Below are 1,153,433 nucleotides of genomic sequence, written 5' to 3'. Positions count from 1 at the left end.
TCATCGTCTACTTCTGAAGCATTGAATTCCATGTTTCTGTTGAGTTGTCAAAGGGATGTGAGGCCTCCAGTCGAGATGAGGCGGGGATCTAGGGCTTACTCTAGGGTCTCCACAGGGGATTCAGACTTCCCTACATCTTGTGAGATGAAAGACAAGCCCGCATTCATGTCACTGCAGGGAAATCTGGGCTTATTTCGAGTGACGGCATCTCGGTGACCATTCCACTTGACAGCAAACTCAGGGTCCCTCTCACATACATATCACTGAGAGAAGCCTTCTCTTCTGGGGCTTGTTGAAAGTTCGCATTGCTCTTGAGTCAAAGCCAGGGAATCAGCTCTCATCTCGAGATGATTTGGGGCACACCGAGCTTTTCTCGAGTTGCTGTGTTGAACTTGGTGTTCCTTTAGACTTGAGACGGTATTCTCGGTGAAACTCTCTAGTTGCCTAAATGAAGTAAGCCCCTTTTCGTGTATGATGGGTTATGCAGAATGGCTCTGGAGACAATGCAGGGGAATCAGGCCTCATCTCGAGTTCATTTGGAGTACACGGAGCCCTTTCATTTTGCTGCGGGGACATCAGCATCCTTCTAGACTTGTGACAGTGTTCTTGGGGTCTCTCTGGAGTTCCATCAATGAAGTCAAGGCTCCTTTCATGTTTGATGGGGAACACAGAATTACTCTGCATGCATTGCAGGGGAATCTGACCTCATCTCGTGGCAAGGGGAAAGTCTCAATATTTTTCTAGAGTTGCGGCGGGAACCTGGGTTATGTTCTCGAGTTACAGCGGGTATGGACCTTCAAGACTCATGTTTGTTCACCAATGTCAGGACTCCTGTCTAGTTGCGAGGGACACATGGGGATTATCCTCGAGGCTTGGCAGGACAATAGGGATGCCTCTCGAGGTGAGGTGAGAGACCCAGTGTCCTTTCCAGTTGCCATAGGAATTTTGGGATTCCTATCAATTTTCAAAAGGAGGCAGCCATCCTCTCCTTTTGAAGCATTTAACTCCGCATGCCACTCGAGGTTTCAAAAGGATGTGAGGCCTCCAGTCGAGATAAGCCGGGGAACTAGGGCTTTCTCTAGGGTCTCCACAGGGGATTCAGACATCCCTTTATCTTGTGAGATGAAAGACGAGCCTGCATTCAAGTCACTGCAGGGAAATCCAGCCTTATTTCGAGTCACAGCATCGCGGTGACCGTTCCACTTGACGCAGCAAACTCAGGGTCCCACTCACATACCTATAGCTGAGAGAAGCCACCTCTTGAGGGGCTTGTGGAAAGTTGGCATTCCTCTTGAGTCAAAGTAGGGAATCAGCTCTCATCTCCAGATGATTTGGGGTACACGGAGCTTTTCTCCAGTTGCTGTGCTGAACTTGGTGTTCCTCTAGACTTGTGACGGTATTCTTGTGGAATCTCTGGAGTTGCCTAAAGGAAGTCAAGCCACATGTCGTGTTTGATGTGGAGTGCAGGATGGCTCTGAGACAATGCAGGGTAATTGGGCCTCATGTCGAGATGATTTGAAGTAAACTGTGCGCTTTCAAGTTGCTTTGGTGACCTCAGGGTCCCTCTAGACTCCTGAGAGTGTTCCTGGGGCCTCTCTGGAGTTCCATCAAGGAAGTCAAGGCTCCTTTCATGTTTGATGGGGAATACGGGCTTGCTCTGCATGCAGTGAAGGGGAATCGGGCCTCATCTCGAGTTGATTTGGAGTACACGGAGGCCTTTCATGTTGCTGCTGGGACCTCAGGGTCCCTCTAGACTTGTGACAGTGTTCTTCTGGTCTCTCTAGTGTTCCATCAAGGAAGTCAAGGCTCCTTTCTTGTTTGATGGGGAACACGGACTTGTTCTGCACTCAATGCAGGGGAATCAGGTCTCATCTCTCATCGAGCGGCAAGTCTCATGGTTTTTCTCAAATTGCGGAGGGAACTTGGGGTATATTCTCGAGTTACGACGGGGATGGCCCTTCAAAACTCCTGTTTGTTCAGCAACGTCAGGACGCATTTCTAGTTGTGAGGGTCACCTAGGGATTCTCCTTGAGGCTTGGCTGGGCTATAGGGATGACACTCGAGGTGAGTAGGGAGACCAACTCTCACTTTCAGGTTGCTACAGGGATATTGGGATTCCTGTCAATTTTCAAGAGTAGTCAGTCATCTTCTACTTTTGAAGCTTTGAACTCCGTTTTCCTCTCGAGTTGTCAAAGGGATGTGAGGCCTCCTGTCAAGATAAGGCGGGGAACTAGGGCTTTCTCTAGGTTCTCCACAGGGGATTCAGACATCCGTTCATCTTGTGAGATGAAAGACAAGCCTGCATTCAAGTCACTGCAGGGAAATCTAGGCTTATTTCGAGTCACGGCATCTCTGTGACCATTCCACTTGACGCAGCAAACTCAGGGTCCCTCTCACATACATATAGCTGAGAGAAGCCTTCTCTTCCGGGGCTTGTTGAAAGTTCACATTCCTCTTGAGTCAAAGCCAGGGAATCAGCTCTCATCAAGATGATTTGGGGCACACGGAGCTTTTCTCGAGTTGCTGTGTTGAACTTGGTGTTCCTTTAGACTTGAGACGGTATTCTCGGGGAAACTCTGGATTTGCCTAAAGGAAGTTAGCCCCTTGTTTTTAATGACGGGTAACGCATGATGTCTCTGGAAACAATGCAGGGGAATCGGGCCTCATCTCGAGTTGATTTTCAGACCACGGAGCCCTTTTATGTTGCTGCAGGGACCTCAGGTTCCCTCGAGACTTGTGACAGTGTTCTTGGGGTCTCTCTGGAGTTCCATCAAGGAAGTCAAGGCTCCTTTCATGTTTGATGGGGAACACGGACTTACTCTGCATGCATTGCAGGGGAATCGGGCCTCATTTCGTGGCGAGGGGAAAGTCTCATTGTTTTTCTGGAGTTGCGTTGGGAACCTGGGTTATGTTCTCAAGTTACGGCAGGGATGGCCCTTCAAAACTCGTGTTGGCGCAGCGACGTCAGCACTCCTGTCCAGTTGCAAGGGACACCTTGGGATTCTCCTTGAGGCTTGGCAGGACAATAGGGATGCCTCTCGAGGTGAGGAGAGACCCAAGGTCCTTTCTAGTTGCCACAGGAATTTTGGGATTCCTATCAATTTTCAGGAGGAGGCAGCCATCCTCTCCTTTTGAAGAATTTAACTATGCGAGCCTCTCGTGGTTTCAAAAGGATGTGAGGCCTCCTGTTGAGATGAGCTGGGGACCTAGGGCTTTCGCTAGGTTCTCCACAGGGGATTCGACATCCCTTCATCTTGTGTGATGAAAGACGAGCCTGCATTCAAGTCACTGCAGGGAAATCTGGTCTTATGTCGAGTCATGGCATCTCAGTGACCATTCCACATGAAGCAGGAAACTCAGGGTCCCTCTCACATACCTATAGCTGAGAGAAGCCTCCTCTTGAGGGGCTTGTGGAAAGTTGGCATTCCTCTTCATTCAAAGCCAGGGAATCACCTCTCATCTTGAGATGATTTGGTGTACATGGAGCTTTTCTCGTGTTGAAGTGCTGAAAGTGGTGTTCCTCTAGGCTTGACATGGTAATCTCGAGTAATCCCTGGAGTTGCCTAAAGGAAATCAAGCCACTTGTCGTGTTTGAGGGGGAACACTTGATGGCTCTGGAGACAATACAGGGGTATCAGGCCTCATCTCGAGTTGATTTCAAGTACACGGTACAGTTTCAAGTTGTTTCAGGAACCTCAAGGTCCCTCTAGACAAGTGACAGTGTTCCTGGGGACTCTCTGGAGTTCCATCAAGGAAGTCAAGGCTCCTTTCCTGTTTGATGGGGAACACGGACTTGCTCTGCACTCAATGCAGGGGAATTGGGCCTCATCTCGAATTGATTTGGAGTACACAGAACCCGTTCATGTTGCCTCGGGGACCTCAAGGTCCCTATAGGCATGTGACAGTGTTCCTGGGGATTCTCTGGAGTTCCATCAAGAAAGTCAAGGCTCCTTTCGTGTTTGATGTGGAACACGGACTTACTCTGCATGCATTGCTGTGAAATCCGGCCTCATCCCGTGGCGAGGGGAAAGTCTCAATGTTTTTCTGGAGTTGTGGCGGGAACGGGAGTTATGTTCTCGAGTTACGGCGGGGATGGCCCTTCAAAACTCGTGTTCGTTCTGCGACGTCAGGACTCCTGTCTAGTTGCGAGGGACACCTTGGGATTCTCCTCGAGGCTTGGCAGGCCAATAGGGACGCCTCTCGAGGTGAGGCGGGAGACCAAGTTTCCCTTTGCAGTTGCCAGAGCGATACTGTGACTCCAGTCAGTTTTCAAGAGGAGTCAGGTTTCGTTACCTTTTGAAGCATTGAACTCTGCGTGCCTCTTGAGTTTTCAAAGGCATGTGAGGCCTCATGTTGAAATGAGACTGGGAACTATACTTCTCTCAGTCCTAGGTATGTGATAGGGACCTTGAGTTTGCTGCCTCAAGTTGAATGGACACCGAGATACCCTGAATGGAAATCAGGCCGGAATTCCCTGCAGTGACTTGAATGCAGGCTCGTCTTTCATTTCACAAGATGAAGCGATGTCTGAATCCCATGTGAAGACCCTAGAGAAAGCCCTAGTTCCCCGCCTCATTTCGACAGGAGGCCTCACATTCCTTTGACAAAACGAGTGGAACGCAGATTTCAGTGCTTCAAAAGTAGATGATGACTGACTTCTCTTAAAAATTGATAGGAATCCCAGTATCCCTGTGGCAAATGAACAGACACTGGGTCTCCAGCCTCATCTTGAGAGGCGCCCCTATTGCCCTGCCAAGCCTCCAAGAGAATCCCAAGTTGTCCCTCCCAGCTAGACAGGAGTTGTGACGTTGCTGAACAAACATGAGTTTTGAGTGGCCATCCCCGTCATCACTTGAGAATATAACCCAGGTTCCCTCCGCAACTCGAAAAAAGTCATGAGACTTCCCGCTCATGAGAGATGAGATCAGATTCCCCTGCATTGCGTGCAGAGCAATTCCGTGTTCCCCATCAAAAATGAAAGAAGCCTTGACTTCCTTGATGGAACCCAGAGAGTCCCCAAGCACACTGATACATGTCTAGAGGGACCCTGAGGTCACCACTGCAACAGGAACGAGCTCGGTGTACCCCAAATCAACTCGAGATGAGGCCAGATTCCCCTACATTGGCTCCAGAGACCGTGGGCGTTCCCCATCAAACACAAGTGGCTTGACTTCCTTTAGGCAACTCCAGACATTCCCCGAGAACACCCTACTAAGTATAGAAGAACACCACGTTCAGCACAGCAACTAGAAAACAGCTCCGTGTACGTCAAATCATCTCGAGATGAGAGCTGATTCACTGGCTTTGACTCAAGAGGAATGTCAGCTTTAAACAACACATAAAGAAGAGACTTCTTTCAGCTATCAGTAGGTGAGAGGGACCATGAGTTTGCTGCCTCACGTGGAATGGACGCCGAGATGCCCTGACTCGAAATAAGGCCGGGTTTCCCTGCAGTGACTTGAATGCAGGCTTGTCTTTCATCTCACAAGATGAAGGGATGTCTGAATCCCCTGTGGAGACACTAGATAAAGCCCTAGTTCCCCGGCTCATCTCGACAGGAGGCCTCACATCCCTTTGACAATACGAGAGGCACGCAGAGTTCAATGCTTCAAAAGGAGACGAAGCCTGACTCCTCTTCAAAACTGACAAGAGTCACAGTATCGCTCTGGCAACTGCAAAGGGAAACTTGGTCTCCTGCCACACCTCGAGAGGCGTCCCTATTGTCTTGCCAAGCCTTGAGGAGAATCCCAAGGATCCCTCTCAACTAGACAGGAGTCCTGACGTCGCTGAACAAACACGACTTTTGAAGAGCCATCCCCGTCGTAACTCAAGAACATAACCCAGGTTCCCGCCGCAACTCCAGAAAAACAATGAGACTTTTCCCTCGCCGCGAGATGAGGCCCGATTCCCCTGCAATGCATGCAGAGTAAGTCCTTGTTCCCCAACAAACAAGAAAGGAACCTTGACTTCCTTGATGGAACTGCAGAGAGACGCAAAGAACACTGTCAAAAGTCTAGAGGGACCCTGAGGTCCCCGCAGCATCATGAAAGGGCTCCGTGTACTCCATTTCAACTCTAGATGAGGCCCGATTCCCCTGCACTGCGTGCAGAGTAAGTCCGTGTTCCCCATCAAACAAGAAAGGAGCCTTGACTTCTTTGATGGAACTCCAGAGTGTCCCCAGGAACACTGTCAAAAGTGTAGAGCGACCCTGAGGTCCCCGCAGCAACATGAAAGCGCACCGTGTACTTGAAATCAACTCGAGATGAGGCGCGATTCCCCTGCATTGTCTCCAGAGCCATCACTCGTTCCCCATCAAACACGGCAAGTGGGTTGACTTCTTTAGGCAACTCCAGAGATTCCCCGAGAACACTGTCCTAAGTATAGAGGAACAATACGTTCAGCACAGCAACTAGAAAACAGCTCTGTGTAACTCAAATCATCTCAAGATGAGAGCTGATTCCCTGGCTTTGACTCAAGAGGAATGCCAGCTTTAAACAACCCTAAAGAGGAGGCTTCTCACAGCTATAGGTACGTGAGAGGGACCCTGAGTTTGCTGCATCAAGTGGAATGTTCACCGAGATGCCGTGACTCAAAATCAAGCCGGATTTCCCTGAAGTGACTTGAATGCAGGCTCGTCTTTCATCACTCAAGATGAAGGGATGTCTGAATACCCTGTGGAGACCCTAGATAAAGCCCTAGTTCCCCGGCTCATCTCAACAGGAGGAGTCACATCATTTTGAAACCTCGAGAGGCACACAGAGTTAAATGCTTCAAAAGGAGAGGATGGCTGCCTCCTCCTGAAAATTGACAGGAATCCCAAAATTCCTGTGGCAACTGGAAAAGACACTGGGTCTCCCCCCTCACCTCGAGAGGCATCCCTAATTCCCTGCCAAGCCTCGAGGATAATCCCCATGTGTCCCTCGCAACAAGAAAGGAGTCCTGATGTCGCTGAACCAACACGAGTTTTGAAGGGCCATACCCACCGTAACTCGAGAATAGACCCCAGCTTCCCGGCACCACTGGAGAAAACCATGAGAAATCCCCCTCGCCGCGAGATGAGGCCCAATTCCCCTGCATGCCATGCAGAGCAAGTCCGTGTTCCCCATCAAACACTAAAGCAGCCTTGACTTCCTAGATGAAACTCCACATAGTCCGCAAGAACTCTGTCACAAGTCTAGCGGGACCCTGAGGTCAACGCAGCAACACGAAAGTGCCCCGTGTAATGCAAATCAACTCAAGATGAGGCCCGATTCCCCTGCATTAGCTCCAGAGCAATCCTGCATTCCTCATCAAACAGGACAAGTGGCTTGACTTCTTTTAGGCAACTCCAGAGATTCCCTGAGAACAAGGTCCGAAGTCTAGAGGAACATCAAGATCAGCACAGCAACTCGAGAAAAGCTCTGTGTACCCCAAATCATTTCAAGATGAGAGCTGATTCCCTGGCTTCAACTTAAGAGGAATGCCCACTTTCCACAAGCCCCTCATGAGAAGGCTTCTCTTAGCTATACATATGTGAGAGGGACACTGAGTTTGCTGCATCAAGTGGAATGGGCACAGAGATGCCATGACTAGAAATAAGGCCGGAATTCCCTGCAGTGATTTGTATGCAAGCTAGTCTTTCATCACACAAGCTGAAGGGATATCTGAATCCCCTGTGGAGACCCTAGAGAAAGCCCTAGTTCCCCGGCTGATCTTGAAAGGAGGCCTCACATCCCTTTGACATCTCGAGAGAAACACGGAATTCAATTCTTCAAAGTAGAGGATGACTGACTATTCTTTAAAATTGACAGGAAACCCAGTATCCCTGTAGCAACTTGAAAGTGACAGTGGGTCTCCCTACTCACCTCGAGAGGCGTCCCGGTTGCCCAGCCAAGCCTCGAGGAGAATCCCAAGGTGACCCTCGCAGCTAGACTGGCGTCCTGACATCATTGAACAAACAGGAGTTTTGAGGGACCATCCCAGTTGCACCTCGAGAATATACCACAAGTTCTGTCCGAAATTAGAGAAAAACCATGAGACTTCTGGCTCGATGACAGATGAGACCAGATTCCCCTGAATTGAATGCAGAGCAAGTCCGTGTTCCCCACCAAACATGAAAGGAGCCTTGACTTCCTTGATGGAACTACAGAGGATCCCCTAGAACACTACCACAAGTATAGAGGAACCCTGAGGTCCCCACAGCAACACAAAAGCACTCCGTGTACTCCAAATCATCTCAAGATGAGGCCCAATTTGCTACATTGTCTCCAGAGCCATCCAGCGTCTCACATGAAACACGACAAGTGGCTTGACTTTCTTTAGGCAACTCCAGAGATTCCACGAGAATAAGGTCACAAGTCTAGAGGACCACCAAGTTCAGCACAGCAACTCAAGAAATGCTCCGTGTACCCCAAATCATCTCGAGATGAGAGCTGATTCCCTGTCTTCGAATCAAGAGGAATGCCAACTTCCCACAAGCCCCTCAAGAGGAGGCTTCTCTCAGCCATAGGTTGTGAGAGGGACCCTGAGTTTGCTGCGTTTAGTGGAACGGTCACCGAGATGCCATGACTCGAAATAAGGCCGGATTTCCCTGCAGTGTCATGAATTCAGGCTTGTCTTTCATCTCAAAAGAAGAAGGGATGTCTGAATCCCCTGTGGAGACCCTAGAGAAAGCCCTAGTTCCCCGGCTCATCTCGACAGGAGGCCTCACATCCCTTTGACAACTCGAGAGGAACACGGACTTCAATGCTTCAAAAGTAGACGATGACTGACTCTTCTTGAAACCAGACAGGAATACCAGTATCCCTGTAGCAACTTGAAAGTGACAGTGGATCTCCCTAATCACCTCGAGATGCGTTCCTATTGCCCAGCCAAGCCTCGAGGAGAATCCCGAGGTGACCCTCACAACTAGACAGGAGTCCTGACGTCGCTGAACCAAAAGGAGTTCTGAGGGGCCATCCCCGTCGTCACTCGAGAATATACAGCATGTTCCCTCCGCAATTCGAGAAAAACCATGAGACTTCCTGCTCGATGAGAGATGAGACCAGATTTTCCTGCATTGCGTGCAGAGCAGGTCCGTGTTCCCCATCAAACACGAAAGGAGCGTTGACTTCCTTGATAGAACTCCAGAGAGTCCCCAAGAACACTCTCACAAATATAGAGGGACGCTGAGGTCCTAGAAGCAACACAAAAGAGCTCCGTGTACTGCAAATCAACTCGAGATGATGCCCGATTCCCCTGCATTTTCTCCAGAGCCATCCCCCGTTCGCCATCTAACACAACAAGTGGCTTGACTTCCTTTAGGCAACACCAGAGATTCCACGAGAATACCGTCACAAGTCTACAGGAACACCAAGATCAGCACAGCAACTCGAGAAAAGCTCCATGTACCCCAAATCATCTCAGGATGAGAGTGAATTCCCTGGATTTGACTCAAGAGGAATGCCAACTTTCCACAAGCACCTCACGAGGAGGCTTCTCTCTGCTATATGTATGTGAGAGGGACCCTGATTTTGCTGCCTCAAATGGAATGGACACCGAGATGCCCTGACTCGAAATAAGGCCGGATTTCCCTGCAGTGACTTGAATGCAGGGTCATCTTTCATCTCACAAGATGAAGGAATGTCTGAACCCCTGCTAAGACCCTAGAGAAAGTCCTAGTTCCCCGCCTCATCTCGACAGGAGGCCTCACATCCCTTTGACAACATGAGTGGAACGAGGAGTTCAATGCTTCAAAATTAGATGAAGACTGACTCCACTTGAAAATTGACAGGAATCCCAGTATCCCAGTGGCAACTTGAAAGGACACTTGGTCTCCCACTTCACCTCGAGAGGCGTCCCTATTGCCCTGCCAAGCCTCGAAGAGAATCCCGAGCTGTCCCTCGCAATTAGACAGGAGTCCTGACATCGCTAAACAAACACGAGTTTTGATGGGCCATTCCCGTCGTCACTTGAGAATATAACCCAGGTTCCCTCCGCAACTCGAGAAAAACCATGAGACTTCCCGCGCAATGAGAGATGAGATCAGATTCCCCTGCATTGCATGGAGAGCAATTCCGTGTTCCCCATCAAACATAAAAGGAGACTTGACTTCCTTGATGGAACTCCAGAGAGTACCCAAGAACACTGATACAAGTCTAGAAGGACCCTGAGGTCACCACAGCAACACGAAAGAGCTCGGTGTACCCAAATGAACTCGAAATGAGGCCAGATTCCCCTACACTGGCTCCAGAGACATCGCGCTTTTCCCGTCAAACACGACAAGTGGCTTGACTTCCTTTAGGCAACTCCAGAGATTCCCCGAGAACACCGTCCCAAGTATAGAGGACCACCATGTCCAGCACAGGAACTCGAAAACAGCTCCGTGTACCCCAAATCATCTCAAGATGAGAGCTGATTCCCTGGCTTTGACTCAAGAGGAATGCCAGCTTTAAACAACATTTAAAGAGGAGGCTTCTCTCAGTTACAGGTACCTGAGAGGTACCTTGAGTTTGCTGAGTCAAGTGGAATGGACTCCCTGTTGCAATGACTCGAAATAAGGCCAGATTTCCCTGCAGTGACTTGAATGCAAGCTCGTTGTTCATCTCACAAGATGAAGGGATATCTGAATCCCCTGTGGAGATCCTAGAGAAATTCCTAGTTTCCCGCCTCATCTTGACATGATTCCTCAAATCCCTTTGAAAATTCGAGAGGCACGCAGAGTTCAATGCTTCAAAATGAGACGAGGCCTGACTCCCCTTGAAAATTGATAGGAATCCAAATATCCCTGTGGCAACGTCAAAGGGAAACTGGGTCTCCCGCCTCACCTTGAGAGGCATCCCTATTTTCTAGGCAAGTCTCGAGGAAGACCCGAAGGTGTCCCTCACAACTAGACAGGAGTCCTGACATCGCTGAACCAACACGAGTTTTGAAGGGCCATCCCTGCCGTAACTCGGGAACATAACCCAGGTTCCAGCCGCAACTCCAGAAAAATCATGAGACTTTCCCCTCGCCGCGAGATGATGCCCGAAACCCCTGCACTGCATGCAAAGCAAGTCCGTGTTCCCCATCAAACACGAAAGGAGCCATGACTTCCTTGATGGAACTCCAGAGAGTCCCCAGGAACACTGTCACAAGTCTAGAGGGACCCTGAGGTCCCCACAACAGCATGAAAGTGCACCGTGTCCATAAAATCAATTCGAGATGAGGCCCGATTCCCCTGCATTGTCTCCAGAGACATCCCGCTTTCCCCATCAAATACGACAAGTGGCTTGACTTCCTTTAGGCAACTCCAGAGATTCCCTGAGAATAACGTCTCAAGTCTAGGGGAACACCAAGTTCAGCACAGCAACTCGAGAAAAGTTCTGTGTATCCCAAATCATCTCGAGATGTGAGCTGATTCCCTGGCTTCGATGCAAGAGGAATGCCAACTTTCCACAAGCCCCTCAGGAGGAGGATTCTCTCAGCTATAGGTATGTGAGAGGGACCCTGAGTTTGCTGTGTCAAGTGGAATGGTCACGGAGATGCCGTGACTCGAAATAAGGCCAGATTTCCCTGCAGTTAATTCAATGCTGGCTTGTCTTTCATCTGACAAGATGAAGGGATGTCTGAATCCCCTGTGGAGACCCTAGAGAAAGCCCTAGTTTCCCGGCTCATCTCGACAGGAGGCCTTACATGCCTTTGACAACTCGAGAGGCACATGGAGTTCAATGCTTCAAAAGGAGACGATGCCTGACACCTCTTGAATATTGGTAGGAATAACAATATCCCTGTAGCAACTTGAAAGTGACAGTGGGTCTCCCTACTCACCTCAAGAGCGTCCCTATTGCCCAGTCAAGCCTCGTGGTGAATCCCGAGGTGACCTTCCCAACTAGACATGTGTCCTGATGTCACTGAACAAACAGGAGTTTTGAGGGGCCATCCCCGTGGTAACTCGAGAATATACCCCAGGTTCCCACTGCTATTCGAGAAAAACCATGAGACTTCCCACTCGATGACAGATGAGACCAGATTCCCCTGCACTGAAAGCAGAGCAAGTCCGTGTTCCCCATCAAACACGAAAGGAGCATTGACTTCCTTGATGGAATTCCAGAGAATCCCCAAAAACACTGTCACAAGTCTAGAGGGACCCTGAGGTCCCAGCAGCAACACAAACGCGCTCCGTGTACTCAAATCAACTCGAGATCAGGCCCGATTTCCCTGCATTGTCTCCTGAGCCATCCCGTGTTCCCCATCAAACACGACAAGTGGCTTGGCTTCCTTTAGGCAACACCAGAGATTGCACGAGAATACCGTCACAAGTCTAGAGTAACACCAAGTTCAGCAAAGCAACTCGAGTAAAGCTGCATGTACCCCAAATCACCTCGAGATGAGAGCTAATTCCCTGGCTTTGACTCAAGAAGAATGCCCTCTTTGCACAAGCACCTCACGAGGAGGCCTGTCTCAGCTATATGTATGTGAGAGGGACCCTGAGTTTGCTGCCTCAAGTGGAATGGATGGGTCTTCAGGCTGGGGTCAAGGTGAGGCCTGGACTTGGGCCTTTGCTGGGTCTTCTGGCTCCCTTGCTCTGTCCCTTCCTGGGCTCTTCACTGCACACACTGCTTCCTGTGGGACTAGGGGACTTGGGCTTCCCTGGCTCACTTTCTTTTGGAAGCTGAAGGGGAGAAGGGCTGTATGGTTGGAGAAGTCCTGAGACTACAGGAAGAATAAAACTGAAATCCAGAGGCAGGAGACTTAAGCCCAAAACCTGAGAACACCAGAAAACTCCTGACTACATGGAACTTTAAGTAATAAGAGACTGTCCAAAAGCCTTCATACCTACACTGAAACCAACCACCACCCAAGAGCCAATAAGTTTTAGAGCAAGACATACCATGCAAATTCTCGAGCAACGCAGGAACATAGCCCTGAACATCAACATACAGGCTGCCCAAGGTCACACCTAACACATAGACCCATCTCAAAACTCATTACTGGGCACTCCATTGCTCTCCAAAGAGAAGAAATCAAGTTCCACGCACCAGAACACTGACGCAAGCTTCCCTAACCAGGAAACCTTGACAAGCCAATCGTCTAACCCCACCCACTGGGTTAATCCTCCACAATAAAAAGGAACCACAGACCTCCAGAATACAGAAAGCCCACTCCAGACACAGCAATCTAAACAAGATGAAAAGGCAAAGAAATACCCAACAGGTAAAGGAACATGAAAAATGCCCACCAAGTCAAACAAAAGAGGAGGAGATAGGGAATCTACCTGAAAAAGAATTTAGAATAATGATAATAAAAATGATCCAAAATCTTGAAAACAAAATGGAGTTACAGATAAATAGCCTGGAAACAAAGATTGAAAAGATACAAGAAATGTTTAATAAAGACCTAGAAGAAATAAAAAAGAGTCAATTAAAAATGAATAATGCAATGAATGAGATCAAAAACACTTTGGAGGGAACCAAGAGTAGAATAACGGAGGCAGAAGATAGGATAAGTGAGGTAGAAGATAAAATGGTGGAAATAAATGAAGCAGACAGGAAAAAAGAAAAAAGGATCAAAAGAAATGAGGACAACCTCAGGGACCTCTGGGACACTGTGAAACGCCCCAACATTCGAATCATAGGAGTTCCAGAAGAAGAAGAGAAAAAGAAAGGCCATGAGAAAATACTCGAGGAGATAATAGCTGAAAACTTCCCTAAAATGGGGAAGGAAATAGCCACCCAAGTCCAAGAAACCCAGAGAGTCCCAAACAGGATAAACCCAAGGCGAAACACCCCAAGACACATATTAATCAAATTAACAAAGATCAAACACAAAGAACAAATATTAAAAGCAGCAAGGGAGAAACAACAAATAACACACAAAGGGATTCCCATAAGGATAACAGCTGATCTATCAATAGAAACCCTCCAGGCCAGAAGGGAATGGCAGGACGTACTGAAAGTAATGAAAGAGAATAACCTACAACCTAGATTACTGTATCCAGCAAGGATCTCATTCAGATATGAAGGAGAATTCAAAAGCTTTACAGATAAGCAAAAGCTGAGAGAATTCAGCACCACCAAACCAGCTCTTCAACAAATGCTAAAGGATCTTCTCTAGACAGGAAATGCAGAAAGGTTGTATAAATGTGAACCCAAAACAACAAAGTAAATGGCAACAGGACCACACCTATCAATAATTACCCTAAATGTAAATGGGTTGAATGCCCCAACCAAAAGACAAAGATTGGCTGAATGGATACAAAAACAAGACCCCTATATATGCTGTCTACAAGAGACCCACCTCAAAACAAGAGACACATACAGACTAAAAGTGAAGGGCTGGAAAAAAATATTTCATGCAAACGGAGACCAAAAGAAAGCAGGAGTCACAATACTCGTATCAGATAAAATAGACTTTCAAATAAAGGATGTGAAAAGAGACAAAGTCAAGGACACTACATAATGATCAAAGGATCAATCAAAGAAGAAGATATAACAATTATAAATATATATGCACCCAACATAGGAGCACCGCAATATGTACGGCAAACACTAACGAGTATGAAAGAGGAAATTAATAGTAACACAATAATAGTGGGAGACTTTAATACCCCACTCACAACTATGGATAGATCAACTAAACAGAAAATTAACAAGGAAACACAAACCTTAAATGACACAATGGACCAGCTAGACCTAATTGATATCTATAGGACATTTCACCCCAAAACAATCAACTTCACCTTTTTCTCAAGTGCACACGGAACCTTCTCCAGAATAGATCACATCCTGGGCCATAAATCTGGTCTTGGAAAATTCAAAAAAATTGAAATCATTCCAATCATCTTTTCTGACCACAGTGCAGTAAGATTAGATCTCAATTACAGGAAAAAAATTGTTAAAACTTCAAACATATGGAGGCTAAATAACACGCTTCTGAATAACCAACAAATCATAGAAGAAATCAAAAAAGAAATCAAAATATGTATAGAAATGAATGAAAATGAAAACACAACAACCCAAAACCTATGGGACACTGTAAAAGCAGTGCTAAGGGGAAGGTTCATAGCATTACAGGCTTACATCAAGAAACAAGAAAAAAAAACAAATAAATAACCTAACTCTACACCTAAAGCAATTAGAGAAGGAAGAAATGAAGAACCCCAGGGTTAGCAGAAGGAAAGAAATCTTAAAAATCAGGGCAGAAATAAATGCAAAAGAAACTAAAGAGACCATAGCAAAAATCAACAAAGCTAAAAGCTGGTTTTTTGAAAAAATAAACAAAATTGACAAACCATTAGCAAGACTCATTAAGAAACAAAGAGAGAAGAACCAAATTAACAAAATTAGAAATGAAAATGGAGAGATCACAACAGACAACACTGAAATACAAAGGATCATAAGAGACTACTACCAGCAGCTCTATGCCAATAAAATGGACAACTTGGATGAAATGGACAAATTTTTAGAAAAGTATAACTTTCCAAAACTGAACCAGGAAGAAATAGAAGATCTTAACAGACCCATCACAAGCAAGGAAATCGAAACTGTAATCAAAAATCTTCCAGCAAACAAAAGCCCAGGACCAGATGGCTTCACAGCTGAATTCTACCAAAAATTTAGAGAAGAGCTAACACCTATCTTACTCAAACTCTTCCAGAAAATTGCAGATGAAGGTAAGCTTCCAAACTCATTCTATGAGGCCACCATCACCCTAATTCCAAAACCAGACAAAGATGCCACAAAAAAAGAAAACTACAGGCCAATATCACTGATGAACATAGATGCAAAAATCCTTAACAAAATTCTAGCAAACAGAATCCAACAACATATTAAAAAAATCATACACCATGACCAAGTGGGCTTGATCCCAGGAATGCAAGGATTCTTCAATATCTGCAAATCAATCAATGTAATACACCACATTAACAAATTGAAAGATAAAAACCATATGATTATCTCAATAGATGCAGAGAAAGCCTTTGACAAAATTCAACACTCATTTATGATTAAAACTCTCCAAAAAGCAGGAATAGAAGGAACATACCTCAACATAATAAAAGCTATATATGACAAACCCACAGCAAGCATCACCCTCAATGGTGAAAAATTGAAAGCATTTCCCCTGAAATCAGGAACAAGACAAGGGTGCCCACTCTCACCACTACTATTCAACATAGTGTTGGAAGTTTTGGCCACAGCAATCAGAGCAGAAAAAGAAGTAAAAGGAATCCAGATAGGAAAAGAAGAAGTGAAACTCTCACTGTTTGCAGATGACATGATCCTCTACATAGAAAACCCTAAAGACTCTACCAGAAAATTACTAGAGCTAATCAATGAATATAGTAAAGTTGCAGGATATAAAATTAACACACAGAAATCCCTTGCATTCCTATATACTAACAATGAAAAAACAGAAAGAGAAATTAAGGAAACAATACCATTCACCATTGCAACAAAAAGAATAAGATACTTAGGAGTATATCTACCTAAAGAAACAAAAGACCTATACATAGAAAACTATAAAACACTGATGAAAGAAAGCAAAGAGGACACAAACAGATGGAGAAACATACCGTGTTCATGGATTGGAAGAATCAATATTGTCAAAATGGCTATTCTACCCAAAGCAGTCTATAGATTCAATGCAATCCCTATCAAGCTACCAACGGGATTTTTCACAGAACTAGAACAAATAATTTCACAATTTGTATGGAAATACAAAAAACCTCGAATAGCCAAAGTAATCTTGAGAAAGAAGAATGGAACTGGAAGAATCAATCTGCCTGACTTCAGACTCTACTACAAAGCCACAGTCATCAAGACAGTATGGTACTGGCACAAAGACAGAAATATAGACCAATGGAACAGAATAGAAAGCCCAGAGATAAATCCACGAACCTATGGACACTTTATCTTTGACAAAGGAGGCAAGGATATACAATGGAAAAAAGACAACCTCTTTAACAAGTGGTGCTGGAAAAACTGGTCAACCACTTGTAAAAGAATGAAACTAGAACACTTTCTAACACCATACACAAAAATAAACTCAAAATGGATTAAAGATCTAAATGTAAGACCAAAAACTATAAAACTCCTAGAGGAGAACATAGGCAAAACACTCTCCGACATAAATCACAGCAAGATCGTCTATGACACACCTCCCAGAATATTGGAAATAAAAGCAAAACTAAACAAATGGGACCTAATGAAACTTAAAAGCTTTTGCACTACAAAGGAAACTATAAGTAAGGTGAAAAGACAGCCCTCAGATTGGGAGAAAATAATAGCAAATGAAGAAACAGACAAAGGATTAATCTCAAAAATATACAAGAAACTCCTGCAGCTCAATTCCAGAAAAATAAATGACCCAATCAAAAAATGGGCCAAAGAACTAAACAGACATTTCTCCAAAGAAGACATACAGACGGCTAACAAACACATGAAAAGATGCTCAACATCACTCATTATTAGAGAAATGCAAATCAAAACCGCAATGAGGTACCATTACACGCCAGTCAGGATGGCTGCTATCCAAAAGTCTACAAGCAATAAATGCTGGAGAGGGTGTGGAGAAAAGGGAACCCTCTTACACTGTTGGTGGGAATGCAAACTAGTACAGCTGCTATGGAAAACAGTGTGGAGATTTCTTAAAAACCTGGAAATAGAACTGCCATATGACCCAGCAATCCCACTTCTGGGCATACACACTGAGGAAACCAGATCTGAAAGAGACACGTGCACCCCAATGTTCATCACAGCACTGTTTATAATAGCCAGGACATGGAAGCAACCTAGATGCCCATCAGCAGATGAATGGATAAGGAAGCTGTGGTACATATACACCATGGAATATTACTCAGCCATTAAAAAGAATTCATTTGAACCAGTCCTAATGAGATGGATGAAGCCCCTTATACAGAGTGAAGTAAGACAGAAAGATAAAGAACATTACAGCATACTAACACATATATATGGAATTGAGAAAGATGGTAACGATAACCCTATGTGCAAAACAGAAAAAGAGACACAGAAATACAGAACAGACTTTTGAACTCTGTGGGAGAATGTGAGGGTGGGATATTTCAAAAGAACAGCATGTATACTATCTATGGTGAAACAGATCACCATCCCAGGTGGGATGCATGAGACAAGTGCTCCGGCCTGGTGCACTGGGAAGACCCAGAGGAATCGGGTGGAGAGGGAGGTGGGAGCGGGGATCGGGATGGGGAATACGTGTAAATCAGTGGCTGATTCATATCAATGTATGACAAAACCCACTGAAATGTTGTGAAGTGATTGGCCTCCAACTAATAAAAAAATAAAATTAAAAAAAAAAAAAGATGAGACCCGATTCCCTTGCACTGGCTCCTGAGCAATCCCGTGTTCCCCATCAAGCACAACAAGTGGCTTCACTTCCTGTAGGCAAATCCAGAGATTCCCCGAGAACACCGTCCCAAGTCTAGAGGAACACCAAGTTCAGCACAGCAACTCAAGAAAAGCTCCGTGTAGCCGAAATCATCTCGAGATCAGAGTGGATTCCCTGGCATCGACTCAAGGGGAATGCCAACGTTCCACAAGCATCTCAAGAGGAGTCTTCTCTCAGCTATAGGTATGTGAGAGGGACCCTGAGTTTGCTGTCTCAAATGGAATGGACACCGAGATGCCCTGACTCGAAATAAGGCCAGATTTCCCTGCAGTGACTTGAATGCAGGCTCGTCTTTCATCTCCCAAGATGAAGGGATGCCTGAATCCCCTGTGGAGACCCTAGAGAAAGCCCTAGTTCCCTGCCTCATCTCGCCAGGAGGCCTCACATCCCTTTGACAACTCGAGAGGAGCGCAGTGTTCAAGGCGTCAAAAGGAGACGATGCCTGACTCAACTTGAAAATTGATAGGAATCCCAATATCCCTGTGGCAACTGGGAAGGGAGCCTGGGTCTCCCGTCTCACCTCGAGAGCCGTCCCTATTGCCCTGCCAAGCCTCGAGGAGAATCCCGAGGTATCACTGGCAACTAGACAGGAGTCCTGAAGTCGCTGAACCAACACAAGTTTTGAGGGCCATCCCCACTGTAACATGAGAACATACCCCAGATTCCCGCTGCAACTCAAGAAAAACCTTGAGACTTCCCCATCGCCGCGAGATGAAGCCCGATTGCAATGCTGCATGCAGAGCAAGTCCGTGTTCCTCATCAAACATGAAAGGAGCCTTGACTTCCTTGATAGACCTCCAGAAAGTTCCCAAGAACACTGTCACAAGTCTAGCGGGACCCTGAGGTCCCCACAGCAACACGAAAGAGCTCCATGTACCCTAAATCAACTCAAGATGAGGCCCGATTCCACTGCATTGCATGCAGACCACATCCATGTTCCCCATCAAACACGAAAGGAGCCTTGACTTCCTAGATGAAATTCCACATAGTCCTCAAGAAGACTGTCACAAGTCTAGAGATGCAACATGAGATGCAACACGAAAACGCTCAAATCAACTCGAGATGAGGCCCGATTCCCCTGCAATGTCTCCAGAGCCATCCCGCATTACCCATAATACACAACAAGGGGCTTACTTCCTTTAGGCAACTCCAGAGTTTCCCTGAGAACACCGTCTCAAGTCTAAAGGAACACCAAGTTCAACATGCCGTGTTTTTTCATGGTAGATATTTTGCTTTTCTTGGCTAAGATGTTGCCAAGTGAAAGGCATTTTTATAGAAATAACAGCAAGCCACAAAGAGAAAATCTTGAACATAGAAATAAAGACAGAAAGTAAACTTCTAGGAGAGAGTAGACCAGGCAGTAGCTTCAATAGCGGTTCTCTTCTCCCTGACAGCCTTTTATCTCTTCCCTCTTAGGAAAAGGGCTGTATTCACCAGGGATTTGGTCACATTCTCCTTTCCACATGAGGAGTACGAAGGAGGTCTGGCACTCTATTCTTATCATGACTCATTTTTTTTGCAGGAAGAAGATTCCTCACACCCAGTGGAACCACCCTTCTGTCAGATAGAGAGGCTCTCTGCCTCCAGGGTTCTGCCAAACCGTTCACAAGAGCAGTCAGTCGGTCATTTCCTCCCAAGCATGGCTTTCAATAAACTAACAAAACAAAACAAAAACAGAAAAACACAAAAAGCAACAAACTGATGCTGTTGTCTCCTAGATTATATCAGTATTACCATGGGAGTGCTGCAGGTATGGAAGTCAGAAGCTGGAAGAAATTATTTGAGGAGCTTTAATATCTATGGTTTTTCCAGTGGTCATGTATGGATGTGAGAGTTGGACTGTGAAAAAAGCTGAGTGCCAAAAAATTGATGCTTTTGAACTGTGGTGCTGGAGAAGACTCTTGAGAGTCCCTTGGACTGCAAGGAGATCCAACCAGTCCATCATAAAGGAGATCAGGGCTGGGTGTTCATTGGAAGGACTGATGCTGAAGCTGAAACTCCAATACTTTGGCCACCTCATGCGAAGAGTTGACTCATTGGAAAGGACCCTGATGCTGGGAGGGATTGGGGGCAGGAGGAGAAGGGGACAACAGAGGATGAGATGGATGGATGGCATCACCAACTCAATGGACATGAGTTTGAGTAAACTCTGGGAATTGGTGATGGACAGGGAGGCCTGGCATGCTGTGATTCATGGGGTTGCAAAGAGTTGGACACGACTGAGTGACTGAACTGAACTGAACTGAACATCTAGGACACACTTGTTCTGTGCTCTGGTCTCCACCCAGTGAACCTTGGATATTGGGGTTGGTTGATTGTAGTAATGTCTGAATTTTTTCCCACCACCTGTATCCAGGCCTTTCATATTGCCCCCCTGCACTGACTTTTGGCACAGCCACGTGTCCTGATTTGGCCAAGGGAGCAGCCTGAAAAGTGCCTGTATATTGGGGCTGGTCCTCTTGCTGGTCTTGCAACCACTGCTGCTGCCACCAAATGATCAAGCACAAGCTTGCTTCCTGGAGGAGATACCACATGATCAGAGATAAGCCATCCCACTCGAGCCATCACAGACTAGCCAGTTGCCAGTCAACTCTACAGCTGATCACAGATGTATGAGTGCCCAGCTGATATTAGCAGAGTGTGCTCCCAAGCTGCAAGAACCACTCAGGCACAAGAGGCCTACACTGCAACTTCTCAAATTGTAAGCCAAAGTAATGTCTTTTTTTTCCTTTTTTCTTTTTGTTGTTGTTGTAGGCCACCTGGTTTTGAACTGTTTTGTTATGTAGCAAAAGTTAACTGACACAGATATTTCCCTAAGTGTTCTCCTAGAGCCCAGTGCCACTGGTGGGATCACATGGCTGGGATTTTAGGGACATTTTCTACTGTGCCAAGTGTAATGTGGGTGAACTGAGCTAGCAGGTGGGCTGTTAACAGTCATGCTCTGTGCTGTTCGGGAGCACAGGCTTTGGAGTCAAATTGGCATTGATTCAAATCATGGCATTATGTCAGTGTGGAAGTAACAGCTATAAAATCTCAATGGTATAAAAACATCAAAATCTCAGTGGCTTGACACCAGAAAGGTGTATTTCTCTCCTATGTCACTGCTTATCTATATATTTATATATTTGGTGCCCTATACATATGTGATGGTATTTCCCTGGTGGCTCAGATGGCAAGGAATCTGCCTGCAATGCAGGAGATCAGGTTTGATCCCTGGGTCAGGAAGATCCCCTGGAGAAGGAAGTGGCAACCCACTCCAGTATTCATGCCTAGAGAACTCCATGGACAGAGGAGCCTGGTGGGCTACAGCCCATGGGATTGCAAAGAGTTGGACATGGTTGAACAACTAATACTCTTCACTCACATCTGTGATGATATGCAGAGCTGGCTGACTGCCAGGTGTAAGAGGGCTCAGTTGGGATGGTATCTTGTCCTCCAGCTGGCTAACTTGTGCATGATCACACTCATGTATATTCATGTAGAGATTCAGGGACCAAGGCTCCTTCCACCTAGTGTGTTCTCTGGGTCCTCCACTGGATCTTCTGCAACCAGCCAGGAAACGAGAAAAGAAAAAGAACATGGAGAATCTGGTGGGTTTAAGGACCAGGGCTGTAAATGCCAGAAGTTAACTCATTCCATTGCTAGAACTAGTCACATGGTTCCACCTAGATGTAAAGGGACTGGGAACATGATCCAGTAGAGTGCCAAGGAAAGAGAGAAGGTACATATTGGTGAGATACAGAAATCTGTCTCATTTAGCAATTCATTAACTAGGTGATTAGGCAAGTTACTTGATTTCTTTGATAGTTAAATAGTCCTGTGTGGATTGTACAATCATGTAGAAGTGACCTCATGCCAATCTGTCTTTTCATTCTGGTCTGTGTCCATTCATACTAGGAATTGAGGCTGTTTAATGCCATATTGTTATGCTGTTTTTGAGAATCAGGCCCTATCTGGCATACCAAGGAAGAAGGATATGAATGGTTTTCCCTGGGTGCAGGAAATGAGTGGGTACATTTTTTGCAAGGAAATTTTTTAAATTATGAAACCATCTGTGAGTTGGTCTTTTTTTATTATTGTCATATGCCAGTAAATAATAATAAAATATTCCTTCCTAAAAGAAAAACTGTTATCTAACTGTGGAAAATTCTGAAAGAGATGGGAATACCAGACCACCTGAACTGCCTCTTGAGAAATCTGTATGCAGATCAGGAAGCAACAGTTAGAACTGGACATGGAACAACAGACTGGTTCCAAATAGGAAAAGGAGTACATCAAGGCTGTATATTGTCACCCTGCTTATTTAACTTATATACAGTGTACATCATGAGAAACGCTGGGCTGGAGGAAGCACAAGCTGGAATCAAGATTGCCGGGAGAAATATCAATAACCTCAGATATGCAGATGACACCACCCTTATGGCAGAAAGTGAAGAGGAACTAAAGAGCCTCTTGATGAAAGTGAAAGAGGAGAGTGAAAAAGTTGGCTTAAAGCTCAACATTCAGAAAGCTAAGATGATGGCATCTGGTCCCATTACTTCATGGCAAATAGATGGGGAAATAGTGGAAACAGTGGCAGACTTAATTTTTTTCGGTTCCAAAATCACTGCAGATGTTTACTGTAGCCATGAAATTAAAAGACGCTTACTCCTTGGGAGGAAAGTTATGACCGACCAAGACAGCATATTAAAAAATAGAGACGACACTTTGCCAACAAAGGTCCGTCTAGTCAAAGCTATGGTTTTCCCAGTAGTCATGAATGGATGTGAGAGTTGGACTATAAAGAAAGCTGAGCACGGAAGAATTGATGCTTTTGAACTGTGGTGTTGGAGAAGACTCTTGAGAGTCCCTTGGACTGCAAGGAGATCCAACCAGTCCATCCTAAAGGAGATCAGTCCTGAATATTCATTGGAAGGACTGATGCTGAAGCTGGAACTCCAATACTTTGGCCACCTAATGTGAAGAACTGATTCATTTGAAAAGACCTTGATGCTGGGAAAGATGGAAGGCAGGAGGAGAGGGGGATGACAGAGGATAAACTGGTTGGATGGCATCACCAACTCAATGGAGATGAGTTTGAGGAAACTCTGGGAGTTGGTGATGGACAGCCTGGTGTGCTGCAGTCCATGGAGTTGCAAAGAGTTGGACACGACTGAGCGACTGAACTGAACTGAAGACCTAAACAGTTACTGCAATACTATTGAGATTTAATTGGATTATGTAGCTAGAATGGGCCCTTAACACACAAGGGCCCAACTGCACACTTGAGGAGTACATTACAGAGGTATTTGGATTTCAGTTTCATTTGAGCATGTTTTCAAATAATCACCCTGGTCACTCTGTTTCAGTGTTTTATTTATTTATTTATTTAAATTGAGTAACTCACTTTAATTGGGGAATAACTACTTTACAATATTGTGATAGTTTTTGCCATGCATCAACATGAATCAGCCACAGGTATTCATGTTTCCCCCTCCCCCATTCTGAACGCCCTTCCCACCTTCCTCCCCACCCTCTCTCTCTGGTTGTCCCAGAGCAGGCTTTGGATTCCCTGCTTCATGCATTGAATTTGCGCTGGTCATCTATTTTACATATGGTAATGTACATGTTTTACTGCTATTCTTTCAAATCATCAGTGGGAGAAGGCAGGGTTGGATGTTTCATGTTCTAAACTTTTGAACACAAATAGGAAGCATGTGGTCACATAGAATGTTAGAACTAAAGGAACTCAGCTTCTGTTCCATCATCTTCACAAGCATTGTTTATTTTTGCTTTACAGCTTAAATGCAAGAATATCTAGTGCCACAGGTGTTGGAGACACAAAGTGATCCCAAAGGGAGCTGTTGTTGTTTTTCAGTTGCCAAGTCATGTCCAACTCTTTGTGGCCCCATGGACAGCAGCATGTCAGGCTTCCTGTCTTTCACTATCTCCAGGAGTTTGCTCAAACTCATGCCCATTGAGTCGATGATGCCATCCAACCATCTCATCCTCCGTCACCCTCTTCTCCTCCTGCCCTCAGTCTTTCCCAGCATCAGGGTCTTTTCCAGTGAGTTGGCTCTGCACATCAGGTGCCTGAAGTTTTGGAGCTTCAGCTTCAACATCAGTCCTTCCAATGAGTATTCAGGGTTGATTTATTTTCGGATTGACTGGGTTGGTCTCCTAGCAGTTCAAGGGACTGTGAATTCTTTTCCATTTATGCTAAACCATTATGAACTTATTGGAAGTTCACCAAATTCACTTCCATATAGAATATAGTATCTTCTCAAAGGATAAAGTGTTTTAGTCAGCATGGGCTGCTATAAAACATACCACATGCTGGCTGGCTTAAACAACAGACATTTGTTTCTCACAGTTCTGGAGGCTGGTAAGTCCAGGGTGAAGATGCTGGCCAGTTTGGTTCTTGGTAAAGGCTCTCTTCTTGGATTGCAAATGGCTGTCTTGTTGCTGTATCCTCACATGGTAGAGAAAGGAAACTCTGATGTCTACTCCTCTTCTTATAAGGGCACTAGTCCCACCATGGGGGCTCCACCTTTATGAAATCATCTAAATTTAATCACATCCCCAAAGCCCTACCTCCTGATGCTATACCTTAGGGTTAGGGCTTCAAGAAATAAATTTGAGGTGGGACACAAACATTCAGTCCAAGACAATCGGTAATGAAATTGTACCATTTTGAAGATAATTTGAGGGAGAAGTCAGAAAATGATATGCTCTGTGTTCAAATTTTGCTAGCTTAGCCACTGGCTGCTCCACAGAGATTTGGTCTTTGATATCTGCTCCTTGCTAGCACTCAGCCCTCCACTGTTTCCTGGATCCTCCCACATGCATTAGGATCTTCATTAGAAGCAGGATGACTGGATAGGTCTGCAGAATTCCAGGTCTCAGATCTAGACATTGTGGCCTAGACCACACGGTTCAGGGCTGGTGTGGCAAAGCCATGTTGAATCCAAGGGTGTAAGCATAGAAGCAGATCATCATCTCCTGAATCCTTATCCTTTCTCTCACTGTAGTTTGCTGCCCTAGTCTTTTTGCTTGTTTGTTTTGTTTTTAAGTTAACGAAATACCAGCTGCCTATCAGATAGCTCTGTTCAATTTTCCTCTTATCCAAATGATTAAATCCAAATCTGTATGGATCTGTTCTTCCCATTGAAGACTCTTTTTCCAAGTGTCCCACATTCTTCCTTTAGTTGTTGTTGTCACCATTATTCTCCCAGCTTCTGTAATCTTGGACATGTTCTCTTTTACTCTTTCAACAAAATTTCAAGATCTGTAATCAAGTTCTTTCCTCTTCCATTTACCCTGGTTTCAATCCAGATCAACTTGCATCTAAGATTTAGATGCAAAAAGCAAAACTGCCTCACTAACCTCACTAACCCTGCCACTAACCCTGTTTTCTACTGCCAAATGAACCTTTCCAAATACCATTTCCATCATGTCACTGTTCCCCCAAGAGTTTGCAATAGTTTCCTGTTGCTAATGTATCGAAATTATCTCCCCTGAGGCCTGAGGATGCTGGAGCAAATGATAGATGAAAGTTTTTTTCAACTAAACATTCCAGTTTTCAATTAAAGATGTTTTTCCATAAGCCTAAATCTTTCTTTTATACATAAGAAGGATGTGTTAACTGATGTAGGGGCTTAGTAAATATTTCTTGAATAGAGAAAAGAACTTTATGGTTAGTATGTGAAACTGTAACTCCCCTAAATAGGGTACTTTGTCCATATTCATTTATGGATACTGTTTTATTTATCTATAGCTGCATTAATAAGCTATTGAAAACCTTGGTGGCTTAAAACAATGATTTTATTACCTTTCATATTTCTGTGGGATGCCTAGGGTCATCGGGGCAGTTCTTCTGCTGATCACTCTTGAGTTCTGTCACGCAGTTGTAGTTAGATGGAGGCTTGGCTGAGATGCCAGGATAGCTGCTCCTCTTTCCCACTTTAAGTGGCCTCCTCTGTCTCTCCGTGTGGCCTCTCTACGTTTTCTGTCAATGTGATCTTTCCAGAAGGAAAGCCAGACTTCTTATGTGAAGACTCAAGGTTTTCAAAACTAAAAAGTGGAAGCTGCCAGGTCTATAAAGCTTAGGCTCTAGCTGGTATAGTGTCAGTTCTGCCATATTCTGTTATTTAAATCAAGTCCCAGGAAAGCCCAGCTTCAATGACGGAGGGGTCTACACATGATGTAAATTCAAAGAGATGTGGTTCATTGGGAGCCATCTTTGGAGACCGGGGTGCCATCCTCTGGCTCTTACTGATTCATGGACTTTCTACATGAAAAATGTGCTTACCTCTGCAAATCTCATCCTAAATATGGTATCAGTTTAAATTCCAGGATATTGTCAACAAAATCAAGTGCTGGTATGGATGTGACTGCTCGAAGGCATCTTCTCATATGCACTTTCTCAGGTGCAGAGACCAGTGAAGAAGAGCAGACTATCCACCCACCCCCAACCCATCTCTTTCATGTAATAGTGAAAGAGACAGAAAAACTTCAGCAGACTCCCATGTTCAAAAAGAGGAGAAAAGGGAGACATGAGCATTTCCTGATTTATAGCAATTCTAAAATCCAACCTGGTGCATATCCCAATTTCTCTAACTCAAGGCAGAGGATAGTCCTTGATTAAGGTACAGTTTTGCTTTTTAGGAATGGTTTCCCTCTGCTCTTGGTTTTATCCTCTGGGTTCTGGCTCTGAGTCATTCTTCCATTTTCATTAAAATGGCCTATGTTTGTAGCTGTATAACTCTAAACCTGTTTCCTATCTCTTTGGAAGTTAAGGGCCCAAAGTGAAGGCAAACTGGGGTGGCTAGTCTATGAACATGCCCCAATGAATCACACCTCCTGTTCATATTCTTCTGTGGTTCCCCTACTCGTTGAATCTGGGCTGGCCCAGTGATCTGTTTTAACCAATGGACAATGGCAGTTTTCTGATTTTGTACTTTGGGGATGCCTGAGCCACCACCATGTAAGAAGTCTGGTTTCCCTGCTGCAAAGACCACATGTAGAGTCTACATAGAGAGGAAGAAACTTGAGACTATGGAGAGGGAGGGAGACCATGTCAACCCAGTATCCTGGTTGAGCCTCCAGATGAACCCATGCTAAGCTGTTACCTGACTACAAGCACACGAGAGAATCCAGGTGAAACCACCAGAAGAACTTCCCATTGAGCCTAGTCAACCTTTGGAACTGTAAAAGGTAAAGTCATTTTAAGCCATTAAATTAGGGTGGTTTGTTATGCAGCAGTAGAAAACCACACATAATCCATTCACTGAAAGTTACTGAACTGTCCATCTGTGCCTGACGCTGCATTAGGTGACATGAATGTAAGACTAAATAAAGCATTGATTCTGAGCTCTACCTCATTTTTGTTAATGAAAGATTTTTGTAAAAGGAAATGTTTTACTCAACATTCTGCTAATGAGTTCACATTCCACTCTTGTCCCTCCATGGATTGTTGCCCATGTGTTTGGAGACTTCCTTGCCTTAATTATTGGGGGGAAAAAATCTCTTCTTGGTCTTTCCTTGCTAGACATTGCTGGCTCTGAGTTTCTAGCTCTTACCTCTGATGTGTCTTTGTTTTTCACATAAAGAGAGATCATAAAGCAAAGAGAAGCCCTGAAGACCATATAATTTTATGGATGATCAAACTTTGGCCAGAGAGCCAAGTGACTTATTCAAAGAACTACAGTTAGTGGCAGAATCAGGGCCAGAATCCATATCTCCAAACCAAGAAGTTCTGGTTTCACTATAGTAATGAATTCACTCTCAGACCACATCAAACTAATGCAGGTAGGCTAACTGATGCTTGATCAACCCGTTCTATTTACAATTAATTAATAAATTTTCATTATATCTCAATTAGATTCTCAGTCTTGGACTACAACTGGGGGAAAATAAGAGAAAAAAGAGAAGTAGAGTGAGTTCATAAGCTGTGAGGTGTACAGCAGCAGTTCATAATATTTATTATTGCTTAGGGTTTTGATGAATGCTCTTGAGCCTCTCATTACTTTATTCAAGAAATATTTACTGAGTATCTACTCTGTGCATATCTGTGTGTATGTGTGAACACATACACACATAAACACAATTTCCTTAGATCTTCTTTTAGGGAGCCACTGTGTGAATGGTGTCAATATCCTCATAAGTATCTTATAATACATACAAGTTTCATACCCATAGCAATATACCAAAAATTAGTTGCTTTTTTGGGGAAATGCACACTGTGATTCCTTATAGATAGTTTACCTTCATAATTATTCCCATGTCTCCAATTCTTAGAATCATCTAATTCTTGTATTTCATAGTGGAGGACCTCAGACTCAAACACCTTCAAAGGCCATGTAGTTATGGTAAATGAGTGAAGTAGGTGGAGACCTGCAGACAGAGGCGGTGTTGAGACTACAAGTCCTGTTTGAAGGGGCAGCTGCCACTCCATGTCAGGTGATTTTTGTCATGTGGGAAATCAAGGGCTAGTACTTCTAGAACTTCTGTATTTCTAAAAGAGGCTGGAAATCTTTCTTTATATGAAATCTCCTGATTTTTATAATGTTGGTGACTAATCAAAAACATTTAAAACCTCTGCATTGGTCAAATGAAACATGTGTACCTAATTAAAATCCTGGACATATAGTTTGCCCTAGCACCCTTTGTGTGCCTTCTCCATTTGCAGAGACAAATTGCAAGATCCAAGCTTCCAAGCCACAGGACTCTCTCATTTCTAAGAATTCTGGAAGTGAGGGCTCAAGGGAAATAGTCCTAACTCACTGACCTCTGGAGTGGTCAAGCAACCCACCCACTGATTTGCTTGGTCAGTTCCCACTTAATGCCACTGAGAGAATAAAAATCCCTTTCTAGAGAAAATGCAGGGAAAAGTGTTGTTCCTTTTGCAGAGATCAAAATAAGGGCTATCTTGCTTTTATTCAAACTATAGTAATTATTCTAGAAATTAAAATGTAGTATTGGTATGCATGCTACCCAATGGGTGTGTTTGATGTTTGGCCCTACATGAGTCATGCGAACACAAATCTATACATGGCATCTTGAATCCTATTTCTCCAAACTCAATAATTAGTGTCTGATATTAGCTCCAACTTCTCAGTTCAAGGTCCTCACTAGTCTCCTAAACTTCAAATCTAATTGCCTGTCTTATTTCATTTTCTCATTTGTCAAATATTTATAGACTGCCTCCCAGGTGTCAGATATGTTTTAAACACTAAAGATATATGACAGTTAATCACATAGACATGGTCTATTCACCCACAAAGCTTACTCTCTGTGAAGCCTAGGGAGACAATAGTCATATAAACAGATGAATAAATAACACAGTTTCAAACAGTGATAATTGTTATGAAGAAAGTAAAATGGGGAAATGGGATAGGAGTGATTGAGGAAAAGCTGTACTGCACAGTCATTTGGATTGAGACCTGAATGGTGAGAAGGTGACAGCAATGCAAAGATATGGGAGAAGAGGGTTGCAATCAAGGGAAACATCTGGTGCAAAAGCCTGTCACAGGACTGGGCTTGAAGCATTTATGGATCAGAAAGTCAACCTGTGGCTGGAAAATCAGAAAGTCTAAGCTGACTTCTTTCCAGTATTTGCCCATTTATAATCCTGGTTTTGACAGAACTTGCCTAGTTCTATTTATCAGCTACCTTTGCTGGTTCTCTGCAAGGTCCTGATGAAAGATTGTGTCCTTCTTTGGAGAGTTTATCCACTACTGAAACCTTATTTATTACCTCAGTGTTGTCTTCACCTGAGTATATGTACTTATGTACTTATGAATTCAGGTAAATTTTCTCTGCATGGAAATGGCAAGAAGACTTGCCATATTTACAGATTTCTTCTCTCTGGAACCCAGAAACCATATGAAGTAGTCGAGAAAGATAATGTCCTGAACTAAAGCAGTGGCTGGGACAGAATCATCAGTACCTGGTAGCCCACTAGACATGTCTGTGTGGATGTGGATCTATGTAATGCGAGTGAGGGGGCACACTAAGGGAGAATGACTCCAAAGTGTCAGACTTTAGTCAATGGTAGACGACAAGTGCTACTCACTGAGATTCAGAAAACAGGAGGAGAAGTAGGCTTTATTTGGATGAAGGTGGGTAGGTGAATACAGGTAATGGAAGGTAAGAAAGAGTGGAGAGTTAAGAAGGAATTCCCGAATCTGAACAGCAGGTTGTCTCTTTCTGCCATCTTAGACTGGAACTTCAAATAAATATTGCCAAGTAAGAATGATTACAATGGGAAAACAGGTCTGTAATATAATTGAATGCCATTAGTTTTCTATATTCTGATAAAATAATTTTACAAGGAGTACATCAAAGCTGTATATTGTCACCTGCTTATTTAGCTTATATGCAGAGTACATCATGCGAAATGCTGGGCTGGATGAAGCACAAGCTGGAATCAGGATTGCTGGAAGAAATATCAATAACCTCAGATATGCAGATGGCACCACCCTTATGGCAGAAAGTGAAGAGAAACTAAAGAGCCTCCTGATGAAAGTGAAAGAGAAGAGTAAAAAAGCAGGCTTAAAACTCAACATGAAAAAAACTAAGATCATGGCATCCAGTCCCATTACTTCATAGTAAGTAGATGGGGAAACAATGGAAACAGTGAGAGACTTAATTTTGGGGGGCTCCAAAATCACTGCAGATGGTGACTGCAGCCATGAAATTAAAAGACGTTTACTCCATGGGAGGGAAGTTATGACCGACCTAGACAGTATATTAAAAAGCAGAGACTTACTTTGCCAACAAAGGTCCATTTAGTCAAAGCTATGGTTTTTCCAGTAGTCATGAATGGATGTGAGAGTTGGATCATAATGAAAGCTGAGTGCCAAAGAATTGATGCTTTTGAACTGTGGTGTTGGAGAAGACCCTTGAGAGTTCCTTGGACTGCAAGGAGATCCAACCAGTCCATCCTGAAGGAAATCAGTCCTGAATATTCATTGGAAGGAGTGAGTTGAAGCTGAAACTCCAATTCTTTGGTCACCTGATGCAAAGAACTGACTTATTTGAAAAGACCCTGCTGCTGGGAAAAATTGAAGGCAAGAGGAGAAGGGGATGACAGAGAATGAGATGGTTGGATGGCATCACCGACTCTATGGGCATGAGTTTGAGCAAGCTCTGGGAGTTGGTGATGGACTGGGAGGCCTGGCGTGCTGCAGTCCATGGTGCTGCAAAGAGCTGGACATGACTGAATGACTGAACTAACTTACTGAATTTTACAAGCTGATCTAGAAACTCACCCATTAATAATGGAATTGCTTCCATTAAATCAGAATGCTACAAACCATGTAAGTTAAAAGTTGAGGCAATTCCCTAGGAAATTCAGGCTAGAGCTGTTTGATGTCAATCCAGTGTTACCTTCATCCAACTAAGTATATTTGATTAACATAATCCTAAATATATTCCTTGGTTTTAGAGAACTGGAGCAAAGTGGCAGACATGGCATCATTATATCCTGGCTAATATTCACTAATCACTAAACAAAACTTATTGGGTACTAACAATGTGCCAGACATTATGCTGGGTGCTGGGGATGCAACGATGAGTAAGACATAGCACTTGCACAAAAATTACAAACAAACCATACCTAGGCTGACCTTCACACAGAGACTCTTTTTTGTAACTGATGGATACTGTCTTTTAAGTAGTATGTTATGAATCAAGGCTATATGGGGCCAATTTGTACTTACTCTTTTATTCTTAAAGCTAATTGCAAATTCTCATCTCAGCACAGAGCCCTGTGATGCCAAGAGACTCATTGTAGTTCACTGGGGAGAGGAAAGAATTCTGGTAGTGGTCAAGATCTGCTGCATTTATTATTTTAAGAGTTTGTTCCACTTGGAAATAGTTTTCCTAGTTATTATTTATGAGTCCTCTCACCTGGTCTTTCGATAAACCTGCTTGCGGGCATACATTCTGGCATTTTGATGGAATGGGTTTATTTCCTTTACCCTGGACACCAGGTGCTGCTGGCTAAAAACAGCAGAGGACTGAATCTCTTCTCTTAAGGGTCCTGGCAGCTCTGTGGCAAATTCGGCCACTGAGCTATCTAGGCTCTATTATTTCCATTCTAATGGGCTTTCCTCCCTAATGGTGTGTGTATGTGTGTGTATGAGAGAGAAGTGGGAGCAGGGGAGAGAGAGAGACAGAATATGTTTCATTGTCCCTATTCTCAAATGGAGTTGACGTTCTCAGTTGTCTCACAGCATTTTCTGGAAATAAAACAGGACAAAAATGTGACTGTACCTAGAAAAAATGAATTGTGATATTTAAAAATATCACTAATAGTGCAGTAGTTTGAGCATTCTTTGGCATTGCCTTTCTTTGGGATTGGAATGAAAATTGACCTTTTCCAGTCCTGTGGCCACTGTTGAATTTTCCAAATTTGCTGGCATATTGAGTGCAGCACTTTCACAGCATCATCTTTCAGGATTTGAAATAGCATATGAGAGATGGGATAATCTACTGGTTAAAACCCCCACTTTTTTTATTTGGCTTTTGCTGGTGTTATTTCAGGTGAATTACTAAATCTCTTCGAGCCACAATTTCTTTGTCTGTGAAAAGATAATAACTTAATCTGCTTCATATGTTGCTGTGAGGGTTGAATAACTTATTTAGGTAAAGCACTTAGCCTGGTGTCTGGCAAATGGAAAATGTTAACTTAATCAAGTATTTATTCTCCTTATCCCTTCCCTGCCCAAGAGGACCATATAGCTCTTTACAAATGCAGTTGTACAGAAATGACCACCTTCATCCTCCCATGACCCACTGAAATCAAAAACAGTTGCAAAATGGAGAGACCTCATGTGCCCAAGAAAACAAACTGTTGAAGGACCAGGATGTTAATTCTGATGCTTGGACAGACTCTTTGTTTACAGCTATATTAACATTTCTGCAATATTTGGATGGAGAAGCTAAGGACCTGACTCCCCCCACCCCACCCCCCACCCCAGGTAATAGAAATGCTCATGTCTCCCCTATGCCCTTTAAAATCAACCAATCAATCAATATCCATCCAAACATTTCAATAAAAGACTTTCTCTTTTTGGTCCTAGTCAACCTCCTTAAAAGGTTATCTGCATTAATTTTTCTCCACCTTTCCACCTGCATTTGTTTCTTAGCAAGGCATGGCAATCTGCCCTTGGCCTCCTAACCATCATTACACCAGCTCTGGTTAAAACTACCTCTTCACTAACAAAAGCAAATGGTTATCTTTCGATCCTCATCTTGCTTAACTTTTGACCACAAAAAGAAGAAGGCAAATGACCTTAAGGTGTGGGAAATACATTTTGAAGTTTGAGTCCAGACAAACTGAGTCTCAATACTGAAATCGCAATTGCCATTTAAAGGGCCTTTGTTCTGCTGAAAACATCCCATATTCAGAATCAAAATGTGAATTATTCAAGTAATCAAGGAAACTGGGTCTACTAAAGTACCTTACCGTGACATCAGACACCAAAAGTGAAATCTGATGACAGGGAAATGATTAGAGCACAAAGCAATCTGTTGCTTTGTTCTGATGTGAAATGATGATGGTAAAGTAGGCACCTGCTGCTATGTGTACCTGATGGATCCTAATACATTTCAGACCACTGTCTAATCATTCTGCCATGTTCAATCACAATGTATTTGTCTGGTGTCATATACCATTAAGACCTTCTTCTTTGTTAAGGAGCCTCTCCAAAGATCCAAGCAAAATGTTAAAGATGATAATTTGCCTTACAGCAGACATTTTCAGTGGCACACAGGTATGTGGGTGCGGGCAATATTTTTGGTTAGGAAAAACTTTTCCAAGCCCTCTGGACCACCTCCCTCTTCCTTTTTTTTCACCTCCCCTTGGAGTTGACTGCATTTTAATGGGGCATTTGGTGAAGCTGCTACCCTGAGCTGAGTCAGATTGTTGCAGAGAAAGTTTATCATTCTCAGGATTGCTGTCAGGATGATTAAATAGGGCTGTTGTGCAATAGGTCCGAACCCACAGCAGCAATGAAGGGGAGTAAACACTGGACTGGGAATCGGGAACTGGTCTAGTCTGGTTCGGTGACTCTGGGCAAGTCTCTTCCACTCTGTTAGCCTGGGTAGTGTCACCTATAAAAGGTGGGCTGACCTAGATAACTGACTCTAAAGTCAGTTTTAAAAATTTATCTCTCAACTCTATAGTTCTCCGAATTTCTTTAAACCAGTTTTACCTTGGTTGATTTTACCACTACTTTGCAAAGTGATTACTTCTTGTCTCTCACCTCTTCACTTACTTTTTGGCTAGTTCACTCAGAGATAACCACAGGAAATATGCATCTCACAAGCAAATAATTTTCTCCTTTGGAGACATCTATGCTGTGCTCACTGTGGAGCAATTATATGGTAAATTTGGGATGTGTCCAGAATATTCACTCTTATTAAACGAGGCTCTTCAGCCTAAATGTTGGTTGCTCACTGATACTTGTATGAAATGCCAGTTGGGTGGCAAGGTTTGAAACCAGACAACTCTACTAGATAACCAGGCTCTGTATGAAATAGGTTAAGTCATCTCATGCTTCCACTCTGATAATTACTCTAAAGATTTTCAAATCCTAAGACTGATGAAACTTTTTACATTTTTTTTCATGTTCCTGTTCCCCAGACTCAAGCTGATAGACAGCCAGAGCCTGGAAGCAATAATGACTCATTATTTAAACATTATTATGTCAATAATAATCATACCCTCTTTCTTGGGGCTCAAGCACTAATATAAAGACTTTTTTTCTTTTAAAGACTCACAACCAGAAATACTGTGAAATTTCAGAATGTTAAGGATAAAAAAAAAATCCCTAAAAATGTCCCAATAGTGTTAACATAAAATACAGGACAGCTAGTTAACGTTGAAGTTCAAATAGACAATAAGTAATTTTTTAGAATAAGTATGTTTCTAGAATTTCCTTGTTTATCTGAAATGCAAACTTAGTTGTATATCCTATATTTTTACTTGCTAGATGTGGCAATGCTGTTTTTCAGAGTAAAACCAGATCACCCAAACATCCCATCAATTAGCAGTGGATGGTAATAGGCAATTTGACTGATGTTTTCAAAATTCGGAGACATTAAAATTTTCAACCTATAGTCCCAACCTACCAAGATATCAATGAAGGGATAAATGAAAACTTTCTAAGACATTCAAGGGCCTAGAAAAAATGACCTCTCAGAAAGTTATCCAGTATGAATCCCAATAAAGCTGGAAAGTAAAGCAAAGAAGTCAGGGTAAATAAAATAGGAAAACGTATCAAATATATGAAAATATAAGAAATATATGAAGAATATGAAAATATATGAAAAATATGAAATATATGAAAATATACAAAGAATATGAAAATAAATGAAAAATATGAAATGTAGGAAAACTATGAAAAATATGAAAATATGTTAAAAATATTAGGAAATGAAAATAGGTGAAAAATATGAAATTTATGAAAAATATGAGGTATATGAAAATATCTGAAAAATATGAAGAATATAAAAATATGACGAATAGGAAAATATGTGAAAAATATGAACAATACAAAAATATGTGTAAAATAGGAAGAATACGAAAATGTATGAAAAATATGAAGAATACGAAAATATGTAAAAAATACGAAGAATATGAAAAACAGTGAAAAATATGAAAAATATGAAAATGTATGAAAAATATGAGGATTATTAAAAAGTGAGAAATATAAAGAATATGAAAATATGTGAAAAATATGAAGAATATGGAAATATTATGAAAATATGAAGAATATGGAAATATTCTGAAAATATGAAGAATATGGAAATATGTGCAAAATATGAAGAATATGGAAATATTCTAAAAATATGAAAATATGAAAATATTCTGAAAATATGAAGAATATGAAAATATTTGCAAAACATGAAGAATATGAAAATATCCTGAAAATATGAAGAATATGGAAAAATGAACAAAATATGAGGAATATGGAAATATGTGCAAAATATGATGAATATAGAAATATTCTGAAAATATGAAGAATATGAAAATATTCTGAAAATATGAAGAATATGAAAATATTCTGAAAATATGAAGAATATGGAAATATTCTGAAAATATGAAGAATATGAAAATATGTGAAAAACATGAAGAATATGGAAATATTCTGAAAATACGAAGAATATGAAAATATGTGCAAAATATGAAGAATATTAAAATATTCTGAAAATATGAAGAATATAGAACTATGTACAAAATATGAGGAATAAGAAAATATTCTGAAAATATGAAGAATATGGAACTATGTGCAATATATGATGAATATGGAAATATTCTGAAAATATGAAGAATATGGAACTATGTGCAAAATATGATGAATATGGAAATATTCTGAAAACATGAAGAATATGAAAATAAGTGCAAAACATGAAGAATATGAAAATATCCTGAAAATATGAAGAATATGGAAATATGTGCAAAACATGAAGAATATGGAAATATTCTGAAAATATGAAGAATATGGAACTATGTGCAAAATATGATGAATATGGAACTATTCTGAAAATGTGAAAAATGTGAAAATATGTGCAAAACATGAAGACTATGAAAATATTCTGAAAATATGAAGAATATGAAAATATTCTGAAAATATGAAGAATATGGAAATATGTGCAAAATATGAAGAATATGAAAATATTCTGAAAATATGAAGAATATGGAAATATGTGCAAAATATGAAGAATATGGAAATATTCTCAAAATATGAAGAATATAGAAATATTCTGAAAATATGAAGAATATTGAAATATGTGCCAAATATGAAGAATATGGAAATATTCTGAAAATATGAATATGAAAATATTCTGAAAATATGAAGAATATGAAAATATTCTGAAAATATGAAGAATATGGAAATATTCTGAAAATATGAAGAATATGAAAATATTCTGAAAATATGAAGAATATGGAAATATGTGCAAAACATGAAGAATATGAAAATATTCTGAAAATGTGAAGAATATGAAAATATTCTGGAAATGTGAAGAATATGAAAATATTCTGGAAATATGAAGAATATGAAAATATTCTGAAAATATGAAGAATATGAAAATATTCTGGAAATATGAAGAATATGGAAATATGTGCAACATATGAAGAATTTGGAAATATGTGCAAAATATGAAGAATATGAAAATATTCTAAAAATATGAAGAATATGGAAATATGTGCAAAATATGAAGAATATGGAAATATGTGCAAAACATGAAGAATATGAAAATATTCTGAAAATGTGAAGAATATGAAAATATTCTGGAAATGTGAAGAATATGAAAATATTCTGAAAATATGAGGAATATGGAAATATTCTGAAAATATGAAGAATATGGAAATATTCTGAAAATATGAAGAATATGGAAATATGTGCAAAATATGAAGAATATGGAAATATGTGCAACATATGAAGAATATGAAAATATTCTAAAAATATGAGGAATATGAAAATATTCTGAAAATATGAAGAATATCGAAATATGTGCAACATATGAAGAATAAGAAAATATGTGCAAAATATGATGAATATGGAAATATTCTGAAAATATGAAGAATATGGAAATATGTGCAACATATGAAGAATAAGAAAATATGTGCAAAATATGATGAATATTGAAATATTCTGAAAATATGAAGAATATGAAAATATTCTCAAAATTTTAAGAATATGAAAATATTCTGAAAATATGAAGAATATGGAAATATGTGCAAAATATGAAGAATATGAAAATATTCTGAAAATATGAAGAATATGGAAATATTCTCAAAATTTTAAGAATATGAAAATATTCTGAAAATATGAAGAATATGGAAATATGTGCAAAATATGAAGAATATGAAAATATTCTGAAAATATGAAGAATATGGAAATATTCTGAAAATATGAAGAATATGGAAATATGTGCAAAATATGAAGAATATGAAAATATCCTGAAAATATGAAGAATATGGAAATATGTACAAAATATGAGGAATATGGAAATATGTGCAAAATATGATGAATATGGAAATATTCTGAAAATAATAAGAATATGGAAATATTCTGAAAATATGAAGAATATGGAAATATGTGCAAAATATGAAGAATATGGAAATATGTGCAAAATATGAAGAATATGAAAATATATGAAATTATGAAAATATATGAAATATATGAAATATATGGTAATATATGAAATATATGATGAATATCAATATATATGAAAAGATGAAATTATGAATATATATGAAAATGTATGAAATATATGAAGAATATGAAAATATATGAAAAATATGTAAATATATGAAATATATGAAGAATATGAAAATATATGAAAAATAAGAAAAATATGAAATATATGAAAGTATATGAAAATATATGAAATATATGCAATGTATGACATATATGAAAATATATGAAATATATGAAAATATATGAAATTATGAAAATATATGAAATATATGAAATATATGGTAATAAATGAAATATATGATGAATATGAATATATATGAAAAGATGAAATTATGAATATATATGAAAATGTATGAAATATATGAAGAATATGAAAATATATGAAGAATATGAAAATGTATGAAATATATGAAGAATATGAAAATATATGAAAAATATGAAAATGTATGAAATATATGAAGAATATGAAAATATATGGAAAATAAGAAAAATATGAAATATATGAAAGTATATGAAAATATATGAAATATATGAAATGTATGACATATATGAAAATATATGAAATATATGAAAATATGAAAATGTGAAAATGTGAAATATATAAAAATATATGAAATATATGGAAATATATGAAAAATATGAATTTATATGAAATATATGGGAAAAGAAACAGAAAATAAAGACAAACTTTCCTGCCTTCATGGAGCTTACATTCAGGTGAAGCAATGAAAACAACTATCCTATAAAATGATATGTGTTGGTGTAATAAATAAAGTAGAGGAGGAAATAGGAAGTGTTGTAGACTGCTGGAACTTTAGGAATGGTGTTTGGAACATCCTCACTGAGGATATCTCCTCAGTCTAATGAGGGGACATGACTGTCTCCTCAGTCATTGTCTGCGATGGAATGGATTTGGGGAATCAGTCAAACTGTCCACTGTACCTGCAGAACGTACAGTCCAGGTAAAACAGGAGGACAGGTGGCTCTGGGGGAGAGGTCTCCTGGGACAAAAGGAGATGTTGTAGAATATCTGTTGTCATGGAAAATTTAAAAATACTGTGAGAATTAGAAGAAACAAAAACAAGTATAAGGAGAAAGTTAACTTCACAGAATACCACTTGACTCCTCCGTGAATAATGCTTACAAAGTCACAATGATGTAAAACGTTGTTATTAGTTTACAAATTTTAAAATATACTGATAGAGAAAGCATGGAAGATGTAATTTTAATTATAGAACCAAATGTAAATGTTATCACCTGGAATGCTCTACGATTGGAATGCCAGAAAAGGAAGACAGCAGAGCTAAAGATAAGTCTAAGAGCACCAGTGTTCTCTTTAAACCCAAGGGGATGTTAAGAGACCGACTATATTTGGTGTATGTTTACTGCCTAAAATTTCAAAGATAGCCAAACAATAGAGAAACAAATATGTGTTATAATTACACAGGGAAATTGGGGAAGATAGATGTGAGGTGATATAAGTGAGCTGAATCTTATAGCAGCAACTTGAATATCTAAAATGGACAAATTCAGACATTGTATATAAACTCACATTTACTGTAGAATCATAGAAGAAATACAGAATTTTGATGTAGCTACAGAATAAACAAGTTGTAGAGTTAGTGGGCTGATTTTGGGGAGTTAAGACAGGGTGAGAGTGAAGAACAGAATATTATTTTCATTATTAGTCCTTTCAGACAAATTTGACTTTTGAACTATGTATGTGCATTACACTGAATTTTAAAATATCTGGTTTCCACTCTACAAAAATTTCTTTCTGTACTCCTGAAAGTGATGTGCTTTCACTATGGAAAATTTAGAAACTATATAAAACTTCTCCAGGATTTAGAGGTAACTATTAAAATATTGGCCCATTTTCTTCTAGTCTTTTGAGATCAATTACATTTACACACATTTGTGATTATGTGGAGTTAGGATACAACTTGATGTATTCAAATTTGTGAATCTAAACTTATTAACTTAGATTCCATAGATAATTTGTAACATTTAAAATCTCCCTTATGATTTCAAATGAAACCAAAATAAACATGATATTAAAATCTTTCTGCAAAGAGACCTTTGGCATTAAACAATAGCAGTAAAATTAGCCTATTTACCAATGTGACTAGACCCCAACAATCTAAGGGTAAGTTCATTCTGATGTTAATCAGGCAGTGAGAGCTATGACTTGCCAGACAAAATTAAATGACAGATTTGTTTCATAATTGGACAGTTACATCAGTTCAGTTCAGTTCACTCAGTCGTGTCCGACTCTTTGCGACCCCATGGACCACAGCATGCCAGGCCTCCCTGTCCATCACCAACTCTTGGAGTCTACCCAAACCCATGTCCATTGAGTCGGTGATGCTATCCAACCATCTCATCCTCTGTCATCCCCCTCACCTCCTGCCCTCAATCTTTCCCAGCATCAGGGTCTTTTCAAATGAGTCAGCTCTTCACATCAGATGGCCAAAGTATTGGAGTTTCAGCTTCAGCATCAGTCCTTCCAATGAATACTCAATGAACACTTCAATGAACACTTCAAATGATCTCCTTTAGGATGGACTGGTTAGATCTCCTTGCAGTCCAAGGGACTCCCAAGAGTCTTCTCCAACACCACAGTTCAAAAGCATCAATTCTTTGGCATTCAACTTTCTTTATAGTCCAACTCTGACATCCATACATGACTACTGGAAAAACAATAGCCTTGACTAGATGGACCTTTGTTGGCAAAGTGTTGTCTCTGCTTTTTAATATGCTCTCTAGGTTGGTCATAACTTTGCTTCCAAGAAGTAAGCATCTTTTAACTTCATGGCTGCAATCACCATCTGCAATGATTTTGGTGCCCCCACCAAAAAAGTCAGCCACTGTTTCCACTGTTTCCCCATCTATTTCCCATGAAGTGATGGGACCAGATGCCGTGATCTTAGTTTTCTGAATGTTGAATTTTAAGCCAAATTTTTCACTCTCCTCTTTCACTTTCATCAGGAGGCTCTTTAGTTTCTCTTTGCTTTCTACCATAAGGGTGGTGTCTCATCTGTGTATCTGAGGTTATTGATATTTCTCCCCAGCAGTCTTGATTCCAGCTTGTGCTTCTTCTAGCCCAGCGTTTCTCATGATGTACTCTGCATATAAGTTAAATAAGCAGGGTGACAATATACAGCCTTGATGTACTCCTTTTCCTATTTGGAACCAGTCTGTTGTTCCATGTCCAGTTAGAACTGTTGCTTCCTGACCTGCCTACAGATTTCTCAAGAGGCAGTTCAGGTGGTCTAGTATTCTCATCTCTTTCAGAATTTCCCACAGTTTATTGCGATCCACACAATCAAAGGCTTTGGCATAGTCAATAAAGCAGAAATAGATGTTTTTCTGGAACTCTCTTGCTTTTTCAATGATCCAGCAGATGTTGGCAATTTGATCTTTGATTCCTCTGCCTTTTCTAAAACCAGCTTGAACATCTGGAAGTTCACGGTTCACATATTGCTGTAGCCTGGCTTGGAGAATTTTGAGCATTATGTTATTAGCGTGTGAGATGAGTGCAATTGTGCAGTAGTTTGAGCATTCTTTGGCATTGCCTTTCTTTGGAATTAGAATGAAATTTGACCTTTTCCAGTCCTGTGGCCACTGCTGAGTTTTCCAAATTTGCTAGCATATTCAGTGCAGCACTTTCACAGCATCATCTTTTAGGATTTGAAATAGCTCAACTGGAATTCCATCACCTCTGCTAGCTTTGTTTGTAGTGATGCTTCCTAAGGCCCACTTGACTTCACATTCCAGGATGTCTGGCTCTAGGTGAATGATCACACCATTGTGGTTATTTGGGCCATGAAGATCTTTTTTGTACAGTTCTTCTGTGTATTCCTGCCACCTCTTCTTAATGTCTTCTGCTTCTGTTATATCCATACCATTTCTGTCCTTTATTGAGCTCATCTATGCATGAAATGTTCCCTTTGTATGTCTAATTTTCTTGAGGAGATCTCTAGTCTTTCCCATTCTATTGTTTTCCTCTATTTCTTTGCACTGATTACTGAGGAAGGCTTTCTTTTTTTTTTTTTCCATTTATTTTTATTAGTTGGAGGCTAATTACTTTACAATATTGTAGTGGATTTTGCCATACATTGATGTGAATCAGCCATGGATTTACATGTATTCCCCATCCCAATCCCCCCTCCCACCTCCCTCCCCACCCCATCGCTCTGGGTCTTCCCAGTGCACCAGGCCCGAGCACTTGTCTCATGCATCCAACCTGGGTTGGTGATCTGTTTCACCCTTGATAATATACAAGTTTCAATGCTGTTCTCTCAAAACATCCCACCCTTGCCTTCTCCCACAGAGTCCAAAAGTCTGTTCTGTACATCTGTGTCTCTTTTTCTGTTTTGCATATAGGGTTATCATTACCATCTTTCTAAATTTCATATATATGTGTTAGTATGCTGTATTGGTCTTTATCTTTCTGGCTTACTTCACTCTGTATAATGGGCTCCAGTTTCATCCATCTCATTAGAACTGATTCAAATGAATTCTTTTTAATGGCTGAGTAATATTCCATGGTGTATATGTACCACAGCTTCCTTATCCATTCATCTGCTGATGGGCATCTAGGTTGCTTCCATGTCCTGGCTATTATAAACATTGCTGAGATGAACATTGGGGTACACGTGTCTCTTTCAGATCTGGTTTTGAGGAAGGCTTTCTTATCTGTCCTTGCTATTCTTTGGAACTCTGCATTCAAATGGGTATATCTTTCCTTTTCTCCTTTGCTTTTCACTTCCCTTCTTTTCACAGCTATTTGTAAGGCCTCCTCAGACAGCCATTTTGCCTTTTTGCATTTCTTTTTCTGGGGGATGATCTTAATCCCTGTCTCCTGTATAATGTCATGAACCTCCTTCCATAGTTCATCAGGCACTCTGTCTATCAGATCTAGTCCCTTAAATCTATTTCTCACTTCCACTGTATAGTCATAAGGGATTTGATTTAGGTCATACCGGAATGGTCTAGTGGTTTTCCCCACTCTCTTCAATTTATGTCTGAATTTGGCAATAAGGAGTTCATGATCTGAGCCACAGTCAGCTCCCAATCTTGTTTTTGCTGACTGTATAAAACTTCTCCATCTTTGGCTGCAAAGAATATAATCAATCTGATTTCAGTGTTGGTCATCTGGTGATGTACATGTGTAGAGTCTTCTCTTGTGTTCTTGGAAGAGGGTGTTTGCTATGACCAGTGCGTTCTCTTGGCAGAACTCTATTAGCCTTTGCCCTGCTTCATTATGTACTCCAAGGCCTAATTTGCCTGTTACTCTGGGTGTTTTATTTTCTTCCTACTTTTGCATTCAAGTCCCCTATGATGAAAAGGACATCTTTTTTGGGTGTTAGTTCTAAACGATCTTGTAGGTCTTCATAGAACCATTCACCTTCAGCTTCTTCAGCATTACTAGTCAGGACGTAGACTTGGATTACCGTGATATTGAATGGTTTGCCTTGGAAACGAACAGAGATCATTCTGTCTTTTTTGAGATTGCATCCAAGTACTGCATTTCAGACTCTTTTGCTGACTATGATGGCTACTCCATTTCTTCTAAGGGATTGCCCACAGTAGTAGATATAATGGTCATTTGATTTAAATTCACCCATTCCAGTCCATTTTAGTTCACTGATTCCTAACTGTCAATGTTCACTCTTGCCATCTCCTGTTTGACCACTTCCAATTCATGGACCTAACATCCCAGGTTCCTATGCAATACTGCTCTTTACAGCATTGGACCTTGCTTCTATCACCAGTCACATCCACAACTGGGTGTTATTTTTGCTTTGGCTCCATCCCTTCATTCTTTCTGGAGTTATTTCTCCACTGATCTGCAGTAGCATACTGGACACCTACCAACCTGGGCAGCTCATCTTTCAGTGTCCTATCTTTTTGCCTTTTCATACTGTTCATGGGATTCTCAAGGCAAGAATACTGAAGTGGTTTGTCATTCCCTTCTCCAGTGAACCACATTTTGTCAAAACTCTCCACCATGACCCCGCCTGTCTTGGGTGGCCCAACACAGCATGGCTTAGTTTCATTGAGTTAGACAAGGCTGTGGTCCATGTGATTAGATTGGTTAGTTTTCTGTGATTGTGGTTTCAGTCTGTCTGCCCTCTGATCCCCTCTCTTAGCGCCTACCATCTTCCTGGGTTTTCTCTTACCTTGGACATGGGGTGTCTCCTCTCGGCCGCTCGCCGCTCCAGCACCATCGCCACTTGCTGCTCATAGATACCTTATATAATAAGGCATGGTATTCAGATCCTGCCTTCCTCACTGGCCTTGCCTTCCATTCTCCCCAGTCTTTGCTCAGTGCCCAAGCTCCTGGGATCTAGCTCTCCATCATAGAATGTACCAGGCTTCTCTCCCTGCTTTGTGCTTGCTGCATGCATTCCCTGATGCATGCACTTGGGATGCTCTTTGCAAGCTATTTAGCCTGAACAAGTATTACACGTCCATTAGGTCTCAGCCTAGATCCTCTCTCCCCTGTGATGCTTACCTAGTTCCTTCATGGATATCGTACAGCCTCTTCCCTTGGGCAACCACCAAACTTTCTCCATATGCTATGACTAGTGCATATGAAGTATGAGTTACCAAGCTAAAAGAATGTGTTATGGGGTCAGACTGCCTGAGCTTGGCTCTCAGCTCCATATCTAACTGGAAAAGTCACTAAAATAATGGGAGCCTCAGTTTGTTGTTGTTGTTAAGTTGCTAAGTCATATCTGACTCTTTGTGACCCTATGGACTGGAGCATGTGAGGCTCTTCTGTCCTACACTATGTACTGGAGTTTGCTCAAAGTCATATCGTGATACCTTACCATCTCATCCTCTGCTGCCTCCTTCTCCTTTTGCCTTCAATTTTCCCCAGCATTGGAGTCTTTCCCAGTGAGGTGGCTCTTTGCAAAAGGTGACCAAAGAATTGGAGCTATATCTTTAGCATCAGTCCTTCCAATGAATATTCAGGGTTGATTTCCTTTAGGATTGATTGGTTGGATCTCCTTGCAGTCCAAGGGACTCTCAAGAGTCTTCTCCAACACCAGAGTTCAAAAGCATCAGTTCTTTGATGCTTAGTGTTTTTAATGGACCAACTCTCACATCCATACCTGACTACTGGAAAAACTATAACTTTGACTAGATGGACCTTTGCCAGCAAAGTGATGTCTCTTTTTAATACCTGTCTAGGTTTGTCATAGCTTTTCTTCCAAGTGGAAAGAATCTTTTAATTTCATGGCTGCAGTCACCATCCACAGTGATTTTGGAGCCCAAGAAAATAAAGTCTGTCACTGCTTCTACTTTTTCCCTTCTCAGGGCTCAGTTTACTCATCTGTAAAATGGTATTATTAATAATATCTACCTCATTGGCTGTGGGAAAGATTACAAACTACAGAGAAGGCACTTGGCACAGTGCCTGGACTATGGTAAGTGCTCAGAAACATCTGGCATTATTTGTTGCTACTGTTGTAATGATTGACTTGCATGGCTAGCCACTGAATTAAGGGACTATAACTTTTCATCTTTACATACTCTGCACCACTGTAGAACTTGGCATCATGTCCTTGAAAGTTTATTGACTAAATGAATGGATAAATGAATGCTTTAGAGAGTAAATTCAGTTACCTTTTTATAATTATCATTTTTCAGGATAGTAGTTCCAAGAATGGACCTCAAAGTCATGCAAAAAGCCAGTAAGTATTATTAATTCAAGGAGCCAATATTTTTCTTATTAAAATAAAGAGTCACTTCCTGAATACATTAATTGTATTATCAGCCCTGAGAAAGATTAATCTAAAAGCTATGAGGTCTCTCAGCAATGCAGGACCTTGTCTGTTTCCTATAAGATTTCTCACCATCATAGAGATGGCAGTACTTCTGATCTACAGAGATTGAGGACTAATGGGATAATGCATTTCATGAAGGATTCCTAACCACAATATGAGTGGGAGCAACATTAAAGCACATTTTTATTATCTTGTGAAATATTATCTTGTGAATTCATGTTTTCTGTTTGATTGCTTTTCTCCCCCTCGAGAGAATTGTGGTTCCTCTCAAGCCCAGGCACATGCAATGCCTTTGGAGTTGTGTGGTGCTGACTCGTGTCCTCGGGGACTGTAAGTACTAAGGGTGATTCTGTTCTGTGCATCACCCCAGGACCAAGAGTCCGCCATCAGAATGAGACGATGCCCTACTCCACCTGCAAGAGAATGGGATTCTATTGGCATTTTGCAAGTCTGAGTCCAAGCCAGACACTCTGCAGTTATTTGGGAGAATAATATTTGTCCTGCTTATCTGCAAAGGCTGCTGGAAGACTCTAGTGAGCGATTTTATAGAGTACAAATTGACCTACAAATACAAGCATTTTTATTATGATTAAAAACACATCTCATCTTCTACTGGAACCTCTAGATAAAGGAATGTTGGTATGATAAAGAGCTAGAGCTAAAGGGGGAAAAGTGCTAAAAACCTAATTACCAAATATGGCATTAAGAGAGTAATTACTTGATTAATTAATGATAGGGGCCCTATGTTTAAAGTCTTTCAGTTATACTGACATCAACCATCTTTGCCTATCAGGATTGGCTTATTTCTGCCGACGAAAAACTACCAAACCACTGAGGCCTAACTGACTTGTGATTAATATGGACTCTGTTAATTGAATGGTTGAGTTTTATGCATGAAGCTGTATCCCTGATTTTTCTCCCTTAATTTCCTTCTGTTTAACTGTTGGTTGTAAAACAGTTTTAAATATATCTGCTGAGCATGAGTGCAAGTTTTGCAACTTGAAAAGTGCCTGAGTCAGTTTGGGCATTTCATGTAGTAAAACAGACTTGGGGGAACACATAGGCTGTGAGATGGATTGCCGCTTGGCTTCCGCTCCCAACCCTGCTGGCTCTTTCCTGCAGCTGCTCACTGGCACTGAATCTCATCTGTTATCATTAAGCACATGCATAGCATCAATAGTGGCAAAAGGCTTAATCACTTTCTTTTTGCCAGCCCATCTGATGGCCCTCTTCAACCTCTTTCTGGACAGATGAAGATGATGACAGCTGCCAGTCTGGTCTTCTCAGCAATCATTTACCCTTTCTGTTAGTGGCACCTGATTTCCTTTTGGGACCCTACCCTTCCTCCTACACTTTGCCTGCTCATATTCTCTGTGGTTCAAGTAGAGCTGATCTCATTTCCCTTGCTCCAGGGCAGGTCTTACACAAATAGAATCTCAATGATTGGTTTAAGGATGGGCATGTGACCCAAGCTGAGCCAGTGAGAGGCACCCCTGGGACCCAGGTGGCACTAGTGGTGAAGAACCCCCCTGCCAAAGCAGGAGATGTGAGACACAGGCCACAGGGTCTGTCCGTGGGTTGGACAGATCCCCTGGAGGAAGGAATGGCAGCCCACTCCAGTATTCTTGCTGGAAGATCCCACAGACAGAGGAGCCTGGCTGGCCATAGTCCATTGGGTCACAAAAAGTCGGGCACGACTGAGGCGGCTTAACACACACACACGTGGGGAAAGAACAGCTCTCTCTTTCCATTAAGCCTAGAGTTTCTGGTCTCTTTGTCACAAACAAAGGAGAGTTCAGCCAAGAATGCAGACGGAGGAAAGGAGAGTCAAGAGATGGAGAGAGAGAAACTCTGCGGGCCTTGTTTGAATATGTGGGTTTGGTCATACCTGAAGGCAAACCTGATCCTGTGCTTTGCCATTATATGAGCCAGTTTGAATAGATTTTTGTCACTTGTAACATAGAGTCTTGACTCAAATGATGCTGCTGATCACCATACCTTCTGCCTCAGCATTTATGTTCAGATCCTTAAGAAAAATAAGAACAAGACAGAAAGAAGTCAGTCTGCAGGAAATAAGATTCAGTGTTTTAGAAATACTTATACTTTTTTTTTTTTTTGTCAAGCTGCGAGGCATGTGAGATGTTAGTTCTCCATCCAGAGATTGAAACTGTGCCCCCCTACAGTGGAGTGCAGAGTCCTGACCACTGCACCACCACAACAGTCCCAGAGATATATATACATTAAAAAATATATATTTCCTCCCCTAGAAAAAGTGCTTGGGTCCATCAGACACTTTCCCTTATTTTATTGGAGTGGTCTGATTAAAGTGATTCTGTGACATCTTGCTGGTTGGAGAATGGCTTCATTCACTGGAGGAGACCCTGCAGTTCATTCATTCATTCAATGATGGGTGTCTACTTGTGTGAGGCGATAAAGATGTGTCAGGTAAACAAGATCTCTGTTTACCTAGCAGAGATTACAATCTAATAGATTTTAGTGAATCAAGAATCCAGGATACATAGATATAGAGAAAAATTAACAGATTTTCATAATACCCTTTATTGATGGGTAGGACCACCTGAGGATAGATCCTATGACTTTGAAGGTATGTTCATAATATTATTACAGACATATTCATGCTTTGATATTTGTTTTACTCTATAATGACCCTCAGGTCTTTTAGTTTTTATTCTTAAAAAGGAAAAATTTTATTAAAAAGGAAATTGAGGCAGCTCAACAATAAGAAGATTGGAAGGACTGAAAAATACGCCCCCCCACCCCCCAAGCCCCATTAATCCTATTACTATAAAGCAACTGACTTTCTTTGGGGCTACTAAGATTTTTGCAGATTTTCGGCACCTTTACTCCAGTGAGCTACAAACACTTTATATGGTTGAGTGCATTTTATTTTCCCCAGCTCTGCTGATTGTATCAGAGGCCAGAGTTATATTTCCCAATTCACAGAGGGGATAACCAATGGAGAGAAGGCTAGAGTTGTCTGAGGTATCACAGTTGGAGGTTGAGACAGATACTGATCCACTCTGGTCCTTATGAGGTCTTTCAATGACCCTCTCTCCACTCTCAACCTTGATTCACCATTCCCCTATCACCACTGTTCTTTATCCTGGACTGTTTGTACCTCTGTGTCCCTTCCTCTCCTGAATTTTCACCTCTAGTTGTCCTTCCAGACCTCAAGAAAAAGCCTTCTCTTTTCATAAAGCTCTCTGAGATCTTTCCTAGATAGAAGCAATTTCCTTATATTATCTTCTCATTATATTTGATTTATTCCTGCAGCTTTTTTTCAAACTTAGTCTAATATTTATTTACATACCTCTCTCTCCTGATGGCATGTAAACTCATTTAGACAAGGAAAGCTGCCTGGCTCCTCCTTGTGACTCTGATTGGATGTGCTGCTTTGAAAGAGAATTAAATAAGTATTTGCTGAATGAATGATGTGTGGGTTCTTTCACAGATTAAAAATGAGGCTAAATACCTCCTGCTTTCCCTCAGCTGAGTCTTGCAGAGGCTGTTCCCTCTCTAGGATGTGTGCTTCCATTCCCCTTACTTCTGCTACTGGCTAGTTTACAGCCCACACTAAGAAATACATTTTATAGTTAACTCATTATAAACATATCATGAAATATTAACCTTTGCTACCTGAAATATGTTCTGATCTATACTCTATTACTCTATTCTGTTTCCTTCTATCCTTTTCTCTTCTACTGTGCTATTGTCCAGTCTATTATTTCATTTCAAAAGACATTGGTTGTGGCACACTATTTAATTTCCTTAACCTAATTAGAGTTTACAAGAAGCATTGGCCTAGTTGATTCCTACTTATCTTTCAGATCTCTGTTCACAAGTTGCTTCTTCAGGAAAGTCTCCTGACCTCCCAGGCTAGATTGAGCCTCTGCTAGAGCCCCCTCTTCTTCAGAGAATTTAACCATGTCTTCTTGTGTAATTGTTTGGCTGTATTTTTTCCCCATTAAACTCCAAGCTTCATGAGGGTGGGGCTTCTTTATTTTTTAATCATCATATTCTCAGTGCCTAGTACAGTGCCTGGGACCCACCTGTGCACATTAAAACTTTGTTGAATAAATTACCTGGGTATTTTTAAATTGATGGATGAGAGGCTGTCATAGTCACATTTGTGCTTTAAGTAGATCTCCTAGGCTACATGCATTTCATTGTTCAAAGGACAGATGAAGTTGGGGCGGTGCTGAAGGGTGGAAGGCCTCAATGCCAAGAGGCAGAGAGATCAGTTTGGGAGCCAATATAGAGGGGATCTGAATTAAGGGACCATCAGTGGTGTTGAAGAACTAAGGACAGGTCCCTGAGATTGTTTGAAGGGAAAACTGAGGGAACATAATGATCTGTTTTGGGGGTGAATCCAGTTCTTGCGAATTCTTTTCCATCATGGTCAGATAGCAGGAAGTCACCCTTCTGGCTCTGGATGCCTCCCAGGCTGAAGGTCTTCCTCGTCCTGGGGTTTTGCCCCTGGAGGGATGCAATAAAGGTATCACAGCCTCTGTTGGGTCTACTGCCTCACAGCACCATTCCAGGGGCTAATTATACCCTGGCTCTCTTTGTTTTCTCCATTGATGTTAGTTTTAAACCAATTAAGATGGGGAGGGATTTCAAGTAAGATTGTGTCTTTATTGATCAGTTTTACACTAACGTCTTAGTTCTTAATTAAGGGAGTCCAATGCTCTTGTCTACAGACACAAAGCCTCCTGAGCTGACCTAACCCACAGCAGAGGAAAGGCAGGCTCCCATGGCACTCAGTTTAGAGATGCAATGGCAGCACGATCCCTCAGCTCCCAGCACCAGCTCTGGACTGGACTGTGTTTTCTGGCAATAGCTCTGGAACCCAGGGCTGTGTCTATGCAGTGTGACTGAGACTTCTCTCGGTACTAGATTTGGTATCTGTGCTCGTCATGAGGGCACATTGCCCAGCTATGGTTCAGACTGTCTGTGATTGTTCTAATTTGGTTATTCAAACAGCCAAAATAATGACTAATGCAACTGACAAAAATATTTTTGGTGCACAGTGACATCAACCACTTGACCACTGACCTCTGTTAGAGTTGGAAATCTTAAATCAAGCACAAAAGGAGCAGTCCATAAGATGAGGAGATATTTATCAGAGGCCATCCCATCTCCTTTTCCTAGGGTCATGCTATATAGAACAGGCGCCCTCTGGCTGTATTTCTGCCAGTACCCTTTCCTCTGTTCATTATCTCTACCTCTCTGAGATACACCCTTTCCCCCTTCTGGGTTGACTATGCATTGAACTGTTTCTTCTTAGATAAACTATTTTTCTCCCAAGATAAATCTCATTTTATTATGTGCTGTCCATATTTCTAATCCACTAAGTCCATTTATATTATCACTTGGCCTTGCCCGATGCTTGGCCTACTTCTCATTTCAGTGTTGCCATGACTCCAGAGTTGCCACAGAACAAGCAAGGAGCACACTTCCTTCCACTACAGGAAAAGGAGGGGAGAAGAGGAAGAAAAACCAATGAGGAGAAAAATGATCCTCTGTTTACTTTCTGTACAGGACCAGCTGTGGTTTCATACAAAATGTGCGGAAAGAACCAGCCATATAGACAGTAATGATAACAAGTACCATTTGACTGTTTTATATATATTAACTTTCTCAGTTCTTACAGCCACTCTCTGGAGAATGTGCTGTGATCATCTCCTTTCAGCTGGGGAAACTGAGGCACAGAGAGTTTACACATAATATGCCCCAAATAAGTGTGCTAATGTAACTACTAAGTGATTGAGTGAAGCTAACATATAAATAATACAGATTCTAAATTTTAGTAGCTTTCAAATTTTCCCTTTTTAAAAAATATTTATTATTTATTTATTTGGGTTTCCCAGGTGGCTCACTTATAAAAAATCTGCCTGCCAAAGCAGGACAGATCCCATGGACAGAGAAGCGTGGCAGGCTACAGCCCCGTGGAGTCACAAAGAGCCGGACGTGACTGAGCATGCGCTCACACTCACGCTGTATTTTGTTTATTTGGCTGTGCCGGCTGTTAGTGGCAACATGCAAACTCTTAGTTGCAGCATGTGGGATCTAGTTCCCTGACCAGGTATCAAACCTGCCCCCATGCCGCACCCCCACCCCCTGCAATGGGGGCACAGTCTTAATTCCTGGACCATGAGAAAAGTCCCTAAAATTCTCAGTTTTTAAGCTCAGGTGTCAGACATAAGTGATCTCAACTGTTACACAGTCATTATTTAAAAATGGGCGAGAGAGTGTGACCACACCATCTTGGCTCATTTGCTCTCTCCCCACAAATAGACTCACAGATATAGAGAACAAACTTGTGGTTACCAATAGGGAGGGAGGTGGGATGGATTGGAAGTTTGGATGCAAGCTATTATATATGGAATGGGTAAGCAACAAGATCCTACTATGTAGCACAGGGAACTATATTCAATATCCTATGATAAACCATAATGGAAAAGAAATTTTAAAAGAATATATATATACATATATATGTATAACTGAATCATTTTTCTGTAAAGCAGAAATTCACACAACATGGTAAATCAATTATCCTTCAATAAAATAAATCTTTTAAAAGCAAAATAATTATGATGCACATGAATTTGAGTCCCTGTTTTCAATTCTGCTTCTCTAGAGAAAAACCTGACTAATATATATCATATATATATATACTATATTAATCAAGAAGGTATTTCTAATTTCTAAAAGTTAAGATTTTCTTTTGATTACTTTTAAATTATTCATTTCTTTTTCATTGGCTGAAAAACTTTCTTTTTTTAATTGACTATTAATTTAACCCTTAATTTTTTCCAAATAATATATTCTTTGTGGACAAATGCATAGCTGGTTTTCATAAATATTCCAGGGACATAAGAAAAAAACAAGTAGTTCTTGTTTGGTGGATTTAGGATTGAAATATACCTATAATTTTATTATTCACTTCCTCAATCTCCAATGAGACAGTTAATTTAGGTAGGTTGATAAGGAGTCCAGAGTCCTCAAGGAGGAAGTAGTCCAGGCCCTCGAGAAGGAGAAAAGTGTCCTGGGCTCTCAAGGAGGAGAAAGGGACAAACATTTTTTTCCTACATTTTTTTCCTACATTCCTTGTCTTAGTCACATAAAACGCTTTTTCTTTAAGACCAGAACTAATGTCTCAAGGCTATGTTTTCCCTTAAACTCTGTACCAATGATAATATAAGAACAATGTATCCTGCTTGAGGACTTGTTTCTCCTTCTTAAGAACCTTCTGACTAATCCTGTCATCTTAAAATGTATGATGTGGGAGTGGGTCTGGTAAGACCTTTCTATTGTCAGTTCTCAGTTCAGTCTCTCAGTCGTGTCCAACTCTTTGTGACCCCAGGGACTGCAGCACACCAGGCTTGCCTGTCCTTCACCAACTCCCGGAGTTTGCTCAAACTCATGTCCATCGAGTCAGTGATGCCATCTAACCATCCAATCCTTTGTGGTCCCCTTCTCCTGCCTTCAATCTTTCCCAGTATCAGGGTCTTTTCAAATGAGTCACTTCTTCGCATCAGGTGGCCAACGTTTTGGAGTTTCAGCTTCAACATCAGTCCTTCCAATGAATATGCAGGACTGATTCCTTTAGGATGGACTGGTTGGATCTGCTTGCAGTCCAAGGGACTCTCAAGAGTCTCCTCCAACACCACAGTTCAAAAACATCAGTTCTTTGGTGCTCAGCTTTCTTTATGGTCCAACTCTCACATCCATACCTCATTACTGGAAAAACCATAGCTTTGACTAGATGGAATTTTGTTGGCAAAGTAATGTCTCTGCTTTTTAATATGCTGTCTAGGTTGGTCATAGCTTTTCTTCCAAGGAGCAAGTGTCTTTTAATTTCGTGGCTGCAGTCACCATCTGCAGTGATTTTGGAGCTCCCCAAAATAAAATCTACCTTTAAAATAATGAATTGAAAAGTGTTCTTTTTGTATTCTGGATACATGTCATTTATCATGAATTGTGGATACTTTCTTTCTTTTTATGGGTTGTCTTTTTATTTTCTTGATGGTGTCATTTTAACCACAAACATTTTAAATTTCAAAGAGTCCAATATTTCTAATATTTTTATCTGTTGCTTGTGATTTCAGTGACATTGCTTAGAAATCATTGCTTTACCCAAAGTCATGAAGATCTACTCCTATGTTTTCTTCTAGGAGTTTTAGGTATTATATTTATGTCTATGTTCCACTTTTCTTAAGTAGGAATCCCACTTTGTTGTTTTGCATATGGATATCCTCCCTAGATTCTTTTCCTAAGGTGTTGATACACTCTCCGACTTCCAGCATGTTCCTATGCATTTTCCACTGATTCTAATAAGGGAATAATCTTGGCTGGGAGTAGAATCTTGGTTGCAATCTCACATTGTCTGTGGCTGCTATTTTACTGTTTTTCAGCTTCTATGGTGGCAGTAAAGAAATCTGATGCCATTCTGATTATTTTTCCCTTACAGAGCTTGTGTTCTTTTATTTTAGTTTTTTAAATTTATTTTTAATTGAAGGATAATTGCTTTACAATATTGTGTTAGTTCCTGCCATATAGCAGCGTGGATCAGCCATAGGTATAAGCGTGTCCCCTTCCTCTTTGAACCTCTCTCCCACCTCACACCCCACCCCTCTATGTTGTCAGAGCACATGATTTGAGTCCCCTGCACCATACAGGAAACTCCCACTGGCTATTTAATTCTACATATGGTAATGTTTCAATGCTATTCTCTCAATTTGTCCCACCCTCTCCTTCCCGCATTGTCTCTGCAAGTCTGAGCTTACATTCTTTTTATTTGAATGCTTTTCTTTTCACCCAAAGTTTGGAATATTACCAAGATGTTTCTTCATGTGTCTCTTTACTCTATAGTCCTGACAAAACTCAAAGAGTCTTATGTGTTACAACTCTTCTTTGCTTCTCCTGGAGCACCCATGTTTCACATACTGGGCCTTCCGGATATATTCTCCATGGCTCTTAAGTTTTCCTTCATGATTTCCATCTCTTCACATTTTTCCTTTGTGTTTTGAAATATTTCTTATAATTTGATCTTCCAGGCCATTAATTTGGATCTCAACAATGACCACGCTCTATTTTGATTTCTTTCCTGAATCTCTTAGTTGAGATTTTTTGACTCCAGTAAGGCTATCTTGCTGTTGTGTGTTTTGTACGTGAGTCTCCATAAGTACTTGTTATTTTTTATTTTATTTTAGTTTTAATTTATCTTTTCAGATCATGCTTTGCAGCATGTGGGATCTTATTTCCCCAACCAGGGATCAAGCACATGTCCCCTGCATTGGGAGAATGGAGTGTTAACCAGTGGACCACCAGGGAAGTCCCCAAGTACTCATTATTTTTATTTTAAAAAAATTATTAATTTAATTTAATAAATTAAATTAGAAATTTATTTTAAAAGTGTTGACATTCTTCTTCAGCAGCTCTATTTCACTGTACATGCATTCTGTGTCTTCTTATGGATATTTCCATGTCAGCAGAAACTCACATTACCCACATCTTCACTAGAGCCTGCTGTCCAAAGACCCCAGAAGCCCTTAGAAGTGGGAGAGGTAGAGAGATTGAATGCATGCCTGAGAGAGTGAGGGAGTTTGGATCATTATCTTCCAAGGATGTTTGCAACAGGTTACACCACTTCAGTTTCAGTTTTTGATCTAATTCTCTGCCTCTTCAAGCAGAATGTGTTCTCTTAGGCCTGGGCCTGAATCCTATTTGTTTTTGCACACTTAACACTTGGTCCAGGGCGTGGGGCATAAAGGACTTTCACCAGCTATACTTGGAACGCATGAATGCAAATGTGAAACTCCAATGAATAATTTGATCAGGACTCAGGAAATTCATCTAGAATCTTGCATTGCCCACAGAGTCATTGACTCTGGTAATTTAAACAAAGGAGATTTTATTGGAATGATTTTGAGATAGTCCAAGGATTGAGAAAGTAGAGAACTAGGCCTGGAAATGGGCAGGAGGCAAGGCAGCCCTTGAGGGCCAGGAAACTAGAAGTCAGGACTAACCAAGCAATAGAAACACTATGATCAGTGTTACATTACTGAGGGAATGTCCTCCAGTCTTTTTAAAAAAATTGCTCACTCAATATTTAAAGCCCTGGAGAGACTCTATCAGCTATATAACAACCATGGCAGGAAGGATTTGATCTATTGGCTTCTGGAGTGGGAGTCAGGCATCTGGATTTCCCACCTCAAAAAGGCAAACCCACAAAAGAAAGGTAACTCCTCCTAAGGGCAGGGTGTGTTAGGGAGGGGGGCATGGTGCCAGGCAACCACAAAACAGCATGTTTCCAACAAAGGAGGCTTTTAGAAAAGAGGTGTCTGATTTCCAAAGTAGTGCAAATGTTCCCTCTCTGAAGCCTACCTTTTCTCCCTGCTGTTGGAGCCCCTAAGAGTATTTCCAATGCTGGAGTGAGGGAGGGGAGAGGAAAGGGTAAATGAAATGCTATCAGACTCATACCGGCCCCCTCCATCTTCCAAGCCCTGCTCTTCTGAAGTGGGACCTGTTCTCTTGGGAGCCAGGAGAATTCTCAAAACTGGTTTTATGGAGAGGCAGGTGGGCTCCTGGGGTCCTACAATCAACCCATCTCTCATAAAAGCAGTGTAGGTATGACATTTAGGTTCTTAGATTAAACAGACTTTTGTGGGTTGGATTGAGATGTTAGTCACTGAACAGTGTTACTAATTTCCAAACAACCTTCCTTTCCCCCTCTCTTCTTTTCTCTACAAATGTTTATTGAATGTCAGTCGTTGGAAATCAAAACAGCCCCTTTTTCAGCTCCAGTACTTTGACCACCTGATGCGAAGAATCATTGGAAAAGACCTTAATGCTGGGAAAGATTGAAGGCAAAAGGAGAAGGTGGTGGCAGAGGATGAGATGGTTAGATAGCATCTCTGATTCAATAGACATGAATTTGAGCAAATCCTGGGAGATAGTGGAGGACAGGGGAGCCTGGCATGCTGCAGTACATGGGGTCAAAAAGAGTCAGACGTGACTTAACTACTGAACAGCAACAACATGGAACTTCCAGTCTAGTGGGAGAAAACAGATATGAAACAAAAAAATCACACAACTGAGCACGTATTTGTAAACTGGTTCTGTACTATATGCAATAAGTAGTGTCATGACAGAGACCTACTTCAGATGGGGGAGATATGAGAAGGTCTCTGAGGAAATGACACATTGACTGAAGACTTGAATGCCTTAGGCAAGTTGCTTCATTCCTTGATTTCCATCTCGTCACAAATGTTCTGTCTTGCAGTTCTCAACCCTGGGTAGTGTTCAGGTGTATCATTTTGTTGCTGTTGTTGTCATCACAATGATTCAGGCAGTATAACTGAAAGTCTGTGTACAGAAGCGTGAACACTAAAGGCTAACAAGGGTTCTGCATAATAAAGAAGAATCCTGCTTGAAATGCTAACAACATCTTCATCTGAGAAGCCCTATAGGCAGCCAGCCTCATCAGGAGAGCTGCTCCTCAGCATTTGTTGCTCTGGAAGTGATGGGATGGAATCAGATTGGCACAGCTTGAGTCCCCCTGTCCACTCCTGAACCAAGCACAGTGATTCAGAGTGGGAAGGGGTGAAACTGCCAAGGCAGATAGTGGTGCTGAATTTCTGCTGGGCTGGTGGAGAAGCTGATGGCCATTACGTGGGTGAGAAGGGCAGTTGTGCAAGATGAGGCTGGATAGGGAGGCAGGGCTGATCACTCGGGGCCTTGTCAAAGATTCTGGATTCCTCCTGAGTGCCCTGGGAGACCACAGACAGGTTTTAAGCAGGGGAAGAGGATGGCATAATTTGTGCCAAGCTTCAGAGAGTGTACACTAAATTTTAGTGGGGACATGACTGAGTGACTGAGCACATATGGGCTTCTTGCCTAGACCTTCCTCCGTGGAAGAAAGACTGTATCTCCTCTGCTTCTTTTACCTTCTCCTTTCTTCTATCTTTTTAATGAATAGATTCCATTGTCTTCTACCTAGAGATAAAGGACAAAGGCAGAATTGTGCTCTGGGAAAGCACTATTCTTTCATAGGCCTTTATCAAGTGTGGTTTTCTGATCTACATCACATGACAAAATCTGCTTTCTGCTCTGGAGATGAGAGTTGGAAATGAGCAAGTGTTCTTATCCCAGGAAGTCATTCTTTTAATCCAATTAATTACCTAGTGGAAAATCTCTCCATCCCAGCAATGCTTATGCTGTGATGGCCAAGTCCAGGGCATCACCAACATATCTTTGCAAATTTCATTAGCAGTGGCTATTTCCGTTTTCTTCTAGGTCATTAATGAGTTTGTTAAATGAGGTCAGTTCCAGCACCAGCCTCTGACATGCCCTAGTGGACCTTTTGCTTCCAACCAGATGTACTTCCCATTTATCCCTGATTACGTAGTATTTTCACCCTGCCAGCAATCCATTTAGATGAGAGCATTCAAAAACAGGCCAATTTAATTTGAAGCACAACTTCTATGGAAGTAGTTGTCAAATGCATTTCTGATGCCCACATAATGTTACTGTACTCTTGTCACCTGCTCACTCTTCTGTTCTCTTTTATACTTCTTCCTATTGCTTTTTGCCAAACAAGTTTTTTTCAATTGTAATAAAATGCACATAACATAAAATTTACTACCTTAGCCATTTTAAGTGTACAGTTCAGTAATGTTAAGTATATTCATACTGTTGTGCAAGTAATCCCCAGGACAATTTTATCTTGCAAAATTAAACTCTATACCCATTGAACAACCATTCTCATTTTCTCTCCCTCTAAGCCCCTGGAACCTACCACTCTACTTTCTGCTTTTACAAATTTGGTTACTCTAGATACCCTGTGTGAGTAGAATCATAGAGTATTTATCTTTTTGTGACTTACTTATTTCACTTAGCATAATGCCCTCAAGGTTCATTCACATCGAAGCATGTGCCAGAATTTCTTTCCCTTTAAGACTAAATGATATTCCATTATATATATATATATTCCATTATATACATATATCCCATTATATGTATCTACATATGTCTACACTAAATTTTGATTGTCCATACATCTGTTAATGGACACTTGGGTTGCTTCTCCCTTTCAGTTAATGTGGATATTGCTGCTATGAACATGGGTGTACATTTCTTTCAATTCTTTTATTTATATACCCAGAAGTGAAATTGCAGAATCATATGGAAATTCTATTTATAATAGAATTTTTTAGAGACTGTTATACTACTTTCCACAGGGGGTCACCATTTAACATTCCTACTAACAGTGCGCCAAATTTTCAGTTTCTCTATACCTTTCCCAGCATTTGTTATTCCTGTCTTTTTGACTGTACCCAACCTAATGGGTATAAAGTGACATTTCATGGTGGTTTTGGTCTTCCCAGTGGCTCAGATGGTGAAGAATCTGCTGCAGTGCAGGAGACCTGGGCTCGATGCTGGGTTGGGCAGGTCTTCTGCAGGACGGCGTGGCAGCCCACCCCAGTATTCTTGCCTGGAGAGTCCCCATGGACAGGGGAGCCTGGTGGGATGCAGTCCTTGGGGTCGCAGTCAGACGCGACTGAGTGACTAAGCACACAGCATGGTCCCTGGTGGTTCTGGTTTGCATCTCTACAATGACTAGTGATGCTGAGCACCTCTTCATAGCTTGTTAACCACTTGAATATCTTGTTTGGGGAAATATCTATCTAAGTTCTTTGCTCATTTTTTAGTTAAGTTTTTTGTGTTGTCATAGGAGTCCTTTATATATTCTAGATATTAATCTTTTTATCAGATATATGACTTGCATTTCCCTTATTCCATAAGCCACTTTTTCATTCTGTTGATTGTGTTTTTTGATGTATAGAAGTTTTAAATTCTGGCTTAATCTCCTAATGAGTTTTATGATTTTAGAAATTATCATTTTTCTTGTAGAAATTACCATTCTGTGTATTTGCCGCACTTTTTTTCTCTATTATCCAATTTTGATACTTCACCTTCTTTAGGGTTAGCATTTCTGAATCATAACTGTTGGCATCAATTTCCACGATATGAAAGAAATCTTAGTAATGGCTTGAAATAAGAAAAATAAGAAGGTGGGATAGGTAGTTTGTTGCTTCATTTGGAAAAATTAAGAAGTGACTGGGGTGAGTGAACATTAACTCTAATAATGATCTTTAACACTGCATAACATTCTATGGCCTTTTTTCCAGTCATCCTGCATGAAAGAATTTGTAATTCTCACTTTACAGGTGAGAAAACTGAGATTAAAGAGAGGTCTCTTGTTCAGTTTCACAAACCTTACAAACATTCTTCTGTTCTGTGCAACACCTCCAAGGGGATGTTTGGAAACCCTTCTGAAAATAAGTGAACAACCTCTTACCTCATTCCTCTCGTTTGAGCCTGTCCTGTGCTACAAAATTGAGACTTGCTTACCCATCAGATGCAGGCATTGCGCTGTGAACTTCACATGCCTTAGTTCATTGATCCACCTCACTGTGCAAGGCAGTCTGAGGCTCAGAGAAGTTAAAGAATTTTGCCCAAGATCACACTTACAAAAAGTGGTAGAGCAAGAACTTGTACCCAAGCCAGCCTGATTCCAAAGCTGCTTCATCCCAAGTTTAGATCAGAAAAGAGACCTTGAGTCAGAACATACTCTGCTTGCTGCTGCTGCTGCTGCTAAGTCACTTCAGTCATGTCCGACTCTGTGCAACCCCATAGACAGAAGCCCACCAGGCTCCCCAGTCCCTGGGATTCTCTAGGCAAGAACAGTGGAGTGGGTTGCCATTTCCTTCTCCAATGCATGAAAGTGAAAATGAGAGGGAAGTCGCTCAGTCGTGTCCGACTCTTAGCGACCCTATGGACTACAGCCTACCAGGCTCCTCCTTCCATGGGATTTTCCAGGCAAGAGTACTGGAGTGGGGTGCCATTGCCTCCTCCGATACTCTGCTTAAACTATCCTTATTATAAAGTACCTCAAAAGACCCTTTGTTGATCAAATTATTTTGCTTAGACTTTCAGTCCCCTTTCATTTGCTGTTTGTTTTAGAAAGGAGTTATAGTCTCAGATCTCTGCTCTGCAGTGAACTAGCTGTGAAACTGTAGATAAGTAGCAAACTCCTCTTGGCCTTGATTTTTTCATCTGAAAACTATCCATTATATCACGTACTTCATGTGGTTGACTTGAGTAGTAAATGAAATAATATATGCACAAATGCTTAGCAGATAGCCTAGCCCACAGTAAGCACTCAGTAAATTTTAGCCATTTTATTAATTTATAAAATTTAAAATACATTTTATAAACAAATATGACCCATATAGTATATAGCATATACTATATGTCCCTCTTTTAGTCCTTCATGATTTTTCCTTGTTAAACAGAGTACATAAAAGGAGACTCACAGTGAAATCTTTTGCTGGAAAAGTTAACTACAGGTAGGTTCTGCATCAGGACTTGATATTGCTGTAAATTATTAAAAAGCCTAAGCAATGTTATAGACACACAGTACTTATTCTCTCACATAAAAGAAATCCAGAGATAGGAAATTCAGAGCTGGTATGGCAACACCATGAAGTCTTTCAGACACAGGTTCAATCTCTTTGGTTTCACTAGCGCTAGAGCATAGTCTTTAACTTCAAAGTGACCTAACGGTTCAGCGTGGTTGCAGAAGCTCAGCCATCATGCCCATATTTGAGAAAGCAGAAAGGAGGAAAAACAGAAGAACAGACAAGGCACAGCTTTCAGTTCTAAGGAGTCTTTTGGGAATCTCATATAGCACTCTCATTTGTATATCATTGGCCAGTCTTTAATCAGTACTGGCTTACTGGCTTTATGTAGCAGCAAGACAGGCTTGGAAATGTCATCTTTTAATTAGTTTCATTTCCACCCTTATTAGAATCTGGTTACTAAGAAAGAAGGGGAAAGGGATCCTGGGATGGTAATTTGCAGTCTCTGCCTCAGAGGCAAAAATTGGTGTGCATTGAGGTTTTAGAGCAACTGTATCTAGAGATGCTCCTGAGGCTGGAGAGAGTCTGAGGAAAGGACAGACTCAGGGATCTCTGTCTATGTGTATTAGATATTGAAGTTGCATAGGAAGTTTATTTTGCTAAAACTGTTCTACTGCCTACAGTAATTCTACAAACTACTATTAGAAAGCAAGGGGCTATTACCATTCATTCTAGTCCACCAGTCCAGTCCACCCGTCATACCACCAGTCCATTCAGAATAAGACTGAAGGCAGGAATATTACATAAAGGAATAGAGAGAGGTTATACCAGGATATTTGAGGTAATAAAAACTTACCTATGTGCACATCCCTATAGCAAATTAGAGGAGCAATCACCTTCAGTTGTTGTGTTGTGCTGTGGAAGCTGTGTGAAGAAAGGTGAGGTCTCTTTCCCTCAAAATGGCTGTACCCATTTTGATGTTGGATCTGAACTCATGTTATGATTACATTTGATTTAACCTCATGTGTGCAGAACCAATTAAATGTTTTAATCAATGATTCCACTGGCCTTTCAAGTCTTATTTTGGGTAAGCAAATGTTTTGGTTTTTTAGAGGTAGATCTGCATTCAAATTTCCTGTTCCAGCAGACTCACGGGGATCGTTCTGCTGTCAGATCATGTGTTCTGATTTCTGGAACTCTGTGCTCTGCCAAAGGATTGATTCACTCTTGCCCACATGTTCCTCGGGCCTAGTGCATCAGTAGATATTTGATAAATGTTTGTTGACAGTAATTGCTACTAATTATGCAATGCAATCGAGTTTTAAAAATGCACAGGCCCTCACTTTAAAACTGTCTTCAGAATCTGTTTGGTAAGATCATGTAATAATGAGGTCAGGGTTTTTTTCCTTCAGTGGCTAAAGTTTTTTTGAAGGATGTAATATTGAGCCTTCAGATGTTGAAGTCAATTCCAAAGAAAACAGGACTTGGAGGAGGACCCAGGAGAGGGAAGCCCGCAGTGAGCACTTGCTTAACAAAATACTCGTCCTCATACTGGGACTGGCCTTCCCACCCTCTTGATGGGTTGCTCCTCATGAGGGCCCAGGTGCTGCTGCCAGAATGATCTGAGGTCGGGACCTTCCTCCTCTCCATCAAGGTGCCTCTCTCTTAAGCCCAGTGAACACATTTGCCCTGTCTCAGTTCAGAGTTCTGACACTGCAAAAGAAACCACTGCCTGGGCCCTCTGCATGAAGATACTGCTTTTTGCATCCCTACCTCATTGGTGGCCTACTCCTTGTTTCTTTGGAGGGTCCCCTTTCTGACATCTTTCTCAGTAGCTACCAGACCTCTGGGCTTCCTTTGTCACCATATAAGACTTCCTTTGTCTTCCCCTCCTGCCACCAGACCCCCAGAAAGGAGGCTAGGTTCTTATTGCCTGACCTCAGGGAGAAACTGGAAGCCCCAATTTCTAGTGGGCTTCCTCCCACTGGAAGCCCCAGTGGGAACTGTTGTATATACTTTCTAACAAAATCACCTTGCAAAGACCTACAGGTCTTTGGAGCACTCTGAGCCCACATGGATCTCTAGTGCCTATTCTTTGGGGAAAGCTGCACCCTGCCTCTGACTAACGTATTTTTGAAACCCACAGGGTTCAGAAGTTGAGGATTGCTTGTGTTTCTGGGACACCGTGTTATCAGGAAGGCAAGACAGTAGAAAGGGGATTAGGAAAATGGTCCTGACCATGGGCACGACTCTGTAGCTTAATTCTAAAGCCTTTGTGGTGTAAAGCAGTGCTTTGAAACCTGACTACAGGTTAGAATCTCCTGGGAGACTTCTTAAAAATGTGGCCTCTTGGTTCTCACCCTAGGATACTCTGATTCAAAGAAACTGACATGCAGACCAGACATCTGTGCTTTTGACGAGCTCCTTAGGTGGTCCTGGGGCAGTCACTGGTTAGAGGATGTACACACAGAGAGCAGCCTTGTGTGAAGAGTGGTGTGCATCCATCGCAGTGTAGTGGGGGGCGTGCACTCTGGGCTGGAGGGGGCACCGAGGGCCATTGTCGTCTGCACTTGCAGAGTGTGCCTGGCTCGTCAAGGGGAAAACTGGAGGCCCCAGGGGCCGAACTTCCAAGCTAACTTAGCTTATGCAGGGAATGAGACCATCCCCAAAGGACAGAGTAGATCTGAAAGGGGTAAGCTAGAATGGACAGGAGGAAGGAGTTTTGCTAGAGCACTTGGGACGATGGAGCTGGGGATCTTTGTGGGGCTATTGGAGGATTTTAGGACGAAAAATGGGTAAAAGGAGTTTCTGCTGTATGTTTTTCCATGTGACTGTCCAAAGGGACATATCTTCCAGGACTTCATGAAAGACCTACTTAAGTTTTCAGGTTGTTTGGTTTGGGTTTATTTTGGATGTGACACCATGCTGGCATGTAGGCAGCCTTGTTTTTTATTCAGGTTATAGACATAAAAATACTGCCCTTGAAGGATTATGATGAGGAGTTGAGATACCCTATTTAATATCTCAGTCAAATAGTAGATGCTAAAACAAACAAACAAAAAACACAGCACAATTATTGAATTACCAGCAGTTACTGAGAGCATACATATGCCACATGGTGTGCTGGGCACCATGGAAAAGCAGAGAAATGAGGAGCCTACAGTCTGAATCAATTAACTTTTATCATAAATTTGTGCTCCAGAAAGATCTCTGACTCAGACATCATCAGACCTGACTGCATAAGCTTTGCAGAAAGTCTGTGAGAATTAGAACCACATATTTAAGAATCTGGCCAGATTCAAGAGTGTCTGAGCTGGAAAGGGCCATAGAGCATCCATTTCATTTTCCACATTTTCCTGATGAGGACCTCAGGCCTGCAGAGAGAGAGAACTTATAACTGATATAAACTGTTATAACTTTTATTAAGTATTTAAAGATGTGGTTATTATTTACAGAGCAACTCCAAAAGTTATGCCAATATAACCTTCTTAATAGACAGAGCATGAAGTATAAAATGTCAGTGCTAAAATTTTCCTAAGGGTCCCCTGGTTCAGATTGCTTATTTTACTAATGAGGAAACTAGGGATATACTTTACTGTGTCTACTGCTGAGTCACAGCCTGTGGGTGAGTGTATCTCAGCAAGGTTTGAGGTAGGAGACCGGCAAATGATAGCTCAGCAGTCTTCAGTATGTTTTTCCAGAACGGTGTTGATAAACTGCTGCTCAAATACATTTCCTTTCCTTCCTTGACTGCCTGGTTTTATTTGACCACATAGCTACAAGTCAAGTGAAATAAAGAAAGACAAAAAATGTATAGACATAACATATGTCTGTACATGGACAAAGAATATGTGTATAAGTTAGGATGCATTTAAGGGCAAAGTGACATAATGCTTTACAATGGCTTAAGCAATAAAGATGTATAACTATCCTTGCAGCAAGAAATCTAGAGATAGAGGAGTCCAGATTTGATGCATAGGCTCCATTTGTCATTAGAAACTCAGGTGTGTTTTTTTTTTTTTTAATTTTCTATCCTGCCAACCTCAGTACATTGGTTTTTCTGTCCAAAGGCTGATGAGCCTAAAATAATTGTCTCAACCTTCAGCACTAGGTTTTGTGTGCTTGGTCACTCAGTTGTGTTTGACTCTGCAACCCCATGGACTGGCCCGCCAAAGTCTTCTGTCCATGGGGATTCTTCCAGTAAGAAGTGCTAGAAATTGATGGTCTGAAGGTAGACACTTCCTGTGCTGTGGGCTTTAGACTATAATGAGCAAATATTTGGCTTCCCACTGGTGGGAAAAGGAAGACTTGCCTCTCCTCACATACATATTCCAACATGCACTCTGCTGTGTCTTATATATAGGTGTTTTTACTGACCTTGAGAAAGGTCAGAAAACTGGCAAACTTGGGTATTGGGTGATCATTTTAGAAAATGGGAAAACCCAGGAAATACCTTTAAAATTTTTTCCTGTATATTCTTCCTTGATTTCTCCTCTTTTTAGTTTAATTTTTCTACTATTTATCTTTTTCCTTTCTGTTCAGATCAGTTCAGTTGCATAGTTGTGTTCAACTCTTTGTGATCCCGTGAACTGCAGCACATCAGGTTTTCCTGTCCATCACCAACTCCTGAAGCTTGCTCAAACTCATGTCCATTGAGTCAGTGATGCCATCCAACCATCTCATCCTCTGTTGTCCCCTTCTCCTTCCACCTTCAATCTTTCCCAGCATCAGGGTCTTTTCAAATGAATCAGTTCTTCGCATAAGGTGGCCAAAGTATTGGAGTTTCAGCTTCAACATCAGTCCTTCCAATGAATATTCAGGAATGATTTCCTTTAGGATGGACTGGTTGGATCTGCTTGCAGTCCAAGGGACTCTCAAGAATCTTCTCCAACACCACAGTTCAAAAGCATCAATTCTTCAGCACTCAGCTTTCTTTATAGTCCATATCTCACATCCATTCATGACTACTGGGAAACCCATAGCTAAACAGACCTTTGTTGGCAAAGTAATGTCTCTGCTTTTTATATGCTTTCTAGGTTGGTCATAACTTTTCTTCCAAGAGCAAGTGTCTTTTAATTTCATGGCTGCAGTCACTATCTGCAGTGATTTTGGAGCCCAGAAAAATAAAGTCTCTGACTGTTTCCACTGTTTCCCCATCTATTTGTTTTGAAGTGATGGGACCATGACCTTAGTTTTCTGAATGTTGAGTTTTAAGCCAACTTTTTCACTCTCCTCTTTCACTTTCATCAAGAGGCTCTTTAATTCTTTGCTTTCTGCCATAAAGGTGGTATCATCTGCATACCTGAAGTTATTGATATTTCTCCTGGCAATCTTGATTCCAGCTTGTGCTTCATCCAGCTCAGTATTTCTCATGATGTACTCTGAATATAAGTTAAATAAGCAGGGTGGCAATATACAGCCTTGACATACTCCTTTTCCTGTTTGGAAATAGTCTGTTGTTCCATGTCCGGTTCTAACTGTTGCTTCTTGACCTGCATACAGATATCTCAAGAGGCAGGTCAGGTGGTCTGGTAGTCCTATCTCTTGATGAATTTTCCACTGTTTGTTGTGATCCACACAGTCAAAGGCTTTGGAGTAGCCGATAAATCAGAAGTAAATGTTTTTCTGCTAGTTAGGAAAATAGAAATTATATTTGTGCCCTTTTGGTGGTTATTCATGAAAGATGGCTGTGGCCTTGTCTTGCTATGCTACTGTTTCATTTATGGCCTCTGATCACAGAACCTTGCATATGCCGTAACCCCCAGAAACAATTTGTGGTAGTTTTTCTCAGTTTTCTTTCAAGGGTAGTTAAACCTGGGTTCAAGAAGTGACCTCGGTTCTGGTTGCTCTGCTTCACATGAGGAACTTTAGCTTTTAGGAGCTGACACTCGGTCACCTCTGCCTCCTTCTGGCCCTGCCCCAGTAGGCATGCTTTAAGTTTCCTTCATCACCTTGAATTTATTTTCTATATCTGGCACAAATAAATGTTCTTCTTCTCCACCCTCCCCTTTCCCTTTTCTACCTCTCTTTCTTTTTCTCTCTCAGTCTGTTCTTGCTACATGTTGATGACTAAAAATATGGTCTTCCAGTGTCATCCTTACTGAAAGTCCTTGACTTGTAATAGAAGATATAAGTCACAGCCCATCACTCACATCAATAAACAAGACTGCCACCCTGCTAGGGAAGATGTCAGGGCAAGCCATCAGATACTGGTTCACTTTATCAGATGCAGTGGTCTCAAACTAGAATTCCCTCACAATCCAGATGTGCAGAGTGGGGGGCTGATTGAAAAGCACTCACCCCACCTAAAATTGCTACTCAGCATCAGCTGATTATTGCAACGAAGGAAAACACAAACAAACAAACACTGTATGGTGGAAATATCCAATTTTCATATTTTTAACATTTAGAGAAACTATGTGGACTCTGAATTGAAATCCCCTGAATTCTGAATGCCGCCCACTGATTCTCTGTAAACAGATGAGAACAACGTGGCGGTCGGTGGGGCCCATGTGCCGCTGATGTGCCCCACCAGCTGCTGCGCTGTTGTGCCTTCCTCTACTGCGGTCGCATCTGGACTCCCAAGCTGTGTGGTGCTTGCCTTATACAACTAACTGACATTTTCCATCCTGTATGGTCTTTTTGAAAGAAGGACAGTATAACTTGTGAACCACAAATAAAAAATCATGTGCTCTTCTGTTTGCATTGTTGGCAAGCATTTATGTGTTCTGTCTAGCCTATGGAGCACAGTCAAGGGGGAGGAAGCATACTCGGTATGGACCTGGCCACTGAGCATCACACTTACGGCCAGACAGCCTTGGGTTTAAATGCTGGCTCCTCTATTTGCTAGACATTTGACCTTAGGCAAATTACTCAACCTCTCTGAATCTCATCTATCATATGTGGAAAACAGTGTCTCCTTCCCATGGCCCCGCTGTGGGTACCTGAGATGATCTGCACAGGCAGAGGGCCCGGCACAGAGGAGGTTTCAGTAGTGGCAGCTGTCATTAGTCGTTCACTTCCATGCTTCTAAAATACTGAACTCATTTGTGGCAAAGTAAACCTGAGCTAATAAAGAGATGATTATAATCTGTATGTATCCCACTTGGTGTGAATTTTCACAAGTTTCACTGAAAAATGTGTTTGATTATAGGTGCTACCCCAGAACCTCTATTATTTTTCTACAATTTGAAAAGTTTTGAATTCTACAATGCATTTGATTTTACAGGGTTTGGATAAAAGTCAAAGACTCTGTAGTTGCAGTAACATAGCAACAAGTGGAGAATGACACAATGAAAACCAAACACATAAACCACAATATTGCTAGAAGGTGAGAGAGTAATATAAATGATTAGAGCTAAGAGAGTGGGGAGGTAAGTTTGGGAGAGCTTCCTGAAGGCAGTGGTCTTTTGAGCCTGATCCCAGGAGAAATGAAGGAATTGCATTTGGTGATGAGGCGGCAAGTTCCAGGGAGAATGCATAAGATTCTTGGCTGTCTTTCAAACGTCCCCAGCAATCCAAACTGCTTTCAGGTCTGTGCATTGTCATGGAGAGTACATAATCACCTTTAGAAAGATGCAGCTGGGGAACTGACAGGGAAAAATGTTGCTGGTAGGGAGGAGTGTAAAGAATGGGATGAGAAGACCCACTTTATGGTGAAGCGCTGTTGGAGAGAAAGAGTGTTTTGAATGACCCCTGAGGAGCCCTTTGCCTTTCTAGGCTGAGGACCTGGTTTTGCACACTGGCAGCTCTCTTTGTATGACTTCTGCATATGGCAGCAAGCTATTGCTGCATTCAGGGAAACTCTCCTGGAGCTGGGACCATGGCAAGCCAACATTTCTAAATTGCACACCCCAAATCATTCCCCACTTGGCTTGTCTTTTTTTAATGACCCAAAGATGATGCTGAGGAGATGATCTGGCTGAGCAGGGGAGTGATGAAACTTGGTTATGTTTCAGGAAATGCACTCTTCCACTATGTGGGTTAGAGATGGGCAATACAAGACAGAGAAAAAAATACATAAGTCTTGTTCATCACTCTCTTCCCAGCACTTAGGACAGGGCCTGACACAGACTTGTTCAACTAAGTTAGTAACAAACATAATGCCCATCTTGGCACAGTCTCCTCCTCGGTCTGGAAACCAGAACATGTGATGACCCCCTGAAAGGTGGCCCTGGACCAACATTTCGTTTGTTCTGTGTGAACAGCAATGGTTGGAAGACAAGGAGTCTCTTCAATAATGTTTTGTAACAGGAACAACTGACCTACTCACATGCTACTTCTATTGTCTACAACTGTAAGAAGAGGACTAAGAGGAACCTCGGGGAACAGAAAAACACTCAGCACCTCCTGGAACACACAGTGTGAGGGGTCAGCTTCTACTACTGGTAGCAGCTCTGGCCTCTGAGTCTGTACAGAATCCCTAGGTCTCTCTAGTGAGATGGTGCTTTTGCTTTTCCCAAAGTCTTCTCCTTCCTGATGGGTACTGTGATGCCAAGCATATGTAGTGATGACATGAGTTGTATATGGATTGAGAGGCTGAATCTGTGGGTTGGACAGGATGCAGTAAAGGCACATTGTGAAGGAGCCCCGGGAGAATTCTGTAGACTTTGGAGAGGGAGGGGCAGAGTCACTTGCCTACTTAGAAGTTGTGATTTGCTGACTGGAAATCACTGATTTGGAAAACATATTAAATTATTCTGGTTTATCTATTATGTATCTGAACTTCACATCTGCAGGACTAGGGATCACAATTCTTCCCAAATACATGTGTGTTAGAGAGGGCTGCCTTCCTGCCAAGTGAGGCATATGACTGCCCAGCTGCTCTACATTTCCCAGTCTCCTTGTCTTGATCTTGCACTTCTAGCCTCCAAAACCATGAGAAATAAATGTTTATTTATTTTACAGGCCCTCAGTCTGTGAAATTCTGTTATAGCAGCCCAAATTGACTAAGACACTCTGACTCCTAATTCTTGGCCTCTTGGATCTATGCATGTTCCTACTTCACAGCCTTTGTCTGAAGAGCCCTCTAGAATCACTGTCTGAGGCTTTTCTGATAGACTGAAGGTCACAGGAATCCTGGCCTGGGGGCCAAGAGTTAGTGAATAACTGTCCTGGCTTTCCCAGGACCGAGGGGTTTCCTGAGGCTTTGGATCCTCGTGCTAATCCTGGGAGTGTCCTAGATAATTAGGACAGTCAGTCATGCTACTGACAGGACATGTGCAGAACCATAATGTTCCTGCTCCAAGAAATGGCCCAGGGTAGTTGAAGAAATTATTCTGGGGAATTATAATCACAGGAGCAAAGGGAGATTACCAGGCTAAATTGAGTTTTCCCTGGATCTCATGTTTTCGTTTCTTGAATATAGAGCGGAAGGTAAGAAAGCTGAAATGATTATTGACACAGCTGTGAGCCTCACAATTGCCCTCTCTATTCATTCCTCTACACAAATTCCTAAAGTCTAATCTCTTAAATGAACGCATATAATCCAGAGATATCCAAGTGTAGGCTATCAACTCATTTATTTCCAGCAGTAGTTGAGACAATGAAATTCTAACATAATCAGCAAATCTGGGCTGTCCCTTAGGAGGAAATGGCCTAAGACTTGACCTGTTTCACCAAGTTCAGCCAAGATCAATTTATTTCCTTCTTGGGAATGATTCCGTGCTTTGCCTGGGGGAGAAATCCGCTGTAATTGCTGGAGAAGCTTTTATGCCATTCTTTCTTTCTTTGGGACCAGGAAAGAGTACCTAATAGTGGAAGGAAGAATTACAGGTATATAGGCCTGATATGTACTGGAGTTAGCTTGTACTGGCTCAAAAGAGCAAATTTGTAAATTTCCAGGAGACTTGAGAGCCTATTGTTGAAAATTAAATCCAGCAATTAGTAAAACTACATTATGCATATTTATAATTATGTTACCTTAAAACGAAGGTATCTTCAACTTAGGCTTCAGCAAATACTTAAAACTCATCACTTCCTAATTATTTTCCTATTACCTATATTCTCAAGATTATATGTATTTATCATATCTGCATGGCAGCCTATGCCCGTATTCAGACAAAGCCTTCTAATTCTCTTTACTAGAATGTTCCTGGGTACCTCTTCCCAAATCTGTCTTCACTGGTGTCAGGTTGGTGGCTGAAATCAGCCACGATGGAGATACCACAACACATGACACATCCATCTCCTGCCTTCTGAGAATCAGTCATTAAATGTATACCAGTGTGCCTCTCAGTAAAGTTCATTGAAGGCTTGCTATGTGCTAGGCATAATTCCAAGAATTTTGTAAATATTTATTATTTATTCAGCCAATACTGAGTCATTGCCTGCAGTATACCAGGCTCCATTATTAGTAGTAGTAGTTTTTATTGAACACCTACTGTGTGCCTTGCATTCTTCTAAGTGTAATAATTCAAGGAGGGAGGTTCTATTATTTTTTTCTCAATATATATATTTTATTGAAGTATAGTTAACTTACAATGCTTCAAGTGCACAGCAGTGTGATTCAGTTATACATATACACACATATTATTTTTGAAATTATTTTCTATTATGGCCTTGGAGTACAGAATGAAGCAGGACAAAGGCTAATAGAATTTTGCCAAGAGAACGCACTGGTCATAGCAAACACCCTATTCCAACAACACAAGAGAAGACTCTACACATGGACATCACCAGATGGTCAACACTGAAATCAGATTGATTATATTCTTTGCAGCCAAAGATGGAGAAGCTCTATACAGTCAGCAAAAACAAGACTGGGAGCTGACTGTGGCTCAGATCATGAACTCTTTATTGCCAAATTCAGACTGAAATTGAAGAAAGTGGAGAAAACCACTAGACCATTCAGGTATGACCTAAATCAAATCCCTTATGACTAAACAGTGGAAGTGAGAAATAGATTTAAGGGACTAGTCCTGATAGACAGAGTGCCTGATGAACTATGGACGGAGGTTCATGACATTGTACAGGAGACAGGGATCAAGACCACGCCCAAGAAAAAGAAATGAGAAAAAGCAAAATGGTTGTCTGAGGAGGCCTTACAAACAGCTGTGCAAAGAAGGGAAGCGAAAAGCAAAGGAGAAAAGGAAAGATATACCCATCTAAATGCAGAGTTCCAAAGAAAAGCCAGGAGAGATAAGGAAGCCTTCCTCAGCGATAAATGCAAAGAAATAAAGGAAAACAATAGAATGGGAAAGACTAGAGATCTCTTCAAGAAAATTAGAGATATCAAGGGAATATTTCATGCAAAGATGGGCACAATAAAGGACAGAAATGGAATGGATATAACAGAAGCAGAAGATATTAAGAAGAGGTGGCAAGAATACACGGAAGAACTATACAAAAAAAGATCTTCATGGCCCAGATAATAACAATGGTGTGATCACTCACCTAGAGCCAGACATCCTGGAATGTGAAGCCAAGTGGGCCTCAGGAAGCATCACTATGAACAAAGCTAGTGGAGGTGATGGAATTCCAGCTGAGCTTATTTCAAAACCTGAAAGATGATGCTGTGAAAGTGCTGCACTTAATATGCCAGCAAATTTGGAAAACTCAGCAGTGGCCACAGGACTGGAAAAGATCAGTTTTCATTCCAATCCCAAAGAAAGTCAATGCCAAAGAATGTTTGAACTCCCACACAATTGCACTCATCTCACACACTAGTAAATTAATGCTCAAAATTCTCCACGCCAGGCTTCAGCAATACATGAACCATGAACTTCCAGATGTTCAAGCTGGTTTTAGAAAAGGCAAAGAAACCAGAGATCAAATTGCCAACATCAGCTGGATCATCAACATCTATTTCTGCTTTATTGACTAGGCCAAAGCCTTTGACTGTGCGGATCACAATAAACTGTGGGAAATTCTGAAAGAGATGGGAATACCAGACCACCTGACCTGCCTCTTGAGAAACCTGTATGTAGGTCGGGAAGCAACAGTTAGAACTGGACATGGAACAACAGACTGGTTCCAAATAGGAAAAGGAGTACATCAAGGCTGTATATTGTCACCCTGCTTATTTAACTTATATGCAGAGTACATCACGAGAAACGCTGGGCTAGAAGAAGCACAAGCTGGAATCAAGATTGCAGGGAGAAATATCAATAGCCTCAGATATGCAGATGACACCACCCTCTTGGCAGAAAGTGAAGAGGAACTAAAGAGCCTCTTGATGAAAGTGGAAGAGGAGAGTGAAAAAGTTGGCTTAAAGTTCAACATTCAGAAAACTAAGATCATGGCATCTGGTCCCATCACTTCATGGAAAATAGATGGGGAAACAGTGGAAACTGTGACTGACTTTATTTTTCTGGGCTCCAAAATCACTGCAGATGGTGATTGCAGCCATGAAATTAAAAGATGCTTACTTCTTGGAAGAAAAGCTATTACCAACCTAGACAGCATATGAAACAGCAGAGACATTACTTTGCCAACAAAGGTCTGTCTAGTCAAGGCTATGGTTTTTCCAGTGGTCATGTATGGATGTGAGAGTTGGACTATAAAGAAAACTGAGGGCCAAAGAATTGATGCTTTTGAACTGTGGTGTTGGAGAAGACTCTTGAGAGTCCCTTGGACTGCAAGGAGATCCAACCAGTCCATCCTAAAGGAGATCAGTCCGGTGTGTTCATTGGAAGGACTGATGTTGAAGCTGAAATTCCAAAACTTTGGCCACCTGATACGAAGAGTTGACTCACTGGGAAAGACCCTGATGCTGGGAAAGATTGAGGGCAGGAGGAGAAGGGGTCAACAGAGGATGAAATGGTTGGATGGCATCACCGACTCAATGGACATGGGTTTGGGTGGACTTCAGGAGTTGGCGATGGACAGGGAGGCCTGGCGTGCTGCGGTTCATGGGATCACAAGGATTTGGACATGACTGAGCAACTGAACCGAACTGAACTGAAAGGTTGTTACAAGATATTGACTGTAGTTCCCTGGCTATACCATAAACCTTTGCTGCTTGTTGCATATTTATTTTTTTAAAATAGAAATCTAAGTCAAACAAGTGGAATCAAAATAAATTTCATAAATTTTTTAGTTTGTCAAAGATTCATAAGTTTTCTAAAATACACACATTATGCATATTATTTATACATATGTATACAAAAGCTTTTCTACTATACTTGAGAAAGGCTTGAGAAATAACATCAAAAAAAAAGATGGAGAAATTGGAAAACATAAAATAAATGTAATGGGAGCACTGAATATGAAATAAAAAAAGTGAAACAAACTAGTTAAAAGTAAAGGATCATCATATAGTTCACTTGTTTTTAAACAGTACTGCTCATTAGAAATTTATCTGGAGCTCTGGAGAAAAAGAAAGCAGTACCTGGGCATTTACATTTTTCAAAATATTTCAATATAGTTCTGATGTACATCTGGATTTTAAAAAGTGATTGTAGCCTTTTCTATTAAATCATAGTTTTGGTGATATAGAGTTCTATTATTCTTCTGTTGACCAATTGTGATACAATGGTATTAAGGGAATAATAGTTACATAATCACAATAGTAAAAGATGTTTATTGATTTTTACAGAAAATAGCCAGACAAAAAAACAAAAGATAATTACAATTGCAAGCCATAATTGGAACATTATTAATGTAACAATATAAAATAGTTACATACAGTTTGAGGGGTCAAGCAGTGTTAAGTGGCAGAGCATACCTGCACATGTTTTCATCCACCCAGCCAGTCTGTGTCTTTCCTTTGGTGAATTTAATCCATTTACATTTAAGGTAATTATTGGTATGTGTGCTTCTATTACCATTTTCTTAATTGTTTTTGGTTTATTTTCTGTATGTCTTTCCATTCTCTTGTGTTTCCTGCTTAGAGAAGTTGCTTTAGCATTTGTTGTAAAGCTGGTTTGGTGGTGCTGAATTCTCTTAACTTTTCCTTGTCTAGAGAGCTTTTGATTTCTCCATCAAATCTGAATGAGAGTCTTGCTGGGCAGAGTATTCTTGGTTGTATGTTCTTCCCTTTCATCACTTTAAATACATGGTGCCATTCCCTTCTGGCTGGTAGAGTTTCTGTTGAGAAATAATTCTGATAGCCTGATGGGAGTTTCCTGGTAAGTTATTTATTTTTCTCTTGTTGTTTTTAATATTTTATCTTTGTCTTTAATTTTTGTCAGTTTGATTACTATGTGTCTTGGTGTGTTCCTCCTTGAATTTATCCTGCTGGGACTTTCTGTGCTTCCTGGACTTGGTTGGCTATTTCCTTTCCCATGTTAGGGAAGTTTTCAGTTATCTCTTGAAATATTTTCTAAGGTCCTTTTTCCTCTCTCTTTTCCTTCTGGGACCCCTATAATGCAAATGTTAGTGCTTTTAATACTGTCCCAGAGATCTCTCAGGGTGACTTCATTTCTTTTCATTCTTTTTTCTATATCCTGTTCTGTGGCAGTGATTTCCACCATTCTGTTCTCTAGGTCATTTATCTGTTCTTCTGCCTCAATTATTCTGCTATTGATTCCTTCTAGTGTATTGTTCACCTCTGTTTGTTTGTTCCTTAGTTCTTCTAGGTCGTTGCTAAACATTTCTTGCATTTTCTTCATTGTTTTTCCAAGATCCTGGATTATTTTCACTATCATTATTCTGAATTCTTTTTCTGGAAGTTTGCCTGTCTCCACTTCATTTCATTGTTTTTCTCGGGTTTTATCTTGTCTCTTCATCTGGGACACAACTTTCTGCTTTTTCAACCTGATTAACTTTCAGTAATACGGTTTTTGTTTTAGCACTTTGCCATTGTGCTTCTTCTTGCTTTCTCTGTCTGCCCTCTGATGGAGAAGGCTAAGAGGCTTGTGTAAGTTTCCTGGTGGGCGGGACTGGTGGGCAGGACCTTGCTCAGTAAAACTTTAACCCAATTTTCTGCTGGTGTGTGGGGTTGAATTTCCTCCTGGTTTGGGTTCATTGTATGGTATGAGGAGACCCATCCCTGGGGTTTACTGGCTCTCTGGTAGGGTTAATGGTGAACCCCAAGAGGATTTATGCCAAGGGGGACCTTCCTGGCCTGCTGTTGCCAGTGCCCTGTCCCTGTGGTGAGCCCCTGCTAACCAACGCCTCCACAGGGGGCCCCCCAACACCAGCAGGTGGTAATGTTCAGTATCCTGTGAGGTCACTGCTCCTTCCTCTGGGTCTTGGTGCACAAAGGTTTAGTTTATGCCTCCAAGACCGGAGTCTCTGTTTCCCCTGGTCCTGTGGAAATCCTATAATCAGATCCAGCCGGCTTTCAAGGTCAGATTCCCTGGGGATTCCCACCCTTTGTTGGATCCCCAGGCTGGGGAGCCTGATGTGGGTTCAGAACCTTCACAACAGTATGAGAATTTCTTTGGTATTATTGTTGTCAAGTTTGTGGGTCACCCACCCAGCAGGTATGGGATTTGATTTTACCGTGGTTACGCCCCTCTTACTGTTTCACTGCAGTTTCTTTGTTTTTGGACGTGGGGCCTTTTTTTTTTTTTTTTGGTTGGTGCCAGCATCCTCCTGTTAATGGTTGTTCAATAGTTGCAATTTTGGTGTTCTCACAGGAGGAGATGAGCATATGTCCTTCTACTCTGCCATCTTGAACTGGAAGTCCTCTCTATTATTTTTTTTTTTAATTGGAGGAAAATTTCTCTACGATGCTGTGTTGATTTCTGCTTCACAACAACATGAATCAGTCATGTATATATATGTATATATATATATACACACACACACATCCCTTTCCTCTTGAGTCTCCCTCCCCTCTCCCGTCCCACCCCTTTAGGTTGTCACAGAGCACCAAGCTGGGTTCCCTGTGTTACACAGCAGCTTCCTACTAGTTTTCTATTATACACATGACTGTGTATATCAGTTAATGCTGCTTTATCAGTTCGTCCTACCCTCTCCTTCCCCCACTGTGTGCACAAGTTCATTCTTTATATTTGCATCTCCATACCTTCCATGTAAATAGGGTCATCAGTATATTTTTCTAGATTCCATATACATGAGTTAATATATGATATTTATTTTTCTCTTTTCTCATCAGTCAGAAAAATAAGTGAAGTTATACTTCACTCTGTATAACAGGTTCTAGGTTCACCCATCTCACTACAACTGACTCAAATTCATTCCTTTTTATGGCTGAGTAATATTCTATTGTATAAATGTGCTATATATTCTTTATCCATTCATTTGTCAATGAATATCTAGCTTGCTTCCACATCCTTGCTATTGTAAATAGTGCTGCAATGGACATTAGTGTATATATGTCTTTTAGATTTGTGGTTTTCTCAGAGTATGCCCAGTAGTGGGATTGCTGGGTCATATGGTAGTTTTAGGGGCTTCCCAGCTGGCACTAGTGGTAAAGAACCTGCCTGCCAATGCAGGAGACATAAGAGACATAGGTCCAATCCCTGGGTCAGGGAGATCCCCTGGAGGAGGGCACGGCAACCTACTCCAGTATTCTTGCCTGGAGAATCCCATGGACAGAGGAACCTGGTGGGATGCAGTCCATAGGATCACAAAGAGTGGGACATGACTGAAGCAACTTGGCATACATGCAAGCAAGGTAGTTTATTCCTAGTTTTTTAAGGAATCTCCACACTGTTATCCATAGTAGCTGTATCAGTTTACATTCCCACAAACAAGGCAGTAGAATTCCCTTGGAAAGTTTTATTACTGTCATTTTAAATATAGGAAAACTGAGGAATTGAGAAGTTGCATAATTGTCCCAGGTTCACACAGCAGTCCATATTGAAACCTCAGAAACCTGGTTCTGGAGCCGTTGCTCTTAACCACTAAGCTCTCCTGCCTCTTGTTGCCTCTAAGTTAGTCACTTAGCCATGTCCGACACTTTGTGACCCAGTGGACTGTAGCCCACCAGGCCCACCCATGGAATTCTCCAGGCGAGAATATGGGAGTGGGTTGCCATTTCCTTCTCCACCGGATCTTCCTGACCCAGGGATCGAACCCAGGTCTCCCACATTCTGGGCGAACACTTTATCGACTGAGTCACCAGGGAAGATTATTGCCTTGTTGCCTCTAGGCCAACCAAAGTAAACAAGCAAAGTTCCTGACATCATAGAACTTACATTCTGGTTGATAGGGAGATAGATACTAAATAATAAACAAGAACATTGAAACATGTATATTATCAAGGGTGAAACAGATCACCAGCCCAGGGTGGATGCATGAGACAAGTGCTCGGGGCTAGTGCACTGGGAAGACCCAGAGGGAGCGGGTGGAGAGGGAGGTGGGAGGGGGGATCGGGATGGGGAATACATGTAAATCCATGGCTGATTCATGTCAATGTATGGCAAAAACCACTACAATATTGTAAAGTAATTAGCCTCCAACTAATAAAAATAAATGGGGGAAGAAAAGAGTAACAAGTAAAATGTACAAATAAAAAGTAAGAATAATAGAAAACAATGAAGTAGGGGAGTGTTCATTTCTTCAATTATCTTACTTTTAATCTAATACTATCTCATTTTCAGTTCAGTTCAGTTCAGTCACTCAGTCGTGTTAGACTCTTTGTGACCCCATGTATTGCAGCAGGCCAGGCTTCCCTGTCCATTACCAACTCCCGGAGTTTACTCAAACTCTTGTCCATTGAGTTGGTGATGCCATCCAACCATCTCATCAGCTGTTGTCCCCTTCTCCTCCTGCCTTCAATCTTTCCCAGTCTTTTCAAATGAATCAGTTCTTCACATCAGATGGCCAAAGTATTGGACTTTCAGCTTCATCATCAGTCCTTCCAATGAATATTCAGGACTGATTTCCTTTAAGATGGACTGGCTGGATCTTCTTGCAGTCCAACGAACTCTCAAGAGTCTTCTCCAACACCGCAGTTCAAAAGCATCAATTCTTCGGTGTTCAGCTTTCTTTATAGTCCACTTTCACATCCAAACATGACTACTGGAAAAACCATAGCTTTGACTAGATGGACCTTTGTTTGCAAAGTAATGTCTCTGCTTTTTAATATGTTGTCTAGGTTGGTCACAGCTTTTCTTTCAAGGAGTAAGCATCTTTTAATTTCATGGCTTCAGTCACCATCTGCAGTGATTTTTGAGCCCCTGAAAATAAAGTCTCTGACTGTTTCCCCATCTATTTGCCATGAAGTGATGGGACCAGATGCCATGATCTTAGTTTTCTAAATGTTGAGTTTTAAGCCAACTTTTTCCACTCTCCTTTTTCACTTTCATCAAGAGGCTCTTTAGTTCTTTTGCTTTCTGCCATAAGGTTGGAGTCATCTGCATATCTGAAGTTATTGATATTTCTCCCAGCAATCTTGATTCCAGCTTGTGCTTCATCCAGTCCAGCATTTCTCATGATGGACTCTACAGATAAGTTAAATAAGCAGGGTGACAATATACAGCCTTGACGTACTCCTTTACCAATTTGGAACCAGTCAGTTGTTCCATGTTCGGTTCTAACTGTTGCTTCTTGACCTGCATACAGATATCTCAGGAGGCAGGTCAGGTGGTCTGGTATTCCCATCTCTTTAAGAATTTTCCACAGTTTGCTGTGATCCACACAGTCAAAGTCAAAGTAGTCAATGAAAGAGAAGTAGATGTTTTTCTGGAACTGTCTCGCTTTTTTGATGATCCAATGGATGTTGGCAATTTGATCTCTGCGTCCTCGGCCTTTTCTAAAACCAGCTTGAACATCTGGAAGTTCATGGTTCACGTACTGTTGAAGCCTGATGTGAAAAATTTTGGGCATTACTTTGCTAGCATCTGAGATGAGTGCAATTGTGTGGTAGTTTGAGCATTCTTTGGCACTGCCTTTTTTTGGGATTGGAATGAAAACTGATCTTTTCCAGTCCTGTGGCCATTGCTGAGTTTTCCAGATTTGCTGGCATATTGAGTGCAGCACTCTTCACAGCATCATCTTTGAGGACTTGAAATAGCTCAGCTGGAATTCCATCACCTCCACCAGCTTCTTTCATAGTGATGCTTCCTAAGGCCCACTTGACTTCACATTCCAGGATGTCTGGCTCTAGGTGAGTGATCACATCATTGTGATTTTCTGGGTCGTGAAGATCTTTTTGGTATAGTTCTTCCATGTATTCTTGCCACCTCTTCTTACTATCTTCTGCTTCTGTTCAGTTCAGTTCAGTTCAGTCGCTCAGTCATGTCTGACTCTTTGCAACCCCATGAATCACAGCACGCCAGGCCTCCCTGTCCATCACCAACTCCCAGAGTTTACTCAAACTCATGTCCATTGAGTCAGTGATGCCATCCAACCATCTCATCCTCTGTCGTCCCCTTCTCCTCCTGCCCCCAATCCCTCCCAGCATCAGGGTCTTTTCCAAAGAGTCAACTCTTCGAATCAGGTGGCCAAAGTATTGGAGTTTCAGCTTCAGCATCAGTCCTTCCAATGAACACCCAGGACTGATCTCCTTCACGATGGACTGGTTGGGTCTCCTTGCAGTCCAAGGGACTCTCAAGAGTCTTCTCCAACCCCACAGTTCAAAAGCATCAATTTTTCGGCACTCAGCTTTCTTTATAGTCCAACTCTCACATCCATACATGACCACTGGAAAAACCATAGCTTTGACCAGATGGACCTTTGTTGGCAAAGTAATGTCTCTGCTTTTTAATACCTATCTAAGTTGATCATAGCTTTCCTTCCAAGGAGTAAGCGTCTTTTAATTTCATGGCTCCAATCACCATCTGCAGTGATTTTTGAGCTCCCAAAAATAAAGTCTGACACTGTTTCCACTGTCTCCCCATCTATTTCCCATGAAGTGATGGGACCAGATGCCATGATCTTAGTTTTCTGAATGTTGAGCTTTAGGCCAACTTTTTCACTCTCCCCTTTCACTTTCATCAAGAGGCTTTTTAGTTCCTCTTCACTTTCTGCCATAAGGGTGGTGTCATCTGCATATCTGTTTCTGTTAGGTCCACACCATTTCTGTCCTTTATTGTGCCCATCTTTGCATGAAATATTCCCTTGATATCTCTAATTTTCTTGAAGAGATCTCTAGTCTTTCCCCTTCTATTATTTTCCTCTATTTCTTCACATTTATCACTGAGGAAGGCTGTCTTATGTCTCCTTGCTATTCTCTGGAACTCTGCATTCAGATGGCTGTATCTTTCCTTTTCTCCTTTGCCTTTCACTTCTCTTCTTTTCAAGGCAAGTATATTGAAGTGGTTTGCTATTCCCTTCTCCAGTGGACCACATTTTGTCAGAACTCTCCACCGTGACCCATCCATCTTGGGTGGCCCTACACAGCATGGCTCATAGTTTCATTGAGTTAGACAAGGCTGTGGTCCATGTGATCAGATAGGTTAGTTTTCTGTGATTGTGATTTTCAGTCTGTCTGGCCTCTGATGGAGAAGGATAAGAGACTTATGGAAGCTTCCTGATGGGAGAGACTGACTGAGGGGGAAACTGGGTCTTATTCTGATGGGCAGGGCCATGCTCAATAAATTTTTAATCCAATTTTTGTTGATGGGTGGAGCTGTGTTCCTTCCATGTTATTTGACCTGGGGCCAAACTATGGTGGAGCTAATGAAGATAATGGCGACCTCCTTCAAAAGGTCCTATGCATGCACTGCTACACTCAGTGTCCCCAACCCTGCAGCAGGCCACACTGATGCATGCCTCTGCCAAAGACTCCTGGACCCTCATGGACAAGTCTGGGTCAGTCTCTTGTGGGGTCACTGCTCCTTTCTCCTGGGTCCTGGTGCATACAAGATTCTGCTTGTGCCCTCCCAGAGTCTGTTTTCCCAGTCCTGTATAAGTTCTGGCAGTTCTGTGGTGGGGCTAATGGCGATCTCCTCCAAGAGAATTTATGCCATACCCAGGTCTACTGCATCCAGAGCCCCTGCCCCTGCAGCTGTCCACTGCTGACCTGTACCTCCTCAGGAGGTACTGAAACACAGTTCTGTCTCAGTCTCTGTAGGGTCTCTGGGCCCTTGAGCCCTCTGAGCATCTCTGGTGGGTATGGGGTTTGATTCTAAATGCAATTTCACCCTTCCTACCACCTTGCTGGGGCTTCACCTTTGCCCTTTGGTGTGGGGTATCTCCTCATTATTTTACAGATGAGGAAATTGAGGATCAAAGTGGTTAAAACCATATCTAAGGGTGAATTCGTGCCAAGTCACTTCAGTTGTGTCCTACTCTTTGCGGCATTATAGACCGGAGCCTCCCAGGCTTCTCTGTCCGAGGGATTCTCCAGGCAATAATGTCAGAGTAGGTTGCCATGTCCTCCTCCAGAGGATCTTCCCAACCCAGTGATCGAACCTGTGTCTTTTGGGTCTCCTCCATTGGCAGGCGGGTTCTTTACCACTAGTGCCACCTGGGAAGCCCACATCTAAGGATGTTAGTCATTCGTTCATGTCAAACTCTTTGCAATCCCATGGACTGTGGCCCACCAGGCTCCTCTCTCCATGGGATTCTCCAGGCAAGAATACTGGGATGAGTTGCCATTCCCTCCTTCAGGGGATATTCCCAACCCAGGGACTGAACTCGAGTCTTCTACATTGCAGGCAGATTCTTTATCGTCTGAGACACCAGGCTAAGGATACACAGCTATTAAGTGGTGGATCTGGGATTCATACCTATAGCAGTCTGGTTCCCAAGTCTGTGTGTATTTTCTATATAAGCTTTCCTCCCTCTGCTTCTTGAAGCTCCCAGGATACCAGGCCCTTAATTCAAGCTTGAATTTCCTGTGCAAACTCAACTCAGCTGTAATCTGCCCTGTGTCCTTGCTCCTTTATTTATTTCTCTGTCCTCCAAAGCCACATGAGGGGATAAATCAGTGTTGAGTTCACAGTGATCCTGAAAGCTGGCAGTGCCAGGGGCCCTGAGAAGCCTGCATGGATGAATGCAACATCTGCAATGTGGAATCAGCCACACGGTTCTTCTCCACGTTGGTCGCCAAGGGCGCTTTGTCTGTGAAAACAGACTTGTGGCTAATATATGTCACAAGTGGAAAGGCCGGGGATGGACAGAGTTTTACTGGATTCCATTAGCACTCATAACAAGCTCAGAGAATAGGCATTGTAGGGACTTGTTGGAACTGTTCTTTCAAGCATCCCACACTGCCCCACTGGAAATACTGTATTTAATGTCAACTTAGTTTGACCTTTAGTTTTGGTGGCATTTACTAATTCTATGAAAACCACCATTTCTCACTTCCCCTGAAGCTTAATAGAAAATCGAACTATTAGTTAGACATAGCCCAGCTTATGCAAAGGGGACAATCTCTCTCAAATGTTTCCCCCACAACCTGAAAAAAGATATAGAACAACCTCTATTATTTTGGTTAATTTAAATTTCTAACACCAGGGGAATTGAAAATGGTATTCTAACCGTAGTTGAAAGCATCAGTTTGTTGTCTTTGGGAAGTCAAGAGAAGCCAGATCTCTCAAAGTGGGCCTGATTCTTGGGTTGGAGAAAAGCATACTTGTTCCAAAGATTTCAGGGTCCCTGATCATTCAGTGATAGATAACTACTGCGTGTATTAGTTTTTCATTGCTGTCATAACAAATTACCACAAACTTAGCAGCTTAAAATAACACCCATTTATTATCTCACAGCTCAAGGAAGCTCAGCTGGGTTCTCTACTCAAGGGCTCACAGTGCCAAAATCCAGGTGGCATTGGCTGGGCTCGTGTGGGACACTCTGAGGGGGAATCTGCTTCCAGGCCTACTCAGATCATTGGCAGAATTTAGTTTCTCAGTGTTCTTCCTGACTCGTAGACGGAAGTTACTCTCACTTCTAGAGACCACCTGTGTGCCCTGACTCATGGGTGTCTGTCCCCACATGCTCATCACAGCATCGCTCACAGTGGCCAACGTACAGAAAGAGCCTGGGTGTCTGTCAGCAGACAAGTGGATAAACAGGTAGGGGATATATATACACACACACATATGTATATACACACACGTATATACACACACGTATATATACACATAGACATACACTATGGAATATTACTCAGCCATGTAAAAAAATCTTGCCATTTGCAACAATATGGATGGATCTAGAGGGTGTTATACTCAGTGAAACAAGTCACACAATAAAGAAATATGGGGTGATCTCATTTACATGTTGTTGTTGTTTAGTTACTAAGTCATGTCCAATTCTTTGCAACCCTTTACCAGGCTCCTCTGTCCATGGGATTTCCCAGGAAAGAATATTGAAGTGGGTTGCCATTCCCTTCTCCAGGGGATCTTCCCCACCCAGGGGTCAAACCCATATCTCCTGCATTACAGGCAGATTCTTTACTGCTGAGCCACCAAGGAAGCCCCACTTACATGCAGCTTTTTAAAAAGTTGAATACATAGTGACAGAGAGTAGAAGAATGGCTACCAGGGCCCAGGGGGAGGATGGGAGAAATGGGGAGGTGTTGGTCAAAGAATACGAACTTCAAGGTATAAGATGAATAAGTTCTGGGCATCTAATGCATAGCATGGTGATTATAGTTAACAGCACTGAATTAAATACTTGAAGTAGTTAAGAGAGTATATCTTCAATGTTCCTATCACATAATGCAGTAGTAAGTATATGACATGATGGAGGTGTTAGCTACTGCTAAGGTGGTGATTATTTTCAAGGTATAACAAATCAACACGTTGTGCACCTTAAACTTACACAAATTTTTGTGTCAGTCATATCAGTAAAACTTGGGTGAAAGCCAACAAAGGCAGGTTGAGAGTCTTTCTCACATTTCAAATCTTGTGATCCTTCTGCCAAATCTCTTCTGCTTCTAGCTGGAGGAAGTCCTCTGTTTTTAAGTGCTCCTGTGATTAGATTGGGTCTAGTTGAATAATTAGGCTAACCTCCCTTAATTACACCTGCAAAGTCCCTTTTGCTGAACATTGTAACATATTCACAGGTTTGGGGGATTAGGATGTGGACTTCTTCAGTGGTACATTTTATTTGTCATACAAGGTATCCCCTTGACTTCTGTGGGACTCAAATACCTGGCTTAGAAGATCCTGGAGGCAACACAGTGAAGGTGTTTTGGGAGCTGACTGTACCATACAGCTTTGAGGCTTGAGGCCTCAGGGGTGCAAATAAACAGATGTGCAACTAAAAATCAAGTTCACCTATTTGTGTGAAAATAGGTATTTCCAATTATGATTTTCTGCCCCTTAATTTTATGGTAGCTCCTGTGAGGACATTCATGCATTCATTTTCACGAGTCTTCCTTGAGCACTTACTATGTGCTTGGTTCAATTCCAAGTTTGGAGAATCCAGCTGTACAGACTGATAAAAACCCCTGCACTCAGGAATCCTATGTTCCAGTATTGAAGAGCACAAAATAAACCCAGTAAATAAAGTGTATGAGGTACTAGAAGGTAAAAAAATTATAAAGAAAAAGGAAAGTAAGGGAGAGGAATGGGGAGCAGTCTCGTGAGATGAGGGTAGGTTCCAGATTTAAATAAAGGTGGTTGGGTGAGGCCTCACTGGGAAGGTGACATTTGAGCAGATACTTGCAGGAGCATGTAGAAGAAGTGCAGAAGAAAACGCCAAGGGAGTTTAGAAATGTGGGAATTGTGTGTGTGTTCTTACACAGCTTGTGGGTTTTTTGTGGTTTTTTTTGTTTTTTTTTGTTTTTTGAGTCATGAAGCTAAATGAGTTCTCTGTAGGAGTAAATGTAGACAGAGGACAGAAGAGAGCTGAGGAATGCATCCTGGAGCACTCCACTGTTACAGGTCAAGAAGATGAGGAGGAACAAGCAATGGATGTGAGAGTGAGCAGCTGGTGAGGCACGGGGGTGATCAGATGAGGATAATGTTCTAAGAAAGAGTTTTGAGGTGAAGGGCTTGTTTATCTCTGTCAAATTTATGGATGGGTCATGTAAGATGAGAATGAACAATTGACAGAGTTAACAATTTGGAGGTCCCTGGTTTCTGTGTCTTGGGAACAACATCCTGATTGAAGAATCTCAGTAGAAAATGAGAGGAGAGGACTCAGAGAAAGCAATAAGTAGCGCAGACCACTTGGGAGTTCTGAAGAGGGGCAAGAAAGTGGGCAAATATCAGACACGGCATGTGGGATCAAGAGATTAAAAAACAAAACAGATTGCATGTTTGTATGCTGGTGAGGATGAGGAAGTAGAGAGGGAAAAAATTGATGACATAGGAGAGAGAAGGGTCATTTCCTTGAGTGTGAGGGTGTAGAGTCTTGAGAAGGGTTTGGCCTTGAATACAGGAAAGACAACATGTTCTTGGTAACAGAAGGCAAGGCAGAACATACTGGCAAAGATACAGGTAGGTGGAAGGTATAGATGTGTTCTTCTGGTGGCTTCTGTTTTCTCTAGGAAATAGGAAGATCAGTGGGGTGGGTGAGGGAAGGGAAAGAGATGAAAGGAATGACCCTCTCTTGGTGTAGCCATTGGTGAATAGGAGGGATTGGCCTTGAATATAGGACAGACTCACTTCTCTGATAAATCTAAGGACTTCCAGGTTCTGCTCCTGTTTCTGGTCAGCAAATATATGTTAAAATATATACATATATATTTATATATATATATATATATATTTGCATGCTAGACCAGAAAATATCTATCTATCTATCTATCTATCTATAGATAGATATAGATATATCTTTGGGGCTTCCCTCGTGGCTCAGCTGGTAAAGAATCCACTTGCAATGTGGGAGACCTGGGTTCGATCCCTGGGTTGGGAAGATCCCCTAGATAAGGGCATGGCAATCCACTGCAGTATTCTTGCCTGGAGGATCCCCATGGACAGAGGAGGTCCATGGGGTCGCAAAGAGTTGGACATGACTGAGCAACTCAGCACAGCATATAGCATGTATATATATATATATATATATATATATATATATATATATATATATATTTGTTTGTTTGTTATTAGGAAACTTCTTAAGTGACAACTTCCAAGCTCTTTACTTGCTGCACCAGAAACTGGAAGTCCCTATGACTTTTTCATGTAATCCTCACCACAATGCTACAATATAGACATGACTACCTCAGTTTCAAAGATAAAGGAAAACATGAGAAAAGTTAAGGGACCTGTGTAAGCCACACCGCTTGAAGTGGCAGAACCGGAATCAAACTCAGATCTCCCTGCTCTAGGGTGACCATTATCCTTCCACAGTGCCTATTGTCTCTGCTCATACAAAGCATCACAGGTTTATACTTCATTTGGCCAGATTTGTTCTGGTGCTTACCTTGAAGCTCTTTAAATTAGAACTTGAGTATTTTGACCTGGTTTTGCAAATGTGTGGGTCTTCTAGGGAAATCCAGCTTTTCATCATACAGTGGTTTATTACCTAATTCCTTTTTAACCTATGATTTTGCTTCTACTTGGGGAGAGAAAAAGAGTGAAAAGTGAAATATGCTCATTTTATAACTTGATATTAGCTCAAGTAAAATGATTTAGGATGGCATAATTTGAAAGGAAGAGCCAAAATGTAGCTGTAGGAATACATGTGATCACTGTTAATTTGTGCAGAAATGAAAAATGGACTTATAATCATCAGGCCAGAGTTTCAGTTGAGTCCTGGCTCTGCCCTCAATCTGCAAAGGAATCTGAGTCTCAGTTTCCTCATCTATAAATAACTACTTTCTTATATTTGCATCATGATTGATTTAAAAAATACCTATCAACATTTATGGACTATCTCTGTGCCAAGCAGTATGCAAATAGACAGGAGTAATATAAAAGATATATAATGATGCTTGTCTTGATGGGGGTGTTTGTGGAGAGTGGAGAGCTGTGTGCTTCAGGAGACAGGTTGCAAACTATCAGACCTTGTACTGGAATCATTTCTGTCCTGCAAAATCAGTTGAGACATTTCATACCTTCTGCTTTGGCTCCTAAATTCCGAGTTTTTTGTTTAATTTCCTCATGTCCTTGCCTACTGCTCAGCTGACTGCATCTTTCTGTTGGTCCAGTAGTCTATCTAATCTATTTAGTTACAAAACAACTCTAGTTTCATTTAGTACAGCATCCTTCAGCAGACTTTGCCACTTTCCACCTATAGACCAGTTCTGACTCAAATGCTCAGGGATCCTTTTCCCCATTAATTCCGTGATTCACCTCATTTGTACTTCCTTTACCTTTAAAGAAAGCCAACACCAAAAGAGTGTCTTCCCAACATCTCAGTGGTAACCAGTATAAAATAAGTAATGCTTATAATTGAAGTAAAAGGCAAAGGAGAAAAGGAAAGATATACCCATCTGAATCCAGAGTTCCAAAGAATAGCAAGGAGTGATAAGAAAGCCTTCCTAAATGAATAATGCAAAAAAAAAATAGAAGAAAACAATAGAATGGGGAAGATTAGAGACCTCTTCAAGAAAATTAGAGATACCAAGGGAAAATTTCATGCACAGATGAGCACAAAAAAGGACAGAAATGGTATGGACCTAACAGAAGCAGAAGATATTTAGAAGAGGTGGCAAGAATACACAGAAGAGTTATGCAGAAAATACCTCAATGACCCAGATAACCATGATGGTGTGATCACTCACCTAGAGCCAGATATCTTGGAGTGTGAAGTCAAGTGGGCCTTAGGAAGCATCACTATGAACAAAGTAGTGGAGGTGAAGGAATTCCAGCTGAGCTATTTAAAATCTTCAAAGATGATGCTGTGAAAGTGCTACATTTAATATGCCAGCAAATCTGGAAAACTCAGCAGTGGCCACAGGACTGGAAAAGGTCAGTTTTCATTGCAGTCCCAAAGAAGGGCCATGCCAAAGAATTTTCAAACTACCACACAACTGCACTCATTTCACAAGCTAACAAAGTAATGGTCAAAATTCTCCAAGCCAGGCTTCAACAGTATGTGAACCAAAAACTTCCAGATGTTCAAGCTGGATTTAGAAAAGGTAGAGGAACCAGAGATCAAATTGCCAACTTCTACTGGATCATAGAAAAAGCAAGAGAATCCCAGAAAAGCATCTGCTTCTCCTTCATTGACTACACTAAAGACTTTGACTGTGTGGGTCACAACAAACTGTGCAAAATTCTTAAAGAGATGGGAATATCAGACCACCTTACCTACCTCCTGAGAAACCTCCATGTATGTCAAGAAGCAACAGTTAGAACCAGACATGAAACAATGGATTGGTCCAAAATTGGGAAAGGAGTATGTCAAAGCTGTATATTGTCACCCTGCTGTTTAACTTATATGCAGAATACATCATGTGAAATGCCAGACTGAATGAAGCACAAGCTAGAATCAAGATTGCCAGGAGAAATATCAATAACTTCAGATATCAGATGACACCACCCTTAAGCAAGACAGCAAAGAGGAACTAAAGAGCCTCTTGATGAAAGTGAAAGAGGAGAGTGAAAAAGTTCTCTTAAAACTCAACACTCAAAAAACTAAGATCATGGTATACAATCCCATCACTTCATGGCAAATAGATGGGGAAACCATGGACACAGTGACAGACTATTTTCTTGGGCTCCAAAATCACTGTAGCCATGAAGTTAGAAGACACTTGCTTCTTGGAAGAAAAGCTATGACAAACCTAGACAGCATATTAAAAAGCAGAGACATTACTTTGACAGCAAATGTCCACCTAGTCAAATCTATGGTTTTTCCAATAGTCAGGTATGGATGTGACAGTTGGACCATAAAGGAGGCTGAATGCTGAAGATTGATGCTTTTGAGCTGTGGTGTTGGAAAAGCATCTTGGGAGTCTCTTGGCCTGCAAGATCAAACCAGTCAATGCTAAAGGAAATCAATCCTGAATATTCATTGGAAGAACTGATGCTGCAGCTGAATCTCTAATACTTTGGCCACCTGATGTGAAGAGCTGACTCATTAGAAAAGACCCTGATGCTGGGAAAGATTGAGGACAGCAGAAGAAGGGAATGACAGAGGACAAGATGGTTGTATGGCATCACTGACTCAATGGACAACAGTTTGAGTAAGCTCCAGGGGTTGGTGAAGGACAGGGAAGCCTGGCATGCTTCAGTCCATGAGGTTGCAAAGAGCTGGACATGACTGAGTGACTGAATGACAACAACAATAATTGAGCACATTTAATGTAAGACCTCCCACCCCCACATCCAAAAGTGGACACAAGACAGTCTGCATAAATTGTGCCTGGCAGAGTTGAGTGCATTTGTCATTCTGAATCCTGCTCTGTTCAGGTTCAGCTCAGGAATAGAAAGTTGGAGTATGCAATGAGTTGCTTCAAGAATGTGGCAGATGAGGTCATCATCCAAGAGACAAACCAGGAAGACTCAGCAAACAGTGGATACACTTGGCCATGTCAGGCGGAGTCTACCCTGAGAAGAGCTTTGTAAACATGCTGCTGATGGAAACTTAGGAAATATTCACGTGCAGCTGAGGATATGACCTCAGGCTTGGATTTCACTGCAGGAAATATTTGTTGAATAATCCTTTGGAACAGTGGTTTGGCAAAATGACCAGGCTGCATCGGATCTGGGAAGAAGGAATTGGGCTGTCCAATCTCACCAAAACCAACCTTATAGCCATGAGAATGTGGGTCCTCAGAAAGGTTTTACTTTGATATGGATTCCTCATAACCCAACAAGAGCATTCCCTCACTTGAGAATCTTGAATGGTTCTCATGTGGGGGTGATTTTTCCCCAGGAAATACTTTTCAATCTTCTCTAGTATCCAGTCAGTGTATACTATCCAGTATAGTGATAGCAGCAAAATTGGGGGATCTACGAGGCTTTCATAATAGTCCAAGTGAGAGATAGCAGGGCTAAACCAGAACATAGTACTGGGGACAGAAGTTAAGGACTTCAAACTCCTTTCCACTCTTCTCATACACTTTGCCTGGTCACTGTTTCCAAGTAAATCCCAGTGCAGCCTCGGCTAATTACTGGGCCAAAAACAGCTCTCCCAGGAGCCTTTAAACCTTCATGTCACCGTTCCCAACCTCTTCTTCTTGTGGGAGTGCTTTTGAGTCCCTAGGCATCCTTGCTTGTCAGTTTGACCTTGATCAGAATCACTATACAGTTTCCAGTCCAGTGTTCTGGAAGAGTGCATTTTGACCTGAGAAAGAGTAGAACATATTCTTGGCACATTTCCTCTTCAACTTCCTAAGTTCCTGACCCCTCCATTTGTGTTGTTGGAGTGCCATGGTCAGAAAGAAACAACAAAACCTTTAGCAAGGAATGAATAAAGGGTGATGGGGGTGGGTACAAAAGTGATACAAAGAATGCAGCCAAAGATAAATAAATCTTTTTTAAAAATGGTACACATTTCCCTGCTCTAGTTTTGGAGACAAGAAGTCTGAAACCAGTTTCACTGGGTCAACGTCAAGGTGCCAAGAGGGTGGTTTATTCTGGAGACTCTAGAATAGGATCCATTTCTTTGCCTTTCCTAGCCTCTGGAGGCCACTTGCACTTCTTGATTCATGACCTCTTCCTTGCATCACTCTTACCTCTGGCTTTTGTTGCACATCTCCTCACTCTTCTTTTGTAGTCAAATTGTCTCTGCCTTTCTTTATAAGAAGTCTTGTGATGACATTTAAGGTTCACCTCATCTAGAATAGTCTCCCCATTTCAAGATCCTTAACTCAGTCATATCCACAAAGTCCCCTTTTTCGCCATATAAAGTGAAAGTGAAGTGAAGTCACTCAGTTGTGTCCAGCTCTTTGCAATCCCATGGACTGTAGCCTACCAGGCTCCTCCATCTATGGGATTCTCCAGGCAAGAATACTGGAGTGGGTTGCCATTTCCTTCTCCAGGGGATCTTCCTGAACCAGGGATAGAACCCGAGTCTCCTGCATTGCAGGCAGATTCTTTACCCTCTGAGCCACCAGGGAAGCCAGAGGTTTTTAAGGTAACATGGTAAAAGATTCCAGGAATTATAACTTGGATATCATTGGGAGTCATTATAAAGTCTACTACAATTATAGAATGAAGAAAAGGGCATTGGGACTGGACCTTGAGGAATGAATGAGTTCTGGCATTGTTCTAACTGAAGGGATATAATATGGAAAGCCTCACCTGCTTAGGAAATACAAAAATCTTTCAAGTAACTAGAATATAAGCTGTATGATGAAGGAAGATAGAAGTTGAAGATGGTGAGGAGAACAAGGCCAACTCACAAAGAGCCTTGAATACTAAACCAAGAAGTTTGGATCTGGCCTTCCTAAAAACAGAGCTGTTAAACAACAGATGGAATGGGCTGTTGACACAATCAAGTGCAAAGATGATGAGTTCTGAATGAAGGCAGACACTGCGTTCATCAACTACTAAATAGCAAAGCTGTTCCTGCTGGAGGTGGGTAGGAATGCTGACTATTCTTAACTTCTGTCCCCAGTACTATGTTCTGGTTTAGCCCTGCCATCTCTCACTTGAACTATTATGAAAGCCTCCTAGATCCCCCAATTTTGCTGCTATCACTATCTAATCAATTTGTCAGTCTGTAGTCAGAGTGAGGAGAAGGCAATGGCACCCCACTTCAGTACTCTTGCCTGGAAAATCCCATGGACAGAGAAGCCTGGTAGGCTGCAGTCCATGGGGTCGCTAGGAGTCGGACACGACTGAGCGAGTTCACTTTCACTTTTTACTTTCATGCATTGGAGAAGGAAATGGCAACCCACTCCAGTGTTCTTGCCTGAAGAATCCCAAGGATGGGGTAGCCTGGTGGGCTGCCATCTATGGGGTCGCACAGAGTCAGACACGACTGAAGCGACTTAGCAGCAGCAGCAACAGTCAGAGTGATCTTCTAGAACATAAGGCTGACCACACCACTGTTCTCCTAGTTAAAATGGCATCCAGTTGCCTTTAGGGCACACAATCCTTCAGCATCTGGGTTCTTCTCACCTTTCCACTCTTCTCATACACTTTGCTTGGTTACTGTTCCCAAGTAAATCCCAGTGCAGCCTCAGCTAATTACTGGGCCAAAAACAGCTCTCCCAGGAGACTTTAAACCTTCATGTCACCGTTCCCAACCTCTTCTTCTTGTGGGAGTGCTTTTGAGTCCCTAGGCATCCTTGCTTGTCAGTTTGACCTTGATCAGAATCACTTGAATCCTCTTCAATATGATTTAATAAATTTGCATCTCAGGGTGGAGATTCTAGGAAGGATGGAGTTCTAGGAAGAATCCCAAGGTGTCTCTCAAGCTTCACCTTTCTGAGTCTCAACCACCTCATGCCCAACCCTGGGTAGATGCCTTGAATAATCCTCTCTCCTTTGTGGGGGGGAGGAGAATCTGTGGATGTGATAGGGTATCACTTTCATGACTAGCGATCAAAAGTTCAACAAAAGACAGATTTCCCTGAGTGGGTCTGACCTCATCAGAAGAGCCTTTAAAAGAAGTTAGAAACCTGTGGTCCTGCTGACCTTAGGGAAGAGGAAGATGTACTAAATGTGAGAGGGTCAGTGGAGCTGAGTGCAGGTGGGGGTGATATGGCAAGGACTGCAGTAAAATTCTGGAAGCTGAGAGCAGCCCAAGTCACAAACCAGCAAGAGGAGAGGGGCCTCAGTCCTAGAATCTCAACAAATTGAATTCTTCCTACAACTGCCTGTGTTTGGAAGAGGACTCGGAGCTCTAAGAAGGAACACAGCCTGGTGAACTCCTTGACTTCAGCCCCTCAGGCAGAAAATCTTGCTCAGCAGAGCACAGATTTCTCTGCAGAAACCAGATAATCAGTGGATGTTATTTGTCACTAAATTTGAGTTCCTTCCCACCCAGCAGACCCCCCGGACTCCTTACACAAAAGCATTCATTCCCTTCCCAGGGCTCTGCACAGCAAGAGGACCCAGGAAGACATCGGCTACAAAGTCCTTTCCCATCTTTCTCTCCTGGATGCCTTCTGGTTTTAGAGTTACATAGCCGAGAGTGTTATCACAAAGATTCTTCTCTAATAAAGTTCTGTGTTCAAAGGACTTGCTGGCTCTACCTACACAGAGAAGCAATGCTGAGCTGTCTGCTTGGGACTGTATCATGCATGGCTAAGAGTGAGGAAAGGAGTAGAAGGAGGCGTTCTAAGGAGATGGTGTAAGTGGTTTGCCCAGCGTGGCCCTTAAAGCAGCACCAGAAGCAGCGTCTGGGAACTTGCTAGAAATGTGAATTCTCAGGCCTCATCTGGATCTTCTGAATCAGAAACTATTTTATCAAGCCCTCCAGGTGATTCTGACGCACAGTAAACTGAATCACTGGCTTAGATAAGTCATTCTTGATTGCATTAATGACATATAGCAGCATTTCCTTTTTTTAAGTCAATTTTTATCAGAGTACAGTTGATTTACAATGTTGTATTAGTTTCTGTTGTACAACAAAATGATTCAGTCATGTATATAAATATATTCACTCCTTTTCTTAGATTCTTTTCCTATATAGGCCATTCAGAGTACTGAGTAGAGTTCCCTGTGCTGTATAGTAGGTTATCAGCTATTTATTTTATACGTTAGTAATGTGTGTATGTCATTTCAATTTCCCATGATATCCCTCCCCATCTTTATCCTCTGGTAACCATAAGTTTGCCTTCTACATCTGTGCCTCTATTTCTGTTTTGTAAATAGGTTTATTTCTAGCATTTTTTAAGATTCCACATGTAAGCGATATCATATGATATTTGTCTATAGCAGCATTTTTTAAGAAACCCCCTCTAAAGACTACCAGAGTAACAAAAGATGTAGAGGGTGGCCAAGGCTCAAACATGCCCACACTGGCCACAAAGTGACCAGCCAGTCTCAGTTTCTCATAGACTCTGATAACAGGACAGAGAGAGAATCTGTGATGTTAGGTGTCAGGGTCAGCTTAGTATTTAACCCCTGTCTGCAATTTAATCTTTGTCCTCATGAAGCCTGCCACATAGTTGATGTTCAATAAACAGATGTAAGATGCATAAATAAAACAATCCTTTCTGGTGGGAACAGAGAGACCAAATCCCTTACTCAGGCCCTGGGGTTGGAGTCCTCCTCCCAGTTAACTCAGGGATAAATTCACCCTCATTAAGAGAGAAGACAGTCCCCTAACCTGGCCTCCTTTTAGAATCTTTCTGGAAAACCAGGAGTGTGGTACATGGTGAATAGTGCCTTGGCATTCAGAAAGAAGCCAAAGAGCAGAAGGAAGTACCATTCAAGAGCCTGCAGAGCCCACCTCTGCCCCGTTTGACCTCCAGTTCAGGTTATTGGAGTGGGTCCAGCAACTGTGTTCACAGTCAAAGCCCTTGACTGCTGTTCCTTCACAGGGTGCCTTAGACAGAAAATCCTGCACCTCTTCTTGTCATATTGAAATGAAGAAGAAACCAATTTGCATTAATGTAGACAACTAATAGATGGGAAATTGAATGACTCTCTCTGGGTAGCAACGGTGTTCCCAGGACATTCAAGAGCAGAAGGTACTTTTTTAGTTTGGTCAGTTCAGTTCAGTCACTCAGTCGTGTCTGACTCTTTGTGACCCCATGGACCATAGCACGCCAGGCCTCCCTGTCCATCACCAACTCCCAGAGTTTACCCAAGCTTGTTTTGAGTTTGTTTTTATATTGAGTTTGTGATGCCATCTAACCATCTCACCCTCTGTCGTCCCCTTCTCCTCCTGCTCTCAATCTTTCCCAGCATCAGGGTCTTGTCAAATGAGTCAGCTCTTTGCATTAGGTGGCCAAAGTATTGGAGTTTCAATTTCAACATCAATGAACACTTGGGACTGATCTGTTTTAGGATGGACTGGTTGGACCTCCTTGCAGTCAATTCTTCGGCACTCAGTTTTCTTTATAGTCCAACTCTCACATCCATACATGACCACTGGAAAAACCATAGCCTTGACTAGATAGACCTTTGTTGGCAAAGTAATGTCTCTGCTTTTTAATATCTGTCTAGGTTGCTCATAACTTTCCTTCCAAGGAGTGAGCGTCTTTTAATTTCATGGCTCCAATCACCATCTGCAGTGATTTTGGAGCCCCCAAAAATAAAGTCTTACACTGTTTCCACTGTTTCCTCATCTCCTTGCCATGAAGTGATGGGACTAGATGCCATGATATTAGTTTTCTGAATGTTGAACTTTAAGCCAACTTTTTCACTCTCCTCTTTCACTTTCATCAAGAGGCTCTTTAGTTCTTCACTTTCTGCCATAAGGGTGGTGTCATCTGCATATCTGAGGCTATTGATATTTCTCCCGGCAATCTTGATCCCAGCTTGTGCTTCATCCAGCCCATCATTTCTCATGATGTACTCTGCATACAAGTTAAATAAGCAGGGTGACAATATACAGCCTTGACATACTCCTTACCAGACTTTAATTCCTTCTGGACCATGTATTATTATGTGATTCCTGTTGCCTTGGAAAGCTCAGATGATTAAAAGAGTTTATATTTGCCACTTCCAAGAACTCCTCTTGCAATTTAAATGATTCGTGCATCTAAGTTTTACAAAGAGGAAAATAATCTCATTGTTATTTGCTCTATTAAAGCCCTCAAGGGTTCATCTTATTATTTTGTTATCTGGTAAAAAGGGGGAGTTTAATTCTCTAATCTTTTCCATGGGAAATTCTTAACAGCATAATAAAAATCCCTTACTTAACTAGCAGAGAAATAGCTACTGCTCTCATCTTTTCTCCTTTTTTGGGGAGGGTGGAAGAGAGATACTGTTGGTTACATGCTAATATTCTCATGCCATGTGGCAAATTTCAGAAGAAGAGATGGGCAGAAGCGAGGTCAGAGTGATAGGAGTATCCCTCTGTCTCTGGTCTTTGCACCAGAGCACTAACAGTTATGGAGACTGCTTACCGTCCCCTGGCAATCGCCTCCTTCTTCCTTTGCACAGATGGAGTTTCACTTGTCCTCGCTGGTGGGCTTGTTATTTTATCACCCGTGTAGGTCTTTGTGGCCATCATCACAGTCAAGGTGGAGAGTGATTCTGTTATCACAGTGGTCCCTAGTGTTGCCTTTTTATAAACACATCTATCTTCCTTCTGTTTCTCCCCTCCTCACCTGCCCAACCCCTGGCCCTCCACTTGTGTCTTTATCCCTGGAAACCATGATCTATTCCATTTCTATAATTTTGGCACTTCAAAGATGTGTAATGGAATCCTACAGTATACACCATGTTGGGATCGACTTTTTTTTCCCAGCATAATTCCCTTGAGATTCATACAAGTTGTTTCATGTTATCAGTAATTGGTTTTTAAAAGACATAGAGACACAGCTGTAGAGAATAAATGTATGAACACCAAGGGGAAAAGGAGAAAGTGGGATAAATTGGGCAAGCCACCTGATGCAAAGAGCTGACTCATTTGAAAAGACCCTGATGCTGGGAAAGATTGAAGGCAGGAGGAGAAGGGGACGACAGAGGATGAGATGGTTGGATGGCATCACCAACTCGATGGACATGGGTTTGGGCAAACTCCGGGAGTTGGTGATGGACAGGGAGGCCTGGTGTGCTACAGTCCACGGGGTCGCAAAGAGTCAGACACAACTGAGCAACTGAACTGAACTGAACTGGACCTGAGCTATACAGTAGGCTCTCATTATTATCTATTTTTTACATAATATCAATAATGATACATAGACAGGGAACTCTCCTCAGTGCTCTGTAGTGACCTAAATGGGACAGGGAAGCCTGGCGTGCTGCAGTCCGTGGAGTCGCAAAGAGCTGGACACGACTGAGTGACTGAACAACAAATGGGAAGGGAATGCAAAAAAGAAAGGGGAGCTGATTCACTTTGCTATACAGTAGAGACTAACACAACATCGTAAAACAACTATACATAAATGAAAATTAGTTAAAAATTATTTTTCTATTGTCGAGTAATATTCAAGGTGTGGGTGCATCAGTTTTCTAACCATTCAGCCATTTAGGAATATGTAATTGTTTTCAGTTTTTGGCTATGAACATCTGATAACAGTTTTTTAATCAACAGTGTCACTCCTCTGGGATAAATGTCCAAGAGTGCAATTGTTAGGATGTATGGTAGTGGCATGTTTAGTTTTATAAGAAACTCCCAAGTGCCTTGTACCATTTTTACATTCCTACCAACTGTGTATGAATGATCCAATTTCTCCACATCCTCACCAGCATTTGGTATCACTATTTTTGTTTTAGTCATTTTGATAGATATGTAGTATCTCCTTGAGGTTTTAATTTGCATTTTTCTAACGGTTAATGATGTGGAATATTTTTGTGGGCTTGTTTGCCATCTGTATATCTTCTTCACTGAAATGTCTGTTCATATCTTTTGCTCATTTTCTAATTAGATTGCTCATTTGAGAATAATTAAACATTATTTAAGTTTTGAGAGTCTTTTGTATGTTCCAGATACTGATCCCCTATTAGATATGTGGTTTGCAGTCCTTTCTCTTAGTACTAAACTTCTGGGGTTTAAGCTGGGCATCTGGCTACTTTTCCCAACCTCTCTTGCAGCTAGGTGTGGCCATCTGGCAAAGTTCACAGCAATGAGATAAAAGCAGAAATCCTACATGCTATGCCTGAATCATCTCCAAGGAAAACAAAAACTGTGTGTTCTGAATTTCCATCTTCTCCCTTTTCACGCAACACGCTCTTGCAACTACCCAGCTTCAGCCATGTATATGAAAACTGTGCCTTAGGGCAAGATGGGCAGACTTTTTGTTGAGGGACAGATAGTTTGGGCTTGTGGGCCTTACGGTCTCCACACATGCTCTTCATCTCTGCTGTTGTAAGAAAAGCAGCTGTTGTCACGGAAGCAGCTGTGACAGTATGCAGTCAAGTAGGCATGGCTGTGTTTACATAAAATTCATTTTGAAAAACAGGTGGTCTGCTCATGAACTTCAGTTTGCTGACTCTCCTTTAGGAGTCTATATTAACACAAAACCACACACAGCAGGAATGGGATGTCTGAAGTCACATGGAACCATTCCATCAGCCTGGATTGCTACCCTTTAGATTAATTCCTGACAAAGAAATAAGCTTGTCTTATTTAAGTCACTTTCTTTTACAGGCTCTTTGGTAGCATCTCAGCCTATGCCTATCTAAGAGCAATAAACATGGCTTTCACAAGGCACTTGCTCTGCTTGATGTACAAAGATGATTCAAAGGTGTATACCTATATTCATTGCCTAGAGAGAGTTTGCAGTGTGGTGTGAGAAAGTATCCCAGTACTGTAGATTGAGCTATAACCTAATTATAAAAAAAAAAAAAAATGTGCTCTGTAAACAGCATGGGGATGACTGGGGAGAAGGGAAGAAACACTGAGTGCCTAACATATGGCAGGCATTTTAGTGTTATTATGTGGTTGAAGTTTCAGAGACATCTATGAAATATGTTGCATTTCCATTTTAGGGAGAAAAAAATGAGTCTCCAAAAAATTGTTGAACTTTCCCTGTAGCAGAGATGAACCTTTGAAAAGTGTCCACATCCATCATGGATTTACTCCTTGCTGACATTCACAGACTGACCTGAGTCCCCTCCTTGGGCAGCACAGCACCTTTCTCTCCAAGTCCTCTCTGGCAGGCAGAGCCCTCATCATCATATTCTGTTAAAGTTAGCTCAGCAAGCATTTACTATGCACCTTCTATCTGCCTGCAACCAAAACCAGGAAATATAAAGGAATGTAGTAAAAGGCCTGAAAACTGTTTCATTTTTTTTTCTTCACTTTTTGGCTATGGGGTCTTTGTTGCTACTCACGGGCTTTCTCTAGCTGTAGCGAGTTGGGGCTACCCTCTGGTTGTGGCGAGAGTGTTTCTCACTGCAGTGGCTTCTCTAGCCGTCCAGCACAGGCTCTGCAGCAGTTGTGACTTGCGGGCTCTAGAATGTGGATTGAGTAGTTGTGGTGCAGGGGCTTTGTTGCCCCGCAGCATGTGGAATCTTCTCTGACCAGGAATGGCATCTGTGTCCCCTGCATTGACAAGTGGATTCTCAACCACTGGACCACCAGGGAAGTCCAGGAGTTCATCTTTGAAAGAACAAATCTTTGGACAGTGTTGCATTTTATATGAGCCCTGCACTCCTGGAAGCTTTTGTGTTCCTGGACTTGCTAACAACAAAGGAGGTCCTTGTATATTCTGAGATAAGATCTGTCTCCATCCTTATCCAGGACTCCCATGAGACTCCTAATAAGTTGTTTGCTTACCTGCCTCTATAAATCCCAGGTCCCCTTATTTTTCTGTGAGACATTCCTCATTAATTACCATTTTCCTTATTGCAATAGTATAAGTAAAATCATATCCTTAATTGTCCAATGCATTTTGTCTTTCACAGTTTCGGTGCTGTGACTTAAATAAGATTGGACCTCATCTTTGAATCCACATTTACTCTATCTACATACTGAAGCTTCTCAGAGTCAGCTGTGCTCCCTCCTTGACTTCTAACTTGGGACCCCCATGGTGCCCCTGACTCCTGGCTGGTATTCTGGGCTCTTGTCTGTTAGTAGCTGAGTAAGGATTTGGTGCTGATTCTGCGTACTCACTTGACTTCCAGTCCTGGCTTTTCTTGGTTTTATTGTCTGACAAATTGGTGTTCTCTGTAAATAGACTAATGTAAATGTAACAGATGTTACATCATGAAAAAGTTCTTTTCTCAATTGGATGGAAGATAGCACAGAATCAGAATTGTTAGTCTTTCCTGTTTGTCTTTTGTTTGTTTTGAATTTGAGTTAACTAAGAATTTGTAACCATGAGGAAGGGAAAAATTCCTTGATACAGACCAGCGAGTCTTGTATTTCTGTTTTTATGCTTGACCCATAGCTGAAATTTTAAACTTAAAGCTATTTCTCTCTGTGTGTGTTTGTGTGTTTATATATATATGATTCAGAAAGACCTTCACCTTTCCTTTGTGTGACTGTGTAATGTTTTCCTGTTTCTGAATTGTATTACTAAATTAGATTATAAATCTCTTTATAGGAGCTCTATTCTGATTATCTTAGAGGTAAATAAGTGCTTATGTAAATGGAATATTCCTAAAATTCCAAGAAATTAAGGAAATTAAACCCCAAATATTTTCAATGTGAAAAAGAGATATTCCTATGTAAATGAACTCAGAAATTATTTAAGAATTCAAGTTAACATAATTTAGGTAAATCTTTCACAAAGAAGACTTGTATAATTTTGGTTTAATAAAAACAGCTGTTTTTCTGAGTTATTGACAGTAAGTATAAAAATAGCATATATTTTGTTGTACTTTATGGGTTTTCTAAACATACATATGTTCACTTATTAGATAATTAACATTACTTTTACTTAATGCTTAAGGTTATGAAAGACATACATTTATATTTTCCCAAATTGAATCACTATTCTGAAAACTTTATTTCAACAGTAATTATCTTTTGTAATATGTAAGCTTGAAGGTGATTTCCCAGAATATTAGGTGATTTAAAACTTTAGACTTCTACTAAATTGAGTTTACATACATCACCTCCAAGTAAGATAGAGTACTAAAACATTAATTACTAATCATAATTTAAAGTTTGAATACACTTGCCTCTTATTTTTATACGCTGCCGAGAGGTTTTCTACTTTGGGTTGTTAATGAGCATGTTTAATTTTTGCCACTTTGAGACACTGTATTGTAAGGGACATGTACGATTACAGGAAGTTGTGAGCTCTGCTAATCTGCTGCAAAATGCTGGTGTGTGGCAGATTGTTCAGTTATCAGCCTCTTAATTTTCCCTGTGGAATAGAAGTTGCTGTGGTTAAAAGTTATAATCAATATATGTGAAGGAGATGCCAGAGAGGACTAACTCCATATGCAAGGTAGGTAGGATGTGCTTTTGTTAATGAAGCAAGAGAGTGGTTTGGTTCTAAGCTATCACTGGTTGCTGCAGAATGAGAAAGAGAAAAGAGGAAGGCCGAACCTAAATGGATGTAAAACCTAATAGAAAATTTGTGAAAAGGAAATTTTATTTGTTGTGGTCAGTGCTATCTCAAGTTTGATAGGTTTCTTATAAGATTTCAGAAAGGGCTTTTAGTGTCAAATATTGGTGGTAGTGGTTTAGTTACTAAGTCATGTTTGACTCTTGCAACCCCAAGGACTGTAAACTGCCAGGCTCCTCTGTCCCTGGGATTTCCAGAATACTGGAGGCGGTTGCCATTTTCTTCTCCAGGATCAGGAGAAGGGATCCTGATCTTCCTGGATCAGGGATCAAACCTCAGTATCCTGCATTGAAGGCAGATTCTATACCATCAAAGCCACCAGAGAGGCCCTAGTGTCAAATATTATGCTGATGCAAAATTGAGATTGTTTTTATCTCTGTTAAAATGGCAAAATTTTCTGTCCATTTAGCATGAAGTTTTAAAATATTATTCTTTGCCTTCTGCATAATGTTTTAGTTCACAAAGATTTTGTGTCTTAACAGAGTAACCCTCTATGGTTTAATGTTGGTTTTAATGTATCTTTGAAGATTTAAGAAAATAAAAGCTTATCACTTAGGAAAAAGCACATTACCTTCAGTGTTTATATTTGGATGTTTCATTGTCACTTTGAAACAAGAAGCAAAATGTCTCAGGCACTCATGATGCAATTCTATCTTAGATGTTCAAATTTCCTAACAACTTTTGAGTTTCGTATTTCCAAAATACAGTTATAAATGATATCTTTACACCTAAAACTGCCTTTGAGATTTCCCAGAGGGCCCCTAGAAACTCACAGAGAATTTGTTCTTTCACCTTGTAAAAAGAGAGGTGCTAGAAATAATAAAATTTATTTCCTATGTTACTATTGATGAAAAGCAAAGAGTTGTCAAATCAGAAGAGATGCTTAGCCTTCCCTAGGTAAATTTGTATGGGTGATATTATTAATACAAATATTTTAAATTGTATGTCATAGAGGAAGTTCCTAGAGATCTGTCGGTGCCCTTGCTTTCTACAGTATGTTTCTATTTATCAGATTCCTGGTTCTTCATTGCCTTATATTAGATAACATCAGTATAGTATTAGTCATATTTTCAGTATTTAAAAAAAATTTAACTTTGTTGCAACTTTATTTCTTTACTTTAAATCTGGTAACTTCTAGAACTGAAACCTGACTGCCTAGATCCCTATTAGGATACTAGATTGCCTTGTAGCTGGTCCTATTTCCCAAGATCTGAACAGGCCCTGCAAGCTGAAGCCCAAGAACTTGCCATAAACTTCCAAGGGCTCACCACTGCAGCAGAATTCTCCCTGTACAAGCTGTGTTTGGATCACTAAGTGAGTGCAGTGAAAAGTTCAGGTCATACATGCTCTTTTACAAGATGTAACCAAGACAGTGGACAACATCACCAAGAACAACAACGTCCCAACTGGAGAACTTTAAGAAATAGAGTACTGCCGAACAACCTTCTCCAACCTCTTGGAGTCCATTGGACTAGCTGCCCTTAGAATTCAGCTTCTGGCTCTTTACCTTAATATAACATTCAGTGCTAATATTTACCTTTCTAACTTTAGGTATCCCTCTTTCAAGACACCTGATCTCCAGAACCCTAAAACGACTGATCTTCGCTACCACTTCTCAACAGATGGTTCACCTGGTTTTACAGGAAGAGCATTAACAAGAATCCTTGCATTGCAGGAAGAGGGACCCTGCGAGTGGATTCTTGTCTAACACTTGGAAATGAATTGGTACCTCCTTTTGACTTTCCCAAGTTCTTCTATTAATCATTGTTGGTGGCTTGTTAGTTTCATGTTCCTTACCAGGATCACTTGTCATCAAATAACTCACACAAATTGTTACTGTGGTGGCTGGCCAGGATAGGCAGTTTCAGTCAGTGTTTTCTCTAACAACTACCTTCCTGCAACACCTGGGAGACTATTTCTTAGATTCTACTTTGCCCTCTCAAGAGGCTTATAATTACCTCTGAGTTGTTCAGCAATGAATGATGCTTGTCTGGGAAAAAGGGGTTCTGACAATGTTGAATTATTTTCTGAAACTTGTGCTCTCAGAAAGTTGCAACAGTTAAGAAATCCCTACACTACTGTATATAAAATAAACAAGGTCCTACTGTGTAGCATAGGGAACTATATTCAACACCTTGTGATAGCCTATAATGGAAAAGAATTTGAAAAGAAAATTAGTTGTGCATATGTGTGTGTGTGTATAACTTTGCTGTACACCAGAAAATAACACAGCACTGTAAACCAACTATACTTCAAAAAGTAAAGTAAAAATGAATGCCAAAAGTCAAAAATCCAAAACCAACCAACCAAACAAAAAAGAAACCTTCCCCCAATCCTTTCTTTGTATACTCCAAGATCCATTCCCATCCTTTCTCCTGACTTCCATAAGACTTGTAGATTACTTCCTTATTTATCTGCTCTACAAAACCCAGGTTGTCTTCCTTTTTATGAGATGCTCTTCATTAATGAATGTTGTCCTTGTTGCAATAGCCTGAACAAAATCATATCCTTAATTATCTGATACAATCTGTCACACTCTCATTTCTACGGTTGAGTTCTCTCAATTTCTTCATTTCTCTGAGCCTCAATTTCCCCATCTATAAAGGACCATTATGTCCACCTCCAAAAGATGTGAAGGTTGAGGCAATACACAAGATAGAACAAGCTAGTCTAATAGCAAGTGGTCAATAAGTAATAGTCCTTCTCCCTAGAGGAAAACAATCTCAATGCAATTGGTAGCCAGAGTGGGAACTGTGGTGACTCAAGATTGAAATAGCAGATGAAACCAAGGAGGGGCTTGGAATGCAGGAACAGAAAAGCCAGACCCTTATTGTCCTTCCCTCCCCCATGTCGTAACTATTAATGGATTTCAGGTCCTCCTGGGCAGTGTAACCTGTCTCCCCTCCTACCCCACAGGGAGAAGGTATTTGCCTTACTCTTCCCCCCACCCACTATATGTGCCTTATCCAATCAGCAAATGACCCGCAAGACCCCTATCCCACTCCTTGTACCCTGGGTATAAAAGTGGACTAAGGACCCCTGTTCAACATCCCTTCTCTCTTGAGCTGGCCAGCTGTTCTAACAGCACCTCCCACTCTAATAAACTGTATTTCCCTCTCATTCTGTCTCATGTCTGGAAATTCTTTTCCTACTCGTGCCCAGACCACGACCTTTTTAGGGGCCTGTATGGGGACTTGGGGTCTCTTCCCCACTGCCTCAATTCTCCTTTCTCAAAGGGACCCTCTGTGAACACACAAGTGCTGTGGAGCAACTGAGGCACTCTGGCCAGGGTTATCCTCTGGTGTGTTCCAAAGGGCCCACTGCCCGCTGCGCCCCAGTAGCTGCCACCAGAACGGGTGAGGGTCTTTCCTTTGTCTTCTTTCCAATTGAGGACTAGGCCAACCAATATCGTGTGAGCACAGGTTAGGCACTTAAAAGCCACATGAAGACTCCCATGTGAGGATAAGGGGGACACGGAACAGATCAGGCCACAAGGGCCTGCACCCACAACTTCCGTGCACCGTGTCAGGCTCACGGTGGCTAAAGCAAAGCAGAGCCCACTGTCCCCTGGCCACCACCTCCCCAGGAGGCTCGGAAGGCAGATTCCTCAGCCTTCTTCCCTGTCGCTCTCCCTTCTTTCCCTTTCAGTCCGGATTCGGTTACAGGAGCCTCGGTGTTGGCTCTGGGCCATGCCAAGAGTGCCCTCTGCACTTCAGGGAATCTCCCAACCATGCGTCACCCTGTTGCTCCCAGGAAGCTGTCTTTCTCTGCCCGGGTCACACGGTGCCCTAGCTGCACGGCTCTCGGGGGTCGCCTCTCACTGTCGGACACGGCTGTGGGGAAGGGCAGCCATTTTTATGCCGTTAGTGGCATGGAGAGATCCGTGGGACAAAGGGACGCCTTTCTGTCAGCCGGTGACTCTCAGGACCCACGTTCTATGGCAGGTAGGCTAAGAGTGGGTTCTGGGTGTCCTGGGAGCCCTCTCAGACTCACCCCCTGGCTACATTCTCAGAGACGGGAAAGTTCTGACCTTGTGAAAGGTCTGGCCTCAATACAAACTGGGGGACGCCCCCAAAATGGCCTCTGAATGGCACACTAGCTCTTGCCAAGAGCAGGGAAACGACCCAGAATCTCCTCACATTCAGTCCTTCATGGCCCTCAGTCAGAATTCGGATTTCAGGACTCATGCCTCACGTGTCTGTCTGTTGCCTCCTTATCTCCCGTCCCCCTCTGACTCTCTCCACCAGATTTCCTAGGCGACCCCTACTCGACCTTTCATATCCGCATGATTTCTAGGAAAGGATTCTGAGGTTCCCTTTGGTCCAAGTCTTTCTCCTATATTCAAAAGCCTGAAGGATTAAAACCTCTCCTAACATTCTAAAGAATGTTCTAACTACACTCATCTCACGGGTGTGGAGGGAACCAAGCTTTCCCCACTCCTGAACATCCTAAAGAATTCCCTTCTAACTACTCCTGTTTCTCAGGGTAGAGAAAGACCAAGCTTCCCCCACTCCTGCAAACTCCCTTAACCCTTCAGATTCTTCTGATGTGACAAAGACCTCCCTTCCCACCAGAGATTTTTATCAGCTGATATCGCCTGATATCAGAGTCAGTTTGAGCACTATTTGGTCTATATTTTAGCTATAGAACTATGACTACAGAAAGGAAAGATGACTTTTTGACACAGGATGGCCATGATATTCTTTAGACTCTGGAGAAATCTGGTTAAAATGAAATTTTTTTTTTTCTTGGAAATTGCAAGACCAATTCTTTTTGCATATGCAATTTAAAAAAAACTAGCTTGTCAAAAGGCCTGCCTAGGGAAAAGCTTGAAGTTAACCCCTTCCATGTCCTTGAAACACACAACCAACTTTGAGACCTCAACCTTGGCCAAATTAGAACTGCAAGCCAAAAAAGAGGGTGGGGGCCGGGGAGGTGGTGTCAAAGTGATATTTTAAAGCTCAAGCAGAAAATTATGAGATCTCGCAGAAAACTGAGATCTCTGTCTGTCTGTCTGGATTTATGCATGTCTCAGTGTGTGTCTTTTGTGTTTTGTTTTTTTGATAATATTGCTGAAGTTGTAAATGAGTTCTAAATTGGCCTAAAGAAAAGTAAGCACTTACAAATGAGATAATTCTAAATACAAGATAAATTAACCTAAATGAATTTAAGATTCACATGAACTGGGAAATATTCAGTATTAGATATCTAGTATTAATGTTTGCTTGTTAATCTAATATAGGCATGTCCAAGAGTTATTAACATTAAGCATACTATTTTCACTGTCCCTAGGTTTATTATAAGTTATGTGTTATTATATTGTTATTATCTATTACAAGTTTATCCACAAGGAAAGAACCTCAAGAGAAGAAACTTCCAAAAAATATGTAAATGAGATATGAGCTTTTAGATAAACTCTGTTAAGAATAACCATACTTTAGAAATGTCTGTCTAAAACAGTCTCTCTAGATTTTGGTAACCTGAATTTCTAGGGTTGTGCTAAACTAAGTAACAGAAGTTTATTGAATAGATAGGTCATTTCCAAATAAAATAAGATTCTGAAACATTCATTACTGAATACTAACTTCCTCTTACAGAGAAACTAGAGATTTTGGACTATTAATGAATAATGTTTGATGGCATCCTGAGATGTCCTATAGAATTTTTTTTTTAGAAATTGTCTATGTTCACCAATCTATAGAATGCTAATATAAAAGTCACTTCTTGGTTGCTTGAGGAAGGTAGGATGTGTGTTTTCAGTAAAGAAGGTATGAGGAATGAAATTACATTTTATAAATGGAAACATAAGTAGGTCTGACTTATAGGTGGCTGTTTCAGGATGGGTGAGGAAAGTAATGGGTACAGATAGTGATAAGAAGCTTTTATGGAAAGTGGACCCCAAGGGAAGAGTTTTTTGCATAAATACAAGTTTTCTTGAGATGTTGAACTGCCTTTGATAATAGATTTTAAGTTTCTTTACCTCTGAAGTGATATGTTCTATGTTTACCTTTGAAATCTTCCTTAATACTTTGGTTAAATGAATATATTGTTTCACAGTGATCTATATGATTCTATCTGACTGTTATAAGCCCTTTCGATATTTATCGACAAAACTTCTTAAATAACTTAACTTCTAGCTAACTTTGGGATGCTTCAGAGGGCCCCTGAGACATCCCAAGGAGCTATTAAACTACCTGGGTTCATTGGACATGTTAAAGTACATGGGAAGTACTATTGAAGGGGTGATAAATCTTCTCAGGTTATACTGAATGGTTGATGTTATTAATATAGATATCCTAAAGTTATGTGGAATTCATATAGATCTGATATACCCTGAGAAAATGTGGTTAACTATAATGCTAGTTATCATATTGAAGTGTTACATCTCACAGCAATGACCAGGCTATTTTGTTAATTGCAATTTAATCAGATTTTAAACATGCCTTCTATGGTTTCACTCTGATGACTGCAAGAATACTGCTACTTCAAGATTTATGGAAAAGACTTATCTAAGATTAACCAATAAACAAATTTTGTTTGTTTCTTTTCTGGTAAACTGGTAACAGACTGGAATTTATTCTACTCTCTTTGTTAAGAGAACAAAGTTTTCTTAGAATGCAACTTTTGTTAATGGATTATGAATTTCTTTGCCTTTAAGTGATTTATATTTGTTTTTAAAATCTTTTGTTACTTTGATAAAGTAAATAAGTATTATTTAAGATTATGGTACATATAGGCAAAGCTCATTCTGCTTCTACAAAAAATAAGTCCTCACTGTTAGACCTTTGCTATCCTGATGTCCTTAAAACATGGCAACAGTCTACTCCTAAATCGGGGAATTAAAAATAGGTGAACAATAGCTGTAAATCAAAGAGTCAGGGCTGTGGGAAATCCAAGGTGGCCGCTTGGCTTTCCTTGCTCCCTGACAAACCTCATTTTCATTTGATGAGTTAAAGCCTTCCCTGGCTACAGGGTTAATGTCCTCACAATGACAAAAAATTATATTTCACTTAATATTAAGTTCTAGTTTTGCTAATTAAGGCCTGGTTTAGTACGATTCATTTCTGAGATAGTTCCTTGTTGTTATGTTATATTGCTAAAAGGTTTAATTAATTAAGTTATTAGAAAGGACATTCTAAGTTTGTTTCTAAAGCTTATCTCAACGACTAATCTTTGGATACAGGTCAGAGGCTCCATGATGTACACCAGGAGATTAACACATGGCTATAGTCATTTAACTAAGTCAGATGACCTGGGGTATACTGGGCTATACCTAATGAAAGTTCTTGACTTAAATTCTTGCTTAAAGTGAAGTCGCTCAGTCGTGTCCGACTCTATGACCCCATGGACTGTAGCCTACCAGGCTTCTCCGTCCATGGGATTTTCCAGGCAAGAATACTGGAGTGGGTTGCCATTTCCTTCTCCAAAATTCTTGCTTATGACCTTACTAATACCTGCTAGCTATATTATTTTCTGTGTCACTTGTTTCAGAACTGTTTCTTATGTTACTAAATGTGTGTCTGAGCCTGTGATAAAATGCTGATATGCAGTTTCATATGAGATCAATGATTGTAATAATGTAACTCTAGAATTGGGAAGAAGCAACAAGAGGGAATACTCTCCTGGACCAAGAGGCTAGTAAGACAGGTATGGTCCAGAGACTTTTGTTACTCTCAAGGTCTGGTCCAATAACAGCACACCAAGTGGCCTCTCAATGGGATCTTCCCAAGACCTGGGAATGAGCCTTCCCAGCACCGTGGGACACAATGGCCATGAAATGCCCCCCAAACATGGTCAAATATGTGACTATGAAGGGATCCTGCTGACTGGAAATTGGTGCTTGCCAGCTATCTCTACAAAGATTACATCATGACCATTGCAAGCTGTTGACCTTCAACACCCCTTGAAAGAAATTCAGGGTGGAGATCAGAAATAAGGCACTCTGTGCTCTGGGAAAAACCCAAAAGAACTGGCCTTCAGAGGGTCAGATGCTTTCAGGTAAAGATTTTTATGAGCCCAAATTCTTGCATCTTCTCTTACCTGGAAAAACACTAATGTCACAAACCTAAGTCTAGTCCTGGTTCTCCTGGCTAGCTCCTCAGAATCTTTTCTACTTCTATTAGTCTTTAGGCCATATATCTTTAAATTTCTCATTAAGCTGATTTCTTCTAGAAAACAAAAAATCTCCGAGTGATAGTTTGACAAGAATATTCCCGACCAACACCTAGACAATGCTGAAACAAGCCACTTTATTATTCCATGGACTCTCATCTCCCTCCATAAATGCACCCTGACAGAGAGCAGGCAAAGGGAACTGAAACCCAGAGCCCCAGTATGCCCCTACAGCCTGAAGAAACCAGAGTGGTCATCGCCCCTTTTCCTTTGAGACTGGGTTCCCAAATGCTTGAAAAGGAAAATAGGTAGATAGTTAGACGTGAGCAGAGTATCAACAGGGGCCAAAACTTTGGTCCTAAAAGTAAAGAGAGGGAGGAATGTGGTGACCCAAGGACGAATGAGCAGATGAAACCAAGGAGGGTCCTGGAATTCAGGAACAGAAAACCAGACCCTTATTGTCCTTCCTTCCCCCACATTGTAACTATTAATGGATTTCAGGTTCTCCTGAGAAGTATAACCTGTCTCCCTCCTACCCAATAGTGAGAAGGTATTTGCCTTACTCTTCCTCCCACACCATATATGTGCCTAGTCCAATCAGCAAGTGACCCGCAAGTCCCCTATCACACTCATTGTACCCTGGGTATAAAAGTGAGCTAAGGACCCCTTTTCAACATCCCTTCTCTCTTGGGCTGGCCAGCTGTTCTAACAGCCTCTTCCACTCTAATAAACTTTATTTCCCTCTCATTCTGTCTCATGTCTGGAAATCCTTTTCCAACCCGCACACAGACCATGACATAGATGATATAGATGTAGAATAGACTTATTAATAGATGGTATAGATATAGTGCAACTGAGTAGGATTCTAGGGGGCTTTTTCAGACAAGCCTTCCTCGATGCCGTATGCTTCTCTCTAAAGTACCTAGATTTGATGCACATTTCCCGAGTTGTTTTGCAGATGTGAAAATCCCTCCACAGATTCAGTGCAGTTCAGTTCAGTCGCTCAGCCGTGTCTGACTCTTTGTGACTCCATGAATCGCAGCACGCCAGGCCTCCCTGTCTATCATCGACTCCTGGAGTTTATTCAAACTCATGCCTGTTGAGTCGGTGATGCCATCCAGCCATCTCATCTTCTGTCGTCCCCTTCTCTTCCTGCCCCCAATCCCTCCCAGGATCAGGGTCTTTTCCAATGAGTCAACTCTTCGCATGAGGTGGCCAAAGTATTGGAGTTTCAGCTTCAGCATCAGTCCTTCCAATGAACACCCAGGACTGATTTCCTTTAGGATGGACTGGTTCAATCTCCTTACAGTCCAAGGGACTCTCAAGAGTCTTCTCCAGCACCACAGTTCAAAAGCAATTTTTCAGCCCTCAGCTTTCTTCACAGTCCAATTCTCACATCCATACATGACCACTGGTAAAATCATAGCCTTGACTAGACAGACCTTTGTTGGCAAAGTAATGTCTCTGCTTTTTAATATGCTATCTAGGTGGGTCATAACTTTCCTTCTAAGGAGTAAACATCTTTTAATTTCATGGCTCCACAGAATAGAAGACACTAATTACTTGACAACTAAAAGCACACAGCCTCAGGCCTCCTGGAGCCTAAGAACTGATAATGTGACACCACCCTGTTCCCTCCCCAAATCAGAGAATTGTATACCAGCTCACCCCTCCCCCCTCACCTGGCTTTTAAAAGTGCTTTGCTAAACTCTTAAGGGAGTTTGGGCTTTTAGGGTGTGAGCCACCTGTCTCCTTGCATAGCCCTGCAATAAACCTTTCTCTGCTTCAAACTCTGATGCTTCAGTTTGTTTGACCCCAGTGTGCATGCACAGGAATGTGTGCTAACAGTAGAATAAGTGTAGTTGATATAGATATAGAATAGATGGAAATAATAGAGACATAGAATAGATGTAGTTCATATAGATGTAGATGTAGAATAGATGGAGATGATACAGATATAGAATCTGTGAAGAGCACCCTGGGGTGACAGTGGGGATGATGCTGGGCTGGTGGAGGGGCCAGATCCAGGGCTGGCTTACTAGCAGTGGCAGTGACACCAAGGAACCCAAGGTGGGGGCCCGCACCATCATTGTGAGGCCGGCCGTTTCCTCCGACCTCAGCAGCCAAGAACACATGCCCCCCGCAGCCCTGAAGTGTCCATGCTTATTCCCGACTGGCTTTGGGAGACCATTCAGCAGCAGGAGAACCAGGAGTCAAGGAAAAGACCAGAGAGCCTGCCACTCCCTCACCCTGCCCGGAGGCGAGGACCGTCACCCCCAGCTCAGCCCCCTCCACTCACGACACCCATGATGACAGCAGCGCCCGAGCCACCGATCACGCCGGTGACCGCCACGACACGTGCGGCGCCACGGCCACGGGGGACCACGCCGAGGCAAGCGCTGCGCTCACGGGCAGGACCGGGCCCCCGGCCCAGCCGCCGCCGCCGCCGCCTACCACAAGCAGGTGTCCCTGTCGCACGTGTAGGAGGAGGTGGACAAGGGACCAGGAGCCGGGCGGGAGTTGAGGGAGCTAGGTTGTTTTCCGTTGGTAGCTTTGCCAAGGTCACTTCCGTTTTACCTTAATGGTACTGACGCCCGCTCCTGGGGCAACTTGGAGAGGAGGGGAAGGGGCTGTTTCCAGGGGGGCACCTGTCCCAGGACTTCTCAGAGGGGCTCAGCTGACGTCTGCTCTATCTTCCTGCCTTTTTGAGGGGAACCATGTTTTTAATTTATATGTCGTTTTCTTAATTTTTAACTTTGTTGCATTTTGGCAACAAAATTTACCTTTGCTTTGGGGGGGGGCGGTTTACAATCCTGAGGTTGGCATTATAATGAAGGTCCACTTGGTTCAGGGTTCTGTGAACTGTGTGGTCTCAATTGGGAAAATGTATTTCCTATACTTGTGTCTTTAAAAATAATGTGAACAGTGAAAGTTTAGGTTGCTGTGAGCGGGAAGTTTCCCGTGGGCTTCTCCAGCTTACTTCTCCTTCCACTGCTTAAAGTGTCCCAGATGCTTTAAGATGAGCTGCTTGGCCCATTCCCTAACTTTGGGGACACCCTAAGTCATACTGAGGAGGGGGAGCATAATGGGTTTACACCTCCGGAAAGTGACAAGGTTAGGAAATGTTGAGAGTTTCTGTGTGCGTCCTAGCTTTGTTTAGCAAGCTTGAGTTTCTTTTCTGTAGTCCTTGTAATCATTCTCATTCTTAACAGTGCCAGCTTTGCTTGAATGACTTAGAGGTAGCATTGTAAGTGTCCAGAATAAATGTTTGGAATAGTGCTAACCTAAGGGATGGCGATTGGTTGAACTTCAATTCCAGACTGTTAAGATGGCAGCTTTGTGCTGGAGGAGTGGGTGGTTCTTAATAGACTCTAGTGATCTTACTTAAAAAAAAAACAAACAAAAAACTTGTGTTATATTTTGGTAAAAATGAGCCCACTTCCTTCTTCTGAAAGTACTTAGTGATAGAGCTGAAGGGGTCTCCTTTTTACATTTAAGGACTAAACTGGATATACCTCCTGTAATTAAGTAAATTTCCAACACTTCTCTTATCTGCTCCTCCCCCATCCCACCTCCTTTATCATGTTAAACAGTCCTTTTGCTTTTCTTATTCCTCCTCTCCTGGAGAGCTGTGATTAGAAACCACACCCATCCTTGAATGAGGTGCTTGAAAGGGAGGCTGGCTACCTGTGAACAAACATTGGCAGCAATGAGGGAAAATGACTGTCCCTGGACATTGGACTAGATTACAGCCAGATATTTCAAAAGCAGCGAGACACTGCTCTCTGCAGCCTCTGACAACAAATGAGACCCATAACACACTTGCTTAAGCTTTTGAAACGTGAATCAGTGTAGCAAAAGGAAAGCCGTTTTCCCCACCCCACCTCAATATATTTTTCTTTTCCTCCTCTTCTGAGAAAGCTTGTATATTGGTGAGCACACCCTCACACACTTTACTGTTAGAGAATTCTGTTTGCTTTTCTAATCTGTTGAACCATTCCCTCATTCTTATATGAAAGCCTGCGTATTGTTGAATACACACGTACACACACTACACACATACACTTTACTATTAAAAATGCTGTTTGCTTTTCTAATCTGTTTAACCATTCATTCAAGAAGAGTGTGAGGCTATAGTTGGGGAAGGGAGTGACAGTGCATTTTCCGGTAAAATACTGGGGACTAGATTTAAGAAGCTAAAATGGCAAATGCAATTAAAATTTGGGAAGGCCTCTCTAGAAAAATGACAAGTATAATGATTTGCACTTCATTTATACCAAAGTTGGAAAAGTAAGATTTAAGCCCAGGGCAGCTTTTACTTTATGGATATTAAGTAAACAAGTGTGTATTTTCCACAATGGATTTAAGCACTATGCTGATGGAAAGAAGCGTGATGTTAATAGTTTTCATGAACTTTCAAAGGCTGTTCATGTTTATAAAAATGCACTGCTCTTAAACACTCATCTAAATCAAAATTAAATTTCAGTATATTTGACAAAACCTGGTACACCGAGCTACAGAACTTTCTGCACATCTAATTCGTCTGCTTTTTCTGCAGCTGCTTAGAACCTTGAAATAGATCCCCTGCCTGAGGGCCAGTTCCTCTCCTGTTTTTCAAATGAGGACCTTTTCTGATCACCTTGACCTCTTCCCAGAAAGTACATAGATTATTCTGCTGCCTTCAGTCATTGTGTCTAATTTGGGTTGTTCCTTTTCCTTGTTTTTGTTTTTTTTTTTTTTGTGGAAGAGTGTAAAGATGATGCAGAATTTATCTAAAAGTTGTGAGAGGATGTGGTTGAAGTGATTTAATTCTTACTTTTAAAACAATTATTTTTTTATTTCGGCAACATACCAAACCTAAAAAGAACAACCAATTTACTTTAGAAACAATTTAAGACAGTTAAGAGAAAGGATACTAAGGCAAAGAGCAGTAATAGAGGTAATGCACTGGAGGTTTTTTGGTTCATCCCAGTTGTTAGCGTTGCCTGTTTTCAGTCTCTCTCTCTCTCACCCCTGCTCTCCCTTCCCTCAGAGATTAAGCCCACTGCTTCCTGAAGTCTTGCATCAGCCACCCCTCCCCCTACCCAGGCAGAGAAACCCATCTATTTATGCTCACCCCCTGTTTCCATCTCATACTCAATTCTCTCCTGATTTTTATTTTCATTAGGCAGACCATCCATACTCATGAAAGCAATTATAAAATGAAAGGTTGGGAGGTAGTTTAGCAACTTCTTTACAGCTAGCTCTGATTTTAGTGAGGATTTAAGGCCCAGTTTAGTCTCATACACAGCTTTTGGGCTGTCCCTCTCGTGGTTCAATTTTAAGCAATGTCTCTCAGCATAGATAGGAGGGTGAAGATTTAGAAGGAACTAATATGCGACCTATCAGTGAATCAGCTGACAAGAGCCTTAGGAAGTCTTTTTACTATGTATTATTAACCTCACATTCTGAAGCTGTCTAAATTGACTGGAAGAAAGTTCTCTTGGTGCCTTATTGGTTTATCCTTGCAAACCTTTGTCATACTTTCTTGCCGTCGCTTCCAACGACGGGCCCATGTGTGTGTTGTGTGTCACTGTGCGCATGTACAGGCTTAAATAATGTGCCAGCAGCCCTGTTTCCAAGTTGGTTTTCATTAGGCCCTTTCCTCCTGGGCTAGGGCTGCACTAATCCTGACACCGGCTGCCAGGAGAAAACCTCACGGATCCCACACTGAACCTTAGTAACGGCATCCGTGACCTGCAGTCTCAACTACAGAATGGGAACCCCAGAGCTAGGAGACGTAGTTGTATATTTTAATGAACTGCCACCCCTGCTAAAGAGGCTTCTTTCACTTTTGTGCTCTACAGAAAGACCAAGGCAGGTAGGAGGGACAAAGCTTTGAATCACTGCTTTCTAACACTGAATGGGGCCAACAGGACAGAGAACATCACAAATCTAGGCAGGTGTGAGGTACAGTGGCTGAGAATTGCCTGCTCCCTCAGCGTGCCCTTTCTTGCCTCCAAAGTCCAATCAAGTGATCCTGGGAAAGAAATCTGCCTGGGTTGAGGAGGCTGGTTCTGAAAGAAAAAGCTACCAGGACATGAAAGCAGGGTGAAGGGTAGGCAGGATGAAAGTAACTAAGTAACCCGACTCAGAACTCTCAAAAGCTTCTAGCAGCTTGATGACAATTACAGGATTTATTTCAGCCAGGATAATGTCTGTGGTACATCATTTGAAGACAATATTACTTCATGTTGTTAAAAACTGTATGCATAGTATGTATGTGTTGTGGGTGTATATAAATAATTTTTATATATGGGAGATTTAGTGACTTTTGATACGGGTTTGGTGCAGGTGAATTTATTACTGAGCCAAATGAGGCACATACCGAGTCAGTAGTTTGAGCCCAGGGCATTCACTACTTTTTCTGATTTCCACATATGTGTATTGCCTGTCCCATGAGGTATTGTCGATGTCATGTCAAATCCAGAACTCATAAAGCAATGCCAGTGGTATTTTATTTGTAGACAATCAACTCAAATCTATAAATTATTACTGGCAGATGATTATAATATTGAATCTCTTAACACTAACAAAAGGAAATCCAGAGCATCTTGATAAAAAGTTTTTTGTTTTGTTCCTGGAAGTCAGTAGAACAGCAGTTGCATGTGGTTATGTTAGTTTCAAGGTACTTAATTTGCTGACACTATTTCAGATAAAAAATCTGTATGTATTATATTTGTGGGAAGCTAAAATAATGGTTTGAGATTTTTATCAAATATGGAGAGTAGCTATTTATGAAAAACAAAGAAATGTCTGTTTTTGTTTCTTTGTTCCCAATATAGATAAATTTTAAAGTGCATTAAAGCAATGGTAAAGTAAGTAAAAAGATGCTACACAAGTATTTTTCTCCTCATGCTTTTTACAAAGAGACACACTGCTTTCTAAGTGATTCCCTGGAGTAGGAAATGGCAAACCACTCCAGTATTCTTGCCTGAATACTGGAAAATTCCAAGGACAGAGGAGCCTGGTGGGCTACAGTTCACAGCATCTCACAGAGTTGGACATGAATGAGCATGCGCTGGCTGAAGGCGCTATGTGGATTCTAACTTAATTATCAGATTTTTCAGATATGAGTGGCAACCTTTTTATTGATAATGAAATTAAGCAAACTCCAATCACAGAAGCAGAACTAATGAAAACATGTTTTACTTGAATATACTTCTTAGGTTTCTCCTGCCAATCCTGTGATTGTTTTATGATTCACTGGAAGAAGGGAAATACACAAGAGCAGAGGCACTGCCTGACATTGTGTTGTTTCATCAGCTCTGTCTAGACTGCTGAAGCAATTTGGATGGAAGCGGTGCTGTTCTGTGTGTCTGCTTGGCAGTCATGAACTCCCCAAACTTGATCATTCAATTTACAACTTGGTATGAAGGCCTCCCAGGTGGCTGAGACGGTAAATTATGTGCCTGCAATGCTGGAGACCTGGGTTCAATCCCTGGGTCTGGAAGATCCCCTGGAGAAGGAAATGGCAACCTACTCCAGTATTCTTGCCTGGAGAATTCCATGGACAGAGGAGCCTGGCGGGCTATAGTCCATGGGGTCACAAAGAGTTGGACATGACTGAGCAACTAACACCTTCACTTTCATTAAGGTCTAAACACCAGTCAAGGAGCCCAGATAAGGAGATATATATTCTCCCTCTATATTTGTGGAGAACTGGTTCCAGGAACTTTCCCTCCTGCAAATACCAAAATCCACAGATGCTCAAGTCCTTTATGTAAAATGGTGCAATATTTCCATATAACCTACACACAGTCCTTCCGTCTTCCCCCTGCATCCTCCCATATACTTTAAATCATGTCTAGATTACTTCTAATGTCTAATACAAATCCTCAGTAAGGAGTTGTTTTAAGTATAATGCAAATGGTTGGTGGTATGCAGCAAATTAAAGTTTTGTTTTTTGGAACTTTCTTAAATTTTTTCCCCAAGTATTTCCAACCGATGGTGATTGAATCCACTGATCAGAACCTGTGGGTACAGAGGACCTATTGTAAGTTGATTTAAAGTTGCCACTTCCCTGACAATATGGACAGATGCTTAGCAAACCTGAGAGAATGTAGTGTCAAAGTAAGATGAGCATTGTTAGATTGGTACACATTAGGGCATTTGAGAGAATAGAAAATACAGCAGTTGAGCTGGATCCTGGTAGAAGAGCCACTGTGCCTTCCCCATACAGGTCTCCATAGTTGACACATCTTCCTGATGCTTTCTAAGACATTGCTTATTCCCCACCAGTAGAAAAGGGGCCTGTTAGACTTGGGTGGCTAGAGAAATAGGTCATAATGCATTTTTAGTGGTTTAGTTGCACAGCCTTTAATTGGTCACATCCAACAGAAGGAGAGGCAGTCTAATTGTTCTATGCATAGATCTGGGAGCTAGACTGACGAGGGACTCAAATTCCAGCTCCGTCAATCATGGGCTGCTTGATCCTAGACAGATTGTTTAACCTTTTAGTACTCTCATCTTAGTACTTTCTCATCTGTGAAAGGGCGATAATGATAGTATTTATATTTTAGTTGAGAGGATCTGAAGGATTAAACCAGGTTAAGGTAAGTATCAATAAAATGAGGAGGAAGCAGCCATTCAGGCATGGGATGGGAGAGAATTGAAAGACTAGTTTTCAAGTTTGTGTCTGTGTAAGAATCATTGGGGGTTCCTATTAGAAATGTAGATTTCCTGGCTTCGCTCCAGGAACTAAGATTCCTCTGGTCTAGGGTCCAGGAAGTTGTTCTTTTTGTTTTGTTTGCTTGTTTAAACTTTTAGAATTATTTTAGGTTTACACAGAAGTTGCAAAAATATATACATCTTGCCCTAATATTAACATATTATCATAGCACTTTTGTTAAACTGAAGTCAAGATTATCATATTACTATTAACTCCAGACTTCATTTGGATCTCACCAGATTTACTACTACTGTTTCTTTATCTGTTCCAGGATTCCACTCATTTCTTACAGGTTTTCAGCCCATGAGAGGCAAGATGGTCTAGGGATCACATCTTGTGAAATACTGGGACACGTAAAGGACCAAGCAAGGTCAAACTGCCCTATCCTCATGTTGGGAAGATGAATGCAATTTTGAAGCAGAAGGGAATAAACTGGTGAGGCTCTGGAGGGGATGGGGGTGGATATAGCAGTTTGATTTTAAGCCTTGGGATGGAATTGCCTCCGTTGGATGAGAGGGGTTACCTTAAGAGTGAGGCATCTGTTCCTAACGCCAGGTGAAACAAGTTGTGGAGTCTGGAACGTGGGGTTGCTGCTTAGCCTGAGGTGATACGTCTAGAATTGTGGGCAGGTCAGGGGACTGAGTGCAGCAGATGGGGAACAAGCGCCTTGAGGAGGGACCAAGTAGTTGATTAAAGGGGATCACAGGGACCAGTTAGCCTGTGAGCCATATAAATCCTGTACTTCCTGGAACCTGCTAAGGCTTTGGAAGTGGATCACAGTAGTAACCAGCATCAAGCACTGCCACATTTGGCACTAGCAGAAAGTCAGAGGGTGAAGCTGAGACGATCCTCTTGAGAGAGGCCAGTGGGAGGTGACCAAACACTGAACCTTTGCCCTTGGAAGGGTCAGTTCCCACAGGGAGGAAATACAGGGCCAATGTCTGGGGAGCCAGAAGTAAAGGCTGGAAATGAGAATGCCAGGATGAAGGAATAGATGTTTTAAGAAAAAGTTAGGAGAACAATCTGAGTAGATATGGACACATTCTTGAGTACCTTAGGTTCTGAGGCTGTCGCTGAATTTTTCTAATATTCAAATTACTAGCTCCCTTCACATTTACCTGGGCCTTTTTTAAAGAATGTTAACCACTTTTCATTTGACTCTGGATTCCTCTTAATTTCTATTTCACTTTCCTAGTTCTTTCTGCATCCTAGAGTTCCCTAAACCACAAACTGGTATTCTCAAAATTTGTTTCACATTAAGTAAATTGTTCTCTCATCTGCCAAACCCATTTAAAATAGACTAAATTGCCTCTGAAACCAGACTGCACCTGTGTACAACGGACCAGACTTTGCTGAAGGGCTCCTGGATTTTATTTTTGCTGGCAGTGTCAGGCCAGCCAGGGTGGTAAGTGGCCAACAGTTGAGATCTTAGGTGATCTAATCCTTGGTAGATGCTAGGGATAATCGACAGATTCTGCACAGAAACTAGTGCTTGCCTGAGAGAGGCTCTGCCAGCCATCAGGTGCTTTACCTAGTAGCTCTGAACTCACAGACCACAGCTTCTGGGCGAGGAACAGTCCTAGTCACTCTACACATGGTTAGAAGGCTTGTGTGATCAAAGACTTCAGGTAACCTACATGCTGTATGGAAACACTTCCCAAAACATTGCATAACCTGAAATATAGTGAATGATTTTCCAGTAAATACTGACTTCATCAGCACTTTTAAAAAATCAAGTAATGGTATATCTTATAAAATGGGAAAACTAACAAATGAAACTTGAGTTGTTATAAAACCAGGATTTAGTAATGTTGAATTTCAATAATGGGCATACAGGGTACTTCAGATGTGATAGAATAGGGTCATGATAGAATCTGATACAGAATGGAAAAAACTTCTCAGAAACACTGGGCCCTAAGTTGTCTTAGGGTGAACCACGTGAATTTAATGTAGAAAAATGACAATTTCATTTGGTTCAAACATAGATTTGAAACCTTTGTCTTGTCCTTATAAAGTTCAGTTCACAGCATTCCAGTTAAAATTGCACCGTCAGTATATTCCAAAAACTAAAAATGAAAATAAATTTGAGTTGAGGTATTCTTTTATAGTCTTAGTACTTTAGGGAATAAACTCTTCCTAGGTATAAAATCTCAACACTACCCTATTGCCCCTACTAGGAACTAGTTTTCATGCCCTATAGTACTTATGAGAACCTTTAAGTTTTCCATTTATCAAAATGGCTGTAATTGTCTCTAGAATTAACACTGAAAGAGCAATTTTTAGTGATTCTAACTTGTCTTCAAACTACAGCCTTGTCCAAGCAGTGTTCCTACCCCCACTTTTTTTTAACCTTTGACCACTCAAGATGTGACAGCATTTCTGCTTAGTAACTGGCATATTATTACATGGTACAAACTATCTTAGTGATTTGTCATAGTTTTTCTCTCCTTCTGCACTAATTCAGATTATTTCTCCTAATCAACAACTTACCAAGAACAAAGTTAAAAGATCTGACCTTAGGTAGTGAATGAAGGTGGATGAAGACACAACAGTACTATCAGGAGTGATGGAATACTGCGTGAGTGCAGTGACCAGGGTCCTAGAGAAACCTGATGGTGGTCTGGTTCATCACATGGCTTGTTTAACATCATCCTCTTTACAACAACCACAGTTCTACTTCCTCTTATTCCATTTTCTTTCCTGTTCAGTGGCTTGAAATCCTCAAGTAACTCATGTTCTGATTCAACAGTATTTCTGGAACTCCTTTCTGTGTTTTACCTTTTATCTTCCAATGTGCTTTTTTCCCCTGTTGGTACAATAACACACAATTCCAAAGTGCCATCTAATGCACTATGCCACTGAGCACCACAGCCAGTGATTTTAAGTGTACTAAATTATCTTCTGGTTGAAAAGAACATAAGCCGAAGAAATAAATGCCTCTTAACTAAAGGCAACGGTCAAAGAAACTTTTGAATGGGTAGTCGGAAAATGCTTTCAGGCCTGCCTATCAGAGCGGACTGAGAACATGTGCGCTAAGCAGAGCCGTGATGTTACGTGAGCAGTGAGAAGATGCACAACAGCCACGTATTTTAATTAAAATAGAGTTTATTAGCTTTTCTTTTAATATAAACATGAGGAAGAAAAACCACACAAGTTGTAGCATTCTTTTCAAAATAAAACTGCAATCGATACTTGAATCTCCAAGCTCCATAAACAATATTTTTTGAGGTGGTAGACTGTCATATTTTATATCCATTATTTATCATTTATGTCTCTGTCCTTTAAAAATGATGGAACCTGTGGCACTCAATATAATGTGAAGCCTTGCAATAAAGAGAGAAAGTATTTCTAGCCCAGAAATGCTTTGTTTACAGGCAAAATTCCTAGGATTATATTTGAGAAGGTAGGAGAAAGATTTTACATAGTTGAGAACACTTTTTTTTTTTTAATGTTTCAAGTTTAGGTGACATCATTACCAATTTCCTAAAAGACTGATTACTGGACCTCCCTGTCTTTTAATGGGCTTCCTGGTGGCTAAGTGGTACCCTGTGTTTTAAAAAGCCTGAGGTAAGGGTTCCTAAGATTTATCTTTCCTCAAGTAACAACTTGAACTGACACACCTACAGCCAGGTTAACACGCAGAACAGAAAAGCTGTTTCATGTCGCTTACTTTCCTGTCACTACTACTAGGGTCCAGTTCCTTTCAGTTTATTACCGAGAACTAATGCTATTGTTCATTATTCCTTTACCAAACCTAGAAAAAAGAAACTTCCATGTTCAAGCAGATCAACAGCCCAGCCAGGCAAAGGACTATTTTAAAAAGAGGAGGCCAGGTCTATAAAGATACAAGATATCCTCCTGAAGTCTTTGTGCAATTTGAAGCTTTGATACTTGTAGAAATATAAATGCTACAAACTTACAAAACATCACCTGAGAGTTTACTTGAATTTCTTCTAAATTCATTTAGTTTTGTAAATTTTAAACATTAAGCTCTTAATTTTAATCTTTTGTTTCAGCCTATTGTTTGCCATCTTCAAGAGGGACTGAAACAAAAAATTCAAATTAAAAGCTTAACATCTAAGATTTACAAAACTAAATGAGTTTAGAAGAAATTCAAGTAAACTTTTAAGTGACATTTTGCGTCTGTAGCATTTATACTTCTGCGGCAGTATCCTGGAGTGTCCAAGCACACTGTATTAAAGCTTAAAATTGCACCAAGACTTTTGGGACACCTTCTATTTCACTATCTGCTTATTCCTGGACTAACAGGTTGGCTAGAATTATGAAAATATCCTTTAATACAAGTATTTAACAAAGAGGAAAATCATCAGAAAATGAGAAGCACCATTAGAGTTAACAAGAAACGCAGCACGGACCCAATAGAAGCAGGTAACAACATACTTTCTCTGCTTATGATCCCAAACATGCTAATATGCTAATAAGTAGTGCTTGCAAAAAAACTGAATGACAAGTGTTATTCAGCAGCTTTTTGGTTTAAACTGATTGCCAAAAATGACTAGCAGCTTCAATGAAATAGGGAGGAAGAATCCTTCAAAACCTAACAGTGCTACAACAGTCTGTTCCTAAGTGGCTTTATGAGTCGTCAGGAGTCCCGTGTTTGAACGGCAATACTGCATTGATTCTAAAGGAATATGCAGCAATATGGGCGAGAAAAATAGGAAAAAGTAAAAGTTATATAGTTAGTGTCTTTAAAGTCTAAAAATTTAAACTATTAAAAAAACCTCACATAGTTCACAGTTATCGGTCTACACAGTAAGCAAATATCTGTGGGTGGGTTGGGAGCTTTTAGCTTTGGAGTGGTTTTTGTAACTCTGTTTCCATTAAAAAGGACAGAAGAGTGTGTTGCCTTGACAAGGTCCAGTTTTTTCCTATGACCATAACCTTTGCTGTCTGCAAGTCTCTTGAATTCAGTGTCTTTCTTCTAGGTGAAAATACTAACTTTGCTGGTTTCTGAGCAGGAGAGGTGGTATTTCTCCAGTCCTTGTTACGAGGGGTTCATGATGTTACAACCCCTCACCTCTCTCTGTTCATGACAGGATGGCATTGGAGCGCTGAATACCAATGAAATTATCAGCGCTGAAAGACCTTCTCACAGCAACTCTGCCCAAGTCTTTGTATTTGTCTTCACACAGTCTGGAGATGGCCTAAGAAAGTCAATCAGATAGAACATAAGTATAATTGGGGGAAAAAAGTTCCAACCTTAAAGAAAGCAGCATTGATAAGCCACACATCTGCATTCATTTAGGTTGACAGTTGCTGCTACTTTGGATAGCTCATATCTACACTGCTGATTCCCTAAGATAATATTCTTCAAGGGCTATGATGAGATTGCTGGGGCAGGGAGGAACATATTTAAAAACTGGGTTCCCAAAATAGGCCCCATCTAACAGCAATATGATGTTACCTACATACTAGGTCCTTAAGCATAATGAACACACCTGAGCAAAATCAGTGTTTACCCAGCTATTCAACTTCTATTCAGTCTTCATTATTTACTACACACTAAGAACATTTTAATGAGGTAGGTGTGTGTTGAAGGCAAGAAAGGTCTAGTGATGAAGCACTACAAGGTGCTATTTCACATGCATGTAAATTATTGTAGAAAAATGTCTTATTTCTAAAGTACCAAGGTACCAGAAAAAGTGTCAACTTTATATGTATTCATTTCAGTTGTAAATTTTGCTGTATACCCACCAGAAATCACAAACTACTTCAAATTACTCTTCAAATCACTACTACAAATTACTTCATCCCATGTTTGTTACCACTTCCATTAAAAACCCACCTACTTTCTACATCCAGTTTCTGAACCCACATTATAATTTCCAAGTATAGGTCTCACAGCTTAGCCCCTGATGCTTCTGGTCTAATAAACTCATGGGGCTGAACTGTGATACACAAACACACACTACAAGCTCAGGCAGTTAAGAGTGGTAAGTAATTATCAATGTACATATGATTAGGGATACAATTATAAGAATTATTCCTGTATGGTTATATGTAAGTGTGGAGGTTCAAATGGAAAACCATTAAGAACAATTAAATCTGATTTAAAATATTCTGAATTATGGTTACATAAGAGATATCTGTAATTTTTTTAAAAAAAATAATGTGATATCTCTGTCTAACCCATAAAAGACACAGGGAATAAGATGCCAGTGGGTTAATAAGCTCTTCAAACTGTCAGTCACTGCGGAGTGTAAGTCAGCCACAGACGCTGGCTTTGGTGGCTGACAGAAAACCCAGTTAGTGAATCCCCAGTCTTACCTCTAGGCTCTGTGCTCTTTCTTTGCTAAGAGGAGCAATTGGAAAACTCAGGTTGTCGTCATCTGCTAAGGAGCAAAGGTCAAAGTAGTATTTGGCATAAACACTGGCGGGAACATGAGTATTGAACTGAAGGAGCTCCAGAAAGTGCCTTTCCATCTCATTCCTGGGGGAGGAGAAGACAAAACCAACATAGGACAATTTTAGTCAACTGGGCTATCTTCAGAAACCCCATTCTGTGCCACAACAGCTCTAAATACAGTTTGGAAACAAATAACAGCTCCCCAGCTGGATTAATACACTCATGTTCAAACAAGATACAGCTCTTTGTGGTTCTTCCTGCGTCCTGGCACTTGGAGTTTGGGACAAGGGGGGGAGGTCACGGCCCTCTTATGCACCCATGCTGCTGACTCGGGGGCTCATTCTTCAGAGTTCCATCAGTGCAGCTGTGCATTCATGCTCCACGCTCACTCACAAGGCCCCGCTATAGTCATCAGATGAAAGGAATGATGTATGCTGTTTATTTGCTCTGGCAAACTTGCAGACATTTTCACAGATAACAGGAAGGGGCTTACTGAAGTAGAGACACGCCAACAAAAGGAGTAGGCACATCACCACGGCAACAAATGGGGCCATGGAGAGCCACTGCTATTATCTCTGAGGGGAGAAGACTCTTGAGGCAACAAGGATTCATCTCAGATAAATAAATAAATAAGCTACACTCGATGCGAAAGGGAATCCCCTCCCCCCGCTTCAGTGCAGGGGACTGTGGCAAAGGGCAGAATGCAAGTTTCTGTTCCTCTTAATCCCAGTAGGACCAGAAGGTGTTCCTGAGACAGGATGGGATACACTTTTCAAGCTATGGGAGGCAATAGGATTAAGGGGAGACGTCTTGGCTAGACTAAATGCACCTGAGCAATGACCCCGATGGAGCAGTTCCCCCTGTGCTCCGTCCGCCGGCCCTGACTAGGACAGAAGGTGCATAGGCACGCAGGGGGCGAATTCAATGAAGTGGGAAAGTAGGGTCCTGGGAGCAGGTCTTTCCTGTGGGACCATACACAGTCATTAGCTTGTCTAATGTTTAAGTAAATAAAATCAGAGTAAGTCTTACCACTTTCACAGCAATCACTTTAAAGAGTTAATTATATAAAAATGATAAATACCCAGACAAATGAAAGTGACTTATTTTTCAAAATATTTGTTTCCTCGTTTTAAAGTGTTAATATTTTATCCATTGGTAAGTCATCAAATGTTTGATGTTCTCCTGCATGGAGAGCAGAGTGTGAGCAGAAATGAGGTTTCTCATTTGCTGAACTTTAAACCTAACTGAACCTACCTCCAAAATTAATTTCCTGTTCATATGGCCATAAGTCTATAGAAATGTAAAACAGATAATGTTTTGATAATCAGCTAATGAGGACTTAATTTACTACAGGAATAAATGCACTTCACTATCCCTTTTATATTCTCTTCCACTAATACATTTTAATTGTGTGGAAATACAGTACTTCATAGGATTAACATGTCTATTAACAGAGCTTTACTTACTGAAGAAAAAGGCATTAGGACTACAGAATACGCTTCTGCATTTTTTTTTTTAAATGACTAGATGACTGAAGAGCATGCCATTTATAGGCGCAGCAAATTTTCTGAACAGCAGCTGCTCAATATATTCAAACAAGATACATGGATGTTAGAAAACTTTTAAGGAAAAGCTGATAGATGCCAATTTTTCAATTTAGACTCAAAATGAGACCATTACAAATAGCAGCCAACAGCAGGGGGATGAGACAAATGTGACTTGAACACTTGGCTGTAATGCTTTCCAGTTTCCAAAGATCATAAACAAAAGCAACCTATTACGAACATAGCTCCTGGTGATTCTGTTGTACACAGAAAAGGGCTGTTTAGAATTAGCTTCTTCCTGTAGCTAGACACTGCCATCAGTGCTATTGGGCTCACATCTATGAACATCCACACACTTCCCTGCATGTTCTCTGATGCTGTAACTGGACCCAGAGCCCCCGTCAGCTTAGCTGCAGGTTCTGAGAAAATTTCAGCTGCCATCATGGCAGACCTGGTGTTTATGATTACACATTTTCCTTCCTTCAAGGAACCAGTTTAAAGATGGATGATAGTGGTGCTCAATGTCACCTTAGTTTCTACAAATTCCAAAAGTACTTCTACTTATCTCGAATTATCTGCCGTAACACTGAGGTGGCTACCAGCAATATCACCATGACACTTTCTATCATCAAAGTGGACATTTTCACCAAAAGCCACTTTGACAGCTACCAACAATCACTGGTCCTTTCTCTTAGTCACAAGCTTCTTTGCTTCAGTTGTAAATATGCACTTTGGTAAATCTGAATTAAGAGTCAGGGGCAAAGGGAACAAAAACAAACTCTTGCCACTGCCTGCCATGACCTTGATCGTCCTCTGCTGTTCACTGTAATAAAGAGGTGCCCCTTTACGTTTTCCTAAATGCCACCCACAAGGACATTTTTCCTGTCAAGTGAGCACTTCTAGAGTCTGCTGCAAATACCTCTCTGGTTCCTGCTGCCTCCCACCCTCGAGGCCCTTCCCTGCAGCCAGACAGCAAGCCTGATGTTTCACGCCCATGGGAGCATGCCATCTGTGAGGAACCCCCCAAGTTAACTCGAGGCCCCACCAAGTACCACTGTGGTTGCTGAGTGCCCCAGGTGAGGCCCCACTGACACTTCCTGGGCTACCTGAGACAAAGGAGTTTCCTAACTCAGCAGACCTACTTCTAAACATGGGGAACACTCCTGACAGTGGAGGAGACAGAACACAGAGATCTGAAACCTTTCTATTTGGTCATCTGTACATCATGGTTTCCGTAACAACAGAACCTTAGAGACAACCTCAGATTACAAAAGAAAAGACCTGCAAAAACAAACATACAATGTGTGACTCAAGTTGAAGTTATAACCTCAGTAGTCTGGAGGTGCTAAGACCTCAGCAGTGACCACTTAACTTCCAAGGCCAGACATGTGTCTCTTAAAAACAGACTGGACCTGGTAGACAGCTTTAAGAAAGACGTGAAGTTATTTACTGCATCATGTTGTTCTGGTAGTGAGCTTGTAAAATGGCAAAAACCACCAGAAAAGTAATTTCAATTTATCAAGCAGAATATTACAACAGTAACACACCAAGATTTAACTAATTAATGATGGGAAATACAAATGGTTATACTACAGCTAGACAGAAAGAAGTCTAATTTTATATTTATACCTAATTCAGCTCTCTGCGCAATGTAACCTTTCTTAAAATGTAACATTTCTTAAGCTGTAAACTTTATGGGAGCAAATAAGGTATTGGAAAATGGTTAGACAGTTCACCGTAACCTTACAAACTCACATGTCCTCAACTGTAATGTCCTTGAGGATCTGGCAGTAGTCCACATTCCAAACAGTCTGATCGTCCCAAACCTTGGAGGCAAGAAGAATGGCTCCCAAAACAATTCTTTTCCAGTCAGTGGGGCAAATGTCGATCTCAGCATAAATTAAAAGCCTTTCTAAGTAAACCTGCAAAAGTAGAGGACTGACCTTTGATTTTAGTTCAGTTTAAGAGCTGTGATAGAATTGTTAGGAATGATAGGTTTCATCTGTTTTTAACATGTCTTTTATTCTTTGGTTCTACAGAGACTTTTGCTCGGCCAGCCAAGGCCAAAGGCCAGGTCACAGTTGTAAGGCAAATATTTCTGTCAGTCTGGTATTTCTACTCTGCCCATGTGAATTTCCAACCCAATTTTGGTCACAGGAATGAAAGGACATCTCAGCATTCTAAAGACAGGCATTGTGTTATTACCTTCCCACTTGTAAAAGGCAGCACATATAGCCCAGCATCGATTCAACCGTTCAGTAAATGCTTGAGTGCCTACCGTGTGCAATGTACCTACCATGCTGGTGGTGGGTACGTGGCAATTTTACAAAAAGCTTGAGTATGTAAAACTCTGGTAAGACTGAGCATTTCTTTATCTTCTCTTCAGAGGGTGAACTTGAAGATAATAACTGGTGGTCAAGGAGCCTCCCAGGTCAAGGAGCCTCCTTGCTGCGCCCCGCAGGGCAGGCAGCACGGAGCAGCTGTGCTTTACACTCAGGGCCTCTTCAGGGAAGATTCACGCACAAAGAGCTCTTTGTTCACACCCCGATTTTTCACATCTCCATTATTTCATAACTCATTGGTCTTACATATTCTGCAACTTAGTCAATTTGTTTGGTTCTAAGGTGGTTAAGAGCTACCGATGTCTGAATCCCTGGGGCTCCTCTAAATCTGCCAGGTAGTTTGTGGGATGACTTCATGGCTTCTTTTATATGTGTCAAACGGCTATTCTATAAAGAACCAGACCAAGTTAACAGCTGAGTAAAGACTAAAGACATAAGTTGTGATGGTGTTACCTCTGCAGAAGAAAATATATGCCATTTGACAAAAAGAAAAATGTCCCGTTATCAGACTGACAGCTCCGATCTGCCAAAGCTCTCCAAACTCAATTGTGTTTCAAACACGGTTACTGAGATTATATACCCTTAGTGAACTTCTGCCCCCCACTCCCCAGAGAACTCCGCACGCGCCAGTACTCTCCAAGAACGAGTCTCCCGCAGGGTCCGCCCCTCTGCTGTATTATGGCACTGACAGAGGCAGTTCAGCCTCAGGGGCAGTCCCTCAGCTTCCTCTCAGCTTCACTAAAGGCAAACCTGGTCTCCTTTACACCACTTGCCCTCCTGTCTCAGTGGAAGTGACATCTCTTTCTCTTCCCGGAAGCTAACTCCTCTATGAATGAAGTCAGTCCCACCTCTCATTTCTGCAGAACACTGTTCCCACAATTCATCTCTTCTTGAACAACCCCCCTTCTCTGTCAGAGATTTTCTCCAATGTTCTCTTACATGTTCTCAGCCCATCCGTCACCACCCCTTAGAACACTTCCTTCAGGAAATGTTCTGACACTGGCTCCTCATGACCCATCCTCTCCTTAGCCCATTTAGTCTGTCCCTGGCCGCCACTGCCCCGCTGAAACTACTGAGGCATGGTCACTGCTGCCTTCATGACAAACAGCCAGCACTCTTCATCACAGCGCCCCACTCCCCAGGCCTGCCCTCAGAGCTGAGAGACACTGCCACATGCCTGGCTGCCGGGACCAAAGACCTCCACTTGAGTTATCTCACTACCATCTGTTGGGAATTCTTATCTCCACTTTCACTGGTCACCCGCCGGCTCTGCTCTTCTGTCCGTCACTTCTGGCTTCTATCACTGCCATTGCCTCCTAACTTCTCTGCTTCCACTGACCGCCAACCACAGTCTGTTCTCCCCAGAGCAGCCAGGAGAGCCTCTCAGATTCAGTGCACTTCACGGGCCTGCTCAACATCTGCCAGGGCTCTCCCATCAAACAGGTCACTTCTGTGGCCTGCTAGTCACGAGGCCCTGTGTGAGATGCCATCGTCCTTCTGTGCCCTCATCCCCTGTGCCTTCCCTCATTCCCTCTCTGATCACAGGGGCGCCCTGCTGACCCCTCAGCACAGAACCCGCTCCTGTCTGCGCCTCGTGCTCTGCCCCCTGCCTGTGCTATCAGGCCCCTCATCTTCCTCAGTCCAGCCAGGTCCTGGTTCAGATCTCACCTCTGTAAAGAGGCTCTTCCTGGTCTTTCTAGCGCGCATGCGTTAAGTCGCTCAGTCGTGTCTGACTCTGTGACCCCATGGACCCGTCTGGCTCCTCTGTCCATGGGGAATTCTCCAGGCAAGAATACTGCAGTGGGTTGCCACTCCCTTCTCCAGGGGATCTTCCCAAACCAGAGATGGAACCCAGGTCTCCTGCCCTGCAGGCAGACTGCTTCCTGTCTGAGCCACCAGGGAAGCCCCTCGAATCTCTCCATCCCTTTACCTTGCTTTCTCTTTCTAGCTTTCACTACTACTTCAAACAGTCATCTTTTTAAAAATACTCATTTTTAAAAGTCTTACACTCTGTGGTACACCCGATACTTACACACACTGTAAATGAACCATACTCCATAAAAACTAGAGAAAAACAAAACCCTTATGTCTGCTATACTTACCTCAGAAAGGCAAGAACTCTCCTCTATGCCCAGCACTTAGAACCGTGACACGGGCAGGCATTTGGTGCCCATGTATGCCCTAAGGAGCTCCTTGGCAGCACTCAGCACGTGCACCATGCTCTCCTTCTTCAAGCTCCCCTGGCAGCTCTTCTGATTCTCTCCTGGGTTTCCTACCACTCCGGCCACTCCTCTGGGGATGTGTCCTGTGAGTGCTGACAGTCCCCACAGATCTATCTTCTTCTCAACTTTTATTTAACGTACTTTCTCTGCATTTGAACAGCTACACGTAATTCCCTGCCTCTCTCTCAGCTTCAGGCTCCAATCCCATACAGTCAAATGACTGCTAGACACTGTCACTCTGCTGTCTCACAGGTCCATCGGGCTTAACTTGTCTACAAAGAAATGCCCCTCTTCCAACCCACATACTCTCTCCTGCCTGCATTTCCCAGCTCTCCACGTGCCAGCGCCACTCCCGCCTCTCTCAAGCACATGCTAACTGAGCCCTGTAACTGGCTCGCAGCTCCAAGAAAAGGCCTGCGTCTGACCCGGGCCCACTGGGGGGAAGCCGCCTCTCCTACACTCTGCCTGCAGGGGCGCGGGCAGCGGTGACGCAGGCCCTCCCTTCAGACCATGCAGCTGACCTTCCCCTATGGGTTTGCTATAGGGAGGAGTTAGGCAATCCCAACTACCTCTCAGCTGAATATGATGTATTAGTCAAATGATAAAATCTTACCATAGGAATTCAGTATGGATGACAGAAAGGTCCTCACATAGCTGGAGCTCGGCAGGCTAACTTGAGTAAAGCCTTTCCAAGCACTGCTGACACCCCAGTCCTGGGTACCTTCACATGCAGGCACCAGGGGACAGTAGAGACGGTTAACACTGTCGTCCAAGGTCAGGGAGGTGAAGGCAGTCGGTCTCAATCAAGACACACATCACAACTGCCTAGGCAACACAGCCTGAGACTCAGAAACACACTGAATCTACACCCGCCGTGGGCCAGGAAGTTCAGTGATCGCCTCCATCCTACCACCCAGCACACTTTGCCGGTGTGCACCTGTGTGCCCTGTGTGTGCATGCATCCTGAGGTGTGGAAGGAGAAACCAGAAGTCTCTCCTGCTGCCTTTAACATCAACTGTTTTGTGATGAGAAAAGCAATGGCAACATTTTAAATCATGATGATTACTAAAGCTCAAATCTGTATGTTTTAATTCTTTTTGATACATTTCTCTTTAATAAAGTTCTGATGATCATTTCAGGAACCTACTTTCATTTGAAAAACAGGCCCATACCTTCTGTACAAGAAAAAAATTTCTAGAGATGCTTCTATTAAGAGAAAAATATATTACCCAAGTCACTATTGCACATTCAGCAGTCAGCTGGGCGGCACTGAAAAGAGTATGAACAAATCTGTAAATGAATTTGTGTTCAGGATCATGCTGAAAGTACTCCTCCGGAACCCCTTCTCGCTGAAAGAAGAAAAAACACAATGTTAAGTATCCACTGAAGAAAGATAGCAATCTTCACACGTGGGCCCACATGCTACTTAAAATAATTTTGACTAGGTGACATATCTTGTAGTCTTTTAAATATAAACAATTGGATCCTAAAGTACCATAGTGATTCAATACTCACTACCATTCATTAAAGAAAAATGCAAGCACAACCTCAGAAAATGTATTTTCACCTTCTTCCCCAAAGAATTCTAACCAAATGCAAACTATTTTTAGGCTCAAAGTCTTGCTGATCACTGTACGTCATCATACTTTTCTGCAGTCAACTATGAAAACACCTTTCCAGAGTCCTGTAACCAGAGGCTCTAAGAGTGTGCTCTCTTACACAGCGGTCACCAGTCACATGTGTCTACTGAGCACCTGAAGAAGTGAGTTTTTAAACCCTGTCATTTTAATTAGTTTAAAATTTAAACAGTTTTTAAATTTTCTCCTTAGAGGTCTTACATATGTGTTAGGAAATGTTTATATTGTGTGATGCTATGGAAAATCATCCTTTAAAAACCTACATTTTCTGTTACTTGGGTATGTTTACTTACCTGCTCATTCGTCATACAAAGCGTAACTTGGTTCTTATCAGTCACACCCCTGACACAACATGCTTTTGGTAAAATTGACATAATATGGGGTGGGGGAACAAGACTTAAAGGAAGACAATCTTGGCTTTGAGCTGGAGGCAGTAATTTTCTTCTAGTAATTAATTTCAAAGCAAATCAGCATGAAATAAACACAACTGTAATAAGAGAAAAATACACCTTCAATAAAAGTGACACTTACTGTGAGTGGATGTGATCTCTCATCAAAAATGTCCAAGGACCTATTGGCATCTCTATAAAATAAGAATGTGTATTTTAAAAATTAATTCAGGAGTTACTAGCTTAGTAAAATATCTGCTAAAAGTAGAGAGAGGAGTAGAGGAAGCCTAACCTTAATAAAGCAAACAGTTTTACATATTCTCCTGGATTCTGCCCTTAGAAAGGTTTTCTGACCTATTTTATAGTCAGCACACCAAGTTGCATGAAATCTCTTCTACAACCAGCCAGAGCTGCCTTTACCCACACAGACCCCTTCTAACAGGCAATGTTCGTAGACCAATACATTTCCACTTCACTAACCTCACAATGGAATATACAAGAACATTTTATAAAGTGGTAGTAGCAGGCAATAAAGTCTTCTAACTTCAATGAATGTAAATATGAGATTCATGATTTTTTCTTGTCTCCACCCCCTTTTGTTCTTCATATTATATTCTTATTGTTTATTTCTTCTTGTCTCTTTTAAACAGTTTGAGTTAAAAATTTTAATTGTCTTTTAAGAGAGACCAGGCTTTTTCTTTTAAATTCCACCACACTACTACACTGTGCCCATTTAAACAGTAGTTCTGCAAATGTGGCCTATAGGCCTCTATAGGAATCTCCCCTGGCCCCTCTTCAGAAATCCTGTAAGTCCAAGAGGTCAAAACGTTTTTTATAAGAATACCAAGACATCACCTGCCTTTACCCTGTTTGACACTTAACTATGATTGTATTAAAGCAGAAGTGGGTAAAATTGCTCATTTCTGAGTGTGAATCAAGGCAGTGGTATGAAACTAAATTAGAAGTCATTCACTTACTCCTGGCCAAATGAATGTAAAAAATCTGCTTCACTTAAGAACATCCATGATGAAAGAGTAAAAATTAAGTGTTCTTAAACCTTTACTCTTCTTCATATTCTGAGTAAGCGGACAGTATGCATTAAGCACTTGTATGTACTGAAATATGGCTGTGCTAAGGAAGAGCACTTGTAACTTACTGGTAACCAAGTCACTTTTTTCCCCCTAGAACATCATATTTAAACCACTTTTTTCATGAAACACCAATTGACAGTCATTTCTTCAAAAATGAACAAAGTGAGCCTGTCACTTCAAAGAAAACTCTAAACTATTTGTTGCCAATGATAAAATTCAAACCATCAAGCTAAAAATATTAGGATTTTTGGAAAATTTGTACCTTCCAGTGTGTTATTTATGGTGAGCTTGATTTATCAATACTTAAAGACTTTCCCGATAAGACTGGTAGTGATACTAACAAGAGTGAGTTTTTGACACTGTCTGAAGACATGTGAACCAATACTTTGCAAATGACAATGTATAATATTATAAAATCATGTACAGACAAAAAGATCCACTCAGTATGCATGACAGATCAATGGGCATTAATTTAACATAGTATCTACCTCAAGTTCACTGATAATGACTTGGAACTCCATCTTAACTAATTTAATAAACTGGCACATGTGGATTTTGCGGACAGTATCAAAGAATATGTCCAATTATCTCAAGGCTTTAAAAATTCACCTTTTCCCAACTATATGTCTGCATGTAGCTGGATCTTCATATTGCTTCTTCAAAGCAAATGACTGAAGACAATGTTGACATGAGAATCAACTGTCTCCTATTAATGAGATACTATCCTCTCCACTATTTTGTTGTGGAAAATGGTTATTTTTCATTAAAAAAATGACTTATGTTCAACACTGGGGTCCCCAGTCAGATGGTGATCTCATCCCTCAGGAGACAGTTTTCCTGTCCTAATGTGGAGAGAAGCAGAACACCTTACTTGCACCTACAGAGCAGAGGCCGGGGTGCTGCTAAATACTCTGCGGCACACAGGGTGGCACCCCACACCAAAGCCTCATCCAGCTCAAAACTTCAGCAGTGCTAAGGAAAGCCTGTTTTAACATACAGTGGATTTAATTTTTTGAATTTTAAATTTCAATTTCTAATACAGTAAATATCCATGTAAACCACATAAAACTTAAAGAATTAAGAGTCCCAAAATAAAAATAAATGATTCACTACAATACTGTAATGAAAGCACTCTAACAGTAAAAGCTTACTCTAATACTGTCTATTGTTATTAACACTAAACTTGATACTGCGTAAATTAATTAGCTGGAATAACAAGACAGGTTTTAAAAGAGCTCACCTGTTCTTTATGTGGTAATATGTTGCTAAGATCACACTGTGGAGGAAAAAAAAATATTGTAATAATTGGTTTTTATCACATTAGGCCTGAAGACATTTTAAAGGGTTGGCAGAGAGGTAAGACCATCCAGATGCCCGGTGGCCCCCACACCCCCTAATTCAGAGCAGTACCCATAGGTGGTACCCCCCATGTTTTAGGTTCTTTGGCTTTTAGCAAAATTAGGAGACCCAAAATATAGATGTGCTCTTAGAAGACATGTTTAGGTTGATTATTATAATATATAAATTCTTATATATTTCCCCGGTCATTTGTCCTTCTATGCACAGAATCTTTCATCCCATACAAGTTACATCATCTATCCACATGGTTAAATTTAAGCCATACAGATTTTGTGTGTGTGGCTTTTTGTTAGGCACTGCATTTCAGTTGATTCCGTTCGGTATTCCCCCTAACACATCTATTTTCCATTATTTCTCTAAAAGTAAGTAATACAAGTGCTCCATATCAAGTAAAATGGATTTAAAATCACTTTCACACATAATTATTAGAAAATTTAATAGCAAAATTTTATAGTCACAAAATTGATGATAGGCCTAGTTATCCTGAAATAAGCACTGCTAATAAGGCAGCACCATACAGCACAGTACACTATTAATGACAGGTATTTCCACATTATTTTAAATAAAGTATTAACTAACCAACAGGTACAAGTCCTCAGATAGTTTTTACATTACTATAGCCCTAAGTTATTCACAGATGCTGTGTATTAGGCAATTAAGGGGTTCTCTGGTTAAGTTATTTGCTTCCCTTTGTTCTCAGTATCTAAAATGAAACTCAAAATAACAGAGAGAAGGCAAATCTGAATTTTGTAACTCCTCTATAGAATCTTAGCATTTGCAGAAAGGCCTGTAACACTGTTAGCATCAAAGATGGATACTTCTATAGTGCTTCAAAGTTCCTTCAAATTGATTTTAAAGTCACAGAATTAAAAGTTACATGATAAAAAGGGCAACTGAACCTAATATGATACTTAACCCATTTTACAAATAAGAGAATCAAGGCTTAAAATTGACTTACTCAAGGTCCCACCAATTATCAGAAGTAGTTCTCTTTCTCCTACCCTCAAAGCAGAGAGTGGTTCCCAAGGTCAGCTGCACACTGGATTACCCGGGACGCTTTAAACACTGCCTGGCTTCTGCTTCAAAATGTTCTGATTTAACTGCATTAGGTACGACCTGGGCAACAGGATTGTATTTAAAGCTCCCCAGGTGACTGCAACGTGCAGCCAAGTCTAGGAATGAATGAGTCAGGGTTAAGATCAGAATCTCTCAGGATGGTTTTTTCTATGAAATCATGCCTCACACATCATTCCTCAGCTTGTCAAAAGGGGAGTGTGTGTGAGAGAAAGAGACACAGGGACAGAGAGGCAGATAGACTCACAGACTGTGTCTTGAGGGCAGCGAGGAAAGGTGGAATTCATGTATGTGTCCAGAGACATACATCTTGAAAAAGTTGCATAAGTGATTCTAATAAGGCTCACCTACCCCAAATGAAAACTAATCCCATCGTATTTTTCAAAATCATTCCTAAAAGCCAATTTGCCCTATTAATTTTCTCAGTAAACCTTTATTTCATCAATAATGAATGTGAATGGTCATTTTTAAAACTTAATGAGAAAAAAAGTTACTGTATTTCCAAACACTAAGACTAGGTTGAGAATAAAAAGCATGAAACCTACTTGTCTGAGCAAGGTTAATCTTTAAAACTACTTCTGAATTATATACTGGAACATCAGGCTCTTTAGAATTCAAAAGAAGCTTGAGTCTAGCCACAGTGAGAGTAGTTTTTAACCCACAGATTTAGAGTCTTGGCTGAATAAAAACATTCAGTGATTACGAGAGAAGTGCCAAAGCTCAGGACTTTAAAGAGCAATGGGGCTCAGTTTTTGTTGAAATACAATTTGACCGAAACTAATATTATAAGAAAGTTACATTATTATGATTGTGAACTGGTTGTTTTTAATTAAAGTTAGAAGTTACTGATCATTTAAATAGCTAAAAAATAAAAAGCCTTGCACATTAAAAATTAAATTTATAAGCTAATTATATTTTTAAGACAGGAAAGTAAAATTAATGATAAGGATACTAATATTTTCAAGTAGCATTTCCCAAACTGTCCTGGAAAGTCAACACTCATATGCTAAGAAGACATTAGTTAATGTTCCATGGACAACCCCAAGGGAGGTAGGAAGGTCTGCATCCTGTTTGGTTTTTAATTCTCTCTCTTAAATAAACTTGAACACTCCCATGATTAGGGCGTTTTGAACTGTGCATCTCCAATTGTGGACTAGGGGCGTCCAGAAGTTGAGGAATAGTTTTCGTCATCGTAACACTGTTCGTGTCTTCTTAAGTATAAGCCTGGCCACAGCCTTGTTTCTGAAACTTCATCTCTTTTTTTGTTCTCTGCTTTGATTGATACAGTGTGTTAGAGATACACATATATAAACAAAAATTTAAAAAAAACAAAAACAAAAATTAAATGTGTCTATTAAGTTAAAATCTCAGTTGAACAAATTTCATCTATGGAGAAATTAAGCTTGAGAGTATGCCCCTTAAAACGGTTTTGATATATTTTCCCCCTCTTTGGGGGAGAGGAAGGAGAAGTAAAATTTCCTACAGAAATATTGCAGGAAAAAAATGCACGGTGGGATAAATCTGACCAAGTCCAGTTAAATTTAACTGCAGATTCACTTCAGTGCCAGTAGGGGACAAGCTGCTCCTTCTTCTAATGGTAGCTTCCAAACTAGTATACATAGTTGTAGGACTCTCCCAACTCATAAAGAAATAATTTTTTTCTAGAAACATACAATAAACAGGTACCTCTGTTTCTCATTATGTTCAACATTGTCTTAACAATAGAAATGAATCAAATGAGGTTTACATTTTTCCTGGGATTTCTCACTTGCTAACTGACTTTCCCTTCTATCATGTACTCTATGATTAACATGGAAACTGAAGACTCATATTGAGGTCCTTGAAACCAACATAGAGTTGACACCAGTTTCTTAACCTGATCACTGAAAAGGACAAACCAAACGAATGAAATTATGTATGGCGAGGATGCTTTCAGCATGAAGGCGGTCTGCCACTCAGCCTTGGCAACCTAGTTGTACTCACCATTTTATTATGGTTCTAAGATTAGGCTGGCTGACTGTGCTGTCATCTAGAAATATGGCTGGGCATGAGCTATACTCTTTAGTAAGCTGCCCTGGAGATACCTGAAGGGGAAGGGAGATAGAAGAAAATGTCACAGTAAGTTAAACCTATAAAAGTGCATTTTTTCGTTGGTTAAAATGTCAAATGATGAAGCATTAAGATTTTCCTTATACTCCATGAACTGCTGAGTGTTGCATCACGTGCAGCTCCATGGGAAACCTCTGTACTCTAACTTCCACAGGCAAGACCTGAGAAATGTGGTATAAACTGCTGCTCTTGAAAAAGGACCCACAAGTGAACCTGGAAAGCACCTATTATAAACTGCCTTTATAGTAATGAGAAAGCTTTAAGTAAGACTTCAGTGTTTCTTCCCTAAGCAATGAAATGCAGCGGAGATTTCTATTTCTATTCATTTACTACAATAAAATGCAATGCTTTATATAATATCGATGTGAGAGCATTTCATTGCAGTAAATGAACGCCCATCATAAATGTATTCGTTTGGGAGACGGTGTGAGGAAACAAGCGTTTTTGAATCAGAGGCTGGGCATGCCAGGGCTGCTCTATCACTAGTGACCTGAAGGCCATAGATCTCTTTGAGCCTCAGTTTCCTTATCTGGAGGATGAAAGGGTATAGCTTTAAGATTCTCTCACAGCCAAGAAACAGACAAAGCAGCTCTGAGAATTTCACGGTTAAGTAAGACTGCCATTATATTACACAAGGGAGAGCCTCAGAGAATACTTTCCACTCATCTCACAGTTTTATTAATTCTACTCTACATGTTATCTGCCACTCATCATGGCACTCTGCTGCCTTGCGCATGCTGCTCTCTGCCTGCAGTGGCTTCTTCCTCCTCCTTGTCCCAGCAAGCTTGACCCCATCGACCTCCAGCAAACCTCAGCCAGCAGCCACACCACCAAACTTCTACCTTTCTGCACACTTACACCTCTATTTCACCACCTGTTACATGGTCTCAACTGCTTGCCTGGTGTCCCCCTCCTAAGTAAGCAAACAAGCTCCTCCAGGTGACAGATTCTTACTGCTCCTCCTCCAGCTGCTGAGAACAGAATCTGGGACAAATTAGGAATCAAGAAGCATTTGACCAATTATTTAAGATCGATTACAACTGGAAGGTAAATCATGCTAATGATACACAGTCAGACTATCTGCAGTGGTGCTGGGTAGGTGACAAAGAGCTTTGTCAGACCCTCTAGAGAACAAGCTATCTTTAAAACACTTTAGAAGTATCCATTTATTTGTGAAGAGCCCAAAACACAGCCATAGTCAAATACTAAAACAGCCTGAACTATGTGAGGACAATTCTCTTCCTTTAAGTAAAGGCCAATAATCAAATCCCAGTCACTGTCAGTAGCTCTGAGTAATAGCATTCTTTAATACCACAGAACACAAACAGTTTTAACACTTGGTTTTCTTGGGTTTTGTTTACTAATTCCGATGAGCCTTCCTTCCTTCTATTAAAATAGTTTTCACCACGCTGTCACACTCTATCCGTGTCCTCCACAAACGCATCAAAGGTGAAACAAGGAGAAAGTCTAGTCAATGTTTTTTTAAAATACAGAGCATTTAAATAAACATTGCCAGTAGCCAATAATAAGAACTATCCAAATGGGTGTATAAGCCACCGTTTTGCTTGTTTCAGGTGTTTTATGGCAAGGCCACTTACTCCTTATTAACAAAAAGTTCTACACATAACATACCTGAAATGCACCACTATTTGGAAGAATTTCTCCTTCAAGCTAGAAATGATTTCAACTGAAACTCATATATTCCTTAAGCCATCTGGTTAATGTGTAATTTTAGAATCTCAAAAGAGACACAGCATGAAAACTGTTCATTCAAATAGTTATATTCTAAATGAAGTTATCTTTTAAAAGGTCACCACTATTAAGAGTATGACACATTACACACAGTAAAAGTCAGTTCTGACTATAAAATCTACCTATGAGGGGAATAAAAATAGTGAGAAAATGCACCAAAATATAGACTAGTTTGTAGAGCTTTGGCTTTGGCTAACATTTATCCCGTTTTTCTCTATTAAAACTTTTTCTTTATTATGAATTATATCTGTTTATCTTTGGAAATATTAGTGCTGAAACGTTTAAGAAGTTTAATCAGACGTAGCCCTACAGACTATGGGTGCTCATTTAGTCTATCAGTAACCTACAGACTACTGGCTAGATCCTACCAAAGAAATAGTGAACACTTCTCCAGGCCTACTCCTGAAGCGATTCAAACTTTTGGCATCTACTATTCACTAAAGGATGGCAGAATTAAAGCCTCTGAGCAAAGCCTGGATGTATTAGCTGTCAACAGGTTACTTTCCCCTCATCTCACTTTAAAATTTAAGGTAACTGTCCTTTATGATTAAAGCCTTATCATCACTGGCTCAAAACCTCAATAAACTACACTGACAAAGATTAATGATATAAAATGCAAATACAAAAATCAAACAGCAGAACCCACTCACTGATAGTTTAATGTTCAATGAAGAAGAGTATTTACCTTCATTCAGAGCTAAGGACAGAACAGATGGACTTCTACAATCTTTACAAGAAGGGAAAAGGCTTACTTAGTAGACTTCAGGTTTAATGGCAAAGACTAGAAAATCACCATACTGGAAGACTAATAAGTAACAATCCCCCCCCAAAAACTTATCATTAAAAGTCAAGCACCTGTTGAAATTCTGCCTCCACCCAAGTGAATCTTCCCATCCTGCCTACTGCCTCTGAGTTTAACCCATCAAAAAAATTAAGCTGAAATTCACTTTTTTCTTCCCCTTTCCACAAGCTTTAGATGTGTTTATTAATAATTATTAAGACTTTAACTTAAAATTTTGTAATATGCTATGCATTAGCATGGGGCTTCCCTGGTGGCTCAATGGGTGAAGAATCCACCTGTCGACGCAGGTTTGATCCCTCAATCAGGAAGATCCCCTGAAGAAGGAAATAGCAACCCACTCCAGTATTCTTGCCTGGAAAAGTCCATGAACAGGGGAGCCTGGTGGGATACAGTCCCTGGGGTTGCAGAAGAGTCATGTCTGACTTAGCAACAAAACAACAAGAAGTGCATTAGTGTAAACCACTCCATCCACATTACTGCACATTAATGGACAACGTGGCAGGATGAGTAGTCTGAACAGGATTCTTATCAAGGCCTTAGTAGAAATGTACAGTGTTTTAATTGTAGGTGTAATAGAAAGTTTTGTCTGAATCAGTATCATTAACTACACTGAATTAAAACTTTTAAACTTAGAATTTACATTCAAAGTATAAATCCAACTTTGAGTGGACAAACCACCAATCTACTTCTTTTCCCACCTTCTTTCAGAGATATCATCTCATTAGAATTAAAAGTATTTTTTTAAAAAAGCTGTACCCAAGACAGGATAAACTGCAGATGATGTTTGATGTTTGAAAGATGAAAAAATGAGATAAAGGAGTAGTAACTGACATGGCATAACAGAGGAAGCACAACCTTGGAACTACAGAGTGACTGGGCCAGGAACAACAAAACCAAGGCAGGTTCAAAATTCAGAGACGTGGTCGCCAAATCCGTGCAGTGAGGTCTATCAGTTAGCAAAGTGATGCTTCCAATTAGATCTTAACAGACAGCGAGGGGCCATCACATGTTTGAGGGAAACCTCCAAGAAGTCACAGATCAAAGCAGGGAGAAGGAACTGATGGGAATGATAAAAATCCAGGAGCAAATAAAAACTTAAAAAAAAATCTTCAACATCTACAGAAAGATGAGAAATTGCATCAGTGAAAAAAAGAATGAAAGGATGGAAGAGAACTCTAAAAAATAAGGTAGACAAAACAATATATTCAATAGAAGGATTAGAGCAGAGTCAAGGAAACCTCCATGAAGTAGGACAAGAAGACAAAATGGAAAACAGAAGGGGAAAAAAATTTGTGCAGAAATATTGCTCTAAAATTTTCAACATCTAACAGGAATCCAAAAGAAAAAAATAGAAAATACCAAAGCAGCACACAAAAAAATTCACTAGAAGAAAAGATGTTCTGCATGTTTAAATGCCCCAATAGCGTGACAAGGTCTATACCAAACCATGTTATGAAATTTCAAAACCCCACAAAGACAGAGGGTACTACGAGGTTCCACAGGAGGAAGGAATGGAGCAAAGACTAACTTGGTAATATACAATGCATCAAATTCAATAGATTTAAGAGCAACACTGTAAATGAGAAGACAAGAGGGAAATGTCTCTAAAACTGCAAAAATTAGTTTCCACCTAGAATTCTACACTGTATCAAATAGAAGGAGTTTCACAGAGGCTAGGTCTTTATAAAATTTTTGCTCATGTGCCTTTTTCCAGGAAAATGTGCTCCAGTAAAACAGGACAGAGGGAAACAGAATCTAGGACATAGGGGATCCAACACGAGAGAGCAGTGATGTGAGATCCCAGGTGACTTCACACAGATATCCCAGGAAAACAGGCACAGAGCCAGTCCAGGAATCATTAGTATGTAGGGGGTAGGAAGACAAAAGGTTGGCGAAGAGTGTCTCCAAGAAGAAATGGAACAGATGTGGTTTTGTGGATGGTAAATATTTTTGATAGGCATGTGACAAATGTTACAACATTTGGGGGAAAAAACAGCTGTTAGAAAACAGGCAAGTGAATATAGTCAGGAAATTAATTCCACAGAACAAAAATGAAGAATGTGAAAACAGGGAGACTGGCCAGGGAGCTAATCAACTATGTTGGGCTGTGTGAGATCATGTTTGCTAGAGAAAGCAGAACTGGATTATCCTGAGAAGTGTAGAAGTGCTCAGATTTCATTAATATTGAAGAAAAAGAATGAAAGGTGTATAAGGAGGTGGCACAGAGAACTATATGGCTCAGCAATGAACAATACTTGCTTAGTCATAATAATGTAAACAGTGATTCCGATTTAATAAAAACTGATGCACGCAAAGGGACCAGAAGGAGGGAAATAAAATCACGGTGGACGAGGAAGTTACGCTCTCACCTGTTGTGCCAAGAAGTCAATGGGCGGTGCTAAAGATTAAATTACCTATTACACTTTTATTACTTTGGTTAAAAACTAAGATAAAAAATTTAAGGCAAAAGAATTTAAGGTAGATCTTTATGCTATAACCATATTATTGAAATTTAACTTAAATGTCAGGACCCTTAAAAAAAAAAGGGTACTACTAAGTCAAAAACCTTTCTGAATATACTTGATAATTAGGAACTAGAGATTCAGAAATTTTATAAATAAGAGGTTAATGCTAACAGTATTGGATCCATCATACTTTTTAGGAATCATGGCAGACATGCTTTTAATTAATCAAACTATTGATTTCTTAACTTTTCAACTATTTACTTACATGGATGGTTGCTCTTCCTCTTTTCTCGCACTAAGAATAAAAAAAAACTAACTGATGAATTCTGATAAAACTACCATAGAAAAATAAGTCACTAATTATCTGATGGATTACCAATATACACAATGAGTTAAAATTTCATTCTGTTTTTTAAAATAATTTCCAACAAAATATATAATTTAAACCACCCAGCAAAATGAATCCTATAAATAATATCTAAAAACTTAGTTTTACTATTTGACTAATACTAACAGATACTCTGTATTAGGTACAAATCAAAGACTCTCCATTTACAAAAGAAAAGGACAAAGCAAATTAGGCCAGGTGAGATATTTAGCTGATAAAAAAATTTACCAGCTGCACAGTATGTAGTATTTTCTAGTTCTACATGTACTTTAGTCACCAGGATTAACAGATGACAACTCCAAGTTCCAGTTTCTGGTCAAGCACCCGTGTCTCTGGAAGCATCCTGAACCACTTACTGGTCACCTACTCAAACACCCAACTTAAAAAATACAGGTTCTTTACACACTGGAAAGTAATCTATAAATTTTAACATACGTGCTGACCTCACTGAACATACATCGACAGCACACAGAACTGTTTTGCTCCAACAAAGGCCAGAAGAATATAAGCTCAAAGAGGGTCTTAGGCCACACACTTTCCCATGGCATTACAAGCACGAATTCCTTCAGACTGAGGAGAGACAGGGGCATGGGAGAGTGTTTCTTTTCCTCTCTCCACCGTCTCTCTACAGTGTGAGCAGCTCAGGAGTCTGGAAAAGACTGAGAAATACAGTAATCCTAACTAAAAATAATTGCCTCAAGGCAAAGTACACACACTTTAAGAAAATGCAAACTAGAAACCCCAGGAGCTCCCAGGTTGGAGAACATGTGGTACACTCTGGGCCCTGCCCCCATGCCTGGCCCTCTTCCGTCTGGCTGTTCCTGAGACAGACCCTTTGATAAAAACCAGTAATCTAATGAAAATAAAAGAGGAAAAGAACCCTCTATTTTTTACTGTGCTGCATTACTTCAAATATTATAGAATGTTCACTTCTGGTATTCCTGCTCTCATAAACAACCGAAAAACCTGATCATATATGGCCTTTTAGCAAATAAACTAGGATTTAACATATATTAAGGAAGACAAGCAGGCAAGACAAGCAGGAGTGCAAAAACTTCTGATTCTCATCTTAAAACAAGCAGGACACTGGAAATTCACACAAGGTTTCCCACACTGAGGATAACCTTCTGGAAAATCCCATATGGCAGGCACATTGGTCTGATTACCCTGACCCAGCACTACATCAGGATGAAAGAACTTTGAAGAGCTAAAAGTTCTTATAAGAACTTTTAAAAGAACTTAAAAATTCACATGAATCTGGATGTGAGAGAGGTTCACCCGGTTGAGCACTGTGCAAAATGGTGCCGAAATCCCAAGCCTCGACTCCCGTACATAACAACTGATTATGCAAACCTAACTGTGACCTAAACCGTGTCATTCATCTTTAACTCACGTGCTCTTGGAGCGAAAGGAAAAGGACAAAGTAGCATGGAAAAACAGACCACAACTAAATCATGTGGCAAGCTGACTGCTGATAAAGAAATAGCAAAGTGTATAAACAGATGGTCTGGGTGTTTTCCCTCATTAAAACAGTGACACCTAAATGAAAAATGTATCATCACATATTAAAATAAAACATCTCATATTAAAATATTATCACATATGAAAAAAAATATTTAAACCATTCTAAGTGCTTTTCTGTATCTTCCTATAATACACAAAACAAAAACAGTTTTCAATCTTTTTCTCAGGGGGGGAAAACACTGTCTTACCGTCCGTTTGAGATTTGCTCAGGAAAATTGTGCTTGCCCTTAGGTGGTCAGAAGGGTTTGATTCCAAAGCTAAGTCTGCACAGGAAAAAGAAAAAGGTGTGACAATTTAGTTGAGTAGAAAAAGACATGACTTTTAAAACAGCTACACGCTGATTTTAATCAAGTTTAATAGTCTTAAGAAGAGCGTTTAGTAATGACAAGAAGGAAACTGTAGTAAAGGCAACAATACAAAAATTCCATTGGGAAACAGAAAAATTGTAGAAATTCTCCATATATGTGGAATAAAAACAGGGCTACGTCTTAGGCCTTTTTTTTTTTTAACTTGCACCTAATCTATGCCACTTTTAGGCAAATCATGTATGTGATTCCCCTCCTACGTATTGATTAAAAATTCAGTCACCTCTCTTTAAGCTGATATTACTAGCACATTTCAGGAAGTCTCAAGAAGCAAGTTATGCTGTAGCCAATTACTATCAGATACCAGATCAATCAAATATGCTATAACCAAATGAGCTGCTTTTGGCAAACGTTCTTCAGACAATCTAATGGCTAATTCCAACTACACTCAACAAACCAACTCATTTAGTTGGCTGCCGTTTATCTAGGGGCTATTCATCATGGCAGATTTAAGAGGATTACATAAGAGTTCAATGTTCTGATCCATAGGAACACTTCCAGGATAGTGAGTTTTAACTTTGCCCTCTATTTCCAAAGCTAAACTCTCACTTCTTCCTTTCATGCTGCATGATTAATAGAGGGCTTCAGTAACAGTACTTCCTGGAGCACATCAAAGGGCTGCTTGAAAAAAATTTTGCCCATACCTACATAAGAAAGGTGGGTCTGCTGGCAGTTCACCTTGCACCAAGGTAGGACAGTCTTTTATTTAGGCAGAAATATCAAGCAAGCACAAGCTGCCATGCTGGACAGTAAGGTTGTTGTTTAAAACAAACATAAAAGCCCTATGGGCAGTTACTTAGTGAAGTCCACCTCAAACCAATTAAACAATCTTTTAAGAAACTGGACCAAGATTTTTAAAGAGCAACAGTTAAGGCAGCATTTCCCAAATCACATAATAATTGGCCTATTTTTAAAGGGGACTTTGGTGGTCAACGTGATTTACACATTATCGCTGAGAATCAAAAGAATATATACATTGATATATTAAAAACTAACCATGTGTTCCCCATCCCGTATGGCAAAAACTACTACAATATTGTAAAGTAATTAGCCTCCAACTAATAAAAATAAATGAAAAAAATAAAAAAATAAAAACTAACCAGTCCCATAGTGAATTCTGTCTGACCCAGCATTTCACAAATGTTATCTACCTAGAATCCTTTTCTTCCCCAAAGAAAGAATTTTGCATGAACAGTAATTTGGGACTTCCTGGTTTAATGGGAATTTAATTGTTACTGCCAGCACTAGAAATTTACATAGCTAAACCGACTGCTTTGTTCTTCGTGAAAATTCCTTCACTGCATTTGGAGTTTATTAAGCTGTTTTTGGAGAAAATATTCTACTCAACAGTTTTATGTAAAAGACCCATAAAATTATTTTAAAGTTTTTCCCCCCCTACATATTTGAAAAGTGGGACACTGGGAAAATAAATTATTTCAGCTATACACAAAGTTGACAGGCACAGACTTTCGACCTAAGGCTTCTGAAAGGATTCATGACTACTTACCTATACCAGAAAGTAAACAGACTACACTGGAATCTAAAAAATAAGCAGAAATGCTTGCAAAGTAGCCATATGGAATGGTAAAATTTAACAAGAGTCAATGGAAGTCCAGGAAAAATAAGTGTCGGGATCAAAGAGAAGCAAGCTTTAACACACACACACACACACACACACACACACACACCCCACCCCCACCCCCCCAACAAACCAGGGTGTGTTACAGGTATGCTATGATGTGCTACTACGGATCTATATACAGAAAGCAAGAAGGCTGGGATAAAAGAAATGACAACATGCAGGAAAAAAGTAAACTTGCCCAAGTGATCAGAAAAGAGCTGGCACTCCCCCTACCCTACCCTAGAGGTTTCAAGGGTGGGCACATGACCCAGAACTGACTGATAGATCACAGCTTTCCTGGAACTTCCCAAGAAGCAGAAGAAGGCAGAGCGGTGCCCTAGGACCCTTAGCTAGTCTGGGGCTGCTGGACACTCCTCTTGCCATCATGAGGGGAAAGGCTTTTCAGGAGAGATCAATAGAGGACAGCAGAACTGAGATAGGCTGTGAGGTCATTGAACTCCTGGGTCAAGTACTGCTTCATTTACTCATTCAACTCCAGTTATATAAAAGTCAATATATATATTTTTTAATTTAAGCTATTCTGAGACATTTTCTCAAACTTGCAACTGAAAGAGACCTGGTTAACCAGCAGTACTGATGATCACAATGAAGGTGGGGAAAGGTAAAAGTCACTTGCTCATTCCTTTAACAAATGTCATGAACAAAAATTTGCATGAGCCAAAATGACCCTATTTAAAAATTAACCCACAGACTTACAACCCTTACTTTTGTTTTCCTTATACATTAGAAAAAGCTCTAATTAGTGTATAATTTATGTCTTCTTGTTACTAACAACCCTTCTACATCTGACTGTTGCATATTTACTGTTTAATGAATACACAACAGCCCATCAAGCGTTATTCCTGTGCTGGACTTAGCCAATCCCCTATTGCTGGGGTTTAGGTACTTACAACGTTCTATTCTTTGATGAGGAAACTTTTCATCTATTGTTATACAGCTTTTTAAATAAATAATGGATTTATCTCCTTAGCAAAGATCTTCAAAAGTGTGATGTCTAAGCCAAAAGGTGAGATCATTTTCATGGCTCAAGGTACAGTGCTAAACTGCTTCCTGAAGAAGGTGGGGCCACATTAATGTATAATATTACCAATCATGACAGTTTTAGTTCCGACCCCTGCTCTGTACAGTTGACAGGCGGGGGGCAAGTCGTACTAATATAAATAAAGAACAGCACTGTAGATCTAATCTGTATTTCTTTCGATTACACAGACTTTACTACTCCCATAATTATCAGCATCATTTCCACTTTGGTGAGCTGCCTATCATTCATACATACTAAACATACCAGGGCCTTACTGCTGTCAATTTGCATGAGGTTTTCAGAAAATATTAATCTTCTGTTTACAGCCTATATAACAATTTTCTATACAACTTGCACTTTTTGCCAGTGAAAACTACATCACTATTTTATAATAGACTTGACAGGTACGCCATTAGACAGTAAACTCATACATACACACAATATTTCTGCACACTCCATTAACTGTTTCGCCAAGAGTCTAAGGAGACGATGAAAAAAATCTACCGTACTCTTCACTGTCACAAAGGTAAGACTGTCAACTCTGAAGCAAAGCATTACCACCCACACTTCCCCTCATCCCCTCTCCCACAAGCACACACAGTAATGTTAGAGGTATTTTGAGTAATTACTGTGCATTTTATATGTGAATTCTTCCTAAAATTACTTCTCTAGCAATCTTTAAGAATGTTTTAACCTAGGAGAAATATTCTTGAGCTTATGATTAGGGGTTATCATTAAAGTTATATTTTAAGACCCATCACTTTTATATTACCAATTTAAATTGCAACTTATTTGACAGCATGATAGACTTATGTGGAAAAAGGATGACTAAAAAAATTTAAGTTCGGGTCTTAATATAAACACTCCCAGGAGGAAACCTGTAAAATACCAGGTCACTGAACATTACTTTTCCTCCAACCTAACATTCTATCAATCATGAGATCCATCTCAATTGCAGATGTTAAAAATATGAAAATAAAGGCAACTTAGGACAAACAAGATGCATTACTGAAGCCTAAAAGTGTTAAAATTATGCTGTCAAACTGTCAATAAATGATTTTTCCCTGTCAAAATATCAGAGAGAGGGTAGTGACCAAGAATCATCTGACAGGAGGAGACTAATGCCAACATACTGACTTCAGTTCAGTTCAGTTCAGTCGAGTCCGACTCTTTGCGACCCCATGAATCGCAGCATGCCAGGCCTCCCTGTCCATCACCAACTCCCGGAGTCCACCCAAACCCATGTCCATTGTGCCGGTGATTCCATCCAACCATCTCATCCTCTGTCGTCCCCTTCTCTGCCTGCCCTCAATCTTTCCCAGCATCAGGGTCTTTTCAAATGAGTCAGCTCTCTGTATCAGGTGGCCAGAGTATTGGAGTTTCACCTTCAACATCAGTCCTTCCAATGAACACCCAGGACTCATCTCCTTTAGGAAGGACTGGCTGGATCTCCTTGCAGTTCAAGGGACTCTCAGGAGGCTTCTCCAACACCACAGTTCAAAAGCATCAATTCTTTGGCGCTCAGCTTTCTGTATAGTCCAACTCTCACATCCATACATGACCACTGAAAAATCATGGCCTTGACTAGATGGACCTTTGTTGGCAAAGTAATGTCTCTGCTTTTTAGTATGCTGTCTAGGTTGGTCATAACTTTTCTTCTAAGGAGCAAGCATCTTTTAATTTCATGGCTGCAATCACCATCCGCAGTGATTTTGGAGCCCAGAAAAATAAAGTCAGCCACAGTTTCCACATCTATTTGCCATGAAGTGATGGGACTGTATGCAATGATCTTAGTTTTCTGAATGTTGAGCTTTAAGCCAACTTTTTCACTCTCCTCTTTCACTTTCACCTTCATCAAGAGGCTCTTTAGTTCTTCTTCACTTCATATATTGCAATTAAACAGGACTGTCAGCACTTTCTGGGCCAACTTCTGGGCTCCAGTTTACTTAAAGGTTTACTCCATTTACTGAACTGCCCTATCACCCCTAGTAGTACAGTATATTAGTTTTAAGGCTAATAACACATTTCATGTCTTACAGTCATCCGGTGATTTCATCTGAGTCCACACTTTACACCCTAGCCAAGCGGTTCTTGCCAGCAGATGCTGACCTGGGCTGTCTCACCAGAGGGCACACAGCATGCTCCTGCAACCCCCTCAACTGACCTGCTTCCCCAGTTTCTGACCAACCTGGCTTCCAAACTGCTTCTCAACTTGCCTCTAACTTGGTTCTCAGTCCTGCCTTACCTTAATCCTCAATCAAATGCTGTAATGATGATGACCAAGAGATGATATACAGGTAAGTATACCTGGCTTTATGTATTTCTAAAGAGTTCTTAGCTCGGGCTTCTTGGACTTTTAAGAACCTTTCTGGGTTGCAAGATACGGTGATTTCATTTCACATCATACAATGTTACTGTTTTAACTCTTCAAGTTTTATTACTTTAATACCCTAAAAATAAACAATTTTTCTAAAAGGGGCGAGAAAAAAGGTAGTATTTCAAAGCAGAGCACAAAATGACATCAATAAATTTTATCCCTATATGTCATGTATATGGAATTTACAGTCCTGATCTATCAAGGTTTTAAAAATGAGTAAAACCTTGGACAATTCTATACCTCAGAGAAGAATCCCTACACTGCCTAACTCAGAACATGATAAGAATCAAATGAAATTCAAGAGCAATCCATACACTATAGCTTCACTGAGTTACACAAGCCCCTTCACCATGACAAGGCTGCAATCCATGAGGGGATATACTATATAAAGCATAATAAATGACACATCACAGCTTTCACAAATTAACTCAAAAGCCAAAAGTGAACATTTAGCATTTCATAGGAAAATTGATGTCCACTTATCACCCTCAGCCAAATAACATCTTAAATAAATAGTGCTTTGTTGTTGTTCAGTCACTAAGTTGTGTCTGACTTTGCAACTCCATGGACTGCAGCACGCCAGGCTTCCCAGTCCTACACGATTCTGTTTGTGCAAACTCATGTCATTGAGTCAGGCCACCCACTAAAGGAAAGAGGATAAGAGTACCCAAGGGCAAGCATTTCTCCTAGTGTTCTTCCTTTTTCTTCTTTAATAAGCAAATACGTATCATTTCTCCTGCTTCTGTCATGGAGATTAGTGTATATTTTCTCCCCATTTTTTTTCAGGTTAACATCCCCTGGAGATGAAGTCATTAACAGTGGAGAGAGCTCCTTCACAGCTCCCTAATTCTTCAGTGTCTGGATGTGCTAGTTTACCAGTCCCTTACTGGACATCTGAATTATTTCCAGTATTTTGCTACTGAAGATAATGCAACATATGCAGCCTATACCTTCAGAATAAATTCCTTTAGTAGGATCTCTGGATTAAGTGAGACTGTGCAAACTTCCCCTTCAAGGGTTGACCAATTTCCCATTTTTACCAGCAATATATGAATGTAACTTTCCTCAGTATCACCAAAGAATGCAGCGCCAAGTTTCTGAATTTTCTCCCAACACAAGCTACAGTAGCTGTATTTTCATTTCTCTTATGTGTGAGGATACGCTTAAAAGCCATCTGCATTTCTTTTTCTGTGACTTATCCCATTCATATTGTTGTTAGCCTACTTTTAGATTCGCTCAGTTTCTTCAAGTCAGCCTATTTTAGGCCGTTATTAATGTTGCTTTTTTGTTCAAACCACTGCTGGCTCTCAGCTGAGTGACTACACCAGCCTCCTAGCTTGTCTCCCTGCTTCATTCTGCCCCTGCCCACGTGAGAGTAGCTCGTCTGATCTCCCTCCCCTCTCCCCACGTCTCCTTCCCCTTCTTTAAGAATTATCACCATTCCCTTGCATATAACCTTTCAATGGTTTCCCATTACAATTAGACTAAAATCCGTATTTTTTCTTGTCAAGGTCTACTAGACACAAGGCCTTAACCCCCTGATATTCCCCCGGGCATTCTTTCACTCAGCTGCAGCCACCCTCTTTCTGTCCTCATCCTACACCGAGCATATTTCCTTCTGAGGACCTCACACGGCTCCCCCTCACTCCTAGGATGCTCACTGTCACTTAAGGAGACCACCCCCAGTAACACTGCCCCCTCCCCAGTCCATGACCATCATTTTCTTTCTTCTCAGTGTCTCGCTACTTGACATTATTCCTGTGTCAACAGGCCCCAGGTACCTCTAGGAAGTAAAGACCAGAGTTAGGGTTTGGGTTTTGTCAGTATAACCTCTGTTTGTCCTGCCCCTAAATGGTGCCCAATAATCATCCATGTCAGTGTACCCCAAATCATTTATGCTTCTCCCAATTTTCCTTCATCATCTAAGATTTCTTCTAATGCTGTCCTTTGATGTGTCTGTCACCCAAGACCAGCATTAATTTCAGATCTCTTCGAGTGGTAGTTTAGTTACTCAGACTCAAAGACACCGACAGGTTACCAAGACCCACAAAAACCTAAGAGAGGAAATCTACTGTTCAGTGAAAAATCAATGGTAACTTTAATTTGGGGAAAGAACATTTAATGTTAAAATACCTTAACTACAAAATGACTCACCCTATGAATTTAATTAAGTCGTAAGACAAAGCCATAAGACCAGAATTCTACAGGGAAGTACGATACATCACTTTTTATGTCTGTGCCCAGATTAAAGCAATATGATGAGATTATAAAAGACAACCATAAAGGGTGGGTAAATGAATGATGCTCCAACCATTAAACAGGTGGTAAAAAGCAGACTGCACAGCTACATGCAGCTGCGTGGAAATACATCCTGGAGCACGCTTCAGGTGTCAGCATGGTTCCAGGAGCTTCCCGTCTTCACTTTACAAGAGAATGTTACAACGTGGCACACAAACAACAATCTCATACAATAAACACAACATTCTGTTTATTCGTATACAAAAGGTTCAGGAAGAACCAACACCAAAATATTAATGAAAATTCTGGATATTCTGAGTATGAGTGAATGACTTTTTAGTATTTTGCAAATCTTTTACCTCAAATGTTTACTGTTATCAAAAAAGTAAAAAAAAAAAAAAAAGTGTTTATAATAGCTACTGAAAGGAAGAAAAACCTGTTGCTCAGAGGTTTTCCCCCATTACATTGTCAATTCCTTCCCTACCCACTCCTTGGAGGATGGAAGGAAGGAATCACTTGAGAGAGCAGCTTGCACCAGAGAAGAAGCAAAGTTCCTAAGAGGAGAACATAAAGGCTGTTTGAAAAGCTGATGCATAATAATAAAATCAGATAATAGGACCTTAGAATCTTATTTTCTATTATTGACACTAACATCAGTTACGTTAGATACACTGTTAAAGGCAAGATAGCGACAAAATTCTTTTGAGTCTATCTGATATTTATACTAGGTTCTTAGGAGTTAACGGAAACAGCTTGAAGAAATCATGTCCTTCTCAAAGGTTTCTGAAGAAAAAAACACAGCATCATTTATGTTTGGTTTTGTCTAAGTAACCAAATAATTCTTCATTGCAGAAAAGCCAAAATGTTTTATATCAATGCAGGTATTTCTCAGTTTCCAGGGAAACTGATATAAAATTGTCTGAAATAAAAACATTAAGAGCAAACTTCCAATGTGCTTGCACTTTACATTCGTGTTCTGACCTCGTATCTATGGAAACTTAATAATAGGCAAATGCTGAAATTGAGGTTTCTCTCATCACTTTATCGAATGCCAAAAAAGAGAGACAAATTTAAGTAAAATTTTAACAATCATGTCAAACATAAAAAGGTAAATTCTGTGCTCATGAACTCTCTTTTTCTAGTTCCCGACTCAGCACTCCCCCTCACTAAATGCTTCGTACCTTACCTGCCCGCTTACCGGTTTCTCCTAACGTCCCTCTGTCCAGGGCATTCTTGGCTTCAGTTCAAGTCAGCAGAACAAACTCTTTAAAATATACCAACATGTTTACCTGACTGGTAAATTGAGGCTATTTCACGATTTCTTTTATTCCTATCCATTGTAATAAATGTACAGACACAGACTGGAGAGATATGTGTTGCTTCTGAGTTGTGAACAATAAACTCAAATGGAAATAACCAAACTGAAGTTGAGTTAGGCCTATCTTATGGATAAATTATAAAATAAAAAGTGCATTCCAAACTTTTTTTAAGCACCCAACAACTGAATTTGGTGTATCTACCATTCTCAAGTCTGTCTGTTCTGTTCATTCAGTAGCTATGTTACACAGTTATTTCAGAGCTCTAAGTCTTGGCTTCTTCATTGGCATCACAGGGAGAATATTCACAGGCCTTATTTATAGATGGAAGGGTCAGGTGAAATACACCCGAAAATACGTTGTAAATCGTAAAAGAATCATACAAAAGTCCAACTTTGGTCTCCCTACACTAGCCTACTACTGTTTTTTAAAATCACTTAGAGGCTTACCTTATAGCAACAAGCTGAGCAGTTTTCACAGGTATGCACAAGCTTTGTTGTTAAAGCTACAATTAATTTACATAATTTGTTCTTTCACAGTATCTGACTATTCTGAAAAGGGAGTACTTTCCACTTACAAAGCCATGTCCATCATATGGGTGAGTTCACAGGCTTACCTATTCTAACTTTGAAAGCAATTAAGTAAACCCAAATAAAATTTAAATAGAAGGGCTATAAGACATTTCCTCTACGAAATAAAGAAATACTCTCTGGCATTTAAATGAAACAAGTGGGCCAGTGGGGCTTTAACATCTTCACGGCACAATGTTTTCTACTTTAAAGAACACAGTCTTTATTAATGAGCCACAGTGTCATCCAGAATCTTTTTTTTTAAAACCTAGAGCCGTCCAGTTTCAAAATTCTAGAGGAAAAAAAAAAATCAAACATTTCCTCTCCTCTCTCTCCTCTTCTCCATGACAACCCACCCCCACCCCCAGCCACTTCGTCTTCAGAATTTTACCCGAACATTCTAAAAGTTGAACAGGATTCCACGGGCAGGAGGGGGTTGGAAGGAGAGGTAGCCATGGAGACAACTTTCCTGCAGGATCTGCCATCTTAACTGCCACATCTTTGTATTACAAATTAAAGTCTGAATTTCTTTTTTCTCCTTTGAAACTTTTGACCAACAGTCTCAGGAACCACCCCCAATCCTCCCTTAGAAGAGGCAACACGCAAGTGAAGTTGGTTAAAGCTGGGGAGCTGAAGACATTTTTGTGTCAAAGTGGGAATCTTAATCAGAGCTCCGTGGGATCGTCTTTGGGTAAAAACAACAACAACAACAACAAAACTATTCCCTGCAGCCGTTGCAGTAACGTTTCACACCGTTCAGTTATTTTAAGACCCCCTCTAACCTTTTTCTTTCTTATCGTTTTCAAATTATAGTTAGAATAAGGTCGCTTCAATCAGGACAACTCTAGACAGAATATTACTTAACGCCACACTAACTCTGTCGATATCAGTTTTGATTTTAAATAACAAACCCTAAAATCTGTCTTAATTGTCCAGAGTATCAACTATCCTAACGAGTGGAAGTGTATCTAGATCCTTACCTCGTTCCTTCTCTTAGGTACCATCTGAATAGGTAAGGATAGGAAGATGGGATGGATATCGCCGAAGTTGGGAGTATTTAAGTTTTCATTGAGAAAAGAGAGAATACATCAGAAAGTCTTTACAAAGTCCCACAAGATGTTAAATAGAATCACGAACAGGAGCCACAGACTTGAGGGTCTTGGGTCGGGTTGCGAAAAGGGAATGGGGAAGAATTGGGCGTTCGGGTAGAGAAGAGGGAGAAAGACTGGCCGGACGCGACGGAGAAAGAATAAGGGGTGGGGACGCCAGGCAGGGCCAGCCTCCGTCCTTGGTGCCCAGCCCCGAGAGAGCCAACTCCAGGCAGGAAGGAGCCCTAGGCGGCGGCTTCCTCCCGGGGGACCTGGGGGTCGGCGGAGGCCAGAGGTAAGCCCGAGAGCAGACGGGGCCGGCCCCGCGAGGGGCGAGGCGCGCCGGCCGCTTCCTTACCTTCGGGCATCTCCCGGTCGTGATGTGCTGCAGGTGGTGGCCTTCACCCGCTCGGAAATCCAACTCGGTGGGTTCCACGGTGGCCGGCGCCGGTGCTACGGCCACCGGGTCTCCGGCCGCCGCCTCGTAGACCTCAAACTCGTAGTCTGGCTCTGCAGGCCCCGCGCGCCGGCCCAACTTGGGGCTGGCATTGGGGGACACGCAACAGGTCAGCGTGTTCCCCATGGGGCGCCTCCGCTCCTCGCCGCCGTCGCCTCCGCTCGGCCCCGGACTCCGCCAAGCTCAGAGACCGCCCCCTCCCCCAACAATGGCGCGGCGGGCACCGGCAGACCCGGGCTATGCCGGGGCTGCGCCGCACATGTAGACGCGGCCTCGCCTGCCTCTCTCCTGTCCGCCCCGCCGCCGGGCCCGGGGCAGGGCTCCGGGCCCGGCCGCACCCCCGCTGTCTCGCCGCCGCCGCCTCCCCGGAGTCAACTAGTCAGTGAAGGCGGCGACCAGCCCGGCTTTTTTAAAAGGGGTGGGGACCCGACAAGCGCTGAGACGCACAGCCACTGCCGGGAGAGAGAGCGGTCGGAGCTCCTCCTCCTTCCGCCGCCGCCTCCCGACTGAAAGCCGCTAGCCAGGCTTGCCCTTGCCAACCAGAACGCGTCCTTCAGTCACCTAGTTACGACGGACCAATCACACACAGAGTTTCCTCCCAGCGCCCGCCTCACACACCAGGCACGTGACTCACAATGCCCCGCCCCCACCCCGCGACTGCTCCGCCCCTCGAGTGGCGCGCCCCGGACTCCTGTTTCCATTCCTCGTGCGGCACTCGGAGCTTTCCATGTCCTTCGGGAAGCATTGCGGGAGTTTGTGAATCGAAGCTAGAGAGTCAGTGGACTCTATAGAAGGCTTGTTAGTAAAGAGTCAATTCCGTTAAGCAACTGGGTTTCACCGGGTCTAACAGCTGACTCATTTGATGCATTCCTCAACGAACTTAGTTACACCCGAATTGTTGACAGTTTTTTGTAACTAAATGCTCCTCTCAAATTGACTTCGAAGGAGTGTTAGTTTCTGCCTTCAGTTTAACCATAGCAACCCCCCGGGTCCTCAATAAAGAGCTGTGTCCGTGTCTTGAATGAAACTCGAGGACACGTCACCCCTCCGCTTCCTCATCGGTAAATTAGGGACCGAACGCCTCCCTCCCAACTCGGAAACGCTGGGATTCAGCAACTCGATTTTCTCGCTGTTTCTCTCTTCCACGGCACGAGTCTCCAGGTTTCCCTACTTTCACCGGTCACATAAAGCATAAAGCACGATTTTCTCATACAAAACTGAAGAGTCGCAAAGTGAAGTACCGCGGTTTTGATTTAATAAAGGTGATGGTAAAGATATGTTCCCAAGGTCACATGATTGCTCAGGGGTATGGCCAGGATTTGGTCTCCGATTGTTTGGATCCGCAAAGGCACCTTATTGTGATTATAAGAAAATAAAGGTAGAAGTCAAATTTGACTGGAAGTGGCATAGGATTTTCTCTAAGGGAGAACAACTTTTTTGAAGTGGATTTTAAAATTCTTTCCCTCCGTTCAACATTGGTTAGTCCCTCCTACTTTCTAGGCACTGTGTTCCTGCAATAGCCCTGCCCTCGATGAGCTCCGTCAGGCACAGGAGAAAACAAAGGCTTAGAAAGTCCAGTTGTCTGAGGTCACTCACACTGCTGCCAAGTACTTGAACCTGAAATTCAAACCTAGATCTGTCTAACCCCAAAGTAGGTTCTGGGGTAAAGAGCTTGATTTTTTTCCCCCCAGAAACATGAAAGCCTTTGAATGTTGTGACGTTAAGGAGTCACAATCAGGTGGTTTCTAGTGAGGTCACTCTGGACAATAAGGAGGATTGATGGAAGAAACAAGAGCAATGAAGAGACTTTATATTCATCTAAGAGCGGAGTGAGAGTTTAAACTGAAGGCAGTGGCAGAGACTGGTGTGGTGGGAAAGGATTTGAGGTCATTTGGTGACTAGATACGGAGCAAGAGGGGGAAAAGAGAGGCAAAAATAGCTGCTAGGGTTCTGACTGAGGGAACTAGGGAGAGCACAGTGGCTTTTTCCTAGACAGTGCAGAAAGAGGAAGAGGTTTGAGGAGGAAGATCATTTGGGGCTCTGTTAATGACAGCATGGAATTAGAGCTCTCCAGTTGAAAGTTAGATGTAAACTTCTGTAGGCCAAGTCCATTTTGTGATATCACATCTTATGTTTTTGAAAATAACACATACTAAATCAATTTTAAAATGTAGTTGGGGAAATCCCCTAACGCTGTGCTGACAATTAAGACTATAATATTTTTCATGGAGCAAATTGGAATCTATGGTTTTAGTAAATGACATGTCCTATGTAAACTAAAACTGTTAAATGAGAACAATATTAAAATTGTCATTGGAGTACGTACAAAGTAGTTGAAGCCATGGGTGTAGAAGTAATTGCCTCGAGAAGACATGTATAATAAGGAAAGGGATGAAGGAGGGAGAGACGGAACTTCACAAATAGGGAAATTTAAATGGCGTTTAAGTAAACCTGCCAAAGGGAGAAGTGGAAATCAAGGGACCTGTGTATTAATCAGAAATGGCTGATCAGCTGAGTTCCATGAGGGTAGAAATCACATCTGCTCTTTTCTGGAACAGAGCACCTAGCACAGTACCTGGCCAGTAGAAGCTCTAATTTGTAATTCCCTAAACAGAGTCCAGTGTTGTCCAGAGGGCAGGAAAGTTACAAATACCACTGACCGTGGTACATGGGTAACTGAGGATGGGTTCTGGGTCTGTCAGAATAGAGACATTTCTGATAGAGAAGATGTTTAAGAAGAGCTCATCTGATGACCTCTATTTTTCTCTGTTATAATAGGCTTCTGTTTGGAAAGCTACTCCAGGAAAGTGAGGATAATGTGTAAAGAAGTTTAAACATTAGAAAAGCTTGATATGCCTAATAAAAAGAAAATGATAGCTTCCCTCAAAATCAGAAAAGTTGAAAATAAATTTGAGCAGAAAACCAAGGAGCTAGGGTATAAAACAGGTATGTCACAAAAGTGAATGATGGGAACATTTGTTCCGCCAAATAGTAAAAAGAAATAGCAACAACTTTCAAGGGGGAAGAGCTTTTAAAAAATTAAGGAATTACATGTAATTGCCAAAAATGTGAACTTTTACAAACCCTTTCATCACACATAAGACCAAAAGGAAAGGAAAAAAACCCAGAAGGAGTATTCTCCTTTGTTAAAAGGATACCAGGATGGAAAGGTCACCTCAAAAATCAAGGAAGCAAAGATGATTAATATTTAATTGTTTAAAAGATATAAGTAAGGTTTGGATACAAAAACAGGCAATATATTGAAATGTGGGAAACCATGGTAGAATGGGAAAGGATTCAAGGAAGTTCAGTTTCAGTGAACAACTTCTCGTTAAATCCTTAGGACCTAGTGACTACATTCCATGACAATAATAATACTGTCTGAAGTCCTAGGAATGTCATTAGCTACCATTTTGGATGATTCTTATAGACTTGGGACAAAGCCTAAGATTAAGTTTCCAAACACTACCTGCATTTAACATCAGGCACATACAAAAATAGATAGGCATGACCTTGAAAATTAAAGAATTTTAAACTTGCTAAGCAGAAAAAATATTCAGAAGCACCAATATGAAAGTATTAATAGATTTGAAAATATTTTGTTTTAGAAGAACATTGGAGGGCAGTGAGAAAAAACCTTATCCTGTTACGACTGTGGCAAATCTGGGAGAGAAAAGGGAAGCAGAGCAGTAATGACGTTTGAATTAAGCTAGAGTCTGATTCTGTGATAGAACCTGATATTTGCATATGCCAACTGATGTATGAACATTCCATTTTACATGGATCTGGAGTAAACACATTCATTAATTCAACTTATTCATGTAATGGCTGTTCAATACCCTGATGACTCAGAAGGTAAAGAATCTGCCTGCAATGTGGGAGACCTAGGCTTGATCCCTGGGGTGGGGCAAAGAACCCATTCCAGTATTCTTGCCTGGAGAATCCTCATGGACAGAAGAGCCTGGCAAGCTATAGTCCATGGAGTGGCAGAGTCAGGCATGACTGAGCAATTAAGCACAGCATCTGAACTCTTGGGCTTCCCAGGTGGCGCTAGAGGTGAAAACCTGCCTGCCAATGCAGGAGATGCAGGTTCAATCCCTGGGTCAGGAAGATCCCGTGGAGGAGGGCATGACAACCCGCTCCAGTATTCTTGCCTGGAGAATCCCATGGACAGAGGAGCCTGGCAGGCTACAGTCCATATGGTCCCACAGAGTGGGATACAACTGAAGAGACAGCATGCACGCTCCCGAGCTCTTACTATAAGCCACACTTTTTAGGTTCAGGTTTAGGTTGCTTTGACCAAGAAAAACAAGGTCCCTGTTCTCATGAAATTTATCTTCTGATAAGGGAGTCCACAAACCAGTCTTATCCATCACCCCTCAAGCTCATGGCCCAGGATGTCTATTTATCTCCAGCTATTGTGTCTTCATTCTAGATGGTAGGGTGGAGGAGTAGAAGGGAGATTTTTTCAGAAATCCACATAGCACAGTGCTTACATATCATTGGCTTAAAGCTTAGTCCCATGGGCATACATAGCTGCAAGGGAGGCTCAGAAAATGTAATTATATAGCTGAGTAACTAATGCAGAAGGGAGAACTAGACCTTGAAACTAGATATTGAAAGCATGCTTTGTAAGGAACAATCTGTAAGGAAAGACTAGAGAAATTTCAACTTAAAGCAAGAATGATCATGATAAAATTTCATAGCCTTTTGCAAGCATATTTGAAAAAGTTATACAAGGAGTTCTATAATGATCTTTTCTTAAGTTAAAAGGACAAAAAAATGGAGAAAGACAAACTGTAGAATGAAACTAGGTCAGATGCAAGAAAGAGTCCACAATGGTCAAGTAAACAGGATTATATATTATATGTGTGTGTTGTGAGTAATTGGATTCTATCCTGAGTATTACAACTTGTTGGTCTTATAAAAGAGGATTTTGTGTGTAATAGGTACATTTTTTTCTGGATGTAGAGTCTACCCTTATCATCATATTCTCAGTGGCATGTGTGAACAAAAAAGTTGAGAATTACTATTATACCTGATTTCATGTGGAACAACTTGACTTCTCTCATTCCCGACTTCAGAACATTATAATCCAGATTTTGGAGTAAGTGGGGGCATTAGACAATACTGGGAGTCATATTGTAATAAACTACCCCATGTCTGTTCCAGCTTTCTTCCTTCCCTACTCCTTCTGAACCGTTCTCCCACCTTCTTTCTCTTCTCACACCATCTAGGTTTCCTTCTGCCAAGTGAGTCTGTTGAGATGAGAATGCAAATTTAGCTGAAATGATGCTCTAAAAAAATGAAAAAGTCGTTAGTTTACCATACCATCAGGGCAATGAATGCTCACTGGACAAGTCACTGTCCCAAATATTGAAGCATTTTCTCAGACAAGTTCTAGGAAAAGTCTGCAGTTCTAGAAGAGTCAAGGGGTTTCCTTTTGCCTTCTTGGGGCCATTACTTTCCTCTGCCATTTAATGGTTTATTTACTTATAGTTCCATTTGTCTAAGTATGATAGGAAATCTCAAATCTTCCTCAGCCCACCAGTGCTTCCTCTGATCACCTCCAAGCGAAGGTAGAGGAGCCGTTCTCTTCTGGAAGTGCCTTGTTCAGGCTGCTGGTTTCCTAAAGCAGATGCCAGCTGCTCCTAGCTCCAAAGACTGTAACAGTATGTGGTCTATACTGAACTGGTCTCATAAGAGAGCTCCTCCCCTCTATACTTACCCAGGAAATAATTCACTGCCAAATCCACTAGAACAAGGCAGAGAGATTTTTAAAAACACTCACAGTAGATGCTTTCAGTTGTTTGTTCTTAATCATGCCAACGCTCTTTTCCCCCAGCATTTCCAAATTTCACTATTTCCACTTGTTTCCCTTGTGTGTTATCTTGGGATGTTTAAGACGTTTATTCTCTGCACTTCCATTTAATTTTATACACTTAAAACGGAATCCTTGGCCAAGTTGCCTTATTGAAGTTAGAACCATTTTCTTGCAGTGGTTCACCATGTCCCCCTCAGTTTCTCCTAGCCTTTTTGACAACGGCCTCCTGAAACAAAGTTGATGTTAGAAACACTGCAGAAAAAGGAGTTTCATTAAACTTGGCAGTAGGGAAAAGTCTGAAGATGTCTTTTTCACCAAGTTTGTCTCCTAGAAACAAAGCTCATGGATTTTTAGGACATGAAATGTTTCTCATATGAATCTATTGCCCTTTTCTGGAGACAAATCAATTTTTATCCTCATAGCAGGGCATTCACCCTGAAATACTTCTAGAACTTTTCTATCAAAAGGGATTAAGACAGCAAACTGGAAGGAGGTAGGGGCCAGGGAACTTGTCTGAAGAGTCAGATTTGAATAGACAGCACACTTGGAAAAAAAACAAACAAACCACTAACACAGGTTACATTGGGGGTGGGGGTGTAGGGGGTATGGAGGGCTAAGGCCTTGTCCCCTGTGTTGAGTAAGTTTAGCTCATGTAGGGCACTTGTTTGACAAGCCTAGGTTGAGTAAGGCCATACACCCCATGACCTGTGTTTTTCCAGTCATACTTTTCATGCAGATAAAACCAAATACTCATCTGAAAGTAATACTCTGGTTATGCAATCAATGCTTTGCCCAGGAGACACAAGGAAAAATCGAGACCACAGGAGCAGCTGAAGCTACTGTCCCAAAAATGAATTCACTGTTCTTTGTAGTGATAGAATTTGCCCTGTCCCACCTTGGCCATCTGGTAAACCTCTACTCATTCTTTTGAGGCTTATCTCAAGCAGAACCTTCTCTGCAGTGCTCTCTAACTATGAAAGCTAGGAAACCTCTGCATCTTCAGGGCAATCAGTTCCTTCTCTAAAGCAGCCTTGTATCCCATTGTATGGTAATAGCTTGACATCCTCATTAAACTAGCCATTCCCCCTGAGGACAGAGCTATTTTATTCAGCTTTTTGGTATCCCCAGCACAAAGTATAATGCCTGGCTTGCAGCAGGCTCAATATGTTTTTTCTTGAATGACTAAATGAATGATAAAAGTTGGAAAAATGAAAAAGTTGGACTAAGTGTACCAGCAATCACAGTTTGAGAACTGATACAATTATTCTTTACTTTTCAGGCTTCTCTATTTTGTGTGTGTGTGTGTGTGTGTGTGTGTGTGTGTGTGTGTGCCTCTCCTTCTAGTTTCTGTTCCTCTAGAGCATTTTTTAAAAACAATCATCATTTTCTAATGGTATAGATGACTATATTTACAAGGCAAAAATAGAGACACAGACATAGAGAACAGATATGGGGATGCCAAGGGGGAAGGGGAGGTGGTGGGATGGGTTGGGAGATTGGGGTTGATGTATATACACTACTGTGTATAAAATAGATAGCTAATGAGAACCGACTGTGTAGCACAGGGAAACCCACTCCGTGCTCTGTGTAGACCTCAATGGGACAGCAGTCCAAAGGTGAGGGGACATATGTGTGCATATAACTGATTCACTTTGCTGTACAATAGAAACTAACATGAGATTGTAAAGCAACTGTACACCAGTGAAAATCTATGTAAACAACAGTCATTTTCTAATGCTCACAATTTTGTGGGTCCTCACGGGCAGGGCACGGTGGGGACCACTCCTCTCTGACCCAGAAGAGTTCGGGCCTCATTTGGAATGGATCTAGCTGCTGGACCCGGTTCATGCAGGGCCACGCAGCTGGAGGGTCTGTTCTGGCTGTCAGCTGGGTTCCTCACTCTCCCGTCAGATGCCTAGTCTCTGAAGGCTGGGACATCTGGGACTAGCCAGACAGCCATCACCACGTGGTGGTCTCAGGAGAGTCAGACTCCTTACTGGATGCAGGTATGTAATCCCGCTGTATTTTGCTTCCCTAGTAAGTGTATTAATCTAAAAATACAGAGGAGGAAGGGAGAGGTATGGTGAGCAACATTCCTTAAATCAGAAAAAAAAAAAAACCTCAAAGTTGACTTATTCACCGAAGTTCATCAACCTCTGAAGATCATCCAGGCCATCACCTTATAATGTATTATGCTAAACTTATACTGTAACCAAATCTAAGTCTTATGCACTATCTGCCATTCAAACAATTCCTTTCTCCGCTTGGTCTCTGAGTTTTTTGGTAGCTAGAAAAAAAACACAGATTTGTGCAGAAACAAATTTGCCATAGGTTATGTTCGTTTTGTGATGTCTCCACTTATGTGTTTGAAAACAACATGATGATAGTTGTTAGTTGCTCAGTCGTGTCCAACTCTTGCAACCCCCATGGACTGTAGCCCCCCAGGCTCCTCTGTCCATGGGATTCTTCAGGCAAGAATACTGGAGTGGGTACCCATTTCCTTCTCCAGGGGATCTTTCCCTCCCAGGAATTGAATCTGGATCTCCTGCACTGCAGGCAGACTGTTTCTTGAAAACAACATATAATACATTAAATGGAGAAGAGTAGTAGGAGAAATTTCCTAAAGTTTATATGCTAAGAATAGCTTATTTTTCTAGCGATTACCTTGACAGAGCAACTTAGAATCTATGGTTTCAGCAAAAAAAAAAAAAGTGTCCTGTAAAATGAAACCACTGATGAAAACAAAACTCCAAATATTATTATTGCTGCTACTTTTTTCCCCTTTATTTACTTCTGACTGTGCTGGATCTTTATTGCTGCACACGCCATTCTATAATTGTGGCTAAGAGGGCTACTCTTCATTGTGGTGCATGGGCTTCTCCTTGTGGTGGCTTCTCTTGTCATGGAGCACAGCCTCCAGGCACACGGGCTTCAGTAGTTGCGGCTCCCCTGCTGTAGGGTACAGGCTCAATAGCTGGGGCACGCCGGCCTAGTTGCCCCATGGCATGTGATATCCTCTGGGGCCAGGGATCAAACTCCTGTCTCTTGCTTTGGCAGGTGGATTCTTTACCACTGAGCCACCGGGGAAGCTCTACAGCTGCTACATTTAACTAGCGATTTCCATGTGAATGTATACTGTGAAGTGTTTGATGTGCAGAAGAAATATCCACAAACCACCCCCATAATACAGTAATATGAAAGCCCTTCAGGGAAACTCTCCACTTGGGACCAATGGCCCATCTGATCCCATCTCACGAGGATCTTCCCTTCTCCAGGGAAGTAGGTAGAATGAACACGCTGTTTGCTATTGCCTGTTTCTGAAACAAGGTATATGCCAAGGTCTGTGTGCCCTTCCCCAGAAGCATCAGGGTTTACTTGACACTAAGCAACGCCCCACGCAGGCCCTGGGTGCCAACTCGCAAGGTCACACCCACCCCCAGCATCCCTGTGCCAGGCCAGCATGTCCCGAGGGGCGACAGGGAGGCTACACCCTGTCCTACACCCTGGCTCCTCAGAGTGGGGCCCAGGGCTCAAGCAGGTTTGTGAAAGTTTGGCTTAATTGTTAAACAAGCAATGGGATGCCACATGACATCCTTTAGGATGGCCAGAATCAAACAACAGATGCTAAGGGCTGGGCAGGGGGTGAAAGTGGACCCTCACACACAGCTGGTGGGGGCGGAAAATGATGCAGCCGCTTTGGGAAAGCCTGGTGAGTCCTCCAAAAGGTAAAGTGGGGTCACCATGTGACCAGCAGTGCCGCTCCGAGGTGTGTACCCAAGAGAAACGAACGCACACATCCACACAAACACGTGTACACAGATGTCCACGGCAGCCGCACCCGCAGCAGACAAAGGTGCAAACTGCCCAAAGGCCCGTCACCTGGCGCTGGTGAAGACGGGTCCATCCACACGGCAGGATGTGATTTGGCCTCAAAAAAAGGATGAAGCCCTGACCCAGGCTCTCACGTGGATGGGCCTTGACAACAAGAGGTTCAGTAAGAGGAGCATCCACAGGAGACCACATGTGTGTGATTCCATTTGTAGGAAACGCCCAGAACAGGAAATGCTCAGAGCCGAGGACAGACTCGTGGCTGCGAAGGGAATGGGGTGCGGGCTGAGGGGTGGCGGTGTTGAGGTTTCTTTGTGAAGTGATGAAAATGTTCTAAAAATGACAGCACACCTGTGAATATACTTAAAACCATGAATTGTACATTGCAAGTGGACAGATTGTATCGTATGTGAATTATGAAAGTGAAAGTCGCTCAGTCGTGTCCAACTCTTTGCAATCCCATGGACTATACAGTCCATGGAATTCTCCAGGCCAGAATACTGGAGTGGGTAGCTTTTCCCTTCTCCAGGGGATCTTCCCAACCCAGGAATCGAACCAGGGTCTCCCACATTGCAGATGGATTCTTTACCAGCTCAGCCACCAGGGAAGCCCATAAACTATATATCATTGTGAACTATATCTCCATAAATTATTTTGGGGCTAAAAGTCTTCTTCAGAGTTAACTGGTTTTCCTCACGGGGATCCCTCTGGCGGTCTACGTGACCCACTGTGACTCTGAAGTGGCGACCCAGTGGGCCCCTCACATTTGACCTTCCCCTTCCACACCCAGGCATATATAGAACCACTTCCCGAAGCTCAGAAATGGGCTCTAGGCTCCTCAAACAACTCAGTGGGTCTGCCCCTGAGAACGGCCCCCTCAGGGAGGTACCAAGGCCCTCATGGGGTATGGGGTCAGCGTGCAAACAGCCACATCCCTGCCACAGCTTCCACCAAAAAGAAGAGAATTTCCAGATGCCCCGCGTGTCGACAAGGTCTTCTTGGAGACAGTGATGGGTGAGCTGCATTTGCTTTCACTTGCTCACAGGTGTCATTCAGTCTTTCCTGGTTGAATTAGTCCAAAAAATAAAATAGTATAATTTTAAAAGAGGAAAGAAAAAGAACGCTATGGCTCTGCCCCTTTAAGATATGTTTACCATTTTATGATGCTAGTGCTAAGCATGCTAAGTCGCTTCAGTTGTGTCCAACACTTTGTGACCCCATGGACTGTAGCTCACCAGGCTCCTCTGTCCATGGGATCCTCTAGCAAGAATACTGGAGTGAGTTGCCATGCCCTCCTTCTGGGGATCTTCCCCACCCAGGGATCAAGCCCATGTCTCTGAGGTCTCCTGCTTTGGCAGTCGAGTTCTTCACCATTAGGGACACCTGGGAAACCCTTGTGAGGCTAGGAGGCAAAATTTGTAGAATTTTGTTTTTTGGCAGACCCTAGGTGGGGGATGAGAACCCCTGGGGCCCTCACTGGGGGCAGGGAGGGGCCAGGCCATCAGAGCCAGAACCACTTTGATGACAGCATCCCGGGGCCCGACCCGGAGGAGAAGGCAGAGCGGTGGTTGGGGGTAGGGGCACTTCCTAGCTGATCTCCTTTCCTCCCCCTTTCACGACTAATTTCCACCTCAATTTGGGTAATTAGTCTCCACTCAGCATCATTTCTTTCCTTCATTCAAGGAGGGAAAAAAAACACACCCAAATCTCTCTGGGGGCAGGACGCTGTTTCAGACTCTGGCAGCTGCTCTCCACACCGGTGGGGGTGGTGGGGAGGGGGTTTCTTCAAAGTTAGGCTGATTTTCATGTCCCCTGAAAGAAGCCCTGTCCCTTCTCACCTGTCTGGAGCTCTTCAGAAGCCCCAGCCTCAGATCAGAGTGACGTCTGATCCCAGATGCAGGCTGGCTGGTGGGAGGGGATGGTCACGGTCAGGCCTCCCCCCGCCAGGCAGTAGATGATGGACAGGGAGGCCTGGCGTGCTGCAGTCCAGGGGGTCGCAGTCAGACACGACTGAGCAACTGAACTGAACTGACCTGGGATAGGGGACAGGCGCATGGCCCAGGCCCCACAGCTGCTCAGCACTGCCCAAGGCCTCCCCACGGCCACATCAGCCCTGAGGCACGTGAGGCCCTGGAGGGGAGGCAGATTCCACAAAGCCCAGGGCTCAGACTTGGGGAGAGCCAGGCTGGCACCCAAGGGTTCCCTGGGCTCCCGCACCCCCCAGGCAGAGGGGCCCCGTCGGAGAGTCTCCAACCTTTGCCAGGCACTTGTGGGAGGGGGACAGGCAGGGGACAGGCAGGGGACACGGTGTGGAGTGAGGCCCTGAGGAGCTTCAGGTCTGGTGGGGGAAGGAAGCAGGAGCACCAGCCCCGTGGCTGGAGTGGGAGGCCGCTGAAGGGTGGAGTAGAGGGCTGGGTGCCCAGAGGGCCTCCCAGGACCATGGCCAGGGCCACAGGCAGGGCCACAGGCGGGGTCCCCAGGTGGACTCGGACGTCCAAGGGGGGAATCGGTGGAAGTGCAGCCAGGTCACAGGGTGGCAGAGGCAGAGGTGTGGGGCTGGGGCACTGTGCAGAGACAGCCAGCCTGAGCCCCCAGCTGACTGCCAGCACCCAGCCTCAGCCCAGCCTCCCCTCCTCCAGGAAGCCCTCCTTGACCCCCAGGCTGGAGCAGGCAGCCTGCACTCCTCCGCCCACCCCAGGAGACTCCTGATGCTTCCCGGAGTATTGACGATCTGTCTGTCTGTCTCCCACTCCAGACAGGGAACTCTGCAGAGCTGTGTTGCTTTCCTAGGACAGTCTGGGTGAGTTCATGTAACAGAAACTCATCCCCACCTGGGCTGGAGACACAAATCTGGAAACTTGGTGTTAGAAGGTGGACCTCTGAAGCCCTGGGGTAGGGAGGGCCCGTTCCTTCTTCCAGCCTCCTTGGCATGAGGTCCTGGCTTGAGTCTCCACCTCTTCCCGCAGACTCTGTGTCTCCACGGGGCGCCGACCCTCCTCGGTGTCTGTCTCCAGCCCTCCCTCTTCTGAGAGGACGCAGTCCATCAATCGGTGGTCACCCCACTCCGCTATGACCTCGTCTTGATTCCATCTGCCGAGACTAAAAAGTTCACACCCACAGGTCATATGGAGCAGGGGTCCCCAAACCCCGGGGCCGCAGACCGATCCATCAGTGGCCTGTTCGGAACCGGGCCACACGGCAGGAAGTGAGCTGCAGGCAAGCAAAGCTTCACCAGCCGCTCCCCATCGCTCCGCACCCTCACATTACCACCTTAACCATACCCCGCCCCCCACCCCAGCCGTGAAAAGGTTGTCCTCCACGAAGCCAGTCCCTGGGGCCAAAAAGGCCGGGACCACTGATCCAGAGCACAGTTCTCCAAGTGTCTGATGACTGACTGTCACACCAACTTCACGGCTCCCGCCTAGGACAACGCATAATATTTTATGCCAGTCTCCAGTGAACAGGCAGCCTGTTTGACCACCTGAGTCTCCGTTTCCTCAGGGTAAAGGGACAGTTGAGCGGGGTCCTCGACACAGCCCTGGAGGGACGAAAGCTCCAGCCCAGGGGCCGGGACGTCCTGTCCCATGCCTCTTGGCTGCTCCTCCCCTCGGGGGACCCCCAGACGTGGATCCTGCAGGGAGGCAACTGAAGGTGCAGTCACCAAACAGACTCAAACTTCCCCCCAAACCATGCCAAACGCCGAGCAGTTGCTGTGATTTATTAATCTGCCAGGATCTTTGCAAGATTTTAATGTGGTATTTGGAGTCTATTTAACTGGGTAACAAAAATACCCAACACCAGAACCCATAAATAATTATCACATCCATCGGGCCTTTCGTATGAAGACTGGTACTGGCTTCCCCTCCAAGCTGCTCAATTTTCAACTTTTTCCTCTCTTTGTTTGGAACAAGCTCCCACTCATCAAAGAAGGCGCCAACCCGGGGGTTTCGGGGAGCACCAAAGAGGAACCCTGCAAGTCTGTGATTAGAATGCAAGAGGTAGGATCAAGGTAATTAATTTTTTTAACTTAAAAAAAATTTTTTAAGTTTCTCCATCAGCTTCTGCAAAGCCATGTGAATTATATCTGCTTATGTAAATAAAGCTAACGGGTGATAACATTAATTAGCAGAATAAAACTTTTGCTCATCCGGCTGGAGATAGCAGGTAGTTGGGGGAGAGGATTAATTTCTGTTTTAATTGGAAATTTACATGTGCGGCAGCTTGGCCTCCATCGGCGAACAATCAGATTCCAAGTCCCTTCAAACGTGTTGGCTTCCAAAAGGGCAAGGGACCCATTCGCCTTTCAAGGGGGCTTCGCTTCAGTTCCCCAGCCAGCATGGAGTCGGCTGATCAAAGCGTGAGAAGCGTCCTGGGTGGGGCTGGCTCCTTCGGGGGTCAGCACCCTGGCCTCCCACCTCCAGCAGACGGGTCCCCGGGTCCAGGCCTGAGCTGCCACTGGGTGGGACGGTGAAGCGATTAGGCAAGACCCCGCCATGGGGAGGGTCACGTGGAGAGGACCCCACCCAGGTGCCCTGCCCCTCCAGGAAGGCGTCTGTAGGTGATGAACAAGGCGAGGAAGAAGGTATGCGGGGGGTGTTGGCCTGACGGCACCTGCATGGGGCGGGGGGCCCCCTCAGGCTCTGCTCACAAAGACGGCACCGCTCCGGGCCCACCTGGAGTCAGCCGGTGGGGCCCGGGGACCCTCCCATTCTCCACAGTTGAGAGCACAGAGGGTGAGACCTAGGCATCAGGGCTTGATCCCAGTGGCTCCGAGACCCCTTCCACCCTGACACGCTGCTCCTGACCTCCCAGGGGAAATGCTGTTTTCAGGTCACTTGGAAGCCCTAGGAGGGCAGTCTCGGGATGTTTGAGTGAGGGAGACTTTCTGGGGCTCCCGAAGGCACCTCACCCCACAAATGGGGATGGCCCATCTCACCCGGTGGGGCAGGGGGTCCCCAGGGAGAGCGGCGGTTCGGGTGGTCCTCTCTGAGCTCCCCGTCCAACCACAAGCCTCCTGTAACGGAGAGTCAAGAGAGTCGTCCTGCCCCCGTCCCTCCTCATCCTGCTCTGGGGAGACGGGGGCAGAGGCATCCGCAGTCCTCCCGTAACGGCTCCTTCCTCTCTTCCAAGGGGCGCCTCTCCACTCCCTGCCAGGCTGCTTCCAGCTTCTCCATCAGCAGTTCAGCTGCCCGAAACAACTGGAGGAAGCTTTGTAGGAACGCGTGCAGCCCCCTCAGCTGGGCCAGGAGCCCTTCCCTGCGCTCCCCTGACCCTCCTGACTGCCGCCCTGAGGCTCCAAAGAGGAAGCTGACCGGAGCTGCAGCAGGTGGAAGCCGGGACACACACGAGGAAGGACTCCGGAACCCCAGGGTGACGATTCCAGGAGCGCCCCCAGCCCGGTGCGGTGTCCAGCCCTGTTCGGACCTCAGAGATATAGTCACATCCCTGACCACGGAGCCCTGTGGCCTCGGCCTCACATGGCATTCCATCCGATCAGGGCCCACATCACACAGGAGGGGGCTGGGAGCACCAAGGAGGAGCCCGAATGGGGAGTGATGGAGGCAGACTCGGGAGGACCGGAGGAGGGGACGAGCAGGCTGCTGGGACTGAGAGTCTGCATGCACACTAGGGAGCTGAGTGGCCCTGGCAGCAGGCAGAGCTGGGGAGGTGACTTTCACTCTCAGCCTGAGAGTTGGGGGCCTCAAGTGGGCCCCCTCTGTACCATAGGGGGAACTGAGGCCCAGAGGGCTCCCTGCTACGGCCTAGGGTACAAGTGAGTGAGGACATTTTGAGGCTTCCCTGATGACTCAGTTGGTAAAGAATATGCCTGCAATGGGGGAGACCTGGGTTTGATCCCTGGGTCGGGAAGATTCCCTGGAGAAGGGACAGGCTACCCACTCCAGGATTCTTGGTCTTCCCTTGTGGCTCAGCTGGTAAAGAATCTGCCTGCAATGCGGGAGACCTGGGTTTCATCCCTGGGTTGGGAAGATCCCCTGGAGAAGGGAAAGGCTACCCACTCCAATATTCAAACCTAGAGAATTCCATGAACTATGTAGTCCATGGGGTTGCAAAGAGTCAGATACAACTGAGCGACTTTCACTTTCACTTCAGTCTAGTGACTGATGGATGGGAAGATGGATGGATGGACAGAGGAGTGGATAAAGAAGACGTGGTACATATAGGCAATGAAATACTACTCAGCCATTAGAAAAGAATAAAATGATGCCATATGCAACAATATGGATGCACCTAGAGATTATCATACTAAATGAAGTAAGTCAGAAAGAGAGATATCATATGATATCGCATACATGTGGAATCTAAAATATGACACAATGAACTTGTTTACAAAACAGACTCACAGACACAGGAAACAATGATTACCCAAGAGAAAAGGGAGTGGGGGAGGGATAAATTAGGGATTGGGGATTGGCAGGTACAAATTACTATATATAAAATAGATAAACAACAATGTCCTACCGTATAGTACAGTGAACTATATTTAACATCCTGTACTAAACCATAATGGAAAAGAATATGAAAAAGAATATGTGTGTGTGTATATATATATGTACCTGAACCACTTTTCTGTACACCAGAAACTAACACAACACTGTAAATCAACAAGACTTGAAAAAAAAGAAAGAGAAAGGAAGAGAGAAGGATGGACGGGTGAATGGATGGATGGGTTAAGTGGGTGGCTGGGTGGGTGGGTGGGAGGATGTGTGGATGAGTGAGGAAGTGGGTGGGTGGGCAGTTGGGTGGGTGGATGTGTGGATGAATGAGGAAGTGGGTGGGTGGCTGGCTGGGTGGGGAGTCTGTCCCACCCGCACCAACAGCAGCGCCCCCTCCCTCGAGGTCAGGCCGACGCCTCGGCTCTGCCCTTCCCCTGTGTGACCTCGCCGTCACTCGGCCGCTCTCCCTTCGGTCTCCTCACCTGGAAGAAGGACAGCAGCACCACCTGCCCGCAGGCCCTCGGGAAGCCGCAGACCACAGACAGCAGTAACTGGCACACAGTAGGTGCCTCATAAGCCCGTCTGCCATCCCCAGTCGGTGCTGGCGACGCGGACGCCCTCCTGGGGAGTGGCGAAACCTCCAGCCTGAGCCTGTCAGGGGCCCTCGCCCCTCCCTGCCACCCCCCGGGAAGCAGCATATGTTCGTCGGCACCAGGCTGCTATTTCTGTGCAGCGTGTTCTTTCCAAGAGTGAATGTTCCAGCAGCTCTGACGCCCGGGGACAAGCCAGCCCTGCCCATCACTGCCAGCGGGGAGGGTCTTGGAATCCCAGGAGACAGAGGCTGGAGGGGCTGAGGGAATCCTCTGGCCCTTCACTAGCAAGTGGCCGCTCAGAGAAGGCAGTGAGGGTTCAAGGTCCCTCAAAAGTCAAGGACAAGGCCAGTCTGGGAACCCAGTGAATTCATGCCATGCAGTCTGCCCTCGAGCCCATGTCCCGGCCAGGCGGCCTCACTCCACAGCCACGCAGAACCTGGGCGTGCTGGGCCTGGGGCGGCGAGGAGGAGGACCCCCACCCTCCAACGAGTCTGGGGTCAGGTGGGCTCACCAAGCTCTGAGAGCGGCCCAGACCCCTGATGACGGCAAAGGTGCCTGGGGCTCACAGGTTCCCCAGGGGTTAGGAGTGGGAGAGAGGGACCTCTCACGGGACAGCATGTGAGGAACCTGGGATCCAGGGCTCCCCTAGGACTGTGGGTGCGTTTCCACCCTGCTGCCCCCCGAGCCCCCTGCAGTGCCCCCCCCCTCCCAAGGCCTGCCCTAGCCTCCCAGTGAGCCCCCTCTCAACCGTCTGCCTGTCCACGGATCCTGACGCATCCGTCTGTCCATCCCAGTGGGTCCCACCGGGGCCAAGTCACCAGCAGGGCTGCTGGGAGAGGGCTGCAGCCTCCATGAAAAAAGCACCTGGCGGGCCCCCAGCTCGAGGCTGGGACTCTGTCCGACACCTGTGCCGCACCTGCCCTGAGGGACCCTGGCTAGGGCATCTGCCTCCCCCACGCCCTCCAGGGGCCCGGTCATTCCCTCTCAGGAGCATCCTGTCGCAGGCCTGGGCCTCTTTGCCTCCACGCCTCCCTTTGCCCTGCTCTGTGGCCCACGAGAAGCCAGAAAATCCTCTAAGAATATCCACCCAAAGTTACTGGGGCCCCCATCCTGCTCATGGGAAAACCTAGGTCCCCAGCATGGCCAAGACCTCCCTTGATCTTCCCCCAAACCCCCACTCCTCAGTCCGGCCCTAAGACGCCTCCTCTCCCAGAACACACCAGATCGTTCCCACCCCAGGACCTTTGCACAGGCCGCTCCCTGACGGAAGGCTACTCCTGCACCTTCCCGAGACCGCCTCTGACACACAGCTTCCACCCCAGCACTCCCAGGCTTCCCGGCCATGCAGGGAAGGGCACTCTCTGTGCCCCCTGGGCTAATGTCCAAGCCTCCAGCCCCCACTCGGCCTTAACTGAAACCCTGCCTGGGCCCAGGCCACTTGGGCAGCTGCCGGCAGGCGGCCCCTTGGTCGTCACCCTGCTCTCATGTTTGCGTCCAGCTTGCCTGGTGCTGCGCGGCGTGCAGAGAGCAGGGGTGAGGAACTGCCAGGAGCACTGGCACGCCTGGCTCCCCGGCCGAAATCAAACAGCAGCACAAGAGCCCCTAAGCCCCACTGTGATCCCCAGGGGCCTGCCGGTTCCCCAGTTTCCCTGCAGCCCCTCTGGCCCCCTACTCTGCCTGGCACAGAGAAGACACACACCCATCCATGGGACAGAGGTTCTCAGCCACCCGGAAGCCGTCTCTCCTCGCCCCTGCCGCCCCTCACCCCCGCTCATTCAGCGCCCCTTTCCCTCCGTGCATCCAACCTGGCCCCCCGCCAGCAGGACGTGGGGATGAGAGGGCAGTGCCCAGCACAGAGCCCAGGAAGCCAGCTCCGGACGGGAAGCCGCTCTGAGAAGTGGGCCCTGCAGGGCCTGAGCTACAAACCAGGGTTGGGTGCAGGCCTGGGAGGGCCCTGGGGGTCTGAGAGAGCAGGCAGGGAAGAGGCCCTTGTGGCCCCAAGGAGTGGGGTGGCCAGCCTGGGCACCCCTGGATAGGTCAGCTCCTGCTCTGAGCCTCAGATTCCTCCTCTTGAAAATAGACTACTGGGACCCATCTCCTAACGTTTGCTGGAAGATTCTTCTTCCCAGTGATGACTGGGCCATTTTTAGAACTTCTACCTATGCCTGCACTTTACAAACACTTGGACTTGGGAGAAGACCTCGCGGAGGATGTAACTACCCCATGCTCCCAATGAGAGGGCACATCCCGGGAGGTCACGACCCTCAGGGCCACTGGGCTTCGTGGGTGGAGTAGGGTCTGTGTCCGCAGCCCCTGATGCCACAGCCTTGCCCCGGGCTGTTCCTATTCCCGGCGGGTCTGTCCTCTGCGGTCACCAGGACCCAGGCCCGGGAGGGCCCTCGGAGAGTCACAGAGCTGGGGCTGACACCGGGATGCTGAGGCCACACTTGGGGACGGCCATCAGGGCTGAGTTCTCCTGGGGAAAGGCAGCTGGCCGAGCTTGTAACTCAAAACAGAGGCCCAGGGCTCTTCCCGAGACCACCACGGTGGTGCCTCCCGCCACTCACAGAGCGCTTGCACAGCTGGGTGCTTGCGCTGGAAGGAGAGCCCCGAGCCTCAGGGAAGCCGGCTTTGGCTGCCCGTGGCGGGGCGGGGCGGGGCTCAGGTGCGCGGCCCCGGAGACGCCCGTCACGGTGGCAGGAGGTGGCGCTGCCGCTCCGATCCGTGCCCGAGCATCAGCCACTTTGCCTGTCACTGCTTTTGCACCATCCGTGCAAACACCAACACAGAAGAGGCAAACAACAGCATCTGAGTGCTACCGTGAACGCGGCTTTGACCTGTGGCTCCCCTGACAGCATCTTGGGGACCCCTCTCAGGGTTCCACCGACCCCCACTTTCAGAACTGGGGCGCTAAGGTGGAAGCTCCCCAAAAGGGCAGGCAGACTGTCTGTTTGTCCTCCTGGAACAGCGCCCAGCTCACAGGCTGGGCTCGCGGAGTGAATTATCAGCCCACCGCACACTTGAAGCCCGGAGATGGTGGCACAGGGCCCCGCTGCTCACCAGCCTGGGCCGGGTCTCCGGGCTCCCTCAGGCACTCGCCCCGTGAGGCCCTATGCCCAAGGGCCGATTCCCCAGTGCCTCTCCTGCCCTCAGGCTCGGCGGCAACGTGGCATCACTGTGTCTTCAAAGAGTCGGAGCTGCCCCCTCACCCTGGCAGCCCCCATCACCACCCAGGAGCATCTGCCTGCGTGTCCCCCAGGGACCTGGGCTACTGGAAGGCGGGTCAGCCTCTCGTCCACGGTGTGTCGCCAGGACCCAGAACCCATCGGCTCACAGCAGGTCTCAGTGAACGCCCACGGAAGGCCCAAGCCCACCACCCTGCACCAGATTAGACTCTGGCCTGCCTGGACAGGACCCTCAGTATGACCCCTGGCTGGCCTCCCCAGTGCTGCTGGGTTTAGTTCTTCATGGGCCTGGCTGACCTGAGCAGGGACCCAGCCTTGAGACTCTGGACCAGCTTGCTCATACATTCAGAAAACTTGTGATAAAAGTCTCCTGCCTTCCAGACTCAGAGCCTGGAGCCAGAACTACAAATGGACAACAGGCACTGTCCCTTCTTCAGGGGTTCAGGGACCAATGAGGACAGATTGAAGCAAGCAGTGCGCCCTGGATTCCCATCCCGTTAACCAGCAGGGCCGGTAGGAGAGCAGGCTTGGAGAAGGCAGAGGTGAGCAGGTGACGAGCTCAGTGTGGGATTCACGGACCCAAGAGGAGGAGGTCTTTGAGGTGGGAACAAGGCCCCCTGCCTGGCAGCGCTTAGGACATATTGAGGGAGGGAGAAAGAGAAGGAGGGGACTTCCTGAAGCCTTAAACCTTCCATTGGAGACACCAGCAAAGGGAGTGAGGTCGTTGGTGTCTAAGGGCTCAGTCTGTGAACACGCTCTGCGTTCCACTCATGTCTGGGATCAGGGCTCAGATCACGATCAAGGTCAAAGCTCAGTTAGTGCCCAGGATGTGGACTCAGCCTGAGATCACAGTGGGTGTTCAATGTGTGGCTAGGATCAGGGCTAAGCCTGTGGTCGGGGAGCAGGGTTCAGTGTGTGGCCAGGATTCAGCTCAGTGTTCAGCCAGGGATCAGCACACATTCTCTGCCCAGGTCAGGGCTTGGAAATGAAGGTCAGCGAGGGCGGCCCAGTACCAAATCCCTGCCAAGCTCTGGCATCTGTCAGCCGTCACAGCCGTGTCTGCAAAGGGGGGATCCACAGAGTCTGGCTGTCGCTTCTCACAGCAAACCACGCTTGTTTTGCCTGATTTTTTTTTCTCCCTTCCCTTACCCTCAGCCCAGCCAGGCAGCAGAGAAGGTGTAATTAAAAATCAGGTTTGTTAACACTAACACAATGTACATAGTATTTAAAACATCCAAGAGCCTTTAACTCGCTACCGACATGCATTTGCTCATTTAGCAGGAATTTTTTTTTATGGCGACAACACTGCAAATAGCTCTTATTAAAATGCTCAAAACACCATCTGGTCCTTCACTGAGACTCCAAAGCATTGAGGAGGTGGCCCCACACGCCTGGAGACCTGGAGATTCCCAGCAGGGATGGAGGCAGGACCGGTTCTGCCACCCAGCTCCAGGGAACTCATCCCTGGGGTCCCAGTCAGCAATCTCAGACGCCCCGCCTCTCTTGGTGCTGCACCACCCTCGTCTCACAGAGGCTCGGCGGCCAGGAGACCCTCGTCCAGACAGCGCAGCTAGTAAGGGGCATGGCTGGGTGTGAGCCTGAGTCTCTCTGAGGCCGGGGCTCCGTGCGGGAGGCAGGAGGTGAGGAAGGAGTTGGCTGCCCCAGCAGCACCTGGACCCGGCGGGGGGGAGGCGAGCGGAGGGAGGATGGAGGCGGAGAAGCTGGGCCGTCATCGTCAGGCTGCGTGGCATTTAAGAAGGGACACGACCGCCTGGGGCCCGAGGCCACTTGCTCCTGAGCTGACTGTCCACACTGGGTACCCCAAGACTGAGAGGGCTGTCGGGCCTCCTGAGTGGCCCTCGGGGTCTGGGAGCTGCGCCATGCCTGGCAGGCTCTGCTGGGCACCCAGGCAGGAGGTTTTGCACTCTCATCCTACCTGCTGGCTCTCTGGCTCCAGAATGGCTGGGCCGGGGCACCGTTGCCAGGAGAGCCGAGCGTTGCAGGGCCCACTCGGGGCCGCCCACATCCCAGCACGTCGGCTGGAGGAGGAGTGGGGAGCCAGGTAAAACCAGCGCGGGCAGGAGCAGGGCCAGCTGCCCGCCCTCCTCACCCTTGGGGCCAGCCCCTGCGGCCCCTCCTCGGCCGGCTCCCTCCTCCCTCTGCCCTGCCCGGCCTGCCCCTCCAGCCTCCGTCAGCCACCAGGCGAGCTCCCGGCTCCAGGCCCCGTGCCACACTTACAGACGTGAGAGCCCCTCCCGACCTTGCCCCCAGGACTTAGCCTTCATGTGTCCGGGGGGGTTCACCCACAGCAGACATCGCCAAGCCACCAGGGAGCACGTCTGGCTGCGCTGAGCACTTGCTTCAGGATCTCGACACATCAGCAGAGCAGGCCTGGACCCATGGGCAGCATCAGCCGCAGTGAGGAACCTGCCTGCAATCCCCCCAGGGACGGGGCAGGGGTCAGCGTTGAGGGCAGAGCCGACCTGGGCCTGAGGTTCCAGTGCAACGCGGGAGACCTCAGAGCATTTGCCTTGGCCCCACGCACGCGGACACACAGCACTCAGCCTTGCCAGGAGCAGACTGCACATGGCGGAGCAGATCGCTCAGAGTGACAACAGTCCCGGGGATCCCAACCCAGACTTCAGGAGGATCCGTGGAGGCTTCCTGGAGGAGGTGTGCAAAGTGAGCGAGTGTGACGGGGAGACCGCCTGTGCCAGAGAGGTGGACAGGACAGAGGTGCCGGGTGCCCAGTGGGGGGCGTGGGGGTGAGAGACGAGTCACTGACCCCCCAGGGCCATCGGCAGACGGGGCCCAGGAGGACAGCAGCTGCCCTTCGCCTTTGAGCCTCGGTGGGCTCTGACTTGCTCACCCAGGGGCACAGGCTCAGAGCGGGAAAGACAGACAAGGCGGGGCTGGTGAGAGGGCCCGGGACCAGCCAGGAGGGAAGGGGGAGACGGGGGAGGGGAGGACGCAGGAAGGGCTGCAGAGCCTGTGTCCTGGCCCCAGCCCCCAGCCCCTCCAAGCAGCAACTTCCGTACCTTCAAGGGGGCCTTGTGGACACAGTCCCAGCTGGGCTGGTTCTCCGCTCGGGAGCCTCAGGAGAGCCCTTTAAGCCCTCACAGCCTCAGTGTCCTCATCAATAAAATGGGCCTAAAATCACAGAGCTCAGAGAGTTGGGGGGAGAGGGAGGAGGGGGGCTTCAGGAACTTTGAAGACCTTTGTGTTGTTTGTGTACAGTGACCACAGACACACTCAGACAAAAGCATACGCACGGATGCATGTGCACACACGCATACACGAGCACGCACGCGGGCCCACATCTGCACACCCACACACGGGCACACGCGTGTTCGGCCTGTGCCCACCTGTTCTCGTGCCCCGGTATTCGCAGGTGTGGCCTCGGGCCCACATCTGCACACCCACACACGGGCACACGCGTGTTCGGCCTGTGCCCACCTGTTCTCGTGCCCCGGTATTCGCAGGAGTGGTCTCGGGCAGGATTAACAGACATCAGACGCCGCACTCTGGTTATAAGAAAATACCGATCAAATATTCCAGTTAATAAGCTGAATTCAGACCCAATAAAAATGAAAACACAGAAGCAACGTTCAGCACGTGAGACGTGCAGAAAGCCCTCAGGGCCTCCTCTGGGTCCCAGGAGGTGGGCCCCTGGAGCCCACAGCTGTGGCCCGCCCCTCACCTCGCAGGTACACCGCCCAGCCTGACCTCCCAGTAGCGAACCCGGAACAGACCGGTCCTGGCGGGCAAGCTCTGGGCTGGGCCTGGGTGTCGGCGAGCAGGGGTCTCTCTCCTCTGCTCCCTCCCCAAGCAAGAAGTGGCAGTTTTTAGAAAGTGTCAACTTATTCCCAGCTGTTGTTGCCAAAAAGGGAAAAAAAAAAAAAACTCTCCTTGGTTTCAAGGAAACTCACAACAACTTTAGAAGACTGCGTGAACATGATGGATGCGTTCATTCCCCTGAATATGCATCAAGGCCAGAGGCCCACGTTTGTCACACGCGGTTTGGAACCGCTGGAAGTGGGCCGGGCGGGCTGGGGCCCTCATCCGGGCCTGGCATTGTTCCCCCGGAGCCAATGCCAGGGTTCCTGAAAGGCAGCATCTTTTCTTCCTCTTTATTCCCAGGAATAATGGCTCTTGACATAAACGACTCCCGCTAGCAATTAGCAATGATTAATGTAGAACTCGATGCAAAAGTGGAGGAAGTTCACTGGAGGGGTTGGGCAAAGATGGCATATTCATGGATTTGTGACAAACGCGTGTGGAACGGAAGGAGGGTGTTCCTGGGGGCTTTCTCCAGCGCTCTCGGGCCTGGGAACCAGAGGAGACCAGTGTGGCCAGGGACTGATGACCGGGCTGGGGTCAGAGGACACAGGCCCCTTCCAGGGAAGCTGGCCCATCACAGACCCAGGTGCCTCGGGCTCCAGGCGGGAGGCCTCAATGGCCAGGGGAGACCAGCCGTCCTGCAGCCGGAGCCCGGCTAAGCTCAGACGCACGTCCACCCTTTCCTACAGTTACAAGCTGACCCCACAAGGTGCACCTGTCCCTCTGTCCCACAGAAGAGGAGACCAGGGACCAGAGAGGCCAGCGAGCTTGGCCTCGGCTCAGGGCCATCAGCGGAAGCACGGACACTGAACCAGGAACCTGCTGGTCGCTCTGCCCGCCATGGTGGCAGACCTGAGTCTCTCCAGCTGGGAGAGTGGGGGACGATGAGACTGCCTGGTCTGGGGCTGGGACGCTCTGGGGCGGGCCCTGCCCTCTCTCCTTGGGCCACAGGAGCCAGCAGAATGACATGAGCCTGAATATCAGAACACCCTGCAAACTTCCAGCCCCCCTGCCCTCATTAACACCCCCCCCCCGCCCCAGCCTGTCCCCAGGATCCCCATTAACTCTGTCACGGTGGGGGAGAAGGGACGCTGGCGGTCAGCTCCTCTTCTTAATTTAATTTCAGGGCTCGTTAGCATTCAGTAATTAAAGGCCATGAGAACACTCAACACCCCGGCAACAGCCCAGCACTGGGGCCTCAAACGGCCCTCAGCAGCTCCTGCTGGAGACAGTCCCTGCCCCACGGAGAAAAACCAGGCTCAGGCCAAGTGACAGAGTGCCAATTTCACAGATGAGAAGCCTGAGGGCCTACCAAGCCAAGGGACTCCAAGTGCACCCTTCCTCGGCCATTCAAACATCTCAGCCAGCACCAGGCAGGTCCTCCTTCAGCACTGAGCCTGGGTCCCCAACACACCCATCTGTCCAAGGCCTCCACTGAGCTGAGCCTGCCGCCGCCACTGGGGTCCGCCAGTCTCTTCAGGTGGCCTCTTCTCCAGCCTCCCCACCCCGGGGGATAAAAGTCCAGCTTTCCCACTGCCCCTGCCCAAACCTCGGGCCTCCCTGACATCCCTCCTTCTCTAACCAGGAAGTTGCACTGGAGCCGCACCCCCTCCCAGGTTCCTCTTGCATTTCCAGCATGGCTCATCTGGATTATTGCAACTGCCTCTAGCTCTCCTGGGCTTCCCTGGTGCCTCAGATGATAAAGAATCCACCTGCAATGCTGGAGACCTGGGTTCAGTCCCTGAGTCAGGAAGATCCCCTGGAGGAGGGCATGGCAACCCACTCCAGTATTCTTGTCTGGAGAATCTCATGGACAGAGGAGCCTGGCGGGCTCCAATCCATGGGATTGCAAAGAGTCAGACACGACTGGGCAACTGACACTTTCAATTTTTAGTGCCTCTGTGGAACCCACGCCCAAATCTATTTTCAACCCATAACAGCAAACTGATCCTTCTAGACCAGTGCTTCTCAACCTTTCTTTCATTTTCTGCCCCTCAGCACCTAAGGAGTCTTTTTAGACATGTCTTCCTAGTTTGCCCCCCTCAAAATTTTAAGACCACAGATGAACTGTGCATCTCTGTGTGTGTACTTTATGTGTAGCTGTGCTTCAAACATAACAAGTAAGATTTCTTCACTGAAATCTTAAGAACCAGACTTAAGAACCCCCCAAGAACCAGATTTTCCCCTTGGGGGTGAAATCAGCACCACCCCTATGAATGCAGGCTTTAAAGAATTATGAGACGCTGCCATTGCTCTGCTCCAAGCCCACCAAGGAACAAGCCAAAGTTCTGTTAGCTCGGTCCTACACAAGAAACGGGCGTCCTTCACCTCCTGGGCTCCCCTCTTCAGAGTCTGCCCCTCGCCCCTTCCCTGGGGGCTCTGTTTAAACCCCTCTCTGGTGGCCTCCCTCCCCTACCTGCCTGACACCCCTCGAGCCTCTCTGCAGCCCTGGATGGGAGCACTCCCGGGGGCCTGCGACCCCCACGCCCAGGGCACATCGCAGAGCAGAGAGCCCGTCTGAAAAGGAGCAACAACAGCTCAGTGACTCCATGGAAAGCAGCAGAAGGCGCCTGGGGCCGGGACGGGAGGGCGGCGGGCCCTGCAGGACAGAGGACGGGGAGGGCGGCCCACACCCTTCTCCTGCCACGGGTCCCACAAAACCTGCCTCCATGAGGCCTGCTCACAGCTCCCTCCTCTCGTTCTACAGGGTCTGGGGCCGGGGACCTGGGCAGTCACACTCCAGGGCCGGTTTAATGCTCTGCTGTTGTCATCCTGCTATTTTCCTGATTTTGAACAAGGGCCCCTGGTCTCATCTGGCTCTGGGCCTGCACAGTCTCGCCTGCAGAGGCTGTATCAACCGGGAGGCGCTAGACCGAGCCACGGGAGGAAACAGCCTCCGAATCTTAGGAGCTGGGGCAACGATGGGCGATTCTCACTCTCGCTGCAGGTGCCTCCAGGATGCAGGACGGTGGAGGAGGCACTGTCTCCGGGGCCACAGGTCACGGGGCAGAGGAAGGAAGGAAAGACTCCTGAGGGTCTTGTCCCAGCAGGAAGGCCTCTGGCCCCAAAGAGACGCATGTCACGGTGACCAGGACTTGCTGGCCAGCACTAGTCGCAGGCCCCACCTAAACACAGGGGGCCTAGAGAGCAGGCCCCACGCAGGGAAATTCCAGAAGCAGGAGCAGGAGACACTGGGTGAAGTGCACGCACCAGGGACTGCAGGGAGCCGCTCGGCCAGCCCACAGGCTGAGGCTGCGGCCCTGCCCTGGGCTGGGAGCTCTTCATCAGGCTGGCTCCCGCCAGCCTCCACCGGCCCCCTCATCGTCATTCCAGGCTGAGGACAGGCCGCATCTAAGGGGGAGGGACGCAAAGTGGTCCTCGCAGCAACTCAATTAATCCTCCATCGGAAATTCTAACATGATCAATTTGGGGAGCCGGCCGACATCGCAACACAGTAATTAGGAACAAGTTTCAACTCCCGGCTTCCTTTGAAGATTGTAATTGCAATTAATTAAACAATCTCACTGTTCCTCAGAGTCTGTTCCCGAGGAAACTGGAGCAGAGGCAGGGGGTGGAGGGGCCCTGACCCCTGTTCCTAGCAGTGCAGGGATCAAACGGGAGCCGTCTCCTTGGAATATGGAAGGACACGGAGTCTCCAGTCTCCCTGGGAATGCTGTGCTGGCTGGAAGGCAGAGGGAATCTGCCTCGGGTTCCGAGCTGACACCCCGACTCCTGTTCTCCCCCGGGGACCCCCAGGATGCCCAGCTTCCCTGCTCAGCAAGCTGACAGCGCCCGGTCACATTCATAACATTCAGAGCAGCCCCCACAAGCAGGTTCTAGGGGCAGAGGTCCCGCGTGACCTCTGACGGGTCACACCCTGCCCCACATGCTGCTGTACCAGCGGTGGTGTGGGTGTGAGTGACCTGGCGAGGCTGCTGGTGCCCCGAGTGAGGGATGTGGAGAGGAGGCGTGTGCTGGGCTCCAGGGTAGAGAAGGACAGAGGAGGAGATCCTCCCTGGGTTAAGACAATGGGAGAAAACTAGCTGCCAGAGAGTGGACAGTCCCAGTAGCAACAGCTGGCCCTCTGCAGGCTCTCACTGCATGCCAGGCCGACCCAGGGGCCTGAACAATGAGCTCTCCCCCCCCCCCCCCCCCCCCCAGTGTCCCACCCAGAGGCACCGTGACCGTGCTCCCACCTACCACTGAGGACCTGAGGCCCTAGATATGTGCTGACCGAGGGCTACAGGGCTGGTGCATAGAGGACCCAGCTTTCTGGCAGAGAGGTATGTTGTCTCCCGGAGCCTGGGAGGCAGCCACTGCCCACCCCAGCGAGTACCAGGGCCCAATATCACAGCAGTCAGCCCCGACACAACACCCACAATATTCAGTGCAGACCACCAGGCTTGCCTCTGAGAATACAGCGGAATCTTCTGGCAAGTCAGAGGGGGTGAAACAGTCTGCAGCATTCAAAAAAAGGTGTTTCTCTCCAATTTCCAAAAATAATTGGAAGCATCATTTTTAAGATTTTATCCCCTTAGCCTAAGACTCGAAAGCCAGTCCAGGATAAAACAGTGAGGCCAGAAGTTAGAGGCGCCCTACCTGGGAGATCACGCCCGAGGAAAGCTAGGGCAGAGAGGCACAGGTGGGCTTTGAGCTCCCTAGCAGCCAGAGCAAAAAGGCCAGGCCAGGGCTTCATGGCTCTGTCTGTGAGGAGGGCAGCAGGAGACCCTGCATCCCAGGAGGGGCTGCCCAGACACTCATCCAAGGGGCAATGAGCAGAGGTCCTGAGGTCTCCCAACACTCCCCGCCCCCACAGGTTACTTGATGCAGGAAGTCTTCCACCCCTGAATGCCCCGCCCCCGCACTGAGTGGGTGGTCAGGAGACAACTTAGATGATCAACCTTGCTTCACATGAAAGAGTAGAGGTCCCGCTGTGGCCATTTCTGACCCAAGCTTCTCTCCAGGAACAGCGTACTTAATTGGAAGAGAAAATGCATGATTTAGCAAAAAAAAGTCAACCCAGGGGCCACACCCCAGGGCTCACACCTCCTGGCTGTGACGGACATGGGAGTCACCTCCCCAACATCCCTTCCAGTCCCCTCAAGCTGATCCAGGATACTGTTCCTGGCCTTATTCTTAGAATCCAGTCAGGGTAACCCCACCCACTGGTCATAGGGATTGGTTCAGGAAATACATGCCTAGGTCAGTGAGTACAGGATACTGTCTGATTTAGGACTAGACATGTGACCCTACTGGACCAATGGGCCATTCAGGGAGGCTTCTTGGGGCTTGAGATGGATCCATTCTTCCATGAGAGCTCTGGGAAGTCAGTGGCCAGGGAGAATGAAAAGTCAGGAGGCGCATCAGGCATGCTGTCATTAAGGAAGCTAGTCGGAGGGATAGACCCAATCTTGAGCTCCTGGATCAAACCTTACCTGAAGCTCAGCTTATTTCTGTATCTTCCAGTTACATGAACCATTCTTTTTAACTTTCTCCCATTTAAGCCTGTTGTAGCCAGGACTTTCGTGGCTATAATGTGGAGTTCTAATAACATGCTGGCTTATGCTCTTGGGCACGTCCCTTCCCCTCTCTAGGCCCCAGGGCCCTCTTCCACCAACTGACCTCATGGAACTACAGGGCGGATGAAAAGATGCAGTAAGCATGAAAGGGCTTTGGGATCCTAGAGTCTTGTGGGGAAAGAGTCTTCCCCATAAATGGAAGGCTATTTATCAGACAAAGAGAGTCTCTTCTTGCTCATTGTGCTCTGGCCTTGCACCCGCTGCTTCCAGTCCTGTGACCTTTGAAGCTTTATTTTTAATTGCTCAGCCTTTGCACAGTCTGTCCCCTCTGCCTGGAGCCCCCTCCCCAAAAGTTCAAGTGACGGGTCCTCCTCACTCTTCCAACCTCAGATGTCACCTCCTCCAAGAGGCCCTCATGACCACTTTGTTTGAAATAGGACCTGTCTTTACTCATTTTCTTCATAGTACTTACTGCTGTTTTTATTTTTTTAGTCATGTTTGTTTCTTTAGTAGGTTACTTATTTGGTTACTTATCTTTCTCCCTTTGGTCAGTACTTCTCAGACTAGAGGTGGTAAAGGGCCACGTTTTTATTTCCAACATGTCATAGACAGATACTTCCATGTGTGCATGCTAAGTCGCTCAGTGGTGTCTGACTCTTTGCGACCCCATGGACTGTAGCCCACCATGCTCCTCTGTCGATGGGATTCTCCAGGCAAGAATACTAGAGTGGGTTGCCATGTTCTCCTCCAGGGGATCTTCTGGACCCAGGAATCAAACCCGCATCTCTTATGTCTCCTGCATTGGCAGGCAGGTTCTTTACCACTAGCGCCACCTGGGAAGCCCCAATACCTCCATGCTGCTGCTGCTAAGTCACTTCAGTCATGTCCGACCCTGTGCGACCCCATAGATGGCAGCCTACCAGGCTCCTCCATCCCTGGAATTCTCCAGGCAAGAACACTGAAGTGGGTTGCCATTTCCTTCACCAATGCATGAAAGTGAAAAGTGAAAGGGAAGTTGCTCAGTCATGTCCAACTCTTTGTGACCCCATGAACTGCAGCCCACCAGGCTCCTCCGCCCATGGGATTTTCCAGGCAACAGTACTGGAGTAGGTTGCCATTGCCATAAACTACATTAAAAATACATTTCTAGACAAATTTCTATTTAAGGAATATGCTAAATATAAACTCCAAATTCTTATCACACTTTACAGTTATAAAGCTACTCTGGCACCTTATAAAAGTTTCTAAACAGTTCCTCCCCATGTATGCTGTTTTTGGGTGAATTGCAGGCTCGGTCCCCACAGCACAAGGGAGGCAGAGTTTAAACACTGGCTTCCCTGTCCTGGAGGCGGGCTGGCGTTGCGGCAGTCCCCATGCGGTCTCCCAGGGTTCCCAGAGGGGCTTCCATACACCTGCAGGCCTACCTAGCTGCATGGCCGCCCCCCACTGGCTTCCTTCCCTTCTCTCTCTCACCTCCTCACTCCCCTACCTATGTTTCCAAGGGTCACCTCCCGCATCAGTCACCTGCACTCAAATCCACGTTTAGGGCCTGCTTCTGGGGAAACCCGAACAATTAGTATTCAACACAGGGATATTGATAGAATCCTTTAACAGAATCATTTCTGTTACCCTGTCAGGATTCACACGCATGAGGATTGTGGTGTAACCACCGCACATGTCTATAAAATTGGAGAGATGGGACCACAAGTGGAAAGGAATCTGGAGCAGGGTCAGGGGTCTTGTGGGGTCCCCACCAGAGAAGGGGGAAGCTAAGGACCCCTCTTGCAGAGGCTGAGCCCCTGTCCTCCAGAGCTGAGCATTTCTTGTCACTGGTTCTCCTGCACACCAAGCAAGACTTTGGAAAAACCATCTCTGCCCACCACCAGGAAGCTATAAATAACTCCCGGATTAGAAGAAAGGGATAAAAAAAAAAGCTCCGATTCCATCTGTACTTGAGTAAGAATGCGCCCTCCAGCCCCCTGCCTCCTGCACGCCTCGGATCCAAGCCCCCAACAAGAGGAAAGCTGAGCCTTGGCCGACAGGTGGGAGAAGAAGTTTACCCGGGCCCCGCGTCCAGCGGCTCTGCCGGCACCAGGAGTCCACGATAGACTGGCCTCTGCCAGGGCTTCTCACCTACAGAGGGAGACACCAGGATGGAGGCCAGGTCACCAACGGCCTCAGCCGATCTCTCAGCCCCATAAGAGGGGTGGGGGTGGGAGTTGGGGGCAGGAGGACCCTCTTCTCTGCAGAGCCAGCACAGAGGGCTGGCAGGAAAGCAGCTGCCTGGGGACTGGGCTCCCCGTGTGATGCTTGTGTCCTGGCTCCTGTTTCCCCATCACATCCTCCCCGCCCCCTCCTGCCCTGTGCTCCTTCCCTCCCATCTCTCCATCCGCGCCCCTCACCCGACCCTGATGCCCCTCTGTCCTGGAAGACAGGACCCCTGCTGAACTTGCAGTCACAAGGGAACCAAATCGCAGGTGATCCCGGGAGCGCTGGGACCCAGGGTCCTCACCTGCAGCATGGGGGCGCTAATGCCCACCAAGAGGCTGTGACCAGGGTCCCAGAGGGCCACCCCCCGCCCCACTATCCCAGGTCCTCTCCCCGCCGCGAGGGCCACCCACCTCCCCACTATCCCAGGTCCTCTCCCCCTCACAGCTGCTCCCGGCCTAGCCAGCCCATCAAGGCTGCCACTCTGACTTCCCGCCTTGATTCATTAGCCACTTGGGACAAAGTGGACATCCCACAACACCGCGGACCTGGCCCCCGGGGCTCTGCTGGCACCAGACGCCCGCCCAGGTGTGTCTGGCAAAGAGCCTCGGGGCGGGAGAAGCAGAGGTACTGCACGCTTTATTGACAATCTCAGGACTGCGCTAGCCCAGCCAGGGGGCGCCCCCACTGGGGGAAGCAGCCTCGGGCCCAGGGAAGCCGCTGCCCGCTGCGGCGGGCGCGGGCGCCAGCAGCACCAGGCCGGGCTGGGGGCCGGCGCCCGCGTGCGCGTAGCTCAGCGCCAGCTGCTCCAGGCGCCGCTTGCGCAGCGCCGCCTGCGCCGTGCTGTGCAGGGGCCGCAGCAGCTCGGGGGGCGGCGCGCCCGGGCCCCGCAGCAGGAAGTCGAAGCCCGTGCGGTCATGCGGGTCGTAGAAGAGCGGCCCGCGAGCCGGTTCGGGCCCCGGCGGCCAGTCGAACGGGAAGGGCAGCGTGAAGTCCTCCGTGAGCACGCGGATGGCGAAGTCGTTCTCCTTGCCCAGCGCGCGGTAGGCGCGCCCAATGCCGCGGAAGTGAGCCTCCCACAGCTGCGCGTCCCCGCCGTAGATGTCCGGGAACGGGGGCTCCTGGGGCGCGGCGGGTCCTGCGGGCAGGGATCGGAGCGGCCAGAGATAAGCGACTCCCGCAGCCACCCCCGCCGAGCCAGAGGGGCCAAGGGGGGCGACGTGGAGACAGAGAGGGGGAGGGGTACCGGAGAGGGAGACTAATTTCCAGGGACAGCGCTAAGGAGCTGTGAGCGGCAGAAAGGCCCGGAGGGGTGTGTTAGAATATAGCCACTACATACTATTTGGGCAGAAAGTTTCAGAAGGGGAGGAGTCTGGATAGCTTTGCGGGGAGCTCGCAGAGCCTGCTGTGGACCTGGGGTCATCCCCAGAGAGCAGGGGTGACCTGATGACTCTCAGTGGAAAGTTGATCCTGGGCCTGGGCAGAGGATGGACTGCGGGGGAGGGGGACAGAGCCAGGTGAGGGTGAATTCGAAGGAGGACTCAGCAGGGCCAGCATGGAGGGGCCAGAGCCGGCCTTGTGTCAACAGATGGGGGGAGGGGGGAGCCCTGCCTGGGCATGGGGATCTGGGACCCAGGGGGCTGACCAGCTTGACCAGCTTCACCAGGGAGAAGGATCCGGTTGGAAGCTGGGCTGGTGCTGTGTCCGTGGGACACCCCCTTCCCCCTCACTCCAGGAGCACATTCCAGGAGAAATGGGGACATGGCTGATCGCTGACTCACACATGGATTCCCAGGAGGTGGGGGTCTGGTGAAATCCAGGGGTCCGCTCTCAGATATCACGTGTGTATGGACGCAGCACTGTACCTCTGGGTGGGGGCCTCTGCACCCGTGAGGCCCATCCATCCATGGTCCCAGGCAGCAGCCCAAGCCACCACTCCAAGCCCACACCTTCTATGAGCTGCTAGGAGAGACCCTTCCCCCTTGCCCCCTTCCTTCCTTCAGCAAAGTGCTTAGCTCTGGGGATACTGAACTCAACGATGCAACCATGGGTCCTCCCTGGGTATAGATAAGCCTCTGGGGACACAGGACCAACTGGGCAGCTCCTTGGAGACAAGGCAGGACTCAGGGGGAGAGCCTGGGAGGAGGTGATGGATGAACCCATACAACGCTCTGAGCGTGAGTTCTTAGGTCCTCCCCCCACACCCCTGTGAGCGGCAACACCACTCAGCCTGTTTTCCTGGTAAGAATGCAGACCCAGAGAGGCCCGCCCTGAACTGATGGCCGCAGGAGCGCCCCCGTGCCCACCCTCCTGCTAGGGGCCCCTGGACAATGACTAGTACCCTGGGGCATCTGCTGTGCGCCAGGCTCCGCCACAGCTGTGTACCGCACACACTCGGCTTCTCCCAGGCCAGGGACAGGAGCCAGCAGACCTGGGTCAGAGGTGCTTCCTTCACCTGGGAGAGCGTGGTCTGGGTTCTGGATTCCCTGAGCCTCAGTTTCCCCATCTGAAAAATGGAAACAGTTGAGCCTGTTCTGCCATCCTTGTGGATAAAGAGGTCATGAACCTTTGTGACCCTCTTTGTCACGTCCTCCTGTGAACCGCTTTGTCAGTGGGAAGTGCCTTCCTAGCTCAGCACCAAAGCGGTTGCTTCCAGAATCACAGACCCAGGTGGACTGGCTCTGAGCAGGGTGTGAGGCCAGAGGGGCTGGCTCGGGGCCCACTGCACTCAGCACCTTGGACAGGTCCGAGGCAGCCTTGCAGGAGCCTCAGATTTGGATGGCAGAATGGCTGTGCCCCCACCCCGGGCAGCCTGTCCTGTCCACCGGGACACCTCCCTGAAGGCCTCCAGGGTGAGTGGCCGGAGGCACAGCACTGCACTGGTGTCCACAGCACTGGCCCGGCCTCACACTTAGTACCAGCAGGCGGTGGGCTGTGCAGAGGCGCTTTGGGGTGTTGCAGGCCAGGGGTGAGAGTTGTGGAGAAGAGGGGAGGGCCCCCGGGGGTCAGGAGAGGACTGACCACCCCTGACTGGCAGTTAGCCAGGTGGGTCTGGTGGTTGCAGAGCAGACAGGTGAGGGGTAGGGGCCGCCACTCAGACCACAAGGCGGCCAGGGCAGCAATCCAGGGCAGAGGAGCTGGGGGCTCAGCGGAGATAAGTGCTGCTTCTACATGTGTCTTGAAGATGGAGCCCACAGGCTCTGCCGATGGAGGGGCTGGTGGGGGAAGGGGAGGGGAGCAACGGGAAGACTCGCAGTTTCTGGCCTGAGCCACTGGAGGAAAGGAAGCCCCATATACTGATAGGAGCAACTTGGGGCTAGGGGCTCAAGAGTCTAATTCTGGACCGGTGATGCCTTCAGATAGGCCGGGGAAGAGGTGCAGAGGAGAGTTAGCTAGAGTCTTGGCTTGAGGTGGGGGGCTCCAGGCTGAAGACAGACAGACTCCTGGGAGATGGTGGCATTTAAAGCCACAGGGGATCCCCCGGTGGTCCAGTAGTTAGGACCCATGCTCTCACTGCCTCAGAACTGGACGTGATCATGAGACAGAGCGGGAAGAAGCCTGAGCAGCCGGCCCGGGCCCCCAGCTTCCCCAGGTCAGGGAGAGAAGGTGGAGCAGCAGTGATGCGAGAGGAGAAGGGCAGGCTAGGGCTCTGGGAGTCAGCGGGGAGGGGGCCCTGGGCCCTGAGCTGCCCCTTCAAATACACTGCGTGTGTCACTCAGTCGTGTCCGGCTCTGTGCCACCCCATGGACCGTAGCCCGCCAGGTTCCTCCGTCCATGGGATTCTTCAGGCAAGAATACTGGAGTGGGTTGCCATGCCCTCCTCCAGGGACTCCTGTTTCTCCCGCCATCTAGTGCCCAGCCCGTCCTGTAGGCTGTGAGTACAGGCGTCCCCTCCTGCCTCCATCCTTACCCCGACAGCATCTGGTAGGCTCCAACACACCTACAGTAACCCCAAAGCAGCATCCTAAATATTCCAGCATTGGTGCTTACTGTTTGCCAGAGCTGGGGACTTGGAGGAGCAAGGTAGGGTGGATGAGGCTGGACCACGCTCTTTCCTAGATTCAGCCTCCTGGACTAACCCTTTCAACCACTTTTGAGAGACCTGAGAGGCAAGGAAGAGGCCCTGGGGAGACCATGGTGACAGAGGTGCGGCCTCTAGGAAGGCATCCCCCTTCTGGACTCCAGGCCACGGGGACCGTCCACGGCATAGCTGGCCCCTTCCCTCCAGGAGGCGGGAGGGGTGGACAGGGGCCAGGCGGGTGTGGATGACGAGGAGCCCAGTTCCAGAGGCTGCAGGGCTGGGATCTGACCCCCGAGGGCCAGGCCAAGTCTCCTTTCTCCTGCGACCACCTCCTGTTCAAGCCCGCCAGGTCCCCAGGAGAGCCTCTGAGCTCCGCACCTGTGCATTCCACAGTGCAGAACCAAACAGCAACATTCACGAAACCAGGAATGACAGCATCTCCTCTGTTGGTTTAGGGCATTGAGTTAAATTTCGGCTTCCATCATCACCTCTGATGTGGAGAGGCCTCCTCAGCAGGGGCTTGTGGGGAGGGGAGGATTGATGAGGGAGGGCTGCCCAGGGCCAGGCTGTGATGGGTGTCCACAACCACAAAGCTATTAGCTCACCCAATCCTCCCATTCTTTACCTGGTAGCTGTCATATACCTATACCCATTTCACTGCCAAGGAAGCTGAGGCAGGGATGGGTGAGGGGCCTCCAGGAAGGTCTCCCAGTGGATGCAGAGCTGGTCCTCAGGGTTCTATCTGACATCAGAGTCTGCACTCTACTGCTTCCTTGGACCCTGACGATGATGGGGACCTCACTACCTCTCCAGCCTGTTCCTGTCTGATGCTGCCATCTGGGGCATTGCAGATCCAGAGTGTTTCTTCTCTGAGTGATGAGGGTCAGATCTCCCCTCTCGGGTTTCCTGCCTGGTTCCCAGGGGTCCAGGCTGCCATCTAGGCGTCAACCTTACAAAGGAGGCTCGGAGGTGGCTGGGGAGCAGAAGGGCAGGGCTTGAGTCGCTGGTGTGACTGGCCCTGACACTCAGGATGTGACCTTGGGGAGGCCTCATCTGCCCCTGGAGCCTCAGCTATTTGTCTATAAAATAGAGTGCAGGCGGGGTGGGTCTCAGACAAGATGCTGTCTGGGAAAGCAGTGGCTAACACAGGGCTTCTCTGACATCCCAGAGCCCGGGTGTCGAGGGGCAGAGGGGCAGGCTGCAGCCTCTGGCCTGGAGGTCAGCTCTGGACGGGGAGTCCCGTGGACGCGGGCCCAGGCCGCCTCTCCCCTTCCACTCCCCCCTGAAGTGCCCGCGGCATCGGTGAGCTTCTCTCTCTTTGTTAATTCCTTGAGGAGCGGCTTATTATGAGTCTGAGCACCCGGTGATAGCAGAGCTTTGGCTTGTTTTATGCCGGCCCGCATAATGCATAAACATTTTAAATCTTCTCGGCTATGCATAAGTGTGTCCTAGAGAAGCAAAGAATAAACCCGATCGGGGGCTGAGCTGCCTGTTTCACGCTGCAGCAGAGAATTTAAAATCCCCTTCCCGGCTGCAGCTGGCCCCCTCCTGAGTATGCCCTGGCTGGGGGCGGGCAGGCCGGGCCTGGGCGTGCAGGTGAGCCGCAGGGGCCCTGGGGCCCTTGACGCCCTGAGCCAGGCCCCTGACTCGGCCTCTCCACATGCTCGCGTTTGTGTTCTCTCTCCATGTTCCGTTCTCCAGTGTGAGGGACAGAAATAGCCAGAGTTCCTAGCAGGACGCTTCGTAAACACTTTGCGGGTGTGATGGGCACGCAGATTGGCCAGGTGGCTACTTGCCTGCTTTGCTTCTGGGGTGAGCCACACACACCTGTGGGCACTGGCCCGCCTGCCTCCCTGTGGGCAGGGCACACACCCACCCAGGTTGGCTCACAGTTTAGATCCGCAGCTCAGGCCTGGGGAACCTTACACCCTCACCCCAGGCTCTACCCAGACGAGTTGAATCAGACTCCAGGGCAGCCCCGTGTCTGTGCTGTTAAGAAGTGCCCGGAGATCAAAGCTTCAAAAGAAGACGATGCCTGACTGCTCTTGAAAATTGATAGGAATCCCAGGATCCCTGTGGCATGTGGAAAGGGACCCTGGGTCTCCCGCCTCACCTGGAGAGGCGTCCCAATTGCCCTGCCAAGCCTCGAGGAGAATCCCGAGGTGTCCCTCGAAACTAGACAGGAGTCCTGACGTCGCTGAACAAACAACTGTTTTGCAGGGTCATCCCCTTCGTAACTCGAGAATATACGCCAGGTTCCTGTGGCAACGCGAGAAAAACCATGAGACTTCCCCCTCGCCGTGAGATGAGGCCCGATTCCCCTGCACTGCGTGCAGAGCAACTCCGTGTTCCACATCAAGCACGAAGGAGCCTTGATTTCCTTGATGGCACTCCAGAGAAACCCCAAGAACACTGTCTCAGGTCTAGAGGGATCCTGAGGTCACTGCAGCCACACGAAAGAGCTCCATGTAACCCAAATCATCTCGAGATGAGAGCTTTCCTGGCTTCAAATCAAGAGGAATGCCATCTTTCCACAAGAACCACAAGAGGAGGCTTCTCTCAGCTATATGTATGTGAGAGGGACCCGGAACTTGCGGACGCAAATGGAATCGACACCGAGATGCCCTGACTCGAAACAAGGCTGGAATTCACTGCAGTGACTTGAATGCAAGCTGGTTTTCTTCTCACAAGATGAAGGGATGTCTGAATCCCCTGGAGAGACACGAGAGAAAGCCCTAGCTCCCTACCCCATCTCGACAGGAGGACTCACATCCCTTTGACAACTCGAGAGGAAAGTGGAGTTGAATGACTCAAAGGGGACGATGCCTGACTCCTCTTGAAAATTGACAGGAATTCCAGTATCCCAGTGGCAACAGGAAAGAGACCCTGGGTCTGCCGCCTCAACTTGAGAGCTGTTCCTATTGACCTTTCAAGCCTCGAGGAGAATCCCGAGGTATCCCTCGCAACTAGGCAGGAGTTCTGACGTCGCTGAGCAAACACGTGTTTTGAAGGGCCATCCCCGTCGTAACTCGAAAATATACCCCAGGTTCCCGCCGCAACTCGAGAAAAACCATGAGACTTCCCCCTAGCCGCGAGATGAGGCCCGATTCTGCGGCATTGCGTGCAGAGCAATACTTTGTTCCACGTCAAACACGAAAGGAGCCTTGATTTCCTTCATGGCAATCCAGAGAAACCCCAGGAAAACTGTCTCAAGTCTAGAGGGATCCTGAGGTCACTGCAGCCACACAAAAGAGCTCCGTGTACCCGAAATCAACTCGAGATGAGAGCTTAGTCCCAGGCTTCGACTCAAGGGGAATACCAACTTTCCACAAGCACCTCAAGAGGAGGCTTCTCTCAGGTATTGGTATGCGAATGGGACCCTGAGTGTGCGGCCTCATTTGGAATGGACACCGAGATGCCCTGACTCAAAATAAGGCCAGATATCCCTGCAGTGACTTGAATGAAGGCTCATCTTGCATCTCCCAAGACGAAGGGATGTCTGAATTCCCAGTGGAGACCATAGAGAAAGACCTAGTTCCCCGCCTAATGGCGACCGGAGGTCTCACATCCTTTGAAAACTCGAGAGGTACACGGAGATCAATGCTTCAAAAGGAGACGATGCCTGACTGCTCTAGAAAATTGATAGGAATTCCAGTATCCTTGTGGCACGTGGAAAGGGACACTAGGTCTCCCGCCTCACCTGGAGAGGCGTCCCCATTGCCCTTTCAAGCCTTGAGGAGAATCCCGAGGTGTCCCTCGCAACCAGGCAGGAGTCCTGACGTCGCTGAACAAACATGTGTTTTAAAGGTCCTTCCCGTCGTAACTCGAGAATATACCCCTGGTTCCCGCCGCAACTCGAGAAAAAACATGAGACTTCCCCCTCGCTGCGAGATGAGGCCCGATTCCGCTGCATTGTGTGCAGAGCAATTCCGTGTTCCACATCAAACACAAAAGGAGCCTTGATTTCCTTGATGGCACTCCAGAGAAACCCCAAGAACACTGTTTCAAGGCTAGAGGGATCCTGAGGTCACTGTAGCAACACAAAAGAGCTCCGTGGACCAAAAATCAACTCGAGATGAGAGCTTAGTCCCTGGCTTCGACTCAAGAGGAATACCAACTTTCCACAAGCACCTCAAGAGGAGGCTTCTCTCAGCTATAGATATGTGAGAGGGACCCTGAGTTTGCGGCCTCAAGTGGAATGGACACCGAGATGCCCTGACTCGAAATAAGGCCAGATATCCCTGCACTGCCTTGAATGCATGCTCGTCTTGCATCTCCCAAGACGAAGGGATGTCTGAATCCCCTGTGGAGACCATAGAGAAAGACCTAGTTCCCCACCTAATGGCGACCGGAGGCCTCACATCCTTTGAAAACTCGAGAGGTACGCAGAGATCAATGCTTCAAAAGGAGATGATGCCTGACTCCTCTTGAAAACTGATAGGAATTCCAGTATCCCTGTGGCACGTGGAAAGGGACCCTGGGTCTCCCGCACTCCATAGAAACCCCAGGAACACTGACGTCGCTGAACAAACGTGTTTTGAAGGGCCATCCCCATCGTAACACGAAAGAGCTCTGTGTACCCCAATTAACTCGAGCAATACCAACTTTCCACAAGCACCTCAAGAGGAGGCTAGTCCTGACGTCACTGAATAAAAACGTGTTTTGAAGGGCCATCTCTTCAAAGGAAATCAAGGCTCCTCTCGTGTTTGATGTGGAACACGGAATTGCTCTGCAGGCTCGTCTTGCATCTCCCAAGACGAAGGGATGTTTGAATCCCCTGTGGAGACCACAGAGAAAGACCTAATTCCCCGCCTAATGGCGACAGGAGGCCTCATATCCTTTGAAAACTCGAGAGGTACATGGAGATCAATGCTTCAAAAGGAGACGATGCCTGACTCCTCTTGAAAACTGATAGGTATTCCAGTATCCCTGTGGCATGTAGAAAGGGACCCTGGGTCTCCCGCCGCTCCTGGAGAGGCGTCTCAATTGCCCTGCCAAGCCTCGAGGAGAATCCCGCGGTGTCCCTCGCAACTAGACAGGAGTCCTGACCTCTCTGAACAAACACGTGTTTTGAAGGGCCATCCCCGTCGTAACTCGAGAATATACCCCAGGTTCCCGCCGCAACTCAAGAAAAACCATGAGACTTCCCCCTCGCCGGGACTTGAGGCCCGATTCCCCTGCATTGCGTGCAGAGAAATTCCGTGTTGCACATCAAACATGAAAGGAGCCTTGATTTCCTTGATATCACTCCAGAGAAACCCCAAGAACACTGTCTCAAGTCTAGAGGGATCCTGAGGTCACTGCAGCAACACCAAAGAGCCTCATGTACCCTAAATCATTTCGAGATGAGAGTTGATTCCCTGGCTTCAAGTCAAGAGGAATGCCAACTTTCCACAAGCACCATAAGAGGAGACTTCTCTCAGCTATACGTATGTGAGAGGGACGCTGATTTGCGGTCTCAAATGGAATTGACACCGAAATGCCCTGACTCGAAATAAGGCCGGAATTCCCTGCATTGACTTGAATGTAAGCTGGTTTTCATCTCACAAGATGAAGTGATGTCTGAATCCACTGCAGAGACATTACAGATAGCTCTAGCTCCCCGCCCCCATCTTGAGAGCAGGCCTCACATCCCGTTGACAACTCGAGAGGAACGTGGAGTTCAATGATTCAAAAGGAGACGATGCCTGACTCCTCTTGAAAATTGATAGGAATCCCAGTATTCCTGTGGCACACAGAAAGGGACCCTGGGTATGCCGCCTCACCTCGAGAGGTGTTCCTATTGCCCTTTCAAGCCTCGAGGAGAATCCCGAGATGTCCCTCACAACTAGGCAGGAGTCCTGACGTCACTGAACAAACACGTGTTTTGAAGGGGCATCCCCGTCGTAAATCGAGAATATACACCAGGTTCCCGCCGCAACTCGAGAAAAACTATGAGACTTCCTGCTCGCCGCGAGATGAGGCCCGATTCTGCCGCATTGCGGGCAGAGCAAATCCATGTTCCACATCAAACACGAAAGGAGCCTTGATTTACTTGATGGCACTTCAGAGAAACCCCAAGAACACTGTCTCAAGTCTAGAGGAAACCTGAGGTCACTGTAGCAACACAAAAGAGCTCCATGTACCCCAAATGATCTCGAGATGAGAGCTGATTTCCTGGCTTCAAATCAAGAGGAATGCCAACTTTCCAAAAGCACCACAAGACGAGGCTTCTCCCCGCTATTCGTATGTGAGAGGGACCCAGATTTTGCGGCCTAAAATGGAATGGACACCGAGATGCCCTGACTCAAAATAAGGCCAGATATCCCTGCAGTGACTTGAATGCAAGCTGGTTTTCATCTCACAAGATGAAGGGATGTCTGAATCCCCTGGGGAGACACTAGAGAAAGCCCTATTCCCCCTCCCCCGCCCCCATATTGACAGGAGGCCTCACATCCCTTTGACAACTCGAGAGGTACGCGGAGATCAATGATTCAAAACAAGATGATGCCTGACTCCTCTTGAAAATTGACAGGAATCCCAGGATCCCAGTGGCAACAGGGAAGTTACCCTGGGTCTGCCGCCTCACCTCGAGAGGTGTTCCTATTGCCCTTTCAAGCGTTAAGGAAAATCCCAAGGTTTCCCTCGCAACTAGGCAGGAGTCCTGACATCGCTAAACAAACACGTGTTTTGAAGGGCCATCCCCGTCGTAACTCGAGAATATACCCCAGGTTCCCGCCGCAACTCGAGAAAAACCATGAGACTTCCCCCTCGCCGCGAGATGAGGCCCAATTCCATTGCATTGCGTGCTGAGCAATTCCGTGTTCCAAATCAAACACAAAAGGAGCCTTGATTTCCTTGATGGCACTCCAGAGAAACCACAAGAACACTGTCTGAAGTCTAGAGCGATCCTGAGGTCACTGTAGCAACACGAAAGAGCTCCGTGTACCACATATCAACTCGAGATGAGAGCTTAGTCCCTGGCTTCGACACAAGAGGAATACCAACTTTCCACAAGCACCTCAAGAGGAGGCTTCTCTCAGCTATAGATATGTGAGAGGGACCCTGAGTTTGCGGCCTCAAGTGGAATGGACACCGAGATGCCCTGACTCGAAATAAGGCCAGATATCCCTGCACTGCCTTGAATGCATGCTCGTCTTGCATCTCCCAAGACGAAGGGATGTCTGAATCCCCTGTGGAGACCATAGAGAAAGACCTAGTTCCCCACCTAATGGCGACCGGAGGCCTCACATCCTTTGAAAACTCGAGAGGTACGCAGAGATCAATGCTTCAAAAGGAGATGATGCCTGACTCCTCTTGAAAACTGATAGGAATTCCAGTATCCCTGTGGCACGTGGAAAGGGACCCTGGGTCTCCCGCACTCCATAGAAACCCCAGGAACACTGACGTCGCTGAACAAACGTGTTTTGAAGGGCCATCCCCATCGTAACACGAAAGAGCTCTGTGTACCCCAATTAACTCGAGCAATACCAACTTTCCACAAGCACCTCAAGAGGAGGCTAGTCCTGACGTCACTGAATAAAAACGTGTTTTGAAGGGCCATCTCTTCAAAGGAAATCAAGGCTCCTCTCGTGTTTGATGTGGAACACGGAATTGCTCTGCAGGCTCGTCTTGCATCTCCCAAGACGAAGGGATGTTTGAATCCCCTGTGGAGACCACAGAGAAAGACCTAATTCCCCGCCTAATGGCGACAGGAGGCCTCATATCCTTTGAAAACTCGAGAGGTACATGGAGATCAATGCTTCAAAAGGAGACGATGCCTGACTCCTCTTGAAAACTGATAGGTATTCCAGTATCCCTGTGGCATGTAGAAAGGGACCCTGGGTCTCCCGCCGCTCCTGGAGAGGCGTCTCAATTGCCCTGCCAAGCCTCGAGGAGAATCCCGCGGTGTCCCTCGCAACTAGACAGGAGTCCTGACCTCTCTGAACAAACACGTGTTTTGAAGGGCCATCCCCGTCGTAACTCGAGAATATACCCCAGGTTCCCGCCGCAACTCAAGAAAAACCATGAGACTTCCCCCTCGCCGGGACTTGAGGCCCGATTCCCCTGCATTGCGTGCAGAGAAATTCCGTGTTGCACATCAAACATGAAAGGAGCCTTGATTTCCTTGATATCACTCCAGAGAAACCCCAAGAACACTGTCTCAAGTCTAGAGGGATCCTGAGGTCACTGCAGCAACACCAAAGAGCCTCATGTACCCTAAATCATTTCGAGATGAGAGTTGATTCCCTGGCTTCAAGTCAAGAGGAATGCCAACTTTCCACAAGCACCATAAGAGGAGACTTCTCTCAGCTATACGTATGTGAGAGGGACGCTGATTTGCGGTCTCAAATGGAATTGACACCGAAATGCCCTGACTCGAAATAAGGCCGGAATTCCCTGCATTGACTTGAATGTAAGCTGGTTTTCATCTCACAAGATGAAGTGATGTCTGAATCCACTGCAGAGACATTACAGATAGCTCTAGCTCCCCGCCCCATCTTGAGAGCAGGCCTCACATCCCGTTGACAACTCGAGAGGAACGTGGAGTTCAATGATTCAAAAGGAGACGATGCCTGACTCCTCTTGAAAATTGATAGGAATCCCAGTATTCCTGTGGCACACAGAAAGGGACCCTGGGTATGCCGCCTCACCTCGAGAGGTGTTCCTATTGCCCTTTCAAGCCTCGAGGAGAATCCCGAGATGTCCCTCACAACTAGGCAGGAGTCCTGACGTCACTGAACAAACACGTGTTTTGAAGGGGCATCCCCGTCGTAAATCGAGAATATACACCAGGTTCCCGCCGCAACTCGAGAAAAACTATGAGACTTCCTGCTCGCCGCGAGATGAGGCCCGATTCTGCCGCATTGCGGGCAGAGCAAATCCATGTTCCACATCAAACACGAAAGGAGCCTTGATTTACTTGATGGCACTTCAGAGAAACCCCAAGAACACTGTCTCAAGTCTAGAGGAAACCTGAGGTCACTGTAGCAACACAAAAGAGCTCCATGTACCCCAAATGATCTCGAGATGAGAGCTGATTTCCTGGCTTCAAATCAAGAGGAATGCCAACTTTCCAAAAGCACCACAAGACGAGGCTTCTCCCCGCTATTCGTATGTGAGAGGGACCCAGATTTTGCGGCCTAAAATGGAATGGACACCGAGATGCCCTGACTCAAAATAAGGCCAGATATCCCTGCAGTGACTTGAATGCAAGCTGGTTTTCATCTCACAAGATGAAGGGATGTCTGAATCCCCTGGGGAGACACTAGAGAAAGCCCTATTCCCCCCCCCCCCCCCCCATATTGACAGGAGGCCTCACATCCCTTTGACAACTCGAGAGGTACGCGGAGATCAATGATTCAAAACAAGATGATGCCTGACTCCTCTTGAAAATTGACAGGAATCCCAGGATCCCAGTGGCAACAGGGAAGTTACCCTGGGTCTGCCGCCTCACCTCGAGAGGTGTTCCTATTGCCCTTTCAAGCGTTAAGGAAAATCCCAAGGTTTCCCTCGCAACTAGGCAGGAGTCCTGACATCGCTAAACAAACACGTGTTTTGAAGGGCCATCCCCGTCGTAACTCGAGAATATACCCCAGGTTCCCGCCGCAACTCGAGAAAAACCATGAGACTTCCCCCTCGCCGCGAGATGAGGCCCAATTCCATTGCATTGCGTGCTGAGCAATTCCGTGTTCCAAATCAAACACAAAAGGAGCCTTGATTTCCTTGATGGCACTCCAGAGAAACCACAAGAACACTGTCTGAAGTCTAGAGCGATCCTGAGGTCACTGTAGCAACACGAAAGAGCTCCGTGTACCACATATCAACTCGAGATGAGAGCTTAGTCCCTGGCTTCGACACAAGAGGAATACCAACTTTCCACAAGCACCTCAAGAGGAGGCTTCTCTCAGCTCTAGGTATGTGAGAGGGACCCTGAATTTGCGGACTCAAGTGGAATGGACACCGAGATGCCCTGACTCGAAATAAGGCCAGATATCCCTGCAGTGACTTATATGCAGGCTAGTCTTGAATCTCCCAAGACGAAGGAATGTTTGAATCCCCTGTGGAGACCACAGAGAAAGACCTAGTTCCCCGCCTAATGGCGACCGGAGGCCTCACATCCTTTGAAAACTCGAGAGGTACGCAGAGATCAATGCTTCAAAAGAAGACGATGCCGTACTCCTCTTCAAAATTGATAGGAATCCCAGTATCCCTGTGGCATGTGGCAAGGGACCCTGGGTCTCCCGCATCACCTGTAGAGGCGTCCCAATTGCCATACCAAACCTCGAGGAGAATCCTGAGGTGTCCTTCGCAACTAGACAGGAGTCCTGACGTCGCTGAAAAAAACACGTGTTTTGAAGGGCCATCCCTGATGTAACTCGAGAATACACCCCAGGTTCCCGCCGCAACTCGAGGAAAACCATGAGACTTCCCCCTCGCCACGAGATGAAGCCCAATTCCCCTGCATTGCATGCAGAGCAATTCCGTGCTCCACATCAAACACGAAAGGAGCCTTGATTGCCTTGATGGCACTCCAGAGAAACCACAAGAACACTGTCTGAAGTCTAGAGCGATCCTGAGGTCACTGTAGCAACACGAAAGAGCTCCGTGTACCACATATCAACTCGAGATGAGAGCTTAGTCTCTGGCTTCGACACAAGAGGAATACCAACTTTCCACAAGCACCTCAAGAGGAGGCTTCTCTCAGCTCTAGGTATGTGAGAGGGACCCTGAATTTGCGGACTCAAGTGGAATGGACACCGAGATGCCCTGACTCGAAATAAGGCCAGATATCCCTGCAGTGACTTATATGCAGGCTAGTCTTGAATCTCCCAAGACGAAGGAATGTTTGAATCCCCTGTGGAGACCACAGAGAAAGACCTAGTTCCCCGCCTAATGGCGACCGGAGGCCTCACATCCTTTGAAAACTCGAGAGGTACGCAGAGATCAATGCTTCAAAAGAAGACGATGCCGTACTCCTCTTCAAAATTGATAGGAATCCCAGTATCCCTGTGGCATGTGGCAAGGGACCCTGGGTCTCCCGCATCACCTGTAGAGGCGTCCCAATTGCCATACCAAACCTCGAGGAGAATCCTGAGGTGTCCTTCGCAACTAGACAGGAGTCCTGACGTCGCTGAAAAAAACACGTGTTTTGAAGGGCCATCCCTGATGTAACTCGAGAATACACCCCAGGTTCCCGCCGCAACTCGAGGAAAACCATGAGACTTCCCCCTCGCCACGAGATGAAGCCCAATTCCCCTGCATTGCATGCAGAGCAATTCCGTGCTCCACATCAAACACGAAAGGAGCCTTGATTGCCTTGATGGAACTCCAGAGAAACCACAAGAACACTGTTTCAAATCTAGAGGGATCCTGAGGTCACTGTAGCAACACGAAAGAGCTCCGTGTACCCCAAATCAATTGGAGATGAGAGCTTAGTCCCTGGCTTCGACTCAAGAGGAATACCAACTTTCCACAAGCACCTCAAGAGGAGGCTTCTCTCAGCTATAGGTATGTGAGAGGGACCCTGACTTTGCGGACTCAAGTGGAATGGACACCGAGATGCCCTGACTTGAAATAAGGCCAGATATCCCTGCAGTGACTTATATGCAGGCTAGTCTTGAATCTCCCAAGACGAAGGAATGTTTGAATCCCCTGTGGAGACCATAGAGAAAGACCTAGTTCCCCGCCTAATGGCGACCGGAGGCCTCACATCCTTTTGAAACCTCGAGAGGCACGCGGAGTTCAGTTCTTCAAAAGGAGACAATGCCTGACTCCTCTTGAAAATTGATATTAATCCCAATATCCCTGTGGCACCAGGAAAGGGACCCTGGGTCTCCCGCCTCTCTTTGAGAGGGGTCCCTATTGCCCTGCCAAGCCTCGAGGAGAATCCCGAGGTGTCCCTCGCAACTAGACAGGAGTCCTGACGTCGCTGAAGAAACACGAGTTTTGAAGGGTCATTCCTGTCATAACTCGAGAATATACCCCAGGTTTCTGCCGCAACTCGAGAAAAGCCATGAGACATCCCCCTCGCTGCCAGATGAGCCCAGATTCCCCTGCATTGCGTGAAAAGCAATTACGTGTTCCCCAGCAAATGCGATAGGAGACTGGACTTCCTTGATGGAACTCTATAGAGTCCCCAAGAACACTATCAAAAGCCTAGAGGGACCCTGAGGTCACCCCAGCAACACGAAAGAGCTTCAAGTACCCCCAAATCAACACGAAAAATGAGGCCCAATTCCCCTGCATTAGCTCCAGAGCCATCCCGCGTTCCTCAAACACAAGTGGCTTGACTTCCTTTAGGCAACTTCAGAGATTCCCGGGAACACCGTCCCAAGTATAGAGGAACACCAAGTTCAGCACAGCAACTCGAGAAAAGCTCCATGTACCTCAAATCATCTCGAGATGGGAGCTGATTCCCTGGCTTCTATTCAAAAGGAATGCCAACTTTCCACAAGCACCTCAAGAGGAGGCTTCTCTCAGCTATAGGTATGTGAGAGGGACCCTGAGTGTGCTGCCTCAAATGGAATTGAAACCGAGATGCCCTGACTCAAAATAAGGCCGGACTTCCCAGCAGTGACTTGAATGCAGGCTCTTCTTTCATCTCACAAAATGAAGGGATGTCTGAATCCCCTGTGGAGACCCTAAAGAAAGCCCTTGTTCCCCGACTCATCTCGACAGGAGGCCGCACATCCCTTTGACAACTCAAGAGGAGCGCGGAGTTCACGGTGTCAAAAGGAGACGATGCCTGACTCACCTTGAAAATTGATAGGAATCCCAATATCCCTGTGGCAACTGGGAAGGGAGGCTGGGTCTCCCGTCTCATCTTGAGAGCCGTCCCTATTGCCCTGCCAAGCCTCGAGGAGAATCCCGAGATATCACTGGCAACTAGACAGGAGTCCTGAAGTCGCTGAACCAACACGAGTTTTGAAGGGCCATCCCCACTGTAACATGAGAACATACCCCAGATTTCTGCTGCAACTCAAGAAAAACCATGAGACTTCCCCATCGCCGCGAGATGAAGCCCGATTGCAATGCTGCGTGCAGAGCAAGTCCGTGTTCCTCATCAAACACAAAAGGAGCCGTGACTTCCTTGATGGACCTCCAGAAAGGTCCCAAGAACACTAGCACCAGTCTAGCGGGACCCTGAGGTCCCCGCAGCAACACCAAAGAGCACCGTGTACCCTAAGACAACTCGACATGAGGCCCGATTCCACTGCATTGCATGCAGACCACATCTGAGTTCCCCATCAACATGAAAGGAGCCTGGACTTCCTAGATGAAATTCCACATAGTCCTCAAAAAGACTGTCGCAAGTCCAGAGGGACCCTGAGGCCACCGCAGAAACACATAAGAGCTCCGTGTACTACAAATCAACTCGACATGAGGCCCGATTCCCCTGCTTTGGCTCCAGAGCCATCCCACATTCCCCATCAAACAGGACAAGTGGCTCGACTTCCTTTAGCCAACTCCAGAGATTCCCCGAGAACACCGTCCCAAGTCTAGAGGAACACCAAGTTCAGCACAGGAACTCCAGAAAAGCTCCGTGTACCCCAAATCATCTCGAGATGAGAGCTGATTCCCTGGCTTCGATTCAAGAGGAATACCAACTTTCCACAAGCACCTCAAAAGGAGGCTTCTCTCAGCTATAGGTATGTGAGAGGGACCCTGAATTTGCTGCCTCAAGTGGAATGGACACTGAGATGCCCTGACTCAAAATAAGGCCGGACTTCCCTGCAGTGACTTGAAGGCAGTCTCGTCTTTCAGCTCACAAGATGAAGGGATGTCTGAATCCCCTGTGGAGACCCTAGAGAAAGCCCTAGTTCCCCCCCTCATCTCTACAGGAGGCCTCACATTCCTTTGACAACTCAAGAGGCATGTGGAGTTCAATGCTTCAAAAGGAGACGATGCCTGACTCCTCTTGAAAATTCACAGGAATCTTAATATCCCTGTGTAAACTGGGAAGGGAGACTGGGTCTCCCGGCTCACCTCCAGAGACGTCCCTATTTCCCGGCCAAGCCTCAAGGAGAATACCCAGGTGTCCCTCGCTATTAGACAGGAGTCCAGACGTCGCTGAACCAACATGAGTTTTGAAGGTCCAACCCGCCATAACTTGAAAACATAACACAGGTTCCCGCCGCAACTCGAGAAAAACAATGAGTCTGGCCCGTCGCTGCGAGATGAGGACCTATTCAATGGCATTGCTTGCAGAGCAAGTCCGTGGGCCCTTAAAACACGAAAGGAGCCTTGACTTACTTGATGGAACTCCAGATAGTCCCCATGAACACTGTCACAAGTCTAGAGGATCCCTGAAGTCACTGCAGCAACAAAAAAGAGCTTGGTGTACTCCAAATCAACTCGAGATGAGGCCCAATTCCCGTGCATTGTCTCCAGAGCCATCCCGCTTTCCCCATCAAACACGACAAGTGGCTTGACTTCCTTTAGGCAACTCCGGAGATACCCGGAGAATACCGTCACAAGTCTAGAGGAACACCAACTTCAGCACAGCAACTCGAGAAAAGCTCCGTGCACCCCAAATCATTTCGAGATGAGAGCTGATTCCCTGGCTTCGACTCAAGAGGAATGCCAACTTTCCCCAAGCATCTCAAGCAGACGCTTTTCTCAGCTCTAGGTATGTGAGAGGGACCCTGAGTTTGCTGCCTCAAGCGGATTCGACACCGAGATGCCCTGACTCGAAATAAGGCCGGATTTCCATGCAGTGACTTGAATGCAGGCTCGTCCTTCATCTCACAAGATGAAGAGATGTCTGAATCCCCTGTGGAGACCATAAAGAAAGCCGTAGTTCCCCGCATCATCTCGACAGGAGTCCTTACATCCCTTTGACAATTGAGAGGAACGCAGAGTTCCATGCTTCAAAAGGAGACGATGCCTGACACCTCTTGAAAATTGAAAGGAATAACAATATCCCTGTGGCAACTGCAAAGGGAAACTGGGTCACCCTCCTCACCTCGACAGGCATCCCTATAACCCTGCCAAGCCTCGAGGAGAATCCCGAGGTATCCCTCGCAACTAGACAGGAGTCCTGTCGCCGCTCAACCAACAAGGGTTTTGAAGGGCCATCCTCGACGTAACTCGAGAATATATCCTAGGTTCCCGCAGCAACTTGACAAAAGCCATGAGACTTCCCCCTGGCAGCGAGGTGAGGCCCGATTCCCATGCACTGAGTGCAGAGCAAGTTCGTGTTCCCCATTAAACATGAAAGGAGCCTTGACTTCCTAGATGAAACTCCACATAGTCCCCAGGAACAATGTCACAGGACTAGAGGGACCCTGAGATTACTGCAGCAACACAAAAGAGCTAGTGTAACTCAAATCATTTCGAGAAGAGGCCCAATTCCCCTGCATGTCCTCCAGAGCCATCCCGCATTCCCCATCAAACACGACAAGTGGCTTGACTTCCTTTAGGCAACTCCAGAGATTCCCTGAGAATACCGTCTCAAGTCTAGAGGAACACCAATTTCAGCACAGCAACTCGAGAAAAGCTCCCTGTAACCCAAATCATCGCGAGATGAGAGCTGATTCGCTGGATTCGACTCAAGAGGAATGCCAACTTTCCACAAGCACCTCAAGGGGAGGCTTCTCTCAGCTATAGTATGTGAGAGGGAACCTGAGTTTGATGCCTCAAGTGGAATGGACACCGAGATGCCCTGACTCGAAATAAGGCAGGATTTCCCTGCAGTGACTTGAATGCTGGCTTATCTTTTATCTCACAAGAAGAAGGGATGTCTGAATCCCCTGTGGAGACTCTAGTGAAAGACTTAGTTCCCCGCCTCATCTCGAAAAGGGGCCTCACATCCCTTTGACAACACGAGAGGCACGTGGAGTTCAATGCTTACAATGGAGTCAGGTTTCTGACTCCTCTTGAAAACTGACAGGAGTCACGGTATCACTCTGGCAACTGCAAAGGGAAACTTGGTCTCCCGCCTCACCTCGAGAGGCGACCCTATTGTCCTGCCAAGCCTCAAGGAGAATCCCAAGGTGTCCCTCGCGACTAGACAGGAGTCCTGACGTCGCTGAACCAACAGGAGTTTTGAAGGGCCATCACCGCCATATCTCGAGAACATACACCAGGTGCCTGCCACAACTCGAGAAAACCATGAGAATTCCCTTTCGCCACGAGATGAGGCCCGATTCCCCTGCATTGCATGCAGATCAAGGCCGTGTTCCCCATCAAACCCGAAAGGAGACTTGACTTCCTGGATGAAACTCCACATAGTCCCCAAGAACTCTGTCACAAGTCTAGAGGGACCCTGAGGTCAATGCAGCAACACGAAAGAGTCCCGTGTACCACAAATCAACTCGAGATGAGGCCCGATTCCCCCACATTGGCTCCAGAGCAATCCTGCATTCCTCATCAAACTTGACAAGTGGCTTGACTTCTTTTAGGCAACACCAGAGATTCCCCGAGAACACTGTCCCATGTCTAGAGGAACACCAAGTTCAGCACAGCAACTCGAGAAAAGCTTCATGTACCCCAAAACATTTTGAGATGAGAGCTGATTCCCTGGCTTTGAATCAAAAGGAATGCTAGCTTTCCACAAGCAGCTCAATCGGAGGCTTTTCTCAGCTCTAGGTATGTGAGAGGGACCCTGAGATTTCTTCCTCAAGTGGAATGGACACCGAGATGCCCTGACTCGAAATAAGGCCGGATTTCCGTGCAGTGACTTGAATGCAGGCTCGTCTTGCATCTCACAAGATGAAGGGATGTCTGAATCCCCCGTGAAGACCCTAGAGAAAGCCCTAGTTCCCCGCCTCATCTCAACAGGTGGCCTCACATCCCTTTGACAACACGAGTGGAAGGCAGAGTTCAATGCTTCAAAAGTAGACGATCAATGACTCCTCTTGAAAATTGACAGGAATCCCAGTATCCCTGTGGCAACTTGAAAGGACACTGGGTCTCCCTCCTCACCTCGAGCAGCGTCCCTATTGACCTGCCAAGCCTCGGAGAGAATCTCAAGTTGTCCCTCGCAACTAGACAGGAGTCCTGATGTCGCTGAACAAACAGGAGTTTTGAGTGGCCATCCCCGTCGTCACTCGAGAATATAACCCAGGTTCCCTCCGCAACTCGAGAAAAACCATGAGCCTTCCCGCTGGATGAGAGATGAGATCCGATTCCCCTGCATTCTGTGCAGAGCAATTCTGTGTTCCCCATCAAACAAGAAAGGAGCATTGACTTCCTTGATGGAACTCCAGAGAGTCACCAAGAACACTGATATAAGTCTAGAGGGTCCCTGAGGTAACCACATCAACACGAAAGAGATCGGCGTACCCCAAATCAACTCAAGATGAGTCCAGATTCCACTACATTGGCTCCAGAGCCATCCAGTGTTCCCCATCGAACACGGCAAGTGGCTTGACTTCCTTTAGGGAACTCCAGAGATTCCCTGAGAACACCGTCCTAAGTATAGAGGAACACCACCTTCAGCACAGCAACTAGAAAACAGCTCTGTGTACCTCACATTATCTCGAGATGAGAGCTGATTCCCTGGCTTCAACACAAGAGGAATGCCACCTTTAAACAACACCTAAAGAGGAGGCTTCTCTCAGCTATAGGTACGTGAGAGGGACCCTGAGTTTGCTGCCTCAAGTGGAATGGACACCGAGATGCCCTGACTCGAAATAAGGCCGGATTTCCCTGCAGTGACTTGAATGCAGGCTCATCTTTCATCTCATAAGATGAAGGGATGTCTGAATCCCCTGTGGAGACCCTAGAGAATACCCTAGTTCCCCGGCTCATTTCGACAGGAGGCCTCACATCCCTTTGACAATACCAGAGGCTCGCGCAGTTCAATGCTTCAAAAGGAGACAAAGCCTGACTCCTCTTGAAAACTGACCGGAATCACAGTGTCACTCTGGCAACTGCAAAGGGAAACTTGGTGTCCCGCCTCACCTCGAGAGGCGTCCCTATTGTCCTGCCAAGCCTGGAGGAGTATCCCAAGGTGTCCCTCGCAACTAGACAGGAGTCCTGACGGCGCTGAACAAACATGAGTTTTGAAGGGCCATCCCCGCCGTAACTTGAGAACATAACCCAGGTTCCCGCCGCAACTCCAGAAAAAAAATGAGACTTTCCCCTTGCCGCAAGATGATGCCCGATTCCCCTGCATTGGGTGCAGAGCACATCCGTGTTCCCCATCAAACAGGAAAGGAGCCTTGACTTCCTTGATGAAACTCCAGAGAGACCCCAAGAACACTGTCACAAGTGTAGAGGGACCCTGAGGTCCCTGCAGCAACATGAAAGGGCTCCGTGTACTCCAAATCAACTCAAGATGAGGCCTGATTCTCCTGCACTGCATGCAGAGCAAGTCCGTATTCCCCATCAAACATGACAGGAGCCTTGACTTCCTTGATGGAACTGCAGAGAGTCCCCAAGAACACTGATACAAGTCTAGAGGGACCCTGATGTCCCCGCAGCAACATGAAAGCGCACTGTGTACTTGAAATCAACTCGAGATGAGGCCCGATTCCCCTGCCTTGTCTTCAGAGCCATCAAGCACTCCACATCAAACCCGACAAGTGGCTTGACTTCCTTTAGGCAACTTCAGCGATTACCCGACAATACCTTCTCAAGTCTAGAGGAACACCAAGTTCAGCACAGCAACTCAAGAAAAGCTCCGTGTACACCAAATCATCTCGAGATGAGAGCCGATTCCCTGCCTTCAACTCAAGAGGATTGCCAACTTTCCACAAGCCCCTCAAGAGGAGGCTTCTCTCAGCTATAATTATGTGAGAGGGACCCTGAGTTTGCTGCGTCAAGTAGAATGGTCACCGAGATGCCGTGACTCGAAACAAGGCCGGATTTCCCTGCACTGACTTGAATGCAGGCTCGTCTTTCATCTCACAAGATGAAGGGATTTCTGAATCCCTGGTGGAGACCCTAGAGAAAGCCCTAGTTCCCCGCCTCATCTCGCCAGGAGGCCTCACATCCCTTTGAAACCTTGAGAGGCACGTGTAGTTAAATGCTTCAAAAGGAGAGGATGGCTGCCTCCTCTTGAAAATTGAAGGGAATCCCAAAATTCCTGTGGCAACTGGATAGGACCCTGGGTCTCCCTCCTCACCTTGAGAGGCGTCCCTATCGCCCTGCCAAGCCTCAAAGAGAATCCCGAGTTTTCCATCACAACTAGACAGGAGTCCTGACGTCACTGAACAAACACGAGTTTTGAGGGGCAATCCCCTCATCACTCGAGAATATAACCCATGTTCCCTCCGCAACTCAAGAAAAACCATGAGACTTCCCGCTGGATAAGTGATGAGATCAGATTCCCCTTCATAGAGTGCAGAGCAATTCCGTGTTCCCCATCAAACATGAAAGGAGCCTTGACTTCCCTGATGGAACTCCAGAGAGTCCCCAAGAACACTGATAAAAGTCTAGAGGGACCCTGAGGTAACCGCAGCAACACGAAAGAGCTTGGTGTACCCCAAATCAACTCGAGATGAGGCCAGATTCCACTACATTGGCTCTAGAGCCATCTGGCGTTCCCCATGAAACACGACCAGTGGCTTGACTTCCTTTAGGCAACTCCAGAGGTTCCCCGAGAACACCGTCCTAAGTATAGAGGAACACCACCTTCAGCACAGCAACTACAGAACAGCTCTGTGTACCTCAAATCATCTCGAGATGAGAGCGGATTCCCTGGCTTTGACTCAAGAGGAATGCCAGCTTTAAACAACACCTAAAGAGGAGGCTTCTCTCAGCTATAGGTACGTGAGAGGGACCCTGAGTTTGCTGCCTCAAGTGGAATAGACACCGAGATGCCCTGACTCGAAATAAGGCTGGATTTCCCTGCACTGACTTGAATGCAGGCTCATCTTTCATCTCACAAGATGAAGGGATGTCTGAATCCCCTATGGAGACCCTAGAAGAATACCCTAGTTCCCCGCCTCATCTCGACAGGAGGCCTCATATCCCTTTGACAACACGAGAGGCACGCAGAGTTCAATGCTTCAAAGGGAGACGAAGCCTGACTCCTCTTGAAAACTGACAGGAGTCACAGTGTCGCTCTGGCAACTGCAAAGGGAAACTTGGTCTCCCGCCCCACTTAGAGGGGCGTCCGTATTGCGCTGCAACGTCTCGAGGAGAATCCCAATGTGTCCCCCCCAACAAGACAGGATCCCTGTCGTCACTGAACCTCACCGCAGACACTGCACCTGGGGTCACTCGTCCAGTTTCCAAGGTAACTCCACCTGAAATATCCTGTGTCTGGAATCACATGTGCACCTCTCCAGGATGACCCCACTTCCCAGACCCAGTACCTGTGGTCACGGTTCCACAATCTCCAGGGTGACCACAACACACTGGAACATGCACCTGGGGTCACATATCCACAGTCTGCAGGGTGACCCTCTCCCAAACCCTATATCTAGGATCACATATCTACAATCCCCTGGGTGATCTCTCCCAGAAACTGTACCTGGAGTCACACATCCACAGTCTCCACGGTGACCCCTTCCCTAGCCTTGCAACTGGGCTCACAATTCCACAGTCTCCAGGGTGACTTCCTTCTGACCATTCCCCTGGGGTCACATATCCACATTCTCCAGGGTGACCAACCCAGTCCCTGTCCATGGGGTCACATATCAACAGTCTCCAGGGTGACACTCCTCCCCTGAATGCACATTTCAAGGGGGGCACAAAACAGCACACCCAAAATATGCCCATTTGACAAAAGGGTTATTTTGGACTGATTAATTTAAAAAAAAAAAAAAAAAGACAGCCGCCCCAGGAGGATCTTTGAAAATGAAGTTGAAATGCCATTTTATGAAGTAGATTTACATTTATTAAGGATATCTCCATCTTTAAGGATGTGTCCCTGTCTGGACCAGGAAATAAAGGATGACTAAATATCAAGAATGGACTAAGTATCAAGACTGACTTGATTTCACTAAATGACTTGACTAAATATCAAGGTCTATGGAATGGACCTGGAAGTTAATCTGCATACCACCATGCCTTTGTTTACTGTGCTTCAACTAATAATCTCCCTTAAATAGTTTCTTCCATTCCTTAACCTCCTTCTTTCATTCTTAGCTGATGATAGCATTTAAGGTAAAGTATTGGACCATTTCAGAAAGTGACTGTTTTCCCAGGTATCTTTCAACTATATAGGAGGTATGCATGGCATATATTAAACTTCTGATTGTTTTTCTCCAATCCATCTCCCTTTCATTATGAACATCTCAGTGAAGAACATTGAGGCTAGGGGGAAAATTATCTTTCCTCTCATCTAATGCAACAAAATAGCATTCAGAGATATAGAGGAATGAAACACAGACCAATTTAGAAAAAGAAAGAAAAGAAAAGCATGAATCTAACACTTATATTACTAAGTGAAGGAATCCAGGCTCAAGTGCTACACACTGTATGATCTTATAAGACATTCTAGCAAAGGTAAAACAGACATGATAAACAGTTTATGGAATATACGGCTGAAATATTTCACATGGTACTTTAGTGAGGAATACCTGCCACTATGCATTTGTCTAAGTACATAGATTTTTGTTTTCAGAACACAAGTAATTTATTACCTATTCACATTTATTTATTTATGGTATGGAGTGCCAAAGACTGGAATGCAGAATTTAACAAAGAATCTAACAGATTGAGAAATACATGAAAAGCTTCAGACTTCCCTAGGGGCCCAGTGGTTAAGACTCCACGTTGTCAGTGCAGGAAAGGTGGGTTCAATTCCTGGTCAGGGACCTAAAACCCCACATGCCGCGGCACAGCCAAAAGATTTAAAAGGAAGAAGAAAATTTTTAAAAAGCCACTCTCACTGTTAGGACAAAATTATCTGACCTAAGTTCACTGTGTAATTGAATGGAATCTGCAGGCCAAAGGCAAAATGTACCATACATAAACAATGGGCTCTGTAAGTTCTTTCCACGGGGGTTTGTAGCTAACAGGACTGAAACTACCATATCAGTCATTGAAGGAGCAAGCCCTGAATTTGATAAGTGATGAGTAGTGGAAGCCAGGTTTCTTACCATTGGAGTGGGAAGTTACAGGCAGACAAAAGGAGAAGGTTATAATACCTGTGTCATAAGAGATCAGGTTGGAGACATCATTATAAACTATCTTTAGCCTAATACAGAAACATATAACTCCATGTGAAAATCTTCATAACCATGTGTATGCATAGTCTGGATACATGCATGTGTATTTCCATGCATTGTCTGCTGAGATTATTAAGTTCCCACATACAAGTTTTTATTAATATGCTCTAATAAAAAGGGACAAGGACTCTTTAAATATGTGTCTGATACCAGGACTGAGACAGTAAATATGTAAAGCAGCATAATCTTAAAATGTGAGAAAGAAGGACCAAAAAGCCCCATTAAAGCTGAATTATGTAAAATAAAAGCAGGAGAGTATGGAAAAAGCTCTCAATAGCCAAAGCTAGAATGAACTAAGCAGTCTAATTGGCTGGATTATAGCCAAAAGAAAGTGAAAGTGAAGTTGCTCAGTCGTGTTGCAGACTCAGAAGTTGCTCAGAAGTTGCAACCCCATGGACTGTAAGCTACGAGGCGCCTCCATTGATGAAATTTTCCAGGCAAGAGAACTGGAGTGGGTTGCCATTTCCTTCTCCAGGGGATCTTCCCCAGCCAGGGACTGAACCCAGGTCTCCTGCATTGCAAGCATATGCTTTTACAGGCTGAGCCACCAGGGAACCTCCCAAAAGTTTAAAATAATTTTCAGGTGTCCAAACTGGGAAAAAGTAAAAATTAGGTTTTATGAGTAATGTTGAATAAAAATCTCACACAGAAAGATTCTAAATAATTGATACAGACTCAGCTGTCCATCAAGTATATGAAGCTAACTCCCCTCTCCTCAAATGTGGGTCCTGCATTATGACTTCCTCCTTAATAAGGCACTCAGGATGGACGTGAGGAAAATCAACAATAAAGACAAATGACAAATGTTGGCGAAAATGTACAAAATTGAAACTCAAAACTTTACTTGTGGAGAGGTAAAATGGTGCAATCAATGTGTGCAAAACAAGCATTTTCTCGAAAACATAAAAATGTCATTATATCACTCAGCAGTGGCCACAGGACTGGAAAAGGTCAGTTATCATTCCAATCCCAAAGAAAGGCAAAGCCAAAGAATGTTCCAACTACCACACAGTTGCACTCATCTCACACGTTAACAAAGCAATGATCAAATTTCTCCAAGCCAGGCTTCAACAGTAAGTGAACCATGAATTTCTAGATGTTCAAGCTGGATTTAGAAAAGACAGAGGGACCAGAGATCAAATTGCCAACACCCGTTGGATCATTGAAAGAGCAAGAGAGAAAAACATCCAGAAAAATATTTACTTCTGCTTTGTTAACAATGCCAAAGCCTTTGACTGTGCAGATCACCACAAACTGTGGAAAATTCTGAAAGGTATGGGAATACCAGACCACCTTACCTGCCTCCTGAGAAATCTGTATGCAGGTGAAGAAGCAACAATTAGAACTAGACATGGAACAAAGAACTGGTTCCAAATCAGGAAAGGAGTACAGCACCCTGCTTATTTAACTTATATGCAGAGTATATCATGTGAAATCCCGGGGCTGGATGAGGCACAAGCTGGAATCAAAATTGCCAGGAGAAATATCAATAATTTCAGATACACAGATGACACCACTCTTATGGCAGAAAGCAAAGAAGAACTAAAGAGTCTCTTGATGAAAGTGAAAGAGGAGAGTGAAGAAGTTGGCTTAAAACTCAGTATTCAGAAAACTAAGATCATGGCATCCGGCCCCATCACTTCATGGCAAATAGATGGGAAAACAATGGAAATGGAAATGGTGACAGACTTTATTGTGTGGGGGGGGTCTCCAAAATCACTGAAGATGGTGACTGCAGCCATGAAATTAAAAGACACCTGCTCCTTGGAATAAAAGTTATGACCAACCTAGATAGCATATTAAAAAGCAGAGACATTACCAACAAAGGTCCATGTACTCAAAGCTATGGTTGTTCCAATAGTCATATATAGATGTTACAGCTGGACTACAAAGAAAACTGAGCACCGAAGAAGTGATGCTTTGGAACTGTGGTGTTGGAGAAGACTCTTGAGCATCACTTGGACTGCAAGGAGATCCAACAGGTCAATCCTAAGGGAAATCAGCCCTGAATATTCATTGGAAGGACTGATGCTGAAGCTGAAACTGCAATACTTGGCCACTTCATATGAAGAACTGACTCATTGGAAAAGACCCTGATGCTGGGAAAGATTGAAGGCAGGAGCAGAAGGGGATAACAGAGGATGAGATGGTTGATGGCATCACCAGCTCGATGGACATGAGTTTGAGCAAGCTTTGGGAGTTGGTGATGGATAGGGAAGCCTGGTGTGCTGCAGTCCATGGGGTCACAAAGAGTCGGACATGACTGAGTGACTGAACTGAAATATCATATGTTTTGGTAACTCCACTCCTAGATATACATCCAAAGAATTTAAAAGAGGTGTTCAAATATATACTTGTACACCAATCTTTACAGCAGCAGTGTTCTTGATAGCCCAAGTTAAAAACAATGAAAATGTCCACCAACAAGTGAATGGAAGAGCAAATAGGGCAGTTCCATCCATGAGATGCATTACTCTGCCATATAAAGGAATATAGTAAAATAATGCCACAGCTTCAGAAAATAGTAGGGGGCTTTTCAAAAACTTAAACACAGAGTTAACATAGAATCCATCAATTCCGGTCCAGGTTATACACTCAAAACATTTAAAACCAAATACTGGAACAGATATTCAAACCCCATATTCATAGCAGCATTATTCATAGGAACAAAAAGGTGGAAGCAGCACACGTGTTCAACAGATGACTGGATGAGCCCGATGTAGTATATACACAATGGGATATGATCCAACCTCTAAAAACAAAATAACTCTCATACATGCTGTAATGTAGATGAGACTTCAAGCCATTAGGTGAAGTGAAACAAGCCTGACACAAAAGGAAAAATGTTCTATGATTCCACTAGTAAGAGATATCCACATAAGACAAATTCCAAGTAGAATAAGATGGCCAGGGATTGGGGGTTATGAGTATTTAATGGTTACAGTGTCACTTCAGGAAAAGGAAAAGATTCTGGAGATGAACGGTGGGGAAATTTTTACAATGTGAGTGCAGTTAATGCTATAGAAGTTCATACTTAAAATGACTCAAATAATAAATGTTGTTATATGTTTGTAAGCACAATGAAAAAAATGACACATGGCACAACATGGAAGAGCACTAAAAACATTCTCAGTGAAAGAAACCACACTGAAAAGCCACCCAGATCACAGTCATCTTGTCACTGTAAATCCATGAAGGTTTTTAACATGAGGGAAAGCCCCAGTGATGGCTCCAGAAAAAGAAAACTGCATTAGAATGAAGAAAGACAGTTGCACAAAGCTTGGGCAGCTGATGAAAGTTGAACTGGTCCTATGGATGGGATTGTAATGTGGAAACCATAATTATCCCCCATTTTGGGGCTGTGGGCTGGTTCCCCGGGAAAGTGACCATGTTTTGGGTAAAACACATTGCGGTATTTGGTGTGAATGTAGAAAATTTTGTACCACTATTTAAAGTAGACACATTTGAAATTTTACTAGAAAGTAAGTTACTTTTCAATACAGCCATGTAAGTCACATGCCAGAAAATCAGAGATGACATCGAACATTGCAATAGAGGCCAAGACTTAACCTAACCAAATTCAGCTAAAGTAGTTTGCTGCTAATTGCCTTGTACTAGTCCACATGGTATTAAAATGCACCATAGGAAGAGTACATTAGTAGACACCATGCCCTGGGTGCTGTGGATGACCAGATGGAACTGAAACTATGAGATGTCTTAATTCTAGTTTTCCGCATAACACTACACCAAAGCAACTGTCAGAACTAAAAAGTGAATTCACGGACTTGCCTGGCAGTTCAGTGGTTAAGACTGCACTTCCACTGCAGGGGGTACAGGTTTGATCCTTGGTCAGGGAACTAAGATCCAACATGTCGAGCTGCGGGGCCAAAAAAAAAAAAAAGAAAGTCAGCAGAACTGCAAGATTATTTGTGATTCTCTACACTAATAATGACCTATCAGAAAGAGAAATTAAGAAAATAATTCCTTTTACAATTGCATCCCCTCCCCCACATAACTAGAAATCTAACCAAGGACTTGAAAGACCTGCAAGCTAAAAACTACAAGACAATGATCAAAGAAACTGAATGGACACAAGTAAAAAGATATCCCATGCTTATGGGTGAAAATACCATTAAAATATCCATTCTAAACAAAGCAATGTACACATTCATGCAATCACTGCCAACATTTCAATGACATTTTTCACAGAAACAAAAGCAATCTTCACATCTGTGTGGAGCCACAAAGGAACCAGAAGAGCCAAACGGATCCTGAGAAAGCGGAACAGGCTGGTGGCCTGTCTATCCCTGACTTCAATCTAGAGTATGGACCTAAAGTCACCAGAAAACATGTGGAATTGGCACAGAAATAGTCAAGAGAGCTCAGAAGCAAGCCTACAGGTGCATGGTAATTAATTTACAAGAAAGGAACTAAGAACAAACACGTGGGAAAGGACAGTCCCCCGCCCCCCCAATAAACCATGCTGGGAAAAATGGAAACCACACACCAAGGAACAATATAGGACACCATCTTATACTACAGACAAAAACTGACTAAAATCCCGCAACTTTCCACATCAAGCCCTAACAGTCTTGGGTCCTCTTAAGACAGATTTTCAGCAACAGCCACACACAGAAGCTTCTTCCCAATTTTCCTCACTTTTTCTTTCAGCAGCACATCGTTGCAGGAATCTTGAGGAAATCAGACTCCCGTCAGACTCAACTGAACCCCACAATGTCCCAAAGCTGAAGCACCAATGGGTTCTGAGGAGATCAGAGTCCTGTCAGCCTCAACTGAACCCCACAATGCCCCAAAATTGAAGTCCTAGTGGATCCTGAGGAGACTAGATTCCATCAGCCAAAACTAAACCCCATAATGCCCCAAAGCCAAAATACAATGGATCCTGTGGTGACCCATCTCCTGTCAGCCTGAACTGAACCCCACAATGTCACAAAGCTGAACCCCCATAAGGTCCTGAGGAGATCAAATTCTATCAGCCTGAACTGAACCCCACAATGCCCCCAAACTGAAGCCCCAGTGGGTTCTGAGGAGACCAGATTCCGTCTGCCTGAACTGAACCTCACAGTATCCCGAAGCTGAAGCCCTAGTGGGTCCTGAGGAGAGCAGAGTGCTGTCAGTGGCCACCAACAGCCAGGTGCTCCAGCAGAGTGGGGAGCTCCCCCTGGGGTGAGGGGAGTGTCAGGGACGTGGGCTCTTCATTATCACGAACAGGCATGATCAAGAAGGTTGGCAGGGGCCAGGGCAAAGGCAAGGGAGCCGAGCTCCAGCTCCAAATATTCTAAGTCCCCACTTTCTGAGATTGCATGACCTACATGATCCAGACTTTGCAAGGAGCAAGCTGAGTTACAGAGGCAGAGGGAGCAGGAGGTGATGTAAAATTTTAACGTTTCCTCTTCAGGTTCAGAAAGACGAAGACCTCCCAGGTTCCCAGGTCCTTGTGCCCCAGTGACTGTGAGCTCTTCCTCCTGGGTGTATGACCAACCCCCACACTAAGTCCCCTCTACACCCATGGCCCTGGCCCAAGCCTAACCTCCCCCTCAGGCCCTGATCAAGCTCCCCGCTCCCACTGTGCATCTCACATCCCACCCCAACGTGGTCGTTTTGAAGCCTAAACAAGACCATACTCCTCTCCTCCCTGTGATTCCCCTCACCTGATGAAGCCAGGCCTTCATCCGTTCCAGGTGACTCCAAGGGCCTCATTCTCTCCATGTGTGTGGCCGCTCTCTGTGCCGTCTTTATGGGCCTGTGGTGATCTCCTAAAATGAGGGTTATTTGATACAGAGAGAATGGGGTAAATGGTGGCCACCAAAGATGTGTCCCCCCAGAACAGGGCCGTATCTGGGAAAAGAGTCTTTGTAGATGTAGTTAAGGATAGCAAGGTAAGGTCATCTAGGGTTAGGGTGACCTTTAATCCAACTGACAGACTCCTTCAAAGAGATGAAAGAGGACACAAAGGGGAAGCCTCTTAAAGGCAGAGGCAGAGATGAGAGGGAGGGTGCCACAAGCCCAGGGACCCCTGGAGCCCCTGAAGTTGGAAAAGGCAGGAATGATCCTATCCTGGAGCCTCTGGAGGGTCCTCAGCCCTGTGCCACCTTGATTGCCGATGTCTGGTCTCCAGGACTGGGGGAGGATGAACTCCTGTTGTTTTAAACCACCCAGCTTGTGATCATGTTAGAGAAGCCACAGAGCAGCCACACAGACCCTGCTCTGTAGGATCCTAGAAATGTGGGTCTCATTAAAGCAGATGAAGGGTGGATTACAGAACCCTTCAAATCAGCACTGGGCCCTCAGAAATGAGAAAGCAGTGGCTGGGCTCCAGAATGTTGAGGGGTCAAGTCTGGAGCCTGTGCCTAGGGGTACTGGATGCACACGCCTCCCCAGGTTCTTACACCAGTACATGTGGTGTAACATCTCAGTCCTGATGAAGGACATTTAATATCAATGGCCACATTGCTAATTAAGAAGCCACCAGTTGCACAGGTGAAAGCCCAATTAGGGCACTTGCTTCAGGGATGAGCAATTCTGAAGATGGTCAGGGATGGGGACCTACTCATGTGTAGCCAGCAGCCCTTGCACATACTCCACCCCCTCCCCTCCCAAGGAGGGTCCTCAGTGGGATGCTGGGAGACTCCACGGAGTCATCTCTAAGTAAATGCTGGCTGACCCCCAGGCTAGCCATTCCTGAAACTCATCCACCCTTCACAGATAAAACACTTGAATATGTGCAAAGACCTCACAGGCTGGAGAAAAGTGGAGCCACTCCAGCGACAGCATGCTTACTGACGTGGCTGCTGTAGGTCAGGCAGGATGGTCCTGGCCTGGGTGACCTGGAAGCTTTGCACTTTCCTACCTGAGTTACTCCTCCTGTCCTGCTCCCATTGCCTGTTTTCTCGCTTCCTCATCTCTGCCTGAGAAGATTTCCAACAGCAGGAACAGGCGACACAGCCCATCCTTAGCAAGTGACAGCCTAGCACCTCCTGCAGAAGGTCCAGCAGAGCCCAACACAGACCCAATCCCCCGAAACACCATGGGCCCTCACTATCTCTTACCAAGCCAGCCCTGCAAGATCTAAGCAGAAAGACAGCATCAGGTACAGCTGCAGGCACTTGAGGGGATTTATATAGACCTCAACCCAGGCACATATCCAAAGGCAGGCCAGTCAGTTCAGCCAGTCTGCCCACCTGGGCTTGTGGTTTCAGAAAATGGGCCTCGTTGTCCTGGCCAGGGTTCCAGGAACAGGTGTGGGTCCTTTGGATCAGGATGGATATGGGGCTGCTGCTCTGACTTGTTTTCTAATCTTTTTATCTGACCTATAAGTGGGAGAGGATTTCAGGAAGGCCTTCTTCTAATGAGAGGGACCCAGGGGTCAGGGAGAGGATGGGTGGTGGGTGGAGACAGACTCAGTGCCCAGGTGCTATGGGACCCTCTGGAAAACCTGCTGGAAGGAGGCTGCAACCAGTGAAGCCCAAGGTCACAAAGCTATCCTGAAGCTGCTGTATGTTACCTCAGGTCCTCCTCTGAGGGTATCAAGGTCAGATCTGTCCAACAGAGGAGCTGGGGGCTCTTTGCAATGAGGGCTCTGTGCACAGTTCCTGGGTGCTGAGCCCTGCAGGGTACCTGCCCAGGTGAGCCCCATATCCTGGGAGGCACCTGCCCATAAGAACCATGTATCCTGGGAGGGGCGAGTGAACAAGTATTCTCTCTGTGCAGTCATCACAGAGTAGCTTAGTGACTCTCACGTGGGCAGTGCTGGAATTAGATGAGAACAAGGACATGTTGGGGGACGTTCCCTGAAACGCCCCCAGGCCCGTCCAGAGTGAAGAGCTCAGTAGGTGGGTACTGGTTGCTGTGCTGGACTGGGAGGCTTCATGGGTGCCTCTTGTTTCTTCACCTGACACCACAGAGGCCTCTGCAGGACACAGAAGACAGCCTGCCCAGGGACGGTGGGAGCTCCTGGTGACCAGGCACTGGACGTGAGAGGGAAGGACCAGGCTGAGGGGGCCTTTCTGCTCTGAGCTGGGAGTGGACAAGCAAGTGGTGAGTGTGATCCAGGAAAGTGGCCCTGGTGATGGGAGGCTTGTTGAGGCCGTCTGAGCACGAGTTGGAAAAGAATGTCCAGACATAGAGCATTTCAGAAGGGAGTGAGTTTGTATTAAGAACAAGGAGCAGAGATAGTGTGGACACTGTGAGCTCAGGGGGCCAACCACCTGACAGACTAGGGAAAGTTGACTGATTTCCTGGGTTAAGAGCCAATTTTTACAGTTTCAAGACAAAGAAAATTCCTGCTGGAAGGTTGATATTAGGTGATTGGGTGGGGTACCATAGGGTGTTTACTGGAGTGGGCATCTTTGCCTGGTAGGGAGTCAGGAAGCTCATTAGCGATGATCAGGTGCTTTTGGTAACAGTTGCAAAGGGGGCCCAGTCAGATTCACAGGTGACCTTGGTTCTGGGCCCCACTTCTATGGCCTTGGTGTGAGGCCTCCCAGCTGTGGCCTTGGGGAAGGAGTCACCTCAACAAGACTGACCCTGCTTCAGAGTAAAAGTTCCATCAAGTTTTCTCTGCAGGAGAGATCTAGTGATCCTAGATCTGTTCGGAAAAGTCTTGGACACTGCAGGGACACATACTGAGTGTGAACCTGGATATTGAACCTTGTTGGCAAAACTCACCTTTTCTCTCTGTTGGCATTAAAAGGGTGTGGGCTGACAGCTGCCTGAGAATCCATCCAATGGACAATTTCCTACTTATGACATAAATGGGTTTGGTCAAATTATTTCTATTTCTATGCAAACAGGCAGCTTGCAACTCCTTGTGGCAGGATCATTTCCAATAGATTGTCAACTAATCAAGGTAACAACATTATGGCACTCAGCATTTTAGATAATTTCCTAAGCCTTTTTCCTGAGGGACAGACCCAATATGAGCTAGGAATATGTTCAAAAGGCTCGGAAAGTGCAGGAAAATACACTGGCTGACTGGAAATTAGGGTCTCTGTGCAAACCTGGAGTTCTGACATCTTACAATCTAGACAGTTCCTGATAGACAGATGCATGAAAAACACTCTACTTTTATGTTTTTCTTTCATCAAAGAAACATAGATTTCCTAGCATTCTGTGTGCTGAGAGTAACTCACTGCTCTAAAACGCTTGCTTGGATTTCATTTTTCAGTAAGAACTTCCCCTGACTGAGTTACAGTCAGGACGGTCGCACACTCACAGGGAAAAAGCAAACTAACATCCAAACGTTTGTTCCATCAGGTTTTCTCTGTAGGAGAGATCCAGTGATCCTAGGTCTGTCTGGAAAATGCTTGGATACTGCATGGACACATACTGAGTGTGAAGCTGGATCCTGGACCTTGTTGGCTAAATCAGCATTTTCTTTCAGGTGGTCCTAAAATGGTGCAGAGTAGCAACTGCCTGAAGATCCATCCAGTTGCTGTTTTCTTACTTGTAACAGCAATATCTTTGGTCAGACCTCTTGGATTTCTGCAGCAAACATGGGACTTTCAATTCCTTGCCACTGAATCATTTCCAATGGCAGGTAAACTCATTAGGTAACCAGACTAGATGGCACTCAGCACTCTCAGACACACTCTTACAGCCTGTTTCTTCATAGGCAGTCCCAGGAGGACCTAGGAATGGGTTTGCTAGTATCAGAAATGCGAGGAAACATACTGGCTGTGACTCTGAAAATTAGGCAGTCTGTGCAAATCTGGAGTTTTAACATTTTAGAATCTAGACAGTTTCTGATAGATGTCTGAAATACACTCTTTTTTATTTTTTGCCTTTCATTCATCAAAGAAACATAGATTTCACAGCATATGTTTGCTGAGAGTGACAGACTGCTTGGAAATTCTTGCCTGGAGGTCATTTTGAAGTAACAATTTCCCCTCCCCTGTGTTACCATGGGAAATGCCCCCACACTGACAGAGAAAAGTAAACAAATGTCAAAACATCTGTTCCATGAAGTCCCCTGTAGGAGGGATCCAGTGATCCTAAGTCTGTCTGGAAAATTCTTGGATAGTGCTTGGACACATGCTCAGTGTGAACCTGGATTCTGGACCTTGTTGGCAAATTAGAATTTTCTCTGTGTTGGCCACAGTAGGCTGGGGTTTAGCAACGCCTTGAAAATCAGTACAATTGTTTTTTTCCCACTAACGACAGCAATAGCTTTGGTCAAAACACTGGAATTTCTGAAGCAAGCAGGCAGCGTGCAACTCCTTGTGGCAAGATCATTTCCATTGGAATGCCAATTAAACTACTTAAAAACAGTATGGCACTCAGCTGTGTCAGACACACTCCTCCAGACTCTTTCCTCATGGGGAGTCCCAGTAAGATAGAGTACTGTGCTCATGAACCATGGAAAGTTCAGGGAAACTTACTGGCTGTGTCTCAGGAATTTAGGGCATCTGTGGAAGCGTGGTCTTCTCACATCTTAGAATCCAGACAGCAGTCATGGAAAGAGAGATGCCTGAAGAGCACCCTATTCATTGCCGCTCATTCCACAAGTGAACACAGGTGTCCCAGCATTCTGTTTGCTGAGAGTAACCCGCTAAGTGAAACCCTTGCCTGGAAGTCATTTTTAGGTAAAAATTTCCCCTCACGTGTGTTACAGTAGGGAAGGCTTCCACACTCATAAGGAAAAGCAAGCAAACATCAAAATGTCTCTTCCATCAATTTTTCTCTGTCCGAAGGATCCAATGGTCCCAGGTCTCTCTGGAAATTTCTTGGATACTGCAAGGGAAACATACTGACTGTGAACCTGAATATTTGACCTTCTTGGCAAAATTAGCATTGTCTCTCTTTTGGCACTAACAGGATGTGCGCTGGCAGCTGCCTGATAATCCATCCAATTGATATTTTCCTACTTCTGACATCAATAGGTTTGGTCAAATCTTTCAGATTTCTGACACAAGCAGGTGGCTTGCAACCCCATTGGGCTGGATCATTTCCATTAAAATGTCAAATAATCTAGGTAACAACAGTATGACTCTCAGCACTCTTAGACAATTTCACAGCCTGTTTCCTCTGAATCAGACCCAATAGGAGCCAGGAATGTGTTCATAAGGCTCTGAAAGTGCAATGAAACATACTGGCTATGACTTTGGAAATTAGGGCCTGTGTGCAAACCTGGAGTTCTCACATCTTAAACTTTAGATAGTTCCTGATAGATAGATGCCTGAAAAACACCCTCTTTTATGTCTTTCGTGCATTGAAGTAACATAGTTATTCCAGATTTCTGTGTGATGAGAGTAACACACTGGTTGAAAATCCTTGCTTGAAGGTGATTTTTCAGTAACAATTTCCCATGACTGTGTTACTGTAGGGAAGACCCCCAAACTCACAGGAAAAAGAAAACAAACAACCAAATGTCTGTTCTATCAAGTTTTCTCTTTAGGAGAGATCCAATGATCCTCTGTCTGTCTGGAAAATTCTTGGATACTACAGGGACACATACTGAGTGTGAATCTGCATCCTTGAATTTGTTGGCAAAATTAGCAAATTTTGTCGGTTGGATCTAAAAGAGTGTGGCCTTAGCAACTGCCTGAAAATCCATCCAATTGCTCTCTTCTTAATAATGACAGTGATAACATTGGTCAAACCTTTGAGATTTCTAAAGCAAGCAGCCGGCTCGCTACTCCTATCTGCTGGCCAACTTCCAGTGGAATGTCACCTCATCTAGTTAAGCACTGTATGGCACCCAGCCCTCTCAGACATACTCCTGCATCCTGTTTCCTCATGGGCAGTCCCAGTTTGAATAAGGAATGTGTTTAAAGCCTTGGAAGGTGCAGGGAAACACAGTGCCCTAACTCTGGAAGTTAGGACCCTGGGAAAGCCTTGAAGTCTCATGCCTTGGGTTCTAGACAGTTCCTGATAGATAGAGGCCTAAAAATACACTCCGTATGGATGCCTTTCCTTCCTCGAAGGAACATAGCTTTCCCAACATTCTGTGTGCTGAGAGTCACACGGTGCTTGAAAACACTTGCTTGTAGGTCATTGGTCAGTAGAAAATTCCCCTGAAGGTGCAATGGTAGGGAAGGCTCCCACACTCACGGGGAAAGGCAAACCAACATCCAAACATGTACTCCATCACATTTTGTCTTTAGGTGCGATCAAGTGAGCCTAGGTCTGTCTGGAAAATTCGTGGGTATTGTGGGGACACATCATGAGTGTGAACTTGTATATATGAACTTGGTGGCAAAATTCTCATTTTTATCTCCCACACTCATTTTGGGACCACATTGGTTCTAAAATGGTGCAGTATAGCAAATGCTTGAAAATCCATCCAATTACTGTTTTCTTACTTTTGACAGGGATAGATTTGTCCACCCTTCGGAATTTCTGAAGCAAGCAGGTTGCTCACCACTCCAGCCACTAGCCGGTTTCCATTGTATTGGCACCTCATGCAGGTAAGCACAGTATGCTGCCCAACACACTCGGATACACTCCTGCAGCCTGTTTCTTCAGGAGCAGTCCCAGCATATACTTGGAAAGTGTTTACAAGGCTTGAAAAGTTCATGGAAACACATTGTCCTGACTCTGGGTGTTAGGATCCTTAGGAAAGACTGAAGGTCTCACGACTTAGAATGTAGACAGTTCCTGATAGATAGAGGGCTGAAAGCACTCTCTGTTGATGCATTTCTTTTCTAGAAGGAACATAACTTTCCAAACATTTTGTGTGCAGAGAGACACACACGGCTTGAATATGCTGGCATGGAGGTCATTTTTCAGTAGCACTTTCCCCTGATGGTGTGACCATGGGTATGCTGCACTCCCCATTCATAGAGAAAGACAAATTAGCATCCAAACGTCTGTTCCATCACATTTTCTCAGTAGGATCGATCCACTGAGACTAGTTCTGTCTGGAAACTTTGTGGATACTGCATGGAGACACCCTGAGTCTGGACATGGATACCGGATTTTGGGGGCAAAAATAACATTTTTTCTCTTGATTTGGGAAAATGCTACGGCCTTGCAACTGCTTGGAAATCCATCCAATTGCTGTTTTCTTCCTTCTGACAATGATAGCTTTGGTCCATCCTTTGGGATTTCTGAATCAAGCAGGCGACTCACCACTCCTAGCCTCTGGCCCATTCCCAGGGGAATGTCATCTCATCTAGGTAAGCACAGTATGGTAGCATACACTCTCAGACACTCTCCTACAGTCTGTTTCCTCACGGGCAGTCCCTATATGAGCTAGGATGTCTTTGGGAGGCTTGGAAAGTGCAGGAAAATCAGTGCCTTGACTCTGGTAGTTAGGTCCCCTGGACAAGCCTGGAGGTCAATGTTAGATTCTAGACAGTTCCTAATAGATATAGGCCTAATAACACACTCTCTGTTGATGCCTTTTCTTCCTTGAAGAAACATACTTTCCCCTGCATTCTCTGTGCTGAGAGTCACACACTGCTTGAAAACGCTCTTTGGAGGTCATTTTTCAGTAGAAACTTCCCCTGACAGTGTAACCTTAGGGAAGGCCCCCACACTCACTGGAAAAGGCAAACCAACATCCGAACTTCTGTTGCATCACATTTTGTCTCTAGGAGTGATCCAGAGAACCTAGGTCTGTCTGGAAAATCGTGTATACTGCAGGACCACATCCTAAGTGTGAACCTGGATACCGGAACTGGTGACACAATTCACATTTTTCTTTTCGTTTGTCCTAAAACTGTGTGGCCTGGCACCTGCTTGAAAATCCATCTGATTGCTGTTTTCTTACTTTGAAGAGCAATAACTTTGGTTCACCCTTTGGGATTTCTGAAGCAAGCAAGCAGATCACCACTCCTAGTCACGGGCCTATTTCCAGTGGAATGTCACCTTATCTAAGTAAGCACATAATGGCCCCTCTGTATACTCAGACACACTCCCACAGTTTGTGTCCTCATGGACAGTCCCAGTGTGACCTAGGAATATGTTTACAAAGCATTTAAAGGGCAGGGAAGACACTGCCCTGACTCTGGAAGTTCAGTTCTCTGGGAAGGCTGGAGGGCTCTCTTGTTAGAATCAAGACAGTTCTTCATAGATAGAGGCCTGAAAACACACTCTCTGTTGATACCCTTCCTTCCTCGAAGAAACAGTACTTTCCCAGTATTCTGTGAACTGAGAGTCACACATTGCTTGAAACCGTTTGCTTGCAGGTCATTTTTCAGTAGCAATTTCTTGTGATGTTGTGACAGTAAGGATGTCCCCCACACTCACAGGGTAAGGCAATCCAAGATCCAAACATCTGTTCCATCACATTTTCTCTATAGGAGCAGCCAGTGAGCCTAGGTCTTTGTGAAATATGGGTAGATACAGCAGAGACACCTCCTGAGTCTGACAGTGGATGCCGGACCTTGATGGCCAAATTTGCAACTCCTAGAAAATCCATACAATTTTCAATGGAATGTCACCTCACCTGGGTAACAACAGTATGGCACCCAGCAGTCGGAACACATTCCTGCAGCCTGTTTCCTCATGGGCAGTTCTGGGATGATGTAGGAAGGTGGCTAAAAGCCTGGGCTAGTGCAGGGATACACACTGCCCTGACTCTGCAAGTTAGGTCCTCAGGGTAAGACTAGAGGTCTCACATCTTAGAATCTAGACAATTCTTGATAGATAAAGGACTGAAAATTCATTCTCTGCTGATGCCTTTCTTTCCTTGAAGGAACATTGTTTTCCCAACATTCTGCTTCCTGAGTGTCACACACTTGCTTGGAGGTCATTTATCACTAAGAATTTCCCCTGAAGATGTGACTGGAGGGAAAGCCCCACAAACACAGTAAAAGGGAACCACATTCAAATGTCTGTTCCATCACGTTTGCTCTGTAGGTGAGATAGTGAGCCTAGTCCTATCTGGAAAATTCTTGGATACTGCAGGGACACATCCTGAATGTGAATCTTGATAGCGGATCTTGGTGGCAAAATTAGCATTATTCTCTCCATTGGGCTTAAAACGTTGTGGCCTAACAACTGCTTGAAACTTCATTTAATACCTGTTTTCTTACTTCTGACAATGATAGCTTTGTTCCACCTCTCTGGATTTCTGAAGCAACAGGCGGTTCATAACTCCTAGTCCCTGACCCATTTCCAGTGGAATGTCAGTTCATTTGGTAAGGACAGAATGACACACAGCACACACGGACACTCTTCCATAGCCTGTTTCATCATGGGCATTCCTGAGTGATCTTGGAATGTGCTTACAAGGCTCAGAATTTGCAGGGAAACACTGCCCAGACTCTGGAAGATGGGTCCTCTGGACAAGCCTGGAGATCTCACATCTTAGAATATAGACAGATCCTGATAGATAGAGGCCTGAAAACACACTCTCTACTGATGCCTTTCCTTCCTCGAATGAACACAGCTTTCCCAGCATTCTGTGTGCTGAGAGTCACATACTGCTTGAAAATGCTTGCCTGAAAGTCATTTTTCAGCAGCAATTTCCCTTGATGGTTTGACCATAGGGAAGTCCACCACACTCACAGGAAAAGGCAAAACATCATCTAAACGTCTGTTCCATCATGTTTCTCTGTAGGAGAGATCCTAGGGTTAGGGTAAGGATTAGGGTTAGGGTTAGCCTAGGTCTGTCTTGAAAATTCTTCAGTGCTGTGGGGACACATCCTACGTGTGAACCTGGGTAACGGACCTTGGTGGGAAAATTCACATTTTCCTCTAGGTTGGCCCTAAAATGTTGGGAAAGCAATGGCCCTTTGAGTAAGGAAAGGAATCAACAGAGAGTGTGTTTCCAGGCCTCTATTAGGAACTGTCTAGATTGTAAGACGTGAGACCTCCAGTCTTGCCCAGATGACCTAACATCCCGAGTCAGGGCATATGTTTCCATACAATCTCTGAGCCTTGTAAATACATTCCTAGGTCATACCAGGACTGCCAATGAGGAAACAGGCTGTCAGAGTGTGTCTGAGAGAGCTGGGTGCCATGTGGTGCTACCTACATTATGTGACATTTCACAGGAAAGGGACCACCAGATAGAAGTGGCAAGCGGACTGCTTGCTTGAGAAATTACATGGGTGGGCCAAATCTGTCACTGTCAGAAATAAGAAAACAAGTACTGGATGGATATTCAAGCAGTTGCTATGCCAAACCGTTTTAGTGCCAACTGAGAGAAAAAGGTGAATTTTGTCCTGTATTCAGGTTCACACTCAGGATGTGACCCCACAAGATCCAAACTTTTCCAGATAGACCTGGGTTCACTGGACCTCTCTAACAGAGAAAACATGATGGAAAAGGCATTTGGATGCTTGCTTGCTTGTCTTGTGATTGTGGGCGCTTCCCTTCTGTCACAGTCTCGGGGGAAATTGTGACTGAAAAATGAACTCCAACCAAACTTTTTCAAGCAGTGTGTGACTCTCAGCACACAGTACATTGGGAAAGTTATGTTCCTTCAGTGAAGGAAAGGCATCAACAGAGAGTGTGTTTTTTATAGCAGGAACTGTTCATCTTCTAAGATATGAGAACTCAGGCCTGCTTAAAGGACCTAAGTTCCAGACTCAGGACAGTGTGTCTTGCTGCACTTTCTGAGACTTCTAAATGCATTCCTAGGTCATACCAGGTCTGCTCCTAAGGAAGGATGCTGAGGGAGTGTATCAGAGTGTGCTGGGTGAAATACTGTGGTCACATAGATGAGGTGTCATTCCACTGGAAATGGGCCTGCAGCTAGGAGTTGCAAACCATTCACGTGCTTCAGAAATCCCAAAGGGTGAACCAAAGCTAGCATTGTCAGAAGTAAGAAAACAGCATTCAGATGGAATTTCAAGCAGTTGCTTGGCTGCACTGTTTTAGGGCCAAGTGAGAGAAAAATGCATATTTTAACACCAAAGTCTGGTATCCAGATTCAAACATAGGTGTTTCCCCGCAGTGTCCATGAATTTTCTAGATAGACTTATGTTGAATGGATGGCCCCTACCAAGAAAACGTGATTGAACAGATGTTTGGAAGTGCTTTTGAATTTACCTGTGAGTGTGGCGCCTTCCCTACAGTCACACCTCCAGGGGAAATTGCTAATGAAAAATGACCTCCAACAAGCGTTTTCAAGCAGTGTGTGACAGTCAGCACACAGAATGCTGAGAAAGCTATATTCCTTTGAGGAAGGAAAGGCATCTCGAGAGAATATGTTATCAGGCCTCTACCTGTCATGAACTGTCTAGATTCAAACATGTGAGTCCTCCAAGTTTCCCAGAGGACCTAAATACCAGAGTCAGGGCAGTGTGTTTCCCACCACTTTCTGAGATTTGTAAACACATTCCTAGGTCATACCAGATCTGACCATGAAAAGTCAGGCTGCAAGAGTATGTCTCAGAGTGCTGGGTGACATACTGTGCTTCCCTAGATGAGATGACATCCCCCTGGAAAGGGGCCAGTGGCTTGGAGTGGAGAGCCTCCTGCCTGATTCATAAATCCCAAAGGGTGCACCAACACTATCACTGTCAGAAGTAAGAAAACAGCGATTAGATGCATTTTCAGGCAGTAACTAGGTCTAACCGTTTTAGGACCAACTGAGAAAAAAATGCAAATTTTGCTGCCAAGATCTGGTATCCAGGTTCAAACGTACGATGTGTAGGAACAGTATCCATGAGTATTCTAGACAGTTAGGTTGAATGGATCGCTCCTATCAAGAAAACGTGATTGAGCAGACGTCTGGATGATCCTTTGCCTTGTCCTGTGAGTGTGGCGGTCTTCCCTAAGGTCACAACATCAGGGGAAGTTGTTACTGAAAAATTACTTCCAACAAGCATTCTCAAGCAGTGTGTGACTCTGAGCACACAAAAAGCTGGGAAAATTATGTTCCATCCAGGAAGGTAAGGAATGAACAGAGAGTGTTTTATCAGGCCTCTGTGTATCACAAACTGTATAGACTCAAAGATGTGAGACTTCCAGGTTTGCCCTGAGGACCCAAATCCCAGAGTCAGAGCATTGTATTTCCCTACACTTTCTGAGATTGCATCCAAGTACCATATTTTGGACTCTCTTGTTGACCATGATGGCTACTCCATTTCTTTTAGGGGGTTCCTGCCCACAGTAGTAGATATAATGGTCATCTGAGTTAAATTCACCCATTCCTGTCCATTGTAATTTGCTGATTCCTAGAATGTCGACATTCACTCTTGCCATATCCTGTTTGACCACTTCCAATTTGCCTTGATTCATGGGCCTAACATTCCAGGTTCCTATGCGATATTGCTCTATACAGCATCGGACCTTGCTTCTATCACTAGTCCCATCCACAACTGGGTATTGATTTTGCTTTGGCTCCATCCCTTCATTCTTTCTGGAGTTCTTTCTCCACTGAGCTCCAGTAGCATATTGGGCACCTACTGACCTGGGGAGTTCCTCTTTCAGTATCCTATCATTTTGCCTTTTCATACTGTTCATGGGGTCCTCAAGGCAAGAATACTGAAGTGGTTTGCCATTCCCTTCTCCAGTGGACCACATTCTGTCAGACCTGTCTACTATGACCCGTCTGTCTTGGGTGCTCCACACGGCATGGCTTAGTTTCATTGAGTTAGACAAGACTGTGGTCCATGTGATCAGATTGGCTAGTTTTCTGTGATTATGATTTCAGTGTCTGCCCTTTGATGCCCTCTCGCAACACCTACCATCTTACTTGAGTTTCTCTTACCTTGGACGTGGGGTATCTCTTACAGCTGCTCCAGCAAAGTGCAGCCCCTCCTCCTTACCTTGGACAATGGGTATCTCCTCAGGCCGCCCCTCCTGACCTTGAATGTGGAGTAGCTCCTCTCGGTCCTCCTGCACCCGTGCAGCTGCTGCTCTTTGGACATGGGATTGCTCCTCTTGGCCACAGCCCCTGACCGTGGGCATGGGGTAGCTCATCTCAGCCACCTCCCCTGACCTCAGGCGTGAGGTAGCCCCTCTCGGCCGCTGTCCCTGGCCTCGGACATGGGGTGGCTCCCCTCAGCCACTGCCTCTGACCTTGGGCGAGAGGTAGCTCCTCATGGCCATGCTTCTGCATGGTCCGTCACAGCCTGCACCATTTGAATGCAGAGTTCCAAAGAATAGCAAGGACAGATAAGAAAGCCTTACTCTGATCAATGCAAAGAAATAGAGAAAAACAACAGAATGGGAAAGACTAGAGATGAAAATTAGAGATACCAAGGGAACATTCCATGCGAAGATTGGGTTCAATAAAGGACAGAAATGCTATGGATCTAACAGAAGCAGAAGCTATTAAGAAGGGGTGGCAAGAATACACAGAAGAACTGTACAAAAAAGATCTTCATGGCCCAGATAATTACGATGGTGTGATCAGTCACCTAGAGCCAGACATCCTGGAATGTGAGGTCAAGTGAGCCTTAGAAAGTATCACTACGAACAAAGCTAGTGGAGGTGATGGAATTCCAGTTAAGCTATTTCAAATCCTAAAAGATGATGCTGAGAAAGTGCTGTACTCAATAGGTCAGCAAATTTGGAAAACTCAGCAGTGGCCACAGGACTGGAAAAGGTCAGTTTTCATTCCAATTCCAAAGAAAGACAATGGCAAAGAATGCTCAAACTACTGCACAATTGCACTCATCTCACACACTAGTAAAGTAATGCTCAAAATTCTCCAAGCCAGGCTTCAGCAATACATGAACCGTGAACTTCCAGATGTTCAAGCTGGTTTTAGAAATGGCAGAGGAACCAGAGATCAAACTGCCAACATCTGCTGGATCATTGAAAAAGCAAGAGAGTCCCAGAAAAACATCTATTTCTGCTTTATTGACTATGCCAAAGCCTTCGACTGTGTGTATCTCAATAAACTGTGGAAAATTCTGAAAGAGATGGGACTACCAGACCACCTGACCTGCCTCTTGAGAAACCTATGTGCAGGTCAGGAAGCAACAGTTAGAACTGGACATGGAAAAACAGACTGGTTCCAAATAGGAAAAGGAGTACGTCAAGGCTGTATATTGTCACCCTGCTTCTTTAACTTATATGCCGAGTACATCATGAGAAACACTGGGTTGGAAGAAGCACAAGCTGGAATCAAGACTGCCAGGAGAAACAGCAATAACCTGAATATGCAAATGACACCACCCTTATGGAAGAAAGTGAAGAGGAACTAAAAAGCCTCTTGATGAAAGTGAAAGAGGAGAGTGAAAAAGTTGGCTTAAAGCTCAACATTCAGAAAACTAAGATCATGGCATCTGGTCCCATCACTTCATGAAAAATAGATGGGGAAACAGTACAAACAGTGTCATACTTTATTTTTGGGGGCTCCAAAATCACTGCAGATGGTAATTGCAGCCATGAAATTAGAAGACGCTTACTTCTTGGAAGGAAACTTATGACCAACCTAGATAGCATATTAAAAAGCAGAGACATTACTTTGCCACCAAAGGTCCATCTGGTCAAGGCTACGGTTTTTCCAGTGGTCATGTATGGATGTAAGAGTTGGACTGTGAAGAAAGCTGAGCACTGAAGAATTGATGCTTTTGAACTGTGGTGTTGGAAAAGACTCTTGATAGTCCCTTGGACTGCAAGGACATCCAACCAGTCCATCCTAAAGGAGATCAGTCCTGGGTGTTCATTGGAAAGACTGATGCTGAAACTGAAACTCCAGTACTTTGGCCACCTGATGTGAAGAGTTGACTCATTGGAAAAGACCCTGATGCTGGGAGGGCTTGGGGGCAGGAGGAGAAGGGGATGACAGAGGATGAGATGGCTGGATGGCATCACCAACTCGATGGTCATGAGTTTGAGTAAACTCTGGGAGCTGGTGATGGACAGGGAGGCCTGGTGTGCTTCGATTCATGGGGTCCCAAAGAGTCAGATACAACTGAGCATCTGAACGGAACTGAACACTTTCTGAGCATTGTAAACACATTCCTAAGTCATACCAGAAGTGCCCTTAAGAAAAACAGGCTGCAGGAGGGTTTCTGAGATTGCTGGGTGCCATGCTGCACTTACCAAGATGATGTAGCACTCCACTGTAAATGGGCCAGCGGCTACGAGTTGCTAGCTGCTTACTTGCTTCAGAAATCCCAAAGGGTGTACCAAGCAATCACTGCCAGAAGTAAGAAACCAGCAGCTAAATGCATTTCCAGGTAGTTGTTATGCTGTACTGTTTTCGGCCAACTGAGAGAGAAAGGTGAATTTTGCCACCAAGGTCCACTGTCCATGTTCACACCCAGGATGTGTCCACTCAGGATCCAAGAATTTTCCAGACAGACCTAGGCACACTGAATCTCCACTACAGAGAAAACATGATGGAACTGACCTTTGGATGTTGCTTTTCCTTTTCCTGTGAGTTTGGTGGCCTTCCCTATGGTCACACTATCAGGAGCAATTGCTAATGAAAAATGACTTCCAACAAGTGTTTTCAAGCAGTATGTGACTCTATGGACATGGAATGCTGGACACCTATGTTCCATTGAGGAAGGAAATGTATTTATAGACAGTGTGTTTTCAAGACTCTATCTATTAGGAACTGTCTAGCTTCAAAGATGTGAATTCTCCATATTTGCCCAGAGGACCTCACTTCCAGAGTCAGGGCAATGTGTTTTCCTGCACTTTTTGAGCTTTGTAAACACATTTCTTGGTCATACCAGGACTGCCCATGAGGAAACAGGCTCTCTATATCAGGAACTGTCTAGATACTAAGATGTGAGACCTCTAGGTTGGTACAGAGGACCTAAATTTCACAGCAAGGGCAGTGTGTTTTTGAGCATTTTCTGAGCTTTATAAACACATTTCTGAGTAATGCCAGGACTGCTCATGAGAAAACAGGCTTCAGGTGTGTGTCTGAGAGTGCTGAGTACCATACTGTGCTTACCTAGATGAGGTAACTTTCCATGGCAAATCGGCACGTGGCTAGGAGTTGTGAGCCACCAGCTTGCTTCAGAAATCCTGAATGGTGGACCAAAGGTTGCACTGTCAGAAGTAAGAAAAAAGTAATTGGATGGATTTTCAAGCAATTGCTAGCCACACCTCTTTATGGCACCCAGAGAGAAAAATACAAATTGTGCACCCTAGGTCCGGTATTCAGGTTCACACACGGGATGTGTCCCCTCGTGATTCAAGAAATTTCCAGACAGACCTTTGTTCCCTAGAGTTCTTCTACAGAGAAAACTGGTTGGAACAGCCATTTGGAGGTTGCTTTGCCTTTCCCTGTGAGTGTGGGGCCCCTACTTATGGTCACAGCCTCAAGGAGATATTGCCACTGAAAATAGACTTCCAAGCAAGCACTTTTGAAGCAGAGTGTGACTCTCAGGTCGCAGAATGTGAAGAAAGCTATCTTCCTTTGAGGAAGGAAAGACATCCACAGAGAGTGTGTTTTCAAACCTCTATCTTGCAGGAAATTTTGAGCTTCTAAAACATGAGACCAGCAGGTCTGCTGAGAGGATCTAAATTCCTGAGTCAGGGCCGTGTGTCTCCGTGTAATTTCCGAGTCTGGCAAACACATTCCTAGGTCATAACGGTAATGCCCATGAGAAAGCTGGCAGCAGGAGTGTGTCTGAAAGGGCTGAGTGCCTTACTGTGGTCAACTGTGTGAGGTGACTTTCCAGTGACAGGCTCAAAGCTACAAGGTGTGAGCCAGCCGCTTGCTTCAGAAACCCCAAAAGGTAGAGCAAAGCTAGCTCTGTCAGAGGTAAGAAAATATCAATTGGACGGATTTTCAAGCTGTTGCTAGGCTGAACCACTTTAGGGCCCCCTGAGAGAAAAATGCGAATTGTGCCCTGTAGGTCAGGTATCCAGGTTCAAACACAGGGTGTGTCCCAGCAGGATCCAAGAATTTTCCACAGAACTAGGCTCACTAGACCTCTCCTGCTGGGAAAATGGGATGGAACAGACATTGGAAGTTGGTTTGCCCCTCCCTATTGTCACAGACTCAAGGAGAAAGTGCCCCTGAAAGATGACCTCCAAGCAAGCACTTTTCGAGCAGTGTGTGACTCTCAGTTCACAGAATGCAGGGAAAGATATCTTCCTTCAAGGAAAGAAAGGCATCAAAAGAGAGTGTATTCTCAACCCTCTATCTTGCAGGAACTGTTTAACTTCCCAGATGGGAGGCCTCCAGTACTGCTCAGAGGAACTAAATTCCAGAGTCAAGGCCATGTGTCTCCCTGCACTTTCCAAGCCTTGCAAAGCCATTCCTAGGTTATACCGGTACTGCACATGAGGAAGCAGGCTGCAAGAGTGTGTCCAAGAGGGCTAGGTCCCTCACTATACTCACTTCTGCGAGGTGGCATTTCACTGTAAAAATGCCCACAGCTGGGAGTTGCAATTCACCCACTTGCTTCAGAAATCAAAAAGGATGGAGCAAATCTAGCTCTCTCAGAATCAAGAAAAGAGCAATTGGATGGATTTTCAAGCTGTTGCTAGGCCACACTGCTTTAAGGCCCACAGAGAGAAACACGAATTGTGCCCCCTCATTCTGGTATCCTGGTTCACAAACAGGGTGTGTCCCCAAAGGATCCAAGAATTTTCCAGACAGACTTACGCTCATTAGAGCTCTCCTACAGAGAAAACGGGATGGAACAGACATTTAGATATTGCTTTGCCTTTCCCAGTGAGTGTGGGACCCTCTGTTTGGCTACAGCCCCAAGTGGAAATTACCATTGAAAACTCATGTCTAAGCGAGCACTTTTCAAGCACTGTGTGACTCTCAGTTCGCAGGATACTGGGAAACCTATATTTCTTCAAGGAAGGAAAGGCATCCACAGAGAGTGTGTTTTCAAACCTCTCTTTTGCAGGAACTCTTTAGCTCCTAAGACATGAACCCTCCAGTTCTGCTCAGAGGACCTAAATTTGAGAGTCTGTGCCGTGTGTCTCAGTGCATTTTCCCACCTTTCAAACACATATCTAGGTGATACTGGTACTGCCCATGAGGAAGCAGACAGCAGAAATATGTCTCAGAGTGCTGGGTCCCTTACTGTGGTCACCTCTGTGAGGTGACATTCCACTGTAAATAGGCCCAAGGATAGGAGTTGCAAGCCTCCCATGTGCTTCAGAAACCCCAGGGGTGGAACAAAGTTAGCTCTGTCAAAAGTAAGAAAATGGCAATTGGACGGATTTTTAAGATGTGGAAAGGTCACACCGCTTTAGGCCCACCCGAGAAAAATATGCAAATTTGAACCTGGGTGTCCAGATTAACACACAGAGTGTTTCCCCACATGATCCAAGAATTTTTCAGACAGACCTAGGTTCACTGGAGCTCTCCTGCAGAGGAAACATACATCCAGAGTCTCCAGTGTGAACCCTCCAAAATCTATACCTGGTGTCACAAATCCACAAATCCTCCAGGATGACCCTACCCTCAAGATCCTGTACCTGGGGTCACAAGGCCACTATTTCCATGTCGAGTCCACCTCCAAGAACTTGAACTTGTGGTCACATGTCCAGAGTCTTCAGGGTGACCCCACCTCCCAGAAGCTACCGGTGTGAAGCATCCACAGTTTTAAGGATGGACCCAATTCCCAGAACCTGTACCTGGGGTCACACTTCCATAGTCTAAGGGTTACCCAACCTCCCACACATTGAACCCAGTTTCCCATGTCCCTGTTAGCCAGGGTTACCCTCTCCATGACCCTGTAATGGGGATCACATGTCCACAGTCTGCTGTGTGTCGTCACTTCCCAGACCCTTCACCTGGAGTCACAATCACAGTTTCCAGGTTACTCCCTTGCAGACCCTGCACCTGGAGTCACTTATCCACAGTCTCCAGGGTGACTCATCCAAAACCCCACACTGGGGCTCACATGACCACAGTCTCCAGGGTGACCCAAGCACCCAGATCCTGCACCCAGGGTCACATATCCACAGGCTCCAGGGTGTACCTCTTGCAGACCCTGCACCTGGGGTCACATATCTACAGCTTCCAGTGTGATCCCCATCCCCAGACCTGGCTTGGGTGAGAAATATCCATAGTCTCCAGAGTCACACCTTGGCTCACATACCCATAGTCTCCAGAGTCACACCTTGGGTCACATAGCCATAGTCAACAGGGTGAACTCACCTCCCAGAGCCTGTACATGGTGTCAAATGTGAACATTCTCCAGGGTTACCACCCTTCCAACATGCTGTACCTGGGTCAAAAGCCCACAATCTCAAGGGTGACCCCCTCTCAGACCCTGTTCCTGGGGTCACATGTCCAGAATCTCCAGAATGATCTACCTCCAAGATGAAGCACCTGATGTCACATGTCAACAGTCTCCAAGGTGACCCCGTCCTCAGAATCTGCACCTGTGATTACATTTCTCCAGTCTCCAGGATGACCCCCAATCTCAGTATTTGTATTATGTGTCACATGTACATAGTCACCAGGGTAACCACTGCAGGCCCTTTTTCTGACATAACATTTCCACAGACTCCTGAAGAACTCCCTTCCCAGACTCTGAATCTGGGATCCTACCTCCAGGGTCTCGAGGGTGATGCCCTTCCCTGTCCCTTCACCTGGTGTCAAACATCCACAGTTCTCCATGGTAACATCCACACCAAAGTCTGATATTGGGGACACAGATCCATAGTCTTCTGGGTCGCAACCCCTCCCAGATCATGCACCTGGTCTCACACGTCCTCAGTCTCCAGGTTGACACCCCTCCCAGACACTGCAGCTGGGGTTACACGTCCACAGTCTCCAGGGTGAACCCACCTCACTGACTATTGTACCTTCGGTCACATGGCCTCAGTCTCCAGGGTGACCCCATATCTCAGATACTGTACTTGGGGTTACATATCAACGGTGGCCAGGATGACACCTCTCCCCAGACCCTGTACCTGGGGTCGCATTGGCACAGTCTCCAGGGTGACACTAAATTCCCAACCCTGTACCTGGGGTCACAGGTCACAGTGACCAGGCTTTCCCCACCCTCAAGAGCCTTTACCTGGGGTCACACGTCCACAGTCTCCAGGGTGACTCCCTCCCAGACCCTTCACCTGGCATCCTATGTCCACAGTCTCCTGTGTGATATCACTTCCCAGACTCTATACCTGTGGTCACAGATCCACAGTCTCCATGGTGATCTCCTTCCCAGACCCTGTAATTTGGATCCCATGTCCTCAGTCTCCAGTGTGACACCACCTCTCATACCCTGTACTTTGGTGACTTGTCCACAGTTTCCAGGATGACCCAAACGGTGCATGTGGAGTCACATGTCCACATTCTGCAAAGTGACCCCATTCCCTAACCCTGCACCTTAGTCACACAGCCACAGTCTCCAGAATGACCTCACTCCAGACCCTGCACATAGGGTCACACCTCCACCTTCTCCATATTGACCCCCTCCTTGAACTTCTATCAGGTTTCACACATGCACCATCTCCACAGTGACCACCACCAGATCCTGTACCTGTGGTCAGGGTCCACAGTCTGCAGGGTGAGACCATTTCGTACCCTAAACCTTAGTTCACCTAGCCAGTCTCCAGGGTCATCCCTGCCAAACCTGCACCTGGGGTCACATGTCCATACTCTCCATGGTGACATCCCCCAGGCCCTGTGCTGCTGCTGCTGCTGCTAAGTCATGCCAGTCGTGTCCAACTCTGCGACCCCATAGATGGCAGCCCACCAGGCTCCCCCATCCCTGGGATTCTCCAGGCAAGAACACTGGAGTGGGTTGCCATTTCCTTCTCCAAAGCATGAGAGTGAAAAGTGAAAGTGAAGTCACTCAGTCGTGTCTGACTCTTAGCGACCCCATAGACTGCAGCCTACCAGGCTCCTCCATCCATGGGATTTTCCAGGCAAGAGTACTGGAGTGGGTTGCCCACTCCAGTACCTAGTGTCATATATCCACCCAGACCCTGTACGTAGTGTCATATATCCACAGTTTCCCGGGTTTCCCCACTTCCCATATCATGCACCTGGGATCACACGCTCATGGTCTGCAAGGTGACCCTGATCCCATTCCTGTATCTTGTGTCACAAGTCCACAGTCACCAGGATGGCCCTACCCTCAAGATCCCATACCTGGGGTCACATTCCTGTCTCCAGTGTGATCCCACCTCCCAGAAACTTTACCTGGGGATAAACATCCACAGTTTTCAGGATGGTCCCAACTCCCTGAAACTGTACCTGGAGTCACTCTTCCATAGACATTGAGCCTGTTCCGTGCCCCTGGTCCACAGGGTTACACCCTCCAAGACCCTGTAATGTGGTTTGCATGTCCACAGTCTCCTGTGTGTCATCACTTCCCAGAACCTTCACCTGCAGGCACACAAACAGAGGTTCCAGGTTGACTCCCTCATAGACCCTGCACTTGGAGCCACATATCCACAGTCTCACAGGTGACTCATCCAAATCACTGTACCAGGGCTCACATAACCACAGTCTTCCAGATGCTGGACTATTGACCCCAGCACCCAGCGTCACATGTCCACAGATTCTAGCATGACCCCACATTCCAGACACTGTACCTTGGGACACATACCCACAGTCTCTAGGGTGAACACCCTCCTAGACACTGTACATGGTGTCACATGGGCACATTCACCAACTCCCAAACCCTGTACCTAGGGTCACACGTAGATAGTCTCAGGGTTACCCCACTCGCCAGAACTTGCACCTGGGTTCATATGTCCACAGCGCCCAGGGTAACACCACCTGTCAAACAATTGTACTGGGTTCCAACACCCACTGGTTCTAGAGTGACACCAATTCCAAGCCCGTGAACCTAGGGTCACACATCCATGGTCTCCTGGGTAGCAACGCCTCCCAGATCATGCACCAGGTCTCACACCTCCGCAGTCTCCAGGGTGACTACACCTCACAGAATATTGTAATTCTGGTCACATTGCCCCAGTCTCCAGGGTGACCCCGTATCTCTAACCCTGTACCTGGGGTTACATGTACATGGTGGCCAGGAAGACACGCCTCCCCAGACTCTGTACACGGGATCACATTGGCACAGTCACCAGGGTGACCCCAGCTTCCCCACCCTGTACCTGGGGTCACATGTCCAGAGTCTCCTGGATTTACCCACATTCAAGGGCTAGTAACTGGGATCACATGTCCACAGTCTCGAGGCTTTCCCCACCCACAAGTGCCTGTACCCGGGGTCACATGTCAACTGACTCCAGGGTGACTCCCTCCCAGACCGTTCACCTGGTATCCCATGTCCCCAGACTTTTGTGTGATGTCATTTCCCAGACTCTGCACATTTGCTAACAGATTCACAGGCTCCGTGGTGACCCCCTTCCTGGTCTCTGTAACTTGGGTCACAAGTTCTCAGTAGCTGGTGTGACCCCACCTCTCATACCCTATACCTTTGGTGACTTGGCCACAGATTCCAAGGTAACCCTCCCCTGCCAGACCCTGTGCTTATTTACACACATCCACAATCTCCAGGATGTTCGCCCTCCCATACCCTGCACCTGGAGTCACATGTCAACAGTTTCCAGCGTGAACCCCACTTCACCCACTGCACCTGGGCTCACATATCCACATTCTGCAGGGGGACACCATTTCCAGACCATTTCCCTGCCATTAAATGCCTGCAGTCCCCAGGGTGACCCCGTACCTCCCAGACACTGTACCTGAGGTCACATATACAGAGTTTCCTGGGTCACCCCCATCCCAGACCCTGTACCTGGGTTCAGATATCCTAGTGTCTTGGGGGACCTAGTTCAGACCTTGCATCTAGGGTCAAATGTCCAGTATCCAGGATGACTTGCCTCCCCAATCAGTGCATCTGGGGTCATATGTCCACAGTTTTCAAAGTGACCCCATCCCCTAACCCTGCACCTTACTCACACATCCACAGTCTCCAGAGTGACCACATACCAGTACCTACACCTAAGGTCACATGTCCACTGTCTCACGGGTGACCTCTTCCCTGAACTTGTTCCAGATTTCACACAATCACCATTGCCACAGTGACCACCAACAGATCCTGGACCTGTAGTCACAGTTCAACAGTCTGACTGATGAGACCCATTTTGTACCCTGAACCTTGTGAACCTGCACCTGGGATCACAAGTCCATATTCTCCATGGTGTCATCCCCCAGACCCTGTACCTAGTGTCATATATACAGTCTCCTGGGCTTCCCCACTTCCCATACCATGCACCTGGGATCACACATCCACAGTATCCAGGGTGACCCCCTCCTAAACATGTACCTGCTATCACAAGTCGACAGACTCCAGGATAACCCCACCGTTAAGATCCTGTACCTAGGGTCACAAGTCCACTGTTTCCAGGGTGAGCCCCCCTCCCAGACTCTGCACTTGGGGTCACTTGTCGAGAGTCTCCAGGGTGACCCCACCTCCTAGAAACTGTACCTAGGGTGAAACATCCACAGTCACTCAAGTTGGCCCCAACTCCCAGAACCTGTACCTGGGGTCCCACTTCCTTAGTCTCAGGGTTACCACACGCCCAGACATTTAACATGGTGTCCCATGATCTTGGATGCCAGGGTTACCCGCTCAAGACCCTGTAATGGGGTCACATGTTCACAGTCTCCAGAGTGTCGTCACTTCCCAGACCCTCCACCTGGAGTCACACAAACACAGGTTCCAAGGTGACGACCTCGCAGGCCCTGCACCTGGAGTCACATATTCACAATCTCACCTTGGGGGATCCCATTCAGACCCTGGATCTAGGGTCACGTATCCAGTCTCCAAGATGATTTGCCTCCCAAATGGTGCATCTGGGTCACATGACCACAATCTCCAAAGTGAACACATCCCCTAACCTTGCATCTAAGTCACATGGCAAGTAGTTTCCAGAGTGACCTCAACCCAGACCCTGAAACGTGGGTCACATGTCCACAGTCTTGGAGGGTGACCCCCTCTGTGAACTTGTACTAGGTTTCATACGTCCACCATCTCCACAGTGACTACCACCAGATCCTGTACCTGTGGTCATAGATCCAGAGTCTGCAGGGTGAAACCCTTTTCCTACCCTGAACTTTGGGTCACACGACCAGTCTCCAGGGTGACCCCACCCAAACCTGCACCTGGGGTCACATGTCCACACATTCCATGGTGACATATCTGAGACCCTGTACCTACTGTCATATATCCACAATCTCCTGGGCTACCGCACTTCCCATACCATACACATGTGATCACATGTCCAAAGTCTCATCCAGGCTCGAGGAGAATCCCGAAGTGTCCCTCGCAACTAGACAGGAGTCCTGGCGTCGCTGAACAAACACAAGTTTTGAAGTGCCATCCCCATTTTAACTAAAGAATATACCGCAGGTTTCCGCTGCAACTCAAGAAAAATCATGAGACTTCCCCTCGCCGCGAGATGAGGCCCGATTCCCCTGCAATGCATGCATAGTAAGTCCGTGTTCCACATCAAACACGAAAGGAGACTTGACTTCCTTGATGGCACTCCAGAGAGTCCCAAAAAAAACTGTCACAAGTCTAGAGAGACCCTGAGGTCACCGCAGCAACAAAAAAGAGCTCTGTGTACCCCAAATCAATTCGAGATGAGGCCTGATTCCACTGCATTGGCTCCAGAGCCATCCCACATTCCCCATCAAACACGACAAGTGGCTTGACTTCCTTTAGGCAACTCCAGAGATTCCCCGAGAACACCGTCCGAAGTCTAGAGGAACACCAAGTTCAGCACAGCAACTCGAGAAAGCTCCGTTTACCCCAAACCATCGCGAGATGAGAGCTGATTCCCTGGCTTCGACTCAAGAGGAATGCCAACTTTCCACAAGCACCTCAAAAGGAGGCTTCTCTCAGCTATAGGTATACGAGAGGGACCCTGAGTTTGCTGCCTCAAGTGGAATCGACACCGAGATGCCCTGACTCGAAATAAGGCCGGATTCCCTGCAGTGACTTGAATGCAGGATCGTCTTTCATCTCACAAGATGAAGGGATGTCTGAATCCCCTGTGGAGACCCTAGAGAAAGCCCTAGTTCCACGCCTCATCTTGACAGGAGGCCTCACATCCCTTTGACAACTCGAGAGGAACGCGGAGTTCAATGCTTCACATGGAGATGATGCCTGACTCCTCTTGAAAATTGATAGGAATCCCAATATCCATGTGGCAACTGGAAAGGGACCCTGGGTCTCCCGCCTCACCTCAAGAGGCATCCCTATTGCCCTGCCAAGCCTCAAGGAGAATCCTGAGGTGTCCCTCAACACTAGACAGGAGTCCTCACTTCGCTGAACAAACACGAGTTTTGAAGGGCCATCCCCGCCCTAACTCAAGAACATACCCCAGGTTCCCGCGGCAACTCAAGAAATACCATGAGACTTACCCCTCGCCGCGAGATGAGGCCCCATTCCCCTGCATTGCGTGCAGACCAAGTCCATGTTCCCCATCAAACATGAAAGGAGCCTTGACTTCCTTGATGGAACTCCAGAGAGTCCGCAAGAACACTGTCAAAATTCTAGAGGGACCCTGAGGTCACTGCAGCAACACGAAAGAGCTCCGTGTATCCCAAATCAACTCGAGATGAGGCCCGATTCCCCTGCATTGGCTCCAGAGCGATCCTGCGTTCCCCATCAAACATGACAAGTGGCTTGACTTCCTTTTGGCAACTCCAGAGCTTCCCCGAGCACATCACCCAAGTCTAGAGGAACACCAAGATCAGCCCAGCAACTCGAGAAAAGCTCCATGCACCACAAATCATCTCGAGATGAGATCTTAGTCCCTGGCTTCAAATCTAGAGGAATACCAACTTTCCACAAGCACCTCAAGAGGAGGCTTCTCTCAGCTGTAGGTATGTGAGAGGGACCCTGAGTTTGCGGCCTCAAGTGGAATGGACACCGAGATGCCCTGACTCGAAATAAGGCCGGGTTTCCCTGCAGTGACTTGAATGCAGGCTCGTCTTTCGTCTCACAAGATGAAGGGATCTCTGAATTCCCTCTGGGGACCCTAGAGAAAGCCCTAGTTCCACGCCTCATCTCGACAGGAGGCCTCACATCCCTTTGACAACTCGAGAGGAACGCGGCGTTCAATGCTTCAAAAGGAGACGATGACTGACTCCTCTTGAAAATTGATAGGAATCCCAATATCCCTGTGGCAACTGGAAGGGGACCCTGGGTCTCACTCCTCAACTCAAGAGGCGTCCCTACTGTCCTGCCATGACTCTAGGAGAATCCCGAGGTGTCCCTGGAAGCTAGACGAGTTTCCTGACATCGCTGAGAAAACACGAGTGTTTAAAGACCATCCCCGTCTTAACTCAAGAGGAAGCCCCAGGTTCCCACTGCAACTTGAGAAAAACAATGAGATTTCCCCCCTCACCGCAAGATGAGGCCCAGTTGCCCTGCATTGCCTCCAGAGCAATTCCGTGTTCCACATCAAACACGACAAGTGGCTTGACTTCCTTTAGGCAACTCCAGAGGTTCCCTGAGAACACTCTCCCAAGTCTAGAGGAACACCAATTTCAGCACAGCAACTCCAGAAAAGCTCCATGTACCCCAAATCATCTCGAGATGAGAGCTGATTCCCTGGCTTCGACTCAAGAGGAATGCCAACTTTCCACAAGCACCTCAAGAGGAGGCTTCTCTCAGCCTCCTCTAGGTCGCTCTAGGTATGTGAGAGGGACCCTGAGTTTGCTGCCTCAAGTGGAAGGGACACCAAGTTCCCCTCACTCGAGGTAAGGCCTGATTTCCCTGCAGTGACTCAAATGCAAGCTCGTGTTTCCTCTCCCAACATGAAGGGATGTCTGAATGCCCGGTTGAGACCCTAGAAAGAGCCCTAGTTCCCCGCCTCATCTCGACAGGAGGCCTCACATCTCTTTGACAACTGGAGAGGAACTCGGAGTTCACAGAGAAACAGACACGACTGAGCAGCTTAACTGAACTGAACTGAGCTGACAATAGCTTCTCCAGATTTTGGTCTCCTGAGTTTCTATCCTTGTGCTAAACTGAGTGACGACAGTGTATTGAATAGCTAGGTCATCTCCAAATAAATTAAGCTTAGTGTTTAACAGGACACCAGGACATGAATGGGGAGACCAGCACGGATGCATGGACAACAACCTTGGTAACTAGACAACCAGTGGGAAATTACTCTCTGACTCAGGGAACTCAAACTGGGGCTCTCTGATAGCCTAGAGAGGTGGGAATGGGAGTGACTTGGGAGGGAGATTCAAGAGCGAGGGGCCACATATGACCAATCAAACCAATATTGTAGAGCAAGAATCATTCCACTGAAAATAAATAACTGCTCGAAAGAAAGAAGAAAGAAAACCAAACAGATGGAATGAAATGAACAGAGATACAAACTTTGCAACTCGTACCCCTATGGTACATTCAGGTTGATATATGACCAATAAAACCAATATTTTAGAGCAAGAATCATTCCACTGAAAATAAATAACTGTTAGAAAGAAAGAAAGGAAACCAAACAGATGGAATGAAATGAACAGAAACACAAACTTTGAAACTCACACCATAATTCAATTACAAAAAAAAAAAAAAAAAGACTATAAACATTTAAGAAAAACAACAGACGTCTCCATGACCTTTGGTCTGGTGATGAGTTCTAACACACAACAAAAAAAGCCAACTTTTCCAATTTGTGAATGTAAGTTATTTCACACATTGTCTTCTACAGTTTTGGGTATTTACTCTGTGAAGGCCCTTATTCGAGAGAAGCAAAAGACAAACTGGTAAATGAACCACTGACCACCCACCCGGGCCAGGCGGCAGAGAAGGGAAAACACTTCCAGGAGTCATCTTCCAACAGGAGGTCCTGGTCAGGACCAAGACACTCACAAGCTACCAGCAACCAGGATTCTAGAGTGGTCAAAAAGAGATGGGAGGAGACACCAATCCAGAGGACCTACCAGTTTCCCAGGATCCTCTTCGCTGGAATTCATCTTGGCTGAGTGGTGCGTGTGCCCCCAGGAAGGATGTCAATTCAGAATGACTGGCAAGAGACAAGCCAGAAAGGAACCCAATAACCATAAACCCTGAGACTGTGAGCTTTCGTCCCTTTCCCTCTGGCAAGAGCTGTTTCTCTCCCATTTCCCTCACCCCGGGAAGGATGCGCTCTGACTTCCGGCTTCTGACTTCCGGCTTCTGACTTCCAGTTTCTGACTTCCGGCTGCGCCCTTCCTTGGCCGAGCTCACACACAGGTATGCCGGCGGGGAGCGACCAGCCCCCCAGGCGCTGTCCGTGCGCCCCGCCCGCCCACACACTTCCAGCACTGGCCCGCGGGCCTGGCTCCTGCCGCCAGGTCAGACACCTGAAACACCAGCAGATCCACCCCACAGAGACAATCCAAGCTTTTCATCCACTGATCTGTCTATAATTTGGCGATCAAACTACGTCTACAGAAAAGAAAGATGACCTGACCTAGGACGGCCGGGATATTCTATAGAACCAGAGACAGCTGGTTACAGTGAAAACTGTTTTCCTCCTGGAAACAGTAAAGCTGGTTCCTTTGGATATGCAATTATTCAAAACAATTGCTTCTTACAAAGGCCTGCCTAGGGCCACGCATGAAGGGAACCCTTTCCAGGGTCTTGGGAGACTTCCCTAGTAGCTCAGGCTGTATGTATGTAAAAGCTTGGCACAGACAGTGCCGGAGGTCTCGGTTCGACCCCTGCCTCAGGAAGATCTCCTGGAGAAAGGAATGGTAGCTTGCCCAACCCCATCCCCCTCCCCCACCCCAGGCCACCACCGGCCCCAGCGCCCCAAAAAAGAGGCTCAAGGGGACATTTTAAATCTTAGGCGGAAAACTAGAAGATCTCTGTCTGTCTGTCTGCATTTACGTATGTCTCCATGTGACTCTTCTGTTTTTTCCTAATATTGCTGAAGTTGTGAGGTCTTATCAAAATGGTCAGAAGAAAAGGAAGCCCTTACAAATCAAACAGCTCTAACTACAAGAAAAAAATTGACCTAAATGAATTTCAGATTCACATGAACTGGCAAATAGTCAATATTAAATATCTAGTGTGTGTGTATGTATATACACACACACATTTATATATATATGTGTGTGTGTGTGTGTGTGTGTGTATATATATATATGTATATATATATACACATATATTTTTAAATCCCCCGCAACTCTACTATAGACATGTCTAAGAGTCATTAACATGAAGCCCAAAATTGTCATTGTGCCTAGGTTTATTATAAGTTAAAGATCACCATATTGTCATCTGTCACAAGCTTGTCAACAAAGAAAGTACCTCTAAAAACAATAATAAGGAATACTCCTCAAAAATTTAAATATGATATGAGCTTTTAGATAAACTCTTAACAATAATTATACTCTAAGATACCTGTCAATAATAGACTCGACTGAAGGCAGAGGGGAAGGGGACGACAGAGGATAAGATGGCTGGATGGCAACGCTGACCAGATGGACATGAGTTTGAGCAAGCCCCTGGAGGGGGTGATGGAGAGAGAAGTCCGGCGTCCTGCAGTCCACGGGGTCACAGACAGCCACACACGACTGAGCAGCTAAACTGAACTGAACTGAGCTGACAATAGCTTCTCCAGATTTTGGTCTCCTGAGTTTCTATCCTTGTGCTAAACTGAGTGACGACAGTGTATTGAATAGCTAGGTCATTTCCAAATAAATTAAGCTTAGTGTTTAACAGGACACCAGGACATGAATGGGGAGACCAGCACAGATGCATGGACACCAACCTTGGTAACTTGACAACCAGTGGGAAATTGCTTTCTGACTCAGGGAACTCAAACTGGGGCTCTCTGATAGCCTAGAGAGGTGGGAATGGGAGGGATGTGGGAGGGAGATTCAAGAGCGAGGGGCCACACATACCCCCAGGGTACATTCAGGTTGATATATGACCAATCAGACCAATATTGTAGAGCAAGAATCATTCCACTGAAAATGAATAACTGTTAGAAAGAAAGAAAACCAAACAGATGGAATGAAATGAACAGAAACACAAACTTTGCAACTCACACTGTAATTCAATTACAAAAAAAAAAAAAAAAGACTATAAACATTTTAGAAAAACAACAGACCTCTCCATGACCTTTTGTTGTAGGAAAGCGGACCCCTTCCAGGGCCCGTAGTTGGGCTCTTGTCTAACACTTGGAAAAGAATTTTCCAAGGAGACATGTGCTGACAAAGCAAGAGATTTTATTGGGAAGGGCACCCAGGTGGAGAGCAGGAGGGTAAGGGAACCCAGGAGAATGACTGTGCCGCGTGACTCGAAGTCTTGGGTTTTATGGTGATGGGATTAGTTTCTGGGTGTTCTTTGGCCGATCATTCTAATCAAACTAATTTTCTCATGATGGGTACAGCTGTGTTCCTTCCCTGTAGTTGGCTTGAGACCAAGCTATGGTAGGGGTAATGGCAACCTCCTTCCAAATGGTTTATGGCAGGACTGTTGTATTCAGTGAGACCGAGCTATGGTGGTGGTAATTGCAACCTCCTTCCAAAAGGTTTATGGCAGGACTGTTGTATTCAGTGTCCCTGACCCCACAATGGCCATGTTGACCCATGCCGCCCCTGGGGACTCTTGGACACTCACAGGCAATCTGCCTCAGTCTCCTGTGAGGGTCACTGCTCTGTTCTCCTGGTCCCTAGTGTGCACAAGGTTTTGTTTGTGCCCTCTAAGAGTCTCTTTCACCAGTCCCATGGAAGTTCTGTAATCAAGTCCCACTGGCCTTCAAGGGCAAATTCCCTGAGGGTTCTCAGTCCCTTTGCTGGATCCCCATGTTGGGAGATCTGTTGTGGGCCTTAGAACTTTCATAACAGTGTGAGAACTTCTTTGGTATAATTGATCTTCAGTTTTTGGGTTGTCTACTCGGTGGCTCTATGATGGGGCTCACACATTGTGCTTCCACAGTCTGCTGAAGCCACAGCCCCTGTCCCCACAGCAGGCCACTTGCATCTGCAGGAGACAGTCAAACACTCAAAGGCAGGTCTGGCCCAGACCTATATCCATGTTTTAAAAATGTGACCAACGTGCTGTTTGCACTAACTTAAATGCAAGAATCTCATTTTGAGGTGTTATCTTCCTCTGTCCCACTCTTTCTTAAGGACTGTTAAGGGTTAATGTTATCTCCAAGGTGAAAACAGCCTTGGGAGGAGCAGCCTACACCTGGTGTATAAAGGCAAAGTCTGCAGGAAGAAGAGTTTCAGGGTGAAGAGTGTCAAGAGAGGTTTGTAGTTTGAGTTATCAGTCTCAAGGAGAGAAAAAGAAAAGTGAATCCTCATCATTTGATCCTGGTATTCAGAGCCAGAGGCAGGGACCTTGGGAAACTGAAGAAGAGAAAAAGAAAGAAAAATGTCCAAATAAAATAGGTATGTATGGGAGCAAGAGGAGGGAGAAACTCTGAGAAAATGGGGTTGGGTGTATGATCATATTGATTTGCTATTGTTGTTTAGTCTCTAAGTCGTGTCCAACTCTTTTGCAACCCCATGGACTCTAGCCCACCAGGCTCCTCTGTTCATGTGATTTCCCAGGTGAGAATACCGGAGTGGGTTGCATTTCCTTCTCCAGGGAAATCTTTCTGACCCAAGGATCAAATCTACCTCTACTTCATTACCAGGTGGGCTCTTTATTACTGAGCCACCAGGGAAGCCCAATCACATGGATACTGGCCTCAAACACAAAAATTTGCTATTCCTAGTGAAAAATGGAATCAGCTCAGTTCAGTCACTCAGTCGTGCCTGACTCTTTGCGACCCCATAGACTGCAGCACGCCAGGCCTCCCTGTCCATCACCAACTCCTGGAGTTTATTCAAACTCATGCCCATTGAATGGGTTATGCCATCCAACCATCTCATCCTCTGTCATTCCCTTCTCCTCCTGCCTTCAATCTTTTCCAGCATCAAGGTCTTTTTCCCATGAGTCAGTTCTTTGCATCAGGTGGCCAAAGTATTGGAGTTTCAGTTTCAGCATCAGTCCTTCCAATGAATAATCAGGACTGATTTCCTTTAGGATGGATTGGTTTGATTGTGCTGTCCAAGGGACTCTCAAGAGTCTTCTCCAACACCACAGTTCAGAAGCATAAATTCTTTGGCTCTCAACTTTTTTCATAGTCTAATTCTCACATCCATACCTGACTACTAGAAAAACCATAGCTTTGACTAGATGGACCTTCATTGGTAAAGTAATGTTTCTGCTCTTTAATATGCTGTCTTAGTTGGTCATGACTTTTCTTCCAAGGAGCAAGTGTCTTTTAATTTCATGGCTGCAATCACCATATGTAGTGATTTTGGAGCCCCCCAAAATAAAGTCTGCCACTGTTTCCATTGCTTCCCCATCTATTTGCCATGAAGTCATGGGACCAGATGCCATGATGTTAGTTTTCTGATTGTTGAGATTTAAGCCAAGTTTTTCACTCTCCTCTTTCACTTTCATCAATAGGCTCTTTAATTCTTCACTTTCTGCCATAAGGGTGGTGTCATCTGCATATCTGAGGTTATTGATATTTCTCCCAGCAATCTTGATTTCAGCTTGTGCTTCTTCTAGCCTAGCATTTCTCATGATGTACTCTGAATATTAGTTAAATAAGCTGGGTGACAATATACAGCTTTGACATACTCCTTTGCTGATTTGGAACCAGTCTGTTGTTCCATACACAGTTCGAACTGTTGCTTCCTGACCTGCATACAGGTTTCTCAAGAGGCAGGTCAGGTGGTCTGGTATTTCCATCTCTTTCAAAATTTTCCACAGTTTATTTTGATCCACACAGTCAAAGGCTTTGGAATAGTCAGTATGCAGAAATAGATGTTTTTCTGGAACTCTCTTGCTTTTTTCTATGATCCAGAGGATGTTGGCAATTTGATCTCTGGTTCCTCTGCCGTTTCTAACACCAACTTGAACATCTGGAAGTTCACGGTTCATGTATTGCTGAAGCCTGACTTGGAGAATTTTGAGCATTACTTTACTAGCATGTGAGATGAGTGCAATTGTGCAGTAGTTTGAGCATTCTTTGCCATTGCCTTTCTTAGGGATGGAATGAAAACTGACCTTTTCCAGTCCTGTGGCCACTGCTGAGTTTTCCTAATCTGCTGGCATATTGAGTGCAGCACTTTCACAGCATCATCTTTCAGGATTTGAAATAGCTCAACTGGAATTCCATCACCTCCACTAGCTTTGTTTGTAGTGATGCTTCCTAAGGTCCACTTGACTTTGCATTCCAGGATGTCTGGCTCTAGGGGAGTGATCACACCATCGTGATTATCTGGGTAGTGAAGATCTTTTTTGTATAGTTTTGTGTATTCTTGCCATCTCTTCTTAATATCTTCTGCATCTGTTAGGTCCATACTACATCTGTCCTTTGTTGTGCCCATCGTTGCATGAAATGTTCCCTTGGTATCTCTAATTTTCTTGAAGAGATCTCTAGTCTTTCCCATTGTATTGTTTTCCTCTATTTCTTTGCATTGATCACTAAGGAAGGCTTTCTTTTCTTTGAACTGATCACTGAGGAAGGAGATATGGAATAGTTTCTGCCATATCAATAAACAAAGGATATCACAGTTTTCAGCAATTGCAGCCACCATGGAAGGTGAGCTAGTGAGCCCTGAGGGTATTCAGGATGGAAATAGTGCCTGTCATCTAGTAGCCATCAAACTGCAGCCATTCCCTATGATGAGTCCTGAGGAAGCTTAGGATGTGAAAACAGACTACTAGCCCCAGATAGTTGAGGGGCATATCAAAGGAATAATTTCAGTAAGCCTAGTCTCTCGCATCTTTCTTTACATAGAAAAGCACTAAATTTCTCAACTTGGGATATCTGATTTTCTTTCAGTTACAAAACATTTTTGACATTCAGACTACCTACACTTTGTTGCAAAACTTCTATATAATCTGTCCCCCAACTCCCTGCCTCCTCTGAGCAGTTCTCTCAGGGTCACTTGAGCTGCTGTCTCCCCGACTTGAAGTTCTAAAAATTCTCACCAAATAAAGCATAACTCTCAACTTCTAGGTTGTGAATGGTTTCTAAGGAGATTACAGATAAATATGTATGCACATGTATTTGTGTGCTATGTTCTGACTAGCTAGCTGATGAGGTGCTCTTTAAGAAGAGCGAAGACCAGAGTTACTCAAAGGTGCTCCCTTAAGAAGAGTGAAGACCCAAGGTTATTCCGACCTCCCACCTGGATCTGAGCCAGACCCTGGAGCAAGATCAGGGAGGAGATCCTGGAAGAATGCTGCAGGTAGATTTTTCCCAGTGGAAACGGTGGCTGGAGAGGAAGCCCCAGACTCCTCCAGCCAGTGCTCTTCATTCTCAGACCTACCTCACTGGGAGCCAGACTGCTCAACCCAGCTTGCCTGAGCTGCAGTGCCGCCCTCCGCCGCACGGAGGCAGCATGACCTACAGCGCTCTGGCCTCGGCGATCGCCACGCCCCTCTTGGCGGCGGCGGGCGGAGGCCGTGCGGCAAAGGCCGGCCCGCGGAGCCCTCGCTGATTGGCCGCGGTGCGGCTGCTGCCATGTTGGCCGAAGTGGCGCTCTGCCGGGGCAACTGGCTCTGGCTGCGGCTGCCAGGTTGGTACGCACAGGGTCTTCCTTCTTCTCCTCGCCCGCGGTTGGCGCTGAGAGGCGGCGTCCAGCGGGATGGAGAAAAGTAGGATGAACCTGCCCAAGCGGCCGGACACGCTGTGCTTTGACAAGGACGAGTTCATGAAGGTGCGCCCGGGGGGCTGCGCTCCCCGAGCCGAGGCGGGTGGCCTGTCTTCCTTTCCCTCCGGGGCCTCCTCCAGGTGCTGGCCGCGCACGCCCCGGATCAGCCCCCGGCGGGACCTCGCTGCCTTCGCAGTGAGTCTTTTGGCCTCAGGTGGGGCTGGGGAAGCCTGCTGTGAGAAGGCGCTTCTGTGAAATGGTGCACAGTGAGGAAAAGGCCTGAAGTTGTGGGCAAGTGGTTTTGAGCTAGGTGTAAAAGCTCCGGTTATTACCCGAGCCCGTTCCCATGCAGTGCAGTCGGAATTGCCAGATCCTGGGCAGACAGAAGTTTGTCGATCGCCGCCTTAAACCTAGAAGCTCAGTATGAATGTATTGACCAAATCTCTGGACCCACGTTTCTACCTAGGGATTAGGTGGGTGGAAAAGGCACTCAATCGAAAGTTTTTCTTTAACGTTCGCCTAAAGTTTCTGAATGGGATATTTAAAAGATTAGAATCTTATTACTGATTTTGTTGCAGTACAACAAAGCAAACCATTTTGCTTCTTTAAAGTTAGTCTACTTTTTATAAGATGAACTTGAGGTTGGTCTGAAGGTAAATGTAGGCCGTCACTTTACATGAAGAGTTGAAATATGATGGATATTAAAGGTTTATCCGGCACAGCCTTGAAAGTGTCCAAGATTTGAATCAGAGCTGGGAGGAACTTTGCATATTCTTTTGAGGGTGAAACTGGAACTGTATTCTTTTGGGTCTCTGGAACTGTACATACACCATCAAGAAATACAGTTATGCTTTATTTATAAGGTTTGGGGTTTTTGATACCACTTAGTGGCTGCTTTCAGTGTTAAAAAGTTAAATGTTTTGGCTCAGTAGACACTTAAATTTTTGAGCAACTGAATTTAAGTCTTACTTTTTTTGTTTTTTTGGCTTTTTTTTATGACTTCAAGTCTTAGTATGTTTTTTGCTTTTTAGCTTCATTAGTTTATCCTTTTGATGCTTGGATTCAGTTCAGTCTCCAGTTTTAAACAGTATTTACATCTGTTCTTTTTTATAGCTGAGTAGTGTGTACCACATGGACTTGAGCTTGGGCAAACTTGGGGAGATGGTGAGGGCCGGGGAAGCCGGGTGTGCTGCAGTCCACGGGGTCGCAAAGAGTCAGACGTGACTTGGGGACTGAACAACACCACATCTTCTTTATCCATTCCTGTGAACTTTTAGATTGTTTCCATGTCTTGGCCATTGCAAATAGTGCTGCAGTGAATACTAGGGTGCGTGTATCTTTTCAAATGATAATTTTCTTCAGATACATTCCCAGAAGTGGGGTTGCTCAATGATATGGTAGTTCTATATTTAGTTTTTTGTTGTTGTTTTCCATTTATTTTTATTAGTTGGAGGCTAATTATTTTACAATATTGTAGTGGTTTTTGCCATACATTGACATGAATCAGCCATGGATTTACATGTATTCCCCATCCTGATCCCCCCTCCTACATCTCTCCTTATATTTAGTTTTTAAAGGAACTTCCATATTGTTCATCAAAAAGAGCAAAATGATGCCATTTGCAGCTACATGAATGGACCTGGAGATTATCGTACTAAGTGAAGTAAGTCAGACAGAGAAAGACAAATATATCATTTACATGTGGACTCTAATAAAAATGATACATGCATGTGTGTATGCTCAGTCTTAAGCAACTCTTTGAAACCTCATGGACTGTAGCCTGCCGGGCTCCTCTGACCATGGGCTTCTCCAGGAAGGAATCCTGGAGTAGTTTGCCGTTTCCTTATCCAGGGGATATTCTTAAGCCAGGGGTGAAACTCACATCTCCCATGTTTCTTTGCATTGGCGGGTAGGTTTTTTACCACAGAGCCTCCTAGGAAGCCTGAAAAGTCATAACAGATGAACTTATTTACAAAACAGACTCACAGATCTCAAAATTAAACATATGGTTCAGTTGCTTAGCCATGTCTGACTCTTTGCAACCCCATGGACTGCAGCACGCCAGGCCTCCCTGTCCCATTGCCAACTCCCAGAATTTACTCAAACTCATCTCCATTGAGTTCGTGATGCCATCCAACCATCTCATCCTTTGTCGTCCCCTTCTCCTCCCGCCTCCAATCTTTCCCAGCATCAGGGCGTTTTCCAATGAGTTAGTTCTTTGCATCAGGTGGTCAAAGTATTAGAGTTTCAGATTCAGCATCAGTCCTTCCAGTGAATATTCAGGACCAGTCTCCTTTAGAATGGACTGGTTGGATCTCCTTGCAGTCCAAGGGACTCTCTAGAGTCTTCTCCAACACCACAGTTCAAAGGCATCAATTCTTCGGTGCTCAGCTTTACTTATGGTCCAGCTCTCACGTCCGTACATGACTACTGGAGAAACTATAGCCTTGACTAGCCGGACCTGTATGGTTACCGAAGGGAGGCATGGGGAGAGGTGATAAGTTAGGAGACTGGGATTAGTGTATACACACTACCATATGTAAAGCAGATCAGCAGAGGTTCACTGTGCAGCACAGGGAGCTCTGCTAGCACTTCAGTGACCCACGTGGGAGAGGAGCCCAGGGCAGAGTGGGTCCACGCGTGCACACAGACGAGCTGCTCTGCAGCACGCCCGGGACTGGCACAGCAGTGCATGCCAGCTGTGGTAAAAAAGTTAAGTGATGCAGTTTAAGAAAAAAGCAGTTACATCTGGATCTTCTCCAGTGTGGCCGTGTCATTTTTATCATGCAGGCCATCTAGACCCAGGAATAATGTACTCTTGTCCTTGTACAGTGATGTTTCTGCTAAACCTCTGTGATGAAGGGCGTCATTTGACAGGGAGTACCACGTGAGCTTGCCGATCCAGAAACGCTTTGTTCCATCCGCTGGCTGAGAACTGTCCTGGAGCAAGGGTAGGAAGAAAGAGCGTGATGAGGCGAGGTGTGCTGAAAGAAGCCAAGGCACAAGCAGAGATGAGGGGCTTTGTTCTGTTCGGGAATCTCAGAATACAGAGAGCTTAGCCTGACCAACTTTGCCTTCTTCAAGGCTTCCTTCAGGCTCAGCACCAGCATTCTTTCTGACTTGCTAGCCCCACCATGTTTCTTGCCCTGAACTGATAGAAAGCCTTTGGGAAGAGAGGCTTCAGAAAGTAGAAACCTCAAAATAAGTTCTAAAGTAGAACTTGATGAAGGGGAGAGCAAACTGGGGAGGTGGCTGAAATGGCAGCAGTTTCATATTCTTTCATGCCTCCTAAGCCTCTGAATGTGCTCTGTAATTTGTAGTGCTAATAAATGTGACCACTTCACATGTAAAAGCAAAATACATAGGACAGCCACCCTGTGTTAAATGTTGCTTTTCTAAGTGAGACTTGGAGATTAAGGTTACTTGCAATTTATGTTTCCTTCAGAGAGACATTTTAAAAGTTTTGGTCACATGGCAGAAATGATAGGTAGAGAGTTTGCCTTTGGGGTTATATTTCTTAAGTCTGTCTGATTTGATGCATATTGTAATTTGTGCCTGTGAGAAAGTTAGAGAATGTCTGATTTGCATTAGGAGAGTGAAGGTTACTCAAAAAATCCAGTCATTGGGAAATTTGTTTCCAGTCAAAGGAAACTGTGTCACACACATGATGAGACCCTATTAGGACAATGGTGGCAGTCATTCATTTAATAAACAGGCACTCATTGATCACCTTGGAGGAGGAAATGGCAACCCACTCTAGTATTCTTGCTTGCTGAATCCCATGTACTGAGAAGCCTGGTGGGCTACAGTCCATGGGGTTGCAGAGAGTTGGACATGACTTGAGTGTCTATCACTTCACTTCACTGATCACCTGCTTTGTGTCCACCAGCAGTCTAGACTGGATAGTACAAGGTAGATAAGATTTGGCTTTTGAGTATGGTCACAGAAAGACCACAGTGTGTGCTGAGAAACTGGACTTAGTCCAGAGAGGCTGGGAGGATGACCAGAATTGAGACTAGAAAAGTAGAAAGACAGCTGGGTGCGACTGCAAGTTGTTCTCGTGTACTGCACTGAGGGGTTTGCGCTTGATGAGTTACAGTCAGGTGGAAAGCAGGAAACGATGTAGTCATGTCTGTTGCATTGGACCCGTGTTAGAGGATGCTGGGCCACTGGTTACTTCAGGTTAATATAGGGTTCTGTTTCAAGGGGAAATTATGTTGCATTTGAACTGATGAGCTAATATTTTGATTTGGGCCATTCTTGCACATGTATTTCAGTCCTAACTCAATGTCATAGTGGTATCTCAGACTTTTAGGAAGTTATTTAATAAATGCTTAAGAAACAACCAACTACCTTTCTGAACATAGAGAAAAAATGCTTCAGTGGTCCTTGTAAGATCTAATGAGAAATACAGAGCAGAGGACAGATTTGTGGAGGATGTAGATGATCAGAAGACAAGAGTGGCAGATGGTAGTAGAGGTACCATCACTTGGGGACCTCTGTCACTTGGTAGTAGAGGTGGTGATGACATCATATCATTAGTTTTGTCAGCTTAAAAAATATAAAAGTCCTTAGCGAGGGTTGATGGCCAACTAATACATGAAATAGGACATGAGATACTAGTAGTATGGGAGAGAAGAGGCTGCTAACAAAGATAACTTAGACCAATTCACCTAGGTGTGCTGTTGAAATCTGTCCTTCTATCTCAGCATATGACTTCTATTTTATAGAAAAAATAGTGCCATCAGATGGGAACTTCTCCATCTTGACTGATGACAACTCCATTCTTGTATATGTACCCATCCCCTTTCTCCACTTCGCCTGTTTGGAAAAGGGGTTTTCCTTCCTGAGGTTGGTCCTTCCTACCCCACTCCCCCCCGTGCTTGCAGCCCAGACCCCCTCGTACTCTCCCCACCCTCTGATTCCCCTCTCCTCTGACCTCATCCCCAGTGGCTTTCAAACACGCTCCTGCTTTGGTCTCTTCCTCTTGACCCTCCTGCCTCTAGTCATTTTCATATCATTCTCTTCCACATTCCAGCCAAACTCTTGAGTTGTTTTTACTTTCTTATATGCTGATTGGCTATTTGTATATCTTCTTTGGAGAAATGTCTATTCAGATCCTGTGCCAATTTTTTACTTGGTTTATTTGTCTTTTAACTGTTGAGTTGTAAGAGTTTTTATACTCTTGATGTTAGACCCTTGTCAGATACATGATTTGCAAATATTTTCTCCCACTCACTGGGTTGTCTTCTCACTTTGTAAATAATGTGTTTTAACACACAAGTTTTAATTTTGATTGAGTTCAGTTTATCTGTTATCTTGATGTTTTTTGTGTCAATGACTGCCTAATTCAAGGGCACACAGATTTTCACCTGTTTTCTTCTTAGAGTTTGATTGTTTTAGCTCTTCTATTTGTCTTTTAATCTATCTTGAGTTAAATTTCTGTGTATAGTGTGAGGTTGGTATCTAAATTCATTCTCTTCCATGTGGATATTTTCTAGATAATAATATCAATTGCTGGATGTTTAGTAAATCTACAGTGTAAAGTGAAACCCTCTGGGAAGTGAAATATGGCAGTTATTACATGCCACTGTGAGTCTGAAGTTGTTTGCTGTCAGAGCAAAAGCTGCCTGATCCGATATTCACAGGTGTTCTCAGTCATCTTCTCTTGTGTGGGGCAACATTTGTTTATCCATATAAATGGCAAACTGAGCACTAATATTGCCTGATAGCATTTGTTAGAGCTCAAGTTATATGATTTAGAATGCCATCATGAAGTGCAGCTCTGAACTTCATCCGCTTGAAGTTCATACTTTCAAAGTAACAAGCCGAGTGCTCTGCATAGTCATACGGCTGGTCAGTACCAAGGCCAAGCTGCCAGGCTGAGTCCTGCCCCCACATTCTTTCGGTGATTGTTGTGTAACTGTGAGTCTAAGGTGTTATCTTAGGTAGTCTCAAGAAGTAAAAGAAACAGATGGTTTTTCCCTAGGTGGCTGTGAAATTATAGTTTGGTAAGAAATCTCTTATCTGACACTATTGTAGCAGGTGTTTGGATGATTAATTAAGAAAGTCAGTTTTTATAATACTCTTATGGAATGGTGCATGTTGTCCTTAACATATGTGTACATTTGTTCTACATTGATGTGGCTTGAAACTCTTTTCTCTGAAAATCTGTCTGTGAATTCGATTTTTTTTGTTGTTGTTGTACTTTAAGTTGAATGAGAACCCCAAGGCATTTGCAGAGAATCTGGTATAGAATCCTTCAAGATTTGTATGATCCACCTTCCCACAGTACTACCTGGTTCATGGTCATCTCATACATTTAATATAATTCAGCAAAAATTGTCTTACCAGTTTCTCAGTATCAGGTCTTTGCCAAGCATCTGCTGTAGTTTTCATGAAAACAGTTATCACTGTGTACTTATATTTTGTTGGTTTATACAATGTTTCATAAAATTATGTAGTTTTGGTGATAAGTATAAGTGGCCTTAACAAGTTTGGGAATCATCATACCTGATACTTGATAACTAAACAGCTCAGTTAGTACCGAAGTCATAAGTAGACAGTAATTTGCTGTCTGTATGCCTGTGTGCCTACCAGGGGCATCAGAATGTTATAAAGGGAAACAGGGCATAATGATTCTGTGAACAATGCTTGGAAGTTGGTTTTGAAAGATTTTGAACATCTGTTCAGTTGAATACTCAACATCCATGTAAAATGTCAATACCAATTAATATGTATTATGAAAAGACATTGAAGCTATATGTAAAAGGAGAAAAATAACTTAGAAAAGGTCTATTAAGGTTCTGTGTATGTGTATGTGTTTGTGCATGTGTGTGTGGACATAGAAAAAGGTCAAGGGTTTCATTCAAGGAGGATCCTACAACACTTACCTCCTCGCGTGGACACATGAAATCAGTAGCTACTCATGAAATAGTTTCCTCCTCTGAGCAACTCCTGCACATCTGGCCAACAACCCACATCAAGGTGGATAGGAGAGGCTGAGACATGGTCTCACCATCCAGCCCCCTCCCAGCATGGTGACCCACAATTGGAAGGAAGCTACCATCCCCAGCTGCTCCCTGAGAAGTGAAGGGTCTGAACCCTAAACTTGGCACCCCTCCTTTAAAGACTTGCACCTGGGAGATGAGCCCCCAAATATCTACCTTTGAAAGTCAGTGGAACTGGAATCTGCAAGACCCACCAGGCCATGATGTGAGAAACAGCTTTTGAAGGGCAGCATGAACTTGGTCACCCTCCTGGGGCCTGGCACAGGGACAGAGGCTGAAAAGGGCCCAGACTTTCTGTGAAAGAGGCTTGTTTATCATCAGCCTGAGGGGCCGGCCTCTCATTTAACATTCTCTGGGGGCTTGGAGGCTGGCAGGAGCCGTCTTTGCCCTCTCTGCCTTCATTCCAGCTGGACGGTATCTCCTAGAAAGGAACTTGGGTACTTGTCTGGTGCCCTGATGTTTGCAGTTGCTGCCCAGAGACAACTCTAGGTCACCTGGCTTTGGTGGCCGGTGAGGCTTGCACCTGTAGATCTCCAGTGTTCACTGCAGTATTATTTGCAATAGTCAAGACATGGAAGCAGGCTTAGTATCCATCGATAGATGAATAGATAAAGAAACCATGATATACACACACCACACACACACAGAGGAATATTATTCAGCCATGAAAAGGAACTAAATCTGGACTCCCCTGGTGGTACTGAAAAGGAAAAGTTAAAATTTGACATAACCTCCTGCTCGTTCTGCCTGTGTAACTCAGCTTGCTCCTTGCAAAGTCTGGATCGGGTAGGTCACACAGTCTCAGAAAGTGGGGATTTAAGATATGAGGAACTGGAGCTTATCTCACCATCCTTGTCCTGCTCTTTGCAATTCCCCAGCCCCTGTAAACCTGCTTAATCATGCCTTTCCATATAAAGGTCAGGCATTCCCCTCCCCATCTTGACTGCTGTTCCCGTGCACACGAAACTGCTTCATTTAAACCAGCCTATTAGCAGCTAGTGTTGCCCACTATCGTCTGTCTGTGAAAACTCTGTAACCCCTCTGTTTGGGGCTCAGAGCTTAGAGTGTTAACTGCTCTGGGCCCGCTGGCATAGTAAACGTGAGTTCTCCAACTCTCCTGGTGTGGTGCTTGGTTTCTCGAGTACTGGTTTCTACAACAGTACTAAGTGTACTTACACTATACTACAACAGTGGCTAAGAATCTGCTTGCCAATTCAGAGGACACAGATTTGATCCCTGGTCCAGGCAGATTCAACATGCCACAGAGCAGCTAAGCCTCTGGGCCACAGCTGCTGTGCCTGTGCTCTAGAGTCCGTTGCCCACAACAAGAGAAACCAGCACAATGAGAAGTCTGCAAACCGCGACACAGAGGAGCCCCTGCTCGCCACAACTAGAGAAAGCCCACATGCAGCACTGAAGATGCAGCACAACCAAGAATAGTAAATAAAAATATTTTCAAAAAAGAAAGAAATCTTGCCATTTGTGGCAACGTGGATGGACCTTGAGGGCATTAATGCTACATGACATCAGTTAGAGAAAGATGATCACGATCTCACTTTCATGTGAAATCTATAAAACAAAACAAAAATTAACTCAGAGGTACTGAGAACAGATTGGTGGTTGCCAGAGCAGGGGGTGGGGAATGGACGAAATGGGCGAAGGGGTCAACTGGTACAGACTTCTAGTTAATCAGTTAAATAAGTCATGGGGATGTGATGTATAGCTTGGTGACTATAGTTAATAATACTGTACTGTATATTTGAAAGTTTTGGAGAGTAAATCTTAAAATTTATCATAGCAAGAAAAGGAAATTTGTAACTATGTGATGGATGTTACCTCATCCATCCTCACAGTGAAAATATTTGGGAAAAAAATTCCAGAAAGTTTCAAAAAAAAAATTTGAATTTGCTGCGACAAATAGTTGGCAACTCTTTACATAGTATTTTCAGTGATCTATATAACATTTACATTTTATTAGGTATTATGTAATCTAGAGATGATTTAAAGTGTATGTAAATACTGTGCCATTTTATTTTAGAGACTAGGACATACCTAGATTTTGATGTCTTTGGGGGTCCTGAAAACAGGCCCCCATGGATGCTGAGGGATGGCTTTATTTATAGGTTGAAATTGTCACAGTGAATATTTGTTACTTTTAAAACTTAAGGGAAAAGGAACTACTTCTGTTCTGAGACGAGCCTATTGAATGTGTGTAGTTAAAAACAAATGAAATCCCTTTTGGGACTTAGGCAGCAGGAGAGAAAGCTCTTGGTCAGGGGCCTCCCTCTTGGTACCTTGACAGTGTGCAAGCGCCTTGCTGTCCTGTGTGTTTTAAAGTGCTTTATCCTGACAGCAGTTAACCTTTCAAATGAATAGAATGGCGTTTCTCTGTTGTTCTCTCTCCTTTTATTTGTATGTGTAAAATATGATATTGTTGCAATAATTCTTTTTTTCTGGTTTTATTTTCAGGAAGACTTTGATGTGGATCACTTTATGTCTGACTGTCGGAAGCGAGTGCAGCTGGAAGCACTTAGAGATGACCTGGAGCTCTACTATAAGCTGCTTAAAACAGCCATGGTTGAGCTCATCAACAAGGACTACGCAGACTTTGTCAACCTGTCAACAAACCTGGTAAACTTGAAATCCACAGTTCCTACCTGTCAGTGTATTTACACGTGTACTGCACACTTTTTTTCTCACTCATGTTTCTTCTTAACAACTCTGCGTCTTTTTAGAAACCTTTTAGTTATTTTTTTCCCCAGAAACTTGAAGGGATTGCTAATCTTGATTAATAAAAGGAACTAAACTTTCTTGATACACATGTTTTGTGTTTAGTTTGATTATGTTTTGAATGACTTATTAAGAAGTGGTGAAAAGTAAAGGATAGCAATGCCAAGAGTGTTTGTTTTTGTTAGTTGCTAATTGATTCCCATGAAACCCCACCAGTTTAGACTAATTTCCGAGAGCAGATATTAACTCTTCTTAAGGAAATGTTTCATTTACTTTCAGGAACATGTGCTAGCCAGAGATAGGTTGAGAAAACATTGGCCAATGTTGATCATTAAGAAGCCTCTTTTTATACATTTTATAAAAATTTAGGAATTGTTTATAAGAAGCATATCAATCACTTGGGAAAGTTGTTTAGAAACACTTGAGTTTTCATACTTGTGAAAGTCTTGTTCATATTTTGTTTTTAAGTCTGTTTGTCAAAAGAGGTATGGAAAATAGCCATCTCTATGGGAATTTCTTTTTTTTTTTTTTTTTTTTAGATAGTGAAGTGCAGTTTATTACACCAGTGGGCCCAAGGCAGAGTCTCCTCTTAGCCAAGGACCCCGACCAGCATTTGTGAAAATCTTTTATACCCCATGTGTATGTGTCCAAACCCATTATCCCAATTCCCTTGAGACTTACATAAACAAAGGAGGGGTAAATACAACCACAATAACCCCATCATTCACATGTTATGTGTTCAAACAGTCAATAATCAATAAGCCCGCAGTCACATTCCAAATAGTTAATAACCGATAAGCCTGTGCTTACATTCTGATAGATAGTGTCCGGAGGCAGGGGTGATTAGTGTCTGTTTTCTCTTCTTTAAGATTCCCCTGCCCAGAGGGGGCTCTTATCCTTCCATTGTCATTCCCACAGGCGCTAAGCACAGAGTTCAGAGTCCACTGGAGAGGTGGCCGCGCACGATCCGCACAGACAGGCCTGAGATGGAGTCCAGGCCCTATGAATTCCTTCTTCATTCCCCCCTCCTGATGCTCTTAGTTTCCATAACGAGCATCATTTATTGAGATATATTGTACCTTAGCCCTCCTGTCACCCACATGAGAGAATGCTATCAACCTCTGGGTTACAAAATTCACAAGACATTGTAGGAAGCAGGGCCCACAGAGCAGTATGATTAAGATTACTATAACAACAGTTACAATGGTTTTCCACCAGTCTCTCTTTACCCAGGAGAGAACTGAAGTCCAAAAGGGAATATTTTCATTAGACATGGCTTTCACTTGATTTTGCATATCCTTCAAGGCAGTAGATACATTTCCAGACAGGTCAGGGATGTACACACAACATTCGACTTTAATTACGGCGCAAGTCCCTCCTTGGGCTGCTGTGAGTATGTCTAATGCCATCCTATTTTTTTTTTTTTTTTTTCCTCTTTTTTTTTTTTTATTTCAACTACAGAGGGCAGGTCTTTATTCCCAATCCCGATCCCCCCTCCCACCTCCCTCTCCACCCGATTCCTCTGGGTGCCATCCTATTTTGAATTACTGCCTTCCTCATCTGAATTTGTTCTTCATTCAAAGCTTGAATGGCTTTTGTACTGTCTAAGAGGGCCTGTGTAGTGAAATTAGTTAAGGGAGAATAATGAGCCATATTTGCTTTTGGGAAATACACCACTAAGATAAATGTTCCAGTAGGATTAGAGACCCCGAAAATTTTATTTCCATCCTGTTTAATTTGGATTTTTCTGAAGGGTTATAATAGTGCTTAGGAGAGATGTAGTCCATCAGACTTTCATATCAGCTGGTTGAATATCATAAACAACAGAGATAGCTATTTTTCCTGTTAGTTTTTTAAGTCATTTAAAATTTCATCCCAAAGGCAAATTGTGCATAGGAATTTTTTATTTATTATGACTTTCCTTATTTTTATAGTGCTTATGTATCAACAGGTTTTTCACATTCAAGGAGCAATGTTTATGGCCAAATAACATTTTTGTTATGTAGTTACTAGCAGCATATAATTGTACAGAAAGAATAACCTAAGCCTAATACTGCTTTGATGATTAAGCATAGGCTTCACTGTTAATCCTGGCCCTGATGTGTCTGTGCCAACATGCTTTTGCCTTTACGTTGGTATGGACAAGGCCCTCAGTCAGCTTTCTGTGCCTTTGGGACAGTTACGAGAAGAGGCTCTGGTATGTCCCCAAATAACAGTCAACAATCTACCATAAAACATATTACACTTGTTTGCCTTCTCCATGAATTCTTTTTTATTAATCTGTTAGATTGTTGTGATTGTTGTGGTTGGTGTTTTTTAATGTTCCATGATTATAGTATAATACTTTCAAAATGTAAATGATTTGCATGTGATATTACAACCTAAGAAACATATTTGGTTTGAAGACGGCAAATTCTCAAGAGTAGAGTAGACACTTTTAAATGTCGGGGAGGAGGAGAAGGGTATTTCAAAAATTAAATTTGTTAATACCACCTCACCCATGTATAAGTGGTCTCCAGCTTAGAACTGGCTTACTTACATTTTAAAATTTGTCATTTTACAAGTATTTTCCCAGACAATATTTTATATGTAGTTAGATTTGTGGACCAGTTTATACCAGCCATTTAACCCCTGATGTAACTGAAGGGTAATATAAATGTCGTGTAATACGTAGTTTCTCTGAGAAAATCTCTCCCTTGGGAATGGAACTGTCTGCCCCTAAGCCATGAGAACAGGGACTTCATCCGGGTGAACAGTGGAGAGGGAGTTTTGGTATCACCTACAACAGAAAACTGCCGCCCTGTCCTCCCCTCACCCTCTGGGCTGTGCTAGGCGCCTCGATCTCCATCCTCCCTTTCGTTGTGAAGCACTGCTTCTGCGTGTGTCAGCAGTGGACCATGCCAGACCACGTGGCCTTATGCTCCTTGCCTCGAGACAGTACCTGGCACATGCAGGGTTCTCAGTAGATAATGTAGTAAAGAGGTTCTGCTTGGATAAAACTGTAGGAAATGCAGGACAATGGGAATGTCAGGGCTGAGAAGTCCCGAGGAGGGTAGGCAAGAAAAAATTCATAAAAGAGGTTTAGTTGTGGGCTGTGCCTTGAACTAGCAGATTGTTTGAAAGTCCGTGTCTTACTTGAATTTCACAAAGCTTATTAAAGTGCCTTTTGTTGGAATAGAAGAGAAAGAAGTTTTTGGTCTGCTGCTGGATTCCACACCAGCCTCTGCATGGCCTTCCTGACTCCTTTTCAGGACTCCTCTTCCTTCTCCCAACCTATAGCCATGACATTTCCCGAACCCCGTCCTTTTTTAACCTTCCACTCTTCTCTCTGAACTCTCTCCACTCTGCCCACCTGTGCTTGAACTTCCTCGACTGCCTTCATGCCTTCAGGCTCTTGTCCTACACTGCCAGCGGCCAGCACCACCTACCGTCCCTTACTCTGCAGCTGTCTTTATCACCACCCTTCTCCCCATCAACCAAGACCTCACCTGCCTTTTTAATCTCAACTCAAGAAGCTTCTCTGAGATTCTAAGATCTTTGAGGGAAAAGACTGTTTCTATCTAATTCGTCATTGTATCCTCATTGGCTGACTGTTAGTAGACATTTCATGTTTATTGAATGAATTAATTCACTTTTCTATAAAATTTTTGTGATTTGTCTGGTGGTGGTGCTTTAGTCGCTAAGTCATGTCTGACTCTTGGGACCCCACGGACTGTAGCCCGCCAGGCTCCTCTGTCCATGGGATTCTCCAGGCAAGAGTACTGGAGTGGGTTGCCAGGTCTAGTTTATTCTCATCGTTTCTTTTACCTTTGCTTTGGCCTGACTCTTCATATTTTGTTTAATTTATTAGCTTCTGGACATGTTTCTCCACCTATGAGCTGCCTTTTCCTGGCCATTCTTTTCCTTACTCCTTGATTCGTAATATCCTTAGAACAACATGGCATCATGAAGTACCAGTGCTTAAGGATTGTTTAGTTCCTGATAGAATCTAGTCTAAAATTCTCCTAAATCTCCCCCACCCCCCGTTTATTTCTACTTCTCTCCAAAATGAAGGCTGCCGGGCACCCGGGTGCACCCTCCAACCCTGAGTGCACCCTGTCAGTTGCACCTTTCCACCCTCTGTCCTCTAGTGACTGCTCTCCTCCGCCGTCGGCCTCCACAGGCTCTCCAAGTCAGACTCGAGTTCCATCCCCTACGCCAGATTTTCCTAGTGTTTGATTCAGATGGTTCTTTCTGTACTCTGACCACGTATGGCGGTGATTGTATATGTATCGGGTTGGCCAGCAAGTTCCACTGGTTTTTAAGTAAAAATAAAAGACACAGTTTCCATTTTCACCAAGAACTTTATTGAACAGTGTATTCACAGTTTTGTTCCACTACCTTCTGCCGTTTTTTTCAGGCAGCTTCATAATTCCATCTTCCCAAAACTTTTTATATTTTTGAGCAAAGAACTGTTGCAGGTGTCTTTTATGGTCTTGCAGGGAATTGAAATTTTTCCATTAAGAGAATTTTGTAAAGACCAAAATAAGTGAAAATCTGAAGGTGCAATGTCTGGTGACTGTGGTGGATGAATCAGAACTTCCCAGCCAAGCTGTAACAGTTTTTGCCTGGTCATCAAAGAAACGTGGTCTTGAGTTATTCTGATGCAAGATTATGCATTTTCTCTTGACTAATTCCAGATGCTTTTCGTGTAGTGCTGCCTTCAGTTTGTCTAATTAGGAGCAAGTACTTGTTAGAATTAGTCATTTGGTTTTCCAGAAGGAGCTTATTATAGAGAATCCCCTTCCAATCCCACCGTATACACAGCATCACTTGTGGGTGAAGAGCAGCCTTAGGTGTGATTGTGGTGCTTCATTTTGCTTGCCCCATGAGCTCTTCCATTCCACATAATTGTACAGTATCCACAGAGGATGAGATGGTTGGATGACATCATTGACTCAATGGACATGAGTCTGAGCAAACTCTGGGATGTAGTGAAGGCCAGGGAAGCCTGGTGTGCTGCAGTCCATGGGGTTGCAAAGACGGGCACAACTGAGCAACTGAACAACAACAGCAATCCACTTTTCTCTCTCCTGTCACAATTTGTTTTAAAAAGTAAACATTTTTGTTACTTTTAAGTAGAGAATTCCCTGTGGAAATATGGTCAAGAAGGTTGTTTTTTCCCTTCACTTATGTGGAACCCAAACATCAAAACGATTCACATAACCAAGCTGGTGCAAATGGTGTTCAACAATTGATTTGAATATTTTGAGTATGTTGGCCATCTCCTGCATGGTATAACATTGATTGTTCTCAGTTAAGGTCTCAATTTGATTGCTGTCAACCTCAACTGCTCTTTTCAACCGTGGCAAAATCTATCCAGTCAGAAGGCTGCAGCACAGAACTTTGCAAGCCATTTGACACTTCAATCAGCCACAGCACCTTCTCTATACACTGCACAAACCTTACTTTGCATTTCAGTTGTATTCTTACCTTTCTTGAAATAATAAAGCATAATACACAGAAAATGTTGCTTTTTTTCTCCTTTAATATTAAAATGACTACACAAAAATTCAGTAGTCTTGATTTTTTTTTTAATGTACACTGATATGACAGCTGTCACAATACAGTCTTACAAAATTATTTCTAATGAAATTAAAGACAGCTAAGCACTACTAGAGCCATCTTATGGTAAAAAAGTAAACTAACTTCTTTGCCAACCCAATATTATTATTCTTTTGGCCGTTAATCCTCTGTGATCTTGGCTTTATGTGTCATTTTGCCTTCGAATCATGGGTACCCTCAACAGCAGGTGTATTTGATATTATGTATTTTTGTCAATATCTATATAATACTGGCCCAAAGATAATTAAGTTACATGGAATTTAATGTGTTAAGTTTTGTAATGCTACAAAACAATTTCTGCAATACGTTTTCTTTATTCTTTTAAAGAGTCTTCGGTCATCTGTCAGTGAAGGAATTCGGGCAGTAGATGAATGAATGTCTAAACAAGAGGACATTATGGGAAAAAAGGTATCCTTGAGTGTCATACTGTTAAACAGGGGCTTATGGTAGCACCTTGGAGCTAACGACACTTTCATGGATGCAGTGTGATACACTCCTCTTGGTACCTCTGCAGAGAGGAGTGCGGAATCTTCTTTCCTCTTTAGGCATTAGCATTCAGCCAGGTTCCTGAGGGGTTCAGCCAGAGCTGGAGCCCAGGTCTTCTCACTCCCTGGCTGATTAAAGTCCTGTTGATAAGAAGGGTGTGGTAAAGTAACTCATTGAAGAAAAAGACAAAGAATATTGCATAATCTTCTTGTGCTTTATTAATGATAGCATTAAAAATTTTAAATGTAGATTTCTTCTGCTACATGCCAGCTCAAAGCCTCATGTCTTCTCAACTTCTCACCATATGAAACTTTTTTTTCTCCCAAAACTGTTTCTGTGCTTATAATGTCATGTTAACTATTTGAAATAAAGCTGAATTTTAGAGGTACCCAAATGGACACAAAATTAACATTCCTCAATTTTTTCCAGAACAAAACACAGGAATAACTGGTATCAGTGAAGCATTTTACAGTTTAACAGGCATAAAACTAATTTCTCAGCACCCTTGTAAAGAAGATATTCAAATTTTAGTGATTCGGGAGCAAGTAGGCCTTCTAAGGCCAGCTCTTCCAGTGTTCTGCTGCAGGTGGAAAAACTAGTGTGTTGCTTTCTCATTCTGCCACATTTACTTCTTTTGTTTCCACTTCTTACTGTACCTCTGCATGCACTACTTTTAATTTTTAGCAGTCTCATGTTTTGATTTTATTTTCTGACTTTAATGGATATAATATTACATTATCATATAATATTTCATATCCATTATTGTATATATTGTAGGAATGTAATATATAACATATGTTATATATATATCCATTATTATTGGATGTAATGGGATTAGAATGTGAGACAGTTATCAGCTTCTGTCCAGAGATTTCAAGAATGCAGTGCCTTTCTGGGAAGGCTGTCGGCCTGTGAGAGCAGGGACTCTGCCGGTCCTGTTCACTCGTGTGCTCCCTGCCTGGGTCAGTGTCTGGTGCACAGTGGGTGCTCAGTAACGACTCACATGTTTTATTTTGTCTTTTTTACAGTGATTTTTACTGGAGTCCAGTGCTTTACAGCACTTTAGTCTCTGCTGCACAGCAGAGTGGATCCGTCACACACACACACGTCCCCTCGTGTTTAGGTTTCCTTCCCATTCAGGTCACCACAGAGCACTGGATAGAATTCCCAGTGCTATACTACGGTGTAGTTCTGGGAACTGTTTGTTTAATGAGTGCTTTATATCTTTCTGTGCTTTTAAGGATGGGTTTTTTAATAATGGTCAACTTCTTTGATAAGGTTGTATAATAATGGCTTTAATGAACTGATGCTTAAGCATATAATTGTGTCATATACATGTCAATAGGATAAAGATGATCAGAAGCTACAGTTATAACATGAAAAAGGGTCATAAGAAAATAAATGTAATACCTATAGAGAGGTTCATTTAAGATAGGAAAAGAAAGGAATAATAGTGTGGGAAATGAGGAAACAAAAAGTCTAGTTTTCTCTTTTTTTAACTATAAACTTGCAGTAGAGTATTGAAAATGGGCTTCTTCTTGACACCTAAAATTAAGATTTGCATTCTTGGGAATTCAGTTTTATGTAGAAGTGTTCAAAATATAGAATGCCCTACATACCCTACATACTTTTTGCTTTATGTGTCCCTGAATTTAGAATGGGGAAATAAGAGGATTAAGATGAAATATCATGATAACTTTGTGTTTTGCTTAATTATTATTTTATAGATATGTGTGTTGTGGCTTATACAGTTTATTCCATCAGTTGAGAAAATTGAAAAAATCTTAAATTCTCAACATTCTAAAGAAACATCTGCACTAGAAGCAAGCAGGTAAGTAAGTATTTTCTTCACTAAATATTACATAAATTAATACTTTGCATCTAGCCTAATTTTTTTATTTTTATTTTTTAGTTAAAATTCATTTCTGAAAAAGAAGAAAAGCCAAGTCTATGGTTCAGTGTTTTTGAGTGTAGCTTGTGGAAAGTGGAGGGTGTGAGATGGTAAAGTTTATAATACATCCTTATAAAGGCTTTATGGTTGTCGGCCACAGTTCCAATACATCACTTCACAGGGAATCAGAGGAGTGTACTTTTATTGGAAGAATTTTAGTCTTTGGAATTGCCTTAGAGAAGCACTGGCAAAATTCTGTTGCTCTTCAAGATATGAAATGGCTTTCATCTTTCCTAAATTCATTTAGACCAGAGTAATGCCCAGAGTATTGCCACTTATGTATCTTACCCTAGCATTACATCATTAAGAAACAGGATAGGCACATTTAGTTAACATTTGTCAACAAGAAAAAAAAAAAAAAACTTGTGAAATTAGAAAAAGATGACCATTTTCTTTGTTACATACTGCAACTGTCTTCTTATCTTTCTAGTCTGAATTTTAAATCAGCCAGGTAGGTGAGTGACTCAGAAAATGAGTAGCTCATACCAGCACCACGGGAAGCACCGTGGTGCCCTGGACAGATTTGTGCTGTATATTCCACTGTGCAGCCAGAGCCGTGGAACTCAACTCCTGGCGTCATTGACAGTGGAAGGCTAACGGGAACTCCTCCGGCAGGGTTGTCTGACACTGAGGTGCCGTCAGCCCATACCTGGCGTGTAGTAGGCCCTCAGTTCAGTTGAGTTGCTCAGTCACGTTCGACTGTTTGTGACCCCATTTGATGGGTCATCCCTTCTGACCCATCCAGGGGGGCTGTTTGTCTCAAACTGTTCCAAGTCTCTTGCCCTCAGCTGCCTTGGCAGTTCTTGCCAGCTTATCCTCACTCAACATCCACCATACCTGCCTTCCTGTTTTCTTTCCGTTTTTGTCCATCCCTACTCTTCCTTTGATAGAGATGCATCACAATGTCTTTTTCTATAATACTGTTCCTTTGTGGTATTGCATCTTTAATGTAATAGACATGCTGTTTCTTGCTCAGAATCACCTTCGAGGACTTCTTAAAAAATTCAGATCAGCAACTTTGAGTTGTAGAGGAGGGAAAACCAGGGCAATGTAAATAACCGGGTAGAGCTAGAGAGAGGGAAGGGAAGTTAACAATGAAGAAGGCCCTGAATGAGAGCGGCTGGGGAAGGAGATGTAAACACCCACACTGGCCTGGGCCAGCTCTTGCTTCTTGGCTGGACCCTGTGGTCGGGGCCTGGCAGTGTCAGGGGCTTATACTTAACTATTCTAGTTTTCCACTGTCCTAGAACATGCTGTAAAAGCTCATGGCACAAAGGATGCTATAGCTTCTACCTTATAACAAGGGGGCTATGGAAAAGCACAATGAAAGCATCAGGATTGCTGATCATGTGATATTTTCCTGAAAATTAAAAACCTTTAGGAATTAACTCTTTTTAATTGTCTCCACTAGCCTGCTTTTGACTGGACAAATGTTGGAGAGAATTGCCACATAATTTAATCAGTTACAGTTTCATGCTGTTCAAAGCAAAGGCTTGCCTCTTTTGGACAAAATAAGACCAGTAACTGTTGTTTTAGATTTTTCACACTTTAGTGTTTAGGAATTTGCTAAATAATTCTGATTTTACCTGGTACAGGCAGACCTTGTTTTATTGCCCTTAGATTTATTGTGTTTCACAGATACTGCGCTTTTTTTTTTAATTGGTTTATTGCAGCTCTGCGCCAAGCAGGTCTGTCACCGTGCTAGTACCCTTTAAGAGCACTTGCTCACTTCAAGTGCTGTCATCTCTGTATCTCATTCTGGTAGTTTTCACAGTATTTCAAACCTCCACCAACAAAACGATGATAGCTTACTGAAGGTTCACATGATGGTTGCATTTTTTAGCAATAAAGCATGTTTTAATTAAAGTAATTAAGGTCTGTATCTTGTTTTTTTTACACATAATGCTTTTGCCAACTCAATATACTGTATATAGTACAGTATAAACATACGCTTTATATCTGCTGAGAATCCAAGAAACCCCCATAACTGGCTTTATTGTGCTAGTAGTCAATTTATTGTGGTGGCCTAGAACCACACCTGCAGTATCGCCAGGGTATGCCTGTATTGTTCAGATAGTTGTTGATCTGCAGGATTTTGAAGCTAGCTTTGAATTTTCTCTTTCAGTTTTTGTTTTTTAGGCCCCTGCCTCCTAAGTGTCGCACATGATAGATCCTGTTTGGATCTTTAGAAATGATTACAACTGGAGCTTTTTAACCTGTCTTTCTTGCAGCATATAGCTGGTATTACAGCCATGTTACAACAGTCATTGGAAGGCCTCCTATTAGAAGGTCTTCAGACTTCCTGTGTCAATATTATTCGGCACTGCTTACGGACTTAGGCCACAATTGACAAGACACGGGATGCAGAGGCGTCAGTTGGTCAGGTCCTCGTGAAACTGTACATAGATGAGGTTTGTGTACTGTTGAATAAGGCCTTCATTCAGCAGATGTTCATAGAGCATTTGCTCTGTCTTGGATGCTTTACTGGGTGTAAGGGGTAGTTTAGAGGCCTTTCTGTAAAGATTCTCAGTTACTGTAGTACCATCAGTTGCAAGAAAAGGTTGGTCCCTGGTGGTTACAACCAGCATGCGGGAGTCAGGCACCTTCTCAGTGTTTTTTAGTGATGCTGTAGCCCAGGGATCATGTTAATTTAGTGGGAGGAGGGTCTTGCCTAGGGAGAAGGAATGTATCAGAACATTTTTAGGTCAGTTTTATGGTATGTAAATTATTTGCCACTAAATTCTTAAAATGAATTTTTAACTATTGGTCTAGTGGGTAAAATGGAACAAGTAAGCAGATACCAAAGCCACAGTGTAAGTTCCTGGTGAGGGAGCCTGCTGAAACCCTGACCATGGAAAGTCTGTGCTGAAGGTTGTCTTCACAGAGATGTGGCCTAAGTCTTGAATACTGAGGAGTCTCTTAGCCAGGAAGGTGGGAGGGAGGAAATAGTCACTGATGCAGGACTTTCGTAGGCAAATTAGCAGCGTAATACCCTAAGTCCAAAACCTCACTATCCAGTGTCCTTCATCTCCAGGGATGCAGTTACACTTTGGAAAGTAAGCATATTCTGCCTTTGAGCAGCCAGGATGTAGACTGTACCATATGAAGTTGCCAATACTCAATGTCTTCTGACGCACAAAAGCGGCAGCTTCATCTGGTTCAAACTGATAAAAGTCACAAGCCCATCCTCAGTGTTTGCAGACTCTCTTCAGTCCTCTGTCCGTGTGGGTGCTCTTTCTGTCCAGTAAGCACAAAGCCCTGTTCACCATGACTTTGGGATGAAAGCCTCCCATTTATAAATGGGGGAAATGGAATCCCATTGATAACAATGAAATGTAAGGATTAACTTCAGTAATCCTTTCAGCTTTTATTAGCGTTACTAAAAGTAAGTGATCTGTCAGTTTCCTCTCTTCCTGTTATATTTCTTACCTAACTTGATAAGAATGAAAAAGACAAATTACCTACATTATTTCTGTCCCAGTAAGTGAAAATCATTACTAACTTATGCCTTTGTTTTTCATTGAACTGAACCTAATGTGCTAAATGAGAGAAACATTTGATGTTTCAGTGGCATATTAAATAAACCAAGGCCACATTTTAATTTTTTTTAATTTGTATGCTTATCTTGTCATTAGCCTCTTGACTCTCAACCTTAACACAAAAGATAAAATAATAAAGTAAAATAAAATATATATTTCCATCTTCCTCTGTCTCACGCCTTCCCCTCATCTGAATTATGGTAGAAGAAAAGGCCGAGGTCAGTACAGGGAGGGGCTGTTGTTACGGGAAAGTGTCATTTTATTTTGTTTTCTGTCTCGGGAGGGGAGGAGGCAAATGTGCTTGGCTTTCCAGCTTCAGGCCAGTCTCTGTCACCCAGCCTGTGTCTCCCCTGGGTCAGAGCTGTGCTTCCAAATCCTGAAACTAGTTCTGAGTATAGCTGTTACTGTTAGAAAACATGTTAGCTGGGGAGGAGGGGGCATGAGGAAGCATACTTTTGAGGTTTTCTCTATTTTTCCTGTAGTGTGTAATTCATACCTCTCTTTGAGATGCTTTTTTTAAATGCTATTCATTTAATAGGTGATTCTAGAGCAGATTGTTGATAGTCGTCTGAGTGATCTCCAGCTCATGTATGATAAACTCCTGGAGTTCGTTCCCCATCACTGCCGCCTTCTTCGAGAGGTCACAGGAGGAGCCATCTCAAGGTAGTTTAAGCAGCTGTACTCAGAACTTGCGCCTGCTGATTATTGCTGCCTCCTTTGGGTCGGGTTCATATGCGCTCCCCCAGTGAATTGTTAGCATGGCACTATGAGGTGGGTGTGGGTCATCGCCTCAGAAGGAAACTGTAATGAGTAGGGCAGAGGTAAAGGGTACATCTTTGTGAATTCACAACCCATATTTCCCTTTTCTGTGTACTTTTTCCTCAATTACATGTGAAATAAAAGTTGGTTTCCTTCCATTACTTTAACGTCGTAATCTGTTTATAAATATGAATTCAGTGTAACTCAACAAGTTTTATATTAATTATGGTTAAAGTCATCTCCAGTTTTCCCTCCTCTTGCCTGATTTCCATACTTTTAGCTTTGTTTCATAAATACCTGGCTGCCTTTCACCATCACCACTGGCCTGATCCGGGCCTTTGTCATAGTTTTATCCAGAATAACAGGATCTGCCCACCTCCTCTCCCTGCCTCTACCCTCTCCCTTCCCCCCTGCCCTTCGGCTGTCACATTGACCCACAATTCTGATACGTAGGCACTGCCTTCTTCCTAAGTCTTTAGTGGCTTCTTGTTGCGTGTGGAGGAAAGTCTAGGCGTCTTGATGCGGCGTACGAGGCCCTGCACACTCTGGCCTCAGTGGGCCTTGTGTGTGGCACTCTGTGGGCTTCCCTTGCTCCGCTGGTCCCCGGCACACATTTGGTGGGTCTGTGTTTTTCCTCAGAGTCCTCTGCCTTTCCCTTTCTTTTTGTTGATCTGTCATCCCATGTGAAGCCCCAATGCAGATGCCACTTCCTTCAAGAGACCTCTCACCTTCATCCTGAAGTCTGGCTTTCATCCTGTTCTCTGCAGGAGATTGCGTGTTGCTCTCACTTCTGTTGAGGACTAGTTTCCATCTTAACAGCTTGCTCCCATCCCGCACAACCCATACTCCCCACCCCTGGCACAGTGTCCTAAGACAGCAACTATCCAGTGTTTGCGAAATGGAAGACTCAGTCAATTTGCAGCACTAGAAAGGCAAATCAAGTCCCTTTCTTCATGGAGTTAAAATTATTTTTAGCCTTGAAATTTTTTTTTTTTTGAAAAGAGAAACCTGGGGAATAAATGTGCTGATTGACTGGGAAGTACCCTCTCTGTTTCCACTAGATGATTTCAGATGAAGATTTGTTTTGCCACTTTTGTGTAATAATAGTCAAGATTTAGTTGGATTTGGATTTGGGGTAAGAATTTATAGAAGTCATCATGTGAAATTAAAGGGGCCACAGTAACGAAACAACTGATCCTTAGATTTGACAAGCCTAGTCTTGGTCCTGAAATGTCAAGTTCCATGCCTCACATGTTTGTTCTTTTCCACAGTTTTCAGGGTGGCAGAACTCATGTAGAAAGCTCAGAAATTTGAGTATCTAGACTGTACCTTGGTAGGTCATCTGCCTTTGCTTCCCGCCGCATCGTCTTGTTGCCCTGGACCCTCCCTGGCTCAGCATCTGCCTTTGGGTGCTCTGTATACCCAGCAATAGCAGTGATGTTCAGGAGTTATTTTCCAGAGGATGTAAATTAGCTTTTCTAACTGTTGATCTTGCAGAGTTAAATTTTCCTTTTGAGGTTTTAATTGTATATTTAGTTTGGAAATGAGGTGATCTTGTCATTCATTGTTGCTCACAATATGTGCATTTGTATTCTAAAATCTTCAATTTTGTTCTGTCTTCCTATACCTTATTAGAGCTGGTTCTTATTGGGATTAAAAGTATATGATATGATACGTGGAACTGGGTATGTGGGACATAGGCATCTCCTTTTCCTCATCAAATATAAAGAAAATTACCTTAATATAAGAGCATGTTAACAATGCAGCAAAGTGGGTAGGTCAGTGAGATGGTGTTGCCTAAAGATATTTACAGATTTTTAAGTAGAGAAAATCTTAAGGAACCCGCCTTTTTTATTTATGTACTGTGTATTTAACACTATTAACATAGCAGTTACTATATGCCAGTAAGTGCTAAATGCTCTACAAACCGTACACCATCCTAAATGCTTTACAAGCCTTATTCCATATAATGACCCTATGATTTTAAAGATGAGGAAACCAAAACACGGTTAAATGACCCGAGATTTGAACTCAGGTGCTGTGGCTCCTGAGAGCATGATTTTCTCTCAGTGTTCTCTCTCACCTAAGTGAGTGAATTAGAAACTCAGAATTTGGCCTTTTTGCTGACAATGCAAAATAGAGCATGTGCATATGGAAACCATGAATGTTATCAGTTTTTTTTTGTATTAAGAGTTGTAATCCAGATTTTACATGAAATAGTCATAGAACATTAGACCTGAAAGTAATCAGAGATAGCTGAGTCACAAAGCTGTTAGTAATTGGTAAATTAGTGTGATTAACAGTGTTTTAGAGCTGAGTGGTTTTAGAGCTTAGTGGTTTTAGAGCTGAGTTAAGGTTGAATACAAAGATTGCTTTTCTTGTGGTATTAGATTGCTGGTTTTTCAAGATAGTGTATAAACATGGTAGCCCATTTAAGGGGAGAAAACTGTGCCATGGCAAGTCAGCCTAGTTTTCCATTATCCTTGACCCCAGCTGTCTGCTATGTTTGCTATAATTGTAGGAGTCAGGACACAGGATGTGTCAGGTTCTAGGTGAGAATGAGATCAAGGAGTGAAATAGAAGTTTGGGTCTAAAAACAAAATAATTGACAAATACAGTTGTTTTTAAAATGTCGAAGTAAATTTTAGGTCGAGCAACTTTTATTTTACTAAAACACCGCGGTGGAATTTTGCTTTTTGTAAGTAGATGTATCTGGTGTATTTGACTGAAATTTTTCTCTTATCTTACAGTGAAAAGGGCAATACTGTTCCCGGCTATGATTTTTTGGTGAATTCTGTCTGGCCAGAAATAGTACGAGGATTAGAAGAAAAGTTAACCCTCACTTTTTAATCCTGGGGATCCTGATGCATTTCACCAGGTACGTTTCCCTCTGTTGTCTTGATTCTTGAAGGTGTTAACCTGAGATAATCATGTCTTTTTTGCACAGTCTTTTGCACAGTTCTGTGGTTTATTGAAAATCACAGTCTGAGTTGTGGAGCCAGCATTTACCTTAAAAATACATGCATTATTTTATTCAGGTCATAGTCTCTGATACTTTGGGGACTAAGAATATTTTTTAGAATGTAAGGTAGAATTCAGTCGAGAAGCAGTTATGACTAGATATGGATGTTTTTTATGTAAATTTTAAAAAAGTTCTTAAGGACCATTGAAAGCAAATCTCTTTATAGTTGTTTTCAATGAAAAATTAAGTTTGTAGAACTCTGCTGTATCACTTTGAAGGAAAACAAGTAGTAGTAATTGGATTGTAGTATATATTATATAACTAATATTGTAATTATTAATGTAGTATAAAAATGTCCTAAATAATTTGAAAGATTAGGAGGCCTTGATATTCCTTTTTTTAAAAAAAAAATTATGTATTTTATTTAAAGGACTTCGTGGTTGATGTATCAGAAGTAAACCCATATGTTAATTTTCCATTTTTTAAAGATGTTATGTAGTGTCCTGGGGAAGAATGAAGACTCTAGGCCAAATGGCCTGAGTCTGCACCCCGCTCTCCTGCTCAGTTCCCTGCTGCTCAGCCTCTTGGTGCCTCTCCTCCTCTTCCTGCTCTGGATTTTGAGTTTTGTTTTTTTATTTTTTTATTCAATATGACAATCTTTATCTTATAATTAGGTAATTTATTAAATTGACAGTGATCGTAGTGATTGATATATTTGCGGTTTTTTTAGTTCTTCCTATTTGTCCCATTTTTCTTCCTTCTTTTCCTTTCTCTTGTCTTTTTTTTTTTTTCTTTCCCACCTCTTTATTTTGCACTTTTGGGAATTTGTTTTTCTCATTTATTCTCTTTTACCCCTCTACTAATTTGGAAGTTCTGCCCTCTATTTATTTGTGTATTAAGTAACCTTAGTGTTTACTTAAGAGAATTTAAAGTTACTGGTATTCTTCAGCCTCCCATGCAGCACAAAGATCTTAGATGCCAATCATGCCATTCCATAGTATATATTAGTTACCAGGGTCTTATTTCTATTTTTATTTTTTTGTGCCCCCCAATTGGGCATTACTTTTATTGCTTTAACATGGCCATCATCCTCCTCTCAAAATTATTCCACGTTTATCATTTCCTTTGCTTATTGTTCCTTCTTGGATGTTATACCTTTTCTCTTGGATCATTTTCCTTCCTCCTGAAATTCGTCTCTTATGAATTTCTGTTGATAATAAATTTCACTTTTTTATGATAAACCCTTGGTTAATATTTGTTTGAAAATAACTTTATACCTTTTATGTTTGAAAGGTAGTTTTGCTGGAAGTATTATTCTCTGCACTGTGAACTTTGTCACTTAAAGTAGTTTTTCCTGTTGTTGCTTGGTAGTTATAATGGCTTTTTCCCCTGGCTCCTTTTAAAATTTTCCCGGTGACTTTGGTGTGCTGTTTCATTATGATCTATCTAGTGTGGACTTCTTTTTATTTGCTGAATTTAAGATTTGTTGGGTTTTCTGAATCTGAGGATTGGTGGTTTTTTAAATCATTTCTGTATCATTTTTACTCATTGACTCAGTTGTGCTTCTGTCTCATTCCTTTATTATTTGCTTTTAGAACTCTTAATTAATTATCCTCACTTTATCTTTCATGTTTCCTGAATTTACTTTCTTTTTTTTTTTTTTTCATCTCTTTGTGCTACATTCTGGGTAATTTCTTGGGATTTTTCTTCTACTTCAAGAATTCCTTTTTCAGTTGTGTCTAAATTCCTTTTCACGTGTTTCAAATTTATCATTGTTTTCATTTCTAACAGCTTTATTTGCCTCTTTTTCTAATTGTGCTTGGTCGCTTTGCTTACTGATTTTTAAAGTGTAGAGAGGCACAAGTTGAGTGTGGTGAGTCGGGGCCTAATAACTTCACAACAGGTGAAGTTCACAAATTTAGAACTTTACTATCAGAAATACCACTTATCTGTTCTCTTGACCCTTGTTACAGTATGTTGAACCATATAATTAAGTAATATGATTTTCAGCCAGTTGTGTGTCACTGAGTTTTGTGACTTTATAAAATAGATCTTTGTAAATAAATAAAGTAGGGCTTTTAAAAATAGATACCATAAGCAGAATGAGGTAATGGTCTTAAGCATTAGCAATGCTAATGCTAGACCCTTTACATCCCTCTTTAGAGAATCATATTGATCATGTTAGGCTCAGGAGATTTTTCAGTTCAGGAATGAAGCTTTCTGATGAAATCATTGACTTTAGAATTCTAAACCAATACTTAATGTTCGTGGTTACATTTCTTGCAAGAAATGCTTTCAGTTTTCAATGTTAATGAGACATGCTTTTGAGAAGAGAGAAGTATTTTTGCATTCTTTTAATATCCATTATATGCAGGGGTGTGGTTTTACCCCAAAAGGGATGAGTAATACTTTTTTTGTCTCAGCCCCTCACATCTAGACCACACTTAGGGAATTCAGTAAGTGTAGCTAAGAGTCAGACACAACTGTGCGACTTCACCTTCACTTTTCACTTTCATGCACTGGGAAAGGAAATGGCAATCCACTCCAGTGTTCTTGCCTGGAGAATCCCAGGGACGGAGGAGCCTGTTGGGCTGCCGTCTGTGGGGTTACACAGAGTCGGACAGGACTGAGGCGACTTAGCAGCAGCTCCAAACCAGCTGAAAGGAATTTAACACTATATGGTGTTTACTGTACTACAATTCCCATGTAATCACAGGCATCGATCGTATTTAGGCGATTGGTTTGGTGACCCAGAATGGAGCTTCTCTTCAGTGAGAAGTACGTGGGAAGTCCTGCAGTGTCCTCCCCAGAGCCTGGGGACTGAGAGCCCTTGCCAAAGGACGTGCAGCTGCAGTTTTCACTGCTGACTGTCTGGGCTTCTGGTTCCTCTCTTTCCTTGCCTTGTTTCTGAGTCAGTTCTCTCTGAGCCTGAGCAGAAGAGGAAGTGTCATCTCTATGGGAGATGACAATAAAAACAGTTAACCTAGTAGTGTAGTTTTCTGGGTTAATTAAATAATAGAATTGTAAGCACTGTGTCCAGATGATATATGTTCAGTAAGTGTTACCTGCTGCTCTTAGTGGTGTTGCTAGATTCCCCTTGTCAGTTTTCATGCTGTCCCATCTATAAAAATGATGTAATTACTCACATGGTTTGAGTAATTGCTTTCCTTTTCTTCCCTCCTTTCTTCCCTTTCTTTAAATTTTCTACTTCTTCTCGAAAGGCAGTGAAAATTATACCACTTAATCTGTGATCTCTCGTGGTTCCAGTGGACAGTTAGGGGTGCCCTAGAAGATGAGTGAGAGCTGTCACTTAAAGAACGCTGGACTTAGAATACCTGGGTCTCTTGATGGGCTTGCCACCTAAGACATTGAGCAAGTCATAGAACCACTTTGGGCATTACTCAGTGTGGGGATCTTCAGAGGAAGATCCTGTAAGGGCCTAATGAGATCTTAAAGCTATGATTCTGTGTGTTGATCTTTATCTTGATTTCCATTTTTCAGTATATGATCCCGATTCTGGTTAGTTTCCTTAAAATGAAAATTCCACCTGTTTGTTCTTATTTTAGAAATATACCGTAAGTATGGATTTTGTAAGAACATTTGAACGGCAGTGTGGATCACAGGCCAGTGTAAAAAGATTAAGAGCACATCCTGCCTATCACAGCTTCAATAATAAGTGGAACTTGCCTGTTTATTTTCAAATAAGGTCAGTAATTTATTCCCATCACCTCCACCCTTCTGAAATAGAATTTGAACACCAGTTCAGATGGACTGAACTCCCATCTCACAGCCCCTTCTTGGAGATCATCATATTATTCCTTGGGAAACAATTTAGAGCAGAAACGCACAAGAAGTATCATGATTGTCAAAGTTCTGGCCTGTATGACGAAAGGATTAAGTTTTACTCTCTTGTCATTAGCAAGCTGAGAACGCTAGACTCCAGGGAGCTAGACCAGGCCCAGCTTCATTCCCAGGTGCTATGTCTTCATTCAGCGTGAAGAGACAGAGAGAGCTGCTCACCTAGCAGCCCTTCCTCTCCATTTTCCTCTTCCATCACTTGCTTCAAATAGCAGGCCTATCCTGCATCTGTAGTTTTGCTCATCTGTAACATTTTTATCCTCAGAGGGGATCAGGAAAAGTGTTCTTTCTTGAAATAGTCTTTGTAGCTGATTCCATCCGTCAATGTATAAGAACTGTAGTTATTATTTTGGCTTCCTTTATAATCTTGGTGAGTATTCTGGAAAATGGTGACACTTTCCTTCCAGATAGCATAATGATATCACCAGTATCAATAAGTGGTCCTGTAGACAATTTGGGAGCAATTTAGGATAACTTCTTAACAATGTATGTTCCCCTAGAAAAAGATTCTCTTGAATGAGATCACAGTGAGTTCCTCCATAGAATGGTGTTAACTAGAGCATTTTATTAGTTAGAATGGTTTTTAAAGACTTGCAAGCTTTTTGCTTAAATTGCTGGATGCTTTCATTAATTATGATGCAGTCCTTCTCTGGAGTTCTGAGGAATAATTACAGAGAAGGAAATATATTAAATCGCTTGACTTGCCATGATTGAGAATGTATATAATCCTCTTTTAATGATGAAATCAAAGCTGTCAAACCGTTAGTATGGTGCTCTTTTACATATAATACTGAGCTTTATACTTAATTTTTCAAGGTTATGTTATCATGTAGGTAAGAAATTAAGGATTTGTTTGTCTGAGATACTCATGGACTGCATGGGATGTAATCGTTACATGATGATCAAGATGTAGCCAGGGCAAGAAGCCCTTTTGGTTTGTGAGAAAAATTTAAAATGGTGAAGCATCATTTTATAGTGTTAAGAGTGCAGTAGAGAAATAATATTTAAACTTTCCATGTCTCCTGTAGTCTACGTTTTGGCTTAGATTGCTTTAGACATCTAATAACCATCACAGCCCATACTCCTGTTTACTGCCTCCAAACACCTCTTAGCTAGTCATTTCCCCAGACCCCAGACCCCCACACTTGGTAATCTTGCACTGTCATGTCATTCTGCCTTCTGGAGCTCTGGGCCCTGCAGGGTAGCACAGCCTGGCCTCAGCCCGTCCTCCTCTCATCATAGGTTCTCTCAAAGCTGGTAATTGAGTCTTAAACTATGCCGAAACTCAGCCAGTCCCATGAAAGACTTTTTTTTTTTTTTTTAACTATTTTATTTATTTGTTTTTATTTTTTTACAGTTACTATTTTAACGGTTGAACAGTGCACCTCAAAAGTTCTGTCATCAATACACAGTGAATGGACTCCAGTGATGAAGGCTCCAGAGAGATGGCACACTATTTTTGAGTGAAAGTTTGTGATGGAGTGTCTCCAAATTGGAGGAGACGAGGATACGGGCTAGGGGATATAGGCAGGGTAAAGGAATTTCAACGTACTACTGCTTAGGAGTATATATATTTCAAGGCAGCTACTATACCTTGTCTATGCTTTATCCTAATCTGGAATAACTGCATGTTCATGCCAAATAAAGTTTCTACTTTCTAGGAAGAGGAGCAGTCTATTAGGAAAAGTATGTTCTTAGTCAGGGGAAGATGTGAAGACATTTCTCTCATAAGTCCTCTTTTATTTGGTAATGTCTTTTGATGTCTTTTGGCAACATCACTGTATGCTATTTCAACCTCCTTATCACTGGGGCAGGTGTTGGTGAACTCACCCCTACTGTAGGCATTAGTTAGGTATCTCCAGGTGCCAGTCATTCCTTTTGGAATATCAAAGTTGGGGTATTTTTTCGCCACCACCTTGACAATGTGCAGCTTGGGCAGCAGGTTGCAGTCAGCTAGTGTCATTTCATTGCCATCCAGAAATTTACGTGTGGAAAACTTAATGTCCTCCATACTAGTCTCATCAGTTTCATTAGGGAGGGGAGAATTCAGATATTCATCTACTTTCTGCAGTGTTTTCAAGAGACCCGGCTCCAAAGTTTCATTAGCCTCTGGCCTTGAATTCTTGATATATGCAGAGAATTTGGCAAAGATGTCCATTCCAGCAGTATTTGATTCTGGGTGTTTTGGTGAAAGCTTTAAGTACTTGGGTGGGGAGGGGAGCATAAGACTTCTTCAAGAAATTCTTCACTCTTATTTACGTCCGTTTTGACCTCATTGTTGAAAGTTATAAATGGTGGGCGTGTCCCCGGAGCCAAGTTCTGCAGGTCTGCAGGCTTCCTTTTCAGGTCAATGGTTGTGACACAACTCCTTTGAGCCAAAGAATCATGAAGAGCCTCTGGGAAAAGGGGCAGTTTCCTGTGCTTTCACCGTCACTGCCAGCCTTGACAAGAGCTCGATGATGGGCTCTCTGTCCTCCTCCTTCAACCCGTTCAGCGGCATCGACAACGCCATGGCCAGTTCGGCTGGGCTTCGTGGACAGCGGCGGCAGCGGCCGTTTCTGCTCCGGGACTGCTCTGGCTACGGGGTCCCGCCACGCTGCAGCTCCCTGGACTGTTCTGGCATCTAGCTCGCCTCAGCTTCCGTGCCTCAGGCTCGTCTCCTCAGCACTGCCCCTCGCCCCTGAGGCTCTGAGGCGGCCGCAGCCCGGCCCTTTCAAGTCGTGGGGGCAGGGCGCCGGGGCATGAAAGACATTTTCGATCTTCACCAGAGTTTAGCCATAATCATTCAAAGGAATTGCTTAACTTTTCTTTGTGAATAGTTTTATTTAAAATTGATGAAATTAAAAAAGTTATGTTTGAGTTATGAAGTGTGGAACCTGTTTTCAGTTCATTTGCTCTTCCACTTAAAAAGAAATTCAAGTAATACTTTATAGAACACCATTCGGTTGATTTTTGTCAGTGGTTGGGTTATTTATTCTCTGGGATAACAGAATGTTTTGCGAACATGGCTAGTGTCAAAGCTGTATTGCTCTCTGATTCACTTCAGGGTCATTTAAAGTAAGCCTAAACGCCAGTAGGGTGATGTTTCAGCAAATTTCTAGGAAGGAATATCAGTACTAATATTGCACTCTCAGTAGCAATCAGATAGTCCCGGGTCTGACTCTGTGCCGACATCCCCATCATCTTCAGGAAAAAAGGCACCCCTCCCACCACCTCCATTCTGTGAGCACACGGGCACCCCTTCTGTCTCTGATCCCCTATTGTGTCAACACCTCATTTGTTCTTCCAAGAGTTTTGGAAAGTAGGGTTAGGCATTAGTTTTCATAGAAAGAGATTAAATGCACATGGGCCCCCAGCAGTCTCAAATGGAGGTAAATCAGTGGCTGCCTGGAAGCTGGGTGTTAGCGCCTTAAATGCTACAGGCTGTGGTATGTCTTTTTTAATTGAACTCTTGCTAGAATGGTGTATGGTCCCAGGATGGTCACATGTGTGCTCTCTGTTCCATTCAGCACATGCTTAGCATGGTGTAGCTCCTCTACAGCATGAAGTCTGTGTGGTACTGATGCGCCTTCCTTCCCCTCCACCCTCCTCAGGTTGTGTCCATGCGTCAGGATAGCCATGCGTGGGGGACGGGGTGTGTGTCTCCAGATCATCCCCATACCCAAATGGAAGAGTTTAGGAGTGTTTGTATTTGGGGTTGCCTGTCTTACAAATCCTCTATCAAGAGTAGAATGGCATCCCATATACATGTGAAAACTATAGCATAACTTTTCAAATTTCACCAAAGTAACATCTCACTTTGTTTATTTTCTAAGAAGTACAATCTAACACCTCAATCCTGGAAGTTACTGGCCAGCAAAGCTACTTGAGGGGCTGGTGCTGGACTCCTGCAGGGGAGGGAGGGGACAACTGGGTCACACGACATAGACAGTTTTAGTCTTAGGGATCTCACACCTGGTCACACGTCATCTGCACGTCTGTTTAAAAGGCATTAATGTTAAGGGTCTGCTGCATTTGTGTCTTGCACTTTCTCATTTGTGTGGTTCTCAGATTGTTGTGGCATACATACAGTTTTATCCTGTGTCCTTCCTTACACTGAGTTATACCTGTTCCTCTGATGGCCGCAGAACTTCCAGCTGACCTCTCTTCACGCTGCATTCAGTAGGAACTGTGCCGCATGTTACGGAAACCTTCCCTTCCTTGGGGCTGTGAAGGTGGCTTCTGGTTCTCCGCGTTCTGAACAATGCTGTGTTGGTGCCAGGCCTTTTCTGTGCTGAAGCTTCCTTCCTGTGTTTCGTGTGTTAACATGTGGGCAAACGGTGGGATTTGGGGTCTGTGGGGAATGCAGGAGCTGGTCTGCTCTCGTCACTGCAGGGCAGCCCCTGCCCTCTCCTCCCCAGTGTGCTCAGGAGCACCGCCTTCTTTGCGGTTCTCCAGTGCTCCCTTCTCTTCCTCCACTGCTCTTCTGCCTCCTTCTGGGCCTCTCCCTGCTGCTTGGAGAGACTTGCCTTTCGCAGGCTTCACGGGGCAGTCACTGAGTTCTTTCCTGCATGTGGCACAGGGAAGCTGTGGGGAGCGGCCAGCTCCAGCAGGCAGGGTGGGCCAGGGTCCTCTGCTCTCGGCCACTCGGGCCTTTGAGGGCAGGGCTGCTGCTCTTTCTATGAAGTGCTGCTGCGTTTACTCTCCAGTTTCCTGAAGATCAGTCTCTGAACTGCTATTAAAAAGCATATAAGTACTGTCCAAAAAACCAAGATTGTGGATTAGGTAAATTGATGTTAAGTATGTGTCAGAATTTATTGGTAGCAAGGGAACTAGTGTGTGACAGAAGAATGTATGGTAAAGAAAGTATGAACATGGAAGGGTTATATAGGTGGGAAGCAGGATGCTACATAGGCAGCTAATTAAGGAAATGAATACACACACGGTTTCATTTCACAGCCATAAAAATGTGTCCACATCAGGTATTAAAACAGAAGGCTGTTTGAAGACGACATGAAATGACAAATGGCCCAGCAGAGAGAACAGAAAACCCATCCAGAAAGCAGATCCTGAGCCTCAGGCTGGACATGCAGTTACCGATAGCAGCACGAGAGACAGGCAGCAGACATCTGATGAGCGCCAGGCAGAAACTTGTTCTAGCTTAACTGCCTACTTTCAGTGGTATGTCTCAAGCTGCAAACAAAGATACAGAATATAGCTTCTCCATTTCTTAGTTTGAGGGACATTTGCTTTCTTCTGATAGAGTGTAGGTAAGAGGACTGGAAAAACCAGTCTTATGGCCTGAAGTGACTACCAGATTATAGGTGGTGGGACTTGCCAGAAATGGCTCCTGGTCAAGTAATTCAGATAAGTTTATTTCCTGCTCAGTAAGAAAAAAAAGTCCGGAGGCCAGGCATCAGGGCTGCTGAGGCATCTCTGAGGCACTGGCCCTACAAGCAAGCAGGAGAGTGGTCCTATTGCCTGGGGAGGGGGAGGTTGGGGGGAGAGGCACCTGAAGCAGAGAAAACAGCCATTTACACTCTTGTTTTTTCTCTCAGATTTAGAGAAATAGCAGGATCCTTAGAGGCAGCCCTTACAGATGTCCTGGAAGATGCACCAGGTAACATCCTCAAAGTGACAGAGGCTATCTTTAAGCGGGCTAATTCCTTTCACCAAGTCTTCTTGGTGGCCTTAGCGCCCTGGGAGCACTTGGACCTTTTGCTCTCTTCCAGTAGTGTTACTTGCTCAGTTGTGTCCAACTCTTTGCAACCCCATGGATTGTAGCCTACCAGGCTCCTCTGTCCATGAAATTCTCCAAGCAAGATTACTGGAGTGGGTAGCCATTCCTGACCCAGGGATCAAACCCAGGTCTCCTGTACTGCATGCAGATGATTTACCATCAGGGCCACCAGGGAAGTAAGTTAGACCCTGAAGATAACAGTTTAAGTTCTTTTTTTAAAAATGGTTTCTAGAGCTTCTGGCTGTATAGAGACGATGTAAAGGATGCTTTAAGAACACGGGAAGGAGACCACATTTTCACTTCTGAATATAATGTGTCAAGGGGATATAACCCCTGCTGTGCTTAAGTGACAGCCTTTTTTTGTAGCCTTGTGGCTACCCTCCACTTCCCTCTCAAGCTGAGGGAAAGGATCAGAATGTCCCTTCCCTCCAGAGGATGACTCTCAGCTCGGACTGCTGCCTCAGGCCTCCAGAGCCCTTGGCTCAGTCCTGGGACAGTGGGCGGGTGGCTGGGGTCAGCCTACGCTTTCCAGACATGTTTGCATCTAGTCACACTTTAGGCGTCCCTGGTGCCTGCTCACCTAGGTGGCTGTTCCTGTAGCCACAAAGCCCCACTCCACTGTGCTCCCTTTTGTGCGGCCAAGTTCCATCTAAACTGCACTCTTCTAGCCTCAGAAGTTTATTTTCAGCTGTCTTTGCAAAAGTAGCCATGTGTAATTGACTTCCTATATTTAAATAGCATATTCAGGAGTGGAAGAGAAGACAGGACAAATTCAAAACCAAAGATTAAACCCTTGCAAGTGACTGCTACTCCAATTCACATTTGTTGCTTTATTATAAAGTACCTGTTAACTGATTACTTCTGATTGTTATATATGTTTAATATGTATCAAATACCTGGGAGAAGGAGTCATGTAAAATTAGAAAACAGCGTTTAAAGGCCTCTTGGCTGTCCACTCCACCTCCCTAAATCTCTGCTGACCTCATAGGATTCTTCAGAATGTCATTGGCTTCACTCTTGGCTTGTCTGTTGAAGATTTTAGCTGTTAGCCCTTCCGCTGTGACTCCTTGACTGCATTTTTACCTCTAGCTGGGAGCTCATATCGCCTTTTGGCTTCTCATAGGACGTGGAGCAGCCTTCAGAGGTGCTGGCCTGACAAGATGTTCTTGCCGCTGCTGGCGCATCATCTGTGGAGACTGACGCTGCAGATTCTGGCGCGGTACTCCATGTTTGTCAAGGAAGTGAGGGCTGGCTGGTGCTCATCCCTAATCAAGACTGAAATGAATTAAAGATAGGTTAAGCTAAACGTGCCAAGATTTTTAAAGCTCATGTGGTCATGAGAGGTTGATGCAAGGGCTATAGTCCAACTTCCCAAGTTTCTATCGGTTTCACTGGATTTCCTTTTCACTCTTGTTTATGTGACCTTTAGGGGCATCAGTTGTCACATATTCATTGCTTTGTCCTTTTGAAAAGCACCACATTGACCTCATTTTCCCTTAGGAAAACCAGAATCTTTGTATGGTGCCTCCAATACAGAGGCACCATAAAACAGAGATGATCATTTTAATGAAGATGATAAAAATATGCATATTTTTTCCTTAATATTTGAAAATTGAAAAACACCAAATGGCTGAGATTAGAAGGTCGTAAAGTTGATTAACCTTCCGTTTGTTTCAGAAACCCTTTTCAGCTTGGCTGTATTAGGTATTCACATGCCTATGATGACTGATTAGTTTTTGTGCATAAAGCCACAGGAGCATTCATGTGGTCCAGTGCTGAGCACCCGGCCCCACCAGGCCCGCTCCAGGTCTCAGAGATGCCTGCTGCACAGACAGCTCAGTGATAGACACACACCCCGGCCAGTGCAAGGTGATGAGTATAAGAGAGCGTAAGCGGAAGTGTAGGAAAGACAACATGGAGAAGCCATCATCCATGGACACAGAAGCACTCTGTCAACTGGAGGAGAGTGTTTCAGCACAGGCTTCAAGTCAAAGTCAGACCTTGGCCCTGCTGCTCTTTAATTTTGTGGTCTTAGGGAAATTGGCTGAATCTCAGATTCTTCGTCTGTAACATAGGAACACAGCTTCTACATGTGCTTGTTGTGAGGTGAGGAGTAAAGAGATTTCTTGCCCAGCAAACTGATAACGAAGGTGCCCAGCAGATAATGGTGCTCCATCCAAGTTCCTCTCCTCTTCCTCCTTTGCCTCCCTCTACTCAGAGGAGTCTCAGTAGAGCACCCTGCCCTATGAACCTGTTCATGAAGATCCTGCAGTTCCTGGGACACCATGGACTTGATATGACTCTCTGCGGCCTGGGCTTGCTTCATCATCCCCAGCAAGATGCCAGCCAGTGATTATTCTTACACCTAGTATATTCCATTCTTTTCTCGATGCAAGTGCTCTTCTCTTAGGTTTTTTTTCCCTTGTAGCAGTCCATTATGCAGAGAACACTTATGTCGTTTGTATTATTTGAAGCATAATTGAGGTTGAGACTTTTTTTTATCCTTATGATGATAATTTATTAAGTAAATACAGTAAATTGTTTACCTTAAGCAGTTAATTAGCTTTTTAAAACCTATGATGTTCTGGATCTTAATTTTCCTTTAGTTTCAGGACCTCTTGCTTTCTTTCTGTTACTTAAGTCAAGGAGGGGAAATGCACATAGGGTGAAAGCTTGTCCTGTTTGTGTTTTTCACACCTACCTGGAGAGACAGGATGTGGTCTTCTTTCTTGAGTTAACTTTCACTTAATACTTTGTAGACAGCTGGCATTTTGTGTTGAGTTACATGCTCATGTATCTTGCAGGTGGAAACATCTTATGGCTGAAATCCTTTTTCAGCTTTTACTCGGGCCCATCTCTAATGAAAGTGCTAAGGATATTAAAAAGCCTTTGGTAACTGGCAGAAAAGATCTTTCTATCACCCAAGGCCATCGCAAAGACCAAGCAAGTGGCCCTTCTGAAACAAAGCCCATCGTCTCCATTTCCAGCACTCCACTTGTCTATGTGGTCACAGACCTGGACAGGCTTCAGGAGCAGGTGAGCCTGTGTCACAGAGGATTCTAAGTGTGGGGTTCAGTGTTCTCACTGTCTAGCCTCATGGGGTTTTAGACTTGTGGGCCCAGGGCCCCTGAGAAAGAGCATCCTCTTCCCTCCCTCTGGTGTTGCCTCCACCCCCGACTGGCATGCTGTCCTCCTTGGGGAGCAGCCTGTCTACCGCATGCCTGCCTGGAGCCCCGGCTTCCCCTGAGCAGTGACGCCGCAGGCCAGGGCAAGCCAGGCCCTCACTAGCTCAGCTCACTCTGTGGAGCCATGGTCTTTAATGGGTTGGATTCTAATTGTTTCTAGTCTACTTACCCAGTACTTATACTTTAAAAGTGCTGAACTATTAAAACGTCTTCCTATTTCCTCCACATAGGTTTCATGTTCTTGCTTTTACCATTAACAGAACTTTGTTTAAGAACAGAATGTGTTTAAGTGTTCTGATACTTAATTCTGCTTTTTTCAGGTTTAAGTGTTTTGTGGTGCTTGGACAAATACTGTATGTGTTGAGCAAAAACATGGTCTTCATCATAAGGTTCTCTTGGTATTGAGGGGAGCTACAGAATAGTGTTAATAGCTGTGAAAATACGGTTTTCCGTGTTGCTGAATTATTTTCTACTGAAAGCATCAATTAAGAATTTTGTTTTCTTCTGATGCAAGTTACTGAAAGTTTCAAGTTTAGCTTTATCATTAATAACATTCTAGAGCTGTAGGTGCATATAGAATTGTCTCTTCCTTTGATTAATAAAAAGTAACTGAATATATAAAGTGCATACTTATTTCACCTTAGAAAGCATGCGAGGGCTTATGAGAGCATGGGAGGACGTGCAAGAATTTGCGATGCCATTTGAGGGTGTGCAAGGATGTGCGAGGCTGTGTGAGACTGGGCGAGCAAGTGCAACGGTGTGCAACACTTTGCAAAGCTGTGCAAAAGTGTGCAAGGGCGTGTGAGAGTGTGAGATGGCTTTTCATGGTGTGCGAGGGTGTAAAAGGATGTGCATCTGTGTGTGAGTCTGTGCAAGTGTGTGAGGGTATGTGAGGATTCACGAGTGTGCAAGGGCATGTGAGGAGTGTGCAAGAGCATCCCATGATGTGCAAGAGCATATGAGGATGTGTGAGGGTGTGCATGGCTGTGTGAATGCGTGCAAGGCCATGCAAGGACGTGTGATGGTGTGCAGGACTTACCAGGCCATGCAGGGACATTCAAGGGCTGAGCAGGCACGGCCATGTGAAGGCATGCAAGTGCATGTGAGGACATGAGAGAGCTTGTGAAGACATGCAAGAATAAGCGCGCATGGGCAAGGGCATTCTAGGGCATGCATGGGCATGTAGGGTGTGTGAGAGCATGCGAGGATGTGCAAGAGCATGTGAGGATGTGCGAGTGTGGGCGATGGTGTACTAGGGCATGCACGGGCATGTGAGGTCATGTGAGAGTGTGAGAGGGCATGCAAGTGCATGTGGGGATGTGTGAGAGCATGCAAGGGTGTGCAAGAGCGTGTGAGTCCATGCAAGAACGTGTGAGGGCATGCGAGAGCGTGGGAGGTTGTGAGAGGGCATGCTAGAGCATGCAAGTCTGTGTGAGAGCGGGCAAGTCTGTGCAAGGGTGTGAGAGAGCAACTTGAGATGAGCCCCAAGCCCCCTGATGCAATTCCAGAGGATTCCCAAGAGGAGCCACCCCAACCACAATGCAAGAGGAGCACTCTACCACAACGAGAAAGGAAGCCCCATACTAAAACTAAAGAGGAGACCCACCCCTGCCACAACTATAGAGGAGTCTGCAAACCAGAACAAGAGAGGAGCAGAAACCAAAAGGTCAGTTGACCCCACAGCAACTAGAGTGGAGCCCCATGTAATAAAAATACAGTAGCCTACCACACATCACAACTAGACAGGAGCCAGCCTGTTAATTGCTACTAGAGAGGAACTGCCCCGCTCAGTTCGAGAGGAGGCCCCACAAAACTCTAAAGGAACCCCAAGTCACCTGTCCCAACTCGAGAGAAACCCCAAGTCCCTGACCACAACACGACAGGTGCTCTGTGCTGTCGCAAGGAGGGAGCCCCTGGTAACAAACAGAGGAGCCCGCTGCCATAACTGGAGAGGATTCCCCTGCCAAAACTAGAGAGGAGCCCTCCCACACATTGTACCAAGAGAGGAGCCACTCGGCTGCAAATAGAGATGAGGCCCCTGAAGTAACTCGAAACAAGCATCTCACAACCAGAGTGGAGCAACCCCATGGAAACTAGTGAGGAGCCCCCAATGCTCAATGTAGAGAGAACAGCCTCCCCACAGAGAGCTCCCAGAGGAGGAAATACCACAACTAGAGAGGTGCCCCAAGGCCCCTCCTGATCATTAGAAGAGGCCTATACCAAAACTCAAGAGAAACCAATGGCCACAATGAGAGAGGAGCCCACTGGTCAGAATTGGAGAGTGTCCCACCACTCCAAATGGAGTGGAGACCCTGGACATTGCACCTACAGAGGTCCCCTCCAACACAAATAGAGATGAGTGCCATGCTGCAACTCGAGTAGATCCCCCTACCACCATCAGAGAGGAGTAATCTTGCCACAACTAGAGAGCAGACCCCACACCACAACTAGAGAGCAGCCCCTTGAACATCGCTACTTGAGAAGGGAATTCCCATACATCGCAATTAAACAGAAGTCTCCTTACACAACTAGAGAGGAGGTGAGGAGGCTCCCATGCCGCAACTAAAGAGGAGGGTCCACGACATAATTTGAGAGCAGGCTCGCGCATATCACACCTGGAAAGAGTGCCTGTGCACATCGCTACCAGGGAGGAAACTTCCTCAACAATTCAAGAGGAACACTCCACCGCAACGTTAGAGGTGCCCCCCCAACACAAGGTAACGAGAGAAAAGCTCCCCCCAACACAATTTGAGAGGAGACTCCACAACACAGAGAGGAGCCCACCTGACACAACTAAGAGTTGAACCCAACACCAACTAGAGACTACCGCATGCCGCAGGTAGTTTAGCCACCCACACATCACAACTAAACAGAAGCCACCCTGCACATTGCTATGAGAGAGGAGCCATCCCACCATAAGTCGAGTGGAGGCGCCACCTCAACTCAAGAGGGACACCGAGTCCCCCGACACAACTCGAGAGGAGTCCCCCACCACAACTAGAGAGGAGCCCACACAGACACCACATGAAGAAGAGAGGCCCACACTGTGCCCCTAGAGTGGAGCAATCTCGTAAACCACATCTAGAGAGGAGGCTCCACACCACTCCTAGAGAGTAGCCCCTCAAGCCGCAAATAGAGATGAGCCAGCAAACTACACCTAGAGAAGAGCTGCACACCATGATGCAACAAGACAGGCGTTCCCACTCCACAACCAGAGAGGACTTCCCCAGCCACAGCACAACTAGACAGGAGAACCCCGCCACATCACAACTACAGAGAAGCCTGACTGCCAAAACCAGAGAATTAAATGCATGCCACAAGTAGATTGTTGATCCTCAGACACAACTAGTGAGGAGCACAAGGCCACAACTAGACAGGTGCCCACCACATACCTCGCATCTAGAGTGGAGAACCATTGCCACAACTAGAGTGGACACCCCTGCTACAGGTCGATAGGAGGTCGCCCCACACATCACAATTAGAGAAAACTGCCCATGCAAATAAAAACTAGAGTGGAACTCCCGCACGGATCATAACACAAAAAGAAGAGGCCAACACTGCAACTAGAGAGGAGACCCCTACCTCGATTAGAGCTAAGCTCCCCTGACATCGCCATTAGAGAGGAGCATACCCTCATATCACAATCAGACAGAAGCCACCTGCCACGAAGAGAGAAGGGCTGTTCAGTACAGTTCAGTCACTCAGTCGTGTCCAACTCTTTGCGACCCCATGAACTGCAGCATGCCAGGCCTCCCTGTCCATCACCAACTCCCAGAGTCCACCCAAACCCGTGCCTATCGAGTTGATGATGCCATCCAACCATTTCATCCTCTGTCATCCTCTTCTCCTCCTGCCCTCAATCTTTCCAAAAATCGAGGTCTTTTCCAATGAGTCAACTCTTCGCATAAGGTGGCCAAAGTATTGGAGTTTCAGCTTCAACATCAGTGCTTCAAATGAACACCCAGGACTGATCTTCTTTAGGATGGACTGGTTGGATCTCCTTGCAGTCCAAGGGACTCTCAAGAGTCTTCTCCAACACCACAGTTCAAAAGCATCAATTCTTTGGCACTCAGCTTTTTTATAGTCCAACTCTCACATCCATACATGACCACTGGAAAAACCATAGCCTTGACTAGACAGACCTTTGTTGGAAAAGTAATGTCTCTGCTTTTTAATATGCTGTCTAGGTTGGTCATAACTTTCCTTCCAAGGGTAAGAGTCTTTTAATTTAATGGCTGCAATCACCATCTGCAGTGACTTTGGAGCCCAAGAAAATAAAGTCAGCCACTGTTTCCACTGTTTCCCCATCTATCTGCCATAAAGTGATGGGACCGGATGCCATGATCTTAGTTTTCTGAATGTTGAGCTTTAAGCCAACATTTTCACTCTCCTCTTTCACTTTCATCAAGAGGCTCTTTAGTTCTTCTTCACTTTCTGCCATAAGGGTGATGTCATCTGCATATCTGAGGTTATTGATATTTCTCCTGGAAATCTTAATTCCAGCTTGTGCTTCCTCCAGCCCAGCGTTTCTCATGAGGTACTCTACATATAAGTTAAATAAGCAGGGTGACAATATAAAGCCTTGGCGTACTCCTTTTCCTATTTAGAACCAGTCTGTTGTTCCATGTCCAGTTCTAACTGTTGCTTCCTGACCTACATACAGGTTTTTCAAGAGGCAGGTCAGAGATGGTATGCCCATCTCTTTCAGAATTTTCCACAGTTTATTGTGATCCACACAGTCAAAGGCTTTGGCATAGTCAATAAAGCAGAAGTAGATGTTTTTCTGGAACTCTCTTGCTTTTTCAGTGATCCATAAGATGTTGGCAATTTGACCTCTGGTTCCTCTGCCTTTTCTAAAACCAGCTTGAACATTTGGAAGTTTACAGTTCACGTATTGCTGAAGCCTGGCTTGGAGAATTTTGAGCATTACTTTACTAGCGTGTGAAATGAGTACAATTATGCTTTACTCTGAGCATTCTTTGGCATTGCCTTTCTTTGGGGTTGGAATGAAAACTGACCTTTTCCAGTCCTGTGGCCACTGCCGAGTTTTCCAAACTTGCTGGCATGTTGAGTGCAGCACTTTCACAGCATCATCTTTTAGGATTTGAAATAGCTCAACTGGAATTCTATCACCTCCACTAGCTTTGTTTGTAGTGATGCTTCCAAAGGCGCACTTGACTTCCTATTCCAGGATGTCTGGCTCTAGCTGACTGATCACACCATCATGATTATCTGGGTCGTGAAGATCTTTTTTGTACAGTTCTGTGTATTCTTGCCACCTCTTCTTAATATCTTCTTCTGTTAGGTCCCTACCATTTCTGTCCTTTATTGAGCCCATCTTTGCATGAAGTGTTCCCTGGTATCTCTAATTTTCTTCAAGAGATCTCTGGTCTTTCCCATTCTATTGTTTTCCTCTACTTCTTTGCATTTATCACTGAGGAAGGCTTTCTTATCTCTCCTTGCTATCCTTTGGAACTCTGCATTCAAATGGGTATATCTTTCCTTTTCTCCTTTGCTTTTCACTTTTCTTCTTTTCACAGCTATTTGTAAGGCCTCTTCAAACAGCCATTTTGCTTTTTTGCATTTGTTTTTCTTAGGGATGGTCTTGATTGCTGTCTCCTGTACAGTGTCACAAACCTCCATCCATAGTTCACCAGGCACTCTGTCTATCAGATCTAGTCCCTTAAATTTATTTCTCATTTCCACTGTATTGTCATAAGGGATTTGATTTAGGTCATACCTGAATGGTCTTGTGGTTTTCTCCACTTTCTTCAATTTCAGTCTGAATTTGGCAATAAGGAGTTCAGCTCCCGGTCTTGTTTTTTGCTGATTGTATAGAGCTTCCCCATCTTTGGCTGCAAAGAATATAATCAATCTGATTTCGGTGTTGACCATCTGGTGATGTCCATGTGTAGAGTCTTTGTGGAAGGCTCGGTGGAATAGATTCTGAAAAAAGGACACGGACAGCTTTTCTGGGAAACTGACAAAACTTTACTTCTACAGCGAATCGTTTTATGCATGGGAGCAAGGAAAAAGCTTACAAAAATCAAGGTTACATGGATGGAGCTTGAGCATGTACAAAGTTGATAACAGCAAGTTTACAAAGTTAATGAGACACATAGACTCTATTTTCTCAGGATCAAGAGACAATCTGCTCTCCTCAAGGCCAGCTTGTTATTCTCAGCACTATTCTCATGCAGTCCTAAAGCCATATATGCAGGAAATGTTTCTCAGGGCAAAACATCGAGACATGCCTGGCGGCTCTGGCCCTTCGCCAGATCCTTGTGAGGAACTTCTCCTCAAGGCAGTCACGTAGTCTCCCTCAACAGTCTTCTCTTGTGTTGTTGGAAGAGGGTGTTTGCTATGACCAGTGTGTTCTCTTGGCAGAACTCTATTAGCCTTTGCCCTGCTTCATTCTGTACTCCAAGGCCAAATTTGCCTGTTACTCCAGGTGTTTCTTGACTTCCTACTTCTGCATTCCAGTCCCCTATAATTAAAAGGACATCTTTTTGGGGTATTAGTTCTAGAAGGTCTTGTAGATCTTCATAGAACTGTTCGGCTTCAGCTTCTTCAGCATTACTGGTCGGGGCATAGACTTGAATTACCATGATATTGAATGGTTTGCCTTAGAAACGAACAGAGATCATTCTGTCATTTTTGAGATTACATCCAAGTACTGCATTTTGGACTTTTTTGTTGACTATGATGGCTACTCCATTTCTTCTAAGGGCTTCCTGTCCACAATAGTAGATATAATGGTCATCTGAGTTAAATTCACCCGTTCCAGTCCATCTTAGTTCACTGATTCCTAGAGTGTCGACATTCACTCTTGTCATCTCCTGTTTGACCACTTCCAATTTGCCTTGGTTCGTGGACCTAACATTCCAGGTTCCTATGCAATATTGCTCTTTACAGCATCGAATCTTGCTTCTATCACCAGTCCCATTCACAACTGGGGGTTGTTTTACCTTTGGCTCCATCCCTTCATTCTTTCTGGAGTTATTTCTCCACTGATCTCCATTAACATATTGGGCACCTACTGACCTGGGGAGTTCATCTTTCAGTGTCCTATCTATTTTGCCTTTTCATGCTGTTCATAGTTTCTCAAGACAAGAATACTGAAGTGGTTTGCCATTCCTTTCTCCAGTAGACCACATTCTATCAGACCTCTCCACCATGACCCGTCTGTCTTGGGTGGCCTCATATGGCATGGCTTAGTTTCATTGAGTTAGACAAGGCTGTGGTCCATGTGATCAGATTGACTAGTTGTCCATGACTGTAGTTTCAGTCTGTCTGCCCCTGGTCCCCTCTCTCAGCGCCTACCGTCTTACCTGCGTTTCTCTTACCTCGGACATGGGGTCTCTCTTCACGGCTGCTCCAGCAAAGAGACCATTCTACAATTAAAAAGGACTCCCACTGCCACAAGGAGAGTGTAGCCTCCTGCACATCACAACTAGAAAAATGTCCCTTCTCATCACAAGCAGAGAGGAGTCATCCCCATCACAAGAAGAGAATTCTGCTGCAACTAGAGAGGAGCACCCCTGCCACAACTAAGGAGGAGCGCCCCTGCCACAACTAGAGAAGAGTCTGCAAACGACAACTAGAGAGGAGCTGACCCACCACAAATAAAGAGTGGACCTCATTACAACTAGAGTGGAGCCCCATGCTGCAACTAGAGAGTAGCCAACTGCACGTTGCAGCAAGACAGGAGCCACTCTGCACATCCCTGCTAGAGAAGAATCACCCCAAGACAACTCGAGAGGAGGCACCACTGCAAGTTGAGAAGAACATTGAGTAACCCAACAACTCTAGAGGAGCCCCGAGTTCCCTGCCACAGCTCGAGTGGAACCCTGAGTCCCGCACTGCAACTTGAAAGGAACACCAGCTTCCCCGCTGCAACTTGAGACGAGGCTCGACTCCCCTGTTGCAACTGAAGAGGAACCCTGAGTTCCCTCTCACAACTCGAGAGAAGGCCTGACTCCCCTGTGCAACTTGAGAGGAACCCTGAGTTTCCCACCACAGCTCGAGAAGAAGCCTCAGTTCCCCGCCTAAACTCAAGAGGAGGTCCAATTCCCATTCAGCGACTTGAGAGGAACCCTAAGTTCCCTGCCTCAGGTCCAGAAGAGGCCTGACTAAAAGGCTGCAACTCGAGAGGAGCCCCAAGATCCCCATTGCAACTCAAGAGGATCCCTGAGTTCACCCTTGCAACTCGAGAGGAGGCCTGACTCCCCTGTTAGAACTTGAGAGAAAACAAGAGTTCTCCACCTCAACTCAAGAGGAGCCCTGACTCCCCTGTGCAACTCGAGAGGAACCCTGAGTTCCCCACCAGAGCTTGAGAAGAATCCCCAATTCCCCACCTGAACTTGAGAGGAGGTCTGATTCCCCTTCAGTAACTTGAGAGGAACCCTGAGTTCCCCACCTCAACTCCAGAGGAGGTCTGACTAAAAGGCTGCAACTGGAGAGGAAACCTGAGATCCCCATCACAACTCGAGAAGAACCCCAGAGTTCCCCGCCTCAACTCGAGATGAGGCCTGATTCCCCTGCAACTACTCAAGAGGCACCCCAACTTCCCTGTCGAAACTCGAGACGAGCCCCAAGCCCCCTGCTGAGACTCCAGAGGATTCCCGAGAGGAGACTTCCCCACCACAATTCGGGAGCAGCACTCTACAGCAACAAGAGAGGAAGCTCCATACTAAAACAAAAGAGGAGGCCCCTCCCTTAACACAACTAGAGAGTAGTCTCCTGCACATCGCAACTAGGAAAAGCTCCTGTTCTAATCACAACGAGAGAGGATTCACTTCACTCACAATTTGAGAAGAGCACTCTCCCTCTCCCAGATAGGAGCCCATCTATCACAGCTAAAGAGGAGCACCCATGCCACAGCTGGAAAGGAGTCTGCAAACGACAACTAGAGAGGAGCCAACACAACACAAATAAAGAGTGGACCCTCACTGCAATTGGAGTTCAGTCCCATGCCACAACTAGACAGTAGCCTCCTGCACATTGCAACTACACAGGGGCTAGTATGCACATTGCCACTAGAAAGGATCTGCTCCACTGCAGCTTGAGAGGAGACTCCACTGTAACTCTAAAGGAACCCCGAGTCACATGCTGCAACTCAAGAGGCACCTCGAGTTCCCCACTGCAATTTGACAGGAACCCTAGGCTGTAACAAGAAAAGGGACCACTGGCCAAAATTTTGGAAGGGATCCCTGGGCAAAACTGAGGCGGATTTATCGGCACAAGTAGAGTGGACTCCCCCAAGGTATCACACCTAGACAGGAGTCCTTGTGCAGTAAATAAAGACGAGCTCTCTGAATTAAGTGGAATGTAGACCCTCACAACTAAAAAGAAGCAATCTTTCTTATAGTAGTTAGGAATCCCTAGCCCCAAAAGTACAAAAGACCTCCCTCATGGAGCCACTCACGCCCCAATCAGAGAGGACACAGTCCTGCAACTTGAGAAGAGCCCTCCACAGCAACTCAAGAGGAAGTCGCTGGACATCACACATAGAGAGGAGTCACTCTGCTGCTAATAGCGACGAACCTCACACCAGAAGTAGAGAGCAGCATGCACACCACAGCTAGAGAGAATCTAACCCATCACAACTACAGAGTTGACCCCGACCTCAAAATAGAGAAATCCTTTGCCAAAACTAGTGAGTAGGAACCTGACATTGCAACAAGAGCCACCCTGCACATCCCTTCTGGAAACGAGTCACCCCAAGACAACTTAAGAGGAGGCCCGACTCCTCTGTTACAACTCGAGAGGAAACCCGAGTTCCCCACCTCAACTCGAGAGGAGGCCCGACTCCCCTGCTGCAATGTGAGATGAACCCTGTGTTCCCCCTCATAACTAGAGAGGAGGCCTGAATCACCTATTGCAACTCGAGAGGAAATCTGAGTTCCTTGCCTCAAATCTAGAGGAGGCCTGACTAGCCTGTTGCAACTGGAGTGAAACCCCGAGATCCCCGTCAGAACTCGAGAGGAACCCCAAGGTTCACATCGAAACTCGAGAAGAACCCCAAGTTCTACTCCTCAACTTGCGATGAGAACCGATTCCCCTGCAGCGACTCAGTAGGAAACCCGAGTTCCCCTTCACAAGTCGAGATGAGCCCTAAACCCCCTAATGCTACTCCAGAGGATTCCCAAGAGGAGCCTATCCCACTAAAATTTGAGAGCTCTCTACTGCAACAGGAGAGGAACCCCAATACACAACTAATGTGGACGACCCCCCGCCACAACTAGAGTGTAGCCTCCTGCACATCACAACTAGAAAAAGCACCCCTTCTCATCATAACCAGAGAGGAGTCACCCACTCATAATTTGAGAAGAGCACACTACCGCAACTAGAGAGGAGCCCACCTACCACAACTAAAGAGCCCTAGTGTCACAACTAGAGAGGAGTCTGCAAACAACAACTAGAGAGGAGCCAACCCACCACAAATAAAGAGCAGACACCCCTGCAACTAGAGTGGAGTCCATGCTGCAAATAGACAGTAGCCTCATGCACATTGCACTTAGACAGGGACCAGGCTGCACATTGCTACCAGAGAGGATTTTCCCTGCTGCAGCTCACGAGGAGTCTCCACCACAATGCTAAAGGAACCTCAAGTCACATGATGCAACTCAAGGAACCCCAAGTTCCCTGCTGCAGTTTCATAGGATCCCTAGAGTGTAACAAGAAAAGGGGCCCCTGGACAAAATGATGGAGGGGCTCCCCGACCAAAACTGAATTGGATTCCCCAGGCACAACTAGAGTGGTGTTCCCCCAGGATATCACACCTAGAGAGACCTTCTACCTTCAGTAGAGATGAGCTCCCTGAAGTAAGTCGAGTGCAAGCACTCACAACTAGAGAGCAGCAATCCCACTAATATTAGTGAGGAACCCATAGCTCCAAAAGTAGAGAGGACCTCCTCCGTGGAGACACACAGACCCCATCCAGAGAGGACACAGCCTCGAACCTCATGAGGAGCCCTCCACCACAACTTGAGAGGAGCCCACTGGACATCACATGCCAAGAGGAGCCCCTCTTCTTCTAATACAGATGAACCTCTCACCACAAGGAGAGAGGAGCTTGCACACCACCACTAGAGAGAATTGTAACCCCCACAACTACAGAGTTGACCCCAAGCACAACGATAGAGTAGTCCCTTGCCAAAACTAGTGAGCAGCCATCTGTCACTGCAACAAGAGAGGAGCCACCCTGAACATCCCTGCTAGAGATGAGTCGCCCCAAGAGATCTCACAAATCACGAGGTGCACTGAGTACCAACCAAGCTCAAGAAGAACTCTGAGTTCCCCGCCATGACTTGAGTGGAATCCTGCATTCTGCGCTGCAACTCCAGAGGAACACTGAATTCCCGCTGCACTTCGAGAGGTGCTCTGAGTCCCCTGAGGCAACTCTAGTGGAAACCTCAAGTGCCAGCCACAACTAGAGAGGAACCCCAAGTTTCCACTGCAATTCAAGAAGTGGACTGACACCCCTGCTGCATTTCTAGAGGAAACACAGTTCCCCACCTCAACTCGAGAGGAATCCTGACTCTCCTGTAGCAACTCTAGAGGAACCTTGAGTTTCCTGCCACAACTCAAAAGAACCCCAAGTTCCCGCTCAACTTGAGATAAGGACTGATTGCCTTGCTGTGACTTGAGAGCTAACCCGATTTTACCATCCCAACTGGAGATGAGCCCCAAGCCCCCTGATGCAACTCCAGAGAATTCCCAATAGGAGCCTACGCCATCACAATTCGAGATGATCACTCTACCACAACAAGAGAGGAAGCCTCATACCACAACTGAAGATGAACCCCAGCAGCCACAATTAGAGAGTAGCCTCCTGCACATCGCAACTAGAAAAATAGCCCCTTCTAATCGCAACAATAGAGGAGTCACTCCCCTCCCACTTTGAGAAAAGCAACTTACCAAACTAAAGAGGAGCCCAACTACCACAACTAAAGAGAAGCCTCCTTGTCACAACTAGAAAGGAAGCTGCAAACAACAACTAGAGAGGAGCCGGCCCACAGCAAATAAAGAGTGGACCTTCACTACAATTAAAGTTGAACCCCATGCCCCAACAAGAAAGTAGCCTCTCACACATTACAACTAGACAGGAGTCAGCCTGCACATCGCTGCTAGAGGGGACCTGCCCCACTGGAGGTTGAGAGGAGTCTCCACCACAACTCTAAAGGAACCCTGAGTCACTTGCTGCAACTCAAGAGGCACCCCGATTTACCCACTGCAATTTGACAGGATCCGTAGGCTGGAACAAGAAAAGGGTCAATTGGACAAAATGACAGAAAGGCTCCCCAGACAAAACTGGAGCGGATTCCCCAGGCATAACTAGAGTGGAGTGCCCCTTGAGAGAAGACCTTCTGACTCAAATGGAGACGAGCTCCCTGAAGTAAGTCATGTAGAGGCCCTCAACAACTAGAGAGCAACAATACAGAAAGGCTCCCCAGACAAAACTGGAGCGGATTCCCCAGGCATAACTAGAGTGGAGTGCCCCTTGAGAGAAGACCTTCTGACTCAAATGGAGATGAGCTCCCTGAAGTAAGTCATGTAGAGGCCCTCAACAACTAGAGAGCAACAATACCACTAATATTAGTTAGGAACCCATAGCACCAAAAGTAGAGAGTGCCTCCCCTGTGGAGCCACTCGCACCCCAACTAGAGAGGACACAGCATCGCCCCTCAAGAGAAGCCCTCCACCACAACTGAGTTGAGCCTGCTGGACATCATACAGAGAGAGGAGCCACTCTCCTGCTAACACAGAAGAACCTCACACCACAAGGAGAGAGGAGCTTGCACACCACCACTAGAGAGAATCAAAACCACAACTACAGAGTTGACCCCGACAATGAGAGAGTAGACCCTTGCCAAAATTAGTGAACAGCCACCCATCATTGCAACAAGAGAGGAGCCACCCTTCACATCCCTGCTAGAGATGAGTCACCCAAGAGGACTCAAAAGGAGGTTCCACCACAAGTCAATAGGAACACTGAGTAGCAGCCAAACTCAAGAAGAACCCCGATTTCCCTGCCACGACTCCAATGGAATCCTGCATCCTGCTCTGCAATTCCAGAGGAACACTGATTTCCTGCTGCACTTTGAGAGGAGCTCTGAGTCCCCTGGGGCAACTCTAGAGGAAACCCCGAGTTTCCAGCAACAACTAGCAAGGAACCCAAATTTCTGCTATAACTCTAGAGGAGGCCCAACTCCCCTGCAGCAACTTGAGAGGAAACATTAGTTCCCCACCTCAACTCGAGAGGAGTCCTGACTCCCCTGTTGCCACTCGAAAGGAATCCTGAGATCCCTGTCACAACTTGAAAGAACCCAGTTCCCCCTCAACTCGAGATAAGGCCTGATTCCCCTGTATCGACTCAAGAGGAACCCCGAGTTTCCTCTCGCACCACGAGAGGAGGTCTGACTCTCCTGTTGCAACTCGAGGAATAATCCAAGTTCCCTGCCTTAACTCGAGGGGAGGCTTGACTCCCCTGGATCAACTTGAGAGGAACCCCAAGATTCCCACCGCAAGTCAAGAAGAACACCAATTTTCCTGCCTCATCTTGAGATGAGGTCCAATCCTTGTCCAATGCCTCGAAAGCTAACCCAAGTTCCCTGTCCCAACTCGAGGTGAGCCACAAGCACCCTGGTGCAACTCCAGAGGATTCCCAAGAGGAGCCTACACCACCACAATGCCAGATGATCACATATCTGCAAGAAGAGAGGAAGCCTCATACCACAACTGAAGAGGATACCTCAGCTGCCACAAAGAAAGTAGCTTCCTGCACATCACAACTGGAAAAATCGCCCCTTCTAATCACAACCATAGAGGAGTCACCCCCTTCCCAATTTGAGAAGAGCATTCTACGGCAACTAAAGAGGAGTCCAACTACCACAACTAAAGGGGAGAACCCTCCCACAACTAGAAAGGAGGCTGCAAATGACAATTAGAGAGGAGCTGACCCACACCAAATGAAGAGTGGACCTTCACTGAAATTAGAGTTGAACCCCAGGCCGCATCTAGAGAGTAGCCTCCCACACATTGCACTTAGACACATCACTACTAGAGAGGACCTGCTCCACTGGAGGTCGAAAGGAGTCTCCACCACAACTCTAAAGGAACCCCGAGTCACATGATGCAACTCAAAAGGAACCCCGAATTCCCCACTGCAATTTGACAGGATCCTTGGGCTGGAACAAGAAAGGGGCAACTGGACAAAATGACAGAGGAGCTCCACAGTCAAAATGGAAGCAGATTCCCTGGGCACAACTAGATTGGAGTCCCACAGGATATCACACCTAGAAAGAAGACCTTCTGCCTGAAATGGAGACGAGCTTCCTGAAATAAGTCGAGTGGAGGCCCTCACAACTAGACAGCAGCAATCCCACTAATATTAGTGAGGAACCCATAGCACCAAAAGTATAGGACCTCCCCCGTGGATCCACTCACAGGCCAACCAGAGAGAACACAGACTCACCTCAAGAGGAGCTACACCACAACTTGAGAGGAGCCCACTGGACTTCACAAGTAGAGAGAAGCCCCTCTTTTGCTAATAGAGACAAACCTTACACCACAAGAAGAGAGGAGCTTGCACACCACCACTAGAGAGAATCAAAACCACCACAACTACAGAGTTGACCCTGACCACAACGATAGACAAGTCCTATGCCAAAACTAGTGAGTAGCCAGCTGACATGGCAACAAGACAGGAGACATGCAACACATCTCTCCTAGAGAAGAGTCGCCAAGAGAATACTAAATGAGGCCCCCACTGCATGTAAAGAGGAACTGAGTACCCCCCAACTCGAGAGGAACCCGAGTTCCATGCCACAGCTTGAGAGGAACCCTGAGTCCTGTGCCACAACTCGAGAAGAACACTGAGTTTCCACTGCAATTCAAGAGGAGCTCTGATTTCCCTGCTGCAACTCGAGAGGAACACCGTGCTTCCCCCCTCAACTCGAGAGGAGGCCCTTCTCCCCTGTTGCAACTTGAGAGGAACCCTGAGTTTCCTGCAGCAACTCGAGAAGAACCCCAAGTTCTCCCTCAACTTGAGATGAGGCCTGTCTCCCATGCTGCAACTCAAGAGGAACCCCGAGTTCCCTGCCTCAACTTGAGAGGAGGCCTGACTCCCCTGTTGCAAATGTAGAGGAACCCTGAGATCCCCAATGCAACTCAACAGGAACCTGAAGCTACCCACAGCAACTCGTGAAGAACCCCAAGTTCCCCACAGCTGGAGATGAGGCCTAATTCCCCTCCTGGGACTCAAGAGGAACACTGAGTTCCCTGTCACGACTCAAGACGAGGCCCAAGCCTCCTCAGGGAACTCCAGAGGATTCCCAAGAGTAGCCAACCTCACCACAACTCAAGAGTAGCAATCCTTTGCAACAAGAGAGGAAGCCCATACCACAACTAAAGAGGAGGCACCCCCTGCCACAACTAGAAAGTAGCCTCCTGCACATCCCAACTAGAAAAAGTGACATTTCTCATCACAATCAGTGAGGAGTCACCTCGCTAACAACTTGACAAGATCACTCTACTGCAACCAGAGAGGAGTCCAACTACCACAGCTAAAGAGGAACCTCTGTGCTACAATGAGAGAGGAGTCTGCACAAAACAAGTAGTGAGGAGATGAGCCACCACAAAGAGTGGAGCCTCACTGCAATTAGAGTGACGCCCCAGCTGCTACTAAAGAATAGCCCCCGCACATTGCAACTAGACAGGGGCAAACCTACACATCGTTACTGGAGAGTATCTGCCCACTGCACCTCGAGAGGAGGCTCCATCACAACTCTAAAGGAACCACGAGTCACCTGCTCCAATTCAAGAGGCACCATGAGTTCCCAGCTGCAATTTGACAGGAGCCCTAAGCTTTAACAAGAAAAGAGGACACTGGACAAAAGGATGGAGGCTCTCGCCGGCCAAACCTGAAGCGGATCCCCCGGGACAAGTAGAGTGGAGACCCCCAAGATATCCACCTAGAGAGACGCCCTTCTGCCGCAAATAGAAACAAGCTCCCTGAATTAATGCAAGAGGAGTCCCTCACAACTAGAGAGAAGTAATCCCACTAGAATTAGTGAGAGACCCCTAGCACCAAAATTATAGAGGACATCCTTCCTGGAGTCACCCACACCCCAACCAGGGAGGACACAGCCCCGGATCTCAAAAGGAACTCTCCACCACAACTCAAAAGGAGCCTGCTGGACATCACACATCAAGAGGAGCCCCCCTGCTTCTAGTAGTGATGAACCTCACTCCAAAAGTACAGAGGAGCTTGCACACCACCACTAGAGAGATTTGAACCCACCACAACTACAGAGTTGATCCCAACAACAATGATAGAAAAGTCCCATGCCAAAGCTAGTGAGTAGCCACCCATCACTGCAACAAGACAGGAACCACCCTGCACATCTCTGTTAGAGAAGATTCACCCCAAGACAATTCAAGAGGAAGCCCCACCACAAGTTGAAAGAAATCCTGAGTATGACTGCAACTCGAGAGGAACACTTTGTTCCCCACCACAGCTCGAGTGGAATCCTGAGTCCTGTGCTGCCACTCAAGAGGAACATTGAATTCCTACTGCAATTAGATAGGAGTTCTGAGTCCCCTGCTGCAAGGCGAGAGGAATCCCAAGTTCCCTGTTGCAACTCCAGATGAGCCCCAGGCCCCCAGATGCAACCCCGGAGGATTCCTAAGAGGAGCCTACCCCACCACTATTCGAGAGGAGCACTCTACCACCACAAGCGAGGAATCCCCATATCACAAATAAGAATAGCCCCCACCACAACTATAGAGTAGCCTCCTGAATATTACAACTAGAAAAAGCACCCCATCTCATCACAACCAGAGAGGTGTCACCCCACTCACAATATGAGAAGAGCACTCTACCATAACTAGAGAGGAGCCCAACTACCTCAACTAAAGATGAGGCCCCCTGCCACAACTAGAGAGGAGTCTGCAAACAACAACTAGAGAGGAGCCGTCTGCCCACAAATAGAGTGGACCCTCACTGCAATTAGAGTAGAGATCTATGCCACAACTAGAGAGTAGCCTCCTGCACATGGCAGCTAGACAGGGGAAAGCCTGCACATTGCTACTAGAGAGGACCTGTCCCAGTGCAGCTCAAGAGGAGGCCTGTCTCCCCTGCTGCAACTTGAGAAGAAACCGGAGTTCCCCACCTCAACTCGAGAGGAGGCCTGACTCCCCAGGAGCAACTTGAGAGGTACACCAAGTTACTCATTGCAACTTGAGACGAGACCCAAACCCCCTGAAGCAACTCCAGAGGAGCCCCTAGAGGAACCTACCCCAGTAAAATTCGAGAGGAGCACTCTACTGCAAAAAGAGGAAGCCCCACAACACAACTAAAGAGGAGGCCCCCCTGCCACAACTAGAAAGTAGCTTCCTGCACATTGCCAATAGAAAAAGAGGCCCTTCTCATCACAACCAGAGAGGAGTCACCCTGCCTCACAATTTGAAAAGAGCACTCTACCACAACTAGAGAGAAGCCCACCTAATACAAGTAAAGAGGAGCCCCCCTGGCAAAATTAGAGCAGAGTCTACAAACAGCAACTGACCCACCAGAGAAGAACTGACCCACTAGAAATGAAGTGTGGACCCTCACTGCAATATGAGTGGAACCCCACGTGGAAACTAGAGTGTAGTCTCCTGCACATCACAACTAGAGAGGATCGGCCCCACTGCAGATTGAGAGGAGACTCCATCACAACTCTATAGGAAGCCCGTGTCACCTGCTGCCTCTCAAGTGTCACCCCGAGTTCCTGGCTGCAATTTGACAGGAGCCCTAGGCTGTAACCAGGAAAGGAGCCACTGGCCAAAATGACAGAGGGGCTCCCTGGCCAAAACTGAAGTAGATTCCCCAGGCACAACTAGAGTGGTGTCCCCCAGGATATCACACCTAGAGAAAATCCCTTCTGCTGCAAATAGAGACGAGCTCCCAGAAGTAAGTCGAGTGGAGTCCCCCACAACTAGAAAGCAGGAATCCCATTAATGTTAGTGAGGAACCCCTAGCCCCAAACCAAGAGAGGACCTCCCCCTTGGAGCCACCCACACCCCAAACAGAGAGGACACAGCCCCTCACCCTCACCTTGAGAGGAACCCTCCACCACATCTCGTGATAAGCCAGCTGTACATCACACATGGGAGGAATGCATCTGCTGCTAATAGAAGCGAACCTCACACCACAAGTGGAGAGGAGCTTGCACACCACAACTAGAGAGTAACAAACTCATCACAACTAGAGTTGACCCCGACCACAATGATAGAGAAATCCCATGCCAAAGTTAGTGAGTAGCCACCCAACATTGCAACAAGACAGGAGCCACCATGCATATTCCTGCTAGACAGGAGTCAACCCAAGAAAAGTTGAGAGGAGGCCCAACTGCAAGTCGAGAGGAACTCCTGTAACCTCCTCCCCCCCCCCCAAGTTGAGAGGAACCTCGAGTTCTCTGTATCATCTCGAGTGGAACCCTGAGACCCCTGCTGCAACTTGAGAGGAACCCCCAGTTTCCTGCCTCAACTCTAGAGGAACCCCAAGTTCCCTGCTGCCACTTGAGAGGTGGCCTGACTCCCCTGCTGCAACTCGAGAGGAAAAATTAAATCACCATCGCAACTCGAGATGAACCCCAAGTTTCCCCCCTAGTAACTCAAGAGGAGGCCCAACTTCTCTTTACAGCTTGAGAGGAACACCAAGATCCTCGAGGCAACTCAAGAGGAACCTCGATTTCCTGCCGCAACTTGAAAAGAAACCCGAGTTCACTGCCTCAAATCTAGAGGAGGCTCGATTTCCCTGCAATGACTCGAAAGGAACACCAAGGTCCCCGTCGCAACTCAAGACGTGTCCCAAGCCCCTGATGTAATGCCAGAGGATTACCAACAGGAGTCTACCCCACCACAATTCTAGAGTAGCACTCTTCTGCAACAAGCGAGGAAGCCCCATACCACAACTATAGAGGAGCCCCCCACTGCCACAAATAGAGAGTAGCTTCCTGCACATCACAACTAGTAAAAGCTCCCCTACTTATCACCAGAGAGGAGTCTCCCCCCTCACGATTGGAGAAGAGCACTTTACTGCAACTAGAGAGGAGACCACCTACCACAAGTAAAGATGAGCCCCCCCTTTCACAACTAAAAAGGAGTCTCCTAATGACAACTAAAGAGGAGAAAACCCACCATAAATAAAGAGTGGGCCCTCACTGCAATTACAGTGGATCCCCCTGCTGCAACTAGAGAGTAGCCTCCCACACATTGCAACTAGACAGGGTCAAGCCTGCATATCGTTACTGGAGAGGATCTGCCCACTGCAGCTCGAGAGGAGGCTCCACCACAACTCTAAAGGAACCCCGAGTCACTTGCTGCAACTCAAGAGGCATCCTGAGTTCCCTGCTGCAATTTGACAAGAGCCTTAGGCTGTAATAAGAAAAGGAGCCACTGGCCAAAATGATGGAGGGGCTCCCCGGCCAAAACTGAAGTGGATTCCCCAGGGAAAATTAGAATTGTATCCTCCAGGATATCACACCTAGATTGAAGCCCTTCTGCCGCAAATAGAGATCAGCTCCCTGAAGTATGCCGAGTGGAGTCCCTCACAACTAGAGACAAGCAATTCCATTAATATTAATGAGGAAACCCTAGCACCAGAATTAGAGAGGATATCTCCTGTGGAGACATACACACCCTAACCAGAGAGGACAAAGCTCCACACCTCAAGAGGAGCCCTCCACCTAAACACGAGAGGAACCCACTGGACATCATATGTATAGAGGAACACCTATTCTTCTAATAGAGACGAACCTCACACCACAAGTAGAGAGGAGCTTGCTCACCATAGCTAGAGAGAATCGAACCCACCACAACTGCAGAGTTGACGCCGACCACAATAGAGAAGTCTCATACCAAAACTAGTGAGTAACCACCCGACATTGAAACAAGACAGGAGTCATTCTGCACATCCCTGCTTGTAATGAATAGCCCAAAGAGAACTCAAGAGAAGTCCCTAAGGCAAATCAAGAGAAACATTGAGTACCCCCCAACTCGATAGGAACCCCGAGTTCCCTGCTATGGCCTGAGGGGAACCCTGAGACCCACACTGCAACTCGAGAGGAACATTCAGTTCTGGCTTCTACTTGAGAGAAGCTCTAAGACCCTGCTGCAACTCGAGAGGAACCGTGAATTTCCTTCCACAACTCGAGAGGAACCCCGAGTTCCCTTCTGCAACTGGAAAGGAGGCACAATCCCCTGTCACAACTGCAGAGGAACCCCAAATCCCCCCTCCCAACTCGATAGGAGGCCCAACTCCCCTGTGGCAATTCGACAGAAAACCCGGGTTCCCCACATCAACTCAAGAGAATGCCTGACTCCCCTGTTGCAACTCGAGAGGAACACAGAAATCCCCTTCACAACTTGAGAGGAACCCCTAGTTCCCTGCCACAGCTCGAATGGAACACTGAGTCCCACGCTGCAACTCGAGAGGACCTCTGAGTGCACTGCTACAACTCGAGTGGACCCCCGAGTTTCCCACCACAACTCAAGAGGATCCCCAATTTCCGTGCTGCAAGGGGAAGGATCCCCTCAAGAAGAGGCCCAACTCCACTGCTCCAACTCGAGAGGAACCAAAAATTCCCCCTCACAACTCCAAAGGAGGCCTAACTCCCCTGTTGCAACTCGAGGTGAACCCCAATGTCCCCATGGCAACATGAGATGAACACTGAGTTTCCTACTACAACTAGAGATGAGGCCCCATTCCCAGCAGCGACTCAAGAGGAACACCAAGTTCCCCATTGCAACTTGAGACAACCCCCAAGTCCACTAATGCAACTTCAGAGGATTCCCAAGAAGAAGCTTAGCTCTCTACCGCAACAAGAGAGGAAGCCCCATACCACAACTAAAAAGGAGACCCCTGCAATAACTCCAGAGTAGGCTACTGCACATTGGATATAGAAAAAGCACCCTTTCTCATCACAAAAAGAGAGGAGTCACCCTCATCACAATTTAAGAAGCACATGCTACCACAACTAGAGAGGATCCCAACTACCACAACTAAAGAGGAGCCCCTCTGTCACAGCTAGAGAAGAGTCTGCAAATGACAACTAGAGAGGAGCCGACCCACCACAAGTAAATAGTGGGCCCTCACTGAAATTAGACTGGAGTCTCATGCTGAAACTAGAGAGGAGGCTCCCTCACATTAAAATAGACAAGGTCCAGATTGTGCATCGCTACTAGAGGGTATCTGACCCATTGCAGCTCGAGAGGAGGCTCCATTACAACTCTAAAGGAATCCTGAGTCACCTGCTGAAACTGAAGAGGCACTCCGAGTTCCCTGCTGTAATTTGACAGGAGCCTTAGGCTGTAATAAGAAAAGGAGCCACTGGCCAAAATGACGGAGGGGCTCCCCGGTCAAAACTGAAGCGGATTATCCCTGGACAAGTAGAGTGGAGACCCCCAACATGTCACACCTAAAGAGAAGCCCTTCTGATGCAATAGAGATGAGTTCCCTGAAGTAAGTCTAATGGAGTTCCTCACAACTAGAGAGAAGCAATCCCACTAGTATTAGTGAGGAACCCCTAGCACAAAAAGGTAGAGAAGACTTCCCTCATGGAGCCAACCCCACCCCCAAGTAGAGAGGACACAGCCACGCACCTTGAGGGGAGCCATCCACCACAACAAAAGAGGAGCCCGCTGGACATCCCACATAGAGAGGAGCCCCTTTGCTGCTAATAGAAATGAACTTCAAACCAAAAGGAGAGGGGAGCTTGAACATCACCACTACAGAGAATCTAACCCACCACAACTGCAGAGTAGACCCCGACCACAACAATAGAGAAGTCCCATGCTAAAACTACTGAGTAGCCATCTGACATTGAAATAACACAGGAGCCAACCTGAACATTCTGGCTAGAGAGGTGTCACCCAAAAAAAAACTTGAGAGGAGGCCCCACCGAAAGTTGAGAGGAACACTGAGTATTCCCACAAATCAAGAGGAACCCCGAGTTCCCCGCCAAGGCTCAAGTGGAACCCTGAATCCCACACTGTAACTTGAGAGGAACACTGAATTCCCACTGCAACTTGAGAGGAGCTCTGAGTCCCCTCCCGCAACTTGAGATGAAACCCGAGTTCCCCAGCTCAACTCGAGATGAGGCCCAACTCCCATGATGCAAATTGAGAAGAAACCCGAGTTCCCCACAAACTTGAGAGGCGGCCTGACTCCCCTGTTGCAACTCGAGAGGAACCCCGAGATTCCTGCCACACCTCAATATGAACCCCAAGTTTCCACAAAAACTCTAGAAGAACACCGAGTTCCCCACCTCAACTAGAGACAAGGGCTAATTCCCCTGCAGCGACTCGAGAGGAACCCCGAGTTCCCCATCGCAACTCGAGACAAGCCCAAAGCCCCCTGATGCAACTCCAGAGGATACCCAAGAGGAGCCTATCCCAAACCAATTCGAGAGGAGCACTCTACCGCAACAAGAGAGGAAGGCCCAATGCCACAACTAAAGAGGAAGCCCCCCTCTAGCACAACTAAAGAGTAACCTCCTGCACATTACAAATAGAGAAAGCGCCCCTTCACAGCACAGCCGGAGAGTATTCAACTCCCTCACAATTTGAGAAGAGCACTCTACCACAACTAGAGAGGAGCTCAATTACCAGAACTAAAGAGGAGCCTCCCTGCTACAACTAGAGAGGAGTCTACAAATGACAACTAGAGAGGAGCTGACACATCACAACTAAGAGTGGAACCTCACTCCAATTAGAGTGGAGCCCCATACTGCAACTAGAGAGAAGCCTCGCACAAATTTCAATTAGACATGGGCCAATTTCTACATCACTACTAGAGAGGATCTGCCCCACTGCAGCTCGAGAGGAGGCTCCAACACAACTTTAAAAGATCCCTGAGTCACCTGTTTCAACTCAAGAAACACCCAGAGTTTCCTGCTGCAATTTGCAAGAGCCCTAGGCTGTAACAAGAAAATGGGTCACAGGCTAAAATGACAGAGGGATTTCCCAAACAAAACTGAAGCAGATCCCCATGGCAAAACTGGAGTGGAGCTCCCCAGGATATCACACCATAGAGAAGCCCTTCTGCTCCAAGTAGAGAGAGTTCACTGAAGTAAGTCGAGTGAAATCCCTCATAACTAGAGAGAAGCAACCCCACTACTATTAGTGAGGAACCCCTAGCACCAAAAGTAGAGAGGACTCCCCACCCCCATGGAGTCACCCACACCACACCAGAGTGGACAAAGCCCTGCACCTTGAGAGGAGCCCTCCACCACAACTCGAGAGTAGCCTGCTGGACATCACACGTAGAGAGGACCTGCTCTGCTGCTAACAGTGATGAACCTCAAACGACAAGTAGAGAGGAGCTTGCACTCCACCACTAGAGAGAGTCGAACCCATCTCAACTACAGCTTACCCCAACAACAACGATAGAGAAGTACCATGTCAAAACTAGTGAGTTGCCACCCGACATTGCAACAAGACAGGAACCATCCTGCACATCCCTGCTAGAGATGAGTTGCTGCAAGACAACTCGAGAGGAGGCCCCATCGTAAGTTGAGAGGAACCCTGAGTTCCCCCGCAAATTGAGAGGAACTCTGAATTCTCCACCATGGATGGAGTGGAACCCTGAGTCTGGCACTGCAACTTGAGAGGAACAATGAGTTCCCACTGCAACTCGAGTGGAGGCCTGACTCTCTGATGCAACTCGAGAGGAAACCTGAGATCCCCATTATAATGTAAAAGGAAACCTGCATTTCCCGCCACAATTCAAGAGGAGGCCTGACTCACCTGTTGCAACTTGAGAGGAACACCAAGATCCCTGTCACAGCTCGAGAGGAATATCAAGTTTCCCGCCACAACACAAGAGGAACCCTGAGTTACCTGCTGCAAGTCAAGAGGAGATACGACTCACCAGCTGCAACTCGAGAAGCACTCCAAGTTCCCCCTTGCACCATCAGAAGATGTGCTACTACCCTGTGGCAACTCAAGAGGAACACTGAGATCACCAGCGCAACTCGAGAGGAAACCCAAGTTTCCTGCTACAACTTTAGAATAAACCCAGGTTCCCTGCCTCAACTTGAGATGCTCAAGAGGAACCCCGTTGAAGGTCAAGAAGAGCCCCAAGCCCCCTAATGCAATTCCAAAGGATTCCCAAGAGGAGCATACCTCACCACAATTTGAGAGAACTCTACCACAACAAGAGTGGAAGCCCCATACCATAACTAAAGAGGAGGCCCCGCCTTCCACAACTAGAGAGTATTCTCCTGCATGTCACAACTAGAAAAAGGGTGCATTCTCATCAAAACCAGAGAGGCATCACGCCCATCACAATTTGAAAAGAGCAATCTACTGCAACTAAAGAGGAGCCCATGAGCACAAGTAAAGAGGGGCCCCATTGCCACAGCTAGAGAGGAGTCTGCAAATGACAACTAGCTGGGAGCAGACCCATGGCAAATAAAGAGTGGTCCCTCAGTGCAATTAGAGTGGAGCTCCATGCTGCTAGAGAGAAGTCTCCTGCACATTGCAACAAGACAGGGTCAGCCTGCAGATCGCTCCTATAGAGGATCTTCATCACTGCAGCTAGAGAGGAGGCTACACAACAACTCTAAAGAACTCTAAAGAGCTCTAAAGAAACCCCAACTCACCTGCTGCAATTCAAGAGGCACCATGAGTTTGCCACTACAATTTGACAGGAGCGCTAGGCTGTAACAAGAAAAGGCGCCAATGGACAAAATGACAGGGAGGTTCCTCGGCCAAAACTGAAGTGGATTCCCCAGGCGCAATGAGAGTGGAGGCCCCCAGGATACCACACCTAGAGAGAAGCCCTTCTACCACAAATAGAGATGAGCTCCCTGAAGTAAGTCATGTGGAGGCCCTCACAACTAGAGAGAAGCAATACCTCTAATATTAGCGAGGAACTCTTAGTGCCAAAATTAGAGAGGACCTCTGCCATAGAACCACCCACAGCCCAACCTGAGAAGACACAGCCCCACACTTCGAGAAGAGTCCTTCACCACAACTCGAGAGGAGCCTGCTGGACGTCACACATAGAGAGGAGATGCTCTGATGCTAACAGAGATGAACCTCACATCACAAGGAGAGACAAGATTGCACACCACCACTAGAGAGAATCAAATCCACCGTAACTACAGAGTTGAACCCGACCACAAAGATAGAGAAGTTCCATGATAAAAGAAGTGAGTAGCCTCAGAACATTGCAACAAGACAGGAGCCACCCTGCACATCCCTGCTAGAGACGAGTTGCCCCAAGACAACTCAAAAGGGGGCCCCACCACAAGTCCAGAAGAACACTGGGTACCCCCCAACTCAAGAGGAACCCAGAGATCCCCATGGCAACTAGTGTGGAAGCCCAAGTTTCTGGCCGCAACTCAGGAAGAATCCCGAGTTCCCTGCTGTAACTCGAGAGGAACCCCGAGTTCCCACCTGCATCTTGAGAGGAGCCTGACTCCCCTGTTGCAAATCAAGAGGAAACCCAAGTTCCCCACCTCCAATCAATAAGAGGCCCAACTACCCTGTTACAACTTGAGAGGAAACCCTAGATCCTCTTCGCAACTTGAGAGGAACACTAAAGTTTCCCAAGAAAACCCTGAGTTTCCTGCCTCAACTCTAGATGAGGCCCTATTCCCCTCAAGTGAAATGAGATGCATCCCGAGTTCCAAATTGCAACTCGAGAGGAATCCCGAATTCCCTGTCGCAACTCAAGAGGAATCTGAGTTTCCCACCCCAATTCGAGAAAAATACCATGTCTCCGCCTCATCTCGAGATGAGGCCTGATCCCCCTGCAGCCACTCAAGAGAAACATTGAGGTCCCCCTCGCAACTTGAGAGGAGGGCCGGCTCACCTGTTGCAACTCAATCAGAGACCCGAGATACCCATCACCTCTTGAGGGGAAGGCCAAGTTTCCTGCAGCAACTCGAGAGGAGACCCTATTCCCCTGCTGCTACTCGAGAGGAACCCCAGTTTACCCCCTGCAACTAGAAAGAGGCCAGACTTCCCTGTGGCAAATTGAGAGGAAACCCAAGTTCCCTACCTCAACTCGAGAGGATGCCTGACGACCCTGTTGCAACTTGAAAGGAACACCCAAGTCCCCATCGCATCCAGAGAGGAAGTCTGCATTTCCCACCAAAACTTAAGAATAACCCCAATTTTCCCACCTCCATTTGGATGAGACCTGATTCCCCTCCAGCAGCATGAGATGAATCCCGAGTTCCCTGTCACAACTCAAGAGGAACCCAGAGGTTCCCATCGCAGCTTGAAAGAAACCCTGTGTTTCCCGCTGCATCACGAGAGAAACACCGAACTCCATGCTGCAACTCAAGATGAGGCACAATTCCCCTTTAGCATCTTGAGAGGACCCCTGAGTTTCCCAATGCAAATCAAGAGGAGGCCTGACTCCCCTGTTTTAACTCAAGAGGAACACCAAGTTTCCTGCTGCAATTCAAGACGAACTCCGAGTTCCCCACTGAAACACAAGATGAGCCACAAGCCCTCTGATGCAACTAAAGAGGATTCCCAAGAGGAGACTCCCCCACCACAGTTCAAGAGGAGAACTCTACCACAGCAAAAGATTAATCCCCATACCACAACTAAAGAGGAGGCCCCCATTCCACAACTATAGAGTGTCCTCCTGCACATCACCACTAGAAAAAGCACCCCTTCTCATCACAACACCATCACAATTTGAGAAGAGCACTGTAACCCAACTAAAGAGGAACCCATCTACCACAAGCAAAGAGGAGCACCATTGCCAAAGCCAGAGAGGAGTCTGCAAATGACAACTAGAGGGGAGCCAATGCACGAAAAATAAAGAGTGGACCCTCACTGCAATTAGAGTGGAGCCCCATGCCACAACTAGAGATTAGCCACCTGCACATGCGACTAGACAGGGATAGCCTGCAGATCGCCACTACAGAGGATCTGCCCAATTGCAGCTCAAGAGGAGGCTCCATAACAACTCTAAAGAAACCCTGAGTCACCTGCTGCAACTCAAGAGGCACACTGAGCTCACCACTGCAATTTGACAGGAGCCCTAGGCTGTAAGAAGAAAAGGCACCACTGGCCAAAATGACAGAGGGGCATCCTGGCCACAACTGAAGCAGATTCCCCAGGCACAACTAGAGTGGAAACCCTAGGATATCACAATTAGAAAGAAGTGTGAAGGTGGTTCTGAGATAGTGAAGGAGTAAGATGGGGAGACCACTTTCTCCCTCACCAATTCATTAAAAGAACATTTGAACACCAAGGCGGTTCTGAGATAGTGGAGGAGTAGGATGGGGAGACCACTTTCTCCCTCACCAATTCATTAAAATAACATTTGAACGCCGAGCAAATTCCACAAAACAACTTCTGAATGCTGGCAGAGGACATCAGGCACCCAGAGAGGGAGCCCATTGTCTTCAAAAGGAGGTAGGACAAACTATAAAAGATTAAAAGAGAGACAAAAGAGGTAGGGACAGAGATCCATCCCGGGAAGGAAGTCTTAAAAAAGAAAGAAGTTTCCAAACACCAGGAAACAGTCTCTCCGGCGGGTTTGTGGCAAGCCTTGGAATCTCAGAGGGCAAAATAACCAGGAGGAAAAATAAATAAATAATTAAAACCCACCGATTACGTGCCTAACAGCAACTCCCAGCCGAGCAGCAGCCCAGACGCTCGCATCCCCCACTAGCAAGCGGAGGCGGGACAGGGAGGCACGGGCTGCATTGCTTAGGGTAAGGACCAGGCCTGAATGCCCTGAGGGCAATCTGAGGGAACTAGCTTGATATAGCAACCCAGACTGTGGGATAGCTATCCTGCAAAAAGCCCTAACCTAAGACACTGCCAGGCCCACTCACAGAACAAAGGACTGAGCAGAGCTAGCCTGCTGTGGACCGGCCCATCCCCCATCGGAGACAGGCAGGCCAGGGCAGCCAGAGCCGGAAGGGGGCATTCGGCCCCAGAGAGGCATCATCTACCAAACTTCAAGCAGACTTCGTTGCTAACCAAGACTTCCTGGGATTCTGGATGGTCGATACGATATCCACCAGGAGGGTCGCAGCCAGAGATCAGCTCCCCAGAAGAGACACACGGCACACCTGAGAAGGCACACCCATTGTACACACAGAAAACCTAGCAGCTGGGATGGGGGAGGGGATAAGTCGCAGCCTTCAACTGGGGGCGACTACGCGCACCAAGCACGTAGCTTGAGCTTCTCGGACCTGGGATGGGTGCAAAATACAGGCCCAACCAAGTCTGCGCCTTTGTGGAGTACCCGAGAACCTGAACCTGAGCAACTAGACCTGGGAAGTGCATGAAAACCAGGGCCCACATCAGACAATTCCTGGCAGAGCAACCTAGGGCCTGAGCAGTGTAGACTGGGAAAGCACACACGCCATGAGTGGGGGCAAATCCAGTGTGGCTGAATCACTGTGAGCACACACTAGTGATATTTGTTTGCAGTGTTCCTCCCTCCCCACAGCACGACTGAATAAGTGAGCCTTTCAAAATGACCACCACCGCCTCCCTTGTATCAGAGCAGAAATTAGACACTGAAGAGACCAGCAAACAGAAGAAGCTACAATAAACAGAGGGAACCGCTTTGGAAGTGACAGGTGCAATAGATTAAAACTGTGTAGTTAGCACCGACTACATAGGAAGGGGCCTATAGACCTTGAGAAGTACAAGCCAGACCAAGGAACTATCTGAAAATGAATTGACCCCACACTGTCCTCAACAGCTCCAGAGAAAGTCCTAGATATATTTTCACTATTATCATTTTTTTAATTAAAAAAAAAATTATTTTTAAGTCCCCTATTACTCCTTTAATTTTCATTTTAATAACCTACTATTACCTTGGAGAAGGCAATGGCATGCCACTCCAGTACTCTTGCCTGAAAAATCCCATGGATGGAGGAGCCTGGTAGGCTGCAGTCCATGTGGTCGCTAAGAGTCGGACATGACTGAGTGACTTCACTTTCACTTTTCACTTTCATGCATTGAAGAAGGAAATGGCAACCCACACCAGTGTTCTTGCCTGGAGAATCCCAGGGATGGGGGACCCTGGTGGGCTGCTGTCTATGGGGTCACACAGAGTCAGACATGACTGAAGCGACTTAGCAGCAGCAGCATTACCTTGCAAAAAAAAAAAAAGACCCTATTTTTAAAGCAAACTTCATATATATATATAATATATACATATTATTTTTATAATATATATATATTTTATAAATTTTGTGACTTTTTTTTTAATATTGTATTTTTGAGAATCTAACCTCTACTCTAGATTTGTAATCTTTGCTTTTTTGTATTTGTTATCAACTTTGTACCTTTAAGAACCCAATATTCAGTACCCATTTTTACTTGGGAGTGAGATCAGTGGCCTGATTGCTCTCTCCCCCTTTTGACTCTCCTTTTTCTCCACCAGGTCACCTCTGTTTCCCCCCTCCCCCTTTTCTTCACTACCCAACTCTGTGAATCTCTTTGTGTGCTGAACACTTAGGGAACTGATTACTGTCTGGACCTGTCTCTCTCCTTTTGATTCCCCCTTTTATCCTCCTGGCCATCTCTGTCTCCTTCCTCCTCTTCTCTTCTCTCTGTAACTCTGTGAACACCTCTGAGGGATCCAGACTGTGGAGAGCACATAGGGAAGTGATTACTGGCTAGCTTGCTCTCTCCCCTTTTGATTCCCCCTCTTCTCCTCCTGGTCACCTCTATCCCTCTCCTCCCTCTTCTCTTCTCCATGTAACTCTGTGTACCTCTCTGGGTGTCCTTCACTGTGGAGAAACTTTTCATCATTAACCTAGATGTTGTATCATTGGTTCTGTATAGATGGAGAAGTCTTGAGGCTACTGTAAGAATAAGACTGAAAACCAGAGGCAGGAGGCTTAAGTCCAAATCCTGAGAACACCAGAGAACTCCTGAATCCACGGAACATTAATTGATAGGAGCTCATCAAATGCCTCCATACCTTTACTGAAACCAAGCACCACCCAAGGGCCAACAATTTCCAGAGAAAGACATACCATGCAAATTCTCCAGCAACACAGGAACATAGCCCTGAGCTTCAATATACAGGCTGCCCAAGGGCACACCAAACCCACTGACATCTCAAAACTCACTACAGGACACTTCGTTGCACTCCAGAGAGAAGAAATCCAGCTCCACCCACCAGAACACCGACACAAGCTTCCCTAACAAGGAAACCTTGACAAGCCACCTGTCCAACCCCACCCACGAGGAACCTCCACAATAAAGAGGCCAGAATCCAGAAAGACCACCCCAAACAGAGCAATATAAACAAGATGAAAAGGCACAGAAATACTCAGCAGGTATAGGAACAGGATAAATGCCCACTAAACCAAACAAAAGAGGAAGAGATGATAAAGAATTCCGAAAAATGAGAGTGAAAATGATCCAGAATCTTGAAAACAAATTGGAGTTACGGATAAATAGCCTGGAGACAAGGATTGAGAAGATGCAAGAAAGGTTTAACAAGGACCTAGAAGAAATAAAAAATAGTCAATATATAATGAATAATGCAATAAATGAGATAAAAAAAAAACACTCTGGAGGGAACCAACAGTAGAATAACGGAGGCAAAAGATAGGATAACTGAGGTAGAAGATAGAATGGTAGAAATAAATAAAACAGAGAGGAAAAAAGAAAAAAGAATTAAAAGAAATGAAGACAACCTCAGAGACCTCTGGGACAATGTTAAACACCCCAACATTCAAATCATAGGAGTCCCAGAAGAAGAAGACAAAAAGACCATGAGAAAATACTTGAGGAGATAATAGTTGAAAACTTCCCTTAAATGGGGAAGGAAATAATCACCCAAGTCCAAGAAACCCAGAGAGTCCCAAACAGGATAAGCCCAAGACAAAACACCCCAAGACACATGTTAATCAAATTAACAAAGATCAAACACAAAGAACAAATATTAAAAGCAGCAAGGGAAAAACAACAAATAACACACAAGGGGATTCCCATTAAGGATAACAGCTGATCTTTCAATAGAAATTCTTCAGACCAGAAAGGAATGACAGGACATACTTAAAGTGATGATAAAAAATAACCTACAGCCCAGATTACTGTACCCATCAAGGATCTCATTCAAATATGAAGGAGAAATCAAAAGCTTTACAGAGAAGAAAAAAGCTGAGAGAATTCAGCACCACCAAACCAGCTCTCCAACAAATGCTAAAGGATCTTCTCTAGACAGGAAACACAGAAAGGGTGTATAAACTCGAACCCAAAACAACAAAGTAAATGGCAACGGGATGATACTTATCAATAATTACCTTAAATGTAAATGGGTTGAATGCCCCAACCAAAAGACAAAGACTGGCTGAATGGATACAAAAACAAGACCCCTATATATGCTGTCTACAAGAGACCCACCTCGAAACAACAGACACATACAGACTGAAAGTGAAAGGCTGGAAAATTATATTCCATGCAAATAGAGACCAAAGGAAAGCAGGAGTAGCAATATTCATATCAGATAAAATAGACTTTAAAACAAAGGCTGTGAAAAGAGACAAAGAAGGACACTACATAATGATCAAAGGATCAATCCAAGAAGAAGATATAACAGTTATAAATATATGTGCACCCAACATAGGAGCACCGCAATATGTAAGGCAAATGCTAACAAGTATGAAAGGGGAAATTAACAATAACACAATAATAGTGGGAGAATTTAATACCCCCCTCACACCTATGAATAGATCAACTAAACAAAATTAACAAGGAAACACAAACTTTAAATGATAGAATAGACCAGTCAGACCTAATTGATATCTATAGGACATTTCACCCCAAAATAACGAATTTCACCTTTTTCTCAAATGCACACGGAACCTTCTCCAAGATAGATCACATCCTGGGCCATAAATGTAGCCTTGGTAAATTCAAAAAAATTGAAATATTTCCAAGCATCTTTTCTGACCACAATGCAGTAAGACTAGATGTCAATTAGAGGAGGAAAACTATTAAAAATTCCAATATATGGAGACTGAACAACACGCTGCTGAATAACCAACAAATCACAGAAGAAATCAAATAAAAAATCAAAATATGCATAGAAACGAATGAAAATGAAAACACAACAACCAAAAACCTATTGGACACTGTAAAAGCAGTGCTAAGGGGAAGGTTCATAGCAATACAGGCTTACCTCAAGAAACAAGAAAAAAGTCAAATAAATAACCTAACTCTACACCTAAAGCAACTAGAAAAGGAAGAAATGTAGAACCCCAGAGTTAGTAGAAGAAAAGAAATATTAAAAATTTGGGCAGAAATAAGTGCAAAAGAAACAAAAGAGACCATAGCAAAAATCAACAAAGCTGAAAGCTGGTTCTTTGAGAAGATAAATGAAATTGACAAACCATTAGCCAGACTCATCAAGAAACAAAGGGAGAAGAATCAGACAAAATTAGATATGAAAATGGAGAGATCACAACAGACAACACAGAAATACAAAGGATCATAAGAGACTACTATCAGCAACTATATGCCAATAAAATGGACAACTTGGAAGAAATGGAAAAATCCTTAGAAAGGTACAACTTTTCAAAACTGAACCAGGAAGAAATAGAAAATCTTAACAAACCCATCACAAGCATGGAAATTGAAATCGTAATCAGAAATCTTCCAGCAAACAAAAGCCCAGGACCAGACGGCTTCACACCTGAATTCTGCCAAAAATTTAGAGAAGAGCTAACACCTATCTTACTCAAACTCTTCCAGAAAATTGCAGAGGAAGGTAAACTTCCAAACTCATTCTATGAGGCCACCATCACCCTAATACCAAAACCAGACAAAGATGCCACAAAAAAGGAAAACTACAGGCCAACATCACTGATGAACATGGATGCAAAAATCCTCAACAAAATTCTAGCAAACAGAATCCAACAACATATTTAAAAGATCATACATCATGATCAAGTGGGCTTTATCCTGGGAATGCAAGGATTCTTTAATATCCACAAATCAATCAATGTAATACACCACGTTAACAAATTGAAAGATAAAAACCATATGATTATCTCAATAGATGCAGAGAAAGCCTTTGGCAAAATTCAACATCCACTTATGATAAAAGCCCTCCAGAAATCAGGAATAGAAGGAACATACCTCAACATAATAAGAGCTATATATGACAAACCCACAGCAGATATTATCCTCAATGGTGAAAAATTGAAAGCATTTCCCCTAAAGTCAGGAACAAGACAAGGGTGCCCCACTCTCACCACTACTATTCAACATGGTTTTGAAGTTTTGGCCACAGCAATCAGAGCAGGAAAAGAAATAAAAGGAATCCAGATTGGAAAAGAAGAAGTAAAACTCTCACTGTTTGCACGTGACATGATCCTCTACATAGAAAACCCTAAAGACTCCACCAGAAAATTACTAGAGCTAATCAATTAATATAGTAAAGTTGCAGGATATAAAATTAAAACAGAAATTGCTTGCATTCCTATACACTAACAATGAGAAAACAGAGAAATTAAGGAAACAATTCCATTCACTGTTGCAATGAAAAGAATAAAATACTTAGGAATATATCTACCTAAAGAAACAAAAGACCTATATATAGAAAACTATACAACACTGGTGAAAGCAAAGAGGACACAGACAGATGGAGAAGTATACCATGTTAATGGATTGAAAGAATCAATATAGTGAAAATGAGTATACTACCCAAAGCAATCTATAGATTCAATGCAATCCCTATCAAGCTGCCAATGGTATTTTTCACAGAACTAGAACAAATAATTTCACAATTTGTATGGAAATACAAAAAAAAACCTCAAATAGCCAAAGCAATCTTGAGAAAGAAGAATGGAACTGGAGGAATCAACCTGTCTGACTTCAGGCTCTACTACAAAGCCACAGTCATCAAGAGAGTATAGTACTGGCACAAAGACAGAAATGTAGATCAATGGAACAAAATAGAAAGCCCAGAGATAAAACCATATGCCTATGGACAACTTATCTTTGACAAAGCAGGTAAGAATATACAATGGAGAAAAGACAATCTCTTTAACAAGTTGTGCTGGGAAAACTGGTCAATCACTTGTAAAAGAATGAAACTAGAACACTTTCTAACACCATACACAAAAATAAACTCAAATGGATTAAAGATCTAAATGTAAGACCAGAAACTATAAAACTCCTAGAGGAGAACATAGGCAAAACACTCTCCGACATAAATCACAGCAGGATTGTCTATGCCCCACCTCCCAGAATATTGGAAATAAAAGCAAAACTAAACAAATGGGACCTAATGAAACTTAAAAGCTTTTTCACAACAAAGGAAACTATAAGCAAGGTGAAAAGACAGCCTTCATAATGGGAGAAAATAATAGCAAATGAAACAACTCAGAAAGAATCTCAAAAAATACAAGCAACTCCTGCAGCTCAATTCCAGAAAAATAAATGACCCAATGAAAAAATGGGCCAAAGAACTAAACAGACATTTCTCCAAAGAAGACATACAGATGGCTAACAAACACATGAAAGGATGCTTAACATCACTCATTATCAGAGGAATGCAAATCAAAACCACAATGAGATACCATTTCACGCCAGTCAGAATGGCTGCTATCCAAAAGTCTACAAGCAATAAATGCTGGAGAGGGTGTAGAGAAAAGGGAACCCTCTTACACGGTTGGTGGGATTGCAAATTAGTACAGCCACTATGGAGAACACTGTGGAAATTCCTTAAAAAACTGGAAATAGAACTGCCATATGACCCAGCAATCCCACTGCTGGGAATACACACTGAGGAAACCAGAATTGAAAGAGAAACATGTACCCCAATGTTCATTGCAGCACTGTTTATAATAGCCAAGACATGGAAGCAACCTAGATGTCCATCAGCAGACAAATGGATAAGAAAGCTGTGGTACATATACACCATGGAATATTACTCAGCCATTAAAAAGAATACATTTGAATCAGTTCTAATGAGGTGGAAGAAACTGGAGCCTATTATACAGAGTGAAGTAAACCAGAAAGAAAACACCAATATAGTATACTAACACATATATATGGAATTTAGAAAGATGGTAATGATAACCCTTCATGCGAGACAGCAAAAGAGACACATATGTATAGAACAGTCTTTTGGACTCTGTGGGAGAGGGCGAGGGTGGGATGATTTGGAAGAACAGCATTGAAACGTGTATATTATCAGATGTGAAATGAATCACCAGTCCAGGTCTGATGCATGAGACAGGGTGATCGGGCCTGGCGCACTGGGATGACCCAGAGGGGTGGGATGGGGAAGGAGGTGGGAGGGGGGTTCAGGATGGGGAATACATGTACACCCGTGGTGGATTCATGTCAATGTATGGCAAGACCACTACAATATTGTAAAGCAATTAGCCTCCAATTAAAATAAATAAATTTATATTAAAAAAAGAACTTTCTTCTTTTTTAATGTGTTTTTAAATATAGGAATATACAGGAAAATATAAAAATTTTAAAAATTCTTATGTGAAATGAACTTGGAATCTTTGCACTCATTCTTTAGTATTTTCTTAGATGAATGCCAAGAAGCAAAAATTCTGAGTCAATGAATATTTACTTCTTTTTATAGAATTTGTACTTACTGCCAGGTGGCTTGTTTCATGCTTTTCTTTATATTTAATAAAGTTAAAATATTTTCTTCAGATCAATTTTCTCTATACTATGTTCTTTACGACTGCATAATTATTGATTCATCTAGTTGTACTTAATAATTCTCTATTGTTGGACATCTTGGCTCTTTCTGATTTGAGACAAATTTCCATAATACTTTAATAAATCACATTGTGGATCATTAGTTTGTGGAAAAATATTGACCTCGTAAAAGCAGTGATTTAGGAAAATTAGTCAGGAACTAGATATCTATTGAAGGCATTGAATCAAATCTAACACCATACTAAGAGGATAATACATCATGACCAAAAAGAGTTTGTCTAAGGGGTGCAAAGTTAGTTTAGCATTTGAAAAACCAACCAATGAAAATTACCCTATTAAAAAACTAAAAAAGGAAAACAATATCATCATCTCAATAGATGAAGAAAAGGAGCTTGAAAAATATCCAGCATTAGGGAAGCTGTGGTACATATACACCATGGAATATTACTCAGCTGTTAAAAAGAATTCATTTGAACCAGTCCTAATGAGATGGATGAAACTGGAGCCCCTTATACACAGTGAAGTAAGCCAGAAAGATAAAGAACATTACAGCATACTAACACATATATATGGAATTTAGAAAGATGGTAATGATAACCCTATATGCAAAACAGAAAAAGAGACACAGAAATACAGAACAGACTTTTGAACTCTGTGGGAGAATGTGAGGGTGGGATATTTCAAAAGAACAGCATGTATACTATCTATGGTGAAACAGATCACCAGCCCAGGTGGGATGCATGAGACAAGTACTCGGGCCTGGTGCACTGGGAAGACCCAGAGGAATCGGGTGGAGAGGGAGGTGGGAGGGGGGATCGGGATGGGGAATACGTGTAAATCTATGGCTGATTCATATCAATGTATGACAAAACCCACTGAAATGTTGTGAAGTAATTAGCCTCCAACTAATAAAAAAAAATTAAAAAAATAAATAAACAAATAAATAAAAATAAAAAAAAAAAAAGAAAAATATCCAGCATTGAACCTGATAAAAACACTCCTCCACAAACTAGGAATAGAAGAAATAGTCTCAACTTGTTAAAAGGTGTCTATGAACACTATACTGCTAACACCATCATGTTCAAAGATGAAATTCTTCCTACCAAGATGAGGGAATAGGCAAGGATATCTACTCTCATCACTTCCATTTAACATTGTACTGAAGGTTTTCACCAGCCCACCAGGCAAGAAATAGAAATAAAGGATATCCTGACTTGAGATGTAGAAGTAAAATTGTCTTTAATCACAGATAACATGATCATGTATAGAAAATCGTATGAAATCTATATATCTATGTATTTAGCTAATAAGTAGTTTAGCAAGGTTGGAAAATGTAAGATCAATATACAAGCAACAAACAACTGGAAGCTTAAAAATACCATTCATGATCGTATAAAACATGAATTACTTAAGAGATAAATATAAGTAAATAATGTGAAAGACCTGTGCTCTACTAACTACAAAATATAATGAGAGAAATGAAAGAACTCCTAAATGGAGATAGATGCCATGTTTAAAGATAAACACGGCATAAACATGGATAAAATATCAATTCTCGCCAGTTTGTATACAGATTTAATTCAATCCCAATTAAAATCTCAGCAGGCTCCTTTGCAGATGTTGGCAGCTAATTCTAAAATTCATGTTGAAATGCACAGGATGTAGATCACCCAATAAAACCTTGAAAAAAATAAAGTGGGCTAACTTACACCATCTGACTTCAGGTTTTAGTATAAAGTTACACTGATCAATTTGCAATATTAGGATCAAGAAAGACAAGTAGATCAGTAGTAGAACAGAAGAGAGAATCTAGCAGTAGACCCACACACGTATGCCTAATTGAGTTCAACAAAGATGCAAAGGCAATTTGAAAGTATGAGGTTAATTGAGTAAATTATTTTGTATAGGATGCAGCCATTAAATTTTGCTGTAAAAATACATGTCAGCATAGTAAGATATCCATAATGTATTGAGAAAAAACTGCAAGGTCTAAAAGAGTTTGGCAAATTATTATTCTATTTTTGAATAGGATCTGTATTTTTTCAAAAGGATACACACAGATAAATACATGAATTCACACATAATAAAAGTGATTGTTAATAGTAAGAGCTTGAAATTGCTTATAATTTTAGTTTAGCTTTCAATGCTTATGCTTCTATTTTATTTACTTATAATAGATATACACTGTAATAAAAAAACAAAACTAACTGTTCTTTGAAGCATGTGGGATCTAGTTCCCAACTATGGATCAAACCTGGTCTCTGCATTAGGATCACAGAGTGTTAGCCACTGAATTACCAGGAAAGTCCCCTGTGCAAATTATTAACTTCACTTTATCTCAGTTTTCTCTTTTTAAAATTGCAGATAAGAGAACTTGGGCTTCTCTGGTGGTTCAGACAGTAAAGAATCTACCTGCAATGCAGAAGACCAAGTTTGATCGCTGGGTTGGGAAGATCTCCTGGAGAAGGAAATGGCTACCCACTCCAGCATTCTTGCCTAGAGAATTTCATGGACTGAGGAGCCTGGTGGGCTACAGTCCATGGGGTCACAAAGAGTCGGACACGATGGAGTGACTAACACAGAGACAGAACTTACCTCAGAGAGGAGTTGTTGGTAAATGAGTAGTACTGGAAAGTATTAGAATATTTTTGGAACATAGTAAGCACTCAATGGATGTTAGCTATATGATTACAATGATTGTTTTTATTATCATCACAACCTCAAAACCAAGTCTCAGTTATATGTGTCCTTTGGGTAAACCTGAAAATTTAAGGGCTTAGAAAGCATTCTGAAATAACCCCTAAATTTGAATTTCTATTATTTAGTCTCCTTAGATTATCTAAGATTTCTCATATGATATCTGTCTCTAAGCAGTATTTCGACAGCAAATAAAGTTAGAATTTAGAGCTGATTGAAAATGTCCATTGCAAAGCCCTGTTTTTGCCACGAGGTGGCAATAAAACACTAGCTATTATTTTTTAAATGGAATTTTCCAGGCAAGAATACTGGAGTGGGTAACCATTCCCTTCTTCAGGGTATCTTCCCAACCCAGGGATCAAACCCAGGTGTCCTGCTTTGCAGGCCGATACTTCACCATCTGAGCCACCAGGGAAGCTCTGAAAATTAAATGTCCATTGCAAAGCCCAACTTTTGCCATGAGGTGGCAATAAAACACTAGTTATGAGTTTTAAAATCACCAGCAGAAGAGACTTTGGAGAACCTTTGTCATCTATTTAGGTAAACATCCTTAAGGACTCTGGGCTTCCTCAGTGGCTCAGTGGTAAAGAATCCACCTGCATTGTAGTATCTGCAGGAGACCCAGGTTCCACCCGTGGGTCAGGAAGATCCCTTGGAGGAGGGCATAGCAACCCACTCCAGTATCCTTGCCTGGAGAATCCCATGGACAGAGGAGCCTGGCAGGCTGCAGTCTGTGTGGTCACAAAGAGTCGGATACAACTGAAGCTACTGGGCACACATGCACAAAAAACTTTCACAATTTAAAGAAATGATCCCTAATCCACATTTACTTGCTTAATTTCTAATTTTTTTCTCCTCCAATAGGGAAGATGGACAGAAAGGGAACCGGCAGTCAAATTCCTCCTCTTTGAGACAGACCAGTGGGCTTGGTCAGAAGAGTTAGTATTTTGGGGACCTCCCCAGCTTGGCTGCACACTCTAACAAGAAGCCTGGCAAAGGTCAGGTTCTATCTGAAGCAGTGCTTGCTTGTGCTTGGCTCTGCACTCTAGACATGAGGAATCTCTATTTTTCCATAGATTGCTGCCTAAAAATAGGGGAGGATTCTTTACCTGCAAGCACCCTCTGACTAACTATTCCATGGGTAAAAATACTGCCAAAGAATGTTCAAACTACTGCACAGCTGCACTCATTTCACATGCTAGCAAGGTAGTACTCAAAATCCTTCAAACTAGGATTCAACAGTATGTGAATCGAGAACTTCCAGATTTACAAGCTGAATTTAGAAAAGGCATAGGAACCAGAGATCAAATCTCCAACATCCACTGGATCGTAGAAAAAGCAAGAGAATTCCAGAAAAACATCTACCTCTCCTTTATTGACTATGCTAAAGCTTTTGATTGTGTGGATCACAACAAACTATAGAAAATTCTTAAAGAGATGGGAACACCAGACCACTTTACCAGCCTCCTGCTAAACCTGTATGCAGGTCAAGAAGCAATAGTTACAACCAGACATGGAACAATGGACTGGTTCAAAATTGGGAAAGGCTGTATATTGTCACCCTGCTTATTTAACTTCTATGCAGAGTACATCATGTGAAAAGCCAAACTGGATGAAGCACAAGCTGGAATCAAGATTGCAGGGAGAAATAGCAATAACCTCATATACACAGATGACACCGCCCTTGTGGCTTCTAGCGAAGAACTAAAGAGCCTCTTGATGAAAGTGAAAGAGGAGAGTGAAAAAGCTGGCTTAAAACTCAACATTCAAAAAACAAAGATCATTGCATCTGGTCCCATCACTTCATGGCAAATAGACGGGACAACAGTGGAAAGAGTGACAGACTTTATTTTCTTGAGCTCCAAAATCACTGCAGACACTGGCTGCAGGCATGAAATTAAAAGCTGCTTACTCCCTGGAAGGAAAGCTATGACATACCTAGACAGCATATTAGAAAGCAGAGACATTACTTTGCCAAAAAATGTCTATATAGTCACAGCTATGCTTTTTCCAGGAGTCATGTACTGATGTGAGAGTTGGACCATATGGAAGGCTAAGCGCCAAAGAATTGATGCTTTTGAACTGTGATGTTGGAGAAGACTTTTGAGAATCCCTTGGACTGTAAGGAGATCAAATCAGTCAATCCTAAAGTAAATCAACCCTAAATATTCATTCAAAGGACTGATGCCGAAGCTGAAGCTCCAATACTTGGGCCACCTGATGGGAAGAGCTGACTCACTGGAAAAGACCCTGCACTGGGAAAGATTGAGGGCAGGTAGAGAAGGAGACGACAGAGGATGAGATGGTTGGATGACATCACCAGCTCAATGGACAGGAGTTTCAACAACCTCTGGGAGTTTGTGATCAACAGGAAAGCCTGGCGTGCTGTAGTCCAGGGGTCACAAAGTGTTGGACATGACTGAGCCACTGAACAACAACAGAAAATGCTGTGGTCTGACATTCTAGGCCACAGGCCTTCAGCAGGAAGGAGACAGAAATGGGGTTTGACCTTGGGCAGGTTATCAGTGACTCATGAGCAGACTATCCAAGTTCAAGGGAAGGCCTAAGTACCAGGGGTCAGTGCTCTAATAATATTGTAAATATAAAATTCTCTTAGTCTCTGTATCTGCAAGTCCTCCGCATTCAGGTTTAAACTATGGGGCTGTTCAGTGTGTTTAAAGTTCTTGAATATATTCTTCCCAACGTGGCTGCCACCAGTCGTCAGTCTTTTTCAGTTTTGTTTTTTGGTCTCAGTATGCATCATGTAGGACCTTAATTCCCAACCAGGCATCGAAACTGTGCCCCCTGCATTGGAAGCCAGGGAAGTTCCAACCAGTCTTTTCTTTGCCATGCCACTCAGCTTGCAGGATCTTTGTTCCCCAACCAGGGATCGAACCCAGGCCCACAGCAGCAAAAGCACCAAGTCCTAACCATTGGACCACCAGGGAATTCCCCACCAGTCATTTCTCGCCAAGCTATAGCTCCTCTCTGCACTAATGGGAAGAGTATCTGTGTGGCTCTGGCTGCTGCCCCTGCCTGCCACACATGTGGAGCTCAGAGAGTCACATTCCATCTTCCTATTGTTGGGGAGTAACTTGAGAGTCCCTTGGACCGCAAGGAGATCCAACCAGTCCATTCTAAAGGAGATCAGTCCTGGGTGTTCATTGGAAGGACTGATGCTGAAGCTGAAACTCCAATACTTTGGCCACCTCATGCGAAGTGTTGACTCATTGGAAAAGACCCTGATGCTGGGAGGGATTGGGGGCAGAGGAGAAGGGGACAACAGAGGATGAGATGGCTGGATGGCATCACCAGCTCGATGGGCGTAGGTTTGGTTAGACTCCCGGAGTTGGTGATGGACAGGGAGGTCTGGCGTGCTGCGATTCATGGGGTCGCAAAGAGTCAGACACGACTGAGCGACTGAACTGATCTGAACTGAACTGAACTTTCAGATCCAAGTCAAGTCTCCAAATGGTCTAAATATGGATTCCATTCTCCTACAATACTACAAATATTCTATGGATGAATTAATTACTATTACCGTGGTGGCACTAGTGGTAAAGAACCGACCTGCCAACTCAGGAGACATGAGATGAGGGCTTGATCCCTGGGAAGATCCCCTGGGGGAGGACATGGAAACCCACTCCAGTATTCTTGCCTAAAGAATCCATGAACAGAGGAGCCTGGCTGGCTATAGTCCATAGGGTCACAAAGAGTTGGACAGGACTGAAGTGATTTCACTTGCACTCACTAGATAAAAACATATAAAGGGCTTCCCTGATGGCCCAGCAACAAAGAAGCCACCTGCAATGCAGGAAATGCAGGTTTAATCCCTGGGTCAAGAAGATGCGCTGGAGAAAGAAATGGCAATGCACTCCAGTATTCTTGCCTTGGAAATTCCATGGATAAAGGAAACTGGCAGGCTACAGTCCAAAAGGGTCAAAAAGAGTTGGACACAACAACAACAAGGGTTTCTATCAAGGGAGAGACTTGAAACTATTGGTGGAAACATATAAAACATAAAATTTACCATTTTTAGTACACGGTTGTGTGGCATTAAGTATATTCACAAATTGTGCAGCTATCACTGCGGCCCATTTCCAGAAGTTTTTCATTTTCCCAAATAGAAATATGTGCACATTGAACAAAAACTTCCTGTTACCTCCTCCCTCAGGGGTTACTTTAAACAGTTTTGATTCCCACAAAAGCAGTAGTTGTTTTTACACCTTGTTTAAAACACTTTGTTATTTCATTTATTTAACAAACATTTATTGGACAACCATGCTGGTGAAATGAAATAAATACCTGAAGGAACTTGCAGCAAAGGAGCTTGCAATGAACTGAGGTAGATAAATGATATCAGTGCAGTGTGATAAATGCAAAAATAGAGAAAGAAGAAAAGAGAACCGGCTAGAGACCTAGTGTTTATAGAACACAAACTGTCAGACTGCACCAAAGTGCTTATGCATTTCATTTCTTTTCATAATAGCTCTGTAAAGTAGTTGCCTCAGTGGTAAAGAATCTGCCTGCCAATGCAGAGACCCAGGTTCAATCCCTGGGTCGGGAAGGTCCCCTGGAGAAGGGAATGGCAACCCACTCCAGTGTTCTTGCCTGATAAATCCCAGGGACAGAAGGGCCTCGTGGGTTACAGTGGATGGGATTGCAAAAGAGTCGAACACAACTTATGGACTAAACAACAACAACAAAGTAGTTATTCAGCTAAATTTTACCCTATTTTTCAGATAAGGAATCTGAAACCTAGAATGATCTAGCAAGTTGTCTACAGGAACTCAGCAGCTCAGGGTGCAGTAGAAGGGGCAAGCCCTAAACAGAGAGTTAGGAGTTCTGGGTGCCAATCCAACTCAGATAGTTAGACAGACTACTTTCTTGCCCCAGGATAGGAAGAAGGCAGAGTGGTTTGTATTTAAAACTACTAACCTAGGAGTGTATATGGAGGAAGGGAGCAGAGAGTAATAAGAGAGGACTGAAGATGTAAGTCTTGGATAAGATTCCTCCGGGCTGGGAGGGAGAGAGTCGAAGATAATGGGTGGGATTCTCACAAGTGCACCTGTGTCCTAGCACTGTTGATGGTGTGTGTGTGTTAGTCTGTCAGTTGTGTCCAACTCTTTGAAACCCTACGGACTGTAGCCCACCTGGCTCCTTTGTCCATGGAATTCTCCAGGCAAAAATACTGGAGTGGGCAGCCATTCCCTTCTCTGAGGGATCTTCCGGACCAAGGAATCGAACCCAGTTCTCCCACATTGTAGGCAGATTCTTTACCATCTGAGCCACCAGGGTGAAGGTGGAAAATTCTCATATATAAGTGCACAAAAGGCAGAGTGTGGGCAGAGAGAACTGTAGCATCACATATGTAGCAAATATGGGTAGATCTCCCCCAGTACATAGCAGAATATGATGCTTCCATGCCTTGATCAATGCTTTGCTTTGTGCTTGCAAAGACCCTCCTTTCTTGTCTCCTTGGTGATCTATTGTCAGAGCAAAATTGCACCAAAGTTAAACAGGTATAGAAGATGTAATTCAAAGCTACTGCAATAGAGGAGAGGATCCAGAACCAAGTCTGAACTCAACTAAACAAAGGGCAGAAGTGTTTTTAAGAGCAAGATGAACAAGTGGAAGAGTGCTGGGGGACTTTAGAAGGAGGTTAATCAATGGGTTATGTCCAGCGCATTGAGCTATTCCTGAGTTTGTCGAGTTTTCTCTATGATTAGGCCATGTATTTGTCAATTGGTGCCATAGAACTTAGGTTCCTCCCTCCCACAGAGATTGGGCATGGGGGTACCATATTCCTTGATGATTACAACTCAAAGGAATGGATCCAGGGTCCTTGAGAAACAGAGTCTTGGGTTGTAAAACTGGCAAGGGACTTTTATGAAGGTTTATATTTCAAGGGGCAGGAAAAAATGGACAACTACAAGTGTTCTAAAGTAATTGTGCTAAGGAAAGGGAGAACAGTGCCTAGAATCAGAAGCAAGTCTTTGTAAAGTTCAGTCAAACTCAGGGGAACCTTAAGGCCATCTTGGTCATTTTTTTTTTTTAATTAAAAAAAATTTTTTATTTTTAATTTTTGTCCACACCACATCGCTTGTAGGATCTTAGATCCTTGACCAGGAATTGAAAAACCTGGGCCCTCGGTAGTAAAAGTACAGAATCCTAACCACTGAACCACCAGGGAATTTCTGGTGATTTATTTTTAAGTTCCACTTTTTTAATCACTGAAAATATGACACATCTCCTGATTCTTTCTTCCCCCATTCCTAATTTTTTGCTTCCAAGTCTATGGACATTCTGATTCTTGTCCATGCACCCATCACCAGAATACTGAACTACAAGTATTGATTTATCCATCTGAGATATTTGAAGCAGGGACAATATCTTATTCCATCAATTAGTACAGTAATGATCACATGGTTGGCAAATAAATAATAAAAGTTTATTAAATAACTAGGTCATTTCCAAATGAAGTAAGATTTTAAAACATTAATTACTGAACATTAACTTACTCTTACAAAAAGTTTTTCTCACAGAAAAACTAAAGAGATTTTAAGCTATTAATAAATATAAATATATATTTATATAAAAATATATATTACAATATATAATATGATTTAATAAATATATTCACCAATCTATAAAATACTAACATACAAGACACTTCATAGTTGCTAAAGAAAAATAAAATACGTGCTTTTAATAGATATAAGAAATGGCAAATAAAATGATGAATACAAAAATATTAAAAAGGTTTATGACAAATGAAAGAAAATTTTATGACAAATAAATGTAACTCATTGTCCTGAACTTTCTTCCTCTTTCTTCTTACATGTCTCGATCAATACAAATTCTTCTTTTCTAGGGGCAACACCTCTCCAAGGTAAAACTACACAACATGTTATAACCCACCTATCAACTTACTTCGCGATAATGAGAACACCCTAATTCTATAAAAACAGACAATGGCTCTGCCTATATTTCTAAAGAGTTCAAACAATTTTTACATTCATTCTCTATTAAACAGATTACAGACATTCCTTTTAATCCACAAACACAAAATATAATTAAACAAACACATTACACACTGTAACTGCAAATAAAAAATTAATTAAGAGGAAATACACAGGAACGCTTTTATCTTCCTTATCCAGAACAAACATTACTTGATTCTAATGCGATATATTCTTTAAGCCTATAACTATTATTAATACAACTTTATTTCTGTTTCCAGTCTGTAAGATTCTTAAAACAAAACAACATCAACTTCAATGCCTGCTTCACAATACAAAACAAAAACAACATAAAAAAGACACCATTTCCTGAATAAATTATTTGTTGCTAAGAATATCAAAAATGCAAAATATTCACCTTCTTTTCAGGTCTGTCTTGAAAGTTTAATCATCTTCTTTAACACACTGAACAGAGAGATTCAACAGCTGCCAGGCTGCATTTCTTTTCCAAGGACAAGGTCAAATATATTTGGATGTAAGCAACATTTCATTTGTCAAGTTGTTCTGCATCACCTTTTCAATAATTTCACTTAGGAAAAAATATTTAAATGTTTACTCCTAATCCTTTGCCCCAAAAACACAAACCACTTAAAACACAGTCAGATTCCATTTATTTTTATATCAGGAAAAATGTATATACTGTATGAAGAGAAAATCAACCCATTAATTCAAAACCACAGCCAAATACCAGTCCCAAACAGATTTCTGAATGATTTTTTTCTTTTGGACTGAAATATTTCCTAAGAATGTTTTCATCATTATCGCTTTCCTTTATTTTTATGACTATTATTAATATAGCCTTATTTGTTTTAAATTTTTTAAACTTACCACAAGGAAATGTTTTGACAAAAACAAAAAAAAAATTTTTGAAACATTAAAGGACACCTCCCTTCCTTTGCCCATTTGATATCAAGTCGGGTTAACTAATCAATGGAAATCTAAGAAACTAATATTACAGGGAAAGGGGTATGCTTCTATTTCTCCAGATGGATCCAATGAACTCACATGACTTTCTCTTCAGAAGATTCAACCTAAGGGGGCCCCCAGCATTCAGACTAGAGATGAAACAACAAAAACCCCAGGAGGAAAGAATACAAGCCATGGCGACTTTAAAAATTTCCAAAAAACGCCACACTCGATGTCATCGACCTTATGATCTCCCTACTTGGGGACAGATAAAAACCCTTACTGATCAAACTGAAAATCTGATTTCTCAACAGGGAATGCCTCGGAATCCTGAAAATATTTTTCTTCGCTATGCTTGCTTTGCTTGCTTTTGCTTCCCCTGCTCAGGCTGACTTGATTGATCACACTTATTGGGCTTATATACCTAACCCCCCTTTTTTATTGTTGGTTATAAAATGGACAGATTTAGGACCAATCATATCCACTAATGACTTAACACATATGCCCCTCCTTGGAACTTGGAGGGGCCCTCTCATCCTGAAGAAAAAGAAAAACTAATTAATATCTTTCTAGGTTATGAAGTCCTTCCTTTGTGTATGGGCTCAACAGAATTATGTATAAACGTTAGCCGACAAACTTGGGCTTTTGCCCTGCCTCCAAAAGAGGACTTTCGGATGCTGCTTGGATTATTTACTGCCCTTTCTTTGTCCATGAATCATGTTTATACTACTGAAACTTTAGGGAAAGAATTAAAGAAAGAACAAAGAACATTATGCAAAGGGTTTACTAATGAGAACTTTAAATATATTCCAGTTCATTGGGACAAATGTCAGGCCAAATCAGGAAAATTAATGTTTATAGCTAATCATACAACTGTCGATTGGGGACCCCATGGTATGTGGTTATCGAACTGCTCAGATGATATTAACAGTACTATGTATGATTATGTTACTCAAGAAGCATGGAAGTTACTAATATTACAATGAAACATTACCATGACAGAAGACTTCTTGGATAGTTTGATGATGGAATGCCACCTGCCCTCATCCTCGAATCATCTTTGATAAACAGATTGGGCCTAAACAATGGGACATCTGAAAACTTGCTGCAAACACCGAAGAACTTGGGACTTGGACCAGACGTTTCACAGGGACCAATCATAGCTATAGCAATTATTTCTTTCACTATAATCAATCATATTTTATACAAGTCTATGTTCCACTTCCTTTTGTTGTAGCTATAGGAAATTTACAATTCAATAAGACTTTACGTTCTGTAACTTGCATAAATTGTAAATTATATACTTGTCTTAACTCCTCTATTTCCTTTAAAAATGACTCCCTTTTGACTCTTCAATCTTGACATAATCTGTGGTTACCAATAAATCTCCAGTGGCCCTGGGAAGAAGGTCCCATGGCTGGACTTGCTTCCCGGTTATTTACTAAATTGCTCCAGTGATCTAAATGATTCATTGGATGGCTGATTTTCGGCATTTTGGGATTAATAACTATTTGCAACCATTGCTGCCATCACTGGCGTTACTTTACAAACCTCAATTCAAACACATAATTTGATCCAAAATTGGACTAAATATACTCGTACTATATGGGCCACTCAGGCTCAGATAGATGAGGATATTCAAGAAGAAATACAGGAACTGAGAACAGCCATCAAATGGGTTGGAGATCAGTTAACAGATGTACAAAAACAGGTGATGCTAAAATGTGATTGGAATTCTACTCAATTTTGTGTTACTCCTGTTCATTTCAATAATAGTGCCTACAACTGGGAATAAATCAAGTTTCATTTACAAAACATACATGATAATGCCTCTCTGAATGTACAATTATTACAAAAAGAAATGTTTGAAACCTTTTCTAATAATCTGCCCTCTTCCACTAGTATGGAAACTTTAGCTAAACAATTAGCTGATCAATTATCTGGGCTAGACCCACATGGATGGTTTCAAAGCTTTACTCATAGCATTGGGTCTGGAACTATAATTTTGGTGACTGTCTTAACAATCGTATTTGTTGTCTACCATGGCTTCATGCAAAGATTGTCAAAACTAAGCAAACTCTGATGGTCAGAACTCTTCTTACAAATATTATAAATAAATAAGGGGGAATTGTCAGGGAATGTTTGATGGGAGGATTCCTACACGTGGTCTCTCATGAATCCTTTGTCCCTCTTCAAGTGGAACAGCATGCTGCTCCGAGGGACTGAGGTCATTGTGTGAGGCAGGCTTGGGTCTCCTTTAGTAAACATTCTCTTTATGACAAAACTGCTTAGTCTCGCTCCCCTTTCTTGAGATATGGATTGTCTCCTGACCTTGTGACTAACATTACCCCTTGTTCCCTTGGTAACAATTGCTGTAAGTTTGGTTCTCTGATCTCTATCATTCCCTAAAGAAGTTTCTTGTACCACAGCCTATATATACTCATAGAAAAATCATTAAAGCACCTTTGCTCCATCAGAGCTTAGATCCCCATGTCTTTTTTGTTTCTCTCTCTCTCTCTCTCTTTCTGGCTGATTCTCTGGAGCGTGGAGACCTGTCGTGCTCACTTTCCTGCCCGGGCTTCTAAGACCCTCTTGAGAAGGCACTTTGTGCCTTCACCCCCTCGAGGGGGAGCCTGGTGCCTTCATGAGTGATGCAAGTCCTGTGTCAAGGACTTTATTGGTCCTCTGCATAAACCAGGGAGTATCAGCATTTTTCTCTCTTTTACTTTCTTATCATTGACTCTGTACCACCAGGTTCCAGTCCATTAAAGGACCCCAACAGGCTATTCCAACTTTTTTCACTGATTGACCTTTCCATTAAAGTGGCTAATTGCATCAATAAATGCATTTACTTTTCCCTCACCTACTCACCACATATGACTTGTTTTTGTTTTGTTTTTGTTAATCTGAATAGTTTCCTTGTGTCCTTAGGTTGAGTGACCAGAATTCTAATAAGACACTCTACCACTCAGTTTGGGCCCAGTTCAAAGATTGGATGATTTTTTGCCAAATTTGCAGGTTTGGCAGTAAATTTTCCACTTTCTCTGTTAGTGACGCTCATGAATGGCAACCCCAAAAAGAACCTTCATGGGTGCTGTGATGGTTACTTTTAGAAAAGGGATCTAAGTGTCCAAATGGTTCCCAGTTGCCCTTTAAAACACTGCCCCTCACATGGTCCCATGAGTGACCCTATGCAAGATTTTTCCTTCACCCAGTAAAGGGAAGCACTGAAGACATGGTTCACATTGATCTCAAATTCCCTCTTCAAGATTCTCCAGTAAGAAGAAACATCATTACTTTGGTTTGAATTACCCAGAACTAGTGTCTATTTTGATGAAATCCACCAAACAGTTTCTCATCAGCTCTGAGCAGTAACCCCATTGAGTCACCCAGATACCTGAAGATGCCACGCCAACATGCTTTTTCTTACTGTGTTGTCCGCCAGACACAGCCTATAACCTTGGATTTCAATAGGCTCACACACAAAAAAAAATGAAGTATTATATGGTTGCTGTTTTTACATAAGGCAAGTACATTTTCTACTCCTGACACTTAATTTAGGTAGTTGTTGACCAGCAGTTCCTGCTGGACACAAGAGTGGTATTTCATACACAGCACCAGCAGGTTAGGATATAGTTCCCATTCACATGAAAGAATTAGCATGTTTCTAAATATTATCAGTTGCCAAGTCCCAGAAAGTCAATGTCCAGACTACCAGATGACAAAGAAATAACATCACATACAAGTCTGATGACAAAGTGCATCCAAATTAATTTTGCTCTGGCTAGCATATACGGATTTTTCCTAAGTACAGACAGAATGAGATCTTTCAAAACAAACCATATTTCTTAAAATATGGACCACTGTTTTCAAATATCTCTTCCTTACATCCTTCCACTATCCCACTGCCTCATTTCTCTCAATTAGAGTGCATTTTTTTAATATAATTATCTGATTTGTTCACATGAAGATTGATGCAAGATATACACTAGATTGAAAAACAGTTGTATGAGAAATACATATGCAAAGATGGGCTCTCCAGGGAAGAATATGTAACATGTTTTTTCAGCACTTTTAATTCTGAGACTCTGATTGGTGTCATGTTTGTTAGAGGCTGTCATTTATATTTGTTTTTAAAATATTTCCTCATAAATATCTTTAGCATTAGGGAATAAAGAAGGAGACACATTTAGATGCTAAAAACTTCCTCTGTTTTTTTAGGCAATTGGCATCTTATTTATTTGATGTGACATTAGACTCTGATGTCAGTAAAACATTGGCACTAATACATTCTATTAAGTCTGATTCATGGTTTCTCATAGCTTTGAGAATTCTTCATGTTTAAAACTTTTGTTTATATACCTAGAGGTTTGGAATGATGTCATTAATAAATTGTATCTCTAGTTCTCTCATGAAAAAGGTCATGCCTCTACAAGGCCAGTGAATTAATTGACTGAATTAAGCTTGCATTAAATTCAGCTCAGTTAAGAAACCTCAAATTACCATTATTAACCATATCTGATTCCATGTTTTTATTGTAAAGGAGAAAAGAATAATCTAGCAAAGATAATCATCACACTCCAATTTTTCTCAAGGAGAGAGTTCATTGCAACCACATGGCAATCATTAAATAAAGGAGATAAAATGTCATACATTTAGTATCAATCATAAAATAATTGTCTCCGATAAAAAAATCTACCCTGTAAACAAAGTCCTTACCCACAGATAAAAGAGATAGGCATGTTAAGATATGTCAGTTTCCTCTAAACATGATTCTAGGCATATATATGAGTAAATCATTCCTTTTCCTAGCTGTGCAACTGTACCATTTGACATATGTATATCAGTGCCATCATCTGTAAAATGGGAATAAAACAACATGCTTCTTAACATTGATGTGAGAATTAAATAGTATTTAAAGCACTTAAGAAAAATGATTGGCGCATATTAAGTTCTCAGTAAATAGTAGCCATTATTAATTCCGTTACTAACTAGAGAGGAAAGGGCCTGATAAGAGAGAAAAAATGTCATTGCCCAGTGCCTACTGGAGAGCTGTGGGGGTTCTTGGTTTCCTTAGCTCTGTCAGTTGTGACATTTCCTCTTTCTCCTCCAAACATTTCCCTTGCTTTTCCTCTTCTTCAAGTGGTGGTGGTGGTTTAGTCCCTTAGTCGTGTCCAACTCTTGCGACCCCATGGACTATAGCCCACCAGGCTCCTCTGTCTGTGGGATCCTCCAGGCAAGAATATTGGGAGTGGATTGCCATTTCCTTCTCCAGGGGATCTTCCAGACCCAGGAATCAAACCCAGTCTCCTGCATTGCAGGAAGATTTTTTACCAACTGAGCTAGAAGAGAAGTACTCCCACTTCTAAACCCCACTCTTATTTTCTTATTAATCAAGGATCTCTAGGCCTTGGCCTCCTTTCTTCTCCTCTTAGTAACTGCCACTACCCATGTTGTCCCTGGCTATCTTGTTCCTTCCAATCTGCTAGAGTCTGGGTATGAGCTCCCCACCCTCCTTCATTCATTTCTAGTCTGAAAGTATGAGACTTTTCCACTGGTATATAAACACAAGTGAGGATAGCTTATGTAGGGAAAAGAAAAGTTAATATGACTTTCACTAGAGCATGGGGGCAAGGGAAGTAGCAAGAGGAGAGAAAAGGGATCAGATCATGGAAGGCCTAGAAGGTTCTGCTGGGACGGTGGATTTTATCCTAAGGGCAAGAATGATCCAATGAGATAGAATTTAAGCCAGGAGGGACCTGATCATATTTTCATTTTATAATGAGGGCTTGGGAGTTTGGGTTGGAAGGCCAGATCATTTAAAAGACATAAATGAGTCTCTATAAAAGCTGTGGTAACAGGGATGGAGGAAAAAGATTAATTAGAGGAGGTATTAAGGAGGCAGATTCAGCAGGATGTGGTGGGAAGTGAGGGGCAGAGGGAGGCAAGGACTTGGGGTTTCTGACTTGGAAGACAGAATGAATGATTGACATAATAAGAGGAGCTCTTGGCTATGGAGAAAGAGAATAAACTAGAAAAGGTAAGCAAATGGACTCTGCTAGAGCCTGCAGAAGGAATATGGCCCTGCTGATGCTTTGATTTTAGCTCAATGAGGCTCATTTCAAATTTCTGACCCTCAGAACTGTAAGATGGTAAATTAGTGCTGCTTAAGAAATAAGTTTATGATAATTTGTTACAACAGTAATAGGGAGGCAGGGTAGCTCAGCTGGTAAAGAATCCACCTGCAATGTAGGAGACCCCTGTTCAATTTCTGGGTTGGGAAGATACCCTGGAGAAGGGACAGGCTACACATTCCAGTAATCTTGAGCTTCCCTAGTGGTTCAGATGGTAAAGAATCCGGCTGCAATGTGGGAGACCTGAGTTTGATCCCTGGGTTGGGAAGATCCCCTGGAGGAAGTCATGGCAACCCACTCCAGTATTCTTTTTTTTTTTTTCATTCCAGTATTCTTGCCTGGAGAATCCAATGGGCAGAGTCACCTGGCAGGCTGCAGTCCATGGGGTCACAAAGAGTCGGACACAACTGAGAGACTAAGACAAGCACAATAGGGAAGCAACACAGGCTGTCTTAGTGCCCGAGCTTTCTGTGAGCTCAGACAGGCTGCTCTGGGGCTGCAGCATAGCGGGACTTCTCCCTCTTTCTACCCTGCTCCCTTCGTCTCCTTTCCACACATGTTGGGGCACCAAGGGCTTTTCCAAGTAAGCATTCTGCATGTGGAACTCTGTCTTGGAGCCTTCTCCCCAGAAAACCAACCTGGGACAGATGGCAACAGCTCATGTTAACGTCCCATATGATTGCAAATATATGAACAACAAATATATAAAGGTAAATTTTATCACTGTCAGTGTCACTCAAAAAGTATAGTGCCTAACACGAATTGCCCTGGCCCTGATAGTAAGGCAATGTGAAGTAAGTATGAAGAACATGAGCTTGACAGGAAGATATGAGTTCAATTTCAGCACCTTTACTTGGTCACATTACTTAAATTTTTTGGCTTTAACTCCCCCTCAATTACCATTCCCTTCCCCCTAAATAGGAATGAAAAATAAGTTGGTTTAAAGCTCAACATTCAGAAAACTAAGATCATGGCATCTGGTCTCATTACTTCATGGGAAATAGATGGGGAAACAGTGTCAGACTTTATTTTTTGGGGCTCCAAAATCACTGCAGATAGTGATTGCAGCCAAGAAATTAAAAGACACTTACTCCTTGGAAGGAACGTTATGACCAACCTAGACTGCGTATTTAAAAGCAGAGATATTACTTTGCCAACAAAGGTCCATCTAGTCAAGGCTATGGTTTTTCCAGTGGTCGTGTATGGATGTGAGATTTGGACAGTGAAGAAAGCTGAGTGCCAAAGAATTGATGATTTTGAACTGTGGTGTTGGAGAAGACTCTTGAGAGTCCCTTGGACTGCAAGGAGATCCAATCCATCCATCCTAAAGGAGATCAGTGCTTGGTGTTCATTGGAAGGACTGATGTTGAAGCTGAAACTCTGATACTTTGGCCACCTCATGCGAAGAGCTGCCTCATTGGAAAAGATCCTAATGCTGGGAAAGATTGGGGGCAGGAGGAGAAGGGGATGACAGAGGATGAGATGGTTAGATGGCATCACCGACTCAATGGACATGGGTTTGGGTGGACTCAGGGAATTGGTGATGGACAGGGAGGACTGGCATGCTGCGATTCATGGGGTCACAAAGAGTCGGACACAACTGAGCGACTGAACTGAATTGAACTAGGTAGCATTAAAGTATTCAAACACGATTACTGATCTGTAATAAGGGCTCGATGAAAGAGAATCAAACTTCCTCAACTCTACCTCACTGTTCTAGTTGATACTCTAGTTGGGAAGGCGAGTCACCATTAAGCTACACAAGTCTGCTGTCAAAATGTGTGCTTCACGCTAGGAGAGCTCTGTGAGATCAGTGTGACCTGGGAGGCGATGGAAGGCTTCTTGAGGGGACATGGAACTTAGCTGGGCTCAAAAAAACATGTGAAAGAAAGGTCAGGAGAAGTTGCCATAGGGGTCCTCAATCCACCTCTAGTGTGTAGTTCTAGTTCAAGCAAACAGAATTTGGAAGAGCAAGTACTCAATAATCAAGTTTGCTCAGTGTTGCACTTTTAGTTGTTTTAACTGGCAACGTTAGACATGGAAGACAGTATATCTTATAATATAAACAGCATCTTTTGATATGTTCTACATAAATATGAGATATTATTATAACCAAAAGGAAACTGAAAAGGAAAAAAGCTGGATAAAAACAGCAATGTTGAGCTATGCACTCATCACAGAAAATACATAAAACCTTTGAAATTATGACATAACCAGTACTGTTAGATTTATGGTTATGGGTATCGCTCTCATTCCAAGCTCCTACTTTACATTTAATCATCTTTATATTCATACGGCATCTCCATTTTCAATGTCTTACAAATTTCTCCCTCTTCTAGTAACCTTTCCAGCTAAAATTTCATATGCTTCATATTAGCTCAGAAGCAAAGTCTCTTCTGGAAAGTTGAACCTATCTGTTCAGCCACTTCTGAGTCACTCAAGCATGAAGGAAGGTTGTTTAGGAAATTTGTCAAGATCCACTTTTAAGTGTTCAGAGTTAATTCAAGATGATTTAAATTTAAACCTCCCAGAGCTGTCATGCATGTGTTCTCTCAGGAGAAAAACATTTGCTTTGAGATATAACTGGTTGAAGTTTAAACTCCACTTTCTGTATCAATGGGGTGTGGTAAGGAAGAGATCTGCTCAGATCCTGGAAACCTCTTTGGGTTTCCAGAACCTTCATGCATATTTATAAGAATGCTTTATCCTTTCCACCACCTCCCCCACCCCCCCACCTCCCCCCCCCCCCCGCATTATCAACTCTCTAGGAGAACTTGAAGTTAACAGCTCGTGTCTGACTGTTCCTTGTCAGGCAATAATAAAAGTTTTATTCTATGAAAAATTGGAAAAATAAGGATTTAAAATATTTATTTATTGAAACTTGGGCATTAGTCTTTGTTCAATGGTAGACAGGAATATCTGTATTGCTAACAGAATCTTTTAAGAAAACATTATTGGATATATTAACAAGACTTCTCAGATGGCATAATATTCATCAGAAGATTATAAGTGCTCTGAAATACTGGGACTGTACAAAATTAAAAAGAACTAAAGTAGGAATAGGTGGTGAATGGCATAGAGGCAGGAGAGAAGAGGATAGAGACATCTTCTGACCTGGCAGACAGACTCAAGGCCAATGGATGTCTTCCAGTTATCTATTGTGGCATGGCTTCCCTGATAGCTCAGTTGGTAAAGAATCCACCTGCAATGTAGGAGATGCCAGATCGATCCTGGGTCAGGAAGATCCCCTGGAGAAGGGATAGGCTACCCACTCCAAAATTCTTGGGCTTTCCTTGTGGCTCAGCTGGTAAAGAATCTGCCCGCAATGCGGAAGAACTGGGTTCGATCCCTGGGTTGGGAAGATCCTGGAGAAGGGAAAGGCTACCCACTGCTGTATTCTGGCCTGGAGAATTCCATGGACCGTATAGTCCATGGGGTGGCAAAGAGTTGGATACGAATGAGCGATTATCAGTTTCACTACTGTGGACTGTGGCATAACATACCACCTCAAAACTTATGGCCGGCTAGGCTCAGTTAGACAGTTATCTCTCAGGGTCTCCCATGTAGTTGCAGCGACCAGGGCTGGCTAGCACACTCCGAGGGTTCCCTCCCTCACACTCAGGTGTAGCACCTGAGCTGGGAATGAAGGGGTGCGCGGGCCTGGAAAGAGGAGATAACGGCCTCAAAGGGCCAGGCTGGACCACCTGAATTCGGGGAAAACAAAACTGTACTTAAAATCCCACCCCGATACTCTGGGCAGATTGCATCAGCCCAAGACTTTCACCCCCCTGCCCGGGACCCTCCCGTCACCACCCCCAGCTCCCTAACTCCACGAGCCACCTCCCCGTCCTCCCTCTCCCCTGAGGGGCCTGCTCCGGCGATTTCAGAGCGCCCATCTTCCCAGCCGGAACAAAACCCGGAGCAGCGGAATCCCGCTCCCGGAGCGCCCCGGCGGCCACTGGGCATGCTCCGTCGTCAGTCAGGCTCTGGGCCGGGAGCGGCGAGCGCCGTGCGCGCCGGCGGGTTCCTCCCGCGGCCGCGCGTCCTCCGCCTCCCGAGCCGGGGGCGGGCGCGTGATGGCGGCGGCGGCGGCGGGCAGCGCCAGCGGCGGGAGCAGCAGCAGCGACACGTCGAGCACCGGCGAGGAGGAGAGGATGCGGCGCCTCTTCCAGACCTGCGACGGCGACGGCGACGGCTACATCAGCAGGTACTCGGGGAGGTCCGCGGGACGGGCAGGGGCGCGACCCGCCTCTCCGCGCTGCCCGAGACCCCTCCTCCGCCCCCTCGCCCCCAACTTCCGCCAAGTTGCTCCGAAGCTCACGGGAATAGTTGCCCGCGACTCTGAGAGCGCGTCGCCGGCTCGGCCACTGAGGCCGAGGAGCCGCTCAGCTCGTCTTCTGGAGGTGCCGGTTGGTGCAACTTCCCCAGCGCTGCCTTTGTCTGGGCACAGGGAGACTTCTCTTTCGGATGCGGGTCGTCCCCCGGGACTGGGAGCGCTCCTGCCTCTGGGGAGACCAGTGCGGGCCGCTTGCCCAGGTAGAAGAGGCTGCTCTGCAGCCTCAGGGTGTCAAGACGCTGTGGCCACCGGGCAGCGGTCTTGTCCGTTTGCTCGGCTGAAAGACCCGGGACCGCACCGGGAGAGGGGTGCGCGGTCAGCGACAGAGCTGAGCAGGAAAACAACCTGTGAAAAACTTTCGTGTGCCACAGAGACCCTGCGTTCCAAACTTCGGAGCCCCCAAAGTGGGCATATTAGTAGTTTGCCGCTCAGTACTGATCTAAACCTCTTAGCCTGAGGGGAGCGAAGCGTTCTGGCGCAAAGTGGGGGCTGAGAGGTGAGGCTGTAATAGAGACCCTGCTCCCTACCCCGGCTCAGGGCTCTAACCAGGTGAGCCTCCTGAGGGGCCTCGGGGCGCCTCTGCGTGATCACTTCAAACCGTCGCTGTGCTGGCTTCCAGCTCCCCTGCAGGGGCGGTATGCAACATCAAGCGGCAAGGCTTGGCAAAATAATTACTCTGCCCAAATGTTTATCACGTATCAGACACTGATGGTGAGGAAGGCAATCGTAACGTCTTCCAGATTGCTCATATGAAAGGTCGACACTGAGCGCTGATGCCTGTACGCGCCGAAATTTGAATTGCCTTCAAAGGGGTAGGCAGCCTAAATTGTGTGTTACATGTTTCTTTAGCCTTTGTCTTGGTGATGGTGGAAGATACTCTGAAAATCCCAGGGTGCCTCCTACTGATTGTACTTGCTTACACAGAGAAAAAGAGTAGGGAATCCCTCCCCACCCCCAAATTAAAAAAAAAAAAAAGTCTCTGAAATAGGGGATTAGACATGTGAAATTAAAAAAAAAAAAAAGACAGTTAAAAAAAATTCTTTCAGACTTGACTCAATTATGATAATTCCTAGCTGAATTTTATTTCTTTTTTGAAGTTTCATTGGAAAACATTAGAAAGATATCTGAACACTTTATGAAGTAATTGTGTCCTGAAATGAAGAAATATGTAACTCCAGGTGACCTTGTATACATTTTCATCTGGAAGTCTTTCCCTTTTTTGGTTCCAGAATAAAAAAATTTCATCATATAGTTTAGTATTTTGTTGTTGTTATTTCCCTACCTGAAAGTAGGGTAGGAAAAACTCATTTGCAATAATAAAATCTATCTGCATTCTTCATGTTAGAATGCAAAAAGACATTAATTTCATAAGGGCACGAGTGCACATAGAAAATGACCAAAATTCTCTCAATCTAAGGCTTCCCTGGTAGCTCAGAGGGTAAACTGTCTGCCTGCAAGGCGGGTGACCCGGGTTCAGTCCCTGGGTTGGGAAGATCCCCTGGAGAAGGAAATCCACTCCAGTATTCTTGCCTGAAGAATCCCCATGGGCAGAAGAGCCTGGTGGGCTACAGTTCACAGGGTTGCAAAGAGTCGGACACAACTGAGCGACTTCACTTCTTCTCTCCTTCCTTTCCTTTAATCCTATTAATATTGTTGCTTTATCTTAACTACACTTTCTGTATAAATGTTCATATTATTTTGAATGGGGACTGTGTGGACCCTGAAGGATAACGAATTTTGCTTGAAAACTTTGTTTTGGAAGGTGAAGCATTATAAGGCCATGATATTAAAGAAGGAATTTTAGAGGGAGATAGAAATTCACTGGAGTAAAAGTTGAAAAAAACTTTATCCTTTGAGCCACACTTTAATATATCTGCTTGAAAGTTGGAAGGTATGTTCAGTAGCAGTTCAGTCGCTCAGTTGTGTCTGACTCTGTGACTCCGTGAACCGCAGCATGCCAGGCCTCCCTGCCTATCACCAACTCCTAGAGTTTACTCAAACTCATGTTCATTGAGTAGATGATGCCATCCAACCATCTCATCCTCTGTCATCCCCTTCTCCTCCTGCCCTCAATCTTTCCCAGCATCAGGGTCTTTTCCAATGAGTCAGCTTTTCGCATCAGGTGGCCAAAGTATTAGAGTTTCAGCTTCAACATCAGTCCTTCCAATGAACACCCAGGACTGATCTCCTTTAGGATGGACTGGTTGGGTCTCCTTGCAGTCCAAGGGACTCTCAAGAGTCTTCTATAACACCACAGTTCAAAATCATCAATTCTTTGGCACTCAACTTTATAGTCCAACTCTCATATCCATACACTTCTTTATAGTCCAACTCTCATATCCATACATGACTACTGGAAAATCCATAGCCTTGACTAGACGGATCTTTGTTGGAAAAGTAATGTCTCTGCTTTTTAATATGCTGTCTAGGTTGGTCATAACTTTCCTTCCAAGGAGTAAGCATCTTTTAATTTCATGGCTGCAATCACCATCTGCAGTGATTTTGGAGCACCAAAAAATAAAGTCTGTCACTGTTTCCCCATCTATTTGCCATGAAATGATGGGACCAGATGCCATGATCTTAGTTTTCTGAATGTTGAGCTTTAGCCAATTTTTTCACTCTCCTCTTTCACTTTCATCAAGAGGCTCTTTAGTTCTTTTTCACTCTCTGCCATAAGGGTGGTGTCATCTGTATATCTGAGATTATTGATATTTCTCCCAGCAATCTTGATTCCAGCTTGTGCTTCGTCCAGCCCAGTGTTTCTCATGATGTACTCTGCATGTTAGTTAAATAAGCAGGGTGACAATACACAGCCTGACGTACTCCTTTTCCTTTTTGGAACCAATCTGTTGTTCCATGTCCAGTGCTAACTGTTGCTTCCTGACCTGCATACAGGTTTCTCCAGAGGCAGGTCAGGTGGTCTGGTATTCCCATCTCTTTCAGAATTTTCCAGTTTATTGTGATCCACACAGTCAAAGGCTTTGGCATAGTCATTAAAGCAGAAATAGATATTTTTCTGGAACTCTCTTGCTTTCTCAATGATCCAGCGGATGTTGGCAATTTGATCTCTGGTTCCTCTGCCTTTTCTAAAACCAGCTTGAACATCTGGAAGTTCACGGTTCACGTATTGCAGAGCCAAAACTTTAGCTGTGGGCAGTTGCTGTGGAAGTTATATTTAGGCTGTGACAAAATTTACATATAAGAGGAGTTCAAGGTAGCAATTTCATTGAGAGGAGGAAGCATAGACCTTGTCCAGAAGTGTCTTTCCACAGCAAGCACAATTTTCCTGGAGCCCATGTTTATTTGGTATGCTGGAGGAATGAGGTTAATGAAAATGACTCCATTTCCAGTGTCACTCCTTCATGCTGCCACTATTTAATGACTTTACTGACCTCTCTACAGTGTGTGGTAAGGTGTGGAATGCTGTGAATTTTCTCTTATATTAAATTTGAGAGTTGGGCTTTCTAACATAAAACCTTGAATTCTTTAAAAGACGTCAGGTTTGTGCTAACATTAATGGCTGTATCCATTAGGATTTCATTTTGGCTGTACATAATAGAATATATAAGTCAAATAAGGGTTGATTGTAACACCTAGGAGTCTGGAGGTGGGCCAGCCAGGCTGAGACAGCAGCTCTATGATGGGATCAATGCACAGCTTCTTTCTTTCTGTATCACCGTTCTTCACATGGAGAATTCATCTTCATGGTTATCTCACAGTCCTAAAATGATGGCTCTGTGTCCAACTTCATCTCCAAGTTCTGGGGAGGAAGATGTAACAGGAAGCTAAAGTAGATGATGCCTGTATCATCAAAGCACAGCTTTCCCAGATCCCTTAATTGACGTAATGTTGGTCAAACTCTACATGCAGAAGAGTTTAAGGAAGCATGTCATCCATTTGGGTACATTGCCTCCTATACAGAAGCTGAGTTCTGTTATTAAGAGTGAGAAATGGTTTTTGTCATACATTGACATGAATGTATTGACAAAAACCACTACAATATTGTAAAGTAATTAGCCTCCAACTAATAAAAATAAATGGAAAAAAAAAAAAAGAGTGAGAAATGGATATTGGGTAGGCAAGTAGCAACCAATACATGTAATAAAACTCCCCATATTAACCCAAATTCAACTGTATTGGCTCCAGTCCTTTACCCTGGCCCTCATATCCTCAAAGAGAAGTGAACTGGAGGTGTTGTGTTCAGAGGAGGATAAGAAGAGAGCCTGAGGCCCTGTCAAGGCAAACTATTTCACGAAGAAGGGAGATAATAAGTTAGGGCTTTGTGTCTTAAATATCCTCTAGGCCCAGCCTTCCCCATCAAACTGACAAAAAAGGTATTAGCTAACTGGAGATTCCTGGAATTGTTGCTGCTGCCCAGGAACTCCCAGGCTGCCAGGGGAATCCAGAATCATTCCCGTGGATACTTAAACTGCCATGAGGTGGAGCCAGGCCACAGCCTGAAGAGGGAGGAATTCGGGCTGCACACTGACTGCTGCAGGCTCTTCTGGCGCCTTCATTAACCTCACGGTGACTTCATGCCACACTTTCTGGTATTGAGTTTTGCGGGCCCTAGATATCGTGTGATTAGAGATGGTGGTTTTACTCTATTGGCTGACATTAATTTCCCTTTGGAATTCTAAAGCTTTTGTCTTTATCCTTCAGCTTAAGAAACTGTTTATGTTGCACATTTTGACAAATATCATAAACCATCGCTTTCATTTAGACTTAGTCTTCAAACTTCAGCTCAGACTTTATTGCCTTCGAGACAGCTTTCATGACCACTGTATCAAAGTGAATTAGGGATTTCCCTGGGGTCCAGTGGTTAGGACTCTATGCTTTCACTGCCAAGGGCTTGGTTCAATTCCGGTCAGAGAATTAAGATCCTACCAGTTGAGTGGTGTGACCAAAATAAGAAAATAAGAAATGAAGTGAGTCATCTCTACCCTGGCATTATTCTCCATCATAATACCAATGGCTTTCTTCCAAAGAACCCTTTTCAACCTGTAATTGCATTTGTTTATTGCTTTGTTTGCCAATTTATTGTTATTCTCCCACTAAGTATAGCCTTCATGAGGGACAGAATCATGTTTTATTAACTGTACACTCAGGATCTAGCACAGTATTTGCCATATAGCCATTTCAATCAGTAAATTCTGATGAATAAATAACCAAGAATAAACAGTGGTATGTCATGTATACTGAAAAATCTTTCAGGCATTTTCCTTGTTTATGAGATACTTTAAATGTAAGTATATTTTATTATATATTTTCCTTTAAAAATAACTTCTTCCTAGTTATATAAAAGATACTTTTGTTGTTGAAAATTTGGAAAATATATGAAAAATCAAATCAAAATCATCCAGTACCCCATAACTGGGCTTCCCAGGTGGCTCAGCGGGTAAGGAATCTGCCTGCAATACAGGAAATGTGGATTCAATCCATGGGCCAGGAAGATCCCCTGGAGAGGGGCATGGCAACTAACTCCAGTATTCTTGGCTGGAAAATCCCGTGGGCAGAGGAGCGTGGCGGGCTACAGTCAGTGAGGTCACAAAGAGTCAGACATGACCGAAGTGACTGAGCACATATGCACATCCCATAACTAAGGAGTATCACTCCTATTTTCCTGATGACATATCTACATCATAACATCCCTCTAGTAAAATTTAAAATGATTGGAGAAAAGGAAAAGCATCTTGTGTTCTTGGTTAGGAAGATTTCATCTTGTTTTGATGGCAGTACTCCCCTGTTTCACTCCCCTCAACGTCCCCAGTTCTAGGCAACCATTGGTCTACTTTCTGTCTCTAAGCTCTGCCCCTGCTAAGTTGCTTCTATAGATTTGCCCATTATGCATACTTCATGTAAATGGAATCACACACTATGTAACCTTTAGTTGCTTGTGTTTCAGTGTCGTATCTAAGAAAGTTTTGCCTAATCCACAGTCACAAAGATATGTTCCTGTTTTCCTCTAAGAGTTTTATAGGTTTCGTTCTTATATTAGGTTTGTGATCCATTTTGAGTTTATTTTTGTGTATGTTGTGAAGAAGGATCCAAGTTCATTTTTTTGCACGTGGCTATCAAGTTGTTCAAGCACCATTTGTTGAAAAGACTATTCTTTCCTATTTTCTTGACTGTCTCATCACCAACCAGTTGACCATAAACATAAACGTTTATTTCTCTACTCTCAGTTCTTTTCTGTCTGTAGGTGTGCCTATCCGTATACCAGCACCACACTATTCTGATTACTGTTGCTTTGTTTTAAGTTTTGAAGTTGAGAAGTGTGAATCCTCCAGTTTTGTTCTTCTGTTTTTAAGGTTGGCTGTTCTTAGTCCTCTAAGTTCTCTTACACATTTTAGGATCAGCTTGTTAATTTCTTCAACACAGGCAGCTGAGATGTTTCATTGGGATTGCATTGAATATATAGGTCAGTTTGTTCACACGCATTTTTAGTAAATATATTTTTCAGGATATTTTTGTTTTTTTCCACCAGCCCTTTGTTTTATAGTTTTTTAATTTGGAGTAGGCAGGTTAGTGACCATCTAAAGTAACAATAGCAAATGTTTATGGAAACTTTTAAAGTTTACAGTCAGTTGTTCTAAACGTTATCTCATTTGATTCTTGCAACAGGAGTTTACCATCTCTAAGACAGAGAGCCAAAATAACAGAGCCTCTGAGGAAAAAGAATGCACCTGTGGCCCTTCCTTAAGGACATCCCCCCCCCCCCCCCAATAAATGCTGCATAGCTATCATAAGAAAACCTATTATAACCCCCAAAGTCTTACAGTTATTTCCTGTTTAATTTATCCAAGGTCTATGGTGCAGATGAATTTTCATTTTAAAACTGGCTTCTTAGCCTCAGTGGTAATGGCATTTAAATTCTTGGTACAGAAGTCGAGGTATTTGCATTCTAAATAAATTTCCATGGGTGTCTCAGCTGGGGAGACTCCCTTGTTTGGTAAATTGAAAATCTCTCTGAAGTGTCAGTCCCAGAGTAGAAACCATATGGAGAGAAAGGGCATTTCCTTAGAGAACAGTTAATTGTCAGCTTCTCATTGTCATTTCAAAATGTCAGTTTAAATATGTAAATTAGTAATTACTGAAGTCATGCAATTGATTATTGATGACTGTAACTGATGGGAGAAAAAGTGTTGGTAGACAGAAGGACTGTCTGGACCTATTCATTGTTCAAATATTTGGATCCCTGTTCCCTTAACAGAGTGAAAATGTAAATGGAACCAATTGCGAGGTTGACCAGTAAGTGTTAAATGTTTGTCTGATGTGACAGTTGTTAGCTGAGTTTAAGTGTAGCCTTCAGTTGAATATTTAGTTGTGAAACTTTTGCTTGGAAAATTCTAGGCAGATGAGCTCTTTGTTTAATTTTTTAAATGTTCACATCCCAATGTAGAAGATACTTGAAAATGCATCTCAGATTTGATGTTGGTGTTTTTTGTTTTTTTTTTTTTTCTTTTTAATTTTTTTATTAGTTGGAGGCTAATTACTTCACAACATTTCAGTGGGTTTTGTCATACATTGATATGAATCAGCCATAGATTTACACTTATTCCCCATCCCGATCCCCCCTCCCATCTCCCTCTCCACCCGATTCCTCTGGGTCTTCCCAGTGTATCAGGCCCAAGCACTTGTCTCATGCATCCCACCTGGGCTGGTGATCTGTTTCACCATAGATAGTATACATGCTGTTCTTTTGAAACATCCCACCCTCACCTTCTCCCACAGAGTTCAAAAGTCTGTTTTGTATTTCTGTGTCTCTTTTTCTGTTTTGCATATAGGGTTATCGTTACCATCTTTCTAAATTCCATATATATGTGTTAGTATGCTGTAATGTTCTTTATCTTTCTGGCTTACTTCACTCTGTATAAGGGGCTCCAGTTTCATCCATCTCATTAGGACTGGTTCAAATGAATTCTTTTTAACAGCTGAGTAAAATTCCATGGTGTATATGTACCACAGCTTCCTTATCCATTCATCTGCTGATGGGCATCTAGGTTGCTTCCATGTCCTGGCTATTATAAACAGTGCTGCGATGAACATTGGGGTGCACGTGTCTCTTTCAGATCTGGTTTCCTCAGTGTGTATGCCCAGAAGTGGGATTGCTGGGTCATATGGCAGTTCTATTTCCAGTTTTTTAAGGAATCTCCACACTGTTTTCCATAGTGGCTGTACTAGTTTGCATTCCCACCAACAGTGTAAGAGGGTTCCCTTTTCTCCACAGCCTCTCCAGCATTTATTGCTTGTAGACTTTTGGATAGCAGCCATCCTGACTGGTGTGTAATGGTACCTCATTGTGGTTTTGATTTGCATTTCTCTAATAATGAGTGATGTTGAGCACCTTTTCATGTGTTTGTTAGCCATCTGTATGTCTTCTTTGGAGAAATGTCTGTTTAGTTCTCTGGCCCATTTTTGGATTGGGTCATTTATTTTTCTGGAATTGAGCTGCAGGAGTTGCTTGTATATTTTTGAGATTAATCCTTTGTCTGTTTCTTCATTTGCTATTATTTTCTCCCAATCTGACGGCTGTCTTTTCACCTTACTTATAGTTTCTTTTGTAGTGCAAAAGCTTTTAAGTTTCATTAGATCCCATTTGTTTAGTTTTGCTTTTATTTCCAATATTCTGGGAGGTGGGTCATAGAGGATCTTGCTGTGATTTATGTCGGAGAGTGTTTTGCCTATGTTCTCCTCTAGGAGTTTTATAGTTTCTGGTCTTACATTTAGATCTTTAATCCATTTTGAGTTTATTTTTGTGTATGGGGTTAGAAAGTGTTCTAGTTTCATTCTTTTGCAAGTGGTTGACCAGTTTTCCCAGCACCACTTGTTAAAGAGGTTGTCTTTTTTCCATTGTATATCCTTGCCTCCTTTGTCAAAGATAAGGTGTCCATAGGTTCGTGGATTTATCTCTGGGCTTTCTATTCTGTTCCATTGGTCTATATTTCTGTCTTTGTGCCAGTACCACACTGTCTTGATGACTGTGGCTTTGTAGTAGAGTCTGAAGTCAGGCAGGTTAATTCCTCCAGTTCCATTCTTCTTTTTCAAGATTACTTTGGCTATTCGAGGTTTTTTGTATTTCCATACAAATTGTGAAATTCTTTGGTCTAGTTCTGTGAAAAATACCGTTGGTAGCTTGATAGGGATTGCATTGAATCTATAGATTGCTTTGGGTAGAATAGCCATTTTGACAATATTGATTCTTCCAATCCATGAACACGGTATGTTTCTCCATCTGTTTGTGTCCTCTTTGATTTCTTTCATCAGTGTTTTATAGTTTTCTATGTATAGGTCTTTTGTTTCTTTAGGTAGATATACTCCTAAGTATTTTATTCTTTTTGTTGCAATGGTGAATGGTATTGCTTCCTTAATTTCTCTTTCTGTTTTTTCATTGTTAGTATATAGGAATGCAAGGGATTTCTGTGTGTTAATTTTATATCCTGCAACTTTACTATATTCATTGATTAGTTCTAGTAATTTTCTGGTAGAGTCTTTAGGGTTTTCTATGTAGAGGATCATGTCATCTGCAAACAGTGAGAGTTTCACTTCTTCTTTTCCTATCTGGATTCCTTTTACTTCTTTTTCTGCTCTGATTGCTGTGGCCAAAACTTCCAACACTATGTTGAACAGTAGTGGTGAGAGTGGGCACCCTTGTCTTGTTCCTGATTTCAGGGGAAATGCTTTCAATTTTTCACCATTGAGGGTGATGCTTGCTGTGGGTTTGTCATATATAGCTTTTATTATGTTGAGGTATGTTCCTTCTATTCCTGCTTTTTGGAGAGTTTTAATCATAAATGAGTGTTGAATTTTGTCAAAGGCTTTCTCTGCATCTATTGAGATAATCATATGGTTTTTATCTTTCAATTTGTTAATGTGGTGTATTACATTGATTGATTTGCGGATATTGAAGAATCCTTGCATTCCTGGGATAAAGCCCACTTGGTCGTGGTGTATGATTTTTTTAATATGTTGTTGGATTCTGTTTGCTAGAATTTTGTTAAGGATTTTCGCATCTATGTTCATCAGTGATATTGGCCTGTAGTTTTCTTTTTTTGTGGCATCTTTGTCAGGTTTTGGAATTAGGGTGATGGTGGCCTCATAGAATGAGTTTGGAAGTTTACCTTCTTCTGCAATTTTCTGGAAGAGTTTGAGTAAGATAGGTGTTAGCTCTTCTCTAAATTTTTGGTAGAATTCAGCTGTGAAGCCATCTGGTCCTGGGCTTTTGTTTGCTGGAAGATTTTTGATTACAGTTTCGATTTCCTTGCCTGTGATGGGTCTGTTAAGATCTTCTATTTCTTCCTGGTTCAGTTTTGGAAAGTTATACTTTTCTAAGAATTTGTCCATTTCATCCAAGTTGTCCATTTTATTGGCATAGAGCTGCTGGTAGTAGTCTCTTACGATCCTTTGTATTTCAGTGTTGTCTGTTGTGATCTCTCCATTTTCATTTCTAATTTTGTTAATTTGGTTCTTCTCTCTTTGTTTCTTAATGAGTCTTGCTAATGGTTTGTCAATTTTGTTTATTTTTTCAAAAAACCAGCTTTTAGCTTTGTTGATTTTTGCTATGGTCTCTTTAGTTTCTATTGCATTTATTTCTGCCTTAATTTTTAAGATTTCTTTCCTTCTGCTAACCCTGGGGTTCTTCATTTCTTCCTTCTCTAATTGCTTTAGGTGTAGAGTTAGGTTATTTATTTGGCTTTTTTCTTGTTTCTTGATGTAAGCCTGTAATGCTATGAACCTTCCCCTTAGCACTGCTTTTACAGTGTCCCATAGGTTTTGGGTTGTTGTGTTTTCATTTTCATTCATTTCTATACATATTTTGATTTCTTTTTTGATTTCTTCTATGATTTGTTGGTTATTCAGAAGCGTGTTATTTAGCCTCCAGGTGTTTGAATTTTTAACAATTTTTTTCCTGTAATTGAGATCTAATCTTACTGCACTGTGGTCAGAAAAGATGACTGGAATGATTTCAATTTTTTTGAATTTTCCAAGACTAGATTTATGGCCCAGGATGTGATCTATTCTGGAGAAGGTTCCGTGTGCACTTGAGAAAAAGGTGAAGTTGATTGTTTTGGGGTGAAATGTCCTATAGATATCAGTTAGGTCTAGCTGGTCCATTGTGTCCTTTAAAGTTTGTGTTTCCTTGTTAATTTTCTGTTTAGTTGATCTATCCATAGTTGTGAGTGGGGTATTAAAGTCTCCCACTATTATTGTGTTACTATTAATTTCCTCTTTCATACTCGTTAGTGTTTGCCGTACATATTGCGGTGCTCCTATGTTGGGTGCATATATATTTATAATTGTTATATCTTCTTCTTGGATTGATCCTTTGATCATTATGTAGTGTCCTTCTTTGTCTCTTTTCACAGCTTTTATTTGAAAGTCTATTTTATCTGATATGAGTATTGCGACTCCTGCTTTCCTTTGGTCTCCATTTGCATGAAATATTTTTTTCCAGCCCTTCACTTTTAGTCTGTATGTGTCTCTTGTTTTGAGGTGGGTCTCTTGTAGACAGCATATATGGGGGTCTTGTTTTTGTATCCATTCAGCCAATCTTTGTCTTTTGGTTGGGGCATTCAACCCATTTACATTTAAGGTAATTATTGATAGGTGTGGTCCCGTTGCCATTTACTTTGTTGTTTTGGGTTCACGTTTATACAACCTTTCTGCATTTCCTGTCTAGAGAAGATCCTTTAGCATTTGTTGAAGAGCTGGTTTGGTGGTGCTGAATTCTCTCAGCTTTTGCTTATCTGTAAAGCTTTTGAGTTCTCCTTCATATCTGAATGAGATCCTTGCTGGATACAGTAATCTAGGTTGTAGGTTATTCTCTTTCATTACTTTCAGGACGTCTTGCCATTCCCTTCTGGCCTGGAGGGTTTCTATTGATAGGTCAGCTGTTATCCTTATGGGAATCCCTTTGTGTGTTATTTGTTGTTTTTCCCTTGCTGCTTTTAATATTTGTTCTTTGTGTTTGATCTTTGTTAGTTTGATTAATATGTGTCTTGGAGTGTTTCGCCTTGGGTTTATCCTGTTTGGGACTCTCTGGGTTTCTTGGACTTGAGTGGCTATTTCCTTCCCCATTTTAGGGAGGTTTTCAGCTATTATCTCCTCGAGTATTTTCTCATGGCCTTTCTTTTTGTCTTCTTCTTCTGGAACTCCTATGATTCGAATGTTGGGGCGTTTCACATTGTCCCAGAGGTCCCTGAGGTTGTCCTCATTTCTTTTGATCCTTTTTGCTTTTTTCCTCTCTGCTTCATTTATTTCCACCATTTTATCTTCTACCTCACTTATCCTATCTTCTGCCTCCGTTATTCTACTCTTGGTTCCCTCCAAAGTGTTTTTGATCTCATTCATTGCATTGTTCATTTTTAATTGACTCTTTTTTATTTCTTCTAGGTCTTTATTAAACAATTCTTGTATCTTTTCAATCTTTGTCTCCAGGCTATTTATCTGTAACTCCATTTTGTTTTCAAGATTTTGGATCATTTTTATTATCATTATTCTAAATTCTTTTTCAGGTAGATTCCCTATCTCCTCCTCTTTTGTTTGACTTGGTGGGCATTTTCCATGTTCCTTTACCTGTTGGGTATTTCTTTGCCTTTTCATCTTGTTTAGATTGCTGTGTCTGGAGTGGACTTTCTGTATTCTGGAGGTCTGTGGTTCCTTTTTATTGTGGAGGATTTACCCAGTGGGTGGGGTTAGACGATTGGCTTGTCAAGGTTTCCCGGTTAGGGAAGCTTGCGTCAGTGTACTGGTGCGTGGAACTTGATTCCTTCTTTTTGGAGAGCAATGGAGTGCCCAGTAATGAGTTTTGAGATGGATCTATGTGTTAGGTGTGACCTTGGGCAGCCTGTATGTTGACATTCGGGGCTATGTTCCTGTGTTGCTGGAGAATTTGCGTGGTATGTCTTGCTCTAAAACTTACTGGCTCTTGGGTGGTGGTTGGTTTCAGTGTAGGTATGGAGGCTTTTGGACGGTCACTTATTACTTAAAGTTCCATGTAGTCAGGAGTTTTCTGGTGTTGTCAGGTTTTGGGCTTAAGTTTCCTGCCTCTGGATTTCAGTTTTATTCTTCCTGTAGTCTCAGGACTTCTCCAACTATACAGCACTGATAATAAAACCCCCGTTAGGGACACCCAGAGAGGTTCACAGAGTTACATGAACAGGAGAAAAGGGAGGAGGGAGATAGAGATGAGCAGGAGGAGAAAAAGGGGGACTCAAGAGGAGAGAGACAGATCTACGCAGCTGTCTGTTCCCAGAGTGTTCTCCGTATCTCAGACACCTACAAGGATTCACAGAATTGGATTGGGAAGAGAAGGGGAAAGGAGGAAATAGAGGTGTTCTGAGGTAGAAAACAGAGAGTCAAGATTGGGAGAGAATAATCTTCGGTTTAAAGATAGGGCTTCTCTTTTTTTTTTTTTTTTTTTGTAAGGTTATAGTGTAGTGAAAATGAAAATGAAGAGTAGTAGAGGAGTACTAGAGGACTTTAAAAGAAATAAGAGAAAAAGAAAAATAGAAAATAAAAGAGAAAACGGAAAGGAAAAAAAAGAAGAAAAAAGAAAAAAAAAGAAAAAGAAAAAAAAAAACAAAAAAAAAAAAAAAGAAAGAAAAAAAAAATTTTTTTTTTCCCCTAATTAAAAAAATCGTAAAAATCTATGAAAATGAAAGTTAAGGAGTAATGGGGGAGTAATAGGGAATTTTAAAGGAAAATAAAAGAGAAAAAATAAAAAAGAAAAAATATAAAAAGAAAAAAAAATTTTTTTTCTTTTCCTTACTTAGAAAAAAAAAGTAAAAATATATCTAGGAGTTTCTCTGGAGCTGTTGCGGTCAGTGTGGGTTCGGCTCAGTTTCAGATAGCTCCTCGTTCTAGCTTACACTTCTCGATATCTACAGGGCCCTTCCGGTGAAGTCGGTGTTTTCTACAGGGATTTTAATCTGTTGCACCAGTCCCTTCTGAAGCGGTTCCCTTTGTTTATTTGGCTTCTGTTTGCCGGTCTCTTCAGACCCTCATTTCCGCCCTGACACAGGCGGGTGGAGGTGGACTCTTATTCAGTTAGCTAGTTCCGTTGCGCTGCTGGGAGGGGCTGGCGCTGCGGGGTGGGGCTGGCCCTGCGGGGGCGGGCTGGCGCTGCCGGGAGGGGCTGACGCCGCTTTCTCCGTCTGCGCTGCTCAGGCTCCCGGCTGTTCTATATGGAGCGCGCCCGCGCTGCGCTAGGTTCCAGCCCTCCGGTGTTACACAAAAGCGCGGAAGGAAAAGCTGCGCCTGCTCTCTGTGCCTTCCCCGTCAGAGCGGTCCAGGCGGCGAGGGGCTTGATGGGCGCGCTATCCCCAGGTGTGGCGCACCCACTCCCTTCCGCGGACCCAGTCTGTTTCCGCTGGCGCCAGTCGGGTGCGCGCGCCTTCCGCCCTCTGCGTCCCCAGCCCCAGTCCCCGCCCGCGCCGGGGTGCCTGCGCCCTGTGTCTCGCCGCGACCTTCCCCTCCCCCCTGCCTCCTGCCTCCGGCGGGGCTGGGCCGGTCCGCAGCCTGCGAGCTCTTCTCGGGACTTTCTCCGTCCCTTTGTTCTGCGAACGGCCGGCAGTGTGTTCCGGCCGGTTAATTTTCTCTCTTTTGGTCTCCCACAGTTCAAGTTGGCACCTCACAGAAGCTCCCTCCGATTGTCCTCAGGGCTCTCAGGCCCGGACCCTAGCCCAAGCAAGGCCGCCTAAGACTCCCTTCCCGGGACGGGTCTCCGTCCTTAGCTCTTTTGTCTCACTTTTTATCTTTTATATTTTGTCCTACCTCCTTTCGAAGACAATGGTCTGCTTTTCTGGGCGCCTGATGACCTCAGCTAGCGATCAGAAGTTGTTTTGTGAAGTTTGCTCTGCATTCAGTTATTCTTTTGATGAATTTGTAGGAGAGAAAGTGGTCTCCCCGTCCTACTCCTCCGCCATCTTGGCTCCTCCCCCCTGATGTTGGTGTTAATTGGGCATTTATGAAGCAGTATGGCAAGTGTCACAGATTAAGACACCTGTTGTCTATCATTTAAAAGTTCATCATACACATATTTGTGATACAGATGAAGGAGGTAAAAACGTAGATAGCCTATGGAGGGCATTTTTATAAAAGTGTGACTACATTTCCTTTAAATGTCAGAATTTTTCACCTATTTACAAAAAATCAGAACTTCTTTCTGAGACTAATAAGCTTAACAGAATATTTTACATTAGATGTTAATGCTTTAAGGCAAGATTTTTACTTTGACTGTCTTATATACTGTAGGGTCTTAACTTGAGTGTGTGTGCATGCCCACTTGCTTCAGTTGTGTCCAACTCTTTATGACCATATGGACTGCATCCCTCCAGGCTCCTCTGTCCATGGGATTCTCTAGGCAAGAATACTGGAATGGGTTGCCATGCCCACCTCCAGGGGATCTTCCAACCCGCGTCTCCTGCATCTCCTGCATTGCTTGTGGATTCTTTACTGCTGAGCCACAGGGGACGCCCTAACCTGAGTGTACTTTATGTTAAAAAGAGTGGAAATCATTGTGATAATATTGTTGGGGAAGTATTTATTCCTCTAAAAACATGTAAGCAGTTTGTATATTTATCATAAGCAAAGGGAGAAATCAGTGCTGCTCATCTCCCTCCCGCTTCTTGGTTTCCGAAGTTCCTTCATCTCTCACCAGAATTATTCTCCTAGTGTCCTAACCTGCAGGTTTGGCTCCTCCAGGCCACTTTACATGGACATTAAAGTCATCTATCAATATAACATAAAACCGAGCAGGCAGCTCTTCATAAAGCCCTTCAACAGTTGCCTGTTCCATGCAGTTAAGTAGAGACTCCTCCGTGGGCCATTTGAGGTGAAGCCTCTGGGCCTTCTGGCATAGTCATTGTGCCACCTTTGGCATTACTGCTCACACTGCCTTCTCCAGCACGCCCAGCTGTCCCAACGTCAGTGCTTTGGACTTGCAGCTCCTTCTGTAAGTGCTCTTCTCCCCGTCCTTGTCTGTGTGATGCGCACCTCACTTGTTCTAGACTTAGTTTTCATGCAGCTCTTGCTCTCTGGAGACTTTCTCTCATGTCTCAGGGCCTTAAACACACTCCTAGGCCAGCACTGCTCACATTTGGTATTCTCACTGTTTCCGATTCTTTGCTCCCCACACTCAAAGCAGAGCCAATATATGTTTCTTGTCTTTTTTCTTTATAGACTCAGTGCCTAGCATGTAATAGAAACTTATTAAATATTGATCAAATAAAATTGTACATGTGTAATGGTAATTTCAAACACTTTAGAATATGTAGAACAATATTATTCGGTTTTGTCCAACTTAGAAGAAGCTGAGAACCTAAATTTCCATTACCAGATGTCTGGATAAAGCAGATGTGGTATATGTATACAATGGAATATTATTTAGCCATAGAAAAGAAGGAAATAATGCCATTTGTAGCTACATGGATGAACCTAGAGATTATCATACTAAGTGAAGTAAGTCAGAAAGAAGACAGATACCATATGATATCATTTATATGTGGAATCTAAAACATGATACAAATAAACTTATTTATAAAACAGAAACAGACTCATGAAGAAAACAGATATATGATTACCAAGGGGAAAGGGGGTCATGGAGGAATAAATTAGGAGTTTGGGATTTTGCAGATACAAACTATTAATACTGTATTTGTTGTTATTATTGAGTTGCTAAATTGTGTCTGATTCTTTGCAACCCCATGGACTGCAGCACGCCAGGTTTCCTTGTCCGCTGTCTCCCAAAGTTTGCTCAGGTTCATGTCCATTGAGTCGATGATGCTACCTAACCATCGCATCCACTGATACCCTCTTCTCCTTTTGTCTTCTATCTTTCCCAACATCAAGGTCTTTTCCGATGAGTTGGCTAAAGTATTGGAGCTTCAGCTTCAGCATCAGTCCTTCCAATGAATATTCAAGACTGATTTCCTTTAGAGTTGACTGGCTGGATCTCCTTGCAGTCCAAGGGACCTCAAGAGTCTTCTCCAGCACCACAATTCAAAGGCATCAATTCCTCAGTTCTCAGCCTTCTTTATGGTCCAACTCTCACATCCATACATGACTACTAGGAAAACCATATCTTTGAATATACGGACCTTTGTTGGCCAAGTAATGTCTCTGCTTTTTAATACACTGTTTAGACTTGTCACAGCTTTTCTTCTAGGGAGCAAGTGTCTTCTAATTTCATGGCTGCAGTCACCATCTGCAGTGATTTTGGTGCCCAAGAAAATAAAATCTGTCATCGCTTCTACTTTCCCCCATCTATTTGCCATGAAGTGATGGAAAAGGGTAACATAATCTTAGTTTTTGAATGTTGAGTTTTAAGTCAATTTTTTCACTCTTCTCTTTCACCCTCATCAAGAAGCTCTTTAGTCCCTCTTTACTTTCTGTCTTCTGCCATTAGAGTGATATCATTTGCATATATCTAGGTTGTTGATACTTCTGGCAATCTTGATTCCAGCTTGTAAGTCATCCAGCCCAGCATGTCAGATAATGTACACTACATGTAAGTTAAATAGCAAGGTCCTACTTTATAGCACAGGGAACTATATTCAATATCCTATAATAAACCATGATGGAAAAAATATGAAAAAGAATATATATATAGCTGAATGACTGTTATATACCATTTTGACACAACAGTGTAAATCATGTAAAGCAACTGTGCTTCATAAAAAAGAAGCTGAGGAATTTATATTTGAACATACATATTGTGTGCATTTTACACAATCTAGAATACTAGTTTGATGGGGGTTGTGTGCCCCTTTAACTAACTAGTCATATGACTTTAGGCAAGTCACACAGACCTCTTCAAGCAGTCTTCTTTTGTAAAGTGATTTTAACAAATCTCTTTTTTTTTTTGGTAATGACTGAAATATTTTTATTTTATGGACTATTGGTACTAGTTTAGGATTTTGTTGGTAGCATGTTCTTTTGGAAAAGCATGCCATTTAAATTCATCCCATTGGGCAACTGTTGGTGTTTGCTTGTGAACTGACCCTGATAAATGCATTCTGCTGCTGCTGCTGCTGCGAAGTCATGTCCATCTCTGTCAGTCGTGTCCGACTCTGTGAGACCCCGTAGACGGCAGCCCACCAGGCTCCACCGTCCCTGGGATTCTCGAGGCAAGAACACTGGAGTGGGTTGCCATTTCCTTCTCCGTAATGATAAATCCATAGTTTCCCTATATTGGGAGTTGTCATCATCCAGTCAGCTTCAATACGATCTAGTTAATAGTATTTTCAAAAGCACTGAACCATCGGTTAGGTTTTCTGTTGGTTCCTGAGTAAAGGTTATGAGATGAAGTAAATTGAAAAAAAAACTACTTGTAATTGTGTATTCTGATTGTTATAAAAAAAACTGTTTGGCAGTTGCCCATATGGTTCTATCCTGACCCTTTCAAGCTATATAAATGTTATAAAAATGTTTTCAAGTTAATATTTATAGTCCACTTTTCTTAGGCTGTTCCTCTCTGGTTACTAGGTTTCACAGTAAACAAACATTTTCAACTAATAGTAGAATAAAAATAAGAAAATTTACTTGTGTTATAGTAACTTCTCTTCAACTTGTTTCACCTACCAGATTGTAAACTTTATAACAACCATGCCTTTGTAGTTCTCACACCGCGAGATACTATTCCTTGTACATAAATGCTGTGTACGTAGATGTTAAATCAGTGTTGAATGAATGAAGTGATGTATTAATACTACCTTAAGATAAAATTATGTTGCTGATTCTACACTTGCAAGATAGGGTTTTTATTTTTATCATTCCTAAAATAGAGAAAAATTTCTGTGCCAATGTTAACTTGCCTCTAACTGTATGCTTACATGCTTCCAGAATTACTCTCAGTAAAATAACATGAAATGAGGAAAACACAAAGACTATTGCCATGTAAGTTAGTTTATTGAAGTCCCAATTTTGGTAATATAAAATACACATTCCCTTAAAGGAATAATTTGCCATCCATAGTGGTTTTTTACTTTCTGTATGCCTTCTCAGTTTCCAGTACTTATAGCATCTGATGATTGTCATACCAGAGCAAATTTAAGAATATCAATTTTTATTTTAAAATGTTTATTGAATGCCCACAGTGTGCACAGAAGAATTCAAAGACAGGTGTGTTAGAACCTCTTCTCTTAAGGAGTATTTGGTCTTATGCAGTAAGTACACACATGGCAAGGAAAAGTGCAAAGCACCTCGGAAGGTTCAGTGACGGGAAGAAAACGGCTGGCCTTATAGAAGTGTATTTTTCTAAGTGTATTGCAAGGAATATGTTGCTGGCCCAGAATCGTCACTTAGCTTCACCTGCCCTCCTCGATTGTGGCTCTGTCTTCAGCCAGAGTGGCTCTGGTCGGTGGCTTCCGTGCTGCCCTGCCCTTTCCCACAGACAGAGGAGCCAAGGGCAGCCCTGACGACAGAGAGAGACCGCCCGACCCTCCGGAGACTCTTGCCTCCTCACTGACTGCCTGGCATTGCCAGGTGCATCACCCTGACAGCTGACGGTGAACGACGTCAGATTCGTCATCTCCGAAGAAGACGATTTAGCTTCGGGACCAGGGACCAGGCTTGATCACTCAAAAGCTTTTGTATAGCGGAGATTTATTAAAGTATAAAAACGGGCAGAGAAAGCTTCTGACATGGACATCAGAAGGGGGCGGAGAGTGCCCCCCTTGCTAGTGTTAGCAAGGGAGTTAGATACTTTTTTTAATTGGTTATTATCAAAAGAATGTCTCAAGGTTGTAAAAATCTTACTAGAGCCTCTCCCATAATTTACATTTTAAGATAACAGGATTAGCCAGAAGGTTTTCCGGAAGGAGAAACTCCTCAAACAGGATACATTGTCATGTAATCCTTAGTATAGAGTTTAAATTGAGTTGTTTGTTGTGTAATCATCAGTTCCAGGCTTAAAGAAAAAAAGACATTTCGTGTGACTAAGACTAAGGAATGTAGAGAAAAAAAAAAGGTTGTCCTTTCCTCCTCCTTGAGAATTCCAGACCCCTGTCTCCACTTGAGAGCCCCAAACCACTTCTCCTCCCCCTTCTCCTCCTCCTCCTCTCCCCCCTCCCCTTTCTCCTCCTCCTCCTCCTCCTCCTCTTCCTCAGACCAGGACTTCTTATCAACCTGGCTAGGAACTGACCCTCAACCCTGAGGTGTTGTGGAGGTCACACCCCATGGGGCCGCAGCCTGTGAGAGACAGGAAACTGGAAGGAGCCAGCTGTTAGTGGCTCCTCCTTCCTCCCCCGAGGACCTGCTGTGAAGCAGTAGCTTCCTCTGGCCTCTGTGTGCTGCAGAGCTGTGGTCAGCTTGTGTACACGCTCCTTACCTTAGCTCTACCCACTTTGTTTCCTCATTATCTTTTCCCTGCACTCTTTCTTCCCTGAGATTGCAACCCCAATAAAGTATAGGCATGTAAGCTCAAAACAGAACCCATATAAGCAGCTCACAGAAAGGATATCAGTGTTTAAATAGATTAGACTTCATAGGCCCTGAACATTATTGCCAAAAAAAAAAAAAAATCATATGGAAAAATGCAGAGAAAAAGAGATCACTCTTAATGTCATCTACTGAGAGACAGTTAGAGACACAGGAGCACAAATATGATGTAGTGCTCATTTGTTGCCCACCTCTACCCTTATTTCCCTTCCTCCCCAAAGATCCTTAACAAAAGTGCAAGCAGCCACTCTTCCTACAAGAAACCCACAAGAATGTGTGGCAGAGTCCCACCTCCAAATGTAAGGGGAAGCCTGGCAGATCCAACGGTAAACCCAGCCTCTCGGAAGCATTTGAGTTAGGAAAGGCCATGAGATGAGATTTGCACTAATGAGTATCTACAAGAAGTATGCTGGAGATTGCTAGAAAAGGTTTCCACATTCTTCTGGTAGAGTTTCTGAAAGCAGCTCCTTCTCTCTTTCCCTCCCAAATGGGAGATGACAGGAAGAGGATGCACAAACTGTTGATTCTGGATCCAAAGGGGGATTAATGTTAGAAAGACTACCCTTTTAAGGGAGAGGGGCATCATGGAAAAAGCTAGAGCCTTGATGATATTGATTGAACCACTCTGCCTCTAGCCTTCCTGCTATATAATACATTTCTTTATTATTTAAGATCTCTTGAGTTTTATCTTCTTTACTTATGCCCTAAAGCATACTATTGTATTTACATAAATAGGATTTTACTAGGCAGGCTATTTTGTAATCTTTTTTTTTTTTTTTGCATACTATGTCATATAAATTTACCATGTAAATATGGATCTCATATCACCATTTAAAATTAAGTAGTCCATGGTGTGTGTGTGTGTGTGTGTGTGTGTGTGTGTGTGTGTGTGTGTATAACTTAATTTTGTTGTTGTTGTTTAGTCATTCAGTCGTGCCCAACTCTTTGTGACTGAATGGACTATAGCCCTCCAGGTTCCTCTGTCCATGTGATTTCCCAGGCAAGAATACTGGAGTAGGTTTCCTTCTCCAAGGGATTACTTGGTAAATTGTACTACTTATCTCTCTACAGAAATTTTATTTTACTTTGTGCTTTTATTTGTTGATTAGCCCAAAACTCTGTGGCTAAAACAACACATAGTTATCATCTCACGGTTTCATAGGTCTTGAATCCAAGCATGGCTTAGCTGGATCCTCTATTTGAAGTCTCTTAAGAGGCTGCAGTCACGGTATTGGCTGGAGAAAGAATCATCTCAAGGTTCAACTGGGCAGATCCCAGCTTCCTCAGTGATTGTTGACAGGATCCAGCTCCTGGAGAGCCTGTGGATAGAAGGCTTCAGTTCCTTCCTCACTGTTGATGTGAAGTCACCTCTGCTCCTTCCTTGATGCTCCTCTTCCCCAGAGCAATCAGACAAGAAGAGTCAGCAAGACAGAAGCCACGGTCTTTTGTACCATGATCTCATTAGTGATATCCATCATGTTAGCTGTCTCCTGTCCTTGAGAAGCAAGTCTCAAGGTCCAGCTGACACTCCAGGGGAGGGGATTACACAAGGGTGCCACTGCTGGGAGCCTGGCATCAGTTTTAAAAGGCTATCTACCTCACTTTCTGACTTTTATAAGCAGTGCTGTGGTGAATGTTCTTATATATGCATCTTTCAAAATCCCTTCTGATGTGGGCTCAGTTGTGTACCCCAAATTCATATGTTGAAGTTCTAATCCCCAATACCTCAGAATGTGACTAAAGAGATAATTAGGGTTAAATGAGCCTTGTGGCAGTGGGCCCTAAACCAACATGGAGTGATGTCCTGTCATAAGAGGAGATTAGGACACAGACATGCAGAGTGAAGACCATGTGAAGACAAAGGGAGAAGACAGTTATCTGTAAGCCAAGGAGAGAGAGGCTTCAGAATGAAATCAGTGCGTCCAAAACCTTGATCTGGACCTCTAACCTGCAGAATAGAGAGAAAGTAAATTTCTGTTGTTTAAGCCACCTAGTCTGTGGTACTTTGTTATGGCAACACTGGAAAACTAATAAACTCCTGTATGAATATCTGGGTTAGTATATTACTAATTGCCTTCCAGAATGTACATTGCCATCAGCAATCTATACAAGTGCACACTTCCTCATGTATTCAGTAACATTACACATTATTACCTTTACTAGCCTTCGTCAATCTGACATCTGGTATCATATTATTTGATTTTACACTTATTTGAATTCTAATAAATTTGGACATCTTTTTCCATTTATTTATTGACTACCTGTTTCTAATTTGTATATTTTTTTCTCAATGCTCATTTTTATGTTAGAGAATTTGTATTTTTCTTTATGGTTTATAAGGAGTCCTTGTATATTAGGGATATTAATTTTTCATCAGGTTGCAAATGTTTTCCCTGAATTTTTGCTTTAAAATTTGTGATATATTTTGCAAAATATAAGTTTTAAATTTTTATGTAGCCAAATCTATCACTTTCTTCTTTTACTTCTGCACATATGAAGTCTCTAACTATTGAGCTCAGTAGATAAATATTGACATTATTTTCTTATAGCTATCTTATGGGTTCATCTTATAAATATCTAATTCTTCTTGAATTTATGTGTATATGATTTACAAGACAGGAAACATCATTTTCCCCAATGATTTGTCACTTGTTCTAATTCCATTTAATAAATCCATTCTTTCCCTAATGATCTGAAAGTATACTTATGTACTTTACATAACTTTACAAGTATATATATTTGCACCTGAATATAGATCCTGCATTTTCTTTTATTGATCTATCTATTCTTGTATTCATACTGTTACTTCATGATATGGTTAAATATTCCATATGGATTGGCTTCCCTCATCTCTCCTCACACCCTAAAAATATCTTGACTATTTCTAGGCATTTTTCTCTTCTGAAGAACTTTAGAAATTCCACTGAATTTTTTTTCTAGTTTTATTGAGATATAATTAACATACCACACTGTATATGTTTAAGGTATAGATCATAAAGATTTGAATTGCATACATCATGAAATAATTACCACATGTGTACATCTATCATCTCATATAGATAGAAAATAAAAGAAAAAGGAAAAAAACATTTTTCCTTGTGATGAGAACTCTAAGGGTTTACTCTTAACTATTATGTATAACGTATAGCAGTGTCAGTTATACTTATCATGTTGTACATTACATTCCTAATATTTATTTTATAACTATTAATAGAATTTTGTACCTTTTGTTCATCTTCACCCAATTTCCCTTTCCTCTACCCCCCCACCTCCAGTAACCACAAATCTGATCTCTTTTTCTATGAGTTTGTTTGTTTGCTTTTGAAGTATAATTGACCTATAAAATTATATTAGTTCCTGGTGTACAATGTCATGATTCGATATTTCTGTACAATACAACATGATGACCATGACAAGTCTGGTTACCATTGGTCCCCATACAAAGGTGTTACATTATTTTCGACTGTTTTCAGCATGCCGTCTCTTTCATCTAGTGACTCCTTTGTTTTGTAACTGGAGGTTTGTACCTCTTAATCTCCCTCACTGATTTTCCTCCTCTCCCAACCCCCTCCCCTCTGGCAACCATCTGTTTATTCTCTGTATCTGTGACTCTGTTTCTGTCTCATTATGTTTGTTCATTTGTTTTGTTTTTATCTTCCACATGTGCGTGAAATCCTATGGTGTTTGTCTTTCTCTGTCTGACTTTTTTCACTTGACATAATGCTTTATGGGTTCATCCATGTTGTCAAATGACAATATTTCATTTTTATGGCTGAGTAATATTCCATAACATATATGTGTGTGTGTGTGTTTTTAGCCGCTTATTTATCGGTGGGCACCTAGGTTGCTTTCATATCTTGGTTATTGTAAATGCTATGATGAACATACGGGTGCAGATACCTTTTTAAATCAGTGTTTTCCTTTTCTTCAGATAAATGCCCAGGCATGGAATTGCTGGATCATTCTGATTTTTTAAGGGACCTTCATACTGTTGTCTGCAGTGACTGTAGCAACTTAGACTCACCCTGACAGTGCTAAGGGTTCCCTCTTCCCCACCTTCTCATCCATACTTGTTATTTATTGTCTTTTTGATAAACAGCCATTCTGACAGGTATGAAGTGATATCTTATTGTGGTTTTGAATTGCATTTTCCTGATAATTAGTGGTGTTGATTATGTGTTCATGTGCCTGTTGGTCATCTGTATATCTTCTTTGGAAACATGTCTGTTCAGGTCCTCTGAGTGAGTGAGTAAAGTCACTCAGTCCTATCTGACTATTTGTGACCCCATGGACTGTAGCCTACCAGGCTCCTCAGTCCATGGAATTTTCCAGGCAAGAGTACTGGAGTGGGTTGCCATTTCCTCCTCCAGGAAATCTTCCCGACCCAGGGATCGAACCCGGGTCTCACACACTGCAGGCAGACGCTTTACTGTCTGAGCTGCCAGGGAAGCCCAGGCCCTCTCCCCATTTTTAAATTGAATTGTTTATTGTTTTGATGTTGAATTGTATGAGTTCTTTGTATATTTTGGATATTAACCCCTTATCAGATATATCGTTTGCAAATATCTTACATTCAATAGGTGGCCTTTTATTTCATTGATAGTTTCCTTCACTGTGCAAAAGCTTTTTAGTTTGATGTAGAAATACCATTGACTTTTAATTGAACTTGTGATACATGTCTACGTTGATATAGTAAGAATTGATATCTCTTCAAGTCAGTTTCTTCATAAGAGAGATCTCTACATTTACTCAAGTCTTTTTTTATGTCACTTAGTGGTTTTCCTCATATTTGCACATTGTTTATTTTTTTTTTCTGTATCTTTTCCTCCAAATTTTGTTGCTATCATGAATGGAACTTTTTTAAACCTCTTTGTTTTTCTAGTTGATAATTGATGGGATATATTAAAGCTATTTATTTTGTTTATTTAAATATTTTCTTTTTTCAACATATATTTACTGATACTGATTGCTTACTAAGTAATGGATGCTGGTTTAATCACTGAGACCACAGCAGTGATCAAAATAAACAAAATTCTCAGCCCTCAAGAAACTTGCATTCTTAGGAGAGGGAATGAGGTAAATAGTAAACACAAAAAATATGATCTGTCAGATGGTAAGAAGTACCCAGTGAAGCAGAGAAGACAACAGGAAGCATAGGCAAGGAAGTTAATTTTAATATTAAATAGGATAGTTAGGGGAGACCTCACTGAGAAAATAATTTTTGAGCAAAAACCTGAAGAGTTAGGGAGCAGCCATTTCTTTACCTGGAGGAATAAGGTTCCTAACTGAAGGGACAGCAAATGCAAAAGCATGGGGCAGAAACTGGTGCATCCAAAGAATAAGGAAGCCAGTGTGGATGGCGTGAGAAAGGAGAAAAGTGGAAGACACAGGAAGGAGGGTAGGTTGTATGGCCTGGTAGGTTACTATAAGGACATTGGGTTTTCGTCCAAGTCAGAGTTTCCTGCTTGTTGCTGTAGGACTGTCTTCACTTACTTCCTCCATTTTTTTTGCTCCCCATAACGTTCACAACCCACTCAGTTCTGGCATCTGTCACTCCTCAGTCTATACTCCTCATGATATTGAAATGGTGCTAAGATCACTGGTGACCTTGTCAGTAGGTGAAATGGGCACTTGCAGTCCTTGCTGTGTGTGTACTAATTCCCTCTCAGCAATCGACCATGCTGACCATTGCCCGCCTTACACAGCCACTCTCTTCCTGGCTCCTGTGACCCCACAGTCTTCTTGCTTTTCTCCCATCTGTCTGGCTTCTCCTTCCCATCTCATTTGCAAGCTCACCTCTTTTATCTAACTATTGAGGGCCAGAAGTCCACATCAGCTTTTGCCATGTCTTCTTTTAATCTCATACACTGTGTCTAAGCATCTCTCTTATTTATGGTTCAGCTGCAGTTATCTTTGAGGCGTTATCATTGGTTGCCATAGTAAATGCCTAGCTCAGACTTCTCTTCTGAGCCTCAGACCTGTAGGATAAATAAACCTTAAGTTCTTAAGTGAAGCCACTCATTCGTGTCTGACTCTTTGCGACCCCAGGGACTGTGTAGCCTACCAAGCTCTTCCGTCTGTGGGATTTTCCAGGCAAGAGTACTGGAGTGGGTTGCCATTTCCTTCTCCAGAGGATCTTCCTGACCCAGGGATTGAACCCAGGTCTCCCGCATTGTAAGCAGACGCTTCACCGTCTGAGCCACCAGGGAAGTAAGTAAACCTAATTGCCTATAAATCATGTCCCCCCCCAGATTTTTCTAAAACATATTGAATTGCACAAGTCCACTGTTGGATTCACGATATCCCTACTAGCCTTGCTGTCAGCAAATGTGTCCACATGTCTGCCCACTTACACAAACCAGAAGAAGTCTTGGTATCATCCTTGACACCTCCTTTTCCATCAACTCCTATACTGGTTTTACCACCAAAGTCCTATTTTTTAACTAAATTTTTATTTTATATAAGAATATAGTTGATTAACAACGTCATGTTAGTTTCAGATGTACAGAAAAGTGATTCAGTTATACATATATCCATATATCCATTCTTTTGTAGATTCTTTTCCCATATGAGTTATTATGGAATATTGAGTAGAGTCTCCTGTGCTATACAGTAGCCAAGTCCTATTCGTTCACCTCCTAAATCTCTCAAAATCTGTCCACTTCTTTCTTTGTCTTCTCCTACCAGCCTGTTTGTCCCACTTGGAGTTCTGCAGATAATCCTAACTGACCTTGTGTCTCCTGAGGCCCTCCTCCCCTCCAGTCTTCCACACCATAGCCAGGGGAGCTCCTTCTGAAGGGTCCATCTGTGCGTGTCACCCCTACTGACAGCCCTTCGGATAACTCACGTTCTTTACTTGGCCAACACAGACCCCATGTGGTTCCACCCCCTCCTTCTTCTCCTGCCTCATCTAGTTCTCTCTCCTCCTGGCTCTCTGTCCACCAACCACTGAAGTCCTTGACTTTCAGCTTCTCCATTTTGTTCTGCTGCCAGTTCCCATCCAGTTCTCGTCATAACTGACTATAACCAGCTGTTCTCAAATGCATGAACTCAGCTTCTGCGTTGCTTTTCCAGCCTTTCCTTGGCCCTCCTTCCCATCTTTCTTGCCTTCCAAAGTCTCATTTCAGTTTATAATCATGTGTTCACTTGCAGGAACTGGTTGACAAATGTGCTTGTGGCTCACTCAACTATGAGTTCTTGAGAACAGGGACTGTCTGTTTTTGTTCACCGTTAAATCCTCAGGCCTAGCACAGGAGCCTGGCACCTTAGAGGCACTCAGTAAACATTTGTGGAAAGAATCAGTGGAGTCCTTTTTGCTTCTTAGGCTTAAACCAAAAGTTTCATTTTTGCATTACTGGCACACTAGTACACTTATTTTTATTTGCATAGGTAGTTTATTTCTATAAACATAAAATCACCCTCTTTGAGAGGTTTCTGAGTTTTTCTGGAGTTGCTAAAGAAGAAATTGCTGTTGGGATTTTTCTTAACCATATTAAGATCTGATATAACTCCTCTGTTCTTTATGCATACCCCCTGGACTCAGGATTGAGTAAATATACAGATTCTGAGATGATAGCTATCCAACACTGTTAATGACTTTTCCAAATATGTTAAAAGTGTTGTTTTGACTAGGGTGAAATCCACTTTTTGGAGGCTTCAGGAAAATATTGCAGCCCGAGGTGCTATTTATTTCCTGGTGTTTCTGTTGGACATTGCCTAGGGGACTATGAAATAGGCAGCCAGGAAACTCAAGTCTGTGGGCAGATTTGAGATCATAGCTGCAAGGTGTTTCCAAAAAGTGCAAGGCTCTGCAAAGAAAGTAGGAAGTAGGTGAATGGCTGGGTCTGCTAAAGTCACATCACCACATAGACAGTTCCAGAAGGCCAGAGACCCAGCTCTGAGGGTGGTCTGCCACTAGTTTTGAAGAATTTTGACATGATTTTAACAAGTCAAGCAAAAGAACGACCAGTATTCAAATCTTACTCATTTCCCTCAGTTTCTAATGCATTTTATGGGTATTGACTGGGTAAAGTTCCCAAACATGTGGGTTAAACCTTTTTACTTTACCATTAAAACTGACCTTCACTTCTAAAAACATTTTAAAATGTATCACTAAAGTATAGTAATTTTTGTTTATGTATTTACTAAATAAGTTGTCGCTCCTACTTGTCTTGGATTTTTGATCATCTCATGGGAAGAAGCTTTTACTTGTAAAGTGTTAGTTGGCTAGTTGTGTTGACTCTTTGCGACCCCATGGACTGTAGCCCGCCAGGCTCCTCTGTCCATGGAATCCTCCAAGCAAGAATACTGGAATGGGTTGCCATTTCCTTTTCCAGGGGATCTTCCTGACCCAGGGATCAAACCCTGGTCTCCTGTATCGCAGGCAGATTCTTTACTATCTTGAGCCTCCAGGGAAACCCCTTACTTCTTGTAGCTCTTCCTGAATTAACAGTCCTTTTGGAACAAATCCCTCCAGACAGTCTAGGGTAATCTGTAGCTTCCAGAACTGTTATTGTTTTCAACATATCTGTGTATATTTTTTAATGGTGCAAATTGTCCATCCTTTAATATCTTGTATGATTATGTATTATATGTCTCCAAGAGGCAAGCGGAATAGAGTTGTGACACACAGAATGGGTTCTGGAGTTCTGGTCCTGACTCTGTCACATACTAGCTGTGTGACCTTTGGTGAGTACTTAATACTTTCATACCTTGGCTTCCTCATCTGTAAAATGGGGGCATAGTAGTATCTTCTAGACTATTATGAATAAGGTTGTTCTGAGGAGTAAATGAGTTGCTATTGGAAAAAAATATCTTTTTTTCCAAGTGCTTGGCTTGTAGTAATACTATCAATGTTTCCTAAACAGAACAAATGTGATAAAGTTCCATAAACCAATATTTCTCAAATTTTGATGTGCATAGAAATGATTTGAGGATAGGATTAAATTGCAGATTCTGACTCCGCAGTTGTGTGGGACCTGAGAATTTGCATTTCTAAGAGGCTCACAGTGTATGCAGGCTGTGTTTGGGGGGGAAAGAGAAGGAAGAAGGACTGCTAAGAAAATTCACAGGGAAAGAGATATCCAGCCACATATTATTTGAACATAAGAACAAAGGGCTCCATTCAAATAAAGGTTACCTTGCCTCTTCCATGAGGGTTTCTCATTGACAGTGTGCCTTTGAGGAGGTGTCATATGCCTCAGACTTGACCCTCTTTCTGGCTTCCCAGATGGTCAGGATTTCCAGTGGAAAGAGAGTTCCCTTTATATAAATAAGATTTCACCCAAATCCAACTGTGGCAAGAATCAAAGGGTAGAATTAATTTCAACTGCAAACACTTGGGAGGTCATTCTTTTTTTCCTTAAAGTTTTTTTTCTTTTTTATGGTTTAGACATAAACACTGTATCTGTTTTCATGCAGAGGACTCTCTTAGACAACCTACTTTCTATTGTTTCTGGCTTTCCTTTTCTCTCAGCTCTCCATGAATATCATGTGAATGAAGTAAAAGTTTACAACTCAATTCCCTGCCCTCGGATATCTGGTTTCCCTTTCTTTAAATGTCTGCAGCCACAGAATGCAACTGAGGTATGTGTGTGCCACATGTGTGCTTGCATGTTTCCAGAGTAAATCTGGGATTGACTAATTGATTTTTTGAAGTGAGTGTTTGAGTCATCTGGTTTCCTTTGAAGCATTTATCTGCCCTTTCATATCATTGATCTAAAGGTGCACTGGTTCGGTAGGAACACAGATTCCATGATTAACTGGCTAGTTCTGCTGCAAAAGGTGCCTTAAATCAGGATTACTCCTCCTCTCCCGCCAGTCAGAGAATAACACTGTTTATAGTTTAGATATGCTGGAAAAGATTGAAGGCAAAAGGAGGAGGAGGAGGAGGCAAAGGTTGAGATGGTTAGATAGCATCACTGACTCAGTGGACTGAATTTGAGCAAACTCCAGGAGACAGTAGAGGACAGAGGAGCCTGGTGTGCTACAATCCATGGGGTCGCAAAGTCAGACACGACTTAGTGACTGAACAACAAAATAGTTCAGATAAGATTCTGTGAACAAAGAATTCTGATTTTTCCAAAAGCTCTCTGTTTCCAAGATCGTCCTATTTTACACACACACATACACCCTTGGCCCTGGTCTCGCCTGGCCCTCTCAGCTTGACCAATCTTCTTGAACAAGCCATCTGAGAGAGGCTGGTGTCTGGCACCACTGGGATATTTGTTCTCAGGAAAACTCTCCCTTAAAGCCAGTTCCACTCTGCAGAAGTGAAAAGCCTTTCATCCTCTCAGCCACACGTATGAAGTGGAATAAAAATCGAATGTGAGTAACTCCAGTCAGTCAGGTCAAGTTTTGCCTCCTACTGAGTTTGCAGCAACCTATGAAAAGAGCTCATCCTCCAGGTGAGTTGAAGATCCCTCTGGTCAACTGAAGTGCTAAAACTGAGATCTGAGTACAGAAGCCTGGCCCCTCTGAGCTTTGCCTTTATCTGCGGACAGCCACACCGGGCCCTGCTGGTCCGGGCCCTCCCTGTGTGTGACCCCTCCAGCCTGCCTTTCTCCCCGCCTTCTTGGCCCACAGCCTGCACATCTGTTACACTGGCCGCAGGAGCAGCTCACCCCAGTCTGTTCTGACCTCGCACAACGCTGTGTTTTCACATGCGTGGTGCTTTGTGTGGGAGTCTTCATTTGTCTACACCTCAGATTGCATCATTTTTACAACCTGGAAGCAATGTGACTTTACCCCTCCTCTTCATAAGTCCCTTGATGTTACAGAAGAACTTAATTTCCCCAGCATGATCTCCTGGGGGGGCCCAGGAGCTGGTGTTGAAGCCCTTAGAAGCCAGCCTGTGTCGCACCCCTCAGGGACCTGCTGTAACACAGCAGGAGGAGCTTACCTTGGCCTGCCTTGGGGTGCTGTGCCGGGGGTGGGGTCAGCATTGGTCTCTGTAAGTTGGGCGGCAGGCTAATGTTTATTATGTTAATTGATATGTGCTGGTTTCCATAAATGTCGCATATGTCATTTTGTCTATATCAAATGCTGTCTCATTTAAGCTTTTTAAAATTTTGAGTGCTGGAGTCAGGCATTGAGTTTTAATTTATTTGCTATATGGTTTGGGGCAAGTTACTTAACTTTTCCATGCCTCATTTCTTCATTTCTATAATACATAGGAATAATTGTACAGTTCCATACTCATTTATTTGCATTTCTGAAATCCAAAAAGCTCCAAAACTGACAGCTCTTTTCATAAGGTTGCTGCAAACTCAGTAGGAGGCAAAACTTGACCTGACTGACCGGAGTTTATTCATATTCGATTTTTATTCTTTTTATCACTTTTATTCTTTTTATCTTTTTATTCTTTTATCACTTTTATTCTTTTTATCACTTCATGTGATTATTCATATGTGTGGCTGATTGTATGTAATTATATGTGTATGATTATCAGTGATGCCCAGATCACTCTGGGGATATTATATACTTTTTTTGTATAACCTACCACCTTTCTAAAATGCAAAAGTTTCTGAAATTTGCATCATATCTAACCCCAAGAGATTTGGAAGAGGGGGGGTTTTGGACCTGTGCTTGCCACTTCAGAGGACTGCTGTGAGGATTAAATGTGAGTGAACTAGTACAAATGCTTATTGTGTAAATTATGTTAGTTGTTACAGACTCCTGAAAAACAAACAAAACAGTCCATTTTTAATAGGAATATGAACAATTTTGGGGGATTCTTTTTCAAATTCTCTTTATTATATATTTAGTGCTTTAATAATTTTTTAATTAGTCCCTGTACCCTTACCCCAGTTATCTTCTCTTTTGTGACTCTCTTCTTGTTATTTCATCTGGTTTAACTTGGATGACACAGAACACAACTGGAGGGTAGCTGTGAAGTCCCTCATAAACCCGGCCCGCTCTCACAGGAGGGCAGCACCTCTCCTGATGGTTCAGCACCAGCGAAGTGAAAGTCGCTCAGTCATGTCTGACTGTTTGCGACCCCATGGACTATAGAGTCCATGGGATTCTCCAGGCCAGATTACAGGAGTGGGTAGCCTTTCCGTTCTCCAGGGGATCTTCCCAACCCAGGGATTGAACTCAGGTCTCCTGCAATGCAGGTGGATTCTTTACCAGCTGAGCCACAAGGGAAGCCCGAGAATACTGAAGTGGGTAGGCTGACCCTTCTCCAGTGGATCTTCCCAACCTAGGAATTGAACCAGGGTCTCCTGCTTTGCAGGTGGATTCTTTACCAGCTGAGCTAGCAGGGAAGCCCTCAGTACCAGCGAGGGAATCATCTCACCTACCCTTGTGGAAGCGTCATGGCCACTGCTGCCCACTTGTGAAGTGATTGCAGCTTAGACTGTGACGTTCCATGGCGTCTCCGGTTACTTCAGGAGATTTGTGAAAATCTGAAAAAAAGTGTCAACTTTAATTTTCACTTATTTAAAGTAACTGTTCTACAACATTTTATAGTGGTAGGACGTGTGTGTGTGTGTGTGTGTGTGTGTGTGTGTGTGTGTGTGTGCACACATGCATAGGAACTGAGGACCCGGACAGTGGGTGTGTCAGGTGAGTTAGGCATGGAGGAATTTTATGCCTTAAAGAATCTCAGCTGTAACCATGTAACTGTCTAAGGAGAGGGTTTAATTGGATGACCATTAAATGTGACTTCAAGCTGGAAAATTCAGTAAGTGTGAGTCAGCCACATAAAAAAGCCTTCTTGCCATGATTTCTGCTGCCAAGTGGCTCTTTGCCATTAACATTCATCAGCAAGTCCCACTGTGCAGTCAATCATTTGTCACCTCATAGCTTGCTCTTAAAATCCTTATTGAGAATGTTGGCATTAGGCAGCTTATTAAGTCAAGTTAACAAATAATTATATATTCAGTTCAGTTCAGTCACTCAGTCGTGTCCGACTCTTTGCAACCCCGTGAACCACAGCACCCCAGGCCTCCCTGTCCATCACCAACTCCCGGAGTCCACCCAAATCCATGTCCATCGAGTTGATGATGCCATCCAACCATCTCATCCTCTATTGTCCCCTTCTCCTCCCGCCCTCAATCTTTCCCAGCATCAGGGTCTTTTCCAATGAGTCAGCTGTTCACATCAGGTGGCCAAAGTATTGGAGTTTCAGCTTCAACATCAGTCCTTCCAATGAACATCCAGGACTGATCTCCTTCAGGATGGACTGGTTGGATCGCCTTGCAGTCCAAGGGACTCTCAAGAGTCTTCTCCAACACCACAGTTCAAAAGCCTCAATTCTTCGGCACTCAGCTTTCTTTATAGTCCAACTCTCACATCCATACATGACTACTGGAAAAACCATTGTTTTTCAGACCTTTGTTGGACCTTTGTTGGCTAAGTAATGTCTCTGCTTTTTAATATGCTGACCTTTGTTGGCAAAGTAATGTCTCTGCTTTTTTTTTTTTCTTTTAAATTTTTTTTTTTAATTTTTTTATTAGTTGGAGGCTAATTACTTCACAGCATTTCAGTGGGTTTTGTCATACATTGATATGAATCAGCCATAGATTTACACGTATTCCCCATCCCGATCCCCCCTCCCACCTCCCTCTCCACCCGATTCCTCTGGGTCTTCCCAGTGTGTCTCTGCTTTTTAATATGCTGTCTAGGTTGGTCATAACTTTCCTTCCAAGGAGTAAGTGTCTTGGACCTAGGTTAATCTCTGCCTTCCAAATAAATGACACAGGAAGGCAAGATGTAATGAGGCCAGCATCAGCCTCAGAGCATGTAGGGAATTCCTTTCCTGTGTGTCTGTCATGAAAGCTAACCCTAGACTTGAACGTTAAAGAATTAGTAGAGTAGTGGTATTCTCACTGATTTTCCTAAGTTTCAACTATACTCCGCTTGATGTGGTAGATAATCTGTAAACATCAGTTCAGTTCAGTTCAGTTGCTCAGTCGTGTCCGACTCTTTGCAACCTCATGAATCACAGCACGTCAGGCCTCCCTGTCCATCACCAATTCCTGGAGTTTACTCAAACTCATGTCCATAGAGTCAGTGATGCCATCCAGCCATCTCATCCTCTGTCGTCCCCTTCTCCTCCTGCCCCCAATCCCTCCCAGGATCAGGGTCTTTTCCAATAAGTCAACTCTTCGCATGAGGTGGCCAAAGTATTGGAGCTTCAGCATCACTCCTTCCAATGAACACCCAGGACTGATCTCCTTTAGGATGGACTGGTTGGATCTTCTTGCAGACCAAGGGACTCTCAAGAGTCTTCTCCAACACCACAGTTCAAAAGCATCAATTTTTCAGCGCTCAGCTTTCTTCACAGTCCAACTCTCACATCCATACATGACCACTGGAAAAACTATAGCCTTGACCACATGGACCTTTGTTGGCAAAGTAATGTCTCTGCTCTTTAATATGCTACCTAGGTTGGTCATAACTTTTCTTCCAAGGAGTAAGCGTCTTTTAATTTCATGGCTGCAATCACCATCTGCAGTGATTTTGGAGCCCCCCAAAATAAAGTCTGACACTGTTTCCCCACCTATTTCCCATGAAGTGATGGGACCAGATGCCATGATCTTAGTTTTCTGAATGTTGAGCTTTAAGCCAACTTTTTCACTCTCCTCTTTCACTTTCATCAAGAGGCTTTTTAGTTCCTCTTCACTTTCTGCCATAAGGGTGGTGTCATCTGCATATCTGAGGTTATTGATATTTCTCACCAAAAAAGATGTCCTTTTCATTATAGGGGACTGGAATGCAAAAATTCAGTCTGTAAATAAAGCTGCCCATAATTCTTGCTATTCCTGCACATGCATATGGCTCCAATCTCAACAGATTGAATCTATTTCCTTCCCCTTGAATCTGATTGGCCATGGCTTGCTTTGACCAGTAGAATGCAGTGGAAGTGATGCTGTGTGACTTCTAAGCCTAGGCTTTAAGAGACGTGGCAGTTTCCATTTTTTCCTTTTGGAAATCCTGCCATGTAAAGAAGTCTAGCAGAGACATTGCTTTACCAACAAAGGTCCGTCTAGTCAAGGCTATGGTTTTTCCTGTGGTCATGTATGAATGTGAGAGTTGGACTATAAAGAAAGCTGAGCGCTGAAGAATTGAGGCTTTTGAACTGTGGTGTTGGAGAGGACTGTTGAGAGTCCCTTGGACTGCAAGGAGATCCAACCCATCTATCCTAAAGGAGATCAGTCCTGGGTGTTCATTGGAGGGACTGATGTTGAAGCTGAAACTCCAGTACTTTGGCTACCTGATGCAAATAGCAGACTCATTTGAAAAGACCTTGATGCTGGGAAAGATTGAGGGCAGGAGGAGAAGGGGATGACAGAGGACTGGATGGTTGGATGGCATCACCGACTCAATGGACATGGGTTTGGGTGGATTCCGGGAGTTGGTGATGGACAGGAAGGCCTGATGTGCTGTGGTTCATGGGGTCGCAAAGAGTCGGACACGACTGAGCAACTGAACTGAACTGAACTGAAAGAAGTCTGTACTGTCCTAGGAGAAGGACCACTAGAAGAGAGGTCTTGGGCGATGAGAGGCCAGGCGGAGGAGAGCCACAGTGCCCCCACTAATAGCCATACTCTGTGAAGCAGAAGAACTGCCCAGCCAACCCAGAGAATCATGAGTTAATGTTTCTGAACATAAAATTTGGAGATAGTTTGTTATACCGCAGTAGAAAACTGAAACACTTTGATGTGTGACTTGGGCAAATGATATGACTATTCCAAACCTCAGTTTTCTTAATCTGTGGAACAGGGATTATATAAATGATACTTGCCTCATGGACTTATCATGGTGACCAGTAAGGTAGGTAACTGTTCTGAATAGCCTGTAAATTGAATTTAAAACGCTAGTTGTTGAATTGTTATTCCTTCTTCACCTCCTCTTGAAGATGCACTTGTTTTTACCTTAGGGCCTTTTGTTATAGTGTGGCTTCCCTTGAGGCTTAGCTGGTAAAGAATCCTCCTGCAATGCAGGAGACCTCGGTTAGGAAGATCCCCTGGAGAAGGGAAAGGTTACCCACTCCAATATTCTGGCCTGGAAAATACCATGGACTGTATAGTCTATGGGGTTGCAAAGAGTCAGACACGACTGAGCGACTTTCACTTTTGTTATAGTACAGAGGGAAGGCAGGCCCCTCGGGAGGGAATACATGCACCTCAGTCAAGGTATTTAAAAGGTTCTTTCTTAGTGTTATTTTTTCTATAACTTTAGCCCTTTGCCTTTTGACAATTTGATATGTATATGAGTATGTGTGTATTTATTTGCAAATATAGAGACATTGCAATGTTTGGTTGAGAAGAGGTCCTCTAAATTATTTCATGTAGGCCATATAAATGAAAGGGTTCAGACATGGAATATGTTCTCCTTTCTGCTTTTCAGTATGAAGCTGAGAACATATTATAAGTGTAGAGCTTGATATAAATGTAGAGCATCTAGAACAGTATTCAGAACCATAATAAGAGCTTAATAGGTGTTAGCTATTGTTATTATAATAAAGCCGTATCACCTTTCTATAATGTCTCCACTACCCCTACCACCCACTCTATGCCCTCCACAGATATTTGGGTTCATCTCAGGGGTCTGGGGAAGAGATGAATGGGAAGAACATCTAATCAGGTGTGGTTAAGAGTATGCCACCAGGTAGGAAGTCTTATTTTACTTTCTGAGTTCCACTTAAGGGGACCAAACTATGTGGTGGCACGTGCTGGCCTATGTCACAGATAGGAAAGAAAAATGTACAGTTGTGGAAAAGGAATGATGCATGAGAGTAAATGAAGCAGAAAGACTGGATCAGAGAGAAAATCAAGGAGAAAGAAGCCAAGAAATGGAAGGTAGTGACTGTCTTCAGAAAGAGTGCATTACAACCTACGAGGCCCTTCTGTTAATACAGTGGAAACTAACCAGCCTCTTTCAGAATAGAAGGGTGAGTCTTTGTGACTGTGTCTTAGGAACTTGCATCAGCAGCCTTTCCCAGAGTTGCTCGTGGTGCATTGCAGAAGACCTCCGTCTCGAGACCACTTGTTTCTTGGTCATGTATGTACATGTGTACAATGGAAGAGGCCGTTTAAGGGAACATGTTAGAAAATGCTCATGAAAAGAAATTCAAAATCAACTTTTGAGAGGGTTGTGGAAATTCTGTACTACCTTCCAAGCATTTCTTAACGTGGTGGGAACATCTGTTAAATGGCTTCAAAGTGTGCTTGTCCCCTAAGGGTCATGGTAAGCAAATGGTCTCAGCCAAAATGCTTTCTCTCCCAGGGTTCACACACATTTCTGTGCATGATGCTGTCAAGTTTGGGGGGGCGGGCATCGTGTCAGTCACAGACAGTTATATTAGCCAAAGGGACTCTCAAGCTGCCAGGTCCCCAGGCCCAGACCTGCTAGAGCTCACCTGCACCTCCCTGCCCAGGCCCTTCTGCAGCCTGAGCGCCCCTGTGGTCTCCCAGCTGCTGTGAGGCCATTCTCTAGGCTCAAATTAATAAACAAACTCAAAGTAAACTATTAAGAACAATATAACACATTATGTTATTTCTCCTCAACCCAGTATTACATTTTAGCTGTGAACGTCTGCGCTAACTCGAGGGAAGAGTTATGAGAAATTTCTTTCTTAGGACCCTAGGAGTATACAGGGACTTCCCTGATGGCTCAGATGGTAAAGCGACTGCCTACAATGCGGGTGGCCGGGGTTCGGTCCCTGGGTCAGGAAGGTCCCCTGGAGAAGGAAATGGCAATCCACTCCAGTACTCTTGCCTGGAAAATCCCATGGACAGAGGAGCGTGGTAGGGTCCATGGGGTTACAAAGAGTCGGCCATGACTAAGCGACTTCATTTTCACTTTTACTTAGGAGTATACAGGGACAGACCCTTCCAATATCCATAAAATCATATCTTTAAAAAATCCACTAAAGTCCCGGCAGTGTGTTCTTAAATTGTACAGCATGAATTATATCCCCTTTTATAAAGGAAAAATGTAAACTTTTTAAAATCGAAGAAGTTAGACTCCAGATGCAGTTAAATACTTCAACAATGTGTGGGACCACCCAGGCCTCCTCATCCATAGATGTTCTTCTTTTTTTTTTCCATAGATGTTCTTTTCCTTGTCCCACTCAGAACTATAAATGATATCTCTCATCTGTACTTTTAGAATCGTCTTTTATTTGTTGTGATTTGAAGATCATGTCGGGCTTCCCAGGTGGTGCGGTGGTGAAGAATCCACCTCCAGTGCAGGAGGCGCAGGAGACCCGGGTTTGATCCCTGGGTTGGGAAGGTCCCCTAGAGGAGGAAACGGCAGCCTACTCCAGTGTTCTTGCTGGAGAATTCCAGGAAGAGAGAAGCCTGGTGGGTTACAGTCCATGGGGTCACAAAGAGTCAGACACGACTTAGTGACAGAGCATGCACGCATGAGGATCATGTACCTTTAAAATCATTATTTATTTGTTGTGATTTGAAGATACTGCTAGGATCAGATTAGGCAGATGTGACCAAAAAGACAAGTTCATGCCTCGTGTTTGTCGTGTAGACTGTCTTGGGGCTTAGCAGCCGTCACTCTCAGGCAGCCTCCTCTCAGAACCTGCTCGGTGACTGATCTGAGTTTGAATATTGCTTTTTTTCTATTTCACTTTACCCTGCTCTGCTTCCCTTAGAAAGGAAGAGGAGAATCTCAAGTGAAATCCCCACTTATTGCTTTGTTTTTAGATAAATCTGCACAGAAATCATCACAGAAGAGTGGGTGACTGCCCTGTGCTGAGGCAGCACTCAGCCAGTGTCTTGCTGGGGGTAGAAACCTAGGTTTTACTGTGGACGCAAGGAAGGAAAGAAGGGGAAGACCTTTTTTCTCAGTCCCCACTTACATTGTTGGATCCCTGACATCAGTGTATCGGCCTCATTTTATTCTTGTTCTTGCTTCCTTGCCTCAATCATCTTTTCCACTTTTTGTATATACAGGAAGATCTTTATCAGAACATTCTTCAGCTTTGTCTTTTCCAGGTTAAGAAATTTGTTTCTTTTAGCTTTCCTCATAGGTGCTATTCTCTAGCTTTTAGAGTTTGGTTTTCTCTTACTTAAGTCCCTGGTGCTGATGAATATCCAGGTGGCTTCCAGTGAAGATCTGCTCACCCTGAGAGTCATGTACAGTTGATTTGTTTGTGAGTTGTTTGTGCTGTTTTATTCCCAGTAAACAGGTGAGCCAACCCCCATAGGATTTTCCTGGTGACCATGAGAGGTTGAGCAGGCGCTGAGGAGTTACGAAACAGTTAACTGATTAACTGAACAGTTAATCAGAGCACCAGACAGTGTTAACTCTTACCTTTTATGTGCAGTATATGTGACACAAAGTGGAATAATTAAAAGTTGAATCTATGTTGCAAGCCTTCTTCACTAGAGAGTCATAAATCAAAACAAGATTGACAAGGTCAGGATCAAATGCTGTGACTTCATTTGTGTAGCTGCTTTGGGGATTTCTTTAAAGATCATCTCTCTTTTTTTTTTCCTCTCCTTTGTTGTTAGCATCAAGATCTAAGGGCTTTACAGTAAGGATTCTTTAAGGTGGACAATTTTGTAATGTCAGGAAAAAGAAACATTAAAGAAGAAATCCAAAATAAAGTATTTATTCCTAGTATCAATATAAAGACTAATTTTTAAAGAATCTGGAGTCTGGATACACAGCTAAAGGCAGTGTATCAAATCTGAAAAGTAAAACACTTCGTGGGGGGAGGTCACTGAACCTCCAGCTGTCATCTCTGTCAGGGTCTGACAGTCTGGGGAAGCGTTTATGAATTCCCTTTCACTTGAGGTCATCACTGCCTCTCTTTGCTACTTAGACCATATTCTTGTGTCTGGCTTTACTTAAGTTTAATATTTAAACAAAATGTTTACCCTGGAAAGATTTTTCTGATGTGAAGCCAGTTGCATCTGGAACCATGATATTTTCACAAGTTATGTGTCCTTACCAGACTCACAGCTCTTCTCCATATGTTCTTCCTTCAGAGGTTATGCACCAGAAAGCAGAAGAAAAGGCAAGCAGACCGCCCGCCCCACTAACCGTGTGGGTCCCTCAGAAAAGGACTCTAAGCCTCAGCAAAATTAAAACCTTTTGGAAGCTGAGACTAGGCACATGACGGAAACATCCTGTTGGGAGATGTCATGTGTGTTCCTCATTTTATTTACAGTGATGGGGAAATCCACACTTTGGCTCTGCTATTTTCAGGGAAGTTTTCATTTGCCTTCCTCCCTCCTCCTCTTCCCTTTTTCCAGCCCCTTTCCACCTTTCCCCAAATAACGGCCAGATTCCAGCCCCACAGGACTCCTGAGGAGGCCAGCAAAGCCGCAGAGTTTGCTGGTGCCACCCCAGGGGCTGCCCGGGTGAGGCAGCTGGTGCCCCTCGGGTGCTCGCCCGGCGGGCCGCCCCTGCCAGGGCAGTCACCATGGGACGCTTGGCACGAGCCCATGTGTCGCACCGTCTCAGGGGGAGCATCTGTCATCTCTCAGCAGATCTGGAGAGAGAATGTGGGGAGGTTGTGTTTATTTGAATTCTAGTCAATTTAATAGTATTTCAAGTTTTGTTTTGTTTTTTTTAAGATAAATCTTTAAAAAAAAAATCCTTGGGGAATTAGCCAAGTCTAGGACTGATGCTGAAGCTGAAACTGCAGTACTTTGGCCACCTCATGCAAAGAATTGATTCATTGGAAAAGACCCTGATGCTGGGAGGGATTGGGGGCAGGAGGAGAAGGGGACGACAGAGGGTGAAATGTCTGGCTGGCATCACCGACTCGATGGGCATGAGTTTGAGTAAACTCTGGGAGTTGGTGATGGACAGGGAGGCCTGGCGTGCTGCAATTCATGGGGTCGCAAAGAGTTGGACACGACTGAGCGACTGAACTGAACTGAAGAGAATGTCAGAATGTATTCATATCGAACATGTGGTCTTCCTCATCTGTCAGAGGAGGTGGTGGGGGCTAGATATTTCTGAGACCTCTTTGAGCTCTGAATTCAGCCATAGAAAATTCTTAAGTGGGAACATAATGGACACAGGTACCTGCAAACCCTCAAGGAGAGAGGTTTAATCAAAGCTGAGGAACAGGGGGTGAAGGCAGGACTGGACCAGTTACTGCATATCATGTTCCCAAGACTCACTGGACCTGATTTGGGACCCAGAAAGACAAAGAAGACAGCATTAACCTTTCTGGAAAGTGGGGATGAAAACGGACCATACTCCAAGGTGGAGAGAGTTGAAGTGTGCCTGGGCTGTACCTGAAATACTTATGGTCATTCAGGGAGAGTGAATGATTTAAGATTATGTATCACATCATGTCATTGTTAAATATACAACTCCACCCTTGACTTGCCTTGACCTTGGATAAGTTACTCAAATGAACCTCAGTTTCCTCATCTACAGCTATATTCCCTTTATAGGATTATTATGGGGATAAGTGATGTATAGTCTAAAGCCCACTTTTTCATTATTATTGTTGTTATTATTGCCACTGGGTCATTGGCTTAGAAACCAATTCAAGGCCTTCAATATGGACAGTTATAATACTAAATGAGCCATTAACTTAAAAGAGCTATAATGACTGATGAACAAAAGAAACTTTTCCTTTAATGTAAATTAAAGAGTCAGTAGCAACAATAAGGAGGAGATAGATGGGCTTTGAGCTCCTGTAGTGAAACCAGGCATCGGTTTGAGAGCCAAACACCATACCGATGACCATCCATCCCTTCCTTCCTTTAATCACCCTCAGGTTGTATGGTCTAGATGTGGACCATAAAACTGTTACCCAGATAAATCTGGGGTCCACATGACCCAGTCTTGCTTCCTTTTTTCTTCCTTCAAAGAAACTTTATCCAGTAACCTTTGAAGGACATCAAAAGAGATCCAGTTCATAACCTACAGCTACAGGTTTAATAATTCCAATGTCTCAATATCTTTTACCTTGCATTAATATTATAACTACCCAATATCTCTCTTCCATCCCCCACTTTCAACTAAAACTCTTTCCTGGACTTTAGGCTCTTTGTTCTTTCTCCTTTCAGAACTGTGAGAACTGTGGCCTTCCAGCCAAATTTGACCTGTAATCTCTTTTGTACAGTCCTCAAGATAAGAATGGCTTTTATATTTTTTTAAGTGTTGTACAAAAAAGGAAAAATAATTTGTGACAGCACATGTGTCCCTCGAAGTGTAGAATGTTTATTACCTGGCTCTTTATAACAAATGTTTACCAACACCTGTTGTACACCACTTCCTTTCCTCTGCGACACAGAGATCTTGTTTGCTCCTAATTCCCCATCTGTCTTCCTTGATTATTCACCTGCCGTATTAACCTAATCGGCAAATACACAGTGGAGATGGGGGTGAAGAGAAGAAGCTGTAAGCTCTTAGGCATTAGGAGTTTTTGTCCCTGTCACACCATGATTCCAGCAGAAATAGGAAAAAAGAAATGATAATCTTTCATTATCAACCATAGTAATTGTTATGTTAAACTTCTGATAAAATCCTCTTTTTCTTTCTCTCTTTCCCATTCTCTTTTGTTCCTCTTTCTTCATTTACCAACAAATTTACTGAAAATAGGTTCTTACTTGTTCCCTTAAAGGACATAGGCATCTTTTCTTTTCTTCTTGCCTCCTTTCCTTTCCTCTTCTCTTCTCATTCTCTTTCTGGCTATTTCCCTTCTCTTTCCCTTCCTTCCATTTCTTTCTCTTTTTTTCTTTTTTAAATTTGTATTGGAGTATATCTGATTTACAATGTTGTGTTAGTTTCAGGTGTAAAGTGAATCCACTCTTTTTTAGATTCTATTCCCAAACAGGTCATTATCAGAGTATTAGGTAGAGTTTCCTGTGCTATACAGTAGGTCCTTATTAGTTATCTGTTTTATATATAGTAGTTTGTATACATCAGTCCCAATCTCCCAATTTATCCCTCCTTTATCTCTGTAACTATAGGTTTATCTTCTACATCTGTGATTCTGTTCCTGTTCTATAAATAAGTTCTTTGTGCCATTTTTTGGAACCCACATAAAAGAGATATGATATTTGTCTTTCTCTCTGACCTCACTCAGCATGACTATCTCTTAAGTCCATCCGTATTGCTGCAAATGGCATTATTTCATTCTTTTTTATGACTAATTCTCTATTGTATGTATGTAGCATATCTTCTTTTTCCACTCCTCTGTTAATGGACATTTATGTTGCTTCCATGTCTTGGCTATTGTAAATGGTGCTGCAGTGAACTTGGAGGTGCATGTATCTTTTTGAATTATGGTTTTCTCCACTTGTATGCCCAGGAGTGGGATTGCTGGGTCATATGATAGTCATTTCTTTCTTTCTTGTTTCTTTGAACAAGTATCTATTGAGAATATAAGGAGCATTGTACACTGAGAATCCAGGGACAAATGAGATTTGAATTTTCATGGAAACACTAGCTGGGGTAACAGATACATAAATGGACAGCTACACTAGAGTGTTACGCACCTGTGATAAAAATGAGATCAAGGTATTGTGGCCTGATTGGGGACACAGTGAAGAGGAAGAGTCAGGGAAGGTTGAAACTAAGATAGATCCAGACAAAAGAAAAGGGGACAGGACAATCTAGACAACATTGGCAACACACACAATGGCCCAGAGATGAAAGACATGGAGAACATAGTGAAAGTATAATATTGAAGGGAGTCAGGATAGAATAGCAGGAACCAGATGCCAAAGGACCTGAAATTCTGAAGGAATCTGTAACTTTTACCTAAAGGCAGTGGAGATCTATTGAGGAATTCGAAGTAGAGTAATAAAATATCTGATTTGTCTTTAATAAAGAACACTGAGGCTACATTGAGGAAAAATGCTAGACTGGAAAGAGAGAGACCAATTGGAGGCTGTCACAGCAAATGGGTGAGAAAAGGTGAGGTTATACATGAAGGCAGCAACAGGAATGATGGCTCAGATGTGTTAAAGTGACGGTTAATAATAACAGCTAACGCTAGTTAAGCACCTACTGTGTGCTTGCCTTTGCTCAGCACCATCCAGCATTATCTCATTGGTTCCTTGCAATAATCCTATGAGATAGAAACTATTGTCCTTATTTTACAAATATGGATACAGAAGCTCAAAGAGATGGAATCAGTTGATTTACTGTGACCCCAGCCTAGGATTTTGCTTCTGCCTCTCTCATTAGAGGATGAGATAGTTGGATGGCATCACCAATTCAATGGACATGAGTTTGAGCAAACTCCAGGACAGGAGGTCTGGGGTGCTGCAACCCATGGGGTCGCAAAGAGTTGGACATGACTTATCAGTTCAACAACAACAACATCAGAGGCACTAGTGGAAAATCTGTGACTGATCACTGGATTTTGCTTCCTAGTACTGTTGATTGTGAGATAGCCCAGGGCATTGAGAGGACTTCTGAGAGCACCTGCTGTGTTTTATTCATCCCTGCCTCCTCTGTGGCATTTCATATAATAAAGGTTTGTCCTTACTGTTTAGTCATTCAGTTCTGTTTTATTCAGATGTTTCCCTTTCCTATCTCTCCTAGCTACATCTACCTATATAACTTCTACCCTTATTTCAGAGCCCCAGATGTCTCATCACCTCCATGTAATCCTCTGTCTATCCCTTGTTAGCCACCTGACATGCCCTCAGCATGCCTTCACCATCAGTTCTCAGGCTTGAGTGCAGCTCACTCTGGGGCAGTTACCCGCCACTGGTCTCACTCCCAGACCCTGTAGCTTTGAACTAGCTAACTGAACATCATCTAGGCTCTTTAGGCTTTTACATACTGATCTTTGGTTCCCACTTTCCCACTTTTCCATGTGACTCCTTGGGTTTCTCAGCTTGGTTTGTTGATGGTCTTGTTCACTCAGACCTTGGGCCTACATTGTGGAATGTCCACCCAGAGTGAGCCTTGGCCCCTGGACATTATGTTCCTTGTATCTGCTCTTTGCTTTCAAGAACTATAGTCTTAGAAGATACTGCCCCAACACCTTGCCATGGGTCACTTCCCAGCCACTATATTAGGTTAATACTTTAATATTATATATGTTATATATATTATATATAATGTTAACATTACAACATTAAACCTATATTCTAGTGATTTCTCCAAAAAAATATAAAAATTTCTTAAAAGATGAGGCCATATTGTAATTTTTTAGCTTCCCCACAGTGCCTAATGGTATTGAGAAAAGTGTTCAACAGATACGTGAAGCTCATTTGTTGATAGGATTCTTTCTAGAAGATTCCAAGATAGATCTACATTATTCTGAATGTAATTTTGAATGTAACTCGGGCCCAATATAATATAATGGCTCTGCTATAGACTATTATGATGTAATGCAATCTTAGGATAATAAAAGCTGATATTCCAGAAATTACCACATTTAATCTTTACAGTAACTATGTGAAGTACATTCTCATTTCACAGTTGATAATCAGAGAACACAACTTACTTTGTGAAAGTCACATTGCTGATAAGATGGAGCCATTGGGACTTTAAAAAAGATTTATCTGCTCCATGTCTGATGTTCTTAACCTGCCTTGGCTTTTGTGCTTCATCATATGGCAAGTGGAGCCCTTGAGGATGCATCATCTCTTCAGTATAGAATCACAAAGTGCTAGACATGGAAAGTACCTAAAGAATTTCCAGTGAAAATGCTTTTCTTATGCAAATAAGAAAACTAAGGATGGGAGGCACAAATCATTTGCTTAAAGTCGCAATAAGTTATCAGAGCCCTAGGACCAGGACTGGGCTTCCTTTTAGGCATTCCATACATGACAAGTATCTTCCTCCCCAGATCCTCAGAGTTCTGCTTGCCCTGTTACTAGGTCTTATAGAAGGGTGATGCTAACAACTTCATTGATTTTAGGACACCTTCAGTGGTTTTCAAAGAGAGTCTCATGAGGCACTGAAGGGACAGACATGTGGCATGAAGCAGCACTAGCTGCAAAAGTTGAGGGTCTTTCTGCCTCTCATCCCCCTCCAAAATTCACAGAATGCGTTTATCCACTCATTCTGTACCCAAGAGCAATCCGATCAATAATAAAATGCTTTAGTCAGAGTTCTGGAATAGCTGTATTACCTGAAGAGTAGATAAGGAGCACTTTGTACTATAAGCATCTAAAGAATCAAAAGGGGACCAAAGGGGTGGGGAGACTGGAGAATTGATTTCAGAAGTATGTGCAGGGAATTCTGAGCAAAACAGGTAGCATTATGAGTGCTGCAGGATTTCTGCTTTATCTCCAAGTGTTTTGTATGTGTGTCCATGTATGAGTGTGTGTGTATCATCTGTCACCCAGATTTTTGTGAAATGCAAATATTCAATGACCCCATTCATTTAGAATTTTAGATGTATTGTTCCTCCATAATCCCAAGGTAATTATTTGTCATTCTGAGTGAATACCTCATACCTCATTGCCTTTACCCTTGGACGACACAGAACACAAATAGAATAAAGGAGTTATAAAGGAAAGTGGGTTTCCCCTCTCCCCTTCCATGCCAGTCAGTCACGTCAGCCAGTGTTTGTTTAGCGCATGACTGTGTGTGAGGCTGTACAGAGGGCAGCCAGGGACACAGAGTCGGGAAAGCCCAGTTTGCAAGAAGTTGTCTTCCTTGCCTCTCTCTTGTGTTTGCCTTTGTTTGTCTTTCTCTGTTTCTTCTGTAAGATAACAGCGCTGGGAACAAAATAAAATTGTTCTAACTACTTTATTCCTAAGGGTAAACATAACACTGAATGTTTATCATTGCAGACAGCAATAAAGATAAACTTTTAAGAACACTTGAAAAATATTTTTAAAGCATTAAGTTGATGGAAATTCTGAAAATCTTTTACGCCATATGTGCTTCTTTCAGTATTATCTTAAATTCTCCAGAGTAACATAGAAACTGGAGAAAATGTAAGGAAAGACAAGAAGAAATAGAAGCTGACTTAACCTCGTTTATTTAATTTTTATTTTCTTATTTCATTATTCTCTTTCTCTTGTTCAAATTTTGTATTGGTAGATGTTCTGTATTTGAAAATGAGGAGCTGGACATTTTATTTCCACTTCTAATTCTTCTGTATTATGAAGCCTTCTCTTTGTAATTGATATTGTAGCTATCACCCTCCCTGAAAGAAAACTTGATAGATTAGGGAAAAGCTTTTCTTTTCCTTTTCTATTCATTTACTTTTATTTAAATGCTAATATCCCATTAGTGGGCAAATGCATCAGCTAATCACAGAAGCAATAAAACATAATCATTATTAGCGTAAATTTTTTATTTCCACATACTCTTTTAACTAGATGCACGATCTTGGGCAAGTTAGTTAACCTGTATGAATATCGGTTTCTTCATCCGTAAAAGGAGAAAAATAATTGTACTAGCCTCATTTAGGTGTGCTCTTTACTAATATGTTTAGTTCTCATAATTCCATGGGCTAGATCTTACTGTTATTGCCATTTTATAAATAGGAAATTGAGGAAAAGTCAGTTTTAATAACTTGATCATGTGATGAATAAGTGACCGAACTGAGCTTAAAACTCAGTCACTCTAGCTTCAGAACCCATACTCTCAGCTACGAAGCCATTGCTTCAGGGTGCGCCTCTTTAAGGCCCCCGTCCTGTGGCCTTGTGCAGGAGAGGGTGGGAAGGATTCAGAGTCGGTGGCCAGGGGTCCTTGCACAGCACTTCTGCCTCCCCTTGTCCCCAGTGCCTCAGGAGGCCCTTCATCCGGTCAGATTGTATGTTGAAATACTAACCTCCAGGACCTCAGAATGTGACCTTATTTGGAAATAGGATCATTGTAGATTTAGTTATTTAAGATGAAGTCATATTGGAGTTGGTTGAGCACCAAATCTGATATGATGGTGTCGTTATAAAATGGGGAAATTTAGAGGTAGACATGCGCACAGGAACACCGTAATGTGCAGATGGCAGTTCCCTACCACAAGCCAGTTAACTTCTAGTAGTGGCCTCCAACAAATCCTTCCCTACTGCCTTCAGAAGAAGCATGGTCCTGCCAGCATCTTGACTTTGGACCTGCTGCCTCCCCTGGTCGTCGGGCCGCTCAGTACGTGGTACACTGTTCCTGAGGCCCTCACAGACACCCGCCGTGTGCACCCACTGTTAGGCCCTCAGCTCTGCCCAGTGCGCCTGCCTCCCACGCCCCAGCTTCCCCCATTCTCTCACCGTCTCGGCTCCTCCCCGTCCCTCTTCCTTCAGCAGATTATCTCCTCCCCTCAGGCCTCGCCACCTCCGTGAGACCACTCACCGGGCCTCATCCTCCCCTGTTACCACTGGCTGTTCTCCCCCTCAGACCTCTTCTCTTGCCGTCACTCACATTTCTGCTTTCCACAGGCTGGCCCCGCTCTGTCTTTCCTCTTGCCACATGCTTCTCTTAGTGTTCATATTCATTTCCATAATTTCAGGTATTAACCCTGCACCAGGAGCTCTAGGCTTCCCTGCTGGCTCAGAAGGTAAACAGTCTGCCTGTAATGAGGGAGACCTGGGTTCAATCCCTGGGTCAGAAAGATCTCCTGGAGAAGGCAGTGGCACCCCACTCCAGTACTCTTGCTTGGAAAATCCCATGGATGGAGGAGCCTGGCAGGCTACAGTCCACAGGCTCTCAAAGACTTGGACACGACTGAGCGACTTCTCTCGCTCACTCAGGAAATCTAAGGCTTTTCCTGCATTCCAGCGTCTCTTAGAGCCCTGGTCCCCATTTGCAACCACTTCACAATCAGTTCCAGCTGCCAGTTCTCCGATCCCCGCCACACTCTACAGCAAGCAATCTAACCTCTGGACCAGCTGCTTCTCTCTTTTTCCACAGTCAGATCCCTAAGCTTTCTTCTCCGAGTCCTTCTGCAGACAGTCACAGGACATGTTGATTGTCTGTGCAGTGCCTCTCACATACACACTCTCTAATTTCCCTCAGCCATTTCGGACCCTCATCTGCAACAACTGGAGTAGCTTGCTGTCTTCCTGGTTTGTGTAGGCTGCCAGAGTTATCCTCGCAACATAGAGTTACACTCATGTCACCACCCTAGCTACTCTGGGTCCTGGTTGCATACAGAATAAAGCTCCATCTCAATGTAGCATTCGAGGCTGCTCTTTAATCCAGCTCTGGCTCACCCCAGTATTGTCCCCTTAGATAATAAAGGGAGACCAGCTGTCAACACAGAAAGAGCTTTACTCGGCTTCATCCCTAATGGAAACTTCACAGTCTGAAACTAGATTTTATCATTTCTTTAAAGATGACCTGGCTCAACTGAGCTAATCCACATTAACAAAATTCATGAAAGACATAAAACTTGTTTTAACTGTATTGCCTGAGTATACGATTGAGTTTCAGTGTTTCCATAACCATAGGATACTCTTATAGGATGTATTATTTCTTTTTTTTTTTTTAAGTTTTTTTTTTTTTTTAATGTGGACCATTTTTAAAGTCTTCATTGATTTGTTACAGTATTGCTTCTGTTATTTTAATGTTTTGGTTTTTTGGCCTCAAGGCGTGTAGGATCTTAGCTCCCCTACCAGGGATTGAACCCGCACACCCTGCATTGGAAGGCAAAGTCTTAACCACAAAGTAGCATAGTCTGGACCTTACTACTTCTGTAGGTTGCTAACCTCATTCAAGTGTTGATTTCTTTGTCCATTCTCTTGTTTATATGTATATTCTGTATACCCTTGAGTTATACCCTTTGAGTTACATGTATATTCTGTATACCCTTGAGGCACTGACATTGAATGAGGGGAAAAAAAAAGGAGCTGAAGAGAAGTTGAGCAGAGGAGAGAAGCAGAGCTAAAAAGGAAAACAAATGATACATTTGTGAGAAATAATACAGTGGTATCGTTTACTTGTATTTCACAGCACTCCCCCCATAATAGTCAGCTTGGCCTGACTAATAATAATATTCACCATAACAAAATGCCATAGACTGTGTACTTAAACAGAAATTTGCTGCTGCTGCTGCTGCAAAGTCACTTCAGTCATGTCCGACTCTGTGCGACCCCATAGACAGCAGCCCATAGGCTCTGCCGTCCCTGGGATTCTCCAGGCAAGAACACTGGAGTGGGTTGCCATTTCCTTCTCCAATGCATGAAAGTGAAAAGTGAAAGTGAAGTCGCTCAGTCATGTCTGACTCTTCACGACCCCATGGACTGCAGCCTACCAGGCTCCTCTGTCCATGGGATTTTCCAGGCAAGAGTACTGGAGTGGGTTGCCATTTCCTTCTCCAAAACAGAAATTTGCCGTCTCACAATTCTAAAGGCTAAGAAGTCTAAGATCCAGGTGCCAGCCAATCTGGTTTCTGGCAGGAGCTCTCTTCCTTTACATCTGGCCACCTTCTCATTGGACCCTCACATGGCAGAGAAAGAAGGGTCACTCGCTTCCTCTTCTTAGAGGTCACAGTCCTGTAGGATTAGGGCCCCCGCCCCATGACCTCCTTTAACCATAATTACCTTCTAAAGACCCCATTTCCAGATACAGTTACACAGAGGGTTAGGGGTTCAATATTTGAGGGAGGGACAAAATTCAGTCCATAGCACCTCCCTCGCAAAAAAAGTAGACATAAAGTTTTTCCCCTTTGAGTAAGTGAAAGAAAACTGCTGGATAGCAGGATACTTAGAGTGTGAATAGAGATACAGTAAATTCTGACCCACTGTACCTATCTAATAGGTCTAGGTTACCAGCTGAACTGGGAAGCAATTCAGGCTAATACCATCTTGTTATTTTAAGATAAGTGAACCTAGGGGCCTCAAAGACAGTTATTTTAATAGAAGGTTTAAATTTCATTTGATGTCTCATGGACTGTGAAGACTTGAACCCATAATCTAGAAAATTCAACTGTGTTTGGTTACAGTTAATTTACTTCCCTACAGAAAGCCAAACTATGTAGATGGGGTTCCCCTTAAAACCTTCCTTGCATTTGGTCTCTTCAAATGGGGATGTCTTAGGCCAGGTTCCCTAGGCAACTGACTCAGAGATTTGCATGCAGAAGGTTTGTTGGGGAGCACCTTTGGGACTCATACTTGTGAGAGAGTTGAAAGAAGCAGAAGCAGGCAGATGGAGAGGTGGAACTGTGATCCTTTTTCAAGAGGTGTCTCGGCTGATCTTATGGGAAGCTCTGGAAGTAAGGTGGACCTTAGCCTATACAAGAGTTGAGGAAAGGGGGCCAGATCTTTGTCAACCAGTCATTAGATACTGCCTCCGGGGAAGGGACATCACTTTTGTCAAGTTGGTTCCATTACATGGAGGGAAATTCCCAGAAAGTCATGAGCCTTCAGCAGGTAACCCTCCTTGCAGCCTTGATCCATAAAGGCAGAGTTCTGGTGCTGTATCTCTGCAGCCACTGCCTGGAATGTGAACTAGGACCAAGGACTTTCTTCCACACTTTATTGTTGTGGCTAAAAGATCATCCTTGTGCTCGAGGCTAAGGATTTTATATGTATGTAAAATCCCTCTGAAAACGCTGGGTTGCGGCTAAGACGTAATTTATTATAAAACTAAAATGCATACTATTTCCAGTCATGTCCTTACAAGCCTGAGGGAGGGAGGAGCTAGAACCCATTGTACACTTAGTTGAAAATGACTGATAGATGATGTGATGAGGAGCCAATTTCAGACAAGCCTGAACATTTATTTTGAAGGAGCTGATTTTCACAGAAGTACATGTGGTTTCTGTGACTTTCCTGGGCGTGTTTTTCCTCTGAGACTGTTTATGTTCTTTTACTAGAATTAGCAGAGGTGTTATGAATGTGGAAGACAGTCTACTGCTTTATAAGTGTATCTCAATATTTGACTCTTAATTAGTGTGGTTAAGTTTAATGAACTCATCTAGTAACAATATTTGTACTGAGAATTTTATTGGGCACTAAATTCTTAAATTTAATTATGCAAAACATATTTGTAGAGTGCTAATAATGATTGTAGGACTTTCAGAGAAGAAAATACTGGAAGGTTAAGTGTAATGGATTAATTAAATAAAAAGCCCAAACTACCTTGCAAATAAAAAGCCCAAACTACCTTTCAAAGTGACTCCGTAATGATCTTCAGTTTGTTTTAATGAATAAAGCAGGCCATATAAAATGCCATTTGTGGGTGTTAGTTTAAAAGCAACATTCAAAGCTAGCAAATTTAGATCAGAGGAAACACAAACATAGCAAAATATTCTGCTTGGCAATCAGGGTTTTGTTTTCTGTACTGATCCATTAAATTGGATAACTTGGTTTTCTTATGAGATGTCAGCAGAATGTTTCTTGCATGTCTTACATCAGAGAAAGCAGTGGGAACCCTACAGTCAGCTCCTAAACAGCAGCAGCTGGCATCAGCAGTGTCCACATCAGCATTTGGGAAACGTCTTTAATTGCTCCAGTTGCATTTTAGTGAAATGACACAAACTTCTTGCTATAGCCTTTCCAAAGTAAGCGATTCGTTAAAATTGGCTAAGCACTTATAAACCAAATATAAACACCCTTTATGTGATATGGTCAAAGTTATTTTTAGCAAACTTCTCAGGACTGATACATTCGTTTTGTCATTTATTATCCTAATGAATTATTTGGACGTGGGTAAGGTGTATCCCTCGGTTTTCCGATCTACACAATAGGGATAGGAAAAAAGCCAATTAGGTTGTGATAAGGCAGTGCGTGATTAAGTATGCACACTTTGAGTTCTCCAAGGTCTTCAAAGGCAATTTTATTCAAGGATGAGTTTTGTAGATTTTGTTTGTGGAGAGATAATTACTCCAAACAGGAATCCTGGGGGAGAATGTTGAACTCATTTTCCACTCCCTGGGGGTTATAGAGGAGTAAATTTTGAGATTCTGAAATATGTTTAAAAGCCTAGAAGTTATAGCTCCCAATCAAATTCATTCCTGTAATATTGGGAGGGCTCATGTGTAAATAATGTGTTTAGTTACTTTGTTTCAGGCATCGTGAATTCTGGTATAGGTGGCTCAGGGATGCCTTCAATGAACCATTTTCTTTTCTTTTCTTTTCTTTTTTATTTTTAGGCTCTGCTAGCTGAGTCAGACATGACTGAGCAACTTCACTTTCACTCTTCACTTTCATGCACTGGAGAAGGAAATGGCAACCCACTCCAGTGTTCTTGCCTGGAGAATCCCAGGGACGGCGGAGTCTTGTAGGCTGCCATCTATGGGGTCGCACAGAGTTGGACACAACTGATGCAACTTAGCAGCAGCAGCAGTCTTAGAATACCTGCTGCCACTGGGTTGTAAGATGCTCCACCATGCAGATGTTGCTATATATGCAAGGTACCATATTCCAGGCATGAGGAAGATGCAAAAAAGAAATAGGAAATTGTGGCATCTATATCTAGAAAGGAGGCTTTCCCAGAACCTTCAATGTTTGTTTCAATGCCTGCATATTACTTCATTGTATGGATGTAGGACAATTTAACTAGTCCTCGGGGTAAATTTCATTGGGCTACACAGGGTATCCAGGTAGCAACTAACAGACATTGTAAAGGAAAAGAATGATCTATAGCTCTCAGATCTAGAGGGTGGTGTTGACTTAGTGTTTTATTAGGCCACCCAGGTTTCTAGTTTTACTTCCCTTGTTGTTCCAGGCATGGCCAGTGCTTAACTCAGATAAAGTGAAGGTAGAGAGTGAGCCCCAAGCATTGTGGGCCTCAGCATCCGCTCACGTTGCTGTCATACCGGCTCCAGCCTGGTGTCCCAGTTCTGATCCCCAAGTGTCTGTATTGCATTGTTTCCTAGGCCTGACTCCCTGCCTTGGAAACCTACCATCCCTCAGTCCATGGAGAACTTGGCCTGCCTAGTTCTTATTTTCTCCCCTCTAGGGAGGGAAATTCTAGGTTCGAGCTTCTGCCTAATTGCTGGGGTTCTACACTCTTCTGACAGACTTAATGATGCTGAGAGCTTCAGAGCGTTGCCAGCTCCCATGACAGCAAATCCTTGACTTGGCCTCTGCCTTTCAGTCCACCATGACCACACACACACACACATGCAGGCGCTTCATCAAAGATACATGAACAACAAATATCAGATAGATATTCGAAATTGATAATGAAAAACAGCACTGTTCTGTCTACCCCTCTTTACTTCCTGTTCTTTTTTGTACAACACTTATAATACCGTTACAGATTTCTTTTCATTTGCCTCCATAATAATTTCCTTGTGTTGCTGTTTCTTCCATTTTACTTATCATAGACTATATGATATATATTGATTTTCTATATATATTGATTTATTGATTTTCTACAAAGGAATACGTGAATTTAGTGTCCCTCCCCAAACATGCACTACCTCCCCTTTACCCATTCTCCTAATTATAATTTTTTGTTAGGTTGATATTCAGATTGCTTATTATGTGAGAAGAAAAAACAACTTTCTTGCTAATTCTACTTTTACCAGTTCTATGCAACTGGTATACCATGTTGCTGTCCTTCTTGTGAAAACTTTTTTGTGGACTCCTTCTCTAGTAGATTCCTGAGAAAGCATCCGTGACAGATAAATGTTTTGAGAAATATCATAATTCTGCCACTTCATTTGATTGATAGACCGGGCATAGAAATTGAAGTTGGAAATTATTCTCTCTAGGAATTTTGAAGTGATCGTTTCAGGGTCTTCCAGCACCCAGAATTGCAATCCAAAAAGTAAGTTCTGTTATGATATCTAATCCTTTGTATGAGATCTCTTGTTATTTCTCTTTTACTCTTCTGGAAGCTTTTAGAATCCTCTTTACCCAGTGTTCCAAAATTTCATGTTTACGTGTCTTCTGTGGGTGTCAAGCAGAGAAGCAATGGCGCCCCACTCCAGTACACTTGCCTGGAAAATCCCATGGACAGAGGAGCCTGGTGGGCTGCAGTCCATGGGGTCGCTAAGAGTTGGACACGACTGAGCGACTTCACTTTCACTTTTCACTTTCCTGCATTGGAGAAGGAAATGGCAACGCACTCCAGTGTTCCTGCCTGGAGAATCCCAGGGACGGGGGAGCCTGGTGGGCTGCTGTCTCTGGGGTCACACAGAGTCGAACACAACTGAAGTGACTTGGCGGCGGCAGCAGCAGTGGATGACAAGACTTCTTTTTAAGTCCATTATCCTGTCCCAAGAAGGACCCTCTCTTGTGGAAACCGATATCCTTCAGCTCTGGGAAATCTGTAAAACATATTTATGTTAGTTTTCCTCCTCTCTCATCTTCTCTGCGATTCTTTCTGGAAATCCTGTAATTTTGATATTAAATATTCTAAAACAATCTAATAATTTTACTTTGTCTCTTATATTTTCTAGTTCTTTGTTTTTTGTTTCTAGTGTTGCTGTCCTATTTCCTGGATTTTCCCAAAGTTCCCTTTCATTTCTTCTATTAAAATTGTAGTTTCTTCTTTTAATTTCTAATGTTTTTTTATGTTGTTATTCTCAGGTATCTTTTTGAAACCTCCCTTTTCTGCTTCCATGAATATCATATCATTGTTTAACTCTATACAGAGCCCCATGATAGTTCTGAGGATGTGTTCTTATGTTCCAGCATGATTTCTCAGTTTCCTCTGAGCAGTTTTTCTTTTTGCATTCGTTTTTGTCTTTATATTAGATGCTCTCTTCAAATATCCAGTTGTTGCTGCCTATCTCCTCATACTGAAGAGTAAGGCACAGCAGAGCTACTTAGAAATTGTGTGTGTGTGTGTGTGTGTGTGTGTGTGTGTATTTAGGAAGGGAGGACTTACGATGAGTTAGTGGGCTTCACCATAGCTGCCTGCAATATGCAAGTGTTCTCTTCTTTTTTGGGGCCATGCTATATGGCATGTGGGATCTTAAGTTCCTGACCAAGGATTGAACTCACGCCCCCTGCATTGGAAGGACAGAGTCTTAACCACTGGACCACCAGGAAGGTCCCTGAATGTATTTTCTTTTGGCCCAGGTAACATCTCCAGAGGGACATTCTTCCATCTCCCGCTTGGATGGTATAACACTGACAGCAAGGGCTCTCAGAGCTGAGTGGAGTAACAGGAACCCAGTGTGCTATCATTCAACATGTAGACTTAGTGTCCTATTTTCAGGACAGAACCCTTATCCTCTGAGTGGTGAAACTGAATCCAGAATCAATTTGGGATCAACTTCTTTAGAAAATAAACTTCTAGTTTTCTTCCTGGGATGAGGGAACTCGACTGCTGTGTTGGGAAGGAAACTGGGGATCTCACAGCTTCTTACCATCATCTTCAACTAATCTACCTGTTTGGAGCTTTACCTTTACTCTTTGGCTCTCCTGTTTCTGAGCCTGCCCAAGGTATCATTTCACTCTGGCTTTTCTGGTGAGCTGAATCCACTCATCCATCTGCCTGGTAACTTCTGAAATTGAGTTCTAATCTGTCCTTGACATTATACAATCAGTTCTCATTGTTTGCAGAAATTATATTCTATAAAGTCACTCCAAATTCGAAAAAGCAAGAGAGTTCCAGAAAAACATCTATTTCTGCTTTATTGACTATGCCAAAGTCTTTGACTGTGTGGATCACAATAAACTGGAAAATTCTGAAAGAGATGGGAAAACCTGCCTCTTGAGAAACCTGCATACAGGTCAGGAAGCAACAGTTAGAACTGGACATGGAACAACAGACTGGTTCCAAATAGGAAAAGGAGTACGTCAAGGCTGTATATCATCACCTTGCTTATTTAACTTATATTCAGAGTACATCATGTGAAACACTGAGCTGGAGGAAGCACAAGCTGGAATCAAGATTGCCGGGAGAAATATCAATAACCTCAGATATGCAGATGGCACCATCCTTATGGCAGAAAGTGAAGAACTAAAGAACCTCTTGATGAAAGTGAAAGAGGAGAGTGAAAAAGTTGGCTTAAAGCTCAACATTCAGAAAACTAAGATCAGTGCTTCTGGTCCAATCACTTCATGGCAAATAGAAGGGGAAACAGTGGAAACAGTGGCTGACTTTATTTTTCAGGGCTCCAAAATCACTGCAGATGGTGATTGCAGCCATGATATTAAAAGACGCTTACTCCTTGGAGGGGAAGTTATGACCAACCTAGACAGCATATTAAAAAGCAGAGACATTACTTTGCCAACAAAGGTCCATCGAGTCAAGGCTATGGTTTTACCAGTGGTCATGTATGGATGTGAGAGTTGGACTATAAAGAAAGCTGAGCACCAAGGAATTGATGCTTTTGAACTGTGGTGTTGGAGAAGACTCTTGAGAGTCCCTTGGACTGCAAGGAGATCCAACCAGTCCATCCTGAAGGAGATAAGTCCTGGGTGTTCATTGGAAGGACTGATGTTGAAGCTGACACTCCAATACTTTGGCCACCTGATGTGAACAGCTGACTCATTGGAAAAGACCCTGATGCTGGGAAAGATTGAGGGCAGGAGGAGAAAGGGACGACAGAGGATGAAATGGTTGGATGACATCACCGACTCAGTGGACATGGGTTTGGGTGGATTCCGGGAGTTGGTGATGGACAGGGAGGCCCGGCGTGCTGCGGTTCATGGGGTTGCAAAGTGTCGGACACAACTGAGTGACTGAACTGAACCATTGCTCCAAGGAGAAATACAGGTTTAGGTACCTGCAGATCTTATCAACTAATTGATACACAACTTTGCGTTTTATGCATTTCTGTTTGAAGACATCTTATTTATGTGTAGAATTGATTCATTAACATTCAACTTACGTTCAGTGAAGTTTATCCATCACACATGTTCCACATGGTCCTCACAGCCTTCTCATGCTTAGGAACCTAGACAACCCTTCAGCGGTACTTAGGGGCCATTTTAAACAGCAAAATCACCAACCTAAAGAAAGTGTCACTAAATAAATGATTTAAATGATTCTTGTTTACGCTGTGAGAGCTGAAGCAAGAAGGCAGAGGGTCTCCTTGTCCAGCCTCAGTTGAAAACATGAGCATCAGGAGACTTCAGATTTTTACCACCTTGAGCATGTCCAGAAATGACAGTGCGAGCACCATGTGTATTGATGTTGGGTTTAGAAATAAGTTTACAAAACAGAAAATCTGCAGATAAGGAGGACCGACCAGAGTTTTATGCTCTTTTTTTATTCCTTTATCTTTTGACAGTGGCTTCAGGAACAATCGAAGGGAAACAAGTAAGACAAATGAGCATATTAGATGTACCACGTTTAACTGGGTGTCTGTCGTCCGTCCTGGTCGGTTTGTGTGGGACCCACCGACATGGCTTGTCTACAGTGGCACGTCAGACATCCCAGCTTAGGCTGCCTCTTCCATCCTTATCTCCCCCACTGGGCTCATCTAGGTGTGCGTAACAGTACTCAGGGGGTCCAGGTCCTCTGTGACAACATGGTCACAGAGTACTGATGGCAACAGATGGGTTTCATAGATCCCGTATCAGTGGTGTGTTAGACCTGGCTCATACTGGCTAACAAAAGACAGTCACTAATTTTTGAGGAATTTTGTGTGGTCACTGTTACACAGAACCATTGTTAAAAATCACATCATATAAGCTTACAATTGAATTATATTAACACCAAGATAATTAACATTCAAAGTTCGTGACTTCCTAATTATTTACTATTGTGTATATTGTTTTTTCTTTTTGGCTGTCCCACGCAGCTTTCAGGATCTTAGTTCTGCAAGCAGAGATCGAACCTGGGCTCCCTGAAGTGGAAGCACAGAGTCCTAACCACTGGGCCACCAGGGACGTCCCTTTTATCTAGGTTCTTGGGGTTTTTTATGTCTCTTGTATCTCTCTGGTAAAAAAAAAAAAAAAAAAAAACAACTTTATTGTGGTGTGGTACTGCACAATTCTCCCAAATTCACATTCAGTGAAATGATAGTGATAGTTTCAAATCAGCAGTGGCAGAAGTATTTATACCATGGAAATCAGCAAGCACTCCAAATCTGGGCTTTTTCCCTCAAGGGAGCCAGCCCATTGTTAAACATTGACCACTCACCCTCATACCCTGAAAAAATGTGTGGAATTGAACAAAATTAGAAATTAACTGGCAAAGGCATTGGGGAAGGGGTCAGTTGCTAGAGCCAAACATATACATTAGCTACTTGGATGTTTCTTAAACAAAGATAAAGGAGGGCTTCCTTAGCAACTCAGTGGTAAAAATCCACCTGCCAATGTGGGAGACATGGGTTCAATCCCTGATCCAGAAAGATCCCACATGCCTCAGAGCAGCTAAGTTCATGCGCCACAGCTCCTGAGCCCGTATGCCCTGGAGCCCATGCTCGGCAACAAGAGAAGCCACAGCTAGAGAAAAGCCCATGCAGCAACGAAGACCCATCACAGCCAAAAATAAATAATTATTTTTAAAAAGAATAGAAGTGGATATTCTTTTTATAAAAGAAAGAAGAAAACAAAATGAAGACTGGTAGACAGAGTCACAGTGTATTTATTATATTACAGAATCGAACCCAACAGAGCTTGAGGGTCTTGTATATGTGAGTTTGGAAAAGCTAAACTTTTATCATTAACAGATGAGGATTAAAAATTATTGATACCTAGACAGAATCATATTGCCTAGGAAACTTAATATGTGTGAATCAGAAGTGATTGACCCATTTAATAGGTTATTTCTCTGCCCAGTTAGTGCTGCTGTGACATTAGAGTAAATGTTAGTATTTTCCCTGAGCAATAGCTCTAGGGTAGTTTGTTGAAATAATTGTTGCAGGAAAATCCAGAAGGGAAAAAAAAATCACATTTAAAATTATTTTACGAAATTTCTACTAGTTGTAGATCATTGTGAAGTTCAAGTTACTGGTTTACAAAGTCAGTAAGTATTTTTAGGAGGTTTAAATGTGTTAGATTTAACTTTAAGTGCTTACAATGAGCTGATTCCAAAGAGTGAAAAAGCAAGTTGGCTGTTACATCCCTAGAAAGACAGTTCAGTTCAGTTGCTCAGTCATATCTGACTCTTTGTGACCCCATGGACTGCAGCACGCCAGGCTTCCCTGTCCATCACCAACTCCCAGAGCTTGCTCAAACTCATGTCCATTGAGTCAGTGATGCCATCCAACCATCTCATCTCTCATCCTCTGTCAGAAAGAAAGTTAAGGTGGGGAAAATAAGTGTGGAAGGTAAAAATAGAAAATAGTAATGGTACTGTCCTTCATAGCTATCGTTGTCATGGAAAAAAAAAAAAAAACTGCTTCTATTTTAGAAATAGAATGATTTCTTTCTATCTAGTCACCAGCATTTGGTGTGTAGGGGAAAGCATACCCCTGGGCCTACTGACATACTAATTGTTAATTTTTGTCCCAAACTCTGGTTTGGCAACCCTTTAGTGTAATGTCTCTGAGGGAAGAAGAAAATTCAGGTTTATATATTAAAATGTGCTTCACAAAAATAATCTTTGCTTCAAGTGTTTAGCCCTTGAAGTAAATTGAAAGACTTCATAAAGTTGCTCAAGGGATAAGGCAAAAATGCTTTTCCTGGGGAGTTTGGTATAATTTCCTCATTACAGAGACTTTGTGAATATTCCTATCAGGATCTTTTTTCCTTTTCTTTATTTGAACTGTTCCCACTTCATGTCTCACTTCCTTTTAGTGTTGTTGATGGTGCATCTGTTTTTTTTTTTTCCATGGGCACCATAAAATCATTTTTCTAAATTTCCGTGTTAATCTTAAATATGCATAATCTTTGGCATAGTCAGTGATTGTTTTTCAATTGAGATATAATTTACACAACATACAGTTTGCCATTTTAAAACAGACAAACCAGTGGTTTGTAATATAGCTGCTCTGTTGTGCAACCACCACCACTGTTTAATGTCAGAACATTTCCATCACCCCCAGAAGAAACGCCATTTCCATTAGCGGTTTACTTTTCAGTTCCCTTGGATTATATGTGTAGAGTGGAATTGCTGGGTCATGGCAATTCTATCTTGAACTGTTTGAGGAACCACCCAAGTATTTCCCAGTGAATTCGTCTCTGCTGGTCTTTCGCCCTTACATCCTTCATTGTTTGGTTCTCTCCAAATGCCGCTCCCTAGCTGCTTGTGCCGGTTGTGCTGTTCTGTGAGGAAGCAATCCATCCCACCTCTGGGATAAAGTGCCACTTGACATAGCGTGAGAGTTGCTGATTTTTGTTTTGTTTTGCTTCTCTGCAGCTTGTCGGGAAATATTCATGTAAAGACCTTCAGATTCCCAGAACTGCTGTATGTAGACGCGTCTGTGGTTCCTGGTCCACGCTGCCTTCATGTTGATGACTGGCTACACTCTGTGTTCATCTTCTTGATGATGATGGTCAAATCACAACTTGTTAGCTGCTCTCCTTCTGTGAGAGCTTCTGAGAGCATGCACTCAGAGCTTTACATACATTATTTTATTTCATCCCCACAATATGCTTCTGAGATGAATATTTTAAATTCCCTTCTCACTTGGCCAGGCCAAGTTTTAAATCAGTGAACACACTGCACACGGATGGAAGTTGACTGAACATTAGGAAGGTGCTTTGAGGCTGGGCCCTCCAACTCCTTGGAAAAGCTAACCTATGACTGTTCACTCTAGTTTTGTCCTACTGTATTTAAAAACTGAGATCATACCTGAATATATCTAACATAAAGGAAAAAAGGTGGCCTTAGACAGAACTACCATGCAGTTTCAAATTCTATACCTAAAAAAATACACTAGGGAGAAAATGACCACAAAAGCAGCATGCAGTTGCCTTCTCAACTCTGTAATATTTAAGTCTACTGCCCTTTATCACTAGGAAGATTGTTTGTTATTTTCATTTTAATATGGCATTGTAATGTTGTCCATTACACATAGCATAAACCTAGAAAAATGTACACAAATGATTATTGAATTTTAGATCTCCAAGATGAAAATTCATTCTCTCCAAGGTTCATCTTCATGTGGCTTTTCAAATGCAGAAGCTGTTTTCTGTCTCAGTGGCCCTCCCTTGCTGCACAGTGCCAAGGGAAGCCTTGACTGCTTAGGTGACAAGGGTCTAAGCTGTAGCAGCTTTTCCCTAAATGGAAGCTCGGCCGCTGGGAGCATAGTAACAAGCAGTTCTACATTGTGAATAGATTTGCCTAAGATGCCTATGAATTTTAAACCCATTACAGGAGTTTTTAGAAAGACACATCATAGGCAAGAGCATGAAAAGGCAATTTAGATGAGAAAAAGTACAAGTAGCCAATTCTGTTGTTCAGTTGCTAAGCTGTGTCCAACTCTTTGCAACCCCATGGACTGCAGCACACCAAGCTTCCCTGTCCTTCACCATCTCCCAGAGCTTGCTCAAGCTCATGTCCATTGAGTCGGTGATGCCATCCAGCCATCTCATCCTCTGTCGCCCCCTTCCCCTCCTGCCCTCAGTCATTCCCAGCATCAGGGTCTTTTCCAATGAGTCGGCTTTTCCCATCAGGTGGCCAAAGTATTGGAGCTTCAGCATCACACCTTCTAATGAATATACAGGACTGATTTCCTTTAGGATTGAATGGTTTGATCTCCTTGCTGTCCAGGGGACACCGAAGAGTCTTCTCCGGCCCCACAGTTTGAAAGCATCAATTGTTTGGCAGTCAGCCTTCTTTATGGTCCAACTTTCACATCCGTACATGATTAATGGAAAAGCCGTAGCTCTGACTATCTGGACCTTTGTCAGCAAAGTGATGTCTCTGCTTTTTAATACTCTGTCTCGGTTTGTCATAGCTTTTCTTCCAAGGAGCAAGTGTCTTTTAATATCACTGCAGTTACCATCTGCAGTGGTTTTGGAGCCCCAAGAAAATAAAATCTGTCACTGTTTCCACTTTTCCCCTTCTGTTTTTCATGAAGTGATGGCACTGGATGCCATGATCTTAATTATTTGAATGTTAAATTTAAAGGCAGCTTTTTTACTTTCCTGTTTCACCCTCATCAAGAGGCTCTTTAGTTCCTCTTCATTTTCTACCATTAAAATGGTTTCATCTGCATATCTGAGGTTGTTGATATTTCTTCTGGCAACCTTAATTCCAGCTTGTGATTCATCCAGCCCAGCCCTTCGAATGATGTACTCTGCATATAAGTTAAATAAGCAGGGTGACAGTGTACAGCCTTGACATACTCCTTTCCCAGTTTGGAACCATGTCTGGTTCTAACTGTTGCTTCTTGACCTGCATACAGGTTTCTCAGGAAGCAGGTAAAGTGGCCTGGTATTCCTGTCTTTTTAAGAATTTTCTAATAGACAGTGTTATTGTTGTTCAGTCATTCAGTCATCTCTGACTCTTTGCAACCCCATGGACTGCAGGACACCAGGCTTCTTTTAATTTGGTGGCTATAGTCACCATCTGCAGTGATTTTGGAGCCCAAGAAAATAAAGTCTGTCACTGTTTCCATTGTTTCCCCATCTATTTTCCATGAAGTGATGACAACAGATGCTATGATCTTCATTTTTTGAATGTTGAGTTTTACACCAGCTTTTTCACTCTCCTCTTTCACCTTCATCGAGAAACACCACCTCTAAAAGCTTTAATATATCATGGGGATCGCTGAGTCCAGAATACCAGGAGAGACCTTTCCTTCCCAGAGTCTACCCTGAGGCCCTGTTTTGTGACCATCCTTGACCCTCCTCATAACAGGACCTGACACCACTAGCAGGAAAAAATCTAAGAGTAATTAAACAATGAAGAATGAATGAGGGTAAGAGAGAGACAGGATCTTAAAACAGAAAAAAAAGAGGAGGAAAGGGGATCCATAGACCTGGATTCAGAGTTCAGTTCAGTTCAGTACAGTCGTTCAGTTGTGTCTGACTCTTTGCAACCCCATGAACCACAGCACGCCAGGCCTCCCTGTCCATCACCAACTCCCAGAGTTTACCCAAACTCATGTCCATTGAGTTGGTGATGCCATCTAACCATCTCATCCTCTGTCGGCCCCTTCTTCTCCTGCCTTCAATCTTTCCCAGCATCAGGATCTTTTCAAATGAGTCAGCTCTTTGCATCAGGTGGCCAAAATATTGGAGTTTCAGCTTCAACATCAGTCCTACCAATGAACACCCAGGACTGATTTCCCTTAGGATGGACTGGTTGGATCTCCTTGCAGTACAAGGGGCTCTCAAGAGTCTTCTCCAACACCACAGTTCAAAAGACTCAATTCTTCAGTGCTCAGCTTTCTTTATAGTCCAACTCTCACATCCATACATGACTACTGGAAAAAACCATAGCCTTGACTAGATGGACATTTGTTGACAGAGTAATGTCTCTGCTTTTTAATATGCTGTCTAGGTTGGTCATAACTTTCCTTCCAAGAAGTAAGCGTCTTTTAATTTCAAAAGCATCTTTTAATTTCAAAGTCTACTTTGGAATTCAAAGTAGATAGAAATAAATAGCCAATAGGTAAATAAAAAGGTAATAAAAAAAGGTAGATAAAATAAAATGTAAAAAAATGAAAAGGTGGATAAAATTTAAAAGGTAGATAAAAAATCCAATAGGTAGATAAAAAATCTGTTCAACTCTAGTTGTCAAAAATATAAACTAAAACTAGATGTAAAATTTATTTATTTATTATTGAACAGGTAATATATGCCCATGATATAAAATTTTAGAACACAAAATTGTAGGCTCTTCTCCCATGCTCTTCTCCAGCCATTCGTTTCTCTTTCTCAAAGGCAACTACTGTTAACAGTTTTTTATGGACTTCTTTAATGATTGTCCATGAACATGGGTGTGTGTATACATATATGTGTATACATGTATATATGGAAAATATATACATTCATAATATTATGTACAGTCTTCTTCACCATGCTTTTTCACAAAACAGCTATTGCAAATTTTTTACACATGGATGCATATATATCTACCTCATTCTTTGTCTTCCTAACATTTTTTTAATAAAACTTTTCAACCATACAGAAAAGTTGGGACTTTATTCTTTATAACAGTTGTATAGTACTTCATTATGTAAATGTACCACAATTCATGTTACCAGTCTTCTATTGACATATTTCAATTATCTCCCATCACTTGCCTTATAAAATAATACTGTAGTAAAATCTTTATACATAGGTCATTTGACATATATCAGAATATCAATATGTTAATTCCCTAAGAGTGGAATTACTGGGTCAGGAGTATATATATTTTTAGTTTTATAGATGTTGCCAGACTTTCTCCATGGAGAGTGTATGCTTATACTAAGAGTATATGAGAGTGGCTGTTATCCCACACTCTCACCTGAAGTGTTATCAAAAATTTGATCTTTGTCGATTTTAATGAATAAAAACCAAAATGCTAGTTTTTTCCTTTTGTTTTGGAAAATAATTTTATCTTATTTTGAAAAGCATTTTCCTGTTTATTTGTTTGCTTACTCTTGACTGCGCTAGGTCTTCTTTGCTCTGCACCAGCTTCGCTAGTTGTGTTGGGTGAGCTTCTCATTGTGGTGGCTTACCTACTGTGAAACATGGACTCTAGGGCACATGGGCTCAGCAGGTACAGCTCATGGGCTTAGTTGCCATGTATTACATGGGATCTCAGGCCAGGGGTCAAACCCTTTTTCCCTGCATTGACAGGTGGATTCTTTACCAGTGGACCATCATAAAAGTTCCAGGAAAATATTTTTAGGTAAGATCATGCCCAGTGTTGGTGTAGGTGTGACCCCCAAAAAAGGAGGATTCATACATTTTGGTAAAAGTAAGATTGATTCAGCCTTTCTATAGAACTGTTTAGGCTTCCCTCATAGCTCAGTGGGTAAAGAATCTGCCTGCAATGCAGGAGACCCAGGTTCAATTCCTGGGTCGGAAAGATCCACTGGAGAAGGAAATGGCAGCCCACTCCAGTATTCTTGCCTAGAGAATCCCTTGGATAGAGGAGCCTGGCAGGCTATATTCCACGGGGTTGCAAGAGTCAGACACAACTTAGCAACTAAACCACCAACCATACAAGCGTTTAACATGTGGAAAAGTCCTTTCTAAGCATGCTTTTTATGACCCAGCAATCCCACCTTTTAACCTAAAAAAGTAATCAGACTAGTGCTTATAAGAGAAAAATGATGGAAACAACTAAATAAATAGAGCTTTAAAACATATTATGCTATGGCTATACAATGGAGGCCTTGTTAGTATTAAAACATACACAGTCTGTGTGCTAAGTCGTTCAGTCATGTCCAGCTCTTTGCAGTCCCATGGAGTGTAGCCCTCCAGGCTTCCTCTGTCCGTGGGATTCTCCAGGTGAGAATACTGGAGTGAGTGGCCATGCCCTCCTCCAGGGGATCTCCCCGACCCAGGAATCGAACTCCCATCTCCTGCATCTCGTACAGTGGATTCTTTACCACTGGTGCCACCTGGGAAGCCCCACAAGGCAGCCTGACTTACTGTCCTGGAAAGATGTTTATTATTTTTTGGCTACTTGAATACCCACGTTACAAAACAGTTCATACAGCATGATGCCATTTAGGGGGAAGATATGAAGAGGTAGATACAGAGATATCTAATTTGAGAAATAAATACCATAACATAGAAAAAAATGTTGATCTAGCCGTCTGTCCATGCTTAGATATACCTGGAGCAATGTCTGCATAATGTACATGTTTGGAATGGGACATACTATCATTGTATACTACAAAAAATATAGATAATTTTCTTTGTTTTTATTTCCTATATTAAAACAAATTTTTATCATTAGCATATGCTTTACTTATTGTTAATGTCACAAAATAATACAATGGAAAGAAAATTACGTGTGAAATCCATAGTACCAAATAATCTGTTTGTACGTATAGTTGTAGTTCTTTCATTTTCATGACTTAAGTCCACTGTGTGAGTGTAGCACAGTTTCTTTATTTTACTATTATTATTTTAATCTTTTGGCCACCACACCACACAGCCTGTGAGATCTTAGTTTCCTGACCAGGAATGGAACCTATGTCCCCCGCACTGGCAGCGCAATCTTAACTACTGGACTGCCAGGGAAGTCCCCATAGCACAAAGTCTGTATCCACTGTCTTGTTGACAGAAAATAGAGAGTAGTAAAGTTTTTGGTATGTGCAAGAACATTCGTGACTTGTTTTCTGAAGGACACATCATGTGTTTCAGATAGCTTTGTAATTAGGGTGGAATTTCTAGGTCACAGTCTACACATTTGTTAGCTTTAATAGATGCTGGTGCATAGTTTTTCGACATTTTAACTGCTTGCAGTGTATGAAGAATTCTACTTGTTCCACATCCTTCCTGTACTTGGGGTTGTGGTTATTTTTGATATGAGACATTGTCTTGGTAATCTCTTGACAATTTGAATTCTGCTGATTACTTATGGGATTGAAATTCTATTCATATACCTATTGTCCATTTGGATAACATCTGCTTTCTATGCCAGTTCATCTTTTGCTCATTTTCATACTGAGTTGTTATTTTTTACGTATAAGACTTCTCTATAAATATGAGAATCAAGGTGCATGTATTAAATATTTTCTCTTAAAACAGAAAACCTGTTGAATGTATTGAAAAATCACTTATTCAGGTGACAATTATTAAATATCTGCCATGTATGGACCTCTGGTCTACATGTTGGAGAAGAGACACAGACCACTTAAACAGCCCTGTATCATGATCATATAAGTTGTCCTGAGTTTTGGAGTGGGCTGGGAGTGAATGAGGAGCACATGATTCCTATTTTTCTTTAAAATTACCATATTTCAGTTGATAAAAATTATTATGATGATTTTTGCTCAAATATTGAACAGTGTTACTAACAGAATCTGCAAGTTGCATTTTCATTGTCCCCAAGAAGAAGGTTTTTGTGCAAGACCAGTTTATTTATTTATTTATTTTTATAATTTCTTTTTTTTTTCATTTATTTTTATTAGTTGGAGGCTAATTACTTTACAATATTGTAGTGGTTTTTGCCATACATTGACATGAATCAGCCATGGATTTACATGTGTTCCCCATCCTGAACCCCCCTCCCACCTCCCTCCGCATCCCATCCCTCTGGGTCATCCCAGTGCACCAGCCCCGAGCATTTGTCTCATGCATCTAACCTGGACTGGTGATCTGTTTCACACTTGATAATATACATGTTTTGATGCTGTTCTCTCAGATCGTCCCACCCTCACCTTCTCCCATAGAATCTAAAAGTCTGTTCTATACATCTGTATGCAAGACCAGTTTATTTTAATAAGGTTTGGAAATGAAGGTGAGAGCATACATCACGCAATGCCTTTTCCAGTGGGCCACCTTCCAGAAAACTACAAATACATGTTTTTAATTCCCAAGTGCAGAAGACAAGGATAAATACAGGGTTTTGCAGTGGAATCCCAACCCCTGTTTCACCCTAGGGCATTAATCTTTATATAAAATGGCCGTGCAGGGTGGGGATGGGGTGGCAATGGCCCTGACCTGATTTACTGTCTTCTGTCTCCTGCATCCTGGCTCCCTTCGGTTCTGAGGAGCAGTTTGAAATCCACTGCCCCTAAGAGAACCCCTAAAACAACCAATATTCGTGATCAACAACCTTCACAGTTTGCCTCGATTAGCAGTTATTAAACTTTCTTATCAGAATATCCTGAAGAACTTGATGAAACACCCCAGCAGGTTCTAACAATTTGGTAGGTCTGTGTTCGTGCCTGATAATCCACATTTCTAACCAGTCTCCAGGTGGTGCAGATGCTGCTGTCCCAGGGACCGCATTTTGAGAACCTCAGGCCCGTGGATATCCTGCGGGATATTTGCTTTACGCTCACTGGGCTATTCCATTGTCAGGTTAAGATTGGAAAATGCTGGGTTAAGAAGAATTGAACAGGGCTGTTCTGAAGTTAGGGCTTTCTGGGTGGTAAAGAGCCTGCCTGCCAGTGCAGGAGATGGAAGAGGCAGGAGTTCAGTCCCTGGGTCGGGAAGGTCACTGGAGAAGGGCATGGCGACCCACTCCAGTCTTCTTGTCTGGAGAATCCCGTGGACAGAGGAGCCTGGTGGGCTGTGGTTCATAGGGTCGCAAAGAGTCAGACAGGACTAAAGTGACTTAGCACAACACAGCACTTTCAAAAGTTTATAGCATTAAATGATACATTTTGTATCTCTAAGAGAAGGATCTAGTAGTTGACTGGAACACTATTTCTGTCCTTTTTTTTTTTTCTTCTGAAAATAAAATGAGCACAGAAAATAGTATAATGTATATACCAAAAACAATTCAGAAAAATTGGAACACAGGGTAAAATGATACACCGTGTGTATTAAGTTTATTTTTCTTGCCCCAGAAGTTGGCCTTCCTTTGGCTTAGACTACTGTCCTAAGTACAGCTTTTTCTTTAAGAAACCAGTGAATCCCTTTGTAATTGAAGTATTGGGCATGAGTGTTAGATAAGAAACTTTCTCTGTCTGGTGCATAAATCATTCAGATGGGCTTGAAGTAGTTTACTGGAGTAATATTAGGCGTTTGTATTAGTGTATCTCCATTTGCTCTCCCTGCTCCCTCTCCTAACCAGGCCTTTGGCTGAGCTGGAAAGCACACTGGGGTTGGGAATCAAGAGCTCTAAACTCTAGTCCCAGCTCTACCACTAACTCATAGCTAATTTAGTCTCTGGGCCTCAGCTTCCTAATCTGTGAAGTGAGGACCCCTAACCAGATGCATGAATCCAGAGACTGCACCTCTCACATTCTTCAGCCTGAAGGCTCTGCTGGCCGAGTGGATGACAGAATAATGCAGTGTATTGAATGTGTAGGCCCTGCCGTAAGGAAGGCCCTGGGCTCACCACTTTCTCAGACATCATCCTAAATGGAAAATGGTGCCAGTGTTTGCAGAATTGTGGGGACTGAGAGAGGTTCAGTAACCTAGTCACATACCTGGAAAATAACAAAGGTAGGATTTCAGCCTATATCTGAGTCTGAAGAATGCTTTCCACTCTGCCCACTGCCATAATATACTTACCAGCCAGCTTCTCCTTAAACTGCTTCATTTTTTTTTTTTTTCAACATTTCCTGTAGGTCCTTTGAGATCAGGTGGTTTTTGGCCTAAGCTTGGATGCTTTATAGCTAACAAGTTACTCAGCTTGCATGATCCTTAGTATCCTTAACTTCAAAAAGAGGATAATAATATCCTCTTTGCATGTTTAGTGTGAGGATTATGTCAAGTGCTGAGCACAAAGTAAGTACTCAATAAATAATTATATTAACTTATTCTGGAATTATAGTCATTGTAGACATAAGTTTGTACTCTGCTGTTTTCTCTTGGATTATTTATTATTGTCAGCATTTCTTACGTTGCCCAGGATGTCAGTATTTATATGCAAGGGCTACATCTGTTTTCACTAAGTCTATAAATAGTGTTTACTCATCTTTTCTGTTAAGACTGCTGTTAGGTGGTATTGCTTATTTTCCTACAGTGGAATGCACATAGATTTTAAAAGCCAGACATTATCTGAGTTAAAACTTCTAATTCTACTGCTGTTTGGCTTTGGATTGGTTGCTTGAATTTTCTGGCAGTAATAATACTTATGTTGTGGTCAGTGGCTGACTTGACCTCATCATGACTCCTCCTTTCACTGCAGACCTCTCTGCATCTCTGTAACAGCCCACCCCCGCCCCCCTCGCAAAATGGAGCCTCTGGTTTATGTAGTCCAGATATACCCACTCTCTACTTTGCCACTGCTTAAGTCCCTCCTTAGAACATAAGGCTACACAGAAAGGAAGAGAGAGTCAGGATGCTAACATCCACTGATCAACCACTAGCCCCTGACGAAGTCGGGAGAGACCTTGGGAATTAAACCCTACTCCAAGTTAAGCCATGTACTGGCACATTGGGGATGATCAAGAGGGCAAGGGCATTGAGTAAAGACCAAAGGGAGTGACAAGACCCTGTATGGATTCCAGAATGACTCCAGTCCACAGGCACAGGACAGGCTAACCCAGGGTACCACATGGGTATGAGAAAGAAAGCTGAAGAAACCTGAAAGTCTAAGCAATTCTTAAGGATACTGGTAGGTGGTGAAAGTCGCTCAGTTGTGTCCAACTCTTTGTGACCCCATAGACTATCCAGTCTATGGAATTCTCCAGGCCAGAACACTGGAGTGGGTAGCCATTCTCTTCTCCAGGGGATCCTCCCAACCCAGGGGTTGAATCCAGGTCTCCCGCATTGCAGGCGGATTCTTTACCAACTGAGCCACCAGGGTACTAGAAGAGACCTAATTGCTCAAACTAAATTTTAAACCATACAAGTGAATTTTACATTTTTTCCCCAAAATAAAATTTAATTTGGGGGAGAGAGTGGAGGGTTCTTAAAGATGATTGGATCATTTATGCAAGAAAAGAAACCATATTTTCTTACACATCTAACTAGCTGTGTGAGAAGCTCTGCTACAGGTATTATTTGTGTCACAGTGGACAAGTCATTTCAATACCATTAGTATTAATCCACATTTTCATTTGGAAAAATAAATGAGTTAGACTATGTAAAAAAATTTTTAGGTAATACATTGCAGTATTGTTCTGATAATTAAATAAGACAAGCAACCGCTGTAAAGCTTCTAACACTTTGCCAGGCCATCATGTCAAGACATGGGCAAGGCTCAAGGTGTAGAACCTTTAAGTCAGACCTGGTGATGGCCCTCGTTCCCATCTCGGGAAGCTCTTCTTGTGGCTCCACACAGACCTCACTGAGGTTCTCTGCCTGCAGGCCCCTGCTGGAACCTGCTGGTAGGAGAGCAGCGATACCCAAGTCTCTATGGAATGTGAAAGTGAAAGTCGCTCAGTCCTGTCCACCTCTTTGCCACCCCATGGACTACATAGTCCATGGAATTCTCCAGGCCAGAATACTGGAATGGGTAGCCTTTCCCTTCTCCAGGGGATCTTCCCAAACCAGGGATCCAACCCAGGTCTCCCACATTGCAGGTGGATTCTTTATCAGCTGAGCCATAAGAGAAGCCCAAGAATATTGCAGTGGGTAGCCTGTCCCTTCTCCAGCAGATCTTCCCGACCCAGGAATTGAATCAACTGGGGTCTCCTGCATTGCAGGCGGATTCTTTACCAACTGAGCTACAAGGGAAGATGCCTGGCCTTAAACTTAAAAATAATCTTTACTTTTTAATTTGTTTCTTATTTGCTTTTCTATGAGTGAAAATTATCTTAAAACATTATTCTGAATAAATAGCTATATTTGGACTGATTTGAACAAGATATGGTTTAATTATGCTTTCACTAGTAGGTACAGACATAGAATACAAACAGGATTATAGTGAATTATTTTTATTGCTGGTTCAGAGGAGAGGACAGAGGAGCACAACAGAGTTTCAGCTTGAGAAGACTCTGCATTAATTTACATAGACAAGAGTTAATTATGTCCCAACAGAATGTGTCTAATTTGGATAATTTTAGGAGATTCTGCAATGGGATTAGAATTGTTATTCCATAGTATAAGTGAGTTTGTGACTGACTTGATTTTTTGGCTAAGAGTAAATATCCACATGCAAGACAGTTTTAGTGGGCAACTCCTTTCTTTCATCTGGAAGGAAATCAAACAGCATAGAGCTGGATTCTAAGATGTAAATTGCAGAGAAGATGATGTGTCTGTAATTAACATAGAAAGTACTGCTTGTGTTTAATGTCACCATGATTTTTCAGGATGAACAAATAGCACATTAGATAGGGCAGGCAAGAAGTAAGGCTTTTAACAAGTGTGATTTTTTTTTTTTCCTGGTTGTAGTTTCCAAGACGAACTTGTGAACTTTTAATTTTACACATTGGATTGGAGTAATTAGCCCTTGAATTGACTAGCTTTTAAAGCATAACTCTTTAGAAAAGAATGGAACATAAAGAGCATCTTGATTTTCTAAATCTTCAGAAGAAAAATGACGCCCTTCACTGAAAATCATATGTTAATGCTCAAAAAGAAGATATAGTCATGCAAGCATAAGCTGGATACTTGAAATAATATTGTTAACTTTTTTGTTTAAAAATTGCAGTATAAATCCTAAGACTCTTTCCCCCAAATCACTTTGCCTGGTAGATTTTGAGCACTTTTTTCAAAGTGCTTTACACTTTGAGGAAACATCATGTCATGGAATGACACTTTTCTCAAACATCTTTACAAAGTTTGGAAAGTGAAAAGAATTTCAGTTCTCTCCAACTGCCAGATAATTAAATCCTGTTTTGATATCTTACATAGTGATATCTTTATTACAAGAGTCACCTACCAAAGACTTTCTAACGAGTTTTGGACAATAGAAGTGAGTTATGAAGGGCCAGTGTAAACTACAAACTACTAAAAAATCTTGACAGTGTAGTAACTGGTAACCTGTAAGCTGATACATGGCATCTGGCATCTGATTTTCCTCTTGGTGGGACATTGGGTGACAAAGCTAAGATCCTGGTTCACTTTTCTCTACTACTGCTCTGTAGATACCAGGATTCCTTACATGTGAATCACGTGAATCAAAATTTACAATGTGCCCAAAAGACAGAAGGTGGAGTAAGTTCCTGTCCCATCTCTATCCTCCAGACACTGTGTCTTTTCTGGAGGCAGTTCCCTGGTGACATTTCCTCGGGTGTCTTTCTAGAGAGGATCTGTATGTATCAAGTGCACACTTCTGCTTTTATACGTATAATCAGAGAATATACACTGCCCTTCACCTGCCTTTTTTAACTTAACCTATATTGGAAATTGTGCCATCATGATACATAGCTGCCTTATTCTCTTCAAAGATGGTTTACTATTCATTGCCTTGTATAGATTGACCACAGTTTATTTGCCAGACCCCTACTGTCAGATGGGCTTCCCAGGTGTCCAGTGGTGAAGAACCCACCTGCTAGTGCAGTAGACACAGGAGACCTGGATTCTATCCCTGGGCTAGGAAGATCCCCTGGAGTAGGAAACGGCAACCCGCTCCAGTGTTCTTGCCTAGATAATCCCATGAACAAAGGAGCCTGGCGGGTCCGTGGGTCACAAGGAGTCAGATGCGACTGAGACTGAGCACACACTGGCAGATACCTAGATGATCTCTGCCCTTTTACTAAAACTGCAGACAGAACTGCATCGAATGACTGTACCCTCATCGTTTTGCATACATTACCATATTGGTGGGACACATTCCTAGAAATGGAATTGCTGGATCAAGCAGTCTGTGCATTTTTTTATTCTGACAAATACTGTGCAAGTACAGGAGATGTCAGACAAGTTCTGCTCCCCTCAGCGGGGTATAAGAGTGGTTCGTACTTTTAAATCCTTTGTCACTGAAGGGTGCTTTTATCTAATCACAGTCTCAAACCGCCGGTTCACGTGTGTTATGTTGGTGGCTTTCTGTCTGTGACATGGACTCATTTTTCAACACTTCTGGGTGCTGTATACTTTTTTCCCAGCTGTTTGAGGTCATCACTTAAGCCTCAATAGGAAATAGGCTTATTTTTGTATGAGTGTCTCCATAGATGAGGGGATTAAGGGAGCTTCTGATGTTTCAGAGCCTTTCAGAGTTTAGGCAGTGCGGAGGCATTAGAGGGGTTAGTTTCTCTTCCTTGTTTTGAAAATCAACATGGGAAGGAATCTTCCCTCCATCACATAGGGAAACAAACTGAAGTTTTGACCTTTAAAGCTGGAGCATTGGTGTTGTCTTACAGTTTATCACTTCCAACCCTGAGACCTCTCTGCCAGCCCCATATAACTCTCACTCCTGGGTCTGACTCCCCGCCAGCTCTCCTGGGGTTCCCTACAGCGAGGGCTGCGACTCCCTCTGCAGCTTCCTCCCCTATTGTGGTTCCTCTCCTTCATTTCTTGTTCTTCTTATCCAGACAACTATTTATGACTCCTGTTGGAAGTTTACCACCTCCCCTTCAGCCACCATTGTAACACCGATGGCTTCAGGCGCAAACCAGAGTGAGCTCCCTTTGATTTTTTCATCTGTAGATCTTTCTCCCCATGCTTAGTATTTTGTAATCTGAGCTATAGTTTGTATTCCAAACTTCTTAAATATGAAGGACTTTTCTGTTTGATTACATAAAACGCCTGACTCGCAGCTGCTCTCTTGAGTGTATAATACTGTGGTTGCGCTGCGCTTAGTGGCTCAGTTGTGTCCAGCTCTCTGCGAGCCCATGGACTGCAGCCCGCCAGGCTCCTCTGTCCATGGGGTTCTCCAGGCAAGAACACTGGAGTGGGTTACCATGCCCTCCTCCACGGGATCTTCCCAACCCAGGGATCGAACCCAGGTCTTCCGCATTGCAGGCAGATTCTTTACCATCTGAGCCACCAGGGAGGCCATAATACTGTGGTTAGTTGAAACTTTTTCAAGAATTTAGCTTTAAATTTATTTTGATTTAAATACATTTATAAATCAAAAGGCTTGCTTTATAAATGCATTTTAATATTGCATTTTTAAAAATTAAATATATTTAGAATAGCAAGGAGCGATAAGAAAGCCTTCCTCAGCGATCAATGCAAAGAAATAGAGGAAAGCAATAGAATGGGAAAGTCTAGAGATCTCTTGAAGAAAATTAGAGATACCAAGGGAACATTTCATGCAACGATGGGCACAATAAAGGACAGAAATGGTATGGACCTAACAGAAGCAGAAAATATTAAGAAGAGGTGGCAAGAATACACAGAAGAACTATGCAAAAAAGATCTTCATAATCCAGATAATCATGATGGTGTGATCACTCACCTAGAGCCAGACATCCTGAAACGTGAAGTCAAGAGGGCCTTAGGAAGCATTACTATGAACGGAAGCTAGTGGAGGTGATAGAATTCCAGTTGAGTTATTTCAAATCCTGAAAGATGATGCTGTGAAAGTGCTGCACTCAATATGCCAGCAAATTTGGAAAACTCAGCAGTGGCCACTGGATTGGAAAAGGTCAGTTTTCATTCCAGTCCCAAAGAAAGGCAATGCCAAAGAATGCTCAAACTACCGTACAATTGTACTCATTTCACATGCTAGTAAAGTAACGCTCAAAATTCTCCAAGCTAGGCTTCAACAGTACATAAACCGTGAACTTCCAGATGTTCAAGCTGGATTTAGAAAAGGCAGAAGAACCAGAGATCAAACTGCCAACATCCAATAGATCATCAAAAAAGCAAGAGAGTTCCAGAAAAATATCTACTTCTGCTTTAATGACTATGCCAAAGCCTTTGACTGTGTGGACCACCACAAATTGTGGGAAATTCTGAAAGAGACGGAATACCAGACCACCTGACCTACCTCTTGAGAAATCTGTGTGCAGGTCAGGAGGCAACAGTTAGAACTGGACATGGAACAATAGACTGGTTCCAAATACAGAAAGGAGTACGTCAAGGCTGTATATTGTCACCCTGCTTATTTAACTTATATGCCGAGTACATCATGAGAAACACTGGACTGGAGGAAGCACAAGCTGGAATCAAGATTGCCAGGAGAAATATCAACAACCTCAGATATGCAGATAATACCACCCTTATGGCAGAAAGCAAAGAAGAACTATAGAGCCTCTTGATGAAAGTGAAAGAGGAGAGTGAAAAAGTTGGCTTAATACTCAACATTCAGAAAACTAAGATCATGACATCACTTCATGGGAAAGAGATGAGGAAACAGTGGAAACAGTGAAAGACTTTATTTTTTGGAGTTCCAAAATCACTGCAGATGGTGACTGCAGCCATGAAATTAAAAGATGCTTGCTCCTTGGAAGAGAAGTTATGACCAACCTAGACAGCATATTAAAAAGCAGAGACATTACTTTGCCAACAAAGGTCCGTCTAGTCAAGGCTATAGTTTTTCCAGTAGTCATGTGTGGATGTGAGAGTTGGACTATTAAGAAAGCTGAGCACTGAAGAATTGATGCTTTTGACCTGTGGTGTTGGAGAAAACTCTTGAGGGTCCCTTGGACTGCAAGGAGATCGAACCAGTCCATCCTAAAGGAAATCAATCCTGAATATTCATTGGAAGGACTGATGCTGAATCTGAAACTCCGATACTTTGGCCACCTGATGCGAAGAACTGACTCTTCTGAAAAGACCCTGATGCTGGGAAGGATTGAAGGTGGAGGAGAAGGGGACGACAAAGGATGAGATGGCTGGATGGCATCACTGACTCAATGGACATAAGTTTGAGTAAGCTCCAGGAGTTGGTGATGGACAGGGAGGCCTGGCATGCTGCAGTCCATGGGGTCGCAAAGATTCTGACCAACTGAGCAACTGAACTGAACTGATAAACTATAAAGCTGTGATGCCATTTCTGTAGGTGATTTCTCGGTACAGTGTTCACCGAGACTGCACATAGACTTAAGTGTTATCACAGTGGGTACTTGGGTTCCTTAGAATGGTAAGTCCAGGTAAGCAAAGATGGTGAGCTGTCAAGGATAGCGGCCTTGCTGCTATTTGGCAGCACTCGTCCCATGTTGGTCTCTCATTTATGGAGTCAGGGATTGCTTTAGTCACTCCGTGGTATCCAGGACAGACTGCTCCAAGAGTGGCCCACAGAGTGGTGCTTTTCTTACCTGACTGCAACACTGTGAGCGTAGGAATTGGAAATATGTGTTCAGAAACTTTTATAACGACATGACAGATTTTTTTTTGAAAACTCATTTTCTTTTATTCTACAAAATATTAACCTATCACAGTTTAGATTTTCTAAAATAATCTAGAGAATTCTTCAAATGTTGGTGACTCTTTAGCTTGTAAGGTAGATGCAGTGCTCTGAGCATCACAGCCCTGGCGTGTTTTCGTAGTGGGACAGCTGTGACATCCCCATGTGAGACATGAATCGGAAGGAGGCACAGTGACAACACTTCTTGCCTCAGTCTGCTGCACATACTGGAATTAAATCTTTCCCTTCTCATTTCTGTGATCAGACTATAAGGCCTTGTCGGCTTTTCACATTATGGTATTTTAGTTAGAATCTGAGTGAGTGGAGTAAGAAAGTTACTCGTGGAAAGAATCTTGCAATTTTTTTGTTATCCTTCAAAGAAAAATGTAAATAACATTTCCTCCCATATTATTTTTCATTTACTACCATTTTCTAAAACTAAAGTACTTTGGAAGATACTTAGTGTGTTAGTATCTCAGTTGTGTCTGACTCTTTGCAACCCCATGGACTGTAGCTCATCAGGCTCCTCTGTCCACGAAATTCTCCAAGCAGGAACACTGGAGTGAGTTGCCATTCCCTTCTCCAGTATTCTTCCCAACCCAGGGATTGAACCAGGGTCTCCTGCATTGCAGGCAGATTCTTTACCATCTGAGCCACCAGGGGAAACCTCTGAGGATATTTAGGAGAATTTTAACACAATGGCTTTGCACTGAGGAAGAAAAATCTCTGCATGCTGAATGTTTTTAAGTGCTGCTGGGGAGTATATCCTAATGGCTCAGCAGTAAACAATCTGCCTACAATACAGGAGACTCAGGTTCAATCCTTGGGTCAGGAAGATCCCCTGAAGGAGGAAATGGCAATCCACTGCAGTGTTCTTGCCTGTAAAATTCCATGGACAGAGAGCCTGGCAGGCTACAGTTTGTGGTGTCTCAGAAAGTCAGACAAGTCTGAGTGACTGAGTGCACACACACAAGAGTATATACATAATAAAATCAGGGAAAATTTGCAAGCCCTGTAATGTCAGCCTTAGAAAGAGGTTTGGGTTTCTATCTGGGTCAAAATAAGACTCAAGGAGCCAGAAGAAACACTGAAAACATCTATTCTGAGTATGGATGTGACAAGCCTTCCCTGGTTGTGAGCAGAGTTAGGAGGTCAGATGTACAGGTCCCCATGACATGTGAAACAGGAAGAACTGAGGGGCGTTAGATGACAGAAAGAAAGTGTGATCTAAAATGATCTGAAAGGATAACTGTTCTCAGGATGTTGTTAATATACACTTAGAAATACATTTTTATAAAAGTGGCACACTTCCCAAATTCTTTTATGGCCCCCAAACATATCTATCAGCCTTCTCTGTGTATCTTCTCTGTCTATATCTTTCAGACATGACTACCTTGTATAGTTTTTGGATCTAGGTTCGATGGCTTGGCCTTATTGGGGTTTTCTGGGAACATCTACATATTAAGAATCAAGGGGACTTCACTGGCAGTCCAGTGACTAAGAATCTGCCTTCCAATGCAGGGGATGTTGGTTCGATCCCTGGTTAGGGAATTATGATCCCACATGCCATGGGGCAAACTGAGGCACTGTGCTGCAACTACTAAATGTGTTCACCACAACTAGTGAGAAGCCTGCATGCCCCAACTGAGACATGGCACAACCAAAAATAATAAATTAATTAATTTTTTAAAAAATAATCACCTAACCAGTTGTCATACTATTACTGTTAGTATATTCAATTAGTAAGGATTTTTTCAATTAGTAAGGACTTCCCTGTAGCTCAAACAGTAAAGAATCTGCCTGCAGTGCAGGAGACCCGGGTTCAATCCCTGGGTCAGGAAGTTCCTCTGGAAAAGGGGATGGCAATCCACTCCAGTATTCTTGCCTAGAGAATCCCGTGGACAGAGAAGCCTGGCGGGCTACAGTTCATGGGGTTGCAAAGAGTTGGACACGACTGAGTGACTAACCCTCAGGATTTTTTGAGTGCTATGTCTGTCACTGAGATTACAGAAGAGGTTCTTTCTGTTCACTCATGCATCCACCAACTTGAAGTACCTGTGATGGACCAAGTATGGTGCCAGGAACTTCAGACAAAATCCCTTTTACACAAAACTGATAGACCCTGTAAAATGGTGGTAATGTCTCTTAAAGTTATTATGAGGCTTAAGTGAAATCCTGTTTCTAAAGCACCTGGCAAATCCCTAACCATCAGTGCCTGGAATGAGTATCTTCCCCCAGAAATGTCAGAACTTCTTTTAAGAAGCTTTTACAAATCGCTGTGAAGATAGGCTGAATCTTGCTTAATAATGTTAATTTACTGATTAAAAAAATAATCCAAGGACCAAACAAATTAAAATATTTTCTCCCACTGGACTATCGATAGAAAAAGCCAAAGTGAGAGATTGCCAAAAGAATGAAGAGTAAAAGTATTGTGAGTCACATGTAAAAGAATTATAGAATAAAAGAGCTTTTAAAAATATGTAAAAGTAAAAAAAAAAAAATATGTAAAAGTAGTATTTTACTTGCTTGCAGATGCTTTCTCCTTGAGTACTGGCTTTTAGTCATCTTGATGTTTCACCTGGAGAAGGGGAAACCGTCATGTCATTGACTGATCTTGGCTATTCATTATTTCAGTGAACTCTCAGAAAGTTCAGGCTAGACATCAGAAAGAATTAATGTTACAGTAACTCAAACCCAAAAAGACAAAGCTAGTGCTTCCTCTAGGGAATATATGCATCCCTTCACCTGCTCCCTAAAGTCTTATGATAAATCTTTCAACTGAAGTGTTTTCATCAGTGGGTAGAGTATTGGACATGAATTTGAATCTGGTCAGATTTCCTTAATCAAAAAGTGGGATTTATATGCGTGTTCTGTGAATAAGAGTGAGCCCCAAACTTGAAAATTAGCTGCAAAGGAAGCTAACAAGATTTATAACATAATGGATTTTCTATATTCAGACTTTTTTATATCCAGTTTTGTCATTTCCTTCCTTACCTAGAAATAATAACTGACATTTGTAACAATTTCCTGGTTTGACTAATACTATTGCTTGAAGCTTTCCGAGGATAGTATGCTGTATTTTATTTTCCCAGTGCTCTCCAAGAGGACTTTTTGTGATGATGGAAATGTCCTGTGTCTGTTTTGTGCAGTGTGGTATCCACTCGCCACATGTGGCTGTTGAGGTAGTAGTACAACTGAGAATTTTAATCTTATGTAATTTGAATTAATTACTATGCAAATGTAAATATCTACCTGTGTGTATTGACTACCATTTTGAACAATGCAACTCAAGTCTATAAATATTAATTCACAAGAGTTAAAATAAAGAACAGCATGTATATTATCTATGGTGAAACAGATCACCAGCCCAGGTGGGATGCATGAAAGTGCTCGGGCCTGGTGCACTGGGAAGACCTAGAGGAATCGGGTGGAGAGGGAGGTGGGAGGGGGGATCGGGATGGGGAATACGTGTAACTCTATGGCTGATTCATATCAATGTATGACAAAACCCACTGCAATGATGTGAAGTAATTAGCCTCCAACTAATAAAAATTTAAAAAAATAAAAAATAAATAAAAAAAAGAAGAGTTAAAATAAGTTTCCTCGTAGACAATTTTGAGAAAGTTGATAATGTGCTTTTCAAAGTGCTTATATCTCAAATATTCCTTTAGGTGTGAACTTTCCTTTTTTTCGTTTTGTTTTGTTTTGAGGTGTGAACTTTCAAAAAGAAAATCTTTGTAATAGAAATTGGATGACAAAGTGTTTCTTCTCTCAGTCTTTACTTTTGTTTTGTTTTTCCTGTTTTTCTGTATTTTTTTCAAGTTGGTAACCTCAACCAAAAGCATTTTTTACATATAAAAATTAGGCTAACAGGTTTATCATTTCTAGGAGTATGTTTATGAGAAAGAGAGAGAAAAAACAGAGAAATAAAATCAATGCATAGGCTCAAGTTTGAGCCAGTCTCAGATTTTTTCCTTGGGCTGACGTACTGAGTGCTTCAAGACCATAGTGGAAAGTCCAAGATGATTTCTGTTAATTCCTGAGGATGCATGTCATGGTATTTTGTTTAGGTAAAGTCTCCAATTACTTTTTTTTTCCTTCTTGACTTTTCATGTTCTCATCCCATGAATTTACAGATGACAGGTAACCTTTTTAAAAGTAAAGATTGAATTTTTAAAAGGACTAGGCTGTGTCTACCCATAGTAATATCTCTTTGCCTTCCCTTTCTAAAATCCAAAAAAATAAAATTAAATTGATTGTAGAATGTGATCTTTTTCCCCCTAAAGAATGTTGTCTGTTGATTAACTGAAGAGTATATTTGCCAACTTCCCTTCTTTCTGTATAAAATTTCAGTTAACTGGAATATTCCAAATCAAGGGCTTCTGGTTGATTGAAAGCAAATGAAAAACTTATACATTCATCAGTCATTTATTTATCACCTGTTTTGTGCCAGGTACTGTTCTTGGTGTTAGGAATACAAGAGTGAACAAAATAAAATTCTTCATCCTCCTGGAGTTTAAATACTAGAGGAATCATTTTGTTTTCACTTCTGTAGATAATTTTTCTAAAGCATCTCTTTCTTTTCTTCTTGCAAATATGCAGCTTATCAAAATCTAGTGTGTTTCTTTGGTTGGTTCGTTTTATTTAAGATGTTTCAATTGCCTCAAAGTTCTCATCCTTTCAGACTGTTGGTATAGAAAAAGTGAAAGTGGCTCAGTGTGTCTGATTCTTTATGACCTATAGTCCATGGAATTCTCCAGGCCAGAACACTGGAGTGGGTAGCCTTTCCCTTCTCCAGGGGATCTTCCCAACCCAAGGATCAAACCCAGGCCTCCTGCATTGCAGGCAGATTCTTTACCAGCTGAGCCACAAGGGAAGCCCAAGAATACTGGGGTGGGTAGCCTATCCCTTTTCCAGCGGATCTTCCCAACACAGGAAGACAAACCAGGGTCTCCTACATTGCAGGTAGATTCTTTACCAACTGAGCTATCAGGGAAGCCCCTGTTGATATAGAAGTTCTACTCTAAATCACTTAGGAAGCCTTTTAACAAATACTGATGCTGCCCTCTCCTCCCCATCCTGATTTAGTTTGTCATTTGTGGAGCAAGAGCATCAGTATGTTTTAATCACCACCAGACAATCATCATATGTTACCGGAGTTGAGTACCACTAGCCTAGAAAGATTAGATTACTGGCTTGAAGGGTACAGATTCTCTCGTTTATCAGTCCGTTCAGTTGCTCAGTCATGTCCAACTCTTTGAGACCCCATGGACTGCAGCATGCCAGGCTTCCCTGTCCATCACAAACTCCCAGAGTGTGCTCAAACTCATGCCCATCTAGTAGGTGATGCCATCGAACCATCTCATCCTCTGTCATCCCCTTCTCCTCCTGCCTTCAATTCTTCCCAGCATCAGGGTCTTTTCAGAAGAGTCAGTTCTTCGCATCAGGTGGCCAGCATATTGGAGTTTCAGCCTCAGCGTCTGTCCTTCCAATGAGTATTCAGGATTGATTTCCTTTAGGATGGACTGGTTGGATCTCCTTGCAGTCCAGGGGACTCTCAAGAGTCTTCTCCAACACCACAGTTCAAAAGCATCAATTCTTTGGCACTCAGCTTTCTTTATAGTCCAACTCTCACATCCATACATGACTATTGGAGGAAACCATAGCTTTGACTAGACGGACCTTTGTTGGCAAAGTAATGTCTCTGCTTTTTAATATGCTGTCTAGGTTGGTCATAGCTTTTCTTCCAAGGAGCAAACGTCTTTTAACTTCATGGCTACAGTCACCATCTGCAGTGATTTTGGAGCCCAAAAAAATAAAGTCTCTGACTATTTCCATTGTTTCCCCATCTATTTGTCATGAAGTGATGGGACCTGATACCATGATCTTATTTTTCTGAATGTTGAGTTTTAAGCTAACTTTTTCACTCTCCTCTTTTACTTTCATCAAGAGGCTCTTGTATATACCAGGAGATATTTTAAAGTCTAATGATATCAACTTGTTCTGTTTTCATTTGTGATTGTAAATTGGGAAATGCAAAAGGCAGAGAGGAAATGAGATTGAAGGTTCTCATTAACATCTCTCCCCTCCTCTCTTATCTCAAATCTAACCTTTACCCACTTAATCATTTATTTAACAGCTGTTGTATGTCAGGTGTTAGGGATTCAAAGATGAACAAAGAATGAACCCTGTCCTCTAAGAATTTACAGTCTTGCAACCTTCTTTTAAATAAAAGGTCATATAATGAAGATTTTGGGGTTTATGGGCCATGTAGTATCTGTCACAAGTATTCAATTCAGCTGTTGTAGTAAAAAGGTAGCTATAGACAATACACAGGCATGTGGCTATGCCTGGTTCCTATAAACTTGATTTACCAAAGGAGGCAAGGATCTGCATTTGGCTGTAGGTTTTAGTTACGCGTGTGAGATGAGTGCAATTGTGCGGTAGTTTGAGCATTCTTTGGGATTGCCTTTCTTAGGGATTGGAATGAAAGCTGACCTTTTCCAGTCCTGTGGCCACTGCTGAGTTTTCCAAATTTGCTGGCATATTGAGGGATTGCCTTTCTTAGGGATTGGAATGAAAGCTGACCTTTTCCAGTCCTGTGGCCACTGCTGAGTTTTCCAAATTTGCTGGCATATTGAGTACAGCACTTTCACAGCATCATCTTTCAGGATTTGAAATAGCTCAACTGGAATTCCATAACATCCACTAGCTTTGTTTGTAGTGATGCTTTCTAAGGCCCACTTGACTTCACATTCCAGGATGTCTGGCTCTAGGTGAGTGACCACACCATTGTGATTATCTGGGTCATGAAGATCTTTTTTGTACAGTTCTTCTGTGTATTCTTGCCACCTCTTCTTAATATCTTCTGCTTCTGTTAGGTCCATACCATTTCCATCCTTTACTGAGCCCATTTTTGAATGAAATGTTCCCTTGGTATCTCTAATTTTCTTGAAGAGATCTCTAGTCTTTCCCATTCTGTTGTTTTCCTCTATTTCTTTGCATTGATCACTGAGGAAGGCTTTCTTATCTCTCCTGGCTGTTCTTTGGAACTCTGCATTCAAATGGGAATATCTTTATTATTTTAGAAAAGGCAGAGGAACCAGAGATCAAATTGAAAATATCCACTGGATCATTGAAAAAGCAAGAGAGTTCCAGAAAAACATCTATTTCTGCTTTAATGACTACGCCAAAGCCTTCGACTGTGTGGAATACAATAAACTGTGGAAAATTCTGAAGGAGATGGGAATACCAGACCACCTGACCTGCCTCTTGAGAAACCTGTATGCAGGTCAGGAAGCAACAGTTAGAACTGGACATGGAACAACAGACTGGTTCCAAATAGGAAAAGGAGTATGTCAAGGCTGTATATTGTCACCCTGCTTATTTAACTTATATGCAGAGTACATCATGAGAAACACTGGGCTGGAAGAAGCACAAGCTAGAATCAAGATTGCCGGGAGAAATATCAATAAGCTCAGATATGCAGATGACACCACCCTTATGGCAGAAAGTGAAGAGGAACTAAAAAGCCTCTTGATGAAAGTGAAAGAGGAGAGTGAAAAAGTTGGCTTAAAGCTCAACATTCAGAAAACTAAGATCATGGCATCTGGTCCCATCACCTCATGAGAAATAGATGGGGAGACAGTGGAAACAGTGATAGACTTTATTTTTTTTGGCTCCAAAATCACTGCAGATGGTGACTGTAGCCATGAAATTAAAAGACACTTAAGGAAAATTATGACCAACCTAGATAGCATATTAAAAAGCAGAGACATTACTTTGCCAACAAAGGTCCGTCTGGTCAAGGCTATGGTTTTTCCAGTGGTCATGTATGGATGTGAGAGTTGGACTGTGAAGAAAGCTGAGTGCCGAAAAATTAATGCTTTTGAACTGTGGTGTTGGAGAAGACTCTTGAGAGTCCCTTGGACTGCAAGGAGATCCAACCAGTCCATCCTGAAGGAGATCAGTCCTGGGTGTTCATTGGAAGGACTGATGCTGAAGCTGAAACTCCAATACTTTGGCCACCTCATGCAAAGAGTTGACTCACTGGAAAAGACCCTGATGCTTGGAGGGATTGGGGGCAGGAGGAGAAGGCGATGACAGAGGATGAGATGACTGGATGGCATCACCGACTCGATGGGCATGAGTTTGAGTAAACTCTGGGAGTTTGTGATGGACAGGGAGGCCTGGCATGCTGCGATTCATGGGGTCACAAAGAGCCGGACACGACTGAGCGACTGAACTGAACTGAACTTAGCTACACACCTCTGGTCTAGTTGTTGTTCAGTCTGTCAGTCGTGTCTGACTCTTTGCAACCCCATGGCCTGCAGCACACCAGGCTTCCCTGTCCTTCGCTGTCTCCCAGAGTTTGCTCAAACCCTTGTCCATTGAATCAATGATGCCACCCAACCATCTCATCCTCTGCCACCCCCTTCTCCTCCTGCCCTCAATCTTTCCCAGCATCAGGGTCTTTTCTAGTGAATTGGCTCTTTGCATCAGGTGGCCAAAAGTACTGGAGCTTCAGCTTCATCATCAGTCCTTCCATTGAGTATTCAGGGTTGATTTCCTTTAGGATTGACTGGTTTGATCTCCTTGCTGTCCAAAGGACTCTCAGGAGTCTTCTCCAGAAGAGTCTTCTACTGATCTAGTAGAAGAGAGACAAAATAAATCAGTAATTACTGCACAGTGGGGTAAGTGATCATATCAAGCATGTGTGCCTTTGTGAGATAGAGAAGGGGCATCAAATTAAACTGGGGGTTACCTGAGATATTTAAGGAAGATTTCTGAAGGAGATGCTATTCAAATGAATTACGAAGCATGGGCTGGCATTTGGAGAAGCATAAAGGGAGGATTGTCCAGGCAGAGGGACATGTAGAGGCATGTAAAACAATGCTTTTTATGGAACCCCAAGGAAATTCAGTGGGCTAGAATGCAAGAAGCCAAATTTAACAGGAGAGTGAAGCTAGAGAGATAGAGCCTTGACTTTGAAATGAGAAACATGCATATGAAGCTGACAGTTTTGAGGGAAACAAATAAAGGATTTTAAGCAAGGAAAATTGATGTGTGGACTACCAGTTGTAAAGAGGGTGACCATTGTAGTCATTCAAATGAAAGATGGTGATGGTGATTGGTATGAACAGGATGGGATGGAATGAGAACTGTTTGGAACAACAGAATCAGTTTTGGTGACTGGTGGGGGATAAACAAGAAGGAAATAACTTAGAACATTTCTAGACTTCTGCTGTGGGTAACCAGTGGTGTAATTTATGTAGGTAGGAAGAATCAACTTGTAAAGGGATACAAGATGATGAATTCAGTTTTGAACTTTGAGTACAAGATAAACATATGACACAGAAATACAGCTGTACAGTTGAAATGAATTGCTACTTAACTGGAAAGAGAGATTTGGAAGTCATTGGTCCTAGTGATAGATAAGGCCATAAATTTAGGTTAGATCAGCTATAGAGAGTCTATAAAGTGGAAAAAAAAAACAGAGGAAAAGGACAAGGCCTGGGTAACATGGCTATTTAAGGTCAAGAACTTTGAAGGTGCAGTCATGTGGAGGTGAGGAAACTAGAAGACAGGGCTGTTACACAGGCTAATGAAAGGTGTTTCAAGAAAAGGTAGCTGTCAGTGTTGAACTCTGAGGAGCAGGAAAGAAATGTATCTCTGGGATTGGGTAGTATGTATGCTTTTGCAGAAAAGAAAGTGAAACCATAGCGATAGAGAATTGGATTCTGTTCTCTAGGAAAGTAGCTGAAGTATGGGCAGTAGCCCCCACTGCTGCTAGGGCTAAAAATTGGTAGATGTTTTTCAAAGGATATTTGAAAAACTATGTTGACAGATGAGTAATTCCACTTTTAGAAAATTTTGCCAGGATAATAATCAGATGTTCTGTAGCCTATAAGGATGAAGAGTGTCATTTTGGATCATCTAATTTGATTAACTCCAAGAGGCGTGTCCTACAAGTGCTTACTGATTCGAGTGACACTGTTCATTTTAACCTTTTATCCAACTATGGCCTCGGACCAAATTTGTTTTAAGTTCGCTTTTCATGTGTTAGATTTTTTTCTATTAAGACAGATTTTAAATACTGAAAATTACAAAGTGTACAATAAGCATACATCCATTACCCAGATTGGAAAGATGTAAACATTATGTCATATTTGCCTATGATTTTTAATATGATATTATAAATGCATGTTAAAACCCCTTTGTACCTTTCCCAATCCTCTCCTCCTTTCTCCCTCACCACTTTATGGTTGATATTTTTGCTTCCTGACTTTTTTTATTATTATTTGCCTATGTGTAAGTTCATATATAATTGATAGTATTTTTGGTATATTTTTAAACTTTAGTTAAGTACTGTATGTCATTCATGTTATTCATCAACTTGAGATTTTTTTACTCACTGCTGTTTGTGAGATTTGTTAATTATGATATATTATAAATGTATTTTCTGAAAACTCTGTTTTATAATATATCATTAGCTGATGATTCCCCAATTTACTTATCCACTAGCTCAGGCCCTGGCACACAGTACTTTATTAGGTTGGTGCAAAAGTAATTGTGGTTTTGCATTGTTGAACTTTTTCCCTTTGATATTGGAATACATTCTTAAATAAATGAGGTTAGATGTCATTTAATGGGCATTTCTCTCTCTCCTTTTTTTTTTTTGCTAATGGCTTATTACTTGCTGGATATTTTATATATATTTTAGACCATGGAGTTGATGTTAGACAAAAAGCAAATTCAAATGATTATCTTATTCAAGTTGAAAATGGGTTGTAAAGCAGCAGAGACAGCTCACAACATCAATAATGCATTGGCCCAGGAACTGCTAACACTGCAGTGATGGTTCGGGGAGTTTTGCGAAGGAGACAAGAGGTTTGAAGACAAGGAGCACAGTGGCCAGCCATCGGAAGTTGAAATGGCCAACTCAGAGCTGTCATTGAAGCTGGTCCTCGTACACAAGAAGTTGCTGAAGAACTCAGTGTTGACCATTCTACCATCACTGGGCGTTTGAAGCGAATCGGGAAGGTGAAAAAGCTTGCTAAGTACATGCTTCATTTGTGTGTGCATGCTGAGTTGCTTCAGTCATATCCGACTCTTTGCGACCCCATGGACTGTAGCCCTCCAGGCTCCTCTGTCCATGGGATTCTCCAGGCAAGAATACTGGAGTGGGTTGCCCGGCTCTCCTCCAGGGGTGCCTCATGAGCTGACCACAAATCAAAAAAATAAATAAATAAATAAATTGTCATTTTGAAGTGTTATCTTCTCTTATTCTAGCAACAGCGATCCATTTCTTGATCGAACTGTGACATGTGACAAGTGAATTTTATATGATAACCAACAATGACTAGCTCAGTGGTTGTACTGAGAAGAAGCACCAAAGCACTTCTCAAAGCCAAACCTACACCAGAAAAGGTCATGGTCACTGTTTGGTGGTCTGCCACCCATCTGATCCACTACAGCTTTCTGAATCCTGGTAAAACCATTACATCTGAGAAATATGCTCAGCAGACTGATGAGATGAACTGAAAACTGCAGTGCCTGCAGCCCATATTGGTCAACAGAACGGGCCTAAGTCTTCTCCACTCCAGTGCCCGACCAGACATCACACAACCAATGCTTCAAAAGTTGGACGAATTGAGCTGTGAAGTTTTGCCTCGTCTGCCATATTCACCTGACCTCTTGCCAACCAACTCGTCACTTCTTCAAGCATCTCAACTTTTTGCACAGAAAACACTTCCACAACCAACAGGAGACAGAAAATGCTTTTCCAAGAGTTTGTCAAATCCCGAAACATGTATTTTTATGCGACAGAAATAAACCAATTTATTTCTCATTGGCAAAAATATGTTGATTGTAACGTTTCCTATTTTGATTAATAAAAATGTGTTTGAGCCTAGTTGTAATGATTTAAAATTCATGGCCCAAAACTGCAATTACTTTTGTACCAACCTAATACTAAGCCTTTTCCAAATCTTTGCTGTTACAGATAATGTTCATGTCCCCTTCTGTCCTTGCATAAGTCTCTAAAATATATAACTAAAAGTTAGATTTCTGGTTGAAAGGTGGACATTTTTTTAGCTGTTGCCAAAATTCTTTCTAAAGAAGGGGTACCAATTTTTCTTCCCCACCAAAACTGCGTGAAAATTTCTGCTTCTTTGTCAACATTTGGTATTGTCAGAGTAACATTTTTTCCAATCCTGTACATGTTAAGGGCTTCCTTTCTGCCGCAGTTCAGTTCAGTCGCTCAGTCATGTCCGACTCTTTGCAACCCCATGGACCACAGCACGCCAGGCCTCCCTGTCCATCAGCAACTCCCAGAGTTTACCCAAACTCATGTCCATTGAGTCGGTGATGCCCTCCAACCATCTCATCCTCTGTCATCCCCTTCTCCTCCTGCCTTCAATCTTTCCCAGCATCAGGGTCTTTTCCAGTGAGTCAGTTCTTCACATCAGGTGGCCAAAGTATTGGAGTTTCAACTTCAACATCAGTCCTTCCAGTGAACACTCAGGACTGCTCAGTGACGAAGAATCTGCCTGTCAATACAGGAGACACAAGAGACATATGTTAAAATAGTATCCCATTGTTTGTTTAATTTGCGTTTTCCTTATGTTTGTTGAAGTTGAGAATATTTCCATATCTTTATTAATCAGTTTTTGTTAATTTTCTGTTCTCATCATTTGCCCATTTTTTAACTGGGTTATCATCTTTTTCTTATTATATTGTATGAATTTGTTGTATATTTAAATTCTAAACTTTTGTCTGTTATAGCTCAAATTAAATGTATGACATTTGAATTTTTTAATTTGAAAACATTACTTTTATCAGAATAATTCACGCGTATGGTAAAAAAGAAAAGTTAAAAAATAAAGTGGTACAGAAGAACATATGACAAAACACATCTCTTGCCCCAAGCCCACTCCCCTGGGGCAGTTTTTACCATTTGTGCTTTTAGTTCTTTTGATGATTTTTTTCCCATTGTGTGCTTATACCACTGTGTAAGTTTCCTGATTCATCACTTTTGAACAAAATCTGTTTGATCCCTGCTGCGAACGGTAAGGTAGCCCCACTGTTTGCAGCCCCAGTTCTCATTCTCATCATGCAGCATACTGGCTGTCATCTCCCATCTCTTTACTCTCTTTCTGAAATTTGTTGAAATCCCTTAGATTGATCATCTGCTCTGCTTTTATCTTAACGATGGGTTTGTTTGCATATTTAGTTGTTTGTTTTGCTCTTCTTTAAATAAATAAACTCAGAAACGACAGTGAAGGGCACGACAGTGAAGGGCACGTGCCTTTGCTCCCTCCAACAGCTACTCTCAGAGATTACCAGCTATAGCCCAGAAGCCTGTTCTTTAATGAACTATTTATGATTTTTCACACTCTTGAGTATTTATGGAGCTGGAATTAGAGTCTCCTAAATTACAGTTTTGTGTGGCTCAAATTGAATGGTTAGGGGCAAAATGAACTTTGACTTTTTTTGAGTTCTTCCATAAGCAGCTATTTATGGCATACCTACTAGTTCCAAAGGTGACTGTTGAGAACTGTGAACAGAATCATCTTACCTCTTCCTCAGAGTACCAGTTACTTTTGCATAGCCCTCATTCCAGCTGGGTTTGTGGTTTAGCATCATTGTGGGAAAAGTGGAGTTGCTCAGTTGTGTCTGATTCTTTGTGACCCAATGGACTGTAGCCTACCAGATTCCCCCATCCATGGGATTTTCCAGGCAAGAATACTGAAGTGGGTTGCCATTTCCTTCTCCAGGAGATCTTCCCAACCCAGGGACTAAACCCGGGTCTCCCATGTTGTAGGCAGATGCTTTACCATCTGAGCCACCAGGGAAGTCATTGTGGGAAAGAATAGTGTTTTTCTCTGCATCTGAGCTTGAAAGACCTAAGCCCATCTTTCCCACTGTTTATCCATGATGTTAAGCTGTGAATTTCACTGAATGATGAATAGCTTCATTGAATTTTCACTTCTTACTCTATTTCTTTAAATGTTAAAGAAAAAATAATCAAGAGACAGAAAAACTTTTATATACAGGAAGTAATAGCTATGCTTTGTAAAACCACGTGATTTTGAACTAGAAGCATAGAGCTTCATTTCTGCCTGGTGATCATTGTTCACTGCAGAGCTAAATATTACCTGACTTGACCAGTTCCTCTGCTAAACCGGAGTCTATTCCTTTTTTGCCTCACTTCCAAATTTAGGCTATCTTATCCTCTGACGATAAGATATGCATATATGAATAAGTATGAAATACCTTTTAAAGCAGTTGTAGCAATGATGAAAGGAAAATTTTATTTGGAGGAAATTTATTTATTTAGAGAAAACTTAGAGGAAAAAATGTTTACCAGAATTTTGTGAAATTAAATGTTCACTGTAGTTATTACTGGGTCAAAGGATAACATGTAATTTCTGTTTTCTTCTTTTTGCTCTTCTACATGTTCTACAATGAGTGAGTGCATTTTCTGAAATAATATACAAAAGTTTGTTGGTTTTTATTTTAAAGGCAGATGCTTTATATGATGACGTTATTACTACTGAAATAGTTCTCCATTGGACTGTGTTAGTTTTGGACAGCCGCTGCTTAGTATGTCTTCCTCTGAGAAATGTTCCAGGCCTGGGGCAGAAAAACTGTCATACTGCTGTCACTAAGGCTACAAAGTTTTTGTTGGTTTTCATCCTGCCCATTGGTCATTCATATTCACCGAGCATCCCATGTGTCACTGTCTTCTGTGAGAAGATACAAATGTATTGTGGGAAGATACCAGGTGAAGTGAAGAGCCCCCTCCAAAAGAATGATCATGTTTAACTTCTGAGAGTTCACAGATCCATCTATCAAAACACATAAGTTGAAACTCCGCTGTATACAGGGCGACGAGCTAGGTGCATGGATCTTAAGGGAGATTGATGCATGACCACTGGCTTCCAGGAGCCTGTCAGTTTGGGGAAATAAGACTTAAGTGTGTGAAGATAATGTTTTAAAAAGAGTAAGGGAAATGAAAGTATAGTACAATAACCTAAAAGTTGTCCCATGGCCATATATAGTCACTGGATAAATGACACAGGTACTAAACGCTAGCAGAAGGAAGAGACCACTTGTGTTGTTGAGTGGGCGACAAGGACAGCATGAAGTTGAAAGGATTTGGACCTTGAAGTGGAAACTATAAGGCATCATAAGGCCTGTGTTCATGAATCCCAGAATGTTAGTTATTTCTGCCACGCTCCACTAGTAAAAGAAAGTCACAAGGCCAGCCCAAATTCAAGGTCAGGGAAATAGCTACTACTGGTTGATAGGAGGAATGACAAAGGCTTTAGCGCAAAGGGGCATGATAACAGGGCCGTGTCATTCATTTCCAGCTGCTTGAGAGAGCCTCTGCACAATGGCTGAGAGTAAGTTGATAGTAGGTTCTCTGAGCTCTTTCTTATTTGTAAAGGAGAGCATTTGGAGTTTTTTTTTTCCTGGCCGCATCATGTGGCCTGCAGGACCTTAGTTCCCTCGTGAAAGTGCCAAGTCCTAACCACTGAGCGACCAGGGAACACTCTTTACTGTTTTTTTTCCTCTTGTAACTGTTTTCTCATGTTGATAACAAAGTATAACATTATGCTCATCAATATTTAACATAGACAGGTAGTGCATACATGGATGTAATGTAGTCTTTCTGGTTTAAGACAAAAGTACTGTTAATTAACAGCTGTTGATTATTGAGCTGCTTGTATCATTGCTGTCCTTGTTTGTGTTTAAAGACTAAAGTTTAAGTATCACTGACATCCAGGGAAATGTTTGATAGAATGAAAAGGGCAAGAGCTTTGATTTGATTTGGGTTCCTGGCTCTGCCACACATTAGCTCCAGGATTCTCCACCTTCATATCACCTGTAAAATGGAAGCAATAGCATTTCCCCCTATAGATTTGTTAGCTGTCATTGCTAGTTCTATATTTCTGTACTGAGAAACTTTGCTGTCATTCAGTTTTTAGGAACTAGCACTACTGTTTAAAGATTACATTTCAACTGAGTTTAGTTGAATGCACTGTATTTTGCTTTTAATCTTTTATGTCAGTCTCTCAATCAGTTCAGTTCCATCGCTCAGTCATGTCCGACTCTTTGCAACCCCACAAACCGCAGCACGCCAGGCCTCCCTGTCCATCACCAACTCCCAGAGTTTACTCAAACTCATGCCCATCGAGTCAGTGATGCCATCCAGCCATCTCATCCTCTGTCATCCCCTTCTCTTCCTGCCCCCAATCCCTCCCAGCATCAGGGTCTTTTCCAGTGAGTCAACTCTTTGCATGAGGTGGTAAAAGTATTGGAGTTTCAGCTTCAGCATCAGTCCTTCCAATGAACACCCAGGACTGATCTCCTTCAGGATGGACTGGTTGGATCTCCTTGCAGTCCAAGGGACTCTCAAGAGTCTTCTCCAACACCACAGTTCAAAAGCATTAATTTTTCGGCACTCAGCTTTCTTCACAGTCCAACTCTCACATCCATACATGACCACTGGAAAAACCATAGCCTTGACCAGACGGACCTTTGTTGGCAAAGTAATGTCTCTGCTTTTTAATATGCTATCTAGGTTGGTCATAACTTTCCTTCCAAGGAGTAAGTGTCTTTTAATTTCATGGCTGCAGTCACCATCTGCAGTGATTTTGGAGCCAAAAAAATAAAGTCTGTCACTGTTTCCACTGTCTCCCCATCTATTTCTCATGAGGTGATGGGACCAGATGCCATGATCTTAGTTTTCTGAATGTTGAGCTTTAAGCCAACTTTTTCACTCTCCTCTTTCACTTTCATCAAGAGGCTTTTTAGTTCCTCTTCACTTTCTGCCATAAGGGTGGTGTCATCTGCATATCTGAGCTTATTGATATTTCTCCCGGCAATCTTGATTCTAGCTTGTGCTTCTTCCAGCCCAGTGTTTCTCATGATGTACTCTGCATATAAGTTAAATAAGCAGGGTGACAGTATACAGCCTTGACGTATTCCTTTTCGTATTTGGAATCAGTCTGTTGTTCCATGTCCAGTTCTAACTGTACCCTTTTTAAATTAAAATGCAGTATTACACATTCTTCTCTGAGTTGACATTCTAGAGCACAGATCCCTTTTGGAGCTACTTTTGGTGGAATGGGGCTTCTCAAGCTTGGCCAGACTTGGGTTTCTCACCAGGGTGCCCAAGTGTAAGTGGGCCGCAGGCAGGGAGGAAGCGAGCCTCTGCAGACAGATCACACCACTGAGTGAGGGAGTCGCTTCCGTTCAGTAAGTATTGTTTTTCCCCTGGACAGTTTGTGCTTAATTACTAGAGACTTAATTGTGAAACTGGGGCATTGATAAAGATTTATGATCAATAATTATAAAATAATCATAGTGGTGGCTAGTATTTATTGAGTATTTATTGTGCCAGGAGTTAACTGGTTTACATGCATTATCTCGTTTATCCTCAAAACAATCGTAAGAGCTAGATGCTATTATTATCCTCATTTTTAAAACCTAAAAAATGACGTAGCAATTTATGAACGTCGTGTAGTATGTTCTGTGTGTGCTCAGTTGCTCAGTCGTGCCCAACTCTTTGTGACCCCATGGACTTAGCCCACCAGGCTCCTCTGTCCATGGAATTCTCTAGGCAAGAATACTGGAGTGGGTTGCCATTTCCTACTCCAGAGGATCTTCCCAACCCATGAATTGAACCTGGGTCTCCTGCATTGCAGGCAGATTCTTTACCATCTGAGCTACCAGAAAAAGCTACATAGTTCTGGAAAGTTACAAATACAGATAGGAGAAAATGAAAACACCGTATTCCTACTGTTCAGAAAACAGTGTTAACATCTTTTTATTTTAACCTCTGAAGTTTAGAAAACTTCTTTATTTCCTACCAAGCCTAATCTTAAGATTTTCCCCTAAAAGCATAATAAAGAAATTCTTATTTTAGAATGTAGAACCTGAACATTGACCCTTTCTTTTTGTTTGCATTCCTGCTTTACCAATCACAATTATTCCTGTCTTGGATGAATCCAGCCGAGTATCAGACATGTTGTATTCAGGGCAGGGCAAAAAATAGTAAACATATGAATATATTAAAAACTTATTCCAGTGTATTCAGTTAGCTATTGCTGGGGAACAGTCACAAAATCTCACTGGCATAAACAATAAAATTTATTCTTGATCACATATCTTTGGATCAGCTGAAAGTGATTCTGATGCTATGGGTCTGCAGATCAGCTGAGGTGGCTTGCTTATTTTGGGGCCCAGGCTAGAGGGTTAATGCCTGCTATGGTTTGTTCTTGTCTTAATGATGGCAGAAGCAAAAGGGGACAAGCCCAACTGGTGATTAACTGGATAAACACATGCATCTCAGAGGCTCGGTTGGATGTCAAGTCTGAAATTAAAAGGATGGGGAGGAACACACCAACCATGAGTGTCCCTAACCTCAAGACCAAGGAAAGGGTATGGATGTGTAATAGTTATACCAGAAAATGAAAATTTAGGACTAATAATTTAATCTGCTGTCCTTCCTTCCAAATGTGTATGTGAGTGTGTGTGTGTGTGTGTATACTCAGACATACAAACAAAATAAAACTTGTAGTTGTGTGTCAAAATTCCTTATGAAACATGAAAATGGGATGGTATATAGGAGCAATGTGATCAGCTAAAGAAGCTGATTAATAGTCCTGGTATAAACTGAGAAGGTCTTGGAGAGTGTTATATGTGTTAAAAAGCATAGTAGAGAGTAGAGATAAAAGCATTTCAGGGACAGAACAAATTTGATGATAAGTTAGACACACAGAACCAGTACGAGGAGCTGCTGCTGCTGCTAAGTCGCGTCAGTCGTGTCCAATTCTGTGCAGCCCCATAGACAGCAGCCCACCAGGCTCCCCCGTCCCTGGGATTCTCCAGGCAGGAACACTGGAGTGGGTTGCCATTTCCTTCTCCAATGCATGAAAGTGAAAAGTGAAAGTGAAGTCACTCAGTCATGTCTGACTCAGCAACCCCATGGACTGCAGCCCACCAGGCTCCTCCATCCATGGGATTTTCCAGGCAAGAGTACTGGAGTGGGTTGCCATTGCCTTCTCCGAGTACAAGGAGAATTAGGGTTAAAATGGAGGAATCGAGACGATATTAAAAATGTCTGCAGTTCTGTACACCTAGGAACTTGGGGAATCATACTAGCATTGACCAGAAGGAACCTGTGAAGAGGGGAGTTCGTCTTTTCATGGTTAAGTTTTGTGCTCATTCACTTCAGTCGTGTCCGACTCTGGGCGATGCCCCAGACTGTAGCCTGCCAGGCTCCTCTCTCCGTGGGATTCTTCAGGATTCTTCAAGAATACTGAAGTGGGTTGCCATTTCCTTCTTCAGGGGATCTTTCCGACCCAAGGATGGAAGCTGCATCTCTTTCATCTCCTACGTTGACAAATATCAAATTGGTCATGGTCTCCAGGTCTCCAGATGACTGAATTTGGTGGTATATTGAAACAGGAGCACTAATTAGCTTTGCTTGTGACCATAGCTTAGTTCCTAATATCTCTTCCAGCTCTTAAATTCATAATCCTTTGACTTTTATTGAATCTTAGGTAGGGTTGGACCACTCTGAACAAAGTTATTTTCCCAAAAAGTTTAGAAGGAAAGAAAAGAGCAAGACTTTTATGTCCAGAGTCAAATGATTTCCTCCAGATAAATGTTATTGGCCAACATAGTGCTATTCTTGTTCCTTTTTTATTCTTTTCCTTTCTTTTCTTTTTCTTCAACTTGAAAACCTATCTGCTGGATGTACTTCCCTTGTCCAGACACAGATTCCACCAGCTCCTCTTGTCTTCGATCCCCCCATTTTTGTTGTTCAGTTGTTCAGTCGTATCTGACTCTTTGCAACCCCATGGACTGCAGAGCACCAGGCTTCCCTCTCCTTCACCACCCACTTTACCCATTTATATTACATCCTAGACTTGGAAGACATTTGGGGGTTTGCTCCCTGCTTTAAGGCTTAAGGTTTGCTAATTGCTGAAGGGAAGGTAGAAAATACCCAAGGAAAATCAGAAAAAAACAAAGATGGGGAGCACTGAGTCATTGGAGGCCCTTGGACTGCAAGGAGATCCAACCCGTCCATCCTAAAGGAAGTCAGTCCTGACTGTTCATTGGAAGGATTGATGCTGAAGCCGAAACTCCAATACTTTGGCCACCTGATGCGAAGCACTGACTCACTGGAAAAGACCCTGATGCTGGAAAAGATTGAAGGCAGGAAGAGAAGGGGACGACAGAGGATGAGATGGTTGGATGGCATCACCGACTCAATGGACATGAGTTTGAGTAAACTCCGGGAGTTGGTGATGGACAGGGAGGCCTGGCATGCTGCAGTCCATGGGGTCGCAAAGAGTCAGACATGACCAAGGGACTGAACTGAACTGAGGCATGAAAGTCAAGATTAAATAACATTTTAAAGTACTAAAATTAGCTGATTGGTCCAGAAAACTGAAAATCAAGCTCATTAAACTCTTTGGTGTTCCTTTTACAAGTTGTCTAGATTTTCAACTCTGACAAGAGTGGCAACAGTATCTTTCCTGTGTTCTGAAACTTTATATTATGGTGAGATTAGTGCTACCTAAGGTGCTTCCTCAATTTCAAAAGGAAGATAAGGAGGAAAGGATATGGACACTGGGAAGAAAGAAGAGAACAGAGATTTAAAGTTACCTCTCTCTTCCAAATAATAATAGAGTTCTAGTCTAGAATAACCCAAGTGAAACAGATCTTTTTGCATACTTTGCCAGAAACAATGAGAAAGGTGGACATAGGTTTCCTATGTGTGGATATGTTCAAGAAATACTCTGTTTTTGTGTGTGTGTCATTAACTATTTTTTCTAGCTCAAGTGTCTCTCCTAACAAGCTGTTCTGTTCAACCCCTTTCTGTAGAAATGACTTGTTGATGGTCTGTCGCCAATTGAATATGGAAGAGTCTGTGGCAGAGATCATGAACCAACTGGGTGCTGATGAAAATGGGAAGATTTGCTTTCAGGATTTTACACGGTGCCGTATGCAGCTCATCAGAGAAATCAGAAAAGAGGAAATAGGCCTTTCTGAGAAGTCAGACAACTCCTGGAAAAAGAAGAAACTGAGGGACAGAATTGCCTCCTGGCCCACGAGCAGTGACAACAGTCTGGGTAGGTACAGCCCAGTGACAGTTTGATAGTACACCTTCAGCCCTGTGTTGTGGCCTTCAGGAGACAGGGCTGCCCAGCCTGTTGATGGCTTGTCCCCAGGCCATCTCCTTGGCCACATTTGCCCCGGGTGAGAACTTGCTAATCCTCCAGTTCTGAAACCATTTATCTCAGCTTGGGACTTGAACCCATGTGCTGGAACTCGAATCCAGCCAGAATCCTGTTTGGGACTCGAACCCACGTGGCTGGGATTTGAACCCAGACAAAACCCACAGTACCTGGTTTCAGGACCTAATGAAGCTCAGGCTCTTGATGTCTCATCTCAGAAAGAATTCAGTGAGAGACAAAGTGATAAGTAAGAAATGGATTTATTCAGATTCAGAGAGAAGCCCACTCCACAGACAGAGTGTGGGCCATCGCAGACGGTGAGTGCAGAGGCCTCGAAGTGTGGCATGGTTAGTTTCTGTAGGCTGGGTAATTTCGTATGCTAATGAGTGGGAGGGTTATTCTGTCTGTTTTGGAGAAGGGGTGGAGATTTCCAGGAATTGGGCCACCGCCCACTGCTTGGTCTTTTGACAGTGCCTTAGAACTGCCACGGCACCTCTGGGTGTTTCATTTCACTCGCTGATTGAGGATCAGGGTCTAGTCTTGTCTGCCGTCTTGGTCCCATTTGATGTCCTTGGGCTGCGTCCTTCTTTCAAAAGTTGTGCCCTGCGCCTTGCCCTCCTGTTACAGTTCTGTCCTCTAGTTGTTGTTGTTGTTGTTTAGTTGCCAAGTCGTGTTGACTCTTGCCTGCCAGGCTATTCTGTCCATGGGATTTCCCAGGCAGGCATACTGGAGTGGGTTGCCATTTCCTCCCCCAAGGGATCTTCCTGGTCCAGGGATAGAACCTGAGTCTCCTGCATTCGCTGGTGGGTTCTTAACCACCGAGCCACTGGGGAAGCCCAGTTACGTCCTGTGGCTTCCCAGGTCCTGATTTACTGCTTGCTTCATTTTGGTTCTTCCATTTCCCACGTGTGATAATACACTCACATAACTATTGGGGAGGAAGGGCAAACTGGATGGGAAATTGCATCAGCAGGCATTGGAAAGCTTGTCAAGTCTGCACAGTGAGGTTTTTAACTATTTCTTTTTTGATTTGTGTTTAAAAATATTTCTACAAGCTTAGTTTTCCTGTTCATAAGTATTATTTTTTTCTACTAATGTAAGTGTCAACTACAAATTGGCACTTACCAAGAGCATTGTCAGTGACTGAACAACAAAGGCATTTGCCATCTGCCTCTACGGAGATTGAACTCCATGCTGCTCTAGCTGTTGACCTTCAACAACCCCTGAGGGAGGTCAGGGTGGAGTGAGGCGCTCTGTGCTCCAGGGACTCTGGTGGGACAGGTCTTTAGATAGTTGGATGTTTTTAGGAACAGATTTTATGACTCAATCCTTGCATCTCCTCATATCTCGAGAAGCACTAAATCCCTTCATGGTGACATCAGATCCTCATGACTAAAAAGAAACCTTTTGTAAAATGAGTGCTTCATGGTATTGAACTCCCCCTTCACCAAAACCTTATATATTGACTTTCTGCCACTGCTGCTTTGGAGCAGTCTCTCAGACCTATCTGAGATGCTGCCTCCCGGGCTGCAGTCCTCATTGTGCCCCATATAAAACTTAGCTCACAACTCTCAAGTTGTACATCTTTTTTTAGTTGACATAAGATAAGCAAGTAGAAAGAAAATTCTGAAAAATGTTGATAATTACTGAAGATGAGTGATGGAAACATGGGGTTTATTGTACCTATTTTTGAGAACTCAGATGTACATATTTTAGTATATTTGCAAATTTTCAGAATAAGAAGTTTAAAAGAAAAAAAAAATGCATTTTAGGGACTTCCTTGTTGGTCCAGTGGCTAAGACTCCACATTCCCAGTGCAGGAGGCCCATGTTCAATCCCTGGTCAGGGAATTAGATCCCATATGCTGCAACTAAGAGTTCACAGGTGGCCATAAAAGATTCTGCATGCAGCAACTAGGACTCGGCACAGCCAAAGAAGTAAATATTTTTTAAAAGGAAAGAAAGAAAACAGTGCATCTTAAAGGAATAGCCTGAACCAAGGGATATGGGAATAAATTTTTACCTATAGTTTAGGGGACTTTTTTCCCTTGGAAATGTCTCCTGCATCTTCTTCTCTGTTTCTTTCTCTGCCCAGTAGACCTGGTGGCAAGAAGTGAAGCTCCATGTTAATTGTCTATCATTCGTTAAATCAGTCAGTCAGTTCAGTCGCTCAGTCGTGTCCAACTCTTTGCGACCCCATGAATCACAGCATGCCAGGCCTCCCTGTCCATCACCAACTCCCGGAGTTTATTCAAACTCAAGTTCATCGAGTCATATATACTAATTAGCTTGGATGATTCTGTACTGCCACACAAAACACATACACACATGCATGTGTGTGCACGCGCACACACATAGAAATATGCACACTCTGAATGGTGTTCCAGGCAGTGGAATGATTGGGAGCATTATTATTAAGTAATTGAAATAATAAAAATGTCCTCCTATCCTCTACGCTTGCTATCTTAATGGATTCCATTTTAGCTGCAAGTTAGATATCTGATAACGCATGTGCTCTCAGTGCAATATGTAGAAATATTTAATTTTTGAACTAACATTTTTTTCTGAGTGTTAAAGTAATGTATGTTCATTATAGAAAATAAGGGGGAAAGGCAAGCAGAAGAAAATAAAAATTATCCTTAATATCTCACCACCCAGAAATAATAACTACTGCTTACATTTCTCCCTCTCTCTCATGTGGTGTGTGGATGTGTGATTTATTTGTTTTTTGCTTATTTTTTCACATGCTTTCCATACAGTTTTGTATCCTGCAGTTTTCCCTCTTCATTTTCCTCATGCTTTTAAACAGCATTAGAAAGCATGATTTATAATGGCTGCATGATGTAAAATGGACGCTCAGTAATATTTATTAAATGAAAGGATGGGTGGAATTCTTTTTGCTACGCTGTATTTTCTATTTTTCTGCCAAGAACTTGAACTTGTGTAAGAACATAAGCACACACATATGTATATTTGAAAGGCTAAGTAAATGGTGGCATGTCTCAACAATTGAATACCATTTGGCCATTAAAGTAGTATATAAATGGATATCAAATGTGTTTATAGAAGAAATACTTGTATGTAAAAATATTTACTCACTGTCGAAAATTGTATTTTAATGTGTGGCAAGTGTTTATGAAATACCTTGAAAGGAATAGTTTAGATGGAATTGCCGCCCACATCTAATTGGTTTGACTATCACTTAAGATGGCCTCAACCAAAGAAAGAATTGAAAAACAATTCCTTTTAACCCTTTTTTATAACCACATACCTTGAGAGAAAGAAGAGGTAACTGAAAGGAGGCGAACCATAAAATGCATCATGAACTGAGGAAACACCAGCACAGCATTTACCAGTTCGTCCGGGTAAGGCTTCATGGGTAGATTATTTGAGTGGGAATCCTGGTTCTATCTGGAGAAGGAAATGGCAACCCACTCCAGTATTCTTGCCTGGAGAATCCCATGGACCGAGGAACCTGGAGTCCATGGGGCCGCAAGAGTCAGACGCAAATTAACCACTGAACCTCTGGCACCACCGCCACTGGCTCTGTCCCTTACTGCTTACACAGCTCTAAACAAGTCACTTCATCTCTGCATATCTCAGCTTCCTCATAAAGTGTAACATGAGAACAGTCATTGTTATTTGGAGGAATAAAGAAGCCAATGTATATGGATAGCGTGTGAAGTGATGCCTGGCCCAGCAAGATAAGCTACAGGCCCTCAATGCAAGTTACGTTAATGTTGTTATTATTGCCACTCAATTTTATTTCCTGGAGATTTCCAGGATTATGCTCATATTGGAAAACAACTTCCTATTCAGTCTAACGTGAATCAAATATATTTAAAAATCTATAATAATTAAATAAAGATGTATGTGTTTAGTTAGTCTCTCTCTTTTCTATATTATCAATCCTTCCTTCTGATTCTAATATAGATAAACTCTAGTATCTCCCATCTCAGGGTCGGGGAGAAGCCCTTTCTTGACTGAATGTCCCTTCTAAACTGCTGCCCCACTTCTGTGCTCCTCTTCACAGCTTAAGTTTTTGAAGTGTTTGTCTGTTTGAATGCTTGTCAGTCCTCACCTCTCCTTCTTCCTTCAGCCCCCTCTTCCCAGCTCTAGTCATCTGCAGTCCACTGACCTTGCTCTTACTGCCTCCATGGTGACCGACCCAGTGTTCTCCTCTGTCCTCATCTTTGGGATTGGCTCAGCTAATTCTTCATTCAGTTGCACTTTATTTTCTTGGACTTCTTTACACAACATTCTTCTGGGTTTCTGCCCGCCATTTTGGCTTCCTTTTCTTTCTCTCTCTCTGTCTTCCTTTGGTTCTTTTTTTAACGCCTCTTCTCCTGGACCACTTCCAAATTTTGAGGTGCGTTGGGGTTACATTTTCTCCCTAGGTGACCTCATTATGTTCTCATAATTTTAAATACTGTTTTTGTGCCAGTGACTCTCAAATGTATGCCCTTTTTCTTGAGCTTCAGAATCAGGTAAAATTGACATATTCCTGGATATCTTATAGACCACTCAACCTTAACATGGTCAAAAAGGATTTGTGATTCCCTTCCTTTCCTTACCCTTGAGTCATTTGTCTCCCACATAGCCCCAGGCAGGAAATAGCACCATCCATTACTTTGCTCAAGCCAGCAAGACTCCTTGTCTCAAGTACTTCCCTAGTCTGTCCACGTCCTTGTCTCTCCTGCTACCACCCTTTTCTAAGTCACCATCATGTCTTGCCTTGGTTGCTAAAAGAGCTTTTTGGGACTTCATTTGTGGTCTAATGGTTACGAGTCCAACTTCCAATACAGGGGATGCAGGTTTGGTCCCTGGTCACACAACTAAGGTTCCACATGCTGGAGGGCAGCTGAACCTGCGTGCCACAACAAGAGAGAAGCCTGTGTGCTACAACTAAGGCTCGATGCAGGAAATAAACTAAAAAATATTTTTAAAAAAATAAATAAAGGAGCCTATAACTGGCCTCTCTTATACCTCCCTTGTTGTTGTTATTCAGTCACTCAGTCATGTCCGACTCTTTGTGACCCCGTGGACTGCAGCATGCCAGGCTTCCCTGTCCTTCACTATCTCCTGGAGTTTGCTCAAACTCATGTCCATTGAGTCGGTGATGCCATCCAACTATCTCATCCTCTGTTGTCCCCTTCTCCTCTTGCCTTCAATCTTTCCCAGTGTCAGAATCTTTCTCAATGAATCAGCTCTTCACATCGGTGGCCAGAGTATTGGTGCTTCAGCTTCAGCGTCAGTCCTTCCAGTGAATATCCAGGGTTGATTTCCTTTAGGATTGACTGGTTGGATCTCCTTGCTGTCCAAGGGACTCTGAACAGTCTTTTCCAACACCACAATTCAAAAGCATCAATTCTTTGGCACTCAGCCACCTTTATGGTCCCAACTCTCACATCCATACATGACTACTGGGAAAAACCATAACTTTGACTGTATGAACCTTTGTCAGCAAAGTGATGTCTCTGCTTTTTAATATTCTGTCTAGGGTTGCCATAGCTTTTCTTCCAAGGAGCAAGCATCTTTTAATTTCATGGCTGCAATCACAGTCCACAGTGATTTTGGAGCCCTTGAAAATGAAACCTGTCTCTGTTTCCACTTTTTCCCCATCTATTTGCCATGAAGTGATAGGATTGGATGCCTTGATCTTTGTTTTTTGAATGTTGAGTTTCAAGCCAACTTTTGAACCCTCCTCTTTCACCCTCATCAAGAAGCTCTTTAGTTCCTTTTCGCCTTCTGCCATTAGAGTTGTATAATCTGCGTATCTGAGGTGGTTAATATTTGTTCTGGCAATCTTGATTCCAGCTTTTGCTTCATCCAGCCTGGCATTTCACGTGATGTACTCTGCATAGAAGTTAAATAAGCAGGGTGACAATATACAGCCTTGAAGAACTCCTTCCCCAATTTTGAACCAGTCCATTGTTCCATTTCTGATTATAACTGTTGTTTCTTAATCTGCATACAAGTTTCTCAGAAGGCAAATAAGGTGGTCTGGTATTACCATCTCTTTAAGATTTTCCACAGTGTGTTGTGGTCTACACAGTCAAAGGCTTTGGTGTAGTCTGTGAAGCAGAAGTGGATGTTTTTCTGTAATTCCCTTGCTTTTTCTGTGATCCAGTGGTTGTTGGCATTTTGATCTCTGGTTCCTCGCCTTTTCTAAACCCAGCTTGTACTGTCTGGAAGTTCTCAGTTGACATACTGTTGAAGCCTAGCTTGAAGGATTTTGAGCATCACTTTGATAGCCTGTGAAATGGGTACAATTGTGTGGTAGTTTGAACATTCTTTGGCATTGTCCTTCTTTGGAATTGGAATGAAAACTGACCCTTTCCAGTCCTGTGGCCACTGCTGAGTTTTCCAGATTTGCTGGCATATTGAGTGCAGCACTTTCACAGCATCATCTTTTAGGATTTGAAATAGCTCAGCTGGAATTCCATCACCTCCACTAGCTTTGTTCATAGTAATGCTTCCTAAGGCCCACTTGACTTCACACTCCAGGATGTCTGGCTCTGGGTGAGTGATCACACCAGTGTGGCTATCCAGGTTATGAAGACCATTTTTTATAGTTCTTCTCTCAGAATGGTTTTTTAACATTATAAAAATTTGCTTAGGTCATTCCTGTGTCTTCAGTGCTCCATGGCTTCCATATGACTTAAAGTCCAAATTCCTTACCACATTCTAGCCTGTACCCACCACTCTTAACTCAATCTTACAGTGATTACTCTGACTTCTTATGCAGGCTCTGCCCACACTGGCCTTCCTGCTATTCCACCAACTTAGCAGATTTAGCCAACCTCCCACCTTCACCCTCGCTTTTTCTTCTCATCTAGAACATTCTTCGTTTTGACCTTCTCTTTGGATAGCTGGCTCTTTCCTGTTATTCAGATTTCAACTTAAATATCCCCTCTTTAGAGAGGCCTTTCCAAGCTAATGTGACTTCTTATATACTCCTCCACCTGCCCTTATGCATCATAACACTGATTCTTCTCTGACATCATTTTATGTGCTTATTTGAACACTGTTTATCTGTCTCCTCCAGTGCAATAAAAGCTCCACTAGAATAGTTACGGCCTTGCTGGAGTCCTGCTAAACCCCAGCTTAAATGGTAAACAATATGCCTGCAATGTGGGAGACCCAGGTTTGATCTCTGGGTGAGGAAGATGCCCTGGAGAAGGGAATGGCAACCCACCTCAGTATTCTTACCTGGAGAATTCCGTGGACAGAGGAGCCTGGCAGGCTATAGTCCATAAGGTTGCAAAGAGTCAGACATGACTAAGCAACTAACACTTAGTCAGTACCTGGCTCGTGGGACATGCATATTTGTTGAGTGAATGAATGAGCAATGCACTGTGTTCATGCTGTTTCAGGGCTTCACAGAAGTGCAATGCATAGTTCCAGACACTGTGCAGCTTACAATTTAATTGTGGAGTGATAAGCAAATAATGAATTAAGTAGCAATGAAGTTTAAATTAGTCAGTGAAACTTTAGAGATCCTTGAATGGTGCAGAAGACAAGGTCCTTAAGGGGGTCCAAGAAAGACTGTGAGCAAGAGTTTCAGCAAAGTGTTGAGATTTTACCTGTGAGTACACTGTGAAGACAAGTAGAAAAAATGTCAGTGCTGTTGTGAGAAGAGCCTGAGAAGAACTTAGATTTAACAGTTGAGTGTCAGAAAGATTTTATTGGCAGCCCTGACATTTCACACCACATCCACAGCAGGGAATCAAGTTAGCAAAAAAAGAAAACCTGTCAAAACATTATATGCTTGACTTGGAAGAGGAATTTTGATAGATTCATTTTTTTCCCACGTTTTCCTCAGAACACTAATTACAAGAGATGCTCATAAATTTTATGTGAAGAAAGAATGTCTTCAGCAAATACATTTGAAAAGTTTGGGCTAAATTAGATGAGTAGTGTTCTTCACTGTGAGACATCTCAGAGTCTTTAATGTGTTAATGTTTCTTGTGAATCTCCAGGAGAAGAATAAAATACACAGCATTCTTCACATTTAATTGACGTTAAACTTTTATTTACAAATCTTCCTTTTAGCCTTTCTCAAATATTCTTCGGGGGAAAATGATATCTGATCAACTAGGATAATAGATTTTTATATCTATTTTAAGTCATCTTAAAATAATATTTTAAACCTTTATGTCTTGAAACCACCAGTTATGTAAAATTTAATAGTTATTGCAGCAAGAATAATAAAAGTGGTTAAAAATTACCTGAAACCAGTTATGTAAAATTTAATAGTTATTGCAACAAGAATAATAAAAATTGTTTAAAATTACCAGAATTTACTATGCACAAGGCAGTTTTCTAGGAATGTTTATTGTATGCTAGAATGATAAATCCGGTTCACCACTGAGTTGTTGTGGAACTTAGACCACATTCCTGATTATTCAGAGCATCACTTTTCTTATCTCTAAAGGTACAGTAGTAATACCTGCACTGTTTGGAAGAACTTAGTGAAACATCACTTGTAAAGTTCTACATAGTGGCTATCCATGTTAGCTTCTCAATAAATAATAGCATTACTTTAATTATCATTGTCATCTCTAATCCATGTGGCTACATTCCAAGTTTAGAATACAATCCTCCTTATATAGAGGAGGACACTTAATGTTCAGAGAAGTTAAGTGATTTTCTCTAAGCCACAGAGGTACTGGACCATAAAGATGGCTGAGTGCCAAAGAATTGATGCTTTTGAACTGTGGTGTTAGAGAAGACTGTTGAGAGTCCCTTGGACAGCAAGGAGATCAAACCAGTCGATCCTAAGGGAAATCAGTCCTGAATATTCATCGGAACGCCTGATGCTGAAGCTCCAATACTTTGGCCACCTGATGCGAAGAGCCAACTCACTGGAAAAAACCCAGATGCTGGGAAAGACTGAAGGCAGGAGAAGGGATGGCAGAGGACGAGAAGGTTGGATGGCATCCCGGACTCAGTGGGCATGAGTTTGAGCAAGCTCTGGGAGATGGTGAAGGTCAGGAAAGCCTGGCGTGCTGCGGTTCATGGGGTGGCAAAGAGTGGGACACAACTGAGCAACTGAACAACAAAAGAGGTACTAAGGAGTTGGGAACACTAAGACATTACTTACTGAAAGAGATAATCCTTTGAGTCTCCTGCAACTTTCACTTAAAAACTTGGTCTTCACAGCCAAGATGCTAAGTGAAAAGAACACTGCCATCTAGAGGCCATTCCCAGCAGTTGCAGACACATGGTCCCCAGGGTCTTGAGGAAAGAGCTGTGGGAAAGGCCTGTTAGAGAAACCCATCTCTCTGGCAGCAAAGTGACAGCATTCCTTATGCCAAATAGTTACAAGGCTGTGTATATGCTGCCTAATTTCCCACTGGAAAATGAATAATCTAGATTCATTATAATTATTTGTAATTTTAATTTAAAATTTTGTGATTAAAATTTTTTCATCTTAAAATTTAACAAATTTAAAGCACATATAGAAATTCTGACTTAAAATTTTCTGTGTGATGAGGGAAGACTCTGGAGTTTTTAAAAATTCCCAGCATTAGGTATTTTTGTGTGTTAGCAATTCCAACAGAGCCTTAATTCAAACATGCCCTTTTAAATAAACAAACAGCTTTTTACTTCAGCTAAGCTGTGAACTTTAAACATGATTTCCACATACTCCTGTCAAATGTGTGAATTATGTGAAAGAGGTACTACTTCAGGGTGATGACCACTAAAAAAAACAAAACTGCTGAATTGCCTGAGGAGAGCTGGTATAAGCCTGCAAGCTTGCCTAATGAGGTTGTTGCAAGTCTGTGCTCTTCAGATCTTTAGGGGCACTTGTTTTTCTTCCTTTGGTCAGGTCTCAGAGAGCCCAGGAACTTATTTGAATTAAATCTCAATGGATTTAAAACATTAAAAGACAGCAGACATTAAAACCTGCTAATTAATGCAAGTAAATTTAATTTATGCTAAGATTAGAACCCTGGGCACAGTTTCCAATAACCTGTATCTTCAAAGACATTTTATTGGCCTTTCCTTTAAATATATTCCCACCTGACATGTCAGCTTCATTACTGCTTTGATAGTGCCCCTGTGGTTCCAGAGGAACATATAAAGTACTAAAGTTTCTCAGAGGAACTGATAGCAAGAATTTTCCTTAATGGGGAGTCAAAGTAAAAAGTTAGATCAAAGAATATATAGTTCAGACAGGGAGGACTCCAAACCCCACAGATCTGAGGTAGGAAATGTAAGGATATACCTTGATTCCTTGGCACGTTTAAAGAGACAAGTAACCCCCTGAATTCTGGTTGAGTTTCTTTCTTTTATGCACAAAACCTGTCTTAGTCTTGAAAGAGCCTAATTTTTTCAGAATGAATGTTACTCTTAAATATTGTTGGGGTTTTGTCTGTGTATATAAATATTTTTCTAAACAGGTTAAGTGAGAAAAGAGTACGTTTTCCAATTCAGTTGAACTGACACTAGTATGTAGTGTTCTGTTGGTAAATTAAGAAAACTTGACTTTAGCCCTCTATGCATTCTGAATGAGAAATTAGTAATTACCACAGAGTGACTTAACACTTCTAGAGTGATTCATTGTTAAAAATACTGCCCAGCTAGCATAAAAGCAGACTAAAGTCACAGCTGTTTTTAGCCCAGTTGAAGGTTGCAGGAAGTTTATTTTTTTTGTTGGTGGTACTGGTGGCTTTTTACATACTCTAAGACCTATGTGATAGGGCAAACTATATGTTTATTTAGTTTATTCTACTCCTCAAGGCCTCTAAGGTCTTTAAGTGATAGATACTACGTTCCGTCCTTCCATTGCATACTAGGCATACTGTCAACAACTGACTGTTTGTAGACTGTTTGGGTAGATTCAGTTCCTGATTTACTTAGTCCAGTGGTATCCATTTTCATTAGTCATTGTCCTTCCTGGTCTTTAGTAGTTCCCAATTCCAACTGATTCATCTCTTCATACTTCTCAGGTTCGGACTGCCATGTTCCAGATCTGGGTCCTCTTTCCATCCTCTGAATTACTGGCAGTTTCCTCCAGACAGTTCTTTTTGCCTGATTCCAGTTGATGCTACTGTGACTTCCAAATACTTTAAATATGTGGTTATGGTAAAAGTGCACTGATTCTCTTTTGTCGACCTAAGAGACTCTGAACTCTTTATGATGTCGAGACTCCTTACCATCCAGGGGGTTCATCCTAAATCCATCTTGTTCCCCAGTACCTCTTCACATGGACTCTTAGCTTCAGTAGTACGAACCTTCTTATTGATACATTCTCCTCAAGCCTACTTTTCAGTTTTGTTCCTTCTGTACTGTATTACAGTTTTTTAGTACAAGTGGCAAACCCTCAACACTAGTATTTTGAAGGCAAAGGGGAAGGGGAGACAGAGCAGGAGGAAGAAAGGAAGGAAGGGGAAAGGGAGGAAGGAAGGGAGATGGTGAAACTGTGATGATATAGAAGTCTAAGCAGTTGAATCTAGCATGAGTAGATCCAGAGACTCAGATGTCATCAGTCTGCCTCTCCACATCTCAGCCCTTTTCCCTCAGAAATGGCTTTATTCTCGGGCTCCTTGTTGGGGCCTACAGAGCCCCGGCACACAGCAGCCCCAGGATTACTCCCATTCTGTTGAGTAACTACTGGAGAAAAGAGTGGTTTTTTCTCTGCAGCAGCTCCACAGAAATCCTGGGAATTGATCTCACTAGGTCTTCTTAGTTCCCTGTGGCCAGAAGAATGCAGTGGTCTGATTGGCCAGGCCTGGCCCACACACTCAGCCTGTAAGTTTGGAGTGGAGTTATTTCTGTCGATATCATATGGACTGAGAGTTGAAGAAAGGAGTGAGGAAATCAAGGTGCTGTCACCACAAGCACAGTAAGTGGATGCTGGGCAGGCAAGAAGAGCAGATGCCCCCGACATGGTCCTATATGTACCCCTTGCTTTTTTTCTTTTCTTTGAGTGTGCACTCTTGCAATCCTCAAAAGGCTTTAATAATGCTACATAAAGCTGACATGTACACATACATATTTTACAACTAGGAGATTCATGTGTGTCTTCTCACACAACCAAATTGTAAAATCTTTTTAATGAATTCTGTTTTTTTTTAATTTTTTTTAAAAAACATTTATTTTTATTTATTTGGCTGCATAGAATCTTAGTTGTGGCATGTGGGATCTAATTCCTTGACCAGGGATCGAACCCAGCTCCCCTGTATCAGGAGCGCAGAGTCTTAGCCACTGGACCATCAGGGAATTCCCGAATTCTGTTTTTAAATGTGCTTCTGTTACATTTTTGTTTAGTTGCTCAGTCCTGTCCAACTCTTTTGTAACCCCATGGACTGTAGCCTGGCAGGCTTCTCTGTCCAATGGGATTTTCTGGGCAAGATTACTGGTATGGGTTGCCATTTCCTTCTCCAAGGGATCTCTCCACCCAGGGATCAAACCCATGTCTCCTCGTCTCCTACATTGCAGGTGGATTCTTTACCACTAAGCCACCTGGGAAGCCCCCTTCTGTTATATCCTATGTCTGTCTATCATTGTAATTGTGAATCATCCTGTATTATAATCGTACACTTATATGTCGGTCTCCTCTGCTAGATTATGTATCCTGGGCAAATAGCCCAGCATCTCACACATGCCAGACAACAGATGAATGTTTGATCAATAAATTAATGTATCAGTGAGCAAAACTGGTACTCATAGTACCTAATCTTAGTAACTATTTGTTGATTTATTGTCATCCTTTAAAGCTTGGGTCTTTTTCTTTAAGGTATAGCTATTTCTTTGAAATAAGATAAATATGTTTGGACCTGGGCAGTTTAAAAAAAAAAATTAGTACAGGTAATGAGTGATATATCAGTTTCATCAAGATTAATTTTTTCCTTCAAATTATTCTTATTCTGGGGTTACAGTCTCAAGCTGGATATAATGAAAGTAACCAGAACATTGAGTTCATTTTAGCTAGTGACTAGTAGATGTCTTCTTTATGACACTTGCTCCTAAATTGACAAAAGAAGAAGGTTTACTGTGCTTGAATGAAAAATATGGCCACAATATTTGCAGCTCTTTTTTCCCACTGCTTGAATGTGGGGTGGCTTTGTGGTTTATTTTGACCAGCAGAATGTGGTAAGAGTGAAACTGTGCAAGTTCTGGAGCCTGGATTTCAAAATGCCTCTCAGCTTCCTGCTTCACCTCTTCGGAATATTCCCGCAACCATGAAGGGAAATCTGGGCTAGACTAGCAAATGATGAGAGACCACCTGGAGAGGCCCAACCAGTAACCAGTACTGAGGCCCCAGACACATGAGTCTGCACATCTTAGTTTCTCCAGCCCCAGTCAAGCTACCAGATGACTGCAAGTCATGCTAATGATCCTAATTCTAAGATAAGACACAAAACTGCCCAGGTGAGCCCAACCCAAATTATTGACCCCAGAATCAAAAGAAACAATAAGCTGTACCATTTGAAGCCACTGTTTTGTGACAGCTTGTTATATAGTAGCAGGTATGTGATATACATAAGGAATTACCCTCAAGATGTTTGTGAAAGTATTATGAATATGAGGCAAGACAAAATACCTAAAGCCATCTATAAATGCACTGCAACCCCTATCAAAATCCCAACAGCATTTTTAACAGAAATAGAAATACCTTTAAATTCGTATGGAACCACAGAAGACCCCAAATAGCCAAAGCAATCCTGAGAGAGAACTGCAAACGCATCATACTTCCTTATTTCAAACTATGTTATAAAGGTAGTCAAAGCAGTGTGGTAGTGGCATTAACACCAGACATACAGACCAACAAGGAAAAGCAAGAGAGTTCCAGAAAGACATCTGCTTCTGCTTTATTGACTACGCCAAAGCCTTTGACTGTGTGGACCACCACAAACTGTGGAAAAGTCTGAAAGAGATGGGAATACCAGACCACCTGACCTGCCTCTTGAGAAACCAGTATGCAGGTCAGGAAGCAACAGTTAGAACTGGACATGGAACAGCAGACTGGTTCCAAATCAGGAAAGGAGTATGTCAAGGCTGTATATCGTCACCCTGCTTATTTAACTTATATGCAGAGTACATCATGAGAAATGCTAGACTGGATGAAGTGCAAGCTGGAATCAAGATTGCCAGGAGAAATATCAATAACCTCAGATATGCAGATGACACCACACTTATGGCAGAAAGTGCAGAAGAAGTAAAGAGCCTCTTGATGAAAGTGAAAGAGGAGAGTGAAAAAGTTGACTTAAAACTCAACATTCAGGAAAATAAGATCATGGCATCTGGTCCCATCACTTCATGGCAAATAGATGGGGAAACAATGGAAACAGTGAGAGACTTTATTTTTGGGGGCTCCAAAATCACTGCAGATGGTTACTGCAGCCATGAAATTAAAAGATGCTTTCTCCTTGAAAGAAAAGCTATGACCAACCTAGACAGCATATTAAAAAGCAGAGACATTACTTTGCCAACAAAGGTTCGTCTAGTCAAAACTGTGGTTTCTCCAATAGTCATGTATGGATGTGAGAGTTGGACTATAAAGAAAGCTGAGTGCCAAAGAATTGATGCTTTTAACCTGTGGTGTTGGAGAAGACTCTTGAGAGTCCCCTGGACTGCAAGGAGATCCAACCAGTCCATCCTAAAGGAAATCAGTCCTGAATATTCATTGGAAGGACTGATGCTGAATCTGAAACTGCAATACTTTGGCCACCTAATGCAAAGAACTGACTCATTGGAAAAGACCCTGATGCTGTGAAAGATTGAAGGTTGGGGAGAAGGGGATGACAGAGGATGAGGTGGTTGGATGGCATCACCGATTCAATGGACATGAGTTTGAGTAAGCTCCGGGAGTTGGTGATGGACAGGGAGGCCTGGCGTGCTGCAGTCCATGGGGTCACAAAGAATTGGAAATGACTGAGAAACTGAACTGAACTGATAGACCAACAGAACAGAATCAAGAGCTCAGAAATAAACCCATGCCTATATGGTCAACTAATATTTGACAAGGGAGCCAATGAGGAAGTGACAGTCTCTTTGATAAATGGTGTTGGGAAAACTGGATATTCACATGCAAAAGAGTAAAATTAGACCCCTAATTTAAACCACTCATAAATATTAACTTGAAATACATTAGAAGCTTAAATGTAATACTTGAAACTATTAAACTACTAGAGGAAAACATTTTTTAAAAACTTGATGTTTTCTTGGCAGTGATTTTTTGAATATGACATTAAAAGCACAGTAACAAAAACAAAAAGTAAACAAGTAGGAGTACATCAAACTTAAAACTTCTGTACAGCCGGGAAATGATCGGCAAAATGAAAAGGCACCCTATAGAGTGAAGTATTTGCAAACCATTAGCTAATAAGCAGCTAATATTCAACATCCATAAGCAATTCATACAACTTAACAGCAAAAAAATATCTGCTTAAAAATGAGCGGAGGGCTTGAATAGATGTTTTTCCATAGAAGACATACAGATGACCAACAGACACGTGAAAAAATGCTCAACATCACTAATCATCAGAAATGTGCAATTGAAACTACAATGAGATATCATCTATCATGATAGTTAGAATGATTATTGTCAAAGACAAGGATAGATGTCCACAAGGATGTGGAGAAAAGGGAAACTTATACACTGTTGGTAGAAATGTAATTAGTACAGCCACTGTCAAAAATAGGATAGAGTTTCCTCCAAAAATTAAAAATAGAATTAACTTATGATCCAGAAATCAACTTCTGGATATATATCTGAAGAAAATAAAAACAGTAATTTGAAAAGATATCTGCACTTGCATGTTCATTGCAGTGTTATTCACAACAGTCAAGGTATGGAAACAGTCTTAAGTGTCCATTGATACGTGAATGGATAAGAAGATGTAGTGTATGTGTACAGTGGAATAGTATTCAACCATGAGAAAGAAGAAAATCCTACCATTTGCAGCAGCATGGATGGATCGTGATGGCATTATGCTAAATGAAATAAGACCAAGATACAGCCTTCCTCAAGAAAGAAGGAAAATCTCCAACAAACAACCTAACTTACCACCTAGAAGAATTATAAAAAGAAGAACAAAGAAAGCCCACAGTCAGCAAAAGGAAGGAAATAAAGATCAGAGAAGAAAGCTATGGTACATATACACAATGGAATATTCCTCAGCCATTAAAAAGAATACATTTGAATCAGTTCTAATGAGATGGATAAAACTGGAGCCCATTATACAGAGTGAAGTAAGCCAGAAAGATAAAGACCAATACAGTATACTAACACATATATATGGAAATTAGAAAGATGGTAATGATAACCCTATATGCAAGACAGAAAAAGAGACACAGATGTATAGAACAGACTTTTGGACTCTATGGGAGAAGGCGAGGGTGGGATGATCTGAGAGAACAGCATCGAAACATGTATATTATCAAGTGTGAAACAGATCACCAGTCCAGGTTAGATGCATGAGACAAATGCTCGGGGCTGGTGCACTGGGAAGACCCAGAGGGATGGGATGGGAAGGGAGGTGGGAGAGGGGTTAAGGATGGGGAACACATGTAAATCCATGGCTGATTCATGTCAATGTATGGCAAAAACCACTACAATATTGTAAAGTAATTAGCCTCCAACTAATAAAAATAAATGAAAAAAAAAATAGAACTTGTCAATGAAGCCAATAGCTGGGTTTTAGAAAAGATAAACAAAACTGATAAACCTCTAACCAGACTCACCAGGAATAAAAAGCAAAGGACCCAATAAACAGAAATGAAACAGGAGAAAACAACAGATACCACAGAGATTTAAAAAAAAAAGCTAAGATAATACCATAAATAGTTACACACCAACAAATTGGACAACCTAGAAGAAATGGACAAGTATCTAGAAATATACAGCCTGCCAAGACTGAGTCAAGAAAAATGATAATTTGAAAAGATCATTAGAGGGGAAATAGAATCTGTAATTAAAAACAAACAAACAAACTTCCTGCAAATAAAAGTCCAGAACTGGATGGCTTCACTACCAAACTTAAGTTTGGAAAGACTACCAAACATAAAAAAGAACTTATGTCTATCCTTCTCAAACTACTCCAGAAAACTGAAGAGGAGGTAACATTCCCAAATTCATTCTATGAGGCCACCATTACCCTGATATGAAAAACGACAAAGACTACAAAAAAAGAGGTGGCGCTAGATGTAAAGAACCTACTTGCCAGTTCAGGAGATGTAAGATACGTGTGTTCAATCCTTGGTCAGAAAGATCCCCTGGAGGAGAGCATGGCAAGCCACTCCAGTGTTCTTGCCTGGAGAATCCCGTGAACCAAGGAGCCTGGTAGGCTACAGTCCATAGGGTCATACAAAATTGGACACTACTGAAGGGACTTAGCACACAGACACAGGCCATTCATCTTTGATGAATACTGATGCAAAAAATCTTCAACAAAATAGTAGAAAGCTGAATCCAACAATACAAAGTAGGTTCATACACCATGATCAAGTTGTAGTGATTCCAGGGCTGCAAGAATTGTTCAACGTATGCAAATGAATCATTGTGGTACACCACATGAGCAAAAGGGAAGACAGACACTGCATGATTGTCTCAATAGATGCAGAAAAAGCATTTGACAAAATTCAACATCCTGCATGACAAAAACCCTCATCAACATGGGTGTCAGTTCAGTTCAGTTTAGTCCCTCAGTCGTGTCCAACTCTTTGTGACCCCCTGGACTGCAGCCCGCCAGGCCTCCCTGTCCATCACCAGCTCCCGGCGTTCACTCAAACTCATGTCCATTGAGTAGGTGATGCCATCCAACCACCTCATCCTCTGTCATCCCCTTCTCCTTCTGCCCCCAATCCCTCCCAGCATCAGGGTCTTTTCCAATGAGTCAACTCTTCCCATGAGGTGGCCCAAGTACTGGAGTTTCAGCTTCAACATCAGTCCTTCCAATGAACACCCAGGACTGATCTCCTTTAGGATGGACTGGTTGGATCTCCTTGCAGTCCAAGGGACTCTCAAGAGTCTTCTCCAACACCACAGGTCAAAAGCATCAATTCTTTGGTGCTCAGCTTTCTTTACAGTCCTACTCTCACATCCATACATGACTACTGGAAAAACCATAGCTTTGACTAGATGGACTTTTGTTGGCAAAGTAATGTCTCTGCTTTTTTTTTTTTTTAATGTCTCTGCTTTTTAATATGCTGTCTAGGTTGGTCATAACTTTTCCTTCCAAGGAGTAAGCATCTTTTAATTTCATGGCTGCGCACAACATGGGTATAGAGGGAATATATTGCAACATAATAAGGTCCATTTATAATAGACAAGGCTTCCTGGGGCTTCCCTGATAGCTCAGTTGGTAAAGAATCTGCCTGCAATGCAGGAGACCCTGGTTCAATTCCTGGGTTGGGAAGATCCACTGAAGAAGGGATAGGCTACCTTCTCCAGTATTCTTGGGCTTCCCTTGTGGCTTAGCTGGTAAAGAATCCACGTGCAATGTGGGAGACCTGGATTCAACCCCTGGGTTGGGAAGATCCCCTGGAGAAGGGAAAGGCTACCCATTCCAGTATTCTAGCCTGGAGAATTTCATGGACTGTATAGTCCATGGGGTTGCAAAGAGTCAGACACGACTGAGTGACTTTCACTTTCATAAGAGATGTACAACCAACATAATGCTCAATGGTGAAAAGCTGAAAGCCTCCCTGATAAATTCAAGAACAAGACAAGGATGCCTCCTGTCACTGCTTCTGTTTAACATAGTATGAGAAATCCTAGACACAGAAATCAGTTTATATATATGTATATGTACACTCTCCTCTGCCTTTGGGTACTTTGGTTGAAAAGACAAAAACACTGTTTAAAGGATCCCTTTAAAAGTGTATGAACCTTGAAACTTCCTTCTCTTCTAGTTCGTTTTCTTGGGCTGTTTAAAAGCTCTTGACATTTGAGTGACAAATGCCATGGTACCAGATAATAACCTACAGAGCCCATCAGGGTCAAGGAGTCAAGAGGACCTAAGGGTGCCCAAACACTGTTAAGATCACTAGTAAAGGCATTTTCTGAAGTGGCTGTTGCAATGGCTTTGGCATTAAAAAAAAAAAAGAAGAAGTTCCAACTCAGCATGTACAGGGAAGCAATCCTCCTGGAATATCTTGATTATCCAGCAGCAGAGACATCACTTTGCCAACAAAGGTCCATATAGTCAAAGCTATGGCTTTTCTAGTAGTCATGTGTGGATGTGAGAGTTGGACCGTAGAGAAGGCTGAGTGCTGAAGAATTGATGCTTTCAAACTGTGATGCTGGAGAAAACTCTCCAGAGTCTCTTAGACAGCTAGGAAATCAAACTAGTCAATCCTAAAGGAAATCAACCCTAAATATTTATTGGAAAGACCTGTGCTAAAGCTGAAGCTCCAGTACTTTGGTCAACTGATGCAAAGAGCTGACTCAGTGGAAAAGACCTTGATGCTGGGAAAGATCGAGGGTAGGAGGAGAAGGGGGTAACAGATGGTCGGGTGGCGTCACTGACTCAGTGGACATGAGTTTTGAGCAAACTTGGGGAGATAGTGAAGGACAGGGAGGTCTGGCGGGCTGCAATCCATGGGGTCACAAAGAGTTAGATGTGACTGGGTGACTAAACAACAAAGCTTTTATTTGGCAAATATTACTTTCAAATTATGACCATAATTAAGGATATAGCATAGTAATGTCCGTCGTGTATCTCACAGATTTAGAAACATGAAGATCAACAGCATCCATCAAAGCAAAACATATTCATTTCCCCAAACCTGGAAAAGTATGAAACACTAAAATAGAAAATCTGTTTGGGTTTAGTCTGAGAAGTCATGTCATTTACCATGAAGAAACTATAAGAGATCTTCTCAATAAGATAGCATGATAGGATATTTAAATTGTTTCTCCTCCCATCCCCAAGTTATATCTTCATTGGTTGTTTAAGGTGTTCTGTCTTCTCAGAAGATTGAAGACACATTAAAATATAAGTACAAAACAGCTGACAAAAACAAAGATAACGAATGGTTTTGGCATCATCTAAGACAGAATGAACAAGTAATTTGTATGTTATTTTTCTATCGGAATGAAAATTTTCTGTAGTGAGTACATTTGAACCTCAGTTGTGTGTATATGTGTGTGTGCATGTAAACTTTACAATCTGCCATTAAGATGTCAAGTTCTATTTATGACACGCTGGTTTCCATCTCTCCATTCTGCAGTGACTGCAGCAGAAGAAAGAAAATATGCTATATTTCTTTCTCAGACTTCTAAGCAAGCCTGCATAAGATCACTGGATTCTTGTGTATTTCTTGAGATGTTAAATATTTTAGATTTCTTTTGCAGATTACTACCTCATGTTATAAAATACACTGTTTTATGGTGGTCTAAATTCTTGTGAGATGATGTCTGAAGTAGTGCTCATTCTGTTTTGTGTCCTGATTTTGTTTTTTATTAGCATTTCAAGCTATTTGATGCTACTCTTTTTGAATATATTGTTGTAGCCTCCTTCCCACTGGCGTTAATCAATTCATTTTAGTTAGCTTAAAACAGAGTTCATGGAAATCCAGGTGTGTTTATCTCAGGTGGCTCAGAGGTTAAAGCGTCTGCCTCCAATGCAGGAGACCCGGGTTCCATCCCTGGGTTGGGAAGATCCTGTGGAGAAGGAAATGGTAACCCACTCCAGTATCCTTGCCTGGAGAATCCCATGGACGGAGGAGCCTGGTAGGCTACAGCCCACGGGGTCGCAGAGAGTCGGACACGACTGAGCGACTTCACTTCACTAATCGTAACATGAAGGGTGTCACTGATTACCTATGTTGATTGTATCTTTTGAACTGCATAGAATGCAATAAAACTGTTCATCTGTTTTCTCTCCAGCATGAATTAACTGCAGCAGTTCATTAAGTGGCACTGTTTTTACGGGATGTTGAAGCCATTCCAATTTCAGTGGCAGTGATACAACTTGGCATGATTTTAGACACTTTGCATGAAATAAAGATGATGAGTTGTCTGAGATGAAGGCTCAGTGTGCTCACAGGAAGTGTTTAGTTTGGCCAGTCTATTTCATTGTCCATTGTTCTTTCTAGAGAACCTGTCACTCAACATTTTAACAACAAAAAGCTCAGGAAGGCTTACTTTGCTTCCTGTTTTATCTTTTATAAAACTACTGCAGGTTCACAGGAGAACATAAATGAAAGGGTATTAATAAATGACTTTAAATCAGTTAAATTTTTATGGTTGTTTCAGAAGAATTTTGTATGGTTTCCAGTTGATCCATTTAAGTTTGTTATCTACAAGAAAATCTAGTTGAAGGAGAATTTAATCCAATACCTTGTATATTTATTTAGCTCTCATTTACAAATGCTTATCAGTCAGTTCTATATAAATTTTAATGCAAAAAAAAATAACATGTCAAACTTCTCTCTTTGTATTTATAGTCTTTTCTTTGGTTTATCTGATTTAAGAAGTACTTGATAACATTTTGCTCTTGAATTATTAATATGAAACTACAGCACAGAGAATCTGTTAAGTGCCACCGAGTTTCACCGTCTGTTTAGTATAGATGAGGAAGTGGAGAACCGAAGGGTTGAATGATGATTGTCAGGTCACAGTTAGTTGGTGGCATGGCTGGGACTAGCCTGAACCTCTCCTGGCTCCTAGATCATTTTCCTGCTAATTCACACTGCTGCATTCTTTCCTTTTTTTCTCTTTCTGTATGAACAAAAACTTAGAATTCCAGCCTCTAGGATTGTGTGCTTTTCTGTTAGTGACTTGTAGGTAGAGATTTAGAACTCTGAACTCCCATAACTCCTAAAGAGTAAATTTAGTTACTAATCTAACCTATTTCCGTGTTTAATGTCAAAACCATCACAGTCAGAATGCTTTTATTTTTCTAACACACTTTGCCTTTCTTTTAACTTAGCTTATGTTATTGTTCAAGGGATTTTTCACTTAATGTATCTCATTTGGATAACAGTAACTAGGTCTAGAATCTAACGGAGTAAACATGAACATTTTCACTTTGCCTTTTGTATGTCAACTCAATTGACAAAGATTTCAACAACTCAGTTAATAAGCTTGACTTAATGGTAACACAAGGGGCTTCCCTGGTGGGTCAGATGGTAAAGAATCTGCCTGCAATGCAGGAGACCTAGGTTCAATTCTCGTGTTGGGAAGATCCCCTGGAGAAGGGAATGGCTACTCACTCCAGTATTCTGGCCTGGAGAATTCCATGAGCCTGGCGGGCTACAGTCCATGGGGTCACAAAGGGTTGGACACGGCTGAGTGACTTTCACTCACTCGCTCAGTGGTAATATAAAAGCTTCCCTGCTGGCTGAGTGGTAAAGAATCTGCCTGCAAATGCAGGAGTTCAATCCCTGTGTTAGTAAGATCCCCTAAAAGAAGGAAATGGCAACCCACTCCAGTATTCTTTTCTGGGAAATATCCCATGGATAGAAGAGCCTGGAGGCCTACAGAAGAATTGGACATGACTTAGCGACTAAAGGACAACAAATGCCCACTCCACACAACAACTGTAAGATATACCTTTTTTTTTCAAGCTTACATGGAACATTTGTAAAATTTGATCACGTCTAGGCCATAAAATGAGTTTCAACAAATTTAAAAGGACTGACATAACATAGATCATGTGTTCTGAATATAATACAGAGAATCTATAAATCAAAGCACTATGGAAACACCATATGATAGGAAATTAAGGAACATACTATGAAATAGTTCATGGATCTAAGATGGAATTATGAACATTTCAAAATAATTTGAATTGAAAGATTATGAAAATATCAATTGAAATGCAGCACTTAGAGGAAATTTTAGAGCTTTTAATGCATATATTGGAAGATAAAAGGAAAAGGGCTGATGAGCATTCATGCCAAGAATTTAGAAAGAGAACAGCAAAATAAACACAGGTAGAAGAGAAGAAAGGATATAATAAAGGCAAGAACCAAAATTAATGAAATTGAAAACAAATACATAATTTGGAGGCACAGAATAGACTGAAGATGGTTTTTCTAAAAAGACATATGAAATTGATAACTTCCTAGGTGGGAGGAATGCTAAAGTGAAAAAAGACAAGGCAAATAGTTAAGGTAGAAATGAAAAAGAGATTTAAAAAAATGAAAAATAAAAATAAGGAGAGCAGGGATTGAATACTGAGTGGGAGAGTTTCTTGCCAAGTAGGCAACCCGATCAGTCATGGATTCCAAGAAGGCTTTTTAGGTTGAGGCTGGAGGAAAAGACCATGAACTCTCCAGGTACAGTATTAGGAATGCAAAGTACCTGGGTGCTGTCTGTTGGCAATATCTGGGTTTGTCAGTCGGCTGTGCACTCGGCTGGCTGAAGGTCATGTGGCATGTTTGTAGGGCATCCAGGGGCCTCTGATTTGCACATGTAGCAACTGAGTCAAGATATGTCACCCAACTAAGTCTCCCTTGTTGGCACGCTAAGTATTCAAATAAAGGCTTATTATACCCAATATCAGGGCTTCCTGCTGGCTCAGATGGTAAAGATATCAGGTAAAAATCTGCCTGCAATGCAGGAGACTTGGTTCAATCCCTGGGTCAGGAAGATCTCCTAGAGAAAGGAATGGCAACCCACTCCAATCTTCTTGCCTGGAGAATTCCATGGACAGCAGAGCCTGGCGGGCTACAGTCCATAGGGTTGCAAGGAGTCAAGCATGACTGAGCGACTGACTCTTTCACTTTCACTTTTCATAACCAATATCAGGAGTGAAAAGGAGACATTGTTACAGATGCTGCAGACAGAAAAAGAAAAAGAAAATATTATAAATAGCTTTCTGCTGATATACTTAAAAGTTTAGAAGACATAAGGAAATTTCCAGAAAGTAGAGCTTACTAAAACTGATTCATTAAGGGATATAAAACATGAATAGTTTTATAACTAGTAATGAAATTAAAACAGTAATTTTTTAAAAAATCTTTCCACAGAGAACACTTGAGGCCCAGTCAACTTCACCGGCAAAGTCTACCTAACACTGAAGTGAAGTGAAGTGAAAGTGGCTCAGTCGTGTCCAACTCTTTGTGACCCCATGGACTGTATAGTCCATGGAATTCTCCAGGCCAGAATACAGGAGTGGGTAGCCTTTCCCTTCTCCACGGGATCCTCCCAACCCAGGGATTGAACCCAGGTCTCCCGCATTGCAGGTAGATTCTTTACCAGCTGATCCACGAGGGAAGCCCAAGAATATTGGAGTGGTAGCCTGTCCCTTCTCCAGTGGATCTTCCCGACCCAGGAATTGAACCGGGGTCTCATGCATTGCAGGTGGATTCTTTACCAGCTGAGCTAGCAGGGAAGCACATCTAATGCTGAAAGAGCAATTAACTGTAGTCTCACATAAGCTTACATATAACCCTGATACCAAAGCATGACCAGTACAGTGAAGGAAAATTATAGGCCAGTTTTACTTTTGTACAGAGATGTAAAAATTGTAAATAAAATGCTAGCAAATCAAAATCAATAATACGTAAACAAGATAGCACATATTTTGACTATGTTGTATTTGTCTCTTGAATGCAAACTTGCTTTAACATTAGAAAATTAATATAATCTATCATATTTTTTTAGAAAAGCTTAAATAAAAACCACCAACTTTTCAGTAATAAAGAATAAAAGAATTCTATTTTTTTCACTGAGAAGCTAGAATCACTATTTACTTTTTGTACTCCTATTTGTGTGTTCCCCACCCTGGCATTTTCCCGTTTCGATCAGACTAATTTTTCAGCCAGAATCATGAGGACCCCTGTGGGGCATGCTGATAAGGCATAGGTATGATTCTTCTCACCACAGAGAACAATCCCCATTTTGTCTTATGATACTTAAAAATCAGTGACTACCAAGGGCCTACTGAATACATGGTCCATTAATATGTCTTGTAAGAGAAGAGTAAATTGATCCAGAATACAATCTCTGCCTTCTAACCAAGAGAGACAAAATCTTTTAAAAAAATCTTGAACTCTTGTAGAGAGTAGGTATTAGCCCCCCAATTCCAAGCCAGCCTCAGCGTGAAGTAAAGCTTAATTACTCTTCTTTACTCCAGTGCTCCTTATTTTAACACACTTTCCCTAAAATCCCTTAAGAATTCTTTAGCCCTGAATTACCCACCCACTTGCTTATTGCCTTCACTTGTCCAGTTTAGACAAATCAAGATAAGATGCCAAATATTATTTTTAATTTTTTAAAAGGTTAACGATGATTACCTCAGCATCTTTTTTCATTGCTGAAGGGAATACACTGCTTTTTATATTAAAGTTGGTGAACAACAGAATAGTAGACTCTCAAGCTGAAGAATAATTTTAAAAGCTGTTCTAGCTATCCCTTTGACTGTTTCTAAACTATCTCCCATTTAGTGTTCTCAAGCCTTTATTTAAACATATCAGGCACTGTTGAACTTGCTTGTACAGAGTGTAACATTAAGAAGTATCCACTAATGATGATGATGTTGATAAGCATACTTCAATAAAAAAATGTATTTCTTCATTTCTTTCTTTCTTGTCACCTGTCAGTAGTTTTGGGGTTGTGGGTAGGTTGGGGAAGGGAATTGCATTTCAGAATGCATCGTCCACTCTGATGTGCCACTGAAATTCAGTGCATTGTCCCCAGAAAGGACACGTGATCTGTATTCAAAATAGAACACTAATAGGCTCACTTCCTAGAGATTGCCAAAGGCCAAAAAACTGACTTTTATCACCAGGGAGGTAATATTATTTACCTCCCCTTAGTAAGATATGTGCTTCAAATTACTTTTTGTTTCTTCCCAGAAGGACACAGGTTTCTTTTAGCTATCCTTTTCTCCCCAATTCTCCTTGAAACCACAGACACAAATTTTAAGATAGTCAGCCTGTGTTTGCAATGTAATTTGTGCTAGAGAAAGCTGGAGGCCCTCATGGGAATTAAGCTCCTGAATTTTGTACCAAGAGTTGGCATTAATAAATGACTGAAGACTCATATGGTGATTCTGCTTTGGACTGAGTGATTTACTACTGCTTTTGCTGATGTCAGTGTTAGGAATCGTAAACGTGCTGTGACGAGGACGGCTGACACCTGGCCGTCAGTTGCTTCAAATTCCCTGCGCTTCTTTCTGTTGGTGTGTTAGGTCTGAGTGCAGACAGGTAGCTGCTTCCAGTTAAAAGGAGTATTTTCTCTCTTGCCACTGATGGTAATAAATTACGGAGTTCTCTCTAAACAATCCACATAAATGCAAGATTAATGAGCCCTAAATACAAACAGTATCACAAAACACTGTTAGTACATGTCTCAGGATCCCCTAAACGCCGTGTTATCACCTGCCTGTGATGTGATGAGAAGCCTCTGGCGTTCAAATGAAGGATGGAAAAGAAAGAACCAGAGGCAGCAAACAGGAGTGGCCAGGACAGCCAGAGCACAAGTCTGATGAACAAATGTCTACTCTGTCCCTGCTGCCGCCACTGCTGGGCAGGACAGATTTCCTCATGGTCCTGGCCACAGGTTTTGGGGAGGCCAGGTGTCCTCTGGATATGAGTTGGCCAAGTAGAATAGAGGAAACAAAGTCTATCAAACCTGATAACTGGAGACTTTGACTTATTAATGGAATATTCCATTCTCAGGGAAACATAACTTTGGCCCTGACCTAATTGGCTATTTTCATTGTCTTTAATGCTGATATTAAGTATACTACAAAGCTATTGGTGACGTTTTAGTCACAGGTTAGGTGCCAAAGATGTATTTTTTAAGAACTGGTCATTTTAACAGGTACCTTTCAGAACCTGGGTGGTATACAATTTCCCTCATGTGTTTGTTCCCTATTAAATTGTCCAAAATGGATTACAAATAACTAAAATCATGAGCTGTGACCAGATAATTGCTCACATTTCTTGGTCAGTTTGTCATATACCAGGAATTGTCTGAAATGTTCTACATATTTGAATCTTAGCTCTCACAACACATCTATGAAATACATACTATTGAGCTAGTGGTAAAGAGTCTGCCTGCCAGTGCAGGAGGTGTAAAGAGACACAGGTTTGATCCCTGGGTCGATCAGATCCCCTGGAGGAGGGCATGGCAACCCACTCCAGTATTCTTGTCTGGAGAATCCCATGGACAGAGGAGCCAGGTGGGCTACAGTCCATGGAGTCGCAAAGGGTTGGACATGACTGAAGTGAATTAGCGCTAGACATGCTGATTATGAAGATGGGAAAACTGAAGCTTAGGTTACATAATTTGCTTGAAGTCACATAGCTGGTCATGGTGACTCTTGACTTGACCTCAAGGAATCTGACCGCAAAACCCCAGCTCTTAACCACTGTTCTGTGTAAATGAGCAAAGTCTCTAAAGTGAAAGAAAATATCTTTTTCTTAAAATGGAAAAAAATGAATTCATTGTTCATAGGCTGTACATAGATCTATGTAAGGTAGCGTATGTAAGAGTCTTAGGACAGCACCTGGTCCTTAGTGGCTTTGAATAAATTTTATCCTTCATGATTATTGTGTCATTAACATAAATATCAGGTGTATCACATGTTGGTTTGCCTTATTCTCACAGGGGATTTGGTTCATGGAAGGTGGCATGGTGCCTTTGCTGCATAAGCACGCTAATTGCAGGCTTTAGAACCAAACCTGGGTGTCACTTTGAAAATGGGATTAAAGCCCTAGCTTGTAGCTGCCAAGTACCCAGCAGAGCAAGGATCTCAGTGTTTGGCAGATTTTCTGTTCTAGCATGCTTTCTGAAAGCAGGGTTTCCCAGTGATGTATTTTATAAACATATCAAATTGCCACTTGTTTCTTATGCTTTTCTGATAAGAGAAACATTTGGAATCTGTGCCCTGCCACCTTTACACACTAAACATTCAGCTTTTAAGAAACACATCTCACCTCTTCCTTCAGAGCCCCCGCGAGGATTATGGAGGCAGACCTTGGGCCTCCTTGGTTCTCCATGTGCAGAGCTCTCCAGGCCCAGGGAGTGCTTCGGCCTCTGGTGTTTAGAGGGCTCTGTGCAGTCACTGTCCTGACGGCCGGGAGAGCCCCTGCTCAGGGCTCGTCACGCTCTGGGTATTCCGTGCCCACCCCCAAAGCCTTAACCCCAGTGTGCCAGTTGTCAGAGATGGAGCCGTGGGGACCGTGGAGGGGAGAATGGAGTTCGATGGGGTCATGGTGGCGGCGGCCTCCTGATGGGGTGAGTGTCCTCCTGAGGACGGGCGCCAGAGAGGCCAGTGAGCATGGGGCCCTGTAGACGACAATGTGTCCAAGTTCAGGGAGAGAGGCTTCTTTTGAGGTTAGCAAGAGAGTGAACAGAGACTGGCATGAGGCTGAAGGTGAGCCTAAAAACATCAAACACTATCATATTTCATAGAGCAATATGAAATACATATTTCAAATTTTTCCATGAGTTCTTCCAAGTTAAATGACTGGTTTTGCCTCAGGATTGTTGGGTTTTATATAGAAACGTCTAGTGTGACAACAGATTGGAGGAGAGTGATGGGAATAGTCTACTGTGTCTTTTAGTTGAAATGTAGTTGACTTATAACGTTGTATTAACTCCTGCTGTACAGCAGAGTGTCTCAGCTACACACACCTACTGTATTGTTTTAAAATGCACTTCGTTGTTTGTGGTCCGTTTATGTAGACGCTAATATGATTGTCTTGGCTCCTTGGCAGAGGATCTGAGTTCTCAGCATCACTTCAGCAAAGGTTGTTAAGGTAATAGTGTGAGGGCCTTTTCATCTTTCTGATTAACATGGAGCTTAGTTAACCTGATTATATGACTCTGCCCGAAACTGGATTTGGGTCTGTTAATACAGCATAATAAATTCAAATGAAGCTTCCTTGGGCTGTCTAGTCCAAGAGCTGGTGTGTTTTATTTTTTGAAACAAAGTTCTCGTAAACAACTTTGCATAAAGAAAGAAGTTTAAGTGTATCATTTACTTTGATTTTTTAAATTAATCTTCATCTTGCTTTTCCTGATTAAGAAGTGAAACCCTGGGGTACTACAACTGCCAGTGATTCAGCAACCCATTCAATAAATGTGTAATAAACACCAGATATGTCACAGGCTATGTGCAAGGTGCTGGGGATACCATAGTCAAACATACAAGACAAGTGCCCAACCCTATGCTGCTTGCCTTATGTATGACCTACCAGGCTAGCAATGATTCAGCCCATTCCTGAGCTCAGTCTTCTGGCCACACGTTACTGGAGCCAGGACAGAGAATGTGAGGAGGCCAGGCAGACAGAGAGCGTTCAGAGGAGTGTACAGAAGCAGGGCAAGCATTTTGAAGTCTGTGTTGAAATGGAAAGCAAAGCCACCCTTGCAATTCAGTGAATAGACTTTAATATTAAAATAAACTTTGGGCAGTTGCAAACATAGTAACAGAATTGTCTGCTTTGGTAAAGACATGTCACCCTGCTATATATCATTGTATGAAAAGAATGTTGGGTCAGATTGACTAAAGAAGATCAGCAGAATATGAACAGTAGAGGAAAAGTATCTGAAGTGGTTCCAGACAAGACAGTTTTCCTAATTACCTTGGTGAAATTCACCAGTTCCCAATAAGAGGAGATTGGAAATTCACATCAGAACCTGCTGTACATAATTTGTAGTTTTCTGTATGTAATTACACTCAAGTAAATTGTAGAGGAATCTGCATATGTTCTTTCGTAGTACAAATTGAATCATTTTAATGAATCCCTTTTTTTGCAATTAAAAGTCATGTATCAAGACCCACTGAAATGAAAACTACATAGGCAGGGACTGCAGCTCCTCATGCTCACTGCTCTATCCCCGGCACCTAGCTTGGTGCCTGTGAGCAGCCCTTTTTTTGTAAAGTTTTCTGACTGCCCAGGTCTTTCGCATACTCATCCTTCTCTTGGGAAAAGGTCTCATCTTACAAATCCTATCTCCCCAAAGAGGAAACCAGAAAACACATTTCCCAGCCTCTGGAAAACACATTTTCCTTGCAGCTGAGACAGATGCATGTGACCGACGATCCACCAGCCAGCTGCACCCACAAGGGACTTTGAATCCGAAGTAAACACAAAGAAGCAAGCATCACCCGAAGTCTAATTTTTTCTAGCAAATGTAGCAACTGAAGCATCAGTCTTTCTCCAGTAAGCTTTTCCCGAGCATCCCCCATCCCTCATGAGGGCTGCTGGGTTAGACCTTCTCTAGGTTTACTTTTCACTGTACTTTGCTGTGCTGTTCTAATGGTTAGCATCTTTTATTAGGGTCTAATCTGCTGTGATAGTTAATGTAATCCTAATTCCTCTCACAAACCAAAAATATATGGTGAATCCAACACAAAGGAAGTTTCCTTTTCCTGATCACATAAAGGGAAAATGGTACCTGGGCTCCGCAGACAGCCCTGCTGCAGGCGGTGGTTCGCAGATCCAGGCGTCTTCTGTCCTGCGGCTTTGCCATCTGTACCGCGCAGCTTCAAGGGTGCCATGCCCGTCGGCACCCGGCCAGAGGCAGAGGGCAGGAGGAACCCACTCGGGGCTTTGTGAGCCAGGCTCTAAAGCTGCGCTTGTCACTTGTGCTCACATTCTGTTGCTGAGAGCACGGCCCCGTGGCAGTGCAGTCTCGCTGCCTGGAGCTTCTCCCAGGTAAGAGTATTTTGACACCAGAAAATGACAACAAATGCCGTATCGAACTTTCTATCTTCCCACTTGCTTCCTTCCTGCTCAAGTGGGGAAAAGGATGACAGAACACTAAATCACAGACAGCTGTAGCTGTGATCAGGCTTCCCTTTTTTCGGCTCATGAGTGCTTTTCGCTAAACATTTCTGTTGGACCGGGGGAAGGTGCGTATTCATTGGGTAGTTATTTCTAAATGCTTCGCCTGAAACGGCTTTTATCTCCAGGCACCCCATGTGTCACTTTGAAAGGGAAAATGCTTAGTGTGCAGCCGGGCGCCACATGTGTTCTGATGCGTGGATTTCCAAATCGTTGCCTCTTGGCCACCCACAGGCTAACGCAGGAAACGTCTCTCCCCCCCCCCCAACCCTGCTGTCTCTTCTGGACCTAGGTGCCTTATCAGCGGCCAGGGAGAGCTGGGAGTACACCTCGGGAGCCAGGGACCGCCAGGGCCCGGCCTTGCAGAGTCAGCCAGCCCTGCAGAAGCTTTTGGACTATGGGGGAAGCTCTTTGCACCAGCAGGCTGCTGTGCTCCGCAAGCTGCTCGCGCAGTCCCCACGCTTTGGCAACTCTGTAGGAGGAAGCTACCTAGAACTGGCCAACACGGTGAGTCCTTTCTGGTTCAGAGAACACATCTTTAGGCCTGGGTGGATGCCAATCTGCATATTTGAATTCTGAGCTCCAGAGGACATATCAGGTATTGTCTCTTTTTATTGAGCTAAACAATTGTACCATCTCCAGCATTGCCAATGATGTTAAGTGCTCCAAATGCTTATGACTGGTGACTTCCCTTGTACGGATTTAATTTCTAGTATATCTACAATGGCTTCACCTTAATGAGAACACTTTTCTGGTATCAGACATTATAGATTAATAGGGTGTAATCCTCTGTGCTCCCTAATTTGGACTTTACTCGTTGAAAAAGAAAATACTTCTTTGAAAGTTTGATCAGTCTTTCTGCTTGTACTTTAAAAACATACTCTGTTGAAAACTGGAATTTCATTAGGCTTAATTTGAACTTCCTTTTTACCTCAGGATGAATTATTACCATGATGACCCTTGAATGAAAAGCTGTTGCCTTCCTTTTTAAGTAGAGCTGGGAAATGAGGCTGGGTGGCTGATGGCGTGGGCTCTATTGAGGGTGACATGCACACAGTTTATAAATTAAGGTTGTTATCCAGCCATGGTGTGAAAGGTCCATAAACGGACCTGGGTTTTTTGAAACTGAAGGTGGTATAAACATCGTGACAACTTCATTTATGTATATTTACAATCTGTTTTGAGGTTCGACCAGTGGTTTTTAGACTTTTTAAGTTTGAGGCATATTTTCTAATTCTGACGTTTTTGGTGACGTGTCTGAAGCCACTAATAATCCTAAATATGCAGCAGTAGTTAAAGTACAGTCATCAGACAAGTCCTAATTAAGAGACATTCTATAAAATACTTGACCCCTTGAGATTGTCAAGGATATCGAAAGTAAGGAAAGTTTGAGAAAGAGAAACTGTCACCACTAAGAGAAGCCTAAGAAGATCTGACAACTAAATATAATGTGGTACCCTGGCTGGGACATCGGGTACAAACTAAGAAAATCTGGGTGAATTATGGATTTTAGTTAATAACAGTGTACCAGTATTGATTCATGAATGGTGCCACTATATCATGATCATGTAAGATGTTCGTAACGGGGGAAACTGAATGAGAAGTGTGTGACAACTCTCTGTCCCATCTTCGCAACTTTTCACAAAAATTTTAAATATATTAAAACTACACAGTCTCACACACACAGTCACTACTAGGGTGTAACTGTGTTTCATAAAATCTGTAAAAGAACCCATAGTCATTGTATTGTCCCTTTAAGGACATTCTTGTTCCATTTGAGTAGAACCACTGACTATCCTGGGACTTCCCTGGTGGCTCAGACGGTAAAGCGTCTTCTTACAATGCGGGAGACCTGGGTTCAATCCCTGGGTCAGGAATATCCCCTGGAGAAGGAAATGGCAACCCACTCTAGTACTCTTGCCTGGAAAATCCCTTGGATGGAGGAGCGTGGTGGGCTACAGTCCACCACAGTGCAAAGAGTCGGACACGACTGAGCGACTTCACTTTACTTTATTGACTATCCTAACTTGCCTTCCTGTGTGCCCAGGAGACAGCCAAGCAGCAGGAAATCTACTCATCTCCGTGATTCTTTCCCCACCCACCCCCTGACAAACCGCCCCCCCAAGGATATGCCTTCCAGGGATTGAACCCCCAACCCTGCTGTAGAGGCACAGAGCCTTAACCACTAGGCCATCAGGGAAGTCCCAGACCTTGATCTTAACCCTTGCAGTAACTGCTTGCATTCTGTTCTGTTCTCTTTACAGTCCTGTCAGAGGCCAGCTCAGCTCCCAGGTTCCCATCAGCCAGGTTCTCTTTGTGAATTATTGGTGAAGCTTGGGAATTGCTGGAGCTCTGCCTGCAGGGGCCCCTCCAGAGGCTAGTTTGAGAAGCACTCCCTTAAATGTTGAGCACCAGCTCATGCAGGAGTGTTTGTTTTATTAAAAGTCATGACCTTGGAAGTCCCTGGTGGTCTAGTGATTAGCACTCCACACTCTCACTGCTGAGGGCCCAAATTAGTACCTGCTTGGGGAACTAAAGGCCCACAAGCCACATGATGTGGTTAAAAAAAAGTCATGACCTATACATTTACAGTTCGCACACTTTTCTGTATATATGTTGTTGACACAAATAACCAACAAACAATCGATAATAGGAATAGAAGAGTTTTATTTGAGTCAGCTGAGGACGATAGCCCAGAAAACAGCCTCTCAGATAGCTTCTGAAGAACTGGTCCAGAGAAGCAGGCTTTTCAGCTGTTTTATATCTTGTCAGAACAAAGAACGTTAAGCAAGTTGTGGATTCATTCCTTCGAGGTTTCAAAAAAAGAGATCAGATGTACACAGCAGTCATGGCCTTGGCACCTGCGGGAGCACTGGCACTGGTGTCCCAGGACAAAAATGTTTTACTTCTGGCCAGTGGGCCCTTTTCCTTATTAATTAAAGCAGATGTACAATGCATGTTTGATAGAACACAGTCTGTTTTAGTTGCCGTGAAATTCAGGTTTACTCATGTATAAGCCAGGATGGGTTCTCCATACCTCAATATGTGAAAATTTCTTTTACTGATGTTATATGTCTATAAAAGCTTATAATGAACACAGAATCAGTGATGGTGATGTATTCAATGGTATTCATTGGAACACATTGAATACATTTCTTTTAAAAAAAAAGTTGTTATTCCACAAACGAACAAATATAATTGTACATGCTTACTTAAGGTGATCCTTGGTGAGAATCAGACCAAAACGAAAATGTAGGCACTTGAACTCTGTAACAGTGATTATGTTCTTTATCTTCTCACTGATTTGAACAGCACAGTTTTTAAGAATTCCCTGGTGGTCCAGTGGTTGGGACTCCATGCTTCCACTGCAAGGGGCAAGGGTTCAATCCCTGGTCAGCGAACTAAGATCACACAAGATGCTTGGTGCAGCCAGAAAAAAGAAAACACATAACTTAAAACATATGTTTTATTGAAGTATAGTTGATTTAAAATGTTGTGTAAGTTTCTGCTGTGTAGCAAAGTGATTCAGTTATACATACATAAACATATATTCTTTTTAATACTCTTTCTTATTTTAGTTTATCACAGGATATTGAATATACTTTCCTGTGTTCTCTTGTTTATCTGTCCTGTATATGCTGTATCTGCTAACCCCAAACTTCCACTCCATCCCTTCCCCACCCCTTTCCTCCTTGGCAACTATAAGTCTGTTCTCTATGTCTGTGACTCTATATCTGCTTCACAAATATGTTCATTTATGTTGTATTTTAGATTCCATATATAAGTGATATCATATGGTATTTGTCTTCCCCTTTCTGACTTACTTCACTTAACATCATAATCTCTAGTTGCATCCATATGGCTGCAAGTGGCATCAATTTATTCCTTTTTATGGCTGAGTAATATTCCATTGTGTATGTATACTATATCTTTATTCATTCATCTGCCAATGGACATTTAGGTTGCTTCCTTGTCTTGGCTATTGTAAATAGTGCATGAACACTGGGGTGCATGAATCTTTTAGAAGTAAATTTTCATCTTTTCTGGATATATGCATAAAAGTGACATTATTGGATCACATGGAAATTCTATATTTAAGTTTTTTTAATTTTAATTGAAGGATAATTATAATATTGTGTTGGTTTCTGCCATACATCAGCATGGATCAGCCATAGGTACACATATGTCCCCTCCCTCATAAGCCTCCCTCCCATCTCCCACCCCATCCAACCCCTCTAGGTTGTAACAGAGCACTGGTTTGAGTTCCTGAGCCTTACAGAAAATTCCCATTGGCTATCCCTTTTACACATGGTAGTGTATGTGTTTCCATGTTACTCTCTCCATTCATCCCACCCTTTCCTTCCTACCCCTCCCATGTCCATGAGTCTGCTCTCTATGTCTGCGTCTCCACTGCTGCCCTGCAAATAGGTTCTTCAGTACCATCTTTCTAGATCCCATATATTTGTTAACATACAATGTTTGTTTTTCTCTTTCTGACTTACTTCACTCTGCATAATAGGCTCTAGGTTCGTCCACCTCATTTGCACTTACTCAAATGCATTCCTTTTTATGGTATTTTTAGTTTTTTAAGGAACCTCCATACTGTTTTCCATAGTGGGTGTACAAACTTCCATTTCCACCAACAGTGTAGGAGGATTCCCTTTTCTCCACATCCTCTCCAGAATTTGTTATTTGTAGACTTTTTAATGTTGACCATGCTGACTAATATAAAGTGGTACTTCATTGTAGTTTTGATTTGCGTTTCTCTGATAATGAACAGCTTGGAGCATCTTTTGATATGCCTTTTGATCATCTCTGTATGTCTTCTTTGGAGAAATATTTAGGTCTTCCGCTCATTTTTCTATTGGGTCTTTTGTTTCTTTATTATTGAGTTGTATGAACTGTATATTTTGGAAATTAAGGCCTTGCTTAATTAATTAATTAAGTCACATTATTTGCAAATACTTTCTCCCAGTCTGCAGGTTGTCTTTTCATTTTCATTTTGTGGTTTCCTGTGCTACTCATAACCTGGTAAGTTTGCTTTGGTTCTGTTTGTTTGTTTTTGTTTTTATTTCTGTTTCCTTGGGAGACTGACCTAAGAAAATATTGATACAGTTTATGTCAGAGAATGTTTTACCTGTGATCTCTTCTAGGAGTTTTATGGTGTCAGGTCTTATGTTTAAGTTTTTAAGCCATTTTAAGTTTATTTTTGTTTATGGTGTGAGGGAATGCTCTAACTTCATTGATTTACATGCTGCTGTCCAACTTTCCCAATACTACTTGCTGAAGAGACTGTCTTTTCTCTATAGTATATTCTTGCCTTGTTTGTTGAGGATTAATTGTTTGTAGGTGTGTGGGTTTATTTCTGGGCTCCCTGTTCTGTTCCATTGACCAATATATCTCTTTTTATGCCAGTACCACAATGTTTTGATTACTTTAGCTTTGTAGTATTGCCTGATGTCTGAGAGGGTTATGCTTCTACCCTTGTTCTTTTACCTGAGGATTGCTTTGGCAATTCTGGGCCTTTTATGGTTCCATGTAAATTATAGGATTATTTGTTCTAGTTCTGTGAAAAATATCATGGGTAATTTGGTAGGGATTGCATTAAATCTGTAGATTGCTTTGGATAGTATGGCCATTTTAACAATATTTATTCTTCCAGTCCAAGAACATGGGATATCCTTCAATTTCTTTGAATAATCTTAAATTTCCTTTATTAATGTTTTGTAGTTCTCAGCATATAAATCTTTCATCCCCTTAGTCAGGTTTATTCCTATTTTTTATGTGATTTTAAAAGGGATAGTTTGTTTACATTCCCTTTCTGATATTCCACTGTTAGTGGAAAATACAAAATTTAAAAATACATTTTAAACTCACAGGTCTTTAATAATGGCCTTGGACCTTGTGGTGAAAGTGACCTTGCTCAGTTGTGTCTGACTCTTTGTGACTCCCAGTTCTTCATCCTTTCCTGTGTATTCACCATTTGTCATGTGACTTTGGTGTCTTCCTGTCAAATATGTGAGAAGTTATAAAAGATTATTGGGGTTTTTTTTACCCCCTAGAGCCCCCAAAAGATTATTATTTTAACCATTGTGTTTAGGGTGGTTTGTTTCATACAAATAATTGACTTAAGGTCTGCTTACATGTGTCCATGGAGCCCAGTTCAAGAAATACCTCTTAAAAGTGGCCAAAGAAAGCAAATTGCCTCTCTAAATTGCACACTTGGGCAATCCCTTCACTTATGTAACCACATAAGAGTAATTTGTGTTCTTTCTAAAACAAATCTTGAACTAATAAAATTCTGGGGTTTGGGGTTTTTTTTAAGTAGCTACTAAGAGCAAAAGGGCTTCACAGGTGGTGTTAGTGGTAAAGAACCCTCCTGCCAGTGCAGGAGATGCAAGAGACATGGGTTTGATCCCTGGGTTGCGAAGATCCTCTGGAGAAGGAAATGGCAACCCACTCCAGTGTTCTTGCCTGGAGAATCCCATAGACAGAGGAGCCTGGTGGTCCATGGGGTCTCACGTGTCGGACACCGCTGAACAACTGAGCATGACGACGATGAAGAGCAAAAGATACTTTGGGAATTCCCTGGTGGTCCAATGGTTAGACTTCATGCTTCCATTGCAGAGGGCACAGGTTCAATCCCTGGTCGGGGAACTAAGAGTCCACAAGCCACATGGTGTGGCCAAAAAAAAAAAAAGGTATTTTATCAGTGCCCAGTTAAGAGATAGGAAACGCATCATATTTCACACAGGGAAAGTTAAATGTAAAAAATTATTAACTAGAAGCAGGTGATTACCTACTGAGGAATCAAGAAAATCTAATAAATCCAAGAATAGCACATGTGAAGAGAAGTCACTGCCTCTAAAACTGAGTCAGAATACCCAAGGAAGAAACATATGTGGAAGAGGGCCCTCCCTTTACCCAGTGCTGAGGTTCAGACTTCATTGAAATGGAGTAGCTAGTACCCACTGCATGGCAGAGAAGTTCCCTGAGATGCAGCAGGAAGCCAGCCCTCCAGACAGTCAGCCCAGCTGTGGGATGCCACCCACTGGGGCATCACCAAGAAAGTGCGCATAGAGGAATCCCCTGGGAAACTGCCCACCAGAGTAGGGGCAAAACCCACTGAAAAGCCTCTCAGGTGGTGCGCCTGGAACTCAATGGAGACGAGCACCCCTGGACGTCCTGCTGACCTCCACCCACCCCGAGAGGAAGCAGGGGAGAGTGCAACAGGATCGGCATCCTCTTCTTCCCCCAGGAGCACTCCAGTGTCCCTACTGACGGAGGAGAAATGTCCAGGGAAGGTGGATGTGGAGATAAGAGGTGATAAACTCACACAGGCACTTCTAACACTGAGACACTTCTGGGAACATCCTGCACAACATTTACCTTTCTAGGCATCCCTTCTTTTCTTCTGCTACCAAATACCTGTCTTCTTCTCCTTCTGCCAAACACAGTGGATATTATACCTTTGAGGTTTAACACGTTGTTCAAAATGGAAAGCCAACAAGGTGATGTTGTACATGGAAACTTGTAGCAATTAGAGTTTTATCTGAGAAGCAGAATGACTACCTGTGATATAGAATAAAAGATCTACAGAAAATGACTCACAGACATGGAGAACAGACTTGTGGTTGCTAAGAGAAAGAGGGGAGGAGAAAAGAATGGAGTGGGAGTTTTGGATTAACAGATACAAACTACTATGTATAGAATGGATAACCAACAAAGTCCTACTGTATAGCACAGGGAACTATATTCAATGAAAGTCAAATTTTAGTCGCTCAGTCATGTCTGACTCTTTGCAGCCCTATGGACTGTAGTCCGCCAGGCTCCTCTGTCCATGGAATTCTCCAGGCAAGAATCCTGGAGTGGGTTGCCATTTCCTTCTCCAGGGGATCTTTCCAACTCAGGGATTGAACCCAGGTCTCCTGCATTGCAGGCAAATTCTTTACCATCTGAGCCACCAGGGAAGCCCCACTATATTCAATATCCTGAGATAAACCGTAATGGAAAAGAATATAAAAAAGAATGCAGGGACTTCCCTGGTGGTCTAGAGGCTAAGACTCTGTGCTCCCAATGCAGGGGGCCAGGGTTCAATCCCTGGTCAGGGAACTTGATCCCACATGCTGCAGCTAAGGCTGGGAACAGCCAAATAAATAAATAAAATAAATAAATATTAAAAAAAAAAAGAATGCATATATATGTATGTATAAAACTGAATCACTTTACTGTAAAGCAGAAATTAACACAACATTGTAAATCAAGAACATTTCAAAAAAGAATAAAGAAAAAGAATAAAGGTAGGACAGTCTGTGCAGGCTGTAGATTCTTCATCTGTGTTGAGCCTAAAGTAACTATAGGCCTGGCACATGAGCAGATACGAAGGAAAGCTGGATATAGAGAACAGATTGAGACCCCTGAGGACAAACTGGGACCCGGTTGTGTCTCTGAACCATTCCAGCCTCAGTGCTGTGGGTGACCTGCAGGAGAGCTGACACTCATTATCAAGGAACCACACACACATCTGGCCCAGGACTCAGAGACGCTGAAGGAGGAGGCCTGGAGAAACTGAATTTGCTACAAGTCTGATGCACCAAGTAAAGCAGGCAGCAGACTAGCAACAACTTTCAGAGCATAAAGCGTATGACTTCTTCATTTCTACCTTCTGGTCTGTACAGAGTGTCTCTTATGGCCATCAGAACCATATAAGAAAGAGAACTTTGGGAAGCACAGTTCCAGCTTAGCTAAGATGACTTATATCTCAGAGCAGCAGAGAAACTGCCAGGGCAATCTGCACCCTGCTCCTAAAACCATCAGCAAAACAAAATGAGACACGTCAGTTTAGCAAAGAAGAGATACAATGGGAAAGATGTACTGCCTGTTCTCTGATGAATTTTTCTCTCCAAAGATTTATATTTCATAAGAGGGCAAGTGTAAATTATAATGTTACAGATTCTGAGTAGTGTTAGAGTGCAAGTATAAATTATAATATTCATTCTGAGTAGTGACATGTTTAAGTATTATAAAGCATAAAACACAACCAAAGTTTTGTTTTCTACTTACAACACTGATAAATTCCTGAACAAAATATCATTCCTCCACAGATTTTTTCAGCCATGCTGCATGGTTTTGTTTTTTTTTTTAAGTATTCATTATCAGGTGTATTGATTTTTATAAAGAAAGATATTAATTTCTAATGATCAATATTATGACTGATTATACTATAAAAGAAGTCATGCACAAGATATAAAGTATTTGAACCAATATAGAAAGATGATGAAAAGTTAAAGTCATCCTTTGTCTCCTACGTCTTCCCTCATATAAAAAGATTTTCACCAATTTTTTTGTGTATCCCTGAGTTGCTTTTACTTTAAGAACTTTCCACTTCTCCTTTTGTATTATTATTTAGTGTGATGCTGATGATCCTAACATCATGCTATGATCATTACAATACTTGACAAATTTGGGATTACCATAGTGAAACCTTTGGTCAAGAGGATGTGTCCTGGCTTTGAGGTTGGAGCAAGGCTGGTTGTTCTGCCAGCACCCTCTTCTGGACATTGTTCAGAATCAAAGAACAAGAAATTCTTAATTTTATGGTATGTTTATCAATGTTCAGATTTTCAAAAATTTAGGGCAGTGCAAATGAAATATTGGATACTTAAGAGTTGCTATGGAAGGGTCTGGAAATGTGGGACTTGATAAAAATTCTTTTTTTTTTTTCAGAATCTTGAATTGTCATTTCCAACTCACTGAAGCTGGATTTCAAAATCATTCATCAAGGAGTCTGAAAATTCTTAAAAACTTATCAAAATTTTGGAAATGAAACATTACTGGTTACGCCTACCAAGTCACACTAGGGCTCCCTGCAAATCAGCTGATGCTATAGTAGATGTATCCTTGTTTGGCTTCCTGTTTATGAGGGGAAAGCAGCAGAATATACCACCTCAAACATGACTGTAGGAGTTCAGGTCATGCCACCCTATAAAATGCCCTTTGGGTATTTTAACTATTCGGAGCTGCAGGCACTTGAAAAACAGCAAATTCAAGGAAGAGACTTTTTCTGAATCCCCCTTCAGTTCAGTTCAGTCGTTCAGTCATGTCCGACTCTTTGTGACTCCATGGACTGCAGCATGCCAAGCCTCCCTGTCCATCACCACCTCCCAGAATTTACTCAAACCCATGTCCATCAAGTTGGTGATGCCATCCAACCATCTCATCCTCTGTCGTCCCCTTCTCCTCCTGCCCTCAATCTTTCCCAGTATCAGGGTCTTTTCCAATGAGTCAGTTCTTTGCATCAGGTGGCCAAAGTATTGGAGTTTCAGCTTCAGCATCAGTCCTTCCAATGAATATTCAGGACTGATTTCCTTTAGGATGGATTGGTTGGATCTCCTTGCAATCCAAGGGACTCTCAAGAGTCTTCTGCAACACCACAGTTCAAAAATGTCAATTCTTCAGCTCTCACCATTCTTTATAGTCCAACTCTCACATCCACAGATGACCACTGGAAAGACCACTGGAAAGCCTTGACTAGACGTACCTTTGTTGGCAAAGTAATGTGTCTGCTTTTTAATATGCTGTCTAGGTTGGTCATAAGTTTTCTTCCAAGGAGTAAGTGTCTTTTAATTTCATGGCTGTAGTCACCACCATCTGTAGTGATTTTGGAGCCCCCCAAAATAAAGTCTGTCACTGTATCCACTGTTTCCCCATCTATTTGCCATGAAGTGATGGGACCAGATGCCATGATCTTAGTTTTCTGAATGTTGAGCTTTAAGCCAACTTTTTCACTCTTCTCTTTCACTTTCATCAAGGGGCTCTTTATTTCTTCTTCGCTTTCTGCCATAAGGGTGGTGTCATCTGCATATCTGAGGTTATTGATATTTCTCCTGGCAATCTTGATTCCAGCTTGTGCTTCATCCAGTCCAGCATTCCTCATGATGTACTCAGCATATAAGTTAAATAAGCAGGGTGACAATATACAGCCTTGACAAACTCCTTTTCCTGCTTGGAACCAGTCTCTTGTTCCAGGTCCAGTTCTAACTGTTGCTTCCTGACCTGCATACAGGTTTCTCAAGAGGAAGATCAGGTGGTCTGGTATTTCCATCTCTTTAAGAATTTTTCAGTTTGTGGTGAACCACACAGTCAAAGGCTTTGGCATAGTCAATAAAGCAGAAATAGATGTTTTTCTGGAACTCTTTTGCATTTTCGATGATCAAACAGATACTGGCAATTTGATCTCTGGTTCCTCTGCCTTTTCTAAAACCAGCTTGAACATCTGGAATTTCACAGTTCATGTATTGTTGAAGCCTGGTTTGGAGAATTTTGAACATTACTTTACTAGCGTGTGAGATGAGTGTAATTGTGCAATAGTTTGAGCATTCTTTGGCATTGCCTTTCTTTGGGGTTGGAATGAAAATTGACCTTTTCCAGTCCTGTGGCCACTGCTGAGCTTTCCAAATTTGCTGGCCTATTGAGTGCAACACTTTCACAGCATCATCTTTCAGGATTTGAAATAGCTCAACTGGAATTCCATCACCTCCACTAAAAGCTGAGCACAGAAGAATTGATGCTTTTGAGCTGTGTTGTTGGAGAAGACTCTTGAGAGTCCCTTGGACTGCAAGGAGAACCAACCAGTCCATCCCAAAGGAAATCAGTCCTGGGTGTTCATTGGAAGGACTGATTTTGAAGCTGAAACTCCAGTACTTTGGCCACCTGATGCAAAGAGCTGACTCATTTGAAAAGACGCTGATGCTGGGAAAGATTGAAGGCAGGAAGAGAAGGGGACGACAGAGGATGAGATGGTTAGATGGCATCACCGACTCAATGGACATGAGTTTGCGTAAACTCCAGGAGTTGGTGATGGACAGGGAGGCTTGGTGTGTTGCGGTTTATGGAGTCGCAAAGACTCGGACATGAGAGAGCTACTGAACCAAACTGAAGTGAACTAGCTTTGTTCGTAGTGATGCTTCGTAAGGCCCACTTGACTTCACATTCCAGGATGTCTGGCTCTAGGTGAGTGCTCACACCATTGTGATTATCTGGGTCATGAAAATCTTTTTTGTACAGTCCTTCTGTGTATTCTTGCCACCTCTTCTTCATATCTTCTGCTTCTGTTAGGTCCATACCATTTCTGTCCTTTATTGAGCCCATCTGGTCATGAAATGTCCTTGGTATCTCTAATTTTCTTGAAGAGATCTCTAGTCTTTCCCATTCTGTTGTTTTCCTCTATTTCTTTGCACTGAAAACTGAGGAAGGCTTTCTTATCTCTTTGCTGTTCTTTGGGACTCTGCATTCAAACAGGAATATCTTTCCTTTTCTTCTTTGCTTTTTGCTTCTCTTCTTTTCACAGCTATTTGTAAGGCCTCCTCAGACAGCCATTTTGCTTTTTTGCATTTCTTTTTCTTAGGGATGGTCTTGATCCCTGTCTGTAGTTCATCAGGCACTCTGTCTATCAGATCTAGTCCCTTAAATCTATTTCTCACTTCCACTGCATAATCTTAAGGGATTTGATTTAGGTCATACCTGAATGGCCAGTGGTTTTCCCTACTTTGTTCAATTTAAGTCTGAATTTGGCAATAAGGAGTTCATGAACTTCCCTTATCCTCCTAAAAACTGATCTTCCAAAAAGAACTCAGTTGTCAGAGATCCTCTTCCTATTTCTATCATCAACCAGGGAAGATTGATTCCTATCAGTGGAGAGGAGAGTAGGAATCAGCACCACACCCTCACAGACTTTGTCACAAGCAATCATACCTCCCACCTATTCTTCTAAGGGCCTTTTCATCTTTCCTGAAAACCACTTATTCTCCTCTCAGAGTCCTACATTCCCCAACCCTTTCCCTGTTGAGATAGCATTTAATCTTGAATTCTAAGCCACCTTGGAAGGTAGTCTTTTTCCCCTGGATATGTCTCAAGTACATATGAGTTAATAAAGTTGTTTTTTGTACATGTTAATAAACGTCTTTATTTTTCTCTCATTAATTTGTCTTATATCATAGTGCCTCAGCTAAGAATTCAGAAGGCAGAGGGAAAATTATATTGCCTTCCCTCAACTGTTAATTAGGATCCAGACTCTTTAAATGTGATGTTAATTTGCAGAAGGTTGATGAATTATGAATTATCAGCGCTTTTAACCTGGTAGAGATGCAAATTATTTTTATTCAGCAGAAAAGATAACCTCAAATGTGACATTTTATTTACCCTTGTGAGACATTAATGAGTTTTGTAACTAACTGTGATCTTATTCTAGCATTCTCCTTCCATAAATCAGATAACCTCAAATGTTACATATTATTTACCCTTGTGAGACATTAACCAGTTTTCTAACTAACTGTGATCTTATTCTAGAGTTCTCCTTCCATGAATCAGATTTATTCTTCTGGGTTCCTCAATGAATTAAATATATCTTAAGAAAAATGTTTGTCCTATGCTTATATGAAAGTCATGTTTTTCCTTTTTTGAAAATTATAGTTCAACACTCCATCATTTTTTGTTTACTGCTAGTGAAAATTGTGTAGATAGGAGTTGACAAATGAAACACTTTTACAGGGGTAGTTTCTGTGTAAACCAGCCCCAGTGGTTACGTTTAGATTAGACGAGGCCTGGTCAGTCTCTTACTCTCCCTTTCTCACTTCTGTGATAGGACTTCAAATTCTTCCATTCTTCTTTGCCTTCCATCTTACCTCCACCCCAACCAACCTCACCTCCCGTCTAAGAGAAAAAGAATCCACAACATGGCCCTACCCCCATATCTTAGGTCCCGAAGCTGGTAATTTCTGTAAAGGAATAGAAGGAAATGTAGAGTCCTATGAATTCTTTATTTCCAAAGAAATTCATTACATCCCCAGGGATACTTGGAACTAATAGTATCAAGCTCTGTCAGGTTTTATAAACAAGTCATGTTGATTCAATCCATCAGTATAGAGGAGAGTCTGGGTATATATACAAAGCTACTGTCGACTGAAAAAAATGCACAATGTGAGAGATGTAATTAAGTTGTGTGTGTGTGTTAAGTCGCTTCAGTTGTGTCCGACTGTTTGCAACCCCATGGGCTATAGCCCTCCAGGCTCTCCTATCCAGGGGATTCTCCAGGCAAGAATACTGGAGTGGGTTTCCATGCCCTCCTCCAGGGGATCTTCCCAACTCAGGGATCGAGCCCAGGTCTCTTTATGTCTCCTGCATTGGCAGGCGAGTTCTTTACCACTAGTGCCACCTTTAGGGGCAAAATGAGGACTATAGTCTGGGAGACAGCATTTCAGATAGCACTGAGAAACTGCCCCAAAGAGGTAGTGGGGAGTCAGTATATATGTGATTTTGGAGAAGGTACATGCAATAAAGCACATGTTTTTTGCAGAAGGTTTCTGGTAGTCTAGTGAAGGTTACTGCCAGTCATGAGGAGCATACATCACCATGAAGGATTTTTAGTGCTTTTCTAGATATAAGGAGAGGCGAGAATTGGGCTCATAAAATCATCTACTGAAAATATCTATCTGAACACCTGTTCTGCCAGTTTTTCCCAGAGCACAAAGTGCCTCATTGCTGATCTCCACCCTGAACTCCTTTCAAGGGATGTTGAAGGTCAGTAGCTGCAGAAGCTCCTAGTTTGATTCTTACAGAGGTAAATGGCAAGCGTCAATTTGTGGTGGTGGTGGTTTAGTTGCTAAGTCATGTCCAGTTCTTGCGGCCCCATGGACTTCAGCTCACCAGACTCCTCTGTCCATGGGATTTACTGGAGTGAGTAGCCATTTCCTGCATTTTCCAGGCAGATTCTTTACCACGGAGCCACCAGGAAAGTTGTCATTTTAGCTTCCCTTGTGGCTTAGATGGTAACAAATCTGCATACAGTGCAGGACACCTGGGTATGATCCTTGGGTTGGGAAGAGCCACTTGAGTAGGGAATGACTGTGCTCTCCAATTCTCCAGTATTCTTGCCTGGAGAATTCCATGGACAGAGGGGCCTGGCAGGCTACAGTCCATGGAGTCACAAAGAGTCAGACGTAACTGAGCAACTAATACTTTCACTTTGTTAAGTATGTCGCATGAAAGCATATGGAACTTGCCCCCAAAGCTGTTCAAAAAGAAGTATGAGAAAGGAAGATTTCTTTGGATATTTATTTGCCTTTGGGGGGCTTTCCACAATTGTACAGAGTTGATTTATTATGGTGTATTCTAATTCTTCACAAATACACAAATCTCTAAAATAGTGTGCAATCATAAATCTGAGATTAAGTTCTGATATCATATTAAAATGTTAGTATTATTTTGGGGAAGAACTTTAAATTTTTCAAAGGTATTTATGAAAATGAAGATGCTTTTTAAGGATTGTTGCTGTTAATATTATTGCTATTAATAGTATAAAATCTGCAAATACAGGATTGGTGGTTTATGTTCTGGATTTTTTTTTTCCTGGAGAGGTTCTCTGTTCTCAGAGTAATCTGAGGATGTGAACTTTAACAACAGCCCTTGTGCTTTTAAGTATGACTTTGGACAAGTCATTTAACCTGTTTAGCCTCTGCATTAAGGAAAATAGTAATAACAATCCCTTCCTCATATGGTTGTCATGGGAATTAAATGGGTAATGCATATAAAGTGTTTAATGCACTGTCTCAGGTAGATATTAATAGATACTCAGTTATGGCTGTTACCCTCAGCCATTATCAGAAGCAAATCTTTGAGAGTTACTTACAAGTAGATTAATTTGGAGTACAAATTAGAAACAGAAATGTAAAAATTGTGAAGAAATCAGATCTTTCAAGAAAATTTTGAGACATTTACTGAGCAGCTTTATGAGCTAGGAGCTGTCTCAAAGATATTATTAGAAACTATAGTAAATAAGCTTGGGTGTAGGATTCTTTTGGAAAAAACTGGATCGTGAAAAAGGATAATAATTCCTACCTAAAGATAAAAGGGCTCTTAGAAAAAAAACCCGGTCTAATCTCTCACTTCAAGAGAGGTGGAAGCCCAGATCAAACTCCCTGCTTCCTGTTGCACAGAGAGGAGGCGACGGGAAGCTGCTGGCCCTGCTCTGACACCACCACGCCCCTGCCCTGCTCCGGGGCCATGTGTCCTCTCAGTGGCAGAGAAGCAGGGGCCCCTGCACCTCTCCTTAGCATCTTTGCTGTTGGACTCCGGGTCACTCTTCTGCCCTGCTAGGTGGTCCTATGCTTTCATGTCCTCTAGTCTGTCTTGTGAGCTACCGTTCAGCCAGAACTCTCTGGTCTAGACAGCCACTTGTTCAGACCTTGGCATCCTTTTGTGACAGACCACGCCTCTCCTGGCTACCTGGCCCCCTCTCAGGAGGCCCCTGCCTCCCAGTGATTCAGCCTCTAAGGGGTGGATGCCGGCCCGGGGGCCCAGCACCGCTGCCAGATGGCATCACACAGGCATCTATTCTGGATGCCAGGGTCTGTGCCACACCATTTGTCAAATTTTTAATATCTCTTCTGTCCTCCAGGCCATCTATTGGACTGAAAACAATAAATCCATTTTTAGGGCCTGATAAGAGTGTGAGAAGAGAGAGTAAGGTGGTTGGAAGCCATCAAGTCTCACTATTAATAACTTACGTTATTTTAAAATGATTCTGCTGGGTAGTTCAACAAGAGTTCGCGCTTTATTCTGTTTTCCTACTGCCATTGGGGTAAAGATCTCCAATTTCCTAGGATCAAAGTATTTGACAGATTTTAAAGTACACACTAGAGGGCAGTGGCCCCATATCGAGACACCTGACTTTACTACTGTCTGCATCTCCTTGCCCTTCCTGTGTCAGGGGAGGGGAGGGAAGGCTCCTCCACATCATATAAATGCCATTTATGTCTGAAGTGCTTTATGAAAATAGATCAGCTGCTTGGCAGCACCCTGTCTATCATTCCTTATAGTTTCTTTTCCATCCTTCTTCCAGTGACTTATCTCAGTGGAGTTTTAATAGCAGAGTTATATTAATGACCATCTCATGAACCTTTTCTTTTCTAAACACAGGGAGAAGGAGAGATAGGAAACATACATTTCTCATTTGGAGTAGTAAGGTTTTCTATCTTTGCATCTTTTCAAATAAAGTCTTGAATTAAGAGTGAGGACTAATAGGGACTTCATGGATGATCCAGGAGTTAAGAATCTGCCTTCCAAAGCAGGGGACGCAGGTTTGATTCCTGGTCGGGGAACTTAAGGTCCCACATGCTGCAGCGCAGCTAAGTCCGAGCCTACAACTAGAGAACCTATGCACTGCAACTAGAGAAAGACCACACACTGCAACAAAGACCCGGTATAGCCAAGATAAAATAATAAATTGAAAAAAAGAATGAGGAGAAAGAAAGGTAGAGTGAGGTCATCTTGTATTTTGTGTATGCAGAGGTAACAACAATTAATATGAGTCTGCAGAGCTGCCCACTGAGGAGAATCGTATTTCAGCCAGGCTTTACCTCTCCTGCCCACCTCTCAGTAGGGAGAGGCGACGCTGACCTGCACAGTCAAGAGCGGGGCTGGGTGAGAGGGCCGAGAGTTAGTAGAGCCGCTCGGCCTTGTGGCAGCAGAGGGGGAAGTTCCAGTGTGGCTGAAGAGTGTAGTGAAGTTCAGGGGGAAAGCAAAGGGACACAGAAATATGTCAGTGGATTATTTATGAATCTGCCTTTGGTAGAATCTGAGGAACCTGAATAAAGGATTAGACTTATTTTTAATTATTTTTGGTTGTTGGACTGTTTCTTTGAAAAAAATTAGCCTCTAACACTGGATTATGTGAGTCCCTTAATTTATAGGCATAATCTCAGATATTGCAATCCCAGACCGCTGCAATAAAGCAAATGTCAAAATAAAGGGAATGGCATGAATGCTTTGTTTTCCCAGTGCATATAAAAATTATCTTTACTCTTTACAATAGTCTGGTAAGTGTACAATAGCATTATGAATAAAAAACCAATGTACATACCTTAATTAAAAAATACTTAATTGCTTTTTTTTTTCATTTATTTTTATTAGTTGGAGGCTAATTACTTTACAATATTGTAGTGGGTTTTGTCATACATTGACATGAATCAGCCATGGAGTTACATGTATTCCCCATCCCGAAAAAAAAAAAAACTTCATTGCTGAAAAATGCTAACCATCACCTGAGCCGTCAGGAGGTCTAAGGAGTAACATCAAAGATCACTGATCACAGATCACCATAAGTCATATAATGATAACTTAAAAGTTTAAAATATTGCAAGAATTACCAAAATATGACACATAGAAATGAAGGCAGCAAATCCTTTTGCAAAAGTGACACCTACAGACTCATTGCCACAAACCTTCAGTTTGTAAAAAACCTTCAGTTTCTTTGAAGGGCAATAAAGCAAAGCACACTAAAATGTATACATTTTATGTATTGAATGAATTTGCTGGGGGTTGTGCTTGGATTTGTGAAATCTGAAGCAATTGTGTTCCTTTATTTTTAAGTGTTCACTAAGTTTACTGTTAAATACAGGAGGGAGATAAGATACTCTTCTTTCAGCTCCCCCACCAGGCCACAGGTTGGGGGACGGGCACCTAGACTCTCGGAGCAGCCTGTGCTCTCAAACATACCGGGGACTTCCTCTGCGTTTCTCTTAGTGTTGCTAATATTTATTGAGCATTTACGATATACGTATCATGTATACATTATCTTGCTTAATTCTCACAACAGCCTGTTGCCATGTACATGGTTATGATCCCTGTTTACAGATGAGAACTGGAGGACTGGAGAGGTTGCCTGGGATGAAGCAGTGAGGATGCAGCAGGTTTGTCTTCCTCTGACCTTATAAGCGTCATTTATGTGCCCCCAGGGGACAGGGAGATGCTGCCAGCATTTCCACCATGAAATCGTCCCCCAACCAGTCTCAGAGCGCAGTGCTGCCTCACACATCCTGGACTGGGTGTGGGCTCTCTGTCTTATTCCTCTGTAGGTGCCCTGGCTGTTGGGGGATAGCCTCTGCCACCATGCACACACATGCAGAGTCACTGGTTAGGTTTTCATTCCTCTGATTTTATAGAAGACAGTGTCACTGGAGAATAATTAAAACTCCTGATGGATTTATGTTGGGGCCTCCTGACACGGTTATGTAGTTATTTATACCAAGATGACAGGGGAGATTAGCATTAAATGTGGAGAGGAATGCACCTGACACTTCGAAGCAGTCAGAAGCATCTATCAAAGATGCATTTGAAACCCAGAGACCTCAACCTTGTTGGCAAGAATGCTGTAGGCTTTCTTCAGCTAGACTTAAAGGTGGAGAGGAAAAGTAGTTAGTGGAAACAGAGGCAGACCCCACCTTACCTGGACAGCAGATTCTTCAGGGGCAGAGGAGTCATCCCTTGCCCAGTCCTGTCTCCCTTGGTCTCTGATGTAATAGTCCTTGTGCCACAGACGAAGGCAAAACCTCGTAGAAACAGAAGCCGGCAGAAGGACCTATGTGTCTTACTATTACTACTAATAATAATTGGTCACATTTGTTAAGTGTTTGGTGTGTGTTAGATATTGATGAGAGGGCCTTGCCTGTATCATCTCATCTATTCTTTAGATGGCCAGCCCTCTTTCAAGCCCAACCCCTCCCCCAACCATCACTAACTGCGCTATTTGTTTCTCTCAGAGGAGAGGGAAAGCACTGCTTACCTGTAACATTGGCATTCACATAAGCTCAAGAAGTAAACAGGGCCAGTGACAAACACACAAAGGGATCTGAAGATCTGTGAATTGTGGTATCAATTACACTTCTCTTGAAAAGAATACTGTGTCAGTTGCTAGATTTTATTTCATGTTTACAGATGTCAATATGTTTCATACTAAAATAATAGTAAATAAGGCAAATGTCAGCTGCCCCTTTGTCCTTTGGCTTCAGTATCTGTCTGTGCCATCTCTGATTTTGCCCCGTTGCAACCCAGATTTGGCACTGAGAGAGAAGACTCTATGGTCACAAAAGAATTGGTGAGCAATGTTGATTTTAGTAAGGGAGGAGGATGTAGAGAAGATCTATGTCACACACATACCCTTCTTGTTAAGAAATGAGCTTAAGTTTGTATTAGACACCTGAGTCCGCTAGAGACCCTCTGTGTTCTCCACCCTTCTCCCCAGCAGTGCCCTTGCTCAAGCTTCTCTGTGTCCTTCTCTTTCTTACGAGGGATGCAGATTGTTCTCCTAATATATAGTCGTTTATAAACCATTTTTTGTTACTAAACATGTCCTTAGCATCTTCTACTTACACCATTTGTGGTTTTGAAGTATTCCTTCCAAAAAAACTTTCCTTACAAGGAATTCCAGGAGATTTAACTTTGGTTTTATCATACAAATAGCCAGTATTAAGAGAGAATTCTGAAATGAGGGACCATTTATAGAATCTAAATTCTGTTAATAAATAGTCTGATATAATCCATCCCACTTCATATATCTTACATTGAAAGTGAAAGTCGCTCAGTCTTGCCTGACTCTTTGTGACCCCATGGACTACAGTCCATGGAATTCTCTAGGCCAGAATACTGGAGTGGGTAGCCATTCCCTTCTCCAGAGGATCTTCCCAACCCAGGACTCAAACCAAGGTCTCCCACATTGCAGGCAGATTCTTTACCAGCTGAGCCACCAAGGAAGCCCATATCTTACATTAACAGCACTTACCGGGGTTCATTGGCATGGGAATTTATGAAGATAACAAAAAGAGGTTTAGAATGATTGAATCCTTACTCTGTTGTGAGAACCATAGACAATCTTTGTAAATTTAATACAGCATCAAAAACAACAGAAGGATCTTGGTTTGTTTCCAAGGCAAACCATTCAGTATTACAGTAATCCAAGTATATGCCCCAACCAGTAATGCTGAAGAAGCTGAAGTAGAATGGTTCTGTGAAGGCCTACAAGATCTTGTAGAACTCACACCTGAAAAAGATGTCCTTTTCATCATAGGGGACTGGAGTGCAAAAGTAGGGAGTAAAGAGATACCTAGAGTAACAGGCACATTTGACCTTGGGGTACAGAATGAAACAGGGCAAAGGCTGACAGAGTTTCGCCAAGAAAACACACTGGTCATAGCAAACACCCTCTTCTGGCAACATAAGAGATGACTCTACACATGGACATCCCCAGTGGTCAACACCAAAATCAGACTGACTATATTCTTTGTAGCCAAAGATGGAAAACCTCTATACAGTCAGTAAAAACAAGACTGGGAGCTGACTGTGGCTCAGATCATGAACTCCTTATTGCAAAACTCAGACTTAAATTGAAAGAAGTAGGAAAAACCATTAGATCATTCAGGTATGACCTAAATCAAATCCTCTATGATTATACAGTGGAAATGGCAAATAGATTCAAGGGTTTAGATGTGACAGAGTACCTGAAGAACTATGGACATTCGTAGCATTGTACAGAAGGCAGTGACCAAAACCATCCCCAAGAAGAAGAAATGCAAAAAAAAAAGCAAGATGGTTATCTGAGGAGGCCTTACAAAAAGCTGAGAAAGAAGAGAAGTGAAAGGCAAGGAGAAAATGAAAAATATACCCACCTGAATCAATTCAGTTCAGTTCAGTTGCTGAGTCATGTCTGACTCTTTGTGACCCCACAGACTTCAGCACTCCAGGCTTCCCTGTCCATCAGCAATTCCTAGAGCTTGCTCAAACTCAAGTCCATCAAGTTGGTGATGCCATCCAACCATCTTATCCTCTGTCATCCTCTTCTCCTCCTGCCCTCAATCTTTCCCAGCATCAGGGTCTTTTCCAATGAGTCAACTCTTTGCATCAGGTGGCCAAAGTATTGGAGCTTCAGCTTCAGCATCTGTCCTTCCAGTGAATATCCAGAACCTGAATACAGAGTTCCAAAGAATAGCAAGGAGAGATAAGAAAGGCTCCCTAAGTGATCAGTGCAAAAAAAAAAAAAAAAGAAGAAGAAGAAAACCATAGAATGGGAAAGACTCAAGCTTTCTTCAAGAAAATTAGAGATACCAAGGGAACATATCATGCAAAGATGAGCACAATAAAAAACAGAAATGGGATGGACCTAACAGAAGCAGAAAATATTAAGAAGAGGTGGCAAAAAATACACAGAAGAACTATAGAAACTATAGATACTATACTATAGAACTATAGATCTTAATGACCCGGATGCCATGATGGTGTGATCACTCACCTAGAACCAGACATCCTGGAGTGTGAAGTCAAATAGGCCTTAGGAAGCATCACTATGAACAAAGCTAGTGGAGATGATGGAATTCCAGCTAAGCTATTTCAAACCCTAAAAGATGATACTGTGAAAGGGCTGTACTCAATATGCCAGCAAATTTGGAAAACACAGTAGTGTCCACAGGACTGGAAAAGGTCAGTTTTCATTCCAGTTCCAAAGAAGGACAATGCTAAAGAATATTCAGACTACCACACAATTGCACTCATTTCACATGCTAACAAGGTCATGCTCAAAATCCTCAAGCTAGCTATAACAGTGTGTGAACCGAGAACTTCCAGATATTCATGCTGGATTTAGAAAAGGCAGAGGATCTGGAGATCATATTGCCTATGTCCATTGGATCATAAAAAAGCAAGCAAGTTCCTGAAAAATATCTACTTCTGCTTCATTGACTACGCTAAAGCCTTTGACTGTGGATCACAACAAACTGTGGAAAATTCTAAAGAGGTGGGAATACCAGACCACCTTACCTGCCTCTTGAGAAACCTGGTATGCACGTCAAGAAGCAACAGTTAGAATCGAACGTGGAACAACAGACTGGTTCAAAATCAGGAAAGGAGTGCGTCAAGGCAGTATATTGTCACCCTGCTTATTTAACTTATATGCAGAGTACATCATGAGAAACGCTGGACTGGATGAAGCACAAGCTGGAATCAGGATTGCTGGGAGAAATATCAATAACCTCAGATATGCAGATGACACCACCCTTATGGCAGAAAGCAAAGAGGAACTAAAGAGCCTCTTGATGAAGGTGAAAGAAAGGGAAAAAGCTGGCTTAAAACTCAACATTCAGAAAACTAAGATCGTGGCATCTGGTCCTATCACTTCATAGCGTATAGATGGGGAAACAGTGGAAATAGTGACAGACTTTATATTCTTGGGCTCCAAAATCACTGCGGATAGTGACTGCAGCCATGAAATTAAAAGATGCTTGCTCCTTGGAAGAAAACCTATGACCAACCTAGACAGCATATTAAAAAGCAGAGACATTACTTTTGCTGACAAAGGTCCGTCTAGTCAAAGCTATGGTTTTTCCAGTAGTCATGTATGGATGTGAGAGTTGGACCATAAAGTAGGCTGAGCACCAAAGTATTGATGCTTTTGAACTATGGCGTTGGAGAAGACTCTTGAGATTCCCTTGGACTGTAAGGAGATCAAACCAGTCAATCCTAAAGGAAATCAACTCCAATATTCATTGGAAGGACTGAGGCTGAAGTTGAAGCTCCAATACTTTGGCCACCTGATGCAAAGAACTGACTAGAAAGGACCCTGATACTGGGAAATATAGAAGGCAGGAGGAGAAGGGGACGACAGAGGATAAGATGGTTGGATGGTATCACCGAATCAATGGAAATGATTTTGAGCAAGCTCCGGGAGATGGTGAAGGACAGGGAAGCCTAGTGTGCTGCAGTCCATGGCATCGCAGAGAGTTGGACATGACTGAGCGACTGAAGAACAATAGGACCAAACTATAAATAAATAATGTGTGATGATTTCTATAATAACCATAACTTCCCCTCTACTGTAAAACCAGATATAACCTTTATTCAGACGGTCGTGGTTCTCTCTGGGTTCTTCTGTATGCTCACATTACTCTTGTCCCTAGTATTGACTCAGATATGAGAAATTCAAACCATATCATATTCACAACACATTTTTTTCCACTTGTGCCCACTAATGGATTTAATCAAGGCAAAACATCTAATTTGCAACCAATGGCGTAAATGAAACCCTAATTCATGTATTTGCTTATTGCCTCCCCTGCCCTCACACACACCCAGAGGCATCTCAGATTGCCTTTTTATGATACCGTCCAAATTCTCAGTTTCACTGCAGCTTTCCAGAGTTCAGATACATTAAGATCTTGTCTCTGTTAGACCATTTGGTTAAAAATATTCCTAATGAATCCAAACAGGTAACTGTAGTATCAGAGTGGTAAAAGTATATCAGGGTTGGCTATAGATGGATGTTTAAACATTCCTGTGAAATTTAACTGTAGTGGCTTCTTTCATAAGCCAGATACAGGTTTATGCTCTTAAAAGTTGAAAGTCTGCCTTCAAATGAATTAAATCTTGATTGGAATGGCATTGTGCATTGTAATACTTCCCATTAAGTAAATGGCTTTTAGTTGTTCAATAAAATATTGAAGATTATCACTGAGATTTAAGTTTTCCTGGGCCTATAGCACTTATGTTTCTGGGTGATTGCCTAAGATAACAACAAAAGACTTTGCAGGGTAGTCCAAGAAATAACTAAGAGTAAAGATGGCTAATGTCCAGGAGGGGAAGAATTTTTACTTCAAACTTGGATTTGGGTCAACAGAAATATATTGACAGAAAGGCAACCAGGACAACCAGAATTTAATACGCTTGTCTAGACAGGTTTTATTTTGAGGGTGAAATTTGGTTTGAGCATACTTATTGTATGAATTACTAAAAGTTTATCCATCTTTTCAAGTAGTGCCCCTATAATATAGAGGGGAGTTGTTGACTCAGATTTGTGGTTAGAAGGAACCTCTTTTTCCTACACCCTATACTTTATTTGGCTTCCCGGGTGACTCAGGTGGTAAAGAATCCGCCTGCAATGCGGGAGGACTGGGCTTGATCCCAGGGTTGGGAAGATCCCCTGGAGAAAGGGAACGGCTACCCACGACAGTATTCTTACCTAGGAAATCCCATGGACAGAGTTATCTGGTGGGCTACAGTCCATGGGGTCACAAAGAGTCAGACATGACTGAGCGACTAACACTTTGAATTGATACTTTATTTATCTCAATGTGAGGTATAAAAATGGTACCAAAACCTTCTACAAAACGTACAGTCCTCTAGAGAAAAACAAATGTGATATATCACTTATTTGTGGCGTCTGACCTCCCTGGTGGTCCAGTGGCTAAGATTCTGCACTCCCAGTACACGGAGCCCGGGTACCATCACTGGTCAGGGAACTGGGTCCCACATGCAACTGAGACTCCGCACAGACAAGTAGGTTAAAAATATGATGCGAATGAACTTATTTACAAAACATATATAGACTCACAGACATAGAAAACAAACTTACGGTTACCAAAGCAGAAAAGGGAGGAGGGATAAATTGGGAATTTGGGATTAACAGATACACACTACTATATATAAAACAGATAACAATAGGGACCTACTGAATAGCACAGGGAATTATGTTCAATATCTTGTAATAACCTGTAATGGAAAAGAAACTGGGTATATGAAGTCCTGAGGTGGCTCAGTGGTAAAGAATCCAACTGCCAAGCAGGATACGCAGGAAACAAGGTTTCAATCCCTGGATTGGGAAATCCTCTGGAGAAGGAAGTGGCAACCCACTCCAGTATTCTTGCCTTGGAAATCCCTGGCATGCTACAGTCCATGGGGTTGCAAAGAGTTGGTCACAACTTAGCAAGTAAAGCACCACCATATATATATATATACACACACACATATATGTATATGTGTGTAAAGCAAGTAAAGCACCACCATATATATATGTGTGTATATATATATATATATATATATATTGTTGTTGTTATCTCCTGTATTAGCAGGCAGATTCTTTACCACTGAGCAACCTGGGAAGTCTATATTATGTTTATATTTATATATATTGGAATCAGTTTGCTATATACCTGAAATATTGTAAATCAACCATACTTCAGTAAAGAAAACAAAACAAAGTAGGGAACAGTCTTCAACTTTTATTTTCCTTTTCTAGTGTGCTAAGGGGTCAGGGTGAAGTTAAGAAAATGAGTATTTGTAAAATAGCTCAAAGTGACAGCCTCGAATTTGAATGACTTTCCAGCTGACTTAGGATTCTCAGAACGAAATAGAGGTTGTATTATTGGTATCATTTTTTTTCTTTATATTCTCCATATCTTCAAGTCTCCCTTAAACCAACATTTATGGTTTTTATAATGGAGAAGGAAAAACTTCTAAATTTTTAGTCTTTATTTTACAAGAGTTTGAGAAGGACTGGTATTAATTATTCTTTGGACGTTTGGTAAAATTTACCAGTGATGCCTTCTTGTCCTGGACTTTTGTTTTAGATGATTGATTTTATCTCCTTACAAGTAATTGGTCTGTTCAGATTTTCTATTCATTTTGATTCAGTCAGTAGGTTCTATATTTCTAGCAAATACCCATTTTTCCCAGGGTGTCCAATTTGTTACTGTATAATTGTTCATAGTAGTCTTTTATGATCCCTTTTATCTCTTTGATGTGAATTTAATAGTTCCTCCTTCATTTCTGATTTTATTCATTTGTGCTCTTTTTTTCTCTGAAACGCTAGCTAAACGTTTGTCAGTTTGGTTATATTTTCAAAGAATCAGCTTTTAGTTACGTTGAGCTTTTCTGTTGTCTTTTAAGCCTCTGTTTCTTTATTTTCTGCTCTAGTCTTTATTTCCTTCCTTCATTTGTTATTCTATAAGTCTCTTAAGGTATTTTCTTTTTTTTCATTCCTTTTTCTTTTTGCTGCTCTGATTGGGTGAGTTTCCCTGCCTTCTTTGAGTTGGCTGATCCTTTCTTCTACTTCATCTAATCTGCTTATTTAAACTCTTCTAGTGTATTTTTCAGTTTAGTTATTATTCTTCAGTTCTGTGCCTTCCATTTGTTACTTTCTTACATTTTCGGTCTTTTTGTTGAAATTCTCTGTGTTCTTCCATTCTTCTCCCCAATTCAGTGAGTATCTTTGGACCAATACTTTGAACTCTTTGTCAGGTAAATTATTATCTACATTTCAGTATGGTCTTATCTTGTTGGGGCTTCCCTGGTGGCTCAGCTGGTAAAGAATCTGCCTGTGATACAGGAGACCTGGGTTCAATCCTTCGGTCAGGAAGATCCCCGGGAGAAGGGAATGGCTACCCACTCCAGTATTCTTGCCTGAAGAATGCCATGGACAGAGGGGCCTAGCAGGCTACAGTCCATGGGGTCGCAAAGAGTCTGACACAACTGAGTAACTTAACACTTCCCTTGTTCTTTCATTTGGTACATATTCCTCGCTTTCTTCATTTTGCTTGACTCTCTGTGGCAGTTTCTAAACAGAAGATGAAACAAGAACCTCTTCCCATCTTGAAGGAGTGGCCTTGTGTAGGAGATGAACATTCTCATTCAACCCTGTCTCAGCTCATGGTTGTTTTTGAAACCTCTGTGCTTGTCCAGACAGCCTTTTATATTTTTAATAGTCCCAAGTAGTTGAGGATGTGCCAACACCTTTCAGTGTCCCAAGCGGGAGGCATTCAGCACCTACATTCAGGCATACTGGAAATCAGATACTCGGGCATCAGCTTTTAAGTTGTTTTTTTTTTAAACTTTTTAATTTGTATTGGGATATAGCTGATTAACAAACAATGTTGTGATAGTTTCAGGTAAATAGTGAAGGGACTCAGCCATACCTATAACTATACATACACATACACATACACATTCTCCCCCAGGTCCCCACCTCTCAGGCATCAGCTTTTAAAAGTATTCAAATATATACTGTCCTATGAGACTACAAGCGTAAGCCTCCCTGTCCACCAGAGTTAAGTGATCAGTGAATATTCCCTGGGCAGCATTCACAAAAACCAGGGCACCTGGTGCATGTAAAGCTCCCCTCCAGAAGACTGACACTCTGGAGTATAGCAGAGGGTGAGTGCAAAGATAGTGTCTACCCTCTAAGGTCTTTGGGAAGGATAAGAGTTGGCCCCAAGATGTATACTTAGTCAGAAGCCTGTCCTAATGCCACAGTCATGATCATCAGCTGATAGGCCCCCTTAAAAACCAGGTTCCTGAGCCTGTTACCTCTTGCTGTGCCTGGATGTGGTAGGTGTTTAGGAACACTCTTCCCCTTGGACACAGTCCTGTGGAACCCGTGAATGTGTGCCTCACTGGACGCCAGTGCCTGGCAATATAGAACTGTCCCCGGAAGCAGTCACAAAAATTGGGGCAATATACAGGTGTACTGGCTCCTTTCTGGGTGACAGCAATTATTATACTCCCATGGGGCCAGGAACATAAGCTCTCCTGGCTCCCAGAGCCAGGCAGTCAGGAGGCATCCCCGGTGTGGCAGCCATAAAAACTGGGGCACCAGATGTGTGCAAAGACTTCCCTCCAGCAGACACTGGTCCTCAGGAGCATAACGAAGGGAGATGCAAATACAGTGTCCACCAGCTTCCATCCTGGAGATTGTTCCAGGAGACTCCTTGATGCGGGTGTTAAATTAGATGCTTGCCCCTCAGACAGAGAGCGAAAAATTTGGCTTAAAACTCAATATTAAAAAAGAATTAGGATCATAGCATTTGGCTCCATCACTTCATGGCAAATAGAAGGGGAAAAGGTGGAAGCAGTGACAGATTTCCTCTTCTTGGGCTCTAAAATCACTGTGGTTGGTGACTGCAGCCATGAAATTAGAAGATGATTGCTTCTTGGAAGGAAAGCTATGACAAGTATAGACAGTGTATTAAAAAGCAGAGACATCACTTTGCTGACAAAGGTCCATGTAGTCAAGGCTATGGTCTTTCCAGTAGTCATATGTGGATGTGAGAGTTGGACCATAAGGAAGGCTGAGCACTGAAGAACTGCTGCCTTCGCATTGTGGTGCTGGAGAAGACTCTTGAGAGTACCTTGGACAGCAAGGAAATCAAGCCAGTCAATCCTAAAGGAAATCAACCCTGAACACTCAATGGAAGAAATGATGCTGAAGCTGAAGCTCCAGTACTTTGGCCACCTGATGTGAAGAACCAACTCATTAGAAAAGACCCTGATGCTGGGAAAGATTGAAGGCAGAAGGAGAAGAGGGCTATAGAGGTTGGGATGGTTGGATGGCATCACTGACTCAATGGATATGAACTTGAGCAAACCCTAGGAGATGGTAAAGGACAGGGAGGCCTGGAGTGCTGCAGTCCATGGGGTCGCAAAGAATGGGACATGGCTTGGTGACTGAACAGCAACAATCCTCAGACCAATGCTTTAATATAAGCAGGTGATCCTCCTTCACGTTAGGTTTGGGAGTCATCAACTGCCTCTGAAGTGGGCCCAGGGATGGGTGAGTCCAAGTATATGAGCCCTTTCAAAACAAGTTCTCAGATGGCGAGAGTCTTGTGGGTCTCGGGACACAAGCCTTGTTGGTTTTCAAAGCGAGATATATTGGGCCCTTGTCTCTCAAGTGTGTATCACAAAAGTTGGGCTGCCCCATGTGGGATTCTACCCCTTGCTTCTCAGGAAGAAGCTCTGGCCTTTGAGTTCCCTGTGAGGTTCATGGTGATATTGTATCCCAGCCTCTTCCACCCACCTCAATGTGGTTTTCTTCTCATTGGCCCAATATGTAGTTGTCAATTAGCCAGGTTTTAGGTTTTTCTAAGAAGAAACTGCTCCACATTTAGCTGTAGACTCAGTGTGTCCATGGAAGGAGTTGAGTTCAGGGTCTTCTTACATCACTATCTTGAATTAGAACTCTTCCAAACTCATTGAGGCCAGAATTACCCTGAAACGAAAACTAGACAAGGATACCTCAAGAAAAGAAAATTACAGGCCAATATCGCTAATGAACAGATGTGGAAATTATCAACAAAATATTAGCAAACTGAATTTAGCAATACAGTAAAAGGATAATACACTGCAGTCAAGAGGGATTTATTCTAGGGATGCAAGGATGGGTATAAAAGAGTGAGTATAGAGGGAACTTACTTCAATGTAACAAAGGTCATGTATGACAAACCCACAGCTAACATCATGCTCAATGGTAAAAAGCTAAAAGCTTTTCCACTGTGGAGAAGCTTTTTGCATAGACAAGGATGCCCATTCTTACCACTTTTACTCAACGAAGGATTGGAAGCCCTTGTTATTGTTGTTCAGTCATCCAGTCGTGTCCCACTCTCTGTGACCCCATGGACTACAGCACGCCAGGCCTCCCTGTCCCTCACCATCTCCCAAAGTTTGCCCAAGTTCATGTCCATTGCATCGGTGATGCCACCCACTCATCTCATTCTCTGATACCCTCTTTTCCTTCTGCCCTCAATCTTTCCCAGCATCAGGGACTTTTCCAATGAGTCAGCTGTTTGCACCAGATGACCAAAATACTGAACTTCAGCCTAAGCATCAGTCCTTCCATCAGTATTCAGGTTGATTTCCCTTAAGGCTGACTGGTTTGATCTGCTAGCTGTCCAAGGGACTTTCAGGAGTCTTCTCCAGTTCCCCAGTTGGACGGCATCAATTCTTTTGACACTCTGCCTTCCTTACAGAGCAATTAGACAAGAAAAAGAAATTAAAAGGAATCCAAATTTGAAAGGAAGAAATAAAACTATCACTGTTTTAAGTTGAATAACATTATATATAGAAAATCCTAAAAACTCCGTCAAAAAGCTGTTGTAACTAATAAATGAATTCAGTAAAGTTGAAAGATACAAAATCAATACACAAAAATCTATTGCAATCTACACACTAACAGTGAACTATCAGAAAGAGAATTTAAGAAAATAATTCTATTTACAATTGCATCAAAAAGAATAGAATATCTGGGTTAAGTTTAACCAAGGAGATGAAAATCTATATATCAAAAACTATAAGACACTAATGAAAAAAATTGAAGATGCCACGAATAACTGAAAAAATATTTCATGCTCAAGATTGGAAGAATTAATGTTGTTAAAATTACCATGCTACAAAGAAATCTACAGATTCAGTGCAATCCCTATCAAAATTCCAATAGCATTTTTCACAGAAATGGAACCAAAAAAAAAGTCCTAAAATTTGTAGGGAACCATAAAGACCCCAAATAGCTAAAGCAATCTTTAGAAAAAAAGAACAAAGCCGAACTCATCATGCTCCCTGATTTCAAAATCTATAACAAAGCTATGGTAATTACAACAGCATCATATTAGCATAAAAACAAACACGTAGTTCAAAGGAACAGAATACAGAGAGCCCAGAAATAAAATCACACACTTATGGTCAAGTAATTTACAACAAAGGAGCCAAGTATATACCACAGGAAGATAATCTTTTCAATAAATGGTGTTGGTAAAATTGGCTGGCTACATGCAAAAAAATAAACCAGACCACTATCTTACACCATACACAAAAATTTAATTCAGAATGAATTGAAGGCCTGAATGTAAGACCTGAACCCATAAAACTCCTAGAAGAAAACATCGGCAGTAACCTCCTTGACATAGGTCTTGGTAATGATTTTTTAAAATTTGACACCAAAAACAAAAGCAACAAAAGCAAAAATAAATGAGTGTATCAAGCTAAAGACTTCTGCACAGCAAAGGAAACCATCAACAAAATGAAAAAGCAGTCCACAGAATGGGAAAGTATTTATAAGTCGTATGTCTGGTAAGAGGCTGATATCCAAAATATATAAAGAACTCATGTAACTTACAAGTTGAAACTTTTCAAAGTTGTAACTGAAAATTGAAATAATTCAGTTTTTAAATGGGCCGAAGATCTGAACAGACATTTCTCCAAAGAAGACATACAAGTACATGAAAAGATGCTCTGCATCATTAATTATCAGCAAATCAAAAATGCAATGAGCTTTCACCTCATACCTGTTAGAATGGCTATTAGTAAAAAGACTAGAAATAACAAGTGTTGGTGAAGCTGTGGAGAAAAGGGAACCCTCATGAACAGCTTTGAGAATGTAAGTTTGTGTAGCCACTATGGAAAACAGTATGGAAGTCCCTCAAAAAATTGAAAATAGAATTACCATATGATCTAGCAATTTTAATTCTGTGCATTTATCCAAAGAAAGCAAAAACACTAAATTAACAAGATATCTGCACACCTGTGTTCATAGCTGAATTATTTACAATAGCCAAGATATGGAAACAATCTAATGTCCATCAGTGGATAAACTGATAAGGAAATTGCAGTGGATATATAGAAATGATATTCATTCATAAAAAAAGGAGTAAATCTTGCCATTTGAAACAATATGGATGGACCTTGAGGGCATTATGCCAAGTGAAAAAGTTAGAGAAAGACAAATACCATATGATCTCTCTTATATATGGAATCTGCACACACACATACACACACACACTTAAGACTAAGCTTATAGATAACAGAGAATGGTAGTTGCCAGGGGCTGTGGGTAGGGGATGGGGAAAAATGAGTGAAGTGTTTTGGGTTTCTTTAAATAAATTGATTTTTTTAATTTGAGAAAGCAAATCTTAGTTGTAACCACTATATATTAATATTACATATAGTCATAGGGATACTAGAAGGATACTTACCAACATGAAAATGGTGTTTATCTTGACATAATCAGGTAACTGGTAATTTTTAGTTTCTTCTCTTTTGCACATTTGCATTTTTTAATTTTTCTGCAGGGTACATTATCTGCATAATAAATGATTATTTTCCTACATGCATGTTATCTACATAGTTAAGAATTGTTTATATTTTTAAAAAATCCTACCCATACAAAAAGTAAATTTGTTTCTGTTCCACATTAACATTTTAGGCTTCAGTTCCAGTTGTTTTGAGAATATTTCACTAAAATAGAGCAAAATGATTATTTAATTATGAGTGTAGGATGAAATATCATATGATCCTGCTTTTACTTTTAAATAAAAATTTAGCTTTATTAAATTTGAATATTTGAATTTTGTAAAGGTATTAATATAATTTGTTAACTAAGGAAGTTTGTGGATAGTATATTAAAAGTATTTGAAAAAAAGAATGGTGTTTGAAAAAGCATCATTAGTGCTATATTGACACTTTATTAGAGGGAGGTGAATGGATTGGCATTCAAGTCAAATCTTTCTTTGTATTTCCAAAATCTGGCCAAATTATATTTAAGAACAATACCTCACCTATATACTAACTTACGTATAATGGCTTTCATTTGATAATGTCCGTATACCAGGTGCTGGGCCCAGCCTTATACTGCAAAGAGGAGGGTTTAATATGTGTGGGAACCACTTTTTTTGAAGCAATAGTTTGGTCAGAGAACTCTGTTAATAATTAAATGACTTGTTGGCTCCTGAAATTTTTAAAATGTAAGCAATATGCTCTCTTAGTTCTAAAAGAAGCATGTATTTCTCCAAATATAAATATTCAGGAAAAGCCGAGGGCTTGTAGGTTAGCAGGATTCTTTGCCAGTTAATACTGTTCCTCCCAGGGTAACATTTAAATTTTTTTGCAGTGACTCTTGTGCACTTTCCTAAATAGCATCCTGCATAATTTTATCACCATTGGAAAATCCTGTTTTCCTGACGTGACCTGAATGTGTATTTCTTCCATTTTCAGTGTATTTCTCACTTCAGATCCATTGCCATCTCTGCTACTGAAATTCAGGTTTTTTGAGACAAACAGCTTGTGTGTGTGTGTGTTACTACATAGTAGGTTTGAATGTGTACATATGAATGTGAGTTTTCTTGGGAAAATACAGTGTGTGCATGCTAAGTTGCCTCAGTCGGGTCTGACTCTTTTCGACCCCATGGCCTGCAGCCCACCAGGCTTCTCTGTGCATGGGATTCTCCAAACAAGAATGCTGACATGGGTTGCCATGCTCTCCCCCAGGGGATCTTCCCGACCCAGGGATCAAACTCACGTCTCTTAGGTCTCCTGTATTGGCAGGCGGATTCTTTAACCACTAGCACCACCTGGGAAAACACAGTACATGCATATAAAAATACAGAAATTCAAAATATTGTTTTTACTTTTGCACAAGATTATATGCTTGTTAAACATGCTAAGGAGTCAAATTATGAAAGATTAGGAAACAAAGTACTTTTGAAATAGGAATGTAGAAATATATTTTGGTTATTCTGTTGGACACATGGAGTTGGTTTTTTAGTATTTTATGGTGATGTTCCTGGCACTCTAATTGCACTCTATTATGTCATTCTGTACTTTTTAGAGAAGTAAGGAGAAGACCAGGACATTAGGACAGAATTATGCTGAGAAATGACTCTGGACCTCGAGTGACCTCTTTTTGAGTCAGTCTTGCTTAGGAACAGGCATGGTCCTAAGAACTTCTAGCCTGTCTTCCCTCAGACGTTTCATCAGGAGGAGGGTGCCCTGCAGTAGTTTAACTAGGAAGCATGGCAAAGGCTACTTAGGAGCCCCAGCAGTCAGACTGCTCTAGGTCAGGCTGGGTGACACTGGGTTCCTCTGAGAATTTGGCCCCGTGTTTAAGTTTTAGTTTGGTCTGAGATTTGTGACATGTGAAATTTAATTGACTCAAGCATGGAAACAGAGATGTATTTTTGCTTGTTTGAGAATAACAATTCTGCTTTTATTTACTTACTGTGATAGTAATAAATGTGAGAAATAAGAGGTGCCAGCTTCCCAGTGTTGTATTTTCCCTGTGGAGTCAGACTCCTTTCACCTTGATCAGGTCTCCAGAAGACAGAGCTGAAATGTTAACTGAAGGGCCAGTTTACATAGAGAAGGACTTTCAACCCTTTACCTGTACTTGCAGCGTTTGTTATGTTAACCTTCCTCATTTACTCTTTTTGCTCCCCCCATTTTTTTTGCCCCTGTGAATTCAAATTACTTTCCCGTGTCATCTTCTTTGAACTTGTTCAGTGACTTGGCTGGAAGTACCACCTGCCCTGCCTCCAGGTAAAGACTGTTGTGATAGACCTCAGAGGTGCAGCCTTGGACATGCCCACATTCCCCTGGGATGACAGTGCCCTTAGCAGAGCTTGCTGTTATTGTCTTTTCCCCTGATTACTCTCAGGTTGTGCACCTCTGGTGGTATCACAGCCAGTTTTTAGGCTCTACTAATTTCTAGCTGCTTGCTGTATTGCTTTTAACAGTATGCTGGGATATAAATTGCTCAACCGTCTTATCTAATTAACTTTGGGTCCTTTTGTAGGAGTAAGTCTTTGAGGCCAGTCTTTGAGCTCTGTTTTGACTACAGGAGGGCTGTTCTGAGCTATCTTTCCCCCTGGTTCTCCCTGTGAAGCCTCCATGCATGCTAAGTCACTTCAGTCCTGTCCACCTCTCTGGGACCCCATGGACTGTAGCCCACCAGGCTCCTCTGTCCGTGGGATTCGCCAGGCAAGAATACTGGAGTGGGTTGTCATTTCCTTCTCCACGGGATCTTCCCAACCCAGGGATCGAACCCAAGTCTCTTTTGTCTCCTGCCTTGGCAGGTGGGTTCTTTACCACTAGCGCCACCTGGGAAGCCCCGTTATGCCTCCACTGGTCTACAATTTAGCATATCACTCTTATAAAGCTTCCATCCTCCTCTTAATTCCTTATCACCAGAATCTCCATGGTTTTCAACAGAATCTCCATGGTTTTCAACAATGCCCTTGGGCTTAAACGTCCCCACATCTTATTCCAGATAAAATGAGTTCCTTTGGGAAATTCAAAGCTCTCTGTTCTCATGGGTTGTCTCACCCCCTTGGCAGAATATCTGTGCCACTGCTCCAGAGCTTGGGGCAGGGACATTAGTCTACTTCTGTCAGAATGACACCCTTGCTTGACAGTGTTCTAAGTGGGGGAGTAGTTTGTAGTCTTTTCAGCCTGCTTCTCCTGGCGTGAAGTCTCTGCCCACAAGTGAGCTGGGACCAAGGGGGTTTGGCCCCAGTTCTCAGCTGGGGATAGAGCTTCTGAGTTGAGAGTTATGGAAGATAGCCCTCAGCCTCACAGCTATTTTTGTCCTGGAATAGAGCTTCTGCAACCTGAATCTGAGGGGATAAACAAATGCTGGTGGGCTGGTGCTCCTGGGGAGCATATCTAGTTTCTTTTGAGTTGAATTTTGACTTGGAAAAAAGATCAGATCCAATCAATTTCCTTCTATCTCTGCTTACCAAAAGTGCTCAGCCAGCAGTGCATCCTTCCCCAGGCATGGCCAGGGGGCCTCAGGTGGTTGGCAGACTGATTCCAGGTGGTACATCCACATGGGCCACACTCATCCAGACTCATCACAGGCCAGGAATAGAATTCCCGTTTTAGTGCTCTTTCAGTCCTGTTTACAAGAGAAAAGCCGCATTATGGTGCTTTAATTCTAGAATGTCTGAGCCTTTCTTACAAGGTAAAGGCAGACCCCAGGTTCAGTATTTAGGGTAAGTGACCATGTTTCACTAGAATGTAACTAATTTTTCAGTTGCCTTCTCCTTGTAGTAAGTGATATTTCCCATTAATTTGTCGTTCAGTCGCTAAGTTGTGTCTGGCTCTTTGCGACCCCATAAACTACAGCACGCCAAGCTTCCCTTTCCTTCACTATCTCCCGGAGTTTGCTCAAGCTCGTGTCTACTGAGTCAGTGATGCCATCCAACCGTCTCATTCTCTGTCACCCCCTTCTCCTCTTGCCCTCAGTCTTTCCCAGAATCAGTCTTTTCCAATGAGTCGGGTCTTCACATCAGGTGACCATAGTATATTGGAACTTCAGCTTCAGCATCAGTCCTTCCGGTGAATATTCAGGACTGATTTCCTTTAGGATGGACTGGTTGGATCTTCTTGCAGTCCAGGGGACTCTCAAGAGTCTTCTCCTGCACTACAGTTGGAAGGCATGAATCCTTCGGTGCTCAGCCTTCTTTATGGTTCAACTCTCACATCTGTACATGACTACTGGAAAAACCATGGTTTTGACTATACGGACCTTTGTCAGCAAAGTGATGGCTCTGCTTTCTAATACGCTATCTAGGTTGGTTATAGCTTTTCTTCCAAGGAGCAAGTGTCTTTTAATTTCATGGCTACAGTCACTGTCCACAGTGATTTTGGAGCCCAAGAAAATAAAGTCTGTCACTGTTTCCACTTTTTCCCCATCTGTCTCCATGAAGTGATAGGACTGGATGCCATGATCTTCATTTTTTGAATGTTGAGTTGTAAGCCAGCTTTTCACTCTCTTCCTTCACCTTCATCAGCAGGCTCTTTAGTTCCTTTTTGCTTTCTCTCATTAAAGTGGTATCATCTGTATATCTGAGGTTATTGATATTTCTCCTGACAATCTTGATTCCAGCTTATGAGTCATTCAGTCCAGCATTTCCCATAATAAGCAGGGTGACAATATACAGCCTTGATGCACTCCTTTCCCAATTTTGAACCAGTCCATTGTTCCATATCTGGCTCTAATGGTTGCTTTTTTCCTACATACAGGTTTCTCAGGAGACAGGTCAGGTGATCTGGTATTCACATTTCCTTAAGAATCTTTCACAGGTTTTTTGTGATCCACACAATCAAAGGCTTTAGCATAGTCAATGAAGCAGAAGTTGATGTTCTTTTGGAATTCACTTGCTTTTTCTATGATCCAATGGATGTTGGCAATTTGATCTCTGTTCCTCTGCCTTTTCTAAATCCAGCTTGTACATCTGGGGAAGTTCTCAGTTCAAGTACTATTAAAGCCTAACTGGGATGATTTTGAGCATGACCTTGCTAGCATGTGAAATGAGTGCAATTATGTGGTAGTTTGAACATTCTTTGGCATTGCCTTTCTTTGGTATTAGAAAGAAAACTGACCTTTTCCAGTCCTGTGGCCACTGCTGAGTTTTCCAAATTTGCTGGCATACTGAGGGCAGCACTTTCACAACATCATCTTTTAGGGTTTGAAATAGCTCAGCTGGAATTCCATCACCTCCACTAGCTTTGTTCATAGTGATGCATCCTAAGGCCCACTTGACTTCACACTGAGGGTGTCTGGCTCTAGGTGAGTGATCACACTATCATGGTTATCCTGGTCATTAAGACCTTTTTTGTGCAGTTCTTTTGTGTATTCTTGCTACCTCTTCTTAATCGCCTCTGCTTCTGTTAGATCTTTGCCATTTCTGTCCTTTATTGTGCCCATCTTTGCATGAAATTTTCCCTTGCTGTGCTGAGTCACTTCAGTCGTGTCCGATTCTGTGCAACCCCATGGACCGCAGCCCGCCATGCTCCTCCATCCACTGGATTCTCCACGCAGCAATATTGGAGTGGGTTGCCATGCCCTTCTCCAAAATGTTCCCTTGGTATCTCCAATTTTCTTGAAGAGATCTTTAGTCTTTCCCATTCTATTGTTCTCCTCTATTTCTTTGCATTGCTCATTTAAGAAGGCTTTCTTCTCTCCCCTTGCTATTCTCTGGAACTCTGCATTCAGTTGGGCATATCTCTCCCTTTCTCCTTTGCCTTTCACTACTCTTCTTTTTTTTCTCTTTTTTTCTTCTTTTTTTAGCTATCCGTAAGGCCTCCTCAGACACCACCTTGTCGCCCTGTGTTTCTTTTCTTTGGGATGGTTTTGGTCCCAGCTCCTGTGCCGGGTCACGAACCTCCACCATAGTTCTTCAGGCTCTCTGTCTACCAGATCTAAGCCCTCGAATCTGTTTGTCACCTCCACTGTATAGTCATAAGGGATTTGATTTAGGTCACACCTGAATGGTTTAGTGGTTTTCCCTACTTTCTTCAGTCTGAGTCTGAATTTTGCAATTCTTTGTCCATAGGGTTTCCCAGGCAAGAATGCTGGAGTGGGTAGCGATTCCCTTCTCCAGGGGATCCTCCTGACCCAGCAACTGAATCTGTGTCTCCTGTATTAGTAGGCAAATTCTTTACTGCTGAGCCTCCAGGGAAGCCCCAATACACTGATACCATGTATATATGTAAAGTATGTAGCACAGTGCCTTAAAAAATGAATATACTAAAAATACAGCTACTCCCCAGCTAACTAAACTCTTTAAGACTTCATCACTTATATCTGATTTCCTTTACAAATCTATCTCAATCCATCTCCCAATGGTGCAGTATCAATAGTTGGAAATCATCTGGTCTCCACCTCCTTGTAATTGGTTTGCTTCCCTTTGCCCTTGTATGATTTATACAGCACTTGGGTCTCCCTTTGCATCTTGTGATATTTAAGCTGTGTAAAATCTTATGCCCATAGACTGTGAATAAGAAGGCTGAAATTAGATTCTGATCATATTTCTCCTTTGGATATTCACAAAGTGGCTATGGAGTTTCTGGGTCCTCTGGGTGTCGTGAGATAGCCAACTTAATAGTATGCCTTTCCCCATTTGCATCATCGTTAGCCCGTCCACACTGGCATTGTTGAAGACGTGTGGACTGCGTTAAAATTTACATGGCCATATGCTACCACCTCATTTTTTAACTCTATTTGTGGAATGAAGGTTTCATGGAAAACATTTTGCTATAGAGCTGTGAATGTGCTTAGGAAGATTCATGTCATACATCATGAAAGCTCTTTCCCTATCATTGCCACATTATTTGAAGTGCCTTCTTTAGCATCTGCCATGCACGTCCGTTTTTGGTATTCTTGTTCATGAAGACAACTGCAGGTACATCTGTATATGTTTGAGTGATAGCACATTTGATTAAATAGACATGCCCATTATAATGACATATGCTGAAATAAATCTCCCAGTGTCCATTTTAATATAACACAATAAACTCATTTTTCCAGCAAACTCAAATTGCAAGTCGACCCAAAAGTCTGTTAATTCCACATATGGCCAATTCCCTGAAGGGAGATGTTTGAATACAGTTTTTTTTTGTTTTTTTTTTTTAAAATGGGTTAGCTGACAAAAAATTTAATTCATATGCTAAAGTGTGTCAGGCAGCTGAGTGCCAGCACTTGGTTCATCATTAGCTTAAATTGTGGGTTTAATCAAGTTCCTTCACTTAATCTACATGTTTGTGTTCAAAACCTAGCATCCTGCTTTAAGGAAAAGCCTACCTTTTATTTCTTTTGGATAGTCCCCAGTTTCCTGAAATCTGATGAAGACAGCCAGTGAAGTGAATCTAATTTGGGTAGTTGAATACTGAGGAGGAATCAGGGAGACCGCATGGAGTGTTGCTTTCATTAAAATAGCTTTGTCCAAGAAGACATTTTCACCATACTCTTGCATCTGTTGCAGTCTTATTTCCATTTTGTGCTTCTTATGTTAAAAAGGAATGCTATTAAAGTGAAAACTTGGTTTTAGAAGTGTGTGTGTGTGTGTGTGTGTGTGTATAGGATCAAGGCAGCGGATTGGGTTGAATTGTTATTCAACAGTTTTCGCATATTTGCCGTGGAGTGAGAAAGCAGTTTGGTGTACCCTCTTTGATACAAAGCCAGCACGTGTAATGAGTTTATTTGTTCAGAGCTGGGCATCAGGTGTAATAGAATTATGCCGTGTGTTTATGGGACCTTGCCTTTCATATCCCTGTAGTTGCTCATTCATTCATTTTTCAGATGTAAATTAAAAAGTGGAGATTGTAGATTAGATGTGCCAGGGCTCATGTGCACTATGTGAAATGTAGTTTCTCTCACTCTTGGAACTTACTGAATCATGACAGAAATATAAATGAGCTCTTAGAGCAATATTCAACCTTTACGAGAATTCATTTCCGTCGAGGGTAGATAGTTGCCTCTGCTTGCAGTTGAGGCCTGGAAATTTATCTTTTCTCTTGTTCTTTTTTTTTTTTGTTGTTATTGTTGTTTTAATTCAGCTAGCAATGCAAAGGACTTTAAGTAATATTCTCCAGTTACCTCTGTAAGCTTTCAGTTGTAAACATGACTGATATTAAGTAGATCCTCCTCTTGGGGAGAAGGAGCATCTTTGAGACTTTGCTTTGTTCCCAGCAGCAGATTTGAGACTGCGCTTTGTTCCTAGCAGCAGCTAGGTATTAAAACGTCACAGGAGAAAGAATCCAGTCATCCTGATCAGTCTTCTGTCATTTCTTTCTAAAGGTCAAATGAAGAGTGTTTGGCCTCTCTGGATGATATCAAACTTACTTACATACGTCAGCTTTGACCTTCTAAACTAGCTTTGTGCCACGGAATTTACTATTAAGTTGAACTATTTAAAACTGATGCTATTTACTAATTTAATAAAGTTTAACCAAATACCTATAAGTCATTGAGCACTCACTAGATAAATAATTGTATTCAGCATAGGAAGAATATTCTCTGACTAACAATAAAAGGCACAGTACCTTTGGGAATTTCTACTGAAGGAAAGTTTGCTGACACGGATATTGTTAGGAATTTGGGGATTTCCTAGCAGGGATGAGGACATAGGAATGAATGCACCAGAGCCGAGTTTGGGGTTTTATAATTTAACATCTTCTAATCCTCACCTTAAAAGAGCCTCTTCCAATAATAAGAATCGCCAATTTTATTTGCAAAGAACATGAATACTGAGTAGAGCTTAAAATGTATTTCTTTTAAAAAGTTTTTTATTGCGTGGTGGAGAACAAAGCTCATTGGCAGATTAAATCTGCAAACAGAAGGAAAGTGAGAATCAGAGACTATCATCAAGGCCAAAATGAGCCAAACCCTTGGAAGAGAACTAAGAAGGTCCTACAGAACCTTCATACTGACTCGAAGTGAACATAATGGCCCAGTGGGACCAAACGTAGAGCGTTCACTTTCCTGGTCTGCGTCATATGAGCACTCAGCACCACTCAGAACGTTCTGGCGCATGCTGTGTGAGGCAGAGCAAAACAATTCTCTCAGATGGTACTGCTGTACCCGCAGCCCTCAGGTGCCCTCTTTCTATTATGAATAAATCAGGACTTTCAGGAAAACAGTGTCCCCATAAAAATCTCTAGGACACCTTCATTCTCAAGTCCATCCATGTTGTAATCAGGAAAATGGCCTTTTGTTTGCCTGTTGTATCCTTTAAAAGGCAAACTGCAAGGAGATCCAACCAGTCATCTTAAACGAAATCAGTCCTGAATATTCATTGGAAGGACCAGTGCTGAAGCTGAAACTCCAATCCTTTGGCCACCTGATGCGAAGAGCCGACTCATTAGAAAAGACACTGATGCTGGGAAAGATTGAAGGCAGGAGGAGAAGAGTGACAGAAAGGTGACAGAAAATGAGATGGTTGGATGGCATCACTGACACCATGGACATGAGTGTGAGCAAACTCTGGGAGATGGTGAAGGACACAGAAGCCTGGTGTGCGGCAGTCCATGGGGTCGCAAAGAACTGGACACGACTGAGCGACTGAACAACAACAAAAAGGCATAATGAAGGTGCAGGACCTTTTGATTTTATTCCATCTTTTTTCCTGGAAGAGGGAAGATTCTTACATGACCCTCTTCTCAAGCTTTGAGAGAATCTGAAATACCTGTTTTGAAATACACGTTTCTTCTTGCATACTATGGTTTCTATTTGAGGATGCACAAAAACATCCCAAACAATAGGAATCCAAGAAAATATCTGACTTCTGAATTGATCTGTAACATCTGGATTTGGGGATGGGCTTCCACACAGGAAGGTACCCTGGATCTCTCCCCTTGTTCACCTCCCATTTCTGGTGTGTCTCCAACCCAGCTACATACTCAGCCATCCGTGTCAGATATGACAGAAGCTTTCAGGTCAGAATAGAAACTGTAATTTCCTCAAGCCCATCTTACTTCCAGTCTGTGTAATTTGGTCCCTGGAGAAATAGATATTCTTGCTCTACACATCTAAAACTCATTGTCCATGTATCTCTGGGCCAGCAAGGGTGTCGCTTTTTCATGTCTACCTCCCCTACTAGACGGTGAGCAGATCAAGGAAAAGAGACCTCTGTTTGTGTCTCTCCAGGACCTATTAGATTGCTTGGCTCAGCCTCATTCATTCATTTTATCTCAGAATCATATATTCATTCTAAATTGGAGCCTCTTAATAAAGGTTCGTTGAATAAATGGCTGGATGAATGATATCCTTGTTTTAGAGCTAGCTTGAAAAATTCATGGGCAAATTACAACAGGTTTGTGTGAGAAACTTCATACCCACTCCAGAGCTAGGTAGGCACAGGAGAGAAACCACTATTTTTGCCATCTTATAGCCACTCAGTAGTTGACACGGTTGTTTGGACCAAATCTCAAACCCTTTGAGTGTCCTACAAGGCTGTCTGCTTGCTGCAGTCACTGCCTGTCACTCTGGCCGCATTGCTTTGCACTCTCCTCTTTCTCGCCATGTTCCAGCCACACTGGTCTCACAGTGACTCAGAGTCTGAGCTCCTTTCCTGCAAGTCTTTGCACAGGCCACTCCAGTGCCCTGAACAACTCTCACCCGCTCTGCACCCAGTTAACTTCTGCGTGTCCTTTAGATCTTTGCTTACACGTCTCTTCCTTAAAGAAGTGTTCTTTGACCTCCCCTCCCTACCCAGTCTCGGCTGGATCTAGTTTTCACGTGCTTTCGTTTCTGTATTCGTGTCCTTCAGAACACACACTGCAGCTTGTGAGTTTATGTTCATTTTTATGATTAAGTGGTATGTCACTTATCTGTTGCCACATAATGCTATGTCATGAAACACCACAAATCTCATTGGCACTCAACAATGTGTTTATTGCTTATGTACTTGGGATCAGCTGCAGGTTGGCAGGGCAACTGTTGTTCTTGGCTCTAGAGGCTAGACTTGCTCGTATATCTGGGGATCAGCCGGCTGACTGATGTTCTGAGCCTCCGTTTGGGTGACTGGGGCAAGTGCTCACATGTCTTTCATCCTCCAGAAGGCAGCCTCAGGCATCTCCCGTCAGTGGAAGATGCACAAGAGGAAACAGGAAGGCCTCTTGAGGTGGCACAGGCACTCTGGGACTTGTGGCTTATTCTAGTGGGCCCAAATTGAGTCACATGGACAAGTCCAGAATGGGGGGGTGATGGGGTGGGGGGTTCACTGCAATGTTACAGACAAAGACATGTTTCCAAGGAGTTGTGAAGATGGGGGCCATCTTTGTCTTCTGTCACAATGTGACTCTGGGACCAATTGAGGGCGGCCATGGCATGTCTTGATTCCAGCTTGTGCTTCATCCAGCCCAGCATTTCTCATGATGTACTCTGTATGTAAGTTAAATAAGCAAGGTAACAATATACAGTCTTTTTCCAATTTGGAACCAGTCTGTTGTTCCATGTCTGATTCTAACTATTGCTTCTTGACCTGCATACAGACTTCTTAGGAGGCAGGTCAGGTGGTCTGGTATTCCCATCTTTTTAAGAATTTTCCACAGTTTGTTGTGATCCACATAGTCAAAGACTTTAGTCAATGAAGCAGAAGTATTTTCTGGAACTCTCTTGCTTTTTCGATGATCACACGGATGTTGGCAATTTGCCTTTGATTACTCTGCCTTTTCTAAATCCAGCTTGAACATCTGGAACTTCTCGGTTCCCTGTGCTATACAGTAGGTCCTCCTTCTTATCTGTTTTACATATAATAGTGTGTATATGTTTTCTGAATGTTGAGTTTTAAGCCATCTTTTTCCAGTAGTCATGTGTGGATGTGAGAGTTGGACTATACCAAAAGCTGAGCACCAAAGAATTGATGCTTTTGAACTGTGGTGTTGGAGAAGACTCTTGGGAGTCCCTGGGACTGCAAGGAGATCCAACCAGTCCATCCTAAAGGAGATCAGTCCTGGGTGTTCATTGGAAGGACTGATGTTGAAGCTGAAACTCCAATCCTTTGGCCACCTGATGTGAAGAGCTGACTCATTAGAAAAGACCCTGATGCTGGGAAAGATTGAAGGCGAGAGGAGAAGAGGATGACAGAGGATGAGATGGTTGTATGGCATCACTGATGCGATGGACATGAGTTTGAGTAAACTCCGGGAGTTGGTGATAGACAGGGAGGCTTGGTGTGCTGCAGTCCATGGGGTCACAAAGAGTCAAACATGACTGACTGAACTGAACTGATGGCATCTCTTTAGTCACCTTTATATTGCTAATACCTAACAAGATGCGTGAATATTGTAGTTGATGATTAAATATTTCTTGAATATGAAAAGGCATTAATTTGATGTCATTGCCTCAAGATTCCAGAGAAATGTTCACTTTTAAAGGAGGTTCCTGCCTTAAGATGAGTAAAAGAAATTATTTTTAAAATTGTGTCCATGGAGAGGGAAATGGCAACCCACTCCATTATTCTTGCCATGGGCAGAGGAGCCTGGAAGGCTACAGTCCAAGGGGTCTTAAAGAATCAGACACATCTGAGCCACTTTCACTTCCACTTCACAGAATGATTTTCAAGTCAAAACTCACTGTCATAATAAAGTTCTCTTTAAACATAAATAAATAAATAAAATTGTGTCCATTTCTTGCTCTTCAAGTTCCCAAATTCCTCCAAATAACAGCTGTCTGTTTTTAGACAGTTAGTGTTTAGGTCCCAGGACATTCATTTCCCTCTCTGTCATTGGTGCCAGATAATGGGGGGTGAAAAATAATTCAAAATTAAAAGAGTCAAGCATCAGTTGTGTGCAGAAAGGGGTAAAAACTTAGTATTGGGGGGATTTTCCTGGCGGTCCAGTGGTTGAGCCTCCACACCCCCAATGTAGGGGATGTGGGTTTGATGCCTGGTCAGGGAATTAGGATCCCACATGCCATGTGTTGTGGCCAAAACAGAAAAAATAAACAACTTTATATTTTGGATGTGAGGGGATAATATGGGTATTTTTTTGATTAGTGTGGACAGTGGTCTTTTCATGTCTCCTCATGTACCTTAGTGATTGATAGTGAAGTAGCTCAGTCCTGTCTGACTCTTTGCGACCCCATGGACTGTAGCCCATCAGGCTCTCCTGTCCATGAGATTTCCCAGGCAAGAATACCAGAGTGGGTTGCCATTTCCTTCTCCAGGAGATCTTCCCGACCCAGGGTTCGAACCCGGGTCTCCGGCATTGTAGGCAGACGCTTTACCGTCTGAGCCACCAGGGAAGTCCAGTACCATAGACTTTTATTAAACAGACTCTGCCGGGCCAAGAAGAGGCTGATAGCGCTTTCAAAGGGTTGTGTTCCTAATAACCGGGAAAATAAGCCAGATATTTTGGTTAGTTCTGGAACATGAAATCTTAAAAGGATCAACATGAGAAAGAAACACAAGCAGGAAGGAACTGTGCTGGAAAGGGTGACTGGCATTGTCAAGAGTGTGGAACATTCAGTGGGTTTCATATTCAGAGAGTGGTAAAGGGGATGCAGATTCAAATGCTGTTAGGAAATCCTTTGAGTACAGTCACTGTTTAATGGAACCATGTAATTTGGTATCTATAATAACTTCGTTATTTGATTCTGTCTTCGTTTAATAAATACGACCTCTTTTCTCCAGGGGTAACATTCAAAATACCTGATAGTGGGGACCAGCCATAGCAATGGAGGAATATTCAAGAGCCCTTGATTGTCCAAGTGTTAGTCCTGTGGCTGCTAAACGGTGGAGAGGTCTGGGGGTTTCTAGAGGTGGGAATGGGGCAGCCTAGGCACAGCTGTTCAGGGAGTGGGCACTCTCTGGTTTGGGGCGGTGGTTATTTACCAACCTGAACAGAATTGTTTCTGTTTTCTAATACTGACACAGCCATATGACTCCTGGTCTTCCCTTTATTTGAGTTCACCATTATACCCCTAAGCCATTTTTGGAGCCAGCAAGGCCAGAAATGGGAAGGATTTCAGAGAAGAGGCAGATCAAGACCCAGACAATAAGCATAGGCAAGCATAGGCATACATTGTTGGTGGGGATGTGCAATGGTGTGGCTATTTGGGAAACAGTTTGCTATTTCCATGGTGACTCAGCTGGTAAAACATCCGCCTGCAATGTAGGAGACCTGGGTTCAATCCCTGGGTTGGGAAGATCCCCTGGAGAAGGAACAGCCACCCACTCCAGTATTCTGGCCTGGAGAATTCCATGGACTATCCGTGGGTCGCAAAGAGTTGGACATGACTGAGTGACTTTGACTTTCACTTGGTACGTCCTCAAAATGTTAAACATAGAGTTTCTAAATTACCAAGCAGCTCCATCCCTAGGCATGTACCTAAGAGAACTGAAAACATATATACACAAAAACATGCTCACAGATGTTCATGACAACATTATTCATAATTGCCCCCCAAATGGAAACAAATACCCATCAACTGATGAATGGAAAAACACAATGTGATATGACCATGCAATGGAATATTATTTGGCAATAAAAAGGAATGAAATACTGATACATATATGGATAAATCTTGAAAATATTATGCTATGACCATGAAATGGAATATTATTTGGCAATAAAAAGGAATGAAATACTGATACATATATGGATAAATCTTGAAAATATTATGCTAAGTGAACAAAGGCAGATATAAGGTGCCACGTATTTGTTTTATTTCGTTTGTATGAAGTGTCCATACAATGGGCAAATCCATAGAGACACAAAGTAGATTAGTGGCTGGGATGAAGAAAGGGCTAAAGACCTAGAAGATGAGATGAAGGAGAAGGGAGCTGAAAATGACTCCAGAGTTATTTGACTGGAAACTGTGATTCCATTTACAGAAATGTACAAGCTGAATTTAACCTGGGTTTTGGTGGACCATAATAAGTTTAGTTTTAGATGTGCTTTGTAGTGATGACAAGACTTAAAAGTGTCTGATAGTCACGTGAAAAAACATTAACTGGTGTATGAATAAAGGTTGCGGCTGGACATGCCAATTAAAGAGCACTTTCTCAGAAGGGAAAGTTTTAGCTCACGTGGCAATCCTTTTTTTTTTTTCTCAATGTGGCAATCTTGCAGAACAATGGAGGATGGTAAGGCGTCTGCCTACAATGCAGGAGACCCGGGTTCAATCCCTGGGTCGGGAAGATCTTCCGGAGGAGGAAATGGCAACCCATTCCAGTACTCTTGCCTGGAAAATCCCATGGATGGAGGAGCATGGTAGGCTACAGCCCATGGGGTCGCAAAGAGTCGGACACAACTGATCGACTTCACTTGGTCTTGGTCTTGGTCTTGGTCTTGGGAGAGGGAAGGTGACTTTTCAAGACAGGCAGAGCCTGTTCCTTGTGGCTCAGAGCGCCTCTCGAGGAAATCTTTACCAAAGTGCCCAGCCAGTACCACTTGCTGGACTCGAAGTCCAGGGTGATGGCTTTTCCCAGTCTGTCTCTCAGATCTTCCATGTTCATCTGTCAGCTTGGGACAATGACAGGAGAACCGCCTTCTTGGTCATAGGTCTGTGAGACATTATATTATATTAATTCCTTCTTTACCCCTGTTGGGTGGTTGCTGCTAAAAGAGCCATATTCTGGCTAAAAGAGAAAAGGAATGATGCTGGTTTAACCTCCCAAAGAGCTCCAGTGGCAGGCATTTGGAATTCATTTAATCTAAGCAAGTTTTCAAAAATTTACTACATCTATTTTCATGCATCTATTTAATATATATTTTTCTTTTTCCTTTCCAGGAGATTGCCATATTCAAGTACTCCTGGGAGGATTTAAGCCTTTTTTTTTTTTCCACTTCTTTGAATTTCCAAATCCCTAATCTCCCCTAATTATTTTTCCTTTCATAGAGAGTTTGTTGTTGTTGTCCAGTCGCTAAGTTGTGTCCAACTCTTTGCAACCCCATGAACTGCAGCCCGCCTGCCTTCCCTGTCCTTCACCATCTCCTAGAGTTTGCTCATACTCATATTCATTGACTTAGTGATGCCATCCAACCATCTCCTCCTCTGTGGCCCTCTTCTCCTCTTGGCCTCAATCTTTCCCAGCATGCGAGCCCCTGTGAATCTGAACTAGGAATTCCCCACTGATAATGTCAGGGATGTTGATGCCAAGTGATTCTAGGCTAGTAGAATGCCTAGGCTGGGTGTGAGGCAGTCCCTGAATGTAATTAACAAGATGAAAAACACCACAGGGGGTACTTCCTGTGTTTGAGTTATATTTGTATTGAAAAGGCTGGGGTTTTGTTCTGTGTGTGAGGTTTAATCTGGAAATGGTTTTCAAGTATTTCCTTTCTTAGAGATTTTTTCTTTTTTGTTTAAGTACAGTTGATTTACAGTGTTGTGTTAATTTCTGCTGTACAGCAAAGTGACTCGATTATACACATATACACATTCTTTTTATGTTCCTTCCCGTTATGCTTCATCACAGGATTTTGAATATACTTCCCTGTGCTGTACACCAGGATCTTGTTGTTTATCCATCCTGTATATACTAGCTTGCGTCTGCTCACCCCAGACTCCCAACCCACGCCTCCCCTGTGGCAACCACAAGTCTGTTTTCTGTGAATATATTTGTTTCATAGAAAGGTTCCTCTGTGCCATATTTTAGATCTAACGTATAAGTGATAGCATATGGTATTTGTCTTTCTGTTTCTGACTTCACTTAGCATGATAATCTCTAGTTCTATCTATATTGCTGCAAATGGCATTATTTCATTCTTTTTTATGTCTGAATAGTTTTCCATTGTATATATGTACCATATCTTCTTTAGCCATTCATCTGTCAATGGACATCAGGTTGTTTCTGTGTCTTGGCTATTGTGAATAGTGCTGCTAGAATATTGGGGTGCATGTATTTTTTTGCACTACATGTTTTTTTCTAGATACAGCAGCAGGAAATTCTATTTTTAGTTTTTAGAGGAACCTCCATACTGTTTTTCAGTGGCTGCACCAATTTACATTTCCACTAAAAGTATAGGAGGGTTATCTTTTCTCCACACATGGTCTGTTATTTGTAGACTTTTGACGGCCATTCTGGTTGGTGTGAGATGGTACATCACTGTAATTTTGATTTGCATTTCTCTAATAATTAGCAGTGTTCAGAATCTTTTCATGTGCATGTGCCCATTGGTCATCTGTATGTCTTCTTTGGAAAAATATCTGTTTAGATTTTCTGCCCATTTTTCAATTGGGTTTTTTTGTTGTTGTTGTTGAGTTGTATGAACTCTTCACTGGAAATTAAGCCCTAGTCAGTCCCATCGTTTGCAAATATTTTTTTTCAGTCTGTAGGTTGTCTTTCATTGTGTTTATAGTTTCCTTTACTGTACAAAAGCTTGTAAGTTTGATTAGGCCCTATTTGTTTATTTTTGTTTTTATCTCTATTGCTTTGGGAGACTGACTAAACATTGGTATGATTTATGTCAGAGAATGTTTTATCTATGATCTCTTCTAGGAGTTGTATGGTGTCATGTCTTATGTTTAAGTCTTTAAGCCATTTTGAGTTTATTTTTGTGTATTGTGTGAGAGTGACCTCATTGATTGGACGTTGCAACTGTCCAACTGTCCAACTTTCCCAACATTACTTGCTAAAGAGACTGTCTTTTATTCAATATACGTTTTGGGCTCCTTTCTTGAAATTTAATTGACCATAGGTGTGTGGAATTTTCTTAGCAAATTTTAAACACAGATAAACCAAATTATCTGCTTCAGTCCATCTATTTCACAGCAGTAAGTCAGTGAGTCTAAAAGCAGTATAGCCGATTTCATAAACAATAAGGTGAAGACCCAGAACGATGGAACAGTTATCCATTTAGGGAGGGGTTCACAGTGCTAACAACATAGAATCTGTAATCTTAGCTAAGGGATTCCAAGATAAGTTGACTGAAGGGGCATAATAAAGGGAGAAAAACTCAGAAGTAGAAGTTAGGATGGATTCAAGATCTCATCAGATGGTTCAGGCGTAGTGAGGCTTTGGGCAAAATGCTTCTCAAAAGTTATCTCCATGTGCTCTTTCAACTTTTTTACCTCCTCAGTTCAGTTCAGTTCATTTGCTCAGTCATGTCCGACTCTTTGTGACCCCATGGATTGCAGCACGCCAGGCCTCCCTGTCCATCGCCAACTTCCAGAGTTTACTCAAACTAATGTCCACTGAGTCAGTGATGCCATCCAACCATCTCATCCTCTGTCATCCCCTTCTCCTCCCACCTTCAATCTTTCCCAGCATCAGGGTCTTTTCCAGTGAGTCAGTTCTTCCCATCAGGTGGCCAAAGTATTGGAGTTTCATCAGCATCAGTCCTTCCAACAAACACCCAGGACTGATCTCCTTTAGGATGGACTGGTTGGATCTCCTTGCAGTCCCAGGGACTCTCAAGAGCCTTCTCCAACACAACAATTCAAAAGCATCAATTCTTCAGTGCTCAGCTTTCTTTGTAGTCCAACTCTCACATCCATACATGACTACTGGAAAAACCACAGCTTTGACTAGATGGACTTTTGTTGGCAAAGTAATGTCTCTGCTTTTTAATATACTGTCTAGGTTGGTCATAACTTTTCTTCCAAGGAGTAAGCATCTTTTAATTTCATGGCTGCAGTCACCATCTGCAGTGATTTTGGAGCCCACCCCCCAAAAAGTCTGCCACTGTTTCCACTGTTTCCCCATCTTTTTGCCATGAAGTGATGGGACCAGATGCCATGATCTTAGTTTTCTGAGTGTTGAGTTTTAAGCCAACATTTCCCATTGTCCTCTTTCACCTTTGTCAAGAAGCTCTTTAATTCTTCTTTACTTTCTGCCATAAGGGTGGTGTCATCTGCTTATCTGAGGTTATTGATATTTCTCCTGGCAATCTTGATTCCAGCTTGTGCTTCATCCAGCCCAGCGTTTCTCATGATGTACTCTGCATATAAGTTAAATAAGCAGGGTGACAATAGACAGCCTTGACGTACTCCTTTTCCTATTTGGAACCAGTCTGTTGTTCCATGTTCAGTTCTGTTACTTGCTGACCTGCATACCGATTTCTCAGGAGGCAGGTCAGGTGGTCTAGTATTCCCATCTCTTTATGAATTTTCCACAGTTTGTTGTGATCAAAGTCAAAGGCTTTGGTGTAGTCAATAAAGCAGAAGTAGACGTTTTTCTGGAATTCTCTTGCTTTTTTGATGATCGAACAGATGTTGGTAATTTGATCTCTGGTTACTCTGCCTTTTCTAAATCCAGCTTGAACATCTGGAAGTTCATAGTTTACGTATTGTTGAAGTCTGGCTTGGAGAATTTGAGCATTATTTTTGCTAGAGTGTGAGATGAGTGCAATTGTGCGGTAGTTTGAGCATTCCTTTGGCATTGCCTTACGTTGGGATTGGAATGAAAATTGACCTTTTCCAGTCCTGTGGCCACTGCTGAGTTTTCCAAATTTGCTGGCATATTGAGTGCAGCACTTTCACAGCATCATCTTTTAGGATCTGAAATAGCTCAACTGGAATTCCATCACCTCCACTAGCTTTGTTCGTAGTGATGCTTCCTAAGGCCCACTTCACTTCGCATTCCAGGATGCCTGGCTCTAGGTGAGTGAGCACACCATTGTGACTATCTGAGTCATGAAGATCTTTTTTGTATATTTGTTCTGTGTATTCTTGCTACCTCTTCTTAATATCTTCTGCTTCTGTTAGGTCCATACCATTTCTGCCCTTTATTGTGCCCATCTTTGCATGAAATGTTCCCTTGTTATCTCTAATTTTCTTGAAGAGATTTCTTGTCTTCCCCATTCTGTTGTTTTCTTCTATTTCTTTGCATTGATCACTAAGGAAGGTTTTCTTATCTGTTCTTGCTATTCTTTGGAACTCTGCATTCAAATGGGAATATCTTTCCTTTTCTTCTTTGCCGTTAGCTTCTCTTCTTTTCTCAGCTATTTGTAAGGCCTTCCCAGACAACCATTTTGCCTTTTTGCCACTCTTTTTCTTGGGGATGGTCTTGATCCCTGCCTTGTGTACAATGTCATGAACCTCCGTCCATAGTTCTCCATTCATATTTTTACTTCCTAGTCACTATTCAATCCACACTAATCTAGCTACTATCTATCTCCACCACTTACAGAAATTGCTTCTCTCAAGGTCCCCAGTAATATCCAATAGCAAAGGACACTTCTTTGTTGTCACTTTCTCGAACTCTTAGCAGCATTTCACATAGGTCGCAATTTCCCTTGACATGCTGGTCTCTTGGCATCGATGATGTCACGTCTTCACTTTTTCTTGATCCTCCTTGCTAGATTCTCTTCCTCTATCCTCTGGAAATACTGGAGCATCTCAATGGTAAGTGCTGGGGCTGCATCTCTGTACTCACTCTGTCCCTAGGTGATCCTCTCTGTTCTCATGACTTTTAACATCAACTCTAATCTATATGCTGCTGACTTCCAAATCCATTTGTCTAACTTGACTCTCCCCTGAGCCCCAAAGTCATTTATCCAGCTGCTATTGGCATCCTCATGGATGTCAAATAGGAATCTCCAATTTAATGTGTCTAAAAATAGAACCCTTGGATTTCCCTGGCGGTACAGTGGGTAAGAGTCGGCCTGAGAAGGCAAGAGACACGGGTTAGACCCCTGGTCCGGGAAGATTCCACATTTTGCAGAGCAGCCAAGCCTGCGAGCCACCAGGACTAAAGCCCGTGGGCCTAGAGCCTGTGCTCCACAACAAGAGAAGCCACTGCAGTGAGAAGCCAGTACACTGAAAGGGCGAGCAGCCCCAGCTTGCTGCTTGAGAGCCTGGACTGCAGAAAGTCCAAGCACAGCAACGCAGACCCAGCGCAACCAGAAATAAGTAAGTAAATAATGAAAAACAGAACCCTTGATTCCCCTAAACCTAGTCCTTCTCCACAGCCAATTGTTCAGTCCCCACATTGATCATCTAATTCCTGTTTCATTACCTCCATCCAGTCATGCACTGAGTTTAAGTCAGTTTTACCTAAATAATATATCTCAAGTTCATTCATTTTTCACCATCTTCATTGATTTTACTGAGTTTCAAGCCACAGGCATCCTTTGACAACCAAAATAGCTTTTAACAAGCTTCTTTGCTCTACTGCTTTTATGATGCCACAACCCATTCTTACATAAAGGCAAGATTGTCCTTTTTTGGCTTTTTTATTATGAAGATTTTTAAACATATGCAAGTGGACAGAGAGTAGCATGAGCTCCCATACACTGTCACCCAGCTTTCAGTTCAGTTCAGTTCAGTCGCTCAGTCGTGTCTGACTCTTTGCAACCCCATGAACCGTAGCACGCCAGGCCTCCCTGTCCATCACCAACTCCCGGAGTCCACCCAAACCCATGTCCATTGGGTCAGTGATGCCATCCAACCATCTTATCCTCTGTTGTCCCCTTCTCTTCCTGCCCTCAATCTTTCCCAGCATCAGGGTCTTTTCCAATGAGTCAGCTCTTCGCATCAGGTGGCCAAAGTATTAGAGTTTCAGCTTCAACATCAGTCCTTCCAATGAACACCCAGCTTTAAGAGTTATCAATTCATGCCAGTCTGTTTCATTGAAAACCCCATTGATTTCCTTGCCTCCTTAGGATTTTGACACAAATCCCAACTATTATATCATTTTACCCCTAAATATTTCATATATATATATATATATATGTGCATATATATATATATGTATAAGATAAAAACTCTAAGTAAACACAAGATTATTAAAAATTTTTAAACAGTAATAATTTAAAATTGCATCAAATATTCAAAAAGTGTATTTCTGAATATCTCATAAGTATCGTATAAGTATACAGTCAGGGTATTTGAATCAAGATTCCAATAAGGAGCACATATTTCAACTGGTTGATATGTCTATAGGGTTCTCCTTCCATTAATATCTCATTCACTTGCTTTTTTTCCCCCATTACAATTTACTTGTTTAAGAAACCCGATTGTCCTGTAGAGTTGTGGTCTGAATTTGCTGATTGTATCTCTGTGGCTAATGTAACATATTCCTTCTGCTAAGGTACCACTAAAATGGCTTCACAGGTGGTGTTTTATTCTTCCATCAGAAGTCATGTGTTTGCATGTCTTGTGATGTTAGCAGCATTGTGCTTTAACCTAAATGATTAATTCAGTAGATGCTGCAAAGTAGGGATATTCTATCAATTTTTCATTTATTTGTAGGAATACTCATATAAAGGAGGAACTTTCTTTTGTCTACTTTTAAAGGCTTGTATAGGACTAGATTTACCTTTTAAAAACATAAATTGGATCATATCTTTGCCCTGCTTAAAGTCTTCGTGTGACATCTCTATGGCCAACACACACACACACACACTGTATGGGCTGGCTCCTCCATCGTTCTTTCATCACATTCCATCGTAGTGTCTACCATTTTGTTGAAATTTAAAGCAAAACTTGAAGGTTATTGGAAAGGTCAGACCTTCTCTGCCTTAGGATTTTTGTACTTGCTCATCCTTCTGCCTGGCCACCTTCCCTGCTTTCTGCCTACTGGGCTCCTTCTTGACCTTCATGCTGAAATGAACTCACCTCATCAAGGCCTTCTCTGGCTCCTTTATTTAAGGGGCCTGCTGTCCCTCATCATAGCTCCTGTTTAATACCTTTATAGCATCCACCACAAGCTATAACTGTCTTCTTTATTTATGGATCATTTTCTACCAAGAATGCCAGGTGTGTAAAAGCAAGAATGTTTCTGTCCTATACAGCACTGAATCCCAAAGCACAGCATGATGTCTGGCACACAGTGGGTGCTCTTCTTTTTTAGAATCAACACCACAAACCTGCTGCATATCCTCACGTACATAAGTGGAAGGTGATTTTTTTCCAGGTTTTAACATTGCTCTCCGAGGACACAGGGACCAAGACAAACATCATCTAGCGCAGTGCTTCCTGAACGCTTTGTGCGTGCCGCCTGCAGCAAATGATGTCTGATGGGGCAGGCCACTGAGGCTGGCTGGAGGCCTCAGCCTGGGAGTCAGTCCTGGCTCCGGACCTGGCTTGATGACTGAGCAGAGCACTAGAGGAATTGGGTTAGGGAAAGCATTTCTGAACTCATGTGAGTGGGCTTATAGATTTAGGGCAGGAAATTCTTTTGAGTGTATGCTTTGAGGGTTCCCTGACTTTATTGACTCTCAGGCACCTAGAGGAGTGGGACTCCCTGCATCTCCACAGGGTTCTGAAGTCCCTTTATCCCCTGGAAAGTCACTGTCTTCTTCAGGAAATCCCACCAGTTTTGTCCTATTTCAAAGCATCCTCTTTTACAATGCAAATACTTTGGGCTTTCTTGAGATGATTATGAATATTTTTCATCTTCTTATGAATTAGCTTTATTTTTTAAATTTTTTATCTTTTTGTTGAATTAGCTTTAATAGGATGCTTTCTTCCTAAAATCTGAGGACACTGATCCAGTTTCATTCTTGTCTACAGCAATATCTTGATAGTAGAAATTCCCAGCCTGATTCCTAACTAAGAGGAAAACAAACAAAAAACCCACAAAACACTTAAACTATGCAAAACAAAACTTCATTTCATGGGATCGTAGATTGGAAGAAAACTGATTTGGATTCTCCCTGACTGCATGAAGCTCTACTCTACATGCCACTGGCCTTCAGTGTGGCCCACCAGCGTCGAGCCTATGCTGAACAAGTTCGGGGAGAGTATCTCAACTCCAGTGTTCTCCATGCCCTGACAGCTTACAGGCAGTTCTCTCTTCTTCCTGTTCCTTTTTTTTTTTTTTTTTAATTTTATTCATTTATTTACATTTTTGGCTGCGCTGGGTCTTCGTTGCTGCAAGGGGACTCTCTCTAGTTGCAGCCAGCAGGGCTCCTTTCCAGTGGCAGTGCACGGGCTTCTCTTGTTGCAGAGCACAGACTCGAGTGATGCTCGGGCTTCGAGGCATGTGGAATCTTCCAGGACCAGGGATGGAACCTGTGTCCCCTGCATTGATTGGCAGGCGGATTCTTAACCCCTGGACCACCAGGGAGGTCTGGTCTTCCTGTTCTTAAAGTAAAACTGCTAAGTTCTCATTGGTTTTCATTACTGCTCCACAATCATACAGAGGAAGTTGGATTGCTCTTCAAACAAATGCTATTAGTTACCATGTAACTGAAGTCTTCTCTTTACAAGTCTATAAATTCTCCAGCTCTCCCAACTGTTTCTGGGCTCCTTGGAAGGAGCAATTAAAATCTCCTCCTCGCCAAGCCTACTTCAAAACTAAGCTCATGAATTTTGTCCTTGGACTTTTCCTTCCCTCTTTTTTCAGGAACTTTGCTTCATCTTCCTTTCTGTATCTCCAGGGTTTCCCTTAGCCCCAGGCTACAGATATGTTTATTCTACCTTCTACTCAACATTGCTTACCTACCTGAAGAAACTATCCCATCTCTTGATTTCCTGTCACCATCAAATTTATGGAAAGAGTAGTACATGTTTACTGCCCCTAGTTCCTCTCCATTCCTTATGATAATCTGCATTCTGTCTCCTGGGCTTGGTAGAGATTTATCTTTGAAGGACATTTAATGTCTTTGAAGTGCTCTTTTATCATCTTCAGGCTTCCCCGCCCCCCCGCCCAGTCTACAGCATGTAATATTGATGCTGTCCCTTCTATCTTGACATTTCCCTTAGGCTCCCAGACTCAGAGTCCTCCTGGTTATCTTCCTATTTCTCTAACTGGCCTTCTCTACCATTTCTTCTTTTATTCTTTCCCCCTCACAAAAAAGACCTTCTTTAAGATAATGTTCTCAGGGCACTTCTCTTTTCTCTGTCCTGTCTTGCTTGACAACCTAACCTGTTTCCATGGTTTTATTTATTATTCTAAAAGAGTAACCTCAAAACATCCATCTCCATCACAACCTTGACTATCTCTCTAGCTCCATTTCAAGCTTCCTTCTAAACATTTTCACTTGAATATGCCACCTCAAACTTACGATATTCCAAATGTAATTTCCTCCTTAACATATTTCTTCTCTGGAATACTTATTTTTGTTGAAAACATTGTCGAAAATCCCAGTCAGTAATGTGCTCGATCTACAAGTCATTTTTAAGCTTTCTTCTTTCCACTACAGTTTCTGTTTACTATCTTTCCAGTACTTACTTTCTTTGTTTGCTATCTTACCATTTTTCCAAGAACCTCTTATATCTGCCCACTCCGGTTCATTTCCACTGACCCAGCTCAGTTCAGGCCTTTTTAGCCTCTTGCTGGATTGTTGGGATAGTCCCTCTGGCACGTCCGTTTCCTACCTCCAGTTTGCCACATTTACTGATGCCAGATTGTAGTGGAGTTTCAGCTAATGTGGGGATTAAGTATTACAATCATGTTTAACAAGAAAATCCCATGTAATCAACACAGCTCTTAAAAATGTCTTATATTGTCCATAAAGTAGAATCTGCAGACATATTGCTTCTTAATAAGTTCAACACTGCCAATTTTTCTTCCACTCTTAGAGCAGATCACTTTTCTTTTGGTTGCACACCAGATGAAGTCATCTGCTTGGCTTTAGGGGCCATCTAGTATGAAAAATATGTTTCTTTAAATACCAAAATCATACTCAACATTAGTCTACTTGAATTCATGTTAGTTACTCATGAGTGTGATACAAATCCACTGGAATGTCTAAAAAAGCACAGGTCTAATCCTATTATTTCTGTGCTCAAAAACCCGTAGAGGCATTTTTCCCCCATTGCCAATCAGAAGGCCCATTTCTTTAGCCTGGCTCTCAAAACTGTCCATGACCTGGCTTTAACTCACTCATCTAATCCAGGTTCCATTCCAGAATGGAACACCTGCCATTCCCCACACATGCTATGCACATTCCAGTCTCCACCCACCCTTTCTCTCTTCCTGGGCCCACATCCTGGGATACTTTCTCTTCACTCTGCATCTCTGAGGGGCTCAGCCATTCTTCACGGATCAGTAGATCTTCATTTGTCCTGCTTTTATGGCAAGTATCCATTTAGAATAGTCATTTCTGATTATGTTTTATGAGACTGCAAACACGTTATGGGCAGGGTTAGTGCTTGAGTCTAATGTATATTTTTAGATTCTTTTAGCACCATCTCCATCTTCAGGCACACAGTTTTCAACAGGTTTTAATGAATAAATAAGTAAAATAATGTGGCTTCCCAACCAGTCCCCATGCGGAAGAGCTTCTAATGTGCTCTAGTCTGGCAGTGCCCTAGAACTTGGGACCAGTGCCCCCCAAAAAAGCTGCCAACTCTTCCTCATCCCAGTAGTGCCTTCATCAGGCAATGAATGAACTCAGGAGGAAGGCCTGTGGGTGAGAAGATCTATGCAAATAGTCAAGTTCTTTGCTTCTTCCTAAAGAGCAAAATAAACATCCTATTTGGTTTGGAAAAAAAAATCAGGCCTTGGAAATTAACAATACAATGTCTTTTTCATAGCTTCAGGAAATGCCAAGGTCTGTCACTGGGGATGGCGACATTTTGTTCCCATTGTGTAGAAAGTGACTGATGAGGCAGGCCTCTTAAGCCATCCTGCAGACCTACTGTTAAAGGAGCAGAACATTTTCCGGTGCATCTCAAGTTCAGTGGGCTTTAACCTTTACACAGAGAAAACTCCGAGCCCCCTCCCCCGACACACAGAGGGATATTTTCACCTCTGAGAAAGGCACAGGGGAGCTCTGACTCCAGGAGTCCTGAGTATAACAGCTTCTTGAATCTTTTCAGATTTGTACTACAAACGCTAGAAATGTGAATCTAGCGCCGCTCAGGTGATCTGTAGGATTTTTAACGAAGGTCTGGGGGTTGAAGTGGATGGGAAATGTAATATTTTTAAGGACTGTCTTGAGGGTTGGAGAGGATGGGAAATTTGAGTCTGTCTTTCATCCTTTATGTGATGGAGGTCTATCTACCAAAGAAAGAGAGAGAGAGAGTCTGACAGTGAATTTACACCTTCTGTGTCCACTTTAGACTGATCAGGGAAAATGACCACCCTACAGCGCTGCCTTGTCTTGAACTTCTTAAATTATGGAAAGTGGCTACTAGGAGGGAAGTTTCATATTATTTCATTTTTCTGCGCACTCAGGTGGCTTTTCCTGTTTCTTCTCTCCTGCTGGACCTGGGTCCTGTAATTACTATCGCAGAGAGCTAGCTGGAAGGATGTTTGCTCTCTAGGCAAGATCTCCTCTGCTCGGTCTCCTCCCTTTTTTTCTCTTTCTGGCCCCGCCTCCTCCGCTTACCCCGTAGGCAGCAGCTAGACAGCTGTATTCAATCAGAAAACACTTCCAACTCCAGACGATTCAAACGGGGAAACTTCGCCGCGAAGTGCAGCGGCGCTCCGGCTCTCTCCAGCTTTCTTTCCTTCCCCGGAACCCGAGGCTCGGATCCTCCTCCTCGGCCCGCCGCCCTGGTTTCTTCGGGAACTCGCCGAAGCCCTGCAGGGGGCCGGATCCTGCCGGAGGTACCCTCGCGCCCGGTCATGGGGGGCGCCCAGACGTCGTAAGAGAGGCGAGGCGGCGCCGAGGGCGGCAGTGCCCCGGGTCCCCGCGCCGGCCCCGCCGCTGCGGTAGCTGCGAGCGCGCCACGCCGCCCAGCCTCCTGCAGCAACGGCTCGTCAGTGCAACGCGAGCCGGCTCCGTGCCTTCTAGGAGTGCCTGCATCCTTCGTTTGGGCTTCACCGCTGTCCTGGGTGAAAATGGCTGTCTAGACTAAAATGTGCCAGAAGGGACCAAGCAGTGGATACCCAGCCTGCTAAGAACTCGGAAGCTCCGAGACCTGGAAGGGGAGGAGCTCTCGCCTCTGAAAAGTGCAGTCATGAATTCTGGAGTTGCCATGAAATATGGAAACGACTCCTCGGCCGAGCTGAGTGAGGTAAGAAACAGCTGAGGTCAGGAGCTCTGGTTTCTTAGGCATTTGCTTTGCTACACCACCTCCCCCCGCTCCCCATCTCTCACTTCCCTGCACGCCACCGCCTCGCGCTCCCAGTCTGGATGCAGCGCAATTAAAGATTAATAGATTTTCTGGATCTTGTTTTAACTTGTTGTGCTACTCAGGAAATGACCTGAACTGGCTTGATGTTTCGGTCTGAAACGGGTGTCTTAAAAAAAGGAACAAGCTCGCACCAAAGCGTTTTACTCCAAACGCTAAAGCGTTTTACTCCCCGTGGTATGGGTCCCCTGTCCCTTCCCACCACCCTTCCTCCAGTGGCGTGTACTACATTCCCTTTCCTAGTCGGCAAAATACACGGGGGTCCCAGCTGAGCTCAGTCTGACGGTAAGTAATTTGGTGAGGCCCGGGGGCTTGTTGGAGCCCTGAGCCTGCCACTGGCTCCTACGTGTACTTCAATTCAGGCAAGGTGGTCTTTCCTCGGAGGAGACTAATGACCCGCGCTGGGGAGGGGGGTGCAGAGGAAACACATCAAAGCGACTTAGAACTTTATTTCCTGCCCCGGACTGGACTCCTGAGTCTTTAAGGCAAGCACACCTGCAATTCCCGGCTCCTGCAGTAACAAATCCACTTGAGTGTTGGAGACCAGCTTTGAAATTAAAGCTTCATGAAACGGTATGCAAATATATGAGTGGTCAGATGCTGGAGGCCACCTTTTTTGATGACTTTAGGGATGCGTCTGTCTGGCACATGCCAACCCCCACCCCCCATCTCTCAGGCTTTGAATACCTGGAAAGTGGTGATGGGAAACCTACAGAACTGGATGCTCAGGAGAGAGGAGGAAGTCTGTGTGATCCGTGTCTACAGCAGGAGGCTTGGTGGCTGTGGATTTTCCTCTTAACATCATCCTTGAGCCATTTTGGGGCAAAACAGTCTGTGCTTCTTGAGTATGGCTGGAGAGAGCAAAGGGGAAGAAAAGGAGCCATGTAAAAAACAGCCGGAAGGCAGACAGAGGTGATGTCAGATTACCATCTGTGAAGGGAAAATGAAAGGATGGAGCCCTCTCCAGGGGCTGAGGGCTGGTGCTGGGGAAGCACCGGGGTGTAGGCGGGGGAAATCTGAGGAGGTCTGAGGCCGATATCCAGCAGTGAGGACAGTTGGCCCCTGCCTGGTGCTCTGAGTGTTTTGGTGCTGAGTTGTCCCAGCTCCCATTTGAAACAGCATTGTGAGATGTTGGCCAAATGAGGTAAAGGCCTTTCTTAATCCCTGTGGTTTTCCCTGTGATGTAGATGCTAAGAGTGAGGGCTTCACTTAAAAAGCGGAGGTAGGGGAAGAGGTTCAAAGACCCAAGTGATTTTTGCCAATTTTACATGTGGGGAGAGGTTTCACATCTAAAATAGAACCCACAACCCCACTCCACTAATATCACTGTTTAAGGAGAAGCCTTTGACGTGTCTCCTAAAGTCATTTAAGATAAGAAACCAAGAGACTCACTGACTCAGAGAGCGAACTTATGGTTGCTGAGGGGAGGGGATAGTTAGAGTTTGGGATGGACATGAACACACTGCTGTAATTAAAATGGATAACCAATAAGGACCTGCTATAGAGCACAGGGAACTCTGCCCAGTGTTATGTGGTGGCCTGGATGGGAGGGGAGTTTGGGGGAGAATGGATACATGGATATGTATGGTTGAGTCCCTTCCCTGTTCACCCGAAATTAACAGTCACAACATTGTTAATTGGCTGTACCCCAATACAAAATAGAAAGTTTTTTAAAAAAATTAAGAAATCAAAGGCATGTATCTTGCAGAGTCTTTACCAGGCCCTTCATATTGTTTGTTTATGTGTGGCAACTTTAAGTCTCTGTCACCCGAGAAGTATGTATTCAGGTACCTTTGTTTAAAAAATGAATCACAGGTTTAGGGTGAAGGTGACTAGAATGCTGACGAGAGAGAAAGGAGGCTTGGATTGGCTTGAATAGTATTGGCACAGTCAGTGAGTGCATTAGATGAGCTGAGAGCATCTATGAAACTCAAGTGGGAGGTATGACGCTCCATTATATGCCTGGCTGTATCCACTCTTGGAAAACCCTGTGGCCAGGTGAAAGCGCTGAGGGAGCTTCATGGCCCCTGCATTAGTTGGAGCGGTATAATAGAGCATTATAGAACATCGTTTTGTTCCCAAGATAGTAAATAAGTTTCTACCCCGGCTGTGTCCTTCACTGTTTCCTCTCCTTTGCTTCCACGGCTGCTCATTGGTTTCTTGCTGGATTCCACTTCTAGGTCTGGTGACTTACTTGCCACTCTGTCCCCCCAGTCTTGAGTTTCCCTGCAGATTAAGTAGTTGGAATGGACTTTAAGAATAGTTTTATACACACACACACACACACACACACACACACACACACACGTATATTTAAATACTTTTTTTTTTTGGCTGTGCTGTACATCTTTTGGGATTTTAGTTCCCTGACCAGGAATCGAACCTGTGCCCCCTGCAATGGAAGTGCGGAGTCCTGGACCACCAGAGAATTCCCTCATATTTTAAATGGTATATGTAAAGAGAATTTGTAAGCAAAGGAGGGTTGTGTGAGTCATACCTTGTGGACCCTAAATCTCAGTTCACTTTATCATGGGCAGTATGTGTAGCAATTGCCTTCTCTGTAGTATCCATGGAGCAGTATCCATATGGATCCATAGACCTGAATACAGTTCATTTGTATTTCTCATTAAGGTCCGTGATGTAAAGGAGAGTTTCCTATTTTCACTGTAATTTTTCTCTTAAACACTGGTTTTGCTTTAATGTCTTGGTGGGCAGAGTTGCCAGTCCTCTTTTATTAAGACCTACCTTTTGGTGATGTAGCTCTTACTGCCCAGGAGCCTCAAAGCTGTGTGGAGGTCACCTTGGGGTCAGATTGAGCCTGATGCTCACCAGGCATTTTAGGGGCAGGAAGAGTAGTGATATTGCCTTGCCTTATCCTGGGTATCATGAACAAGACGCTGTCTCATTGGTGTTGACTTAAGAGCTTAGCCCTTCTACAAGTGTTCTCTAGCCACCAGAGTCATTGCCTCTTATACGATATTGTTGACACTGACGCTGTAGCATCCTAACCAAGGGGGAGTGACTGAAAGCAGTTTCTTGTTATCATTTGCTGGTCCTGTTGGTGACAGCAGCTAGCTGGGTCCCCACTGGCCTTTGCCTGCAGAGCCCCAGGAATGCTTGGGTGCAAGAGAGGCAGGAGGCGTGTGGATGTGAAGGATTCGTGATCAGGAGACCAGCTGGGTATCGGGCATGAGGACTTTAAAAATGGAAAAACAGGAAGTTCATGAATGTGCTCCTTTTGTGTCTTTATTTTAAACAATAGCTGTTTAAGATTCTGTGAGATAATGAGACAGTAAAATTGTCTCTACCTGTGGTCATATTGATGACCACAAATGATTTTATCAGGTCTAAACATTTTAATCAAAGTGAACTAATCCTTATCATTGACAACAACACAACGAAAGGAAAATTTGAGAAGCGTGAGTTGGCTATTCTTTTTCCTTGTCTATTGGCTGTCCTTATCAAAGACTGTTTTTCTTTTCCTAACATGAAGTTAAGGAAGGACTTCAACAGCAGACAAATTTAAAAGTACTTAGAAAATTAAATGCTTGACTTTCAGCTCCTCTCCCCCTTGATCAAGAAACTGAATGAACACACTTTCAGTGGCATTAGATTAAATTCTCCCAAACCTTGTCAAGGAAAGGCCAGTAAATCTTCTTCCTCATTGCCGTGCGTTTTCTGTCAGCAATTAGTTCTCTTTGTCTTGGTTAAAACTTGTGAGACCAGTATGTAGTTGAACCTTATTTCACTGTCATAATCACATTTTTTTGTTCTTAGAATTATTCAGACCTTGGAAAGATGTCTTAAGGTACAGCGTTATGAGGGTAATGACATGAATTTATCTTCACAGGATAGCTGTGGACTGGATCTGCTTGCCTGATAGACAGCTGCCTATTTATATAGCAAACTAAAATTTTGTCTTTAAGGGTTTGTTCTTTCTTGGCAGTGATTAAAACCTCCTGTCCAAAGCAATCAGTGTATATTCTTTGCTTTTTAAACATCAAGCAATGAATAGGTAAAATTCTCCCATCACTATTTACTTTGAAACCTTAGTTGCCCCAAAAGAAATCATATGTCCCTTAACCCTGCCCTTCTTTCTTTATTCAAAGCCTCTCTCATGAGATTATTCCACTCCTGAATGTAGGTATAGAGGCGACTCCTCATACTTTCACTATTCACTTGTTGCGTAGCTACTGAAACCCATATTTTTATTGGTACTCTAATTAAGAAGTGGATTTGTACAGGAGAAAATTGTTCTCTAGATGAGAGAATCATACAAGATAATCCAAGTGGCTGTCTCACAGATGTACTTACTCTACATCATCAAGTCTGCAAAATATCAGGGTTGGAAGATCTGATACGCCCACACCTTTTGCTACTTCTTTCTTACAGGAAAGAAGTCCTTTTGGAATCACGCTTCATTGTAAAGAGTTGTCTACTGTCAGTCTTAGACACAAACCAGTAGCCTCAGAATAGCAGTGTCACAGAGGCTGTGCACATAGGAGGTGTTGAACAAATGTTTGAGTGAATGCCCTGCCTCTTCTCTGTCTCTTCCCTTTTCATAAACGTAGAATTTGAACAACCGATTTGAGTGCTTGGTCTAAGGATTTTTTTGGCTGTCCATGGCTGTGTAACAAACTGCCCCCCGAATTTAAAGGCTTAAAATACCAATCTTACTTGTGATTTTGCGGTTTGGGGCAGAGCTGGAGGCGGTTGGACTTGTATCTGTGACTGCAGCTACATGATCCACCTCCAAAACGGCTTAGTAACGTGGCTGGCCAGTGTGTGCTGGCTGCGGGCTGGGAGGTCACCTCACCTCTCTCCTACCCGGGCCTGCCCCTGTGCTGCTTGGGTTTCCTCTCAGCATGGCAGCTAGGTTCCCAGGAGGGAGTGAAAGCTGCCAATTCTTTTAAAATGTAGGACTGAAATTGGCAAGAGTCATATCTGTATTCTGTTGGTTAGAACAGCTATATGCTTAGCCCAGATTCAGAGGGGTGAAGAAAGAGATCCCACCTCTTCAAGGGGATTTGATAAAGCATTTGCAACCATTTTTAATCTAGCACAGAAGTCACAAAACAAGATCCATGCCTAAAATCCTGATCTGCTAATTCCCAATGGCTGGCAATAACTTTTGCTGTTTTATTTTGTGTTTTTAGCCATTAATTTGGTGGTTTGTATAGATAACACTTTCTAAGCATTTTCTAGGTATTCACTCACTTGATTAACAAAAACCCTATGACATACATTCTATGATGTCCATGTTACAGGTAGAGAAATTAAGGCATAAGAGATGAAAACCCTTATGAAGATTATACAGATCATGAATGGTGGTGTCAGACTTTGAGGCCAGTTGGTCTTTCTCCAGAATCTACCATTCCTCTAGTGGTGCTTTTTGTTAGTTTCTAGTATTATTCTCAGCTTTTCATCCTATCTTCCTAGGAGGAAGTATTCTATTTGATAAGCCTGTTTAACTTGATTTGTGTTGTAATCTCTATGCAATACCCAGGTAAATTTTTTTTGACAAGAATGAAATGAGTATGCTCATTGCCTTCACTTTCAAGTGGTTGAAGAATTCTAGACACTGATTTTCAAGAGCCCTAAAAGGAGATTTATTGATAAGGAGTAGGGCAGTCTTCAGCCAAGAAGTCTGTCCCCACTTAAACTGAAGGAAGATGAGGCCGCATGACCTCTACCCCACAGCCTGTGTGCCCTGAGGCTTTGGAGGAATTCATGCTGCAACATGTGAGGTGCCCGAATGCGAAGAAGATGTCCTCTGTGACAAAGATTAGGGTTCTCTCACCCCTGCAGATGGGGCTCTAGACTTCTACTACAGTTGGCTAAATCACTGGGCTCCTGCTGAGCTCTGAGGTTGATTAAAAAGAAAAAGCTGGTGAGGGGGACAGCCCGGCTGTGGCAGGGCAGCTGCTGCTGGGTCCTGGGGTGGCCGTGCTGAAGGTGCCGGAGAGACAGTGAGCATAGCCCAGCAGCAGGCACGAGTCGTGAGGCGGGGCTGACCCGGGTGGTGGCCAAGAAACTCGGGAGGGAGGCCAGTCAGAGACCAGGCAGGCGATTGGAACTTGAGATGGCCCCAGACTTGAATGCAGAGTGAGAACCTTAATTCTGAGGAAGGGCTTTGTCCAGGCAGGAAGTTTGAAAATCAGTCCCAAGACTTTTCACCTTAATGCCTTCTTTAGAGGACTGTGGTTAGGAGGTTTGAGGTGCCAGGACTTTGGGAGGGGCATACATCCAGAGCAGGGAGTATGATGGAGACACTCGCCAAGTAAACTCAAGGTGCTATTTTAATAGCTGCTCAAGGCGAATTTACCTGGCACACGTTATGTGTAAGGCGTCCCCCCACAGCCAGGCTGTAACTCGAAAATAAAAGCTGCATTTACAGAAAGATTAAAAAGTTGGTGATGAAAAAAGATTTGAAATTTAGGTTTTGATTCAAGGAGTCAAACTTCAGGAAACCAAGATTACATTTTGAGTAATCTCTGGATTCTGGGGAAGAGGTTCATGTTAGCGAGATTATAGAATTAGACAAGCTAAGAAAAGGCACAGAAGCTTGATAGTGGTCAGGAGGTGGGCTTTTATATCAGCAGGGGTGGCATGGCAGAGAGAAGTTACTGGGAATTGTGTTCTCACATTCCCTAAGTGCACCTGAATTCCTAGCACTGGCCAACTGTTATTCTTGGAAGAAACAGGAAGAGAGTAACCTGGATTATACAGATAAGGAGAAGTTCAATTTATAGAGTAAATATTTACAGGGATCACAAAGCTGTCCTCTCTGTCTATCAAATGCCCCTTTTCTCTTGCTTAACAGAAGCAGCTAACATTAATACAAAAGGGAAAGAGGACACCTTTTAGAAAGTTTGCATTATCATAAGGAATGACTGAGGTTATAAAGCACTTTTTATGTAAATCTTTCAGTATATCTTTGAAACAGCAGAGGAAATTAAACTTTGAGGCAATTTAGGTGAAAGAAAAAACCTCAGGCATTAACAGCTGTTGATTCTACGTGCCGTACAAAAAGCTGTAAATTAGGCATTGTTAACTTTGTAAAGAGCAGTCAAAGTCTGTTGGGCTGGAAGAGTTGTGTGGTGAAGCTACTCCGTGCTTTGATGGGTGGGACATTGTGAGGCAGAGTACTTGTCAGGAGGTGTGGTTGGTGCTTGGAACGCGTGCTGTGCCAGGACATGTGGGACCCGAGATGGAAACGCTCTCTTAAGCCGAAGGCTGTGGTGTTCCGTCACCTGAGAACAGAAAGCTTCACAAAGCCTCAGTGTCTTTGTGATGATGCAGGCACATCAGTGAAGGACTCCAGCTGGATTTGTGAGAATACTGAGGCAGTTGTCAAAGGAAGAATGCCAAGGTGGAAAAAGATTGCCCAGCGATTAGAAAAGCAGTGGATCCTCTGGTCGGTTGCACGGTGAAAGTGGGGTAATGGCTTGTCCCTGTTTCCTATGGGTTGTCTTGACTTGTTCATAGAATACATGGCACACTTGCAGGGACTTCTTGCTCCTGCCCGGGTCCTTCTCAGCCTCCCAGGTTAGTCATTCTTTCCTCATCCGTGTTCAGAATATTTACTTTATCCACAACGTCCCTGGGAGAGCATGTGATCTTTGAAAGCAGGCACAGAGTGAAACCCATCACAGTATTGCCGGCACCTCGTCAATATGTGACTCAGGGCATCCACAGGCTTCATATTTTTGGACCAGGCAGCAGTTACCTCATAGTATGACAGATGTGTTGGGTTGACCACTTACGTATTTTGGTTAAAGGACACATGTGAAAAACTTTAGTTTGATCATTATTACTGTAACATTCTCTATTCCTAGCTCATTTTTCCATTCAGCAAACATTGTGTGCCTTCTATCGGCCAGGTGCTGTTCTTCAGTGTGGGGTTATAGAAACAAAACTGATGCAGTCCCTGTTTTAATGAATATGACATTCCAGCGGCAAACAGACAACACGCATGACAGATACAGCCAGTGGGGATGCACAGGAGGAAGGAAGAGTGAAGGAGGGAGGGATGCTATTTCAGTGGTCAGGGAAGACCTGTCTGCGGGAATCTGTGAACTGAGATCTGAAGGCAAGGAGGATGGAGTCATGCACAGATGATGAGGACCGTTTCAGGCAGTGGGACAAATAAAGATCAAGGTCAGAGGCCAGAGCGTGCATGGTGTGTGTCTGCAAGGAGATGTGCCTTGGAGTGCAGTGAGCAAGGGGAGAGTGGAAGGAGGTGAGGTCAGGGAAGATAGTTCTGGTGAGATCACCTGTCTCTTTGTAGACTTTGGAGAAGAATCTGGATTTCTCTGGAGTGTTTTGAAAATACGCCTGAATTGTTTTTTTTAAAATCCTATTTGTGTGTGTATGTGTGTGTGTGTTCTTTTGAGGGGCTGGGGCTGGAAGATGTCCTCAGGAACAGGAGGAGCTAGCAAAGAAAAGGCCGGGAAGGTTGTGTCCCAAAAGTCAATTAAAAGAAACTGTTCTCAGAAAAGGTAGAGCGATCTGTCATGCTTCCCCTTTTGTTTCCTTCACTCTCTTAAAGCCTTTGCATATGCCCAGACTTTCAAATGGTGTCATTTTCTGCAAGCAGAAATTGTTGTATGCGCTAAAATAAACTATAATTATTTTCGAACATCCTCAGAGTATGTGAGTATGCTTTTACCTTGAGAGGAATGGTTTAAAGGACTAAGTGATGTGGACACCGGCCAAGAATGATTTGAAAACTGCTTTCCCTCCTTTGATGGATGGTTCAGCGTTGATGCATGCTGATATAGAGAGTATAGGTGGGTTCTGAGTTAGGAAAAACTGACCTCTGTTTTCCGCTGTCACTTACTTGACTTTTTTATGAACTTTCATATTCGTTTATTGACTTATAACCAATATAGCTCCAAGGAGCCTGGAATGTTGACACTTTTTTCCTTTTGAAAAGCATAGCTATTTAGCAGTCAGATCATGACCAGAAAGTTGCCAGGTAAGCCTGAAATTAGACAAAGGAGATGTTTCTGTTGGGCGGCGCCATTAAGAACTTCTTTGATTTGCATTTTGTTTTATCCAAGCTATTTGCATGATTGATGAGGAAGCTGAGGCATGAAGCCTGGTTAGTGGCAGAGGAGAAGTGTAAAACCAGATTTTTTCTCCTTAACTCCCAGGGATAATTTTTCCTCTTCTGCTTCAACTTCCTCAGTTTCTATATCACAGGATTTGTTTTAAAGTGTGTTTTATGATAATCGTCTGCAATTATTTTAAGAGGTGAAAGTCTCATTCTTCTGTATTCTTATCTACATATGACATTACTACTAAACCACACTATTAAAATAATTGGAAAAATTTATTTTTAGCTCTAAGTATGATTTTGGCATATATTGTAGTAGTCTGCACTCCATGGGTTTTATTGGTCAAGATCGTTGGGGTCTACCAGGTAAAAAATCCAGAAGAGCAGTATGTTCTATCTGGGGGAGTAGCTAGATGATCTTGCTGTCTGGCTGGTTTGCCAGTTGCTGTCTGTTGATAGTGCAGGACTTAGTCAATCATTCAGCCTTTTTTTCTTTTTAATTATAGTAAAATATAAGTCACATAAAATTAACTGTCTTAACCATTTTAAGGGTACTGTTCGGTGGCATTAAGTACATTCACATTATTGTGCAGCCTTCATAACCATCCATCTCCAGCACTTCTTCACCTTCTCCAACTGAAACTCTATGGCCATCAAACACTCCCCATTTCCTTCCTCTCCCTGGTAACTACCATTTTGCTTTCTGCCCCTCTGAATTTGACTCGTCTTGATACCTCAAATTTCATAAAATATTTATTCCTTCGTGATTGGTTTGTTTCCCTTAGCATAATGTCTTCTAGGTTCATTGATGCTGTAGCACATGTGAGAACGTCCTTTTTATGACTGAATGATAATCTGCTGTTCAGTTCAGTCGCTCAGTCCCATCTGACTCTGCGACCCCATGGACTACAGCACGCCAGGCCTCACTGTCCATCACAAACTCCAGAGTTCATTGAAATTCATGTCCATAGAGTCAGTGATGCCATCCAACCATCTCATCCTCTGTCGTCCCCATCTCCTCCTGCCTTCAGCCTTTCCCAGCATCAGGGTCTTTTCAAATGAGTCTGCTCTTCGCATCAGGTGGCCAAAAGGATTGGAGTTTCAGCTTCAACATCAGTCCTTCCAATGAATATTCAGGACTGATTTCCTTTAGGATTGACTGGTTGGATCTCCTTGCAGTCCAAGGGACTCTCAAGAGTCTTCTCCAACACCACAGTTCAAAAGCATCAATTCTTTGGCACTTAGCTTTCATTATAATCCAACTCTTATATCTATACGTGACTACTGGAAAAACCATAGCTTTGACCAGATGGACCTTTGTTGGCAAAGTAATGTCTCTGCTTTTTAATATGCTGTCTAGGTTGGTCATAGATTTTCTTCCAAGGAGCAAGTGTCTTTTAATTTCATGGCTGCAGTCACCATCTGCAGTGATTTTGGAGCCCAGAAAAATAAAGTCTGTCACTGCTTCCACTGTTTCCCATCTATTTGCCATGTTATGTTTGGTTTATCCTTTCATCTGTCAATGGACACTTGGGTTGCCTCTACTTCATGGCTATTGTGAAAAATTCTGTGTTGCCTGTGGGTATGCAAATATCTGTTGGACTCCTTGTTTTCACTTTATTTGGGTACATTCCCAGAAGTAGGATTGCTCGAGCATGTATGAATTCCATGTTTCACTTTGCAGGTAATGGCCATACCCTTTTAGAAGCTGCTCCACTTTACATCATTCCCACCAGCAATGCAGAGATTCCAACTTCTTCACATCCTTGCCAACACTTCTTTTCTGTTTTATTTTGCTTTTTAAATAATAGCCATGGATATGAAGTGTTATTTACTTGTGGTTCCTCTTTTTATTTCCCTAATGATTACTGATTTTGAGCATCTTTTCACGTGCTTATTGGCCCTGTCTTTGTCAGAGAAATCTCTGTTCAAGTCTGCATCCATTTGTTTGATCGAATTATATAGGAAATTTTTTGTTGTTGCACAATAGGAGTGCTTCATGTATTTGGACATTGGTTCTCTATTCCTCTTCTCCTTTGTCCACGTCTGCTTTTTCTCTGTGGTTGGAGCTTTGCACAGCCTCTGGCTCCTTGATGTTTCCAGATGGAGTTACTGTGAGTGTAAAATGAGGCATGAACCGTACACTGCTTCTGCATGGAAAACAGATGGGCTCACTCAAGCCCAGGAGACTCCTTCCTCTACAATGTCCAGGAATAAGTAACTCTCTGATGCATCGTGAGGCCAGCGCTGCTTTCTCTGGCCAACACCCAGCAGCTCTCCCCCTGCTGCTGTATACATACAGACTAGGTTATCTCAAGCAGTGTTAGGCACCAGAGTTAGCAGTTATGTTCAGAGCACTTGAAGAGTTATGCTGCTCCACTGACATGCAGTGATTTCACAGTATTTAAGGAGGATTTTTTAGGAGAGGGCTTTAGCAAGAGGGGCCTGTGGAGAGTAGCCAGGAAGTCTGAGGCTGGTCTGTTAGATTAGATAACTGTTACTTTATTTCTTGGTGCTGTGAATCTAATCCTGGTTAAACCAAAATCTAATTTATTTTCATGCTTGATTGGGAGCATTTTTGATTAAGTATTTGGATGAGAGTGAGCATGGACTCGGAGCACTGTGGGAAGTAGATAGTCCAGGGCTGTTCTGACTGGGCTGATTATTAATCAGGGGTTAGTAGTGAGGAGGAGAAAGTAGGTGAGTTGGACCCCAGGACAGGAGTTTTGACTTCCGGTGGGTAGATTTGAACTAAAGTTGGAATCCTCTTTTTTCAGGATGCTTTGATGTACTCAGAGGTCTGCCTTCTGGTGTGATTAATAGAGTGACTCTTCAGACTGTTTCTCCTCTGGGGCTTCTGAGATGCTGATGAAAATGCTGTCTGGACATACATGTTTTATAATTAAGGCCAAAGAAAGTGATGTGATGAAACTGCCTTTAAGCCCTTTAATTCCCCCAGTGTCGGAGACAGGGTGCCCTTCTTATTTGGCATTGGAGTGTCCCAACCAGCAATGTGGACATCTTGGGATCAGGGTAATATGTTGAATGACCAAGAGGAAAGTCTCTTTTTTGGTCAACTTCTTTACTAACTTCTCTGGGCCAAGTCACTTGATTTATCACCATAGTTTGTTCATCTGCAAAACTGTGTGGTGAAGCTGTGTGCTCTGAAATCACAGCTCTGCCACTTCCTAGCTAGGTGATCTAGAATCAGTTGCTTTTCTGGGCTGCACATTCTCAATTATAAGATAGTGAAAATTCACCTTGGTGAAGACCAGTGACATAAACTATGTAGTGCTTATCAAAGTGCCTGATAAATACTAGTAGTTAGCTCTCGTAGTAGTATTTTTATTATTTTGCTGCTACAAACAGAATATTAGTACCTGTGGTTGTAAGTGACCACTAAAATTTTTAGAAAAAATTTTTTAAAAGACGTTAAGTGGAGGCAGACTTGTCATGAAGACAATATCCAAGAAAAGAGTTTCACAGCCTACTGATGTTTGCTGGACTTCAATGCCAACAGCTCATTATCTGGGAAAATGTTTTTCCAAATATCAGCAAAAGAAAGGTATTTCCTTTTTTAGATTTATAGAGTCAGAATGTTAATGAGCTAGCAAGTGGCAGTACTAATCACTGAAAAACATTTGTTTTTTTGGCTGTGCCACACACAGCCTGTGGGATCTTGGTTCCCCAACCTGGGATCAAACCCAGGCCCACTGCATTGGAAGCATGGAGTCTTAACCACTGGACTGCCAGGGAAGTCCCTACTAATTACATTTTTTTTTTTTTTACTTTTATTTGCATTTATTTTCTGCAGCATTTATTCCCGGGCCATAAGTTTTTGTTTCTTCTGGGATATCTTTTTCTTCTGTGCACACCCCTCTTCTGGTTTAGGAACAATCTGTTCTTTTTCAGTAAGGATCATCTCAGTGTGGCAGGGAGAGCTCATGTAGGGGTTGATCCGACCGTGAGCTCTGTAAGTCCTGCGCCGCATCTTGGAGGCTTTGTTCACTTGGATGTGCTCAGTGACCAGGGAATCTACATCTAAGCCCTTAAGCTCAGCATTACTCTGCATTTTTGAGCATGTGTAGTAAAAATTCAGCACTCTTTTTGGGCCACTGACCCTGTGTCCAGCCCCACTGTTTGGCCTGTGCACACCTGCCAACTCCACCACTGTAACGACGGAATGGCCCACTCTGCTTCTTTAAAGTGACATCCTTCAGATACTTGGTGGCTTTTCGGATATGCATACCCTTTATGGCCTGGGCAGTCTCACGAGTGTTCTTAAAGTGAACACGAAGATTTGAACCTCTTGATTTGCATGATTTTGTGGGGTTTTCTGGGTCGAGTGAATAGCGCACCATTTTTAAGGGTCAGCTCAGGCCACTTACCAGAAAAGCCCTACTAATTACTTTTAAAAGGTTAGTGTGTTTATCACTTTTATGTCATTTGTTCTAATTTTGTCCCAGCTATAGTGCGATCAAGTCCTCTTTGTGCCCAGGGCTGACCTTACGATGGCCATCCTAGCTGGTGATAGAACACAGGAGAGGGAAGGCCAGCCAGTCACTGCCCATGCCCAGGATAAGGATGCAGTCCAGGGAAACAGATGATGTGCAGGTATTGCTGTTGCATAACTACTTCTTTCCTGGAGACACGGTTTCATCAGCGATGCACGCTTTGTGGAGTCCCTTTTAAGTTGTGATCTGTTTACTGTAAGAAGGTTGCTGCCATGTGGGTGGGAGCTTTGCCTCGAAGCACTAACAGATCGGGGAGGCTCCTCTGCCAAAGGAGGGGGCCTTGGTAAGCGGGTTTGAGAGGACTTGAGGTGTGCCCCCAGCAGCGAAGTCTATCTCTATTGCTGTGTACAGCTAACTTTTTCAATTTGAAAGAATTTTCTAAAATTCTTGCTTGAGGTTTTGTCTCATGGTCAGAAAGGAGGAAATGGTGGCATATTCTTTTGGGTTCTGAAGTTGTGAAACAGTTTGATCGCTGGCTGAAGAGGGATATACTTGAGGGCAACGGGAAGGAACCTAACGCAAGTCAGCGACCTTAACCCTGGGCTCTCACATCTCACTTTCTGGTTGTGAAGTTTTGGATTCCTTGAACTTGCATCTCCGGCTCATCTCTGAGAATGCTCTTTCAAGGCATAGTATTCATTCCCATGACTTGAGCCACCACCTCGAAGCTGTGGCCTCACAAGTCTGGAACATTCCACCCAGATCAATTTGAATACCTGGCAGGTAAAAGGAGATGTGCGGGTCTTGCATAATACAAAAACTTCTTGTCAGTGTTCTTCCCCCTCCTCCCCACTGCCCTCGCACACACACAGTCACGCCAGCCTCCAGAAGGCCTGTGTCAGCTCCCAGTCAGCGAGCTGTCGGGCACCCCGTGGTGTCTGGCAACAAGCACTCCGCCATCTGATCTTGTCACCTGTTTCTCTGCCTCAGGCGCTTACCTGGTGCAGGAGTGGCCAGTGACTGAAGAAATGCGTTATTCTAGCCCATTCTTGCACTGTGGTTGGCAGGACACATGAGCGTTACAAATGATGAAAAGAGTAAAAGGAAAAGACTAAAGAAAGAAAAAGTACACAAAGACAACTACTTTTGTACCAATTACATCGTCATCCACCACCAGGTCCCCACTCGCTGAAGCTGGATCTGGTTACACCTCCCTCCACCTCCTGAAAGCAAACACTGGGCCTTTAGGGGCCCACCCAGTATTACTGGGGTTGGAGAGCTTTGTTTGCAGCTGAGGCTCATGGGGGTATCTGGGCTGGCTCTGAGTATTCTCTCTTAGGAAGAGACGAGATCAGAGTGGAAGCTGTTTGGAATCAGGTCCTAGTCCTGTGGGATGGTGGGAGTAGCTCCAGGAGCTAGAATTAGATCGTGCTATTGTATTAGAAATGGTCAATATGAAGGATGGCAATGCAGATATTTTGTTGGAATACTTCAAGTGAAGCAATATGGTACAAAATTACTTCTGTTTTTGTCTTGCAAATATTCCCTTTGTTTATGCATATCATCTTCTGCAGAATTTCCTTCAGTGGAAATGGAAAATTTATGTGAAGGGCAGAGGTGAAGCCTGGCCTCCAGATTGAGTGGGGTTATAATGGGCTTTCCTGGTGACGCAGACACTAAAGAATCTGCCTGCAATGCAAGAAACCTGGGTTCCATCCCTGGGTCGGGAAGATCCCCTGGAGAAAGCAGTGGCAACCCACTCCAGTATTCTTGCCTGGAGAATCCCATGGACAGAGGAGCCTGGCGGGCTACAGTCCATGGGGTCACAAGAGTTGGACATGACTGAGCAACTAACACTTCACTTCACTTCATGCGTATCAAAGGCCTAATCTATACTTTTAAAAACTTGTTGGCTCCAGTGCAACAAAACTCAACACGGTAATTGTTTTGATATTCAAAAGCATTCTGCTAGAAATGTGATTTTTTTTTTTTAGAGAGTATTGTTCATTGTTGCTCTGATTAACGTAAAATTGTTAGAAATCATGAGAATGATTAACTTAAGGCATTAAACTTAATACCTTTAGCCTTAGCAAAGTTCCCTTCCAAAATAGAAATGAATATGTAGTATTTAAGGGTGAGGGCATGGAGAATAATTCTGTATGTAATTGTGCCCTACATGCAGAAAGACATCCTTGGAAAAGTAGGAAAGTCCCTGCAGTTAATCTTCAGCATTCATTTGCAAGTGACAGAAATATGTTAATTGCTTTTCTTAGATGAATGATTCTTAGTCTGGTGGGAATGATAAAGATTTCAATTCATTCCACTAATTTAGGTTTTTAAAAATTACCAGTGTTCATCGGTTGTGGTATAGAGCTAATAAGGGATTCCAGTGAGGTCCGGGTTACTGGGTAGATTTCATTCAAAGTGTGACTGCAGTAGTCCTTGGTGGCAGAATTACATTTTCATCAAATCAGCCCATGGTGCTTTGGGTGACTGAGTGCCCGGAACCACTGGTGCTTTTGTGGGCTAGATGGGAAGACTGGAGCATATTATGCTATGAAACAGTGAGGCTGATGCAGTGTCTTGTAAATACTGCTGAGCACAGCAGTTGGAATTGAGAAGTTAGTATGATCAGTTACGTGGAGAGCTCTGACGTTTATGACTTATGTAAGAAATTAACCTTTTCATTGTTCTTCTGCCTGCCAAAGAGCCAGGGTAAAGACTGATGGGATTTCCTCTTTACATTTCTGCCTTTTTTCCCCAGGTAGATTGAGGAAAATTTTTAAATTGCTTAAAAAAAAAATACTCTAACATAATAATTAGTAGGAAGAGGCTCACTTAAGAAAAAACACATAACACTGTAAATTTCTGAACAGCATAAACCAGATTATATAGTAGTGAAAATGAAGGCAGTTACATAGAGTATTCAGAAATACCACTCAGAAGTGCTAAGAACTTTGCATGCATTTTATTTATTTTTTACTATCATTTTGGCCATGCCACAGAGCATGTGGGATCTTAGTTCCTTGACCAGGGATTGAACCCACGCCCCCTGCAGTGGAAGCATGGAGTGTTAACCACTGGACTGCCAGGGAAATCCCTGGGTACATTTTTAAAATGTCATTTCCCTGCTTATGATCCTGCATTTTAGGGAACCCAGCTCCTTAGCCCCTGTTGGCCTCCCCAGCTATATCTGGCTACTTGTCACCCTCACATTCTGACCTCTAGCCAACTCAACTACTTGAAGTACCTTCAAGGTGCCTGGTTGTCTCTTGACCCCAGAACTTCACATTCGTTTGTCCTCTTCCGGTACACTATCCATAGCCTCCACCTTTGCTTATGTACTTCCTACTCTTCTCATAGGACTTAGTTTGTGTTAGTTCCCTTCAAAGTCTTCCCTGCCATTTCCACTGTGGTCTAGATTCCATCCTCTACGACGCCCCCATAGCATTGGGCATTTCTGCATTATAGCACATAATACACCATTCAGGGCTACAGACTTATCATTTCTACCAGAGTGCCTGCTGTCCAGTGTTGATCACTAGCACTTGTTTAGCATCCAGCCCTCGACATTCCCTTCTGAGAGCATGATCTTATTTAAACTGCAATTCCTGTGACAAAGGTCCATCTTTAGGGGCGTTTGGAAGCTCAGAAGGATTAAGGGTCTTGCCCAAGGTTATCCATCTAGTAGGTGGCAAGGCCAAGTTTAAACCCGGGTCTTGATTCCAGAAGTTCCTGCTGCTTGCACGGTGCCTAGTCATGGTCTCTAGACCTGGGTTGCTGGGTGGACTGGTAGATTGCTGGGAATGAGCAGCACTGGGGCAATGTCCAGGTTTCTGAGAGGATTATGCTTCCTGGTGGCTCAGCCGGTAAAGAGCTCAGACCTCTCCCGCAGTGTGGGAGACCTGGGTTCAATCCCTGGATCAGGAAGATCCCCTGGAGAAGGAAGTGGCAACCCACTCCAGTATTCTTGCCTAGAGAATTCCATGGACAGAGGAACCTGATGGCTACGGTCCATGGGGTCACCAAGAGTCAGACACGACTGAGTGACTAATACTATGCTAACAGGAGAGATTGGAGATTTCATGTAAAATCCAGTTTGTGATGAGTTTGGATTTAGGCATGCTGAATTTGAGTTGCCTGTTGGTCATCTAAGTGGAAATGTGCTGCTAGCAGACTATGGGCCAATAAAGCTCAGAAAGAGGTCATTTTGGCAATCTTTGGTCTTCATGACTGTTTACTTACAATGCAGATGAGTTGACAACTGATGCTGCAATCATTGTCCATTCCAGCCTTCACAATAGATCCCTCCACTTATGTACCACATAAATGAGGAGTCACGTGAAGCAACCAAATGGTACCATGCCTACTCCAGTGCGAATCAAAGTACCACAGCCTTTGCCTTCTAGCATTTTCTGTGCACACACGTTTGTGGCTCAAAATCTGCCATTATAACTGAAACGGGTTGTGCTTTTAAAGTCACAGTTTTTAACAAAAAATATTTACGAAAAATCTGATTAGTTCATGATATGATGTAAGCATGTCTACCATTGATTCCTCCTTAAGAAAGGGCAGGGTAAGGGCTGTGTGGGTATGATCACAAACGTAATGCATGTACATACAAAATTTGGAAAAGAAATCAGTAAAAAAAAAATCTTGTAATTATATTATCAGGTAATGTTTTGGAATGTTCTCTTGGTTAGTAATATTTTTTTAAAGGGATTATACTTGAGTTTCACAGTATTATATCTTTCTTTCCTCAAGTTTCTCTTGATATATTTCTTTAAAAAAAAACACTTGAATTTTAATAACTCTAGTAGTCCATATTGTATGCCATAATAGCTGTTGAAGAAATACTTAGGTTTTCAATTCTCTACTCATATAAATAATGCACTTATATAACTGTGTTTTCTTACATATTTAAGGTAGATAGGGAGGGGAAAGAGAAAGAAAGAAAGAAATGTGAGTGAATGAAGGAAATGCGCAGTGTTTTATGCAGAGTTGGTATTTGGTGTTAAAGAAGAAAAAACAAGGGTCTCTTGAGATCCTAGGTTGATCTTTGTAAAATAAAATAATATAAATTGTAAATAATATAAAGAAAAGGCCAATTAAAAACCAAATACACTGGCTAAAATAAATTGGGACCATCTGTAGTTCTACCTTGGCCTGTTTGCATAGTCTTCTGCCCGCTGCTTACTTAAGAATGCCTTGAAAGTGGTGAAGGAGGGCTGCCGGGCGTCAGAGCCACGAGGGCAAGAGTGCAGAGAGATGGCGTGGCTGCCGCACGGATCCCTGCTGGTTGCCCACTGGGCCCAGCCCAACCGGCCACTGTGGCCTCGACCTTCTGATCCTTCAAGGTGTGGGGGATGGGAAAGGAAGCGGTATCCTGCCTTTTTTTTTAACCACCAAATGAAATAAATTTTAGAATGTTGTTTTTAAAAGGGATATTTCACCTGAGCATCTAATGTTTCCTTTTTTGTATGTATGTTGATATTATCTTTCTCTGCATGATCTCATATTAACCTACTGTCACAAAGTCTTCCATGAACCAGTCTAATGGTAGGAAGCTCAGTCCCTGAGGCCCAGTGGAATCCTTTTTAATCATAGGAACTGCTGAATTTTATTTTCTGGCTGAGTGTGACCATTATGAATTGCTAGGGTTTTCTCTGTGTTGATGGTACCTTCCTATAAATAACAACAAAATGATTACTTGGAAATCCTTAAATTGAGCTATGTTGCAAGTCTACAGTTAAAGCCTTTATTTAATTTTTGTTTAAAGTAGATGTGACCAAAATACTAATCTAGAGCAACATTTAACCTACTGGCTTGGTGGACCCTGCTATGTAATCAATTTCACTCTTGTAATTGGAGTAACTGTTTTGGCAGAATGGAGGAGGGTCCACTTGTAGCTTTGGGGTGTCTTTGTTTTTTTTGTTTTGTTTTGTTTTAATTTTTCTTTTAAGGAGTTCCTGAATCCAGTGGCCCACCCTGGAGGCTTTGGTTGCTGGGATGGCCTTAGGTCTTTGCTGCTTTCAGATAGTGAAGGGTGGCCCCCAAGCTGTGTGATCCTAGGGTGATCTTTGTAAAATAATATAAATACTGAAAATTTATAGCCCTTGTCCCCCTTCTCTGGAAGGCTGAAACCCAAGCTGGGAATCCAGGCAGGGGCAGGGAGATGTCAGAGCCCAGTTTCTTGTCCAGAGATGTCATTGATTGTGGACATATTTTCTGAATCTAAGATATATTATGAGTGTTTATGGAAATAGAGTTGATAGTGGAAACTTGCATGACTAAAACCTTCATACATAGTGATTTCGGTAGTCCAGTATTCGGCCGTCAAAGGATTGTAGTGGAAACTTGACTAATGATTGGAAACAGCTGTCAGAGTGCTCCTCTGACCTTAGTTTCATTAGCTCCAAAGTGTCTTTAGTCCAGATTAAATGGTCCCATAACCAACAAGGGCCCACTGAACAGCACAGGGAACTCTGCTCAGTGCTATGTGGCAACTGAGTGGGAGTGGGGTTTGTGGGAGAGTGGACACATGTATATGTATGGTTAGTCCCTTTGCTGTCCAGCTGAAACTATCCCAACATTGTTGTCGCCTATATCCCAACATAAAATTTAAAAAAAAAAATTAAAGGATCCCAGCTTAGCACAGATGCTTCTCTTCTGCTTTCCCCCTTTCCTCGGAAGAAGCTGGTTTGCCAAGAATTACACCATTCTTAGCAAAGTGGAGGAAGGAACTGACCAGTTTCTAACACTGGGATTCTGATTTATGCTCCACTGTGAGCACTGCTGCCTGTTAGGACAAGCTTGGAGGCAGCGGTAGGAAGTGGGTGTTGTCTAGTAGTGTGATTGAACTAAGTCCGTATGATGTGCTACTCCTCAGCGACCTTCTGGACCACACTGCTTCATATGGCCAGTGGATGTACCGTATTCAGCAGTTGGTGTGTGCTGGGCACGCTGGCATTTCCCTGCACAGAGGCAAACCCTGTTTCTCTCCTCTGTATGTCAGTGGTACGGATGAACCCAGGGGGCAGCCCATTAGGAGTGGAATTTAGGAACATTGTGTGATAGGCCGAACTGGGAGTCTGAAGAAAAGAAACAGGGAACAGAGTGTATTTCATGGAGGAAGGATTTACTAACCTGTCCACCCTACATATGACTGTTTCATCATCCAGTTGATTATCATGGAGGAGGAGATTCCTGATCTTTATTGCCATGGCCATTTGCATAGTGTTATTTGCAGTTCTTTACTTAATCCAATTTAATCATGAAAATGCTCTTATTTGGTCCAGCTGACTCTGCTTGGCACTGCCTCATGCCTACTCTCTACCCCTCTTTTCTAAAAATCCTGTTGCGTTTAGTTTCTACAAGCACATGTTAAGTGCTTTAAAATGTGGCTTCGTCCTGTTTCTCAAGCTTAACTTTCTCCTCCCCTATGAGCTTCTAAGTCCTGGGAGTGGTTGGTACTGCGTGTGTTCTTCTGCTGGCCCCCTGTAATACCTACTTCAAGATGAGAAAATCAAAGAAGAGCCAATTGACAAAGACCCTGCATGTTGAAGGCATGACTCAGAAGAGAGCGCAGAATCCCCAGCTCTCAGCTTTGTGTAAACGTCCTAAGATCTCCTTGTTCATCTACAGAGCTTTCCCTACAGGCAGCTTTTAGACACCCCCGAGCGAGTCGGAATCTCTGATCCCCTTATATCATGTGCTGCAGCTGATAATGGAACTTTGCCAGAAGAGGAAAGGGACATACATTCTGGCACTACTACTGTTTGCTAGAAACTAGACATTGATTTGGTAATTGGTACTTAATCGATATCCTGATTTTGGAAGGAATTATGTGTTTCTCTTTATACTCCAAAAATTTGTCCAGTGTCACTCTCAGCTCCTCAGGTACTGTTCTGCTAAGTATGGTAGATTAAGAGTTTCTTTCATTTTCCTTTCTGTTCTCATAGGATTGGTAAGTCTCTCTTCTTAGTTCATTAATGTTTTCACATCCTTGAAATAGTAATTTGTATAAACCATTCCTTGCTCCATTTCTCCAGTTCCTGTTGCTGGGAGCCCCAAGACTCACCTGCCACCTTGTCCGTATTACTAGATTTTAGTGATTTCTGTATTGCCTACCCCCATGATAGTCCATGGTTTTATCAGTTTGAGATTGAAAATTCAAATGAATAAAGGACAACAGAATAAAAGAAACCTAGTCAGATATGATAGAATAATGTCCCTTACTTCATTCATTGAAGTGTTTCTTTGCAATCCATGCATTATCATATTCATTTTTAAAGAATAATAGTTGCTGTATTTTGTTGAAAGAATAGGCTCATAAATTCCAAGAAGCTAATTATATTTTGTTACTGATGTTGCTTGAATCCTAATAAGCTTTTTCCTCTTGCTAGCTTAGCAGTCAGAAAAGGAAATACATCTTAACATGGACAAGAGTACCCTGGTAATTAGAAATTACTGAGAAAGGAATAATGATATTTTATTACTAAAAGTTTTCTGACTGAGCATGGTAGAGCCTGATTTTAAAATGAAGAAAGAAATGAAATTGCTTCTTTATTTTTTATGTAGGTCTGCCAGAAAAAAGGGAGAATTATTAAGGAGAACATATCAACCTGATTGTATTTGTAGGCTCTTCCAAGATTTTAGAAAGGGAGGAAAAGAGAAAACACTATAGAGATGATGGGTGTGAAATTTAAAAATCACAAGTAGAAAAAATATGGTCATAGCCCTGGGCTTACAGTATTAAGTAGAAATGATATTATTGGCTCATCTTTGGGTGCTCACTGTGTGCCTGCCATGATGAGGAACCTCTTGATCTAGAGAGGTTAAAAAACTAACCCAAGGTCACAGAGTGAGTGGCAGAGCCTCAGCTATCTAAATCTTGACTTAGTTTTCTTTGGTGAAATTGAAGATTAAAAAAGAAAAACAAGAGGAAGATAAAATATATGTGAGCTAAAGGTGGTCAAGCTCCAGTTTTTAATGCAGAGAATTGAGTTTGAAGTTGATCAGTCATCTCTGATTATGCGAATATTCTTACTCATTTGAGTTTCTGTTGAGATAATTGTCTCTCTGATTACTCAGGAATTTCAGTGCAGACACCTTCATAGTCCTGAGCAAACTGGGATGGTTGGTGACCTTACTTCTGATGTTGATACCAAGTTTTGTTTTTAATTTTGCAGTAGGAAATTTTTTACTAAAGCAAAGCTGACTGATCATTAGAACTACCTTTTAGTTTTTTCTTGATAGGCGAAGTCTCTTGCCTGTGTTGTTATCCGTCTTCCACTGAAGATTTGAGTCTGGAAACCATCGCTGTGGTCACAATGCTGAACACTTAACTTGTGAACCTAATGTTCTGGGTACCTGGTAGAAGAAATGACAACTGTGTCATTGTTAGTGATGGGGAAACTGAGTGAAGGAAAAGCAGAACACTTCTTGTGGCCACGGGAGTCTACAACATCTGAATCCACAGCGCTGCATCCCCGAGTCTCCGCTTGGAGATCTAAACAAAGGCCTCTTGGGCAAAAATATTTCCATATCTTATAGTAAACGTACTTGATCATTTATGTAGTCCTGCTGCAATCAGAGACTTTGTTAAATTGCTTAGTTAGGCTAGACTAATTGATAGAACATTTAATGAAGCAGATATTGTTATGCTCGGCAAACTGATGATTTTCCCCAAGGGGAGATTAAATTAAACTCATATATATCAATTTTTTATTTGTGTGTGTGTGTGTGTATATATATATATATATGTATATGTGTGTGTGTATATATATATATGTATATATATATATATATTTGGCAGGGAAATTTGAGAGGTAAAGTGAAAAAGTTACCTTTCTGTCAAAGGTTTTTCTTAAACATCTATTTTTGTAGTATTGGGGCCCTTTCATTGGAAAAGTAGAGATGCACACAGCTAGGGCTTCCCCGGTGGTAAGGAATCTGCCTGCAATTCAGGAGACCTGGGTTTGATCCTTGGGTCAGAAAGATCCCCTGGGGAAGGAAATGGCAACCCACTGCAGTATTCTTGCCTTGAAAATCCCAGGGACAGAGGAGCCTGGTGGGCCCCAGTCCATGAGCTCTCAGAGTCCGACCCAAAACTTCCTTTTGTACACAGCTACTTGGTTATGTATGGATGTGAGAGTTGGACTGTGAAGAAAGCTGAGCGCCGAAAAATTGATGCTTTTGAACTGTGGTGTTGGAGAAGACTCTTGAGGGTCCCTTGGACTGCAAGGAGATCCAACCAGTCCATCCTAAAGTAGATCAGTCCTAGGTGTTCATTGGAAGGACTGAAGCTGAAACTCCAATACTTTGGCCACCTCATGCGAAGAGTTGACTCACTGGAAAAGACCCTGATGCTGGGAGGGATTGGGGGCAGGAGAAGAAGGGGGCAACAGAGGATTAGATGGCTGGATGGCATCACCGACTCGATGGACATGAGTTTGAGTAACCTCCAGGAGTTGGTGATGGACAGGGAGGCCTGGCGTGCTGCAATTCATGGGGTCGCAAAGAGTCAGACACGACTGAGCGACTGAACTGAACTGACTTGGAAGTTAGCATGGATGGAAGTTAGGGATGTAACTCAGGTTGCATGGAATTTGGTATTGGTATTTCCATTTCTCAGCTTTCTAAGCAGGGGCCTTATTACCATATTCTCTGTTTCTTCTCAGTTCAGTTCAGCCGCTCAGTTGTTTCCGATTCTTTGCGACCCCATGGACTGCAGCACGCCAGGCCTCCCTGTCCATCGCCAACTCCCAGAGCATGTTGAAATTCATGTCCAAAGAGTCAATGATGCCATCTAATCATCTCACCCTCTGTCATCCCATCTCCTTCTGCCTTTAACCTTTCCCAGCATCAGGATCTTTTCCAATGAGTTAGTTCTTCACATCACATGGCCAGTATTGGAGTTTCAGTTTCAGCATCAGTCCTTCCAATGAACATTCAGGACTGATTTCCTTTAGGATGGACTGGTTGGATCTCCTTGCACTCCAAGGGACTCTTAAGAGTCTTCTCCAACACCACAGTTCAAAAGCATCAATTCTTCGGTGCTCAGCTTTCATTATAGTCCAACTCTCACATCCATACATGACTACTGGAAAAACCATAGCTTTGACTAGACGAACCTTTGTTGGCAAAGTAATGTCTCTGCTTTTTAGTATGCTGTCTAGGTTGGTCATAGCTTTTCTTCCAAGGAGCAAGCGTCTTTTAATTTCACTGCAGTGATTTTAGAGCCCCCCAAAATAGTCTGTTACTGTTTCTATGGTTTCCCCATCTGTTTGCCATGAGGTGATGGGACCAGATGCCATGATCTTAGTTTTCTGAGTGTTGAGTTTTAAGCCAACTTTTTCCACTTTCTTCTTTCACTTTCATCAAGAGGCTCTTTAGTTCTTCTTTGCTTTCTGCTATAAGGGTGCTGTCATCTGCCTATCTGGTGTTATTGATACTTCTCCTGGCAATCTTGATTCCAGCTTATGCTTCATCCGGTCCACCATTTCTCATGATGTACTTTGCTGCTGCTAAGTCGCTTCAGTCACGTCCACCTGTGTGCAACCCCATAAATGGCAGCCCACCAGGTTCTGCCATCCCTGGGATTCTCCAGGCAAGAACACTGGAGTGGATTGCCATTTCCTTCTCCAATGCGTGAAAGTGAAAAGTGAAATTGAAGTCGCTCATTCATGTCCGACTCTTCGCGACCCCATGGACTGCAGCCTACCAGGCTCCTCCATCCATGGGATTTTCCAGGCGAGAGTACTGGAGTGGGTTGCCATTGCCTTCTCCAAGATGTACTGTGCATATAAGTTAAATAAGCAGGGTGATAAGATACAGCCTTGACATATTCCTTTCCCAATTTGGAACCAGTCTGTTGTTTGATGTCCAGTTCTAACTTTTGCTTCTTGACTGACCTCCATACAGATTTTCAAGAGGTAGGTCAGGTGGTCTGGTATTCCCATCTCTGTAAGAGTTTTCCACAGTTTGTTGTGATCCACACAGTCAGAGGCTTTGGCATAGTCAATAAGGCAGAAATAGATGTTTTTCTGGAACTCTCTTGCTTTTTCAATGATTGAACAGATGTTGGCAATTTGATCTCTGGTTCCTCTGCCTTTTCTGAAACCAGCTTGAACATTTGGAAGTTCACAGTTCACATACTGTTGAAGCCTGGCTTGGAGAATTTTGAACACTGTTTTGCTAGCATGTGAGATGAGTGCAATTGTGCGGTAGTTTGAGCATTCTGTGGCATTGCCTTGCTTTGGGATTGGAATGAAAACGGACCTTTTCCAGTCCTGTGGCCACTGCTGAGTTTTCCAAATTTGCTGGCACATTGAGTGCAGCACTTTCACAGCAATATCTTTTAGGATGTGAAATAGCTAAACTGGAATTCCATCACTTCCACTAGCTTTGTTTGTAGTGATGCTTCCTAAGTCCCACTTGGCTTCTCATTCCAGGATGTCTGGCTCAGATCACACCATTGTGATTATCTGGGTCATGAAGATCTTTTTTGTACAGTTCTTCTGTGTGTTCTTGCCACATCTTATCTTCTGCTTTTGTTAGGTCCATACCATTTCTGTCCTTTATTGTGCCCATCTTTCATGAAATGTTCCCTTGGTATCTCTAATTTTCTTGATGAGATCTCTAGTCTTTCCCATTCTATTGTTTTCCTTTATTTCTTTGCATTGATCACTGAGGAAGGCTTTCTTATCTCTCCTTGCTATTCTTTGGAAGTCTGCATTCATATGGGTATATCTTTCCTTTTCTCTGCCTCTTCTTCTTCTAGTAAGTTGAAAAGTTAAAATTGGCCTCACTTCAGAAACATTTTTGTAGCCTGTTAGGCGGGGTAAAGAGTTGGGAGAGACTGGGGTGGGTGTCCAAAGGATGACCTTAGTTATCTTGGATGATGATAGTTATCTTAGGAGCCTGGAACGTTGATTCCTTATGAGGTCAGCTGTCGGGAACTAGACTAAGTGCTTTATTTTCTTTATCCTTCATTTTACCTATCCTTTCCCACCATAATTGGCCTTCTTTTGTGGCTCAGCTGGTAAAGAATCCACCTGCAATGCGGGAGACCTGGGTTCTATCCCTGGGTTCGGACGATCCCCTGGAGAAGGAAAAGGCTACCCACTCCAGTGTTCTGGCTTGAGAGTTCCATGGAGTGTGTATAGTCCTTGGGGTCGCAAAGAGTTGGACATGACTGAGCGTCTTTCACTTTCACTTTTCCACCATAATTAGAATGAATATGATGTGTCTCCAGGGTGAATTCTGAAATTCTGTCAATGAAGGACTGGGTCCAGTTCCTCAATCAACACCCACAGATGGGCTTTGTCCCTCAGTTCTGCTGCAGTAAGTGTGTATGGGTGCTTCCCATGTTCTGACATGCCCTGAGGGTGAACAACCTTGCTGTCCATTACTGACTCTGATTACATTTGTTACTTCCTAAGCTTCTATAAGGCACTTCCCAGGTGGCACAGTGGTAAAGAGAATCTGCCTGCCAATGCAAGAGAAGCAGATTTGATCCCTGGGTCGAGAAGACCCCCTGGTACAAGGGTAAACACATGTACTCATACCATACAATCCAGCAATCACTGTCCTTGGTGTTCACCCAAAGGACTTGAAAACCTGTGTCTACACGGAAATCTGCACACATGTGTTCATAGAAAGTTTATTCATAGTTGCCAAAAGTTGGAAGCAACCAAGCTGTCCTTCAGAAGATAAATGGATAACTGTGGTACATACAGACAATGGAATGTTAATCAGTGCTAAAAAGCAGTGAGGTGTCAAGCCATGAAAAGACATGGAGGAACTTTAAATGTATATTACTAAAATCTGAAAAGAGTACATATTATATGACCTCAGCTATATGACATTCTGGAAAAGACAAAACCACCGGGAAAAAAAAATATCAGTGGTGTCAGGGATTGGGGAGGAGAGATGAATAGGTCGAGTACATAGGGTTTTGGGGCAGTGAAAACATTCTGTGTGATACTATGACAGTGTATACATGTCGATATGCAGTGGTCCAAACTCATAAGATGTTCAGTATTGAGGGAACCAGAATGTTAATATGGAGTTTGAGTAATTATGGTGTATCAATGTAGGTTCATCAGTTGCAACAAAGGTACCACTGTTGTGGGCTTCCTAGTGCTCAGATGGTAAAGAATCTGCCTACAATGCAGGAAACCTAGCTTAGGAAGATACCCTGGAGTAGGAAAAGACAAACCAATATTTTTGCCTGAAAGATTCCACGGACTGAGGCGCCTAACAGGCTACAGTCAGTGGGGTTGCAAAGACTCGGACATGACTGAGCGAGTGACCACACATCCACATATACACACACGCACGTGCCTATATAAGAATGGTAAATTGAAATTGCTAAAGAAGGAAGCTATTTTTATTTTGTGTTGAGTAAGTCATAAGCAAATTTTTTTCATGCAAAAGTGATGAAAGCAATCTAGATCTAGCTCTTTCAGATGCCCATATTTAGCATCCTAAGATTTTTCACGAATGGAAGCAACTTCTGTTAAACATCCTTGCTCTTCTCAATCTCCCCATGAAACATTTTCCTACACTGTCTTTGTTCTCTAGTGCATCTTCTATATCTTACATGTTTCAGAACTTCAAAACGTAATTGTACTCTAGACAGAATACATGGACATGTTTTGATACTGAGCTCTGTGTACTCTGCCTTATCTCTGAACTAAATCTTGCAGTGATGAAAGAAAAATAAAAGCAATCTGTCAGTGGGGTGCTCTTGCTACCCTTCTAGTAATCATCTTTATTGCCATTCGTTTCTCCTGATTGCTGCTCTGACATTTCCATGAAAATTACCGAGGGCAGCTGAACTAGATAAATTATGCCCTTTCTGACCAAATAAAAGACCACTGACATTTTGGCAGTGCTAAACTCATTAACAGTATTAGCTAGGAGTCCTGCTTTTAGTAATGCGCCATCCTGGGCATGTGACCCTAGGTTGGGGCAGATTAAAGACCTTCTAGCTCCTAATTAACAAGTGTAATAAATGGCAAACAGTTTGTGGGAGTCCTTGAATAATATTAATCAGATTTAGAGCACTACCACCATTTCATAATTTGTCTGTCAGTGTGGAAAAATCACATTAAAAACGCGCTAAAGATATGCAGGAAGTGCTTTTTTGATGTGTTACCATCTCAGGAATGAAGTTTGAGAGATAGAAGTTGAGCCACATAAGAATTCTTTAAACTTCAGGTTTTCTTTGAAAAAGCTTATAGCAGAATGCAGTGGCCTCTGGTTCCCTGAGGTTGAGCCTGTTGGCATCAAAGGACCCAGTCCCCACCTGGAGAGAATGAAGCGCTCTGACTCCAGAAAGGAACTTCCCTGCTGGTGATGCAGGGTCTTTGTAAGCAGAGAATCAGTATTCTGTCTCCCTCCAGCATGTGAAGCTGGTCTGACTTTTGTTTCTTCATCCCTGTTGTTCTGTCAAGTCCTCACCCACCAGTCCTGCTATTTCCTTTGCTGCCTTCACTGTTTCTAATTTTTGCTGCCATTCTCTGATTGTCCATCTGGTACCCTTTGCCTCTTCCTTGCCTTCTCATCTTTGAGAAGAAAGTCTGGCCCTTACAGGTAACACCAGTCAATGTTCATACTCCTGTCCTTGTCTCCTGTACTAACGAACTAGGGTTGTTGTTCACACTGAGTCGTGTCTGCCTCTTTGTGACCCCATGGACTGCAGCACACCAGGCTTCCCTGTCCTTCACTATCTTCCAGAGTTTGCTCAGACTCATGTCCATTGAGTCAGTGATACCATCCAACCATCTCATCCTCTGTTACCCGCCTTTTCTCCTTCCCCTGATTCTTTCCCAACATCAGGGTCTTTAACAGTGAATCAGGTCTTTGCATCAGATGGCCAGAGTATTGGAGTTTCAGCTTCAGCATTAGTCCTTCCAATGAATAACCAAGGTTGATTACCTTTAGAATTGACTGGTTTGATCTCCTTGAAGTCCAAGGGACTCTCGGGAGTCTTTTCCAGCACCACAATTCAAAAGCATAAGTTCTTCGGCACTCAGCCTTCTTTATGGATATAATTGTTGGCCTCTCCAAACTGGTCTGTCTTAACCGATGTTTCTTTCCCTTTAAACTGAGTATTTGGAACCTTTGTATAAGCCAGTTACAATTGTTTGCAGATAACCAAAGATTAATGGGTGATTTAAGAAAAATCCACTTCCCAAACTAAAGATGTTTTAGACAGTCAACCAGCAAACTGTTATTTCTAAGGCACTCAGGGCCATCTCTAACAGTTGAGTGATACTTTGCGTATAACAGTATTCCGTTGCCACTGGGTGGAAGGAGGACGGAGAAGAGGTAACGTCATCTACCTGCTGGAGCTGTTGTTTGACCCTCACTGGGGGACAGAACACAAGATTTTCTTATCTAAGTATCAGGTAAATCATACAGACTTGTGAATGCTAGGTGTTGAGGGAAACATCATCAGGGTCTGGAGCGGTCCAGGGAGATTGGTGAGGGTGGTCCATCCTGAGGGACTTCCCATGAGCAGGAGGAAGGGGTTTCTGTGGTACTGATGCCGTGTGGGGGATCGGGAGGGGGAGCTGAGCAAACCAGCATGAGGTCCAAGTCCTAGCGAAAGTCGCTCAGTCGTGTCCGACTCTTTGCGACCCCGTGGATTATACAGTCCATTGGTTGCTCCTAGCATGATGCGAAACCTGGATGAGGTGGGAAAGGGTAGGGTTCAGCTTGCCTCTAGAGGACCTGTGTGTGTTCCATGCTGAGCGGGGAACTAGTATCCTTGGCTGCTCCAGGAAAAATCATTGCAGTTTTAGCAGGAATGTGGCACAGGAAAGTGGTGCTTTGTGGAAGAGGAATTTTGAACATATTTGTATAGGAGTGTTTGGATAGGGAGATGTGGTGCTCAGGAAGAAATTAAGGAATTGTTTTAGTTACCCAGGTTTGTAGAAATGGGTGTGGATGAAGATGGGGAAAACGTTGGCTACAAATGTGACAGGATTGGGTAAGTAAGCGATCACGAAGGAAAGGAGCAGAGTGGAGTTGAAGATGTAGCTGAGTTTTGGGTTTTTTTTAATCATACACTCCTTTCATTCTACTTTAAAATTAGTTCTGTTTCAGCAGACCTGTATTGTTTTAGTTGTTACATATAAGTACAGAAGTTTTAATAGCTTTATTAAGGTAGTTATACATGATAAAATTTACCCAAAGTGTGCAACTCAGTGGTTGTTGTACATTTACAGGAATGTGTAACCATCACCACAATCTAATGTTAGAATATTTTCATCATTCCTGAAAGAAGCCCCATTGGCAGTCACTCCCTGCCTTCCACCCTCCTTGCTGACTCCGAATCCACTTCTGTCGGTATGGATTTGCCTGTTCTAGAAATCGTATATTGTGTGGTCTGTTGTGATTACCTTTTCACTTAGTGGGATGTTTTCAAGGGCCATCCATGTTGTAGCCTGTCTCAGTACACACCTGGATTTTGGTGTGACCGCTGAGCGGATGGTCAGGAGGAAGCCCCGGGGCAGGGGGCTGGGCCCTGTCCGCTGAATGGGGATGACAGCACCGCCCTCTTTACTTCCCACAGTTATTCTGAGGCTCAGATCTTGTATATGAACATCTATTTATCTATCTATTTCATACAAACTTAGTTTTGGGAGGGGCATATTTTGCTGAAGACGAGACAAGTTTTAGAGGTGTGGGGATGAAATTGAGCTGTCATTATGTTTGGGTTGAGCCTCTTGGGGAGTCGTGCTGTTGGCGTCCACAAGGGTTGATGGTATTGTCCAGGGCAGAGGTTAAAGAGGGGAGAGCCAAGGACTGAGATGTGAAGAAGGTCTGTTGTGGGCGGATAGGAAGAAAAGAGCCATGGAGACGAGCGCTCAACCGGTCCTGCTGGAATCTGTAATAATGCAGTCATTGCTAAGTTCTCTTAATTAGCTAACTATTGGCCAAGTCAAGTCTGTGCAGGATTCTCTGACCCAGTTTATTCTTGGCCCACGCCCCTTTGCCAACTGGCCAGTGACTTAAGGCCCTTATTTAAAAAACAAAGTGAAAGAGAACAGTGGCGTGCCCTGGCCTTGAAATGTGACCTGCTTCCCAGGCCAGGATTCCACTACCTGGTGTGGTGGCTTGAGCTCCTTGCTGACCTCTTAAGTTGTTCTTGTTTCTACCTGATCCCATGCTGGGAGTGTGAAGACCACCCCCAAGGCAACAAGGTGTTCACAAAGGCTTTGTAAGTGCTAAGATGTCCTTGAAAGTAAAGGTGCGGTGCGATTGCCCACCCCTCTCCCAAATAAGTAGGAATCAAACCTGATGGAAGATGATGGGAATTTCCAAGGACCACCTCTGGCTGCCTCTGTAAGGAGCTCTGCTGGGTTGGGTAACGCCTCTGTAAATAGTGTAATTGATTGTTGCTGGGTAAACAAGACCCCACTTTAGGAGAATGAACATATAGACTGACTCCACCTGCATAGGTTTTTTTTTCCAGGAGAGGCGATACTTTTGTGGCACTAGCGGTACTGGTGCGGGGTGGGAGTGGGGGGCAGTGTGTGTGTGTGTTTTGAGAAGGTAGCGTGGGAAAGGGGAAAGAAGCAAGAAGAAATGTGAGTGGAAGGTGGATGTGGTAGGCACCTAAACCAGAACCCACCAGTAGATAGATATTTTTCAGGTTTCCAGGAAAAGGAATGAAGCGAAGAGGAGATATAAAAAAGAAACTCAGTTTTCCCTGGAGTTTGGTGTAGGGTTAGGACCTAGGGTTTTAATAAAAGTTGAAATCAAATCCCCAAGATAGCCCATAGTGTGAGAGTCTTATTAGACTTGTCCTTGGAAGGAGACTTAACTGTTGTTCCTACTAAATTTATATAGCGTGTTCTCCCTGCCTGTATTACAGCAGGCCAAGTGAATGCTTAAAATATTACCTAGGTCTCCCTCTCTCCGTTTTCTAGGCACCACCCCTCACTCCATTTATGCTGCTTAACTGGGCCCATCTCCTGGGCATTTGGAAAGGGAATATGTTCTACTCCTGGTTTGTCTCTGAATTGTGGGAACTGTTAACTCTGGAGGCCTATGAACCCAGGAGGGACTGGTCTCCAATGAGGGAGGAAAGCAGGAGAAGTGGAGGGAAGGATACAGTCAGGAAATGAGCACTGTTTCCTGCTCAGGGTCCTCAAGCTCCAAAAGGACCTGTGTACTTAGAAAGGATGGAAAGTGAGTTGGTTGACTTTTAGAAACGGAATATTTCCTGCCATATCAGTCAACAGAGGATGTCGCAGTCGACAATGACTATGCTTAGTGACTCAGTCGTGTCCGACTCTTTGTGACCCCCATGGACTGTAGCCCGCCAGGCTCCTCTGCCCATGGGGATTCTCCAGGCAAGAAGACTGGAGTGGGTTGCCATGACTGCCTCTAGGGGATCTTCCCAACCCGGGGATCAAACCCAGGTCTCCGACATCACAGGCAGATTCTTTACCATCTGAGCCTGTAGGGAAGCCCACCATGACTGTAGCCCTCCAGGTGAGTCCTGAGGACACTCAGGAAGGAAAGTATACCTGCATCTAGCCTTCAGCAGACTGCAGCCGGTTCCTGTGGTGAGCCCTGAGGAAACTCAGGAAGTGAAAATACAGGATACTGGCTGCAGATAAGTAAGGTGCATATCAAAGGAATGATTTCAGTGAGCCCAGACTCTTGCACTTTCATATGCACAGAAAAGTGCTAAATTCCTTAACTTGAAATATCTGATTTTCCATTAATTAACAGTAATCTTTTGATGTTCAGACTACCTGCCCTTTGTTTCAAAACTTATATATAAACCAGCTAACTCCTCAACTTTTAGTTTGTGAATATTTTTTAAGTCATCAGCTTTTTTGCTTAAACTATCTCAGATTGTCTGGGAAACTTCAACCCAAGGAGCCCCAACTCATTTAGTAGTTGGAAGCAGCCTGAAATCTTTACAGCTGCTCTGAGAACCTATTATAAAGTAAAGTAGGAGATGTATGTTTGGGGGGCTGTGTTACTGAAAGCATAGCCCCATAGATGGCACTGCTCTGTCCCTGCCTGAGCCAGAGGAGAAGCATCTGTAACAGAAAGTGAAAGTCGCTCAGTTGTGTCTGACTCTTTGCAAGCCCATGGACTATACATATAGTCCATGAAATTCTCTAGGCCAGAATACTGGAGTGGGTAGCCTTTCCCTTCTCCAGGGGATCTTCCCAACCCAGGGATATGTTGACTAAAAAAATATAGTCACAACCTGGAAGTGGAGTTACTGTATTTGGTGGGAATGTTCAGGACTCGGAGCCCAGGAGACAGCATCTCAGTAGCTCTGAGAAAACTGCTTCAAGGAGGCAGGAGGGCAAGTCAGGCTATATACAAGTTTGCAGCAAAAGGAGCAGGCTGTCTGAACATCAAAGATCAGGTATCAAGTTAAGGAATTTAACAGTCTGTGGATGGGAAGATGCAAGCCCCTGGGCTCACTGAACTCGTTTCTTTCACATGCACCTCAGCCATGTGGGGCCCATCCTGTTGCCTTGTTCACCTTGCTGCTTGCATCCCCAGCTTCTCAGCAATCACCGTGGGGGGTGGCAGCATCACTGGATCCAAGTTTTGAGAGCTCTCATTCACATTTGGAGGCCAGAAATCCCTGGTGGTTGTGACATTTCTTGTTTATTAATATGGCAGGAGATATTTTCATTTCACAGGTACCAGTTGGGTACCACTCCGGCAATTTTTAGGACAATTGCCTGTCTCTGGAATTCATTTTGGGATTCATTCAATTACAGTCACAAAATGCTCAGATGCATGTAGGACTTGGGTCTAGGGCAGGGGAAGGCACACGTTTTCCTGAAAAGGCCATATAGTGCGTAGTTTAACTTTGGGTCTGTGGTCTCTGTCACAACTGCTCTGTCATGGTAGGGTATACACAGCCATAGACAACATACAGACAAGTGGGTGTAGCTGTGTTCTGATACACACTTATATATACCAATACTGAAATCTGAAATTTATATAATTTTTGCATGTCTTGAGATAATCTTTTGGTTTTTTTTTTTCCCAACCATTTAAAAATGTAAAAACTCTTATTAGCTTACAGTCTGTACAAAAACACCCTCTGACATGGATTTGGCCCATGGATTAGTAGTTGGCAGACACTTAAAGCATGACATGAAAGCAGGGGGACGTATGTGTTTTTGTAATAGCTAAGGTGGATGAGAACAGCTCTCATAGAATGTGAGTTCTGAATAGTTTAACCTTTCCATTAACCTCACCAGACCTCTGTGGGATAGATGGCTAGTATAATGACTAAGTCTTGAGATGGAGGAATGGTTTTAAGTTCATTGAGCTGGTTTTAGAAATGGGAGGTAATAATTTCCAGAGCTTTTAGGTGCTTGACCCATGACTGAGGCCGTCGGCGCATTTCCAAGCAGGAACTGCTCTTTCCACATTTAAGTACATATAGAGAGGTCAAAGCTCCTGAAATATTGCATAATGGTTTGTGTGAAGTCTAGATTAGAATTACAAAGTTTAATTTTTCTGTGTAGTTTAGCCACTGAAATCTACACCTTCCCGTGCTCAGTACTTGAAAGATCTAAATATGTATGCTGTTAAAAAAAAAAAAAGAAATTTATTGAAATGTAATTGACAATGAACTGCACATATTTAAGGTGCACAGTTTTAGAAATGTATGTATATGTATACACATATCTATCCAAGAAACCATTACTGAAATCAAGAACATATCCATCATCCCCAAAACTTTTTCTCTCACCCCTCGCCTCTCTCTCCATTCCCCTTGTCTTTCCTAGACAATTGCTAATCTGCAATTGTCTGTCACTCTACGTTAATTTAATTTGCATTTTATTGAGTTTCATGTAAAGGGAATCTTACAATATGTCCTGGTTTTTTTGGTCTGGCTTCTTTCATGCATAATTTTTAGACTTATCCATGTTGCATATATCAGTAATTCATTCCTTCTTGTTGCTGAGTACATTCCATTGTATGAATGGATCACAGTTTGTTCATTCATCTGTTGAAGGACATCTGAACTGTTTCCATTTTGAGGACCTTACACATCAATTTGCTGTTAATGTTTGCATATAGCATGGGATATAGGACACATGCGATATCATTTCTCTTGGGTAAAGACCTAAAAGAACCTAATAGCTGGTCATATGGAAAGTAGGTATTCAGCATTTTAAGAAACTTCAAAACTTTTTCCAAAGAGATTGTACCATTTTACAGTCTACGTACACTACCAGCAGTGTAGGTAGATTCTTATACTTCCACAGGCTTGCCAATTATGTGCTCTGGCCTAAGACAGCATTTGTAGTGGACATTTATGTTAAGATGAATGAGACAAGTGCTCGGGCCTGGTGCACTGGGAAGACCCAGAGGGATCGGGTAGAGAGGGAGGTAGGAGGGGGGATCGGGATGGGGAATACATGTAAATCCATGGCTGATTCATGTCAATGTATGACAAAAACCACTACAATATAAAAAAAAATAAAAATAAAAAATAAAACACAGTATAAACCCTATTAAATACAGAAAATCGCATCCCTGAGGATCCTTTCATTTTTGTTTCCAAAGAGAACTAAAATCTGCTTGTCTTTCCCAGAATGTCCCTGTAAAAGGAGAGGTTAAAAGACCAAATCAGATGCATGGCTTAGGCAGAGTCACACAGTTTGGCTTCTAGTTGTTATTAGAAGTCTTTTCTTTAAAAAAAAAAAAAGAAGAAGTTTTTTCTTTTTCCCTCCTTCAAATATAAGTCCACTGGCCTACCTTCCTTTCATTTTTCACTTCCTTCAGTTATGTTGCATTTGCCACTTTGAGGTGTGAGGTTTGCCTCTGTGTGGAACTGGAATGAAAGAGTCAAGCTGTTTTCTGCAGCACCATAAATGTCTCCAGAAAATTAAGATGTTCCTGGAGATCACCCCTTAGGTGATAACTATAGTACAGCATTTACTTTTCAGAATGGCTTCCCTGCGGTCAAATTACTGCTGTCTTTTCACCCTGTCCTCAAGTTATGTTACTGTGAGAAATGAAATGGTGCTGGACATGTGTGCTTCTCAGTGGGAGTTTTAAACAATTTGAAAGTGCTGTGTCTTAACAATGCCACTTTTGCTGCTTACTAAGTGGAGGTTTGTTACATCAAACCCATAGCTCTTCAGCTATCCGAGGGAGTCAGGGCCACTATTGATTAATCAATAGTAACCCAGCGATGATTCTTGGGCATGGCAGCCAGTATCTGATCCAGAGTTAATGTACTGAGATGATGTCTTCTTTGGTACATTCCATTTCCTGCTCTTTTGCCTTCAGCTTCCAGTCCCTTGAATGGTTCTCCCATCACCACCATTTAGGTTTAGCTGCAATCTGTCCTAACTAGTCAAGTTGGAGAGCTGTCTGCTCCGACTCCAGCAGATGCTGCTAAACGGTTGGTTGGTTTAAAAGAGACACTAGCGCCCTAGTTGTTAAGGCCAGTCTCTTTGCTTGCTCTTTCCTAACATGAGAATACCCCACCCCCTACCAGGTGAAGAACTCTAGAGACTTAGGGTCTTACCAGCTCTTTTCTGCCAGGATTGAGGGGATAGTGGTGGTTGTTCTACACGTGCACTGATGGTTTTTTTGAAGGGAATGGATGGAGAGTATAAAAATACCCCAGTGGGAAAAAGCATTTCTCAAATTAAATTTTGAAAAATATGTCAAAATTCCAGCCTTTTTCCTCCATGTAAATGGAGGCTGTGTTAGCCTGCAGTTACTTCCTGAATACACATGGAACCTTCTGCAAGGTCTTGGGATCTTAAGGGGTGGTCCCTGGACCAACAGTGTGACCATAATGGGGGCATTTGTTAGAAATGCAAGGTACTGTGTCCCCATTCCAGACCTGCTGATCTGAAAATCAGGAGGTTGGCCCAGGAATTCTTTTTAAAGAGCCTCTCCAGGTGATAATTTTTTATTAACTTTACTTTTGCCTGTGCTGGGTCTTCCCTGCTGGGCAGGCTTTTCTCTTGTGGTGGCGGGTAGGGGCTGCTCTCTAGGTGCAGTGCGCAGACTCCTTGTGGCGGCGTCTCCTGTTGAGAAGCACGGGCTCTAGGGCGCTTGGACTTCAGTAGCTGCCGCTCTCGGGCTCTGGAGCACAGTCTCAGTAGTCATGGTGTACGGACTTGGCTGCTCCATGGCATGTGGGATCTTCCTGGAACAGGGATCGAACCCATGTCTCCTGCATTGACAGGTAGTTTCTTTCCCACTGAGTCAGCAGGAGAGCCTTCTCCGAGCGATTCTGATTCAGATCCAATTTGAGAACCACTTTTTTAGCACCAAACTAGTCCCAGCTAACTGAGGACTAGTTACTTTTCCTTCAGTTTCTTTATTTTTATGAAACAGAGACAACCATCTTTCCCTTTCAAAGTCATTGTGGGGACTAAGATGATGAGTATAAATATTTGCACATAAGTACTTAGTAAACAATAACTGCTCATATTTGGTATCATCTTTTATTTATTTACTTTTTTGGTATCATCTTTTAAAATGTATGGTGATAGATAGTGAGGAAATAAAGCATAAAAGATGGGCTTAGCCCTAAAGAGTTTGCAGTGAGTAAAGGTGACCTACATATGAATAATTATCTGACATCCAAAAATGGTAATAATCCTTGTCAACCCAAGCTAAGAGTAGTTTCTTTGACTTTTCCTCTTTCTGATGGCAAATGTAATAGTTGGAGAAAGTACAAGTAGTAATGTGCCTAGATCCATGGAATTGACATTGCTTTTACTGGGAATCTGTATTCATAATCATTTGCCAAAGAGATTTAAGAGGCCTGAAAGTACAGGGCCTAGAGTACATCCTAGAGAGTGTCTTTATTTGAGAGAACATTAGGAGAATACACCTTTGGTTTTCTATGGATTGTACTTTATTTTTTAACTTAATTTTTATTTTATCTTGGAGTATAGTTGATTGTCTTAGTTTCAGGGGTACAACAAAGTGATTCTGTTATACATATACATCTTTCAGATTCTTCTCCCATATAGGTTATTAGAATATTGAACAGAAGTTCCCTGTGCTATACAGTAGGTCCTTGTTGATTATCTGTCTTGCATGTAGTAGTATGTATATGCTAACCACAAATTCCTAATTTTTCTCTCCTCCCACCTTTCCCTTTTGACTCTGTTTCATAAATAAGTTCATTTGTATAATTTTTTGTATATTCCACATATAAGTAATATGATATTTGTCTTTTTTGGTCTAACTTTTTTAACTTAGTGTGACAGTCTCTAGGTTCATCCACATTGCTTGCAAATGGCATTATTTCATTCCTTTTTGTGGCTTATATTTTATGTTCTAGTATTCCATTGTATATGTATGTACCACATCTTTATCCTTTCCTCTGTTGATGGACATTTAGGTTGCTTCCATGTGCTGACTGTTTTAAGTAGTGCTGCAGTGAACATTGCAGTGCGTGTATCTTTTCAATTTATGGTTTTCTCTGGACGTTGCCCAAGAGTGGGATTGATGGATCACATGGTAGTGCTGTTTTTAGTATGTAAGGATCTTCCATACTCTTCTCCATAGTTGTAGCAATTTACATTCCTACCAATGGTGTGGGAGGGTTCCCTTTTCTCTACCCCATCTCCTGCATTTATTGTTTGTAGACTCTTTTTAATTCTTTTCCTCTCCCCTGAATTCCTGACATGTTTGTAGACTCCTTGATGATGGCCACTCTGTGTGATACCTCATTGTGTTTCTCTAAGAATTAGCCATGTTGGGCATGTTTTCAGATACTTTTTGGTCATCAATGTGTCTTCTTTGGAGATACTTGGAAGATCTCAATAGCTCTTCCATCCATTTTTTTGGCTGGATTGTTTGTTTCTTTGGTGTTGAGCTACATGAACAGTTTGTATATTTCGGCAATTAATCCCTTGTGGGTTGCTTTGTTTGCAATATTCTCTCCCATTCTGAGGATTATCTTTTTGTTTTGTTTATGGTTTCCTTTGCTGTGCAAAACCTTTTCAGTTTACTTGGGTCTCCTTTATTTATTTTTGTTTTAATGTTCATTACTGTAGGAGGTGGGTTCAAAAAGATGCTGCCATGATTTATGTCAAAGAGTGTTCTGCCTATATTTTCCTCTAGGACTTTTATAGTATCCTGTCTTACACTTAGTAGACATGGTACTTCAAAAAAGCTGTTGAGACATACATGAAAAGCTAATGCTTTTGAGTTGTAAGAGATTAATCAATCTTTTCAATTCTCCCCTTAGGATGAGTTTTATTGAGGTATACTTTTCAATTCTTTATTAGCAGGTGAGTAGATGAACACATGAACTGTTGAATTTTTTAATAACCAGATAGCTTTGTTTATTGAGTGTGTATGTATATCATTTAATGTTACTGGAGTGAAATGAAGTGAAAGTGAAAGTCTCTCAGTTGTGTCTGACTCTTTGTGACCTCACGGACTGTAGCCCACCAGGCTCCTCTGTCCATGAAGTTCTCCAGGCAAGAATACTGGAGTGGGTTGCCATTCCCTTCTCCAGGGGCTCTTCCCAACCCAGGGATCAAACTCAACTCTCCTGCATTGCAGGCAGATGCTTTACACTGTCTGAGCCACCAGGGAAGCCCTAATGTTACTCAATACACAAATTTCATACTCTGAAAGTAGATTTCAGGAGTTATACAGCATTGTGCAGATTCTATAATTAAAGAAAATGATTAACAGAAATGTTTTAGATTTTAGATAAAACCAGTGTGTTCTATCAAAATCTTAAAAGGACAGTCTTTGGGAAAGAATGCATAAAGATGCAGGCTTACCTTCTATGCCAAAAGATAAAGCTTAAATCCTTCCATGTTGGGGGCATAGACTAGGACTTGTGTTTCATTCTGGCTTGTCATTGACTTTGAACTCAGGTTGTTGGGCTTTTTTTAATCAAACAAAGATAAATTATGTTTGTTATAATGTTTGTCAGACTACCCCACAAGTGTTAATATTTGGTATTAATGACTATTTGTAAATTCTTTTCTGCCTTCTGCTTAAGAAAAAGCTTTGGACTTGGTTTTGTGGCTTGTTTTTGTCAGAAAACAAAACCTCAGTTAGAGATACACAAACTTTTAAAAGCAGAGCTGATACAGTAATATATTGGTATTTTTGCTCCTTTTTTCCCCACCTACAATGAGTGTTTTCTCATACCGTTAAATTATTTGTAAACAGCATAATGACCACATAATTCCTCATAAAGATATATCCTAATTTAACTAATCTCTTTTAAAGTACTTAAGCCACTTGATAGTTTCCCAGAATTAAATGAGGCTATCACTTCAAGAATATATTTTACTAGTGATAAAATTTGAGCTGTCAAATAAAACGTGAAAATTGGAATTTTGGAAAACTTATAAATTGTGGTTGACAGCTTTTCAATACCTAAAGACATTTTTGCTAAAGCGGACAATAGTATTAATGAATGTGATTTTTGTAATACTTTGTAAAGAAATGTGTCACTATTAGAATATCTGCATCAAACCAAGATTTTCCTAAATCATACCTGGGTAAAAGATCCTTTCAAAGTACAGGATAGACTTTTGGATTTTAATATAATAGAGTACAGAGAATTTCTTTCAGATTCCACATTGCATTTAACTCTTTAGAAATCACCCTGGGAATTCCATCGTGGTTCTGTGGCTAGACCTTGGCACTTTTTCTGCCCTGGGCCTTGGTTCAATCCCTGGTCACGGAAGTAAGATCCCTTGGCCTGGCCAAAATAAATAAATAAAGTAAAAACAAAATACATAGGTTTTTTTTTAAAGAAATTACCCTCATTATATTGTAATATATACTCATCAGGCTGCCTTAAATATGTCCAGCTTTTTGTATGCCAGTTCTGTCTTAATCAACTTGTTTAAAAGAGAGAGAGAAACTGTGTGTTTCATTTTAGGGAAGCACTGAAGAAGCATCCACAGTCATCTGAAACGGCCATTAAAATACCCTTCCATGTTCCCAACTGCATAGCTTTATGAGGCCAGATTTTCTTCATGCACCTCAGCCTGACCAACATATCTCAACCCACTGTGTGCAGGAGCAGGAATGAGACTTTACTGTTTTCTATTAAGCCAGACATTTAAGAGATTTGCACAAATGCAAAACTTTGCCTTATTTTTTCATTGAATTTTCTCCTTTTGGAAAATATAGTTTTCATTAAAAGTATTTAATATGTGATCTAAAAATTATTTTTAAATAAATCCTTTAAAAATTTCTTAATTTTGAATATGGTGAGTAGTGATAGACATGCCTCATGTAACAAGAGCTCTTTGAGGTCCTCAATAATTGAGTGTGCAAGGGTCCTGACACCAAAAAGTTTGAATACCATCTAACCACTGGGTTAGATGAACTTTCTTGTTTAAAGTTTTTGAGTTTTTGTTTTTTCCCGACTTGGGGGTTATTGATTCCTTCTACTACTTTTGTATTTATAATGAATTCAGGCCACCTTGAAAGATAATGTTTATTAATTAACTAAATTATTCATCTTTTTCTACCTTTTCTAGTGTTTTGTGGTTAGAGCTTATTATACATTTTGGTTGAGTTGAGGTTTGACTTTTCCTAGACCTATGGCCCCTTAGTACGTCACACGTATAAAATAGCTTCACTTTTATTGTGATGATGAATGTGTTCTAGGAGATGCAATAAAGGGAAAAATAAGAGAAATATGCTTCCTCCTTTCCCCAAGTTTAAGCTGGTTCCTACAGGTAAAGAAATAAGTGGCTTCAGAGCTGTCTTTGCAAATGACTTCTGAAGCATATTAAGAGCACCCTGCTTTCCAGTTAATTGTTTTCCTTTAGTGAATGATGATAAGTCTACTAAGTGGCTTGGAGGTGGGAGTGGAGTCCATTACCCGGCAACTTTCTGTCTTTTCAAAGACTGTCTTCTAGTAGTATAAGTTCAGTAGACTTATAGAATGAGTTGTCAGAGTTGAATGATTTTGAAGGACCGTCTTGGTCTCTGAATAGTATTTGGACAAATGAAAAAGATGGCAGTGTTCATTTTTCAATTGGGTTTTATCTGTAACAATGGGGCATCTCACAAATGACTAAGAATGGAAAATAAATGACTTTTTCTATTATGGAGTCACTTACGTGGATCCTTTGGGGGTGGGACCTTTCTCTAAGAAAATTTATTTGACTTCAGTTATTAGAGGATTTGATAAGAATGGGGTTTTGTGGAGTTTTGGGTCTTGCTTTTTCAGTTGTAAATCATAAAAATGTGGGTGGTTTTAAAATAAAACACCTTTTAACCTTTTTATCCAAGCATATGATGTATCCTACAAGTTAAATAGATCCCTTAAAGATCTTCTGGTATAAGAATTTTAATGGAAGGCAAAAAAGCATAATTATGTGGTCAAGCAGAGTAGTACAGTCTCTTAATTTGCTGTCCAATTACTTTAAAAGTTTTAATTAGCATAATTAAGTAGAGTTTAAGTGATAAGATATACTACTCTATGTTTTTTATATGTATTTCTCTCCGTGAGTCACTGCATTTAATAGGAGCCTTTCAGTTTTAATTACCTCCTCTACTGTTGGCCAGGTGTGAGGCAGGAATCATAACAACATGGATAAGTGGATAAGTGCCCCTACAAACCGAATTGTTCCCAGCCTCACCTGAGTTCTCAGTGCTCTTAGGTAATTCCCTCTATTGTCCTAGTCTGTTGGCTTTCAAATATCTTGAATGGTACCCACGGAAAGAACATTTTACATCACAATTCAGTATACACATAGGCGTGTTATATTAACTTATTATATACAGTGATTGTCTTCACTGTACGCACGGTACTCTGGTTTTTTTAAAACATCGATTTCGGAACCTTTTGCCATCAGTTCACTGAAAAATATTGAGTTGGGCAACTCCGTCTGCCACTCTCCCTGGTCTTTTCTGCTCTCTTTTCTGCTGTCTTTCCTGCTCTCATGTCTGACCCCTTCTCGCAGTGTTAGCAGACGCCCCGGCCTCCTGCTTTGCAGTGAGAGAGCCACCGAGCTGTGACTTCCCTGGCTTGTCCCCAGCCTGCGAGTTTCTGCACTGGTACCGTCCGCTCATCTCTGTGCTCCCTCCCTTCATGGAAGAGGCCTCTTTTCTCCACCCCTGCTCTAGATGCCACTCCTTGAACTGTGGCCCAGAGACCATGCTGGGTCAGTGTGACTGGCAGTCCTGCCTAGGATGTATGACACATGCGCGTGAACCTTAAAGTTGAAAGTGCTCAGCCCCATAAGTCCCCAGATGCTTGTGTATCTTGATACCACAAACTCCTGGTAACGTCCACTAGCAAGATAGAAGGGATGAGGTGAAGAGAGTCTGTGACAAACACTGGTGCCATTGAACACGGGAAGAGGGGTAACGAGCATGCTGACCCTCCTGCTCAGTCACACCTCCTGCTGCGAAGATGTGAATTGAAACTAGTCACCTCGGCAAAGTCGAGAGGTTGTCATTTGGCTTTCAGAATGATTTGTTTCTGCTTTGCTAGCACTTTCAGCAAAATAAGCAAGAAGCTGGTATGGTGTAGAAATAAAGCAAAAACTGTCATTATCCCAGGTTTAAAGGCCACAGTGACTTTTCTCAGACTTGAGGCTACATTAAGTCTGTCTGGTTGAAAGAGTGAGTGGCAGTGTTTGTAGGAATCGCAGGACTCTTGAACTATGTGACTGCCCTCTGGAATCCTGTTTGAATATCTCAAACCTGTGCTCCCCTAAGTTCTTCATTTCAGTCTGCCTAATGCGCAGGGATTGGAAGGACTTCATTGGAAGGAATGATTTGAAGCTAAAACTCCAATACTTTGGCCACCTGAGGCAAAGAGCTGACTCATTGGAAAAGACCCTGATGCTGGGAAAGATTGAAGGCAGGAGGAGAAGGGGATGACAGAGGATGAGATGGTTGGATGGCATCGCCTACTCAGTGGACATGAGTTTGAGTGAACTCCAGGAGTTGGTGATGGACAGGGAGGCCTGGCGTGCTGCAGTCCATGGGGCCGCAAAGAGTCGGACACGACTGAGCGACTGAACTGAACTGAAATTCGCAGGGAGACAGCTTTCCTGAACCTGAACTCCAAGTTCCTTGACTATGCCATTTTGTGTCTTGCCTCTAGACTTTTCAAACATTATTTATTTATTTGGCCACACAGGGAAGCATGCAGAACTTCCCCACCCAAAGGTTGAACGGGTCCCCTGCAGTGGAAGCGTGCAGTGTTAACTGCTGGACCACCAATGGAGTTCCATGCCTCTAGACCTTAGCATGTGCTGTTCCCCGCATCAGGAGAACCTATCCCAACAATATCTTATTTTTTTTAGGACTCAGTCCTTGACTACCACCCTCAGAGTCCCTGTTGTTTATTTGCATAGTACTCTCTAATTTCCCCTCTCTGAGTTGGTGTAACATGTTGTAATAGCTTAGTGACTCTTCCCTGTCTGAACCCTGACTTTTCCCCCCTGGCCTCACTAGACAGAAGCCACTTGAGGGCAGGTACTCTTATTTTCTGGAGTATCCACAATATCTGGCATAGCCTCTGACCTAGTAGATGCTCGTTTAGTATTGTTAAAAGACTGAAATAAGCAGCGCTAGGATGACGATGGGCTTTTTGATTCAGATAGTGTGGAAGGATCTAGCTACCTCTTGCATGGAAACTGGGGATGTGTGTGCTCATTCAGTCGTGTCTGACTCTCTTTGATCCCATGGGCTGTAGCTGCCAGGCTCCTCTGTCCATGGAATTTTCCAGGCAAGAATATTGGAGTAGGTTGCCATTTCCTCTTCCAGGGGATCTTCCTGACCCAGGGATTGAACCTGTGTCTCTTGTGTCTCTTGCATTGGCAGGCAGATTCTTTACCACTCCGCCACCTGGAATAATTCCATTAAATAGAGAGGCGTTGGCACAGCTAAATAACATGCTGGTTTCTTTTGAATTAGAACCTTCCATTTGGATTCAATTTCCTTGGGGTGTGGTGGATTCCCAGAACAGGAGGCACACCCAGTTTAAAATAAAAATGCATTCAAGGCAAATATTATTTTGGCTTGTCTGCGCTATTATCCAATGAATATTAAGAGTTTACTGGTGAGTAAAATGTTGGTATAGCTGAATTAGACCAAACAAGCACTCTGGCATTTTAGAGTTTATTATGTTTTGAAATATTACTAGATTGTCCTAAATTACTTCCTTTATTATGTTTGTATAACACAGTCCCATACTCTGACAATATTCTACGTGTTTGTAAACTATGCCCCATTTTACTGGGGCCCACAAGGGCAAATACAGTGTCTTATTAGTCTTGTTATGTGTCCCGTGTTCAGCACAGAAATTAGTCTGTGGTTGCGGCCAAGTAAGTGGTTAAATGAAAGCTGTGGGTCGCTACACAACATCCTGTTCCTCCTGAGACCAAAGGTTAAAGATTTCATCTTTGACTGCAGCTCTTTTTTCCTCTGGAGCAAAGTACAAAGAAAGAGGATATGTATTAGTCAGATCTTTCTTGCCTGCGAGAAAGGGAAACCCAACTCAATCTGGGTTTCATTCAAAATAGGAAATTGATTTCTTGTTCTAGTTAAGAATGTGTTCCCCAACAACAACAGTAAATATGCAGCTATTATCTTAAATAGACAGCAGCTTAGTTTTCTCCTGTAGCAAGAAGCCTGAAGGAAGTCCATCCAAGGCTGGTGGAGTCACTCATGGAAATAATTTCAAATCCACCTTCCTGCCTCACCATTCTTATATGTGAGTTTTCATCGTCAGTTGCAAAATGACAGGGCTATGTGGTTTTCATCATCAGTTACAAAATGACAGGGAAAAAAAACAACAGGGAATGGAAAAGTGCAAGATTTCCTATTTTGCAAGTCTTGCCTTTTTATCTTACAGGCAGCCATCGGAAGAACTTTGGCGGCTCGCGTTTCCTTGCCTCTGACTGTGGTCAGGTTGCAAACAGGGTTGGTAAATCAAGGGTGGGAAATGGAGATTTACTCAGCCAACAGTGACTACCACACTCTTACATTGGGAAAATTTGAGGACATGGTTTGCTTGTTTTCTTGGTTGGATTGAGGCTCAGATACCTCTCTTTAAGTGGTCTTCAAAAATATGAATGGATCATCAAATTGTAATCCTATGTTGTTAACTAAGTGTAGGTTACTTGAAGGAAGATGTTCTGAACGTCTAAGTGAAATTGTCGCTTTATGTGTGGTCATTTGCTTAGGATCTTGGCACACTTTTGTTTGCTTCACATATGTATGGCCCACATGTTCTTGTATGGCCTTGTTCTTCCGGGACTTTCTAACTGCTTGATTTCTCATTAGCAGAGTTGTGTGTGTTCTCTTTCTCTCAACACTGTAATTTGCTAGTTGTACAAGTTTTTGAATGCTTTATGATGAACTGTTTTCTAAACTTGCTTACCCAGTTGTCATCTTGATTTTTTTTTTAAAATCTTGGATTATTAATTCTTCTTAAGGCTTTATCTTCCTCTTAGACATATTTTTAATTTTTCTGGAGTGTATTTTGAAACTTTTCAGAAAGACTGCATGGCAGGTGTACTTTGAACCCATGCTGATCTGCCCTCTTAAGCTTTAACTGGCAATTTGGCTGAGTATGAAAATCTACATGCAACATATCTTTCCCTCAGCATTTGAAAGGAATTTCTTTCTAACAGTCAAAGTTACTGAGTCCGTGCCTTCATGTAGACCCTTTCTTTCGAAGTTTAGATGTGTTTTCTTTCTCCTTGATATTGTGACCTTTTATGAGACTCTATCTTTTCTCCTCTGTTCTGCTCATTGCCTGTGGGCCTTCTAATCTGAAGACTTGTTTTCTTTGCTATCTTCTCTTGCCTTTCTTTTTTTTTTTTTTTTAGTAAGTTCAATAGATTGATGTTAGACATCTCGGATTAACTCTTATCAAACTTTGTCTTTTCTCCTTTCCCTCACACCTTCCCAGTTTTCTGGGAATTTTATCTACTCTTTTATCTCAGCCCTTCTATCAAATTTTTAACTTCAAAAATCCAATTTTAATTTCAATATGTGCATTTCCTTATCATAATAAGGTTTTTGTTTCATGTATATATGTTTTCTAATATCTTTGACTATACTCAGGTTTCCCCCCCTTAAGTTCTCTCTGCTTCATGAATTGCTGTTTTCTCTGGGATCTGTTCTACTTGTTTCATCCTAGTCTTTCTCTGTGCCTTTGTTGTTGTTGAGTTGCTCAGTCACATCTGACCTCTGGTAACCCTTTGGACTGTAGCCCGCCAGGCTCCTCTGTCTATGGGATTTTTCAGGCAATAATACTGGAGCGGGTTGCCATTTCCTCCTCCAGGGGATCTTCCCGATGCAGGGTTAAAAGCTGAGCCTCCTGCCAATCTGCATTGGCAGGCAGATTCTTTACCACTGAGCCACCTGGTAAGCCCCCTCTTGTTCAACTTTCCTCAAATCTGATGATCCTTGATTACCTATCCAGATTCATAGCGAAGACCTAGGTTGACTGTTCTAGAAAGCTGACTTAATTTCCCTCCTCTTACAAACAGCTGCTGCCCCAGCTGACCTTCCCCTTCATCAGGAGGGCTGTATTCTGAAGCTGAGGGAGCAGGATGTGAAAGGGCAGGCTTCCCTTGAGGCTGTGTCCATGCGTGGCCAGCAGGACAGGCTGAGGCCCCTTCCAGAGGAGGAGTCCATGCTGAGGGATGCTAAGCCCTCCTGGCAGGTCACTTGCTCGCTTTGGACAGCAGACATCTGCCTTCAGGCTGGGGAGGACTCTGTGCTTCCCTCACAGGCTGCGGAAGGGGAGCTGGGGCTGCGCTGCTGTTCTAGAACGCCGCTCCTCCCAGTTCCTACACTTCCGCCCGCACCTTCCTGCAGCCTCCACCTCCATTCTTGCCTTCACCTGGCTGTGTCCCATGATCCACTGTGCTTAATTTCCCAATTTTCTCTCTTCTCACTGATAAAAAAATCTTTAGTCCACAGGCATGCCTCAGTGGGTTGGGATGAAGAGATGTCTTGCTTCCCAATCTAGAATCCCTGGGGTAGTACAGTTTTTAAAACATATTAAATATTTTTAAGGAAGATAAAAGGGAATTTTATTTGAGCCAAAATGAGGATTCTAACCCAGGAGACAGACTCTCAGAAATCTCTGAAAACTCTTCTCCCTGCTAGAAGTAGAAGTGGAAGGCACAACCATACACATTTTCAAGACAAAGAATAAAACATCAGAATGATATATTAACAGTTTACATAGTAAAACTTACTATATTTCTGAGAAAACAGTACTCACATGGTAAGAAAAATCCTTCAAAAAATACAGGAGAGGAAAAACAAACAAAATACAGGAGATTCTGGGGAAAACAAACCTTTCTTAGACCCAGGCTCCTGATCCTCAAGCCTGCCCCCACCCTCCCACCCAGAGGCAGCGCCTGTCAGCGGTGCCCCGCGTTCTTCCTGACAAAGTGCCGGTGGAGGGGAGCTAGCTTCCGAGCTGTGTGTGGAAGGGGCTGGGGTGGGAGGTTGGTAAGGAGAGAGACACGGAAGGATGGGGGTGCCATGGTGACGTCAGTGGTTCAGGCCGTAGCCGAGGGGCTGCATTCAGGTCGTGGTTGGGAGTGAGGGGTGAGACACTGGGAATTCCAGAAGGAGATAGAGGACCCGGCCACTGCTTACGTGTCAGAGGAGGCTGAAGTAAATGGGAGAATTGGGTTACCGGGAAAAGAAAGTAGGCTCTAGAGCAATCTTGTAGTGGATGGAGGCTGGGATTTTATTTCCATTAACCCAGTGACTTTACAAAGAAGCTGACTGCTTGCTTTGTCCCTGATGTCCATAAAACCTTAATAATTGGCTGTTTCTGGTCATGTTCCTGTTCCCCTTACACATCCCCTCAGGCTGCCGGAGCGTTTCTGAGATGAACGATCTAAAATAATTTAACAGTAGCATTGACTATGAGTTCTTCCCTCTTCTTGTAGAGGAGAGGCTGCAAACAGGAAACTCAGCAGCCGAAAGGCTAGCCCATGGGCATAGTTGGTCAGGCACAAACTGTGTTTTGTTTTCTACTTGAGGTAGAATTTTAAAATATTGAGACCACCCCCCCCCCACCAAAAAAAAAACCTTGTGTAGTTTGCAGTCTTCCTCACTGTAGTGAGTGGTCAAGTCTGAATGGCTGCCGCCCCTGTAGATGGGCCGTACCTTCTCCCCTTGGCACAGCTCCTACGACTCACTCAGTTACCAAAACCCTGCAGTCCTACGTTAGTCATCCAGGCTCTCAGAGAGCCTCCTGCAGAAGATTCTGAACCATCAGAGCCGCTGTCTCTGTCTTGAGGTTTTTCTTAGTACACTCCCCAGTGAGACTTTTTTTCTAAGCGTGAACAATGGGATATTATGGAAATTTAAATTCTAAAAATTGGAGTCTAACCTAAGCAAACCAGATTTTTTTGTTTGAAAAGAAAAATGCAGGCAGTACTGATTTAAAGTTATGCAAAAGAATACCTTTTGGCTTGGCCAGACTTGTGTAAATATTCCCGGTGATGTGGTCTGCAGAGCCGCCATTCACAAAGGCAGCAAAGTGACAACTGGAAATCTCTTTCTGAGGTTCATAAGCTCAGAGACTGGATAACTTAATTTTCCTCTGGCCAATAGGGATACGTTAACATGCAGTAAGGGAAAGCCAAATAAAACAGCTTCAACTGTATTGTTGAAGGAGCACTCTAAGAAATCCTTCTGGATAAAATCCCTGCCCTTTAAATCAGTAAGGAAAAAGTATAAATCCCTGTGTGATGTAACAGTTGGAAAAAAGTTCATCAGTTACGACTGTTTATTGGAACGATGTGCCCTGAATTTACCCATTTGGGGGAGGGCATGCTCTTCTAAGACCGTGCTAGGGAGTTCCCTTCGTGCATGTAGGTTGACCTTGGACTAACCCCAAGATTTCCAGTCACCAGAACGTAGGACGTGGAGGGCGTAGTATTACACATGCTTGGATTCTAGCCCATTAGAAAAAGGCACATGCGTTTTCCTGTGTTGGCTGTCTTTGTCTCCAGTTTTGAGTCACTCACTGACTATTTGATCTGAATTCCCCACACTGCTTCCATAAACAGTCACATGCACTCCTCAGGAAGTGTGTGACATAACTTGATGATTAGTGTTTGGATTCCAATAGCAAGAGCACACGATCGCAGAAAGGTCTGGTCATCTAAGAAACTTGTGTCAGTTTATAAAGGTCCATGTCTCAGCATATAGAACGGATGTCGGGAGGCAGTGTGCTGGTAACAGGGTGAATCGGGATGGTGACGCAAGGAGCGTGGATTCTAATCCCAGCACTGCCTCTGTGCTGCTGTGTGACCTTTGAGCAGATTTTCTCTACATTCTCTTTTCCTTTGGCATCAACTAAAGCGGTTGAACTGGTGATTTTCAAGGCAGTATTCTATCTCTGACACTTGAGCAGTCATTGACTCGCATCATCTTTGCTTGAGAAACTGAGGCCCCTGGGGAGAATGCGCCTTCCCGGCTGGCTGATCAGTGATACCAGTTAGATTCCTCTCCCTGATAAAATGACAGAAAGGCTCGTGTAACTGAGGACACTGGTGAGTGTTCACTGACCATCTCCCCCTCCTCCGTGTGCCATTCGTCTGGAGACACTATGGGACGCAGGACTGATTTTATGGGGAGACAGTCTTTTCTGTTTGGGTTTCAGAGTGCCAGGGCAGTTCTGTTCCTTCTAGAGGTTTCTCTTTCTATCTCTCTCTTTTTTTTAAAGCATGTATTTATGGCTGGCTGCGCTGGGTCTTGCAGCGTTCGGGATCTTCGTGCTGTGTGTGGGCTTCTCTCTAGTTGCAGTCTGCAGGCTCTGGAGCGCTCAGGTTTCAGCAGTTGCCTAGTTGCACCGTGGCCTGTGGGATCTTACTTCCCGGACTAGGGACTGAACTCGAATCCCCTGCTTTGGAATGTAGGGGACAACCAGGGAAGTCCGGTTTCTCGTATTTTTTCAGAGTGACTCTTGAAATTCTACAATATTTCTGTTTTTCATTTTCCCTTTTTGTTTTCCTTCTTAAAAACTATTCTGGAGTGTGAGGAGGCTAGCAACATTACTGAGGCTTGGTTTAACAAATGGCAAAACCAAAGAATTACAGATAGACCGTAACTCCAGAGTAAGGTACAGTGGGGAAGAGGACCTGAAGGCCATCTGCATCCATCTGACAGATGTGTCCAGCCTGGTTCTGGGTGAGCAGGTCTGAAAAACAGAGGAAGCGTGCTGCCCTGCATAGCTCTGCTGTCCGCCCGTGAAACCCCCAGAGGCAAGTGTGCGGTACCTGCCCCAGGCACACAGAACGTGCAGAGGCATCCAGATCTACCTGAGCCCATCGAAAGGTGACCCGGGAGGCAGGGAGAAGATACAAGGAACAGCAAAAGAAGGGTACGGGGCTCTGTGCCCTGAGATTCAAGGAGGGAGAAGATACAAGGAGAGGAAATAACTAATGGAGCGGCAGCAGGGCCAAGGCCAGAAAGAACAGGCCTGGAATGGAAGTAGAGGGTAAGAGCTGGCCACATGTGAGAGGAAATTTTGTCATTACCGAAAGCTTGAAGGAAAAGAATGAGTGTTTGCCCTGGACCCCGGGAGGTGGGACCGGGAGGAGTTGCTTCTCTTCTGACTTGTCCTCGGCCACGTGGGCAGGTCTTCCCATCCTCGTCCCTCCCCGACCGCTGCATCCTTCTGTGCTGTTTGGTTCTGAGCGGGTTTTTGTGTTGTTGGGATGGGCATTGGAAGGGGAATAACTGCTGTAGGGGACTCGGCTTTGCCCTCCTCAGCTCAGCCCTTCCTTCCTGAACCAGCGGAGAGTGTGGTGTTCAGTCAGGCTTTTCCACAAGAGAGCGAGCGAGAACCAGACCACAGTGTTCTGTCTTGCTCCTGGTGCAGAGAAATTTTTGTAAAAAATCAGAACTATACTATTACCATGAGATAGGACGGTGACAATACCTTTACTGTAGTAAGTGTATCAGATCAAGAAGACGTGACCTATCGTCCCTTTCAGTGTTTAGTAGACCACAGTGTTTCCCTACTAAGGAAACTGCAGAAGCAGCCAGATGATTTCTTATACTATCCTCATATCAACTTCACTGAGAAGTAAAATGTATGTTATGTTTACTGAAGCAGTGAGGCAGCGGTAACACATGATAAAAGCTGGTACTGCACCTGCTCTGATTCACATTCTGCAGGAGGTCCTCACTCTAACCTCAAACTGCTTGTTGAAGGCAAGAAGACAAGTTGAGGGTTAGCACCCTCTATTGCATTCCTGGCTTCACTGTAAATAAAGTGAAGCCGCTCGCTGAGATGGGAAGAATCTGAAAAAGAGAAGCTACTGTCTCTCATTAAAGACTTTTCAAAAGCATCCTCTAACACAGAGCCCCACCATCGTAGAATGTTAAGTCTGGAAATGTCAGGTATCAGTGATGCCTCATCATATTTTCCAGGAGAGAAAACAGTCTCAGAGGACCTATTCATGTGCACAGCCTCATAGTACCTCATGGAGAAGAGCATAGTGACCAAGGGTATAGCGGAGCCCTCTTTTTTAAAAACAATTATTTTTATTTAAAAAAATCATTATTATTTTTGCTGTGCCGGGTCTTTTCTTTGTTGCTTTGCATGGGCTCTCTCTAGTTGCAGCGAGCCGGGGCTCCTTTTCCTTGTGGAGCTCAGGCTCCAGGCCTGTGGGCTTCAGTAGTGGGGGCGCCTGGGCTTAGTTGCCCCTTGGCACATGGACTCTTCCTGGACTGGGGGTCGAACCTATGTCCCCTGCACTGGCAGGCGGATTCTTAACCGCTGGACCAGCAGGGAAGTTCCCAGATGAGGCTTCCGACAGCCTGGAGCACGTGGGTCTGCCCCTCATTAGCTTGTGTCCTTGGACAAGTTCCTGCACCTCTCAGTGCCTCAGTTGCTACATTCAAAGAATGAGACTGATAGGACTCCCTTCACAGCCGGTTGCCTGAGTTGAGTTCATTAGCACAGGTCAAATGCAGAGCACAGTGCGGGAACCATGTTTCCTGCTCGGCACCGTGGAGTTGGCATCACTGTTAAATCTCAATTTCTTGAATCACGGTGCACAGAGCCTTCTGTTACATCTCACTGTCTTTCAGATTTTGCTGATTTTACTTCTCACTCACAAATAATCACTGTAGATTATTCATATTCCCATGTCTCTTTTTCTTTTATTGCTTACCATCAGCTTTCCGCCTTTTTCTGTTAATATCCATGATCTTCTAATCACCTCATCCAGTGTGTTGTCTCTTCATTCATTGACTTTATTCCTTGGGCATTTAGTTCTATCATGAGGTGCCTCTCTTCATGTGCTGCCTTCGTCCTTTGCCTCCTTCTGACACTTTGCTTTCTGTGTTCCTTTCCCGACCCCTGCTGCTTCCTGCCACCCAGCAGTGGCCTGCACCCCTGGCTGGTCTCTGGGGCCCTCACATGACTCAGTCACCCTCAGGGTCTGGTCCTTCCATGCGGTGTGCTTCCTGGTGTCCTTGCAGAGATTTAGTTCTGCATTTGACATCACTCCCTCTGGTCGGGGAGACACCATCCTCTTGTATCTGTGAGTATCTCGAGCCTAATTCGACTCCTCCATTTCCTTTCCTGCCCGAGTCCAGTTGATGGCTAAATCCCATTGACCTTTGAGAAAGAAAGGTCCTTCCTTCCTTTGCTTACTGTCCCCATCCTCTCATATCTGGACTGCCCCTCCTCTCCTCCGATTCCCTGACTCCAGTCTTTCTTCAGTCTACCTTCTAACTGTGTTTCCAGAGTTATTCTCTTAAAAGGCTGCCTTGTATATATCATTTGTATTTTTACTAAAATTTCTATCTGTACCAACAGACGTCTTTACTGGCTGTCTGGTAAATAAAGTCCAAATTTCGTAGCTTGGCACTGAAGGCTCTCTGTAGTCTTTATTCCTCCTTCTTATCTTGGTTCACGTTGTTCTCTGTTGTATCTGAGTCATTCCAGTGTGTATCTTTGTGTGCTGGGCTGGGACTGTACCCCCTTTCCCTTCCCTGCTTAGAGCTTGTCTGGGCCTCACCTGTTCTTTACTCTTTCTCCACCACAGCCTTCCTCTGCTGCTCCTGCTTGTTGCAAAGATTCCCTCTCTGAATTCCTCTTGGGTTTTTCCAGTGACCATATCATCAACTGTGCTTTCATGTGTCAGCCCAGCTGTAAACTGCTCCAGGGCAAGGGTCCATTTCTGATTTCCAGTACCTCCTCTTCATCAGACCATTTAAGAACAAAGACAGAGAGAATGGATTCCATAATGGACTGAAGAGTGACCCAGATGGAGAAAGCTGGTTAGGAGTCTCCCTTCTGCCTCTGCAAGTCACAGAGAACCCGACCTCATCTCCTGAGCAGCCTGGGCCTCTGTTTGTGCATACTGAACTCTGAAGGGAACTGCAGCCATTTCTCAGGCTCTGAGCCGGGTGTTAAGTGAATGACTCCAGGGATTGGATGTGATATCTCCACTGCAATCCCCCCTTCCCTGTTGCGATTCAGTGGGAGAGTAGAGTGGTTCACAGAAGCAACATGTAACTCGATGAAGACAGTGTAGTGAGTTTACAAATAAAGAGGATGGATTTTTTTTTCCTTAAACACAGTCACAGAAAGTGATGAGACAACTTTCAGAAGAAAGGACGAGCTCACGACTGGAGCCAGAAGACAGCGTCTCCTCTTAGGGCTCATCTGCGTGGCTCTTAGCCTCTGCTGGTGTCCTGAATGGAATTAATTGCTTCTTTCCATTCCTCCCAATTCCCAGTTGAATTGGCAAATAGCAGGCACTTGGCAAAGTTGTCACTTGGCTTTATTGTTGTCCTAAAAGTGACATGCCCCTCTTCCTCCCCTCGCCACTCCTCAATCTGAAAGACATAATCTGAGCTCCTTTCAGCCCTTCTTTCTGCAAAGATAAGCTTTCCCCCTTTCTATTCCTCTTCCTCTGAATCAAGATGAGGCTACTTTTCACAAGAAACTGCTTTTGGAAGAATGAATTGACTCCCCACTTACCAATTTTAAAAGAATATAATTTCAATGGGTAGGGATCTCACTGTACTAAATCTCTGATTCAGGGCGAGCAAGCAGAAACATAACTGTCTCTGAAACTCTAAAACTTCTAGAATCTGAGTTGCTACATAAGAGTCTTAAAATTCTGGCTACACACTTTTTCCTCTGCCATTGTTTATCAGATTCTCTTCTAGAAAACCATCTTCTATAACTGAATCCAAATGTCTCTCTTTTCTACTGAAACTTCATCTTTTTTTGTTCTCTATCTTCCCCTTGGGAAATATTTTTGGTTCAGACCTTATCTCAAAGCCTTTTTAACAAGATCTTTTTTTCCCCTAAAGCCTCTGAAGTAACACTGCTCTCCTTGGCCCCAGACATCCAGACGTTTTCTGATCCCATTAGATGTTGATTACATTGTTGGCCCTTATTCCTGGTGACTTTTTCCCCCCCTTTCAAAGTGGCAGTTGCTGTGATTGAATGGGTTTTAAATTGTCTCAGTAGGAGTTCTTTATGGCTTGGATCTCTTTGGATTTTCCATCTTTTAGGGGGAGGGGATTAAAATAAAACTATGAGGTTTGTCAGACATGTGTTACTGAAACTGAGAGGCTGCACATCCCCTAGGAAGGTCGCAGGGTAATAACACAGCTTCAGGATTAATCACTGGGAGTCTTGTTTCTCACAATGAATTCCAAACCAACTATTACCCTGGCAGTATACTTCTTAGAGGTTTTATGTCCTTGATTGCTCCACAGATACTGTGGCAAAGACTGTATTCCACTCTGCTGACCTTTCTCTGACAAGCTGGATTGCTGATGGCTTCAACACGTTTAATTTATTCAACTTAAATTGTTCAATTGGGTGAAAATGAAAAAAAGAAACCAGATGACTTGGACAACACAAAAAAAGAGGACATAAGATAATTCTTTGCCTTGCTCCTCAAGGGTCTTTGGGTTTAACCTCCATGGAAAAAAATAGTTTTATATGCTTTCCAGAAGCAAGAGCCACTCCGATAATTTAATCCAGCAAGTTTGTATAATTTTTTTAAAACCCATGTTTACTAATTATTAGTAATTTTTGTATGCTTGTAGGCAGCATTGCTGGTTGAACAGCTCCATTGTTGAAAAACTCAGATTTTTATCTGACACGTTTATTGTCACAGTAGACTTGTATCTATCTGTATTAATATCTATCTATATTTAGGGAATGTTGTACTGGTAAATACATAGGTGTGGTGTTTGGGGATAGCTGTAAAGTGAAACATGGTATTCCTAATTACTTTAGGGAGGCATCTCTTCCCATTGTTTAACTGTCTTTACTACTAACCTGCAGGAGTAGAACTCAGTAAATTCACTTAGTGAAATCATTTCTCCAGTGGGAGAGTGGATCTGAATTTGCAGTAATTTTGTTTCCTTCCTTTTGGAGTCTGACATTTTATCTTTTCGACTAAGTAAATTCTCAGTCATGAGAGATATTCTTAGTAGCCAAATGTATTTAGAAAATGTTATTTAAGGCTTTTTTCTTTTTTAAAGCGGAGACATCTGAAGTTTTGAAATGTATAGACTCAACTTCAGAGCAGATGTTTAGTTCATTCTCTCTCCAATTCCAGAGATTATGTCAAGTATTACATAATTTGGAGTGTTTCTTCCATTTACTCTATTAGAATATCAAAATACTTTTAGTTTCTTCCTGTAGGTTTTCTTCTTTCTCTGGTTGCGTTAGGTGTAAGGTGAGGTTGTTTATTTGATGTTTTTCTCATTTTTTGAGGTAGGCTTGCTTTGCTATAAACTTCTGTCTTAGCACTGCTTTTACTGCATCCCATAGTTGTCATAGTTTCATTGTCATTTGTTTCTAGTTTTTTTTTTTACTTCTTTAGTGACCTCTTGTTTGCTTAGAAGCATACCGTTAGCCTCTATGTGTTTGTGTTTTTTACAGTTTGTTTCCTGTAATTGATACCTAATCTTAACAGCGTTGTGGTCAGAAAAAAAAGCTTGATACAATTTCAGTGTTCTTAAATTTACCAAGGCTTGATTTCTGTCTGGATGATCTGTCTGTGGGTATTAGTGGGCTGTTAAAGTCTCCCACTATTATTGTGTTACTGTTGATGTCCCCTTTTATAGTTGTTAGCATTTGCCTTATGTATTGAGGTGCTCCTGTGTTGGGTGCATATATATATTTATAATTGTTATATCTTTCTGGGTTTATCATTATGTATTGATCATTATGTAGTGTCCTTCTTTGTCTCTTGAAGCAGTCTTTATTTTAATGTCTATTTTATATGATATGAATGCTGCTACTCCAGCTTTCTTTCAATTTCCATTTGCGTGGAATATCTTTTTCCAGCCCCTCACTTTCAGTCTGTATGTGTCCCTTGACCTGAAGTGGGTTTCTTGTAGGCAGCAGTCTGGGAGCATATGGAGTTAAAAGGTCCCTGTGACAATGATCTCTTGCCTCTCTGGCAGCCCCAGGCTTTTTTCCTCCTGTGGGTTTTAATTTAAGTCTACTTGCAGATTACTTAGCTGTGGGTATTTTATATATATCTATAGTTCATGGAAACATGGACGACCATTCCACATGTTAAAAGTATATCCGTAACTGAGGCCATCATTCATGTTATATACACATTTTGGGAGTGATGGGGACATTTTCCCATTTGGAAATTTGTTTATTAGGTAACCAGATCTGTCCGAATCAACTATTTAGATTTAGATAATTTCAGTATTTCCATATATCCTATCCAGAGAAACATGCTGATCAGATTTTGTATGTTTACTTGGCTTGTACAGTGGGGTGGGGTCCCGGCACATGCCTACTGTTGCTGGTATTTAGTATGTTAATCCAATGCATAGCATCGTGCAGAGAACTCAAGTGTGGGTCAAGCTGGGTGTCGAATGAGGTGGAGAAGCAGAGGAACGTGGTGGTAGAGCCTGAAGCAAGATGGAGAGACGCAGCAAGTGGGGTCACTTGACTGCCGTTTGAGGGGAAGGCAGGACAGCACTGAGACTGGGGTCCCGGGAGCCCCACTGCAGGGCCCTGGGTGCCAGACGAGAGGTTGGTACCCTAGTTCTGTTCAGGAGTCAGAGGGAGGCATCAGTAGTCTTTAAAAATAAAGAAGAATAAAAACAGTAGTGTGGCTGGCACTTTGGAATGATTTTCCAGAAACCAAGGTTTGGTTCTCTTGGTTATTCTGTGTCTGTTGAAGGTTTGTGGCCAGGTAAGTTAATAATTGTTTCTTTTAGTAAAATAGCCTTTTCTTTACCTTTTATATGGGCTGACAATTCATTACTAGAAATGGGCTGTTGTAAATTCAGTAAAATTCTAAATCATGATCAGTTCTAGATCTTGCCAGTACTTGATCCCATCCCATTAAAAAAATGAAAAAGAAAAACATGGTTAGAGACAGCCAATTTTAGACCTGGGCTTCTGGAATGTATTGGCTGCATGATAACGGTTACAGAAGGTATGTTGGTTATTTTCAGAATATAGTAGGCCGCTTGATGGGGCTTCCCTGATAGCTCAGTTGGTAAAGAATCACCTGCAATGCAGGAGACCCCGGTTCGATCCCTGGGTTGGGAAGATACCCTGGAGAAGGGAGTGGCTGCCCACTCCAGCGTTCTGGCCTGGAGAATTCCATGGACTAACAGAACTTCAGAAAAGGAGAGGAGCAGTTGAGTCCCAGGGATCAGACGGCGTAGTTTTTAAACACCTTCTCTCCCCCCCGTCCAGGCCTCACTGTGCCACCAGTGTGAGGTCTGCGGTCCGCACTGCCCACCGTGCCGGGTTCTCGCTGTGGAGAGAAGAGGTCTGGGTGAGAAGTTACAGCCCTGGAGCGGTGAAGGGTCAAGGTGGAGATCTGAGGGCCCAGCCTCTCTCTAAAGAAACGTCCAAGCAGTCTTCTCCTTCCCAGTCTCATGACCCGTCCTCTGCGGGGCACGGTGCCTGCCAGCCCGAGCCTCTGGATTTCGTGAGGGCCGCCTGTTCTCCGAGTCCCCTCTGTCGGCTCTTCAGAGGCCAGTGCGTAGCGGGCAGCCAGGCCCCCGCTCTGTCTCCCCAGGTTTGCTGAGAGGGCTCCTCCACCATCTCGTCTCCTGCTCTCGCGGCCTCACCTTTCTCTGTGCTCGTTTGTGGGCGGTAGCAGGCAGGGTGGACTTGGCATCATCTGGACGGTTTTGGATGGTTTTGGAGAGAAGAGGTGAGTAGGGTGAGTGGTATATGCTCATTCTGCTGCATTTAACCAGAGGCCTGTGTTATCACACTCCAAGGAAAAGTAGAGAAGTTAGTCAAGTTTCTATACAGTATATATATGCAGTATGTCATGTAACTCAGACCCTATTATTATTATGAAATTCAAGGTATTTCTACTGGATTTCTAAATGACCTACTGATGTTACTCAGTCTCTGATTCAGCCAGTTTACAGGGCAAGCGAAGCCTCTGGCCAGGCGCTGGTGCTTGTGTTCTAGAGGCAACGAGACGTCCCTGCGAGCAGTGTTGTGGGATAGGGACGGGGTTCTCCACCCACCTGACTGTATGGTTCTCTAAGTTGAATTCTTCCCCACTCTGGGACCCAGTTCCTCGTTTGTGGATGAGGGTCTGTTCCCCGAAGTGCCTTTTGGGTCCACGTTCTGTGACTCCCAATTGCAAGTGCAGCTGGCTGAGGGGAGGATGGCTTACATGAAAGCCACATACCGCCCACTCAAGGGTCTTTATCAGTAGCTGGAGACCCTGTGAAGCCTCGTGTTGTCTGCAGGGGTGTGGGAGGGCCTGCTCCGGTTTTCGGCTCTCCTGCGGCAGCGGCTGGGCTCCCGGAGCGCCCACAGCCGTGAGTTCCCCTGCGGCAGCTGGTGCGCTGTGTGAGCGAAGTCCCCCAGCTCGCTCCGAGTGGAGTGTAAGCTAGAGGGCTGGAAACTGTTTCAGTTAGCACTAAACTTTCTGAGGAAGGGAAATGTGATAGCCAGGCAGTTTCCACCGTGACTGTCCTCACGGTAAAGAGTCCCGCTGAACTATAAAGTCAGCTGTACGGGAGGAAGGCGGCTCGGTGAGGCTATATGGAGCATGGGGCTCGGGTGACATCCTTTCCTCCTCTTTTGTTGAACAATCTGGGCATATTTTCTCCTATAGCCTTATAAACAGATGGCACATCTGTCACAGGCAGGTCAGTTCAATATGGTTTAAATTCTAGGTTTATTTCGATTAAAAGTTAGGACCTATGCCAAATTAGACTGAAGCAACAACAACAAAATGAGCTCATCTAACTTATAGGTCTAGGAGTGCCCTTGGCTAAACCCTGAGGCCCAGGTGTTCTGTGTGGGCCCGACTCTCTGCTCCATAGTGATCGTGCACATGGAGCTCAGGGAAGGTTCACTTGGGTCAGGTTCCGACCCCAGACCAGCCCCCACCTGGGGAGGGGGAATCCTGTGCTTCCCCAGGCAGCCGCCCTTTGGCAACCACACCGAAAGGAGAAGAACGGGGCGGGCAGTGACAACAACTCCCCACCACTCTCTGCTTCATACGTGGAAAGTGTAGTCACCTTGTGAAGGTTAAATTTGCACAACAGGAAGCCAGAAAGTGGGATTTGGCCTTCTTAGCAGGCAGAGAGGAGCCATTGGAGGATACAAACAGTGTAATGAATGACTTGAACGGGTTTGTGTCTTGAGGCTCAACCTGGGCTCCATGTGAAGAATCCATCACCTAAACTGAGTTGGAAATAGGAGACCAGGTAATGATCAGAAACTGGTAGTACCTGGCATGGAACCAGGAATCTGTCTTCGGTGTTTGGATTTCAGCCAGAGAGGAGTTGGCAGCTCACTGTGGGAAAGCTGACAGATGAGAAGTGTGTGTGTGTGTGTGTGTGTGTGTGTGTGTGAGACAAATGAGTATGGACGCCGTGGTTGACTAAGATGAGCCTCCCCTGTGTGTGTGTGTGTGTGTGTGTGTGTGTGTGACAAATGAGTATGGACGCCGTGGTTGACTAAGATGAGCCTCCCGTGTGTGTGTGTGTGTGTGTGTGTGTGTGTGTGACAAATGAGTATGGACGCCGTGGTTGACTAAGATGAGCCTCCCGTGTGTGTGTGTGTGTGTGTGTGTGTGTGTGTGTGAGACAAATGAGCATGGACGCCGTGGTTGACTAAGATGAGCCTCCCAAATTGAGGCTCCGTCCACACGGGCCATTTCCCGGTGGAGGATCTGCCACAAATATGCTGCATTTGGGTGTGCTGGACCTCCATCCCCACCCCATCTGGGCTTGACCGCCAAGGTCCTGTCTAGTTGTGGCTGAGGCCCCATTCTGCTACCTGGGATCCTGGTCCCAGGAATCTATGAGTGGTTTCAGCAGGTACATCGATCAACCCTCTGAAAATGTATGAGGGGAAGGTCCATTCCACTTACCAGATTAAGAGGGGGCTGAACTGAAGGAGATTAAGAACCACTGCTTCATGAAAGTAGTCCTGCTTTCTCTCAGTCACCCCTCTGGGGTCCCAAGCTCCCATTACTCAGTTTAATTCTGAAAGAGACTCACAGTATCATGAGATGTTCCAGTGACAGATTTATTCCAAGGGTTGTCCCAGTTGAAACAGAGGACATACAGAAATCTTGTTATTGATATGGTAGCAAGCAAGAGCAATGCTGATGTTACTGTATAAACTAATAGCCTCCGAACGTCTCTGTTTCGCAAGTAAGATGTTTGAGATTTTGCAGCTTGTGTTGCCAGTCTCTGCATATTCGGCAGTTGTTTCCCTCCTGTGTTAATTTTGTGCACCTTGTAAAGCACGAACTAGGCATTATGGGACACGGTGAGAAATAGACAGACTGATGGTGTTCTCTCCACATCTCAGTGATGGTCACAATCCCCTCATCTTTGAGACCGTTGCTTTATTTATCTCCACAGTTCAGTGATGGTCACAACTCCCTCATCTTTGAGACCGTTGCTTTATTTATCTCCACACCTCAGTGATGGTCACAATCCCCTCATCTTTGAGACCGTTGCTTTATTTACTCACCTTTTACATTTTTAGTTTCAGTTGGAGGACAGTTGCTTTACTGCGTTGTGTTGCTTTCTGCCATGCGTCAACATGAATCAGCCCTGCGTACTATGTGTCCCCTCCGCCTTGAGCTTCCCTCCCACCCCCAGCTCGTCCTGCCCCTGTAGGTTGTCACAGAACGCCGGGCTGAGCTCCCTGCATCACGCAGCACATTCCCACTGGCCCTCTGTTTCACTTACGGTGATGTGTGTGTCTCAGTGCTGCTTGCTCACTTCGTCCCACCCTCTCCTTCCCCTGCTGTGTCCACAAGTCTCTTTTCTCTGTGTCTCTGTTGCCGCCCTGCAAATAGGTTCATCCGTTCGACCTTTGTTTTAAGCTACATGGATTTAAGTAGGTTTTGCAGAACTATTCCCAAACCTCTTTCTTGTACTGTTTCCCCAGAACATGTGTTTTAAGTTCTAAATGGCTGTTTAACAAAAATTGAAACTGCAATTTTGTTATAAATTTGAGACCTTGAGTCGTTTCCTGCTGCCACATGCCATCACCTTGAGACAGAGGCAAACCCTGGTAAGAACTGGGTGGTGTCCTCCCCACACCCCACGGCAGGGCAAACACTGGGCAACCCCCAGTTCCAGAAATGTGTTGACAGGCGTTTTCTAATCTCTTGGCTTTGTCTATACTTTTGAACTCAGCATTAACAGCCTTTGGTTTTGAATTAAAAACAAACAACCAACACCACAAAACCTTAAGGTTGGGAGAAATCTGTGAGCAAAATCTGGTTTTACTTAAGTGACCAGGTTTTAACAGCTTTAGCAGGGAGTTGAAGAAGAGAGAATGAAATGCCAAACTGAGTTTTTCATGTGTTACGTTTAACTGCCTTCATAGAAAAAAGAAAAAGACCGAAATGAAATATACAAAATGGTAATAATAATTTGTGGGAAGTGATTGTGTGGGTGGCTTTTTTCTCTTTATTTCCCGGTGTTCAGTTGTATGAGATGTAATTGTTTTGTTTACAAAACAAAAATCCCCACCCCACCCCCCACCAAATGTACTGCCATTTCTGAAAGTGCCAAAAGCACATCAGCCTGATTTAAGAATGTCTACATTACTAGGCAGTGATAGGCATTGAAACGTAAATGGATATTTTACTGCATTTTATAGTCTAAACTACCCAGCTGTCCCTACCCCAAAGCTCTGTAATTCTTGCATTGCCTACTTTCTAAACGTAAATAACTGTGAGGTTGACTGTATGTTACTGTGACTGCTGCTGATGCTATATGGGAAGCCAGATATAGCTGCATTCTTGATGTCTGTCTGATGCCGGTCTAACAGCCAGAAATATTTGAACTTTCTATTACTGTTAAAGGAAGGAAAATCCACAAAGCGTACTTCCTTCCTTCACCTCTGAAGGCCTCCTTTAGATTATGCCCACCTCCCTTTCCATCTTACTCAGTGCAGTTCTGACACTTCAAGCATGAGAAGACCGATTGTTTTTCACTGCTCTTGCCTTAGAAGAAATTAAATCACCAGCAATATTTTGCATCCAGCCAACACACCTCAAAACTCCTGCCTGCCTTGGCGTTGAGAGACTTGGAAGTTTCTGATTCAGTCAGAAGTTACACAGAGCTGAGACAGCCATGAGGAAGCCCCGTTTTATTTCTTGGACACCTTCTAGTAGCCCACTTGTGTTCCTATGCCTTCTCTATAACTAGCCAGAAACTTCTGTGTTTCCCACCCGCTTCTCTCCTCTTCCTTGGTGAACAGCTATCATTTAATGTGAATGACTCTTCTGTGGAGTTGAACTTTAACTTGCATTTTCCTTGGCAGAAATAATATTAGGTAGTTTTATGACCTCCTAAATCTGGAGGCACCAGTTTTCCTAGTTTGCAATTTTTTAATTGGGTTTCTCCATTAAAAGTATGTTAAGGATGTTAAGATAAGTAAACAGTAGCTCTTCATGGATTGTGCCTGTTTATATCTGCGTCAAGTGGTACATGATGTCAGTGGAAATACCTAAATTTTATTAAAATATCTTTGAATATGCTGCTCAAACATTTCTGTGGTGTTAGCTTTAAATCTGATGGCCAAAACTATACTCATTAAAAAGAAGTAAAATGTTCACATTTTTGCCTCAGTGAGCTGAGTAGTGTATTTATACCAATTAAATATTTAACTTACATATAAACTGTATTCTGTGATTCCTATTAAGAAGTCAGATACTTAATGAATTGTATACTCAGAAGAGTTATTTCCAAGCTCTCTTTGAACAGGCAAGTTCAGTCAATTAGCAAGTGTTTAATGAAGCCCCCGTGGGCTCTCTAGGAGCCCCCTTTACTACTTTTCTTCCCAACTTTTAAAAAAATGTGTCAGTGAATACAGCTTAATTTCAGGCTCTCGTTTCTTTTATTTTAATGCACACATTCTGGCTTCTTATTTTTTAAGCTTCATTATAAATGCAGTCTTCTGGGCATGGACCCCTCGGGAACGCACTCCTGGACCCGGCCCCCCACGGTCCCTCTGAAGGCACTGATGCAGCTCTGGGGGGAGCTGGCTTCTCCCCCCGAAGTGTTTGTTCTGTTCTCTCCTGAACTTGGGCTTGAGCTCGGTGTGTTATTGCCAGCACGGAGAGTGCGTCACTTGGGAAATTGTGATGTTGATAGTTGGTAATGCTTATGATGAAGACAAACAATATATAGCATTCAACTGTACGCCTAACCTCATCCTCAGCACTAATTCATTAGCATAATGAACCCTTCACTCCTCAGCAGCCTTAAACGTAATTGGCCCCATTTTTCAGATGATGAGGTAGAGACAGGAAAGTTAAGGGACCTGTCCAAAGTCACATGGCTGGTTAGTGAAACAGGTGAGGCTGGCGCCAGGAGTCTGTTCCAGGGCCCGCGCCCCTGAACCGCACGGCCTCCGTGGGGTGTTCCTGTCCGCTGCCAGCAGCTCTGGGATGGGTTGCCGTTTGCATCCTAGATGATTAGTGTCCTCGGTCTATGCAGTAACTGCAGCAGTGTCGGCTCAAGCCCAAGGTCAAGCATCCCGCCCCTGCAAGCTACCATCTCACACCCTCCTGGGTAGATCAGAGGAGCCGGGGAAGGGGGTACTGCCGCCGGCGTCTTGCCCTACTGTAGAACTCCCCATGAACACGGGGAGGTCCAGCCTGCTCAGGTCAGGGTGCCAAGTACATGGTTGCTGGAGCCCCACTTGTGCTGCCTTCGTCTGCTGGGCTCCCAAACAGTCTGGCAGACCCTGCCAGAGTCTTAAGGTTGCTAAAATTAAGTAAAGTGAGCAGAGTGTTCAGATTCCAGTTCTTTCTGCTTCTGCAGTGAAAGGATGGCCCCACAGAACTGTTTTGTTTCCTGGGGGAGTGGAAGTCTGAAGTTCTTTTTATCAAAATGGTTTTCTGCAGCAGATTCCATGCCCAGGCAGAGACATGTCTTTGCACCGTAATTGAAGATGTGCTTATCCGAGCCCTGCATCTCCTAGTGTATTCCTGTTAGGGAGAGGACGTGGGCCAGGAGAGTTTCCCAGACAGCCTGCTCTCAAATGCCAAGACCCTCAAATCCATGCTCACCATTTTACTGTACTCCATTCACCCAGTTCCTCTAAGTATTATTGGATCTTTTTAATTCTCAAGTGCTGAATTCTATTTCAATACACTTTTTCTCTGAAGGTCATTTACTTTTCTCATAGTAAATGTGTTGAAGAAACGAATCCATTGGCAAGCTGAGTCATATATAAGTTTATTTAGGAATTTCTTTCGGTAAGTACCAAGGTGTGTATGTGTTTGGTTACTGGAATCGAAGTTAAAAAGGAAGCTGTTGTTTTTATTTAGAGGAAAATTCCTGTTTGATTCATTTCTCATGTGTACTAAAATCATACTTTTGAAGAACCCAAAATGGAAAGTGAAAGGAAGAATGAAGAGTTTTGTGTTGTTCCTGGAATTGATTTAAAAACAAAAACAAAAAAAATAGACCCCATCTTTATTGTGAAACAATTGAAAGTTTACATGGCACTTTTCATTTTGTGCAGCTCCAAGAGCCAAGTCATCTCACCCCTAAATAATTATAGAAAATCCATCTGGCCCAGCCTAGGAGAAGCAGAGCTGAGAGGCGGCCTTTGGGGAGTATCGTTAGTAATAACACGAGGTTGGACGATAGCCCCGGGTCTGTAGAGTGGGCTCAACATCCTGAGTGAGGGTCAGGCCATTGGTCTTTTCTCCTTTAATATGGCGTTCACGTCTCCTTTGTGCTAATTGCTGGCATCCAAGCTTTCCTCACTGGGGAGGAACCTGCGGCTGCTTTTAGCAGCTTGTGTTTTATTTGGAGTCTGCATATCCAGGACCCATGAAGAAGTGTAGTATTATGTACAAGGCTGGGTGGGGCTATGCATTTCCTTGAGGAAATGGGCAGGAAGAAGAGTCCAATTTTAACTCCAGTTGTTTTCTATATATAATATCTGTCCTCAGTGGAGCTTTCTATTTTTCTGTCTTTCTGAAGGAAAATTGAAAGCTAGGGGCCAATCCTTTTTCTTCAGGGGTTGCGGGTTTGTAGAAAGCCTGTCAAGGGGGCCTGCCGAGGCACCCGCAAGTATCACACTGTCCCGTAGTAACTCCTCTGCCCTGACCTGATGCTTCCAGACACACTTCACAAGGAGAAAGTAGGTAAGCTGATTGCATTTTATGATTGAAGTATGGCTGTCAGAGGCCTCTTCTTCGCAGGATCCTAACACTTGATTTTGTTCAAATGTATGTTTATTAATGTGAGATTTCAGATAACTTTGAGTGAATGTCAGCCATTCATCTGATGTATGCTAAGTGTGGAAAGTGACTGTGGATCATGACATGTGGATTATTTAAAAGTCATTTTCATTAGTGGCAGTATTTGTGTAAGAGGTTTCTTTAGGTGTTACAGTGTCTTCAGTCATCAAAATAATGATGAGGCAATTTCATTTTCATGAAAATGAGGAACACTCTCTCAGTGTTCCTGAAAGTCAGCACCACTAAATTGAATTAGTCAACAAATATTGACTGCCTGTTTTTCTTTCAGTTTAATGGGTCTTTAAGTTTAAAACTTTGTTAATAGTGGGAGGTTCAGAATCTTACCCCTCACTCCTCCTGACGGAATGGAAGAACTTTCTTTTTGGCACATGCGCTCTGTCTCTCTATTCCCATCTCCCGGGGCCTCCCTGTCCTGTGAATTCTTTTCTGTTTGAGCACAGGGGTGATGGGATGAGCAGAATTGATCCTGACAGTCAGGGTCCTCCTAGGCCATCTGTTAAGTTTAACAGATTTCATAGTAGTTGGGTTGGAATATTGTTTGTAATCTGGGGATTTGGGGCAGCCAAATATATTTTAGGCAACTTGGGATGGATTTTGATCTAATCCCCAGAGAAATACTGATTTAATGTAAATGCTTCAGCCTTTCTTTCTTAAAGGGGCAGATGTGCTGTTAACATCTGGCTGAAGTGGGAGTGGGGAGAGACTCGGGAGAAAAAGTGCACACTTATGTGCATGCGTACACACACACACACAAGTTGGCATTACCCCAGAACAACAAATCACAACAAAATGGTAGGGGAGAGAAAGTGTACACTCACATGTGTGCATGCATGCACACATACACACAAGTTTGCATTACCCAAGACACACACATATACACACACCACACAAGTTAGCATTACCCCAGACACACACACACACACGTTAGCATTACCCCAGAACACCAAATCACAAGGAAATGGCAGTTTCATTTCTGTTTCTGTCATGAGATTGTCCTCTGGAGTAACACAGGACTTTTAACACCTAGGATTTCAGAGAATCTGGCAAGTTAAGGAAACTTCATTGCATTCATGTTTGTGTCTGGAGCCAGTAATGTGATTACTTTGGTCACCTTTTCTTAAATTCATGACATGAGGTACTTGCTAATCTGGGCTATTGAGAGGGTTTGGGATCTATGTTTAGTTTTCTAAGATATTTACAGGAAATCAACAAAACCCTTCTGATAGCATTTGCTCCCCCAAATGTGGGTATTTTTGGGCTTTTCAACTCATTATAGCAACTTGCTGTGTAAATAAATATTCATCTCCCCACCCATCAAAAGTTTGTTTCAAAGCCCAAAGGAGCCTGCTCCTTTGCTCTGATAGTTTGAGATAAAGTGAATGGGTTTATGCCATTTGCTCTTCTGTATAATTTTGTTTCACTGTTAATATTCGTGATAGTCAAGTTCATAACGGCACTCATTGCATGCTGGATGCTTGACTTTGTGCTTTACTTGTAGTAACTCGTTTAATCCCTGTAAGAAGTTTCTGTGCTAGGTGTAGAGGTAGATTTACCACGTAGCTCTTCTCCACTTGTATGGCCACCTCCGGTTCCTGAAGGCCTAGCTGTGGGTGCACACAATTGCTTGTCTTTGCAAATAACTTCCCACTGTCTAAGCTGTAGCACCTAAAACCTGGTTCTGCCCCTGGGTAGGTACTTTTAAAGATCTCCATGTTATAGGTGAGAAGACAAGGTAAGAAACCTGCCCAGATCACACAGTAAATGGTAGAGACCTGCTTGAGGCCCAGGCTGTCTGGCTCCAAGCCCCCGAGGCACTCTGCGCACAGGCAGGAGGCTGGGTTTTTCTAAAGATCTGTGCAAACGTTCTGCCTCATAGAAATGTTAGATTAATTATACTTAATATGCAATCTTGCATTATTCTTAATGTTCAAACAGGTTCTTTTCTTCCTTTAATCAATTTTCAAAGTACCTTTTACTAGAAGTTTTCTGAAGTGTTGGTACATTGAATATACGTGTATAGAATTTATGCATTAATCAGTTTTACGCTAATGTGAAAAACATACTGAATAAATGAACAGATTCTCCAGTCTCACCTATTCTGGAGCTTTTCAGGCAAGTAAAGATGGCCAAGGGAGGCAAAAGGGGCATTTGGGGCAACCTAAAAGCCGGCAAACCAGGTTAGGGCTGTAGACATGAGGGCTCAGATAGCCTGCTGCTGCTGTGTGCTAGTATCTAGGCATCTAACCGACTCCAAAGTCAGTAAATTAAACCCCTTATCCACCCACTGAGGCCTGGTATTCCCACACTGACAGATGGGATAGTCATCTTGTTTAGACTAAGCAGAAATGACTCAAATGCAAATCTGAAGAAGTTTCTGTTATGCTGTTTCCCTACCTTAGCATCCATGAATGTGACTTTCATGCTCATTGGTTCTTTTTTCTCTGGAGTTTGGAGAATCCAATGTTAGAAGCGATAAACCTTAGTTTTGCTTGTGATCTTTTGTTTCCGTTAAGGTAAAAGCTAGTTAATAATTTACAATCTTTGTGTTTGAAGTGGTGATAAACTAGGTAATTGGTCTTCACAGCTGATGAATCCACCATACAATGAATGTAAACCCAGTGTGTTAAGTTAAAAGTTATATAGGTCCTGTAGAACTTGTGTCAGGTAATTGTTGGCATATACAAACCAGGACTTGATAGAGATAGAATTGAAGTGTACTAGCACATGGTTTAGGTCATACCTGAATGGTCTAGTAGTTTTCCCTACTTTCTTCAATTTAAGTCTTAATTTGGCAATAAGGAGTTCATGGTCTGAGCCACAGTCAGCTCTGGGTCTTGTTTTTGTTGACTGTATAGAGCTTCTCCATCTTTGGCTGCAAAGAATATAATCAATCTGATTTTGGTTTTGACCATCTGGTATGTCCATGTGTAGAGTCTTCTCTTGTGTTGTTGGAAGAGGGTGTTTGCTATGACCAGTGCATTCTCTTGGCAGAACTCTATTAGACTTTGCCCTGCTTCATTCCGTATTCCAAGACCAAATTTGCCTGTTACTCCAGGTGTTTCTTGATTTCCTACTTTTGCATTCTAGTCCCCTATAATGAAAAGGACCTCTTTTTTGGGTGTTAGTTCTAAAAGGTCTTGTAGGTCTTCATAGAACCATTCAACTTCAGCTTCTTCAGCGTTACTGGTTGGGGCATAGGCTTGGATTACCGTGATTTTGAATGGTTTGCCTTGGAAATGAACAGAGATTGTTCTTTCGTTTTTGAGATTGCATCCAAGTACTGCATTTCAGACTCTCTTGTTGACCATGATGGCTACTCCATTTCTTCTAAGGGATTCCTGCCCACAGTATAATGGTCACCTGAGTTAAATTCACCCATTCCAGTCCATTTTAGTTCGCCGATTCCTAGAATGTTGACGTTCATTCTTGCCATCTCCTGTTTGACCACTTCCAATTTGCCTTGATTCATGGACCTAACATTCCAGGTTCCTATGCAATATTACTCTTTACAGCATCAGAACTTGCTTCTATCACCAGTCACATCCACAACTGGGTGTTATTTTTGCTTTGGCTCCACCCCTTCATTATTTCTGGAGTTATTTCTCCACTGATCTCCAGTAGCATATTGGGCACCTACCGACCTAGGGAGTTCCTCTTTCAGTGTCCTATCATTTTGCCTTTTCATACCGTTCATGGGGTTCTCAAGGCAAGAATAATGAAGTGATTTGCCATTCCCTTCTCCAATGGATCACGTTCTATCAGACCTCTCCACCATGACCCATCCGTCTTGGGTGGCCCCACAGGGCATGGCTTAGTCTCATTGAGTTAGACAAGGCTGTGGTCCCTGTGATCAGATTGGCTAGTTTTCTGTGATTATGGTTTCAGTGTGCCTGCCCTCTGATGCCCTCTCGCAACACCTACCATCTTACTTGGGTTTCTCTTACCTTGGAAATGGGGTTGTCTCTTCACGGCTGCTCCAGCAAAGGGCAGCCACTGCTCCTTACCTTGGACAAGGGGTTTCTCCTCACGGCCACCCCTCCTGACCTTGAACGTGGAGTAGCTCCTCTCGGCCCTCCTGCGCCCGTGGAAGTGAGAAATAGATTTAAGGGACTAGATCTGTTAGAGTGCCTGATGAACTATGGACGGAGGTTCGTGACATTGTACAGGAGACAGGGATCAAGACCATCCCCATGGAAAAGAAATGCAAAAAAGCAAAATGGTTGTTTGAGGAGGCCTTGCAAATAGCTGTGAAAAGAATAGAAGTGAAAAGCACAGGAGAAAAGGAAAGACATTCCCATTTGAATGCAGAGTTCCAAAGAAGAGCGAGAAGAGATAAGAAAGCCTTTCTTAGCAATCAAGGCAAAGAAATAGAGGAAAACAACAGAATGGGAAAGACTAGAGATCACTTCAAGGAAATTAGAGATACCAAGGGAACATTCCATGCAAAGATGGGCTCAATAAAGGACAGAAATGGTGTGGACCTAACAGAAGCAGAAAATATTAAGAAGAGGTGGCAAGAATACACAGAAGAACTGTACAAAAAAGATCTTCATGACCCAGATAATCACAATGGTGTGATCACTCACCTAGAGCCAGACATCCTGTAATGTGAAGTCAAGTGGGCCTTAGGAAGCATCACTACAAACAAAGCTAGTGGAGGTGATGGAATTCCAGTTGAGCTATTGCAAAACGTGAATGATGCTATGAAAGTGCTGCACTCAATATGCCAGCAAACTTGGAAAACTCAGCAGTGGCCACAGGACTGGAAAAGGTCCGTTTTCATCCCAGTCCCAAAGAAAGGCAATGCCAAAGAATGCTCAAACTACCGCACAATTGCACTCATCTCACACGCTAGTGAAGTAATGCTCAAAATTCTCCAAGCCAGGCTTTAGCAATATGTGAACCGAGAACTTCCAGATGTTCAAGCTGGTGTTAGAAAAGGCAGAGGAGCCAGAGATCAAATTGCCAATATCCGCTGGATCATCGAAAAAGCAAGAGAGTTCCAGAGAAACATCTATTTCTGCTTTATTGACTATGCCAAAGCCTTTGACTGCGTGGATCACAATAAACTGTGGAAAACTCTGAAAGAGATGGAAATACCAGACCACCTGACCTGCCTCTTGAGAAACCTATATGCAGGTCAGGAAGCAACAGTTAGAACTGGACATGGAACAACAGACTGGTTCCAAATAGGAAAAGGAGTACGTCAAGGCTATGTATTGTCACCCTGCTTATTTAACTTCTGTGCAGAGTACATCATGAGAAACGCTGAGCTGGAAGAAGCACAAGCTGGAATCAAGATTGCTGGGAGAAGTATCAGTAACCTCAGATATGCAGATGACACCACCCTTATGGCAGAAAGTGAAGAAGAACTAAAGAGCCTCTTGATGAAAGTGAAAGAGGAGAGTGAAAAAGTTGGCTTAAAGCTCAACATTCAGAAAACTAAGATCATGGCATCTGGTCCCATCACTTCATGGGAAATAGATGGGGAAACAGTGGAAACAGTGTCAGACTTTATTTTTTTGGGCTCCAAAATCACTGCAGATGGTGATTGCAGGCATGAAATTAAAAGACACTCCTTGGAAGAAAAGTTATGACCAACCTAGATAGCATATTAAAAAGCAGAGACATTACTTTGCCAACAAAGGTCCATCTAGTCAAGGCTATTGTTTTTCCATTGGTCATGTATGGATTTGAGAGTTGGACTGTCAAGAAAGCTGAGCGCCGAAGAATTGATGCTTTTGAACTGTGGTGTTGGAGAAGATTCTTGAGAGTCCCTTGGACTGCAAGGGGATCCAGCCAGTCTATCCTGAAGGAGATCAGTCCTGGGTGTTCACTGGAAGGACTGATGCTGAAGCTGAAACTACAGTAGTCTGGCCACCTTTACTTTCACCATCAGACATATCCCAGCTAAGCATCATTTCCGCTTTCGCTGCTTCATTCTCTCTGGAGCTGTTAGTAATTGCCCTCTGCTCTTTCCCAGTAGCATATTGGGCACCTTCTGGCCTGGGGGTTCATCTTCCAGTGTCATCTCTGTTTGCCTTTTCATACTGTCCATGGAATTCTCCAGGCAGGAATACTGGAGTGGTTTGCCATTTCCTCCTGCAGTGGACCATGTTTTGTCAGAACTCTTCCATCTTGGGTGGCCTCGCATGGCATGACTCATAGCTTCATTGAGTTACACAAATCCCTTCTCCAGAACAAGGCTATGATCCATGAAGGGGAAACTTTAATATATATATTTTCCTGATTTCTCTCACATATATTGGCAAATTGGTAATCATGATTGTCTTAGAGACATTACTTACAGTGTTCATAGCTGTCAAGAAAATTTGTGAGCATTTTCTTTCTAGCAGAAAATTCCAGTTTGGAGATGATATGAGAGGAAAGGATTAATGAGGAAGCTTATTAACATACTTGGCTGTCGGAACAAAGCAGACGTGGCAGACAGCCATGACTAATGGGTGAAGCGTCACCCCCGTCCTGTGGTCATGTGGATATTCTGAGTTGTGATCTGGCCAAATAGCAGGTCTCCTTTATTTTAAGGAAACATGTTAGGAATATCTGCTTTACAAAACTGAAGCAGTCTGTTTTTCTCTTTTTAAGGATTTATATCCTAAGATAGTTTTTAGGTGGGAGCATATTTACTGGTGATGTGTGAGGATGCAGTACAGACTGAGCTCCTAAATTAGAGTTGGAAGTGTGACATTAGGGGATCTCTAAAACTGGGAAGCTTTTACAAGGAAGGGAAGAAACTTGCAGTGAGTGAGAAGCACAGAAATAGGGAAATGTTGTGGTACCTTACACTCCAGTTCTTTTTCCTTTCCTTTTTTCCTTTTTCCTTTTGATTGTACCACTAGGCTTTCTGAATCCTAGTTCCTTGACACTGGATCGAATACATGCCCCCTGCAGTAGAAGCATGGAGTCCTAACTGCTCCACCAGGAAGTACCAATGCTCCAGTTATTTTTTTTTTTAAAGGATGTAATTTCTGTACTTTCCACCAATGATTGAAAGTTAAGCTTTTGAATTTCTTTTTACCCTGAGAAAACATTTCTGGAATTAGAAATTTTAGAGAATAGGATTTACTTTTCAAGATGAAGACTTCAGAATTTTGACTGCAGTATGTAAATTCTGCAATCCAAGGAATTTCTGTAGCTGGGGGAAAGTGTGTGTTGGGCTCGTCGCTTTAGGATCAGAAAATTCCTTTTAAGGTATAGGAAGTATGTAGGAGCATGCTAATAAATGAGAAGGAGTGGAAACAGATACATATTCCTGTTTATAAAACAGATAACAAGGACCTGCTGTATGGCCAGGGAACTATATTCAATACTTTGTAATAACCAATGATAGAAAAGAATCTGAAAAAATATGTATAACTGAATCACTGCTGTACGCGTGAAACGTTGAAAATCAGCTCTAGCTTCAGTTTTTTAAAATGTTACTTATTTATGTCTGTGCTGGGTCTTCATTGCAGTGCATGGGCTTTTCGTTGTACTGGCTTCTCTTGTTGTGGAGCGTGGGCTTAGTTGCCCCATGGCATTTGGGATCTTTCCGGACTAAGAACCAAACCTGTGTCCCCTGCACTGGCAGGTGCGTTCTTAACCTCTGGACCACCACCCCCAAAAAAAAAAAAAAAAAAAGTGAAAGTGAAAGTCGCTCAGCTGTGTCTGACTCTTTGTGACCCATGGACTATACAGCCCATGGAATTGTCCAGGGCAGAAATACTGGAGTGGGTAGCCTTTCCCTTCTTAAGGTGATCTTCCCAACCCAGGGATTGAACTCAGGTCTCCCACATTGCAGGCTAATTCTTTACCAGCTGAGCCACAAGGGAAGCCCAAGAATACTAGAGTGGGTAGCCTATCCCTTCTCCAGTGGATCTTCCTGACCCAGCAATCACACCAGGGTCTTCTGTGTTGCAGGCAGATTCTGTACTAAGTGAGCTATCAGGGAAGCCCTATACTTCTTTAAAAAAAAAAAAAAAAAAACAGATGAGGGAGAATGGACTGTTCTGCAGTTCTCTGTGGTCAAATGATTCAACCCATTGAAGGGAAAGGAAAAGGAAGTGAAGTTGCTCAGTCATGTCCAACTCTTTGTGACCCCATGGGCTATAGCCTAGGAGGCTCCTCCGTCCATGGGACTCTCCAGGCAAGAGTACTGGAGTGGGTTGCCATTTCCTTCACCAGGGGCTCTTCCCGACCCAGGGATGGAAAGTCAGTGCAATCCTATGTTTCATTTTAGGGTTATCACAGTGAGGAGTTGCAGTCCCAAGGCCAAGTTCATATAACCGACATGGAAATAGACACCAGGGCACCTTCCTAATTGGACTAAATATTCATATTTGTATCTGCAAATTAGCTCACTCAATTGAAGCCTCCAAAGAAGAGGAAGAGTAAATCTTTTTCCAGGTTAGGTTCCATTAACATGTTTTTTCTGCATTGGTTGGACTAGATCTTTCATTCTTATTGGATTGGAGACATGACTTTGTTAAACTGGGGAAAATCAATGTGAATTATTCTCTCTGTAAATGAGGGAATGTCAAATTTTACTGTTGCTCCTAGTTCACTGTTCTACAAAGAATGATAAGATGGGCACTGTGGCATATCAGAATTTGATTAGGACCCTCTTACTAACATTTATGGGCTTCCCTCTTGGCTCAGACAGTAAAGAATCTGCCTGCAATGCAGGAGACCCAGATTCGCTCCCTGGGTTAGGAAGGTCCGATGGAGGAGGGCATGATAACCCACTGCAGTATTCTTACCTGGAGAATCCCCAGGGACAGAGGAGCCTGGCGGGCTGTGGTCCATGTGGTTGCAGAGTCAGACACGGGTGAGGGAATCAGCACAGCACAGCACATTAACAGTTATGACGGCAGACTGATGCGTTTCTGAAAATGCAGATTTCTGTGTCCCTTATGTGGAAGAGCTGAGATCTCCCACTGTGTCGTCTAGAATGGCACCTCCTGAGAGCGTATATCAAGGATGTGGATGTGTTAACTCTTAAGAGAGTCTTCAAATCAAATTTTTAATGAAAGTGTGTTGAAATGATGAAAGCAAGTTTTAAAATCCATTAACAGTTTCTAAAAATCCTATTGCTGCCCTAATTTAACTGGAAAAAGGATTAGACAGCCACTACCCAGTGGCCATTTTTAGAATCCACTTTTCAATGTTTGCTTGACTGGGGACTGAGAATCACTGAAGTTGTGTGCAGACTTCAGTTTGCTCTCATCCTTTGCCTCCACATTAGCCAGAGAGAAGAATTCTGGTGCAACAGAAATGGAGCAAATATAGTAATTGCCAAATAGTTCTGTAGTAATTGTGTAGAGCTGCCTGGAGTGTGTGTGTCCAAACCCACATAGAAAATATCAGAAAATGTGTGCATTGGGTCTGTAATCTTCAAAAGGCTCAGTTTTGCTGACTTGAGAATTTTTCATGGTTTTTAAAGTCAACTTTTCCATTTGTGTCTTAGTTGAAATCACTGATATTTTATAATATTAGGTGCTTAGAAAGATGTAGTTATATTTCTGGTTGCTGTTTGTCACCATTATGTTTATACTTACAACTTATTCAACTGTATACTCCCTACAGGAACAAACTAATTTTTTTTCCAGTTTCTGAAACTTCAGGCTTTTAGTTCGGTTGTGATGTTGTGACAAGGCCACTGCTGTCCCTGGCTCTCCTCCACCACACTGGTGTCCCCTCATGGTCTCCTTTGCAGGTCCCCTCATCCTTCCCCACCTCTCCTATGAGGGTCTTATTCAGTCTTATGGCTGAAACAACCAGCGAAACGCTGACTGCTAAATCCATGTCACCAGTCCAAACCTCTCTTCTAATTCCAAATCCATATTCAACCTCCTCTTCATCATCCTTACTTGAACATGTAACAGGTATCTCAGACTAAACATGCTAAAGCTGACTTCATGAACTTTTCATAGTCTTGCCTACGAATGTAAATATCAACTCCGCTCTCTCAGGCCCATGTCATGGAGTTTCCTGGAACTTCTTTCTCATACCCCATGCTCAATCTGGTACAAAACCAAACGGTCTCTACCATCAAAAACTACCTTGAATCTGATTGCTCATCACCATAGCTACAGAAAGTCATTGTCACCGGGGTCATCCATTTTTGTTTGTTTTGTATTCATTGTTTCTGCGGCTGGTCTCTGTATCCATCCTTGCCTTTTTACTGTCTGTCCTCACCAACCATCTGGGTGATCCTTTTAAAATTAACTCAGTATATGTTATTCTTCTGCTCAAAACCCGCTTTCTATCTCCCTCAGTGTCAAAGCTGCCAAGTCCTAAAAGTTGGTCTGGTGTTTCCTCTTCATGGTGTATGCTCCTCTCCCGCCACCACCACCTGCAGTTTCCCTCTCATTCTCCTGGCCCCAGACACCTTGGTTGCCTTGCTGTACCTCGAAACATGCCTGCCACTTCTTTCTTGGGGGCACACTTTCCTCAGATAGCCCATGATATTTTTCCCTCACTTCTTGCAAGTCTCTGCTCAAATGCCACCTTGTTAGTGAGTCCTTTTGAACTATCCTAGAAATATGGTAACACCCTGTATTTCTATATTCCCAACCCCATCTGAATTTAGGTATGATATGAAAATACTAATACTTAAAATACAAAATTAAATATATGTGTGTGTGTGTGTTTCTTCATTGTCTCCTGACTAAGGTGTCAGTGTCGTGAGGGCAGGAACTTGATTTGCATACTGCTGTGTTCTGAGCAGCCAATATAGTGCTGGGTACATAGTAGTCGGGTTTCCCTGCTGGCTCACTGGTAAAGAATCAGCCTGCTAGTACAGGAGACATGAGTTTGATCCCTGGGTCAGGAAGATCCCCTGAAGAAGGGAATGGCAACCCACCACAGTATTCTTGCCTGGGAAATCCCACGGACAGAGGAGCCTGACTGCAGCAGTCCATGGGGTTGCAAAGAGTCAGACATGACTTAGCAACAACAACATAGTAGCTTCTCAGTCGATATTTAACAGAATAAATGGACTTTGGATCCTTTTTTTTCTTGTGAAAAAGTTGTAAGCATGCATTATATTACTTTTGATAGTTATTTTATTTATCCTCCTGGATTATTTCCTTTTACTTTTTCTCCATTAAAAAGCCTTTTGTTCAGTCGCTCAGTTGTGTCCAAATATTTGCGACTCCATGGACTGCAGCATGCCAGGCTTTCCCTGTCCTTCCCAATCTCTTGGAGATTGCTCAAACTCATGTCCATTGCTTCAGTGATATCATCCAGCCATCTCATTCTCTGTTGCCCCCTTCTCCTCCTGCCCTCAGTCTTCCCCAGCATCAGGGTCTTTTCCAATGAGTTGACTCTTCACATCAAGTGGCCAAAGAATTGGAGCTTCAGCATCAGTTTTTCCAATGAGTATTCAGGGTTGATCTCCTTGCTGTCCAGGGACTCTCAAGAGACTTCTCCAGCACTGCAGTTTGAAAACATCAATTCTTTGGTGCTCAGACTTCTTTATGATCCAGTTCTCACATCTGTACCTGACTACTGGAAAAACCATAGCTTTGACTATATGGACCTTTGTCTGCAAAGTGATGTCTCTGATTTTTAATATGCTGTCTAGGTTTGTCATAGCTTTTCTTCCAAGGAGCAAGCGTCTTTTAATTTCGTGGCTGAAGTCACTGTCTGCCATGATTTTGGAGCCCAAGAAAATAAGATCTCTCACTGCTTCCACTGTTTCTCCATCTATTTGCCTTGAAGTGATGGAACTAGATGCCATTATCTTAGTTTTTTTGAATGTTAAGTTTTAATCCAGGCTTTTCACTTAGAAATTTTTAAAAGGCCTTAGCTGTATGTCAGGCAAGGTTATTCTCCTCAGCTCTGTCTCGTCACAACAAAGATTTGGAGTGACGGACATTAAAGCCCTCGGCGCATCACAGCTCTTGGGTCTTGGACAGACTGTGTTATAGCTTTTAGACAAATCAGTGTTACAGCTCCAAGTTACAGCTCTTATTTTATTTAGAAAATTGCAGGAAAATCCATCCTCAAGGCGTGAGGGCATGTCGACCCAAAGACACGAAGAGAAGAGCACCCCAGCACGCGGGAGAGAGAGAGAGACCCCCGGCCCTTTGGCTCCTCTTTTTGTGTGTTTTTTTGTCCCCTTGGGGCCTGCCCTATGTAAATCGGGCTAGCCAGGAGTGTTGTTTGTTCTGCCTGACTGAGGTCCTCACTCTGGTCCTCGGACCTTCCTTTGTTCTGTTTTTGCAGGCTTTTCCCTTCCTTATCTTTTAGCCACCACCATTCTGGACTCCTGTTTCCTATTCCAACTACCTAACATGTACATATATTGGGAAACCTGAACACCTGTATATCCTTCACTGCTTCCAACATTTTGCCACTTTTTAAAAATTTCTGTTTGTGCCAGGGTTTGTGTAATTTTTTTAAAAAACCATTTGAATTAGGTATCTAAGTTGTAGATACCATGACTCTTCATGCCTAATATGCTTCAGAATTTGTATCATCTGAGAACAAGGATGTTTTCCTGCATATCCATGAAACAAGTCTCATTTTCCAAAAATTCAACATTGATATATTGCTTCTGCCCAATATAGCCCATCCTCAGATTTTCCCAGTTATCTCCATAATATCCATTGTAACTATTTCTCAAAATCCATAGAATAATCAAGTATCATCGATTGTATTAATTGTCCTGCCTCTTTCGTCTACTTTAATCTAGAATATCAACCCCTGGATATTTATTGGTCTGTCACATTTTTAAAGAATCTAGGCCAGATGTCTGGCAGGATGTCCTTCCATTTGGATTTGCCCGGTTATGTAATCTGAGTCAATCAAGAGAAAATGATTTGACAGGAACCGAGCACAGATGATGGTATGCTTCTCAGACTGTCATCAGCACGCAGCCGGTGTCACGGTGTCACGTTGTCTCACCACTGGTAACCCCGTTAGGATCGTTAGGCGAGGACAGTGTCCACCGCGTTTCCCCACGGTAAAGGTGTCTTCTTTTGTATGCAGTGTTTCATTTGAGACTGTGTGATAATCCTGCCCTCCAACAACCTTTGACCCAATGGTTTCACCGTCTGTTAATAATTCTTACCTGAAACAATTTCCTATGGTATACATAAAAATGACAGTTCTTCTTTTCTTTCCTTTTCGTATTCACTAGTTGATACTCGTCTATAAAAAGTTTTCTCATCTGTCTCTCGTTTTAAATTCTTCTTCAGCATCAGTATAAATTCATGAATTCTTTAGTATCCATTGTGTTCTAATCCAGTACTGTTACTCATTTTGATACCCAAATTGTTATTTGGCTAGTTTAGATGGGGAAAATAATTGAGGCATCTTTTCTTGAATATAGTCAGGTATTTAAAGAGATAAAGGAATTCACTAATAATTATATAACATTTAATAGGCTTCCCCAGTGGCTCAGTGGTAAAGAATCAGCCTATAATGCAGGAGACGTGGGTTCAATCCCTGGGTTGGGAAGATCACCTTGAGGAAGACATGGCAACCCACTCTAGTATTCTTGCTGGGAATTTGCCGTGTGGAGAGAGGAGCCTGGCAGGCTCCAGTCCATAAGATCGCAAAGAGTTGGACAGGCCTGAAGCAACTGAGCAGGAGCAGGAGGAGAGAAAAAAGTATAGTGGAACCTTCGTGGGGAAAGTAAAGAGGCCTCGGGCATCCCAGAGTGAACAACCGTGTTCCGCTGGCTTCCTGCCAGCCACTCTGTAAATGCCGTTCTGACTGAGGCAGGTCTGCAGCTGGGATTCTTCCGTCTTAGAATCTCTCCTAAAAAAAAAAAAAAAAAAAAAGAATCTCTCCTAGTCTGAGTAGGGCAGTTTGACTGAGTCTGGGGAGTTTAGGATCTGTCACTGCAGAAGTGGTCCCCAAATGTAGCCCCTTACCAGGAGAGATGTTTTGGCTTATTTTCATTTAGCCTTTTTTGTTGTTGTTAAGGACAGCTTCCAAACCTGTAGAATCTGTTTCTTCAGATGAGGCTCTTATCTACTCCGAATGGTCGAAAGCTTTCTCCAGATACTCTTGATACCTTAGATTTGTAAATGAGTGGTGTTTTAACACGGACTTTGAGTAGTCAGATACTTTGGCTTCTTGGCTTTAGCTGTGCCCAGACTAACTGGGGCTAAACAATATAACCTGTGGATTAATAGCAAGAAACCTGACATTGGCTCTATAGATTTAATATCTTTACCTGGTTTTGGTTAGACTAGACCGGCATTTTACCAGAAAGATGTGTTGGCCCAGGAGTAAAAGATCAGACATATGACTGATGAAAAGTGTTCCTTACTCTTTACCACAGTGTTTTTATTATAAGGGAGTACTAAAAATGGGGTATTAATAGAAAGTAATAGACCTTATAGTGGGGAAAAGACTGCCTTTTACTTCAGTTTTATAGTAGGAGCAGGACGTATTTGACATCCACCTCCTACATTATAGTCATTTCAGTTGTACAGAAGTATATGCCCATGAAAAATTTATAAGGTATCCCAATATTGTTTCCTCTAGAATTTAAGTTATATGGTCTACCAATATATGTAATTTGACCTTGGTTTAAATTTTTTTTAATGGAGTTGGGGGTGGTGATCCATAAACCGTTTTACTTAAAGCACAAAGATTGGTTTTGTGAGTAAACTAAGCACCACAGTTACAGGAAAGGAGTGGAGTCAAATTTGGGAACCATGTCCCCTGGCCTGAAAGTGTCACACAGATAAGTTTCCATAAAGTATGGTTGAGTTGAGGAGTGGAATATTTGAAAAATAGATGTCTGAATTATCTAAGATATGCTTATATACTATACAATATATGGTCTCTTCTGGTGAGGTTTCATATCTTGATTACTCTAATGTTTCAGTATCCTGATTACTCTGATGTTTTGGCAAAGTTGAGCATACTTATATTTTTCAGTCCACTGGAAAAAGGATGAAATTTATCCTTCCAAGATGGTACAGAGATGCCATAGATACTCTAGAGATAAGGTGATAGGCAGAGACAGTTGCTAGAAGTTTAAAATGTGCATTAGAGCATTATGGGCAATTTTTATTAACAGTCAAAAGTTTTATAATGCTCTTATGTAAACAAACCTAATTAATTAGTCCCTTTTAGAAATAGGTTGTCTTTTAACATTTTGGTTGAAAAGTAAAATGAAGACCGAGATTTGGTTTTGCTACTCTTATTAAATATATCTGACATAATTGCACTGCTTTATCCTTTGCTGTTCAGTTGCTAAGTCTTGTCCAACTCTTTGTGACCCCATGGACTGCAGCACGCCAGGCTTCCCTGTCCTTCACTGTCTCCTAGAGTTTGCTCAGACTCTTGTCCATTGAGTCAGTGATGTCGTCTAACCATCTCATCCTCTGTCGCCCCCCTTTGTCCTCCACCTCAAGTAACAATATACAGTCTTAATTTTCACAACAATATATAGGTACAATTATCCCCATTTTCAGATGCAATTATCCCCATTTTCGGGTGCAAAAATCATCATTAAGATAAAGTAATCAAGTTGAAGTCAGTCACTTATCTGGTTAATTGGCAGAAACAGACTTTGAACTCAGGTCTATTTGAGGCCAAGACTTTTTCATAAGGCTTTCTCCCTTATGAGAGAGACAGCAAACAGTACTTATGACAACAAACAGTACTTGCCTCAAAGAAAACATTGCCAAGTTAGAATTTTTAAAATTACCCATAATTTTGTATCACAGAGATAAACACTTAATATTTTAGGGAGTATTGCTTATTATTGGTTTGAAGAAGTGTTCATTTAGCTTAACCTAAACCTTGTAAAAGTATATCAAAATTAATTAAATGTAACATCTTTTCTGAAATGTAATAATTCTTGACCCTCATATTAAATTGTCAGTTACCTGCATATGTTGTAGCATTTAGACACATGTAACTTAATTTGAAAATGAAAGCTATCGTTTGAAAGCCTGATTTCATTCTATGCATGGGTGCTGAAACTGTCCTCTCCAGACCTTTCCATCATGCTACATCCCTGTGTAGAATTAACTGTTCATGGATTTCCTGTTGCCTGCAAACTAAAATTTGAGCACATCCTATTTTTCTCCATCATGGCTCTTGCTATTCCAGTCATATTAGTCTTAATGAGGGACTCAAAGTCATTGCCTTTGGTCCTGTCTTGGCCCTTCTTAAGTATTTCAGTAAAGCTTTTTTTTCCCACCAGGAAGTTTCCTTGTATTAGCATAGATTTTACTGCCGTCTAGCCTTCTTTCCATAACCTTGGTTTCTTTTTCTTTTTTTAACCTTAGTTTCTTCATCTCAAAGTTAAGGCATTATACACAATAGCTCAATATACTCTTTAAACTCTGATGTTCTGTTATTTTCACTGCTTCTTGAGACAACAATGAGCATGTATCTGTGTCCAGCACACATCAGTGAACAAGGAGCAGAGGAGGTGTCTGGTAAGGATTCCCTGGGTTGTGATACCCACCTTCCCATTGTAACAGTGTTGGGAGATCAAGGAGGTGAAAGACTCTGGGGGAGGTAGTCACGGAGTGCCCGTTGGATGTGGGGGTGGATAGAGGTGTGAGTGTTCAGAGGAGGTAACTGGGGATATTTAGTTATCCCCATGAGTGTTCCGTGAATGCCTGGAGGTGACCCAAAGCAAGTTCACTCAGAGTAAGGAGGAACAAGTGGAAGGGTAGTTGCGGTTTGGTTGAAGAAGGGAATCTTAGTATTGAATTGTCAGAGGTACAGCAATTCTAAATGGTCCAAGGAGTGAATGGTAATTGCTTAGGGTAGGGTGGAACTGAGATCTTTAGATTGTGGCAATCTGAACACTTCAATGGCAAGAGTTTTAGAAGGAAACTCATTGATAATGTTAGTTCAGTGGAGTATAGGAGAGGGCATATAAAATTTAGTGTCATACTTGAGTTCAGGTCAGAACTGCACATAGTAACCAGCTTTGTGATATTGGCATCTTTGATTCTGTGTATGAATCTATAAATACTAATCTCAGAGGTTATCACCAAATTAGACAATGCTTATAAAGATTTTAGGAAAATCATTAAGAGTACTGTGCAGCTATAGCAGCTGTTGTTTGGCCCTTGTGGATGTGATCTCATTCTTCAGCCTCTTTTATGTCTATAAACTGAGTGTAAATGGTTTATAGAAACAGCAGGGCCACCACTTGTACATATCTTGTATTCTACCAACTTCTGTGCAGTTTTCAGTCTATCCTATGCAATTGATCTCTGACAAAAATTTTTCTAAGGAGTCACTTGATATTCCCTGACTGCAGTTGTCTCTGTGAACAGGAGTGTGTACCCAGACTTCATTGCATCTCTAAGAGACTTGAAGTTAGTAGCAACTGCATACGGCTATTGTTTGTACTTTAGGAAGGTTCTTTTGATGACCTTTCAATTGAAGTTTTTTCCTCTATTTACTCTCATTTGAAGAGTGCTATTTGGATTAGTGGTGGACTTTTGGAATTTACACAGAAGAAAACACACTGTTTACTGAGTCTGAGAGACTTTAAAAAGCTTCTGTTCTTCCCACAGTGATATTTAAAGAATTAAATGTTATGCCACATTAGAAAATTCTCTAAAAGAATGATATTTCCTCCAAGGAAAACAGGTATTTTCAGTTTTAATCCCCTCCAATTCAGACTTGGAATAAGGAAGAAGAGTTTGCATACATTCACTATATCAAACCAGGCTTTTTAAAAGAGGGTGGAGAGAAAGAAATAAAGAATCAAAGAAGAAATACTGGACAGGTATGCCCCAGTTAAAGGATATCCTATTATAAAAGTTTTGAACTTGAAGAGATCATAGAGATAGAAGGGAATTGAGTAATCTATGAAAAGATTTCCATAAATATTACCAGGCCTTTGCTAGATCATTAAATTATTTAAAATATTAGGCTGGTGGTGATGAAGCTGAAAGCCTAAATGTTAGAAGTGAATATTAACTGAAAATCAGTCAAAAGTAGAGATTAAACATGTCTGATAACAGTGTCGGAGAGAAAAAAGAATTTGACTTGCATGTAGTAGTTTGGGTGGGACTCTATCCATAGAGGCTTCCCTGGTGGCTCAGACTGTTAAGAGTCTTCCCGCACGGCGGGAGACCCGGGTTCAGTCCCCGGGTTGGGAAGATCCCATGGAGAAGACAATGGCAACCCACTCCAATTTTCCTGCCTAGGAAATCACATGCACAGAGGAGCCTGGTGGGCTATAGTCCACAGGGTCGCATAGCATCAGACGTGACTGAGCAACTAACAAACTATCCATAGAGCTTGAAGTTTTTGAGAGATGTTCATGTGAGAAGGGCATTAGTTACAGGGGAGGGGGGTGTATCATGGGATGATTGATCCAATTTTCAGGCTCTGTAGAGGTTGTCACTCAGAGTATGTGAGTGCAGTGTGCTGTGTAGAGAGAATGGGCCACCAAGATCCAGTATTCCCAGCCTGAGCATTGAAGCTTGGCCAGGCGAATGGTATTTAATACAAAAATGAGTATTCATTAGTCCTCCAACTTAGTCTTTAGGGAGGGAGCTGAGATCTGTACTTGTAAACAGTTCTTTAGGACAGTGTTATGAGCCAGGCTTGGAGATCACAGGCTAAATGATATCAAGGAAGGGGGAGGGGTGGGATAGAGTTGATGAGCACGTTATCTCATCAAGTTGCTTTATTCTCTTGAGTTTTCTGAGTCTCTCAGTTACCAATTCTTTGAGTACAGCGTGAAAAGTAGTTTAGAACATGTGGTCTGTCTAGAATCAGACTGCCAGGTTCAGATCCTATCTCTGTCACTTGTTAGCTGTGTGTCTTTGGGCAAGTTGCTTAACCTATTCCCTTATCTGTAAAATAGAGATATTAACAACACCTACTCCAAGAATTGTTGAGTATGAATTCAGGTATTGTTTGTAAGAAGACTTAAATATTGCCTGGTACCTGATAAGCTTTCAGGAAGTGTTGGCAACACAGGAAGCAGAGCAAGGAGATGGGGATTGACACTGAGAAGGCCTCAGAAGTCCTTGGCCTAGGACTGTCATAATGCCACTATTGGAGGGCTTGGCATGAGCGGCAGTTTTCAAGCAAGATGTGTTAGGAATGGAATACTTACTTGGTGAAATGTCAAATCTGTAGCCAGGTAATAGAAACCAAGCTACCCACATTGATGACTTGGCCCTTCCATTATCTAAATGCCTTGCGTGCTCAGTCATATCTTAACTCTTTGTGACCTCAGGACTGTGGCCCACCAGGATCCTCTGTCCATGGAATTTTTCCAGGCACGAATACTGGAGTGGGTTGCCATTTCCTCCTCCTTCCTCTATTGAATGATCATAAAATCCTTGGTTTAAAAAAGGAAAAAACTCTCAACCCTTCTTTGTCTGCAGTTCCTGCTTCCACTGCCCTGGTAGACACTTGCTGCCTCTTCTCCTCTGTCCCTGCTACCGGTTGTTCTGTTGCGGGCTTGGTGTTGCAACCAGACTGGTTTTATCTAATGCTGAGTTTCATTATCAAATTCCTTCTCAGGATCCAGCCTGGGGAAGGACCTTGGCGACTAGAGTGGCTCTAAGGAGATAGATGCTTCTCAAGTCAGGGAATCATGGACTGTGCATGGCCACATCAGCTTAAGAGAAGCCCCAAACCCAGATTTGCGTGTGAATCCCCAGAGTTTTCAATTTTGTTAATGAATATTTCACAAACAGGACGTGACTGTGGGCACAAGAGACCTTCCACGAGAAGTCTGCTGCTTGCCACCAGCCCCGTCTTCTTGCACTGCTATCTCGCACGTGAAGTCACTTCTGCAGCCCGTCATTATCCCTGTGCCTCTGCCCTGGGCTAGTGAAGTCCTGGCTGCCTGGAATGCGAGTTTTGACCCCCTCGCATCCTCGGATTTGCGAAAAATATCTGAGCCCCAGGCGCTGTGCTTCAGCGATGAGAGAGACGGCACCTGCAGAGCCTTTGATTTCTGTCATTGGCTTAGAGATTGTACCCTCAACGGGTGTTCCCTGAAGACTCCTCCTAAAACCTACCCTCGTAGGATTCTGCCCCCAGATACGATGTACACGGGTGTTTCCGCACCACCAGCCAATTCTCAGATACCAGCTGAGTGTCGTGCAATTCAGCTCACTTCTGACACTGTCTACCTGGAGACAGCCTCAGACTCCACAGGTTAAGGGCTCAGTCTCATAAGACAGCCCTCTGCTCCAGATCCCAGTTGCAGGTCCAGGTTGTTGCCTGCGCTCCCATGATACCTTCCTTGGGTTTGATTAATTTGCTAATTTTGGCTCCCATGACTCAGGAAACCAGTTTAGTCACTAATTACTGGTTTATTACAGAGGGTATCAAAGAATACGAATCAACAGCTGGATAAAGAGATAACTAGGGCAGGATATGTGGGAAGGGGCGTGGGGCGCCCACGCTCTCTGAGCACACCTCTGTCCTTGAATCGTCATATGTTCACCAACCCAGAACCACTACACACCCACGAGAATGGCTACAACAAAAAGACTGAATAGAACTAAGATTGGTGTGAACATGGAGCAAACCGTGGAACTCTGATACACCGCTGGTGTGATAATAATACTGTTCACAACTGTAGGAAACAGATTGGCAGCTAAAAAGTTAAACATGCACCTCCTATATCATCTGGTCATTCCAAAAAACTGGACACAAATGTTCATAGCAACTTTATTTGCAACAGCCAAAACCTGTAAGTGACCCATATGTCCGTCAACAAGTGAATGGATAAACAGACAGTGTAAGAGCCACACAATAAAATGTATTCAGTAGTGTGAAGTGTTGATACATGCAGCCACGTGGGTGAATCTCAAAATATTTATGCTGAGTGAAACAAGCTAGACCAGAAAAAGAGTACAGAGTGTGTGATTCCATTTATGTAAAACTATAGAAAAGCAGACTGATCTGTAGTGACAGAAAGCAGATCAGTGATTGCCTGGGGGATGCGGGAACAGGCAGGGGACCTTTTTGAGGGTCATTGGGTGCGTTCACTCTTGGTTATGGTCGTTGTTTCACAAGTGTAAATATGTCAACTTTCCTAGTCATCTGTTTTAAATGTGTGCAGTTTTTTGTATCAACTATTATGCCTCAAAACTGAAAAGTAAGAGACAGAGTCTCTATTTCTTTGGTCTTGTCCATTGTCTAGAATACATCATTGCTTTTCATGGGTGCTTCTTAATTATTTCCCAAAGCAAATTTCTTTTAAAAGTCAAATTGGGTGTGGAGATGAGTGGATTAGGAGAATGTGTGAAAAACCACTGCAAGTACTATAGTCTCAGCTTTATTTGTTCAGATGAAAGCCGACTGGGCCCCCCTTTCCTTTTAAACTACACCATTGTTTATTTTCTTGTCTTCAATAGACTTGCTTTCAGAAGAAAAGGCTAAAAATAGAGCTGATTTTTAGCTCATAGTTAGAGCCTTAGGCTTACACACTTTTGTGCCCAGAAGGACCTTAAATAATAGGAAGGCAAAACACTTTTTATAGGTGAGTAAACCAGACCTGAAGAATTCTAGAAGCCAAACTGATACTATAGTGTTGGTCTTCATGTGAAATGATTTCATATTTACTAGGTTTCCTGTTCATTAATCCTATGTGGCCGATGATTTCTCCAAGTCACATTGCCACTGTAGGTTGTTTTCCTGCCTGATTCAGAGAGAAGAGGAAGATTATTCTTACTTTAAGGAAACCTGACTAATTGCCGAATACAAGTTATTTGTAGAGTCTGAGTTTACTTAATAGTGCACCTCTGTATTTTTGTTGGAAATGACCTGGTGTGCATGTGTGTGCTCAGTCATGTACGACTCGGTAGACCGCCAGGCTCCTCTGTCCGTGGGATTCTCCAGGCAGGAATACTGCAGTGGGTTGCCATTTCCTTCTCCATGGAAATGACCTTACTCACTTTGTTTTGGGATTTGCGTGTTGCTATTTTTGGAGCCTCCAAGCAAAATGGACAGAAGGGCTCATGATCAGGTAGGCTGGGTTTGTTTCAATCACCAACCAGAAGTATGATGCACTGCAGCTCCTCATAGCTGGCTGGTCGGGTGGTGTAGAGAACACTGTATCACGAACACCCTGTGGTTTAGAGCAGAAAGGGGTGTAGGAAAAGACCAAGAAGAACTAGTCTGCGGGCCAGCTTGCCTAGTCATCACAGCACCACTGGTCATCACAGCAGATCCAACCTTCTGGACTATGGTTAAAAGAGAAGAAGTTTGGCCTTTAACTGCTTTCAAAGACTTAAAGTAAGTCTTTACTGTGGAAAATTTCAGCCATATACAAAATTTAGAGGATAGGTATAGGAGGATTCACTATACTGTCCCCTGGCTGGGACTTATTAAAACTTTTTAAGTGAAGATTGTATGGCTATCACTAATATGCTACTATTAACACATTGAGAAATGGGGTATTCTGTAAGACAGTAAGATTTTAACTTCACGTCCCTTCAGATAAACTTTTTTTGAGACTAAAAACATGTTAAAACTATTTCTAGGTAAGTTTGTAGATAAATACAAGTGATCACTGGTGATGTTTTAATTGCTGATTGTTAATGCTGGTAACAGCACTGTGAGTCGTGGCAGGAGGTACGGGCCCCGGAGGAAAGGCCTCAGGAGTGAGTTTGTTGCCAAGGACTGTTGCCTCAAACTTTCCTGTGCACAGACTGCACGGCACCTTCCAAACAATAGTTTCCAGACCTCTTTGGCACAGAACTCTTTGTTCAAATGAAACCTTCAGCATCCCAGCGTTTAAAACCTCAAAGATGAAAGCAATGAACAGGTTACCGACATTTTATTCTGGGTTTGATGGCAAGTATCTCTTTGTTTACAGAAACTTAAAAACATTTTCAAGAGGCAGAGGACAATCTGAAAACTTCTGGTTTACTGCATTTCTCTTATATGGTGATTTTTTTTTTAAAGAGTCCCCTACTTCCATCAGCTCTCATATCACGTGAGAGTTGGACTATAAAGAAAGCTGAGCACCAAAGAACTGATGCTTTTAAACTGTGGTGTTGGAGAAGACTCTTGAGAGTCCCTTGGACTGCAAGGAGATCCAACCAGTCCATCCTAAAGGAATCAGCCCTGAATATTCATTGGAAGGACTGATGCTGAAGCTGAAGCTCCAATACTTTGGCCACCTGATGCTAAGAACTGCCTTATTTGAAAAGACCCTGATGCTGGGAAAGGTTGAAGGCAAGAGGAGAAGGGGATGACAGAAGATGAGATGGTTGGATGGCATCACCGACTCAATGGACATGAGTTTTGAGTAAACTCGGGGAGTTGGTGATGGACAAGGAGGCCTGGTGTGCTGTAGTCCATGGGGTCGCAAAGAGTCGGACACGACTGAGTGACTGAACTGAACTGATTTCCATCAAAAAAAGAAAAAAAAAACCCACAAGTTGTTATGTATTCTCTGTAATATGTTGAGAATTTCTGTGGATGATCTTAGTTTTAGATTATTTCCAAAGGTGCTCCTATAATGTTGCCCTTTCTATTGATGGATAGTTATTAATTAAAAAAGTTTATGTAGCTACATTGAGCTTTCTTTGTGCCTGAGTGTATTTTGATTTGCACAAAAGATACGTGGAACGCCTTGTGTGCAAACCGAAGGTTTAATCATTTTAAGTGCCTGAGAGGACATTCATGTTCTATGTAAATTCTGTAGTGAGTTTTTTTGTGATGTTAAAAAAATGGCTTCACTTATTTGAGGGTTTCTTTTTTCTTTTCTTTTTTTTTTTTAACTTTTTGAACTTGTATAAATCAAAATGCACCTACACTTCGGTGTTATGAAGTTCATTTCTGCCCTTAGGCATTTTCTTATTAGTAGCCCATGTGGGATTTGTAGGGAAGAAGAGAGGAACCCTAATGCACTTAACTGATGATTCTGCCTGACCTTCTGCCCTCCTGGTTGAGGGGATGGTAATGTCAGTAATAGGAAGAAAGCAGAGCAAACCCGCAGGTCACACTCTGCCCTTCGCCCTTGTCTGCTGCTCCCTCTGCTCCTGAAACGCTGTTCCACCCCACCCCCAACCTTTCAACTCAGGGACAAAACGACCAGCTAATCTTAAGAAGATGCAAATGTTAGAGATACAAAAAAATAAAATTAATAAAAGCCAGGATAAGGATCCACCTACCCAGCATACATTTCAAAAGTCGTTTCTAAGTCAGGATCAGGTTGGTGAGGAAGAGAAGCTGGGTGGAGGGCTGCACCAGCCCCGTCCCCGCCCTCCTCCTGGGCCACTGCTTAGGAGCCAGACGCTAGGTTAGAAGTTGTGGCTCCGTGGCTCCTTTCTAAGCCAAACTGTGTGCACAGCCTGGTCAACATGGAGCAGATCAGGCTGCAGAAAATACTGTTAAAAGAGTTCTGTTGTATGTATCTACTTCCTTAGCCCCCGAAATGTGCTGAGCTGGAAGAAGAGTATGTGGGTGTGATGTACAGAAACACACGCACAGTGCATGTGTCCTTTCTGACCTCCCGATAGCTCTCCTCTGGGAGCAGACAGGCGAGCATCGCGGTGAGGAGTGCTCCCAGGGCGCTGCCTGGATTCTCTGGTTTCACTCCAGAAGATAAATGACAGGGCTTTGGCCATCCATCATACTCACATGATGCCACCAAAGCATCAATTAAAGGATAGACGTGGCTTTTCTCCTAATCAGCTTAAAACTCCACACCCCCCACCCCACTTAATTCCCAGCCTTTCCAAATAATTTAATATACTAGTAGGATATCTGTGTGTTTCCTTTCAGTGAACTTATTGCTGTTAGTCTCTCTTTTCATTTTGGCATGTGCAGAATTTAGGTGTCTCTGTTTTAGCCTCCTAAAACAGATAAGCTTTACCTTTAAAGAAAGAAAACGTTTGATATCTATGTATATCTATGTATATATATATTCATTAATTTTGAAAAGCTATCTTTGCAATAATGAGACCTTAAAAGTTTGATTTACACAATATTGTCTTCTAATTATCAAAATACTTACTTTTAAAATTTGCAGCTGGGACTTCCCTGGTGGCTAGGACTCTGTGCTCTCAATACAAAGGGCCTGGGTTCAATCCCTGGCTGGGGAACTAGATCCCACATGCTCTGACTAAGACCTGGTGAAGCCAAATAGCAATAACAAAATTTAAAAAAAAAATTTGCAGCTGGAGTGTGAAGGTATGTCAGAGCTAGAAGAGCAAGTCATGGTCAAGTCTATCAGGAAAAAGCAAGTTATAGGATAGTTTGTTGATGCATCAATTTAATATCAGCACTAATGGTTTTTTATTTTGTTGTTTATTTATTTTTAATTGACTGATTGCTTTACAGCATTGGTTTGATTTCTGCCATACATCAACATGAATTAGCCGTGGGTGTGTATATGTCCCCTCCCTTCCACCTCCCCCCTTTTCTCACCCCTCTAGGTCGTTACAGAGCCCTGGTTTGAGTTCCCTGAGTTGTTCAGAAAGTTCCCACTGGAATCTGTTCTGCATATGTTCATGTACATGCTTCCGTGCTCCCCCTCCGTCTCACCCTCTCCTTCCTCTCCCCACCCTTGTCTGTAAGTCTCTTCTCTGTGTCTGTGTCTCAGTTGCTACCCTGCAGATAGGTTGATCAATACCATCTTTCTAGATTCCATATATATGCATTTATATATATATATATATATATTTCTCTTTCTGCCTTGCTTCATTCTGTATAATAAGCTGAACTGACTCATTTATTCCTTTTTATGGCTGGGTAGTATTCCGTTGTGTATATGTACCAAAGCTTCTTTATTCGTTCATCTGTCGATGGACTGCTAGATTGCTTCCATGTCCTAGCTATTGTAAATAGCACTAATGGTTTTTAACTGAAGCTTTATGGGAGAGAGGGGAAGCTCCTCTCTTAGAGTTTGATCTTTTATTTTGGAGGATAATTACTCATTTATGACTCAGCCACTTGTCTCTATAATGTAAAATGTGAACCTGGGCTCTTGGCATGAAAAATCAGTATGAGGCTCTAACTCGGAGTTGACAGTTACAATGACATTCTCGCCAGTCTACTTAGAGCCTTAAAGCAGAAGAACTTGTCCATAAAAATAATACTTCTGTTCATTGAGCACTTACATTGCTCAACAAGGTGGCAGACATTTTACACATATTTTTGGTTTCACAACCGCCTGTTACGTCCATTTTACAGGTGAGGCAGCTGAGACTCTGTGAACAGGCATCTTAGCCAAGGTCATATAGCTAGTAAATGGCAAGTTCAGACTTTCAACTCTTAATTAGATGAGAAGTCTCCTATTCAGGGATTCTGCTTTGTCACCCATGCCACCTATAAACAGGTCGAAACTGATAACACAGAAGAATAGAAACTTCATGCATCAATTCGATAAGAGATCATGGTTGAACTTTTAAAATGTTTTTCTGAAATGCCTTATAAACACATATCCACCTAGTTGATATTTTTTGAGTGGCTACCATGTGCCTTGAGCTATGCTGAGTTATAGCTGAAACACATGGGCCATGTCCTCAAAGAGCCCGGTCTGTTGGGGAAGACAGAGCAGCTTACAGATAATTTCCCTACAGATTGTGATGGGGGATGTTCAGGTGCCGGAACCACAATGGATAGAGGGAGAGTGTGTCAGTGAGAAGATGATGGACAGAATTCTAGGGAGCACCAGCCTCCACCTCCACTGGGCCATAGAAGACGAAAGCTTGTGAAGGTACAGTCATGGAGGTGAGAAGGAAACCCACAGGATAAAGTGACCACAGATAGAGGAGGGCTCAGCAGACCTCTTCTATGATGGGCCAAATAGAAGTTGTAATAAATTTTGTAGGCTGATTGGTCTCTATTGCAACTACTGAACTGCCTTCGTAACAGGAAAAGCAGTCAAAGTCACCATGTAAATGAATGGGCACGGCTGTGTTCCAGTGAAGCTTTATTTATAAAAACAAGCATCAGGCCAGGTTTGGCTCATGGGCTGTAGTTTCCAGATCCCTGAAACAGGAGAAGGGGAGGGGTTTGTTATCAAACAAGGTGTGACTGGAAACGGTTTTGACTGAACACCCAAGCAGTCCATGGCTCTTTGAGAGATTAGTATGATCATTCAAGCCCCCTACTTGGCATATTTTAGGATTAGGCATTAAGTAAGTGAAGTCACTTAGTCCTGTCCCACTCTTTGCAACCCTATAGGCTGTAGCCTACCAGGCTCCTCTGTCCATGGAATTTTCCAGGCAACAGTACTGGAGTGGGTTGCCATTTCCTTCTCTAGGGGATCTTCCCGACCCAGGGATCGAACCCCGGTCTCCCACATTGTAGGCATACGCTTTACCGTCTGAGCCACACAGGAAGTCCCAGATTAGGCATTAGGCATTAAGTATTTGTCAAATGACTAAGTGATGGTTTCTGTTTGGGCTGAAGATAGTAACTGAGGTAATTTTGTAGTGGAGGTAAGTGGGATGGGGATTTGATTCAAATTTAAAATGAATCAAATTGGATTGTGTATAAGTTAATTGTTTTATTATAAAGAAAAAGAAAATGTCATGTTGTTTGAAAGCTTATTTTTTCTTTTAAATGGAGTCATAACCCAAGCATCCCCAAGAAGAAGAAATGCAAAAAGGCAAAATGGTTGTCTGAGGAGGCCTTAAAAATAGCAGAGGAAAGAAGAGAATTGGAAGGCAAAGGAAAAAAGGAAAGGTAGATCTATCTGAATGCAGAGTTCCCAAGAAAAGCAAGGAGAGATAAGAAAGCCTTCCTCCATGATCAATGCAAAGAAATAGAGGAAAACAATAGAATGGGAAAGACTAGAGATCTTTTCAAGAAAATTAGAGATACCAAGGGAACATTTCATGCAAAGATGGGCACAATAAAGGACAGAAATTATGGTATAGACCTAACAGAAGCAGAAGATATTAAGAAGAGGTGGCAAGAATACACAGAAGACTGTACAAAAAAGATCTTCACGACCCAGATAACCACGATAGTGTGATCACTCACCTAGAGCCAGACATCCTGGAGTGCGAAGTCAAGTGGGCCTTTGGAAGCATCACTATGAACAAAACTAGTGGAAGTGATGGAATTTCAACTGAATTTTTTCAAATCCTAAAAGATGATGCTGTGAAAGTGCTGCACTCAGCAAATATGCCAGTAAATTTGGAAAGCTCAGCAGTGGCCACAGGACTGGAAAAGGTCAGTTTTCATTCCAATCTCAAAGAAAGGCAATGCCAAAGAATGTTCAAACTACCACACAATTGTACTCATCTCACACACTAGCAAAGTAATGCTCAAAATTCTCCAAGCTAGGCTTCAACAGTATGTGAACCGAGAACTTCCAGATGTTCAAGCTGGATTTAGAACAGGCAGAGGAACCAGAGATCAAACTGCCAACATCGATTGGATCATATTTAAAGCAAAAGAATTTCAGAAAAACAGCTACTTCTGCTTCATTGACTAAAGCCTTTGACTATGTGGATCACAACAAACTGTGGAAGATTCTTCAAGAGATGAGAATACCAGACCACCTGACCTGCCTCCTTAGAAATCTGTATGCAGGTCAAGAAGCAATAGTTAGAACCGGACATGGAATAACGGACTGGTTCTAAATTGGAAAAGGAATATGTCAAGGCTGTTTATTGTTACCTTGCTTATTTAACTTATATGCAGAGTATATCATGAGAAATGCTGGGCTGGATGAAGCACAAGCTGGAATCAAGATAGCCGGGAAAAGTATCAATAACCTCAGATATGCAGATGACACCACCCTTATGGCAGAAAGTGAAGAGGCACTAAAAAAGAGCCTCTTGATGAAAGTGGAGGAGAGTGAAAAAGCTGGTTTATAACTCAATATTCAAAAAGCTAAAATCAAGGCATCTGGTCCCATCACTTCATGGCATATAGATGGGGAAACAATGACGGACTTTTATTTTCTTGGGCTCCAAAATCACTGCCGATAGTGACTCTAGCCATGCAATTAAAAGACACTTGCTCCTTGGAAGAAAGCTATGATAAACCTAGACAGCATATGTAAAAGCAGAGACATCACTTTGCCGACAAAGGTCCATATAGTCAAAGCTATGATTTTTCCAGTAGTCATGTATGGATGTGAGAGTTGGACTATAAAGAAGGCTGAGCACCAAAGAATTGATGCTTTTGAATTGGGATGCTGGAGAAGACTCTTGATAGTCCCTTGGACCAACAGGTCCATCCTAAAGGAAATCAGTCCTGAATATTCATTGGAAAGACCAATGCTGAAACTGAAGCTGCAATACTTTGGCCACCAAAGATGGGAAGAACAGATTCACTGGAAAAGACCCTGATTCTGGGAAAGATTGAAGGCAGGAGAAGGGGCGACAGGATGAGATAGTTGGATGGACTCACTGACTCAATAGAGTTGAGTTTGAGCAAGCCCTGGGAGTTGGTGATGGACAGCATTCTGCAGTTCATGGAGTTGCAAGGAGTCGGACATGACTGAGCAACTGAACTGAACTAGAGTCATAATAATGACCACCCTGAACTGGAGTCATAATAATGGCCACCTGTTTGGGGGCCAACAGACATACTATTATTTTTGGTTCGGTTTTCATGTTTTCTGCAGAGAAGGTCAGTAAGGGGATGAGGAGAAGGGTTGCTACTTAGTGTCCAATGATATTGATGTCATTGACAATGAGAAAACTTCAATCTCTTTTTGAAAGACTGAGGTTATGTATTATTGCCTGGGCACAGACAGAATGTTTCTGAATATAACCAGAGTTTTGGTAAGACTTAATCTTCAAGGTATCCATTTTTACGTGTTCCTGTCATTAGGTGATTTTAATAACATCTCATTGATGTAAGAGTATTAATGCTTCATTTCACACTATTCTTACTTCTGAATATCTATAATAGCATAACATACCAGTTGTTTTTTTTTGAAGTGTAACTGACTTGTAATGTTGTTTTAGTTTTTCTGGTGTATATATATAATAACAAAATGATTCAGTTATACATACACACACACACACACACATATTCTTTTACATTACAGTTGATTTCAGGATATTAATATAGTTACCTATGCTATATAGTAGGACCTTGTTATCTATTTTGTTTATAGTAGTTTGTATGTACTAATCCCAAACTCCCAGTTCACCCCCATGTCTCCTCTTCCTTTTGGCAGCCACAAGTCTGTTCTGTATATCTGTGAGTCCATTTCCATTTTGTAGATAGAATCATTTGTGCCAGATTTTAGATTCTACATATAAGTGATATGATATGGCATTTGTTTTTCTCTTTCTGACTTCACTTATTATGACAATCTCCAGTTACATCTGTGTTGCTGCAAATGGCATTATTTCGTTCTTTTTTATGGCTGAGTAGTATTCCGTTGTATATATGTGTTGCATCTTTTTTATCCACTCACCTGTAGATGGACATTTGGTTTGCTTCTGTGTTTTGGCTATTGTAAACAGTTCTGCTGTGAACACAGGGGTGTATGTATCTTTTTGAATTACGCTTTTGTCCAGATATAGACTTGACGTTTTGTTTTAATTTGAGGATCTGTCTAAAGTGACAGCCACTGACAGCATACTCACAGCCTGGCTGTACCAAACCTGAGATGAACCATTTTTTTTCTTTAAAGACTCAGATGATCCATTCCTATAAGAAGCCTTCCACCAAAGTCTCCAGCCAGAGTTAGACCTTGCATTCAATAAGCAATTGTCTGCATATGTCAGGCACTATGCTAAGGACAAAGATATAAAGTCATAGTTCCTGTCCTTTTGATCCCTTATTTTCAGCAGATATCAAGAGACTATTCTGTGTGAGTTTAGATGCTAGGCCCTCAAGTGGTTTGATGTCTAGAGGAAAGAGATAAGCTATCAAACAACTGTAATACAAGGTGATAAGTTTTACAGGGGTGCTTTAAAGGAGAGTCATTTAACCTCGCCTAAGGTAGTCAGCACAGGCTTCTGGAGGAAATGACATCTACCCCACAAACTTAAAAGACTGGGTGCACAAGACGAGTAAAGGATGAGGGGGTTGGAGGAAATAAGAGTCGTGTTCTGAACAGATGGGAATGCTTTGTGCGCAGAGTTCCCGGCCACACCCGGCATGGTGATTTGAAGGGCTTCCCTAGTGACTCTCTAAAGAACCTGCCTGAAATGCAGGAGACCTGGGTTCAGTCCCTGGGTTGGAAAGATCCTCTGGAGAAGAGAATGGCTACCCACTCCATTATTCTTGCCTGGAGAATCCTATGGACAGAAGAGCCTGGCGGACAACAGTCCACGGGGTTGCTAAGAGTCAGACACGACAGAGTGACGAACAAACACTTTCACAAGTTTTTCAGTATGGCTGAGTCAGGTGCCAGTGAAACATGGGGGGACAGAGGCGTTCCAAATGGTGTTTATGGACCTTTTTCCTGATGGTAGTGAGGATCCATTGGCTAATACTTTTGTATGTCGGGGGGGGGGGGGGGTTGGACCACATCAAGTGTGAGTTTTGAAAGATATGAACGTGACTTGGGAGGAGATGTGATTAGAAGTGGTGAGAAGGATCCTCAGATAGAAGTAATCCAGGAGGGAGAGGCTGATGACTGGAACTGAGTGAGTGGTGGGGCAGGAGAAAAGTAGAGATTCAGAAGTAAGTTTCTAGAATTCATAACACTGGTAGTTGGACAGAGAAGCTAAAGGAGTCAAGGAAAAGACCTAGCGTGCAGTAAGATCTCATGCCTACCTTTGTTCTAACAGCACATGTCCTATTGCATTTTAAGTGTTCACTTCTTAGATTCTTGTTTGACTCTGAGCTACTCAATGATTCACCCTTGTATACACAGCACCCAATACCGGAGTGCAACAGGAACGTGCATGGGAAATCAAGTTTTGAGGTATGATTGTGGCCCACAGGAAGGCAGCCCTGAGCAGAGGAGTGAGCTTGTGGTCGCGCTTCCCGTCCCGGGCTCTGCTGTCCTTTGCAGGCTTTGAAAGCAGGCCCAAGGGAATGGGTGGGGGTGTGGGGGGAAGCTGGACCTTGGCCGAAGCCCAGGAGCTTTTCAGGACTGAAGCAGGAGCTTCTTGGTGTGTGGCTTTGGGCTTTTGTGCATTCACACTACTGTGCACGGCCTTGTATTGAAAGTCTGGAGCATGGAGACGGGGTGGGAGGCGGGACACAGGAGAGACAATAGCTCCATCTGACCAATTCCCTTTGGGCTGCCTGGTTCCGTTGTGCTGTGTTTTTTTGCCTCAGAAAGGAGGCTGGCTTAGGAAGGGGGGTGGGTGGGAATAAGTGATGCACCCTGCAGGGAAACGGTTTAGCATTCCGAAGGCCTTGAGGATTAGCCGGAGTGTCCTCTTCCGGACAGAGTAGCTCTTACAGAACCGTGAGTGACAAAAACAAAGGGAAGTTGCTGGCTCTGTGAGTGTGTATGAAAGAGCATGCACGTCAGGAATTAGAAATCAACCATACATTTGAGCCAGGCAACTTCAGCACACAGTTCCCCGTCCCACCCTCACCCTGTCCTGAAAAGGACCTCAGCCTGCCTTCCCTCTCTTTGACGCGAGGCTGTCAAGTCCTTAGGCAGCTTGTTGGGTGCAAGCCTGCCTGCCTGCCTGCCTTCCTTGGGCTCCACGCAGTCTTCAGTCTGTGTTACTGTTCTCCGTTTATAACTATATATTTTTATTAGGACATGGCTTGCTCTGAGCTGCCTGAAGGGTCGTGGTGGTTATGAGCACTTACTGAAAGCATGAATATCGGGAGACCAGAAGGCTTTACATTTCACACAGCTTCTACAAATCAGATTCTGTTATCTCTCCCTCCCAAGCCTCCTTGGCTCTGTGTAACTCTCAGGGCAGTGCTAGCATTGCTATTTCATATTTTAATACCTCATAAAATATCTTATTAGCCAACTAACTTAGCTCCTCGAGGACTCTGTTTTCATGTGTATTCCTAATTCCCTGAGTTAGGGAGGGATGAGGTTGGCAGTAAGTTACAGAGACCCTAGAAAAAGTGGCCAACTGTAACAGCGGTGCTCCACCGTACGACAAGAGCAATTTCGGTTATCATAATCTTGTAGAAACAGGCTTGGTTAGATTATCCTAAAATACAGGTCAAGAAAGTTTTTCACTGGAAAGAAAGCACATCGAATTTTATAATTTTATTTCTTTCTTTAATTTTGGCTGTGCTGGATCTTCCAGGCTTTTTTTCCCCTAGTTGAGGCAAGTGGGGGCTACTCTAGTTTCAGTGCAAGGGCTTCTCATTGCGGTGGCTTCTCTTGTTGCAGAGCGCAGATTCTAGGGAGCATGGGCTTCAGCAGTCATGGTGGGTGGACTCAGTGGTTGCAGCTCCAGGGCTGTGGAGTGCAAGCTCAGTAGTTGTGTCACACGGGCTTAGTTACTCCTCGGCGTGTGGGATCTTCCAGGGTCACGTGTCTCCTGCGTTGGCAGGCAGATTCTTTACCACTGAGCCACCAGGGAAGCCCAGTGTGTTGAATTTTAAAATGCAAGAAGAACAAATACTTCCTTCCAGAAAGAAAAAGGAACACCACAAACTGAGAAGCGGTATTTGGGAGGAGTTAGAGAGTAAAATGATTAAAGTAAATCAGAGGTGAAGAGACCTTAGAATTGGATGGGAAATGGAAGCACTAGTTGAAGGGAAGGTAGATGAAAGCGATGGAGCAAAGTGGTTTTGCTTTTGCCCTTTCCTTAAAAAGCAGCAGTTAGAGGGGGACTGGCACCTTAGAAACCCTGCCGTCTACAAAGGGCAAGAATGTCTACCCCTGAGGTCGCTGCAGGCAAGAACTGGTTTTGTTGTTGTGTTCCATGCCTGGCAAAATGTCTTGGCATAGAATCAGTGTTGGTCCATGAATGGTAGGAGGAGCAGCCTTTGGAGTAAGAGGCTGGGAGTTGAGAGAATGAAATTATAGGCGGTGATCACTGTTGCTGGAAAGATAGAGATTTGGGGGTTGAATACTGGCATTGTAAAATACACGTGGTTATATTTAGAGGCTTGCATTTTTGTTGTGCTTACACGCATGTGTGTAACAACTGAGAATGCTGACGTTATAGTGACACTGCCTGCAGTGTGGGATTTTTTTTGGTTTGCAAAGATAAGGCTACATGTTGAATGCTTTGTAAAAATGGTATGAAGCCTTTTCTGTGACTCCTGGAGTGGAGTCGGGTCATAGAGCTTTGTCTGACAGAGGCTGTCAGTAACAAATGCCCATGTTCAGAATATCTAGGGATTGAAGATTCATGAGAAGGAAATGTGTAGCAGGCTGCTTGGCAGAGAAAGGGGAATTGACTCTTTCTTGCCTTTTAGCACTGCATAGATGTGTATTGTCTGTATATGAACTGATAAAGATTGGTTATATGTATACTTTTTATACCAACATAGTTTTCTGTACTGATGTGTTCTTACTGAAAGATCAAATGGGATACTAATTATCAAATACCCATCGGTTTTTAAATGGAAGACCTTATTAAAAGGTACTTTATTAAGCTGCAAATAGGTACTTTTTCTGTAATCATTTGTGATCTTATAGCGTGCTGGGGACGTTCTCACAGAGAAGCCATGGGTTAGGCGTGTGTCACATATCACTCCTCACATTTTCCATGCTTCTGAAAATGTTGTTTTCTATGGGGTTTTACGCTATATTTGTTTCAAATAAAGCATCTCATTCAGGTGTGCTACACACTGACCTCTAAGCCTGTTTGGTTGTTTAGTGGGGTTTGGGGGTGGGTATCAGCACCCACCATCAGTTAGGAGGGCTAGGTCTTCTCCCTCAACTGTGTTCTCAGATATGAGAACAGACTCTTACAAACCCAGCTATGCAGGTAAACACTTCATTGAGTAAGTGGGCAGGAACCAAGCCACTGGGCCTGTTCTCTGAAGAGCATTGCAGATGCTCTGACAATACCTTATGTGGGAAATTGCTTTCATGCACTGGCAGCGTGTCTGAGGTGGAATTCTGCTAACCTAGGCAGCACCGGGTGACAGAAGTCTCCAGACTGCGGCGCTGCACACAGGGTTACTGCAGTCTGTGGGTTCCACGGCACAAGGTAAGACTGAGCTCCTCAGAATCTCCTTGGATTCTCTCGTCCTTGGATGGAGCTCCATCTCATCCTTGGCTGGAGTGCCTATTCCATGTCTCTGGCCAATCCACAGGTCTTCAGTTCAGTTCAGTTCAGTCGCTCAGTCGTGTCCGACTCTTTGTGACCCCATGAATCGCAGCACACCAAGCCTCCCTGTCCATCACCAACTCCTGGAGTCCACCCAAACTCATGTCCATCGAGTAGATGATGCCATCCAGCCATCTCATCCTCTGTCGTCCCCTTCTCCTGCCCCCAATCCCTCCCAGCATCAGGGTCTTTTCCAATGAGTCAACTCTTCGCATCAGGTGGCCAAAGTACTAGAGTTTCAGCTTCAGCATCAGTCCTTCCAATGAACACCCAGGACTGATCTCCTTTAGGATGGACTGGTTGGATCTCCTTGCAGTCCAAGGGACTCTCAAGAGTCTTCTCCAACACCACAGTTCAAAAGCATCCACAGGTCTTACACATCATGAATTTTATCAGTGAGAAATCTTGGCCCACCTCCACTGAGCTCGTTTACAAAGGCTTTCATGTTGAAAAGAGGAAAGTGGAGAGTCTGAAGTAGCTACCTCTTGAAAGATGCCCTTCAATGTGCATCTTTCAAATGCTAGCCAAACAGTTCAGACTATGTGTGCCTGCCTAGTGTGGATCACAGCCCCTGGAGGGTAGATAAAAACAAAACACATATCTGCCCTCTTGTTTGCACAAGACTATTTTAAAGGAAATTAGTGTTCATATGAGTCTTACAGGGAAGTAATTTCCTCACTTCAGGAGATTCACTGGTACCTTGGTTTCTCCTCCTTCCTATGGTCACTTATATCAGGCTCCTCTTTTTGCCCAAATATGTGTGCTCACATCTTTTCTGGGTGTTAATTCTAGAAGGTCTTGTTAGGTCTTCAACTTCAGCTTCTTCAGCATTACTGGTCAGGGCATAGACTTGGATTACCGTGATATGGAATGTATTGCCTTGGAAATGAACAGAGATCATTCTGTCGTTTTTGAGATTGCATCCAAGTACTGCATTTCAGACTCTTTTGTTGACTATGATGGCTACTCCATTTCTTCTAAGAGATTCTTCCCCACAGTAGTAGATATAATGGTCATCTGAATTAAATTCATCCATTCCAGTCCATTTTAGTTCGCTGATTCCTAAAATGTCAACATTCAGTCTTGCCATCTCCTGTTTGACCACTGCCAATTTGCTTTGATTCATGGACCTAACATTCCAGGTTCCTATGCAGTATTGCTCTTTACAGAATTGGACCTTGCTTCCATCACCAGTCACATCCACAACTGGGTATTGTTTTTTGCTTTGGCTCTGTCTCTTCATTCTTTCTGGAGTTATTTTTCCACTGATCTCCCAAAAGAGATGTCCTTTTCATTATAGGGGACTGGAATGCAAAAGTAGGAAGTCAAGAAACACCTGGAGTAACAGGCAAATTTGGCCTTGGAGTACAGAATGAAGCAGAGCAAAGGCTAATAAGAGTTCTGCCAAGAGAATGCACTGGGCATAGCAAATACCCTCTTCCAACAACACAAGAGAAGACTCTCCACATGGATAAAACCAGTTGGTCAACACCAAAATCAAATTTTTTGCAGCCAAAGATGGAAAAGCTCTATACAGTCAGCAAAACAAGGCTGGGAGCTGACTGTGGCTCAGATCATGAACTCCTTATTGCCAAATTCAGACTTAAAATTGAAGTAAGTAGGGAAAACCACTAGACCATTCAGGTATGACCTAAATTAGATCCTTTACAATTATACCTTGGAAGCGAGAAATAGATTTAAGGGACTAGATCTGATAGACAGAGTGCCTGATGAACTATGGACGGAGGTTCATGACATTGTACAGGAGACAGGGTGCAAGACCATCCCCAAGACAAAGAAATGCAAAAAAGCAAAATGGCTGTCGGAGGAGGCCTTACAAATAGCTGAGAAAAGAAGAGAAGGTAAAGGCAAAGGAGAAAAGCAAAGATATACCCATTTGAACGCAGAATTCCAAAGAATAGCACGAAGAGATAAGAAAGCCTTCCTCAGTGATCAGTGCAAAGAAATAGAGGAAAACAATAGAATGGGAAAGACTAGAGATCTCTTGAAGAAAATGAGAGATACCAAGGGAACATTTCATGCAAAGATGGGCACGATAAAGGACAGAAATAGTATGGACCTAACAAAAGCAGAAGATATTAAGAAGAGGTGGCAAGAACACACAGAAGAACTGTACAAAAAAGATCTTCACGACCCAGTTAATCACGATAGTGTGCTCACTCACCTAGAGCCAGACATCTTGGAATGGGAAGTCAAGTGGGCCTTAGGAAGCATCACTACAAAGAAAGCTAGTGAAGGTGATGGAATTCCAGTTGAGCTATTTCAAATCCTAAAAGATGATGCTGTGAAAGTGCTGCACTCAATATGCCAGCAAGTTTGGAAAACTCAGCAGTGGCCACAGGACTGGAAAAGGTCTGTTTTCATTCCAATCCCAAAGAAAGGCAATCCCAAAGAATGCCCAAACTACTGTACAATTGCAGTCATCTCACACGCTAGTAAAGTACGTGAACCGTGAACTTCCAAATGTTCAAGCTGGTTTTAGAAAAGGCAGAGGAACTAGAGATCAAATTGCCAACATCTGCTGGATCATTGAAAAAGCAAGAGAGTTCCAGAAAAACATCTATTTCTGCTTTATTGACTATGCCATAGCCTTTGAATGTGTAGATCACCACAAACTGTGGAAAATTCTTCAAGATATGGGAATACCAGACCACCTGACCTGTCTCCTGAGAAATCCATATGCAAGTCAAGAATCAACAGTTAGAACTGGACATGGAACAACAGACTGGTTCCAAATAGGGAAAGAAGTACATCAAGGCTGTATACTGTTACCCTGCTTTTTTAACTTACATGCAGAGCACATCATGTGAAATGCCAGGCTGGATGAAGCACAAGTTGGAATCAAGATTGCTGGGAGAAACATCAATAACACCAGATATGTGATGACACCACACTTATGGAAGAAAGTGAAGAAGAGGTAAAGAACCTCTTGATGAAAGTGAAAGAGGAGAGTGGAAAAAGTTGGCTTAAAGCTCAACATTCAGAAAAGAAAGATCATGGCATCCGGTCCCATCACTTCATGGCAAATAGAAGGAGAAACAGTGGAAACAGTGGCAGACTTAATTTTGGGGGGGCTCCAAAATCACTGCAGATGGTGACTGCAGCCATGAAATAAAAAGACGCTTACTCTTTGGAGGGAAAGTGATGACCAACCTGGACAGCATCTTAAAGAGCAGAGACATTACTTTGCCAACAAAGGTCTGTCTAGTCAAGGCTATGGTTTTTCCAGTGATCATGTATGGATGTGAGAGTTGGACTATAGAGAAAGCTGAGCGCTGAAGAATTGATGCTTTTGAACTGTGGTGTTGGAGAAGACTCTTGAGAGTCCCTTGCAGTGCAAGTAGATCCAACCAGTCCATCCTAAAGGAGAGATCAGTCCTGGGTGTTCATTGGAAGGACTGATGTTCAAGCTGAAATTCAAATCCTTTGGCCACCTGATGCGAAGAGCTAACTCATTTGAAAAGACCCTGATGCTGGGATAGATTGAAGGCCAGAGGAGAAGGGGACGACGGAGGATGAGATGTTTGGATGGCATCACCGACTCAATGGAAATGAATTTGAGTAAACTCTGGGAGATGGTGATGGACAAGGAGACCTGACATTCTGCAGTCCTTGGGGTTGCGGAGAGTGAGACACAGCTGAGCAACTGAACTGAACTGACCTGACCTGACGTATGCTTACATTCCCCCTGACGTACTCTTTCACTCCTGCAAATTTCATCTTCAAATTTCTCACTGCGCTGTACTTCCTACTGCCCAGCTCCTTTCTGTATCCCAACCATGTTGAGTCTGAGGACGTGTATTCTTAGATACACTGTCTGACTGATATTCAGTATTGGTTTTATGTTGTATTGAGTGAGGAAGGTGGGATGGTAGTCATCTATTCCAGAGTAAAATATAGGATTTAAGATAAGGACCTTGGGCTTCCCTGGTGGCTTAGTGATAAGGAATCTGCCTGCTAATGCAGGAGACACAGGTTCAGTCCCTGGTCCAGGAAGATCCCACATGCCTTGAGCTAAGTAAGCCTGTACACAACTACTACTGAGCCTGTGTTCTCGAGCCTGGGAGCCACAATTACTGAGCCCACATGCCACAACTACAGAAGCCTACTCACCCTAGAACCCATGCTCTCCAATAAGAGAAGTCACCTGCAGTGAGAAGTCTATGTAGTGCAACTGGAAAGTAGCCCACATTCGTTGCAACTAGAGGAAAAAAAACAAAACTCAAGCAGCAACAAAGATCCAGCACAGCCCAAAGTAAATAAATTATATAACAACAACAAAGTGTGTGTGTGTGTGTGTGTCAGATAAGGACGTTGTATGCATTTTCTAAACTATTCCCACTCTCTGACGTTTAGCAGAGCACAAAACTCATATTAAACACTGAGTGAATGCATAAGAGGGATAATTGGGAATATTTAAAAAGAGAAAATATGGGCAAATTATGGGAAGGTCTGTTTAGATGCCTTCTAATTCCTGATGAATTACTTGTCTGGGGCAAAAAAAGTCATGTTATACTGTGCAGGTCTTAAAGTTTCACTCTTGTTTGCCACGGCCTTGTCACCACAGTTTCTGTCCTGTTCTCTCCCTTTGTTAATGCTAGAATGTGTGCTGCAAGAGCCTAATGAATGCAATAGGGTAGGTCAAATTGTGGGGACTCCTTAAAAAGAAAACATGACACTCAACCATAGTCCATTAAGTCAGGTGGAGACTGTATCTTTCAGATGTTATCACTGCTGACATAAAGGGCTATAAGCACAAACGCAGTTTTTATAAGTAAAAATGAAAGAACACTCTGGAAAAGCCATTTATAAATTTAATAAAAGCACTATCCACTCCTCCCCACCCCCACTTGTTTTTTGGGGGGAGGGGGCCAAACTTGGTATTTCTTTTTTATGAAAGGTAGCCAAGATAAATGTGGGACCTGAGCGAAGTGTGATGACTCGGGCAGTAGATGATTCCCTCTAAGAATGGCTGCCGAAGGAGAGTGTCCATGGGTCAGCTGACACCAGGAACTACCGTCTGATGTTTGAAAGCAGCTCCTTTCCTGTTACAAGTGCAGTGGTGTCCTTGAATGGAAAAAACATAACTTGCTTTTTCCTTGACAACTTAATATAAGACTCCTTCCCAGAAGAAATTTCTGTACCAGGCCTTTACAGTAAAATTATTGCAGACATAAAGGTAGTCATGTCTCAAATAGAGCGTACCCATTCTGTCATTGTTCCCATTTCCTTTGTAGTCTTTGTGGGCTCTGTTTGGAGAATCCCCGTGGAATTGCCGTAGGCACAAGCTGATGTTTTATGCTTTGCTTAGGCAGAGCATGACTGATTGGGCACTGTTGATATATGGCAATTGGGAGCAATAACATTTGGGGAATGAAAATAATTTTTGAAGCCTTACTTTCTCTACCTCTGAAGCATTTTAATAAGTCTGTTCCTTATGACTTAAGGTAAACATGTCAAGCAATCCGTAAAATCTGAATGAGTTCTGTATGTGCAGAGTAATGAATTGCTCAGAACGTCAATCTTAGAGTGTAAAAGCCTGTCAGGATCCCTAGACTCAAGATACAGAATAGAATCTTGCCCTCTCAAATATACAGCTTCTATAAAGACCTTGGTTATAAGAGATGATATTTGGGGACGGCAATTTAAGAAGCAGCCTCTATCAATCCACTTCTTGAAGTATTTTAGGATCTGTCCTTGGATGAAATTAGACCACTCTATGAAATTAGACTGTGATAGGATATTGATGTGTCCTGCATCCCTTCACCTTCGCAGAATACCTTAGGATCTGACCTCGGTGTTAGGTCTCTGAATTTTGTAGTGAGCTGTAATATACAAGTGTTAAGAAATCTATGTGTGGATTTTTGTGGCCATGTTCTTGGTGACATTACCTTTGGGTAATGTCTCAGGAGCCTCTTATAATTCTTGAGATGAGAGATATCTCTTGACAGAACTGAACCTTTGCAGAAATTGGATGTATTTTTACTTTTTACATGGTATTCGTGTTAGTTAAAGTTTCAGTGACTTCCTCTATGTCTCAGTTTGCAGAAAACTTAAGAGGATAGTGTTACCTTCTTATAGCACTGCATTTGTACTGTCTCTTATGCTTGGAAGGTTTGCTCTTTTTCAGTTTTGTTTCACCTGACATTTCAAGTGAAAACGAAAATCTTATCCTATTTGAAAGAATCCAGTTAAAGAAAGTTGTAATCATTTTTTTCTTAACACAGGGCAGCAGCCTGAGACAGGCAAGAGATGCCCCAGAGGTCAGCTATATTAATATCTCTCTCTCTCTCTCTCTCTCTCTCTCTCTCTCTCTCTCTCTCTCTCTCTCTATATATATATATATATATATATATATATATATCTCAATACATATATCAATAGCTGCGGGGTGTTCCTGAAGGATGGTATAAAGGATGGTAGGTTTCCTTCCATGTAAGATTAAGAAACTATAGAAAGAAATTAGTCTTGTTCGTCATAGGGTAAAGGACAGGTGGGTACCAACTTCCTTCTCATGAAGTTTGCCACGCAAAGGATTGATTCAGACTAATTATCCAGCTTATGAATGATCATATCTGATGACTTTTTTTCTTGTATCTTTAGTAGCAGAACTATTTTCTTTTGTCAAAGTAAAGCTCACCGGCTCGTCCTCTGTTTCACCTACATTTGGTCCTTTGACTACCAGAAACAGGGGAGTTGAAGGGTTTGAAGGGAGAGGAAGTTGAAATCACAGTACCACATGGAAACGGTGGGGTGGTGAGCTGTGCCACCTTTGGTGAGTCAGCAGATACTGCCTGTGAGCAAGCATTTGGCCCCATACATTCTCTCTTCTAAACAGAAGTCAAACATCACAAGTCTCTAATCTCTCGGCTCCACCCCTGCTATTGATAAAGTAGGGCCCTCATTCAGCTCACCCCTCTCTGTAGCCTTTGGGGGAATGACTTTTTATATTGTTAACAAAAGGTCATTTTGTTGAGATTCTGTTTGTAGATGTATTTTCCTTAAGCTATTTATTACCACTGGCAAGGGTCAGAATGGACCACAGGTTTGCCCCATTTCACCAGTGAAACGACACTGAAAAGTGTTGTGAGTATAGCTCTCATAAATGAACTCATATTTAAGCATTCTAGGAAAACCCCTTATTCACGGGAGTCCTGCTGGGAATTATTTTGTAAAGTGCTGGGCTCACAGTAGGCACTGGATGACTACGTGGATGAATAGATGAAAAGAAGGATCTTTTTATATGAACAGCCCTTTTATTAAAGCCGTTCTCTAAGATTCAGTTCCTCCAAAAACACTGTCTCCCAAAGCCTGGGGGTCACACGACTGCTCCATAATGATCTTCCTGTCTCACCTTTATTGCATTGTGTTCATGCTCACCAGGGCTTCCCTGGTGGCTCAGACGGTAAAGCATCTGCCTGCAATGTGGGAGATCTGGGTTCGACCCCTGGGTCAGGAGGATTCCCCTGGAGAAGGAAATGGCAACCCACTCCAGCACTCTTGCCTGGAAAATTCCATGGATAGAGGAGCCTGGTAGGCTACAGTCCACAGGATCGCAAAGAGTTGGACACAACTTCACAACTTCACAATGCTCATTAAAACGGACCATGCTTAGGGAGTGCTTACCGTGAACCATGACCTGTACCAGACACCTTTCACGTATTATCTCATTTAATTCTCGAGGCCGTCCTGTGAGCCAAGGAGAGTGCAGTTTACAGATGCTTGCCCATGGCTTGCCGTGCTTGGGTAACTAGTAAACAGTGCAGTCTAGTCTCAAGCATGAGTCTGTCTGATTCCAAAGCTTCTAACTCCTGAACTCATGTCTTTGTAATGTGTGTGTGTCTCCCCACTACATGCCAGCTCCCTGAAAATTCGAGTCCTGTTTTTTTGTTTGTTTGTTGTACCACGCAGCTTGTAGGATCTCAGTACCTTGACCAGGGATTGAACCGGAATGAAAAGCCCAGAATCCTAACCATTAGGCCACCAGGGAACTCCCACTGACTTCTTTTTTATACAGCTTCTCCTGCTCGGTTTCAACCCCCATGCCTGCTGCATAATGTTAACTGGAATGAATGGAGAAGGAAGACCTGGTGCTCCATCGTAGTGCTGGCAGCAGGTGAATCACTGAACCTCCCAGAGCATCACATATAGTGCGAAGTAATCCTTGCCCTGCCTTTATTATAGAGCTCTTGTGCGGATCACATGCGAAAGAGGTGATGGAAACCATAAGGAGCTGTGTGAATGTTAAGAAGGATTCATAAACCAATTACCTGATGTACCCATTTTGTACATTCAAAATAGTTCAAGGCCAGGGTTCCTCAGAGCACCTGAGATGTTTATGTTTTTGGAGAAAATCTGACCTAAGGCAAAATAGGGAACATGGATTTTTATCAAGCCAGGAGGAGAAAATGCTCCAAGATAAATTTAAAGGCTTATGGTTTTCATATACATGCTGACAGATGGGCAAAAAAATAGGAATTCCAGTTAGATGCAAAAAAAAAAAAAGAAAGGCACTCCAAGCTAGTGGAATGCACGCTGGGTGCGGAGTTCAGGGCCCAGTGTGTGTAGCAAGGCTTGGGTGCTGCCTTTCTTGGGGAAGTGCCTGCAGCCTGCTGCCAGGCCTCCCATCTCCCTGACTGTAAACGAGATGTTCGGCCCACGTGTCTCCAGTGGCCTGCCGCCCTAAGCCTGCATGTTTGGAGCAGTCCTGAGGTGCAGAGTTGTCAGTGTTCCTTCCAGATGCCAGCACAGGGGTGACTGCCAGTTTGGGGCCTGTCCTGGGCGGGAGAGGGCTGGCAGACCCTCCTAAGCTGAAGCTGCAAAGGAGCCAGGCTGTGCTGTGCCTTCGGGTGTCCTGTGGAAGCTGGACTCCAGAGCTGGTGTGTGTGCCTCAACTCCTCAGTCACGCCTTTAGTGCCAGTTGCAGTCAGTCTTACTGGAGAATGTTCCGTTTCCCGCATCGTTTTTTGTTTGTTTGTTTGTTTTTACCATTTCACCTCTAATCTGTTGTTTTCAAACTATTAGATTAGATTTCCCTTGTTTAAAGCAAATAAGATATTTTCCTACTGTACAATAGAAGAACATTCTCTACGACTTTCTTTCAACCTTGGAACTATTTATGCTTTCTATACCTTGTCTTTGGGTAGAAAGCCGTTTGAGACTGATGAGAATGTGTCTTCTGATAACATCCTGCGTTTTGTAATGTTTGTTTTCGAGTGCATTGTTTGAGCGTCTTATTGACACTGGCAGGTAAACAGGGCAGAAGTGAATATCCACCTTTTCAGAAATGACCCTGAAAGGGGAAGGAGAGCCCACAGGGGCATGGCAGCGTGGGCTCAGGTTTTTTTCGCCATCAAGTTTAGTCCACCTTCTCAACAGAACAAGGCCATGCGCATCTCCGAGGCCTTGCAGCACCAGGTCAGTCCCGGTGAGGACGCGAGTGGGGCTGGAGGGGGTGGTGATAGCACTTACGCCAGCCGCACAGACCGAGCCGCAGCCATCCGCCTCCTGCCCGTGGGCCCCGGGCGGTCAGATCGCTAACCCACCGCCTCTGCTCCTAGGCCTGCCCTGTTTGCCTTTGCTGTTGTTCAGTCGCTCACTCGTGTCTGACTCTTTGTGACCCCATGGACTGCAGCATGCCAGGCTTCCCTGTCCTTCACCCTCTCCCAGAGTTTGCGCAAACTCATGAGCATTGAGTTGATGACGACATCTGGGTGGATTTTCATTTCCACACCATCTGTGAAAGCTTCAGGCAGAGCCTTCATCTCATCAACAGAAAATACATCTTGTTTCTGGAACTCATCGGAGAACATGCTAGTCAGGCTGGATCAGGAGACAGGGGAGAGAGGGAAGACGAAGACCACCGTTTGGACTGCCTGCTTCCATAACCCAGAGCGGGAAGCAGCCCTCAGTGATGAAATTCTCTGCTGCTTTGTCTGTAAACCATAAACCAGCCCTAGGCTCCCTGCTTCAGCCCTGTCATGGGTTTAGGGGAGAGTTACAGAGAGTTCCCTTTTTAATTCTTCCCCGGAGACTCAGTGCTAAAGAATCCACCTGCAGTGCAAGAGATGCAGGAGATGTAGGTTTGATCCCTGGGTCAGGAAGATCCCCTAGAGAAGGGAATGGCAATCCACTCTAGTATTTTTGCCTGGAGAAACCCATGGACAGAGGAGCCTGGTGGGGTACAGTGCATGGGGTCACAAAGAGTCAGACACTACTGAAGTGATTGAGCACAGACAGTTCCCCTTTTAATTCTAAGTATTTGCCTAGTTATTCTGTGTTGTCTATTTGCAGTTATTAATTATTGTGTATAAAACTAAGACTTCGAATTTTTTAAATGGGTGCAATTTAATTTTCCAAATTAATCCGCCTTGAATTCGAGGTCTAATGTCTGACAAATAGTAAAAGCTATCAGGATCAGAAAGTACTTGGAATTACCATTCTCCCTGGTAATAATTAGAATTCTGGGACAGAAAGGAAAAAACAACTTGGGAAGGAATCTCCCCCTTCCCTTACTGAGTTCCTCCTGCGTCCTTGACGTCCATGCCTTCCCCTAGTGTTTTTCCACTTGGAGGCTCCTCCTCAGGGTAGCCCACAGCTGCTCTCTTCTCTGTGATACAATTCCCAGCTCCCCCAATCTGCCCACCTGGTTTGAACAGAGACTTGAATAAGCTTCAAGTATTTTAATATGAAAAGTACATTTTCAGTTGGTGCATTTTTTTTTCATTTTAATACATTTCTAAGGAAAAGAGGTTGAATTTTTCAGTAGCTATGGTTGCAGTTTTAGAACTAAAAACCTTTCTTTTCAAATCACTATGTAGAGCTTTTCTGAGAAGAGAGCTGTGTGTGCAGAGAGCATCCTCTCTTGAGATGGCTTCATAATGTAGCATTTAGTGCTGGAAAAATCCTCTGTGATGATTTTATATATGGCCTAGCATTCTTATTCTTGCACACAATGCTGATGAAACTGTTCCTGCAAACCCTCAAGACCGTCTCTCCAGGCCCGTATGTCAGGTTCTTGGGGAACACCCAGTTATCTCCTTGACAGTTTGTAGGCTCTGTACCCATTCCTTTTATTTATCAAGTCTGCTTAGAAAGGCTGTAGAGAGAGACCAGGAATAGGGATAAAAATTGCTGGAAAAGATGGAAAGGGGAGGGAATTGGTCCATTCTGTTTGGTTCCTTGACACCTTCAAGTTTTGCTTCATTGAATTCTGTTCAGAATCAGTTTAGACTGTTTTGGTTAAGAATCAGTCATAGTTGTTTCAGCATTCTTTAGAAACCTACCGCATTTAGTCCAAATTCATCTGAGAATCAAAACCACGTTGTCTTGCCTTGCCTCCGTGTGTGTCAGGGTGGGGGGGAATCTAATAGCAGAACCTATGCATCTGGTATTTGTGAACTCGTCATAACCTGTCTTTAATGCACAGCCTTTATTTGTCATCTTTTGACTTGGTGGCAGTGGTGATGCATATAGGAATGATAACTCTGCCATGGTGGGTGTGTTTCAGAGAACCCAAAAGTGGTTTTTATCACTGCATCTGTGTAAAATCCTCAGCGCCTGGTCGAGGGATTGAATATTGGACACCAAACCAAATTGCTTTGTTAAAGCTGCTCGGTTTGGATGTGAAATCATCACACCGAGGGATCGGCCTCTGTCAACTCTTCTGTAACTAGTACTCGCCAGGGGAGCATCTCTGGCCCCGCGGGGAAGGTCAGCAGAGTGTTTGTGAGACAGAGTAATCTGGCCTGGGTCAGGCTGAAAGCTCTTATTGATATGGGATTAGTCTCAGTGGAGACAGCGTGCTGTCACATGGGCATCACTGCGACCCAGAGGACTGAGAGGGGAGGCCTGGGCGGGGAGGGGACGCCGCTGAGTCACTGAGTTCATTCAAAGGCTACTGCAGGGTGGCCGACCGGCCAACAGACCACCTCTGACTGTGTGGCGCCACCCCCACACCTCTGGGTGATCGAGACTCCACTCCATGCTGGGCACGAAGGACGGCAGCACTTGACAAGGTAGGGATCGCGAAGCTGCTCTGGCAGAAGGCAACTGAGCACGCTCCCGGCGGTGGAGGAGAGAGGCCCCGTGGAAACACAGGCTCCAGTCTTTGGTCCTGCGTGTTGGCTTTTCATACCGATGGGAAAGGGGCTTGTCAGCCAGAGAGCGCCTCACCTGGTGGCTCAGAAGTTCTGGAAGGAAAAAAGGAAAGCGTCTGTGTCCTACTTGTGGCCACCAGTCAAATACGGTCAACTCTTCTCTTGTTTCGGCATCATTTCAAGTCATGTTTAAACTCGGCAGTGAGCAAACATCGTTGATGTGGGTGGACAACAGACTTGAGAATTGAAGTCTCTGTCCTTTCTTAGGTGCCACACAGTCCATCTGAGCTTTTGCGTTACTAGGAAAAGTACAGAAATGGATGCAGGGGAGGAAAGTAGAAGGTATTTGGGGTGGGGACAATTGGGGCAGAAGTCATAAAGTCCAGTAACTGTCTCACCTCGCTAAGAAAAGGGAGTAGTTGTATGGTCTTTGCCTTAGACACCCAGTCCTCCTTGTGTGTGCGTGAGTGTGTGCTGTGTGCTGGGTGGAGACAGTGTGTGTTCTTCTGTGCCCACCACACACACACGGGAGACACAGCTCAATGACGGTTAATATGTGAAGGTGTCAAAAACAGAACTACAGAGATGGTCTATAGATGAATTGTGTGTGCATATGTATGTTGTCAGAAAAGATTGGTGATTGGTAGCAGATAAAGGGGAAAACCTTTCAAAGTAAACTCTTAACTGACGGAGCTCCTCCAGTGTAGGTTATTCATACAGGAGAAGTGATTTTGGCAAATCTAGACTAAAAAGTGACTGCTTGAACTAGAGGAGTTTTTAATTTTTTTTTTAAGGGACTAGTAAGTAGTCACTTCCCCTTGATGTTCTCTGTGCACCCAGGCAGAACGTAGGGGTTGCTTTATATTTTAACTTCTTCCCCCATCCCTCCCCTTTTGCCCCCTTTTGTCAAACCGAACGCTGAATTGTGTGAGTCTCAATTTGTTCAGAGGTCTAAGACAAGGAGGGCAGACAGCGGATGTCTGGTGGCTCCAGGAAGCAGGCGGATCAGTGATGGCGGGCAGAGGTTGTGTAGAGTCCTGGAAGAAGGGAAGCCTGTTTGGTGCAAAAAGTGTTTGCCGTGTGATTGGTTGTGTTGGCAGCCAGTAAAGCCTGGCGGGAGAGAGGAAGGATGAGGAGAGTGGGATGGGGAGGGACATCTGGCTGGCGGGAGTGGGAGTGGAGCCTGGTGGATCGCTGTTGCCTGGAAGGCCGGTCAGGAACCACTTCATTCCTGCTCCCCTGTCTCAGTGCAAGTGTGAAAACCTGCTTGATTTAACCAGTCCCTTGGCAGAATGACTTTCCCCTTTAAAAAGAAAGGAATGTGTGTCTTGGGCATTAATGAACTATTGCTAAACTAACCTCCCTAAATAATTAAATTCCTGACTTTGAAGTAAAAGAGAACCTAAAAGTGAAGAGTTGGAATATGACCCAGAATGTGGTTTAAATATTTCTTTCAAATTTTAAGAAAAGTTCAAAAAATGAGAATGTCAAGAGAGTCAACACTGAAATGCGAGAAGTTTGTTTAGCAACACTGATTACAGGGGAGAAAAACAAAAGCTGGTTGGTTCTTGGGTTTTGTAAGTTACCAGCAAGGAGCCACGGGTGAGGGTTTTGTCTAACCTGGGGCCTGAGATTTATAGAGGGGTGGGAAGGCTAGATTATGGTGGGCAGGTCGTTTCTAGCCCCAGAAACAAGCATGTGAAAATGAAAGTCGCTCTGTTGTGTCCAATTCTTTGTGATCCTATGGTCTGTAGCCCGCCACGCTCTTCTGTCCATGGATTTTTCCAGGCAAGAATACTGGAGTGGGTAACCATTCCCTTCTCCAGGGGATCTTCCCGACCCAGGGATCCAGCCCGAGTCTCCTGCAGGTGGATTCTGAGCCACCAGGGAAGCCCAGATACAAGCATACATGGTGGCAAGTCAATTTTAGGGGAGTAGATTGGAAGCTTTTTGCCCATTTGTAATGGTTCAGCGTAAGAATCTGAATGTTTACTATTAAATAAGATGGCGTGTTCCCAATAACCTGCATAGTACCCAGTGTAGAATGTTAGCTCTTTCCTGCACAGTCAAGTTAACTTGTGTTCAAGAAATGCAAATACATTTAAAGATTTAGCCCAATAGATGTCCTTCCTCCTCTTGTGTGTGGTAGGTCCTTACCAGCTAAGGAGTTTTCTGACTTTTTTCCTGGTCTCACTTTGATAGCTGTGTGGGTGCCGTCTATCTTCAAACCCACTGATTGCTCTAATTTGGAAATTTTTTCTTTTTTTCAGCTATTGACCTTTTTGCTTCTGAGGTTAGGTAGATTTTTTTTAAAAATTCATCAAATTGTGTCCAGTATTTCTATGTATTTGAAATGAGTATGAGATATCTTGTGTCAGTTCAGTCTGCTAAACAGACTAGCCTAATTAAATGGAATATTATGGGGGAATGTTTCTTCCAGCTGAACCAGTGAGTCTTGCAGGGAACCCGGCCGCTGCCTTCCTTTGTATCGTCGTCGCTCTCGTGGGAAGGAGGTCTGTGCATGCAGACAGCCAATGATGTGGTCTTATGGCCACACGGGTTCCACTCTACAGCTGTCATCTGGGCCACATGTGGTTCCACTCTAAGACTGTTATCCCGACACATGACTGTTCTCTTCTACCCTCCTCTGGATGGCTTCTGTTGGATAAGACACACCTTCCTCTTGCTCTGTCACTTCCACCAAGGCCATATTTGTATAAGATCATCTTTTCTTCAGAAGTTTAGGTCCACAGTCTATGCATTTATGATGATATTCCAATTCCCTTTAATTTTTCCCTATTTGATTTGAAATCCCTTCTGTGCTAACCTAGCATATTTATGGCCCTCCACTGTAGCTGGGTTTTAAGTTTTACTTAAGCTTCTTTCTCCATGTCCCAAATTTCACATTAAAACTTGTTCACCATGTCAGTTTCTTGTCGGCAGAAAATCTTTTCACCCGTGCTCAAGAGAATCCTTTCTCTTGTTAGAAGTCGTCATTCTAGTGTCTTATACGTGTACCTAAGAAAATAACAATAATAAATACAATTCCTGTTTTTCATCAGCATGTATGTTGCTTGTCCACCTTTATCTTGAAAAATCAATGACCTTCACCTGAAAGAAACCAGGAAAATATCTCCCTCGGGTTCTAGGACTGTCCTCAGGAAGTCCAGGATGTGTTCATGCAGTCCCTGGTTCCTGTGTGAGTTAGCAGGTGGGAGAGGAGAGGGTGGGCTCAGCCTTGGCGAACTGTCACATCCTTCTTTGTCCTGTTGATCATTTTCTTCAGGAAGTCTGCAGCCCTTGGGGAGTGATGAGCTCATCCATGCGGGGCCCCACATGTTTCCCACCCTCCCCAGCTCCTGGAGCATCTTGGGACTCGGTTTTGCCGCCCAGGACATCAGGTCCTTGCTGCAGAGCTGTCGCTTCCCTTCCCGCCCTTCTCACCCTAGACTGAGCCCTTCTTGGGTAAGGAACCTTTCCCAGAATCTGAAAACTCGATGCTTCCTTCCAGAGAAGATAGACACGCCCTCAAGTTTGTGTCCGCTCTCGGGATTCCGCAGGTCCTCATTGAGGCGTACGAATCCAGGCTGATGACCCCTGGCATAAATCACACACAGGTCGCTTTGAAACCTGGCAGTTTCTCTTACTGCAGTCTGTACTGTGGGTGGTCTGTCTGTACCTTGTGTGATTGCACTTATTCTTTACTTTTGGAACCCAGGTGCCCAGAATTGGATTAGTCGCAGTCTTCGGTTCACATCATGCTCATCTCTGGTCCATGCAGGACTCTTCTGTCACTCCCGGTTCTCTGCAATTTGCGGCCTTAGGTTGGAGGCCCAGCCTCACAACTTTTTATGGCCTTGAATGGGTTACTTAGCACCCTCCCTCTTCTTTCCTCAGTTGTAAAATGGGGAAAGGAGTACATCCTCATAAAGTTACTCGAGAGGATTACATGAAAGAGTGTGCTTTATTTATCTCTGAAACCAGTGAAATGAAATATTGAATGTGTAGTACCCTGTAAGGAGTAGGTCCTCAATATCTGACACCATCACTGATTGTCATTTTGGCTTGCTGTGGTCTGGGAAAATAGCAGGAGGTGAAGTTAAAGAATTTTAGCCCTGTCCCTTGCAATCTTAGGCATGAGACTTCCTTCATACAAGGGTGTATATTGAGAACTTCTGTTAATAAGAAAGAAGCCTATCTCAGAGAAGCCTGAGCCAATGACAACCCTTCTCACTTCAAAAGGTTGAAAGTCCTATGTCTACACTGTCAGCATGTGCTACCACTTGCTCATATGACCACAGGTCTGTCGCATGTCCAGAGCTAGGGTTCAGACTCTGAGGGCAGAGACTGTCTTTGATTCTCACTGTTACATGCAGGACAGCACCCATCATGAAGAGTTGCAGAGAACATCAGTGGAGGTTCCTAGATCACAGGCCCCAGACTCACAGCTGGAACCCACAGACATGCTTATATATACCTACACAGTATTTTTGAAAAATTAGCAAGTGGCCCTTTGCACAGCAAAGTCACAGCAAAATCTTTCACTTAAAAAAATCAGATATTTGGATTTTTTTCCCTTGCAGAATTATCTAGCATCTTGGAGCCCACCTTCCCGCCCTGTAACAAAAGCGGGGTTGAGAGGCAGATACCTGATGGTAACGGGGCCTGCCCTCTCCAACTTAACCCAGTCCCCGCTGCCCCCTAATGTCTGCCCAGCACTGTCCCCTCACAGCTCGCCTGTCTCATCTCCAGGAGTTCACACAGGGCGCTGTATGTTAAACAGAGACTTCAGTGGAGTTGGGGACCCAAGCCCATTATGGTATGAGAGCCCCAATCCAGCAAGGAGCTCTTCACCCAGGTGGTGCTTCTGATATGGCCTGGCACTGGGTGCTGGAATGGGCCCTGTGACCAGCTCACGTGCGCGGGCACAGCGATGGCTGTGGCGAGCGACCACACGTGCCAAATGAGTTTGCTGCAAATAAGGGATCTAAAGAAGGAGCATCTGCTTCTGCCTGAGCTGCTCACGGGGGTCTCCTGAAAGAGACGGGGCTCTTTAAGGATGATAGGATTTCAGTATCTGGGGGAGAAAACATCCTTCTCCCTGCGGGGAGTGACATATGCAGTAAAAGGCAGCTGTGACGTGACCTGTCTGACCCATATGTGGTAGGGGGTGGGGAGACAGACAGAGCCATTAAGACCAGACAGTGGCATTTGGCACCAGGCTGTGGGGAGCTGCCAGAGACTCTGAGAATACTGAAATCAAAAGAGTGAGAAATGAAAATGTTTTCAACTGTCAGCAAACACCACAAAGGCAGAAATGGCTGTGGACACGTTTGCTCCGGTGGCCCTTGCACCCTCCATCCTGCTTTTCCTTGGGGCTGTCTCTTCGAGGCTGCTCGGATGGCATCGGGAAGGTCCCCTTTCCTCCTGAGGTCTACAGCTGTCGGGCTAGCAGAGGCCCAGTACTCTCAGGCCCAGAGCCCACAGACAGGTGATAAATTTCACATACAATTTGAAGTGCATTAAAGGGGTGTGGTGGCACTTAGAAAGGCATTTAACTCGCCTGTCGGATCCAGAGATAGAAACCGTGTCTTGGCCACTCATAATTATTTCAGACGGAATCGGACAGTTTGTGTCTGGCTCCAACCAGACTGTGCGTCTAATTATCTAAGTGAGACTCGCTGGGGTCTGCTGGTTGTCATTTGCTGCTTGCCAGCAAGCGGCGGCAGAGACGCTGCCTTCCTGGTGTTTGGTGCCGAGGTCTGGGTCATGGTGAGAAACACTGCTGTCCCCTTGTGAGCACATTCTACTGAGAATACTGATGCTGTTCTAGTTCAGTCTCTCAATTGTGTCCGACCCTTTGCGACCCTGTGGACTGCAACACGCCAGGCTTCGCTGTCCTTCACCATCTCCCGGAGCTTGCTCAACTGCATGTCCATCGAGTCTGTGATGCCATCCAACTATCTCGTCCTCTGTCGCCCCCTTCTCCTCCCGCCCTCAGTCTTACCCAGTGTCTGCTGCTGCTGCTATGTCGCTTCAGTCTTGTCCGACTCTGTTTGACCCCATAGACGGCAGCCCACCAGGCTCCCCTTTTCTGGGATTCTCCAGGCAAGAACACTGGAGTGGGTTGCCATTTCCTTCTCCAATGCATGAAAGTGAAAAGTGAAGGTGAAGTCGCTCAGTCGTTTCCGTTAGCGACCCCATGGTCTATAGCCTACCAGGCTCCTCCATCCATGGGATTTTCCAGGCAAGAGTACCGGAGTGGGGTGCCATTGCCTTCTCCCCTGCTGCTGCTACTGCTGGGTAATTACCCCTCCTCACCTTTCCAAAGTCGGCCTCTGTCCTCACACCAGAGGTGACTGACATGCCGTCTCAGAGCTGGCTTCCTTAGCTTCTCCCTTCAGTAAGCGCTCTGACCTGTCTAGTCTGCACTATGCCTTCAGAAAACCTGTGGCATAATCACCATCAGAAATGGGTACAGATGCTTCTTAGCTGGGATGACCTGGTGTCATTCCCGGTTAAAACATCCTACTCCCTGCCATGGAACCGCCAGCCTGGCTGGGATGTGACCCCAGAGAGCAGAGATGTGAGCACCGCCGGTGGAACTCAGGGAGGCTTAGTTCCGTGTCATTTCTGTGAGTATTTCAGGTCTGGTGTATTTCATTTGCTTTCTGCAGTGCATGTAGATACGTTTTCACAATGAGTCCTCAAAAAATGACTGGCTATAGAGGGGTTCAGGATTGCAGAAGCCTTGAATAGAGTGGAGTGGTCATCACACAGCAGCTAAGTGTGGCATCAGGGGGCCTTTCAGACAACCTCGTGGCATTTTCTACGGGGCAGGGCTGCACTCCTTCCCTTTCACTCTCCAGAAGTTTCTCGATCCTGTTTTATGTGCCCTAAGGACCCTTTAAAGCTCTGGAGAAGTGAGTGACATTAAGTGACTGTCGTGCTTGCATGCTGGATTCCTGGGCTTCTTTATGACAGATTTGAGGGGGATCACTCACTTATCAAATAGAACCATTTTCCTTTTTCCCCACTCATAAAGTGAGAAATGTGATGTCACTTAATGGACTTGAGTTTAAAGAATGTATCCTCTGGACATGAGTTAATTTTACCTGAGTGTTAGTATGTGGTTTTATGCAACAGTTAGCAGGTGAACCATGGTACCTCCAGAAATGAGGTGGAAGAGGCAAAGGACTGATCTCCAGGTGTGCAGAACTGGAAAAAAAAAAAAGGAATAGCCCACAAAACAGGCTTTAGAAAAGTAACACCTGTTGCCTAGGTAGTGCTTTGGTTAATCATTGTTTAGGACAGGTGAAAGGAGGAGTTCCGACGTGTGTAGCATTCACTGAAGGAAATCCCAGCTGGACTAGAGACATAAGTGTGCACAGTGGCCCCATAAATAAATGGAAACACACGTGTGTGTGAGTGCAGAGCATCAGCTCTGGGAGAGTGCACCGCTAGCTATGAGGTGGTTTCCTGTGCACAACAGAATTTAATCAGTTCAGTCCAGTCTCTCAGTTGTGTCCGACTCTTTGCGACCCCATGGACTGCAGCACACCAGACTTCCCTGTACATCATCAACTCCCAGAGCTTCCTCAAACTCAGGTGCATCGAGTCGGTGATGCCATTCAACCATCTCATCCTTTGTCTTTTCCCTTCTCCCGCCTTCAGTCTTTCCCAACATCAGGATCTTTTCCAAAGAGTCAGTTCGTCACATCAGGTGGCCAAAGGGTTGGAGTTTCAGCTTCAGCATCAGTCCTTTCAATGAATATTCAGGACTGATTTCCTTTAGGATGGACTGGTTGGATCTCCTTGTAGTCCAAGGGGCTCTCATGAGTCTTCTCCAACACCACAGTTCAAAAGCATCAATTCTTTGGCTCTCAGTTTTCTTTATGGTCCAACATCCATACATGACTACTGGAAAAACTATAGATTTGACTAGACAGACCTTTGTTGGTAAAGTAATGTCTCTGCTTTTTAATATGCTGTCTAGGTTGGTCATGGCTTTTCCTCCAAGGAGCAAGCATCTTTTAATTTCATGGCTGCAGTCACCATCTGCAGTGATTTTGGAGCCCCCCAAAATAAAGGCTTTTACTGTTTCCATTGTTTCACCACCTATTTTCCTTGAAGTAATGGGACCAGATGCCATGATCTTCATTTTCTGAACGTTGAGTTTTAAGCCAGCTTTTTCACTCTCCTCTTTCACTTTCATCAAGAGGCTCTTTAGTTCTGCACTTTCTGCCATAAGTGTGGTGTCATCCACATATCTGGTGTTGTTGATATTCCTCCCAGCAGTCTTGATTCCAGCTTGTGCTTCATCCAGCCCAGCATTTCTCATGATGTACTCTGCATATAAGTTAAATAAACACGGTGGCAATATACAGCCTTGATGTACTTCTTTCCCTATTTGGAACCAGTCTGTTGTTCAATGTCCAGTTCTAACTGTTGCTTCCAGACCTGCACATGGATTTCTCAGGAGGCAGGTCAGGTGGTCTGGTATTCCCATCTCTTTCAGAGTTTTCCACAGTTTGTTGTGATTCACACAGTCAAAGGCTTTGGCGTAGTCAATAAAGCAGAAATAGATGTTTCTCTGGAACTCTCTTGCTTTTTCTGTGATCCAACGGATGTTGCTTATTTGATCTCTGGTTCCTCTGCCTTTTCTAAATGTAGCTTGAACATCCGAAAGTTCACAGTTCACATATTGTTGAAGCCCGGGTTGCAGAATTTTGAGCCTTTCTTTGCTAGTGTGTGATATGAGTGCAATTGTGTGGTACTTGGAGCATTTTTCGGCATTGCCTTTCTTTCTTTGGGATTGGAATGAAAACTGACCTTTTCCAGTCCTGTGGCCACTGCTGAATTTTCCAAATTTGCTGGCATACTGAGTGTAGCACTTTCACAGCATCATCTTTTAGGATGTGAAATAGCTCAACTGGAATTCCATCACCTCCACTAGCTTTGTTCGTAGTGATGCTTCCTAAGGCCCACTTGACTTCCCATTCCAGGATGTCTGGCTCTAGGTGAGTAGATCACACCGTCGTGGTTATCTGGGTCGTGAAGATATTTTTTGTATAGTTCTTCTGTGTGTTTTTGCTACCTCTTCTTAACATCTTCTGCTTCTGTTAGGTCCATACTATTTCTGTCCTCTCTTGAGCCCATCTTTGCATGAAATGTTCCCTTGGTATCTCTGATTTTCTTGAAGAGATCTCTAGTCTTTCTCATTCTATTGTTTTCCTGTTTCTTTGCATTGATTACTGAGGAAGGCTTTCTTATCTCTTCTTGCTATTCTTTGGAACTCTGCATTCAAACTGGTATATCTTTCCTTTTCTCCTTTGCCTTTAGCTTCTTTTCTTTTCACAGCTATTTGTAAGGCCTCCTCAGAAAACCATTTTGCCTTTTTGCATTTCTTTTTTTGGGGATGGTCTTGATCACTACCTCATGTACGATGTCATGACTATCCATCCATAGTTCATCAGGCACTCTGTCTATCAGATCTAAGCCCTTGAATCTATTTCTCACCTCCACTGTGTAATAATAAGGGATTGATTTAGGTCATACCTGAATGATTTAGTGGTTTTCCCTACTTTCTTCAATTTAAGTCTGAATTTTGCAATAAGGAGCCTGTCCATCAACAGAAAATTAGATTAAAGATTTACCAAGCATGGTCCCGCCCATCAGTACAAGACCCAGTTTCCCACTCAGTCTCTCCCATCAAGAAGCTTCCAGAAACCTCTTATCCTTATCCATCAGAGGGCAGACAGAATGAAAACCACAGTCACAGAAAATGAATCAAACTGATCACATGGATCACAGCCTTGTGTAACTCAATGAAACTATGAGCCATGCCATGTGGGGCCACCCAAGACCGTCCGGACGGGTCATGGTGGAGAGTTCTGACGAAACATAGTCCCCTGGAGAGGGAATGGCAAACCACTTCAGTATTCTTGCCTTGAGAACCCCATGAGCAGTATGAAAAGACAAAAAGATAGGACAGTGAAAGATGAACTCTCCTGGTTGGTAGGTGCCCAATATGCTATTGGAGATCAGTGGAGAAATAACTCCAGAAAGAATGAAGAGATGGAGCCAAAGCAAAAAAAACACCACCCAGTTGTGGATGTGACTGGTGATGGAAGCAAGGTTCAATGCTGTAAAGAGCAATATTGCATAGGAAACTGGAATGTTAGGTCCATGAATCAAGGCAAATTGGAAGTGGTCAAACAGGAGATGGCAAGAGTGAATGTTGACATTCTAGGAATCAGAGAACTAAAATGGACTGGAAGGGGTGAATTTAACTCAGATGGCGATTATATCTACTACTGTGGGCAAGAATTCCTTAGAAGAAATGGAGTAGCCCTCATAATCAGCAAAAGAGTCCAAAATGCAGCACTTAGATGCAATCTCAAAAACGACAGAATGACCTCTGTTTGTTTACAAGGCAAGCCATTCAGTATCACAGTAATCCAAGTCCTTGCCCTGACCAATAAAGCTGAAGAAGCTGAAGTTGAACGGTTTTGTGAAGACCTACAAGACCTTCTAGAACTAACACCCAAAAAAGATGTCCTTTTCATTATAGGGGACTGGAATGCAAAAGTAGGAAGTCAAGAGTAACAGGCAAATTTGGCCTTGGAATAACAGGCAAATTTGGAGTAACAGGCAAATTAGGCCTTGGAGTACAGAATGAAGCATGGCAAAGGCTAGTAGAGTTTTGCCAAGAGAATGCACTGGTCATAGCCAACACCCTCTTCCAACAACACAAGAGAAGACTCTACACATGGACATCACCAGATGGCCAACACCGAAATCAGATTGATTATATTCTTTGCAGCCAAATGTGGAGAAGCTCTATACAGTCAGCAAAAAGAAGACCGGGAGCTGAGTGTGGCTCAGATCATGAACTTCTTATTGCCAAATTCAGACTTAAATTGAAGAAAGTAGGGGAAACTGTTAGACCATTCAGGTACGACCTAAATAAAATCCCTTACGATTATACAGAATTTAATCTGACTTTATGTATTTCTGTATTTTTTGAAACTGTAACAGTGAGTCAAAATACAGGTCTGTCCACCTGACCACATGCACGAACCTGAGTGGATATGGGAGGGATTCCTAGGCTTAAAATGAAGTGGCCAAAATGACAAAAGAATAGGTCGATAGGATTTGACAACAAACATGTTACTTTTATGGAAAGAATTTAGGCAAACTGGAGAAAAATAATTCCACTGTATTCATGTTACCATCTTCAAATGGCTTAGTCTCGTAAGAGCATCTGGTTGGTCAAATAATGCACCTTCCTCCCAAAGATGTCCACGTCCTAATCCCCAGGCTTTATTAATATGTTACCTTACATGATAAAAGGGACTTTGCCTGTGTGATTAAGTTACTTTTGAGATGGAAATGTTATCCTGGATTACCAAGTGGCTCCAGTGTAATCAAAAGGGTCTTTATAAGAGGAAGGCAGAAAGAGATGTGAGGACGGAAACAGAGGGTCAGAGTCTGAGAGAGATTTGAAGAGCAAGGCTGTGGCTTGAAGGTGGAAGCAGCGGCCTTCGGCAAGGGAGTGCCAGAAGCCATCAGAGGCTGGACGAGGAGCGGAAATGAATTCTTCCCCAGAGCCTTCGGGGGTCTTCATTTTGGCCTAATTGAAACCGTTTTAGCCTCTGACCTGCAGAGCTCTAAGATAATAAACGTGTGTTGTTTCAAGTCATTAAGTTTGTGGTAGTTTGTTTCAGCAGGAATAGGAAAGGAACACAGAGCGCAGATGAATGAGAAACTTTCCTAGTGATGCCGTCTCCTGTCACTTAGCAAGTCTTCCGTGTCGGGACTGAATTGTGTGCTTTGCCGGTATCATCTCTTGTAACCCTCACTGATCTATGGGGAAAGTGCTGTAACCCTCGTTTTTGCAAATAAGTAAATTATAAGGTTTAAATTGTTAAATTGTATATCACACCATTACTGTCAGAACTAGGATTCTATCTGCCCCTGTGATTCCAAAACCCATATATATGTATCTTTATGTGTTACTTGTGAGTACATGCAAAGGATGTATGCTAACTTGTAAATAGTGGTTGGGGTTATAAATGATATTACCTGCTTATGTTTTTATTTTAACTTATGTACTTTCTGTAGAGAGTATATAATCTTAGGTTCAGAAGAAGGGGAAAAAGTTCTTAATGAAAGACTGGTACCTTGCTTCTCATGGTTATCGTCATTGACAACAAAGTCTCCCAGAGAATGTTCTTTTCTGAATGAGAAGCCCTCTAGAAAACATTCTCAAAGGTGGTTGTCAAAGTGTGCCTTAATCTAATGGTTGGCCGTATCACAGCATCTCCAGGTATTGTCCTTGGTTATTCTCAGGGGTGAGCACATGTTCAGGGTCGGGTGGATGGATGCTGTGGTGAAGGGGGGTAATGCCAAAAGGAGGTGTTGGAATGTTTGCATTTGATGATTTCTGCCCCTTTAAAGCTATTCACATTTGCCAGAGGGGGCAGCTGTCCTGCCCATGCCTGTTGTGAGCTGGCACGGAGCAGTGGCTTCCACTTCATCCCCCTCTTCCGCTTCAGGGTGCCTTCATTTGGCCCTCAAGACAGTTGCCAGTGCGGTAGTGGGCTTGTTTTTAGGGCATCTATTGTTCTTCTTTGCCTCTCAGCCTGAGGCAGGCCCCCGGGGAAAGAAATCAGTGTGGCAAGTATCTTCATGCCCTTCTTCTCACTCCTCCCTGTCCAGGCTTCCTCTGTAGGGCCTCTGTGCATCTCTGGATGCTCAAACTATTAAGTTATTTCTGTTCCACTGAACCAGCTCCTAGTGGGTATTCTCGCAGCAGCCTCTGCCTTTCACTTAATCCCCCCTAACTTTTGCTACTGTTGTGTCTGTGTCTCTAGTTTTCCAGCAGAAGGGAGCATGATCCCGACTTCACTCTTCAGCTGTGACTCAGGAACACATTTCCTCCCTCAGTGTGGGGCTCGCTTTGTTTTCATACAGGGCCATGTGCTTTCTGTGCTCCAAGCCCCTCCTTCTCCTGTAAGCACGCTGTTTAAGGTTTGCTAACATTGGAGACTTCTAAGTTCTTAGAAGAGCCCTTCCCCACTTAGATCCACATGATAATGGAGACCACATGTCCTGTCAAAGCCTTTGTGACGTGGAGCACCCTTGCAAAAAAGAGCAAAACACTACTAACTAGTTCTCTCACATCTGGTCACCTGACCTGTAAGCTTAGCAACTAGCTAACTTTCTAACAGTTTGAGCAAGAGTGTCACAGCAGCTGCCCAGGCAGGAACTATGAGGACCTCCTGGGCGCTTTAAGTCCTGGTTGGATGCTAATGGAAGAGCCCCGTGGAGGCAGGGCTGCAGGTGGCTTGGCTGGGTCCGCGCGGTCGTGGGCCCTGGACTGGCCGCTCAGGCCGGGGCCGGGAGGCGTGTGTGGCTGTAGTAGCCCGTTGCTAGGAAGGAAGCCTGGGACTCCTCCTTCAGGGACATCACGCAGCTGGGTCGGTGGTGGTTACAGGCTGCCTCTTTATGGGTGACTGTTTCATTAAGATTGTGGCTCATAAAAAGTGAGTGAGCAGCCTTTTAAGTTAAATGTAGTAGTAGCCACCCGTGTACTTGAACATAAAGGACGTCGCTTTCCAAGCTTAGACAGTGACTTCACCAAGCTCTGGTTCTACCTCTTGGTTGTTTAGCGGATTTGTGTTCACTCTGATTTATTCTCTGACTGTTGCAGCACAGTTGCAGAGGGATATGAGAGGCAGTGCACCGTACTGATGGGCAGACTGGGCCTTGGAGTCCCTGAGTCCTGGCTCTACTTTAGCGAGTCAGAGTGACCCTGGAGATCCATCCAGTTAACTTCTCAGTTTCACCATCTGTAAAGTGGATTTACACCCAAAGGGCAGGCTTTTACATTGACTGCTTTTTGATGGGAAAGAGGATGATGATAGAAATTAACATTTATGAACACTTCCTGTGTGCCAGTGGAGAAGGACATGGCAACCCCACTCCAGTGTTCTTGCCTGGAGAATCCAGGGACAGAGGAGCCTGTCGGACACGACTGAAGTGATTTAGCAGCAGCAGCTGTGTACCAGACATATTGAATTAGGCACTTTAAGCACATTATTTAATCATAGTGATGCCTCTGGGAAGATGCTCTTATGCCCACATTTTTATATACACAAAAAGCAAAGTTTGGTGAGGCCAAGGAACTTGACCAGTGTTACATGAACTACAGATTACAGAGCCAAGATTCTGACTCAAAAGTGCAAATTCCTCATCACATTTAAATGTGAGTGGGAATAGATATTAAAGAAAAATATTCATACCCTTCCATTTGTCAACAGTTAAACTCTAGTTGTGTGATTTATGCGAGGATGAGAAGCAGTTGCCACTCTCATATGATGCCGTTGGGTGTGTAAATTGGTGCCACCATTTAGAAAAGTGTGTAGCCAGCTTCCCGGGAAACTGAAGGTGGTCTCTCAGCCCCACCTCTCAGTGCGTCCTGGAGACGCCCCTCCACACGCACGAGGAGACAAGTGGAGAATTCAACAGCACAGCATTGTTTATGGTGCTGAATAAATGAAGCACAGTTGAGACTTTGACCAGTAACTGAATTGTTGGGATCCTCATATGATGGAATACCACACAGCCATTAAAAGGAACGCTTCTTAAAGATTGTAGCTCATGAAAAGAAGCCGTTAAAATGAATACTTTGATAATATGGCTGTATCAGTATAGATAACCTTACAATGGTGAATGAGGGAAAAGCAACATATCAGAGGTAATGCAGAAGAGAATACTATAGAATTTAAGAAAGGAACACTTTCTACATGTGTGGAAGTCTAGGTTGTATGGTAACCTGGCAGGGTAGGTTCACAGCAGCTTCAGTGGTGTGATTGTCTTTGATGAAGAGAACGGGGCAAGGATGGGTACAAATGGGAGCTTCAAGTATAGCTGTAACCTGAGATTTCCTTTCAGAATATCTGGAAGCAACTACAAGCAAAGGTTGTCATTTATTAAATCGAGGTAGGCAGTACACAGTACCATTCTCTACTGGTCTATGTGTTCTAAATCTTTTCTGATAAAAGCGGCGGAAACTACAGAGATGACCTTTGGGGAGCTCTCCGTTTGGAATTCCTGGCAAAGATCGCCGCGCATTCTTGTGACCTTTTCTCAGTAGCCACACATCTTCATCCTTTGGGAGCAAATTAGATTTTTTTAAAAATAAAAGACAGTTGCATTGAATCTGAGTGAGGTGGGTAATAAATCAGGAGAATGCTGGTTTTTAAGTGGAATTTGGCATGGCAGTCAGAGAGAGACAAGGCGTGGTGGAGAGACAGTAGCATCGTGGAAGACTCTGCCTGTGCGCCCGAACTGAGCTGGCAGGAGGACAGAGCGCATCCACGTGCGTGTGTGAGTTGGGTCCGCCTTTGCTCGCAGGTCACCCTTGCTGCGGACCTGTCGCATAACCTTGTGAGATGTCTTGTCACAGACCTGCGTGGTTCATCTCTGTTGCGGTCATCTGGTCCTGCAAGCACTGCAAGGAGGTACATGTACAGTTAGGCTAACACATCAGTTTCTTTTTCCTGTCCTGTGAAATCAGGAGATGGTCTACGATGGGTCCCACAGCTGGGAGTCTCACACTCCAGGGAACAGTTAAGTCATCATCTGGGATGTCAGCCTCTTCCAGAGAGGATGTCAGCGCCAGGTGGGGCCCCTTGGATGGCACAGACTCTGTTGCTCCATGAGTGCTGGTGGACGCCTTTGGAAGCAGGGGGCTGCCTCGGTTGATGAAGAGTCTGCTCTTCTTTGGGCCCCTGGATACTCTGCACCATGATTGCTCTGCACCGCTCCACTTGGGGCTCAGTGGCCACCGGGCTTCCCCGAGGAGAAGCTGGCTCTGGGCTCTGCATGCAGCAAATCTGTTGTGAAAAGTTCAGTTTTTTCCCACAGAGAAACAAGTGTTTCTCTTCTCACATTTACTTTTCCTTGTTTCATATCCTGTTTTCATTTAGACTCTCTAAAGCTGGCTTTTATCATTCATGGAGCTCAGCGTTTACCAAGTAAAAGGCAGGGATTTGGAGTCCGGTAGACATTTCAATTCTTGCCTCTGCCTGACTAGGTGTGTGGCCTTGGACACATTGTTCAGCCGCTGATACACAGTTATCTCCCACTCACATGAGCCCATCAAGGGCAGTTGTGATGATTAAATGAGGTAAGGAATGTACAGGACCTTCCTTTTGACTTCCAGGTTAAATGTGGGTTGACATCTTCATACCATACCTTCTTAAAAGTGCATTCATCCTTAGTCTTTTTTTAAAAACTTAACTGTTTAATTAATTGCTTTGGCTGTGCTGGGTCTTAGTTGCAGAATGTGGGTGTTTTGTTTTTTAAAGTTGCAGTATGCAAACTCTTAGCTGTGGCATGTGGGATCTAGTTCCCTGATCAGGAATCAAACCTGGGCCCCCTGCTTTGGGAGCACAGGCTTAGCCACTGGACCACCAGGCAGGTCCTGCACCCTCAGTCTCGATTTCCGTTTTATCTGTTGCTGTTGTGTTATACATAATACATCTTTATGATTATGAAAACAGAAAGCCTTCAGCCTCTTAATCACACTTACTTACTAAGTAAGCAGCAGCCATACCCCTGTGGTCACTGTGACTATCCTTTGAAACTAAATTCAGACTGTAAGGCATTCTGTGGCAGAGCACGTGAATGTCTGTTTCTTGTTTACCTGTTTCATGACGGTGCTAGAATAATTCTATTTTACTAGAATAATTCTAGCAAAGAGTCGGTGATGACTGAGCAACTAAGCGCACAGAATAATTAGGATCTTTTTTACCTCATTTTGGTAAATCATGAGATGGATTTGTCAGCTAGGTTTTGTCTTTTCATGAAGCTTGACAGCATCCCATCTTGGCTGCAATGAGTTTATAAAGGAAAATGGAACATCCAGGAACAACCAAAGGCTTGTGTGTGATCCAGACAAGCTGGCTCTGATATAAACTGTATCTGTTATTTCCCTTTCCATCTGAGATCCCTGCGTCCGTAACTCGAAATAATTCATGGCCACTTTCACATGCCCTTTGCAAAACTCTGGGAGTAAAAGAGGCTCATTTATGGCTTGGTTTGCTTGCTCCTCCTTTCTCATCTCTAGGATGATAATGGGGTCACACACCAGATCTGCTTATACCCCTATTGTTATGTCTTTGTCCCTCAATTGGTTCTGCGTATGCAATATGGCTGTAAGGAACCTGGATTGTCACGTGGGTTCTATATAACCTGATGGGGCTCATGTTTGTGATAACCTCTTTTTTTTTTTAAATATATATTTTATTGTGGTGTAGTTGACTTACCATGTTTCAGGTGCACAGCAAGGTGATTCAGTTATACGTACACACACATATTATTTTCAAAATTAATTTCCATTAAAGGTTACTATAAGTTATTGACTATAGTTCCCTGTGCTATACAACAAACCTTTGTTGCTTGTTGCATATCTGTTTTTTTCTAAGTAGAAACCTAGCATTCTGTTCATACTGTCAAACAAGTAGAATCAAAATGCCATAACTTTTTTAGTTAGACAAAAATTCATATGTTTCCTAAAATTTATATACATGTTATTTGTATTTATGTATACAAAAGGTTTTCTACTGTTCTTGATAAAGGTTCAAGAAAGAACATCAAACAAAGAGATGAGAAATTGGAAGACATCAACTAAATGAAACCGGAGCACTGAATATGAAATAGAAAAAGTGAAACAAACTAGATAAACATGAGAGATGATCCTACAGTCCATTTGTCTTTAAACATGACTGTTATTAGAATCATCTAGAGCTCTGGAGAGAAAAAAAACAATGCCTGGGCATTTGTATTTTTCAAGAAATTTCAAGATAATTTGATATGCATCTGGATTTTAAAAAATGATTACAGATTTTTCTATTAAATCATAGTTTTGGTGATATATCATTCTTTTATTTTTCTGTTGACCAATCATGATACAGTGGTATTGAGTAATAGTTACATAATCACAGTAGTAAAAGATGTTTATCAGTTTTCATAATCAATAGCCAGATGAAAAATAAAAGATAATTACAATTGCAAGCCATAATGGGAACATGATTAGCCTAACAATATAAAATAATTACATACAATTTGGGGGAGTCAAGCAGAGTGTTGTGGTAAGTGGAAGTGCATACATGCACATGTTTTCATCCGTGAGCCAGTCTGTTTTTGGTTGGTGCGTTTCATCCATTTATGTTTATGTATGATCCTGTTACCTTTTTCTTAATTGTTTTGGGTTTATTTTCTGTAGGTCTTTTCCTTATCTTGTGTTTCCTACCTAGAGAAGTTCCTTTAGCATTTGTTGTAAAGTTGGTTTGTTGGTGCTGAATTCTTTTAAATTATGCTTGTCTAGAAGGCTTTTGATTTCTCCATCAAATCTGAAGGAGAGTCTTGCTGGGTAAAGTATTCTTGGTTGTAGGTTCTTCCCTTTCATCACTTTAAATATGTCATGGCATTCCCTTCTGGCTTGTTGAGTTCCTGTTGAGAAATCAGGGGATAGCCTGATGGGAGTTCCCTTGTATGATATTTGTCATTTTTCCCATGTTGCTTTTAATATTTTATCTTTGTCTTTAATTTTTGTCAGTTTGATTGTTATATGTCTCCATGTATTCTTCTTTGGGTTTATCCTGCCTGGGACTGTCTATGCTTCCTGGGCTTGGCTGACTATTTCCTTTCCCATGTTAAGGAGGTTTTCAGCCCAGGTGTTTAACCATGTCAGGAACACATGCTCCACTGCCTTTCAAACAGCAGTGCTGTGAGTCCTAAAGGATGTGTATAAACACAGACAGACTGGACGATGTGAAACAGAGCTTGTAATATTTGTGATATTCTCAAGGTGGTGTTTTGTTTTCTTATTGTTTTCACTTTTAAAATGAATTTTTAAATTTAATTTTAAAAACAGAAAGAAGGAATCTCATGTTGGCAAGGGGATTTTGGGGTCAGCTTCTAGGAGAAGGTAATATTGAGGGCAACCTTGAAAGACAAGTAGGGTTGGAAGGGCGTGGTGTTAATACATTCAGGATGGAGCCAAGTTGGGTGCGTTGAGGGTAGAAGAAAGGCTGGCAATGCCCAGACAGGTGGGGAGTGGAGGAGGGGCCACAAGGCAGGAAGTTTAGATGCCTTCAGGATGGCTGAGGAGCCTCCAAATACCGTAAATGCTACAGACCAGCCTTTCTCAAACAGTCCCCTAAGGCAGGGTTTCTCAGCCTCTGCACTTTCGGCTGGGCTGATTCTTGGTCTTGGGGGCTGTCCTGTGTAGTGTGGGTGCTCAGCGGGGTCCCTGGCCTCCACCCGCTAGTTACTAATAGCACCCCTTGACCCCCCTTCCAATTGTGGCAACCAAAAACATTGCCGAACATTGCGTGGGAACACAATTGCCCATGGGTGAGAACCACTGCTCTAAAACAGGCAAGATGCTTCCCCTCAGGTCGCAGAGCCTTTGGTGACCCTTGGAAGGGTGCCTACCTTAGAAGTCCTTCCACACCTCAGGGCTAGCAGAGGTTTTCCTCTTAAAAGTGCACAAGTGTTTTACTTTGCTCCATGATATGTCCCTGTCTTAAATACGAAAATATCTTATTATGTTTAAATCAAGTAGAAGTGTTACTTTAGGGCAGGCATTGCAAACTCAAAATGCTGAGGGAGGTAGGTTATATCAATGAAGTGGGCTAGGAGGTGTGTGAATTATGGAAGCTAGTGGCCCAGGGAAGTGTAGGGGAGAAGCTGCCCTCACTTCTAGGCCACTGTCACCGTGCCTGCTGAAAGCCAGCTGTAAGTGGTTTAAAGAAATCTGGGAATATTTTTGCCTGTTAAATCTGTTCATATTTAAAACGGACTCAGAGGAGGGAGGTTGTGCAAACCACAGACCAGGTGTTTGTATGATCAGTTTGTAAACTCCCCACGCGACCCCCACCAGAGCCATGTACCTTGTTGCTTCAAGGGCCCACTGTCCCCCACTCTCTGGGCTCCCCTAGTTTGAGAAGCAGGGCTTCTGAGCCTGTGATACTTAGAGATGTGGTCAGATGTATAAAAACCTCATGAGGATCATTTGTAGGATACAGATGTGTATCACACCCCAGGAATCCCAGGATACTTCCTGCCCTGCTTCAGCGGCTCCCATTCAATCCTGCATGCCAGGCTAAGTTTACGTACCCCACTGCCCCCGTCCCCACACCATCCCTCAAATAAGTGTTTTTGATTACTTTTTCAAATCTCAGGGTTCTAGTGCCTCTCATCTGAATGCACACTTATTTTTTGTTCTCAAAACGAATCCAGAAATGGTTGCATCTGACCAGGGGGTTCAGAGGGGTTACCTCCCCACCCTCACAACCACCCCCAGCCTCTGTTCCCGTGTTCCCAGACTGCAGGTGCCCCGGGCACGCTTAATTCACCATGAACTTAGTGTGAACTAGAATTCCTAAATCTCTTTTATATGTTCTGCTACCAAACCATATTTCTCTCCTACATTTGTAATAAATTATTTTAGTGTGCTCGGAAACGGTAATGACTCAAGAGCAACTGAAGTTTGTCAGCCGTGTGTCCCTCTCGGTGGCCCCGGCCTGTGGCAGAGTTTTTAGATGCGTTGCCTTTTAAAAATAATTGTCTTCCTTACCTTTTTGGTCAGCTGTCAGTTCTTGCTGTTATCTGTGTAGCTGTCTCTGGCCTTTGAATTTGCTGCTTCTCATCTCCCATGAGTTGGGAAATCACATGTCCAGGACGTCAGAATCATGTAACCAGAACTTTTAGGACAAGGTGGATGGTCTGTGTGGTGGACCCTTCTTATGGGCCAAGGTTGCATTTGACATCTCCTTTGCTGTTTGAGCCATTTATTTTTTGATTAGTTTTATATTAGAGTGTAGTTGATATACAGTTTTATGTTAGTTTCAAATGTAAAGCAAAGTGAATCAGTTATATGTATCTTCACTCTTTTTTTAGAGTCTTTTCCCATCTAGGTTATTTACATAGTATTGAGAATAGTTCCCTATACTATACAGTAGATCCTTGTTGACTGTCTAGTTTATGTATATAGTAGTGTATATATGTTAATCCCAAACTCCTCATTTATCCCCCCTCCCACCTTTCCCCTTAGGTAACCATAAGTTTGTTTTCCGTGTTGGTGGATCTCTTTCTAAGTTCATCTGTGTTGTTTTTTTTTTTTCCCCACATATAAGTGATATCATACAATACTTATTTTTCTGTGTCTGGCTTCCTTAATATCTCTTGGTCCATGCACATTGCTGCAGATGGTATGATTTCATTCTCTTATGGCTGAGTAATGTTCCATTATATATGTATATTTTTTATCTGTTCCTGTGTTGATGGATATTTAGGGCACTTCCGTGTCTCAGAGCCGTTGCTTTTTCCCTCCAGTATCTAGCTGGTTAAGTGAGACTTGCTGGCATAGAGTGACGCCACTCCACGTGTGCGGCGGCTCTTCCCTCCTCTCGCCTCTCCCCTGATGGCATGAGAACCGAGCCCTCACCTTGGAGACAGCTTAGACACTGAGGATGCAGACTGGGGGGGATGCAGCCCCTCAAGCCCCCCATCTCCTCAAAAAGAGGCTCTTCACACATGGAACAGTTACCAGCCACTCATCCTGTGTTTTTAGACCCATTTGAATGGAGTAGATGCTGTTGTGTGCTATCATTAGAGCCCCGTGGACTTCCCTGGGTGCCTCTCCATCCTTCTCCCTTGTCCTTTTCAGTTCCAAGGTGGAGGAGATGTAATGTGGGTGTGAAGACAGAGGTTCTCAGAGTAACTTTTTCTTTCTTTCTCTCACTACATTGGATGTTATTGGGTTTTGTATATAAAGTTAAGATCGTCTGTCTGTTTCAGAGTGTAATTCTAGAATTGCAGCTGTGAAGTTGAAGCTCTTACCTATCTAGTACAACACTGTCTGTGGACCGTAAAGATTTTACACAGGTTATGTGTTCTGCAGTTGCAGACTTAGTTGTTTGACTTACACCTGTCCGTTTCTTCTTTTGGTATTTTTAATAAAAGCAGGCTGGTTGACCCCTATTCATAGAGAATTATAGATACTAAACTACTATAGAGGAAACCCATGTGCTATTCCACAAATTAGCAAAATTAAATTTTGCAAACTGCTCTGATTTTCCTTTTAACATCTTTCTAACCAGCCAAAACAAAAAGTTAAATTATACCTAATGATTAAGGGAAATTTATTGACCTAGTGGGAGAGTGGGTGGCAGAGAATTAGAAGCTGATGTTGTAGCTTTTTCAGACTATCTTAAATAGAAACAGAGCTTTGGTTTAAGTACCTAAACTATCCTGTTATGTTCTGCCAAAGTATTTATGTTATCCAAATTCATCTCAACAATCCATGGTGCTAATAAGTGGGAAACCACTCCTACAAGAGCAGAATCTAGTGTTAAGAGATGACAGTTCTTTGGACTATCACTAAAAATTATTAAATGTCAACTGTCTCCTCTCACGAGCTTTGGGGAGTGATGTGGTGTGAAATACTCATTCTGCCTACCAGCTTTGTGACTTTGGATGGTTATTCTAGTCTCCATGGGCTTCAGTTTGCCCAGCTGAAAAACAGAATTGGGAATTGTGAGATGGGGGGTGCAGGAGGGGGTAGGTGGCAGGCGTGTGGAAGGAGCAAAGAAAATGATAGTTCCTTACCCCCTACCCCTGCTTTCCAAAGTCATTCTTCAGATAGAGCCTCAGGGCATTCTGACAGTCATTCCACACTAGTCATGGCTTCCAGAGAGTTCCTGTCCCTCTGGCTGGTCCAGCCTCCCTGTGGTGCTCTGAGGATGGGCTTTTGTGTCAGCACATCCCAGGAGGTGCCTGACTGGCCGGGGGTGTGGTTAGATCCCGCCCTTCGGCATACTGCAAACAGCATCCTATCAGTTCAGCGAGGTGGAGCTGTTGGGGGATGTTAACGCAGTGTCCCCTCCAGACTTCCTTGGAAGTGAAGGCAGGCCACTCCTGAGGAGAGAGGTATCTGGAAGGAGGGAGGTAGCTGAGTGTAAAACGTTGTTTTAATCAGGGATACACTCCTCTTTCTACTGAGGTAAGAAAGAAAAGAATGTTTTTGAGAGTAATTTTACAGGTTTTCTCCAACTGGCACCTAAAGGAAGGAGCAAAAGATATTTGATAGATTTGAAGAGTTATATATTGAAAATGTTGAAACTTAGAGAAGCTTGGTATGCTGTAAAGGAAAATGTCTCTCTCCCTCTCTCCCTCTCTCCCTCTCCCCCCACCCCCCCCCTCCCCCCCCCCCCACACACACACAGCTTAAACTTTTCAAATCTCTCTAGTTGGAATCAGAGCCTTTCTCTCAGGAGTGTAAGGAGCCCGCATCTTGGCTAGTGGAGCAGCTTCTCGCCGTGTAAATCAGTAACTGTCAGGAGCAGATGGGACCCCTGAGAGGCCCAGGGCCCACTGCACAAGGCCTGTCTCCTCGTAGCTGTATGCCCAGCATCAACCACACGATGCTTTCACAGAAGCCGTTCTGCCCGCCTGGACACCCTCCTGTTGAACTCCTACTTCCAGGCTTAGACCAGAAGCCGGATCTCCAGTAAGCTCTTTCTAAATCATCTCAAGTGGGAAGTGCCCAGGACTGGCTCATTCTGTCTTGTGGTAAATAAACTAGTGGGACTTCCACTCTGTTCCTGAACACAAGCTTCGCGTGACAGCATGGTTATTCGGTATGCGCCTCTCTGTTGTCCGTAGTGTGAACTCACAGGCTATACATGCCGGGAGCTCTGACCGTGTGCCGGGCATTGTGCTGGGAACCGAAACAGGTAAGTCTAGGAGCTCACTGTCACATCTGGAGACCAGCACATACATAGATACTTCACTGTGACGCATGTTGTCCAGTAAAAGGCGATGTCAGGGGCTTTCCTATTTCCATGTGCATGTCTCCTTGTAGCTTTCTGAGGCCTGACCTTTGAAGTTGAAGAGCATCTCATCTATCTTTGACTGCTAACAGAATGCCTAACGTATTGAATGAATCACTTAACATCTGGTTAGCAGCAAGGTCGTGTGTCAGCTCACCAGACAGAGCAGTGGGTCTGGCTTCAGTGTCCTGGTGGAAGCTGTGCAAGGCTCGAGCCCCCTCACGGGAAGTGTCGGTACATGCTGAGGAAACGACGAAATTCTGGCTCGCGTGTAGGGCAGTTTCATCCTTTCCTGGGAAGACCTCCTTAAAGCATTTCAGCCCTGGGGAGCTCCTCTCTGTAGAAACTAAGCTGATGGGTAAGGAGCCACCCCAGTGAGGAGGAGCGCTGTGGCTGTGCCCTGCTGAACCCGTGAGGAGGCCTGAGCTGGCGTGGAGCTGCCGGGCCGCTGGCCGGGCCTTTCGGGAGAACAGGGTGAGCTGCCGCTGACGGGGAGGGCCTGCGGGGGCAGGACTGCGACGGCCGCGTCGCCCGGAACAGACGCGCGCCTCCTTTCCCCCCAGCACAGCGCCAGTTTCCGTTTCCTTCTCTTCTTTTTTTGTTGTTGTTTTTTGAATTGAGGTGAAATTGATGTACAATAATACTCAGGTGTACGATATAGTGGCACACAATTTTTAAAGGTTATGCTCCAATTATGGGCTACCCTTGTGGCTTAGCAGATAAAGAATTCATCTGCAATGCGGGAGACCTGGGTTCGATCCCTGGGTGAGGAAGATCCCCTGGAGAAGGGAAAGGCTGCCCACTCCAGTATTCTGGCCTGGAGAATCCCATGGACTATATAGTCCATGGGGCCGCAAGGAGTCGGACACACACTAAGCGACTTTCACTTTCACTCTGCTTATAGTTATTATAAAATGTTGACCGTCTTCTGTTGCATTGTACAATAGATCCTTGCAGTTTATTTTACGCATAATAGTTTGTATCTCTTATTCCCCATACCTATACTGCCCCTCCCCTGTCCCTCTCCCCACTGATAACCACTGTTTATTCTGTGAGTCTGTTTTTCTATATTCACTAGTTTGTTATATTTTTAAATTCTACATAAAACTGATATCATATGGTATCTGTCTTTCTCTTGTCTGATTTCTTGCACTTAGCGCAGTAACCTCCAAGTCCATCTATGTTGTTACAAAGGACAAAATGTCTTTCTTTTTTTTTTATGGCTGAGTGGTATTGTTTATACACCATATCTTCTTTATCACATTCATCTGTTAATGGATACTTGCTTGGCTGTTGTCAAGATATTGATACATATCTTGGCTATTGTCAGCAATGCTGCTATGAACATTGGAATGCATGCATCTTTTTGAACTAGTGTTTTCATATACCTCATATATACTCAGGAGTGGTATTGCTGGGTAATTGGTTGCTCTGCTTTTAGTTTTTGTTTTCCTTTTCTTTTCTTTTTTTTTTTTTAAGAAATCTTCATGTTATTTTCCATAGTTGTTGCACTAATTCATATTTTCACCAACCAGTGTAGTACACTTTTCTCCACATCCTAGCCAACATTTGCTGTTTGTGTTCTCTTCTAAGACAGCCATTCTGAAAGGTGATAGCTCCCTTCTTGGTTTTTTGCTTTGTTTTGTTTTTTTAATGCAATTTTGTTTTTGGTTTAGTTGCTAAGTTTTGTCCAACTCTTTGCAGCCCCATGGGCTATAGCCCATCGGGCTCCTCTGTCCATGTGATTTTCCAGGCAAGAATACTAGAGTGGGTTGCCATTTCCTTCTCCAGGGGATCTTCCTGACCCAGGGATCAAACACATGTCTGTTGCATTGGCAGGCAGATTCTTTACCACTGCACCTCCTGTGAAGTACCTGTTTTGGGAACTATGACTTTTGTACAGGTAGAAAGAACTATCCAGGCAGATGATCTTCATGTTGGTTTGAGGCCTGCCTTTTATTAAGACCACTATAAGCCCAACACCTACACTTGTGACTCTGTTGTTATTTCCATTCTTTCATGTGCATCGTCTCATCACATCACCTCCACGGGCCTGGTTATCCCACTCTGTAGCTGAGAAAACTGAGGCCCTGAGAGTAAAATCAGATTTGGCACCACTCTTCCCGTAGCAGTGCCTGGTCAGAATGTAACCAAGGCCACTGTGCACCCTCTCACTCATCTTCTGCTCATAGAGATGCAAGGCGTCTCCACTGAGTGCCCTCAGTCTAGTCTTAGAGTTCATGAGTTCTCTTCTCTTTTCTTAAATGTTGACTTCAGCCACTACAAACAACAGAATAGCCAGGGTAAATTCTTTGCATGTCAATAAAAGTGTAAGTCACTAGAATCCATTTCTAAATCCTCATCAGGACATGTCAAGGCTGGTCATGCTATTCTGACAACTAATGCTGGTCTAAGTTTGCCTGATAGGATCTTAAAGAAGCCTGTGAACATCAGCCCTGTGTTGTTAGCAGCAGAACCAGGAAAACTGCTTCATGGGAATCAAAGCTTCCCATCAAAATCCATCTTTGGGGATTGTCTGAATTTGGCAACTATCTACATTGTCTGTTTCTGGTGATTTAAACTAAATTGTTCTTAATGGGTGTCATCAGTTTATATTGGCATTTCTTGGTCTCAGTATTATACTTGGAGCTCAGAAGAATACATGTAGGTTTTTAGGGTGCTGCTACATTAATATAATTTAATCAATTTGGCAAGTCAGAGCTTTTGCTCTGCAAAATTAGAAGTGGCTACTCAGGATCATTTTAGATTAAGTTGAAGCAGGGTTAATGAGGGCATGCAAAATAGGGTCTGAGTGGGGATGGGCAGGCCATAACTGACTTCGCATAAATAGAATATTTTCCGATTAGAAAAGTAATTCTACTTTTACTTTTACTATCATGTAAAGTATAGAAAGTCAGAATATACTGAAACAAAATTACCTAAGATCCCCCATCCAGATCTATTTACCATTTATATGTTAATATTTTATTTTATATAGAGAAAAGAATTGATTTTTTTTATGCTGTTGAGATCCTAGTGTATATATAAATATATAAATGTATTTATTTGGGTAAGAAGGCAGTGCATTACTCATAGCCATAGAAAAGAAACTTATGGTTACCAAAGGGGATGTTGAGCAGGGACGGGGCTGAGGGAGATAAATTAGAAGTTTGGGATTAAAATATACACACTCAGTCAGTTCAGTCACTCAGTCCTGTCTGACTCTTTGCGACCCCATGGACTGCAGCACGCCAGGCTTCCCTGTCCATCACCAACTCCCAGAGCTTATTCAAACTCATATGCATCTAGTCGGTGATGCCATCCAACCATCTCATCCTCTGTCATCCCCTTCTCCTCCCACCTTCAATCTTTCACAGCACCAGGGTCTTTTCCAATGAGTCAGCTCTTCCCATCAGGTGGCCAAAGGATTGGCGTTTCAGCTTCAGCATCAGTCCTTCCAATGAATATTCAGGACTGATCTCCTTTAGGATGGACTGGTTGGATCTCCTTGCAGTCCAAGGGGTTTGCAAGAGTCTTCTCCAACACCACAGTTCAAAAGCATCAGTTCTTCGGTGCTCAGCTTTCTTTATAGTCCAACTCTCACATCCATACATGACGACTTGAAAAAGATGGCTTAAAACTCAACATTCAGAAAACATGTACACACTACTATATGTAAAACAGATAAGCAGTGAATACCTACTGTATAGCACAGGGAACTGTATTCAATATCTTTAAATAATAATAGAGTGACATTATCAGAGAAATGCAAATCAAAACCTCAATGAGGTACCATTACACACCAGTCAGGATGGCTGCTGTCCAAAAGTCTACAAGCAATAAATGCTGGAGAGGGTGTGGAGAAAAGGGAACCCTCTTACACTGTTGGTGGGAATGCAAACTAGTACAGCCGCTATGGAGAACAGTGTGGAGATTTCTTAAAAAACTGGAAATAGAACTGCCATATGACCCAGCAATCCCACTTCTGGGCATACACACTGAGGAAACCAGATCTGAAAGAGACACGTGTACCCCAATGTTCATCACAGCACTGTTTATAATAGCCAGGACATGGAAGCAACCTAGATGCCCATCAGCAGACGAATGGATAAGGAAGCTGTGGTACATATACACAATACACTATTACTCAGCTATAAAAAAAGAATGCGTTTGAGTCAGTTTTAATGAGGTGGATGAAACTGGAGCCTGTTATACAGAGTGAAGTAAGTCAGAAAGAGAAACACCAATACAGTATATTAATGCATTTATGTGGAATTTAGAAAGATGGTAACAACGACCCTATATGCAAGACAGCAAAAGAGACAGAGATGTCAAGAACAGACTTTTGGACTATGTGGGAGAAGGCGAGGGTGGGATGATTTGAGAGAAGAGCACTGAAACCTGTATATTACCATGTGTGAAATAGAGGGCCAGTGCAAGCTCAATGCATGAAGCAGGGCACTCAAAGCTGGTGTGCTGGGACAGCCCAGAGGGATGGGGCGGTGAGGGAGATGGGAGGGGGGTTCGGGATGGGGGACACATGTGCACCCATGGCCGATTCATGTCGATGCATGGCAAAACCCCCACAATACTGTAAAGTAATTAGCCTCCAATTAATAAATTAAATATATCTTTAAATAATATAGAATGGAAAAGATCTGAAAAAGAATAGATACACACACACACATATGTATGTCCCAATCACTATGCTGTACACTTATAGCCGAAACAACATTGCAAATTAACTATAAAAATTGTTTTTTAAAAAATCATGTTGTAACATAAGAATGTCTCATGTCTATAAAAGGATTTTTTGTTAAGCAGCTGATCATGGGCCACGCCTTACCTGGAGGTTGGACAAAAAGCCCAAATCTAGAAGAATATTCTTTTGTCTGTTCACTCCCCTCTCACCATTGCAGGCTGAGCAGGTTGAAAAGCAGAGGGTGAGGGACAGGAGAAGGAAATCAGGAATCCTGTGTGTGAGGGATAAGAAGTGCGTTTTACGGGTGGGTTCTCTCTGCTCTCTGTCCCACACATCTGACTCCTACCATATCTGTTTTTCTTCTTTGGAATCCTCTGATCTGAAAGCACTGTACTGAAAACTTGAAGTATATAAGGTTGTTAAATTGATAGCATGGGAGACAGGATGAAATTGAAGAGGAAATAGAAATAAGAGCGATAGAGGCTTTAGAAAGGGGAAAACGGCAGATTCCAAACCACATGGGGGATAAGCAGGGAGGATGGGCCGTGGAGGACAGGGTGACCAGCTCCATCTGTCCTAAAATTGGGGGAGGAGGGTGTCAGACTGCTGTATTCACTCTCTGAACAGGTCCTCCTTGATGGACTTCTGGGGTAAGGGTTCAGTTCAGTTCAGTTCAGTCGCTCAGTCATGTCCAACTCTTTGCCTGTGAACCACAACACGCCAGGCTTCTCTGTCCATCACCAACTCCCAGAGCCCACCCAAACCCATGTCCATTGAGTCGGTGATGCCATCCAACCATCTCATCCTCCATCGTCCCCTTCTCCTCCTGCCCTCAATCTTTCCCAGCATCAGGGTCTTTTCCAATGAGTTAGCTCTTCGCATCAGGTGGCCAAAGTATTGGAGCTTCATCTTCCACATCAGTCCTTCCAATGAATACCCAGGACTGATCTCCTTTAGGATGGACTGATTGGATCTCCTTGCAGTCTAAAGGAGTCTCAAGAGTCTTCTCTAACACCACGGTTCAAAAGCGTCAATTCTTCTGTGCTTAGCTTTCTTTATAGTCTAACTCTCACATCCATACATGACCACTGGAAAAACCATAGCCTTGACTAGATGGACCTTTGTTGGCAAAGTAATGTCTATGCTTTTTAATATGCTGTCTAGGTTGGTCATAACTTTCCTTCCAAGGAGTAAGCGTCTTTTTATTTCATGGCTGCAGTCACCATCTGCAGTGATTTTGGAGCCCAGAAAAATAAAAATAAAGTCAGCCACTGTTTCCACTGTTTCCCCATCTAGAGGGTAGAAATAGCTAAGAAATATTTAGCACAGTGTGTTGAGCTGCTTTTTTAGGTAATTAAAAACTGGGATGTAGGTACAGTGGCTTAAGGGGACAAAGCCAAAGCCCTTGTCTGGGAACAGTATCCGGCTGGGTGTGAAATGTGCTGAATCATGTGATACTGTATCCACAGGACTGGGGGTGGAGGTGACAAATGGTGGAGGTGGGGTCTGATGCCAGGTTTGCCTGTATTTAAGGCGCACACCCTTGCCCACACTGGCAGGCCTGGGCTCTGATGCTACCCAGTGTGTCCTGTAAAACAGGTGGCACACCCCTTGCAAAATGCACACGGTTCCTAGTTGGATTAGAGAATTTCATAGAAGAATCTGATGAAATTCGGCCTCATCCTTTTGTCTAAATTTTAGAGAACTTCCATATGATTAATTAGTCCACGAGAAGACATACTAGCAATGGAAAAGAAATCAATAGAGATTGATATAATTTGTCTTCATTGAAATACCGTCTACTGTTTCTAAAGGATCAAAACACAAGCACAGCGGCAACCAAGAGACCTTGAACTGGTTCGGGGACCCACTCTCCCTCAGTCCAGTTCAGTCCAATCGCTCAGTCATGTCTGACTGTTTGCGACCCCATGGATCGCAGCACGCCAGGCCTCCCTGTCCATCACCAACTCCCGGAGCCTGCTCACTCCCTCTGTAGGCAGTCACTTAAGAGCACTGAGCATTGCCTGAGGTAGCTCTTGTGTTCCTCCCAGCCAGTGTACTTGCCTCTAGCAGCATTTGAGAAGATAAATGTAGCCAGTGCTAGCCTGCAAATGGATTAGCGCAGTGTTGATCCTCATCTGTCAGAACAATTAACATGAGTAAAATACTTGCCCTACTTAAAGCAGATGGAGGGAGGGGAGGGGTGGGTGTTTCGTAGTCCTGTTCATAAGATTAATGTTGCCGTATGGGCAGCAGAGAGCCCTGGATTTATTTCCTGAACATTACATGGATTTACAGGGATGTCATTTATTGCTGAAAGCACAGACTGTGTTTTTAAAGGGTCTCTGTAGGGTATTGAATGAGGCACAGAGGAGGCATGGGGGTGGGGATGGTGCATGAGATATACAACCTTCCTGACAGTAAAGTATGACTTGTGGACCGTTTTTCCCCCTCTGATTTTTAAGTTCTGCTAAAGTCTAGGCTTCTTAGCACCCTGGCTTCTTAGAGGATGTATGAATGTTGTATGAATGTTAAGATTTTTTGATCAAGTCAATGGAATAGGTAGAAACAGAACTGCAATGACTGGAGACCACAGCTCTGTGTTTGCAGGAAGACTATAGATCCCCTTTTTTGTGAGAGCCTTTTGTGAGAGCTCAATTTGTGCTTCTAGGATGGGAGGAAGAGAAAACAGCATATTAATTAAGCATTCTCTACCAAGGAGGATTTTAATATTCTTTGACAGTGGAACTGGATTGGGGAAACTGTTGAGCTTATTAGCATAAGAACAATAGAAGATGAGAGTTGTGTGAGAAATAATATTTACATGAGTGCTGAATCAAATTTTCATTATAGGAAGCCTGCTGAGGGAAGAACTGGGCTGTTTGTAGAAGCTGAGCTGTCCCTGCAAGGGCTCAACTTGGGTGCAAGGAGGTGGCATTATTGGTGACCACTGGTCATGGCAGAGCCAGTTGAGATTGTACTATTCCTTCAGACATGCTCCCCCAAATGTCCCTCATAGATAAAGTTTTTGCCCTGGTAACCACTTCCTCTTGTTTGCTCTTCCCCTTCTTGCCTTCTAGTCCCCTGCTGCTGCTGCTAAGTCGCTTCAGTCGTGTCCGACTCTGTGCAATCCCATAGGCGGCAGCCCACCAGGCTCCCCATCCCTGGGATTCTCCAGGCAAGAACACTGGAGTGGGTTGCCATTTCCTTCTCCAATGTGTGAAAGTGAAAAGTGAAAGTGAAGTCGCTCAGTCCTTTCCCGACTCTTAGTGACCCCATGGACCGCAGCCTACCAGGCTCCTCCATCCATGGGAGTTTCCAGGCGAGAGTACTGGAGTGGGGTGCCACTGCCTCCTCCGTCTAGTCCCCTAGGTGTGAGGAAAAGGTCAGACTCCTCAGCTGTCAGTCATGGCTTTCTTGTTTAAATGGGATACCCAGTTGTTCAGTCACTCAGTTGTGTCCAACTCTTTGCGACCTCATGGACTGCAGCACGCCAGACTTCCCTGTCCTTCACCATCTCCCGGAGTTTGCTCAAACTCATTTCCATTGAGTCAGTGATGCCCTCCAACCATCTCACCCTCTGTCGTCCCCTCTCCTCCTGCCCTCAGTCCCTCCCAGCGTCGGGGGCTTTTCCAATGATGCCCAGTGTGTGCTGGGAAAGCTGCTGTGCTCCGAGATGCCAAGATGGTCCACCTGCCTCTGGGGCGTCCTGCTGCTGAGTAGGGACCGAGGCAGGGTAGACTCTGAGAGCTGAGGGTGCCTCTAGCATTGCTTCTCTCAGGTCTTTCAGGAACATGTTCCACTTGGACCTTGCCTGTTTGAATTCCTGCTTCTCCTGCTCTGCTTCAGCAACACGTCTTACCTTCTCCTGCCTTCTCCACCACCTCTCACAGCTTCTTTTCTTGCCCCTTCCTCTACCAGGCATGTGTTTTGATCTGCTAGCCCTTTCTTCCGTAATTACAGTAGCCACTCTTTAGAATGTTGTGCACGTAGATGGTGTCCCAAGCATGCATTCTTTTTCAAGTTCCTTCCAGTGGTGCAGTAATCCTTTAAAACGAGAAAAAAAAAATCTGTACCAATTTAGAACATGGTTATGTATTTTTTATATATCTTTATAGCATGATTTACATTAGTAAAGATTAGAAACTACCTAAATATGATTGAGAAAATTATAATGTGTTTACTTGATAGCATTTATTCCGTCATTAAAATTATGAATATGATGACTGTATACCCACTTGTGAAAAACTGTAAAGATAAAACTAAATTAGTGAGATATGTATGCTATGATTATAGCTATTTAATGAGAAGCACAAACATACAGATAAAAAAAATGGAAAGGCCAGGGAGAAATCTAATAGCTGTTACAGTTGTGACTTCGGGGATATAGTTTCTTTCTTTTTCTTAACAAGCTGCTTCCTTTTATTTATTTATTTATTGTTACCGTCTTCATTTTTTTAAAATTGGAGGATAATTGCTTTACAATATTGTGTTGGTTCTGCTGATCAACATGAATGAGCCACAGGTATACAGATGTCCCCTCCCTCCCGAACCTCCCTCCGACCTCCCGCCACATCCTACCCCATACCTTTTCTTTGTATAAAGTAAAAGCCAGGTTTTAAAGGTAAAAGACACTTAATGGGGGCATTGTTTATGATCATAAGCAGACTTACATAACTGACCTCAACATTCCCTTTGTTTTTAGATTGTGTAGCAGAGGATCATTGGATGACTTTGCGGCTGTAGGTTTTCCATCCTTCTGCACCTCAGAGGTTATGGTTTTCCCACCACTGGAAGTCCGTCCACACTGGGTTGTGCTAATCAGCGATGACCTCCAGTGCTTGGTTTGGCTTTTTCATGGTTCCCATTGCCCTGGACAGAAGAGCTGATTCATCTTTAAGATGTATTCAGCATTTGCTTTGGGCCAAGCACCGTGCTGGGTCTTGTAGCCAGTCAGACACAATCCCACTCATCAAGGAATTTATAGACCCAGTGGAGGAGATGCGAGCAAGGGGGCCATTGAGCAGTGTGATAGGCACTGTGATCAGAACGAGGAGGCCTGGGGTGCGGTGCCCACTAGGGTCTAAGAAGTCTTTGCAGAGGGCACCTGAGTGTGATGTGAAGTTGGTTGGCAGCGGTCAGGGCAGGAGGGCGTTGAACTTGTCTGCAGTTCTGCAATTTCTTCTGTATGACAAGAGGAGATAGCTTGGCGGAGGGGTTATTAGGCCATGTTGAGGAATTTGAACCCTACCTGACGGCAAAGTGCAGCCATTGACATGTTGTGGTGATTTATATTTATCTTTTAGTAGAAGTGATATACTGAGTGTTGTGTTTTGTTTATGGATTTGGAAAACCGTTTGGAGAGAAAGCAGGAAAACCAGTGACAGCACTGTTGCCATAATCCAGGTGAGCAGCGGTGTCCTGAGCTAGACTGATGGTGGGAGGCACGGGGAGGAGTGAAGTTTCCAGAAAGATTTAGGAGGCAGCTCCACAGAAACTGATGAGAGAAAGGAAGTCTCTGCCTTAGGCGAATGGGCGTGTGGAGCCTAGCTCCTATAGTGCACTCATTTAGCTGAAGCAGCACTCAGGGCTGAGTGGATGTGCGGGTTGGGGTAGCTTGAAGGGAAGAAGACAGGCTGAGTTAGGAGTATGTTAAGTTGTGTCCCTTTTCATACGGAAGTCTGGTAGGCAACCGGATGTGCAGGTCTGGGGTACAAGGAGGTGTCCCCCATGGCCGTTGGGTTTGTGATCAGTGCTTTATTTCTGAGTGTGAGGCACATGCTGGAGTTTCAAAAGTAAAGCTGAGGATTCTGCTGGCAACAGTAGTCTTTGGAAGTTTGAGTGCCCACAACCCAGCTGAAGAGGTAACATTTCAGATTTGAGGGTTTGTTCTGTAGCTTCTGGTGCTGGACTGTGAGTACAATCCTTAGGAACCCCACTAGATTCCAGCATTCCAACTTTATTTGATGTAATCTCCCTATTTTTATATGACATTTTAATATACAAGAGAAGGGAATTTATGAATTATTTCTCAGAGAGAAGTCCAAAGGCAAAGCCTCTTACCCATTATGACACACATTTTGTTGAGAGGTAGAGAAAGTGGAATTATCTCTTGCCTTTTCTAATGGATACTTGAACTTGACTTCCTTTTTTTCCTAAATGGAAAAATTAGCTCCTTGAAAATCAGCACAGGATGTGGCCTTACAGACTGGTGAGAAAGTGATTTGTTCCCTGCTGGTTGAAAGTAGGAGGTGTAGGGATGAGGGCAGGAAAAAAAAACCAAAGAGCATTATTTAAGGCAGTTTAAAGTTTAAGGTTTTTAAAGTTTTTCTTCCTCATCTAGACCCACGCTGATTACAGTACACTAAATTTATTTCTAGATTCATTTGTGGGTCATGACCAAAAGGTTGAAAACATGCATGAAAAGTACTCCAGGGATGGTTGACTGAGGACTGTTTTATCTCTTCCGTAGAGTTGACTATTGTTCTAAGGGATATCACGTGGTTGACCTTTAATTTATCCCCTGAGGTCCCGACAGCAAACTTGCCATCTCATGCAGATCTCCTTCAGCCTCCTAAACACTTTGCCAAAAGCCAGGGTTCCAAAGCCAGATAAACCACAGCAGCTGGGTCACCGCCTCTGCTCGCCTATCGCTGCTCCCCCTCCGCTTGAGGGGCTAATGGAACATTAACTTCAAATATCTGGTCTGCGTTTTCCCTGTCAAATATGCCACTGTATAAATAGCTGAATTAACTTAATCTTCCTGGAATATGCCCCAAATATTGAGAACCATTTAGGACCTTTCAAAACCATTTGGTTTATTAGCTCTGTCTTGAGATAAACAGAATAAATAAGTCCCTGAAATCAAAGGAAACCTAATTGTTGCACCTAGTTCCAGCTTTGCGTCATCAAAGCTCCACTATCTCAAGTGTCTTCTAATGAGGTTCTTTATTTTGTTTGTTCTGCGTTTGATAATTTTGAGATAATTTTATATTTGCATTGTTGATATTCATTTTTGAAAATTTGTTGACATGTCTATTTATTTTTGAGGATAATAATATATATGCTTTTCCATTCAAGGCACAAAAGAAATGAATGGTCATTGTAACAGGTCAGATGACACAAAAGTATACAGTTGTCCCTCGGTTCGAGGATGCTTGCAGATACCGAAGTCTGCAAATGCTCAAGTCCCTTGTGTAAAATGGCATAGTACAGTGGTCCCTCAGCGCCCACCGGCTCTTTATCCCCAGATGCAGAGGGCAACTGTACCATGCAAAAGCCAGCTCGGCCCCTTTTCCACCGTATATCCCGTCTCCCTCCTTAACCCATGTTACCAGCTTGGTGTTTATTCTTCAGTACTCATCTGTGCTGACATATAATATACAAATGTGTATATATGTGACCACTTTTATAAAAATAGATCACCTTATATATACATCCTGAAAGTGAAAGTCACTCAGTTGTGTCCGACTCTGCTGCCCCATGGACTGTAGCCTGCCAGGCTCCTCTGTCCATAGAATTCTCCAGGCCAGAATACTGGAGTGAGTAGCAGTTCTTTCCTCCAGGTGATCTTCCCAACCCAGGGATCGAACCCAGGTCTCCCGCATTGCAGGCAGATTCTGCAATGAGCCACCAGAGAAGCCATATGTACATTGTAGGTTTTTTTTTTTTTTTTTAAAAAAAACTTTAACAGCATATCATAGATTTTTATTTTTCATAGCCACAGGATGTGGATACGGACAATTTATGCATTTACTTTCCTACTGATGAGCATTTATTCAGTTTTTTAGTTTTTGTCATTATTACAGAGCTATAATCTTTGTAAACATATCTTAAAACTAGTAAATTGTTAAGAGGCACTCCATAGATGTCATAAATAATACAGGAGATCCTTACCAGCAATCTGGGTGTGATTCACCATCATTCCTTCCAGTCTCTACCCCAGCTGGTTGATTTTTATTAGTTGAGTCTCTACGCCAAGGCATTGGGAAGAAGACAGGCCAGGAGCGCTTGTTCAGGCCATCTTTTTGAGCTAGGATTCTTCACTCTCTACCTAACTCTGTCCTGGGACATCGCTCTTTAAATGTCCAAAATCTCTCTTAGCACTGGGTCTTGGACTTTTAAAAAGCATTTAGCTGACCTCTACTTCTCCATGGCAGTGATACTAAAAGAACCTCAGTCTAGTCAAGTTTCTGTAATTCTAAAGCCTGATTCCTAATATGTTGGTTTTAGCTCACCTTTACCGCAGTGTTGCCCTCCTCTTTCTTCTGCACGTTGTGGTAGCTGAGGGAGGACGCCGTCTCTGGAGTTGTCTTGCCGTTGGCCAGCACTGGGAACAGTAGCCTATACGTCCCTTGCACACCTCGTTCAGCTTTCACACACCAGCTGTGTTCACGGTTACCTTGCTAGTGTAGCTATTTTTAGTTAGAGACACTAAATGAGATGTTTAGGATGAAAAGAGTGCTAGGTCACTTTGCTTTCCTTCAGTAATTGTGTGTGTGCTTACATTGTACTAAGTGCTAGGAATGGAACACACTGAGGAATAAAGCAGACATTGTGTTGGTCCTCAAGGAATTTGTGTCTCAGTTACGGAGAGGCACAACAATGAAAATTATAGTTGATGGATGAAATATCCATGTGGTTAGATGACTTAAGTCTGATACATGACTGCACCAACCGAGAAGAGAGTGGAAATTTAATGTTCTGATCCAAAGTCCTTGAGAGTTTTTTAAATCTTCGTAGTAACTTCACCTGGAAAATAAACAAATAGCTAAAATATTTTTGAAAAATAAAGGAGATATTTTATAATAATGAAACATTAAAATTTGTAATACGATAATTTAAAATAATATAAAAAGGATAGCTATATTATAATGGCTGCAATAAGAGAAATTTTATTCAGCAATGCTAGAATGAATACCTACAAATATATAAACAACAGAGTTAGATTTGCGATTTATATACACAATGAAATTCCATATGGAATGAAAGTTTTATAAAAAATGACCACATTTTTAAACATCACAATGAAGAAAATGTCGGTAACTGTCTGAACAGAGTGAAGAAGGGCTTTCTAAACAAAAAGCAGAAGGGAAAATCTGCAAAGGAAAAAGATTTATGGAGGTAACATAAAAATATAAAATATACAGATGTCCAAAAATGCTGTATAAATTAAAAGGTGAATAGCCAACTGGGAAAGAATATTTTCAATACACATGGTTAAAGGTTAATATTTATAATACATATCAAATTCTGAGAAGTCAACATCTTGCCAAAATGAGCAAAGAATGTGAACAGGCAATTAAAAAACAAAGCCACTTGTCCTGTAGATATATGGGAAAAGTTTAACCTTGAATAAGTGAGGAAATGAAGTCTAAAAGTCATCTTGGAACCATATTGGTAAAAAATATTTATTTCAATGATCTATGTAGATTTGTTGGAAGTAAAGCAAAATAGAGCTGACAGAAGTATAAATTGCAATAGCTTTTGTGGGGGAAGCAATTTCACACTCAGAAGCCTTGGCCAAATACTGATCTCATTTCTAAGAATTTGTCCTAATGTTCTTTACTGCAGCATTATTCACCGAAGAAAATTGGTTACACGTCCAGTGGTTGGTGGTTAAATTATGGTGCCTCCAGTCCCTAGATATTATGTGACGATGGACAGATTGCCGTACTTGGGGTCTTCTGTCTTCTGGGCTGGTTTGTTCTGGGTTATGTTAGTATTTGAAACGTACTATTGTTCAGTTGCAACCAACTCTTCATAACCCCATGGACTGCCGCATACCAGTCTTCCCTTTCCTTCCATCTTCCAGAGTTTACTCAAACTCATGTCCATTGAGTCAATGATGCCATCCACCCATCTTATCCTCTGTCTATCCCTTCTCCTGCCCTCAATCTTTCCCAGCATCAGGGTCTTTTCCAAAGAGGCAGCTCTGCAGATCAGGTGGCCAAAGTATTGGAGCTTCCGTTTCAGCATCAGTCCATCCAGTAAATATTCAGGGTTGGTTTCCTTTAGGATTGACTGGTTTGATTTCCTTGCAGTCCAAGGGACTCTCAGTTCTTCAGTGCTCAGCCATCTTTTTGGTCCAACTCTCACAGTCATACATGACTACTGGAGAAGCCCTGGCTGGACCTTTGTTGGCAAAGTGATGTCTCTGCTTTTTAATACACTGTCTAGGTTTGTCATAGCTTTTCTTCCAGGGAGTATCTTTTAATTTCATGGCTGCAGTCACCATCTGCAGTGGTTTTTGAGCCCAAGAAAATAAAGTCTGTCATTGTTTCCATTTTTACCCCCATCTATTTGCTCTGAAGTGATGGGACTGGATGCCATGATCTTCATTTTTTGAATGTTGACTTTTAAGCCAGCTTTTTGATTCTCATCGAGAGGCCCTTTAGTTTCTCTTCACTTTCTGCCATTAGGGTGGTGTCATCTGCATATCTGAGATTACTGATATTTCTCCCAGAATCTTGGTTCCAGCTTGTGCTTCAGCCAGCCCAACATTTTGTATGATGTACTCTGCATATAAGTTAAATAAGCAGGTTAACAATATACAGCCTTGACGTATGTACTCCTTCCCCAATTTTGAACCAGTCCATTGTTCATGTCCAGTTCTGTTGCTTCTTGACCTGCACACAGGTTTCTCAGGAGGGAGGTAAGGTGGTCTGGTATTCCCATGTCTTTAAGAATTTTCCACAGTTTGTTGTAACCCACACAGTCAAAGGCTTTAGTCGGTGAAGCAGAAGTAGATGTTTCTCTGGAATTCTCTTGCTTTTCTATGATCCAATGGACGCTGGCAATTTGGTTCCTCTGCCTAAATCCAGCTTGTACACCTGGGAGTTCTCTGTTGACATACTATTGAAGCCGAGTTTGAAGGTATGATAAAGAGCAAAATCTTTATTTGCGACCCCTATTCCTTTGGAAAAGGAGTACGTCAAGGCTGTATATTGTCACCCTGCTTATTTAACTTACATGCAGAGTACATCATGAGAAATGCTGGGCTGGAAGAAGCACAAGCTGGAATCAAGATTGCCGGGAGAAATATCAAGAACCTCAGATATGCAGATGACACCACCCTTATGGCAGGAAGTGAAGAGGAACTAAAAAGCCTCTTGATGAAAGTGAAAGAGGAGAGTGAAAAAGCGGGCTGAAAGCTCAACATTCAGAAAACTAAGATCATGGCATCTGGTCCCATCACTTCATGGCAAATAGATGGGGAAACAGTGTCAGACTTTATTTTTTTGGCTCCAAAATCACTGCAGATGGTGATTGCAGCCATGAAATTAAAAGACGCTTACTCCTTGGAAGAAAAGTTATGACCAACCTAGATACCTAGATAGCATATTAAAAAGCAGAGACATTACTTTGCCAACAAAGGTCCGTCTAGTCAAGGCTATGGTTTTTCCAGTGGTCATTTATGGATGTGAGAGTTGGACTGTGAAGAAAGCTGAGTGCCGAAAAATTAATACTTTTGAACTGTGGTGTTGGAGAAGATTCTTGAGAGTCCCTTGGACTGCAAGGAGATCCAACCGGTCCATCCTAGAGGAGATCAGTCCTGGGTGTTCATTGGAAGGACTGATGTTGGAGCTGAAACTCCAGTACTTGGGCCACCTCATGGGAAGAATTGACTCATTGGAAAAGACCCTGATGCTGGGAGGGATTGGGGGCAGGAGGAGAAGGGGACGACAGAGAATGAGATGGCTGGATGGACCGACTCAATGGACATGAGTTTGAGTAAACTCCGGGAGTTGGTGATGGACAGGGAGGCCTGGCGTGCTGCAATTCATGGGGTCGCAAAGAGTCAGACACGACTGAGCGACTGAACTGAAATGACTGATTCCTTTTTATTCGAACAAGGTTATGTACGAAGGGGAAGAGATACACCTGCAAAGGAAGCGTCTCTCAGCTATAAAGCTGTAAAAAAAAAAAAAAAAAAGGTAACCACATATAGTGCAAAACAGAAATGAAGCATATTCTGTATCAAAATGAATTGCTGAAGAAGCTAAGTAGCTGTAATAACTTCTGAAGTCTTAGCTCACCTTTTAAATAACTTCCAAGAGGTGATTTAACACCTAAAGGTGCTTCCTTGTGTTGTTCCAAGGTCACATGGACAACAGCTGTGCCAGTCTTATTTTTAAGTGGGATTTAGCCATTAGCATGAAGTCAGATTCCTGGATTGTTTGAGTTGAATTGTATTCATTTGGTCTGTACTCTCCTTGGTATGTGTGTCTGTTGTCTTCCACTCAGATGGAGAAAAGTGCCTCTGTGTTCTCGCATAGAATCCTTTCCTTAAGTAGCAGTCCTTTCCTTCCCCAGTGCTCCCACTGTGTCTGAAGTTAGTCAACCACAACTGGATAGCTTTCCATTTCACTTTTTCTAGGTCAGAAAGTTTGACTGTTAATAGATGGATCATGGGGGCAGGGAAGGGCAAGCCTTTCTTTGAGAGGGCTTGCTGCAACGGTATCAATTACTGATGAGTTCTTGGACTTCCTGGTTGGAGCAGACATCTCTGAAACTTTCAGTGCCTTGAAACTTCACAGTTTCTGGAGAATTCCTTTGCCTTAGCTGCTGCTTTTCTTGGAGGCTGCCCAGTGACCAATGTGAAATGATATGGGACACAGAGCCACCAACTGGGTTTTCTGGGTTAAAGGGGTTTCCACCTTCCGCTTGTCTGTGCATTTTTGCCCTTATCCGCTAATTGCCAGACAGGAGCTTAATATGTTTTGGAGCAGAAATGCAGGCTGATCTTTACAGAGTAATGAAGCAGCTTTGTTGTCTGTTCTTCCTCTGTTAGTCTTTACAGTCAGAAAAATGACTCCCTTCTTATGGGAAATGATCTTGTACCATGCTGCAGTTGTTCTCTGCATAATTTGTCTCTGAACTCCCTTGTGATTTTATGGGTTTGCGATCAGATGTTTTTTTGTGCTGAAGGAAGACATTTGAGTGAATTTTCTGGAACTGACCTTCAGTCATTTGGTAAGGTCATGGCCAAACACCCCTACAAGACAGAAACGGTTCTCAAGAACACCAATCGTGTCTGGAGCCAAAGCTTTCGGGACGTTCATACCTGGGCTTCCCTGACAGCTCAATTGATCAGGTAAGGTTGCAAGGCAGGAGACCCCGGTTCGAATTCCTGTCGGGAAGATCTGCTGGAGAAGGGATAGCTACCCACTCCAGTATTCTTAGGCTTCCCTTGTAACTCTGCTGGTAAAGATTCTGCCTGCTATGTGGGAGACCTGGGTTCAATCCCTGGGTTGGGAAGATTCCCTGGAGAAGGGAAAGGCTATGCACTCCAGTATTCTGGCCTGGAGAATTCCATGGACTGTATAGAACAATCTGGCTTTTGGGGTTTCCCTGGTAGCTCAGTTGGTAAAGAATTCACCTGCAATGTGGGAGACCTGGGTTTAATCCCTGGGTAGCGGAGATCCCCTGGAGGAGGGCATGGCAACCCACTCTAGTATTCCTGTCTGGAGAATCCTCATGGACAGAGGAGCCTGGCAGGCTACAGACCATGGGGTCACCAGGACTTCAATGAAGCCTCAGTTCAGGATGAAAAATATCCCAGCATGGGAGCTAAATACCCATCTTTTACTTTAGGAGATTCCTGTTAATGTAATGATACTGAAAGTGATTTGGCAATATATGGAGCCTGACCCTCAAATTTCAAGTCTTATCCTTAAATATCAGGGCTCCTTAAGGCTCCTTTTTGGGAACGGATCGTGCCAAGGTGCTTGCTTATGCTGTCACTACTGAGTCCATTAGCAGAGAGCCTATAGGGCGTGACGTGACTTCTAGGCAAACTTTATAAAATGTGTTAAAGATGAATCTTAAGGACCCAGGTAAGAGGAGTTACATTTAAAGGTCAGTAAATCTCATTTTGAGCTGAGTCATATATTATAACTAACGTTTTTATAGTGCTTACACCATATGACACATAAACATTTCCCCTTTTCCCAGTATCCCTGGGGAGTGGGTAAGGTAGATGCTAGCTTCCAAAGAACAGATAAGAAAAACAGGAGTGGGTGGGGATACATAGAGGTTGGGCTCTGAGATAGTTTAATTACAGGCATGTCTGCATACACACATCAGACATGGCAACATTCATGCAGTTGTGGTTTATCAGAAGTTTTCAGAAATGTGACTTCCTGTCTGAGAGGTGGGGAAATGGTATATTGCTCAGGTGTGCAAGAGAAGGATGTGTCTGCCATGGCGTAGAAATAAAGTCCATTGAAGAAAAGGAAAAAAGATGAAAGAAATAATCCTATGACTCCGTACATCCTTGTTTAAAGGACGTAGTTGCTGTAAAGAGAAAAGTAATTTAGTTTAGACCATTATGAGTGCATGCTAAGTCGCTTCAGTTGTGTCCAACTCTTTGCAACCCTATGCACTATAGCCCACCAGGCTCCTCTGTCCATGGGATTCTCCAGCAAGAATACTAAAGTGGGTTTCTGTGCCCTCATCCAGGGAATCTTCCCGACCCAGGGATCAAACCTGCATCTCTTATGTCTCCTGAATTGGCAGGCGGGTTCTTTACCAGACACCATTAATTACTTCTTTCCATGAAAACCACATCTGCTAATGATCTTGTCCTTTCAAAAAAAAAAAAAAATCTGTGCATCTTATTAAAAATCTTAACAATTTTACACTGGAGTTGAGGTGTGTGGGGTAGATCCATCTATTATAGTAGCTATGGCCCTAGTATCATATACTTTCCATCCCCAGAAGAAAGTACTTTATTTAACCAAAGTGAAATTGGGCAGTGCATAAATGCTGGTGCAGAATAGAAACATATCATTTATGCCTGGCTCCCAATCATTGTGCTTTGCTGACCATTTCTGAATTGCCTCTTGCTGCCTGAATAGCTACTATTAAAGAAATGAGACATTTTGTTTTCTAGACAGCCCTCTGATTGTTCCCTACATTCACACAGGAGTGCCTGGCTGCAAAGCTTTCTATTTTTCTCCCAGTTCATCCCCTAGCAGTTCAAAAGGTGACCTGTCACAGGGTGGAGGGCAAGTCTTTACATTTTAAGAAACCCGCCCTTGTGTCTCCCCAGGGCCAGAATTTGACCTACACAGAGTTTCTGAACTTAAACGTTAACCCCTTGGCTCTGTACCTGAACACATTGAGCGGGTCTGAACGAGAGAGTTCTTTTTTGAGAATAACCTCAAGCTGTTTCTTGGTTCACAGCTCATCTCTACCCAGTTATCTCAGCATGCATGCTCCTCCTTGGGAGACTGGCTGGGAGGCTGTGGGGATGGCATTGTAGGTGATGACGTGAGAGAAGACACTGTAATGTTTAGGTACAGGAATGTCCTGCAAAAAGAAGTCTTTCAAATGGCCTTAAAAAAAAATTGAGGTATGATGGACATGTGGTGGTAGATTAGTTTCAAGTGTACGATGCAATGATTTGATATTTGTATATATTAATAAATGGTCACCGCAGTGAGTATAGTTAGTATCCATCACCACAGAATTTGTTTCTTGTGATGATGACTTTTAAGACCTCTTCTCTTAGCATCATTCAAATATGCAATACAAAAAAAAAAAAGAACAAAAAACAAAAAAATAAACAAATATGCAATACAGAGTTATTAACTGTAAGCACCATGCTATACATTACCTCCCCAGGACGTATTTATTTTATAAGTGGAAGTTTGTACTTTTTGACCTCCTTCACCCATTTTACCCGCCCTCCCCCCAACCTCTGACAACCACCAGTCTGTTCTCTGTATCTATGAGCTTGTTTTTTTCCCCCAAAGGGTCCTTTTTTTTAAAACCTATCCTGCTAATTCCTATATGTAATTATTTTCCCCTTATTTTCCTTTCTCCTTCTGGGTTTCTTCCTTTACTTTGAGTGGCTGCCTCGATGTGTATGGCATGTCCATTCTATGTACCTTTTGCCCCTGCCCTTTAGATTGAATCCCTTCCCTCTTTATCCTCTCCTTTTCCTTCTTACTCACAAAACAGCAAGAGCGCTGCGAACAGTGTCTCCTGTTCCCCTTTCCCAAGGCAGAGGAGTGCCGGCCGTGGCAACTGCAGAATTTCTATACAGGATGCTCTAGGCAGCAGACTGGGGGAGGGAGAGGGCGCAGGGCGTTTGTCTTAAAGCTCTGTTTTCTTAGGCAACTCGGGCTTTCAGTGGTCGCCGCTATTGCCTGCAGGGGCTGCGGATATTATGGAAGCTGAACCTGCCTAAGCTGTGGCTACTGGTCTAGCCCAAATTCTGGAGATCTTTGCTGTACTGACTTAAAGGGGCAAAAGGCAGTGCATAGTATTAGCCTTTGCCAAATCTTTGTTCCTGCCCTGTTCAGCCCTCCCACCTCCAATCTGCTCTGTTCTCTACCGCCACTCACCAGGAAAGCTTAATTTAAAAAAAAAAAAAGTAGACACATCAGGAAAGCTGTGACCTGCACCCACTATTCAAACGTGGAGACTCAGAATTCCATAAACTGCAAGAGTTTTATGCATATGATGTATTCTGGAATTTGAACTCAATCATAGGCGAGGTCTGCTTTCTATTATCTTTCATAGCACAGATTTATCATTCCACATACTCCATTAATGTATTTCTTTGGAAATCATTAAACTTATGGGGAATAACTAATTTCTTTCAGTTTAAGTCCATGAATAAGTGCATTTTTGTCCATAAAATGCAGTGGGAGAAAGAAATGCAGTTACATTTTTTTTTCAGGAGGTTTTAAAGAACAGATTATGTAAAGCGCTGGTCTCTAGATGGATATGAAGCTAGTCTTAACATCTGGAATTTATTAGGGAAAAACAGCGTGTGTTTTCAGCTAAATTCTGACACTCCTCGTTTGAGTTATCAGTTCCTTAAGGCTGTCGGGTTGCCACATTGATGCGAGCACGTACAGCGCAGGAGCTCCGGGTAGGCTTGCCGTGGCGTGTGCGTGGTCTAATACTGCACTCGGTATGCGGGGTGATGAAGAAAGCCCAGCTTAACCTTGCTTTATAAGGATGCTCTCACGCTCTGTGCTTCCCCAGGAAATGATATGATAGATTCCCACTCTTCCTTGGTGAACATAAATTTATTGTCCAAAAGAATCTAATATCTGGAATGAGATGCGGTATGTTTTTTTTTTTAATATTTATTTATTTATTTGTCTGCACCAGGTCTTACTTGCAGCACGTGGGATCTTCAGTCTTCTGTGCAGCATGCAGGAGGGAGGGGTCTTTAGTTGAGGCTCATGAACTCTTAGTTGCGGCCTGTGGGATCTAGTTCCCTGACCAGGAATTGAACCTGGGCCTCCTGCATTTGGGAGCATGGAGTCTTCACCACTGGACCACTAGGGAAGTCCCTAAATTTTTAACATCTTGAGACAGTAGGCAAGTTTTGAATAATCTTCCTTTCTTTCAAGATGGCAAATGAAAGGATAATTTGGTAGCTGTGGATTAGGTTTCTCTGCCCCAGCAAAGAAGGGGAGTCAAGATCTGCAAGTGTAAGGTGGTAGCTATCTTTCCCTTTTTCGCTCTGGCCTGGTGTCTGAGGGGGGGGTGGAGCTGTTCCTTTGTGGATTAGTCACTTTAAATAAACATTCAGTCCACTGCAGTCCTTTTCTGGGCAGCCCTGGCCCTGCAGGTGTGTGAATGCCACGTACAGCGTGGCCGGAAGGGCCCCCTCCCGCACTTCCGTAAATGTCGCTCTGTTGGCTTGAGCATGATTGCCAGGACTTTAAAAAGCTGAGGAACCAAATCAAAAAGTCCTACTCTGAGGAATCCTTGACTCCTTTGCAATAACTTCTGTTTTTTTCTCTGCCCCATGAAAAGAAACGTCCTCTATAACCACTCCGTGTTGACTCACTTTTTCACCTGACACATCTATTGGTATAAAATGAGGGAATCATCAGATTGGAATGAATTTCAAGAGGCTGTAGACTAAACTCCCAGGGAGGACTGTACCCACATTACCCCAAAGAGAGGAGGCTGGCCCCTGACCTGAAAGGTTCTCCACCAGAGAAATTCCACAGCCATCACTACGGCTTTGAAGACGACAAAGTCCAGTCTCAGGAGAGGTGTTGCAGGCAAGCCTGAGCCCTCCAGCTGATAAACCCAGGGTCATGGGGACTGCCCTCAGGGTAACGGCTCGTCTTTGCCTGTTGGCTGCTGCTAATCTGCCTTCACCCGTCTTGCCTTAGAGCTAAGTAATCCTGCTTCACATTTGTGATATTTTTCTGGGAGCTCAAAGCTAAGCTCAGTTTTGTTTTTTGGAAATGATGGCCTAGATTAAGACCGATAGGAAGACTGTCTCACGGAGTCCTTGGGTTTTGTCATTCTGTCTGTTCATCTCAGAATGGTGTTTGTGCTTAAATTAATTAACACACACACTCGCATTCAGAATTTTGACAAGAGTCACTCGGGACTCTGAGGAGATGGCCTCTGTGTATCAGGCAAAAGCTTGCCCACCGTTGTTTCCATGTGCCTAGTGATTGACAGTGTGAACTGCTTCGGTTGAAGCTTAGCTTTAACAGTTTGAGTCAATGTGGGTTTTATGTTGTTGAAACTGCAGTATTTCTAGTCACTGCCAGATTTAAGCTTTGCTTTGGTGTTTTTATGAAGGTTAGAAATGTTTCATTCTTAAGCAGCCTTTAAGAATATTTGATACTTTCCTTGCACACTGTCTTACCACTTGGCTGCTTTAGGGAATTTTTGGTTTGCATTCTAGTACTATGTGTATATGGGTTTCCCAGGTGGTACTAGTGGTAAAGAACCCAGCTGCCAATGCAGGAGACCTGAGACTTGGGTTTCATCCCTGGGTCAGGAAGATTCTTTGGAGGAGGGCATGGCAACCCACTCCAGTATTCTTGCCTGGAGAATCCCGTGGACAGAGGCACTAAGGTCCATAGGGTGGCAAGGAGTCAGACATGACTGGAGCGAATAGGGGAGGTGTGAGGAAGGGAGTGTTGGGGAGAGGGTGGACAGTGCGAGAAACTAAGGGTTAGGTGTCGCCTCTGTTTCTCTAGTGTGTTGGGGCCACTGGTTAAGGTTGGACTTCACCAGCTTGGGAAAATTCTGTGGTTCCTCCCTTACAAGCAGAGGAGTTCAGTTTGCAAATGAACCTAAATGATGGGAGGAAAGCAATGCCACATCAAACGTGTGCTGAAAGAACACCGTCCTTCTAAGAAGTGCGTGCTGTTTGGTCACCCCGAGACTCCCCACCTCCCTGGGTACCCAGCTTGTCTCTCCCTGCCTGCGTCCACACTGTGCTGGGTGCACTGGGAGCTGTGTGCTGGGGTCTCAAAGGTGGTGCCTCCCCACTTGCAGCTCCTTCCACTCAGCCAAAGTCAGAAGCAACTGATGAGATCTGCATCCAAAGGAATTTGTTTGATCAGCCATCCAGCGTGGGCTCCTCTTCATCCTTCCTTTTTTCTTTTTTTTAAATTAATTTATTTATTTATTTTACTTTACAACATTGTATTGGTTTTGCCATACATTGACTTGAATCCGCCATAGGTGTACATGTGTTCCCCATCCTGAATCCCCCTCCATCCTCCCTCCCCATCCCATCCCTCTAGGTCATCCCAGTGCACCAGCCCCGAGCATCCTGTATCATGCATTGAACCTGGACTGGAGATTCGTCTCACATATGATAATTTACATGTTTCAGTGTCATTCTCCCATATCATCCCGCCCTCGTCCTTTCCCACAGAGTCTAAAAGACTGTTCAGTACATCTGTGTCTCTCTTGCTGTCTCATACAGGGTTATGGTTCCTGCTGCTTCTCTCCTGAGGGTGGTTCAGCAGACCCTACGTGTTGCGGGAGACCACACAGTGTCCTCAGCTTCGCTGGCCGCTGCCGATGAGTTCTGTCCCACCCCCCGCTGTACTTAATCATTTTAGTCTGCCTGCAAGATGGAGGGGGCAGGGGAGGGGAATAAATCAATTTGTATGAGAGAAAATTGTCAAAGCATATGTGATAAAACGTGTTCTTTGTAGGTAGGGGGAAGAAAGGGAGGCTTTGTTTATTGAAATAATGCTGAGCTGTGAGGTACCTTTTGAATTCGAATTGTGTTGTGCTTTCTTGAGGCCAAGTGGGAAGGCGGGGTGCCTCTGAGGGACACGGAGCCCCTTACAGGAAAGGGGCCGGGATCCCATCAGGCTGGACTCAGAAACCACAGCACTTTGTTCTTGCCTGGGTGCACTTGCTGGCTTTACATCTTTCACCCTCCTGATTTGACAAGGGGTTGTGAAACACTCCGCAGGTGCTGGCTGGGCAGGCGCTGACAGAGGGTGGGGGGCACGCCCGCTTGGGTGGGTTAATGACTCACTTGGAGGAGCGGGGTCTTTTGGGGGTGTGTGGCCCCAGAGTTCTCCCCGCCCTTCTCCTGCACTTCCCTGCTTGCCCCCCGCGCTGGGCACTGACGGAGCGCGTGCCGGGATCAGGGATCTCGCTGCGGCTCCCCCCTGCTGCCAGCGCTGTTTCCAGTTTGTGCAGCACGGCTATAAACCATCTGGTGCTGGGCGCCATCCAAGTCCGCAGCCTTGGCGCCTCAGACTCAGACCATGTGATCGAAAACATTTGACCCTGGATACCCGTGGAAAATGCGGGGCAGTGAAGGTGACTAGGATAGGTCAGCTGTGTGCTGGAGGCTCACAGACGGTGCCGCCCCACTTGCGGATCCTTCCACTTAGTGAATTATTTGGAGAGTTTTAAGTATAGAAGGGGCTTCGCTTGTGGCTCAGCTGGTAAAGAATCTGCCAGCAATGTGGGATAGAAGAGAGTGCTATGTTAAACATTGTTTCACTTCAGTTGTGTTTATAAGCTATTTCTATTTACACACAGAAAAATATCTGACATATCTGTAGGTGGTAGGGGTAAAGATAATGTAAGGTTTTTTATCTGTATTTTCTAATTTTCTAAATGTATCCATTCAACAAATCTGCATGAAGTTCTCTGTGGGCCAGGCACAGCTCATCTTGTCCATTGGCTGTTGCCCAAGTTGTGTGACATGCCGGCCTTCTTGGAACTCATATCCTCGTGGGGGAATGAATTAATAAAAAACTCATATGATATATTGTCAGGTAGTAGTAAGTATTATAAAAAATAAAGAGGAGTGAAAGGCTAGAGGAGCAGTAGAGGAGAAGGGAAACCGGCTCTGGGTGGTTGGTGGGGACAAGTGGAAAATAAGTGAAATGAATTGACTCAGCATCCATATGGGAAATTACGATTACCATGCTAATCATGTGTTTCTCTATTTTGTTAAGAATTCAGTGTATTAGGCATATCATACAATTTATGCAACTACTATTTTTCCATTTTTTTCCCCATCATGAACAGATCTTTGTGCATATCCTTGCTTACAGTAAGCTCCTCTGTCTTCAGATGGTTTTTATGGAAGCTCATTTGGGGTCACTGTCTATGTCCCACTTGGGTCTGGACCACTCTTACCTTGTGCTGTAAGGACCCAGGAGGTCGGGGGTAGAGACCAGGCGTGAGGCGCCTCCACTTTCTAGACTGTTGAGGGTGAGCGTGTTTGCCTGCTTACCTACAGGCCCTGCCAGGATGCAGGGAGCAGCTGATCCAGTCACACATGTTGGAAGGCAGGCAAAGTGTAGGTTACTCTGACTGTTGTGACCTGGGTCTCAAGGTGATGATGAGCCATTCTGACTGCTTAACCAGTGTTTGTGTAAACAGATAGGAGAGCAACTCATCAGTGCTTTCAGGGCCCAAAGTTGCCCTGATACTTTTTATTTTTAGCAATCACAAAGCATGTTGTGATCATGATGATAATCAAAAGGACAGTAGTTATTGTGGCTAACCTTCTGCCAGGCAGCATTGTGTTAGGTGAGTTGCCTGTAGTAATGTTCATTTAATCTTTACAACTCTTATGTGGTTGGATATCATTGCCATTTTACCAGTAAACGAAGTCTTGGAAAATGTTAACAAGCTTGAACTAGTACTCAGGTCTGGAGTTTCTGTTTTGTCACAAGGCCTGTGTCCTTAACCACTGAACTGATTTTCCCATCGTTTTCTCCCTCTCTTCTCCCTCTCTCACTGTCTTCCTTTTCAGGGAGCACGTCCTAGTTGGGACTAGTGCTGACAGGGTTAGGTGATCTGGAAGGGAGGGAAGAGTCAGACCTTTTCTCCTGTCTAAACATACTGCTCTCTGAAGCAGTCAGCAGGGCCCCTGATGGGGGAGAACACTGAGCTGATTTGAAGTGTGTCTTCTCCCTTTTCCTGGTGCTTTGGATTCGATACCGCAGTCTGTGGTGACATGGCCCAGCGGTCAGCAGCCCGTGGTGAGGAAGGCGGAGCCAGGGCCCTGCTGAGCTTTCCTTGAAATGGGAGCTTGTCATGACATCAAGTGTTTTAAAGGAATTTTCTTTAAAGGAAATAGTGCATGTGGAAATATCTCTCAAATTTTGGGAACACATTTGAAGATGATTGTACTGAACTATCTCAATAGTTGCCATCTTGGCTGTCTTCTGTACTCGAATGAAAAGACTGGGAGCATGTGCCTTGGGTTTTCTATACATAGAAAGTCCACATGTATATATGTGTGTGTATATATACATGTATATATGTGTATATAAGTGTGTGTGTACACACACACACACACACATGCGCGTCTCTAAATCTTGTTTTCCCAAAGAAAAAACATTGTCCTCAATGCAGTTAAAAAAAAAAAATAGGTTACTTCCAAAGCATTCAACTATTGCTGTAAAAATACCTTGGTTTTTCCTGATATGCTGAGTTTATCGAGTGTTTCACCATTTAAAGGTACTTGGTTTCTTTAGAATGGGGAATTCAATACCTACTAAATTGGATCAATACAAAAATTTATGAACAATGCAGACCTTGTCAGGCAAGTCCTTATGCAATGTTCATATAATTCTCTGTGGGAGCTTCTGCCACAGAAGTATTTAGAACATACTGAAATATTCATGTCCTCTGATTAGCAGGATTTAATTGTTGCATCTCGATCTCCTTCACAACATGCCATTAGGATGCAGCCCACCTTGAAATTTAAGTGGGTGCTGTCAATTTATTGCAGTGTCTTTATTTTGTTTGTACTTCTTTCCAAATTTGTATTACATATAATTTTGGTTTCCCTTGAAAATAAAGTAACACCACAAAAAAGTAAGAATTTATTAGTGGAAAATGCTGTGACTTACTTTTACTAGCAACGACTATATAATAAATTTTAAAGTATATACATATATATATATGTAACACTTTCTGTTTAGATTTTCTAAGATCTTTCAGTTAAAGTACCTTTTCCTCCCACAGACTGTTCAGTTAGCATAATTAGGAGCGTTTTTGCACCTACACTGCACGATTTCCCTCTAATTTCTCCTCATAGTGTGGAAATGGTTGGAGATTAACTTTTGTCTGATTCTTTCCTGGGTCTGATATCAGCTAAATGGTCTTTTGTTTCTCAAAATGTTGGACGATTTAAAGAAACTTTTCATACCTTTCCATCATTCTAATTTTGCAGATTTGCTTTCTCCCCTCTGATAAAAAGACCTTTCTGAGACCCTGTCTTCTCGGCAGTTTCATGAAAGGATCTGGAAGGATCTCAGGAGTGCTAGGATATTCTGTCCCAGAGCATGAGGCATGGTGATTGTGAACAGAGTCTGAGGTTAGACAGACCTGGTTTTCATTCTAGCTCTGCCACTTACTCGTTTGACAAGTTACTGAACTTCTAAACCTCAATTCCTAACTCTTTAAATTGGGGTTAACAGTACTTATTCCAAAGGCTATATGAAGAATACCTGAGAAAGTGCATGTCACATGGTTTAAATATAGCAATAGCAATAGAACACGTCCACATAATATTATTGCTAATGTTATTTCCAATAAAAATTGTGATTTTTTTTTTATTGAGCACCCACATAGTATTGAAGTATAGTTAATACATAATGTTATATAAGGTATACGGTGTAGTGATTCACAGTTTTTAAAGGTTGTTCTCCACTTATAGTTATTATAAAATATTGGTTTTATTCCCTGTGTTATACAGTATATCCTTATAGATTATGTTACACCTAATAGTTTGTACCTCTTAATCCTCTACTGCTATATTGCCCTTACCCCTTTTCTTCTCCCCAGTGGTAATCACAGATGTTCTCCATATTTGTGAGTCTGTGAGTCAGCTTCTTTTTGTTCTATTCACTAGTTTGTTTTATTTTTTAGATTCTGTATATGTCATATATATTTGCCTTTCTCTATCTGACTTACTTGATTTAGCATAATACCCTCCAAGTCCATCCACATTGTTGGCACATGGCAAAACTTTTTCTTTTTCGTGACTAAGTAGTATTCCAGTGTGTGTGTGTGTGTGTGTGTGTGTGTATAAAATAAAGAAGATATGGTATATATACATTTCTTCTTTATCCATTCATCTGTTGATGCACAGTTAGATTGCTTCCATATCCGTGCAATTGTAAATACTACTATTATAAACATTGAATTACATATATCTTTTTGAAGTAGTTTTTGTTGGGTTTTTTTTTTTTTTTTTCAGATGTATGCCCAGGCATGGAAGTTCTATGTCCTTTGATAGTTCTATTTTTAGTTTTTTGAGAAACTTTCATATTATTTTCCACAATGGCTGCACTAATTTACATTACCACGCACAGTGTACAAGGGTTCCCTTTTCTCCATGTCCTTGCCAACATTAGTGTTCTTTTTGATGATAGCCTTTCTGAAAGGTGTGAGATGATATCTCCTTGTGGTCTGGGTTTGCATTTCCCTGATGCTTAGTGATGTTGAATATCTTTTCATGTGCCTGTTGGCCATCTACATTGTCCTTTGGAAAAATGTCTATTCAATTCTTCTGCCCATTTTTTAATTCGGTTGTTTGTTTTTTGATGTTGAGTTGTATGAGCCATTTATATATGTTGAATATTAACCCTTTATTGGGCATATCATTTGCAAATGTTTTCTTCCGTTCCGTAGGTTGTCTTTTTGTTTTGTCAGTGGTTTCCTTTACTGTGAAAATGTTTTTAAGTTTAATTCGGTCCCACTTGTTTATTTTTGCTTTTATTTCCTTTGTTTTAGGAGAGGGATAAAACAAATATATTGCTAAAATGTATGTCAAAGAGTGTTCTGCTTATGTTTTACTCTAGGAGTTTTAATGGTTTCCAGTCATACATTTAGGTCTTTAATCCATATTGAGTTTGTTGTTGTATATAGTGTTAAAGAAACTTCTAGTTTCATTCTTTTACATGTAGCTGCTCAGTTTTCCCAGCACTGCTTGTTGAAGGGACTGTCTTCTCTCCATTGTGTTCTTGCCTCCTTGTCATAGATGAATTGATCATAAGTGTGTGCATTTGTGTCTGGGCTCTCTCTTGTGCTCCATTTGTGTCTGGGCTCTCTTGTGCTCCGTTGGCCTGTGTGTCTCTTTTTGTGCCCGTACTACACTGTTTTGATGACTGTAGCACTGTAGTGTAGCCTGAAGTTAAGGAGCACAATTCCTTCAGTTCTCTTCATCTTTCTCAAGATTGTTTTGGCTATTCAGGGCCCTCTGTGTTTCCATACAAATTTTAAAAATGTTTTCTCTAGTTGGTACGCAAGAGTTTTTTAAATATATACAAATCAATCAATGTGATACATCACAATAACAAATTGAAGAATAAAAACCATATTATCGTTCCAATAGATGCAGAAAAAGTCTTGGACAAAATTCAATATCATTTATGATAAAAACTCTCCAGAAAGTGAGATTAGAAGGAGTGTAATTCAACATAATGAAGACCATATGTGACAAACCCACAGCTAACATTATACTCAATGGTGATAAGCTGAAAGCATTTTCTGTAAGATCAGGTACAAGGCAAGGATACCCACTCTTGACTTTTATTCAGCATAGTTTTGGACATCCTAACAATAGCAATCAGAGAAGAAGAAAGAAAAGAAATCCAAACTGGAAGGGAAGAAGTAAAACTGTCACTGTAGATAACATGATCCTATACATAGCAGATGCTAAAGATGCCCCCGGAAAACCACTTGAGCTCATCAATGAATTTAGTGAAGTTGCAGGATACAAAGTTAATATACAAAAATCTGTTTTTCTGTGTACTAACAACAAACTATAAGAAAGAGAAATTAAAGAAATAATCCCATTTACCATCACATCAAAAAAAAAGTAAAATACCTGGGAATAAACATACCTAAGGAGGTAAAAGACCTGTATTCAGAAAACTGTAAGACAATGAAGAAAGAAAATTGAAGACTAAGCAGATGAAGAAATACACTGTATTCATGGATTGGAAGAATTAATACTGGTAAAATGAGTATACTACCCAAGGCAATCTGTAAATTCAATGTGACTTATTTTTGGAGGAGCATATTTTTGCAGATGGAGTGGGATTGAGAGTTATCTTCAAAGTTGAGAAGGTCAGTCTTGGATACCTCCTCTCCTTGACAGCCTTCTTACCCCAGCCGTTGATTTGAAGCAAGGGAAGAATTGCCTTAGGTGGATCCCAGGAATGATGATGTGGCTGTATTCCCAGTTAGTACTTGGTTCCTGCTTTGTGATTTGGCGTCATCACCTACAATAGGTGGTCTTGAAGGTGATCACTTTTCCTACTGCTGCCATGTTGAAGGGGACAGAGTGCTGTTTTCGACAACCGAGTTTCAGTGTAGATTTATAAAGTAACTCAGGGATCACTGACCAATGAAATCAGGTAAAATGAAAACAAAACGGTGGTGCTCTCTGAGTTGGTCTAGGACAGCAGAAAAGTCATGAACATGCAGCAGGGCAGTCTTGTAGATGGTGTTTAATGAGTTTTAAGCTTCAAGGCTATGAGCATTCTTTTCTTGAAATATTACACAGCAGGTGCCCCTAGCTGGAATTCTGGCAGTAAATAGGAATCCTCCAGTCCTGGAAGCCACTGAACAGGCCCGATTGTGTCCATCTGTCAGGGAACACTCCCCTTTTGCGAGGGATTTTGTTCTTTCTGTATCTGAATTAGAATGTGCAGGGTGTGGGGAGTCTCGCAGAGGAGGCTGAATGAGTCTGCTTTCTCATGTACAGATGTCTCCTGCTATTTTCAAGGACAGGGCTGGGATGTAGACGTTTACCCACGAACTCCTGGATTGCCATATGAGAGAGCAGGAAGCCTCCGGAGAGGGAATGAGGAAATCTCAATTTGGTGAAACTTCTTTCTCTGACTCTGTTTAATGTCTTTACAATGAAGGAATTGAACTAGACATCTTGAATTCCCTTGCCAGCCATAAGGTTGTGTGTGATTCTGAGTGCTCTTTCAACTTCTGGGGAAAAGATTGTTACTGATTGGTTCTGTATATAATGAAGCTTCCTTGGGCAGTTGCTTTAGCAAATCCATTCTGGGATGGGCAAATAAAGTGTGCAAAGCCCCAAGCACAGAACTCAGGGCAGGGCCCTCTGATACAGACCAAAGGATGAAAAAGCACCTGAAGTTAGAGACCCCAAATTCACACTGAGTTGGGCTGACTGCCAGCCCCGAGCTTCATCACTGTTACTAGAGGGCTTGCCCTGCCACCTCTTCCTGCCCTGCTTCTCCGCATGACCCCACCCTGCCAATGTGCACACCTGCCCTCCAACCCACACACGTCACACATGTGTGTTCTGCAGACCAGGAGAGCAGTGGTGTGTTGAGTTGGAAGTGCCAGCAAGGCACACAGCAGAGACAGTCAGAGCGTGGAGTGTTTCTCAGTTTCTTGCCCTTGGGCTGATTTCCTATGTCTGCTGTGTGCCTTGGTTCCTCATTTGTCAGAAGGAGGTAATAATCCCTATCTCGTAGCACTGTGGTGAGGGTTAAATGGGATATCACATGAATTGTGCTTAGCCCAAGTGACTGGTACCCAATAAACATTCAGCAAGTGATAACTATTAATGTTATGACTTACTACTATCACATTGCCTGGGATTCTTAAAATATTTCCAGAGTTTGGCATTGGGGTTGTGACAATGCCTTTTTTTTTTTTTTTTCAGGACCCTGCAGCTGATTGAATTAGGTAAAATGCAGAAATCACTTAGTGACTTAGTGTAGAACCTGTCAGAAATATGTGTTCAGCGTACACTGAGTTAGCTATTGTTAGTTTTAAATAAATTTTTTTTAAGTCTGTTTCTTTTAGAAAGGAATATGTGTTCAGTAAAGGTCAGTTGCCCTTACTCCTTCCCCTTTAAGGCAGAGAACAGTTCAGAAAGAGGTTGGCACTACCCACTGTGTTCAGTCGCATGTGATAAAAAATTGTAAATACCTTGTGCTGGAGGGCATCTGGCCCAGTTAGAAGGCCAGGGCAGATGTTCCATCATCGCTGGTGGGAAGGAAGTAGATTCCCCGGCAGTGAATGGCTTACAGGAGCGTGTCATGTTGGCAGGCCAAGTACAGGAGAGAGAGAATGAACAGGCACCGTCTGCTCGGAGTGAGCTGACCTGCCCACACAGTGCGGGAAGCCCAGCCCAGCCATCTCACCGTTAGTGCTCTGAGGCCTTTGGATGGCAACTAAGGGATGAACTCATTCCTCTGCTTCAGGTGAAACTGTGGAAGCCTTTGGTCCCTTTGACAGCAGTGTCGTAAAAGAGCAGACCCAAGTCCCAGAAAGATAGGTAAAATGTTGACCTGGAGTTTGACAGCCTCGATCCCCATTCTGGGACCCTTTCACCCTCTGTGGTCCTTGGGAAAAATACTTGTTCCTAGCACACGGGGAATCATAGCCTCCTGGTAGGCCAGAGGTGGAGTGTGATGGAGACCCGGTGGGGTAATGCATAGGAGGGTGCCAAGTGATCAGGAAAGAGCCAGCATGTGTTCCGTTGTTTTTATTGCCAGTAGTAGCAAGATGAAGAAACACCGTATAACCATAAATACACAGTGAGGCTCCTGGGGGCTCATTAGAGTCATTGTGTTGCTGGCTTAAAAGGGCGTCTTAGGAAGTGGGAAGCCCTTTGTCTCCTGGCTAATGGCTAACAGGAAGCACGTCTATCCACAGAGCCCAGGAGCAGCACTAGGAGGGGCTGTCACCAAGGCGCTGCGGGCTCCCCGCTCAGCCCCCGGCTGCTGGACACCTTATCTGTCAGAGGCTACGCAAGCTTTTCTTTACCGCCAGCTGAACTGTGAAGTATTAATCAAGTAATGTTTCATCCAAAAATAGCAACCATTTTGACAGTTGTCTTGAAGCCAGATTTCCAGGTGGTTTACTTTCATTTGGATACACACTGTAAAATGAATGTGAAGCTGGGCTCAAAACAGCTTAGGGAATCAGAATCCTTTATCTCCAGAAATATGAAGTATGTGTGGATTTATATCCTTCACGTGCTAGACCCAAAATTGTATAAGGAAGTGTCATGATCCCATTGCAATACTGCTGAAAGGCCTTGGGTTAAAATTTCACAGAGAATTAAGAGGTTTGAGAGTCAGCTCTTTAAGCCTTGGGATTTCAGCAGAATCCACAAACCAGCTGCGGCCTCTCGTTCCTGTGCTGTTGACCACCGGGAAGTGTGCCTCCAAGATAGGACTGTGTTACTTCCTCGTCTGAATGTACCTCTCACTACCTAGAGTGAAGCTTAGTCTGAGAAGGTTGTTGACTTGAAACTTGGCGACTTAGAAGGTGGCAGGGAAAGAGGAAGTGCATATTCGCTGCATGCTTACTTGGTTCCAGACACTGCTGGTCACTGCGCTTCACATGCTGTGCAGATTATTTTATGGACAGCACCTTCTTTGCCTGTTTGACAGCCCCATCACAAACTGATGAAATCAGCTGTTCAAAGACAATTCAACAAGTAACAAATGAGATGTGAACCCAAGTTTATCTGATTCTTTGTAAATTAACCCACTTCATTTGCAAGAATATCTCCACATAACAGTGGTCTATACAGCAGAGGTTCTGTTCTTGCTATTGTGTTATGAAGTCTGGAGTTAGGCAGTTCAGAGCTGGTAGGGTCTGCACAGTTGTTAGGAATTCAGGCGCCTTCCACTGCCTAGAGTATGGACCTCATCTTTCTGAAACAAGATGGCTGCTGGGGCTCCATCCATCATGTTAATATACCAAGCAGCAACGCTGGAGGAAGAGAAAAGCATGACCTCCCTCAGAAGGATTTCCTGATCACTCCCCTGTACCTCGGCTTCTGTCTCCTCAGCCAGCACTGTGTCCCACGGCTACACCTGGCTCCAACTAGAAAGGGGCCCGAGAACTGGGATGTTTTAACTGGTCAGGAGTGTGACCAGTCAAAAAGCGGGATCTTGTTCCTGAACATTAAGAGAAAGGTGTGTTGGGGAAGAAACTAGCACAAACTCCAAACGTCATATATTTTCTTGCTCTCTTAGGCTGGGGACGGAACTTGGCCCATACTCAGTCATGAGGGTGAGAGAGGGGTTGGTCAGCCTGATCCTTGACAATTCATCTTGCAACTTGTGGGCAAACTTTTTACCCAACTGCACCTCCTAGCCTTTGTAGTTAGCTTCTGCTAAACACATGTCTCAGTGACAGCAAGCAATGTGTGTCTATTCTACCTGGTTTAAGTTTTTTCTTCTATCAGAATTGCTGGTGGACAGGGAGAGAAAATGCAGCAGGGAGGGAAAATAGAAAACCCATACGGTTTTTATGCTACAGTCTTCACCTGCAGAGGACACTGTCACAACTCTTGTTTCCTTAACACAGAAGCCTCTTTCTCCTGAAAAAGAAAAACAAAAATGTATTAAAAACTATCCCAAAAGGGTTTGAAACCACCAAGAGGCCTCCCCCAAAAAGTTAGAATGCCATCTTTCTAGTTTATTTTTCTGTTATATATTTATCTGAGTTTTTTTCTCAAAAAATTTCTTTTTTTTTTTTTTAAAGCGTTTTATTTTGTATTGGGGTATAGCCAATTAACAATAGTGTGGTAGTTTCAGAGAAGGAAACGGCAACCCACTCCAGTGTTGTTGCCTGGAGACTCCCGTGGACAGAGGAGCCTGGTGCGCTGCTGTCCGTGGGGTCGCACAGAGATGGGCACGACTGATGCGACTTAGCAGCCGCAGCAGCAGCAGTTTCAGGTGAATGGCAAAGGGACTCGGCCATACATAGACAACTGTCTATTCCCCTGCACACTCCCCGCCCGTTCAGCCTGCCATGGGACATTGAGGAGAAATATTTTAAGTAAACTATTAATTCAAATTAAACTGAACATTGCTGTCATGTGCAACACTGCGAAGTGAGGAAAGGGTACCTGTGGCCTTGGCTCTCATGTTAAGCTCTGCATGAGACTTGACGTCAGCAAGTCAGTCTCTGGGTTTCAGATCCTCACCTACAGATGTGGGAGACGTCATGTGCCAAGGGCCTGCCCCACTCAGACGTCTGTGGTCATTCCACATGTCTGCAGAACAGGTGGGATCACAGATCTAGCACCTAGTCCAGTTGGTTCTTAGTTTGGAGTCCATCGATAGACTTCAGATTGCATCATCATGTTAATGAGGGGAACACTGCCTAAACACCAAGTTTATACTCCTCTCTAGAAGAAGATGGCAACTCACTCCATTACTCTTGCCTGGAGAATTCCTTGGACGGAGGAGCCTGGTGGGCTATAGTCCACGGGGTCACAAAGAGTCAGACACAACTGAGCGACTTCATTAGAAGAAAGGCCTATCCCATTCATGAGATTCTTAAGGAGTCTTCAGGTTAAGAATCACTGATCTAGTCTCGTTTCATGGATAGGCATTTTCCAACCAGGGAAGCGAAGAGACTGTCCCCACAAGCACATCTGATGGATCCTCAGGCCATTTGGAGAGCTGGTGTTACTGTCTCTAAGTCCGTGACTCCTCCTCAGCCGCGTCCCACTGAACCTCCTCTGCCCCTGTACTGTGGTGGAGATAACATCTCTGTTGGTCTCCCCATCTGGGCCCAGTTCATAAAGTCTCTGTGGCCTATACAGTCTCCTCTGTCAGCTTTTCCCCCCTGAATCTCCCCCACAATTCCTGTGGGCAGCCCTTTGGCCCAGAAGTAAGAGGGGAGATAGACAAGAGAGGAGGTCTGTCTACGCTCACATAGCTGGGATTCTTGTTTCCACTCCCTTATCTCTTAAGGAGCACACGAGCTCTTCATGTATTTCATCCTCCTTGTCAAGGGTGAGAAGGTAAGTCTTCTCCCAAGACAGGACATAATTGCATAACAGACCGCAGTGTCTGTCGCAGAGGAACATTCTCAGATTGACAGTTCAAAGGCAGAAGGGGGAACCCAGCTAGGCAAGGGAGTGAATTTGCCTCCCTCTCCCCACCCTGGGAGCCAAACTGCCTCCCAAAATTGTACAATGGGAACACTGTGGTATCTGTGCTGAGAATTCATCACATAAACCCTGTATCTGAAACCTAAAGTGACCTTTTCTGAGCAGCCTTAGCCCCGCATGAGAAGACAAATAACCGCCAGATGGCCTGACATTTCCTTTTTTAAATTTCAAGGATTCTTGATTTCAGCTCTGTTATTGATCTGTTGGTTTGCAGCCCCCATGCAATTAAGTGAAGTCGCACTCACTGTTGTGGTCGTCTCACAAACAACTGCTATGAAAACCTAGCTCTGCCCCACATCTCCTTCTCAGCTATGCACTCTCCCCCAAGCCTCCCAAGCCACCACATGGTGTAGAGAGACAGGCTGCAGAAAAAAGCTTCTTTCTAAACCTGAAGTTAAGATCTTTGAAGTGGAGTTGTATACCGCTGCACTGTCCATCTTGTAAGGTCACTCGGTACTTTAGAGCCTCCTGGCAGAAGCTACACAATTCCTATAAAGAGGGAGTGTTTGCTCTGATTGTCCTCACTTACCCAAGTGTTACATCGATTGAGCTCCACCCAGGAGCGACAGTGAAGGCAGAGAAGTAGTGACTCGGGGCAGGGACGGTGGGAAGGTGTTGCTCGGGAGCATGGTTGAACAGATGTTAAAGACGAGCCCAGCCGTCCGCCTGCACAGTGCAGTGGGCACGTGTGTGGTGAGCGTGTGTGCAACCCGCGCTCAATGGGCAGAGCCTGAATGCTGAGCAGGTGGAGCTCCTGGAAGTGCATGGTGCACTCGCTCATCTGCTGAGGAACGTTCTTTCTCACTCTGCTTATTCTGAGAGGGTCGTCTGGGAAAAAAAAGGAACAGCAAGGGATTCTCAGTTTCTCTTGCCGTAACATGATTTATCAGAGCTCTGGTTGTGCCCTGAGAGGCCAGAAGCATCATCTAGTCTTCTAGACTGTCTGGGGGGCAATGAGGAAGGAGGAGCTGGTCAGAAAGTTAATGGGTCAACCTGAGGAGGAAAGCGTCGGAAACAATGAGCTCTCGCATTCTTTTCTTACTACTCAGCCCCTTGGGCTGTCTGGATACATGGCAATATCTGTGGTTGAATTTGAAAAAAAATTGAATTGCTCCATTCAACTTGCATATTTTCCCAAAGGTAGAAGTTAATTTGATCCTGTCTTTGCCTTGCTTCTTGAGAATCAGGCAGTCCACACCAGCGCTTAATCTGGTCCTTGCTGAGTAATTCAGGGAAAGCCCATAGGATGAGCAGCTTTGCTCTCTGTTTAATCAGACCATCCCAAATTAGGTCCTGCTGCCCACACTTAACAGGGTTCTCCCTGGTACATTCAGGATGACCAGATAACCCAGCTTGGCGGTAGGACTCCTGATTTCTGTCCATTGTCCCCTGAGATTAATGTCACCCAAGGTGTCTGGCTGCAGATGACCCCTTTTCTTTGTGATCACAATAATTACAGGGAATGAAGGGACGGGGACGGAAGTGAGTGAGTGCTGAAGGGTCTAACCTTGTGCCCCTTTCCTCCTGTCACTGCAGCTCCACTTGGCAGCCCTGGCGTCACTCAAGGGAGATATAGTGGAGCTTAATAAACGTCTGCAGCAAACAGAGCGGGAGCGGGACCTTCTGGAAAAGAAGTTGGCCAAGGCACAGGTGAGGAGTCTGGAAAGGGTCTCTTAGTTTTTTGCTTTTTATTTTTTCTTTTTTTTGTTTAAGATAAAACAGATATAGAAATCCCCACAATACAAATATTGCTTAATGATCGAACATCCTCGTAACCACTGACCAGGTAAAAAATTAAAACCTGCTGGCCTTCCCAGGAGTCCGTCCTTCTGCCTCATCCCAATTCGCTTTCCCTGCCCCGGATGTCACCACTACCATGACGTTTCCAGTCGTGTTTCTGCTTCTTGACAGTCTGTCGCAGGAGTTTGTATGTCCCTAGACAGTACAGTTTTGTCTTGCCCATTTGAAAACTACATGTTTACTTTTAATTTCTCAGTCCACAGGTTTTCCCTTCATTCTTTATTGGCTTTACACTTAATCTGTTAAAAGTGTCTGACCTACGGAGTTTCCCCCAGTCCAGATGTTACTGATTGCTCACCCATGGCACAGTTCGCTGTGTTCCTCTGCCCTCTTTATTTCCTGCAAAATGGCCTTGGATCCCAGAGACTCAGTCAGATTCATGGTCAGTCCTTCTGGCGACACTATAAAAGACATTTGTTTTTCCGCTGGGAAGCACGTCGTAGTAGGTTGGCCAAAAAGTCTGTTCGGGTTTTTCAAAACCCCAAACAAACTTTCTGGCCAACCCAGTATCTGGTTGTTTTGCCTTCTAAAGGCAGCTATATTGACACTCAGTGCCAAAGTTCACTGGTGCATCGGGACTTTACAAAATATCATAGTATTTTATTTCTGCCATTTCTTTATCAGTTATTAATTGGAATACTTTTATAGAGACATTTCCCATCATCTATGAATTATTCAAACAATGGTATAGTTCATAAAGGAAAAGTAGAATCAATGCTTCATTCTTTTCATTTAACATTTTTCAAGATAATGAATTGATGACCTATGATCTTCTGAAAGTGCCCAATTATTAAAAAAAAAAATGAACTTCTGAGTTTAAGCATACTTGGGTCAGTCCTTTGTAATTATTTTCCTTGTAGAAACTCAAAGTTTACTCCTTGGCCAGTAAGAACCTCTTCACATGGCTCCTGAATCTTTTGACACTAGCCTAGTAGTGATTCCAGGATTACTAGGAATTACATTTCTAGTAATTCTGTAATTTCTAGTAATTCTAGTAATTTCTAAAAAACCTAGGAATTACTAGGATTACATTTCTCCCCCCAAACCTGGAATTAAGCATTCTGCAAATAGACCTGGTTTTTCTTTGTGGAAAATGGTATTTCAAGACTGCAGTCTGGGTGCTAAGGGTGCTTACTGCTTCCAGGCTGGTCATTGTTTTTAGGCTTCTTTTATATACATAGTCAGGGAATTATTTATTTATCTATATATGTAAGTATTTATAAATTTTAAGATAAAATACCTTAGGTGCTCATATTAATCCCTCCAATTTAAATTCAAACTACAGGGTTCTTCTACTTGGATTCCATACTTTATCTGTATCTCCTTTCTTTCACACTCAAAGTGTTAGTTCGAGAGACTTCCTTGGAGGTCCAGTGGTTAAGACTCTGTGCTCCCACTGTAGGGGGCATGGTGGTTGGGGATCTAAGATCCCATCCACTGTGGTGCAGCCAAAAAATACATAAACAAAAAATAATCCTAGTTTTTATGTTTACAGAGGATGATTGGATGAGAATATTCCATAATTACTGGTTTACTTTATTCTGTATTATATACAATCAGTCTCAAAATAATAATAATCATATTACCATAACAAATAGAGTTACTGAAAAGTTTTTTGCATTATGCTTTCATCATTCCTGCAGTTTTTTGCAGTTGTACTATATCCACACCTTCTGACCATACGCTGGTCACATCTTTCACGTTTTCTCCTCTTAGTCCTCATTTAGTCTTCTACAAGTAAATTATATATTTAATGTTTACGATGGTCTTAATGTCAACATCCTTCTGTTTGTTTAATGCCTGAAGCTTGCTTTCTAATAGAGTTCCTCAGGGAGGACTCACAGGAATAATCTTCACCAGCTTCTTGCTTTTTAATAATGATTTATCTCTGCCCTTTATAATTGAAAGGCATTCCTCCTGGATATAAAACCCTTGACTCATCTTTTCTTTGCCTGAGTATGTTTCTTTGCTCTATTTTGACATAGAGCGTTGCTCTCAAAGTTTCCCAGTAATTCACCTATGTTTCCCTCACAAGACACTTACTTACTGTAGACATTCATAGCATTTCTTTCTCTTTCTTTCTCTCTTTTTCTTTTCGTTTCCCTTCTTCCCTCCCTTCCTTCCTTCCTCCCTCCCTTCTATTAATTTTACTAGAGTAACTCTTATTTTTAGTCATTCTGGTTTGGTATTCTTACATTTTCTGTGTTTTCTTTTGCTTACATTTAATTTCAGAGACTTTTTTTTAAATTATAATATTGAATACTTTGTTCTCTTGCCTTTTTTTTCTTCAAGGATGTTTACTATTCATATCTTAGCTCTTCTGTGCCTGTGTTCAATATCTGGCACTGTCTCAAATTCTCTGTATCTGTATCTCCATCTTCTGTTTTTCTTAGGCCTTGTATGTTGTATTTATTCCCTCCTGGCTTTTTTTTCCTGCATTTTTATTTTATTTCTTGTGTGTACTTTATTACCTTCTTTCTGAGTTTTTCTAACTTTGAATTACATTCTTCTGTGTTTTATGTCGTTTCATCTTTTTGAAGTCTTTTGGCTAATTTGAGATAATAGTCTATTATTTGGGACTTTTTGTGATGGGAGAGGTTCTCTATTTTGTGGCATGCCTTCATGGTTTATAGAGATGTTATCCTGCTCTTTTTTTTCCTTCTTTTTCTTTCTAATAACTTGATGTGGAATTTGCTCTCAGTACTGTTCTGTTTTTCATTTTTATGTGAAAAATAGCTTTTTATTAACTTTTAAGAGGCAGAGTTGAAAATGGCCTTTTTAAGTTTGTAGAGCTTAGTCATCTGTTTCCTCATCTTCACAGGTCATTCTGCTTTCTCACTCTGCCTAATTCTATCCCCTCTCCTGCTTCTTTCTAGTTCTGTTCTTTCCTTTTCCTCTGTCATGCCATCCTGTTCCATTTTGATCCTACTCCCACCAGTTTCTCCTCCTGGTAGGGAGTCCTGGGGCCAGTCTGGAAAGTTCAAAGGGAATAGTGCTTTTGGCCCTTCAGATCTTCCTGTGGACCCCTTGCTCGCTCCCTCTTGGCTCAGGAAAGACCCCTCCCATCTGGCCCCCCCTCACCTTCTGGTATATCTGTTGTTGTTCAGTTGCTAAGTCATGTCTAACTCTTTGCAATGGACTGCGGCACACCTTGCGTCCTCCACTATCTCCTGGAGTTTGTTCAGATTCATGTCCATTGAGTCAACGAGGCCATCCAACCATCTCATTCTGTTGCCCCTTCTCTTTTGCCTTCAATCTTTCCCAGCATCAGGGTGTTTTCCAATGAGTCAGCTCTTCTCATCAGATGGCCCAAGTATTGGAGCTTCAGCATCAGTCCTTAATGAGTATTCAGGGTTGATTTACTTTAGGATTGACTAATTTGATCCCCTTGCAGTCCAAGGGGCTCTCAAGAGTCTTCTGCAGCACCACAATTCAAAAACATCAGTTCTTCAGTGCTCAGCTTTGTTTATGGTCCAACTCTCACATCCATACATGGCTACTGGAAAAGCCATAGCTTTGACTATATGGACGTCTGTCAGCAAAGTGATGTCTCTGCTTTTTAATACACTGTCTAGATTTGTCATAGCTTTTCTTCTAAGGAACAAGTGTCTTTAAATTTCGTGGCTGCAGTCACTGCCCACAGTGATTTTGGAGCCCAAGGAAATAAAACTTGTCACCGCTTCCACTTTTCCCCCATCTGTTTGCCATGAAGTGATGGGACCATATTCCGTAATCTTAGCTTTTCTAATGCTGAGTTTCAAGCCACCTGTTTTACTGTCCTCTTTCACCCTCATAATTACTGGTTATTTGGGGGGGTTTCCAGTTCTCAAGTCCAGCAGTGTTGTCTCTTCTCTGCTTTTGCCCACACAGACACCATTCAGGTCTTGTGGATGCTATTGGTTTGTCCCTACCTGCTTCTGTGTCCTTGTTCAGAGGTTTATCTTCGATGTATAGGTTCTCTATTTTTGTGTGGGAATTCAGAGAGATTAAAAATCAGGCAGTCATCAGTCTAGAATGGCCTATGGCAAGTTTTGAAAACTCATGTCTCATAATCTTAGACTGTCTGAGTAAAGAGGAAGGGCCCTTTGTACTTGAGATAGTCTACTTCCACATTTGATAGGCTACCTAGAGAGGTTAACTTGCTCACCCAAGGTCAGATGAGCAGCCTGGCACAAAGCCAAGACAAGGCCACCAGTATTCTTTTCTCACAGAAGATGGTGCAGGGACAGAAATTTTCAGTTTTTACTTTGGTGAAAACTCTACTTGAAATATTTTCCTTCTGATTATGAAAGTAAGAGATATGTGATAGAAAAAACCAGAAAGACAGTATTATAATTTTTAATAGTGAATTCTGGTGAATTAAAACTTTAAAATCCCTTTTTTGTTATTGTTTCTTAAGGTTTCTTCTTTTGAGCAAGTGGTGTTTTGTTGTTGTTGTTGTTCGTTTGTTGCATTAAAGAAAAAAGTAGGATGATGTAACACCAACAATTATTAATAGTCTTTATTGGTGAGAACTTTTTTTTAGAAAAAAGAAATTGTGAGTGCTTTTAACTGAAAGCTGGACTGTACCCCAGTCTTGACTTTTAAAAGATGACCAGGAAGGTTTTTATTAAAATTTAAGTCTCAACGACAGAGCAGCTTGTGCAGAGGATGATAAGAGAAGCATGGGACACTTTTTGTCTGCTGTGTCAGAGATTGATTCAGCTTCCTTTTGGCTTACTTATGATCAAGACAATCCTATGTAATAGTTTTGATGGCTGGTTTTATCCCTATGTTACATCAAAACACCATTAGTTGCTTCTCACTTGCATTCTTACAATAAATGTATTTAAAAGTTACTCTGTGTTCCCTTCGCTGGAAATGTCTTCCCTGTTCAGATACTAGGATCCAGGAAAGAACACGGGGAAAAAAGATCAAACTTGCCAGGCTCCTACCTTTTATAAAGATGAGATTAATGCAAGAAAAATTAAGAACAAGGAAATGTCTGTGCTGTGCTGTCTGCGTTACACACCTTGGCAGGTGATTCACGCTTGAGGCTTTTTACCAGATGGTGGGAGAGTAAGTCTGTGTGTAAATGTCTCTTCTGCGGCTTTCATAAGTTTTACCAGTTCTAAATATTATAGAGCTATGATTAAAATGTAAAATATAAATGGTGCTTGTGTTCACAAGACATAATCAAAGCATCATCCGTTGAGTAATTACTAATGGTGATACTAGAACTAGTTGAATAAAAGAAGGCTCATTATGCATGGTCATAATGCGGTGAAGTTTTAAGAATATTGATGGAAAGGGAAGAGCTAGTAAAAGGAACCCAAAACCAATATGATAGGGAAGGCAAAGTGTGTCTGTATTAGTTTTTTATTGCTGTCTAACAAATTGCCCTAAACTTACTGACTTAAAATAACACACATTTATTCTCTCCTATGCATCAGGATTCCAGGCATGGCTTAAATGGGTCTTGTGAAAGTTTTGCAGTTAAGGTGTTGTCAGAACTGAATGCTCTGAACTCTCTGAATGCTCAACTGGGGCAGAGTTCACCTCCAAGCTCACTCATGTCACTGGCAGAATTTCTTTGTGGGTATAGGATTCATGGCAGCTTGCTCCCTCAATGCCAGCAATAGAGAGAAGGAGCCTAGACTAAATCTTCTGGCAAGACAGTCTTATACAAAGTAATGCAATCATGAAAGAGACATCCCATCACTTTTGCCGCATTGTTTCAGTTGAAGGCAGGCATGCATCCCCCACAGACTCAGTGAGATGGTATCACACAAAGAAAATGCAGGGATCACATGGGCACCTTAGTCTGTCCATCACAGCCTCCTGAGGGATCTGATTAACAATGCTGCTCACTATTAGCCTATAGCAATGGTGATCATCACCCCACTTTAGCTCTGTTCCATGCCAGGCGGTATAGTTCTCAAAATGATCTCAGATATAGATACCTTAACATTCCCGTCTATAAATGAAGAAATTGAGGTTTAGGGAATTTGAGTATCTTGCCTGAGATTATGTAGCTAGAAGGCACCAAAAGTCAGGATTTTCTCTAGGTTTTGTGGGAATCCATAACTGGACTGCACAGCTTCAGGGGCGGCTCGTGATAAAGAATCTGCCTGCCAAGCAGGAGACCCACGTTCGATCCCTGAGCTGGGAAGATCTCCTGGAGAAGGAAATGGCAACCCACTTCAGTGTTCTTGCCTGGAGAGTCCCCACGGACAGGGAGCCTGGCAGGCTACAGTCCGTGGGGTCGCAAAGAGTCGGATATGACTGAGCAACTAAACAACAACAACATAGCCACATTAATCCTGTATTGTTTTTTAAGATGCCCAGGCTGCCCTGTGGATCTTAAGAAGAGTAGGGAATAGGGCACATATTTATTTAAATATATCTACCCTCCCGAATCCAACAGGTGCTCAGAGATGTTCATACATGTGTACCAACATTAAACAACATCTTGGGGACAGCCCCATAGGAAACTGCCAAAGATCATATATAGTACTGGTTTGATGCTTTCAGCATATTTTCTATGCATTTAGTATGCCAAAAATTATTTTTAGTAACTCCTTTTTTAAAAAGCACTACAGAAGGAGATAATAAAGCAAGCTTCTGAGCCCCTTCAAAATTGGTCAGTAGTAATAGAGTCTACCTTCTATTTCTGAGCTCTCTTTCTTTAGAAAGCAAGTGTTCTGAATTTTCTCCTGCCTGCTTTTAGGAAGAAAACATACGTAGTTTTCATTAAATGTAACGGAGACAGTGTTTTCTTCCATCTTTTTCTCCATATAAGATCCTCACAGAGGTCAGTTGGATGCCTTCTCCTTGCCAGGATCTCTGTCCCCCCATCCCTTCCCTACTGGTTTATACTATTCAGTCCTCTGCTCTGGCTGTTGTGTTTTGTCAGTGATGTTGCCATTGGTCCTGAGTGTCTTTGTTTAGTTGGCCTGGTTCCCCACCCCACCCCTCAGGAGAACCTGGGCAAGGACTTTGAATGAGGATAGAAATATCCTGAGTGGTGTTGTTTGCCATCAATCCAGTGTGATGTGAACCCCCTTCCTAGGATGGTAGAGAGGGTTAACAAATGAATGATAGCTTTGCATTTTTCAAGAATGGAGTTTATAATACCCTTAGGATTGACGACTGAGACTAATATGATGATTAAAGATCAGTGGCCTCTGCAGAGTAAGATAAAACCCAGTAAAGAACATTAAGAAAACCATAAAGCTTCTTAGCATCACTGCATGGCACAGGATTTTTCCAACAAGGGCTCAAGTTCTCAGGCCAGTCTGTCTCAAGGCTGACTCACAGCTTTATCCCTGGGTTGTACCGATTGCAAAAATGAGCCTAAAGGGTTTTATTCTTGATGATTGTGATAATATTGCTTGCCTGTATTAAGCATTTTTGCATATAGACAGTTTCATGAATTTATGTGGCTAGAGGCAAGTATTTATATAGGTTTTAAATTTGCTTCATCATCATCATAGAAGAGTGGAAATCTAGAGAAAAATCTCAGGGGATGTAGTAAGCACCAGATGAAATTCAGGAAAAGCAACATTCCATCCTCTCTAATTCCAATCTTTTTTTTTTTCTTTGCCTTTCAAACTGAAAGTCTGTGGTTTCAGGAGAAACCCAGGTTCTTTATGCTACTGACCTCCAGAAATGCATGGCAGACAAGATTGTTCAAGCCTGGGCTTTCTTGCTCTGCAGTGCTGTTGGATCAGTCAGAAATAGCTGGAAACCCCCAAATGTCCTTCTTTGTAATAACAGAAGAATAAAACGCAGTGTGTTGTTTGAAACCATTTTTTGTTTTGGTCTGCTGAAGTTGTGTGAGATGTTTCTGCACAGTAAGGAGGAGAAAGGAATCCCTCATTTGCAAGTTTTGCTAGAAGAAGCCGCCATTGCATTCTGTTCAGAGAGTTGTTGCTGAGTAATTGACTTTGGCAACAAAAGCTGGCTTGGTGGGAGCTGGAGGGATTTACAGTTCCCTGCTTTATACCCCCTTGTCTCTACTTTTCTATTTTGGTGGTCCCCAGGGGTTGAGGAGAAAGCTGTGTGGGTTTCCTAGCTCCCCTCTGGTGTTGTAAGGCATAATAATCAGGTTTCCTGGAGTCCAGAAGAGGTGATTCAGGGTGGGAGACCAAGGGGGATGTCTCTGCTGCCACGTTTAGGTAAATGGTAGGAGATGTGCCCACAGGTCGAGGAGCTGGGAGGGGGTAGAGGGGAGAAGACTGGCTGCAGCAGCCTCTGAAGGGCTCCTTGATGGCACACTCAGGAATCAAAAGATTTTGCAGAGCATTGTTTGTTATCTGGGTTTTAATACATAAATCAGTCCCTGTGCATTTATTCCATTTTCATCTATAAAATGATTGTATCATCAGTATATGCAATGATAACACATAATACCAAGTTGTCAGTGGCTTAAAATAGCCAAGGTTTGTTTTTGGCTTCTTTTTGGGAGCTTGCTGGGACTGGCAGGAAACTGCAGTTTGGTCCTCACCGAGCCTCCCGAGCTGATAGCCCCTACTGTCTGGAGCGTTGTCAGCAGCCACGGCCAGGGGAAGGGAATATGGGAAAGCCTGCAGGAGTACCAAAAGGCTTGTAGGCAAAAAAGGTGTATATTTACTCATATCTCATTGGACAAAACAAGTCACATGGCCTTATCCAGCTTCAAGGGGGAGAAGAAGTATAATTCTATCACACGCATGGATAGAGGTGAACAGAGTCTTGGTGGATGTCCCTGCCGGCTGCCACAGGGGTACTGATGCTTCTGTGACGCACATCCTGCATGGTCCTGGCGGTGCCCCGCGTACATGAGAAAATACTGGGGGAAATGAACATTATTTGAAAAAGGATTGTGTTCATGGATTATAAAAAAGTGGGTACTTTTTTCATCATTCTTTAGAAGTTTCTGTAATGTACTTAAATTTGTAACGTAAAATCTAAGAATGTGCATAACCGTTAAGTAGTAATAGGAGTCGTTCCCTTTTTTCTATTTGGTTGTCATGGTTATATTACCTTCTTAAATGAGGCTTTACTGGGCTACCTCCCCATACATGACTCTTACATGGAGTTGCAGTATACAGTTTGACCTACCCTGTGTCCCTGAGTAACAGAAGCCGAAATCACCTCCTGGGTTTAAAAAATACTCTTGAAAACTCAGGGTAGTGAGAGGCATGGCTCACTAACAATATGGAGTGTGACTTTTGAACTGGGCCTCGCTATAGTAGGCCAGTCCTGCTTGTGTGGGAGGTCGCCAGGGCAGGAAGGCACTGGTCGCTCACAGAATGCCTTTGTCAGTCCTGGGTGCCACCCACCCATCTTCCACTTTTCCTGCACGAAAGCGCCCCATTCCTGGACTTAGCCTTGTGCAGCCTAATGGGAGCTGTTTGACGAGGATGTTTTGTTGAGCTCTTTTGGCTCCTGCAGGTGACAGCTTGTTTTGCCCTGTGCCATTGCCCTGGTCGGAGTTGCTCCACTCTTCCCCCACACTGCAGCTTAGAAATGCTTAAGGGTTTGTTTTTCACTAAGCTTGGAGAGCAGCACCTCCACATATCTTGGACTGGGCATAGCAAGTATGCACAAAATGGGTGAAGTGGGTTGACCAGATGCCTCAAGGGGATGTTGCTCTGTAACATCAACTATGAGCTCTGTCTTCTCAGTCATTCATTCATCTAGAGTCTAGGAGCTTTGATGATGATTTCCCAGATTCTCGTTTCACTGGGAAAAGAATCTGTAGGCTACCATCCTGCCATCGCTTCTTCCTCACACCTTTCCCCTTATTTCCCTTTTTTATTCACCAGCAGAGAAATCTGCTCGGAAGCTGTGACCACACTTTGTTTCAAGGCAGACGTCACGGTGATGCTCCCTATGGCACCCAGCATGATGTCTTAGACAGTTTAGAAAATCAAGACATATCTATTATTTTTGAGGAAGTATTAAATTATAGAGGCTTTCCACCATTTTGAAAAAAACATGGGAAAATATAGGAGTGTAACCCAGATATCTTTGCCTTCAGCTGAGAAATTTTTTCCTCCATGATGTTCTTGTTTCTGCTCCCAAACAAACCTCTGAGTTGCAAATAGACGTTAGGAATCTTTTCTCTTCTTTAAGCTGCACATCCTGGTCTGCTGAATCACTGGGCTTCCTGCCCTGTCTTGTTTGTGCTCATGCCCTCGGGGCGGACTTCGCAGTCAGACGCGGGGTCGGGGGCGGAGATGGTGTAACACCAGCTGCTCTTGCTGTCTGGGCACCAGCCCTCTGGTCTCCCCACAGGCTGGGCAGCCCCGGTCTGGGAGCTCACCTCTCAGGTAGCTCCTGACCGTCAACAGGGACACCCACAGTGGGTTTAGCGGTTATCAGTTGATCCTCTGCCTTTTTCTTGCACATCTTCAGTTTTAAGTGGATTTTGCAGTTTCATGTCCATTTTGGTGGCAGTGGTGGTGGCCTGTTGACCTGTAGAGACTGAAAGCGGAGGAATAAGTGGGGAATTGAACAGAGAGTTGAGAGCTCGTGGAGTTTGTAAGGGGAAGCATTTCACAGTAGCTTACAGCCCTAGAGAACTGAATGTGGAAAACCCCAGAGCAGGGCAAGACGGCAAAGCATGAGTCATGGCATCGATGAGTTCTGGGTCAGACCGGTCATTATGTCATGATTATTGTCAGATGGGGAACTGGCGACCCTCATGAGAGCGTCAGATACGTATCCGTATGTACATACCACACACATGCCAATGCAGGCATGTACATGTGTGCACACACACTCACAGACACGATTTGAAGATGGGAATAAAGACCAGTCACAATCTCATAGATATTCTTCAGGAATGGAGAGGCATGGTGTTCTGCTTTTAGTATGTTCCAGAGAAAGGAGAACCTTTTTCATTCACAGACAGTTACTGTCTGTGAGACACTGTCATGTCTTTGGACCTCCGTCGTCCCTCTTAAAGTGTGATGGGTCATGGATGACGGATGGAAAGGCATAACTTCATGGAGAGAGTATTCTTACGAGTCTCAGGGCTCAGCTGTGTTTAGGAAAACGTCCATAGAAATGGGATTTCCACTCGTCCTTCCTCCTGGCCTCTGGAGTCCACTTACTTCCTGTGTGTTGGACCTTGAGCAGACGTTATCAGACGTTTCGGGTTCACATCGCCATTTCTCTGAAAGTCACCTTCTCCCTAACGCCCGCAGTGCGGGTTCCTCAACCTTGTTGCCTCCAGCCTTACTTCTGGAGCACTGAGTGGCACCCAGGAGGTTACTACATAGTGTGACTGAGGTCACGCTGTTGTTCATAGGGGTGGCCCCTGCCATGGTTTCTGCCAGCGTGTTTATCATACTTTGCTGAGTACTTCTGTTTCAGTATTGACTTGGGCTTTTGTAGCATCCTGTCTGTTTCTAAAGGCTTTGTGTTCCTGCCCAGTAGCTTCTGGGTTACACCCTTTGGGAGCCTGGCAGATTTATGGCGAGCAGAGGACATTGGAGGTAGAAGGTAAGAAGTCTTACCCTTGCCCTCCTGCCACCAGCCCTGAAAGTGCAAAACTGGCAAGTACATGTGACTCTTGGCGTTACGAAAACCTTGCCAAAAATGAAATTAAAATTCCTCTGCTGGGCAGGAAATTAATCAGGGCTGAATGCAGTAGACAGGGGCTCCTTGTTCAGAAGTGGGACTCCTTGTTCTGTCACTGGCTAGTGTTTTATTGTCATGTAAATGAGATTAAATGCACAGTGACTGATGGGGGGTTGAGGAGGAAGGAGACAAGTGAAAAAGATGAACAGGTTCTTTAGGATTTAAACTTGAGATGCAAAAACGTTTTTATAGCATCTGCTGCTGCTTAATCCATCAACTGCTGAGCAAGGGAAGCTCCTCGGCTTCCTGATACACAGTGATTTATCCATCCCATCGCCCTTCTAGGTCACCCACAGTGAAGCCAGGCTGTGTGCCAGTGCGAGGGCTAAGTCATGACAACACCCAGACCCTGCCTTCCCGGAGTTTATAGTCTGGTAAGAAAGGATACTGGAAGGCACTGTCTGCAAATAGCCAGCCAGATAAGAAATGGCGTCATAGAATCTAGGATTGAAAGTGGCTGAAGCGTATCCTACCAAACTACAGCAAAAAGGAGTGAATTGGTAAAAGAAAAACTGAGCAGCAGTACAGAACGTGGCAAGAAAGCTCTAGAATAGAGGTAGCGGGAATGGACGCACAGTCTCCCCAGGACCCTCAGTCAAGTGAGTTGACCACATGCGACCTTCAATCCGTTCACTCAAGGTTCAGATTTCGAAAAGAAGGTTCAGTTCAGTTGCTCAGTGGTGTCTGTTTCTTTGTAACCTCGTGGACTGCAGCACACCAGACTTCCCTGTCCATCACCAACTCCCAGAGCTTGCTCAATCTCATGTCCATCAAGTTGGTGATCCCATCCAACAATCTCATCCTCTGTCGTCCCCTTCTCCTCCTGCCTTCAATCTTTCCCAGCATCAGGGTCTTTTCCAATGAGTCGGTTCTTCACATCAGGTGGCCAAAGTATTGGACTTTCAGCTTCAGCATCAGTCCTTCCAATGAATATTCAGGACTGATTTCCTTTAGGATGGACTGGTTTGATCTCCTTGCAGTCCAAGGGACTCTCAAGAGTCTTCTCCAACACCATAGTTTAAAAGCACCAGTTCTTCGGTGCTCAGCTTTCTTTACAGTCCAACTCTCACATCCATACATGACCACTGGAAAAACCATAGCTTTGACTAGATGGAACTTTGTTGGCAAAGTAATGTCTCTGCTTTTTAATATGCTGTCTAGGTTGGTCATAACTTTTCTTCCAAGGAGCAAGCATCTTTTAATTTCATGGCTGCAGTAACCATCTGCAGTGATGTTGGAGCCCACAAAAATAAAGTCTGTCACTGGTTCCATTGTTTCTCCATCTATTTGCCATGAAGTGATGGGACAGGATGCCATGATCTTCGTTTTTTTAATATTGAGTTTTAAGCCAGCTTTTTCACTCTCCTCTCTCAGTTTCATCAAGAAGCTCTTTTGTTCCTCTTCACTTTCTGCCATAAGGGTGGTGTTATCTGCTTATCTGAGGTTATTGATATTTCTCCCGGCAATCTTGATTCCAGCTTGTGCTTCTTCCAGCCCAGCATTTCTCATGATGTACTCTGCATATAAGTCAAAGCAGGGTGACAATATACAGCCTTGATGTACTCCTTTCCCAATTTGGAACCAGTCTGTTGTTCAATGTCCAGTTCTAACTGTTGCTTCTTGACCTGCATACAGATTTCTCAGGAGGCAGGTAAGGTGGTCTGGGAATTCCACCTCTTGAAGAATTTTCCACAGTTTCTTGTGATCTACACAGTCAGAGGCTTTGGTGTAGTCAATAAAGCAGAAGTAGATGTTTTTTCTGGAATTCTCTTGCTTTTTCTATGATCGAACGGACATTAGTAATTTGATCTCTAGTTCCTCTGCCTTTTCTAAATCCAGCTTGAACATCTGGAAGTTCATGGTTCACGTATTGTTGAAGCCTGACTTGGAGAATTTTGAGCATTACTTTGCTAGCGTGTGAGATGAGTGCAATTGTGCGGTAGTTTGAGCATTCTTTGGCATTGCCCTTCTTTGGGACTGGAATGAAAACGGACCTTTTCCAATCCTGTGGCCACTGCTGAGTTTTCCAAATTTGCTGGCATATTGAGTGCAGCTTCTGCCTGCCTTGCAGCTGGAGAGAAGCAGAGGATGTGAATGTGCCACAGAGGCTGCGGACAGCGGCAGAGGGACCTTCACCCGACGAGCGGACGAGAGCTGTGCGCTGTGCTCACTCGCTCGTGTCCGACTCCCTGCGACGCCCTGGACTGTAGCTCACGAGGCTCGTCTGTCCGTGGGGTTTTCCAAGCAAGAATACTGGCCTGGGTTGCCATTTCCTCTCCCAGGGGATCTTCCTAATGCAGGAATTGAACCTACATCTCTTTTCTCCTGCATTGGCAAATGGGTTCTTTACCACTAGAGCCACCTGGAAATGTAGAGCTAAAAAAGTAGAGACTTGAGTGGCCATCAGGGACTTTGTGAAGTTCAGCTGTTGATGTGTCTTCTGGGCCAACGAGCAGGTATATGTTTATTTGGGGCATACTCCATGTCGAGGTTGTGATGGTTTGAGGCCGTAAGACTTAGACTCTCTTGCTATTAGGTATGTCAATTCATTGGCACTTCTGTCTTGTTCTCTTGATCCCAGTGTGAGCAGTCCCATCTCATGAGAGAGCATGAGGACGTCCAGGAGCGAACCACGCTTCGGTATGAGGAACGCATCACAGAACTGCACAGTGTCATCGCTGAGCTCAATAAGAAGATAGATCGTTTGCAAGGCTCCACCATCAGGTAGTCGGCTCCAAGTCACGGCTCTCTCTCTGCCCCTCTGGGTGGTAACCTGTGTTTTACACTTGAAGGCACCCTGTGAATTACGGGCTTCCCTTGTGGCTCAGCTGGTAAAGAATGTGCCTGCAATGAGGGAGACCTGGGTTCAACTCCTGGGTTGGGAAGATTCCCCTGGAGAAGGGAAAGGCTACCCACTCCAGTATTCTGGCCTGGAGAATTCCATGGACTGTATAGTCCATGGGGTCACAAAGAGTTGGACATGACTGAGCGACTTTGACACTTTCTATGAGTTACAACAGTGTTTTATTTATAACTAATATTTTTACAGTTGATAAGTATTTTGTCTACTCTGTCAACTGTGTGCTTTCGCCTCCATTATTCCATTTTGACTTTGATCTTCATGGTAATCCTGAAAGGTAGACAGGGTAGGAGTTGTAATGTTCAGTTGACTGATAAGAAGAAGTTGAGTGAGATGCTTTATTAACAGGTTCTAAATGCAACCCCCTCTATCTCCCTTGGGGATTTTGAGAGATTTATGAATGTTGATTTTAACTAACTGTTACATATGCTTCTTTGTTGTTGTTCAGTCACTGCTTCTACTGCTGCTAAGTCACTTCAGTCGTGTCCGACTCTGTGCGACCCCATAGACGGCAGCCCACCAGGCTCCCCCGTCCCTGGGATTCTCCAGGGAAGAACACTGGATTGGGTTGCCATTTCCTTCTCCAATGCATGACAGTGAAAAGTGAAAGTGAAGTCACTCAGTCATATCCGACTCTTAGCGACCCCGTGGACTGCAGCCCACCAGGCTCCTCAGTCCATGGGATTTTCCAGGCAAGAGTACTAGAGTGGGTCGTATCCAACTCTTTGTGACCCCACGGACTGCAGCACGCCAGGCTTCCCTGTCCTTCACTTTCTCTTGGATTTTGTTCTAACTCTGTGATTCAGTGATACCTTCGAACCATCTCGTCCTCTCTCGCCCCCTTCTCTTCCTGCCCTCAGTCTTCCCCATTAGCAGTCTTTTTCAGTAAGTTGGCTCTTCACATCAGGTGGCCGAAGTATTGGAGCTTCAGCTTAAGCATCAGCTTCAGTTGATGCTGAATTAATTCAGGATTAATTTCTTTTAGGATTGAACTGGTTTGATCTCTGGCTGTCCAAAGGACTCTCAAGAGTCTTCTCCAGCACCACAGTTTGAAAGTATCAATTCTTTGGCGCTCAGCCTTCTTTATGGTCCAACTCTCAACATCTGTACGTGACTACTAGAAACACCATCGCTTTGACAATATGGACCTTTGTCAGCAAAGTGATATCTCTGTTTTTAATACACTGTCTAGGTTTGTCCTAGGAGCAAATCTTTTTCCAAGGAGCAAATCTTTTAATTTCATGGCTGCTGTCATCATCTGCAGTGCAGTGATTCTGAAGCCCAAGAAAATAGCATATGCTTCTAGATAATCTAAAATTTTTTTGAGCTCAGTTGACTCGCCAATGTTGGCATAGTGTCATACAAACTCCTGAGGGCCGGAGCAAGATTCGATCCATCACTTGATTGGTGAAAACCCTGGGGCTTAAAAATGTTAAGCAACTACTTCTAAGTTACGCTTAGCAAAGGGGAGAGGTAGAGTTAGAACCCTCAACATCTCTGCCTTTATTCAGTTTTCTTTCATAAAAGTGATGGTTGGGGTTTCTGCCTTACTTGCTCATCAATCAGTTGGCCCCAAAGTCTCCTGCACAAAACACTTAGTTGCTGTGTCTGCCTGTTTTTGAGAAGGATTTGCTTCAGGTGACCTACTGAGCCAAGGATAAGGACTTCCATCTTCCTGCCCATGCTCGGAGAATAACCTGAGGGAAACAAATGGTTGGCATCTGCTTTTATGGAGAGGAGTGCTTTGTTCTCTGTTTTTACAGGCCACGATGAAGGCAGTTTTAAAGGCAGCTTCTCTAAACTCTGCCTCTAAGTCCTGGGTCAGAAGACACTTTGGAAGTGTTTTGTCCGAGCTCTGAGAGTCACAGTAATGATGGAGCTGCTTGAGGAGGGTACTGGGGGGCCTCTGTTTCAGGGCAAAGTTGTGGAAAAATTTGCTGTTAATTGGAGCCACACAGTACATCTCATATTCCAGTTTAGAACCTCAAGGCCTTTAAATTGTATCCTGGTCTTCAGTGATTGTAGGTTAGAAGAACAGAGAATTTCAGCCCAAAGAAATGATTATAGCAGACTTAAAGGAGGCTGACGGAGTACATTGGCAAATTCATAATTTCCATTAAAAACATGTTGCTCTTTTAAAATCTTGAGATGAAGGCAAATGAGCTTAGTGAGTTGTGAAAAAAATGCATCACATGTCACCTGGAAAACTCAATTTCACGATGTTTAGATTGAATTTAATGGCCAAACTGTTTTGTATTAAAATACCCTTTTATTTAAAGGAAGATTGCATCTGTACAGATGTCGCATTAAATTCTGCCAGTTTTCATTATGTAAATGAGCTAGTCCTCCTTGAGGAGGGGACTCCCTGCATGGCTGGAAGATGAGCAGACACGTGGGCCAGTAAGACAAGGCTCTTGTTGTCCTGTGAGCTCTAGTGGCTAAGGCACCTCCCTGACCACCACCACTCAACTCCAAAGATGCTATAGTCGACCCAGTGCAGAGGTGCCCAACGCCTTGGACTCTCTGGTATATCCAGGGTGTAGAGAATTGTCATGCTAATCTGGTACGATCCTGGTGCCTTTGAGACTTTCTTGTCACTTCAGTCTAGGCCTGAGTTAGGAATTTATTGGAAGAGCTGAAAAATCATTAATCAGGGAATGGTTTATGATGTATCCATGTGGAAGCCGTACTGAATTGCGTAAGAGAAAAGATGTAACAGTTTCATAGTTTAAAATATTTATCTCCAGTCACAATCAGAGAACTAGGGACCTTCTGTGACTGCCCTGGGAGACTTTCCCACCTTGTATAGCCTCAGAGCTAATGTAGTCAAGAATCAGACACTGCAGGTCGCTGAATTCCCATGTAAGTGGAATTCAGAGCCACATCAGATCTCTTAGGTTAAAGATTAAGCACTGATAGGAAGAGATGGAATGGTGAGAATTTGAATGGAGACATTGGATAGATTCAAATAAATCAAGATACCTAGAGCCTGCAAACTTCACTGAGTTTCCCCTCCTGCAGAAGCAGTCTCCCTCCCTGTCTGATCAAGTTAGTCCTTCTTTGCCTGGAGCCTCTGTAGCAGGCTGAACCCAGGTAGAGGGTACCAGACATAGTCATACCTCACTGCTACTCCCTTCTTCTTTATCTTTAGGCCCAAAAGTAGCTAAAGTCAATCATGCCCCGGGGGATAAGCAGAAACTCCAACCTTGGAAGATACAAGTAAGATTGTGTTCATTTATAGTCACAGGAACTTGAGAAGAGTATGTGTAGGATTAGGACCGAAGTGTCCTAGACCAGGGAAATAAGAATATAGTGTTGGATTGATGATGAGTTATTGATATCACTGTTCCTATTAGAGATTCTGGATTTAGTATGTTAGCTTTAGCAGTTTGATTAAATAAAACTAGATTCATTGGAGGACTACATTAGATGATGTTGAAATGCCAGAACTTCCTAGTGTAACATAGTCCAGAGGCCATGGGGATCAGGAATAACGTCATTAAAATGGGGTTTTTGATGCCACTTCACTACTGGAGTCAGTGTGGGCATGGCTACTGTACTTGTCAACAGGGCTACAGTAGTAATCAAAATTATTTGACCCATAGAGATTTTTGATAATGTAGAATTGATCATGGAGTCTTTAGCTTTGATATAAATGGGCAGCATACTAAAGTTTTACTTGACCTTTGTAATCAAAAAATCTCTGATCTGTCTGGTGAACAAGGACTTGACCTCCCACTATAATATATGACCTCTTATCCAGTCCCCTTACCAGGCCTCCTTCACAGACCCAGAACTCTTTAAATGAAGATGTTTACAATCCTGTCACAAGTGGGTACAGTCAGTCTTCTTTTTACCCACTTTACAGGAGAGACTGTACAGTAGGAAAAAGAGATACCCACATTCTGGGCTAATTATTGGCTCTGAGCAGATGTTAGCCCCTGGGATCCAAAAATACCTGTAGTCTCCTGGTCTGGATGAAGATTGATGAATATACATTAGTCAGCTGAGCCTGCTGTAACAAAATACTGAAGACCGGTGGCTTAAACAATAGGAATTTACTTCCCACAGTTCTGGAATCTGGAAAGTCCAAAGTCAAAGTGCCAATCAATTCATTTCTTCACTGAGTGCTGTCTTCCTGTCCTCCTGAAGGCTTCCTTCTCACTGTGTCCTCACATGGCAGGGAGAGAGGGAAAAGGCAAGCTCTGTTATTTCATAAGGGTACAAGTCCCATCATGAGGGATCCCATTAGATCTAATTATATCTCAAAGGTCCCATCTCCAGATACCATGACTTTGAAGGTTAGCACTGCAACATAGAATTGGGGTGGTAGTAACAACGGACAGTAACACATAATTCAGTCCATAGTGGATCAGGTGACAAGTGGCATCATGAATAAATCTCATAGTGGACCTAGTCTACCGTTGTACCCCATCCACGTGGTAACATTTTTAAAACCCCTGTACATGTGGTAAATGCTCCCAACTAGCAACAGTACATGGTCCTGTTTTTCTGGCTTCAGGAACCAAGAAGTGGAAATACAAGTGGCTCCTCTCATTCTTATACCTAAAAGCCCACTTTAAAAATTGTTGCTTCCCCTCTTGGTGACTTTGAGCTATGCTAGTTTTAGAAGTTTCATTCCAAGGGAACAATGTAGTGGCAAACACGGCAGTGATTCCATTGCTGCCACTTAGCCCTTGGGACATCTCATGTCACTGAACCAACAGGCAGTGAAGGGGGTTACTGTACTGGCGGAATCCCAACTCTCCAGGGGAAACTGGACTGTAGCTGTACCATGAGGCGGCAGGACTGTGTCTGAAACTCATGGGATTCCCTGGCATCCCTCCTGGATGTTGTCCAGTGATACAAGTTAGTAAATTAGAGGATCACAGTACAGGTCAGTCCACCTAGGGCCAGACCCCTCAGGAATAAACATTTCTAATTACTGCACTAGGTTAAGAGCTCTAACCACCAAACACCAAGGGAATAGGAATTTCCTAATGGAAGACAAAAGTTATTAATTATAGTTTCATAAATAGTTGCAAAAAGGATGACTCGACTGCATAATTTCTTGCTTGTTTATGTATAGATGCAGTTTCCTTTTTCCTTTCTTGTTTTCTCCCACTATATAAGGTGAGTTGGTATTGGTAAAACATAGCATTTAATAGTTAGGCTACATGATTCCTGGGTGAATTTGCTGTTAAACTAGAAGAGGAAAGCTCACCCAGCAATGGATATACATGGGACTTTGGGTCTCCCATTCTGATAAGAAGGGGAGTACATTTATTAACACGGTCGAACTAGGGATAGTTACAGAAGCTTGACGGTATTGTTATAGCCATTTGGGAATGTATATGTGTAAGAGGATGCGTTTGGTTGTCAAGGAGCCCAAGACAGTAGGTTACGGTGCATGTTGCCCGGTGCCTGATTTCATTCCCACGCCTTCTCTCTAGTCCCCCCCCCCAAATCAAAGACGACTGACCCTGGGGACTGCCTCCCAAACTCCCTTACCTCTGGCAGGCAGAAAGAAGGTGGGGCCGTCGCGGTGGCAGCCGACATACAGCCTTTGGTGAGCGTGGAGGCTCTGCGCTGACCGGCCTGAGCCCGAGCGGTGGGCAGGAGTGGGGCAACAGCAGTCTCTCCATCGCAGCTCTGACGCAAGGCTGACAGAGGGTGCCCTCCACCCTCCCTTCTCTTCTCTGGTCCTTCCAATAGTTCTGTAAGCACAAAACTGCCTAAATTAAGTCCTGCTTGAAACATCCAAAAGTGTATGTTTTCCTAACTGAACCCTGCCTAATGCATCCTAAATCTCATCTGCTTGGAATAAACAGTTGGTATTTATGGCCTTCTAAAAATCCTTACTCATGAATATCTTAAACAAATTGGATCACATAGCACACACTCTTTTGTAATAGGTGCTTTTTCACTTAACTGTATGTTTTGAGTGGCTTTGTTTTAATGCTCATCTGAGTTGGGGGGATTATATAATGAGATGGGTAAAATAGAAAAATATGTCAGTAGCTCACTTTGCATCTGGGGGAGGGGAAAAAAAAAGATGTCTAAGCAGATTGTTTCCCAAGGAGATTATTTTCTTTTCCCAAAAGCTGCTCTTATAACATCAACCTTCCACTGCCAACTCTGAGTAGTCCATGATTTCTGCTTCATTTCCCGTTTGCTTGTTAGCCCACAGCTGTCTGGCTTCTGACCCCAGTGGTTTGCCAAAATTCCTCTTGCTATGAACTGAATTGTGCCACACACCGCCCCCCTCCAGTTCGTGTGATGAAACCCTCGATGTGATAGTGTTTGGAGGTGGGATTTAGTTGAGTCAAGGTCACGAAGTTGGGGGTCACACGATAGGATTAGTGAGCCCAGAGAGCTCGCTTGCTCTCCTGCTCTTGGCCTGCCATGTGAGGGTGCAGGGGGAAGGCAGCCATCTGCAGGCCAGGAAGAGAGCCCTCACTGGGAACCAGCCATGCTGGCACCTCAATTTTGGACTACCAACCGAAGTCTAAAACTATGAAAAAATAGATTTCTGTCATTTAAGCTTGTCTATGGTACTTTGTTATAGCAGCATAAGCTAAGAGACTTTTTTGAAAATCACCAGTGATTTCTTAACAATTCGGTGACCTTTTTCTTGTTACTGGCCCTTTTCTACAGCGTTTAGCCCTAAATCCTGCTTCTCTGCTGGTGCACCTTCCCTTCTCAAACCTCCCTGGCCCTGTAGGTCCTGGACCTCCTCCTCCTCCCCTAACACCACCCTCAGCTTTGGCCCTTACCCTGGGTTCTCCCCCATACTTTCCACCAGTGGCTGCTCCCCTAAAGCGCTGGCCCCTCCTCTTTGTATCACTCCCACATTGGCGTTTCACCCTTCTGCTGCTTCGTCTGCACAGTGCCCATCATTTGGTGACTGAGCAGGTATCCAGGGCCTCTCTGCTCTCTCACTGTCTGGTCTCTGAGACCTCGTGCCCGCCCTGTGCGCCTGGCCTTGCTCCCGGTCTTCAGGCCCGCGCTTCGCCTGTGTGGTTTGGCCTGTGTCCCTCTTCATGTGGCTGCATCTCAGACACAGTGTAACCAAAACCTCTTCGTCTCCCGGCAAAACTTGTTGTTCTGATTAGCTTGTGGCCTAAAGAATAAAATATGATGAAATAAAAATAAAACCTAGAAAGATAATGTAGGTTTTTCTCTCTCCCTATTTTCTTATATGGTATACATTCTACCCTTGTTCACTGTTTGAAGTTTTTGAATATGGATCCTTTATCAGATCTTGTTTAAAACTGGTACTCATGGGTGACAAGGATGAATTATCATATACATAAGAGAGCATTTCAGAGTCCCGTTTGTTCAGTTATTCACCATAAGTTTCCTAGCTGAGTCTGAACTTCCTCTGTGCTGTATGGGAAAATAAGTATTTACTCATCATTTATTCACTGCTGTAGATCCTTTAAGAGAACTGAAAAGAATACCTTGTATCTAAAACATCTTTGTTCTTTAAAGAAATGGCTGTTTCAGGGCAATTCTGCCTTTAAATGCAGAGACCAAGTGTGTTCCGAAAGAAAAACCAAAGTGTCAGGTAGGCTGAGTGGGCTGGCCACAGTTGACTGACATGGGCATGTCCTTCTGGGTCTTGTTCACCAGTCACTCCAGTCCAGTGACAAGGCATGAATGTGCACCCCAAAGTAAGATAGGTATAGGGATCACTTCTGAAGTAACATTTTTATCAAATGCTGAGGACTCCCCAGGACTTCAGCTTGAGGTCTGGAAAGCATGGTAAGAGTTAAACTTTCATTGACTTTTTCCAATTAGATCATTTCACCCCTAGCTAACAATGAGAAAGAATCTGTAAAAAAATTCTTTTCCAGGGGGTTCAGGATGGGGAACACATGTACACTTGTGGCGGATTCATGTCAACGTATGGCAAAACCAATACAATAGTTTAAAGTAATTATCCCCCAAAAAATAAATAAATAAATTGGTTAATTAATTTTAAAAAATCTTTTCCTTAGGTCATCATATTATTGTTCTGTTCGTAGTAAATTTAGACATTAGTCTGTGTTGCTAACTGGTTGGATAATCTTAGGCAAGTCGCTTAGCCTCTAGGAGTGTCAGTGGTCTTATCTATAAAACAAAGGTATTGATCCTGGCTCAGGTGATCACCAGGATCCCTGCCAGTCTGCCATTCTGCGACTTTTCTGCCTCTGTATACAGTCTAATGCCTGCCTCCTCAGGAGTTTTTAGTTGTTGCTGCTGCTCCAGTTATTGAGCTAGTAGCAAACTTTAATCACTGCAACTCTAAACTGAGTGACTTGGTATCACTTCACAAATGCTTCTAAGTGAATGAAATAATGTACCATTAGAATCCTGAGATGACCCTCTATGTGCCAAAGAAAAACACCTGGTAACTTTCTAATTCCATAATTATGAAAAAGCAGAGACATCACTTTGCCGACAGAGATTCATATAGTCCAAGCTATGGTTTTTCCAGTAGTCATGTATGGATGTGAGAGTTGGACCATAAAGAAAGCTGAGAGCCAAAGAATTGATGCTTTCAATTTGTGGTGTTGGAGAAAACTTTTGAGAGTCACTAGGACAACAAGGAGATCAAGCCAGTCAATTCTAAAGGAAATCAACCCTGAATATTTATCAGAAGAACTGATGCTGAAGCTACAATACTTTGGTCGCCTGATGCAAAGAGCCAACTCATTGGAAAAGACCCTTATGCTGGGGAAAATTGAGGGCAGGAGGAGAAGGGGGCAACAGAGGATGAGATGGTTGGATGGCATCACTGAGTCAATGGACATGAGCTTGAGTAAACTCCGGGAGATAGTGGAGAACAGGGAAGCCTGGCGTGCTGCAGTCCATGGGGTTGCAAAGAGTCAGACACCACCGAGTGACTGAACAACAACAGTTAAGAAACTACCACAATAGCATACTGTTAGCAACATTTATCAGTTTATCAAAGCCTCTGTTTTTTTAATTTTTTAATTTGACTACTTCTTGGACCTTTTCATACTTTCTTCCTTTTCATCTTCAGCTTTAGCAATTAGTGTTCTTCAGATCAGGCATCTTTTCCCCCAAAGAAATAAGATAAATCACTTACCCAGAGTTAGTGTATACACCATGGAAGGAAGCAAACAATGAAGTCACTTTGAGAAGCTGATGCTGTCTGTCACTCACACCTTGACCAGTTAGGTGATGGCCTGCTGCCCAGAGGAACCTCAGGAAATCTCCTCAGATTCTTGTCTTTGTAAAACTGCCATGGATCTGCAGGGGTTTTTTTTGTTGTTGTTGTTTGTCTGTTTGTTTTTGTTCCCGTTGCTCTGGATGGACCAATGCTTCGGACTAAAACAGCAGCGAGAGCCCCCAGCGCCCTTCTCCTCCATATGCCGAAGTCCCAGATTGTCCGGCAGCTCACACAGGGCTTGGAGTGCACTGGTTTTTGTCATTTCCCAGTTCCTGCCAGTAAGGATGTTGAGAGGGCAAAGATATACAACTCCATGGCTTTCTTTTTTTTTTTTTTTTTTTTTTACCAAAGTCAGCAAGAGAAACAGGGCTATACAAACTTGCTCATATTTAGGTTCAGTTTAACCTTTCAGTGCCTCATTTTGGGGGCACAAGACTGCACACAATCTCCGTACAAGGTTGCTCTCCACCTCTACTGTTTCCTCTGCTTGCTCACGTAGTGTTGTACTGTAACCTTCCTTACGATCCCCTGAGGGGGGTCCTTAACCAGGGGTGGTGTGTGCTCACCTCAGCCCCTCCCTGTGGGGTCGAGAACACACCATCTGTACTTCCCCGCTGCCTGTTTTATCTGTTCCCATAAAAGATCTCACAACACTTACTCCTTCCCCTGAATTCCGTGACTTCACACATTATTTTACATTTATTTCCACCATTTGACCCTGATTGTTTCCTTCTTCAATACAGTAAGTTTTGCTTCTGGCCAATATTGCCCACTCAGCAAGTGGCCTGAGTGTTCCTCCAGCCTCATGGTTCCATCTGCACCCTGATTTGGTTTCAGCTATCCGTCCCCTCTGTCCCAAGCTCCACACGCTCCAACTCCACAAGTTCACGTCCACGGGTTCCCCTGAGGCTCTGCATGTGCCCAAGCACCCTCATGACCTATCTAAAGTCGCTCACCTTCAGACTCTTCTGTAGTACTGCTCCATCCTGGAAGTCTTCCCCGGTCACTGCCCACCTGCAGCCCCAGAGCTGCAGTCCACCCAGAGCATCCTTCACAGGGTAGAATTAGTTGTGAACATGTGCACGTGTGCTAGGTCGCTTTCACCGCCAGGCTCCTCTGTCCATGGGATTCTCCAGGCAAGAATACTGGAGTGGGTGGCTCTGCCCTTCTCTGTGCTGTGTCTCCCTGATCCAGGGATCAGACCTGCGTCTCTTACATCTCCTGCATTGGCAGGCAGGTTTTCACCACCAGAGCCACATGAGAAGCCCAGCTGCGAACATATTTGACTCCCAAAAGAACAGCATCCACTTGGTTTTTGCTTTCCTATCCTTGTCTTGATGCTCAAATACCTTGAAAGAGCATTCTTGGCTTGCATGTCATGACACTGAAAGTCTCCTGCCTTAAGGTGACATTTCTCGTGTGGTATCATTCTTCAGTCTGTGTTCTCACCTCAGTAAGGAATGTTCACTTCCTTACTGAATGCTTCCTTCTCCCACCCCTTCCCTATTCACTTCTTTATAAAATCCATCCCAATAAACTAGTTTTTTACAAAGCAGGAGATTTGGCAGGCACTAGATGTTTGGGATCTGCCAAGCCAAAAGAGTTGAAGGTGGCTGTAAAAGATTTTGCAAATACCATTTGTACCAGAGGCACAGCAGCAGCGTTTATCTGGCTTTTTTGGCTGAAAAACAGTCTCAGCCAAGCTGAAGCTGATTACATTGGCCATACAACAAAGGTAATTTATTCATTATACACAAAATCTCCCATTAACTAAAATCAGGATTTCAGCTGCTGATTGAAAGGAAGCTGATGGATCAGAGCACAGTTACCCTCTAGACCAAAAAGGTGGTGACTCTTAAGAGTACTTTCTAATTGTTTTTCTTTCCTAAACCTAATTACTGTTGGCTGTGCAGATATCTAATAATTAACTTATTCATATAACATTAACCTATATTTTTTTCTCATCACCACTCCCATTCTAATTCACATTCTGCATGTCTGGTTGTTTTATATCTGTTTGAAGTCTTCCTAGATTTCTGTGTGGCTTTTATCAGAAATACTTTATAAAGCAAAGCCTTAGCTCAATTCTTTCCCTGAGAGGATGGATGTTCATTTCTTGAGAGAACCAAGAACTCTGGAGAGTTCTCCCCATTTCTCTAGTATAGATGTGTCTCCTGAGCTTCAGATGGCATTTGCCTCTTCCCCAAGTCTCACTGATCACCACTCACCATCTTGGTCCACCCAAAACTGTGGACTCTGCCCTTCCCCTCCGGTTGTCAACAACTTAATGTGAATGCCAGGTTAAGAGAATTTCTTCCTATGTTTCTTCACAGACACCCCTCCCCCAGAGCTGAGCAGACACCTTTGGACTTTCCAAATTCATAATTAAACACCCTGACAGTTTTCTTTTCTGGCTTCCTTGCAAAATAAATGCATCAAAGATTAATTTTTGCTCTCTCAATGTCTGTATCCAGTGTGTGTGTAGTGATGGTGGTGGTGTGGGAAGGAGGTCTGTGTGTACTTTGAAATACATAATGCAGTTGTAAGTTTTCTTAGCTTGCCCATAACTAATTCAGAGCCCAGAGGTTATGAGGGATCCATGAGGGGCTGAGAAGGGAGTGGGTGTGTTTGTGCAGATGAAACACGGATGAATTTCAGTCATCTTCCTACTAGCAAAGGCAGATTGAAGGAAATAGACCACTGAGCGGTTCTCACTCACTCACTGATTTTCCCCCTCACGCCGTTCTCCTTTCCTGTCCCCAAGCTCCACTTACTTCCTGCAGAGAAACTCAGTGTGGTCTTTCTCAGACATGCTGACCCCTGCACCTCTCAGAGCACTGGTTTTGATTGCACAGACAGGGTGCTGGTTTTCCAGTCTCTGTAACCTCAGCGGTCCTTCTCTTCTCTTCCCAGAAGGAAGCCCAGCGTGGGACTCTGGTGGTGATGCTCTGAGTTACTCCTATTCACTAGGCCCTTGATGGGCCTGCCCACTGTAGCCTCAGTGCTCGGAATCTCAGTTCTTCTTCGCCTTGGAATTTGAGGGGGTGAAGAAGTCTGCTTTCTTTAGGAAATGTTTGAAGGGGGTACTTTTCCGGTAGGCTGATAGATGAATCTTGTCGGGTATATGGGTATGGATGTGAAAACTTTCAGTGTCAAACACTGCTCATCTAGTTAGCCTGAGAGGAATCCTGGTCCATGTGGAGAGGAGAGGAGAGCTGTCTGTTTGCATTCTGAGTGTCTTTATCTTGTTATTAAAAGACGTATTCTCTGGGAATGTGTCTTGTGTGTCTGTCAGTGGAGTCTGACTTCCCTTTTGTTCTCAGGGAGGAAGATGAGTACTCGGAACTGCGATCAGAGCTCAGCCAGAGTCAACACGAGGCCAATGAGGACTCTCGCAGCGTGGATCAGGACCAGACCTCTGTGTCTGTCCCTGAAAACCAGTCCACCATGGTCACTGCAGACATGGGTAAGTCTGCCTGCCATTGCCACAACGCCAGGGCTCGGCTTCTGGATTGTAATCAAAGCTTTAGAAACATGAGACAGCCTGGATTGAGATTTAGTGAGTCAAGCAGCTTGTTGAGTAGATGAAGGCAGGTGGAAGGCTCACTCGTTTCAGTTCTCTACATATTCCTTTGTTGGTCACAGTGGAACCAAAGAGCTGAATTCCCTTCTCCCTTGATGTTTGTGATTCAAACATGTCACCTTCTACGTGAAAAGTCAGGAAGTGGGGAGCCAGGTAAAAAGGTGATTGCACTGTTCCAAGCCCAGTAACACTGAGCTGTGATGGCAAGAAGGGCAGAAATGGGCCGAGGAGCAACTCACTGCAGGGGAGGAGACGACAGGTTCAGCAGCTCTGGGGTAAGCAGGGGTCCAAAACGACTCTTTAATACGTTCATCCAGAGTGACTCAGAATGATTGTATTCCTTACTAAGGAAGTTTGGTTGAGAAATGATTTGGGAAATAAGTGTTTGGGACATATCATGTTTGAGGTTGTGAAGAAATGTCTGTGTGGAAATACCTGGTAACAGCACGTTGGTATGGTGTGTTTTAAGCTACAGGTTATGACCCTTCTAATCTTGAAATTACATGAAAAATCAAAATGTTATTAAAATGAAATCATAGAAAAAAAAACAGAATGATAGTATTATTGTTTCATGACACGTATTTGTTGGATATGTATATGTTGTAAGTTGCCAAGGGAAATGTTTCAACCATGGATGGCAATTGAAATGTTATAAAACCTCTAGCCTAATTGGAAATCTCAAATAAATCTCTGGAGAGATTGGGGTTGAGGATAAAGGCTTTGAAGTTACAAGGTAAAGAGCTCCCTATGGTTGAGAGGATGTGAAGTCCAAATGGGGAGAGGCACCATATCTTAGGAAATGTTCACATATAAGGGGGTGATGGGAAAGGAACAAGGAGAAGGAAGAGTAAGTATAGTACAGTTTGCATTAGAAGTTAAGTTTCCATTGGGGAGAGAGTTACTTTAATCAAATATTAAACATTTATGTTTAATTATAAACCTACATAATAACCAGGGCTTCCCTATATAAACTTATAATATAACCAGGGCTTCCCTGGTAGCTCAGCTGGTAAAGAACCCGGCTGCAATGCAGGAGACCCTGGTTCAATTCCTGGGTCAGGAAGATCCTCTGGAGAAGGGATAGGCTACCCTCTCCAGTATTCTGGGGCTTCTCTGGTGGCTCAGCTGCTACAGAATCCACCTGCAATGTGGGAGACCTGGGTTCAATCCCTGAGTTGGGAAGCTCCCCTGGAGAAGGGAAAGGCTACCCACTCTAGTATTCTGGCCTGGAAAATTCCATGGACTACAGTCCATGGGGTCACAAAGAGTCAGACACGACTGAGTGACTTTCACAACAACCTATGTAAACCTGTATGCATGCTATAACATCAAGAAACATAGTACCATGGCAGTGTGTCAGAGGAATTCAGTTTAAGATTTCCAGGAAAGCTTCCTTTCAGAAGTGACATTTGAGCTGAGATGTGGAGGATGAGTAGGAATTGAGTACATGAGAGAGGAAGTGGCATGCAGGGGAGAGGGCATGATGTATTCAAGGCGGTGAATAAGATCATCCTGTATGAAGGGTGCAGAGGTGTGAGACAGAGGCTGGGAGAGGCAGGCCGGAGCCAGACTGTGCAAGATCTCATAGACCGCGTTAGAGTCTGACCATTATTCAGAGACCCACGAGAAACCGTTGAATGATTTTAACAGCTGTGGATGGGAGAAATGAGATGATCAGATGGCATTTTGAATCAATCACTCTGTAGTGAAGAGAAAGAATCAGTGGATCAAGAGTGAATGGGGGAGGCCAGCCAGGAAACCATTGCCGAAGTCAAGGTGGGCAAAAGTGTTGCCAGGATTAAAGGTGGTGGCCGTTGAGTCGTGGAAAAGCAGATAAGTATAGAAAATTGGCAAGATCTTCTGAGGAATTCATCACAGGGTAGAGAAGGAGGGAGGCATGCGTGGGTGTCTCATAAGTGTCTGGTCAGCCCAGTGGGTGGGTGGCAGGGCCAATCAGCAATATGGGAGCAAAGGGAAAAGGGCTCGGTGGTTTTGCTCTGAATTTAGTTTTGTTGGGGAGGGGCATGGTTGGGGTGGAGAGGAGGGTGTGTGTTTTGTTTGGGCAAAAGTTTCAGGTGTCTGGAGCTATCTGGATGGAGATGTTGGGAAGGCAGTAGGTACACACAAACCACAACAGGTCTGGCTGAAGAAAGCAGTCGGGAGACGTCAGGCTGTTTGCAGATAGTTAGGGAAGCAGTGGGAGTCGATGTGAAGAGCACGGAGTGTAGGGAGCTAGAGGCGAGGCGTAGGGGGTCGCCGGCCGCGGGGGAGATGCAGGCACACTTCGTGGCAGGGATGAACCTCTCCGCTTAAACACGCCTCCCCCAGAGCACCTCGTGAGCACCCGTCTGCACGTCCCGGCGCCGCCTCACTGGTCTCCTTCTTACATCACACTGAAAGTTTAAATGATGTGTCTGTACTTCTGTGCTTGACTGATGCTCCCACTAAACCACACTGAGCAAAAGCTTGTTTATTTTCTCTACTCGTGGCTCTCCGGAGCCCACCACAGGGCCTGGCACAGAGTGCAGTGTGGGTTCAGAGATACGTGGTTGAATGAAGGGGTGGTGCGGTCAACCAGTCCCTCAACCAGGCGGTCAGCCGACGCCGTAAGGAGTGCCCACCAGGCAGTGGGGGGAAGGCTCTCGTGAGGAAGGAGGGTCCCCAGTGTGGATGGTTGCTAAGGCCACATAAGATGGACTTAGGTACATCGACGTCCCTGAGTGCTGGGTACTGATACCAGCTTGAGCCAGACGGAAACAGCTGAGGAGAGGGCTTACCTTGCAGGCCTGGGGCCCTAGCTTCAGGCTGAAGCTGCTTCCCTCACACTAAGCTGAACCCAGACCCCAGGCCTGCCGTCACAGCACACCCAAACCCCCTGGCGACCAGCCCAAGTCCTCTGGGCTCCATTATACCAGCATCATAATCTTGAACCCCAGTGGCCTCGAACTTCTGGACTCAGGCTTCCGGCCTCAGGCAGTCAGACGTGTGCAGTAGCCGAAAAGTTTCCGTCACTGCCCAGACACGTTCCTACACCCACCCCTCTGTTCAGTTCTCTGAAACTATTTTTCATGAAATTAAGCAAGTGACCCACATTCCAACAAAATTTCTAAATCAAAGAAACTTGGGGAGTTGGAGGGCAAACTCCCTCCAGTGGATGGGGCGGGCAGTGGGGTGCGTCTTCGCCGCGGGCGTCCCAGGGCTGCCGTGGTGGGGAATCGCCTATACCCGGGTGCCCACGGGAGACAGTGTCTGCCCGTCTGCACCGGGAGCAGGCTTTGTTTTCCCAAATCATGTCTTTCGCCCTTTCCCTCAGTAAAAATGCATGTTCGTTACAATTGGTGGTAGTTTCATTCCCGACAAGCCTGGGCTCCTGCAGGGAAGGGACCCTTGTCTGCCGGAGGGCTGTGTGTGTTCTCGGCCCGCAGCAGGAGCCGTCAGTCATTCATGTAGCCGCTCACTGAATGCCGTGCTAGGGATGTGCATGTGAGACCAGAGCCTGCCCTCACACCGCTGTGCTCGCGGGCTCACACCACCATCCCCAGGGTGACATCCCCACTTCTCACTCTGACTTGGAGGCCCACGGAACCTGGAGAGCCCCCACCTCAAACCCTGTCCTTCCCGCCTCTTCCTGCTTCCTTCCCGCTCTGGCCACACGGCCTCCCCTGCTATCCCTCAGACCTGACCAGCGTCTGTGACCTCAGGGTCCCTGCATCCACTGATGCCCACTCGTCCTTTCTCTGGCAGTCAGTCTGCTCTCCCCTCATCACAGCCTCCCCAGGCCCCTCGTGGGGTCCCGGAGCTGTCCCCCATGCACACACTGCTTGGCCTCCACTCCCCAAGTGTGCTTCTCCCTCCTCCCTTCTTCATCCTTCTTCATCGCACTGAGCCCTCCATGATGATACCTCCAGTTTGTCTTTACTTCCTTATGTGTGTATCACCAGTCTTGGTCAGTCCTTGTGCTAGAATGCCAGCTCCACCTGGGCAGGGACTTTGACTCTTCAACATAGCAGTGCCCACTCACAGGAGGCTTCCAGAGGTGAGTGACGGGGAGCGTCTTGGAGCTTGTGGTTACTTGGAGGATGCAAAGGGAACACGGAGTGCCTGCCCGTGGACCACACCAGAAGGTGGACGGGGGCCACAGCAGCAGCCTCTGGTGGGAGCATCAGAGCATGCCAGAAGTTGCTTCTGGGCTGACCACTGAGGGGTGAGTGGGAACAAGCAGGCACCGAGGGGGCGGGAGGAGAGTGCCCTGGGCACGGCCGCTCCCGCCAGGTTCCCACGGAGGGCAGGCCTGGGGACAGCAGAGCGCGGCCCCTGCACGTCCGTTGGAACTGGGCGGCTGCCTCTTCTTACTCCGTGCCATTTTCCAATTAAACTGCTTCAGCAGGGAAAAAAGCTTTCATTTATAAACACCTTTATAGGAAATCATTAAAACACATCCATTTCATTATGACTGCTGTGTTTGCAAACCTCCATTAGCCGCCCAGCTCGGCTTAATTCTGAGCTGGATTTTATATACAGAGTTGGCTGCAATATATTTGCCGATTTCCATTTAAGATAATAGGAGTATTGCCTTCATCAGAAATCACTTGTTTTTGTGTTCAAACCCCACTCATCAGAGCCGGGCTGCCACTTCAATAAGCTGGCTCCAGGGCATGGTCCTCAGAGCCTGGACATTAAAGCCGCAATGGAGAGAGTGCTTTGACCTACCTAAGCAGTCCTAGACAGGAGAAAGGGCCCAGTGGTGTCACGTTGCATCTTCAAGTAAATTGCATTACCTCTGTTCAAACTTAGTCACAAAATCATTTGTAAAATAAAGATAATTAAGTAGACGAAGATGAAGTAGGAGTTAGGGCTTGGGATTTCTGTTTCCTCAACTTGGCAAAGAGTTCTAGTTAAACGGGAGGCAGCAGACAGTGGCTGATGGGCTTCGTTCACTTCCTCTGTGTTGAGCATTAACAGGCGTCCTCGTGTGCGGTCCTCAGCCCTGAAGGTGGCGCTGTGGAGCTCCTCACCCGTGAAACAGATGGCAGGCGTTCAGAGGGGGCACGTCACTTGTCCAGGCTGCACAGCTCAGCACTTGTTTCCGTTCCTGACGCCTGTGTATCCACAGGTGGGTTTGCTTTCCCAGGAAAACATGCCTTCGGCTGTTGTGCTCTGCTTACCGCCATCCTGTGAGGTCTCTAGAGCGGCGGCAGAATTTAGGGAGCCACTGTCTGATCAGAGCACCTGGCCTACAAGCAAAGTGTCTGCTGCTCGTTGAGCTGCTGCAGATCTCCAGCTTAGCTCCCACACCCTTAGACCAACCCATGCCGGGCGCTGCAGCAGAGCCGAGCAGAGAGGCGTGCGGTGGCTCTTGGTCAGGCTAGCTTGCGGGAGGGCGGGGCGCGGTGCAGGGCTGTCTTCCCAGCTCTGTTCATGGAACAGCAAAGCTGGTCTGGAGCAACTGTCTGTAAAACAAAAGCCCTGACCCCATGGACCTTTGCACAGGCTGTGATAAGTTCTGCTCCTGTATTTTGAAATTTCTTCTGGTTTTTGGTGAGAAAGTCTTATTTTTGTGGGGTTTAGCAGTGCTGAACTCTCGTCCCTTAGGGAGGGAAGGAAGCATATGCCCCCGTGCTTGCTGGTGTGATCATTTAGATAGAGATTTTCTCCTTACGCATAGTTTTTGGAAGACAACCAAGGAAGAATTTACACATGAAACCTGGCTGTTTGGCACAGTTGTGACTATGAAATACTAATGTCAAAGCCAGATTTTCCTGGCTTAATGGACCACGAGCCTTAATGGCTTCAGGAGAAATGTGCCAAAGTGTTGAGCAGCCCCTCCCAGTGGGGAGAAAGGGGGCTTGGGGCAGGGAAAGACAGTCCTGCCTTCTCCAAAAATGCTTTCTGCAGAGTAGGAGAAGTGTTCACAAAGGCAGGGCAGCCTGTCCAGAGAAAACTCGGCTTCTGTTGGGAATGAGGCGCTAAGTAAGCAGAGCATGTGTGAAGGAGAATCAGACTCTTGGGAGCCTGATTCTGAAACTTTGAGAAACCAGTCCATAGGTTGGCAAGGTTAGGACAGAAATTGGCACCCTGACTTGGCGATGAAACAGGCCCAGCCCTGTGCTACTTTTTTTTTTCTCCTTAAATTGGGCAACTTACTCTTTCCCAAGAGGTTCATGATGTTGGCCATCCCTGAAAACCAAGCCCAGGGCAGGCTTAGAGGTGTCAGTGACTCACAGACGGCTGAGGTGACGATGTCCTTCCTTGCGAGGACTTGAGCCGGGTCAGACGAGGCCTGTCTGTGAACGATAGCGTGGCCATGTGGCTAAGGAGGCCACGTAAAATCATTCCAGAACTTTCCTTAGAGAGGAACCATGCTTGAGAGCAGACAAGATTATTGCCCCACGTCATCTTGTGTTACTTTGGACTAAGGTTTTCAGCCCACAAAGGAGACTTGAGATATAAGACAGATATGGAAAGCCATTGATCACGATTGTTCAGAATGAGCTCCCTTGACTGTTAGGCTGATGAACTCCTCTTCTAAGATAATGACGTCGCAAGTCACTCAGTTGTGTCCGACTCTTTGGGACCCCATGGAGTATATAGTGCATGGAATTCTTCAGGCCAGAGTACTAGAGTGGGTAGCCTTTCCCTTCTCCAGGGGATCTTCCCAACCCAGGGATCGAACCCAGGTCTCCCACATTGCTGGCAGATTCTTCACCAGCTGAGCCACAAAGGAACCCCCTTCTAAGATAAGCAGCTTTTATTTTCTAAACAGACTGTATCTCCTTAGGTTGGATTGTTCTTTCACTTGGAACTCATAACATATTTTCCTTTAAAACCAGCAACCTAGACCTCTCACCTTTTGAGATGGACTGCTCTCCATCTGTGGAATGTGTATCTCTCACGATAAATCTGGTTCTTAGCTAAGGGGAAAAAAACACCAAAAACTCCCCAATGTCACAGACGTAAAGAACGGGCTTGTGGACACAGAGGCAAAGGAGAGGATGGGACGAATTGATAGAGTAGCATTCAAACGTATACCTTGCCGTGTGTAAAATAGATAGCTGGTGGAAACCGGCTATAGAACTCCGGGAGCTCAGCTAGGTACTCTCTGATGACCTAGAAGGGTGGGATTCTGGGGTTGGGAGAGGGGAGATATACTTACATCTGATTCACATTGTTATATGACAGAAACTGACACAACATTGTAAAGCAGTTATTTTCCAGATAAAATAAATTTTTTAAAAAAAGTCACACAGGAGTGTTAGCTTCCCAGACCAGCCTCAGAAAGCCTATTTTCTCTGTAAGGGAAATAAAGTACAGGCGCTCACTAGTGTTGATGCAGCCCCAGCCCTTGCTGTGGACGTTGTTTTTGGGAGGAGAGGTTCTGTGCACATCTTCTGCTTTCTCCTGCTGCTTTGGAAGTGCCCCGCTACAGGGAAAGCTGCGGGGCCCAGGCTGACGCCCTGTGTGCCGGCCCCATTCACTCCCAGAGCTGGAGCCCGCCTGCCTCTTGAGCTGAGGTGGACGGTCCCGCCTGGGGGAAAGGCCCACTTGGCCTGGAGGGTAGTGAGCTTTGGGGGAAATGCTCAGAGGTGGGGTCTGCGAGCTGGGCAGGAAACTGGGGGGCCTTGGGGTGCAGTGAGGGGCTTGTCCTCTGAATGCACTTCTAACTGTGTCTTCAGGGTAACCTCTCAAAGGCACGGATGCAGAGCCATCTTGAAGGCTGTTCGTGGAGAATGCCAAATCGCATCCCCTTTCTGCCCCTAAGGCTCCTCACCTTTGCAATACTGGGTATTTTCTTACTCTTAAAGCTGCTGCCAATTCAAGTGGTTAGTCTTCACAGAAGCAGAATGATCACATGTGAACTTGAACTTCTCTCGGTTTGTTAGAGCCTTGCCCTCTGGAGACCCCTGTCAGAACTCTTCTGCCTCCGAGGCCAGGGTGGAGTGGGTGATGGGACCGTGGGCGGACTGTGGCCGCTGAGAGGAGGGTCCTGAGGGGGCAGGAGTGGGGCCTTCACGCCGTCGAAGGCTGCGTGCACTGCTGTAGAGAAACAAAGTGCGTCAAGATTGCACAGTGACAGCAGCAAAGGCGGAACACATCCCAGACTGCTGAGATGTGCTGTCGCAGAAGTCTTTGGGGAAGAAGCCCTGAGGAGGCTCTGCCCTCCCAGTGAAGTCAGGACCCGGCAAGGGGAGCGGCTGGCTCCTGGTGCTCTCCCCCTGAGCAGTGTCTGTGTTCTTGGGGGTGATTTGGGTGGCATTCCTGTTCTTGTAGCTGGTTGAGAGATCAGTCATCATACTGGCCCCCGAGTTAATATAGCCATCAACATTTCCAAGCTGTCAGACCTCTTTGCCTTGAGGGTATTTGTTTTCACCTCAACTTTTTATTTTGAAAAACTTTAAATTTACATAAAAGACACAATGAACCCCCCAAACCCTTTGCCTAGACTCACCAATGGGTAACATTTTACATTTGGTATTTTTCCCTCTTGCACTTGGAGAATGGTTTTTTCTGAGCAGTTTGACAGTGAGAGGCAGACACCATGCTGCTTGACCCTAAATATATGAGCACCAACCTCTTAAGAACAGGGACCTTCTCGGTCCCAACCACAGCACCTTTACCCACCTGAGAATCTGACCATTGGTGGAACGTTAACTACCTGTGGTCCACAGTAAACTCCCCACATGCCCCATTCCTGCCCTGAGTCCAAGCTCACACACTCTTTTTAGTCACCACGTCTTTCTTCTCCCCTTTATCTAGAACAGGTACCCACGTTTTTGTCTCTCATGACACAGACATGTTGAGCAGGCCGGGTTAGTGGTGTCATAGAAAACCCCTCGGTCTTCATGGTCTGATTGTTTTCTTATTTAATATTAACATTTTTTGCAAGGATATGCATAGGTGATGATGTGTCCTCACTACTGAGTTCCAGCTGGAGGTACAGAATGTCCGTTTGTCCACTACTGGTGATGTTAGGATGCTTTTAGACTATAGTATCATCCGCATGAATCCTCTTCAGTAGACACAGGCGCTGCAGGATGTAACCTCTGTGAATACTCTCTTCTTCCTTTCCTCTCAGACGCCTCTGTCTTCTCCTTGGCACTTAGACCCAGAAGTTGACTATTCTGTCATTTTCTATGTTGTTTTCTCCTGGCTTTGTTGGTTCCTTGCTGGAGTTAGGGAGGGCCATGCTGCATGCAGAGTGGAGGGTAGAGCTGAAAAAGAAGCCTAAACGCTCCTGGGTTCAGCTGATTTCAGCGGTAGTGCCCGGCAGGACCCAAGCTGCTCCCTTCCTAGGATGTCACCTCTTGCCTCTTAGCAAAACATCTGTCTTGATGCTGCAAGAACCTATAGCTCTTTCTTGCACTTCAGTGGCTTTACAAGGCATGACGTGTGCCTGGTCAGAACAGCGGTGGGGGGCTGTGTGTCAGCCCTTGGAAGGCCACATGGGTTCTAGTTACAGCCTGACGTGCCACGCTCACACTGGAGGGCTTTCAGACATTTCCCAGCAGGCCTGCAGCTGCTTCTGTTTCTCAGACCAGCTGAGATTCACTGTGGCTAATATCCCTGCCTTCCGTGGAAGCGTCCTCCTTGGGGATCCCTCTTATTACCTGAAGGCCTTCCTCCACTTTAGCAGGATGTGGTCTCACGTGATAGGTCTTCAGTTTGAAGATATTTGGTCAGTAAGCAGCCTCACAAAAACTTGATGCTTTTAAAAGTTGGCTTAGAACAAGTCTTTCATTTCTTTCACGTGTTTAACTCATGCGGGCTTTATCAAGCACTCCTCCACGCCCGGTGGTGTGAGCATCTCCGAACACGAAGATGTATGAAGAGAGTCCCCATTCCCCAGATATAGGCTTTGTAGGGTGCATGTTTCAGATCCCAAGTAATTACAGGGAATGTGATGCCTCAAAGAAAGAAATAGGGGACTATAGGCAATCAGGGAAGGCTTCCTGCAAGAGGAGACTTTACGGCAAAGCTTTAAAAAGAGCCATTATGGGCTTGCTCGTGGGTCAGTGGTGAAGAATCTGCCTGCCACTGCAGGGGATACGAGTTCAATCCCTGGTCTGAGAAGATCCCACAAGCCGTGGAGCAACTAAACTCGGGAGCCATAACTGTTGAGCCTGTGCTCTAGAGCCTGGGGGTCTCAACTACTGGAGCCTGCTCGCTCCAGAGCCCAGGATCCGCGACCAAGAGAGGCCGCTACAGCGAGAAACCCGGTCACTGAAACTAGAGAGCAGCCCCCGCTCAGCACAACCAGAGAAACGCCTGTGCAGCAGTGAAGACCCGGCACAGCCAGAAATAGGTAAATAAATACGTTTTGAAAGTCCAGTATCTTTAAAAAAAAAAAAAAACTACCATTGTGAAGAAGAGAGTGAGCGGCTTCCACACTCAGCAGATACGTCGCTCTGAAGAGAGTGCCGAGCCCTCGGAGTAGTTATGTTTGAAGTGGGAACGATATTTTGGAGCAGGTATCTTCTGGTGAATGCTTGCTGCTTGAAATCAGAGGAACAGAGGAATAGTTCTGCTATGTGGTCTTTTCAGCTGTATTTTTATTGGGTTAGGGTTTTTGCCGGGGGTTCAGAAACAGTAGAGGTAGCTTTTAACACTGGATTCAAAATGAATCCTATAGTTTATTGTATACAACACTGGAGGTAGGCCTGGTTGATCCTGAGGGAGAAAGAGGAAAACCAGTTTTGCCCACCAGGATGTGCTTAACCAAGCAACACTGCTGATGAGGCTTCATCCCCATGGCCGAGAGCATCCTCTGACCTCCTTCCCAGCTTTCCCAGGTACTTTGGTCTCCCTCAAACAATGACATAAAAACCTAAGCTCTGGGTTCTCATTAGAAAAACAACCTGAGCTGTCTCTTCCAGTTAGAAGTCTTACTGGCGTCCGGGGGAGGGTGCTGTTGTTTGGAAAAGACAGCGGCAGCTGCTGCGGTGAAGAAAGTGGGCAGAGCAGTGGGGAGCTCAGCCTGCCGAGTCCAAAGGGGCCGCTGCTGGCCACTCCACACGTTGCTGTCATGGGGGGAGCTGGGCCCATGATTGCCCCGCCTCTAATTTTACAGAAATAGCTCTAAATTCTAATAATGTTTAAATGTTGGCAATTAACTCAAGAACCGTTTTTGTTTTTTTAAAGAAAAAAGGTTGGGCCAGATATCAAACCGTAACATCCAATCGAAACACCTTTTTGGCTACTGGAGGTTAGTTTGCATCCTCTGGTTCTTTGGTTGAAGGGAGATAGCATTCCATTTATCCTTCTGTGTCCCGGTTTCGTCTTTACAGCTCATTAGGCAACTGGAAGGCAGAGTGCCAAGACTGTGTGAGCTTAGTCCATCCCAGAATTCTCTTTACATTGTACCTGAATGGTCTACAGCTTAAGTTTAATTGAAAATTAGCATCAGAAGAAACCAGATGAAATCTGCATGTGTGAGCTGCGGCTGAGGAAACTGGCGGTCACATCGCTTCGCAGCCGTGTGCCTCCCGTGCACCTACATTCTCGGAGCGTCTGTTGCTAAGAACACGCCGTCTCCCTTGTGCTGCCCCTTCTCTGACAGGAGAGCCCTCGCTTTCGCCGTGGTCCCCGGGAAGCTCAGGACGAAGTAGCAGAGTCGCCCGCAGCTGCTTTGCTGGCCCCGTGGGCTTCCTCGGTGCCTCTCACCCCAGTCGTCGTGTTTTCCTCTGTGTGGTTGCTTGGTGTGTGCTACCTCAAAGTCTCTTTTGGGAAGATATAAGTGACCTCTGGGAGAGGAACGCGTGTTTGATACAGAGGGCATCCTCTCTGCCCCACGGATGTGGAGCCGAGCCGTTCCCTCTCCTCCAGGAAACAGCACAGCCTGAGGTGCTGCGGTGGGCCTGCCCCGGTGACCCTTCACTCCGAGCTCCGCGGCCAGCGTGCAGTTCAGCGACCCTGAGAGCACTCAGGGTGGTGCAGCCGCCGCCACGACCCATTCCCAGGACCTCCTCAGCCTCCCAGACGGACACTCCGTTCATTAAACAGCATGGCCCCATCGCCCAACCCCACTTTCTGTCTCTGTGAATTTGCCTGCTCCAGGTACCTCATATAAATGGAATCGTACACTTGTCCCTCTGTGACTGACTTATTTCACATAGCCTAATACTTTCAAGGGTCATCCGTGTTGGAGCAGTATCGAGATTCTGTTCCCTTTTAAGGCTGAGTCATATTAGATCGTGTGTTTATGTCACATTTTGCTTATCTGTTCATCTATCAGCAGGTAACTTGGGTTATTCCATGCTTTGACTCCTGTGAACCGTGCCGCTACGAACATTGGCTTAACCGATTTTAAGTGCACTGGTTCGTGTTGTTAGTTGTATTCACATTGCCATGCAGCAGAGCTCCAGGACTTTTGTCTTTACCTTAGAGAACTGATACTGTACCCGTCAAACAGTGCCTGCTCCCACCCCTCACCCTCCAGCCCCTGGTAGCCACCATCTTACTTTCTGTCTCTGTGAACTTGACCACCTTAGACAGCTCATATAAGTGGAATCGTAAAGCATTTGTCTTTTTGTACTGCTGTTTCACTTAGCTTAATGTCCTTAAGGTTCATCCGGGTTGTAGCAGGTGTCAAGTTTTCCTTCCTTTTTAAAGCTGAATAATACTTAGTTGTATGTATGTACCACACTTTCATCTGCCAATCGACACTTGGGTTATTTCCATCTTTTGGCTATTACGAGCAATGCTGTTACGGACATGATATACAAGGATCTATCTGTTTGAGGTCCTGCTTTCAGTTCTTTTGGATTTGTACCCAGCAGTGGAATTGTTGGATCACATGGGAGTTCTATTCTTACTTTCTGAGGAACTGCCATGCTGTTTTCCAAAGCAGTTGCACCATTTTACTGTTCCCACCAGCAGTGCACAAGGACCCAGGTTTCTCCACTTCCTCACCAACACCTGTTATTTTGTGTTGTTGATAGTAGCCATCCTCTTGGGCCTAAGGTGATATTTCACTGTGGCTTTGATTTATAAATGAGGCACCTGTTGTTTGTTCGGGAATACTTGTTCCCTGTCTGAGCTTGTCTTGCACCTCTGGTCCCTTAACTGACACCTTTGGTCTTTTACAAAGACTCCGACTTCCTTGGCCTTCACTGTGGAAGCTCCAGTGCCTGGTAGGGAGCTGACTATGCAGGGCATTGGAGGCCAAGGGAAGGAATTGAAGATGTGTTCTCAGTCTGCATTCAGAATATGCCACAGACTGAGGGATAAGGCCACTCATGTGGGGTGAGTGGTGGTGAGTGTGTGGTATAAAGCGGCAGCATTGACAGGGCACCCAGAGTATCTGTTCCTGTTGGCCGCCGTCATCCTGTGAGGCCCTGAACCAGGAAGACTGACAAAAGACAGCCAGGGGTCACCTGATCACTAGTGGGGCTTGTGTAAAACCTGTGGGTAGCAGGCAGGAGTGTGTGGGGCTCATCATCAGCCTGTGTGATATGCACTGGGCTTCCTGAGACCAAGGAAAATATCTGTCGTCCTGTGAGTGTGAACAGAAGATGGCCCTGAGCTGCAGTCTGCATGTTAACGTAAATGCCTCCCTCCGTCTTCCTGGTGCTCTGTCCTGTACTTGCATCGTGGTGTCTGTGGTTACTTTCCCCAGGGTGGTGGTGGACAGCTGGGAGAGAGGGCCGTGGCTTTTGCCATATCCACCTGGGAGCTCCCAGAGTTGAGAGTCTGGTGTTCATCTCTGTACCCTGCTTCCAGCCCGAGGCCAGGGCTCAGCGGCTGGTTCAAGAATGAGAAAGACTGATGGGATCCCTACACTTTCCTCCTGTTCCCTGTAGCCCAGCATACTCAGAACCCAGCCTGGTAGCACCTTCTCCAGGCCTGCTGTGAAGGCCCCTCAGCAGTCATGTCCAGGGTGATCATCACATCAGGTGTGGCTGTGCTAGGGACATCCTTATGAATGGCTAAACAGAGGCATCTTCCTTCCTCACCCCACTCAGGAGCACTTACTCATGCAAATAATTCAGGAGTGTGTGTTAGCTCCAGCTCAGGGTACCAGGAAACCCAGCACCTCAAGCTAAATGATCATTTGGAGAAACTTCTCCAGTTGTTACCCTGGAATTAACGCACATTTCCACAGCATGTGTGGGCACTCAGGAGCACCACTCTGACTCTGGACCTCTTTGTCCTGAGTTAGTGGTGGGCACCTACCCTCCGTCTCCAGAGCACTTGCGCAGTGGAGATTGTCCTCCTGTTGTCTGCAGCTCAGCGTGTGACCCATATTGAGGACAGAAAACATAATGTGCATGTAAAACATCTGCTGTTGACAGTCTGTGTTTCTAGTCTTGTTGGCTCTTAAATATATAATGATGTGTTTAAATTTGCTCACTTTAAAAATAGCTTGTGACGGCCTATCCTGTGTTGGAGATACAGTGAGGAGAAAGATCAAAATCCCTTCTTTCTTGAAGCTGACACTTGAGTAGAGGAGATGACCGACACCTACATCAGAGCAGATAGTGATGCTTGCCATGAAGAAGATAGGATCACAGAACAGGGACTAAAGGGCAAGAGGTGGAGCCCCGTGCCTCAGACAGAAAGGAGCTTGGTGAGGAGGTGGCATTTGAGCTGAGAAATGAATGTAAGAGGAGATTTGGGTGGAAATCATTCTCAGCAGAGGAAACAACAAAGGAAAAGGAAGCTTTAGGGCAGACGGGAGATTGGCATCTTCCAGGGATGGAGAGGAAGCAGGAGTGTGAATATAGCATAGTGATGAGGCGGAAGGTCGACAGAGGAGACAAGGACCAGCGAGATCAGTGGTTCCCACCACGAACGCACGTTGCAGTTATCTGATGAGCCTAAAAAATTTTTTCCAGTGCCGAAACTCCTCCCCTGAAGATTGTGATCTAACTGGCCTGGGTGGGGCCTGGACACTAGTGTTTAATAAAGGCTCCCCCAGGAGTTCATGGTATAGCCTGGGTTGAAACATCAACAGCGTTGATCATGCAGTCTTACAGACTCTGGTAAGTTCAGACTTCAGCTGAATGAAGGGGAAGCCATATAATGGTTTGGGCCATGGTCTGGCTTATGTCCTTAAGAGACTCACTTTGGCTACGGTGTAGGGACTAGAGGTGGGAGGTTGTTCAGATGGTTCAATGGAGAAATGATGGTGGCTTGGACCAAGAGTGGTGTCAGTGAAAATGGTCCGAAGAGGTCAGTTTGGGGGTGTGTTTTAGAGGTTGCAGTCACAAGATGGATTGGATTTGGGGTGTAAAGCACAAGAAAATTAAGGTGTCATGAGAGTTAACCAGAATAACTGGGTGGATGGTATTGCTACTCACAGAGCTGGGAGAGATAGAGAATACAGTTTGGAGAAGAGGAGGAATCGTTGTGTTCATTGGTTGCAGTGAAAGGATCAGACTTCTCGTCTGTCTGGATTTAGGTACTTGTAGATATAGGGGCGGAGAAGGCAATGGCACCCCACTCCAGTGCTCTTGCCTGGAGAATCCCAGGGACGGGGGAGCCTGGTGGGCTGCCGTCTATGGGATCACACAGAGTCAGACACAACTGAAGTGACTTAGCAGCAGCAGCAGATATGGGGCTTCCCTGTAGATATCTGGGCTTCCCTGGTGGCTCAGTGGTAAAGAATCTGCCTGCAAATGCAGGAGACAGGGATTTGATCACTTGTTCAGGAAGATCCCCTGGAGAAGGAAATGGCAACTCACTCCAGTATCCTTGCCTGGGAAATTACATGAACAGAAGAGCCTGACAGGCTATAGTCCATGGGATCACAAAAAGTTGAATGCAACTTAGCTAAACAACAGATATAAGCTGTCAAATAAAGTTGAACAAAATATTCTGAGAAATCCTCTTATTGTACTGCTGAGAGTTTCTTGAAGCCTTCTACAGGTAAGCATCAAAGGCAACTGGCAGTTTTATTGCATGGAACCAGTGATGAGAAGGGAAGAGGAGGGAAGTGTGAAGACTTGAGGCTTCTTTCATGGATGTAAGGGAAAGGTATCCTTTGGTAAATCACTATAGTTAACAGCTGTCTTGCTATAAGAATTGAATGGTGTAGTGATACACAGAATCCAAAATAGGCTGAGATATTAATATTTGTATTACATTTGACTTTAAGGGGATTTTTCCCCCAACAAAAAATATCTTTTAAAATATGTCTAGTTCACATTAAGATTATAATTAATTTTCTTTTCCTAACCAGGCCTTGGGTGTCTCACAATTAAAAATAACCCAGATTTTAAAGTCAGAATCAAATTTTTAGAATTGCTTACAAGGCATTCACATGGAGGACAATATGGAGTTTGTTAAAACAGTTTGTTTTCCCTCTGATGGAAGAAAGTGGTATAAATTGCAATGGTAAAGCCTGTTGACTGGTTACATAAGTCAGAAGAAAAAATCCTGGTTATAAGCTGACTGAGGGCACTAACTGTTTCTTATACAGATTCTGTTCTTAAAAAAAAACAGCAGCAACAAAATACCTAGTGTCTCTGCTCTCTCTGGGATTTGTTTTGTTATTTAGTAGTTTTCAGATCTTTTTAGCTAAAACTCTTTCTGAAATCAGTCCTTATCTGAATGACTGAGCAGGAAGGTTGACCAGAAGTCCCACAGCCCCTGGGACATTTCTTCATTCTTACTAGAGAAATTTGAGATGTAGCTGCCTTTGAGTGAAAAATGAGAGAAGGCAGCATGGCATGGCTGTCTAGAAAATAGCCATGGTCTGAAACTCCTTAATAAAGCCTTAGCATTGGCCCCAGGCTTCAAAAGGTCAGGAGCCTGGGAGGTTAGGCTGCGTAGTGTTAAACTTTGGCGTCCAGCTTCACTGCCGTCCATTGTGCCTAAACAGGTTCTTCTCCATAATCAAAACAGAGAGCGCTCATGCCTGTCTTCCTGCTTAACTCATGTCCACATCCGCTTGCAGATAACTGCAGTGACCTGAACTCGGAGCTGCAGAGGGTGCTGACGGGGCTGGAGAACGTGGTCTGCTGCAGGAAGAAGAGCAGCTGCAGCCTCTCGGTGGCGGAGGTGGACAGACACATCGAGCAGCTGACCACGGCCAGCGAGCACTGTGACTTGGCCATCAAGGTAGGAGCCCCCTCCCCGCCCCTCTGTGCGACTCTCAGATCATCTGAGGGAAGTGATCAGATTCCTTTTGTCTGAAGTGCTGTTTTTCTCGAATATCTATTAGGGGGTGGGTATTTCTAAAAAGGCCTTTCTAAAGATTGGGCCACCAGGGAGAAGCCGGAGCCCTGTACATTTTTGCTGGATTGAATCATATCCGAGAAAGGCATTTGATCAATAGTCAAGATCACTGTCTTTGCTGCAAAAATGACTACTTCCTTGGAAGCTATGAGACTTAATAGTATTGAACCACGTCATTTTAGTGTGGTTCATCATACAGCGCTCTGAAGTTGTAAGATTAACTTGGAAATTTTATTGCAGCTTTCAGGCTTCTAGAATGTTATTTCTAGAGTTATCAATTCATGGTGCTAACAAAGGGCCTGAATGAGTCATCTATCCTGAACGTACTAGGTTGGGCCTCAGTCCCGCCTTTGCTGTGCATTCACCTTGGGCTTCCCTGGTGGCCCAGATGGTAAAGAATCTGCCTGCAATGATACAAGGAGGGAGACCCGGGTTCAATCCCTGGGTAGGGCAGACCTCTGGAGAAAGTAATAGCAACCCACTCCACTGTTCGTGCTGGAGAATTCCACGGACAGAGGAGCCTGACAGACTACAGTCCATGGGGTCACAAAGAGTCGGACACGACTGAGCGGCTTTGACTCGCTGACTCATCTTAGTCCTTAGGGAGCACCAGATGAGAAGAATTTGCTGTATCTGCACAAACTCACCTTGAACCGCGGGAACATCAAGTCCTCTTGATGCAGGGCCTCTGGTATCTTTATATTACTTCCCCAGAGCTTTGTGACCCAGGCATCTCAGTTCACACTGAGAAGTCTGAAAGGAACCTGTGTCAAGGGGAAATGTGATGTTATCCATAAAATGTTTGAGGACTAAAGGCCCAACACTCTGTCAACAGGAATCCTGGATTTCACAGAAGAGCTGTGGTATCTTGAGGTAAACCATGATTCATATTAATATTACATCTGGTTTCCCATCTTCATTCATCACAATTATAAATATATAGTTGATGCGGTTTGGGGAAGCAGCCCCTAGTATTTTTCTTTCTGGAATCTCCAGGCCCTGTATGTGATTGTAATGTCAGCTTGGGTACTAGCCCCAGCCTTAGCATCAAGGGGAAGAGGAAGCCATGGGTTTCTGCCAACCAGCAAGGGACAGAGCAGGCCCTGGAGCAGGAGTGAGTAGGGCAGAAGTCTCTGATTTGAGAGGAAGGACAAAGCACTGCATGTGGAAGGTGGGTACCTGTCCTCATCATGACACCCTCTGCTTGCTAAGTTGCTCAGTCATGTCCGACTCTTTGCGACCCCATGGACTATAGCCTGCCAGTCTCCTCTGTCCATGGGATCTCCAGGCAAGAATCCTGGAGTGGGTAGCTGTTCAGTTTTCCAGGGAACATCCCGACCCAGAGATTGAACCCCAGTCTCTTACATCTCTTGCATTGGCAGGCGGGTGCTTTACCGCTAGAGCCGCCTGGAATGCCCTGCACCCTTAGGCCACTCATTTTTGAGACCTATTTCACGTCATATCTCTTCATTGCGTTCTACCCTGACGTGGTAATTCCACCACTTCTTTCCAAATCATTTGGCATGTGCTTCCTTTTCCAAAGGACAATAATCACGAATGAATAGTTTCTGAAAGCAAGCAGAATGAGTGCTTCCTTTTCTTCAAATTTATATGTTTTCAGTGAATTAAAAAAAAAAAAAAAACTGTCCAAGTACTATCAAGATACTATTCTTTTTAAGCTCATAGCTGTCGTGTTAATTAAATCCCTGCTGTCTTAGAAACCTCCACAATGAGTTCCCTCTTCTGTGTCACTGAGGTTTATTTTCATCTTTCGTATCTTGGGACTGAACCTCATTCACACCTTCTGGTTCTGATATGACCCTAAAACCTGGAAGTGGTGATGTGACCCATTGTACCACTGAGCTGGAACATGGGAAACCTGTGATTTAGGAAATTTCAAGTTAGATCTTGTATGTAGTCTGCAACTTCGCCTTTGCTTTATCAGGATCACTAACTGGCTTGCCATCTGGTTATGTGTATTCGCTGACTCTGGAACGTGGGTGAAGGAGATAAATGTCTGTGTGGCTGTTTGCACTACAGACAGACTTAAATACCAGGAAGAGACTCTGTTTTTCTCATGAGGGGAGACTGCCGGGGAACACAGACCATGACCCAGGCCATGACAGAGCCTCTTCTGAAAATGGGGAGAGGGTGACTGGGGGATCGCCCGCAGTGGAGTGACCGTGGAAGCCCCCCTCCGTGGACACTCGCCCGCGGCTAGCCTGTGTTCTCCACTGCCCCTCTCCCAGGGAACTGACTTGCCTTGTCTCCGTGGCCCTGCTTTCCAGACAGTGGAGGAGATCGAGGGGGTCCTCGGCCGGGACCTGTACCCCAGCCTGGCAGAGGAGCGGTGTCGGTGGGAGAAGGAGCTGGCGGGGCTGCGGGAGGAGAACGAGAGCCTGACGGCCATGCTGTGCAGCAAGGAGGAGGAGCTGCACAGGACCAAGGCCGCCACGAACGCCGTCCGGGAGGAGCGCGACCGGCTGCGGAGGAGGGTGAGCGCGGCCGGCCCCGGGGAGGAGGAGCGCGACCGGCTGCGGAGGAGGGTGAGCGCGGCCGGTCCCTGGGGAGGAGGAGCGCGACCGGCTGTGGAGGAGGGTGAGCGCGGCAGCCCCGGGGGAGGAGGGGCGCGACCGGCTGCGGAGGAGGGTGAGCGCGGCCGGCCCGGATGAGGAGGAGCGACCGGCTGCGGAGGAGGGTGAGCGCGGCCGGCCCCGGGGGAGGAGGAGCGCGACCGGCTGCGGAGGAGGGTGAGCGCAGCCGGCCCGGGGGAGGAGGAGCGACCGGCTGCGGAGGAGGGTGAGCGCAGCCGGCCCGGGGGAGGAGGAGCGCGACCGGCTGTGGAGGAGGGTGAGCGCGGCAGCCCCGGGGGAGGAGGAGCGCGACCAAGGGCGCCCTGAGGGTTTCGCAGCGTTGCTCTCTGTGAATCAGCATACCTTTCCGGGTATGCAGTCATTCTTGAGAGTCATCTGAAAGTGCTGAGGCGTGCGGGTAGGATTTGTTTTTAATCTCTGCAATCAGCAAATCTTCGTGGATGCTAAAATTTATCCCGGCACAGTGATTCTCAGCCATTCTCTGGGTACTCACGTCTTCCCCAAGCTCAGATAAAAGGTTCTAACTTTAAGGTAGGCAAATAATTTATAATTTGCAAAAATATAAAGAATTTCCACTTTGCAGTTTCTTCTGATCATGTTTCTTTAGATTTATAGTACCTGCTCTCATATATCCATACTGAATCTAATATGAAATGTCCTTTAGACTCATTAAAGTTAACGTGAAAAAGTCACTCAGTCGTGTCTGACTGTTTGCGACCCCATGGACTATACAGTCCATGGAATTCTCCAGGGCAGAATACTGGAGTGGGTAGCCTTTACCTTCTCCAGGGGATCTTCCTGACCCAGGAATCGAACTAGAGTCTTCTGTGTTGCAGGCAGATTCTTTACCAACTGAGCTATCAGGGAAGTCCATTAAAGCTAATAATCCTATATATATATATATATATATATATATATATATACACATCTGTGTATGTGTATGTTCTGAATGTGTATGTGTAATTCCTGCTAGTCACCTCTGCCTGCTAAATGGCCCTATGACCCAAACAGGTTTGAGAACCACTTTGTTTGGTGGTTGGTTGGAAATACAACCATTACTAAAGGAGTTGATGTTTCAGGATAAAAATGTTTGGCAGAGTTGTTAAGCACTCACTTTTCCAAAGATAAAGTTTTTTCTTTGGAACCCACAAGTATTTCTTCGTTTGACTATTAATTTGATCTGCCATTGGACTGGAGATGAAGCAATGAATTCTTTAGTCAGAAACAGTTCCCTTTGAACTTTGAATTACTAGGCCTGCTCTACTCTTTCTCCATCGTGGCAGAATTAGAAGCTTGCTTTCTCTTGTGTGCTGACTGGTGATTTTGCACACAGAGGAGGAAAAAAATACATCTTGGTATTACCATTGCTCCTTAACTTGCTTCACTAAGATCAGTGTGTGTACATCATTCTGTTTTTAATCCCCACACAGTTTTCACACTTGCCATTGTGTATGAATATGAAAGAAAGCCCTATTTTTGAATGTTATCAACTCTTTTCCTCATTTGTGGCTGTTGCCAGCATTTCCTAATGCTCATATCTGAATGTTATTTTGTCTAAACTCACATGCATAAGCTTATTTTCAGAACCCAGCTGTATCGGATGCTAATCCTGGCAAAGGCAGGTGTAAATCATTGCAGTCAGCGAAGACTTTATCTGGGCAAGCTGAGGACATTTGCTTAGTGCTAAGGCCCACAGCACATGTAATTTCCTGGGTTGCACTCCCTGATCATTATGACTAATGCCCTAATTAGGTGCGCTTGCTTTTAGCACGCACATTCTGTTGGTGCTTACTTTGTGAAGGAAATGTTGGTCTTAGGCCTAATTACATATTGTGGTTTAGAATAAGTTTCCTCCTTGAACTTGAGACACTAAAGCACAAGTCAGCACTTGATTGTGACTAGCAAAGGAGAAAAAACCAGTTTCCCTTCATTGAGTGTTTTCTCCAACTCTGGAGGTCAGTCTTAAGGACAGCATAGTCTAATGGTATCATACTCTGTGCCAGGGCTCAGTGACTGCTTGGGGTCACAGCTTGAACCCCAAAGCCACTGTGAGTTTCTGGGAAGTTAACCTATGCTCTCTGTGCCTCAGTTTATTCTTCTATGAAATGGGGATAATAATAGCACCCAGTGCGGGAACACTACGTAATCCTCATGAATCATCTAAGCACTTGACTAATGCATGGCACATAGCAACTGCTCAAAATCTACCAGTAATTGTTTGGGGTGAAGTCCAGAGTTACCTGTTTAGTAGTCTGAAAAGATTAACACCATACCACCTTTTTTTCCTAAGAATCCGTATAGATTTGAATTCTTAGATGGACATTGAATAACTGCACATACACACAGATACACATACATTGTACTCAAAACTTTTATTCTGATCACATTTATTATCTTGTAGGTTCTGTAGTTAATACAGTTTTATATAAATGTATATGTTTATATTTTAATTACCTCCAAATAAAAATATATTAGGGAACTTATATCTTTTCCTTAACTGCAAATTCCCAGTTTGTATATACCCATGAATTAGATTTATTTCTCTTTATTCCAAGACAGTTGTGGGTGTCAGAATTTGCTCAATGCCTTTGAATGCCAGTTTGCTAGATTTTAAATGCTGGATGACTTCTACCTACCATGAACCAGTGTATTTTATTTCCCTGAGGAGAAATCTGCCTTTTGTGGTTGGTTGTCTTCTCTTCATGATGTATAGCTCTGAGGAATGACTAAGGTTTGGTTTCAGTTCCATCCTTGTGGTTCCACATGATAACATGGCTGGTTTGCCTTTGCTGTCTTTCTGGCCACTCAGAATCCAGAGTTCATCAAAGTTGCCTGGAAAACAGGTTTTTTTTTTCATTGCCTGCATTCTTTGTATAGAATTTGAACTGATCAGATCAATAGGATTGATGCTTACCCCCTTGCCTGTAATTAAACAGAGTGCTCTCAGTAGGTTTTCTGAGCCTTGTACATGATTTAATTAAATTAGACCTCTAATGTCAGCAGATTGGGCTACTTGGCAGAGCAGTAACTAAGGAACAACAGGCAGACAATTTTTATTATTGGTCCTAGCTCATTATTAAATGAGATAATCATTTATTTCTGCATGCTCTGTAATAGAACCACTCATTTCCTCATGCATAAAGAAGTGAGTTTAATTTAGGCAAAGTAAAATTAATTACTCTAGAAAGGGAAGCACTTGGCTCTTCTTTCATTTATGCATTTTGTAAACATGACTGGTCGTCTCCTCTGTGCCGGGCAGAGGGAATATACTGATGAACGGGATACAGAAGGAGATACTCATGCGGAAGGAGTCTTGTGGGTGTGAGCGTCCAGCCCAGTCCTCCTTGGGCCCCTATGCACACGCAGGTGTGGCCCTCATCCCGTGAACTTGCCACCTGTGGTGATGTACTCAACATCCTCTGTGTGAGCCCCAGATCCACTCCTAGAGTCGTTAGTTCTGGATCCACTGGTGCCTGTTTCTGACTGCTGCACTGCTTCTGAACACCCAGTCGAATCCACCTTCAGTATTCACCCAAGTTACCTCCAAGGGCACTTGGCAATCAGTGTTCATGCTTAAAGGGGCTAGAGAGAGAGGAGTCTAAATTAAATGAAAAAGCCTCCTGAGAAAGATTAATGACCTTAAAGGTTAACCATGTGTTTTATTACATCCTTCTTTCTACTAATTAATTCATGTACAATATATACTTATTATTAGGCTGCCCACCCCTACTGGGAGATAAAATGCAGAGCGTCAGGCTGAGGTGTCCAGAGCCTGGTCTGCCTCTGAAACAGCCATTCACTGCATCTGATTTACCTCCCATTGTCGGCTACCAGGGGCTTCCCTGGTGGCTCAGTTGGTAAAAAATTCGCCTGCAATGCAGGAGACCTGGGTTTGATCCCTGGGTTGGGAAGACCCCCTGGCGGAGGGCATGGCAACCCACTCCAGTATTCTGGCCTGGAGAATCCCCATAAACAGAGGACCCTGGCAGGCTACAGTCCATGGGGTCGCAAAGAGTCGGACACGCAGGACTGCAAAAGAGTACTACTTCATGTTTACTGTGAATTTTACTTATATTATAGTGAATGCAGATCAATTTCATAATAGTTATGGGGGCAGGGGGTGAGGACCTACCTAGATCAAAGGGTACTTGAACACTTTTACAGTGCTGTAGTTTATTTTTCTAACATGTATTCTTACAGTTATGTGTTGTTTAATATATAGAAATAGATACATAGAAGTAGAAGGGGAGCTAATATGCTAAAATATTAAGAGGCCAAGTCTAGGCCGTGAAGAGAGTCATATATTTTCTTTCTACTTTTCATTAATTTTCAAATTGAAGAAACAGAAAGTAAAATATGAATTATGGAATGTGATCAGCATCTCCCAGCCTTAATAACTTGATATCCACACAGAAGCAGTTATTCTCTTTTGTCCTTGATGGAAATTTGTTCATATCTTACCTTTTCTATTTCCTCTTAGGAGTTTCTTTATATGAGGAAGAAGATGCCAATATTTGCTAAGTTCAAATTCATAAAATATTTATTAAAGAAAAAACAAAACAGCAACCCTGAGCTGAGAGGAGGGCAATCTGGTCCAGTGTTCTCCTTCCGCTGCAGTTTGGGGGTCCTCGCTGGCTCTTCTCTGTGACTGGAGCGTATAGGATACACAGTGCTAACAAACTAGCCTTCCAAACGAGAAGCTTATTTCCTGCCTGCACGGCATATCCAGTGCAGGTCTGAGGATGAGCACACTGCTCTGCTCCATGTGTTCCCTCAGGAACCCAGGGTGATGATAGCCTGTTCCCTAAAACACCACTTGAACAGACTCCTCCTCATCTGAATGCTCTGTTCACAGGCCATGGACCAGAGCTAGACAGATGCTCCATCTCACTGGAGAGGGGCTGAGAAATAGGAAGGAGCAGTGTATTGAGCAGTAAATGTTCCAGGTGATTGATTTGCTCTGAGTGTGATACCAGGTACACTTGGACGGGAGTGCAGTTGCCAGAGAATCAGGCAGTTTCACGCATCCATCCTGGGGTGGCTTGGAACATGTGTGACGGCATCACTGGGAAACTCTTCCAAAGGATAGATGCTCGGGCCCTTCCATGAGCTATGAATCAATGAACGGGCTGTAGGACCCTCACATACTTCCCCATTGTGATCCCAGCAGAACCCAGACAGTAAACGGAAGGCAGTATCCTTCAGTCACCCGCGGTGTGTGTTCCAAAAGCCTCTCCAGACATCTTTACCTGCTCCCCCACAGGTGGAGTGAAAAGAGAGAGAACCCCCCACAGCCTTTCTGGCACTTTCTATCCATGCCTCACGCGCTTCTCCAAGGGCCACAGTGTGGTAGTGACGAGCCCTGCATCTGAGACAGGAATGGTTCCCACCCCTGTCTTCCACTCATCAAGGTCACATGAGTGTAAGAGGGGGTACAGAGAGGGGTGTGCGTGTACCAGAACCTACAGGGACACAGGATCCCTGGGAATGCAGAGTCAAGGAGGCATCACCTAGGGTGGGGGAGAACTTCCCGTGCTCATCTGTCGAAGGGAAATAGTTTTACAAGGTGCCACCTACCAATGCATTTTTTTCAGTGCAGTTTTGATTATTTATTTTTAAGGACCTGTTAATAATATTGATAGTACTAACATTCTTTGACCGCTTTTAGACTAAACATACCCCTCTTGTACTAAAAATAGATACCTCTGAAGCAAAGCAAGACGGTAGAGCCTGAATTATAATGCTGAATATGTTTTGAGCATTTACTAGTGATGAGTGATGACGTATGCACATCTCATTTAACCTGCACCATAATTCTAGGAGAGGTACTGTTATACCCTTCTTAGACATGAGAGGCCCACGGAAGTTTAATGATCCTGGTCTGTGCTGACATTAACTCTTAGCACTGAATCTTAGGCTCTGGTAGCCTTGCTGTGGGATGCAGCATTCACTTTTCTATTGTTTGGGCTCCTTTCCTATGTTCTCCCTGCTTTTCCCCATTATCATCTCCTGCTTCTACCCAGACCAGAAGTAAAGCATCCTCTCTTACATAATGTGGGTGGCAGGCTCCTTAGGGTATGACGCATCAGTGTCCCTGGTATTCCAGAACAACACCAAGTGAAGACAAAATAAGTTTGTTTCATAGAGAAGAAGCTGTCTGTGCACATATTTATCTTGATGTGAGCCCGACAGAACATTTTTGGCAAAACCTATCTCCCCTCTTTTCCGTAGTTGAAGGAAGTTTTAAGAGCGATCCTTGGCAGAGAACCCACAAGACTCTGATTTTCTCATGTCTTCTTTGAAAACAGTTTCTAAATGGGCTCTGTGCACACCTGTGCCATGGAAATTGTGAAACAGTTTTTTCAGTTGTGGGTACCAGTGTTGGCTTATCCATCCCTGTCTCCCTCCTCCAGCCTCCATTCCAGTGAGGAAGTCCAGCTGTGTAAAGGCAAGCTCTTGGCTATAAAGCAAGTAGCTGACAACATTTGTTTGAAAGCTGGTCAGAAATTAGGAAGACAGCCAAAGCACTGACTTTTTTCCCCGATGCAGCCACTTAGATAATCCGGTCCAGGTTCCTTCGTGGGCTTTCCGACAAAAGAAGAACACAGATCACCCATCAGCTCTTCGGAGAACAGAAATGCAGCTGAGTTTGCTTTCCTCCTTATGTTCCTCTTCCTCTTCTGATTCAGCTGACTCAAAATTGCTATGAACAATAAAATATTATTTTGCTGAAACAAATCACATTTGTAGGAATAAGTGTATATTTTCTATAAGTAAATTCTGCTTTCTCATTTGCTTGAGGGCTCCAAGAAAGAAAAGTCTTATAAAATCTTCAGTGGGAGACAGTGGTTCTCTGCCAAACACGGTCCCAAGCCCAGCCTCGAAGGAGGCTGCTTTCTGAGGCCTACGCAGGGCTAACCACCTTCTCAGCCCTCTCCAGTGTGCAAATCATCTGTCTCCACCAGCTCCATTTCACAGCGAAATTATGAATTACAACCTAATTGCCTGCTCCTAATTGTCTGCGGAACACAGACTTGTCCCTTTATGGCTGATAGCGATGCTTCTCCTCCTACTCAGGACGCCAGTACCACCTTTCCTTCCTGCCTGCCACTCATCTGTACCCCACGTTCTCAGCTGACTCCGTCAGAGGGCTCGGGCGTCTCTCTGAGCCCCTACAGTCTTCTTGGGGGAGCGCAGGCCCAGCTGGCCCTGCTTGCAGTCGCCCTCACCTCCCTCTCGGTGACCTGCGCCCTTTCAGGAAACCCACCGCTGACGCCTCAACAGCTCTAGCCCGACTGTCCGTCCTCACCAGCGTCTGGCTGCCACAATCCCTCATGCCCCTGAGCGCCTATCTTTATATTTACTTCCTTTCATTTGTTTGTTTTCATCTGGCCTGCAGGGCCCAGAGATAAGCTAATTACATCCCTCTGTTAAAGCAAACACGTTGATCGTGAAAAGGCCCGCTTTTATTTATTGCTTTTCTCTCCCACTCTCTTTCCCTCATTTTACGTGTGTCCTTATACACAGTGTTTTTTGGGGTATTTTTCATTTACATCCATTGTGCTGTGCTGCAGACTTCTTTCTTTGTTTTCCCCGGGCACTCTGACTTTAAGGTCTGCCCATGGTGCCATGTATGCATGAGGTCTAATGGCCTCCTGAAATTCTGTAGTGTCCCCACCACATTTACCATGCCCGCCCTCCAGACCTCCCACTACCACAAACAGTGCCCTGGGGCATAGTCCATGCATGTGTCCTCTTTGGTCCTGTGTGGGGATTTCTCTGGAATACATGTCCAAGAGTGAGATGGCAGAGTCCTCATATGCACCTCATGGCATGTGCATGTGCTTGAAAGTGAAAGTGTTTGTGACTCAGCCGTGTCCCATGGGCCGTAGCCCGCCAGGCTTCTCTGTCCATGGGATTCTCCAGGCAAGAATACTGGAGTGGATTGCCGTTTCCTACTCCAGGGGATCTTCCTGACCCAAGGATCAAACCCCTGTCTCGTGTCTCCTGCTTTGGCGGGCAGGTTCTTTTTTTTTTTTTTTTTGGCAGGCGGGTTCTTTACCACTGCACCACCGGGGAAACCCTTACATCCCTAACAGTTTTTGTGCTTATCATTTTTCCCTTTATCCCATTCTTTTTCGCAATTTAGTTTTCTTGTTCCTGAAAAGCTTGTGTGTCCTTGGGAAGTTCTTTCAGCAAAGGTCTGTAGGTGCTTAATTCTTAATCTTTGAGACTGTCTTTCTTTTTGCCCACACTCTTGACGATAGGTGTATAGTTTCCTGTTGTTGATGAGACAAGTGACCACAATCAGTGACCTGAGATAACACGGATTTATTATCTCCCAGTTCTGGAGGTCAAATGTCTGAAATGTGTCTCACTCACTAAAATCAGTGAGGCATCAGGGCTGTGTTCCTTCTGGTTCTGTTTCCTTGCCTTTTTCTATGATTCCTGCAAATTCCCTTCTGCCATGTAAGGTAATTTATTCACAGATTTCCAGGATTTGGGTGTGGACATCTTTGGGGGCCACTCAGGCTGCTATAGTAGCTAGCTACGTCTTGGGTTTTCCGGTGACAGTTTTATTTGGTGATATTCAAGATTGTATTGAGGCTGACACTGTGTCAGACACTGTTCCACGTGTTGAATACAATAGTGAGGGAAACAGACCAACATCCCCACCCTCAGAGCTTAAGGTGTCTCTCTCCCACCGCGCAGCTTCAAGATTCTCTTTATCCTTTCCCTTCCACCTACATTTGCAGTACAGTGTTTCTAGATATGCAGTTTTTTCATCCTCTTCTTCCGGTTAGCACCAGCTGCATAACAAACCACCCCAAATACGGAGCCCCCAGAGAACAATCATTTATGACTATCTGTGTGTTTCTGGGGATGACTGGCCTCCAGTGGACAGTTCTCCCTTGGGCTCAACGTGCTTGCAGTCAGAGGGTGGCCACAGCCAGTCGTCTTGAAGTCATGCTTCCTTGTTTGTCTGGTGGGTAAGGCTGACCATTGTCTGGACCTCAGCAGGGATTGTTGGTCAGAACACCCACAAGCATCCTCTCTGTGTGCCCTGGGCTTCCTCACAGCAGCATGTTTGGCTAGTAAGGGCCAGCACCCCGAGAGAGAGGTAGGCAGAATTGTATTGCCTTTTCTAACCTACCCTTGGAAGTTACGTGGCATCACTTTCACAACTTTCTGCTCATCAGTTGCAGTCTCAGGCCAGGCGTGTGCAAGGAGAAGGGAATTGGAGTTCACCTTTTTAAAATCTATTTATTTTTGGTTGCACTGGGTCTTTGTTGCTGCACTTGGGCTTTGTCTAACTGTGGAGAGTGGGAGCTACTTTTCTTTCCAAAGCACGGGCTCTAGGCAGTGGGCTTCAGTAGTTGTGGCCCATGGGCGTAGTTGCTCCGCGGCATGTGGAATCTTCCCAGACCAGGGATCAAACCCATGTCCCCTCCATTGGCAGGCAGATTCTTATCTACTGTACCACCAGGGAAATCCTGGAGTCCACTTTTTGATGGAGGGACTATCAAAGCATTTGCAGACATACCTAAAAACTGCCACAACTATCTAGAACCTGACGTGATAAAGTCTCAGGACTATATCTGGAAAACTTATTTTCTTTTTGAAAATTGTTTCTCTGTCATTTCCCGTGTTCCTGTCCTCTGGAATTTGTTTGGAAGTGGGTTGGAGCCTCTCAATGACACTTGCACTTTTGTGTCTATTTAGCTGCCCATGCTATGTTTTGAATTCTTTGTACTGTGTTCCTGTTCACTACTTCTCTTTCCAATTTTATTGAAAAACACTCTTTCCCACTCTTTCCAGTCTAGAGCTTAACCTGTACATTGATTTCACTTCATTGACTACATTTTCCATGGACTTTTCTTTTTCATCTGCCTGTTCTTGCTTGACATCTGCCTGTTTTTGTTTCACAATTTCTTTTCTATACAAAAATCACTCCTTTTATCTCTTTACGGGCCCTAAACGTGTTTCTTGTGTGTGGTTTACAGGCTGCTTCATCCTGATCTCGTCTTTGTTGGGTCCGTCTTCTGATTTAGCCTGCCCCGTCTCATCCTCCTCTCCCTGCCGCCATTCTTCCATGTCAGTCAGCTCCACGGTCCTGGGCACCTCATGGGAGGCTTAAGTCTCTTCCAGTTCCCTGATGATATTGGGAGTTTACCAGTTCGATTTCTGGGGAAGTGAATGGTCTGGCAAAATCCAGACCAGTTTTCACTGTTAAGATTTGTTGTTGTTTAGTCACTGAGTCATGTCCAACTCTTTTGTGACCCTATGGACTGTCACCCCCCAGCTCCTCTGTCCATGGGATTCTCCAGGCAAGGATACTGGAGTGGGTTGCCATTTCCTTCTTCAGGGGATCTTCCCCGACCCAGGGATGGAACCTTCGTCTCCTCAATTATTGATGGGATCTTTACGGCTGAGCCACCAGGGAACGGTTTCCAGATTTCGGGGCGGGGGAGGGCGGTGCACACAATGTGGAGGCAGAATAAACCTGGACTCCACACTCTTGTGTCACGAGTCAGAGGTGCTGGTTTCTCTGGTTTGACTCCCGCACAGCCCAGGCTGCCTTCCGGCTTCCTGGGCAGCACCCTCGGTCCGCTCCTCACAGAGGGACCAGGCAGGGAGCCTCCCAGCTGGATGCAGGAGCGTTGGTTCCAGCAGCCTGGCCTGCCCCGGTCCAGGGTCCTCTCCCCGGATCCTGGCACGTTCACTCCACGCCCTGCTCGCCCCGCCTCGGCTGCCTGAAGCACCAGCTCCCTCCTACCGCTCTAACCTTATTTTTCACTTCATCTCTGGCACCTGGAGATTTTACTGTCTTTCTTTGAACCTTGGCAGTGAATTTCTTTCTCACTGTTCCTTTTTATGCAGCATTTCTGTACACTCTTAATAGGAAGACTGCCTGTTTATTTAGGCACAGTTGTCATACACTGGAAATGTTCATTTGTTCTGTATACAGACAGTCACACCCCCCGTCCCCCGTTTGCAGCCCTGCTTCTCATTCTTGTCCTCTTAGTACCTGCCAAGACCACATCTAAACCCTACCAGCCTTCTGAGTGTGCCTGTGTACAACTCCCCTTGTGTAGATCATGGAATTGGGCTTTTTCCATTCTGTGTCTTTCATCAGTACGCTTCCTTCCACTCTGCCTTTAAGGAATGCACCCAAGTCTTCTTTCTGCTAATGCCCCAAGCACATTCTTTTCACTGTTACAGTTTTTATTCCTTGCTGACACTTTGATGAAGTCTCCAGGGTTTGAAGAAAACAATGCATTGACTCACTCTACTGTCTGAAATCAGAGAGCTCAGCTGAGTTTGCAGTGTGCTATGTAAGCTTTTCTCCTCTCCCTCTCTTTCTCGCTCTTTGGTTTATAGATCACCTTCCTTTCTCTTTTCTGACAGCTCCTATCCCCTCCCTCTCTCCTATCAGAGCACCTTAACTCTTGTCTCTAAGACAGACAAAAACCATCAGATGGAAGCCACCTCTTTTTCCATCCTCATTCTCCAGTTCGCAAACATGCCTTTCTTCGTACCTATCCTCACCTCTTCTTTCTCTCCTGGAAGTGAAGCTCCGCTTTCTTCCTATCCTCAGTTGAGCCTTCCATCCAACCAGCTGTGTGGACTCTCTCCTCCCACCTCCACACTTATACCTTATCCACACGCAGAAGCCCAGTTCTGATCCCTTTCTCTCAGATTACATTTCTACCATTGACTGAAATCCTTCTTCACACACCTGGTTTCCTCAAATGCAGCATGTCCACAGTTGGCATCTTTGTTTATCTGTGAAAACTCAGCTTCTTCGTATGTTCTCTCCATTTTGCTAAGTACCGTGATACGTGGGGTCATTCCAGCAACAAGTTTGTCTTTCTCCTTTCTTAAGTTGTTCTAGAACGGCATTGACCAATACAGTAACTACTCGCCACGCATGACTATTTATGTTGGAGTTTAATTAAAATAGAAGACAATTAAAAACAAAGTTCCTTGGGAACAGTAGGCACAGTTCATGTGGCTTATGGCTACCGTAGTGAGGCTAGAGAACATACCCGTTATTACAGGAAAGGAAGTTCTCTTGGATGGTGATCTGAGGAGTGGTAGCCGTTTTTGCTCCCACTTCACTGACAGTGTTTGAGCCCTCGTTATTTCTCACATGCAGCTTTGACTCACTTCCTTTCTCTCCCTCATTCCAGTCCATTCTCTTCTCTCATCAGATGATCTTATGAAGCCCTTTTCGCTCTTTGGGAAGTCGTTGAGCTATAAGTAAGAGAAGCGGAGGGCTGGCGTTTTATTGTCATTTCCTTCCTTGAGCCTGTCAGAGCTGTTTTCCTCTTTATTTGCTTGTTAAACGGCTCCTCAACCTTCAAGATTGAAGGCCAGTGTTTCCCACTCCGGGAGGCAGAGTAATGCTTCTTTCAGGTGCTGACACTTCTTGTCGGTGTCCCTTCTCGGAGCCCACGTCACGAGAAGTCTGGCTAGACTCTGAGCCCCTGAGACACAAGACTGTCCCCTTCACACTCCGTCAGGATTCCAGGAGATGTGACAGACACACTCCTCTTCCAGGCCTTTAGAAGCAACGTGGCTACATATTTACTTTAGAAGAAGTGAGGAAATGGCCACTGAAATCATGTTCCATGTTCTGATGATGAAGAACTCCAGTGGGAAAGGCTATAAGGGTATCGGCACATGTATAAGTTCCTAGCTTAGACGTGCTTTGATTTCTGGCAATCCCCAACTGCAAAGCATGTATTTCGTTGAGAGAAATATATTTTCTTTAATGAAATATCTTCAGTGAAAGATGAGTATATTAGGTAATGACCTCAAACTTGGTGACGTAAAACAACAACAACACATTCTCTCACCATTCTGGAGTCTGCAAAATCACGGTGTTGGCGAGGCCGCACTTCCTCCATGGGCTCTGGAGGAGAATCCTGTCTCACTTCTTCTGGCTTCTGGTCGCTCCCCCGGTGTCCTCTGATTTGTGACCACTCTCTGCTTCCATCTGTACACGGCCTTCTCTGTGTGTCTGTGTCTCAAATCTCCCTCTCTTTTTTCTTATAAGTAGATTTAGGGCCCGCCCCAATTCCAGGAGGGTCTCATCTTGAGATCCTTGATGTAATTACATCTACAGAGACCATATTTCAAAATAAGGTCCAATTCATTGACTGGGGGTTTAGAACTTGCACGTATCTTTTGGGCAAGGTACACAATTCAACTTACTGCAGTTGGTAAGAACAAAAGCAAGGTTGCTAATAGCTGTCTCTCTCCCCTCTCCCAAGCCTTACCTAAGCTTACAGTCAGCAGACTGGTTTTAACCTTCATTTCTGTGCATGTATTCATCTAAATTAAGATCCCACTTCCCAAGCAAGAGAGGAGAAAGGGCTTTTTAACTCAACTAGTTGTTTCTCATTCCATGAAGGCTCACTCCACTCCCTTCAGCTGGATATTTTTCACTCCTAACAATTATCATTAAGTAATAAAGCATAGACCAAAATAAACATGTTTATCATCCTTTAGTTTTCAAAGACATTCTCCTAGTCCAAAGCTTTTAATATGAAAATGAGTATTTAGACTCAGAATTCATTTGAGGTGTGCACGCCCACGCACAGACACACCATGGAAAATGACTAGAAGCTATGGGCTCTGTAGAGTAAGAAAGAACATAGGTACTTTTTTTGTCTTCATTTTCCAGTGTCATTTAAATTTTCCACAATAGACATGTTGACTTTACTGACTAGAAGAAGAAACATTTTTTATAACATGAGTAGTTTTAATGATGTTTTTATAAAATGCCCAGGGCCATGTTTTACTTTTTAAGAAGAGAGATGAGTGGACCAGTTGGGATTCTGGAGCCCCAGACTACTGATTGTTTGGGGAGGGATTCAGACACTCTTAGGGCTTCCCTGATAGCTCAGTTGGTAAAGAATACGCCTGCAATGCAGGAGACCCAGGTTCAATTCCTGGGTCAGGAAGATCCCTTGGAGAAGGGATAGGCTACCCACTCCAGAAATCTTGGGCTTCCCTCGTGGCTCAGCTGGTAAAGAATCTGCCCGCAATGCAGGAGACCTAGGTTCGATCCCTGGGTTGGGAAGATCCCCTGGAGAAGGGAAAGGCTACCCACTCCAGTATTCTGGCCTGGAGAATTCCATGGACTATACAGTCCATGGGGTCACAAAGAGCTGGACACAACTGACCAACTTTCACTTTGCTTCAGACACTCTTTAGATTCGGCAGTGGTCGTAACACTGTTCCTTATTCAGGACCTCATCAGACTTTGACAGCAGCAGAACCTGAAACCCGCGGTCTCCACCACAGTGGTTTTCCCGGTGCCAAGAAGCTGGCCTGATGGAAAGCCGCATCCTGTCCCTCGGCCATGGGGCACAGAGAGGCACAGTTCATCAGGACCACTCTAGGACAAGCCCTGTAATCTCTCACCAGCAGTCCCATTTGACTTTGACAGCATGTGTTTTTCTGGTGTTTAAACGGCTTTGAGGGCCGCCCTGTGTTGTTTATGGGGACGATGCACATTTCTGTTAACCCACAGTTACTGCACGCCACCCCAGAGCCAGCTATTGGGCACTTTTGAGCTGTTTCACCATTGAATGCAATTTACTCCGAGGGAGTTTTCCTATCTTGGCTTCTCGTATGCTGGTGAATTATTGAAATTTCAATTACTTTTGGTTCCCAATTTAACAGGGTGGAGACATCCAAGATATTAAAAATTAAAGCCCTCCAGTCGCTTTTAGACAGCGGTTTGCCTGGAAGGGTGTGGCCTTGGGGCCGGCAGACGGGCAGCTCTGCTCCGTGGTCTCTGAGACAGCGAGCGCCATGTGGCCTGGGCCTCCCGCAGGTCACTGCTGCCAGCCGGGTGCGTCAGCATCACCTGGGTGCTTTTTGGACATGCAGACTCCTGGGTGTGGTCTCCACCTGCTGAGCAGGACCTCTGCGGACGGGGCCCCGGGCTCTGTGTTTTAACCAACCCTCTGGGACATTCTGGTGCACTAATAGGTTGGGGAAACCCGGGCTTAGATGTCCTGGTGCTGATTCTTCCCATGACGGTCTGGTGCCCATTTGTAAGGGCCCTTGGGTGCTGCGGTCAGTGTGCCCTTTAAGGCTGACATTGTATACAGTGATCAAACTGTGATCAGGGTCATCAGAAAGGCCAGTTTCTAATGATCATCTTCACTTGCTTGGAACATTTCTCCCTTTGGATGTCAGTGAGCCGTAACCATAGAGAAGCAGAGTTGGGACATTTAAATTCTGTGCAGGTAAATGTGTGTTCTAAATGTAATTGAGGGGGCTCTGGGTCTCTCCACACTGAAGGGCTAATTAGGTATTCCTTCCTACTGTCCCTGGGATAATCCCATCTCAAAGTCCCTTGGGAAGAAGCCGTGGGTACCAACTCCCTCTCATCACCATAGCCTCTCCTCCTTCCCAGAGCAGGTCTCTCTCCTACCCCATGCCATTGAATAACTTGCAGTTCTTCAGACACCGTGTGTCATCCAAGTTGGTCTCCCCACTCCAGCCCCTCAGCCATCTCACCCACTACAGCCCTGTCCACCTGGGAGGCTGTGCTTCAAAGACAGCTCCCCAGTGACTTCAGATGGAGTCACGTTCTTCCTTCCTGCTTCCTATGCACCCACCCTGGATTGATATTTATAACATGGGCATGTGTTTATGTTGAAATGATCTCTGTCCTCTGAACACCACACAAGTACAAATTTCATCCTGAGTTCCATTTCTTGGGCCAGGCACAGAAGACTGAGTAAGTGAACATCCCTTAAAGATGGCCCTTCTCCTTGTGCCAGCATCGTAGAAAACACGTCCCCCTCCAACTTGTGAAGGGCAGATGCTGGCCAGCCCATGGCAGGTCCAGTTAAGAACAGCAGTGCCCTTTGTGTGGACTCAGCTGACTTCGGTTTTTAGGGAAGCTGGTTTCTTCATGTAAAGGAAAGCTTTGCCCTCCCCCCGACTGGCCCTTCTGCTCTTTGGGCAGGGGGAACCTACCAACGTGTCTGAAGGTGTTGTCATTTCAGGTTCGAGAGCTTCAAACTCGGCTGCAGAGCGTGCAGGCCACGGGCCCCTCCAGCCCTGGCCGCCTCACTTCCGCCAACCGCCCCGTTAACCCCAGCACCGGAGAACTGAGCACGAGCAGCAGCAGCAATGACATCCCCATCGCCAAGGTGCGCTCCGGGACGCCGCCTGTGTGCGGGCAGCCCCAGCCTTCGTGGAGCAGGGCCGCGGTGCCAACACGCAGTTAGCTCAGCGGGCCCCGAGGGGCTTCCCAGGGGCCTGCGTAGGCCTCCCGCGCTGGAGCTGCAGGAAGAGATAACCCACTAATAGTTTTAAGTCTCTCTTGGCTGCAACCTGGATGCCAGCTCTCATTAATCAGCGGGCCGGAGCCTGTCCCAGCTGACAGGTCATTGTGGAGAGTGAGATGTTCTGTCACAGGCTGGATAGAGAGGTGCTCTCGAGGATCATGGTTCAGCCCAGAAGGGAGACCCTGAGTAATGAACCAATGATCTGCCCACTCCCAGAACTGACAGCCCTGCCAGCAGGAAAATAGATGACAGTGATGGGCAGGCCCCAGCAGCTGTGAGAAGTAGCCCCTCCATTCTCAGCCACAGCCCCCGACCCCCTTCCTATGTTGAGTCCACCCCAGAGAGACGGTTCACATGATTACATGTCCTTTTCCCAGTAGCCCTGCCAGTCTCTGCAACAAGGTTGGTTGTCAACCATCAAGTTTATGAAGTCTCACCAGTGCGCCTCAGCCAGACGTGATTTTTGTCCCAAGGGCTATCTGGCCATGTCTGGACACCTTTTCAATGGTCACACCTGGAGTACTGTGGCTAGAAGCCAAGGTGAACATCTCCTAGTGCACAGAACAGTCCCCCACAGCAAAGAATATCCAACTCAAAATGTCAGTGGTACTAACTGAAAAACCATGAGTTAATAAGCAGGTGGCAGAAAAATCAGACACGTGAGTCGTTTTTAAGAACTGATGGTTTAGTTGCCATGGTTCAAGAGTAGCCCTGTATAAACACAGTCTCAGTAGTTTATATGGGGAGTCGCATGTGTTGTTTTTTGATCATTTGTTTTGTTTTGTTTGTTAAGATCGCCGAGAGGGTGAAGCTCTCCAAGACCAGGTCTGAATCTTCGTCGTCTGATCGGCCAGTCCTAGGCTCAGAAATCAGCAGCATTGGGGTGAGTGTTCATGAGACGCAAACTGACATGTCACATAATAGAATCACACGGTGGCTTATCCCTGATAGAAGCACTGCCCAGGGTCCCTCCAGTCAACCAGGTGATTGTAATAAGAAATCATACCTGATTTCCTTCCAAAGGATCAGATTAAAATGCTTAGTGGTTTGCCAGTGGTGAATTACCCCTTCAGCTTTAAAGGGAGCTTCTTGTTTCTCTAGTTGAAACCATTCAGAAAGAAATGATTGAGGTCTTGTTACTGGCGATACAGATGAAAGTCTTGAAATACTTGCTTTATATCACCCTGCTTTCCCAGAGACCAAGTGAGTCAGGAAGCTCTAAGAGAACTTGACTATTCTCACGTCCCTCTTGAAAGGGAAGGTGCTCTCCAGTGGGAAGGATCGCTGCCTTTGATGTGTGGCTGATGCTGGGACAGACCGGAACCTTCTAGCTCAGTTCTGGAGTTCTCATTTGTAGAGTGCCGAATACCCTGGGGCTGTGAACTGATGTATAGTGAAGAGAATACTTTCAGTTCCCTGGGGATGTCTTTGAGGATTCGGGGGTGAGGCTGGAAAATCCAGTTATTTGATCATCGTTAATGTTGCTCAATCGCCCAGTCATGTCCCACTGTTGCAACCCCATGGACTTCAGCACGCCAGGCCTCCCTGTCCCTCACCATCTCCCAAAGTTTGCCCGAGTTCATGTCCATTGCATCGGTGATGCCATCCAGCTATCTCATCCTTTGATGCCCTCTTCTCCTCCTGCCCTCAATCATTCCCAATATCAGGGACTTTTCCAATGAGTCGACTTTTAGCCTCAGATGACCAAAATATTGGAGCTTTAGCATCAGTCCTTCCAACAACTACTCAGGGTTGATTTCCCTTAAGATTGACTGGTTTGACTCTTAGGGGTGGGGAAAAACACAAACAGCCCTTTTAAGGCCCTATTTTAGAATTTTGCACTGGGCAGAAATTGCAGGCACCCAGCTTCCATGCCAAAGCCGAATTATGAAAGTGAAGGAAAGGGATGTTCACCTTAGCTACAGCAACCATGAGACAAGGTTTGAGGGTGGCAACGGGTTTAGGAAGGAGAAAGGGTGTCCAGGCTATTTAATAGGCAAAATTTTAGGTCCCAAGACTGAGGATCTTTCATCCTGCTGCTCAGAGGATCCTGAGCTTAGAGGATGCGGTTGCCTTTTGACTCTGTTTATGTACTGCATTCACAGTAGTTAACTTTTTATACTAGGATTATATTATAGCAACTGAAAAGTATCTTGGTAGCTATCTCCTGGTGCCCAATTCTCAAGGAACATTGGCTTTAAACTGTTTAAAGCTTAACGGTTTAAATTGGGAAGCAAGGGCCTGGGGCCCAGCATCCCGTAAGTGGCTTTGTCCAGAGGGGAATTAATGCTCACCTGTCCAGGTGTCCAGCAGTGTGGCAGAGCACCTGGCCCACTCTCTTCAGGACTGCTCCAACATTCAGGAAATCTTCCAGACTCTCTATTCCCATGGATCTGCCATCTCGGAAAGCAAGATTAGAGAGTTTGAGGTGGAAACGGAGAGGCTGAACAGGTAAGGAGGAATCCTGTATGTTTGGTGGTGGTGTTGAGGGGAAACCAGTCCCTTCCCAAAGACCCGCTGAGGCTGGCTCATGAATCAGGGCTGGGTGTGATGCTGGTGAGCAGGCAGGCGGGAGTTTGCACCGCCCTGTCCCGCACAGGAGGCCGGTTCTGTGGCCTTGTGTGACCTTGTCAGATGCACGGGCCTGGTGCCTAGAAGGAGGCCACCCTTGCTTCACTGCTCTCCTGTCACTGTCTTAAGCGTTAGTTGTGCTGTTTTAAATTCTTAATAATTTATGAACCAGGGGCCCTGTCTTCTTTCTTTTTTAACACGCTACTGTATTTGTTTATCTACTTATTTTTGGCCATGCTGGCTCTTCATTGCTGCCCTTGGACTTTCTCTAGTTGCAACTCCTGGTTTCAGCGCACAGGCCCCTCATTACGTGACCTCTCTTAGCTTCAGTAGTCACAGTGTAAGGGCTCAGGAGTTGTGACACGCGGACTCCACTGCCCTGCGGCATCTGGAACCTCCCGAGACCAAGGATCGAACCCACGTCCCCTGCATTGGTGGTCACATTCTTACCCACTGTACCACCAGGGAACCCCCCTCCCCGTTTTCCTTGTGCGCTGGCCCTAACACACTAAGGAGCAGTCCGTATGGAATGACAAGTAGGTAGAGATGGCAAGATGGCTCCCTAACGTGCAGGCTGGAGCTACTGACAGCCGGAGACAGCAGCTCTGGGCTGTGGAGTCGGCAGAAGGGATCTGATCAAGACACTCCTGGGGTGGACCGGGCACGCTGGTCTGACCCTCCCTGCTCCAGTCAAGGGTTGCCTCATTTTATTTATGCTTTTCGCAAATGTGTACAGCCTCCCATCCCTACATCCTATCCTACTTAGTTCAGATTTTCTAAGTAGGCCTAACTGCTTAGAATAATTTAACTGTGTGCCCTGTTTTATGGGTTCTTCCCAGACCTTGTGACGGAGGTGGTTTGAGTTTGTCCTGCCTCTTTGGCAAAGACTGGCTTGTATGTCACCCCAGCAATGAAAGAGGTTGTTAGAAAAACAAAAGGGAAGGAGCAGGGCCAAGCCGTGGTGACTGCTCTGACTCAGAACTGGCCCCACAGTGGTTGAATGGCGGCCGAGCGTGCGGCGGCGGCTGCCCTCACCCAGCCGTCTTCAGGGGGGTGCCTGGTAAGGACTGGAGAGGCTTGTGAGCCAACCCGTAAGAAGCCTGGATGCCAGTCCCCACCCACCATTGCTTCATGCCATTCCCCTGGTGTATGGCAAACCTGAATAAATTAAATTATCCTGTTAGTCCTCCCTGATTTGAAGCTGTTTAATATAGTACTTGACGACCAAGGAAATGTGGCAGTCTAGGTCATTTTAAATCTTGAAATTAAATGGTTTCCTTATTAAATCCAAAATGCTTACGAGTGACAATCCTGATGATTACCTCGTAGCAGTAAAGAAGCAGTGCTCTCAGTATCACAGGCAGGGGAGTGCTTAAAAATTGAATCAGATAGGCCGTTTGCAATTTAGTGAAGTCAGATACCTTCAGGGGCCCTCTGTGTAGGAGGATCTCCTCTCAGCAGATTCTGGGATTTAACAAGCCTGCTTTGTGGTTGAATTGAGGGGAGTAGTCCTTTCTCTTCAATTATATGCACCTAAAAGAGACCAAAGAAGGAGGAACTATTTGGTGCTTGTAGCTCACACTGTCATGGAGTTTAACAGCTTTCCAAGGACTCTCACAGACAACCCTAAATCCTCAGGTTGGGAGGGCAGAATAGCCCCATTTTGCAAATTAGAAAGCAAACGTTTTGACACTGAATGACTTGCCTCAAGTCCAGAGCTATTAAATAGCCCAGCTGGTCAACCCCTGCCTGTCCACCTCTTCTCCATTGTTTTCTGTGTTATCACAGCTACTGCTAGAAATTGGGACTGCTTGTAAATTATCTACCAGTATGTTCTGATATCTTTTATTTAACTTCCTATCTCAAAGTCAGAGTCCTATTACACTCTGAAAGTATGACAGCCTTTAACTTGTGTTTGTATGTGGCAGAGGCATGGAGTGGGTCATGCCTACTCAAAAGTATGGCTGATTTTTTGGCTTCCCAGGTGGTGCTAGTGGTAAAGAACCTGGCTGCCAGTGCAGGAGATTTAAGATAAACAGGTCGGGAAGGTCCCCTGGAGGAGGAAATGGCAACCCACTCCAGTATTGTTGCCTGGAAAATCCCATGGACAGAGGAGCCTGGCGGGCTACAGTCCACAGAGTTGCACAGAAGCAGCTTAGCACGCAGCATGCAAATATAAGCACCTGCTGTATGCTGGGCTCTTTGGATGCCAAAGAAAGTAAAACAGACAAGATTTCATGGAGCTTATATCCTGTTAAGGAAGTTAAGCAAAAACAGACCAATAAGAACATGAGAAAGCTCCAAGTAAATATGACACTGTGACGAAATAAAAGGTAGCCTTGATTTTAGGTACGAAGATAGGGAAGGCATCTCTGAAGGGGGGAAATAGCAATTGGGATTTTTTCAGGCGGGAAAAGGAACAACCATGTCACAAACCAGGAAGAGTCTTAAGGGCCAACTTATCAACTTCAAGGCTGGGAAGTGGCTGGCGTGAAATCTGAATTGCCCCAATCCCAACTGAAACAGAATGAGTGAAAGGAGGAGCCCCATGAGACAAGGTGGTGAAGTAGTCAGGGCTGGGTGTGCTATGGAATTTGAGGTCATAGACAAAGTGCCACTGGAAGTTGTTAAGGCATTTTATATAGGAGAAGAACAGATTTGATTTAAATTTTAAAAGTTCACTCAGATGTGCAGAATGGAAAGGGGTGGGCAGGGGTGGAAGCTGAGCCAGTTCTGCAGTGAACGAGCACAGCCAAGTAGGCAGTTCGAAGGGGTCACTGTATGTGTGGTGATAAAAATCCACAGATGTATAAAATAAGGGACAGTCTCAAAGAAGATTCGCAGACGTCTTACCTCTGTTGTTGGGTGTATGGTGGTGGCATTTACTGAGATGGGGAAGATGGAGGAAGTTATGGTTAGAGGAAAGTCAAGAATCCCATGTTGAGGTGTCTGTGTGAAACCCTAGATATGTGAGACTGGCACTAACGAGAGGTATGAACTAAGAATCTGGGAGCCATGGGAACATAAATGCCTGTGAAAGTCATGGGACTGGATAAAATCACCCTCGGGGGAGAGTGCTGATACAGGAGTGGACCTGGGGCTGAGTCCTAAGGGAATGTCAACCGTCACAGATTATATAGAGAAGAGGGAGCCAGCAGAGGAGACAGGAGAAATAATAACCTTTCGGCAGGGGGAAAACCAGTAAACACCTGTCATGACCCAAATGAAGGAGAATGTTTTAAGAGGTAGGAGCCGTCAGTACAGGGGTGCTGTTTGAGAAAGACCACATGGAGGTCTGGGAGCTGGGTAAATGGTTTCATCTGATTAGTAGGGACTGAATGTAACTGGAGCAAGTCAAGAGGTGGATGAGAGGGTGGGAAGTCTCTGAAGAGGCCATCATGTGAACAAAGACAGAAAACTGTATCCTGTAACACCTTACGTTGAATTGACCTTCTTGTTGCCAAAGCCACGCAACGGTCTTAGTTACATGTGCTAAGATGTGTGGTCCTAAAATTGATCCTCGAGGCAGATGGCTTCCAAGCTCTTAACAGTTTGTGTGTGTGAAACCTTATGTCTCTTTAAGACTTGGTGATCAGAATACTGCAGATGGGCATGTCCTGTGGGGAGATGCATCACTGCATCCAGAGCATCAGTGTTCTGGGACAGAAAACAAAGGCTGAAGGCTTCGGCTTTCCTAATCTGCTTTCTAACCTTGCCATAAACTCTTTTGCCTTGAATTTACAGTTCTGATTTTTATAAAACTTATCCTTATCCACTGACTATCCTGCCAGTAGTTAGCAGTTAGGGGACTGTCCAAGCTGGACAGAGCTTTGGATACACTCCACAGTTGCCACTCAGGCGCCCCTCAAGTGCAGTTTCTTTTTCACTCATTGATTCATCTTTTGCTCCTGCCCTGTCGTGAGCATTCTGAGTCAAGGATCTGGGGTCAAACTGGGGTCAAACTGGTTCAGAGCTCAAGGATAAATATTTTTGTGCCTTCTGTGAGAAATGAAGATACTAATACTTAATTCAAAGGGCTATTGGGAGAGTTACTGAGCAAGGGCTTAACAAATAGTAGCTCTGTAAGGGTTGCTTTTCATTTGTCCTTGTGGAGGGTGGAGGGTGGTTTATTGGAGCATCTGAGTCTTAACTCTCATGAAGGTTAGTGCTCCTTCCCATGGTGTATCTCCCAAGCCTAGCACTTTACCTGGCAAATGGCTCATCCATGACTGGTTGTGAAATAACCAGGGGGCAATTTTTATTTCTAATTCACACAGAATTTAATGACTCTTCAGCTTTGAGTTGCTTCCTTTATTACTTCTCATCAGTTGCATTTGCTAAAACATCTGATGAGCTCATATCCTAACATGCATTTTGGCCAGAATCTAGAGTGGATGACTAAAATCTTGGCAAACGCACTGTAATCCTCGTGTAAAACTGTGAATGTGATTCTCCTTCCTTTGTAGCCGTATCGAACACCTGAAATCCCAGAATGACCTCCTGACCATAACCCTGGAAGAATGCAAGAGCAGCGCCGAGAGGCTGAGCATGCTGGTGGGGAAGCATGAGTCCAACGCCACGGCCCTGCGGCTGGCCCTGCAGTACAGGTGGGCGGGCGGCAGGCCACCTCCTGCCGGAGGGCGCCCACAGCGAGCTTCCGCGGGAAAGCGGGATGTCGCTGGAGGCCTGGGCCAGCAAGTGCTAGTGCGATAAATATTAAACATCAGCTAGCTCCTGAAAACAAGGAGAATGAGTGTGGTATTAGTAAAACAGGTATGTTTCTGTTAGCAATGCTCAACTGAAGTATTATTTCATTTAAGAAACATCACTCAAAGGCTTCCCTTTGGCAGTGGTAAAGAATCCGCCTGCCAGTGCAGGAGATGGGGGTTCGATCCCTGGGTTGGAAGATCGCTTGGAGGAGGAAACGGCAACACACTCCAGTATTCTTCCTGGGAAATCCCATGCACAGAGAAGCCTGCTGGGCTACAGAATCAGACACGACTTAGTGACTAAACAACAGCGTCACTCAAAACGTCAATTTTTGTGTTACATGTTCACTTCTTGTTCTTCCAGTCTTTTTTTCCCAGACTTTTTTTATGTTCATATTATATTCTGCATTGTGGTAAATCTCATGCATTCTCCTCCTTCATTCAGTTTGTTAAACTGTTATATTATTGCTTAAAAGTCTCCATTTATTTAGACTGACTGTATCCCTTCCATCAAGTTTATACTGCGTTATTACTCATTTCTCTAAAAGACATTTAGACTCTTGCAGACTCTTGATATTGAAAATAATTCTATGGTGAATAATTTAATACAAAAATTGTCATTCTTATATTTTCCTTGCGATAAAATCCCTGGAGCAGGAATTATAGATCAAAGGATATGAATATTTTCATGTCTTTCAGGCATGCTGCCAGTTTTTTTCCCATTAAAAAAAAAAACAGTTTAAATTAATGTGATTCATTCATTGATGAGCAAGTGGTATATGAATGTACCACTTTTTTTTTTCAGCTTCATCAGCTTTGGAATTTATCTATTTTTAAATTACTACTTATTTAATAGCTACAAAACTCAGCTTTGTTATTGTTCTCATAGACTTATTATATGAGTGTCGCCACTTAGGCATATTTACCAAAGTTCCAGAGTAGTGACTGTATCTTACTCTTGGCATCCTCTCAAAGAATTCAGTATTGTTTTAAGAAACATTGCTTCTTCAAAAAATATATATATATATCAAACCAAAATATAGGAGACCAAAGCTAGAGAGCAATGCTGTCAGTTTACAGACACACCAAAGCAGACAGATAATCCTCTGTGGCTGCCCTTGAAACAGGCTCTCTGCTCCCTCAGTCTCCCTTTCGCCTGCACAGAAGAAGCAACGTCCCAGCATCTCTAACTTGAAAGACCAACTGCCCTTGAGAAGGGGAGCTGCCAGCACCCAGAGGCAGTCATTGGACTCTCTTTCCTGTCTCTTAGTAAAGGAACTTGAAAGTAAAGACAATAAAAAAAAAATCTGTTGACTAAGTGTTGAGTAAAGCCACATTTCCCCTGCCCAGCTTGGAGAAGCTCATCAATTCTCTGCTTGGGGCGATTTTCACTACTGCAGGCATTTGGCCAAGGATGACTCAAGCATTATACACACACTCCATCCAGTGCAGACACGGGTCCCTGTGGGGCCACGGGCAGCAGTGGCTTTCCAGAGGTCGCTGTTTGATCCTCTGTCGGTGTACCTGAAGAGACAGCACCACAGTCCAGCTCTTGTCAGAGGTTTTGTGAGTGTTGCATGACATAGCTTTACAAGCCTCTGGCAGAACTTTCTGTGATGATGGAGCTGTTCTCTGTGTTATCCAGTACGACAACTGCTAGCCACACAGGGCTGTCAAACATATGAAATATGACTACTGCCGCAGAGAAACTGAATGTTCATTTTATTTACCTTAAGTTCTTTTTCATTTAAATATTCACATGTGGCTAGTGGTCACTCTATTGAATAGGCAGGTCTCGGTTAAAACAGTCCCCTTTCTGGGCTGCTATATGAATTACCTGTTATTGTATAACTGTTTATTATGTCAAAGCTTCTGGGGTCAGGAATCTGGGAGTGATTTGTCTAGGTGGTTCTGGCTCTAGGTCTCTTGAGTTTTTGGTCAAGCTCTCAGCCAGAGCTGCGTCAGCTTAGTTGGGGCTAGCAGATCTGCTTCGAAAGGCTTCGAGTAGAATCTTCGGTCCTTCACTGGCGATTGGCTGGCGCCTTAGTTCCTAACCACACGGGCTGCTCCATAGGGCTTCTCAAGGGTCTTCAAGACATGGCAGCTGACCTCCTCTGAGAAGGATGATCCAAGAGGAAAAGGGAAGGGAGGAAAGAGAGAAAGACCAAGATGGAAATCATCACGTTCTTTAATAACCAACCTCGGTTGTGGTAACCCATCACTTTTGCCTTATTCTCTTAGTCACACAAACCAACCCTGCAGCCTTGTGGAAGGGGATTACACAAGGTGTGGCTATCCAGGTGGGCGGGGAGCACCCAGAGGGCTGGTCGCTGTATCACCTTTCCCTGCGAGCTGATCATCAGAGGAGCAGCAGACTTGCCCCTCTCATCTTCATTGCTTCCCTTGTATTTTTCTAGATCATAGTCTAAAGTTCTGTTTTGTTTTTTTAAAGCAGGGCAGGGAGGGGGCCACCAGGCAGGGCAAGCCCCTGACTGCCCCTGAGTACCTGTGGGCCTGTCCTTGCCGACAGGGCGGGAGGCTGAGAGGCAGGCTCGGCGCTGCACCAGGGGACGCGCTTCTCCGCCCAAGCTGACGGCGCCATGTGCTTCTGTTTCAGCGAGCAGTGCATCGAAGCCTATGAACTCCTCCTGGCTCTGGCCGAGAGCGAGCAGAGCCTCATCCTGGGGCAGTTCCGGGCGGCCGGTGTGGGGTCGTCCCCTGGTAAGTGTGGCCGGGTCCCTCTAGCCCCTGCTGGCCATCCCCCAACCTCTCTTGGTCTCCTGCCCCCCATCTCGGCTGTTGGCACTGGCACGCCTCCCAACAACATGAAATTCACTTGTCAAGTGTGTTTTTCATTTTTTCCTCATGACCGAGTGAGTAAATTGTTTATGTTGAATGCAGCAGGAACTGAAGTGGAAACAGCATTACAGACAAGTTAAAACAAACAGGCCGTCTCAGGAAACATACTCCCCCAGGCCAACTCTAGGGGAGGCCCAGGTTCGCCCTGAAAAGGACCAGCTCTCCCACGGCCTCCCTGCGGTGCTGGTGCCTGAGGGTCCCTGTGCTGCCCACAAGGCCTTTGCCTCATCTGGCAGTGCATTTTCTCCAGGCTTGTTCCTTTGGATTCAAAGGAACATGGGTTCCTCCTACCTGCTGTCCAGGTGACACGGGAATGCAGAGGAACGTTTCACACCTTGTTATCTTCAGTCTCACCAACTGCCAACCCCGGGGGCCTGCTGCCCACCTCCCCTCCCCCACTCCGGGGGTCATGCATCCCCCAGGGTTGGCATCATTTGTCCCTCCAGACCCACACCGCGCCCCCACTGCTGTGCTCCAGGGCTGAGTAACTAGAAGGGCTATGAACTGAAACAGACACAAGCAAGGCATCCTAGTCACCATCATTTGCCAAAACTTCACCCTTGACTATGGCTGTGAGCCCATATTAAGGCTGGTCCTTCCAGGACACACCTTGCAAAGAAGGTCCCGTCAGGGTACCTCCTGAGTGCATCTCCCGTCCTCCTTGCCAGCTCTTCCCTCCCTGCCCAGGCTTTAGCTTTCCTTTTCTTTTTTTTTTTTTTTAATAAGACCTGATGGAATCCCAGTTGAGCTATTTCAAATCCTAAAAGATGATGCTGTGAAAGTGCTGCACTCAGTATGCCAGCAAATTTGGAAAACTCAGCAGTGGCCACAGGATTGGAAAAGGTCAGTTTTCATTCCAATTCCAAAGAAAGGCAATACCAAAGAATGCTCAAACTAATATGTACTCGTCTCACATGCTAGTAAAGTAATGCTCAAAATTCTCCAAGCCAGGCTTCAGCAGTACATGAACCGTGAATTTCCAGATGTTCAAGCTGGTTTTAGGAAAGACAGAAGAACCAGAGATCAAATTGCCAACATTTGCTGAATCACTGTAAAAGCAAGAGAGATCCAGAAAAACATCTACTTCTGCTTTACTGACTATGCTAAAGCCTTTGACTGTGTGGATCACAATAAACTGTGGAAAATTCTGAAAGAGACCTGCCTCTTGAGAAACCTGTATGCAGGTCAGGAAGCAACAGTTAGAACTGGACATGGAACAACAGACTGGTTTCAAATAGGAAAAGGAGTACGTCAAGGCTGTATATTGACACCCTGCTTATTTAACTTATATGCAGAGTACATCATGAGAAATGCTGGGCTGGAGGAAGCACAAGCTGGAATCAAGATTGCTGGGAGAAAGATCAATAACCTCAGATATGCAGATGACACCACCCTTATGGCAGAAAGTGAACAAGACCTAAAGAGCCTCTTGATGAAAGTGAAAGAGGAGAGTGAAAAAGTTGGCTTAAAGCTCAACATTCAGAAAACTAAGATCATAGAATCCAGTCCCATCACTTCATGGGAAATAGATGGGGAAACAGTGGCTGACTTTATTTTCTTGGGCTCCAAAATCACCACAGATGGTGATTGCAGCCATGAAATTAAAAGACGCTTACTCCTTGGAAGGAAAGTGATGACCAACCTAGATAGCATATTAAAAAGCAGAGACATTACTTTGTCAACAAAGGTCCGTCTAGTCAAGGCTATGGTTTTTCCAGTGGTCATGTATGGATGTGAGAGTTGGATTCTATAAAGAACGCTGAGTGCCGAAGAATTGAAAGTTTTTAACTGTGGTTTTAGAGAAGACTCTTGAGAGTCCCTTGGACTGCAAGGAGATCCAACCAGTCCATCCTGAAGGAGATCAGTCCTGGGTGTTCATTGGAAGGACTGATGGTGAAGCTGAAACTCCAGTCCTTTGGCCACCTGATGCAAAGAGCTGACTCATTTGAAAAGACCCTGATGCTGGGAAAGATTGAGGGCAGGAGGAGAAGGGGATGACAGAGGATGAGATGGTTGGATGGCATCACTGACTCAATGGGCATGAGTCTGAGTAATCTCCTGGAGTGGGTGATGGACAGGGAGGCCTGGCGTGCTGCAGTCCATGGGATCACAAGGAGTTGGACACAACTGAGCGACTGAACTGAATTTCAAAGGTCTTTTTTTTTTTTTAGTTTTATTTATTTGTTTATTGGCTGTGCTGGGTCTTTTTGTTGCACTTGGGCTCTCTCTAGTTGTGGAGAACAGAGGCTACTCTTCGTTTCAGCGAGTAGGCTTCTCTGTGGTGGCTTCTGTTGCTGCGGAGCACAAGCTCTAGGCGTGCAGGCTTCAGCAGTTGCAGCTCCTGGGGTCTAGAGCGCAGGCTCAGTAGTGTGGTGCATGGGTTTGGTTACCACGTGGCATGTGGGATCTTCCCAGACCAGGGATTGAAACAGTGTCTCCTCCATTGGCAGGTCGATTCTTGACCATTCTGAGCCACAAGGAAGCCCCGGGCTCTAGCTTTTGCACTGAACAAACACTTACCTGTTTTTCCTCCTTCCTTCCTTTCCTCGGTTTTGACATGGACAGGAATCTGAAAGAAAGGAAGTATCCTGGGTATTAATTTCCTGCTTCATATCCAAGTCACCCAGCGAGGAAGTAGGCCTCCATTTGTATGTGTGACCATTCTCTACCTCTGTCTCTGGGTTTTCTGGGTTTTGTTGGGTTTTTTGTTTTGTTTTGTTTTTTAAATAGCATTACCCTCCAAGTCCAGCAGTAGAAACTCTGCCAGCATTTCCATTAGGAAGCTCATTTTTCAGGGTCTTTTAACCAAACCATAAAACTTTATTCCTCCTATTAAACAGAATCCTAAAATGATCTTGGCTTACTGTCAAGTTTTTTTCTTTAATATAAGTATTAAGGAAAATAATCAATTAAAGGCAAAAAATCAATCATCTTATTTCTACTTTTTATCAGAGGACTATCTTAGACCGTTCTAGCAACAAAAGGCACCTCATATGAAGCTTGTCCCTATTCAGCACAGTGACTTGGATAGGAGCTAAAAGGACTTAAATCTGCATTTTAAGTATTTAAAATCAATAATAAAACGCCTTGTATTCACATAATCCTGGTTGGCTCATGGGTCTGTTTATAAAATGGAGCAGTCAGTTACTATGCCTCTTCAGAATTCAGAGAGCAGTCAGTTGTGAGACATCTGTAAAGTATGTTATTTAACAGCCTTTTAAAATTACTTTTTAGCAGCTCCCTGTTAAACCTGACTCTTCCATTCTGCCAACAGTGGCAGTGATGTGCTGTCCTGCCCTAACGTGCCAGGAGTCACGCAGCAGAACAAGTTGTAACGTTCACCCACAGTGTCAGTTATGGGCATTTCTCCTTTCTTTCTTCTTGACTGCACAACCATTCATCCTGGCTGATTTAGACGGCGGTTTTCAAACTGTGCCTGGGAATCTGGAGGAGTTTCTTTGGGCCTCAGTGTTGGGCTTGGAGATTGGGAAAGCTGAGTGCATCCCCCTCCCCATACCCCCTGCCCACTTAAGCCAGTTTCATGGTTACCATTTTTGTATCTTAGACTTTGGTGTAAGATTTCATTTATAAATATTTGGAAGATTGAGGGACTGGGCTGTAGATGTAACAAACCAATGACTTTGGCCTGCAGGGTTTTTGAAAACGCAGCTAGAACGTGGCCGTGTTGGGCAGGGGATTCCCAGTCCACTGCCACTGCGTGCTGGTGGCCCGCACCCCGAGTCTTGCTGCAGGCGCTAGCTGGCTGTGAGAGGCATGGAGCTTGGCCCTGGACATGTCCGCACTCGGGGAGATTGGTCAGGGAGATCCTCCACGCAGGACATCAGAGCCAATCGCAAGATTTCGTTTTAACCATTAGTTCTGTGTCTCATGCCTACATGAAGTTCTAAGTGAAGCTGCGGACATGTGGAAACATAGCGAAGTTGGGCCCCATTTTCCCTTGGCCTCGCTCCCGAGGAAGTGCCGCGCAGCGTGAGGGAGACGGCCGCCCAGGAGATTGGGGTTGCATGCCGGAGCTGCCAGGAGCCTCGGGAGTTAGGAAGTCAGAGCAGGTTGCCGCTGGACACAGAGCTCGGCGCTCCCATGGGCCAGCCCTTCGTTTGTTGGGGAAGAGAAAGCCTTCCTCGACGCAGCTTCTGGGTGAAGGGCCTGGCCCCCGTGTTGCCTGCTCTGTCACGGGCTCCGCCCCTGTCTTCACCTCGAGCGCCTGCCCCCACCACCCAGCCTCACTGATGTAAACCAGTGCTGATTAACGCCTCGGCTTCTTGCAGGAGACCAGTCAGGGGATGAAAACATCACTCAGATGCTCAAGCGAGCCCACGACTGCCGGAAGACAGCTGAGAACGCCGCCAAGGCCCTGCTGATGAAGCTGGATGGCAGCTGCGGGGGCGCCTTCGCGGTGGCCGGGTGCAGCGGGCAGCCCTGGGAGAGCCTGTCCTCCAACAGCCACACCAGGTAACTCGCACTCCTGCCACACGGGGCGGGCATCCACGGGGTCCACTCACCAAGCTCCGAGGACCACGAGGCTCGGGGGTGGCAGCCTGGGCCCCGCGCCCCCTGCCCAGAGTCAGGATCAGAGCGGGAGAGCTGGAAAGCCCTTCTCATGTTGCTGCCCAGAGGGAAGGGGCGGAACCCCACTATTCCTTTCTGTCCCGCTTTGTTCTGCCCTCCATTTCCTAACAGTCCTTGATTTTCAAGAAGCATTTGGGGTGGTGAAGGCCGATGTGCTGCAAATGGTCCTGAAGCACCCAAGCACCAGGCCGCCTCCTGGTGTCAGGCTGCCTTCCCTCCCTTCCTCCGTGCCTGTGTCCTTCATAAGCCCTTCTGGGCAGCAGGCTTCCCTTCTCCCACCTCTTTGCCCTGTAGAGTGAGGCCATGCTCACAGCACGTGTTTAGCAGATGCTCAGTCATGAACTGGGGTTCAAGTTCCGTGTCTGTGAATCTAGAAAACTGAAGTGGGTGCTTAAACAAGATGGGGAGAGAAACAGTGAACACCTTGCTAAGCATAATTTGCTGAAGCCATTGGATTCCACTGGGTGTGGGTGGAGAGTCATAATGAAACGTTTTCTAATAATCTTCTCATCTCTTGGCACCAAAATCCCTAAAAACATGAATGCCTTCCTTTTTTCTTTCATTTTTTTTAAATTAAAATTGATTTACAATATTGTGGTAGTTTCTGGTATACAGCTAATGATTCATATATATGTATATATATATTTCTTCATATTCTTTTCCATTTTAGTTTAATACATAATATTGACTATAGTTCTCTGTGCTATACAGTAGGACCTCGTTGTTTGTTTATTTGATATATAGTGGTTTGTATCTGCTAACCCCAAACTCCTAATTTATCTCTCCCACCCCTTCCCCCCTTTGGTAGGCATAAGTTTGCTTTCTGTGACTGTGAGTCTATTTCTGTTCCATAAATAAGTTCATTGGTATCGTATTTTAGATTCTGCACATAAGTGACATCATAAGTTTGTCTTTCTCTGTCTTACTTCACTTAGTGTGATCATCTCTAGGTCCATCCATGTTGCTGGAAATAGAATGCCTTCCCTTTATGTTCCAGTTCTGTCTAGAAAGTACTTTAATGTTAGAGATTCTCATGTAATAGCCAAATCACAAAAGATAGGAAGAGTAATGACCCCATTTTTACAAGTGAGAAAGCCTTGGCTCAGAGATGTGTGAGTGACCTGCCCACATGAAGTCACGTAACTGACAGCTGAGAGGGGTGTTCGGACCTAAGCCCAGACTGCGGCACCAAGTGTATTATTCTTTTCACTAGGCCAGGTTGGAGCTTGTGACTTAAAAAATGCTGTTTGCTTACAGGTCAAGCAACCAACGGAGAGGGCAACGGCAGCCCACTCCAGACTCTTGCCTGAAAAATCTCATGGACGGAGGAGCCTGGTGGGCTGCAGTCCATGGGGTCAACGAAGGGTCGGACACGACTGAGCGATTTCACTTTCACTTTTCACTTTCATGCATTGGAGAAGGAAATGGCAACCCACTCCAGTGTTCTTGCCTGGAGAATCCCAGGGACAGGGGAGCCTGGTGGGCTGCCGTCTGCAGGGCCGCAGAGTTGGACATGACTGAAGTGACTTAGCAGTAGCAGCAGCAGGCAATCAAAACCATGTAAGGGTGTATTCAGTCTCAAGGGCAAAAGGAGAAATACCGATGTTTTGTTCAGTACCTGAAAGAAACATAATGATCCCAGGTGTCTTTCTTGCTGGTAGGACCCAGCCATCTGCCCAAGTGCAGACTTACCTGTTCTGGACCTGGTGCCTCAGGAAAGGCGACATTCCCAGTAACGCACTTGGCCAGCTGCCCACAGACATGAGGGACTTATTTCCTTTTGACTCCAGAAACAGTTGTCTTATTCAGGGAAGCAAAGCACAGATGATCATTTATTTATTTTCTTAAAACCAGGTTCTTTTGTTTAAACTCATAAAGCAGATGCTCTTCTTAAAGACTTTTCCAGATGTGTATAATCTGTAATTTCCACATTCATTTAGAATAGAAATGCAGTTCTCACACTGTCAGTAAATTCTCTCCTGTTGAATTAGCGATCATAAGAGCTGGGTTGACAGGAATTGTGTGCTATTTCAGTAGCTTATAAGGAGTTTTAGCTCACACCGCCCCACCTGCAAAATAATTATGTTGCTTTAATCTAAGGGAACATTTCATGCAAAAATGGGCTCAATAAAGGACAGAAATGGTATGGACCTAACAGAAGCAGAAGATATTAAGAAGAGGTGGCAAGAATACACAGAACTGTACAAAAAAATCTTCATGACCCAGATAACCATGATGGTGTGATCACTCACCTAGAGCCAGACATCCTGGAATGTGAAGTCAAGTGGGCCTTAGAAAGCATCACTACAAACAAAGCTAGTGGATGTGATGGAATTCCAGTTGAGCTATTTCAAATCCTGAAAGATGATGCTGTGAAAGTGCTGCACTCAATATGCCAGCAAATTTGGAAAACTCAGCAGTGGCCACAGGACTGGAAAAGGTCCGTTTTCATTCCAGTCCCTAAGAAAGGCAACCCCAAAGAATGCTCAAACTACCGCACAATTGCACTCGTCTCACACACTAGTAAAGTAATGCTCAAAATTCTCCAAGCCAGGCTTCAGCAATACATGAACCATGAACTTCCAGATGTTGAAGCTGGTTTTACAAAAGGCAGAGGAACCAGAGATCAAACTGCCAACATCCGCTGTATCATCAAAAAAGCAAGACAGTTCCAGAAAAACATGTATTTCTGCTTTATTGACTACGCCAAAGCCTTTGACTGTGTGGATCACAATAAACTGTGGAAAATTCTGAAGGAGATGGGAATACCAGACCACCTGACCTGCCTCTTGAGAAACCTGTATGCAGGTCAGGAAGCAACAGTTAGAACTGGACATGGAACAACAGACTGGTTCCAAATAGGAAAAGGAGTACATCAAGGCTGTATATTGTCACTGTGCTTATTTAACTTATATGCAGAGTACATCATGAGAAACGCTGGGCTGGACGAAGCACAAGCTGGAATTAAGACTGCCGGGAGAAATATCAATAACCTCAGATATGCAGATGACACCACCCTTATGGCAGAAAGTGAAGAGGAACTAAAAAGCCTCTTAATGAAAGTTAAAGAGGAGAGTGAAAAAGTTGGCTTAAACCTCAACATTCAGAAAACTAAGATCATGGCATCTGGTCCCATCACCTCATGGGAAATAGATGGGGAGACAGTGGAAACAGTATCAGACTTTTATTTTTGGGGGCTCCAGAATCACTGCAGATGGTGATTGCAGCCATGAAATTAAAAGACACTTACTCCTTGGAAGGAAAGTGATGACCAACCTAGATAGCATATTAAAGAGCAGAGACATTACTTTGCCAACAAAGGTCCATCGAGTCAAGGCTATGGTTTTTCCAGTGGTCATGTATGGATGTGAGAGTTGGACTGTGAAGAAAGCTGAGCGCCAAAAAATTGATGCTTTTGAACTGTGGTGTTGGAGAAGACTCTTGAGAGTCCCTTGGGCTGCAAGGAGATCCAACCCGTCCATCCTGAAGGAGATCAGTCCTGGGTGTTCATTGGAAGGACTGATGCTGAAGCTGAAACTCCAATACTTTGGCCACCTCAGGGAAGAGTTGACTCATTGGAAAAGACCCTGATGCTGGGAGGCAATTGGGGGCAGGAGGAGAAGGGGACGACAGAGGATGAGCTGGCTGGATGGCATCACTGACTCAATGGGCATGAGTTTGAGTAAACTCCGGAAGTTGGTGATGGACAGGAGGCCTGGCGTGCTGCGATTCATGGGGTCGCAAAGAGTCAGACACGACTGAGCAACTGAACTGACTGAATCTAAGTCAGATTCAAATGTAGAGCCAGGCAAGAGTGGGAACATTTTCTCTCCAGCCCTTCAGTGGAGACTGTAATGGTGAATATTGGTTAGAAATATTTTAATGTATGGATGAGCCTTGAGTGTGAGACAGTCTTCTTAGAGAAGCTTAATTTTAGGTAATGTATTTCTATAGATTGAGATATACTCAGAACATAGTTTCTGTTTGCAAGATGACCTCATTAAAGATTGGCCCTATGAACTAAATTCTGTCTTAAACAGATCTTCCCATCAAAGTATGGAGGGCTTACAGAGGTCAGATTCCACTCAATTCTCCTTAAAAATTTCCTTTCACATTCCCACCCAAATCAGAGCTGCTTAGAGGGTACAAAGGAACCACACGCCAGCCCTTCATGTGGCAACACACATTCTTGGGATCTGACACAACCAGGCTGCTGATCATGTTCAGTGTGGCTCAGGAAGAAAAGTCGCAAACCACCAGACGCTTTCATAATTATAAGTGATTTTGTTTGTAATTCTTGCTGTTCCACTCAGCCTTCCCAGCCTGTCAAGATTATGGACGAAAGACAAGATGGAAGGCTTTCCGAGGTGGAGCTGTTTGTGGCTCCACCAGTCCCCTCCCCTCCCGCTGTAGCCAGCTGGCAGAGAGACTTCTATTCAGAGTGCCAGCCAGTTGCTCCCCCAGGTCTCAGGAAAGGAATGCTGAGTGCCAGGCTCCAGACTGGTAGTACAGGGCAGCTCCTGATAACTGAAAGGTCGTGGTTTTGGAACAGAGCAGCAGAGGGGCGGTTCCCAGGGAGGAAAATGAATGTGGTAACCAGCCCAACAGCTGACTCTGTAGTCAGGAGCCCAGAGATGCTGCTCTCACAGTTTTGAAACACTGTTTTTTTTTCTTACAAAACTACAGCTGCAGCCTCATCAGAAAATATAATTGTCTTAACAGACAGAGTAACTAGGTAATGTGGGTTGCCTGGATAGCTTTATCAGTGTATCACAGCAGTGAGGCAAGTGGACTAAACTAATGAGAAGTGAGAATGGGAATTCTTAGTCAGACCCGCTCTTCTTGTCAAGCATTACAATTTCAGGTCATTGATCTAAATCTACAATAGGGCAAGGGGCCAAGACAGCATCAGCCACAGCAAGTCTGCCCTTTTGGAGGCTGGGGTCCCTTCTGTCCTGCCAATAGGTGCCGATCCTGTCGGGCTGTGATTGCAACCTTGACTTTAGCTCGGGAAACACCCAGGGAACTGGGGTTCCACCTGGCTGACCACTCACACTGGGGCCTGCTCCCTCAGTTCAAATGCAGAGTGGTGGAGCAGAAGAGGTGCCCAGCCCTCACCTTCCAGAATCTAAGATGAAGTTTCCCTGGAACAGAAGGAAAGGCTGAGCACAGTGGAATTGTGTCCACTGAAAGGGTGAATGGACCTGAAGGCACGTCTACTTCCCTCTGAAAAAAAGAGGTGCTTTCCCCACCCAAGTAGCAGGAGAATCTATCCGGAGTCCTTGGAACTTAGGCTTAGGAGTGCTCGTCAGTTCTAAAGTCCAGCTCATGCACCTGTGCCGTTGGGGCAGAGAGGAAGCGGCTATTTCTACGCTCAGTGCTCAAAACCGTGGGCACTAAGAATGGTTTGTAGCCAGACATCACCGAGGGAGCCCCTTGTTCCCACGTGCGCGGAAGAGAAGGCCGGGGAGGATTGAGTGAGCGGACAGGCATGCGATCCGTAGGCGCAGCTGGTCCGTGGGAGAGGGACCCTCAGGTGGGACTCTTAAGGACACGTGTCAGGACAGGCGGGAACCCCAGTGAGCAGCCCAGCAGCCACGCACCGCCAGAGTCGAGGGCAGTACAGAGCCTGGGAGAGGCACGGCCTTGGAAATTCCTCAGAAGAAGAACGTGTGGGCCTAGCGTGTCGTGTGTTGAAAAGCAGTAGCAGTGTGTGCTTCTCCCCCTCCGTGTGGTTCAGCAGGGCTGAGGCCGCGTCCTCCAGCCAGGAGGTGCAGGCAGGATCTTGTATGTGGGCCTACCCCACCGTCCTAAGCTGTATCTGGATTATCCCCCCACCCAAGGGGAGAATGTCGATGAGGTTTGCAGATTAGACATGAGAAGGAGAGTCTCACAGCTGACACCTTGGGGCCCGTGTTTTCAGCACAGGGTGTTACAGTGAATGGAAAGATCTGTCTTTGTGAGGGAGCATGTCCCCATGTTGGCAAAGCTGTAAAGAATAAACGCATCTTGAATAAAAAAAAAAAAAAATTAAAGTCCAGCTCAGACACAGTCCTCTCCATGACAGCCTGGTGTACAGGCCTCCTGCAAAAATGTTCTGTCACTTATCATTTAGCTTCTATGGGGACTAGATAGAGAGCTGAAATGCTTTCACTTTTCTTAAAACTTGCTGATTCCCAAAAAATGTTATGCTCATTGTATTAAAAGTAAGCTTAACAATTGAAATCCAAGCATTACATAAAATTCCCCATGCAAGGACCGTCACTGAAAACAATATGGCACACAGTTTGGAGAGTGTCTTCACAGATTCAGCTGCCCATTTTTTTAATTACCTGCTAGCCCCTCAGTTACCAGTGACAGACGCATACTCAAATCTGGGGGTGGATATCAGGTCTCCCACACAGAAGCCTTGGACCCAGGCTGAGGGCAGAGGGCTCTGGTGAGCAGGAGAACCAAACCACACCTGGCCCCTGTGGCCCCACACCTCTCTGCTGCAGGCCGCTCCCCAGACAACAGAAAACCCACACGCCACCTCCATCAGTACACTGGACTGACTGGTTTCACTGGTGTCAAGTAAGAAAATCCTGGGAAGGAACATCTTGCCCAGCTGGGCTCAAGTACCTCCCCAGTTATCTGTGGTCACGGTGGTTTCTGCAGGAGCCTCGGGGGCAGAGAGAAGGGGAGGGTCCCAGGAGAAGGGGCAGGGCTGTGTCGTCAACAGACCGACACATGGCATCTTTAAAAATGTAACTCCACCTCATTTTAACCCTAAAAGGATCCTGTTAATCGGACTCTCTTGAATCTTGCCTTTACCTTCCCTTCCCCCTTAGTGTTGCTGTTTGTTTAGACATCTCTCTCTGTGTCATTCTTCTCAGTAGTAGCTCCCCTGGTAGCTCAGCTGGTAAAGAATCCGCCTGCAATACAGGAGACCCCGGTTCAATTCTTGGGTTGGAAAGATCCGCTGGAGAAGGGATAGGCTACTCACTCCAGTAATCTTGGGCTTCCCTGGTAGCTCAGATGGTAAACAATCCACCTGCAATGCATGAGACCTGGGTTTGATCCCTGGGTTGGGAAGATCTCCTGGAGAAGATATAGGCTACCCACTCCAGTGTTCCTACCTGGAGAATTCCATGGTCAGAGGAGCCTGGCAGGCTGCAGAATGGGGTTGCAAGAGACAGACACTGCTGGATGACTGCTTGTTGGATGTTCTCACTATTATAATACTGCTGCGGTCTCCACCCTGGTCCTTGCATCTGTGCCCCGATGCCGTTTCTGTGGGATCAAGTCTGAGAAGTAGAAGGTGCTGGCTCAAAAAGGACTGTTATTTCAAATGTCAATTAGTGCCCCCCAACCCTGTCCATGATGAAGCAAATGTGTTAGCACCTCTGTCTCCACACCTTTGCTGAAACTGGATGATATACATTTTTTAAATTTGGTTAATCTGTAAGCAAAAAGAAAAAAAAATACCCTTAATGTTTTACTTTGTACCTCTTAATTATTAGTGATGTTGGAAATCATTTACAGTCATCCCTCAGTATCCTCGAGGGATTGATTCTGGACCTCTATGGATACCAGAGTTCAAGGATGCTCAAGTCCCTTGTGTAAAACATTGTAGTATTTGCATTAGAACCTACACACATCCTCTCATATATTTTACATCATGTCTAAGTTACTTATATAATACCAAATATAATGTAAAAGCTATGTAAATAATTGTAAATAAAATGTAAATGCTATGTAAATAGTTGCCAGCACATGGCAAATTGAAGTTTTGCTCTTTGGAACTTCCTGGATTTTTTTTTTTTAATCTCAAAAATTTTCCACCTGAAGTTGGCTAAATCTGCATATGCAGAATTCATAAGTAGGGAGTGCTGACTATAAAGTGTTTAAGTTTTTTAATGTCAGAGAAATTATTAGCAGCAGTATAAGTATCAGATCTATATGGTGTTTATCTTGGTACGTTATCAGCAACCAAATCAGGAGCAGGTTAATATTTGTTTTAGAGATGCCTGGTTTCCAACACCATCATAACAGCACCTTATAAATAGCTGCAGAAATATCATCTGTCTCCTAACTGTGTCTCATTTTGCCTTCCACTGTCAGCTAAGTTTCTGAAAGCAGAAAGTGTTTGAGGACTGTAGTCATCTGGTGGCAGATTTTACCTACCTGTATAATCTCAGAGGATCCGTTCCAGGACTCACCACAGATTCCTCCAACCTCCATCATAAATGTAATACTATATATATGTGTATACACACACACACACACACACACACACACATATATATTTTTTCAATTCCCGGCTGTGCTGAGTCTTTGTTGCTTTGCTCGGACTTTCTCTAGTTGCAGTGATCGGGAGCTCCTTTTCATTGCCGTGTGTGTGCTTCTCATTGCAGTGGCTTCTCTTGTTGCAGAGCACAGGCTCTGTGTGTGGGGGCTTCAGTAGTTGCATCTCACAAGCTCTGGAGCATAGGCTCTGTACTTGGGGCATGCAGAAGTAGTTGCTTCATGGCCTGTGAGATTTCCCCAGACCAGGGATCAAACCTGTGACTCCTACACTGGTAGGCGGATTCTTATCCACTGTGCCAGGAAAGTCCCATAGAACAACATTTATTTTTAAAAGATCCAGGTATAAGTGATCTGCGCAGTTTAAACTTGGTGTTTAATGTCAGCTATATTTTTTTTTTGGATAATTTTTCCTGCCTGAACCACCTCTCCTAGAGCATTCTTATAATCATGTGAGAGCACCCAGACCTAGGAGGTTTGGGCTGTGTTGAGTATTTTTACTCCTTTGTGACAAAGAATTGTCAGAAAGGGGGTGGGGCATGAGTGGATACCCAGCACAACACTGAAAGGTCCAGGCAGTTGACAGGCTCAAGCTTCTGCTCAGAGAAGTGGGGCCAAATGTCACCTGACCTGACCCCCCGCCACCCTTCAGATAAGTTTTAAATGCTCAGCAACTAGAAGGCCCCCCGGTGGCACTTGGTGTAAGTGAGATTGTAACTGGGAGCCATGTAAGACATTGAGAAAAACTTCAGGAAGAATCCATCTCTGGTTTTCAAGGCAAAAGAAATGTTCTTTTCTGCCAAGACAAGATGAGGAAGCTGAAAAAAAAAGATGGGATTTTTTTCCCTATAAAGCAAGAGGGGAAGTTGTCTTGAGAACAAGGATGAGACACACGGAGAGGGACAGGAGAGAGGCCATCTGAACTCATCTGTTGCATCCAATCCCACGGTGATCAGGCAGACAGGGGGTGGGGACCCCAGGCCAGCCAGCAAGCGCTCCCCTCGCTGGAGGCCCCCACGTGTGCAGTGAGTGGACATCCCGCAGGCCACTAATGCGCTCTGAGCCGAGCCAGCGAGGGGAGCTCAAGCAGAGCCTCAGGGAGAGGAGACCTGCGTGACCTGGCCTGGCTCCTGGAGAAACCAGAGCAAAACCCAAAAACGCGCAGCCCCGCCATCCCAGGCCAGGCGGGCTTTCCTTCATCTGCCCCTCTGCCCACCATCCCTCTCACTCTGGAGAGTAGGAGGAGCCCAGCTCCCTTGGACAGTGACGTATCCCCCCCCCCCCGCCTTGACAACTGCGTTCATCCTGCGTTCCCCCTGCTTTCCCAGCCCGAGGGTTAATGGCTGACTTGACCCCCGCCCAGCAGCGGCAGCGGCCCTCTGGAGACAGCGCCTTTGTCTAGGGGAGGCGGAGAAAGGGCCGTGGCCTCCCCTCTGCTCACAGCTGTCATAGCCATATTCCGGGTGGGACAGTCAGAGCACAAAGCAGAACTGTAATGAGCCTCGCCTGATCCGTTGCCCGCTGTGGTGTCCTGGAAGGGAGAGAGGGAAGCCGCCTGGAGGGGCTGCCAGGCTGGGTGCTTATCTGGAAATTAAACTTTCCCCTGGAAAAGCATTACAACCCTGAGCTTTCCACAGGGGCAGAGACTGTGGAGGGGAGAGCTTTTGTCCTTCTTTTCTGTTTCTTTCTCCCTTAAACCTCTACCACAGTAGAGAGGTGAGACAAAAGCCTTCCCTGCCAGAGTCGGGATCAGGCCCAAGTCCCAGAGGGTTCCAGGACACCCCAAAGCCAGGCAGCCTCTGCCCACCCAGGTCAGTGTCTCCCAGGCAGTTCTTGGGGTTATTCAGGTCCAGTCAGCCCTGGCTGTTGTGCTGTCCCTCAGACAGGCGGTTTTCTGCAGGACCTGCTAGGTGGCTGCCATCTCAAGAGGGAGGTCCTGGATCTGGTGTTGGGTGTGGAGAGGCCACTGGCCCAGCTTTTCCCTCCCGCTCTGCCTCCCCCAAAGCAAGCACGGTGTATGGCCTGCCAGCTTCAGGACCCATTGTCTTCTGCCCATAACCTGGTGAGGTGGGAACTGTTACTGTCCCCACTTTATCACAGCTGGAGAGCTTGGGTAACTTACTCTGCGCCATGGGTAGAGGAAGATCGTTTACTCGGGTCAGCCTGATGTCAGAGACCTGCTCGCACTCACTGGTACCCACCAGATCAGCCCGAGAACGTAGTGGCCACTCCCGAGAGAATTTGGGACAGGGTCCCATTACCTTTCAGGCTACTTTGCAAATGCCCACTTACCCTGTGGGGTTGACCAGTTGTTTTCAAACCTGCCTGAGCCTCAGAATCAGCTGGATGGTACATTTTAAAACAGAAGGCTGAAAAAATCAATAAATAAATAAAATTTTAAAAAAAAAACAGAAGGCTGCCCTCTGCCCCAGCGTTCCCGACTCTGAGTCTGGGTCGTGGGGTCTGGGAACAGGCGTTCCTAACAAGTTCCCAGGTTATACTGCCGTCCCCAGCCTCACCACTACTCTTTGACAACCACTGGGGAGCACCAGTCCTGCTCAACAGAAAATACGCCAACATATTAACCTGTCAGGGCCTGCAGAATATTTGGAGAACTAACTCTAGGTTGTACTATCCTTTGAGTTTTGAAATAATTGTTTAAATATTTACTGAGGTCTATTTGATTTATAACGTGTTAATTACCGCTGCACAGCAGAGTGCCTCAGTTATACACATGTGTACATTCTTTTCCATTGCTGTTATCACAGGATGGTGAATATAGTTCCCTCTGCCATACAGTAGCACCTCGTTGTTTATCCGTCCTATATGTACCAGTTTTGTACATCTGTATGTATCATGTGTAATATATGTGTAAATCGCTTCTATACATCAGCTTATCCGTCCTGTACATGCCGAACCCTCGGTGCTTTCCCCCCGCCCTCGGCAGCCATCCGTCCATTCTCTGTGTCCCTGTTTCTGCTTCCTCAGTTCAGTTCAGTCACTCAGTTGCGTCTGACTCTTTGCGACCCCATGGAAACCTGTTTCATAGGTAGGTTCATCGGTATCCTATGTTAGATGCCACATGTAAGTGATATGGTATTTGTCTTTCTGATTTGCTTCACTTAATATGATAATCTCTAGTTGCATCCACGTTGCTGTAAATGGCATTATTTTGTTCTTTTTTATGGCTAATATTCCATTTTACACACACACACACACACACACCCCATATCATCTTTATCCATTCATCTGTTCCTTCCATCTCTTGGCTATTGTAAACAGTACTGCTATGAACATCGGGGTGCATGTATCTTTGTGAATTGTAGTTTTGTCCAGATATATGCCCAAGAATAAGATTGCTGAATCATATGGTAATTCTACTTTTAGGTTTCTGAGGAATCCCCATACTGTTTTCCACTGTGGCTGCACCAACTTACATTCCCACCATTTAAGTAGGAGAGTTCCTTTTTCTCCACACACTCACCAGCATTTACTATTTGTAAACTTTTTGATGATGGCCATGCTGACTGGTGTAAGGTACCTTCAATTTGTAGGAAATATCTTTTTTAAGTGACAAGAATCAAAGGGTACCTCGAGTACCTTCTATTTCTTTTTTAAAAATTATGTATCTATTATACTTGGTGGGCATTCTCTAGTTGTGGAGAAAGGGGGCTGCTCTCCAGTACACGGGCTGCTCCTCGTGGTGGCTTCTCCTGTTACGGAGCACAGGCTCTAGGTTTACGGGCTTCAGCGGTTGCAGCACGTGGGCCCAGGAGTTGCGGCACGTGGGCTTAGTTGCTCTGTGGCATGTGCAATCCTCCCAGACCAGGAGTTGAACCTGTGTCCCCTGCACTGGAAGGATGACTCCCATCTACTGTACCACCAGGGAAGCCCAAGTGTGTTACATTTCTAAAGAAGTATTTCAAAGAAAACATGAAAAAAGGCCCCCCAGGTATTAGTTTATCTCTGTGTTTTCTGTATGTTTAAAATTTTCCAGTGACTTTTAATGAAAAGAGCTGTCAAGTGAACCTCTGGTGGTGAGTCTCAGATTCATGGGAGAGGATTTTCCTGCCTGAAGCCTTCTCCCCACTCACTGGAAAAAAAGTGTTGCTCTTTCCCAGCACCGTGCCGCCTAAACCTGCCGTGTCGGGGAGGGGGTCTCCTCACTCAGTCGCGTGGAAAGCGCTCTGAGCATTGCCACCACTTCAGTTCACTCTAATTTTGCTCAGCGTGTGGAACCTCAGGCCTTAGGCATCTGTCCCTCCACACTGTTGACAGTCCACGCAGGCGAGCTCTGAGTCCCCTGGGTGGTTTTGTGTGAGGCGTGCCTGTCACCGAGCTTTACGGAAGCAGGCTGAGGTGCTGAGGGAGGGACCCTCTCTCTCTTCGGACAAGTCACTCTTGGACAGCGGTCATCCAGACGCCCCGCCGGCTCCCCGCGCCCTCTGCTGGCGATGCCCGTCGCTCTTTCGTGCTTCCCTTGCGCTGCTTTGTTTATGACGTCGCCCCTGAAGCGTTCCAACTGGAGGGCGTTGCTGCTTGTCCCGTCTCATCCTTTTTAAAATGCAGCTTGAGAATACATAGCACTGATCGATGAATAATTTTTAACCTCCTTCCTGTCTTCTCAGCTTCCACCTTCTCTCCAGAGCTTGTTACAATAGCCCCCGAAAGGGTTCCTGTCTCTGACCTTGCCTCCCTGCATCCCTCCTCAGTACAGCAGACAGAGGGAGCCTGTTAAAATGTAAGGAGAATCCTGTCACTCTTCTAGTATAGACCCTCCGGGGGCTTCTAAATCTAATTCTAGAGAGAAAACAACCTATGAGGCCCTATGAGACCTGGCATTCTGCCCCACACTCTCTGACCAGCTCTCCACCTTCACCCCCAGCGGACACGTGTAAGTAACCATCACCACCTCTGAAGAGGTGTTGTGTGTTGGTCAGACTGATCTAGCTCCGTCCTGATGGACTCAGGGGTGGTGGGGGGCCTCAGAGAGTCTGTGGTGATCGGGATCTTTTATGCTGGCCAGAGTTCTCTGACCTGAAGACCACCAGAGCCCTGGGGAGTCCTCTTCCTCATGTGTGTGGACTATCATCCCTTCCACCCTTCCCTCCCTAGAAGGCTTAACTTCTTGATAATGTGTCACAGACAAGAATGGGACGTTCTTGTCACATCGAGATTATGAGGAGATTGCATCTGCTGGCTGGGGGCCTGTTACCCTGTTGCTGTGAGGTGAGGAGGGCAGGCCTGGGCTCAGGGCAGTGAAACAGCCTGTGGATACCAGTCCCTGCTCCTTGCTCAGCACCTCACAATGGAAATCTTGGGGAGACAGGGCTGTGGAATGAGGCGACGTCAGCCTAGGCCCAGCTGCACCGGATTCCAGCCACAAAATGTCTCACAACCTCCACTTCCAGATGGTAACAGCAGAAGCCTGCTTGATGAGAGCTAAATAGGCCCCTTGCTTATTTATCTGCCATCTTTCCAAAGCCAGTTCCATGCGGGCTGTGTCCAGTGCAGGGGCGTCCAGAGAAACCGCTGTAGGTCTTGAGATCCAAGCTGCAGTTTTCCTGTGGTGCTGACCCTGCCGTGGGACTCTAGAACCCACAGAGACATTCATGGCCTGTCACGTTCCCAGGGTTTGGGCCAGGTGCTCCTTAGAACTGCCAGCCCCTGCTTAGCATTCCCACAGCGTGGGTGGCCAACGGCCCCTCGGACCAGCCTGTGTCCCTGTGAAGGATTTGTGTTCATCCGTGATGGGGGAGGAACCGCCGTGGAGGCCTGGGGGCACCCTGGCAGTACTACAGAAGGTGCCCCCCACTGCCCTTCTTTCCCGCTCCCACCCCCTGGGGCGGCTGTCAGTGGTCTGGGGTGTGTGTATGCACTGTGTGTGTGCACACACACACACACACACACACAGTCTGTAGGTCACACTGTAGATACTTTGTTCTTCACCTTGCTCTGTTCCTTTAACGCATCCCTTTTGTTAAGTCTTGTCCATAAGCACACCTGTTTTGTTTCATTTTTTAATTTAAACTTTTTATTTTGTATTGGTGTATAGCTGATTAATAATATTATGATAGTTTCAGGTGGACAGCGAAGGGACTCAGCCATACATACACGTGTATCTATTCTCCCCCAAACTCCCCTCCCATCCAGGCTGCCACGTAACATTGAGCAGAGTTCCCTGTGCTATACAGTAGGTCCTTGTTGGTTATCCATTTTTAATATAGCAGTGTGTACAACTATTTTTATGACATTTTTCACCCTATTTCCTCAAACTCTCTCCACCATTGTCATAATTATTTCCATAATGTCTACGTAATTTTCTTTGTTTTGGTATATGTTATAATTCACTAAACCTTATATTCCATGAAACATCTTTGTGTATCCTTTTACTTCTGTGGAATTATTTCCTTAGAATTAATTTCTGGAGTCCACATGTTGTCTTAAAGGGTATAAACATTTCCAGTATTCTTCACGTCGTTTCTTTCCCAAAAGGTGATGTCAATGTACAGTGCTAGGAAGAATGCTTTTTTGTTGTTGATGTTTTGGCATTACCAGCTAGGTACTATTGGGGGAGGAGGGCATGGAGAAGAATGAGGAGGAAAAGAGCTGTTAGCAATGACTGGAGATGCAGTGAGTTGGTTTGTTTCGTCTTCTCAGCACGACCAGCTCCACAGCCAGCAGCTGTGACACGGAGTTCACTAAAGAAGACGAGCAAAGGCTGAAGGACTACATCCAGCAGCTCAGGAACGACAGGGCAGCGGTCAAGCTGACCATGCTGGAGCTGGAGAGCGTCCACATCGACCCTCTCAGCTACGACGTCAAGCCCCGGGGAGACAGCCAGCGACTAGACCTGGAAAACGCAGTGCTGATGCAGGAGCTCATGGCCATGAAGGTATCCGTGTTGGGGGCGGGGTGCTCCTCTCAAACCCTCATCCCCTGCACTCCGCTGTCATCAGGAGGAAACATAAAAAGGCCTCTAGAAAGCTGGTCAGCCGTCCGTGTTCAGTGGCCTCTCCACAGGAGGACAGCCAGAACCTCGTGTGTAGGCAGAAGTGGCTTCAGTATGTCTCAGGGTCCCTTGAGCTGGAAGCGCTCCTAGAGAGGTGCACCGAACACTGGAGAAGTCTCAGGGGGTCCCAGGCCAGAATGGAACACCTCGTCTCCAGGAGAAGCCAGAGGAGGCCTCTGCAGGCTGGAACAGCCTCTGTTCCGTCTCCAGAGTGCTTGCAGGTGCTTCCCGGGTTGACGCTGATGTTCAGGTGAGCCGGGGAGAACAGGGCCAGGCCAGGGCAGCATTTGGACAGGAGCCCTGGTTTCCTGACCCCCGGTTCCTTTGGTGCCATGTGGAGCATCAACAACCATCAACCCCATCACACCCCAAGTGACTTGCTCAGCACAGCCGTCCCTTCCGTGGCCACTCAAGCTGGAATCAGGTGAAGCCTGGGAAGCCTGGGGGCCGTGACAGCAGATACAAGTCAGATACTGGTCCTCCTGCTCAGACCTGGCCTCACTCCCCCTGGGGAGTCCTCATGCGATATTGGCTGACTTCCCCTCTCACTGCCCATGAGCTGGGAGTCGTGTCCTTCACCGCGGGGCCTTCCCCCTCTCTGAGGGGCTCGGCACCCTGCAGAATCAGCTCTGAAGCTGCCCTTCTATGATTTCTTCCGAATGTCACATTTCCTTTGGCTGAAGACTACAGATTTCCTTCTTATATTCAGGCCAGTGTGTTGTGTGATAAATTCAGTGCTATTTTGGCCAGGAAATAGCTTTCTGGTGAAATAAAAACTCTAATATTCCCTTTGATACTTGTGAATAAAGTATGTACACACTGTAAAAATTTTCTTTAAAAAAAATAGAAATTATAAAAAGCTGGGAGAGAATTAACCCATCAGATCATAACTCAGGGACAGCCATTGGGTCCCCTCCCGAGGGCTCCCTTCCCTGTGTGTCCCCCCAGTGTGCTCAGGGATGTGTGATCGCCCATCGAATCCAGAGGCTGCAGATTCACCCTTTTGTTCTAAGCTGCAGCTGCTGAAAAACTCAAGTTTTCTGGTTGTTTTCACTTGTGCTTGGTGTTCAGTAAACATTATTGATCTCTAGACGGACGTGGCTCCTCAGATCTGCTCTTCTGCTAAACAGCCCATCCTCTCATCATCATTCCTCTTCCTTTTTCTCTCCAACTGTTTTAAATATTTATTTTCTATGTTTTCCCTTGTTAATTCTGGTTCTTTAAATGCAGATTCTGGTCCTTTAAATGCCTCACCCTGACTCACTTCCATTTTCTCTATGTGTGTGCGTGTGTGTGTGTGTGTGTGTTTGGGAACAGCCTCTATTTGGTCTCTAGAATGCTTGCAGGTGCTTCCCAGGTTGACGCTGATGTTCAGGTGAGCCGGGGAGAACAGGGCCAGGCCAGGGCAGCATTTGGACAGGAGCCCTGGTTTCCTGACCCCCTGGTCCCTTTGGTGCTGTGTGGGACACCAACAATCATCATCCCCATCACACCCCAGGTGCCAGTTCACCCTCGGTGGAGGTCTTGTCTTCTTGGTGGTCCTGGGCCATCCTGGGTGGAGATATCCCTGTAAATGCTTGCAGCCTTGACCTGTTCGGACCTGTCGGTTTCAGAGGTTTAGGGCTAGTCTTTGTTATATTCTCGGCTGAGAGCTCCTGTTGTCCATTCATAATCCCTCAGGTTTGTCATCTGATTCCTCAGAGGAGGCTTTTCTTCTCTTTTCCCCCGAAACCTGAGTGAGGACACCTCTGTCCTGGCCACGTCTCCCGAAAGGCAGTCTTCTAGTCTCCTCTACGAGGTAGTGCTCCCGCCGGGCTCTCCGGCCTGGCTGTCCGCCCCGCCCTTGTGGAGGTGCTGAAAGCCCAGGTCCTGGGCCCCCTGCCCATCCGAGGCCGCAGGGGCCGGCACTGTGGCTGCCTCATCTTTCCTCTTGGGCACAACACCCACTTCACCTCTGGCACCTATGCATTCATCTCTCCTTCTCTCAAGCTTGCATCTGTGTGTTGTTCTGGGTGTGACTGTCCACATTAGTTCAGGACACAGTGTTGCCAGCACCTTGAGAATCCTGTTTCTGGTGGCAAGAGATGAGACAGTTCAGTGTGTGGAAACACCTTTCATCCTGGTTTTATGTCATCGTCAGGAAAGGTTTGCGTCTTCTTTTGAGCAGTTGCTCAGCACTTTGCCTTCCCTGTGGCTAATGCCCATGTCCCTGAGTATAACTAGCCATGGTGGGTGCCCTCCCGGTGTTCCCCACATTGGAGCTGAGAACATCCCCTCCCGGGTCTGGCTTACCCAAGAGACCACAGCAGGCCTGTGGCTTGTTGCCTCAGAGGAGGGTCACTTTGGGGGTGACCACAGTCAGTGACTTGGTGAATCCCTCTCGAGGGATTCAGTGTATGAAGTGACTCAGCATATGAGGAATCCTTTTAAGTAGGATCACAGAAAGAGCTGGGGAGACTGACCCCATGGGGTCATGGGGTGGTAGACTCGCCCTCCAGCAGAGGCAAAGCACAGGGTCGTGTATGGGCTCACCTCGAAAGGGGGACTGTAGCTTGGTGCTTACCTGGCCTCTGAGCTGGAGGTCGTGGGTTCAAACTCAGGCTCCATAATTTATTCAGCATGTGGGCTGAGAAGAAGCCGTGTCCCATCCATGAATGGAGATATTCATAGTACCTACCTCAGGGTGAGAGGACTTAATGAGCTGCTTAGTATAACCATTTAAAGCAGTGTTACCTGCTCAGTAAATGCTAGTGCTCACTGTTACCTGGTCCAGGGGAGCACTGTCCTATTTTAAGGTCACTTCTTACTCTTCACAGCAAACTCTCCTTAGACTTTTCCAAGATACTTTAAGAAGTGACCTGATGAATAGTCACTTGAGAAGGGCTCTGTTTCGATGGATTTTATTTGGGTCCTGAAGTTGATAGGACCTGGGGCCAGTGTCACTGCTGTGGGTGCTTCCGAGCTGCCCAGCATGGCTGCAGGACCCAACTGCCGTGAGGGCGATGATATCCATGGATTAATGTCATGAAAATGGGAAAGGAAACAGAATTTAGAAGGGACCTAGTCAGATGCTTCAACCTCTTTGACGCGGGTTAGCCTCTGCCTGCCAGAAAACTGGTCTCCAGCAAGGCGAGTATGACCACTGGGGAAGTGGAGGTGGAATATCCTGGTTGTTAGAAAGATGTTCCTTATTGTGCCAAAGCCTGCAGGCCTGTCCCTTCTACCCACTGATCTCGGTTCTGGGGCACAGTGGCAAGCCCGTGGTGTGGTGCCACAGTCAGTACTGCGGGCCTGTGGGACAGCCGTCTAGTCTCCCCCCAGCAGCTGCCAAGTGACACCTCTGCGGGGCCTCTCGGGGCGGTCGGGGGCCCTGTTGTCACCCACCAGCCCCTCGTACACTCTGCGCCCTGCAGGAGGAGATGGCCGAGCTGAAGGCCCAGCTCTACCTCCTGGAGAAGGAGAAGAAGGCCCTGGAGCTGAAGCTGAGCACGCGAGAAGCCCAGGAACAGGCCTACCTGGTCCACATCGAGCACCTGAAGTCTGAGGTGGAGGAGCAGAAGGAGCAGCGCACACGGTCCCTCAGCTCCACCAGCAGCGGCGGCAAGGACACAGCCAGCAAGGTAGGGGCGGGCCAGCTCAGCCTTCCCTCGCTCAGAGCCTGAGGCCAGCAAGGTAGGGGCGGGCAGCTCAGCCTTCCCTCCCGCAGAGCCTGAGGCCGGCAAGGTAGGGGCGGGCCAGCTCAGCCTCCCCTCGCTCAGAGCCTGAGGCCGGCAAGGTAGGGGCGGGCCAGCTCAGCCTTCCCTCACTCAGAGCCTGAGGCCGGCAAGGTAGGGGCGGGCCAGCTCAGCCTCCCCTCGCTCAGAGCCTGAGGCCGGCAAGGTAGGGGCGGGCCAGCTCAGCCTTCCCTCACTCAGAGCCTGAGGCCGGCAAGGTAGGGGCGGGCCAGCTCAGCCTTCCCTCCCGCAGAGCCTGAGGCCGGCAAGGTAGGGGCGGGCCAGCTCAGCCTCCCCTCGCTCAGAGCCTGAGGCCGGCAAGGTAGGGGCGGGCCAGCTCAGCCTCCCCTCGCTCAGAGCCTGAGGCCGGCAAGGTAGGGGCGGGCCAGCTCAGCCTCCCCTCGCTCAGAGCCTGAGGCCGGCAAGGTAGGGGCGGGCCAGCTCAGCCTCCCCTCGCTCAGAGCCTGAGGCCGGCAAGGTAGGGGCGGGCCAGCTCAGCCTTCCCTCGCTCAGAGCCTGAGGCCGGCAAGGTAGGGGCGGGCCAGCTCAGCCTCCCCTCACTCAGAGCCTGAGGCCGGCAAGGTAGGGGCGGGGACCGGGCTCAGCCTTCCCTCCCACAGAAGAGCCTCACTCTCAGTGCCCTCAGCTTCCTTATTTGCAGAGCAACTGCAGCCATTCTAGAGATCTGAAAGACAGTGACATTTTGAGTGCAAAGAAACCAAGTCCACACTTTTTCAAACCTCACTTTTTGTAGCAGGTAGAGCATCTCATAGATCGTGGTCTCCTCCAGGGAGTGGCCCGTGCAGTGGCCCAGGACGCGGGTACTCACCCCGCCTCCTCCCCCGGCCCATGTGATCATCGGTGTTGACCCTGTGGTACTGATCACCACACTGTCATCTCCCCTAAGAGTTACCCCATTTACGTGAGAAAAAAGAGGTTTAAAAGAATGGGGGGCGGGGTGTCTCACAGCTGGTAAATGGCAGAATCAGGATTTAACCCCAGTCTGGCTGGCTCTGGTCCTCCTCCTCTCCTCAACTTCCTTAAGGTGGAAGGCAGGAGGTGGCCTGAGGCAGAGGAGGAGGAAGGTGAGCCCTGAGTTACCCCAAGGAGCACAGAGTGTGGGCTGGCAGTGGCGTCATCTTGCAAACTCACACTTTCATTAACCCTCAAGTCTTTTTTTCTAGAATTCAAGCTTATTCCGTCATCCTTTATTGCAGAATAATTCCAAATACTGCATTGGAGAAAAAAAATAGTCTAGACCCTAAAGAAAAATATCCCTCATCGCAGGGTGCTATAATTCTGTGCATGCGATTTTCTGTTCCTGATGAATGCCAGCTTCTCCTGACCCGTTTATCTGTGGCCCAGGACTGTGGGCATGCAGTGACTTGCTGGTCTAGTGAGTGGCCCCTCATGGCCCAGGTGCGGAGGTGTCTTCACCAGAGGAGTGTCCCTGAGAAGAAAGCCCCTTGCTGATGCTCTGTGGCAGGGAATGGTTCCCCTAAACAGCTAAGAGCTATGCTGCCTGCTCCAGAGGCCAGAGCCGCCCTCTGCCCACTCTCACCTACAAGGCTGCCCAGGGAGCTGGGGCTCCAGCGCCCAGCGAGGCTGCTCTCCCAAGGCCCTGCTGCTCCTCAGTCATCCATTCCTGTGATGGGTGTGATCTGGTCCAGGCAAGATGCTGGAGGCAGTTCCAGGAGTTTAGCTTCCAGTGGGGGACACCGATGGGCAAATAGATGATCCCACAGGACATCCAGAGTGCACATCCAGAGTGCAAAGATGGACGTCCGGTGCAAGGGGAGGCCACAGGCCAGACCCACGATCCAGATTTGGAGGTTAGGCGCAGGTTTCCTGAACGCAGACCCAGTGGAGAGTGGGTGCAAGCCCGATGAAGAGGCCAGGAAGGACCGGAAGTCTGCCCTGGGCCGATGGAGCAGCACAGGCCAAGCCCAGGGGGAGGAGGGGTCAGTGTCTTGGCTGGAGAGACCCACCAGCTACCTGTCCTGGGCACGGGGAAGGTTCACAGAGGGGCTTTTGCAGGGAGTGACGTGACACAGTCTGAGCTTGGGAAAGGTCACCATGTGGGTGCGCCCTGAGACCACATGCTGGTGCCTGAGGGGTCTGACCACGGGGCGGGCAGCACTGCTTCTTCACCCGGGAGGATCCGGGCTCCCAGACGTGGCTTGTCTGTCCCGTGGCAACGGCTTCAGAACCCGTGCACAGCCTTTGAGTTTGTGAGCCGTCACTGTGGGGCAGAGCTCCTGTGTTTGCGTGGGTACTCTTAGGGTGGGCTGGAAGTGGACTTACCAAGCTCTTAGGAGGCCCATGAGCTGAGCATTTTCCCCTAGTTCTTAGTATTTATTTTGACTGGGGGAACACTGTATTTTGTGGAATGGCTCCAAAAAACAGAAATCTCTTTGACGGAGACCAGATGATTTATTTTTATTTTTTTACATTAGAGAACAGAGCTTTTATAAAAGTACCCTGTGTTGTTCAGGTAATGAAATTAGAATAAGCTGATTATTTTGTCTTTCAAAAATTAGATCCATTTACTCTATGAATAATATCTCCCTTCTGGGCTATTCATTTGGTCTTATCTGTTGGTAGATGAGGCAAGCAGTCTGGAGCAGAGGCTGGAGCCAGATAGTCAATATTTTAGGATTTTGGGGTCATACAGACTCTGTTACACCTATGTAACTCTGCCATTGCAAAATTGTCTCTTCCTTACTGCGAAGGAAGTGACAACATGACACAGAGGCACATGGCTAGGTTAACAATGCTTTATTTATAGACATTGAAATTTGAATTTCATATGACTCCTACATATCATAAAATAGTCCTTTGATTTCTTGCCCTTGATTTTAAAAATAGAAACACAATTCTTACCCTGTGGGCATTTATAAAAACAGGTGGCCAGTCAGACTGGAGTCTAGAACATCTATTCTTGCTTCGAGTTAGGGAGGTGGTTGGGTATCATGCTTGGTTTAAAACTTCCCTTCAGCCAACAGGCTGGGTCCCACATCTTGACCAAATCACATTAGGTTTTTTCAGTTCTTGTCTGTATGCTGCAGAGATTACTAGGTATTTTCGGTGAGCGGCGCTGAGTGAAACAAAGCTGGCCCTGTCTTTAAGGAGACACGTCAACCCCGCGGGGGAGTCGATGTCCTCACAGAGGGTGTTGGACTCTGGAGCGATTGCCGAGCTGGTCAGAGGCGGCTCAGGGCTGCGAGACACCAGGTGGAGCGGAGGGAAGGGAGCAGAGCTGGGGGCGGGAGGAGGGCTCAGACGCGGTGCTGTCCTCCAGAGCCCCGGGCGGTGTGCCGCGTCTGTGCGGGCGGCAGAGGCACCCCGGTGCCTCCCGTCATCTGGACTCTGGCCCTGACTCCTTGACTCCTTGGAGCGCTCACCCATTGAGATGCAGCCTTCTGTCTACATTCTGTCTCGAGTAACAGGTCACAAGCTTTTTCTTCTGGAGCCTGGGTTGTAGTAAATCCTCAGGGAATGTCTGCTGAGCAAATTATCAGATGAGCGCTGTCCCCCTCTGCTTATTCCACAGCAGAGCAGCTGCCCTCCGTCTGTATGCAGACAGCGAGCCGCTCAAATGGGTCCAGCTGTGGTGTTATGAATGGACTGTGCTCCATGCCAGATTTAGGCCTTCTCTGAAGGCTCTTATGTGTCCTCATCTGTAAAACGGGAGAAGTTGGTTTAGTGATGTCAAAGTTCCTGTCTGATGCCAAGATGTACTTCCATTTTCTTCCCCTTTCCCTGGGTTTTCTAGATTACCTGAACCCAGTAAAGCCCCTGAATCCAGAGAAGATTGGTTTTCTTCCCGGAGGGTGTGGGATGGGGGGAGGGACCACATAAGCATGTGTGTTTCCCACATGTCTTTCCTGAGGGACAGGAGCGCTGACCTGAGTGGGCATCTCGGTTCTGCCAAGACCTTGCAGTAACTCAGGACAGCATCACTTCCCTGTGCCTTGGTTTCCTCCTTGGCCAGGAGGGGATACTGACAGTGTCCACTGCAGAGGGCCATCACAGTGGTCAGACGAGGGAACTCGTGTGTGTGACCTGGGCGCCCCGTGAGTGCTCTGGACGTGGGGCAGCCTGGGTGCGCTGCGGGCACCTGGCCAGGGCCGCCCTGCACTCTGCTCACCTCCCGCTCTGCCATCGGCGCCCTCGGCTCAGCCGCAGGCCTGACCCGGTGCTTTGCATCCTCAGGAGTGTCCGGACGCCGCCTCCCCCGCCCTATCCCTGGCCGAACTGCGGACGGCGTGCGGCGACAGCGAGCTGGCTGCGGAGTTCGCGAATGCCATCCGTCGGTAAGCGCCCAGCCCGCCGCCCAGAAGGGTGGTTTCTTCCAGGGGTGACGATGTATGCAGGGGTGACGGTGTAGGCCAGGGGTGACGGTGTAGGCAGGGATGACGGTGTAGGCCAGGGGTGATGGGGTATGCAGGGGTGACGGTGTAGGCCAGGGGTGATGGCTGGGGTTAGTTCTCCGAGCTGCTGACGCCCCTCGCCGGGAGTATCACAGGTGCCTGGGAGAGAGGAGGCCCCGTACCGCCTTCTTGTGCAGGCCTGCAGGCCAGAAAGGTGAGTGCAAGAGGAAAGTATATATGGTCATCCCGCCTGCAGAGAGAAAAAGTTCTGCTCCTTTGCCTTTCTGTTGCGGTGTGGCATTGGCTAGAACCTCAGGACTGTGTTAAAAGCTGACAATCCAAACAGGTGTCTTTGGTATCACTGGGATGGAATATTGCAGGTAAATTCTGTTGGCTGTTTCGGGAATTTTTAACAGTTTCTTTGGCTGCTTTATACATATAGCATATTCCTCAAATATAAAGATAATGAAGTTGATTAAAGAGAAAAAAAAACAAACAGGCATCCTTACCTTGTTTCCAGCTTCAATGAGAATGCCTGCCTCACCATCTCTGTCTTTGCACTCAGACGGCCTCTGTTTATTTACCTCCGGACGTTTACCTCTATTGTGGCTGTTTCTCCCTGTCCTTTATCTCTAGATCTGTCTTCCATATCCGGACTTTTTATCCTCTGCCCACCCTTTTACACTCAGTTCTAGAGCAAGGATATCCAGCAGAAAAGTAATGCAAATCACAGTTTAATGTTAAATGTGCTAGGATCCATGTTTTAAAAAAAAGAAACACATATAGTCCACTTTAATAACGTATTTTATTTCACTCAGTGCATCCAAAATATTTCAAAATGTAAATCCATGTCTCTAAAAGATATTCTTTCTTCTAATTTTTCTAATTCTTTTTTATTAAATTTTCTTCTAAATTTTTTTTTTACTAAATTTTCAAAGTCTACTGTGAATTTAGTACGTTTATACTTATTGCACATCAGATTCAAACGAGCCAACACGTCCAGCATTCAGTAGCTCACGTGGCTGTGGCTGCCCTATGAAATAGTGTGGTTCTGAGGAGGTTGTTAAGGTCCAGTTTCCAACCCACTCCAGTATTCTTGCCTGAAGAATCCCCATGGACAGAGGAGCCTGGTGGGCTACAGTCCACGGGGTTGCAAGAGTCAGACATGACTGAGTGACTGAACAACAAATGTAATCCTTAGCTAGAGCCACCATGGTGTTTGACTGATGTGTTGAGTTTATTCGGTTGATTAAATCTATCATCTCTCTTGTAATGATATGATATCTTCTTGCGTCTCTCTGAGGACACTTATACTCAATATCTTGTCTACTGTATTGACTCTTTCCTCACAGGTGAGCTTTACAGTTGAGCTTGGTGACTTGGCTCCGGCTCGTAAGCTCACCTTGCGCGCTTTCTGTCCCTCCCTGCTGACGGCAGGTCTCCAGGCTGAGTGTCTGATCCAGGTGTCTGGTCCCCTCCCGTTCTGATGGCTGGAGCACCCCTGAGTCCCCTTCTTCCCTTTGTAGCAGCTTGCTTCTGTGTGCATTTTGAGTTGTGGTTTCCTTTTTCAAGAATAAAACCTGCCTTTCCTTTTTTATGATTGCTCACGGTTTCTGACAGGCAAAGAACGCTCCTTAGTTTCTATCATTCTTTAGAATTTTTTTTAAAAAATACATTTGCCATCACTTGGGAGGGTTTGGAATGGAGGGGAAGGCTACAGTGCACTCAGGCTGCTGTCGTGGTCCAGCGGGGCTCTTGATACTGTGGTGTAGCCTCTGGCTGAGGGTGGGCCGAACGCTGCCTGGTAGGGAACCTCACCACCCTCCTGACTGACTCACTGCCACTTTTGGTCTTTCCTTCCAAGCTGTAATAGCTCAGTTTTTATGCTGCCAGCGCTTCTGGCCTTGTGGTTAATTGGTAATCACTTCGCTTGAGGAGGTAAGAGAGAAGCTGTGTGGAAAAACGCCCTCACCTAATCCTGATGACGTGATTGCACCAGAAACCAGGGACGCAAACCACCCCTTGCTTCCAACTGGGAGCCATTTGGATATTGTGTCTGTAAGCTAAACCCCTGCCTTTTTCAAAGATCCCGAACCTCAGAGGCCCTCGCTGGCACATGCAGGTTGCAGATTCTGCTGACTAAACATAAAGAGATTTCATTTGTTCTGTCAGTCACAATGGATTTCCAATAGCCAGTCTTGAGTTGGTTAGCATGGATTTCTAATCAAGCCCCAGATATGTGGAGCCAAGAAAGAACCCACAGGGCTACAGGAAAAAGGAAAATAACATAATTATACTGTATACATAGCTTAGAAATGGGAATCGTTATTTCATGAGGGTGTATAACACAGATGCCCAAGCACTGAGGTTTGGGGTGTTTTTCTTTTTAAAAGTCAAGTGGAAACTACCACCTTCCTTGAAGGTGTTAAATCACCGCCAAGCTAGTGGCTGAGTCAGTCGAGGGTTTCCTCCCAGGATTTTCAGACCTATTCCTTCTTTGGAAAATGATGCTTCCAAACACCGAAGTTGTGGGCCCCAGGAACAGGACTGAAGAGAGGGGCTGGGTAGAGGGGCGGGCAGAAGCTGTGTGTGCTGAGTTACTGTTCGTGTCCAACTCTTGTGACCCCCGTGGACTGTAGCCCGCCAGGCTTCTCTGTCTGTGACTCTCCAGGCAAGAAGACTGGAGGGGTTACCATGCCCTCCTCCAGGGGATCTTCCTGACCCAGGGATCGAACCTGCATCTCTTGCATCTCCTGTGTTGGTAGGTGGGTTCTTTACCACTGGCGCACCTGAGGCGGAGGCTAGGCGCAGGCTTTTCTGGCGGGAGCCCCGGGAAGGGCCTTGCAACGCTCCAGTCGCTACCTGGCTCCTGTCCTGCCCCAGCGGCTGCGGCCCTGCACCCAACCCTCTTCTGTCTGGAACAAAACCAGGCCTCCATGCAATCACACATTTACCGCCTAACTTCCATCTGAGCTGATTTCACTCCCTCCACTTCCATGAGTATTTACTGTGGGATCATGGCTCCGGGCTTGCCATAAGACCCCATCTGGATAACCAGGTTTCCTGTCTTGCACGTGAGGAGTTTTCTTATCGGGCCACCTTGTCTTCACTGTCTGCACAGGCTGTGTGCTGCAAAGCCCTTCTCCACCCCAGACCCCTCTCTTGCTCACATTCCTAGTAAAATCTAACTGAACAGCCTTCCCACCAGAGAAGTAAGCTATGACAATGCAGCTCAGGAGAGGGCATTTTCAGAAAGGAGTCTTCTTGTACTTCTGTGGTGTTTGCGTAGCCTACCTTGAGGACCCAGGCACAGCTGAGAGGAGCAGACTGTTTCTCCATCATGCTTAGGAGGCAGCAAGGAGGAGGCGGAGGAGGCAGCGGCGGGGAGACTGGACAGCAAGGCTGAGTGGTCACTCAAGGTCACACAGCCAGGCCGCGAGGAAATCACACGCCACTGCTTTCTCCGCTGGACTCCATGTGCTGGCCGGGGGGTGCTTACCCATTGAGTGTGAGCCGAGCCTGCTCGTGGGCCTCTTCCCTGTCTATAAAATTTATTTCTTGATTCTTGTGTGCCCTGAAAGTGAGAGCCGCTCAATCATGTCCAACTCTTTGTGACCCCATGGACTATACAGTACATGGAATTCTTCAGGCCAGAATACTGAGAAATATCAATAACCTCAGATATGCAGATGACACCACCCTTATGGCAGAAAGCAAAGAAGAACTAAAGAGCCTCTTGATGAAAGTGAAAGAGGAGAGCGAAAAAGTTGGCTTAAAACTAAGATTATGGCATCCAGTCCCATCACCTCATGGGAAATAGATGGGGAGACAGTGGAAACAGTGTCAGACTTTATTTTTTTGGGCTCCAAAATCACTGCAGATGGTGACTGCAGCCATGAAATTAAAAGACGCTCACTCCTTGGAAGGAAAGTGATGACCAACCTAGATAGCATATTAAAAAGCAGAGACATTACTTTGCCAACAAAGGTCCATCTGGTCAAGGCTATGGTTTTTCCAGTGGTCATGTATGGATGTGAGAGCTGGACTGTGAAGAAAGCTGAGTGCTGACGAATTGATGCTTTTGAACTGTGGTGTTGGAGAAGACTCTTGAGAGTCCCTTGGACTGCAAGGAGATCCAACCAGTCCATCCTAGAGGAGATCAGTCCTGCGTGTTCATTGGAAGGACTGATGCTGAAGCTGAAACTCCAGTACTTTGGCCACCTGATGCGAAGAACTGACTCACTGGAAAAGACCCTGATGCTGGGAAAGATTGAAGGTGGGAGGAAAAGGGTACAACAGAGGATGAGATGGTTGAATGTCATCACCAACTCAATGGACATGATTTTGGGTAAACTCCGGGAGTTGGTGAAGGACAGGGAGGCCTGGCGTGCTGCAGTCCATGGGGTTGCAAAGAGACACGACTGAGCAACTGAACTGAACTGAACTGAGCCTTTCCCTTCTCCAGGGGATCTTCCCAACCCAGGGATCGAACCCAGGTCTCCCACATTGCAGGCGGATTCTTTACCAGCTGAGCCACAAGGGAAGCCCAAGAATACTGGGCAGCCTATCCCTTCTCCAGCGGGTCTTCCCAACCCAAGAATCGAACTGGGGCCTCCTGCATTGCAGGCGGATTCTTTGAATACATCATTGCTCTGTTTCTTATAAGCCTGCCTCTCCTTCCCTCAATTCCCTGGTAGCTCAGACAGTACAGAGCCCACCTGCAATGCAGGAGACCCGTGTTCAGCCCCTCGGTCAGGAAGGTTCCCTGGAGGAAGGCACAGCAATCCACTCCAGTATTCTTGCCTGGCAGGCTAGAGTCCATAGGATCATAAAGATTCAGAACTGACTGAGCGACCACACGTTCACTTTCTCCTTCCCGCCTCCAATCCCTGCAGGAGAGTCAGCGGCGGGGACGGCGGCAGGGCAAGGGGTGCCGGCATCATGGCTGACTCACCAGCTGTATGGCTGGTGACTCTGTCCTGTCTAAGTGATCCCTAAACCATCCCAGCCTCATTTCTCTCTGCCCACTGGACATCTCCCCTGAAGAGACTCCAGCCTTAAAACACAGCATGTCCAAAACAGAAATTATCATCTTGTTTCCACCTGCCCTTTGAAATTGGCCTCTTTTTCAGAATTCCTATTTATATGTAAAAACTTCGAAGTCTGCCTCTTGTCAGCAGATAGTATTTTTTTACCCCTTAAAACCCCATCTGTCCCATGCAGTTTGCATTGCCTTCTGAATTTAGCCCTCAACCCCTCCAGAGTAGCATCTCAATGGGTCATTCTGCCATTAGTCCCATCCTGTGTTCCCCCGCAAAAAAACACCTTAAATCATACTTCTGATCAGGTGGCTCTGCAGATAGATCTTCCATGGTGTGACCTTCATCATCATGTGTAGGTCCCTAACTTAACTTCTTAGCCTGTATTTCAAATGTTTCCCTACACATTATCTGTGGTCCAGATTCATCCAGATGGTTCATCTTTCCATGAGCATGCCCTTTGCTTTATACCCCCACCCCACCCCGTCTCTCTCAAGCTGTGAACCCTTCCTTCTTATCCCTCCAGTTGGACACTCATCTTCCTGAAGGTTCCTCAGGCACCTCTTCTCTGTGCCCCTGATGGTACAGACCACTCATCACCATCAGTGCCCACGGACCCTGTGGTTGTCAGAGAGCCTTAGGGCAAACCACAGGGAGCCTCCTGGAGTTCAGATCCACGTCTGAGTTCCAAAAAATATCTGCCCAGCTCTAGAAATCTTCCAGACTTGATGGTACCCATTGACCCCTGTTCCAGCGGCTATGAATTAATACTGCTCCTGAGCACTCACATACTGGATTGAAATGAAGAGGGAACTGACTGAAGTCCTTTTAAAGAGGGAGCCCCGCTGAGGCTGCAGGATCATCACCATTTCATTAGTGGGACCATTATTTTTAAAGTTGCTGTTTTAAACTTGCACTTGCTGGTTCTTCCTATGTGGCTTATTTGTAATAGCCATCAGGCAGTAGAGGTTGTGCTTAGAATTCCATAAATGCACAGGGGTCTACAGGATGTTAATGGAACACACAGCGTGCCTATAAGTTCATTACCTTGTAAATAAATGGCTGAGCTCCAGAGCTGGCCTCACAAGGCCAAGGGAAAGATCAGTTCTCATCCCGGGGGTTGAGGCGGGTCAGTGAGGTTTCTTCATCTTTCTGTCATTCCCCCATGTTCCAAAAGCTGAGAGAGGGCCTTCCCCTCTGATCTCATAAAGGCAGTGATGGGGACATCAAAGAACCCTGTAGCACAGGCAATGCAGCGGCAAGATCTGCAGGAAACGTGGTCTGGGCCGCCCTCTTGCTGCTATTCTAGGCAGACCCACACCAACTCAACACCTGCAGAGCATCCTTATCCGGGACACCCCCTCCTTAGCTCCGCAGGCCTGGGCTTTTCACCAGACTCCTGTTCCACTGTCTGCTCTCTGTGACTCGGCACACTGCAGCGACATGCGGACTCACAGACAGGGCCCAAGTGCATCCCAGCTCCATAGGCGTCACTGGCAAATCTCTTCAACTGCACTTCAAGTGCCTCATCTAGAAAACTAGAGTAATAACAGGACTGACCTCCAAGGTCTGTGGTGAGAATTCAATAACTTTATGCTTGTAAAGGAGTTAGGATAGCTACTACTGCTGGCTAGATTTTCTTTAAAAAGATGAGTAGTTTAGACTCTATAGACATTTTGTTGTTGTTCAGTCACTCGGTGGTGTCTGACTCTTTGCAACCCCATGGACTGCAGCATGGCAGGCTTCCCTGTCCTTCACCATCTCCCGGAGTTTGCTCAAACTCATGTCCATTGAGTCAGTGATGCCATCCAACCATCTCATCCTCTGTCGCCCCCTTCTCCTCCCACCTTCAGTCTTTCCCAGCATCAGGGTCTTTTCCAGTGAGTCATTTCTTCACATCAGGTGGCCAAAGTATTGGAGTTTCAGCTTCAACATCAGTCCTTCCAGTGAACACCCAGGACTGATCTCCTTTAGGATGGACTGGTTTGATCTCAGTCCAAGGGACTGTCAAGAGTCTTCTCCAACATCACAGTTCAAAAGCATCAATTCTTCAGTGCTCAGCTTTCCCTATGATCTAACTCTCACATCTGTACACAACTACTGGAAAAACCATAGCTTGGACTAGACGGGTATTTGTCAACAAAGTGATGTCTTTGCTTTTCAATAAGCTGTCTAGGTTGGTCACAGCTTTTCTTCCAAGGAGCAAGCATCTTTTAATTCCATGGCTGCAGTCACCATCCGTAGTGATTTTGGAGACCAAGAAAATGAAGTCTCTCACTGTTTCCACTGTTTCCCCATCTATTTGCCATGAAGTGATGGGACTGGATGCCCTGATCTTCGTTTTTTGAAAGTTGAGTTTTAAGCCAGCTTTTTCACTCTCCTTTTCACCTTCATCAAGAGGCTCTTTAGTTCCTCTTCACTTTCTACCATAAGGGTGGTGTCATCTGCATATCTGAGGTTATTGATATTTCTCCTGGCAATCTACCATGAAGGAAATATATAGGATCATAGTCGCTACAGAGATCTTCTTTCAAAAATATATATATAGATTGCAATAAGTAATGGGGGAAATGACAAGATGCTGGGGATGATGTAACTCTGGGACGTTTGTTTAGATGGGTGGTCAGGGTGGGCTTCTCTGAGGAGGTGACATTTAAGCTGAGACAACGAGGAAACATAGCGTAGTGGAGGAAGTTCATCCCAAGGAGAGGGGACTGACCACACAGAGTTCTGTTCTGGGAAAAAAAGCTTGGTGTGGGCTGAGAATGGATAGGATTCCAGGGTCCAAGGGGGAAGGTGATACCAAAGCCTGGGTCAAGCAGGGCTTTAGTCAAAGTAAGATCATGGACTTGATTCTAAATGCAGTGTAATAATATGATCTGATTTGTCATATTAGAAAATTCCTCTGGCCGCTCTGTGGAAACTTGACTGCGGGGTACAAAGGTGAAGCAGATAAACCAAGTAGGAGGCTCCGGTGGTGGCTGAGATGCGAAAGAGCGGCAGCTTGGAGCTGGTGGTGGTGGCAGGCACGGCCCCCATGTGCGGGGTCTGCTGCCGAACAGACACGCAGGATGAAGGAAAGGGGGGTCAGGGCTGACTCGAGACTGGTGTCGGCCACTGGGCAAGAGGTGCTGCTGAACACCTCACGGGGCAGAGGCGCGGATGCGGCAGACCGCCCAGTTCTCCTTCGCACCTGCTGAATTGAAGATGCACATGAGTCAGGAGTTTTTAGCACGTAGGTAGGTTTTAGGAAAATAAATGGGAATGGAGAGAAGCAAGAAAGGGTGAGCTATAAAACAGAGTCCAGGCCCAAGTCCCAGATACTCTCAGCAGGCAGAGGTGCAGAGGACAGGGAGCCAGGGCAGATGCCAGGCACAGCCGGTGAAGTGGGATGGAAGCCAGGTTTGAGGGGAGGTGGAGAAGGTGCTTCAGGTCAGAGCGGGACAGACTGCAACACCCAGAGCCCCGGTGACCTCGGGACAGTTGCCAGTGGAGACAGAAGCCTGGCTGGGGGTTAACCAGTAAATGGAAGGTGAGGCAGAGGAACCCCAGAAGGAGACAATTCTCCCAATTACCAAGCAACTCCAGGCCTGAGGCTGGGTCTGATGGGCGCTCCTCTGGAAGGCGTCCTGGCTAGTGCCGGCCCCGCCCGTCCCCCGGCTGTGGTGGCAGCACCGCTGCTGGTCGTGACCTGAGGGGAAAGCAGCCCTGCTTCCAGGTCCCCAGCCACGGACAGCCTCACCGCACAGCCTGCAAGGCCGTCTCCTGCCAGGCTACCCGCCTGGCTTTGCTTGTCACCTGCAAACTTCCACCACGAGTCTGCCCCTCAAGTCCCCTGAGGATATGCCTCTGCCAACAACTCTGTGCTTCCCTTAAAACAGATAAAAAGCACCTGTGGCTAGAGTAAGATTCAGAAGACCTTTCATGACCAAAAATAACCTTTTAGGGGTGAGAGGGTGGGAAGACCTGTAAGTGGAACCTGTAGTGTGCTGGGACACGTGGGTTTTGGTGGTACTAGCGGGAGCCAGCAATAAAGGTTCATAATTGTGAGGGCTTACTTCCAGATGTTCAAGTTGGTTTTAAAAAAGGCAGAGGAACCAGAGATCAAATTGCCAATATCCGCTGGATCATCAAAAAAGAGTTCCAGAAAAACATCTACTTCTGCTTTATTGACTATGCCAAAGCCTTTGACTGTGTGGATCACAATAAACTGTGGAAAATTCTGAAAGAGATGGGAATACCAGACCACTTGACCTGCCTCTTGAGAAACCTGTATGCAGGTCAGGAAGCAACAGTTAGAACTGGACATTGAACAACAGACTGGTTCAAAATAGGAAAAGGAGTGTGTCAAGGTTGTATATTGTCATCCTGCTTATTTAACTTTATATGCAGAGTACATCATGAGAAACGCTGGGCTGGACGAAGCACAAGCTGGAATTAAGACTGCCGGGAGAAATATCAATAACCTCAGATATGCAGATGACACCACCCTTATGGCAGAAAGTGAAGAGGAACTAAAAAGCCTCTTGGTGAAAGTGAAAGAGGAGAGTCAAAAAGCTGGCTTAAAGCTTAACATTCAGAAAACTAAGATCATGGCATCCGGTCCCATCACCTCATGGGAAATAGATGGGGAGACAGTGGAAACAGTGTCAGACTTTATTTTGGGGGGGCTCCAAAATCACTGCAGATGGTGACTGCAGCCATGAAATTAAAAGACGCTTACTCCTTGGAAGGAAAGTGATGACCAACCTAGACAGCATATTAAAAAGCAGAGACATCACTTTGCCAACAAAGTTCCGTCTAGTCAAGGCTATGGTTTTTCCAGTGGTCATGTATGGATGTGAGAGTTGGACTGTGAAGAAAGCTGAGCGCCGACAAATTGATGCTTTTGAACTGTGGTGTTGGAGAAGACTCTTGAGAGTCCCTTGGACTGCAAGGAGATCCAACCAGTCCATCCTAAAGGAGATCAGTCCTGGGTGTTCATTGGAAGGACTGATGCTGAAGCTGAAACTCCAGTACTTTAGCCCCTCACCTTTAGCCACTTCACCTTTAGTGAAGAGTTGACTCATTGGAAAAGACCTGATGCTGGGAGGGATCGGGGGCAGGAGGAGAAGGGGACAACAGAGGATGAGATGGCTGGATGGCATCACCGACTCGATGGGCATGAGTTTGAGTAAACTTCGGGAGTTGGCGATGGACAGGGAGGGCTGGAGTGCTGCGATTCATGGGGTCGCAAAGAGTCGGACACGACTGAGCGACTGAACTGAACTGACTGATACTGCGGGCCAGAAAACAAGGCAAGGATGGCACAGTTCTGGGCATTCCAGAAAATTCTGTGTGAACGCACTGCCACTCAAGGGGCAAATGGAACATGTAGTGTTTACGTTGTACCTTCTCATCTACATGGAGCCTATGAAAGTGCTTCTTTTAGACTTATTACCTAGACAAACCATATAAATTCTTTCTTAACTGAAAGCCAAGCAGATTTGAATTAGAAACTACAAGGAACAGGATATGAATGGTTGAGGTGTACGGCTTATAGCATTTTTGAAGTCATCCTTGGAAAATCTGAGTAAAGCTGTATAGTCTTCAGTAGAACTGTGCATGTAACTTTGCATAAAAATTCAGAGTTCAAGACAACATGAAATTCATCTGTAGACCCAGGTAAAAAGCCCAGTTTTCAAAATTTGCACAAGAAGAAGAAATCACCTGAGGCATTCATTTTCTACTGAGGTATGATGGACTTATAACATTATATTAGTTTCTGGTGTACAATGTGATGATTCAGTATTTGCACATACTGTGAAATGATCACCGTAATAAGTCTGGTTAACATCTGCCACCATAGTTACCAAAAAATTTCTTATGATGCTAACTTTTAAGATCTTTCTTGGCCACTTTCAAATACACAATACAGTAATAATAAGTTTAATCACCGTATTATACACTACACCTTCAGGACTTATTTTACAACTGGCAGTGTGTGCCCTTTAATCCCCTTCACCCATTTCGCCACCTCCAACTCTCACTTCTGGCAACCACCAGTCTGTTCTCTGAATCTGTGAGCTTGTGGGGTTTTGTTTGTTTTTGGTTTTTTAGATTCCACATACACATGAGATCATACAGTATGAGTCTTTCTCTGTCTTATTTCTATGTAGCATAATACCCTCAAGGTCCATCCATGTTGCTGCAGATGGCAAAGTTTCACTTTTTTGTGGCCAAGTAATATTGCATTTTCGATACGTACCACATCCTTATCTGTTTATCCACTGATGGGCACTTAGGTTGTGCTCATATCTTGGCTATTGTAAATAATGCTGCGGTGACATGAGGGTGCAGGTGTCTTTCCAAGATGGTGATTTCATTTTCTTTGGGTACATACCCAGAGGTGGAATTGCTGGATCATGTTAGTTTTAATTTTTTGAGAAATTTTCATTCTGTTCCTTAGTGGCTGCACCAGTTTACATTCCCACCAACAGTACACAGGGTTTCCCTTTTCTCTGTATCCTTACCAAAACTTGTTATTTCTTGTCTTTCTATTTTTTTTAATAATAACCATTCTGACCAGTGTGAGGTGGTATCTCATTGTGGTTTCGATTTGCACTTCCCTGATGATTAGTGATGTTGAGCATCTTTTCACATGCCTATTCACCATCTGTATGTCTTTGAGAAAATGCCCATTCAGACCTTACGCTTATTTCTTATATTTTATTTTCTCTTCCGTTCAAACCCCAGGTTCTGCTCACTTTTTAATCTGGTGGTGTGTTTTTTTTTTTATTTTTGCTGTTGAGTTGTATGTGTTCTTTGTGTATTATGGGTGAAAGTGAAGTCGTGTCTGACTCTTTGTGACCCCATGGACTGTAGCCTACCAGGCTTCGCCATTGGATTTTCCAGGCAAGAGCAGTGGAGTGGGTTGCCATTTCCTCCTCCAGGAGACTTCCCCGACTCAGGGCTTGAGCCCGGGTCTCCTGCACTGCAGGCAGATGCCTCACCGTCTGAGCACCAGGGGAGCATTATGGGTGCTCATGTTCGTGCTGTCCCTCAGTCGTGTCCAACTCTGCGACCCCGTGGACTGCAGCCTGCCAGGCTCCTCTGTCCATGGGATTCTCCAGGCAAGAATACTCGAGTGGGTTGCCATTCCCTTCTCCAGTATTATGGGTACTAACCCCTTATTAGATAAGACATGATTTATAACCATCTTCTCCCATTCAGTAGGTTCTTTTCATTTTGTTGGTCTCCTTTGATGTACAGAAGAATCTAATATAGCCCCATTTCTCTATTTTTTGCTATTGTTGCCTTTGCTTTTGGTGTCAGATTCAAAAAACCATCACCAGGATTGGTGTCAAGGTGCTTACGTTCTCTTCTAGGAGTCTGATGGCTTCCGGCCTCACCCATTAACCTAACACTTGAGTTACTTTGTTTTCTACAGTGTAAGACAGTGATCCAGGTTCATTCTCTTGCATGTAGGTATCCAGTTCTCCTGTGACCATTTATCTAAGAAACTGTCCTTTCCCTGTTGGGTATTTTTGGTTCCTTTGTCATAAATTGACCATATATGCATGGGTTTATTTCTGGGCTCTCTATTCTATTCCATTGATCACATGTCTATTTTTATGCCAATACCATGCTGTTTTGAACACATGGAGCACTTCTTAAAACTAATTCCTGGGTCTCAACCCAAATCTGACCAGAATCCAGGGCCACCCCTGGCACTGTCAGTACAGACACAGGCTTAGAGCAGTCCTGTCCACATCATGTGTGTGATCTGCGTTTTCTAGTAGCTGAGAACTGTTAAAAGCAGGGACATTAACATATTTAGCCCAATTGTATCCAGAATATCGATACTATCATTTTAACGTATATTCAGTATTTTTAGTTATCTTACATTCTTTTTTTATATTGAGCCTATTCTTGGCTGCACTGGGTCTTCATGTGGGCTCTCTCTAGTTGCTGAAAGCAGGGGCTACTCTAGTTGCCGTGTGCGGGCTTCTCTTACTGTGGAGCACGGGGTCGAGGGCATGTGCGCTCTAGGAGCAGAGCTTCGTAGCTGACCTCTAGTGGGCTCTAGAGCACACCCTCAGGAGTTGTGGCACGTGGGCCTATTTGCTCCGAGGCATATCAGGGATTGAACCTGTGTCCTCTGCACCTGCAGGTGGATCCTTTGCCACTTAGCCACCAGGAAAGCCCCAGCGGTACTGCACATTTACAGCACATCTCAGCTCAGACTGGCCATGTCTCAAGGACTCAAAGGGCTCCTGCCCCTCGGAGGCTGGTGTAAGGCGGCTCTGGCATTGTTACCGTGCAGGGTTTAGTGTTTCAATCCAGACAAGCAACCCTGGAGGCATGGCTCTTAGTGGAGGCGGCTGCCTCATTCAAACACAAGTAGAAAGTAATTAGTGTTTTAGGTTTGAGTTTCAGCCTGTCTTTGTGGCTTTAAATAAATCAGCATCACAGTTCTAGAGTTTGAACAGCAGTTCACTCCTGTCTGCCTTCCTGAGGCCTGAGGGGTTCAGGGAACAGCTCTCAGCTTCCAGATGTGGCTTCCTACCCCCTGCCTTGACCGTCTCCCCCACTCCCCAGGGTCGGGGAGGGTCTGTGAAGGCTTCTCTTGCTTCCCTGGGTCCTGTCCTCATTGGCGCTGGCCGCAGGCCCCAGGGCAGGAAGCCCTTTGCAGTGTGGGGGCTGGGAGATCCTCACTTTTCCAGAGCTGGGCAGGTGCGCCCGTGTGGCCCGTGGTGGGAGCGGTACTGCTCCGGGCAGTTCTATGTTAGCAATTTGAATTCACGGTTAGATGTTAAATTCTCTTCACAATTTTCTTCCCTTTTGCACTATCAATCAACTCTAGAATAAAAGAACCAAAACAGCAACAAAATGTAAAACGATAATTCTTCTTTCTTTATAGTCAGAAGGCAGAGGGGACAATCTTCCATGCTCTCCTAACTTCCCCTGGGCTGACAGAGGGCCCCGCAAGGCTGAGGCAGTGGTTTGGGCAGGGAGGCAGGAGCCGCCCTCCCCAGGTGCCAGTCTCATCCTGGTGGGAGACGGTGCCCCTCTAGGATCCCAGTGGGAACTGCAGCCAGATCTGAGGAATTCCTGGTGGCTGCCGGGACCCAGAAGCCTCAGCAAACAGGAGGCACTAACCGGGAGGCTCTGCAGGAGGCTCCTGCTCTCTTTAGGGTGGGAGGAAGTCACTGGGTGTGACGCTCACTTTTTCAAATATCTTTCTTCCACCATCCTCATGCAAGTGGGCCTGCATTTTTGTGTTGCAGCACCTTTCTTCGTTAATGAATTTGGGAAGCTGCAATTGCACTTACAGTAGCTGGGGGCAGACATGTCCAACATCAGATATTTGAAAAGCCAGGAGGGGTGAATCATGGCTGAATCCCAGAGCTCCTGACAGTCCACCCCCTCGAGGTGACCCCCACACACCCATCCTACACTTTACAAAGGCATCCAGAATTGGGAACATTTCAAACAACTTGAAATGAGCAGAAAATGAAAGCGTCCCATGCCCTCTTTGCAGGAGTTCAGCACTGTTGAGCATTTAGACTTTTCGTCGTCCATCACAGTGTAACAGATATTCACGTTTCTGCAAACTTGTGGCATCCAATAGAACTCGCCCTTTTCACTTGACAGTGTATCAGATAACCTTTCCATTCCAGGGCACGTCAGCCTGCATTTTTTATTAACTGCAGAGCATTTCAACAGAACTGAAAGCAGACTGTAGCTTAACCAGCTCTCTGGTTGTTTCCCATTCTTAGCTGTTCTAAGCAGTGCTGCAGTGAACCCAACTGTAACCTCATGTTTCTCTAAGATTCCTAGAAGTTGCTTAGTCAAGGAATATGTTCATTTTTTATTTTGCTAGATGCTGCCCGACTGCCTTCCAGACTCATTGTGCTCATCTACATTCCTCACACACCCGTGAGTTTTTCTTAGAGGAATGTCTCCCATAAATCCTGGTTACCTGACATGCTCCAAGGTACCACATACCTTCAGTGATTTCTTTTCACTGCTGCCGCTGTGCAACTGTCTCTCGGGCCTAGCGCTGGGGATACACTGCGCAACAAGCCGAAGAAGGTCCTTGCCAGCCTGGAGCCTATGTGCCAGTGGGGAGCTTGCTGAACCAGTCACGCAGGCTGCGCTGGCCTGTGCCAGGCGTGCGGCACACAGAGTGACACTGTGCCAGACGGGGGCCTCGGGAGGACGGTGGCCAGTCCCGTCCCCCTGCCCGTGTCCTCCTCTCATAGGCAGTAAGCGGACGGGACATCCCAAACCTCCCAAGTCAGTCAGCTCGGGTCACTGTAGTAGTAAAGACCCACCAGACTTGAAGCCAAGGAGTAGGGGGAGTCGAATGAAAGTGCAAATATAACCTCCATCCTTTTTAAATGTGGGAAATGTGATCAAGGACTTTCACAGAGAACCACCTTTTCTATTTTGCAAGGTAGACTCGTCTTGGTTTCACTGAGTGGGGACCTGGCCCAGGTAGCGCCCAGACCCGGTGTGTGCTCTCAAGCCCCCGGTGGTTCCGGAGATGCTGAGCAGCGTGGGAAAGGGCCTGAGCCCAGGCCCGGGTTCTGCGGGCAGGCTGCGCTCTGCTGGCCCGCTGGCCTGGGTCTGCCTGGAGGGACTTCTCCAGGAGCTTGGAAGAGGAGAAACAACTTCCTGTACTGTTCCTCCGCGACACACACATCTCTCAAGGTCTCTACCATTAAACAGAGCCGACCCAGCAGGCCTTCAGGATCACGGCAGCCAGGTGCTGGGCTCCTGGGCCCTCTCCCCTTTGCTCAGGACTCCGGCCTTTGAACTTGGCTGCCTAAGTCGTGCTCCACTCTGCCCCCGTCAGGGCAGCAGCCCAATCCATCGTCTCCGTTACTAAATGGCGTGTGCTTCATCTCTCCTTGATACAGAGAGAAGAAGTTAAAGGCCAGAGTTCAAGAGTTGGTGAGTGCCTTGGAAAGACTCACAAAGAGCAGTGAAATCCGACACCAGCAATCGGCAGAGTTTGTTAATGACCTAAAGCGAGCCAACAGGTACAACCTCACTGTCTATAATCCAAGTGGTTCTTGGATTTACGCACCATAATTGCCGGGAACTGACTGTGGACGATGGTATGTCCTCAGCTGCCTCCTTGGAGCACACTCCTCCCTAGGGCTTCATTTCCCCGTGTTCCACAGAAACCTGAGGAATGCTCTTTAAAGAGGGCAGATGTAGCCAACCATGGTCCCCTCTTAGCACTTCAAATAGCAGAGGTTCTGAGAAGTCATACAATTAAAAACAAAAGTCAGCCTAGTTTTAATCCAGCATTTTCCAAACAAAACTGGCTACACAACATTTTATTTGAGCAGCATTCAAGAATCAGGTGGGGTACTTTAGGAAGCAATGCTCTAAGATGGGACATGACACCTTCACACTTAAAAAAAAAAAAAGAGGACCTCAAAGTTTTGTTCTTTCAAATTATCAATAAAACTTTGTCTATTTATTACTTTCTCAAGTGAGATTTTTAAGGTTTTATTCATTTACCAAAAAAAAAAAAAAGAAAAAAACCCAACTCATGACATGTAACACAAATGACATTTATTTTAAAAATCACAGTTTTCCAAAAAGTAATTAGAAGAGGGGCACTGTTTTTACAATTTTGCAAATGTTTTTAATGTCTGCTTTAATAGAAGACAGCTGGATTCTCCCATCTGCTTCCACAGGCAGTGTGTTGTTTTGAAACATTCTAAGAAAACCCAGCTTCACACAGAAATAAAGGACCTCACATTTCCCTTCAGGGGGCTTTGAGAACCTGGCACTATATAGAAGGGAGGTGGGAGTGCTGTTTTGAACCAGAGAGGGTGTGGGGTGATAGCTCTGATAGCTCAGCTGGTCAAGACTCTGCCTGCAATGCAGGGGATCCAGGTTCAATTCCTGGGGTCGGGAAGATCCCCTGAAGAAGGGAACTGCTACCCGTTCCAGCGTTCTTGCCTGGAGAATCCCCAAGGACAGAGGAGGGTGGGTCCCTGGGGTGGCAGAGAGTCAGACACGCCTAAGCACAGCACAGGGTATGGAGACCCCCGCCCTCATCCCCCAGAGACCTGGGTTTGGCTGGCAGCATTAGTTCACGGCCTGTGAGCTCTGAGTCTATCAGCCACAGCATCAAGGACAGCTGCTGGGGCCTGTCTGTGCGCATGCTATGGAGGGGACTTAAGATTGCAGTGTTGCAACGGACTGTAAGCAGCCTTGGAACAGCAACAGACCTACTACTTGTATTTCCGTGACAGATTAACTGGGGTTAAGTCAATACTGAGTGACTGTGAGTGCTGCGACCCCTGTTTAGTTGCTAAGTCGTGTCAGACTTTTTCGACCTCATGGGCTGCAGCCCACCAGGCTCCTCTGTGGAAATCCCATAGGATTTCCAAGGCAAGAAAACGGGGGTGGGCAGCCATCTCCTTCTGCAGGGGATCTTCCCAACCCAGGGACTGACCTTGCGTCTCCTGCGTTGGCAGGCGGATTCTTTGCCATGGGGCCACCAGGAGAGCCCAAGTGTTGAAATACTAACCACCTGATTTCAAACCCTTATTCAGGAGGCCCAGTGGCCTCTGTTCTTTCCAAGTGGTACTTACCGGACCAGGTCACCCAGTGTGTGTGTCTCAGTGCTACTTAAGATAAGCCTTCATTCTCATTTCCCTCTGTGCCCACATAGCAACCTGGTGGCTGCCTATGAGAAAGCAAAGAAGAAGCATCAAAACAAACTGAAGAAGTTGGAGTCTCAGATGATGGCCATGGTGGAGAGACATGAGACCCAAGTGAGGATGCTCAAGCAAAGGATAGCTCTGCTGGAGGAGGAGAACTCCAGACCTCACACCAACGAAACGTCCCTGTAGTGGGCACTTGAGCTCCACGGTTCTGTCCGTGGAAGCTAGAGTCTAGCAGTCACTGAGGAGGGGGCCTCAGAGGACAGGACCTGTCGGTTGGAAGGAAGGCGCCCTGGACTCAGCCTCGGGGCAGGTGGCCCCGGTGAGGCGGTATAGACTGTCCCCCGAGGGTCCCGCCCTCCCCTCCGGGGCTGCGGGCGGCGTGGGGACTCCTGCCCCACGCACTGGCTCCACAGGGCTTCCTGCTGCTTTCAGCATGGGCTCTGTCCCTCACCCACATTTTCTGTATCCGCGGTATAATCCAGGCATCATCTGTTTGATTTCCCAGTTTTTGCAGCCTTACCTCGAGCATCTCACATTTCTCCTTTCTCCTTCTGGGGAAAACTGATGGGGGCTGGGGGTGCAGAGGGGAGACGGTGCTCAGCATCTAGAACTGCTGCTTCGTTTCCTGCAACCAGGCTTTGGTTTTCAAGTACCAGGTGTCAACTCTTAGGAGGCGGCTGTCACTCAGAGGTGTTCCAGGAGGTTGATCACAGGCGGACAACACACAGGTTTCCTTCCAGCCCCAGGTATGTTGAGGCTACAGGTAGAGCAGTTGGGTCTGAACAGCTCTGAATGGGAGAAGGAAGACCTCCTTGACCTCACAGTGGAGGTGGGCACGGGCAGGGAACACTCTTTAGACAGGAATCTCCCTGTCCCAGTGCCGCCTTACTAACAGCTGGGAGAGTCCTGTTGATCCGTGTCAGGGACCTGAACTGTCAGGAGAGGCACATTAGTGCTTTCCTGGACTCGGGCACCGCAGAATTGCTGTTCTCCGTGTATCAAAGCTCCCTGACTGAACGTGCTGATGGCTCCGGACCTGCCTCTCTCCCGAGGGAAATGTTCTGCAGCTGACCCACCCATCTGAGAGACTGCCACCGTGGCACCAGCTCAGGAGTGCGCCCCTGCTGTTCCCAAGGGCAGAGGGGAGGGAAAGCTGAGGCCTCTTAGCCCCCAGAAACATGGCAGTGGGTGGCAGATGGTGATTCCACGGGTGTCAGTTCTAGCAAAATGGTGACAGGACTGGGCAGGACCAAAGTACCTGAATTCTTTCAGGAAGGTCTTCCATTTGAAAATCAACTCTTCACCCCTTTTCTACTGTAATGTTCCCCGTTGCAGTTTTTCAGTTGTCACCACCCTAGGCTCACATAACATTTTAAAGGACCACTTGCCATTTTTTCTGAAGACCCACCCGAAGTCACTTAGAAGAAAGATGCCCAACGCTACAGTTCAAAGATCTGCTTACGACCAGATCACTGCATTCATGTCTTGGTGTCAGTGAGCTGTTCTCAGAGGCAGGACGCAGATTCCACAGCTTTCAGTCTGACAGGGAAGGACACCCCAGCCACCGTCTGCAAAGGCAGAGCACGTCCATCCCCCAAGGACGCTCTGTCCTGTCTCAGGCCAGCAGCGAGGCCGCCCCATCTTCAAACAGTCATCGTCAGCTGGTCTCAGGCCCAGCTCTAGGGTGCTCTGGTCACTGCAAAGGCCCCCACCGGCTTCTGTTTCTGTTATATAAGGTAAACTTCGTCCTTGTGACAATAAGTCAGTTTTTTACTCTTTGGATAGGAAGATGTAATGACCCAAAAGTGTGTTTTTAGAAAAAAAAGTGTAGCAGATGAAACTATTTTTCCCACTTGCCCAGGGGAAACGTATTCCCGAAGCAAAGCAGGCTGTGAAGGGCAGGGACCGGGCGTCATGTCACACAGGTGGAGGCTTTCATCCCCACCACCACTGCAAGGGAGAACAGAGCCTGCCTTCTAGACACATGGAGCTCATCCCAGACCTGGGTAGTCTCAGTTCCCACGTGACGAGCCCCTGGCATTACTGATCCTACTTAGCTCATTTTGAATTTATATTTCCACATAATACTGGTTGGGTGAACACTTTCCCTGGCAAAACTGTTACTTTTATAAATGTGTAGAATAAAAACTATTAAATAGTTGATTACCTTTCCTTGTATTCTTCACATACTCCCCAAGACTCTTGTTGAAGGTGAACTGACGGGCACTTGGTTATTATGCTAATTGCAAGGCTAACTAAAATCGCACTGATGAAATAAATGACTGCAGGTGCCTGGATCATTTTCTTTTTTTTTTACAACCTGAATTCTTCTTTCTAAATAGGAACAGGTTTATATTAACATCTCCATCAGAGGTAAACAATGATCCTCATTATCTAACTTGAACAAGGCTAAAAATGTTCAGACTTTCATTTTTAGTTGTTTGAATCCAGTTTCCTCAGTGGTTACCCCTTTTAGGCAGTCACCCTCGCTGTTCAGTTTGATCTCTGGCTCTTAAGAGAAATGGGCGTGAGAAGAAAAAACTCATTTCCCAGTTCCGCTGGAGTGTAACTTCCCACTACTACACTGAGGCAGAATCTCCAGTGAGAGAGCTCTGTCTGGAGCTGTACTGCCATCCACACGTGCGCCAACCAGATGGACCTGATGTTCTGTAAACCCCTCGTGTACCAGCTTCCTAGGCTGCCATGGGCTGGTAGGCAGTAAGACCCCCTTTTGAGATGATACCCAAAGTGACACGATTGTATCTTAAGCGATCAGACGGTTGGGATTTCTCATGCTCGCCCTGCCTCACAGATATATTTTATCATGGCCCATGCAGGTAATTAACTGTTGTGTATTCACTCCCATCTGCTGGCATGCCAGGTTTCTGAGGTTAATACCCATGCTGCCAGAAATTGGAATGTTAGAATAAAAAAAAAAAAACCCAAGTGCCACTTAAAACATGGTTGGCTAATTCTCTTGTGAGGTGATGTGTAACTTGGGAAGTTTTCCTGAGCCTCTGCAGCCAAGCTTTACAGGGACCCCGGAGAACTGGACGCTCTCCTATTCTGGGAGCCAGTGCGCGTTAAGAGGAGACTTTCTTTTTAGGATGAGGACAGCAAAGAGTCTACTGTTCTAAGAAAATCTTGAAATCACCGGTAAGTGGCCTAGTTCCCACCTGCATACAGATTACTATTTTAAGTGAAAAACATGCCTCATAGTTCCCATGGCATGAATTGTTTCCTATGGCCCATAGAAATTATCCTGCAGTTATTTTAAAATTCTATTAAATATCTTAAAGCTCTCATGAGTTGGGGGTGCCATGCTTGTGTTTTGAGTGAAGTAAAGACTATAGAAGTTACCCACTTGTGTTATTAATGACTTCTAATTTAAAGTCGTAAGCTTTTTCCATAAATTATTTGCAAATGTATAGCTGGAAATGTGTCTCATCCATGAAAGTATGAAGTAAAAAGATCATGTTTCCTAAGTTTACAGTCGCACCTATTTCTAAGTACAGCAAACAGCTTTTAATTAGACAGTTTTTAGAGGTCAAAAGGGGAAAGAATTCTGATGACTGCAATTTCTGAACTGAATTTAATTAGGATGCATCCCATAGGGCTGCCAAAGATTTTGTGGGAGGGAAAGAAGCATGAGAAACATTATTTTTTCTGCACCAAGGGGCCGCTTGGTAACACTATAAAAAATTCTGAAAAAAAATCACATTAACAATTATTTTTCTATTTCTCCAATGGGATGGCCTACTTGACAGCAAAGATACTATTATAACCTTTCACTGAGGCTTGCTGGGCACTACTCTGTAGAGGCATCACTTGTTACAAAACACAAATTATGTCTTCTTAAGTCTACCCAAATCCTATTCTAGTTAACTCAGATCTCATGTTCACACAGGCCAGACTGTAGTTAGCGATTATTGTCACCTTCTAAGTTCCTGTTTCTCTTACCTGAAGTTAAATTTCTGAAGTTTGTATTCACTAGTGAATGAATGCCTTAGGCTGCCATACGGTAATTTTCCACAACTGGCACCAAAATTATCAATTAATGTAATGCTGGCTGTAGCTACCACAGCATCAAGGAGCACTCAGTGGCTGTTAAAATATTAAGGAAGTGGAAAAGGATACAAGTTGAATAGCAGCTGTTCACACATTCTTGTTTTCCTAATTCTTATGTAGAGAAAGATACATTTGCATACAGACAGCTATTTTTGGTGAAGGGTTACACTGCATAAACTCTCACACTGCATCTGAGTGAGATTTTGCACATGACCAAGAAATCCTTCCATCCCAGTAACAGCAACTGCTACTGGATAATCACACCCTTGGCCCAGTAGCATTGATTTTTTTCCAGTCAAGGTTGGTACAAAAATCACTCATCCGCTAATCATCTGAAACATCAGCTCAGCAGTACAGAGCAAGCTAGAGACAAAACCCCTCATATTCATGACCTGCTGATTCATTCTGGCTCTACTGCTCACTTCCGCACCATTCGGCAAATCTAGTCCACGGAGAACATGTTCTCTCTGTGGTCCTCACTCACAGTGCCCATGGACGGCCAGGTGAACGGGAGCCCCAATATTATCCATCTGCTTCTGTTTGAACCCAATGCAAAGAGGATGAGACATGTTCACTTTTCTACTTCTAATCAGTTTTTAGACATTGTCAAGACTGACTGACTTTGCATGTGATTTTAGTTTCCTATTATTTGAAAATGTGCTTTTAAGCCGCTTGAATGTACTGTCAGTTATTGAAGCACATGTGACTAAGTCTGCATTTGTCAGTATTGTTCTACTGTATTAAAATCTCACTTTAAGGTTGACACTTAACACTGTACCATACCTTGTAATTTTTTAGATTCTTCACTTGTATGCTTTAAATGTTTCCAGATGCCTTTAGGTTTAGCTGCTGTAAAGTAGCTTTGTGTTATTTGATATAGAATTGTTTTTTAAATAAAAACTCCATTTATTTATACAGAGACATTTATAATATTTTACAAACATTCTTATATTCTGAATAAATATTTCTAATTCCATAATGTGCTTTTTACCTGTATTCATTGAAGGATATGACTCTCCTTCTGCAATACCAACATTTAATGTCAAACATCACAGGTTCGGTAGTTACATCACGAGCTCTTATCAAAGTGGGAAACTAGACAGACTATTGGTCAAGATGGCCACGAGCCAAAGAAATCATCACCATCTGTCACCGATCTCCATGGGCTACCTTTCCAAATTTGGATTGAATGGGGAGTTAGTTATCTATCGAAGGATCTAGATCTTTTTTCCTTTTTAAAATATGACTGAAAGAAGAAATGTAACTGTGAGCTGGAAGGTCATCCATGACTATAAAGAAGGATGGTGAGCAGCTCTGCATGGTGTCTGTCAGATGTCAGTTCTCATCATCAAAGCAAAGTACCTTTGACAATAAGAGTATGACACAACTTTCCTCTTTTATTTTTTTGGCTGCAGCATGCAGAACGTCCCTGACCAGGGATAGAATCTGCACCCCCTGCACAACAGGGAAGTCCTTTCTTAAAATTTTTTTTAAAAACTGCTATCATATATCTGAGGTCTTCAGCAAAGAAGAATGGTGTTTCTTTGACCCGAGATCCGAGGACTGGAAAGCATTACATTCAGAAAACCCGACTCTAATACAAATTTAAGAAATGCTGGATTTATGTATTTAACTCACAATACAACTTTGCTTTGAAAGTCAACAGCCAAACTGTAAATTGAGATGGAGAATACATACCAGTTACTTTCATTTTTTGCAGAGACATTCTACCTTTTAATATTTCTTCCTATCATATAAACATACCTTTATCTCACATTTGTCATTTTTTTATTGGTCCAAAGAGATGCAGCCAAAATATTAGCAACTTGCAACCTACAAGTATCAGTAGCAAAAGCCAGGTTAAGGTAGTAATTAAAACTGCCCAAGTAGGCAAAATTTATTGATATTGCACTACAAAGGCTCTAAATTTAACATGTTTTTACAGAAAGCCAATATTTGAACAATCAACTGTAAAAATGTTTTAAAATACAAAGAAAGGAAACCTTCCATCATTCAAACTGCATTTTTTAAGATAAAAGGTTTCTCACTTCTCAACTGGTGTTATTTACATCAAAAGCTTTCAAAAGAGCACAAGTGTAAAGACAGAGAACTTAGTTCATTTTCTCAGTGGAGGGTATAGCTGGCATTTCTAGTCGATTCTGAAAGTGCAGTCATCCTGCAAACATTTAAACTTCTGATTCATAAACATGAGTCACTGGAAATCCTTTACTTATGATAGATACACTCAAGGTGAATGAAAATCAGTCCTTATCCTTTCACTGAAACTGAGGGGGGAAAAGGAAAACTACTATTCAGTCAGAAAGTAAAACTACAAGGTGTACCAACAGTGTTTTGGGGTTCCTTTTCCTAAATGTTCAACAATTAATCAAACCAAGCACCAGGAACTTCATTACTACCAATAGAATTACTCCAATGGTTTACCTACACAGCCTATCTAAACAGTAAAATGCCCTAGCAGCTAAAGTAATAAAACACAGTTTTAATTAAGGTAAAAATTAAGCGTTTCATCAATTTTTTCCTACCAAATTTTGTAGCTTTCAATTTAACATAACTTAGCATAAATACCTTCACCTTTTTCAGACTAAAACCGACTCCCAAAGGAACTGTTTGAAGACTCCACATCTTCCATGAACATTACCTAGTCTCCACAGCACCAAAGACACTTCAAACCTTGCTTTGGAACTAGACAGGGAACATGAAGAAATCAATTCTTATCCCCTTTCCCATCCAAGCTAATGCTGATGATCACTTAAGTTAGTTAATACATGAACCACAATTTCATTTGATTCATCATTTTATTCTCAAAGAAGACTCTTAAATTTTCAATGACAACAGATAAAATTAAAACACCAAGTTGTATGAATCAATACTCAGAAAAGACGAATTTTTAAGTATAAGCTAATAAGCAAACTTTAAAAACAATTAGAAAAAATATGTATATTGTGTGTATATATATACACACAAATATATGTATACGCAAAATAGTTCATTCTCCTTCCCTCTTACTGAAGAAAAAATATGACTGACTCAGACAACAGCAGCAAACTCTGGGAGATGGTGAAGGACACGGACGCCTGGGGTGCTGCAGTCCATGGGGTAGCAAAGAGTCAGACACGACTGAGTGACTGAACAACAACGTTTACAAAACGGGAGTCAGGTTAGCAGTCTCCTGTCCTAAATTTGAAATAAAATGAACAAAAAAGTAAAAAGAATCAGTTCTTTGGGATCTTGCATTTGAAATTAAAAGGTAAGATCCAAACTCAAACCTAGAATGGACCAGCAGAGACAGCAGTGCCCTGGGACAGCAGCAGAATGCATAGAGCAACTCTACAGGTGCGTTTCTGTGCTTCTGTATCAGTGCGTGTCGTACGTGTGAGACATGAGGGGTCCAAGTCCACTGCTAATCGTTTGTTGCCAAGGTATCAGAACTAACCCAACTGCTGAGGAGTTACTACCTCTCAATTTCAATCACAACCGATTGTGCTTTCATTTCCTGTCACCCAGTCTATTCCTAAATATCACAAAAAACAAACTAAGCAATCATTGTACAAAGATCCAGCTAATCCCGTCAAGTGTGAGAAATGACTAACAATGAAGATTTGTGCCCCAAATGTTCCATACCATAGCTATAGACTGTTTTAGAACGTCAGATTCAATGAATTGTAAGCACATTGAATGAAAATGTTACATCTTACCTCAAAAAGTCCGCAACTGAAGACTGTTGATTTTTTTTTTTTTTTTTTAAGACTGTTAACTAAGACCTCTCAGAGACCAGAACACTGCTCAGTGCCCTAGAACAACACAGAAGTTTCCCCTGTTCCCAAACCAATGTAACAGCTATGAAACTAAAATCAACAAGCCCAGGTGGCCACAGCCCCTCCTGACTGCTCATGGCCCAAGGGTCAAAGTTAAGATGCAATTATTACCTGTAAATTCCCACAGTGGTAGACTGACGAGAGAGATGCATCACAAAGAAAAAAAATTGTTACAGAAAGAAAAAAATGACACAAAGGGACAGACTCAATGGCCTCTTTCTGACCAGTCACCCCCAGAAAAGGATTCAGGAACAACAGGTCTTCAAAGAATACTCACCAGATAGAGGCCAATCACAAGAACACCCAAACACCAAATAAGCAGCAAGTGAGTGTTCAGAGCCGCCTTCTTCAACTGGACGAATGGATTAAAGGCTACTAACAACAAGGGTCCACAGGAAACAAAACACACAGGCAACTGCCCTCTGCATCCCATGTCTTTCCCCAGAAGACAATGACCAGCAACTACAGAGCCAACACGAGCACCTTGTTAATAAGGCCAATTCCTCTCAGGCTGTGCTGCCAAGCTGCCACCGTAACTAGACCACCCCCGCTGCTAACCACAGGAGACCCAAGACAAATGAGATTTCTTTGCTGGTGATTTCCTAAGGAACCCAGATTAAAGAGTCAGTTATGAACATTTTCTCAAGATAAAACTTGAATACTTCATCATAGTTTTTTATTTACACTTCTCTGTACTTTTATGGTAAAAGTCTGAGCGACAAAACTGATGGAAGCCAGCCCTTCACGTCCACTCCCAGGCAGGGGAGGTAGCTTTACTCTGGCTCCCTAGCTACAGACCGCCATTTCAGTAATGAACACTGTCATGGGAAACCAGGACCCCTGTCTGGGACAAGTGTACGTTCTGTCCTGCGGGTTACCGTGAGCAGCGACCGTGACACATGGCCAAGGGTGGCTGGGTATGCTCCGGGCTGTGGGAGAAAGCAGCGTGTCAGCACTTCAGTGTGGTTGGAGTCCTAAAGCAGCGTCAGCAAGGGAAGGGCCAGAGTCTCAAACACTGACTATTAAAGGGAGAAAAATCACTTCAGATTTGCTGGACCCCTTGGCAACCATACTGAGAAAATAATTAAACCTGGAGCCAGAAAACGCTTGGTAATGGCCACACATGAGACTCTGCTTGGGTGAGGCAATGGTCACATTTCTGGCCTCATGCATCATACAGCACTTGAGAACTGATTTTATCTTCTAAAATCTCTGCCTTCTGTTTTCCTTGCCCAGTAACTATAGCTATCTTCCTCCTTCGGGGCACTTTTTACCCTATAACAATAAACCTTTCATATTTTTTGAAACTGATATCCAGAATTTGCTTCAAAAGCACGAGACAGAGCCTATACTGTCCATCTGTAATCTGCCTTCTTCATGACAGAGGTGGAGAAACTTCAAAAACAACTCAATTCTAAGAAGAAAAAGATGCTGAGAAAGCCCATCATAATCTCATTTTTACAATTTTCGGCAACTGTACAAACTGATTTTAAAGTCTAGTACATAATGAGGAACTCAAGGCTTCACCAAACTACCAGGAATAAAGTTTAACAAAACTTACTTTACTAACACCCATTTACCTAGAGACAGGTACTTAAAACATAAAGTAGACTGACACCTTCAGACAGAATGAGTTTGTCTTGTTTACCTGTAACATTACAGGAATACACGCGAGTCCCTTCCCCAGGCCAGAAAACACCTAACTCAAAACTGCCAGGTGACACCTAACTTTTCTTCAATCAGAAAACGTTAATGAGTCTGACCTTTTAACTATGATTAACATGCAAAGAAAAGACTGTACTGCCTCAGAGAATACAAAGACACAATGGATGTCAATCAAAACAAAAACCTCCGAGCACACAGCTCAGAGGGCCACTGGTACAAAGATAAAGATAAAAAGCCAAGAGATATTATCAAAGTAAGAAAAATAACTGTAAAAAGTCTAATTTTTTAACTGATTTTGCTCCTTACTGTTCAAGTTAACTGTTGGAAACAAACAAAAAAAAGCAAGGGAAAAGGTAATGAAATGTTTTTAATTTTTTTTAATGCATACATGCACTCAGACCTGAAATTTTCTAAGACTACCACAATGTATTAAGTTTTATAGAAGAATTTAATCCTCCTTATGGAAGGATGCCATTCACTTAGACTTGAGGAGTTATTTTTATATTAACACACAAATCACTAAAGACTTAAAAGACAATACCAACCCAATCTCATAGCATAAAATTAATATTGCTATACATCTTCATTTGTACTTACTAATTGATAATTAATGGAAAAATAATCCAAGTTCAAAGCAGCAAGCAGTGACCACCATTCCTTTACAGCATAGGAAACTCACCTTTTCATAACCATGAAAATCCAACTTCACTTTCAAACATCTTCAACCAAATTTCACCCATGCTACAAAAGCTCTAGTAGGATCTCACATGTCTCCAAATGCTCATGTCTCAGAACACCACTTTGAAATCTTAAAACCATTCATTTGCTAGTTCTGAACAAAAACTTGTGAAAGCATATAAACCATACTCCTATCTTCTAGATTATAATGGTTAAGTACAAAAACAATTCATTGAACATCTTACAAATCATTACAGTTATACATAGAAGCACCTAGGAAATTTAAAAAAATAAAAAGATTCACAGTACACTGAACCTTGGAACTAAGAATACTGAAAAAGTGGATTCAAAAGACCTATTTCTCTCAAAGACATAATATGTAATTGAAGCCAACACAACTGCTATTCTCATCTAGCTTCTTAAAATGCAGCACACAGAAGTAAAGTATTGCATATTCAGCACACTCCCTTATCTATCACTTGATTTCTTCAAACCATGCTAAAATTTCTCAATCAAGAAATCTAGTTCTGTGCTAAGCATGGCCCTTTTCAAGGTAAGCTGAACACTGAGAATCTAATACACAGGTTCAAGGGAAGAAGTATAGCAGATGTACATAAAATAGGTACATCCAACTTATACATTTTCTGCATAGTTAAGTCACATCACACAAATAAATTTTAACTCATCTTTTAACATTTTTTAAATCTCAAACTGTCAAGAGAGCTAAAAGTCTCAATACCAAAATTACCATCCCAACAACACCCTTATTTTGTCCCACCCACAGTGCATTAAATGAAGCAGCCCAATAGCAATATTTAACCAAACTACCATAATCGAAAAGAAATAATCTGTTGGTTCTTGAAAAGGCTCAACACCATTAGAGGCCATAATTCTGGTAACTAATCTCTTCTGCTTTAGTGTCAAGAGCTGAAACTTTCAACTCAAGGAACCAGAAAGACTGACCAAAGCAATCACTTAAACAGAAAAAAACACATTCAAAATCACAAAAAATTAAATGGTTTCCAGACAGCAGTAAGTGAGTGAAAACGACTCACCTGCCAGACAAACTAAATTTCACTCCATTAAGAACAGAAACCTGGAATGCTGGGACCAACTATAAATATGGCTCAAGGAGACCAAAGCAAAGCTGCTGTATTCTCAGAACAGTTAAGAGCTTCCAAAGCAATCTTAAAATGCATTTTTAAAAGGTCACAGAAGGATTCACCAATTTGTCACATTAAAAGATGCAGGACAGTGGATAACCTAGTTCTAACACACTGCTAAAACTGAATTATCCTGCTTAATTAGCACCAAGATGGTGACACTTTTATTCATAAATAGACTTTCTCCTTTAAAATCAAGCCATTGAAAATCTAAAGCAAAGAAATACCAAGTGAACTCCTTACAACAGCACTTCTTTTGAAAGTCCCACAGGGTTAAATAGAAACCCTATTAAATAGACTATCTATACAGAATCAAGATTTCCACAATAAAATTTACAAGCAGAGATATATTTTGTGGATACCACATGTAAAATAGATTTTTAAAACCCATATGACAGACGCGTATGCACGCATATGCTAATACTCTCCCCCCACCCCCAAAGAAACACCTTCAATGAGGTCAGAAGCAGCCCAAACACTAAAGCCCCCTTAAAGCCCTGGTGATTGTCCATAGCTTTACATAGCTAAACTCCTTCTCTAAATGGGCACTGCCATCCTTATTTGGATTTAAGAATCCTAAAGGAGCACAATACATTCCTAGGAGTGAATCACACATGTTGCTGCCCTGTTCTGCTCCTCCCCTAGTGCGATGCTTTATCAGTATTTGAGTAAACTGCACACCCTTCCCTTTTCACTCCATCGTCCAGAGGCTTCAGTACGCTACCAAGTATGTCAGTCTCTGCTACTATGGCAAATGGGAACCTAGAATAGCATCAGTTTCCAGAGATCAACACTGAGATGCAATGTGGAACCTAGTAATGTCGGTATTCCATACGTATTTACACAGCTGTAACACAGAGTCGAGCTGCACGGGAACAAAGCCACACGGCCCCAAGGGGCTGGCGGTGGGACGCTGAGCTGCGACAGCACAGTCTCGGGGCCCCGGCCCCGTGCTCTCCCCCAGCTGTCCTCTCCCCACAACCTCCGAGCACACTGCGCGATTCAGAACCAGAGCCGCAGCTCTCCACCACCAGCTCAAGCCCCTCTCCAGGCTGAGGACTCTGTCCTTTAACGAAGTGCCATGAGTTCATCTTGAACATGAACATTATATAGCAGATTCTGACTCTAAGTAAAACCTTTCAACAAAACTCCCAGCAAGGAAGGTTAGCGAACCTAAGCTATTAGAAGCATAGAAATGTGCAAAATGCCACCAAAGCAGATGACCAGCAATCTTGACTTCTGTGACATTTCGGGTCTTGTATTCATGTAATAACTGTGTATTTTAAGGTTCTTTTAAAATTTTCAGTATAAGGAAACTAGTATTACAATCGCTGCAGTGGGAAGATGGAGCATTCCCATTAACCCGGCTACTTAATGATGACTCAAACACTATTTTTGTGACCAGAATACAAGATAAAAACCACAATCACAGAAAAAAATGCCCTCATAAAAAGCAACTTAAATTCATTAGCCAAACACTGAAAAGGTACATGTGTATAAAAAGTTATAACCACATTTACAGTGCAAATTCATGTTTCTTTCTACTCTCTCTTCTGCACAGAGAACATCTCTTCAGAAACATCATCGTCTCCCTGCATTTCTTTAAAACACCTGAGAAAGGTAAGGCTCAAAGAGACACCCACTCAAATGCAACAAGTCTCTGATTTGGGGACTTCCATATTTGCTGCTATCAAAGGTCCAAGATTTTCATTATAGCATTATGGTCAAACTTGAAACTCAAAAAAGCTCGGGATGAAAAGGGGAACTTGCAGTGTCCATTACATGCCACAGACTGGCCCTCGGCATGTTCGAGCAACTGGTCTTCACCGGAGTAAGGTGAGTCATACACAGCATCTGCTTAGAAAGCAAAACAAATAAGCTCAGTTAAGAAATCAAATCCTGCCCTTCACCTTTTGTTTTGAAGGAATTCACATGCAGCATATATTCACCTCCCCACACTCTAAATCTAACCTAGGTAGAATCACCAAAGTGTTTTCCTTTCCCTAAACTGATATTCAAAGTGAATTTCCAATCTATTCTTATTCCAATAAACATTCAAGATCTTAATCTGTCTTTAAGATCCTTAATATTCACCTGCTTTCAAAAATGGGCATACCTTGTGCTTCCTTTGTGGCTCAGCTGGTAAAAAAAAAATGGGCATACCTTTATTCACCACCTATATTTATATTTTGTCAACATGGGAGCTTCTTGACAGAGACCAAAATGTAAACATTATAAAGATTATAATTACAATGTAAGATGTGTACAGATTTCAATTCCAGAAAAATAAAGCTGATGGTTACCACATCTTCAGAGAAAAAAATCAACCTAAAGAAAAATCCAGATTTTTCAAACTCACTGTGCAACAAAACTCCAACTTATCAGGGCTTGCCCCCACCCCCACCTAAGTAGAACAGGACCCTGATGAGGAAAGCAGGGTTTGGAATAGACACCAAGAGGCTGAGGTAGAAATAAAGTCTGATGTGAGGTTTCCCAAGACAATAACTCCTTTTATACTTCTTTCTCAAGACAACTCAAAATTTTTGTATCATGCCCAACTGAGCTGGGTATACATTACTAGAGTGTGCCTTCTTTAATGTTCCTAAACATATGGCTTTTTAAAGATTTTGTGAAATAAGTGGTTTCTGAAGTTATATTAATTCAACTATCAGCCTATCACGTCCACACCACCTACGGTGGCCAGAGATTTCCCAAAACAGGGTTAAAGCATCTCTTTTTTAAATAGCTTCCATCTTGCTTAAATCATAAACAGTAATGCAAGGAAGAGAGTATGATTATAATGCTTCTCAATTATTAAGGAGCATTCTAGATGAAAGCCTTAAATCTAGATGGTAAATAAATGCTTATCTAATGCATGGGGAATTTCATACCATACAAAATAGCACCTAAGAAAAACAACAGCCTACTGTACTTCCGAATGACACCTATGAAATCAGAATTTACAAAGAACTTTCTACATTCCTCACCATTACTTTCCGAATCAAATCATACACCTCCTTTTCATAACTGAGCATGGAGAAGAGCCAACCGTCATCTTAGTGAAGACTATCCTTGGTGCCACCTTAACACGTGGGTCATTACCTCCAATGAGCGGGAAACAATTCCCTTCTGAAGTGAGCTCTCTCCTCACTATTACTTGGGTCTACTCACCGTCTAACCATTAAGCAACTATTTGTTTGTTTACAATATTCACACAGAGCATCAACGTCTGACACTCACTAAAGTAACAGGATATTGAAAGGACAAATCATTTCATCTTGATCATTTAAATAAATTTATTTTTATTTTTAGCCAGTTTCCTATTTAGAGAACATGACCGCATATATGAACTTTCTACAGATCGTGTGCAACTCTTTCAGCTTATCTATCACAGTTCATCACACACTACTTAAATCAAGTTTACTTCAAAACCAAGCTGAATCCCAACTGGAGGAAATTAAAAAAAAAAAAATGACTTGCCTGTTTCAAAAGTATCCTGAAGTTTTCGTGGATGAAGTTTTTTTTCACATTTCTATTAAAAAACACAAACATACAACATACCATATCCAGTTATTTCACTTATTATTGATATAAATAAAGAGATACGTTATCAAATTTCTCAGGAAGAAAATTAAACCAGGAATATAATCACCGTCCCCACTCAGCATTGGCATTTTTAAGTAATTTTTTTTAAGCCTAAAACTGTTTTCAGTTCTTGATTATATGTACAATATAGAAACACCAGGGGAAAAAAAGAAAATTATTTATTAAATTTTTCAACTTGGAGATAATTAACATTACAGTACATCTTTCCAGCTTTCTTCCATGAAGATATGTGTGAATATACTTTCATATAATTATGTAACAGAATTATCCATAGTATACGCTATTCTATAACTCACTTTTTAAATGTAATACACTATGAACATATCCCTTTTTCAATAAACACAAATCAAAAAATTAATACAAATCTACACCAACACTTTTAATGACTACATGGTAGTCTATGGCACATATCTATGATATTAGAGTTAATATCTTCTTAGATTTTTAGATGGTTTCCATGTTTTCATAATTTAGAGAATGGGATGAACACTCTATCTTCTAGGGAAACATGGTAAGGAAATCACTTTCAATACAGACAAACTACTCTCTAGAAGGTTGTACCAATTATTAACTTTTGAGCATTCTCAATATATTCAGCAATACATAACTGGATATCTTTTCATCTTTGCCAATCTAATGGGGAAAAGTGGCATCCCATTTTAATTTACTTTCTTGAACTACATATTTATATGTTAATCAATCACTTTTAGCTTTTTCTTTTAAGTTCTTCATATACTTGTCCTCATCATTAACTTTAAGAACTTTTTAAAAACTTATTCAAGTTCTCCCAGACAAACACTAGTCATTTGTGAAGCTCCCCCCAAAAAACCCAAAAGGATTTTGACTGGTACTGAATTAAATCTATATATTAATTTGAGGAGAATTAACATTTATACAATACTATCATTTTTTTTTCATTTATTTTTATTAGTTGGAGACTAATTACTTTACAATATTGTAGTGGTTTTTGCCATACATTGACATGAATCAGCCATGGAGTTACACGTGTTCCCCATCCCAATCCCCCCTCCCACCTCCCTCTCCACCCCATCTCTCTGGGTCTTCCCAGTGCACCAGCCCTGAGCACTTGTCTCATGCATCCAACCTGGGCTGGTGATCTGTTTCACCCTTGATAGTATACTTGTTTCAATGCTGTTCTCTCAGAACATCCCATCCTCGCCTTCTCCCAGAAGTCTAAAAGTCTGTTCTGTACATCTGTGTCTCTTTTTCTGTTTTGCATATAGGGTTATCGTTACCATCTTTTTGAATTCCATATATACGCGTTAGTATACTGGATTGGTCTTTATCTTTCTGGCTTACTTCACTCTGTATAATGGGCTCCAGTTTCATCCATCTCATTAGAACTGATTCAAATGAATTCTTTTTAACGGCTGAGTAATATTCCATGGTGTATATGTACCACAGCTTCCTTATCCATTCGTCTGCTGATGGGCATCTAGGTTGCTTCCATGTCCTGGCTATTATAAACAGTGCTGCGATGAACATTGGGGTGCACGTGTCTCTTTCAGATCTGGTTTCCTCGGTGTGTATGCCCAGGAGTGGGATTGCTGGGTCATATGGCAGTTCTATTTCCAGTTTTTTAAGGAATCTCCACACTCTTCTCCATAGTGGCTGTACTAGTTTGCATTCCCACCAACAGTGTAAGAGGGTTCCCTTTTCTCCACACCCTCTCCAGCATTTATTGCTTGTAGACTTTTGGATAGCAGCCATCCTGACTGGCGTGTAATGGTACCTCATTGTGGTTTTGATTTGCATTTCTCTGATAATGAGTGATGTTGAGCATCTTTTTATGTATTTGTTAGCCATTTGTATGTCTTCCTCGGAGAAATGTCTGTTTAGATCTTTGGCCCATTTTTTGATTGGGTCATTTATTTTTCTGGAATTGAGCTGCAGCAGTTGCTTGTATATTTTTGAGATTAAGCCTTTGTCTGTTTCTTCATTTGCTATTATTTTCTCCCATTCTGAAGGCTGTCTTTTCACCTTGCTTATAGTTTCCTTTGTTGTGCAAAAGCTTTTAAGTTTCATTAGGTCCCATTTGTTTATTTTTGCTTTTATTTCCAATATTCTGGGAGGTGGGTCATAGAGGATCCTGCTGTGATTTATGTCAGAGTGTTTTGCCTATGTTCTCCTCTAGGAGTTTTATAGTTTCTGGTCTTACATTTAGATCTTTAATCCATTTTGAGTTTATTTTTGTGTATGGTGTTAGAAAGTGTTCTAGTTTCATTCTTTTGCAAGTGGTTGACCAGTTTTCCCAGCACCACTTGTTAAAGAGGTTGTCTTTTTTCCATTATATATTCTTGCCTCCTTTGTCGAAGACAAGGTGTCCGTAGGTACGTGGATTTATCTCTGGGCTTTCTATTTTGTTCCATTGATCTATATTTCTGTCTTTGTGCCAGTACCATACTGTCTTGATGATGTGGCTTTGTAGTAGAGCCTGAAGTCAGGCAGGTTGATTCCTCCAGTTCCATTCTTCCTTCTCAAGATTGCTTTGGCTATTCGAGGTTTTTTCTATTTCCATACAAATTGCGAAATTATTTGTTCTAGTTCCGTGAAGAATACCGTTGGTAGCTTGATAGGGATTGCATTGAATCTATAGATTGCTTTGGGTAGTATACTCATTTTCACAATATTGATTCTTCCAATCCACGAACACAGTATATTTCTCCATCTATTTGTGTCCTCTTTGATTTCTTTCATCAGTGTTTTATAGCTTTCTATGTATAGGTCTTTTGTTTCTTTAGGTAGATATACTCCTAAGTATTTTATTCTTTTTGTTGCAATGGTGAATGGTATTGTTTCCTTAATTTCTCTTTCTGTTTTCTCATTGTTAGTGTATAGGAATGCAAGGGATTTCTGTGTGTTAATTTTATATCCTGCAAGTTTACTATATTCATTGATTAGCTCTAGTAATTTTCTGGTAGAGTCTTTAGGGTTTTCTATGTAGAGGATCATGTCATCTGCAAACAGCGAGAGTTTCACTTCTTCTTTTCCTATCTGGATTCCTATTCTTTTTCTGCTCTGATTGCTGGGGCCAACACTTCCAAAACTATGTTGACTAGAAGTGGTGAGAGTGGGCACCCTTGTCTTGTTCCTGATTTTAGGGGAAATGCTTTCAATTTTTCACCATTGAGGATAATGTTTGCTGTGGGTTTGTCATATATAACTTTTATTATATTGAGGCACAATACTATCATTTTAATCTGTTCAGCTTTTGTTAGAGACAGATGCTGAATTAGATTAAAAGCTTTCTGACCATCTATTAAGACTGTCTTCTTTGTACTTGTCACTATTTCTACCAGAGTGGCGTGCAGTAACAGCAAGTAGTCCAGCATTAAACATTTAACTTGTGCTTGCTTGTGGAATCAAAACACTCCAGGTTAAGACAACAGCACCCAGGAATTCAGGGAAAATACTCTTGCTAAGTATCTGAAATTACTATTATTACCCACTGTTAAAGAAGGAAAAACAGGTAAAGCTACAATATTAAAAAATTCAACATAGAAATACCAGGACTTATGGAAAAGTTAAGCAAGGAAGCTTATTAGTTATGAATTACTTTCTGAAACACAGACTAAAAGAATGAAAATAAATGTCTTAAAACGCTCACAGGTTTCTGTCCATCAGCCCAGTCTAATGACTATGGCATTGGCTGTGAGTGTTTTGGTTTTCATTTTCTGAATTCTATCAATTTGAAGAAAAATAAAATACACTGTGAAGCTATTCCAAACTTTTAACTTCATTAAAATAATACAGACACTGTTTAGAAAAATAGAGAGAATACCTAGGACTTATCTGGAAAGCACAGCTGACTAACACTGTTTCCAAAGTATTAAAATAAGTCTAAATACCCACATATGGATAATTAGTAAGAATCTACAGAACAGCACAGGGAACTCTCCTCAGTGCTCTGTTTTTTGACCTATACAAAAAGAGAATCTAGAGTGGATATATGTATAACTGATCCACTTTTTCACCTGAAACTAACACAACTTTGTAAATCAACTATACTCGAATAAAAATTAATGTTAAAAATCATAAATAAACAGATAAACAAATACCCACATAAAAAAGTAAAGATCAGATGCACAACAGAATCAATACAACAAATCTATAATCGAGAGTAGGCAGAGATTTCTTAGTGGGTGAACAGCACACACACAGATTCATAAAAATCCTGTCAATAAAGCAATTCAAAATGCCTTGACAATGCCCTTGCCCCATCCTAAAAAGCATGAACTGCCTTAGCATGAGCATTGTTAACTCTTACCACCAGGGGATTCTGTTGCTTCGCTGGCTGGCTGTGGATCCCATTTGTTCTTTTCTTTTGATTAGGTGAATCTTGATACTGTTTTCTGCCATTTCCCCTTATACTTTGATTCTGTTTTTCCAATAAGAAATAAAATGTAAACGTACAGCACAATGTAACAGGATAAAACAATATACCCCGTGAATATATTTAGCTGGTTCAATCAGAGTTCAGCAAAGCCCCCCAAAATCTTCCTAAAACATCAAAGAACCACTATCAACATCTTTCATTATAGAGAGCTTAACAGAACAAGAATCCTCAAAAGATATGAAATAGCAAATACAATGTTCCCTAGGAACAACTTTGAAAACCTTATCAAAGAAAATCTCTCTGTGAAGGAACACTGAGGCACGCTGACTTCAGTCCTTAGAGCAGGAAACAAATACCAGATGTGATCACTGTTACCCTAAAACCTGCTGTAAACTATTAATTAATAGGAATTTTTTAATTAATAATCTTTTTATATAAAATAATAAATAAGACTGGTTTGGCTCAGATGGTGAAGAATCTGCCTGCAATGTGGGAGACCTGGGTTCAATCTCTGGGTTGGGAAGATTGCCTGGAGAAGGGAACAGCTACCCACTCTGGGATTCTGGCCTGGAGAATCCCCATGGACAGTCCAAGCAGTCACAAACAGTTGGATACAACTGAGAGAATTTCACTTTCACTTTTAATCCCTAAATTTAGACCTAAAATCTAAACATGCAGTAGCTGACATCTTGCTATTATATTGCTTAAACATGAGTTAATTTAATCTTCTTGCAAATAATTCTAAGTTTAACTTAAAACAGTTTTTAAACATTAATTTGGCCTTAAAGATCTTAAAAACAGTTATTTAAGAAAACTAGCTAAAACAGTGAAAAGAATAATTTTATTATTATTTTACAATAAATACATTATGTACATCCTATCTACCTACAGAAAAAATTAAATAGTTCCTAAAATAGCTTGAAAACAATAACTTTAAGAAAGGAAGGGAAATAGCTTTCAGAGGCTCATGTTAGCACATACCTTTAACTCCATTTCACTCCATTCTTTTCCATATTTACTTTTTTACTGTGTACCATATACATAAAACTTACCACCTGAACCACTTTTAAACAGACAGTTCAGTGACAGTTAAGTACAGCTTCAGTGACAGTAAGTACAGTCAAAAAGTTGTACAACCACCACCAGTATCCATCTCCAGAACTTTTCCATCACTGAAGCAGAACTTTGTCTACTAAATATTTCCGTTTTTTCCTGTCTCTCAGCTCTGGTAATCTCAAATTAATTAGTGGAATCATATAGTATTTGTCCTTTTGTGTGTGAGGTTCATCCATGTTGTAGCACATATGTGTAATTTCATTCCTTTTAAAGGCCAAATGATATTCACTGTATGTTTACTTTGTTTATCGATTAACCTTTTGACACACATGTAGGTTGCTTCCACCTTCTGGCTATCATGAACAACACTACTGTGAACATTGGTATGTAAGCTCTCTGAGTCCCTGCTTTCAATTCTTTTGAATATGAACCGAGGAGTAGAACCGCTAGGTCACATGGTAATTCTATGTGTACCTTTTTGAGGAACCACCAAGCTGTCCAATGGCAGCTATACCATTTTACATTCCCACCTGCAATACACAAGGGTTCCAACTTTTTTACATTCTTGTCAACTAATTATTTTCCGTTTTTTACTACATTTTTATTACTTCACAACTGAGCATCTTTTCATGTGCTAACTGACCATGTAAATGTCTTCTTTCAATAAATGTCTATTCAAGTTGTTGTGTACTCATTTTTTTCTTAATTGTTTCTTCTTTGCTGTTGTTGAGGTATAGGAAGTATCCATATATCCTGGATATAAACCCATTAGCTATGTGATTTACAAACTCTCCCATTCCATGGGTGTTTTTTCTCTTTTGACAGTGACCATTCAAGCACAGAAGTTTTAAATTCTGATGAACCCAGTATATTTGTAAAAGAAGAAAAGTAAAGAGTGGTACCCAAATAGATGGTTAAAGTAACAGACAGGTAATACCAAAGATCAGTAAGGATATGGAACAAATGGAACTCTCAAATATTTTGCAGAGGATACAAAGTACTTTAGAACATTGTTTGCAGTATATACTTAAGAACATAGGCATATGCACTGCTCCAACAATTCTATCTACTCAAAAGAACTGTGTATGTTCATCAAAATACATGTACAGAAATATTCCTAGCAGTATGATTTGTAGAAGCCCCAAGTGGAAACAACATGTCCACTAAGTAGAATGGATAAATAAACTATGATATAATCAAACACTGAAGAATGACACAGAATGAACCTTTCACTGATAGCGTATTTACCAAAATCAGATGTTACTGGTAATTCATATTCCTTACTACACTGGATTAATACCAAAGCTATAAAGGTTAGGAGTCTCATCCCAGCTTCAAGTAACAACTCAGGAACACAGGCGCCTTGGATGAACAACTCAGAGCTCTACAACTGTTAATATGCAATGCCTCAACTCAGATGCATTTCAAAGTCAAATGATCTTAAGTTAATGAAAATCTTTAAATGCATTACCACTCACCTTTGCCTTTAAAAGATCAGACATTTCAGCGTGATGATTATTATATGGTTTATGCTGCAGTGGCTGCCGGTGCTTTATCCACTGGTCACCAGGAGAACCTTCAGGAAATAACTGCTGACTGTGGCGGAATTTGGTTCGACTATAACAAGATTTAAAAATAAAAATAATATCAGAAAATTTTTACTGATACTTCTTCCCAAACCTTGAGTTTATCTAACAGACTATAAATGTTACTTGATTCACTGTCTCCCCTCACTGGAGTTTAAATTCCACAAGGGCAGAGGATTCTTATAGACTTTGTCTACTGCTTTACTGCCAGAACCCAGAAGAATGCCTACCACTCCACATTTCTTGAATGGGGTGATAATCTGTTATTTTTAGTCCCAAACTTTTCTAAATTGTTGATACCACCTCCTCCTATAAATGACTGTACTTTTAAAAATCTAGCGAATTTGCTGGCAGCCCAGTGGTTAGAACTCTGCATTTCTGCTGCAGGGGACTCAGGTTCAAGCCATGGATGAAGAACTAAGATCCTGCAAGCCTTGCAGCCTGGCCGAACAACAACAAAAAAGAATCTGAAGGGAATAATTCTTTCACAAATTTAACAAATTTAGTAATGAAGCCAATAAATAAAGCTACTCTAAATAAACATGTGTCAGTGGATTTTTATAACAGGACCGACAATTCAATTCCTTACTAGGATGCTTAGGTATGGAATTTGACCCTGCACAGGTCAGTATGGACCCTCCATGATGGAAGATCTGAAAAACTGAGCTATGCTGTTGTTGTTGTTGTTCAGTTGCTAAGTCACGTCCAACTCAATGATGCCATCTAACCATCTCATCCTCTGTCAACCCCTTCTCCTCTTGCTCTCGATCTTTCCCAGCAGCAGGGTCTTTTCCAATGAGTCAGCTCCACACATCAGGTGGCCCAAGTATTGGAGCTTCAGCATCACTCCATCCAACGTATATTCCTGGTTGATTTCCTTTAAGACTGGCTGGATCTCCTTGCAGTCCAAGGGACTCTCAAGAGTCTTCTCCAACACCACAGTTCAAAAGCATCAATTCTTCAGCGCTCAGCCTTCTTTACAGTCCAACTCTTATATCCATACATGACTACTGGAAAAACCATAGCTCTGACTACACAGACCTTTGTCCTCAAAGTGATGTCTCTGCTTTTTAATACTCTGTTTAGATTTGTCACAGCTTTTCTTCCAAGGAAATTAAGGAGTTCAAAATGATAGATAAGCATATTAAATAAAGATGCAATCTCAAATACTTATACCAAAGAAATCAACTGTAATAGTTTGTGGTAAAGGTAAATTGTATTCTATAGTACCACTTACATATATTAATATGGTCCAGAGTCACTGATCCCAAGGTCCATATTATAGTAAGATTGTTTCTGAATATTTCAGAATCTGTCCCCTTTTCCATTTAAAAATTGTGATTAAATTGCAGGCTCTCTTTCTTTAGACAAATTCAAGTAATTCCTCCAACACACCATTAGAGTTAGTCTATATGCTAAAAAGAGACATCATCCTGCCTGAGAAACCTGAAATTTTTTTTTTTTTTTAGAAACCTGAAATTTGTTTGAGAAGTTGTTTCATTATTCCATTCTCTAGGATCACGAACCCTAATACCGGCTGAAAGATGTGGGAATCGTATCATATCACTATGGGTGACAGATTCTTAAACAGTGACACAATTTCTTTTCAAACACTATCACTATTTCATAACTTTATAATAGTGATTGGGTTTTTAAAATCATGACTACATTCCTGTTTTTTCTGCTTCAGTTATATCTAGTAGTAAATACTTTGGTGATTATAGTCACAGATTCTGAAAGGCACAGATGACTTTCAAGACATTTAATCCAATCTCCTGTCCTCATAAAATCCAACTAAAATGGAATATTACCTATGTATTTAAAAAATATTGACTGTAGGTATGATTTACTCCTATTGTTTACTTTTAAAGCTCTAGGATAAAAACAAAGCATCTAAATTAGGGAAAATTTAGAAAGCAACTCTCTCTGAACCTAACAAGGTAAAGGTTTACAAATACATATACTTATTTCAGAAAATTATATTGAAAGGACTGATGCTGACGATGAAACTCCAATACTTTGGCCACCTGACGCAAAGAGCTGACTCATTTGAAAAGACTCTGATGCTGAGAAAGATTGAAGGCGGGAGGAGAAGGGGATGACAGAGGATGAGATGGTTGGATGGCATCACTGACTCAATGGACATGGGTTTGAGTAAACTCCGGGAGTTGGTGGTGTACAGGGAAGCCTGGCATGCTGCAGTCCATGGGCGTCACAAAGAGTCAGATAGGACTGAGTGACTGAACTGAACTTCAGAAAATTACTGAGCCTGCTCTATAATTGTGACTTGGATACAATTAAGTCCCAAACAAGAAAATGCTCTTTGCAGTTCTTATCCATGTAATACTCACTCCTTATAATACACACTCTAGGCTATAGGGAAAGGAAAGGCGCAAGCCCAAGTCTTCACAGCGCTCTCTCTGAACGAGTTATACATCAGCACCCCTCCTCTCCTCCTCACAAAAACAGACGTGCAACCACACACAGAAACACAACTATTTCTAAAGTAAAGATGTGAGAACACAGAACAAGCACTATGAATACATACAGAGAGAGAGAAAATTACTTTCTTTTCCTCATACTCTAACTATACATCTAAAAAGCTGACACTCTCTTGTGTATACTATTTTAAAATATGCCTGAAGCTCCTCTGTAACTTCAATTAACCTCTCATCCAAAAACTACCCCTTTAAAACGTCTATTATCTGTGAGACTAGTAACAAAACAGTACCTATAAAAGGAAGCCAATACCTCTGCAGACTTTGTAAGCAAAATGCTACTAATGTATTAAAAAAGACCAAAAAGTCAGAACCCAACACATCTGTTTCTTTACCTCAATTTTTCCACAGTGGGTTTAGCTGGTGTGCTACCAGCTGAGGAAAATCCATTGTCACTATCTGAGGAATCTCCAAATCTTCGAGAAAGCCAGTCCCTTAGTGGTCTATGGAGACATTAAGAATTCACTTTTAAAACTTGGCTATGTAAAGAAACTATCAGAATTGTGAAGTTTCATATTTTAAAAAATACAAACATACCTGATAAAAGGAATGGCCATAAAAAATTTGTTTGGTGCCAAACCAAGTTTGGATTTTGGGGTCATATCATTTCTATGGCAAGGCAATTTCTCAATGGAGAACCACTCAATATTCTGAAACACAAGAAAATCAGTTATTATCAAGGAATTTCTAAAAGCAATTTCTAGCATCATTTAATTAGACACCATCAAGCAACCTGAAAATTCTTCTCAATTACATACCCGGATTTCTCTTCTGGTTTTTGGGTTAAATTTTGTATCTTTTGGAATTCCTGGAATGATGTACAAACGAGCAAGCTGATCATTGATCCGAAGTTCAATGTAATCATCCTTACAAATATAATCTTTAATATCAAAACCAGTTTCTTCAAAGACCTGGAAATAATAAATCTGGATGATGATTTTCAAGTTTGGCTGTTAGACCTTCAGTCCATTAATATTTGCTTATTTCAAAGTCAAAAATTCAGAAATATCCAGGCAATTAAAGACACAAAAACACTAGGTAAAAAAAAATCACAGTATTTTCAGGGTCTAGCTCTTGCTGTGTCTCTATGGAAAAACCTCCTCACACATCTAAGCCTAAGTCTTTTCAGCTGTTCAATAAAAGGAAACATGATACTGTGATTTACAATATATATTTGGTAACTGTCCCCTCTTCTGGTATAAGAGCTCCTGAAACGGTTGGAATGTCTTAAATGATAAAAGCAAAAGTATCTCTGCTTTTTATCTAGGTCTCCCTCATTGTGTGCAGATTCTTTACCAGCTGAGCCACAAGAGCAGCCCAAAAGTATCTTTACATCCTGTTAATTATGTGACTTCTGGAGTCCACTTCGGGAATTAACTTGGTTGCCCAGTGATCAAGAGCATTGAAACTTTCAATGGGCCCCTCCTCCCCCACCTCCAGGAAATAAACTCAGTCAACCCCATAAAAAGCAAAAAGGGGTGTTTCTGGTTTGAAAAACACATGAAGATTTGGGGATAGTGGTGCCAGAGAAGACAGCAAGAAAGTTCCTTGCTTTTTCTGTACCTTGCACCCTAAGTATTTATGTCTTCCATCTAGTTATTCCTGAGTTATATCCTTTTTTTGTAATAAACTGGAAAACTTAATAAGAAAAATGTTTCTGAATTCTATGAATCACTCTAGCAAAAACTAATCAAACCCAAAGAGGGGGCTCAAAAGCAGAAGTGACAACCTGGACTTTGCAACTGGCATCTGAAGCCAAGAACGGTCCTATGGAACTGAGTCCTTCACCTCTGGAATGTGACGCTACCTCCAGGCAGAAGGTGTCAGAATTGAGCTGAAATGTAAGTCATTCAGTTGATATCCAAAACCTGTTCACTGGTGTGGGGAAAACAATCCCCTGCGCAAGTGTGTACATGCACGCACGCGCGCGCACACACACACTCTATAATTGGGTCCAAAACCCTTAAGACGTTAGAATACATCAGTGGTTCCCACTCCATGGGAATAATATGAACCTCATATGGATTTGATTCACAGTAACCACAAAAGTACGTGTATAATCAAGCTACAGAATGAAAAATGTCTTATACAAAGAAAACTATTCTTCAAACACGAATGTTTAACTGGGATTAATACTAATATTTCAATGGACAGATTCCAAGAAAATAGCTACAACCACCTTTGTGCCCAGGGTGTAGTTAGCTGCAGTCACCATCTGCAGTGATTTTGGAGCCGCAAAAAATAAAGTCTGCCACTGTTTCCACTGTTTCTCCATCTATTTGCCATGAAGTGATGGGACTAGAAGCCATGATCTTTGTTTTTCTGAATGTTGAGCTTTAAGCCAACTTTTTCACTCTCCTCCTTCACTTTCATCAAGTGGCTCTTTAGTTCTTCTTCACTTTCTGCCTTAAGGGTGGTGTCATCTGCATATCGGAGGTTATTCATATTTCTCCCGGCAATCTTGATTCCAGCTTGTGCTTCATCCAGCCCAACATTTCTCATGAGGTACTCTGCATATAAGTTAAATAAGCAGGGTGACAATATACAACCTTTACGTACTCTTTTTCCTATTTGGAACCAGTCTGTTGTTCCATGTCCAGTTCTAACTGTTGCTTCCTGACCTGCATACAGGTTTCTCAAGAGGCAGGTCAGGTGGTCTGGTATTCCCACCTCTTTCAGAATTTTCCACAGTTTATTGTGATCCACACAGTCAAAGGCTTTGGCGTAGTCAATAAAGCAGAAATAGATGTTTCTCTGGAACTCTCTTGCTTTTTCAATGATCCAGCAGATGTTGGCAATTTGATCTCTGGTTCCTCTGCCTTTTCTAACACCAGCTTGAACATCTGGAAGTTCACGGTTCACATATTGCTGAAGACTGGCTTGGAGAATTTTGAGCATTACTTTACTAGCGTGTGAGATGAGTGCAATTGTGCAGTAGTTTGCGCATTCTTTGGTATTGCCTTTCTTAGGGACTGGAATGAAAACTGACTTTTTCAGTCCTGTGGCCACTGCTGAGTCTTCCAAATTTGCTGGCATATTGAGTGCAGCACTTTCACAGCATCATCTTTCAGGATTTGAAATAGCTCAACTGGAATTCTATCACCTCCACTAGCTTTGTTTGTAGTGATGCTTCCTAAGGCCCACTTGACTTCACATTGCAGGATGTCTGGCTCTAGGTGAGTGTGAGTGATCACACCATCGTGATTATCTGGGTCATGAAGATCTTTTTTGTGCAGTTCTTCTGTGTATTCTGGCCACCTCTTCTTAATATCTTCTGCTTCTGTTAGGTCCATACTATTTCTGTCCTTTATTGAGTCCATCTTTGCATGAAATGTTCCCTTGGTATGTCTAGTTTTCTTAAAGAGATCTCTAGTCTTTCCCATTCTATTATTTTCCTCCATTTCTTTGCATTGATCATGGTGGAAGGCTTTCTTATCTCTCCTTGCTATTCTTTGGAATTCTGTGTTCAAATAGGTATATCTTTCCTTTTCTCCTTTGCCCTTCGCTTCTCTTCTTTTCACAGCTATTTGTAAGACCTCCTCAGACAGCCATTTTGCTTTTTTGCATTTCTTTTTCTTGGGGATGGTCTTGATCCCTGTCTCCTGTACAATGTCACAAACCTCCGTCCATAGTTCATCAGGTACTCTGTCTATCAGATCTAGTCCCTTAAATCTATTTCTCACTTCCACTGTATAATCGTTAAGAGATTTGATTTAGGTCATACCTGAATGGTCTAGTGGTTTTCCCCACTTTCTTCAATTTAAGTCTGAATTTGGCAATAAGGAGTTCATGATCTGAGCCACAGTCAGCTCCCAGTCTTCTTTCTGCTGACTATAGAGCTTCACCATCTTTGGCTGCAAAGAATCTAATCAATCTGATTTTGGTGCTGGTCAGCTGGTGATATCCATGTGTAGAGTCTTCTCTTGTGTTACTGGAAGAGGGTGTTTGCTGTGATCAGTGTGTTCTCTTGTCAAAACTCTATTAGCCTTTGTCCTGCTTCATTCTGTACTCCAAGGCCAAATTTACCTGTTACTCCAGGTGTTTCTTGACTTCCTACTTTTGCATTCCAGTCCCGTATAATGAAAAGGACATCTTTTTTGGGTGTTAGTTCTAGAAAGTCTTGTAGGTCTTCACAGAACCATTCAACTTCAGCTTCTCAGCATTACAGTTCGGGGCACAGACTTGGATCTCTGTGATACTGAATGGTTTGCTTTGGAAACTAACAGAGATCATTCTGAACTGCTTAGTGGATCTAAAACTGCCCTTCCTCATAGTGCCTCAAGGATTGCCAAGACAAGGAACCCCAGTTCCTTGGAATAAAGTGTTACAGCTAACCCTCATCTTCTCCTTCAACCAGAGAAGCCATACTTAATCTGATTAAAATCCTGGGCCTTAAAAAACCACTGGGGGCGGGGAGGGGTTCACTGCAAGATTGGATTGACAGACACACTGCTAAACATGGAGCAGGTAACCAGGACCTACCGCAGAGCACAGTGAACTCTACTCAGGACTCTCTGATGGCGCTTACGGGAAAAGAACCTAAAGAGCGGCTAGACACATTTATATAGCAGATTCACTTTGCTGCATACCGGAAAGGCGCAACACTGTAAATCAGTTATACCCCAATACAAAGTAAAAGCATCAGTCTCTTCTAGCCTTGCATGTTCTCCTTCAGATAACACTTATGTTCTCTGGCAAGGTCCTTTCCCAATTCACCCTCAAATGAAAACGGCTATGGTTCCTTACTGACTAGACACCAGTGTGCTACTTTTTACGCTGGAGTTCCTCCTCTTCCCTCTAGTTTCAGCACCTACCCAATCAGTGGCACAGAAGACGATAAAACATGCACCAGGCCTGAACCCCTTACAAGGTAAGGGTGTGGAGGAGTTATGTGTGTCCATTCCTTTTGTCTCTTCCCTCCTTCTCTTGTTGGTTTACGTACATCTTTCTACCTCCTTCGATAAGGGCACATCTATATTTCTCTCAGATATGTGTAGCTGTAAGTCACAATTTAAGCTCCTCCACAACACCTAATTCATTTCTGTATACTGCCAATTATGCTAAATTTTTTCCTAATTTTAAGTACTAGGTGAATATACTCACTTGAAACTGCTCTATGGTATACAGAAAAAAGAGACATTATTTGTATTTCCTACTGCCAGAAATGACAGAGTGGGAATAGACATACCTATGTATTACCAAAAAAGAGCTTTCTTGTCCTAAACCAAAACTATACCTCTTTTCCAGAATAAAATCCCGAAGGCTCAGTGATAGATACTTTGTAGTTTCACACTTCCCCAGATCTTAATTTAACATCTATCTACATGTGCTGTGTGCTCACTCAGTGTTGTCCGACTCTTTTATAACCCCATGGACTTTAGCCCTTCAGGCTCCTCTGGCTGTGCAGATTCTCCAGGCTGGAGTGGGTTGCCCTGCCCTCCTCCAGGGGATGTTCCCAACCCAGGGATCAAACCCACGTCTCCCTCATTGCAGACAAATTCTTTACTGCCTGAGCCACCAGGGAAGTCCATTTGTATACATAATATGATATAATTAAACTAACAATCGTGGATTTCAAAACTCATGTATGTTACCTGAATGTTCCCATTAAAGTCCAGATATTAATACTTTGGTTTTCCTTTTCTTTGAAAGTAAGGTCTACCCTACTCTACTGCTGAGACATAACTTAAAAATGGTTTTTATTATAAATCAATCTGGTTGGATATTAGAGTTATAACTTTAGAAATTAGAACTGGTTTACCTAAAAGATTACATATCAGTGACATAAAATTGTTTTTCTTCATCAAAGTTTCCATTAAGAAAGTCAAAAGGGAAGTCATAAACCAGAAGACATTCACAATATACTCAAATCCAGACTACATTAAGAAGTCCTATATATCCACAAGACAAGTAAACCAACCTAAAAAAAAAAAAGGTAACATGTAAGTTGGTACTGTATAATAGAGGACATTCAAATGGCCAATAAGAAAATGACAACGTGGCCAACATCATTAAACTTCAGGGAAATATGAAAAACACAATGATAGACCATTACATCCCCCTAACAATGGCTAAAATTTTTTTAAAATGAGATATAATATATTACATTAGCTTCAGGTACACAACATAATAATGTTCTGCATATATTGAGAAATGACCATAAATTTTCTCCCCAGTTTTACTGAGATATAATTGACATATATCACTGCAAAAGTTTAATGTATACAGCATAATGGTTTGACTTATACATATTGTGAAATGGTTACTCTTAACTTCAGCTGATACAGATCATCTAAGTACAATAAAAAGAATAAGAAAAAAATACATTTTTTTCTTGTAATGAGAACCCTTAAGTCTCTGCACTCTTCACATGCATCACACAGCAGTGCTAACTAGTCATCAAGCTGTACATTACATCCCTAGTGCTTATTTATCTTCTAACTCTTGACCACGTTCCTGTAATTCTTTTACACACACACACACACACACACACAACCTCTGAGAACCACAAATCTGATCTCTCCTTCTGAGTTTTGCTTTTCAGATTCCACATAAAAGGGAGACTACAGAATCTGTCTGTATCTGACTTATTTCACTCTGCATAATGCCCTCAATGCCCATCCACAGTGCGCATGGCAGGATTCTTTTTCTAACAACTGAAATGTTCCCCACTGTGTAGATACAGACCACATCTTCTCTAGCGACTCATCTGTCAATGAACCCTTAGGTGGTTTCCATGCCTTGGCTGTTAAAAACAATGCTATTATGAACATAAGACTGTGTATCTTTTCAAGTTAGCATTTTCATTTCCTCTGGATATATTCTCAGAAGTGGAACTGGTGAATCATATGGTTGTTCTATTTTAATTTTTTTGAGGCCCCTCAATAGAATTTTCCGTAGTGGCTCTATCAGTTTACAATCCTACCAACAGTGAACAAGGGACCCCTTTTCTCCACATTCATCTGTCTTTTTGAAGGCAGCTATTCTAACAGGCATGAGAGATATCTCACTACGGTTTTCATTTGTATTTGCCTAATAATCTAGTGATGCAGAGCATCTTTTCACATACTTATTAGCTATTTCTCTATCTTCTTCAGAAAAATGTATATTCAGGTCTTTTGCCCATTTTTTTTTTTCTTTTGCCCATTTTTTAATTGAATTATTTGCTACTGAGTTGTATAAGCTCTTATTACACATGTTTAGACATTAACTGCTTACAACTATATGGTCTGCGAGTACTTTCTCCCCTTCCACAGGCTTTCTACTTTATTGATTCTTTTTCTTGTTTTTGGATCAATGTGGTCTCGCTTATTTTGGTGCTTGTGCTTTTGGTGTCATATTCAAAAAATCATTGCCAAGGGCCACATTAAGGACTTTTTATCCTGTTTTCTTCTAGAAGTTTCATGGTTTCAAGTCTTACATTAAAGTCATGCACCCACTTCAAGCTAACTTCTGTGAGTGGGCTAAGGTAGGGGTCTAGTTTCATTCTTTTACATGGGAATATTCAATTTCCTCAGCACCATTAACTGAAGAGACTCTTTTTCCCACTGAGTTTTCTTGGCTCCTCTTCAAATATCAGTTGACCATATACATGTGGGTTTGTTTCTGGGATCTGTTTTGTACCACTGCCGTACCATTTGATGACTACAGCTTTACAGTGTAGCATGAAAGCGGGAAGTGTGACACCTTTCACTTTGTTCTTCTTTCTCAGGATCGCTTTGGTTACTCAGAGTCTTGTGTGGTTCTACATACAGTTTAGATTTTTTTTTCTACTTCTGTAAAAATAAGGCCACTGAAATCTTGATGGGGATCACACTGAATCTAGAGATGGTTTTTGGCAGTAATGACATTTTAACAATATTAATTCTCATAATCCATGAACATGGGATAAAGATTTTAAAGTCGGTAATTCTACATGCAGGCAAGGACAACAAGAACTCTCATATGCAGGTGGTAGGAATGCAAATGGGTTCAACCACCTGGAAAACCACTGGTAACTTCCCTACGACTCAGTAATTCCATTCCTAGAGAAATGAAGGTTTACTTTCCTCAAAGGACACGTACCAGCATATTTATACCAGTTTTATCCTTAATAGCCAAAAGCTGGATATAATCCAATACATAAGAGAATGGATAAACAACTGTGGTGTATTTGTACACTGCAATATTACAAAGAGCAATTAAAAAGAACCAGCTGCTAATATACACAATAACACAGATGAAGGGGCAGCAAAGGATCTTCTGAGGTGCTGAAAATATTCTTTGACCTGGATGGTGGTTTCACAGGCATGTACATACGTAAAAATGAATGACCTGCTAAGTTTATTTTATGCTCTTGTCCGCCAACAAAAAAAGCTTAAAAAATAATTTTTACATGGTTCTTAATTCTATTTTTATAGTTATTCTCCTTAACTCTCTTCTTTGAATATCTTATAATCAGAAATCAGAATACCTACCAGTCTGCATAGTTCTTTGTAAGCGGACCCTATTTGTTACAAACAGAATCTAACTGAATACATGCTTAACAAAAAAACACTGAAGGACTAAGAGCCTGTTTCAGATTAAAGACTGAAAAACAACAATTAAAGGCAAACACAGTGCATGAGCCTGGAAAGGATCCTGTATGGAAGGGGTGGAAACTGCAGAAAAGGACCATAATGGATTAACTAGTAAATCTGAATACTGAATTATCCGTTAGATAAAAGAACCTATCAAACCTATTCCTGAATTTGATAATTACACTGTGATTATATAAGAAAACTTTCTAGTTCTTTAAACTTATTGATACATGCAGTAATAGTAGTTAAGGGGCATTATGCCTGCAATTTACTCCTAAATTATTTAGCAATAACAATAAAAACCATACACTGCACACGAGACAAGGTCGTGAGGAGGAGACCTGACAAGCAGGGCAGATCAGGACTTCAGGGATTTCGAAAAGCTGCCCCGGCGCTCACCTTAAAGATGATCTCTGTCTTTCTGATGCTTGCTATATTAGACTACTCCCTAATTTCTGTGACACAGGTAGACAGCCTTCCCTGATCTCTCTCCAAACAGAATCAACTTAGAACTTTAATCAATATGTCCCCCGGACGGTGGTATCCTATAAGATTATCCAGGATGAAAGGAGTGTTTCAGTTTAGACCCCTCTGCTGGCATTCTAGCCCGCTTGGCAAATGCGTACTAATGTATACGACTGCCCACAACACCTCAATCATGAACAGCATAAAGAACCTGATCACACAAAGACCCTAATAGGCACAGAGCCCTTGGGGGGGTGGGGGGGGTGGTGAGGAAGCCCTATTAGAGAACACAAAAATATTATTCTAAAAGTGGTTAGAATTGTTCATTTTAACCAGGAATGCTAAACAGGGGCTGCATCACGGGAGCTGCAGAGTCTTTGTGTGGTAAACCTTGTAGATAAATTTAGCTGATAACTTCTGCAAAAGGACTGACCTTTGTGTTCATTAAAGAATAGATTACGGAAAACAGCTTTGCATTCACATAGGTCAAAAAATGTCAATAGGCCCCATGGCCAGAAGATAATGTACAAGACTCTCACAAAGAAGTATGCAGAAAACACCCTGGTTTCGTGAAGGATAAGCCGATGTAATATTAAACTCTCTTCCCCTTAAAAATGTACTAACTTAGAATATAAAAGCTACGGTAAAAAAAAATAAAAGATTTGCCAGACTCTGCTGCACACCCCCAGTCTGGTCTCTCTCTCTCTCTGTCTCGCCGACGCCGTTCATCCTGAGGGTACCCCTGGATCCTGCCGAGGCTGGACCCCGGCAATACACCTGTATGTATCAAAAGTAATAAAGCAAACATGGCAAAATATTAACAGGTGGATCTATTCTTTATATTATTCTTACTATAACATTAACACAATTTTAAAGAGTAACATATAATTAATGGTAAGTTTTTTAGTATATTCATTCAAATATATCCTGTGTGCTTAGTAAGTGACAGGTACTATCCTATCCTAGGCACTGATTTCAGAAATGAATAAAGCAAGTACTGCTCTTTCAAGAGCTCCATCTTGAAATGATAACTGCAGTACGATATACATGCCGGAAAGTAGGTGGGTGCCATGGGAGTCCAGAATCACGATGCCTACCTCAGCCCTGAGGGGCATCCCAACTGCCCATGCAGGAGACGCCAGTTTCATCCCCAGTCCAGGAAGATTCCCTGCAGAAGGAAATGGCAACCCACTCCAGTACTCTTCCCTGGAAAAATCCTAAGGACAGAGGAGCCGAGTGGGCTTCAGTCCACGGGGCCACAAAAAGCTGGGACACGAGTGAGCGACTAAACAACAACTCAGCCCTGGGCACAGGTGAGGTGTGAGGTGTGAGCTGGGGTGATCCCCTGGAAGGTTGTCACAGGCAGGGTCCTATCCTGTGGATACATCTGGGCTAGGACTTGAAAGATGAGTAGAAGTTTATAAGACCAACAAGAAGAAAAAGATATTCCTGATAGCTGAGAATGGCTAGAGCTGAAGAATTATAATGAGAAGAAGTGGTACAACATGAGGACATTAGTGTAATTAACAAAGGCAGCTTTGAACCCCTGTACAGCCATACTTAGAATAAACATAATACAATGCAAGACTTCTTAATTCTGAAAGTGATAAAGATTGGTTCACCTCTAAAATTAGGTACTCCATTCTCAACAAGCATTTACCAGGAAAAAATTTTAATAGCTCACTTATATGTACAAATAACAAAAGTAAAACCAACAAAGGGTTAATATCCAAAATATATAAACAGCTCATTTATATATAAACAGACATTTCTCCAAAGACATACAGATGGCCAGTAAACACATGAAGAGAGGCTCAATACTGCACATTATTAGAGAAATGCATATCAAAACTATGGGATTACCACCTCACACCAGTCAGAATGCCCATCATCAAAAAAGTCTACCAACAGTAAATGTTGGAGAAGGTGCGGAGAAAAGGGAACCCTCCTGCACTGGTGGGAATGTAAACTGATACAGTCACTGTGGAAAACAGTATGGAGATCGCTTAAAACACTAGGAATAAAATCACCATATGACCCAGCAACCCCACTACTGGGCCACTACTCCCGCCCTGAGAAGACCACAGTGCTAGAATACACAAGCACTGCTGACAACAGCCAGGACACGGAAGCAACCTAGATGTCTGTCAACACATGAATGAACAAAGACGCTGCTGTACACGTCTACAATTGAGTACTGCTCAACCAGAAAGGAACGAACTTGAGTCAACTGTAGTGAGGCAGATGAACCTAGACCCTGTTAGAGTCAAGTAGGTCAGAAAGAGAAAAACAAGTAGCGTATGTCAACGCATATATACAGAGTCTAGAAAAATGGTACTAACATTAGGAAAGAAGGGACTGTGGACACAGTGGGGGAAGGTGAGGGTGGGACAAATTACATACAAATAGTGTAGTGTTAGTCGCTCAGTCCAGAGAAGGCAACGGCACCCCACTCCAGTACTCTTGCCTGGAAAACCCCATGGACGGAGGAGCCTGGTAGGCTGTAGACCATGGGGTCGCGAAGAGTCGGACACGACTGAGGGACTTCACTTTCACTTTTCACTTTCATGCATTGGAGAAGGAAATGGCAACCCACTCCAGTGTTTTTGCCTGGAGAATCCCAGGGACGGGGGAGCCTGGTGGGCTGTTGTCTATGGGGTCACATAGAGTTCGACATGACTGAAGTGACTTAGCAGCAGCAGTCGCTCAGTCATGTCTGACTCTTTGCCACCCTATGGACTGCAGTCCGCGAGGCTCCTCTGTCCATAGGATTCTCCAGGCAAGAACACTGGAGTGGGTTGCCATTTCCTTCACGAGGGGATCTTTCTGACGCAGGCAAGCATCAAACCTGGGCGTCCTGCACTGCAGGCAGATTTTTTACCGTCTGAGGCACCAGTGAAATCCTATATACACAATATCATACATAAAACAGGTAGTGGGAAGTTGCTAAATAACACAGGAAGCCCCACTTAGGGCTCTGTGATGACCTGGAGGGGTCATCTCATGGGTGGAGCTGGGTGGGGAGGCTCAGGAGAAATATATATATATATATATATATATATATATATATATGTAGATATATGTATATATATATATATATATACACACACACACATACACAAATACACACACAACTGATTTGCATTACTATACAGCAGAAACCAATTCAAAATTGTAATGCAATTTTCCACCAATTAAAAAAATAAAACTTTGGGACTTCCCTGGTGGTCTAGAGGCTAAGACTCTGTGCTCCCAATGCAGGGGGCCAGGGTTCAATCCCTGGTCAGGGAACTTGATCCCACATGCTGCAGCTAAGGCTGGGAACAGCCAAATAAATAAATAAAATAAATAAATATTTAAAAAAAAATAAAAATAAAAATAAAACTTAAAACCAATTTTTAATACCAAACCTTCTGTGAATCAAGTCCATTCCAGTATGGTAATTCAGAGTTAATGTTCCTGGCACATGGAATAGGATTAATGTCTCAAATGACAGCAGATAAAAGTCTCTACCTAAGAGTAAAAAGATGTGCTACCCAAAGAACACCAGCATAGACAATGCAACCCTCTGCCTAAAATCTATGTCTTACAAGCCTACAAGTGGTAGAATAAGCATTCCTCCGTACAAACTCTATCAAGATTAAATCGCATAAGGGCACATTACAGTAAGTGTCACTGTGATACAACGCTGCTCTGCCAAATAAGCAGCAACATGAAATGAAGCCACATGTGAGCTGCCAAGTGTTCCACGTTCTCAGAAACAGGTGTTGTTTCACCACAATTGATAACAAAAATATACAAGATTATCTTAATACAGCTTTTCAATAAAACCTCGAGAACATTTTTCACATCTCTATCCTACATCTACTTCACTATTGAGTAAGTGTTCAGAAATAACCCAATTAACAAAGGTGAACCAAGTGATCAAAGAGAAGATTGGAAACTACTAATCAGGACGGCTGTTAGCTTTCTACTGACGATTATTCACAGCTTCTCCCTGGGCAGCCTGCTTGCCGCTGCTTCTTCAGCCCAGTCCACAAACACAGCCCTTACAGGAGGTGTCAGATTCTGCTGCAGCAAAATAAACACTTCTACACACTCATACACGATGAAATAACATTAATTACAATAAACGAAATCAGAAGTTATTAAGCAACGGAAGATAAAACCCATGGTAGAAACCAGAGGAAAAAAAACATGGTAAAAACAAGAGGAAACGTGCTTAACACATCAGCCTAAGCCTAATGATAGCTAAAAATTAAGACAAACTTCTCCATATATATTAAGACAAGTGAAAATGCAAAGTGTAATATTAACATAAACTCCTATAAATGGAATAACAATCTGGTTTTCAACTAAGACACTGACGGTTCTCCCCCTTCCGCGATGCAGCTTCTATTATGCCGCAGCACCACCAAGCGGCGGAAGGATGCACTGCAACCCTAGGCCTGCCGGCCGAATACTTTCAACACTCAGAAATAGCAACTACTACGGACTGAACCTTCCAAAATTCTTAGGAAGGCCTAACTCCCAACACGACTGTCTTTGGAGCCAGGGCCTGTGAGGAGGTGGTGCAGGCTGCAGGCGGTCATGCGGGTGGGTCTCTAACCCAGCAGGACTAGTGCCCTCTAAGCGGAGGGGGAGCACACAGCGCTCTGGGCACGCAGTCCCCCAGGGAGGCCACGTCAGCACACAGAGGAAAGGCCGCCGACTGCAGGCCAGAGAGCGAGCCTGCACCGGAAGTCCATCAGCAGGCTCTTGCTCTTACTGCCCAGCCTCCAGAGAGGAGGAAATACGCGTCCACTGCTCAGGCCGCCCAGTCCGCAGTACTTTGTTATGGCAGCCTGAGTGCATTAATACAGCAGTGCTACACCTTAATTCCAAACTCTGTTCTTCATGAGAAAAGCATTCAGTTAAAAGGAACAAAAGGCAAAAGATTTGCCTTTAAAAATTCTAGCCCTTAAAAGGACAGAAACTAAATAAAGTCTTTTCTAAAAAGTTCCTTTATCAGCTAAAAGAAGCTATTATTTAGATCAGAAAAGTTAGAAGTTAGGATTAATTCTTATTATCAAAGGGAACATTTTTTCCCCGAAATTAATCAACTGTGGTTCCTAAGTACACCTGTGCCTTCTTCAGAGCAAGACAAAATCTTTAAAACAGGGGAGGCAGGGGGAGATTCATATTGGTCCAAATAAGAGAGGTAAGTGTTATCAGGAAATAGATATATGTACTTAAAATCAAATTTCTTCTGTTTACGTCTGTTTAGAAATTCTCACCAATTTATGAACACTCCTGCCTGCCTGTATGTTAGACAGCAGCCAAGAACATGAACTCCAGACCCCAAATACCAGGGTTTCTGTCTCTCTCTGGTTTGTGCTTACTAAGTGGCTCTGTTTCAGTTACTCACCTGTAAAGAGAGAGAGAGTTCTCTCTCTCCCATAAAGGCTGCATCTTCTCCTACAGGATTCTCCATTCTCCCACTCCCCCAGCCCCAAGAATAAATTTTATTTACTTTCTTACAAGTTATGGTGATCCACTGGAATCGGCACCACACAGACAGGACGTTTTATCCCAGTATCCCAGAGCAGAGAACAAAGAGGAAAAACCAAGGTGAAACTGTCCTGGTTCACAGGTTAACGTTCTCTTTTTATCCCAAACACCCGATTTCTGCATCACCCCTACTCTTTATAATATCGTATATAAAACTCATGAGATGGCGCGTTCCAGCAGTAGATGCAGGCAGACCCCTTGGGTCTAGGGTCCTTCTTCAGTTTTCCAAGATTTGGTATTTGATTCCTCTAAAGAGATCCAATTAAAAAGATAGCCCATACCACCCAATTTAGCCTAAATTTCTGTTATTGCGGTTAATATTTCTTTCTGGACCTGGACAACTATCTCACTACTGTAGGACAAGTCTACTCCATGTATAAGACGTATTGATTAATTCCACTAAGTAGGACAGTATGGCTCCCATTTTGTCCTTCATTATAAGCAAGACGACTACAAAAACTGAAGACATAAAAAGGAAGACTTTTTAAGTACTCCATTTCATCTCCTGCCATCTACAGAAAAGAAAGGAAAAGCTCTTAGAGGATGTGGCATTTTCTCACCTGTTCCCTAAATAGTTTTCAATTTTAAAGGGTGGGCGTAAAACTTCTTTGCTATAAGCTGTTGCAAAATACTTGCTCAGATAAGCGTTCCATACTTAATTTAAAATGCAGCATTTTCAGTCATTTTTAAAATCTCACTCCAAAATAAATAAGCATTGATATTTTTTCTACAGTAAATAACCACTAGCGGTTTTTAAGAATTTTAATTATCCCTCACTAATAAATATACTCGAACCAGGCAGTGAACACTGCTCCAGAAAAACATTGAGCAAAAAAGAAGAGAGATTCAAATAAAATATGCTACAAAATCCATACTGTCATCTCGAAAAAAATCTCAAAATTCAATCACCACCGGCTTAGACTCTATAAAGATATCACTTCTAGTTATAAATACCTTGCTTCTAGAAATGGGAGTCCTTGAGTTGACTCCTAATAATTTTATATTTTGTGTACAGAGATTTGCCCAGTCTCTAGGCTATTGAGCAACATATACTAAAACTATACTGGAACAAAAACCTTTCAACTCCTAGTCCAGTTCTCTTTCCATTTTATCATTATTTCCTCATAGCTCAACTTCTCAAATGTCAAAGACAAGGTATACTTTTGTAAACTGATAAATAAGAATACTGGGAGAAGGAAATGGCAACCCACTCCAGTATTCTTGCCTGGAAAAGTCCATGGACAGAGGAGTCTGGCGGGCTGAAGTCCATGGGATTACATGACTGAGCATGTGTGCACAAGGGTGGAGGGAAATGGGTTGGTAGCAATAAAGTGGTAGAACTAAAAAAAAAAAAAAAAGAATACTGTATACAATGTATCACAATGTATTACTGTGGGCTACAGCCAAGTGGTTACATTTTAAAATAAACAATTTAAATAATAGTGAACATCCTCCTTTTACAAACAAGAAACTATGGCCCAGTACAGACAGCTAGTCTGTGGCAGTCTTTTGGGGGAAAAGTGATCTCCATCTAAAAAGATACCCAGTTAAGATTTGAATGGGCAGAAGAGAGAGGCCTTTCCAGGTAGGAAAATCACATAAGCAAAAGCTTAGTGGATGAACAAATCAATCAAATTCAGAGGACAAAGAATAAATTCTTTTGACTAAGAATAAAGAAAGACAAATTTAGGAATGGCTAAGTTTTGTGTTGGGGATAGGAGAGGGAGTTTCAACTCTTAAAGAATTAAACTTCATCCTACAGGCAGAGGGAAGCTAGAGTGGGTTTTTACCAATAAATGTAAATGTCTCAGAAATCGTGCGTTTGTCTGAAAGCCCAGACTATAAACATAAAACAAAGGTTATAAGAGCCAAAATATTTAACCACTCTATTTATTTAATCCAATTAAACATTTAATCCAATTATAAAAGGAAAAGTGTAAAAGATATTACAAAAAAAGTTAAATAATAGAATAAAAAATGTACAATGAAAGAAAATGAAACAAATGAGAATAATAAATGATAGAGGTGGACAAACAAATTAACAGCTACATAACAAAAGATATTACTTCATGCAAGCAGTCAAGTTCTGGAAAGAGGATTTAAATGATCCAAACAAGTCCAGTCTCCAAAGCTAAAACAACACTCAAAGCACAACCACCAAACATTACTGTTTCAAACTGCAATAACTCACCTCTCTAGCAGCACAATCATGAGGAGCTTCTTCTTTATTTACTTTTCCTTTTGGAAATCCCCAGCCTGATTTTGCTAGGTACCCCTGAACCAGTAGTACCTGCAAAACAATCAAGAGGTAAAAATAAAACTTGCTCTCCTTTCCCATATTCCTTTCTAAAGCCAGGAGTGCTTTTCTCCTTACTTCAGTTAACTGTTACCACCAACAATTTTACTTGGTTAACTATCTTCCAGGAAGCCAGATATACTATTACTTTTCCTATGAAGAAAGGCATTCTGCCAATTTTAAAGTATTTCTTCAGCAATCAAGTTCCTTGACAATAGGCCATACTGCAACAGGCATAAATTATTAAGACCCAGAATGCAGACAAAATATGCAAATTTTGGTCTTGTAGCACTAAAAATCTAAGTATACTTTTAAAACCTCAGTTCAGAACATTATAGATAAAATATTAGGATGAAAACAGCTGATTACCATTTCACTTAAAAATTTTGTATTACTCTCACTCACATTTTCAAGTGTCTCATCAAGAATAATTGCACCATATGTTGGCACTCCCATTTTATATTCCTTCCATTCATCCAAAATTTTTTCCACATCTTCACCTTGAGGCAGCAAAAATGGACAATGATTGAAGAGTATACCATGTGTTAAGGAAGCCACTTACTTTCTCCCTTAATACAGTTTAAGCACATATACACAGAAAGACATCTTTTCAAATGAATTGTGTATTTTATACAAAATTACTCACATCTTCACCTCACTTAAGTGCATCTTTCTTGTCTTTTCACATTTGTTTTCGCCTGAACAAAACATTTCTAACTTTTTGCATTTAGCCCAGGCACAAATCAAGTAACTTTGAATACACACTCTGGCACCCTAAGTTAACACCAAAAAACTCAGGGTCACGTTAGCACTTCCAATCACTAAGTGTGTCGAATTTATCATATGAAGAGTCAACAGACAGTGAAATGGACAGCAAGAAAGACAAGCACAGCAGACACAGTAAGAGGCAGGAGCCGTCAGAGTAACCAGAAGCGGGAAGCCCCTGGCAGTACAGTGGTTAGGAGGGCGTACAGACTCAACCCCCGGCTGAGGAACTGAGACCCCACAAGCCTCTCAGCCGCCCCGCCCCAGAAAGCAGCGGGGGTAGCTAACCCTAACTCTGGGAAGCAGAACTAGAGATGAATGAAGCTTGCCACACTACAGAGCTGAATATTTTTCTTTACCATGCGTATGTATCGCTTTTATAATTTAAAACATTCTAAAGATGAAGATTTATTAAGGATTATAGAGAAATGTAAACATGAGTATTAAGGAAAGTCTGGCCTGTTTCAAAAGAAACTGGGTATGCCTCTCCAAATTTGGGCAGGGTAAAATGATTTTTTCTAAAGTAAATAAAACCTAAACCTGTAAAGTATATGCTCAGGCTTCCAATACTCATATGCTACCAAATGCCTCATTACAACACTGTTAATTATGAAAACTACAGGGCAAATTATAATTTATGACAGTGTTTCTCAAACAGAGGACCCTCTCAAAGGTTTTCAAGTCCTCTGTGAAAACTTACATATTCTGTCTTTTCATTTTTATGTTAATGTAAGAGAGGAAGGTTTGTAACAGATAAGGCAAAGAAAGGTGCAGGGAAAACTTGTAGTACACACATGTCAACATCCTCAAAGAAGTCAGCATTGTATTCACATTAACTACTGAGTTAAACAAAAACATCACATTAAATTCATTTTATGAAAACTAATTTTATGAGCTGTATATTTTTCTGTTTAAAAATATGGTTTTATAGCTGCAGTAAGAAATAAGGTTCTCAAAGAGCTCAAAAAAGGCAACCATCTATAACAACACTGTATTAAATAGGCAAGCACTAGGTTAAAAATATTTTTTGCTTTCATTTAGGGAGTGGGGGAATCATGTGGATATAATATTAACTATTCCGTAAAGCTCTATGGAAGGATTTTGGAAGATTCCAGCTTCCTGTAATTCTGAAAGCTATTTCCCATTAAAAGTCTAGCCTGAGATACTTAGTAAAAATTCCTTATGTGTTTTAGAGTCACCACAGATTTTTTTTTAATCTAATTATATATTTTAAATAAATAGATATTTTTTCCATTAAAAATTTAACCACAGGGGAAAAAATATGAAAATAACCCAGGAATAGAAGTAACTTCCAATAGTATTAAAGAGGAAGTGTCAAAGAGGAAGACACTTACCTCGTTTTTTTTCCTTTCTCTTCCTTCTCCCTACAACGTTCCTAATAATTTCACAGTGCATTAGTGTATCTATAACAAAGTTTTATCTCATCTTTCTACCCATTAAACAACTTCTTCAAAAAGAATAACAAACATTAGCAAAAGAAATTAAAATCAACGGACATCATCTTGAAAATTATCTATACTCTTCATTTACCCATTTTTTTTCCTACCCCAAAATCACCATAAAAAGAGTGAGCTGATGAACCAATCAACTGCAGACCAAGATATATTTGGAATTAATGATGAAAAGTACTTGCTCAAGTCCACACAATTAGCAAATAACAGAACCCAATCCAAAATGACATCAATTTCCTCACTGAAGACAACTCTTCAATCCTCCTCCATATTCAATAGTACATATAGTAATTCATTCCAACAATGGAGTGGAAAGTTGTTTTTTTTTTTTGGAGTGGAGAGTTTTTAAATACCACTTTTATTTAATGAGACAATGTACTTAACTCAAAAAACCTTGTGATATGCTGAGTAATGATAATTATTTTCTAATTTTTACTAAAATTATTATTTGACTACTGTCTTATTTTCTTAACCATCAAACCAAATTATTTTGCATCTTGAATCTTGGCTTACTGGGTCTTACCAACAGTTCTAAGACAAAGACAGAAGATCACACTGATTACATAAAGAATGGAAGAAGCTTTAAGCAGATACGTCTACTTGTATTACACATGTCCCGTCTCTTAACAATTCAGTGACTCTTTAGTAGACTCTTTTTAACATTTCTGCAAAAACATGAAAAATACACTCTAACTGTAGACAATCATTTCACTATAACTGCCATCCAAAATCCTTCTGTTGTCACAGATGACATCAATTTCCTCTCGGGTCAAGCTCTGGCCCCAGTTCCCCGTATTCCCTGTCCTCACATCCACGCCCACTGCTGGGACCAACCCCCGGAGCAACAGTCTGCACCTTGCCATCAACAGAACCATCACAGTACTTTGATTAGAATAAAACATCTTGGCCATAATTTTCTACAGCAGTCTTCTAAGTGGTCACAATATATGGTTATTCTACATCTATTTTTGACTGTTCTCCTGTCTCCATATTAGCACCCTCTGGCTTTTATTTTCTTCTCTCCACAATACAGTCCATCACTTCAATCAATGTCTTAGCAATATTCAAAATTCTTTTGCCACAGTTATGCATATAGCTCCCCAGCAAAACCTCAACCCAGGAGCAAGTCCAGGACAGTCACTCTGTAGCACACGCCGGGGTATGTAGTACACACCCAGCAAGTACTACCGGCACATACTCCGTTAAGTGCTATACCTGAGTAGCCCTAAAGAAAAGTCACAGGACTGTGCACAACCAACAAAAGGAAAAGCAGTCACAGAGAAGCCCTGCTCTTTGTCCAAGCTCGCACGACTGGTAAATGGCAACGATGGGATGGTAACGCAAGCAATGTGGCTCCAGAACTCACACTACTAACTTTTACTCTCCAGTCTCACAGGTACCGCAAATCAGTGTCCGTCATGCCCCCACAAAATTTCGCCTTTATTTTTCTACAAATGGAGCGGCACACCCATCCACTCAACCACTCAAATCAGAAACCTGGATACCATCCTTGATTCCTTCCTCTACCTCTCCTCAGACGTTCAAGTTAAGACAAAGTTTACCTCCTAAATACCACTGAAATTTAACATCTTCCATTCACTTCTATCAGAAGCTTCCATTTCTCTCATAAATTAATGAAACAGCATCTTAATTAGGTTTCCAATCTGACGTTCCTCCAATTCACTGCCTGCACTATTTGAGGAATGTTTTTCAAAACATCCCTAGAGAGAAATAAAGCAAATGTGGCAAAACGTTAACAATGGGTAAATACATAGAAAGGGTATGATGGCACTGGATTTTAATATTCTTTCCACTTCTCTGTAAGTTAAACTTTTTTCCTGGAAGTCTTTTTTTAATCTCCTACATTCTTTTATTACCCTTATGGGTAAAGTCCAGACAAATACAGCCCAGTAGATTCTGCCTCCAAAGAAGATTTTTATCTAATTTCAAATCTGAGTGGGATTACTCGCGTCACTATTTCTAATGAACACTAGGCTACCTTATCAGAACCTATCAGACTTCAGTGCGATCATGTCCTTTCCTGCCGGTCATCCTAAAGACAGCGGCCACATACACCCTGTTCACTACACAAAGCCTGGCACAGATGAAGCACTCAGTTATTTAACGGAGTCTGGGGACAGGAGAAGGGGACGATAGAGGATGAGACGGCTGGATGGCATCACCGACTCGATGGGCATGGGTTTGGGTAGACTCCAGGAGTTGGTGATGGACAGGGAGGCCTGGTGTGCTGCAGTTCATACAGTCGCAAAGAGTCGGACACGACTGAGCGACTGAACTGAACTGAACCACATTAGAGGAAGCTTTTTCTTCCACATAAGTGAATTAGAAGAAGAAACTTAACTAAAACAGGGGCGCTTTTTTTAAATAATAAGAAAAGTTTTAAAAATTCATATATATAAACACAATTGCAATTGTGTTTCAGGAAAAACTGCAATTCAGGAGACCCTGGGTTAGGAAGATCCCCTGGAGAAGGAAACACCAACCCACTCCAGTATTCTTGCCTGGAGAATTCCATGCACAGAGGAGCCCGGTGGGCCACAGTCCACAGGGTCAGAAGAGTCAGACATAACTTAGTGAGTAAACTACCACATAAGCACAAAATCTTATCCAGAACCCCAAAATATGTACAGTTGCTCTTATAAGACCCCAAGTCTATGCAAAACAGACCAAAACCAAAGAAGACAGCTTTCTTATTATATTCATGTTTCTCCAGTTAGATTACAGCTCTTTAAAAACAAAGTGTTCTATGATTTCCTCATAAAATCTGCTACCAAGACTCTAACAAAGATAGTGCTCCACAGTACTTCTATTCCTCCTTTTTTCATTTACTTCTCCATAGTTGCTGAAAAACTTTCAAAGGTTAACAGCTATACAGATTAACAGTTTATATAGCTATAAACAGTTTCATTCACTTTCTGCAGAACCCTAAGGGGTTCCTTATTTCATGCAGCTTAAGAAAAAGCACAGGGAGCTGAGCGTGAGGCTTAAGGCACCTATTCCTACTCCCTCTAGTGTAGTAGAGTGAACTTACGGGCATAGATCCGTGTCAACACACGGTGTAAATGACCAAGAGAACAAAAACCAAAGCATTTTGGCTCAACATTTAAAAACTCACAAATTCCCCTACATAACTTCCATCCCCATCTCCTCTTGGATCCCTGTAAGAATCTGAGTAAAAACTTACTTTCCAAGGTATTGCTTATCATTTCCAACTCCCCAATTTTGCTCCATCCCTTTTCTTTATCTGCAATGTATTTCCCACTCCAGCCTGCTTACAGGAAATGTATAGAATGAAAATTCTACATTCCCTTTAAAACATAGCCTTGCTTAAACGTGCATAAAACTTTCCACCTTCTGCCAAATTCTAAAAACAGTATCAAGAGCATTAGCAATTTACCAGGTTTTTGGCCTTGTGACATAGCTTCCTTTTATAATCTTAAATATTCGTGTGAATCTAATTATGACAAGTTTCTATCTTATTTGTAAATAGGGAGGAACAAAAGCTTCTCAGAAGGCAAGTAATCTGTCATAAAACCAAAAACTGTTTTGAACTGAGGAAGTATTCAATAATTACTTAAGAATATCTATCCCAGAAAGGTAGTAATCTCAATAAAGATCATTCAGTTAAGTGGTACAGCAAGAGGAATGTAAAAAAAACAAACACAAAAAACCAGATCAGTTCTAAAAACAGGCTAGCTATATCTGAAAGAAAAGAAAATCAAATTTATTTCTAATTATAACTGCACATTTTAGGGGGTCCGCAACATAAATAAGAATACAGTTGTCCCTCCAGTATCCACAGGTGTTACCAAGACCAACCTCACTCTGCTCACTACATGACAGGCCAATGAATCCGAGACACAAAGTTAAGGCAAAGAATATGATTTTATTCAGAGGGCCAACTAACCAAGATGGCCAACTAACGTCTCAAAATAATCATTTTACCAGGGGCTGGATGCCAGGTTCTTTTATAGACAGACATGGGGCGGAGGTGAGGAAACAAAGTAAAAAGACTATTAACCTTGCAAGTTATCTCCTAGAATGGCCAGCCTCAGGCAGGGGGGTGTGTTCATTTCTTCCTTCCTGCCAACTACAGGTGGGGGGTGGGGGGGGTCTAAACAAAGAAACTTTAAAAACAGTCAGGCTTCTCTGAAGCAGGCCATTATGTATGATTATAATAACAAAAGCAATAGAAAGCAAGTTAAAGAAACAATTTGAATATGGAGTCGGAATTGACTTCTCCCTGCAACAATGTGTGACCCACAGATAGCGGCCAACTCTACCAAGCCTTTTGACACCATCAAGGAAACTCGAGCTGGCTTCCCTGGGGGCTCAGTGGTAAAGAACCCTCCTGCCAATGCGGGAGACGAGGGTTTGATCCCTGGGTCGGGTAAATCTCCTGGAGAAGGAAATGGCAACCCACTCCAATATTCTCACATGGGAAATTCAATGGCAAAGGAGGCTGATGGGCTATATGGTCCATGGGGTCACAGAAAATTGGACATGACTTAGTGACTAAACAAGGAACATCTATGAATTCTGGTATCCTGAGGGAAGGGGAGTGGTCCTGGAACCACCCCCATGAATACCAAGGTGCAACCCTACTATCAAACTGTGCCTACCACCATCAGGCACAAACCATATGTATATGCTTTATGTATTTGACAAATTTTAGAAATCATTACGTTTTATTTAAAAGATTATAAATCTCAAAGACAAGCAAAAGAAAATTTGTGCTAAAACATCTTATTAACAAGAATGAAAGACAGTCATTATAGTAATAAAAAGGATATCAGCTTTAGCAAAGTCTCTTATCCCACACTGAGGTAATCCTGGTGTGTTCTGCATGTAGAAATCCAAGTAAAACCAATGGGCAAGTTCAATCTGAAAACACACTCGGATAGCATTGTCTCTTTCCTCGCTGGGAATATGCAAAATAAATCGGCTGTCAAAAACAAAAAACATACAAAAATTACATTTACAAACCATAACAATTTATTTTAACCTTTTTAATTGCTTCATTCCTGACCCACCAACGCGAGAACAGATCAAAAGCAGTACTGATCAAGGAAGCAAAATTGGCAGGAAAGTGAAAATGTTAGTCGCTCAGTCTGTCCAACTCTTTGCGACCCCATGGGCTGTAGCCTCTGTCCATGGAATCCTCCAGGCAAGAATACTGGAGTGGGTTGCCATTCCTTTCTCCAGGGGATCTTCCCGACCCAGGGATCAAACCCAGGTTCCTGCACTGCAGACAGATTCTTTACCATCAGCGCCATCAGGGAACCCAGGGAAGATGAGTTATGAATGAATCTCATTCATAACACAATTTTTTTAAGAGGCCATCTATCCTCTGTTCACAAGTACAGAGATTAAGAACTCACTAACAATAAATTAAAGGTGAGTAACAAAACAAACTTGTGGGACTTCCCTGAGGTCCAGTGGTTAAGACTCCATGCTTCCACTGAAGCAGACACAGATTTCATGCCTGGTAGGGGATGTTAGCACATCCCGCAAGCCATGTGGTGTGGACAAAAAAAAAAAAAATAGAAAGAAAAAAAAATCACTAGGATTCCCTCCCATGTCTGGTAACATTTTCAAAGAATATATGCAAATAAATTCATACACTCAAACAGGAAAGATGTTAGCTGTTTAATCTTTATATTTAAAGTATTACAAAGAAATGCAAAAGAAATCATTAATAGACCAGACTTCCCAAAGAGCTCATCTGAAGAACCTGAGTTCAAAATAACTTTCAAATACAATCACTTTAAAAAAAAGAAAATCTAAATTGTCTTTTCCAAGTACATTCAGAGGAACAGTTAATACATAGTATAAGTGTACGCTATATTATACATACAAATGTTTATGTATGATTAAGATAATGAACCCCTTTTTTGTGCAACAAACCAATCAAAATTTATGTGATTTACAGGACACATTAAGCAACAACCATTAACCTTCTTCCATGCTTAGCATTTTCTGTAACCTTTTTCTAGTGACTTTTAGAGACAAAATGAAATTACATAAAAGAAATCCACTGGTGTCTAGAGTCATTTTTTAAAATTAAAAATAGCATCACCCAATTTGATCACTTACATGAGCAGTCCCCAACCTCTCTGGCACCAGTTTCATGGAAGACAATTTTTCCATGGACTGGGACAAGGGGAATGGTTTGGGGATGATTTAAGCACGTTACATTTACTGTGCCCTTTATTTCTATCATTATTATGACATCCGATCCACCTCAGATCGCCAGGCATAGATCCCAGCCTTTGGGGCCTCTGACTTACGCTATCCACTAGTTGTGGTGATAAACGTTCTTTGCTGTTCTCAAGTTTCAAGTCAAATCTCAAAACAATGCTGTAAAAATTATAAAAATATATCATTCCAACAGGGAACTGAATAAGTAGCAGTTAAGACAAATATATGTACAATAATCTAGAAAAACAATCTGTATTAAGATTAATCTGTATTAAGAACAAGACAGGTAACACGCAACCCTGACAGCATTGTCTAAGACATAAAAATCTCTTCCACGTGGCATTTAAGATCCAGTGCCTGCTCACCTGCACAGCCTCTATCACTCTGTAAAGTTCTTTATAGCCAGTGACACCTGATTCTTAGAAATGTGCTAAATTGCCATCCACATACTATCTCTCTCCTCTCCTTATAATTCATTCCTCATGACTTACTTATAGGTCATGAGGAACGACTTATGAAGTACCTACTTCATTCATTTCTTATAATTCATTCCTCATGACTTACAAACACTGCATCTCCTACAGTGGTAGGTATATCAGACTCCTCTAAACAGATTTATATACTCTTTCAACTCCTACTCCATTAAAGCAATTATCTGATTTTTACTACTGGGTGCATGCTTAATCGCCAAGTCATGTCCAAGACTTTGTGCACCATGGACTGTAGTCCACCAGGTTCCTCCATCCGTAGGATTTTTCAGGCAAGAATACTAGAGTGGTTTGCCATTTCCTTCTCCAGGGGGTCTTTCCGACCCAGAGATCAAACCCACATCCCCTACACTGCAGGCCAATTCTTTACCACCATTACGGTCCATAAACTGTTCCAAGTTAGTTCACTGAGATAAAGTGCTGAAATCAGTCTTGAATATTCATTGGAAGGACTGATGCTGAAGCTGAAAACTCCAATCCTTTGGCCATCTGATGTAAAGAGCTGACTCACTAGAAAAGACCCTGATGCTGGGAAAGACTGAAGGTGGGAGGAGAAGGGGACGACAGAGGATGAGATGATTGGATGGCATCACCAACTCAACAGACATGAGTTTGAGTAAACCCCGGGAGTTGGTGATGGACAGGGAGGCCTGGCATGCTGCAGTCCATGCGGTCGCAGAGTTGGACACAACTGAGCGACTGAACTAACTGATCTTTGCATATTTTTACTCCTATAGTCTAGCAAACTGTCTGACACATACTGGCAGTTACAATTTATCTTTGAAATATAAGACGGGAGTAAGCACACTCCACTCTGTCCCTCCCACAAAATGCAGCTATAAACCCTGAATGAAATACACAGACCAGCTATGTGAGGATGGTGAAAAGTAAACAGCAGCAGGAAGATTGAGGAGGACAAATATCTGAATTTACCATTTTTCCACCCTCCAGTATCCCTAAGGTGGACTGGGGGTTAGAAGTGAGCGCCAGGAGCCCTCAAGTGCTGCCTCAAGGATCAAGACAGGATCTAAAGGAATCCCTCCACAATGGGGGTCTCCCCCTCTCTACTCCCTTCTCTCATGCCACAGTACCAAGCAATGCCATACTGGTTAGAGTTGGCAGCAAGTGACTGTAACAGGGTCCACAGAAGTTAAAACCTTGTCGGACAAGAACGTTCCTCTCCGATCACAAGAACTGTGCAGTCCCAACAGAGCAGGGCCAACATCCATAGCTTATCCTCATCTCCAGGCATGAGGAGAGTCACATCAAACACGTGGTAAAGTGGCTTTCGGTTTCCGCCATTTTTCAATATTCTAATTCTTCAAAAAGGGGAGCCAAGAACTACCAGGCAGACAGCAGAGAAGGAGGAGCTGAGGCCCCACAGAATCATCTATGACTCTGACGCTCAACCCCAAGCTGCACAAACATGGGCAGACTGGGGCTTCCCTGGTGGTCTGGGGGTTAAGAATCTGCCTTCCAATGAGGGAGACACAGGTTCAATCCCTGTCCTGGAACTAGGATCCCCCATGCTGCAGGGAGACTAAGCCCCCGCGCCACAACTATTGAAGCCCATGCGCTGTATCGCATGTGCTCCAGAACAAGAGAGTCCAGAAGCAGCCTGCACGCCGCAGCCAGAGCGAGCCCGTGTGCGGCAACAAAGATCCAGCGCTTAGACCACCAGCAGTACACAGACGTAGTCAACTCAACTACCTACGAGAGACCACTCCTCCAGCCTCAGACTAGCTAGCACACGATACACCAAGACAGAACGCACACAAAAACTAGACTCATTTTATCTGATTTTAATAAACTTACACCAAGTCTCAAAAGGGGCTTCTCTGTGGCTCAGATGGTAAACTAATCTGCCTGCAATGCGGGAGACCCAGGTTTGATCCCTGAGTCAAGAAGATCCCCTGGAGAAGGGAATGGCTACCGACTCCAGTCTTCTTGCCTGGAGAATCCCATGGACAGAGGAGCCTGGCGGGCTACAATCCATGGGGTCGCAAAGAGCTGGATGCAGCTAAGCGACCAACACTTTCAAATCTCAGGGAAAAAAAAAAAAAAAATGAAAGAAAGAAAAGAAAAACCACTTGTCTATTATTTCTTCATGTTCTCAGTTTGGGACATTTTCTACTGAACTCCATTATGGAAGAAGATCAAGAATTAACTCTATTCCTCCTCTCATTCGGCACACCATTGTCCTCTCTCCATCACCCCAACAAATGGTATCTTAGTTTCCTTTTTTAATCTCAGCACTGCTAACATCTGGAGCACGTAACTCTGTGTTGAGAGGAGCTGTGCTGTACACTCGAGGTGTTCAGCAGCATCCACAGCCTTGGCTTATCAGGTACCAACAGCACGCTCCAGCAAGCGGCAACAACCAAAAAGGTCTCCAGTCACTGCCAAACGTCCCTCGAGAGGAGCAAAACTCAGTCCCAGTCTATAACCACAGCATCAGATCAGCATTCAAGTCCTCCCACTACGGTTCTTTAAACACAACTCACAGCTAAGCCATATAATCCACGGTTTTTTCCCATTTAAAAAATTACTTAATTTAGCTGCGCGGGGTCTCAGTTGCGGCACATGGGATCTTTTAGCTGTAGCATGCGAACTCTCAGCTGCGGCATGCAGGATTCTAGTTCCCTGACCAGAGCCCGAACCTGGGCCCCCTGCGTTGGCAGCAGAGTCTTAGCCGCTAGACCATCAGGGAAGTCCTCGTTTTCCCTCTTAAGCACAATCAAAAGTTCTCCCACTAATTAATGTCTTGTCATTGCTTTACTTTCTCTATACCTGTCACTAACTCAATCTTTCACTAGTTTTCTAAATTCTTTTCTCGAGGTGTTCATTCAAGACACACCAGTTTCATCTTGAAGACTATCCCTGAGCCTTCTGATCTGTTCCAATTTGGAGTGACTGCCACTGCATATAATATACATCTGTCATCCTATGCTGTCCTTTCACTAGCATCCTATGGTTCCCACATTTCCACCCTATACTAGACCTCATGTTCTTACATCCCGTCTTCCTCCTGATTAATGTACTTCCTTATTTTCACTTAGTACCACCTTCCATGCCTTCTGGAGAAAGAATGCAGGAGAGATAAATATTAAGACATAGTGAATTTGAAAATATCTTTATCCTCACACTTGACAACTTGGCTAAGTAAAGAATTCCAGGTTGGAAATCATTTTCTTTCAGAAGCCTGAAGACAGTGCTCTTTCCTGCCAGCCTACAATTTTGATGTGTAGACTGAAGCCACCCCAATTCCTTCATCCAACCTTTTTTCTCACTGGAAGCTTCCAGCTTCTTCCTTCTGTCGTTCATGTTCTAAAATTCCCTAGCTGTCTCTTTTCCATCCACTGCATCACTTGTTCAATGGAATTCATCCACTTAGAAACTCACCTCCTTCAGTATTGAAAGACCTCATGGAACGATCCTATGATTCTCCAATTTTCTCTGTTATGTCCTACGTCTAACTTCTAAAACCCTTACTTTCTGGGAAACAGTCTCTTACAAGCCACCTACTGGGCTTTTTGTTTCTACTCTCATATTTTAAATTCCAAACGCTATTTTTAATTGCTTAAATTATGCTTTCATAGATTATTTTGCTATTACATGACTGTAAAAACCTCTCTCTCTAAGGAGTAGTTCTGGGGTTCTTTTTCTTCTTCTACCTGCATAGTTTGATCTTTTCAGTCATTTTTCATTGTCATTGCTAATTTTAAGGTCTACATTCTGCCTTGAGGCCTATTTCAGATATTCATACTTTCAAGACTACAAGGCTTTTTTAGGAGGCTTGTCAAACATGAGGGACCATTAAAGGGGATTAGGCTGAGCCATTCGATCAAGGAACTTCCAATGTCAGTATCTTCAGGTATTTCCTCATGGGCTAGTCAGAGCACCTAGACAAAAACCTTCCAATCCATCAGGAGGTAAAGGCCAGGCTTCCACTTTCCGGGAACTGAGCAGAGGAAGAGGGATGGTTTTCAGCATGTACACGGTATTCACCACCTCATCTCTGTCACTTTTCAATATCCTCTAATTCTGAAGCAGAGTGACTACTACAATATTCACTCTTTCACAAGCCTGTCAGGTCTGCTAAACCACATGCCACTTTCACTTCTGCTGTATAGTTTCCAAATTTTGTGGCTCATCTCTTCATCCATTCTCCCCTTTCTTGTGGGGTTATACATTTGAAATTTTTTAACTTTTAGTGGAGCAGATGCTTGTGCACAATCCACTATCTTTAACTAGGAATTCACATGACAACAGATTTCTAGAGGATGCCAACCACAATCTAAAATGGGGTACAAAACACCTAAGACAGAGAAATTCAACCCTATTCCCATCCCAATCGGCAAAGTCCTGAATAAGAAAACTTTTTAAAAGGCTAACTTAACAGCCAAGTCTGTTAATAGGAGAACATCCACACTTCTTTCACTCCTCTGACAGTCAGGAGTTTCTCCTACAAAAGGCAGGGGAGGGAGGAACAGCACCCAAGACTCTCTTCTAACTTCAGCAAATGGGTGTGAGTGCTGGCACACCAAAACGAAACGCCTGCACGCTGGTACTCAAGGGCTCCCCAGCGTTTAAGAGCCAGCTCCCGTCTGTTCTCATCAAGCAGCCAGCCACACAAGCCCCTCTACAGCCCCACTGAAACTCGGGACAGCAACCAAAAAGTCACCCAACGTTTAAGGAAAACCTAACTCATGACAAAGAAAAAATTAAACTCATTTAAAAAACTGGCTCTGAAGAAAAGCGCTCTCAAGGGTATCTCCTGGAACCTTGGTGCTGCAAGTGCGGGCCCTGGGCCACCTGGAAACATAACTGTGAGAAGAGAAACAGACACTTCAGTCCCACACAGGCTCAGAAAGCTGGCTCCCTGATGATCCTCTCAAAGAGGCAACTTTAGAATGAACACCAGCAAAACAAGAATGAAAATAAAGAAAGCACAAAACAGAGCGTTCAAGAGAGAAGAGACACAACCTGGGAGAGCAGGGAAAAGGGAATTCTAGTACAGTGCAGACTGGACTAGACAGTGAAGATCTCTAAGACAGCATTCTCCAGGAAAAAAGGATTCAGTAGAAGAGCAGACGGTACAACTGAGTGAGACCAAGGATATCTAAGGAGCAGATGAGGGTGTGACGGTGGAAGGCAGCTAGAACCTACAGGCATTTTGAAGGAGAAGGGTAAATGTACAAGAGAGTCACAGTCCAAACATGAAACAAAAAAGTTAGAACAAAAGGGGGGAAAAATATTACAGAATAGCTAGAAGGAATCAGGGGATAATGAACAAAGCATATGCTTCTTTATCCAAAAGAAAAAACTAAAAGATATCACTTAGAGCAACTTGTAGAATGTAAGAAAGAAGAATGTATTTGGACATTCTCTCTCAAGATTCTTAAAAAAGGATCTTGACTATGTTCAGAATCTTGTAGACTTGCCTCTACTGTGTAGACTTGCCTCTACTGTGAAAAGTATTTACTCAGTCATGATGTATAACAAATGCCATTATTATTATTCATCCCCTGCAATCAACCAGTAGCAGGAAGTTTAAGATTTCATAATGTTACAAAATGTAATATATATACTATCAATCTTAATTTTTAAGTCACCTGGATAGAAGCTGAGGGAGTAGGTAAGAAAAGAAATAGAAGAAATGATGGGGCACTAACTGCCTCACCCTACCAAATACAGACTTGAGAGACACTGACGTTCATAAAACAGAAGTAAAACTTATAAGCATAGTAAAGTCACAAAGATAACCAATGGAACAATTTAAAGTAGTAATATAACTGCACTGGAAGTAGGACAAGGGCAACAGTAAGTGTAAACTAAATTCCCACCTAATAATCTACCAAGATACACTAAATCCTCAATCTAATATCTGAAGTTGATAGAAACTGGTACAAGTAAACTTTAAAATATTGAAAAATCCATTAGAAGACTTCACAAAACAGGTGAGGTCTGCAGAGCAGAACTAGGATGAAAGGGGTAGGGAAAGAGATTGTTGCTTTTCTTTTCACAAATTCATCTGTACTGATTAAAAAAAAAAAAACTTACAGATGAGTACATTTTAAAAGTTAAAGGCAAATTTTTTAGAAACTTTTAAGAAAAAAAATTTTACACAGGAAAATTAAACTTCAATGCTTTCATTCTGTGAATGTTTGTGATCTGTTTTATATATTTAAAAGTGTGTGTACATACATACATGTGTATATTTTAAAAGCTAAAGTAAAATGCTTTTCACAATATTTTGTTATGGGAAAAATTTCTCCACTTCACAAAAAGTCATCTTTTCAATGTTTCCACAGATAGAAAAAGCGTTACCACAAGGACTGAAATTAACACAAAAATGTTTCAGGTGAAATGAACACTTAAATGGTTATTTCATTAACCTATGAGATCACCAAAACAGCAATATTAGTTGCCAGACTATACCTTTCTCCTTTTAACACAGGAGTGTTTAATTCTTAAAGGGACTTATAAATAACTTCAAACTCTTCTTTAGGAGGAACAACTTACCAAACTGCAGCTTTCAGTTTTTACTTTAAAATCATGCTTTCCAAATCTTTAATAAGATTATTTAAATAGTACCGAAAAATATTTTTAACTTTTAACATTAGAAATCATGGTGCACCAAAGACGAGTATCACCCACCATACAATGATGCTGATTTACTTTTACATTCACAAACATACTGTATAGAACAGTTTTGGTTCACCAAAGCATTTTAGACAAGTCTTCCTTGCTGTCCTCCAACTCCACTTCACCCAGAAGTTACCAGTTTTATCAGTTTGGTATATATACTTTCAGAATTCTGTGCATGCACACAAACATGTATTCACAAAACATTTAAAAATTTAACACAGAGCACCAAATGACTAGTTATTACTCTCAGTAGTATATTGTGTACATTTTCAAGACACAAATACTCTCCTTCGGTTTACTGTTTGCTAATTGCCTTAGGAATTTCTAATGGCTGCACAGTATTCCTGTAAATGAAATACCCCATATTCAACTGCCTGAAAAATAATATTCCATGTCTTAGGTAAGCTGTCTAATGGTCAAAGTCATATCTTGAAAATTGAAGTCTCCTGCTCTAATTTCTCACATAAAAATCACTCTCAAATTTTACATTTCCCCAAAACATATTAATATATGGTCAATAACTAAACTAGACATGATTAGCAGGACTATGTTTATCAAAGATCAAAATAATAAAAGAAAAAAACTTTAAAGATATGGATAAAGAAGAACTAAAACTGGAGAAAATACAAAGGGACTGAAAACAAGAGTCAAGACCAAACTTATAAATCAAGAGGCACTTTAAAAAGTACTAAACAATAGGAAAAAAAGATGTTAAAAGAGTACAGAAAAACTAAACTTTTTCAATTTAAGCTTTATTTTCATAGAAAGTAAGTGTGAAAGTTTCTGAAAGAGCTCATAAGCAAAAGTCAAAATTGTTAATATTAAAAATCTTTGTATTAATCAAAGATATTGTAAACATTAACTTGAAAATGGTATTACTTTTAAAACCTGAAGTTTTAAGAAATGGTTATTTGGTTCTGAAATGGAGCAGGAGTCATCACAGACAAAGACATCCCCACCCTCTCTCTCTCACCTCTTGTTTAAAGGAAAGTTTTAGCCTCCTAAGCTAAATTTGATTCAGAGAAGCAAAATGCAGAAAACTAAGGAAAGCAGTCAAGCAAGACAAGATAATACTGGCTTAACCATAAAGCAAAGTCAAGGACCTTTAGTTCCTGCCCGAGGCCTGCAGATAGTATCCTGAGCCGTATCCTGCAGTTGTTTTGTAAAAACTAAAACCCTCACCAGGTGGAAGAACCCAACTGCATGCTAACCACCAACAAGCAGACCTTAGACCCTTAAAACCAGGCTGATAATTTGAATTCTAAAATGCCACCCTGTTACCTCACCACCACCTAATCAGGAAGAGATCCATGAGCTGCTGACTCACCACGACCCTGTCCCTCATCTTCCCTGTAAAAACCCTTCTTTGACCATCCCTGGGGAGTCTGTCTTTTAAGCATGAACTGCCATTCTTCCTTGCAAGGCCCATCAGTGAATGCAGCATACTTCCCTTTACCACAATTCTATATCACTATAGGCTTTGCTGCATGTCAGGCAAGTAGACCCAACTTTGGTTGGATAACCGTTTCCTATTAGTTTATCAAGTAGCTAGCCCTAATTTTTAAACACATCAACCGTGCGGGTCCAAAAAACAGTAACTACAAAAAATTTCCTTAAAGGAAAAAATGAAAGTTTTCTCTATTCCAAAAGATCTGCATAAAATAGTTTAAATACACTTAACTAGAAAACCAAGTAAGAATCTTTACTTAACACTTAACAGATGTTTAACATGAAGTCTACAAAACACCATTATTTTTAAGTAGGATTCAGTTCAGGTCAGTTGCTCAGTCGTGTCCGACTCTTTGCGACCCCATGAATCGCAGCACGCCAGGCCTCCCTGTCTATCACCAACTCCCGGAGGTTACTCAAACTCATGTCCATCGAGTCGGTGATGCCATCCAACCATCTCATCCTGTGTCGTCCTCCTCCTGCCCCCAATCCCTCCCAGCATCAGGGTCTTTTCCAATGAGTCAACTCTTCGCATGAGGTGGCCAAAGTGTTGGAGTTTCAGCTTCAGCATCAGTCCTTCCAATGAACACCCAGGACTGATCTCCTTTAGGGTGGACTGGTTGGATCTCCTTGCAGTCCAAGGGACTCTCAACAGTCTTCTCCAACACCACAGTTCAAAAGCATCAATTTTTTGGCACTCAGCTTTCTTCACAGTCCAACTCTCACATCCATACATGACCACTGGAAAAACCATAGCCTTGACTAGACGGACCTTTGTTGGCAAAATAATGTCTCTGCTTTCTAATACGCTATCTAGGTTGGTCATAACTTTCCTTCCAAGGAGTTAAGCGTGTTTTAATTTCATGGCTGCAATCACCATCTGCAGTGATTTTGGAGCCCAAAAAAATAAAGTCTGACACTGCTTCCGCTGTTTCCCCATCTATTTGCCATGAAGTGATGGGACCAGATGCCATGATCTTAGATTTCTGAATGTTGAGCTTTAATCCAACTTTTTCACTCTCCTCTTTCACGTTCAAGAGGCTCTTTAGTTCCTCTTCACTTTCTGCCATAAGGGTGGTGTCATCTGCATATCTGAGGTTCTTGATATTTCTCCCGGCAATCCTGATTCCAGCTTGCGCTTCTTCCAGCCCAGCATTTCTCATGATGTACTCTGCATATAAGTTAAATAAGCAGGGTGACAATATACAGCCTTGACGTACTCCTTTTCCTATTTGGAACTAGTCTGTTGGTCCACGTTCAGTTCTAACTGTTGCTTCCTGACCTGCATACAGGTTTCTAAGTAGGATTACACACATCAAACCACCTTCATAACGGTTGATATGACTTCTTTAAATGATGCAGTCTTCTGTAATATACAATATAAACCCAATACTAATGGGACAATTAGTTTAGATGCCTGTTAAAACTATAAATTACCTATCTTTTCTAAACCACCTGTATCGCTATTAATTCATACGTAACTATTGCTCATCTTTCCTAATACTACTCATATTTAATTTTTCTAACTATAAAATGTACATCCTCTAAAAAAATTTGGAAAGATGAATCAGAAAAACTGTAATTCCACTTTTGACATGTTCTCCCAGTCATTTATCTAACAAACATCAAACCTCTTTTTTTCTTAAGTTATAACCATATCATCACTAAAGAAGTACAGAGATGTTAATTCTTAGTGGTTGCAAAATTAGTCTCTTTACTTATCTACATGTACTTTTGTGAAGTAATAACATTAGAGAGGACTTTCTATTTCATCCACCAGTGTTAAGAAAAAAAGGTACAGGCATTAGAAAGAAAAAGGGCTAATTTCAAACATTGATTTTCTAAATTAAGATGAAAATGACCTTGTATAAATTACAATGTGAGTCTGTCTGAGAGATGAAAATGGAAAAAACTGGATCTACCAAATAGGGTTATTTTGAGGATTAAATGATACATGTGAAGAGAGCATCCAGTGTCTGCTTGGCACTCAGTAGTAACTTCACTAGTATCAGTTCTTCCTTTCCCCCTAAAGTCGTGAATGCAACACAACTACTAAAAGTCAGACTTTTAGATATAAATTTAGACATAAATAGTGAAAAGTGGTCGTCTTATCAGAGCCTGTATTCATTTGTAATCTAAATTATTTCACATCCCACTTACACCAGCGACAACTCAGGTTATTACTACACCAGAAACATTTCCTTTTCCTGAAATAAAATTTTAAGTCTATTTTACACATGCTTGAAAGTGAAAGTACACTTGCCTATCTAAAATTATAGCCAACAAGAGAGAAGAATGCAGAAAATTATCTTGTAAAAGTATAGCATCAGTTAAAACCCAGCAGCTGAGAATACGTTCAAGGATAATTAAGAGATGGAGGAAAAAAAGCAACTCTAGACTTTTTCTCTTCCCCTCACTCCCAAGGATAAGTTTGGGGATGAACAAGAGAGTAATTTTTCGCAGCAATTTACAGAGAACGCCACGGACAAATAAGAATACTCCGGGGGAGTGGCGGGGGCGGGGGGGGGAATTTGAAAATTGTTCTCTACGTAGGTCCGAAAAGCTGGGACTCCAAGACTTAAAAACCTTGGGATCTTTCAACAGAACTGGGGAATGAGATGGAGGGAAGAGAGGGTAAGACTGTCGACAGAAGTCAGAGTCAGAAAAAGCAACGGGAGGGGGAGGGGCAGCCCCCAAAATGCCAAAGACCCGGCTGCTTCGCTTGCGGGAAAGCAAAATAGTTGAGCAACTAAGAAAATGAGGAAATCCCAGCGCTGCGAGAGAAGGAGTGGAGGAGGGTGCGTGAGAAACTGGGAGGCTACAGCGGAAAAAGAGGGGTGGTGTCGGAGATAAGAGTCGACCGGGAAAAGGAGCAGAGGCGGGACGGGAAAGCCGGGACAAGGATGTGGACCGGGAGAGGAGACGCGGAGGTCTCCGGGGTCGCCGAAAGTGAGAGGAGGGAAAAAGAAAAGCAGGAGACGACAGGGGGCCGAAGCAGCGAGGGGCGCCACGGTACCTGCAGAGATCGTCCAGGACGCTGCCGGGAATCTCCACCCGTTTGGTCTCCATGATGAGGACCCACAGCAGGAGCAGTGCATCCCGGCTCCGCGCGGCCGGGGACCGAGGGTACTGCAGGAAGACTCCGGCTCGCCGGAGAACACGCAGGAGCTGCGGCAGCAGCGGCGGTGGCTCCTACGGAAACGAGAGGGGAAAAGGGGCGGGACCGCTTACTTCCTTCCGGCTCCCTCAGCCCGGGACCCCGAGGCTGGGCCTAGGCGGGGGGCGGAGTCCCGAGAGCCACGCCCCTGCTCTGCTTGAAAGACCCAATGGGAAGGTGGAGAACTGGGACCCTGAGCAAGCTAAGCCAATGGGAAGGTGGAGAACTGGGGCCCTGAGCAAGCTAAGCCAATGAGGTGTTTGTTTATTGGTCCGTCGGCTCCAATCGTCTTCAAGCTGCCCAGTTACTACTCAGTAAACCAACTTCCCGCCGCTGGTCCTGGGCCTTGGGGTGGATAGGCGCATGCGCATCATCACTCTTTAACTCTACTAGGAAGTCTGCAGGGTGCCGGTTTTCCCTCTAGGTGGTCTTCCGCACCCTCTCTCGGTGACTGAGTAGGCGCTCTGACCTTTGCAGTGCTGAGCCTGTGGGCGCATTCAGCACGAGTGTGCACGCATGATTTCTGTCACCAGAGACCCCGCACACACTCTCACCGTCACCCCCGCCACTTCCAGGTTGTGTATCCTTTCACTACCACCCCCCGCAGAGAGTTGTCATTTTTGTGGTGGCTCACCTCTTTTGCTCTGCAGGCACCCAGCCCTAACTGTGAAGACAGGGCGTTTTTATCCCTGTATTTGACACCATGTGAAATATGAATTGATTGAACCTGAACTCGGGAAACTTCATTCCACCTGCTGCGAGCTCACATCACTCCGACTGGCTAGTCATCATTCATTCCACAGTCTTGCTTAATGGAGTCTTAATGGATCCTTGCAGAAACTCTGGATCCATCCATTTTTCAACTTGCTCTTTTTATATCAGACTCATAGGCCCACACACACCTGCTCAGCCGTGAGTTTAGTTCTTTCTACCACTTAATCTCCCATCTTTTCTCTTAATGAAATACCCACTGCCTTTATGTCAAGTTCACATTAATTCTCCACACTACTCCAAGAGCTGCCTAACCAGTACAGCCTCTGCCTCCATTCTTAGCCTGTACAACTGCCCAAGTTTTGTTTTGTCCAGATATGAACAGATGACTATCTTTGCAACTTTTCAGATGCATGTTCAAGCCCAATTTTTACATAGGAGCCATCTTATCATCTGTTTTACTCTGTTTTCCATCTTTATATTTTTGCTTTTTATTGGAAGACTCCTCAAGTTTGTTTTCCAGCCATCTGTAGTTTTTACTTTTCTAGAATTTTCTTTCATTGTTCAGATGTCTCTTAGTCATGGTGTCATAGCCGTGCTTCATAAATCTCATACTCCTATGAGGATATTAATACATTTAAAAGCTTTCTTCTTCCTGAATAGTCTTTTATTCCTCTCAGTTGCTTTTTTCTATTAATTTGGTCACCACCTATCATATCAGAAGTTTTCTGGTGATGCTTAACTATTCACTCATACTTAAGATTATGAAACTAAAAGACTGGAGTCAAGTGCTATAAAAGCTAATTGGAGTGGAGTTCGGGGGAGGGGAGTTCTGGGGAGAATGGATACATTTATATGTATGGCCGAGTCCCTTGGCTGTTCACATGGAACTGTCACAACATTGAATCATTTGTGTGTGTGTGTGTGTGTGTGTGTGTGTGTGTGTGTGTAAAGTTGCTCAGTCGTGTCCAACTCTTTGCAACTCCATGGACTGTAGCCCCCCAGATCCCTCTGTCCATGGGATTTCCCAGGCAAGAATACTGGAGTGGGTAGCCATTTCCTTTACCGGGAGATCTTCCCAACCCAGGGATCAAACCCGAGTCTCTTGTGTCTCCTGTTTTGGCAGGCCGCTATTTACCGCTGTGGTCACCTGGGAAGCTATGCCCCAGTACAAAATTAAAAGTTAACAAAGAGCTGACTGGAAGCTCCCAGGGTGTGGGTGGGACTTGAGAGCTTCACAATAGGATGATCTGACTGGGCTGTTGGCTGGGAAAACATGGCATTGGAATCTGTAGGTCATTCTTTCTAGCTGGTCAGATTTCCTACAGAGAAAATCCTTTCAGGTCAAACTGGAAGTATTCTGGGAGTCAAGTAGGGAAGCACAGGCTAGAATATTCTGTTTGTTCTCTTCAGTCCTCCCTGCCACAGTACTAGTCTATTTTGGGTTTACTAAGAAATAGGCCCTGAGGCAAGGATTTGAGTGCAAGTAGTTTATTCAGAAGATGATCCTGGGAAAGAATTGTGGCAGAGAAGGGAGGTGAGTCAAGAAAGGGAAGAAAGCCAATGAAAGGATTTTTATCAACATAGTACTGTGGGTTGACTGGAGCTAATCCCACTGGAGAACCTTGAAGGCCTCAAGCACACTTCAAGGGTCATCCTACTCAAGGGGTGAGAAAGATGATACTGATACTAACTTCCACCAGATATTTGTTCAGGACTGCCCTGGGGGTCATCACCCCAGCTTGCCACAGGGGCAACAAGGAAGGCTCTGGTGACCAGAAAAAGCCCTCATCAGGTGGAAAAAGTTAATTACATGATGACCAGATGCTAGTCTTGTAGTTGCTCAGCCTCAAGACCAAAAGACAACCCTGGAGACAGCAACAGAAGCATCAGTGGTGTATTGAACAGGAGGATCTTACACACGTGACCCTGAAGTGACCTTACCATGTGCAGCAGATGGTAGGCAGGACATGACAGGAGGCAAAGGAGGCTACCATTTTTAGGTGGAATTGACGTCAGGTGGGCTCAGTGACTAATTAAGGTCTATATTTAAGAGGATTGGACTGTCGTGTGAGTGAAACAGAAACTGGACAAGCATGGGATGTACAGGAAGCAAGAGAAGAGTCGTCTTAAACAGCCTGACTATGGAGACGTGCAAGTAGCTTGGGCAATGGATTGATAAGGATGTTGGAGGGACCCTTCAGCAGTTCCGTCTCGATGGGTGTGCATTCTCTCTATCCTACTGTCACAAGAACGGCCCCATGAGGCCTTCCTGAGATAGACGCCACTCCCCATGTCCTCTACTTGCCTCTTTCTGTAGAAAAACTTTAGCCAAAGACTAAACTTAATCAGAGAAGTAAGAAAATGTGAAAGCAAAGGAAAACAATCAAACAGACAAAATAATAATTTAGCCATTGAACAAAGTTAAAGACTTTTAGTTCCTCTTCAAGGGCTACCGATAATATTATGAGCTTTATCCTTTGAGCTGTTTGTAGATACTGAAACTCTCATCAGGTGGAAAAAGCTAACTACACAATGACCAGACTAGTAATGACATAAACTTCTCCATCTTACACAATTCTGAGAAATGACTTCAAAGAGATGGGAACAATCAACCCTGGAACTGAAGATTAGCTGTACTTAAAACAATCAAGATGACACATATCAGACCACTGCATGACCAATTTCAAGGTGACTGTCAGAGCTGACTATGCTGTTCTGCACGTGGCCCCCTCTCTCCACCTGTACACCCCTAAAAACTCCCCTTTGAAAGCTCAGCAGTTAGTAATTGGCTTTTAGACACATATCTGCCTTCTCCCCAGATTTCTGGCCTCCTAAATAAAGTTGTCTTTCCTTTCCTACCAACACTTGTCTCTCAATTACTGGCTTTCAAGTAGCGAGCAGATAAACCTGAGTTCAGTAACACTAACTGAACTTCTTTTCTCTGTCTGGGGAGCACCTTGGTGGCTATTTTTCCTAGTTGTCCACTTGTAATTCAAGTCTGGCTTTTAGAGTACTCTAAATGACAAATGACCTCCGTCAAACCATGGTGGAAGGCAAAGAGGTGTTTATCCCCAAGTGGCCAATGGTAGGAAAGCATTCAGGTTCCCAGCCCCACTGAGGAATCAGTCTAGAGGAACTCTTCCTGCTCTCCTATTTCTTTACAGTCTCCCAACTCAGAGGCAGCTACACAATTCCTTTTTTGACTTTTAGGGGCCAAGAAGTCCCCAAACTCTCACAGTGCTAAGTCGACCTTCCCCACAAAGAATTCCAACAATGTCTGAAGGCACACATCCTCCAAGTTATTTTCCTGTCCATTCTCCATCTCACCCCTGCTTCCTCTCCACACACTTCTAGGAGCTGGGCTCCTGCACAGCGCAGCAGCCCTCTGAGCTGTGACTTCCAAAGAACCCAAGGCCTCATTCAAACCCAACTGTCCACAGCAATCTGTGGCCTGAGAGCGGAAAATAAACTGGAGTTTGCAGCTAAGGGAAAGGAAGATGCTAGCTTATAATACTGATGTGAGAACTTCCCTGGTGGTCTCAGTTGTTAAGACTCTGCGTTCCCAATGCAGGAGGGCCTGGTTTCAATCCCTGGTCAGGGAACTAGATCCCACATGCTGCAACTAAGAGTTCACATGCCACAAGTAAAAGATCCAAGTACCACAACTAAAAAAAGATCTCACATGCTGCAAAGAAGATCAAAGATCCCACATATTGCAACTAAGACCTGGTACAGCCAAATAAAAAATTAAAATATTTTTTTAAAATACTGATATGATGTTTAAATAGTTGGCTTGATCAAATCTTTATGGTTTATCTTACTTAGTCTTTATAATGACATGGGGTAGGCAGATAGCAATTAACGAGGCTTATAAAGATTAAGTGACTTATAAAGATTAAGTATGTAATGGAGGAAGGGCTAGAATTCAGGTGTTCAGAACTAATTAGCAGGAATTCTGCTTCAAGGAGAATGACATGATAATAATTACTGATGTCTGTACAGCATACTATAATAGAAAATTATTTCCAGGTACAATAATCCTCACAACAAAAAAAGTTTGTTCGTGGAATTCTAAAAATAATACTGAACAAGCTTACTGGCCTCTCTCAAGTCAGCTGAGCTCCTGACAGCTCTGTAGGTCTTCCAGCTCTGCCCCACTCCACTTGTTAACTCAGGACATTCGTGAGTTGGCCCTGGTAGTCCCAGACATCATATCCTGATCTGATGACACTCAATAAAAAGAGGAGAGAGTGAGAGCTGCCAGGTGTCAAAGTAGCCAATTAAACCAGCAAGCAAAAAACGACAAGAGTTAAGCAGAGGTTAAAACCAGACCTTTCCAATTTCCCATGGAACAGAGCAATGGTCAAGGTCAGGTGGATTAGCTCAGATTCATCTATGCTGGAGGTGGATTCACTGAACAGAAAGCTCCAACTGTTCTACAGACCCTGGGGAAGGAAGACTAGGAGGAAAGAGTTAGGAGTGAAAAAGTACTCCACCTTCCTGGATAAGGAAGTGTCAGCAGAGGTGGCTTAAAGATGTCTACATCAGTCTTAAAGAGACCTTGCAAGGAAGGCCTTGGAGCTAGGAATGCACAGAGAGAGGCTCAGGAGTCTGAGGCCAGAGGCCTTGACAGCAGCCCCCTCTCCCAGAGCGCAGGGCACTGGCTATGCGCCACGGCTGTGGAGGGAAAGTGGATAATCCCCACGAGGCCTGCCAGGCCAGGCAATAGGCCTGAAAAATCCCACGGGGGTCTTCAACTGTGAGCCAGACTCCTCAAGAACTGCGAAATTCCGTGAACCCTGAAGCCTGTGCTACCTCTGAACCTACATGAACCCACACATTTCTTTTTAGTTCAGCCAAGGCTTTCTGTTACACGGACCCAAATCATTTCAACTGATACGTTCCACTAGCCAGCCAGAGGCTCAGACCAAAAATCCAAGAGTGAATCTTGATTCCTGTCTTTCTCACCATTTCCGGTCTATCAGTGAGTCCTGTCCAATCTACCTCCTAAACCCATCTCAAACCCACCCTCTTTGTAGACATATAACTGAACCACTTTGCTGCACTCTTGACACTAACACAACAATGTAAGGCAACTATATTTCAATACAAATTATAAATAAATAAAAGCCATCCCCTTCTCTCCAACCTCAGCTTTCCCCACCTCAGTCCAAGCCACCTCATCTCTCACTTGGACAACTTTGATGGGTTCCTAACTGCTCTCCTGTCTTCCTCTCCTGCTGTCTTTTTTAATTCGGCCTCCATGTAGCAGCAAGAGTGATCCTCTTAAAATACAAATTTGATCACATCGCTCTCCTGCTTGACCCTCAGAGGAAAATCAAATTTTCATGGCATAGTCTAAGAGACTTTATAAGGTGGGGCACCTGTCTATCTCTCTCACTTCGTCGTATGTCACATTTTCATCTCACTACACTCCAGTCGCCCTAGTCTTCTTCCAATTCATAAAAAACTCCAAGCTCTTGGGCATTCCCTGGCAGTGCAGTGGTTAGGATGTCATGCTCTCACTGCTGAGGGTGTAGGTTCAATCCCTGGTCGAGGAGTTAAGATCTCACAAGCTATGCGGTCAAAAAAAACAAGACTCGAAACTTTCTGCATACCATTCCCTCTACCTGGAATGTTGCCCACCCCATCTATAATTCCCTCCTTTTCACCCTTTATGTACAGCTTAACCATCGCCTCTTCAGAAACCCTTCCCTGCCCATCGTAACTAGTCTCTACTGGTATTATCAGCCGCCTTCTTTTCTTTCCTTTTGTACTATGCTCCTCAATGTGAATTTTTTCAACTCGTTTTTTCCCCTCCCCCAACTATATCATAAGTTACAGGAAAGCAGGGATCTTCTCCATGTTATTCATTGAATCCCCAGTGCTTAGAATGCTTTCATTACATGGCAGGCACTCTATAAACATTTGCTAGTCAAGAATAGGCAAGTGAGTAAGTTATCACCAAATATGTGTTGAGATTACTGAAGAAGTGGTGAGATGCGAAATCTTAACATGAGTAAATGTGAATCTCCTTAAAAAAGTGCATCTCTGCCTAGAAATCTGTTGGAACAGATGAACTCATTCTAGCTCAGAAGGGATACTTGTACCAAAGAGTTCTAATCAATGCAGAGTTCACTTGCTCTCTCTTCCTCTATGTATGTGTATATCCATATTATATATATATGTATATATTATATATAATATAAATATATGTAGTAGGTATGAACTATACAACACAATATATAATACATACCTCTGTGTGTTAAACATAAATATATGTATAAATACATATATAAAACAACTCTTGATGCTAGAACGCTAACATATCTCCCTTTACTTTTACCCTCCCCTTCCTGCTCCTCTGTCATGTCTAACTTCCATGCCCTAATAAGTTTGCCCAGAATTGTAGGAGGCAGTTCAAAAGGAGAAAGTAAACTTACCAGATTCAAATCAAAAAATTCTACTCTGGTGGCAAACAACCTTCTTTTGTATGAGGATTGCTCAGGAAAAAGAAAACTGTTCCAGGATTTTCCAGTTTTAGAAATGGTTTCTTAATTTTTTAAAATCAGAAATGTAATCTCTGTAAGAGTTCTTAAGAATTTTCTTATTAATTCCCTGTCACTGATGAAGGGCTGTTTTTTTTACTAAAATTTCAGAAACTAAATTACTAATAGACCCTAATTATGGTGTTGATTCTTTGAATAAATTTTGTTGTTGAGTAAGCGGGCTGGAGTCTGTTTTGTTTTTCTTTCTTTAACTTACCTTGTAAGCATCTTAATTGGGGAAAACTGTTAGTCTCAAAACATCTCACATTGAATTTAAAAGAAATTTTTGTTGAAACAACAGCATGCAAGTCCTAAGTACTCCTCCAATCACTCATTATCAAAATAATCAGCTCAGTTGGGACCCATCTCTGTTCCATATGGTCAACATGGAGATCATGGTCCAGAGTTGGTCCATTAATCTCCCCAGACAGAGACCCCATCTGGGATAAGCCTGGGAAGCCCTAACAGTTCCCAGAAAACACAAGGAAAGCAGAATCCAAAACACCAGAAGTCTGTTTTATCTCTACCACCAGAGGGTGTCCATTCCTTTTTCCCATTTCTAAAGTTGATATCATACAGCCTTCTCATCTTTTTAGCACAAGAGCCGGACTTGCAAACTGAACCTCCATTCTAACAACTTCAGATAATTATATTATTATCTGGTTAAATGATTCAGATCTCTAAAAAAGCCCTTTCCCACATAATAAAACTCCTCTCTTAAAGTTAGTCTTCTCTTCTCCATTCTATAGTCATTGCAGCACTGCTAAAGGGTGATATAATCTCACTCTCTGCTGTAGTTTGATATTATTTTGCTGCCCTAACAAATTACAAGACTTGGCTTAAACAATACAAATTTATTATCTTATGAAGTGCAAGTCCCTAAGTCATGTCTGACACTTTGCGACCCTCTGGACTATACAGTCCATGGAATTCTCCAGGCCAGAATACTGGGACCTTCCCAACCCAGGGATCGAACCCAGGTCTCTCACATGGCAGGCAGATTCTTTACCAGCTGAGCCACAAGGGAAGTCCAAGAATACTGGAGTGGGTAGCCCATCTCTTCTCCAGGGGATCTTCCTGAATGAGGAGTCAAACCCGGGTCTCCTGCATTGCGGGTGGATTCTTTACCAACTGAGTTATCAGTGAAGCCCATATTATTATCTTATAGTTCTGTAGATTAGAAGCCCAACACAGATCCCACCGGGCTGAAATCAAGGTGTTGACAAGGCTGTGTTCCCTACTGGCAGTCCTAAAGGAGAGTAAGTTTCCTTGCCTTTTCCAGCCTCTAGAGACCACCTGCTATCTTTGGTTCATGCTTCTCTTCCTCCCCTCTCATGCCAGCAATGTTTAGTCAATTCCTTCTCACATCACGTTACTCTGACCTTCTTTCACAGTCCTATTTCCCAGTGACTCACTCCTTCTACTTCCTCCTCCATTTTTAAAGAGCCCAGTGATTGCAATGCGCTCACCCAGATAATCTAGGACACTCTCCCTAAATTAAAACCAGCTGATTAGCAATCTTAATCGCCCCTTTCCATTAACAACAGAGTCACAGATTCCAGGGATTAAAATGGACATCTTTGGGAGCATTATTCTGCTTGTCACACTCTATAGGTATCCTTGCTTTATAGCTTTTCTCCATGGCTACCAACCCCCTTACTTCTATTTCTAGGAACCATTGACAAATGTCATGGTGCCTGAAAATTGCTAGTTTTAGTGAATTGAAATTATGGAGCTTTAGCTCCTTTATTCTTTGGTTTTTCCAGTAGTCATGTATGAATGTGAGAGTTGAACCATAAAGAAAGCTGAGCACTGAAGAATCGATGCTTTTGAACTGTGGTGTTGGAGAAGACTCTTGAGAGTCCCTTGGACTGCAAGGTGATCCAACCAGTCCATCCTAAAGGAAATCAGTCCTGGGTGTTCATTGGAAGGGCTGATGCTGAAGCTAAAACTCCAATACTTTGACCACCGGATGCAAAGAAGGGACTCATTTGGAAAGACCCTGATGCTGAGAAAGATTGAAGGCAGGAAGAGAAGGGGACGACAGAGGATGAGATGGTTGGGTGACATCACTGACTCAATGGACATGAATTTGAGTAAGCTCCAGGAGTTGGTGATAGATAGGGAAGCCTGGTATGCTGCAGTCCATGGAGTCACAAAGAGTTGGACACGACTGAGTGACTGAACTGAACTGATTCATTGTGCAGGGGATCACCTGGCTTTAAAACAGTTGTTATTTAAGGGTAAAATAATGTCAGGGATTTGCTTTAAAATAACCCACCAGGGGAAAAGTTGCAAGGCAAACAGGTAAAATATGGTAAGCAAAAGGATGATAATTCTTGAAGTTGGGTGGTAAGTACATGGAGTTTCTTTATATTCTTTTCTTTTGTATTTACTTTCAAATGTTCATAATTTTAAAATTGAACATTTGAGTTCAGTTGACCTCCTGATTTTTTTTTTAATATTTGTGTGGAAAAAATTGATCAGAATAGCCCAAACTGCATACTAGGGACTTCTCTGGTGGTCTAGTGGCTAAGACTCCACACTCCCAAGGCAGGGGGCCCAAGTTCAGTTCTGGTCAGGGAATTAGATCCCACATGCTGCAACTAAAAAATGTCCGACACACTGCAAATAACAAAGGCCCCCAGGCTGCAACTGAGACTGGCACGGCCACATCAATCAATCAATATGTTTTTAAACTGCATACTAAACATGTCCTTTTTAGTGCACTAATTGGAAATGCAACTAACTTCAAATTTTTATTGAGATATTATTTACGAGATGCAGCTGACTTTTGTAAAATTAAACCTTTTATTTTGAGAAAACTGGAGACACATGTCATTTTAAGAAGAGACCTCTGATATGCCCTTTACCCAGTTTCTGACAACGGTAACATCTTATAAAACTATACCAGGATATCACACCCAGGAGACTGAATCAACAGTCAAGGCACATGTTTTCATAACCTTAAGGATCCTTCATGATGCCCTTTTACAGTCAGTATTTTCTATGCAGGTGACAGGTGTTTACTGTGTATTACAAATGAAAACTGTCTCATCAATTTTACTCACCTTCCTCTCAACTTTGCTTAGGAACTTAACTGGCAGTTGCTTAAAATTACCAAAACCTATTTTTCAGAACTGTTAAACATGCTGCCTGGTATAACCTTAAAATCGAACTGGCTAAATTTTAGGAAGCATAAGCAGATAGCAAAATATGAGCTCAAATAAGGGCTTGAGAGCAGCGCACAGCACAGGGGGGAGGCGCCCCGGGACTCCAGCACCAGCGCAGCGCGGTGGGCTGCAGAGCGTGGGGTCACCACCCGCATGGCCGGGAGGCAGAGCTGAGCGCTAAGCACTGCTCCTGCCGGCAGCCTCTGCCTGCAGCCCGGCTCCCCTTTCCCTCCAGTTAAAGCATTCACTAAGGAATGTGTGTTGGTGCAGCCACTACGGAGAACAGTATGGCGGTTCCTCAAAAACTAAAAACAAAGTTGCCGTGTGATCCAGCAATCCCACTCCAGGGTATGTATCTGGACAAAACTATAATTCAAAAAGATACATGCCACCCCTATGTTCGTAGTGGCCCTATTCACAATAGACAAGACATGGATGCAACCTAAATGCTCAATGACAGATGAAAGGACAAGGAAGATTTAGTACATATATACAACGGAATAGCCATAAAAAAGAATGAGATATGGAGAAGGAAATGGCAACCGACTCCAGTACTCTTGCCTGGAAAATTCCATGAATGGAGGAGCCTGGTAGGCTACAGTCCACAGGGTCACAAAAAAAAAAAAAAAAGAATGAGATAATGCCATTTGCAGCAACAAGGATGGGCCTCGAGATTATTATAATAAGTGAAGTAAGGAAGAGGAAGACAAATATCACAAGATATCACTTATACGTGGGGTCTAAAATATGACACAAATGAACTTATCTACAAAACAGAAATGGACTCACAGGGTAGCGAATTGAACCATTTTGCTGTACAGCAGAAATTAACACAACATTGTAAATCAACTATATTTTGATTTTAAAAATTAAATAAAAAAAATTAAGGACGCCTTTAAGAACTGACATTTCCTGGCTCCTCTCACAACTATATGTGATTTGATAGAGCAACTACATTTGGCCAAGAAGATGTATGCATAGGGTAGTCTAGGACTTCAATAAATTTTCTAAAAAAAGTGGCAAACTCTTCTTTACACCTTCCTGTGGCCAACAACTTACCCTGTGGTCAGAGAAGTCAAACAGAAGATGTTATGGACTCTGATAGATTGAAGCCACCAAATCAGACCTGGAGTACCTCTCTGTAGTACTTTACTGAGAGACAGAGCGAGGAGAGAGAGAGAAGAGGTGAACTTATCTTGTTAAGCCATGATATTGGACTTTATTCTCTTACATGCAGACAGTAATCCAAACTGACATAAGCAATCTCCTCCTTATCTAGAGGCAAAGGTTGTTCTCATTTGAGTCTGGAGACTGCTGTTTTGATTTGGAAAAAAAAATACTTTAATAAACTTTTGATCATATAAAATTACAGGCCTGAAATGACTATAGACTGAAAAGTTTGAAATAGTTGGGAGGTAACCAGCTCTGGAATGATGCAAACCTTTCTCTTCCTTTGAGCAGAATTGAGGCTCTACAGAAAGAGGGTTACAAAGTTTGTGGAAAGAATAAGGAGCAAAAAAGAAAGATTTCTTCTCATTTTAGAAGAGGTGGGGGAAAAAATGTATAGTTGAGGGCCTGACCCTGGGTCGAGTTTAAGTTCAAGATTCCCAAATCTATCATCTATTCTCTCAAAGATGCTTCCGCCACCCAGGGGCCTGAGGAGAGTGACAGCTGGTGGGACAGCCTCCTGCAGAGATGGATCTGGGAGCCAGGATATCAGTACACACTAATTTTAGGGTAGATTTCTTTTTTTATTCCCTGCGGGGAATTCTCTCTGCTGATATCCAAGTGTAGTGAGCATCTGTCTTATCTTTTTTCTTTTTTTTTTTCCTTTTCAGAATCCATTTTCTATCTGGTAACATGAAGTGATGTTTTCTTCAGGAGCACCTCCTCCCCCACCTTCACCCTTGTGTTTTAGGAAGGGTTGATTCCTTACCCCAACCCCTTCATCCTAGTCCCCAGTATCCAAGAGCATCTGTCACAGTGATTACTCAAGGGTTAAGCTAGGAACCCAGTCATGCTCAGTAGACCCAATGCTATGACATTTGGGGGACTTTGTGGGAAAGGAGTGCCTTTTTTCTGCTCTGCTTGCTAAAGAGCTCAGAACATAAGCCTGGAAACTCAGTGCCTTCTCTGCTATCACTCAGGAGGGCCTGCCAGAGAATGAAGCCAAAACAGAGGAAACAAGGATATGAGACCAAAACCAACAAATTTCTGGTCACTTTGTTTGAACCCTGGAATCCCACCGAGCCTTGAAATACATGTAGCCTCTGGATTTTTCATTGCCTTAGCTAATACGTTCTCCTATATTTATGGAGGTGCTGTTACTCTTTAAAACCAGTTTGAGATTGAAAGGTTGTTGCTGAACCATGAAAACCACTGGGATCCTTGGCCTCCGGAGGACAGGAAATCAATACAGGGCCAGTGATGAGGCTTGATCACTCAGAGCTTTTGTGTGGAAAGTTTTATTAAAGTATAAAAGAGATAGAGAAAGCTTCTGACATAGACATCAGAAGGAAGTGCCCCCCTGCTAGTCTTTAGCCGGATGTTATACAGCTATTAGCAGGCTGCCAATTGGAGAAAGAAAATGTCTCAAAACTCAGAGACAGACTGGCAGCAGGCCCCTCACCCACAGCACAGCATGCATTTTGAGGTAACGGTGGCACCAGGGGAGTTGTCCTCCATAAGAAAAACACATTGATTAGCTCAAGGTTTGAGAAAAGACAAGTTCAGGTAGAGACAGGTGTCATCATGGCAGCACAGAATTTTAAGACAAACTTCCTTTTTAATTTGTATAGAGATGGGGGAAAAAAAAAACCTGACACTTGTAGTTTGTTTCCTCCTACCGCTTAACAGAGAGAGAAAACATCTGACACTTACAGCCTGTTTCCTCCATTTGGAGACCCCTAGCCTTCCTGCCTGTTACCCTCTCAATTGCAGTGTCTGTCCCTTCCAACCCTGAGTCCTGCTGACACACACAGCAAGCCTGGTCTTCTTGTATTTGGGGGAATCAAAAAAGAAGTGTGTGCCTACATTTGGAGTGTACGTTTATTAGGGGAGCAGAGCAGTGTAAAAAGAAGCTTATGAGAGCAAGAGAAGATTGGCAGGAATGAGCAGCAATCCAAAAGCAAGAGGGCAACCGTGGGGATGAAGATGAGACCTTAAACCCTCTACTTTGACACTCAACAAGAATGACCTCTGAAATCTGCGGAACTTGAGAGTACTCTGATTACACCAGTAAAGTCAATATATCCTAAATGAAATATGATATATGCAGCAAACTGTCTCATATGTCCAAGTGGGAAGAGCTGAATCAGATGGCTGGCTAATATTATTCACATCTCCAAAAAACAGTGAGTCAACAAAAGGCATAGAGAGGAAAGCCTGAAAGAAATCTGAGATGCAGAATTTGGCACTGCCTCTCCAAGTCCCATAGATTGGATACATGCTGAGTAGCCAATTTGACCATCTGCTTGGCAGTACTTCCACGTAATGGCTGTGATGGGACCTTCAACCTCAAAAAATTACTCAACTTAGGTGCTATTTCAATTCAACATTCTTCCAGCAACTTAAGATTACAATTTTATGTCGCTTGTAGCCTTCCATCAGCGCTGTCAAGGCTGATGCAAGGCCCTGCAAAGGAGAGGGAGCAAGTTCAGATTAAAACCATTTGAGAGCAGGCGATGTCAAACTGTCAGGAAGCCAGGTCCCAAAGCCAGGTCTGGAGGTCCTAAACAGAACCAGAGTTTGGGAACGGGGTATGGAATTGGAAGGGTGAGGGTGCTACAGTTTCTGAGTCAGACACAGTAATAAAAGATAAGGTTGGAAATGAACAAAGAGATTTTGGTAATTGTTCTAATCAAACTGTGGTATCTGCGTATAGCCTTTGTTGTCTTGGGCTCTGAGGGGTGGGGCTGGTTGAAGGACGGGCCCACGGCACTTGGTCCTAATTTTGCATGGGAAGGGCCAGATTCACATTTTCATTAGTGTTGGAAATGCCATTTTAGAAACTTGGACCTTTGTCCTAACACTTTTTCCCCTCTAAAAATGCAAATGTCCACAAAGAACAATAATACATTAAACATCATTACATATAGACACTATTAGTGAGAATTTTCTTTTTTTAAGCAGAAATTAAGTGCTTTCCATTTTACTTCTTAAAAGAGTTTTATTGTTTTTACTAGCAAGCAACTTTCTGAAAGTTAATTTTCCTAACTTTGAATATGAAAAATTCATGCAAATCAATGGAGAACTCACTCTGGGATTAAATAATTTATGCAATTTTTATGCTGAAAAAGTACAAATGGTGATATTATTAATATACAAAAATAGATTGTTAATTTCTGTACATTTGCCCATACATATTGTTATTTTCATGACAGTGGAGTATGCAAACCATAAACTTATAGTTTCCAGAATTTCATGTTTTAAAGTTTAACTACTCCAGCTTTGAGTGCCATTTCTTCAGAAGTATTTGTTTAGGAAAGAATGGCAAATAAGGCCCAGCAGGTAGACTGCCAGGTTTCAAAGAACTGGCTTGCCCTTGCATCAGTACCTACGGTTAAAGTCTGTTTGTTGAATTTTCTGCAGAAGAGGATTTGCATTGCTAAACTCGGCGTGTACAGCATGCATCTCTAATTTAGGTAAAACACCCATTCTGCCAGAACTCCATAATTAGAAAACAACCATAAAAGCTATACAAAAGCATATGTTAGTTTTTACAAATTTAAAGTTTTATTTGCAAACCATCAGCCCACTTGATACAGGTGCTACGAGTAGCCTGAATTATTGAATGAATTATTGCTCACTTCCCCTGTCCCGCTTTTATCCCTAGTCTGGCTTACCTCCTCTCTCCCCTTCCCCCCAAAATCCATTTTCCCTACTCTGAGCAAGTTAACAACCTTTGCATGTCCTTGCATGCCTTCTCCCTACTCTTTTTTTTTTTCTTTCTTTTGGCCACACTATATGGTGGTGCAGATTCCTAACCACTGGACTGCCAGGGAATTTCCTCCCTACTCTTTTAATTAGACAAACATATATACATGAGGATTTCCTACACATTGTCTTACAAAATAAAGGATGGTTATAAAATTTTTTAAATTTTCTTTCTTTAGTAAAAGTATGTGGAAATCTCTCCAGGTCAATTGATAGAGAATCCACTCATTCTTTTAATTTATAATATTCTGTTTTTCTTAATATTATATGATGGGGCTATACCACAGTTTAGTCAATTGTTTCCCCACTGATATCATACACATTGTTTTCTCTCTTTTGTCCTTGCAAAAAGTTCTGCAATAAAAGTCCTTTAGGCAAATCTTTAAGTACAGGTGCCTTTATTTCTAGCAGAAGTGAGATAACTTGGTCAAGGGTATGCATATTTTAAATTTTAATAGGTATTCCCAGATTGCTTTCCCAATGCACAGTATTGAATTCAGTTTTAAATGTAATATATGAGTGTGCCTTCCCCTGCACTCACCTCCATTGCCACCAGTCGCAGGCACTACTATTCTTTTCAATTATTGCATCTTGATAAAAGGCGTTGGCATGCTCTCTGACTCCAGACTATAGTACAAAGCTACAGTAATCAAAATAGTATGGTACAGGCACAAAAACAGAAATGTAGATTAATGGAACAGAATAGGAAACCCAGAAATAAACCCCCACACTTATGGTCAATCAATCTACCACAAAGGAGGCAAGAATACACAATGGAGAAAAGACAGTCTCTTCAATAAGTGGTGCTGGGGAAACTAGACATCTATGTGTAAAAGAATGAAATTAGACTGTTCTCTAACACCATATACATATATAATCTTAAATGGATTAAAGATCAAAAAATAAGACCAAATACTATAAAACGTTCCTAGAGGAAAACACAGATAATACACTCTTTGACATAAATTGCAGCAATGTTTCTTTAGATCCATCTCTTAGAGTAATGGAAATAAAAACAAAAATAAGCAAAAGAGACCTAATTGAACTAAAATACTTTTTCACAGCAAAGCAAACCATAAACAAAATGAGAAGACAACCTATGGACTGGGAGAAAATATTTTCAAATAATTCTACTGATGAGATTAATTTCCAAAATATACAAACAGCTCATACAGCTGAATATCCAAAAACAAACAACCTGATTGAAAAATCGGTAGAAGGGCTTCCCTGGTGGTCTAGTGCTAAGACTATGCAGTCTTAATGCAGGGCTTCCAGGCTCAAACTCTGGTCAGGAAACTAGATCACACATACCACAAGTAAAAGAGCCCATATGCTGCAACTGAGACCTGGTACACCCAAGTAAACTTTAAAAAGGAGTTAAAAAAAAGAAAATGGGCAGAAAACCTAAATAGGCATTTCTTCATGAAAATATACCAATGGCCAACAGGTACCTGAAAAGATGTTCAACATTGTTAATTATTCAGTTCAATTCAGTTGCTCAGTCGTGTCTGACTCTTTGCGACCCCATGAATTGCAGCACGCCAGGCCTCCCTGTCTATCACCAACTCGCGGAGGTTACTCAAACTCATGTCCATCGAGTCGGTGATGCCATCCAGCCATCTCATCCTCTATCACCCCCTTCTCCTCCTGCCCCTAATCCCTCCCAGCATCAGGGTCTTTTCCAATGAGTCAACTCTTCCCATGAGGTGGCCAAAGTATTGGAGTTTCAGCTTCAGCATCAGTCCTTCCAATGAACACCCAGGACTGATCTCGTTTAGGATGGACTGGTTGGATCGCCTTGCAGTCCAAGGGACTCTCAACAGTCTTCTCCAACACCACAGTTCAAAAGCATCAATTCGTCGGCGCTCAGCTTTCTTTATAGTCCAACTCTCACATCCATACATGACCACTGGAAAAACCATAGCCTTGACTAGACGGACCTTTGTTGGCAAAGTGATGTCTCTGCTTTTTAATATGCTGTCTAGGTTGGTCATAACTTTCCTTCCAAGGAGTAAGTGTCTTTTAATTTCATGACTGCAATCATCATCTGCAGTGATTTTGGAGCCCAGGAAAATAAAGTAAGCCACTGTTTCCCCATCTATTTGCCATGAAGTGATGGGATCGGATGCCATGGTCTTAGTTTTCTGAATGTTGAGCTTTAAGCCAACTTTTTCACTCTCCTCCTTCACTTTATTCAAGAGGCTTTTTAGTTCCTCTTCACTTTCTGCCGTAAGGGTGGTGTCATCTGCATATCTGGTATTATTGATATTTCTCCCGGCAATCTTGATTCCAGCTTGTGCTTCTTCCAGCCCAGCGTTTCTCATGATGTACTCTGCACATAAAGTTAAATAAGCAGGGTAACAATATACAGCCTTGACGTACTCCTTTACCTATTTTGAACCAGTCTGTTGTTCCATGTCCAGTTCTAACTGTTGATTCCTGACCTGCATATAGGTTTCTCAAGAGGCAGGTCAGGTGGTCTGGTATTCCCATCTCTTTCAGAATTTGCCACAGTTTGTTGTGATCCACACAGTCAAAGGCTTTGGCATAGTCAGTAAAGCAGAAATAGGTGTTTTTCTGAAACTCTCTTGCTTTTTCAATGATCCAGCAGATGTTGGCAATTTGATCTCAGCTCCTCTGCCTTTTCTAAAACCAGCCTGAACATCTGGATGTTAATTATTAGAGAAATGCTAATCGAAACCACAATGGGGTACCATCTCATACCCGTCAGAATGGCCTTTTTTTTTTCTGGCCTCACCATGCGGCATGCAGGATCTTAGTTCCCCAAACAGGGATCAAAGCCAGGCCCCTTGCATTGGGAGCGCAGAGTCTTAACCACTGGACTATCACAGAAGTCCCCAGAAGGGCCATTATTTTAAAGGTCTACAAACAATAAATGCTGGAGAAAAGGGAACCCTCCTACACAGTTGGTGGAAATGCAAATCATAGTGCAGCCACTATGGAGAACAGTATGAAACAGTTCTTCAAAAACCAAAAACAGAGTTATCATTTGATCCTGTAGTCTCACTCCTGGGCATATATCTGGAGAAAACTATAATCCAGAAAGATACTTTCACCTCAATGTTCATAGCAACATTAATTACAATAGCCAAGACTTGGAAGCAATTGAAGTATTCATCAACAGAAGAATGGATAAAGAAGATGTAGTATATATTAATACGTACAATGGAATATCACTCAGTCATAAAAAAGAATGAAATTGGGACTTCCATGGTGCTTCAATGATTAAGAATCAGTCTTCAAATGCAGAAGATGCAAGTCTGATCCCTGGTCCGGGGACTAAGATCCCACGTGCTTTGAGGCAACTAAGCCCACATGTAGCACCAACTGAGCCCATGCAACACAACAGAGAGCCTGAGGGCTACGATTAAGACCTGATGAAGGTCTGAAATATGTATTAAATAAATACATGTTTTAAAAGATCATACTTAATGGTGAACGTCTGAATGTTTTCTCACTAGGATAAGGAACAAAGGAGGATGTTCCCTCTCACTTTTCCTATTCAACACTATACTGCAGGCCCATAATCAGTGCAGTAAGGAAAGAAACTGAAATAAAAGGAATAAAAACTGGAAAGGAAGAAATAAAAATATTCTTTAAAAACAACAATAAAATAATGCCATTTGCAGCAACATGAATGGACCCATAGATCAGCATATCAAGTGAAGCAGGTCAGACAAAGACAAATATCACATGATATCACTTATAGGTGGAATTTTAAAAAAATTATACACTCTTGCTGAGATCTATTGAAAGTCAGCACACAAGGGTTTGTAAAAAGAAAAAGAGAGAAGAAAGAAAAAAAGAAAAAGTGATATACAAAGACACTTATTTACAAAACAGAAATAGACTCATAGACAGAAAATAAAGTTATGGTTACCAAAGGGGAAAAGGAGGGGAAGAATAAATTGGAGATTAATGTATATCTATATTCCATATACATTATCTATATACGGAATAGATAAACAGCAAGGGCCTGCTGTATAGCACAGGGAATTATATTCATATCTTGTAACAATCTATAATAGAAAAGAATCTGAAAAAGAATAAATAAGTAAATATATACACACACATATATATAGGTTACTTGAATACTTTGAATCACTTTGTTGTACACCTAAAACTAACACAACAATATAAACTAACTATACTTCAATTTTGAAAAAATAGAAAAAAGTGACAGTTGAGTATTTATTTATTTTTGTTAATTTTATCTTGAATGCACACACAGCAGTTCTGGATCAGATTTCTCACTCAGTCTTGTCTGACTCTCTGTGTCCCCATAGACTGTGTAGCCCACAACGCTCCTCCCTCCATGGGATTCTCCAGGAAAGAATAATGGAGTGGGTGATCTTCCCAACTCAGGGATCGAACCCGGGCACCTCACACTGCAGGCAGAGTCTTCACTGTCTGAGCCACCAGAGAAGACCCTGGACTTCTCAATACCTCATTGTAGACAGGGTGCTGGTCCCCTTGCCTCTGCTCTGGTTTATTTGTCTGTGTACTAGGGAAATTCTGTGATATGCTCTCTGAATCCTTGTGAATTCATACAGACTTTCTTGCATCTTAAATGAATGCTATCTAAGATGGGTAAAGGTCCTTGGGTAGGATATTTGTTTTTGTTTCTTTAGTATTCTGTAGATTTTATTTCATCCTCTCTAGCTTAAGACTTTTAATGCGGAACCTGGTGCCAGGCTGATAGTTTTCTTTTTTGAGTAACTTTTTCTTTCTACCCAGCAGATTCTAACATGAGTACCGCTGGACTTCCTTGGTGGTACAGTGGGTAGGAATCACACAGCAACTAGAGAAAGCCCACGTGCAGCAAAGAGACCCAGTGCAATAAAAAATACATAGATTAATTAATTAAAAAAAGATTAGTACTGTTGACTTTTGAAGCTTAGGAATTTTACTAGAACATGCTGCTAAGTCGCTTCAGTCTTGTCCGACTCTGTGTGACCCCATAAACAACAGCCCACCAAGCTCCCCCGTCCCTGGGATTCTCCAGGCAAGAACACTGGAGTGGGTTGCCATTTCCCTCTCCAATGCATGAAAGTGAAAAGTGAAAGTGAAGTCGCTCAGTCGTGTCCAACTCTTAGCGACCCAATGGACTGCAGCCTACCGAGCTCCTCCATCCATGGGATTTTCCAGGCAAGAGTACTGGAGTGGGATGCCATTGCCTTCTCCTTACTAGAACATACTTGTGTGTAAATATATGTTTGGTTTTTTTGTTGCTATTATGTTTTAATCAATCTGACTGGAACTCAGGAAGACCTTTCCATTTTCAGATTCAAATTGTCCTTTCGCTCATAAAAAATTTCTTCCTTTATTAGTTCAGTTATTGCCTCGTGTCCATGTGTTCCTTTCTCCCTCCCTGGTAATATTATTTACACACTGCATTTCTGGTATCTGTCTTCCACATCTTTATTTATTTATTTTACCATTTCTACTGCTTTTTTCCTTCTGTGTTTTGAAATCTTACTTCCCTTTGTGTTCAGTCACTCAGTCGTTTATGATTTGTTTCGACCCTATGGACTATAGCCTTCAAGGCTCCTCTGTCTATGGAATTTTCCAGGCAAGAATCCTGGAGTGGGTTGCCATTTCCCACTCCATTTCTTCCCTTCCCAGACCACTAATTCAGGTTTCAACATTACCATCCTTTATTTAAATTTATCTAATAAATTTTAAATCTAGAAAATTATCCTTAATATTCCCAGAAATTCTCCTTCATGCTATAATTGAATCACATTAAATTCTCTGGCTTTTGGGGTTGTGGTTCATGTTATCATTCTCCTGCAGTAATTTCTGTTTTGCTAGGCGGCACCAGATATATTAGCTATCTTTTGCTGCAAGCCAAATTACCCCAAATCTCTGTATCTGAAAACAACAGCAAATATGTATTTTCTCTGGAGAATACAAGTGGAATCAAAGTACTCCAAGAAAAGCAAAAGTCCATTCAAGATTTTTGAGCAAAAACCACCTGGCCTCTTTGCTTAGACCTGCAACAAACTTTTCTCTCCTGCAAAAAAGAAAGGCCTTCCTTCTACCCCAGGACTTTACATCCATCTATTCATTCATATACTCAGAGATATTGACTTTTTTATAGTTTTAAAACATATCTAAGCATATAAAAAGAGATATAAATATGTGTAGAGATATATTTTTGGCTTTTTGCTTTGAAATAATTTCAGACTTACAGAAAAATTGAAAAATGGCACAGAAAATACATACCCTTCACCTAGACTCCTCAAATATTAGCATTTTGCCATAATTTATTTCATTACCCTCTATATATACTTTCTCTGAAAAATTTGAAATTGGATTGCAAATATGATGCCCCCTTACCACTAAATCCATCAGTATGTATTTCCTGAGAACACAGACATTTTTCTCTCTAGTATAATTATAAACATCAAGAAATGGGCATCAGTGGGAAAACAGTATGGACATTTCTTAAAAAACTAAAAATAGAGTTGCCATATGATTCTGCAATCCCTCTTCTGGGCACATATCCAACCAAAACTATAATTCAAAAAGATATATACACCCCTGTGTTGATAGCAGCACTATAGCCAAGACATGGAAATAACCTAAATGTTCATTGACAGATGGATGGATAAAGAAGATGTTTTACACACACACACATACACACACACATACACACACACACATACACACACACACACACACACACACACACACACACAATGGAACACTACTCATCCATAAAAAAGAATGAAATAACGCCATTTGCACCAACGTGGGTGGGCCTAGAGATGATCAAATCAAGTGAAGTAAATCAGACACAGAAAGACAAACATCCGACATCACTTACAGGTGGAGTCTAAAATGTGACACAAATAAATCCATCCATGGGACAGAAACAGAATCAGGGCCATAGAGAACAGACTTGTGGTTACCAAGGAGGAGGGATTGATTAAGAGTTTGGGGTTAATAGACGTAAATTGTTACATACAGAATGAAAAAACTACAAGGTCCTAGTTTACAGCATAAGGAACTATACTCAGTATCCCGTGATAAACCATAATGGAAAAGAATATAACAAAGGATGAATATATATGTATAACTGAATCATTTTGCTCTACAGCAGAAATTAACAGAACATTGTAAATCAACTATATTTCAATTTTAAAAAATGGGCATCAACAGAAACAGTATGGATCTAACAGAAGCAGCAGATATTAAGAAGCAGTGGGAAGAATACACAGAAGAACTGTAGAAAAAAGTTCTTAATGATCCAGATAACCATGATGGTGTGATCACTCACCTAGAGCAGACATCCTGGAGTGCAAAGTCAAGTGGGCCTTAGGAAACATCACTACAAACAAAGCTAGTGGAGGTGATGGAATTTCAGCCAAGTTATTTCAAATCCTAAAAGATCATGCTGTTGAAGTGCTACACTCCATATGCCAGCAAATTTGGAAAACTCAGCAGTGGCCACGGGACTGGAAAAGGTCAGTTTTCATTCCAGTCCCAAAGAAGGGCAATGCTAAAGAATGTTCAAACTACCACGCAGTTGTGCTCATTTCACATGCTGGCAAGGTAATGCTCAAAATTCATCAAGCTAGGCTTCAACAGTATGTGTACCGAGAACTTCCAGATATACCAGCTGGATTCAGAAAAGGCGGAGGAACCAGAGATCAAATCTCCAACATCCATTGGATCATAGAAAAAGCAAGGAAATCCCAGAAAAACATCTACTCCTGCTTCATTAACTATGCTAGAGGGTTTGACTGTGTGGATTGCAACAAGGTGTGGAAAACTCTAAAAAGGGACTGGAATACCAGGCTACTTTACCTCCCTCCTGAGAAACTTGTATGAGGATCAAGAAGCAACAGTTAGAACCAGACAGGGAACAACAGATTGGTTTCAAATTGGGAAAGGAGTATGTAAAGGCTGTATATTGTCACCCTGCTTATTTAACTTATATGCAGAGTACATCACGTGAAATGCCGAACTGGATGAAGCACAAACTGGAATTGTTGCAGGAAGTGGGACCCCTTCCAGGGCCCAATACTGGGCTCTTGTCTAACACTCGGAAGTGAATTGTCTGAGGAGACACATGTGCTGACAAAGCAAGAGACTTTATTGGGAAGGGCACCCAGGTGGGGAGCAGGAGGGTGAGGGAACCCAGGAGAACTGCTCTGCCGCGTGGCTCGTGGTCTCGGGTTTTACGGTGATGGGATTAGTTTCCGGGTGGTCTTTGGCCAATCATTCTAATTCAGAGTCTTTCCTGGTGGCGCACGCATCGCTCAGCCAAGATGGATGCTAACGAGAAGGATTCTGGGAAGTGGACGGACACGCGGTGTCTCCTTTTGATCTTTCCTGAACTCTTCCGGTTGGTGGTGGCTTATCAGTTCCGTATTCCCTACCAGGATCTCCTGTCATAAAACAACTCATGTGAATGGTTACTAAAGGGCCTGGCCAGGGTGGGCCGTTTCAGTCAGTGTGCTTCCCCTAATAGCTCCCCTCTGAGAGACTTCATACTCAAGATGCTTCTTGGGAATTGGGGCAGAGGGCTCTTTCCTCTGTAACTTCTTCCTGCTGTGCCTGGGCGTAGGCCTGCCTAGCAGAGCAGAAGTCTCTCTCTACCTGATCTAAGTCAAGGTATTTTTTGCCTGAAACCAGCATTCACCCTTGTAATAACAATTTAGTTTGAAACTGTTGGCTCCTCTCAGAGATGAAATAGACAGGGGCCAAACAGGAGACCTAACAGGATGGCCATCTCTGGTCCCCAGAAACAGAAGGCAACATTTGGGGTGAGGGCTGCAGGATTTGTGACCCTTTTTGATTGGTGGTGGTGAGGCAACAGAGCTGTGCTCCAGGAATCTTGTGTTTAGTCTGAAGTTACCATCCTCTACCTGGGTGGGGGCTCCAGTTCTGTAGAAGAACTCAAAGACACTGTTATGCATATTTCTTTGAGTAGGAACCAGGACCCTGTCTCAAGGCTGTACAACCATTTGATTCTTTCTCCTCGGTTTCTGTATCCCCTCCCTTCCCTGATTAGCAATTGTTTGAATCCACCCTTTGGAACTCAGGGAAGGTCAAGGAGGCTGAGTGAAGCCTATATCCTACAGACAAGAAATGGAGAACACAGGACAGATCTACAGTCCAGAGCCCCACAGAATCCTGCTCAGTTTTAATTTAGGGAACTGGGCAACTATGACTGTGATAACTTCCTGTCAAAATGGGGCATAGGACTGCCTCAGCTTGGAAAAGAGACCCTGGATTGGAAGTATTCCTGAGTTCCAAGTCCTAGATCTGAGCCTTGTATGATTAAAATCTCAATCCCTTGGTCTGCCATTTTGTTGTAACAGACCCAATTAGAAGTAGCTGGAAGAGGGATAACTGGAATTTTAATAGACAAAATAAATCTCAATTCTTTTTAGAAGAATAGGTCTGAAACCCAGTCTGGACCTGGCACTTTGGGGAGACTTGTAGCCGGGTAGCGGTTGCCTAGTTTTATAAAAAGTAAGGTTGCACTTACTAGCTTCCAGCAGACATTGTTTTGAGAATAGTGGCATCTAAGCCTGCCACGACTCAGAAAACTCAAGTGTTAGCAATACAACGTCTAATCTGAAATTACACCCATAGTAACACCTAGTTATTTCCCAGGATGTCTGAACCATAGCCACTCTATTTTGACTTTTTAACTGTAAAATTTTCCTTAATAGCCAAAGCAGAGATCACCATTAATGATGTCATTGTTTCACTAGGTATGAGAAGATGCAAGAATTGGAACTCATAAAATCTTCTCCTGAAAGGATCTAACTGTCTGAAGGCCTGTTCTGCCAGTTTTTGCCAGAGCACAGCGTGCCTCATTCCTGATTTTCACCCTGAACTCTTTCAGGGGCATTGAAAGTCAGCAGTTGTAGTGGCCATGATTGCATTTCATGACCATTTTATCCCATGGTGCCAAGAATGTCCATTCTCAGGTTTGGCAAAGATTTTGTTGATAGGCCACTCAATGTGCTGTTACTGGACTAGACCATAAAACAGTATCCAAAATTCTCTGGACCACCTGTCTTACTAGCCTCTTGGTCCAGGAAAATAGTCCCTCTTGTTGCTTCTTCCCATATCTAGAGTTACACTGTTACCATCATCTATCTCATATGGAACTATATATTATTCTGTCAGAGGCCTCAGTCACACATTTGGCAGTGCAAGAAACAGCAATTTTGCAAAACAGGTGAAATACAAAGAACATAGCCAGCAGTATTAGTAAAGTCACAAGTAAGACTTAAATTAAGAGCTTCCATTAGATGTAGCCCAGTATATCTCAGGTCATCTGACTTAGTCTGCTCTGTAGAATCTTTATCTTACAGGGAAATTATATATTGGACCATCTATAAGGCACATAGCCCAGTTTTCTAGTGTTACTAGACTGATTATCCTTAATATGATTTAATTGTTTCCAACATAGAGGAGACTCTAAACCCAAATTACCATAGCCTGGTGTTATCTATATAAATCCATCCCATAATTGTGGGAGATTTTTTCCTCCTTGCTGAAACATTGCTTGTTGCTCTGATTGAGCTTGAGTAATAGAAGAAAGCTCAAATTTATGGCCAGAGTCAGAGTAGGCATTATTAATTGGCCCAGTGAGGGGATCCCGTCTGGTAGTATCACAGTGACCTGAATATGACTATAATTTTTTTAAGTAAATTTCCTCAGGGCCAACCAGTTAGAGTCTTGTAGTGGAGAAATTTACCAAGGTAACCCAGAACTAGATACTGGTAATTGGCCACAAACCCAACAATTGGATTGATTTCTAAAACTAGCATAGGATCAGGGCTATGATAGAAAAGCATTTGATTTATATGCAAAGGTCTAAGACGTCAAGAAAACATTATAAATGATCATACGAATCAGGTCCAGCATCTTGGACAAGCTGTCTACCTCTGATGTCGTTGTCTTCTCATCCTGGTGTACTGTAGTTTCTCCTGTTTGAGCATCATTTTAAGGTGAGATCAGGTCAGCTGTCTTCTCTATAGACGAATCCAGTGTAGGGGCCTTTGGAAGTGGGAATTGATCTAACAGTTAATTTCCCTTCAGTTTCATTGTGCATGAGCTAGTTAAGAGTACCTGATAAAAAAATTCTTTTCATCCAGGTTGGAGACAGTCCCTTAAACTATGTTTTTTTCCAGTCCTGGTTGCAGGTCATGAAGCATCTGATCTTCATCGAAAGATAGAACTGAGATAAGCTTCAAAAACAAACAGGGTGTTCTTTAAGAATTCAATTAAATTTTACATTAATATCACATAACAGCAAAGAACTATCCAAGAAATGAGTTTTACTACATGCAGACCTCCATTAACAAACTGGGATTTGACATTTATTGAAATATATTTTTCTCCCTAAAATTACCCTCATTTTTATCAAATATAACCAAATTAAGGCTAGTTTGTTTGCAAAATAGGTCTGTTCTCACTAATTTTGGTCTGATGATTTATATAACCATAATTGATCATAGACTTTCTATTTTGCTGAAACATTTATAGAGTCTCAGACTGAACTTTTAAAATAAAACAGGGCTGGGAAACTCACGCCAAAGGCTTATCACAGATTTTACCTAACAAATCTAAGTGACTTCTTCCCTTTTTAAGGTCTCAAAATTCCTTGAGATTTTTGCACCTGTTAGTGAGATAACCTTCCTAATTCATTTGATAAACTTATTGGAAACCTAAGAGTTTCCAATTTCTGGATGAGTCAGAGAGAAAATACAATTGTTTTGTTTATAATGTATAATTTTACCAAAGTATTGTCATAATCAGTTTGAGAGGAAGGTTTTCCCTGCTCCTGGAAAACATAAGATTCAAACCCATAATTTTTCAGACAGAAACCATAAAAGTTATAAGCATATTCGCTGGTTCATTCAGTCCTTTTGTTACCTTTTGTGAAGTCATCAGGTTTTCCATTAGAATACCAGGACATATCAGAATGTTAAGAACTCCATATAATTTCTAGGATATCTGTATTATAACATGAGTGGATTTATTACTCATTTGATAATCTTTTTCATGTAATTTAACAAACCAAATATACACAGTTTAATATCTCTCTTTGGGATGTTTCAGGAGCCCTCTGAAGCACCCCAAAGTTAGCTAGAGGTCAAAAGAACTTCAGAAGAATTCGATTTAGGAAGTTTTATCGAAAAGATCAATCAAAAGGGTTTAGAACATTTGGTCAGATTTAGTTGATGGGTGTATCATTCAGCTTGTTGATATGTCACAATGGGCATAAAAACCAAGGCTCAAGGTCTAGTGAAAGTCAGCTTTGCCATCTTGGACCTAATTGGCTCTAACCAGTTTTCTTTCTTCCTAACAAAATCCATTTATCTTACTAATTGTAATACAATTTTAGAAAATCCTGATCATGCATAACTCTTTTTAGTATTTTTCATACTTTTTTTTACTGAAAACACACTTCCTACTTTCCTTTAGCAACCAAAAACTAACTTTTATATTAGCATTTTATAGATTGGTGAGCATAAATACCAGTGATAATTTCTAAAACCCTTGCTTTCTTAGAACATTTTAGGATGGCACCAAACATTATTCACTTACAGTCCCAAATCTCTTTGTTTCTCTGTAAAAGGAAATTAGTGTTTAGTAGTAAATGTTTCAAAATCTTATTTTATTTGGAAATGGCCTAACTATTCAATAGACTTCTAACACTTAGCACAACCCTTAGAATTTCAAGTTATGTCAATCTGGAGAGACTATTTTAGACAGATATTCCTAAAGAATAATTATTCTTAATAGAGTTTATATAAAAGCTCATATCTCATTTACTTTTTTTTAGAAGTTTCTTCACTCGAGGTAATTTCCTTGTTGACAAATTTGTAAGAGATATGATAATATTTAACTTATATTAAACCTAGGTACAATGAAAACATTCTACTTAATGTTAATTACTCTAAGACATGTCTATATTAGATAGGTCAACAAATAAACATTAATATCAGGTATTTAATACTGAATATTTACCAGTGCACATGAACCTGGAATTTATTGTTTAATTTAGAATTATTTGATTTGTAAGCACTTACCTTTCTTTAAGCCAATTAAATAGAGCTCATTTACAAATTAATCCCCAAAATATTATCCAGAGATAAAGACATACTGAGACATATTTAGACAGACACAACACAAGATCGAGCTTCATTTTCAAAGTTTAGTCATGAATTAGATATTACAATATAAATTTTACCAGTCGATAAAAAACAGTTGGAATAAATAAAACTTTTAAAGGCCTTTTCCCATTTTGCCTCAGTGTCAGGGGTTAGAGATGGTCTAGATAAGTGTTCCTGAGAGCCCTGGTCTCAAGGCAGAGGGAAAGAAAATCAAGTTCTAACAAAATGGCGGCAGGTCTAAACCAAATGGTGGCCAGACAAAGCAAAATGGCCATCAAAAATCACAACACAGAACACAGAGTTAAAACACACACCTATATATCTGGCAGTCCTCATCAGACACTCCCTTAAATACAAGAATACAGTCTCTCAGAAAACCTTCCTAGAGAGACACAGAACTTCAGATCCAAATACTAACACTTTAAGGAAAATATCTCAGGTTTTCAAGGGTTTCAAAGGGAGGAAAGGAAGCCAGGTTGAAAGAAGAAGGGGGAGGAGGCAGGAGTGGGGGCAAAAGAGGTGGCCTTACAGACGTCTCCTGCCACCTGCAGATACCCAGGCATTATGGGACTTTACCTTGGGCCTCCAGAGAAGGGAGGACTGGAACTCGGCCCTACCAGAAATCAGAACCAGAACAGAACCAGAATTCAAGTTCTCTGCCAAGAGGAGGTGATCAGTCTCCAATCCTCAGCTCAGGCTGAGGCCCTTCGACCAGATTCCTGCATCCAGGACCGGGGGACTAGAAAAACGGGGAAGGATAGGAAGGGTTAAGGAGAGGAAAGAGAGGGGGAAGGGGAGAGAGGTCAATAAAGTCTCTTGTTCCTTACTGGTCAGGGCACTCTGGCCAGTTGTCCACATCAGGAGGAGACCAGGGACAAAAAGTTCCCAGTATCGCCCGCTGGATCTGGTCCATTGGCAGGCAAGCTGGCCCCTGAGTATCCCAAGTGGTCAGGATGTCAGTTGCAGTGAAGAGTCTCGCCAGAGTTGCCATTTGTTGCAGGAAAGGGGGCCCCTTCCAGGGCCCAAAACTGGGCTCTTGTCTAACACTCAGAAATGAATTGTCTGAGGAGATACATGTGCTGACAAAGCAAGAGATTTTATTGGGAAGGGCACCTGGGTGGAGAGCAGGAGGGTGAGGGAACCCAGGAGAACTGCTCTGCCACATGGCTCGTGGTCTCAGGTTTTATGGTGATGGGATTAGTTTCTGGATGGTCTTTGGCCAATCATTCTAATTCAGGGTCTTTCCTGGTGGTGCACGCATTGCTCAGCCAAGATGGATGCTAGTGAGAGGGATTCTGGGAAGCGGATGGACACGAGGTGTCTCCTTTCGACCTTTCCGGAACTCTTCCAGTTGGTGGTGGCTTATTAGTTCTGTATTCCTTACCAAGATCTCCTGTCAAAAAACAACTCATGCAAATGGTTGCAAAAGGGCCTGACCAGGGTGGGTGGTTTCAGTCAGTGTGCTTCCCCTAACAGAATCAAGATTGCCAGAAATATCAATAGCCTCAGATATGCAGATGATACCACCCTAATGGCAGAAAGAAGTGAAGAGGAACTAAAGAGCCTCTTGATAAAGGTAAAAGAGGAGAGTGAAAAAGCTGGCATAAAATTTGATGTTAAAAAACATAAGGTCATGGCACTCGGTCCCATCACTTCGTGGCAAATGAGAGTGAGTGAGTGTGTGAAGTCGCTCAGTCATTGTTAGAAAACGCCGCGGGAGGAAAAAAGCTGCCTCTAAGGACCGGTGGTAAAGGCCTTTATTGAGCGGTCGCTCTCGGGCAGAACTCCCGGGGGCGGGTGAGTGAGGAGACAAAGAGAGTCTGCGAGGTATGAGGGGGTGGGGAGGGGTTTTATAGCCAGGGCCGGCGTCCAAGCCAGGTCTTTTCATATAAGGAAGAAAATGCGGGCTACAGCGGCGGTCAGTGTCCGAGGGCTCCGGGTCGGTACCTGATTGGACCAGGCTGCAGGGGGTCGGTCTCCGGAATTTGCCTTGCAGCACTTTTCCGGGGCATGTCTCAACATACCCGACCTTTCATCATGTCTGACTTTTTGCAACCCCATGGACTGTAGCCTACCAGACTCCTCTGTCCATGGGATTTTCCAGGCAAGAGGATTGGAGTGGGTTGCCATTTCCTTCTGAAAGGTTGTTGCTGAACCACGAAAGACTCAAGGATTCTTGGCCTCTGGAAAAGAAGAATTCAATCCAGGGCCAGAGACAAGGCTTGATAGCTCAGAGCTTTTATGTAATAAAGTTTTATTAAAGTATAAAAGAGATGGAGAAAGCTTCTGACATAGACATCAGAAGGGGGCAGAGAGAGTGACCCCCGCTGCTAGTCTGTAGCTGGTTGTTATATGGCTACTAGCAGTCTGCTAATTAAAGAAAGGAAATGTCTCAAAGCTCAGAGAATGGCACCAGGCCCCTCACCCACAAGATGAATTTTGAGATAATCTTGGCACCAGGTGGGTAATCTCAGGCCATAAAATGATTGACATGAATCTTGAAGAAAGGCAGATTCCCATACAAATACGTAACTTCATTAACATACATTAGGAGAACAATGTATCAGTATGGCATACTGGTTTGTCAAGTAGGTTCTGAGCCTTTAGGCAGAACTGACTTGAAGACAGAGTCTGGGGTAAATGCATAGTACATTAACATATCTTAAGACAAACATTTCCATAAGAAAAATGCATTGGTTAGCTCGTTTTGGGACAAGTTCAGGTGGAACCAGGTGTCATTATGGCAACACAGAGTTTTAAGAAAAACCACTTTTTAAATTTGTATAGAAAGGGGGAAAAAAATATAACACTAGTTTGTTTCTCCCTGCCGCTTAAGAGAGAGATTTAAAAAATGTCTGACACTTGCAGCCTATTTCCTCCATTTGGAGACCCCTGGCGTTCTTGACTGTTACCCTCTCACTTCTCCAGGGGATCTTCCTGACCCAGGGGTCGAACCCGGGTCTCCCACATTGTAGGTAGATGCTTTACCGTCTAAGCAACCAGGGAAGTCCTTTCATGGCAAATAGATGGGGAAAAAATGGAAATAGTGACAGAGCTTATTTTCTTGGGCTCTAAAATCACTGTGGATGGTGATTGCAGTTATGAGATTAAAAGATATGTGCACCTTGGAAGAAAAGCTATGACAAACCTAGACAGCACATTAAAAAGCAGAGACATTACTTTGCCAACAGAGGCCCATCTAGTCAAAGCTTTGGTTTTTCCAGTGGTCATGTATGGATGTGAAAGTTGGACTATAAAGAAAGCTGAGCACCAAAGAATTGATGGAGAAGACTCTTGAGAGTCCCTTGGACTGCAAGGAGATCCAACCAGTCCATCCTAAATGAAACCAATCCTGAATATTCATTGGAAGGACTGATGCTGAAGTTGAAGCTCCCAACACTTTGGCCACTGATGCAAAGAGCCGACTCACTGGAAAAGACCCTGATGCTGGGAAAGATTGAAGGCGGGAGGAGAAGGGGAAGACAGAAGATGAGATAGTTGGATGGTATCACCGACTCAATGGACATGAGTTTAAGTAAGCTCCAGGAGTTGGTGACGGATAGGGAAGCCTGGCATGCTGCAGTCCATGGGGTCACAAAGAGTTGGGCACGACTGAGTGACTGAACTGAACTGAAGCTACAGATCTTATTCAAATATAGCTAATTATATTACTAATGTCTTTTATAGCAAAAGAAAAACCAACTAATGATGCTATGGTTGAGACTCCAAGCTCCCAATGCAGGAGACCTGGATTTGATCCCTTGTCAAGGAACTAGAGCCTACAAGCCACAGCTAAGAGTCCAAGTGCTACAACTAAGACTCGGTGAAGTCAAATTAAAAAAAAAAAAAAAAAGAAAGGCATTTTTCTGTGGTCCAGGATCCAATACTAGGTCATACACTGCATTTAGTTGGCATGTCTCTTTCATCTCCCTTCATTTGGAAGAGTTCCTCAGTCTGTCTTTTTCTACAGATATGTTTTCATAAAACCATAGTTCAGTTCCATTCAGTTCCATTGCTCAGTTGTGTCTGACTCTTTGCGATCCCATGGACTGCAGCACACCAGGCTTCCCTGTCCATCACCAACTCCCAGAGCTTGCTCAAACTCATATCCATCGGGTCGTTGATGCCATCCAACCATCTCATCCTCTGTTGTCCCCTTCTCCTCCCGCCTTCAATCTTTCCCAGCATCAGGGTCTTTTCCAATGAGTCAGTTCTTCGCATCAGGTGGCCAAAGTATTGGAGTTTCAGCTTCAGCATCAGTCTTTCCAATGAATATTCAGGACTGATTTCTTTTAGGATGGATTGGTTGGATCTCCTTGCAGACCAAGGGACTCTCAAGAGTCTTCTCCAACATCACAGTTCAAAAGCATCAGTTCTTCGGCACTTAGCTTTCTTTATAGTTAGAATATTTAGTTAGACTAATTCTGTATAAATCTATGTCATTTGTCTTTTTCACTTAGTCTATCTTGGACGTTTTCCATTTCAACTCATTTTTATCTGCCTCATTCACTTTACTGGCTGCTTAGTAGACAGTATCAGTCAGGATAATCTACGTTATGCTATGATAACAACACAGAATTCAGTGGCCTAACACAAAAGCTGATTCCCTGTGCATTTGAGGTTTGCTGACCTGGCTGTCAAGGCTCAGTCTAGCTGCTTCTGTCTCGTGATTCTCCCTCCCAGTGTGTGTTTCTACAAATACCACACTAGAAGGGAGCATGGAGGATCAGCCATGGGCTCTTAAAATGTTTCTCTAATCTCAGGGGCCAAATCAAATCACATCAGCATGCTCATCTTCAAAGGGGCAGGGAAGTGTATTCCCTTCTTGGACTCAGGAGAAGAGACTAAGAAATGTTGGTGAGCACTGGGTACACCTACCAGACATATCACTGAATGGTTATACCATAATTTTATTTAAATAGTCTCTTACTGATGGACATTTAGATTACTTCTGGCTTTTTTTCCCAGAGATTTTTATACATTTATTTTTGTGCACTTGTGTGAGTATATTTACAGCATAAATTCTAAGAAATGAATTTGCAAAAGCAAAAGGAACATCCAGCTGAAGTTTTGACAGATCAAGTCTGCTATTTTGAGCTATGTGCAACGTGAGTGAACAGAAGGCAGACAACAATGAAGGAGGCAGAAACGGGAAAATCAAGGAAAGAGATGGAAGAGACAGAGCAGATTTCAAAGCCCAACTTTCCAATTCACAGGCCCTTTGAATGCAAGCATTCATGTCTACTAATCCTCAGTATGCATTAAGTAAGCCCCTGTTTTTCAGTTTTGCATGTTTGTATGTGTTTCTGCTCCTTGCCATAAGTTATACCAGACTTCAAGGGGGACAGAAAGAGGCATGGCATAATCCCTACTCTCTTGTCAGTTTTCAACCTAGTAAAGAGTTGGGACAGGAAAAGACGTGAGCACTGAGTTATCCAACCAGAAGCTTCCCCACTGAACACATGTTTATGATTTGACCTGTTTTTAAATCCAGTGCCAATGGTTGATGGAATGAATTTTCCTCAGATCTGGAAAAAGAACACAGTCCAAGAAAAGTCTTGTTTTTCCATCTCTGCACCAGAGTATATTCTTCTCATTTTTAAAAGCCCAACTCACATTTCACTTACTTCATGAAGCTTTATCTACTGCTATCAGATCTCTTCTGATCTCCAACTTTTCTAAATTCTTATGACATATGACATACAAGTTAGCCTAAATTTGGTTTCATACTGTCTTCAGTTTGTCTTATTTCTCGAATTAGATTTTAAGTTCTTTGAGTGTAGGGAAAATATTTTATATTTTTAAAATTTCCTACAGAAACTTATAGATATACTACTTAATAAATGTATAATTATGTTGACTGATTAATTCTACCTAAGCCATGAAAACCAGACTTAACATGGGTATATTTAAAGCCACAAATTAAGGAAGGACAACTCAGCTAAAATCAACATGTGGTTCACATTTGCCAAGATTCCCAAGGAATAAATATTACTGCCTTGTTGATATAACTGCAGCAATTCTGAAAGCCTATATATGCACCTTCTAGTGATTACATGATTACAAACTATTTTCTTAGACTTGTATAAACTTGGCTTAAGTAAGTTTACACACATTTTATAGGCAGATTTATAAAATATGGTATTCACTCTATAAATAATCATTCTATGCATATGCATGCATGCTCAGTCATGTCTGACTTTTTGTGACACCATTATTTTAAGTATTGGAAGCTTCTTTCTCCATTTCTTGGAAAATCTTTCTATAAATGTCGCTGAATATCATTTCTACACTTCCCAGGCAGTCCAGTGGTTAATCATGCTTCACCTTAAGGGGGCATGGGTCTGATCCCTGGCTGAGAACTAAGATTCCATAGCCTATGTGGCAGGGCCAAAAAATAAACAAACAAAACAAAAAAGACATTCAAAATTATGAATATCATTCCTGCAAATGTTTGCATATTAGTATGTATCCATAAATAACATATTCTATTACCAACATGTATATTCTGAGTGTTATCATATTCTACTTATTATTCTGCAACCTCTTCTTTCTCTCTTCACAATATATGTTTGTAATTTATCTCATGTTAATATAACTGTGAATAATTCAAGTATCTAGAATTTTATTTTTGTAAAGCCATTTTCTTGTTGATGTGCATTTAAACTACTTCCAGTTTTACCCAGGTTCAAAAAAAGGCTGCAAAGAATGTTCTGGTTCATATCCACTTACACACATACAGAAGACTTCCTCTGTGGTATATGCCTACAAGTAGATTTCTGGGTATTGATACTTTCAATTTTGAGAAAGAAAGCATCAACAAAATGTAAAGATGACCTACTGAATGGGAGAAGATATTTGCATATGATATGACCAATTAGGGATTAATACCCAAAATATATAAACAGCTCATACAACTCAGTATCAGAAAAACAAATAACCCAATTAAAAAATGGGCAGAAGAACTGAACAGACATTTTTCCAAAGAAGATACACAGATGGACAATAAGTACATTAAAAGACGCTTATCATTGCTAATTATCAAAGAAATGCAAATAAAAAACACAGTGAGAGGACTTCCTTGGTGATACAGTGGATAAGAATCCACCTGCCGATGTAGCAGACACGGGTTTGGGATTCCATGGGAAAGGAGCCTAGCAAGTCAGACACGAATGAGTGACTGAACCACAAAGAGAAAAGGCTACCCTGGTACACTGTTGGTGAAAATGTAAACTGGTACAGACACCGTAGAAAAGAGGATAGCAGTTTCTGAAAAATCTAAAACTACTGTATGATCCAACAATTTTGCTCCTAGGTATATATGCAAAGAAAATAAAAATTCAAATACGTAAATGCACCCGAATGTTCATTGATTACCTGGAGGGTGTTATGTTTAGTGAAACAACTCAGATGAAAAAAGACAAACACTGTATGTTATCATTTATTTGTGGAGTCTAAAACATAAGTGAATAGAACAAAACAGAAACAGGTTCATAGATACAGAGAAAAAACTAGTGGTTACCAGATGGGAGAGGGCAGCAGGGAGTGGCGAGATAGGGATGCGAGCAGGGAATGAAGAGGTACAAACTACTAAGTATAAAATAGGCCACAAGGATACATCGTGCAGCACAGGGAACACAGCCAGTATTTCAGAACACCTTTAAATGGAGTATAAGCTGTAATTTTAATCATGTTTACACCCGAAACTAGTATAATCCTGTAAATCAACTGTGTCAATAAAAAGTAATTAATTTCTGTGCTCACTAGTTTTTTTCTTGCATCTACTTTGTCTTCTGTGGGTTTATTATTCTCCTTTTTGAAATACGTCTTTTAGGTCTCTTCCTGTAGATCTATGGGTAGTATATTCTCTTCCTTTTCTATGTCTATTTTCTGCATTTCACATGTTTACAGAAATAGAGAAGTTTCTCATTACGGAAGTATTTCTCCAACTAAACAGAGTGATTAAATTTGAACATCACCATTTTGCAAAGCCTAATCAACTAATTAATTGCTGCCAATACACAAAGAAAGACAATTAGCTATTACATGTCTCTTCCATGCCACCTACAATGGAGTCTGTAACAAACTTGTACCTGAATCTGATCAAGTTCATAATCTCATTTCAAATTTGTAGAAAATACCAGAGACAGAGTAATAGGAAATGCAGTTATTAATAACAAAATACAGTTGTGGGAAATTCTGCAAACAAATCAAACAACCCAGATCCTCCAGAACTAAGTTGGAAGGAAAAAGGTGGGACAAAGGAAGATTGGAATGTACTTGGAGAATTGGAAGAGACTTAAAACATGTACATTTTTTTTTATTATAGGGATTAGAGATGTATCTTGGGTGACAGTTTATAAAGAAAGCAAGGAGATGACCATACAAGTCAAGATATGGTTATTTTTAGGTGAAAGGGGAAAGACTGGGATTGATACATGAAGCACCTCTGGGGTGCCTGGCATGTGGACCCAATTTGGGTAAAGCTGAAAACAAAATGAAATTCTGGCTCTCAGGGAGACTGTACTCTGCGGGTAGAGACATATCAATAATGCACAATACAATGACAGTGATAAGTGCCATGAAGATGTATAAAGGATGATTGATCCCAAACCTCTAATTAAGCAACAGCTGAGTTTCACTCCTAACATAAAATATATAGAAAATGTAATTAACTGATAAAGTCAATAAGTAACACAATGTTTCTTAATACCTTATAGCAAAACCAAAGACTGATACATAGAGAAGAGAGACATCCAAAAAGGCATAAACACCCACATCTATGGGGCCAGTAGGTAATGGAGTAAAATCTTACTACTGCTACAAATTCACCCCTCTATGTAGAAATAGGAGACAGTATAGTCTTTGCAATTTTCCCCTTCAGCTGATAAGTCAAGGTCTGGAGACTGTCTCAGACTTGGGCATTCTAGTTCTTGCTTTGCCTTAAGGTTTGTTCCCAGTCTAGATACAAATACTCTAGGCTGAAATGACTGGAAATGGCAACCCACTCCAGTATTCTTGCCTGGAAAACTCTACGGACAGAGGAGCCTGGTGGGCTGCACTCCACGGGATCGTGGAATGTCAGTCACGACTGAGCAACTGAGCACACACACATGAAGTGACATTTTAAAACTAAATTTCTGAGAACAGTTTTTAAAAAGAAAATGTAGGTGACAGTGGAGGAGTATCGAACCCCAGGGCAGAAAGGGCATGAAGGGATTGTGGAGGTGACTCAGCAAACCCCTTGATGTAGGCAGTTTTACAAGAATACACCAAGCCCTTCTCCTTGCACCCATTCAGGGCAATGAAATGGATGCCAGAGAATGCAGAAGGCCACGTGGAGAGATGTTCTCCTCTGTTCACCTTGGAAGGTTCATTTATAGCTCACTTAACTGGATGCAAAAAGGAAATCAATCTTAACATCTACAATTCTAACAAAAATGGCAATAAAATGATTGTGGTTTTTAATTTCTTCCCCTTATGGCAGCTTCAGTTTGTCCCGTGATTGCTAGTTTTATTAGAAATAGCTATTCAAGTCAACAACCCCCCCAAAAGTTAAGATCTGTCTGATCTTAAGACAGGAATCCTACATTCAGTCACAACTCACTTCAAATATGCAGTTTAATTTATGTTATATACATACTAATTATAGACTATAGTATAGATCATACCTTGACTTACTAAGACACAGAATATGAATTTTAGTTTTCAGATTGTGAGAAGACAGGAGGTCACAAAAGCACTACTCCACCTTTTCAAAATAAGACCTCAAAGAAATGTTACATCACATGTTTTCCAGGTGTACTTTTTTTAAAATTTTGTGATGAAAACAGATTTTATTCTGGCTATAAAAGTAACACTAAAAAGTACTTCAAATTCATTATTTAAAAAAGCCAATGGAACAAGCATATAGACAAAAAAAAAATCTAAAAATTACTTCACTCTCTCCACCAAGAGGTCTATCTGCCCAGACTCTTCTCTTTGCCTAAAAACACACTTGCAGGTGCACATACACACTTTACAAAAGCAGGATCATTCTAAATATGCTGTTTATAACCTTACTTTTAAACTTAGTATATAACAGATATTCTTGCTATGTTATAGAAGGAAAAAATATTACTGAGCAATGCACATATGTTCATCAGTTCAGTTGCTCAGTCGTGTCCGACTCTTTGCAATGCCATGGACTAGAGCACGCCAGACTTCCCTGCCCATCACCAACTCCCAGAACTTGCTCATGTCCATCGACTCATGTCCATTGAGTCGGTGATGTCATCCAACTGTCTCATCCTCTGTCATCCCCTTCTCTTCCCACCTTCAATCTTTCCCAGCATCAGGGTCTTTTACAATGAGTCAGTTCTTCCCACCAGGCAGCCAAAGTATTGGATCTTCAGCTTCAGCATCAGTCCTTCTAATGAATATTCAAGACTGATTTCTTTTAGGATTGACTGGTTTGATCCCCTTGCAGTCCAAGGGACTCTCAAGAGCCTTCTCCAACACCACAGTTCAAAACCATACATTCTTTGGCATGCAGTTTTCTTTACGATACAACTCTCACATCCGTACATGACCACTGGAAAAACCATAGCTTTGACTAGATGGACCTTTGTGGGCAAAGTAATGTCTCTGCTGTTTAATATGCTGTCTGGGCTGGTCATAGCTTTTCTTCTAAGGAGCAAGTGTCTTTTAATTTCATGGCTGCAGTCACCATCTGCAGGGATTTTGGAGACCAAGAAAATAAAGTCTCTCACTGTTTCCCCATCTATTGCCATGAAGTGATGGGGCCAGATGCCATGATGTTCGTTTTTTGAATATTGAGTTTTAAGCCCGCTTTTTCACTCTCCTCTTTCACTTTCATCAAGAGGCTCTTTAGTCACTCTTCACTTTCTGCCATAAGGGTGGTGTCATCTGCATATCTGAGGTTATTGATATTTCTCCCGGCAATATTGATTCCATCTTGCACTTCCTCCAGCCCAGCATTTCTCATGATGTACTCTGCATACAAGCTAAATAAGCAGGGTGACAATATACAGCCTTGACGTACTCCTTTCACAATTTGGAACCAGTCCTTTGTTCCATGTCTGGTTCTAACTGTTGTTTCTTGATCTGCATACAGCTTTCTCAGGAGTCATAGTCTGAACATATTTTATTTTAAAATTTTATATGCTTATATCTAGTTTATATATATAAACTAGATTTACAGATATATGATTTTATTTGTATAGAAGATGATCTGGCAGGGTACAAAACAAACTTTTAACAGCAGGGAAGAGGATGGAAGTGTGGAGGGGTGGGTAAGTGGAGGAAGCTTAAGTTTTTTACATTATATATATATATATATGGCTTCCCAGGTGGCTCAGTGGTAAAGAATCCACCCACCAATGCAGGAGATCCGAGATCAATCCCCAGGTCAGGAAGATCCCCTGGAGAAGAAAATGGCAACCCACTACAGTATTCTTACCTGGGAAATCCTGTGGGCAGAGGAGCCTGGTGGTCTACAGTCCATGGGGCTGCAAAAGAGTCAGACACGACTAAATGACAAAGTGCATAATACAGAAAACTGCTTTTAAAAGTCACGAAAATTTTAATTACAAAGAAGAAATGTACTCTAATACCTAAAAGATACTGGTTTGATTATACCAACACACCAAAAATGGTAGCCAGCTTGGTTTACTAGGACTCACATTGAAAAGTGAACTGAACATTCAGGACTTAAAGTCAGGTGTAGCCTTATTCACACTTGGTGGACCTTAGGAAATTATATACATTTGGGAGAAAAAGTCTCTGTTATTGCTTCACTAATGTCTACAGCTCTATCATGAATTCCACTACTTCAGGTTCAAGGATTCCTTTCTCTGAACACACATGCACCTCTGAGAAAGATAGTAGAATACAATGAATTAAGCCATTATAGTCTTCTACATTGTAGCATGAATTAATGGTCAATTTCTTCCCAATTTGTAGTTAATTTAGAAGAGCTTTTCATAGATGAGAAGAAGAAGAGGTACTAGGACATTGGACAGGTAGGGGGTGGACAGGAAAATAATATTTAGGAGAAGGAAGATAAAATTTAGAAGTCTCTTTGGGCAGGAAATGCATTTTGTTCCTCTTTAAGCAAATGCTGAGCCCCATCACAGCCACCATAGCGATACTTGTAAAAACAGATGAGCCCGTGAATAAAGAACACTGCTCAGCTCAGCTTTGACTTTGGGTTCTTCTGCCCAAAGCTGCAGTCTCAGGCTATTTTGGGGTGACTGCTACTCTGCTATTCTGGGTTCCTTCCCTCAGAATTACTCATGTGGGATGGGATGCCAGAATCTCATTGTTAACAGATGTTGGTTCACTGGTATAACAGACAATTGCTAATTGCTAACACATTTTGCATTAAGGTAAAACAATGATACATCTGTTTATACAATTGAAAATATCTCCCTAAAGGATAAAAAGAGATTATTAATATCAGCTGCTCGGTCAGGTCAATGATGAGCTCTCCCTCCCACTCCTGAGAGGTCTGATCACTTCACAACGGACCCCACTTGGGAAGTACTTAGAGACTGGAAGATGAGAGATAAACGGTGGATCTTGCCCATTGCTTAGTTTTTCCCACTGTCAGCACTGATAAATTTATTATATATCGTGGCACAATTGTTAGGGGAAGCACACTGACTGAAACCGCCCACCCTGGCCAGGAACCACAGTAACCATTCGCAAGAGTTGTTTTATGACAGGAGGTCCCGGTAAGGAACACAGCACTAACAAGCCACCACCAACCAGAAGCATTTAGGCAAGGTCAAAAGCAGACACCACGTGTCCGACCACCTCCCAGAGTCCTTCTTGCTGGCATCCATGTTGACTGAGCAATGCAGGCACCACCAGGAAGGACCCTGAGTCATAAGCATTGGCCAATCCTTACGAGAGGCTAATCTCATCACCGTAAAACTGTAGATTGCAAGCCATGTGTCAGAGCTGCTCTCCTGGGTTCCTCAGCCTGGGAGCCCCTTCCAATAAAGCCTCTTGCTTTGTCAGCACGTGTGTCTCCTCAGACAGTTCGTTGCCAAGTGTTAGACAAGAGCCCATTCTGGGTCATGGAAGGGGTCCTCCTCCCTGCAACGCAGCGCTGATGCAAGCATGAAGTCAGCGCTCCCCTAACTCCTCCTGAACCTGGGGCAAGCGGAGAGACAAATAGAGTAGGAGGTGACTAGTGGAGAGTGAACAAACGGTACCATAAGATAGTCAAGTTGAGATGTTTTTAAAATAAACAGTGCTTTTCTCTTAAGTGATGAAAAAGGTAAGTTTTGGGTTAAGATATAAAGTTTCAAATTCTCACTGATAGACCTCAAATATTATGAGAACCAGAAGGCAGATAAAGAAGACAGAACGCCAGAGAACTGATGCCTTCGAACTGTGGTGCTGAAAACTCCTGAAGGTCCTTTGGACAGCAAGGAGATCAAACCAATCAATCTTAAGGGAGATCAACCCTGAATACTCACTGGAAGGACTAACGCTAAAGCTGAAGCTCCAGTATCTGGTCATCTGATGTGAACAGATGAGTCATTGGAAAAGTCCCTGATGCTGGGAAAGATTAAGAGATGAGATGGCTGGATGGCATCACTGATGCAATGAACATGAACTTGGGCAAGCTGGGAGATGGTGAGGGACAGGAGGCCTGGCGTGCTGCAGTCCATGGGGTCTCCAAGAACTGGACACAGCTGGGCGACTGAAAAACAACAGCAACAATTGTGAGACCTGGAAAGGATGGGCCTCCTCTATCTTGGCTTCTGGTGTATGTTCAGGGCCTAGCAGACAGTAAGGGCTCAGTAAACAACTGTTGAATGAGTGGATATTAAGTACGGATGACTCAGTAGCCTTCTGAAAATGAGTCTACAGTCTTTAGCAAATTAAATCTAAATAGGTCTAATACTAATGGAAAGTGACTTTAAGGGCAGAGGACTTTATTCTAGAATCTTTTTTATACTTGACAAAAACAGCACTCACCATTTTTTGGTTTCACACTAAGTCATCCTGAAAAATCTACCCATGTCCAATTGTTCTCTGTTGAAAGGTCATAGTGTGGGACTGTCTACACCAAGTTATTATTCATACAGTACTTACTGGTAAAATCCAAAGAGCATCGCTTAACTCTCTACATTCCTCTGTCAGTGTGGATGTAATCTAAGGAAAATGAAATCATACTCTATAAAGTGATGCAGATCCTCAGGCTAAGTTGAATAGAATAAAATATTGTAATAAATATTTGAATAAAAATTGTAAAAAGTTATTTGAGGTAACTATAAAAATTATTTTTAAATGATTTAAAATAGAGACTTTATTTTAATTTATTAAAGAGACCTCCCTGGTGGTCCAGTGATTAACGGTCAGCCTGCCACTGCAGGGGACACATGTTCGATCCCTGGTCCAGGAAGGCTCCACATGCCATGGACAACTAAGTCCATGTGCCACAACTACCAAAGCCTCTGCACCCTAAAGCCCGTGCTCTGCCACAGAAGAAGCCGCTGCAATGAGAAGTCCTTGCACCACAAGTAGACAGCAGGCCCCACTCACTGCGATGAAGAAAAGCCCAGGGCAGCAACAAAGACCCCGCACAGCCGTAAATAAATAAATAAAACAGCACTCTGAAATTGAGCCAATGTTTTCTTGTTTTAGCTTATCAAGATAATGGTCTATCCTCTAGGTAATTTTGCAGTCTTCTGTAGCTTAAGATATTTGTGTCTAAGATGAATCATGGCAGCCTTTAACATTAAAGTTGTGAAGCTGCTATCAAGCAATCTAAGTTCCTTCTAAATGTTAAAGACATATGCTGTAAGTAACCACAGTCCCACAAAATCCAGAAATGGAAGCTCCTCCTTTAATCTATCTCCTATGCCACTGTGTTATAAACACACCAAATATACATGTGATGTAGACTTGGTATATTTTGTCAAACCTAAGTTTAGCGACAATCGTATAAAATTAGAAGTTATAGCTGTAATGATTAATGTTTTCAAATTCAAACTGTTTGCATAAGAATGATCAGCAAAAGTCTCAGCACTGACTTTCAGTAAATTGTGTAAAGCTGGTTAAGATGATAATCATTTCATACACACAGCATGATTTTTTTATACTAATACACTGTCACTTTCGGCAGAGAGTTTTTGCTATGGTGGCTAGGTAAGAGTTATCAGAAACAAAGGGAACCAAAAAAATCCAGCCTGTACCCCTAAATCTTATTCCAAATCCCTCAATACTAGCTAGTCATAAATCTACATCAGTGTCAGTTTTACAGAGACCACGCTGGACAGTAAGCAGAAGGCTACATGGTCAAGTCATTCTCTCCTAAGTTCATGGCAAAGTGCATAATAAAGCAAAAGTTATTTTTGTATTTTAAGGAAGAGGCACGCTCTTGAGTCAATGAGTGTGGTCACAGTACGACTGATGTCCTAGAGCTGGAGGATCTTGGGCCAAAACTTATCCAGAAAAGGCTGCCAGAGCCAGAGGAGAGAGAGGAACCACGTGGGGAATGCTAAGTGATTAAGAGCTACATATAGCAGCTTGCCTGCCACGCGTCAGAGGACAGCTTAACTTGACCGGGCGTACGTTGTTAGGTCAGTTCCTTGCTCCCATCTGTCCAGGCCTGGAGAGTTCATTTCCTTTGACGATTGACTAGTCAAAGGATCCTAAGTGTAGTAGGAAATTAGCAATTTGATTTCACTGTTGTCTACCTCTGAAAACCTGCTTTCTAATCCCTTAAGCCCCTGGTACCTCCACCTTATTAAGATACATTTTCAGGGACTTCCCTGGTGGCCCAGTGGTTAAGAGTTCTCCTGCCAATACAGGGAACACAGGTTCAATTCCTGGTCTTTGAAGATTCTACAGGCCACAGGGCAAAGAAGCCCATTTGCCACAATGACTGAGTTTATGCAAACTACCTGAAACACTCAGGCTCTAGAGCCCATGCTCCCCAACAATGGAGTAGCCTCTGTTGGCTGCATCTAGAGAAAGGCTTCACGTAGCAAAGAAGACCCAGTGCAGCAAAAACAAAACAAAACAAAACAACCTCTTATAACCTTCATGGACACAAATTGCTAACACAAAATAGGTGACTAATAAAAACGTTTGTTTTCCTCCCTCTTTCCCATAATTGCTCTTGAAAATGTACTCTTACTTCTTATAGAGAATTTTCATTTTCACAGATAGCAAATACTGGAATTGAAAGAATGAGCAAGAGAGGAATTTTTGGCATTACCTCTTATGGCTACTTCATGTATATATGAATCTCTCAGATTAGCTAAAATTTCATCAGCATTCATGAGGCAAGGCACTCTAAGAAATGCGTGAGATGGAGTGTGCAATTTATCTCAACAACCCTATGAGGTAGTGTATTAGTCCACTTGGGCTGCTATAAAAAAAATCGACTGGGTGACTTAAACAACAAACATTTCTTTCTCACAGTTCTGGAGGCTAGAAAATCCAAGATCAAGGAGCTGCCAGATTTGATATCTGGTGAGAACTGGCTTCCTGGTTCATGGACTGCCATCTCGTCTCTGTGTCCTCATATGATGGAAAGAGCAAGAGAACTCTCTGGGGAATCTTTTACAAGGGTGCTAGACCCACTCAGGAGAGCTCCACCCTTGTGACCTTATTACCTCCCAAAAGATCCCATCTCCAAATACCATCACGTTGGGAATTAGGTTTCAACACATGGATTTTAGGTGGACACACACATTCAGCCTATAGCAGGTAGATACTAAATTATCTTCACTTTATACACTGAGGAAAGTGGGGTTTTTGGAATTTGAGAAGTTTCCTAAGATTATGCAGCTAGTAAGCCAGGGCATCTACTCCAGGGCCTTAATTAAGCCTTTGGTATATCCTGGGCCGGCCCTCAATGTGTATGGAAGGGCTACACCAGCTCACTGAGCTTAATATTCTTTCCAGGGACCTTGTTGCTAGTTTTGGACCCTCTGTGTATGTTGTTATGGTATGCAGAATAATGACCACCCCCCCAAAAAATGTTCATGTCCTAATATCCAGAACTTGTAATTATGTCCCCTTACATGGCAAAAGGGATGTTGGAGGCATGATTAAGTTTATGGACCTTAAAATAGGCAGATTATCCTAGATTATATGGGTGGGATCAATATAATGACATGTCTCTAAAAATGAAGTGGAAGGCAGATGTGTCTGAGAGATGAGATGGAAGAAAAAGGAACAGAAATTTGAAGTATGAGAGGATTCAACTGATGGCTGCTGGCTTTGAAGATGAGGAAGGAAGTGGCAACCTCAGTCCTATGAGACTCTAAACATTGCCAAAACTGCAAAATGAACCAAAAACCAAATCTTCCTCTGAACCTACAGAAAGGAAAGTAGCCTTGCTGAGGACACGTTGATTTTAGCCCAGGGGGGCTTATGTCAGATTTCGACACAGAACTGTGAGACAATAAAGCTGTGCTGCCCTAAGTCACCATGTTCGTGGCAACGTGTCATGGCAGCCAAAGGAAATATACGACTGCTCATTTCCTTTATTCAAGTTAAGTGCATTTTCTTGATGCACTTAAGAGAAGTGCACAAAAGCATCTCTTTCTCGTCCTTCTTCTATGTGGAAAGAAAAGTGAAAAAATGAACACCAGCCTGTAGGCTATGAGGTAAATTCGGATTGCTCTCTGTGGTTGGAAACAGATCCCAGGGTCAGTGGACAATCTCAGTATGGAATCCAAATGCCGTGGTTTGTCCAGAACTGGACTAACTGGTCTTGAACACAGAGAAACAACTTACCAGTGACTTATTTTCTATTTGTCTCCTGTGCAGGCATTATGAGAGAACCGGAAGGGTGAAATGGACTGCACATTTTATACCTGGTGAAAAGCTCTAGATTTAAATGGAATACCAATGACACATGATTTCAATATTCACATGATATTTCAGACTAAAAATGTTTTGATGAACAAAAGGATATGCCTAGGTTGACTTATTTTCACTTGTAAGAAGTTATTTTCTAGAATTCAACTTTTTGTATACTGTCACTCTGCTTATTTAATGTATATGCAGAGTACATTATGCAAAATGCCAGGCTGGATGAAGCACAAGCTGGAACCAAGATTGCCAGGAGAAATATCAATAACCTCAGATACGCAGATGACACCACCCTTATGGCAGAAAGTGAAGAGGAACTAAAGAGGCTCTTGATGAAAGTGAAAGAGGAGAGTGAAAAAGTTGGCTTAAAACTCATCATTCAGAAAACTAAGATGATGATATCCAGTCCCATCATTCCATGGCAAATAGATGGAGAAACAATGGAAACAGTGAGAGATTTTATCTTTTTGGGCTCCAAAATCACTGCAGATGGTGAATGCAGCCATGAAATGAAAAGACGCTTGCTCCTTGGAAGAAAAGCTATGACCAACCTAGACAGCATATTAAAAAGCAGAGACATCACTTTGCCAGCAAAGGTCTGTCTAGTCAAAGCTATTGTGTTTCCAGTGGTCATGTATGGATGTGAGAGTTAGACTATAAAGGAAGCTGAGCGCCGAAGAGTCGATGCTTTTGAACTGTGGTGTTGGAGAAGACTCTTGAGAGTCCCTTAGACTGCAAGGAGATCTAACCAGTCCATCCTAAAGAAAACCAGTCCTGAATATTCATTGGAAGGACTGATGCGAAGCTGAAAGTCCAATACTTTGGCCACCTGACGTGAAGAACCGACTCATTGAAAAAGACCCTGATTCTGGGAAAGATTGAAGGCAGGAGGAGAAGGGGACAAGAGGGGATGAGATGGTTGGATGGCATCACTGACTCAATGCACATGAGTTTGAGCAAGCTCCGGGAGTTGGTAATGGACAGGGAAGCCTGGCGTGCTGCAGTCCATGGGGTTGCAAAGAGTCAGACACGACTGAGAGACTGAACTGACTGAATTTCTTGTTTGATAAATGGGAACACATAATACAATGCTTTGTCCATACTTTCAGTAGGAAATGTTGAAGAGTAAGACAAATGAAGTAAATAAAATGTAATTCAAATGTATTCAATGAAGCACAATACTTTTCACATTTTATTTCTTTCAATAATCTTTCTTAAATTCTCTTAAGCCTCTGCATTTTCTTCCTGTCATCTGGAAAGTCTGTGCCTCAGGTTTTGTTTCCTTTGTCTTTGCTCTTTTTCTTTTGATGATGTCAGCACTAGCCTCCTCCAGCAGAGGGATGGGGGTTGTGCGCCAACAGGGCTATGTCCGCAGGGTCTGAGGTTCTCCTGACTGAGAAGGCTAGCCACTGCCTGGGTGGCAGGATCCAGTGACATGCAGGGCTCCCCCTCCATATTTGGGGTGGAGGGAGCGTAACAAAGAGATTACGTGGCAAACTATGGACTACAACTTCTTAACATATATGACAGGTAGAACAAAAATATGTTCAATAACTTCAAGCGGTTAAGAAGTTATCTTAACCCGAAGACACAGCTTGTGGAGAACTAAAGTGCCCTATCACAGGTCTCTGGCAGGATTTTGTTCTCCAGCTCAGGAAAGGGTGGAGGGACATCATTTGCATCATCCCAGGTCAGTCTGACTTCCTCCTGAGAAGCTGCCAAAGTCAGCCTGCTTCAGGCCAACCTGCTCCACGGCCTTCCAGACAGAGACCTGGTCTGTCTGATTCTCAGGTCTGACCACATCGGGCACCCAGGATACACTCCATGAATATGAGTAGGTGAATGGTCTGAGACCTAAGGCTGAGTTCTTATCTTCTGCATCTCTTTTCTTATCTCTGAAAGAGTCTAAGCTTTGTAGTGATGACTGAAAAAGCTAAGGGTCCTACATTGCCTAACTTGATTTTAATTTCCTAAAGGCAAGAACTATGTACTCCTTTATCTCAATTTTAGCATCCGGTTATGTTTTTTCTTCTTTCTTTCTTAAATTACTTAAGAGGGACTACCAGTGGTCCAGTGGTCAAGACTTCATGCTTCCCCTGCAGGGGGTATGGGTTCGATCCCTGGTCAGGGAACTAAAGACCCTGCATGCCATGTGGTGCAGCCAAAAAATATTTATATATATTTAAGAAACACTTATTTTGCATCAGGAACTCTTCCCAAAACTCTAGAAAGAACAACTCATTCAATCATCATGACAACCCTGTGAAATAGGTTCTAATGTCACTCCTAGAGGCACTGAAAGCTTATGTAACTTGCCCAAAGTCACACAGCTAAATGGTACACTGGGATTTCACCCATACAGGCTGCATCCAGAGGCTGTGCTACACACACACATACACACACACACACACACACACACACACACACACACTATGCCTTACTATGCTGCCTCATCTTGCCAGTGTTAGAATGATGGAGGAAAGAAAAACTTGCAATCTAACTTCACAGACAATTGGGAAGGGAGCAATATTTATACAAAAGAATTCTAAGTGAATGCTTCTAAGTATGCTTCTAGATACTTCATGCATAGCTGATATACTACAAATGTTGACACAATATGAAAAGTTGAGATAAAAATATAGGTTGATTTGAACACTTAAAGGACATTGCTCCTTGGCTTAAAAAATAATAATACTATCAAATTGTGAATCATTTGAAGTTCTCAAAAACATGACCTTGACTTCCAGACAAATGAGTAATTACTGTATTCACTTAGGAAATTAAATTTACAACTGGCTAAAAACTTCAAAATTCAGTTATTCTGGTAGCCAGTTGTATCAGTTAGGGCTACTGTAACAAAGTCCCAGAAACTGCCTGTCTTCAATAAAAGATGTGTATTGTCTCACAGTTCTGGAAGCCAGATGGCCAAGATCAGGTGTTGGTAGAGCTGGTTTCCTTCCAGTGCTATGAGGGCAGGTCTTTCTTCGTGGCTTATAGAAGGCTGGCTTCTCGCCTTGTCTCTCCTCTGGGCATGTCTGTCTCTGTTTCATTCAAATTTCCTCATTTTATAAGTACACCAGTCATACTGGATTAGTGCTCACCCAGGTAAACTCATCTTAATTTACTGCTTCTATAAAGACCCTACCTCCAAATGAGAAGGAGATTATCACTCCAGTTTATCTTCTTTGAAGACACTATCTGACCCATATGAGCAGTACATTGGATGAATCACAAGCTGGAATCAAGGGAGAAATATCAACAACCTCAGATATGCAGATGATACCACTCTAATAACGGCAGAAAATGAAGAGAAACTAAAGAGTCTCTTAATGAGGGTGAAAGAGAAGAGTGATAAAGCTGGCTTAAAACTCAAAAAACTAAGATTATGGCATCTGGTCCCATCACTTTACGGCAAATAGAAGGGGAAGAAATGGAAGTAGCAACAGAGTTTAATTTTCTTGAGCTCCAAATCACTTCTGATGGTGAAGTGAAAATTAAATTAAGCCATGAAATTAAAGGCGCTTGTTCCTTGGAAGAAAAACTGACAAACCTAGACAGTGCATTTAAAAAGCAGAGACATCACTTTGCTGACGAAGGTCTGTATAGTCAAAGCTTTGGTTTTTCCAGTAGTCATGTACTGTTATGAGAATTGGTCCATAAAGAAAGCTGAGGGCTGAAGAACTGGTGTTCTAGAATCGGGGTGCTGGAGAAGACTCTTGAGAGTCCCTTGCACTGCAAGGAGATCAAACCAGGCAATGCTAAAGGAAATCAATTCTGAATATTCATTGGAAGGACTGATGCTGAAGCTCCAATACTTTGGCCACCTGATGCAAAGAGCTGACTCATTAGAAAAGACCCTGATGTTAGGAAAGATCTAAGGCAAAAGGAGAAAGGGGCAGCAAAGGATGAGATGATTAGGTGGCATCACTGACTCAACGGACATGAGTTTGAGCAAAGTCTGGGAGACAGCAAAGGACAGGGAAGCCTGGTGTGCTACAGTCCACGGAGTCCCAGAGTCAGACACGCTTTAGGGACTGAACTACTCCAGCAGCAGTACATTTAGGGGTAATAGTCCTGTCTGAATCCTAGCTCTGACATTTATCAATTTTGAGACCTTCATATGCCTCATTTCCCTCCTTTAAATGAGGATAAAATACTATCTACCCCATGCTGTCACGAGAATTATGTGAATCCGTGCATGAAACACTTAGAATACTTAGTAGCACAATGCATGTTAGATATTCATTAATTCAACAAATTGTTACTGAACACCTATTAAGTATCAGGCACTATTCCAGGCATCTGAGATACAGATATAAACAAAACAGGCAAAAATACCCCCTTTTGTGGATCTCATAATTTAGTGGGGAAAGAAAAAAAAAATACAAAAAGTAGAACATAGAATGTCAGAGAGTAGTTAGCGTTACAGAACCAAAAAACAAAAGCAAGACACAGGTTAGAGCATGTTAGGGTTGCAATTCTGGATCAGAGGGAACCTTATAGATTCGTCATTTGAGCAAGGACCTGATGAATGGGAGAAGACAGTTAAGTGCTTATCTGGAGGTTTTAGATAGAGAAGGGCTTCCCCACTTCAGCACTACTAACATTTGGGGCTGGATTTTTCTTTTTGGGGGGGCCTGACCTGTGCATTGCAGGATGTTTAGTGGCATCCCTACTAGATGCTATTTGCGATTGAATAGCATCTGCCACCCTAGTTGTGACCACTTGTCTTACAAGCAAAGATGTCTTCAGACATTGTCACATGTCCTGGGGGGACAGAACCACTGCTGGCTGAGGACCACTGAGGTAGAAGGAAAGTGAGAGCCCTGGGGCGAGAGTGCGCTCAGCTTGTTTGAGGCACAGCTAGGAAGCACACAAGACGAGAAGAGATGAGAAGGGAGAAGGATGAACCACACACATTCCACCTGTAACTTTGAGGCCATTCTTTACAGCGACGGAGACTACTGGGAGAGTTAAGAGCAAAAAGACAGCACAACTTGACCCACAATTTAGAAAGACCCAGTTAGCTGCCACACTGAGAATTGTCCGTAGGTTGAAAGACAGAAATGGACCCCTCAGCAGGGTGGTAATCACAGTAATCCTATTATATATTTACTTTTTGTTTGTTTAATTTGGTCACTGATTTGGCTGGGTAGTGATGGGACTGCTGAGAGAACTGAGCTACGATCTGGGGAAGAAAAGAGGAAGGAGAATTAGCATAAAAGGAAAAGCCTAAGAGTGGGCAAGGTAGCTTTTCGTGGAAGTGGAAGGCAGTACTGTAAAGTCAGTTTGAAAGAGGGTCAAGAGAGAATGCTGGGGGCCTGTGAATGCTATCCTAAGGAATTGCAGCTCTGGTCCGTAAGGGGTGGGGAGCCTTTGACGCTTAAGCAACAAGGAAAAGTCTGCAGCAGGGTACAAGTCACAGGAGTCAGAAAGACTACTTGCAAAGGGAGTTTCCTGAATTAACATGGGCGAGCCATAAAAAGAGCATTTAGGTGGATGAAGAGCAAGAGCCAGACCTTCTGAAGGAAGAAAAGTGAAGTCCTGCCCTAAACCTTGGAGCTACTTTCTCCAGAGTAATTTTGCTTCTGGGCAAGAATGGGGCTTCCCTGATGGCTCAGGAGAGGTGGGTTTAATCCTTGGGTCAGGAAGATCGCTTGGAGCAGGAAATCACAACTCCGTCCGGTATTCTTGCCCGGGAAATTCCTGTGGACAGAGGAGTCTGGCGGGCTACATAGGGTCGCAAAGAGTCGGACAACGACTGAGCGACCAGACAACCACACGGCAAGCAAACGTTACTGTCTCTGCGGCTAGAAACGTTTCCGTGGTATCAGAGCTCGAGCGAACGCCCAGCCCACCATGAAATGGTTTCAGCTGTGCAGTACTTTTCTTGGAAACGGTGTCCCCAGAGTAGGGTGTCTTGTTTCTTCAAGGGTCTTTTCAAAATCTGTAAGTAAGAAAAGCTATGCCGAGTACCGGCCATGAAAGAAAAAGCAGGTCTGCAATCAAAGGGTTCTTGGGCTACGGTCGTGCATTTCAGTGTTTAAGTGGAAAATGTGTTAGTAGATGTAACACAGCAGTGTAGGTCCATCAAACCAGTCCCCCTACTTTGTAGGTGGCAGCAACAAGGCCGGCTGCCTCCACTTTCCACGGTTTCTGAAAGGCGCTCACCCAGTTAACGGAGGTGGGGGCGGAGGGGGGGCCGCAGGGCAGGGAGCCGCGGGCGCCGGGCCGCCGCCCAGGGTGTGGCGCCGGGCTCGGCGCCCGGGAGGGCCGGGGCGGGGCTGCGCGGAGCCGCCGCCGACGCGTCAGTCGCCCGCCCCGCCCCTCGCGCCGGCCCCGCCGCCCGGGCGCAGTCACCCCGCTCTGCGGCCACCGGCTCCAGGAACGGCACCGGGCGGGGCGCGCGACGGTCCCCGCCATGTCTGCAGCCATGAGGCAGAGGTTCGACCAGTTCCTTCACCAGAAGAACTGCATGACTGATCTCCTGGCCAAGATCGAGGCCAAGACCGGCGTGAACCGGAGCTTTATCGCGCTCGGTGAGTGCAGGGCGGGTGCCCGCGGGGTCCTGCTCCGCCTGGCCCGGGGGCAGCTGTCTCATTCGCTGCCGGGCAGGCCCGCGGGGACCGCGCGGTCGGTGACAGATGGGGGCGGGCGGCGGGCACCTTCAGGGACGGGACAGACCAGAGCCGGCCGGTGACGGGGCGCCCGGGGCGCGGGGCGCGGGGACCGCTGGCGCTGACGTGTCTGCCCCGCGGCCGAAAGCCAAGCGCAGTGGCGGAGCGCAGGGCTGGCGCGGAGCGGCGCGGCCCCTGCGGGAGGGCTCGCGGTGCCGGCGGCGGAACACCCGGTACCCGCCAGGCTGGGGGCCGGGAAGGGGTGTTCCCGCGGGAGCGGAGGGGCTGCGGGCCGGCCAGGGAATCCCGACTTCTCTAGACCCTCGGGGAAGGAAAGAAACGGCTCCTCCAGCTGGTGTGCCCTGGAGGGGAGGAGGGGGGAAGGGAGGAGGGCACAAGGAGGGGGCCTGCCGGGTACCCTCAGACCCGGGGCAAAGCCCCGCGAAGGCGCAGGCCCGCCGTGCTGCGGTTTGTTTTTCTCGTAGAACGAGCCAAGCCTTGCGCTGTGGGCGGGGGCTGCGGCTGAAGTGTGCCACCCGACCCACTTCTGCCCTCATGTCTCCAGGTGTTATCGGGCTGCTGGCTTTGTACCTGGTGTTCGGTTATGGAGCCTCTCTCCTCTGCAACCTGATAGGATTTGGTTACCCAGCCTACGTCTCGTAAGTGACTCCCCCTGCAACTGTCTCTTCCTCTCTTTCACTCCCCTTCCCCCATCCAGAGCTGTCCTAGTTACCGCACATCCCCATTTTCCTGGGAGAGTAGTCAAAGGACCAGAGAGGAGTAACTCACCGCTTAAGGTTACACATTTCAGAGCCTTAACTTGACCTCTGATCTCCTGATGACTAGCCAAAATGTATGTTTCATCAGCTTACAGTGGCGGGGTGTGTCCTTCTAACAGCTCCACAAATGAAAGGTAGAACAAAGTGGACCTTTACTTTTGGGGAGATCTCTCCGGGTACAGAGAGTGGATTATTGTTGTTTTAGTTGCTAAGTCATGTCTGGTTCTTTGCAACCCCATGGATTGTAGCCCGCCACCCTGTTCTGTCTTTGGGGTTCTCCAGGCAAGAATACTGGAGTGGGTTGCCATTTCCTTCTCCAGGGGTTCTTCCCCTACCAGGGATGGAACCCACCTCTCCTGCATTGGCAGGCAAATTCTTTACCACTGAGCCTCCAGGGAAACTCCCACAGAGAGTAGATTCCTTCTCCCTAATAATTATTTAAATGTGCATTTCACCTTATATTTATGTACATAGTAAAACCCCATCCATTAGAGCTTCCTTAATTCAGATTTACTCTACAGTGTGTTTAACTTAAAAATATTGTCCAATTACATTTTTTTCCCATTCATTGAAATAGGAATTATTCTTCCCCTCAAATGAATTTTGTTTGACTCTACAGCTGTTCCTGAGAAGTCTGGTGGGTTTTACTTTCATTGAGTTGGTGGTCTCTACAACTTTCCTCAACCATAGGGATAAAAATAAAGGAAAAAAATTTCAGCTGGAAGACTAAGACACCAATTATACATGATTACACCTTTGTCTATCATAGACCAGGCTAGAATTTAATATGTGACTAGAAAGTGGAAATATGTTTTAGGAAAATGCTAGTTCTGACTTGAACAGTTAAATCGAAATTACCTATGTAGTAGTTACTGAATTAGTTAGGTACAGACACTTAGTGGCTCCAGAAAATCTAGCTACAGATAGCCTACTACTTGGATTTGAATTTGGAGATCCTCCCCAGCATTGGAGAAGGAAATGGCAACCCACTCCAGTGTTCTTGCCTGGAGAATCCCCTGGACAGAGGAGCCTGGTGGGCTGCCGTCTATGGGGTCGCACAAAGTCGGACACGACTGAAGTGACTTAGCAGTGTCAGCAGCAGCCCCAGCATTATCTGCTAAAGTGCCATACATATTGTTTGTGTATGCCAAACGATTCTGAAGACTGACCAGAAAAACTGGATTGACTTTCAGATCAATGAAAAAGTTATCTCCTGTGCATGCTCAGTCGAGTCCTGCTCTTTGTGACCCCATGGACTGTAGCCTGCCAGCCTCCTCTGTCCCTGGAATTTTTCCAGGCAAGAATACTGGAAAGGCTTTCCGTTTCTTCCTCCAGGGGATCTTCCCAACTCAGGGACCAAATGCTTGTCTCTGGGGAACCCTTTTGTAAGGTTTGTAAAGCTGTTTTAAAAAAACAATTTTTAAACTAGCAGAGACTATGGCTCTTTAAAAATACCGCAGAGCTTAAAAAATGTTTTCTCCACATCAGTGCCATTTGATGCATAATCTTGTGAGAACCATAACCTTGTCTGTTGGTGTGATTAGATCACTGGTGTAGGCCTTAGAAAAGTAAAAATCTGTTTCTGAGTAGGGTGTGTAGATCTGTGTATATGGAAGTGGATGTGACTAAAGGTAAACAGCTTGGACAAGCTTTTCCTTGACCTGCTGGATTAATTCTAGCAGGAGCCATTTTTAAAGTCATATTTTAAAGTAATTTCAAGTGAGTCAATTTCAGTTTATCATTTGTTTAAAGTCATTTTTTTATTCATTTTCTACATAGTCCATTGAGTATTACTGGCTGTTTTTATTTAGAAGAAGCTAAATGTTCCTGTTTTTTGCTAGGAATTCTTTGAAACGGTAGATATGATCATATTTCTGAGGTAAGTGGGCTTTATATATTTTAGAATTTCTCTATCCATCAAGTAGACACTTTATTTCCTTTTCTATCTGAGTACTCTGAGGCAAAGTGACTTTCGTAGTACATTTTAACAGGAGTGATGAGTATTAGAAATCTAATAAAGGGGTTTTAATGACTTAAATAAAAATTCAGGGAATAATTGATGAGTACCTACGTCTGTTAGTATTTATTCATAGGATGTCTCCTTTTGGTAGACCCAACTGTTACTTTTAAAATGAACATTGCTGTTCAGTCACTAAATCGTGTATGACTGTTTGTGACCCCGTGGACTACAGCACGTCAGGCCTCCCTGTCCTTCACTATCTTGCAGAATTTGCTCAAAGTCATGTTCATTGATTCGGTGATGCCCTCCAACTATCTCATCCTCTGTCATCCCCTTCTCCTCCTGCCCTCAATGTTTCCCAGCGTCAGGGTCTTTTTCAATGAGTCAGCTCTTTGCATCAGGTGGCCAAAGTATTGGAGTTTCAGCTTCAGCATCAGTCCTTCCAGTGAATATTCAGGGTTGATTTCCTTTAGGATTGACTGGTTTGATCTTCTTGCTGTCCAAGAGACTCTCATTTAAAATGAAGACAGGATTCTGTATCATTAAGTGAAGGTTGGTCTCTGTGGGTGCTTAGATTTTTCCCTAAAACAGTGCTTCTCAGCCTTCACTGCTGACTGGAAGCATCTGAGGAGCCTTAAAAATTACTGATTCCTGGGCCCTCTCCCCGAAGATTATGATGTAATTACTCTCAGGTGCAACCTGGGTTTTGGAATTTTTAAAGGGTCTCATTTTTGAAGGTCATGCTGAGAAGCCCTGGTATAAAGCAGCAGCATAGCTTGTGCTTATTATACTTGAAGAGAGGGATAGAAGAGTGGAAGACTGGCCTGCAGACCCTGGGGAGGGTCTAGAGGCCCACCTGGCCTCTGCTTTGTGAAAGAGATTCAAGGAGACGTGGGATTGTATGCACAGTAAAGCATACAGACCCCCAGCTAGGAAACATTTCAGGCAATCACAGTTACATTAGCCTAATCAAGTCCATTCATTGCTGAACCAATGTGACAGTATAATTGTCAGAAAGAAAGTCCTTGAAAATGGTGCTATTAGTAGCACCTAAATTACGATGTGATCTGCATCACTCTAATTGTTCTTGTCTGTTGGAATTCTTGCCGGCCAGAGTGGTTTTCTTTTTAAAAATACAGGTTCATCTAGTAATAATAAGCAAACAACAAATGCTATCCATGCGCCATGGCAGCATCTCAGATACACAGGGACTCAGGCGGATATACTCCCCATCTGTGCACGGATGGACTACAGAGTAAACTGCAATAAATAGTAAAATAGTGACCGTGTGGTGCGTCCTCCACAGAGCACCCAGAGGTCAACAGGAGAGACCCCTGGAGATACTCATCTGAGCTACTATTGGAGTTAAGGTACCATTGGATGGATGGGAAGGTGCCAGCCGAGGGCAGACTCTGGCGGAGGAAGCAGCGTGCACCGGGCCCTGGAGGCACTGGTGGCTGGGAGCTCTGAGAGGGAAGGGGGCGAAGGAGGGCCAGAGGGGGCGGGTGTCGTCAGGCACGGCTACTGGCTGACACATCCAGGGTGCACTTTATTTCGGGTAGTTGTGGGGAATTTGCATGTTTTCTGACTGCCTTGGATGGGTTTGAAATAAGAGGTGACATGTGAAGATTTACATTCTTAAGGTCACTCTGGCTGCTGTGATCTCTGGAAGGAACTGGTGATCCCACCAAGCTGTTGCTAATCCCATTCTTTCTCACCTTTCCGTGTTCACTCCTGCCGCTTCATCTCCTTGGGCCATCAGATTGTGCTATTTAATGGTCCCTGTTGGGTGGCCAACAATGGTCAAGCTTGGTTGACCAAGGGGCTGCAGGGTGCAGAAATAAAATTTGGAAAAGCTTATCTGTCTTCCCAGCTTTTCTCATGACGCACTGCCTTGGGAAATCAGTGGGTGGGGCTGAGGTGTCCTGGCGGTGTGTTGGAGCCAGACAGCTGGAGGCCTGGCCAGTCCTCCAGGCAGTGGAACCAGCTTGTTATCAGGAGGCCCCTTCCTACTGGTTACTCTTATTTTCTGTGCAGATAATTTCTCTTTGAGAGCAGGACCTTTATCCTCTTCCTCTATGTTTCCAGACTTTTTGGCCACCCTGTATAGGTAGTTTGAAATGTCATCCCAGCCTTCTCATTGTCAGGAGCTGTTGACAGAAAGACTTTAATCTCCCTACTTCCTTCTATTACTGATAAGAGAAAGCAGACTACTGGATAATCATAGGAAACTTTATTACCACGGTGGACCTGCCCCTCCCTCCAGTTTTTGCTGAGATAGAAGTCTCATGCAACCCTTTTAAAGTATACAAATTTAGCAGTTAGTATATTTATGAAGTTTTGCAACCATCACCACTACCTATTTCTAGAAGTGTTCATCACCCCAAAAGGAAACCCTGTACCTCTTAGCAGTCATCCCTCATTTCTTCTACACTCCAGTCCTCAGAAATCACCTCCTGCTTTCTGTCTGTATGGATTTGCCTGTTCTGGACATTTCATACAAACTGAATCATATCTTGTGTGGCTGTCTGTTTATGGCGTGGCCCTGCATTTATTAACAAGTCTTTCTGAGAGACCTCTCAGGAGTGTATACTGTGCTGCCGCATCGCAAAGTTTGAGCTGATACCCAAGATAACCTCCTCCCAGTGGTCCTGGCATGTGGTGGCTGTTCTTGACTCTGCTTTTTTACTCAAGTGGAATAGGAGGGAAAACCTAATGGCTTTGTTTTCTGTTTTTATCTTTGCCCTGAAGATAAGGGAAAGGAGGAGGGCTTGCTTTCTGTCCAACCCAGCAACCTTTTTGTTTGAAATTCTATTAAAACATCTATTACATTTCCTCTTTTTTATTTCATCTTTTTGTTAAGGACCTTCCTGGGACTATCAGAGTTGGGCCTTAGCGATCAAACGGGTACTCTGATCATCAACGCTTTTCAAAAGATCCAGGGACAGGGAGAATTTAGAAGGTTTTCCAACGTCACACAGAGGCTAGGCTTGGTCTGGAGCCCTCAGTTAACTGCACAGGAATGTGAAAGCAGACTCAGGCATACTTGAGCACCGTGCTCGAGAAGATGATAGATGCTCCAGCATTTTAATGTCTATATTTAATCTAATGTTTGGCAGCATTTTTCGAATCTCATACCCACTTTGATGATGTGTCGTTTTATCTTCTGTGTGTCCTCACCAGCCCATTTTAAGCTTTTGCTGTCAGTACAAGGAGGGTTACTGCTTTTATCTCTTTGTGGGGCTGTTGAATAACTGTGTGGCACTTAATTTAATAAACACTTAAATATCTCTGTTTAAGTGCTTTACAAATATAGCTCATTTAATCTTCATGACAGCCCTGTGATGTAAGTATTACGATTATTCCTATTTTACAGATGGGGAAACAGAGAAACAGAAGTAATCTGACTATGGTCTCACTACAGTAGATGGTGAAACTGATATTTTACCCTAGGGAGTCTGGCCCCAGAGTCCATGTTTTAAACTTCTGTTATATTGCTTCCCATATGGCTCTCTAAGTGTCCCACAGATGCCAAAACTTTCCATAGGGATGAAAATTAACTGTTGATATAACTTTTTCTTTATCCATTCGACACTATCAATGCAAATACGTCAACTTCATGCAGTATGTTCTCAAGGTACCACTGTTCCAAATCATATCTGCACACGCAGTAATTTGCAGTGCTTTGTAAATGTGGATTAGAATATATTACTGACAAGTTCTTTCTCTTATTCGATGTGATGTAGCGCTGATTTATGATGGCAGCACTACACGTCATTATCTGCAGAGACCTCTTTTTAAACTGCACACCCAGATGGCAGACCGCATCAGCTCTCCTGAGCACATGTGGCTTGCCTTCAGTTCTTTGTCAGAGGCAGCACATCTCAGGGAGGGGAGATGTTTGGGGATGATCTGTATGAAGTCTTACCCCTCTCCATCAGAGTGCAGACAAACTGAAAACCACAGTCACAGAAAACTAGCCAATCTGATCACATGGACCACAGTCTTGTCTAACTCAGTGAAACTAAGCCATGCCCTGTGGGGCCACCCAAGACAGTCGGGTCATGGTGGAGAGGTCTGACAGAATGTGGTCCAGTGGAGAAGGGGATGGCAAACCACTTCAGTATTCTTGCCTTGAGAACCCCATGAACAGTATGAAAAGGCAAAATGAAAGGATACTGAAAGACAAACTCCCCAGGTTGGTAGGTGCCCAATATGCTACTGGAGATCAGTGGAGAAATAACTCCAGAAAGAATGAAGGGATAGAGCCAAAGCAAAAACAACACTCAGTTGTGGATGTGACTGGTGATAAAAGCAAGGTCCGATGCTGTAAAGAGCAATATTGCATAGGAACCTGGAATGTTAGGTCCAAGAATCAAGGCAAATTGGAAGTAGTCAAACAGGAGATGGCAAGCGTGAACATTGACATTTTAGGAATCAGTGAACTAAAATGGACTGAAATGGGTGAATTTAATTCAGATGACCATTATATCTACTACTGTGGGCAGGAATCCCTTTGAAGAAATGGAGTAACCATCATGGTCAACAAGAGTCCGAAATGGAGTACTTGGATGCAATCTCAAAAATGACAGAATGATCTCTGTTCGTTTCCAAGGCAAACCATTCAATATCACGGTAATCCAAATCTATGCCCAACCAGTAATGCTGAAGAAGCTAAAGCTGAACGGTTCTAAGAAGACCTACAAGACCTTCTAGAACTAACACCCAAAAAACGTGTCCTTTTCATTATAGGGGACTGGAATGCAAAAGTAGGAAGTCAAGAAATACCTGGAGTAACAGGTAAATTTGGCCTTGGAGTACAGAATGAAGCAGGGCAAAGGCTAATAGAGTTTTGACAAGAGAATGCACTGATCATAGCAAACACCCTCTTTCAACAACATAAGCGAAGACTCTACACATGGGCATTACCAGATGGTCAACACCGAAATCAGATTGATTATATTCTTTGCATCCAAAGATGGAGAAACTCTATACAGTCAGCAAAAGCAAGACTGGGAGCTGACTGTGGCTCAGAACATGAACTCCTTATTGCCAAATTCAGACTTAAATTGAAGAAAGTAGGGAAAACCACTAGACCATTCAGGTATGACCTAAATCAAATCCCTTATGATTACACAGTGGAAGTGAGAAATAGATTTAAGGGACAGATCTGATAGACAGAGTGCCTGATTAACTATGGACAGAGGTTTGTGACATTGTATAGGAGATAGCGATCAAGACTATCCCCAAGAAAAAAAAAATGCAAAAAAGGAAAATAGCTGTCTGAGGAGGCTTACAAATAGCTGTGAAAAGAAGAGAAGCAAAAAGCAAAGGAGAAAAGGAAAGATATACCCATTTGAATGCAGAGTTCCAAAGAATAGCAAGGAGAGATAAGAAAGCCTTCCTCAGCGATCAATGCAAAGAAACAGAGGAAAACAATAAAATGGGAAAGACTAGAGATCTCTTCAAGAAAATTAGAGATACCAAGGGAACATTTCAGGCAAAGATGGGCTCATTAAAGGACAGAAATGGTATGGACCTAACAGAAGCAGAAGATATTAAGAAGAGGTGGCAAGAATACACAGAAGAACTGTACAAAAAAGATCTTCATGACCCAGATAATCACGATGGTGTGATCACTCATCTAGAAGCAGACATCCTGGAATGTGAAGTCAAGTGGGCCTTAGGAAGCATCACTACAAACAAAGCTAGTGGAGGTGATGGAATTCCAGTTGAGCTATTTCAAATCCTCAAAGATGATGCTGCGAAAGTACTGCACTCAATATGCCAGCACATTTGGAAAATTCAGCAGTGGCCACAGGACTGGAAAAGGTCCATTTTCATTTCAGTCCCTGAGAAAGGCAATGCCAAAGAATGCTCAAAGTAAAGCATAATTGCACTCATCTGACACGCTAGTAAAGTAATGCTCGAAATTCTCCAAGCCAGGCTTCAACCGTATGAACCATGAACTTCCAGATGTTCAATCTGGATTTAGAAAAGGCAGAGGAACCAGATATCAAATTGCCAACATCCACTGGATCATTGAAAAAGCAAGAGAGTTCCAGAAAAACATCTACTTCTGCTTTATTGACTATGCCAAAGCCTTCGACTGTGTGGATCACAATAAACTGTGGCAAATTCTGAAAGAGATGGGAATACCAGACCACCTGACCTGCCTCTTGAGAAATCTATATGTAGGTCTGGAAGCAACAGTTAGAACTGGACATGGAACAACAGACTGGTTCCAAATAGGAAAAGGAGTAAGTACATCAAGGCTGTATATTGTCACCCTGCTTATTTAACTTATATGCAGAGCACGTCATGAAAAACGCTGGGCTGGAGGAAGCATAAGCTGGAATCAAGATTGCTTGAAGAAATATCAATAACCTCAGATATGCAGATGACACCACTCTTATGGCAGAAAGTGAAGAAGAGCTTTTAGCCTCTTGATGAATGTGAAAGAGGAGAGTGAAAAAGTTGGCTTAAAGCTCAACATTCAGAAAACTAAGATCATGGCAACCGGTCCCATCACTTCATGGCAAATGGGGAAACAGTGGAAACAGTGTCAGTCTTTATTTTTTTGGGCTCCAAAATCACTGCAGATGGTGATTGCAGCCATGAAATTAAAAGACGCTTACTCCTTGGAAGGAAAGTTATGACCAACCTAGATAGCATATTAAAAAGCAGAGACATTACTTTGCCAACAAAGGTCCGTCTAGTCAAGGCTATGGTTTTTCCAGTGGTCATGTATGGATGTGAGAGTTGGACTATAAAGAAAACTGAGCACTGAAGAATTGATGCTTTTGAACTGTGGTGTTGGAGAAGACTCTTTAAAGTCCCTTGGAGTGCAAGGAGATCCAACCATTCCATCCTAAAGGAAATCAGTCTTGAATATTCATTGGAAGGACTGATGTTGAAGCTAAAACTCCAATCCTTTGGGCATCTGATGTGAAGAGCTTTCTCATTTGAAAAGACCCTGATACTGTGAAAGATTCAAAGTGGGAGTAGAAGGGAACGACAGAGGATGAGATGGTTGGATAGCATCACTGACTCAATGGACATGAGTTTGAGTAAATCTGGGAGTTGTTGATGGACAGGGAGGCCTGGCGTGCTGCAGTCCATGGGGTGCAAAGAAAGTGAACTGAACTGTATGAAGTCTGATCGGGAAAGGGGATGGTGAAGAGGAATACTTGAAGGAAACACAATCAGAATAGCTACAAGAGTTGTACTACAGTCAATCCCAAGTGAAATCTGTAGCATCTTAGCAGACAGTGCACAGCGGATAACAGGAGGAAAGGTGGGCTAAAAAGGGTTGAAATCTAGTTAGTTACAGTCTGCAATGGCAGGCTCCTGAACGGAGGTTCACTACCAGGAGGGGAGTTTAGGAAGGCTGCCCTGGTGTGACTGACGGCTCTGAATCACTTTCTGTCTCAGGAGAGCAAGTCTCTGAATCAGAGCTAGGCTTCCCTGATGGAGCTGGAGGATGTGTATTTGTGGTTTTCTCATAGACTTATTAGTAAGGGATGTGTTTATTTTCTTGTTTTTTTTTTTTTTTTTTTTAAATAGAACTTGTAATTATCTTTTTTCTTTTACATTCATGAGCACTTGGGAGCAGACATATTTTCCACTCAGCTGCGTATGTCCCCATTACACCCGCTTTTCTCTCTGCAACTGTGTGTTCCTTGTTAGGAGAGCCGCAGCGCAGGCGGTGCATGCCCACACCTTCCTTCTCTGGCCTACTGGGTACTTGGACCAAAAATACAACTGACAGCCTGTAAATGTTGCCTTAAGAACCACTGAGGTCGTAAAATTTACGCTTGCCAGCTGTTTGCTGGTTGTTTTCACTTTGTATTACGGTTAGTATACTGAACTATTTTAAGATGAAGGAGTTATGGAGAAAACTGTAACACTAATAAATTATCCTTATAGCCACCTGTGAATATTTTGTAGATAATTACAGCCAGTATTTTGGTTATGTTTTTGTTTTTTTCCTTTCGCCTGTGTCATAGAGAAAAGAAAGTTTTGAGGAGCAAATAAGATTAATGATTTGAATGATTTATTCATAATGTAGTTTCTGGGTTCTGAAGCAGTTGTGGAGGGAGACCTCATTCCAGACTCTGTTCTGGAGTGTTCCCTGTGAACTGTTTTTTGTTCTCTTCATGGAGGCCCTGGAGATAAGATCTATTTGTTCTTCTGAGCTGCCTTCCTCTTCCCCCTGTCCCAGAGCTTTCTTTTTTAAGGACTTTGAATGAGGACTCCATTTTTCAACTTAATATCCTTGAATAGTATTTAAAACAATTATAGGGACTTTGCTGAGGCTAAGAGGCTAAGACTCCACACTCCCAATTCAGGGGGCCCAGATATATTTCCTAGACAGGGAACTAGATGCCACATGCCATGACTAAAAGATCCTGCATGCTATAACTAAAAATCGAAGCTCCCCTGTGCCACTCTTAAGAGCCAGGACAGCCGAATAGATTAAAATAATATTAAAAAATAAAATTAAATACAAATATTTATGGGACACTTTAAGATATTTAATGCCTATCAGTAATATTAGCAGGTAATCAATTTTGAGAATAAATCAGTACAACAGAAGTTTAAAAACAGTTTCAAAAATTGGTAGTGAAATTACTTTTCTGGCAGTTGAAATATAAGCAGGGGCTGCAGAAACCTATGCCGACTTCATTCGAACACTCCCTGGTTCCTGGGAGTGGAGCTGACATCTGTCCCTCTCACTCGGCCACTATACATATCCTACAACTTCTGCTGGCTGTGGCCAGGTGATCTAGTGAAGGGATCACTTACATGGCAGAGGTAACTCTAGATTGCTCTCTACTTCTTGGTGTGGCCCTCTTTCGTCTGGTGAAGGTCAGTTCGGGTTGTTCCTGCACAGGTTGTAAGGGTGTGTGAGGGTAAGTTAAATTTCCAATACGTGCCTGACATAGATATTGTGTTCACATAGACATCAGTTTTCTCGCCAGAGGGTTGCCCCAGTGGAATTTGCATCTGCTGGTGTTTTCTGTTCGTTTATTGAAGTATAGCTGGTTTACGTTGCTGTGTTAGTTTCTGGTGTACAGAAGGTGATTCAGTTTTACATATATATATTCTTTTCCCTTATGGTTTATTACAAAATACCGAATATAATTCCCGGTGCCGTATAGTAGGACCTGGTTGTTTGCATCTGCTATTTTATTGCTTCGGGCATTCATCTTTTGATACTGCCTATTGAATAGTCTAATACTTTCTGTTCTGAATTATAAAATGTTAGCTAGAAGAGGTCTTAGAGATCAAGCTGCTGGAACTGTAGCTACCTTTAACATATTTGGAAACCAGGGTGACAAAATCAAGTTTTGCGACTTAGTTCACGAGTCTGTTGAGGCAGTCAGGTGTAGGGATAAGGGTATCTGAATCCCCGGGCCTGCCCACTGCCAACATTCCTCATGCTTTACATTCAGCCATTACTGGCACTTCCATTGTGCATTGAAAAAATAACGGACAGTTGGCAGATACGATCACCATAATTAAACACCAAAATATTTGACCACTGAAAGACTGCTTTTGGCTTTTTTGTATTTCAACTTCCATTAGAGTTGCTTTATAGAGTCATCTTAATATATCTGCAACTTTAGCTTACATTATATTAAGCATTTCATTAAGTTGGTCATTTTATACTGTAGGGGAACACTGTTAAAAATTAAAGGAGCATGGTTTATTTTTTCGCTGTTCTTGTATAGTCATCTTAGAAGATAGTTTCTACATGTTTAAGAAGCAGATTTGCTGCTAGTGACTGTATCCTTCTTTTGGGTAGGGAAGAGGATTGGGTATGATGTAAACAGTTCCTTTACTTTGCTTCTTTACTTTTAGTTTTTTCCCTCTGTTTGTCGCTTTCTCTGTTGGTGTTTCTCTCTTATTTTGAAAGTACACCTACTCTGCAGCAAAAAACAAGTACTTTTCTGAGTGTCCATAGCTTCTGATCTTTATTTCCATGAAGAAAAATCTCTTCTTTACTGGCATGGAAATAAAAAAATACTGTTCATGTCTTAAAATGTGGGTTTCTTTCCTTCTAATTTGACGCACTGTATGTGTGAAATGATATTTGAAACGGCAGACTCCTAAAGAGAGGTAATAGGAAACAGGAAAAACATTGAGCTGTCAGGAATCCATACTTCACATTCTCTGATAAACTCTGGCTTAGGAGTGCCAGAAGCACCCCCATGCATAGTGGTCAGTGTGTGTCTGCTGTGTCAGAAAGGATGAACATTCTGGTCCATATTCTTCTTACTCGTGCTTCAGATAATATACCATAAACTCTGGAATATTTGTTTTTAAATGTAACTTACCACACTTGAAATAGAACAAAGCAAATGGACCAGAAGTAGATTCCTTTCTGTTCCTTACCAACAGCACATCTCAAAGCTTTTTATTGTTATAGGCCTTTTTCATGAATGGTTTTTTTTTTTAATGTCCTGCCAGTCTGGAAATATAATCAACTTATTAAAATTAAAATCCTGTTGATGAGTACAACTGGTTTCAGTAGTAAGGCCAGTGCTCTGAAGACATTTAATATTAATACTTAACTTTACATCATTTGGCTAGTTTGAACTATAGTGACTAAGTTACATGTGAACCACATGCAGTCTGGGTAGTGTGTTTGCCGCAGTTTCTTTCGTGTGAGTGGTCAGAAGCATATATAATGCACCTGATAATTACTAGTTGAATTAACCCTTGGGAATAGATTAGCTTTTATAACATTTCAATTTTCTCTATGTAGCAGGAGGGGATAATTTAAGTTAAACATTAACAGAATCAACATTTTCAGTTCAGTTCAGTTTAGCTCACTCGCTCAGTCGTGTCCGACTCTTTGCGACCCCATGAATCACAGCACGCCAGGCCTCGCTGTCCATCACCAAATCAACATTTTAGGAACTGCTCAATTAAGTGTGGTTACTTTTAAATAACATACAGGCGAAAATTGACTTAATCATAGTCATGGTTCTCTTACTCATGTCATTGAACTTAAATGATTAAGGAAAAACCTCTCAAGTAGTATTTTAACTTATTTTTTCTACTTATTGTTTTTTGTTTCTTATTTTTTCCTATTCTTAGATAGCAGCAGCTTAAGACATCATTGTTCCAAGGAGCAATAAGATACAATAAGGTTTTGTTTTTCCGAACTATAAATATGTGTTATGGCTAGGGGTTTTCTTCTGTTTTGGTACAGTAGGATACTTGTTCCTAAGCCCTGGGTGTAATCTTAACTAACAGTTTTTAAATATTAAATCTACTTTTTACTTTGTTTTGCTTCCATTGAGGTTTCTAGTTTCTCCTAACTCATTCATTGGATCTTTCCCCAAGCACACCTGTGCTGCTTATTTAAGAATGGAACTATCATTTGACTGTTCTTGATTTTCTGTCCTGGAGCATCACTGCTTTGGCCTCAGAGCTTCAGTACAGTGTCATGTGTGGTCAGTGCTCCACATATGCTTGCATTTGAACAGGTCTGTCACTGATAGTCATGGTGGATTACCTAGACAGGGCCTCTCTGGCCATTTTACCACCAAGAATTGAGTGGAGGAAAGTAACGCTGGTTTGGTTTGTTTTGTACTGATGGTAAAGAATCTTACGTATTTTTTCATTGCCTTTTTATCTTAAGAAAAATTACAACAAAGAAGATTAAGCCAGACAGCCTTATTCCTTGTTAGAAGTTACCTTTACAGTAGCTCATTTGAAATATAGGACATAGGAATAAATAATTGCAAAATGGCTTAACTAGCTTTTTGTGTTTGTCATCTATATTATGCTTCCCCTTCATTGTAGACATATGCGTATATAATACTAAATATAATGTATACACAGCTTATACGCCATACTATTGTAGAAAATGGACATTTTTAACTTAATGACTTGAATGTATTAAAATACCCATTAACCAGGGATAAACTTTGAGTCTGAAAAAGTTATTGTAGTGTAAAAAGTGCTTAACTTTCAGGGGCTTCCTGGATAGCTCAAACAGTGAAGGATCTGCCTGCAGTGGGGGAGACCTGGGTTCAACCCCTGGGTCGGGAAGATCCCTTGGAGAAGGGCATGGCAGCCCACTCCAGTATTCTTGCCTGGAGAATCCATGGACAGGGGAGCCTGGTGGGCTACAGTCCATGCAGTCACATAGAGTTGGGCACAACTGAGTGACTTTCAATTCACATCAACTGTCTTTAGTTTACATGATTTCTTTCTAATGAAGTACTTAGGGAATTTACAGTTTACTCATGTCTGTGGGTCAGGGAATTCTCTGAATGCTGACTCTTAATTTGGAGGGAGAAAATGCTGATAGACTGTATCTACTCGAACTTTGGTTTTTTTACATCTGTTTAATGCTATACTTCAGCTGGTTTTGGTTCATGATCTTGCCTTTAGAAAGCAGCAGCAAAGAAACAGATGATTCAGCAACGTGGAGGCAGCCAGTGCGGTCGCCGGGGCTGGGTAGTCTGGGTGAGGGCTGGCCAGGGGTTACATCTCTGCCAGTGCCAGTTGAATACCAGTGTCAAGACTTTGGCCAGTCTCCATGTAGACCTGAAAAGTGTGACCTGCAAATAGGACTTTTGGATTTCACCCAACCCTTTACTTTCTGTAGCATTTTGGATTTGGAGAGTGAAGTACAATTAAAATCCGTGAATAATTCTCTAATCTCTTCTTTCCTGTATTAACAATGCTAGTAATCCTTTATGCTCTACTTAGCCAGAAGGACTGGAGTGTTCTTACCGCTCTCTTTTCTTTTTAATCCTTTGCCTCTTATGATAATAATAAAATTATCACCATATTATAATTACTACCTAGTAAAGTAATATTTCTGAGTGCTTACCCTGTTTAAGTGCTTAACATGTATTAACTAAGTTAATCTTCATAGCTACACAATGAGGTTCATCATCCCTACTTGACAGATGAGCATACTAAGGCCCAGAAAAACTTGCCCAAGGTCATGTACCTAGTAAGTGGTAGGACCAGGATACAAAGCTATAACCCAAGAATAGTAAAATAATGTAAAGCCAGGTGAGCATTGGGAAGAAATGAAGGGTAAAGCCTGGCTGTTGCATAATTCAGTGTAATTAATCATCTTTTGATAGTTTGCTTTGTACAGTAGGAAATTCAGTTCAGTTTAGTTTGGTTGCTCAGTTGTGTCTTCGCGACTGCAGCACGCCAGGCTTCCCTGTCCATCACCAACTCCCGGAGTTTATTCAAACTCATCTCCATTGAGTTAGTGATCCCATCCAACCATCTCATCCTCTGTCGTCCCCTTCTCCTCCAGCCTTCAATCTTTCCCAGCATCAGGGTATTTTCCAATGAGTCAGTTCTGGTATCAGTGGCCAAAGTATTGGAGTTTCAGCTTTAGCATCAGTCCTTCCAATGAATATTCAGGACTGACTTCCTTTAGGATGGACTGGTTGGATCTCCTTGCAGTCCAAGGGACTCTCAAGAGTCTTCTCCAAAACCACAGTTCAAAAGCATCAATTCTTCGGCGCTCAGCCTTCTTTATGGTCCAACTCTCACATCCATACACGGCTTCTGGAAAAACCATGGCTTTGACTATGCAGACCTTTGTCGGCAATGTCTCTGCTTTGTAATTCATTGACTTTACATTCCATGATGTCTGGCTCTAGGTGAGTGATCACACCATTGTGATTATCTGGGTCATGAAGATCTTCAGTGTATAATTCTTCTGTGTATTCTTGCCACCTCTCCTTAATATCTTCTGCTTTTGTTAGGTCCATACCCTTTTTGTCCTTTGTTGAGCCCATCTTTGCATGAAATGTTCCCTTGGTATCTCTAATTTTCTTGAAGAGATCTCTAGTCTTTCCCATTCTATTATTTTCCTCTATTTCTTTGCATTAATCACTGAGGTAGGCTTTCTTATCTCTCCTTGTTATTCTTTGAAACTCTGCATTCAAATGGGTATATCTTTCCTTTTCTCCTTTGTTTTTGGCTTCTCTTTTCACAGCTATTTGTAAGGCCTCCTCAGACAACTATTTTGCCATTTTGCGTTTCTTTTTCTAGGAAATTAGAATGAGGAGGAAATTAGAATGATTCAATTCATATGATGGGTGGTGTGACTTTCTTTTCTCCCTCTGTGTCATTCTGTGTATTGTGAAAAAAAGTGTCTTTTCGCTCAGTTGTGTCCAACTCTTGTGACCCCACGGACTGTAGCCCGCCAGACTCCTCTGTGTATGGAATTCTCAAGGCAAGAATACTGGAGTGGGTAGTCATTCCCTTCTCCAGTGGATCTTCCTGACCCAGGGATCAAGCCTGTGTCTCCTTCAAGAAGGCAGATTCTTTACTGTCTGAGCCATCTGTGTGGATTAAAGGACTTTATTTATTTATTTATTTTTTTTTTTGATTGAAGGACTTTAAATGCCCTAAAACACAACAGATTGTGTCTGATCATTTTTAGGGAAGTTTGTTTGTTAGAAAATCATGAGCAGTTTTCCCAAGAGAGAAATTAAATGAATGTGTCTGCTGTTCACGTCAGTGTTTCTTTTAACAAGGCCCTAAAGAGACCTAGTCTCATAGGAGACTGTAGTTATATAAAGTCTGGTGCCCTGTGTTTTTCCCCCCATATAGAAATATTTGTCCTCACTTTTCTTATTAAAAATAGTACATGCTGTGTATGTATATGTAGAACTAATGCTCTTTGCTATACACCTGAAACTAACACAACATTGTAAGTCAGTTATAGAAAAATTTTTTAAAAATAGTAGATGATAGAAGATGCTCACAAATACAGAGAGTAAACTCGTTGTTACCAGTGAGGAGAGGGGAGGGGGTAGAGGCACTATAGGGCTAGGCGATTAAGAGGTACAACTGTTAAGTATAAAATAAGCTACCTGAATATATTGTACAATGCCAAATGTAGCCAATATTTTATAATAACTATAAATGGAATATAACCTTTAAAAACTGTGATTATACTGTACCCCTCTAACTTGTACACTAATCGTGCTTCAATTTAAAAAAGATAGTACATGCTCATTGAAAGATTTTAAAACAACAAAATTCTACAATCCCAATACTCAGGGCTAACTGTATTCAACTTGAAAAAATATTTCTAAATGCCATTCTTGGTCTATAAACACATACAGATAGTTTTCTTTTTTCTTTTAAATACAAAATTAGTAATCTCTTTTTGACACTCAGCCCTATATCTTGGACATCTCTCTGTTAAGGAATATCCTTTTAAAGGCTTCAGAAATATTTCACTGTATGAATATACCCAAATTTATTTAAACAGTCCATCCTGCCCTTAAAATGTATAAACACACGTTTCTATAATCTCTTCTATAATCTTTGAGTTGAAAGTCATTTTAATATCACTCTTTCCTCTCTGAGGTTCATTTTATTTTGTGTCTATAAAATATAGAACTTCAGCTAGAACTTGAAGACATCTTCCCATTCAACAGTCTACAGTTTCTAACTCTGCTCAGTGAATTTTTAGAACTGCTTGCCAGCCATCTTCCCCTCCGCAGGCCCGTCTCCTGCTCAGCCAGGCCGTGCTTCCTTCTGCTGCCTGTGTGAGGGAGCTGAAGCTATGCCCTTGAACTGGGCCCCTGGAGCGGGAGGCACAGCTCTGAGTTCAGGTGGCCGTGACTGTGGGCAGAGAGCGGGCCAGGACTGTGCTGCTCTGGGAGTAGTTCTGAGCCCACGGTCCCTGCTGGCGTCTGCCGTTCGACGGTGACATGGCCCAGGGCTCCGAGAGCACGGGAGAACTGCTTCCAGCTGCTGGGGCGACAGTCCCCAAGTCCCTCTAGGATCGAGCTTTTCTCCTCTCTCGGCTTCTCACTCATTGCTAGGAAGGGGTCGCCTACCCTCTGGCCATAGCTTTTTGAAACTGATTCAGTCATTTTGCTTTTCTGTCTTAGAAATGATATGACCAAGTCATACTGAAACTGGATCTTGGAGCTGGTGGTTCTGAAGCTTAGCTGTGTGTTAGAATCACCTGCATAAGTTTCTAAAAGCACACACCTGTGTATGCGGGAGAGCTTGAGCCACCAGGTCTGAAGGATCTGGTGTATATATATTTTTATATATTTATACACTGTATTTTATATATTTATACACTATAAAAATATAGTGTATATATTTTTTAACAGTTCCTGAGGTGAATGTGGATCATCATCCAAGTCTGAGAACTGGTAGACTAGGGCACCAACTTGGAACAGCATCCCGTTCACTTCTAAAGGTCCTCCACCTCAAGGAAGCAGGATGAACGGCCTTTCAGGAATCTGGATGTTGAGACTATGACCTTTCCCCCTGTTAGTCTGCTCTGTGCCCAAGTTGACCTCTCTAAGCCTTGGTTTTCTCCAATAGAGGACTCTGGTCCCTTCCAAAAGTCAGATTATGAACTTTTCTGTATCTGTATGAATGAAACAAACATTTACTAACTGCCCACTTAGTACCAGACACTTTGCTAAGTGCTGTTGCAAGCGGGTAGTGAGTAGTTCTCCCAACTAGGAAAACAGCTCAGGATAGAGAAGCAGACACAGGCTTTGCAGTAGCACATCTCTGGGGCCCCTGCTGATGTGATTTTCCTTCCCTAAGCCTCAGTTTCTTTCTCTCAAAAATGAGAATAACATTACCTGTTACATAGGCTGTTCTGAAGGTTAAATTAAATAATTATTAAGTTCCTATCCTTCCCATTCTTTATCTTTGCCTCTTTGGCTAAAGACCAAAAACTACAAATGGCCTAAGGATAGAGTTGCATCTTAGGATTTCTTGAATCCTGTATGTTGCCTGAAAGGTTGATATATCTTCATTCTGATATGAGTTAAAATACTGTTTAGCAAATGTAAATAAAAGGCAGCAGAGTGGTCAAAGATGCAAAGGGCCCAGTTCCAAAGGCTTTTCCATGTCAACAAGCAATTCTCAGATAATAGCAGAGAATCCAAGTGTGTGTGTCCTGAGTCGTGTCCGACTCTTCGTGACCCCATGGACTGTAGCCCGCCAAGCTGCGCTGTCCGTGAAATTTTCCAGGTAAGAGTACTGGAATGGGTTGCCATGTCCTACTCCAGGGAATCTTCCTCACCCAGGGATCCAACTTGCATCTCTTGCATATCCTCTATTGGCAGGCGGGTTCTTTACCACTGTACCTGGGAAGCCCGAGAGTCCAAGAGTTCAACTCAATTCTGACACTGTATACCCAGGGACAGAATCAAATTACAAAGCTAAAAGACTCAGTCCAACAAGACCTCCTCACACTTGAAGCACATGTAGCAAGCCCCGGTTCTTAGTCTGTGCTTCTGACCAACTGGCTGTCAACCAGTGGTTCCCGAGTCCCCTCTTTAGGTTTAATTAGAATGACTCACAGAACTCACTAGATGACCAATCTACTATAAAAGGATTAAAGGAAACAAATCAATAGCCAGATGAGAGACACATAGGGCATTGTTTATTTTTTGGTTTCTGAATCTGTGGACTAATGTTTTAAAAATAATTACAGTTTTTCCAAGGCAATAGAAGCAAAAGCAAAAATAAACAAGTGGGACCTAATCAAACTTATAAGCTTTTGCACAGCAAAGGAAAACATCAACAAAATGAAAAGATAGCCTACAGAATAGGAGAAAATATTTGCAAACAATATGACTGATAAGGAATTAATTTCCAAAATATACACATAGCCCATAAAACTCAGTAACAAAACAACCAAGTAACCCAGTCAAAAAATCGGCAGAAGACCTAAACAGACATTTCTCCAAAGAAGACATACAGATGGCCAATAGGCACATGAAAAGATGCTCAACATGCTAATATTAGAGAAATGCAAATCAAAACTGCAATGAGGTACCAGCTCACTCTGGTCAGAATGCCATCATTAAAAAGTCTACAGGGCTTGCCTGGTAGTCCAGTAGTTAAGAATCTGCTTGCAATGCAAGGGACACTGGTTTGATTCCTGGTCCGGGAAGACCCCACATGCCGCAGAGCACCTAAGCCCATGTGCCACAACTGCTGAGCCTGTGCTCTGGAGCCCATGAGCTGCAGCTGCTGAGCCCATGCGCTGCAATTCCTGAAGCCTAGCACCTGCTCTGCAACAAGAGAAACCGCTGCAATGAGAAGCCTGTGCACCACAATGAAGAGTAGACCCTGCCGGCTGCAGCTAGAGAAAGCCCGGGTAAAGCAAGGAAGACCCTCCACAGCCTAAGTAAATAAGTAAATCAACATACAAATCTGATAAAAAGAAAGAGTCCTACAGTGTTGGTGGGAATGGAAATTGGTGCAGCCACTGCCTGAAACAGTATGCAGATTCCTTAAAAAACTAAAAATAGAGTTGCCATGTGATTCAGTAATCCCACTTTTAGGCATTTGTCTAGATAAAACTCTAACCGGAAAAGATATACGTGTCCAATATTTATAGCAGCATTATTTACAGTAGCCAAGACATGGAAGCAACCTAAATGTCCATCAACAGGTGAATGGATAAAGAAGATATGATCCATATATGCAATATAACACAGCTCAGCCATAAAATAAAAGAATGAAACGATGCCCTTTGCAGCAACATAGATGAACTTAGAGATGATCATACTAAGTGAAGTCAGACAGAGAAAGATAAATACCATACAATAACACTCTATGTGGAATTTAAAATATAACACAAATGAACTTAGAAACAGACTCACAGAGAACAAACTTGTGGTTGCCAAGGGTGGGGCGTGGGGGGTAGGGGTAATTAGATTGAATTAGGAATTTGGGATTAGCAAATACAAACTGTTATAGATAAACAGCAAGGTCCTACTGTATCACACAGGGGACTGTATTCAATATCTTACAATAAACTGTCTGTATAATGGGGCTTCCCTCATAACTCAGTTGGTAAAGAATCCACCTGCAATGCAGAAGACCCAGATCCGATTCCTGGGTCAGAAAGATCTCCTGGAGGAGGGATAGGCTACCCACTCCAGTATTCTTGGGCTTCCCTGGTGACTCAGCTGGTAAAGAATCTGCCTGCAATGGGGGAGACCTGGGTTCGATCCCTGGGTTGGGAACATCCCTTGGAGAAGGGAAAGGCTGCCCACTCCAGTATTCTGGCCTGGAGAATTCTGTGGACTGTCTAGTCCATGTGGTTGCAAAGAGTTGGACACGAGTGTCAATCTGTCAGTATAACATCTATCATATCCATCAATGTATAGAAAAGTACACACACACACAGACACGCACACACACACGCACACACACATGCACAGAGACACACACACACACACATGCACACACACACACACAGACACAGACACACACACACATACACACACACACATTATATATAACTGAGTCACTTTGTTGTACACCAGAAAGGACATGACATTGTAAACCAACTCTGCTTCAGTAAAAACAGTAATAATGACGCAGAATGGAACTAAAAATAGCAGTGGTTTCATAAATGTTTGTTGCCCCTTTGTCCAGGGTGAGATGTCTAAGAAACAGGTTTTTATCGTACGTAGTGATTGTGAAAAGTCCACTTAAATGTGGGTAGATAAGCCATGCGTGCTTGTGCTGCATCGCTTCGGTCCTGCCTGACTCTGTGCAGCCCTATGGATTGTAGCCTGTCAGGGTCCTCTGTCCGTGGGATCCACCAGGCAAGAATACTGGAGTGGGTTGCCATGCCTTCCTCCAGGGGATCTTCCCAGATAAACTTTATTCTATACCAAATAAAGCATAGCAGGAATACGGAAACCTTCCATGTAACGGATGTACATTTGTTAGCTCTTTGGTTCACATGCTTGCCTACTTTCTCCTTTGACTTCCTGTTATATCGGCTAGTTTCTACCTGAGGAATGCTAAAACACAGACACAGTCTACATGGGACAAACCATTATTTTATAATTAGCTCTCTTCAATTTATTTTATGGTTCTGTATTTACTCTTGATGTTCAAAACAGCATTCACTCCATCACTGTCTCCTTGCCTTTTCCTCATGTCATCAGCAGTCATTTCAGTCAGCTGTAACTTTTCCCCACTTGGTCATTTTCTTAAAACACTCATGTAGGCAGGCTCACATACACCCATGGCTGCTTCTGATTAATTCAGAGGCTTTCTTAGGGGATGATTCAGCATGATTCATCAGACTGTTTCTTTGGCGAACCCCTGTTACCAAGTAGCCAATGTATTTTCAGTAGTTAACTCACTGCATGAGCTAAACAAGATTCAGATTTCTTCTAGTTTACTGATGCAGATCAGCTCAGTTATGATAAGTACCAGATATGTGAGGACAGGATAAAAAATTATGGAATTGGGTCTTAGAATGAAGCGATTTTTAGGACTAGAAGAAATTCCTGTGATTCAGAAGTAAAAGAAGGTTATTTTACATTTAGTTCTGTTCATTTACAGAATGAATTTTGTTTAAGCAGTAGTTGATACTGAGAAAGTCCTAGTGTTAACTGATATGGGGAGGAAAGTTCACCGCCTGAGCGTCACGTGACGACAGTCAGAACCAACTGGACACCATGTTAGTTTTCGCCTGTTTGTTATGAAGTATGTTATGAACTCTGGAAAGCGTCCTGGAACTGTGTTTCCCAAGATATTGTTTATGGAAATGCCTGCTCACTCAGGATGTACTTCAGTTAAAGTGCATGAGAACTGAAGTACACGAGTGAGTTCTTGATACATCCCTAGCGGCAGGACCCCACTTGAAAATGGGGATTACTCTAGTTTCCAGCCATTAGTGCTATTTCCTGGAGCTGTGGTGGAGGCTCAGGCAAGGTGGAGACCCATGGGTCAACTGGTGCTGGCATCTCTGGTGACCAGAGGACTGGTAACAGGTAGTCATAATAGCTTGTCTTGGTATTTCTACTTTGCTGTCTGTTTTCTTGTTATACTTATGCATCTACTGTCATGGTACATATATTGCCTGAGTTTTTCAGTTGGTATTGGAGGGCAGCGTGCAAGTATAATGATCGAAATTGTCTCATTGAGATCTTACTACATAATACACTTGCTTTTGTATTGCCTTTCAGAATTAAAGCCATAGAAAGCCCCAACAAAGAAGATGATACCCAGTGGCTGACCTACTGGGTGGTATATGGTGTGTTCAGCATTGTCGAATTCTTCTCCGACCTCTTCCTGTCCTGGTTCCCCTTCTACTACATGCTGAAGGTACGTTGCCTTTTCCGGAACTGCCGTGTTTTCTTTCATCTATGTTTTTGCTTTGCTCCCTACGACTAAAATAAACTCGATCTCAGGACCTATATACAAGGAATAGGAACAGATGCTTGAATGTTAGACAGCTCTGGCTCTGCCTCAGATTATGTAAACAGGAAGAAAGAACTCAACATAGCTAACTATTTTGTGTATTACCTTGGAAATAGCCAAAGCAATTATGTCTGTAATATGTGTTTGATAATAGTGAAACATGGAAATACTGTGGTAGCACAAGCATTGCTCTTTGCCGAAATCCTATTGTCTGTGTTTGGTGCATAAACATTGCAGATTTTATCAGTCCATCAAATATTCACAGTTGTGTGCTGGAGTCATTATATCTGGACAAAAAATACTCATTTCTTATATAGGTTTGGAAAAAGAAGATGTGAAATTGGCTGAGGAAGTCATTTTAATAACTCTGACAGGTCCGTTAGCCTGGCATCAGCCCTGCCACACCTGTGCTTGGCAGAGGACTCACTTTAGTTACAACTACGTGAGGAAAAGCAGTAGGAAGTTGAACTTTTTCCTAATGGGACCTGTATCAACTCTGGACTTGCATCAGAGGCAAATGACAATGAAGAAGTTCATGCCTTTTAATGGAGTGGTTGGTTCTTTTTCTCTAAATGGGACAAGCTTTCTTTAGTTGCTCCCTCGGATGTCTTCTGTGGAAGAGGCCCTGCTTCCCATTAACTTCACAGGATGTAAATAGTGCCTCAGGTTCACTGAGCCAGACTTGCCAAGCTGAGAGGGAAGTTCAGCTCTTATGAATTATGGGTTCGCTTCTTTCCCTTCATACTCTTTAAGTATTTGTTTTAGTAGGAGTTACAAGTGAAAAAGTTTAAAGACTCAAGAGTACACATGAAGTTACCACAAGAAATAGTTTAGAGACTCAAGTAATTCTCTAAGAATTCTGAAGATTCTGCATTCCTGCCCCCTGTATTGCCTCTCTTAAAAGTTATTTTAGTTTCCCTCAAATCTAATTGTTTCCTTTGTATATTCAGACCTGTTTTGAGTGTCTTTGTTATTTTAACTTGTCCTAAATGTCTACATTTCTGTTTACTTTCTTTTTAGACTTTTCTTTTCTTCCTACAATTTGTTCTTTTATATATATATATTTAATTAATTAAATTTTTATTGAAGGATAATTGCTTTATAGAATATTGCTGTTTTCTGTCAAACCTCAACATGAATGAGCCTTAGGTACACATATGTCCCCTCCCTCTTGACCCTCCTTCCCGTCTCCCGCCCACCCCACCCCTCTAGGTTGATACAGAGCCCCTGTTTCAGTTTCCTGAGCCAGACAGCAAATTCCCCTTGGCTGTCTGTGTCACATATGGTACTGTAAGTTTCCCTGTTACTTTTCCATACACCTCACCCTCTCCTCTCCTCTCCCCATGTCCATAGTCTGTTCTCTATGTCTGTTTCTCTGTTGTTGCCCTATAAATAAATTATTCAATACCATTTTTCTAGATTCTATACATATGTGTTCAGTTCAGATCAGTTCAGTCGTTTGGTCGTGTCCGACTTTTTGCGACCCCATGAACTGCAGCACGCCAGACCTCCCTGTCTATCACCAATTCTCGGAGTCCACCCAAACCCGTGTCGATTGAGTTGGTGATGCCATCCAACCATCTCATCCTCTCTCGTCCCCTTGTCCTCCTGCCCTCAATCTTTCCCAGCATCAGGGTCTTTTCAAATGAGTCAGCTCTTCACATCAGGAGGCCAAAGTATTGGAGTTTCAGCTTCAGCATCAGTCCTTCCAATGAACACCCAGGACTGATCTCCTTTAGGATGGACCGGTTGGATCTCCTTGCAGTCCAAGGGACTCTCAGGAGTCTTCTCCAACACCACAGTTCAAAAGCATCAATTCTTCAGTGCTCAGCTTTCTTTATAGTCCAACTCTTACATCCATACATGACCACTGGAAAAACCATAGCCTTGACTAGACGGACCTTTGTTGACAAAGTAATGTCTCTGCTTTTTAATATGCTATCTAGGTTGGTCATAGCTTCTCTTCCAAGGAGTAAGCGTCTTTTAATTTCATGGCTGTAATCACCATCTGCAGTGATTTTGGAGCCCCCAAAAATAAAATCTGACACTGTTTCCCCATCTATTTCCCATGAAGTGATGGGACCGGATGCCATGATCTGATCTTAGTTTTCTGAATGTTGAGCTTTAAGCCAACTTTTTCACTCTCCTCCTTCACTTTCATCAAGAGGCTTTTTAGTTCCTCTTCACTTTCTGCCATAAGGGTGGTGTCATCTGCATATCTGAGGTTATTGATGTTTCTCCCAGCAGTCTTGATTCCAGTTTGTGCTTTATCCAGCCCAGCGTTTCTCATGATGTACTCTGAATATAAACTAACTAAGCAGGTTGACAATATACAGCCTTGATGTACTCCTTTTCCTATTTGGAACCAGTCTGTTGTTCCATGTCCAATTCTAACTGTTGCTTCCTGACCTGCATACAGGTTTCTCAAGAGGCAGGTCAGGTGGTCTGGTATTCCCGATCTCTTTCAGAATTTTCCACAGTTTATTGTGATCCACACAGTCGAAGGCTTTGGCAGAGTCAATAAAGCAGAAGTAGATGTTTTTCTGGAACTCTCTTGCTTTTTTGATGATCCAGCAGATGTTGGCAATTTGATCTCTGGTTCCTCTGCCTTTTCTAAAACCAGCTTGAACATCTGGAAGTTAACAGTTCACGTATTACTGAAGCCTGGCTTGGTGAATTTTGAGCATTACTTTACTAGTGTGTGAGATGAGTGCCTTTATGCAGTAGTTTGAGCATTCTTTGGCATTGCCTTTCTTTGGGATTGGAATGAAAAGGGACCTTTTCCAGTCCTGTGGCCACTGCTGAGTTTTCTAAATTTGCTGGCATATTCAGTGCAGCACTCTGACAGCACTTTGACACTTTCAAATCTTTGAAGGTTTGAAATAGCTCAACTGGAATTCCATCACCTCCACTAGCTTTGTTTGTAGTGATGCTTCCTAAGGCCCACTTGACTTCACATTCCAGGATGTCTGGCTCTAGGTGAGTGATCACATCATGATTATCTGGGTCATGAAGATCTTTTTTTGTACAGTTCTTCTGTGTATTCTTGCCACCTCTTCTTAATATCTTCTGCTTCTGTTAGGTCCATACCATTTCTGTCCTTTAATGAGCCCATCTTTGCATGAAATGTTCCCTTGGTATCTCTAATTTTCTTGAAGAGATCTCTAGTCTTTCCTATTCTGTTGTTTTCCTCTATTTCTTTGCATTGATCGCTGAGGAAGGCTTTCTTATCTCTCCTTGCTATTCTTTGGAACTCTGCATTCAAATGGGATTATCTTTCCTTTTCTCCTTTGCTTTTCACAGCTATTTGTAAGGCCTCCTCAGACAGCCATTCTGCTTTTTTGCATTTCTTTTTCTTGGGGATGGTCTTGTTCCCTGTCTCCTGTACAATGTCACAAACCTCTGTTCATAGTTCATCAGGCATTCTATCAGATATAGTCCCTTAAATCTATTTCTCACTTCCACTGTATAATCATAAGGGATTTGATTTAGGTCATACCTGAATGGTCTAGTGGTTTTCCCTACTTTCTTCAATTTAAGTCTGAATTTGGCAATAAGGAGTTCATGATCTGAGCCACAGTCAGTTCCCGGTCTTGTTTTAACAGACTGTATAGAGCTTCTCCATCTTTGGATGCAAAGAATATAATCAATCTGATTTCGGTGTTGACCATCTGGTGATGTCCATGTGTAGAGTCTTCTCTTGTGTTGTTGGAAGAGGGTGTTTGCTATGATCAGTGCATTCTCTTGTCAAAACTCTATTAGCCTTTGCCCTGCTTCATTCTGTACTCCAAGGCCAAATTTACCTGTTACTCCAGGTGTTTCTGACTTCCTACTTTTGCATTCCAGTCCCTATAATGAAAAGGACATCTTTTTTTGGGTGTTAGTTCTTGTAGGTCTTCATAGACCCTTTCAACTTCAGCTTCTTCAGCGTTACTGGTTGGGGCATAGACTTGGATTACTGTGATATTGAATGGTTTGCCTTGGAAATGAACAGAGATCATTCTGTTGTTTTTGAGATTGCACCCAACTACTGCATTTTGGACTCTTTTGTTGACAGTGATGGCTACTCCATTTCTTCTAAGGGATTCCTGCCCACAGTAGTAGATATAATGGTCATCTGAGTTAAATTCACCCATTCCAGTCCATTTTAGTTTGCAGATTCCTAGAATGTTGATGTTCACTTTTGCCATCTCCTGTTTGACCACTTCCAATTTGCCTTGATTCATGGACCTAACATTCCAGGTTCTCATGCAATATATGTGTTAGAATATGGTATTTATCTTTCTGACTTACTTCACTATGTATAATAGGGTCTAGGTTCATCCATCTCATTAGGACTGATTCCATTGCGTTCCTTTGTACGGCTGAGTAATATTCTATTGTGTTTATATACCACAACTTCTTTATTCATTCATCTGTTGATGGATATCTAGGTTACTTCCATGTTCTAGCTATTGTAAAGAGTGCGGCAATGAACAATGGGATACATGTGTCTTTTTAGTTTTGGTTTCCTTAAGGTATGTGTCTAGGAGTGGAACTGCTAGGTCATATGGTGGTTTTATTCCTGATTTTTTAGGGAATCTCCATAACGTCTTCCTTAATGGCTCTATCAGTTTACATTCCCACCAACAGTGCAAGAGCATTCCCTTTTCTCCACACCCTCTCCAGCATTTATTTTGTGTAGTCTTTTTGATAAGGGCCATTCTCACTGGTGTGAGGTAATATCTCGTTGTAGTTTTGATTTACATTTCACTAATAATGAGTGATGTTGAGCATCTTTTCATGTGTTTGTTAGCCATCTGTATGTCTTCTTTGGAGAAATGTCTGTCTAGGTCATTTTCCCACTTTTTGATTGGGTTGTTTGTTTTTCTGGCATTGAGTTGTATGAGTTGCTTGTATATCTTGGAAATTAATCCTTTGTCAGTTGTTTCATAGTTTCCTTTGCTGTTCAAAAGCTTTTAAGTTTAATCAGGTCCCACTTGTTTACTTTTGTTTTTATTTCCATTACTCTAGGAGGTGGGTCATCCAATTGGGGAATAAAGCAATGAAAATAAAACTAACAAATATGTTGAGAGGAAAGGAGATTAAGAAAAGAAAGAAAGAATAGCTATGCCAAGTTAGAAAGAGGTAGATAAAGTAGATTTATATACCTTAAAGATTAACTGCAAGGGGGAAAGAACAGTAGGAAAAGCAAACAAAGGAATAAATGTAGAAAAAATAATAATAGGTTTAAAAATTAAAATTAAAAAAAAAAGAAATAAAAGAGGAAAACTCCACAGAACTGCAAAAGCCCAACGTAGAGGCAGAAGTTTTTTATGACAACAATAAAAAATGTGACTGAGGAAATAAAAAAAGACTCAAAAGCTTAATTGGATTTCTCAGTGTCAATAAAATCGAGAACTACAACAGAGGGGGGAAAAAAGGAAAAAAGAAGAAAGGAAAAAATCAAAGAGAAGGTACAGAACAAGACAAAAAATAAGAATAATAAATGTTTTTCTTGAGTCCCTGCTGTCAGAGTCCTTTCCATCGCTGGGAAGCCCAGTCCTCCTCACCTCCCTAGGATGCCCTCCGACACCGTGCTGGTCTCTGGACCTGCTGCGGGGGCAGCTCAGAGTCTAATCTGGTCCGACTCCTGCGTGTTCTTGCCTCCGATGTCCGCAGCTATCAGAGCTAGTGCGTTTTCTTCTGCGGGAGCTCTCGGTGGCCTTTTATATCTCCCACAGACGCAGTCTGCTTAGCTGATCGTGTGGATTTAGTCTGCACCTTGCCCAGCTGGTGGGCAGGTTTGGGTCGCCTTCCTTAGCCCCACTGCCGCTGGGTTGCAGTAGTGGTTTCGTCCCCACCTCTGCCTGTGGGTCGCCCACTGGGCTTTGCTCCTGAGGCTGCCCTGGAGGGCTTGGGTTTGCCCCTCTGAGGGCCAGGCGCGGAGGTGGTGCAGCTGCCTGGGTCGCAGGGGTTCTGGCAGCACCAGGGACTCAGGGGGGTGGCGGCTAGGGCGGCAGGAAATAGAGCGCTCCAGAAGGGCATGGCAGCCAGTGTTGGCCATTACGCTCCGGTGCTCCTGCCTGGAGAGCCCCCCTCTGACGGAGGAGCCTGGCAGGCCACAGTCTACAGGGGCGCAGCGTCGGACAGGACTGAGGAGGCCCCGCACGCGTGAACACACGGCTTTTTTTGCTTGGCTTGCGGGGACCCTGGCGGCGCCAAGTGTGCAGGGACACTGACGGCCTCCGAGGCAGGAGTTAGGGCCCGATCAGAGTCTTTTCTCGGCCTCTGGTAGCTGGTGCTCAGAAGGCCTCTTTGGCCAGTCTTTCTCGAAGCTCCGCCCTTCAGGCACTTAGCGGCTCCCTTGCCTGGGGGCCTTCTCTGTAGTTCTCCGCTCAGGCCCTTAAAGGGCCCCCCTGGGCGGGTCCTGGCCTATCGTTCAGTGCCTCAGGCATTTGATGGGCCAGCCTCTGTTGTTCAGCTGCCCATGCTGGCTGTGGAGAGAGAAGTATCAGCAGTATCGACTTGCTTCCAGGGCTGCCTGGCTTTCTTCCACAGGCATTTGCCTCCACAGTCTCTTCCCTCACATCCCCTCGGTCCGTCTCTCCGCAGTCAACAGCAGCCCTTGCCCTGGGATTGCTCCACAATCCGTAAGCTCCAGCTCCTAGCCACTGCCCCTTCCAGGAGACCTGCGTTCCTGCCCGGCATATGCATGGCTGTGGCAAGGACTGGCTGAATCTCATTCCATTTAGGCTGCCACAGATCAGCTGTTTCATTCTCAGCCTTAAATGTTTCTCCTCTGCTCAGACAGTTGCCCCACTGTCGGGATCAGACCCCTGCTTCAGTTCCCCCACCCACTGAGCGCAGGTCCAGTCCCACTAGCACTCCTGTTTTCCCCCCTAGTTCCTTCATCCTACTGAGTTTTGCATGGTTCTATTTATTCTTTTCCACTGGTCAGGTACTCCTGTCTGCTCCCAGCTGGTGTTCAGCATGCACTTCTGTGTCTGAAGGAGAGGTCCTGATGTATCCGTGGAGAGAGGTGTACTCCACGTCCACCTACTCCTCCGCCATCTTGTTCTCTCTCTCTTTTTAGACTTTTTAATCCAAAGAAACATAGATACAGGAAATTAGATACCAGAAACTCTGTCCTTCTTTGATTTCCCTCCCCGCAACCACCACTACATTGATATTATCTTGATTTGTAATTATGGATATATTTTTTCTTTTCCTCTGGCCTTACCTATTTTTCAAATATATTTATATGTGTTTTCCTTCTTCCTGGGAGTTTTTCTCAATCTGATCTTCCAGTTTCAATTTTGTCCCATTTGCTCTTTATGCCATACATTGTGTTTATTTCAACTATTTTATTTTTCATTCCTAGTAATTTTGCTTGGTTCTTTCCTATGTTTTTTTGTTCTTTGATGTCACTGTATTTCTTTTAGTGTAGTTAATTTAAAATTCTTGGTCATTCGCTTCTAAAATTTCTGCTGCTGATAGATCCGTAGTTGACTGTGCTGTCTTTGTTTTGAAATGGCTGTACTTTTCAAATACCTTGTTATTTTGGCCTGCAAGTTCATTTTTCTCCAGGCATGTCAGCTATTCCACTGGGTGCTGGAATGGAGGTGGCCACACCCCAATCCATGCTAGTTCTGGTAAACTCAGGATGGGGGGCCGGTGGGGAGCCTGCCCACCCAGGCAGCAGAGGAGCCACAGTTAACCACCCTTCCCTCCCCGGGATAGCTCCTTGGGTGCAGGCGTCACCCTCTGGCTCCCCCAGCGGCGCTCGAAGGTGCTCCTAGGTGGTCAGTCACAGCTCTGGGGCTCGGGCAGGGGGCTTGAGGAGAGACTGCCCTGGCTACTCAGTCCCTCCCCAGGCAAGACTTCTGTGCCAAAACCTCTGCTTTAAAAAAGTATAGAAGAATGTTTTCTAACTTGGAGGAATAGAAATTAGTCAAAAATTTCTATGTAACAGTGGACAGCATAAACAAAGGAAAAATAATGACAGACTAGGAGGATATATTTACATTCTTACCGGATATGGAATTAATATCCAGAATATATAGAAAAACTTACAAGGAAGAAAAAGAGAAAAATGAAGCAAGTCATATAGAGACGTTTCACATAAGAGAAAAATTCCGAGTAGTCAGCAGTCTGGGAAGTGTTAGTTAAAATAGTCAAATAGTATAGCTTCCTCATTAAATTGGCAGTTATTCAAAATGTCTACATTTCTGTTTACGTTCTTTTTAGACTTTTTATCTAAAGAAGTGTAGATACAGGAAATTAAATACCAGAAGCTCTCTCATTCTGGTAATTACAAAAAACCCTGAAGGGTCCGTCAACAGGTAAATGGTTAAATGAATTAATAGTATTGTACATCCATACTGTTAAAAGAAATAATTCATTTATAGAGATATAGAAGTTTTGTATAATTCATTATTTATAAAAAATTATAGATTATATGCAGTATGAAACCATTTATGGTAAAAAAAAAAAGAAGCTAGATAATTAAAAATTTAAATGAAAACATGAATATTCTTTTTAAAAAGCAATTATTTGTTTATTTGACTGCAGTGGGTCTTAGGTGCGACATGTGGGATATAGTTCCCTAACCAGGGATTGAACCCAGGCTCCCTGCATTGAGAGCACAGAGTCTTAGCCCCTGCACCACCAGGGAAGTCCCTGGATATTCTTTTAAGTTTGAATGATGTTACCACAAAATGCCTTGTAACACAGCTAAAGAATTTTCCTTTCAAAAGAAATGGGAAAAAAATTGGTCTATAGGAAGATTTCGATTTCATAGGCTGCTGGATTTTTCATGTTTTTGTTAGCCAAAGATATTTAGCATTTATAAAAATAGCTTTAGATTTTCCACCCCCTCCACCCCCGGGCTGGGCCGGGCTCCGATGCCATGTGACCCTGCGGCCCAGCCGGGACGCGACGGGACGCGGTGGGACGGGCGCCGGGGGTTGCGGGCGCGGCCCGGGCGGGGGCGGCATGGAGCGGAGGTGGGTCTTCGTGCTGCTCGACGTGCTGTGCGTGCTGGTCGGTCCGGTACGTCTCCGACTTCTTCAAAGCTCGGCCCCCGCAGCACTGCCCGGAGGAGGAAGAGCTGGAACGGAAGCCCAGCCTGTCGCTGACGCTGGCCCTGGCCGAGACTGACCACAACCACTACGGGTACCCTGTGTCCTCCTCCTGAGGCAGGAGCTGCTTCCAGCTGGGGCTCCGGTGGGGGCAGCGTGTCCATGGTCTCGGCAGGCCCCTCACCTAGCACCGTGGTGAGGGCTCTGCACAGGCCCCAGGCTGGATCCTGGCAGGGGCTCCACTAACCCCCCTTCTGTGCACTGGACCAGGGGTCTGAGGGTGCCTGGGGCAGCCCCAGCATTTGGAGGGGAACCCTTCCTCAGAGCCCCCATCTTTGGTTGGCTTAGGGAAGGGACTGAGAGATCCTGATGGATGCTGTTTTTGTAAAATGTAATGTATACTTGGATTTTTAGTAAAATAGGGCATTTGCTTGACAAAAAAAAAACAAAAAAAAAAACCAAAAAAACAAAACAAAAAAAACAAAACAAAACAAAAAAATAGCTTTATAGTCTTTAATTTGGATGTTCATACTTTAGACTTCAGATACTTTTGGATCCTTTAAGATCTGTCTGATGCAGCGATGTCACACCGTAGTCTCTAACGGCAGGAAACTGGATTTTTGCCTCGGGCCCCACTGCTTGCCACTGGCAGTCTCCTGTCAGCAGAACCACTGCGCCAGCACCTGCGCTCAAACTTCCGAGATGTGAGTGATCTGACGGCAGCCTGCTCTTGGTCACCGCTGCCAATGGAGGCCCCTTGAGAGAGAAAGGCTCCAAAATAAAAGATAACCAGCAAGTCATTTACATGTGAAGTGCATTACAGAAACTGCTGTGCAGCACGTTCTCCCCCCAATAGTGAGTGAGTGTGCATCCATTAGTGGTGAGTGCCCGGCTGTATGATGGCATGGTGTCCAGAAAAGTGGATTTATCCCATATGTTCCAAATAGATCATATACTTGAGATGGTTAAAAATTGATCATGCTGTCAATAAAACGCTTGCTTTCTGTGTTAGTAGCGTATTCTGAGGGCTTCAGGGAACTGACCAAGAAAAGGTCTCTGAATTGCAGAGTATGTGAGAGTATTCCATTTTAAGAACTAGTTGGGTCTTACCTGTGCTATTGCTACAATCACAAGGCGATTGTTTGGGAAGAAGAAAATACCTGCAGCTAGGGCCAGGTTTACTGTTTTATCTTTCGCAGAATTGATATTGTTGACCTGTTCCCCCCTTTTTTCTAAAGTAGACTGTCAGATTGAAGGAATGTAAGAGGAACCAATGATTAGGCATCGAACGTTGGTTGAGAAGATATTGTTCCAAGTACTGAGCTAGAAAAAGTGGATCCTGCCTGTTTAGAGCTTTGATCTGAGCTCTGCCTTGGAGCAGGAAGGTTTAAAAATAAATGTATTTATTTAAAAATAATTTCTCTGACTGTGAAAGTAGTACATCTTCTTTATTCAGCAGATATTTATTTAGAACCTCTGTGTGCCAGAATATGTTTTAGGTCAGGGGGATTTTGGTGACTTAATCCTTGCTGTTACACTGTTTGCATCTGTGGTTGTGTGTATGTGTGCCTGTGTGTTGGGGCATGTTTTATGTAGAAAATAAAATAGTATTTTAAGACTCCCACTGTTATCATCTTAGGGTAGTCTTCCTGTTTTTTAATGTGCAAATAAGTTTCTTGATACAGTGTATACACACAGTGAATTGTGTGTTATTGCTTTACTCAACTATATATGGTTGAGACCATATATATCATATATGATTCTATACCTCACTTTTTTTTTATTAATACAATACTATGAGTATTTTCTCATGTTATTCAATATTCTTTGACCTAGATGTCTAATCCATTATAGATAAGAATTCATTCATTCCTCAGTTAATAGACATTTAGGACACTTATCTTGCTATTATAACTAATGCTGCAATGAGTACCTTTGCACCTCATCTTTATTCTCATTTAAATAAGTTTCTAGATTTTTCAAACACGATTGAAAAAACTTTGGCTAGTTTAAGTCCTGTACTGTTTGAGCCACTGGCAGAGAGCATAACATTTTTCTTCTTAACTTTGTAGGAGGCAAAGAAGATAGAAAAGCCTTCCCCTTCACATGCTTGCTTTTAGCTTTTATTTGTGCATGTTGAGTATTACTCTTCCTGTGGCTGTGTGGCAAAGGCTTCCCGAGACTTGTTTCTGATCAACTGATTGCAGCATACCAGAAGCTAGTGTTGAAATACACCTTTTTCAGACATTAACTCTCAGGTCTCACCAGGCTAGTGCCAAACTGTGCATATTAAATATATCCCTACCTTGGAAGCATTTCTACGGGGAAATTGAATAGTGGCAGCATTAGAATCACAGACACAACTCTCTGGCCTGCTGTAATTTAAGGATTTAGTATGTCAGTGCTGGTAGCGCTGAGAGTTAAATTGAAATAGCACGGACTCTTTATCTGCACTGTGGGTAAGAGTGGGCTTGTGTTTGTTCTTGGGAACACCGTGAGCTGGCACTTTGGAGATAGCCCGATTAAAAGGATGGTCAGATTTATGTGTTTCTGGGCTCTTGAGTAGATACAATAGGTTAAGAAAAGGGAGTTGTAAAAGCTGGCAGCTGAATATCACCCTTGAGAGTTGAACTGTAATTAACTTTGTTTTTAATACAAGAAAGTTATTTCATTTGAGAACTGGAACATGATCAGGATGTAGGTAAAGAGCAATAATGATTTTACAGTCTCAAGACAATAGCTAGAGGGAACTGGGAAGAACTAAATGAACAGTCTGGAGTTTAGCATATAAAGTTAATCACATTGGAGAGGTACAGAAATGCAGGCTCTTGGCTCTGGTCCTGTCAGGTAGCCATGCTTAAATTCTTCCAGAAAAGGTGAACAAGTCAACTTTTCTGGGTTGCTTATGGCTGTTATCTGTATAGGCAGATAACATTTCAGAGATTTTCAACAACAGTAAGAACTGTAGGACTTGGTAATATTAGCTGTATCTTGTGTACTTTCTTCAAGTATATTTTTTAATTTCTGAGTTTCCTAGAAAATCCTGAAGAGAAAATTGACTCTTTGAGAGGTTGTTTGATTTACTTACAGTCATGAAATAGATACCAACTCTTCTCTGATTCTTTTTTTTTTTTTTTTAAATATTTGGAATAGCTCTTTTACATGCCTTGGGGGTGGTGGTTTAGTTGCTAATTTGTGTCTGACTCTTGCGACCCCATGGACTGTAGCCTGCCAGGCTCCTCTATCCAATGGATTCTCTAGGCAAGAATACTGGAGTGGGCTGCCATTTCCTTCTTCCCAACTCTCCTGATTCTTAACCCAGTGAGTCCTTTCCACTTCACTTTGAGGCTATGCAGATGTATGTCTACATCAATAATATATTCCTGACAATCAGATATTCTACATAGAAATACCAGCCAGGAGACTATTTTCTACAATTTTAAATAGTAAAAATTAAAATGTATCACATGCCAGTTTAAAACTTCATGCCAATTTCCTAAATATTAATTGTTCAGTCGCACAGTTGTGTCTGACTTTTTGCAACCCCGTGGACTGCAGCACACCAGGCTTCCCTGCCCTTCACTATCTCCTGGAGCTTGCTCAAACTCATGTGCATTGAGTCGATGATGCCATTCAACCATCTCATCCTCTGTCGCCCCTTCTTCTCCTGAATAATAAATACAGCAAAATGCCCAGATATAAATAACAAGTATATTGGATGTTAGATGCTAAAAACTAAATCCAAATAGTTCTTCTCTTCGAATAGTTAATATAGTTGGTAGGAAATTTTCTTTGTATGCAGTAGTATATGGCATATCCCCTTGGCTGCCACACTGCATTCTCTTCAGAATGTTCACATAGAATTCTGATGTTCTGTCAAGAATGTAACTTTTCCTGCACATCACTTTGATTAAATTGCTGTGTTGACTTTTAGGTATGTGTGTGGATATTTTAGCATTATCTTTATAAGCAACTGATGGAAAATATGAATGTTTGGGTATCAGAAAAGCACAGGTTCTAGGCACATGGGCTTCAGTAGTTGCAGCTCGCGGGCCCTATCGTGTGGGCTCGGCAGTTGTGGTGCTTGGGCTTAGCTGCTCCACGGCAGGTGGGATTTTCCTGGACCAGGGATCAAACCAGTGGCCCCTGCAATGGCAGGAAGATTCCTATTCTCTGCACTACCAGGGAAGTCCAAAATACATTTTTAAAATAAAACACTTTTACTTTATTCTTTCTTCATATTCTTGCAAGTTAGAAACCTTTTTTTTTTTTAAATAATTGTATGCGTAAACATGTCATGACTTTGAATTTCATTTCAGTGAAAGGAGAGGTAAGAACAAAATAATTGTTTAAAAAGGGTGTTTGTTGGTCCTGAGATCTGATTTCACCTGACTTAAAACTCTAATAGGCAGCCTGCTTCTGCTCATGGATGTTGGTAGAAGACACAGTATTCTTGGGACAGGGACAGGGCCCCTGCAAAGCTAGATGCTCCAGATGTTTCTTATTTTCTTACAAAACCTGTATGAAATAGATTTAAAATTTTTTCTATTTATACTTTTTTTATAGAGTCAGAACAGACTTAAGCAATTATGTAACTTGTGTAAGCTTTGCCCAGCTAGTAAGTGGCAGAGCCGAGACTGGAACCAGTTTCTCTGAGCCCAGTTCTTTTACCTGTATGTATTGTAGTATACAATTCTCTTAGATCTCAGATTGTCGGGGAAAGAGATCTGTATATATCTTTAGATTAAGATTTTAAATTTTGTGTATTTTGCAATGTATTCTTACTGATTTCTAGTTTTTTAATATATCAGTTTCTGATGGAAATGTTAAAAAGCAATTGATTGTGGAATTTTTCCATTGATCTATATAATTCTGACTTTCAAGTTTATACATTTCAAAACTATTATGTATTTAGAAGCTATATATAATTATAAATTACATAATTATAAAATTAAAATTATATAAGTATCAAAACAAAAAGAAAGTGAAGTCGCTCATTTGTGTCCAACTCTTTGCAACCCCATAGACTGTAGCCTGTCAGACTCCTCTGTCCATGGCAAGAATAATGGAGTGGGTTGCCATTTCTTCGTATAGGGGATCTTCCTGACCCAGGGATTGAACCTGGGTCTCCTGTACTGCAGGTAGATGACCGTTTGAGCCACCAGGGAAGCCAAAAACAGAAGTATGTATAATTTACATAGCTGAAAGATACATGGGTTTAGGCCAGTTATACCTCCTAACAAGCTGTTTTCCCTCCTTATCATTTTGTTCACTTATTTGTGTTTATGTACTATTTGATATTATTATATTAGATATTTGAGAGTTGGTATTTGTCAGATACATCTTTTTTTTATCTCCTTATTTTCAGTGTTCCTGACTGGTTTTGTCTTAGGTGTGTTTCTTACAAGAACTATATAGCCATAGTTTGGGTTTTTCTTTTTTTTTTAAATCCAGCCTGGTAACTCCTGCCTTTTCAAAACTCGCCCCCTATAATCTGTCAGAACCTGCGTTTTGCTTTGTATTTTGATGTCACGGAAGTGCGCTTGTCGGTGCTCCGTGTGCGTGTTAACTCACGCTCTCTGCCGTTGGTGGCGGCCCCTTCCCCGTGTGCATCTCTCAGCTCTCGTGACTCACCCCTGGAAGTGCCCCCCGTCAGCAGGAGCTAAGCTGCCGGACCGGCTGTGTTTCGCCTTTGGCAGCCTCAGTGTTTCCTTCTGCGCTTAGTCGCTCAGTCATCTCTGACTCTTTGCGACCCCCGGACCATAGCCCACCAGGCTCCTCTGTCCATGGGGGTTCTCCAGGCAAGAATACTGGAGTGGGTTGCGACACTCTCCTCCAGGGGGTCTTCACAGCTCAGGGATGGAACCCAAGTCTCCCCCATTGCAGGTGGATTCTTTACCAGCTGAGCCACAAGGGAAGCCCAAGAATACTGGAGTGGGTAGCCCATCCCTTCTCCAGGGGATCTTCCCCACCCAGGAATCCAAGTGGGGTCTCCTGCCTTGCAGGCAGAGTCTTTACCAGCTGAGCCGTCAGGGAAGCCCTGGCAGCCTTTCCTTACTAGGTCATTATTTGTCATGTTTTCTCCATCAACAAAAGTGCACCTCACGTCCTGCAGAAACTCCGGAGATGCCAGTGGGGCAGCTGGCGGCGGCGGCCCGTCTCGGGCAGAGGCGGCAGTCTGTGCGGTCTGCCGCCCCCGTAACCCTGCGGCTTCTCCTCCCTGCAGTGCGGCTTCCTGCTGTGGTGCATGGCTCCCAGCCCTGCCAACGGGGCAGACCTGCTCTACAAGCGCGTCATCCGGCCCTTCTTCCTGAAGCACGAGTCCCAAGTGGACAGTGTGGTGAGTGACCTGAAGGACAGAGCCAAAGAGACTGCAGACGCCATCTCTAAGGAAGGTATGGCCAGGGGGCAGCCTGGCTCAGTGTGCGGGAGGCTGGGGTCACACTGGCCCAGAGGGCGGGCCTCCTCACTTCACTCCTGTGGCTTTCCTCAGCCCCGTGCCAAGCCTGTTCTGGGATTTCTCCACCAAGGCTTTGCCTGTTGCCTTTACTGTTCCCAACAATCTTCTGCCACGCCACGTATAACACATCATTCAGTCAGCACATTAGGAAAAGGGACTTTCCTGTGGTGGGTGGAGATTTTAGGGGTCATCTGTATTTATATACAAGTCTAGTCTCTCTGATTCATTTCAGGTTGAACTCTTGTTATGCTGCAATTCAAATGGCTTTTGTTAGAGGTGCGAAAGAATGCCCTCTCTCTCAGCCTTTCTCATCCATTCCTTCAACAAATACTTACTTATTGAGGTGACCTAATTATGTGCCAAGCATGTTCATAGCACTGGGCATGAACCAGGGAACCAAACCAACCAGCAGACCATACTGCATGAAGCCATGAAGCTTACAGTCTCGTTGAGAGAGATAGAATACAATGAAAAAGCAAGTTACGTGGTGTAGTCACACTTGCATAGCACATGATGCAGAGAAGAATAAAACAGATCGAAAGATGGGGCTGGAGAGAAGGTGACAGTGATATAGGAAATCCTCACAAAGGAGGCAACACTGCGTCACATTTGAAAGTGTTAAGGGAAGGAACCATGGGTAAGAAAGCCCCAGTGGGAGAACTAGCACGTGCAGAAGCCGGGAGCGGGGAATGCGGGACTGGCAGGGGATGGCCTGGAGGGGGCTGAAGGAGGCCAGGCGCAGGGCAGCTAGAGTGGAGCGTCCTCCTTACTGGAGGGGACCCAAGCAGCTGGGATGTTGGAAGAATACTGAAATCACTGATAATTCAGGTAACAGCAGTGCTCAAGAGTGATTTTAAGTTTGGAGCTAAAATCTTAAAGAAGTGAGGCAGCACAGCCCAAGGGTCAGAGAGAATTGGAAAAAAGATGGGCAGCTGGGAAAGGTCGTCTGATGCCATGAGATTCCGAACACAGCCATGAGCATCAAAGACAGTGCTTCCTGGACCTCCAGACCCAGCAGCACCAGGGTCATGGAAGGGAAACACATAGGACACTTGAGAAGGCAGTGTCCTGGGGGCAGGCAGGCTCTGTAAGAGCAACAGGAAGAAGAAGCCATTTGGAGAAACAGGTGAGGATGGAGGTCTTCCTGATGATGGGTCGGAAGTTCCAGAGGGCACAGTAAGGGTTTTAGACCGTAGACAATGGGCATAGAACTAGGGAATTTTAAAAAAAAGGGTTCTACGCTCCCGAGGAAGTGGGAGACGAGAGGTGAGCTGGCCTCTGGGGGAGGAAGACCCCCAGATGGTCCCCTGCAGCCCTGATGCCCCAGCCAGTGTGTGCTCTCCTCCCCCTCCTCCTCACAGACCACATCCTCCCCAAGCCCTGCTCCCGGACATGGCTCCTGCCTCCTTCAGGACGCCTCTACGTTTCTGCACATCCTCCCGCTCTAGGATTGCCAGTTCCTTCTGAAGAGATTTCTTAACTCTTCCTCCCTGCTCTTAACCAAACCAGCAACCTCTGGTGATGTCATTTCTGTCTCGTTTACCCACATTTTCCGGCCTTTGATTCTCTTAGATCTCAGTACTCTAAAATCCTGTTTTACTTTGATAGGTTACATTCATAAACTGAGGTGTAAGAATGAAAATAAGAGGGATTTTGAGGCTGACACATTTTAGACTCTGAGTTTCTGGATTCTCCAGGAAGTACATTTTTGCAAAGAGCTAGTTGAGAGCCTGCAGTGTCTTTGTAAACTTTAGTCCACAATTTTAAGTGAATGGAGAACAGCTGTCGGGCAGCTGGTGCACAAGGAGGGCAGCCTTGCCTGGCACCCGCTCAGGGCTCCACCAAGAACAGCTGCGGTTTGGAATCTCAGGGGGCCTCAAGGCTCCCAGAACCCTCCCCGCGGCCCATCAGACACATCACAGGAGTTCTTACAGCACATTCCAAGCCAAGTGGTAATTAGGAAGGGCAGGTAGGGCCTGGAATTTCTCGCCTGTACAGAGGACACTGTGCAGTCAAGGAGCCCCTGCTTCTTGCGATACTTGAAGGAGGACAGAGCGCAATGGCGCAGGCAATGTGGCCGCTCCGAGGGGTTAGGTCTTCAGTAACTGCTCATGTGCTCAGGATCTGCGTTGGAAGAGTTCTCCTGTCCATTCCCTGGAAACTCTGCTAGCCCAGCCCACAAACCTCCTTGGTTCTCATCTGAGCATGAGTCATCCCCGGGGTTAGCTACAATAGTAGCTACATTAGGCACAAAGCTGGGTTACAAATAGCTGTGATATATTTTTCTTTCCTTTTTACAGCCAAGAAAGCTGCCGTGAATTTACTGGGTGAGGAAAAGAAGAGCACCTAAGCCACTGACTGGATGAAACCTTTCTGGCCTCTCGGTACCTTCCTATTAGAGCTTGACATTATATTAGGAACTGTGGTATATAGTCATTTTAATAATGTTGCCTTGGAAACATTTTTGATATATTAAAAAAAGGAATGTGTTGTAAGGTTTTTTGCTTACTTTTACTGTTTATATACTTAGGGAGCATTTACATTTAATGCAATCGGCAGTGTCCAAGTTTTCAGAAAATATATTATGCCTCTGGGTAGGAAAAGACCTATGTTACCATACTGTAGGAAATATAAACTTAAAATTATATACCCCACAGGCTTTGTACTTGAGTGGGCTCTCTCTGCATGCATTTTCTCTGTACTTACATTTTAGGATACTCTTTAAGAGTAAATGTTTAAATGTTTTTAACGTATCTGTGCATACACACATGTAGGGAAACATTACTGTCTGTAGCCTGCATATTGCTCACGGGGAGCACCAGCCAAAGGCTGAGGGTTCCATAGTGTTGGTGTGATCTGCTGAATAATACTTGAGAAAATTAATACAAATGAGCAGTGTTTCAAAGGAACAGTTAAGTGATAAATGAGGCAGAAGAGAGGTTGGCCTGGTGGTTTCCTAACATTGTAGCAGCTGAATACCAGAACAACTTTGTAAAGCAGTCAGCTAAGTGATAAATGGGGAAAGGTACACACACAGCACAGTTCCCAATTCTGTAGAACTAGTAATATTGTCTTGTAGCTTTTTAAAAAAACTGGCTGATAAGCATTGTTATGGAACTCATCCCTAGTTTCACTTTCATAGCTGAGTGACATGTTGGTTTAGTCTTGTTTCTTTTCCAGTCTTTTTAAAAACTTCTACTTTAAGGAACCTCTAGAGACTTGCCCACCTCTAATTACATGTACATTCTTGTTTATATCATTAGCAACTACATGCTAATGGTGACACCAGGCTCTAAGAGCAATTCTCAGAGAAGTACGATATACTGCACAGTCTAGTTGGTAGTGGTTAAGACAAACACCTTTACCTTCTTGCCCTGGACTTTAAGGTCAAACAACAGAGGCTTCCCTAGTTCACAAGTCAGAATCGTTCGTAGTCCATTTACATGCTTTCATCTATGTGCTTTGTTTTGATGATAAACTATGAGGTTATATGCAGTTTAAGTACAAAATAAAAAGCTAAAATTAATGTTACTAGTTTGATTAGCCAAGTGGCTTATAAGGACCTTGACAACTTCTCCATACTAGAGAATCTAAGCTTTGCACTGACATACTGCTAGGATCCTTCTTAGACTAAATTGACTAAAACAAAAGCATTACAAAACTAACAACCAGGCCTATAAAATATTTTAAGGCAAATAAAGATGATTAGTTCCCTTTTAGATAACAATTAGGTAAAGTCATAATGATGTGTCACAATGTTAAAAAAAAACGTCAGAGGTATCAAAAATAAGGAACAATATCACCCCAATATAACCATATGGATCAGGGCCTTTTTGGGGAGAGAGGAATGTGATGATGATAAAGCACCTTATTAAGCATAAAAACTTTCAGAAAGCAAACAGCTACTTGTTATTGGAAGAAAATCAAGCCTTAGGTTAAAAAGTTTTAGAAGTACCTCTAGGAGTATTTAGATCCCTTTCCCTATAAATCAAGTATGCTTTTCTTGGTGGTAAAAGAATGAAAATTAGCAACTTCTAGCATTCAGACTATATAATCAGACTGTTAGTATACAGAATATGTAACTTTTAGTATACAAAATATCAGGCAAGATGGTGAAGCATGAAAGTTACTATTGCTTATAACTACTTACAGGCTAATATCAGTTTAGACAGAAATTTCTGAATGCAGATTTTTTTTTTTTTTTTTATTACTATAGGTTTATCTTGCAGTACATTCTGTAAGAAGTTTTAGTTACGCTTTTTGGCAGTCAGCATGTACATATTAATGACAGGAGAAGCTATGAGCTGAGCAATTCTTGTCTCAGTTTAGATTTCCCAAAAAACATACTGCTGTGGCTAGAGTGTTTGAAAAACTGATTGAGCCTGTGTTCAGCTGTAAGACAAGTATTTATTTGTACCTGAATGGTATTTTGGGGACATGTGAAGGCAAAGAATTCCTACAAGACAGTTACTGCTGCCCTGGGGAGTCTTCTACCCACAGCCTGAAGAATATGAGCATAACCTTTAGATAAGTTACCACCTATCCTGAAGATGTGATATATTAAATGGAAATAGATGTAAATAAAATTTTGTTATCTCATTGAGCTTTTATAGTTCATTTTCTTTTATGGGGCTTAAAAGAAAATGTAAGAAAAATCTTAATACAGATGAATAAACCTTTAACACTGCTGTTGATTGAGCCTGTTTCTCTCCTGGCCGTGGTGGTAACTACCTGTCAGAGCAAAGACTTTCCCTGCAAACAAGCGAGGGGTGTGTGTTTACAAGTGGCCTATTCTTGCTGTACCGCTGTAGAGCAGAGACTGACACGACATTGTGAAGCAGTTATACGTCAATTAAAAAAATAAACAGATTTTTAAAAGCCAGGAAAAAAAACCAGTCAAAAAGTTTCTACTAATCATTAGCAATAAATGGAGAGGAAACCTAAACTCTTCTTGACCTTTGAATAACACAGGTTTGAACTGCATGGGCTCACTTACAGACTTTTTTCAATAAGCACGTACTGCAGTTCTACACAATCTGCGGTTGATTGAATACCCGGCTGCTGCAAACTTATCCCCGAACAGTTGATTGAGGGAGTCAGCTCTAATGCTGGCATAACGCATTACACACAGTCTCGCGCAGCTGCTAGTTGGTGCTGTTATTTCAGATATTTTAAGAAGAACTGGGGATTTTATTGAAAATACCTACTTTTGGAGAGTGCACTTCGGTCAGCATCGTCTCCTACACCTGCCTTTACATGTCTGTATGTCTAGAATCATGGCGTTTTATAGAGTAATAGATACAATTCACATCCTTAACCAAGTATTAGTTCTGTATGATACAGCAGAAGAAAGTAAATATATCTGAGAATGACCTTAAGTTTTTTGGGCTGCTTACTACAGTATTAGCTTATAAAATATGTAACACACACGCCTCAGAGAATTAAGAGCAATAAAGAGGTTCTTTGGTCAAATCAGAGGTTCTCAAATGTTAGTGTGCATCAGGATTTCTTTGAGGAGGGCAGGAATTGGTAAAAGATTGCTGGTCTCATCCCTGATTGAGGAAGTCTGGGGTGGGGCTGAAACATTTGTATTTGGAACAAGATCCCAGGTGATGCTAATGATCAGAAACCACACTTTGACAAGAAATCGCTGTTAGGTTAATGGTTTCTTTACACTTAGTATAGAGGTTTTCAAGCCTGGCTATCCATTACCATCCTCTCAGCAGCTTTCAGAAAATACTAGTGTCTGCCTCCACTACCAGAAATTTTAATCATCCACTATATACCCAGGTGCCAGTATTTTAAAACTCTGCCAATGTATAACCAGGATTAAGAATGTGAAATGAAATTCATGTTTTGGCAAGAAAAAGTTAAACATAAAAATTCTTCTTTGCCCTTTGGCCTTCCCTCTGCCTCCAACTTGAGCTTCCGTGATAGCTCAGATGGTAAAGAATCCACCAGCAATGCAGGAGACCCCGGTTCGATTCTTGGGTTGGAAAGATCCGCTGGAGAAGGGATAGGCTACCCACTCCAGTATTCTTGGGCTTCCCCTGTGGCTCAGCTGGTAAAGAATCTGCCTGCAATGTGGGAGACCTGAGTTTGATCCCTGGGTTGGGAAGATGCCCTGGAGAAGGGAAAGGCACTCCAGTATTCTGGCCTGGAGAATTCCTTGGACTGCATAGTCCGTGCGGAGAAGGCAATGGCAACCCACTCCAGTACTCTTGCCTTGAAAACCCCATGGACGGAGGAGCCTGGTGGGCTGCAGTCCACAGGGTCCCAAAGAGATGGCAGGGTCCCCTGCCATCAGGGACTGGGGGCTCAGACGGGAGAAGCAGGTGAACGTTTTCTCACCTCTGGGGCTGCAGCCTGCTCGCCCCTGGCTGGCTCAGTGCTGGGGGTGGGCAGTGAACGCGGGAGGGGTGTGGATCAGGCCTTTTGGGCAGGCGTGGAACAACTGGCAGCCTCGTCCGGCTTGGGAAGAGGACCTCCGCCGATCGCCTGGATGCCAAGGGGAGGCTCATCTGGGTGGACTTCACAGAAGGACAGGCTGCGTCGCAGGGGTAGGGCGTTGAGCCTGCCCTTGAGTTCTCTGGTCGTGAGTGCCCAGCGACTCTTGGAATGATTTGCCCAAAGTCACAGCACAAATCCTTGGCACAGGCAGGATCAGCCCAGAGGCTCTCGGCCGGGCAGCCTCCTCCCAGGTGCGGGGAGCAGCGGCCCCTGGTCAGGGAAGGGCGGACCCTTCGCATGGCCACACAGGACATGTGTTGATGGGCCCAGTGGACTCCAGGGAGTGGCACATGGAGAGAGGCAGCCAGCCTGGGGCTGTGGCCTTCCCGGAGAAGCGTCCTCCTCCTTGGCTTTCACGAGCGGCAGCAGGTAGCTCACAGCTCAGACCCGCTGCATGGACTTCCCCAAGGAAAGGGAAGCTGAGGCCTCTGGTTTCCTTGGGGTCACGTTTTGGGAGGGGCAGCTGCACCCCTGGTGGGGCTTGAGGCCATCGGTAAGAGAAACGGGCCGGGCCGGGGTGCAGGGGCCGGGAGGGAAGAGACGGGGAACTGTTTGCTCGCTCTGCTCAGCCACCGATGACCTGACCCGGGACGGCCTGCTCCCAGGGTCCCCGAGGACCGGCCCACAGCAGCCATTGAGGAGGACAGATGTGGGCGTACCCAGGCACTCACACACACACACACACACACACACACACACAACCACACACGACTGAGTGACTTCACTTTCACGCATTGGAGAAGGAAATGGCAACCCACTCCAGTGTTCTTGCCTGGAGAATCCCAGGGATGGCGGAGCCTGGTGGGCTGCCATCTATGGGGTCGCACAGAGTCAGACACGACTGAAGTGACTTAGCAGCAGCAGCAGCATAGTCTATGGGGTCGCAAAGAGTTGGACATGACTGAGCAACTTGCACTCCCCCAGTTGTGCATTGTATATCCACATTATGCATTGACCCAAACCTCGCCCGTCAGCAGGAATACCTGCTCCACCATAACCAGCAACATTCTCTCAGCATCAAGACAACTCTTTAAAAGACAACATTCCTTTTTGAGCTTATAGAAAGTCACATGACCCACCATGATGACCCACCAGATTACATCTGGATTATGAAAACTCAAATACGAATACATCACTTAACGTACTGCCCTCTATCTCAAAAAACATATAAATTGTCTTGACTTTTAATGGGCAGAACAACTCTCTCAGCTTTCTGAGGTGCTCTTCCCAGGCTATAATCTTCAAATTTGGCTCGAATAAAATCTTCAAATTTTTCTTAGGTTGACTAATTTTTCGATGACAGCTACTATTAGAGACTACTGCTAAGGTCAAGAATCCTAAGGTCTGGAGAGTTTGTCTTAGCTAATTAGTTCAGCTAGTGTGTTAGTTTCCTGTTATTGCTGTAACATATTACCACACATTATTAATGGCTTAAACCAGCACAAATGTATTAGCTTATATACTTCTGAAGGTCAGACATCCGAAAGAGGTGGGCAGGGCTGCATTATTTCTGAAGATACAGGAGAATCCATTTTCTTGCTGCTTTCAGCTTCCACACACTGCCTGTACCCCCGTTTGTGGCCCACTAGTACACTGACCCCTGCTTCCCTTTTATAAGCTTGTTTGTGATTACACTGGGCCCACCTGGATAACCCAGGATACTCTCTCCAGCTCAAGATTCTTAATCTCACATGCAAAGCTTTTTTCCATGAAAGCAACATATTTACTGTTTTTTTTTTTTTTTTTTCCGAGGATGGATGATGATCAGGAGAACAGCATATTCTGCCTACCCCACCTAGTTTCTCTCTTTGGGTATAGAAATTTCATTATCGTTACCTGCAATATCAAAATAACTGCAAAGAGTATCTTAATTTTGGGAGGGAACTAAAAAAAGAGGATTTAATGAAGAACTACCTTACTCACAACCATGCAGACCAGAGGTTTATCCTCTGGAAAGACTGGGGGATCCTTGGAGAGGGGGCACAGGCAGAGTTAAGGGAGGAAAGTTGCATTAAAAGCATGACTGAGTGACCAAATGCCGAGACCCATTTGCCCACCCTGCCGTCTCCCACTAGGCTCCCAGATCTTTATCCTCCTGGGAGCTTGTCAGACTTCTCTCTGGGGAAGCAGATCAACCTTAGAGAAAACACCTGCCTGATATGGACAAGCTTTTTGAAAGGACATTTTGACAACTGATAATTCATCAAGTATTCATACAACTAAGCAAATGAAAGAAAATTAGCTCCAAGGAAAACAAAAGTAACCACAGCATACTCCAGAGTGTTTTCGGAGATCAGCTAAATCTTCAAAACGCATCTGAATTCCAGGTTGGGGCCAGAGAGTGTGAAATTTTCACAAGCTCCCTGGGGAGTCCAGTCCCACTGCACCCCAATCACACTACTGAGCAGCAAAGGTACTGCATGATTCAGCTATGAATGAAATACAGAATGTAAACTTTAAATTGTTGTTGTTCAGTCGCTAAGTTGTGTCCGACTCTTTGTGACCCCATGGACTGCAGCACTCCAGGCTTTCCTGTCCTTCACTATCTCCCAGAGCTTCCTCAGACTCATTGAGTCAGTGATGCCATCCAACCAACTTGTCCTCTGTCACCATCTTCTCCTCCCACCTTCAATCTTTCCCAGCATCAAGGTCTTTTCCAACGAGTTGGCTCTTCGCATTACATGGCCAAAGTATTGGAGCTTCAGCATCAGTCCTTCCAATGAATATTCAGGGTTGATTTCCTTTAGGACTGACTCCAGCACCACAGTTCAAAAGCATCAATTCTTCAGTGCTCAGCTTTCTTTATGGTCCAGCTTTCATATCCATACATGACTACTGGAAAAACCATAGCTTTGACTAGACAGACCTTTGTTGGCAAAGTGATGTCTTTGCTTTCTAGTTTTGTCATAGATTTTCTTCCAAGGAGCAAGCATCTTTTGATTTCATGGCTGCAGTCACCATTTGCAATGATTTTGGAGCCCAAGAAAATAAAGTCTCTCACTATTTCCATTGCTTCCCCATCTATTTGACATGAAGTGATGGGGCTAGGTGTCATGATCTTCGCTTTTTGAATGTTGAGTTTTAAGCCAGTTTTCTTCACTTTCCTCTTTCACCTTCATCAAGAGGCTCTTTAGTTATTTTGATCTCTGCCATTAGGGTGGTGTCATCTGCATATCTGAAATTATTGCTATTTCTGCCGGCACTCTTAATCCAGCTTGTTCATCCAGCCCACCATTTTGCATGGTATACTCTGCATGTAAGTTAAATAAGCAGGGTGACACTATACAGCCTTGACGTACTCCTTTCCTAATTATGAACCAGTCCATTATTCCGGGTCTGGTTCTAACTGTTGCTTCTTGACCTGCATACAAGTTTTTCAGGAGTCAGGTAAGATGTGATCACAATGATGAAATACAGTGGTAGGAGGGAAGATGGGAAAGATGCATGCATGTCTTGGGAGTAAAGAAAGGAAAAAGAAATCATCCTCCTCTAGAGATGGAAGTTAATGCCTAAATGGAAACTATTAAAACTGGCTAGCTCTTTCAATTATGTATAAGTATAAAACTGATAATAATAAAGTCCTTAAAAAATGGGCAAAGAAGGTGAACATAATTCACTGAAATGACTCTGTTTTTCACTTGGCTGGCAAAGAAGTAGATAATTATTCACTGACTGCAACATGAACAAACAGCAACATGTACAGCAATTATTGTGAAACCTTTTCTGACAATCCTATTGCCCTATCTCTAAAACAATTTTAGATTCTAGGCATCTTTCTGTGACAAATCTTTTACATTGACTGCCCAGTATTCACTCTCAACTACTCATTTCCTTGGCTGCCACTCTATCAGGACTGAGAAGGCTGTATTTCACTTTGTGCCAGAGTTCTTGACAAGGAAACAAGTGAAAGTTGGCCAGGACAGGTTTTGAGAAATCGCTGCCTTTCCTTTTAATACGCTGTTCAGGAAATTTTTGCAGAGACTAACACCTGTGGCCGGCAGTTTTTATTGTGATTGACCAAAAATTGTTATTTTTAACAATTAAAACTCAACATTCAGAAAACTTAGATCATGACATCCGGTCCCATCACTTCCTGGCAAATAGATGGAGAAACAGTGGAAACAGTAACAGACTTTATTTTTTGGGGCTCCAAAATCACTGCAGATGGTGATTGAAGCCATGAAATTAAAAGACACTTGCTCCTTGGCAGAAAAGCTATGACCAACCTAGATGGCATATTAAAAAGCAGAGACATTACTTTGGCGACAAAGGTCCAATTAGTCAAAGCTATGGTTTTTCCAGTGGTCACGTATGGATGTGAGAGCTGGTCTATAAAGAAAGCTGAGCACTTTAGAATTGATGCTTTTGAACTGTGGTGTTGGAAAAGACAAGGAGATCCAACCAGTTCATCCTAAAGGAGATCAGTCCTGAATATTCATTGGAAGGACTGATGCTGAAGCTGAAACTCCAATACTTTGGCCAACTGATGTGAAGAACTGACTCATTGGAAAAGACCCTGATGATGGGAAAGATTGAAGGTGGGAGAAGGGGACAACAGAGGATGAGATGATTGGATTGGAAGGCATCACCAACTCAATGGAGATAAGTTTGAGTAAACTCCGGGAGTTGGTGATGGACAGGGAAGCCTGGTGCAGTCCATGGGGTTGCAAAGAGTCAGATACAGAGTGACTGAACACCTGTGGCTGGCCATTTTTACTGTGGCTGGCCAAAAACTTATTTCACTAACACTTTGTGGGTTATTACATTCAACAATTATACCTAACACACCTGTAAAGTCATTTTCGTGAAACACTATATTCAATATACTCTTCTTTGGAAGCGAAGGAGCATTCTCCAGCACCGTTTCATTTTCACTTCCCATTGCAGAATCAATCACTAAGGATTTTTGTCTTTTTGTTGGTCTGACTTCATCATTTACATCATCTGAATCAGAACTATATTCTGAAGAACTATCATCTTCTGAGACACAGTATTAATACGTATGTCACTCAGCCAGAGAAAACATCTACCTAAGATTCACTGAAAAATTCGTCAAAGTTCTGTGATGCTTCTTTCTTGAAAATTTTACAGAATAAAGGTCTGTTTATAATATACGCTATGTTGGAACAGAAACCTGACCCAGCAAAATGTGAATGACGACAATCCTAAGCTGTCTGATGAACCCTTGATCAATCTGAGGCTCTCTGAACTTCACACGGTGACGTCAAGGGGGACAGATGTGGAGCTCTGGTGGTGTCGGGCCTGTCACCAGTCTCTTCACACGTTTGTAAGCGCTGTAAGGATGTTGGAAACATGCCACAGATAGTGGAGTACAGAGGCATGAGGGCATCACTGAGCAACTCAGTCAACACCTACAATAACCTTTGAGTTTCATGTTATTTGAAAACCTAATTCCTGTTTAAGTCCCTCATTCTTTTCTGTTATACAGCCATATTCCCAAGTGATACATTTTCCCAAAGAGGGCTTTTCTGAATCATGTTTTGCACCCCTGTAATTATTTGTAAGTCTGATATATAAACTACTATACAATATGTTCACTATAAGACATAGTAACAACAGAAAATGTTAGAGAGAAAACCTAAGTAGCAATTCTGATACTTCCCCCTTACACACCGATGGATCATCTCATACAGCCTGGGTGTGTAATCTCTTAAAGTTCTGAAACTCTGGCTTTGTTTACTCTGTAATCACTTGGAATTGTTTGCTCTCTAGCAATAAAAAAGGAATTGGGATTTAAAGAAGGCTATGAATTCACTCAGGATTCACAGAAGACCTGCACTAGGCCTCAGGAAGATATGAATCAAATCTTACCTCCTATCACCATCTGTACTTGTGTTTCTGCTCCAGATATAAAATCGAGAGGAACACTCCACTGGCCTGGCCTTGGTCACATCCTGTGGTCAGGGTGCAATCCTGTGACTGACAGCTCTTTCAGAAGCACACTGAGTCAGAGAAGGCCCCAGGAGATGCTCAGTAGACAAAAACATAAGGCTGGAGAAGGAGTCTCTTAAATTCTACACAAAGTCACCACTTTCAGAACAGTGCTTTGGAATAAAGTCAGAATTATCAATCCACTTTAGTTTCTTTTAAAAAAGTTTATCTCAAGGTGCTAAAGCATAGATAATTTTAGAACTCCAATTTATACAATAAGCAAATCTGAAGCTTAAATTTCAGGACTTTCCACATGTCAACAAACTAGTAATTGATGAAACAACTCAATTACAATGACTGATTAAAAGAATATGATCCACAGACTGCCTGTTCATAGACCTCCAAAAGGATTTAACCACTTTCCGGTTTTAGGTTCACACTAAGCTTCCACTCCCCATCTTATTCTCTTTATCTCCTCTGCTGGCATTAATTAGTTCATAGCAAAAGCTACAAAATGTCAAGTTTGAAATTTTATTTCACTAATTTAAAAGATAAAATGTTTTTCAAATCTTATTAAACTCATTTATTTGAAACATGTTTACATAGAGGACAAACAGATATAGGATTTCAAGTAACTTATGGTAAAGCCCACTGTCCATTTAAGAATATGCTTCTTTCTTTCACAAAAACTGCATTAAGAGGCAAAAAAAAAGAAAAAATTTCTTTTATACTGCATGAGAGCTGGATGCAAACTTCTGATGTATACTTATTTCATTATCAACTCTGATGTTGAAGCTGGGAGGCACAAATGTTCACAGCTCAGTTAAATGATGCAAAGAAAAAGCTTCTGTTTCTCTCAGACACAAATGAGAAGCCTCCATTCACGTCTCTTACAGTAGTATCACATCCTTGATTCCCATACCGCGTCACTTCTTCTTCTTTCCTTTCCCTTTCTTACTCCCCTCTCCTTGCTGAAGACTTTGGTCACCACCTCCTGTTTTTTGTGTCCTTGTTTTCAGTTTAGGTATCATTTCTGCAGCATACAACATTACTGACTTACCTAGGAACCAGACGTTAGGCTTAGTATATAAACTGAGAAACAAGATGTAAAAGGTCATCATACTTGAAAATCATAAAGTTCATGAAGTCATCACCACATCAAGAAAATAAAAATTTAAAAAGAAAAAATTAAATAACTAGGAAGACAATGATTTGCAGAAAATGGGGACCTTTCCAGGAGAAAATTTATTAAGAGCAATGAAGAAATTAAATTTAAATGAACGAAACAAAAATTTTGAACACTTTATTTGAAATAAAAAATTTTTACCTTTATCCTAGTAATTGACTTGAAGACTAAAGGAAACATCTAAACATAACAAGCTGGCAATGGAATCAGGCTGTTATTATATCTTAAGCTAGGAAGCACAAGGCTTCTGAGTCTTCTAACAAAAATTCAATGTCATTAAGCTGTAAAAGATTTTTTTAAGGAATAAAATGCTAGAGATAATGCAACAGTGTTCTCTGACCACCACACCCCTGGCACCACTCCTCACTGCCTGCTTGCATTAGGGTAACCACTACCTTAAGACTTGGTGTTTTCTTCCAACATACACACACACACACGGAGCCAAAGCAAACACAACACCCAGTTGTGGATGTGACGGGTGATGGAAGCAAGGTCCGATGCAATGTGTAAAGAGCCATACTGCATAGGAACCTGGAATGTTAGGTCCATGAATCAAGGCAAATTGGAAGTGGTCAAACAGGAGATGGCAAGAGTGAACATCGACATTCTAGGAATCTGCAAACTAAAATGGACTGGAATGGGTGCATTTAACTCAGATGACCATTATATCTACTACTGTGGGCAGGAATCCCTTTGAAGAAATGAAGTCGTCATCATAGTCAACAAGAGAGTCCGAAATGCAGTACCTGGATGCAATCTCAAAAACGACAGAATGATCTCTGTTCGTTTCCAAGGCAAACCATTCAGTAACATGGTAATCCAAGTCTATGCTCCAACCAGTAATGCTGAAGAAGCTGAAGTTGAACGGTTCTATGAAGACCTACAAGACCTTCTAGAACTATCACCCAAAAAAGATGTCCTTTTCATTATAGGGGACTGGAATGCAAAAGTAGGAAGTCAAGAGTAACAGGCAAATTTGGCCTTGGAGTAACAGGCAAATTTGGAGTAACAGGCAAATTTGGCCTTGGAGTACAGAATGAAGCAGGACAAAGGCTAATAGATTTTGCCAAGAGAACGCACTGATCATAGCAAACTCCCTCTTCCAGTAACGCAAGAGAAGACTCTACACATGGACATCAACAGATGGTCAACACTGAAATTAGACTGATTATATTCTTTGCATCCAAAGATGGAGAAGCTCTATACATTCAGCAAAAACGAGACTGGGAGTTGACTGTGGCTTAGATCATGAACTTCTTATTGCCAAATTCAGACTTAATTGAAGAAAGTGGGGAAAACCACTAGACCATTCAAGTATGACCTAAATAAAATCCCTAATGGTTATACAGTGGAAGAGAGAAATAGGTTTAAGGGACTAGACCGAGTGCCTGATGAACTATGGACAGAGGTTTGTGACATTGTACAGGAGACAGCGATCAAGACCATCCCCAAGAAAAAGAAATGCAAAAAATCAGAACGGCTGTCTGAGGAGGCTTACAAATAGCTGTGAAAAGAAGAGAAGCAAAAAGCAAAGGAGAAAAGGCAAGATATACCCATTTGAATGCAGAGTTCCAAAGAATAGCAAGGAGAGATAAGAAAGCCTTCCTCAGTGATCAGTGCAAAGAAACAGAGGAAAACAATAGAATAGGAAAGACTAGAGATCTCTTCAAGAAAACCAGAGATACCAAGGGAACATTTCTTGCAAAGATGGGCTCAATAAAGGACAGAAATGGTGTGGACCTAACAGAAGCAGAAGATATTAAGAAGAGGTGGCAAGAATACACAGAAAAACTACAAAAAAGATCTTCAAAATGCAGAAAATCACGATGTGTGCTCACTCACCTATAGCCAGACATCCTGGAATGCGAAGTCAGGTGGGCCTTAGGAAGCATCACTCCGAACAAATCTAGTGGAGGTGAGGCAATTCCTGTTGAGCTATTTCAAATCCTAAAAGATGATGCTGTGAAAGTGCTGCACTCAGTATGCTAGCAAATTTGGAAAACTCTCAGCAGTGGCTGCAGGACTGGAAAAGGTCCCTTTTCATTCCAATCTCTAAGAAAGGCTATGCCAAAGAATGCTCAAACTACTATACAACTGCACTCATCTCACATGCTAGTAAAGTAATGCTCAAAATTCTCCAAGTCAGGATTCAACAATATGTTAACCATGAATTTCCAGATGTTCAAGCTGGATTTAGAAAAGGTAGAGGAACCAGTGATCAAATTGCCAACATCCTTTGGATCATCGAAAAAGCAAGAGAGTTCCAGAAAAACATCTATTTGTGCTTTATTGATTATGCCAAAGCCTTTGACTGTGTGGATCACAACAAACTGTGAAAAATTCTTCAAGAGATGGGAATACCAGACCACCTGACCTGCTTCTTGAGAAATCTATATGCAGGTCAGGAAGCAACAGTTAGAACTGGATATGGAACAACAGACTGGTTCCAAATAGGAAAAGGAGTACAATATATATATACTGTATATATTATATATACGGTGTGTATATATATACATATATATATATACATTGTATATACAAAATACAGTCAAGGCTGTATATTGATACCTTACTTATTTGACTTATATGCAGAGTACATTATGAGAAACAGTGGGCTGGATGAAGCACAAGCTGGAATCAAGATTGCTGGGAGAAGTATTAATAACCCCAGATATGCAGATGATATCACCCTTATGGCAGAAAGTAAAGAAGAACTAAAAAGCCTCTTGATGAAAGTGAAGGAGGAGAGTGAAAAAATTGGCTTAAAGCTCAACATTCAGAAAACACAGATCATGGCATCCAGTCCCATCACTTATGGCAAACAGATGGAGAAACAGTGGAAACAGTGGCAGACTATTTTTGGGGGCTCCAAAATCACTGCCGATGGTGACTGCAGCCATGAAATTAAAAGACGTTTACTCCTTGGGAGTAAAGTTATGACCAACCTAGACAGCATATTAAAAAGCTGAGACGTTACTTTGCTAAGAAAGGTCCGTCTAGTCAAGAATATGGTTTTTCCAGTAGTCATGTATGGATGTGAGAGTTGGAGTATAAAGAAAGCTGAGCACCGAAGATTGATGCTTTTGAACTATGGTGTTAGAGAAGACTCTTGAGAGTCTCTTGGACTGGAAGGAGATCCAACCAGTCCATCCTAAAGGAAATCAGTCCTGAATATTCATTGGAAGGACTGATGCTGAAGCTGAAACTCCAATACTTTGGCCACCTGATGTGAAGAGCTGACTCATTTTAAAAGACCTTGATGCTGGGAAAGATTGAAGCTGGGAGGAGAAGGGGATGACAGAGGATGAGATGGTTGGATGGCATCACCGACTCAATGGACATGGGTTTGGGTAGACTCTGGGAGTTGGTGATGGACAGGGAGGCCTGGCGGGCTGTGGTCCATGGGGTCGCAAAGTGTCAGACACGACTGAGCAACTGGACTGATACGCACACATATATATGATATCAATAAATAACACTGCATCCACATCTATCAATAAATAGTAATATTTTGTATTTAAATTTACACCTTAGTAGCACCACACTGCATACTTCTTGCTTTTTTTCACTCAGTACAGTTTTTTAGATTTATCAGTATTAGAAATTAGTAACAGACCTCAAGCATTTCTAGATGTGAAATAGCAATAATATCTGACCATTTAATAATTTCTCACTCTTAACCTGGGAACAACAATGGACTTCCATAGGTTCCTAAAATGTTCATGGAAGAATTTTTTTTTTTTTTTTTTTGAGAAATGATTACTAGGTTTCATTAAATTCTCAAATGTCCTTAACATAAAAGAAATTAAAAGCACTCTTTCTCTCCATCAGCAGTAGTCCTTTTTCTAAATTAATTCACAGAATGCAAATTATGTTTCTGACTTGTCAAAATGTCAGTTTTAGAACATTTTTGGCAATGTAGAGGAATAACCTATCCCAAACTTCATTCATTCATTAAAAAAGCTTACGTGATGGGAACTGTACAAGACAGAGGCTGCCATCTTCCTGTTTGAGCTGGACCCGGACTCTGCCCCTATACTGAAGATCACGATTCCATTCTCTAGAGTACATTTTATTTTTCTTAACAGAAAGAAAGAAAAACAAGATTTAAGAAAGTTATCACATCAATGAAATGAGTATGGTAGTGAATGAAGAACTATATCATACCTCAAGAAACACATTAAGTCCAACTGCTGCACATACATCTTGAATCTCTGTAGCTGTAGGATTTTCAACAGCCTGAAAAATTAATTAAAGATGAAAACACTAAATAGCTCAGCTTCATGTGGATACTGCTACACTGTTGTATAAATAATTTCAAACACTATGAATAAAACACATACCAAGACCCTTGGTTTCCTTAAAAAAAAAAACAACAAAAAAAACCTAGGTACAGTTGTTTCAACTGTAATCTTTAAATTCCTGGGACTCACATATTCAGACTTTTGTGTCCATTTCCCTTCCATGAGAACATAACCTTCACAAGGTTAAGGACTGCTTTGTTCACCAATATATTCACCTGGCATAATGCTTGGAACACAGTAGGTGTTCAAAGAATATTGGTCAAACAACTATTACAGATACAACAACTTTAGAAAATTGTTTGGCAGAATCTATGGGAAGTAAAATAAATGCATTCTTTATAGCCATGCAATTCCACTGCAAGGTATATACCCCCCAAAAATACAAAATAGACAATCTCAAGAAGCACTACTTATAACAGCCTCAAACTAGAAACTGCCCAACCATCTGTCAATAGTAAAATGGACTGTGGTACATTCACACAATGCAATACTACAGAGTAGTAGTTTTCAGCAAGGTAATCTTGCACCCTGACACTTATCAATGCTTGGAGGCACATTTTTGATCATCACAACTAGTGTGGGGTAGGGCACTGGCTTCCAGTGGGTAGATGCCAAGGAAGCTGCTAAACGACGCAGACAGCACAGGACAGCACTCACAACCATGAACTATCTGGCTCAAAATGTCAACAGTGCTGCTGTTGGGAAACCCTACGACAGAGGGATGAGATTTACCAAACTATACTCAAAAGTGCAGGTAAAGCTCATAAGCTGAACATTCATTGACATAAAAGCACATAGTGTGTGATGCCATTTAAATAAAATAAAAAAAACAAGAAATAGTAATCTATGGTATTGGAAGTCAGGACAGTGGTCATCCTTTTTTATGACTATATGTGCAGGCGACACTGGGGGGTGGTGGGGGACATAAAGGAATCTTTCGGGATGCTAGAATGTTTTGTTTTTTATTAATTTGGGTACTTGGTTAACCATGTGTACTCACTTCATGAAAATTAATCAAGAAAAACACTTAAGATTTATGTATGTTTCTGTATGTAAGGTATCAATAAAGTTAAAAGTAATTCAATCATTCTCCGAATTATCTGAGAGCCTGCTGCTGAAGGCCCCTGTCAGAGGCTTGATGTTGGGCATTTTTCTGAATCAGCGCTTTTGCATCTTCTCCTTTACCCTGCAGCAGCGAAGCAGACTTTACATATTTAAGCAGCAAAATGGGAGATATGAAATAACACAAAAATAATGTGTTTTTTTCAGGCCGAGTTCCTCAAATCCATTAGGTTACAAAATGTAAATCAGCCTTAAAAATAGGTTATAACATTAATTGTGAAAATAAAAAGCTACAAAGATCCCTTCACTTGGCTCTAGGCTCTTTCTAAACTCAAGCACAAGGCCAAATAAGAACTTGGGTTTTTCTATTGAAACAGCACAAGGGAGAAATCATTTAAGACTATAAATACCTACTTTAAAAAAGTGTTAATTTCAGAGTAACTTAATCCAAGTCAAAAGGATGACGATGATGATAAGGGGTCTAAAACTGTAAAACTCAACACATCTGAATTTTCTGCAAGCCTTGTTTAAAATAAAAAACTCAACTAACATTCTGGACATGATATTGTGCAGTGCCATAATTTTGCTTTCCTTTATTAAGAAGATTGTCATAACATTGGTTAAAAAAAAAAAAAGTGCAAACCCTACAACACCCCACCCCCAAACTCTTTCAAACAAAGGCTCATGAAGAATCACTTAAAAAAGCAGCCTAGTCGTTGGCCGCCCGTTCTCCTTGGGCCTCAAACAATGCAGCAGTGTAAAATAAGTCTTTGTGGCCTAACAGGATAACCTGCCCAGGCCCTGGCGGCAAAGCATGCTTACCTTACTTATGGGGATTCGCCGCCCCTCCGCGATGGTCTTCTTGTTATTTAAATAAGCAGGATAAATACATATGAACCTGCCACAGGAAAAGCCCAGGTGGTATCATTAGAGCAATATTTCCTCAAATTCATTCATTCTTTCACCATCATCAAGATTGCCGGTGCACCTATACTATTATTCAGTTCAGTTCAGTCGCTCAGTCGTGTCCGACTCTGCGACCCCACGGACCGCAGCACGCCAGGCTTCCCTGTCCATCACCAACTCCCGGAGCTTGCTCAAACTCCTGTCCATCGAGTCGGTGCTGCTCCCCTCTATTTAAAAACCGAACTTTAACTTATTACCTTAGATGAAAAAAAACATCACTTGCTAGACAAAGCTTTTTTTAAAAAGAAAAGAAACCAATACCGGAACGGTTTATTTACATACAACAGCCCGTCAAAAGCTTCTGAGGGCGGGCCCTGGTCTCTTACCCGCCAATGATCAAAAGAAGAGTTGTCACTTAGTGACTACTTACCGTCACCCACGGACCTCCAAATATCCTCCGTCTCAAGTACAGGTAAACATCGAGCTACGTAAAGTTGGAACCTAGGGTCCTGCGAACACCCCAGTGCAGCCGGGCCTCCGGGAGGTACAGACGCCCGAGAACAGGGCCAGGGCCTAGCTCCCTCTAAGGAGCTTTCCTTAGGGTTTGGGAAGGAGGCGCAGAACAGGCGGGCTTGCCCCAAGGCGCTTCCTCTTTCCGGACTCACCTGTCCTGGTCGGCCGGGGACCTCGCCGCGGCGCAAGCCATCTTCACCCGGGTTCAGACAGCGTCCACGCCCAGAGAGCACCCGGGGAGGGCCAGCAGGTAAAAAAGCCGGCCGGGGCTCCTCTCTGAGAGTTCCCAGACCACCCCGTTTCCGGCGGAAGTCCCGCCCACCGGAACGCCTACTCGTCTCGGCTCTCCGGTTCCTGACGTGGCGTTGAAATCTCTTCCTCTCGCGAGAGGGTACAGGAACGTGACTAATTCCTTCCTTTCTGTGAGCTTGCAGAAACCAGCCTTTGGAATGCTCGCGCCGTGGCTAAAATTGGTTTACGCTTTCACGCCCCGCCCCCCACCCCTCCCTTTTTTAGCTACTTTCAGTTTGAGTGTGGATGGTGCATGCTTCTCTCATCCTCAGAGTACGGCTCAACACCGTGGGTTGTCTGTGAGTTCTGAGCACGTTGTTAGAGTAGGCAAGGAAATCCCCAGTTTGTTTAATCTTTAACCGCTCCTGGGCCCCGCAGCTTGCTTTCAAGTTGGCAAAAATCAATTTTTATAGTGATGGAACTAGCAAAATTACTGGCACTGTGTTTCAGTGTTCCGTGTAAATGTTAGGAATTCGACTATACACTTTTCAAAATCGCTACCCTAAAATTAAACTCAGTGGTAAAGAATCTCCTTGCCAGTCCAAGAGATGGGTTGGATCTGTGGGTTAGAATGATTGATCCCCTGGAGTAGAAAATAACAACCCACTTCAGTATTCTTCAGATCTTTATATTGGTGTAGGAGGGTAGACTAAGACTGAGTAAAATTTCTCTTTAGTGAAACTGTTTCACTACAAATCCTTTAAGGCATTTGAACACAAGCAGTACTGCTTTGGTACTCTGAGGGGAAGTGTTATACTAAATCCCAAAGTGGAGGACTGGTGTTCTTCCCACTTCTGTAGGGACAGAGTGCAGCTTTTGGACACCAAGAACTGACAGGATGGCACCCAGCATGGTGCCTCTCACTTAGGCACCACCAAGCTTCTGGCTGCTGTCTAATGGAGAGCAGTGTTTGGTAGATCTGGCTGGTTTGTAAAGAGCAAGGTGAGAACATTGAATGAGCTGAAGACTCAAGATTGAAAAGACTCGGTATTAAAAGACAGGGCTGTGGAAAAAGACACACAGCTGGGCTTATGCTAGTAAAATTGCTTTATTTCAAGGATTAAAAACAACCCTAAGAACACCAGGTAGGAAATAAGTTTTCTATAGGGGAAAAGAACTCAGCCTGATATCTGAACTTTTTAGCCACAGTAAACATTAGAAGAGTTTTGAAGAAAATGAATTGTGACTAAAGTCGTGACTCAAATTATCCTTTGTGTGAGGGCAAAAGAAAGACAATTTTAAACAAGCAAGGATTGAGAAAGTATATTCCCAACCTAGCTTTTCTGGAAAACAAACAAACAAACACTATTTAAGGACATACTCCAGCCAAACCAAATTATATTAACATAAAGTGTTTCCACTACGCAATATAGAGGAAACAGTGAACACTTACATCTAAGTAAATTCAGATAACTTAATAATTTATATAAAGTGATGGTGAAGATAACTGCAATTGTTAAAAAGATTCTGAAAATTAAAAACAAGTTAATATATTATTACTGAACACAGATTTTATAAAGAACTTAGATTTCAACTGAAATAGTGTATGTCTCTATTTCTAAAATCATTACCTGTTGCATCAAGGGTTTTCATAGGACCTTGACTTCTTGCCATTTTTTCTGTTGTGTCTCTCCTTTTGTGCTCACATCTCTGCTCCTCAACTCCCCATTCCTGGGTAACCCCCAAACCCTGAGTTCTTGCCTCTCTTAAGCACACCTGTGAGATTTTCTCTAACCCTCCTCCCACTAAACTTCAGGCTTGGCTTTACAGATCCCAAACTCATCAAGGTCCTTAGCTAAAGAAAAGGACTTTTCAAGAATTTTGTCTTAACAAGAGTCACCCTTTCTGGAAGGAAGTTGTGGTTTTAAGTAATAACTCTCCTTTGGTTGTGTGTAGACCAAGTCATCTGTCAAACACTGACCCTGTCACTGGTTCCACAGTTTTTGTCAATCTGTGTTTGTAATTTTGTTTCATACACCTGATGCTTTATCATTTGATGTTCAAAGAAAGTCATAACTGTTTTTCATCTTCTTTTGTTTGATGCTTTTCATCCAGAGTTATACTTGGACATAAATTTACCTATACTGCTTTCTTTGCATTTGTCTGTGTGTGTAGTTGTGCTTTTAGTTTTGTCCAGGCTGGATCATTTTAGGTGTCTCTTTTACTAATGGCATATAGGTAAAGGATTTTTTTTTTTTTTTTGACTCCAACTTTATTTTACCATATGTGCTTAATACACTCATTATTTGATATTACTGTCACTTTATGCTTTATTGTGGCTAATTCTCCCTCTCCCCTTTTCCCTATTCTTTGATATCCTGTTCAAGTGTTCCTGTATTCATAGTTATTTTCACTAATGATTTGGATGGAAAGCTTTCTTTTTAACATTGGTGTTAGGACTAAATAGAAAAATTGAACTTGCATTTTTCCAAGTTAAAAGTAAAATAGTATCTTTTGACACTGCCTGTTTAAAAGAGTAGAAATTTAGCATGCTTTTATGTCTTCTCTCCCTCATTTCCCAGTTTGGGGTGGAATAATGTGGAATTTAAAATTATTAAGCATTTCATCTTTTCAGTTCTGAGTTACGTGCACATTCACATTGATATTCATTATCAGATTAACCACAATTACTTACACATTTATTCAGTTCAAAGGTTTTATTGCTCAAACTGTCTCCTTAATACTTTCCCATTTAATTGCTTGGGCAGCAGCAGTACTATGGTAGGAGGTATGTCATGGTGCATTTGCGACGCCCTCTGTAGGTTTGGAGAATTCATGTCCTAGGTGTCCCGCTTCCTCAATGGAGAACCCGAACCACTGAGCTTTCCCAGGCTCTACGGGCATGTGACGCAGCTTCTGCCAACAGTGTCCGTTCAGCAAGACTCCAGTCCGGGATTGAGCGGTGTGACAAGGCAAGTGCTGAAACTATTCTTACCTTACGGGGAGGGTGGTGTCAGAGGGCTCCAGAGTTGACAGGTAACAACTGGGTCTTTTTGAAGCAGTCTCACAGTATGGTTTGGGTATTGTTTCTGTAGTGGTTTCCAAGCCTGATTTTCTGGCCCTCATATAGCTCCTGTGAGCTACCTGATTCCTTAAATGAGTGTCTCCTCTTTTAGAGAAAATCTTACTGTTAACAACTGTAACAAGAATCTCGAATGATGTATGTTTCAGCTAAGTTAAGTGCTAGTTTGGCAGGTTTCAGAATTCTTAGGTAATATTTCCATTTGCTTACAAATGGTACATATAGTGTCCCATTGCTTTTTTTTTTTTTTTTGGTATTCAGTATTTCAGAGAAGAAATCTGATGCCAATCTGTTTTTTTTTCCTCTGTAGGCAGCCTATTCCTCTTTCCCCATAGATGATTTTAGAAAGCTCCCTTTATATTAAAAAAAAACCTCACTAAACTGTGTTTAAATAGTTTTGTTTCAAGTTACTTCAGGAACAAAGTGGGTTTGAAAGGTCACAAATGTTCCAAACACAAGGAAAAGTCGAACTAGCCCCAGAATCAGCAAGAACTGTAATGCCAGGAGCTAGCCTTTCTTGTATGTCCCACACTTGGGTTTCTGTGCCTCCCTCTCGTATCTGTTCCTTCTCTCTCTAGCGACCAACTTTCTCTTATTTTAGCTTCATGATGCCAGAGCACCTTCAGTCTTAACTCTACAAGATCTTTCAGATCTAGCACTCAATCTCCAACCGGAAATTTTGCGACTCTTTATTTAAAATTGGCCTAATCTTTTTTTTTTTTTAAAGACAAGCCATAAAAGTCTTTGGTTAACTAGTCAGTTAATGATGAGTCTCCTCTGGGTCAGGTATCCCCCGCTGGTGGAGACAGCCATGGTCGGGGGGAACAATGAGTACAAGGTTCAGTGATAAACAGTGAGACTGTATGTCAGGATTCCAAAAGGTTGTGCAGGTGGAACAGGTAATGTCTGCAACAATAGCTATTAACAATAGCTAATTTTTGCAACATTCACTAACGTTGCTTTATATTCAGTGGTCACCTTCACTAACACAATGTTAAGTATTTTTAATTAAAAAAGGAACAGTCTCATAATGTCAAGAAAATAAGCAAATAGTCACAATTGTAGAGAGTTATCCTGAATATCAGAAGTGTATTTAGCACCAAGAACAATATTATACACACACAAAACATACAGATTGAAAGAAGGATCAATGGTCTAACAAAAACCAGAATAGCTTTATAGACCACAGAAGAGAGGAGAAGAATAGAAAAAAGACCTGGAGTTTGTAGGTGTCAAAGTCCATAGGTTTCAACACTATGAAGTAGTATTTCAAAGTCAGCATTAATGTGAAGGAATTAGAAACTAAAATATAATTTATATACTCTATTTCGACCTTTGTGACTCTTGAAAAATTATTTTTGTTTGGTTAACTGTGAATGATCTAACTACTCAAGTATTCTTCAGCTCTTAGCAATTTTCTTTTTGCATTTCTGGCACTCAGTTCTTTTTCTATTTTAGATAGAAGGAAACTCTGTGAAAACATGAATTCAGATATAGTGCAACTTGCTTCCATCTTCAGCAAGACTCATCCCTTCAGTTCATTAACCTTGTGGGAACAATCCATGGTTTATGGGGAAAAAAGTTTTTTGACTGTTCTTACAATGCAGTTGGGTTCTTTGGGGCTTATCTTTTATTTCATTATTTCCCTCTCATTAACTTTCCTGTCAGTGCAAAGTAACTTGTCAAGTTTATTCTCAAATATGAATTTGCCATAGTTAATTGGTTGTTGTTTGTATGCTAACTGGGCACATTTTTCTTTCATCTGAAATCCATTTGCTCTCTCTTCAAAGTTCTCTTCTTTGCCCTGTTCTTGGTGTCTCTTTTGATATTATTGCAAATCCAAATTAGATATTTGCTGAAATTTTGCCTTTTTGATAACTGTTCCAAAGGGAACATGAGTCAGTACCTCAGATATAGAATTACCTGTTCATTCGTGTCTGGTAAACTTGTGGATTACTGGGAGTTGCGATGGGCTGTTCAGATTGTAACTCAATATCCATATCTTTTCATGCCTAAGGGAGAGGGCAGTTTGGTGTACTTTCTCGGATGCTGAGGCCAGTGGTTGAGAAGAGCAGCTGGAACGGAAGGCAATCCCTCGAGGAGCTTTGCTGAGGTCGCGCACGGCAGTAACTCTGAGTGGTCCCAGACCAGCAGCATCGGCATCGCCTGCTGGTTCCCAGGCCTGACTCAGAGTCAGGAAGGATGGGGATGTGTTTTAACAAACGTTTTTGGTGATTTGCATGCACTCAAGTTTGGAAACCACTGCCTCGGTTCTGTCTGCTGCAGTCCAAAGATAACCAGCCGCCAACGCTGGCTCGGGGTGCCGTTTGTCACACAGAGGCGTAAACTGGGGACCCTTTGGGTGGTTATCAGTTATGGGAGCACTCCCTGAACTTCTAAAATCAGAACTGAGATTTTGTCCTTTACTAATTCAGAGCCATTGTCTCTAACTAGAGGGTCTCATACAGAACTTTTTCCTCAATGGGCAATGTATACTGTACCTTCTCCCAGTAGGCGCTGCTTACTGTAATTCCTGAGTTTTCTGGGATATGGAGGGCATCCTTTTTTCATTTTCAGCACTGAGGTGTTTTGTTTTGTTTGTTTTTTTCCTTTTTCCTTCCTTGAGAAAGGTAATTTTATTCTAATTGACTTATATCCCATGTTATTTCCTATAAAAGTATTTGAAGTGGTTTATAAAAATGGGCATGCAGTAGTAACTAAAACAACAACAACAAAAAAAGAAAATCAGCACTAAACAGGAAAGAAATATGACCTCTATTCATATATCCCTGCTGGATAAGGCATCCTTTGAGAAAAACAGAATAGTCTTATGACTTACAAATGATTTCACTCAGATAAAACTTGACTAAAGTTTAAATGTAGGTATATCCCAAAGGTGAGCAGTAGAAAGAGTATGGGCTTTGGAGTCACATGCCTTTCTTCAAATCACAGCACTTATTTACTGGCATTTTAGTAAATGACTTAAAAAAAAAAAGTCCTTACATAATATACACAGGTAAGCGGTAGGTAACTAACTCTATGATGTGATTTCAAAGACAGCAGGTAGATATGCTTACTCCTCACCACCTTTCCCCAGTGTCCTGCCATATCTAAATATCTTTTCCCTTCCCCAAGTGCAGAGTGCATGAATTTATCATTAAAAAATAAAATTTCATTTATTCAACAAATAGTGAACATTTATCATCATCCTTACTCTCTGATCATTTAGAACAAATTCTGGAAAGATATATTAGCTTTTTAAATAAATCTTATCAGTCTGTCTTCCTTCATGAAGGAGGATCCTCTCCTTGCTGTGTGAGGAAGGGGGCATTTGAACACATACCCCACAACCCTACTCATCAAAAACAAAGTTTTTGTTAACAACAATGGTTTCTTAAGAGTCTCTTGAATGTCTCAGCATTTTCTGAACATGGCCAGGTGCTGGTTATATTTGGCTGCTGAAATTCTGCTGTAACACAAAAGGTGATGACAGGTGTTCATTCCAGACCCAGGAGCAACAGGAGGGACAAGACAGCATCATTCAAAGACGGGCTTGGAAGAGACTACTTCTACCTCAGAATAATAAATTTTTCAAGGACAGAATTCTATTAAGAAAAAAGAAATGTTCTTTGTGGGCCTGTTGTGTTCAATGCCCATATGCAAGGCAGTTCACATTGCTATTATATGAATTTAAAAAATCAACTCCAGTGGAGTAAGAAAAAAAAGTGAATAGAAAAATACTAAACAGGAAGTGCTAATCACACATTAAAAAAACTTTCAGGAAAGGTTAAGTGCCAATGCATGGAATGGTTAAATGCCAACAATCAGCTTCAATTGTTTTTATTACAGTAAGAGGAATTTTACTCTTAATGCATAGAATTTGAAGAAAAAATTTATATAAGCTTTTAAAAGAGGCCCTTTTTGACAATTATTAATACAAATGTGAAATAAGACCCTTCAAACAAATACCAATTTCAGTAACAGTTTACATACAGCAATAATTTATTCTGAAACGTTCATTTAGTTTCTGTTGAGACACGATTCATGTCTCAATAATAAAGGAGCAGCCATCTCACCTCAAATACCAGAATATACAACAAGTTACAGCATAGCAAAAATTCTACCTACTTTCAGATGTTCAGGGAAAATAGTTTCATTCAATGTTTTACAGTTACACAGATTTTTTTGTTTTGCGCACAAAATAGTGTAAGTTGTTACACTATAGCTATCTATATGCACATCATGTGACCACAGAACTGTTAATCATTACTTCTGAAATTGAACCATCAGTTTCATTCATGCAGTAAAGCAAAGCAGGCTGGGTAAACTTGTTCATCGGGAACCATATTACTGTGAATTTCACAGCCACATGATTAATTATGATGTTAGATGGGACTCTCAAGGACTAAAACAGAATGGTTTTTTGCATAAATACCAATTTCTCCCTGATGTAAGTTTAGTCAGTTTATTATCTAGAAATGATTGATAACAGCAATATATCATATCTTCTATCTGTAGTGTTATTTTAAGACAAGCAATAATTAAAGGATGCTGGGATGGGATGCTACTTAAATACATGAAAAACATACTGTACAAATATACTTGGCTTTACCGTTTTCTTCCTATCAAGAGTGCCTCCCAAAATATGACCAGTGAAGACAAAGTATACTATCAAATATGGCTTCCAGAACAAAAACCCTCTAACAAGAATCAAACCTATGTACAAAATTTTTCAGTCTTTTACAGTTTCACTTGAAACAAAATTTCTACATAGCAGTTGTAATTACCACCTATCACATTCTTCCTTTCCTCCTTCCCGCTCTTCTCACACAGACGTCACAAGGTAAGACCCGGAGTGGCGCTTAGGACTCTGAGTCCCGCCGGGCTCCGCGCTGTCGGGCTTTGAGTCGCGTTTCTTTGTGGTGTTACTCACCGGCGTTGGGATCTGAGACGGTCGGGCTGAGGTGCCGTCTGCGCTGCTTTTCCTCGGGCTCGGGTTGTAATTAAAAGGGCTCACCCTGGCCGCGACAGTCCCACTTGGTGAACTGTGCTTGCTTGAGCTGCTAGAACTAAACGGGGTGCGCTCAGCTATAGAACTTTCATTAGTCTCGGATGCAGGGACAGGGTTATTACTTTGTCCCGGCTTTGCCTCAGTTCCTTTTTGGTCTGGGGGATCTACCTGAATAAAGGAATTCAGGCGGTTTTCCAGACCCATGGTGCGTATGGGGGCGCTACCATTGCTCACATTTTGTTTTCCCTGATTATCTTTTGAATCTTTAGGGTTCGGGTTTCCCTTTTCTGAAACAGTGTCAATCACGGGGGGAGTATTTCCTGTTGGAGATCTTCCAGATCTAGGGTTGTTAATGGGGCAATCCTCAATTCTTACCCAAACATCCTCTGTTTTAGAAACAGCAGGTGCCATTTGATAAATCAGAGTCTTTGATTCAGCACCATTTGTAGCACCTGAAGAAGTGGTCTGAGAAGTACTACTTGTGGGAGAAATTTCACTTTCTTTTATTTTTCTCCATGTTCCTTTTGTGGATACCTGGTTTTCTTTAGTTTGTTTGCTTCCTGAAATAGAGTTCACATGTTTCTCGTCCTCACTTTTTGCCTTTTCACTAGATTCTGATGAAGCAGAAAGAATTGAGGATGAACTTCCAGTTCTTCTCCAAGTGCTTACTCGAGGAAGTGATGACGAGTGTTTGCTGTGCTCACGTTTCCAGGTCCCTGACCTATTGATGGGAAGTCTGGAAGGACTTTCGGAATGAGAGCGTGCTATATCATGGCGCTTTACTGGTCTTCCATCATTATACTCTATGGTGGGACTGAGGTTAGGTGGGAGTTTTCGCCATCCACCAGACTGAACAGACGAATGTGTAGATAGAGACATATCAGGAAGGGAAGGACTTAAAACTGGAGTATGTGCCTGGGACCGTGTTGGAGAATCGGGTCTAGAAGACGGAGAAAGAGATTCAAATGAAGCAGATTCCTCCAGTTTTCTCCTTAGGGTTGGGCTTGGAGCTTCTTTGATGAAAGTTGATTGGCGTACTAATACAGGTCTCTCTGACCTATCGGATTCACTTCCACTTGACTTTGTTGAAGACATTCTAGAAAGTTCTACTTTTTTATTGGATCCATTACTATTACTCATTTGATTTAGCCCTTTGGAGGCAGATTCACTTCTTGGGATACCACTGCCATTCTTGGATAAGCCCGTTTGTTTGGTGAGGTTCTGCTGGCTCATCTGTCTGCCAGGAGATGTGTAAGACATTTTCCCAGAACCTGAGGACTTAGTTGAAGCAGTACTAGGGGATGACGTCCTTGGTAGTTGAGATAATTTGTTAGGGGGACTTATTCCATTTCTACCAGGAGAGATTGAGTTTCGCCCTGGAGACTGCATTGGTCTACTTAATGGTTGCTGGGCAGGTCTTGAAGGAGTGGAATCTCTAGATCCTGATCTAGAAGGTCCTTTGTTTGATCCCGCTGTCTGGGATGCCTGCCTTGTAACAGGGCTTAATTCTGACTTCACTGATGGCTTGGTTCCTCTGGGAGAAGTGGTAGCCGCCTGACCTTCGCTAGGGCTTTTGGAGGCTGGAGTCTTGAGGGGTGGGCCTTTTTTAGAAACTGGGCTTGTACTTGAAGAGCTATTCCGAACTCCTGGAATATGAATCATTGTCCTACCTCGAGAGATTGCAGGCATGTTTGTTTGAAGGGGTTGTTTCATTTGGCTCGAAATTTCCGAATTAGACCGAACTTTCCCAGTAATCAAACTTTTATAAACCTTTTTGCCTCCTTTTATTCCTTTATTTTCAGATTCTAGTTTTTTAGTTTCCAATGTACTTTTCTCCCCAGGTTTTAGAATTCGTGGGCCTTTATTACTCGTAAAGGGTTTTTCTTCTTGATCAGGTGTAAGATGAAATGGTGATCCCAGAGAGATGCCCGATTTCAGTGAAAGGATGGAATCTGAATCAGACGAAGCTTCTCGAGATAAACATGCGGCAGCAGCAGCTTGATGTAAACTACTTACTATGGAATTTGCACCTTCCTGAATAGCTTTCCAATCAAAATTTTCTGAATCTGGGGATAAACCATGTTCTGAATCTGGTCTCTGTATATCTTTCAAATCGAGTGTCAAATCTTCTGCTGATATGCCACCCATATTTCTGGGACTATGCTTTTCATTATCAGCCTTGAGCCTTGAAGGCTTTTTCTTTTTTGGCATTGCAGAACTTATGCATTCCTGCAGCAGGTCATCTTCAGAATCAATACTAAGAGAACTGAGAGAACTGTTTCTTGAGAAACAGACAGGGGTATCTTCAACGTGAAATGATTTAGGAGCATAACCTGATGCCTGGGGTTTACTTGCTTCTCCCTGTGAGTCAGGGGGCTCTGTCTCTTTGATAGGTTCATTTTCCTTGTTGTTGTTGTTTTCCTGATCAATGTCACTAAGAGAGCTTAGAGAGGAATTTCGAGAAAAGCAAACTGGAGTATTTTCAATAGCAAAATTCTGTAATTTCTCATCTGTTGCTGCCCCTCTGTCTGGTATATCTTTGGAGGACTGGGGAAAAGTGGACTGCTTCTGCAGCACGGATTTAGACTGACCTCTATTTATTGGCTGCTTTGTAACAGCTGGTGTCTTATTAGCTGATTGTTGGTTTGAGGTTAGTTCTGTGTGGTTGGTCACTTTAGCTTCTGATTCTTTATTTTCCTTCCCCTTTCTTAATTCAGCCTTTTCCCTGGAAAGGTCAACATCATCATCATCAAAATCTAGAGAACTCAAAGAGTCATTTCGTGAAAAACAGTATGGAGTGCCTTCAATGGGTGTGTAATGATGAGGTGAATCAAAAGTAAAACTTCCTCTGACTCTGTCTTCATTATTTGGCAGTTTATCATTGAAGTCCTTGGAATTATTTTTCAAGTGCTGTTTCTTTGAATCTTTGTTTTCTGAGAAATTTCTTTCAGCATTTAAATTATTTTTTGAGTCTGTATTTTTTCTTACACGTGTCCTGTATTCAGTATTTTGTGGTATAGGTTTTACTGGTGAAGTAGGTTTCTTTGTCTTACCATCTAATTGATTTTTGTTAGTTCCAGATGAAGACATAGATGCTTGTTGGACCTGGTCCATAATCTTTTTCACACGGAAAGGCTTGTGACTTTTTCCTTTGGGCATAGCAGAATTAATGCATTCTGCAAGAATATCACCTTCTTCTGTTTTATTGTCATCTAGTTCAGGTACAGTGACAGATGAGGCTTTCCCTCTTTGAGCCTCATCTGTACTTCTGCCTTCAGTAGGAATGGTATCTCGTTTTTCAAATTCACTTGATTGTGCCCCTGCTCTAACCCCTTCTCCAGCAGCTAACTCATTTGGAGGGGATTCTATCGTTAGATCACTCAGAGATGTAGCTGTGGAAAAGTTTATAGGTGTCCCTTCTACACAATACACCCGTGGCATATCATCTCCTGGTGTAAAACTAACATGCTTTTGTGCCTGTAACCTGTTTTGTGACGGCAGAAGTTTGTATACAGGCAGCTGACTTGGTTTCCTTGCCACAGGTGGAGGTAATTTCGAAGTAGTCTGGGCTGGTTTTTTGGCTTTGCGTGAAGATTTTGTTGGCATGGCAGAAATTATACACTCTTCTAGTATTTCAATATCATCATCATCTGACTCATCTAAAATATCTTTTTCAGAGTCAGTGGGTTTTTCTGCCTCTTTTTCCTGGTTTTCATTTGATTCTTCAGGCTGCTCACTTTCTGTTTCATTCCCGTTGTCATTTTCCTGAACTGGAGGCATTATTCTTAGTTCCACATCTTTCTGAATAAATGGCTCATCAAGGCTCAGAGCACTCAGGCTAGATGAACAAGAAAAACCATCAGGAGTACTCTCTGTGGCAAAATGTAACAAAGTATCAGCATCTGGAAGAACCTGGACCCTCTGTACTGCAGCATTTACGGCAGCTTGCTTAGGTCCACTTTCTCTCTTTTCAGCACTAGGTGCTTTAGTTTTAGGTACTTCTTGCTTTGTCTGAACTGTCTGAGGAGGAGGGGGAGGAGGAGGAGGGGTTTTACTTCTGCTTGGTGGCATGGTTTGTCCAGGGCTATCTGGGAGGTCACTGGGGCTTATAATGCCACTCACCATTCCACTGCAGGGTTCACTCTGAACGGAGCTGGCAATTGAGCGACTCTCAAAACTATCGAGTGAACTGACTGAAGTACATCTGCTAAACATGAGTGGGGTCTCCTGAACGTAGTGCTCTGGTGGACTTTTGGGTGTCTGAGCACCACTCTTGGAAGGAGATTTGGCCCCTGAAGAAAATTCAACAGCTTTGTGCCTGGCTGACTCTGAAGACAGACCAGAAGCCTGGAGTCTGCTGGATTTGGTTCTAACGTGCTGTGACACTGCTGGAACTTTACTCACAGAATCTTCATTTGGCCTAGGTCCGCTGTTGTCCTTGATTTCGGCTATTTGCAGAGAGTTAGCGGGATCTGCTTCCTGTGTGGTCTGGTCACACCCTATTTCATCTTCAGCAGATGACAAAGATGATAATGAACTGCATCTCGAAAAACATATTGGGGTATCTTCTACACAGTAAGTCTGTATTGTTTCTTGGTTGATAGAGGGAACTTTGCAAGAGGAAGAGGTGGCTTTTGGGGTCTGACTACTTCTGCTTTGTGCTGAGCTTGGATGCAGCTGATTCTGCCTTTTGGCATTAGATGAAGGTGTGGAAGTATTCTCGCTGCTTGAAGAGATGTGTTCAGTTTTTGTGCTCTGTCCAGATGAATTCTTTGAGAATGAAAATGCCGGTTTCTGTGAAGAAGGAATGTCTGTGGTGTATTTTAAACTATAATCAATGGGCTGATCCACGTGATGTTTTTCTTCACTGTATTTTATGCTATAATTGGTTGGTCTCTCTTCTTCCTCATGCTGCCCTTCCTCAGAGTAACGTTCACTGTAGTTGGTTGGTTTATCATCTTCATAGTCATCTTCTTGACACAAAGACTGGTTCACATTTTGACTAATTCCATGATTAGAGCCTACTCGATTTGGTTCAGATCCATTGGCTGCTCTTGACCTGTACGGGGAAACACATTCTTGCTGCCCAAAGTGTGGTTGGAACTTGAGATGTTTATCATCAGTGCTCTCAGGATATACAGGATAAGCTGTGCTTTGACTCCTTGATTGTCTCTGCTCATTCGGTTTTATTTCATCTTCTAGTATATGTTTGGGTCTTGCCCATCTTTCATTCTGTGAAGGGCTCTGCCTCCCAGAGTTCAACTGTTCATCGGAATATTTAAGACTATAATTTATTGGTGTATCTAGTTCTCCATCATTATCATCCATATGATTTGCACTATGTATTTTATGGGCTAGGTCAGCTGGATACTGACCATAGCTGCAGAATTTACTTTCATCATCTTCAGAATAGGATTCAATTGAAGGTTTCATCTGACCTCTTTTACCATAACCATCACTACTGCTGACACTATTTAAACTATCATTTGAAGACCTCTTATATTCTACTTTGGCATATGGTATTGGACATGTTCTGTTTGAGTTTTCTGACTTGGTAAAGCTGTAAGTGTTGGCATGTGTGTGGGCGGTAGAGCTTCTTCTCAGTGCATTCCTCTCATCTGTCCCACAGTGTAGTTCTGTGGTCGACCCAGAACTCCTGTCTTCCTGGGAGGTGTGAATGGCTGATACTTCTTCCATGACTTTGGCAATCTGGGCTGCAGTGGTAGAAATCTGCAAACCTCGTTTTGAAGAGGTTCCTGGATTTTCTGTTGCTGGGTGGTAGTTGCCTAGGCTAATACCTCGTTCTCTCTCCAAACTTCTATCTTTCTCAGAACGACAGCTATCTAAACTTCCTCTTGATGAAGAAGAGCTGGGCAATACTGTAGTATTTAAATACGGTGACAGGACAGTCATGTTTCCAGTATTAAAATTGTCTGACCTGTTATCATCATGTCGGTTGCTGTCAAAAACATAGTCACCATAAAGATTTTGCTTGTGTCTCTGCTTGCTACGATGAGATGCCTTGGGACTTAAATTGTCAATATTGTCAAAAGTTTCTGATAAATGCTGAGCATCTAATTCGGCTTCCAGGGCCTTTTGTTTCCTGACATGAAGAGAAGGCAGACTTGAACCAGGAGACATGATATTGGCATCTTTATACTTTGCAGGTCTATTTGCCATGAGATTCCTTAAAGCTGCAGCACTTCCCATAGCAATCATCTTGTGCTTTGAATGAATGAGGTTCTTGAGCATGCTGACTGCTCCCATGTCCCACAATGCTTCCTGGTCTTTAGGGTTTCTTGCTGAGAGATTCCACAAGGTTCCGCACGCATTACTAACTATTGTCAAACTGTGAGATTTCAAGTGTTGTAATAAGGTCTGTAAGCAATTATTCTCTCTTAGGATTTGCCTGAAATAAAAATAAGATATTACAAAAGTAAGGTAAAAATCTGTTTGCAGTGACAAATAAAAGGAAAGAGAACAAATTTAAGTCTAAAGATAACTGCTAAAACTTGTAACAACAGGCATAATAAAACTACACCAAATTATATTATAAATTTCAAGCACTGCCCATCTCCTTTTGTTCTACCTTAGTTCATTTAATGTTTATTGTTTTATAGTACTCATCTGTCAGACTAAAAGATAAAAATGTTCAGTTTCATCAATTCTGCATTTCCTATTCTGACCTAACAGCTTTAAAACTTTTTGAAGCAAATATATATCTACTTTACATAGTGACAGAGTTTCTCAGTTTACTGAGTATAAATATATTATGGAATCTTAGCTAAACAGGGAGTCTGGTAATTTAACATCTGGGTGGGTTCCACAATGTTGACAACAGAGACATCTCAGAAGAGGTAGAGAGAAGAATTAACTGATAGATCTTTACAAAGTCAGGGAGCACACTGTAAGCTCAGGTCAGCAAAATGACTTTTAGATAATCTCTCTCTGGTTTGAATTTGTAATACTGATATTCCCCCTTGTAAGTGGTTTTGGGCAAATGGTGTGTGTAGTTTTTCTAAAAATAAAGTGAAAGTTTTAAAAACATTTAAAAACAAGAGTTGAGAGTCAGCATAATGAATATTAGGATCTGAAGAGCTATGGCTTATTTAATGCATGGTAGAATGAAGTTTAATGAGAGCATAGTCAGCTCTAGTGGGCTTTAAAACTGATAGGCAAAAAGGTACAATAAGCTTTAGCATGGCAGCGCTCTCTCTGCAGTCCAGCAGACACCTGAGTGCTTACTAAGTTTAAGAGTTCTTCCATGAGAAGAGGATAGGGCTGTAAGGCTTGTAGTTTGTGCATCAAAAACTTACAGAAAAGATGTTTACACTGTTTACAAAGCCCTTTTACTACAAGTACCCCATAGTCTTTTTTTTTTTTTTAATGAGAGAAGAACAATACAGGATAAAATAAATAAATACACTGTGAAAGATACTATATTTTTGCTGAGATAAGGCAAAGCTCAAGTTCTGAAAATGTATGCCTTGCATGTGAGGTGCTCTGTTAGGTTTCACAGTTACAATAAATTGGACGAACGGCTGCTGGCTGAAAAACATTTTGATTACTGATATTATGGCTCCACAAGAAAAATGTGAATCATTGTACTTTCTGGATCATGACCATAAGTTTTTTTTATAACCTCATATTTCCTTAATCCACACTACATATAGGAAAGGATTTTGTTCTCTGTAATATTTATGGCTTTCATTTTTTATTCTACACATGGGTTATATCTCTCAAGTATCACTGGTTTATTTTTAGACATCTTTGTGATACTATGAACTTTTATTAGCATAAATGTTAATGAATAAATCAGGTATTAATAGTTATAGTTTCATTGTCATAAATGTAATTTGGCTCAGAACTTGCATAATTACACAAAACACTGCTCAGTTAAGTCTTTCTGAAGATGAATCTTACAAATTCATTTAAAAGTAACATAAAACTGTATTTACCTGTGGTCCTCATTTGTAGCTATCAAGCTGGATACATTCCGTAATATCCCACCTCCACTTTCAATAATGGCTAAAGTATTTGTCTGGCTGCGATAAGTGAGAGTGCCAACCAGAAAGGCAAGCGCACCACCTACAGCACATATGTCAGCTTTATTCTCAGTGCAGTGTGCTGACAGATTCCATAAGGCACTCAGTACGCTTTTGAGGGTTGATTCCTATCAAGAAACAGAATATATGTCATCTAGTTAAGAGCTGTAACTATAACTCTTAGAACTTCTATGCTTACTTCTATAGAGAAAGCTCTCTTTTTTTTAAACATCCCCTGGTAAAGCACTAGGAACGCCTCACTTAAAAAAACTTTCATAAAATACCAAACAGAACTTAAGACAGTGATATCCCCATGAAACAAGCAGAACACAATATTAAAACAATGACCATCACATTCATCTAAACAATGAACGTGAAATGTTTAGATGGTACACACTTATCTCAAGGAAGTTCATATTAGAAAATGAAACAACTGATCTGCATTCTGAAAAGATAACATTTTCAGGATACTATAAACTAGAAAAAACCCTCTCTATGCTGATTTGAAAAGATATTCAGACCTATCATTAAATGAAAAGAGCACGTTGCAGAGATGTATGTACAATATTGTTTGTATAAAAACACACATCCATATTTATGTGTGGTTGATGCAAAAGTAACAATTTATTAAAATGGAAGAATACTGGAAATACTCCAATTTCTTAAAATCCTCAAAGAAACAAAGTCATTATAAAAAGGAGAACTCCCTGATGTACAGTATCACAGTAAACTGTCAATTTATAACTGCCAGAGAAGACACTTTGAGTATACAATTAAGGATGTTTGGTTAAAACTTGCCATGCTCCTGACATCACTCTTCTTACTAAAAATCAATCAGGGAACAGACGAACATTCATTAGAAACCTACTCTGTGCCTATCACAGTTACAGGTACTCTAGATGATACAAACAGAGCAACTGACACTTGCTTTGAAGGTACTGTTTACTTTGGGGGAAAAAAGTAACACTATACTTAAAATCAAGGGCTCTAATGAAAAGATTACTGCCATGGAAACTTAAGTCAAATAAATGAAATAATTTTTGGGGGAGAGCAGCTCTGCAGATAAAGACATGTACCTTCAGAGGAGGCAGGGGAAGTAGAATGAGTAAAGGCATGGAAGTGGGAATAAGCAAGGGAAGAGTAAATAACAGAAAGAAGACACAGAAGAAGTCAAATCCACGTTGGGACAGTATGGGAAGTAAGGTCAGACAGGGAAAAGACGGCCCTGAATGTCATGGCAAACATTTTGGGCTCAGCCCAATCAAGAACCATTGTATTCTCTTCTTCAGGATATTAAATGAATAAAATAGATACTATTTACCATGAGGCAGAGAAGAAATGCATTCACCACTGAAGATGTGAAAAGGACAATAGCTCAATGTTAATTATAATGTGATTGAGGAAATGGGACAAAGTATCTTGAGATGAGAAAAAATGGCAACAGTTTAGAGGAGTGAGCTAAACTTACAACTGACCTAGAGATGAGAGTTTAAGGTAGGAAAACAGAAGTTGCTCTCTTTGGGACTACATGTAGGGGCCAAGGGTTTTGTTTCAAAGGAGCTTTATAGTTAGAGGAGACAAGATGAAACAATTAGATGTTGGAAGTATAGGTGGTAAAAACAAAGGGAGGAGATTCAGTAAGGTATGCGATCAAAAGGTATCAAATACAGGTACAGGTAGAAAAGTGATGCCCTAGTTAAGCTATAAATCTAGATTTTTGTTGGCAGCAAATTTACAAAGGACTGAGGAAGATGTGGCCAGTTAAGAAATGAAGGAAATGACTACTAGACTGCTTGTTCAGGGCTTTGGTTGTTACAGGAGACTCTCTGAAGAAGTTGGAAGAAGCAATGAAAATGAACATTTTTGTTTTTATTTTCAAAACATCGGGCTTCTTACAGATAAGTGACACATTAAAAAAGCCTCCTTCTCTACAAGCAGTAGAGAAAGTATGTAGGGCCAGAGTAACGGACGAGCAGTTCTGAGTAAACAGCAATGCCCAGAGCACAGGGCGCAGGTGGAGGAAGAGGAAGCGCCAGTGCATGGGGTGAAAAGGACGCAGGACCTGGGGAATATGGAAGGTAGCTTTGGTTCTTGTGGCTGTGAGGAGTAAATAAAGTTGAGAATGAAGAGATGACAAGTTAAAAAGAGAAAGAATGTTCATATTGGCTGTTGCACTGAATGTAGAAAAAGATGGAAAAAATAAAATCTAATACCATTAACCAGAGCAAGACCAAGTCAGAACTGGATATTATAACTTTCTGATGGGCTAGTTTTTCCAAGATTGGGCTTACATTAAAAAAAAAAATTTTTTTTTTTAAATTAGTTTTGTTTAGTTGCTCAGTCGTGTCCGACTCTTTGCAATCCCATGGATTGTACACTATCAGGCTCCTCCATCCACAGGATTTTCCAGGCAAGAGTACTGGAGTGGGTTGCCATTTCCTTCTCCAGATCTTCCTGACCCAGGGATCGAACCCGGGTCTCCCACATCGTAGACAGACACTTTACTGTCTGAGCCACTAGGGAAGTCCAAATTTAATTTTTTAAATTAATTTATTTTAATTGGAGGCTAATTACTTTACACTATTGTAGTGGTTTCTGCCATACATTGACATGAATCAGCCATGGGTGTACATGCGTTCCCCATCCTGAACCCCCCTCAGACCTCCCTCCCCATCCCATCCCTCAGGGTCATCCCAGTGCACCAGCCCTGAGCACCCTGTCTCATGCATCGAGCCTGGACTGGCAATCTGTTTCACAGATGATAATATACATGTTTCAATGCTATTCTCTCAAATCATCCCACCCTCGCCTTCTCCCACAGATTCCAAAAGTCTGTTCTTCACATGTGTCTCTTTGGCTGTCTCGCATATAGGGTCATCGTTACCATCTTTCTAAATTCCATATATATGAGTTAACATACTGTATTGGTGTTTTTCTTTCTGACTTACTTCACTCTGTATAATGGGCTCCAGTTTCATCCACCTCATTAGAACTGATTCAAATGCATTCTTTTTAATAGCTGAGTAATATTCCACTGTGTGTATGTACCACAGCTTTCTTATCCATTCGTCTCCCAATGGACATCTAGGTTGCTTCCATGTCCTGGTTATTATAAACAGTGCTGTGATGAACATTGGGGTACAAGTGTCTCTTTCAATTCTGGTTTCCCCGGTGTGGGCTTACATTAATAATTTATAGATGAATTTTTCTTAAAAAACTGGAAATAGAACTGCCATATGACCCAGCAATACCACTTCTGGGCATACACACTGAGGAAACCAGAGCTGAAAGAGACACATGCACCCCAATGTTCATTGCAGCACTGTTTATAATAGCCAGGACATGGAAGCAACCTAGATGCCCATCAGCAGACAAATGGATAAGGAAGCTGTGGTACATACACCATGGAATATTACTCAGCCGTTAAAAAGAATTCATTTGAATCAGTTCTAATGAGATGGATGAAACTGGAGCCCATTATACAGAATGAAGTAAGCCAGAAAGATAAAGAACATTACAGCATACTAACACATATATATGGAATTTAGAAAGATGGTAATGATAACCCTATATGCAAAAACAGAAAAAGAGACACAGATGTATAGAACAGACTTTTGGACTCTGTGGGAGAAGGCGAGGGTGGGATGTTTCGAGAGAACAGCGTGTATACTATCTATGGTGAAACAGATCACCAGCCCAGGTTGGATGCATGAGACAAGTGCTCGGGCCTGGTGCACTGGGAAGACCCAGAGGAATCGGGTGGAGAGGGAGGTGGGAGGGGGGATCGGGATGGGGAATACATGTAACTCCATGGCTGATTCATGTCAATGTATGACAAAACCCACTGCAATGTTGTGAAGTAATTAGCCTCCAACTAATAAAAAGAAAAAAAAATTTATAGATGAATTTAGGGAGAAATGATCTTTAATGATTCTCTCTCATCTATGAGAGAGAAATGATCTACTCTTCCTTTACAAAACAGGCTATGTCGACATTTATTAAAATCTTTTACACTTTTCAGTAGGCTGTCTGTTAATCTAACTTTCTTGGTATGTAGCAATTGGTTTGTATGTAGATCTTTGAGGTCCCTGAGTGATAATGTGAGCTCTTCAGCTGCAATACAAGTTCCAATAATGTATACAAATAATGTATACAAAAACATCTTTCTGAAAATACACAAGGTTGACTAGAAAGGAGTCTTAAAGTGTACATGGCACTAATTTTTTGTATAATTTTAGTAAGGTATTAAAGCGACCAATAAACTGTACTTTGATCCTCCTCCAATTTCCTCATACCCCTTGTAATCCACCCCCAACCCCAGGCAACTACTGTTCTGATTTCTGACATAACAGATTATTGCAGGTATCAATAGTTCATTCTTTTTTTTATATAGCCAAATAGTATTCCACAATTTATGTATCCATTTACCTACTAATGGACATTAGATTTTTTCCCCTAGGTTTTGGCCATCACAAATAATCTTTATGTGAATATCTGTGTGTCTTTGTGTAAATTTAAGTTTTTGTTCCTCATGGGTGGCCAGGCTGTATGGCAGGTAAATGTTAATTTTAAAACACTGCCAAAAATGCTCTCAAGTGGGACAGACAGACCTCAGAGATATTGCATGGTTCCAGACCACTCCAATAAAGCAAATATTGCAATAAAGCAAGTCATACCATTTTTTTGGTTTCTCAGTGCATATAAAGTTACATTTACATTATACTGCATTAACTGTCCAACAGCATTATGTATAAAGATGTACATACCTTAACTGAAAAATAATGCTGTTGGGAAAATGGCACTAAAAGACTTGCTTAGTGCAGGGTTGCCACAGACTTTCAATTTACCAAAAATGCAATATCTGCAAACTGCAATAAAGTGAGGTATGCTTGTATATACCATTTAACTTTGCTGCCAGCAGTGCATAAGAATTTCAGCTGTTTAACATCTTTGACAACACATGGTCAATTTAAAAAATTTTAACCAATATAATATGTGTAATGGTATCTCATAGTTGTAATTTGTATTTCCCTGATGACTAATGATGTTGAGTATATTTTCAAGTGCTTACTGGCCATTCATCATCTTTGTTCCTACAGTGTAAGTACAAGTGTTCTGCTGACTCAGCAGTGTTCTAACGGTACCTTTGTGCAAATCCTGAGTACATCTGAACAGTATTGTTCTCTCCCCGTTTTGAGACATAATTGACATGTAACACTATTTAAGGGGTACAGCATAATGATTTAACTTACATACATCATGAAATGATTACCACAGTGAGTTCAGTGAACATCTGTTATCTCATATATGTATATATGTATATATACATACACAATGAAAGAAATAGAAAACTTTTTCCTTGTGATGAGCACTCAGGACTTACTCTCTTAAAAATTTTCATATATAATGATATGGTAGTGTTAATAACATTAATCATATTGTATATTACATTCTAGTATGCATTTATCTTATAACTGGAAGTTTGTACCTCCTGACCACCTTTGAACATTATCTTTATAGCCAGTTACTTAACAATATTTTTCTTCTAATAATTTTCCAGTTGATTTTCTTGGGAGTTTCCAGGTATAAAATGATGTAATTTAGAAAAAAATACATAAATTAAAAAAAAAGCCCCAGACTGAAAAGGAAATTCTGAAGAAAAAAATGTAGGCTCTGGGTCAAGGAGGGCTGGTTGGGTGAAAGGAAGCTCAGATTCCTTCCTAGCTAAAGAGACTGGCTTAGCTTAGTTCTTCGCAAATTTCAATTAAAAAAAAAATCAGCTTAGTTTCTAAAGTAGATATCCCACCTGGATATTACTTCCTTTTGTAAAAAAATTATTATTTGATGGATTTTTCATCTTTGGGTCTGATTACCTCTATAAGGTGACTATCAAAATCTGGGGACTCTGGGAGATTGGGATTTGGGCAGCAAGGAATCATCTAGGGGTGGTTCTGTCCCGTTTCCCTTACGCGGCCGTCTGGTAATAAATGGAGACACTTCTGATGATTATGACTGAGGGGGGGCATGTCAGCGTTTAGTGGGCAAAGGCCAGGAATGCTGCTGAGCATCCTACAAGACACACATCAGTACCCCCAGACAAAGACTTACATGTCCAAGGTGTCAACAGAGCTGAGTCTGAAAAACCCTGATTTACACTAGGTCACCTTGTACAGTCTTGTCTGCCTTAATACTTGCAAAGTTTGGAGCAGTCTAAGTCTAGGGATTGGTAAGCTCTTAAGAGGGTCAGAAATGAGTGAGTTTCAGAGGTGGGAGAGGGCAGCGAGAAAGTATCCAAAGATGAAATGCATATGGTAACACCAAATGTTCTCAAAGGTACCTTTTTCACTTCCAAAGCACATTCCATCAGTGCTTTCACACTTCCAACTTCACGCAAAGTCTTTTTACTATTTACATCTGCTCTCCAAGACAGGTTCCTCAAAACACTTGCAATAACCTGCAAATGGATCAATTTTAGAAGAGTTTGTTTATAAAATTATTTATACTGGTTGCTTTCTTGCTCTTAATGTTAAAAGTAAGAGTGCTAAGTTGTTTCAGTTGTGTCTGACTCTTTGCAACCCTATGGACTGTGGCCCAGCAGGCTCCTCTGTCCACGGGACTGTCCAGGCAAGAATACTGGAATGGGCTGCCATGCCCTCCTCCGGGGATCTTCCCGACCCAGAGATCAAGCCCGTGTCTCTTATGTCTCCTGCACTGGCAGGTGGGTTCTTTACCACAGGCACCACCTGGGAAGCCCAAAAGTAAGAGTAGAAATCTATTAATAAATAAATTTCTTCTTAAAGCTACTACAGAGCCAAAAGGAAGTCTACAATAAAATTCTTCTCCTCTATTCCGGTGTTAATGTAGCCACAATTTAAACATGAGATGCTAAATACTGAGTCACAGCTTAAGTTAATCTAAATCAGGGTATTAAGCCACTAACATCCAAGAAGAACATGTGGAATTCTTAGAAGTACCTGCTGTAAGTCCTCACTTTCAGACTTTAGCTGAGCCACGAGTGCTCTCATGCAGCCTTTCATAGAGCAGAGGGTAGCCTGCAACGTCAAGGATTACACAGGGTTAGTGACATCATAGAGCAGAGGGTAGCCTGCAACGTCAAGAATTACATAGGGTTAGTAACAAGGCAACCTGGGCTGTGCTCTGTTTGTGACCAGTAAGCGTCAAATCAAGTTTCAACTGTCTCATTTTAATCCTAATGCCATAAAAGAACCAGAACCATAAATTACATAAATGAAAGACAAATACCCTCCTAATCCTTTGCAATATTCATTCCTTTCTTGGCAAACTGGAAAAATAAAGTGAATAAATGATAAGAAACGATAAGAAAAGGGTTTGAATGTAAAGTCTTTTATTTGGATGGAACTAATATGTGTCTGACACTTGCACCAATCATCAAGATTTCCAGATTTTTACTATCATTCCCACGAACAGTATTTTTTTTTTTTTTAATTACTTTTTGGCCTCACTAGGCGGTACATGGGATCCTAGTTCCCCAATCAGGGATTGAACCTGTGCTCCCTATAGTGGAAAAGTGGAGTCTTAACTGCAGGACCACCAGGGAAGTCTGCCCAGGAACAGAATTTTAAGTGTGATTACATAAATTCACTTCTGTGTTCCATCTTTTGCCTTTGTTTAGGCATTACACATCAAATGAGTAAGGATATTGCAGTGGAATATAAAGTACATGTTTTTATTAGTCAGTGTTTAATGAGGACAGTGACAAAAAAGAAAGTGAAAAGTAGTCTGTATGGAAAAAAGAGCTATCTTGCTATCTTAAGAAATGGATCTTATAAAACATACCTTGTTGGCTACATCTCCGAAAGTCAAGTTTGTCAAAGCCATTCCTGCATATCGTCTTAAAGTAATACTGTAGTGGTCATTAGTAAGCCCATACATTTCACAGTCCACTTGCAATAATTCTGCAATGGCCTGTAGTCCCCCTAATTTAAAAAGGGCAAGAGGAAAAAGACAATAATCTAAAATAACACAAATGGTTACCAAGTTTATAAATTACTAGAGAAAAATCTCAAAGAATGAGAATATATGGTTTCTGTCTTCAGAATTACAAGCTACAAAAAATATTATGAAGCACTCTTGTGTAATATACTTATCAAGTACAAGTGACAACTATTTCATTTTCTGCCAGTTTCTCCACCCTCCAGCCCCCTGTCTTACTGAATAAGATGAATATTATACTCTGTTTGCTGCAATACACTGTATCCTGTCAAGGAATAAGAAGACTATTTTCTACGATTAGGTCCTCTTGAATGTAAGCAGAAAAAGATAACTTTATTACTAGGACTTTATAAACATTCTTCACTGTCACACACTGTGGCCTAATTACTTTAATATATTTTTATCTCCAAAATAATTTTTAGTATCATTAGGAATCCTAAAACTTCTAAGTGAAATAGTGCATGAAGCAAAGCTTATATTTTTTCTATGAAACAGAATTACCTGTTCAACTTATTACTAAGCTGTATAGAACCATTTTTATGTTTTTTCTTTTTAAGTTCTTACTTTTCTTTGATACACACAAAGTGTCAAAATACCAATACTAGGATTTAGTATTTTCTTTCCCCTTGATTCCCACCACTGGGTATACTTAACAATGTCCACAGTGGTCAACAGTAGGAAGGCAAGGAGAAAAATGAAGGGAAAGGAAAGGAAAAGACATAAAGGAAGGGGCAGTAGAAAGACAACACAAAACAGCAGGACAAAAGGTGAAGCAAAATGGTGAGGGAGTGAATAAAAAGAAAAATAAAAATGCATATGAAGGTTATTCAAAATATTATTCATCATCAATATTAATCATTATGAAACCAGAGATATTGTTTTGTCAGAGAAGTAGCTAAGGAAGAAAAAGAGATGATGAATATAAACAGGTAATTCTTGGATACTATAAGTCTAGACTGTCAGGTCATTAATCTGAAAGAGGATCTGTACATTCATTATTTTTGTAAATGATCTAGAAGGATCAGTATGCAGAGCAATCAGCAAGTTTGCAAAACAGACCAAGTTCAATTTTTGGTCAAGAATGCCAAGCCAGGGATTTAACTCTTGGAACAGTTGTGTAAATCTTTATAACTGGCACCAGTGACAGATAAGTCTGAATGTAGGTAAATAAACATTATTTTGGTTAAGGAAAATCCGAAACCAAATAGGAAGATTTTCCTCCATCCACCCATGATGATGGGAAAGATAAATAGCCCATGAACAAAACAACCAATGTCTCTATGGAGCTTACAGATTAGCACAGACAGCCATCGAACAACTAATTTAAATGTCATGATTGTGAAGAAGTACAGGGCATGATAACAGGCAAACCTAAAGTAGACTGGAAGGATCAAGAAAGTGGCTGAGGAACTAAGGTTTAACTTGAGACTTAAAGGATGAATGACTATCTACAAAGGGCAGAGGAGAAACAGTAAGGAAGCATTTCAGGCAGATAAAATAGCATGTGTAAGGGCTGCTGGGCCTGAAACATTAACATACAGCAACGAGGAGAGGCTACAAAAATGCCAGGTAATACGAGACTTTATGTACCTCACCAAGGATTTAATGTAGGAGAAAAGAATAATCAGATGTATGTTCTAAACAGATTAAGGCTATAGAAATGATTACGATTGGAAGTGGGGAGCCAGGTAAGACAAACTATGGGAGACTAGGAGTGAAGAAAGAGGCTTTGCTTGTGCCAGGGATAAAAGAATAGCAGTGGTGTAAGATGTATTTAAGAGCCAGAATTAAAGCAGTTAGCAGACATAGGGGACAGGAATAGAGTCCAAGAAACAGGAATAGAGTCCAAGAGTCTAAGACTGGCTTCAGCAAGTGGGGTGACGGAAAGGCTACCGTCTGAGAAAAGGAACCCTGGTCAAGAGACAGTTTTGGGGATGGAGGAGACAAGACTCAGTTTCCGTCAGTTGAGTCAGAAATGTCTGAAAAATCATCTCGGTGAAAATCCTGGAGGAGCAGTAAGAAAATGTGTGTAAATCTCAGGAGAGAGAACGTGGATTAAGATGTGAATTTGAAAAACATGGTCAGGGAAGCCATGTAGTAGAGTATATAGCCTAGGGAGAGTGGAAGAAAGCCTAGTACAGAGCTTCAGAAAATTCCACTATTTAATCCTTCAGTAAAGGAGGAACTATCGTCTTGACTAGGAAACAGACCTGGGAGTCACTGTTGACTTAAAGACAGTGGCCCTGTGTACTGATCAGATCACCAAATGTTGAGAATTACAAAGTGGACCATCAAAGCCATACAGAGCACACTCTGCTTCATGCCTACATAAAATCCTGCCTGGCGCAGCAGCATATGTGACACTGTTCTAAGAAAGTAACATGTGAAATAATCTCAAGAACCTCCCAAGAAGGCCCTTGACTACTTTTGTACGGAAAAACCAAAAATATTAGGACTTGATTCTGAAAACAATGATTAAGGAACAACATGATTAATGCCAATAAAATGATGAAGAACGTGCTAATGAAAAAAGAACATTCAATAAAACTTAGTGTATTAGATAAAAGAGAGAGACCCTTTATGATTTCCAGGAGTTAACAAAAAAAAACTTCCAGTGAACTTTAAGGCAAAGGATCTATACACTTTAAAAATGGATTCACAAAAATATGATGTGAATTCATGACAGATAGGAAAAAAATTGGTTGCCCTAAGAAATACTAGAATGTTTCAAGGTAATGTAAAGGTCATGAGCACATCTTTCCACATTTCCTTCGTGTATGTGTTAGAGAATAGTGGTCCAGATGAACCAAATATTATCTTGTATGGCATCTCATAACCTTATAGATAGTAGATGATCAATGTCTTCAGGTGACATTTACCAAAATTCTTAAACTTATCAAAACAAGATAATAGAAAGATGACAGAATTTTTTAAAAGTATATTACTTTTCTTTTACTTGGTTTAGACAGTCACCATTAGCATGAAATACCTCATTCTAAAATAAGTAGGGTTCAGCAACAATATTCTATATATTGGTAGTTTCACAAACTTTCCTGATCATAAGAATCACCTGGGCCACTTACTGGATTTCATTTTTGTTACCTAGTGCCTAGCACAGTTTCTAGGACGGAGTTGGAAATTAATAAATGTGTACATTCCTGGTATTATAGTCTAAAACTTGCAACACTAATAGTTGCAAACTTAAATGACCCTAATGGTTGTAGAATTTTCTTGCATCTACAAAAGACAGTCCTAGCTGACGGGCTTAGGAATTTTTCTTCATCTACTTGGGACTTCTTTCCTCCTATCCCTCACTGTCAGATCCCTTGTGCTACCTGACTGTATCTATCCACAGTCTACACACCTTGTTTCTTCTTTGGCTCCAACGCAAAGTCAGAGGCTAGGAGTGAGAAGGTAATCCCCTGTGGCTACATCCCCACAGTCACACCCCCAGAGGCCCCATCCTGCTCCTCACCTGAAAGCCCCTGCCCTAGCTCCTGGGATGAAATGCCCCGGGTAGCCTTCCTACCTGAAGAAGGAAGAGGAACAAATACTGAGTCTAGATTTCACTTGGAAATTCAGATGATTAATGTGGGTCAGTCCTAGTCTACAGTTCATTGGAACACAGGGCCATTTAGAGAAAACATTTGTGGGAGCTTAAAACTGGATTAGTTTTCCTGTTTGTTCATTATTTTTCTCATTATTATGAGTGTTAAAAAACACAAAAAACCACCCAAACTTGAAATTTCACCAATGCTGGATTGTATTGAGGAGGGGAGAACTCACAAGTGCATACTCAATTTCACAGGAACCTGGGGAATAAGGGAAGAGAATCAAGTGGACTAGGGCCTGTGGGGAGAAACGTACAGCTGGGGGCAGGCGGAGACCAAGTACACACAGCCTCCCAAAATGACGGTCTCGAGGGGACAGCACTCATTCTCAGCCGTTCAGGTTCTCTGTGTCTTAAGAGACTCACAACTTTGTCACTTTTAAGATAAATGATGGATGAAAATGGTTAAGGGTGGCAGGGATGCAAAGCGGGGCCTGGAATGAAAGGTAACGTAAACAGCACAAAAAGCAAGGGCACGGCTACACCAAGATGGAGACTCAGTGCGTGCTTCTTGCTTGTGGCACGACTACAGCGATCCAGGTTCACATGAGATGGCTCAGCATGACGCAACTTACAAATACCACATGTGCAAAATGAACCTAGAAACCAAAGAGAAACCATCACATGAAAAATGGCGGCCACAGAGGCAGGTTCTGTAAGGTTCAGAGTATGTGAGAACACATACCAAGAGTAATCCTTCCAAAATTAATGGAATGTTTTCTAACATAAATTAGAGAATAATGCTTTTCCATTATTAACGAGTTTCAGAGATACCAACCACACTGCTTATCATGAAAATCCAGTAAAGTACGGATAACCATGAAGATAAATGAGAATCTTAATAATAATTCCTTCCTGTGTCCATCAGAAGTGACTGAGTTCAAGAATAATTACAAAGCTCCACATCATCACATCTCAAAACGATTCAAATTACCCTCCCACCAACTGTCACCCAGAGTCTACCTTGACAATATTGGCAAGAGTGGCCCATTTATTTATTTATTTTTGCCCATCTCTGGCTAAGATTTTAAAAACCCAAGTTAGGCTATAAAACGGGAGCAGTTTCTGTCACTTAGGACATTGTCTTCTCTGGAAACCAGTCACTTGCTACAAGGAAGAAACAGATGGTAATAGAAATTAGTGGCCTTATATCCTAATTCAACAATGACGAAAAATCTTCAGGATTCTTCTATGGCATTAAGAAACATTTTTATCTTACCAAGTTCATTCATTGCATGTCTATGCTCTTCATCAAATGAAAGTTTCATTAGAACACACACAGCAGGACAGATCTGATGTTCAACAGGAGCTGGCACTGAAAAATAAAATTGACATAAACCATAATGCTTTGTTTTCTCAAAGTAGTGATGTTTATTATACCTAAAAAATACTGAGTTTGCAGATATACTTCTCATGCATGGTAGCTTAGTGAATCAACAAGTATTTGCTGAAGAGATGAATAACTACTATACACATGGAAAGGAAAATATAGGTAAAGGGCTTTTCTTGGTTCTATAAAAATGTTTACCCCTCATCAGCCTTTCACCAAGTCTGTTGGACTAACTCCCATGTAGGTTTATGCTATAATTCAACTAATAACTTAAAAAAATTATATTGGTTATTTGAAATAATAAAAACATTCTGGTATAAAACTATTTATTTATAATTTCTATTTTCAAAGCTGAAAGGCACATGGCTGTATAGAAATGTATAGAGAAACCTAGTGCAACTCTAGCAGAGAAAGTTTATTATATAGACACCAAATAGTAAATAAAAATTTAAAGGAAAAGTGTCTAAGAAAATGTACTTGCACACTTAGTGTTATGCATAAGGTTTCAAAACTGTTACTTGAAATAAAAATTTAAAAACCAAGTCTATTTTTCAGAAGTAATAGTATTTATTCTATTTAACTTTTCTGAGAACAGGTATTAAGAGCACACAATACAAGTCATTACATAATTGTGGACAGCCAAAGAAAACAATCCAGAAAGATAATGTTCTCCCAGTATAGCAACTTATTAATTCTCCCTAGCCCTAGGACAAACAGAAAGGACATTTCTGCTCTATTCTTACTGTTGAAAAATTTTTAGTTTTAAATAAATTCACCTTTATACCTAATCCTAAGAGAAATCTACTAAATCTTTATAGATCAAGTTCTCATCATCAGTCTTTCTCCTGCTCCCCCAATCAAGATACTGACTCGACAGTCCTCTGTTGTGTGTATGTCTATGTGTGGGTTCTTATCAGGTGAAAGGAGGTCTTACCTTATATACTTACTGCTTTTGGTTCTTGCTATAGGAATGAAGCAAAGTTATCTCCCCAAGGGTCCCAACTCCCATGATCCCTGCTCCTGGGGGAGAGGGTTTCTCCCTGAGAAAAGAGCTGGGTGGCTGATCACCCCAGCAGCTGGGGCCCAAGGCCTGGAGACAGACGGTGCAGTGGGAAGGACACTGGGCTGAGGGTCGGGGGTCTGGCCTCTGGTCCTGGATCCCCCACCCACGACCTGTGAAGCCACAGGCAAGTCTTTTGGCCTCTCTGAACCTCAGTCTCTTCATCTGTAAAGTGAAGATGATAACATCTTCCCTTCCTACTTCACAAGGTTGTTGTAAGGATCAAATAACAGATATAACACAGCTCTGCACCCACTGAGTAACGCGATGTGCAAATATAAGAGAACGGCTTGGTCACTCACAGCTGAAGGAACTTACGTAAAGTCACTTGCCTGAGCTTAATCTCAAGAGAAGGAGAACATAATCACTCAAGTTCTTTCTAGATCAACTATGCTATGACTGTTTAAGTCTACTTTGATTTTCTGTTATTTTCTGGTTGCACTGTAGTGCACACAACATTTTCCTTTGCTAACTTTTTTTCTAGGGAAATAGAGAAATTAAGCTTTAAACTATGTGAGCAGTGCAGGTGGCTAATATGAATTTCCCACTTTGATTCATAAAGACACCATCCTAATTAAAAAACTTTTCATTTCAAAAACTTTTACATTTGCTTTATCACATGCACCATATGGAACATACTTGGATTTTTGTCCTGGTCCATGCCTTGTTCATGGGCTTCCTGCCACTCCCAACAGGTTTCACAGTAAGCTCGTATCTGTTCCAAAAGATGAAGGACTCGGATTTCACGCCTGCCTCTCTTGTCATCAGGCTGTGAGTGAATGATGTTGTGGAGTGCTGCACTGGCCCTGGCCCGAGCCTCTTTACTGCCCCGGGAATTTCCCAACAACACAGAGTCTTTGTCATTGCCATGTAAAAGCTGGATGAGGAGAGGAAGACATCCAGACTGTCGCATGGATATACAGCTGTCTTGGGAGCTAGACATAGCTAGCAAAGTTCGCGACATATCATCCTTATCATGAGTACCAAGCATTGACAACAATGAATACACCATTTCCACCTGTGGGCCAAATGAGTTTAGAAACAAAATTATGACTTTAATAGCCAAAAGCCAACTCCAATGAAGTGATGAATGGGATGTTAGTTGTAACTCAAACAAAAACAGAAACAAAAACAAAAATCTCTTTCCAGGATGAAGTAATGAGCATTATTTCAAAATCCATATTGCTATAATCATTATCACCATCTTCTTTATGAGTAAATATTAGTAGTGGTAGTATATAGTCATAAGGAGACAGTAGGTTCTTGCATATCTAAACTGCTATTGTCTGGATCGGTGGGTGATAATCTGTTATCATAATGAAAGACAATCAACTGATTTTTCTCTTTCTCACATCTCCCCCACCCACCACACACACACACACCTACCAACACATACAGAGCAAGAAATGTGGTTTATCTAAAATTCTTTACACAATTAAAAATTTTACTTTTTAAAATCTACAACCATAATCAGTTAAGAGAAAATGTTTTTTAACAATTACTATTGACTAAGTACTGGTTCTAAGCAATTGCTAACTGTCACCAGATTATAATATTGTTAAAATTATGATGTCTCCCTTATACATGTAAAAGTATTTTGTCATAAAGGGATCATATAGGGATGATCCCTGATCATATAGAGATACAAAGTCAATATTCTTAATTTTTTTTTTTAAGCAGCTGGTAAGCATCATTACTCCCTTACTGTAAATTCCAAGAATTTACTCAGAAGCAGATCAGAAACAGGAAATAGCACGCAGTCATCCTGTCCTATGATCAACTGCATTTTTTAAAAGCAAGAGCTACTGCGTGAGAGTTGAGGCTATTATCTAAATGCATCGTATCTATAAATCAGTGGTTCCAAACCAGGGGCAACTTTAGCCACCGTGAGACTTCCGGCAATGTCTTGGTGACCCCACTATTTGCAAGTGGGCTGTGTGACACAACCAAGTTACCGGAGTTCTCTGAGGTCCAGCTGTCTCAGCTGCAAAACCGAGTAATTTACCTAGTAGGGTTTTCTTTGTGAAGATTAAATAAAGTCACACATGTATACAGGACAGTAACTGGCATTCAAAAATGTAGTAAGGTCTTAATATTATCATGCGAAAATCACTCCAAAAGGAAATGGTATTCAAGCTGCCAGTTTTCAAGTAATAGTACTCTTAAATATGAAAGGTTTTCTTTATAGTAAAAACTACTCATGTTGGACGGACTGGGGTGGAATTCTAATTTAATTACCATCTTTTTGGCTTCAGTATTCTCACTTAAAAGAGGGGCAAGAATAATACATTCAAAGGGTTTTGGAAAAGATCAGAGATAGTTTACGTACAACTCTTAGCAGTTACTGGCATTTTAGTGATCCCAAGTAGTAACTGTTGAGTTACTAAAAGGATTAAGCTTTATATTAATAATATCACTGCTACTCTAAAATTCATTTCTTATATCGACATTAGTTATGTAATGCTTTCCTCAGAGCCATTATATTACTAAAGTAAAGAAAGAGTATGTAGAATATGCTATGAAAACAAGGAAGTATTTAGATGTAACGGAAAATATACTGTTTAAAAAACAGTCCCCGTGCTCCAAATGTAGTGATTCAAAGGAGGCAGACAGACTGCATGGGCAGCGAGAGGGCCCTGGGTCAGAAAACGCTCTGTAAAGAAGGGAAGCCCAAGAAGAGCTCTGAAGGCTGCGAGGACCCTGACGGTCACTGTGCAGCGGGGTGGGAAGTGGAGGGCTGCACCACTGCAGACAGGGCAACCAGGCAAAAAGTCACAGGGAGGGGAGGGCTTGGGGGAGCGAGCCAGCTGTGGGCTGCACCTCAGGATGCTTGCAGAGAACTGGCTGTCATTTCTTTAAGAGACTGTGATGATGGAAACAAAAGAATTCTTAAGCTAAATTTAAAAGAAGAATGAAGAATGTTCTAACAGAGTACTCAGAGTTCTAGCAACAAGGCTTTATAATCTGTTACCTTGGTTCCCAGATGACTTGTCAGCCTTCGAGGAGCAGAATGTGTGCTACTAGAGCTCAAAACACTGGCTGTTTCATGATCTATTCGTGTAGTTGAACCCTAGAAATTAAGCAAATTATAGACAGTGTAATTTAGATTATAGATAAACATAGCTAGCTTCATGTTAAGATACTCCAAATGAACTGTCTTCAGGGTAAATAGCTAAATATACCATTAAAGGGTGAACATTTATAACTGCTCAAAATGAGTATTTTTATCTATAAACTTGAGTAGAATTTAGAGAAACACTGAAGGAAAAAAAAAAAACTGTTGTAAAAGACAAAGTACAATCTAGAAGAAACCAAACACTGAAGACATTCTAAGAGTAATATTCTTTCCCAAATCAAAAGGCATGAAACCATATTCAGTTAAATATACACTGGCTGGAAGCAAGCCCCACTGAGTGATGAAATGCTTCCCAAGGCCCGCTTGACTTCACACTCCAGGATGTCTGGCTCTAGGTGAGTGATCACACCATCGTGGTTATCTGGGTCATGAAGGTCTTTTTTGTGCACTTCTTCTGTGTATTCTTGCCACCCCTTCTTAGTATCTTCTGCTTGTTACGTCCATACCATTTCTGTCCTTTCTTGGTGCAATGCTAGTCTGTAGGAACATAAGTGAATAAGACATCCCCACCCTCACTGCATGTGGAGTCTAGACAGGTTGCTCAACATGTAAACATACAGTGCTTTGACAAACCCAGGTGTACAGACAGGAATGGCGGGCACTCAGTTCAGGATTATAGAGTAAAGGGCTGTCTGATTTTGAACGACAAAGAGGTGTCTCCTTAAAAAAGAGGAGGGTTAGCCACATGGCAACTCATATGAGGCAGAGGCCCCAAGCGCAGGTCACAAAGAATGTGTATGTGTGTGTGTGCATGAGAGAGAGAGAGAGAGAGAGAGAGAGAGAGAAACTGACTGACTGACTTGGAGATTAAGAGCTTCTTCTGATTGCAATAAGGAGGATGGAGTTGAGGGAACAAGACTCAAGACAAAGAGAGCAGGTGGGAGACTTTTAAGGAAATTTTGGCAAAGGACTGCTTTTGATCTACAGGAGGAAATGAATGACTCCTTATGCTGAAGCAAGCATACTGTCTTTAAGGATATCTAACTACTTTGACTGTTTCTGGTAGTGAGGATGTAACACAACCCGTAAGGAGCCTTGTCTTCTAGAATTCACCACCTTATGAACTACTCCCGTGTTTAAGTGTGGGCCAGATTTTGTGAAAGGCTTTTAGCAAACAGACTGCTGTAGATATGATGAGAAGTCACTTTCAAGATAAGTTTACAAAGACTGTGGCTTCCATCCTGGACACCCTCTCTTGTTCTTCTCTGAGGGATGCCAGATACTACACTATGAACTGCTCTTTGTAGAGGCCTTGGTGGCAAGAAATGATACCACTGGCCGACAGCCTGGATACCTGAGGCCTGCTAACAGTCACATGGTGAGTTTAGAAGCAGATCCTCCCCTCATCAAATCTTGAAATGACTGTGGCCCCAGCCAACATGGCGACCGCAGCCTAGGAGAGACCCTGAACCAGAGGCACTCAGCTAAGCTGCACTAGGATTCCTGACCTACAGAGACAATAAATGGTTGCTGATTTAAGCTGCTACACTTGTCAGGCAGCAATAGATAACTAACATATTGTTTGAAACAGAAGAGAAACAAGAGGTTACATTACAAAGCAAGGAAAAACCCATGTCTACCATGAAACATGTTCTGACATTCATTTCAGTGTAGACATCAAATCACCTTTAAGCTTCAGACTTAGTATCTTTCTATACAGATTCTTGATTTTGGGACACTCTCCACTCTGCTCTCCCAAACTCTCTAGCTAGAAACCTAGATGGATTTATTATAAGGAGATTCCAAGAGAACATTCCCATACCCATACTACCTACAAGCCAGAACTTGAGTCTTGAGAATCTTTCCTGGGCCTTTTTATTATGATTAAGTCTGCACCAACATCCTTCAGAGGGACCAGAGAAGCAGTAACCTGTAAGAAATGGTTATTGTTGTTCAGTCGCTAAGGCATGTCTGACTCTCTGTGACCCCATGGACTGCAGCATGCCAAGCTGTCCTTCACTATCTCCTGGAGTTTACTCAAACTCATGTCCTTTGAGTTGGTGATACCATCCAACCATCTCATCCTCCTTCACCCCCTTCTCCTCTTGCCCTCAATCTTTCCCAGCATCAGGGTCTTTTTCAATAACTTGCCTCTTTGCATCAGGTGACCAAAGTATTGGAGCTTCCGGATCAGTTCTTCCAATGAATATTCAGGGTTGATTTCATTTACTATTGACTGGTTTGATCTCCCTGTAGTCCACGGGACTCTCAAGAGTCCTCTCCAACACCACAGTTCAAAAGCATCAATTGTTCACTGCTCAGCCTTCTTTACAGTCCAACTCTCTCATCCATATATGACTACTAGAAAAACCATAGCTTTGACTATATGAACCTTTGTTGGCAAAGTGACGCCTCTGCTTTTTAATATGCTGTCTAGGTTGGTCATAGCTTTTCTCCCAAGGAGCAAGTGTCTTTTAATTTCATGGCTGCAGTCACCATTCGCAGTGATTTTGGAGCCCAAGAAAATAACATCTGCCACTGTTCCCACTTTTCCCCATCTATTTGCCATGAAATGATAAGACAGGATGCCATGATCTTCATTTTTTGAATGTTGAATTTTAAGCCAGCTTTTTCACTCTCCTCTTTCACCCTCATCAAGCGGTTCTTTAGTTCCTCTTCACTTTCTGCCATCAGAGTGGTATCATCTGCATATCTGAGGTTGCTGATATTCCTTCCAACAATCCTGATTCCAGCTTGTGAGTCTTCTAGCCTAGCATTTCGCATGATGTACTCTGCATATAAGCTAAATAAGCAGGGTGACAATATACAGCCTTGATGTACTCCTTTCCAGATTTTGAACCAGTCTGTTGTTTCATGTCTGGTTCTAACTGTTGCTTCTGACCTGCATCTCCTTTTCAACACACATTAGAATCAAGCACCTCTCTATGTTCTGGTCCTCCTTTATCCACCGTTCAATATCCACTGCCATCAGAGGCGCTCAAATGTGTGCCGAGGGGCCCAAGAAGGACTGTGCCTGGCAGTTCAATCAGTACAGCTGGGACACAGTCAATTTCAACCACACCTGCTGGGTACAAATCCCTCTTCTATTATCTGCTTGCTCACTTTAGGAAAGGACTCAAAAACAAAACAAAGTGACTCTAAAAAGTTCACCATAAAGGTAGCAACAGTCTCCAACTCTCTGTGAAACTGTGTAAGAGGGAGAAGAAGCAAAAGAAGCAAGCACCCTCCTCACCTTGCCTTTTTTCATACAGATGGTAGATGGAAGTGGTCCAACAGTAGATGAGAAGTTTCTCTTTATTAAAGTACTACAGCTAATTCTACAACCCTCAGTGAATTAATAAAGCTAGACATTAAGTATAAATGCTGTTAATATCACAAAAATAGAGCCCACCAGGTGTTATGTGCTTCCTGGTGGAAGACCACTATGCTACCTATGAAAGTCTCAGCCATAGAATGAGGGCCTGAGACCAAATCTGATCACATTTCTAGGCCCAAATACCAATTTACAGGGAATACAGAAGACAGAGAGATAGGTCAAACTTCACCATGCAGATGTTCCTAGCAAAATTCAGACTATGGAAAACTTGAGAAGACAAGTAACTTTGGTTATTCAATAAATATACAGCAAAAATCTAAGAGACAAAGAAGAAATCTATAGATTAAAAGAAACTTCAAAGACACATTAACCAATCTCTGTGCATGAACTTTATCCGGCCCTTGCGTCAAATAAATTTAAAAATTATGACATTTATGAAACAACTGCAAATTTGAATATTGACTAGTTATCTGATGCTACTGAGGAACTACTGTTAGTTTCTTTGGGAGTGTAATAATGGCACAATAGTTATGTATTCTAGGTGTCCTCTGTCTGCAGGATTGCTTTAGCAATTCTGGGCCTTTTGTGGTTCCATATAAATTTTAGTATTATTTGTTCTAGTTCTGTGAAAAATGTCATAGGCATCTTGACAGGAATTTCATTAAATCTGCAGAGTGCTTTGGGACTTCAGACAATACTACTAAGCCACAGGAATCAAAACAGCATGGTATTTGTACAAAAACATGACAGATAGACACACAGACCAAAAGAACAGAATAGAGAGCCCAGAAGTAACCCACATACCTACAGTCAATTAATCCTTGGCAAAGGAGGTAGGAACACACAACAGAGAAAAGACGGTCTTTTCAGCCAGTGACACTAGGAAAGCTGGACAGCTACATGCAAGTCAGTGAAGTCAGCACACACCCTCACACCATAAACAAACAAGCCAAAAAACCCTCAAATTGTTTTAAAGACATATATATAAGACATGATACCATAAAACTTCTGGAAGAAAACATAGGCAAAACAGTCTCATAGTCTCAAATTATAGCAATATTTTCTTAGATCAGTCTCCCAACGGAAAACAAATAAAAGCAAAAATAAACAAATGGGACCTAGTCAAACTTAAAAGATTTTTCCCGGTAAAGAAAACTATGAACAAAACAGAAACATAGCCTACAGACTGGGAGAAAATATTTGCAAGTGATGTGATTGACAGTCAATATCCAAAATGTACAAACAGCTCATACAACTCAGTATCAAAAAAATAAAAATAAAAAATAAAAGCAACAAAATCAAAGGACGGACAGAAGACCTAAACAGATATTCCTTCAAAAAAGCCAACAAATCATGAAACGCTCAACATCACTGATTACTGAGAAATTCAAATTAAAAATGGCCACCATCAAAGCAAAAAGTCTGGAGAGAATGTGGAGAAAAGGAAATCCTCCTACACTGTTAGTGGGAATATAAATTGGTACAGCCACAATGAAAAACGGTTTGGAGGTTTCTTAAAAAACTAAAAATAGAGTTACCACATGATCCAGCAATCTCACTCCTGGGCATAAATCCAAAAAAGATGAAAACTCTAATCTGAAAAGATAAATGCACCCAAATGTTCACAGCAACACTATTTATAATAACCAAGACATGGAAAGAACCCAAGTACCCATCAACAGATGATGGTTTTAAGAAGATACAATGGTTTAAGAAGTCACAAAAAAGAATGAAATACTGCCACTTGCAGCACCATGGATGGAGCTAGAGAATGCCATACTAAGTGAGGGGAGTCAGACAAAGACAGACATTATATGAGATCACTTTTACGTAGAGTCTAAAAAATAATACAAATATATCTACATACAAAACAGAAATAGACTCACAGACACAGAAAACAAACTTACGGTTACCACAGACGACAGAGAAGGACAAATTAAAGGTATGGGATCAGCAGATACAAATAATCCAAAAAATATGTATATGTTACTGAATCACTTTGCTGTAGAGCTAAAACTAACACAATAATGTAAATCAATTGTATTTTCAATTTAAAAGAAAGTATTCTTAGACACAGAAAACAAACTTATGGTTATCAAAGGGGAAATGGGAGGAGGGATAAATTAGGAGTATGGGATTAACAGATATATACACTTTGATATATATAAAATAAACAAGGATTTACTTTATAGTATGTGCATGTGTGCATGCTAAGTCGCCTCAGTCACGTCCAACCCTTTGTGACCCTACGGACCATAGCCTGCCAGGCTCCTCTGTCCGCGGGATTCTCCAGGCAACAACACTGAAGTGGGTTGCCACGCCCTCCTCCAGGAGATCTACCCAACCCAGGGATCAAACCCGCATCTCTTTTGTCTCCTGCACTGGCAGGCAAGTTCTTTACCACTAGCACCACCTGGGAAGCCCTAGGGAATTATATTCAATATCTTGTAATAACCTAAAATGGAAAAGAATTGGAAAAATACAACATAACTGAATCACTCTGCTGTATACCTGAAACTAACAATATTAGGAATCAACTACATTTCAATTTAAAAAATGTTATATTCTGGAAATACACAGTGAAGTATTTAATATGTAAGCAAAAAATGATGATGTCTGGGATCTTTTTCAAAAATAAAATCAGAGGACAAAGTATATAGGGTACCTGCAGATTACTCTATTACTCTGTTTGCCTCTGTATATATTTGAAATTTTCCATAATAACAGGTTTAAAAACATATTATTGGCAGTGGAAAAGGTTCTCCTACCATTTCATCTCTTTCCCAGTCTTGTTTGAACTTCATCACTACTTACTGGTTGTCTCACTAGAGATCTGGTTCTAAACATTAAATGGAAAAGCTGAGATCGATTCATAAATGAATTACACACAAAGTTATATACTAAGCAAGTAGGGATCTAGCCCATATAATTTATTTCTAGCTTTCTCTTTTCATTTAACGTTCAAGGGAGATTAATCACAGATCAAAAATCCCTCTTTCTAGAAGGGATTTTAGTTATCCTTTCCAACCTACATATATTCCTTGCTATTATCTACTATTCATCAGGGACTGTGGGGATATAAAAATGGATAAAATTAGAAAGAATCTTTGTCTTTCTGGAGCTTACAATTTAGTAGGGAGAAGAGAAATAACCACATAAATAAATATAAAACTGCAAATGTGGTCTTCAAAGTGAGAAGAACAAGCGAGGACAGTCTGTAATGGGATGTGAACAGTTCAAGCCTCTTGAGAGAAATCACGCTAAAGTTCGGACACACACAAACTGCTGTTAACCGAGTGAAGTGGGATGAGAAGGCGCCAGAGGGAGCGGGTGCAGACGGTGTGCATGCCGCAGCAGAGGAAGCCGTCAAGGGGAAGTCCTGAAGGGCCAGCGCGGCAGAAGTGCTGAGAGCAAAGGGTGACAGAGAGCTGGCAAGTTCAGGCAGGAGCCAGACTATACAGGTCGTAATAAGGCTTGTCTTTTTCTGAGAACCAATGGACGCCAACAAAGGATTTTACCAAGAGGGTGATTTACTCGTGCAAGATCATTCTGGCAGAGTGGCTGTGGGCAGGAAACCAGGTGAGGTACAATGAACTTCCTTCCTCACAGTGGTAGAGATAGGGGCACTAGGGTAGGAGCTTGATGGATCATATTACTGTGATCCTGAGAAAGTCAAAGAGATTATTTTCAGTTTTGTTAGTGTCAACTGTTTTGTCTCAGGAGCAAATAACAAAAGAACAAACCCCAAGAGTCTGACAGGTAAAGGGATTTTGGCATAACTGGATCACAGTCTCACAGACACACCACTTATCTACATTAAGATCTGGAAGTCGCTGTAGCGTCATTAATGTGATCTTGGTTTTTGTCTCGTAAGTTTGTTATGATTTTATGGCTCACTAAAGTCTTACATTTTTAGATGAAACCTATGGTTCTTTTATGGTTTCCTACTCACTTCATGATTATAAAAATTCTATCCTCATTTTCTTACCTTTTAATCTTTCTATTAGTTTTCATTTGGGGGACTTCCCTGGTGATTCAGTGATTAAGAATCTGCTTTCTAATGCAGGGGATGCGAGTTTGACCCCCTGGTCTGGGAACTAAGATTCCACACGCTGCAAGGCAACTTAAGCCCGAGGGCCCCGACTTCTGGGCCTGCACGGCGCAACAGAAGATCCCGCATGCCGCAGGGAAGATCTCACACGCCACGACTAAGACACAACATAGGCAAATAAGTAAACTGTTTCTTAAAGTTTTCATTTTTGACATTAAATCTAATATATTCAGAGTTAAATTCTGATATAAGAAATGAGACAGGAATTCAATTAAAAAAATAAATATTGAGCTTATTGGCTAGGTGAGGCTTTAAAGGATATAATAATTGAAATATGACCCCAAAGTGGGTCTTAATCCTAAAGCAAAAAAAAAAGGTTTTTGTCAAGAAGACAGAACTTCTTTCTACATATGTGTAGGAACACATGATATTCCCAGAGAACCCCCTAAGTGGTAGACAAAGAACCCGAATGTACTATTGGAAAATAATTTCTTTTGCCCTAATTTACCATCTGTAGAGTATTACCCAGTACAATGTGGACCAGTAATATTAAAATGAAGTGTATTTTTGTTTAAATGTGGTAAATTTAAATATTTAAATTAAGTATGAGACATTTTAAGCTTTAAATTTTAATGAACTAATAGAACCATGTTCTTTCTAAATAAATAGTATCATTAAAAGTAATCTATAGACACTAAAGGAATATTTTATATCAACAGTAAGAAAATTTCCTTAAAATCAACTTAGTTGAAACTGTATTTTAAAAAATCATTCATTTAAAACATAAAATATTGCTTGAAAAAATGTGGAGAATACAGAACACTCCAAAGAAAAATACTCATTAGGATACATTCCAATCAAACTCTAATAGAAAACTGATGGCAGCACAACAAGATAATGTTCTACATTTAAAAAAATTGTTTTCCATAATTTTGCTAAAGATGATAATGGTAAATATGACTAGGGTATTTATTTACTTTTATTTTAATGGGCATTAGAATTGTTTATTTAAATGCTAGGTTTCTATAATCTTGGAATACAACTGAAGATGAAAATACTAACTCTTTATGATTTTTTTAAAAAAACATAAAAATAGAAAGAATGCCACAGAGGAAGAGCAAATCTATTCAATGCAAGCAGTAATAACTAGGTCAAATCACATATGACCAAAATGCAGCTTAGTATTTATTTTTCAAAGAAACTCTACTCACATTAATCATTTTAGGCTAAAACAGAGACACATACTTTAGAGCTATAAAATATACTTGGAAATTTGAAAGCTTCATAGTTAAATATAATAAAGAAAAATGACATAGCATTTTAGTACTGAATTCTTCTGGAGGTATCCATTTAGGACTAAGGAAACAGTTAAGATTTATAGGTCGTGTGAGAATCATCTCACTCAGTATTTCTTTTAAAATATTTAAATAGTTAACTAGAGAAAAAAATTAATAAAGTAATCTATCTACCTGACCGCCACCCGAAGTTGCCATGTTGATTTCTGCCACTCCTTGACCTTCATTCTGCCGTTCAGCTTCATGTGAGCCAGCTTCATGCTTGCTCTGAGATGACCTCTGTTAATATGGAGTTAACATCAGTACATGCAAAAACGGTGCATGCTCTCTCAGCCCACAGCTTTCCTTCTTTCTTGCTCTAAAGCTCTGAAGGCCTCAACGACACAGGCTCACAAAAGCACGGAGCTGCACTCCATGGCCTCCAGCAGGCTGTCAGCTGCCTGTCTCGGTCACAGCAAAGTGAAGTGCGTCCCTCGAGCACTAGGGCCGCACAAGACAAAGGGTTTTCTGAGACCCACAGAAACACCATCCTCCACCAGCTGTGCTCACACCACTATCGGGGACACAACCCAACTGAGCAAGTAACTGTCTTTTCCGCAAGGTCACATGGTTCTGGTATTTAACAGAACTGCAAATATAGCAGTTACTACCTAAGCTTATAAATACTTTCTATGTAAGTATATTTATACACACACATATATTTTTATACACATCTGCTAATAAAAGTCATATGAAACCAACAGATAAGCTCTTAGATACTAATATGAATAGAACCAAAACCTTTTCTAATGTAACCACCATCTGTTAGGGAAAGTGAAAGGGCAAGATTATATCCAGTAAAAGCAGTAATTTCAAGACAGATTATATTTAGTACAAAGCAGTCACTTTGAAAAATATCACCACAGAATCAAAAAAGAAAATAATCTATCAAGTATCTTTTATAGAAACAATTACCAGTGTGCCTCCTCTAGGAAAATTATAGGCAAAATTAAAAATTACACATTAAAAAGTGTGACATAATAATGGAAAACTATGTTACAAAATGGCTTCCACTGGAATTTATTTAAACATAAAGCTTTCCTAGACCATTTAAAATGTGACTTAAAAATAATTTACATATACTATTTTCATCAATAAACAAGTGTAAGTTATACATAGGCAAAAGAGAGGTAGTCCCAATAATTCAGAAACAAGAAAAAACAGTACCTTGGGAAAGTGACACCATAAAATTCAACAAAATCATCTAAAGCAGAGAATACAAAGTCAGTGAAGAGAAAAAATGAATCAACGAGCACTAAATCTACAAAGATTTGACACTGACATCACTGAAGATGTCAATATAAAAGTAATTACTGAGTATGTGCTATGTCAGTTACTTGCAATAGGGCTGGAGAACACAGCACTGACAAACCAGACATCGTTCAACGCACTCTTCCAGATTTAGTCTAGTCAGGGGTGCTATCAAACAATGAAAGAAACGACAGTAAAGTTAACACTTGGACAAGCACTGAAAAAAGAGCAGGAGGTGCCTGTAAGGATACATAACAGAAGGACATCAGACATTGTGGGAGTCCGGGGAAGCGCTCTCTTAGGAAGTGCTGTTTGGACTGAGATCTAAAATATAAACAGGAGTTCTAGGAAACGGGATACGGCAGAGGATGAAGGAAACAGAGACCACATGCAAAGATTTAGGGAAATAGAGACCATATGCAAAGGAGCTGTGACGGGAGGAACATGGTTTGCTCTAGGATATCAAAGAATTACAGTGTGAAGAGTAGAACAGAGAGATGGTTAAAAAAAGGAACTTAATGATTTTGTTGAATTTTAGTGTGATTCTCATATGGCACTCATGCCCCCACATGACCAATACTCTAAAGGAAAAAGGTGCATGTATTCTGATCGTTTAAATTCAAATTTTGAATGGTCTAAGTAGATGGGAAACACAAGAGATCAACTTGCAGACTAAATATTAAAGTAAGTGGGAGATGACAGTCCTTTACACCCAGGGAAGCACTGATGCAGATAAGAGCCGTGGAGACAGAGGTCAATCTGAAGGACTGCACAACAGACTGGATAGTGAGCGGAAGAAGAGATGTGGGGTCACAAACTACTCTTCTGTTTCTTAGCTCACACAGCTGGATAATGGTGGTACCTACCATTCATGGAGACAGATAATACTAAAGGAGAATGAGGATTTGGAGGATGTGGGGGTCACAAGGAGGACTTAGGAGGAGACCATCATTAATTATGCTTTGGGTATGTTGGATTTAAAATGCCTTTAAGCAATTCACCCACTTTAAGTGTACAACTCAATGGCTTTGAATAAACTTACCAAGAATCACCATATTTCAGTTTTAGACCATTTTCATCATTCTAAAAAGATCCTTCATGCTCATTTATAGGTAATCCCCATTCCCACTCACAGCTCCAAGTAACTATGACTCTGCCCTGTAAACTCGTCTTTTCTGTACGTTTATTGTAAATGGAATATACGGACTTACATGTCTAGCTACTTTTACTCAGTATAATGTTTTTGAGGTTCACTTCAGTTATAGTGGGTGTCAACAATTTGTTCCTTTTAATTGCCAAGTAGTATTACATTGTAACAGTATACATTTTATTTATTGATTTACCAGTTGATACACTTTTGCATTTTTCTACTTTTGGGCTACTGTGAATAATACTTCCATGAATATTCAAATTAAACTCTCTGTGTGGACATATGTGCTCATTTCTCTTAGATAGCTAGAAGTGGAATTGCTGGGTCATATGGTAACTGTACCTTTAATACTTTAGATAACTGCCAAACTTTTCCAAGTGGCTGAACCATTTTACATTCCCATCAGCAACATATGACAGCTTCTATTTATCCACATCCTTGCCAATGCTTATTGTTTTCCTCATGATTACAGCCATCCTAGTGAGTATAGTGATATAGCATTGTGGTTTTAACTTGACTTCCTTAACATCCAATGACGTTGAGCCTATTTTCATGTGCTTATTAGCCATTCCTATGTATTTTTCTGGTGAAATGTGTATTCAAATCTTTAGCCCATTTGTAAGTTGGGTTGTCTCTTTATTAATGAGTTATAAGAGTACTCTGCTTGGGATTTTAAAAACTATTTCTCATTGGCTATTTTCTAGAGATTATTAAATCATGCCACAATTTTCCTTACAGCTCCCATCTTTTGGGGCCCCTCCCCCCCAAATGTATACATTTGTCAGTAAATAACCTATAGAATACAAAAGAAAGTGGTAGGACTGGTTGCCTCATGTACCCTCTTGGAACTTCTGAGATTTGAATCCAGTGCAATAGTTATATCATCTGAGTTATATTCTGCATCTAGATCTTAAACCAGAATTGTTAGCAGGTAGGGCAAAGATAGTGTTATAAGATGCTTCATGGTGGAGAAATTATTTGGCAGACATCTTTTCTTCTCAACACTGTATGTAAACTAACTTATGAGTATCTGATCCCCAGTTTTCTCCATTTTCTAGCTTCTCCTTCTGATAGTAATAAAGAAATAGCAAACAGCAAAGTTAAAAACCTTTCTTTCTTAAATAAGACATGATACCTTCTTTTAGTTTATATTCACTGAATAAATGTAACGAGTTAAGGCTATGAAAAATATGGCCATTTTTATAACAAAAAGAAACAAGAACAGACTAGGTTACGGTGGTAGACAGTTGGTCCCAAATCCAATGATATAAATGAAATCTTGAACAGATAAAAAAACACAGACAAAAAAAAAAAAAAAAAAAAAAAAAAACCAAAAACAAAAAAAACACAAACAAGCCCCCAACCTGCAATAAACTTATAATTGTGCTGACAATGAGAACTATTATTAACAAATGACAATTTTTCTTAGGAATTTCTAGAGGCCAGAATGTTGGTAAAGTTTGGAAATGTACTGACAGTGGGTATATTATACCAGGCAAATGAAGACCAAAAGAAGCCCCGTGCAGTAATACTAACAGCAAGGAAGGCTATTTAACACACATGAAAGAGTCAATCAAGTAGAAAAAATAAATGTAAATATTGATTTAGAAAAAAAAAAAAAAAACCCTGTTGATGCAGCCAAACAGTAAAAATCATAATACAAGAAAGATGGTGAATAAAAGCTAACTATAACTAAAGAAGCTAGAAAAACAACAGCAAACACTCAAAGCAGAAAAAATATATATAAAAAGAAAATATAAATGCAGTGCTGCTCAATAAAAAACAAAAGTTGCCTCTCTAAAAACAGTTTTAAAAATAGAGTATAGTAATTTTGATCAAGGGGAAAAAAAAAAACACCACAGATAAACTACCCTGGAAACCCAAAGGGGCCATAATAACCAGAATGCCACATACAGCAATGCCAATGACACTGAAAAAGGAGTAGAGAGATAGTTTTGTTTTATTTTGGAAGGAAAAAAACAGTACTGAAGAGTTAATATTGCAAAAAGGACACAGTCTGTATATTACAAATATTTGGTTCATACTGACTTAAAACATCCAAGTTAAACTACTTTTAGCAATATGACTATCACACTGAACTTGACTACTTAGCAAGTACATGTCTCTACATATTTCAGATTCAAATGTACTGAAGCCAAAGCTTCTAAGATATTTAAAAAGCAAGGCATGCATGACCAGAGTCTTAAAAGACACTGCTTTCAAAGTTATGCTTTTTGACACTAGAATTAGCTGTCTTCTCTGCGTGTAAACGGGCCTGCACTAAGTTCTGCCTCCTAACAGAACTGTTCATTATCCGGTCAGACTCCCAGGGCTGGCCTAAGTGCTGTTTGCTAAGGTTTAGCTGCCAGTCATGTCCGGCTCCTTGGCAACCCCATGGACGGTAGGCCACCAGGTGTCTCTTTCTACTGGATTTCCTAGGGAAGGGTACTGGAGTGGGTTGCCATTTCCTTCTCCAGGGAATCTCCCGCCCCAGTGATAGAACCTGGCGTCTCCTGGGCTGGCAGGCGGATTCTTTACCATCGAGCTACCTGGGAAGCATGCTGGTGATGAAAGGACACGTCAGATTTGTTTCCCATACTAAAGTTTTCTCTCACTGTAAAAGCTGTACAGTTACTATTACAACATTACAAAACTGGCCAAACTAAAAAAACAAGGAGGTATTAACAATGGTTACCTGCCTTTTCATATTATTTCTGATAGACTGTTTGTGCATATTAAAAAATGGGATCAAAGTGTACATACTATTTTGTATCTCATAAACATTTAAAAATATCAACAAGCACTTCATCATGTTTTTAGTAATTATAGTTAGAATAAAGCACTAGGTTGATATTTCATTCTTTGCATTCTCTTCTTTTTTCCCTGTATGATCTGGAATGTGAGTCTCAATCTGGCTGCACATTAGAAACTGCATTGATGTATCCCCAAATACTGAGCCAATTTTTCCTAGCAACAATTCTGTATTGTTCAATGTGGACTTTTATTCAACACTTTTTGCTCTTATTGCAGAGAGACAAGTCATCCTGTAGTTGACTTAAGAAGAAATACTTTATTTTCTCTGAGCCTCCCACATGCTATTTTTCCTTATTCAGCAATAGTTCATTTAAGTTCCATGTAGGTTTTCTTTTTACTTACCCATAAACAAAGTGACAAGTGCCCAAATTCAGTGGCTATAAACAGATAGCTGAAGGGATGGTTTTTTATACCCCATCCTTCTGTGTAGTGATCAAAACCAAATTTCAGCTGAAGAGCTGACAAATACGGTTTTAACCCCCTTTCTAATCCTCATATCCAGAAGTACCTAGTGTAACCAATTCTGGAAACTTTCAGGGCTCCACAGTGTAAAATGAGCTGCTTTGTGACCTCCTACTGCTCACTCTGGGGTCAGCTCTCTACCATAATCTAGAAAAATGATTTGTTTATCTGCTCTGCAGTTCTCCAAATTTTATTAGTTGTCACCTTCCCTGGTATTTGTGCTTTTTCATTTTACCCTTTTACCGTCATTTTAATGAAGTTTGTAAAGTAAGCATAGATAAATGTATATGATCAATTTTTACTATGGATTACATAAGGAGATAGCTTATTGACAAACTGTTAGTAGCCAAATTATATGTAAACAGATAACTGAAGTAAGGTATCTATTTATGGCTCTATAAGCTTTAATTGCATAAAAGTTATGAAGAAATCATACTAGTATAGGTTTTTTAAATCTATACTTAATTTAATGAAAAAGCTTATCAAGTGTCTCAGTTCTCTAGAGCATCTATTTCAATGACACCATGCTAATTATACATATTTTCTTTCCTTAGAACAACCATCTATCATTATATCTGCAAACAAAAGAGACAATTCACTAACCTCTGCTTCTGTTGCTTGGGACTGTAAAAGCTGTCGTATACGAAGTATGTCCTTTTCTATTTGTTGAATTCTGGTTATTCTTCGCTAAAATAAAATAAGTAACCAAATTAGATCTATTTTTATTTAAAAACATTAGTTTTTAATATTAATTTAACATTAACCATTCTATGGTTACCATTTAAAAGTAGGATTATATCAAATCATTCTTTTTTTCTATGCCAAGTCATTCTTATGTGAGAATTAGATACATATACATATTCATATACTGAGGACATCAGTGCATCAGTTCAACTTTTTAACATATCTAACTTTATAAAACAGATCCCTAAATTTAGGAAAACTGTACAAATGCAAGTTATGTATCTACTTGGACCATAAAGAAAGGTGAGCGCCAAAGAACTGATGCTTCTGAACTGTGGTGTTGGAGAAGACTCTTGAGAGTCCCGTGGACTGCAAGGAGATCCAACCAGTCCATCCTGAAGGAGATCAGTCCTGGATATTCACTGGAAGGACTAATGCTGAAACTGAAGCTCCAATACTTTGGCCACCTGATGCGAAGAGCCAACTCACTGGAAAAGACCCTGATGCTGGGAAAGATTGAAGGCAGAAGGAGAAGGGGACGACAGAGGATAAGATGGTTGGATGGCATCATGGATTTCAATGGACATGAGTTTGAGCAAACTCAGGGAGACAGTGAAGGACAGGAAGGCCTGGCGTGCTGCAGTTCACAGAGTAGCAAAGACCTGGACATGACTGAGCAACTGAACAACAAATGATACATAACAGTGTGAAATTGGTATATAAAAGCTGTTCTAAAAACTTTCAAAAAGAAAATTACATCTGAATTTAAACTTTTATATTAATTCAGATGTCAGTACAGTATAATGGGTTTATATAAAGTATGGCATCCTGTAAAGAGAAAGAGCATCTGATTTTTTTTAAGAAGCACCAGTATGTAAACAATAAGAATAATCTTCCCTAAAGTTATTCCTATTACAGGTCAGCAGTACCTTTCAGAGTTAGCTTTCCCAAACACTTCAGCTAAATATTACTCCCAACACTAAAGATCACAATGATGGTAGGAGTTATTGCTTCCCCCATATACTGAGATCTTCAAGTGAACACAAAGCAGTAACTACAGATCAAACAATGTGGAATGAAAAATGTGGGAAATGTTTTCAAGTATATGTGTTTTAAAAATAAGTACTGCCAATATTATATCATCATCTGCCAGAATTCCATAACTGACATTATAACATTGGTATAAAAAACTGTATTGTAAGAGTAATTGTTTCAATGAGGAAAAAGTGTCAGAAAATAGATGGAGTGATTTGCAAACTTTTTATGATTATGTACCCATCAATGAAAGATTTTTGAGCATGTATACTTCAATAGATAATTAAAGTATTATAACAAATAGCTTTAAGTATATACAGCTAAAAAACTTACATACAAAACTTACCCTTGGATCATACACAGTTTTGTTTAAATACAATGTCCTTATGATTTTATTGCCATAGTAGGAATCATTATTGTTGCTGTTTTTTGGAAAAGCTCAAAACAGTTGTGCTAACCAAAAAAGAAAACTTCCTCCCTCAGTCCCTCTGTTGTAACACTACAACTATGCTAATTCTCTATCACGATTCTGAAAATAGTGAACTTAAGGTAAATAATCGCACTCATCTCACATGCTAGTAAAGTAATGCTCAAAATTCTCCAAGCCAGGCTTCAGCAATATGTAAACTGTGAACTTCCAGACGTTCAAGCTGGTTTTAGAAAAGGCAGAGGAACCAGAGATCAAATTGCCAACATCCGCTGGAACATCAAAAAAGCAAGAGAGTTCCAGAAAAACATCTATTTCTGCTTTATTGACTATGCCAAAGCCTTTGACTGTGTGGATCACAAAAAACTGTGGAAAATTCTGAAAGAGATGGGAACACCAGACCACCTGATCCACTTCTTGAGAAACCTATATGCAGGTCAGGAAGCAACAGTTAGAACTGGACATGGAACAACAGATTGGTTCCAAATAGGAAAAGGAGTACATCAAGGCTGTATATTGTTACTCTGCTTATTTAACTTATATGAAGAGTACATCATGAGAAACGCTGGGCTGGATGAAGCACAAGCTGGAATCCAGATTGCCAGGAGAAATATCAATAACCTCAGATATGCAGATGACACCACTCTTATGGCAGAAAGTGAAGAACTAAAGAGCCTCTTGATGAAAGTGAAAGAGGAGAGTGAAAAAGTTGGCTTAAAGCTCAACATTCAGAAAACTAAGATCATGCCATCTGGTCCCATTACTTCATGGCAAATAGATGGGGAAACAGTGAAAACAGTGTCAGACTTTATTTTTCTGGGCTCCAAAATCACTGCAGTTGGTGATTGCAGCCATGAAATTAAAAGATGCTCACTCCTTGGAAGGAAAGTTATGACCAACCTAGATAGCATATTAAAAAGCAGAGACATTACTTTGTCAACAAAGGTCCATCTAGTCAAGGTTATGGTTTTTCCAGTGGTCGTGTATGGATGTGAGAGTTGAACTGTGAAGAAAGCTGAGCACTGAAGAATTGATGCTTTTGAACTGTGGTGTTGGAGAAGACTCTTGAGAGTCCCTTGGACTGCAAGGAGATCCAACCAGTCTGTCCTAAAGGACATCAGTCCTGAATATTTATTGAAGGACTGATGCTGAAGCTGAAACTCCAATATTTTGGCCGCCTCATGCGAAGAGTTGATTCATTGGAAAAGACCCTGATGCTGGGAGGAACTGGGGGCAGGAGGAGAAGGGGACGACAGAGGATGAGATGGCTGGATGGCATCACCGACTCAATGGACATGAATGTGGGTGAACTCCGGGAGTTGGTGATGGACAGGGAGGCCTGGTGTGCTGCGATTCATGGGGTCACAAAGAGTCTGACACGACTGAGCGACTGAACTGAACTGAAGGTAAATAATATTCTCTAATTAAGACATTTTACCATGTCCAATTTTCACCATGAAAACATGCTGAAGAAGAAATACTTTTAGTAGCTCTCTAAAGATTTTGCAGAGATGAGTGATTACTTCTACATCAGACACTAAATACATCCTGGCATTACAGAAACAACAAAACTATCTACACTTATTAGTTTCATAATATTTCATTGTTTCCTCTCTATATATAACCAGCTCCCCCTCACCAATAAAGTCCCAAGTCAAAAACTTTAATATTTAGAGGATGAAAACAGGAAAATATATCTAACATTCCTCTTCACAGAACTATATTTCTGTATTGCTATTAGGTCACTAGACCCTGTAATCAAGTCTACACCTTGATGATTGCTTCCACAATAACCTTTGTGCTTTCATTACTCAACATAAAATGGAAGAAGCCAGTAGCATTTCTTTCCATTCTCTGTATGACAATCTTGAATATTTATGAAATTAAATAAAGTGCAACATGCTTAATTTTTCAGGCATATAGACATAGTGTGACTTTTGAAAAACTGATATAAAAATTATTTAGTAATATAGTTTGATATATATATTGAAATACCATGTAGAATGAAACCCCATACTCGCCAGAGACACTCAGAAGGCTCAGACAAACTTTATGTGCACCAGGACCCAGAGACCCCACAGAGACGGAGACAGAACTGTGTCTGGGTGTCTCCTGTGAACTACGGGTCAGCAGTGGACTGCTGCAGGGGCAGGGGCTCTGAGGGCAGCAGACCTGAGCACGGCATAAGCCGTCTTGGAGGAGGTCGCCGTTAACCCAACATAGAGCTGCCAGAACTCACACAGGACCGGGGAAACAGACTCTGGGAGGGCACAAAGAGAACCTCGTGTGCACACCAGGACCCAGGAGAAAGGAGCAGTGACCCCACTAGAGACTGACCCAGACTTGCCCGGGAGTGTCCAGGAGTCTCTGGCAGAAGCAGGGGTCGGCGGTGGCCAGCTGCAGGGTCAGGGGCACCAGGTGTAGCAGTGCATGCATGCGACCTTTTGAGGGAGGTCGCCATTATCTTCACTTCCTCCACCATAGTTTGGCCTCAGATATGTAACAGGGAGAGAACACAGCCCTGCCCTTCAACAGAGGACTGGATTAAAGATTCACAGAGCATGGCCCCCCGCCAAAAAGAACAAGACCCAGTTTCCCCCTCAGTCAGTCTCTCCCATCAGGAAGCTTCATAAGCCTCTTATCCTAATCCATCAGAGGGCAAACAGACTCAAAACCACAATCACAGAAAACTAACCAAACTGATCACAGGACCACAGCCTTGTCTAACTCAATGTAACTATGAGCATGCCTTGTAGGGCCAACCAAGACGGATGGGTCATGGTGGACAGTTCTGACAAAACATGGCCCACTGGAGAAGGGAATGGCAAACCACTTCACTATCCTTGCCTTGAGAACCCCAATAACAACATGAAAACGCAAAAAGATAGGACACTGAAAGATGCACTCCCTGGGTTGGTAGGTGCCCACTATGCTCCTGGAAATAACTCCACAAAGACTGACAAGATGGAGCCAAGCAAAAACAACATTCAGTTGTGGATGTGATGGTGATGGAAGCAAAGTCCAATGCTGATAGAGCAATACTGCATAGGAATGCTAGGTCCATGAATCAAGGCAAACTGGAAGTGGTCAAACAGGGGATGGCAAGAGTGAACGTCAACAATTTAGGAATCAGCAAACTAAAATGGATTGGAATGGGTGAATTTAATTCAGATGACCATTATATCTACTACTGTGTGAAACAATCCCTTAGAAGAAATGTCATAGTCAACAAAAGCACCTGAAATGCTTGGGTGCAGTCTCAAAAACGACAGAATGATCTCTGTTCGTTTCCAAGGCAAACCATTCAGTATCATGGTAATCCAAGTCTATGCCCCGACCAGTAATGCTGAAGAAGCTGAAGTTGAACAGTTCTATGAAGACCTACAAGACCTTCTAGAACTAACACCCAAAAAAAGATGTTCTTTTCATTACATGGGACTGGAATGCAAAGTAGGAAGTCAAGAAACACCTGGAGTAACAGGCAAACTTGGCCTTGGAGTACAGAATGAAGCAGGACAAAGGCTAATAGAGTTTTGCCAAGAGAACGCACTGATCATAGCAAACTCTCTCTTCCAGTAACACAAGAGAAGACTCTACACATGGTTTTCACCAGATGGTCCACACTGAAATCAGACTGATTATATTCTTTGTATCCAAAGATGGAGAAGCTCTATACAGTCTGCTAAAACACGACCGGGAGCTGACTGTGGCTCAGATCATGAACTCCTTATTGCCAAATTCAGACTTAAACTGAAGAAAGTAGGGAAGAACTACCAGACCAATCAGATATGACCTAAATCAAATCCCTTACGACTATGCAGTGGAAGTGAGAAACAGATTCAAGAGATTAGATCTGATAGACAGAGAGCCTGAGGAACTATGGACGGAGGTTTGTGACATTGTACAGGAGACAGGGAGCAAGACCATCCCCAAGAAAAAGAAATGCAAAAAGGCAAAATGGTTGTCTGAGAAGGCCTTACAAATAGCTGTGAAGAGAAGTGAAAGGCAAAGGAGAAAAGGAAAGATACACTCATTTGAATGCAGAGTTCCAATGAATAGCAAGGAGAGACAAGAAAGCCTTCCTCAATGATCAATGCAAAGAAATAGAGGAAAACAACAGAAAGGGAAAGACTTGAGATTTCGTCAAGAAAATTAGAGATACCAAGGGAATATTTCATGCAAAGATGGGCACAATAAAGGACAGAAATGGTATGGACCTAACAGAAGCAGAATATTTTAAGAAGAGGTGGCAAGAATACACAGAAGAACTGTACAAAAAAAGATCTTCACAACCCAGATGATCAAAATGATATGATCACTCACCTAGAGCAGACATCCTGGAATGTGAAGTCAGGTGGGCCCTAGGAAGCATCATTATGAACAAAGCTAGTGGAGGTGATGGAATTCCAGTTGAGCTATTTCAAATCCTCAAAGACGATGCTATGCAAGTGTTGCACTCAATATGATAGCAAATTTGGAAAACTCAACAGTGGCTGCAGGACTGGAAAAGGTCAGTTTTCATTCCAATCCCAAAGAAAGGCAATGCTGAAGAATGCTCAAACTACCACACAATTGCACTCATCTCACATGCTAGCAAGGTAATGCTCAAAATTCTCCAAACCAGACTTCAACAGTATGTGAACCATGAACTTCCAGATGTTCAAACTGGATTTAGAAAAGGCAGAGGAACCAGAGATCAAATTGCCAACACCTGCTGACTCATCGAGAAAGCAAGAGAGTTCCAGAAAAAACATTTATTTCTGCTTTATTGACTATGCCAAAGCCTTTGACTGTGTGGATCACAACAAACTGGCAAATTCTGAAAGAGATGGGAATACCAGACCACCTGACCTGCCTCTTGAGAAATCTGTATACAGGTCAGGAGGCAACAGTTAAAACTGTACATGGAACAACAGACTGGTTCCAAATAGGAAAATGAGTACATCAAGGCTGTATAATGTCACTCTGCTTATTTAACTTCTATGCAGAGTACATCATGGGAAACGCTGTGCTGGAAGAAGCACAAACTGGAATCAAGATTGCTGGGAGAAATATCAATAACCTCAGATATGCAGATGACACCACCCTTATGGCACAAAGTGAAGAAGAACTAAAGAGCCTGTTAATAAAAGTGAACGAGGAGAGTGAGAAAGTTGGCTTTAAACTCAACATCAAAATTAAGATCATGGCATCTGGTCCCATCACTTCATGGCAAATAGATGGGGGAAACAATGGAAACAGTGACAGACTTTATTTTTTTGGGCTCCAAAATCACTGCAGATGGTGACTGCAGCCGTGAAAGGAAAGACGGTTGCTCCTTGGAAGAAAATTTATGACCCACCTAGACAGCACATTAAAAAGCAGAAACATCACTTTTCCAACAAAGGCCCGGCTAGTCAAAGCTATGGCTTTTCCAGTAGTCATGCATGGATATAAGAGTAGGACTTAAAGAAAGCTGAGTGCCGAAGCATAGATGCTTTTGAACTGTGGTGTTGGAGAACACTCTTGAGAGTCCCTTGGACTGCAAGGAGATCCAACCAGTCCATCCTAAAGGAAATCAGTCCTGAATATTCATTGGAAGGACTGACACTGAAGATTCAACTCCAATACTTTGGCCACCTGATGTGAAGAACTGACTCATTTAAAGACCCTGATGCTGGAAAGACTGAAGGCGGGAAGAGAAGGGGACAACAGAGGATGAGATGGTTGGATGGCAACACTGACTTAATGGACATGAGCTTGAGTAAACTCCGGGAGCTGGTGATGGACAGGGAGGCCTGGTGTGCTGCAGTCCATGGGGTTGCAGAGTCCGACAAAACTGAGCGACTGAACAGAAGTGAACTGAATAGTTCAGAATGAATTCAGGACAGCTCTCAAGAAATTAGGAATAGAAGGTAAATTCCTTAACGTGATAAATGGTATCAAAAACCTTAAGTAAACAACATACTTAATCGTGAAATTTCAGAATTCTCTTTAAAGCCAAGGCAAGATGAAGAAGACCAATTATCATTGCTTTATTCAAAGATGTATTACATTTCTTATATAATACAAAGAGGGAAAAAAGGACTGGAAAAGACAAAACTGTCATTACTTGGAGACAATTTAACATCGAAATGGAAAATCCAAGGAAATCTTAAACTACTGAGACAATCTAACAAAAGAGTTCAGGAAATCAAATTTAGTAATGTAACTAGAGAAAATCCCATTCACAGTAGCAACAAAAACTAAGATATTTAGGAATAAATGAAAAAAAAAAGATGCATAAGAGTATCATGAAGAATATGAAAAAAAAAAAAGTTTCATGAAGAATATGGGCAACAGAGGATGAGACCTTTGGATAGCATCACAGACTCACTGGACATGAATTTGAGCAAACTGTGGGAGAAAGTGAAGGACAGGGAAGCCTGGTATGCTGTAGACCATGAGGTTGCAAAGAGTTGGACATGACTTAACAATTGAACAACAAGAATTTTATGAAGAATGTTGTAAAACTTTTCTGAAGGGCATAAAATAAGACCCAAATGAATGGAGAGATACAAAACGAGTAACAATACCTAATATTTGCTTGGAATTTGCTAAACTCCAAGGGTTTTATGCATATTAACTCATTTAATCCTTATATTTTTTACAGGGAATCATTTTCTACATTTTACCAATGAGAAAACTGAGGCAGAGTTTAAACAAGATCACCGTGCTGATAAGTGCCAGGGAATTAGAATCCAGAGACCAACCTTTCAACCAAGATCCAATCTTCATACTGTAAAGATATAAATTCTCCTGAAATTAATTTATAAATTCAATGTATATCTAATCAAAAGTCAATAAGGTTTTTCCTTGAATAAAATAAGCTGATACTAAATTTCAAATAAAAGAGTAATGAAACAGAATATAAACACATTTTTACAAATGTAAATAAGTAGGACTCATACTACAAGACTTAAGATTAATAAAATTATAGCAAATAAAACAAGTGTGGTATCCAGAGAAGCTAAAACAGACTAATGGAGCAGAGTTCACAAATATTCAGCAAATACAACTTCTCATGTGCCACAAACAGCATCACTAATCCATGGGGAAACAGAGATGCATCCAATAAATGTTAGTGGGAAATTCAGCTAACAACATAAATATATGTCTATCTGTGTGTATTTGTATGTGTGTGTATGTCACTGATTATATAATTATTGAGTAGAAACTGTACTGCATATAACATATACTAAATATATACACACATTTAAAAATCATATGCATGAGTGTTTATATATATATATATATAATTAGATTCCTACCTCTAAAACTAAAAGATGATGCTATGAAAGTGCTACACTCAATATGTCAGCAAATCTGGAAAACTCAGCAGTGGCCACCGGACTGGAAAAGGTCCCTTTTCATTCCAATCCCAAAGAAAGGCAACGCCAAAGAATGCTCAAACTACCGCACAATTGCACTCATCTCACACGCTGGTAAAGTAATGCTCAAAATTCTCCAAGCCAGGCTTCAACAATAAGTAAACTGTGAACTTCCAGATGTTCAAGCTGGTTTTAGAAAAGGCAGAGGAACCAGAGATCAAATTGCCAACATCTGCTGGATCATTGAAAAAGCAAGAGAGTTCCAGAAAAACATTTATTTTTGCTTTATTGACTATGCCAAAGCCTCTGACTGTGTAGATCACCACAAACTGTGGAAATTCTGAGATGGGAATACCAGACCACCTGACCTGCCTCTTGAGAAACCTATATGCAGGTCAGTAAACAACAGTTAGAACTGAACATGGAACAACAGACTGGTTCCAAATAGGAAAAGGAGTACATCAAGGCTGTATATTGTCACCCTGCTTATTTAACTAATGTGCAGAGTACATCATGAGAAACGCTGGGCTGGATGAAGCACAAGCTGGAATCAAGACTGCCGGGAGAAATATCAATAACCTCAGATATGCAGATGACACCACCCTTATGGCAGAAAGTGAAGAACTAAAGAGCCTCTTGATGAAAGTGAAAGAGGGGAGTGAAAAAGTTGGCTTAAAGCTCAACATTCAGAAAACTAAGATCATGGCATCTGGTCCCATCACTTCATGGAAAATAGCTGGGGAAACAGTGGCTGAGTTTATTTTTTGGGGCTCCAAAATCACTGCAGATGGTGATTGCAGCCATGAAATTAAAAGACACTTACTCCTTAGAAGGAAAGTTATGACCAACCTAGACAGCATATTAAAACGTAGAGATACTAGTTTGCCAACAAACATCCGTCTAGTCAAGGCTATGGTTTTTCCAATGGTCATGTATGGATTGTTGGATTATAAAGAAAGTTGAGCGCTGAAGAATTGATGCTTTTGAACTGTGGTGTTGGAGAAGACTCTTGAGAGTCCCTTGGACTGCAAGGAGATCCAACCAGTCCATCCTGAAGGAGATCAGTCCTGTGTATTCATTGGAAGGACTGATGTTGAAGCTGAAACTCCAATACTTTGGCCACCTGATGTGAAGAAATGAGTCATTTGAAATGACCCTGATGCTGGGAAAGATTGAGGGTGGGAGGAGAAGGGGATGACAGAGGATGAGATGGCTGGATGGCATCACTGACTCAATGGACATGGGTTTGGGTGGACTCCGGGAGTTGGTGATGGACAGGGAGGCCTGGCATGCTGCGGTTCATGGGGTCGCAAAGAGTCGGACATCACTGAGCAACTGAACTGACTTACTGACCTCTAAAACATATATAATAGCAAATTTGAGATGGATTAAAGATCTAATTGAAAAGTAAAACATTAGACTTACTAGAAAAAAAATGAGGTTGTATTTAAAGATAGGAAAAGATGTAAAAATAGGTCGAAGAAAGCACAAATACAACAATATAACTAATTTAGCATTACAATAAAAACTAATTTTTTGTTATCATTAAGCTAAAGTAGGTAACAGATTTGGCAGGGAACAGTTATGAAATACATCATGTATAACAGATGGGTATTAAGAGTATATTAAAATATCTCTCAAATATAAATGAATAAGACATCTAACAATATGAAAAAAACAGCAAAAAGAAAATATTAAAAGTCTAACACATATATGAAAAGATATTCAACTTCAGTAGTACTCATGAAAGTATAAACTAAATGACAAGATAATGTTTCATATGCTCATTGATTGTTAATTATAAAGTTTGACTCACAATTTCTGAAGGAAAAAAAGAAAACAACAGTCAAAGGAAACAGAATTCTCACATACTACCGGGAGGAATGTAAACTGATAAAATCATTTTGAGGGCAATCTGGCAAACACTATTCAGAACACTGCTACCTTAGGACCAACAGTTATGCTTTCAGGTATGTGTACTAGAGCAGAGGTCAGCAAGTTAAGGCTTGCCAGTCATCTGTTTATGAATTACGTTTTACTGAAACACAGTCAGCTCATTTGCTCATATACTGTTGTCTATGGTTGCTTTCTTGCTACAAAGGCAGAGTTGAGTAGTTGCAACAGACCACATGGCTCACAAAGTCTAAACTACTTACCATACAGCCCTCTAAGAAAAAGACTCTTGACCTAGAAAAACTTTTGTGCACGTTTATAGGATATGGATAAGTATGTTTATCAGAGTTGTTTTAACAGGGAGAAATTATAAACAACCTAAATATATGTCAAGCAGAAAACAGGTAAAGCTACACACAACTATGTCATCCATGTATTTATAAAACATTACAGGAGCACAGAAGTATAAGTAACTTTTGCCCTACCAATCCCCAATTCCCAGAAAAAGCTCTTATGAACAAGCTGATGTACTTTTATCCAACCTTTTCTTACATGCATAGAGGAGAGTAGGGAGCACCATACTATGAGCCCAAATTTGTGTTGAACAAATAAAGAAACAAATAAATAAATAACCAAACTGTTAATGGAGACAGGCAGAGGCTAATTCAAATAGGCATGGGCAAGAGTGGATTTTGTTTCAATTTCCCCAAAACTGTTCAACAGTTATTTGCATGTGTTTTATTGGTCATCTGCATTTTCTTTTCAATAAACTGAATGATTACCTCCTCTGCCCATATAAAAAGAGTTGTCTTTTTCTTCTTAGTTTGTAGAATTCTTACATACAGGGATATTAAACCTTTCCCCCTTGATGTGTCACAAATAGTTTCCTGTATTTTTTTTCCCTGCAGGATGAATGCTTTAAAATTTTACAAAATAAATCCTGTCCCCTCCTATTGCTTTTGAGTTTCCATTCTTAATTAAGATCTCTCTTGTCCTATATTTTCTTCTATTAATTTTATTTTTTACATTTAGATATTTAACTCACCTGTAACTGTTCATGTACAAGATGTGAGGTAGGGATCTAATTTAATTTCTCTACTACTAGATAGGGCTTCCCTGGTGGCTTAGTGGTAAAGAATCTGCCTGTCAATGCAGGAGATGTGGGTTCAATCCCTGGGTCAGGAAGATCCCCTGGAGAAGGAAATGGTGACCCATTCCAGTATTCTTGCCTGAGAAATCCCATGGACAGAGAAGCCTGACGGCCTACAGTTCACAGGATCACGAAAGAATCGGACATGACTTAGTGACTAAAAAACAATCACCACCAGAAAGGTTCCCAGTTATCATCTATGTTCTCACTGAGTTATTTACCATTTCCCCCCGCCCCAAACTTGCAACTTCTGTCATTAAAAGATTCCAGATTTTCTTATATCTTTTTCTAGTCTCTATTCTGTTCTATTTGCCTACGTCTATTCCTGTGCTATTAATATCATACTGTGATTACTGCCAACACCTTTACAGTAAATTTTACCAAATGGTAAGGTAAATCCTCACTCATTATAATTTTCTTAAATACTTTTGGAAATTCTTACTTTACAAACTTAAAAATCATTTCTCCGGGCTCTAAAAAAATTAAGATTATGACTGGAATCATATTATATTTCTATATCAACTTTTTAAAGAAAGACACATTATTAGGATATTAAAATCTTCTCACCCAGGGATCTTATATTTTTAGCAACAGAGACATCAGTGGTTTAAAGGAAGGGGGATCTTACACACCTGAAACAAAGTCCTGGAGTGATACCCTACCACTTGTGACGATGGCAGGCAGGACTCGCAGCAGGCTTCCCTCTTGGGTGGAAGCAGAGTGTGCCAGTTACAGAGTGATGTCAGGCTGGCTCATCAGTTACCAGGGAAAGCAGCAGAGGGGGAATGCCCTTCACTGCCCCAGTGATCAGCAGACAACAGCTGGGGCCAGGGGCAAGTGTGTGGGAAGGTCGGGCTTGTATGCAGGGTGCAGGGGAAGCAGGCATTCACAGGACGTACAGACAGCAAGAGTGGTCTGACTACTCACTTCACTCCTCCATACCCTGCAGGACCCTGACAATCTTAGTTGGCCCCTCTTCTGCGATATCCCTGGCGTCGCTGCAGCCAGATAACACAAATACAATGCAGACAGCCACACAGGCTTTTCTACTTTTAGGGCCCCATAGTGTGTCCTTTAGCAATTTTATATTTTTCTTCATGTGGTCTGTTTTTGGTATTTTAAAGTTTCCTGTCATTATGAAGAGATCCTTCTACCCAATTTCCATTTCCAAATGGTAGCCATTGCTAATAGAGAAACCCTAATGTATCTTAACTCCAGCCACCCTACTGAGTTCTCTCATTAGCTGAAATACTTTTTGGCTCTTCACCATGGTTTTTCTAGGTAGACAACAATGTAATTTACAAATGACAATTATTTGCTCTCTTCCCTTCTAGTTGGAAAATAGTGCAGTAGTTAAACAATTTGTTTTCTTTCTACCTGAATTAGTGGAACCTCCAAACAAAGTTAAGTAATAGTGATGAGAGCAAGTGGCAAACCATGTTAATGACTGCAATGGTAATAATCTAATTATTTCTCTATTTTCTCAATCTAATATAATGTTGGCTTCTGTTTCTGGTACATAATTGTTTTTAAAAAAACTTTTACTCTATTTTTATTTTACTTGGAATTTTTATCCATCTTTTTTCCTTGCAAAGGAGGTAGCACACTTTTTTCTCATGGCCTCAGGCCTTCTTGGAATTCACTCTCATGTTCATTAGCTGACCATTCTAGTCTTGCATGTTGAGTCACTCAAGCAGAGTTACAAGGGAAAGAATTACTATGGACAATTATTTTCATTATTCCCATTATCTAATTATTAATGTTTATAACAGCTGCATACTACTAATTTAATAATTTAATAACTACCCAAATGATGGACACTGAAATCGTCTCTCTCTGTGTCTTACAGTGTTGTGATGAATAGCATAAAATCTATACTTATATTCTTCCTGCTTTAACTCAACATTCCTGGAGGACATATTCTGAAAGTCTTACAGAATTGCTATGTCAGAGGGTACAAACATTTTAACTTTGACAGGTAGTGCTACAGAGTCCTTCAGGATTGTACCAGTTTATTCTTACAACAGGCAGACGACAACACTTCGTATTACAATCTCTCAAAATCTCACCAGTATTACATGACACTAAACTTTAAAGCTTTTGCCAGTCTGATAGGCAGAAAATTAACTAACCAAACAAGAAACCACCACCACTAACAAAAAACAACATTATTGTATGTTACTTTTCCTTGATGACTAGTGATGTTTAAGTATATTTTCACAATGATTGATTAACCAGTTGTACTTTTATGATGGGACTACTCATACCTTCTGATTATTTTCCTCTTTGGTTGTCTTGTTTTCAATTGATTTGTAGGTGCTCCCTGTATATTAGGGATATTAACTCCTCATATGTACTACAAATACTTCCCTTTTTGCTTTCTGTACAATATTTCTTTAGCCCTAACCTTAATATATTTCCAGAATAAATGAATGTTTGCTGTATTTATAAAATATGGACTAAAAATTCCTTAGAATATTAACTAGCAAAAGAACACTGTATTCCAAAACAAAATTAAAATGAATACATCTGCACATATCTGGACAAAATGGCCAAGAAAGAACTCAAGTTAATCTATTCTACAGTAAGCTGTCTGGAATATACTTATTTATATTTATATATTAATACAGAAATTTTCATATCAACATCTCATTTCTTAAGAACCTCTAAAAACAAACACATTAACAGATATAGAAAAACATGTATACAGTATTCCATATATTCACATTCTAAAAACGTAAATTCATATAAACCAGAGTAAAATTTCTCATAGTTTTTCTATCAACAAACAAAGAAAATCTGCCTGGTATTTTAAAATAATTTCATTAAACACCAACTGTTACGAACACTAAATCTGTATTAATTGTATCATATAATTTAAAGTATCTTTGGAAATTCATTGTATATTCTTGATTCCATAACACTTATATGGTGATAAATACCTTCTCCCAATACGTAACTTATCTTTTCACCTTTTTTTCCCCCTTTTGGCCGTGCCATTTGGCTTGTGGGATCTCAGTTCTCTGACCACAGACTGAACTCAGGGCCTGGCAGTAACAGCACTGAGTCCAAACCAATGGACAGACAGGGAATTCCCAAACATGCTTTTTCCCCTTTTCATTTTCTTTAAGGTACCTAATAAAGATAAATTCTTAATTTTAAAATAGTAGAATTTTACCAGTCTTTATAGTTAGTCTAATGTCTTAAGAAATCCTTTCTTATGCCAATATTCTTTCTTTACATAGTTGAGGGTAGAAACATGGGAATGTTCTCCATCCAATTTGTTTCTCTTCCCAAGGTTCTTTTTATATGTTTCTCTCCTTGAGTGAGACTTTCCTTTTTTCATTACACAAACACAGAAGTAAAAATCTCAAAGGATAACTGAAGTTAGCTAGCAACTAATAAGATGACCAGAATTGAATTCTTCTTCCCTCTTATAATTCCAAGGCATAGCAGAACAGTATCAGAGAATTGAAATATGAAGGCAGAATTATGTGAATACTGGTTATGCTTCCCAGCAGCCATAGTAAACTATTCTTGTTTTGAACTAGTGCCAAAGTAAAGACAGACTTTAAAATATCTTTAAGAATAAAACTTAACCAAAGTTAACAGAGCTGTAATTCATTAGATTCTTCATAGAAATCTAGCTACTACTGTTTCATAGTTTAATAATAAATATGTTACCTGTGCTCGTTTTTCCATATCCTGGCAAGTACCTAGTTGTTCTTCCATTGCGACTCTGATTTGCCTTGCCTCATATTCCAACTGCCTTCTGGTCATATCTGTTTGTAAGGAAAACTAAAACCACGAATAAGATGGAAATGTTAATATCTTGTATTTATCAGTAAAAATAAAAAAGCATATAAGTATCCATAAAGAAAATGAATAAACAAATACGTAAGTTATCATAAGAAAATTATTTTTTACTCTAAGAAGTCCTAAAACTTGATGATCAGTGCTAGGCTCAGCCTGGCTTTCTGATGTGAAGCGAAGAGTTGAAACACTTTTATTGCCCCACAGTCACAAATAGTTTTAATTAAATTGTACTAGCTCTTTAAAATATATATATTTATCTAGTTAGGGTAAGCCTATTTTCAGTTACCTTACAATTCTTCTGCCCTGAAGAAGCACTACTTTGAATTGTTAAAAATTAGAATATTAATGTGGACAAAACAGAAAAATCAAGAATCAGGTCCATCATCCTTAAGTTTATACCTCACTTCAGGATTCTTATGTACATGTAGACTAAATGGAGAGAACTTTCCCACATGTAAAATAAAGAAGATAGAATAAAGAAAAGCTTTTATATAATAATAAATTGCAAGATAACACAAACTTTTTGGTAAAAATATAAATATGAACCAAAGCTGAAACAAACCAAAAAAAGTACTTCTTCATGGAGCGGGTGTTAGTGCATTCAAAACTTTATTAGCCCTCTAACTACAATTCCAGATGCTGTGGTAACTGCTAGGTTAAAAAATGAAGAAAAGGAGAAGGCAAAGAAACTTACAAAGACATGCTCCAAGGCTAAAAGAACAGCTGGACAAAATAATCGGTGACAGTTATAACAGACCATGAAGGGAATAAGGAAGTGCTGTAGATTTTTCATGCTCTGTAAGTCCAATAAAAAGCTGCATGTGGACAATTCCCTGGAGGTCCAGGGGTTAGGACTCCACGCACTCACTGTCAAGGGTGAAGGTCTGATCCCTGATCAGAAACTAAGATCCTACATACACACACACACACACACACACACACACACACACACACACAGACAAAAGCTGCATGTGTATGTGTCTGACTCAGAACAGCATTCTGCATGTGGACAATTCCCTGGAGGTCCAGGGGTTAGGACTCCACGCACTCACTGTCAAGGGTGAAGGTCTGATCCCTGATCAGAAACTAAGATCCTACATACACATACACACACACACACACACACACACACACAGACAAAAGCTGCATGTGTATGTGTCTGACTCAGAATAGCATTCTGTAGGCCTAAGAATCCCAAACTGTGTTGTCAGGTAAGTTAGAGGAGCTTTCACCCTTTTCCCTTGCAATATACAGACGACATATGCAGAATGCGTTCCTATAGGCATATCCACATTATGTGTTGCAACACAGCTGAAATAGTCTGCATGCTGTGAGTCATGTTTTAACTACACTTATTTGTCCTCCACTTCCAAAAATCCTTTGCACAAAAGGCTGAAGATGACATATTATATTACAATAACGTGGTTTATATCTGATGTTTTAAGCAATGCCTAGTAACCTGATAAGTATTTCCATATGAAAGCATTCTTAACCTGCCTTCCCAATATAAAATAAAAATTTTGTGAATTTAAAAATATTTATAAAATATAAGCAATTTACATTTGCTAATGTTGCCTAATGGTCTATAATGTCTTACATATCCTCTTAAATAAATGTGACTGACTATATGGTAAATTAATACGGGAATGAGCTGACAACTGATCTTTGTTTCAGGTATTAACCAATTGCTCGTGAACTGTTTCATACACAACTGCATGCAGACAGCCAGACTCTAAATACTGTACATTTTAATTACCAAAGTGAATGTTAAGCAAAACAGTGCTTTAATATTAAGAGCAACGATCCCTCCAAACCCTCCTGAGTTCCTAATCCTCATGCGTCAACACTCTCTATGAACTGTTCTTTCATTTGTGGTGTCTCCTTAGCTCCCAAAAGGATGTTAACGACATTGTCAGGAAGGGAGATTCTTTCCCTCTCACAAACCTGGATAAGTTTGTGCTCAGGAGGCTGAGCACTGAAGTTTCTAGTTCTAGCTCCCGCCAGACAATGCCCACCCACGCAGGAATGTGATTAACTGTGTGTTCTGGAAAAGGTTTTTCCTTCGTTGTTACTTTTTCTTTTATAATGTCCTCTCAAAACTTTATTAGAAAATGAAAAATCTAAGCTAAGAGTGGAAGATTCATTTTAATTGGCCTATTTCTAAAAAATTGTTTTAAAATTTATGGGTAACAGTTAAAATACAGTCTTATTTAAAATTATTAATGTATTTCAGAAATGTTCTTATACGTGTCACCCCATGAATAGAACAGCTGACTTGGAGAGCTTGGGTGGGGAGGGAGAGGCTGACAGAATTAAGTTATTTTTTACATAGTTATATTAGCAAAACAAACAACTTTTAGTGCTTGCAAAAAGCCCTAACATCTGTGCCAACAGCTACTGTCATTTACAATGCCTAGAACAGGACTCAGGTTATCTCAAAGATACTTTCACTGCAAACCCATGTGGCACAAGTCCTGCGATATAGGTCAAAAAACAGACAGATGGTAATAAACATCTCCACAGAGTATCTTTGGTAATTCAACACGTCTAATAATAAAACACCTAGCTGAATTCTGAATCTTTTAGTTTTATCATCTTTATATATAAAATTCATTGACTATATATTTATGTTGAAGTTGGATAAAACATATTACACTTTACAGATAACTATATAGCTATAAACTTAGATACACTTTCAGATATAAAAATAAGTTATTTTGTCAAGTTACTTACATTTTCAGTTAAAGGAAGGCTATCTATTCTTTTAGTGAGATTCTGAAGTTGAGCATAATACCAGTCTTTTTCCTTTTCTTCTTTGTCAAGGTCAGCAAGAAGCAATGATCTGTTTTTCAAAAAAAGTTAAGTTTACACAATGCTAATATGGAGCACATAACAGCAACTCTCATAAGCTATAACTGTAATGTTTTCTATTTAAAGTAATATAATGAATAAGTGAGAATTTTACTAATTTTAGATTTCTGAAGGTGGGACTTAGATTACAGTCATTAAAATTTGAATATTAAAAGTTTTAAACTTTTTCAGCTAAATAAGATGGCAACCATTCTTACTAGAACATTTACATTTCAACCAAATGTTTTCTTCACATTTAGAGTCTAAGAATTTGATGTTGGTATACAGTAAAAAGTACAGATTTAATAAAACTCAGATGTAAGAATAAAAAGTATAATAAAGGAGCAAAGAAAAGCAGTAATTACACAAAAAATAAATTTAGAGTATAGGGAACTATTGCACGTAGCTTTCAGCTTCTTATTAGTCAAAATATATTATCACTGTGTAATAACAGGAGGTTGTTCTGAGGGAGAGAAACATTTTCTTAGGCTTGGAATCTGAAGATGAACTTGTTACATAATTTCTGACAACCCAATTGATGATGTCCTCAATAACAACCTATATCAATATTCTATATCAATACTCCGTATCTGATCAATATAAACATAAGTGCAAAATAAAGGGTTAAGAGGAAAAAATCAGTAGGTACAAGAAGTATATGATCTATGTCCTTTTTTGTGACTCCTTCCCTAAGCGACCACTATTATTCTTATATATTTCCAGAGACATTCTATAAAAATGAAAGAATATATGTGTGCATATGTACATGTACATTTTAAAACATAAATAATAGCATATTATTATCTGTGTTGTCTTATAACTTTTTACCACTTAAAAGTCTATCTTGGAGATCATTCTTGTATCAGAATATAAAAAGGTCCTATGTGGTTTTTTGCTAGCTGCAAAGATATTTATGAATCCATAAAAGAATAAATAATAACTGGTTCTATGTTAGATGGCATTTAGGGTCTTTTTTTTTTCCCATTTAGGGTCTTTCTAATCTTTTGCTATTATAAACAGTGCTTCATTGAATATACTTATATATAACTTCATTGTACAAATATGCAAGCATGTGTAGATGACAAATTCCTAGGATATGTAAATTTTTAACTTACTGTCCTTACTAGATATTGTACCAATTTATGCTTTTGCTACCTTTGACAATATAAATGCTTCATCAAACTTTTAAGATTCTTTTACATTTCTAGGGTTTAAAAAATGGTATATCATTATGGACTTCCTTGTTTTCGGCCACACTGCACAGCTTGTGGGATCTTAGTTTCCAGACCATGGATGGAACCCCAGCTCATGGCATTAGAAGTGCGGAGTCCTAACCACCGGACCAAAAGGGAATCCCCTATCACTATGGTTTTAATTTGACTTCTTTTAGTATAGGTAAGGGTAAGCATTTTTCCAAGTTTAAAACCCATTTTTACTTCCTTTTCTGTGACTCTTTCTTATTTACAGGACCTCTTCTGTATTAAGAATGACAGGACTCTGTCAGTTATAAATATATTTTCTCAGTGAATCACTTGAATATGAGGATATTTTTTATTACAGCTTCTGGGCTTCGCTCTTACCGAGTCATTCCCCACTCTGACTCTGTTATTAATACTTTAGAATTCTATTTGATTGTATTTTCTTGATGAATAAGTATGCATGTATGTGGAAGGTTCTACTCTTGCTAAACTTTCCATTCTTTACTGAGAAGCAGCTTAAAAAATAAGAATAAGCCTTGACTTTTTGCTGTGGCAACCTCAGTAGTGGGGGAATTCATGGGAAGAAGCCAGCTCCTGGTTACGATGTGCCAACCTGGGGCAGAGGTGCCGACCAATGAGAAGCTGCCCTCTCCCTTCCATTTTTGACAAGAGGAGCAGGAGAAAGCAGTGCAGAAATCCTGAACCCCTTCCACAGGCGGGGTATTACCACTAGCAAAAACATGAGATCTGATCCTATTTTTTAATGATCCCTGGTGAGCACCTGCAGGACCCACCAGGACCAAGGCAAGGGAACAAGGGACAGAGGGAGATGCTATTTCTTCTGATTAATCTTCAACAAATTGGCCTATTTAATCAAGATCTGGGTGCTAAAAGTGCTCAAATGAATAAGCTAATTTTAGTGATGGTATTGGAGGGAGAAAAATGTTAAGGAGAATAGGGCCAAGTTGTTGCTATCAAGTTTTAAGACTGGACTCTGGCAAAATGCTCTTGGGAAGCCAAAGTCAAGAGCCAACATGGTAACAAGTGGTTAACTGATAGGAGTTGATCTTATAACTCACATCACTGTATTTAAGGCTCAAAACTGCAAAGGCATAGACTCAGAAGCTGGTGGGTCTTTGTTGTTTAGCATATTGAAGGCTTATTTAGTGACTGTCAACAGTCTTCTTTAAAATGTAAATGTTAGCTAGGAAGTTAGATGTAAACAAGGGGAGGCCTGGCCGAAAGGGATGCAAGCTGATCTCTGAACTCCATCCCAGACACACCCATGAGAGCTCACAGATGCTACAAAATAACCACACAGACTTTTCAACACAGGGGCCCTGGGCACACAGTGGATAGAAAACCACCATAGGGGCTTCCCCAAGTAACTTTAGGCAGTTAGAGGACCATTAAGAGCTCATGAATATTCTACATCTAATTATAAGATGGAATTAGGGGAAGACACATGGGAAGGCATAAACAACACAGCCTGTGTTATATAACTTGAAATTGCCAATCGGCCTTGAGTGAATGACCATTTGCATTCCTGTCATTGACTGGTGGTGGGTACAAGCCCCACTCTGCACCAGGCACATCCAAGAGGAGGGGACTGGACATATAAAAGGGAAGCCAAGAGGGAGCCACAGGAAGGATGAGGAGGGCTCCTGTGGGAGCATCTTACTAACAAAAGATGTGTCTGCTTGAGCTGAACTGAGCTGTAGCTTGCCTGATGTTCTATACCTTTTGGTCCACTGCTCCAAATTTTTGCTGCGATGAGACAAGAACCAAGGAAGATAAATAAACTGATCTGACATAAATTTCATGTCTTCTTAGTCCTCTAGCTAACTCAGGATCATCTAGAAGAACATGACACATGTATCAGGCATTTAAATATTTGTTAAAAAGTATTACTGGCTAATGTGACAATAACTATTTGGGTGTATCAGACTAAGGAGTTTTTAAAAAATATCTAATTTCATCCTCACAACATCTTTAACTGGAAAACTGAGGTTCAAAAAGGTCATGGAGCTTCCCTGGCGGCAGAGCGGTTAAGAATCCTCCTGCCAGTGCAGAGACTCGGATTTGACCCCTGGTGCTGGAAGATCCCACATGCCCAGAAGGTAACTAAGCCCACGCGTCACAACCACTGAAGCCTGTGCTCCCTACAGCCCGTGGGGCAGAACAAGACCCCATTCTCTGCAATTAGAGAAAGCGCCTGTGCAGAAAGGAATACCCAACAAAGTAAAAAACAAAAATAAATTAAGAAAAAAAAAGGGTATGCATCTGGGCTTGAGTTCTGGCTTGAGTGTTTTCTAACACTTACCTCACTTAAACTTACTGTATCTATAGGTAATACAGAGAACAAGAAAAAAAAGATACAGAGATAGTTCTCTGACTTAAGGGATGTCTAGAAAGAAAGAACAGAAAAACAGAGGGGGTAAAATCATCAAAGAAATAACAGAATTTTCAAAAGTTGAAGAAAAGAAATCTCCAGATCAAAAGGGCACAGTGAGTGGTATTCGGTACGACGAACCAAGAAAACACACATCAAGGTAGTCTAGAAACTTCAGAAAAACGGCTTCCTGCAAAGGAACGTGAATTAGACTGATACGGAATTTCTCATCAGCGACGCTGATTATAAAGAAGGAAAATGAGTTTGAGCCGAGACCTAGTCAAACTATCACTCAAGTACGAGAGCAAAACACAGATTCTGTCCCATAAACAAGGGCTAAATCTACCTTCAAACAACAGTGGGAGCCAGGAGGACACAGGATCCTGACAGCTACATACACACACACACTCTTTGTGAATAAAATTAGGCCTTTATCACATAAAGCAAAGTAGGTTCTTAGGAAAACTGGCATGCTCACATGCCTCTTGACAGAGTTCAAAGGGGACAAAGCGATGGAAGAATGCACACTCCAGTTAGCTTCTGATTCTTCAGGACACTGTTTCCTAGACTCTCAGAAAGAGTCCTGGTTCAAGATATGAAACAGAGATTCACTGAAACTCAAGAGATTAAAGAAAGCTTAACACTATTTCTGGCCCATGATTATTGTTATTTTTAGAGATGTACATATCTAAAACCAGAGAGAAAGTAGTAAAAGGTCTTTTGCCTCTCAATGAGATATGCTGGGTATTTTCCATATGTTAATATCCATTGTTCATAACTCCACAAGGTAGAACCATATTCCTATTTTACAGAAGGAAATGACACAAAAATTTAAAGACTTGACCAAGGTCCCAGAGAATTTATACATTTGTACATTTATGCAAATTAACATTTATACATTTGAGTATTTCTTGAAAGTCTAATAGAACTTCTAGGAATATAAATATAATATGGTATTAATCATGCAAAAGGAATTTACAATCTTATAGGACGTACAAAAATACTTGACAAAGTGCTTGGTAACTATATATTCTGATACTTGTAGTGTGATGATTTTAACTTCAAGAAGAAAAGAATGAACACACTAGCTCTTAGAAAGGAGAACTGATTCTGTATCAGGCAACATTTTTTTAAGAAACCGAAACTGATAAATTGTTTCATTTGTGACCCCTTGAAACAGATCTTTAATAATGGAACCAGTCACCTTATACTGAACCTGGTAGTCATTTAATTCATTTGAAAAGATAACCAAAAAGTCAATCAAAACGCATTACATATTTTAGCCACTGTGATTATGCATACTATTCGTACATTATTCACTGTACAGAGCATTTGAGCATCGGAGTCCCAAGAAGCTGCGTCCTTCATGTTTTCAAGTGTAAGGTAAGGATGCTCAGTAATTCATCACTCTGAGAAAATAAATGGAAAATGCTCTCTAAGTGCTGCTTGTGATCACCCACCACACCTATTCTGTATTGCCACAAAATGACAAAATCTAGCAAAAATTGGAGCATAAAAGTTTACTACTTAATGAAGAAATGTTACCTCTCTTTTTCAAGTTCTTCTAAATAACCGGTATTTTCTCTGCTTCCATTTACAAACCCTCTTCGTGGAAATGAACCCATAGGAACAGGACTGCACTCTCCTGAGCGACTAGATACAGATCCTTCTCGGCTTCCGTAAGAACGGAGGGACATTTTGGACCGTAGTTTCACTCCAGGGAAATTACTGCTATCTAAGTTAAGTTCTAAATAAAATACAGACAAGTTTTTATAAAACAACTGCTTTAAGTGATCTAAAATATTGCTAATGTATTATATTATCTTTTAATAATGAAACCTTAGGTTCACATTTAGCCCTCAAATTTTAAACCATTTTATAATTGAAATACATTATATATATATCACATAAAGTATGCAGGAGTACTAAATTATTGCAGTTACTGAGCAGCAGATCTGTATAGGGACAGAGGAAATCCTTATCTCAAATGCTGATGCCCAGAGAAATTCACTGACTACTGGTTCTAAAACAGAAACGTCCTGAAAAAAAAAAAAAAAACACCAGGCCAAAGCACTTATAAAAGGGTACATTTGTGGTGGTGACCATCTTGCAATATACACAAATACTGGGTCATTAAAAAAAAAAAAGTGTTCACCTTTTGGTTTAGAGGCCTGCAGCTACAGATTTCTATCAGAGAAAGCCACAAATGTGTATGAGTGAATGAACAATTATTTATGAACAGAATAGTTAAACTTTCCCTCCAAGATAGCTTGAGTTGGTCTGGTGGGGAAAAAGTATGTTAAAGAAAAATTAGACAGAATGTCCTTTCTTAGATTCCTACTAAGTAATAAAATATTTGGGGATCCGAAAGTAATTTCTCTGCCCATCTTCAGTAACAATTAAAACTTACTGATTTAACATTTGAATTTTTAAGTGATAAAACAAGAAAGACATTCTTTTAAAATTCTATTAAAAATGGCTTAAAATCAGTGTGTGTGTGTATATATGTGTGTGTATATATGTGCAAAGATAAAGCACTTCTATTCTGAATGGAACAAAGAAGGGCACTGACTCCTTCAAATGAAGCAATGGGTCCAGTCTATAGCATAAAGCTTAATAAAGGCCTACTTAATGACTGGCAGAAGAGCAATGCGTTTTAGAAAGAGCTGAAAATTGTCAAGAAAGGTATCTAAAATAGTTTATTTAAAGGCAGTTAAATGTTTTAACTGAAAAAATGACAAGCAAATAGACTTTTTATGTATTTGTACTTTAAAAACTACATCCTAATGCATGAGGCTAAGAAAATCCAACACCAACATTCTAATCAAGAGAAGCTGTATTTGGACATATACACCTGACAACTTGAGCTTAAAAAAATTACTTTAAAACACTTTTTAAAAATTTACCTTTAAGACGCTCTAATAAATCAATCTGTCCAGAAGAAGCCATAGCTTCATCTTCAATACTTCCTTGTAGTTGTTTAAGTACTTCCTGTAAAAAAGAACACAGTATCTCAACATGACAAAATTCTAAATAACTTTTTGAAGATATGATTTTAACTTTCTTGGCATTTAGGTCTGCTGGGGGAAAAAGTTATTTCAGATCTATCTGAAAACATATAAAATGCAAAGTACTTTACCTATATTACCTATTACTAATTATAAATAATAAATTACAGCCCAACAACAGTGACACTTTGTGATGATGGTGATTACAAGAAGTCTCCATACAGTATACACGGAATAGTTAAGGTATCTTATTTGTAGCTTCTGAAATAACATATAACAAGGTGGATTACTCTCATTTTTCAGACAGACCAACTGAGACTCAAAAGATTTGCTGAAGACAGAAAAACTAAGCTTGTACCAACATGGCCATGAAAGACAGCAAATTAACACATTTAACACCCCGATAAATACCAAGCAGTTATATACTAAATTTATATACATTCTACTACTACATTGATTTATACTCAGCAGTTAAGTGACTGTATGCTGTCTCCTGACTTTTGGTCCATTGCTTCCTTTCCCATCTAAAGCCTTCTCTTAACAAATTTTTGTCAGAGAAGGTCAAAAACTTTCACTTTCTACTAGTTTTTCTGTATATTCCTTAACAATAATTTATACATATTTTTACATTTTACATACTCTGAGGCATCCCATTCTAGTTCATAGCAAAATCTTTGCTGGCCAAGTAGGATTCCAAATGCAAAACAATGTATTTGAACAGTTACAATCCTATAGCTATGGGCAGTGTTCCTCTATGTGAAAAAGGATCCATAAATAGATTGAAAAGAAAGTCTGTCAAAAAGAGTAAATATAGTAAAGACTATGTCAGTGGTTTACCTTGATAGTGACATTAGAAGCATTAAGAAAAGAATTTGTTTGTTAACAATAAGAAATAGCCTGTGACCTTAATGATCTGACCTTCAAATAAAGACCATGTTGGAAATTAAAAGGCTTAGATAAGTAGATGTGGGATCGTGGAGGTAACTGTTATTTATAGTCAGAAATTGTGTCAGTGTACCACAACTGTGGGATAGGAAATAAATTTGCACAGGGATGTCTTTCTTGAATGAATGTAGATTACTATAAACATCAGGACACAAGTCTCTTCCACAAAGTTTGAGAATTACCACCGGAAGCTACCTGCAGTTTTCAGGATCCTGGGTCTCCTTCCATCCACTGCTGCGTGTAATTCAATGATCTTTTAATCTTATCCTATTTCTTAGAATTCGCAGGCTCACAATTCAACAGCTACCTGTCTCAAGGAACCACCAGTGGTACGTCTCTAATCCTAACCTCACAACTTCAGACTCGTTCCCCAGTATGACCGACAGATGCTTTACAGTCAGCGTCTGGATGACGTGCACTGCGCATGTAAACATTCAAGCTGTCGCCCTGTGCCCTCAGATCCTGTTCCTTGCCTTATATCCTTTCAGCTAAACGGCAGCAGCCTTCTCCCTTTAGGCTCAAATCTTCAGCCTCGCCTCTTTCATCTCCCTGATCAGTTATCAACTCTGTATTCTAGGCTTAATATCTCTTATTAGCCATCTCTTCTCTATTCTTGTCATTATCCTGACTATTGACCCCACCAAAACTACTAAAATAATCTCCTAAATGGTCCTACCTTGCACAGAACTAACAGATTAATAAGGCTTTTAAAGCACAGCTCTGATCAGGTCTTTCTTTATACATGATCCTTCTCTATAGCCTATCATCAAGGTGTTAACAGTGAGTATTCTATAGAAGTTGGGATTACAAGCAATTTTTGTTTTTGGTTTCCTCCTTTTAAAACAACAGATATTATCAAAACAAATACTGTTTTCAGAAAAAGTACAAGCATTTAAGAATTCAAAAGCAACAATTAAAAGAATATGTCATAGGACATATACTTAATTTTTGAAAATTTATGTCATAGTATATGTCATAGGACATTATACTTAACTTTTGAAAATTAATGGCACATTATTGGCTTTTAAAAAACATATTAAAAATAATAAGGAAAAATTAAAATAACACCAACAGAAATGAAAAGGCCATGTAAATCTGCATGTTCAACAATAAAGGATTAAATAAATTTATGGCATTAGCCAAACAACGGAATATTATACATCTGTGAAAATACTATAAAATACTTAATGACATAAAATGATAGCTATATTAAATTAAAAAGCATGCTGCAAAATATGATCCCATTGAATGCATGCTTGCATAAAATGCAGAGAGAAAAATATACACATTATCAAAGGTTACCAACATTAAAAAAATTTTTTTAAATGGGTGAGTTTGATCTCTTTTTGTCTGTATTTCCTAAATTTTAAAAATAGTGAATATACATAACTTGTAGGTTTTAAGTTTCTGTGCATATGGCTAGAAGTCTATTGATAAAAGCAATAACCATAAAGTAAATAAAATTACGGAAATTTAAAGTTAAAAAAATTAAATTTTCAAAGCATCTATCTTGAAAAGCTACTTATTCCAGTGTGTTCTCTTAAATTATTCTTGTAAATTCTGAGTTATGAATCTCAAAAATATGCAGTTAATTTATAGACCCAGTTACTTTGTCTCAAGATGACACCACCAGCAAGACTACATTACTACTTTCTTGTGAACAGTCTGTGTCTATTCCATAATAAAAATTAGGCTCATTTCTTTTCTGCTTTACTGAGATAGAACATACATATGAAAAGCACACCAATCTTAAATTTCTTATATAATCCAAGTATCCATGTAATTGCCCCCCAGGGAAGACAGAAAACATTTCCAGTATCTCAGAAGGTTCCCTTTTGCCCCTTACCAATCAATATTCATTCTCCAGAAGTAATCAGTACTCTGATTTTTGTTATCAGTTAGTTGGCATGCTGGTGAATTGCATATAAATGAAATCATACAGTATACAGTCTTTTGTGTCTCGTGTTTTTTGCTCACCAAAATCTCTATGACACTCATCCATGCTATTGCATGTATCAGTTATTTAATACTGTGTAGTTGTCCACTGTATGAATAGATCTCCACTGATACATCCCTTATCCTTTCGATGGGCATTTGGGTTGTTGCCAGTTTGGAGGCTATTATGAAGAATGCTACTATGTACATTCTTGCACTTATCTCCAGGTGGACACACATACTCATTTCTCTTGAATATATATCTGGAGGTTTAAACGCTGAGTCACAGTGATTAAAAGAAACTGCTGAATGGTTTTTTCAAAGTGTTTGTGCCATTTTATACTCCTACCAGCAAGGTTTAAGTTTGAGTCTTCTTAATTATAGATTCCAATTCTCTGTTGAGATTTTCCGACTCTTTATCCACTTAATCCATCTTTTTTTTCAAAACATTTAAAATAATTATGTTAAAATCCTTGACTGTTACTTACTTACAACATGTGGATCATCTTGGGATTTGCTTCTATTACATATTTGCTCTGTTGGTTATCAGTCATTTTTCTATTTCTTTGTATTTCTTGTAACTTTTAACCATATGCCAGTCATTATACATACAAGAACAAGAAAGATTTGAGATTAAAGTTTCCCTTACAGAGTTTGCCCTTTCCACCAGTGGGGTCTGATTTCCTTCAACCAATAACTGAAAATGGGTTGCAGATGCAGTTTAAGTGAAATTCATATGGGATTCCCTAATAGCTCAGTTGGTGAAGAATCTGCCTGCAATGTGGGAGACCTGGATTCGATCCCTGGGTTGGGAAGATCCCCTGGAGAAGGGAAAGGCTATCCACTCCAGTATTCTGGCCTGGAGAATTCCATGCACTGTATAGTCCATGGGCTTGCAAAGGGTTGGACATGACTGAACAACTTTCATTTTCACATCTGGTTTGGTTTGCTGAGTTCTCTGAATGTATCTCTTCTCTTACACTGAGGCTGAGACCTGCTTTAGCAGGACACTGCCTCCTAACCATCCGCTTCCTAGTCCTCCCAAGCATCTTCCCCTCAACAAGACTCAGCTAACACCCCATGCATTTGGAGAGAATGTGAGACACTAGTCATACCCTTGGAGCCCTGCTAAACGTCAATGCTTCGCACATGTCTGCGTCTTTGCCCAACAGTTTCTTTCCTCCAGTGGAGTCTTGATGACTGTGCCAATGATTAATTATCAGTGTGTCCCCAGAATCAGTAAATACCCCTGGGGAATAAAATTACTGGTGATCTCAGCTCATCTAGAAAGGGCTCTTTCCTCTTAGGAATTTTAGTTAATATAATTCTTGATGATTTCACAGTTCTCCAATGTCTTTAAAAGAATGGTTTTTGTTTTTATCCAGTGTTTTCTAGTTGCTGCGGTAGGGCTGATTACTTGCTTGGGATTGCATACTGAATACAGCCTAAAAAGAAGTCCTTAATTTCAAAGAGGTTTTTAAAAGAAGATGCAGCACAACTACAAAGCAATTCCAAACAAAATATTTCAAAAAATGTTTTGAGAAATGACAGCTTTTAGAATTAATATGTAATTTTAAAGGAGAGAATATTCATTTGTATTTATAAATTCTGGAAGTTTGGTTTTAAAAAATTAATCATATAATCAAACATTATTTTAAAAAAGTTAAGATTTTAGAAACATGAGAGAATTAATTATTACAGACAAATATACTGTGGTCATATAAGTGAATAGAAAATATGAATGAGTAACTATGTCATTTCAAGGGAGTTTTCAACTTGATCCACTTCTGTTTTTCTCGCTGTGTCACAGTTACTGATATTTTTTATTACTAGATAAAAGTATACTTGGTAATTAAATCTTCAAAATAAATTATGAACTGTGCCAATTTGAATCTTCTCATTTTTTTCTTACACTCTGAAAATACAAGATACTCTCCATATACATGGTTTTATAGTTAAAACAATTTATAAATACTTCATTTTACTAAAATACAAGCGATATAAACGGTTGGTTAATATTTCACCTAGATATATTTTTCTACACCATGCCATCTTTCAATTTAAATGCTTCATACTTCACCATATTTTGGAGAAGAAAATGGCAACCAATCCAGTCCTCCTGCCTGAAGAATTCCATGGACAGAGGAGCGGGACAGGCTGCAGTCCATGGAGTCGCAGAGGGTCGGATACGACTATGCAACTAACTTAATTTTTCACCACATTTATCATGCTGCGATGCTCAGCATTTTAAAGTAAATCACATTGACTTCCTGCCCTGAAGTAAAAAGTATAGTATATAATTTCCCTTAAGTTTAGCTATAATTGCTGCATTCTTATTCTAAATCCCACAAAATCTGTAGTTTATTTTAATTACAGAAGCATCAAGTATATACATAAATGTAGAGAATAATGTAACGAACTCCTATGTATCCTCACGTTAGTTCAAAAATTATCAACTCATGGGCTTCTTTCATCTATGCTTATAACCACTTCCTCCATTCCCCCTCAACCCAAATTTATTTGAAAAACAAATCTCAGTCATCATACTGTTTCTTCTCCAAAAATAATTCTACATATATATTTAAAAAGGGATTCTTTCTAAACACAACCACAATGCCATCATTAGACCTACAAAATAAACATTTTCTTAATATTCTCAAATACAGTCAATGCTCCAATTTCCTTAATTGCTGTACACATATTTCCCTGACTGTCACACACACACAGAATATTTTTACACTATCAATGACATGTAATCAATAACAAAGCAGTATTCTCTTTTGCCACTAGATGGTACTACTGTATAAATTTCAGAAATCCTAAAATAATGTAGTTGAAAGAGACACACCTTGCCATCCACAGGGTGGACACAATACATACGAATGATCAGTAAACATAATACAAGATCACATGATGTATTACAAAGTCTAAAAAGTGAGTTTTTTGAGAAATAACCATTGTTTCAGATTAACTTTAATCTAATGTAGTAAGTTCCAATGTTTCCAAGTGTCTTCATTCACACATCGGTATTTTAAGACAAAATAAACAGAGCATGGTTTCCTGTTAGTACTATAAAGCTGCTGCTGCTTCTTTTTTTCCAAAAAGCTTCTTGCAAGTAGATACATAAATAACTTCAGTATAAGGGCATAACTGCTATGATACCATACACTAAATCCTGAAGAAATATGTGGATAGCTTTGCAAGGATGTCTGTAAAAACACTCACTGAGCAGTAATCAATTTATGGTTGAATTCAGACATATCTTAAATACTAATATTCATGATGTATATTATACCTCATTCCTAAGAGGTCAACCTGGTATTCTATTGCAGAAATTTAAGGATCTGACTTATACTGTTACTCTGAGAGACATTCCACACTTCAGCATTTCCATCCATGGAGATAGATCTAAAGGTATGTTAAAATGTTTCACCAAAATGAAGTTTCAATTTGCTCAAGTAGTTTAAAAAAAGAAAAAACTTTAAAAGGGGACTCAGAATTCTGCACAAGAGACATTCAGATAGGTGTGCTAGGAAGAATTCTCTACAAAATATACTTCTGAAGCAGATAAACCATTAGTCCTGCTGGGGAATTTAAATTTTGTATCTTTAAACTTTTAAAACCACATGTCATGTACAATAATTTTAGATATATTATGTTAATCAGTGTTAAAATACCAAACTACTCTTTTTTAACCTAGTAGGTAATTGATTCAGCTGTTTTCATGGTTTGTGGTGAGAAAAAAAAATGTTTCTTTATAGTCTATAGAAAAAAATATTTCTTTATGAAGGATCTGAGATAGGTATCTTGGAGATCTGTCATTGCTACTGCCACAGAAATAGGCAACACAGTAGAAAAGATTTATGCATAGAAGAGAAAGAGAGAAATAGAGAAAAAGAAAGAAAGGTTCAAATGAGTAAAAGGCTAAACTGTTATGATATTGAATAAAAAGGTAAAAGAGGAGCAGCTCAATAGTTCAGTAATACACAGAAGCTTGAAGAATAAGAGACCTCAAAATGCATGGAAAAAGAAATAGAAGAGAATAATAAATGAATAAGGAATAAGAGTAGTAAGCAGACAGGAAGAAGAGGGTCAGAAACCCAGATGGTAAAATGGCCAAGGCGCAGAAAAAACACGTAGCAAGAAGGATTTTTTAAAAAGAGAAGGAGGTAACAGTTTTGTTGATGACCTCCAGTTCTATTAAATTCAGTGAGAGGAAAATCTGCCTAACTGGAAATTAAAACAGTTAAAGTTTTGACTGCAATTATTTTAAAATAAGAACATATTTTCCCAGTGCACACTGAATATTTTATAACTTTTCACGGAGGTTATCACAGCTTTGCAATGCTATACAGCAAACCAATTTCAAGGCTTGACGGTGTCGTGGACATCATCTGTTAGTGCAATGACTACTTTTTCAAATAAAGCAATTTAATTCCAGAAGGGCACCTGACAGTCTGTAACTCAGCTTATGGCAAAACCAGAAATAGAATCAGGTACTAATCTTCACTTCGGGACTCTTCTCATTAGGTCACCCCAAATTTCTTGACGATCTATCACTGCAGCACTTAAGTGATGACAAGATCTGAGGGGGTTGGGGATGATGACTATGATTTGTTTTAATCCTTAAGATAAATTTGGCAGTTGTGAGGCTAGTTTCTGTGAATTACATAGAACACCCAGCCTCACTATAGTGATGGTGAAGTTGGTCTCTCATTTTTAAGCTTAAAAATAACTAAGGACTAACTACTTAGTCACTGTGGTTTTATAATCATTTTCTTTATATGATTTGCTGGATGAATTAAAAACATTTGGACTGAAAATATCAATGTTAACTTTTGCAAGAAAGAGTTTACAGATTACTGCTTAACTTAAAAAAAAATACACTTCTAAGTAAGTGAAGTGTCTAACCCAAAGTTTACAGGAAGAAACACGGAATAAAAACGGATAAACTACAATTTAAAGTCACAGTCTTGATACCTTCATATTAGATGCCTCAGTTTCCAGTTTTGTAAGATGATTGGAATTATCTTCTAGCTCTTGTCGAAGATTTGAGTTCTCCATCTTCAGGGCCTCAACTTGCTTTAACAACTGATCATAGGAAGCTGCAGCCATCCTTGGCTACCCCTGGACCTATAAGGTTAAAAAGGATTTTGAAATTCACTACTGAAAAAATAAGAGTGGCTGCTTGTTACAAAGAAAGGGATAAAGAAATAAAACCTCAGAGACATTTAACAAGAACTGTGTTAATGTAGCAGTTTCAGTATCAAAACAACACTATGTGAGTGGCAGGGCCTTTCTGAGAAGCTGAAATACCGGGGTTTAATTAAAGACAAATAAGATTTAAAATAGAAGAGAACGTCAGTAGTGTTTGAAAAACACCTGCCTTTTCACAGGTGGGTAAGATTTCCATCAGGTTAGAATTTTTTTGAGGTTTCAGAGATATTTTAAATGGTCTTACAGACAAGATTTGGGAAATGCAGTTATTGATAAGAAATATATTTATATTGGTCATATTAATTTATTTCTGGATTTTGCCCAACAGTTACATAATTTTATAGCCCAAATGGATTAATGAGATTAGGTACTGCAGTCTACCACTTTTCATTTGATAAAAGGCTAGTCTTAAACATTATCCATGGGGAAATACGAAGTTCCAAGAAGGCCTCATTAAAAAGGCGGTCATTAAACAAAACAGACGCAAGGGAGAGGACTGGATTGAGACTTCAACTCTTTTGGAAAGAAAGATGATAATAACTGCTAATATAAATTCTATTACATTTATCGAAAAGGATGAATACAATAGGCCATGCTATGGCACATGTATCACGGGACCCACTGTGCTCACATTGAGGCTGAAAGACACTTGAAGAAAACAGATGATTTTAGGAGCAGAGACTGTCAAAGAGAAGTGAAGCAGAGCCTTGTTATTAATTACATTACCATGAAAGAAGAGGGGAGAAAAGAAAGATATAGATGATAGTCAGGTAATAAGAGGTCCTTGGCCTGAAGAATTAGAGAATGCTAGAAGTTATATTCAGACTATCGAAGTTCCAAAGACCCAGATCCTCTTTGTAGTTTAATTTCTGTGGAATAAATAAAATTCTACCTATCTCTTAAGAGTTAAAAAGTATAACAGAGTTTGTACTCAAGCAATACTAAATAGATCTGGACATAAAAAAATGTTTCTGCAGTAAAAATCCACTATACGAAATAAGGCAGACAAATTACAACACTGGCTAGTCATGACAATATTGTAGTTCAGCAACTGGAAGGGATACCCTAACAAGGGAAATCAAGTGACACAGGTCTCGTCTGTTCTCCAACAGCTAGGGACAATAAATCTGGAAGGAAACAGAGTCCTGGGTGGTGGGGATCACCCTCAAAAACCTTCATGACTGAAAAGAGTGAGCGCTAGACTTGTATTTGGGGATGCGGGTCTCAGTTTCAGTCTTGGTCGTGCCTTCACCTTTGCCCCTGAATTTTAACTCATTTCACCATTCGTAAAATGGACATTTACTACCTTTTCTAATATAATTCACAGGGATATTGTTAGAATTGAGAACCAAAAGGATGGTCTAAAAATAAAAGTCCTGTGTAAGTTATATCATGAAAATACACTTACTATGTAACTTCTTTAGTAAGACCTAAAGTTAACCTACTGTTATAAGCCTTAGTCCTCTGACCAATCGACAAGAGGTGAAAAAGTAATTCACTCTTTTGAAAAAGGACTGAGAAGGTGTATCAGAAACAAAGGAGAAATTCATAGGTGGGATCACTTATCTGTTTTGTGTGCATGCATGCTCAGTAGGGTCTGACTCTTTGCAACTCCATGGACTTAAGCCCACCAGGCTCCTCTGTCCATGGGATGATCCAGGCAAAAATACTGGTGTGGGTTGTCATTTCCTCCTCCAGGGTATCTTCCTGACCCAGGGATTGAACCCCAGTCTCCCACGCTGGCAAGCGGTTTCTCTATTACTGAGCCACCTGGGAAGCCCTATCTATTTTATACCGTCGTACCACTAAGAAGCAGCTCTACCTACAAAGAGGCAGCACATTAAAAATCATGTGACAAAGGTGGGAATCTGACAGTATTTAGTAACGTAAGCCCTAAAAATTCCTCATTCCAAATAAAATCCTAACAGGCAATTTTCCACTAAAATAGTATAAATAAGAGAAAAAGTAACAATACAGGGAAAGAGAAAATTACTGGAATTATGTTTAGACACAGAGGTTATAACCACATACAATCACAAAAAGAGCCAGATGGACAAAATGAGCAAGAGACTACTAAAAGTGCTCTCTACTGGAACAAAAGAGAATTCAACCCTTTAGGTGGACAATTAAAACATACCATTATTTTTTTTTCTCTCCCTCCAGAATCAAAACATTTAAGTCATTTCTGCTTCAGAAAACAGGATGTTTCCATATAATTTTATGAGAAAATAAGATGTTTCGAGGTAATACCTTGCCTTATGTCCTTTTAATATGTTGCCGCCATACCTAAGTCAAAATTGCTTAATGCAAAATTTAAAAAATCATAAATCTGTTTTAGAAAACAATCACAAGAATTTCATACCAAATATATCGTAAATGCAACTCACCCAGCATCATTAAAAAAAAAACAAACCTCAAAATTTATCTGATGAAATGGGAAAATCTCTGAATCTCACATCATTGAGAACATACAAAGATCTAAACATGCTTCTCAGTAAGCAAAAGGGTTAGCTGCTCAGTCCTGTCCACTCTTTGAGAGCCCATGGATTGTAGCACGCCAGGCTCCTCTGTCGACAGAATTCTCTAGGCAAGCATACTGGAGAAGGGAGTCATTCGCTTTTTCAGGGGATATTCCTGATCCAGGGACGGAACTCAGGTCTCCAGCACTGCAGGTGGATTCTTTCTGAGTCACCAGGGAGACAGGGTGTGCACTAACGAGATTCTCATCCCTTAAGAGTAGGGTAGGGGAGAAGAAAGTTTTATAAAAGGATTGTTATTTAGACTTTTATCCAAATGTTCACTAGAAACAAATCTACAAGGAGCCTAAGAAACTAATGCAAGGAGGCAGAAAAGTTTAGGTAGGTAAGGGATACACAATTAGAACTAAATCTGAAAGATTCTTTATTATAAATTAAGAATTTGGGATTTAAAAAAATTAAACTGCTTTTATTCTTTTGGTTTAATGAATTTTAAAAAAGATGTATCTGTCAGTACTGTCAGATGGTAATGAAAAAAAAAATATATCAATACAAAAAGAAACCAAAAGAATCATAGAAGACTACTTTGCTCAAGTCTATGTAAACAAACTTGAAAACTAAATGAAATAGATAATTTACTAGAAAGTGTATGTTATCAAAACTAACCACAAGAGATGGAAAATCTAAAATTTACAACAAAAGTCACTGTTGTAAAATTGATATCACCCAACACATTAATAGAGCTACACAGAAGAAAAATATTATCATGCTGAAGGTGATGAAAAGACACTTTAAAAATTCAATGCCCATTCTTGTTGAAAATACTGGATATAAAAGCACACTTTTTAAACATAATATATTTCAGACCCACAATAAGCCAGCACCACCCAATGAGGAAATACTAGATACACTATATTACTAAAGTCAGGGAAAGCCCCATTTTTACCACTCTTACTCATTTTATCAGTCAACACAGAGAATGAAATTAGAAAGGAATACTACTGGTAGGGGTACAATTAAATAACTAGAATATCCAAAAGAACCAACTAAATTTTACTACAAGATAATCTAGTAATTTAGTGAAGTACAAAACATAAAGAAATCTTTCCTTTATATGTACAAAGAGAAACCAGATAAATGATAAAATGAAAGAAAAGATCTTATCTATAATTAAAAAAAACAGGCATAAACTGAATAAAGAGTTCAAAACATGTATGAGGAAAACTATGGAACACTTCTGAGAGACACAAAGGTAGATTTCAACAAATGGAAAGAGGTATCTTGTTTGTGTACTGAAGATTCAGTAGTGACAGGCACAGAGTGGGATCCAAGGCCCCGGGCATGGCGGGCAGTCGGCTGGAAACCGTGGGGAGCGTTTTCACGCGGACGCGAGACCTGATTCGGGCTGGGGTGTTGAAGGAGAAACCCCTTTGGTTTGACATATATAAGCCTTCCCTCCGCTGCGGGACCCGGTCTTCCGAAGGCCTCACTTGTGATATGGCAAAGCTAAATCTCCCACCCAGGACATCTTTTACCACGAGGATCAGATTAGAGCGAAATTTTATTCAGCCTATGGATCTGGTCCAAAAGCTTTTGATCTGTTCAACCCAAACTTCAAGTCTACCTGTCAACGGTTCGTGGAGAAGTACATTGAGCTACAGAAACTTGGAGAAACAGATGAAGAGAAGTTATTTGTAGAAGCAGGGAAGGCTTTGTTGGCAGAAGGTGTCATTTTAAGACGAGTAGAAAAAGCAAGGACTCAACAGGAAGGTAGTCAAGTTTCTGTATACGTTTCTGTAAAGTTTGAAGATCAGAGCAAAAGGTTAGTTTTTTGAAAAGATTGAATATTAGAGACAGACAAGATCCCAAATGTATAAAGTGAACAAAATTCAAAGGTAGGGGGAATTGACTCAAGAAAGAAATAGATAATCTTAATAGTTCTACAACTACTGAAAGCTGGAGGAGTTAAATGTTTCCCCTTTCCTCTGTCCAACACAAAAAAATACCAGATTCAAATGGTTTTATAAACACCTTCTACCAAACATTTGAGAAATGCATCATTCCAACCTTATGCAAACTTTTCCAATCTGAACCCATGGGTGTCAAATACCAAACTGCGTTGGAGGAGAACCCACCTCTGAAAGAAGTTCCACAGGCCCAGCATTTGGAGGCACCTGGAAAAATCGAAAGGCTTCTCACCTCCCTGAAGAACGTGTATACTGTGTATACTAACATCCAAACTGGATTCACTGCTGGAATGAACTGTTTTTAACAGCTGAACTTTGTAAATGTTTCCTGATCTCTGAGGCATCGTGTTTGCCTTCTTTGGTTCCCACTTCTAGGTTGTCATAAAGCTCTGTATCATGGTTTGAAGAAGCAGTTATGTGAACTTTTATGTTATGGTGGTATTAAATAAAGAATTCCTCAGTGCTTAAAAAAAAAAAAAAAAAAGATTCAGTAGCATAATGATGTCATTTCTCCCTGAGTTAATTTTACATGGTCCCAATATAAATACTATATAAAATTTTTTTTATTTTGTTTGCTACAGCTAGACAACTGAAAAAAAAAAAAAACAAGCAAAAAAAGGGAAAATATGAAGGGAAGAGCAAGAGCATTCCTACGACATATTAAATTATTGCTGCAAAGCCATTATAAGTAAAACAGTACAAAGTTAACTGTACTGTATCAGTAAGCTAATTTCTTAGCTCTTATCATTATACTATGGATACATAAGATGTTAACATTAGGAGAAACTAACTGAAGGGTACATAGGAACTCTCTTATTTTTCTAACTCTTTTATAAGTACAAAGTCATTTAAAAATAAAAAGACTTTAAAAAGCTATGATACTGGCAGATCAACCAAGAGAACACAGTTTTTTAAATTCCAGAAGTATATGAAAAGTTAGTCATAGTAAAGGTAGCATCTCAAAGACATGTAAGAAGATGAACTTTAAATAAGCAGCAAGGGCAGCAGGGCAGCCGCGAAGAAGCGTTAAGACGGCACCTCTCTCTCAAACTGCACATTAGGGTAAGTTACAGAAGAAACGGGTTCAAGTGCTAACAACATCACATGGCATTTAAATTACAGAAGAGAGCTGTGTTTGTAATTAAAAATACTTAAATGGAACATACCCTCTTCCAAGGAGGCTATTACAGAGCAACGGACATTTTAATTTCAACTTATTTGTGAAAGGGTAAGGCACATGGAAGGCTTGTTGGACCTCTGAAATGATTATGTCTATTACTACAAAAGGGTTAATAAATCAAGTTCTTAGGTTACATCAAACAAATGGGACAGGTTTTTACTGGGAAAAAAGCATAACTACTTTTAATTAAACAGGATACATCCATGAAGTGGAATATTACACTGGCATTAAAAATGAGGTTGATGCCTGACTTCAGACTCTACTACAAAGCCACAGTCATCAAGACAGTATGGTACTGGCACAAAGACAGAAATATAGATCAATGGAACAGAATAGAAAGCCCAGAGATAAATCCACGAACCTATGGACACCTTATCTTTGACAAAGGAGGCAAGAATATACAATGGAAAAAAGACAACCTCTTTAACAAGTGGTGCTGGGAAAACTGGTCAACCACTTGTAAAAGAATGAAACTAGAACACTTTCTAACACCATACACAAAAATAAACTCAAAATGGATTAAAGATCTAAATGTAAGACCAGAAACTATAAAACTCCTAGAGGAGAACATAGGCAAAACACTCTCCGACATAAATCACAGCAAGATCCTCTATGACCCACCTCCCAGAATATTGGAAATAAAAGCAAAACTAAACAAATGGGACCTAATGAAACTTAAAAGCTTTTGCACTACAAAGGAAACTATAAGTAAGGTGAAAAGACAGCCCTCAGATTGGGAGAAAATAATAGCAAATGAAGAAACAGACAAAGGATTAATCTCAAAAATATACAAGCAACTCCTGCAGCTCAATTCCAGAAAAATAAATGACCCAATCAAAAAATGGGCCAAAGAACTAAACAGACATTTCTCCAAAGAAGACATACAGATGGCTAACAAACACATGAAAAGATGCTCAACATCACTCATTATTAGAGGAATGCAAATCAAAACCACAATGAGGTACCATTACACACCAGTCAGGATGGCTGCTATCCAAAAGTCTACAAGCAATAAATGCTGGAGAGGGTGTGGAGAAAAGGGAACCCTCTTACACTGTTGGTGGGAATGCAAACTAGTACAGCCGCTATGGAAAACAGTGTGGAGATTTCTTAAAAAACTGGAAATAGAACTGCCATATGACCCAGCAATACCACTTCTGGGCATACACACTGAGGAAACCAGATCTGAAAGAGACACGTGCACCCCAATGTTCATCGCAGCACTGTTTATAATAGCCAGGACATGGAAGCAACCTAGATGCCCATCAGCAGATGAATGGATAAGGAAGCTGTGGTACATATACACCATGGAATATTACTCAGCCATTAAAAAGAATTCATTTGAACCAGTCCTAATGAGATGGATGAAACTGGAGCCCCTTATACAGAGTGAAGTAAGCCAGAAAGATAAAGAACATTACAGCATACTAACACATATATATGGAATTTAGAAAGATGGTAACGATAACCCTATATGCAAAACAGAAAAAGAGACACAGAAATACAAAACAGACTTTTGAACTCTGTGGGAGAAGGTGAGGGTGGGATGTTTCAAAAGAACAGCATGTATACTATCTATGGTGAAACAGATCACCAGCCCAGGTGGGATGCATGAGACAAGTGCTCCGGCCTGGTGCACTGGGAAGACCCAGAGGAATCGGGTGGAGAGGGAGGTGGGAGGGGGGATCGGGATGGGGAATACGTGTAAATATATGGCTGATTCATATCAATGTATGACAAAACCCACTGAAATGTTGTGAAGTAATTAGCCTCCAACTAATAATAAAAAAAAAAAATCATCCTGCCAAAAAAATAAATAAATAAATAAAATAAAATCTAAATTCAATCTAATCACAAAACAAAAAAAATAATATAAAATAAAAATGAGGTTGATGTAAAAACAAACAAAAAGAAGAGAGAAAACAAGAGCGTATAGATCACTATGTCTCATACTGTTCATCCTGTTTTAGTAAAAAATAAAAGGGTTGTAAAAAGATAAAATGTCATTGAAAAAAAATACACTGCCTGCCTCTGGAAAGGTCTCAACTCTGCTGAGAAGATGCCTTCCTTTCCATTGTATACGTTTCTGTAAAGTTTGAAGATCAGAGCAAAAGGTTAGTTTTTTGAAAAGATTGAATATTAGAGACAGACAAGATCCCAAATGTATAAAGTGAACAAAATTCAAAGGTGGGGGGAATTGACTCAAGAAAGAAATAGATAATCTTAATAGTTCTACAACTACTGAAAGCTGGAGGAGTTAAATGTTTCCCCTTTCCTCTGTCCAACACACAAAAAATACCAGATTCAAATGGTTTTATAAACACCTTCTACCAAACATTTGAGAAGTGCATCATTCCAACCTTATGCAAACTTTTCCAAGAATAAAAATAAAAGAAATACTCCCCAACCCATTCTATGAGTCTAATATAGTCATGATGTAAAAGTCAAAGGTCCTGTGAAAAGATAATCATAGGCTAATATCACTTATGAATACTGACACAAATATTCTAAACAAAGTATCAGGAAATAGAACACAAAAGTATAAAGAAACTACAGCAGAATCAAGCTGAGTTTACTCTAAGAATGCAAAGAGGGTTTAGTAATGGATGATTTATATGTGTCATTTATTTCATTAAAACATTAAAGAAGAAAAACCATACGATCATCTCAATAAAGAACAAACATTTGGAAAAAGTCATTATCTACTCAAGATAAAAACTCAATGAATTGGAAACAGACAGAAGTTGCCAAAAACATTAAATGTCATTCTTAATACTGAAATACTAGAGGCATTCTTTTTAAAATCAAAAGCATGATAAGGATTCTCTATCATTACATCATAATCCTGGAAGTTCTAATTAGGACAGGAAATTTTTAAAAAGGAAATAATAATTGAAAATGAAGAAATAAAACAAAAATCTCAAAAAATACAAAACTTTAACAAGTCAGATTAAAAAAAGTAATTCTGCACCTCACCTATTTTTAACTCTTTTCTCTTTATTTAACACCCAATGGAGGTACTTACTCTCCATTCTACTTCTCTCCCTCTTTCCTACTAAAGCCAGGTAGGCAGCGATAATCAGTCTCCTATCTGCTCTATTCTTTCCCCATCCCTTCCTTTCCTTTACATTCTGTAAACGGCTACATTCATTGGCTGGACTCTGTGGAAGTCCATTTCAAGTGAGGGCAATTTCCAAGATGGCCACCAAAATTACCTGGAACAGAGGTTGGAAAATTTTCTACAAGGGCTGGATAAGAAGTCTTTGTAAACTACACGATTTCTGTCGCAACTACTTGACTTTGTTGCTGCAGCACAAAAGCAGCCACAGACAATACATAAATAAATGCACATGACTGTGTTCCAACAATATTGTTTGCAAAAACAGGAGCAATTTGCTAACCCCTGGCCCAGAGCATGAATTCACAATTCTGGTTTGCAAGCCCCTTAAGGTAGCCCAGATAATTTCAAAGGCTATTGAGAAATTTCAAAATTAGTATTTTACTATTTACTTGTTGTCTGCACCATGCAGTCTGCAGAATCTTAATTCCCAAACCAGGGATTGAACATGGGCCCATGGCAGGGAAAGCACCAAGTGCTCATCACTGCACTAGTAGAAAATTCCCTAGTATTTTTTTCTTAAATAAGAAGTAACCTGAAAAGAGACCTAGGAAGTCTTAAGGACCTTATATTTCAGTAATTTTTAATTTCCATGATTTCTTCCTCTTCCATAAATTTGCTACAATCTTGATCTGGCTCCCTTTCATTCTGTGTGTGACACTGTCAGCACATATTCTTTTAACTGTTTTTGGTTAGTATCACGTCACAATGAGGTCTTAAGAGAAAGAGGTGATAAATGCAAGTGATTTTTAACTCACTAGCTTGTATCAGAAATTATTTTTTACATTAAGATTTTTAATTCATTTAGAATTTTTATTTTATACTATGAGTGGTTTACTGAATTGACTCTCATACGAATAACCAATTACAGAATGATTAATTAAAACATTTCTTTTCACTGAACTATGTTAAAGTCTCATATATACATAGAAGTGTAACTGTATTACATTTATATTAATTTGAAATAGATTAAAAAATCTTACCTCAGTCAGGAATAATTCGATCAAATTTTCAATTTCTTTTTTCAAGAAAAGGCCCTGTGCATTTTGTATCAAATTGATTTCCAGCTTTTTTTGTTATTTGATTTCCATGAGTGAAACATCAAATATTGCAAAATACATACCCCTTATGGAACCACCTTAACCAATTTTCCTATGAATTCTAACAGTCTTTTCCTATAGATTTTCCGGGTATGTAATCATATGATCTATAAGTGTGATAATTCTGCCTTTTCTTTCCTAATAATTAGACCTCATTTCTTTTATCTTATTGTTAGCTTGAATCAACTTCAAAATAGTATTTTAACAACAGTGATCTTATTCCTGATTTTAATAGGAATGATTTCATAATTCATCATTTAAAACTATTACTCTTAGATTTCAGTAAATATTTTTAACATTCAGGTATTTTCCTTTTATTTAAAAAAATTTTTAGGAGTGGCTTCTAAATGATTTTATAGCATGTTTTGATAACACATCAGTCAGTTCAGTCGCTCAGTTGTGTCTGACTCTTTGCGACCCCACGGACTGCAGCATGCCAGGCTTCCCTGTCCATTACCAACTCCCAGAGCTTACTCAAACTCATGTCCAATGAATCGGTGATGATATCCAACCATCACATGCTTCTCCTCTTGCCCTCAATCTTTCCCAGAATCAGGGTCTTTTCCAAGTAGTCAGTTTTTCACATCAGGTGGCCAAAGTATTGGAGCTTCAGCTTCAGCATCAGTCCTTCGAATGAATATTCAGGAACGATTTCCTTTAGGATGTCTCCTTGCATCCTTGGATCTCCTTGCAGTCCAAGGGACTCTCAAGTCTTCTCCAACACCACAGTTCAAAAGCATCAATTCTTCGATGCTCAGCTTTCTTTATAGTCCAACTCTCACATCTATACATGACTCCTGGAAAAACCACAGCTTTGACTAGACGGACCTTTGTTGGCAAAGTAACATCTCTGCTTTTTAATATGCTATCTAGGTTGGTCATAGCTTTTCTTCCAAAGAGCAAGTGTCTTTTAATTTCATGGCTGCAATCACCATTTGCAGTGATTCTGGAGCCCAAGAAAATAGAGTCTCTCACTCTTTCCATTGTTTCCCCATCTACTTGCCATGAAGTGATGGGACCGGATGCCATGATCTTCATTTTCTGAATATTGAGCTTTAAGCCAACTTTTCACTCTCCTCTTTCACTTTCATCAAGAGGTTCTTTAGTTCTTCTTCACTTTCTGCCATAAGGGTGGTGTCATCTGCCTATCTGAGGTTATTGATATTTCTCCTGGCAATCTTGATTCCAGCTTGTGCTTCATCCAGCCTGGCATTTCACATGATGCACTCTGCATATAAGTTAAATAAGCAGGGTGACAATATACAGCCTTGATGTACTCCTTTTCCTATTTGGAATCAGTCTGTTGTTTCATGTCCGGTTCTGTTACTTGTTGACCTGCATACAGGTTTCTCAAGAGGCTGATAAGGTGGTCTGGTATTCTCATCTCTTGAAGAATATTCCAGTTTGTTGTGATCCACACAGTCAAAGGCTTTGGCATAGTCAATAAAACCGATGTTTTTCTGGAACTCTCTAGTTTTTTCAATGAGCCAGAGGATGTTGACAATTTGATCTCTGGTTCCTCTGCCTTTTCTAAATCTAGCCTGAACATCTGGAAGTTCTTGGTTCACGTACTGTTGAATCCTAGCTTGGAGAATTTTGAGCATTACTTTGCTGGCATGTGAGATGAGTGCAATTGTGTGGTAGTTTGAGCATTCTTTGGCATTGCCTTTCTTTGGGATTGGAATGAAAACTGACCTTTTCCAGTCCTGCAGCCACTGCTGAGTTTTCCAAATTTGCTGGCATATTGACTGTAGCACTTTCACAGCATCATCTTTTAGGATTTGAAATAGCTCAACTGGAATTCCATCACCTCCACTAGCTTTGTTCGTAGTGACGCTCCGTCAGGCCCATTTGACTTCGGACTCCAGGATGTCTGGCTCTCGGTGAGTAATCACACCATCATGGTTATCTGGGTAATGAAGATCTTTTTTCTATAGTTCTTCTGTGTATTCTTGCCAGCTTTTCTTAAGATCTTCTGCTTCTGTTAGTTCCATGCTGTTTCTGTCCTTTATTGTGCCCATCTTTGCATGAAATGTTCCCTTGGTATCTCTGATTTTCTTGAAGAGATATCTAGTTTTTCCCATTCTATTGCTTTCCTTTATTTATGATAAAACATAACCATACAGTTTTTCTTTTAATTTCCTGATGCTGTTACTTATCATATTTCCTCATTTTGATCCATCCTCCACTCCTGCAATAAACCCTATCTGTTCATATTTTATTAATTTTACTACGTTGTTCATTGCTCAGTATTTCATGTGGAATTTTTATGAAATAAATTATAATATGACTGAAATTTTTACAGTATTTTAAATTACAGGTTTAAAATAACTTTATGCTAATTTTATATGGTATAAATAGTCTGAAAAACAACTAACTTATCTAGTCTTTCAAAGTCAGCTAGAATTCAGATGACAAGGTGCTTGTTTAGAAGAAAGATTTTTGAGTATTTTAAATTTTCTTCTGTTGTTAAGCCTTTTCATTCTTTCTTCATCTTGCTGTATCAGTTTGATTCATTAACGGTTCACCCATAAATTATCCATTTCCTCTAGCTTTTCAAGTATAAGCAAAGCGTTGTATACTGCTCTTTAAAAATTTGTCTCCTTTCCCATTCATGCTCTTTTTATCTTTTGTTCCTTTAACCTGGCTTTACAGGGTTTCATCTATTTTACTCATCTTTAACTCCTCCCCAAATCCACTTTTAGTGTTATATATCCTTTCCACTATTTTGTATTCTATTTTATTCATTTCTGAATTTACCTTTACTAATTATATCCTCTTATTTTCCATTGGCTTATTTTGTTCTTTAGTTATTTAAATTGAACAGTAATTCATGTACTGCCTTTATTTCCACATTTGTTTGTCAGTTTCTTCTTTAATAATTTAAGGTATAATACTAAGCTTCTTCTCAGTATAGCTTTAGCCATATTTCACAGGTTTTTAGTATGAAGTGTTTCCCTCTTTATTTCTTGATAATTTATAATTTCAATCTTGACTTCTTCTTTGACTCAGGGGTACTTAAGATTTTTCTCAATTATTAGCTATATAAAATGACTTGTGAGTCATCTTTTTCTTGCCACTCATTTATTGTTTATTAGTCTGACTGGAGACTGTTGCCTATAAATGCTATTATTTTGAATTTTTAAAAGTTTGCCTTGTAATCAAGAACATGACTAATTTTCATAAATATTTGACTGAAATTAAAAAAAAGGGAAAAAGTGTACAAAGTTCTAAAACAGGTATATAATATGCTAATACCTGTAGCACATTATTTAAATCCTCTGTATATCTGCCAATCTTTCTACTTGACGAAATGTAGAAAGTCTACCATTTATTGTGTATTTACAATAGGTCATATAAGTGCCATATACATATCTGTGTGCATTTGTGTGTGTGTATGCAGTTAATCTTCACCAATTGTGACGTAGGTATCACTTCCTATTTTAGAGTTAAGGAAGATGGGACTTCAAAAATGGCAAGTAACTTTCCTAAAAACACAGATCAAGTGGCTGAGCCAGAACTTAAAGTCATACTTGTTCTCAATGCTCATGCTCCTAAGGCCATGCTCCTGCCTCTATGTAGCTTTCATGATCTAGTGTACTTAATACCAGTCTTCGTTCCAAACTTATTTTCTATTAAGTTCCAAAATAACCCTTCTGTTTAACTAATTCCCTCTTCATTCTTCCATACAAACTATTTTGTACTTCTGCTCAGAATTCATCTCCTTTGTGAATGCTCCAGCCTTTTCCCCCTCTGCTTTGGTACACTTTAAAGCCCAATTCTGTTTCCTCACACAAAAACCTTCCTAAATTTGTACCATAAGTCATAGGGGAAAACAATCTTACTTAAAACTAGCAAAAAAAAAAAAGGCAAAAATGAATGTACTCAGTAATTATTGTATGCTTAAAGAATCATATTGGCTATGACTATGACATCAGCTACTAATGTTTAAATGTCACTTTAAATTGCTATGTTTTTTTTTAAACAACAACAAGAAAAAAATCTGTCTCCCACAAGCCAATGAGTCTTCCTGCTAATTGTTCAGTAAATACTACACTACTTGGTTTAACTGTTTTCTAATTATTTTATTCCATTTTACTTTGGCAAGTTTTGTTTCCCACCTTTAAGACAAAGTTTGTATCTAATAGTTTCGTGATTCCCGAAATACTCAGTGCAAGTCACAAAAAGATAAATACGTGTAAGAATTAACAGCCACGGAGAGCAAAGAAGAGTAAAAAGAGAGCACAAATTCACAGACTGTCCAAGATGACTTTCCCATTAAACAAGTAAGATGATGGATTTCTTTCTGTACAATTCAAATCAAGAAACATTTGAAAACTAATTATTCCCAAGACACCATGCAAATATTATAGGGAGGTTTTATGGGGTGAATCAGGTTTCCCAACATATGCTGAGTCACAAGTAGCTAATCCCTGGAGGTTGTGAAAAATGGCCCCACTTGGAAACAGGATCTTTGCAGATGTAATTGAATAAAGATAAGGTCCTATGGGATTAGGACTGGCCCTAAACCCAATGACTGGAATCCTTAAACGGAGGCCATGTGAAGAAATGACCAGAGACACGGGGAAAATGCCAAGTGACAAGGGAGGCAGAGACTGGAGTGAGGCAGCTGCAACCCAAGGAACACCGGAGAACGCCAGTGACCACCACGAGCCAGGGAGAAAGGCAGGGAATGGAGTCTCAGAGTCTCTAGAAGGTTTCAACTTGGCCGACACTGATTTTGTACTTCCAGCCCCAGTACTGTGAGAGAATACGTTTCTATGGTTCTAATCCACGAGTATGTGGAACTCGGTCACAGCAGCTCTGTAATACTGAAAATATAACTGACATGTTCCTTATTCTCAATATCTATGACCTAGCAAATGGATAACATGCCAGTAGAAAGGGAAACAGGCTCTGTATACACATGAATCAGACATTCTTGTCCCGTCTTCCGTTCCCTTGGCTCATTCTGACCGCAGTCACTGCCGCGTCACACGGCTCGCGGCAAGACGCAGGCGGACAGCGCCCTGAGTGCGCCAGGCACCCTCGCTTTCTGCCCCTCTGTGCCACTCCACTGTGGGTCCCGACACGCGGGCACGTGCACCTATGTGAGAGTGCACACGGGTTGGGACTAAAGGGGAATGGGAGATAGTATGTATAATTCTTTTCCTTAGGTAAACAATTTTACACCGCTCCTCTGAAAGTCCCGGCTTTCCAAATTGTCTGAAGCGGTGACCAACTTGAGAACACATACTGGCTGTACCTCTTCACTATTTAACATTTCCTAAGCCACTACTCTTGTTCCTGGATCATTTCCCAAAGCAAGTATTTCACACAAGTCTTGTCTTAAGATTCCAACTTACAGGACACTCCGGCACACAAATTGTTGTTGTTGTTGTTTAGTCATTCAGTCGTGTCCAACTCTTTTGCAACCCCATGAACTGTAGCCTGCCAGGCTCCTCTGTCCCTGGGGTTTCCAGGCAAGAATACTAGAGTGGGTTGCCATTTCCTTCTCCAGGAGATCTTCCCAACCCAAGGATCGAATCTGTCTCCTGCTTAGCAGGTGGATTCTTTACCACTGAGCCACCTGGGAAGTCCCAAGATACAAATTACCTACAATTCAAAGGCAAGTTTGGGTTCAAGAGACTGACAGAGTTTATGAGAGTCACGCCTTGCTGAAACAATCGGAGGTAAGTGCATAAACGTGGACTGGAACCATAATGTGGCTAGGTAACGTCACAGTGTGAGGAAGATGAGGTTTGGACAGAGCACCCACAGAAACGGTCTAGCAAGACTACAAGTCACAGCCACACTGCTTTAACGTTTCTCAGCTTCTATTCCCAAGTAGCTAATACACCGACATAAATTAAATGATAACAAAACCAAGACTCTAAACACAGCTAGTGGAACATGTATTTCGATATTCTTCAATGGATATCTGGTTACCATCTTAGTCATTATTATATACCATACTATAAACAAATTTGGTAAATGAAATGTGAATTTACTCAAAAAAGTAACATTCTTTCACAAAAATAAAACTTAAAAAAAAAAAAAAAAAAACCACTTCAGAACTGCATGTGTACATCTGAAAAAAAAAAAGAAAAAGAACTGGATGTGTATGCCTATAGTACAGTAGGCACATACTAATCCTGGAAAACAGTGAATGTGTTACCTTGCATGGCTAAGGGGACTCTCTGGATGTGAACAAGTCAAGTTTCTTAATATTGGGAAAATTTCCTGAATTATGTTGGTAGACCTGCTGTAATCACAAGGGTTCTTATAAGAAGCAAACAGAAAAGTCCGAGTCAGAGGAGATACGAAGACAGAAACAGGGTCAGAGACAGAGATCTCCTGTGTTGCTTGCATAAAACTGGAGAAGAGGCCATGAACCAAGGAATGCAGCTGGACTCTAGAAGCTGAAAAAAGCAGGTAAATGGATTCACCAAACAGTCTCTGGAGAAAGCCTAGTACTGCTGCTATCATGATGTTCATCCAATGAAAACCATTTCAGACTTCTGATCTCCAAGGTTGTAAGATAATAAATTTGGGCTGTTTTAAACACTAAGTTTGTGCTAATTTGTTACAACAACAATATGAAAAACATCCTATAATCCAGTGATCCCTCTTCCAAGGATAAATTCCAGTGAAATCTCACCAGACATGAAGTGATCTTGAAATACATCCACAATTTCTTTGGTCTTATACCTTCAAAAACTGTAGCTTAATCCATCTCCTTGTTTAGACTAAGTGACTCACTGCTAATGAAGAGACTATGGCAGAAGTGATGGAGTATGACTTTCAAGACTATGTCATGAAAGGCTTCCTTCCTGCTCTTTCTCTCCGGGATCACTGGGGGAAGCCAGTCGCAGTGTCATGGAAACTCTCAAGCCGGCCCTCATAGCAGCTCATCACGGCAAAGAAGTGAGGCCTTCTGCCAACACTCAGGAGAAACAGCATGAGTGAGCCATCTAGGAAGTTAATCCTCCAGTCTAGTCAAACCTTCAGACGGCTGCAGGCCTGACTAACATCTTAACTAACTTTATGAGAGACTGTGAGCCATATACCCAATTATGACACTCCTGAATTTCTACCCCAGAGAAACCCTAAAGTATTAAGTATTTCTTGATTAAGCCACTAAGATTCGGCTTATATACTGATACGTTACTAAAATAGTCGATAAGAAGTCCCATACAAGGGTGCACACCACAGCAAAGTTTCTGGTAAAAGAGATTTGGAAAAAAAAACCTTAAGGACCTTCCCATCTGATAGATATTACAGAACATTATATAGCAGACTTAGTACCACAAACTAGATGGACAGAAAGTAAAACAGATCTTAAAAACAGTATGAAAAAAAAACACAAAAAACAGCATGGAGGGACTTCGCTGGCAGTCCAGTGGTTAAGACTCCACACTTCTAATGCAGGGGGCATATGTTCACTCCCTGGCAGAGAAACTAAGACTACACATGCTGTGTGCGTGCGTGTATGCTAAGTCACTTCAGTCGTGTTCGACTCTGCGATTCTATGGACTGTAGCCCACCAGGCTCCTCTGTCCATGGGATTTCCCAGGCAAGAATAGTGGAGTGGGTTGCCATGCTCTCTTCCAGGGAATCTTCCCAACTCAGGGATGGAACCCACGTCTCCTGCATTGCAGGCAGATTCTTTACCAATGAGCCACCAGGGGAAGCCCCATGTTACGTGTGGTAGCCTCCCCTCCCCAAATTTTTTAAAATAGTATTAAGAAAATAAAAAATAGTATTGAGTTAAAAGTGTTAAAAAGTTATACAAATTAAAAACATAAATTTGGTACAATACCCCAAAGAAGCAAAAGTAGGAACCCAAATAGGTATTTCCATATCCATGTTCAGAACAGCATTATTCATAAAAGCCAAAAGATGAAAACAACCCAAGTGTCCATCAAAAAATGAATGGATAAACAAATGTGGTATACACACACTGGAATATTATTCAGCCTCAAAAAAGGTGGAAATTCTGACAGACGCAACAACATGGATGAACCCTGAAGACTTACCTTATTTGAGGTTCTGAGGGAAGTCAAATTCATAGGGAAAGAGAATGGGATGGCGGTGGCCAGGAACTGGGGAGGGGGAAATGGAGAATCAGCGCTTACTCAGTGGAGGTTCAGCTTGGGAACATGAAAAAGAACTAGAGATGAACTGTGTGATACATTCACAACAATAGTTAATGCCACAGAACTATATATACACCTAAAAATGGCTGAGCTGGTAAATTTTATATGTATACTTTACCACAATTAAAAAAAAAAAACCCTCATTAACTACAAAAAAAGACACAAAATGCTGAACATTTCACAAGAATTAATGTATATTTAAGAACACTTGTAAATGAGTGCCTATAAGGGGAGTGGGAATAAAGGGGTAAAGCTTGACTTGTGGGACTGATGATGTCATGATTTGATTTACAAAAATAATTTTCAAGAACATACCTGGTACTTAACAAGTGAGTGATACTTAACAACCTATACCAAAATGAGAAACGATCTATGTACTTTCCTTCTAACCTTACAGAAACCAAAAACCACAAATTATTGACTACTACAGCTAGAAGATCTAGAAATCACTTCATCTTTTACATTCAAGGCACTTAATATGTCCAAAGAAATTTAATTTCTGATTATCTGCTATTCCAAGCAGATTTTACAAGGCATTGTGTTTCAAACAGCAAACTACTACATTCCTTGAAGTCAGAAGACATTTTAGATAATATAAATCTTTAAAGATTACAGAGTAGCCAAAGCAGTGTTTTCAATGCAGTAGCAATAATATTTCACATAGTTCTATTGTAAGTTTCTTGGAGGTTAGTTTCCATGTCTTATTTGACTCTCTTGTACCTTTATATTGTCTGGCATTTAGTAGGTACTCAACTACGTAGTGAATGTATTTCCTCAAGTCATCTTCTCTACATCATATTACCCTATCCTATCCTGTGTACTAGGTGAAATTACACTTCAGTTCAGTTCAGTCCCTCAGTCGTGTCCGACTCTTTACGACCCCATGAATCGCAGCACGCCAGGCCTCCCTGTCCATCAAAAACTCCTGGAGTTTACTCAAATACATGTCTATTGAGTCGGTGATGCCATCCAGCCATCTCATCCTCTGTCATCCCCTTCTCCTCCTGCCCCCAATCCCTCCCAGCATCAGGGTCTTTTCCAATGAGTCAACTCTTTGCATGAGGTGGCCACAGTACTGGAGGAGTTTCAGCTTCAACATCAGTCCTTCCAATGAACACCCAGGACTGATCTCCTTTAGGATGGACTGGTTGGATCTTCTTGCAGTCCAAGGGACTCTCAAGAGTCTTCTCCAACACCACAGTTCAAAAAGCATCACTTCTTTGGCGCTCAGCTTTCTTCACAGTCCAACTCTCACATCCATACATGACCACTGGAAAAACCATAGCCTTGACTAGACGGACCTTTATTGGCAAAGTAATGTCTCTGCTTTTTAATATGCTATCTAGGTTGGTCATAACTTTCCTTACCCTTAGAGATTAGTAAAAAAAACAAAGCAGGGGAGGTCAAAATTAAAGAAAACATTTAATATAAGAAGACTGCTAAATTATGTGAAATTACTTTTAAAAGTAGAGAAAATGGCAAAAATCTAAAGAGCAAGGCATGGAAGACTGCAATTAACAGTTTTGATTCACTTCACAGACATACTTAGGAATATTTAACTTCTGAAGTCCTCAATAGCTCAATTCTGACCATATCAATTGTAAAAGTGTTAGATGCTCAATTGTGTCCAACACTTTGCAACCCCATGGACTGTAGCCTGCCAGGCTCCTCTGTCCATGGAATTCTTCAGGCAAGAATACTAGAATGGGTAGCCATTTCTTTCTCCAGGGGATTTTTCCAACCCAGGGATCAAACCCAGGTCTCCTGCATTGTAGGCAGATTCCTTACCATCTGAGCCACCCAGATAAATTAACAATGAATAATTTCAAAGACCACTAAAGCCAATAGTATAGTCTTATATTAGGTATTTCATAATAAATATAAAGGGAAAAAAAAAAATCAACTTTTCGTACTTTAGCTCTTTCTTATTTAATCCCTCTAAAATCTCAATCTAATACTGTTCTGTTTAGCACAAATGTTAACTTGATTAAAAAAATGATCTTTAAAAAGTATGTTATGAATGTCATTATGAAAACTGCTGCATCTCCACTTGCTTAGCTACCACGTATTTTACAAAGCATTCTTAGACCATAGCTAAAAACTCAAAACCGAGATTTCTTTTTCATTCAATGAATGATTTGTTGCTTTATATTGCTTTTCAAATAATTTCTGTTATCTACTATTTCATATGTTATGCAACAAGCGAGATTATAGTTTTAGAGTTAGAACAAAACAGAAGACTTACATTCTTTATGTCCTTATATACAACACATGACCTTGTATAAAGTCACAATATACGTAATTAATGTAAGTAGCAATAATCTATCAGTTAAAATGAAAATAATGCTACACCAAGCTGTTTAAATAGTAAAACAAGGAGAGTTGGGGGAAGAAGAAGATAAAAAAAATAAATAAATAAAATAAATAAATAAATAGTAAAACAAGATAATTTATTAAAAATAAGAATCATAAACTGTCAAAAACTGAGTTCAAAGATATGAACGGCATTAGCTATTAAATTTCACTTAAAATTTTCTTTAACTTATTGGAAAAATATCTCAAAGGATCTTCTAGAAAATTTAGATATACTACAAAAAACAAACAAATTTCGTTTAAAAATTTAATATAACATCTTTAATTCTAGGTACGATTTTCATCAGATTTTAAAAAGAGATTCTAAGGACTATTAACCCTGATATACATGATTAATAATTTTTAGAGCAAAAATAGTTTTAAAAATAAAGAATAAAATTGCTTATTTATCAGTGAAAACCAGGCTGCTAGTTTTATTCAAGTTCAATTCCTTATCTTGAAAAAAAATTTCTAAAACAAAAATTAAAGGTTCTTTCAAGACTTTCTAACACATAAACACTACTTAAGATACACTGACCCTGGAGTGCTTTACAAAGCCACTGCCATCCTGATCAGAGGGTAGGGAGGTGTGACAAGCTGGCTACCATAAATATGCATAAAGATAAGGCAGCATTTAAAACTATACTCAATCTGAAAACATGTTTTTAGACATTTAATGAAAGGAACAAAAAACAGTGCAATGAAAATACTCGATATCAAGAGTATATCTTGTGAGTATTCATTAGACAGAAATATTTCTAAAAGAAAAATCATGGTGCTTTAATTTGAAATATTTTCCTATAGACTTTATTCAAAGATATCTAAAAGTGACCAAAGAGTAATATAAATACTTAATACAGATCTTAAATATTAAGCCTATAAAAAAATTATCACAATTTTTCCCAAAGTAATTTACATTATAAAGTGATTTACTCTTGAATAACCTAATTAATGGCAGAAAGCTATGCTAACAAAGGAAAAGATCCACTGCTTCATACATAATTTATTAAGATTTCCTACAGGATTTATTTGAAGCAAAGAACTTGAACATCTCTTCTGTGATACAGAATCAAAGCGTCTGATATATTCCACTGTCAAAACATTCACAGTCAGATATTCTTCCTAGTTTTAAAAATCTAAGTAATTTCTTCTATACAGGTTGTAATTATAAACTATGGCTTTTTATAAAAAGACTTCTACCAACAGCATTGCTGCAAGGGTTCTTACTCCTCTGCAGTTATAATTTCAGCCTGGGTGGGAGAAAGCTTTGCTGCAGTCAGCTGCAAAAAGGCCCTAGGGTTGTGACTTCAAAGTAACAAAGGCACTGGGATCTGTTTGCCACCCTATTCACAGGCAGTTCACTCACACCGTTTGCAAAAGCAGGCTCTTTGGTAACCAAAATTTCACCAGTCAACCAAAGCCACCACTCAAGCTCTGCGGTACCTGCCTCCGCCTCTTCCTCCTCTCCCAGGCTGCCCTTTCCACCGGGTTCACATCAGCCATCAGCGGCAGCTTTGTATCCCCTCTCTTGGCTACCTCTCCATGTGTCCCCGTGGCCAGGGAGGAAAAGAAGCCTTTCAATGGGCTAGAGCTTTCGCTCCTGCCATGAATATGCTCCATTCTTTGTTGTCCTCTACCGTTTCCTTAGATACTGTTATTCCACTCTACTCTGTCAACAGGCATTATAAAAACAAAACCTCTTTCTAGCTTCAAAAACAGCTCTCTCTCACCAGTCTCCCCTTAACACTCGTACCCCTCCCCCTTCTCCCTCTTCTGTCAAAAACCCAGGATCAGAAGCACAGGAAATCCATCTCGGGTGCTGCAGTAGGGGGAGGTGGGGGGAGACGCCCCTGCCTTTTCGCTTGGCATGTGGCTGCAGACCCTGTGCCAAGGCAAGGCCATCGGCTTTAGACAGTGCAAGAGAAAATTGTCCCCCCTCGCCCCCGCCCGCTCTCGGCCCAGGCAGCAAGCCGGCCAGCGCAGCTCCAGCACCTACCCCATTTCCGAGCCCAGCGGCACCTCCATCCCGTCTCCAGTGACACCAGGCGGGCTGCGCCAATACAGCCACATGTCGGTCACATGTGCCCGCGCGCAGCCAATCGGCAGGGCCCCGGCGGACCGGGAGCGCCCTGGTCCGCATCCAGCGATTACACAGCGCTCCGCGCGCCTCTCGCCGCCTCGCACTCTGCACCGAGAGGAGCAGCGCGAGGGCCCCGCCCCGCCGCAAGCTCCGAGCCCAGGCCGGCACCTAGCGCGCCGCCGCCGCCTCCGGGCCACCCACTGCAGCCCACGGAAGCTGACAACAGAAACGGGGGGGGGGGTGGGGGAGGCCCACGGGGCAGAAAGATACTAGAGGTGGGTGAGCGAGTAACAAATCACATCTCATTCGTTACTTGCTAAGATTTCCCGGCTTGCAGCACAGAGAAAAAGAATTCTACTAAATGTATCAAAACAAATAATGTTACATTGCAAATCACCGATTTGCTAGGTAAATCACTGGAACTATGAATAAAAAACACAAGTTTCCAGAAAAGCTATGATGGCAGTACAGAAGAGTAGTTGAGACCAAAATCATGGAGTCACACAGTCTGGATTGAATCTTCTGCTCCTGTGATTTACCAGCTGTGTGACTTTAGTCACTTAAAGGCTCAGTGCTTAATCTCCCCCACAAAATGGGAATAGAAATGTTGAATAGTGGAGTTAATATATATGAAGCAGTATTCAGAACACATCCTGACACAGTAAATGCTATGAGTCACTACTAATCTGTGACTCAAATATTTCAATGCAAATTCCACATTTCACTTAAATTTAACCAAGTAAAGCTTGAATTATTTCTTATTAGTTAGAAGGACAAAATCCAAATTGCCAAGGATTTAAAATCTGGTTTAAAATGTGGGGGGTGGGGAGAATCAGTTTTCACGATCTAGTTCAAATTTAAAAGGATACTTAACTTTAGGTTTTTAAATGAAATATATTTATTATAATCTTAATTTTTCAAATTAATAGCAAGAAAAGCACCGAGCAAGCTATCAAACAGCGTATTTGGAGCAATTTCATTTTAATAAAAATGGTATAAATTAGAAAAGTAATGGACAAATAGCAAAATGCCAACAGATGTACACAGAGTGGATATTCACAGCAGTTATTCATGGAAGGTGGATTATGGAGTAATTTCTGCTTTTCCTTTCTGCTTTTGGATACTTTTTTCCTTTTCTTTGTCTCTGTATTATAATGCTTATATGGCAAATACTCCCTAAATATTTGTCAGAACAAATGAATCACATATTATTAGCAATTAGGAAAAATATATGTAATAAATGAAAAGTTTAAATATATTTAGAAACACTTTCCCTTGATATTTGAAGTAAAAGAAACATTAATCAGTTTGGTTCTGTCCTAAATATCTCTTTTGTCAAGATGACTTAAGTTTTACAAAAGGCTTTCAAGACTCTCTTACTGAAAGTGCATGATTCATTAACTAGGACTTATTTAGTCATCAACTATTTGTGACAAATTCAGGACAGATAATTCCTCATAAAGCCTAAAGCTTCTGGAAAGAAAAAGTACCCTTCTAAACACATAATACATTTTAAAAGCTTCTAAAATAACTTCTTAGTACCCTAAGAAACAAATCCTGACTCTGACTATGATTCAAACTATTATTTAGTACACCAGTTTGTAGCCAAAATATTTGTCTAAATTTTTATTACACGTGTTATAAAAGTTAGTGATTCAAATGACAGAATTTTACAGAAAGCTATGGCCATTATACATTCACCAATCAATATAATTCAAATCAAAAAACAAGCCAATCTAAAAACTTTACATATGTTTTCAACTGAGTTTCAGTAAACAAACCAGTTTTCTCAGCAATTCCACAAAAGTTTGATTTAAATTTTGTATAACAATATATTTAGCTATTTTAAATTTTTATTTATTTTTTTAATTGAAGGATAATTGCTTTACAATATTGTGTTGGTTTCTGCCACACATCAACATGAATCAGCCATAGGTATACATCTGTATACCTATATGTACATAGGTATACTCCCTCTTGAGTCTCCCTCCCACCTCCCATCCCATCCCATCTCCAGCTCCCTGAATCATGCAGCAAATTCCTACTGGCTATCTATTTTACATATGGTAATGTATGTGTTTCCGTATACTTTGTTATTTTTAAAACTACAATTAAAAACATATACAATCAAAATGTATTGGCACAAATTTGGAAACAATGGAGGTCACTGAAACATTAATTTGTGCTACTAGGTTTATATGTATCTCAGAATAAAGCTCCTGCCGTCCCTATTTATATATTAATGTCATCATTCAGGCTACATATATCTGTATGCATTAAAAATATTTTCTGATCAAAATTTACTACAGAAATAAGTTGTATATTAAGGCTATCATGAGACTATACCGACAAACATGTTGCTGACTTCAAATGATCTGTGCTCATTAGGATTAGCTTGTCTGTTTTTAATAAATATTCATAAGTAAATGTTGAGGGCTTCCCTGGCGGCTCAGACAGTAAAGAATCTGCCAGGGGGTTGCAAAGGGTTGGATACAACTGAGTGACCAACACTTTCACTTTTCAAATAAATTTTATAAATACAAATACATAGTTCACATTAAAAAAACCCCTCTGAACCTTCTGTAACTTAAAAAAAAAATAGAATAGAAAGAACAGGATTCTATTCTGAATAGAAATAATAGGATTCGTAATATCTTAAACTTTGCATTCCATTTTGACATGAACATGTTAGGCCCACTTTAACACTTGTGATTTCAAAAACTGACAAGAATATGGGCAACAACATCAGCTAGTATAAAATGAGTTAAAATCAGTGCTCCGAATTCAGCTATTTCGACTCCTGCACTTTGTTAATACTCAACTCTTTCTTTACTGGAGACCTCAAATAGAATAGAGTAGATTAATGCCTACAAAGAGATCAGTGAAAGTTTTTTTCCTTAAAAATAATAATTATGTATTGAAAAGGCATGTGCTAGTGTAGGTTCTCCAGGGGCTAAGCAATCAAATAAACCTCAAATTCATTTAACAACCTTCCAGTCTTTAGCTTTGTACTGGGTCAGGTATGACAAAAAAGCATAAGAAGAAAATAAAGTCAGTCACATTTCATAGACCAACTGGTTCTGAAGACCAATTCTCCTCTCTTTTCTAGTTTTTATAGGACTCGAGAAGGACCTGAAATGTTGTAAAGGCAATGGGATTTTTAGTGATGTATAGACTAAGTGGGAGATACATACACAGTCTTCATATAATATATATGTGTTCTGTGTTACTTCAAAAAGCAAGTTCCAAAATTGGCCTCACAGCTAAAATCAAGGTGTCTGCAGGGCTTTACTTCTTCCAGGAGGCTCTAGAGAGAATCTGTTTTCTTGCCCGTTCCTGGTTCTAGACCGACTCCAGTCTCGGTCCAGGGCGCTCTCCTCCACCTTCAAAACCAGCAGTGTGGACGGCGCTCCTCTCAGCTCGAAACACTGTCACTTTGCTTCCACCGTCATTAGCTCTTTCTCTGACTCTCGCTCTTCTCTTCCTGCTTCCATTCTCAAGGACTTACTTTAAAGACTGTTCTTACATTGGCCCACCTCCACAATCTGACAATTCAGGGTATCTCCTTAGCAACTTCATTCTATCTTCAACCTTAATTCCCTTTTGCAACATAATCCAACATATTCACAGGTTCTGGGGATTAGGAAGTGGACATCTTTAGGCAGCCATTATTCTGCCTAAACTGCACTAAAGTTTTATCTTCAACTATTCTAAAATTTGCATCCTAATACCAGTCCAATCAAACTAATCACTTCAAAGTGAAAGTGAAGTCACCCAGTAGTGTCCGACTCTCTGTGACCCTATGGACCTACCAGGTTCCTCCATCCATGGGATTTTTCAGGCAAGGTTGCCATTTCCTTCTCCAGGAGATCTTCCCGACCCAGGGATTGAACCCGGGTCTCCCACATTGTAGGGCAGATGCTTTATCATCTGAGCCACCAAACTAATCACTTAGCCAATTCTAAAACTCACCTTAAACACAGAACTTTCTGCCTTTACTATAATGTGGTACAGTAGAAGGCTCCAGAGTACAAAGACTGAAGAATCAGGTTTAAAGTTCTGAATCTTCCATTTCATAGCTCTATGGACTCCAGATGTCACAACTATGCTACTTGATTCTACTTGACTACTCTTTCATCTGTAAAATGAGAACAACTGTTTGGCTTATTTCATAGAGCTGTTATAAGGATCAAATGAGTAAGTATGGACAAACTTTATAGACTATGAAACACTTTTTACAAGTAAAGGACTATTAACTGCTCTATTGGTCTGAATCAAGGTTCAGCTTAAACATAGATTTCCATGAAATAATCAACCATTCCACCTAGACTCAATCCACCCTCGTCTTCCCTCCATCGTTCCTACCTCTTTTATGGAACAAACATATTGGTACCTCTGTGTACATCTCCTTTCCTAGTCCTGACTGTAGGAATTCTAGGGGAGAGCCACACCCGATTGTACCTTGAACGTCTCATGGTGTATGCCATAATATGCTGTTTATTAAGTCCTATTAGTATAAGGAATGATTTGAAATTAATCTCCAAAGGGCATGCAATGCAGATCCCACAAGCAATAATAGTAGCGCAAATGCTGAATAATGAATATTACTGTAAAATATAACCATCTACATATGAAATGGAATGCTTTAAATAAAAACCCTGGGCCCTCTAGGTCAAAAAACTGTGATGCAGCCTTGGGGTTAAGTTTCTGAGGTTAGGTAGCTGCACAACAGAATCACTTTAGGAGCCTGAGAAGTTTTAAAAACATCATTAAGTCAGAATCTCTGAGGATGAGGTCCAGGCATAGGTGTTTACTATCAGAACTGCGAAGCACCATGCATCACCCTAGCTTCTGCTATCAAAGCTCCTACTGCACTACAGTAGAGAAATCATTTTGAAATGTTTTTAAATTCAGAGTGCTATACAGTCTAATGCATTTGCTTACAGAGGAAAAAAACAAGCTTCTTTTTTCCTCTCAAAAAGCTTCCTAGTCATGTACTAGCAATTAACATGAGAAAAACAATAGGGACTAATATACAGAAACTGTTCCACTGCAGTAAGGATTCAAAGAAATAAAAACAAAAGAATATAATTTTCACCTATTAAGTAGACAATGATATTTTAAAATAATATTGCAGGTCAATGAGGATACATTAAAAAAAAAATAAGCAGTAGCTTCTGAAAGTCCTTAAAATGCTTATACTGGACTTTCCTGGTGGTAGAGTGAATAAGACTCTGCCTGCCAGTGCAGGGGACATGGCTTGATCCCTGGTCTGGGAAGATTCCACAAGCTGCGTAGCAAGGAAACCTGTTCGCCACAACTACTGAGCCCACGTCCCAGAGTCCACGAGCCAGAGCTGCTGAAGCCTGTGTGCCTCGAGCCCAAGAAGAGCGGCCACGATGAGGAGCGCCCGCACCACAACCAAGAGCAGCCCCAACGGGCTGCAACTAGAGAAAGTCTAATGCCGCACTGAAGACCCAGCACAACCAAAAATGCATAAGGGAGTACATAAAAATAAAATGGTTATACTGAAGCAAGTCCAGTTAGAAGAAATGATCTTATGTACAATCAGATACAAATATTAACATCGTACAATCAGATACAAATATTAACATGCAAAGATACTCAATATCGTTTCCACAAAGGAAATTTCAGAAACAAACTTAATGACTGATAACAACAGCTTGGTTGATTATCCTTTTGGCACAGTTAAAGATGGTTAAAATTATGCCAAATGTAAAAGGATAAAATACATAGGAACACACTTAAACCAAGGAAGTGAAAGATCTGTACAGTGAAAATTGTAAGTCAGTGATGAGAGAAACTGAAGGCATAAATAAAGGGAAAGATATTCCAAGCTCACTGACTGGAAAAATAAACATTGTTAAAATGTCCATACTACCCAAAGTGATCTACAGAGTCAATGTTGTCCCTTTCAAACCTCCAACAGCATTTTTTACAGAAACAGAACAAACAATCCTAAAATGTCTATGGAACCACAAAAGACCCAAGATAGCCAAAGGAATCTTGGGGAAAAAAAAAGTTGGAGGCATCACATGTCTTGATTTCCAACTATATTATAAAACTATAGTGATCAAAACAGTATAGTAGTTTCAAATCAATTATGCTCCAAAAAAAAAAAAAAAAAACAACCCCAAAAAAGACACTAATATAAAAACAGACATCAGATCAAGGAAGACAATAATGCTCAGAAATAAGCCTCTGTAAATATGGTAAATTAATTGATAACAAAGGATCTAAGTATATACAATTGTGACAAGACAGTCTCTTCAATAAATGGTATTGGGAAAACTAGACAGCCACATGTAAAAGAATGAACTGGACCCCTATTTTACAACATGCATAAAAATCAACAAAAAATGGATTAGAAACTTATCTTTAATACCTGAAACTGTAAAATTCCTAAAACATAGTGTGTAAGCTCCTTGACATCAGTCTCAGCAATGATTTTTCTGTATTTGACACCAAAAAAACAAAGGCAATAAAAGCAGAAACAAACAAGTAGAACACCATCAAACTAAAAAGCTTCTACAAAGAGGCAGAAACCATCAATGAAGTGAAAAAGCAACCTATCAAATTAAAGAAAACATTTCTAACTCATGTATCTAATGGACTAATATTCCAAAATATTGATTACATTAAAAAAAACACAACTAAATAGCCAAAAAACCAAACAACTGGATTAAAAAGTGGGCAGAGGAACTGAATAAACATTTTCCCAAAGAAGACATCCAAAAGGCCAGCAAATACATAAAAAGATGTTCAACATCACTCATTATCAGGGAACTGAAAATCAAAACCAGAATGGTACCACCTCACATCTGTTCGAATGGCGATCTCCAAAAGTCTGAAATAACAAATACTGAGGAGGGTGTGGAGGAAAGGAAATCTGAGTGGACTGTTACTGGGGATGTAAACTGGTGCAGCCACTATGGAAAACAGCACGGAGGTTCTTCAAGAAATTGAAATTCAACTACCATATGATTCTGCAACCCCACTTCTGGGTATGTATCCCCAAAAAATGAAACCAGGCTGCAGAAGAGAGTTCTGCACTCCCGTGTTTATTGCAGCATATTGTTAATAACCAAGATATGGAAAAAAGTGCCTATCAGTGGGTGAATAAATAAAAACGATGACACACACACAATGGAACATTATTCAGTCATGAGAACGAAGGAAACCCTACTTATTTGGGACAACACGGATGGACCTTGAAGGCATTATGCTAAGTGAAATATGCCAGGCAGAAAAGACAAATACTGCATGGGATCACTTATCTGAGGAATCTAAATAAAAAGTCAATCTCATAGAAAAAAATTAAATTATGTCATAGAAGATAATTAGATACAATTGTACTATATAATTCATGTGGCATTAAGTGAAAATGCAGAATTATCAAATTTTAATACATAAATATTTATAACTAGATATTATATATTATAAATATTTTATTAAATTATATAAATTATGATAGTTATATAATTTAATTATATAAATTTATTAAATTATAATAATTATGTATTAAAGTTAAATTCATACTGTATTTGTAATATGATACTATCTAGTCAACTAGCCTTGTCTTTTTTTTAATGAACTATGTATGTGCACAGAGAAGACTCAAAGATCACTAAAATGTCAAGGGTCTTCCCTGGGTGTAGAAATTATAAAAATCGTTAATTTTTCTTAATTTTATAAAATTTCTACCAACTAACACACATTATTTCTGTATTTTTTCCTCCAAAAGTTAAGTACCTCTAGGTTGGACACAATTTGAAATCATCACATTTGAAGGAGAAAAAAATTAAGGTAGCCAAAGGCAGATTCAGGTACATATATAAATTGTGGGGGAGCCTTTCTTAAGGAAAACACAAATTAATTCAAAATTGCTAGTGCTACTGCAAAAGGGCATAGGAACTCCAATTAAAGATTACTATTCACATACATAGAAAACTGAGGCTCAAAGAAATTTCAAGATTAATTCAGGTCCACCCACAGTGAAGTGGCAAGCCAGTGTTGGTCAAACTATTTCTTCCTCATGAGCAGTTCATGTTAGACCATCTACCTAGATATAAGTACAGTAGGTGCTCTATATTCTTGGGTTCTACATTCAACCACTGTGGATTCAACCAGCCACGGATCAAAAATATATAGAAAAGATCTGGGGAAAGTTCCAAAAGACAAAACTTGCATTTGCCAAGAAGCCTGGCAACTACTTACATAGCACTTACAAGGTATTATAACAAACCTAGAGACGATTTAAAGTATAATGGGAGGGATATATGTAGATTATATGTAAATACTATACTGTTTTATATTAATAAAAGGGACTTGAGCATCTCTGGGTTTTGATATCCTCCAAAGTCCCAGAACTAACCATTCACAGTTACTAAACGATGACTGTGTTATCTCCCAGAGCAGCTTGTTTCTCCTTCAGTGTCTCATGATTCCTAAAAAGTTACGTGTTCAGTTTGCATTCCCACCAACAGTGTAAGAGGGTTCCCTTTTCTCCACACTCTCTCCAGCACTTATTGCCTGTAGACTTTTGGATAGCAGCCATTCTGACTAGCGTGAGATGGTACCTCATTGTGGTTTTGATTTGCATTTCTCTGATAATGAGTGATGTTGAGCATCTTTTCATGTGTTTGTTAGCCATCTGTATGTCTTCTTTGGAGAACTGTCTGTTTAGTTCTTTGGCCCATTTTTTGATTGGGTCATTTATTTTTCTGGAACTGAGCTGCAGGAGTTCCTTGTATGTTTTTGAGATTAATTCTTTGTGAGTTGCTTTGTTTGCCATTATTTTCTCTCATTCTGAAGGCTGTCTTTTCACTGTTGGTAGGAATGCAAACTAGTACAGCCACCGTGGAGAACAGTGTGGAGATTCCTTAAAAAACTGGAAATAGAACTGCCATACACCCCAGCAATCCCACTGCTAGGCATACACACCAAGGAAACCAGAATTGAAAGAGACACATGTACCCCAATGTTCACTGCAGCACTGTTTACAACAGCCAGGACATGGAAGCAACCTAGATGTCCATCTGCAGACGAATGGATAAGAAAGCTGTGGTACATATACACCATGGAATATTACTCAGCCATTAAAAAGAATGCATTTGAATCAGTTCTAATGAGGTGGATGAAACTGGAGCCTATTTATAGAGTGAAGATAGAAAAACACCAATACAGTGTACTAATGCATATACATGGAATTTAGAAAGATGGTAACGATGACCCTATATGCGAGACAGCAAAAGAGACACATATGTGAAGAACAGACTTTTGGACTCTGGGGGAGAAGGCGAGGGTGGGATGATTTGAGAGAATAGCATTGAAACATGTATATTATCATATGTGAAACAGATCACCAGTCCAGGTTCGATGCATGAGGCAGGGTGCTCAGGGCTGGTGCCCTGGGCTGACCCTGAGGGATGGGATGGGGAGGGAGGTGCGAGGGGGGTTCAGGATGGGGGACACACGTACACCCGTGGCTGATTCATGTCAATGTACTGCAAAACCCACTACAACAGTGTAAAGTAATTAGCTTCCAATTAAAATAAATTAATTACCAAAAAATGTTACATGTTCAGTTATTATCATCCTAACACCTAGCTCTGCTCAATAAACATTTATTGAGTGAATACATTTTTTAAATAATCAGAATAAGTGAAAATAAAAAAATCTCCAACAGCTTGGACAATATCAATTTGGAATCCATAAAAAATTCTCTTGACCCACAACTTTTTATCAATGAGTAACCACAGCTTTCTCTGGAAGATATCTAGAACAAAATCTCTCCAAATGCAAGAGGCATTTCCACATTTTTATGTTCATTTAGTTAAATAACTAAAACTAAAGATAAACAGTTTCGGGTTGTCTTATGGAGTATGGCTAATCTATCAGGCATCACTATCAAGGTAATCCTTGAAGGTAGGCCTATAAGTAAAGGTAGAAGAAATTTAAAAAATGGAATGACTCAAAAATTAACTCTGTCAGAGTTAATTCTGCTTCACTGCCCTTATATGATTTTAAATACGTTAAACATGTATTAGGCTACGAATGCCCTGGTGTTACGGTAGTGAATATGCTATATTACATGGTAAGAAGGACTTGGCAGATGTAACTAAAGTTATCAATTAGCAGACTTTAAAAAAAGGAGACAAGATTCACTTGTCACTCGTTTGGCACTTTCTCTACATGCCATATGGTAGCCTGCAACCCTAAAGAAGGAACACACTCTAAAGAATGAGCTTATATGGGGAAGATGAGCCCCAGAGCACTGTGACCCTTGCCCTAAAGCTCAGAACAATGGCAAAATTTGTTTTGGCTCTGTTTGGCTGACATTTATCCAATGATGGTATTGAAAATATCTGCTTTAGTTAAGACCAGTATGGATGCAATAAAGAACCATGTAGTGACATGAGAAAAAAGATCTTCATGACCCACATAATCATGATGGTGTGATCACTCACCTAGAGCCAGACATCCTGGAGTCCGAAGTCAAATGGGCCTGAGGAAGCCTCACTATGAACAAAGCTAGTGGAGGTGATGGAATTCCAGTTGAGCTATTTCAAATCCTAAGAGATGATGCTGTCAAAGTGCTGCACTCAGTATGCCAGCAAATTTGGAAAACTCAGCAGTGGCTGCAGGACTGGAAAAGGTCAGTTTTCATTCCAATCCCTAAGAAAGGCAATGCCAAAGAATGCTCAAACTACCGCACAACTGCACTCATCTCACACGCTAGTGAAGTAATGCTCAAATTCTCCAAGCCAGGCTTCAACAATACGTGAACCGTGAACTTCCAGATGTTCAAGCTGGTTTTAGAAAAGACAGAGGAACCAGAGATCAAATTGCCAACATCTGCTGGATCATCGAAAAAGCAAGAGAGTTCCAGAAAAACATCTATTTCTGCTTTATTGACTTGCCAAAGCCTTTGATTGTGTGGATCACAACAAACTGAGGAAAATTCTGAAAGAGACGGGAATACCAGACCACCTCACCTGCCTCCTGAGAAACCTGTATGCAGGTCAGGAAGCAACAGTTAGAACTGGACATGGAACAACAGACTGGTTCCAAATAGGAAAATGAGTACGTCAAGGCTGTATATTGTCACCCTGCTTATTTAACTTATATGCAGAGTACATCATGAGAAACGCTGGGCTGGATGAAGCACAAGCTGGAATCAAGATTGCCAGGAGAAATATCAATAACCTCAGATATGCAGATGATACCACCCTTATGGCAGAAAGTGAAGAAGAACTAAAGAGCCTCTTGATGAAAGTGAAAGAGGAGAGTGAAAAAGCTGGCTTAAAGCTCAACATTCAGAAAACGAAGGTCTTGGCATCTGGTCCCATCACTTCATGACAAACAGATGGGGAAACAGTGGCTGACTTTATTTTTGGGGGCTCCAAAATCACTGCAGATGGTGATTGCAGCCATGAAATTAAAAGACGCTCACTCCTTGGGAGGAAAGTTATGACCAACCTAGACAGCATGTTAAAAAGCAGAGACATCACTTTGTCAACAAAGGTCTGTCTAGTCAAGGCTATGGTTTTTCCAGTAGTCATGTAAGGATGTGAGAGTTGGACTATAAAGCAAGCTGGGCACCGAAGAATTGATGCTTTTGAACTGTGGTGTTGGAGAAGACTCTTGAGAGTCCCTTGGGCTGCAAGGAGATCCAACCAGTCCATCCTAAAGGAGATCAGTCCTGGGTGTTCATTGGAAGGACTGATGTTGAAGCTGAAACTCCAATACTTTGGCCACCTGATGCAAAGAGCTGACTCATTTGAAAATACCCTGATGCTGGGAAAGAGTGGGGGCAGGAGGAGAAGGGGACGATGGAGGATGAGATGGTTGGATGGCATCACCAACTTGATGGACATGGGTTTGAATGGACTCTGGGATTTGGGGATGGACAGGGAGGCCTGGTGTGCTGCAGTTCATGGGGTCGCACAGAGTCGGACACGACGGAGTGACTGAACTGAGCTGAACTGAGTGACATGAGAAAGTTACCTTGTAACTTGTATGGAATAACTCTTAGAATCACGGTCAAACTCCTGTGATTCAAGTAGGCCAATTCCAGAGCACTATGGTCCTGGACCTTTTGACATGGACTTTCCTTGAGAATGTAGGTCACTTACATCTTGTTTTTATGTGGCATTTGGATTAAAATCTTTGCTTGCTCAGCAATACACATCAGTGCCTAATACTGTGCTGGTTGTATAGTACACTCTCAGTAAAGGAGGGGGAGGGTGACCCTGGGTGGGCCCAGTGTAATCACATGAACCCGTAAATGCTGGGCTTCCCTGGTGGCTCAGTAGTAAAGAATTCGCCTGCTAGTGTAGGAGATGCAGGTTTGATCCCTGTGTGGGGAAGATGCCCTGGAGAAGGAAATGGCAAGCCACTTTAGTAGTCTTGCCTGGGAAATACCACAGACAGAGGAGCCTGCTGGGCTACAGTCTATGGGGTTGCAAAGTCAGACACAACTTATCGACTAAACAATTCTCAGGCTTCGAAATTAAATTAGAATAAATTTCAAATCCCTTACCTCAGCTTACAAGACTGTATAACCTACCTCCTGCTTCCATTCCCACCCTCTTCCCCCACTTCCCCCGTTCTTTCCTCTCTCTAATGCCTTTGCATTGTCTGTCTTTCAGTTTGAGAACTCTGCTCCCAAATCTTCAAATGACTGCTCCACTGTTATCGTTCAGCTTTGGCATAAATGTCACCTCTTCAAAGAGATCTTCCATCACCATCAAATCAACACTGGTACTGTCCTTAAACTTTCTATCATATATACCGTTTTCTCCTCAAAACATTTAAGATCTAAAAGGCTCTAGGCACCTATCTGCTTATTTACTTTTTGTCTCCCTCATTATCATTTCCAAGCTAGAATATAAATTTCATGAGGACAGGGACCTGGATTCTCATGCCCTGCTGTTGCCTTCACACCTAGAACAGTGTTTGGTGTACAGCAGACATCCAGTAACACTGCTGAATGTATGAATGTAGATGATACAAAGAGGAGGAAGACAGCAACTTACAAATGTGCACAAGAAAAGTTTTCATACAAGGTAACATCTGTATCAAGGATGAGAAATTTGATAATTTCTGGCTAGGAAATCAAGAACGAGTTCAGAGAGAAAGTAGCAAGAGAACTAGCCTTTAAAGATATTTAGGAATTTTAGGGCAGTTTTACATTTTGTCTGGTAGGTTAAAAATTTTAGACATCTTCTTATAGGCAATGAAAAACACAGACATTTCAAATAAGGAAGGATACATGATTATGGCAAGATTTACAAAAATTAACAGAACCAGTTGATATTTCTTACTCTAGAGAAGAAATAACCAGGCATTATATGCATATACTACTAATTTATAGTTAAAACTAATGACCAAAGACTTTTTCAATTGAAAAACATAATAACAGGAAAAAAACACAAAATTTTACACTCTATAATAAATTTAATTGTTTTAATTAGTCTTATTTTGACAATTTTGACAGCATACTTACTAATTTATGTTTTTAATAAGACAAAGAACTAAACAATCACCTTTGACAATCATTTTATCCAATTAACAAATATTCAAACATCTCCTCGTTAGTCAAGGAAACTTTTTTTCTAAATTCTTAATGTGCTCTAATCTGATAAAATTCCACTTTCTGGTCATCCAATGTTTTAAGCTATCTTTCCTCTGGGGAAAAAAATCAAATTCTGATTAATTTTTTAAAAACTAAATGTTTAAAGCAGAATTTTATGTCTGCCCATGTGTCTTTTTAAAATTATGTCTTGTTTAATGTTTTCAGCTTTGATCTTTACTAAAAACCTAAAACAGCTATAACACTGCTCCCAAAGGTACAATTTACAATACAAACTTAGAAACCCTCCTCCATAAAGATGATTTTCAACACTAAAGAGTTCAGGGACTTAAATTACCAAAACAGCACCAAATGACTATGGTATCACTGTGAATTCAAGAAAAAGGAGCACACGGCATGAGTTTTTTAAAAATAACCTTTTTTCCAAAACATAATTAAAACTACCATCACCTTAACATTTAAAATACTTAGATCACTTGGCCAATCATTTATCAATTTATAACACACAAACGAGCCCTCGAAATACATTTGATTTGATAAGAAAAAGTCCAATTTTTAAATTGACATTAAAAATAAAATCTACTGTATATGCAAGAATAAATTTATGGCCTAATAATGATGTTTATTTATTAGAACCTCAAACCAAATACTTGGGTCAAGACTTTTATTCTTACACGGTATCCTCAAGTTCTTACCCTGGATGAGAAAACAATGACTTTTTCAATACCCGATATACTGACTGCAGATAGCACTGCCTAATTCTATACTACCATTTCCTGCTTTTTTAATGTCGTCCCTCCCTCCTGCTTTATGCTGAATTTTAGCATGTAAGGCAATGTATAGACTATAAAATTATTTCATTTCTGAATATCTGAAGATAAATGTTTTCTATTACAGGGTAAACAATCCAAATTTATTCTTAAGTAAAATGACAAAACAAAATCTACCTGGCATTACTGGATTGTGTCAGTCAAATCAGAAACCTCTGGGTCACTTGGACTACTCTGAGTAGATCCAATACACAGATTCATTTTGGAGATTGAGAGAATGAATCACAGTAAGAGTTCAACATGAACACTTAACATTATAGTCTGAAAGTGAAAGAGAGAAAGGAAAATCAAGGCAAACTAACAAATTCAATTCCTTCTTTCAATATAGATAAATGTTTTTAAAACTAAAACTTTATATTTACTTCATAAATCTTTAAAAAAACTTTCTTTGCCAAGTCCTGTAAGATCGGTAGAATTGTAGTGCTTCTACACTGCTTCTCTTCTATTAAAATAGAAAAAGCAGCACTGCTTCTATCAAAGATCAATACCCTAACGTGGACATGGAGTCCAACTACTCCTGTCTTTGCAAGAAAACCACTGACTAACTTCTCTCTCTCCCGTATAGTCAGTTTCTCCCCTTCTACTGAACCACTATCATGAACAAATGTGCTCTATTATTACACATCTTAAGAAATTCCTCAGGACTTCCCTATAGCTCAGATGGTAAAGAATCTGACTGCAGTGCAGGAGACCTGGGTTCGATCCCTGGGTCAGGAAATCCCTCTCCTGACCTCAGCTCCCCTTCACCTCCCCCGCCCCACCAATTAGATATGACCATTTCTTTGTTCTACTCACAGCAAAACTTCTTCATCTAGTGGCCTTCATTTCCTCTATTTTCTCACCTTTAATTTACTCTTTAACCCACCCTAATCCTAAACAATCTCCTGAAACTCAATTGTCAAGGTCATTAATGACTACCCAGCGGCCTAATTCCATTGCCCTCATCTTAGTACAGTAACCTCTTTAGGAACATTAGACCAAGCAGACCACTCTCTTCTACTTGAAGTAGATGTCTTCTCTTGTCCTCTACTTGTTCTCCTGGTTTTCCTCCTCCCTCTGATTTCCTCTATTGATTTGTTTTATCTCTTCATGTGTCTTCTAAAACATGAGCGCCTGAGGACTTGTACCAGGACTGCTTTCTCTCCTCACTGTTTTCTCACCTACTCCCAAGGCTTTAACGTCAATAACCTCAGATATGCAGATGACACCACCCTTATGGCAGAAAGTGAGGAAGAACTAAAGAGCCTCTTGATTAAAGTGAAAAAGTTGGCTTAAAGCTCAACATTCAGAAAACTAAGATCATGGCATCTGGTCCCATCACTTCATGGCAAATAGATGGGGAAACAGTGGAAACAGTGGCTGATTTTATTTTTGGGGGCTCCAAAATCAGTGCAGATGGTGATTGCAGCCATGAAATTAAAAGACGCTTACTCCTTGGAAGGAAAGTTATGACCAACCTAGACAGCCTATTAAAAAGAGACATTATTTTGCCAACAAAGGTCCATCTAGTCAAGGCTACGATTTTTCCAGTGGTCATGTATGGATGTGAGAGTTGGACTATAAAGCAAGCTGAGTGCCGAAAAATTGATGCTTCTGAACTGTGGTGTTGGAGAAGACTCCTGAGAGTCCCTTGGACTGCAAGGAGATCCAACAAGTCCATTTTAAAGGAGAGCAGTCCTGGGTGTTCATTGGAAGGACTGATGCTGAAGCTGAAACTCCAATACTTAGGCCACCTCATGCGAAGAGCTGACTCACTGGAAAAGACCCTGATACTGGGAGGGATTGGGGGCAGGAGGAGAAGGGGACGACAGAGGATGGGATGGTTGGATGGCATCACCGACTCGATGGACATGGGTTTGGGTGGACTCCGGGAGTTGGCGATGGACAGGGAGGCCTGGCGTGCTGCAGTTCATGGGGTCACAAAGAGTTGGACACGACTGAGTGACTGAACTGAACTGAATGATGTTAAATCTCAAATTTAAATCCTAACCCTCTTCTGTGAATATCCAACTATCTTTCACTTGGATGTCTGATACATTTAAATTAAACAGATACCTGATTCACAAATTTCCTGGCCCTCTCCCTATGAGACTTAAATCTTCAAATTCGTACTCCTCTGAAGATTTCTGTCACAAAGAATACATGGACAATTTTTTTTTCTTCTCCTACAGGGGCAGCCTTGCTCTTCCATTCTATTACAGCAGCCTAAGGATGTATGTGCTAAGTCACTTCAGTCGTGTCTGACTCTTTCGACCCTATGGACAGTAACCCACCAGGCTCTCTGTCCATTGGATTCTCCAGGCAAGAATACTGGAGTGGGTTGCCATGTCCTCCTCCAGGGGACCTTCCCAACCCAGGGATTGAACCTACGTATCTTACATATCCTACCCTGGCAGGTGGGTTCTTTACCACTCGCACCACCTTAGTTTGTGAAGAGTATAGTCGGAATTCATTATTTTCTGAATAAAAACGCCCTATATACAGTGAGGGTTCTGAATGACACCTGGATCCAATGGCTAGATTAAAGCAGTAACATCAACAGATAAGGCAGGCAAGATCTCAGCACCTTATTAAGCTCGAGGATGTATTCTACAATTTCTAAGAGGAAGCCAGAATACTAATTCTTTAGATATTCCCAGATTACGTGAATTTTGTTCTTATCAGGCATCAAATACAACAAAAAATAAATCACTGTGAAAATGTTGGCAATCAAACAGGCATTTTCCTGAGCAATGCATAAATAATAGAAAAGTATGCAGCACCCTAAAAGCATTACCTTTTTGAATAAATTCACCTTGAGATTACCAAAAACACCAATTATAAGCTTGCTGGTCCAATGCTTATTTAAATGGGGAGTGGTACGAGAGCCACTTTCAAAGACTATCCTTAATAATCTTTAAATTCTGACATTCAAGCTTTAGCACAGCGTTCTCCTATGCTGAATACAGCTGACCTGAGTGACCAATGGCTTCCCAGGTGGCTCAGCAGTAAAGAATCCACCTGCCAATGCAGGAGATGCAGGAGACTCGAATTTGATCCCTGGGTCAGAAGATCCCCTGGAAGAGGACATGGCAACCCACTCCAGTATTCTTGCCCGGAGAATCCCATGAACAGAGGAGCCTGCTAGGCTACTGTTCACAGGGTCACAAAGAACTGAACATGACTAAGCACACACGAGTGACCAATAACACACTGCAGAAGCGTGTGACCTCTGCGGCTACGCCACTGTAAGACACTGCGGCTTCTACCCTGGTCTCTTGGATTGCTTACTGTGGAGCCAACCTCTGGGCTATAAGGACACTCAGGCCACTCAGGTAACCTTATGGAAAGGTCCACATTTGGGTCCCAGGATGGCCTTTCCGTAAGGTTACCTGAGTGTCCTGACAATGATTACCAACTTGCCAGCCAGACGAGTGAGTGAATGACCCCGGAAGCAGATCCTACTCAGCATTTGTTGCTCATGTAGACAGAGAATAAGCAAAATACACAGATTCTTTCACCTTACTGTAATCCACAACAGAAATTCCTCCTAACCACCCCCTTGAATAACTAGCAAATGAGCCATCCTTGTCAGATTTTTCCCAATTATCTTAACCATGGGACCACTTCTGTTAAAGCCCAAACCAGTAGGATTTCCAAGCTGAAGGACTGGCTAATCAGACTGAAGCAGAAAGCTGTTTATCCTCTTCCAGTATCTGCTTTGTAACTTTTGAAGTAAAAAAACTGTTCTGGAGCTTGAATGAGAGTTATCATTACGATTTAAAATGCATGTTCTAGAATGCTACCTTTTGATGAAGACACAAATTAGTTTACCACAGTAGTTTATATATTTGCCCATCTAACAAGCTGTATTTGCGAAATTTGGGTTTCTGTGGACTACAGTTTGAAAAGCTAAACAAGAAACTGGTCACAGTGATTACACTGTTAACCTGTGTTAATCACACAGTGATCGCCTCTGTGGAGGGGACATGTGTAACTAAGAGACAGGGATGAAAAGTCAAGGTGTGAGTCGCTCAGTTGTGTCCGATTCTTTGTGACCCCATGGACTGTAGCCCACCAGACTCCTCTGTGCAGGAAATTCTCCAGACAAGAATACTGGAGTGGGTTGCTATTCCTCTTCCAGGGTGTCTTCCCAACCCAGGGACTGAAGCAGGGTCTCCTGCATTGCAGGCAGGTTCTTTTCCGTCTAAGCCACCAGGGAAGAGACAGGGGTAGCATGTTTATTTTCATTTCGTTTTCTCTTGCAGTTTTTGATATGTATACTGCACACCGGTAATATCTGCTCAAGAATATAAATCTTTAAGTCTCTTTTCCTGACAAAACTACGTTTTTTAATGTTTAAAATAAGAGAAACCTAAAACAACTTCAGTACTTATTCAAAATCATGCTCATTACTTTTTAAATTCAACCAAGTAAGACATTATCTCAGTATCTTATTAGTGCCTACATTTGAAGCAAGTTACATGTTACAATGCTAAAAACAGCCAAGATATGACAAGAAACAATCTGGCTTTGATAACATAAAAGCAGAATATGATTTTAAACCATGTAATGTAGATCAGCCTTAGAAAACAATAAAAAGAAAAGTGGTGTTGTTATATCAATCCCAGACAAACTAGACCTTCATGCAAAAAGCACTTTCAGAATAAAAGTGGAATACTTCATAACAGTAAGTCACTAAGCAGATTATATAACTATCACACATTTCTATCCATCTACTTAGGCTTCCCCGATGGCTCAGCAGGGGAAGAATCTGCTGGCAACGCATGAGACACAGGAGATGTGGGTTCAATCCCTGGGTCGAGAAGATCCCCTGGAGAAGGAAATGGCAACCCACTCCAGTATTCTTGCCTAAAAAATCCCATGGACAGGGAAGTTCGGAGGGCTACAGTCTAAAGGGTTGCAAAGCGTCAGACATGACTGAGCAACTAGGCACAGTGTATATATATATTCATCTACTAGCACTGTCTCAAATAAATAAAGCAAAAGCTGAGAGAATACAAGGGGAAATATCTACAGTGGTAAATGGGATATTTTAATACACCCTTGTTTGTGTAATTGATACAAGCAAACAAAAGGTCACTTATGATCCTGAAGATTTGAAATACGGGATTAACAAGCAAGATCCAATGTAAATATATAGAACACCACATTCAATAGCTATAGAGAAAAAATAATATACTGGGGCCACAGTGTAGATCTCAAATTTTAAAGGTCTGAAATCACAGACCTTTGAAACACTGAGATTGTTCTCTGATGACACTGTTACATTGTTAGAGTCCTCTGATGACATATCTTATGTTTTTAGAAATAAAAAACATTCAAAAACAACTAGAAAATCTCCATGTGTTCAGAAATTGAGAAATATAATACATTCAACTTATCCAAAAGTTAAAGTAGATACCAGTGAAAATTAGAAACCATTTTAAAGTGAATTATAAAAGTACTACATACTAAAATTTGAGTAATGTAGCTAGCTAAAACAGTACTTAGAGGGAAATGCTTAGCCTTAAATGCATATATTTAAAAGGGAGAAATGCTGAAAAGTAGTGATCTACAAGAAGTTAGCAAAAGAACAAAAAAGTAAATCCCAAAAAGTAGAAGGAAGGAAATAAAGAGTGGAAATCAATGCAATAGAGAACAAATATATAATAAAAAAAAGGAATCAGCAAGATTCAAAATTTGGTTCCTTTGAGTGACTACTAAATTCCCAGGGAGACTGAATGAGGAAAAACAAAGGTAGTTTTAGCCTATAACAGATACAAGAAGATAATTCTTTACTGCAACCATTAAATGGATACTAATATTTATTATAAATAATTTTATGCTAGTAAATTTAAAAGTTTAGATGAAAAAGACAACTTCTTAGGGGGAAAACTACCAAAATAATCAACAGAAAATCTAAGGTTAAAAATTAAAAATCAAAGTAGTAATTAAAAATCTTTCTACAAAGAAAATTACCAGCCCAGATGGCTTCTCGGCCAGATTCTCACAGAAATTTAATGGAACAATTCAGTCCTACTTAAACTTTTTCAGAAGAGAAAACGAGGGTCAGCTCATTTTATAAGGCTAGTATGAGATAACCGCTGATTTCAAATCCTGACAAGGACAATATAGGCCACCTCACTGATACAAAACTATTAACAGAATATCAAACTGAATCCAGAAATACATAAAAAGAGTAATACTGTAAAACCAAATTAGGTTTATCTCAGAAATCAGGTTAGGTTTAAGATTTTAAATAATATATAATTCAATATATTAACACAGTGAAGGAGAAAAGTCATACGGTAATGAAAAGCTGCAACAACAACAAAAAAAGCATTAAATTCAAACAAACAGAACAAAACACAAAATTCTTAGTAAACTGGGTACAGAAGGGAACTTCTTTAAATATGATAAAGGTTTTCACAAAAACAAAACGACACGAACTTTCAGCAAACAGACTTGGAGTGAAGTGCTGAAAGCTTTCTCTTGAAGACCAGGAGCCAGCAGGGCAGGAGCTCCGGGGTGACCGCAGCGTGTGCGTCTGGACCTGAGGAGTAACTTCATGTGTGTTTGCAGCAACATGTATTTTTACATACACCTTGAAATATATATTAAAGATAAAAAAGAAAGAAATATTTGGCAATAAAAGGCTAACCTAGCCTATCACTCAAGCTTGGCAACTCCGTAGGTCCTCACCTCCCCACCACCACCCAGTTACCATTACTTTCAAACCAATTAACATTTATTGGGCTTACAAGACATGGTACAGTGTGGCAACATGTAACATGAACCTTAAAAATGTCTAAGATGAAACCTTATTTATAACTCCAGTGCCAATCATTCCATTCTAAGGAAAAAGACAAAGAGAAAAAAATCCATGTGTTAAGACATTCACTGCCCACATGATAATAAAATAGAAAACCTAAACTAAATAACCAACTCCAGGAAACAATTAAGAAAAATAATTTTTACAATGGGATTATATAGTCAATAAAAATAAGATTTATCAAATATTCCAAGAAGTGAATATAACCTAATTAAAAAAAAATTAGATATATACACATGTTTACACTGTAACAGGGGAAAAAAGTCGTAGGCACAAAGAAGAAAGTGAAAGACAGAGGGAAGAAGAGAGGGACAGAGGGTAATGAAAGTGGGAGGGAAGGGTTGGGAGAGACGAAAACTAAACTGGTTTTCTTCATATGTTGAGTTTATGAATGTCACCTGTCACCTGAATTTTCTTTCATGACTACAGAAAACTTTAGTAATGGGGTACATAAGAACTGAAGAAAATAATCACAAACTTAAATAAAGTATCCTAAATATTTTAAAAAGTTCCTTCAAAGGGTAACTTTAAAATTTCAACTTTTATCTCAGTACCATTTTATTCAGATAAATTATTATTTAACATTTAAATTGTGTTAAGTCTATCATATGCTAGTTACTTAGCATAGAGAGAACTTCTAATCATAATTAGTATTTAAAATAATATAACTTAAAAATAATAATTAGATTTCCAAAGATATATCATCTCCAATTTTCTAGCTAGAAAGTGAAAAGTGAAAGTGAAGTCACTCAGTTGTGTCCAGCTCTTTGCGACCCCATGGACTGTAGCCTACGAGGCTCCTCCATCCACGGAATTTTCCAGGCACGAGTACTGGAGAGAGTTGCTGTTTCCTTCTCCAGAGGATCTTCCCCCCCCAGGGATCAAAGCCGGGTCTCCTGCATTGCAAGAAGACGCTTTTACCATCTGAGCCACCAGGGAAGTTCCCTTGAGGCTTCCCTTGTGGCTCAGCTGGTAAAGAATCCTCCTGCAATGTGGGAGACCTGGGTTCAATCCCTTTATGGGGAAGATGCCCTGGAGAAAGGCTGCTACCCACTCCAGTATTCTGACCTAGAGAATTCCATGGACTGTACAGTCCACAGGGTCACAAAGGTCAGAAATGACTGAGTGACTTTCTAGCTAGCTGCTGCTGCTGCTAAGTCGCTTCAGTCATGTCCAGCTCTGTGCAACCCCTTAGACGGCAGCCCACCAGGCTCCCCCATCCCTGGGATTCTCCAGGCAAGAACACTGGAGTGGGTTACCATTTCCTTCTCCAATGCACAAAAGTGAAAAGTGAAAGAGAAGTCGCTCAGTCGTGTTCTACTCTTCACGACCCCATGGACTGCAGCCCACCAGGCTCCTCCGTCCATGGGATTTTCCAGGCAAGAGTACTGGAGTGGGGTGCCATTGCCTTCTCCAGACTTTCTAGCTAATAAAATCAAGTCTTTAAATGACCTTCAGAACTCCCCTTGGTCTACCCTGCCCACACCTACCCTCTGACCTGCCCTGCCACACACACCCCCCACCCCCGCTTCAGCCACGGCCTCCCACATGCTGCTCTTCCAACATGCCAAGGACATTTCCACGTTAGAAACTGCTGCTTGCTCTACCCGAACATTTTCTTCCAGATAGTTCCATGGCTTAATCCACTTCACTCAGAAAAGGGCTTCTCAAAAAGCCTTTTCTCACCAAACTACCTTAAGTATTACAGTATCCTGTTACTTTTTAATCCCCTGAATCTATCTTACTCTGCTTCAAAACCTGTTAGCTACCTGATGTGTGTGTGTGAGACTGAGTGTGCACACATGAATAATGTCTATGCCCCTCGCTGATATTTAAGCTCAGAAAGCACAGCTCTATTTTGTTTACCATTGTGTCACAGTACCTGCCAATAGCAGGCTTTCAAAAATACTTGTTGAAAGAACAAAAGATGGTAACTGGTTTTAGTTTTGCTGAGAAAATAATGATGGAACACTACTAGAATTCAGTAAAGCTTTCAAATGAATTCATTCTCAATCACAAGAGCATTACACGCATACTTTGGTGGTTGGAGTCCAACGTTCATAGTTCAGGGTTCAGTAACAGGAAGGAGTGGGGACTTCTTATGTTTCTCTGCCCCTTCCCATAGCCTTCCTTCCTCTCATTCATCCATAAATGGTTAGTGTGTACCACTAAGTCAGAGAGTATTCTACACATTAAGAACACACAGACAATTAAGACAAGTTAATGCATGAGACATATAAACATAATAACCATAGAATATGGCATGTAACAGAGTTCTGTGAAGTTGTAACATAACAGAGGAAGTAATCCACTTTTAGGGGCAGGTATTCAGGGAAGTTTCAACAGTGATGACATTCAACAAATACTTGCAAAATCAAATAACAAAAGATATACTTCATTTTACTTTACATACGAAATGAGAGTATTAAGTCTGAAACTGCTACAGTAATTTGCTACCATGAGATAAGCTCGCTTGAGGGCGAAACCAAAACAAGAGGAATGCCAGAGCAGAAGCAGAGAAACTGAGCCAAGTCCTTGATGATTTCAGACTGGATGAAGCCCCAGCTGAAGTTCAAGGACAAGATCTAATCATGCCCTTTACTGTGTAGCCAGTCTGAATTTGGTTTTCTGTCACTTGCAATATAAGTATACAGATGAACCTCAGTGAATTCTTTGAAAAACCAAAGCATTTGTTTTTTCAGTGTACAGGGGCACTATTGGTATTCTGGAAGGGACAATTCTCATCTCTACCAGACCCACAGATTTCCAAACACCACTCATCTTCAAGAAGAACCACAGATCTATTCCCTGTTAGTTGCTACCTGTATCCATTTCTCACAGTGCATGCGTAAATGTTCTTAACAACAACCTTAAAAGAATTGGGATATACCACTCAAATATACTAATTTTATAATCAATTTTAATTAGTCATTCATGACTATCTAAATGACTGATTCAGTCCTAAGCACAGCTTATATCCGCTCTCGAGATAAGCAGTGCTTTAAGAATGCTACTACTATCTGAAAATTCTCATTCATTTACGCTTACTTCTCCATACAGTATTATCAATATATGTCACTGACAATGTTGGTTATCTTCCCTGTAGCCATTCATCTAATTTCTTCCTAGACTGAAATGCTAGATATTGGTTTTTCTAGTCCCCTTGCAACTAGGGCATAAGTAATAAGGCCAAAATGAAATCTGATACAGGCTTTCTGTGAAAGGTTTACTTGCTTCATCAAGAGATGAGAGGGCAAACTTCCTCCATCTTTGGTGGTTGTCAGAATGTGATGCCTGGAGCAGAAAGAGAAACATGCAGCTATGAAAGGATAAACCTGAGCACAAAGGTCGCCACACTACAGATAAAGATGGAAAGCACTTGGATTCAATCTAGAGGGGAAGCCAGTCTGAGCATGAACGCAAATGGGAGGGCAGAGTTTAGAGGAAACGGAAACACAGAACCTCTGTGCTGACTGAGGACTAAGCAAAGCCAAGCTTATGCACAAACTGCCCTTTAAACTAATCCTACCTATGCCCTTGCCAATTACCTGAGCTAACACGCTTCTTCTGTTTTTAAATCCTATTTGCATCCTAACTGATACAGGAAACAGCTATGTTTAGGGGAAGAGCAAAATCGAGACACTGCAGGGAATGTAAAGAAACTTTCAGAGACATGAGAGAATCCGGAACTATAAAGCCAAGAAACAAGAAATCAGATCATTTCATTCCTATGGAGTATATTTCAGAAGCAGTCTAAGAAAACCATGGATGATTGAGATAAGGCCGTTAGCTTTGGTAATCAGATCATCAAGATGACTTTTTAAAAAGCAATTTCGGTGCTGCAATGGTAAGGGAAGTCAGAGTGCAAAGGAAAGAATACTTTACACTTTTAAGAACTCCATAATGCACCAAACCCTTGGAAAGACATGTAATGTGTGTTAAACTCCGTCTATTACAACTCTGTGAGGTAAGTATAACATTCTGTGGTGTCCTTAGTCGCTCAGTCTTGTCCGACTCTTTGCGACCCCATGGACTATAGCCCACCAAGCTCCTCTGTCCATGCTGATTCTCCAACAAGAATTCTGCATTGGGTTGCCATGTCCTCCTCGTACAACATTCTACTTTACAGACAAAGAATACAGCCTGAGTAGTAAGTTGCCCACAGCCACACAGACAGTAACTGGTTTCAGTAGACTTCAAAATCACATCTTTGAAGCTTAAAAGTAAATGTTCTTCCTACTATACCCCTTCATGGATCACAGACTCGTCGTGGTGAAGGGGCTTGTGTAACTCAGTGAAGCCACGGGCCATGCTGTGCAGGGCCAGCCAAGACAGACGGGTCATGGTGAAAAGTTCCAACAAAGCGTGGTCCACTGCAGGAGGGAACGGCAAACCACTCCAGTAGTCCTGCCGCGAGAACCCCACCAACAGCATGAGGCAGAAAAATAAGACACCAAAGATGAGCACCACAATCAAAAGGTGTCCAATATGCTCCTGGGGAAGAGTGGAGGGCAGTCATTAGTTCCAGAAAGAATGAAGTGGCTGGACCAAAGTGGATATGACGCTCAGTTGTGTGGCTGTGTCTGATGGTTAAAGTCAAGTCCGACGCTGTAAAGAGCAATATTGCATGGGAACTGGGAATGTCAGGTCCATGAATCAAGGCAAATCGGATGTGGTGAAGCAGGAGATGGCAAGAATGAACATCTTAGGAATCACTGAACTAATATGGATGGGAATGGGCGAATTTAATTCAGATGACTGTTTTATCTACTACTGTGGGCTAGAATCCCTTAGGAGAAAGGGAGTAGCCCATAATAGCCAACAAGAGTTCTAAATGCAGTACTTGGGTGCAACCTCAGAAAAAAAAACAACAACAAAATAATCTCAGTTCATTTCCAAGGCAAACTGTTCAATATCAGTGTTATCTTAAGTCTATGCCCCAACCACTAATGCCAAAGAAGCTGAAGTTGAACAGTTCTATGAAGCAGAACTGCTGTAGTTCTCGAACTACACCTTCTAGAACAAACACCAAAAAAAGATGTCCTTTTCATCACAGGGGATTGGAATACAAAATAGGAAGCCAAGAGACACCCAGAATAATAGGCAAGTTTTGCCTTGGAGCGCAAAAGCAGGGCAAAGGCTAACGGAGTTTTGTCAAAAGAACACGCTGGTCATAGCAAACACCCTTTTCCAACAACCAAGAGACAACTATACACATGGACATTACCAGATGGTAAATACCAAAATCAGATTATGTTCTTTGCAGCTGAAGATGGAAAAGCTCTATACAGATAGCAAAAACAAGACCTGGAGCTGACTGTGGCTCAGGTCGTGAGCTCCTAATAGCAAAATTCAGGTTTAAAGTGAAGAACGTAGGGAAAACGACTAGGTCATTTAGATACGACCTAAATTAAATCCCTTGTGATTACACAGTGGAGGTGACAAAAGGATTCAAGAGATGAGATCTGGTAGAGAAAGTGTCTACCAGATTCATAAAACTGAAAGAGGTTCATATATGAGTTTATTGAAAAAGATTCATATGTTTTATATGAGTTTATATACGAGGTTCATCACTGGAAAGAGGTTCATAACATTGTATAGGAAGCAGTGACCAAACTACTCCAAGAAAAAGAAATGCAAGAAGGTTAAGTGATTGTCTGAGGAGACTTTACAAAGAGCTGAGGAAAGGAGAGAAGTGAAAGGCAAGGGAGAAAGGGAAAGATATACTCACCTGAGTGCAGAGATCCAGAGAATACCAAGAAGAGATAAGAAACCCTTCTTAAGTGAACAATGCAAAGAAAAAGAAGAAAACAACACAATGGGAAAGACTAGAGATCTCTTCAAGAAAACTGGAGGCATCAAGGGAACATTTCATGCAAGGATGGACACCATAAAGGACAGAAATGGTAAGTACCTAGTAGAAGGAGAAGATATTAAGAAGAGGTGGCAGGAATACACAGAGAACAGTACACCAGTCACTGTGGTCGCTCACCTAGAGCCAGACATCCTGGAGTGTGAAGTCAAGGGGGCCTTAGGAAACATTACTACCAATAAAGCTAGTGGAGGTGACGGAATTCCAGTTGAGCTATTTAAAATTCTAAAGGATGATGCTGTTAAAGTGTTGCACTCAATACGTCAACAAATTTGGAAAACTCAGTGGTGGCTACAAGACTGGAAAAGGTCACAGTTTTCATTCCAATCCCAAAGAAAGGTAATGTCAAAGAATGGTCAAACTACCATACAACTGCACTCATTTCACATGCTAACAAGGTTACGCTCAAAATCCTTCAAGCTAGGCTTCAAAAGAATGTGAACCTAGAACTTTCAGATGTACAAGCTAGGTTTTGAAAAGGCAGAGGAACCAGGGAGCAAACTGCCAACATTTGTTAGATTATAGAGAAAGCAACAGAATTCCAGAAAAAACGTCTGCTTCTGCTTCATTGACTGCGCTAAAGCCTTTGAATGTGTGGATCATAACAAACTGTGGAAAATTCTTAAAGAAACAGCAGTACCAGACCACCTTACCTGCCTCCTGAGAAACCTGTATGCAGGTCAAGAAGCAAGTTAGAATCGGACATTGAACAACTGACTGGGAAAGAGTATAATAAAGCTGTATTTTGTCACCCTGCTTATTTAAGTTCTATGCAGAGTACATCATGAGAAATGCTGGGTTGGATGAAGCACAAGGTGGAATCAAGACTGTTGGGAGAAATATTAATAACCTCACATATAGAGATGATATCACTCTAAGGGCAGAAAATGAAGAGAAACTAACGAGCCTCTTGATAAGGGTTAAAGAAGAGCATGACAAAGTTGGCTTGAAACTCAACATTCAGAAAACTAAGATCATGGCATCTGGTCCCATTCACTTCATGGGAAATAGATGGGGAAACAGTGGAAACAGTGTCAGACTTTATTTTTTTGGGCTCCAAAATCACTGTGGATGGTGACTGCAGATATGGAATTAAAAGATACTTGCTCCTTGGAAGAAATGCTATGACAAACATCAACAGCATACTAAAAAGGAGAGACATCACTTTGCTGACAAACGTACATATAGTCAAAGCTATGGTCTTTCCAGTAGTCACGTATGGATGTGAGAGTTGGACCATAAAGACTGAGTGTCAAACAATTGAAAGTTGTGGTGCTGGAGAAGGCTCTTAAGAGTCCTGGGACTGCAAGAAGATCAACCAATCCTAAAGGAAATCAACCCTGAATATTCACTGGAAGGACTGATGCTGAAGCTGAAGCTCCCATACTTTGGCCACTGGATGCGAAAAGCCAACTCGCTGGAAAAGACCCTGATGCTAGGAAAGACTGAAGGGAAAAGGAGAAGGAGGTGGTAGAGGATGAGATGGCTAGGTAGTGTCACCGACTCAATGAACACAAATTTGAGCAAACCCCAGGAGGTAATCGAGGACAGAGGAGCCTGCCATGCTGCAGTTCATGGTGTTGCAAAGAGTTGGACACAACTGAGCGACTGAACAACAACTACACCAGCCTCCTAGGGTTAAAGAATAAAAATACAGTGGCACAGCAGGCTCAAAATTCAGACTGGCTTCTGTGAGCTGCACGGCACACAGCACTGTGTTTCGCAGCCCTGGCAACGGTATATTTAAGCATGCATGTAGGCTAAAGAAGGCAAGACTGAAAAAGGAGTGATAATGGATAATTACTGAGAAAGAAAGATAAAGAGGGATGATCATGGACACATCTGGAGAAGGTTGCTCCTGAAGAAAAGGAAGGACAATTCCTTCTTTTCAGGTAAGAGTAAATAAAGAAATGATATCAGGATAGAAAAGATTATACCTCAGATGTTTGAGATTTTTCTCAGGAAAGGAAAAGATCAAGTTATTTGCTATAAACACTTTCATGAAGTAAGACAAAAAAACCCACAATCGACATTATCGATCTGGAAGATAACAGAACACTAACTGGTATGAAAACAATCCAAAATCCTCACACAACTGGCTCTTGTATCCTTCAGGGATCAAGATAGTGATTAGGCCTGTTCAGAACTGGGCACTAGAAAGATAAATTGACATAAAGTTAAGCATTCTAAGGTATCAATGACGGGCTGGTAAAAACTGATGACCATGGGATCCTGGTGACTAGGGGAGGCAAATGAAAAGAGCAGTAGGCTAATGAATTGAATGAATAGAGAGACACAAAGACGGGAGGGTTCCTAAAGACAGGAAGAGGGGAAGAGAGAGAGAGAGAAAACGGGTTCCATAAGTGTGGAAGAGTGCTTGTTTGTGGTCAGACAGGTCTTGACACAATGCCTCAGGCAATGAGCTACTGCCTAGGGCTCAGCACTACCCCGTCAGCTAAAAGCACAGAATTGAGAGACAGCTGCCTGTAAAAACACGCAGTCCTCGGGTGTAGGAAACAAACAGGCTTACCTGCTGGCGCTAGTGGTAAAGAACCCACCTGCCAATGCAGGAGACATGAGATGTGGGTCTGATCCCTAGGTCGGGAAGGTCCTGTGGAGGAGGAAATGGCAACCCACTCCAGTATTTGTGCCTGGAGAATCCCATGGACAGAGGAGTCTGGCTGCCCACAGGACTGCAAAGAGATGGATGTGACTGAAGCGACTTGGCAGGGCACAGCAACAAACAAGTGAATGAATCTGCCCGTACAGGAATCAAACATTTAAAGCATCTCCTCTCCTTTTAAAACGAACAATTCTATCTCCAAACTTAAGAAATTCATCAAGAGGATAAAAGTCTACAATAAAGGTTAAGGCAGATGTGTGTCAGGAGGGAGAACGAAAAGTTAAATCTGTCAGGCCAATTGTAACCCACCTGTTAAAAGATTTTTAGCATAAAATTCCAATAAGGCAACAACAGTTTGTGCTTTAGAAACTCTGGACAGCACCCAGCATGGCTTCAAAAAAAGGATATCACTCAGTTTAATTTTAAAAGGTCCACCCATTGCAATCTCAGTGGACACGCTACCATTTATACTCATAACTTCATTTTTTACCATTCTGCTGCTCTTGACACTTTATCCAATTACAGGGGAAAAAATGGGAAAAATCAGACATGGCAACCTCCACTACCACATCCCTCCTTCAGTTTGCACTTTTTACACCATTAATTCTGACTACTCTTGCCCTAGTAATAAATAAAGAAGAAATGACAGTGGCACAACCTAAATTTTGCAGAAAATATCAAGTACAAGAAGGATTGTCAAGTAGTACTAATAACAATTGAGAACCCAAGAAATTTGAGAAGTTTCAAGTATTAAAAAGCGCTTTCTCCATTTTAGTCCTTTCCAAATAAAACAAAGGGCTTGGACAACACAAGATTGTGAAGCTTCAATGGACGATTTAGGCTAACAGTGAATAAAAGAATCACTAAAATCGCTTATCCTTTCTTGGGCTATTACATTTCTTACCTTCATAAAGCCTTCTTTTAAAACCAGGACCACTTCCCAATTCTTTCCCTGGATCTACTATACATACGTCCCCCCGTCCCCCCTCCCCCAAAAGTTTAGAGACCAAAGACGTGCTGTAGTCAGAAAAGGATTAATTTAGATGAAGAACCACTTGCGTCATTGGCACCATTCCTCAACTTTGCAGGAGTTCGATGGTCAAATTCCCAAAACCATCGAAGTCTCCTGGGGGCTGGATCCCCCCGACAAGATGAACAAAATCCACTGGCGTCTGGATAGCAAGCTTTTCTTTGTAAGTCTATGAGCCTGGGAAAGCTTTCCAGACAGTTAAAAGACTTCTCAAGGAAGCAAGAAGGTCGAAACCAGGAAGATGGGGAGGTGACTAAAACAGGCAGACGACCCACCCACCTAACGCGAAGGAGGGACCGCTTGCAAGGGCTGACGCTTCAGCAGGAGGCAGGAAAGGTTGCGGAGGGCGGCCGGCGCTGCGACCCCCGGCCCCTGGGTGGGAATGGAGGGCACTCAAAGTCAGGGGCCAGCCGGAGGCCTGGAGCGGGGCGCGGAGAGGGGGCGGGACGTGGAGACAAGGGAGCCGCGGAGTCCGGCTGAGCACCACCAGGGTCTGAGCCACGGCGGGGCAAAGCCGAGAAAGCTTTGCCCACAGAGGAGACACCGAAGCTTGCAGCTTCACCCACCTGCCAGACGCTCGCCCCGCGGACAGAAGCACGGACGCAGCCCGGGCGCTTCCTCTCCTGCCGGACACAGCCCCTGCCGCCGCCGGAGCTCCGGGACCCGACAGCACAGGGCGGTACCGAAGTAGGCAAAGCGGCGACCGCACTCGAGCAGACGGGGGTGTACATAGGGGGCGCCGGGGGCTCGGGAAGGCAGCTCTGTGCTTGACCTTCCTCACCGGTGGCCAACGGCGCTCCCTGGGAACAGCATCCCGCCTCGGCCCGCTGCGCCCGGGCCTGCGCCCGCGGCTCCCCCCGGCAGCGGCCGGGCTTCCGGCGGCCACACCCCGCCCCCGCGCTACTCGGCCGCCGCCATCTTGTCGGAGGCGGGAAGACCGCACTGCGCAGGCGCGCGCCGCGGGGAGCCGTAACGCGCAGGCGCGGGGGCCGCTGCTCACCCCACCCCCACCCGCCGAGGCCGGCTTAGGCAAAGCCGTCTGCTCCCTCGCACGGGTGCTGCCAGGCTTAGTGGCCAGTCTCAAACCGTACCGCAGCCGAGTTAATAGACCCTTCTGCGCACCTCACTCATTGTGTAAAACCCTATCTATGTGCCAGGTCCCGGGACAGGCGCTGGTGAAAGATTAGTAAAACGCGGCTCCAGCGCTAACTGCTACTGCTGCTGCTAAGTCGCTTCAGTTGTGTCCGACTCTGTGCGACCCCATAGACGGCAGCTCACCAGGCTCCCCCGTCCCTGGGATTCTCCAGGCAAGAACACTGGAGTGGGTTGCCATTTCCTTCTCCGATGCATGAAAGTGAAAAGTGAAAGTGAAGTCGCTCAGTCGTGTCCGACTCTTAGCGACCCCGTGGACTGCAGCCCACCAGGTTCCTCCGTCAATGGGATTTTCCAGGCAAGAGTACTGGAGTGGGGTGCCATTGCCTTCTCCGTCCAGCGCTAAAGGTGTTCCTAATCTAGTGAAAAAGGACGGGGATGAACGAGTGATTTCCACGATTCTTGTTTTTCACCTGCACGCCACCTTCGCTCTCTTGCCCCTTCGATTTTAATAACTGAAAACATACCTCTTCCAAGAAGTCCTTCCTCTCACACAATTTGGTCAGTTCTTCTCTAATACCTCGCCTTACCTCTTTAAGCTTTATTTCATTCATTGTAAATTCAACAAGTAATATTTGAGTTTCATTTAGGAGAATAAACTCATGGGACTTATATTTTAGGGGAGAGTATAAAACAAACAAAAAAAACCAAACTTCAAAAAATCAACGAAATAACGTTTGATAGTGATGAGGGATGGGAAGAGAAAAAAACCACCAAAAGTTAATGTTGGGTGAGGGGTGGTAATTAGCGATCTCTCTCCAGAGATGACACTTGATCTGAGGCCTGACTGACCACTGGGGCCAGAAGTTATGAGAATCATCCAGGCAGAGCGTTCTAGACAGAAGAACAGCAAACGCGGCAAACCTCTCATTCTTGAGGTGGGAGTGAGACCAGCACATAAAGGACAGAAAGAATAGGTGATGTGGACACCTGGGGAGGATATGAGGGGGGGCGGGGGGTGGGACAGGGGCAGTTTAGGTAGGACATTGAGGCCATGGTAAGAATTGGATTTTTACTTCATGGTAGCCCCTCTATCTTGTTGACACTGCCAGAACTACTCCTCAAACACTTCTAGCTCCTGACTGCCTCACTGCACATGCTGATTCCACTGTCTTGAAGACACTTGCTCTTGTTCTTTACACAGCTAGCTTCTCATCTTTCAGGTTTCAGTTTAAATGTCACCTCAGAAAGGCCATCCTTCCTAAACGAAGTATCCCACCTGCCCTTTCATTAGTCTCCATCATTGCACCTGATCATTTCTTTTAGGGCACTGAACATATTTTTCAATTATGTATTCATTGCTCTTCACCATTCAGTTAACTAAACTGAACTCCACCAGGGAGGGAAGATGTTTCACTTACTAGTGAATACTCCATGCCTAGCACCATGCCTGGCATGAGTGATCGCTCAATATGTGTTTGCTGTTTTTAGGAATGTCGAGTTTGTCAGCACTTAAGTAGTCAGTGGTATACTACATTGTTTTACACTGGTTTTTAAAAATAAATGCAAGTCATTTCCTGTTTATATACCCTCTGCTAGATTATAAATAAGAACTTTGGCAGAGAGAGAGAGAGGAAGAGAATGAGATGAAAAGTAGGTGAGGGGTAGTGGGCAAAGACTGTATTTTGCATATATTTGCAGGACTGGGAGGTGGAAGGCTTCGATTTAGTGAAGCACCTGTTATATGTGTCCTGCATTTGGCTAGATACTTAATTCTCACTACAGCCTTGCTAGGTAGCTTTCCTTAGTTTTATACATAGCAAACTTGAGAGAGATTAAGTCACTTGCCTAAGGTCCTACATTAAGAGACGGTGCCAACCATAAAGTTCATGCCCTTCCCTTCTAGAGAAACTGGATTTTGAGATGGGTTTGTTTGGTGATTTGATTCTGTGTCATTAGCAGGCTTTTATTAGCCATTTCAGCCACTGCCATTTAAGAATCCCAATCATACTGCTGTTCTTGTATAGGATCTCAACAAAGGGCCTGCTGTGAAATTGCTGTGATTTTTTTTTTTTCTTTTGGACTATGGCAGGGTTCATTTTACCATTCCCTTTTCATGTCTTTTTAAAATTTGTATTTCTTTTTATTAATAATGTGTACACATTTGATCAAAGGAAAAGAGGAGATACAGAAAAATGGGTGCATTTCCTAAATGCTAGCTGCATCCCCTTGGTTAGACTTGTTATATTATGACTAACTCTTTCATCTAGGTCCCAAGTAATACTTTAGACATCAAAGACAGTTCTCTGGCAAAGAGTGACAGCCTCATCACAACAATCACTTATCCCATTTACTCATCAAAATTATACACCATCATTTCCCTCCAAACAGGATAGCTGGGGAAAACCACGAGAAAGGATAGGGCCGCTATCCTATATCCAGGGCCATTCAGCCTTTATATGAAGGCATTCAGTTTTTTTAATATCATTAACTCATGATAGCATACACTTGTCAATCAAACCCCGTTAGTCCATAAGCAAACCAAATAGTAGGCGGGAATACATACTTAAAAAGATTCTTCGATCTTCTCCCCCACTGTAGTAGGACTCCTTCTTGGAATAAATTCTGGAATCAAGGCAATGTCTTTGGTTTCTGTGGTATGCTCTCCTCATGGTTACCATCTGTTATTGGTTGAATATTCTCCCACTCCTCAAAATATATGTTGAATTCCTAACCTCAAGTACTCAACAATATGAACTTATTTGGGAATAGGATCATTGCCGATGTAATGAAGCTCAAATGAGGTCATACTAGAGTAGGTGGACCCCTAATCCAATAACTAGTGTCCTTATAAGAAGACAGCCAAATGGAGAAAGAGACACACGGGGAGAAGGCTGTTTGATGGCAAAGGCAAAGATTGGAGTCGTGCACCTGCAAGCCAAGGAACACCAGAGACTGCTGGCCAGCCACCAAAACTGAGAAAGAGGCAAGTGAGGATTTCTCTACAGATTTCAGGGGAAACACAGTCATGTCAACAACTTAATATCAGATGTAGAGGCTCCAGAACTGTGAGACAATAAATATCCATTGTTTTAAGTTACCCAGTTCGTGGCAATTTGTTGTAGCGGCCTTAAAACCTAATACACCCCACTCTCTCTTCGTGTGTGTGTGTGTGTGTGTGTGTGTGTGTGTGTGTGTGTGTGTGTGTACGTGAAGTAAAGGAAAGAGACTGTCAGGGCTTGAAGCAGAGGAAAGAGATGGGGATGGGCTGCCCACTCCAGTACTCTTTCCGGGAAAACCCCATGGGCAGAGGAGCCTGATGGGCAATAGCCCATGGTGTCGCAAAGAGTCTGAGATGTCTGCTAAGTGATGACTTAGCAGGCACACATGCATCCAAAATATCATTTAAACCTGTGGTGCTGAAATGCAGCTAGTGATGCATTACTGGAGTGGGTTGCCATCCCCTCCTCCAAGGGATCTTCCCAACCCAGGGATCGAACCCAGGTCTCTTGCATTACAGGTGGATTCTTTACCATCTGAGCCACCAAGGAAGCCCTCAGTTCAGTTCAATTCAGTCGCTCAGTCATGTCCGAATCTTTGCTACCCCATGGACTGCAGCACGCTTGTCCATCAACAAGTCCTGGAGTTTACTGAAACTCATGTCCACTGAGTCGGTGATGCCATCCAACCATCTCATCCTCTGTTGTCCCCTTCTCTTCCTGCCTTCAATCTTTGCCAGTACCAGGGTCTTTTCAAATAAGTCAGCTCTTCACATCAGGTGGTCAAAATATTGGAGTTTGAGCTTCAACATCAGTCCTTCCAATGAATATTCAGGACTGATTTCCTTTAGGATGGACTGGTTGGATCTCCTTGCAGTCCAAGTGACTCTCAAGAGTCTTCTCCAACACCACAGTTCAAAAGCATCAATTCTTTGGTGCTCAACTTTCTTTATAGTCCAACTCTCACATCCATACATGACTACTGGAAAAACCATAGCCTTGACTAGACAGACCTTTGTTGGCAAAGTAATGTCTTTGCTTTTTAATATGCTGTCTAGGTTGGTCATAACTTTTCATCCAAGGAGTAAGCATCTTTTATATTCATGGCTGTAGTCACCATCTGCAGTGATTTTGGAGCCCAGAAAAAATAAAGTCTACCACTGATTCCACTGTTTCTCCATCTATTTGCCATGAAATGATGGGACCAGATGCCATGAACTTTGTTTTCTGAGTGTTGAGCGTTAAGCCACCTTTTTCACTCTCCTCTTTCACTTTCATCAAGAGGCTCTTTAGTTCTTCTTCACTTTCTGCCATAAGGGTGGTGTCATCTTCACATCTGATGTTATTGATATTTCGCCCAGGAATCTGGATTCCAGCTTATGCTTCATCCAGCCCAGCATTTCTCATGATTTACTCTGCACATAAGTTAAATAAGGAGGGTGACAAGATACAGCCTCAACGTACTCCTATTCCTATTGGGATCCAGTCTGCTGTTCCATGTCCAGTTCTAGCTGTTGCTTCCTGACCTGCATACAGGTTTCTCAACAGGCAGGTCAGGTGGTCTGGTATTCCCGTCTCTTTCAGAATTTTCCAGTTTGTTGTGATCCACACAGTCAAAGGCTTTGGCATTGTCAAGAAAGCAGAAATAGATGTTTTTCTGGAACAGTCTTGCTTTTTCAACGATCCAGCAGATGTTGGCAATTTGCTCTCTGGTTCCTCTGCCATTTCTAAAACCAGCTTGAACATCTGGAAGTTCATGGTTCATGTATTGCTGAAGCCTGGCTTGGAGAATTTTGAGCATTACTTTACTAGCGTGTGAGATGAGTGCAATTGTGCAGTAGTTTGAGCGTTCTTTGGCATTGCCTTTCTTAAGGATTGGAATGAAAACTGACCTTCTTCAGTCCTGTGCCCACTGCTGAGTTTTCCAAATTTGCTGGCATACTGAGTGCAACACTTTGACAGCATCATCTTTTAGAATTTGAAGTAGCTCAACTGGAATTCCATCACCTCCACTAGCTTTGTTCATAGTGATGCTTCCTAAGGCCCACTTGACTTCACATTCCAGGATGTCTGGCTCTAGGTGAGTGAGCACACCAAGGTGGTTATCTGTGTTGTGAAGATCTTTTTTTGTACAATTCTTCTGTGTACTCTTGCCACCTCTTCTTAACATCTTCTGCTTCTGTTAGGCCCATAGCACTTCTGTCCTTTATTGAGCCCATCTTTGCAAGAAATGTTCCCTTGGTATCTCTGATTTTCTTCAAGACATCTCTAGTCTTTTCCATTCTATCGTTTCCCTCTGTTTCTTTGCACTGATCATTGAGGAAGACTGCCTTATCTCTCTTTGCTATTCTTTGGAACTCTGCATTCAAATTGGTATATCTTTCCTTTTCTTGTTTGCTTTTGGCTTCTCTTCTTTTCACAGCTATTTGTATGGCCTCCTCAAACAGCCATTTTGCCTTTTTGCATTTCTTTTTCTTGGGGATGGTCTTCCTCCCTGTCTCGTGTACAATGTCATGAACCTCTGTCCATAGGTCATCAGGCACTGTCTATCAGATCTAGTACCTTAAATCTATTTCTCACTTCCACTATATAATCGTTAGGGGTTTGATTTAGGTCATACCTGAATGGTCTAATGGTTTTCCCTACTTTCTTCAACTTAAGTCTGAATTTGGCAATAAGGAGATCATGATCTGAGCCACAGTAAGCTCCCGGTTTTGTTTTCGCTAACTGTATATAGCTAACTGTATAGAGCTTCTCTGTCTTTGGCTGCAAAGAATATAATCAGTCTGATTTCGGTGTTGACTATCTGGTGATGTCCATTTGTAGAGTCTTCTCTTGTGTTGTTGGAAGAGGCTGTTTGCTATGACCAGTGCTTTCTCTTGGCAAAACTCTATTAACCTTTGCCCTGCTTCATTCTGTATTCCAAGGCCAAATTTGCCTGTTACTCCAGGTGTTTCTTGACTTGCTACTTTTGCATTCCAGTCCCCTATAATGATATGGACATCTTTTTTGGGTGTTAGTTCTAGAAGGTCTTGTAGGTCTTCATAGAACCTTTCAACTTCAGCTTCTTCAGCATTCCTGGTCGGGGCATAGACTTGGATTACTGTGATGTTGAATGGTTTGCCTTGGAAACGAACAGAGATCATTCTGTCGTTTTTGAGACTGCACCCAAGCATTTCGGGTGCTTTTGTTGACTATGACATTTCTTCTAAGCGATTCCTGCCCACAGTAGTAGATATCATGGTCATCTGAGTTAAATTCACCCATTCCAGTCCATTTTAGTCTGCTGATTCCTAAAATGTCGATGTTCAGTTTTGCCATCTCCTGTTTGACCACTTCCAATTTGCCTTGATTCATGGACCTAACATTCCAGATTCCTAAGCAATATTGCTCTTTACAGCATTGGACCTTGCTTCCATCACCAGTCACATCCATAACAGGGTGTTGTTTTTGTTTTGGCTCCATCTCTTCATTCTTTCTGGAGTTATTTCTCCACTGATCTCCAGGAGCATATTGGGC

General features: G+C 42.7%; 6 protein-coding genes, 2 long non-coding RNA genes, 1 other non-coding gene and 2 pseudogenes across 48 annotated transcripts; 6 read left to right on the top strand and 5 right to left on the bottom strand.

Annotated features, from left to right (window-relative positions):
* Nucleotides 1-122,399: 122,399 nt before the first annotated feature.
* On the bottom strand, nucleotides 122,400-157,911 carry LOC122705052 (annotated as a pseudogene).
* Nucleotides 157,912-218,797: 60,886 nt separating this feature from the next.
* LOC122705918 lies at nucleotides 218,798-248,882 on the bottom strand. The gene is made up of 3 exons (XR_006344193.1): nucleotides 248,733-248,882; nucleotides 220,705-220,809; nucleotides 218,798-218,909 (listed from the first exon to the last, which is right to left on the bottom strand). It is a non-coding gene; the product is annotated as an uncharacterized LOC122705918 (long non-coding RNA).
* A 6,419-nt stretch (nucleotides 248,883-255,301) lies between these two features.
* LOC122705027 (conserved oligomeric Golgi complex subunit 2-like) lies at nucleotides 255,302-293,868 on the top strand. 21 transcript variants are annotated; one of them, XR_006344015.1, is made up of 13 exons: nucleotides 255,381-255,515; nucleotides 264,929-265,090; nucleotides 271,121-271,201; nucleotides 273,007-273,110; nucleotides 275,462-275,641; nucleotides 277,308-277,432; nucleotides 280,279-280,406; nucleotides 284,057-284,196; nucleotides 285,706-289,508; nucleotides 289,886-289,947; nucleotides 291,157-291,308; nucleotides 292,872-293,103; nucleotides 293,573-293,868. XR_006344015.1 is itself a non-coding variant. In XM_043920220.1 (5 exons), the coding sequence occupies exons 1-4, from the start codon at nucleotides 255,444-255,446 to the stop codon at nucleotides 280,376-280,378; spliced, it is 438 nt and encodes a 145-aa protein (XP_043776155.1). In that variant the 5' UTR covers nucleotides 255,381-255,443; the 3' UTR covers nucleotides 280,379-280,406; nucleotides 292,872-293,868. The 21 variants fall into 21 exon arrangements, 3 of the variants coding, with proteins under 3 accessions (XP_043776155.1, XP_043776157.1, XP_043776156.1); XR_006344012.1 differs by lacking the exon at nucleotides 255,381-255,515 and adding exons at nucleotides 255,630-255,644; nucleotides 257,027-257,112 and having other exon boundaries at nucleotides 292,872-293,868; XR_006344006.1 differs by lacking the exon at nucleotides 255,381-255,515 and adding an exon at nucleotides 255,302-255,374 and having other exon boundaries at nucleotides 292,872-293,868.
* A 55,815-nt stretch (nucleotides 293,869-349,683) lies between these two features.
* On the top strand, nucleotides 349,684-838,593 carry MCC (MCC regulator of WNT signaling pathway). 6 transcript variants are annotated; one of them, XM_043920198.1, is made up of 19 exons: nucleotides 349,684-349,912; nucleotides 448,733-448,980; nucleotides 480,085-480,299; nucleotides 717,002-717,115; nucleotides 731,460-731,602; nucleotides 744,243-744,385; nucleotides 761,397-761,560; nucleotides 763,966-764,172; nucleotides 780,309-780,455; nucleotides 781,387-781,476; nucleotides 782,896-783,044; nucleotides 787,631-787,771; nucleotides 790,491-790,594; nucleotides 795,022-795,205; nucleotides 810,269-810,503; nucleotides 814,034-814,240; nucleotides 818,549-818,649; nucleotides 834,653-834,775; nucleotides 836,431-838,593. In XM_043920198.1, the coding sequence occupies exons 1-19, from the start codon at nucleotides 349,782-349,784 to the stop codon at nucleotides 836,609-836,611; spliced, it is 3,027 nt and encodes a 1,008-aa protein (XP_043776133.1). In that variant the 5' UTR covers nucleotides 349,684-349,781; the 3' UTR covers nucleotides 836,612-838,593. The 6 variants fall into 6 exon arrangements, with proteins under 6 accessions (XP_043776133.1, XP_043776137.1, XP_043776139.1 ...); XM_043920202.1 differs by lacking the exons at nucleotides 349,684-349,912; nucleotides 448,733-448,980; nucleotides 480,085-480,299 and adding an exon at nucleotides 538,497-540,066; XM_043920204.1 differs by lacking the exons at nucleotides 349,684-349,912; nucleotides 448,733-448,980; nucleotides 480,085-480,299 and adding an exon at nucleotides 648,938-648,972.
* Nucleotides 800,631-800,745, top strand: LOC122706041. Its single transcript, XR_006344295.1, has one exon. It is a non-coding gene; the product is annotated as a small nucleolar RNA SNORA43 (small nucleolar RNA).
* A 5,575-nt stretch (nucleotides 838,594-844,168) lies between the features above and the next one.
* Nucleotides 844,169-898,119, bottom strand: DCP2 (decapping mRNA 2). Of its 3 annotated transcripts, XM_043920205.1 has the most exons (11): nucleotides 897,871-898,116; nucleotides 884,859-885,010; nucleotides 878,213-878,340; nucleotides 877,703-877,801; nucleotides 861,697-861,849; nucleotides 861,476-861,588; nucleotides 861,274-861,381; nucleotides 858,333-858,471; nucleotides 855,730-855,840; nucleotides 851,316-851,367; nucleotides 844,169-849,689 (listed from the first exon to the last, which is right to left on the bottom strand). In XM_043920205.1, the coding sequence occupies exons 1-11, from the start codon at nucleotides 897,921-897,923 to the stop codon at nucleotides 849,526-849,528; spliced, it is 1,272 nt and encodes a 423-aa protein (XP_043776140.1). In that variant the 5' UTR covers nucleotides 897,924-898,116; the 3' UTR covers nucleotides 844,169-849,525. The 3 variants fall into 3 exon arrangements, with proteins under 3 accessions (XP_043776140.1, XP_043776141.1, XP_043776142.1); XM_043920206.1 differs by lacking the exon at nucleotides 861,697-861,849 and having other exon boundaries at nucleotides 897,871-898,092; XM_043920207.1 differs by lacking the exons at nucleotides 878,213-878,340; nucleotides 884,859-885,010 and having other exon boundaries at nucleotides 897,871-898,119.
* Nucleotides 898,120-950,724: 52,605 nt separating this feature from the next.
* On the top strand, nucleotides 950,725-995,201 carry REEP5 (receptor accessory protein 5). 2 transcript variants are annotated; one of them, XM_043920192.1, is made up of 5 exons: nucleotides 950,730-950,945; nucleotides 951,589-951,682; nucleotides 974,756-974,894; nucleotides 990,279-990,447; nucleotides 992,813-995,201. In XM_043920192.1, the coding sequence occupies exons 1-5, from the start codon at nucleotides 950,828-950,830 to the stop codon at nucleotides 992,860-992,862; spliced, it is 570 nt and encodes a 189-aa protein (XP_043776127.1). In that variant the 5' UTR covers nucleotides 950,730-950,827; the 3' UTR covers nucleotides 992,863-995,201. The 2 variants fall into 2 exon arrangements, with proteins under 2 accessions (XP_043776128.1, XP_043776127.1); XM_043920193.1 differs by lacking the exons at nucleotides 990,279-990,447; nucleotides 992,813-995,201 and adding an exon at nucleotides 984,590-985,469 and having other exon boundaries at nucleotides 950,725-950,945.
* A 1,512-nt stretch (nucleotides 995,202-996,713) lies between these two features.
* Nucleotides 996,714-998,296, top strand: LOC122705596. Its single transcript, XR_006344150.1, has 2 exons — nucleotides 996,714-997,868; nucleotides 997,929-998,296. It is a non-coding gene; the product is annotated as an uncharacterized LOC122705596 (long non-coding RNA).
* Nucleotides 998,297-1,003,482: 5,186 nt separating this feature from the next.
* Nucleotides 1,003,483-1,011,201, bottom strand: SRP19 (signal recognition particle 19). The gene is made up of 5 exons (XM_043920191.1): nucleotides 1,011,038-1,011,201; nucleotides 1,010,289-1,010,364; nucleotides 1,008,268-1,008,339; nucleotides 1,008,069-1,008,180; nucleotides 1,003,483-1,003,974 (listed from the first exon to the last, which is right to left on the bottom strand). The coding sequence occupies exons 1-5, from the start codon at nucleotides 1,011,076-1,011,078 to the stop codon at nucleotides 1,003,841-1,003,843; spliced, it is 435 nt and encodes a 144-aa protein (XP_043776126.1). The 5' UTR covers nucleotides 1,011,079-1,011,201; the 3' UTR covers nucleotides 1,003,483-1,003,840.
* Nucleotides 1,011,202-1,017,348: 6,147 nt separating this feature from the next.
* On the bottom strand, nucleotides 1,017,349-1,146,769 carry APC (APC regulator of WNT signaling pathway). 12 transcript variants are annotated; one of them, XM_043920181.1, is made up of 17 exons: nucleotides 1,146,390-1,146,522; nucleotides 1,092,367-1,092,519; nucleotides 1,084,405-1,084,489; nucleotides 1,083,044-1,083,245; nucleotides 1,077,791-1,077,899; nucleotides 1,074,926-1,075,039; nucleotides 1,059,307-1,059,390; nucleotides 1,053,162-1,053,266; nucleotides 1,044,200-1,044,298; nucleotides 1,041,868-1,042,246; nucleotides 1,040,058-1,040,153; nucleotides 1,038,704-1,038,757; nucleotides 1,035,073-1,035,212; nucleotides 1,034,229-1,034,306; nucleotides 1,033,592-1,033,708; nucleotides 1,027,168-1,027,382; nucleotides 1,017,349-1,025,618 (listed from the first exon to the last, which is right to left on the bottom strand). In XM_043920181.1, exons 2-17 carry the CDS (start codon nucleotides 1,092,499-1,092,501, stop codon nucleotides 1,019,024-1,019,026), a joined length of 8,607 nt encoding a protein of 2,868 aa, XP_043776116.1. In that variant the 5' UTR covers nucleotides 1,092,502-1,092,519; nucleotides 1,146,390-1,146,522; the 3' UTR covers nucleotides 1,017,349-1,019,023. The 12 variants fall into 12 exon arrangements, with proteins under 12 accessions (XP_043776116.1, XP_043776117.1, XP_043776114.1 ...); XM_043920182.1 differs by lacking the exon at nucleotides 1,146,390-1,146,522 and adding an exon at nucleotides 1,114,953-1,115,061; XM_043920179.1 differs by lacking the exon at nucleotides 1,092,367-1,092,519 and having other exon boundaries at nucleotides 1,146,390-1,146,701.
* On the top strand, nucleotides 1,096,422-1,097,287 carry LOC122705008 (annotated as a pseudogene).
* Nucleotides 1,146,770-1,153,433: the final 6,664 nt, after the last annotated feature.

This window comes from Cervus elaphus, chromosome 12 (genome assembly GCF_910594005.1).
Source record: "Cervus elaphus chromosome 12, mCerEla1.1, whole genome shotgun sequence".
Lineage (NCBI taxonomy): Eukaryota > Metazoa > Chordata > Mammalia > Artiodactyla > Cervidae > Cervus > Cervus elaphus.
Note: the sequence above shows the minus strand (reverse complement) of the source record. Positions and strands in the feature narration are given on the sequence as shown.

Bases quoted from the DNA above. Each gene is read 5' to 3' on its own strand.
- MCC (XM_043920198.1), top strand. From the start codon at position 349,782: ATGGCGGCGGCGGCGGCGGGCAGCGCCAGCGGCGGGAGCAGCAGCAGC. The intron at 780,456-781,386 runs GTGCGCTCCGGG...TTGTTTGTTAAG, and splicing joins ATGACATCCCCATCGCCAAG to ATCGCCGAGAGGGTGAAGCT. The intron at 818,650-834,652 runs GTAAGCGCCCAG...TCCTTGATACAG, and splicing joins TTCGCGAATGCCATCCGTCG to AGAGAAGAAGTTAAAGGCCA.
- DCP2 (XM_043920205.1), bottom strand. From the start codon at position 897,923: ATGGAGACCAAACGGGTGGAGATTCCCGGCAGCGTCCTGGACGATCTC. The intron at 878,341-884,858 runs ATATCCTTTTTA...CACATGGTATAC, and splicing joins AAGAGACTTTGCTAAAGCTG to TCTTCAATCATTGTCCATTT. The intron at 849,690-851,315 runs GCAAGTCATTTT...CTTTCTAAGCAG, and splicing joins TCAGGATACTTTTGAAACAG to ATGCTGTGTATGACTCACCT.
- REEP5 (XM_043920192.1), top strand. From the start codon at position 950,828: ATGTCTGCAGCCATGAGGCAGAGGTTCGACCAGTTCCTTCACCAGAAG. The intron at 974,895-990,278 runs GTACGTTGCCTT...TCCTCCCTGCAG, and splicing joins CCTTCTACTACATGCTGAAG to TGCGGCTTCCTGCTGTGGTG. The intron at 990,448-992,812 runs GTATGGCCAGGG...TCCTTTTTACAG, and splicing joins AGACGCCATCTCTAAGGAAG to CCAAGAAAGCTGCCGTGAAT.
- SRP19 (XM_043920191.1), bottom strand. From the start codon at position 1,011,078: ATGGCTTGCGCCGCGGCGAGGTCCCCGGCCGACCAGGACAG. The intron at 1,010,365-1,011,037 runs GTGAGTCCGGAA...TTCCTGTGGCAG, and splicing joins TCCCCGGCCGACCAGGACAG to GTTCATATGTATTTATCCTG. The intron at 1,008,181-1,008,267 runs GTATGATATAGT...CTTTCTGTTAAG, and splicing joins GACTTAATGTGTTTCTTGAG to AAAAATAAAATGTACTCTAG.
- LOC122705027 (XM_043920220.1), top strand. From the start codon at position 255,444: ATGGAGAAAAGTAGGATGAACCTGCCCAAGCGGCCGGACACGCTGTGC. The intron at 255,516-264,928 runs GTGCGCCCGGGG...TTTTATTTTCAG, and splicing joins ACAAGGACGAGTTCATGAAG to GAAGACTTTGATGTGGATCA. The intron at 265,091-273,006 runs GTAAACTTGAAA...ATTATTTTATAG, and splicing joins TCAACCTGTCAACAAACCTG to ATATGTGTGTTGTGGCTTAT.
- APC (XM_043920179.1), bottom strand. From the start codon at position 1,146,554: ATGTACACCCCCGTCTGCTCGAGTGCGGTCGCCGCTTTGCCTACTTCG. The intron at 1,044,299-1,053,161 runs GTAGATAGATTA...CTTAATTTCTAG, and splicing joins CAACTTCGGGTGGCGGTCAG to GGTTCAACTACACGAATAGA. The intron at 1,027,383-1,033,591 runs GTACCTTTGAGA...GTTTCTTGATAG, and splicing joins GTGCTTTGGAAGTGAAAAAG to GAATCAACCCTCAAAAGCGT.